Source organism: Prenolepis imparis, unplaced genomic scaffold (assembly GCF_030444845.1).
Source record: "Prenolepis imparis isolate NDT839.2.m4 unplaced genomic scaffold, iyPreImpa1.0 SCAF_8, whole genome shotgun sequence".
Lineage (NCBI taxonomy): Eukaryota > Metazoa > Arthropoda > Insecta > Hymenoptera > Formicidae > Prenolepis > Prenolepis imparis.
In genome coordinates, this window is record NW_028141166.1 from 11,860,247 (window position 1) to 12,880,010 (window position 1,019,764).

A 1,019,764-nucleotide genomic window follows, 5' to 3' on the forward strand; every position below is an offset into this window, starting at 1 on the left:
GCGTAACACATTTCAATATTTCGCACGCCTTGTATGACGAAAGAAAAGACAAAAAAAAAAGAAGCAAACGATGATGAAGAGCAGTCTTCGAAGATTCGTCTGTCTGATCCTCGATATATTTCGTGCATCGAATCCAATCGAACTCTACTGTATTTGCTTTTTCAACCTTTTTCAACCACCAAAACGTATATACGATCTGTCTTGTATTGTGAGACGAATAAATTAATATAAATGTACATTTGCGTGATTTATTGATTTATGACAATTTGAATGATTAAGAATTTTCTCTGATTGCAAGCTTGTGATCACATTATTAATTAAGAGATGTTAATATTATATGATAGCGAATATAAATATAAATCAATAAATTGTTTATGGAAGATATAAGAGAAATGTAAAATATGTTGTCAAAAAATTAATTAGGTTCTTGTTCAAGCAAATCATGCGATGGACTATCAGTTTTGGCTGATTGAATCGAGATTGGATTTTCTTCTGTTCGTATTATAGGTTCACCATCGAGCTTCTCCAAACTTGGTAAACGTCGCGCAACTTCGATTCTCCATTGCTCTACCTTAAAAAAGATAATCTTTTCCTTCTCTCCTTTTTTAATAATTTAAAATCCAGAAATTATAATTTAGACGTTATATATAAGAAAATTTTGTTTCACGATATGTATTGAAGAACATATTAATGAATAATACCTCGTGACTTTCATACAACGGATTGCCGACGAAAACTAGATCCCGAAGATTTGGAAGTTCTTGTAATCTAGCGAATTCGTTCCACTCTCGTACCAAATTATTGGACATATAAAGTACACGAAGACTTTTCATTACTTGAATTCCTTTCATTTTCTCAATACAATTATAAGAAATCCAAAGTTCGTCGAGAGTATCACCCAGAGCTTCAAGACCGGCGAAGCCTTTGATTAAATTACGACCTAACGATAGAATCTTTAAATTTTTTAAACTGCCAATGCCTAGAAAAAATGACATATTTAAAAAAATTAATTTTAATATTTATATATGAAATCATCCCTATTAAATTATAGTTCTTACTCTATAATTAGAATCATTACAATCTATATATGTATCAATATATTAAATCAATATATATATTAAATATATATATAATCAATATATATATAAATCATAAATATATTAAATCAATATATTAAATATTGCATAAATCATATTATGACGATAATTAATATAAAAAAATTATAAAATGTATATTTAAATGTATATTTAAAAACAATATTGAAAATTTGTAAAATATACTAATATTGCAAAAGCATTTATTAAGTGTTGGAAATGTCTTAGCGATCGAATAATTGTCGCTCGACATTACAACAGATTATATAATGGACAGTGACATTAATAATCTCCAATAAGCAAATTAGTAACAATTGAAAATGTTAATGCATGTCTCGCGCGATCCATTCGTATAATGACATGAAATTCATAATCATATTTGCATCGCGTTACTGAGACAACCATTCGCTTAGATATGCATTATGCATCCGGCAATTAATAGAAGTTCGAATAAATATTGCTCTGATGCGGTATGTAAAATATATCGTAATATACATAAATAAATCAATTCATAATAATCGTTGAATTAATGGATGCAAGATAACAATGAAAATATTAAAGGCATAATTTCAAAAAGTTTTCGTCTTTACAACTTATACATTACAAATCATCTTTGAATCATTTTGGAGAAGAATATATACGTCGCTTTTTAGACACATTAATTAATAAAAAAATGTAATTAATTTAATAACTGTACTAAACTCAGATAAATAAATAATTTTACTAATATAGTAACAATAATTGAAAATTCTAATTTGCGGTTAATATCATCTAATTATTTGTTAAAAATGACAAGTATAAGTATGTACATACATACATATGATTCAACAAAAGAAAGTGCAGCATATTTTTTACCTGCAATTTTCTCAATCATATTTGTGGACAGACAGAGTTTCTCACAATTGGCTAAAACAGCTAATGCATTATCCATCTTTTCTATTGGTGGCCATTGAAAACTTAAAATTACTTCTGTTGCCGTAGCTGCTTCCTGCCCGGTTTCCTCTTCCCATCGTCGTATAGCTTCTTTGCACGTGGTTGGCTTTCCAGATGCCATAAATAATATTTTATCTTCCGGACATTGATAAAAATTTCCAAAAAATATCTAAAATATATATTTTTTGCATATGATTATTTAATATAATAAAAATATTAGATCACATATTTTTGCGTATATGTATGGTAAAATATTATATAGATAATATTAATATAAGTATAACAATATAGAAAATCAATAGTGTTTTTAATGCATGAATGCATGAACATAATTAATTACTAATGTATCAAAATATCTCATTAGTATATTAACTGGATCATTGATTAAAACAGTATTGTAATAATAGCTGTACTAATAATAATTAACGCTGAAAAATAGTTTTAAAATAAAAATTTAATTTCTTCTATTATTTCGCCACATTTCATCATGGCAATTGGGAAAATTAATGTATCATTACGATTCTTTTGCATACTAACAATAAGTTTGTAACTGATAAATCATTATATAAATGCAGCAAAGCTGCATTCGAATATCAAAGAAAGTTCAATACATGCATCTATTTCACATGTTTGTACATTTTAACATATTTATAATTATCTTATATATATAAACTTTTCTTTTTTTTCTCTGCCTTTCTTCTTTCTCTCTTACCTAGTGTATGTGTGTGTGTATACATATAATATATATGTATATATATTAAAAGTGTTCAATTTTACATCCTTTTATGTTGATAAATAGCAGCATTATGCATCTTTGATAAAACACCGCAGCCAATTCGATGCATTTGTCAGATGCATCCTTTATGGGTTTCTTAAGTACCAGAGCGTTCGTGTTCAACGTTGATCACATTCATAAACGTACATTCGAGGTTACGAAAACTTGTTTTTCTTGGTCGCATGGCAATCTGCCTGGTTAACGACAGGCAATATCTGGCACCAGGTAAAATAATCAATGTGGAAAGCGCATGCGTCTGGCGCGAGTATTTATTAACAAAGCGTCGCGATATCAACGATTTACGATAGATATTGGCTCGGGGGGAAAAAAACAAGCAAGGGTCTAAGAAAAATGCATGTTAGAAGTGTGCTTTCTATAATAGGTGTTAATTCCTCCACGTGGTAAAGAAGTAGTGCTAATAATAATTGCGTAAAAACCTACGCTGCTTCATATATAGCTAGATCTATAAATCAGTTGATTTTTCTTGTGCGATGAAACTCTGAAGAATTAATAAGAATTAAGGAATTGAATGTATTAATAAATTATAACCTTATTATATCATTATGACGTGTTTTGAAATTTAAATTTGTGATAAGAAAATATTTGTTAAGAATTCTTGACAAATTTACAATCAACTTATAAGAAAAAAAAATTATTATTTGTTCCAATTCTTTTTAAATTAGTTTTATTTTGTTTTTCTAAGCGTTGGAAATTTAAAGTTAAAAAATTTAAAAAAAGATTCTATTGTTAAGTCATTAATATAATCAAAAGATTCGCCAGTCTTGAAACTCTATTGTAAGTGATGCTCGAGGAACTTTGGATATCTTATAATTACATTAACAATAAGTACTAAATATTTTGATAATTAATCTCAAATTTTAGAATTTAAAATAAGCATTAGATTTTGTTATTGGTATGTACATATGAATTATGTCTTCCTTTGATTCTAATTGATAATTTGATTCTAATTCAATTATCTTAATACCGTTACGTGTTTTATTTAGAAAAAAGAGAATCAACTTGAAATTAAACAAGAACTCGCTGTTTAATCAACAGATTAAATTAACAAACATATGAATCTATAAATTTACATATTAATAAATGGATGCATTGTTGATAATATGAACAGCATGATTCATATATTATGTAAAAATGTTTAGAATCAAGCAATCGAAGCTTCCGAAATTCTTGTTTATATCGTGATATCGAATTGTTGCAGCAGAATTTTTCTCAGCATTTTATTAACCAAAGGACTGGCAGTATTGTCACGTCACGTATTACAGCGAACAGACACAATGACAACTTTAATACTAAATTACATCCACAGCTTTCAAGAGACGCGAACGACAGTAATGGCACGAACGAACGAGGAAATTGATTCGGCGGCGTAACTTTAATTGCAAGATTTTATTGGGAAGAAATTGCTTGTCACTTCTTAAATATCACGTTTTAATGAGCTTTAAAATGGAAATCTAAAATAAAGTTCATTATACATTGAAAGAAAAGTTACGCTCGCCGAGTATATGTATAATGCGGCGCGATCTCGCAGGTAACATGATAAATTAACAACAAATAAATATATCCGTAATATAATATGTATAATAATAGATTATACAGTATATACGATACTCATGGGGCTTACACTGAGTTAGCTTAAATTACAAAAATACGCAAAGGCACTTGGTAAGAATCTTCGGTTTCTCGTTTAACAGACATCTGGAGATAAATACTTAAATTCATTATTCACACAGCGTATTCGTCACAACTCGCACTTAACAATTGATTAATTGAATAACGATGACGGCGACGAGAACGAAGAATGCCGGAGAAAACTTCTTAATTTTTATTTGGTTCATCAAGAGACAAGAAACACTTCAAAATGTGTTTGTATAACGAGAGAAAGGAAGTGCGTTATAATTTCCTACTGTAAATCCGAAACGTTAATTTCTCGTTTATATAGTCGGCGGACGATGAAATATTCACAAGAAGGACAAAGTTGCACGTCAAAGTTAATGCATTGTTCTCGTCATGTAAGCGCCATTCTGATTTTATATGCTACATTGATATAATTCGGATATACAGGCATAGAGATCGCAGAAAATAGACAGATTTTTATAGACACTCTTCCTCCTTTCTCCTTAAAGATTCGAAAAGGATATTTTTCTTCTCAGAAGTCTACAGTTTACATATGTAACTACACAATATTTTCATTCTTTATCGCGACAGGCGCGAATAAAACACGAAACACGATAAATTTCATCCTCGCTGCGACATAATGTTGCATACAAAACGCTACATTATCAAATTACATATTATTTGCTATATCAATAAGTACAAAATAATTGATATAAATAATGTAATTAATAAAATATTCGACTAAGGAATTGATAGAATCAGACGTCGCGCAAACTGCTAATTAAAAGTTATCTGATATGCAGTTGTATCATATAATTCTTAACACATCTTTGATATCAAAATACGAAATCAAACGTCTACTTTGTAATACAAGTGATAAGAACCTTACACAATGTATAGATTCGACCTATATCAATAACATAACAAATATTTTAGTTTTAACATATAGTAGTTAGTTTTTTATACACTATGTCTTTCTTAAGAGTAATAAATGTATGTAAATGTTAAATGTGTGGCAAAGTAACTTTTCTGTACAAAACTTTATTAGCATATAGAGCATAAAGTTTGGCCGCAACGCAATAACAAAAGTCATTGCACAGGAAGAAGTCCATTGGAACGCGAGAAATTAATGACACTCGCGATGTAAGCCAATTTAACGATGCAAGAATAGCAGCGCTATTTTATTTCCAACAACATAATGTCGTCATAGTAGTAGAATCGACACTCCCCAGACAACACGTGTTCCTAAAAGATGTCTAGAAAACGACTTAAAGACATCGTCCTTTAGACAAATAGAAATTTTTAAGATGTCTTTTGACATTTTTGTGTTATCTAGGTTGTAAACGGGGGATTAAGGATACATGTGTGTATATTTATATAGAATGTTTTGTTTGCGGGTATACGCGTACACGTACGTACTAAATAGAAAGATTAAGTGTGTGTAATTGGTCTTATTATACAGTAAGATTGTAAATTTAATAGAGCGACTCTAGTTCACGCCATGGTCCAGTTTGATTCTTTCTTATCGTCATGATTGATTTGAACTTTTGATTGCATTATTAAGGGCTACTAGTTTCAGTGGTGCGACATATAAATGCGTCCATTTCGCTCATTATATTATAGGTCATTTTTCGTTAGAATACTAACGAAAAATGTTATGATAAAATTTCTTCATATTTTATAAACTTTGTTTACCCAATATATTATATCCATTTTGGTCCTCGGACCATTCGTTTTCCCTGCACAGAATAATGAACTTACTCTCGTACACTATTGTGAAGACTCCATGTTTGACTGAGAACCTTAAGCATTTTGTTGAGTCAGAAAGACACATTTGTTTTATACATTCAGACTACATTCTTACAATTCTTACTTTTGTCTTCAGATTTATCAGAACGTTAACTCCTTTTCCGTCCCAAATTATTTTTGAGAAAAATTTATGTACGAATTATTTAAACATCCTAAATTATTTGAATATTCTCGTAGCATCGCGTGAATAAAAAAATATTTTTAATGAATAATTTAATATTTAATCTTTCAAAGGAAAGGAGAATTACGCGCGCAAACATTTTTATATAAAGACAAAATTTATGTCGACTATTAAAGTTGCTGAAAAGCAATTATCTGCCACACCTGGGACTGAAAGGATTAATCGCTCACATTTCTCAGGCAATTCCAGTTAAATGAGCACGGATTCGAGCAACATTTTCACGGATCATCCCCTAAACGCCGTTAATTTTCACTAATTGGCACTTCGTTCATCCAATAATTATATCCATTTTGGTCCTCGGACCGTTTGTTCTTCCTATACAGAATAACGAAATACTCTCGCGCACTATCGTGAAGATTCCAGTTTGACTCAGAATCTTAAACTAGATTTTCTTGAGTCAGAGAGACACATTCGTTCTATTCATTCAGACTACATTCTCACAAGTCTTACTTTGTCTTCCCCGACGGATAGAAATTCCTTCCTTCAGTTCTCAAGAACTTTGTGAATTTTAATAGAATTTTCTTCGAGAAAAAAGTTCCAGAAGTCATGCGTGTTGTATACTTACGTACTAATAAAACAGAAGTCGGGCAAATTCTCAAATCGCTGTGATTTAAAGTACGTGAAGGTTCTCGCAATTCTTGAATTTGCTATCCTCCTTGCCGAACAGCCAGGTCAACATTTGTCTGGCTTTCATGCTGGCGCGCACGACACCTCTAGATTTGTACCAGTGGCCGCTGCCTTCGCTGCCGCCACTACTGTTCCGGTGTTCCTGGTTACCTTGGACTACTTTCAAACGAATCTGATTGAGTATACCGACCAAGAGCTCGTCGACGTTATGATTGATGCCCACCGATACTTCGACGAATTTCGCTCGGTAGGTGCAAGCCAAACATTTTCCGTCTGCAATGCACAATCCAGATATTTGGAATAATATGAAAAATCACAGTTGAAATAGGAAACTATATTTAAAATAATATTCCTCATCTTTAATATAGAGAATCTAAAATAATCTCATGTCTTAAATTTAATGAAAAAAAAAAAAATATTTTGTTTGCAGATAAAATAATGTATTTCCGATATGGGGGGGGGGGAAGCTAAAATAGAATATTAGCTTCATTAAATCTATTGTAGAATTTAATTTTAACATATTAATATAATTTATTTTATAATAAATTGATAAGAGAGAGAGAAGAGAGAGAGAAGAAAGTTAATAAAAAAAATAAAAATATTTGAAATAAATATTATAAGCGTCACAGATAAACGGTTATCTTATTTTTATCTTAGAATTTGAGGTATCCGTACCATATCACGTTAACTAAACAATCGATTTTATAAAATATCACAAAATCGTTTAACCATGTAAAAAAATGTACGTGTAAAAAAGAAAGATGTTCCGCCTCTTACCCTGGGGCGAAACCACTCTAGAACGAACCAAATCGACCTTGTTCCCGACCAGAATAGCCGGTCTACCACGAAGAAGATCTTGATCGTGAAGTCGAGCGAGATATTCCTCGGCTCTTTGAAAGGACGCCTTGTCGATCACCGAATACATTACAACAAAGGCGTCCGGTAACGGCGTTTTTTCTAATTCGGTCTGCAAAATCAAATTAATAATATCGACTTGAATCAAATTTATCTAATTAACAGAAAATTCTAGACTCTCTGTTTACGTTCGTCTGTTCTTAGAAAATAAGATAAAAAGTGAACTTTAATTGAAATGTGCTTAATTAAGAATTAAAACGCAATCTATAAAACTTCTCCTTTTTATCTGTTAATTTAATTTAATTCTATCATTTGTTTTGTTTTCTTTATTTCTTTTTATTATTACTGCAATTTATTATTACTCGAATTTTTTAATTTATTCAAAGTAAATAAATTTATAGCATTACATTACAACCTTAGCAATTGCTATTAACTTCAATTTTAATTTATGTATGTGACAAAAATGTCTTCAGATATTTTTATATACTGGTTTGATATTATATTCTACTTTTACATTTTAAAATGCATGTTTTGTGTATGATAAATACAGAGACGGTTCCTCACCTTTAGATTAGCAATGTTTAAAAATTTAAGCTCGCTTTCTTCTCCATTTAGCATCACAAAAACGGATTGTTCACTCGGCACATCTGCAATAAAAATAAAAAAATAATTAATATCTCCAAAAGCTTAGAAAGAATATTTTCAATATTGTATAATGCCTGAAGAGAAATAAAGAGATATACATATACGCACACACACATAATATATGTATGTGTGTGTAATTAATATATAGTAAATATAGTAAATATATAATACCACTATTAAAAATTAGAAAGCCACTCTAAATTCTAATATCAAAAAAGAAGCTTATAACAAAAATGTCTTATTTTATTTCCTAACAAATAAATTAGTAATATATATCCTCTGTGTGTTCTCTATTAAATCTTCAAATAAATAATTGAATTTATTTGTCTCCCCCCCCCCTCTCTCATCCTCTGCATATTATAATATGTAATACATTGATTATAGGATACAAAGCGTTTTAATTACTATGTTTTTCACTATTTTATTTATGGACGAGAGGGAAAAAAGGAAAAAAAACAGGAATCACTAAAGCTTTATCGATTCATTTATCTTTTCCTTCTCTTGCTCTCATCTCCTTCTCTCGAAATGAAAGCAATGATAAAAAAATAATCAAAGCCGCGAATAAACCAGTTTCCAGAGAGAAACTACCAGAGCAGAATAAACGCGAACATGTGACGAAAGAGAGAGCCGACGTAATCTTATGTCTCTAAATGCGTCTACGGCTTCGCTTGTCAAGAGCATCACCGATTGATTTTAGCCTGCTAACGAAACAGCGTCAATGACGTCAGAAAGTCGTTCGGGTGTCGTTGTCCTAACCGATTTTTTTCGACTCAACGACTCTTGCTTCTTCAGAGATGCAGTTCCGCGGCAGCCAACGAGTGTCATCAATAATGGACGTTTCTGTCAAGCATAGGCGCCAAAAACATAGAGTCAGAAACAGCACAAAAGTATTATATATCTGTGTATAAATACTAAAATTTATATCTTTCTTTTTTAAATATAGAGAGCATATATACTAATTGTAAAATTATACGTATTATAATAAAAAATTTTCTTTTTGTTTTATATATATTACACAGTACATAACATACCTAATTTTAATGCTATAAAATAGTGATAGTAAATAAATAATTTATTTAAAATCCATTTATATTCTACTAAAAATTTTTAATCTAATATTTCTCTGCTGCTGTTACACTAAGCACAAACACACGCGCATTCATTTATACAAAATATAGTCATGCGTGTGTGCTAACACATTTTTTCAGCTGCTTTCATATTATAACATATTTATTTGCCTTTTCTCAGCGTCCAATTTTCTGGTTTGTTTCTACTGCAAACGCTATGCAAAATATACAAACAATATACGCATATATTAAAAAAAGAAAGCGTATATTACGTATAGAATATATTTGTTCGGAATTTTAATTAATCATTTAGCTTTCATTACGTAGGCAACTCGAAATATGTTATTGTAATATTATACTGTAATGAATTTAGTGTTTAAACAAAAATAATTCTAATTAAATCTTGATAAATACGAGTTATTAATAGCTCGTATCAATTCGATACAATAGATTCATAATTTGCAAAAATTTCTAGTAATATATTTATTCTCTATTTTCTTTTCGACTTGTAAACATCAATACAATTCCACATCAATTCAATGTTTAAATGCAAAATATATTAGTTTTGTTAAATAAACTAGAAATTGGCTAATAGTAAAAATAAATAAGAAATTACTTTGCATTCTATAAAATGCAATTTTTCTGCAACAATAAATGAATAGAATATTTTATTTATTTACATTATAAATAATATAATACATTAAATTCTAAATGAAAAGCAAAAGAAAAATATGACTGTGTGTGACAATAAAAATATATTTTTAAATAATAATGTAACTCTGATGAAAACATTTTCCAAATTTTTAGTCATTAATTATTCAGTATTATACGATTCAATTTTTCGTTCGCTTTCAATGCTATTGTAACTTGCGATTTATTGCAGCAGATTTTCATTCTAAAAACTGCAACGCGAAATAAATTTTCAGAATCATAGAATATTCCTCAAAATGTCGACGTAAATTTGTAACGTGGAGTTTTGTGCGTCTGGCGATTGCCAGAAAATGGAGGTTAACGGTCAGACATGATCGAGTTGATGGATATGTATCCAGTATCGCGAGAAAGAAATAAAAGGAGGTTGAAATGATACACATCTTTCGATTGCTCGAGCAAGAAGCATGACACAAGAGTTAGTAAACGAGAAAGATGATATTAGCAACATTGGCTCTTCTTTTGTCGAATTATTCTGAAAAAAAGGATTATATATTGATAAACATAATATTTTTTTATATATATTATGTATACTATTTTGCTATGTAAACGCAAGTTTTCAATATATTTTTTTCACAAAGTTATTATTTCAAAATTGTGCATATGGAAATATAAAGTGATTAACGTTCAGATACAAGTTCGATTGACAGCCGTGACGGGAATATCATGAAAGCAAGAGAGGACTGACATTTTGGGGTTGCAAGATCGCGCTGAACTGCGAATAAATATCGTGAAAATACCGGTAAAACGCAAGCGCAAGCGCGCACCGTAATATTTCTTTTTGTGAGTACAAATTATTGATTTTTTAAACGCTCAAAAAAATTTACAATTATTTTTTTAATTATCGCAACTGCATAAAATGCTCAAACGATCAATGAGAAATTCCCTTTCAAGTCCGCAATTTTTACAAATAACCGACGACTATTTAATATACCGAATCCTATTTTATATATATAAAATTTAATAACAACCATATGTTTTTGCTAGCAAGTAATCAAACTTAATTTACAATCAACTTTAACGTTTGAAAGTTATTTAAAATGAATAACTTTTAAAACGTTAAAGTTAATTTACAATCAACTTTAACGTTTTGAAAGTTATTCATTTTGACATTGAATTTCATTAATAAATATCATTATTTTACATTTTCTGTTTCAACTTGAATAACTTTCTGTTTGTTAAATACTTTTCAAATAATTAAAATTTTAAAATCTTATTATAAACTGCTAATTTAATCTTACATCTATAATAAACACAATTATTAATGCTCGATAATTATTATAAATCTATTATAATAATTAATTTAAGTTAAAGGCTAATATAAAAATGTTATTTATTAATTAATTTTCTGTATTCTGTATTAATATAATAACTACATTCCATAAAGTTGCTAAATATATATGTATATTTGCAGTATGTATCAACATTGCAGTAAATATTAATTTCTGTCATACTCTCGCGAAGAAGAAGCAACATTTCTTTTTTTTTTTTTTCAAAAAAAAGAATATCTAAAAAAGAGAGATTCAGAGAGAGAGAGAGAGAAAGAGAGAGAAGGAAATAAAGAAAAAGGGTGAAGAGACTCAACGAAGAGCGAGTAGAAGAAGAGACGATGAACAGACGCGAACCCTCTATGATGTACGTTTATAGCATGGAGCGGGCGCAAAATTAACCGCGGCTATTTCCGAGCGGCTTGTTCTTGCACTTTTCTTTTTTATACCTTCGTGGAAATCGTTTCGCTTGCTTTTCGAGGCGCATGTATTCACCATCGATTCGCACACACTCGAGACGAACGCGAGCGCGTTGCTCCCTTTTCCACGCAAAGTCACGCAGGACGCCGCAATTCGGAAAGCAAATTTATCTGAACAAAATGCTTTGTGCAGACTGAAACGCGAATGATATAGCAGGGTCATCAAATGTATGACGTAAATATAAATCATTGAGACTTGAAAATTTTATAAAGTCGCAAATATGCCAGGAAAATTGAGAAGACCATGCCAGAAAGAGAAATTCTCTAATTTCAAAAATAATAATCCCATATGTTAAAGAATCATATTATAATATTTAGTTGTTATAAAAAATATTCAAATAAAAAACAGAGAACTATCGCATCAATTTGTATCACGTAGTTTATCTTGCGACACTTAATAATTTAATTCAAGATTAATGTATATTATTTTCATTATCTTATTATTATTGACAAGAGATATACATCAGACTCTTTCACAATTAAAAGTTCAAATATAAAAAATAAAATTTGGTCTGATTATAATTTTAATTTTGGTTTAATTACTCTTTAGGTTTAGATCATAGGAAGCAAGGGAGAGAAAGACTATCGATAAAAAATGAGCCATGACATTCAATTAAAATTGCTCTTCGGATCATAACATGCATCAATCTACTTCTCTCTCTTTCGATCGGCGAGTCGTCTCTTGACCTCGATCTCGATTTGCAACAAAATTATCACGCGAAATTTGACATCAGGCTAAATTTTTTTTGTATTTGCGTCAGCTGATGAGCGATTCAATTTTGATCGTGAAACGCAGCAATATAAAATAGAATATTGGAATAGAATCACGTACACCGCACGGAAATTGTGTACCCAACTGTAGGCAGTACCAAACTATTTTTGTTTTTATTTCCTGTTATTTGGTCTTTTATACCATTCACTTGTGCTTGTTTTATTTCTGAGAAAATATTTATTATTATCTAACTATTTCGATAAAAATACTAAAATATATAATACAGACATTTGTTTTTAAATATCGTTGATTAAAACAGTTACTATCACTGTTTTTTTATTATATTTTCAGAGATTCAGTGTTGAAATTTCACTGTTGCAATGTTGCACTTTTGAAACTATTATTTATTAGTAATAATATACTGATTTTAAAAGAATTACATATGAGATTATACATTATTATAACACTGCGACATTTTAATATTAAAAAATTATTTTGTTATATGTAAAAACATCTGTCATATAAGAGAATGTTCAACAAGTTTTTAATGGATTAAGATTCTAACACCAGCTTATGTCTAGAAAGCTAAGTTTTGTTAAAGGATTAGAACTTCACTATGTAACTTTACGCTTGTAAGTTTCTGAAGTTTGCTCATCTTGTTCACTAGACACAGTCATATAACAACATTTATTTGAATGTTTGTCATGCAATCTAAATGTATTTCTTAAACTAGTTGCAAAATTTTGTTTCCTGCAGATCATAAATTTAATCTGTTTAATCCATTTTTATACCCTAAATAAATAAAATAAATAAATAAAACTTTTTACACAGTATACAAAAACCATATGCAGACGTATAAACTGGTAAAAAAACTCAGTTAAAAAAGAATGATTTTTTATTATGTACTTTAATTATTTGAATTGCACATTTTAAAATTAAGTTATAAAGTTTTAAAAAAATGTATTATTTATAATTTAAAGATTTCCAATTTTTTTCTCAGCGGTTATGCTCTATTTTAAGAAAGCTTATAAATGCATAAATCACTTCAATAACGTTTTAATATCAATTTTAATTAAAATTACTTTGTTAAAGCTTGCAAAATTAAAATTCCATCAAAGACCACAGTGTATCTTCTCTTCGATTTTATTATCAAATATCCTGAACGCGATTGTAGCCACCATTAATCATCTCATATATATAATGATTCAATTGATCTTTTCGAGATGACCTGACGAATCTTTTACATTTGCCTCAAAGCTTATGCATTGATCGTGAAACTAACTTCCGCCTTGATTTTACTCCGACTTGCTTTCGCAAATTGTTCCACTTTATGCAAATTCTGATTGTATTCACAAATAAACACGCGATATTTATAAGCGTCCAATATTAATTTTTCTCTTACACTTACAAGCAATTAAGACATAGTTCTAAAATCTTAATAATTTACATATATAGCAATATTGTTAGGTACATAGATTAATTGACTCAAATGAATGCAAATTAATTTGAGAACATATAAACGCTTATATGTAATTAATATGGACCAATTATTAGTTATTAAAATTGTTAATAATTCAGACATATAATTGACATGCCCTTTAATTATCAAGTATCTAATTACGAAAACTGAAGCAATATAATGAACAATAATGCGCCTTATAGTTTGTAACAAGATTTGTGAGATTAACTACATAGAATGTCATATACACACTACTCTGTCATTCCGCGCATATCTGATAGGCTCATCGAATTATTATGAGGCCATTATGCGTTATAATGTGAACATAATCCGTATACACACGCATCCGTATATATGTTTATCACATGTGTTATCACACTAAACATAATTATAATTCCGGTAATTAAAATGTACTTATGAACTCACTTTGAGATACAAGATAAACGCCGAATACGTGCCACGCACAAAGGACACATACATATTCTATTTTAAAAACATATTCTTGTTAGATAATTTACATCGTACTATTTAAAAAATATTTTTAAAAAAGCAATAATTAAGGTTAATAAGCGAAAGATTTTGATGTGCGAGCAATAACAAGACTCGATAAATGTGCATAATTACGTGAGAATAAATTAAGTATCATGATTAAATTATTAATTAAATTACGAAAGCGCCGTACAATCAACTAATCAAAGCTAATGGAATGTGAATCTTTTTCTTAAAAACAATTTTTCACATTGGACATAAATAAAAAAAATTCCTTTCTATATTGGAATATGTGTATTTAAAAAAAAATGTAAATAAAATTGAATGAAAAGGAATAGAGAGAAGAAAACGCAGATTTTTTTTCTCTACCACGCGAGGACATCTCATTGTCTGATAGCTCGCGTAAATATCGATCGTAATAGTGCCGGATGATGTCGCCAAACGCGTATTGAATCTAACTGGAACAAAGCCCCGACCATCTCGCTTATCATACTTAAGTATCAATGAAAGAGTCGCAAGAAAATGTTTTAACAAAAAAGAAAAAACCGTGAGGAAAATTACGATCAAAAATTTGCGCGATTAATTATAATTAATATCGCGAATATTAAATCATATTTTATAAGGAAGCGATAGTTTTCATAAAAAGAATAATTAATTAGGAAAAAGTAATTTCGATAACATGACGTATTACGCCATGAAATAACGAGTTTATTTAAATCAAGGAAACATGATAGATAATAGTATCCAATTGTAATTTGAAATTAAAAAATTATATTTTAAATAGAAATTTGTGAGTCTCAAACGAACTTTGACTTTATATATGTATACATTTATCTTATAAAATTTGACAATTTTATAAGTAGATTTTTTAAAGACATGTTTAAAGACATTTTCTGAATATCTACATAAAACTAATTTCTATCTCAATAATGATCAGTTATAATAACGATTGAAAGATATGCCTGTTGTATCAAAATTAATGAAAAAAATATAATAATTAAAATTGGTAAGGAGAGATCGAACCATGAAAAAATTATCTCGTCTGTTTTAACAGGTGGAAACCACAAAGATGAGCGGCTGGTTGACAAAGCGAAAACGCTAATCGTCGTCGAGACGGTATACGATCCTCGACCTAGATACCCCCCTACGCAAATTCTATATTATGCAAAACGTTGCTGACACTTTCGTAATCGACAATAATCGACACTGAATGGCGAGCATTTCTATGAAACGGAACTGGTGTGATTTGAAGCGTGATTCGAAAAATCACGTCAAAAAGCTTACGTTTTTTTTTTAGAAGATAGAACAGATATTTTAGAATTGTTTGTTGTTATATTAAATACGTTGTATTGGTATATTAAATACGTATGTCGTATTAAATTGCGTGCATAGTAAATAACAATGTAAGTTTGCTAATTTATTGCAAGACAGCTTCAAAATGTTTTACAGCAAACATAAAATTCTCACGTGTATCTAAAATATGCTAATTCTTTTCCTAAAATACATTAACAATTGGATTTTAATATATTTATATAATATATTTCGATGTCTTATTTCTGATTCTTCTTTTCATTTAGTATAAGCTATTTTTATATTTCACCATTTTAGAATAAAAATAATCAACATTATTCTATAACTTGGAAATACAGGAGAAATAGACTTATATATAGTCAGACATAAAATATTCTCTCCTTGTTTTCCGCCAGATCGAATAATGGTTGATCTCGTTCCAAAAAGTATCGCCTTAAATGTTGACGAGTTCTCGATTTATTCAGCAGAAATAGCGGAAATCTCTTGAAAATCCGAAAAGCGCTTAGATAACTGGAAACTACGCTTTTCTCGGTGCAGCCCTGGCGTTCGATCTTTCACCAGCGCGCAATCGAAATACACACAGGAGACCGTCACGTAAACTTGCGTGATATAACCAGTCGAACCGTAAACCGTTGAAAATCGCTATAAAGATTATTTACCACGGAATCGATCGAGAAATGTTCAACAATTTCCTCTATGCACATTTCATTATTCCTCTATTTACATGGGATCGTAATAAAATGTTTTATTGAGAGATTTAATCTTGTGCTGCTTTCGAACAGAAATATGTTTACAGATCTCCTCTTAGATCGTATTGCGTTTCTTAACTTATCTCTTATTTAACAGGATCAGTTGTAATTCCTTCACAAGTTTCACTACAATGGAAACTGTTCATTGAATACACACAATAGATATTATAGCATTTCTATAACTTTCTTTTGCCTGTAGTTTCTTAAGAGGTATCAATTTTTTTCTTCAGCAAAAATGTCGCAGAGAAAAGAGACCATAATTTATTTTATAACTGTTTATATAACATTTTAAATATTCTAACAATTAATATTTTTAAAATGTGCAAAGTTAATATTGAAAATAAAAAGATTTTATTATTTATTTGTTTTATGAGAAATATATCATAAAAGTGATTAGTAATATTAAATCCATGTGTGTATGATTAATAATATAAACTCTTTTATTTTGTCAAAACACTAAATATAATATAATATTATAATCTTTTGAAAATATGCTAATTAACATAAAGAAATATAAGAAAAATATAGATTTTTTCTTATTCTTAAAGTCTTATCATCTCTTATTATCGCCTCAGATATTACGTCATGATTATAGAACTTACCTCTCTGCCTGTCATAGGCATTTATGCATTCACTAGTCATAAATTGACTGATGAGAGCGGTTTTTCCAACTCCTCTTGTGCCCAACATAGCGACGTTGTATGATGCGACTTCCTTAGGTGGTAATCGCCGTACTTCGTTCTCTTGCTCGGCAGGCGCCAGAGAATTCGATCTCGATCTTCTTCTCCGGAAGGAATCCCCTCTGTTGACGACACCTGCCGCACATAAAGAAATCATCGTATTAATATTAATTCAATTGTGATTTAAATTATATAAATATAAAAGATAATACAAAATTAAAAATATAATTATCTTACGATAAATTAGTAGAGATATTTATATAGAAAATATAATTGTTATATAGGAATATAATTAGTTATTGTAATTAAAAGTTTGACGATAAATAATAATAAAATTTTATAATACGTTATTTTCGACACTAATATCAATCATTATTAATCTTATCAACGTCTTTCTATAAAAATGCGAATTTGATTTAATTGATTCATATTTCAGATTCCTTGATTCATATTTCATTATTTGAAATTGTTTTAGTATTTATATTTGTTTATACATTAATTTGTTTATACATTAAACGCAAATATATGTTTATCACTGTATATTTAATATTACTGTGGCATTTAAAACACATTATGTATTCTGGACGTCATCGTGCCCTTTCCAGCACACTGACCTCGGGTAATATCGCTAATACCGTACACGTTTTACATGGGCACCATTTTAATAGATGCTTGAAATTAACGAAAGGGACGATATGGAATGGCTAGAATTCTCAGCAGAGTTTCATCTCTCAGCTAATGAATTCTCATGAAATATGTAATAGATCTTGCGGCTTTCGCAAGGGTAGCAATCACAACATATTCTACATAACTTAATTTGAATTACAATATAATTGATTACAATATAAAAGAAGTAAATAGAAAAATTACAAGTTATTACTTTCTAATTATTATTTGTTTTCTAATTATTGTTATTTTTTTTTGTTATTAAATCAAAGAAAAAATTGATTGATAATTTGTATAACTTGCTAAAATTTCTTTTTTTAATTTCTGAACAATTACCAACTCATTACATTAGTTAAAAATTTAGTAGCGCGCTAAAATAAATATACGGTATTCCGGATGCTAAGATCAATTGTTTGTTTCTAAATAGGCTCGGACATTTAGGTGGAAATGGATGGCGACGTCGTTAGAATAATGTATTCGCGATCACCCGCGGTGCCATCGATGATAAATGTAATTCAACGCGGAAACTGAATCCGCTGGAGATGTGGCCAAACTTGTAAATAATCCTTCGACACCGCGAAAGTAAACTTCGGCTATAGGGAATGCCACTGGCATCCCATGCTAATGCATTTGCGCTGCATTAGTAATTGAACGTCAGCTCGAACTAGTTGTAAGCTAACATTGCAAAAGTTGCGCACCTGTACATATACAACGCGAGCGTTTTTTATAAATTCAACATAAATATGTGCATAGTAAGAAACTTATTATGTTGAGTTAAATACACTTTCAGAAATATTTAAAAAATAAATTTGAATAATTAAAAAAGTATAATATGAAAAAAAGATTAAAAAGAGGTATGTATACCCAGAATAGTATAAAAGTGCTGTCATCATTGTTTATTATTTTTATTATAGATTCCATCTTTATTAAATTTTGTAAGTGCTTAACATTTTTATTTAAAAAAAAAACAGATTTACAAATAAAGAACTTTACGATAGAAAAACCATTGATTTGGTATTTGAAAATTTCGAGCATTTAGAAGTTCATAGACCTGAAAGATGATTCATGAATTCATTTTAGATCATCTGTGTGTGAGATGATTCATGTATCAGTTTTATATCATTTGTAAAAAATGACTTAATTCGTGATTCACGAAATTACACATGTATTGTATTCTATAAAAAAAAGTCTGATTATTATTTTTATATTAAATTAAATTAAATTTATTTTGCATAATTTTAATTATTAAATTTTCAAAATTAAATTAAATTAAATTAAATTGAAAATAATACTTATCTTTACATAATTCCATATATGTAAGTCAAAGCAAATTATTATAGAAATTATTTATTTTTCACATTAGTATACTTTTTAATATTAATCAAAATATAAAAAAATATATATATAAATAAATACGAATATAAATAAAACATATAACCATACTTTTGATCATCCTATTTGACACAATAATATATATTCGCAATATCTATTAATAATAAAGTTTTTTTTTTTTTAATTAAGTTTATTTTTTGCACAAATATATGTATGTTTTCAAACAACATTATTTTTCACATGTTTTAAATGCTGTTTTATTAGAAACTTTATAAAAGAAGACAATAATTATTATATTTTATCTTTGTATCTTTAATTTAAAGAAATAAATCTTTTATCGAGTCGATTCTCACGACGAATTATTTCCATCGAAAAATTTATTATAGACACCCGTTATAGACACATTACGCAAACGTATAAAGGCTGATACACACGCGTGTACATATACGTGCACACGTACGCCGATGTCAACGTGCGGCTGTCAACTGTAGGGAGAACAACACACGTCCTGTTCAGTGACTCAGAACACCGATATCCCGTCCGTTCGTCTGTTCACATCTTCCCTTTGTCACTGCACCTTTGTTAGCGCGAAGTTTAGCCCGACGTGTGCGCTACTTGTGCCCGCGTACTTGTGCATACGAATGAATGAAAACGGGAGGATCGATTACACTAGAGAAAAAGAGAGAGAAAGAAAGAGAGAGAGAGAAAAAATAAAAAAATAAAAATAAAATAAAATAAAATAAAATTGGATAGCAGCGGAAGACTCGTGGGGACAATCCGATTTCCGTTCCAGCTCCGCCAAATCCGGAGGCATTTCGTTCATTCGCATACGAATGTCAGTCGGACGAACGTTAGATAAGATGAAAACGGCACCCTCTTTTCCCTCTTTTTCTTTCTCTTTCTCTTCCTCCCCCTTCTCTCTCACTTCCTAAACGTCATCGACTATTTTTAACAGTGCGACGATGGCTGTGGTACAGTTTAATGAAAATTCGTGAGATCACATACACATAACATATGAAAATTTACATGTGATATTAAACGTAATACAAATATATAATTATCAAAAATAAAAATAAATATTAAAAATAATAATACGATTAATAAAATATCGCAATTTTAAAATTTTTACTTCTCTGAAAAATATTATTCTCATTGTCAGTATCTTTGAATGAAAAATGCTTTTCTCTCTCTTTGCATAGCATAATAAAATTACACTTTAATGTTGTTTATTAGTACATGTGGTATCAAGGAGATAAAAAAATTACGGCTTGCAAATGCATTTATATTCATTTATATTCACTTATTTAATTTGTTTTATTTATTCGTAACATGATTTTCTGCGTGATCCAGTTATTGAAATGCATTATTTTACTACGTGCACAGCTTTGATAAATATATATCATTATTTATACGATATATAATCTGACTAGGGGAATACGTGTCGATTGCAGCAGACCATTGATTATTGCAAGGTAATGTCAGCTGACAGAAACGAGTTGCGCGGGTCGCTCTCTCTGCGGGACCTCTATTTTCCATGTGCTTTTGATAAAAATATCACGCAATGCTCGACTCAATTGCCGCGAATATACATTCGTGCGAGCTTTTGCAAAAGAAAGTTATTTTACAGAGGAAAATGGAAATGTGTTCTCGTTTTTAACTGCACATTCGCTCGTCGATGATAACCGACAGATTCCAATGTACGAATAGCTGGCACGACAAACGTGATACAGGTGCACTGATTTGACTATCGAATACGCGAGGCGGATTCTATTAATACAAGTTTAAATGTTCGACGTGTGTGTGCGATCGGCGATGGCTGCCAAATCGTTTTGCGCGTACTTAGACTCGATATTTCCGCGTTGGAAATGATTCGAGAGAAGATTTCACGATGCGATTAACTTTATCATCTTTTGATACCTTCGTTTGATGTTTTTCTAACGCTACAACTGAGTGCTTGTTTGCAGCTCTGTTGCTTTTAAAATGTTATGTTCATTGATCCAAGATGTTTAAAGGCATCTTGTAGACGTCTCTTAGACTTATATATGTTGTTTGGAATAAAATTTCAGGATAAATTATGTAGAAAGTTCTTTATCAGATTTCTCAGACAGAGCATTAAATCATTTTTGCTACATTTATTGGTTTATAAGGTATATGGTTTCAAAATATAGCTCATAAGATAATATATTTAAAATAATTAATAAATTTTTATCACGTTTAAAATCAAATGTTAGTTTTTTGCGTAAATTTAAAATCTTTAATTTAAAAGCAATTTCTGCTTTTATTTATTTCTAATTAAGAGACAATCATGTCCCAAATATATTTATAAAAAAACAGCATTTCGCAATTTTTTTAATTAAAAAAATAATTTCTTATAGTTAAAAAAAATGATATTAAATCAGCAAAATTGTATAGTTATTTCTATATAAAAAATATATCACTTTCATCTCAATTGCGTCCAAATTTCGCATGTTCCAAAAATTTCTGATGACGCATGTTTGGCAGTCGTTAGAGACGTTGATCGAGACGCCGATCATCTCGCCCCCGTCAATCCTACCATAAGCTATCTACTCGTTCTTTCTCTAATGTCGCCTATCCGATGGGTTATCGGCCTGGAGAGTCTGAAAGTCAGTTTTATAGCAAGCGAAGCGTGTGGAAAACGCCCTGCCATACCTTTACACACTCCCGTGCTCACAAAATCGAATTATATTCCGATCGATATATCCAGAGTCAGTAAAAAGAAAGAACAAAAATAATATTCATTTTTCTTTTTCATATATATCGCTATTTTTAATTTGGGGATACTATAGCCAAATTATAGCCAAAATAAACAAGTGGAAAGAGTGTTTCTGCTTCACATAAAATAGTTGTTCAATGAGCTCATTGATTATGTTAAAATATTGAATCATTTAAATATATAAGAGTTATAGAGCAATTAATTATTCAAGTAATTAATTATTTTGATATTCACAATGATCAATAATGAGAACATTTATGCGCAATTAGTTTAGTTAAAATAGCGAATTTTTTGTAAAAATGTTTTTGAGATTGCTTTAACATAACATGATGATATTTCGCGAAAAAGAAGACAGTTCAGAAGATTAAAGAATTTCTGCAATCTTAAGTGTGGCTAGCCATAAGCGTCAGAGCGAGAAATGAAAAATCTATGCATGAAACGCGATAAAAATGTGGAAAGGAAAGAAGTCGACCAGCCTTTTTTCTTTGATCTTATTTGATAGAAAATTCCTTTCTTTATTTGTCTCATTAAATAAATTCGATGCAGAAAGAACAGATACATATGATGAGCAATAAGAAAAAATTATTTTTGTTATCCTTTTTGAATGACGAATATTCTTGCTGTTGAAAATACGCATAGCAATATTCTACAATATTCTTAGAATAATTTATCTTTCTCTAATAATGCATTATGGATATTAATTTTGATATTGTATTTACTTTATGGCCTGTTCAATATGTTTGTACGGCTGTATGATATTAATTAAATAATAAAATATGAAATAATTTTATAACAAGACAAATTATTAATATTTTTACGATTCCGTGCAAGATAAAAAATATTTGATTTAATATATATAAAATAAATGTATATATATATATATATATATATACATATATGAATTACTTTTCTTTCTTTATTTATATAATACTTAAAAATAATATTCTCTCTCCCCCTTTCTTTTTTTCTCTTTCTCTCATTAAATTTCACTAATGAGATTCTACAACGCGTATACTATGGCAGCTTTACACTCTAACACTTTCAAGATGCTGTTTTGCGGGATGGACTCTTTGTTGTCCGTAAGCTTAAAAGCTAAAAGCTTTCCAAATGCTAAAAGTTACACTCTCGACGAAGTACTTTCACGGTTTCTTATATAATAAACTTTACTGTAAGAAGAAGAGCAAAATACAATATATTGTATTATCACGCTTGATACAAACGCGAATGGAAGTGAAATTTGATCGCGAATTAAATATATCCAAAATAAACAAATAATATTAACTTGTTGAATGAAGGGCTCTGATTCATGTTAGTTGTTAGTTATTGCGCTCGACTTTGATAAATTCCTGCGGCAGAAAGTCGCCGCGCCGCGCAGGCACGTTGTGGAATTTCTAGAACGTCGACCGTCGCGGTTAAACTCCATTAAGCGACCAGGGGAAACGCATTTGAAAGCGCCAGCAGTGATATAGCCATTGGTGTCGCTCTATAGGGACCAATCTACCGTCTACCAGCTGCGCGCGGTTGTCCCCGCACGAAGGCGTGGTTGCATTGTAGATATATCCGAACGTGCGTATGCATATGTGGTCTATGGCCGAGTGTGTATATATGTATACATAGACACAAAACCCGATTCCTCCCCGCAGCATGCCAGCTATGCCGAATCATACGCATATACAGGTGTGTGAGAGAGAGAGAGAGAGAGAGAGAGAGAGAGAGAGAACTGAGAAAACGCAGCAGCGAGACCTGCCACCCAACCACCCTCTCAGTTAGTCGCTGGAACGTCTGCATATCGATTTCGATACGCGTGATCAAATCATACCGAGGTAACGTGACGGTCACCAACCGTAAACAACAATCAAATCTGCTGGTGGCGCAGATCCGTTTAATATTTCAAATTTGGTCGTCCGCACCTCGTCAAAATGAAAGGGAGCTGAGCAGTTTGGTGCTGCAGAACGATCTTCCCCTGCCCTGCTTTCCTCTTTGGATAAAAAAAATTGAATTGTGCAAATTAACAAACTAATTTTTTCGTTCGCGATTCTTTCAGGTCTGATCGACCGGTTTAGCGGCAATCAATGGTCTGTTGTTTCACGACGAGAAAGAAAAAAAGAGAGCTAGAAAAAAAATGAAACTAATTGAAGGATCCAGCGCGGGTGTTAATACCTGTCGCCCTTTTGCCGGCCTGGTTTTTGCAAATTTTGCCACGGTTATGTGCAAACTTGCCTTTTAAAGCCGTTTGATTACAACGAAATCGTTAGCGATGTATTCTTTTTTATTATATCATGCAAATCCATTTAGCATTTTTATTTTAGAGATGATTTTTGAACTACGTCATAAAAAAAGAGCGTAAAACTTTTAAAAGACTTTTCAAAAGAAATTTACATTCGTTACACATGTGTGTAACATATTTCAAAGCATATATTATTATTTTATAATCTTTTTCATTAAACTTCAAGTTATTAAAAACTACTTCTCACGCGTGATTATTCAGTTTATAAATGTTACTGCAAAAAGCGCACACGTCGGTATACTTAAAATAAAGAAAAGTATAGCTGCATGTATATAAAAAATGCATCGTTGCACTTCTCTCTTTTTTTCATAAATTTTATTATTATATACTATTATTATTATATTATTATATATATATTATACTATATAAAAATCAAAAAAAAGATCGCACGACATAAATAGTATCTTTCTAGATATCGATTAATGGTTACATTGGCAACAAAGAAATTGCAAGCCCGACGAATAATCGTTCGATGCTTATACTGCGGCGGCGATATCCGCCTCGAAAAGCGGATTACGTCGAAAACGAAGGATCAAGTCGACCGTAAATTTCGATGTAGATCGAGCACGCTGGTATATGCATCATCCTAAAGCCCCGCGTCGAAAGATTGATATGCATTTATGCAAAATTGTGCGCGAGGCAAAGGCGGACACCCGTCTCGTGTACACGTGATAAAGCGAGACGAAGTGGGAAATCGTAAAATATTACGAGCCGTCGTCGTCGTACATGGATTTCCACGAGCGAGAGCAAGGTGTGTTTTATGAACATCCAAGAAAAGCGAAATCGATTTTTGAAACGAGCTCGACAAACGATCGGGGAGAACCGTTCTTCCATTTCACGGATCGAGTTTGTACAAGGTCATCATCTCACCTCCGCTATATTTCTCACTGTGTTAAGGTCGACAAGCAATTTTTGCTAGATTGAAATATTTTGAATATTTATACATACTTGAATCTAGAAATTCTCAAATAATCTCAGAGTCAATCCATTTCTTTATATTTTCGAATTTTTAAATATTATATTTTATCATTGTTTAAACTATAACTTATTTAATTTAAACTAGAAGATCTTTTAAATTGTATTTAAAAGATCTTCTAGTTTAAATTAAATAAGTTATAGTTTTAAAAATGATAAAATATAGGCTTTAATTTTTAGAATTATGTGAAATTTTTCATTACGTTTATTAGGCAAGAGTTACGTCAACAATTAGTCGACAATTTATATCTCTTTCAAAGATAGTTTAATTTAAAAAATTATCTCACAAAAGTTCCTATTTTATGAATTTGTCGAGGAAGTGGTATGAGCGTACTGTATGAGTCGACGAAGCGGCACAATAGAATGTCTGACCAGTGAGTGGACTATATTTACTGCGAGGACGCAATGGTCCTTGATAAAACAGAGGTAGAAGTATAGCAGAATTGAATAGCAGAGCAACCTGAGAAGAACAAACTCTCGATAATACTCGTTTCTCATTACTCGATGATGTATAAAGCACTTATAAATTCTTTATATATATTCAAATGTAAGAGAAAGAGAGAGAGAGAGAGAGAAAGAGAAAGCGCAATGAGGAAATTAATACGATAAAAAAAAAAGACAAAAATATTTGCGATGCATAACATATGATATCGCGAAATACAAACCGAGTTATACTCTCATTAACAAAATTATTTTGCTTTTTGTGTGTAATCTGTAAATTCTAATGTCTTTTATTATATAAAATATTTATTAAACAGCTGTTCTAACGACACTGATATTATGACATATCTGTGGTATATTTCTAACAAGCTGGTTATTTTATTTATGCCGAACAGAATAAAAAGATAATGGCAGATATGGGGAGATGCAATGCAATTTTTATGCATGCGTACGCGTAAAAACGCCTACGCGTCAAGACTCCGTCCGTCCAACATGCAAAATGCTCGTTGAAGCTTGAAAAAAATTTTCATTAGCTCACGCGCACGTTCGTCCAAGCTTGTAATTAATAACTTTCCGTGTCGGAGAGTGTCACCGGTGTCCACTCCTAGTTGCTACGAGAGATGAATATTCCTTCAACGAATAAACCATCCAGGCTACCTCTCTCTCCTCTCTCTCTCTCTCTCTCTCTCTCTCTCTCTCTCTCTCTCTCTCTCTCTCTCTCTCTCTCTCTCTCTCAATGAAAGAAAAAAACAAATCTTAAAATAAACGACATTTTCCCTAGTGAAAAACTATCCACATTTGTACGCTCTTATATCATACTCGAAACCAATATACAATTCGTCGGGCACAAATAATAAAAGTCATGTCGTTACACATTGACGTAGAAGTAGTAACGGTGACGTTTTTATTGCACACGAGTAAATGGGATGATAATAAAGTGTACAGAAGTGTGACATCATAATGTTAAACTAAGCGTAGAATAAAGCTGACGCGTAATGACGTGGATGAAAACGGGAGCAATGTGAAAGTTGTTAGCGGAATTGATCGATGATGACGTCGTAAAGAGTAACATGTAATATTTTATTTTATCGATTGGATTTTAATTTTCTATGATCGAGTCAATACGATTTTGTGCACAAGAGTGTACCAATAAAATGCGCAACCGTGATGCAATTGTTTTTTCCTCTCATTGAATTTTTGTGTTAACATATTCTTTACGCCCACTGCATAAAGAGAGAAAAAGAATATATAAAATGAAAAACGTTTTACTTCAGAAAATAGAAATAAACTTTTACCTATACACATTTATTCACACTTATTCTCGATTTTCAGAAAATACTTTACTAATTTTATTTTCACTATTCTAAGAAAGTATAAAATAATGCTTTTTCATCGTCATAATTATGATTACTAATGCATGTCTAATTATACAAGAAATAAAAAGAAAACGTTGGTAAAATTAAGTTTATGCAATTATAGTCCTGACTTGATTGAGTAAATTACAGTGTTAAATTTTACAAAAAATTGCATTGATTGTTTGAAAAGACAATCTCGATTATGAAGATATAATGTGTAAAAATTGATATAATCAGCTGTTACGCGAACGTTCATTTCGTGCTCCGAATACGAACTCAGAGAAAAAGATGGACCAAAATTCTTCTTTGACGGAGAGCAATCATAGCTCAGCGAATAAGAGAGAAAATTGTTAGCACGGAGGTCTGCAATAAGAGCACAACAAACCTTTCTCCCTTCAGCGAGGTGAGATACGACGCGCCTAATATCGCGGAAAGGTGGAACGCCGATAGGATTATTTATAGCTGCGAAAGCAGTAGTTGAGGCGCTTATAAATAAATCGCAGCAGCTGTACCACCGATGTGTTTATCGCAAAGCAACCGGCGCGCCCTTTGTAAACTACCAATATTAACTCAGAACAGCCGAAATTACCCTTCGCAAGACTCGCTATAAAAAAAAATTATATCAAAGAATTTTATAATGCTATAAATTGCTATAAATTGCACCTTATGCAATAATAACCTTCAAGTAACAATTATAAAACAAAAAAAAATTATAATACTAATATTAATCCAAGTTGAGATTTTACTTCTATTTTCAATCTCAATTTTCTCATATTTATTAATTGTAGAGAATTTCGATAGATATACTTATATAAGTTTTCTAAGCTTCTTATTTGAGCTTCTAATTTGTACTTTAAATATGCTATTCAATAAATATACATGTGATTTTCCACTTATAAATTCAAAAAAGCTTTCGATAAAACAACAGATTGAATAATTTCAAAAAACAGTGATCTGATTGTTTAAAATATCAAAATAGATTTTAGATTAAAATCCTCGATTAAAAGTAAAAGAAAGGTTTGACTTAGAAAGAAATTAAAAAAGAATATATAGTTTTGTAAAATAAAAAATCGTTATTTGCATTTCATTAAAAGAAATTAAAATGAAACTAAGTTTTCTCTTGTTTTATACAGAATAACGTTAACTTGGCTAGTTCCTTTTCTACCTGTATCTTGTTAGCTGTTAAAAAATAGCTATATTATCTTGTGCAGCTTTAAAAAGTGTTTGCAAACTCCTAAAAGGCGTTGACATATGTTAACAAGATATTAAGAATGTCTGACCTACTATAATTTTGTAACATTTCAGCGTAATATACATATATATATATATATAGAGTCTTCTGTAAAATGCTGTAATGAGTACACAAGAAGCTATGTAAACCTGACGATAAGTAAGCGAGAAGTAAGGTCGCAGAAAAGCAATTCTTTGGATAGAATTACGATGTTGTACATGAGGTCATTGATGCCGTCAAAATGTCGAGGTCAGATCGTAAAAAAACTTTAATAAAAGCTAAATGGGTGCCGTGAGAAACTACATATCTATATGTTAGTTAAGTGTGCGTTACGTCAAGCGTGCATTATATCTATCGTCGATCTTCACTACTTCATAGCTTACAGTCATTTCTTTTATGAGAGAGACATTTCTTACATAGACACAGAACTATAATCAAACCAAAATATAAATTAAACTTGAAAAATTTTTGCAACAAACATCTGTGAAATTAAATAAAACTTTTCTTATAACTTTCATTCAAAAAAGTAACTTTGAGATTTAAAAACTATCTTGAAATTAGACGTATTTATATCAAATATAATCTGAATAACATTTTTTAAAGAAATTTTTAAATGTATACAGAATATATGTAACCCAAAAAAGAAAGAGAGAGAAAAAGAGAAATATCTTTTTCGATAATTTCTCATCTTTTTGAAGTTTTCTTATTATTTTAGAGAAATATATTCTTAAAATATTTGACATTATTCTCCATATATTTTAAAACAGATATTAGGCACATACATAAGTACTTAAATTTCTGTAACCCCTTAGGTTTCAATCCTCGCTTTATGCTTCGACCCAGTCTAGTATATCCTTACACGTTTATGGTTTCCCAGTTAATATTTTCCTCTTTCCAATATACATATATCAGCTTCAGCGGTGAGATTAATGTACAACCAGAACTCGTAAGAGAGATAAATAAGAATAATGAAACGATGGATCAGTTTATATTGGCATTGATATTGTTAATATGCACCTGAGGCTTACTGGCATGCAATCTAAAACACAGCTAATATATTTTATACAAAAAAGAATCGCATTTAATCCGTAAAGTCTCTCTCGTTTGCGCATAATCGTTATTCTGTCACGGAAAAGTACACTACGTTGAGATAAGAACATGGATTACCGGTGAGATGGATATTGTAAGTATACAAATCCAGAGATTCAGAAATACAAGTCCTTCATAAGCGAATTTAGTTCTCCTCTAGAAATATGTCAAGAAAAATAGGACATAGCAACAAGTACAAATGAAAAACATTCTACAAGAAAATTGATCGATATGCACGGGAAATAGTAGTATTGGGAATATATAGTAAAGTGAACATATAAATATATATATATATATATATATATATATATATATGTATATATTTTTTCATTTCCTCATTTCGTTGAATCTAACCGAATATAATTACGCGCACAAAGCGAAGTTTATATTATTCTTTAATAATAAAATCTCGAAAATTGCAATTCTATTTTTTTGTTCTCTATTAAAGATTTAAATAGTGAATTTTTATGCATTGCATAATTAATTAATATATTTTATTATGCATGGATTGCAATAATAATTTTTATGCATGCGTTGCAAATTTTATTATCAAAGAATAATATAACTTCGCTTCGCGCGCGTAATTATATTCGGTTAGATTAAACAAAATAAGAAAATATATATATGTATATATAACACAAGAATTTAAATCAATATTTTTAAGAAATATTTTAATATATTGTCTATTTTAACGCGCGATTTCTAGAAATTATAAATAAATTTTATAAATATAATTTTACTACCACCCTTTCTTAATAAGTTTAAATTTAATATTTCATGCATTTTTAACAAAAAACCCATATAAAATAAACAATAATCTTTGAGCAGCCTTCCAATGTGTTAATCACAAATTTGCGATTAAAACTGGCAAGAAATCAACGTTCTACAATACACTGTAACAGGTGGTCGAATTCGATTTACGACGAATCAACTTGAGCCAGCGAACACAACTGTTTTGATTAAACAAAGACAAACGAATATGTAGAAGATGTGGATGGGAAATGAATTCGATCACTTGGAAAGTTGCTCAAATAGAAATAGTTCATTCCACACATATTCACTTATATTTGCTTTCACAAAGACAACTATTTTCCGATAAAATGGAACTAGCTTCAAGCTGAAAACTTAATTAATGTTTGTTAATCTAAAGAAGCAGCTGCGATTAATTAACCTTTCTATCGAAATATACTTTGTGTCATGAAAAAAGTACGTCTTGTCAGGAAACATGACAAGAGATCAAAACATGACATAATCACGATTAAACTTTTGTAAACTTTTTACATTAACTAAGAAGTTTATCATTAAGAAGTTTCATCACCACCAGAAGACACAGGTGCATAATTTATAATTAAAAGATACAACATACATATACATACAATAATTTTACAATATATTAAGTAAATAGAAAAACACTATATTAACAAAAATTATATGCTCACAAATTAATTATATATTAGTATAATAAACAATAATTGTCGATATAGTAAATAAATATTTAATAATTATTTTATATGTTATATTTAAATAATTTTTTTAATTAAAATAAAAATATAAATTAAATATATAATAAAATTACATATTTTACAAATAAATAAAATATTAGAATCTATTTCTATCAGAAATGCCATTTATTAAAAGATGCTTTTAACAATAAGATAGAAAGCATATCCCCGTAGAGAGAGAGAATTTCAGGAAAACAATTTCTTTTAAGGTATTAGAAACACAAACTGTTGACCCATTCATTAACAGATTCTTTTCAAGCATCAAAGCTAACTTGACTAATGAAAAAAACTACGTAACAATTAATCTGCTGAAATACATGTGCAAATAATTGCGTATGTTGACGTCTAACTAATGCAAACATACGTACCTAATGCAATTTCGATAAAAATTTACCGACAGACAATTTCTAATCACATTTTGGAAATTTTTGATACATATTCATGGATCTTTGATGTTATTAATATTAAAAAATGTCTAATGTATAAAAAAATAATGTTGTTTAATAAAAAAAAAACGCAAAATTACATAAAATAAAAAAAAGCTATAGATATTAATATTATTATAGTATGTTGTTTCTGTAAAATAATTTTTCTAATCATAATTATAATCATTACAATAGAAAAGATAGAACTATATACAGATTGAACTTTGTATAGTAATGTAGTTCAACCAAAAGCTTTCAATTATAAAACAAACCGAAGAATCGTTAACAGCAAACTGATTGCATCAGATCATAGTTTGCATTGTTATTAAACTATTTGTATGGAATCAAATAATAATGGCAAACGATATTGCATAGAAATTTGGAGGGATTGTTTATCTCAAAGTCAGGACGCGCTTGTTGTTGATTTATCTACTGATCTAAACTACTACGTTCGCTCAAAATGTACGTTTCGCTCTTAAACGATAACTTTATAGGAAAGATTAACAAGTAAGTAAGCAAACAATCCGATCTAGGCGAGCGATTCCATATCACTTTAACGTAAATTCAATCGCTAACTTTGTGCTCTACACTTCATCTCCGTTCCAAGGGCTATTAGAGAGAGAAACAGTAGAATTACACGAGGACGATGCAAAAGCGATCAGATAGAATATCAAGTAATGTGCGGGATATTGGAAACGTCTATATAGGAAATCTCGCTTAGGTAATATCAGATTTTGATGATAAATTTTTTGATCAAGTTGTGGAGTCAATTTCTGTATAGAGAAAGAATGTATAGAGAAATTATTTCTCCCAAAATTTTAACATTCAGTTTTCAACATGTATGTAACATACTTTTAAGTTAAAAATTTAATATCTTCAAGATACAATAAAATGAGAACTTTTTAAAGAATTTTATTGTATATTTTTTATATAACATTGCTAAAATTTTTAATTTGTCAAAACTTCTAAAATTTTAATTAATTGTAATTTTAAATATTAATATTGTAACAACATATTTAATAATAATACTCTATACTTAATAATATTACAACATTAAATAATAAATAATACATTAAAAGTATAGAATGCAGATGATAACTAATATTTTGAACACCAATGTGTCACATTAGCATATTCATTAATGTGACGACATTATACCAAAATAATATCATCATGATAATAATAGCTAATCGAGAAAAATTATAATGCAAACTTATTTGATTACAACAGTTTCTATCAATAAGATGTTGACATTTTAATAATAATGTCATAATAATGTTATTTTAGTAATAATATCGTAATGTTATTTTAGTAATGATGTCGTAATCTTCCATAGTTAATCGATTTTTAATCAATATCATCTTAAGAATTAAATTAACTTTGTAATGTCATAGCAATATTATTGAATTATCTTCAAATAAAAATTATTAATACCGGTCGATGTTACACATCAATTTAGTATGTAAATGACTTTTATATTATTCGTCAAATTCGGATTATTTCTTGCAACAGACTGTTACAGTAAAGCAGTGTGTCGACATCAATTATAGTTACTCTATTTTCACTTATCTCGATTTTACTAATATTCTCTTTCCTGCTGAGTCTCTTTCTCTCTCTCTCTCCCTTTTCTCTCCCCCTCTCTCTCACTCTATTTTTTTCATTTGTATATTTCTGACTTTTTACAAACTACACATGCGAGACAGGCCCGCAGAAAAAAACACAATCTGAAAAAAGTGTAACGATTAAATGTTAAAATTTTAAATATATTTTCATTCCCGTTCTGCCTCCATGTAGTATCTGCGATTTCATAAAAAACCACGCAATGGACCAGATAAACTCCGCAATGTTTGATTATATAATTAAAATTTGCTAGAATTTTGTGTAAACATGTAAAAGAAGACTAAATAAAAAATGGTAACTTTGTTTTAATGTTAGCATATTAGTTTTTGTATCATCAGCAAATCGTATTATTATCATCTATTTCTTCTATTTATTTTTAGTAGATTTTATCTTAGACTTTATCAAAATTAAAATTTGATGTTTAGAGAAGTTCAGATAATATTAAAAAATTTTAAATATAATTTTTTAAACATTACATATTTTTAAATTTATAACAAAAAAAAAGATTGATAATTATACAAAAGATTTTAAAATATAAAAAATACACATCATCTGGAATATTCTATCCTAAAGATTCAATCAAAACTCGTTGTGAACTTATATCAGTATTTAGACAATTTTTGAAACATTTCGTTATAAATTGATGCAACAAACTCATCAATGTAAAATATGGATAAATTTCATCAAATAATTATAATTCTAAATATATATAAACATTTAACCGTTATTATGAACAGTATTTCATTAAGTTAATGGAATGTTGTAAAATCGATTTGTTTGAAATTGTACATCGTTACGAAACTATTTAAAAAATAAACAGTTGCTTCGCGCCCACGTAATTACCGATACTTTCGTGGTAAATCTAGTATGTTTTTACAATGCTAAAACCTGTCAATAATTTACACAAAAGAGCGAAGCGTACACATGCTAAAAAAAGTTACATTGCTATTAAGTATACATCAATGATTTATGAAATACTGGGAAAACTATAGTAATAATGCAGAATCTAAAAAAAATTTTGAAGATAAGTAAAATTTAACACAGAAATTATTCTACAAAACTATTCGATATATCATTCGGTATATCAAATATTGCAAAATTCAGTAATCTAAAATGTTATAATGCATAGATCACACAAGTCTAAAGATTTTATGGATTCCAAAATCGTAAAATCCGCCTACTTGAAGATCCTAAAGTGCGGCGCTTAAATCATCTCATAAGAACCTATAAATCTAAAAACGATATCGTCTAAGTGCAATATATATTTATCTTCAAGATTCAAAACTGAGATTTTAAATCATATTAGAATCAATTAAACTTATTATTAAGTATAACGAATATATAACGATTTCTTTATGATAAAATTAATAATTATTGCATATATATTCTTATAATTTTCTGAGAATTAACCGCTTTTAACATTTTTGTAATATATATTAATTTTATCATTAGAAGCTTACATTATACATAATTATTTTATTACAATTATTATGTATTTTAATTCTCTTATTTTATCTCTATCTCCAATGTCTCTTTGTTTTCTAATCCTTCAATAAACTATTTATGTCATATATTTATTCATAATGTTAGGTTTTTATTTAATCCATCGTATGTGCAAAATAGTCCAGGCCGAAGTTTTACTCCGATAATAATTTTACGTAAAAAATAATAAAAATGCAATTATTTACAATAGGCGAAAAAAAGTAATCTCTGACCTTTGCTGGTGAGACTAAAGCTGCGGAGCCTGTAACTATCTTCATCTTCGCCTTCCTCTCGCGGTGGCATCTGAGATGAGACGTCGGGCACGTCCAGGAAGGCGTTGCTCTTCCTCTGATGCGTGTGATGCATACTCTGTCCCCTCCGACTCCCTCGTCTTCTAATCCCCGGACTGACGTCATTCTCGGTTAGTCTGGGTTCGCTACTGCAGTGGGCTGACTTCATACCCCCTTCATGATGATGGTGATGATGATGATGGGCGGCAGCTGAAATCGACACAAATAGGACATCACATATGCATATATCCGGATATTGGATATAGATGTATAGCTTTTCTGCAAAAATATCTTTGCAATATCTTTAGTCAATTGTAATGACGACATTGTACACTATATGTGAACAATATATATTATCAAAGTGTAATATCAGTATCAATTAATGTTAATGGTTTGGTTAGGTTTATTTCAATTATATTAATAGATCAAACTGATTAGTCGCAAATTAATTACGCTAAAACTTTTGTTTCGCAATATAAGTACCAAAACACAATTATTAATAAAGAGTGTTAGATTAAAATAAATATATGATAATTTATTGTGCCGCAATTTTATTTGTAAATAATTTAAATATGCTCCAAACTTTTAGTGACTATTAATTTTAGACTATTTGCTTTCAAATACTATTTGCATGTACATGCAATTTATGTAGTAAAATAATAATATATTTATATAGTAAATATATTAACTTTTATTATTTTTATATATTATACTTTTATATATTAAATTTTATCTTTTCGTGAAAAATTCTTACAAAAATGCTTAATTTATTTCTTACATAATTGTTTCGATATTCTGCAATACAATGCTGCACAAATATGTAGATTTTATAATAGAGAAAACGCAGTGTGTTTAAAAATAGTTGATAAAACTATTTTAAAAAATTCTTAGTAATCAATGGGACAAAGAACGAATGTTTTTTCCCGATTGCGTGCCAATTGAACTATTTTCAACAAATGCTCGAGAGTAAAGCAAAAAACGGAACACATTTTTCAAAGGTACCTACACCTATTACATCGCAAAGCTAGCAAGTGGAAAGCCGAGTGATTTAGTACAGCCTAAAGAGAGTCAGGAAATGAAATTAAACGACGGGAAAAGAGAGAGAGCGAGAAAGAGAGGAGCAAATTCAGATCGCGGAACACGTTTTCGAATATCTGCTTCATTTAATCGCAAAGTTTATTGAGCAGATAAATTCCTCTATTTTACTAGATATTCTAGATAAGGAACTAGAATCTCTCAGAATTAATATTTGTTGCACGCGCGATTAAAAATATCCTTTGAAATCAAAATTAAATTTTAAATGTATATGACAAAAAACAAAAATAATTAAATATAAGTCTAAAGAATAAAAAATATATAATAATAAAATTTACTCTAAAAAATTTGATAATTCATATTTATAATAATAAAAAATATGAAGTGTGCAAAAGAAGTTAAAAAATTATATTTAAAAAAATGTTATATTAAAAATTGTATTAAAATTTAAAATTTTACAAACAGTAGCAGAGAATTTATTAATTTTAATTATTTTACTTATTAATTTTAATTTTTGCAATGTGCTATCTCAAATAATAATTTATATTTGTAATTTAAAATAGAATATGTAATTAAGAGTTAGCAGTAACATTTGGGGTAATTTTAAATACTTTCTTGTTAAATATATTGATGCATATTCTAAGTAATTTTTTCTTAAAATATCAAAAAAGAATTTAACAAATATTATTTTAATTAAAAACTGTATTGCTCTTAATAGGATATTTTTGTATTAAAAGTAGCGTCTGCTAATTCCTACTATATTACTACTGAAATTGTTTCTATTAAATTGTATTATACTACTGAAGTTGTTTACCCATTAATTAAAACCCGTAATATTTTATTCATTTTACATCTACATGCAAATAATACTGTTATTGCTTTAATTGTTCTCTTGTGTTTTGTTAATATATATCTCTCAAAGTATATATAGGAAAACGAAAACACTCTACAGCAGCGCGAATTTAACTAGTTTCTAAATTTGCGAAGACGCCGTAAGCACGATGAAACGTATTCGGACTGTCAGTGACCTACTAGCCAAATCCAAGTACGAAAATAGTAATCACAATGATTTCAAGAACTCACGTGAGACTAAAACACGTTACCGGTAATATCATAAGCACCGGAGTACACTTTGCTCTTTCGCCAAAAGGGTTTGTACGTCATCGATGATTTATCGGTCATCGTCAAAGTCACGCCCAGTCACCGCGTCGTGCAAACTCGTCGCGTAAAATAGACTTTCACATATCTCGTGATTTAATCTCGATTATTATTCATATCTTTATTATTGACAAAAAATTGAACACGCGAAACAGTCGTTTGACAACTCAAGCATTCGAACGTGTAGCTCGATTCAAAGAAAAAAATAAGCCATTGACAAACAGAATGATCGATCAATTTCAGATTCTCTTAAAAATCAAACAAGCATCATTTATTAATCACAAACCAATTAATCGATTAACCCTTTATTATTAATCTTAAACTTTTGAATTGTTTAAAAACTCTTCTAAGAATTATAAATCTTAATTAGCTGGCAAAATTCCACGCAACGTTATTTATTTCTCATTTTTCTCCCGTGACTATCGTTACCTTGAGCAGCGGCACGACGACGGATGCTTTTATTTCCGCCGGAAACACGGGCGCTCTGGGATCTTGTAGCTGGCTTTCGTCTTCTCGTGGGTGTACTGCTATCCGGTGTTCCACTGCCGCTGTCCCTTTCTCGTTCCCCTCTTTCTCTTTCTCGAGTTCCTGAGGGTGGCATAGCCTCTAACATTTGCTCCATACTCGAAAATCCCGGGGCACAAATCGAAGCCGATCTAGTTTTCCAACGAAGCGAGTTGTCCGCCATTCTTCTATCAAATTGCTACCGTTGCAGCAGTTTCTTTTCTTTTTAAAAAGTCACCGATTACGATCCGAAAGTCTTGCCTTGTATTTTTCGATTTTATCTTTTGATTATCTCTCTTATTCGAATTTCCCGAAATAATCTTCTCCTTTTCCGCGGATTACCTTTTCGCTAAAATATCGTTCTCATATTTCACTTATTGATCACAAAATACTATGATTTGTATCGTTCAACTTATACTAAGCACTATTTTCTTATTTTTATTCTTTCCCACTTACAAAATACAAACATTTGCAGATGTTCGCACAGTTACTTCTTTCAAAGTTCTCGAAAACGTAGTGCCACGTGTGATATTCGGAATGTCTCTCTGAGTGTCGCGGAAGTACGTAAGATTCGATTATCGGCAAAGGGCCAAGTGTATATTCGGAAGAAGATATCTTCGTATGAACTGCGTGAGAATGGCACGACGTCACATCGACGTGTCTTGTCTCGAAGAAAGCGTTATACTCCTTGATTCTACAAATAGAATATAGGAAGTTGGATTTTTTCTCTGGCCACGTGCGCGCGAATGGAACTGACGGAGTAATTACGGTCGCGGCAAATTATGCCTCTCCTAAAATCAGTGAAATGGTCGGCGCGTTTATATTTCCTTTTTTAGCTATCGTTTCCTTTCTCTGCCGCCGTTATTCCGTCGGTACTTCCCACAGGAAGTGAACTTGCGTGCTAATTAGACCAGCCCCGTCGATTAATGCCTCGATTACTTCGCTTGTCATGATTTTTTGATGGCGCATATAAATATAGTAATATCGTGCAGCTTCTTTTTAATCAGATTTCAACATTTATTTCACTTAAAAAAAACTAAGATATATAAAATAATATTTCAAGTGTTAAATTTTTTTTCAAACTTTTTGTATAAAAAAATAAAACTCAGAAAAAAACAATTGTGTATTATACATGACATTCGATTAATTTAGTTCAAACTAATTTTACGTGAGTACGTATATGTTAATTGTAATGGAATAATAAATAACTTTATATATTATTTATTATAATTTGATATAAATATATACATATTATATATATATATATATATATATATATATATAATATTAATTATAAATGACATATAAATATTATAATCTGCAATTAGGAAAATTAATATTTACTATTTCATCTCATCTTCTATTTTCTAATCTAAAATATAAATTTGCGTTTTAAACTAATTTGGGAAGATGATTGTTTGACTTACAATTAGTCATACTTGATTGGAAGGTTTAAGCGATCGGAAACTGCTTCTGATTAAATAAGATAAAGATCGATGACAATGTCAAGCACGTAGTTGGCAGCATCCGAAGTTTCACGGAACTACGATGCAATCGAAAGACAGCTGTATAGGCTGTCGAAACTGTCGAAGTTAATGAACAGTGAACGGAATACATCCGAAAGATATCGGTGCGCGAAGACATTCCGGCAACTATAATCGATTGACAAAAGTAAGCATAGTCTATAGCAGTGCGATTTCGCGACAACAGCTTATTAGTACACTCTCTCTTGAATGAAGTTTATGTCCATGTCATGTAATTTATTTCGAAGCTCGAAAGAGTGCTAAGAAAATTAAATTTAGCTTGTTGTTGAAAATAATTATCTTTTTATCCTAATAATCTTTTGTGCATATGCAGCATGGTTTTATACAATAATACAGTCTAATTAATTATCTGATTATGTATGACAAATTTTTTAACATTTTAATAACAAATTAAAATAAAATTAGATGTATATTTTTTCATTCAAATTAAAATTCAACTGTGTTATACTAATGATGTTGAAACACAAAATATTATTTTATAAATTCTATGGAAAACGGGACAAAAAATTGTATTTACACATTTAAAGTTTTTTTCATCTGTCTCTGCTCCTAATTCATGGAATACTTTATATACTTTTTTCTTTTTTTAGTTTAAAAAATTATTAATATATTTAAACAGAAAGAGAGAGATATATCTATATCTATATACTGTTGAAATAAAGAACACACAACAAATAAAAGAACATAAATTAACGAATAATTATTTCACTTAGCTCTTTATAATATTTTTATCAAATTTTGCAATTTTAAAAAGAAAATAAAACATTTCTTTCTAGATTATAAAATTACATTTAACAACCTGCTATGCAAATATAAAGATTTCTATCCACAAATTCTACCTATAAAATAATATACAAAGAAACATTTTTAACAAATGTGTAATGCTGGAACAATCTTTATTTAAAGTACTGCCCTTTTCTCTAGATAATGTATGCACGCAAGAACGCGTTTATTATAAGCAAGATTAAGTAGAGAAATTCAAGCTTTATCTCTTCTTACTGACAGAGAAGTGAGGAAAGGTCTTATAAACTTCTCATCGATATATTGTGCGTTAAATCGATAACTATATAAGCGCTTTACGTACTCACGCAACATAATTCTGCATTATGACAGTAAAGTTATAAATTGTCGTAAAAGATATTGCTGTTCACCGCTATTATGAAACTTTGATACTTTCGTCACTCGCGATTTATCGTTACTTTAACTGTTGTATCATTATCATAATAATTTGATTTTTATAATACTGACAAAGATTAAACGTTAAAGTTTAGCTATTTTAATTATATCTTAGTTATTTAAGTTTATTCACATCTATAATATAAAAATAATTTAAATAATCCTTTAATTATATAATTTTCTTTTTTCTTGACATCTAATAGTAATCACTCTGTACATTATTTAATAATTATTGTTTTTGCGATTGTGTCGTAAAACATAGAGCTTAATTGAATCGCTCAAAGCTGTTAACAACCTCTCTTTTCACATTTTTAAAAAATTATTATACATTAAGATCTAATTTGGACAAAAAATTAAAATAAACAAATGATATCATCATGTTTGCATAATGTCTCAAAATATCTTAGACTATAATTAGAAAACTGTTTTATTAACGCTTCCGAAATGTTAAACTTTTTTTCTTTGTAAAGCACTTTTGTCTATTTTCTCCACAGAGATTTTCATTTCTAAACAATAAATAAATCATTTATTTTAAAGCTAGAAAAAAAACAATTTTAAAATATAACAAATTTGAATGAAATATGAATATGTAATAAATCTAACACTAAGCCATATTTTTGGAACTGCATTATTTACATTCAAAATAATAACAACATTATTTAAAATTAAAATAATAATAACATTATTTCTTCGATATATACAATATCTGGGATATATTTTATTATTCTTACAAGAGCAATGTAAGCATAATTATTTGCCCGTTAAAGTACAAATGATAACTTTTCTATTCAATTATTCAATGTTACTTAACTCACCACGGAAGAGTTAAAGGCAAAATAAGCGAGACATGTGCACCCTTGGAGAATTTCAAAGTATAAGCATCGGTTTTTCTCCACGTGCGATAATCACTCCACTCTCTCCTCGTCGACTTATTTTTCCCCCCACGACTAATTATAGATCGTTTCGCATAAATCTTCTCAGAGGAGAAGGATAAACATCTCCGCTAATCTGTCCCCCCATATGTTCGCCTGCATATCTCACTCCTCTGGGAGCTTAGCCGCGACCGTAATTATCCCTCTTTTTCGATATCCGACAACCTCTGCCCTTTAATCATATATGATTATATATCGCAGAAATGATTCGCACGTTTCCTCGAGACGGATTGCTCCGAGATATATCCCCTATATCTTCCTCCACGTCTTCCTCTTTCCCCTTTTCGCGGATTATTAAGGATTTTCCCGGATCAATTAGCCGCGCATGGCGATCGATCTTTACCACTTTAGGCCGTCGACGATCGTAGGATCTCTTCTCTTCATCTTTTTTCCCCTCGTCTCTCTCCGCAGTCGCGCGATGAATCACATGTCCCGATCGCTCGTACGCGAGCGAAACTAGACCGACACGATGCACGTCCGAGGATGCGCGGCGTACTGAAGGCAGCCCGACGTCGCGGCTAACGCCAGGGTGAGAAGCGACGCCAGGCGTTGGCGTCGGCGTCGGCTCTCTCTTTGCACGCCCTCGTCACCGAAGACCACGACGACGACGAAGTTGGCGCGTGTCCAGCTTCGCGAGCTTTTCGCAGAACTCTTCATAGGGAAACTACCGGAAATCGCAAGATTCATATATCTAACCGAAGAACCGTATCGATAATGTTCTTTTATCGCGGTGAAAGGAACAATATTTACGGAAAAAGGGAAAATCAGTATGAAAAAAAGCTTCACGCGCTTCAGTTCTTCACGAGTGACATCTGCTGTAATGGATTCCATGAAAACTTCATTCTTATTAGATCAAAGGGAATTAAATTATTTTCAGCGCAATTTTCAATTTTTTAATAAGGAAAGTTATTATTCTATTTTGTCATAAAGATTTTTATTTTTATTTTTAGCGGAAAATCATATAAAATAATCTGCTAGTTATTTATATAAAAGTAAAATTGTTATAGCAATATTCAGAATAGGATTTCTTCTCGAATTTAATTATTTTGAACAAACATGGAATATATTTTTTAAAGGAATAAAAGTTAAAAAAATTTATCGTTATTAATCATTATATAGCATAATCTGTTGAATGGACTGCTATATATTTATATGTTCATATATTCATGTATAATATTTATGCTTCCATGCCGTAAAATTTCCCCAAATAGAATTACATTATCAAGTAAACAATTAATTACAATTTTTAATCAAAGCATACATAAACTGTAAAAAAAATCAAATTTTATCTTATCTATTACTTTATATCTTATCATTTATTTATCATCTTATCAGAATATTTCAGATTTTTAATATTATTTTGACAGTATCAATCGCTAAACATTCTTTATATGCACAATATTTTTGTATAACATAAAATAATTTTAAATACTCTCAAATTAGAATAGTTTTTCTTAAACAACAAATGTGATTTTATTATCGAATCGCCACTATCTGTAAACTTATCCAAATAACGTGTCATGATATTTGTTTTAAGCATAAACTTATTCAAATTCTGGCAATAGACGATGAAATCAACGAAAGCTGACTCATATCTCTTCGCGAGAAGGTTAAAATTTTAAATCATTTCAGAAAAATTATCATTACATTACCTTTATTCTCGCCCTATATATACTATCTTATCTTATCTCACATTATATCTTATAGGAAATCTCTTCTCTTTGTTTTCTATAAACAAACTATTTGCTTAATCTACTTGCTTATTCATGGTTTATTTTACATAGTCAGCATATCTAATTGCGAAAAGCACTACATCACTATTCTAATGAAATGAGTCACTATTCCATTAAAATGAGTATAAGTTAGTTTCAAGAGAAATTGATCATTCTTTTCATGGTTTCTACTTTTTACATTGTAAATTTGAGTGAAAAAAGTAGATTACTGTACTAATTATTTAATTTTATTAGTAAATTCTAATATGTAATCAAGTAAAATAATTAAAAAAACAAAATATACTCTAGAAATAAGTAATAGAACATACTCTATAGAGAAAAAAAAACATGCTCTAGGATTAAAAGTAATTACAAAATTTAATTTTTATCACTCACATTGTTTCACGATGTGTTCATGTATCATAACGAGCAAATTCCCAGAAGATACGTGTTTTCAAAACGTGCAAAACAAGAATAGAATTCCGAATTACGTTGTTGATTATCAGTTCAAGAAGAAGATACCCGCAACTATAAGTTGAAAAGATAACAATCTTCAGTTTCACACAAAAACAGTTTCGCAACTTTTCGTCGAAAGCATCTATATTTTATCAAACAAAAATATGTAATTTTTTATGCGTACTAATTCTTAGACTTCGCCTTAACAAATTAGTGCATTTATAAGTACAAAGGGATATCTGCATTTATACTCGATAAGTTTTATTTTTATTAGAGTAAATGTATTATCTTTAGCAAATTGTAATAAAGCAAGCTTTTTCTGAGATTACAATTTAAAAAAACAAAACTTTTTTTATGTTGAATTATACAAAAACATAAAATATTAATAAAAAGCATTATATATGTAATTATTATGTAATAATGCCTTCATTTTTTGAGCATCAATTATTTTAAATTAAACTTAAATTGTTATTTAAATTTGAATAATTTAAACTTGTACTTGTAGTCAAGAATAAATTTATATATTGTAAATCTAAGAGAGAGAGAGAGAGAGAATATTTAAAATGTCTCAATTTTGATTTAACTTTCGAATGCTTTTATAATATTAAACTTCCTTTACTAAATTCTTTGTCAACAAGATTAAAAGTAATTGCCACAAGAAGAAAAAATAACAATATTACAATATATACTTTAAAAAACGTAGAAACAAATATTTATAGACTACAGGTAAACATTAGGTACATTTAAACGTGAAATATAGGCGCGTTTCTTGTTGCATAATTGTATTATAATTTTCTGTAAAAATTTTTGCTATTGTGGAATTATTTTATGTTGCATTATTTATCGGCGTCGCGTTCTTTTCATTCCATTCATCCGCTCGGCATTAGACTAAACGATGCGTGGTATATTTTTGACTTGTGGCGGTTCAAAGCTATTTCAAGACAAAGCCGAGTCAACCTTCTGCACCGCGATTTCAGTTTCCCGCTTTTTTTTTCAGCCTCTTTCTTTATATCTCTTCCAATTTCTTTTTATTTCTTTTTATTTGTCGTCCCTGGAAAAAACGCTTTTTCTCTCAAGCATGCTATTTCTCCGACGACTCCATGACTCGATGTTACTTTCTCGGTATAAACATTTCGCACCACTAATTTCAGTGTATCAAAAATAAACTTTTAAGTGTAAAAAGAAAGAAAAAATCACCTGCTTATATCAATTATTTGAGAAGCTCAAAATTTCTTTTCTTAAGTAAATTTTAATAAAATAAAAATATCTTAAATAATTTGTAATTTTAATCTTTTTTCTATACTTTTTTAAATTTAATTGGCATTATATACGCATACTTTTTAAATCAATATCTGACTTACTTTATCTAACATTTCAAATCCATTGTATTTTATAATTATGCAAATATTATTAGCATATGTGCATAAAGAGCATGTTCAAGACGAACAATAATCTCTGACGGGTGAGCGGGATAATCTATATGACGATTCAACACGCACAATCCAATCGTGGTGCGCCACATTCGAAATTAGGTAGCCCTAATTGCAAATGCCATCCGTTGCGGATGATCGCTTCGTGCGAATTGCTTATTTCGTTATTAGTTCAACAGAATCCGCGAATCCGCGGACGAGCATAATTGACTCAACTGCGCACTACAAATTGTACGATTCGTGTTGCTCTCAATCAAGTCCAATTAAAACGATCAATGTACTGACAAACAGCAATGAAATGAATTTTCATGCTGGCCGAAACGATCTATAATTCTTCATCTACAAATTGTCGACGTTTTTATTACGCGCGCGGAAGTAAAAATCGATTTTTAATTACAACTTGATAGCGAATTACAGGCGCCGTCGCGGAAAGTCGATCGACCGGATCAAATTTACCTCAATTTAGATAAAATTACGTCGGTTTTCTGTTCACGATAATTATTATTCGCGATATTTATTAATTGAAATGTATATTAATTTTTCTGTTGAAAAATCGACAACGCTGCATTTCAACGCTATTGAAAACATTACTGTGTCAGAAATTTATTTTTTTATTACCGTGATAACTTTTATATATTTTTTTTATGTATATATAATATATAATATATACATATATTCTGAAGATACTGTCATGTATTTTTTCCGGAAGGACATCTTATTAAAATCTTATTAGACGCGAATCTATAACATGCACACCAAAGTCATTCTAAGGTGCTTCAGGCTATTTAAAAATTATAAAATCTGTTCGTTCTTTTCAATTATATTACAATTTGTTCTTTTTCCCGTTAAATTACAGATGCGTAAATTTTCACGCATAAATTCTCGATTGAGAATTACCATCCATCAACGGAATGATAGTTCCGTGAATCTGAAAATCAGTGAGTAATTACAATTTCACGAAATGTACACGAGAATTAGGATCCGTCCAATTTATTATTAAAAATGCATTAAAATTGAAAATATCTGTTTAAGTTTTACTACATTTTTCTTTTTAAAGCTATTCTAAGTTTAAGATAAAAGCGCACATTCTTATTCAAATGGTGCATAACATATTTTATTATATATATATATAATATCTTAATAATAAATGTAAATGTAGCATTACTGCATTATAATAATTGCATTAAGGGAAATCACGAAGTGCATTTTGTACTATAATCAAACAAAGATTTAATGGAAAATTGAAGCATTCAATTGCAAAGTAACCAGGTATACCTGTCGCATAGAATGTAATTTTGCAAGAGCTATTGATAACGCTGATACATAGAGAAGCACTAGCGCGTGCATTAGAAACATAAGTGGTACGTCATTTAGAGGCTGCGTAAACAGTTTTAAGTGTATATACGCAAAGGCCAATATATGCAAAGATAGGAGTTAATGCATAAATAAACGTGGAGCCATATACGCTCCAGATTACTCAACAACTGTTTATTTTATTTAATTCTTTGTCGTAATGCAACCTGAGCGACTATAAGATTATTAAACGAAAGGAATAATTAAAATATTAAATTACGTTAAAATACACATTAATACTTAAAAATAATAAAAATGTAAATTTATTTTGTAAATATTTTATAAATATCTAAAATTTCTTTCTTTAGTTTCTTTAAATAATAATTCAAGAAAAATATATATATGTGTGTGTGTATATCATTCGATAGCAAATAAATTGATTTTTTTTATCAAATAAACAGCTAGTTATATTCTCATACAATATAATAAATTGTTAAAGAAAAAGTACTTTTTATAAATGGCATTTGTTAAATACGACAACGTCTGGCAGGCAATGAACTATTACTACTATTACTACTATTACAAATAATATAAAAAAATATCTTTTTACCGTAAAATAAATATTTTATCATAAATTATGTAATATTCATGCATTGTTAAATTTAATCATTAAAAATTAATAATTAACTTTTTGTATAAGATGCTATATATGTATAGAGCATTATAAACTGATCTATTCTAAAAATATGATATATTACTGTCACTACTATGTGATTTCACTTTATATATATATATATATATATATATATATATATATATATATATTAAAATAATCTATAAATATATATACCTCATTCACTGTATAGACTCTCCACGCCATCTGTGTTCATTTCACTCGCCTTCACTAAAAAATATTGCTTTTATTATTTTACTGATAATTCAGTTAAGAGATATTTTATAAATTTAATAGAATCAATTAAACTTAATATTTTAATTACTAATAATTATGTCATGACATATACAATATAAATCTGATTGAAATAAATTAATTATGAAATGTATTACTTTTTAACAATCATAAAAACTATTAATTGTCTGCATGCATTCACATATAAATAAATAATTAATATATTGTAATTTAATATAGAATATTTTTAAATGATAATAAAACGAACACACACATAAACTATTTTTCGAACAAATATATAAAGAAGATAAAAAATTAAAATCTTAAAGATAAAGATAAAGATATATTTTATAGATAAAAGGAACAAAGTAACAGGTGATACAATATCAAGCACATGTATTTTGCTCGTTTTATTATTTCCAAATCTTGCTTAGAACCTGAAGAAATTCTTTCACAATCTAATAATTAATTAATGATAATTAAGTTTAACATTAACGCCTGACAACGACGAAGTAAAGATTATAGATATATATATATTTATATTTATATATATATATAAGCTAATTCTTGCCCAGACACACGAATTGATATGCAATGTTTAATATGTTATTTATTTTCTTTTTCTTGTTTCCTTTCATCCTATTCCACTTTCTTTTTACGGGCATATAAATAAATTCTTATTGCTTAATATTTTTTGTTAATATATATATATATAATATATATAGTATATTATTACATATGATGATATGTTTTTGTAGTCCCAATGATTAATATGCACGCGTTTGTGCAAATGTCTCCGGCGCGAGACACGTTATGGACGGATTGATCCAGATCACGACGTAGACGTTCCGAATGATCATCAGCTTATGGTAATATCTTCTGATAAATCCCGGTGGCAGCTAATGAGTAATTTTCTCTTTTTACGCTCCACGTTAATTGTAAAATTTTGCAATCGACCTTCGGAATGTCCATCATGTATCCGGCAGTATTTGACGAGGCCTCAGATTGTCGTTTCAAACCTCGTCCGCGCGTTGATAATCAAACAAGAAGAATGCTCATATACAGACATATAGACATATAATTGCGAAGAGAAACAGAAAATAAAAAAAAAAAACAAAGAAGAAAAAGAAGAAACGAAAATCGCGGTGGTCCACGGCTCCGATTTTGCATCTCGCCGTGGACTAATTTCTGGAGAGGCGTGTCCACTCAAGCCTCGTCGACATACTGATTAATTTTTGTTACTATTATTACATTATTACTATCATTATTATTATTATTAATATTATTATTATTATTATTATTCGCTCACTAAATATTAGATTCTTATCTCTGAACATAGTTTCATGTCGCTACGGTAAAGTTATTATTCTTTAAATATCACAATAACCTTACACAGAAAGCTGCAGCTAATTTTATCATTATTATTATTATTATTATTACTATTCCTCATTATCCGTTATTATTACTATCAGTATTGTTGTTATTATCTACGGATTTACGCGCAAACTTCATCTCGTAAATATGTCGGGTGTATTGTATTCCCTTCTTTGCAACGAAAGTATTATCGTTATTATTATTATTATTACTAACTTTATTTAGTGTTGTTTATTATTATGCACGCACGATCTTTAATGTTAATCCTTGTCGTGCCAAGTGACGCACGTGCGTAAATTTCGATTTTGCCGCCTGTGTACTGGATCGTTTCGATGATGTTGCCTTTGGGTGATTGTTCTCGTGTATATGCATGTGCATGATCGAAAATTGTACGTTATTGATACATAGTCTACGCAATTTCCTCACGCTGCCACTGTTCAATTATTATTGAACAATGTTGATACAGAATTGGGGCCAATTAAACGATCGCTTGTGTCCTATACATGTAATTCACAATACGTAGTGAACCCTCGAAAAAAAAACACGGTTATTATAAAAAATCGTCAAATCATAACACTTGTTTTCGAAACGTTATATAATGATTTAATTCTTTTTTGTATCTGTGTATTGAAATTGTCGAAACACTCTAATTTTAGATACAGTGCAATCTCAGTAAAAATAATTATTTATTTACTATAACCAGTAGCATAGAGTTGTAAGTTTTGGTACATAAAATTATATATCAAATTTATAGTTCTATATAATAACAATTTGTTGAATCTCTCAGTTGTCACTGTAAAATTAATATATATTATATGTAAATAAATCCAAGTATTCTTAAATGAAATAATTCTAGAGATTGCACCATAGTGAAATCTATATCATCAAAATTGAATCGATTTTATTACGTTTGTAAAAGAAAATAATTTTTTGGACATCTGCAATGTATAAAGAATCTCTAAAATCGTAGGGAGAGGAGGGTTCACCATTATTACCATAATTATAAATACTTTCGACACTTTGCGGACTGAGCGTGTTGTACTGTAGCGTGCGCAGGGGACGGACTAGTTTCTGCAGCTGCATGCGCGATGATATATATCAGAGATTAATATAAAATTATAATCTCAAAAGAGTAGCAATTATATATATCTAAGTGAACATGTGGTCGTATTATTCAGTCGCAAAAATAACATTCACATTTGTCATATTTTTCTAAAGCGGACCGAGTATAGGACGTCGATTCACACACACACACATTTCCGTCCGCAAAGCGATTAAACTCACTCGAACGTTAAATTTCTCGCACATCCGAGCGAATCGAAAGTCCCCGTTCATATTTTCTTTTAGACTTCGCTAATCTTTATCTCGACGATAAAATCGTTATCCCTTAATCAATCTTCACAGTGTAAACAATGTTTTTGCATCGTGAATTGATTTCATGTTATCATCCTTCTCCGCGTGGAGGAAATTGGTACAACGACGTCATATGCATTCGACCGAGAAAAATCACACCATTTTGCATTCGAATAGCCTCTCGAAATAATCGTAAATTTCCCATACATCACGACGCCGATTATTATAGGAGTAGGAACGATCATTAATCGGTCTCGCGAGGATCCCTTTCCCGATCTGCGAGAATCCGCGAGGAGCGCAAGTGCGTTTCCAACGATTTTACCCATCTGTGCGGCTAACGAGTGTACGATAACCAAGTGTGAAGAACAAACGGCCGATGCAGAGTCCAACATCAGGCCAAAAAGATCGTTTAGGAAACGCACTGCCAGCCTCCACGAAAATTTTTCTTTCTCTCGCTCTCTCTTTCTCTCCCTCCCTTTCTCTCTCTCTCTCTCTCTCTCTCTCTCTCTCTCTCTTTCTCTCGTGTATAGAAATAGATTCGCAAAATTTTTCTACATACACATTATCACAACTCGCGCATTTTTGTGATCTATTTGAATTGAACCATGTTCCGATTTTACGATTTGTCTCAATGTATTATTCATATCTGCGCATCGTGAAAGATTCAAGAATATTAAACGATCAAATTTATCTAACAATAAGTCAAAAACAAATTTTATGTAAAGATATACAAATTTCAAAATTCTTTGTTTAATAATTATATTAGATAAAAATTTTAAAGATATATATTTCCCTCTTCCAGAATTTTAAAATTGAAAAAATAAAAAAATCATACATCACATATATTTTATATGTACGTATGTTAAGGCAAAAAATTTCCACGATGCGTTTGAACTAATTCCAATAAATGCAATGCAGATCAATACATCAATATTACATATATTTACATGTACATATTACATGTGTGTGTGTCTGTGTGTATACACACATACACACACATATGCACGCATTCGTTGAGACTCGCATGGCAGGGAATATTTTCCTCGAAAGCGTATAATGTCGTTTTCATATTACTTCCTACTCTTTTATATGTTTTTTTTTTCTTTCGATAATACCCACATTTCATCCAGACACCGACCGCAAATCGAAGCCGCACGCAGTTTATGAATTAGAAACAACACGCAAATAAATACACGGACAACATAGCTACACACAGAGAGACACGTCCTTACATACATACAGACGGATACAAATATAAGACACGGGTGTATCTATCGTTTAATAAACGCCACAGAACGCTCGCGGTTGTCTACGGACGACGAATGTGGTCCAATACGTGCCCTTAATTACAATGATAAGTTCGGCGAAACGCTCGATCATTTTACCCACGAAATATCTATTTGTTTGTAAGATAATTACAGACTCTTTTTTTCAAGCCATTTAATTTTTTATTTAAAATGTGACTATATTACGAAAAAAATAATGTTATTCACTGTATTCGATAATATATATGAATAAATAAATATATTTTCTTATCCAAAATTAATTTTTTTTTTTTACATTATCTAATATTATTAAAGATGTCATTTGCGTAACATTATAGAGAAAAAAAAAGAAAATATATAATGTAAATTCTAATGGTTACAAGTTTCGAAATATAAAAACCTATCTTTTTACAAATAAGTTAAAAATTAATATCAGAAGATATTTCTTTGCAATAAAACTTTGGCAAATGTCATATTACATCCACTACTGAAAAAATAGCTTTTTAGATTAGATCAATCGATATTACTTATCTTTTTCGTCTTTCGCTCAAAGATTGGATTATTTGAAATACTTTGAAATAAATAATTAAAATAATAAAAATATTATGAAACGAAATAGATACTTCAATATATATTGTTTCGTATGTTAAATTCATATGAAAATGGATTCAGCATACGTTATGAATGATCGATCGATTTCACTAATATGTAAAGTTGAGAATGTAAGGGCGTGTTTTTTTATCACTTTCGAAATGTCGTACGTCTCTGTACAATGTATAAGTATCAAAAGCAGTTATGTGTTTTCCCTCAGAAATTCTCATTGCAAATTGAGCGATGCCGAGCGATCCTAGTACCTCGAGTTACTGTTCGATCTTATGGTTCATGTGATTGTCGTATTCTCTCCTTTGTTTTCTTTTTTTAACCGAGATTGCGCATGTCGCAGCGTTGATTACGCGATTTTGTCTTTAGCATCTTCGCGAAAAATACGGTGATCATAAAACTCTGTATACAAATTAAATTCTTCGCAAGAGATGCAATATACTTGTAAGCCATTAAATTTGTCAGGATATTCATTGCGCATTTATTGGCAATTAATTGATTTTAATTCTTGCATGGAATGTATGTGAAACTCAAAATCGGCCATCGCTATAAATGTATTATATCATTTGAATGCGAATTCGTAATGTGATAGATCGATATCCCAATTAGCATTGACCCTGTCAAAGAATTACTAATTACACAACGCTAATTTACACATTCACAACGTACTCTTTAAATGTCTGCGAAAACGCAGATTTCAATCATACGCAGCCACACATGTAGCCGAATGTAACACAATGCACATGCGCGATATTTCACCTGAGCATAGATTCAGATCTATATATGAAGCAGAGAACTCAAAATCTACAGATCTGTAAATCTATACGTTCTTAAAATCCAGAGATTCATATACATCCGGAGATATCCATGTATATCTATTATAAACCCGCGTATCTACAGATTGCGAAGTACTTGAGATTTACGGATCTATAAGATAAAAATATTGTAAATATTATTCACAAATCCGGATATATATTCAGATATTTATAATTTCACATTAATCCACGGATACATGTATAAATCGGCAAATTCACATTCTTAGAAAGCGGAATCAGCGAGGTCTGTAACAGCATAAGATTCCACGGATCACACTATGAACACGCTAGAAGCTTATAATCCTAAAGTTTTTCGCATTTCTCGTATAAACTCCACTCCATCTCGATTCATAGGATCATCAAGAATATTAATGTTATCTTCGTTGATAGAATAAATTATATAATTCTTCCGTACGATAAGAAGAATTCGTTACTTTTATTTAGAGACTTTAATAGATATTACTTTGTTACATTATCCCTTGAAGATATATCAAGATAAAGATAAAGAATTCTTCTCACATATATCTCGTTCGCGTTAATTTCAAGAGATATCAAGGATAATCCGTAATATCAAGGATATCCGGCCTCGCGACCGAAGGTTGTGAACAATTGGTACAAAGTACCACAGTTCGTCGTGTAGACATCCCTTTATATTACTGTCTACAAAGAGCTCCATTTCGTAAACAGATTCGCCCATGCAAACACACACAGAGACACACGTATACATACACACATACACATACGCAGCCGCACAAATAATTAACTATAAGCAACTATATAAGTCCCGACTCTTCTCATTTTGAACGATCCTCTAGATAAGTACGTATTTCGATATCCAATCTTTGAAATCTCTTTTCTGGGCGCTTTTTCTTTCCCCCTCTTGTTAACTTTTGTGCACAAACCTCCCTTCGAATTTGTGATCTCGATACGTAGTCGTCGTTGTGAATCGATCTTGCGATCGCAGCTTGGACGGGTGTAAAGGCTGCCGATGACTGGATAAAATTATGCCACAGTGATCAAGAGTCTCGCCAAAAATTCAATAATAAAAAAAAATAAATAAAATATATATTGTATTATAAAGTTGGTAAAGATACTAAGCGAGATTGTATTCCGAAAAAGAGAGAAAAAATGAGTAATAATAGAAATAATTGAGAGAGATGAGAGAATCACATGGAAATAAATAATATGCTATAGTTCACCGCGGCATAAATTCATTCAATCATTTAAATTTAAATCAAGAATATCAACGTTTGTGAAAGTGCATATTAGCGTACGTCGAATATGGTTGCGCTTATGAGTCTTGCAATTTTTTTATAGTAATATCGAAATATATTCTGTGACATAAAATGCTTGATATGAAATCTTCTTTTTAGGGATTGATATGTATATGTTGAAAATTGTACATGGTTTAATATTTTTTTTCTATTAATGATTAATTTTTGCTTGATTTAACACCCATTTAATTTATGCTGATGAAAACATCATAACAATATATGTATCGTAGTCTCGTGCGATTTCATTACAATTCGCGTGTGCACGAGAAAAGAGATTCACAATTGATAATAATATCAAAGGCTAATTGTTTGCCAATTCTCGATTTTCTCCAACGATGATTATGATAATCGCAGGAATACTTTCATATAAAGGCGCATAAATAGCATCTTTCATTCTTTGGGATTGTTTCCATATATGCCGTGTAAATAATAAATTAGTCGAATAATCTTAGATATTTCTACTTCAAATATTCTCGAAGGAATGCATCGAAATGTTGCGCGAATTTTCGAATTTAGAGGATCAACGCGAGGATGCCGAACGATCGCATGAATTAATTTTCTACTTTCTCAGGAAAAAATTCGAGTCTTCAAACGAAGATATATAAATTTAAGCTCAAAAATTCAGTTCTAAGACAAAAGTTAGAAAGCGATGATATCGATATTTTAACAATTTCATAAATAAGCACGATAACAATCATAATAAGAAAACTAACAAATGCCCCATATTCAAAACTTAATTAACAGAGATTATGTTACAATTATATTTATGTAACTTTATATGTTAACTTGTTATTAAATACTTAATTTTCCTTCTCAATCCCCGTGTCAAATTATCCTTTTACGGTTTTAGAAAGTACGTTTATTTAACACTGTTAACGCATTTAGCTCCAAATTTAAATTATTTATTTAAGTTTTTTAGAATTCCAATTGTTAATAATTTTTACAGCCATTTCAATGAATCGCTGGCCTCGATATTTCGCATAAGCGAAACATTCATGTATAAAGAATCTCCCCACGTTAATCAACTCGATATATGTATGTATATTATATACGATGTATAATCACACATGGATGGGTCATCCAAGCACAATGGCTTTAATAAGAAAATTTTACAAGCCAATCATATTTTCGCTAAATAACAAATCAAGTTTGCCAATCAGGCTGCGATAATTGCATATACAAAATTGACTATATTCTCGATCCTGCACGTATGTGCGTCGCTCGAGTCATTCGATTACTCTCGAATTACTTTCAGATAAAATACCACGGATTACTTCAATCTCGGTTGTTGGCTTCTCGAAGAGACATCATATTTTTACCAGATATCTCTACCTAGGTATTTATATACTCAATGTGATTCCGTTATATAATAAAGTAATTGTGTTTCCATATTTAAATATAAATATATAATAAATATATATATATACATATATATATATATGTATTATATATATATGTATATAAGCTGCTTTATGTAATGAGCGAAATTGCAGATGTCAGATCGCAGTTACCCTCCAAGATATCGAAGTCCACGGCACATATGCACATATTTATCTAGTTTCGTCTTTACTTACGTCGCGTGTCGTCAGACGGATGTAACATCAATGACAGAATCAACTAAATACCACAGAAAGCGCGTGTGATATTACGATTAACAGCTATGTAGAACAGTCTACGGTTACTTAACTACCTACTATTCGCGATCGCTTTTTATAAAATCCCGAAAAACACATCGCGACGTACTATTATAATATTCGCCACTCTAGAACGGTCTAGTACACGTTCACGCGCGACCGCTTAAGTTCATTAAATAAAATAAAACCATATTCAAATAATAGGAAAGCCTCGCTCTTTTAGACTATCATACTTCATCTTTCCTCATCAGATCATATTTGTTCGGAATGTAATAAACCTTCCTCCTCCTCTTGACACTTATCACTGATCGATGCTAAACTTTACCCGTTATCCGGCAAATCTGCACCGCAATTCACGCGAGCTAATTAGAAAATTGATATGTATTGTGTGTACGCATCTCCTCGTGCTTTCTCACTTTTATTTTTATTTATTTTTTTTTTTTTGTGTCTCGACAATACTACTAGTGATTACTTTCAAAGTTTGGTCAGAATTGAAGCAGTTCGAAGCAGCATTAATTCTGGTATGTTTGTACATATAATATAATAAGATATGTATTCCTTTTTCAATACCTGACACACGCGGTTTATAATAAATAAAAAATAATAAGTGGTTGTCAAATAAAGTAAAATTTCCTTATCTAATTATTCTTAGCAATTTTTTTTGCATTGCAAAGACTAATAATAATTTGATATGATTTTAAATTACTGTAAACGATCTTTGACAATCAGAGCGTCAGTGATTTTTCACCGTTTTACAGGAAAAATTAATTAGATCAGATTTTTATCTCAATTTGATTATAATACTGAAAATTAAATGTTTAGTGTTAAGCGCAACACTGAATAGAGATCAAAATTATATATTTATTTTTTGAATAATTTTGCGGTTTATAATTATCCAGATTTTAGGATCTAGAGATTCGATCTTATTACAAGATCTTTTCACGAAGAAGGAATCGGGATTTATGTGAAAAAATCAAAAAGTAAAAACAGATTATATATGTTTCCGCGTGATTCGCCTGTCTCTTTCCTGGCGCTATCATTATCGGTCTGATCTAATATCAAGTAGTGCACATTAACGTTGTTTCACAGCGTGACATAGTCTTTGTGAGGTCTATTGGTAATCTTTGGATCGATACATTGCCATCTTTGGTGATCTCGCGTTTTCAGATCTCGCTTCCATTTCCTCTTCGATTAGCTTTACGCGGGCCTAAGCTGAGCCCCCTTATCGTGAATTAAATTTTAAATTATTTTCAGCATGCAAAAACCAAATTGTAATTTGTCAGAATAGATTAATAATGCACATCGATAGTTCGATGTTATTACAGCGAGAGTGAAGAATCTTTTCGAAAAAAGAGTTGTACAATCGATTCAAAATTATTTCATCCTGTTAATAGTATAAGCTGCAAGTTTTCAATTTTCGAAACATTTGAGACAGTACAGATTCAAATAATATATATTTATTTTCGATCCTTTCCCCCCTTTCATCTTTTTTCATATTTTTATTAATTTATAATAAAAAGAAAATAATTTTTTATTTACATCTTATTACGTTAAATATCGTTTGTACGACTTTTTTTCGAATTTTTCAACAAAGGATAAACGATACTTTTCTTCCAGAATAAAAGGCGCGGTCCGAATGCTTTTAAGGGTCCCAATCACAATCGCATTTAGTGCGTTACGCATGATTCGCTTCCACGATATGTATATGTATATGTCCATTATATATCCATGTATATGCCTATACACATATGTGTGATACATATGTGTGTATATCAAAAAGAAATAAAAAAAAAAAACGGACTCGCTAGAATAATTTCCTCTAGAGACGGTACAAAATATCTGATTGACATGTACTTCTCGCCCTCTCCCCCCCCCCCCCTGTACTTTAACACGACGTCGCGCGATTTATATATAATTTTTTTCTTTATTTAATATATATATCTATCTGTAGATATATGTATATATATACTTCTTCATAATTTATATTAACCTCTAATATTCTTACGCAATTACAACTCTATGTTAATGTAATAATAGCATACTGCCCCTACTGATATGTGTTAGTTCACTTTTGTAAAGCACTTTAAAATTCAATCTAATTTTCGATTCGTCGATTCCGATGACAACGAATCCGTCTCTTAACGGCTAATTATAAAATAACGAGCCATTGAATACACCGAATAATGCATTTGCCGCGCCGCATCCTCGCAAGATCAACGATCATCCTTCGCGATCGCGATACTCGAGCAATCATGGTCGCGTTTTATCCAAACTTGTGTATACTTTTATATCGCTATCTTCCTTGCCCGTTATATAGATACTTTACCTATCTCTTCTTTTCCGATCCCGACAGATTCGAAACTCTTAATAATCTTCTCATTCTTGATATTGTTGTGTTCCATTAACCCTTTGCGCTCAGATGTAACTTATGTTTTTTTTAATTGCAAAATTATGCATCGTGATATGTATTTTTCAAATAAAAAAGCCAACCGTATACAAATCTGATTCCATGCGTATGAAACCTTTCATCCCCATAATAATACATAAATTTATTTTTATTATTCGATTAACATATATGTAATCATTGCTTTTTATATATCTGCGATAGCATCGATGCTCTCTCATGTGAGAAAAGATCTAAATCTCAGTCCGTTTCACTGCTTCTTGAATTATAAATGTAAGGCCTCGATTCAATTACAACTTAGATTAGACTTTCTAAAGTTTTGTAAATCACATTTTGCGTTGCAATGGTGTGTTAGTTAACTATAGCGTTAAATCCAAAACTTCGCGTAATATTACAGAATAATGTATCCTTTTCCATCTGATACGTTGACATACAAATAGGACTCAGGTGAGAGTGCAAAGGGTTAAAGCGGAAACTCAAATATTCATCTGACACAACAGTGTCTTTCTATTTTATCACGTTATCTCTTCTTATTCCTCACGCGTGTATATTTCATGTTCGCGTCAAGTCCCAGTATCGCAGAGTGATATTTTTAACATGGTGCATTCCAGTCGCTTTCCGTAGAAAAATAAAGAACGTACTGGCGCGATCGTGACTTGACAATCGATGATAACGATCAATGATAGATGATCAGTGACGACGGATGACCGATCAGTTCGCCCGAGCACGCCGGTAAATGATCGCCACTATCGACATAGTCATTATCCACTGTTAATCGGTGGCTACTTTTATTTTTTAAATAACTTTCATTCGTCATTAATTGCGGATGTGCATGTAATAAATGCCCAGTGATATACAACGGAGGATAAAAGGATTGACTGCGAAACTTAAGGACTCGTCGGCGGAAAGTCATCTGCGTAAGATTATTGAAAGCTTCCAATTGCTCTTACAATCTTCATTACGGCTTTGCCAAGATGTATTAATATAATCTCATGTGTGTGTGTGTGTTATAATTAATAAACAAATATAATCATCATGTAATCCTTTCAAAAACGTAAATACATTAAGATTCTGCATTAATATTGTATATTTATATATTAGATTGTTCGGAAAGTTTGTTTCAAATTTTCTATATAAATTCGAGTGCAATATTTTACATAAAAAGGAATTTTATTGAAACAAACATGTACCGTTTTGTTAACAACGAACAAAACTGTACATATTTGCTTCAATAAAGTTCCGAGTTGTGTAAAATATTGCGCTCTGAATTTATATAGAAAACTTGAAACGAACTTTCCGAAACAACCTAATAATTAGAAATTTATATAAGAAAACAAATCAGAGTATAGAATTATATAATATGAGTTACCACATACAGTAGCGAATACAACAGAAGTTTCTCAAAGAGATGCCAAAGAGGAATTACTACCAGCTACGACAGCCATTACAGATTTTCACGAGTGCGTTCAATCATTTCGAGAAACGCATTTCGCTCGAAGCTTTGTTAAAGACTCACCTTTGATCCTCGAATCATTACGGGGTGCTTCAACGCATCCTCTTTGCAGACTTCCGCCGCCGAGAAAGCAAGACCGGAAGAGGGCTGGGGAAAGGAGAGTGCGACAAGGCGACAGAATTGAGGGGACATATTTCAGACACGGTTGCATGTATAGAAAAGCGCTGTGAGTTCCTCTTTTTTTGGGGGGTGCTCGAAAAATCAAGACAAGACCTATATACGTAAACGCGCTACCGATTACAGCTTGTGACTCGACCAACAGGAAGGCACTTGGGCAAATTACGTGCCGAGTTGGCCGCCGTTTCTAACACGCGGGGCACATCTCTACTATCATCCCTCTTTCTTTCGCTCTCTTTTTCTTAATTTCTTTTGCCTTACAGAAAGGCAGATGGTTGTTCAAGTTTTCTTCTCGATGCTCTTTAATTCTTGTCTAAGACTTAACCCTATGATATGTTCGCGTTCGTTATGTATGTATATATATATATATATATTATATATATTATATTATATTAATATATATTATATATATATTATATATATGTATATAAGAGATTATTAATTATAATCACATTCTCTCATTTAGCATTTATTCTCTCGATGTGGTTGCTCTTTCTCTCTCTCCCTCTCTCTCCCTCCCGCCCTCTCTCTTTTCTTCTCTCTTTCTTTCGCTCTCTCTCTCTCCCTGTTGTCATACATATTTTTTCGCATTCGCACTTTTATTCATACTTTCTCATTGTCTCAGATTTTTTTTATCTTTTCTTCTCACACACACACACACACTCTCTCTCTCCCTTTTTTCCTCACTCTCTCTCTCTTTCTTTCTCTCTTTTTTCTCACTCTCTTTATTCTCATCCATGCCTAGGACACTAAATTCTCCTTAACAAGATACAATAGTTAAAAGTACGCGCGTTCATGCTTCGCGCGACACGCCGATGATAAAACATAAATACACGCTTCTTAGGGCACCTTTGGTATTAAGCTTGATGTACTCATCTTCGTCTCACTTGTTTCGTTTTAGTGTGTGGAATTTCGTGTTGGAACCGCCATTAAGATTCGCAACGAGCCGCCAATCCGCATCAATCATTGAATAATTTTTTACACGAATCTAATAAAATTATTTCCTCGACGATACGCATAATTTGAAAAGCTCGAGCTCGATATGTATTTTGTAGAGATAATAAATTTTGTAGAGATTTTTTTCTTCGAAACAAAGTTATCATTGAATTTTTATAATACTTCGCGTATTTTTCTACTATCCCGGAATGGCGTCATGGCGCTTAATGTATCTGAAAAAGTCTGCGCATGAATGTGTGTGTATATGTGTAAACAAACATCACGATATAAGTGTGAGTATCGAAGAGTGCCTTCTCTCTTTACATATGTATACAAGAAACGAAATCCGCTTCCTCGCTTCGCTTTGCTTCTCTCACTTCTGCTATTTTCTCTTCGATCTTTCCCCTGCTACCATCATTCCAGCTACCATCTTTTTCTCTCGCTTCGTCGTCGTCGATCGCGATCAAAGACACGGTGAAAAATAAATAGTAGGTAAAGGTAGGTACGCGAATCGATAAGTTAAGTTCGTTAAAAAATATATATACCTAGGAATATTACGTGATTATATTGGGCCCCCCGCTAGAGTCGCGCGAACCAACACGCCTCCGTTCTGCAATATTGAAGAATTTACAAGAATTTGCCTACCGATATGTTTGCTGTGTCCCTTTCGGCGGAAGAGTGAATCGAAAATCTTTTGCTCTTCTACGTTCGCAATTTCTGCGTCTCTTCTCTTTTTCTTTTTCTTTTTTTTCTTTTTCTTATGTGTGTTCGTGTGTGTATACGTTTTCGTTTCTCGCGATCTCTCGCCAATGATATGTCTGACTATTCGAGTAATGTACAGCTTCCTGCGTGGTTCTTCCTCGTGTTTTGTTTTCTGATTTATGCCCCGTCCGGCATCTGGCCGTCTCCTCGGACCGGCTGATCCTCTACCTCTTTACATACCATTGATATCGATCTTAAGGTTGGCCGTTTTCTTGTCTCTTTGATCCCTGAAAAATCAATACGAGCGATTAAAACAATTCATGATACGACATATGCAAAACGCGTAAGAAGTTTAATTGTATCACGCACGTATTTGTCATTAATAAAATCTATCTAGACGGAATTAATCATTCCCTCCGAGAATGCAGTAACTTTTTCATTATTATACAGTAACGAACATCTTTAATAATATATACATATAAGAAAAAAAAATTGCATCATCTTCTGTCATAATTAATTATTAATAGTGTTGTTCAAATAAAACTCGAAAAAAATACAATAAAAATAGAATAGAAATTTAATGATCCTGAGAATTAAAATTTTCGAGAGAAGTTAAGTTTTGAACATTCATGAGTTGAAGGATACAAATGTCTAAAGGCACAAGGATCTGAGATCCAAAAGTCTGACGACCACTCATAACGGATTTCTTAATCCCAATGTTCAATAAGTCACACACGGTGACAGTTTGAACAAAGACTCGGTCGAGTACACGACCGAGGATGAAAGGAGAACCTACATTTGTCTTGTTACCGAATAAAGAGCGCCCATGTGAAGAGGTGACGTCTTGCCATTGAGTAATTTGCGTACCTCATTAGGACATGACTATGCTGAACAGCGCTCTTTCACGGTCTGGCTCAAAGCTCTCGGTCAACGAAGGGGTGCATACACGGCCTAAAGAAGGAGAGTACAATGTAGGGGAAGCGAAATGTAGGGATACAGATGGATAGATTGAATTTTGTTCTGTCTTGGGAAAAAAGTCCCGCGGGAATAAACAGAGATTTTATGAATAAAACGTATTTACATACCATAGAAGATTCAAGGCGACATGAATAAGAAAACAAGGTAACATATACTTTGTGACAATATTTTCTCATGGTATTCTAATAACGTCAAAATCTTTAAATATAAAAGTTAAGTATATAAAAGAGAAATTATAATATCGTATTTATTCAACATTGATGTAAAAATAATATGTTTAATATTCAAAAGAGAATATTTTAATACATTTGTGTACAAAAGACAAATTATAGAAGCCAAAAACTTTTAAAACCAAAATATGTAAATAAATTTCAAAAATAGAATTCCAGGAAAGAATATATCTATTGTATAATCGAATAGTAATATAACTTAATTTTACGGAAAATTAAAAAACTAGATCGTTCAACAACTCAGATTTTCCGGGTATCTTTCGTTTCTCAATAATCGCATAGGAAAGTTCTCATTTATCTAATGAGAAAACTTAAATATAAAAGATTTTCTAATATACATGTATATATTAAAAAATCGCAGAGGAAAGAAAAATATTCACATATCTTGATATATTCACTTATGGAAAAAAACAAGTGTTTTAATTAATCGTATGTTCCACATTAGATGGACGATGTGGTGCTAGACATCTTCATAAAACGTGAATTAACGATGACGTGTTCGGCCGTGCCCAACGTCAAGCCGTATCGATCGTCTAATGCGAAAATGAGAAGGACGATGCGTGATCGCAACTTCATTTATAGCATGACCAATTGCAGCTTTTCGGCATCACATATGAATAAACAAGTTGCGATCGTAATCACAAGCAAACAGTATCGATCCATCGAGTTCAAAGGGTAAGGTCGGGCGATCCGGAGCGCTCTTTTTTAGTCGCCGATCAATTTTAGGTGACACACTTTTGCTCCGACATAAATCCATTTTCGGACAATTTCGAGTGGATTATTAAATCCTCCGATTCTAAAATTTCTCAATTCTGTACTTCAAAAATTTATTTCTTTAATCTCTAAATTCTTTGTACCAAAATTATTAAATAGTTTTATTTCGTTCAATAAAACTGAAAGATGAAACTATAATTAAAAAAGAATAGCAAATCGCTAAATCGGTAACTTATTTTATTCGCATTATTAATACGACTGAATTTTAATTTTATAAATTTTATAAATCTGGGTTTAATTTTATAAAAATTTTAATAATCATGCAAATTGGAAAACGTATAAGGTACATATTATAATAGATTCTTGGCTTATCATTCATTTTGAATGATTATTTTCTATTTAACTGGAAGATGATGCAAAATTGTTTTCTTGTATATTATGCGTCAAATATCACGAATATCATGGCTGTCATGTGCTTTATACCGAAATATTATTGCTACTATATTTCGGCCAAACAAACAACTCCGCCAACTTCATTTAACGCAGCTTAATTACTTAGCTAATTAATTAGTTCAATCCTTTTAGCGATTGGATAACCTGCGAGTTGAACTTAGTTCAGCCCTTAAATTACGCAAGTAAGATCGATCCTTAAATGTCCGACGAATTTTCCCTTATCAGCGAAAATACGATCTTAATTAAAAGCGGAACCTCAGAATCATCGTTTGTGTCTGACTTATCTCTTTCCTACTTTAGCTTTTTACTAATTCTTAAAATTAATTTCATTTATACTCCAATCGGAATTAAACCAAAGAATAAAATTGGCACGTATCAATTTCTTTCTAATTTTTATAAATCTTAAAATAATTTTGTATAAACATTTTAAAAACAAGATATGTTATTCTTATAATGTAAAAATAGAAACAATTTTAATTAAATTTTAATTACATTTTAATTAAATTTTAAAAATATTAAAAACAAACTTAAAAAGTAATAAATGTAAAAAGAATTAAAAATATTTTATTATCACAAACATTATTAATAAAAATTTACTTTCAATAAAATTGATTCTAATATTTTACATATCCAATATTTTCCCAAGCGTTATTACAGCCAATTAATACATTGCTACAGGTAGGTGCATAGTGCTCGACGCATCTATATAATATAGTTGTAAAATGAAAACAGATTTGAGATACAGCGAAAATCAACATATAGGGTAGAAAGAAGGATTTCATATGAAGGAAAGTTATGTAAGAATACGAGCAGCTCAACGAACAGGCATCAATAAAGAAGGAATACAATAAGAAAAAAAAAAGAACCTAGAATCTAAGATTAAAATAATGTAATTTAGACGAGTTCAATCTTTAATATTACAGATATAAAAAACCTACTTTACTTAACTGTCAAATATCGTGTTTCCATTTCAGACATAAATATCGATATCATTTTTTTATCAGTCTGTAACATCATAATATCTGAACTCTTCGAAATTACAGCGATTTCAGCCTTTGGTTGGAATAGTGCAAAAAAAGGAAAAAATTGTAAAAAAAGTAAGAATAATTCGATAGATTGGTGAAAATCAAATGCCCCTATTATAAAAACGCATATGTCAATCGAGCGATAGAAAAAAGAAAAACAAAAAAGGAAAAAAGACGAGCGGAGTCGTAATTCTGGCTTTCGCGTGATCAGTAGACGATTAATAGACGCATAATTGACGATTGGCCATTGACACCGACGCGCGATTGTGCATTTGCCGTTCAAATGCGAATCCTTCAGCAAGACAGCCGTCGTTAATTGAATTTAATTGGTTTTGAAAGCGACGGCCTGTCTCTGTTGCCGCGAGGCGCGAATGCTTTCAAGAGGTAAAACCGCGAAAATTAGATTGATTAATAATCCAGGATCGATTCAATCGGGCCCGACGCATTTTTTCGGTACCGATAAAAAAACAAGGATCGAAATCCATATATTATTTCAATGACGTCGATCGTCGATCTTCGATGCTACAGATACAGAAAAATATATTTTTCTTCCAGACTTTTAAAGTTCCATAAATATATATAGCTATCATTTTCCTTGTGTCTATAGTATCGAATTAAGTCATCGAAATTATATTAGTTTTTCGATCTCTAGACAAAAACGCATAGCTGTGTTCGAAATTTCAATAAAAGTCGCTATAAAGCAAATTCAATTTTAAACTAAATTTGTGTGTACAAGTTATTACAAAATATAGATAATAATATATTTTATAAAACATATTTTTTACTACATATATTATTACATACAATTATATTTACAACCGTTAATATCTGTATTTTAAATGTATAATTTTATATTATTTGAGCAAGATCATATATTATGCAGTATATCTCTCCTTTCCAAAAAGCATGAGAAATTCCTTATTCGTCAAGAAAATGTTATAAAGTAACTTCTTTTAAAATGATTTTAAATGTTCTGTATAATAATAATAACTATTATTAGTGTGCCGAAAGAAAGTGAGCGAATATGAAATGTCGACGATAGCACAGCTCTACGTATTCATCGTTGATCGCAATCTTTGCAGAGGCGGCTCTATCATAGGGCGGACTAAACGACCACCCAGAGCCTCGCAATGTGCAAGGGTCTTGTGCTAGACCACAGTAAACACTCGTGCTAAGGGTTTAGGCGCGCAAGCGAGGACCCTGGGTGTTCGGAGGCCTCGAGTATGCAAGCTCCACCAAGCTTGACCGCAACAAACGCTCTCTTCATCGAGGCTCTCGACATGTGCAATATATACGCGAGAAAGGCTTTCGCGTTTCTAAAGTGCCTCACACATGCCATCTTTCTCGAAACCATCTTCGCCCTACATAGACACAGGGAAGATAAACACCGCGAATTTCACTGAGGACCTAAGTACGCGAAACCTCGCCTATCTCAAATAGAGCCGCCCCTCCCTATGACGTCTTTCGCAGCTATTGTAGCATAAAGTGGAACCTACTTCGATCCAGAGATTTGTAAAGCCCACCTCGGCCATTTTTGACTTTGCATATTCGATTCGTATCGCTCCCCGGTCAGAGGAGAGGAGAAAGGACCCTTGGAGAGTGGCCATCGCCTGGGCCGCGTAGCGAACGTCTTGGTATTCGACAAAGGCCACTGGCGACCCTCCCTTCGTGTGCATACGAAGCCGGGAGAAACCAGGAAAACTGTGCACAAATAAGAGAAGCGTACAATACGTGCTCTAGTTAGTCGTAAAGACAGTACTCTGGTAGAAAGGGGGGGGGGGGTTAAGGGTTTAACGGGGGTTTTGGTTATTGCTTGGTTGCCAATGATGATTGTCGATGATGTCGGTGGTGTTAGGCAGTGCCGATATAAGGTAATTACACGGGGGGGATGCGACACAAAATTAGAATTCATCGAATTCAAATCTTAAACATCTGTGAATTTTTTTCTTCGACACATACAAATTATTTAATATGTTAAAATAAATATTTAATATACTCTTTTATAATTGTATATAAAAGATCAAATAAAAAATTAAATAATAAAATAATCTCTATTTTTTTTATAAACCTGTGTTATATAATTTTCGGTAATTAAATATCGTGTAAATATATTGAAATTTTATTTTTTTAAATATCTATTATTTTAATATTACTTAGAAAATCATTATAAATCATTAGAAGGATTACTCCCATTATCGTAATCCTTCCGGATTAAATTCACAGTGTACTCGGTGCAAATCCGCGATTAGGTCGATTGTTGGCGAGATCCAGACATTACCCTCCGTGCAATTGTGTTCGGCACACCGACAATTAGTACACGACTGGTCGCATGGTACGGGTACTAGTACAGGTGCGTCCTATATGCCTACGAACTACGACGGTGGCAAATGATTAGCGGATGTCGGTGATATTTGGAGGCGGTGCTGTTAGTTACAAAGCTTTCGGCGTTCACGGACTTGCACAATCTCAACACCATCGCGCTCTAGCCGGAAATTTAGGTGCAGATACTTGATGCTTCCTCGTTTACCCTTCAGCGTCGATTACTATGGTTATTGATCTAAAACGTTTACTTAGCTGATCACAGATCCACAACGAGAATAAACGTAAATCAGAATCCGCAAATTTAAAGATTGATGCATACACAAATCTACGAATGTATAGATTTGTGATGCCATAAATTCATAGAGTTAAGTAATTCTCCTGAATACTTTTTCTCTTTATTTTACAATTTTGTGATAAATATATGAAATTGATACCTTAAGAAAGAATTATAATAGAAAAAACATATACAATTTATTAACATTTAAAATTAAATATGTAGGTTCAAGATTAAAGATTAATTATTGTAATAATTATATATCGATTAATTAAAATCCGTAATACGCTAAAAATATTTTAAAGATATTTAAAAAAAAGTTAAATCATTAAAAGAAAATAATAAGAAAAATTTTTAAATAATAAATCAAGAAATCCAGAGATATTAAACTATAAATATATAAATTGTAAAATATAAAATCATGTTGTTTATATCTATTATAACTTTCCACGATTTTTAATTAATTATTAATTATTTAATGTACTTAACTTCGACAATACTCAAAAATGTTTTGTCGCGAAATGTTAACTTTACAAACATATTTTTATTCAAGCCTATTAACGCGTAATAATTACCCGTGCAAGAACAATGGTCGAATTACATACGACGAACACAATGTATTCACGTTGCCGACAACGAAATTCCGTCGAATACTCCCGTGAGCTACCGAAAATTGCAGAATGCGCAGCGCGCCTTCCGCACGTGCAAACGCGTGTAATTAACTCAGGCACTCACTTACGAATTCATACTGCAGAACTCCGGGGTTTGTAGAATAATGAGATTTCGCGGGCTAATTATACGGGAGGGGAAGAAGGGCTTCTCTATTGGCGACAGAACTTGCAAGACAGTCGCGCACAGGCTTCCGTCAGCAATGAAACTCGAAAGAATAGACAACGCGTCTTCTGATTATTATTCATATATTATGTATCAAAGAAATTGTTATTAACGAGCAACGATTAAATTGTTTTTAATGTAGTAGTAATGATTCTTATATCTCGCGTCGCGTAAAATTAAAATATATATAAATGTATGTAAATGTCAATCAAACTAATAGCTAATTAATATCATTCATAAAAAGATTACAAAAAGATTACAAAACTATCATTCAGAAAAAGATACAAAAACTGATTTATCTTAAATTAAATAATATTTTGATTAAATTCTGTGGTCAACAAGTGTTAAACTTTTATTCTTCGAGAAAAGTCATTCGGCGATTATCTGCAAAATTTAATATAATTTGCAACTTAATATAATTTCTCAGATAAGATACAATAACATTATTGCTATATAATTATATATTTTTTAAATGCGTAAAACTTTTATACTCTATCAACGTTGTCAATTCTTGGATCCTTGAAAATTTTTGATCTATTTAATTTTCACAAAGTTATAAATTATACAAGAAGAAGAAGAAAATAAAAGAGTAATTCTCTGCAATTCTTAACTTAAAACTCCAACTGATGACCATAGTAATCGACAGCAAAAATATCGAAGCAACTATATTCCCAATATTCAATCGTATCATGTTTTTTAACAATATCATATATAATTTTGCAGCAAAGCCTGCACAATATTGGTTTACACAATTTTCCCTTCTCATTATTACAATCCCGTGACTGCAAATACGTGATTGGAGTTTACAGTATTAATCAAAGGTTAACGAACGAGCTTCAATTTTTGTTATCCCCACGTAGGAACGTGTTCACACCCAGCGAAACAGCGAGATATTAGCCGCGGCGTGATTTAACGCAGACATTTAACTTTTTCAAAAAATTTGAACATATCGAAAGAGTTCGTAATTCCCGATGCAATGATTCACAACACCATACCGAAGGCATACTCAGGATCGTGGGAAGGTTCCGCATGACGGGGCACGTGAAAATAATTTATTACGCGAGCGCAACCGTAGTGTGCCTGCCCGGATAACATATTTTAACTCCACCGTTTGTTGGATAGCTTGCACTTAGGCAAGTAGTCTAATTGCATAAGTGTGTATCTCCGTCCGTAATTAGCGGTTCACCGTGATTTAACTACGATTTTGCGTTTCACGCTCCTTGTGACCCGAAGGTTTTCGTTCATGATACATGCAAATCAAAATTGCGCGAAATAAAATTATTAGATAATACTGATATTTTGCAAATTTTTGGAATGTAAGGAATGATAAAAATTACACACGTTATGCATTATATTGACCTGTATATGCTCGCGTTTTCTCTTAGCAGCATTCTTTGCCTATCGTAAAAATCCTTGAACGCATATATCCTTGCTAAAGTTACATAACGATGCGACAGCGTAAATTATCAAGAGCGTAACAAGCCTTTACTTTCAATACACAACATATCGACTTCTCGTTTATCTAGAATTGATATTCGCGAGAATTTTATTTTAATTTAAAAATTATAATTATATAGAAGAATTTCTTTTGATTAAACGATTATTAAGAAATCCAATTAGTAGATATATTACAGATCCTCTATCACTCGCGTAAATAAAAATTCAAGAATCAAAAGATCTTTAGGTCTACCAATATAATTTAAGAAATGAAAAATCTAAATATATTGCAGAATTCGATCCAGGGATACCAAAAATGAAAAATCCAATAATTTATAGATTTTCATTATATGTATGATTATTAGTAAATTTAGTATAGATCATATTCTTTCTGTCATATTCTTTCTGTCCATTTAAAATTACGAGTAATTATTTCAAACCAACGTCATCGTGGTATCATCACCACGTGGTACACTGATAAGACCCACGTGTATCGGTACCCGTATTCAGTACACATATATCGCCAACATGCAGGCGTAAATATGACTTGTTTAAAGCAGTCTATCATCATTGTTGTCATTGTTATAAATATTCGTATCTGACCTTTTGCATTGGAATATATAAAATTAAAATTTTAAATTTTACGTATATATATATATATATATATTCATTATGTGGTCTTTAAATATTTTATATGAAATTGCATTCTGTATATATAAATTGAGATTCCGCTAGAAATTTTGATAGTATAAGAATAGTCTTCACATCTAAGGAGCATCTAGGTCCATCACTATATCAATGTAATTCAATTTTTTTATTAGATCCAAGAAAACATCTTTATTCAAAAATAAAAGGTACTTCAATTTAGCTTGTATATTTCTAGAAATCTATTTCACGGTGCATTTATACTTTTATCACGTCACGATAATGTACCTTGATGCGTTCTAAAGTGTCCTTAGATTCTCGACGATCACATATACATACACATATAATATGTGTGTATGTGTGTGGGCCGTACGATATATAAATATACTAGATCGATAAGCAAATATACAACCGTATCCAGTTCGCTTACATACAACTAACAAAAGGGGATAATAAAGTACGAACGGAAAATGTCTAACCTGCTGAATATGTCCTTTAGTTCATGCTCGGACACAAACTGGCCCAGGTTCGCCACGAAGAGGGTGGAGCACTGCGCATTGCTGACTAGGTTCGGCTGCGACGAGGGTGACCCGACCGGTGACGCCAATGCCGGCGACGGTAGAAAATGAGGCAGCGACGCGTGTATCGACGTCAGCGTTGTAGGATGCGGCAGGGACATAGGCGCCTAGAAAATATATAAATACTTCCGTCATACACTTGACTCTCGCTCCGCTTGGCCGCGTGAATAGAGTCGGTCTGCCCGCGAAACGACGCGTTTGCATCAATCCGCCCTGGTCTTTCTCTACATTTCTGTCCCTCGACAAAAAAAATGTACCTTTTCAAATAGCAAAAACTAAAGTCTAAAAAGTCGTCCTCATGCAAACGCATTTTGTCAACCAAAGGAAGCATTAGCACGTACCATATGCAAAAAAAAAAGGAATTAAAACAAGGATTGTATAAAAGAATATTTAAATAGTATTTTGATCTTTCAAACCTTTTCAGACTAATATATGTCTTTTATAAATTTGTTTTGCTTGCATATATATTCGTGTTAATGAGCACGCGATACTATGCGATAGCGTATTTTTTTTTTTTATGGCAAGTCATTGTCATGTCATAAAAATAATTGTCCCGTTCTGCTTTTAATCACAAATAAAGGCATAAATTAAATTTTTTATCTGGTTTTAAACTTATTGCTGATGCTGATGCAAAGTTATTTCAAATAGTACGATATTTTTTATTAATAAACTAGAGATAAAATTTAATGTAGCTCTATACTAGAGACAGATTATTTATAAAACGCGAAGAAATACAACAGATTTCTCATTTAATTACGTGCAAAAATATATTTGCAGCAAATATCGTTGACATGAAAGAAATTCCAAATCATTTACATCGAGTATCACTATTAACTTATCAAAGCGATGACAGATCTCGTCAAGGTCTCAGTCAGTTTCATCAAGTCGCTCGAAAACGTATTTAATCAAGTTAGATATTCGACTTAATAAGTTCCGACGTTATTGCTAGCGGGTTCTCGGTTCGTTATCTCTTGAGTGGATATCTCGAGATTCATTTCTTTTCTACTTCTGTTAAAAGAACGGCGAGATGCGTACGGTGAAAAAGGAAATAATAGCGCGGCAGTCCGGACTCGAGAACCTTCGATTTATCAAACGTTCAATGCAACGGATTTTCTCTCTCGTGCCGTGGATAAATTCGAGAGGAATATCGGAGAATCCTCTCGATTTTCGTAATAGGGATGATTTGTGTTCGAGATTTCATGAGAGATACAAAATTGGCTTACTATAAAAGCCCAATCGTTTCTAGACGTTTCCTCAACACGAGAATTTTTCAAATTTCAAAATAAATTAATATTTTCCGCGCAAAAGTAATGATATCGTATACTTGACTTTGTTTGTAAAATTACTTTTAGCCATATAATCTCTTTTTACATAATTTACATAAAAATTCTATACTTTTGCTATTCAATTTATTCTGCAAAGACATTAAATAAGATGAACGAATTAGAAATTCGTAGAAAGTCTGGAAACGCTAATAATTAAATGATGCAAGAATTATCTATATAATTTAAAAAATTCTTATATCTAAAAATTTAAACACTCAAATAACTCCTTAGCAAAAGAGAACTTAAAATAAACATGACCTAATAATAGAATCTATTTATAAGAATTTGCTTATTTCAATATTAAAAAATCACATATTTATGAATAAAATATCAAATGTAAACCTTCTAAAATATAAATTTCTTGCAAACAAAATATAAATACAAATTTTAAAAAATTATAAATCTAAACAAAAATAATGTTAATAATGCAATTATGTATTTAAGATATTTAAAAGTTCTTGAATTAATGGTAATTAAATGTAACAACTTAATGTATTGTATTCATATAAATGTGTTGCGATTTTTCATTCTCGCATTCTCGATTACTTCATGATAGTGATTATTTCGCTTTGAGGTATACGGGAATAATATGGACTTGCTATATATTTTATATATATATATATATATATATATATATGTATGTATGTATATATATGTATATCACAGACGACATCACGCACACATACGATCGATAAAATACAGATAATATCGCGCTCGTACGCATTCGTGACTATACGTCCGCGTTGTTTATCCTCATAGAAATCGTAGATAATTCGCGACTAAGTTACGGCTCGACATTAATGCGTGACAGGTACCTATACAAACCTGGCACAAGCTTATGTCATATTGAAAATCAATATCACGATTTGATGGATGGTACCATCGTTCGTACCACCGATATCTTAAAGGGGGTTGAAAGTATACTCACGCCAAAAAACTTTTCCAATTTTTCGAGTTTTAAAGATTTACAATAATTTTAAAATTATAATTTTATATCTCATATTTTTAATAGATAGAAGAGATATTTTTTGCACACACATATCTTGAAATAATCTCTATTAAATTTGAGTGAAAATAAATTCCAAAAACAGTGCAAACTCTCATACAGTATACACATGGAAATGTAAAACAAAAAATCTAAAATAATTATGTATCCCTTTAACAATATATATATTTATATTTCATTCATTTAATTTTCATGTCTTTAGATTACTACTGTTATGTAATTATGTATCTGACTAGTACTATTTATAATTATGTTTCAGTTTATTCGTTCATTTTTATTAATAGTTATAAAATAACTTTTTTTAAATTTTATTATAGATAGTATTAACAATTAAACATTAAGGATTTTAAATATTTTTCTCAGTTCGTAAAACCAAAATAATGCGAAATGGACACGGACGCGACGGTCGAACCGAATATTGTGCTGAAGAAAAAGTAAGCCATGGATTTATAACGTCGTTCTGCGGCGACCATAATTAATCCATGTCGCGACAAACTTCGGAAGCATCGCAATAGTTTGAAAACTCCACGATTTGAAGCTCGCGTGACGCAAACCCACACGACAGCAAACCACACGTTTCTGTATAATACGCGAGAACACGCAGTGCGACGACAAGTTGCACTATCGATTTATAGCGATGTAAAGCATAATATTTGAATATGTTGGCTGATGGTGCGCGCGTATGCGGAATAAATATTATTTCTAATAATCCGTATGATATATTACTTGTTATGATTATTGTATTAATGTTAGCTGTATATAATATTAATACCAGATGACCTATCATGCATCAAATAACGAGAGGCTTTCGATCGAATTGCAGCCGATTTTCCATAAACAAACATAGCTTTCGAATTATAAATAGCAATTATAGATAACAATTATATATATATATCAATTAGCTTTTGGAAATAACATTTCAGAAATGCAAATAACTAAATCCTTTAATTTTGATTTAATTTTCTGACAACTTTATAATTCGATATTATTTAGCAAGATCTAACATTATATTAAATATATAATATTGGAAAACGAAAAAACTCGACTTTAAATTTGCAAAAGAATTAAGCTGATCATTCAAGCGTGCGATGATAATCCAAATATTTATAGATCTAAAAGAATCCACTCTCCAGAAATCAGTTTCATGAAATCTAAAGGTGCAAAAATCCAAAGATTCACTCAAAGGGCGACTCAAATACTCAAAGCACTAAAGAATTCAACATCGAAAAATCTAAGGAATCTAGGAGTCGAGGACTCAAGGCAGCCGTGATCGAAAGTTCCTTCGGTCCTTGAGTCCTCGCGTGTCTCCTCGTTACCGTGTAAGAGTAATCGAGTATAACGATCATGTATCACTAACGTGCATCGGGGCGCTCGTCGGCGGCTCCAGAGCTTTGTCTGCAGATAGTCAAAGATAGGAACGTACGGGGACCTGAGGATGTAACGCCGGATGCACCAGCGTCGCATGTTGCAGCGTGCCAGGTAATTCGCCGGCTGTAGAATACGCCAATGGATGATGCCACAACTCAGGAGCACCGGGGAAGAACGGACTCCCTAGGTCTGCAACAGAGCACAGGATTAGATAGAGTTCCCCCGAGTAATTAAACGCGTGGTCGCGGACTACATTCTATATCCCTCGCCAGGATATCTACTCATACTAAAATTGCATCGGATTTTTACTTGTTAGACACACTGATAATATTACCAATATATCTCGGTCTAATACACTGATATTTTTGCAGTGTGTAAAATTAATAAAAATTAGCGTGTTAACATTATTTTATTAATTTAAATATAATTTTAAAAATAATAATTTGATTGTATTAAAATATAATTAAATTATTTTCATTGTAATTTGACTGCATTCGTGTAACTTTTAACAAAATTGATAAAATTACTGCCACTCGAGAATTGAAGTATAAAAGTTGAGAAATAAAATTTTTTGAATTTTATTAGAAACATTACTGAATATAAATTGAAATTCAAATTGAAAATTTTGCTCAGTAGATATCCTGCTTTAAAATTATTTTATTTATTTCATATTTGGACAACTTTAATAAAATTTTGACTAAAAATTATTCATATATGTGTGTAATACAAAATGTTATGAAAAGATCGCGTTGATTGTCGCTTGGATTATTTCAACATTGTCGTAATTGTCGTGACATTTTCAACGTACATATAACAACGTTATAAATATGTACGGAAATATATAGTATTGCTCTTCTCTATTTGTAATTGAAATTAAATATGTCTCCAACACAAAGAAAACGAAGTATACCATGTAATTTTCGTGGCAAATATTTACCATGCTAAAGAAAGAACGCGGATAAATTCCATCAACGTTTTGCGAGCCGAGCGATTATGCGATCGATAATGTCCAATTTACGAGCTTTCTTGCTAAAAGCTACAGAGATGCACGAAGACGGAAGCATTGATTACTGTACTCGGGGATTTTCCAGAATTGAATGAACGGAGATTAAAAAAGATCGCGCAATGAAAGCTCAGACGCGCGCATTAAGGATTATCGTGAATTATGTGATATGTACCTCTCAATCGCAATGAAATAATGGTTATAAAAGTCCATATAAATCGCTGTATGTGTTGTATCTTATAAAATTAAATAAAATTTTAAAAATATCACAATCTCTCATGTTAAACTGAAAAAAGATTGAGCAAAAACAAAATTATCTTTTTAAGTCTTTAATTTTTATGTAAAACGTATTTTCTAAAAATATGTTCGTTTACTTGTAATAAGAAGAAATTAATACGAAATTTGAATAATTTAATTTAAACTACAGAAAAGGCTTCATAAATTTTTACTCTGCTTTCTAAGATATATTCTTCTTTTCCTATAATTTAGACGTCACTTTTAATATTCCAATTTTATTTTTTTATTTATTTATTCCTCGTTAAGAAAAATAAATAATAAAAATATTTATTTATTTATTTATAACAGATTTAATTATTTAAATAAAATTTAGAAGCTTTGCATCGTGAATATTGCCGCTCGAGCGAGCACCGCGACGTAGATTATTTGCAGCGATGCCGGTGTAATAGCACGGTGCAGTGCGCTATCGAGCGTAATCGTCGACGGCACGGCACGAAAAAAAAAATGGTCTTCTCAGAAGCCGGCAAATCATTGGAGAGGGACTTATGATTAGGTGTTGTGAGCCGGTGACAATGTAACCGAGCGTCTTTTCCGAGCGACTCGCCGCGCCGGTGAACCTTCGTTCGCGGCCTCGCAAGAATTTCGTTACGCAATTCATAACGTTCACATCGTATGTTATCCTCAAAGTGTTTCAGCAGGTATCCAATGCTAATTTTCGAGTCATTTATCAACCTAATCGCGTAGCTTAAGTGCACAATTTTTCACGCGCGGAGAAATGCAAACGATGGAAATGCGTTAACAAGTATTTGAGTAATACTTTCTGTTCGTTCGTTTCTTTTTTTATCATCATTCGCGAGTGTGTATTTCGGAGTCGCGAAAAACAGCGGCAAAATCGATGACTCGTCATAAAAACGCATAATTACTATACTCCGGTATGAATTATCTTGGTAGGGATTATGCAACAAGATGCTCTTTCATATAGCCTTGTACCGTGATCGGGCATCGCGGAAATCTAGCGTAACCCCTACCGCAATTGACTACGCAATGTCTGTTTTCGATCTACTCTCGATCGAATCTGTATGAGACGAGTTAATAATATTTAAAAAAAACTTTGCACAAAAATGTTTTGACATTGATACGTTTGCAATACTGACACAATATTGTTTTTCAATTATTTATAGACGTTTAAAACTTAATTTTATGATAAACCAATATTGTGTTTAAGAGAATTTCTTGATGCTTTCTTATATTAAAGTATAAGTATACGTTTACAAATTATAATTATGTGTGTAATAAATTATAAATTATAATTATTATGTGTATGAATGTTATTAGTACGATGATAATGCAATAAATTCCGATTAATTAAATTATCGATCAATCGAAGTTGGAGAGATTGTTTATTTAAAGAAAAGTCTTAAAAAAACAAATAAAAATTGGAAAAATGAACAAGAGAGAGATTTTGATTGCCAGAGTAATTTAATTAAGCCACAAATTGTTTTCGTCCTGACATGTTCCAATTAACCAAATGCTTTCCCATTATATTTCTTTGTTATAAATTCAAATCGAAATTGTTAAAAGAATTTCCCAAAACTTTCTCTATTTCGAGTATAAAAACTAATTATATCCGCGAAAATTGTTCTCATTTACACAGACCAATTAGAATATAAAATATGTGCAAAGCAGTTTAATTTTCCAAAAGTTATTCAACTATAACTATCGCGAAATCATCTAAAGTTTAGAGTTTTCTCTTCCTCACTAATCTTTTCACAAGCAAAGGCACCTTTATTTCTATCAACATGCAATTGTTAACCGATAGAAACCGATGCCCTTACGTGTGTGCGTTTGCTACACCAATGGTGTGCTTTAGTCCCTGCCAGGACTGTGCACTTTATTGATTCTAGGCTGACCTCCGATTCGCATGGCGAAGCACACGAGCTCGAGTAAACGCGCACTGTCTAGATAGGGCCAAAGCTTTATCATCGATCACGTATTCCTTTTTTTTTTTTTTTTTCGTTTATTTCGCGAACTACGAGTGAATCCAATAAATTGGGAGACAACGCGCTTATTTTCAATTTCTTTGACTCATGTCAAGAGACGAATCAATTTTTTACGCACAAATAAACGTATCTAAAAAAAGTTACATTTTTCCATTCTCTGTATTATAATTTATATATTTAACTATGTAAACAATAGGAAAGAAAATATTGAGCACCGCAGAATTAATAGATTGTTTGAAGGACTTGGCACACATATTTATATGCTAAATGCATATGACAACTCGTTGCATGATACAGATTCTTATCGATACTTATTTACATATTGACATACTTTGTTTTGCTCTCGATCGAAAGTTTTATTTGAATAATAATGCATATTAAAAATAATACGATCGCACTAAACATCCTACACACTCACATTCACACACTCTGTCTTACACATACACGTGCACATACATTAAAGTTATTAACCTATCATTATATCTTCAGGATATATATATATATATATATATATATATATCATAAAGATATAATGATAAGTTTATAACTTTAATGATTCACGTTCTCCAATCTTGTTGCCTTTCTCCTCCCATCGAAGTGATTAAATTCTTGTACACTTGTTAATAAAAATGTATAGCGAAACATTTTTAACACGTTTAACCCATTCATGGAATGTCCTTGAATCGTCGTATAATAAAGATGTATTGGCATAACGTATTTTTTCCGCGACTGCGACTAATTAGAGTTTTAATTGTTAGCAATATATTTTAAATACATTTCTGCTATTTTTCTTTAAATTGCATGTTTCTTGCTTTTATTACAATTAAAGTGTGTGTTATTCACTTTTTAATTTTCATACAAGTCACATTTACATGTCTACTTACAATTAATTTGTCACATGTCTACTCACAATAACAATCTATTCTTTCTATTCACAAGTAATTATTATAATCTTTCAAATTTTTTTATCGTGTACTCTATTCGTAAACTTATCATCACTAATAATAATTGATAGCTCAAACAAAAAAGTTAATAATTGAGAACAAAATCTGAAATGAATATCAATAAAAAATATATCTGTGTATAGTAATAATGATTGTAAAAATAATGAGAAAAAAAGAGAGATAGAGAGAAAATATCAATTATCTGATTATGATTTAATAAACAGGTTACTTTCATGCTTGATTAAATTCCTATTTATATGATGCTGAACATATTATATACCTACATCTTTTGATATTGCTCAATGACGTCAATTGTTTGTCAGTTGTTACTTATATAACGCGGTTTGTTGTTCGCTACATTTTATTGCATTATTCAAATTAGAATATCGAACTTATATAGTGCTACACTCACAACAAATAATCTAGCAAACCCATATTGAGATATGCAAACAGTTTATCAGAGCTGATAAAAATATATTTCAGTATTTCAGTATTTGTATCATTAAATTTTTGTTTCGACGACGACATAAATCAACATCTTGAAAAAAATGGCTTCAATAATTTAAATATAATTGTTTGAACGTGATTCATCTTTTATATACCACAAGTCTCGTATCTTGACCTATATACTAGTTTTAAAAAAGTAATTATATAACAAATATGTACAATTGTAAATTTCTAGCATGAGCAAATGCAGTTGCAAATACCGCCGTTTATTGTCACTGACCACGCGAAACGTAGACTTACACAGATGCATTATTTTCGAACGCACACACGTGATATACTCGTACGCGAGTAAGAAATAAAACCGCGTAGTGTATATACGATGGAAAAAAAATTATACAAAAGAGCAGTTTCTAAGAGGACAAAGCGCAATTTTTATATCGATTCGAACCGTCATTTGACACACGCAACCCCAACCACGCGAACGCGATACACGTGGTCTTTCACACGATTCACATTTATATATGATACCTACTTGGCATCGCGTCGAAATCAATATAACGCACATGTAGATACACACATGTTACAACGTTAAATACAAATAGCGGTCACTTGCATGGACGAGTCGTGCGAAAACACCGTACGAAAAGCTAACCGAGCATGCCATTTTCCAGCGAGAAAATGCAAGCTGCATTCCTCCGGGCGTAGATAATGCATAATACGTCTGAGCACGCACGGTCGGTGGAAAACTCGGTTAAATGGACCATGAATTTCGAAGCGTACAATCACCGTATCTTCTCACCGCGGAAATCTTGGATCTTAATAAAACACTATCATTTATTGCAATTATTAATCTTGTTAATGTCATATTTCATGCCATTACACGTAATCGTAATCTCTCAAATAAATGATTCCGAATAATATATAAAAGACAAAGTCGTGAATTGTGTGTGCATCAATTCTAAGATATCTTATAACTTATATATATATATATTTAAGTAGACATATGTAAAAATTAGACGATTAATTTTGCAATTGTTATAAATGTCAAACCAAAATGTAAAAATTATTTAATTTAAAATAGCTTTTATTCTTTGTCAAGTCTTGTGCAAAATTGTGTGTGAAATGAGATTTAATTTTTAAAATATTTTATACCAAAAATGATGTAAAAAAAGTCATAATTCTTCCCCACAAAATATGTAATATTCTCAGATTTAATAAAAAAAAATAATAAAAATAATAATTAAAATAAGTATATGTATATTTTTAGGATGCTCATCTGTATACAATAATTCGTATTGCAAACTTTATAATTATACGTTGCATAGAAAAAAATACGAAAGTCATTCGTATGGTTAGCATATTCAACAACGTGCCAGAGATTAACGACCACCAGAGATCGCGTTTACAATATGACCTGATTATTCCTTGGGACTATTCTCCTCCATTTACCAGCGGGCAATATAAGTGACGATCATAAATTTTATTGAACTCGCGCGCACATCGCGTAACTTTTGATATGCAACGAGACAGCGTCTCGATCTCGATTCGAAAGTGCATTTCAAACTTCGACGATATACACTGCCTTTAGAAAATGAATACAAAGTTTCTCACTTCTATCGCATTATATTTTAATGGCAGATTCTTCAACCTTTCTGAAGTCGATTTTTCTTCAGAAGAGAGAGTGTGGAGAATAGTTGTTATTTGTTATTATAAAAGCTTTGCTGTATGTGTATATCTTTTTTTATTATATAATAAATTTTAAATTAAAGTTTTATTGAAATAAAATAGAGTAAGTAAAATATATTCAAAACTGTAATTAGAAGAAAAAAGATTATACACAATAGCATATGCAAACAATTAAATACATAATTTTAGAAGCAAAATATTTGTGACGTAATTTGCTATAAAACTACGTTTGATCACAAAAAACGTAATTATGCAAATAAAGTTGAAAATTGTCGCAAAAAACTAGCACACGGTTTGCATCTTTCTCTCTCGTCACTTTTGCATGATCAAAGTGCAAAAATTACCAATATATGAGTCACATTTTATTATCGATGCGAAAATTTCACGCAAATAAATGGAATAAAAACTGTTACGAAATCTGTGCCAAATTACAATTGTACCGTTAGTCAAAACAATAATATTCACTTTGAGAAATAAAGCAGTTACGAAAATAGTGATAAAAAATCCAGCACTTTCACTGCAGTATTTTATTTTTATTTTTTTTTTTTTAAGAAAAATCTGAGATTTTTTATGTCATGGCAAAATAATTATGCGCAAAGAACTGATGTACACGCCACAAGAGATTATATTTTTACTAACAAGTTGTACCATTATTTCTACGAAGTAGGCCTTCGTGTTTAAGATTACTTCCACCGGCACGCTACTATGTAAATTTATCCCGAGATACTGCTTACATTTAAATTCGATTTGAAAGCAACGAATTACTTCAGATAAACTCAAAGCCGAGACCTTGTTTTCCGAGCAAAGTTCTGACGAATATAACTCCGGGAATTTCGGAAAGCGTTGGCAACAACGAATTCCGAAATCTATCAACCTCGAAAGCATTTATATATAACTTTCATGTCACATGTATATCGTATCTGTAGAAAGCAGATCGATACTCTTCCATTTTTTAATTTATATTTTCTCACAATTATATTCTCTACTGAATTTTTGTTAAAAAATCTCATATTCGTTGAAGAAGCTGTCACTTATTTATTTTACTCAATAAGAATAAAACTATATAATATCAGACAAATTACGTAATTTAAAAATATTATCTCATAATTTAACAAATATCTTTCATATTGTTAAATAACATTTAAAATTTTAAATTGTCTATCAATATCATAAACAATTTTGATGTAATTTGATGATTTGTCTATCAATATCATAAACAATTTTGCAACAAGAAAACAAACTGCCATTTGACTAACTGAAAATTGAACGTAATAAACTTCCATTAATTACTTCCTAAATTTTGTTTCCAATTTCTTCGACATCACCACGAAAGTAAACCTCGTCGAAGATACATTTGGCAGTTCGATTATGTCTTATTGACTGGCTTGGCGTGTGGGGCGGTAAAATTGGGTCATCGTACGAAATTGCTACCACCTAAGCCGAAATTATTCCGCGAAATTTCTCGATGCTAGATACGGTCTATTTGCGCGATATTAAGAACGCCATTAGCAGCTGATTCCAGCCGAGGCTAATAGTACCGGTGGTACCCCTAATTTTTAATCGATTAAATAATCGTTCTACGAAACATTATTATCCAAAATCTGAAATACAGACTAATAATGTGTATACTTTGGTTATTTTAATCTACGGCAAATATTATTTTTTAAAAATATTTGGAACTGAAAATAGCAGATATTTTTAAAACCTCTCGTTTTCGGATTTTACTAATATATATATGGACCATTATAACCATTCCATATCGCTCGAATCCATTTATCACTGACATTGATAATAAATGTTCGGCGAATAGTGCGTTCAGATATTATGGAAGTAAAGACGATCTTTTATCTAGGATACAGAAATCAGACGGTGTGCGTACGACAGCAAGATTTATTGCAGTCGCAGTTTCTTCGGAAACTGATGCGCTTTACGTCCATCCGGCAAGTCTGTTTCCGCAATGTGACACAAATACATATTTATTGCGCGCGTAAAACACACACACACACACGCAGCCCGTAAACGTGCAGATCTCTGAGATTTATTCAACTTTATTCACGTACTTTATTCTTTTCGTGCTATTCTCCGCGCGATCGATAAAATACGGTGTATATGTATATTGCCGGCTTCTCATTCGTTCGCATCTTTGTTTTTTCTTTGTTTAAAACATACTGCGAATTTTTTATTTCTCTCAATCTTATATGATTCCATACCGCGCGCATAGTCCGAATATCGTTATTATATTAATCAAATTTCGATCGCAAGCTCGCTTGGAATAATACCGTATAAATGTATTATATTATGAACGAATAAATAATGCAAAGATAAGTTTGCTATGATTTTTAATCTTTTAATTTAATAAATTTTTTATCGAATAGATTAATATGTAAAATATTTTTATGTGTAAAATAATACTTCAAAATACATAGTGCAAAAATTTAATCCCGATTCGAGCTTAACGGATTAGATTTATGTTATTATTATTATTATTGTATAACTTTAATTAATATAAATATATAAGTGATAGGCCTTTTTAATTAATATATATATTTTTCATCCATCTGCACCGCGCAATGCATATGGACAAGGATGATTAAGAATATAGTTCTTAATGTCAATAATATATGCACACAAAAATGTGCAATTCGTAAGATATATACCCCGGAAAGTTCAAGAGAACGCTCAACAATGATAGAAGTACGCAGGAATACATACATCTTTTGAACATTAATAAAATTCTGATTCCGCAAGAATCGACTAATTAGACATTTAAATACTGCTTGTTACTAATTAGGTCATATAATTTTGAAAATAAATAAATTTTGGTCGAACTATCCAAAAACATTTTTAAACATATTTAAACGAGAATAAAATATCTAAAATAATTAAAAATAAATATATTAAATGTAAATTTGCGATTTATGTAATAATAATATTTCTAAATTATATTATAAATATACAAATGTAATAAATTAAAATATTAAATAAATAATTTTTCCAGTTTTAGAATTTTGATAAATTGCGAAATAGAAAAAATCATGAATTTTTAATTCAACAACTTACACAATCTAAATAATTATAAATAAAGATAAATAGATAAATAAATAAACAAACGTTTGCAATTATTAGAGAACGAAAGATCTAATGTTATCTGAGAAAATAATAACGTGTTAACTTTAGGCGAATTGCGGATTCGTGATAAATATTCACAACGAAAATCGGAGATTGTCTATACTCGACGCAGATATTATTATCGCCATGGTTAATGAGCGCGATAATTTGCGCTATATAAGCGCCATTGTCTAACCGCGTGCTGCGTGTAATACTGCTTTATACATACATAATGTATACATCTTACACGTTGTAAAGCCAATGTTAAATGCAGAGGTTTGCCGCGAGAAACTCCTCCGTACTTCGATCGATTGTCGTACGATTCTCGACGACGATATCTCAGATTCCGTAGTCGTGGGGGAGGCCGGGGAGAAGGGTGTGGGAGGGTACTTATGTAAAAAAAAAATCTTTTGAAAAAAAGAGCTGAGTGACAACAGGAAGTAGGACACTTTGTAGTCGGTGCAGTGGGTGAGAAATAGTAAGTGAGACGTATCCAGCGAGTGAACGAGTGGCGGTGCATACTTACGTCCCGTTAAAGGGTGCATCAGAGCGGGGTGCGAGGTGGCTGCTGCAGCGGCTGGTTGCTTGGGTTTGCTAACCTTTGTGTTACTTTTTGCAAATTCCAAACGTATGGTTTGTGGCATATCAGGATCGAATCTAACCCCCTGCTGCAAATAGATTCCCTAAATTAGTAAATCGGGAGCACACACGTGGATGGATGGTGGTAGTGTAGTAAGGCAGAGACAGAGAAAAAAAAGAAACAATAAAAAAAAAGAGAGCAAAGAGAGTGAAGGCCCTTTTTATTTCGTCACTAGCCGCCGTGTCCGGTTAATTTTTTTTATATAAAAATTTATAAATTAAAATTATCCTTTTAGTAGATTTTGCACACTTCTCTCTAAAAACACTTTACCGTTTATTCCTCCTACGATATTTTAAAAATAATCTTTTAATTAAAAAGCAAAATATATGTATCCTGTAAATTATTTTTAAAAACAGTTTGTTACACTGTTGCACGAATAAAAATTAACATATTTTATTATTGCTACAACGAAAATGTTTACAATTTATATTATATATGCTATAATACAAAAATCTTGTCCCATAAATGTGATAATAATTTTCGTCCCTGCAGTTCTACAGTGATTTAATGCAAAGTTCACAGAAATATTGATAGATCACGCTATTCCACTCCAATAACGCTATTCGCATTTTCTCTGCAGTGGTTTATTTTCTTTCGATATGTTTCAGTGACATCGTCCATTTTGCACTGTGAATATAACGCGAAAGTGAGCTAGATTGATGTTTAAATACGAAAATACGCAACCAATTTTCCATAAATCGTACTGACATTCAGTGAATATTCAGTCAAAATAGTTCGCTTTTTTCTGTCCAATCTTTTTAAAACTAACAACGATAGTGTAAAATCGCAGATCATTGATTGCTGCATATTTCCAATGTATAATTTTTGTAAAATAATATATATAATTACACTACTTAGTTATTCAATTGTTTATTAAATCTCTACGAATAAACGTATAAAAATATTTTAATATAACAATAATATAAATAGTTAACGTTATACGAATATGAGAATGTGCAAGGAAATTTATTCGTTACAGGTTGTGTAATCTGTAAAAATTATTAATTTTATTACAATATGTCTAATATCTTTCCTTGTACTATTTAACATCTTTTATTACTAAAATAGAAAAATTTAAATATATAGATAAAAATATTTTATCCTGTAAAGAGATTTAGAAACTTCTACGATAAACATGAATTTCTCGTGCGTATAAAAATTTCTTTACTAATGTTAGGAAAAAAAATATTAAAAGGCTCTACAAAAAGCTATGTTGAAAGTGGTGTTTAAACCCACAACATACGTTCCATGCCTGCGAAATCAAATTGAAAAGGCTGATCGAATCATTGATGGCTAGCGACGAAAGTGACATAGGTATAATAATAGTATAGGATTATACGCTGGATGTGGAAAGAAAATTAGCACAAGGGCGTGTACATGTGTATTCGTGTATGTGTATACGTGTGTGTTTCTCTCCTTGTACGTGTATTCATAAGGTGGGTCGCTCGTTAGTCCGTACTACGGTGTTTTCAGCGAACGTGTTCATCCGACAAAAGGATGTTTTTCTACGCGATACGTACGTTCGTACATATACCATTGCCATACTCGGGTTATGTAACATTGCAGATTGCGTGAGGTCAGTTGCAACGATATGGTAGAGCTACATGGGGTGACCAACTTAACGACTATACCAGAAAATTCGATTCGCTCGACATGACAAAAGCTACTTTTCGCGTTTAAATTATATATAATACATTCCAAAGTATATCGCGTGACAAGCTGTAGGAACATCTTTAAACCAAAAGTGATCACCTCATGGATATATGTATTTACAAATACATATATATACACATTGCATATAAATATATTCATATTTTAATTATATCATGTAAAAGATTTTTAAAAAAGGTATCATGCATAAGAGAAACTTTAAGACTTAAAAAAATTTTTGTTAAACTTTACAAGTTTTTCTTAAATTGAAAAAAATGCCGTATGCAAAAATACACACTAGGATTTTAATTTTCAAAAAAATTTTAAACTTAAAAAATTAAAAATTCTCTAAATATATATATTTCTAAATTTATAATTGCTTTTTTAAAACTTTTAATAAAGCGATTTATTAGTAATATATCGAGTATATAATTTCTTTTATTATCATATTCCATTACAATCTACACAAATAATTATTCTTGACCATAAATTGACTTGGTGCATATATTCAAATATATGTATATGCAATTAGACGATACGCTTGCCTTCGAAAGACAAACAACATAATATGTATATATATGTATATATGTATATATCGATAATGCCACACGGTGCAGCGTTATTACAATATGTCTTGGTACGCATACAGGTAGACAAAAGGTAGTAACATACTATATTTGGTCCCAATGAAAAAAAAATTAGAAAGATATAGAGAGAAAAGCTACGATAGAGAGATATAGAAGGAGAGATAAACAGTAATCAGAAGGAGAAAGTGTAGTAACTAATAGACGTAAGAGCTAGAGATAGCATTAACCCGTGCCAGCTGGAGAATCTAAGGCAGGGTGGAATCGTAAAAAAAAAAAAATAATAACAATGCCGGGCATATCTGTACGTAAGTGAGTGTCACTGTGTATATGTATGCTATCAACCCCGCGTCAACCCTGAGACTCCTGTACGAGAGTCCACCACCTTTTCCCCACCTGCTTCGCCTCGCGGATGCCTGCGAGAAAAGGGCTATTACCTGCAGATCCTGCTTCGCCGCCTCCGCGCCTGCCCTCGTGTGAAAAGTCACGAATCCCACCGGCTGAAATGAGAAAAGAAAACATAACAAGAAGCCCTTTATTCGCGTCGCATATATACAGATAGCATCTCTTTCTCTCTCTTTCTCTCTTGGCGGGCATTCATTATGCAAGCGCTTAATGTTAGTTCGCCGACGAACGGGCTTAAAAACGCCGACGCGTTTCTGGACCCGTTCGTATCATTGTTCCCATTTGGGAATATTTTATCGCATTATTCATAATAAATGCTATATAAGATAAACAAACGCTATGCGATAAAGTAATTTGCGACTACTGCATGAAGACAAATTTCTCATTTAATTCTAATAAAGCAAGTCTTTATGGAAGGTTACCAATAAAGGTCATTTTTGCTGCAACTTTTTGACTTATATATAATATTGAAGTTTTAATATTAAATAACTGGATAATTAAGGCTGTAGTTAAGATTCTGTTAAAATCCGCTTGAAGTTAGATGAAGAAGTTTAGTTGCTTGTTTGCACCTCTAAAACTTAATCTGCAAGAATCTTTCTTCTGCATCTTTCAATTTTTGCTTCTAAATAGGACACTCTAAATAACATCTATTTATATGTTAATTGCAAATTACTTCCATATAATTTCATATAATTTCATATAATTAATAATATGAGATGTAAAATAATATAAATGTATTAAGTGTTAACTATTGGATGATTGCAAAAGTTCGTGCCCGATTTGAAGTTATTAATCCATCTATGCAAATCGGGCACGAACTTTTGCAATCATCTAATATATTTTTCTTGTCAACGTTTTTATAACATTTTGAATTTTCTTTAAAAAAAATAGAACAAATATCTGCAAATATAATTACTTCATTTAAATCAAACTTCAAACTTAAGTTATTATTTAGCATTTATGTTATCTTAAAAAGAGATAATATAAGCAATACTTTGTCTCGCGTATAAAAAAAAAATTATGCTAGTAATAAAACAAATTACAATACTAAGAAATATGGTTTTACTAATTTATGGCAATTTGCAATTTTATATTCAATTGTGATTTCATATTATAATTTTATATGATAGATATGTGCAGAAATACCTCGCCATAATGTCGCAGTCGTAAAAAATATTTTGGCAACTGATCAAAAAAAAAGATCATACTCGAGAGATCTCGCCTTTATCGCGCTTCCTTTCTCTCTCGCTCGTGTGCGTGTTTGCATATTGCGCCTTCGCAGTATAAGCCTTTTATCGTCCTTTTATCTGCGCGCGCGCATTCGCTAATTTATTCAGTAGACGGCATCGATTCCATCGGTTTATACAGAATTAACGGAGCAACGGAAAACGCCGAGCGTCGTGAGAACACGCGGATCAATCCGCGCTAACGATCGCCCATCAAGGTGAACCTACTTCGCTTCATAATGCATCGCGTGATTACAACGTGGCTTGCAATCGAAGGTGTCGATTCTACGATGCGAAAGACAGAAATGCCCGATCGTTAACGCGAGGATTCGTTACACGCTGCCGTTTATTTCCGCGCCGCCTCCCTCGAATATTCATGCATCCGAAAGAATAAAATTGGATCTCATCTCGATCGAGTGCGCTCGATCTCGAAACGAACAGAGACATTTCCGAAACGAAGAATAAATAGATATTGCACAATATATACGTAATGTTTAGCTGCCTAGGTATAAATTTCTATAAATAATTCTCTACTATATTTTTTTAATATCTGAACTTAATATAATATCAACCAGTATAATTGCAATAATAATAGTAATAATAGTAATTATAATAGTTTACTATAAAAAAATATACTGTATTGCTAAATATAGGAATATATATTGCTAAATATATACATAGATATAAGATATATATTCTTTTAAATATTTTTAGCTTTCATATATTTTGCAGCAAAAAAAATAAAAATGAAAAAAATAACGTGTAATAATCTAATGAACAAGATTATATAATATATATATATATATATTTTTTTTTTAATCTTAGAGGGTCCATTGATTATTCATATTAAATGTCATGTCATAATAGTTCCATGAAAAATCTGGCAATCTCGCGTAGAGTCCGAGCTAGAGAATTGCTATCGCAGCTAAAGACAAATAAAAAAAAAAAAAAAAGAACAAATCGATCGTACTTTCACCCGATGGATATAACAGTCGTTCACAGTTCTCGCAAATGCACTTCACCGACCCGTTTTTATTCCGCGGCGAATGCAATCTGTTTCCATCGATTCGAATATTAGAATAACAAAAGCGCGTGTGACCTGCCTCGCTAGCGTGCATTACGCGAATTCGCGGAATTATTCTTATCGGAACACGGAATACCCAAACGTAATACGTAATCGTTTTGCCGCGTCGAGCGACATTTTTTATCAATATGTGCATCGTGATGTGATGTAGGTTAATGGTCATGCGTGCAAAACGCTCGACGAAGACGATCGATTCCTCCTGTATTTTCATTCTTTATATATTTTTTTTTGTATTGTTGCACACTAATATACCTTCCTGATACACAAACCGCGATAGTGCAACGCTCGTATCGGCTTTTCTTCTGGGGGTGCCAGGGTTCTTTGTGGCTTCGTCGCCGCCGTCGCGGCGACAACTTGTGCCATGGCTGTGTAAAAGTGCATGCAATTATGCACGTAACCCCGGATGGAAACAGGTATAGAAGCACTACTTTGCGCACACAAGGTACAACACTGTCGCATATAATCAAAAGGCTTGGGAATTTGTGATAACGCTAACGTCACGGATTTTACGACGTCGCTCGTTGTTTAGAAGATCGCGATGTTTAAACCTACATCGACGTGTGCTCCGAAATTTTGTACACTTTGGTTCATCTTGAAAGAGCGTTTTTTTCGCCGAAAAATCACTGATTCAAATGTAAAGAGATAAAGAGAACGTAAAATCGAACAGTACTCGATATGGGATAAATCATATAATAAAATAAATTTTAAATAATAAAATTAACAATTATTATAAAATTATGGACATAAAATTGTTAAAGAAAATGGTAATTATTAATTTCACCGTCCAAAAGTTATTACATCGTTGCATTTTGAATGGATATAACGGGAGAGATAAAAGGTTTCTTTAAAGACAAATAAATGTTGCGGTATTACTTCGTTAAATCGTCATAAATAAATTAAAATCAAAGCTTGAAGAGTAATTGCGCAATTTACAATTCAAACTTTTTCCAGTTAATCGATAGCAGATGTGAAAAGAATTTTTATTTGAAAACTCAATACCTTTCTCCATTACGATTTAATTTTATACTAATTGTGAACTGAAATCGAATCGGATTTAATGCGTGAAAGAGACCGGAAAAACAATTATACAATATCAATTGAGTCAAGAAAAGGAGATAAATTCTCACTTATAGAAGACTCCAACGCGCAGAGATAAATCATCATCACCAAGTTACAAAGGGCTTTGTACAGACTCTGCAATGGCACATCGCGCTAGATAATGGAAGAATGCGAGACAACAAAAGCTTCTAACAACATTTGAAAATCTTTTCAGTGCACTGCTGTTTTTTGAGAGAAATTGTTCCTTCCTTCTGCTTTTCGTTCGCGGCGCAACCGATGACCGAAGGAAACAAATAGCAGAAAGGTTGGCCTGACCCGGTATCGATTCGTACAGTCTGTCGTACCCAACCGTGCCAGTGGCCAAGGAAGTTTAAGCACCATTCACACGTCCTCTCACCATGCTTCTCTCGCCTATTTTATTCGCATTCTGCTCGTATTATATCCAATTACATCACACTACGACCATTACAAGCCACTGCTTGTGTTCCGCGCTGGTTACGAGGTCAAGCCGCGTATAAGGATAAAAACATGTTATTAACTTTACAATCTACAACACATTGTAATATTCCACAAATCTTTTAATTCCAATAATTAATAACAAACTTAGAAAAAATTTACAGAGTCGAAGAAAGGCACTCATAATTTTACAAACTTTGAGTCTGAAAAGATAGAATTTGTTATTAATGTAAAAAATGATATATTAAATGTTATATATTTTTAAAATCTAATTAATTATTTTATCTTTCTAAATTTTGAATTCTTCATAGATTTTTTCCAAAGATTGATGAATTTTTTATTAAATTAAGATTTAGATTTGATACATTTTTATATAAAGAATAAGAATAAAATTGATATATATTGAGAATATTATAGAATCGGAGATTGTGATATATTTAATAAAATACATTCACATAAAATTAATAGATTGATAGGTACAAGAATATATATGTATATGCATAGTTGAAATTATATATTGACCTGAAAATCTATAGCTTGCAGGATTGATAACTCAAATGGAATCAAAATCCAATCCAATTACATCACATACTACAATCAAATGATAAGCTATAAATGTCCGAGAATTTAGATCTTAAAATTCATCATTATCTTGCAATTTACAAATTCTAAGTATGACTATATATGTAAACTACAAATTTTAAAATAAATTGAGATTTATGTACGCCCCGACTCCATAATTTTTATCATCCGTAACTTTGAAGAACATAACTTTAAAGAATGGCAGATCAGCGGAACCCAAAGATTTGTTATAGTCAGTCGTCTCGCGTAATTTTTTCTTCAGCATTTGTTATTCAACATTCTTCGAGTGAAATGCGATCCTTTTGCGGTTGATACAATCGTCGCGGTTTTATTTTAGAAAGTCGTTGCATGTATTGCGCGCGCGAAGTGCAGGTAAAGAGACTATGTAATAAAAACAATAAATATCAGAATAAAAAAAATGTTAAAATGTGCTTTATGGATTAGGGATTTTACTGCGTCAGTATACTCTCGCGTGTACTGTTTCCAGCGTCGTCGCATAAATTAAAGTTATCTCGGGGGATTATACTGGGTTGAGTAGAGCGTGCGATGGCATTGCCGCATGATGAAATTTGATGTATTTCTTTTTGTTGGCTGATTAAGTATTTTTAGGGTTTCGTGACTCACATAATCAATGAACGTGTTTTTGAACAAATAAAAAAACTTACAAGCAACCGTTTTTAATAATCATTGTGACATATTTTCAAAATGCAATTTTTATTCACAAGAGTTTAAAATTTATGTAATATTTTTTGCACAAGAAAACACTAAAATATATTTATCATATTTATATTTTATACATAAAATTAACTAATGCAGCTCTTGTTAATAACTTAGTAACAAAATTTTGCAAATTGTTATTTTTAACGAATAGCATTACTCTCGTTTAAAAAATATGAACTTTCTATAATCTTTAATCTCCAAAAAATAAATATTTTATTCAGCTATAAAACATTATTATATACATAAGTGACGTTTAACATATTATGCAGTGTATTATTGTTAGTATAAACAAGTCGATAAAGAATCGACAGGTACAAATATATATTGAATGTATAAAATCACATAAAATTTCCATGTCCTGAAAATCCGATTAAAACTTGCGGTTTGGTTGATTAACTTTCCCATTCGTTTTTCTCTTGAGAATATTCGAGTTAGAGAGAGAGAGAGAGAGAGAGAGAGAGAGAGAGAGAAAATTTTGCCAGTTTTACCACGTAATTGATTGAAATTTTTTCAAAATATACATTTTGTAGAAATTCGCTCATGAAAAACCGAGATCCAATTTTATCTTTCCGTTTCTTCGAGTGCATAAAAAAATGGTATCGAAAGTATCGAGCTACTTCACACGCGCACGAATCTAAGGCTTTATTTACGTTAAAAATTACCGATGTACTCTTCAGAGTTTTCAGAAGAAGCGTTGAAAAACATATTGAATAATAGCGAATCATATCGTCAATTAAAAACAAAAATATTAAACTTCAACTTACCGATGCTGTTTTCCCATTTTTACTCGTGACTTTTAACAGCGACCCTTCGTACCCCTGAAATACAAAAAATATTATGTTATTAAAATATGTTTACATTAAAATTATGGTAAATAACTATAATATAATAAAGCGAAAATTTTTTGAACTTTAAAATATCTTTTATATTTTAATTATAATTAGAAGAATTAGATTAAAAAAAAACAAATATATATAATTATAATTGCTCATTTATACAATACTATAAACTAAAAAAATTAATATATATTTATTTTTAAATTATAAAATTTAATATAAAAATTGATTGTGTTCTTTGAGAAATTTGATACAAATAATTTCTATTTATTAAAAAAAAATCTTTTATTTATCTTCATTAACGCTTTTTAGAAAATTAATTCTGAGCAGTTTTGAAATATTCGCATTATTATTGTGATAATCTTCTCATATTGTCATCAATTTGAATTCGATGACATGATATAAGCATGATGTACATCTCTGCAATAATTATCACGCTATTAATCACAGATCCATATTTCATGCATGCGAATCGTCATGCCTACTCTTATCTTGCACAAATGAAATTGAGTTTCTAACGAACGTGAAATCGATTTCACGCACATGCGCATGAACACACGAAAATTTGACGCGCCCGTGTCAGGTTGTTACACATATTTGGAGAATTAAACAAGATGATCGTTATTATCTCAGGTCATTATGCGCATGTATGTAAACAGGTGCGAGTAAATTTGCCTGGCGTTAAACGCGCGTTCATAATGTCGGGAACTATCAAAACGAGCGAAATTATAGTCACGCTCGAAACAGTTCATTATAAAAAATCCTAAATTAACTGTAAATCTTGAATCTTTCTTCTTATCCTTTTTAATGGTGCACGCATAAAATATGGCAAGACTGACCGATCTAGTTACTTATAGCGGAATAGTATCTATTATTGTGCAATTTTTTAAATCTTACAATACACTATCTTTCCATCTCTAATGCTTAGAAATAACTATGTAAAAGAAATGTATTTTCTATTTTAAAAAATATAGTGCGCATACACAAAGACCTCGCCAAAATGCACTTATCGAGGATCCGTTAGCGACAGAATTTATGAAGAGCATTAAAAATAGCAAAGTATCAAGTGAAAAGTAGGGCACGACACATTCGCATATTTTAAATATTTGACACAAATTCTAAGATACCAGCGAATTTCTCGACCATCGCTTAAATTATTAAATGACCTACTGCAAACGTGCTTTACTTCGAGAGTGCTCTCTACTGTGCTCTGATGCAAGAAAAGTCAATTATTCATTTCGTACATAAAAGCGTTTTTAATTCACTGCGAAAAATACCTCGTTATTGCGTTATCAAGTATCTTGCCTCGTATTATCACGAAAGATAAAGGAGTCCTGCTTATAGAGTGAAAACATTTCCTTAATTTTTATGATAGCGATGCAAGTGAAACGCGCGCGCACGAGATGAGCACTCGATTACATGCAAGCGCCGTAACTCGGTGCTCATTACCTGAGTAGCAAACTGTTAATAATCGCGCGATCGTGATGGAAGTGCTAATTAACGAAACCGCAATTAGAGAGTGCCGTAAGTCTCGGAAGTCTATTCGGCATACTGCAAAATGTTTTTCAGGTTTAAATTTGGATCCACGAGGCTGCTAAAAACTACTCTTTACTACTTCGATTTATATAGGAGTATCATGACGCGCTAATGAATTATAGCCGTAATTATGAAAATGATAAATTGTACATCTTTTGTTGTTGTTCTAAATTTTCAATTAACTTTCTCTCTTTTAAATATTACATAAAATATTCTTCATAAATATAATTCTACAAAAAAAAATTTTTTTTTTCTGTAACGATTAAAACTTTATAAAATTTTAATTAATTAAAATTTTATATAACTATGTTTGAAAATGCATAACAATTTATTAATTGAAGAACTTTAATGTTCAACTGAATCGACTCTCTTCATGCAATTTTTTATTAACAACTCAAAGATAATTTAATAATAAATTCTTATTTTGCCTGAACATTTACCTTGCATTAATTTAGATTTAGATGCTTGAATCAATATGCAAAATTTTCGAAATATCTTACATTCTTACAACATTCTCTCTTTTGGCAACGAATAGCATGATCTCGCATCATTAATCAATCTCTCTCCAAATTATAAAATATATCACCAAAATTTTCCAAATATCTAACAACGTTCTTACGACATTCTCTTTCTTGCCAACCAACATCTTTCGCATCATTAATCAATCTTTCCTAGTTATAAAATATATTATCACTTAATTTTTAATATCAACTGAGACAAACATTTCTAACATTTTAAAGTTATACATGAATATATAAAATTTTAATTACACAGGAAAGCAAAATTAATATGTCTTTAGGTCAAACGTCAAACTATTAAATCAATCAATTATCCTTATTCAATTTTCCTCATTAGGAACATACATAATTAATGCACATAACGTTATCAATTTCATTTCTAAATATATACATATATCTTTCAGATCCATCCAATGTGTAGCACTTCCTAGGTATTCATTTCCAACATTTTTGACGTTTACGCTCGGCTCGGTGTCTTGCACATTATTAATTAACTTCCCTTAACTATGAAATATTGCAGTCATTAAAAAGCTGGTCTCCCGGGGGAGCATAATCGAGTTTTCACCGTTCGTATGTTGTGCTCGCGCGATGAAATGTGCAAATAACCTCTGCGCTTCTCTGAAAGTTTTCGCGATGGCACGACGACGGCGAGCGACTAATCCGCTCGGCTCTTCTTCCGACACGCTGAAAATTTATCGTAAATTCACGTGGGAAACGGGTCGTGCGACGCATTATGCGCCACGTTTAATGTTACGATATTTCAAAGACGATTAATAACCCGATTCACGCGGCGAGACTCTTCGCGCCCGCGCGAATCAAGAGATTCGCGGGCGAAAATAACGCGCGCCCGCACCTCTCAAGGTTTATTGTCCCGCGGTATGTCGCCAGTTATGTGTATCAATGCCAAGAAATTGCGTTCTCTCTTGATATGAAAAGTCGAGACAATTTGTATATAAGACAACCGTCATCCAATATACATACATCACTCCTACGCTCTGTTGCCAATAGAATTTTACGAGAAAACACGCGGGGGTTCCCGAATTCGTAGACTGCATCGTGATCCGATTTTGGACACAACTCTTGTCATTTTAATAATATTCTTCCCTATTGCATAACATCATGTGACACAACATGTAATGCAATAACTTCTTATTTGTTTGCAAATGAAAAATTCTATTTGTATTGTCACAAATAAAGAAGCAAATAAATGAAAAGATTATGTCGTAGTCGCATAAAAAATTATATCTATATATTAGTTTTTATATATAAGTTATTATTTCTTGCTGTATGGTGTAAACGAAATGCATCAAAAGTGTTGCATCTAAATTTTATTTTAAAATTTTATTTTATTTATTATTCGTAACAGAGAAAATGACTAGTACATGACTATTATAAATTATTAAATGATGAAATACAATATATTCAGTTTCTGGGATATATTCAAATAATAAAATTGTATTTTTCAATTAATTTTAAGTAGATTTTTACTTTGAGAATTTTAACGAACGTAATTAAACTTAAGAAAGTACTCAAGCATCAATATAAAATTTATGATAAGAAAACTTTATCTTTAAATTCATCAAAAGATTTACAGAGTTAATGGAAATTGATTTAAAATTGCATAACGTTTGCAATTGTATAAAATTGATTTGCATACTAATTTTTACATATGACGTCATATCACAATATTATATTCATACATTAATTTTATTTATATTAATAATTTTATTTTTGTTTCATTTTCTTCTTTATTTTATTCAGTCTTTAATTTTTAAATATTATCTATATTATTAATAATAAAATTATTAATTTCTTAAGATACTATAATTTTATATATAATACATATACATATATTATATGCACATATAATTTTATCGCAACACACATACAAACACTAAAATAATTCCAAATCAAAGAGGACTTTTAAAATTATTATTAATTTCCAATTCGATAGAAGACTTTTTTAAAATTATTAATTTCTGTACAAACACTTAAGATAATTCCAATTCGATAGAAGGCTTTTCAACATTAAACACAAATGCAACGATCTTGTTTTTTACATTAATTCATGAAACTGATCGGAAAATTAGTATATTACATTTCACTGTGTAAAATAATTATTTAAAGTGCTTTAAAAGATTGTTACGTAAAAAAACATTCTCGGACATTTCTATGTATATTTTGTTCGCGGAGTTCGTAGTACAGAAATGTAAGCATACGCACACACTAATCCTAATCCCTTTGAGCGAACTGCTGCGAACGATGATACCATGAATATACAAAACAAGGATAAAATAAAACAAGCACATAAAAAAACACGCCGCATTGCGCCGTCTTTTTCGTCGGCGAATAACGATACGCTCGAGAGAATCTCCTGGATTTAACTTTCGAGGGAGATTTCCAAATGGAGCGAGAACAATTTCCCCGTTTTTCCATCTGTCTTTCCTTTCGCGGCTATAAATGACCGCGGTTTCTTTTCTCTCTAGCTGCTGTCGGCTTAAACCGCGATTGAATTTCGTTCCTCACACGTACGAATCGTATTTATATAAGTTTTGCAGTAAAGTCTTCGATAAATTTCGGCAGGTTCGTTGTTGAATAAATTATTTCAATCGATAGAGTATGGTAATGAAAATTCTAGATAATAGAGTAAATGGAAAAAAATATTGGTTTAGCAAATATTAGAATATTTATAGTAATTATGATTAACTTTATGTTTTAATATAAGTCTATTCTTTATTTAAAATAAGTTTATATTTTTATTTATTTACGCTTTTGAGTTTAGAGAGTCAACATATGAATGCGAAAATTATAAAAATAAAAAAATCACGGAAATTATAAAAATAATGAGCGTCTTCATACATAGTTAAATTATACGGACACGAAGATCATCAGCTCTCATTGCTATCGATTTTTCGTCTCCACTGATAGAGCTCAAAACGCATACTCGCGTAATTGGCACCGACATAATTAACCTCCTAGACAAACTAACCTAGGATCCCAAGCCGTGCAAATATGACGTTATAGAGAAGTACCGTCTCTCTCTCGCGACGGGCGGTCGGCGTAGACGAGCATGATTCATAAGGGGAATATTCCACTTGTGAATACTGTTCGAACGCTTCAGTCATAACATTGCGTTTCGCACGATGCCGCGAGAACGGTAGAATGTAGATGAGCTTATTTAATCTCAACATGACGAATTAAATGTGACAACGAAGCGCCAGATACAGAGGTATTTAACATAAGATGTCAAATACGGAGGTATTTAGCATATGACGCGAAAACGATAAACTCGAGAGATTCCTCAAATCGCGCATTTTCTAAAAAAAAAGATGTGAAAAAATATACACTAATATAATCGATAGTATAATGTATAATGTATATGTGTTTCTAAATCTCGATATCTTCGAATATTCGGATTTGAATTTATAAAATGTAATGTAGAGAATCAAATCAATTATAAAATTTATAATTACGATTAAATGATTCAATTGCAGAAATTATAAATTTAAAAATGCCATTTTTATTAATAAATATAATATTTATAAATCGCTAATAGATAGGCTATTCGAGCTGTCTCGAGACGGCTCGAATAGCCTATCTATTACCGATTTATATTTGATAGATATCGAGCCTTTATATTCTTAGTGTTTAAATATAATATTGTAAAGTGTTTTAGATTGTAAAATGTCGAGACACATAAAAATTCAAACGTTTAAATTTTTGAAACTTTGAAAATATCCTGAAAATTATATAATTCATACCCTTCACACATCTCTTTCAATTCGTAAAAAATCTCTCTCGGATCTCCATTTCCGACTGTCTCGTTTCTCAAATATTATGCGCTCGCGATAGAATATTAATGTGCTTTGAACTTTAGGTCCGTCAATACCATTTACATTTACGGTTAGATCCTCGCGCATTGACGTCAGAATATCTGGTTTTTCAAATCTTGAATTCTCTCGCGCTCCACCCTTTGATCTCGACACACATCGCAGTTACGCATCTATATACTATATATATAAAATAAAAGGAGTAGAGAAATTCTCAGAGACTCACCTCGTACGCTCTGAAGAGTAGATAGAGCTCCCTCGGCTTGGTGTCCATCGGCAAGCCGCTCACGAACAAGGTGCGCACCTGAAACAGAGAAGAGAAAGAACGTTAATCTGAGTTAATTAACCTAATTGCCGGTCTAAAAAGAACCGAGCGAGAAAGAGAGAGAGAGAGAAATAAGGAAGACGAAGGAAGAGGCGTATATTGAGATGACTCGGAGACAAGGGAATCGAGAAAGTCGATTTGACTTCTGCCCTCGTCTATTAAACGAATCGATAGCTAATTGCAGAATCAATGTAAGATGCCTCGAGAAACTGCAAGAAGTCGGTCCCCCTCATTCGTCTTCCTTTTTAATTTCGCCATTAATTCGGCAATTTACAATGGCGAGCCCAATTAATTACGATTCAACCCCCGAAGATCTTCGAAAGTGATTCCCGAAGATATTTCTTCCCCCAATATCGATCATCCTTTCTGGCCACTCGTTGTTGGCATGTTCGAATTAATGCGATATTGTTTCGCTTACAACGGAGAATGCAAATCGACTTTCCGTATATTGAATGCCGTCATCGGGAACAATGCAGCGAGAAAGGAGACTGATTTGACGTGGCTTACGCTAGTAAACTTCAACGCGTTGATATGCAGATAATTGCCAAGTGTACTCGTTTCAGTAAGAGAATGTTAATTGCTAATAATTTATTCATTATATTAATAATACGCAGACTATTTTATGGTATTGTAAAAATAAAGTGTAATAGTTATGTATTCATATTTCCAGTATTATTCTCGACGCTATAATCAATTGATTTTAAACTTGATAACAATTTAAATCTTTAAAGCTCTAAATATATTATAATGTTCTAATATATTATAATGCAAAATATTAATGTTGGAAACATGCAGAAGAGTAAAAGTTTTTATAAAAAATAAAATTTTCAATAAAATTATATATCAAAAAAATATTACATTAAGTAATCTCGAAAAATTATTTGACATATTGGAGAGAACAAAATTGTAAGAACGCACAAGAACGCACATCCTTCTTTTCTCTTCAGTATTTGATCAATTTTTTCTCTAATAAATTCATGAATTAATAGCCGGTACACCGGCTCCTATCATTAACAAACTTTGTACAATATTGATAAAAACTTGGTCGCGTGGAGACGCTGAAGCGCTAAAGCAAGCACACGTAACCGCAACCGCGTCGCAGGTCGGATCGTCTACTAATGGATGAGACTAAGAGAGTAACCGGTAAAGTTTCGCTGGCCAAGTTACATGAGCGTCTTATATCGCGCGAGCCTTAAGTAATTGCTGCGGCTATGTACATGCGCTGCGCATGCATCGCAGTCATAGATATACGCAAGCAAGTGCGAGCGGTAAGTGCGTCTCGCCACCTAACTTATAATGATCTCTAGAGCGGAGCATCAAATTGCCGCAATGAGGTTGCAGCAATTAATGAAGTTAAGAAACACCGAGGCGGTGATAAAAGTTTGACGCACACGCGCGGATCTAATTACTGAGAAGTTTCGGCTTGCTGCTCGCATAATTTTTATAAAACCATCTTCGATCGTCAAACGACTTACAATAACAGAGATAATAGAAAATCGCAATAGTTGAAGTTGAGTAAACTCATAACTAGTCGAGATTAGCGTAAACTCGAATTACAGAGAATGTAAGACATAATAGAAATTAAAGATTGCAAAGAGAATATAACTTATATCATTTAGGTGTAAGATTCTCTCTGGAGAGAACAAAAATTTTATTTTATTTAAAAAAAAGATCATATAGGTTTTTTTAAATTTTTTCCGATTATGAACAAAACTCTTTAAACTATACAAAATTTCGAATTATTAGGACTTTATTATACTTGGTATCGAGTTGACCCAATTGAAAAGAAAGGAATGCGAATTATTCTCCCTGAATTAACTGATTAGATCACAGAATAAATTCCACTCGCGTGAGGCTAAGAGCAATCTAGTTAAAGCGGTTTTTAAATACTTTAATAACAATTATGTAGAATGTAGAGAAACCTACAAAAGGAATGTAATCAATATATAAAAAAAGTATATTTTTTTATCGCTAGATTAGATTGCCTTTCACGATCTCAAAGAAAGTTCGCAGTAATGGAAATGCAAAAATTGATATTCTAGGAGTTAGAAAGAAACTTAATTTATATTATTTCGAAAGTTTTATAAAACCATCGATTCAAAGAATTTAACATTTTTAATTCAAATATTTCTCATTATTTCAATTTTTATGAGCAAATTATAAAAAATCAACTTCATCATAATCTTGAAAGACGATATTTTAAATATAGAGTATATTTTCCGTTTTCTCTTAATCAGGGTGTAATATTTTCAATTAAAACGATGACCTACGTTATATTACGTATTTCTTCTCTTTAACGTAGCGAAATCGTATTATTGTTTCATGTACCTACAAGTATATATTACTCGTTCGTTACGCTAATTAAACACAGCGTATATTAATCAGATCTTTATCTAAAAAATTGTCGGTTTCCTTCTTCCTCACTTCTTTTCCGCATTGTAAATTTCGAGCGCATTCGCAATCTTAACCGAGGCGTAGCTTCTAAATGACAATAATTGATCATAGACGAGCGAGTCCACTCCCAGCTAGCTTGCAACTGACCGTGTCGCTAGTTCTCATTGTTTCATCTTTAAAACTATGCCGCACTGCCACTTGCACATCCGCTGGCGACACTCCTCGTCCCATATTTGTGTTCCCCTTTTAGCGGCCATTGTATTTAGAAATAATTTCGTACTAGCGCGCATATGCGCGACAAATTGTATATAAAGTTTTCCCGTTATTTTTATTAAAATTTATATATAAAATCATAAATTAAATTAATATGTATAGATTCCTTCTCAGAGCAAGAGTTTCATTAAATGCAAAATTTTTTCGCAATGTTTTGATTTAAATAAATATCTTTAACATTTAAATGTTAAAATTTCAACATGATAAATTCTACTTAAAATTAAAAATCTGCTATTTACAGGCTTGAAAGGCAATCAATAAATTTCACTAGTATCTCAATAATTCATAGCTGGGAAACTATTTAGATGCAAATTAATCTCTAGTCTGTGATAAAAATAGTTTCAATAGCAACAGATTAATCACATGCTCGGTTCATTTCAAGACCGCACGTGGCAGAAGGAAGACACTGATTCGTTACCGTCCCCTCGTTAATTTCCGGCAGGAAGCATCGAGGACAAAAAAGAAGCAAGAGCAAAAATATCTACATTCTTGAATTGATTTATTTCAGAGCCATAACTGTCGCACACGGACACACACACGCATATGTTAAATTGTCTCCTTTAATAAATCAAATAATTTTCTGAATTTAAGTCAGTTAATACTATAAATAGTCTCTTAAATCTTTACATTTTACACGCGATAAGTAAAACATCATATTCATATCATATTTTAATAGATTATACTATCATAATACCTATATATCTATATACTTACTAATATAACAAGATTATTATAAATCGTATGTAAAAACATAAAAACTTGTCGCAAATTATTGTAGACAAATGAAGGGTCTGACATTAATTTACATTACAAATTTTGATTCCCTGAAATATTATCATCTTATATAATCATCTATTTCAAAAAATAAAAACATCTATTTAATTAAAATTATTTTTATAAATTCTATAATTTTATAATCTTTCTTCCTTAAAATTCAAGGATTAATTTCATTGACAGGCAAAATTTCTTTTATTTTATTTCACTTGTTTGTTGCATTTCTTGTTGTTCTTATCAATTTAATAATCAATTATTTGTATTTTATCGAAGGATTGCCATTTCAGGGATATTCCTATTGGGAATGTAGACTTAAAAATCGATTCGCGATAGTGTAAACCGAACATTGCTCCGAATGTATTGTATATTACCGTCCGGTGAATGTACACGCGGGAGGCCATGCACCCTCTGGCTCTAAGCTCATTGTTTCTCGATAACGTGTTGGCAACGTCGGTCAAACGCAGTAGCTACCGCGGGTTTGATTAATCTTGAATCAGAATTTACAGGTAATTCGAGAGCACGCCGAGAGGAATAATTTGTAAAATGCACGCCTCACCGGGTTTCCGAATGGAAATGCGCGGTTACAAGTATATCTCTTTACAGACAGACAGAGCAAAGCCGCGCGAGATTTATTCAATCCAATCAAGTTCGAATGTGCAACGTGTGTGTGTATAAACACAATCACGCTTATGTATGACTGTATTAATGCAGCCAGTACACGAATGCAAATGTAAACGTTCGTGAGTGTCGGAAAACAGTAATAAAAGAGCGTTGCGGAAAAGAGTGATGAAATAAAAGACTGCACGCAGTTTTCCGATACAAATTATTTTACTATTTTAACGTCAACGTTGTCATGTTGGAAACAACAGACAAATTGCTAGTAAAAATATTCAATGCACTGCTTACAGCGGATTCAGAATGCAAAAATATTAAATTAAATTAACGCTGGCGAATAACAAACGTTTTTTGGCTACATGCAGCCTTTAAGGATAAGCTTTTTTTATGCGTATAGATAATATAAAAGAGGAAAATAATTTTGTGTATAACAAAAACTGAATATAATAATTAAAATATTTTAAAATTAACGAAATATATAATCTGTCTTTCTACACATATTATATTTATAAATAATTTAATAATTTTCTTATCACTCGCATACTATTTTATTTTTCGTGATAATTTCTTGACAATTTAATTAAATCAAATATATTTAATTTAGTTTAGCAACAGCACAAGTACTTTTCCATTTTCTTATTCATTTCACTGCGTTTTACGAGAGGAGGACGTTTTGTCAAAACGAGGATCAACGAAGTCATATTGATCGGATTGCGTTTAAATTGAACCGCGATGCGAAAAGCGCGTGCTACACACGTATGACTTCGCAATGAGCAATGAGAGAGCGTCGCATTTGGAGCGCATCCGAGCAATTTCACGTTTTGATCGCCAAACCGGCCACGATGATACCAGAATATGACAGTAGAGTTGAGGCCACTTTTTCCGGCCACGCACTCGCGGATTTCCGCGACGCGCTCTCTCGATTTTGCTGCGTGAAAAGTGAACGGTTTCGCGCGGCACAGCGTGGCGTGTCTCTTTAATTTTTCACGGTTAGCGCGATGACCACAGCGAGCTGTCGTGCCGCTGACAAGAGGATCGCCAATTCGCTTTTCGCTAAAAGCCGACGAGAGCGAGAGAGGCAAAAAGCCGCTCGTCGTAATAGCGTTAAAATAACGCAGTATGAGTTTTCGATAAGATAGAAATTAATCAATCTATACGTGGTACTTTATTTAACAGATGTCATCTGGCAACAATTAAAGATCAGTTTTTAAAAGCGTTCCCTAATACGACAAATGTCAAATATGTATAAAAATCTCTACTTCGTCAGATCAGACGTGTATGCAATTATGTGAGAAATTTTATAATATTGTATATAATTACAATGTATTCTCAAATCAATATATATTATTTCATTTAAAAGACGCGATATATAAATATATTTAAAGGGTTATAATAATTTAGAAGCCCACCCAAACCTTCCAAAAATCCCGCAAAAGCATTCCTTAAATTTTATCTCTGGTTGTCCCTTTACGACACTTTACGACAAATTTTCTCCGCTCCAAATCTTTCACCGCAGTCCTAACAAGTTTATATTCCGAAAAAAAAGCGTACACGGTAAATACACAAAAATGTACGAATTTCGTTTTAAAGTAGCGCGCGCGAAAGAGATCACACGGATGATAAAATAATATCGAACAATCGAGACCGCGTTCCCGTTTCCATAAAGACGAATCGGAAATCAGCGCGACGCGAGTCGTCGCTGCGCTCGGCAATTAAATCATCTTCGTAATCGCAATTATACACGTTCGTGAATATTCACGCGGCGCGTCAGCTGGCATATTCGCACTCCTCGATCTAATCTTCTCGTAATTACGGCGGGTGGAATTTTCGAGCGCCGATCCGATCGAGGCGCGCCGACGAGCAAGGAGCGTGCTTCCGTTAACGCGGGACGAAATAAAATACCGGAGCTGGGGTCCGATGGGCACGAGCTGGTTTTCAGCGTATCTATTCCCTGCAGATGCACGCACACACAACATATTCGCTAGTTATACACAACAAACATAACTTACATTATCTCCTTACAAACGGTATATCAGATTTTATGATGGTCGCGTCGCAGAGAATGCTTATTTATATTTGGATGCTATTGTATAAAGAACTCAAAAATAATATTTTACATTTTAGCACTCTTAAAATTCTAAGTATGTCTCCACAGAACAGTATAATCTTTTTAAATGAAGAAATGCGGTATATATAATTAATATTATAGTAAAATATTTGAGCATTCAATTTTACCGAAATTTAATACTTAAATTTTATTACGTTAAAATTTTATTTGAGAATTAATAATTTTTTATTATATTAGTTTTTAATTATATATCTCATTGTTTGACACAACTAAAGCTATTAGATCCTGAAATGTCAATCCTACAAAAATGCATTTTAATTAATAAAACTTTTAAATACATTTTTCACGACGATCGAAAAAAAGACCAGTATTATTGAATATAATAAATGTTTCCATTATGATAAAAGAATGCACTGGATCAAAACGTTGGAAGCGTTCGCCATTTTTCAGGCATTGCCCTTATCTTCATTCGTGCCAGAATTTTGATAGTATATGAGAGATATAATTAATAATAGATTGAAGGCAAGCCATATTTTCAAGTCGTCTTTGAATATAATTTTGCATAGGGATGCATCGCTATCGCAGCGATAACAGTTAAATAATCAATGATAGATCGCATTGCATAAACTGTCACAGAGCTATCAAATGTCTCTTCAATATTAGATTTTTTTATAAACAACTTAATCTTAACAATTTTTAAATTTCTTCGAAAATGCAATTTTCACTTAATTTTTAACAACTTTTGCCTTTATAAAAACTTTTATTTCAAAATTTCCACATTATCCGTATGGAGAATTTTATTTATGCGAAAAATCTATTATACATAAAAAGAAATTGACCCCTTTTATGTGCTAAATATATTTAAACATAGAGCTTATCTCATCGGTCCAAAAATATCGGAGAAAATCGATAACTACGCGCAAAGTGAGTATACCTATATGAGGTATATACCAATGTTACGCAAATGATATAATACCAGTTATTAAATTGCGATGATACGATTATGAGAATAATAAGGCGCATTATTAATTATTATCCTTTACGCTCGACCGTGGCCATTATCCTTTCCGAGGAGAAACTTTAAGCGGCGCAAGTGAGTAAGCGGTATATAAGCACGGTGTAATTAATAATAGGATCGCTAGGCGACATGCTATTTTTGCGCGCGTTTTCGCCGAATTTTCGTCGCCGATATTACACGCGCCATACAAAAGAAAAGGCCTGGGGCGTTTGGTTCCCTCACGAGCCAAGAAAGCATCTCTCGAAAGCAGCACTCGTTACGTCCCCTATACGATCGAGTGTCACGGGTGTATACGAGTGGCAGTCCGTAACAAAAGAGCGGAATTAATCGGGAATCTCGGACACGCACGTGTTGGATCTTTCATCGTTGGCGGGTTACGTGCCAACTCTTGCGCTAAATCACGGTTTCGGTTAGCCGCAAGATCGCATTTGCGTGCAGCAAAGCAGAGCGTTTATTTTGCGCAAGATGTCCCTCGCGTTTATCGGAAGTGACTCCTTAACGAAAATTGTTTTACGAGGTAAACATCTTCATGAAACTAGAAGCGTGACAAATTATTCGTACCCGGATGTCAGAGTTATTTTATTTCGCAAATTGAACAATGTTATAACGGATAATTTAATTTAATTTATGATAAATTCGCTTATTAAGTTTATATATTATCAAATTTCATGAGTTCTTTAATATAAATTTGATTTTATTGTATTATATTAATACAATCTTGCCGGCTACTTTAAAAAGCATTCTAAAAAAAGTCTTGATATAGTCATATATAGCTCGTATGTTGTATGCATATGCAACTGGCTATAATTGAGACCTCCATTATAGCAGCAAAACAAGGCTAACTATGGCAAATGAGATATTAAGGTTATGCTTTGTCAATTTATAATAGCGTTAATTCACAACAATTTATAAATGAATAAATTTTTGATTTGTCCTTGATATAAATATAGTTATTTTTCTAGAAATCAAAAATTTCTTAATTTTTAATATAAGATTTCATAATAATAAACTTAAATTCTATTAAAATTAAATTCATTTAAAATTAAAATTAACTAACAACATAATATTATCACATCACTGCAATTCATCAAAATTTGTTAATATTGTATATGTATATGTGTGATTTTTTAAATTTTTAATTGTAGAAAATTTAGGAATTATTAATGTTTTATAGAAACAAACAATAAAACAATCAATATATCTTAATTCTACATTAAAATTATGCCATGTTATAAATACATTTAAGTTCTCTTCACTCAATTTATTATTATTAATAAATAATAAATATTTATTGGAATGAGAGAGCATGAGCACAATATTCTACTTTATAAAATACAATCAACTTTAATGGTTTTTAACCAATAATTGCCACAGACACTATCTCTTGAATTTCCTTTATTTTAATTTTTTATTCTGCATATAAAAAGATGCTTCTTTGCTCCATTGCTAACAACCTCAACTTCTGATCGCCTCTCTTATTTATATCTACTTTTATTCTTCTTATTCTTCTACTGTGGCACTAATTTTGTTCAGAACACTTTCTTTTTTTTCTTTTCTTACACGCGAAATGCACTTTCTCTATTCATATATAAATCTAACTGATTGTGAGTCATTGTAAATTTGCAAATAATTCACACAATTATTTAATTTATTTCGAAAGCATTTGTCTCTTCATGTATCTGTATATGCATGTGTATGTGTGTGTGTGTGTGTGTGTGTAAATTTATATATTCTTCCCCTTTCATAGGAGAATATATATGCACATGTATTTATACGTGTTAATATATTTAACTATTATTATTTCTTTGCATATACTTCTTTTCACCTATCATCTTTCTATCAAAATTTGCTCTACATCTATAATAATATTATCTATCTAAATATCTACGAGATCGAAAGAAACTGCTCGATATACCAGCAACACCGTGCACATTCGAACGACTCGAGTTCCCGGCGATGCAAATACCGGAAGCAACGGGGTTCCATTAATATATCCCCGCAGTAACAGCGTGGAAAGTAAGAGTAGAGCGATCAGTAATCGGTGTACAAACGCAGTGCAACGAAATGAATGTGAGGATTGCACACATGGCGCACATTACAATTGGTTTGACCTCGCACGCTTTCATTATTGATGCAGTAGTCGCGGCTGTTCGCTACATTGTGACAAGAGACGTTATATTGTGCGAGAACGAACGTGAAAACAGTTCTGCTACCTTTTGTGAAACGTCTCCCTTGCGACGAAACGCAAGAAATTGTGGCAAGGTGGCCGACCGTCGCATGACATTTCTCAACGTGCAAGATGCAGATCGCACGCTCGTTTTTTATTCGACCATGAAGGAGCTGCAAAAACTACTGCGGAATAAAACGAAGTATATATCGAAAATCGGAAAATCATTACCTGAAGTTTACGAGTTCAATCTATAGAGACTTTACAATATTTATGATTTCAGAATTTGTAATCTTTTTCTCTGTCTCTCTCTCTCTCTCTCTCTCTCTCTCTCTCTCTCTTATTTTTATATTGTCATGTTGGTTAAAAAACATAACAAAAATTAAAAAATATTGACATAAAAACAATATCGCAGTGATGTTTTTTCTATTATCTTTTAGAGATGAAATAATAAATATATTCGAATTTACGTGCGTTTCTAAAAAGATTGCTGATCGCGCAACTGATTTAATTTGTTATCGGACGAATAATACGTTAGTAATTACGATATAAATTACTCCTATGGGGTTATAGTTCACGGATACCCGCCCACTCTTAGTTTATTATCCACATGATGGTGTGACCGAAGGGAATGTCATCCCTTGACATATTGCAAACCAGAATAAAATAGCCTCCTTAATAAAAGATAGAAAGGGGCACAACGGTAATTATACGACATTTCAGAAAGCCGAATGGTTTTCTGGCTTTCTCCGGGCTCAATTTTCACAACGTTTAACTTAGTCTTTCGATTAAATAAATATCGCATGACAAGACTATAACTACTATAATCCGAAAACTAAGTATAATCCGCGCAATATAAATAAAATGTCGAGTTAATGCGATTTTAACGACCTAATTGCAATCGAATGGAAGATTAAGAATGATGACATCGCGATCACAGTAATGATATCTCTAATATGTACTAACGTATAATTATAACGTATAAATATAACCTTCCACCAACTTCTTCAACAAATATTGATTTTCACCGATATTTTTCTCTCAATAATGATAAATATTATTTTCAGCTTATTATGTCAAGTTAATAGACATATGAAACGTTGATATATTTGATGGATTCAATGCAAATTAACTGTATATGGAAATATGTCTAAAATTAATCAATTTTTGCTTTTTGACATTATGTGTTTTCTTTTTATATTCTACTCTCTGAGTATATGTTTCAATTTATGCAGATTGTATAAGTTATATATGATGTTTAATCAATTTTGTAACAATTTTTTTTTAACAAAAATTATGAAATATCAACAGTTTTTAAATTATGAGCAACTTTATGTACAAATAAATCTATAAATTCATTATCAGACAGAAAAAGAAAGAGAGAGAAACGCGGAAATAGATAATTCAATTTAATTCTAATTAAAATTAAGTTTTATTTTAATATATAAACTATTTTTAGAAATATAGTAAATGTCAAAAATTGAAAAGATATAAAAGAAATATTTCATAAATTTTTTGTTAAGAAAAACTTAATTTTGTATCAAAGAATCTATACAAACTATAGATCTTTCATGTTATCGAATATATGTATACATAATTTTAATTTTAAAAATATGTTTTATATATCTCATTATTCTAAATTCTTTAAAAATATGCAAAAATTTACAAATCAACACAACATATCGCTGACTTTGCATCTGAAGGAAAACATTTTATTGAATTTACACTCGCGTTTATACACACACATGACGCGTGCGTTTGTAGTAATAGCGTCATTCATTATTAACAACGCAACCGGTGGACTGAAAGAAAGTTATCCCACCGTCAGGTCAAGAGAGAAAAGTTCGCGATGAACGTTTTGTCGATATAAGAAATTCTAAGGAAAGACGCGAGCGCGGGAGACTTTAGAGCTCAGGCCTAGCCCGAGGCCATCGCTAGTGTATAGTCGAGGTCGAGAGATAAAGAGAGGCAAATAGAGAGGACGTAAGAACGTACTGAAGGGAGTAAGAGAATATTCGAGAAAGAAAGAAGAGGTAAATAGGGAAATAGGAGATAAAAAAAAAGAAAATAATCCATATATGAAGGGAAAGGTCCATATGACAAGGGGTTATAAAGAAAAATGAGAAAGAAGAAGAAATGCTAGAAGAAGAGAAAAAGGATATGTGAATGAGAAACAAATGCATGAGAGAAGGATCTATGCAGAAAAACATGAAGAAAAGGGAAAAGAGAACATGCATGCAGAAGAGATAAGGTTAAAAGAAGAGAAAAAGAAAAACAAGCTGTAGAATGAAAAAATAGAAAACAGAAGTAATTTTATGAAATGAAATAAACTGAAATCCAAAGAAAAAAAAGTAGTGTGTACGATTGAGCAAATGGAAAGAAAATTATAGTACAAAGAAAATGCCGTGAATAGAAAACAACAGTAGAATACGAGCAGATAAAGAAAAAAACAAGAAAGGAAAAAGGATAGAAAGGGTAACATGCATTGCGGAAAAGAATGCAATGGAGCGAAAGAGAGATGGAAGAAAAGGGAGAAATCGCTATGTTCTATCAAGAGGGACGAAAGAGCCAAAAGATGAAAGAGTTGCAAGAGAAGCAGCAAGATAAGGACAGAATCGTGAGAAGTAGAAAAAGACCGAACCGAGAGACAGAAAGAGGCAGAGAGAATAAAGAAGAAATAAAAGAACAAGAAAGAAAGCAAGGCGTATACAGGGTGTTCAAGAATATACATAACAAATTTTCATCTAAAAGTCAGAATTTTCATTTGTAACTCAATTTTTTTTTAGCAAAAATCTGAAAAAAACATTTCCTTTTTTTCTGCTTGCTGCCTTCATTTCTCTTATTAAATATCTCGGTAAGTAGAGTTTAAATTAAAATTGTTGTAGAATAAAGTTCATTTGAAATTAAATAACGAATAAAATTTTAAATTTTAATTCGCATAATAGTATATATTTTTTTTCAATTATATCTAATTAAAGAACTATCGATATCTTGACAAATATTTTTGAATAAAATTTGACTTCATATCTCGTTCAAAGAATATAATATATTTTTTTACGATATATCTCTAGTAAGAATTGACTTCAAACACCCTGTACATACACGTACGAGCGGTGAAGAGGCGAGCCGGGAGGATTGGAGGGTGTCGAGGGTAAGAAGAGGCGGGAAGGGCAGAAACCGAGCTGAGGTCGAGCTGGCGACGCTGTGTCTGTCTCGACGTTTAAGAACGAGGGAAGCCGGCGCAACGGGCCGATCATTTATTCATACACTCCGAAATGATTCCAGCCTTGTAACCGGCCGATGCGGTGTGTGGCGCGAGTCGCACTTACACGCGGCTTTGAATTAAAACGTCAGCCTGCCCATCCTTATAGCGCGTCGCCTTTCACCGACCGAGATTCGCGCGACCGACATTATGCGAAGCGAAGCCGGCGATCGTGAAGTGCAGATATTTTCTGACTTCCGGACTCACAAATCTTGAATCTGTGAAATTATAGGGCGTTTAGAGACGTCATTGTTAAAATTAAAAGGGATGATTTTAATTCGTCTCTTTAATATGCTTCTCGACAGAAGCAAAATGAAAGTTTTTATTCGTCACAATAATATATTTTCGAATGAGTAATTCTATTTTAATAAGTAAGTAACAATTATTAATTTAGTTAAAAAACAAAGACAGATTCGAGCTGTGCGTAAGAATATATGAGAATAAATTATTTACAATTTTAGACTTAATATAAAAATAAAAGACATTTTCAGCTTCTTTCTCGTTCTGAGAAAAAAGAAGAAAAAAGAATTTTTTCTTCACAAAAAAATAAATATTGTAATAATCATATCAAGAAATGTTTTATGTTAATATAAATTTTTGATCTACTTTGTATATAAAATAGAAAATAATTGTAATAATAAAATTAGGAAAGCTAAGTTATAAATCCGAGGATAAAGATCCATGAATTTTTTGAGAGAAAATTCTCAAGAAGTCATTTGGATTTATAAACGTATTAGAAAAAGAAAGAGAGAACAAAATTTCTACAGATTTAGAATTGAAAATTGCAACCATATAAATACATTACTATATGCTTAAAAAATTTAGAGAAATAAAACTGTTACAATGAATATATTCGTTTAGCGACCAAAGAAATGGAATGAAAGTTTGTACCAAAGTATCACGCTTGAAAAAGAGCTGGTGTTGTTATTGCACGCGCACGAGATTGCCTCAACTTTTTTCATTAATTCGCAGTATATCGTTCGTTAAGAAAATCTCCAGTAAAGTAGAAGCACGGATTAATTAGGAGTGAGTCGTAAAGACAAGCATCAGAAAGAGATGTTTACATTCTTATTGTTAAAAGTTAATTCTGAATCTCTCAAACGCATAATTTGCATAGAGATGAATTGCTATCAGCTGTTTTACGCCATTTATACTGTGACAAAATCTCTTGTAACTTGATTTCATATTAATATTTTGCAACTAGTACGATGAATATTTATTATTCTATACTCAATAAAAATAATATTTATCAAATTTATTGATAATATCAAAAGCTGTCAAAAATATTATGTAGAATACAATAATAAAATAAAATCTTAAATTAAATTAGCACATTAAGTTAATATATATCAACAATGTGACTCGATCTATTTAAATTGTTTTTTTTTAATTATGCAACACTTATGTCTAATATAACATTTATCAAAAATAATTCTCTTAAATTTAAGATAATCAATTAATATTCTCGTAAACAATCAACTCCACATGTTTGATATGCATCTTACAATCATTCAATGATAACTCCTAATTTTTTTCCGTAATAGTCTCGCGGTTATATATTTGGTATATATTCGGCGTAATATTTTACGAAACATTGTTCCGCATAACATGGTCCTATGGGAATTTCCCTCAGAATTTAGTGGGAGTTATACTTGTAAACGGGTGTGCCTGTATCCGAGCAGTCGTTAACAATACGCGCTCATACATGCTGGCACATACTTGCACTCGTACTTCATCGTGCACTTTTAATCCAGCGCGGGTATCGCGCATTTTAATTCAAAACTGCGCGAGAAAAACGCGCTATTTATGATGTTACCGCATTAAGTTATCCCACACGAACCCTCATATTTCTACAAAGGATTTTTCATCCCCAGGACCCCCATCAATCAACTCGTCTCGAATCGTTTAATTTAAACACGCTAAAAGCCCTTAACCTGCCTAAACGAGATTTTAATATACGACCCGGCGAGAGAGCGCCGTCATAAAAGATTTATGACCAACGGACCACCTTTCCAAATCATAAAACAGCAATGTGTTGAAAAGGCACTTTCTTAATATGATTGGAGACATAAATGATTATCTAAGTAAAATTGACATGTATTGTATCACGTTCTTGAAAATCGAATTTGAAAAGCATCTCTTTATATGAAAAAGTTATGATAATGTATAATATGGCAAGTAAAATTCACAATCAATTATTTATATATACAATTGAATTTTCAAAACATAATTGAAACAAAATATTAATTTAAAAAAATCTATTAAAGACAAATTTATTTTTTAATTAATATCAATTCTCAAAAATTATAAATAAACAAAAATATAAACATTAAGAAAATTTAAAAAATTAAAAATATTAAAACTTAATTACATTTTTATATTAAAATTTAAAAATAATGATATATACATCTAAATTAATAAATATAACTTGACAAAAATTTACTTGAAAAAAATTTCTTGATTTTTTAAATGTAATTACATTTTAATGGGATCAATCACTCAGCACAATCCTCATTATATTTTGCTTAAGTTGAGCGTGAGTTATAATTCCACGTATTTTAATACAATGTGATTTACGAATCTAGCTTAGCGTTTGCAATTAAGTGTTGATTTTGCACAAGGCTTTCGAAATGGTGTCATTGCACGTTTCGTTCGTACAGCTGTTAAGCACCGACGGGATGATCATGAATAGCGTAATTGTGTAAATATCTGATTAGACATTATATTAGCAAGCAGTGCATTCACTATGCGAATTCAAAGCGGCATTATTGTTCGATGTAACCTCGGCATCAACCATAATTAGCGACGCAATGGGTGATTAATCATCGCGCGACTAGTCTACTGAACTATTAAGAAGACGCCATTGCGGAAGTCATTGGCTAAATCTCATTAATTCTCGTTTCCTCGCGCGAGTTTCCGATACTTGTTAATTCTCTTCGGCTATCAACCACCTCGATTATATATATTTTCCCAAAGAAAAATAATAAATAATTAAAAAAGTTAAAGTTTATAAAATTTTTATATTTTTAAAAATACAATTAAAGAGAGTAGAAAAAAGATTATAAATAAAAATATATAGAGATACATATATTAATTAGTTATAAAACTTTCAACGTTAAATGATCTAATGTAATGCAATTGTTTCTTATAATTTATTATCTCTTTTCTTGTAAATTAAAATAACTTGTAAATTAAAACAATTCGATATTTGATTGAAAATCATTGTGTTGTGAACTTTTTAGAAAATTAAAATTGTCTTTTTCGCTTCATTGAAAAACTTCTAAAGGTAATCTTACTCTTACTATAATTTAATTCTATCATATATTTTTCTTTTAGTTTTTTTATCGTATTTTTATTAACTCGTCCAAGCAAAAATGTCAAGGCCTACAAACTGCCTACTGCTAAGAAAAATATCGGTGCTAATGAAGGTGCTTACAGAACACTTCTGGTAGTATTTATGTTGCTTTCCGTAGTGACACTAGAGATTCTTCTTAACCAAAGGTCGACGACTAACTGAATAAAACGTTAAGTCTTCTCTCACTTTTGAGATGCAGTACAATACTCTACTCCAATGATCAGATACGACCTACTAAGTTGTTGTAAATAAACAACGTTTACATTCCTTAAGGATCATTACGAATCTACAAAACTGTTTCTTTGTGAAAATATATCAATTCGCTTTTGTTTATCTTTATAGTCTGCCTCCATCATTAAATCGCTTTAATATTTATTTATAATTAACGAGCATCAATCCGGCATTTATAAATTTATAACTAAATTTATAACTAATTTATAAATTTCTCACTTTACATTCTTACTCGTCCATTTATTTCTTATAAGTACAATTTGAGAAGTTATTTGTGTCTAATATATATAATTATAATATTTTTCTCAACTTGTAAAAAACATTATAATTATACGCATTATTTCGCACTAACAAGATAGCAAGATTAACATATCGCTTTGTTAAATTTAGCCTTAAAAATATCCTGAAACAAGAATTATACTACGGCGACGTAGGAAAACCGCACGCGCGTTTCAGTATTTTCAGAATAATTCCGTGCGTACGTTGAGGGAATAAATTTTAAATACACCGGAAGAGTTTGTGTGTTCGTATGCATGTTTGCTCGCGCGTCGTTTCGTGTACGTTTTAGCAATTTATCGACAGGCAGTTTGCCGCGGTAGTAGTGAATTTTATAGACAAATTTTGCCGCGCCGTCGTTGAGCTGTAGATTCGCACAACGTATCGATATCAAGACTGGAATTTTCACCGCGACTCGCCCTCGATTACAAGGCACCGTTAGATCACCTATCGATCTCCAAACAAACGGCTGAATGTGAAAACACGTCTTTTTCGCGAAAAAGCCTCGCGAACGGTTGCACTTTCTCATCCAAAGATATGATTTCTTTCTCGCATTCACATATCTTGTATCTTTTTTTATATTTTCCTCCTCTTCCGCCATTGCGATCATTAAATGTGATTTGCTCGACATCTCTCTATCATTTCTTATCGATTTACGATATATTTTCTTTTTATTTTTATCATTCTTGTTATATTTTCGAATTATTTCTTTATCCTTTCTCCTATAATTTTTATATTTTCTTTTATTTTTATTATTATATGTATTTTTCTTTTTAATCAAATGTTACATATATAAATATATATATATATATTTTTTTTTATATAATGACAATGTTGTCCAAGCATCAATCAATGTTCTTGTTAGATCTGCAATTTTATATATTTAATTTTCTTCAAATAAATACAAAATTATTTAAACAGGATATCTCGAATTGCATTATATGCATTTATAGAACTTTCCAATATCTTTTATTTCAACAGAAAAAAGCATTATTAAAAATCTATGTTACATTATGAAATTTACATCCCGAAATTAAACAGAAAAATTTATCATCAAGAACATTATTATTCTGGAAGTAAATAAACTGTCGATCGAATTTGACATGCGCATTAGCATATTTGAAATAAATTTTTTATCTGACTCATATGTTCGCAAAGTATCATTGCTCAGCTGATTTGTTGGTCATTATATGGCATGTTTGTCGTAAAATTTAACATAATTGTCGATATGTGACTTCCGCGATTCTCACATTGATTTCGGTGTGTCACTGTAAAAACGCATATAAACGTCAGCGTTAAAGTCAATGCGCGAATAATATAGCACAGGTAATATACAGCAGGTAAATTGGTGAATCGTAATGACCAAGTATTAATATGCTGCTCATAATAATGCTGTCTCCGTGAGAAATATAAAATATATGTATGTTCAAGCATACACGTGGCTTCATATGTCTTATAACTATGTGACAGAATATTCTATAAAGTTGGAAGTTAAATTACATACCTATGTTCATGCACTGTTAATGCAACGTGACGTAAGAATAATCATCATGTTAGAGTTAAATAATAAGTAAGAAATATGTATCCTTTGAATATATCATACAAAACATTGTTTTTACATCGATTAATATTAAGATCAAATAATTGAATGTTGTAACTCTTACATGAGAAGAAAATAATAACATTACGTGATGTCATATAATTAAAATGTAAAATATCTATAATAAACATATACATATACATATATATGTATACATATAATAACATATATATATGTATTTTTAACATTAATTCTATTTGGTCACATATTTATAATTTCAAAAGCAATTTATTATAAAACATTCTCAAAAAGAAGTTAATTATATGAGACATAATCAGTGCTAATGTTTATTTGTATATGTAAAATACTGCTTTTTTTAAATTTTATTTATTTAGTTTTTCTTACTCCTTTTTGCAAAGTTAATAATTTGTACAATTATTGAAGATTTCTCGCGAGTCAAAGTAAATCTCGTAAATCACGCCCACGCGAATGAGGACACAGCTGCAAGAAACAGTAATTCAGCACTTATTTGCAACAAGTTTCTTTGCAACATATGTCCGTACTTGTGCATGTGTAGCATTGCACTTTTCCTTTTTGCCGACGATGCATTTAATTTGCATTTTTAACAAGTTACTCATCTCGTAACTCACTCATAATGAAACTATAGGATGCAATTAATAATTATTGTATACGTAAATAGAAGCTAATACTTCTTTTGATACATATATTGATCAAATATATCGTACAATATATTTTGCATACAGTTTTTAAAAAGTTTTTAAAAATTCAGCTTTTATAACTGCTTAAAGAAAATATGCAAAAAATTCATCTAAATTTTATTCTATATATATATATATCATATTATTATAATAAAAATATCTTTTTTTGAAATGAGAAAGATTAAGAGCGTATAAAGGAAGTAATTTATTAGATTATTACTTTACGATATTATATACGATATATACGATATTATATTAAAAACACATTTATTAAGTTATGCAAAGCCTTATAAATTGTAAAATTTTATTTATGGATCGAAGCTTTCAAATAGAATTAAAAAATACAAATGAATTTAATTATCATATAAAGAATATTATGAAAAATTCCTTGTATATTATATATTAAATATATATAGGGCATTAGAGTTATAAAATGCATTATATCTCATATAAAATATATATATATGTATAAGGCTAAAAAATATTATGTATGTAGTGACATAAGATGCTTCTCATAAATAAGGTACTAGGGGCAAGCCGAATCACGCGATGATTCTGCAAGTCGGCAATGACATGATAATTAATCGGACTGCCGCGACAAGCTTTTCGTCTCTGATTCTCTCCCATTGTCTCATTCCATAACGCGTTCCCGGAGGATTGCCCGGATTGTAATAAGGATTTTAATTGCACAAAGAGAATCGTTAGGATAAATCCGGTTTCCGGAAAAATAATGTGTTAGAAAGATCAACGATGTTTTAACTATCCAGTTTTCGTTGGTGCAATTAAACGACAAATTCGACAAAATCAAATCTCAAAAAATTCGAAAAGCGAACAATCGATCGGATTGTCATAGTCCTGACTCGTTTCAAGCACTTTTATCCAAAAGTAAGAATCGACCTAAATCGATCGACAACCATTGACAAATATGACTGTTATATCGGAATTTATTCACCTCTAGTAGTGACGCACGACTTGTAAATGTCACAGGTAATAGCAGGATCTATACGAAGGAAAAAGACTCTCGCGTGATATTCATGTTATATTTGGAGTCGGAGATTTCAACTCATAAAAACTGCAGAGCTATAAATCGCGTGTTCTTAATACATTTTTAAACAGGGATTAACAAAATTTTATAGAAAATTGTTCAGTTGGTTTATATAATTGGAAATTACCAGCTTTTATTGCATCAATTTGCAGTGGTTTAATTTTTGCATTGACCTAGTGAAATCTCATATATCAAATCCTCTTTTAGAAGTAATTAATTTTTTATAAAAAAGAGAAATAAAATAATTCGAAATAAAATAATTTGGTCGTAAAATGTGTCACTCCAGAAAAGGTATTATTTATTAATCGTTACAAATTTCAACAAAATTATATTTCAAGCATATTGAGTTCACGTTCAATACGGATAATGTATTTTATAACTTGAAAATCCAATTTCTTTTTCCATAAATGTCTAAGATAGTATTATCAATATATTATCAGCACTATAAATATAACTGGTTAACGAGATTGAAACGCTTTATAAAGAAAAGGAAGAACATAGGAGGCATAAAAAAATATCAAGAATACTATAAATTTGTTTAAACTAATATCTTTAGAATTTTACGAAACGTTTATCGTATGTTTCACCGCAAAAGTCGGAAGAATAGAAAAGTAATTATGAAAAAGCTAACTTTGCCGGTTAAAAACCGAGGATTGCCTCGAGTTCTCTGCTAATTTATTTACCAGAATTCGCTTCTGATTCTTTCTATATTTTTTCTCTGGAGAAATTAAATATGTGTTATGCGAGAGCCTGATTTAACCATTACAAAGTCGATATAGTACGACACATAGAGCGGCGTTATCATTTCGTAAAACTAGAACGCGTAATCAGTAGTTGGACCTTGTCAGAAACGTTATTTGTGTTTACTCATAGAAATCGAAATTTGTATGTCGTAATGTGTATAAGTAATTACAAACAAATAAAGTCGAAAAAAAGTCACGTTGACGTCGCATGTTTATCTCGATTCTGCTTATCCCAAATAGTCGAAACTTATTAATGGATATATATACATAATTAGATATCATAAGAAAAGTGGCTTTATTGTGATTAACCAAAGATCAATCAAACCAGTTTAAATTTTTCAAGTCGCACGATTATCATATAAGAAAAGATAATGTGTGATTAGATATACTTCAGATATATCGAAAATATCAGTCGCAAAAGCATGACTATGTTACATCGTATATACGTAGCTAAGTCTATGAGTATACATAGATAAATCTATGAGTACAGTATGCGATAATACAGTCGACGACGCGCATCAAATTGCATTTTGCTCGCGGTCGGATTTAATTGTCTCTTTAATCGAGTTTTCTGACGATAGAATGTAGGCTCTTTAATTACGAGATATAATTCAGCTGCGCGTTTAACGCGGCCACTTCGCGAACACCGACGACCATTAAACGTACATTTACGAAGCAATGTGCCATCGCCTGTCATTATCATGCAAATATCCTTTCCGTCGTGGTTACGAGAAATACTCGCACTTGTACGATCTAAGCTTCGCGTAGCTTGTTTAGCACAAACAGATAACGTAAAATAAAAAATTAAGAAGAAGAAAACTTCGAAGGAATATAATATTCTAAGAATTTATAATTCTTAGACACATACACAAAATTACGAACAACTTAAGCGCTCGTTTTATTATAACTTTTATTTATTCTGTAAAATTATTTTATTATGTTTTTATAAAACCATTTTTTTAAAATAGCTATAAATGAGAAATGATGAAATGAGAAAAATGTGTTTTCGTTTTCAGCACAATAGCTTGTTTAAATTTTTATAGTTAGTTAAAATAACAGCTTGCAAAAATAAATAAACAAAAATTGTAAAAAAAAGGAATAAAAAAAGATATATTCTCTTAGTTTATAGATAAAATATAATATTTCAAACTGTGTGTGTGTCGGATATAAAGTTATGTTTCATACATGAATTTAATATTTACCAATTAAGAGAGAATTTATACGGCTTAGAAACATTATCATATGTCTATGATTCATATATGTATAAATGTAATGAATCATATATCTATAATTATATCTTAATTAAAAAATGTTTAAGTTTATATCATTAAGAAACATAAATTATAAATTAATAGTAAATAATAATATAAAAGTTATAAAATCATGAGTAAAGAGAGAGAGAGAGAGAGAGAGAAATACTAAAATAAGTAACTAACACTTCCTTTAAAATGCATTAGAATAATAAATAAAAAATTGTAAAAAAAAATGAACATTGTTTAATATGTCACTTAAGCACATGCGTGAGATGTTTTATTTCAACAAATAATGTGTCGCGCCATTCCTTTTCTTTGAACTTAAATGTTTTACACTATTCAACATAAAAATGTTTCTTGGGCTATTTAAAAACTATTGAAAAATTCATATTTTTTCCAACCATCATTTTTTATATCCAATAATAAAATTGCAGATTTAATATTCTGAATAATATTTAACAAGTCACTAACGCTCCGATTATAGCTTTGCTGTTTGATCGACAAAGTTGTTCATCTATTATATAAATTGTTAAAAATAACAAATTTTGCATGAAGATACACGGCAGTATTTGCATTATCATTCTGTTTATAGATACATCACAATGAGTTAATACCCGCATATAAAAAAGCAAAAAGGAGTTTTGGTGACGTGTGCTAACGTGTGCCTATCGGCCTATTAAAGTTATCGCATACGGTCGCGGGTAAAATATCGTTTTGTCAGTGGTTCTCAATTTATTAGATCAACATAGCGAGAAAGTGTTTGAACTTTAAAAAGATCAAAGTTTCATAGACACGAAAATTCAAAAGTACGTATAAGACTTTCCACAACTCCAAAGAGAAATATAAGACTTAGCGATCAACTAGCTAAGAATCGGGAAGTTTAAAGTTAAAAGATCGAACAAAATGCGTCCAAAACTTTATATTTTAAAAACTTATATTTTATTTCAAACTTTAGAGATCAAAAATTCCATAGATCTAAAAAATAAAAAGTCTAAAAAATTACATATTTAGAGAGATTCAAGTGTCCAATAGTTCCAAAAATTATTTCCAAAAATCAATTCAGAAAAAAACCAAATTAATGCACAAAGTTGAAAAGATCCGCATCACTTATACAATTTCAATAACACAAGTTACGTAACATTTATAAAAGATCTCGCTGTCGTAAATGTCTCTGAAACGTCTCCCGCAGTAATAAACTCGTCTGCAGAAAATGAAAATACTACCGTCACACGCGCTATCGGCGCGGTTTTACTGTATTATGGTCGTAGAAAGGATCCATTCCACACAAGTCGTGGACACACATCCTATCCATAAGATATATTCAATAGCTCACCCGAGATCGCAACATTTGATTCTTTTATTGGAACTTTTGCATTATGAAGAGCGGCAACGTTACCTCTATTGGAAAAATAACCAAGGCGAACTTTATTTAGAGAACTGCGAAAACCTGAAATCTATCGAAATCACCATTTTATAACTTCAATTTCTCTTCGACTAATGAACAATTCAGTCAATTCTCAAGATAGATATGATAGATGACATACGAAAGGTCTTCTAAAGTTAATTGAATAAAAGATCATTTAAAACTAAAAACAAAACTGATAGATGGTTTAAAAACTCAGATAAAAAAATTCAAATATAAAAAACATACTTGTAGGACAATAAAAAAATCATATGTGTGCTTTCGCGTACGAATTATTATTGACAGCTCCTGCAAACGCGTTGGACAGGTGCAAGATAATCCGCGCGCTGAACACCATTCGGAGTGCAAGGTGACAAACCGTTGATATTAGTCGACTTGTCGGCGGATATGTTTCAAAATCGCGGCCATTGGTACGGAAAATAAATTCCGGCGGCGGGCAAGTTTCGCACTGTTTCAAACTCTATTCATAGAAAGTATCCACTGACCGACCGCGAGGTGCGAGATAGAGAAGGAGATACATATGTCAGTTACGACAATTATTCATCGCATGCTGCGGAATCGCTGCGGCCGGACCGCATATCCGCAGCAGATATATTCGGCGGTGACTGGTATATATGCCAAGAGAGAGATATAACATTATTTTAAATTATGCTTTGTGAGATATTATTTTAGATTAAATCGCATCACTTGCCGCGCTCAGAAAGATTTTTACGAGCACGAGTTTTACACTCGTTTAAAGGTAAAAAAAATTAATAATTTTTATCTAAAATACAAACTTATGATGGAATGATCAATATTTATATTTCATTAATCGTTCCTCGATTTTTTTTCATCGTTACGTCAGTATAATAGAGTCTTGCATATTGATAAATTAATTATACGTTATACGTAAGAATAGAAAATTCTAACTGTTACAAAACAATATGTCGGTGCACTTGCAATAAAGGACAGAGTTAATTCATAGTGCGTCTCGTTGTTGCATGAAGGATTTGTTTTGTACTACACGCGTTCGTGTTTCGTTCAAGTGGGATGATTTGTGTCGTCTACTTAGTATTCAAATCACCGCTATTAATGAAAAATGCATGCTTGCTTAAACACATACTGCAGCGTATGCGATATTGTAGTCCATTTAAAAAAAAAGGGAACTTTTGCGTATTTATAATCGAGGAAATGCATATGTCCATCCATTATAATATTAAATTACACATGTATTATATTTACAGAAACATTGTAAATAACAACGGAATCATCAACAATTATCGAATAAATACTCTGACTCTTTCATTCCCTCGAATTTCGCGCTACGAGAAAATATAATATGGTATATAATTCAATATAAATCAGCATTTATATACATATATAATTATTAATATAATTTTTGTATAGATAATTATTTTAGGCTTACTGCTATAAAATTTCAAAGCTTTATCTGTTTAAAATCATAAAAAAGTACAGTGGTGAAATATATGTATATAGTTGGTCGAATTTTTACGTGGTTATAAATATTTTAATGCCATTAAAATGACGTTAAAGTTTGATATATAAGTTAGTATTATGTAAATATTTTGTCTGCGTAAATTTTTCTGTTTGAGATACTCATTTTTTGGCGAATTCGAATGGCAGTAAATTTATAAAAGATTATATATATATATATATATATATATATATATATAGAGAGAGAGAGAGAGAGAGAGAGAGAGAGAGAGAGAGAGAGAAAATAAATTCATGAAATAAATTTTCAAAATTAGCCAATGTAATTACATCTCATCTATTTCTTTCAAAATTAAATTCAATAAATTGCAAACTTCACTTTATATTTATTATATAAATCTTTCAGAAATTAATTAATTCCACTTTTTTCAAAGTTCTTGATTTTAGTACCAGGATTACTAATCGTGTGTTCTATTACCAAGATTAATAAATTTACAAAAAGTATTAGTCAATCAGTTTGGTTTCTAAAGAGTTCATATATACATATTCTCTACTAGATTATTTCTTATAGAAAATTCTCATAAAAATTTTCTTATAAAAAGTTATTAAAAATAAGAGACCACATAAATGTACATTTACATATTTCTATAAAATATTCCGACAATTCACAATGACGAATAAATATCTTGCTCTGCTCGTGAAAGAAATATACGAAATACGAATGTCGTTTTATTTTATGTCGTCATGCACGCATCTGACAGGTGCGAAACGCGGCCCGTTCTTTCCACAGGTTTGATATTATTTCGAGTAATGTTACATGAGAGCGAGAACAAGAACGAGAACGAGATAGAGAGACAGAAAGAATGAGGGACCGACAGAGAGAGAGAGGTTGAACGTTCGTGGCGTTTACGGTTTGCTGCTCCCGTCTCGTTCCTCTTCGCTGGCTAACCGTTATACAACATCCGCTCTACCATAATGCCCTCCCGCTAAAGTCCCAAGTTCCATTGTTCATCGTTATACAATCATTCCCCGCGAGCACTACGCTGTTCAATCGGCTACGTTACAATATCGCGTAAACGGACAACCGATCGACCTACCGACCGAACAAACGACCAACAACAACGAAAGAGATGAGAACAATTCAATTTATCGATCTGTATAGAGAAATTACGCGTACATATATTGACGCTCATTAATGCCGCCTGCGGCCGCTCTTGGGTCTAGAAGTGGTGCTCAACATATAATGGGAAGATCAGACAGAGATATTCGAAATTGATAAAAAATAGTATATTAATATCCATTTAAATAATATAATTCGCTAATTCTTTGATGAATTAGATTAGAATATTTTAAATTCCTTGATTTTCAGAAACTATTAATTAAAACAATCTAATACGCGAACACATCCGTAAAAATAAAATATCTTTTACTACGAGCACTATTAATAATTTAAGAATATTTACTATGTATTTTACTAATAAAAATTATTTATATGTATTTGATATTTAGATAATACAAAGTTAATAAATAAATTTATAGTCTTGATGCAAACACACAAGAAAACATAAGAAACACAATACACATATGTACATATTTAAATTTCTTATTACTTTTTAATATATATATATATAATATAATAAATCGAATATTTAATTTCTTGATTATATTCGAGAATAAGAATGAAGATCGCTGTAATTTATATGACTATACAAAGTTACTTATTATTCGTTCATGTTCACGTAAGATGATTCTCGGTTTCGGATAATGCAATTCATTAATTGTAGACTTATTCGATAACAAAAAACACTTGCAACGTATATATACGGCGTAGTTTGTGTATTAATGAGTCATTAATGAGTGCTATCGTAAAATTGTATTGTGCCGATCGCTGTTTGTTTGCATATCATGAAATCCAGTGTTAGCGACCGGTCGCATAAATTAAATCCAACCACCCATCTGCGGAGGACTCGGAACAATCACGTACTCGAAATTTTGACCGCCTCTCCCCCGAGCCCTCCTCCATGCTGGTCGCGTTGCGCCATAATGAAGTGGTTACACGTCTGTCTGACTAATAAATCGTTAGTCAATGTTGCTCCATTTTGTATACGATTGGGATTTACGGCCAGTTTGGTTATGCAGGCAATTAGATGATTGAATACAGAGTACATTCTAACTCGCGGCGCTTTCAAGTAGAATTGGTACGTCAAAATGTAATTTTACAGCGATAATAGCGAGACCATCGATATTTATAAAAGTTTATCGATATTCAGTGCAATCATTATCATAATAATTTTATAAAATAAAATATATAAAATATTACGTATTTCTCATATATATATTTTATTTTTTACTTCTGTTATCTTAGAGATAAAAAAATGTTCTTTTACTAATAATGCAAAAAAATTACATCAAATTACAATACATTAACATAATGTTAAATTGATGTATCGCAATTGATGTATGCAAATGTATCACAGAGAAAATTAGTTTATAACTTAATAGCTTTACATCACAATACAAATTTTCATAATATTTCTATTATTATATAAATTTATTATTATATAATTTTTTTCACATACAATAATTTGATATGAATACTGCTTCTAATAAAAAACAATACAACCATGCGAAAAGATAGATAATAGAAAAGATTCCCACAATTCAAATAAATCACGTACAAGAGTGTAGAAGAGTTTTATATAATATAAATGTACCCCCCTAACTCCGCGTTTCGACGACGATCTTTGAGCACGCGCAGATTTCCGCGACGATCGAGTATCGATCGCGCATCGTTTCCTCGGGCAACCGCGCGATGGCAAATTCGTCTCATCGGTCGAGAAAGTCTTTCTTGTCAACGAGCTTAAGAGGTCAGAACGATTTGTTGCAGAACAATAAGATCTCTTTACGTTGACACCATGAAAACGAGAAAGCTTTCCGCAAAAAAGCAATCTTTCGGATTCGTTTCCGCGGATACGCGAATCTACACAAATTCTTGCACGAAAACATTCACTAATTTGTCGGTGAAAGTTGACGAAGATACATTTGCAATTGAATTGTATATTTGGAATAATTCCGAGCTCATTGTACTCGCTATATCACTATGAAATTATACGTCACATAATTGCGTTACAGCAGATTTCTTATCAAGATTAAAAGAGTCATACCAATTTAAGGTAGTAAAGTACAAGATTGTGGAAAAAAATTACAAAGATTTTCATACTTCTGTATTTCGTTCCTTCTTATATCTTTACTAACTATTAATTGGCGTAACACTTGATTAATTGAATATATTGAAAACCTATCAAAGTTATGTATCATTGTACAATAGTTCGAAAACAGATGCTTCAAGAAGAATCTCTAAATTATATTGATATCTCTTCTTATTTTTCTTCATATCAAATTCTGCAAATGTCATCGTTGTTCATAGATGAGATCATAATTAGTGGCGATCAATATGTTAGCCAGTATATTGCTTAATTAAGTCGTTCAATTAGTAGATGGTTTGCGTATAGAGACTGCTCGCGACATATAGTAATTTCTCCAAGCTAATTACTGTGCTCGCAGAAATAGAGAGAATTCAAGAAAGATCAAGCTACGATATTTCGGACGAGAAAAGATAAATCTCGGAGCGTGAGTTCTCTCACAGAAACGACGACGTTTCAATCGCATGGACATCGTTGCAAGTGCAACTATACGCGAGAATTGCAATCGCTTTACAATGTAAAGGTATAATAATGCTGACTTATGTAATCATGGCGATTACAGTAGAGCCACGAGTTTTCTTGCAAAACGAACCTGGCAGAACAGGTTATTGCACCCGACGAACTCAATTCCTCTCTAGAAACATATACTACCGAAACTTATAACAATATTATCACTGTAAACCGTAAAACTCCATCAAACTCGAAATTATGTTTCTTATATTCATAGACTCATGTTTACTTCTCACATTTAGCATGAAATGATAATGGTAACATGCTAACGCGATAACATTGCATAATTCCCGATCTTCAAATAAAACAAAACTTAATAAATCAAATACTACAAAGCAGCATAAATCGTATATCAATTCAGTATAAATACGAGAAAAATAAATAGGGTTCATTATATATATTAACATATTAATATAGTTTGAAATAAAAGAAGAATATATTTGGAATGTAACTCATATTTCACGACCTAAGTGTTATGTGATTCTCCGTTATTACAAACGTATTAATTAGTTCACATCTATATATTATTATTATTATTATTATTAACGTATTATTAGCTCTACATATATTATACCTTTACACATTATATTTTATGCATAATTACATTAATAAATTATATATCACAATTATATTATATAATATATAATATATGAGTATATTATTACTATAATATATGAATATGATATATAAGTATATTCCAATTAAAACAAATACACATTAATAAAGTATAATAAATCAATAAAACCAGCACGACATTATTTAATAATAAAATCAATCATTTCAATATTTGCAAAGAATTTTTCACGTAATAATAACTATCAAATTCATGTGATGGTTCACCGATCATATATCGACTTATTCATCTATTATATTATTCATCGTGTTATATAATCCGCATTTATCATGTTTACTATTTTGCCACATTTATTTCAATCCACCTTATATTTTGCTCATATTTTTCTCGAACAAAAATTAAACTAAAGATTGCAAAGTTATATTTTTAAACACGTTCATCGGTGCACTCGCGTCTTCATCAGCAATTTCATGAAGAGCGAGGCGACCGACGATCATGAATCCAGCCATTCCCTGTATCGACTTCCTGGCAAATCGATTTAGCGCCAAGATTCCCTACACCGCCAACACGTTTTAGGCAAATCCTATCACCAAGAAGAGGAGAGCGGTCAAGGAAAGAGGATTATTCTCCGACGTGCGATGACTTCCTCCCGACTACCTTCCATATAACTGTCAAACATCCCGCTTCCGGCATTCGCTAGAGAAGTTTAAACATCCACGGCGGTGGGAACCGAAGCGGATAGATTTTTTGTTTTTATTTCTCTCGAGCGCGATGATCGATCGGTTAAGTCGCGCACGCGGTAACAGCTGCTCGTAACGGTCCGAAGATTTTAGAATTTCCGAGAGCAAGCGTTAAGCACGGTGAATCAACTGTGACCACAGCACTTTTTTTACGGTGCAAGATGAATGGGGTAAAAAAACGTTTCTGAGTATCATACTATGTTTCCTACAAAAGTTATAAATCCCATCTCGAGATCAAAAACAGCAAGAAATAGCGAAAATTGAGATGTAATTCGCGGTTGTACAAAATAAAAAACTATTTATATATATTAATTCGCTCTTTAAGATTATAAATTTTGTTGATGTATATGTATATCTCCAATAGTATATATGAATCTTAAATTTGTTAAACATAATCATAAATTTTTATGTCAGATATTAAGACTCTTACAAAATTGTATATATGTATTTCTTAAATGACTCTAAAGTTTCCAATACAAAATATCTAAAATTACCCCTCAATATGTGACTCTCCGAATTACTATAATTATCAAATACAGTATATTTTTAATTTGATATAATTTTTTATTAATTTAGTTCTCAATTTTAATGAAACTTTATGTTTCTAACGTAGGGAAATTTAGTAAAAAAGTATTTTAATAATGTAAAAATTAAATCTTCAGAAAAACTCTTTTAGAATAATAACGAATAGATTAAGAAACACGCAAAACATGCTGCGAGAAGCGAGAATCTTTTTAGAGCAGTATATTTTTTTGTAATTGCATCTACTTTCAGTATCAGTTTCTCCTACAATGGTCGACCGAAAGATCGAGTTTTACTTTCTAACTCCGATACAGAGCGGTTACCAGCTTCCTAGTGCAAGCAACGTGATTCGATCGCGGAATTATCGAGAATCGATAAACGAATCAGCTACGAAAGCCGTCGTATTCAAAGTTTTGCCGCAGCTTTTACAAATATAGTGTGACATGGAAGAAATTTCCTTAAGAAGAGATGCAGATTCCTTCGACACAGCATAATTAATCCCTGACACAAGCAGAAATCAACGCATTCATGATAATAAAAATGACTTTATGATTTGGTATGATAAGAGAAAGAAATATAAAAATAAAAATAGAAATATAAAATTATATAATATAAATCATTATTATACAAGAGGAAAATAATACAATGTACTATTGTTCTCTTATAATATAATAATTTTAAAATATATATACATTTATATATTAGAATATTCGAACAAAAATAAAATTTAAAAAAAAATTATATAATCTGAATTTATGTATATGTCTATAAATCCAAAAATGCTTGAATAATATTATATGTATATGTAATATTTTTAAGTTATATAATTTTACATGTGCACCTCTTCTCTTTCTATAATATTTAGATTTTTCGATATATGTATATGAAAATATGTTTTTACAAAACATAGCATATTTAATGTAACTTTTATTATATGTAACTATTATTATGTTGTGAAAATCTCAATTCAACGATTCATCAAATCAGGAACAAAATCCATGAATAATCAGAATAATACCTAATAAACTTTTTGTTCTCGTCCACGTTATATGTATTATGTTTTTTCGTCTTTTTCTGTGTACCACAATTCCGGCAATTCCTCTATGTAAATGCGCGCATTTATTTCGCTTTCGTCTCTGACCGACCGGGATTTCGGTCCATCTGAATGCATTAACATACAGATCTGAAGCCCAATTCCCCGTTCGCTTTTCGCGCGGAATAGACAGAAATAAGGGCGAGAACGAGAGCGAGAGAAACGAAGGGGCGGTTCAGCTAACCGGTGCTCTTTATGCATGCACCTGCACACATCGATGAAGATTAACGCATAATGCGGACTCTGTCGTTCACTGCTAAAAGGATAATGCTGTTGTGTATGTATACGCGAGCATGATCATCGTTTGCCCAACGAATCTGAAATATCTTTGTCAATTTTTGCGCGCACCGCTGCGCTTCTACTATGTCTCGATGCGGCGACGTCTATGTATGAATCGTAGATGCGATTATAGCACGCATCGAGTTGTATTTACGCGCGATTTATCCACACGCACACAATAGATCTGCCGCGATATCTCGAAAATAAAATTAAAATTTATAAATTGATAGAAAAGAGAAACCACACACGTACGCAATGAATAGCTGTCAATATACTAATTGTATTTTTGACATCAACCAAAATGCCAGGGTTTATCGTGATATAAACAAAATAGAGATGAATTCTCATGCAAATGCAAAAATCAAAAAAAGGAACCCTTGTATAAAAAAAAATTGTTCCATTCTTCGTTTTATATTTTATTCGATTTGCACTTGCGTAAGGGCGATCTTTAGTTCGCCTGTATTCACAATTTTCGATATATCCTGTATAATCGGATTCTTATACAAATTGTATTATATAGACAACTTGAAACAACATATTAAAACTATATTAATTGAAAATTATAATTATTATTAATATATAAAAACAAAAGAGTATTATTATTCTAGAATGCTATCTTCTTATTGTGTGTGTATGTGTGTATATGCTTTATAATAGAAATCTATTATGATGCATAAAATAAACATATAATTTTATCACATAAAAAAGACAAGAAAAATATATAAAACTGTTTCTTCTCGCAGAATCTAGCTATTTCGATTTAAAATTACTAACGTGTATTTGCAATATCATAATGTTTTAAATAACAATTTATTATTCGAAGGCAATTAATGTTATCATTATGCCATAGAGATGCAAATTACAATTTTGTTTTGAAGTTATCACGTTATTAGAGACATCTCTCTCGCGGGACATCGACATTCGTATTAAAAGCCGTAACCTGCTCGTGAATTTCATTCTCTTGATTAACGGGGAGAAGCATGAAAGCGTTTCCTCGTTATAATCACGAACTCGTCGCGCAGTAAACGCGTCGTCATACGAACGAGAGACTGGTTGAATGAAATTTTCCACGACAAAACATTCGCGCGCCGAAATCGCTCGAATAAATATTCACTTATCGACATCGCTTTTCTGTTTACCTTGCAGTTTTGTCACAAGTCAATGGCATGATTTTAATGATTTCGGTAAATTATTGCATGATGATACTTTTCCATGATTTGGATGGAAATTTTTATTAAAAGTTAAACTTCATGAAAAACATATATTTTAGTTTAGTTTACATTACAATAAAAATATATATAAAATTGATATTAAAAACATTTCCAACTTTATTTAATCTCACTTTTTTATACATATAGCGCGAATAATATATGAGATGTATCAAATAATTAAAAATATTGATCTTTATCATTATCACGTTTATTTAATTTTAATATTGTTTCTTAAATGGAACGTGCACATTAAAAATAATATTAGAAATTTTATATATTTTCTTTTTATATATATTTTTTTCAAGAAATGACAATGGCATTTCTGTTTTTGTCGGAAAGAATTGTAGTGAAGAAAATTCTTATTCTTCGTCTCGCGCAATCGAATTCCTATTTTGTCGTCTTTCTGTCTCAGAAGGAACTCGATCAATCGATCAGGAACTTGTCGTTCAACTAGAAAACTCGGTCGCCGTTAGCTTTATTTGTTTTTATAGCAAAACACGATGCATGCACACGCACTTCCGTATCAGCAATAGAAAGCACGATATCCATTTCCGGTTTTTATTTCCACATCACGTACGAATAGAGAAGTTCTCTTGAATATTGCATAAGTAATTTACAATTATTTTTGTGATGTTTTTTATCGAGGTATCTTTTACTGTCTATATTTTTCATTTGAAATCGATTTTATCCTAAAAAAAAATTTATAAAAATTACTCTAATTCTTAAGTAGAAAATTATTAAAAATAGATATATCTTTTCGAGAATTTCTCTGAAGAACAAGCTACAACATGAATAAACGATGGCACAATAAAAAGTAAAAAGTTTATCGTTCAGAGTAAAATACTTGTCCGTATAATAAATCGACAAGTAGAAAAATTAACGATTAGACTGACACGCAGTGATATAGAAACGTATCTCAGACGGTTTATTTTTGGGTTTTTCGTGGACTATTTTTAGCCAGAAAATTTCCAATTCTCCTGGCTGGAGAAAATTTCATTCTCCTCAAAACTTTACAGCTAAAATGCGACTCCCTCTATACTCCCCGAGCATCCACTCCGTCGTAAACACATGAATCGATTGACCCTCGGCAAAAACAGAAGGCAGGGCCATCAGTTACTCTTCGTTGGGGTCGCTACCCGGTATTCTCTGCGACCTAAGTCAAATCGTTCGCGCGTATATGTCGGGGCACCCGTGTACGATGTATGCACGCACGTGTATACATACACATACACATACATTTTTACGTATCGAGGCGTAATACACCTTCCATATGACGTGACATAGCGTGGAGCGTGCTGGCGGGCCCTCCTCGGTGGCCCTCTCGCATAGTCGCGGAAAAATCAATAGCGAACGTGGTGTGGCGTGGCGGCGTCACTCTTTCAGGTGGCCGCCTGCTCTGTGCGTGGAAGGAAGCCAACAGCTTGGTAGACGAACGTACACAGGTAAACAGGCGACCGTCCGATCGAGCGCACACCAACAAAAACGAGTCACCTGCGAGACACACACTCTGTCGTGGCAGGCGCGCGATCGAATTCCCGCCTTGCACCAGAAGACGTATGTATGTATACACGTATGCATGCATGTACATAATATGTGTATGTGTATGTGTATGTGTACGTGTGTGTGTGTGTGTGTGTGTGTGTGTGTGTGTGTGTGTGTGTGTGTGTGCGTGTATGCTGCTGCGCAACGGTGGCATTGCGCACGATGTTATCACTTATTGAAGCGTGTTAGAACTGCACCTTTCCCCCCTTTTTCTCGATCAAAATTTTAACCCTGTTATATTAAATTTTTTTTTTTAATAAAATTTTAGAATTTTCTCTCGTCTAATTAATATATAATTCTGACTACTTTTGATTGATGTTTTATGTCATTACTTATACAAATATTCATTAGAATGTATAATTCTTAATATTGTGTATATACATATATATCACGATATATCATAATATAATAAAAATAACTTCTGTAATTAATGAGTCTATTCATTATAATAAATGATCCAAATTTTAACTTCTATATATATTTTTTAATTTTTAAAGATTTCCAATATCTATTAATATTTTTACATATGTTATGATCACTATTGTTATAAAATGTCTTAATTTAATTTAGAGCTGTTAATATAGAGAATTAATAGTTAATTTTTTCAATGCAATAAGAATTCTTGCTTTAGAAATATAAGAAAAAACTAATTTTTTTAGGATATAGAAATGTATAAATTATGAAACATATTAAATAAACATTTTCCGCAAATAAAACTCTTCAAAATTTAATGTACCGTAACTACGTTTTCTTTCTTACTGTTTTCGTATACGTATTTTTTCTCGAGAAGTTTTATAACATTTTTGATTGCGCGCTGTTGTTATCAAGTGATGTATAAAAATATGATGTAGAAACTTCATTGCAGCAGTTTGAAAATTAATGTAGAACAAAGTTTTCGCGACTTGTACTATAACCAGTATAATGCATACTTCTCTACAGTTTTCGATCCGGTAGACGTTCAATGTTCAACATCGTAAATTAAAGATACGATTTATTTTCATTCTCACAACGAACAGTTGTGTCATACAACTGTTTCAACTCTGAACAGTTGCGTCACACCAGCTGCCCGCTCCACAAAGTCACGAGCAATCGTGAAAAATTGCGCAAGATTATATATATAGTTGCGATTGATCGCCGAGAACAAAGGATACTAATGAATGCAAGTATAATGAATAGTACAATTACATATAATTGCTAACTTCACGCTTCTCTGTTTCGTAATCGATTTTGCAAACCTGCTCGATACAGAACCATGCATTTAATTTCATTTTATTTCTGAATATCTATCGCTCGCTATCGAAGGATATTGAATTTGATATTTTTGTCACAATGAAACATAACGAAACTTTACTGAGATCACCATGAGACACTCACACAGGCATTTCTTCCACCGATTTTCTATAAAAATCGCTTCGTCGCTATTTCTTTAATACAGTAATTCATAAAAAGCTCCCATGAAATGTGATTAAAATTGTATTATACGTTATCAGAAAAAAAAATTGTTTTAGTCATTATTTGAGTTTAATTTTCTACGAGCGTCTATCTAAAAAAAAGAACAATGACTATTTATCGTATATCTAATTATGTATGTCTGTAAACCTTTTCTTCTCTCTATCATTGAACCATTTTTTGGAGCATGCATGTTGCATCGAAATCGCATCATTAATGAGTGACATTCTACACGCGGCGAAGGTACGCGCGTGTCAGCAGTCTGCGCGAGCACATCTAAATACGCGCTTGCGCGCGCTATGACGCGCGCAAGGGTTGGAACGAGTAAGGGAGACAGACACGATATATACAGAAAGGGTGCACAGGGGATGGAGAACCGACCAATATGGCGATAACACAGAAGCGCAAGGGAGAAAGATGACGAAGGGAAGAGGGAGAGAAAGTGAGCATAGTATAGCCTCACGACAGAAGGGAGGAAAGAAAGAGAGAAATAAAATGATATCTGATATTCAAACGTGACCTTCAATAAAGGGATGGTAAGAACGGGGGTGGGAAAGAGATATTGATAGTCTCGCGAAAGAAACGCATGAAATACGAGAATGGTTCGAAGTTACACACGCTGGGGAAGGAAAGAGAGAGAGAGAAAGGACGGGAAATGAGCGCGACAGAAGAAGGGGTGGATTCCACCCCTTTGCATTCGCGGGTTTGGTAGCGCTGTGCTTGCGCCTTTAAAGATCAATTCTTAGGACATTTACCTCATCTTCGCCGGTGGCCACCGTGTTGACGGAGTCCATGCTCTGCGATAGCGGCGCGTCCATGATGCAGGCGAGTTTGCTGGACGGTCCGGGGTTGCCGGGGACTGCGGTACGAGCGGGTGGCGGCGATGAGTCCACCGTGTCCCGTCTCGGTCGTTTTAAAGCGGGCGGCGTTATGGTTGTACCGGCGAAGACGACGGGCGCCTCCAGGACGTATTACTGGAAAATAACCTTCCCTTCGTGAAAAAACACGGGGGCCGCGGCCTCCTCCTCCTGTTCCTCCTCCACGCCTTCGCTCCTTCCCTGATCCGGTCTTTCTGCGCTCTCTCTCTCTCTTCCCTGGTCGGCTTTCCCCTTTCTTCCTTTTCTTTCTTCTTCTTCTTCTTCCCTTCCTCGCCTCTCCTTTTTCCTCTTCTCTTTCGCGTCTTTTCGCCGATGTCGACCTCACTCACTTCTTCTTCCGCTTCCTGCTGCGGTTCTCCGATAGCGCCACCTCCGGCTACCCTACAACGACGTCGTCGTCGTTGCACCTGTCACACGTTGCCGCTGCAAGGGAGTCGTGGCAGCGTAAAAGCGAGAGAGAGAAAGAGAGAGAGAGGGAGAGAGTGTGTGTATGTATATGTATATATATGAAACGTGGTGCACGAACGTGTGCGGTCTGTTGCGCGTTTATGCGCCTGCGAGCGGCATGTGTATACGTGTACGCCTGGCCTGCAGGTGTTGTTCCCACGCGTCTATTTTAGAGCAATCGATACACCAGCAGCGTGTCCGCCGCGGAGGAGGAGCAGGGCAGCACCCGGTGAACACAATCGGCCACGTCGGCGATGTTGCTCCTGTTTGAAACCGGATGTTTCATTTATCGGTGAGCAGCAGTAATCCATGCACCGGATGCGGCGAGCGTCCAGCGTCTGATGACGGTTCCGGCCGAGTTCCGGAGTTCCTAACGTTGCTGCGTGAACGCGCTCGCGCGATTACACGCCACGAAGAGGACGACGGCGACGGCGATGATGACGACGACGACAAGGTTACGCGAGGCGTACAATTTGCCACGCACCGGATGGCTGGCACGCAGCAACACTCCGGAAAACCAGTGACGCTCGTAGGTCGTGGTGGCGATGGAGTAAGGTTCGCAGATGACGGATTCGTACTTGACGTATTTGTATTGTTCCTCTCTCCCTCCCTCTCTCGTTACGGCCTTTTGTCTCTCTATCACTTTATCGATGCGTTCCGTGTGTGATAATACGACCGCGAATCGTGGCGAATTTCATGCGCGAGCGCGGATATACGTGTATGCAAACGATTTCTTCGACGATGATGAGCGCGAGAAGAGAGTTCCGGACGCGTATGGACGTAATTCGGAAGCGGTGTCGCGAAAATGAAAAACGCGCAACGTATATATATAGTCGAAAGAACGAAGAATGAACACACCACCGGCCAAGTGTCAAGGCAAGTAAAGAGAGTGATATAGTAATAATAATAAGAATTTTGTTACGTGAGCGCTGCGACACGACTGGTACGCAGGTTGCCGACAGACTGACGGAGCGTGAACCAGCACGATGGCGGTGAGACGGAAGCGCGGGTTCGAGGGTGGAGTGGGGTGGCCCGCGGGCCACTGGGTCGGGGTAGGTGAGTGGGTGGATGACAGAGAAAGAGGAGAGCGAAGGGGCCTTTGGATCGAGCGCCTGCGATGGGAACGAGGGGAGAAGAGGGCCAGGTTCGCGCTCGCGATTCCGATGAGGGGACAGAGAGGCGAGAAGCGCTCGTCTGGAGGGGAACCACATCGGCGCGGTTCCCTCTCTCGTACTCGCGAGTCGCGCCGCCGGAAAAGGCGACGGGAAAGCGGAGCTGCACTTGGCGAAGGGATGACCGCCGCGTTGCGAGGGGTGATATGCGAGAATAGGGGTGCGTCGAGCTTTCCGCACGTGCTTTTTGGATCACCTTCGATAGAGAAAATCGTTACTACTGAAGAATTTCGAGCGCATTTCGTCTCTTTCAAATGAGATTACGATAATAGTAAATGATAAAAAATAATGATATAAAAAATATAATTAATATAATACATTTAAACGAGAATGTAACTTTTTCATGAAGCTTTTCTCTCTCTTTTAAATTTAGTTTCTATTACGTGTCGATATATATATTCTTTGGATAAAAAATAAGAAGTTTGTAAAAAAACTTGCATTTATCAAACAACATTTTAATTGCTAATAAATAATTCTATTGTAAGTATCATTTTTTACATAAAGAATAGGAAGAAATATCCTATATTTTATAGACTTATTTATCTCTCTTTCTCTACTCTTTTTTTTATCTTCTTATAAAATATTTCTAATAATGTAAAATACAACATCATATTTAAAAAACCTGGTGTTATTTGCAAATTATATAAATCAGCGTAACACATGCACACACACTTTATATTAAAAATAAATAAGCTTAAAAATAAACAGCTCTGAACATTATAAACGTTTTAATATATATTTGAAAAGAAAAGTAGGTTTCGTCAGAAGTATAATAATATTATAACGATGAACGCTTTCGTCTGCGCTTGTTACGCACGGTTATTATAATAACCGTAATTATTGAAGTTACTTTATTAAAGTGAGTTGCAACAAAGAGGTCAAGAAAGAAGGCATGCCCTGCAGGAAAATCCCTTCGCCAAGCTTGTTACAAAAGACGACTGAAGGCGAAATAGCGCACAGCGAAGAGATATTCGCGTCTGCTGTATAGACAAAAACAAAAGTTAAATACACAAAATGTGCATTGAAATATAAAAAAAAGTGAAATTTTTAACTACATAACACGTGAATGTGTTATAATAAAATTTATATGTACTAAGAACAAAACAATTTTATATAAATTCCTCGATTTTATATAAAAAAGAATGATATTTTTATATATAAAGTTTGTTTAAACTTTATTAATATTTTTTGACAGAAATCAGCTGATTAAAGCGTTAATTTGCTAATTAAATTTTAAAACAAAAATATATTATAAAAATTAAAATAAAAAATAAATAATATGTTATAATGCCTTATCTGCGATTAATATTTTTGGACAGAAATCTGTCAAAAATATTAATCAAATTTAAAAAATTATGACATGTTATTTAAAACATATTATATTTTTTTAATTTTTATAATACATTATTATTTTAAAAATTAATTAGCAAATTAACTCTTTAATCAGTTGATTTCTATCAAAAAATATTAATAAAGCGTTAATTTGCCAATTCAATTTTAAAATAATAATATGTTATAAAATATAAAATAGTAATATGTTGTAAATAATATGTTATAATGCCTTATCTGCGATTAATATTTTTTGACAGAAATCAGCTGATAACTGTCAAAAATATTGATCGAGTTTTAAAGCAAATTATGACATTTTATTTAAAAGAATATGTATGTATACGAATATGTATACTATATACGAATATGTATATATACGAATATGTATATATATGAATATTTTAAAACATTATTATTTTAATTTTTATAACATATTATTACATATTAGCAAATTAATTCTTTAATCAGCTGATTTCTGTCAAAAAATATTCATAAGGTGTTAATTTTTTTTTATTTTCCTATGTCTATGTGTGAGTTAAGTAAAAATTAACTACACAAAGAGAATTTTCTCTTAGAATTTACCTTGAAAATCATGGTAATCGTGAGACAATATGGTATGGAAAGAATTTTATGAGAATTTCTCTGATTAATATTTATCACGATAAAAATAATATCTATCACGATAAAATATATAATATGTTTGATTAATTTTACTATGCAGTTTAGTAAAATTAATCAAACATATTTTATATTTTATTGTGATAGATATTATTATTTTTATTGTGATAAATATTAATCAGAAAAATTCTCATAAAATTCTTTCCATACCATATTGTTCCACGATTACCATAATTTTCATGGTAAATTCTAAGAGAAAATTCTTTCAGTGTATCTATATAAATTCTTGTTTTGTCAAATTACATACATAATATATATTCGAGATTGGTTAAAATAATAATTAATAAAAAAAGATATATACATAATAATAATAAAATTTTGATACATTTTTCTCATGTAGCTTTTTCTGTAAATCTAGATCTCTCTAGAAAATCTGCAATCTTCTATTTTAGAAATCTCGGATTTAAAAAATTTATACGATATTACACATAATGGTCTATGTAAAGATGGAATTCGTTTATATCGCGGAAGATTCTGACTCACTCGCACGCGAAAAAACTATAACTCGGGTCGATGCTTCGAGGAGCAAATCGCGAGGTGCAACGATGCATCGAAAGTAACGGCGTACTTTCTTCCGAAGCGCATCGCGTTATGTTCTCGCGGCGTGCATTCTCTCTTTACCTCTTTTTACAGAGAGGAAGAAAGAGGGGAAAAGAGAGAAAGAAAAAGAGAGCAGATGGCATGGAAGGAAGAGCGGTGCAAAGCGCATGCAGCTCCGTTCTACACGAGGAACTCTGTGACTACACGCTTTCCCCCGTAACTAACAGGTGGAAGCCGCTCGAAACGCGTAGCTTTCCTCAAGATTAGCAGGTGGAAGATGCCCATGGTCGTGTCGCAGATGATTCAGAAACAAGCCCGGGGAAAAGAGGCGGGAGAAGAACATAAAGGAAGGGGGCAGATGGACGATACGTGAGCTGTTTTTGTTCCAACTATAGTTTCAGAATTATGGGATAGCACTAGAATCCCGTTGCACGAGAATGAACAACGCGTCCACGTTGAGAGAAGAGAAAAAAATACCGCTATATCGGTCAAAACCTTTCCTTTTCTTAATGAATTGCTTAGAGAATAGTAAATATACAACACTTATTAAAGCAACGAAAAAAAATTGCAATTAACTCGAAATAAATATTTAATATTTTCTTAATTAATGAAGAATCATGATTGTCTTTCAAATTATGATATTTGACAAATTATGATATTGCAATTACACATTAAAATAGATTTGATATATATTGAAATAGCATTAGAGCATACTTCTTATGTAATATAGAAGATCTTTTCGCGAAATAGAGAATCAGTAATAAGATAATTATTAAGAATCAGTAATAAGATAATAATTATTTAATTATTTTAATTAAATTTGTGTTAAAAAATAATTGATTAAAAAATTGTCGCAAATATACTAACTGTCGTAAAAGATTCAATGGTTTTTTTATAAACCAAATATTTTGCCCTTGCCGTTTTTTCTTATCCGACATATCAATCTGACAGAATTAGATCATGGAAAAAAAAAAACATTTACATGTTAATGATACCGTTTTCTGGCGCAATTATGCAATAAAATTCATATTTCTCAGTCGTATGCAAATCGACTCAATTTCTATAAAACATCGCGGAGCAATCGTATACAGAAAAATTGTCGAGTCGCGGATTATTACTACTAAACATGTAAAGCAACATGATTGCGTGTTCTGCGTGTTCGAGTCGTACACCGTTAAACCGTAGCAAGTAGACTGTATTATTGATGGTTTATTGCTCGAATCGACCGACGAACGATGGTACCACAGGGCACCAATAAGTAGTGCATCAACACACACATGCGCCGGCCGATCGACGAAAATATGCGGAATTATTTATTCGGCGCGCGCAATTATTTCTGTATCCTTGGACGGAACTATCGCGTTTATTATTTCATGAGAAACTAGATCCAATATTGTATTAACGTCAAAGAAAGTTTCTGTGTGCAAATCTTTTCAAGTTACTTTTGCATACTGATAAAAAAATTATGCGTAGCGTGCATATATATTGTATAAGATAAAAGAAAGAAAATATTTTTGGCTTGTCTGTATATGTTTTATGTATTGTTGTCAACGTGTCATTTTAAATTTCTTGTTTAAAAAAATCATATTTTAAATAAATTTTATTTAACAGTACCTTGTCGATTTTTCAATCATTTATTTATGAGATAAATGATGAAAATATGTAATAACGTAATTAATATTTAACTATTTATTTTAGAAGTACGTTAAGTGCAATAAAGTGCAAAAAATTCTAAGAATTCGGAGAAGTATAAAGATGCAAAAAATCTATAATGATGCATTTTCATCAAGTCTAACAATAAACTATACTATGAGTATGTAATTATATATTTTATGCAGCATTTATCCACTGTTTATCGCGTAATACAGTAGAAAGTATTTTACAAGGATTAAAGCAACTTTCATAATACTAATACAACGATGGAAACGCTTAATCCTTAATAAGACTATACTCTACATATATGCTTTTAAACGCTTTTGTCACTGAATAATTATAATTTACATAAGAAGCTAAATAAAATTAATATATAGTGATTATAAAATTACATTTATTAAAAAATCATAATTAATTTTATCATCAAAATTATTATTAATCATCAATTTAATAATATTAGCTTCAAAACATTATTGTTTTATTTACGAATTTCGATTAGAATAAACTGGGAAAAATATAAAAAGAGTTTTCTTGGCGATAAATTTATATTTATAACTTTTATATAAATTTAATAAATGTCTTTAAATGCATTTCAGGCCATTAAAAATTCTTGAAATCTTTTATACTTATTGTTTCATTCTACTGCTATTTGTGAATGAATAATCTAATTTGCGCTACTTATCCTGTTCTATTCTAGTTTGACCCTATCTTTATTGAATTTTTACAAAAGAACACGAATGAGACGCAGAGGTCACGTTTCACTTTAAACGCAACATAGGTAATACTTAAAATAAAAATACTACATCTAATATCGATCCGTATGCGAAAATTGTATTGCGCCGTCAAGGGTTAATGCAGCGACCCGCGAGACTTCCGATTAAGCGTTTCCAGAACGTATTTCGATAGCCTCATAGGAGTTGCTTGCATCCTCGTCCACGAGAATTACTTGGATGCAAACTGACTGCTTGAGTTAGTCCGACTCCAACATCCAGTCTGAATATTTCATAAGGAGAGACTGGTCGATTTTCAGTACTTGTGGCAAACGCGGCCACGTTGCCGCGAAAATCGTTAGTCAGTGTGTATAAATAACAGAAGCGTGATATTTGATACAGGTGAATATTAATTAATTCAGTGGGAACGAAGAACATTAATTTTTTTCTAAAAAATGTTATACTTTTTTAAGTTTTACATTTTAAAATTGCATATGCAGCTTTTAAGAGTATAATTGTTAATGTTAATATGAAAAAAATTAAATATGTAATAATTCTTGAAATTAAATATGATATTTCTTAAAATATCTTAAAATCTCCAGCTTTAATTTTAATAACAAATTCTGTGAACAATTTGAAGTCAAATTTAAAAGATATAAAAATAATTACAAAAAGATTTATTTAAATTTAAATAAACAATAATTTGTTCATTTATTTCTACTTTTAGCAATATTATAAATATTTTTGTCTTAATATTTTAATAAAAGAGAAAATTAATTTAAAAAATGAGATGCCAGTTCAAGATTTTTCTAGAACACTTTATACATGATAATATCTAAATCCTGATTACATCATATTAAACTATAGAAAATTACGCCATTACGTATCAGTGACAATGCGATGAATCACTGATCGTGTGATGATTTGGCGACAACTTACAAATAATTTATTGCGGACAATCATTCGAGTATAACAATTGCTAAAAATTGTCGATTTCCTTTACTATTTTACTTATTCATTGGGGAAAGAATATTTTAGAATCCTTCCTTTTTCTTTCTAAAAAAAGGCATGCAAAATCGATTCTTGCAAGTATTGTTGTAGCTTTTCCGCGATGCTGATTAGTTATCTCGATTCGCGTTGTGCGTTATATTCGTAGCATCGAGAGGCTATCATCACGAGGGTTAACAGATTAACAGTTGGTTCAAAATAAAATTAAATAAAATATGTTTAATATGTTTTAAACATATGTTATAATACTTTAAACTCGATTAATATTTTTGACAATAATCAGCTGATTTCTGTCAAAAATATTAATCAAATTTAAAGTATTATAACATATTATTTACAACTTATTATTTATTTAATATTTTTAACATTATATATTATTATTTTAAAATTTAATTAACAAATTAACGCTTTATTAATATTTTTTACAGAAATCAGCTGATTAAAGCGTTAATTTGTTAATTAAATTTTAAAATAATAATATGTAAAAAATATTAAAATAGTAATATGTTGTAAATAATATATTATAATACCTTATCCGCGATTAATATTTTTTGACAGAAATCAGCTGATAACTATCAAAAATATTAATCAAATTTAAAGTATTATATTATTATTTGAAACATATTATTTTATTTTATTTTATTTTGAACAAACTGTTAAACTACTAACTCTCATGATGACAGCCTCTCAATGCTACGAATATAACGTACAATGGAATCGAAATAGTCAATAAGCATCGCGGAAAAGATGCAACAATACTTGCAAAAATGGACTTAACATATGCCTTTTTTAGAAAGGGATGTAATAATACTTTTAATGCGATCGAAATAAACAATTTCTCACTCACCGATACCTGCAATAGCGGAGTTGTAGTACACAGCACACACATGGATCTGAAAACAAAATATTCAAATTATGTATGTGTGTATATGTGTATATGTGTGTGGGGGGGATGTATGTGTGTGTACAGGGCATTTTAAAAGTCTGAAAACGGTCAAATATTGCAATGCAATTTAGAAAAAAAATGTTTTTAAATATTTTGCATACCTCACAGTTGCCTCGCTGTTGCCCGATACCTCCCCGGGCCTCCTCCTCCTCTCTGGTCCATGGTAGCACTCACGACATTCGCGAAAACACGAATAATTACGATCGCCCGACACTTTACACGGCACTCCCGACACGTGAATCGCACGTGTATTTCGCGTACATTGCGCAATGAGAAAAAACGATATATATAACCGCACGAATCAACGTCCGTTCGACACTCGAAAATCTCGTAGTCAAACTTGCCCCAATGTCGTCTGATGCCTTCCTGGACTTCTTTCTCCTCTCCTATAAGTAAACCTTACCTGTAATAACAAATAAAATACATATATATAGAGATACTTAAACAAATATAACAAAAATTATGTATTTCTTAAAAGAAATATTATATGTTCATTTTGCATACCTTACAGTTGCCCCGATGTCGCCTGATGCTTCCAGGCCTGCTCCTCCTCTCTTGGTCCATGGTAGCACTCGCGACACTCCCGAAAACACGAATAATTACGATCGCCCGATACTTTACACGGCACTCCCGACGCGACCCGTGAATCGCACGCGTGTATTTCACGTACATTGCGCAATGAGAATTAAATAACGATGCGAAAAATCGCACGAATCAACGTCCGTTCGACACTCGATAATCTCGCAGTCAAACTCGCACGCAGCTTATCAGCAATGCTGCCTGTAACAAATAAAATAAAACAAAATATTACTATTTTAATTTTTATAACATATTATTTTAAAATTTAATTAGCAAATTTTCGCTTTGTTAATATTTTTTTACAGAAATCACAGCTGATTAAAGCTGATCAATTATGATTTTACTAAAATTCTTTATATTATTATATTATTTATGACTTTTTATCATCATATCATAGATGCGAATAACATCTCTTTCATAGATCCGTAAAATGCAGTAAAATCGAAAATAGGAAAAGGTGGAAAAGTATTAAGTTAATTATACAGATTCTATATATATTATAGAACAATGAGAGAAATATATATATACGTAATACTTGACGATGATCATGCATCAATAATGTGTATTGTACTTTCGCTGCATTTGAGAATACACTACGAGAATACACTATACGAATGCTTTGAAACATCATTCTATATCCTTGTTCTACATTCCAGAAGAATAAAGATAGAACGATGTTTCGAAGCATATATTCGTAGCGCATTCTTGATCGCAGCCTTTGTCGAGGAAGCAAAGTGAGATACCTCGAAGACGATTCCGGAAAGGGTTGATCAACGCTGGCGTCTAACGGCAGTTGTACATGATGTTGAATACGTTGAATACGCAATGTCAACATCTGACGCTCTTCACGGCAGATTAGGTTAGGGTTAGGGACAGGCACTCGCGATAATTCTATGCACACGAGAGATTCACATTTAGATATAAAGAATCGACAGAAAAAAGACATAATCTATCTATACAAAGCGAATGGAACACGACTCGGCGATTTGTTGCGACACGTTCCGAAATTGAGCGCGATTGATTGAGATTGATCCTTTTATTGAGCGCGATTTAAATCTAACTGCAACACTGAGATTCTCGATATATCGAATCAATCGAAGCGGCGATAACTCGATACGCCTGTGCAACTAATCTCGCGGCGGGGTGGTTTAAAGTGATTGGTGGATAGTTTTCCGATACCAACTGCATATCGAAATTGTTGGTACTCCTTATCGCCATATCACCACGGAATAGACTCCGTCTATGTATTTTAATATATCTATGCTTCATCGTCTGCTGAAAATTGGCGGGTAAATTAGTGAACGTGTGTACATACACACATAACGTGTAAATAGCTACACATAGTATTATTGTCTCTAAATATCTAAGTAGATAATATGTGAATACTTGTGAATACGTGTAATTTAAAAACGTTTACGTGTAAATGAATTCTTAATATAGCAGCAAAGAATATTTTTATCAAATTCTTAAGTATTGTAAAGTATTATAAAAATAATAGGTTAGTCAAGCAGTCAAGCATCTGTAATCTATTGTCATAGAAGCCAAGTGATCAATCAATGATAGTTTTGAACTCTTATTGGCAAATTATTTTCCATTTCCAAGTTATATTATTATATCTATGTGTAAATATTTTTAACTATAAATTTAATAAAGCAAGATGTAACAATCGTTGATTGATCAACTATTTGTCACTGCTTTATCTCTATGGACACACAAATGTGTGTTTTCCCTAAATTGAATCTTTAACTCTAATATAAATAATAAAATAAATTTAAATATAATTTATGATTTAATCAGAGAGAGAGAGAGACTTACAGATATATTAAATATACATTTGCTTACAGGATTTAAAATATGGAGCATGAAGACAGTGATTCTGACTTGGATATCTTGAATAATCTCATATCAAATGATATTGAAGAGACAGATGTTGAAAAGAATGATATTGAACAGTCTCAGCATCCTGAAGAGCCTAAGCAGCCTGAAGAATCTAAATCACTTGAACCAAAAAAAACTTTAACAGAATTGCAGTTTAACTTCTTAGATTTTAAATCATGTAATGTAAATAATGAGGATAAACCAATTCATGAGAAAGTTACCGCTGAATCTTACGATGACAAGCTTGATTCTTCAGACGATGAAGACAGACGTTATTTTGAGGAACAAAAGTATTCTAATTATGGACGTGAGATAAAGCAGCTATTAAAAGAGCACTCTTCTCCGAAGACTGAACAACCTGCAACAAAATTACAGCACAATAATATTTTTAATAATAATAAAAGTAAGTCTTTTGATCTCAATAATACTATAAAGGGTAACAATAACAATAGTACTGCAAAGGATGTATATAGTGATCCCTTTTTTGGAATAAGAATAATTAGTCCTCTCATATCCTCTGCTGAATTAAAAGAACGTATGAAGGACAAAATAGCTGTAACAATATCAAGAGTAAAGACTCACATTATTTCTGATAATATACATAATGATTGGGTAATCGCCGGTGTATTAATCAACAAGTCAGCCACAAAAACATCGCAGAAGGGAACTTCTTACTGCATCTGGAAAATAAGCGATTTGTCCGACGATTTAAAGACTGTATCCATCTTTCTATTTAGTAATGCCTACAAGCAACTATGGAAAACAATCACTGGCAGTGTGATAGGTATCCTCAATCCGAACGTGCTTGAGAGTAAGGACAATATCGACCAGGCAACATTATCGATCGACAATCCTCAGAAGCTGATGATTCTTGGTAGATCCAAGGATATGGGCAAGTGCAAGTCGATCAAGAAGAACGGTGATCCTTGCACTGCAATTGTAAACATAAGTCGATGCGAGTACTGTGTCTATCACGTTAAACAGGAATATAAGAAATGTTCACGACGAGCAGATCTACAGTCGAGCAATAACGCATATGGATTCACCGGGGATGCGTTAAAACGTATGAACAACAAGCAAACTGGTACACGAAAGCCTTACAACGGCTTGGCGCCGTTCGTACCAGTACTGGCCAAACGCAATGAGGAATTATACGAAAAGGACCGCGCGCGTCTGGAATTACTATCCGAGGCCACTTCGAGCAATGGTATTAAAAAAACGAAAAATGATTCGAAATTAGAGGTCAATGCTGTGGATACTAAGAAGAAGGAAATGACTGTGGAGCTGACCAACAAACAGTCGAGAAGAGATTTCGAGCGACTCAATAAATTGAGAGGCTGGCAACCCTCGAAGCAAGTAATAGTGCAATCGACGTCCAATGGACCAGTTCTATGCTCCAGTCCGGCGCCATCAAAAGAAAATAATTATGCGTCAAGCAAACCTAAAGACAATCATGTAGATAATAAGATGAATTTTTTTACCTCTCCGTCTTTAAACCCGCGACTGGGAGCGGGATGTAATCAAGGTACGATAGATTTCTCCGAGCCCATCACCAAGCAACAAATTCATACAGCCAAGATAAACGCGATCAAGTGGGTACAGCAGCACGGGAAAATCAAATCAAAGGATCCCAATCAGATACGTTCGAAAGAGAAGCTGTATAAAAACGTAAAACGTCAGAGAGAGAATGATGAGCAGGAAGAACAGAGTGCGAAAAAGATAAACATAAATGAGAAATTCAAAGAGATGCTAGAAGCCAAGTCCTCGCATACAGATCTGATCGAGAAATCCTACGACGAAGAAAAGGAGAAATACTTTGACAAATTAGAATTGAAAGAAAAGATGGAAGAAAAGATGATGAGCACTTACAAGGTCAATTGCAAAGCCGTGAAGTGTGCAATATGTAAATACACGGCCTTCTCAGCATCGGACATGTGCAAGGAACAGAAACATCCGTTGCGCGTGATTGACGCTATCAAGAGGTTCTTCAAGTGCGCCGATTGCAGCAACCGGACTGTCAGTCTAAATCGTATGCCGTCACACAGCTGCAACAAGTGCGGCAGCTCGAGTTGGACCAGGGCGGCAATGATGGATGAGAGAAAGACCGTAATCGCCACAGAGACTCTGTCCATACGCGGCGCCGAGGAGAAGTTCCTGGGTTCGATCGTGAAAGACGCCAATCTCAACCTTCTCGTCCCGGATGAAGATTAGTAAATTCGATTACCGCTAATAGTCTTGTTAAATTAGTAAATCGTAAGTATCTGTAACATGTAAAAAAAGAATAAGACGATTGCTCAAAATGTAAACTGATAGTGTACGTTTTACATACACTAGCGATGAAATATTTGTATAAAACATAGAAACTCAAATGACGGAATTATGCTACGATATCATTGCCAAGATATATTAATTTATATAAATTATTATTTTTTAAATATTTGTATTATGTGGTAAAAAAAATAGAAAATTTTAAGATCACAAATTTACTGTCTGAATCGAACGATCAATTATCATCGGCTAAAATTAATTAGAGCGACACAAATCTTGTTTACCGCGCGCGATTGATTATACTTACTACTATATATTTTATCTTAGAATCTACAAATGCAAAACATTTGATATCCTTTTGTTTATTGTCAGTATTATCAATTTTCTTCTTTTTTTTTTTTTTTTTACTTTATGAAAAATGTACAAATATAAAGAAATCCTAAGAGTGTATCTCTTGCACATTTCCGAAATGAAATACATCGAATTCTCTCCGTCCGAAATATACACAGCGAGCAGAAACGTTTTGATATACAACCAGGTACAACAATCGTATAAAAAACATTGTCATCTCGATTACGTTCTTCACTAAATTACGTTTGAGGTTTATGTTTAGGCTGAGGAGAATTATTTCCGTTCCCGTTCGATAGAGCTTTCTCATACGAAGGTACCTTTTCTTTTTTCGCGATAAAAGTACTCCGCGTTCCTTTCCTTCATACAAGAAAGATACGAACTATGTAAAAAGATAAACAGATAATCAGCAAATTTCTAAATATGAAGAACTGTAATTGGGGTCCGAAAGCATCGCATTGACATAAGTTACCAGATCAATATTATACAACATGCAATAATGCATTTGAAAATAATCTGAGTTGGATTTTCCGCAACGTGTTATGTCAATATAATAACTCCGGACATTAATAACTATCTGTTTGTATGAGAAACATAGATTGTATTTTTTCACTCATGTACTGTTTAATATCCTATGGTTGTCCACAATTCTATTCGGCATTGTATATTACGATGACATGTTACTCTCTTCCTTGTATATAAAACTTCGAGTAAAATATGCGTGAGAAAAGGAAGATTAGAAATAATGGTTATTCGATAAATTTCGTAGTATTACTTACAAATAAGATTATAATTATTCTTCCAAAAATTTTATCATTTTTTTAATATGTAATAACTAATAACCGATTTATCATAGCTGTCTCTCATATCTATACATATATAATTGTAAATTCCCCAAAAAAGCGAGCCGAAAAATGATTAAATTAATAAAATATATCATAATTACATAAATAAATAAACAATTTTCATATATATACATAACAAGAGTTATATTAATAAACTAGTTATATACTGTTTTCTTTAAAAAAAAAAAAAACGATCTTTTTTCTATCATTATTTCACATTAATACATGTATACGCGCATATACATGTATATGGAATGTTTTTAGATTCATTATTTCAATCTTCCTCTTTATCACCTGACAGAGCATAGATCTCACAGGAAATGAGCAGTAATACTATCGAAAATTTCTTTTCCGGTTCTTAGGTAATAATTCCATACCATTAATGCTTGTAATCCAAAAACAGACTTTACTTTAAGATAGCGCAAATTCAACGTGATACATATACGAAAACGTGAAGTATTATAATAAAATAATATCCATGATATAGAATTGGACTGATTAAAAAACTTTACGACTACATTCTTGTATTGCTGTCGGATACGAAAGCTAATCAAGTATCAAGGAAACAACTAGCTTCGATTAAAGAGCGTATTTCACTGACAAAACACGTGGAAACAAAATAATCAATGACGAATATATTGTTAGCAGATTACAATTAGGCTTGCAAGAGATCAGAAGGGCAAACCATAATCTAAGTAATCGATTCGATTATTAAAGCAACGCGTGGACGACATTTCAATGTACCTTTACGTTAAGATAAAGATTACAAGACTTTCTCTGCTCTCTTTCTGTTTCTTGCTCTCATTTTCTCTTCACTCTCTCTTTCTCTCTCTCGCTCACTTTCAATCATTAATATTTATCGAGCTCTTAATTTACTATCTTGCATACTTAAATCGGATATTCTGCCTAAGCAGAAACGTAGTCGCGCGCACCAATGTATAGAAATAAATAACTATCTAGACTCCTAATGAGATGTTTACATATAAAAATTTGAAGAAACGTTAAGCCGGTAATTAACATCTGGGTGTCTTGAGAGACAATACACAGATACAAATTCGAACCATCGCGCCACTCTGAAATTCGTTGTGCACATATCGCAAAAATTGGATCTCTCTCGAACGTTCCACTTTGATGAAGTTCTCTTTTGCGCCTGTTTTTTGTCTCTATGCAAGGTGTACATCAGAATGATATCGCAAATGTAATGTAAATACATCATTAACGATACACTTTTTTTTCGTCGAGAGACTCTCACAATATTCGAGACTCTTCAAAAAATCCTTCCTTGCTTTCCATACAATATTCTTTCATAAAGGATACTTCACCAAAATTGCACGTTACATTCTTTCCACATTTATACATACATAGCGTCGTTAATTACAAAGGCATCGTACGAATAAGCGAATTAAATTAACATTTGTTAAAATAAATTTCGTAATATATCTCCAATTTAACTGCCATTTAAATATTGCGGGGAAATATCTTTTCCTTTTTACTGAGGTGCATTACTATAACAATGAAAAAAGTTACTTCAATATATTTTTTGCGAAGCGTTTCTTATGTACAATTGTGTGAATGTACAAAAATCTAAGAGCCAATAGCCAGCAACGGAGCGATTGTAGGATTGCGAGGAATTGTCTGTCCTTATGTTTACAAGTGTTATATCACTGCATAAGACGGAAATACTTCATTTACTCCGTGGATCGTGTACGCGACCTCAACTTATGTCTAAGGCAACTGTGCCGTTTTTTTTTTTTTTTTTAAATTGACATCTATTTACAGAACTCTTCTCGTGTTATATCGTTATATGAATTTTTCAAATCGGTGTAGAATATACGCAATTGTATGTTTATAATAATCAGTTTATTACAGCTCTTCTTCCAGGATTGTATCTGAACAAAAATAATGCTATGTAGCCGCTCTGCTATGTAGTTCAAATACTCATTTCTCGTAAAATCTATGATAAGATGACAAACATCAATTTAATATAAAATTACAACCGGATCATTACATATTATACAACAAACGTATTCGGCACTGTAGAGCATGTAGTGTAGTTATTTAAACGAATCTCTGTGTGTGAATAATTAAAGATCATAAATCGTAATAAAAGATGGTGAATGTTATGAGAGTAGGCAGGTATTAAGCTGGCTTAATTAAGTGTCGCAGTCTTCGAATCGCCTTTTCTTTCATAGACATGAATTATATCAGCTTTTCTCTTTTATGCATCGATTTTTACGATCTGTTTGATAATCTGTAAATTCTAGACAATAATTTCGTGATGATATCGTATATACTGCACTGTATGATATAATTTTGAGACATGCCCGTCTATGCTTCTTTCTTGGGACAGTATGTAAAAGAGAACATACGCTCATGTCCCTCCAACTTTCTCCAAAGCTAAAATAACTAACTGACTTTGACTCTAACTGCTCGCACAAAACCATCTCACAAGAGGCTATACTTCAATTTTAACATATATTTTGTAAATTCTTATTTATTATTTTATTATTTATTTTTTTATTTGCTTTGTCCAATAAATTTTATATTTTTGACATCATAATTACGACTTCTTCTTCTACAAGTTATTTAACCACATGATTCAAGTCAATTTTCTCTGGACCACATATGATATGACTTAACATTTTACATACACGACCTGATTTTAAACTTGACCAGCATAGTTTATTGATCAGCACAGTTCTCAAAGTGACTGACATGGACAAGTAGAAAGAAATGTGTCATCGACTTTCGGCATAGATTTGCAATAGATCAGGTTTTTCTCTTAAACACATAGCCTCTCGTGACTCCATCCTTTTTTTATCTTATCATAGCATATTAAGAGCCTAAATTTTTGTTTTGAAGAAGCACAAGTAAGTGCGGAAACATTTCAAATATTGTTTATTGTTAACACTATTGTAATTTCAAAATAAATAAAAACCCAATTATTGCTCATCGAAGCCTTTTAATGATTTTATTTAAAATAACTAAATATTAGTTGAGTCATGGACTTAGTAATCGTCCAAATCAAAGCTATCGATTTCGATGTCATCCAACTGCATACTTTGAAAGTCCACCTTGTACCGCAAGATACCTGAAAAATACATATTTTAAGAAATACATGCTAAATCAACATGCTAAAACAACTATTTCTCGTTTAAAGATTTCCTTTGCTAAAACAAAATATAAGTTTACTTTTATATTTTCATATGCGTAAACTCATTATTATTGATTAAACTGATAGCAAAAAACAACTGAAATATCGAAATAAAACAATAAAAACAATAAATAAGCAAATATATATAAGAATAAATCATTAAAAATATACAATTTACAACCTAATGTCTACGGCAATCTGCTAAATTATATAAAATTAAATCAAATTGACATTTTATTAACAATACTTTCCTTAGTAGGAAGTGTACCTAATACTTGTTGCATTTGTATAATATAATAAAACATTAGAATTTTTATAAGACATGTATCAAACTTAGAGGAAGCAAATAGAAAAAAACTATAATTCAAAGAAAGCACTATTCATAGACAAGAAAAACAAATCATGTGATTAGTTGAACATTTTATTATGAAATTAAAAATTATATCATTATGAAAGTGTAAATTAATATTATGTATTATATTATGTATATTATACATATTTTGTGAATTAATATTATATATAAATATATAAAACATTATACGTTTTAGTATGATTATAATGACATAATTAAAAAAGTAATCAATGAAAGTTTATAATCTCGTATTAATAAATTTGTCAATACTTGAATAAATATTAATAAGACAAAAAAAACTATGCATATGTGTGTGTGTGTGTGTGTGTAAGAGAAACTATATATGTATTATAAAATTATTATAAATATAAAAATATTAAAGAATTAACCAAATATCGATAAATATATAAAAGAAAACATCACTTATTGTCTATATTATGATTGTATATCGATAATATTAATTTTTAATCTTTATTATATAATTTATAAAAAACAGATGTTGTACCTTTCCCAATATGCAAGCTAATAGAAATAAAATGCCGATTAGTATTTGAAGATATTAAATATTTTTAAATTGTTTTTAAAACACAAACTATTTTAAGCAACTGCTATATATGAAAGAGTCATAAATATTTATAGACATCACATATATAAATACATACTAATGTTTATTATCAGAGATAACAGTTATATCCCATATACATGGAAACTTTCATATATTTGCATGTAATTTTTGATATATTTTTTATTTAGTTTTATTGAATATATTATCTGTGATAATAAACTTAGCCTTTATACAGCTCTTATTATTTAACATGCAGGTATAATCATTGAAAATGTCTATTGAATTGATTATACATTAAATTATGGTTCTCTATTTTACATAGTATATAGACATGGATAAAGCGTACATCGGTATAAAAATATATCTAGTTGTAATATAAAATTTTAATATAGCATGTAGCACATCTCTTATATAAACTATACTGATCTTAATTCCTATCAATATTACTTCAATTATTCATATTACAATAAAATTTTATAATAAATATTTTGATATTTATGAAAATGGCAATACCAAATTAAACAAAATTTCTAAATAGAAAATTGAGATAATTAGTGTAATAATCTTTTCGTGTTAAAAAAGAATACATTATTTTCATATTTATAAATTAAGTTGTCTCTTTTTATTACTAGAGTAAATGTAATAACTTTTAAAATGACATATATTAAACACTAAAATTGACTTCGAATTATTAAATTCATACTTGAAAATAGTACATAGAGATTGAAGTGCATAATATATTAAAGAGATACACATGCGCTTATTACATTTAATGCCACAACTATTAATGTATAGTCCAGTCTATACAACAGATATACGTCTATAGCATAATTATAAAAGTACATTCTAGCAAAATGTTCAAATACTGTATAGAAAAATGGCAGAAAAAATGTAATTAAGAAAATATCAGATTCGTATCAAATGCATAATACAGAATCTTACTTGTGTGAAGGAATAGATAATGAATATTATAAAAAATATCGTGCAAACCAAAATGTTTAAACATATACTATAATATATATTATCATGTAGTAAAAGAAAATATAATGATTTGGTAGTTGAAAATCAGATATATATATACGCACACTGTATGTGTTTCCATTCAGTGAAACTCTTATGTAACACATATACTTAGTGAGTGAAGATAGAAGAATTAGAATTATTAATTATCAATTAATATACAAGTATGTAAGATGCTGTATATTCAAAAAGTCATCTTGGTCAGTGAGATGATCGATATTTTTAAGATCGGACAATATACAATGAGCAGTTATATTTTTAGTAATGATAATGAAACTTGTGTCATCGTTGGCTGAGAAGCTCACATTGACATTTAGAAGCGTTATTAATCAGTTTATTTATAACATTCCTGTGTGCGACCTTTCGTTCGCAACGAATTTTCGAATGTATACGATGTTACCGTATATTTTTATATTTTTTGTTGTTCAAAGATGAGATGTGTTAAACGAAATATGAAAGAATATCGCTATATATTTGATATCAAGCAGATATTATCTTTCCATTGAATCAATCACTGTGTATTGCGTTTACTTCTCCAATTATAAGACTAACAATGTACAGATCTAATGATACAGCATAAAAATAGGATCGAGGAACTGGAAGGTTTCAACTCACCCCGTATATAAACATAGAGTTATTCGTAAATATATATGCATATGTGTGTGTATGTATGTATGTATACACACACACACACACACACATATACACAACACAAACATTAGATTTTCTTTATTTGCATTTACTACCAAGAAAGAAAGAAAAAAACAACAAATGTGTTCTCAGGCTTCTTTTTTATTCGTGAAAATAATAAATATTATACCCTTGATAAACATAAACTAAAAACATCTATTATCATCACATTCAAAATTATTTGGAAAGAGACATTTATATGCATATATATACTACAGATCTGCACAAAAAAAGAACCAAACTATTTAGTGAGAAACCCAATGGAAGAAACTGAATTTTTCTTGGACAAATTTATCTTTACATTTTAATTATCACTAAAAGCAGACTACAACTCACACACACACACACATATATATATATATATATATATATATGTATATATGTAATTGTAAATATTTTTCCATATTATCGAACAATGTATGTAATTTTTTATATATATCTTATAAACTTATATACTATCTAAACTTATATAATAAATTATAAGAGGCTAAATTTTAAATATAAAAAGTTAAATTTTCTTGTGTAGATAGTATGTTATTAATGAGAAACGATATATACGTTATGAAAAAGAGAATAATAAGCATTTTTTTCAGGTATAAAGCTAGATTATATAAGTAGAAATAACGTCTTTAACAAGACATTTGACTAATTATATGCATTTGGAGATCTATATCAGTAGATACTCCATTCATTTGAATTTTATTAAATCATTTACATTTATATCATCAACTACTTATAATGCAGGAGATAAATAAATTGGAAATAGATGAACAAATGATAAATTTGTCCAACTTTGCAAATAACATGTTCTATGATACACGAGATGTAAATGAACGCACGCAAGCAGAGAAAGAGCTACCTGGTCGATTCTGAGTAATTCACGGATGAAATTAGTAATCATCGAGGTCAACATCATCAAGAGGCTCATCAGCCTGCAGTGACTGGAAATCAACTTTGTAGCGGAGGATTCCTATGCACCAACATATATACTCCACAATTAATATCAGTTTGATGAAACTTACTTTCCATGCAAACATAATCTTTGCTCGTGTCTAACGACGTAATTTTAACGACTTAACGTTAATTTTTATCGACTTTCGAGGATATTATGCCCAAACAACACAACTACACCATGACTTGTCAATTTATGAAGTTTCACAGTAAGTCAAATGCGCAAATTGCACAAGAGAAAGCCTAGCATTTAGACAATATTATTTCGAACGTTTCGAAAGAATATATAAGTATAATGTTTTTAATACTTTTTAGTTAAAAATTTTTTTTTTACTATTATTTTTATTTTCCTTAATCGCTTTTTACCTCACGCACTTTAATTTCTTGGAACCACTTATAGTGTATATATGTATATATTTTTTTACAGTACATGAGAGAAGTATATGTAGGTATCTGTCTCATGAAATTCCAAATGATGATAATAAGTATATATATAAAAGAGACTTACCTCCAATTCCACCAAATCCTCTGACAAATTGGGATCCTTCCTGCGATTTGTCGGTGATAATTTCCAAGGTAGCACCAAAACTCTTGTAATTGTTTGCAAGCCATTCAAGCAATGGTTGACATTCTACAAGTTCCAATTCTACCCCGCTCTATGAAAATAAAAGCAAAAAATATAAATACTTTATTTTAAAAAAAGATTGAAAAATAATTAAAAAATATATTCCTATCTTAGCAATATTTGAATATTTACCTCCTTATCTGTGAAGTGAGTCTTATCCTTTTCTTGTTCTGGCGTTAGATGCAATACTTTCTCTTCCGCGTTTGTATGGTTTTTCAAAACATATCGTTGAATATCTAAATTCTCCCAACATATTAGAGTTTCGACACTACCTAATTCTAAGGCTCTCAACGTGTCTTCTACACCGAAACAGTACTTGCCAGTTTCTTGAGAAATTTCATCAAAGTAACGACCTAATTAAAAAAGAAATTAGTAATAATACATCATTAAAAAAAAATATATTATTATATCCATTATTAAATATAATTAGTATATGTACATAAATATTTTTACCAATTAATTTTTTCTCTTGGATAAATTTCACATTTTGCAAAGATTCGGCTGCTAATTCAATGGCCTGGTTAAAACCATTTTCGCCACCATATGATACATCTACCAATTTTATAACTTTAGCTTGCAATCTCTGAAAAAATCATGTGTTATTATTTAAAAAAACAATTCCTCCTTTTATCTTGCTACATATATAAACACAAAAAATACAATAATAAAATAATTTAAAATAACAAATTAATAAAAACAAAATTACTTACGGGATCAAACATATCAGATTGACTAAGTTCGGTCTTGAAATCGGCACTACCCGCGAGAATCAATCCAGCGATATTAGGTTTATCGTTGGTGATATATAATTGAGTAGCGACTTCAGCTACTTTTCGAACATAATTATGCCGCTTTTCCATACGTAATCGGGCAAAACGCAGCGCAGACTGACCACCTCTGCCTAAAATTAATAATTTTTACAACACCTGGCATATCTGATCTATTTTGTAATGAGTTTTAAAGAATTAATTATGAGAACAAATGATTTTAATATTTTCTTTTTCAATGTTTGAATACATCATACATACGTACCATGCTTCTTGGGAAGATCGACTGTAAATTTATGTAATACCTCACGCGTATTGCCTTGCAGCGTGCCAAACAATGCTCCATTACCATCCATAACAATAAAACCAAATTTGTTATCGTCAGCAAGTAATGCCGTGAGCGCTTCTGTATGAAACTGCAAAATGCAATATAACTTATGCAAAAATCATACATAAATATAGCAGAACACATGTGCAAATATGAGAATATATAACATACCTTATTATCACAAAGATATAAAGAAGTATTAATAGGCTTGAAAGGTTCAAAATCGATGTTGACTTTCTTTTCTTTCCCTTCTTCTGTTACGATAGTTCCACAATAAATTACCAGGCCATTTGGAGGCACTGAAAAATATATTAATATCAATATAATTATACAGTTATACAAATAATTATACAAGTTATACAAATTATGATTAATGGTCATAAATTGGACACAATAGTAAACAACTTAAATGTAACATATTTCCCAACACATTTAGAAATATTTAAATATATTGCATTCGTGTATAAAATTAAATTCTATATACTCTGTTGTATTAGTAAATAAATTAGTTTTAACTATTCGAAAAATTTTAATATAAATAAAAAGTATAATTACCTTTAGTATATAGCTTTAGCCTATGCTGTACTGATGTGATTGCACCCAAAACGGATAATCTATTTACACGTGACTTAATATTCGATGCTGTGCCAAATTCATCCGCCAGCATCTTGCTTACTCTCGATATTTGGTCCTTTGGAGGTATGATTAATGAAATCATACTCGTACCATTCCTGCAAAGACACATATCTTTTACACAATATTTAAAAGCGCTGCTAAATATCACTAAAAGATTGTTACGGAGAAATCTGCTTATGTAAACCCCCCATTGCTCTAATTACACGAGACTTGCATATTTTTTTCCACAACAAAAAAAATGTTGACAAATCTAATATAAAGGCTAACACCTGTCGATTGCGATAAAAGTGCGGTCTTTAAACACGGCTGACGGTGAAACGAGCACATGCTCCGCGAAGCCATATGTCAGGATGGCCCGCGAGGCGGTAACAGCTGACAGCGCGAAGCGCGCCAACGTTGGCGCCGACCTACTTACCCCCTGGCCATCTCGAGGCTCTTTATGAGCTTCTTGATCTTCCAGATCTCGACATTGCGATCGGCGGATGTCTCCTCGTTCGACATCGCTGCTGGCGTGCGTGGGGACGCGTGGTCGCGGGTTACAACGTGCTCCGATGCTGGGGGGATTTATCACTCTAGCTCGTCCGTTGGATGGACGACGACGACGGCGACGACGATGTCGGTGACGAGCGGGCAATGTGGCCCGCGCGTCGACGAAGCCGGAAATACCGTGTGTGACGGCGGGTTTCTCTCTCTCTTTCTTTCTCTCTACGAAAATCACACGAAGAACGGAAGATTATCGATAGCTAGAGGAGATACCGCACCGATCCAGTTCGCACCGGATTATATCAACCACGGCGAAACGTGGTGGCTCAACGCAGGGGCGGCCGCCCGTTCATTATTTTCTCTCCGCCCAATGTCTCGCGCGCGCGGGCATTAAAGCGTTTAAGCACGCGCTGTGTTAGAAACGGCCACCTTCGCACGCGGCCCGTTCCTTTTTGTTCTCACTCACTTTTCGGGGAGATCGTTACACGAGTTGCGAATATATGTAGGTGCGCCGATGCGGATGACGATGGTGCGGGGCGGGATGGTGATGGAGGGCTCTCTCCTTCAACGGCGACAGAGCGAGTACCACGCGAGCCTCCGTATGCACACGTCGGCCATGCGATGGCACAGCGGAAACGTCAGTGGACCACGGTGGACGTGCCGCCTCACCACGAGACAAAATGGGAAGCACAAAAAGACCTCGAGGCCGCCCAGTCGCGCACACGAGCGTAACTCAGGCCGCAGGTCGCGTTCGCATTGATTCTGCCGCGCGATGCCCGACCGAGCCTCCCATTGGCCGCCTTCTCGTTGAAACGATTGCGGACGCGCGCGAAACTCGCCTTCTTTCCGCGCCTTCCAATCTCTCTGTCGTTTCGCTCGTTTCTCAAATTTATTATTCGTTTCGGAAATAATCCGAATAAACACGCGAAATTTCAAAGCTCTAGCCGATGAATAAAAGGGGAGAGAAAGAGAGACAAGTTAGGGGTGCTTTTCGATTTACGCATGATGCGCATGAAGCGACAGGAAACCTATAATATGCGTGACTCAAACTATAGATGTCAACTTCATGCGCATCATGCGTGAATCGGAGTCGTTGTGATGGACGCAGAGATCACGGGCAAAAACAGCAAAAAGGCAATGGCGGCTATCCATTGGACGGTCAGTGAGCTCGCCGTGAAAAATCTCGGAAAAATGTGATCTACACGTCGCGATCGACGAGCGTAAATTCGTGGTAGGTATTGGCGAAATATCTCGGGGACGGCACGCGATTTTCTCGACGCGGTGCTACTCATTTTAAGATACCGCTAGGACAGATTCTGGCAACCACATGTGGATCTGGAGCGACAGGACGATTCAATCGAGAGAAAAAAACACGACTTGTCGTGAAAAAAACTTGAAATATTTTTCACCTCAAATTATAGTCTTATAGACTTATACGCGTTAAATCGAAATTTCATTCATACGATCAAATCAACTATCATTAGAACTCGCATGTGCTTTAATCTCGCGTATGCCGAATGCATCGATGTAACATGAGACAGCTTTGTTGTTGTTAAATAAATGTAATGTGTGTTTATCAGTATGCAATACGCTTATTTACAAGATTTTGGTATACGCGTTCACATCAATTTGTCTAATAATAAAAAATATATTTTTTCATAATAAGAGATTTATACAAATAACATTTTCATTAATTGTTAGATAAAGTTACATTTCAATATAGAAAAATTTAATTAAAGAAAAAAAAACAGATTTGTATTAAATATTTAAAGATTATAGCTATAAAACCTTTCATTATGTTTATTACATAAATCTTTAATCTACTTCTTTAATGTTAGTGTATATAAATTTGTTTCTTCTTCTGACAGGTGTGGCCTGAAGGCGGAGGAGTATTGTTGCCTGCAAGGATAGAAATGGCACACAATATGAATAAGCAATGGCTGGTAAGATGGACCTGTCATCGAATCGATTAGATAATGCATGCTGCTCGCTGACAGGTCAAATAGAAAAGTACGACAGCAGGCAGGAAGGAGTAAATGAGCGAGCGCACTTGAGTAATGAGCGAGACTCGGCATTATCCTATTCGCTCGGTCTCCGATTTATACGCAGCCGAGGAAATAGAAGTGCTTCTCTTAGAAGAAATACGCGACTTAGAACCACCACCTGCCATATATTCTAAACCCGAGGACATTCAGGACTTCGAGATTGGTATATACAATCAATTTTAATTTTAATTGAAGCTCATATATTATTTGGAAATTTATGCATGTAATATTTTGCCATGTTTCTTAATATCAATGCTGATTTGATATAATTGCTCTATGATTTCTCTCTGAAACATTAAAGTAGCATGTAGTTGTTAAAACCCTGACTAACTGCCTGCATTGTCTACCTTATTTAAAATTATGCTTATGTAATCACATATATAACTCTGTACAATAGTTTCGATATTGTATCAATAGCAGGCAGCAGGACAGGGGGGCGAATCAGCTCCCAATCATCGGAGCTGGATTCGCCAGGGGTTCATTCGACAGTCCACTCGTGGGATTCACATGCTAATTATCATGGTCACTATGGTAATAGTGACCACAGGCCAGGCTCTTCATCCAATGCTCTGGCTTGGTCACGTGCAAGCCATGTGGTTATTTACTGTGACATACAGGGACATCTTAAAACAGCTACGGGTGTTGTTAGACTCTTATTACTTGTAAGTATAAAATTATTTATATACAGAATAAGTCATTTAATGTATCGTTTAAAAACTCAAAAAATATACATCAAATAAAAATGTTTAAACTAAAGTTGTTTGATTTTGAGAAGATAAAGAAAATATGATTTTATTTTGTAAATGGAAATCTATTTTTATTACTTTTTATATTTAGTTTGTAAATATTAAAGATTTTTCTCTCTTAACATTTTTCTTCAAGTCCTATAGTTTTAAGATATTTGAAACCAAACAAAATTGATCCTTATTGTGTGCATATTTAACTTAAGTTTCTCTTGTCTCTCAATATATAATATATCAGTGTTTTCTAAAATTTTATTTAATTTAAAAAATGTTCAACATCAAATGTTGAATATCTACTTTAGTGTATTTTGTAATGCAAACAGAGAAAAATGTCAAGAGAAAACAAGTTTTAATTTTTATGCTTTAATATGAAAATATAATAAAAAATACTAACTCTCACTTAAAAAATAATAGTTAATTTTCAGATGATCTTAAATCTATTCAAGGTAAAATTTTTTTCGAAACCAAACAACTTTTAAAAAATTTTTTTGTGATGCATATTTTTCAAGTTATTTTCAAACGATATAGTAAATAACTCACCCTGTATATGAAATGGCAAACTAGAAAAGTATTATGATTAAATTAGAAAAATTGTTTTACACATACAGATATTAATGATATTTTGTAGATATCCTCTGCAGCTTGTTTGGCAACTTTATGCAGTTCTGGCACTGCCAAGGTCAGCCTTTTTATGCTGCCTTTAGCAGATCGTTTACGATTCATGATCTTTGTAGCTGTTTTCTGTTTCTTGGTCACTGCAGCCCTTCTCTTCCTTGATATTTCGCATGTTATTTACATCCTTCCTTTAAATTGGGCTAAACTGGTAAGTAATATTGAGTTAAAATAAAAATGCACAATTTAAAAATATAATTTTATTTATGTAATTATATTTAAATATAATTACATAACAATATATTTAAATATAATTACATAACAATTGCAGAGTATTGATACTGTTACACATATAAATCTATTATTTTTTATAGAATGCTATAGTATTCACTGGCATAGGCTTGTCATATGCCGCGAGTAGCGCATTACTAGCATGTACAGTATGGGAATACCACAGTGGAGGCTGGGTACCAAGACGCACACGTTCCCAACTGACTGCCGCAGCAGTGGTGGGACTTTCATGCGCTCTCTTAGCATTTTTACTTTCATGGATACATTGTCGGAATGGATCAGGTTGTAAGGGTCAAGATTCTCGTAGTCATACACCAACACAACTCTATAAACCAGTTGATAATTCTTCCTCCTCCGGGGTAAATGTATAATCTGTCTATTTTATGGCGCAAATATCGTTTATCAATCACAGTATAAACGTAGCCTAAAATGCAGGTCACTTTGAAGGAACGTAGTCCTAAGAGACCCGCCTCGTGGGCCGTGAAAAATCAACAATCGAAAAAGCGCAACACGGACAGTGACACGAACACGAGTAACGGCGGCCATCGCGGTAATCATGAAAGACTTAAACAAGGCGCCAACAAAAAGGACCATTGGGCTATGGCCAAGCAACATATTTTAGAAACACATACGAATAACGAGGATACTCAACGGGAGGAAACTGAGATCGAGAGGAGACGGAGAAGACGAAGGAAAGAAGGTGATAGTAGTTCAACCGGTGATGGAAACGCACCAGGTAGCAGTAAGGCCGACGCTAGCAGCGTCACCGCGGAGGAGGCTAAGACTAGACGAGTGCCGCGAAAATTACCTCTACAATCTACAGTGGAGCAATCTCGCTCATGGTCCGACGCCGAACGTAGAAATAGTGGCACTACGCAAATTAGAAGTAAAACTAGGCAAACGCCAGTGAACAATGACGCACAGAATTGTTGTGACATGAATGAGACTAGACCGATCAATCAAGTGACTCGGAACGGCCTGCGAAATTGGGAAACGGAATGTACATCTAGCAACGGTAAAGAAGAAACAACTGACGCGAATGTGATTGTTCGTAACGCCATGTGGTCTGGACAACAGTGGCGCCCACCACCAGATGATGTTCAACCTTGCTCTAGCAAAACTATCGATCCTTATAGCTTTGCCTGATCGTCTTGTGAAATACAAAGCACACGCACTTTAGGTAAAAAATAAACTTGCTCAACTGAGCAGTTTTTGTGAACAATTTGTGACGAAATTTTTTATAAAGCAAGCAAGTACATGATATACTTTGTTAAATTTTTTTTTTAATTTTATTTATTTATTTTTTTTTATATTTTATTAGACCGCAACTGTAGTTGAAGTGTTACTTGTTACATAATTGAAATCTTATACCTCTCTCTTGTTTGCATATAAACTTGCCTGACTTCAACACCTATTTTGTATTTTCTACATTAAATAATAATGCACAATGAGACTGAAGAACACAGTACTTTGGTTTTACATGTTCCATCTGTGTTTTCAACTGTGCATAAAACCGGATGTGATTTAAAAAATGTAAACATAAGATATACATACATATATATATGATTGTTACACTTCATACATGCAACAGGTGAAAAAGATCATAGCCCGTACTTACAGGGCTTATCAAGTTTGTTGTTATCGAATTTTACAGGACGAAATCGTGTCCAAAGATTTAAGATCCTGTATAAAGTCATTGCTGCCTTGTACATTTTGCTGCCAAGAGGATAAATTTTCTTTAGTTGTTCGGGTCTCGACGTTTTGCATCACAAAACTAGACTGCCCAACTTTGATAAGCAAATAATGCCACTTCATTCCAATCGTGTACCAAATACTAAATCTAAGTAAGTAAGTTTTAACAGGATTTTAAGTATAAGACCACTATATAGCACGTAACACCGATATATATATATATATATATATATATATATTTGAATAATAATTTTTATCGCATTTTGATGCCAACATGTTTTGAGTTCCATGCATATTTGAAAAAATGTTTGACGGACAGAAATCGTGTATTGCTTGAGAAATGAAAATGTATATATTGAGCTTTAAAAAAAATTATTACATACATACATACATACATAAATAGTAAAATGCAGCTAGACCGATCTTTCTATCAATTTCACATACAAAAATGTAAGTTGCAATTGCAATCAGCAACTGTAATTTGTCTATTTTTAAATTTTTATGCATAATTATAAATTCTTAAATATCATAAACACAAGATTTTTTTAACTCAATTGCTTAATATTATTTGAGGAGGTCAAATTGATTATATAATTAAGTATTGATTTAAAAATACATAAAAAATTGTTTTATAAGCAAAGTATACAGAAAATATTTAAAAAATTAGTTGCTAAAATTATGAAACTTTAAAAAAAAATACATTTAATGAAGCTTAAGAAAGAAAGTAATCATACATGAAATCAGAATAATTTTTTATATACCTCCATTAAATTTTATTCCTGTTGAATTGAAATAAATGATTGGATAGCTTATTAATAATCATTTAAAACCACGATAATATTTTACTTTGTAGTTTACTTTGTTGTAATGACAATACTTGTACTTCACATGTACTTCACATAAAATGGCCTTGTAGAATTTTAAATTCTTATAAAACACATTAAAAAGATTTTTTAAAATAATAGTCTATAATAGTTTATGGTGAAAATTTTCAAATAATATATGATAATATTTTGAACTCGATCACACATAAAATTATTTACACTAGAAGAATCGGTTTGGCATCTGTTATTTCTCTATGTGAACGAAATAGTATGCATGGAACGATTATTTGTTGTATTCCAATTGGTTTGTAAACTCTGAAGTGTGTTCATTATATTACAACAGTATTTTTCTTGCACAAGGACGGACTTAAAAACGATTATGTTTAATTGCCTTTTATATCTGAAACAAATAATTCTGTATAATATTCTCAAATTAAATAATATTAATTGAGAAATAATATCGATATATAGCTGATTACATTCTTTATTAAATTTTAACTAATTGAATATATCTAAAACATATAATCGTAATATTTATCTTTTTTCACATAATGCAAAAAAAACAAAGGTTTCGCTATATTTAATCAAATTTTAAAAACGAATGGTCCGTCCCTGTTCCTATACAGAAACATACGCACTACTTCTAGACATTTTACATAGCTTTAAAGTTACTAGACGAGCAGTATTATGTATTGTGTTAATTTTTCGCTTTAAGAAACTCTTTTAGAGTCAACTCTAGTCATTTTTTTGTACAACTATATCTTCTTAATAATCCATCAATTTAAAGAGCAAGGTATTTTTTAGTATATACATATCGTATTAGAAGTACAATTCATCCTGAGAAGAACTATTAAGCGCTTGTTTCCTGATTGCTCGTGCTATTGAATCTCTTTTAATATGTAACAGTTATCAAAGAATTTCTCTCTGATACCTCGTTTCTCTTTTATTCGATTTATCACGACCGATCATACAATTGAATAAACACAAACATATTAGTTAATCTTCATTAAGGCCACTACTAAGACAGCTATTTTGTCTTTTGATACGATACTACGAATGTAAACACAAACGTAGCAAGCAGGCACACACAGATCACATTAAATTTTGATGCGTCGACCTTAAATCAATTAATAGTGTAAGAGAAATGCGTGTTCATATAGATTCATAAAAAAAATAGCATGTAAAAAATACAGCAGCTTCGTTGTGGCAAATATCGAGAGTGTCATAACTCGTGTTTTGTTGGGCAATAAGGAATAACATGTAACTTTTCTACAGCCCATTATCGATATGCTGGGATACATTTGAAAGTGTGAATATATCTCAAACTTAATAATGTCACTTTAGAATAACTAATCGAATGAAATAAAATGTCACTTGACATTATAAGGCAATTAGCTTTCAGTTAAAATAAATGTACAGACACTGCCAGAAAAAATATAACGCTCTTTGAACGTAGTATATTATATATCGATTGAATCCATTCTTTCTCTCAATGGCTTTATATTCAAGATTCTGTAATTTTAAGATCTGTCATAATTCGTTATATTCGAATTTAAATTCGGCACATAGCAGTTTAATGTCTTTACACACAAGACTAGCATTTTTTTATATATCAAAGAAATTCTTTTCATTAAACTTATTCTCGTCAAGTTTTGTATTATGTAACATTTTCATTTATCACTCATATGTTAGCTAATAAATTCTAAATAAATTCAAGTGAATTAGCAACAAATATGTTAAATTATAATACAAACATGCATAATTATTTAATTCAAAATCTTAATTTTTTAATATAAATGTATATTTAATGTAAGTGTTATAACACACATACACACACTCGATAAAAATAAATCTATGTTTTATAAGATTTTCATGCTTTTTGACACACAAAGCAACTTTTAATTAATATTTAATAAATACAACAATTTGATTACTAAAGTTATTAAATTTACAATTACATTTTTACGATCTTTCCATCATAGAATTATTTTATTTTGCGTGTTTTGTATTGTTATTTATAAAATTTTTAATCCTTCAAGCGTAATCAAGAAAACATGATTTGTTAAATATATAGTTTCAATAAAGGATTAGCTATCTGGATTAAAGTCATCATTATTGTTATAATAAAGATCAAACAGTCGTTTGACTTCAATATTTGCGACAATTATTTGCTTCAACGAAGCAAAATAATAAATAGCAGCATGTTTGTGATACATGAAGCACTGTTTTCTTAGAATTTGTACGAATAAATTATCATTCAGGCAATAAATTTCAATGATGATTAATAAGCGCAGATTCTTTTTATATACTAGGCTCGATCGATATAATGACCTATAGTGATAGTATGACAATCCAAGTCTGTACATGACCTGATATCCTCCAAAAATCAGGCGAGCTAAAAGGAATCGACAAAAAATCATTGTATAAAATCTTAATTATTTGAAAAGTGTATTCCTACACGATTTCAAATATATTAGAAATTTAATTTCAAAATAAATTCCTAACGATTTTCGCTTTAATTCTCCTAGCAGGATAATTTTATTGGCCTAATTTCTCATCAAATAATAGACATAACGCGTTATGTGTGTTTCGAGTAAGAATGTTCATCTTATTTGAATATTTCCAATGTGTTCTAAAATATTTATATAAGTATATATTCGCGCAAGTATTGATAGTGTCATTGTATTTCTATATTTATTAATTTACATGTGAGAGAGTGCATAATGTGATGCTGCCAATATTTAGAGTGAACATCAAACTGTAGCGACACATTAATTGTAGAATTGTTAGGCGAATCGTGAATTGTCTTAAGCAGAGAAATCTGAGAATGAATACGGATGAATATATAGCTTGACAGATTACCAAGAATGACGCAAATATCATGCGACGAAGCATCTTGGTGATTTTGTCGTGCTGCATAGCGAATGATCTGGACAATAAATGATCGATGAGTCACGTAACATCTAAGTCAGCATTGTCACATATTCTTTTAAACGTCATTTTGTACATCTAGGAGTAACTCGAAGACGAGTATTATATACTATTGATTGTGTGGAGTTGTGCGTGTGATTGTGTACGTTAATTAAGAATATATCACAAATCATCTAGTCATTAGAGTGAACCTTGTGTAATGTTACTCAAACCGAATATAATGTACATTCATTAATAAGTGCGTTAAATACGATTCAATTGGCGACAGCTAAAAATATAACATTATATTCTGCGTATACCATTGAAAAATCATTATACCACACAATCGTCCAAAATACAAACAAAATTCATGAAAATTGTTGCGCGATCCATTGAACTTTATAAAATTCACGTCTTACAAGGAATCAAAATGTCCAACGAGAGATGTGTACATATAAATCGTTATACACAATCTTTTTATAATCAATACATAATAACACAATTATTTTCAATACAAAGGCAAAGCAAATATAAAGTTAAATACATGAACATTTACGAGAGCGGTAAATCTATGATGTCGAGCTTATATATGTACTTATATTTATCTTAATATTTTATCAATCTATGATTGTGTGAATTTTTTAACATTCTTACTGTTACCATTGTATCAACTAGTCCTTTAACTTGATATCTGAAGATGTTATATATACATCTTCCATAGGAATGAACATCAGAAATTATAAAATTATATCATTCGTGCGTGCAACTTTATAAGTGTCGTTCAATGGAGTTTCTTCAATGCAGGAGAACAATCGTTCAATTGTTGACGTTGTTGCGTTCAATATCCTTCAATTTTCCGACTATGTCTTCCAAACTCTTACGGCGTGCAAAGTGCTTCGTTTGAGCATTTTCGTTTGACGTAAAGGAATAAGGATACACAGGTCTGATATAGCGATGAATCCAACCGCTTGAAGAATGAAGAAACATATAAAATGTCACTATTACGCAAATACGATTTTAATCTTGCACATAAAGAAGAAATTATATTTAAAATATATTTCAGTTATTGAGCATATACATACATATGTAAATGACTTACTCTTGATTTCGGGCATACAGGGGCGAAGTCTGTAATTCATATACGGTGAGTAAATGTATTCTGAAATAATCTTACTTATTACGTCTTTACATCTTCTTACCTGCCGTTGAAGTCTTAATTGTTTCAATAATAAATATTTATAGACTGATTTCGCCCAACTGTATTGATTACCATGCACATTTGATAATCCGGATAGCTCGGCTGGATACGTTAAAAATTGCGGTCTCATCGTGAAATGACACTGTTGATGAAACAGGTGTTGCTGCTGATCTATGTAATTCGAGTAATAAGGATCATCGTAACCCGTTAAATAATCCGAGGAAGATGCTAAAGAATTCGTGACTGCGACTGTGAAAAGAAATTGAAATAATCAGCGCATTTAATGTTATCACACACATACCTCACCAATTATAATAATTTATTATATTTTACACGTGCGAGGTATCAGTGAGTCATATCTGAAGGCTTACTTAACAAAATATATATGTAATATAAAATTAAAATATTATTTTAATGAACCTTTAGCTCTCTGAACACTCAATAACGTGTCGTAATAATGTTTTTTATATGCAGCTAATTGGGACATTGAATTAGCTTGAAAATTGTTTTCTGGATTTACATCGTTCGATCTTGATTCCACTATTTTGCATCTGAATTAAAAATCGTTTTATTATTATTATATTGTCGCGCGATTAAACTGATTAAATGCAATAATAATTACATATTTACCTGTGTATTGATTTTTTTGGATTATTTTCTTCGCATTCAAGTGTAACTATTTTCTTTTCCACGTAATCTAAATTATTTTGTTGAAATTCAGTTGCTTTATTGAGTTCCTGATGAGAATTGCATTTCGTTTGCAATTCACTAACGGAAGTAAACGCTCTTGATTTCGTCTTTTCATCAGATTCTTTTTTATTTACGCTATTATTATTTGAGACACTGGATGTAAAATTTTTTTCTGAAACTTTGCGTGATGTTTTTCCAGGTTTCTGGCCTTTCGACGTAGAACATACCAAGTTCAAGGAACTCGACTGTGGATACGATCTGGTGCATGGAAAAGCCGCCAATTCTGTATACGTATATAGGTACACGAAAAATTACTTTTTTCATAATTTTATACGCTATATCTATGATTATAATATATATGTGATAAAAATAAATAAAATAATAATATTATTACCAATGGAAGTTCCTTCTTGCGCTCGTTTTAAAAAATTCTTCAAGCTTGTTTTAAGTTTATCGCGCACTGATGCCAAAAGATCGTCTGCCTGTAAAATTTAATGAATTTAATTACTTCTGGAAAAAAAGCTAATATAAACTATTATATATTAAAATTTGAAATTTTGTCTTTCGTACATCTACGACAATATTCTGATCTTCGTCCCAACACGTATCCATTTTATATATATTATCTTTAACTGTCTGTTTAATTGTTGCATTTTGGCCAATATCGATTATCGTTTGCGAAATGTCAAATTTTTTATTTTTATCGAATTCATTATTATCTTCACTTTTTTTATATTTGTATTTAACATTATTAAATTGTCGGGGACTTTTATTATTTTGCCACAAATCCGCTATTATCTCACTATCGTTATGCGTTTTTATAGAGCATGTATCCTATAATTTATTAGAAATCTTTATATCATTTGTTTCACTTATTTCTTTATACATTTTTTTTATTACAAACCTGATATATCGTCTGAGATGATGAATACCAAAGATCTGATTCATTAATGGTGTTAATTCTAGGTATATAATATTTCTTATTAAGCAGATATTGTTGATAAATTGACATTTGATGTTTATTATTATTTCTGTTTGACCAATTCTTCGTATCATTACTTAATTGATGTCTCGACGAATCAGCCTGTCGATTATTAATATATGATGCAGAATTTGGACTGACATCAGCTAGAATTTCTGAACGAGGAAAATCGCATTCTATGGTTTTGTACAAGTAGTTTACGTTTTTTACATGACTGTGAATCGTAGAAATTTCATTCTCGGGGAAACCTCGAAAAGGGAATGTTTCGGAGAATGATGACTTAAAATTCGACACATTCTTATTAGATAAAAAGCTTTGCTTTGACGATGATGAAATATTATTGTCCATTATTCCATCCATACTTTTTATGTTAAACACATTTTGAAACATATTGCTGTTGATACAATAGTATGAGAGATATGAATTTGTATAATATATAATATAAAAAAATATAGCGCAAAAAGAAGACTTACTTTTCCTGTAGATTAAGTTTGATAAAACCTGTAGTTGTATGAAAAACTTCTTTGATTGTGTGATCTGGCACATTATCTGGAGCAGGTATTATTGAAAGCAATAACTGTTTTTTTCTAGAATTACAGTTTTCTAGTAAATCTTGAACTTTTCTCAACACACATTCATATGCAATAATACCATCTTTCGGCTGATATATGTGTAGTAATTGCGTTATTATATTCGCGATATTGCTTCCCTCGTAATCATGCTTTAAAGCTGAATATAATGATGAAACATCTATTGCTATTGATCTAACGTTATCAGTACTGTTTGTGTTCTCTGCAATTTACAAAAATTTCCTTTAATTTCTTTATTGCATTAAAATTTTAAAATTTAATACTATATATTTTATATAAAAAATGTTTATTATTGTATTGCATCTAATTTTAAAAAAGCAATTGTGTATATATTTATTAAATCATTTTTGTATTTAGTTGTAATAATAACCGTGTAGATATAAGTAATCATAAATAGACATGATGAGTTAATAAGTGGAATTGACAGCCAAGATCTATATGCAACTATTATTTTGTTTTTATTTCTATATAAAGATATTAACTATATTAAAAAAACTCACGTTCCTGAAAGTTATCCATGCTCATAATAATGTAGCTTAAATTAAAAAGATAAATCTTACAACAATCTTGGATATTTTATCAAAACTTCAATTCGAGTCAAAATAAGGTGAAATAATAGAAGCAGCTTGCGTTTCCATTATTGGAAACAACTGACAAATGCAATACATATAACTCATTTGTAAAATGATTAAAAATAAAATATATGTTAATATATGTAGTGAACAAAAAAAATAAAAGTGATTAAATGACTTGAAAATATAAAATTAGATATATAAAAAGATGCGTATATATAGATCATTTTTTTCCTTATTTGATATTCTCTTTGAAAAAGCATATATGATTATCTTTCATTATTTAAAATAGACGTATGCGTACTTATGTCTTTAAGAAGGAAATTACATTTCTCTAAGGAGGAGTTGCATCAATTAACTAAAATACACAACTGTAAGTTCTATATGAGGTGAGTGGATTATTTTAATGAGACTGTCATATGTAGCTTGGGCCGCAGTATTTTCCATACGAATAATCCCGGAGACTTTGCAAGGATTACTGATCAATGATTATTATAAAAGCACGTTCGCAATGTAGACCACATTACTTAGTGCAATATGCTTCGACAGAGAACATTTTTACTTTCCATCTATCTGCTGGCATTCTCAGCCAGTTTAATTCTGGCACTTCCACCCGGAGCGTCATGGACAAGCTTTGCATCCAAACCTGGTAATATATCACATTTTTTTATTTTGTGTTCGGTATTTTATAAAAATTGAACAATAGGAATAATTGCAAGTATTTATTTTTATTTTTAAGATGTTTTCAATTGATGCAAATTCAAAAATATCTTTTAAATGTCAAATATTAAATAGAAAAATATCTTTAATCTTAATTCTAAATGAAAGATTTATTTTTCTTATGTATATAATTATATTTTCTTTTTTATAAAAAAAAATAAAATTAGATACGATAAAAAAAAATAAAATTTTAACAATTTTAAACTCAATTTCACAAAGTGAAATTTCTATTGAATTCTTTTTAATTTATTAATTTCTTTTTGTTGCTAATATATAAGATTTAATTATATGTAAAAGATACAATTATTATTATATCGATTACTATTTTGTAGTTTATTCGCGAGCCCTTGGACCTCCGGGAGGAATGGACACAATATCCGTGCCTTACGCGCCGAAATCTCCGTTCTTCCCGAAGTTTGTCGATCCGAAAACATTCATCTCTAAAAAGACGGATATGATGAGCAATTTATTCGGTGGTTTAGGACCAGTTGCATATAATGCAGCAGATGCCAAGCCGATCATACCGTATGACACAAGTGGATTTCCTATAAATAATATTGATAGCGCAAACGCATTATTTAATAAACGAGATATATTACAAGATGGTAAAGAGAAAGCAATCGATAATAGCGGTGTATATAAACGCGGTATGTTCGGTCCATTTGCCTCAAAGTTCGGTCCAATGGGTCCGAAATTCGGGCCTGTTACGCCATTCTCATCGCCAGAGATAATTCCTGATTATTTGAGCAAAACACCTTTTTCCCGCAAAAGAAGAAGCATAGAAGCGCCTTCTTCCGCAGGCGACATCAATTCCATTCCGAGCTCTTATCCAAAAGATCCACAGATAGTAGAAAATACATCGGCAACAAAATCAGCTAGTAGTACACCAACGGAATATTTGCCGGGAATATTCGGACCTTTTGGACCAGGTGGACCTTATTTCGGACCAAGTGACTCTTTCGGATCAGTGGTAGACCCGAGCACGTTGACGGCGAAGAAGTCAGCATTCCTAGATACGCTCTTCAAAAATCTTGCCAGCACTCCAGCAACAACGACCGCAATACCCACGCCGAAGAGCACCATAGTACCAGCCAGCTTCTGGTTGCCGTCCTCCGTAATTCCCAGCCCGACTGAATATACCCAAAAAGTGTCGGATTTTCTGGATAAGCTATTTGACAGCATAAAGTTAAATGCGACAGCACAAGAAGCAGATGATAGTTCAAGCGCAAAAATCGATTTTATGAGATCCGTGAAACCTGATGATATTTTACCTGACAAGAATGCAAGATCCTTAGACGATGCATCTTCCATCGCAGTTGCTAAGGACGCAATCGGTGATATTATACTGTCGGAGCTTGGCAATCTAAAGAGCGACATGATAGCGACTCTGAATGATCTGATTGCGTATGAGAAAACTGCGGCAGCCGCTGCTGCTACGTCGAAAAAGCCTTTTAAACCCTCCTCCGGGTTGTTTCCCTTTGCAAAACCAACAGTAGATCCAACGCTTCCTTTTCAACAGAGAATGGCTGTACTCAGTCAAGTTTTTGATATGTTGACGGACCTGCAAAAAAATATTACTGTGATCACGAAGGATGCAATAACGACTAGCACTGGTCTTCCAGACAATTCGGAAGAATTGCCAAAGGTTCCATTAACTGACAACGCTTCAATTAACAACACTCTCTTGAGTGCCATCCTGAAGAAAATATCCACCATTGAGACTGTAACTACGGCTTCGTATCCGGCAAGTCCTGTCAAAGAGAATACTATAATGAGTAGAGCTTTGCCAACATCTTTCTGGGTGTCTTATCCAGAGAATTCGGCATCTGCTGTAAAACGACAAGCAGACGATGATTTGCTATCATATTTGGGATATGAAAATGATAACAATCAGCATGATCATAGACAATACACAAGAGGCGTAAAAATGCAGATGCATCAGGGATATCAGAGTCTACCCGCGGGCTCGGTAGAATCTGTACAAGCCGGGGGAGGTTCTACACCGGAGCATCAAAGAGGAGGAATTAAGTTGCTGGTAAGTGTTTGATTTGTTTTGGAGATAGAAGATATAATTTTAATATTAATAATATTAATTGAAAAATACTTATATAATTAATATTATTTTATTATGTGTGTTGGAACAATATTATTTTGATATTATATATTATATATTAAGAATAAAGCAAAAATTTTAAATTTTTTCTTCCATTTTTAATCTATAAATATCATATGATATTTATAAAATGTACAGAAATTTCTCCCGCTAATATATATATATATATATATATAAAAAAACACATTCCCGTATCTTCTATCTAAAGACAATTTTTAACATGTTTTGTTATTTTTTTAGATCTACCTCTAATCTGTATACACACCTATGTATTTATTTGTGCTTACAATTATTTAAAAAGAAACTATAAAAGTAAAATTAAAAATCACAACAATAAAATATTAAATATTAATCATTCAATAAAATTATGAATGAAAATCAATGTGCACATACATATAATTTTATATTATAATATATAACACACTGTAATACCTTGGAAGCCTATATACAAACTATTCTATTCAAAATGAAGAATGAAAAGTTATTATTACCTGATATTTCATCAAAGAGATCTTTGTTTAATCAAGAGAATAATATTCATACAAAGCTATAAAATGTGGTAACTTCATTTGATTTCAGATTCAAATGGCTAAATTGCCTAACTCTCAAGCTCCAGGCTTTCAAAGTATTAATTAAAATTAATATGTGCAATATCTGAATTATCGTGGACATCTATTCATCTGTCGCAGGAGTCTAACGCTTATGAAAATTTGAACAAATGGGCTGACTGGATGCAATATCACAAGAATGAATATCAAGATCATAGGCACCATCATAATCAGCATTAAGCCACTCTCAGCCAGCAGGAGTACTTCTTTCATCGTATATTTACATGATTAAATCTTAAATTCTTTAAAAATGCTATTATTTGAAGTTCCATACAAATAAATGTGTACGATTAAACGTTATTTCTCCAATAAAATATATTTAGCAAAAGAAGGTAAAAAAGAAAAGATTAATATTATTTTATAAATCATTTAAAATTAAAATATCTGCGATAGAGAATCGTGATATGATATGATCAAGGATGAATTTTAAATGTCAGATTTATTGCACAATTCTTTTTTTTTTTTATCAAATACGATACACGATTTGTTTCTTTATATAGATGTATCGAAGGATATGAAAGATGAATGCTCTCTCTAATGGTATTTAGTCTATTCTCTATATATCGCACTCTTTTTCTCTTTCTTTCTCTCTTTTTAATAATAGCAGTCACACGGCAATATACTCAACAGTCGCGCAGACAGACCGTGGCACACAGACGCAATCCTGCATCAAGTGCATTGCTTTGTTTGTCTTCAATCAGCAATGCATTGCACGCAGGGTAGCGTTAGTGTGTTAGGAAGCATCACAATTTGGTTACGCGACATAACATTCTATAAGAGATGGACGTTAATATCTAACATTAATATCATCTCGAAGAAATGGAGAGATAAGTTTCTGCACTTCAGTACGAGAAACGTCATTTATAATATTCGTATGTATGTGTATATGTATATACATATATACATACATCTGACTTTATATTTACCCTTTCTTGTGTTACACTTTCATATAAAATTGTGGAAATATTGGCAGTATTGCAAGCACAGATGTTTTGCTTATGACTTATGTTTTGTCTTTCATATTGTAATATGTCGAATATACTTATATATTCGTAAGTAACGAGCCATCTTCGGATTTAATGTAGAAGTGAAATGTCTTTACGAGACTTTGGTACTTAGCTATTGATTGTACTACACACCCTTAAGAGTAAGTCACTATCATCTGCTTTTCGTGATTTTGGTGATAAGGTACTCCATTTGTTGATCGATGCGAAACACCATGTAGAACGATGCTAATACACTTCCCAACGTTACCAAAAATCCTAATCCCTCGAAAATTAATTTCGGTGCAAATATTTTCCAAACCATTAGATGCCGACAGTGTATTGTTGCCGCGAGCATACTGCCGAAAGTCTAGAAAAGAAATACAATATCTAATTAACGATATATATATATATATACACATACACACACACACACACACACACATATATATATATATATATATATATATATATAATATGCGTGCATGTGTGCGCTCGCAAAAATTGTTCTTTAGAGAAGATAAGAAACAAATATGTGTTTAATTTTATATGTTTTTATACAACATACCCGGATTCCGTGAAGTAACGTATATTTTCCTGCAACCGAGAAAATTGCAGCGTGGAAGGCAGAGTCTTGTTCAAACAGTAATAGCTCACCTCTCTTTATATCATCGAGAAATTTCGCTTTAAGAAACTTTGGAAATACCCGATGCAATGTAAATGGCACGACCACTAATAGTGGTAATGTCGCACCCAATATAATATGCGATCCAAATGTATTGATACCTGCAAATTATTTTATGTACGTTAGAGAACTAAAGTTAACATAGATTTTAAGAAAGGATATACATTTCAAAGGATATATCTACCGATTAGAATTGCTGATACTAAGTTTCCATAAAAATGACCACCAGTTCCTATGAAGGCAGCGTGCCAGTGAATAGTAGGAAATGTCGCCTGATGGCCAGTTCCATAAAAGAAATATTCAGCTAATAAAAACCAGCAAAATAGCACAGGCATAGATACGTCAACGAGTTCAGCTGTGTACAATGCAATAATATACAAAAGTTAGATAGATCCAAGTATATACAGATAATATGTAAATTCTATATATCATACTTACAAATATTATTAGCATTTTTGTATCTCTCTATCGCCGACAAACCCAATATACAGGCGCATGTTACAAACATCAAAAATGTGCCAGGCGATAGAGTATCTCCCAACAATAATGCATACAGAAGTGTGAGAAATACACTTAATGAGATGAATGCAGCACTATAGGTAGTCCCGAAACCGTAGATGACTGGAAGTTCATCGGCATCTATTCGTTTGCGGGAAATCGAATCCTTTATCTTTTCGAATAACCGAGGCACTATGTTTTCGTCGCGGTAGACGTCGATGGATTCTTTCTTCTTTGGCAACAGGTATATGCTGAGTGGACGATAGTAGAGGACGAGAATCGCAAACACGCAGAAGAAATAAACTACGTTAGGTAACGTATTAATTTCCCAGGACAGTGCGAGTTTCGGTTTGACAAATTTCGGGAGCTTTTGCAGAATCCAGTAGCAACCCATGCAAACGCTTACAATAACCGGACAATACTGTCCCACCATGACACTAGGAGCAAAGCCTGTGAGATTTCCACAACTTTGCAACCACAGTCTAACTATTACCACATAAGATGCTAGAATGATCGAAGCGAGTAAGACAGCAAATAGATCACGCTCCCAATTATTTGGCATTGCGGACCAGCCAACTTTACCAGTTGCAATTATAGAGCATTCCCGTTGTAAATGTTCCTCCCTACATCGCCAGAAATAATGCGATAATCTAACTAAGATACATGCTAACAAACCAATAACTAGTACAATTGTCCTGAAATTTGGTTTTGACGACTTTGATGTAAACCTTGTCTTCTTCTCAAAAGTATTATCAGAATCACTCTTTCTTAAATCAAAAATGAGCAGACAAACGAGTGTAACAAATAAGAAAGACAAGACTTTGTCTTCTTCAACTATGTAACTGTTAGAGAAAAGACCACATACCGTTAGAAGAAGTATTATCCTCGTTACATATGTCAACAGCTTAATTCTACGATGATCATACCAGCACATTGAGATAACATCCCAGTTTTGAGCAATTACTATAACTAATAAACCAATAGAAACCGCGCCAGTAGCAAAAAAAGTTGTATTTCTCAATTCCTCTAGAATATTCAATAAGAACAGACATGTAGTGACTGCTGCGGTAATTAAATTTACTATAATGGCACATTGTAAAAATGAAGATTTAAATATATCACACATACGATTTTCGGGGATACCGGTGATGAAGAGATAAAAGAAGAACAAGGAACAAAACATTAAAAGTAAACCCTTGGAAATTAAACCGGAATCAAATTGAACCCAGACCTCAGAACATGTATCTTTTAATAATTTAAAATAACCTTTGGCATCTCCGACGAAAGTCTCTAGCGTTTCAGAACAATCGATATATTTAATACGTTCTGCGAGAAGATTATACACATAATCTAAATGCTGAAGCTGCTCCTTCGAGAGTAAGTATGTATCGGCGGAATATACCTCTATGTATTTTTTTGTTTGGGCAATATTCCTCCACAGAGATTGTAATAGATACGATAACTGACCAGCAGCATCTCCTATGTTATTTGGCAAACAATCTAATATTACAGAACCTAAATTAGAGAAAGGGATTGGTGTGCCAAGAATCGATGCAAGAGTAGGAACAAGATCAATTTGGTTGACGCTATTATCACTATTAGCAAATCCTCTCATCAAAGGAATTGTCGAGTAAACAAACATTGCAGCTTCGACTTCATTCAAGCTGTCACCACCGTGATCACCTGTCTCGGTCATGCCGTGATCTCCGACAACGAAAAGCATCATATCCTTTTCAAGAGATGCTACAATCTCCTTTATAAGTGTATTCGTGTCATTCAATTTTCTCGTCATTTCTGGATGCTGCGAGCCATGCTTGTGTCCGCAATGATCAACTCCAAGTGTATGCGCTATCAGTAACGACCAGTCTTTCTTCTTCATCTCGAAGAAAATACGGTATTGAACATCTTTGTCCACGCTGTCCAGATCCCAGACATTGAACGACGGCGATGGGAACTGTCTCATAAATTTTTCCGGGAATAGATTGGTCCACGTGTCGTCTCCCATAAAAACAATACCACCGGCAGCGTTTTGGTCAATGAGATTGTCTTCTTGAATGTACTCTGAGGCGAAGTTCGAGCCTATCTCTATGAAAGTGGGCAGGGAACCAGTCGTAAGACCCTTGAGACGTTGCATCGTCGTGGTAGGCGGATCGGCTATGAATTTATATAGGCGAGAACGTGACGGATGTTTCTGCAGTAAGTCGTGAATTACGGGCAGCTTGTTGCGATGGTAGGAGAACATCGAGGCAGCATTATTCTCGTACCATTCCGCGAACTCGTACTTCAAGGCATCGACGATCAAGAGGACGACTCGCGCTCTGCGTTCCAGGCACACCTTAGCGGCATGTTCCATGTCCTGGAAGTAGAATTATTATAAAATTTCCGGGAAAAAAGAGGACGGATAGCAACCTTACCTGGAAGAGGCTCGCCGCATCGCAATCACCGGCATCATTAACTATGCATTGCGTGCATTCGGCCCGTTCTGGCCTGGAGACGCGATTAAGGAGGAAGCCACTCGTGAAGACCAACAAGCCAGCTGCCATCAGATAAGACATCCATGCCTGAAATATCAAGTAATTCCATAGCCTGCTCATTTTTGCCGAGTCAGTGTTGCTCCTGGATATCATTCACTGACGGCACAACGTAACTTATTCGGTGAAACCTTAACCACGTCAGTTTATTCTTCACCATTGTGACATTTGCAGGATAAATATAAGCGCGATAGTTCTCGTCCTATTGTTTTGGTATATTGTTTAAATGCTGAAGACACTTAATCGATAAACTTATATGTGTGTTGGGATTTAAAGGAATTTTAACCTCAAACGGCTTTCAACTTTTATTACAATATACATATGTGGGAAACAGTGTTGTCACCATGCAAACATACCTTGTGTACCAACTGAACGATAAAAATGTGTCATATTGGATAGTGATATTTATTTGTCCAAGAAGCTGATTGGCTGTTGTTGCAGGAAACTTTCCGAACCCTAGAGATTTTCTATACGACAGCCAATCAAAAAATTCGTACGGAGAATTCAACGTAAATTTGAAACCGTTTGATCAACCAATAAGGACGAAGAAAATCTATCCATTTTGATTGGTCGTTCGAATGATTCAAATGGAGGGAGAGAGTGCAACTGATGCACTGAAGGATACTCTTGCATTTATCGGTGTTGTTGGTGCGCACTTGCCTCTTTTCGCATCTTTTTATAATTTAAAACGCGAATCTCATCCTTGGACGGTGCCGAAAGTAGTGGGAAAGTTTTAAGACTAATTAGGCTGTTGCTAATAACGAAGAGGTGAGTTAATTCTATTACGTTATTATGGTATGTTTAATGTTTTGATTGTCTCTCTCATAACATTGCACGCCGTTCAATCGTTGTTGTGTATATTGTATATAACGCGGAACAATGTGAATTTGTATTTTCCAACTTTTAAAATCGAACAATTATACAAGAAAATATACGGTTTACTAAGTTCTTGTTGCCAAAAGGACAATAGATTTTTTCGAAATAGTCCGTCGTGTTTGCGATTTTATCATTATTTTCATATACACAAAGATCGTTAATGTTTTCATATTACATATGATTTTATTCACATATCGGAACATATATATGTATTTCTTACATATATCTCTAAATGTATGCATCTAAATTCATGCATTAAGGCACTAATGATTTTGTATATATATATTCTATGGCATATTGCTATTTATATACATATGAATGTTTTATTCAAAAACATTATTTCTTATTATTTCTTATATTTATTTAGAAATCAACATGACTGGTGGAAGCAGCACTGAAAAATCAGCCAATAATCCTTTGGAGCAATTTGTATTGCTTGCAAAAACTGCAAAAGGCGCTGCTGCCATAGAACTTATAAGGCAAGCTGTTGAAACACCTGGCGTTCATGTTTTTGGTGAATTATTGGATATGCCAAATATCAAAGAATTAGAGAATGGACCTTATGTTCAGTATTGGAATACTCTAAATCTGTTTGCTTACGGCACCTATAAAGATTATTTGGAAAATAAGGAGAAAGTATTAGAATTAACTCCTACGCAAAAGAAGAAGCTTCAACATCTTACAATTGTCACTCTTGCTACAAAAAACAAATGTATACCTTATTCAGTACTGTTGGAAGAGCTAGATATAAAGAATGTCAGAGATCTAGAGGATTTGATTATCGAAGCAATATACGCAGATATAATTCATGGAAAATTAGATCAAAAAAATTCACAGTTAGAAGTAGACTATGCCGGTCTTGGACGAGACGTTCGACCAGGTGATACTGGTGTAGTAGCTGAGACCTTAGCTGCCTGGGGTGAAGCGTGCGATACAGTTTTATCTTGTATCGAGGATCAAATCTCTAGAGCTAATGTTGAGAAACAAAAAGCTACTTATCACAAAGAAAGAATACAGAGAGATGTGAGTTATATTTATGTATCTTTAATTATCTGTTTTATAGATTATTAAAAATTTAATTATATATGCAACTAATTATATTGATTTTTTCCTATTGTGTTCTAGATTACTAATATAAAGAAATCTCTTATGGCTCAAGCAGGAGGTAGTGGCATTCAAGAAGCTGATGTAGCTGGCGGTAGTTCTGGCGCAGGAGGAAGCGAATCGGGTAGAGAAGCCATGCCGGTGTTATCAGAAAAGAAGAAGTTACAGAAGGTCAAATGTATCAAAGTCAGTGGTAAGTTTTGGAAGACATAAATTCAATAGTATTTTCTTGCACAATGTGCATTCTTTGCATCATTTATTCGTTCATTGAATCAGATTTTACGATTTTACGTTTCAAATTTCATATAAAAAATCGAGGGTAAAATTGAAAGTGATGGAAAAGTTATCGGACATTTTTGTGTTAACCTTTTAGTTAGATTATATTGAATGATGAATGAAAAGAGTAATATTGAAACAAATTTATTAATTACATGCAACGGATGATTCAATCGAATCGAATCGAAAATCCTTTATGTATCTAAAATATCGAATTTATAGAGATTTTTAGAGTAAAGTAGGGAAATAATTTTATAGAACATGCTCTAAATATAGTATCGAACAGTATGCAAGTGTGTAAAACTATTCGATTTTATGTAATGTTTATGAGGATTACCATGCTATAATAGCAAATAAAATCAAGAGTATTTTTTCTTATTGAAATACATTTGTAAGAATGATTTATTGACACACATATCATCTAGAACATTTTAGAAAAACAAGGTCGATTTCCACTTAATTAATAGCTGCAATGTGTTTAGAGAAATCAGTAATGTACATATACATACATATTTTATACGCATATACATACTTTTCTGTGATTATTTCAAATATTATAGTTAATCTTTGTTGTATAAATAATTCGGTAGTTATTTGTACAAAATTTAGTGTTTATTCACGAGAAGTTAATTATTTATTTATTTGATACGAACTGAATAAAGAGTTTTAATATGTACGTACAAAGTATACCTAGCGAGATATATCTGACGATTGTCTTTACATCGAGCATTTGAAAGCAATGAATCTTTTCTTTGCAACAAAGATAATTTTGTAGGTAAGCTTGAATATTCTTGTGATCTATCTGTTTATTTTTTTTTAGACCAAAGACATCATGTTTTATGTTTGTAGGGCGTGAAGAATTTAATTAGGATTTGACTCTAGATGAAAATTTGATAAATAATGCAAAACACATTGCATATTTATCAATGTATACGTGCCTACCCATTGCCAGTTATCGCATAAAACGGTATGCCCATTGTGACGAGTTGGTCGATGCTTACATGTACTTCCATCCAACGATAGTATCGTTCGTACTGTTTGCGTTCAGACTTTACAGATTCTCATTTCGTAAAGATTTGTAATCACTAAACAATTTACTGACGGACAAAACATATAACTAGTCGGAGAGATAGTGTTTGAGGAAACTCGTATGTTCAAAAAATTCTGAAGGTATACTACTGATGTAGTAAAAAAAATGTCAGTCCGTTGAAGAGCGTTGTAATTGCTATTCGAATAAAAGGATATATTTTAGCGAGGCTTTTTTCTATGTCCTCTAATGCCTCTCTTTCCTTCACGGTTGTCTCGTCTCCTTCACATTTGCCTTGTTTCCTCTTCAGCTAAAGAAAACTAATGTTAGGCTATAAGATTTGTGCAACTTGTAGGTATGTATCTGTAGGATGTAAAAAGAAATATCGAAAATGTAAATGTGCGTATAGAAAATTTATTATATATACCTATATATATATATATATATTCTATAAAATTTCCTATACGCATATTTACGTTTTTAATATTTTTTTTTCGTCAATACAAGTGTATGCAATGACTTTCTTCAGTTGCATATTTTATGACATCCCTTTCTTCTTAAACTTGTTCATGGATTGTGAGAGAGACTGTTGCTGCAAATGTTGTCAATTATAAACGAATCCTACGTTAAAAATTATAAACGATGGTGTTTTTTTCTCTTTTCAATGTGTAATAGTTATTATAGTATATATTAATGAAATATATAATAGTTTGAAATACAAGTCATAAATCATATGTTTAATCGGGATTTTTACGATCTGTTATTAATCCGTCTGACTAATGTCGATGGAACAAGTTAGCGATAATCGAGAATGAATTAGATGAATCCTTGTGGCAAACTATTTGGATATTTTTTTTATATTTTTTTTTTTGCTCTTTCTCTTTGCATTTCTTGGACGTTGGAGCATCATCTTTTCTGTAATTTTTGTAGTTTTTAAAAATGAACATCTTTAAATTGTTCTATATTATTGGTTGTAATTTTTTTTATTCGCGTTAAAAAAAGGGACTAAAAAGTTTTTTTTTCTTCGTAAAATTCGCTTATGGAAAGGAAAATAGTACACGATGGTTACATCATATCGTCGATTTTATTTTGTAATTTTTATTCTAATGGATACATTATGCTACTACTATTTTTTTCCTATTTTAATTTATAATGTATTTAAAATATCTTTAGATCGCTTGATATATATGTATATATAATAGTATATATATTATTTTTAACATTGTGTCTTTGCATTGCATTTCTTGGAATTTATACATCGCATAATTATTAACTCTGTTTTTTTATCATTTAAAAGAATATAATTCAATGAATTTGGAATGAGCTAAGACAAATTGGTATTTATGATCTGTGTATTATATGTACGATTATGTATAATATATTTTGTGTATATGCGCACATATTATACATATATTTTGAATACCCGTCGCCGGTATATTTTGTTGCGTTGGTTCGCGTATTGTGATTTTTATATATAATTTCGATTTTTTTTTATAAATCTTAAATTACTATATTTGCTTCTAAAGTGTACACAAATTTATACTGGGAAATCTTTTTGATACGTACGATAATACGCGAATACTAAATTGCATTCACAATATTTTTTCACAATATTTTTTTCTAATAGTTTAATATTATATCTTTCTATTGCTATATATATGATTAAGCATGATGCATCTTAATTTAAGAAAAAAATACTATCATTCTCATCTATATCTGAAGCCTAATAAGAAAAAGAGGAAAAAAAGATATTTTTTAATAATATAATATTTTGAAATGGAACAGAGTTTATTGATACATGTGTACTTTCATATTAATATTTGTGCCTAGAGGATCCAAATATTTTAGGCAAATAAATGATGAGCTCTACAGGCATATACACTTACAATTAGTTTTATTTCTAAAATTATTCAAAAATTGATGATAATCTATTATGAGAAAACTGTTTATGAAAAAAATAGAAATAATATAAGTAGATAAATGATGTATAACGTATAATATGTATGTATATGTATATGTACGTTTATAAATGATTGAATACTCGATTGATCGTAAAATCTGATTGAATGCAATGTTAAAAGATTGATAGATTTTTTTCGTAGTAATTCTAAAGAAGTTTATACGATGTGCAAAATGACATTATCGTAAATATAAAACATATACCTTTATGTATATCTAATGCTATATAAAATGAACATAAACTTCAAATCGTTCATTTGTTTTATAGCATATTTAAATAAATTTTAATAATAAGGTAAGTTGAAAATAGATTTGCATTATACCGTTATAATACTACGCAATTTGCGTATGTTATTTCTACGGAGAGCAATTCCTATAGTCTGCAGAAAATATTTACAAAAAGATATACATATTTAACATTTAATATCTACTCTAAAGTATATGTATATGTGCACATGTTTTATTTAAATGTTAAACGACGCGATGAAGAGAGTGGACGTTAAATTAAATTCACCTTTAAGTCTATATATTTACAAATAGATATTTACAATAATTATATATACGTATAGTGTGTGTACGAGTATTCTCTCTCTTAATTTGTTTTTAGAAACATATGAATTTACCTAATGAATTTTATTTAGGTTACTGTATCTTGTAGGTACAATATCAGAAAATCACTTTTGCTTTAGACGGCAAAATTTTTTAATTTGTCGGATTATATTTACACATTTAAATTTTCATAGCACTCGTTATGTTTAATGGCAAATGATGTCGAAGATGATTTTGATATTAAGATATATAGCTACATAAAAAGATACTACAAAATTGCTTCGTAATTAAATGTTACAGATATACTATGTTACACAGAGAGAATTTTCTCTTAGAATTTACCCTGAAAATCATGGTAATCGTGGGACAATATAGTATGGAAAGAATTTTATGAAAATTTCTCTGATTAATATTTATCACAATAAACATAATAATATCTACACGTTAAAATATAAAACATGTTTGAGTAATTTTACCATGCAGTTTAGTAAAATTAAGCAAACATTTCATATTTTATTGCGATAGATATTATTATTTTTATTGTGATAAATATTAATCAGAGAAATTCTCATAAAATTCTTTCCATACCATATTGTCCCATGATTACCATGATTTTCAGGGTAAATTCTAACAGAAAATTTTCTCCGTGTATATATATATATATAAAATGTATTAAATATTTTAATCTACTAATAATATTTTGTTATAAATTTAAAGATTTCATTTATCTTTTTTGATATCAAAAATGATGATTTTCTTACAAATTCATATAGAAATTGGCGTTAAAGATATTTAAAAAAATTTTTTTGTTTAAATTTTTTAAGTATTCTTATTTTTTTATATACTTTATTATATATACAGTACATAAAAAATAAGAATACTTAAAAAATTTTAACAAAAATTTTTGAAATATCTTTAACGCCGATTTCTATGAATTTGTAAGAAAGTCATTATTTTTGATATCAAGAAAGATAAATGAAATCTTTAAGTTTGTAACAAAATATTATTAGTAGATTAAAATATTTAACATATTTTATATTACATTTTGAAATGTTAGAACGTTAAATAATTATCAATTAAAATTTGGACTGTTTTTTTATGTAAAAGATAAGAAAGTTTAATATTTTCAACATTTACCATATATTCATTAAATATGCAAGAGAGATAAAATTAATTTATCGAATCTTGTTCTCATTAAAATTATAATTTCAAGAGAATTGATATCCAGCTGTTATTTATTAACAGTAAATACTGTCAACATGACAGTGAAATGCACTATTTTATTAATTATACAAATATTTTTCACGCACATTATATTGCATAATTAGATAATGAAACATTTTTTAATTCTAAAGTTCATTATATGCTTATTTATGTTTATTTATTTTCTTAATTTAATATTATAGACTTGTGACATATCGTGCATCATGATATACAACATGTATTATATCATATGTGTACGATACGCACAATAAATTTAATTTACTCTAATTTTGTTCTACTAATGAATAATTTAGAGCACAATATAATTTGGTGTCTAATTGTTATCATTTTGCCATCGAACTTTGGCGAGGGATATCTAATGACAAATAATTTGTAAAACAATTTTTTAAGCAGATATTTTGCGTTGAAAAATATGTAATTTGTTTAGTTTGATTGACATAGTTCCAATCGTATACAATGAATGATATTAAGAATAAATCAGACGATAACGGGATTTTTCGAGATTGGTTTTAAATTAACAGTTACGGATTCTCTCTCTCTCTTTATAGACAATTCTGCCTTCCGCTATAAAGAGAGATCACTTTGAGAGAGCGGTCCATTATCTGTCCTTGCATTGCTATTGAGTCGTTTTGTCGTAATTGTGCTATTTTTTGATTCCTTATTATTCACAGACGCAATTACATCCGGCGATTCTTTATTAATCGCCACAATAGTCACAAATTCCTTCTCGTTGTTAGTCGTTTGAGTTGATCGCGAAGTACATGTTAATGATTTTCCGTTTTTCTGATCCTTCGATTGTAATTCGTAGCCTGCGAACAAAAATGGGAGGGAAATCAAATCTGCGTTAAAATGATAATCATATTTTGTGAAAAAAAAGCTCGAAAACATATTTAATATTTACACTCGCTTTGAGTGGAGCAGTCTATAGCGATATGTTTTTTGATTGCTTTATTCTGATCGCAAGTTGCGGCTGTCAAAACTGTCGTCGCCGTTACTGGCCCCATCATATTTGAGGCATTTGTGGCAGTTATCGCTGAACTTTTTGTCAGATTAAGCCTTCCTCTCACGGTTGGGCGCACATTTCTCTCAGGTCGGATTAAAATAATGTATAGCTGCGCATATAAACAATACGTGAATCGTTATTACGATAAATTAAGCTAATGTTACAAATTAGTAATTTGCCTAGTAATTCGACAATTGTTTCATTTTAATTTTTTTACATCAACAAATAGAATTCTATATGCTATTCTAATTTCAATTTTCAGAAATTATTTTCTCGTCGAACGTGCATTTTTTAAAAGAGAAATATTAATAAATATACAAATCTTTAATATTATGCATACGTCACAATTGCATTAACTTGAATTCAAATAGAGATTTTAAAATTATTTATAAACACGAGATGTAGCACACTCGAGATTCCAAAATTGCGCAACAATCTTTGAGTGATGGAATGTTCATTTTGAAATTCGAGCATTATCAAATGTTTCCAAATGATCAAGCTTTACCTTTGGACTGAAGAGACAAACCACCGTTACAGACGCAGAAAGACTGATTGTGACCGACATCGAAGTAATTCTCAGTGCGACGTTGCTTCCGGTACCGTAATACAAAGGTATGAAAGCACACCATATGACGCACGTTGTATACATCGTTAAACCTACATTAGAGACGTTGTTTCTTAATGACGCTATTCTCTTATCCTTCATTAAATAATCGTTATCGTACAAATAAAGGATGCAATATTTTTCAACTAAGTATCTTTTACTACAATTATATGACAATTACGTGTAATTGCGTGACTGGATCCATTAGTTTTACAATTCGATCGATATTTCCTTTATTATTTTTTTGTAGCTAGAATATGTATATGTTATATCGAATATGATGCATTATTATTGCATTTATAGAATTGCAATGTACAATTAAAAATTTGGTATTTTTCTAATCGTTATTGAAGTGTTTGATTTAGTTAAAAAGCACATAGTGTGTGGAACATGGTACGGAATATTTATACAATATGCGTGATGTGGTACGAAGCGAAAAAAGTAAACTTACCAATGTGCTTGCTCTCGTTGAAGGCTTCTGGAATTTTTCTCGTGAGGACGGCGTAGACGGTGCACACGATTATTAATATTGTAGGAAACGCGAACGCGATCATGTAGCTGGCGTCGATATAGTTGTTACAAACGAGCAAATTGTCTTCCATCGTGGGGTAGTGATGCATCGCTCTGGCAGGATCGATGATTATCCAAACTCCGTTAATTAAGATTTGCACGAATATTAATCCAAAACAGATAATAAGTTGTGACCGCGGTGATATGAAGGATGGTCTTTTCGCGCTTCCGGCATTAAAGATTCTTGAGATTCGATTGGTCTTCGTTAGTAATGCCGCGTATACTACCGTGAAGCAGAAGCCCGCGGCAAATCTATCAGCAGAGATAAAGTTTTTATTTTTATATCATCGTTTTTTCTCTCAACAAACATTCTATTTCTCTCAAAAACATTTTATTAATATCGAGAAATATTTTCTGCGTATATCTCATATTTCTAGCTCGGATTCTCTATAGATTGACACAAAGATTTAGTTATCTTATTTTTCATGTTAGGTTCGTCTAACTTTTTAAATTTGTTTTTAGACATTGTTTATTCCGCGATATTAAAGAATAAAAGAAAATATTTACTTTTACTATATCATAATGAATTATGTTAAGAAACAAGAAGAAAAGTTGGAAGATTATTAAAGTAAATCATGTAAAACTAGTAAAATTTTTAATTAGATAATATTAATCGTACGCGAAAAATGTATAAAGTAAATTTATAAAGTAAATTTGATAGTTTTTATATAAGAGCAAAGAGATTAATGCTATTACGTCGGAACACTTGCAGAATATACTCGAAAAGGTTTAGTTATTTACCTTTGTATACCGCAGACAATGTCCGTGGGTCTAAGTATCAAAGTAAATGTGACGAGATAACAGAGTAAAATTCCTGAGAGAAGAACGTAAGATAGTTCTCGTCCAGATGCACGTACAACAGGCGTATCGTTATGTCTGAGGAAAACGCCGCCAACAAATAACGTTACCTATTTATCCAAAAAATCATATGATAATATATATATAACATATAAAATATATGGTGCAATTATTGCAGAGTTCGAGAGATAAATTATATCTATTTTTCTCAATACATTTTTAGTGCTTTTCGTTCAAGCTCTCTCAGTTTTAGAAAATTAGATTTGTGAAAGATATACAAGAGATACTTTACCAAAATTCCCGTGGCAGAGAAAGACATTGCACCTATTGCCCAAGCGCTTTCCGGGCGTAGAAACTCTTCCAGAACATCTCGACATGTTGAATGAGTTTCATCGGGCAATGTACCTCGACGACATTGAATACACTGCGTTTCATCTTTGGGATGTCGTATCTGTTTAAGCAACAAAGCGCAGCAACTATATAAAATTGTTGTGTTTGATATTTCTTTTTTGATATTTCGATTTCTATACAGTTACAACATTTTGTCTACGTTTGCATTTTAACATTTTATTTCTTTTCGAAGCATATTGATTTTTCGCATTCAAGCATTATTCATAGATATTTGTTCATAAGAAAGAATTCTTTCCCCGATATATATGTGTATATATATATATATATATATATATATATATATATATATATATCAGAAAAGAAATCTCTTACGAATACATTTTTCTGCATATATATATTGAAAACAATATTACAATTTATAAAAAATAAAAATATATAATAGATACAATTTCAAATATCAAAATGGGAGTCACATAAATATCTTTTATAATTATAAAAATTAATAGAATGTTAGAGTAAATTTGAATCAATATGCAGGATGATTATACGATTTAAGGGTTTAAATCCTGAAACAAAATTGGATAACCACCCTACATTGGTTTAAATTTCTCCTATTATTCTATACTTTTATGGTTGTTTAATTAACAAACCAAAATTGATTTTAGTTTTATCTTTAATTTTATATAAATATATATATATAAATTTTATTTTTTTTACATATTTCTTCATTTGACACATACCCAACGAGAATATCGAACAAAATCAATATGCAATATTTTGGAAATCTATTATTATACGATTGTGAGATAAATGAATGTGTACACAAAGATAGCTATTGTATTTTTTACCATCAAAACTGGAAATAGTTAATACAATAGATGCATGTTTTTTTTAATTGAAAAAGTTAAATTACAAATACATCAGGTCTAGCAGTTTAATTATCCTTAACGATATATGTTATTGACATACCTGATATTGAGTGCAATTAAAGCAATGCCAGCAGCATCTTTCACCCTCGACGTATTTCTTTGCCTGACCGAGTTCGCAAGACAAGGAACATACGCTCTCGGGTGATTGAGGATGCCCGAGCTTAAATTGGATTTCTAAAACAGATACATGCACGATGATGATGTAAAACATTATAACACGTTCATATATAGACCGGGTACATTCGCATGCGTCGTAAGACACGAGAAAGGGCTTACCAGACATATTCAGTCGCAGTTCGCCTTCCAGGTATTTACCAACGCGAATCCACTTGTACTTGCCCGGCTTGATTTGCTTGAAATGTATGATGTTGTACCGCGCGGGGCCGTCGCCGTTTTGGTCGAATTTAAACTTGTCTCCGCTTAGACCTTAAACGTAGTCGTTTGATCGCCTATGAGTACCATGAAAACTTGATCGAGACGTATAAGCAACTAATCACGATAAAGATAATTTTTTACCATATAATAGAGATCTATAGGCTTTTCTAAAATATTTTTTTTTTATTTTTATTTAATAACGTACGTATATTACGTTTAGGTTTATTTAATATGTGAAAACATCAGAGTTAGGTCATCCTATTGATTTATAATAAACATTTCCATCGACTAGACTCGCACTTCGTAACCTCTTTCAAGAAACAGCTTTGTCAGCTTACCCTCGAAATCCACCTTACGCAGGTACTGCAGAAGCGTTGTTCCCTTAGTTGGTTTCATAGCATCGCATAATCCCGGTTTTCCTTCGCAATACTCAAGGTGCATATCTCTAGGAAAAAAGAATAATAACACTCTTTTCACGATTTTCTCGAGAACATTTTCAAAAATATATGTCGATTATTAAATTTTAATTATACCGAAAAGCGTAAGCGAATGCCATCACTGCATCGGAAACAAATTGTAATTGGTCCTCAAAAGCCGTGTTTTGTTTGGTGAGACGTTCTTCCGTTGTGCAAGCTTTCGTATATTTTTTATTGTATGGTGTGTTGGATGCGTTCGGATATCGGCATTTGAAATGATCTTCCCAAAATTCTAAAATTAACGTGAAGGTTTGCTCTCGTTACACATGACAAGTGTGTGTACATGATTTAATATATTCTGATCGATCCGAAACGACTTAGCGAAACATGTGCTTACGCGTCTTTCAAATTTCATGCACCGAGAATAATAGTGATTTTTATAGAAGCGAATAATATTGTATATAATACTTTTTTAAATACAAATTCAGATAGAAAACAGAAGTTTAATAAGAGTTTAATAAGAGCCAGGCGCAGAAGTTAGGCGAACTTGTTTTTAAATTCTTCTTTATTTCATTTGAACGTCTCGTGCATTCTTTTGCTAATCGATGTTGAAGATGATCCAAAGGAAGGACCGAAACGTTCAAATTAAATTTTAAAAAATTTTAAACTTTGTTACGCTTAACTTTTGCGCCTGGCTCTTATTAACATGTTTTCTAAATTTGTATTTATATTTATCAGACCTTTTGTTTTGTTATAATGTTTTTTATCTCATTGAGAAAAAAGAAATACTACACATACATTGGTAAAATTGCTGCTTCGATCGTTTCATTTGGCGGCCAATTAATTGTGTTATATATATCGGTCTACTTATGTTAATAAAACCGTGTTAAAAGTTCGTCGATATATATTGAGAGTAAAGTCTAGCTTCTTGTAACAAAGCCGCAAACTTGCGTGTATATACATATATACAACATACGTGAATACATATTGCCAGTGGTTGTACAAAGTTAGAATTCGCAAAGTTTCGCTCTCGTCGCGTTACATTCTTCGGTCGTTCCTTCGCTTACCGACGAACCACGGATTCCTTCGATTATTCTCGACGGTCAAGTTGAGGAAGTACTCTTCGAAACCCTTAACTGGGTTCGCCTGAGGTTGGACCGATAGAGTGCCCTCGACTTCCGGCTCGTTACCGTTACTCACTAACCCTCTTGCGCTCCAGCCGTCACTCCCAATCCAGGAAAAAGCGCCGGTCGCGTTGCATCGCCTAACTGCCCTCATAACCCCGGCAACTTCTTGATCGGAACCGAAAATAATGCAGCCTGCGGCAGTACAAGAGTTAAAAGGGTTTGGGTGAAAATTTTATCCGAAAAACGCGGCGACCTTTTATCGTCTTATCTCTATTACCGCGGTAATTTTCGTCATACCGTTCTATTTTATCGCGGCAAAAACTCATTTTCCCGAAAGCGAAAAGGTCCAGGCTTTTATTGAAAAAAATGCCAATGAAATGTCTCGCTCCGGGTCGTGGACGGTGATTCCTATGGGAATCTAGATTATACAGGATCCGGTAGAAATCAATGAGGGGGCGTAAAAGAGAGCATAAGGTCGAGTCTGACGAAGCCGAGAACGGTTGGCTACAAAAAAGTTTACAAGGAAATTCTGCATAAAATAGACACATTTAACGCGAAATGCTTCCCCCCCCCCCCTCATTGGGAAATGTTATATAGGTTATAAGGTACACTTAAACAATTGTATTGTTTGTTAAAATCGTATCTGTTTTTTTCGATTAAACAGTATTTTCAATTTAAAGTAATAAGACAAAATTATATATTTAGGAAAAAAATCTTATGGATATAAATATTTAATTTTTTTCTACAATCGTTATGTTTTAAAAATAGAATTATATAGAGAACAATGTAAAAGATATGTTATTTTAGTTTTATTTTTATCTATAAGTTCTACTCTAAAATATCATTACTTCCGCTTTATTAATAGGCATTGCATGTTTGCTGTTCATGGAATGTCGTAATTTTTACTTTTTCTTTCTCTGCAATATATCTCTTGAGTTAGAAGTATCTCGGAAGTATATTTTTGCAAAATTTATTTTAGATGTATTAATGATTAATTTTTGAATACTAGTTTTTCTTTAGAAGAAAAATTTCTTTGAAAATATTATTAAAAATATTGCTAGAAAGTTACGCAAGTACAAAAGATTCGAAAAGTCACCAAGGGATTTCAAGGTTCGGGACCGTGTTGAATGGATTAAATGAATGAAATATTTATTCGCTCGAGGTGGCAAAGGAACATCTTTGCTTGTCAAATCGAGTTACTAATCTCGATTTCTCTGAAATAAGATTACCATTTCGGTGCGTGTTGAAAGTCTTGTGTAATTAATTGTACTTCTTGTTGTTGTGGGTATACGAGTGGAATACATATATGAAGGGAGAATTATTTGACAATGTCATAATTTTTATATGTGCGCCTTACAACCGTTTTTGCTTTGCACCATTTCTCATTTTGCGTCTGCGAAAATAGTAATATACATTTGCTCGTTTCCCTGCCATCTATATCCTGTGTGTCTGTATCGTATTTGAATTTCTTCATGAAAATACATTGAAGGATTTAGATGTTTTCTTAACAGTGCGTGTAAATATACGTTTAGCTGTTAGTTATGAACGCGATACTAGTATTATGTAAATTATAAACGCAATTTCTGCTTACCAATGTATACCGATTACACAAACTGAGATTTGAAATATATATTATATTGCTAGCCTCTCTCTCTCTCTCTCTCTATGTAATCACGCAAACAGTGTGATTATATTTACATTACGTTTAATTGTATTTATCTTAACTATCGTAACAAGTCACATTTATATAAGTTTATTATGAATTTGATATTGCAATTTCATATATTTTTCAATATGTGATTTTATATTTTTCCTTAAAAATGTGTGAATATCTTATAATTAATATCTCATTGATATTTAAATGAATTCCAAATGTCGGTGCTAATTTTTTTTAAAAACATAATCATTGAAAATGATACAGATATTAAAAGAAATTATTTAATTTCTTGTCTTGCGCGAAATACTTTGTTATTTCTTTAATGATTTGCTGGAACATATGTGCAAACATTTGATTAAAGCTATACATGTCAAACTGCATTTGATATCCATCCGACCTGCAAAGAAAGCTAGGGATTTAGCGTTCGCTCGCTTTGGAAGATCTTAGGAAGAAATGAGGGAGTTAGGTGAGAGTTCTGTAGATTTTAAACAAGTTTCGAACAAAGTGCCGTTTGCGGAGCAAGTCGCGTTTCCATTTCGTTAATGAACCCATTTCATCACTTTTCGAAACGAATCGAATGAAATTCTGAGTCTTTGTTGTGTTCGCCATCGATACAACACTATTTCGCAATCTTGCGTTTGAGATATATTTATATTTTAGGGTAATTTAATCGATTAAATGAACAAAATCGCGTAAATGGACAGATCGGTAGGGCTCTCCATCTCTTTCTCTCTCTTTCTTTTTGTTTGATAATATAATTTAAATTTAAATCCTCTTTAATGACATTTAGCCCATTGAGAAGAATGTCATCGGAGAAACATCGATTAAGATTTCAATGCGGTTTACTTACAGACTAGATTTGTAATTTAGGAGAAAAGAGAGAGGAGGAGGGAGAGAAAGAAATTGTGTATTATGTTGGCATAACACTCTCTAAGCACATACCAAATGGAGGATTTTACATTATGAGAGTATAAAAAATATATATGACACACAAGTATACATGCATACATATACAGTGTGTATGCTAAAGCCATTAACTATAAGAAAGAAAAAAGAAATATAATTTTTATATATGTTTTCTCTACATGAATACTTCTTTTTGTTTTATTAAATCTATCTTACCTCTTGCTCGTGGTTTTGTTAGCAGCTTCGAAACAATATTATCGTAGGCGATCTCTTTAGCAACCCCAGAATCCTTTACCAACTTTTCTTTGATGGCGATACATATGTTATGTTTTCCTAGCAGCTCCTCAAGTTCTTCAAAAGCCTGCAATGCAGAGGGATAAAAAAAGATATATTTTGTTGAAATCGTTTCCAATAATGCATTGTATCTAATGCTCGTGGCTTTTATGAAATAGCGCACGCAGTGCTTTGATATCTTTTAGAAGAAAAATGGGCATAGAATGAATAAAGAAGCAAAAAGTAAATGCATCTTAATGGAAAAATGCAGACTTAAATGAAACATCTAAGGACTGTCTTTTTGTTCAAAAAATCATGATTAAGATAATATATATTTACATACAACAAAGATCGCCGTATTGGCAATAAAACATGAGCGCAAAGTAGTGCAATTTATTGTTCTATGCTTGAAAATAGCACATCCGATAACCATTATTAAAAGTATTAGGTATATTAATCAATCTTTAAATTTATATTAGATCAATGAAATTGTAATACATAACAATACTGGTTATATTTTCGTCATTTTAACATCATTGTTATATCTTATACTGTTGAGGCATTCGTTTTTTTTTTTTTTTTTTTTTTTATAAATAAATAACATTAAAAAGCTTTTAAAGCTTTATAATAATTGAAAAATGTGTGAAGTTTCAAATTCATATTATTGAGATTCTCTTGTTACATTGTTCATAAAATGAATCGCGCAATTGACTTTCGTAGTTAGATTCATCGATAGTGATGTAGAAAAACTCCGTTACTTTGTCGGACAAATGGATATTCGTAAAAATCCCCATTTGTTCCGTGCTTTTGACTTTCGATTGCTCGTTGAAAAATGTTTCGTTCGTGCCACGAAATCACACACATATATGCAATATATATATATATATATATATATATATATATTGCATATATGTGTGTGATTTCGTATATATATATGCGCGCGCGTGCGTGTGTGTTTGTGTGTTCCAATCGATCCACTCCTCCTAGACTACTCTTTCCACGCGCATTTTTCGTATGCGATCCGTGTGCCGAGTTGAGATCGCTGATTTCCAATCCCGTCGCGAATGGCATTATCGATTGGTCGCGTCATCATACGGAAAAACATAGTTATACATGAATGTGCCATCTTTCTTTTTGTATTTATCTAATTTCTAACATATTTCTCGAGATAATAATTCTATAAAAAAGAATAAAAATTTTCATGCTTTTTATCTATTATAAAAAGTGATTTTTATACTGTCATTATAGAATTTCAGCTCGATTGATTACTAAAATTACATTGCCTTCACTGCGAGTAATTTTACAAATGTCTAGCAATTAGACGGATCGATATAGTAAAAAAGTAAAAGGTTGAATGACAGATTCCATAATTACTACGATAAAAGATATTAGAATGAGTGACTTTTTTCTCTTGAAGAATTAAATGAACAAAAGGATTATTAATATAGTTAGAAATTCTATAAATATTATTGATGAATTTTTTATAGAATTTAAAAAAAAAACAAAATTTTACATTTCTTGAAGCAAAATATAAATATAAAAAAATGTGCTGAAAAAATTATAAAAAAATAATAAAAACTAATCTAATAAAAATGATTACGTTAAAATAAAAAATAGTTAATTAAAATATTAAATTTTTTATATATTTGAATATATATTTTATTTACCGCGATGGGGAATTATTATTGATATGGATTCAATATAAACATAATATTCTTATTTCATTCCATGAGCACTTTATTTTTTGAAAAATATTAAAGATACTAAAGTCAATATTAAATATGTGTTTTTCATCTTCTATTATATTATTTATCTTTTAAAATAACAATAATAAAATATTTGTTATAAAAGCAAGATTTATATTGAATTTGATACCGAAATCCAGTATGACTCTCAGTTGCTCCGTTCATTGTTTGACGAGTCGCGATAAATTATTAGTTAAATCACCTAGCTGAAGAGAACGGCTTTCAAGTTCCTACGTATTATATATGCAAAGCGAGGTCCTTTCTTCATTATTATAGGTTATCGTTGTTGGACATCATAATGCTAACCCTTGTTTCGGCACGCTCGAGAATTGAATTTGGCTGCGTACGTAAATGCCAATCTCATAGCATTACAAGACGTCCCATTATTCAGAGGCTCCGCGAAACCGAGAATTCTCGAATCATTTACGTGTCTTGTTGAACATTTATCAAATTCACTTATATACTAGCTCCACCATTACATTTATGACATCGCGAGTTGGAAGTAATGTTTTGTACTGTGCAAAAGGATTTAAACTCATTGTTTGTGAGAAAGCTGAATTTTCCGGTTTTTTTAAATGCGAACAAAGTATAAGAAGAAATAATTTGATATAAATCAAGTCCATTGTTGACTTAAAAATGTGGAAAAGTATGTATGTGTGTATGAAAGATGTTCCCATAAATGAAAACCTTAAGGTACGAGAGGGATCGTCAAAAAGATAAGCGCGATATCTCGAGAGAATAGGAGAGACGAAAGTTTAGCGAAAAGCTGTACGGATTTTTCGCACCTTTTAAATATTTATCAGGCTAAAGATCTTTTTGTATTTTGAACTTTTCGGTATATATCTTCATTCTTTATATATATTTACGGTTATTTTATTTCGCGAATTTTGTGTACGTCGTTATATATTTCATTATATTTTTTACAAAACACACATTGCGTATATAGCACGCATAGTATATGAGCAAATTAATCAAAGAATTTGTAGAGAGTGGAAACGTTTTACTCACCATTCACGTAGTATTGAAATTTTATCTGTGAAGTGAACAAAGTGTGTTTCTCACAAACACATTCCTTCTAGAATATATATCAAACCTTTTTTATATTAAATATCGAAATATTTTCTTTATTTTATTTAAAATTTCGCATTTCAAGTTTTTATAACTCGCATGCAAGCACGCTTTAGGAATAATTTAGCTTTTTCGATGCGCAAAAATACTGCAGAATTGTTCTGGAGACTTTTTAGGATATTCTACGTGCAAACGAAACTGCATCCGGCATTCATCCGAACTAATCTGCAATTCTCTAATTCCCTAATTTCCGGCGTACCGATAACATCGATAATCGCGAACCATGCAAGATTGATCGTCATACATAAAGGAACCTAAATAACGTAACAAAACGTAATGTTCTGTGTATTTTTTTCTTGTTCTCTTTCGAAGAGCGGAATATAGTATTATAAATTCCATCAAAAATTCACGCGCAGGGATAATCAGTACTCACATATGATAGGTAGCAGCGAAACTCTGATCTGCTGGATAACGTGTTATAATGTGTTTTTTTTTCTGATTGTGTCGCCAGCGCTTATTATGACTTTACTCTTTTACATTGACAGTAAAAAAACACGGATTAAAGCAATAACAAGATTTCAGAAACAGTGAAATACTCACTGATTATCAATGAAAACATTCATACTTTGCTTCTTCGTCTTATATTTTACTATATGTGGCAGTAAGATTTTAAAAAATCAGCCACACTACTATTAACAAATTCTCAATGAGATTTCACTGTTTGTAATGCTATACTTATAATTGAAATCACTGCTTATCAAGTAATAATACACAGATTAACTATTTAATACACTATTTAAGAGAATACGAAAGATATATTAATAGATTGAAATGCCATTTGGTGCACCTTCTAAATACGATTGCGTCATTAGTACGTGTCGCGTATGTATGCTCACGAAATTTAATGCAGGCATATCGATCTTGCTCGCAAATGTGACAATTGTGTGATTAATTGGGCAACGATCGCATAAATTTCACGCCCACTATTGCGTGCTATCGTATTACTTCCCACGGTTGTTAAATTTCTCGCTTGTTTTGAAACGAATGTTTTTCACCGTATTTTGTAATTTGTGCTTAACGAACATATATATAATTAAAATGATGGAGCGTTATTTTATAATGAATTAAAATTAAAAAGATACTTCATATATGGATGAGCTACTGTCTTGTCACATGTTTATATGTATCGTGTGATGTTACATATGCTATTCAAGTGTTTACAACTGATTACATCATAACGACATAGCATAACGAGCACTATGCTTATTGCTTATATTTAACATCTTTATTTTCTTTCAAATCGCCACATTTCTCCGAAAATTATTTGTTCTGCTCTTCCATAATCCACGTTTCTTTGATGCACATATATATCGGTTTCGATTTTCGGTGTAATTGTGTCCTGAATAGAAATGAGATCCAAGAAGGCCATGCGAAATGTTGGCGTATTAACTTAGCTCGATATTGTTAAAATTTTTGTCATAAAAAACTGCACAAGTATTATACTTTTAGATTGAATATCAAAATTTTCTTTACTTTTTTTATAACGATTTGTAATAATTCTCGAATACCTCGAATTTTTTTATTTATAATGTAACGTAGATTTTTTGTTTCGTTGTAGAAATACAATTGTAAATACCTTAGATTTTTTTTTATAAATGGTTATCTGGATATTAATATCTCTCTATCAAACGAATTTCGTGCCTCTGTTATGCAATTATAAAGATAGTTGAATTTTTCTTAAAGTATTCTCTGAATGTATACGCACAATTTGTTCGTAATATTTTCTTTTTGATATTCGTAACGTATTGAGTAATAAAACTACGTTTTTTTTCTCAATACGTTTACGAAAAATGTTATGATCCAAGTTACCATAGGATTATTTTCATATTAATTTTCTAATTGATCGCAGATAAATGCTGAGAATGAATTCATTATAGATATAATAAAAAAGAATACATATACGTGCACTTCTTATGTATTATGTATAAGATATACACATATATTACGGACAATATTTTGCAATAAAGTGTCACGGAAAAGACATTTATGCATCTTTCATAACGGGAGCGCAATCGATTGAAGATGCATTCTCGCAATAAAAGCTACAAATGTTGTCAGTTATTGTTTCCCGTTATGGGACGTTATTTTGATATATTTCTCAATTACATTCTTACATCTTAAGCGCGTTAGTTTCCAAGTCGAAAACGGATGAGCAACTACGTATATCCTGCTAAGTAGCGTTCTTTTATATTAACCCGACATTTATTGTTATCATATAGCTAAGCTGAGCGCTGCCTCAGTATAAGGGATATTTTTTTTTCAGCTATAATTCTTCTTCACCTAAACTCGTTGCTGCAATTTTCTCTCTCTCTTTTTTTTTATTTTTTTTATTTTTTTTCTTTTTTTTTTTTCTTTTTTTGAGGGGAGTGGAAAGGGATTGCTTTTGCGTCTTCTTTCTGGCATAATTTGCGCGATTGTTTCCTTCGCACGGGGATTAACTTGTGGAGAATCTTTTTCTTTCTCTCCCTTTTTCTACGTTACATTAAAAGATTACCAAAAACAAACAACATATTTATTTGTCTGATATAATTAAATAAATTCGACTTTTTTTATATTATTTTTTCGATGGAATTATTTTTATTTTTTCAATGCATATATGTATATATATATATACATATATATATATAGGGCTGTGTATATATTAAATACAGTCATATGAAAAAATCATATGAATTAGATATATGGATTAGATACACTACAGAGTATTTAGATGCAGATATCACATGCACGGTTGAATGTGAATGAGAAATTTAATAATTAGAGATGACAATCATTAATAATGATTCCGTCACATCATTCAGAATATAGTAATATCAATATTTTGAGCAAATTGTTGATATTTCCAAGATTAAATTAAGTGTTAGCAAAACACGCAAATATATATTTTCTTTAATAACGTAATAAGAAACTGGCTTTTATTGATGATTATATAAATTTATAACAGAGTTTACAGTTCAAAATACTTACTCATAAAAAAGCTTTTTAACTAGCATCCTCCATAATTTAATGCTCCATTAAATTCATATTGCTCTTTAGTTGCCCGACATTAGATGAGATGAAACAACTTGAAGTTTATTATAAAGCTAAACATCTTAATAGCGAGCAACTAGCGTATAATCGACATATATGTTAAATTTTCATGTAATAATCTAACAAAAAAAAGAGAGATTCTTGAAGAAGAAAGAGAGATCTTTGTAGTGAAAAGCTGGAATGTAAATGCTCTTATGAGAAAAAAGAGATGAATCTCGCGATTTCTTCTTTCTTATTTGTCACGGGTGCCGAGCAAATAAGAAGCACTGTGATTTTCGCGTAATGCTAAATATTTACATATTTTGCATGAGCAGAGATCGCGATGTGAAGTTTAAGAGATCGAAATCACATATGCGCGATATTGTGAATTATTATAATAGATCACGTCGGCAAATAAAGTTTTATTTCACTTTCCATTCATTCTCATTTTTTCGTGTTTATCCTCTGAAAATATTACGATTTATTTGTCTGTCAGACTGCAGTCATATGAAGATCTATTTAGATCGGACAACTTTCAAATTAATATGTTGCTCGTAAAACATTTATCACATAATTCTTATATTATATTGTTATGTAACGAATATATCATTGATATCTGATACTTTTATACAAAATTAAAAATTACTTTATAAAAATCATTATAATTACTCGAATTTTTGAATATCTAATTATTATCATTAAATGCATTTATTTCTCTCTATTAGTTTAATGTTATATTATGTTACGAGTATTATTTATAAGGTCTGTTTTTAAAGAGAATATATATATATATATATATATATGATTTTGAAACAATCGTATCGAATTTACATTAAGGTTTAACTTTAATAAAATGTTTTATAATAAAATTCTTTTCCAATTTATTAAAACATAATAATTGTGTTACGAGCATTATTCATAAGATCTTCTAAAGAGAATATGATCTTGAAACAATCGTATTGAATTTACATTAAGGTTTAACTTTATAATAAAATACTTTATAATAAAATTCTTACATATTATTAATTTATTAAAAGATAATAATATTGTTATATAAATACCTAGTTGTGTTATTTTTAATTTTATTATTTACATAATGTCTGTACAAAGTCATGAAGAAACTTTATTGCAATTTTACATTAATTTATTTAGCATTTATACACTACTATATTTTATGTATGAATATTTAATTTAGCTTAAAAGCTTTGCGAAAATGGCGTTGTAGTAATAATGTTGGACTAAAGTAATATATTATGCGTGAGTAAAATATAATTTACAATATATAAAAATTATTTGCATATTTGACTGCATAAAATTTTCAACGAGAAAAAATTCACAATATATCACATGTAGGAAAAATATTACCGCGAGCTTTCGAAATATCAGTTAAATGGAAAGATAATAAAATAAGAATAGATCAAAAATATGTTTTTTCACATATTGTGTGTATACACATAATTCAGAAAATATAATAATGATGTATGCAATATGTTTTGCGCAAATTTTGTAATCAAATACTGTCCATGAATTTAAAACAGAACATTACGATCGAATACGTACCTTTATACCGTAGTTGCTCTCTTCGTAAATGATGGAGACATAACTCCAGCCCATCGTCAATACAATATCGACCATCGCTTTGACTTGATAGTGATCGCTAGGTATGGTACGCGTAAAGTATTCGAAGCGTTGCTTGTTGGAAAGCTCTGGACTTGTTGAAAAAAAGGAGACCTACAACAATAGACGAATTTCTATTTTAAATTATTCATACATATAAGGAAATTGTTAGACGATCTTTATAATGTTGGCTCTATACACTTAATTATCGTAGTACCAATCGTAATAAAAGATAATCATCTGTAGAACACTATCTCTGAATCATAAAACTTCTCTGAATCTGTTTTCTAGACTTATGCTTATTTGTATGCAGAAGAATTTTTGCATTATTTCTTATATACTGTAATAAAAAGAACAAAGAAAACGAAAGTAAATTATTAGTATTGTTGTAATAAATATGGAAATTACAACAAATCTTAGAAACATAAGAAGTAAAAAATGTTCTATAAGACTTGTGCATGTACTGTATAAATAACTTGTACAAGATTTTTTCTTTTCGTACGATATTCTAACGTAATTCTACAACATAATTGCTATATGTGTCAACAGTTCAAAGTATTCCGAATTATAAAACTTTTGGGAAGCTTTTATCGTCATTTCCATCTTCATTTTTATTTCTAAATCTTCTCCGAAATATTAAAACTTCGAAAAGTATTTTTTCTAATATTGGTCTTTGATTTTGCTTATCGAAAAACGATACTGAGCTTTTTATTGCGTCGCGTACGACATTATAGAATATGGATATGTTTGCGTTGGTATTGGATAATCCCATTTCTAATTGCGAGCGAGTGACTGCATCTGGCTAAAAGCGAAGTACGAGTAAACTCGAATCCCCCTGGAAGTGGTCGACGTTTCTGAAATGGACCGAGAGAGTAAAAGCGTGTAATTTAATGTCTATTAGAGAATCACACATAAACTTCTGTATTTATCTCGAAAGAAAAGAGTGTACCTTGGGAGCGACGAATGATGTAAAGATAATTAATTTATATTGTTTTACGGTCCTTTAAAGCGATTCGTACGAGATTGTCTCAAAGCTTTGACGCCATATAACGACACAAAATTTCTTTCTACTTTTAAAGCATTTCAAAAATGCAATATACAAGTACCTTAGTATTCAAGCGCAAGAAGATATAGCGTCAAAGATCGAGAGAGATATAAGTAATGAAAGACCCATTGTTACGAAGCTTCAAGGATTCAAGAATTCAACAATGTAAGAGCTCAAAGACTAAAAGATCACATAATCCAAAGGCTTAAGCAACTACAGATCGAAAGATTCGAAAATCAAAGTTTCACAGAATCGTGAATTCTTAAAGAACGAAGTTTAAAGGATCTAATAATGTAAGATATTTAAGGAACAGTAAAATCAAATCATATCTAGCTGTTTGACAGTCTAGTACTTGGAAATTATTCAAAATGACTTACTCATGAGTTTGAAGATTTATGGAGTAACAAGAGTATAAATTTAATCTCTCAAAGCATTCGAGAAACGATGATGGTTGTACGCAAAGGACATCATTTGTCTAAATCATGCATTTCACCATAACATTCCGTAAGAAGTTTTACCATCAGTTTGTCATTTATATATGGACCAAGTTCTCCCCTCCGTGTGTTTCCATACAATATTCTACATTTTCTGCTCTGTGGTGACGCTTATCGAAGAAAAGCTGATTTTAGGGTAGCCGCATGTGGCACCGTGAATGATTAATTATCTTTTCATCGTGTAGGCACAAGGTGACTTCTTCGAGATCGACTTACTGATACAGTCGCGTTAGAGAACTTTGACGAAGATATACTATTATCGCTCTTATGATTATCAAACTGGCAAACTTTTCATTGACGTTTCGATTATAAAATTATTATTTTAGTAGTGAAATTGCATGCTTTCGCATTTTGTGACTCGTTGAATATCGAATGGCTCGATTCAATTTTTTATCGTAATTTATCTTTACCCTGAAGGATTTTTTTTATATTCTATAATAAAACTCTCGACGGTTTTGCTTGCCCTCGATCGTCGTTCGATTTGTCTTAGCTAGAAACGAGATTTTTTTTTCAATATGTTCGATCTGCGGTAGCGACGTCGATGGTACGCATCGGATGAGTTTATGTAGTGAGAAACGAGGCGGCGTTATCTCACGCCACGGGGGTACCAACGCTATTTTTCTTCGGAACAATGCACGTCCTATCATATATCGCGGTTGGTGCATGCCATGGCGAATATATTTATCACGATTTGTTAAATTCGGAGTGGCTACTGGCGCCTCTATGAAAACTCGCTTGTCCAATCATATGTGTATCAAGCTTCGATGGAAAATTAAAGCCGCGGACTCGATCCGCTCGTTAGGTTTGATCGATTGATTATATAGCGTCTGCATTTCTTTTGCTCTCTATACGTTGAGATGAAAATACCGAGATGAAGAAGAGATTTAGGTAGAATGTTTTTGCGAGTAGAGAGTGAAAAGTTCCGACACTAACTATATGTGCAAAATTTGAAACTTTAAAATTATTATTTTTTTTATCAGCGACGTAAAAGTCGACGGAAAGTTTTAAATTTAATAACATTTTGAAAGATGTCAGAAAAACTATGAAAATCGTCAATCTCACGTCGCGGTAAAAAGAAATGAATATTTTGATAAATATTTTAATTAACATTATCGATATACATATACATATACCCCTATATATCTTTTATCAAAATGTATTACATGGAAATGCGACAATTATATTTGCATTGTTTACAGATGATTAGATTGTAGTACATTGAAAAATGATTGTATTTAATCAAAACTTTAGCGTCGATACAAAGAATTTAATTGTACACGCTATAGTATTTTTTTCGCATAATTTCACGCACATTGAAAATGTAGACGAGTGTATCAAATATAATGTGTATTCCCGTGTCATTTGTGTTTTACTGTTACTCGCGAGTTAATTGAGGATTACGTGATACTAACGTAAAATTCTGTCGGAATGTTTGCATTTTTTACTATGATCATTTCTGAGGCTCGTATCGTTGTAGCTAGTTCTTTTGTAGAATCTAGAAAACGATGTTATCGTTAATTGAAATGAACCGGCTGCGCCCAAACCGCGCGAAATTGCAAGTCCTATTTGCTACGCCGATAAAATGGGATAAGAGAACACATTCTCTCGAATTATTCGATATATTCACCAATACTTTATAATTTATAACAATATTAAATCCTCGTAAAGAGGATTCGATATGCTTGATACATCAGTGTTGATAATTCGAAAATCATTTCCTTTAACCGCACATATACAATTACATTTTATATTAAATTATATCTCGACATAAATGGATAATTTTTTTGTTTATTTCTGCCAATTTTCCAATTAGTCGTATCGTAATTAAACGTGTCTAAAAATCTAATACATTTTGAAACTAATTATCTGCATTTTATGCGTCACGTAATAAATTATTTTACATTATACGACAAAATTTTAAATATATCACGACGACATTAAAGAAAATAAACGCTTTTCAGCGATTATTTATCGTAAATCTCATAAAATATTCAGCGATGGATTGAGTAACGATAAAAATGCTAATGTGCGACGACCGAAGTTGTAAAGTCCGACTTAATTAAAAAATTTGACGAACGATTATAAATGTACTTTTAATAGGATAACGTAAATCGCATTCTTGCAAAGTCTTCATAAATTGAATCCCCAATTACTTTCTACGAAGATTATCTCGAGATGATGCGATGTGGCAGGCGCGTAAAAATGAATATTCTTTTTATCTTTTTTATTTCTACGCGAAGTAATTTTTACTCTTGAAGTTTAGCATTCTTTATCCTATTTCTTGGCCAAAAGTGTGCCGATGATCGAGAAGTGGCGGAAGAACGGTTATCAATCATTATTCAAATTTCAAAGCTGCGACGTCGACAGCATATTTCCAAGTGGAGGAAATTTTGTATGAGCGATGTAGGTTCCTGACGAGATGCGATTTCATTTATTTAGTTCACGTGACTTGAGCTTGCGTCGCGTCGCGCGGCTTACGTCTTGAATCTCGATCGTAATCCTACGAGCTTCAACAGTCCTAGCGACGGAGAACCACTTACAGAAATTGCTGCTGAGCGTTTTCTTTCCAACTAATTCGATTTCATGAAAACGTGACTAAAATTTATGACGACGTTGTATTTGATGCGATTAAAGCTATATTGTACTTCAATTGAACAGTAATAATTAACAAGGAATGGCTGTTGTAACGCGGATTCCAATCGATTAAAGAGCAGATTGTTGTCCCCGTATACAAGTTTCTTCTTCATTAATAATTAAAAATATACACGTATCGAAAATTATAATTTAATACTTCTTTCTAAAGTATCATAATTTTTGAAATTATATATATGAATTATTTTTCTTTTTTCTTCTACTTTTAGCTCTTTGCTTCTATTTCTATTAACGAAAATTCTTGATATACGCAATAATTTAGACATGTCGACAATGTTATTTAGATTGCCAGCTCGAATCTTTGTACGCGTGTGTTATTGAATCCTGTGAGCCGATTCGTGTTCGCTTGTCGATCATACCGCGACACGTATACATATGCGTATGCACGCGGATACTGATTGACACGAATAGCGAAGCTCCCTTTGACGCGTATGCACTTTCCGTATATAGTGCTTATGCGAGGTGTTATACCTATGTTTCTATGTCGATCGTACGTCATCGTGCTGACAAGTTGCGGAGAAATCGTTTAGCTAAGCGGTCGTCTGCAGCCACTTTAGAGCGCGCATAAACGCGACGCGAGCAACGATACTGTGTCGATGTAAGTTACGTTTAATGCGATGAATAATGCACCTTCCGTGTTGCGAAATGCTGCGAAATACGCTACTAATATGGAAATACATCCTTTATGTCACGCGCGAGAACGTAGTGTCGCGAATAGCACATTGTATTAATTTTTTTTTCAACTTTTTGTTGTGTTACTACAGATACAAAATTTATCTTGGGTCGAGGTATATATAATATTTTCGAGAGAAATTTCAGAATTGTCTCGGGACTAAAATGTGAATTTTACAACATTTAGTAGAAACGTTATGACGTATTAGAGTTGTAAGATTGATTATCCTTAAACGATGAAATGTCATTCTTGTGAAGATAAAGTTCTTAATGATAGAAACGTGTTTTCTGTCATTTTGGAGAAGAGGTCGACTTTAATCCGACCTTGCCACCAGAATCGCTGCGAAAGTGATGAAGATCGAACGCTTTTCGATCTTGTAGAAGCATTATGAATATGGATAAACTAAATTGCTGGCTTGCATGAGAGAAAAATGTGCTAAATTTATGAAATAATAAGTGATACTTGTCTTTTTTCGGTCAAAATAGAGCTATTGTCAGACGATACCGAAATGTTACTTCATGCAACAGCTATTTTTAATATTCGAGTTTGAAATATTAAAATGGATTAATATATAATAACATTTTTTCGATCAAATTATACGATCAGATTATATAATAAATTATAAGCTAGAGAAATTGATATTATAAATATCCGCTATTTAATTCAAACTACACTTTGACTCAACAATCTGTGTTATCTTGTGTTTGCCATAATATATGTATAACCGTGAATAATCGGTTTGAGACAAGTTTATATTAGAAATTTCACTTTTTTCAAGAAAGTAATGGTGAGCACTTAAATGTTTTGCAAGGATATGCTTCCTACGTCAATTCTGTGCCTTTAAGCAAAAGTATGAAATTGGCTAGGTCGAAAAATTCATAAAAGTTTGCCACTTTTTTCGGAATACTACGTCATGAGTAAAAAGCGATCTCGGTTCACGTCACATACATTCTCGAACAGTTTCCTAGTTTAACGCAACGTAGTCGCGACAAGTTTCACGAGACTGAGTTTAACAGCTGCGACGGAACAGGCAGGAGTGGAAGAAACTATCTTGTAATATAGCGAATATGAGAAGATTTTTGAAACTGTTGTTAACAATCTCGATAAATAAATTTAAAAAATGAATATCGGTGCACCATCAGATTTAGTTTGTTAAAATTTCTAGTAAGAAGTTTTGTTAAATTTTGTTAAATTATATAAATTTGCATTTAAATAACACAAGTTTCAAGATTATGAGAACTCTATTATTTGACTATCTTAGTAATATCGCGAGATGTATTCAAAGTTCTATTTGACCTTTTGCGTCTGTTAAATAGTATTCTTAACTGTGTTAAAATATTTATTTCCGAAACATTTTATATATATATATGCACTGGCGGATCCGGGGGGGGGGGGGGTTAAACCCTCCCCCCCTTGCAAATTAAAAGAAACAGTTTTGCTGAATTTGTTTAAAAAATATAAATAAAGAAAAACAAACATTAAAGAGCTATCGACGTCAGGAGATCCGCTAGTGTATATATATAAATATAAGATACACTGTAAATTATACTCATTACGCATTCAAGGAGTTAAATATAGATTAAGTCAGACATAGGACGAAATGATGAGATAATTTCATTGCACGAAAATAATTAGGCGAAATTCTTTATATCTATATATAATATATCTATATAATATATATTATATAGATACAAAGAATTTCGCCTAATTATTTTCGTACAACAAAATTATCTCATCATTTCGTCCTATGTCTGACTTAATCTATACTTAATTCCTTGAATGCGTAATGAGTATAATTTACAGTGTATCTTATACATACATATTGTATATATATATATTATATATATATAAAGAATTTCGCCTTATTATTTTCGTGCATGAAATTATCTTATCATTTCATCCTATGTCTGACTTAATCTATTCTTAACTCCTTGAATGCGTAATGAGTATAATTTACAGTGTATCTTATACATACATATTGTATATATTATATAGATATAAAGAATTTCGCCTAATTATTTTCGTGCAACGAAATTATCTCATCATTTCGTCATATGTCTGACTTAATCTAAACTTAACTCCTTGAATGCGTAATGAGTATAATTTACAGTGTATCTTATACATACATATTGTATATATTATATATATATATATATATATATATATATAAAGAATTTCGCCTAATTATTTTCGTGTATGAAATTATCTCATCATTTCATCCTATGTCTGACTTAATCTAAACTTAACTCCTTGAATGCGTAATGAGTATAATTTACAATGTATCTTATACTTTTATATATATATATTTTATATATATATTTTATATATATATTATATATATATTATATATATATATATATATAAAAGTATAAGATACACTGTAAATTATACTCATTACGCATTCAAGGAGTTAAGTTTAGATTAAGTCAGACATAGGACGAAATGATGAGATAATTTCGTTGCACGAAAATAATTAGGCGAAATTCTTTATATCTATATAATATATACAATATGTATGTACAAGATACATTGTAAATTATACTCATTACGCATTCAAGGAGTTAAGTTTAGATTAAGTCAGACATAAGACGAAATAATGAGATATTTTCGTTGCACGAAAATAATTAGGCGAAATTCTTTATATCTATATAATATATATATATATATATATATATATACACTAGCAGATCCTTGGGGGGGGGGGGGGGGGCTAACCCCCCCTTGCAAATTAAAAGAAACAGTTTTGCTGAATTTGTTTAAAAAATATAAAGAAAAACAAACATTAAAGAGCTATCGACGTCGTTGATCCTGGAATAAAAGCTAATCATGAAACCAAAAATATTAAATAAAATAATTTTGCAAACCCCCCCCCCCCCATTATCGACGTCAGGATCCGCTAGTGTATATATGTATACATATATAAAATACATATTTGATATATAACATATTTAATTATATATGTATAACATATTTAAAAATTATATATTATTTAAATAATATATAATATAATTACAGTACTCTTTAATACATAATGAACTCTTTGAACTGATTAATGCAATCTCTCTTTTTCTTTCTCTCTTTTTTAATGATAAAAAAAACATTAAATTTAGATAATTATAAAAAAAAGAAAATATTTTGTGCATATTTGTCTATAATATTTAATTCTGCACGTTTATTGTATATCTATTAAGATTTACATTTTATATTATTTTAAAATTAGAATTTGAAATCTGTTTGATAACATCCGATGTTACTTTATTTTTTATACAAATTGCAATTTAAATGTACTTCAGAAAGTCGTTTCAGTTTCCAATAGCTGTATGAAGGCGGATCGTGATGTTGCGTGTTTGTTTCGCAAATCCCCGCGTTGAACTATAGAAATAGATAGAGATTCCCACCGCAGAAATGATGAACTAAATTAAATCCGTTGCCGTTTCCCTAGACTTATATTCTGCCTGATCCTTTCACGTCTTTCCCTGAAATCCTCGCGAAATCTCTTTCAAACTCCGCCGCGGTGGATTTTCAGAGGCATGAATCGACGACAGCTGAGGTTTTGCCAAGGAATCACTCCTTGCTTTAGACACTTATAACTCACGCGAAAGAAAAAAATTCTCTGCGTATAAGTTATACATCGCTTTTCGTGCGACTGTTTCAACGTTTCAATTAACACGCCTCTGATTTGGTTTTTAAAGCATCAAAGACTTTAATGAGTAAAATATTTGAAAAAAACTTGCAGCATGTGTATGTAAAGTGTGCGTACGCCTTTTCTTTTCAATAAGAATAAATAATTAATTTTGTTATCACGTATCAATCTCGCTCGAGGGCTAAAGATCATTATCATCTCATTATAACTAAATCGCTATATTTTGATCTTTTCTTGATGCAATCTTCATAACTTTGCATATAAATACACATATTATCAAAGTTTGACCTCTGCTATATCTATTACGTTGAGAAACTCAACATTGTAAAATGAGATCCTCACAATGTGGATAGTATAAATAGATTAATCTCGTAAACTCGCATACCAAGAACGACTATTGAGTGAAGGAACACACTAGAACTATTATTAAAGTTGTTATCTATAGAATCTTGCAATTCGAGTATCTTATTTAATAATTAGCAAGTTGAAGTTTGTTCTCTAGTTACTATGTAGTGAGCATGTATGTATCGATATTAGACAAATCTGTGCATAGTGAGAAAGAGATATAAATGACACATTAATTTCTAATTGCATTATTAGCGCATAATGTATTGTATTATAAACAAATGTTTTTTGACATTTGGCATTTAAATACACATTTATATAGAATTATAGTGAAAAATTGTTATTCTCTCGGGTTATATTGGAAAATAATTGTTAAATTTAATTTTGCACTCATATCCATCTTGCAGGAAATTATAAATTGATATTATCAAATTATAGACAATATTATTAAGATTCTAGTTTCACTTTGGTCGATGATCGTCGGCAAATATCGGCAAATATATAAATAACAGAAAGTTAATAAAAGTTTAATAGGCAATACGGCATTCTAGCGGTTGGACGGATAACGCGTTACAATAGCACCCCTTAAACCTCAACTAATAGACCGCTGAGAGCTATAACGGGCTAGGAGATTCGAATGGCTTATAAGCAAGTAGCGTTGAATGAGGTGATTTCACGGTACGAAGATTTTAAACCGCGAGTTCCGTAAACTTGCGTCAAGAATGAAATCTTCACGGTTTGTTGCCACCTGACATTTTTATTTTGCAAACCTTTAAAGGCACGATAAGTATTGCTTAGCTCTGAATTTTTGTGGTACTAAAACATGTGAAAAATATATGTGGAACTCTCTTCATGCTTATCACATCTTATGCTCGCTTTAATAATCATGCTATTTTATCATTTTTCTAATAAAGCAAGATCTCTCTCGTGTTTTTTATTTAGTTTTACATAGATAAACATAGATTATTTTACATAACTCTATATATATTTTTTCTCTATATTTATGACATATAAAATATTTATAAGTAAAATTTTTACACAAATAATAAATCTTACTTTCATTTTTTTTTTTACTTTTTTTACTTTTTTATTATTGAATGAAAAAGTATACATACATATGGATACGGCAAACATTAAATGTCACCGTAAACACTTTTTCTTAAGCAAAAAAAAAGAGAGAGAGAGAGAAAGAGAAATAATAATTTTCACAGAATATTTTTTGTAATTGAATCATTAAGATATTTTTGATATATATAATTGAGTTATTAAAATATTTTTTGTACTACGAAAATTAGATTCAAATATGTACTTACTTGCGGAATCCTAAATAATCGTAGAAGATTGGCAACCTGAATCGATGTTACTGAACTCGCAGCACCAACGACACCACTGATTACCTTTCGTACAGTTTTGTTGCAGTGATATTCTGCGCCGTCTATGTTGCTTATCGAACCTGAAATATACAATAATATCATATCATTGGTGTTCCCGTTTGTAATTGATTTAAAAGTAATATTTGAAATATTAACACATTAATTAGCTTAATGATACATCTATCAGCGTGCTCTATAGATGAAAGTTTGCTGCTAATAAACGCGGAGGTAAATTGGCGTTAATGCAATAATGATGTTGTTTCGTTCGGATCGTTAATATTTTCGTCATTGAATATACATGGAATGGGGTGTATTGGTCAATTAACCAGTTTACAATAATAATTCGTTTTGTGTGACACAAATAGGCAGAGGTTGAATCAATAAAAGAAGCGATATAATGCGAACGAAATGGATACCACAGATATCACAGGTCGATACAAATACAATTTGCACATGCAAAAATAAGTGGTGTAAATAATTTAAATATCTTGTTCATTGGTCATATACATATATTGAACAGATCCTTTTTTATTTATTAAATGTGTGCTATTTTATATAAATAAATTATGTATATACTTATAACCAACCAATTATAAAATTTTTACCGACAATCGTATACATTTGACCGATTACACGTGTCTGATATAAAATTAAAAAAAATTAAAATTTATTTAGTGCGTGCAAATTGTATTTTGTTAGTTAGCGGCCATGTATTATACAATGAAACAGTGCCAAAATTAATAAAATTTTTATAACATGAGATTTCGAAAGAATTCGTTATATTTTCGTTTCTGTTTTCTTTATCGCTTAAATTTTATTTCATACAATTTCGCAGGATAACACCTGTTGAATCGCTCGTTCTTCATGTTATAATAATTTCCAAAATTATGTATTGAATAGTGGGTGTAATCTCTCTCATTATGTTTTAAAATGTAATTTAAAATTTACTGCACAATTTAAAGCACACACAATGTGAAAACAATACTTTCTTCACTAAACTAAAATAATAGTATGCTTAAATAAATTTTCATACTGATATATCTTGCAATGTTAAGATATTTGTCTTATAGTATTACAAGTATTTTATATCTCATAAAACACGCCGCATTTTTATATTGTTCCGTTGATTATCACACAGGATGCAAATAAAGATACAGCGGAAGAAGTTCGATTTTTTGTATCGCTTTACTTTAAAGTTTTCTTTCATAAAAGTTCTTGTATAAACTCAATGTTTAAATTACGATGCAAGGAACGTTGCTTGTAATTGAGTGAAAATGGTGTCGGAGAATTTCAGACAGGCAGTCGTCGCCTGCATAAGAAATTATTCTGCCGTCCTAACGATTTTATACTTGGAGAACGTCATTCTTTAGCTTCTCGTTTACACACGTGGCCCGAGAAATGTTTACCAACGAAATTCACTCTTATTTCTATATATAGCCAGTGCAAATGTTTGCCAAAGGTTCAGCGTCGCGGATATCGAGAGGGTGAAAGTCGAACAACGACTCCTTCTTAGAGGTTTCGCATTTTTCCTCCTTTTAGAATTTTCGTTTTCCTTTTTCCAACCTTTCTCTCGTTGAGACGCGACGTCGGAAGAATTGCGATAGAAACGTTTTTCGCTCGCGCCAACAAATCAATGACAATAAATTTACCTTTTGCCAGAAGTCTTATGCATTCCACGAAAATAAAGAAATGATGAGCGGAGAAGGAGCTAACAGAAAAATGTAAAAATGGAAGCGCCTCGCATCTTGTTCTGAGCTCTTCATACGTCCTGCTTTGCACATTGTGAAAGACGAGATCTTATTTTCGCGGATATGCGCACATGATAATGCATGTTTCTTCCTTCAGCCAAGATTATGGTTTTGAGAAGTGAGAGAGGTCGATACACGGACCAACTGGCGCAATGCGAGAATGGAGAAATTTTTCTTATATCCACGTTTACGCGAACCGATGAATAAACTTGGAATACTATAAGGAAAACATTTTAACAATGCGGAGGATATATGCGAAGTATATCCATTGTTGTTACACATATTTTGCATTTGAAGATCAAAGATGTAGATACACTTTGTATATGCACACTATATATATATAATAATGTTAAAACGAATAATATTAATAATAAAAATTTATACCAATAAGAAAAAAATTATTAAAATTTAAATTAAAAAATTTATAATTTATAATAAATAAAATAAAATATATAAAAATTAAATTTATAATAATAAAGAAAAAATTCCCAAATTTTCATCTTTTTATAGATCGAAAATAGAAATTCAATATAAGTTTTTATTCTATAGTTATATAAAATGTTTTATAATTTATTTTTATGATATCAGATTCATTCAGTATTTTATTTAGAATTCAATTAATCTATTTGTAAATAATGCAATTTATTATTTTAAAAATTACGGATATATATTTAAAATTTTACAAATATATTTAAAAACACAAATTTATAATTAAATTAAAATTATAAATATTAATCTATTTCCAACGGTTTGTGCTTAATACAATATTAATTCTGTTTTATCTTTCTGTCAATATATTATTGCGTCACGTTGCCTTTGATATTGATTAAAATAAATGTTTTTTTTCATTCACTTTATATATTCTTTAACTTGAGTATTTTACGCTTGAAGTATTTTATCAATTGAAAAAATAGGTAGACTCGTTAACTGTCGTGTCCTAAAGTAGAAACTCTCTGTGAAAGCTTACAAATTGATGGATCGCTTGATCTATCGTTACACTCACCGTAATTGGCAAACTCATTACAAAGTAACGTTTAAAAAGCATCATCGTTTATATATAGATCGTTAACGGTTTTCCGTGTATTATATTTCAATTATATATTTATATAAAAATAAATAAATATTTATAAACAGAAGAATACAATGTAAACACAACGAATCGGTATAGAAAAATAGCATGGTAATAGCGTATCAATAATGCTTGTATATTAAAAAATATTTACATAGAAAATAATTCTTGCATAAAAATATGTTGATGTATTCGTCATCTCGATATTTCCGTATTCGATCACGATGCTCGCCGACTAATTTGCGTTATCTGAAAATGTACTCCGGTGCGGATTATTTCGGATAATCGATCGTCAACGCTGTGAATATTCGCGCTCGTTTCTACTCGGCGGATCGTCCTAATTTTCGGCTCATTGGCTATTACTGAAATTACGACAGCCGTTTGGTGTCGGAAACCGCGCGAGCTATGGTTGAGGAATATCGAATAACATTGCAGCTCTCTATCCATTCTCGCACGAACAGATATCGGGATTTCAAAATGGGGAGAGAATTATATATATATATATATATATATATATATATATAATTCTCTAAAATTGTTATTACGATTTAATGTTATTCAACTTCAAAATAAATTATTTGTATTAACCTTGATTACTCAAATTAAGAGGCATATTTTGAAGAGCAGTATATTTTTGACTCGATCGAATCTGATTTAATTTTTGCAAACACACCCAAATTTAGCTCACGGTTGTTTCAATTTAGGCGAACCTACTGTAATAATATAAGTAATATAAATAATTTCATCTGTTTTTGAAGGGGGAGATCTCTCTCAATTATATAATAAAATACAAATCTCTCTCTCTCTCTCTCTCTGTCTCTTGTATCGAAGTACTTTTTCGTGTCGCGCGGACGCATATTGTGAGGAGAAATGAGAATGCATAAGAGCGTTGGTGATGTTACCTTGAAATTACCTTGTGCTTTATAGCGAGATTTTTATTGAAGAAGTGAAATGGAACGAGTCGAATTAGCATAAAAGTACGTGTTACGAAATCCGATGCTTCCTCGCTCTGATACTTCTTCGGTCGACGTTAATAGACAGACGCGTAATTTGTTTAAAATTTAAATTACGACAAATTCTTTGAATTTATGAAAATGGAAATTCCGATTGCTAAGATAAATTATTGCGCGCGTAATTACTGTGTCCTATCTTCGTTTCAAACTATTCACTTTAAATAACAAATGTCGAAGAAATTGCAAAGAATTCGCAGGATGAAATATAATTATGTCATGCAATCGCACGTCTGAATTTCTTCTTTACAAATCTTCGAAATCTTAAGAAAAAAAATGATGAATGTTTGGAGTTATTTACTTATTTTTTTGCACAACCGATTATTTTTTTCTTTCATACATCGCGTTTTTTAATGTTATTTGCAGTACAGCAAAATTTCTTGCTTGCAAATCTGTATTATTAATGCAGGCTAGCTTTCTTTTCTTTTCTCTTCTTTTATCTTTAAGATTTTTCTCCATTCCATTCTGCTCAGGTTTATAACTATCGTGAGGTTTATAGCTGGTAGTAGAGAAGGGCAGTGCTACAATTATATTTATTCATGATATAACAATTCTGTTGAGTTAAAGTGTCTTTCATCTAAATGTAACGAAATGTCAGCAATGAATTATACGTTTAACTTGGCAACTTTTTTTTTCCGGTCGAGAAATTACGAAGCGAGAAACGAATGAAAGTACGCGAAAGCAGATTAAATGTGTTGGCGTTGATTTTAAGCGTCGAAGTGAGAAATTAGGGAGAAAAATAAAATGTCGGGAAACGTGCTGAGGGTATGGTACGCGAAAAATTCGAGAGAATGAGACCGAGTAGTGTAGCAGTAGTAGTAGTAGCGCGTTAATTTCGTGGGTCAAGATGTCATTACTATGCATCGCACGTAGAGCGGCTTCTTGACTTTCACGTTTTACTCTCGCAATTTAGAAGTGATTAGTAAAGATAACCACAGCGTGCAATTTCCTTGGAAGCTAAATGAAACATTTATGCTGATGCTGCTCGATATCGTTTACACAATCGTCGCGGTAGCTTCTCATCTTTCGCGAATTCTATTATATTCTCGATCATTATAGTTACTTATGGTAATTATACATTTAATTCAGAATTTCACATTTAATTATCGTAGCGATTATATTGCATCGTGATTATAGACATTTTAAAGCTTTTAGTTAACTAGATAGATAAATTTTATTATTACATTGAATATATTTCTATAACAATTGCTTGCGTGTGTATATGTGTATGCATACATGCACCTTTTATTAAATATATATGCAAAATATTATAAAATATTTATTAAATTATTAAAGCACAAAAAATACTTATAACAGATTTTAAATATCTGTTACAGATAAATAATATATAAATATAAGGAATGTGGAACTTGTGTTGCCTGCATATATGTATATAATCCAATATAATATTACGCAAAAATTGCATCCAATAATATATCATACATAAAACAGATGTTATATCTCATTCACAGAAAATTTATATCACAACACATCGTGAATAACTTCTATTTCTTATTTTTCTACAGCATTTCTGAAATCAAACCACTATAATATATGATATTTTACATTTAGATTTGATAATGTCAAATTGTATATTAAATTAAATAAAAAACAAATTAATATAATTATGTTTAGAATTGGGAAATAAAATTTGCTTTATTTTTAAATAAGCAATTCATATATTATCTTTTCTTAATATATTCGTCTCGAAAAATCGATTTATATTTCGCAGACAAAATTAAGTAAAGATTATTTACTTGAATAAGACTTCTTATCAAATTAAAAGTGTAGAGTTAATAAATTGTTTCGCATAATGCCATTTATTAAAATTATATCCTACGTATAAATAACGTATTCGTGTCCATAAACTCCTGAGGCACTGCATGATATATTCTAACGTTTCCTAAATATATATCCCGTGTGTAGATATATAGCTGGCGTATTTGCACAGTTTGGTAAGACGGATGAAACCACAGCGCGAAATTACCCTGTCGCTGTGATACAATCAACATCGGCGACAACCATGAATATCGCCAAACAAGTTTCCAATTTATAATAACGGGAATTATCTTGAAATCTATCGAGGGTAAATTTCGCTTTTTGTCTGCTTTGTTATGCGTGAAAATTTTCGTGTGAAAAAATTATTAATTATTTAGTTCATATAATTGATTCGTACCAACGTGTTGTGTTATATTTTTATTTTCACGTTGCTTAAATTATACTGAAATTCATCTATTGCGGCCTACATCGTGTTATTTTCGCAAACGAGATGAAATGCGTCAAATCAAACAATAAGCGTTTCGCTAATTAACACCTGCAGTTATGCGCGCAAGTTTGCGTACAATACCCATGTCCCGTATAACATGCTGTGCATATCCCACATTTCCTTTCCTCAGGAATTCAAGAGCGACTATTTCCGCAATGAACAGCCCGATCCTCCTTGACCATCTCACGTTTCGTGCTGGATAAACAATTCATTTATCAAGTCTGTATATCTTGCACGTATGTTGGCTTACACTAAATAAACTATATTGGCCCCAGAAATTAATCTGAAGTATAGTTTCCGATATTTTTATTTGCTGAATGTGAAGCTTATGACAATATTAACGTTTTTCTGAAAATATAATATATAAATCGTTATTCCGAATAAGGAATTGATATATATAGCATTTATGAATAATTCTGGAGATTATTTCTTTTTATGAATTAGATGTATGTATATATAATTCTCAGACGTTTATTAATAATTTGACGTATATCCGAATTGTTTGACATTCAATTTTATTTATTGCAATTAATAGACACGTTTAATTTCGGAATATTATAAAAGCTTTTATATAAACTTTTCGTTTTATACTTTATACTTATAATGTTCAATACTATTTAGCATGAAAAAATATTTATGAAATAATATTATATATAAATGATTTTGTAAATCGAATCATTCGGGGGTTGCACTCGAGAAATCAATTTACTAACACATGGTTATTGACACTTTTTGTTCTGGAAAATAAGAACAGGATTATCTCTTATTGCGCGATCATAAACAACAAACTCATTTGATCCGAGCAATAATAAAGAGTAAACGACACATCGTGAACAGAAATGCTCTTCGCGAATAGCCACGTTATTTGGAAATAATCGGAAAACTTAAACGGCAATTATTTGTCGAGCATATTTTTTATAACTATTTGAAAAATCTTTCATATTTGTGAGATAAGTCTGTGATTTTAATTTTAACAAAATTTTATATATCTACTTTATATTATCATCATTTTCTTGCTCCGTGATAAGAAAAATATATATATTATTGAATGTAAAACATTTTTAATAGTGAAGTGTGAAAGAATTATATTTAATAATATGAATAATTTTTATTCAACTTTCGATATTTATCAAACTTTATGATATTTTTGCAGGAAGAACAAATTTAAATAAAATTTAAATTTAAATAATTATAAAAAATATCCCGAATTTTAATATATTATTACAATGTTTTTTTACATAGTAGCTTTTTCATAAATATTTGTATTTTCTTATTTTTTTTAAAGTGTAATTTGTGGCAAATAGAGAGTATAGGTATTTTATGGAGAGACTACGTATTGCTTCAGTAAATAAATTTCACACAAAAAAGTGTCTTTTAGTTATTAATTTCTGCAGTTTGAAAAAGATAAGTTTTATCTTATATATTTTTACGCCATTTTTTGTCAGTTCATTGAAAAATGAACTAAGAAAGAAGAAGTAGATCGGTAGACGATAAAACGGGAACACTCGTCCAATTTCGATGTAACGAAGCGAAAGAGGAAGTCTGCGGCTCAGAGCACAATCGTCCTCTTGCAACAAGTAATTCGAAAAACGATCGATGAAATCTCACACTCCAGCTAGCGAAATATTCTCGATGCTCGTTTTGTATTAAAGTCCTATTAGTTCGATTGTGATCTTGATAGAGACTCTACTAAGTTTTAACAAAAAAAGTTGCCACATTACTTTCTTCAGAGTATAAACTTCTGTTTTTTGAAGGAACAGAACTTGTTAGCTGAGAATTCTCAATATAGATTAAAAATTTTGATCTATCTTCAATTTTTACACGAAATGAAAATTTTCGATTAATATTTTTATATACAACAGGCATTATAAAAAATAAATAATAAAACGCGCGAAGTAAATCGTTAAGGAAAGGCGCATTTGCACGAAATATACAAGTTATATTGCTTTTGTTATTATGTATTTTACGCGTGTGATGTTTGCATAAAATAGAATCTGAAAGAATAATAATATATATTCTTGTTGTTATGTGAATAATGTATATTTGTTTGTATGTGTGTCTCCACACATATATCTATTATTATATTTATAGATATTAAAAATTTCTGCACTAATTAATCAGTTTCAATGAAAAATTTATTTTCCTTGAAACTGACGTACTATACCATCAGCATTTGATTCTTTCTCTCGTTGAAATTTAAATTTGTATAGATATTAAATTGCATGTATTATATACATATATATTTGGCGCTCTCTTATTAATAATCTTGCCATTAAAATTATTATTGAGAAATGAACTTTTTTTAATACATGTGACCATTTTTGTAGTTTTAGTAAATATATCACATATTTATTTGATGCTTGATCGTGCTTGATTTGTGTGTTTGATCAAACAGATATTTCATTATTTTATTAGAACTTAGATGATATTTCGTGCTTAGTTTATGATTAAATAAAATATTTTAAAATCTTGTTCTACATAGAAATAAATATTGTTGTAACATGAACTATTATCAATAAATATAAACAAGTTCCTTAACTAGTACATCGTTAGATAAATGATAATCTCTAATTAGTGCCGCGCTAATTGGTACATCGTATCAAACAAACTGATAATACTTGTTGGAAAATGGATATTATTCGACAATCGACAAGAGGTTGTTAGCATATTGTATTACATTCGTAATCCAATGTCCGATCAGATCGTAATCAAGATTAAATATCATTAGAACATCATTGAGTTCATTCTACAGTATATAATTGAGATAATATACATCTTAAAATTGACAATGATTCTATTTCAACATAGTTTTTAGAGATGTGTATTATTAAATAATATTTTATTTTTGTTAAAATTTTTATGAAAACCCTATGTGTATTTGTGTATTTGTCTAATTAAATTATAGTGTTACACAAATATTATGATGGATTTTCCAATAATTCCGTAAGAAATATTAAAGACATTTTTATAATCAATGTGTCGATTAAAATAACGCGAACTTATAATTATTGCGCAATTATAAAATAATCCGAAAGTTTTCATTGATAAGAATATTATACGCGGTGGAATGGAAGGCAGACTGCTCATTTAGATTGTTACGCTTGTTTGCGTATTATCTCAAATTTATAATTATCGGCGTGATTTTATCGCGCGCACTCAGTCATATTTTCATACAAATAATTTTCTCCGGCTATGCTAATAACAAATGCAAATGATACGATCGGTATAAATAGAATTTTTTACATTCTGAATATGAAATTCGTTGTTTTTATCAAGCAAAAATTATTTGTCAAATGTGTTTAAAGACTCGAATTAAAATTTCATTATTTTTCTATGTAGATTCTTTTTGTAGAGAAACGAAGAACCGAGGCCGATACGCAATATAAAGAGAATTCATTTGATATTGTTACGTCTGCGGATCGATCGCAATTTCTCGCAGCAGATTCACTTATAGTAAAATCTTGTACAATAGACTTGTTATATTTGCAACTAATGGATTAACGCGCAATAATGTTAAAAGTTACTTCTATTTATTCCAATTTATTTCGAGATTTTTATCGCTTTCTAGTTTGTTTCTCGAGTTGATTATTGTGCTCATTTTAAGATTTCGATAAAAGAAAGTTAACAATGGCAATTAATTAATTTTGTGATCAGTATTTACTTCTCGGCATAATTTAAGTACAAATAATTTATTAAATACTTTTTCAGAATCAAAAGATATCTTTAATCTTTGATAATAGTTACCATTGCATAATTTTTCTTTTTTCCCTAAGTTTATAATTTTCTGCGACACACACACACACACACACACAAATTCTTTGACGGGTAATTCATTATATCTTATTCATGAAGACATTTTGATTTAAAAAATTGAGCATACTTTGGTTAAAATTTATAACTTTTAAACTTTATTGGCTCATAAATACATAGAATCGTGATTGATCTATTGCAGAACGAGACCCGTTCAAGCGCAATCTCTCGGATATGCTTATAAAAAAGAAAATTAATTTCAGAGTGACAGAATTCTAATTTGAAATTTATTATTGTGGTTGTTTTTAAGAAAGACAGAGAGAAAAAGAGAGGAGAGGGAAAAAGAGAAAGAGAAAGAGAGAGAGAAAGAGAGCTTTGGTTCATAAATAGCATTTTCATACACGAAAAGCCAAGTTTCTAATTAATCGAGTTTATATTCAGCAACTTTACTTTGTTGCAAAGATGCCTGTGCAATTTTCCAAGAGTTAATCAAGATTAACACAGATGTAATGTAAGGTAAAATATATTTTATTGAATAGTTTGCTTTCTCATGCAAACTTCGAATGAAAGAGATATAATATATAAAGACATAAAAAATATAATATGTAACAACTGCAATGACGAAATAATTATTAAGTTATATTTTTAATGATTATTAAAAAAATAATACATTCTTAAAAAATAAGAAAAAATATATATAAAGTGATATTCCGTCGCATTGTATGCCTTGCGCGGTTTGTGGTAACTTAAACATGTTCAGAACACGTAAACCGCAGTGCCGTGACGACGGTTTCATGATGACTATAATTTATGTTAAAAACATTCCTCTAAAATGAAACCGCTCTGACATGCAAATATGACAAATTTGATAATGAAAGTTTAATTGTTTGTTATATGCAATTTATGCAAATGTGAAATCTCACGAAAATTCAAAGCGTTCCTATAAATTAGCTATTACCTGCTTCTATAATGACAATGAGAGCAAATTTAAAAGATATATTCCAAGTTGCTGTAAATAAACATGTGTCTCATCTGAATATAAGATATTATATGTATATACATATATGTGTATTTTACGTAATATATAACGGAGAATATATGATATATATATTTACTCTAATATAGAAGACAGAATTTAATTAACAGTTGAATTAACAGAGACGTAAATTCCTGGCTTGTTACGAAGTCACTGAGAAGTAACTCCTTAATTCACTCCGAAAGACGCGCAGGAATATAATACTTTTTATATAAATTATTAATAAGGAAGGGATACATTCTAAAGGAGAAATAAAAAAATATTCATTGAAAAGAACGGTGAAGGCATTAAAATATATAAAATATTAAAACTATGGCAAAGATCTTATTACTTTTTTGTATATAAATGAAATAAAATGGCAAGTTATCTGCAGTAAGAATAAGCAAGAAACGGCCGCATCTTTTATGAGAATCGAGCTCGTTAACACATAAGGCTGTGAAGATAGTATATATACTGTTCAGTAAATAGCGAATCTTGTTAGCGTAAATGCTGCGACATTCTCCTATCTTTGTTGGAACTTTCGTCGGAATAATGACAAAGGATGCAAATTCAGAGAATTGTACAATCCCCAGTTTTAGCACTGAACTAAATATACAACGGTACAAATAATTAACATAGTCATTTATCAAACACGATCTTCTATCACACGCAAGACAATTCTAAATTCTATGAATTTAGCTCTATGAATTAGCCTCTTATAGCGTGAACAATCGATGTATATTTGATGTTGGTCATTACTCATAAGGGGAATAGTGGAAATAGTAATATATATATATATATAATATTATTAGGAAATATATAATATATTTATTACAATGTATGCAATTTATTATTTATTAGAATGTGTGAAACAACGAGATGTGCGGGTTAAAAAATTAGTTCCGTTTTGTTAAAACTTTTCTAATTTATGTAATTATCATTTAAATGACTTTTCATTATAATTTCTTTTCTAATTTTATTATGCAAATGACTAACAAAGTTTTTTTTTAAATTTCTTTTCTACGAAATGATATGCGAGAGAATTGTATGAACAGTATAATTAATTTATGAAAAAAATCGAAAGATGTGCAATTTATTGCTTTCTGTGCAAACACACAGATTCTATTCTTTTATTCACAATAAAAGAAGAGTTTAAATCTTGAAAATTCTGGGAAGAATGCTAAATGCGGTATGCATGTATATTCCCATTCTCGGGGGAAGAGAATTATTGGAATCATTATTCTTCAATAGGTATTCAATATTTTTCAATTTTTTTGAATGAATAGTTCTCTCATTTTATGCACGAAATAGACTTTATTAGTGAGGCGAACACTTTTCATAGTACAAAATTTTATCGCGTATAGATGAGTTTATACAATTAACCGCTATAGAATTAATTTTTACGATTTATATATCTCAGTCGAGTACATTTCATTTCGAGCGTTTCTACAATAACAATTGCTACTCAAATTAACCTCGCATATAACAACGTATGATTTTAATCTCAATAAAAGAATAAGTGGAAATACCGTTTGAAATTTGTTATGTACAATATGCAAACATGCGAATTCCCGATATTATTTAAAAAATGTGTATAAACGTTTCTGGAGGAATAACGGCGACTATACGGTTGTAATTGAATAGCGATGTTTGCGCGATTAAGATTCCTTGGCAGATACCACGGACGAAGGGTTGAAACGAATTGTTTTCGACACCGCAAACCGGCGCGATCGTGGGAGAGCAGATATATATACGCGTTAATGTACGAGCGTCTGAGGCGCATTCGCCAGATAGGAGCCATATCCTTATGAGAATGCCTTAGCCACTGCTAATCATTGTTAGCGTGTTATAGCTCGGGCCTATGATTGTTACTAAGCACGATAAAATGTGTTCCGATAAAAGCATTTTTAGGGACAAGATGAAACCCTACATTTAATCATTCGTTTCAGTCGAGTCTCGAGCAAGTAATTAAGAATCGGTTTCATTCATCGGTAATTGATTCTCCGTTCGAAAGTATGTCAAATGTCCATAGAAGTAAAATTCCTGCGTATACTAATTTTTATGAACAATTGATACGAAACAAAGATGTCGGTTTTCTTCGATATTTAAAATCGTTTTAAATTTAAAATTGCTACCTAGGAAGGGATCACGCGGAGTGATATTTTGTCTATTTCTTTGCATTCTTGTCGTGTCTTCTCTTGATACTGTTCTTTTATAAACAGATCGCGATGCGCAATAAAAGTTAGCAACAGTCGAGGAACAGAAGTTTCGTGTTGCACTCGAGATTATCCGCGATCCGAAAGCGCAGTTTTGTTGATACGCGAGCCAAAGTTCGTCGCGCGACACGCAACAGATGCAGACCGACACCACATATATTCCTACATGTATGCATGTGAAAGTTGAGTGAGGCGTTTGTATCAGTGAGAAAATGGAATTGCATCGGAAAGGCAACTCGATATTCCATTACATTGATGCGACCGCAAACGATACCGAATCACGAATTACGATTCGAAGGCGCTGACTGCGCGAACTAAGTGATCTCGAATCACAATGTTATTTCGTGCGTGTTACGATTGTTATATATCTGAATGTTGATGTTCATTGTAATATCCGTCTCAATTAACTAATGTCTCTATTCTCTCTCTGAGCGGAGAAATATTATTAATTTATTTAAAATTATTCAATCTAGCGGAAAACTTTGTGTCTATATTTTTTATATATTTGTAATAAAATATATAAATTCCTTTGACTTACAATTAGATACGCATATTATAAGTACAAAGATTTACAAAGATATATATAGTACGAGATACATACATATATGTATTTCTGCGCGTCGTTCGCGCCAATATTTTCTTGAATATTTGATGGCTCGCATTTCTCTCTGCGAGGATATTTGCTCCTGATATTTCAAAAAATACTCACCTGTGATTATCGCTGATGAAACGATGTCGTAAAATATTACTCGCACATGACGCGTCGTACGAGAGTGAGAACGATGGATGAAAAATATGAAAGCTTCAACTGGAAAAATAATTTGTCTGTCGATCCTGTCTGACGGTGCAAATTAAATCCAGTAGAACGCGGCGTGAATTCACGCGTGAATTCATTTATTTCGCGGGGAGAACACGGGGCGGTGTGCTCGGCCTGCGCAAAACTGATCCCCTTTTCTGCTCTTCGTTTTTTCTGCTGGTATCGAAACCCTGAAAATTGGGTTGCCGGCACGACAGTGTCGATTCTTTGTTACGATCGCACGCGACCCCGGAGCGTGGAAATTGCATATCTTCCGTCATGGACTCTCGATCAATTTGCGCTTGTCGGGCTGAAAAGACGATGGCTTTGATTTTCGTATTCCACTTTCCGGAAATTTATGGCCGCCCCTAGAACTTTTTCGCATTACGAATATTTACAGTATTCACACAAAAGTTGGATGGAAATAGCAGTTTTATCGACGTTCAGATGTGCTTTGTGTCGTCTTTAAGTAGAGTTTTACGAGAGAGAAATGTTTGATTTAAGCGTATATGATAGTATACGGTATAATGCAAACTGAACGAAATCGATATTATTCGACTTGAACTGTGTCGAGCTCAATAACATTGCAGATCGAGATTCATGAAACGTTTCAAATCCATTCGGAAGTATATTTTTCTTGCGACGTCCAACTTATACATGTATCTTTTCCACTTATAATACTATTTCACGTTGAGATGTTTCATTCAAAAATAATGATAATACATCGAAATTTTCAAAATTTTATTATAGGCACGATTAGTAAAATTAAGAATAACGAGTTCTAACGTTCGCGTTAATCGAATCGCGTGCTAAGTTAGTTAATATCTGACGGAACACAAAAGGATCGTGGCTTCCAATGAGCAATCTGATAACATGGTTAAGATAATGTATGTTGGCGCTTACGATCATCTCTGCGGGGGTTCTTCGATCGAAAGGAGCACGTCTACCCTCTAAAGGTGGTCAGATTGGAATTATATCTCGTTTTCCATTATTGTCTTTGAACACGAATGAGCCAAGTCGGTCATTGGCCTGATATAAGCGTTCTAGTACTATTCGTCACTACCATTTCCTAAAGCGCGTTTTTTTATCTCATCATTATTTAGTAATACTGTTTTTTAAGGTAAAATTGAATTTCGTGATACATCTTATTGTTAGTGCAAAAATGTAATATTGCGACGTCATGAAACAGATGGCTAATATTGTTGAAAGTTATGACGTAAATATCTAATAATAGTAATAATATATTATTACAATTGAATATTCTTTAATTAATATCAAGCCTATGTATGTGTGTGCACGTGATTAAAGGTTTTCCCTAATATTTTGTTTCAGAGAAAAACACAATAAAATAACAATATCAATGTGAAAAGTAACAGCTGATAATATCCTTATAAATTTGAAAGCTGAAATAATCTGTTAATATATTGTATTATATTATTGAAATTTTCGTACTGTTTTATAATGTTGAACATTCGTATTATTCATTATTATTTGAATTCTTCGACCATTTTATTTGCAATAATATGGAAATTATAAGCTTGCAATGTGTATTTATTACGAAAAATATCGATAAATGGTGAAATTAAAACAACATAATAATAAATTTAAAGCTATATCAATAATCTGCTTTAATATTTTAAACTTTCAATTATAATTAAATAAATTCCATCAAAATAAAATAAAGACGAAAGACCTCTTTTCAGCTTTATAGTCGATTTAAACGTACGTTTGTAAAATTTTATGAGCGTACATGCTCAAAATAAAAGAAATTTTAGATAAGAGCAGGATGTCACGCGCAAAGCTTGTTTCGTTTTTGTTATATGACGGTCTTTTGTTGAATATAACCCCATATAGTGCTAGAGTAAAGCTGAGTTACCGAAAGACGAAGACAGTGTAACAAGAAGCTCTTTTTTTTACTTGCTCCAATTCCAATGACAAAGGCGATTATCTTAAAAGCAGATACTATTACACAGAAATAAGAAACGAGTTGTTATTAAGCCATTTTGAAACCAGTTTTTACGCAGTATCTGAATATCTTTTTGAATATTCTACTCAGATTAAAAATTGAGAAAATCGATATTTATGCAGAAGAGTCTTAAACAATATACATAATACTTACATATTTTTTAGCGCAACAATACAGGGATCGCTATAAATTTTTTATTGTACATATGCACAAATGAAAGTTTCGGAATATATTCTATTTAATAGTAATTAATCTATTGGCCATTTAATACGAAACAATAGAGATATTATAATTATCTTTATATTCTTATTACTTTAAAATTTAATTTTTAATTTTTTAAATGTATAACAATAATTTTGAAAATAAAAAATAAAGTCAGATATATGCGAAGCAACATATAAGAATAAATAATATAGAATGTCCTTTATGACTGCATTCATTATTATTGTAAATTAAAATCTTTATATGTTGATAATCATTAGAAAAAGAATTTAATCTTTCGATTTTTTCTAATACTCCTTATTTTATCTTGTCAAATATTATATATGTATAAAATATTCGCGAATGCATTATACATATGTACCAAACAATATCTAAAATAATTAAAATTTTAAAAAGTAATATTATTGCATGCACTAGCGGATCCTGACGTCGATAATAGGGGGGGGGGGGGGTTGCAAAATTATTTAATTTAATATTTTTGGTTTCATGATTAGCTTTTATTCCAGGATCAACGACGTCGATAGCTCTTTAATGTTTATTTTTCTCTATTTATATTTTTTAAACAAATTCAGCAAAACTGTTTCTTTTAATTTGCAAAGGGGGGTTTAACCGCCCCCCCCGGATCAGCCATTGTATATACAGGGTGTTAAAAAAGTGGCGGATACGCTGTATAGGGGTGAATTCCTGAGGTTATTTGGAGACGATTTTTCCTCAGTGAAAATGTCGAGGCACCAATAGTTTTCGAGTTATAAGTAATTGAAAATAAAGGGCTTTTCGTAAACTAAGTATTGTGGAATTAAAATATTAACAAAACTACATTCTTCAATTAATTTCAAGTCGACTTTAATTTAATAGAATTTTAATTTAAGGCTTAGTTACCAAGATATATGATGGCAAAAATTGGGAGCTTGCAAAAAATGATGACTTCTCTCGACATTTTCGTTGAGGAAAAATCGTCTCCAAATAACATCAGGAATTCACCCCTATACAGCGTATCCACCACTTTTTTAACACCCGATATATATATTATATAGATATAAAGAATTTCGCCTAATTATTTTCGTGCAACGAAATTATCTCATCATTTCGTCGTATGTCTGACTTAATCTATACTTCACTCCTTGAATGCGTAATGAGTATAATTTACACAATGTATCTTATACATACATATTGTATATTTTTTTTATATATATATAAAATTTTTTATATATATATAATATATACAATATGTATGTATAAGATACACTGTAAATTATACTCATTACGCATTCAAGGAATTAAGTGTAGATTAAGTCAGACATAGGACGAAATGATGTTTGTTGTACGAAAATAATTAGGCGAAATTCTTTGTATCTATATAATATATATTATATACATAGATATAATATATATTATATATATATTATATAGATATAAAGAATTTCACCTAATTATTTTCGTGCAATGAAATTATTTCATTATTTCGTCCTATGTCTGACTTAATCTCTTAACTCCTTGAATGCGTAATGAGTATAATTTACAGTGTATCTTATACTTATATATATACACTAACGGATCCTGACGTCGATAGCTCTTTAATGTTTGTTTTTCTTTATTTATACTTTTTAAACAAATTCAGCGAAACTATTTCTTTTAATTTGCAAGGGTGGGGTTTTAACCCCCCCCCCCCTGGATCCGCCAGTGATTGCATGCAATGACAAACACACACACAGAGTTTTCTCATTTATTTAAAAAAAAAACATTTAATAAAAGAAATTAATATATAATTTCTGAAAACAATTTTTTTGTATATAAACTTTTATTATATATAATAAATTAAAATTTTTTATATAAAAAATAATCTAAACATTTTATTAAATATTTTTGTTTCAATTTTAGTTTATTTTTCAATTAGTTTTTTAATTTACTTTTTAAATCCTCTAAAACCAAAAATATCTTGCATTATTACATGATTATATAAAATGAATTATCACCGTGAAAATAAACGAGCAATTAATTTTAATGATAATAAATAATGAATTAAGTAAGTTGTAAATTATTCACCTCATGATTTCGTCATCGCTCATCGCTCAACGCCTTTTCCTTTTTTTCTTTCTTCTTCTCTTTTATTCATCTTTTACCATTTTTTTCTGACACTCATGAGACTTGCGAAAGCGCGGTTAATTAGGATTTCGTACACTAATCAACAGAATATGACAGCATATGGCGCTTTGCACAGCACATCCGACGTTAGTCGCGCGCAACGCGTATTTTATTCACTATCGCAGTAGAAGAGCCATACGTATGCGAAAACAATTGCACAAAGTTTCTATCCCATCGGTATTCAAAAATTGCGTAGTTTATCATTTATCGCGACCATGCTATTCTTATTGCTAAAAAAAATAATATATGTTGTTCGTGTTTTAGAATAATTTTATTATTCTTTATTGTGATATAAGTAAGTTGCGCGCAACGCGTATTTTATTCACTATCGCAGTAGAAGAGCCATATGTATGCGAAAACAATTGCACAAAGTTTCGATCCCATTGGTACTCGAAAATTGCGTAGTTTATCATTTATCGTGACCATGCTATTCTTATTGCTAAAAACTATAATATATGTTGTTCGTGTTTTAGAATAATTTTATTATTCTTTATTGTGATATAAATAAGTTAAAAATTAAATTAAATTAAAAAAATTAAATTAAAAACACATGCTTACAAAATGTAATATGTATTTAATATGAAAATATAATTTTGCTTTACCGAATATTCGCGCGATTGATTTTGATTGAATACATCATTATATATTATACAAAAAAAATACAATTACATTTTTTATTTGATTGTTAATGTACAAACGCCAAATTTTTGTTGCGTGATTGATAAATATTGAAGTATGCGAGTCAAGTTAAGACGCGACTAATCGCGGGAATTAATTAATCACGTAGACGTAGAATGATGATAATCTTTAATTGTAAAAATTGTAAGGAATGATCGCGTTCGGCATCTCGTAATACTTGCAGCGATCGTATTTCAAAAGATAATACGAGAATACACACGTAAAGCGATACAATCTTCTCACTCGACACTCACCGCAGGAATGATAGCAAGGCGAGCACAGTAATGACAAGAACATAAACAATAGCGTGTTATATGTCGCAAAATTTGTAACAAGCGTTACACAAAAGTGCGCCGAATGTTACGTCTAACACGTTGTATTTACGTGCCGTGGGCTTGTTATCATTCGTGGCAAAACTCGAACGAGAAGATATAATGTCGCGAATGTGTGTCGTTTATATCATCATTCATCATCATATTATCTTAAGCATACTTTTACGATTTTTATAATTAACGATTATTATCATTTCATTAATTAATCTATATGATTAATATATCTTAATTAATCGTTAACTCGACTTTTGCGTACTTTAAATATACTTTACTACTTGTCAATTACGTAGCAAAAATTCAATATTTGTACATTGATAATTTGTTTAAAAAAGTATACTTGTAAAAAGTATATTTGTTAAAAAAGTATATTTTTCTTAATAATTTATTTAATTGAAAATTGCCCACATATTCGGCAAAGCTAAAATATGTTTGCACATTCTGTAAATATGTATTATTAATTTTAATTACTTGCGTCACAAAGCGGAATAAAATAAAATAGCTTTAAAATGCGAACGTATATTATACTATTTTTAGCAATAAATTATTGTAGTGAATAGCGAAATTTAGCTGCGCATTTTTCGAGTGCAAATCGATAGCTTTGCGCGATTATAGTTTTCATGCTGTTTTTTCGTTATAAAAACATAACGATATAATAACATAAATAAAATATACGTCACGAGCGATTAATATCGAGAATGCAAAATGCCGCGCGATTATTATAATTTGTTGATTAGTGTACGCGATCATAATAATTAATCGCGTTTTCGCAAATGAATATCATGTAAGGTGCTATGATGGAACAGTAAAAGATGAACAAGAGAGGAACAGAAATGAGATGTCGAGCGACGGCAAAGCATAACCGTGAAAACAATTTACTTAATTTATTATTTGTTACTAATGAAATAAATTGCTCGTTTATCTTCGCGATAGTAATCTATTTTATATAATATATCGTGTAATACCTACACAAAATATTATAGATTTTAAGGTTTAAAAAATATTTAAAATATATATTATTTAATAAAAGATTTATAATAAACAATAATTTTATATATATATTTATATAAAATGTTTCAATATTTTTTATTGCTTGAGATTAATAATTATTTAGATTATTTTTTATATATAAAAAAATAGATTTTTATTTATTATATATATATTATAAAAATTTATATTCAAAAAGTTTGTTTTTGGAGATTATGTCAAGTGTATTTTATTAAATATCTTTTTGAAGGGGCCACGTATGGGAAAAATTTAATTGGATGAAGTAACTATTTTTTAAAATTAATAATTATTTTTGACATTGTTTTATACACTCATCGATAAAAAAATTAAACACTCGGAAAAACACATCAACGAAATTTTTACAATACAATTACGTTGCAAGTAGATGTGCTAATGATTTCCACTTGAATGCTAAGAATGGTGCATGATTGTCGCTACTGCCATATCATTATGGTAATTTCGTTATTGGATATGTTTTTCTAGGTGTTGGAATTTTTTTATCGATGAGAGTATATGTACAATTTTGATATATTTGTATTTTATACATCAAATTCTTTTCTTCATAATATAAATCAAGTTTGGAACTAGTAATGACTTGTCATGTTAATATTTAAATAATGTCAACGTCAGCATGACCGTGCACTTTCTATCGTAAGATAATTCCAAAGGATGAATTTCAACAATTCCTTGAGAATTTCGCTCAAGAAAGTGGCTTCTCTTGTATTTTGAGGGTCGAGTCAGTTCTTAAAACGTTCTGCATCGCAAAAGCCTCGACCATTCAAGCAGCTGTCGAAAACGCGAACGAAGCAGACTAGATTCCGAGTCGCATCTCTTGAGTATAATAAGAAATTAAAGGAGATATCTTCCAATTTGTTGGAAACGATCACGAATTTTCCATTTCAAAACATTTTTAAAATAATTTATTAATATATTGCAAAATTAAATGCATAAATTTAAGATAATGTCAGACACCAATCATGTGAAAAGAAAAATGTTAATTTTTAAAATGAAAGAGTAAATCATTATACTAAATTTATATCTTATAGAAACATAAACAAATTATTCGATGTAATTTTACAATTTATGTAGAATTAGGAGAATATAGAAATAGGAGAAAAGAGGATTATTTATTAATTTTTGCTAATCGGATACGAAATAAATAAAGGCGTCGTAGAAATTATGGTCACGTCTGCATTTAATTTCGTTTATGAAATCCAAATAATTTACGTCTCATAACATATTTGTTGAATAAACAGGAATTGTAACAATATTCTACAAAGCTGTTTTCCGAATATGTTTATATACATCACATACAGATTTACGCTTAAAATTATAATCAGAACAATTATTATTTAAGAAGTTGGATGCAATAACAGCATAAGACTTACGCTATTATTGTTTAAATTTTCTTTTCGAAATCTTTTGACTTTCTCTTATTATCCTGAAACTTAATATTATGAATAATGAGAAAAATAAAATTTATTTTTCTTTTATTTCTTTCAAATTATTCAAGTTTTAAGCTTTCAGCTTATTTTTCTCAGACATAAATTATTTACGTTGTTTACATCAAAAACTTTTCTCATTCAATATATATTTTAAATAATAAATAAAGAAAGGAAAGAGAGAGAGAGAGAGAGAGAGAGAGAGAGAGAGAGAGAAAAAGAAGAAATATATATATTATGTATATATATATTATTTATCATAATATATTAATTAGCATACAATAAAATAAAATACAATACAATAAAGTTATAATTACTTAAAATATATACATAAGAGAAAAATTGTACTCTTTCAAAATATATGAAGCCAAGCAGAGAAAATATTTGATTGAGACTGTTACTATGTTTAATTGAAAATAATACTTATATTTATGAAGATTGTTCTGTAATATATTTTTGATTCTCTGTTCTCTATTCTAATTATGAGAAATTATATCTACTATATACAATCGGAAACATTTCATTAAACTGTATAATTTTGTCAGTTTTGTCTTATTTTCGTCATATTTTCAGTTTGGTGAAACTTTAATATTGATTTCATTAATAAAAGAAAATTGTGGCTTGAGATGTCACACGAGAAATGTCTCGTTTCTAGGATATCTCTTCGAAGTGCATTTTTTCTTTCTCTTTTCTCGTTTTTATTCACACAATCACTGAAAGGATCGAGAAGCCTAAGGAGTTTCTTTTATTTAATTTCATTATACTCTCTTTTTTTTTAAGAACCTTGCGTTATTTTATCTGAATTCGTCGACATATATATGGCATGTATAAAATTTAGTAGATAATAAGGAGAAACTTTTTTTATGAGAAATCGTACAGAAAAATAGTTATTTTTTTATGACGCATAGTATATATGTATAGGCGTATATAACAGAAGTCAGGATTTTCTTGTTTTATAAAATCATGAAGTAAAATATTCGATGACATGTTGTAAGGCTCTCGAAAATCTGGGAAATTCGCATATTATTTCTTATTCCTTATTCTTTAACGATATTGTTCGACAGACTCGCGATCCGTATTCGATGTATGATGCGTTAATATAAGGAGCAGCGCATTTTCGTGACGTCGAAACAGTTTGCGTGCTCGTTTTAATAAAGACCAAGGCACACAGGAGAGAAAATCACTGTAGTTTATTATGTTCCTACGTTTCTACACTTTGTGCTATGTATCTGTTGTTTCATCCTCTATTCATGAATAGTTTTCTCGTTATCAACGCAAAATGCTTGTGAATAAACTTTTGAAATAAAATTTTCATGAGAGATTGGCGGTTTTAAATCATACATTCAGCAAAAATATGCATTTCAGCCAGTCTCTTCTCTTGACGCGCTGAGAGACCTAGAAATATATCAGGATTTTAGTTTCACTGCAGTCTTCCATATGTGTGTAAAATTAATTCAAACTCATACAGGACGATCGATCTTTTTATTTTTTTAAATAGCCATTTTTATATAATCTTTTAATCGCATCAGCATATACAAATTGATTTTATTATAATAAATTATTTATTGTAACTAATGCGTCCTAAAGCACTGGAACGCGAAATTATTTATTTTCAAGCAAATAATGCATTTATCGATCTCAATGTTTTATATATCTAAATATCTATTGTGATGCAATTTTAATCTTTTAACACATTATTGTTATAGTTTTCAAGTAATATTCCAAACAATTTAATTTAAAAAAAATCTTTTTTTATTTGAAATATTGAATTGTGTAACCTACCAACTACGCAGTGAAAAATAATACCTACAGAATAAGTTACAGTTTCAACGATGTCAACCTCAATTTTTCTATTGCATTTTCACGAAAAACACATGAACGATTGTCACGCCGAGCGACAAGCAAGGTGAAATCGATTTTTGCCGGTATTTAACGAAACATTGTCGGCTATCCCCTCGGGTACACACAATCGAAAACTGTTTTCTGGAGATATACTATTTAATGCATCAAAATTGTAACACAAACAAAATAAACTACAAAACGTCCAAAAATCTAACAGTTGATATTTCTACACATCGTGTGCACGCGTATACTTTTTGTGGAATACGCGCGTATATTTTTATGTGATTGCTACAATTTAGCACTTTGTTCTCCCTTTTATTCCCGGACCGGAAAATGTTATTTTTTGCAATACCATCCGGTCATGTAGATAACGCGCATATCTTCTGGAGCGGAAGCAATTCCGGGGGCATCGAATAACTGTTGAAACGTTTTGGTACGCGTGTCGCACGCGTTTAGACTACAATTTCACCACGTTCCTCTCAAATAAGCACTACATAGCACATATACGGTTTTTTTTTCGTTACTAGCATATGTTTATCAGGAGATTTTATCCGCTGGAACTGGCGAACTCATATTCGAGATAAGTGTGAATTTAATTTGTATCTAAGATGCTTTTTTTTAATGTGCTGAATGTGCGATAAAACACGAATATTTTACCAGAGTGAAATGCAGATATTGAAATGCAAATATTATTAATTATATTCTTTAATCAGAATTTCTTAATTAAAATGCGTAATTATTTTAATTGATTGATAATTAATATTTGCACAGATCAAACATTCTATTTATAATATTGATTCATTACAAATTTTATTTGAGAGATTAATTCATGTGTACTTATTCAAATGGAAATAAAAGCAGAAAATTTTTATTTAATTCTTCGACCTAACTGGCCATTACAAGTTGTTCAATACACAACGTTTCGACCCTTGGATCCTCCGGGTCCTTTTCAAGTGTTACTAAAGAATCGCAAAAAAAAAAAAAAATATATATATATAATTACACTGGGAAATATAGAACATGCTTACAAAAGTATTAATACAAAAATGTCAAAACGATCCCAGCTGGAAATAAAAGATTCATCATATTATTGTATATGGTTACGGTTCTAAAGCTTTTAGAAAATTTTTTATGTATTGCTGCTCTTAGATATTTTTTGTTTTACTGTCAAAATGTTTACAAAGAAAGTGCTACTTATTATTTTTGATAACACAACGCATTGACAAACAGATATGACATTCTATGTAACGTAGAGTTCATGATTATAAGTATATAAGAAAATAAGTTAATGTCTTGAGAAAAATATTAGAGAAAAAGAAATGTTTTATAAACATATACAATCTACACTTCTCTTACAAAAGTTTTTTGAATAATTTAATGAATAAAATATTTACGTGATAATGTGATATATTTATTATAAACTATCAATTTGTTCGTGTTTTTGGGGCATTGCATTATTGAATTAAATTCGTGCGCAATTGAAATTGCTTAAATTTCGAGGAATTAAAACATTGGAAACTTTATTTGGAACAATTTATCTATATCTACATTGTATTTAATGAGTGAAAGCGTTTGGTATAGTTCATTTGTTGAAATAATGGCAAATTAATAAGAAAAGAAACTCTTTTAATATATTTATATTTTGTAATTTTTTCTTAAAACGCATCTTTTGTTGCTAATTGTAAAAACACTTATCAATGACCTGTATAATATGTATATATTCAGGATATATTCTAAAAAAATATATGATATATTATATAGATCACAAAGAGCATTGAAAGCGATTATTGTGTATCATTCTGGTTGTTTTTTTAGTTTGACAGGCTGATAAGTTTTTATTCTTCAGAATGGGAATAAAAACTTTTAATTTCACATTATCTCATTCAGGGAACTTATCTAAATATGATTGCTTTTTTTATTATGTCAGACTTTTTTACTTCCTTATTCTCAGTCCTATCAAGTTTTTTTTGTTTAATGGACACATAAATCTCTAAAAACAGAGCACGATGAATATTTTAGTGTGCAGAACACGTGGTAAAAAAAAAATAAATAAATAAATAAAATGTTAAATAAAATCGGCGGATTTAACTATCTTTTTTTCATATGAACGATATTATTATTAAATTCAACTAAGATAAAGTACAGTCAAAGGAGTTTGTGTTGGTTATCTTAATTATTGAAAAAATTTTTAATATTTTTTTACATCAAATATTTCTAATATAGGATTATAGCGTTTGATGGTGGAAAACGTTTTTCATTTGGAAATCTGCACAGCTATATATTCTGACGTTTTCAATATTTTTTATATCAATTTATTTTGATCATACATTGTTTTAATCGTAAAAAATAAACATTTAAGATAAAAAATTATAAATAACTGCTTACATGTTAATAGTCTTATATGCGAAATCAGCTACGTTAGCTTTTCCGCGATGCGGCCAACCCCGAGGGTTGGATTGATAAAATAGAGCAAAAGCTCCCTTCGGTGCCATCTTGGAACGTTCTCTGAAACTGCAGACGTATTTCACTAGCAAGTTTAACTGCGTTTTCCTTGATTCACGTATTTTACTAGCAAGTTTAACTGCGTTTTCCTTGATTCACTGAGAGAGAAAGAGAGAGCGGAAGGGGAGGGAGGAGATATCGCTGTAAACGCCGAAATCTGTTTACGGTATCTCCTCTTTCCTTTTTTCCTTTTTCTTCTTTTATTTTTCTTGTTCCCTTTCCCTCGCAAATCAAACGTATTTATCCTATCATTGAAGCAGATAACAGCCAGATAAAATTGGATTAATTTTTACGACGATAAAGACCGGATGTTTTGTGTGTGCCTATCATTTGCAAATACTGAGTGGAAGTCATAAAATATATTGAAATGTTTTTAATTTTACTGAATATTATCAAGAAGGAAACGTTATTTTTTTTATAAATAATATCATTATGAGAATGTGTCATATCTAACATGAGAAAATTCGAGTCAATTTTATAATTTTTTTTGTTTTAATCAAATCCAGAAATTATTTTGAGTTAAAATGGTGAAGATGACTGTATTATTACAGAGAATATCGTAAAAATATATATGAAGAAGTGACTAAGCGTATTTGTTTTACAGCTAAACAATAATTGCGTTAGCTCATTTTAGATGATTTATAATTTATGGCAAGAGATTCAGCTAAAAATTTTCATTTTTACGTCATGTAACACATTTTACAAAAATTAAATACACACATACAAAATACATATTAGAATATATATACATTAAATTATATAAATTGATTCGTATCCGAATATCGTCTAAAATAAGCTTAAAAATAATCAATAGTCTAAAATAATTCTTGCACAATTTTTTATGTATATATAATATTATAATTATTATGTAAATCTTGAAAATTAGTGTAGAAAAAAATTGGCATAAGAATAGCTGCAAAAATGTTATGTTTTCTATTTAATTTATTACTATAATTATTGATTATGAAAAAAATATATGAAATGCACATTATGTTAGGAGATTAAATTACAATGAATGTTATCTTGTTTTGCTTATTGAACATATAACAAAGTACTAACATTAAATCATTTATTATCACCGATTTCTCCCTATCTCATTTGTCGACGTCTATCGCGATTATGGACCGTAATGCGGGTCACGGAAATTTATGCGATCAAATATTTAACGTGAACGGATGTCGAAGGCGATCAAGCACGTGCGGTCGCTGTCTTGTTCGGCGAAGATAAAAAATGACAAATTTTAATGACAAAAAGAAAAAATGCTATTTTTTAACTTGTGACTTCAGAACATTCGTACAACTATGAGATGTGATCTCATTCCTTATCTATTGTATTTCAATTTCGCTGCTCTATCTTTATTGATTTTGAATATTCTATACTTTATATATGCAATGATAAAACTCGTGAAAGGATAGCGAAACAAAAAGAAAAATAATAAATAAAGGCTCATAAAGCGTAAAATAATAAAAAAAGGATAAAACACTGAACAAAGCAATTTTTGAATATAGAATGCTTTTGAAATTTTTTCTTTGTATTTTTCATCCATAAAATATGCTAGTTTTTTTCAATAAACACTACAATAAGATTTCTTATGAAATTTTTTATTTTGTGTGTCATAGAGATTATTTTGTTTCAGTAGCAAGATAATCTACAATCGATTCACACAACTTTATTGTCTAATTCGAAATCTTTCAAACTTTCGAAAAAATATGTTAAAGATTAAGAAGATTTTTTATTCGCGAGTATAACATTTCGCAGTTTCATAAAAGATTAAATGCAACATATACAGCAAATATTTCAACTTTGGTAGAAAGTTATATTGCTGTGATCTCGAGACGGGATGTCAAGATTGTTAGTTAAAAAGTTTTGTGTCTCCACGACGTACATAATTTTGGTGACAATAATTCATTTTCTCACAACAACAAAGTACGCATTAAAACTCGAAACTTGAAACTCGTGTGGCACAAACGGACGAAATATCGGAGAAAATTGTTGCAGTCTTTCAACGTTATTGCGAAGGTACGATGTAGCAAGAGCGACGATTTTCTCTTGACAGCAGTGTAGAGTTTCCATAGTATGACTATCTGTTGTGGCAACCCTATAACTCGCGCTCTTATATAATCCCGGATCTTCTTCAAATTACATTTTCACTCCGTATTTATTAACGTCAAGATTATAACGCCCGTATAATAGAGTCGTGCTAAGTCGTTTTACAACGAAATTTAATAATGAAGATCACAAAGACAGAATAATTTAATAGATTCTAATTACTAAATGTTATTTTTTATCGCAGTGAAGGAACGGGCGAATATTACAGCTAATTCTTATTAGTAGCCGTTTAAATTTATGCGTTTTACAAGTGTATAAGTTGTGCACTGTACAAGTATACAAAAATAAAATATACTTTCAGAATTACATAGAAATTATAACTTACACGTTAATATACATTATTCATTTGATGATTAATTTCGAATTAGAATTTATTACAACTTGAATAAATTTGCTGAGTCAATCTTTTTATTTATTTTAAATATCTTTATTCGTCGAATTAATAATAATAATTAAATAGCGATAGATTAAGTCTTTTTTCTATATAGTTGATATTTTTTGATATTGCAGTGTTATAATAAACACAAGGTTAATTGCAAAATGCAACTTAGGTAAGAATATTGATGTCATATTGATGTCTATATGAATAGTGCATAAATGTGTACATGGTGTTATCCGCGACCGTATGCACCAAACTTTTGATCGCTTATATGAATCCTAAGTAGTTGCGAAGTTAATTTTCTCTTCTGAATTAGAGTTTAAATGGAACATTTGTGTGCCAACATATGTTTTTCATACTTCGATCATTTTTTTTTCTTGTTTTTGTTGAAAAGCCATCTATATAAATACAATAAACGATGCAAATTAGTGATGCATATTTTCTCAAATACTCACGTGTATGTTTTAATAAAACGAGAGAAAAGTGTCAACCTGTCAATTAACAAGAAGAGTCAAAGTGCTTCAGAGAATGGTGTGTATAAATGCATTTTAAATTTAATATAAAAGGTGTAATCGGAAATACATCGAGTACTCATGAGTACTTTTCTATTTTTACGTATATGATCAAATGGTTTGTCATAGCTGAATTTATTCGGTATTTCATTAGCAAAGAATGAATGTCATTAATCATTTTATCCTGACGCAAAATTTGCTTAGAAACTACAAAACTATGATAAAATATAAATATTAGATAAGTCAACGTTAAAAATGTCAAGTCGTGATATAACTATCATTAGGTTAAAATAATTTAATACTTTATTCTAAATTACTTTAATAATTGATTATTAACTACTTTGATGATACCTTTGGCACTATATTTGTGTTGAAAGGTCTGTTCTTTAGAGAAAAATTTTATTCCTTTGGTTATTGCATTTACATAACGTACAGTTACTGAGAACTTTCTCATATTAAAATTTCTGTCGTACATTCTAACATAAGCGCAATAATTAGCAAATGTGCAAACGTTAGCACAATATGCTTATTAGAAACTTAGCGACCAAAGAGGTGCTAACAACATTCGCACACGTAAAGATTTTCAAGCGTTGTTTTATGATTCGTTGGTGAGATTTATTTTTTAATTAAAAGTGGAAAGAAATGATAATTTATTAAATTAATTCATGACAAAATTGTCTACCGATTTATGATGACTCATCATAAGTATCATTAAATAGTAGCGAGAAATTAATTAAAAATAATTAAATTAAAAATTACAGTTTTCACAAAGTATGATATGATATGAGAGAGAGAGAGATTTAAGATAAATTGTGAAAAAAAGTATATTACAGGAAAAATATATATAAAAAATTAATAAGAAAGTCAATATATATAATTCAAAAATAATATATTCTTTTAATTTTATAATAACTTTATAACAGAAATATTTTACCTTCGACAATGTAGCTAACTTTTGCTTTATAACTATTAAAATTAATGAAGGCACTTATAATTTTATTTCGTCTTTCTCCGTGTTTAGATTGTAATAAACGGAAATCTGTGAAGACGGATAGATGTGTGGCTTCCTCGTCTTTTTCGCGTTAAACATGGCAACAAGATTCTAAGTTTTTGATCACTATGTAAAGTAGGACGGGAGCATAGAATTAAGAATGTGCGTCAGCGTGAGGATATACTGAAGAAAAATAATTAATGAGCAGCACGGGAAAGTAAATGTGCAGGGAGCCATAAAATAAAGCTAATGGCGGATAGTGTATATATCACGCGTTAAGGTAGAAATAGTGCTTTCTGCGCACCTTTTAAGTTAGTTTCTCAAACTATATGTGCCACCTTTTGTATAGCACATTGATCGTAACATAACTACTACTATGAAATATGTGCCGTGTTTGTCAATTCAAATTTTATGTATTTTCTACGGGGTCACGTTTCGATAGATAGCATATATGATTTTTAAATTAAGAGGAATTGAGCGCTTTCGAGTAACCCAGTTTTACCGTTTTTAATAACAAAGTTTCCTACGTAGATGTGTCGTTTTATTTTTTATAGTTGCATTGAAATTCATAAACCAAACCCTCGGTCCTGCTACCCCGCAAATAGGGTAAAGTGAACGAAGTGGCTGAGACTCGTTTTCTACCGCATGATTCTTTAGCAGGCATCTTTACATCATTCCGGGAAAGTCACGTTCTTCTTTTCTCTCCGCGAAAAGAGGGAAACTACCCCCGTTTGAGAGACCGCAGACGTAGGATTTTATTTAAATTCATCTCGGAAAGAGAATTTTAAAAGAATCGCTCGCTATGGTTACGTAAAGGCCGCCGACTAAATATTCAGTACCTGCGTTAAGTTAATTTTACTTGAACCGCCGTTAGCGGTAAGTAGAATATTCATACGATATGCAATGGCAGTTTTTGCCGCGGCAATATGCGATACGGACAGCAGAAAATCATAGTTTCATGAAGCGGAGCGCGAATTCATAGTTATAAGTTCTAATTACACGCTCGTGTTACAAAAAGCGCGATAGCCTATTCTACCTGGTCGTGTAAGTGAAGTTATAATTTAAAAGAACGCTCCATAATAGTCTTGTTTTTTTTATAAACAATTTTCTGCGGTTATGCCGCTTTGTGTTTATCGCAGTATATACAATGAATATTTTATCTCATTGTCAGTAAACTCTGGAAACGTAACATTTTGGAAATCGACATATAATTTACTCAACTGTGTATTAATCAGATTAAAACTTTATACATTACATACGTATATATAACTTTGTTCTGGTGTATTTTGAATCTGTTTCTAGTAGCTTCAGAAGGTCTATGCGTTTCATGCATAGTGAAATATATAATAATATAAATCGAGAATTAGAAAATATACATTTAAATCGTGCGGAGAATATGCGACATACGATATAAATTTCGGTACGAAATTATTCTAATACGCGTTATTCTGTCGTGAATAGTCGATACGAGAAGAAAAGAGGGAGCTTATATCGCGGTGTTATATCAGTAACTACCCCGAACGCCATTATCGACGTTATGTCGTGTTACTCTACGAGACAATGGTAGTGCGTGAACGATTCTATTGAATACCATTCAGACGCGATAATGTACTAATAATATGTGTTGTTAACATCAAACATCAACTTCGATGAGAACATATTATTATGTCACACATTGACACATATTGGGTTTTTACAAAGAGCGTATGCGTCCTTCTTTTGAGCCCTGCTTTTATTACAGAATTACAGGACATGTCACGAGAGTGCAAAATGAATAAATTCATTTATTAAACAGTATTTAATAAAAACAATTGTAATGCATAAAATCCGTACATAATTTACTGAATCTCGACAATGAAAGTATGACGAGTTCTGGTATTCTGGACTATTATAAACGACCGTTGAATTGAAAAATAACAATGTAAAGATAAAAAAGAAACACAAGTGTTTTCATTAACTTGCTATCTCATTTTGCACAGAAGAGCAATATAATATCAAAAGAATAGTATAACGTTACCGGTAGAAGCTTGCGTCGTCAGATTTCAACGTGTATATATACATATATATATTACATACCCTTGATGAAATCCACCGCCATCTCGAGACCGTACGTATCCTTGTCGCAGTCATCGAGTATGTGCGCCCCGATTTTAACCCCCGGGATGATTTCTTGTTTGTTGAGACTATCCAACGTGTAGAGCATTGCTTCCAAAGCTTGTACGCCACCCTGAGGCATCACGGGCCCGCATGTGATCAACTCCTCCCTCTCGTGGACCATCATCAGGCCACCCAGCACGAGATCACCTTCGACCACCGCTTCCTTCTTCACTGGCCAGACAATCTGGTGTTCCCCATCGACCCCCCATTTCATCTCCATCGATCGAAATTGACGATGTCCATGTCTGATCGGATGATGATATGGCTCTATATCATCGCCGCGGGAACGATCGTGAAATATATTCGCGCGATCGTGATTGTGACGTAGTCTCACGATGGTATCCGTCATCGGATCCATGTATCCATTCAAGTAGTTCAAGTCGTGGGTCTGGCGCGACATCCGCGAGACATTCTCCATCTTCGTCGTAATGTCGATTTTCCTGGCCCATTGTTTGGTAGACCTCGAGCGTCGATCATCGGCCGAGCAAATGCAACTCAATAGCGCCAGGAGCAGAAACTTCATGACGTCATAATCGAAAAGTTATGTTGCTTGTTGCTAGTCTCTCGCGGATTTCCGGCCTGAACGTGTTTGTGCGATTTCGACGTTGCCGCGGCTTTCCCTTGTCCGCCTCGAGGCTTTGAATTCACAATGATTTATGTCGCTACTCTTCCTTACCAATATAAACGGGCGAGTCCCAAACGGAAGAGCGGATGTCTCGCGCAGGATCGACGAGAAGACGTGTCGGCGCGGATTTTGGGTAGATTCGATCTATCCCAGTTTCCATATTTCGTGTTTAGAACGTATATGTCAAAGGTGAGCAGAGACTGATTCGTAGGTTGAACGCGTTGCGCCTTTTTGTTTTTAATCTGACGACACACGCACACCTTGAGATATTAGTTGAGATTAAGATACGAGATAAGATATATTTTAAAAAATTTTTAAGTTAAAAATAGATGCGCGTTTCTTAAATATCTTTTGGCTATAAAAGAAATATAATCTTTTAAAATTGATTATTTCAACAACGATGATATTAGTTTATATTTAATTGGAGATACTGATAACAAAGAAATATTTCTCCAAGAGAAGATAAATCGATGATTACTTATTAAATTTAATACGATTTTAAATGAAATTTACAAGTCTTTCAATCAAGATATATTTTGTGAGCTACGCTATAAAAGTATGTAGGTATAATAATATAATAGTGTCGTAAGGGAAGATATATACTATGACGTATGCTACTAGTAAATGTAACACTGGTCTCGGTATAGTACGGATGCAACATACGTGTCGCTGTAAAACTGCGCGTGATCTTCCGTTTGCATTTATTATATAGGACCTGCCTTTCTCGGTGCTACGTCCCTTTTATGTTTCGTGCAGCTTTACGTGTGTGACTGTGTACGGCGCTACGCTGCCGTAATTTTTATTTTTTTATATTTTTTTGCGACGGGGGATGAAACGTGCGGCGCATTAACGCGACTTACTCGTCGAAATGTTTGCCGATTTGATCTGCATCATTTACGCGTAAGAGTCGGAACGGATTTATCGCCGACCTGGATCTCGCTATTGTTTTTATCATGACTTATCGTCCCTCTTGTTCTTTCTCTTATACTCTCTCTCCCGCGTGCTTTGACACCCGAAAAAAATAATATTTATTACTTATCACCTAACAGTACCTTCTCACTTCTTTTTTAACGTGTTTAATCGGGCATCAAGCGAGATATTTTACGGATGACTGTGATCAATGTTCGTTTTATCGAGCAAATGTTTCGGGTTGATAGCAGTGATATATGCAGTAGTGCAACCAGCAAAATAACTTTGAAGTCGCGTTAACGATTCTCTCCCCAATCCCCCTTTGTATATTACGAGTAAAGACAATAAGAGATGGACGGACAACGGATGTTACAGTACTGTATTCATATTGTATATGTATGTATGCAATCAAGTGTTATTTGTATTCAGAAACGATCGTTATTCAACGCCGTCAGATTTGCGACGACCGCGCTATCGAATATTTTGATACGTCTCTCGAGCTTCGAACCCGCAGGTGGTATCATGCAAGCCGCAAGTTTAAATTGCTTGGTCACGAAGCGCCACGTTGCATGGTCGAGAAATTGCAGATGCGCGGGTGTGCGGTCGCGCGTCGATAACGACTTCTACAGCTTTCGTGTAATTAAAAACTTGGTGCGGTTACGTCCGCCGGAAGTTTGCGCGTCGTTCCTGGCGAACACATTTCGGCCCTCTGTCGAACGATCGCTTTACGGAACCGAGATCGGTTCCCTAATTCGTGATATTACGGAATATGTGTATACCTGTTGCGCGAAACTCAAGCTTCTTCCGCGAAACGGAACTTTTGATTTACGCGTCGCATCGCATCTCGCAACTCTCCGTTCTTGTGCAATTTCTTTCAGCACGATGACGTGCGTTCTGATTCATTGAAAACGCTTTATACATATATGTATATATATATATATATATATATATATATATATATCCACGCGTGACCGTTCGATATAACCACGACCAAGTGTCATTTCTAGACGACCTGTTGCTCACCGTTTCTACACGGCCAATACTATGTATGTGTATATAATGAAGAGAAGAGAAAGGGATGGCAACCGCTATCAAAAACAGGAAATACAGCTTGAATCGCAAAATGAAAAGCGCAGTCTCTCTCGGACAAATTTGATGAATTTACTTTAGCAAAAATTTTATATACACAATTTGAATACCTAAAACGTATTTTTAAATTGAATTTAATATCTCAATAGATGGTAAAATTTAAAAACTTTTATTTGAAACTATGAGACTACGAGACTATGTATATGTATAATGAAGAAAAAAGAAAGGGATGCTATCAAAAATAGGAAATATAGCTTGTATCGATAATAATCAAAAGCGCAGTCTCTTTTAGATAAATTTGATGACTTTAGCAAAAATTTTATAAGCACAATAGTTTGAATATATAAAACGTGTTTGAACAAAAATTGAGTTATAATATCTCAATAGATAATAAAATTTAAAAATTCTTTTATTTGAAACTTATATTTAAATTAATTTTAACATTATTTTTAAATTTATAAAGATATTGGTTAAGAAAGAAGGAGCGATAGTTTCTTATATATCTGTCAACTATATTTTAATTGTTTTGATACTAATTCTTATCATTTTTTTTATTGTAGTAGAATAACAGCAATATTATTATGGTATAAACGTTATGCATAATATTTTTGTTACAAGTTCGACAAATGGTGTAATCGCTCTTATTAACTTTTTATTATCTTTGCAATGTAATTAATAATATCGATATATTTTCAAAAGTTTGATATATTTGCGTTTTCATTCGTGTATTGTTAAATAATAACAATGAATATTAATGGCGAATTTACACAATTACATTAGCTATTCTTCCTGTGCTCTTTCAATCCTATTTGATAATATCTTGCAAATGATTTTGTTTCCGAAATCCGAAAATTCAGTAATATCCAGTGCAGCTTTCAGCTGCGTGTGAACAGTATAAACTAATAAATAACGATAACGATTCTGTAGTGATATTGAAACGTACAGGAAAGTCGATTTCGTTGACAGCAGTACGAGCACACCTCGTCCGTTTATTAATGGTACACCGTTTTTCGTTGGATACTAAATTTACGCTGATTGTGAAACATCGGTTCGTCGAATCAATTGGTTTTCACTGTTGGTTTGCTACGCAATTACGGACAAATCAGTATCTATCAGTATGCGATCAGTGATCGTTGAAACAACAATGGCAATATTTAATGATTTCATCAAATAAAATAATGTCTGGTAAAGCACTTAATGAATAAACGACACAACTGAAAAAACTAAAACAGTTCAATATGAATGATCTTATTCTATAATTTCTATAATTTTCACGAAATTTTATATTTTTAGGTACAATTGACTATTTATGTAGTTTCATAAGTCGCTATATATAAAGATTTTTTTATACATAAAAGAGAGAGAGAGAGAAAGAGATATCTCCATATTCATAGTATGATTAACGTAACTTAATTTAACTTGTTTACATACAATTATTAAATATGTGTAATATTATGCAATATATCAATTACCAAATGCATATTTCTCGTAGCCATGTGTATAGATTATATTATATAATTAAATTTTCTCGAACTATATCTGCATAAAATAAATTTCAATTGACATTATTTTAAGATGCATTTTGCCTAAAAATTATTACTTATTATTTATTCTTGAATCAATTGTTTATAATTGCATCGCACGCCTGCTGGTTGACTTGTTCAAATGTTTAATAGATGATAGTTTGTGATAATTTTCCGTGTGATAATTTTCAAAGTCTCAACTTTACTGTGCCTAATTAAGCAGTAGAGTTAATTGTAATTGCAAAGCCATCCGTTTATTGACCGAATAGGGCCAAAATGCTGCAAGCATCTTCATCGAACTCGCATTAAATGTGTCATAAAGCGACTGTGCAATATAACTCAGGGCTATATGTAAGGTATAATAGACTATCTACTGAATCTTACTGAAACTATTATCATAAATTGTTCAAACCTCAATAGGATTCCGGATGGTATTTCCTAAAGTTTTTGGCGAGAGCAAGACAAAAAGTTTACTTAAACTGCAATTTTTGCCGCTGCTGCTCGGTTTACAAAGTCGAAATTTTTAATGATGTTTTTATGCAAGAAAGTTAGATTATATCTTCGAGGTGATTAGGAAAGTAATTTATTTGAAATTATGTGGCGACGATAATATCGAAAACTTGTTTTGAATTATTCAAGAACTTACACATTAAAATAAAATTGCTACAGTCTTTTTTAATGTAATTTTTTTGTCACAGATGCGAGATATGTAATGTGTGTTACAATATGTTACAATAGAGTAACATAAATCCACAAAGTATAACGTTAATGGAAAAGAAATGTTTGCACAATATACGCGTGACGTGACTCTTATTACTTTTAAAATAATATTTCTTATTTATAATTGAATTTCCAGGTGTAGTTCGCGTATTGTTCGCGCACGATATTTTATCGTATCGAACTTAAACAAGCTTTGGAATGAAAGAGCTACGTATAAACTTGATTTAATCTTTTATCGCTTGATCGAGCGAGAACCTCGGGCATCGGGAAAACCCGATTAAACTGATCAATTCCATTGTTATCATTTATTCTTTCTCTTTGCTTTTGAGAAAAAAATGGAAAAGTTATTTCTTGTCTCGATATAGAAAAAGAACTGTTTAATGTTTTCGAGAAAATTTTTCTAGTATCAAAAATATACGAATTTCACATATGAAAAATTGTTTAAAGAGATAATCTCTGCACATTTATACGTTTAAACGTGTTCAACAAATGATTCATAAACACGGTAAGAAAAAAACGATTTAATTTTCTTTCTTATTTTACTGTTTTACACTAATCATTCTTTTTTATAGATGACTTTCCAAATGAATTTAGATAAATATGTTTGAATAATACAGGACAATAGATCAATAGCGTTATAATCCCACGATAAATCATCGATGTCACAAACGTATGATGAATGTGCAATCGAATCGCAAGCCCGAGCGAACTTGGTTTTAATTCGTTTTCAAAAGCATCTTTTTTCTAATTAATGTTCACCCATTTAATTACTCATTATTTTCATTTCAAGTTTTATTTTGTATCAGTAATTTTATAGCAGTAATAATATAATAATTAATCTCATGTACACTTTACTCAATTTTACTGCCCACATTAATTAATTTTTACGCGAAGTCTTTACGAATATATTTTCAAAATACTTTGCAAAGAGCTGGTGTTATTTTCGTCACTCGAATGCCACGCGGATCATCGTTGACGAGTCGGAATCGCGAAGTGCGGCGGGAAACGAGAAATCCCATCGGCGAGTAGAGAAATTATTGGCGACTATCTGTAGGATCACTATTGCGTTAATTGGAGCGAACTCTATGTCATATCTTCCGACGTAAATTGGCGTTTTGTCGCGATCTATTAATTGCTTAAGCCCGAAAACGTTTCGAAAAGAAGCACGCGCGCGCGAGCTACTGTGCCGTAGCAGCCACTGACTGGCTGGTGCGACTGCATCAACGCTACCCTCCTCGAACGTATCAACCCTCCTACCATCATCCTCTTCTCCTACTCTTCGTCCCCTCTCCTTTAACCATTTTCTCGTAGGTTCTTTCTCTTCCCCGTGCCTTGACGACTCCTCTTTTCTGCTGTCTCGGATAATGATCTGAGTTAATTTATACTAAACGATTAAATAGCGGCTCAGTTTTATCAAGCGCATGTATTTTGATTATAATGAATAGAATATATTGTCGAAAATGATAATATTTTGAATAAAATTTAAATAACGTTTGAATGTGCTCATAAAAGAGAGATTAGCTTTTATTATTCAGAAAGTCTCAAAATAATATGCAAAAATGTCTTAAATATGAAAGAATATTCTTCTATACATTTTGATGAAATTGTAAGGACGAAAGAATTAATATAATGCGATACATTTTTAAAAATATATTTGAATATATTCGCGCTAATGTTATATACGTGCATGATGAATACAATTATGTTTTACTAATTATCTTTATGAGAGTTATTATTCTCTTTCTCTTTTTCTTTCTTGTTCGGTAATAATAAATTATAAATATCTGTTTTAAAGTATCTTCTTGTCGAAATTTCGTATTCCGTGCGGTATCATAAATAGTCTTACCCTAAAATAACGCGATAACTAGCGTACACGGTGGTGTATAATGCATGCAGTGCTATCATAACGGAAACAAGCCATCTCACACCCATCAACGCTTACGTCATCGTTACCTGCATTAAAAAAAAAGTTTTTTTCATGTTGTTTATTTCTCTATATATATTATTAGTTATTCAGCTTGTTCGTGTAATGGTTTTCGTTTGTGCAAACATTAAAAAAAAATAGATGACATTTTTTTCATGATTTATCTATTACGCGAACAATTTCGTCACATTAGCGTAACAGAAATGGTGTGTGTCGTTATATGATCTGCATTGCAAAACATTTCGAACGTTTTATCGTTTTATCGGTGTGTGGTTTTGCATACAGTCCTCCAATGTGTTACCAATAATTGGTAAAAAAAATAAAGTTTATTTAAGTCTAGTAAATATATAAAAAAAATAAAGCCAAGAACAATATGCAAGTTAACAATCATGCTGATTTGGAATTCAATGCACAATTTTGTTTAAAGTAGGATAAGACACGACAAGATTTTTCAATTGTATGCTATAGATAATTTTATTATTTTAACGAATCTGTTTTCGAACATTTCTAAATAACTTCATTCATCGGAAAAAAGTGTCATGAACTGAATAAAATCGTGTCGACATCGATTTATCACAATAGCGCAATAAGTTTTAGCTTGTCATACCTACATAGGTATTATCTAAAGTCCTTTGTGAAATCGAAACTCTCACGTTCGATTACATTCTACGAGATACGATTACATGAAGTTCGAACTATGCAACGAAATACAATCGATGTAATGATTAAGGACAGTAATTGGAGAGGAGTACAAGACAAGTGAGAATCGAAGGGAAGGCTTATTCGGCAATTTCATTAGAACGCTGAGAGATCGTCGAGTTAATTTATTGTGATTTTATCGTTCTTCCACTTAAGTTAAAGTATCGATTTGTACATAAAATTTGTTCCAGAATTCGCGTCGCATTAATCAGCACGATAGAATGTCGCGGATACCGCGACTGTCTCTACAGTCTTTAAAGCCGCAATGTGGTTTAATTTTCGGTGAGCGGCGCTAAAATTATACGACGACCAGAGTAGTGACCGTGCTAGTCCGATCTGGCGCTGTACCAATTTCGTGATTAATTTATCGAGAAAATGGAAGCAATTTCTAGAAATGCACAACATCTGTTTCGTACGGAGTTAGACTCCAAAATTTCGTACGGAAGTTGCTCGCGCGACGCGTAATAGTTCGCGAATCCATTACACACCGCGTGCAACCATGCAAAAATACGTATATGCATAGAACGGTGTGTGAACTCGCGCGGTGTAGTTGACGTGTGAGTTTGCATGTGGTTTTTTTAGATTGAGTTTATCCTCTGAAAGTGGACGCTATTGAAATTGCACGTAAAATTGGACAAAAAGGTTGGGGCGACGTATATAATGCCGAAGCCGGTTGAAACCGATAAAAATAAGCGATGTAACTAAAATCTCGCAAGAGATCATACGAGATGTATATTGTAGTTTGACAATTTGTAGCCTCTGCTGAGCGCAAACTGTAAACAAAAAGTGTGGCAACGCAAACGAAAATTGATGCATGCGTTACCATGATGTTTTTATCAAAGAAGATTGGCGATTTTTTTGGCGTGTGGTTTAATTCGCTTGCGGCGGAGGAGAGTGTACGAGCAAAAGGATAGCGCACAGAAATAAAACAATGCGTTATCCGTTCGTGAAATCTATAAAATTGCGAATGTACCGAACAACGTTGCAAAACGGAGGAGAACGATAGCGATCACGTGCTTAGTACATCATGGCCGCGGAAAATGGATTAGGCGTGTTTTTGTGCAGTTACTTATGAGATTACGTAGCCGGAGCTAACCGAGGTGGCTTCGGAAATTCGTGCCGGAAGTCTTATATCTTGGTGATCAATTCTCTCGTGGCGAACCGAGATAAGTTCGTTAAATGCCGGGTCGCAACCGTGCAATCGGCTGTGATTTGTTAAGAATATCTAAACCTTTGCCCCTCGGATTAGCTTTCACCGAGTCACGAAGTGATTTAGATTCTTGAACGTTAACATAACTAGCATGAGAAATGACTCTCTATTTGGAAAATTATTCTCTTTTTCCATTATTATTCATCCTGGACATCCTTGATCCTAAATGATGCTGCATTAAACATACAGATTTTCTGCACGTTCTTACTGCGAAAACGAGTGAAATGACGAACATTAACTAATATTATTCACAAAACACATGCTTCATATTATAATTTATAGAATATTTCAAAATTTAAAAAAAAAACATTATCGCGCTAACTGAATTGTCACATCCTTCTACATTTTTTTCAGAGATAATATTCAAATTTATGCTACTAATTTAATTTTGTCGAGTGAATTATTGTAATTTTCTCATTGCGATGCATACTGCAGCAGGTGCATACATAGCATGTGACTCTTTTCTTGCAAAATCATCTGATCCACATTCATTCTGATATATGTTTCTTTCGTTTCTACAGCCAGGCGAAATTCCTTGCATTGCACTTGGTAATGAGATGAAAATTATGAGCAAAGTGCTTGGTAACAAGCACTTCGGTAAATACCCGTGGTTGAGCGTTAATCTAGCAAAAAAAAAACGCCATTACGTATAGCGCACTAATTTACGAAAGCTCCAGTTTAAATCTCGTTAGACGCTAGTTGGTTAATGAATCCTCGCGGTTTTTATTTGCGAAGCTATGCGCCGTAATACGATCCTCTCCTATAACAAATTTATTTAACGGAGAAAAGTTTATCGATTTAATTCTCTATGTTATTTCCTTTAATATGAATTTTAACTTTTTATTATGCGAACACATATGCGTTTCTCCGCTGTGTAACAATCTCATACAAATACTTCAGACAAAGACGTAATTTATTCTACAAATTTATTGTTGGACGAACAACTTGTTTTACAAAACAACTCCGAGTACTACGTTTCTCGCGATACGCGTGAAAAATGTCAATAGATGGGATATTTGCGATGTGGATTCACTTGACAAATGATTTTTGGTAATGTCAAGATAGTTTCTCCGATACTCGCTGAAAGTGACGACGCAAGTGTGATGAAAGTTTCGAAAAATAGCCGATATATAAGGGTATATTACACAATGTTGGCGCTCTTACTCAAAGGAAGCAAGAGCGCGTTTGATGTTCCAATATATCGGCCACGAGCGCGCGTTTAAATATTCCACCGCAGTATAGCGTTCCCGTAACATTGATCAACAACGCGGGACTTGTAGGAGAAAAAGGAACGCGTTTATTGGTAGAAGTCTGACGATATTCGAAATTTACATCAAACAGCTGCGACTCTCTCTCTCTCCCTTTCTCTCTTTCTCTATCTCTCTCTTTTTTCTCGGTCTGTCGCCTTTTATAAAAGTTTTATCGAGGTGAAGGAATTTAAAGATTCTCAGTATTAAAGAGTCATCAAGGATTAAAAAAGTTTTATATATATAAATTACATTTTCTTCGTCTTTTATGAACTTTTTCGCAATATCGTAATATATATATTAATCATTTTTCGATCGGCAACTGTTATTTGCGCATTGTCGTTTCGTACTTAGAGAAATTAATTTTTTAACGGGCAGCTACAACTTCACAGATTATTCATCGTTCTCGCGTCCGAGTGAATTTTTATTGGGAAACGAGAATACTATTCGCCGGTGCTGAGATATTCCAGTCCGATTAAACTTTCATAAAATCGTTATTATACTTACTTCCGTGCGGTACAGCGGTATGCTTCGATTTTGCCATTATCTCCTATTGCGGTGCCTCGGCTGAACTGCACGTTGAAAAATGTTGTTTTTAAATCGCTCGTCGGGGAAGCAAGTCGTGACAAATTGCGGTGTTCGCTGCTAGGAGGTAACGTTATCTCGAGAGCTCGCGTGCAGTCCGAACGCAAAAACGTCCGTGTTCTAATGACAACGGGGTACGACGTCGTTTCACCGTGCGCCCATCAGATATGAATTCCGGTACTCACGAATGCACAATTCGGCAGGAAGCCTGGAATAGCGGCGACGCGTTTTTGCCACGGTTAAATTAAAAGGATCATACCTTTCTTATATTAAAATTACGCATATATGAGAAATAATTTGGAAACCTTTGAATATACATATAATACCTCGCATAATTTATGATAGCCTTCTTGCAATAATTATTAAGTAAATAACGTGAGAGTTGTCACTTGCGGTTGCTTCGATTTTTTCATTATCTCCTACTGTAACGTTTGAGTGTTTAAAAAATGATGTTTTTAAACTGCTCGTCTTTAAGTCGTTAAATCTTTAATAGCTTTAGTTTCTAAATCTTTAATTGTCATCTTGAAATAATTATTAACAATAAGAGACATTGATAAATAACATGAAGAATCAAGAATAAATTATAAAGATATATTTCCATTCTTTCCATACTCATACTTAATAACGTTTAAAGCAATATTATAGTAAGGCCCACCTCCACACACACATAATATAATGTTAAAACAATATATAAAGTTAATGCAAAGTTTTCATGTATTTTTAATGATACTTTGAATTTCAAGTATCTGAAGCGACGCTAATATCTCACGTGGCAATCGCGTTGTCGCAATTTCGCGATGCACTCTATATAGGTATGCAGAGTTCGACTGCATCGAATGCAATAATAATTACAGACCGCAGTGCTCGTGACACTCTCAACGGGAAATTCGGCATGCAGTATTAATCAACGGGTTATAAAGACCTATTGGTTCGAAGATTATCCGCACCAAACCGCAAACATGCAGAATCAATCCGATATAGTTAACTTTAATAGCTACTTTCGTCTATAGTGAAAATGGATATGCGTCTCTTGTATGATTTTATGGCAAAGAATTTTTTTTTATATGTAATTTACGCTATAATGCATAACTTTTTATTACATTAAATCTCACACGTTTATATAATAAACGAATTATACAATTGCGCGCGTATACATAGATGTTGTAGGATTTATACTGTATATGTTAAGGACTTTACTACCAAAATGGATTATACGAAGTATTATTCTTTCGTTGTCACAGTTTCGTTTTAAATATTTAACGTATAAATGTCTGAAGTTGTATGTGCTTATACGGACGCTCGTAGGAAATTATTTTATAAGCAACAGCTAAGTATGTGAAGAGAAGAAAAAATGGATACGACAATTTTGTCAAAAATATTAATGAAGCAAATCAAAAACTTTCTAATAAAAAGAAAACATCCATCTGAGTGATTTACTGAGATACTTGCTGGAAAATCTCAACAATATTTGTTTAACAAATTAGAGAAATCCGTTTTCGTTCACCGATGATTTTTGGCGAGCTTTCGCGGCTTCTCGTTTTCGAACAAATGTTTAATGTGCGCATGACCTATTCGCGTGCCTATATAAGCCGCTTAAGTCCCTCTTCCGTGAAAGTATCAATAAAACCGATTACTACTACCGTGAATATCAACGAGTTGTGGTGTCAGCTGGTAGAAGCTCGCAAGCTCGCATAGTGGAATAGTACGTCGCGTTCGCTGGCAGTTATTAACCTGGGTCAAGATTAAATATGAGAGTTGAATAGAGAATTCCTATTCCGCGGAGCGAAGATAGTCCGCATTGCTCCGGTGTGCCATCCGTTGAATAATACAACGACTTTAATTTCTCGGGTGTTATCATGAGCCCGTGGCGTGTCACTTTTCTTACAGCGTAATTTTTGTCGAGTTCGGTGCGGGGAAATTTTTACTGCATACAGCGACTGCTTGTTTTGAATTTCAGATGATTCTACATATTATCCCAAAAGCAAGCGAACGTGTTAATTCAAAAAGTGATATTTTTGTGAAAAAAGAGCTCGGCGTGCGCGCATTTGTAAAATAGTCAGAATTTTTCAGAAGAAAAAGAATGTCATTTTTATCTCAAAAGAAAAAGAATGTCATCATTTTTATCTCAGACAAAATATATTATCGCGTATCATTTATTAGATAAAATTATGGTTTATTTAATTTTGACGTTAGAGTAATAGATACACACATAATTCGCACAATTTTAAAGAGGTTCCTTTAGATTCTACATTTCACAAGAAGAACTTTTTCTGTTATGAATCTGTTATAATGCTATGAAGTGTTAAAAGGCACATTGGGTAAAAAGTAAAAAAGCGCTGTGTTTTACAATACAAATCATCAACAATGGATGCTGCGCTATTTTTTATACTTTATGCTGGTAGCGATAAAACGCGCAGAAACGCCAACATAAGATAAATCTTTCAATTTATCGTACGCTGCATGTTTCTGTAAAATAATCGGTACCTCGCGAAAAGCTCGATGGAGCTTTCTCGACTTGAAAGCTCCATCGAGCTTACCGACAGCAGATACCTTTTCAAGGATGTAAAACGTTGGCCTACTGATGTTTATTACTGTTTTATTTATTCTCTCAATAAGTATAAACCCATCTATCTATCTTTAAATATAAAATTTAAATATAATTGTCGCAACTGCGATGCTGCTTACGCTATCTACAATTTTTGTCGAGGTATCAAACAAAAATATATTTGCCGTTTGAATAAATTTTAGTTACAATTTTTTTTATCGCAATATTATATATTTTTTAATTTAAGGGAAGGAAATGTAAGAGAAATTGAAGCGGTAAAATGGAGTACTTAACGAATAAACATTATTCATAGATGTCAAAGATCGATACCAAGTATTTTAAGGCAATTTCCCTATATTAACCATCAATCGAACGCGTTCAAAAGGAGCAATAGTGTTGCTTTCAACGCATATGTATATGCTTTTCATCTCAAGCATATAAATCTAATAGTTGCGCTGCGTCAAGGCGATAACGAAATAAGTCAATACAAGTTCGTTCTACCAGAAATTACGCCGCTGTGGTTTCGCTAGCGTAATTTCCTGGCTGGAAATTTCTCCCAAGATATTATAGAGCCGCATCGTCATAGCGCTTTCATTCAATGGCCGCAATATATCGGAAATTCTCTTCGAGGAATATTCGATATTCATACGAGGTTTTAACAAATAAAAAAATAAAGCTTTAAGCTTAATTTTCTAGTTTTAATCTAAAATACAAGAAAGTAAATATTTAAAAATTAAATGCCAGTAAAATTAAAGGAGAACAAAATGTAAGATAAGATGAGAATAAATGACACTGGCGGATCCTTGGGGGGGGGGGAGTTAAACCCCCTCCTTGCAAATTAAAAGAAACAGTTTTGCTGAATTTGTTTAAAAAATATAAATAAAGAAAAACAAACATTAAAGAGCTATCGACGTCAGGATCTGTTAGTGTATATATATATATAAGTATAAGATACACTGTAAATTATACTCATTACGCATTCAAGGAGTTAAGTATAGATTAAGTCAGACATAGGACGAAATGATGAGATAATTTCATTGCACGAAAATAATTAGGTGAAATTCTTTATATCTATATAATATATATATAATATATATTATATCTATATAATATATATTATACAGATACAAAGAATTTCGCCTAATTATTTTCGTACAATAAAATTATCTCATCATTTCGTCCTATGTCTGACTTAATCTACACTTAACTCCTTGAATGCGTAATGAGTATAATTTACAGTGTATCTTATACATACATATTGTATATATATATATATATATATATAAAGAATTTCGCCTTATTATTTTCGTGGATGAAATGATCTCATTATTTCATCCTATGTCTGACTTAATCTACACTTAACTCCTTGAATGCGTAATGAATATAATTTACAGTGTATCTTATACATACATATTGTATATATTATATATATATATATATATATATATATAAAGAATTTCGCCTTATTATTTTTGTGCATGAAATTATCTCATCATTTCATCCTATGTCTGACTTAATCTAAACTTAACTCCTTGAATGCGTAATGAGTATAATTTACAGTGTATCTTATACTTTTATATATATATATATATATATTATATATATATATTTTATATATATATTTTATATATATATATATAAAAGTATAAGATACACTGTAAATTATACTCATTACGCATTCAAGGAGTTAAGTTTAGATTAAGTCAGACATAAAACTAAATGATGAGATAATTTCGTTGCACGAAAATAATTAGGCGAAATTCTTTATATCTATATAATATATACAATATGTATGTATAAGATACATTGTAAATTGTACTCATTACGCATTCAAGGAGTTAAGTGTAGATTAAGTCAGACATAGGACGAAATGATTAGATAATTTCGTTACATGAAAATAATTAGGCGAGAAATTCTTTATATCTATATAATATATATATATATATATATATATATATATACACTGGCAGATCCTTGGGGGGGGGGGGGGGGTTAACCCCCCTTGCAAATTAAAAGAAACAGTTTTGCTGAATTTGTTTAAAAAATCTAAATAAAGAAAAAGAAACATTAAAGAGCTATCGACGTCGTTGATTCTGGAATAAAAGCTAATCATGAAACCAAAAATATTAAATAAAATAATTTTGCAAAAACCTCCCCCATTATCAACGTCAAGATCCGCTAGTGATAAATGATATAGCAATATTACAGAAGAAATTTTTATTTCTCTTCGGATTTATGTGGTATTTTCCGAATCAATTTATAACAAGGGATAGAAACGGATATAAAAATTGCAAGATCTGTAAATTTTTTATGCCTTGAGCTTTGCAACGTCATGTCATGATGTCTAATCTGATAAAATTTTGCTACATGAAACACACAAGAACACACAACGAAATTACGAGCAATATGCATAAATAAGCATGTAATCAGGTTCTACGACGCTTACGTACCCTTAATGAAATCGACCGCCATCTCAAGGCCGTACGTGTCCTTGTCGCAGTCGTCGAGTATGTGCGCTCCGATCTTGACGCCTGGCACGATCCCCCGATCGTTGAGCTTATCCAGTGTGTATAGCATAGCCTCTAGCGCCTGTACGCCACCCTGAGGCATCACGGGTCCGCATGTAATTGTGTCCTCCCTTTCATGCACCATCATCAGTCCACCGAGAACAAGATCACCTTCTACCACCGCGCTGTGCTTTACAGGCCACTGCTCGGAGAGTGCGGTCGATGAATTGTCGACATTCTCCGTCGTCATATCCTCTGAGACATCCCGAAGGGGATTGATGCTCCTTTGAGGAAACCGTTCGGCTGTAGTGATCGAGCTACCGTTACCACGCATCCCGTGTCCTTCTCCTTCTGAATTAATGGGCTCGATTAATGACAAGTCGAGGATACTCTTATTCGTGGCGTCGGGTATTCGCAGATTCGTTTCTGGCGTCGGGGAAATTTCTTTCAGAATAACGGAGTTGTCTATTTGAGCGATTGCCGTCGATCGCTCAAGCGTCTTGATTAGAAACGCCGACGTTTCTATCGAGCTGACGTTGAATGTCTTCGGAATATCTACTAGCATTGTCTCTAATGAATCAGATCCCGCTTCTGTCGGAACATTCATATGTCCTAATTCGTAATCGGTAGTCATCGACGGAATCGATTGCCACTCTTTTCGAAGTTCTTGATATCCCGAAGACGGCAGTGCTTTTACAGTTGTGAGAAAATTCGAGTTAGTTGATATTTGATCTTCATTACTTGTTTGAGTAACTGAAACGGATGGATTGGGTGTAAATTTAATCAAAAAATTCGATGTTGTTGGTCTTATCGTATCGAATGTCTTCCACGTCTCAGGCTCAGTCGATGTCGATATCGGATTCCCCAGAGTATTCCGAACTTCGTGACGTTTGTATCGTCGATATTTTGAGTTATGGATACCGCTGCTTCGTGAATAAAATCGAGATACTTCATGCATGTCAGGATGATTTCCATCTCGACTCATGATTCTGACGTTTTCTAATCCCGGCTCATCCGTAGGTACGCTCAATGATTGCGCATATCCATTAATCACTTGCATCTCGGTCGGATTATCGCCGACATTCGTTGCATCGAGAGAGATAGATTCGTTTTCGGTCAAAGTTGCTCCAAGTTCCCCGTCAAGTTTCGATCTTCCATCAATTATTTCAGTGATGCGTGATGGCTGAGCACCGGCATCGATCTCGTCGAATTTCCGCGAATATTTCACGCGACTGTGAGCTTTCTGGCCGAGGGGTTTCCCGAATTTTGCGAGCCTCGATGAACCGGAGACATTCCAGAGGCCGATTCGAAACGCGCCACTAACTTGGGTTTCGAAATCGGTCGTCCGTGGATGCTCGCAGTCCGAGCCGGACCTGACGTGTTGTACGTGCATCGGATTCCTCTTCTGCGTGACTGAAATACGCGCTGACGTCGGATACTCTAACTTTGACCCGTCGATCCCCGCGGCGAATAAATTAGTTGGTAACAGATCGCGCTCAGTTTCAAGTACGTTGCGCGTCGCATAATTCGCACCGGCGGTAATCTCTTCTCCCTCTCTTCGTACTTGCGGTTCGTTTGTGAGATCCGTGGCTTTTCCGTTTATTCTCGCATCGATGTTATTTATAAAAAAATGATATTTACGTCTGGGCGTCTCGCGTGCCATCTTCGGCGGGTTCTTCCCTTTTTGCGAAGAAGAATGTTCCATAAAGCTGACGCTGCTCTCCCCGGCGAGATGGCTATCGGGCGAATTCGGTACGTGAAAAGTGAACGAATCGACAATATCTCCGACGTTCCCTTTTCCCCTGTCTTCGCGTGCCTCTGTATTTTCTTTAAATCCTACCTTTGAATATTGGCGGTGTTTGTAAGTTGTTTCGCTCGATGGAAATTCATTTGTTTTATAGGATCTTGAATGTTCGTGCCTCGGAGAGTGATAGGGATTTATCGAAGAGTATCTTTTCTCCCCGTTACTAACTTCTCTGTTTGCGTTTGAGATTTTGGAGTTGACGATTAAAGTAGTCCAGGAGACAGTCACGGAACGCTCGTACGGCGAATTCCTTGTGATTGTATTGTCTGCAACGGTTCCGACATTCCCAAGGCCCCGATCTTCTTTTAAGCTGGAATAGTTTGAGAAAGTTGTCTCCAATATCCGAGATCCGTCGTTAGCTTCAACGTTCACGTACATCGATTTATTCGTGCCGTTTTTCGTCAAACTTAGGCGAGAATCTTCGTCGTTTCTATTATATTCACGTTTCTCGTCCGCGCGCCTGAACTCGGTGTCTTTTATAGTTTGGAACTTTAAGATATCGGAATTTTTAAATTCTCGTATAGAACTGCGCGAGCGCTTTGTGAATTCGTCGGGGAAGAATGCGATCTCCCCGTTTTCTCTGCTAAAGATCTGCTCCCTCTTGTGCTTTTTCCTGCGCCATTCGCTTCTCTTGTCAAACGTCCTCTTAGCGTCGCGTCTTATCTTCGCTGCTTTTTTACGATCGCTCGGGAACGTGTAGGTCGTTTTTTCTTTACTTCTTCTCCTTCTCAAAGCACTTTTCAATTCATGGGACGGCGATACGTGTAAACTGGACACAAATTTACAATAATTCTTCATATTCCTCAATTTTTCCATAACGATGATTTTTGACAACCACATGTTTTTTGTTGCTATTTTCTTCGTAGTAAGCCAAGAATTTTTGTCAGAATCGTCTTTAAAGTATCCTGGCGTAGTCATTGCATTTGCCATCGCGTCGTGCTTTTCATAGCCACTGAGTCGTAAATCGCGATTTTCCATGTTTTTGAATTCCAGGAAAACTGCTTTCGTATGCATTGATAAATGATCATTCGATTTGAAATTCTTTTTCGCGTGTCGTGACGTAGAATCGTGAATTGCTTTTCTATCGAAACTAGAGGATGCTGGTCCTTGATAAACTTTGTAGGAAGCGTGTTCATTGTTGATCTGTAGATTATTGAAGATCCATTCACCAGTTAAGCCGGTATTCAAAATCAGGAAGATCGTCCATATGGCCAGGATGGCCGTCCAACCAAAGTTTCGCCACATCACCTTTTCGTCGCATTAATCATTGCCAAGTTCTGAAAAAAAAAAATGTAACATATTACGTTAATTTTTTACAATTATTTATTACAAAATTTATTTTATAAAACAACAAGTTACAAGTATGTAGTAAAAAATTATATTTATGTTCTATATTTATGATTCTATATATGTGCTTCATATTTATAATATATACAAAAAAAAAATATATATATATATAATATTTTTAAGACATAATCATTAAAACGTGAGACAGTGCTTTGAAAATAGGTTTTTTATAAAGGAAATAGCATGAAATTTGTGCCAATGTTTTATTATGTATTAATTAGTTTAATAATGGTCGGCGTGTAGGACATGCGTCATGTTCAAACGGCGTGACAAAACATACAACTTTGTCGCTTGTCACACTATTGCGGTATTTGTAATTTGATTTGAACACAGTGTTCGGATAGATCCACAACTATGCGCTACTATTGCCTGCGGACGGTGCGGTTCTCTAATTTTGGTGCATTCCATTGCGCCGTTCTGTTAAAGGGGAATCTATGTGTGAGGCCTCGTCTCGCCTCGCCCAACGAGCGATGCTAACGAGTCAGTTGCAATTACCCTCTTGCTAAATCACTTTGAGTCTCATTTTAAACGAGACAGAAATCTCCTCGGATTCCGCCTTACTTTTCAGCTACGAGTTTGCTCTTTGTAATTAAGGAATCTGATTAAGATTCGAGCTCACATCGTTACACATCACTGACGTCTGCATATTTATTAAACGTATGATATTTATGCAATTAAACGTTCAAGCGCGCAAACGGTATTCCTCTGTTTACATCTCGTATTTCTTTTCAAAGTATTATACTCTTAATTAAATATGTCTATATCAGTAATTATAACATTTTTTAATTAATACTTTTTAATTGTCAAGTATAACTTTTTAATCGTCTTGAAAAGAATATTGTATATAATTATTTCATTAAAGTATGCTTTGAACTATACTTTGAAATAATATACATCACGGTTCTCTCAATTCATCAGAAACCTAAATTACACACGCTTTTCATGAAGACGCTTTTCATTTCTGACTTAGGTTCCAAATTTAAGCTTAGCGTACAAGTAATACATACATATGAACTAAAAGTGATTTAAATCCATTGATGTGTTATATGCAAGATACAAAACAATATTCTTTAATATTCTTTAGTTAATTGATACCATTATCATTTACGTTTTTATTATTTTAAATCAGAATTAAACTTTTAAAAATATTTTTATATATTGCCATTGTGTATGTTATAATATACTCTTCAACAAAATTAGAACACTTTGAATTGGTAAAAAAAAATAAAATTTAAATGTAATTTTTAATAATGATTATATAGAGCAATGTTTCTGAAAGTATTTTAAAGTTAAAGATTTCAGCTTTTAAAGCTTTCAAGATCTTTATATTCGGCAATTATTCTCTAGGTGGCATAACCGCGAAAAATTGAGAGAAAATAATTTAATATTAAGATCGTGTACGTAGAAAAAGAAATTTCTTGTTTTTAAATTTTGTTTTAAACTATTAAAAGTTTTAGGTTTCTTCTTTAAAATATTTTTTCAATAATTAAGCTGCGAGTTTTTTCATCAAATTATCGCGAGTTGAAATGATTAATGCACTTTCGGCTTTTTCAGTAGAAATCTTTGATATGTCGCCGACATTAGCATTCTATATCAACGTGGAAATAGCACAGTCGGGCTTACATCTCGTGTATGTGCATGCCTGTATGTATGGGTGATGAGTGTGGGTAATATATGCATATATCTCGGCACGCGCTCATACACCAATGAACACGCATAGAGAGAAGGTTATAGCAGAGAAGGGTTCGGAGTTATTAAATACTATGAAAGAGAGAATCAAACACTGCGGAGTCTCCTTATTTCTGTCGCCACAAAGACGCGCACACACACAGACAAGATGTAAGTTCGATCATGATATATTCATGTGATATACGACGGATAATGTTAATGCTGGCAGTATATTAGAGATTTCTACTGTGAAAAGAGCCGGAAATGCACTGATTATTGCAGTTCGCGGTAACTTGAAAAAAAATCGCAGTTAATTTCGAAGAAAGCATTTTAAAGAGAAAACTTCAAACTGTCTAAAATAAAGTTTAAAAAAATTCTTTTTTTGCGTACGCAAAAATGAAAGTACGCAAAGTTAAAGTTAAAGTTTCTTTGTCAAAGTTGATTTATATTTTATTAAGAACAAGTTTTTTTTTACAGAAAAGGAAAATAAATCATTTCTGATATTATTGGATTTATAAAATGTTATAATATGCATGTATATGTACTATATATATGAGATTGATTTTGTTATATAAGGAATGCAAAAATAATTATTAAAATTAATGATATTTTTTATGAAGAAATAATTGCGTTAGTTGTTTGTTATTTATTTTTGAATTGCATCGTTAATTATTAAAGTTTAAATTTATGAAAATAGAAAAGTGTCAATATTTACTATTAATGTCAATATTTTTTAATGCAATAGGTTAATGCGACTATTGGGATGGAGGCCGAGCGGATGAGGAAAGACTTATGTATCGAGTGACGTGAGTAATCCTTACCTTTGGCATTTATCGTTTTACGAGGATAATTAATGATTAACGTATCATAAACTTTTAGAATTTTTTTAGTGATGTATTCTCTTTGTTTGATACGATGTTTTTATCAATTTGAGCATATTTTCATCTTGTGAGTATATTTTTGTTTGTTAGATTAAAAGTCGACGACAGAAAAAAAAACTTTAAAGTGATATTATTACTTTTCTAGCTTGAAGAATATTACAAGTAAACGCGGTATGAAATGATATGCTTTTGCAAGAGCTTGCAGTTAAACGTCTCACATAAACTGCAGCTACGATCGACTTTATGTTGCACGTTCCCGCATCGTTGAAAGAGCAATCCTATTTGTTCGTATAGCAAATGACACAATAAGAAATGCAGTATATTAGAAAGCTTTATAATATTTTTTTCTATCTTTTTTCTTTTTTTCTCTCTTTTGCTTTCAATCTTTTTAAAAAAATTGCTAAATATTTTCCAAAGAAAATTAAATTGTCGATTACTATATATAAAAATAAATAAATTTAAATATGCACAATTTTAGGATGTATTTGTAATATTATTATTTGTATTGTAATATTGTAATATATTGCGAAATTTAAATAATATTTTTCCTCCTTCTCCCCTTTTCTTTATATATGTATATTAATATTTCGATATTATCTCAATAATTTTATTGACGATATTTATAATATTATAAAATAAGAAAGATATTATCAGAACCAGATATTATCATAAATTTGTTGCGGATGTAGAATCATAGGAAAAACTTCTCAAGCCATTCTTTTATCGAAACGAAATAATAAGTAAGTTTCTTTGCGAATCAAGAAAAATACATGTCTTTTTTTTTATCGAGGAGCGCCTACAAAGTTTAATCGAAACTCTGTGTTGCCTTTGAAAGGCTTTCCTCGTTAATGGCATGTCCCGGCTGATAATTGTAGCCGGTAGAGCGGTAATACCTGGCCTGGTTTCGGCTATACTTTCATCAAACGATACTATTGAGAGGATTCTATTGATGAAAGAGAAATATGTGGTCTTGCGATATGGAGTCGAATTGTTTCGATCAAAGTAAATAATAAAGAATATTAAAGAAGAATGCTGACTCGTCGTTAAATGCCGCGTCTATTTTCTTTGTGTCAAAATTTGACAAGTCTTTTTATTTTGAAATATGTAAAACTTAATAATTAATATAAATGTGTTATAGGAGGGTATATATAATATGAAATACACAATACTTTTTTTCTTTATTACTTTTTAAAGATTTAAAATTTTTATGAGCTTTCTTGTCAACAGTTTATCGTCTCCTAATTTATTTATTATAATGCATATTTGATAATTAAAATAGAAAAAAATATTTTTAAATAGAAAAAGTTAGGTTTTATTTTTTTAGAAGCTACATATTAAGTATAATACACAAACATACACGCACGCACGCACACACATATATTATATAATTATATATAATTTTTTGTATTACATGAATTACAACATATATTTGGATATGTGTATTTATTTCTTCCTTTTGTATTGTTTTTTCTCAGTTTATCGTTACCCGATATTTGTCATTACGATGAAAGAACTTCGATAAATTAAATACGAAGACAAATGTGCGCGTGCTTTTATCTACGTCGGTTCTCAGGGAATGCATCGCCTCTGGTAATCCGCCTTTATACGTCCGCTGAGGCAGATGGTCGATACCTGTTCGACCTTAATGTCTTACCGCTTCAATCTGGCTGATCTACATCAATTCCAAAATTATCCAAGTTTTCCTGTGATTCCAACGATCCGCAGTAATAAAGACAGAACGCGAGCCGTTGCCAAGACGACCGGTGTGAATTGCCGATTCTTGCAGTCTCTGCGTTAATTACGGTCGCGGGAGTTTGCGATTGTGAGTAAACGACTGTCCTTGATTATCACTCTTACGAGCCCTTTCACCGCCGCGCCGATTCGATTTTACTTGCAATTTCCAATGCGAAAACCGGCTGTATTTTATAACTTTATAAAATCGCTGTGTGAGCGATTGTGTATTCGTTGTACCGTTAGTTTTTTATCATTGAATCACGCTGACGAATGTTATTTTACACTGCCCGACGTTACATCGCAGAGAAAATCCAGTAATCCAGTTGAGGAACGTGGACTAATCTGTATGGAAATATGCGCCGCAATCCATTTTCGTATAATTTTGCTGGATACGTTTGATTCGTTATGATTCGCTTTTTTTACGCTTGCGGCGATGCAAAAATAACGAGAAGTAATGCATTCTACGCGGCGATTGGGTTTGCGAATTTTCGCATGTTCGAACTCACGTCGTAAGATTCGAGCTGTTATGAATGAAATAATACGTCAAGACGAGGAATTGAAGATACGTTAATTAACGTAGCATCCAGTTGATGGAGAAGATGGAGAAGAAGGAGCTATGCTGGAAATAATGAAAGATATATCGAAGGAGACATTTAATTATTTTAAAGATCTTTAAATTTAATTTTTAAATGCCCTTTCGGCTCAGAGAATTGTATTATAATTATTATATTTTTATATATAATTATTATATTTTTTTTTCTTGTTACATTGTTTTTAGCATTGTATTTTTAGTATTGTTTCCTTCGTATTATTGGGAGCTTCTCCGTACTTTTGGTTTGCGAAAATATCAATACAGTGGCAATAACACGGCTGTTTTTAATCATCGGTGCGTCACTTGCTTACTTGTATAGTACTGCCTACCTGTTGTTACATTCTAGATTTGCACTCGTTTTCCCTTTGTTGTTGATTAAAATCGACGCAATGCTCTTTTCTATCTGAAGATATATGCTACGTGACTTCATAATCACACGATAATCACAGCGGCGTTTTTTCTAATGTTTCCGTCCATATATCTATTATCACTAATACAAAAATTTCTATACTTTTTATTTTTATCTTTTTTAATCAAATATAATAAGATTATTCAATTGAAACGTGATAAGAAGAAAATCCATAAGCAATATATTCGCATTTGAAAAATAACTACGTTATAATAAATGTGTAATATCGCTTATGAATATCATTACTAATCGTACTAATGATTGTTCATTCAATAATAATATCTGATATTAGTGTAATATAGTTTTAATCATAACTAATTTTTTTATGTTTAATTTTATTATTTTTTGTTTATTTTATTACATATAAATATATATAATTTGCATTATTTTGTATTAAATATTATTTATACACACGTATATGAAATATAACTATATTTTCCATAGTTGGCACTTTTTAATAATTACTGCGAATTAATATTTTCTCTATACTGTTATTAGTTTTTTCTTTGTTGTTCTTTTTGATAAATAATTTTATTATGACTCGAATAACCAACAATGTAATACATAAAAGCGTTTAAAAGCATTTAAAAATGTTAATACATTTTTGTATTGGATGTACTTTTCACATTAATACGAGAACTAAATAATAAATAAAGAATATTAGTTTGCATGATAAGATATATTTGCAAATTAAAAAATGTGATTTGTTGAAATTGTTCTTCTCATGTATTATGAAATGTGAATGTTTATCTTAAATGAAATTGCAATGTATATACATATATGGAAGAAAATATATTTATTATTACATTGAGATACATACAATCAATGAAATGAAAGTTTGATGCAAAATCAAAATGTGTTCAGCGTAGCAGTTAAAGCGGCTAAAAATATAGACTTATAATATAAGAAATATGAAAACTAAAAAATATGAAAAACAACACATGTCTGATCAATGGTTACTTTTGTTATTTATAGAAGAAATAATTCTAACGATTAATTAACTTTACGTTGCAACTTTACGTATACTTTTGGCGTAATTTTTAAATGATTAATTTACATTTCAAGTTCCAACATAAGCTCATAAATTTGGGTGTCAGATATGGAAAAAATCATTTTACATAAATTTCTGATTAACTAACTATTTCGCGTTTCATTTTTCATTAGATTTTTATATGTAAAACTTGTACGAGTATTTCTGTCTCGTATTGTTTTGACAAAATTAACCAGAAAGTTGAAGAAAAAAATAGTTAAAAAGAAGTGTTTCTTATGCTTTAAATGAGAAAGTTTGTGAATTTTAATAAGCTTTATTCTTACCGATGTAACACGCACTTGCCAAATTTTTCTTCATAACTTTTGAGGATTTTAATGTAAAAGAATATAAAACTTATAAAAAGTCACAGATTTCTCATTGCCAAACTTTTGGCCGAAAAAAAGAAATTATTACATAACAATTGACACACAATAATTTTATTATTTTTAATATATAAATAATAATGTTTGTCAGAAAAAAATATATAGAATATATTTATTAAATCTTATCGCTACAATTAAGTTAATTGCATATGGTTTTTATAAGACCAGAATGCTGATTTCATAAAAAAGTTAAAGGAAATTGTGTATAATAAATCGTTCATCCTATCATCACCAATAAATTGAATTAGCGAATTTTTAAAATAGTTTCATAGTTTATTTTCAATTTTAGTTAAATAATTTAAAATTATGTTTAGTAAAGATCAATCATTGTGATGCTATTATTAACCATAGAAAGATGTTGGTCCATTTTAATTTGTCAAATATTTATTCTCAAGCATCTCATGTTACATTTAATTTGAAAATAATCGATGCAATATCTTTTGCTTAATTTTGATCCTATATAATTTTATAAAAGATTTTAAATATAAGGGGATTTTAAACAAGAATCTTCAGAAAAATGTAATCTTATAGTGATAAGTTATTATAATTAGATTTTCGATAATGAGATTACAAGCCATTGATGGTTATTGATGGCCACTAATGGCCATTGATGTCTATAAAGTTATCAGAAAAGTATTGGGTTTCACATCTTTAATCTACCTTTAATACAAGATGAATGATTTATTTGATCATTGATGACATTCTATTTATGAATATGAAATTAGATTCTAGCGTGAAATTTCCATATTGTTTGATTAGCAATTTTCATCATCATTTAGGATCCGCCAAACGCGTGTTATATGGAGGAACGTTATTAGATTTTGAACGATATCTCTATTATTTCGAGCGTACTTCGAAAATGTTATAATTGCCTCTAAAGCTTCCTATCGATATCCGTATCGTATCGTTATCCGTATATTTCGCAACTAGTATATTTTTTCCGAGTTATAGATCGAAAAGATTGATTGCTAAATTAACCACTTTATAATTTTTTTGAATATACAAATTACATAAAATTATGATGTATTCATAATATAAATAAAATCAAAGATATATTATTGAATAAAAAATAAGATGAAAAATTTGTACGCATTACGTTATCTTTTTTTCATCAATATCGCAAAAACATATTTCTCCTTAAAATTTTATGTGATATCGTTTTGCGAAAAGAAATACGCGCTAGTAAAATAATAATTATTCGTTTTTTAATTTCGCTCGTGAGTTGTGCGCAATTAAGTAAATATGAAGTAGAGAATTTCGCGGCGATTTACGTGACTCGAGATTGCACGTCTAGTCGGTCTCGTAACACTTGGTCGTAAATGCTTTTACGTAATGCGCCATCGTTAAATTCTTTATATTTACGAATTCGTAAGAGAGTTAATAAAAATTGTGTTATATGTATTTTGAAGCATTTGCTATTTTTACGCATGAACAGTTAATTGAAACGCGAGAGGGGAAATTTTTTTCATTTGTCAGTAACCGGAGATTTCGATTGCTTTCCAGCATGAAGCGATACGTATATTGTTTGAACAGAGGAGAGGTAAATTGCTCTCTTATCAGAGAAATGTGGTAAGGATGTGGAAGTCTGCTGTGAAATTAATTTTGTGCGAAAGCTTGAAGCACGAGAGTTCGTGTAACTTGCTTCTTCCTTTCACGAGGGAAGAGTAACGGATATCAGGAGTATCTCGATCAATTGCAAGACGCATTTGTTTAATCTGACAATGAAATTCTTTGTCTGAGCGAGCGCGATCCTTCCCCCGTATAAAATATATTTTCACGCCCACGTACATTTGCACGTCTATTTAAGTGTGCGAAACGGCTCTTCTCGTTCGAGGGATTTTTCTCGATATGGTTTCTATTAAGGCGCCTCCAGCAACTCACACAGGATTCTACGGTGGTGTAGAATCGTGCCTCGAATATAAACAGGAGTTCCTGCGCAGATATACCATTGTTCTTGGGTATCGATAAAACTCGATCGCTGGCGTTTGAACAACGAAGGTAACACAGTTATAAGTTATAAGTGAAAGTTTCAATAATTGTTATATTATTACTATCAGACATACACATGCTTTATATGCCATGATATATCAAAGGATCACAATATCTATAAAATATTTTTAATCAATAATTTGTTTATTGTTAAGAATTTGAGAGTATATACAGAACTTAATATAGAACGTGAGAGAAAAATAAAATGTCAGGAAAATCTATTAGATTAGATTTCAATCTCTATTGCATTAATATATCACGTTCTGTTTCTACGATCTAACTTTCATTTGTCAGTTATATCTCGAGAAATTAATAGTTTTAACTTCATTATCCGCATTTCATCTCTATTTGTAGAGAATTGCATTAAACTATACATCATACTCTCTCTCGCTCTCTCTTTCTTACTGAACCTTTGTCATTCTTGGATAGAGATTATGCGATTGAATACAATAGAGTTGTGAAGAGAGAGAAAATAATATGAAACCCATAATAATAGACTTATATCCAAAATTATATAAAAACGAAATGTGTGTATTAAGCAAGGATCATGTGATTATTCTTTTGCTTTTGTTGTAAATGTTATCCATCATGTTGTAAATATTATTTATCATGAGAAATAAATATAAAAAGATATACACAAGTGCTGGCTATCTATAAATACATAAATATTATGCATAATTTTTTTTCTCATTGTCAGTCTAAGATTAAGATTTAATTATACATTCTTGTCAGAGGGTGCAATCGTAATCGAGTACGGTCCTTCTGATGAATGATGAATATTACATTCGTAGAAAATGAAGATTTCCGCGATATTAAAAAATGTATATTGTAGACGTAGAATATATTCTATCTGTGGTTTCTAAAGGAAACTGATCAATCGAATTCTTCTGTAATTGCACGTTTTTAATGAATACGATTTTATCAGCGAAGTATGAGATTGGTTGCCTCATCAGCTGGCACTTAATTATAGCCAGCCGTTGGTTACAGAAATTTTCATTATAGTACTTGTGCTAGCGTGGCGAATTTAATCCACATCGTGCTGTTCACTTCCCCGAAAATGTCACTTTGGCAAATTGCTTTTTCACCGCAGACAACACTTTAGGTTTTGATAAATTATCATCTTTTCTTTCTACATTATATTGATCGTAACATATATGTAACATATTAATTATCTTTTGATACTCGATAGGTGAAATACGTTGTTTTGTATTTACATAAAGGCATTTGTGAATGTATGAAACAAGAAAATGTACGCAAACATTTAATTATCAGCGAGATGCAATAAGATATTTCTTTCTAAAATCAATAGGACTTGGAGCTCTCAGTCTATATTATACTATTATAAGTTAAGTGCATCGGGATGTTAGTACAAATTGTAAGCATTTTCTTGTAAAAAAATAAGCTGTTAAGAGTAACTCAATAATTAACCCTCGTTCCGGAATGCTTCGTACTTTCGTTTATCGTTCATAATCTTGATATATAGTCAAATATTATAGTAAAATTTCTTTTGAAGTGTATGTGTGTCTTTATGCTGCACTTAGAATGTCTATTCACGTCGCGTTATCCACTTTATATGTATAGTTTAATGTCGCATGCTGATGACCGACGTCAATCTAAGAGCGTATAATGGCTACCGAGGTGGAATACTTGTGCAACTAAAGGGTTAAACTTTGGCCATTAATGTCGCGAGCATATCAACATGTTTTGTCACATGTATTTACTTTGCTTTTTGTTACGTAATGTTAATATTTTTTACTCATTTTTTTGTAATTATTTATTCATTTTATTATCTAACGTTTTGAAGAGAGATAATTTTAAGCTTCGTGAAGCAATTTCACTTTATTAAGGTTTATAAAGCAATTTCATTCACTATTATTTCGTTAGTTCAAAGTACGATGTCGGGTAATACAATGTTTATTTATAATTTATCTCTATTTCTCTTTGAAACATTAAGTTAAATTAATATTGAAGTACCCGATAATTGTGTTGCTCTTCTTGTGTATTATCAACGATTAATATTGACCTACGTATGCATAGCAATTGCTATATGTATACGCACGTGTGTATGTATTTATGTATACAGCACAATGTTCAAAACATTATCATTAAACAGACATAGTTTTTGTAATAGTGTTTTAATGGATGACACATGAGATTCGAGCTCTCCAGCTTTATTATAAAGTTAGTCGTTGTAGCGTAATGATGATACAGTTCTTTATAAGCAACAGATTCGATTATGGAATTAGTATGGAAGATTGGAGACCAGCGAAATTGAGTCGATTAAAATTCTGTCGGTGTATAGCACGGATTCAGTCGTAATTAGCTGTAATGTTCCATTACCGCATTTTCTCCCCACGTAACCCCACGTTGTTTCCCTTAAACAAAGCTAATGCGTCTAAAGCCAAAACGAATTTTTTTGTCTTAATGTAAATATAATATGAAATCTCGTCTTAAATATATACGCAACAAAATTGAGTTTTTTAAATTTAAAATAAGATCCTATTTCGCGATATATCCTTTAGTATTTAATATTTAGTATGAAAATAATATAAGTAATGAGTATAATTAGTGATATAAAAACAGCAATGATTGACATGAAATTCCGTAGAGTGACGCGAAAATCTGTAAAGTGATTCAGCGTGATTTAGAGTAATGGTAAATGGTATCGTTTATATATCATGGTAAACGGAAATGGCATGAAGTGATATGTGACACATGGAATGACATCAAGTGCAAGAAACGTCATAAGCAAATGAGAAATTGCGAAACATGACGCGATATACCGCTGCAGAAGTTATATACGCGTCGACATAAAACGGTAGGTCCGAAATTGATACATTGTATCAGTTTAGGGGACACTACCGGAATGTACTGGCAAACAATCCGTAATTCTTTTATAGTCACGTCCGATAATTCCGCAACTCCTATGTGTGGTAAATGGATTTCTCGCGAATTAGACAAGAGAGGACGATTCGGTCATACATACCCGGTTGGCACTTGCTTGCACCTGCTCGGCCACCGATAAGATTATTTACAGCATGAACGAAATCGTATTACACGCATCTGTGCACGGAAATTGGCACGAACACCGTCCCTGTTCTTTTCAAAGCGACCACAAACCGACCGATATTGTCTATAAGAGCGTAGTGAAATACGTTTACGTATAATCCTAAAGTACGTGATTTCGAATCGCTCTATCTTTCACATTACAATTTAATCAGATTTCACGAGTGTTACACCGGAAAGCTAACTGATTTAATCATAGCTCTCTGTAGTGTTATTCGACGTTTATTTTTAATTCTCCATTTACTCACGTAGCTCGATTTTAATGATTTTCGCGTATATTATTAAAAATTCAAAAATAAACAATTTTTATTTTTAATAAAAATAATGTATTGTCATTACTTTACATTGAATTATATGCTAGAATTATGTATAGCGATTTTGCCATAATTTCTTTATCTTTTTTATCTTATTAGCTACAATTCGTAGATATCTGCGTAAATATATCTATTATTAAAATCATCTATGATATGATATCATCCGTAGAATACTATGCAGTTAAATTATGCGGTTCGGTCAGCGAATGTGTATACTGCTCAAACTCATAGTTGATTAGCGAAATGCACCATATTACTCCTGAAACACATCGATATTGATCAAGGATTGTTACGATACATCTATACGATACGCACCTGAGTGAGAATACATTAACGAACTGACGAGAGAGCAACATGTAATTATATTTAAAAATTCAAATACATTTCGCGAATATATGCAGCTAATCAATGTATTTTATTAGATAATATTATTTATTGATTTTAATCGCATTTTACTAGAAAGTCTTGAAAAAAATGTGTTTCTAGTAAAAGGGATAAGAAGTGTAATATTTAATTTTGCTGATATCAGATGGAAATAAAAGTAGCTCAATTAAATTAATGCAACATGATTGTCTCTCGGTTATAACGTGAAGTTATTTTTTTAGCGGACTAAAGTTCAATATTTTCTTATCATTATATGTTGAGGATTACGTATTTTTTATAAAAAGTCTTTTTATAGCAGTCCTGACAACCCGTGATAGCATATTTTATCATGCTGTCTCCTACGAATGATTGCTTCTAGAAATGGGGAAAGAAAATGAAGTGAATACTTGTCATTCCTATCGCTTCTATTCTACGTATGTGGGAGGAGATTCGTTATATAGCCATTTCTCTCTTTCCGGAGACATGGAAATCAACATTAGATTAAGTTAAATGCGACATGCATTGAGATTAATATTTATCCGAATTATATAAGTTATTTTATTCTAATATATGGATTATATTTGTATGTAATATACTATGTTTTAAAATATTTTTTAAAATATTTTTACACAATATTGATGCCAATATCTTGATACCAAGTAAAGTATAAATTGAATACGTAAAATTCATTCTGCATTCGAATTGTATTTAAATTCGAAAAAAAACTACAAGCGATTTAATCATTTTGTATACAAACAAAGGCAATGGAACAGATTAAATAAGGTACGATAAAGTATGTAAGAATATAAAAATATTTTAGATTAGAGTGCTGAATATGTGTATTTCAATTTAAATATATGCATATTTTTATATTCATTTTGTTTGAAAAAATATACGCGTGCAGAATTATATGTAGATAGTATTAATATGGATATATATTATAGATTCAATTCAGATTGTATTTTATAATGCATTATATGTAAAGTGTACTATATAACAATAGATATTTAAATAATGTAATAACGAGATAATTTTAAAGTAAAAAATATGTAAATTATATTTATATCGTTTTAATAATATTTATATAAGCGATAAAAATTACTCGTTTTTTTTTACGAATATTTTTACTATAAAATATAAATACACATTGCTTTTATAGCACAATTAATTCATATAAGTAATGAAAAGAGAGTTAGGGTAACAAATATCTATAACAATCTATCTTGCTCAAGATTATAAAAATTTTACACATTTGATTTATACTTAAATCGATGTCTTGATGTCAATGATATAAAAAGGAATAAAAACAAGAAAAAATTTACATTTATAAGGAAAATGTAAGAAATCTCTTATAATAATGATTTTTACAGCAAACGAGATATGGACAAAAAGTCCAATATGCTGTGAATCATATGTAATGAAAAAATGAAAATTTTATGTAATATCGATTTTATATGGGGGAGTCCTTTTTCAAGACTCCTGTGGGAACCATAAAGATTGAAATACATAGACAACATACGAGATTCGAAGCAGATTGGATAATTTTACATCGAAAACCAATTCAGATGTACATTTCGTTCTAGGTATGAATAGCACGTGGTTGATATTTATTATATGCAATTTTGGTAGCATATTTGTCTTTTATTACATTTAGTGACCATCATCGAATTATAAATTTAATTAACGGAGCAAATTGTGAGAATACGTGTCCTCTATATGTGTGAGATAGTATACATGTTTAGAGAGAGAAGTAGATATTATATTGTTTCTAAATCACAAATATTGATAATTAAAGTGAAGAGAATTGTCTCTACTTTAATAACGAAACATTTTAATTTATGCAATTTCTGAATTACAAAAAATTAAAAATTAAAAGATCTTGTCTTAAATTCTAATATAAAGAAATAGTTCTTATCTCTACAATTAATAGAATAGCATTTTATTGTTATTTTATAGAATCTTACTGTAAGATGAAATACATATAATTATACACGAAACCTCACAATACTTAGCAAAAAACATGATCTCTAATGAATATTCACAATAGGTAAGCCGATCTCAAATTCACGACTCACGCTCTGCAGAACATAAATTGAAATGGCTTGTTTAATCACAATTACGAGAAGTTAGCTTATAGATCGACCTCTGCATTTCTGCAAGTCAAAGCATCCAAAAGCGAATGGTACTGGACACAAAGTTACTTGTTTCAGTTCAATCCTGCCATTTGAAAGTGAAGTCACTCGAAGCAAAGCCAGCTATGAAGCACTCGCTTCGTTGCCATTGGTTTATATTGAATTGGAAAATCAACGTGTTGTTGCAAGTGGCAGTCGAGAAGAATATTTGTGCGGAGGCATAAAGGCGAGTTTAAAGTTGCCTATGCATTCGCTTTATTTTGCAGCGTCGAAATAGCTATGGAAAAATATTTCGCAGTATTCCGACAATGCGTTTGAAAGAAGCAGGGGGAATGATAACTTTCTCCTTGTTACCAGATCCCCTTGTTATTAGAGCTATATCGAGAGAACGAATTTACGTTCAATAGAATATTCTAACATTGGAAATAAAGTGTTTCTCTTATTGTACACTCTCAAGAATAATGTTCATGATTCCACGATTTATTATGACTAATAAATTATGATAATTAATAAACGTCAAAAGTATCGATTCTTTAAAAAGAGATTGATGTTTGCAATTATTATCTTCTAAGAAGTGTTTAATTTTTAAATTCTCTCTCTTTTTAATCAATTAATGTTTATTGAATTTATTTAAAAAAAAATGTTTGTGTGTGTGTTTGTATGCACGAGCGTGTATATGTGTTGTAAATTTTAAACTCCTATGCACTAGTCAACTGTCGCAGTTAAGCTGTAACTTTGGACCTTTCACTATTTCCCAGTTGTGCTTTGTATTTTACGAGGTTCTTACGTCATTTCAGCGATACAAGCTCGCTACCTTTTCGTGACATCTGCAAATTTAATTTGCAACAGCTGAAACTTGTCGTTTCTCTCTTTCCCGTATCGCATAATTGCCAACATTGTGCACGGTAAATTATGCCGACAAAGTGATTCTGTTCAGCAAATTATCTTTTATTCGACGGTATTAAATGACATAATGATACGCTAACGCGACAAATACAATGTGCTACTAAACTCGGATATTAATGCTAATAAAAGATAATGTCGATGTGCGCGCATGAGGAGCGATAAACGAATGACGGACGACTATCAACGATTAATCGTCACGTAGGATCATAAATTTTAAGGAACGATTATTGATACCGAGGGAAATCCCCTGCGTCATAAACATCGTAAACATCTCGCTCTCGTTTTTGTTTATGACCTATTGAAAATAATTTATGATACATTCTTTCGCGGCGTCTTTCGATTGACATATATAATTAAGATTTAACATATATAATTAAGATTTAACTATTATATTATAATATTTAACAAAACTCTATCACAACTTCTTTGAAGAAAAGAGGAGACAATGTATTATGTGGTGGAGGAATTTCTTTATCAACTGATATTACATTTTCTTTATTTATGTTTAATGATCCGATTTTTCAAGATACGTCACGCGGTTTGTCTGAAGCAGGATCCTGACATAATCGATGATGATATAAATCTTATGATGGAGAGTTTTTATGTTGTCAGTACGTGTCGGTTGTTTAGTTGAGTTTCGTAGTTATGTGTTCTTTTGACTAAGCAAGATAACTATAGTCGTAAACCGGTGGTGATATACACGTTGCAGGATAATATCGGATCATCCAGGCTAAGTACATCGTAAGGAATCAAATAAAAGTCTGTCTTTAATAGTCTGTGTTTAATAGTTTGTGAAAGTATTCCATGTTATCTCTCTTTCTCTCTCTCTCTCTCCATCTCTCTTTTTTGTATTAACAAAGTTAAAGCTCGATTTAACATCTGATTATGAGTAATAGCAATCTAATAACTTTAAGACAATTTAAGAATTATCATTGTATTCCGTAATTTGCAGAGTTTAATATTGCATTTAAAGTTTTCAAGAAACATCGATTGAATTTTTCTCGATTATATTATGATTTAATCTTTAATAGTTTATATCACTTGTTTTTACAATATTATTTAAATACTCTCGCTGAAACTTTATCATAATTATAACTTGGTTGAGACTCCTCACGAAAAAGAAACATAAAATTTCTTGTCTTATTAATTTAATGTTGGTATTGTTTTTAAGATTATCTTTCATCTGTGCACGGTCTGCCAGTCAAGCCGATTATATCTCGCGTTTTAGCATAGTCCACTCCGTTCCCTTTGTTTCTTTTAAAACAGACGGCGTCTGACCCAATTCATCTCTTTCTCCTGCAAAGACATAAACCGAATCGTCCATTCAGCACATTGGCCGTTTCGACGAGAGGTGCTTGATAAGTTTCTCGATTAAAGAGCTTCATCTAATAATACAATTGCATTCTATAAAAGAATATTGTGTTCTCTAAAAACAATTTCTGTCATAAATATAACAATGAATAGTTAGCGATGACTCGATTTAAACTGCAATCTTTTTTTCATTTGTAATATTCAACTAATTTACTATTAGCGTTATATTTCTCTGTTTATGTTTACTTAAAACGAAAAGAGTTAAAAGGAAAGTTCGCGAGCCTCAGCGAGAATGACATTAGTTAAATAATATAGAGACGCCCAGGTTACGTCGCTTCGGGACAGAGCGTCGTAGTAAGTGCTTTTAAAATCCACTTGCCGTTCCGCGTGCAGTGTTATTAACAAAGAGAGTTATGTGCGAATTCCAGGTAAAAACAGATGAGTGTATATTCTTTTAGTTGGAACATTTTCTACGACAGAAAATTTAAAATGGTTTTATATCTCGTATAGAAAGAGAAGTATTTCTCGAGCAGAGATGTCAATAGCGACAATTTGCATTACACGTTCTTATATAAATCGGTCGACCGATCTCTCTGCGCGATTTCTTCTTGTCATGAAATTCGTGTTATCCACTTTATAGCTCCATAAACCGAGCGGCGGCTTCTCCATATCTCTCGTCTCATCATTTTTCGTTCCCGCGTTACGGTTTCCTTTAGTCTGAACTGTTAGTGCTAAAAGTGACAAGTAGATACATGAGTTGTATTCCTGAAAATTTGTTTCGGAAATGGAATACATTTTTTTCAACGGCCGGGAAAGAGATAAATATTTAATACTGCGATATGCTGACCCAGAGGCCATCTTCTGGTTTTGCACAATCTTTGTATCACTGGTATCAAATTTTCAAGCATTTTTATATTTCTATCAAAGCTAAACGCATAATCGAATGATAACAATATTAGAATAAAAGATCATAATCGCATATCTAATATTATAAAATTGTGAATATAATTTAATATTACTCTAATAAATTATTCAAATATCTTTTACTTTGTCAGAGCGTTTTGAAAGTTTAATGTAATTTTGATTTTTTTTGCTTTTACTTAAAATCTAATTTTTGTTTTTATTAATATTTATTATCTCTATAGTCTTCTATTTTGTTATTTATTTGCTTTTACGTCAGCCATAAATTATTCTGATATCGATGAAGTATTTAGTACAGATTCCTGAACGGTAAATGCCATTGGCGAGCACATTCTTCGTCGGCAATCCGGCGACTTGGGAAATAAATCTCGTTGATGTCTTCGATTTTCTGTATAAGTTATTGACCGAAGAGAGAAGATCTTTTTTTATTTAATCTTTCCCTGACAAAAATTGCATCAAATATTCTTTTATCGCCTAGCTGATAAAAGAAATTCTGTCTACATAATAAATAATTTGAAAACACGTTTCGTTTCAGTGTGGTTTCAGTTTAATAAATCTGTAATTAAAAATATCGTTATAATTATTTTAAAGATTTTTTTCAAATTTCTATTTCTTATTTCTTTTTTACATTTTATTTGGATGATTCTTTGGATATAATATTTATTATTTTTATTAATTATATCTATAAAGAACACAACATTAGATAAAAATTATAATTAGAATATATATTTTTTTCAATTATATTGATTTATTTTATATAAATAATTATATTTTACATGAATGAAAACTATATAAATGAGAAAGAGAGGGGCAGAATTCAAGCATTGAGATCTAAGAGATATATTTTATTAAAGCAAGCTATATGCAATAAAAAAGTATCGGAATCGTTAAGAGACGCTCGAGCAAACGTGACGGTCTTCTACACTTTACTAATTCCATGACTAATTGCAACGTTAATCGTTTTTCGGAAACCCACATGCGCGAATAATTAAAGATATTTTTTCCCTTTCTTTGCAGCAAATAAAATTCGTTTGGATCGCTTGCAACCGGGCATCGAACTGTTCTGCAACGACCACACCAATTACGTAAATGGATGTAAAATTGATACAGCCAACATTAATTCCGGCGCAACCCATCGCTGTTACCGTCATTTTGTCGGAATATCCCCGGTTAGAACGGCTACTTCGTAACGTGATTCGGGTGCCAATTTCGTACACTTTTTCAGCCTTTCTCTCTACTGTCGTACATTTCCGTCAGTTCCATACATTTTTCGTCAGCTGACAATGCGGTACTTTTTTTGGGTTACCATTTTCCTTTGTTGGAGACGTATGATCGATGCGGCGGACACTTTCATAACGTTTTGTGCGTAACCATATATCAACGTCATTATGTGTTCGTCAATATGTGTGCCTTCGCGTCTTCGGTCGACAAATCGAATGAGATCTTCAAAAATAATAATTACGTTGCTCTCTGCGGAGAAAGTACAAAAGATATATAATTTGTCGAGATACTTTTGATAAATTGACGTTCTCCATTCCATAAAGTTTGATTGTTTATTCTAAAATTACTTTCCTTTTACGAACGATAAATATTTACCTTTCTATTTTATGATAATAACAAATTTGAAAACACTAATAAAAGTAATTTGTTTATATGTATAAGAGACTTTAATGTAAGTAACTATTTGTATTTAAAAATTTTAAATATGCAGTTATAAAGATAACAATAAAAAATAATCATGATTTTGGTTAAACATATATTTTAAACTATCAAACTGAATTGGATATTTCTTTCGGTCAGCGAAGTAGATATTTGTGTGAGTGAAGGAAAAAGGTTCTCCTACAAAACGCTAACATCATTAGGAAGCAAACAACCATCTGAAGACTGAAAACGCAATAAAAGTATCTGATATGCCTTTACTCTTTTTGAAACGATATTATGATTCAAATATTTAAAAACTATATTTAAAATTTGAGAAGCAATAATATATTATAATAATATTTACGGCAGTGGATTCTGCTAGTGAGTTTATTACGTTTCTATCATGTGTATATATATAAACATTTTGTTAACTAGAAAACAAACTTGAGTGATCAATTGACCAAAGAATACGATATTAACAATTTAATATTTGTAAGAGGCATTAAAACAAGGAAAAACAACAAAATAAATTTAACAAGCCACTGTTTTTAAATAGATCGTTATTCATATTCCGGTTAGTCAAGTTAGAATTGTAATGTCAGACTATATTGTAGTAGTTTTTTTAAGTCACTATAAATTCAGTTTTAATCTGATATAAAAATATTTTTGCGGTTGAGAGCTTCTTCTGTTACAATCGAAGCAAAAATTTGTATAACTGTGTCGAGCTTGCAGGGCCAAAAAGTTAGAATTTTTATATTATTTATATTATATATGTGCATCAAAATAACAATAAAATTAATTAACTAAAACTCTTATAATAATAATCAAATAAGAAAAGAATAAGGCAGTGAGAGCCAGCGCAATAATTAACGCACAAATAAATTTATTTAAAGGTCAGATAGATTTCCATAATTAAATATTTTACGGCACACGTTCGATCTCTCTTTTAGGCCATCTTCAGTTTTAATTTTTAATTTAATCAATTTTGTTGCGCTGATAAGATGGCCCAAAGAAAAGGACCAAAACGTACGTCTTAAAATATTTAATTATGGAATAAGTCTATCTGACCTTTGAATAAATTTATTTGCGCGTTAATCACAGCATTGTTTTTTGTTCTTTCCTTATTTGATCATATATGTAGTTTTTAAAAACAAAAATTATTATTTAGTTTTTTATTAGTAAGCGATATTTTTTCAGTCTTTTTTGATCTTGATTTATTTAAAAGGAATACTCTCTCTCTTTTTCGATACTTCAGGACGAAGATATTTTCTAGTAATTTCCGGAGGAAAAAATAAAAATGTGGCAGGATCAACAGTTCGCGTTTCAGAGTGCGATAGATATTGAACTTTTTATACATTATATGTTAGAAGTTATATCGACTTTTTATATACGTTGCATTCCTCTGATGAACTATTGTAATATTATACTAAAAATAAAGATGGAGTTGTGTTATGACTTCCTTGTTTTTCGCTAAAAAATTGCAATTCTATCTTATCTAAAAATAGAGTAATTTTTTTATAAAACTAGATTAATATTACAAAATGCTTAATTTTTATATTATATACATTTTTTATTAGCTACAAATTTGTACTTGATTATTCATCAAAATTTAAAAAAATACTGTATATTTTATTATTTTATTTAATTTAAGTTATTTAATAAATGCATTGCGATTGAAAAAAGAATTAAGAAACCTTCCTCAATGGAAATATTAAAATTCTCAATTTTTATTAGAAACATTTTTTTATAACATACAATGAAAATTATGCTAGATAAAAGAATTTTAAAGTTTGGATTAATGCTATGAGGATGCTCGCTTTTCGTTTGGACTTTACTTCAACCGAGTCGACGGTTGCGTTCGAATACAAGAAAAAGTTAAAAGGATCTAATATAAACCAAGCCGAGAGAAAAAGTCTGTGTTACTAGCAAGCGGAAAAACTCGCTTCATCCCCTCACCAGTCATATAAAAGTTGAAAGTTGTCACGTTCCTTTCTATTCCTTTTCACCGGAGATCTGCCAAACAAACTTAGCGTGATGTCGCAAAACATATCAAATGGAAAATGCAATGATGGGAAGATATATATGAGGAAAAACTCCGCGATAGATTTTCTCGTTTTTTGTGAGAAGAAACGCGCGCGGTGAAGAACGTAACGTGCCCGGGATCGGATGAGTATAAGCAGGGTTGGTGAAGAACCGAGGAACTATTTTACCCCTCTATTCCCTTTATTCGTTCCTTTTTTGTGCAAAGTGCATCTCATAACGCGGAAATTGCTGAGTGCATTTACTAAAAGTTTATACTCTCGATATAAAAGTAGATATGCCGTTTTTTCTAACAAAACTTTCTTTTCGCAGAAATACCATGTTTATGATATTATTGCAATTAACACAATAAATACAAATGTGCATTTATGCTAGAATTAATAAATTTAATACAATAAACACAATTCTTCAAAATATATTAATAAATAATAACATACTTGAAATAATACATATATTTGAATGAGAAAGACACTTAATGCAATCTTTTCTATGAGATTGTTAATATTTTTATTTGTTTGAAATGCACTGCAAAACGGAATATAACGTCATAATATGCAAAAAGTGTATAAAAAATAAAAAAATCAATAATTTACAAGCCATCGTTGATCAACTAATATTTATAATACAGCTTTATTTCTCTGCTAACGTTCTGCTTGTGATTTTTCGCGTTTCGAAGTAGCTCTTCCGTATTCTCGTTTGTTATTCTTCATCAGCTTAGCGCGTCATCCACAGCTTCCTTCCTTGGAACTGCTCGATTTAAAATGTCGTGCAGCGAGTGGCAACAAATTAATTTGCAGGTGAAGGAAGTAGCGCGTACATACTTGATTTATTCAATGACCACGCTTCTTGAGTCACACAAGTGAACAAATACATTATTTCCTCCACGTTGTGCACGAACGGTTTCAGAAAATGAACACAAACCATAAATCTCTCTGTTTAGAAGAAGCAGCGGCGACGCAGTGTCGCGTATAAATCGCGTACAACACAAGTCCGATTATGATAAATTTTTAACACCGGTGGCCTTATTAAAGTGCATTACAGCACGTGTTTATATGAAGCGTAAGATTCCCTTTTCCTTAGCGAAATTTTGTAATAAAACAATTTTTATAGATACCAATCTTATTTCAATATTTATGATCTTGATAATTTGAAATGTTTGATAATGTTTTATTTATTATACATGCGATATTTACGATTGTTGTAATCTAAATAATTTTTTTTATACAAAGAGATATTTAATGATTTTGACACGATAAAATTTTTTAATTTTTGTGACATCTTTTTTCTTTTATAATATTTATTATAGAACAATCGATTGAGAGGTGTACATGGATACTCGTTTATCAGTTTGGTTCTTCAAGAAAGGTGAACGAGCCGTTGCTGAGATGTGATTTTCGAAGCGTTATGGAAATAGGAGTAGATTCAGTACATACGCGAACGATCGAGTTCGCTCTCCGTAACATAAGAACTCAGATCATACTGAAGTACCGTACGGCTTCGAGGAGCTTTGTGAATTTTCTTATCCTTACAATCTCGTTAGTTGACGCGTATGTTTATCTTTGTGGACGATATTTTTCATGTATAAATGATTAATTGAAAGCGTGAGTTTTGCGAGTCAATGCAAAGCTCTATTCTTTGCGATTTCATGGACGATTAGTGGCATTTCTCTGCTACCCTGGTCGAATTTTGCTGACAAGCCATATTTGAATCGTGACCTATTTTCCAATTTTAGCCTATCATTCTTTTACGGAATTCGTTTTACATATATATATATATATATAAAATGGTACGTTGCAAATACAATGTGTGTGAAGCGCGAATAATAGAGCACATATAATATATTTTTATCGTAAATTATAATAACTATATAAAAGATGTATAAAATTTGTGCGTAAGATGCGTTTTTCAAAGAGGTTGCTTATGAAAAATAGCTTATTTTATTTTACAAAGAGTTTAATTTATACATGGAAACGGAGAAATAAATTATAAAGTCACATCGCTCATCACAGAATTGTGAATGACAGCAGCTCTTCGAATAATTGGCTTGCGCGAAGAGCGTACTTACGCATCTACCGAGTACTGCAGAGAGATTAGAGGCCAGAAAGGCTTTTCGAAATTCTGAACTATTCGTTTCTATCCACTACTTCATGTACCGTTCCTTTTTTTTTACAGCTAAGGCTATAATATTAAAACTTTTCAGAATTTAAATTATAAGAATGTAATCATATAAAACGAGTAATTTTCATCATTAAGTAATAAAAGGCATCACGTTTGAAAACCATTAGCTAATTACTAAATTTATTCATACTAGAACAACACAAACTCGCGCCATTCTTCGGTTTTATGTTAAAAAAAATATTTTTTTTTAAATAATATAAAATTTGTTACAATACATAATTTATTACAATAAATAATTTCTTTTTAAGAAATAAGGAATCTCCGTTATTTCAAAGAGTAACAGAAGCAATGATTATATTGCATTCACAAGCTAGTAAAAAAATTCAAGGAAATAATAATTGTATTTTATACATTCGATATGATTTACGCCTTTAATTAAATTTATCAAGTTTAAAAAAATGTACAATTAGCATTTTAATTTTTGTTGTTTAAAATAAAATTAAATAAAATTAAATAAAATTAAATAAAATCTTTGAATAAAATGGCGCGCGCGTGTGTTGTCTAGTGATATATAAAGTGCGTGTTATTTTTTATTGTTTTTAACTCGCATTTATGATTTTATGTTAATGATTAAATAATTGCGCGACGAAAAGATTAACTGTAGTGAGAAATTGTTAACTCGTACTACTTAATCTATTTACATTCTTACTTTTTGCATAATAAAATTACGATATATAAAGTGCGTGTTATTTTTTATTGTTTTTGATTGGCATTAATGAATTTATGTTAATAATTAAATAATTGCGCGACGAAAAGGCTGAATGTAGTAAGAAATTGTTGACTCGTACTACTTAATCTATCTACATTTTTATTTTGCGCATAATAAAATTATGATATACAAAGTGCGTATAATTTTTTATTGTTTTTGATTAAGTAGTACGAGTCAACAATTTCTTAGTATATTCAGTCTTTTCGTCGCGCAATTACTTAATTATTAACATAAAATCATTAATGCCAATCAAAAACAATAAAAAATAACACGCACTTTATATATCGTAATTTTATTATGCAAAAAGTAAGAATTTAAATAGATTAAGTAGTACGAGTCAACAATTTCTCACTACGGTTAGCCTTTTCGTCGCGCAATCATTTAATCATTAACATAAAATCATAAATGCGAGTCAAAAACAATAAAAAATAACACGCAGTTTATATATCATAATTTTATTATACGCAAAGTAAGAATGTAGATAGATTAAGTAGTACGAATCAACAATTTCTCATTTTTTTAAACTTGATAAATTTAATTAAAAGCGTAAATCATATCGAATGTATAAAATACAATTATTATTTCCTTGAATTTTTACTAGCTTCTGAATGCAATATAATCATTGCTTCTGTTACTCTTTGAAATAACGTAGATTCCTTATTTCTTAAAAAGAAATTATAAGATTGTTCGTGTAATAAATTTCTTACTAAGTTATAAACTGAACAATTTTAAAGAAAGTATTTTAGCACTTCTTATCGGTTTAGCTTCTTACGTTTTATTGCTCTTCTATAATTACCCCTCTGATTTACGATGCTTAATATCGGGTTAATTTTAAATGAGTTCAATATATAAAAGCTCTATTTATATAATGATCAATATTCTTCTTATGTTAACGTACATTTTATCTTTAGCTCCATTTAGCCTTACAGAATATAACATTGTATATTCATTCAATATTTCATTAACATAATATAATAAATTATTGCGGGTATTATAATAGCACAAGTTTGGAAAAGTTATGTGTGACACTGAGTTAATAAGAGGAGAAAATCAGGATAGACAGATTAAACTCATTTATCACTCTTAAATTGGACGTTTATCGATTCCAATTAGCTCAAAGTCGATCGGACTGAGTTCGCCAACGTAGCAACATAGAGTCGAGAAGCGCCGCAATTCTCGGATATGATGAACTTCTAATTTATGCAAACCGCATGAATCGCCAAAAGATATCACGAATTATGACATCGCGGCTACCAATCTTAATCTATTAAAATTATTATTGAATAATGACTCTCCTTTCGTTGCATAAATTATACGCAACGTATTTGAGTATTATCTCAATCAACAGATTAAAAGGTGAGAAAATTGAAAATGATCTTTAAAGAAGTTATTCGCGTTATCTTTTAATAACGAGATAAAAAGTACAAATTTTTGCATGAACTTGCACAAATCGTATTATCTTTTCGAATGCGTAAAACGATATTTGATAGGAGATTCACATGGAGATTGGAAACGATGAAAACTGAAAAAGTTTTGACTGATATACGTAATCGGCAAATTGTAAATGTGATTGTAAAATCCGCTATAAATTGTTTGCAGGTCAGTTTATAAGTTTTGGAAAGAACTTTTATTTAGAGTATCTTTTTCGTTCAATATTTTTTTAATTGATATTGCAAACGGGATAGATATATTTTTCTATAGGTATTGAAAATTTTATTGTTGGCGGTATAAGACAATATCGAATTTTTGCGAGAAATAACATCGATATTTGGGAGAATACAGAAGACAGAGAATAATATTTATCAAATACATGTTTATATATATATACATATATATGTGTGTGTGTTTTTAACTCTTTGTCTATTTTTTTTTCTATTGCATTTCTTTTTCTTTCTTTTCCCTAGTTTATTTTTTTATAATAGATTGCTAAATATTACAACGGCGTAATAGAGAGAATTCTTTTTACCTACTTAATATTTTATACTGCACTATAATTCATACATCTATATTTATATGAAGCGTATATGAAACTTATATGTATACTGGCTGTTCCTCATCTAATAAGCTGCTTTCGTATAATTGCTGAAAACTTTATGCATTTTGACGCGAAACTTCGTAGATGGAAGAAAGTGCTTCTGGTTTATGAAGTTATTTGGTTTTATGAAATATTTTATGCCTTTTTAAGAGAGCACACAATATTATAGCAATTTCTTTCAGTTCCTAAAAAGTTTAATTTAGAATATTTTTCGTGATCCATAATTTCATAATTAATTTTAATGTATGAATTTAATTTACTAGTAAAGTCTTACATTGTCACGAGTAATTTCATAAATAAATAAAGATAATTTATTGTCTTTATGAAATTTCTCGTAACAATATAAGATTATTATAAGATACCATTTTTACATCTTAAACTCATCATCACGAAATATGTGCAATAACAAATTCTATTATACGCTGAAACTTCTATCAATAATCGAAAACAATGACGTACATTTGATCGTCATAAATTTATTGGCAATAAAGCGTCGCAGTATGAGTAGTTACAACTTACACAATTGTGCAGATACATAAAAGTGCTCCAGTTTGTTTCATTGAAAATATAGATAAGAATTTTTTGTTTAAGAAATTATATATGGGAAAATAATTTATTTTTTACTTTTTACTTTTTAAAGTTAATTTTACGAGAGAAGATTAACTTCTATAAGCATAAAATGTAAAGACGACGTGTGCCAAATGTTACATTTAAATATTGCAAACATTAACGTGTTAAATATTATATCATTTATTTTTTTTTATTTTTGTTTACTTAATTAAACATATTTTGTGTATACATATATATATATTTCATATTATGTGTGATAATTCTGTGTTATTGCATATATCATATAAAAGTGTTTTCATAAGTTAAGTATAGTCTTTTAGAGCAAAGCAACTTATTTGTAAGATTATTTTATTTATTACTGTAATCTCTCTTTTCTCATTTTCAAATCTTTTTTTTAAAGGTAGACGAAAGGTTTACGAGAGATTTGTCAATGTAACAGTTATGTTATAAAATACGAAAGTTACAAACTTGGTCTATATCAAGGATCTGTGTTTTACCATGTGAAAAAAATTTCAATCAAAGTAACTGTACTGCTAAAAATAGTTGTTGCAGTAAATCCGGATTACGATAATCCATAATTTAGCTAGATAATTACTCGCAAGCACATGTGTTCGTAATAAACTACTACACAGAGTAACTTTATATTGCGTGACATAAATCTTTAATTCCAGAAATGTCATTTCGTCGTGTTATTTTTATATTTTTAATTATCGTTGTTATATGTATATACAAAAATTCATAAAAAATTTTGAAAAAAGTTGTCAATATTTAAAGTAATGTATTGCATCAGATTTAAAAAGAAATTATTATTTACGAATATGTTATAAAATTGTCTTTTAATCAACACATCTTTAATTAAAGAAAAGATATATTTATTGATATTTCGAAGACTTCATAAACTATGGGAAATTCCTTTAATGTTTTTTTCCAATAATTTCTGCTTTTAATATTCTAAAGTGAAGTGAATCTGCAAATTAAGGAAACATTATTCTGTATTGCTTCTACGTGCGGCCGACAGATTTAAAGCAATTCGAATTTGATGGCTTCGTGGAGTTCTCCGCTAAAAACGCCGAATAGAAGTTCTGTGCATTTATTTACGTGCTTCTCGAACGTTGCGAGAATCCTGATTTATAAGCGAGAAATATAGTGTGACCGGGTTTACGATAGTATCCGACAGATTTATTGAGGACATAACTTTTGTGCCAAATCAACCTGAATGGATTGATTGGACTAAATGTTAGGGCCATCTAAAATGAAATCGCTGACAGTAGCATTGTGCAGTTTTAAATCTTAGATTGTTCGCGAGCGTCGTTTGACGAAGCACGCTTTTTCCTAGAAATTGTCACTGTCGTGATTATGGCGCACTTTAAAGTGTAGCGTAAATATTTCTTATGAAAAATTTTACATTGCAAGACAATGTCTTAGAAATGGTTATCTCATGTTACCTTGTGCGGTCGAATAAAAAGAATATGCATTTTATGTTGAATCATACTCGCAAGATACGTGAAAAGAATATGGACTTTATGTTGAATCATATTCTTAGACTATGAGAATAGTTCTCAAGTTCTTTTTAAAGTTGCGAACGCCAATTGAAAAAGACGCGATATTTTTCTTTCGAATATAGAATGCGTAAAAAGAACAATTGTCGAATTGTCGGGATTAATTGTTTTTTATAAGATGAAAGATTCAAACGTTGTTTCGTATCTCTTTAAGCGACATCTGTACCGCCTTTGTCATTATTGAGTATGCATTATTGAGTATGCATTAGTTATGCAAACTGTGACGAGAGTGTAGTGACAAGTTTGCGAGCTTCTAGACGACGGAGATATTTGCGAAATAATAGGCTTCCTCTTACGCATTTGCTTATCAAAGACGAAATATATTTTAGCTATGCATAATTCACGTACGCAAGTAAGAAGACAGTTTTAATGACTTGAAGAATGTAATTATGCGACGACGCGATATTCTGATTATATTTTATCATTCATAGCGGGACGATTATCGCCGGGGACTGCTAAACGAAAATCGAAAGTCGATATCTCGCAGAGGGTGAAAAAGATTTGAATCGTTTCCCTTTAAGAACAGAGCACAGAGATCACGGTTTGCTGAATTCTCAGAAGCTTTGCTTGATTCGCTCTTTCTGCACATATAATTTCGCAAGCTCCATTCCATCCTAAACCTTTCCGCCGGTGCATCGTCGGCAGATGCGATGCAGACTAGGCCATCTTTTGCCGCGTAATTACCCTGAAAACGTTATATTCGAAGAGCCAGATTTCCTTTTCGCTTATCGCCGGATTCTGCTCAGAATGGTTAACTTCTCTTCAATGCGCGCATGCAACTCGAATTGCGTCGATGCACAGCTAATTATCCGTTATCTATCTTATAAAGCGTAGCAGCTATACGTATATATGTACGTTGCAGATGCAACATCGTGGCAACATTTCCAACACTTTTATATCGTGACGAAGAGGTGCCTTTGTCCAGTGCTCTGTGTTGCGCTACATATGTCAGACACAGTTGTAAGGTTTTGCAACCCTTCGGGGTATTCTCTGGCGAGAGATCCTGCGTTATCTACGGTCTTTTTTATACCGTCGTATCACGACAGGAATGTTAAGCGAGAACTTTTTATATATGAAAACGTCGCGCTTCAACGAATAAAAGTATTTTTCATGAGGTATCATATAATTGTATCATTCGACATCCTACATCAAGAATGCGTGTAATATAGGAAATAATTGTTTTGCAATTCATTCATTTATTTTAATCCTATATTATACGCATCAATAAATAAAAAATTAAGCAATATATTTATTGTTTATTTTTTGTGTATTTTTTATATTGCTTAAATATTTTATATTTAATTAATTAAGTGATTAATCGTAATTTTTTGTGAGCAGCAGCGAAGACGTTTCTAATAGTCGTTAGGAATCTATAGAACAATTCTAGCATGATTCGAGAACTATTTCATCGTCATCGTATTACGTATCGAAACAAACAGTTACAATGTTGTGATGTAACAAAAGAAACGATTGTACACTATTCGGAATTGTCCGGTTGTTCCCCGAGTTCTGATGAATTGAATTCAACCACGATAGCGTCCACGGCGCAGAGAAACTGGTCGACATCGAGCACAAGATTGCGCGTATCGTGGAACGATAAATCGATGGCACGTTTGCTTTAGCGTAGTTGGAGTGACAATGAATGCCGAAGCTTGTATCGCGGGAATGTAAATTTTTATGACGAGCTACGCGGATAAAATCTACGTAAGACGAAAGTGTACCGACGATATCGTGAATTTTTATATTCCTTATACTATGCGAGAATGAATTAAATCAGAAGAGCATATATATTTCAGATAATAAATATAATCGTGTCATTAATTATAAATTTTATTAAATCAGTTAAATCACACTCAATGTTTGTCACTGAAAATCTCTTCAAGTTGTGATATTTTTTTAAGAAAAAAATTACGTTTATATAGGATTCTTTGTTCGGATTTTATATCGGAAAAATGCATAGATAAAATCTGCAAAAGCCGGGAACAAAATCCATTCGACTTCTCAAAAGTTCATAAATCTGTAATCTCGGGTTTTCAGCCCTAGCTTCCTTAAAGCCGCCATACATTGACTTACGCATGCACTTTTATCGATCACTTCGTCAAAGAAAAATGCGTGCTTTTATACAAGATTAATAAGGGGTGCGTGAGAGGTTAAGCATAGAACGGGATATATGTATGTGTGATAAATCGTTTATCAAAATTTATTTCGACTACGATGCAGCTATCAAATGGAAAAACATAAATTGAATATATTGTCTAAGAACCTTCATATGTTTGAGTAATTTATCAAAGATTCCCCTTTCTAAAAAAGGCATGTTATTGACATTGTTGTCGCTTTTCCGCGATGCTGATTGGCTCTCTGTCGATACGCGTTGTGTTATATTCGTAGCATCGAAAGGCTGTCATCACGAGGGTTAGCAGTTAGCAGTTTGACAGTTAGTCCAAAATAAAATAAAATAAAATAATAATATGTTTTAAATAATATGTTATAATACTTTAAACTTGATTAATATTTTTGACATTCGCCTTATGTGTTATATTTGTAGCATGAAGAGGCTGTCATCGTGAGGGTTAGCAGTTAGCAGTTTGACAGTTAGTCTAAAATAAAATTAAATAAAATAATGACATGTTTTAAATAATATGTTATAATACTTTAAATTTTGATTAATATTTTTACGGAAAAGAGGCAACAATACTTGCGAGAATCGACTTAATATGTCTTTTTTAGAAAAAGACTAGAATAACACAAGCGCGCGTTATGCCATTCCTCGATTTTATTAAAAAAAGTATGATGTATTTATATAAAGTTTGTTTAAACTTCATTAATATTTTTTTACAGAAATCAGATGATTAAAGCATTACATTGCCAATTAAATTTATAAATAAAAATATGTTATAAAAATTTAAATAATATATAATTCCTTAAACTCGATTAATATTTTTTGACAGATATCAGCTGATAGCTGTTATAAATATTAATCGAGTTTAAGGAATTATATATTACATTATTTAAAACATATTATTTTAAATGTTATAACATATTCTTATTTTAAAAATTAATTAGCAAATTAACGTTTTAATTAGCTGATTTCTGTAACAAAAATATTAATCGAGGATAAGATATTACAACATATTATTTACAATATATTGCTATTTTAATTTTTATAACATATTACTATTTTAAAATTTAATTACCTTACTATATTAATATTTTCTAATATATTTATTAAATTAAGAAGTAGTATATTTATTAAGTTAAGAATAGAAGTGAGACATGAATACAAATTTACAATTAAGGTTTCGTAGATATAATTATTAAAACAAAAATGATTTTCTTAATTAGAGTCACAAATATATATCGTCCGACACTTTTCGATAATCTTGATATAATTCGAATTCCGAATGCGCAGTAGAAATGAGTTTCGACATATATTACTGCGATATATGCATGCAGTCACGCATAACTCGTGATAATGTGCAGACAATGTACTGTTAAAATGTATATAAGATTAATTATTTGCACGTTTTGAAATATCGAAAATTAAAATTCTTAAGCCGCAAATCCCATACGGCGCAGATTTATATAACGTATATTGGACCAAAAAGGTAGTACGCTGGTATGCTTATGGTACAAAGATAATCTGCAAACAATACACTATTGAAATATATAAACGATGAATTTTTGGCTCGCCTTAAAATATTAGAAATCGATACTTTTTTACAGTTGACCCTATACGACGCTATATTATTCTATGTATATCAAGTTAAAACATTTGTACGCTGGTGTCTGTTTGGTACCAAATGATTCTGTAATTAATGTACTATTAAAATGTATAATCGATGAAATTTTGGCTCGTCTTAAAATATTAGAAATTGATACATTTTTGCCGCTGACCCTATGCGACGCATCCCTATGTTTTATATATATCATATTAAAAAATTTGAACGCTGGTGTCTGCATGGTACCAAATGATTCTGTAATCAATGTACTATTAAAATGTATAATCGATGAAATTTTGGCTCGTCTTAAAATATTAGAAATTGATACATTTTTGCCGCTGACCCTATGCGACGCATCCCGATGTTTTATATATATCATATTAAAAAATTTGTACGCTGGTGTCTGCATGGTACCAAATGATTCTGTAATCAATGTACTATTAAAATGTATAATCGATGAATTTTTGGCTCGTCTTAAAATATTGGAAATCGATACTTTTTAACGCTGACTCCATGCGACGCAATCTTATTATATGTATATCAAGTTAAAAAATTTGTACGCTGTTGTCTGGTTGGAACCAAAAGATTCTGTAATCAATGTACTATTAAAATGTATAATCGATTAATTTTTGGCTCGTCTTAAAATATTAGAAGTCGATACTTTTTTGACGCGGACCCTGTGCAACGCATACTTATTTTATGTTTATCGTATTAAAAAATTTGTACGCTGGTGTCTGTTTGGTATCAAATGATTCTGTAATCAATGTACTATTAAAATGTATAATCGATGAATTTTTGGCTCGTCTTTAAATATTAGAAATCGATACTTTTTTTACGCGGACCCTGTGCGACGCATACTTATTTTATGTTTATCGTATTAAAAAATTTGTACGCTGGTGTCTCTTTGGTACCAAAAGATTCTTTAGTCAATGTACTATTAAAATGTATAATCGATGAATTTTTGGCTCGTCTTAAAATATTGGAAATCGATACTTTTTACCGCTGACCCTGTGCGACGCATTCTTATTTTATGTTTATCGCATTAAAAAATTTGTACGCTGGTGTCTGCATGGTACCAAAAGATTCTTTAGTCAATGTACTATTAAAATGTATAATCGATGAATTTTTGGCTCGTCTTATAATATTAGAAATCGATACTTTTTTGACGCGGGCCCTGTGCAACGCATACTTATTTTATGTTTATCGTATTAAAAAATTTGTACGCTGGTGTCTGTTTGGTACCAAATGATTCTGTAATCAATGTACTATTAAAATGTATAATCGATGAATTATTGGCTCGTCTTTAAATATTAGAAATCGATACTTTTTTACCGCTGATCCCATGCGACGCAATCTTATTTTATGTATATCAAGTTAAAGAATTTGTACGCTGGTGTCTGTTTGGTACCAAAATATTCTGTAATCAATGTACTATTAAAATGTATAATCGATGAATTTTTGGCTCGTCTTAAAATATTGGAAATCGATACTTTTTACCGCTGACCCCATGCGACGCAATCTTATTTTATGTATATCAAGTTAAAAAATTTTTACGCTGGTGTCTGTTTGGTACCAAAAGATTCTGTAATCAATGTATTATTATATGTATAATCGATGAATTTTTGGCTCGTCTTAAAATATTAGAAATCGATACTTTTTTGTCGCGGACCCTGTGCGACGCATCCTTATTTTATGTTTATCGTATTAAAAAATTTGTACGCTGGTGTCTGCATGGTACGAAAAGATTCTATGATCAATGTACTATTAAAATGTATAATCCATGAATTTTTGGCTCGTCTTAAAATATTGGAAATTGATACTTTTTTGACGCGGACCCTGTTCGACGAATCCTTAATTTAAGTATAGCAAATGAAAAAGTTTGTACGCTGTTGTCTGCTTGGTACCAAAAGATTCTGTAATCAATGTACTATTAAAATGTATAATAGATGAATTTTTGGCACGTCTTAAAATATTAGAAATCGATACTTTTTTGACACGGACTCTGTGCAACGCATACTGATTTTATGTTTATCGTATTAAAAAATTTGTACGCTGGTGTCTGCATGGTACCAAAATATTCTTTAGTCAATGTACTATTAAAATGTATAATCGATGAATTTTTGGTTCGTCTTAAAATATTGGAAATCGATACTTTTTACTGCTGACCCTATGCGACGCAACATTATTTTAAGTATATCAAGTTAAAAAATTTGTACGCTGATGTCTGTTTGGTACCAAATGATTCTGTAATCAATGTACTATTAAAATGTATAATCGATGAATTTTTGGCTCGTCTTAAAATATTAGAAATCGATACTTTTTTACCGCTGATCCCATGCGACGCAATCTTATTTTATGTATATCAAGTTAAAAAATATGTACGCTGTTGTCTGGTTGGAACCAAAAGATTCTGTAATCAATGTACTATTAAAATGTATAATCGATGAATTTTTGGCTCGTCTTAAAATATTGGAAATCGATACTTTTTACCGCTGACCCTGTGCGACGCATACTTATTTTATGTTTATCGTATTAAAAAATTTGTACGCTGGTGTCTGCATGGTACCAAAATATTCTTTAGTCAATGTACTATTAAAATGTATAATCGATGAATTTTTGGCTCGTCTTAAAATATTGGAAATCGATACTTTTTACCGCTGACCCTGTGCGACGCATTGTTATTTTATGTTTATCGTATTAAAAAATTTGTACGCTCGTGTCTGCATGGTACCAAAAGATTCTTTAGTCAATGTACTATTAAAATGTATAATCGATGAATTTTTGGCTCGTCTTAAAATATTGGAAATCGATACCTTTTACCGCTGACCCTATGCGACGCAACCTTATTTTAAGTATATCAAGTAAAAAAATTTGTACGCTGATGTCTGTTTGGTACCAAATGATTCTGTAATCAATGTACTATTAAAATGTATAATCGATGAATTTTTGGCTCGTCTTAAAATATTGGAAATCGATACTTTTTACCGCTGACCCCATGCGACGCAGTCTTATTTTATGTATATCAAGTTAAAAAATTTGTACGCTGTTGTCTGGTTGGAACCAAAAGATTCTGTAATCAATGTACTATTAAAATGTATAATCGATTAATTTTTGGCTCGTCTTAAAATATTAGAAGTCGATACTTTTTTGACGCGGACCCTGTGCAACGCATACTTATTTTATGTTTATCGTATTAAAAAATTTGTACGCTGGTGTCTCTTTGGTAGCAAAAGATTCTTTAGTCAATGTACTATTAAAATGTATAATCGATGAATTTTTGGCTCGTCTTAAAATATTGGAAATCGATACATTTTACCGCTGACCCTATGCGACGCAACCTTATTTTAAGTATATCAAGTAAAAAAATTTGTACGCTGATGTCTGTTTGATACCAAATGATTCTGTAATCAATGTACTATTAAAATGTATAATCGATGAATTTTTGGCTCGTCTTAAAATATTGGAAATCGATACTTTTTACCGCTGACCCTGTGCGACGCATTCTTATTTTATGTTTATCGTATTAAAAAATTTGTACGCTGGTGTCTGCATGGTACCAAATGATTCTGTAATCAATGTACTATTAAAATGTATAATCGATGAATTTTTGGCTCGTCTTAAAATATTGGAAATCGATACTTTTTACCGCTGACCCTGTGCGACGCATACTTATTTTATGTTTATCGTATTAAAAAATTTGTACGCTGGTGTCTGCATGGTACCAAAATATTCTTTAGTCAATGTACTATTAAAATGTATAATCGATGAATTTTTGGCTCGTCTTAAAATATTGGAAATCGATACTTTTTACCGCTGACCCTGTGCGACGCATTGTTATTTTATGTTTATCGTATTAAAAAATTTGTACGCTCGTGTCTGCTTGGTACCAAAAGATTCTTTAGTCAATGTACTATTAAAATGTATAATCGATGAATTTTTGGCTCGTCTTAAAATATTGGAAATCGATACCTTTTACCGCTGACCCTATGCGACGCAACCTTATTTTAAGTATATCAAGTAAAAAAATTTGTACGCTGATGTCTGTTTGGTACCAAATGATTCTGTAATCAATGTACTATTAAAATGTATAATCGATGAATTTTTGGCTCGTCTTAAAATATTGGAAATCGATACTTTTTACCGCTGACCCCATGCGACGCAGTCTTATTTTATGTATATCAAGTAAAAAAATTTGTACGCTGATGTCTGTTTGGTACCAAATGATTCTGTAATCAATGTACTATTAAAATGTAAAATCGATGAATTTTTGGCTCGTCTTAAAATATTAGAAATCGATACTTTTTTACCGCTGATCCCATGCGACGCAATCTTATTTTATGTATATCAAGTTAAAAAATATGTACGCTGTTGTCTGGTTGGAACCAAAAGAATCTGTAATCAATGTACTATTAAAATGTATAATCGATGAATTTTTGGCTCGTCTTAAAATATTAGAAGTCGATACTTTTTTGACGCGGACCCTGTGCAACGCATACTTATTTTATGTTTATCGTATTAAAAAATTTGTACGCTGGTGTCTGTTTGGTATCAAATGATTCTGTAATCAATGTACTATTAAAATGTATAATCGATGAATTTTTGGCTCGTCTTTAAATATTAGAAATCGATACTTTTTTGACGCGGACCCTGTGCGACGCATACTTATTTTATGTTTATCGTATTAAAAAATTTGTACGCTGGTGTCTCTTTGGTACCAAAAGATTCTTTAGTCAATGTACTATTAAAATGTATAATCGATGAATTTTTGGCTCGACTTAAAATATTGGAAATCGATACTTTTTACCGCTGACCCTGTGCGACGCATTCTTATTTTATGTTTATCGTATTAAAAAATTTGTACGCTGGTGTCTGCATGGTACCAAAAGATTCTTTAGTCAATGTACTATTAAAATGTATAATCGATGAATTTTTGGCTCGTCTTAAAATATTAGAAATCGATACTTTTTACCGCTGACCCCATGCGACGCAATCTTATTTTATGTATATCAAGTTAAAAAATTTGTACGCTGTTGTCTGGTTGGAACCAAAAGATTCTGTAATCAATGTACTATTAAAATGTATAATCGATGAATTTTTGGCTCGTCTTAAAATATTAGAAGTCGATACTTTTTTGACGCGGACCCTGTGCAACGCATAATTATTTTATGTTTATCGTATTAAAAAATTTGTACGCTGGTGTCTGTTGGGTATCAAATGATTCTGTAATCAATGTACTATTAAAATGTATAATCGATGAATTTTTGGCTCGTCTTTAAATATTAGAAATCGATACTTTTTTGTCGCGGACCCTGTGCTACGCATACTTATTTTATGTTTATCGTATTAAAAAATTTGTACGCTGGTGTCTGCATGGTACGAAAAGATTCTGTAATCAATGTACTATTAAAATGTATAATCGATGAATTTTTGGCTCGTCTTAAAATATTGGAAATCGATACTTTTTACCGCTGACCCTGTGCGACGCATACTTATTTTATGTTTATCGTATTAAAAAATTTGTACCCTGGTGTCTGCATGGTACGAAAAGATTCTGTAATCAATGTACTATTAAAATGTATAATCGATGAATTTTTGGCTCGTCTTAAAATATTGGAAATCGATACTTTTTACCGCTGACCCTGTGCGACAAATACTTATTTTATGTTTATCGTATTAAAAAATTTGTACGCTGGTGCCTGCATGGTACCAAAAGATTCTTTAGTCAATGTACTATTAAAATGTATAATCGATGAATTTTTGGCTCGTCTTAAAATATTAGAAATCGATACTTTTTTGACGCGGGCCCTGTGCAACGCATATTTATTTTATGTTTATCGTATTAAAAAATTTGTACGCTGGTGTCTGTTTGGTACCAAATGATTCTGTAATCAATGTACTATTAAAATGTATAATCGATGAATTTTTGGCTCGTCTTTAAATATTAGAAATCGATACTTTTTTACCGCTGATCCCATGCGACGCAATCTTATTTTATGTATATCAAGTTAAAGAATTTGTACGCTGGTGTCTGTTTGGTACCAAAAGATTCTGTAATCAATGTACTATTAAAATGTATAATCGATGAATTTTTGGCTCGTCTTAAAATATTGGAAATCGATACTTTTTACCGCTGACCCCATGCGACGCAATCTTATTTTATGTATATCAAGTTAAAAAATTTGTACGCTGTTATCTGGTTGGAACCAAAAGATTCTGTAATCAATGTACTATTAAAATGTATAATCGATGAATTTTTGGCTCGTCTTAAAATATTAGAAATCGATACTTTTTTGACGCGGACCCTGTGCAACGCATACTTATTTTGTTTATCGTATTAAAAAATTTGTACGCTTGTGTCTGCATGGTACGAAAAGATTCTGTAATCAATGTACTATTAAAATGTATAATCGATGAATTTTTGGCTCGTCTTAAAATATTGGAAATCGATACTTTTTACCGCTGACCCTGTGCGACACATACTTATTTTATGTTTATCGTATTAAAAAATTTGTACGCTGGTGTCTGCATGGTACCAAAAGATTCTTTAGTCAATGTACTATTAAAATGTATAATCGATGAATTTTTGGCTCGTCTTAAAATATTGGAAATCGATACTTTTTACCGCTGACCCTGTGCGACGCATTCTTATTTTATGTTTATCGTATTAAAAAATTTGTACGCTGGTGTCTGCATGGTACCAAAAGATTCTTTAGTCAATGTACTATTAAAATGTATAATCGATGAATTTTTGGCTCGTCTTAAAATATTGGAAATCGATACTTTTTACTGCTGACCCTATGCAACGCAACATTATTTTAAGTATATCAAGTTAAAAAATTTGTACGCTGATGTCTGTTTGGTACCAAATGATTCTGTAATCAATGTACTATTAAAATGTATAATCGATGAATTTTTGGCTCGTCTTAAAATATTAGAAATCGATACTTTTTTACCGCTGATCCCATGCGACGGAATCTTATTTTATGTATATCAAGTTAAAAAATATGTACGCTGTTGTCTGGTTGGAACCAAAAGAATCTGTAATCAATGTACTATTAAAATGTATAATCGATGAATTTTTGGCTCGTCTTTAAATATTAGAAATCGATACTTTTTTGACGCGGACCCTGTGCGACTCATACTTATTTTATGTTTATCGTATTAAAAAATTTGTACGCTGGTGTCTCTTTGGTACCAAAAGATTCTTTAGTCAATGTACTATTAAAATGTATAATCGATGAATTTTTGGCTCGACTTAAAATATTGGAAATCGATACTTTTTACCGCTGACCCTGTGCGACGCATTCTTATTTTATGTTTATCGTATTAAAAAATTTGTACGCTGGTGTCTGCATGGTACCAAAAGATTCTTTAGTCAATGTACTATTAAAATGTATAATCGATGAATTTTTGGCTCGTCTTAAAATATTGGAAATCGATACTTTTTACCGCTGACCCTGTGCGACGCATACTTATTTTATGTTTATCGTATTAAAAAATTTGTACGCTGGTGTCTGCATGGTACCAAAATATTCTTTAGTCAATGTACTATTAAAATGTATAATCGATGAATTTTTGGCTCGTCTTAAAATATTGGAAATCGATACTTTTTACCGCTGACCCTGTGCGACGCATTGTTATTTTATGTTTATCGTATTAAAAAATTTGTACGCTCGTGTCTGCATGGTACCAAAAGATTCTTTAGTCAATGTACTATTAAAATGTATAATCGATGAATTTTTGGCTCGTCTTAAAATATTGGAAATCGATACCTTTTACCGCTGACCCTATGCGACGCAACCTTATTTTAAGTATATCAAGTAAAAAAATTTGTACGCTGATGTCTGTTTGGTACCAAATGATTCTGTAATCAATGTACTATTAAAATGTATAATCGATGAATTTTTGGCTCGTCTTAAAATATTGGAAATCGATACTTTTTACCGCTGACCCCATGCGACGCAGTCTTATTTTATGTATATCAAGTTAAAAAATTTGTACGCTGTTGTCTGGTTGGAACCAAAAGATTCTGTAATCAATGTACTATTAAAATGTATAATCGATTAATTTTTGGCTCGTCTTAAAATATTAGAAGTCGATACTTTTTTGACGCGGACCCTGTGCAACGCATACTTATTTTATGTTTATCGTATTAAAAAATTTGTACGCTGGTGTCTCTTTGGTACCAAAAGATTCTTTAGTCAATGTACTATTAAAATGTATAATCGATGAATTTTTGGCTCGTCTTAAAATATTGGAAATCGATACCATTTACCGCTGACCCTATGCGACGCAACCTTATTTTAAGTATATCAAGTAAAAAAATTTGTACGCTGATGTCTGTTTGGTACCAAATGATTCTGTAATCAATGTACTATTAAAATGTATAATCGATGAATTTTTGGCTCGTCTTAAAATATTAGAAGTCGATACTTTTTTGACGCGGACCCTGTGCAACGCATACTTATTTTATGTTTATCGTATTAAAAAATTTGTACGCTGGTGTCTGTTTGGTATCAAATGATTCTGTAATCAATGTACTATTAAAATGTATAATCGATGAATTTTTGGCTCGTCTTTAAATATTAGAAATCGATACTTTTTTGACGCGGACCCTGTGCGACGCATACTTATTTTATGTTTATCGTATTAAAAAATTTGTACGCTGGTGTCTCTTTGGTACCAAAAGATTCTTTAGTCAATGTACTATTAAAATGTATAATCGATGAATTTTTGGCTCGACTTAAAATATTGGAAATCGATACTATTTACCGCTGACCCTGTGCGACGCATTCTTATTTTATGTTTATCGTATTAAAAAATTTGTACGCTGGTGTCTGCATGGTACCAAAAGATTCTTTAGTCAATGTACTATTAAAATGTATAATCGATGAATTTTTGGCTCGTCTTAAAATATTAGAAATCGATACTTTTTACCGCTGACCCCATGCGACGCAATCTTATTTTATGTATATCAAGTTAAAAAATTTGTACGCTGTTGTCTGGTTGGAACCAAAAGATTCTGTAATCAATGTACTATTAAAATGTATAATCGATGAATTTTTGGCTCGTCTTAAAATATTAGAAGTCGATACTTTTTTGACGCGGACCCTGTGCAACGCATAATTATTTTATGTTTATCGTATTAAAAAATTTGTACGATGGTGTCTGTTGGGTATCAAATGATTCTGTAATCAATGTACTATTAAAATGTATAATCGATGAATTTTTGGCTCGTCTTTAAATATTAGAAATCGATACTTTTTTGTCGCGGACCCTCTGCTACGCATCCTTATTTTATGTTTATCGTATTAAAAAATTTGTACGCTGGTGTCTGCATGGTACGAAAAGATTCTGTAATCAATGTACTATTAAAATGTATAATCGATGAATTTTTGGCTCGTCTTAAAATATTGGAAATCGATACTTTTTACCGCTGACCCTGTGCGACGCATACTTATTTTATGTTTATCGTATTAAAAAATTTGTACCCTGTTGTCTGCATGGTACGAAAAGATTCTGTAATCAATGTACTATTAAAATGTATAATCGATGAATTTTTGGCTCGTCTTAAAATATTGGAAATCGATACTTTTTACCGCTGACCCTGTGCGACACATACTTATTTTATGTTTATCGTATTAAAAAATTTGTACGCAGGTGCTGCATGGTACCAAAAGATTCTTTAGTCAATGTACTATTAAAATGTATAATCGATGAATTTTTGGCTCGTCTTAAAATATTGGAAATCGATACCTTTTACCGCTGACCCTATGCGACGCAACCTTATTTTAAGTATATCAAGTAAAAAAATTTGTACGCTGATGTCTGTTTGGTACCAAATGATTCTGTAATCAATGTACTATTAAAATGTATAATCGATGAATTTTTGTCTCGTCTTAAAATATTGGAAATCGATACTTTTTACCGCTGACCCTGTGCGACGCATTCTTATTTTATGTTTATCGTATTAAAAAATTTGTACGCTGGTGTCTGCATGGTACCAAAAGATTCTTTAGTCAATGTACTATTAAAATGTATAATCGATGAATTTTTGGCTCGTCTTAAAATATTAGAAATCGATACTTTTTTGACGCGGGCCCTGTGCAACGCATACTTATTTTATGTTTATCGTATTAAAAAATTTGTACGCTGGTGTCTGTTTGGTATCAAATGATTCTGTAATCAATGTACTATTAAAATGTATAATCGATGAATTTTTGGCTCGTCTTTAAATATTAGAAATCGATACTTTTTTGACGCGGACCCTGTGCGACGCATACTTATTTTATGTTTATCGTATTAAAAAATTTGTACGCTGGTGTCTCTTTGGTACCAAAAGATTCTTTAGTCAATGTACTATTAAAATGTATAATCGATGAATTTTTGGCTCGACTTAAAATATTGGAAATCGATACTTTTTACCGCTGACCCTGTGCGACGCATTCTTATTTTATGTTTATCGTATTAAAAAATTTGTACGCTGGTGTCTGCATGGTACCAAAAGATTCTTTAGTCAATGTACTATTAAAATGTATAATCGATGAATTTTTGGCTCGTCTTAAAATATTGGAAATCGATACTTTTTACCGCTGACCCTGTGCGACGCATTGTTATTTTATGTTTATCGTATTAAAAAATTTGTACGCTCGTGTCTGCATGGTACCAAAAGATTCTTTAGTCAATGTACTATTAAAATGTATAATCGATGAATTTTTGGCTCGTCTTAAAATATTGGAAATCGATACCTTTTACCGCTGACCCTATGCGACGCAACCTTATTTTAAGTATATCAAGTAAAAAAATTTGTACGCTGATGTCTGTTTGGTACCAAATGATTCTGTAATCAATGTACTATTAAAATGTATAATCGATGAATTTTTGGCTCGTCTTAAAATATTGGAAATCGATACTTTTTACTGCTGACCCCATGCGACGCAGTCTTATTTTATGTATATCAAGTTAAAAAATTTGTACGCTGTTGTCTGGTTGGAACCAAAAGATTCTGTAATCAATGTACTATTAAAATGTATAATCGATTAATTTTTGGCTCGTCTTAAAATATTAGAAGTCGATACTTTTTTGATGCGGACCCTGTGCAACGCATACTTATTTTATGTTTATCGTAATAAAAAATTTGTACGCTGGTGTCTCTTTGGTACCAAAAGATTGTTTAGTCAATGTACTATTAAAATGTATAATCGATGAATTTTTGGCTCGTCTTAAAATATTGGAAATCGATACCTTTTACCGCTGACCCTATGCGACGCAACCTTATTTTAAGTATATCAAGTAAAAAAATTTGTACGCTGATGTCTGTTTGGTACCAAATGATTCTGTAATCAATGTACTATTAAAATGTATAATCGATGAATTTTTGGCTCGTCTTAAAATATTGGAAATCGATACTTTTTACCGCTGACCATGTGCGACGCATTCTTATTTTATGTTTATCGTATTAAAAAATTTGTACGCTGGTGTCTGCATGGTACCAAATGATTCTGTAATCAATGTACTATTAAAATGTATAATCGATGAATTTTTGGCTCGTCTTAAAATATTGGAAATCGATACTTTTTACCGCTGACCCTGTGCGACGCATACTTATTTTATGTTTATCGTATTAAAAAATTTGTACGCTGGTGTCTGCATGGTACCAAAATATTCTTTAGTCAATGTACTATTAAAATGTATAATCGATGAATTTTTGGCTCGTCTTAAAATATTGGAAATCGATACTTTTTACCGCTGACCCTGTGCGACGCATTGTTATTTTATGTTTATCGTATTAAAAAATTTGTACGCTCGTGTCTGCATGGTACCAAAAGATTCTTTAGTCAATGTACTATTAAAATGTATAATCGATGAATTTTTGGCTCGTCTTAAAATATTGGAAATCGATACCTTTTACCGCTGACCCCATGCGACGCAGTCTTATTTTATGTATATCAAGTTAAAAAATTTGTACGCTGTTGTCTGGTTGGAACCAAAAGATTCTGTAATCAATGTACTATTAAAATGTATAATCGATTAATTTTTGGCTCGTCTTAAAATATTAGAAGTCGATACTTTTTTGACGCGGACCCTGTGCAACGCATACTTATTTTATGTTTATCGTATTAAAAAATTTGTACGCTGGTGTCTCTTTGGTACCAAAAGATTCTTTAGTCAATGTACTATTAAAATGTATAATCGATGAATTTTTGGCTCGTCTTAAAATATTGGAAATCGATACCTTTTACCGCTGACCCTATGCGACGCAACCTTATTTTATGTATATCAAGTAAAAAAATTTGTACGCTGATGTCTGTTTGGTACCAAATGATTCTGTAATCAATGTACTATTAAAATGTAAAATCGATGAATTTTTGGCTCGTCTTAAAATATTAGAAATCGATACTTTTTTACCGCTGATCCCATGCGACGCAATCTTATTTTATGTATATCAAGTTAAAAAATATGTACGCTGTTGTCTGGTTGGAACCAAAAGAATCTGTAATCAATGTACTATTAAAATGTATAATCGATGAATTTTTGGCTCGTCTTAAAATATTAGAAGTCGATACTTTTTAGACGCGGACCCTGTGCAACGCATACTTATTTTATGTTTATCGTATTAAAAAATTTGTACGCTGGTGTCTGTTTGGTATCAAATGATTCTGTAATCAATGTACTATTAAAATGTATAATCGATGAATTTTTGGCTCGTCTTTAAATATTAGAAATCGATACTTTTTTGACGCGGACCCTGTGCGACGCATACTTATTTTATGTTTATCGTATTAAAAAATTTGTACGCTGGTGTCTCTTTGGTACCAAAAGATTCTTTAGTCAATGTACTATTAAAATGTATAATCGATGAATTTTTGGCTCGACTTAAAATATTGGAAATCGATACTTTTTACCGCTGACCCTGTGAGACGCATTCTTATTTTATGTTTATCGTATTAAAAAATTTGTACGCTGGTGTCTGCATGGTACCAAAAGATTCTTTAGTCAATGTACTATTAAAATGTATAATCGATGAATTTTTGGCTCGTCTTAAAATATTGGAAATCGATACTTTTTACCGCTGACCCTGTGCGACGCATACTTATTTTATGTTTATCGTATTAAAAAATTTGTACCCTGGTGTCTGCATGGTACGAAAAGATTCTGTAATCAATGTACTATTAAAATGTATAATCGATGAATTTTTGGCTCGTCTTAAAATATTAGAAGTCGATACTTTTTACCGCTGACCCCATGCGACGCAATCTTATTTTATGTACATCAAGTTAAAAAATTTGTACGCTGTTGTCTGGTTGGAACCAAAAGAATCTGTAATCAATGTACTATTAAAATGTATAATCGATGAATTTTTGGCTCGTCTTAAAATATTAGAAGTCGATACTTTTTTGACGCGGACCCTGTGCAACGCATACTTATTTTATGTTTATCGTATTAAAAAATTTGTACGCTGGTGTCTGTTTGGTATCAAATGATTCTGTAATCAATGTACTATTAAAATGTATAATCGATGAATTTTTGGCTCGTCTTTAAATATTAGAAATCGATACTTTTTTGACGCGGACCCTGTGCGACGCATACTTATTTTATGTTTATCGTATTAAAAAATTTGTACGCTGGTGTCTCTTTGGTACCAAAAGATTCTTTAGTCAATGTACTATTAAAATGTATAATCGATGAATTTTTGGCTCGACTTAAAATATTGGAAATCGATACTTTTTACCGCTGACCCTGTGCGACGCATTCTTATTTTATGTTTATCGTATTAAAAAATTTGTACGCTGGTGTCTGCATGGTACCAAAAGATTCTTTAGTCAATGTACTATTAAAATGTATAATCGATGAATTTTTGGCTCGTCTTAAAATATTAGAAATCGATACTTTTTACCGCTGACCCCATGCGACGCAATCTTATTTTATGTATATCAAGTTAAAAAATTTGTACGCTGTTGTCTGGTTGGAACCAAAAGATTCTGTAATCAATGTACTATTAAAATGTATAATCGATGAATTTTTGGCTCGTCTTAAAATATTAGAAGTCGATACTTTTTTGACGCGGACCCAGTGCAACGCATAATTATTTTATGTTTATCGTATTAAAAAATTTGTACGCTGGTGTCTGTTGGGTATCAAATGATTCTGTAATCAATGTACTATTAAAATGTATAATCGATGAATTTTTGGCTCGTCTTTAAATATTAGAAATCGATACTTTTTTGTCGCGGACCCTCTGCTACGCATCCTTATTTTATGTTTATCGTATTAAAAAATTTGTACGCTGGTGTCTGCATGGTACGAAAAGATTCTGTAATCAATGTACTATTAAAATGTATAATCGATGAATTTTTGGCTCGTCTTAAAATATTGGAAATCGATACTTTTTACCGCTGACCCTGTGCGACGCATACTTATTTTATGTTTATCGTATTAAAAAATTTGTACCCTGGTGTCTGCATGGTACGAAAAGATTCTGTAATCAATGTACTATTAAAATGTATAATCGATGAATTTTTGGCTCGTCTTAAAATATTGGAAATCGATACTTTTTACCGCTGACCCTGTGCGACACATACTTATTTTATGTTTATCGTATTAAAAAATTTGTACGCTGGTGCCTGCATGGTACCAAAAGATTCTTTAGTCAATGTACTATTAAAATGTATAATCGATGAATTTTTGGCTCGTCTTAAAATATTGGAAATCGATACCTTTTACCGCTGACCCTAAGCGACGCAACCTTATTTTAAGTATATCAAGTAAAAAAATTTGTACGCTGATGTCTGTTTGGTACCAAATGATTCTGTAATCAATGTACTATTAAAATGTATAATCGATGAATTTTTGTCTCGTCTTAAAATATTGGAAATCGATACTTTTTACCGCTGACCCTGTGCGACGCATTCTTATTTTATGTTTATCGTATTAAAAAATTTGTACGCTGGTGTCTGCATGGTACCAAAAGATTCTTTAGTCAATGTACTATTAAAATGTATAATCGATGAATTTTTGGCTCGTCTTAAAATATTAGAAATCGATACTTTTTTGACGCGGGCCCTGTGCAACGCATACTTATTTTATGTTTATCGTATTAAAAAATTTGTACGCTGGTGTCTGTTTGGTATCAAATGATTCTGTAATCAATGTACTATTAAAATGTATAATCGATGAATTTTTGGCTCGTCTTTAAATATTAGAAATCGATACTTTTTTGACGCGGACCCTGTGCGACGCATACTTATTTTATGTTTATCGTATTAAAAAATTTGTACGCTGGTGTCTCTTTGGTACCAAAAGATTCTTTAGTCAATGTACTATTAAAATGTATAATCGATGAATTTTTGGCTCGACTTAAAATATTGGAAATCGATACTTTTTACCGCTGACCCTGTGCGACGCATTCTTATTTTATGTTTATCGTATTAAAAAATTTGTACGCTGGTGTCTGCATGGTACCAAAAGATTCTTTAGTCAATGTACTATTAAAATGTATAATCGATGAATTTTTGGCTCGTCTTAAAATATTAGAAATCGATACTTTTTACCGCTGACCCCATGCGACGCAATCTTATTTTATGTATATCAAGTTAAAAAATTTGTACGCTGTTGTCTGGTTGGAACCAAAAGATTCTGTAATCAATGTACTATTAAAATGTATAATCGATGAATTTTTGGCTCGTCTTAAAATATTAGAAGTCGATACTTTTTTGTCGCGGACCCTGTGCAACGCATAATTATTTTATGTTTATCGTATTAAAAAATTTGTACGCTGGTGTCTGTTGGGTATCAAATGATTCTGTAATCAATGTACTATTAAAATGTATAATCGATGAATTTTTGGCTCGTCTTTAAATATTAGAAATCGATACTTTTTTGTCGCGGACCCTGTGCTACGCATCCTTATTTTATGTTTATCGTATTAAAAAATTTGTACGCTGGTGTCTGCATGGTACGAAAAGATTCTGTAATCAATGTACTATTAAAATGTATAATCGATGAATTTTTGGCTCGTCTTAAAATATTGGAAATCGATACTTTTTACCGCTGACCCTGTGCGACGCATACTTATTTTATGTTTATCGTATTAAAAAATTTGTACCCTGGTGTCTGCATGGTACGAAAAGATTCTGTAATCAATGTACTATTAAAATGTATAATCGATGAATTTTTGGCTCGTCTTAAAATATTGGAAATCGATACTTTTTACCGCTGACCCTGTGCGACACATACTTATTTTATGTTTATCGTATTAAAAAATTTGTACGCTGGTGCCTGCATGGTACCAAAAGATTCTTTAGTCAATGTACTATTAAAATGTATAATCGATGAATTTTTGGCTCGTCTTAAAATATTGGAAATCGATACCTTTTACCGCTGACCCTATGCGACGCAACCTTATTTTAAGTATATCAAGTAAAAAAATTTGTACGCTGATGTCTGTTTGGTACCAAATGATTCTGTAATCAATGTACTATTAAAATGTATAATCGATGAATTTTTGTCTCGTCTTAAAATATTGGAAATCGATACTTTTTACCGCTGACCCTGTGCGACGCATTCTTATTTTATGTTTATCGTATTAAAAAATTTGTACGCTGGTGTCTGCATGGTACCAAAAGATTCTTTAGTCAATGTACTATTAAAATGTATAATCGATGAATTTTTGGCTCGTCTTAAAATATTAGAAATCGATACTTTTTTGACGCGGGCCCTGTGCGACGCATACTTATTTTATGTTTATCGTATTAAAAAATTTGTACGCTGGTGTCTGTTTGGTACCAAATGATTCTGTAATCAATGTACTATTAAAATGTATAATCGATGAATTTTTGGCTCGTCTTTAAATATTAGAAATCGATACTTTTTTACCGCTGATCCCATGCGACGCAATCTTATTTTATGTATATCAAGTTAAAGAATTTGTACGCTGGTGTCTGTTTGGTACCAAAAGATTTTGTAATCAATGTACTATTAAAATGTATAATCGATGAATTTTTGGCTCGTCTTAAAATATTGGAAATCGATACCTTTCACCGCTGACCCTATGCGACGCAACCTTATTTTAAGTATATCAAGTAAAAAAATTTGTACGCTGATGTCTGTTTGGTACCAAATGATTCTGTAATCAATGTACTATTAAAATGTATAATCGATGAATTTTTGGCTCGTCTTAAAATATTGGAAATCGATACTTTTTACCGCTGACCCCATGCGACGCAGTCTTATTTTATGTATATCAAGTTAAAAAATTTGTACGCTGTTGTCTGGTTGGAACCAAAAGATTCTGTAATCAATGTACTATTAAAATGTATAATCGATTAATTTTTGGCTCGTCTTAAAATATTAGAAGTCGATACTTTTTTGACGCGGACCCTGTGCAACGCATACTTATTTTATGTTTATCGTATTAAAAAATTTGTACGCTGGTGTCTCTTTGGTACCAAAAGATTCTTTAGTCAATGTACTATTAAAATGTATAATCGATGAATTTTTGGCTCGTCTTAAAATATTGGAAATCGATACCTTTTACCGCTGACCCTATGCGACGCAACCTTATTTTATGTATATCAAGTAAAAAAATTTGTACGCTGATGTCTGTTTGGTACCAAATGATTCTGTAATCAATGTACTATTAAAATGTAAAATCGATGAATTTTTGGCTCGTCTTAAAATATTAGAAATCGATACTTTTTTACCGCTGATCCCATGCGACGCAATCTTATTTTATGTATATCAAGTTAAAAAATATGTACGCTGTTGTCTGGTTGGAACCAAAAGAATCTGTAATCAATGTACTATTAAAATGTATAATCGATGAATTTTTGGCTCGTCTTAAAATATTAGAAGTCGATACTTTTTTGACGCGGACCCTGTGCAACGCATACTTATTTTATGTTTATCGTATTAAAAAATTTGTACGCTGGTGTCTGTTTGGTATCAAATGATTCTGTAATCAATGTACTATTAAAATGTATAATCGATGAATTTTTGGCTCGTCTTTAAATATTAGAAATCGATACTTTTTTGACGCGGACCCTGTGCGACGCATACTTATTTTATGTTTATCGTATTAAAAAATTTGTACGCTGGTGTCTCTTTGGTACCAAAAGATTCTTTAGTCAATGTACTATTAAAATGTATAATCGATGAATTTTTGGCTCGACTTAAAATATTGGAAATCGATACTTTTTACCGCTGACCCTGTGCGACGCATTCTTATTTTATGTTTATCGTATTAAAAAATTTGTACGCTGGTGTCTGCATGGTACCAAAAGATTCTTTAGTCAATGTACTATTAAAATGTATAATCGATGAATTTTTGGCTCGTCTTAAAATATTAGAAATCGATACTTTTTACCGCTGACCCCATGCGACGCAATCTTATTTTATGTATATCAAGTTAAAAAATTTGTACGCTGTTGTCTGGTTGGAACCAAAAGATTCTGTAATCAATGTACTATTAAAATGTATAATCGATGAATTTTTGGCTCGTCTTAAAATATTAGAAGTCGATACCTTTTTGACGCGGACCCTGTGCAACGCATAATTATTTTATGTTTATCGTATTAAAAAATTTGTACGCTGGTGTCTGTTGGGTATCAAATGATTCTGTAATCAATGTACTATTAAAATGTATAATCGATGAATTTTTGGCTCGTCTTTAAATATTAGAAATCGATACTTTTTTGTCGCGGACCCTGTGCTACGCATCCTTATTTTATGTTTATCGTATTAAAAAATTTGTACGCTGGTGTCTGCATGGTACCAAAATATTCTTTAGTCAATGTACTATTAAAATGTATAATCGATGAATTTTTGGCTCGTCTTAAAATATTGGAAATCGATACTTTTTACCGCTGACCCTGTGCGACGCATTGTTATTTTATGTTTATCGTATTAAAAAATTTGTACGCTCGTGTCTGCATGGTACCAAAAGATTCTTTAGTCAATGTACTATTAAAATGTATAATCGATGAATTTTTGGCTCGTCTTAAAATATTGGAAATCGATACCTTTTACCGCTGACCCTATGCGACGCAACCTTATTTTAAGTATATCAAGTAAAAAAATTTGTACGCGGATGTCTGTTTGGTACCAAATGATTCTGTAATCAATGTACTATTAAAATGTATAATCGATGAATTTTTGGCTCGTCTTAAAATATTGGAAATCGATACTTTTTACCGCTGACCCCATGCGACGCAGTCTTATTTTATGTATATCAAGTTAAAAAATTTGTACGCTGTTGTCTGGTTGGAACCAAAAGATTCTGTAATCAATGTACTATTAAAATGTATAATCGATTAATTTTTGGCTCGTCTTAAAATATTAGAAGTCGATACTTTTTTGACGCGGACCCTGTGCAACACATACTTATTTTATGTTTATCGTATTAAAAAATTTGTACGCTGGTGTCTGTTTGGTATCAAATGATTCTGTAATCAATGTACTATTAAAATGTATAATCGATGAATTTTTGGCTCGTCTTTAAATATTAGAAATCGATACTTTTTTGACGCGGACCCTGTGCGACGCATACTTATTTTATGTCTATCGTATTAAAAAATTTGTACGCTGGTGTCTCTTTGGTACCAAAAGATTCTTTAGTCAATGTACTATTAAAATGTATAATCGATGAATTTTTGGCTCGACTTAAAATATTGGAAATCGATACTTTTTACCGCTGACCCTGTGCGACGCATTCTTATTTTATGTTTATCGTATTAAAAAATTTGTACGCTGGTGTCTGCATGGTACCAAAAGATTCTTTAGTCAATGTACTATTAAAATGTATAATCGATGAATTTTTGGCTCGTCTTAAAATATTGGAAATCGATACCTTTTACCGCTGACCCTATGCGACGCAACCTTATTTTAAGTATATCAAGTAAAAAAATTTGTACGCTGATGTCTGTTTGGTACCAAATGATTCTGTAATCAATGTACTATTAAAATGTATAATCGATGAATTTTTGTCTCGTCTTAAAATATTGGAAATCGATACTTTTTACCGCTGACCCTGTGCGACGCATTCTTATTTTATGTTTATCGTATTAAAAAATTTGTACGCTGGTGTCTGCATGGTACCAAAAGATTCTTTAGTCAATGTACTATTAAAATGTATAATCGATGAATTTTTGGCTCGTCTTAAAATATTAGAAATCGATACTTTTTTGACGCGGGCCCTGTGCAACGCATACTTATTTTATGTTTATCGTATTAAAAAATTTGTACGCTGGTGTCTGTTTGGTACCAAATGATTCTGTAATCAATGTACTATTAAAATGTATAATCGATGAATTTTTGGCTCGTCTTTAAATATTAGAAATCGATACTTTTTTACCGCTGATCCCATGCGATGCAATCTTATTTTATGTATATCAAGTTAAAGAATTTGTACGCTGGTGTCTGTTAGGTACCAAAAGATTCTGTAATCAATGTACTATTAAAATGTATAATCGATGAATTTTTGGCTCGTCTTTAAATATTAGAAATCGATACTTTTTTGACGCGGACCCTGTGCGACTCATACTTATTTTATGTTTATCGTATTAAAAAATTTGTACGCTGGTGTCTGCATGGTACCAAAAGATTCTTTAGTAAATGTACTATTAAAATGTATAATCGATGAATTTTTGGCTCGTCTTAAAATATTAGAAATCGATACTTTTTACCGCTGACCCCATGCGACGCAATCTTATTTTATGTATATCAAGTTAAAAAATTTGTACGCTGTTGTCTGGTTGGAACCAAAAGATTCTGTAATCAATGTACTATTAAAATGTATAATCGATGAATTTTTGGCTCGTCTTAAAATATTAGAAGTCGATACTTTTTTGACGCGGACCCTGTGCAACGCATAATTATTTTATGTTTATCGTATTAAAAAATTTGTACGCTGGTGTCTGTTGGGTATCAAATGATTCTGTAATCAATGTACTATTAAAATGTATAATCGATGAATTTTTGGCTCGTCTTAAAATATTGGAAATCGATACTTTTTACCGCTGACCCTGTGCGACGCATACTTATTTTATGTTTATCGTATTAAAAAATTTGTACGCTGGTGTCTGCATGGTACCAAAATATTCTTTAGTCAATGTACTATTAAAATGTATAATCGATGAATTTTTGGCTCGTCTTAAAATATTGGAAATCGATACTTTTTACCGCTGACCCTGTGCGACGCATTGTTATTTTATGTTTATCGTATTAAAAAATTTGTACGCTCGTGTCTGCATGGTACAAAAAGATTCTTTAGTCAATGTACTATTAAAATGTATAATCGATGAATTTTTGGCTCGTCTTAAAATATTGGAAATCGATACCTTTTACCGCTGACCCTATGCGACGCAACCTTATTTTAAGTATATCAAGTAAAAAAATTTGTACGCTGATGTCTGTTTGGTACCAAATGATTCTGTAATCAATGTACTATTAAAATGTATAATCGATGAATTTTTGGCTCGTCTTAAAATATTGGAAATCGATACTTTTTACCGCTGACCCCATGCGACGCAGTCTTATTTTAAGTATATCAAGTTAAAAAATTTGTACGCTGTTGTCTGGTTGGAACCAAAAGATTCTGTAATCAATGTACTATTAAAATGTATAATCGATTAATTTTTTGCTCGTCTTAAAATATTAGAAGTCGATACTTTTTTGATGCGGACCCTGTGCAACGCATACTTATTTTATGTTTATCGTATTAAAAAATTTGTACGCTTGTGTCTCTTTGGTACCAAAAGATTCTTTAGTCAATGTACTATTAAAATGTATAATCGATGAATTTTTGGCTCGTCTTAAAATATTGGAAATCGATACCTTTTACCGCTGACCCTATGCGACGCAACCTTATTTTAAGTATATCAAGTAAAAAAATTTGTACGCTGATGTCTGTTTGGTACCAAATGATTCTGTAATCAATGTACTATTAAAATGTATAATCGATGAATTTTTGGCTCGACTTAAAATATTGGAAATCGATACTTTTTACCGCTGACCCTGTGCGACGCATTCTTATTTTATGTTTATCGTATTAAAAAATTTGTACGCTGGTGTCTGCATGGTACCAAATGATTCTGCAATCAATGTACTATTAAAATGTATAATCGATGAATTTTTGGCTCGTCTTAAAATATTGGAAATCGATACTTTTTACCGCTGACCCTGTGCGACGCATACTTATTTTATGTTTATCGTATTAAAAAATTTGTACGCTGGTGTCTGCATGGTACCAAAATATTCTTTAGTCAATGTACTATTAAAATGTATAATCGATGAATTTTTGGCTCGTCTTAAAATATTGGAAATCGATACTTTTTACCGCTGACCCTGTGCGACGCATTGTTATTTTATGTTTATCGTATTAAAAAATTTGTACGCTCGTGTCTGCATGGTACCAAAAGATTCTTTAGTCAATGTACTATTAAAATGTATAATCGATGAATTTTTGGCTCGTCTTAAAATATTGGAAATCGATACCTTTTACCGCTGACCCTATGCGACGCAACCTTATTTTAAGTATATCAAGTAAAAAAATTTGTACGCTGATGTCTGTTTGGTACCAAATGATTCTGTAATCAATGTACTATTAAAATGTATAATCGATGAATTTTTGGCTCGTCTTAAAATATTGGAAATCGATACTTTTTACCGCTGACCCCATGCGACGCAGTCTTATTTTATGTATATCAAGTTAAAAAATTTGTACGCTGTTGTCTGGTTGGAACCAAAAGATTCTGTAATCAATGTACTATTAAAATGTATAATCGATTAATTTTTGGCTCGTCTTAAAATATTAGAAGTCGATACTTTTTTGACGCGGACCCTGTGCAACGCATACTTATTTTATGTTTATCGTATTAAAAAATTTGTACGCTGGTGTCTCTTTGGTACCAAAAGATTCTTTAGTCAATGTACTATTAAAATGTATAATCGATGAATTTTTGGCTCGTCTTAAAATATTGGAAATCGATACCTTTTACCGCTGACCCTATGCGACGCAACCTTATTTTATGTATATCAAGTAAAAAAATTTGTACGCTGATGTCTGTTTGGTACCAAATGATTCTGTAATCAATGTACTATTAAAATGTAAAATCGATGAATTTTTGGCTCGTCTTAAAATATTAGAAATCGATACTTTTTTACCGCTGATCCCATGCGACGCAATCTTATTTTATGTATATCAAGTTAAAAAATATGTACGCTGTTGTCTGGTTGGAACCAAAAGAATCTGTAATCAATGTACTATTAAAATGTATAATCGATGAATTTTTGGCTCGTCTTAAAATATTAGAAGTCGATACTTTTTTGACGCGGACCCTGTGCAACGCATACTTATTTTATGTTTATCGTATTAAAAAATTTGTACGCTGGTGTCTGTTTGGTATCAAATGATTCTGTAATCAATGTACTATTAAAATGTATAATCGATGAATTTTTGGCTCGTCTTTAAATATTAGAAATCGATACTTTTTTGTCGCGGACCCTCTGCTACGCATCCTTATTTTATGTTTATCGTATTAAAAAATTTGTACGCTGGTGTCTGCATGGTACGAAAAGATTCTGTAATCAATGTACTATTAAAATGTATAATCGATGAATTTTTGGCTCGTCTTAAAATATTGGAAATCGATACCTTTTACCGCTGACCCTATGCGACGCAACCTTATTTTAAGTATATCAAGTAAAAAAATTTGTACGCTGATGTCTGTTTGGTGCCAAATGATTCTGTAATCAATGTACTATTAAAATGTATAATCGATGAATTTTTGTCTCGTCTTAAAATATTGGAAATCGATACTTTTTACCGCTGACCCTGTGCGACGCATTCTTATTTTATGTTTATCGTATTAAAAAATTTGTACGCTGGTGTCTGCATGGTACCAAAAGATTCTTTAGTCAATGTACTATTAAAATGTATAATCGATGAATTTTTGGCTCGTCTTAAAATATTAGAAATCGATACTTTTTTGACGCGGGCCCTGTGCAACGCATACTTATTTTATGTTTATCGTATTAAAAAATTTGTACGCTGGTGTCTGTTTGGTACCAAATGATTCTGTAATCAATGTACTATTAAAATGTATAATCGATGAATTTTTGGCTCGTCTTTAAATATTAGAAATCGATACTTTTTTACCGCTGATCCCATGCGATGCAATCTTATTTTATGTATATCAAGTTAAAGAATTTGTACGCTGGTGTCTGTTTGGTACCAAAAGATTCTGTAATCAATGTACTATTAAAATGTATAATCGATGAATTTTTGGCTCGTCTTTAAATATTAGAAATCGATACTTTTTTGACGCGGACCCTGTGCGACGCATACTTATTTTATGTTTATCGTATTAAAAAATTTGTACGCTGGTGTCTCTTTGGTACCAAAAGATTCTTTAGTCAATGTACTATTAAAATGTATAATCGATGAATTTTTGGCTCGACTTAAAATATTGGAAATCGATACTTTTTACCGCTGACCCTGTGCGACGCATTCTTATTTTATGTTTATCGTATTAAAAAATTTGTACGCTGGTGTCTGCATGGTACCAAAAGATTCTTTAGTCAATGTACTATTAAAATGTATAATCGATGAATTTTTGGCTCGTCTTAAAATATTAGAAATCGATACTTTTTTGACGCGGGCCCTGTGCAACGCATACTTATTTTATGTTTATCGTATTAAAAAATTTGTACGCTGGTGTCTGTTTGGTATCAAATGATTCTGTAATCAATGTACTATTAAAATGTATAATCGATGAATTTTTGGCTCGTCTTTAAATATTAGAAATCGATACTTTTTTGACGCGGACCCTGTGCGACGCATACTTATTTTATGTTTATCGTATTAAAAAATTTGTACGCTGGTGTCTCTTTGGTACCAAAAGATTCTTTAGTCAATGTACTATTAAAATGTATAATCGATGAATTTTTGGCTCGACTTAAAATATTGGAAATCGATACTTTTTACCGCTGACCCTGTGCGACGCATTCTTATTTTATGTTTATCGTATTAAAAAATTTGTACGCTGGTGTCTGCATGGTACCAAAAGATTCTTTAGTCAATGTACTATTAAAATGTATAATCGATGAATTTTTGGCTCGTCTTAAAATATTAGAAATCGATACTTTTTACCGCTGACCCCATGCGACGCAATCTTATTTTATGTATATCAAGTTAAAAAATTTGTACGCTGTTGTCTGGTTGGAACCAAAAGATTCTGTAATCAATGTACTATTAAAATGTATAATCGATGAATTTTTGGCTCGTCTTAAAATATTAGAAGTCGATACTTTTTTGTCGCGGACCCTGTGCAACGCATAATTATTTTATGTTTATCGTATTAAAAAATTTGTACGCTGGTGTCTGTTGGGTATCAAATGATTCTGTAATCAATGTACTATTAAAATGTATAATCGATGAATTTTTGGCTCGTCTTTAAATATTAGAAATCGATACTTTTTTGTCGCGGACCCTGTGCTACGCATCCTTATTTTATGTTTATCGTATTAAAAAATTTGTACGCTGGTGTCTGCATGGTACGAAAAGATTCTGTAATCAATGTACTATTAAAATGTATAATCGATGAATTTTTGGCTCGTCTTAAAATATTGGAAATCGATACTTTTTACCGCTGACCCTGTGCGACGCATACTTATTTTATGTTTATCGTATTAAAAAATTTGTACCCTGGTGTCTGCATGGTACGAAAAGATTCTGTAATCAATGTACTATTAAAATGTATAATCGATGAATTTTTGGCTCGTCTTAAAATATTGGAAATCGATACTTTTTACCGCTGACCCTGTGCGACACATACTTATTTTATGTTTATCGTATTAAAAAATTTGTACGCTGGTGCCTGCATGGTACCAAAAGATTCTTTAGTCAATGTACTATTAAAATGTATAATCGATGAATTTTTGGCTCGTCTTAAAATATTGGAAATCGATACCTTTTACCGCTGACCCTATGCGACGCAACCTTATTTTAAGTATATCAAGTAAAAAAATTTGTACGCTGATGTCTGTTTGGTACCAAATGATTCTGTAATCAATGTACTATTAAAATGTATAATCGATGAATTTTTGTCTCGTCTTAAAATATTGGAAATCGATACTTTTTACCGCTGACCCTGTGCGACGCATTCTTATTTTATGTTTATCGTATTAAAAAATTTGTACGCTGGTGTCTGCATGGTACCAAAAGATTCTTTAGTCAATGTACTATTAAAATGTATAATCGATGAATTTTTGGCTCGTCTTAAAATATTAGAAATCGATACTTTTTTGACGCGGGCCCTGTGCGACGCATACTTATTTTATGTTTATCGTATTAAAAAATTTGTACGCTGGTGTCTGTTTGGTACCAAATGATTCTGTAATCAATGTACTATTAAAATGTATAATCGATGAATTTTTGGCTCGTCTTTAAATATTAGAAATCGATACTTTTTTACCACTGATCCCATGCGACGCAATCTTATTTTATGTATATCAAGTTAAAGAATTTGTACGCTGGTGTCTGTTTGGTACCAAAAGATTCTGTAATCAATGTACTATTAAAATGTATAATCGATGAATTTTTGGCTCGTCTTAAAATATTGGAAATCGATACTTTTTACCGCTGACCCCATGCGACGCAATCTTATTTTATGTATATCAAGTTAAAAAATTTGTACGCTGTTATCTGGTTGGAACCAAAAGATTCTGTAATCAATGTACTATTAAAATGTATAATCGATGAATTTTTGGCTCGTCTTAAAATATTAGAAATCGATACTTTTTTGACGCGGACCCTGTGCAACGCATACTTATTTTGTTTATCGTATTAAAAAATTTGTACGCTTGTGTCTGCATGGTACGAAAAGATTCTGTAATCAATGTACTATTAAAATGTATAATCGATGAATTTTTGGCTCGTCTTAAAATATTGGAAATCGATACTTTTTACCGCTGACCCTGTGCGACACATACTTATTTTATGTTTATCGTATTAAAAAATTTGTACGCTGGTGTCTGCATGGTACCAAAAGATTCTTTAGTCAATGTACTATTAAAATGTATAATCGATGAATTTTTGGCTCGTCTTAAAATATTGGAAATCGATACTTTTTACCGCTGACCCTATGCGACGCAACCTTATTTTAAGTATATCAATTAAAAAAATTTGTACGCTGGTGTCTGTTTGGTACCAAATGATTCTGTAATCAATGTACTATTAAAATGTATAGTCGATGAATTTTTGGCTCGTCTTAAAATATTAGAAATGGATACTTTTTTGCAGCTGACCCTATCCGATGCATCCTTATTTTATGTTTATCATATTAAAAAATTTGTACGCTGGTGTCTGCATGGTACCAAAAGATGAAAAGATAAATATTATAATTGTTGTATAATATGTAATTAACGTACAAGCTGTGGATCGAGAATGCGCTACGAATAATTCGAAACATCATTCTATCTTTGTTCCATATTAGTAGCACATTCTCGAACGCAGCTTATATGTATAGTTGAAGGAAATAAATGGCGCGCGCGAAGCGCGCGCTTTGTAGTGTTCTAGTCGGGTTTAAAAAGAAGTGGAAAGAAAAGAATGTGTCCATATTTATAGCACCGCTCTTCTTATCGTGTTTATCACAAATATTTGAGATATATCTTTTCGATATATTTTCGAGAGACAGTATTTCTATATGTCTAGGACTCTAGGATATGCGTTTTATATATTCATATATATATATATATATATATATATATATATATATATATATCGAACGTGAAAAGAAAAGAGTCATGGCCTTCGAGAATCGATACCATCTTTCGTTATTCAGTCGACGCAATATTGAAAATTCGCTGAAGTGCGAAGTACTTTTTATTAGGACTATTTTTCTTGCACTTTCATTTTGCGGGTCAAGAATCATTATACACCGACAACTTTTTGCTTATCAATATACTCGAAATTCCTCTTTATTTTCTCTGAAAATCGATCACTACAGCCTGTAAGTTCATTACATCGCGAGCAATGTAGTTGTCTATTTGCAATCATCAGCGTTTCCGATACAAGTCAAAAAGGAAGGAACTCTTGATTTGCTCTGGCTTGTTCGTTAGTAAGTTTCGCGTGAATTCTCCACAGCATGTGAATTGAACCACCAATAATCAAATTTAATAAAAAATTTAGATTTTAATCTAAAATTTTTTCTAACTTTTATATTCGTTAAATTTTTATGCCGTTTAATGTATAAATTTATATATATATATATATATATATATATATATATATATATAATGTATAATGATTGATAAATGATCCACATATTATATGCATTTTATTATGAAGTATATATATTTTTTATTAGATATTTTGGTATATATATTATATACATTTCAATCGCATGTCTGTATATATCATTCGATGAAAAGCCACCCATATTCCATGTAACAGACTATTCTGATATTTCGCTAGATTTTGAGATAACCTATTTTTTTCCCGCATGAACACAAAAACTTTTATTGTATCTCGAGATAATCTTCATTTTTTATTACGCACGAATTGAATCGATATTTATGGCACAAAGTGGCGATACAAGTGCTCGAAAAACTTTATCAGTGGTTCATATGTGACAAAAAAATAAAAGATCTATTGATTCAAGTTTTTTTACAAAAATGATTTTTTACACGTTATGAAATTAATATAAATCGATATATCAGAAAAAGAATGTTTCAAATAGATTATTTATTGTTAGATAAAATTGTATATATGATATATTTTTATTTATGTATTTTGTGTACGATTGGGACATATTTGTTAACAAATTTCATAAAAAATTAATAAATTTTTTAAATTACTAGAATTTAACGCACACGAGTATGAAGACATGATCGTATTGAGATGAAATATAAGGATAGAGTTATTATATAATTTTATATCAAATTATTTAATATAGTATATATATATATATCTACTTTATGTGCAGAGGTTTGCACGAGATACTGTTTGTGAGATGCAGCAAGTCGAAAGAATACGAATAGAGAGCTAAAGGATTATACACATATATTTTCTATATTTTTTGTTATTTTCATTATTCTCTGATATTTTTATAATTATAGCAGACAAATATTATTTTTTAATGAGAAATTTAAACTATATAAGGTGAAATGATTTTTCTAATCAATATAGCCGTCGTCAATGAACAAAATCATTAATTTAATAAACGGGACACCTTCAGAAAAAAATTTCCTCTATCTTCATTCAAATTTTAATACTATCAATCTCGAGTTTATTAGTTTTTTTTTATTTTAAAACATCAAATAATTCTTATCAATTCTCTCGCAAGTGGGTGTTTGTGTCTACGTGTGTATATTTTTTTAAATACATAAATCTCTTTTAAATCTTTAGAAAATTATCGATAGAAATATATCTTTAGAAAATGTACATGGCATGTTTCCATATGCACTATATGATCCTTGCATTGGCATCCTCTTTACGTCATGTCATTCCACTCGGATGATTTTCGCCACTGGCATTGAGATGGAACATCTATCTTTCTTTTCTTTTTTTCTGAAATGGCTGAAGTCCATCAGCCTAGAAGTGCGAGGTGAATACATAGCCATTCCGTGAAAGACACTATGAAATGCCAATATTTTACCTCACATTTTCCACACAGGCTCACCTGTACAGTGAACGTATGGCCGATGTAAAAGCTATGTATGTCTCACGGGATTCATTTGTATCCTTATGAGACTATAACTCTCTGAAAAGATAGAAAAGACCCTCACCTCACCGAAGTAGCAAATATGATTGCTATACAAATAACGCTGTGTTGACGATAATAATAAGCATTCTCAATATATATATTTGCAAATTATTAATTTTAATCCTTAAATCATATCCTATCAAAGTTGCTATGTCCCGCGCAACATAATATTTGTATTTAATTAATTAATTATTAAGTTGTGTATATATATATTATTTCTAATTTATATTTTATGTATCTTAACTTTATATAAGTATTTTTCTATAGTTAGATATGACAAAATGGATTAATTTAAGCTTTGCCTGCACTTTAATAAGATATTTCGCAACAATACACACACACACACACACACATGTGCGCACGTGTGTGTGTAAACATATATATTAAACATGGATATAATAGATTATGTGTCACTTATATATACTTTATAAGATAAACGGATTAAACTTTTTTCACCTAAAAAAAGAAAAAGAGTGTGAAGGTTTCCATTTCCCAGGAGAAGAAGCTACTATCTCACGGCGATCTCAAAGAAAGTGAACAAGCCAGAGATAGAAAGAAGAAAAAGATATATGACTATATGTTCAATATATTCCACATATGTTGAACTTTTATCCTAGAGTTCTTTATCGTATTTTTTTCATAATCGCATTCAATTATCTTAATAATTGTCGCTGTAATGCTTTTTATGTCATTCTTTAACGGATAATTTACATATAACAGCACGTGTAATAAACAGATTAAAAGATCATTTATTTATGCTGATTTAATTTACAAAGAAAGTTATATAAATTATATATTTTTTAAATATTTTAGGATATAATTTGGATATAATTTTTAAATATTTAATTATAATATATATCCTTATATGTGTATATGTATATGTATGTTATTGAGAAAAAAATAGAGACAGAAATTGTGTGTGATTTAGTCAAGCAAAATTGAAATCATATTGAAACTTGCAAAAAAATAATCGATCTTCAAAAAATAGAATTTCTCTATGATTAGTTTATAAGACGAGATAAAGTTATTTGATGTGTATTCACGTAATAATCAAAGTTTTGCGAAAATTCTACGGAGGAGAGATGAGAGCGATAGAACGATGTCAATAAGGAAAATTAAAATCGTCGAGAGAACTTTGACGGTTACTGGTTGGTTTGGTCGTTTCTATTGATATGATACGAATAAAAAAATTTAATAACTATGGCCGAAGCAGATGGGGGATCTAAAGGGAACGTACATCAGTGTCGAGAGTTATATGAAAAAAATTAGACTATTTAAATTGACTCACATTCAAAGCTATATCGTTTTTTATACATAGTATCGTACATCAGTGTCAAGAGTTATATGAAAAAAATTCGAGTATTTAAATTGACTCACATTCAAAGCTATATCGCTTTTTTTTTATCGAGAAAGAAATAGCCTTTTGTTTGATCGTAGGAAAAAAATCTAGTCGAAGTTTAAATATTTTTTTTCGCATATCGCAAATGTAAGATGTTTATTCGTCAGAAAAGAGAGAAAGAATTCACCATTAATTTTAAAGATTGCAAAAAGAAGAAAAGCCATTTCTTTATACCCATTAGTCGAAAAATTGGCTATTCAAACATTGTGTAATAATATCACGACGATTCTTTCATGTGTGAAAAATATTATTTCCACATAAAGATAATTTTCTAAGCGTACAAAAAAGATATCTTAAGAAAAGCTGTTTTTTATATATCTTCTTTTTTCATTTTTCTGTATATTTATTAATTTGATTTTTAATGTAATTGATGAATGAACTGTTTATTATTGTATTCGCTAATGAGACAAAAGCTTTTTTTAAAGATGGAAAAAAACTTATTTCTTTTTTTCCAACATTTTGCGTTCATCCGCCTGCTGCAAATCCCGCGAATGTGGAACTATAAAGTGAATCCTTGTTTACGATGTCGAATGTACAATGGAACGCTCCAGATATCGCCGCGAGCGTATATTCACACTTTGAAGGAAGTTGCGCAGACTGGATGGATCTTTGTCAAAGTATTGCCGCGGGAAATAGATAATAAATTAAAAGAGAATCACTTTCCGATTGAAAATGTTATTTGATTAACATAGTTAATTACTTCCAAGATAAAAATATTGCTCATAAAAAAATTATTCTATAGAATGAAAATTATTAGATAGATTGTGAGAGATTCGGATCTGGGATATAAAATGTAAGTTCAAGTCACATGTCTGATGATATTCAGTATCAAGTTTTGGAGTTGTTGAGATAGCTTATATATCACGAAATTTATTTTTATATATTAATTTCAACATGCTCTCTCAGTCTTCTTTAAGCATATTGTTTTCTTGTTTACAAAGGCAAAATGTATGGTTTTCTACCGCTTTTTAATAATGTTATATTTTATAGAGAGATGTTAATTAATTAATCAATCCAACCTAATACAATGTATAGTAAAATATAAAACTTCAAAAATAATATAAGAAATATGAAAATTCATTTTTATTTTGGTATATTATGTGTGTGATAATATAAAAATATAATAATGTAATAATCTATTATGAATTTAAAACAAATATAATGTTATAATTTTTTGCTCAACACAAGAACCACAGCTGGTTTTATGAGAGAACGTAATATACCACAAAAAATTCAATAGAATTTCTCACCTCGCTTCTGGTATCATTAACAACGTGTAGCTCTATATTTACTCATACTGTCGCTTAATTAATGAATTATTATCTATACTCTCTCTCTCTCTCTCTCTCTCTCTCTCTCTCTCTCGACGAACGTCATCTACAGATGCAGTGGAGCATAGCAAGTGACAATTTAATATCTTTAGCGTAAGATCTTGACACACGCGAGAGAGAACCCCGTGACCGCATTTCACGAAAATGATCGATGACGCTGCATCGTTACCGTAGAGAGCGATTGTGTTTCGCTCTTCCGTGTATAGGCTTTAAGGCACCTGTCGCAGTTTCGTTAATGCATAACACGGTCCTTTGTACATGGCCCGGTGTCTATGCCATAGTTTATGTACATGGGTACGATATACCATCCTTTGTTTCTTGACGGAGTAACGTCGCTTTCGAGCGAGCCGAGGAATATGGAAGTTTATCAAAGAGATATGATATAAACGATTTATTTATAGATATAAATCGTTGAATTATATCTGTTAAATTATCGATATTTGTTAGCCGGATTGGCGTTAATTTCGTCAGATTTTAGCAGACTATTTGCTTTTTGTTTCTGTATCAATCGTGAATGATCCGAGACGCGTTCACGTTCGTTTATGGTAGATAGATTTATCGGTGATTTGGGCTGATTTGAGCGACGAGAGGACTTGAAGCTAGCTTACTTTGAATTATTGCCCGACTGATAACTAGCACGATTGATGCTACTGTCGATGCAACGGCACACGATTTTAATCTACGTAAGGATAATTTATAATGGGGGTTGAAGTAAAATGGGAAATAATAAACGTCGATTAAATGCACATAGTATCAAAGCATGATTGCATATTTTCATGCAAAAAAAATTCAGGCAGATCATATATCAATAAATATTGCTGAAGATTTATGTAACATTAGTATGATTGCCTTTTATAATGCATAATGCTCAAATAGTTGAATTATATTAGAATTAATGTTGAGTTTGAAAGCTAAGGGCGAAATGATAGAGCTTATTAAAATTATTGAAATTTATACACAGAAAAAACGTAAAGAGAGTATATACAAGCCTCTTTGAAAAATATTAAATTATACTTTAAAAGAATGTAATTATATATATAAAATTATATATATAAAAAAATGCATTTTTTTAAACTTTAATTTGTTACAATATTATCTTTCTTTTCGCAGATTAATGAGATAGCATTTGTTATAGAATAAAATAATGTAATTTTTGGAAAAAACTTTTATGTAATATATATTTGTAATTTTCGAGTAGTCTTATCATATTTCGTTGTTTCGTGCCTAACAATACTTACTTTCTCATATTTAAGCATATATATATGTATATATATGTATGTATAAATGAAGATTATTTACTATAAGAAAGACGACCAACGATAAAATAGAAGAAAAAGATATCATCACTGATTTACTATAAAGTTGCTTCTTTTCTTTTCTTTTTGCTTTTTATTTATTTTTATTTTTTCTTCACGTCTGTAAATGTGAAAAGCTGGCAGGTATTTGGAGCGAATTATTATCACAAATTACCTCAACATCTTGCCTTGACCCTCGTAATTTAGACTTTTACATGTCTGGCTGGATTATCGTGGAAAATTTCTGAAAGTTTAGTCGCGAACACGACTGCAATAATCTAAATGATATACTATATAAGCTTTTTAAAGAAATAAGTCGGGTTTTAGTTAATAATAGCTATTTTAAAGCATAATAAAGACGAAAAAGAAATATATATGTATGTATATATGTATGTATGTTTATATATATATATATATATATATATATATATATATATATACTGTAGGTCCAATATAATACTTAATATTGATCTTATACATACATATATATATATATATATATATATATGTATAAGATCAATATTAAGTATTATATTGGACCTACAGTATTATGTATACAGAGTATTGTTCTAACATACATATACCGTCGGTGTTTTAGCGATCTTAGCGAAACACTATAAACTTTCTATGGAGTTTTCATAAGATAATTTGTTAGGGGACCATGCATAATTAATCCTACATCTATCGTCTGCAACCCTTACTCACACGACTGTGATTATGAGAGAACATGTTTCTTTGATTAGTTATGAAACTACATATAACTTTGTTATAATATATTTTTGTGCATTGTATTAAGTATTATCATATGCTTAATATAAAATTATTAAATAAAATTACAAGAATTTTAATGTCCAATTACAGCTTCTTTATAAATACATTTTTTTTTTTAGTTATTTTATATATTTTTCTCTTATTGTGTATTATTCGATATTAATATATATTGCATTTTAATATGCTAATTTTAACATGTTATTTTGCGTTGATATTTGATTTAAATGCAAAAGAGATTATAGAATCCTGTATAAATATGTAAAATATTTTGCTCATAAGAAAATTATTCTATATTGAATAAAAATTATTAAATAGACTGTGAGAGATTCGGATCTAGGATATAGCAAAAGATTATAGAATCCTGTATAAATATATAAAAAAAATATATAAAAGTTTTTTTTATCTTTAATGTGCAGAACGCACAGTAGTGGATTTGTTATACATGGTGACAAAAACGCCTGTTGCGCGACTTATAGTCTCGCTTTAAGACGAGAGGCGCCGTTTCGTTTATGAATGTTGTTAGACTGTCGCGACGATATACCATGAGGTAAGTGTGTAAGATGGAAATAGAGATTTTTTTCTAGCAAAAAGATATATATATATATAAAGAGTGGCATATAAGATTTTTAATTGTTAGGTATAGGTATACAATTTCTTAGCATTTACATACGGAAAAATAATTTTTAAACACAAAAATAAGATGTCTTTAAAAAAATGTTTATTTCTATATTGTTGTGAATTGCTTCCAGAAGTGGAGAATTACTCATTTTTATAGTGATTGCAAATGTAAGAAGATCAACTATTAAAAATTTAGATCGTCCCCTTCAATAGACAATTTAATCGACCAAGGTTTTCGAAGAAACATGGAGCATTACTTCAACATAATGCTGTGATCACAGAAGCAGAGTCTTTTGTTCGACAAAATCTGCATATAAAGACTGTATCGTAAAAGCCGACGATTTAGTTAAAGAACGCAAAACATACAATCGAAAGATCACTATTAGAGAATACGAAAGGAGATGCTCTAAAATGGAAATTGGGGAAATGTCATTATGCAGAATAAAAGGCTTCGCTAAAATCATCCTATGAGATAAAGAATTTTCTTTAAATATCTCCGCTTTGTTTCAGTCACGATATTTTTCTCTTTATAATGCCTAATATATATTTAATAGTTAAGAATATAAAGGCTCCTTCTATAATAAATATAAATTGAGAATTAAGAAGGCTATAGGAGCCGTACGCGGTTTTCGGTACGTTGATTCCAACGAAATTTTAATTTTTCGTTGGAATTAAATACTTGTGCACGGGACACGAATTTTTTACTTGGTATACTGTCAAGATTTTTTCGAAATAATCTCGACTCGATATATTTAATAGATATTTAATTTTTATCCCCTTCGCTCCTCCTATTCTCTCGCATTAGTTTTGATTAATGCAAGATCAAATTGTATTCATCCATCATATGTTTTATTTACAGATGGGGAGAGTAAAACGAGTGGACTATGACGCATCAGATGTCATCTGTTAAATCGCCTCTTTCGAGCTTACATTTATGTATCTGATGCATCTGATACTAATATGGTGCATCAGATGCATTAGACGTCGCATTTACACTAAACATGAATCTACGATCTCGTGGGAATAGTGAAATATTAATTTATACGATTTTTATGAGTTATATTTTTTACGATGTCTCTCTTATTTTTCAAGTGTGTGGACCAAAAATATAGCATGTGTTATCATCGAAGCAAAGTGTTATTATCAAAAAATCTGAACGATTTTTGATGAAAAAGTGAACGTATTGCAAGTAAAAGCGGCATTATTTATATAAATTCAATCGATACTTTTCTTCTTTTCAAAAACGTTAGATATATCGTCGCTTCGTATATTCGAATATTTTGTAAGTACTTCCTCTCTTGAAACGGCAGCTTTCGGAGAATTCAATTTAATGATGATAGTGAGTTGTGAAAATATTTTCTTTGCTTTGTGCGAAGCGGCATTATTCGATACAAAACGTTAACGGTGCTGTAAGCATTAAACTTGCATGAACCGAATAAGCGGTTGCCTGATAAAATCGACGGTAATCAATATTGCACGCTGAAATTTCAAAATATTTGCAATGCAACTATTCGATGGATTTGTCGCATTTTTCTTATATTCGAAACTTTTGTTAATAGATCGATACAATAATTAATGCTTCTCAATATACTGTCATTCTGAAAATATAATTTAGAATATTGTCGGCTTGAATTTTAATTAATTAATGTTTACAAAGTATATAAAATATTTTGTTTTAGAATCTCTTATTAGTATCTTTTTTTAGTATACGTCTTCCTGCATTATATTAACAAATATAGAATATTGAATATTTTAAATCTCGATTTTTATATAAATTGTTTTTAAATATTATTTATTTTTTGCAAGCCAGTTTACTGGCAGCTTTAGCGAGTTTTTGAGTGGTCATAGATTCCAAGGTTTATCTTTTGATGTCATTGCATGGGCTATTTGAAAAGCGAGAAAATCGTCTGCTAGTTTCAAAAGAAGGGACATCCATTTCTTTGCCATTGAACATTTCGTTCGCCTTATTAAGCATAAGTAGAAACATCTTCCGATCGTTCTGTGATAGTCTTTTGTAGTCCAAAGAACAAAGGCAATATGTTAGATGATTGTATCGTATTTCAAGGACGCTATAAAACATGAAACGAAAGGATTATGTGATGAGAAAGTAATTGAAAAATACGATGATCATGCTCGCAGGATTCCTATTAACAAATTTTAGTGCAAGAGTCCTTGCCTATGCAGGAAAATGTAAATAAAATTAATAAAAAAAATATTATTAATTATATTAATATATTATTATTATTATAAATATTATTAATAATATTAATAATTATATGTGTGTACACTTATTAGAATAATAAAATTAAAGGAATTTCCGTTATTTTTGAAAATATACATCGGAAATCTTGAAATAAAAATATGTAATCTTGATTTTTAATAGGATTTTTAATATGTACATATATCTCAGTTTAAAAAAACAACACCATACTGTTATATTGTTTCGTATTGTTGAAAAAGATTTGTATAAATTTTATATAAATCATGTTTTCTTAAAGAACAAGAAAATTTTGTCAAATGTCTTTGGTTGATTGAAAATAATTACTTCATCATGGGGGTTATACAATCACAGAAGAATTGTCCTGAAAAATCCATTTAATTTATTTTTGTTTCTGTCGGACAGAAGAATTATGTAGCATCGTGAGAAAACTGAAATTCCTTTAGCACATCAAAACTCATTATTAATTCCGCGTTACTGAATAAATAACGAGGTAGAATTTTACACAGCTTTTTATAAAGGACTCAGGCCTAATGGCTGTACACCCACTGGGAGTCATAATTTTGTTTCCAGGCACATTTACTCGTGTACTATTATATATTTGCGATATAAGAACAACGTTTTCCAAATTTAATCTGTTATTCTGTACAATATGTAATGTCTGTATTATATATGATAATAATATTTGACTACTAATAATGTTGTAACTATGACTATAGATATTTTATATTTTATTTTTTAGATACTTTAATCAATTGTTTGAGATTTGAATTAATTCAGCAAATAGCGAAGGCAAAAATAATCATTAAAATATTATTTATTTTTATTGAATAGCTAAGATAAATTAACCAAATCAAATATTTTGATGGTATTTATGAAATTTGTCATTTGTTCATTTTCGCAAAATTGTACGTTTCCTTTATTATATTGTATTATTTTCTTAATTTTTATTAAATACTAACATTTATATGGATACTATTTAACAATACAGAAAACTATATGAAAATACAAAAAATACTACAAACTATGCTCCATGCTCATTTAATTTTTGTATTATTAAAAATTATTATGAAAATTATATTTTAAAATTCAAATTGTATTTTACCCGTAAAATCTTATATTAGTATAATTTATATTATGCACAAATTTATGAAACTGTGTAAAACAAAATTGCGAATGATACTCCCGAATATGATCTCAAATCTTAACTATATTGGAGCTATATTGGATGATATAAGAGAGATACATTGGATGATAAGGAAGACTTAATAAGACAATCTACACAAGTGCGCACTTATTTCTTATAAAAGATATTTCCAGTGAGATATCAATGGTGTGGCTTGATAAAAAGTCGCAGAATGTGATATAATAGCTTTCTGCTGACCCGTGGCGAAAATAAAGCACGATCTTAGAATTTAGTGCGCGATGCTGAGCATTAACGTACTCCGAGTATCTTCCGAGAATATACTTAGCTATCTTTTGTTTTTAACTGCCCTCTTGGCTCGTGCTCGGAAAAGCGGGTGTGATTAGCCTTGAGATTGATAAAATAAATCAATAGTTACTGCGGTATATTTTTACGAAGATAAATTGATAGGGTAATTTCAAGGGATACATGGCAAATTGTATATACATTTTGGTCAGAAGTAGCTTTTAGCAAAATATAACTTTGCATGTATTGGTATTAAAATTTTCAAATCTGTATTTTTTTCTATAATTAATTATATATTTAGTTAAAACTGTTATTTTCTTCTTAATCATATTATTAATTAAATGAATTAATTAAAAAGTTATATGCAGAAAATAGGCAGAATTAAAAGTTTAATTTTGTTCGATTTACATACGTAATAATAGATTATTACGACTACGTTATATGTAGCGGAAATTTGTATTGGCAAATAATGCATTTTTGATTGTAGAATTCTTGTATCTTGCAAAATATCAGATGTACTTATGATGATAAATAATTTGATGATATGATGATAAATAATGATAAATAATTTTCACAGATGTAGTTAATTGTCACAATAAAAATAATATATTACAATCTGTTATATTATAAATATTGCTTTTTATATATTGTGTTATTTTCATTAAATACGTTTAATAAATATTTTTATAGTAAACTTTTTTTTATATCTAATCATATGTTATATATGTATTTTCGAATAAAAAAATAACATTAATGTGATTTATACTTAAAATTGTAACATTGAATGGAGTGCTTAAACTCTATTTCAAATTTTACGACTTTAATTACACGATTGTTTCTGAAGTGAGCAATAGAACTAGGATAAATTCTCAATTGGATCTTGTTCTACTTCAAATTATTGGAAAATATACTGATTCGATCACAAAATCAATAAGAAGTCGGAAGACAAGACGCAAGCTCACTTTAGCTACATAGAAACTTATTCGATTAAACTTACCGATATCTCGTTTAAAAATTCTCCTTACAGAAAAAAATTAGTTCTATTCAATAGAATATAATTCTCTCAGGATTTATCAATTTTGATCTTTGAGCATGCGATACGTTAAAGTTTCTTCATCATTAATCAAATACGCAAAAAATATATTAAAGTTATTATTTCGCTGGATTATTTCGCTCTTTAAAACTTGTGAGAGCAAACAGTATTATATTCAGCAAAATATGATAATAAATCTTTCTCAAGGCCAACTTCATGATATCGTAAGTACTAAAGATGCTAATTTGTTTTCTTACTTATAAAAGAAGATGTAATTAAGAGAGAATAATTGTTTTTCTTAGAAGTAACGTTTATGCGAATAATCATAAGATTGAAATATGTCATATTTCATTGTATGCAAATTATGTGAAAAATGAAAGATCTTATAGAAATAGAATATTTTTAGCAATATGAAACTATCGCAGAGAGCATTTTGCATTTCAACGTAGCCGTCGGATATCAAAAGCAGAATGAATGCAGATTTGTGCGCAAATCCAATGTAGGATAAGCGGACGATTTAACGTTTTCTATATTCAAAAAGAGTTCTAATCCGTCATCGCGACAGAAAAAAAAGTAAAAAACATAAAGCCATGCTTATTCATCGCGATTTATCAGCCCGTTATAAATTTGGTGGTGTATGTGTTGTGTAATCCACTAGAAAATCACTGTAAGATAATAAAGAGAGATTTTTATGTTATATTTATATATTTATTTTTTAAATAATTATATTACTTATACTTATACTGTAATATTAAAAATTTAATTTTTCAATATTAATTTCAATATTTAATTTATTCAAATATTATTATTGTAAATATATGTTTTTCCTTAATGTACGTTTTTATACATTTATTTTTGTATAATTATAGAGAGAAAGAATTTGTTTATAAGGTATTTTTGAGATCATGCGCTATACAGGTCATATATGTAAATAGTAATAAGGTAATAAATGTAATAAGATAATGAATGTAGAAAAAAAATTGCAATTTCTTTACAATAAACTTAATTGTATTTTATAATTTTAAGTTTAGTAATTTTCTATTAAAAGGGCAAACAATATGATTTTTGAGATATAATTTTTAATTAGTAGAATTTGCAACTGCGATGGTTACAGAAAACTTTCAAACGGGATCTGAAAGTAATAAAAGTTCTACATTATAGTTTCAATTTCGAGTTTAATCGCGGATGCACTCTCATCGCGCTTACGTAATTATTTCCAAATAATGTCACATCTTTCCCGGAAATGAGGCGTCACCACAAAATTATATTATATAAACCGCCATTATTCGAGGTTTAATGGATAATCATTGGCAGTGCGCGGAATTGACTCATCGGTAATATATTTGCATTGTTGACGTATATCAAGCAATAACGTTTCGACAAAACAATATGTTGTTACTTTATATCTCGATAATCCAGATTCGTCCGTGCTTATTTTATCGAAAATTAGACTAGTATAAAAGTTAGATTAATATAAAAATTATGTAAACAATCCGATGAAGTCAATTTTTGCAGTCTCTGCCATGAAATTGAATACAAATATTTGTACAGATTAAATTTTTCTTCAAAAATGTGATTTACAAAAAATGAGAAAAAAAATAACGATTAATATCGTTCCATACATATATATGTATATATATATATATTTTTTTTAATATATCTTTTCTGAATTATTTTGAATAAAAGTTTATCAATGTGAGCAAACAATTTTCGATATTTATATGAAAATATAACAATTAGAGAAACTTGAAAAAAAAAATTATTTTAAAAAATAAGAGAGAAGATTCTGTTTTTTTCATGCGTGAAATGAAATTACACACACTTATTTCCTGGTAAAATAATCAAATTCAGAGCAAATTTTCAAAAACTTCCGTTTTAATGCACTTCATCGCATGTGTGTAAACCGCGTGCACATCATTGTAATTTTACATTCAATTCTAACATACAATTGTTTTTCATTTGTGTAATTACACCTAAGATTTGATGTAGTAAAGCTTTTCTTATTTCCACTTTTTTTTATATAGATGTAATTGATTTATCTCTGTTTATATCTCGAACGCAAAAATTTAGGAGGAAACCATGGCATAGCTTAGAAATCATAGCATTGAATTTTTGAAAATTATAAATAATTTTCTAAATAAATAAATTGTGAATTAGATTCATGTTTATATATGAATTTTTCTTGCTCATAGTGTTCTCGTAAAGTGCCGGTAAAATTACGCGAGTCAACGTGTATATGAGAAATAAAAAAAATTGAGAAAAAGAATAGCTCAAATATAAGAAATTTAATAAAGGTCACGATATATGCGTATGAAATAAATAGAGAAGTAGGATAAATGTAATGGAAACCGAGAAAATTTAACACATATTTATAGTTTAATAATAAATAATAGCTTTAGTTCACTGTTTTTAATTAGAGTTTCTAATAAATAATTGTTGACTGTCTATATACGCGTATATACGCGTAACTCTCTAGTAATAATATTGTAACATTTTCTGAGCTGACTAAACATTCGACGTTATAAAAGAAAAACCCAGGTAAACAAGACCATGCTTTCAGATCATCGCCACGGTGGTTAATTGCGTCTGGCTTGTTTAAAAGTGACATTGTCGTGACTAATTAAGTTCGCGCTTCTTTATGCACATAAAAAGGATATTCCCAGCAGATTTTTTTGCTTATAATAAAATTTTAAAAATGTTAACGCAAGTTTATGTGCGCGAAAAAATTGCGGAAATATACGATAAATTATTTTTCTGTTCATAGTGCTTTTCAGAATAAAAATAATACATATAGCTTACACTGGATATGTGTGTCGAACATTTAATTTTAATGTTTCAAAATAATATGTCGGATATAAAGTTACTTATCGATACATTTTAAATATTTATTATTTGTTTCAATGATATACTGTTATCACTGGTTTGAAAGATTTATTAGGTTGTTGGAAAATTTGAAAGTCACATCATCATGAAGTTGATTAACCACGTATTTAGTAATGAAAGCAATGAGAAACTGCAGAAATGCAGATTCAAAAGCGTAAATACACTGTACTGTACATAAATAAGCACATTTCACAAGTGAACGCCTTTACGTATTTTGGAATTAAATCTTGCATGAAATGTAAAGATCAATTAAGAACTGAAATGGCCCGTAAATTTCTGCGGCTACGCTATGCGCCTTTTAATAAAAGGCTCTTCATTTATGCAGGTATTGTACGCGCAATGCATTATAATATGATTGTTAAATACCTGACTATAATATAGATAGATATGCACGATATTTGTACTGTTGATGCTATAAAATTACCGTGGCAATAGTCTCCATTTACGATTACATTTCTCGAAAATATTGCATGTTTGTAATCGAATATCGTAATGAAAATTTCCAGTGGTTGGATAGCAACTCACTTGCGTTAAAATCACGAAGATATATTGTGATGTCGATATTTGTAAAATACAGCCAGTCCATTATGATCCTTATGATTCTATTGTTCTTTAAACTTCCACACGTAAAAGGGAAGCCTTTTTATGAGAGAGAAAAAGGGAGAGAGGGGGGAGAGGGACGTAACTAAATGTCAATATTGATAAATTATTTTAGTTATTTTCTTTTTGATCGCATCCAGAAATTTTAGATGTAAAATGTCGCATTGTTTAATCAGTATCCATTAACTGTTCTAAAAATATTCGAATAAAATTCATGAGAAATGTCATATCAGATGGAAAGTGCCTTTGCCTGTTCTCTTATGCAATTTTGAATTGCCTCGCGGAAATATGCTCGCATAAACGTTAATATAATTGCTTGCGATAAGAACAGTGACAGGAGAGACATTATTGCGTTATTAAGATTCCCGTCATTTTATGGGAAATGGGCAAATGTTAAAGTTAACGAAATTGCTCATGACGATGTTTTTTTTGTGATCTCAGTGAATCGTTACATTTGTGCAATATCGCGGTCGAATTTTCTTAGAAGAGATCACTCTTACTATATACATATATCTCGTCTTCTATAGCGACTAGATCGTCTCAAGAGCGAAGCAATAATCTGGGATCTGTGTCAAGGAGTAATTCTCGTCTCTATTGTCGAAATGCATATTCATCTCATCGCTTCGTAAGGTGTACTATACAGGGCGGGTAATTTTTAGTCTTAGAAATACTCCACGAAACAGCAGTTTGATAGTAAATAAGGCTACAACTCTGGCAATTCTCAACTTTCTTCGATCGCGGAATTACTGTTTCGTAATAATATCTTATTTTCTTGCATACTAACGCTCTCTAATCCGGCTTTGTAACTTTAACCGCTTCCAAAATGGTAAAACAAATCCGGTGTACTGTGCATCCGTTACGATATATTCGAGTCCGCAATGCGCGATAGGAGAAGCTGAAAATTCCTAGAATGAAAATCCAGTTTGACTTTTGAAAGTTTGGCATGAACTTCGCGGAAAGTTTGCGTTTATTGAAAGTTATTCGTTGTATCAACAGTCGCGTGTGTCTCTCTCAACTCTTTATGAAATAAAATATCTAAAATGATTTGTGTAAGAAAGAATGATAAGAATAAATGTAAAGTTATTGAAGGAAAATTTCTTTTACATTTTTTTGTAGCAATTTCTATTTTTCCTTTGCGTTTACGACGAAAAGAGTACTTGTACAACTCTTTCATCAACATATCATAACAATTCTATATCTAAGGTTGAGTTTTCTTGAAAGTATGTTATGTGAAACGTTACAATAAATCACTGTCGGCACATAGTGCTCTTTGCGCGAACGCGTACAACTATAGTATAAAGTGCATCTTTTTCTTCTCATAGTACATAATGCGAAGAGAGAGATAAATAAATAGAAAGAGAGAGAGAGAGAGAGAGAGAGTGTGTGTGTGTGTGTGTGTGTGTGTGTATGTGTGTGTGTGTGTGTGAGTGTGTGAGTGAGAGAGAATAATGTACTATACTTTAGATGCGGATATCTCACATATTTAATGGTGATACAGAAAGTTATCATGTCATAGAAAGTACTATTATGTATTTTAATCGAAGAGAGTGCAATCATTTAAAAATACAATTAGCTTTAAAAAATGCAAGAATTATTATATTTTTTGAAATAACTTTTTTATATAAGAAAGTTTTTATATTTACATAATGAATATGAATTTGTCGAAAATTATAATGAGTTATAATACACATAAAAACACTTTTTTCTCTCTTTTTGAGAATGTGCACACGCATATTCTATAAGTCTTTTAATATCAAGCTTTGTTATGTTCTTTGAAGTCTTTTTTACATTATGTGTATTAAACAGAAAACATAATCAAAAGTAAAACAACCATGCAAACGTAGTTGAGTACACATGTTGCTGTTTCATAATTATGTTTTTCGTACAATTTATTTAAAACGGCGAGAAGAAAAGTAGAAAGCCTTCCGGCAAGACTTTAGCTGGTATGGCTAGTGCGACTCCATCAGGGGTAAGAAAGCCATGTCGCTGTTCGAAGTTACACCGATAACCAAGGGCAGATCCGTCGTATGCGTGGCCTCGTTAAAGAATTACTGCGGTCGTAAAGGGTCGCGTACGACGATCTTGGGTGCATACCCTAGATCTAAAGGTTCGCAGTTTCGCCACCGACTTTTTCTTCGGTCTTAAATAAGGGTTGATGGATACAGGTTTTTGTAATAGTACTTAAGATAATGTTTTTATATAGGAGCAATGTGAGAAATTTCGTTTTTAATGGCACATATGTAAGAAATTCTCTCTTAAAAAAAAAATGTTATTAGAAGTTATGAACTATTGGAATAAGAGAACTCTCCCCTTCCCTATAAATAAGAAGAAATAGGAAGAATTTATATATTTTGTTTAACGTTTGCTTTGTGATCGATGACAAACATTTCTGTTTTCTAGTATATAACGGTATATTTTTTATATATTTTGTTTGTACAGATGCTATATAAAAAATAAAATGCAATAAATGTTTATATTTTATATAAAATAATCGTGCATGTTTTCGGATAAAAAGTTAAATAACAAACGCAAGAGAAATAAAGATAATTTATCGAGGCTGCGATTTAACTACTACAACGAAAATTACGCGGGAAGATTGGAACATCAGTGTCACTATACATTAAGCTAGTATTAACTACACGTTTAAGCCAGTATTTACGTCATTCTTGTTTACTTGGCTAATACACGTCGGTATTACAATATTTTACATTAACACAAAATAATCGTTTTGTCTTAAATAATATAAACTGCGTGAGGAAAATATTTTCTAATTAGTTGCTACACCAGAAGCTTTATATATTCAACGCAATAAGAATCCTACTTACCCTCGAGTTAAACTTTGTCGTTTAACGTTGTCACCCTTCTTCCACACTAGAGCATTATATTGTTCCTCGTAATACGAATGAACGGTTTATAACGATTACATGCACAGATAGATCGTGTTTTTTGTTTTGTGAAAAATCTCGAATGGTATCGTTGTTGGAAATATTCTCGAGGCGCGCATTATCAAACGTAATGGAAAAAGCAAAAAGGAATCCAAGATATATTGCCTCGGTAATGCTACCTCTTGCAAATTGGAATCGATTGAGCCTTCGATAGCTATGATAAGAAAATTACAATGTTAACACTGTTGAAGTATCTCGAAAAATGTGGAGAATCATACAGCATGATATGATTGTTCACAAAAGATGTGAAAAAAAGAAATTCTCATTTGCAATAAAACGATAGTTTTGTTACAAGATAAATGTCCTTGATTGGGGCTAATTTATGCATTGCGTAAATTAATAATGGCAGCATTCTTCTCACTGCACATCAATAATAATTTAAAATGAAAAATAATTTATATTTATTAAAAGTAATCTGCAAAATGTAAATAATTAATAATTGACTTGAAATAAATTTTATAATACATTCCAAAACTTCTTTTACAAAATTATCAGTCCTAATTAGCGCGAAATTGAAAACAACAGTTCATATTAATACTTTATTTATTCAAAATCTCTATAAAATATGGAATCTTTAAATCAAGTTTTCTAAAGTTTTGATTTGCATAAAACAAGCATTACGGAAACTAAGGAACACTTGAAAGGATGATGAATTACAATTGTGTCGGTTTAAATTATTCTCGATCAAGTTCGAGCGAGAGAGACACACTGATAATTCGACACGTAGATCGATCGACGAAATGTTCTCCCCGTGGAAGTTTCCTTCCAAAGAGTGACGCGAACACGAGATAGGGTCCAACCGAATGTAGCTACGCGCGTATACTGAAGGAACTTGTGCAGCGAGGGCGCCGGCTTGAACCGAATCAACCCCTCTTCCCAGCATCCCACGCGGCGCGCATTCTCTTATCGGGCAGTCGGGACGATACGACTTTTGGACCGATAATATCGTCAATTGTGTTGAGGGAAATGCGCGACAATCGACGAATAATCAGACGGGTTTGTCTCGCAGATTTCCGCGAGTTAACTGCCTCAACAGCTTTAATGCCGCATCGAGAAAAATCGATTGCATTATTCGCGCCTCTCTGCATCGGTCCAATTAAATTTTGCAAATAAAGACAGTGTGATTGTAAAATTTCTTTAGATATAGCAACACTACTGATATTTTCTTTAAACTATTATGTGTATAAATTAATGTAGATTTTTGATAAATGTAAACGCACTTTATTTTTGATTGCTAATTAATTAAAATTTAATTATGGATTAGAAGCACGATTATTGACAATTATTTTAGTTATTGATATACTGTAAAATTCTTTGTGTATTTTTTGTATTTTTGTATTTTTCAATATAATATACTGACTTTTAATTAAAATATTGAGTAAGCGCTTTTAAAATGTAAAGCGAAATCACCAGGTTAAGGCGGAAAACAAAAATTCTAAGAGCTAAAAGCTAAGTGCTTCTATGTTCTGAGATGTTCTTAGAATAGTTTATGTTACACATGCTTCAAGTGTATGGTGGTAATGTGTGCAATCGCAAGAATAATATTCTGGATGTGTTTTGGAACTCTAACTGTTTTGAGACGAAAAATATAGCACTATAAAGTATTTCAGAAAATATATCTAGACTGACTTCTCTATACACAACTTTATGTAACATTAGTGGTTCACTTTTATAGTGGTTTTACATATAAAATTTTATCTTATATGAGATACTGTATTGTGCTTGTCTCAAGAATTCTATTTGAAAGTAGGCAAAACAATTTATGAATGTGAAAATAAAATATCCATTAAAATATTTGAATTTTGAATAAAGAGAAAACTCTGCATAAAAAGTATAAATCTTTCAAAATTCTTTAGTAAATACTTTCGATTCTACATTAAATATGAAGCTGAAAACTCGATGGAATATTTTATTCAAAACATTTGGCTCAGACGTCGAATATGTGGCATTTTAATAGAAAACCGCTGGAAAAGTCGATTTCGTTGCTCGATTTCACGCAAATTTAAAGAAAAATTATGCTATGTTTGCTACGTGCATTAAGATATATTACAACTATTTACGAAATTCTGTTAAATATCCACTTCATCAAATAATGTTCGTAATATTCGATTAAAAGCTGTCGCGCGAGGAGTTGACTTAATAATATAAAGTGTTCGCACACGCTCGTTATTGAATTTACCTTTGACGCAGCGCGAAAGCGCAACCGCTACATTATATTATTAATTAATCTCCCTAAGAAAAAAGCAAACACCTCTACGTCGTACCTCAAAGGTCGATGAACTTGCATTTATTTATACTGTATGATTAAATATCGTCCGCTTACAATATAATCTTGGCAAACAACAAGATTGATTGCTTATGTGACGACAGGGTGTCGCAACTACCAGTTGCTATCTATTACAGAGAGTGCATCGCACGGACAGCGTATTTTCCCTCAATTACGGATAGTAAAAGTGAAAACTAGAGAGCGTTGTTTTTTTATATAATACTCAGAGTTCAGTAATTGTAACAAAATAATAAAATTTTTATTTCATTTATGATTTTTTTACATTAACGAAACTTTAAGAAATAAATATGAGAATGTTCCAGATTTAATTAGTCAATTTTTGCTAAAAGAAGAAATGGTGATTACAAAATTTTAATTAAGTATTAAAAAATTTATAATTGTGAGAAAGTACGTGACTTTTAATACATTGCATATATTTCACGAACGCTTTTATGCGTATTAAAGTTATTAGCTGATATTAAGGGATAGAAAATGATACTTATGAATATGATTAGAGTAGACTTTCAGTCGTGAGATATATATTCATGAAAATAAAAATCAAATCGATAATCGCTAGATCTCGTTCACTGTATCTATGAATTCCTACGGCTTCTGCGCAACTCTTATCATCACCAAATTGCATGTTAGAATCCCTTCAAGCGTTATAAGAAATGATTACCCGCAGGGATTTATGAAGCGAGCGAAGAATTTTTTTTCTCCTTATGACCGCGCAACACGGTATATATGCGCGCGAAGTTCACGCTGGATTTCGCTTAACAACATTGCCGCCCCGTCAATGGCAACAAGTTTCGGGGTCGTATTACGATAAATAGTCCTCGCACTCTAGACGGTAAAAATAATGGACGACAATTTATCACTGCACATTTCGTCGTCTTTTTTATTTTATAGCGCACAACACTACTCGCATTCGTCGCGCTATAAAAAAAAAAGACTAGACATTGAACGATATTTTCTGTTCTCGCATATATATTACCATCTGTTCGGACAAATGCACGGCAATTTAAAAAAAAATTTAGAATAGTATCGCGAGTAAAAAAAAGACAAGCAAAATCAATTGCATATCAAATTGTCAATTAGAGTTGATCTTTGTGCGCACAATTTCGCATAAAAGACAATTTCTCTCTGTTACGCTCTCCTTTTACTCCGAATAGCATTTTATTCTTATTGTTCAATTAAAAAAATGAACTATTCTCCGTATCATAACAAAAAGGAGCAAGACAGTTGCTCCAACGTGTTCAGAAATTACAAACGGTGAAAATGTTAGCATTAATCTCGATTGTGTGGACACGGTAGCAAAAAATTTCTATTCCAACAAGACTCATAAGAATGTGATTTACGCACTTACACCCAACCAAAAAGGTACGGTCCTGAGAGAATGTTTCTAATCATAGGAATTAATTACAGTAAAAAGTCGCGAGCAAAAGTTTGCCGAAGCCACACATTACAAGGACCGTTACTGCGCGGCAGCTTCCCTTTTCTCGTTTCAACAATAAAGAACCATGAACTTTGTGAACTCGTTTGCCGTCTCAGCAGGGCCATTTGGTTACAGCGAAACATTCACAATGTTACAGAGTGCGGTCTTCCATGTCTCGTATTTCCGTAAATGGTCTAGCTGACGTTAGCTGTGCGCTCGCACGTTTCGCTTAAAAGAGATTTTTTTCCTCGCAAAACTCAACTACATGTAGAATTAGTCTGAGAATATAAAATTAACATAATTTCTGCGTGCACGCAGTATACAGTATTTTTATATTAAACTATTTATATGTTAACTATTTATACATATATAACTTTTATATTAACTATTTTGCATAAAAGGAGATAAACTAACAATTAATAATTTTTTGATTTTAGTTTCTACGTGCAAAATTTAATATATAATATTAAGCATTTATTACACACACATATACACATATATAATACCAGATGTTTCAGATCAAGTCAATGAAACTTCAGGGTTTTATAGGAAATTGAAGTTGAAACAAAAAAATTTCTATAAACATATGCTTCGTTAAAAAGTTATAGTTAATAAACCTCGAAAAATCACGTTTTTTATTGATTTTTAAAAATAATTTCAAGCTTTATAGTTTATCAAACGCTTGTCAACGCTAGAGACAACTTAATAAATAAAGAATAATAGATGCATCTCAACAAAGGAACATATTCGTACGATGCAGTAAGTTAATATTGCGTAGATACCAAAAATGCATTAATAAACAGGGACATCATTTTGAACATTGATAATTTAAACAATTGATGATTTGAAAATTATTTTTTTATTAATTTTTTTCACTTAATATTAATTTTTATAATTATTAAAAAATACTTGATAAATTAAAGTTATAAACTAGTTGTGTAGATGTAACTTTCCTGTTAGCGATAGTGCATTAAAAATGCTTTCAATAGAAAAGACAAACATTTCAAAAGTCTGTTTTATTTTAATCTGTTAAAGTGAAATATTCTATTTCTATTAAATGATACTTCTATGCTCCTCGCATTCCTTTCACTAGATTCGTAGAAACTTCGTCGGAGCAACAAATACGTGACTTTCCGAGGTTTATTTAACTCCGCAGATGTCCAGATGAATTTTCGAATTGGGCCATTTTCTCTTGGGAGTAGCGTTATATCTTTGACGGACATGAAGGCGAAATGCGCGGTTTACGCGATGATTCATCGTAGGTAAGGTTTATCCGCGCAGACTCACGAGCATTTCTCAAGAGAACTCGAGATAAATGGAACAAGTTTCTCGGGGGGGTGAATCAGCTACGTTATTTCTGTTACAAGAAGAAAGGTCGCCGCTGTCTTTGTCGCATTTCCGTCACTCTTAAATGCATAATGAAGCTTTGGCGGAATTAAATTCGCAAACCAATTGTTGTAATTTTATTAGCATTTCTTCATTGCTTCCATTCTCTATTATAGATGTTTATTACAAAATCAGATTTAATAAAATATTCATTGGTTACGAATCGCGATTTTATCTAGTCTGTTTTTCTCATTCCGAAATCTATTCGATTCTGATAATCAATTACGATTTATTTGTTATATTAAATAAATAAGTTCTCTATCTATCTATTTATCTATTTGTATCTATATATTTTTATTTACTTACATATCCATCTTTCTTCCGTATATCGTTGGTTTAATAATAAAATTACTCGATAAAAGAGCAAACAAATATGTGTACGATGTGGCTTGAAAATTCAATTATTAAATAAACCTACTACCACTTATAAATTAAGTAAGTTTTTATGCAAATTTTTCAAGGCTAAACTGTTTTTACTTTTTGTGGAATATCAAAGTTTATAAATGCTAAGTTCCGTAGATTTTTATTTTAATTATAAAAGCTATACTATATAATACATTTAATAGCAAAGAGAAAAACAAGCTTAATGTTATTCGTATAATTTTATTCCGAATGTGGGCTATCCTGGCATAATTTAAAGATATATAATTTCATCCAAATTTCTCTCAATATCAAATACCATGGATAACATCTAATATTGCCATCTCTTCTCGTTCGATTTATTATTATCGCGATTCGGAAGTTAATATGAAGTCGAATAGGGTCATATCAGTTATTTCAGAGTTACGTGATCTCTATATTATTAATATTTCACGAGAATAAAACGATTCGCATATATATCGCCCGTTGTAATCATAGATATTCGTTATTTATATCATATCTCTCTTGCGCCTCTTAAAACAAAAAGGAGTAAAGTTTATAATTATAATCGACGAAACGTCAATGTAGTCGCAAGCGTGGCCGTGTGCAAAGCTACGACGAATGCAATAAGAATCTAGCGTTTTAGTAGCAATTGAATCGTGCAACTCGAATTCGCTCGATATTCGTATGCTGGCGGCAAAATTCCCTGTGGGAAATCGGGATGCGCTTTAAAAGTCCTGATACACCGAGAAAAACTAGAGCTGCGGGATGGAATCAGATAACGAGTTGTAAGGAATAATGACGAGCGCGAGTTCGACGTGGTTTCATCTCTCGTAAATGGATTAAAACAATTTTACGGAGCTCTCTAGTACTGCGTCATACAGTACATCTCGCCTGCTGGCTATAACCCCATTTGTCTTTCATGAGAGTTCGAAAATTGCGGGAATTGACCGTCTGCTTTACCGCTCCCCGGCTTGCCAATTTATTACGCTTTTAAATCGAAGCGCTTATTGGCGGAAAGTTCGCGTGAAATTTATGACAATGCGCATTCCATTATGAAATCCATTAACTTTCGCATTCGCGAATGGCGAATGAAGCGCGCTTCGTTCTCCTAATTTGAGTCACGCGACGAGTATAAGCGAACTTCCCTCACGGCAGCTCATTTCTAGCTAACCTCGGTGCATTTCCCGAGCACATCATTATATACTGCTAGAACGAAATAGAGAACGAAATACAGGCACCAATTATCGACTGCGTTCAACGGAACGGTAGCTGTTTAAATTTCCAAAGGGAGAACCTCGTTAGTCACGTATACATGTGGAGAGAGAGAGGGAGGGAAACGCTTTAAGACTAAATTTATAGCTTGATTTTGTAGAATATATAATTTTATAGATAGATATTATACTGTGATAATGCATATTAATTGTTGGTACGTATTATGTGTATGCATTGTGTGTATTATATTACAATTTATCTTCATGAATTTATTATTCAGTATCATATTACGTGAATTTTTCAAAACAGATCTGCATAAACTTTTATGTATAATAAACGATACAACGAAGTGGACATAAATATGTTTTGAAAATAACGTTCTGAGGCATTTTCTTTTTCTCTATATATACGTAAAATTTTAAGCACTGAAAAGACTCGCACAAGAGAAATTAATAATTTTTTTATTTATTAATTCTAGCGTAAAATATATATTATACAATATTTTTATTTGATTTGTGTGCTCGGTATAAGAAAGAACGTGTAACAAAGAAAATAAGGGGGATATCTTTCGTAAAACAAATTTATTTCCCGGATATATCGTCTCTCATGCGTATAAGAGCAAGCATTCCTCTTCCAATGTTTTCTTCTCCCTTCATTTTCTCATTATAATATAAATGTAATATTATTCATCACGTATACCACTCAAAATTTCCACAACATGGACAAAACTTCTATCATACTTAACAGAAACAGAGCTAAATTACGTTGATATGACAGCCTAGTTTACAGCAAATTAAGCCTCACTTTTACATTTAAAAACATAGCTATGCATGAGCTATTAATATTTCGTTTATTATATTTTATTTTCCTGTTGTCAAAAATAATTATAAATTATAATATAATGTACAGTTTTAACATTTAAAAACTTATTTATGGAAATTTTTTTTCTATATTTTAAAATTAGATATTTAGACATGTTTTTTGAATAATTAAAATATTTAGACATATTTCTTGAAACCTAATCAAATTATTTGTATATAACGTAACGATGTATTGACAAAAGTAGATTACTTTGTTTTTAATTAACATACTTATTTCAGCCGAAATTGATGCGTTTTGATTTTAATACAAACGAGAAATTAATAAGAAAATTAATTAAAATACAATTCGCATTGTATATATCGAATTTAATCTAATATCAATTAATCTCATCAAATAAATCTTTTATCTTCTTTAATTATAAAGTATTAATTATCTCAACGATGGCTGGGTTGATCGAGTTTGTACTAGACTTATTATTATTAATTAATAGCATTAATAGCATAGTCTCAATTCTAAGAGAAAAATATCTTTATTTTATATTTAATATAAATAAAGATATCAAAATGAAGTTATAGTGAAGTTTCAATTGTGAAACATTTTTGTGTAAAAATCGTCATTGTCGTCAAGTCAGTAAGAATTGAATAATGCATGTATATAATTAGCAAAAATCACAAATTGATTTTTTTAAAAAGAATTTGTATATAAAGCATTAAGATGCTCAAAGAATATAGGCTTTGCAAATTTCACAAATGTTGCTTCCTTTATATATAACATATGCTTTATTTCGAATGTTCCACTTTAATATAGTAAATATTTTTACATTATTTTATTTATATATCAGCGTTTTCATAACATAATATTATGATACTTAATGCTCCGTATAATATAATGTACTGAATTATAAAATATAACATAATTAAAAAATATTATTATATTATTAGCAAGTTGCTATTGCGATGTACGAGCTGCAAGCTATCTTTCTATTTTTTTCGTCATGCATTTCTATATGCAATGCATCTTTTTTTTTTGAGTTCTTTGATTGTTATATCCTATCAAATTTTCTCGTCCCAAAATCGTAAGGACCTGTTGCGCTTCTTCCTTTCTGTAATGTCCATCGAAATATTTTCGGTGGCCATCTGTCCTCGGACATTTTCAAAAGATGTCTAAATTACTGAACCCTTCTTTTTTTCTATTCTCTCGATTACTTCCTTCTTGGTTTTCATTTGATTAAAATATTAATATAAAAAATATAATTACGATATCTCTCTGAGTTTTCCTCTTCGACCTGTCCGGCTTGGGTGACCCTACACCCATTACATTATCCCATACCCTCCATATAATTTTTAATATATTTAAAAAATGTCTTATATGTGTACATATAATTTTTAACATTTATAATTAATTTTATAATTAATTTTATAATTAATTTCCTAACTTGTATAAATTTTAATTATTTTAATTTCCTAAAAAAGAAATGTTATTTTATTTCTCTTGAAAATAGAAGTTTAAATAGAATTTTAATCTTTTAAATTAATCTCAAAGTTTATTTTATTTTATTTTTTCTAAGAATAGTTTTAATTTAATTTTTTAAAGTTTTTAAAAAATAATTTAATAATTATTTTTCAATTTTTAATGTGTTAATGATCCTAGTATCTCTAGAATTATTTGGATACTAAGAAGAAAATCCTAATGATTCCGTAGCCCTAATAACCCTATTTGCTGACTAATCCAGCGGGAATTATTCGAGATTTGGGGTGCGTTGCCCTAATCGGTGTCCTAATCATGTGCCCTACTCGCGTGCCCTAATCGAATGCATCAAAAGCATTCCTGATTACGTACTATTGCACGTAAATAAAATATAAAATACACGATATGTTTTCATATGCTCTCAGAAGTACCTTATGTATATACTTTGCATTTTGGCAGCAATTATTCTTCTTCAGTTAGACTTATGATTTGTTAAACGTATGCATATAGATCAAGAAAGGAGAGAAAGCCTCCTTTTGCAGAATAATTATTATTGCTAGCAGATAAGTGTAAATAACATATCACGCTTCTTGACGATTGTACGATTTTATAATCGTTCGTTGGATTCGATGATTTTAATATAACTTTACTTTAACTAATTGTAAGAAGAAAAGTCAAGTTTTTAATTAAAATTGATTAAAATTTTTGCAGTAATATACATATAATTTATAAAAAATGTAATTTTTATATATAACAAAATTAAATTATTTATTATTTATTTAATTTATCATCACTCTACAGATAATTTAATTAAATGATCATTTAATTTTATATTAGTTAAAGCAAAGTTAAGAACAATTTCTACTATAAGTACTAGAATGGATAAGCTATAAATTAGGATAAGATCGGCGCGACATAAAAATAAATTATTACTATTACGTATAATTATTAAAATTGTTCTTTATTAAAAATAGATAAATTAGATAATATTTAAATTTCTTTAAAAATTTATTAAAAAAGTGCTCTTTCTAATTATCCTTCTTTAATTTTTATTTTATCTTGAATTATATTAAAGCAATTTAATAAAAGTCATTCAACCTAATCTGTTACGGCTTATCCATTTTGAGGCAACAGATCTATCTACAATTTCTACAAATCCATCACCTCAAAATTAAATAAAAGTTTGTCACTCACCGACACCGATGTGCTACAGCGGAGTTGTTATCGAAGCTACGTTGTCTGTAACACATAAATATAAAATTCAAATTGGTGCAATGTCAAAAATAATTAATATTTCAAGAAGTTATTATTATTATACGCGTCAAATTTTATATTCGATGCATACAATAACAAGCAGACAAATATAAAATATGGAATATATAAGATATATAAATATGAAATAATTTTATAAATTTACAAAAATAAATATTTTAAATAAAATATAGAAACACTTTTATATGATTTATATGAAAGTCTTTCTCTCTGAGTCTCTCTTGTTTAAATTATTCAAATAAATGAACTGAATTAATGCGTGTATGTACGTATTTATAATAATTAATATATAAATAATGGCATTCACCCTAAGGTTGCTCCACCGGTGCCCGAAGCCTCGTCTAGGCCTCCTCCTCCTCTCAGGTTAGGTTAGATCAGGATCGATGAGATCTGTTAATTAACACGCGCGACACTTTTAACGGCACTCCCGCACTTGTATACGTAATATACTTTTAATGGCACCCTGAAATAGAGAAATCAAGAATCTATTACACAACGACAACGCGTTTTGGGTACTTGGCTTCCATTCAGAATAAACCTTTAGAATAAATCATAAAGGATTAACCATTCAGGAGCCCTTTCATTACGTTAAAGTGCATCCATGAAGGAATTATTGTATTATATATAATTTTGTAATATAATACAATAACACAACATATACGTGTATATCTTTCTCATTTCGTTTAACCTAATCGAATATACGCGCGCGAAGCAAAGTCATATTATTCTTTGATAATAAAATTGCAATGCATGCATAAAAATATATTAATTAATTATCTAATGCTTGAAAATTCAAATGTTTAACAGAAAATGCGAACAAAGTATAAGAATTTTCTATAAGAATGTTTCGATTAAAATACCTGCACACACTTCCATTAGAAGTCGCGTATCTCTCCATACATTCAACACTCTGCACGTCTCGTGCGGGACTGATGCCGATGCCCACTGACCGCAAACTTCTGCATGGTGTCGCCACCTGACGGCGAGACCTAACTTCACAGCCAAGAACGAACCGAGCTCGGTGCAGTACCTCGCGGACCCCTCTCTTTCTATTAGACACGTGTGTCCCATGCATCCACCACGCTGCAAGTCTTCCATGAGACTGATCCCCACCATCGACAACGATACTTTGCGCAGCGGTGTCGCCAACTGTCGACGAAACCTATCTTCACAGCACGGAATGTAGCCGAAAGTCGAGTTCAGTGACGCGGTCGAGTCCGGCGAAGAGTTAACCTAAATTATCCCGATTAGACTGAAACTTTTCTTTTTTCTTGAAGTACAAAATGTTACAAGTACCCAAAACACGTCGCCGTCGCGTAATAGATTCTTGATTTCTCAATTTCGGGAGTGCCGTTAAAAGTATCGCGCGTACAAGTGCGGGAGTGTCGTTAAAAGTCGACCCTAACCTGAGAGGAGGAGGAGGCCTAGGCGAGGCTTCGGGCACCGGCGAAGGAATCCTAGGGTGAGTGCTATTATTTGTATATTAATTATTATAAATTGCGTGCACACATTAATTCGGTTCATTTATTTGAATAATTTGAACAAAAGGAAACTCAGAGAGAAAGACTTTGCGAGCTTTCAAGGACACAGTGTGACACAGTGTATCACTCTATCTTCTTTAAATACCAGTGGACAACAAAGATAGAATAATACTCTGTGTCGCACTGTGTTCTTGTTGGAAAGCTGCCTTTTATATAAATCATATTATTTGAATAATTTGAACAAAAGGAAACTCAGAGAGAAAGACTGCGAGCTTTCAAGGACACAGTGTGACACAGTGTATCACTCTATCTTCTTTAAATACCAGTGGACAACAAAGATAGAATAATACTCTGTGTCGCACTGTGTTCTTGTTGGAAAGCTGCCTTTTATATAAATCATATAAAAATGTTTCTATATTTAAAATATTAATTTTTATAAATTTTTAAATATATATATATATATATATATGTGTGTATATATATATGTATATCTTATATATTCCATATTTTATATTTGTCTGCTTGTTATTGTATGCATCGAATATAAAATTTGACGCGTATAATAATAATAACTTGACATATGAATTATTTTTGACATTGCAATAATTTGGATTTTATATTTATGTGTTACAGACAACGCAGCTTTGATATCAATAACTTCGCTACAGCTCATCGGTGCTGGTGAGTGACAAACTTTTATTTAATTTTAAAATAATAGATTTGTAGAAATTGTAGACAGATCTATTGCCTCAAAATGGACAAGCCGGAACAGATTAAGTTGAATAACTTTTATTAAATTGCTTCAATATATATATATAAGAATAGAGAAATAATTATCCGTAAAAATCGATACTCAAAAGATTGTATAGAAACGATAATTTCTAAATTTTATTCCTTCGTTTTCATTGCTTCAATTTTTGTTTGAATAATCACGTGCTTTAACAAAAATGTATTGTTACAATATAATTTTATGTCGATTATCAATGAGATTTAATAAAATCGTTAAATGTAATAATTATACACAGAGAATTTTCTCTTAGAATTTACCTTGAAAATCATGGTAATCATGGGACAATATAGTATGGAAAGAATTTTATGAGAATTTTTTTGATTAATATTTATCACAATAAAAATAATAATATCTATTACAATAAAATATAAAATATCTTTGATTAATTTTACTTAGCAGTTTAGTAAAATTAATCAAACGTGTTTTATATTTTATTGTGATAGATATTATTTTTATTGTGATAAATATTAATCAGAGAAATTCTCATAAAATTCTTTCCATACTATATTGTCCCACAATTACCATGATTTTCAAGGTAAATTCTAAGAAAAAATTCTCTTAGTGTAACGATATATTTCGATATTAGTCACGATTGCGTTTTGAAAAAGAATCCGACAATATATAAGAAGTTCATGCTTTGATAAAGAGTCATCGTGTCTTTGAGATATAAGATTGTCGAATATAAAAATATTTAAATTGTTACATATTTCAAGAATATTAGATAACAACCAGCATTTAAAAATGACACTAACAATGCTTCAAAATTTATGTTTATTTTAAAAAATTAAATACTTTGTTTGTTTATAAAATGTAACACGGTTCTGTTGTGAGGAAGACAGTAAAAAATATTTTTAAAAATCGGGAAAACCGGGAAAAATTAAGATATATGTATATCTAAAACTAGATTAAGCGAAATATCAAAGGATAAAATTACGTACATAATAATTGTTCCTGCACTACTTTTGTAAAATTATACATAATCGTTTCTATACAAGATATCTAAGATATACAACGCAACTGCGGTCTTTATTCTCCCGTTTGTCGTAAACGAATGTTACGGCCTCAATGGAGCGAAACTCGCCCTCAGACAATTCCGAATGATATGCAGCATATGCATGCCACGAAATACGTCGCAGCATATATCTGTTAGGTTCTCTTACCCTTGTAATTGAAACGTCCTAGCGTTGACATGCTGAGAGTAATGAGTATCTTTAACTCCAAAATTATTTCATATCGATAAAAATATTTTATAATTCATTTATAACGATGGGATTTATATACATAAAAATCTCGTTATCATTCTTTTTTATAAACACGTTAGGATATGAAATCTGTTGTTTGAAAATTTATTTCGTCGCACCATAACGTTATGTATGTGTGTGCGTGTAAACTTAGAGCAATATTTATATTTTAAACGTACAAATATTATAAATACGAGTATTATATTAAAATATATAAATATTATAAATACAAGTATTATATTAAAATATACAAATATTATATTATAAATAATTTTGATAGAAATGAAGTAAGATTTTATTATGTGTTGTAATTCAGAATATTTTACTATTACAAACAAAAATATTATTTATATTGAAATTAATATTAAACAGAGTTTTATAATATATTACTAACTCTCTTTTATAAAAAAAATTTGTGAAATAATAAAAAAGTTTAATAAAGTAACTTTTATGCTCAAAGGAGGCGAGCAATTTTAAATAATTTCTTCTTTAATTTTAAATAAATATACAATATAAAAAGTCGAGAATATTGTAGCAAAATTAATTTTGTCGAATGGGTAAAAATCGCGTTTATGATTTTGACATAAACATGAAATGAAGTTGATAGAGTGTTTTGACGATTTCGGACAAGTCCGCGAAACGCGATTCTCAAAGGAATATTATATTTACACGCCGCTCTTGTAAAGCTTTCCACATTTTGACTGCGCAAGATCCGTTATTCCAATTTCAATGTTTAGAATGCCAGACACATCTGTCGAATATTCTGAAACAATTTCGACGAAGACTATTTAGCGTAGCGTAAATATAGACAGAATATTTATAACGCGACTTACATAAGCTGATCTTATGAGCATTAATTACGGGTAATTACTAATTACCATACAAGTCGCCGTAATAACAGCGACAGCATATAAATGCAATTATTGGCCAATGTGATTGCAAAAGTAATAAATAATTGGAAAAGATTGTTGCTGAGGGAATATATTTCTCTACACAAAGAGAATTTTCTCTTAGAATTTACCCTGAAAATCATGATAATCGTGGGACAATATGGTATGGAAAGAATTTTATGAGAATTTCTTTGATTAATATTTATCACAATAAAAATAATAATATCTATTACAATAAAATATAAAATATGTTTGATTTACTATGCAGTTTAGTAAAATTAATCAAACATGTTTTATATTTTATTGTGATAGATATTATTTTTATTGTGATAAATATTAATCAGAGAAATTCTTATAAAATTCTTTCCATATCATATTGTCCCACGATTACCATGATTTTCAGGGTAAATTCTAAAAGATAATTTTTAGTGTATATTTTTAGAAATATATTGTATTTCCTACGTCAAACATATATATATATATGTTTGCTTTTATTAATAAATACATTAGAAAAATAATTAATAATACACTAGAAATATACGATTATTTATTGTTCCAAATGATTGCAACAATATAACAAAAATTTAAAGAATATTAAGCGTTTGATGAGATTGTAAGAACGTAAAAAGCAGAGTTTTCTTTGAACTCGATAGAATAATCCACAATTAATCCTGACGATTAATGAACACAGTTGGTAGAGATTCGTTAATCTTCCTCATCGCGCAAAGCTCTGCCCTAGTTTCGTATGTATTATACTAAAACTTTATTGATCGAATACAATATCTTAGCTTTTTACGATATTTTTGCTTATGAATTTCAATATTTAAAACGCATATACTTAAAATGTCTGTGATTTGATAGTTTCATTAATTGAAAATTATGAAAATTGGTAGAAAGCTATAACCAGAGAATATATAATTGATGTTCAACGGTATTCTGTCCGCGTCTGTTACAGCGGCTCTGTTCTAATTAATTGCTATAATTTCTGCACATCTCTCGTGCATGGTTTATAGCTCGCATGTGATGATTGCTATTTGGCCAGTCGATGTATCCGTTTCTCATCAAAAGCTATCATTAGAATATCGTTTTCCATATTATTAGACTCATCTTTATTAAATCATTTGCGTAAATTATGATTGCACTATTAAATCTGACATATATGTATAGATCTAATTGATACTTTCCTGCGATGTCAATGACAAAATCTGAATATATATATTTAATTTTAGAATTATAATAAAATACGAAAAGGCTTTGATAGATAAATACAAACTTGAAATGAAAAATGTGCTAATAAAAGCTAGACGCAGAAATTAGGCTTAACAAACTCTTGTTTTAAAATCTTCTTTATTTAATTTGATTCTTCCTTTGAATCATCTTCAGCAGATTAATTAACAAAAAAATTCACGTATCCTATCCCCGTCTTACGTTCTTGATAAGTCCTTAAAGTGATCGAAGAGGACGCATATGAATTTTTTTGTTAATTGATCTGCTGAAGATGATCTAAAAGAAGGTTTAAATTAAAGAAGATTTTAAACAAATATGTTGCGTCTAATTTTTACGCCTGGTTTTTTAGCCCATTTTCTGGCTGAATTTTATAATTGTAGATCGTTCTAATACGATATTTTGTATAATTTATAGCGCATAATCGATCATTTCTCTTCGTTCAATTTTTATCTCCATTTCAACATCACGTTTGAAGGATATCCGTGAGTGATACGGTCCGCTGTTTGCAGGAATTTTTTCTAGGGAATTTATTCTTGAGACGTCTTGTTTGCTGTCGAGAAATGTAAATTGTCGCTGCTTCGAGATTACCTAAACCGTTATAAATAGCTTCACGCTATCGAATAGATTAACGAGGCCATAATCACCGCGGATAATGGGCGATGGTTAATCAAGGCGATTATAATATTTAAAGATTCTGTGATTAAGATACGACGGCGTGTCACGCGCTTCGAACACGGACGTGGATTCGATAAACGTCACGATTTCTGCTATAGCGTGAGCGATTTCACTATGTATCATATACTCACTTGAGAGATGGTGAGCGTAAGTGGGGAATAGCCGTAACCATCTGATCGTGTGGCTCATTCGCAGTATCTCCACAGTGTCGTTTTATTCGCCGCGCGCTTAAACGAACGAATCTAAAGTTGTCACATATACAAGCCGATGATCAGGAAAAATCTGAGCCTCGACTTCGCGGAATTGGAAAATCTCAGTTGATACAGGGTATGTAGGGATAAGCTCTAGGATAAGTTTAGTTATTACATGGGATAAACGTTGCGAGAGAAACGATGCGTGAATTTTCATTTTAATTATATAACTTTAAATCAGAGGCAATAAAAAAAGTTAGTATGTGATTTTTATTACAAAAAGAAAACATGTGTGTATTGTCGTAGAAAAATAACAGACACTAAGAGTCTTGTCATTAGCGCTAAAGCTTTGTGCAAGCATTTGATGAGTTTGCTGTAGATTAGACTCGATGGCGGCCTTCAATCAATATTTATTAATGATAGAGAACCTAGCAAGAAAACCGCATCAACTTTCTCGATTACGTGATATAAACTCTAATTGATTATGAAAGGTCGGATACGAGAGTATAGTTCTGTATTTTTCGTTATCTTTAAATCTCGGATGATTGTGTTCTAAAACCAGGGATCCGGACCGAAACAAAATTAGGGTTCGGTTTCGGTTACGGTTTAATAAAATATTTAATAACTGTTTCGGTTCCAGTTTCGGTTTTTTGATAAATAAAGGAAACCGAAACCGTTTAAATTACGATTTTTTCAGTTATGGTTCCGGTTTTTTAAAATTTTTACTTTTCGTTTTTCTAATTATAAATTAATTTCTAAATTATATTACTTTAAAAAATTATTATTAATTTTTATGACATATAAATAAACAATACTTCATATTATACATGAAAATATATTTAGATATAGGTATATATAATATACATAGATACATATATAAATATATTTTTATATGTCATAAAAATTAATATTAATTTTTTAAAGTAATATTATTTATATATACTTATATATATATATATATATATATATATGTATATATACCAAAACGGATAACCGTTCCATAACCGTTTTTTAGTAAAACCGAAACTGGTAAACCGTATTGAAATTCTATTAAATTTATAACACCGGAACTATAACCGGACCGTTAAATTATTTTTGGTTTACGGTTCTTTTCGGTATTTTTTTTCTGTTTTTGCGCAAATGACGAAAATGTCATGATAACTGCCTCCTCTAAATGTATGTATTATCGCAATAATGATAGCTATGAAGATATTATATGTTTAGAAAACATAATATCCTCATAGCTATCATTATTGCGATAATACATACATTTCAGAACATTTAAAAAATAATTATAATTGTATTGCACTTCGAGGAGGCAGTTATCATGACATTTCCGTCATTTGCGCAAAAACAGAAAAAAATACCGAAAAGAACCGTAAACCGAAAATAATTTAACGGTCCGGTTATGGTTTCGGTGTTATAAATTTAATAGAATTTTAATACGGTTTACAGTTTCGGTTCTACTAAAAAGACGGTTATGGAACGGTTTTGGTTCCGGTTCGGTCTGGGTCCCTGTTTAAAACACATAGATTTTAAATGATAAAATTACAAATTTATAACAAAATGTTACTTTAAATAGTGTTAATTTAAGTAACGTGACATTGTCTAGAAAATATTTTTTTACACGTGAAAAATCGTACACTGAGAGAATTTTCTCTTAGAATTTACCCTGAAATGGTAATCGTGAGACAATATGGTATGGAAAGAATTTTATGAGAATTTCTCTTATTAATATTTATCACAATAAAAATAATAATATCTATCACAATAAAATATAAAATATGTTTGATTAATTTTACTATACTGTATAGAAACTGTTTAGTAAAATTAATCAGTTTATATTTTATTGTGATAGATATTATTATTTTTATTGTGACAAATATTAATCAGAGAAATTCTCATAATGTTCTTTCCATACCATATTGTCTCACGATTACCATGATTTTCAGGGTAAATTCTAAGAGAAAATTCTCTCTGTGTATATAACAAAATTTTCTAATTAGCTAATTCGATTATGATATGAATCGAATAATTGATTGAAAAGTATGTTAAAAATCTTGAATTGAAATTTTATTTGTTGTAATTTACATAATTTTAATAGAAGATGCAATGCACGCTAAATACATTACAATAATGACGATTGCTATGTAACTACCTAATATTTTTGCTTTATGTCATGCGTAGAATATTTCATCATTATCATACCGCTGCCCGTAAGTCTCATCCAATAGAGTTACATAGTTGTGCGCGACGGTGACAGTAGAGTGAAAATGACAAGTGATGTGCCAGAGGCTAATTGAATTTCGCAATGTAAATATGAACGCATATGCAAGGTTGTCCTGATTTTCGCAGATTAGTACTCTTTGATACAGCGAATTTATTGCATAATTAATACAGATAATATTGTTGATAATTGTGTGATCATCATTTAAATCCTATAATATTTGCAACAATCGGAATTAATAAGATAATTACTAGCTTTACTGCTTTAAATGATATGTCAAGAGAGAGTCGATTTTAAGCATCGTTTTAGCCTTATATACATAATTAGCATCTAAACTTGTGACGTTATGAATGACGTTCTAAGGAAAAATTCTCATGATTTTCCATTTAATCACAAGTTATGTTAATGACATAAATATTTATGAAGCACGTGTTATTTTAATTTTCTTGTTTATTCAACAACACATTCCTTGTTTTCGTAACAGTTATCGACTGTGGTATTGGAGTTTTAAATGTAAAATACTGAATACATTTAATTGATTTTTAGCATCGACGGGCTATTCTGTAAATTATTTATCTTTTAACACATCTGATAACACAAAATAAATAAATAAGGTTAATTTTAAAATAGTAAAGTAAAGATTACCTCGTTTCTTTCACAGCCAATTCGATTGCACGCATTAATGCGCACGGTCACGCACTAAATCACTAAATGCGCCCTCGTTCACTTTTCTGTATTTATTTTCAATATCAATCGGATACAGAAAATTAAGTGAGTGCGCATACTAAGTGCGTCGAACCGAATTAATTATTCTCTATTAAAACCTCTGAGCGAGAAACTGATCTGAATATCCTTGCTTTAAAATTAAGTTCTTATATCCATATATTCTGAGAAATTGTATTCGACAAATATTCGCCAAATATTCGTACAAACAGCAGTCTTTCGATCCTACGTTACAGATTTTCATCAAAGTCTATTTGCGCGATGTTACTCGACGTTTTGTCGATAAACTTGTTTTGCGCTACGTTATCGTGTGCATCTATTTGTATGTGACAGGATTTCAGTTCGACCGGCGCGTTACATATTCCGAACGACGTGCGCGATCGGAATGGAAATTGTATCAGGTGCGATTAAGGTGCGTGAAAGGAGCAAGGATACCCAATCCCAAGGACAGATTGTCTATTAATGCTCTGACGACCGTATATCTTGTCGAATAGAAAATGGTTTATGCAATTCCGCTCGGGAATTTTGTTGATATATAAAACGCTATCAAAAACATATCAAAACCGACATTATAATATTAGTGGCAATAAAGGAAGTGAAATATTCATATTTATATCTGTAAAACGAGGCTAATTTATCACAATTACGACATAATGCTATACATGCCGTTTTCACGTTCACTGATTACCTTGAAATCGTTATTGGCTTTACGCAAATCGCGTGGCTGCAATGATCATTATAGGAATAAATGTGAATATTCAGTTTCGCAGTTTTAATTTCCCAGTTCATGATCATTTACCGATATCTTTCAATGGAAATTGCGATTGAGATAACGAGGTCTAATAATTCAATCGATTTGAAATGTATATTGCAGATAAGAATATATATATTGAAATTAAAATCTCGATAGCAAATTACAAAAACGAATATAACAAGATTTTTCTATGAATAGGCAAATAATAAAAATCAAAAGCGCGAATGTTATAGCCAGGTGAAGGTTAGGCCCCCAATATTAGAATTTATTAACTTTTTTTACATGATTTGATTGCACATTGTTTGCACATATTTGCACATTTTTTTATTTCTAGAAAAAAAATTATTTAAAAAAAACACTTTGGCGGCTCCCAATGTTTTTCTTTTAATAACTTTTTTTCTAGAGATGTGTGCAAACGAAAATTTAAATTGTTTTGAAATGTGCAAACGAAAATCTATTGATTGCTTATTATGAAAGGATTTTCGCGAAATTTAAGTACTTTTGAATGTGAAGTTAGCCCCCCAATATGTTTCTTTTTTAATAATTTTTTTGTTTAAAGAGATGTGCAAACAAAAATTCAAATTGTTTTGAAATGCGCAAAAATTTATCGATTAAACTTATTACGAAAGAATTTTCGCGAAATTTGAGACTTGTGTACGGAACATAGCCCCTAAAGTATTTTTTTTAAATAACTTATTTTCTAGAGATGCACAAACGAAAATTCAAATGGTTTAGAAATGTGCAAACAAAAATCTATCGATTAGATTAATTAAAAACTATTTTTGCACAAAATGAGGAGCTAATGTGAAATTCGTTCCCCAAAAGTTTTTTTTTAATAACTTTTATATTAGAGGGGGGGGGGGTGTGCAAACAAAAATAAAAAATGTGCAAACATGTGTAAACAATGTGCAATCAAATCATGTAAAAAAATAAATAAATTCTAATATTGAGGGCTTAACTTCACTCGGCTGGATGTTATATATTTTTATCTTTATTTTTATATTTTTTTGAAAGATAATCGATGATTTACAACAATTTATCGACCGGTAAAATCACGAAAGTATTGCACACATTTTTGGAAAGGTGTTATCACAGGTATCTACAGGTGCTGTAGATACTGTTAAGTAACTGGACATTGATTAAATTATGACGGTTGATCAAACCGAGGTGCCGAGACGATTCGTAAAAATGCCGACCCCGAATTTTGAGCCGTCGGAACGATGGCGAATTATAAAGAATATTCTAGCGATTGGTTGCGCTTTTATGGTGAATTTTACTGCCTTTATGGGAGCCTCGAATTTACAGAGCTCTATCAATGCGGATCAATCGCTGGGTACATTTACTTTATCAGCGATTTACGGCAGTCTGCTCTTTAGCAACATTTTTCTACCCGCTCTCATCATAAGGTAAGTTTTATTAGCTAATCTAATTTATAAATTTATATTATAAATATTTATTAATTTATTTTTCTTACATCTCTCTCCGTATCGCTTGATGCGATTTAACGAATCGAAAGAAAAGATGATATAAATTGACGCGATAGCACTTTGATAACATTTTCGATGCCGCAATAAATATTCCGCGCCTTGGGCTGAAGGAGAGTTGTTGTGAAATCTGATTGCTCTTACTCGTTATCGTAATAGAATAAATCGAGAATCCCGTTTTGAGAAATATATATGTCGGAAAAAAAACTTTGGATCATTATAGACAATGAGAGCTCAATATATATAAATGGGATATATACATGTATATAAGGGATTAATTTTGTACAGAATCCCCCATGCCACTAAACTTTATTACGCGTGGTCGTCTTCACCTTGACCCAGAATTATGTCGCACGCAACATCCGTGGGTTTCATTATTGATCAAGAATAAAATAAATGTGTATTTGCGTGAATAAAATTGGATACATTTTTCTAATCAACATAGCTTTAGTATATCCGTTTATAATTTGCTCTTTTATTCATGATTGTCTTAAGTACAGTCTAAAGTACGATTATTTCATTGGTTGAATAGAATCATAAGATCGCTTAATCATATTTAAGACGATCTTGAAAATGGACAATGAATACAAATCTTACTTCACTTTGATCAGATTTTATTTAAAGAACAGCTTAATTAATTAATATAAGTAAATAAGTAAACAGATTTATATAATTCTTTGTTTTAGTTGGTTAGGATGCAAGTGGACAATGCCTGTTTCCATATTGGCTTATATGCCTTTCATAGCTGCTCAATTTTATCCACAATTTTATACGATGATTCCCGCCGGATTATTGGTCGGATTAGGTGGAGGACCACTTTGGTGCGCAAAATGTACATATTTAACTGTAGTAGCCGAAGCCTACTCAACTATCTCAGATATAGCCGGAAATGTTCTTGTCACACGATTCTTCGGTCTCTTCTTCATGTTCTATCAAATGGCGCAAGTGTGGGGAAATCTTATATCATCAGCAGGTGGGTTGTGTTATTGCGAATATATGCGGCATATATGCGAGAAATGATCAACTTAATACCTCAGGGATTAAACGTGCCGAGAAAAATATTTACATATAAATTAAGCTTATCTTCGACTCAGACCATATTTTGCTTACAAATGTCAATTTTAATGACGCGGAGTGGTGTTGTAAGAATGAATTGATAGTCGCTGCAATGCGCTTCATGATATATGTAAAACAGAAGCATTGTCGCTACAAAACACGAACTAGCTGTATATTTATTGCCGACAATATAAATGAATATTCAAAGATTCACGAGTATCTTGTAATTCAACTTATTGGTTACTTTGTATTTTCGTATATAACGCGATTGTAAATATACTTGATTTCTCTGATCACTTTATACAAGATATAAAAAAGATGATTATGATACAATAATTCTTCCGACATATTATATTTTTGTAATTTTATTAAGCAACGTAAAAAACTTAATGAGAGATCTCTGTCTGGATAAGATTTAAATTATAATTTAACAGAGCATTTAAATTATATTTAAATTAAATTAGAGCATTTAAATTATAATTGCTTAATCATCGCCTAAATTAAATCGCAATAATAAACAATTGTTGGCTAAAATCATGAATCAAAATGAAGTATGATGCAACAGCTTGCAATTTATGCGATTCTCGCGGAAGCGCATATAAATGCATCGCTGTTGAGCTATAAAAACGCGAACGCTGATGAAAACGAAATTAAGTTGCTATTGACGTGATCAGAAGAATATAAACTAACGAATGGAAGCTAAATATATATACGTTACAACAAGAAATTGTTTAGGTATTCTAATGATTATATTTCGTTTCTATTGAAATGTACAAGTATGCTTACTCGATAGAATGACATAATATTTATAGCATGTTTTATTCTTATAACGTATTATTATATATTTCATAACTTTTTAACGCATTTACAAATTTCGCGACAAGTTTACCTTTTTTTATAAGAGAATAATTTTATTAATCAATTAATTTCTTTATTATTGCATATAACTTTTTTTATAGTTCTTTCCTATGGTATCGAGACAATTACCAGAAATGTAACACTGAACAGTAGTGTTGTGGCGGAAAAATGCGGTGCAAATTTCTGTGGAGTTTCTGGTATGGAAGATGAAAACCCGAATTTGCAGCGACCTCCTGTAGAACGAATATACATAATCTCTGGAATTTACTTAGGCTGTATGATATTAGCTTGCTTAATAATTGCATTCGGCGTTGATTCCTTATCCAGGTACAATTCTGCATTTATATTTCGCTCATTCATAAAACATGGTAAAACATCGTATTTACATAACAAAAATTGCAGGATATTGCATAAGAGTTTCTTGACGCTGTAATTTATATTTTATAGATACGATAGAAACAGAGCTCGCTCGGTGAAAGGCATATCTGGATTCAAACTCTTGGCCGTGACATTAAAGTTGTTGAGAGAGAAGAACCAACTTTTAATATTGCCGATAATATTGTTTATCGGAGCTGAACAGGCATTCTTATTTGCCGATTTTAATGCAGTTAGTAAACTATACGAGAATAAAGAAACATTTAAAATAATATTTTTGCTCACGCTAAAAATAAAAGAAGAATCTTTAATCTTCTTTTTTTATATATAAAAAAAAAATAATTTATATTTATTGCAGTCATTCGTTTCTTGCGCTTGGGGAATTAGCAATATCGGTTACGTGATGATATGTTTTGGTGTCACAAACGCTATAGCCGCACTCGCCACAGGATCTATCGTGAAGTTGACCGGAAGAAAGCCCGTAATGTTTTTCGCTTTTTGTTTGCACTTGATTCTCTTAATTTTTATGTTACGATGGAAACCGACACCAGAACAGGGCATTATCTTCTTCTTGGTGTCAGGTATATGGGGTGTGTGCGATTCGATCTGGCTGGTACAAGTTAATGGTGAGCGAGATGAATAAATTGCAGTCTAAATGCATTCTGATAAAATTTCTTGTTCTTGCAGAATAGTTTTATATATTTAACATCGACCTATCATATATTGTTGATAATTTCCAAGTTGTTGTGTGATAATAATTAAATCGAATTTCCTAATTTAGTTGCTACGTGTAAGATTGTACCGACAGACGAATACTTCGGAAATATTCGTATTCATCTGACGATACTGTACCAACAAATAGTCACAATCGAGTTTTATATAAATATTTCTATAGATTTTTCTTTAAAAAATGTTCTATTAGTGAATATATTCGTAATAATAGAGTCTAATTATGCTCATTAATTTAGATTTTAGATAATAAGACTAATGATTTGGAAATTACTTTCAGCCTTAAGTGGTATATTATTTCCTGGTCAAGAAGAGGCAGCTTTCTCCAATTTCCGCTTGTGGGAATCCACTGGTTCAGTGATAACGTATGTGTATAGCCCATATCTGTGCACCTTTACAAAGCTATATCTCTTAATCGGAATATTGTGCGTTGGAATGGTCGGTTATGGCATTGTCGAGTGGTCAGATAAAGCGAATAGAGCTGTTTCTGACGACAAGCCTGATTTTGAATTGGTTAATAGAGTTGATTAATAAATTTAGTTAATAAAATTGATTAATAAATAGATTAAACGATAAAATGTAAAAGCAAATTTAGCGTAGAGCAGGTATCTTTATTCTCAGTCAATGGCATTGTAGGAGATTTCTTGAAATTGTTATCTTTTGATATTATCATTAAATATCAAAATTAAGAAAAATTATAACGATTGTATATATTTAAGGGAAAACTTCTGAAAAAATACGATTGAAATGCTTTTCACTCATGACTTGTTTAATATTGATTCTTTGCCATTATAATAAGAAATAACTTTTAAAATCTATTATGTACCTGAAATTATACATTAGACTAAGAAAAAGGGAATATGTATTTTTGTGAACTAAAATTGTTAAGAAGAGAAAATTCTACACGACATTCTTAAATAATTATAGCTTAGAAATGCTTTTTCTCATTTCTCACAGTTATAACTCAGATATGTTATATGCACATATGTTACAAAAATCGTGTACTTGACACTCTCGTCTGAAGTTATTTATTTAAAAATCAAACGAAATTTTTTAATCGCGAAAAGCAATAGGTGCGACTTTTTATTATTTGTACCACAATATATGTTTTTATTTTATTTTTGTGGACACCTACTAAATTTTACACAGGTATTCGCTTAACAGCTAAAATTCTTGTCCTTCATTTAAATACGTAATTTAATGTTACATCGTGTGTGCCTAGGTGCTAACATTCAAGCTAGAGCTACGGCTGCTTAGTTTAATTGTATACTTATGTGCTTAATTGCCGACTGTGTGCTTATTTCGTTGCCAAAATCAATTGATTCCCGCCTTCGAAGGTGGCTTACCGAGCTGCGTGATTTTCTTTCCATAGTAAGGTCGATCGATGTTCTCCGACAGTGGCAATGTCGAATCAATTGATCGGCGAGTCGTATTTTAGCATTGTTAAATTGCTGATTGTATCATGATTATTAGCTTAACTTTGCGTTCATCGTATTTACAATTCAAATGTGTTCTGCAGTTCAGTTATATACTTTATAAAACGTAGTAGGAACTTTGGTTTCGCTGGGCAATGTTTCAGGAGCAGTTTCCTCTTATTGTTTCGTGATTTTTTATTTTATTATATTTTATTTTATGACTCGACATGGCTTTTTTCAGGAATGTTTATTTTTTTTCTTTATTACTCGGTTATGTGACGTAGGGCTCCGTTTTTATATTTTTTCTATTTTTAGTTTACGAAAATCATCACCAGATAAGGCGAGCAAAAATTCAGCTGGAAACTGCTATAAAACATTTGCCCGTGGATCTATCTTCCTTAGAAATATGACATTCACGAATACAATTCACATGTTTTTTGTAATACTCATGTTTATATTTTCATATGGATCTATTCGAATATTTCAATTTCACGAAGAAAATACACATGATTCTTAAACTGTTTTCGCGTTTTTATTTTTTATCACTACGGCGCGGCGCGTCTTTTTGACGCTCTGCTCTTTTTCATCTTTTTCTTTTTCTCTCTCTCTCTCTCTCTTTCCCTTTCATTCTTTCTTTCTCTCTTTCTCGTATAACAAAATTTAATAACCGGAATATTTCTGTACAAACATTTTCGCTTTTTTATCAAAACGAATAACATACACATCCCACCCCCTGTAATAAAAATTTTGAATTTTGAGTTTTATCTCGTCGTATATCTTTCCGACCCCCCACTCGTGCCCTCTCCTTTCTCATTCTCTCTTTTACTCGTATAATACAATATTTTAGGAACAGATCACTTTGCTCATCTCAGACTCTTAAAAGTAAAACCTTAAAATATGTTTTATTTTTAGAAATTTATTATTTTTTTTAACCATGTAAATTTTTTTTGCTTGAATTTAGCTATTTTATAGCTATGATATAATAAAAGTTAATTATAATATTACAATATGTATCGTAATATGTACAGGCTACCCCCTTGCGCCCTTAGCTACGCATCATGTTAAAGATTTCACGATATTATCGTAGCGAATAGCCCATTATATAAAGAGGATGAAGTACATTTTATGCACAATCTTACCCATTAAACGTACTTGTCTGCTAAATATTAAGAAAACCATATCTTATGGGCATCATTTAAATATCCTTTTACGCGGAAATACGACTGCGGGTTGTCGATCGCTTGTTGCTAAATGACTGCGTCACAACAATAATGCGTTCGTATGTAGCGACGCATACAAATCAATCGTCTAATATAGTTATTATTATGCGTGAGGCGATTTTACATGGCCATGTTTATTTATGTATTTATTTATTTATGATTATGATTTTTTTTCTCTGTTAAAAGGGACACAGTAATAATGCATAAATAATTCTTCGATTTCGAAATCACGCATTTAGTATTTGTCGTAATATAAGAATCTACATTCGCGAACGAATATACGAATATTACTCGACCGCCTTCAGCTTTTCCTTCTTTCGCGCGACGCTGTACTATAAATACGCTTTACAAAAATCAAGATAGAAATAACGCGCGCAAAAGCGTTTTCTCGTAATCGAAGAATTATATCGTTCGTCGAATATCCCGCAGATCGGAATCGAGCTCTAGTAAAATCGAAGTTTTCATCCGAGCTTCATCGTTATTCAGCGAATAAGCGGATCGCGCATATATGTATAGGAACGAAGGATGCGTGCTCGTTTAACACGTATACGTCTTATATGGCAGATTATTACGGACTAGTTTTGCAGAAACTCGAATCTCGTCTGTCCCCCTAATCGTCTCTCTTTCCTACAGGACTAACAAATACAACTTCAGGAGCGGCGTGTGGTATATAATCGTTTAATAGCATACTTTCAAAGACGTTATTGCGTTATTTAGTCACTAAAGGAATTTCATTGATTTTTCTAGATACACGTGTAATTTACAGATCTCGCGCGCATTAAAAACTCTCCACCGAAATTATAACACAGAAATATTATCATTGCTCGTTTTTCAATTGCGTATGTATATAAGGGATTTGATATATTATATAATCAATAGAGAGAGGCGATGAGATTTGATATTTTTATTATTTATTAAGCGATATTTTTATTTACCCAACTGAACGAGCGACAACGATATTTCAAGACTGGAATGTAATTAATTTCCTCGGTTCGGTACATAAATTCAGTTACAGTTCTTATTGCGCGCAAAAGATTAACCACCCATCGAGTGTTTCGATTTTGAGCGCATTCTCGATTGTTACGTCATTTGATTATGTATCGATTGCACGTAGAGCTGTTAAAACGTTCGCCGCTTCGTTCTCGTTCAACCGTTTTGAAGGTATAATTAAATTTTTATTAATTATTATCTCTGTGCGACGACTTACATACCTTTCCGCCCGGTTTTGATGGATTATGTTTCGCGAGAAACGTACGCGTGTATCCCGACGTGTGTCACACTCAAGCAATTAATTGATTAAGACGTATTGGAAGCAGTTTCTCTATCGTTGCTCGATAAATTTTTCACGTAATTTTGATCGTCGAGGAATCTACGTTCGTCGGTTCGTTGATGCTTACCAATTGCCAATAACTCGTTCGTTCGAAACACGAAACTGGATCAGTGTGTGTATGTTCTCTGGTAGATATATATCTATGAAAATTGGAAGCGCGCGACGGATTGGTACCAAATGAGAGACAACGATTTTAGATTATCAGTTTTCGATATTCGACTCATGTATACATCACATATTCGTAGATTAAAGCTATTTACATATAGATGTCGTATACACCTGCGATCACAATATTCGAAGGACCTCGCCTCGATCTAGAACGATCTTTCCGTGCGCCGGATTTGCGAAATTTCATAACTACGGTATTTCTTCGGGTGTATATGTGAATACCTTTTCTTTTTGCTTATTCCGTAATAAATCACGGAAAAGTCGTTCTCTCACGCGCGATTCAATTTATTTATATTACTAGAAGAAACGCGAGATTTGAAAAAGTTCACGGAACGTGTTCCTCATCATCGCTCGCTTCAGCTTGAAGCTTGTCTCAAATGTTGCTCGGTTGATCGGTAGATGTAGTCCTTTCCTATACGACGCCCTTCGACATCATCCTCACCGTGTTCTTCAAAGCTTGCCTTTTATTGCAGAACCAGATTCTTATCACCTCCCTATCGTATCCTAGTCGATGCGCTAGAGTCGTGATTTCATTACCTGTAAAGGAGAAGAATCGAAATTTTTAATGTGTTCAAGATAGGTTTGAAAAAGAATTTCGCGACAAGAAAAAAAGATTTAAATACGAAAAATTTAATAATAGTAGAGATAAATGAAGAGCGCGCAGAACTAACCGGTGGGATGAGTGTTTCTGTCAAAGTGTGCGTTCAGCAGTTCCAAAGCTTGAGGGGTGAAGGAGGTCCGTCGTTTTCGCTTCTTGCTCGGTTCGACCCCGATGAAGTCCGTCAAATGATTAACGCCGCTCTTGTACCTGGAATCAGATGCACTACTCTTGCTCAAATTCGGAAGATTGCATCGTCGGCATTGCTACATGTTAACGTTATCATTTATGATTAATTTTGTGTTTTAATTTCCGTTTTGCGATTATATTATACATAGTCGCGAAATAGGATCCTGTGTTTAAAGGTCTGAGTTAATCACCACGTTTTTACAATAATTAATTACATCTATACATTGAGTTCAGCATTTCTCTTGTGGTTTGTTGAAATATTGTTATAGGTAAATCAAATGTGAAAAACATAATTCTGTTTACCATTTTGCATACTCGTAATTACATTAACGCGAAACAGGATACTGATAAAAAAAAAACAAAAAAACAAAAAAGAAATCGCCAGCGTCATGATATTCGAACACGTTCGGTCGCAAATACCCCGTCCAGTATTGGATTTTTCTCCTAGGTATACAGCTCGGTTGATTCACGAGCCGAACTTACTCCATGTATCGCGAAACAGACCTTGCGACGGCAATGTCGGCGTTGACACGAATAAAATTAGCAATCGAGGAGAGTCGCGACGTTCTTCAAACTTCAATTTCTATTTTATTCATTGTACAATGAGCTCATTAAATCTCGGATAGTTTCTGCGTTAAAATCGATATAGTATATACATTTATATTCGTTATTTCTCAATTATTTTCTGATGGTTAATTAAAATGGTTAATTAAACTAATGTACGTTATCTTTTAATGATTTTATAATAATTATTGAATTTATCATTATGTAATCTGCCGTTGCGTTTTCGTCGTTATACTTCTCATATATTACTCCAGCTCCGAACAAATAAGTTGAAAGGAATTTATAAATTTCCGATCTCGAGAGTCTTGGATCGAGAATATGCAAACTTTTTTGGCGTCGTGCGACCAGTCGACGTAATTTCATTCGACGAATAGTATTATCGGGTACAGCGCGACATGGAAAAAGCTCGCGGTCGCGACAGTAAACAGGAGAACTTTCGTTGGGACTCCCGGGTGAGCGATGAGAAGCGGTTCGGGACGGAGGCTGTGGGAACAAAGAGAGAAAGAGAGACGGAATGAGAGGGAGAGAGAAAGAGCTCGACGTGCTGATACGGTCATAGGTACGGTTGCACAATGCTCCGGCTCAAAATTTATGTTTTTAATTTAACTCCGAATGACCAACTGTCGAGTCGAAAAAAAAGTACACGGCGAGACATTAGCATCGCGCGGTGATATTTCGTCGAATTCGCGAAAACAATATGCTAATGGAGAAGTCGGTGTGAGAGCGCGAAGAACCGTCGCGACCGACGAACCGATTCGACGGGGTTGGGATGTTACATCGTTGGTATGCGTCCGTATATATACCGATGAGTGCAATAGAGAATAACGCCGAGTGCAAGAAGAGGAAGAGGGGGAAAAAAGAGATTAAATAAATGAGTTAATACGTAAAAGACGCGAAGAGAGAGAGAGAGAGAGAGAAAGAGAGGGTGAGAGGGGGATAAGGGGTGCGAAGGGAAGCTGTGTGTAAACTCGTGCGTGGGTGTACTGTTAGCAGTATCGTTCCATATATATAGGTGTAAGAGAGGAATATATAATCTCCGCGGAGAGGTTTAGACGAACGATGAGAGAAGGAAGGAGGAAGACGAAAGCAGAAAGAAGGTGGTGGAAGCTGCGACTATGGAAGGAATGACAGAGAGAAAGAAAGAGAGCGAGAGAAAGGAAGGGAACGTCGCGTTGCCGCGGATAAGAGCGAGGTGACGGCGGCGGTAAGGGGTAGGGGAGAGGGATGCAGGGGAAGAGGTACATCAGAAACCTGATTTTAATTAGTCCACAGTTTAATTACTCGGCAGATAAATCGTGCACGTGCACCGCATAAACTAGCCGCTTTCATTTTTCCCGGACGCGGCCGGCGCACGGTCGACGCTTAGTTCTACGCCGCGCGAATGCAGGATGGGTCATTGTTGTTTTCCCCGTGAAAAGAGAAACGACTGCACATACCCGTTGCGTTGCAACTTCCGTCATCGAATCATTCGATTATACCGCGCTGCGCTTCCCCGCGGATCTTTCCTCCGCGAATCGAAGCGTAATGATTTTATCGTTGTTTCAAGCAACACGCTTTTGTGCGAATAAACACGATTTGTTTGATACCAAACAGTGCTATTTCTTTCAATCGATTTATACTTGTAGTTACAAATGTAGAAATTATGAGAATATATTAATCCGTATTAATTTAACATTAATATCTCTTACATTTGGTGCTAAATGCGGTCGCTCAATTTTAAATTGTATTTATCTTTTATAATCTCATAATATGAATACGCAGAATTTTTCGCATTAAAAATTATCGTATTTAAATGAAAAATTAAATAGGAATCACATAAAATATCCAATCTTTTCCAAGTAAGATTGCATATAATTAAACGATAATGAAAATAAAAATCAGAAAAAATGTACAATAATAATATAATATAATCACCTAACTTGTGTGTATGATAATTTAATTTCCAATTTAATTTCAGTAAAGTTACAAGCTATAAAAGCGGAGAAAAATGCGTCAACACTCAGATTGCACAATGTCAAAACTGCATCGCGATGCTTTTCCAGCCGTGACGCGGCTACATGGACTGTTGATTAACTCGCGGCTAAATAAAGTTCATTAGATTTATATATCGGCTCGTAAAATTTACACCTCATGGAAATACCGAGTCCGAGATTCTTAAGCAGGATCGGCGGATCTCTCAGCGACACGGAGCGAAAGCCATCGTGGCCGCATTTGCCGCGTAGCTGCCTGTAGCTGAATAGCGATCGCGCAGCATCTCGTAACGGTTTCTTCCATTCTAATTAACATTCCGCGTATTTATTAGACGCAGATCCGCAATTAATCAGGTGAATTCAATTAGCGAATTACCAATTAGCACGTACACGTTCGCACGCTCTCGTGCAGACGCGAAGCCGAGGTCGCATCGGACGATTGCGAAATAATCATGTATTACAAATATAACATTAGGACTTGACTCGTAATCGAGAGAGAATTCCGCGCGACTAGAGAGAATAGAGCGAGAGACTCAGTTGTTTAAATTAATTAGCGGAGCATTTATATGGCAGATCAAAAATTTATTTGTTTTATCAAAATGTTGCATTTATGTTTCATAATATATATGTATAGAAGAAAAAGAAACAGCTTATCACGGTGTTTGCGATAATTTTTATAAAGTATCGTAGTGGTATATTACTCACCTCTCTTCTGCCTCCTTCATCCACCTCTCGAGGACCGGCTTAATTTTCTGCGCGCTTTTCGGCGTAATGTCCAGCTTTTCGAATCTAAAGCCAAGAATAAGGCTTGATCTATCTTTTTAAATTCTATTTCTTGGGAAATTGATAAAAATAATAGAAGGCAATAGATGTGCGTATCGAGAGACAAGGCGACAAAGACGTAAAAGATGAAATCTCCAACTTCGAGAACATAATATATAATATATAATGAAATATGTAAATTGTTTAAGTTGTTTATAAGTATTTTTTCTAAGCGTAATTTACTTCTCGCTCTTACGTCTTTGTCCCACTAAAGGAGCACTAAGAAACATGCATTGATTCAATAACAGGACATTGACAATGCGTGCATGCTTTAAGGTTTGGTGATGCCGTGTATGATGTTGCCAACGCGCTACGCAAACGCTTCTCTCTCGCGCGGGCGAAAGTTCGAGTCTCTCGGACTTTGATCGTGAAGAAATCCAGAGCTTTTATAGACTCGACGAACCGTTAAAAACCGCGAGAGTCCTTCGACTTTGTTCTATTCTTTTATTCTTAGCGCGTTGGCGACATCATGCCCAAGTTTGCCAATGCCCTGGCTCGAAGAAAGTTAATTTTAGAAGTGCTCCTTTTCGCGCATCTCTTTTCCGAACGGAATTAGAAATTAGTGAGAGTGCTTGTGCAGCTATACCCAAATACGCCTGCCGATTCTAAAGCAGGAGAAGACCGCGAAATCGGATGAGCGCAAATGACGAAGAGAGAAGAGAGAACGATTATATCTCGTCTTATTATCTTATTTTTATGCGTCGTTGATTTTAACGATTGATTAATTATAGTCTTTTTCTCTCTTTTTAAAGCTCCTTCTCACGACCGTCGGAAGGTTCGTTCTCAATTTTCCATCATTGGGTATAACTGTGACTTCTTAAAGGATTTTCGAGTTTTTAGATTTTTAGGTAAATTAAGTAGCGCATGAGGGGTGAACGTACGTAGCTTGCTGCTGAGAGGCAATCTGCGAGGCAGCGTACATCTGGGTAGCCAGGGCACTGGGGAACAATCACCAATGCTTATGTTAGTTGATTTACGATAAGAATTTTTTAAGAGGTATAAACTTTTTTCTCTCTGCTCGTTACCGGCATCACCACGGTGGTTCCCTTTCGCATTTCGAATCGACACGCTCGATCGACGAAGAAGGTAAATAACATAACAGTCTGGAAAGCCCACGTTCATAAACATTTATTAAATGTTATACGTTCACAGTGAACGCAATAATTTTGTAAAATTTCTCTATGGATACCTTTAAATAATTTCTAATTATATGATAATGTCAAATTAGCTCGAATACATTTAAGCTGCAGCATAAATCAGGAACCATCGTGGTGTATTCTGGTATAAATAAGTTTATCTTGCACCTCAAAATTAAATAATGTACCTACGAAAGCTGCATCGAAAATTTTCCAGTCTTTGAACGAATTTCAAACCTTGCGATAAATCAGACGCGAATAGCAATTTTGATAAATATTATCACACGAGGAAGAGAAAACAAGAGTATAAAACTGCTTTGCAATTTTCTTAGCATTATATGCGGGCGTTTATTCCTAATGAAAGATATAATAGTGTTATAAAACGAACGGATAACTATTTTTGCTACTCCGTGAACAAATTCCAACCCTTTCTACGCCATTTCCAGTGACCTGGCACACTGTTGTTTTACATTCTACCATATTATTGAATTCTCATTAGCGACGTCCGTTTCGACGAACCCGAGGAGGACGACGCAACGAAAACTAACCTGCATATGGCACTTTGGCTGTATGCGGGTCCTTCGGTGACGCTTAGGGCCTGCCCGACCTGGGTCTGTGTTAGACCCAGAGATAATCTGCGCAGCTTAAAGACCTTCGCGAACTCCTTGATCTCGTCCAAATTGATCCCATCGACCACATTGTTAGTGGCCTCATTGATCGTTGGTTGGTCTGTAATGAAAGTTCATACAACGCTCTACTCCGATTTTTCTAATAAATAAAAGAAAAAAATCGTAATTTACTGAAATTTTTAGCAAAGAAAATTAAGTCCAGTTTTATGCTCAATTAATTCCAAATATAAATTAGATCTAAGCAAGAGATTCGAATCAATGTTTCTAATTCATTATTTTAAATTTTCTACTAGTAGTTTTATTGTTTAGCAGAGATTCTTGTTTTTTTTTTTTTTTTTTTTTTTTTTTTATATAAGAATTATTTAAACGAATTGTTGATTGTATGAATCACCTCACAAGTTAGTCGCAAATACAATACCGAGCCAATTGTGAACGAGATGAAATATTCGTGGTTCAAGGGTTAATGCGATAAACATTCTTGCGTCACGCGTGTGATCAGTTTTATGATTGTAATGGTGCATTTTGAGCACAAGCCAGGGATTCATTTCTAGTCATTCGAGCGCACATTTCAATATTTCAATCGATTCATAGGAACGTATCGAAGCTCTTATACGAGAGGGCTAATGACATCAAGCGGCTTCGTTAAAGCAGCTCAAGCTGCAACGATTTCTCTCGTAAATCTGTCACCCCGAATGTATACGCATGCAATAGAAATGCCCGTAATCTCAACCAGTCTGCCTGGTTTCTGCACCGCGCAAAAATGCAAATCCGTCTTCTGCCACGATATTTCTATGATCGTTAATTTTTGATCGAGGGCCCAATAAGTGCTGTGTTTCAAACAAAAAGTTGCGAATGCATTAGATTCGATTATAACTGAACAAGTAAAAGGATTGAAAATCGCGAAATTTTTGCAACTAATTGATAAATTTAAAAGAACTCTATCTTTGATCGTATAATCGCGCTTATTAATTAATTTATTCCAAGTTTCATAGGAGTTGCAAATTGCATTGAATTAAATATGTGATCTTTAATATATATTATAATGACTAAAGTTTAATTACTTACAAATTTACGTAATATAAAAACTTGAAATATATTAATTACATAACACAGTAGAAATTATATAAGATGATATTTTTTTTATAATTGTGGTTTTGCATCTTGTTTTCTATGCGAATCACTGAAATTTTATCATCGAAGAATGGTAAACAAAGGCAAATATTTATGAAGTAATGCTCCTATCTAACACCAGCAATTGAGAATCGTTAGCTTCACGCGTTGAATGATTATTCCACCGCGTCAGAATGACGAAGTGCCAGTCCACGCGATGATTGTAAGTTATTAAAATTATTGTCAGCCAACACGAGGTTACGCGCACTGCTGGAATCTTTATGGCTTCCTAGAAGGCAGTAAGCAGCGAACTAATGCACCGTAATGAGTGTTATATGATATTCTATTACAGTTATCAAACGATCGATGCCCGTTCGAAATATTATTTGCCAGCTACGGGAACGCGCATTTAAATATTAAATCGCTTCTTGCGACGGCAGTAATGTTTTTGTCATATTGTTGGAGAGAAGCATCTGAGCAATCGGTAAAGTCGAACGAAAAATCAAATGTGTGTTCGCTTCAATTATCAGAAATATACGTTTGCGAATTTGTATACAATCACGCGCAGTCGCGATTAACGTCCTGTCAAAGATATCCGTTGGAATGTGATAACTTGGCAAGATAAAGATAAGAAGCGCGTTTGCATGTGGTAATTGCTTCTTTAAGTGAGATCATTATGCATGCAATTACATGTCGACATTAGCAACTGTGCTTCTCTATATAGGCAAGATGATTGCGATATAGGAAGACGGTGTCCCCTGCAAAAGTTGTAATTAAAAGCTGTCAAGAAATAACAACACGCTTACCCGCGGGGCCTCGATTATCATTTTCGCGCGCATGTGATGTGTCATTTTAAACGCACTGCCAAGTAAACCGCACAGATCATTTCGACTTTCGACCTCCGATTAATAGTTATTGCGAGAAAAAGAAAGAATAAGCTGTATCTCTTACGCGGTGAATCGTTCAGGAGATCATCCTCCTCCTCCTTCGGGCTATGCATATTGCTCGGGGAAGCCTTTACTCCGACACCGCCTGGCCCATGCGTTGTCGTGATAGTAATCTCGCCGTTGCTGGCGGCCAATCTGTTCAAGGCGGATGCGGCGGATACGACAGATTCGTTCAAAGGCGACGACTGCTCCAGTCGTTCCCTGTGATGTTTTTCCGTTGGCTGTGAACAATACAGTAGTAGCGGACAGATTAGCGGGGACTCTACCGCGAAGGCATGACAATGCTCCTCTTCCGCGCCAATTATGCACTTAATAATGAGACGGAACCGCTCGGATCGGGACACTTTAGAGTCTAATTAGCGGAAGGAATGCAGCCAATATATACTGACGGAATACTTTCTTAACAAGATCGCTCGATATCGGGAATTATTCTGGTTGCTCCGCTGATTTCGCCGCTAAGTCTCCTCCGTATCGCGGAAACCGCATATATTCGATTGTTCGAATACGTCATGCGCGCGCGATTCGATAAAAATCCATTTACATTGTTGAAAAAATTTGGAAAAGAGAAGCCAGTAAAGGTATCTTTTTCAATTCGTACAACATGTTTGTCGATGAAAGGTTAATGGTTATAGATAAAATTAAGAGAAAGTGAATAACATATATATATTGGACGATCTCGCTATTGAGATAAAGCACGAAATACATGATAGTTGTTACGGTTTTCGTAAAAAGCAATATTTTCTTTTACAATAGGCTTTATATTTTTGTGATATCACGTAACTAATTGAAATCGTAACAAGTAATGATGGATCTATCAATTTTATTGCATGTAGTATGACATGAAAAATTATATTTTATATCTATGAGAACAGTTATCTAATTATATAAATATAAAATTATATAATTATATTTTAAAATTTGAAAAATAATTATGAGATAATATTTTATATTAAATAACATTAAATGACATTAAAAAAATAAGATATATTAATAATGTAGAATGATGTAGATCTTTTAAAATATTTCTTTTACTTTTTTAAATAGTTCTTGTAATATTACTAGGAAATTTATACTAATTGCCTGCTATATATTTTCGAAAAATGATGGGCCTCTCTGTGGCCAGTCGTACGTACTGCGTAATGATTCATATGCGAGGTGTGTCGGTGGCTGTGCTGTTGAGGCGATGTCGTTAGAAGTGGTTGCTGAGATGCCTGAACGGCCTGTACAGCCTGCGCCGCTTGTGCCTGTGCCGCTTGGGCAGCCTGGAGCAATTGCTGAGGCTGCATCGCGTTCAGAAGTTGTTGGCTTGCCGAGCTATTGCTCAGAAGATGCGGCAAAGCAGCAGGGTTCAGTCCTAATCCCGATGCCAGGCTAGGGCTCGTGGGAACTGATAAAAGGACAAGCAAACACACACATAGTACGATATACGATGCTACGTTAATCACAGAATAGGCACAATACACAGCCATAATACATATATCTTAACATGTCTAGGCATTTTGACGGGACATTACAATGTTGTCAAAACATTTATATTATAATTTAATAAGGAAAAATTTATATACATTTAAAATTGAAGAAATTTAAATAGAAAGATGAAAAGAATTTAGACATTTAATTTTGAATATTTATCAAGATATTTTTGAAAATATCATGAAATTCAGCAGATATTTAAAAAATTATTTATATTATGTTTAAGTATATTATTATTCAATGTTATATATTGTAAACAATTATTAATTTAAAAAAATTATTAGGAAAAAAGAAAATAATCATACATTTTAATATTTCTGATAAATACATAATATTTCAATAACAAACGTTAGAAAAATATATAAACTCACCGTTGCTCGTAGGCGTATTAAGCATATTCTGTGGTTGAGCTAGAGACTGAAGATTCGCCAGTGTCGTAGAAACTACTTGTCCATTACTGAGCGCCAAATTTACCATTTGATTGTTCGTGACGTGACTGACTGGTATGGTCAAGATGGTTTGCGTAGCGATCCCTAAAGAATACGAAATATTTTTCAAATATCAAATGAGACATGTCGTTATCGATGGAAAATTACGAGCGAGAAAGGATAATTAATTTATGAGATCCTTCGAAAGTGCTGTATAATCGTATCTCGAATCAATAGATACTTCATTTTCATTATGAACATAGTCCACGCGTCGTTGATCCAGGATGGGTGGTAAAGTTATCAGAGTCTCATAGAGGGATTATTAGGCAACCCATAGGGCAGGTAACCTCGCAGGCTAGCGTAGTTGGCAAACTATTATCGTCATCTTAATAGTGGGTACAGGTACTGGCACTGGACTGCGCTGCGAGAAGGACGCCTAATCATACTTAGAATAGTTTCGGGATTACCTCCAGCTCCGCTAATCTGATTACCCTGTACACGCGCTTAATATGATTACTGATCATGAGTACGTACCCGTGTTGCCACCTACAGCTAAGCTAAGCAAATCCCGTATTCCGAACAGCCATAAAAGTTTCACGTTCTGAGGTAAGGTCAACCGACAATCCTATTAACGTGCAGTTCAAACGTTGCCGAACGATAATGCGCCGTTAATACACTATCAATAATGTACTGTCGACTCACGTCTGACAAATTCGCGATGAGATTCGAAAATATTTTATCTGTCTTATCCGCGATAGCAGATATATACATATATTATAATTTATAATTATATTCATATATATTATAATTATAATATATTTTATAATTCACACATATTATAATATAATTATAGTTCACATGTCTCATTACTTGTTAAAAACAACGTTGTTAAAAAGAATTTTTTCAGAACTTTTTTAGAAGTCGAAAATCTTATATATAAATTATATCTAATGTATATCATATCTAATTTATATCTAACATAACTAAAGAATTGGAGGATATTATTTTTATTCTTAATTCTTAGTTCTTTCTATTTTTATTCCTAACGATTAGAACGTACATGAAATCTCTCTTGTATTTTAATCCTCGCCGCTTTTCGGATCTTAATCGTTCACGCGCGACACGAATAAAATCTCGGGCGGCCGATATCACTTTAAATAAAGCCGCGGACATTCCTGCGCGGACAATAATTTCTATGAACGACAACCTATTGACCGCACTCTCGAGCACTCCTCGACTCCATCCTCGCCGATACTCGATGTCTATCAGAGACCAATCGAGCGTTAGTCAGTTACCATCGATTGAGCCGAAAAGCAGTGCAAACATTATTTGCCGCCACGTAACTCGTCATCCTACCGCGGCCGGTCCATATCCACGAACTTCAATCCACTTAGGCGGAATCCCAAAGTTCTCCTTCTGCCTCTCGTTCTCTACCTGTTCATACGCTCTATCTCTATCTCTTTCTCTCTTCTCGCCCTTCCCCCCCCTCTCTCTCTCTTCATTTCTCTCTATCTTTCTCTTTCTCTCTCAATTGCCAGAATAGGAACCCAAGTTGGTAGAAACGAAGTTAGCGCGGACCGCAATCGATATAATAGCGGTCGAATCCGCGGAGCTGCGATGTCCAGTGAGTGCTAGGGTTAGAAGCAGGGAGGGGAGGTGAAAGACGAAAGGAGAAAGGGAGGGAAGGACGAACCCGAGAAAGGAGGTAAAACGGGGTGGGATCTGTAGGGTTGGAGAGGGGTAGTGAGACGTTAATTATACATTGAAATTAGTTGCAGAGTTTGCCCTGTGCTCGCCGAGGTAGTCTAGGACCACTAAGTATGGACGACGAACCGGCCTTAGTCCGAGCTGGTCAGAGATAGTCGATATTATATTATATATCGGCACATCTTGATTGCACAACATTATGCGCCGGCACAGCGTCGGGTTACTATGTGTTTTGCACAGCGAACGCGCGATGATTTTACGCGCGGAAATTGTCGATGAAATTTTGAATAATTAAAATTACTATAATTTTCTAAATTTTGCTCGCGACGAAAAATTGCTCGAAACAATCGAGCTCAATATTACGACGAGATAAGATATACGACCGGAGGAAAGGTCAACTATATACATTCGGGAAATGATGAAATTGTACGTGTTAGCTTACCTTGTGAAGTGGGGATAAGAAGCTGAGCCCCTTGAATGCCCTGAACCAATTGACCGGACGTTAGGATGAATTGAGGCATTGCAACCGGTTGTGGTTGAGATAATAGCTGAGGTAACGTCGCCATTGGAGCCGAGCTAGGTGGCAGAAGGTGGGGAGCCGCTGTCGTACTCGAGGCTGTTGGTATCGTTCCACCTGGGAATGAAAATTAACAATTTCACCGCGTTAGATTACCTTTGTCATTTAATTCTCGCGCAATCCTCGATTTCATTCTGACTTTAACCGCGCGAGTTTCTATATTCATTAAAATTTCCACATAAAAAAAAAACTCGATTAATTTATTATTTCTACTATTTCTTACCTGACGAGCTGACAGTCAGATTCAAAGGAGTATTGATTAACTGATTATTAGTCAATCCCGCCGTCATCCCTTGAAGGCCAGCGGCCAGTGACGCAACTTGTGGAAGATTTTGCAAATTCGCTAAATTCTGGAGATTCTGAAGTGTCACCATACCGGCCACTGCACACAAAATTTTCGATGTCGACATATCGAGAAAAAAAAAAAAGAAATACTTGTATATAATTTTGTGAAGGAGAAATATTTTATGAATACTCACTCGTTCCGTTTAGATGAGCTTGTGCAACCGCCGCACGTTTCGCTTGATGAAGATTATCGGGTGATGGGCTCCGTCGTCTCTTTCGTGAATTCTTTATGTCATCTATCATCATTTGATGTTCGTGAAGCGTAACACCACCTGTCGCCGGTTCGGGACTTCCAGCGCTACTCCTATCGCTGTCCTGTAACAAAAATATATATTTATAAATATATAATTAGAAATTAGATTGAAACTACCTCACTTTCAATTTATGAGCAAAAGTTGTAAGAAATGCTTCTAAATTGAATTATTCTGATAATTTATTATGCTGGATAATTATGCTGATAATATAATAATATTGTTTTAATTAATTAACATCAATTAATATATCAATATACAGATTATATTTTCCTGAAAGAGATCACACTCTCTCTTGACCGCCTTTAAATAGTATATGAAATAGTATGGATCACATTTTTCCTCGCGCGAATTAATTAAACAGCCACGCAAAGATTTTAACACGAGCTAGCAATTTTTATTGCGATGATACGTTTAACGAAAAATAGATTAATAATTATTTACAGTTTATATGATTGATATTCATTAAAATATATTATTTTAGTTTGACAAAAGCGAGAAGAAACAATGACGGAAAGTGAAATATATGTAAAAGTAGATTAGTGAAAATAATTAGCGCGATACACAAACCAATGAGGCTTACGATGCTTCGGGGAACATTGTCGAATATCAATTTTCACTTATGCATGGCAATGAAAATTGAGCTCGTCTGTATTATCTGCTGGTATCGGTCCTTGCCCATAAACATAATCCAGTAACGCGTGCAAAGTGATTTAGTTATTCACGCTCAATAACACATTTTTGAAATTAACTTGGTCATCGAACCGACCGCCCGATTTAATCAATACCAATTTGATGCAGCCGCGCGCGACATATGTTGCAATCATATCGTGTGCAACTTTCAAAAATCTTTCAACGACGAGAACAAACGCGAAAGATTATGCGCGAAGACGAGAATTTACTTCTAGGGCGAAAAAAAATGTATTAATCACGCGTTTTCTCGTCGCTCTCTGCTTTCGCGTGTCTGCAGATATATAATTCATGCATATTTACAGAATACCGGTAGAATAATTAACGAACGCCCGGCACATTAAGGCGTGCCGTGTATACGTACGTGTGCACGTATAGCCAAGGTTCTTAGAAGACAATCTAAATTATAATAAATCGATGGAGTATATATGCCGTAATGCTTTACCACCACGAGTGTATGTCGACGATGGTGTGGTAGTGGTGGCTGTGCCGCGGAGAGTAATGTTACCGGTGCGGCCTCTTTGCATAATGGTATGGAAATATGCCGGAACGTGTATCGCCATAGTTGGATACAGATTAAGCGTTTTAGAGCTTCGACACTCGAGCAATTCGGGAAAAAGAGTTTCCGCGGATAACTGGATCTATGAATAAATCCTGAGTAAGCTTCTTCGGTGACTTACTCTAGACGTATGATTGCTCTTACCACACATGCTGATGTGAATTTCAGAAACAAATTCTCACGCGCAAAGAATATTTTAAGATAGGTTCAGCGCAATAAACTCGAGTCTTCGGGAAGTATAAATCATATTTTATTCATTATCTCTTTTTTTAAAGAAAAAACCGTGAAATTGACGCGAGAATAACTGAGAACGCAAAATAAAACACGCAGATATATCGTGTTAATTGCATACTGTCAAACAATCTCATTACATTCAGAGCTCGACTTTATAAAAAAAAAGATATCCTCTGGGTGTGCAGCTTGTAATCCCGGCTTGAATTTTCGTCAAAGTCGCACAATGGGCCGCGCGCATAGCTGGTCGAGGCATTTCATTGCATAAAAAATAGATAAAGCCTGGTCGATAGGTAACGAACGAAAATAGGAGGCGCGGCAGTTCAATTTTTTTTCCACGCAAATTCGTAAACGGCTATACCGCCAGTATAGCCACCCTATATTAAATGGACGAGACGAGGGGGATTAGTTGAATGCACAGGCTCAACCATTTTGCTTGTAAAAGTGCGCACGATATACAACCAGCCGTAGAAACATATGTTTACGGCTTTTCGATATTTCGCATAAATTAATCAGTGCCGCGACATCGCGACGCACGAAACAGCGGCTTTTGTGTGAAATCATCGACTTTTCCTCAATTGAATGATTCTTTTATTTTTTTATTTTATCTATATACAAATAGAAACAGATATATATATATATATATATATATATATATATATATATAACAAACATATATTTTAATTAAGATATAAATGAAATCAGTTTTTTTTATCATGGATACAGCTTCCAGATTTCCAAAGATTTTCCATTTTGATACATTTCTATTTTATTTTTAACTAGAACAACGCAAGCGCGCGCTATTCTTCGATTTTATATTAAAACGAATGATATTTTTAAAAAAATAATATAAAGTTTGTTTAAACTTGATTAATATTTTTTCAGAAATCAGCTTAAAGCGTTAATTTGCTAATTAAATTTTAAAATAATAGTATGGTAAAAAATTAAAATAGTATATGTTGTAAATAATATGTTATAACACCTTATTCTCGATTAAGATATTTTGACAGAAATCAGCTGATAACTGTCAAAAATATTAATCGTGTTTAAAGTATTATAACATATTATTTAAAACATTATTTTATTTATTTTAATTTTTATAACATATTATTATTTTAAAAATTAATTAGCAAATTAACGCTTTAATCAGCTGATTTCTATCAAAAAATATTAATAAAGCGAAAATTTGCTAATTAAATATTCTAGCTTACATATTTGTATTTATATTGTGTATGTTATAATTTGCTAATTAAATTTTAAAGTAATAATATGGTAAAAGTTATAAAATAGTAATATGTTGTAAATAATATGTTATAATATCTTAATCTCGATTAATATTTTTTCTTTCTATAAAGCTATATCTTTTCGAACGAATCTCCTTCGAGTTTTAATTAATTATTAATATTAAGTCATGTACATAGTATCGCGCGCGCGTTATTAGAGTGAAGTTGCCGATGTTCGTAGCTTTGGCCATTACCGAAACGCCGCGAGTATCAGGCAGTTCGAGCTGCGTCCCGCTGTGATTAATTAGTAAGCATAATTGTTAAAAACGATTTCTAACCTTTGTATTGTAATATTTATCAATCGCATATCATAATTTCAACGTTAATATGTAGGCGTAATTGTTCGAAACGCATATTTCGCGAAAAATTTGATGCAAAAAAATCTCTTGCCAACATAACCCAACTTAATCTGTTTTCGCGCACGCGAATATGTTGCGATACGTGGATATATTTATCGTTAATTCTAGTTTGCATATTTATATTGTGTATGTTATAATGCGAAATAATAAGATTATTCTAATATGTATGTATTTTATTTGTTACAGGTAGCATTGCGATGCACAGTGCGATTCACGCGTCGTGTCGTGTAAAGTATCGCGCGTCGGGAATGCCGTGTAAAATTTCGCGTGTCGGGAGTATCGTGTAAAGTATCGGACAATCGTAATTATTCGTATTTTCGCGAGTGTCGTGAATGCTTCGAAGGAGCAATGATGGTCGACCAAGAGAGGAGGAGGAGGCCCGGGGAGGCATCGGGCGACATCGGGGCAACTGTGAGGTATGCAAAATAAAACATTTTTTCTAACTTGCATTGTTTATCAGATATTCAACACACACATGCATATATATAATTTGAATATTTTGTTTTCAGATCAACGTGCTGTGTACTACAACTCCGCTTTGGCAGTATCGGTGAGTGAGAAATTGTTTATTTTATAATATTTTTATAGCGGTAATGGGGGTATATATCATATGTTGAAAATATTAAAATATTAAAATAGTAACATATGTTTTAAATAATATGTTATAATATCTTATCTGCGATTAATATTTTTTGACAAAAATCAGCTCTGATAATTGTCAAAAATATTAATCGAATTTAAAATATTATAACATACCTTTCTAAAAAAGACGTGTTAAGTCGATTCTCGCAAGTATTGTTGCATTTTTTCCGCGATGCTGATTAACTGTTTCGGTTCGTATTGTGCGTTATATTCGTAGCATCGAGAGGCTGTCAACGCGAGGATTAGTAGTTTAACAGATTGTTCAAAATAAAATAAAATAAAATAATATGTTATAATACTTTAAACCCGATTAATATTTTTGATAGTTAACAGCTGATTTCTGTCAAAAAATATTAATCGAGTTTAAAGCATTATAATATATTATTTAAAATTAATATCATTATTTTATTTAATTTTATTTTGAACAAACTACCAAACTGCCAACCCTCGCGATGACAGCCTCTCGGTGCTACGAATACAACGCGAATCGAGGCAGCCAATCAGCATCGCGGAGAAGAGGCAACAATACTTGTGAGAATCGACTTAACATGCCTTTTTTTAGAAAGGGATTACATATACCATCTATAGATATACATAATTACAAAGTAATGAAATAGATACCGATAATTCTATAATGTGTCGAGGAAATAAGTTATAATTTGTAATTAGCGTTTGATTTCTCGATTCACGCTTCGGGACATTCAACGAGTCTCGACTTACTCAACAAAGTTGTACGAAAGGAGCGGTCGTGCCACCCACGTCGTTGATCTCGCAGATCCTTTAAATTCCCTGGGAGAAATCGGTCGCGCAATCAGTAAAAAATCGTTATCCCACGTCCATAGGCTATCTCGCTAATGCGAAAAAGCGGGCTGGATCCCCCTCGCTGTCGCGGTGAACGGCCAGTGTGGAAGGCACGAAAAAATACATGATCAAAGAGAGAGAGAGGGCGAACGAGCGTTCGGTTGGTCGTTGGAAATGCAACAATAAACATTACTTATCGGCGGGAGGGGGAGGTCTCTAACAATACGTATACGTATACGAGGAGAAGCGGCGCGGCTGCCGCTGGTAGCAAAGCGCAAGTTTTTTGCAATAAAGTCATTTCGAGCCGTTTGAGTTATGGGTAATTCCTGCGGAATGCCTGGGCCTGTGCGCTCGGAGCTAGCTGGTCCGAGTCCGGTCCATTGATTAGTATTAATGACTTAGCTGCACTCATTTCGCCCGAATAAAAGTAATTGGATTTGGCTTCGACCCCGTGCTGTATAGTTTGGCGTCGACGGCGGCGTCGGCGGCGTCGGGCGGCGTCGACGGCGGCCGGCGGCGTCGGCGACGGCAGTGGTTGGCAGAACAAAACTCGGTGGGCGCGTGTAAAAATACATTAATATCTGTTTGCGCTTAATAAACGATAGCCGCGCTGACTTCAGACTAATGGCCGTATTCCGGAATCGGTAATACGCATTTTTATGTTTCTCTTTCTGATACGCGCGGCCGCTCCGCGCCGCACCGTCCTATGGTTCCATCCCATCTTCGGTTGCGACTGCGTTTCTGGCCCTGACGATCGATTTGTCGAGGCAGGCCACTGTTAGCGGTTATGAAAATTGAACGATTTTTTTGGCAGGAGAAGGCCATAAACGCGAATTTTACTACGCGCGCTTCTGGCTCGAACGCCAGAAAGTACGCGAGAAATATTTAGCTGTTTTTTCACAAATTTTTACGCGAATTGATTTTTTACCATATTAACCAACACATCAGTTAAGATTACGATGAAAAATATTAAACGCGTGTTTGCCGTATTGAAGCTAGGAAATTTTTTTTTCTATAAACAGAGTATATACATATATAGCTGGGCGTAAAATATATTTAAGTAGTCAAATGTAGTAATTAAATTGATTTGAATCTCACAAATATCTCTTCAAGCATCTAAATTATTTAATTAAATAGTTCCATTAAATACAGTTATAAACATTGTTTATAAATATATACGAGTATTATAGAATTGACTGATTTAATTTTCGCAAATTTTATTCGTGTTTTATATACCACTAATTATACGCGATCAATTGAAATAAATAATTATTTAGATTCATTCAACACGTGAGAAGAAGGTATAAAAAGATTAGAGAGAATGATGAATTTCCGTCACGATTAAAGATTTTAACGAATCTTGCGGGGAGCTCGCAATTATCACCGTGGTCATTGCGAAAGGGTGTTATCGGGAGTGGAGACCCAACGAGACAGTTGCAGAGGATCTGCTCTCTACACGAAAAGGACAAGAACGGAGACAACTAGAAAGGTAGACAGAGAGACCGTTTGGCAGAGAGAGAATCGTAGGGTAGAGATAGTCAGGGAAGAGGAAGAAAGAGAAAACGAGAGAGGGAGAGAGGGAGTAAGAGATAGAATCCGCTCGACCCCTCGGTTCAGGCCGCTTTGTCTGTAAGTGTAATTAGTCCAGGGTGGGGTTCCTGGAGAGTCGTGGCTCGGGGGTAAAAGGGAGGGCAAAAGAAGGGGGGTGCAGTGGAGCAACGGCGTGGTTCATCCTGGCTTCCCTCGCCCCATCGTCGTGCCCCACCACCGCCTTATTTATATGCAAATGAGCTTCATTTCGCGATATTAATGTTCCACCCGAGTCGGCCTGCCTCGGCGCGAAGGGGTGCGAGGATACGCGGAAAAGGGTTCGTCCTCGTATATATGTTTACGACCGTTTCGCCTGCATGGACAGCAGTCGAGTCAAAATGTCAAAAATAGCGACAACCTCGATACGCGGCCGGATAGATAATTTCGTCTTTCAGTAAACGAGAATGTATAAAATTATATAAATGAAGAAGCAGTGTTAGCTGCAAGTTAGCAAGACTGTTCTGCGTTTAATCGTCATCGTAATGCTTAATCTTTGCATAGGCCGATCGGAAATTTCCAACGGCACGCCGTTATAATCCCAAGTCGCGGCTCTTATATGGCGCGTAGATAGTATAGGTAATGACCGATTTATCGTAACGAGTGGAGCGTGGCAACGGGTAGAGACAGACCCCCATCAAAGCCCTACCGGGGTAAATTAACAACAGACAAGCCACTTGAAACATTACCGAGGCTTCCTAGCAAAGCAAGTCGGGGGTGGGCTCGCGCTGTTGCCTTACTCAACATAAATTAGGGCCGATAGAAAGGGTAGATTGCACAATGTTGAGTGTATAACGACCGGCGCCGTGTTCTGTGCTGGTAACGGTGTCTCGAGCATCCGCGCGTCGCGTCTTATTCTTGCAGCACACGCGAGCCCGAAAAATCTTGCACGCCATGTGATATCCGCGTACTCTCGTGACCAAGAAAGTTTGAACGCCTACATCCAAGTTCCGTGTTAATCGATGCAAGATTTGTCGCGCATAAATGCCGCCATGATTTCGTCATTTTTTTTTTCTTTTCTCCTTTGCGTATTTTTAATAAAATTTTTAATTTTTACAAGACAGATTGTAAAACTCTTACTGGGGAAATGTATTTGCGTACAAGTTAATAGGTTTGTAAAACGAATCGGATGTCTATATTAAGAGAATGAAATATTTTAATAAAATGTAGTTTGATTTTTTTTGTCAATTTTGCATTATTGCGCAATATTAAAGCGCATTTTTGCATAATCATGTAGAACTGAGAGAGAAAATGATCGTTACGCTGAACGACGTCACCGGTAATGTCCCGAGTTCCTTCGAAAAGCTTAATTACGACGAGTCAGCGAAATAATTCGAAATAGGAGTAAACGTTTGTGCCGACGGTATTTGCATTTAATGGATATTAAAATGAATGACCATCGCTCATTACGAATGCCGCGGGGCGTTCGTGGTAAAATCGTGGGTAATGAAGTCGCGAGACGAATCTTACTTGTAAATGGATCCTTCATTATATCCAGATACAATTCTTTGAGGAATGCGTCCTAACGACTGTTCGGATACGTCGCTAAGAAATTTATGAGAATTTCTCATCGTAATATCGAAAAATAAGGGCGTATAATCGTCCTTTATTATCTCGCAAATATATGGTCTTGATGAGATATTATGCTTTTGAATTAGATCTTTCTTCTCGCGCAATTACACAAGTTTGACATTTGACATATCTAAATAACGAAACGTATTGTTAAGGAAAATAACTAAGACTTTTGAATTTTTTTCAATAAGGCAAAATTACACGTAAGAATATAAAAAGGGCGTAATCTTGATTAACGTTTTTCAAAAAAAATTTGTTCTCCTCTCTGACACTCAACTCGAATACATTTCGCGTATTCTTCACACGGCGGGCATCTTAATGCGCGCGAGTCATAAACCGCGGGAACGTGGTGTAAATCTATTCGTACCGTCGTTGTTTAGCTCCGTCTGCGTCCTAAGAGAGGACGGTCGGTCGAAGTAGAAAGAGAGGGAGGACAGGGACAACGCCGGCGGGGTGGCTGAGTGAGAGAATCGGAGGTGGGTCGACCGATGCATGAATATACATGACCTTACCACCAACCCTTACACCGCAACGGGGCTCTGCTTACATTATTGTATATCTAATTCCGTGGATGGTTCTCAAAATTTGCCGACCGTCGTCGCGACGACGGCGCGTCCCGTTGGCCGTCTACATCCGGCTGAGAATCACTGCCGGCTCACGACATTATGCAGGCAGTCTACATATTATACATTCGGACTGGGATTCAATTAAGTTTGGTTAGACCAAGTCCCGCGGTCCTCTCCCGCATCCGGCCTGTACTTCCTTTCTCCGACTCGCGCCTGGTTCCGAGTAGCGCACATTTTTGGTGCAACCGATATTGTCAACGAACAAGACCATCGCCTAGCTTGTTGTTCGACACTGCATTTCGAAGATTTATCGTAGCTGATTTACGATAGCTTATACTATATATACGTATATATAAAATTGTCTTTATTATCTCGCAAATATGGTCTTGATGACATATTATATTTTTTGATTAAATCTTTCTTCTCGCGCAATTACACAAATTTGACATTTGTTATCTACATAACGAAATGAATTGTTAAGGAAAATAAAATAAGACATATAAGACTATAATATAAAACAATTATATATATATACGTATTTGATACTAAAAATGATAGGATGTAAAGAAAATCTATTCTTTGGAGATAATAAAGACACGTTATAAATTGAAATCATTAATGGTATTTTAGTAGTAGACAGCTATAATAATAAACATATGGAAGTGTCTAGCAATAAAGCTACGTTTATACCATGTTGCCTTTATGTCTCTTGAATTTCTCACATTGCAAGAAAATCTATTTAACAATCTAGAATTCTCTCTCTCTCTCTCTCTCTCTCTCTCTCTCTCTCTCTCTCTCTCTCTCTCTCTCTCTCTGTCTCGCCGAAACCGCTGATTATCCATCAACTGATTCAAGCGTGCATGGTCGAATCGGTCCTCGCGATTTAAGCGGCAATAGTCGCAGTTTGATATTTGGTGGTCGTAACCAGCTGTGTGGCAATAAGGTTAATTGAAATACGTCAAGTATGTACAGTCTAGAGCTGAGAATACTTATACGAGTTGGTGCGCGGCGCACTAAAGACACGCATACATATGTGTGTGAACGCTCGTGACACACTTCGATATATACTACTAGATGGATAATTAACGGGACCACGTGGTGCAGTCACGATACGAAGAGACGCGCCACGGACGAGAGCGTCGGCGAGTGCGTGAGCGCTCGTCGAAAAGGATGACGGATCGCGAGGGGAGAGGAGAGCAGAGAGATCACGTAAGGGCGAATCCCGGGCGAGGAATCGGGGGTGAGAGGGCGATGCGCGCGACGGACGGGAAGGCGAAGGGATGCTAAAATAATGACGGAAAATTGCGCGCTTCAATGTTACACGGCGCTGAGCGTGTCGACACTTAATTCAATTCGATTGCGATACAGTTCAATAATTCGATTAATTAAAAAATATCGCAGAGTCGCTCAGCCGGCTTGCCGATCGGCTGCGCGCCTTCCGCTTCGCGAGAGGCGCAAGGTCTTCGGGTAGATCGCCCCCCTTTGAGCGCCCCTGGTTAAAGAGAGCTGGGTACATCGGCTGATACGTAGCAGAGTCAGCTAATAGGTGGAACGCAACCCCATACTCGATATGTTGCCGCATCATCTGTGATTATTTGATTATGAGTATCGAGCGAGCGCTGTTTCCCAAAAGTCTCTCCCTCGCGCGAGCGAGTGCGTTCATCGGCGACTTTTGCAAGTTCGGCTGCATCGTCACGCGAATCGACCTCAATCATATCCTCCAGCTAACTCTAGAGTCTAATTTGCGAGATGTATTTAATTTCTTAAAAATTATTGCTAACAGATGAATAAAAAACTCGTACTTTCGCAGACGAGAGAATTGTTATTTATGTTCTCGATTTTTCTCTGCTGAGATGCAAAACAGCGACGTTCTTTCAACCAGTTTTAAACTACCTGGAGTTTTAGCTCGCGGTTCTTTTCCGCTCCCTGCAATTTTTGCGATCGTGAGAAATGTTTCGAGATATGCAAGCACGATGTGATTTTAGAGAGTTACGATGGTAAATCTTTATACAGAATATATAAAAAAATATAATTATTTATCAATTATTTATTTCGAAATGAGTTGCAGATTAAGATCTTTAATTATTGATAAGAATATGATCAATTATGAAAATCGTGATACGCAACGCGGTCAATATTTGAAAAACATATCCCGGCATACCAATATATACCTGGCATCGCAATATACCAATATTTAATTAAAAACAAATGGCGCGATGACGTCTACCTGCGGATTACTTTCTATTAGCTAATTACGCTATATCAATATCTCTTCCGTTATTTCATTAATATGATGATAACGACATAATAATGCGACTGCCACGTCACGCAATGCCCCGTGACGATTTTCCGGAAATCTAAAAACGCGCAGGTAGTTTCCGTTCCTTCGTCTCTTCCCTCACTTCCCTCCCCCCATCAGAAATTCACCATATTTAAAAATAGCCGACGATGAGGAGCGCCATCATGGAGTATTCGGGTATGTTATAATCCCGGCGCGGTGTCATAATGATAATAACAACGCGTTAATTAAACTCGCTGATTTATGCGCCTTTCATATTGTAATTGCTCACCGAACTCGAGTCGAGACGCAGAACGAGCTGGGCGCGCAGTTACAGTCTCGGACGATCTCTCGCTCAGAGAGCTGAGATAATGCGAACGAATTAATGAGTCAAGGCGCAATTAATATCGACCACTCGCGAAACCGCAAACGCTATCTTCGCCGCGGAGAAAAGAAAAGACGTTGCGGAAAATGGAAAGATGAGAGCGGATTTTCGTAATCTTCTACGTTATAATCGTAATAGCGCGGCGGGAGAGAGTGTGTGTGTTTTTTTTTATCTCCGGAGCGGAAAGTGCGAGTCTCTCTCTCGCTCGCTCGCGCTACGCAAATTGCGTATTCTCTTTTGGCTGCCTAATTCAACTCAAGAGTCTCGAATACAATTCGTTACGATTTAACGTCGGCCACGGACGAGCGGGGTGAAGGAGGGGGAGGGGGGGGGGGAGAAAGGGATGGACGCAAAACGCTTATTTACACCGTGAACGGTGTAATACGCACGCGCTGGAGGCCATATTTAGTTTACCAACCCGTGGGTATAATGTCTTTTTAGGTACGTTAATTAACAGTATTCATTTTGCACAAAGGTTTCTAATTACGCACTGTACGGAGCCATAGACTTAGTGCCGCCTCCGCAATGGAAATGTTATGTCCCTCTTCTCGCGCCGACGTCTAGAGTTCATGACTTCGACGTCAGCGAGGCGAGGTCGTCCGAAATCGAGCATCCCCCGGAGTCGATCCGGAGATCGTCGTCGTCGGCGACACAACCTCGAGATTCCTTTTTGTCCTTTTCGCGCGATTCGATACCCGGATTGGTCGACGGAGACGTAGAACCAGGACGGAGAGTCGGCCGCCACATTGCGGGTCAATACTTGTCCGGCCGCTTCAGTTAGCAGTCGCATTAATTAATTATAATTAAGTTTTAGTTGACGCGCGGCCGTGGAGCGGAGCGGGGTAAGCAAGGCAGGTAGCTACGCGACTCGCATTTTGAGCATTACCGATATTATGCAGATTTCACCCCTCCCTTTTCGTCGCCGGGGTGTATACTCCCCCCCGCCCGACCCGTTTCTGCCACTGCCTCTCTCCTTCACCTTACAATGTCACCCCCGACCACCCGCCGTCCCGGCCGTCTTCAACCCCTCAAGACACCGCTCATTCCTCGTGCCACTTGCCAAGTGAGTCGGAGAATGAATTATTTACTTATTTACGGAACGCGTAAACGGAACTAGCGAGCGGCTCGTTACTTACCTTATATAGATAGCTGAATTTAAAACATCCGAATTTTGATGACGCGAATAAATATCGATGGAATCGATCTATTCTAATCACACAGCCTGTGATTTTTCGCGCAATAAATCCAGACACGATAAACTTGAAAAGCAACGGTGATTAATTTGTCCAATTCGTACAAACTATTCGCTTTAGAGTGTTTCGCGTTCACGAATATCTCTCGATAAACTTCCTTTTGAGAAGAAGAATTTTTGCGCACCAGCCGAGCGCGAGAAGAGCGAGAAATAAGACGCGCCCTACGGTCACGATTTCCGTCTTTCGCGAATGCTTTTGGCAAGGGGTTGCTTGCGAACGACGTTAGACGTAGTCCCGGGCGGCGGCAACTGCACGTCGCCCGTAAGAAGCTGTTAATCTTCGGTAATAAACTGTATTTTCATTATAATACGGCATGAATATGCAACGGCGATAATGGCCTTAATATCCCGGCATGCATCTTCCTGTGCTTTACGAGCTGAGCCTCCTCTGCCGGAATTTGAGGCGTACTCACAGTGGATTTTGCGACGACGTTACTGCCGCCGCTACTGCCGTCGCTCTCTCAAGGAGATCTCCTCCTAAGCGCAAACGCGTATTCGCGATCTCCCTTTTGAGGCTCTGCGAATGAATCGTATCGCTTCGTCAGTTATTCAAATACCATTGTTATTTTGCACACGATAACTCGCGATGATCTAGAGTTATTCCGTTCCATTGTTCCGAGTGGCTTTGTGACATTTTTGACACTCGCGCCCTTACATTAGGACTAAATGAGACGTATTTTTGTTTTCGAAAATGTGTGTTTATCGATCTGAAGCACTTGTGAAACTGTTGATTTTCTTTTTGCCGGTCTCTCTTGATTAGAATTAGAGTTAGATTTTATTCTAAATAGAACTCGAAGACACACACACATACACAGACACATACGCAGAATCGAGAATGTTATGTCTGCGAAACTAATTTTATACCTCCTTCGATATAGAAATAAAGGATTCTGCTCGATCGAGAATCCGAGCTCGTAATGGGCGCGATACGTTACGCATCGCCGTTAATGCGAGCCGACTTAATGTAAGCAGCGAGCGAAGGAATAATAGTGGCCTAGCCTACGGACATTCATTTATCTTAGTTTATTGCTAACTGCGAGGAAACAAACACCGCTGGAATACACAACGACGTGCCATTAACCTCTCGGTCGCGTTCCCAACCTGGACTTAACGGTGTGTCGTACATTTTTGCCCCCCTCATACCTTGCTCGTCCCCATTCGATGACGACTGAACGATAGATCGTCGTTAACGTTGCTTTCCCTCGTCTCTACTTGCGGTCGGAGGTCGCACGATATCCTGATTGTCTTAATCCTTTAGAGTGAACGGGACAGGAAACGAGACCAAACATTTACTTTCGTTATTCTCTCGTATTTATACGAATAGAATGAATCGAACTTAAAAGAGCTATCTGCTATAGTTTGCGTAAGATATAGCAAACATAAGCCCGATTGTGCACCGGTGTTCGTCGTTTTACTCGAATCATATTGGAATTTGTGAATAGAATACTCTCTTCTCTTTGATACGTTAAGCAATATATTCTTCTCTCTCTCCTTCGTTTTTTTGTCTATTAAAAAATTGCTGTTTAAATTTCTTTGCTTTCAATCGCACGACGGAGTCGATTAGTTCTTCGCTCTTCTTCGTTATTTATCTCTTCGTCGCTCTGTCCCCCGTTCGTATTAAATATTTAATATTTTAATTTCATAATTAATAACGCAGAAAACTCTGTTAACCTTTTCATTATTCTCTCACTTATTGTCGTATTTAGTGCTGTTTAAATTTAAGGGTTTATATGTTATATGCGCCTCTCTCTCTCTCTCTCTCTCTCTCTCTCTCTCTCTCTCTCTCTCTCTCTCTCTCTCTCTCTCTCTTTTGGCAAGAGTTTGGTTATCATAATGAAGAAGAAAGAGATTCCGTAGGATAACTCTGGCGGAAAACCGAGACGAAATCGGACACCGATCGACCAAACTGCGCGTAATTAGCGTATCCTCGTAGCGCGGACCGAGCGTTGTTTTCTAGTGAAACAAATTAGACCGTCGTGTCGCACGAACGAATAAATTTAGAGAATGTTTCGCACCGAACAAAAAAAAACCAGAAAGAAAAAAAAAGGAACGAGGGAAACAAGCACGGGTGAGGAGAGTAGGTGGATGTTGGAGGAAAAAAATTCGAGAGGGTAAAAATGTTTCTGGCATGGCATATAATGGACGCATTGCGCGCGAATATAATGAGATTTTACAGTGCAATTCACATAAAGCATCGGAAACAACAAAAGGCCAGGGTGGTGGGGAGAAGCGCGATAAAAATGCCTGCGCCTAAACACATTATTTCTACCCCACCCTCGCGTGCGTGCGTTCACCACGCGACGCTCCCGATCTCCGTCCGGACCGTCGACTCTCGCCGTCCCATTATCATTCCACGGATTATTTTTCGTTACTTCGAAAGAGAGAGTTTCCCCGTATTACGCGAAAATACGGCAATGCATAAATAAACGGTATATCGACACCTAATTCGGGGTTCTTCTTCGATATTAATCGATCATAGTCGACGTCGCGTGAGCTTGATCAGCGTTTCATCATCGGTCAAGACTCCCTCGAAGTACTACGATTTTATCTACCTGTTTCTATCCTTTTTTTCTCATTGAAACGTTTCCGGTCCTTCGACCCTGAATAGCCTTTGAGCATTGTTGAACGTAAGCGGTGGCTTGAAAGCGAGCGAACAAACTGGACGAGAAAGGGAGAGAAGGATGGTGAGAAAGAAAATCGAGGTGTGAGAGGGAAAAATGGGGAGAGAGAGGCATAAGGGAAGGGATGATAGAAGCAATCGCGGAAGCGAGGGAGGCGGAAGGAGACAAAAAAATTGGAGGGTGCGTTTCGTCGCGCCGATAAATTTTGAATGCACCTACACCGCACCGTCGGGAGAATTAGTAGCCTGTTGGTAATGATCAAAAAAAATTATAAACAAAAGATTCCACGGATGGCGAGCCTTTTTCGTGGATCAGCGAGGCAAGCGGAGCGCTTGCGAAAAGCTTTGACGGTTCCCGACCTGGCGCGCTCTCATTGCCGGCCAAACCTACGACGCTATATTTAAAAATCGGCGCGCTCTCCCGGAAACTTTCACTACAAAGGGAAGGGGCCAACCGTTTACATCGGGTTTATTAAAATCCGCTCGCGGGGACAAACTATAGCCGTACGAGTAAACGTACGTCCAAGTTAGTTGGCTGGCTACTTCGCGCGCGATTCGGACACTTGTACGCGCAAATTTTTAATTTTAAGAGAAAGGCAGCGACTCTCTCTTTCAATTATACAAAATTATCTGCGGTCCAAACGTTCTTTGTCCTTCTCCCGTATATCGTGACGTTGGAATCGCGCGACTACACATTGACGCAGCGAATTCGTCAATATCATTTATTACGGGAGAACAATACAGCTACCGCCAATTCGCGTGCCTGACACGCCATAAAGGATTGCAGCAACCGTCCGCACGCGCGACTCGACACTTTCAAACAGTTGCGCAATAATGGGCCCGCTCTTTAATAATGCGCGCGTTACGAGAATTCGTAATCAAGCCAGATGGCACACAGAGACGCGCGCGTCAACATCGGTCAAGCGTGGGCGGTGTGGAAGAGAAAGGGAGAGAGAGAAAAAATAATACGCTATCGTACTGACAAAATCATCGATATAACGGGCAGCCTGCTCGCTCCCCCATACAAGCACCAGATTTAAACGCGAGTTCCGCTGATGCGAGTCGCTGATGCGCCCACCCTGACGACGTGCTACGAGGAGATTCATTATTTTTAATTAAACAAAATAATAATACGCTTATTAATTGATTAATTAAACATCACGCGCGCATTATGCTCCTCTATCAATGGCACCGTCATTTAATCCACCCCTCTCGAACCTTTGGCTACCAGATGCTTGTATACTTTTATTTATATCCTCGCGTTTTATCAATTTGTATCGATACAGAGAGAAATGTTGAAGAAAGAAACGAAAAACTAATAAACGGTAATACACAACAACGATTACATATATCGTGCATATATATATATATATATATATATATATGTATGTATATATATATAGACCGAGCCTGTCAAAATTTCTTTTGAAAAGAAAACCTTTTATCTCCATTCACAGCTCTCACCCTGTTCGCGCAAACGCTGTGTGATTTCTCTTAATAATAACAACTAATTAAACACGGCATATAGACATAACAAACAAGTGTGCTATATAATGGTCTCTATAAATGGAGAAATCTCGACATTTATTCTCTCCTCTATTCCCTCTTCTATCTTACTCACAATTGAATAAAATGTCGAAAAGCGGCCGGAGCGTTTAACTCGCGAACAAAAAATTGAAATTGTTGGAATTGAAATTTGGAAGGAAAATCGCGCGGTCCAAGATCAACGGCAGTTCTTGAACATACATATATATATATATATATATATAAATGTGTGCAATGCAGTCTCGAGAGAGGATGCGCGTAAGCGCGACACGCGCGAAGTGCATAAACTTCCGTGGCGCAAAAGCGAAGCTAGAAAACCGTGCAAGTTGCGGTGGCGAATGCGATATAAAACGCCTTTGTCTTGCAAAAACCCGCAGACGTATATCATGCGAGCCCAGGCCGCGGGCATTGTTTTACTCTCGCATAATTACTGCGAGTCACGTTTTAAAGTTGAATTTCACCTAAATAAAGCTTAATATTATTATCGCGGTCGCAGTCGAGGCGGTACTGCCATTATGAGCCGGTTACACTCTCAAATATCGTTATACCGCATGATCGTTTTCGCGATATTAAGTGCGGCAGTCCGGGTTTTTCCAGTGTTTTTTCGTGTGGTGTCGACCACGGCGTTAATTAGATGCAAGGTGTGGACGTACCTCGCGCCCCGGGCTACCACGTGCTTTTGACGTTAACTTCGTGATGCCTTTGCTCGTTAACGACGATGATGTATGTTGGAACCGTTTAAAACTCCGTTGAAACGTCGCGCGTTTCCCTCTGTAAAGCGCGGTGTTCGAAAATATTTCGGACTTGCAACGAGAGAAATTTAACGAGCGGTTTTATCGCGTCCCAAAATATCTTCTTAACATCTTGGAACTACTCGTTCGGCGAAAGGAAGGTTACAGAGACAGAAAATTCGATAAAGCAAAGTAATACTTATATTTTAAATGTACCGTGACCTTTTTCACAAAGATAGAAATGTTAATATCATAGTGGAGAGAGAAAAGCTAAAAATTTAATATTAACATTTTAAACTTTCGATTATATGTTATTTAATTGCTGATAGATATTAATCTTGAAATTCCCGAGAGAGAAAGAGAGAAGGGTGACAATTTTTCATCTCCTATCCGAAACTACTCGCGCAGCTATCGACAAAGGGTCTCCGAGAGCGTGGAGGAATCACCGTGGAAAAATGACACCCCATTCTCTTCGGCTTGTAAAATAAATCCGCGGACATTAAAAAGTCCATCCGCCGCGTATTTCCATGAAGTATCATCGAGCGGCTGGCATACTCAATTTCCCGCCTTGTATTCGATACTACAATTTCGCTTCCCCGCAGGAGGCGAACGCGCGACGTATTCGTACATCAACGCCCGAAATAAACGTCAGTTATCGACAATGATCCAATGTTATATACGCTCCGGACTCGTTTTCTACGTACCATTTCACGTCATCGGCGACTATAACGCGCGATAGCGCCCGTAATTTCGCATTACGCGTTTAACGCGTGAAATGTTGGTGAAAAAAGAAAAGAGAGAGAGAAAAAAAAAGAGAAAAATTAGACACCCCAGCTCGTTCATAGACACACGGTCGTCGCGGCAAATTTGTTTATCGGCATGCGAGAGAGCAGCGGGGCATTAATACATACGGGGGCGTCACAGCGATAACCATTCTCAATATCCATAATTATTATCAGCGGTGGGCGATGTTGGCAGCGCGGGGCGCACCACGTGACTCGTTCACGTCGAAATAAAATGACAACGTTCATTTGCAAATGCGCGAAAGTGCATTATTTTTATTGAGTTTGTTAGTGGTCGTTTCTGTCGGTGTGCGCCGGCCCGGCTATACTCATTTACAGGGGGATTTGTGTACGTGCACACACACACACACACACATACACACGGACGTTAGCTACGTCGGAATGTATGTATGACCGACTAAAGGGGGTGCCGATGGTTTTCACCGAGGGAATACGAGCGCGCCGATAGATCTCTTTTTCGATTCGCGGTAGAAAAATTACGTCGATATCTGGCAACGATACGATATACTGGATTCGGCCGGATCGAAAATGTAGCGATGTAGCGCAGTCAGAACTCGAATTTCAATAAGAAGACCTTTATTGGCAGCAGCGAAAAGCATTGTTTGTGTGTATTTCGTTCAAACATTTTTCGAGACCGCTGATGAACGCGATGAAGAACGGGCGAGATGCGTTACAAAAATAAACGGAAACATTATTATAAAAAATATGTTTGGCAAATAATCCGAGATAAAGTTACGGGCATACGTGACGTTAATTGACTTGGGAATATAAATATCGCATATAATTTTGCAGTAACGCAATATTTACCGATATAATAATTACGGATAATAAGTAACAATTTCCGCTTCTCGCAACGGCAAATAAAACATCCATCCCCTACGCCCCCTCTATTATTTTTCGCCATCCTCGCCGTTCAAATCGCTAATTGAACTCGTCTCGTTACAACTTTCTCGCGGCACAATCCAATAATGCAACATCCATTTCTGTAACGCTAATCACGGCAATTTTACCCGGCAATGGGCGAGATCGTCGTATCTGCAGTTCCTCAATGTAATTAAAAATTCGCGCAATCGCCAGATCCTCCGCTAATTCTCACATCATATATAGAGATAATATATAAAGAGCGTAAAGAGACTCAAAGAAGAGAGAAAGAGCCGATGAACGATTCTCTCATTTATCTTCTTTGTATACTTCACGATTAGTAAGCTTGTTCTAAAGTTAAGCTGTTTGGTCAAACTGTCTCAATTATCGTCTCGAGATCTGCAGGTGTATATACATATATAGGTTCTCAAGTGTGCAGATTAAAATCATCGACAGCGGTAAACTAGGTGCGAGAGCGTGCGAAGAAGTACACGAGGAAGGTGCAAAAAAAAGGCGGTGGCGGCAAATTGAAAATCAGCGTGGCCGATCACTTTTCGACCGCGGTATGCAAATGGGGCACGCGATAACGCGCCGACGATTATACCTGGCACGCGTGCAACCGAACCGCGTCGTCCGTGGAAAAAAAAGAGCTGCAAGGAAACAAAAAGTATAGGCATATGGGCGAGGGGCGTTTGACGGTAGTGGACTGCCGGTAGTGGAAAAAAGTCGCGGACGGCGAACGTTGTAAAAATCTACAGGGGGGGTGGAAGGGGCGGAAGGGTGGACCCCCGCCAATCGGGCGCATTGTGTCCACCCGGCGAACAATACCGTCGCTGCTCGAGCGACTGACGCATTTTCGCGCGAATTGGGCGGTATTGTTGGATTTTTCAAATTGTATTTTTAGCCGGTGCCGGTGTCGACGCGAGGACAAAAATTGCCTGTCGTCGGGCGCGTCCTTCGCGTACCTACACCGCCCCTATACGTCACCCCCTTTTCGTTCTACAGCCCTCCGGTACCTTTTTTTCGGGCGTGCTCGACTGCGGATCGTTCGCTTGCGGCCATTGCGAATAAAGCAATGTTCTTCCGAAACACGAGATGCAATTTGTAATGCTGTGGGCGATCGACGGTCGTATATTGTGCATGTTTGCGGTGAGAAGACGTGAGAGTACACGAATTGAAAGAAAAAGCGACGATATGGTAGCGTATCTTCGACTTAATATTGTAGGAAACGCGTTTCTTTTTTCTTTCTTGTGGTTTTCTCGAAGGAATATGTGCAATTTGTCTTGTGGTCAGTTTGTGCACATAGATCGATTTATATACTTAAAAATATCTATTTTTCATGGACAAGTAGTAATAATTCCAAGACCAGGAACCAACTAATATCTAACTTGAGATATATAACGATAAAAAAATAATGATAAAAAAGAGAATACATTTTATGAGATATATTAGACACTTTTTTTCTTTCTGAGACGTATTATATATAGATAGGGACTTGAGAAGGTGCGATCAAGGAGTTTTGTAGTAAATGCAGCCGTCCAAATGCTTCAGCGATTTCGCGGAAGGGAGGCAACCTCCCTCGACAAGGAAAGTACCGCTTGTCTGGTTGAGTGACAATCAAAGGCTACAACAGTGCGCACCCTCGTTCCTCGATACAAGGAGCCGAGGTACAGTCGCTTGTCTGCAGCGGGCATTCCTAGTACAGTAATCTTATTAAATTTACATATTAATCAACGGATTTTAATTATCCCCAACCCCCGCTGAGCAACGGCGAAGGAAAGGGAGAGCAGAGGAGAAGAACGACGATGGAAGAGAAACGACGCAAGACGGAGAGAGATGGAGACAACGAATGGAATGAGGTGGATCGGCAAAGTGCGGTCGAGCGAGAGAGAGACGTATAGTCGTAGAGTAGAGAATGAAAGAGAAGAGAGGGAGAAACAGAGACGGGATGAGGAGAGAGAGAGAGAGAGAGAGAGAGAGAGAGAGAGAGAGAGAGAGAGAGAGAGAGAGAGAGAGAGAGAGAGAGAGAGAGAGAGAGCTCCACCCTTGCGCGGCGGTGGCGGTAGCGGTGGCGGAGACCGAGCCAGCTCTCGTAATTTACATTAATCCAATAATTGCATGGAGGTTTCCTAATTAGAAATTCAAATGAGGTGGTGGCAGGCAGGCACAGGCGGGCAGGGCTTCCAACTCAGCAGTGGGAGAACACCATCGCCACCGAGCAAAGTCCGTGCACATCGGGCGATCGTACGTCGGCTGGCCCTGGCCTAACACGAGTCCGAGTAATGCCAGGGTGGGCGTCAAAAGCTACCAGAATCCTCGAAATTTGGATCGCCGTGCTCGTGTAACCTATACCTACATCCTCCTACGGTCACACATCAAATAGCGAGCAAGAAGATGAGAGCGCACCTACGTTGCTATTTATATTCGGTCGGGAAACACCGCGCGAGATAATATCTCCGTGGAAACTTGATTTAATTCGAATATATTTCGATACTTTTCTGCCGCGTAACAAAAACGTTTTTCCCGTTATGTAACACTCGCGTTGCTTCTCCAAATTTTGAAGTATCGCCATGCAAACGCTGTCGCGTGAGAGATTGTCTATCGGAATGCAATCGTGTAAAAACTTATATATAACAGTATCTATTGTACGAAAGTAACGATCGGCGTAAACGCCGCTTTGAAAGAATTTAAAACGTAATTCTGTTGCCGAAGATTCAAGCCGATCACCGAGCGAGAGCAATTTCAGCGCAATATAACGTTGTCCATTGGTACATCCCGGTGCGTGTGGTCCTTTTGTTGTCCCCGGAGGGTTCCCTCGGCAAACGTAACACGTCCCTAATATCGTCACAGGTTCGTCCCTCAGTCGTCACCCAGGGCATATCGTGGCACACGGTTGAACCCGTCCCTGATAGTCCCAACGTGCTCGATTAACGAAGGTGTCAACCTACGAGCCGACGCGTATCATTTTCATGGGCCGCGAAAGAGCATGCTGGATTTGGAAGCGTTCTCCAAGATGAATATTAGCGTATTAATATATCAATCTTTTTCTCTTCTCTTCAAAAGAGAGCGTTCTTTCATCGATTTCAATTACATTTTGCGTCTCGATCGGAAAATTTCATCAAATTTCTTTCTGAAGATAATTATGTAAGCAATTTTGTGTGAGCGTTAAAAAATTTTGTTGAATAAGTCGAAAATGGAACAGTTAAATAACTATAAATCGAATTTCTATTTTTAATATAAATTCTCCTTAAAATAAATTCTGCATTGTGTGTCTATTAGACACACATTAATTATTTTATTATCCAAGTTTTTCTTAGTTCACCAACAGCAATATTATTCTATTCTCTAAAAGCGTTTCCCGCTCTTACGATCTTCGTTAGAATTTCAGGTCATCGACGAAAATCGTCGACTATTCCTGCCGCAGCAGGTCAACCGAGTTTCGTCGAAGGAACTCCGCGTGCAATTATGATAATGGCGACCGTAGTCAAAGCACCTAACCCGGGCTAACTCCGTACGTTAGTTCTGGTAGTTCAGATATCGTCTGTGTTTAAACAGCTAGGCGGTGCTGCGGCAACCGTCGTCGCGAAAGGGGTGAGACCGAGGGGGAGGACGGGGTTTAGCTAGCAATGGTGGGGAGAAGGGGCGAATCTGGATGGCATAGTATGAGGCTACGACGGCAAATCTACATAATATAACCAACTATTGTTCAAATAGACGGCGCTCCGCAGATTCAATTACCATTGTGATACAATTAATGTTGGGAATTTCATCAATTCGAGTGCCGGGCACGGCTCTTACATATGCATAGGAGAATCGAACGTGGCGCAGTCGAAGAAAGTCGATGACAAATATTATACGAGCTGACTGCTGCCTAATCAGATCTAAAGCGATATCTATGACGTAAAGAATCGCGTCGCGACATGCAGATAATCAAAAACGAATACTTTTGACATTTGCATCGTACGCGATAAATATATTACAAGATATAGCAGGCATCCTAATTTTCACTAATAATTTTGCAATAATTATGTCGGGCATGCGAAGCGATCTAGAGATATCTCTCCAATCTGTCGGTCGGAAATCACGTTAATAAAACTCTTCTCCACGTGGCACGACCAAAATGCAGGTGAACAAATTAGTTAACAATTTTCACGGATCGCGTAACAATTTTGTTGCGTCCAGAACGCAGAATCCGCCCGCGCGATGGGCGGCGCGTCACGTATTAATCGCCGATATCGTTTATCGAATTAAGCGGTATATCGAAAGCTTTCAAAATTAAACGCGTGCGACAAGCCGCGTTGAATACAGAGTCATCGTCCGACATGAGAGCCACTGGCTCGCGTGCGGCGATCCATATAAATTCTAATTCCGCAATCAGCGGCATCCAAGATAGTTCTAGGCCGATCCTAGCCCACTAATTCCAACTACCTCTATACCCGCGCCCTACCTTCTTATATTTACCCGACAGTTCATAATAGCCATAATCAACGGTTATACCAATCCCACGATAATAATTACCGAACCTGAAACTTTCACCGGTGCGCACCGGCCACTGTGTATCTCGTGCGGATAATTTCCCGCATATGCGTTGCCGCCCTCATAGTGATTAAATTTCCTTTCTCCTCGTATGAGGAGAGAAGAGATAGATCCTATACGGACGGCCTACCAAGAAATTTCGCAACGCCAAGATTGACCCGCGGCTCTGATTTGGATCGCGGCCGCACACTGTATTATTCATACGTCGGCAAAATGCGTGACTGCAAAGTATACAACTCGTAATAAGTCAAGGCGGGCTAGGGTCGTTAATAATATCACTCAGATAACGAGCTCGTAAATAAGCGCGCGCGAATATGTATAGCACGGTCATGCATTCTCAACTTTCTTAAATTGGTCCCTGTTGTCGTCATCGTCGTCGTCGGCCGGATCAAAATCAACTCGATCGTGATCTTGACGTCGCCACGATCTAATTTCCTCCTTCCTTCGTCATATCGATCTTTGAGATAATATCGGTTGCACATGCGCGGGCACAAATAAAAGCGATCTCCTCGACGGAGTTCGCATAATATTAGGCAGAATATAAAGATAATCGTTTACTGATCTATACCGATCTCATCGATATATTTACGACGATCGCTAATGAAACGGATACATCATATTGGAATACGCAAGTTCGCGAAATGATTTACACGTGTACGCGCGAATCCTTCCCGATGGGAGGACCTTGAATTATCGAAAATAGGTTGGGTCGATCCGACTCGAAGCCAGGCAAGTTTGCCACGGCTAAGGCGGGTTAGTAGAGGGTCGAGGGGAGCAATTTTCGTCGGCCCTTTCGTCGCTCCGCGCCCTTCTCGTCTCCTAGAATAATCGATCGTATAATTATCGTGATGTACCTGCTAATGCCGCGAAAATCAGCCCCTCGCAGCGTCCGCCGAGCAGACGGCGGGTTAAGCGTCGGTAGTAGGAGCACATGGTAATTATATCACCGCCTAATGGATATAGTTAATTGCTAATTATGAGGCCTGCCGAATGATCGATAGTACCGTGAGGCATCGCGGCCCCTGATCGTTCATTGGAAACGACAGGATGGTGGCGAGGGATTGCCAAGAGTGTCATTCAGGCCAATGCCGAACGACCCTGACTCTACTCTCACCCTGAGCCAGTCAAAATTCCCGTTAATCGTTCAGTAAAGATCGCCTACAGTTGTCAGTTGACAGATTCCTCCCGTCGTCAAATTTTCTTAATTTTTTAGTAACGGTATACAAAATTTAGGATAAGCAATTAATAACAATAAATAAAACGCTTTGTATTAAATTATAATATAGAATATATAAAAATAGAAGACCTTTTGAAAGACGCAAAACAATCTAATCTCAAGATAAACGTAATCGCAGAATAAATATATAATTTGTATTCACGGTATTTCCAAGTATCAGAGCTCTCTTATGGCCCAATTATTCTTTATCAGAAAACAATCGTAATCATTTTTACACCGAATCGAAAATGAGGGATCTAACGATACGATCGTTCTTAAGTTTGTGACACGCGAATAGCTTTGAGACGGCAGGTACTGGGGTTCCGCCGAATGTTGCTGGTGACACGAAATCGCACACACACACACAAGCACACATACATCATTCTCTCCCTCTCCCTATTTCTTCTCCTATCGTGTTTCTTTGAAAGGTTTCTCCGCTTGATACGCGATAATTAGATATCGTGCAGGCGAGAAATTAAAAGTGAAACACATAGCTGCGCGCAAAGGTGAACTGAGCGCCTGTGTCTTTAAGGCGTCTCGTTTCGCAGAATCGCGTGCGCGGACTGCAAAGTAAGCCGCCGCAACGCTGACTATGTGCAAACGTCAAAGAGCGGAATAATGTTAGCCCGTTCTAAGAGGGACTTTATTAGATCGCCCCGCAGTCACGCCGTTCACGTAAAATCTCGGCGTAAAGTGTCACGTGCGCCTATTCGAGCCGCTTTTGCCGGCAGGTAAAGAGATCCAGTGAAAAGGGTCGACGAAAGCCCCGTCACACAAACGAAAGGTGAGCGGAAAACGGGCGCGTGCCTCGTAGAAGATTTTAGGGACGACGAAATTTCTAGGGGTTACCAAAAATCAAAGAGATGGAAATTAACTCGGTTGAAAGACAGAAAGAGAGAGAGAGGGGCGGGAGGGAGAGAGGAGGGAGAGAAAGAGAGAGGGAGAGAGAGATAACCAACTGAGAGATTAGCTAACGAGATTTCGAGTCCTCGAGAAGGTCGCACCGCAACCTAAAGACAATTATATAAGCGGTGGGTGTCAAATGCTGCCTGGTGATATAATTAAAGTGTACTTAATCTTACGTACGACGCTCCGCGTCGTAGCCACCCGAAATTTGCTGGTTCGTGAACGATGGAATTAACGAGATTCCGTTTCATTCGCGGTTAAGTGGAAAAGCTGACGGACAGAGCGATGAGAAACACTATCAACGAATGTCAGCGGCGATGACATTCAAATCTTTCGTTATACTGAAAAAATAATATCTTTTATAATATGATAAAAAATATAGATATAATTATATATAATTATATATAATTTTATTATGCTATTTGCGCGCACGCAATTTTATGCTCTTTTAAAAAGTAATTCTGTTTGTATTAAACATAAAGATTTACGTAAGAAAAATATTTTCTATCATAGCATAATAAAATCATATGATCAAAAAGAAACGCGTTTCTGAAAAAATTGGGATTTGTCATTGCTGGCGCGTCCCGTTGTTATCTTAATTGATCGCACGAAGACAGTCTCGCAGTCTTATTAATTTTTTTTTTTTTATGTGAATCATATCCGATAACGCCTACTTATGCGCATATTCTTGGTTATTATCGCGGCGCGCGGCGCAGCGGGAATAATCGTCTTAGCAGAAAGCCATGAGCGTTGTAGTATCGTTGAAACATCTAGAATTATGCTCATTAACACCGAGGCATCTGCTAATGATCTTAGCTCTGGATTGTGTAACTCAAGGACTGCGCAGAAATCGGCCGCCGCACAAATAATAATCTTTCTTAGAATAAAATTATTTCTTCCACGAATTACGTGTTATTAAACTTAACGTGATGTGTCGAGTATAACGCGATGATAATTTTCACATAAATATAATATTAAATAATAACTACGTATGTGTTGTATTACGCATAATTATAACTCGAATGGTATTTTTTAATATTACTAGTAATTTCTGTATTTTTTAAAGAGCGAACTTATGGCAGTCATAATAAAATACAGATTATAAGATCTATAAATTTTATAATTAACTTCATAATTAATTCTTTAGATAAATTGTTGCGTATTTAAATTTATTTTACACAGCAAAAATAATAAAAAATATATTAATTTAAATTTTGTTTGTAAAATTTTAGTCTTGAAAAATTTTTAATGTCTATTGTACATTTTATTAACTACAAAGATCTTTTGATATTTTTAATACTTTACGCGGGTACGCTTTTCAGGCTCTCCTTGTGCCGCCTGTCGGCGAAAGCAAAAGCAACACATTGCGAATTAATTTTTATAACAAATTATTATTCACATGTGAAAAAATATATTGATTTTTTTCGATCTCTCTGATTTGTAATTCATGATCTTGTTTCAAAGATTTTAATCAATTCTTTTGATACGCATATTTGTAAGACGATAATTTTAATGAACGCTTAATGCTTTCTCTTTTAATGTCCTTGAATTATATGTATAGACCCTCCAGTTATCTTTCTTTCTTTATCATAAAAGTAAACAAGTCAAATGATCTTGTAAGAAAACTGATGTAATCTATAATCTTAATTTATAATTTTTCTGCGTCTTATATTAAAAGTAGCGTTGAAAGAGAGAGATACAAGTTGTAAATTAATTTTTATAGCAAACTACAAACAATAGAATAACAAAAATATAATTAAAGAAAAATGAGACAATTTTAAATAAAATTAAAGATAACTGTAAAGCAATGGTACCCCGATGCAATGACGATCAACCTGCGTTGATTTAAATTCGCGATTTAAATGAAGAAAGACGCGCTTTTATCATAAGAAGCATCAAATACTACTGCGATCTCTATGGATTAACACACTTCCATGCATCTCTATTGTGCCGCTTCGGTCATCATTACTACGCATTGGTGTCCATCCACGAGATTGACCGGATTTACTAGAGCAATAATAATTTATTTCATCGTCTCCCTCCCCATCTCCATCGCTTCTCCTCCCCTCCCCCTCTTCTTATCTCATCTCCCGCCAAGTTGACAAATGACAAGTGGATCTCTTAACATGTGTCGAGTGGTCGGTCGCGCTGATGACTTCTGGGAAGCTCCTTCACGGAGACTGACTTGGTGCTACAAGGAAAACGTCGACCCATAATTACCACAACGATCGTGATAGCCTGGTGTGCAATGAAATTCGCGCATCCAAATAACCATTATCCGCCATCAAGAGGGGAATTCCATTTTCCAAGGGACCTCGCTCGCATCGTCGGCGATATTTGATTCGATCAGTTAAATCTCTCTTTCGTTTCGAATACGCGAACACGCGAAAATGTTTCGTGAGAAGCGCGAGAAAAACTCGGCCGAAGAAGAAGAAAAGACGAAGCGACTGGAGAACGACGACTGAGGCTAGCGCGGTCAGAGGGAAGAGGGAAGAAAAAAAGGAGCAACGACTGGCTCGACACTTCGTGCAGGACCGAGGCCACGGTCGGTTTAATTAAGTTGCGCGAGCTGGCAGAAGTTTCGTCGGGTTTGTTTCGAGGTGCGGGAGAGAAGGAGAGAAGGAGGGAGAGAAAGAGAGAGAGGGAGGGAGAGGGAAAGAGAGAAACCGGGACTGTGTTGTACAGCGACACAAATAAATTTTCCCGGAATGGCATTGTCTTTGAGGTCGACACATTTGCGGAATAATACTCGATAACTCGGGGGAAGGAGAGGGGGAAAGGCGAGGAGAAGTTATATTAGGACGGCTTAATTAACCCCCCACCCAATAGCTCTGCCCCACCAATACCACCATCCACCGCCGTCTTTCTCCCCCTTTACGACCATCCACCCATCGCACCCTCTCTGACACTATCATTCTCTCTCTCTCTCCCTCTCTCTTTTCGTCGTTTGCTTCGTCTCTCTCTATTGCCATCCTCGTTCACGTAACCGTGCTCGACCCTTCTCCAGTACGGTATAGATATCCGCTTCGACTCATTATGGATTCCTTATTACGGGAATAGATTAACGGATTAAATCTTAACCGACGACAGAGCAGCACCGAGAGCAAGAGAAAGAGAGATGGAGAAAGAGAGTGAGGCCGAGGCCGAGGCCGAGCACCGCCGTCTTTATAGACGCTCTATTATCGTCACCTTTTCTACAACTAGAAAAGCGGGTCAATAATCGCCTCGTAAAGAATCCCATTACTCTCAACGACGACGGCCATTTCACCCGAGTCATTTGCAATCATTAACATCCGTTTAAAGTTGGAGACGCAAGGTAGAGCAGGGGGTGTAAGGAGATAGAAGGGTTGGGGGTGCCGACGTCGCGCTTGCAATCTCGCGTCTTCGCAAAAAGCACGCGAAAATAAAGTTTCATTACGTTTCGTTTCCGAGTCGGCGGCGTCGAGAAATTAGAAAATGCCATGTTAAGATTCGGGCCGTTTAACTTCCGACAGGATTATCATCGCGTCGGAGCTGGAAGATATATTTTTTCAACAAAAAGCATTTTTCAGCACATTTGTATATAATCTGTGTTGATCGGAATAAATTTATCGCGCTCAACTGATCGGCGATACAAAATGCAACACATTTGCCCGTATTGTTAATCTCAAACGGGAAGGGTCTCTAAGAGCGAGAGTCTTAGAGAGATCGAGTCGATCGATCGCGACGCGATCGACGACGGCGCTCTCCCGACTTGGGCAAGTCGTTCCGTTGACCCCGTAACGCAGAACCGGTAATACGGAACGCTATTTATTCCCGAAGTTTCGAAGGTTCGGCTGAGCCGAAAGCAGCTCACTTGGAGGTAATTACGAGGATTCGCCGTCTTTCTCGGTTGCGCTGGCGCGCCGAGCGTCGCCGTCTCTGTTTCTTCACCGGCGCAAAGTATACCTCGGTCTCGCTCCCGCCCGCCGATTCTATCGGGCATAATTACCTTTCGCTGTCCCTCTCGGATAATCATTGTAACACCTAAGCACCCTACCTAACCTACCGGAGCCTAGCCAGCGTTTCCAGCGTTATTCCCCATCGATCGACCGCCCTGACGACGATTTCCGTGCTACGACGTGGTCATTGCCGTACGACCAGATCGTTTCGCTAACGATCACGGTGTCATCGGGGAATTCCGGAATTGTTGTACGAATGCGAATGACAAAAATCGTGCAAACTGGATGCCGACTGCATTTTTTTCCACGCAACTTTTCTCGTCAACGAATTATCGCAATTGATTTTTTTCAGAATTTCAACCGCGAGAAACACTCTAGCGTTCTCGCGACATACACGCATATTCTCATCGTAATTAATTTACATTTGTCATGATTAAAAGTTTCATCGTTACACAATATCACGTCAGAGATATTTATCTAAATTTGCGCTATCAAGATATACGTAAAACAAGAATCTATAGAAGAATAGGAAAAAAGATTTCGTACTACTCGAAACAAATCGTCGGTGATTATTCGCGGTTCGACATCAAAGTTTCCATATAATTGAAAATTCCGATTAATGGCCGCAAACGAGATATGCATTCTCTCTCCATCTGTGAAATCGTACGACTTCTTGAACGAGCCTTTCTCGTGGCTGCTCTTCCGTCAATCGAATGAGGCATATCTCGGCGGAATATCCGATACGACGTTAATATGCAGGATTCCCGTTTGTGAGGCAACGCGACACACGGGTCGCCGATAAGCGTTGCAAACGTATATAGGATCGATGACTTTTCGTCTCGAACCGCGGCGCGGCAACCAGAACCGCCAGCGATGCGCTAAAGTTTTATCGATCCCTATTCAATGAGGATACCCGCGCGCAACGTATACACGCGCGACGCATTAAATCATTGAAATTTATGCAACCGGCCGCGGTACGTGCAGTATCTTTCACTTTTCATTACGGGATCATTTGTCATGCGGCCGTAGATCTCTTATCATTCGGCGATCATAAACAACCACGCATAAATTCCAACTTTCGCGCATAACCTGACGCCGACCATCGACCGGCGCCGCCAAATTTATTACTTCAAAACGCATCGGGAATAAGCTTTGCTCTATATGACAAACTTCTATTTCGTCTACTGTGCCACTAGCGATAGTCATCGTGCGGCGTACGATATCTGTATATGAGTCGAGTTTTATTATCTAGACGGTTGTATTATCGAGATCGACGCCGATCACCCCTTCATTCAAAAATCTATCTTTTTTTATTACTGTCACAATGTATACATATATTGTCTCATCTTTGATATTTTTCTCGGAACAACATGATTGTTCTACATAAAAAATAACGAGCTGTTATTGTCGTTAGAATTCCGAAGAGATAATTACAAATTCTGTCGGATATGAAGGAGAATTTTTCAGACAGAAGATAATGTGAATCTTTATTTAATAATGACAATTCACACTTTGCGCATTATAGATTCACTCCGATATACAATGTTGCAGCATAACAATTCACACTATTTAGATATCATAGCATTCTTGATGCTGTTCTTGGAACACCGAAGAAACGGGAGGCTCAGTTTCATAAAAGGGTTTAATGCTCTGGACGAATCAACGTCGCGCGTTTATTCACCCCTTTCGTCGCATAATTATGTGTCTATGCTTTATGGCAACGACGTATAAAACGAAGGCGGGCTGCTTTCAGACACTGTAAATTAAAGTTGAGAAAGTGCGCTATGCGAGTAGTCATCGCGGAACGCGCGCGTTAATTAAAGCTCATTGTAATAAAGAGCGCTTTTTATTCACTTTGCCTCGTTCAGCCAGCCAACCGGGCCTGGAAGGGATATTTTTATGTTTAATTATATTACGTTTTACGAGTTCCTCTCCTAGACTGTTTCTTAGCGGCGTAAAACACCGACGATGCTCGGAATTTTAAACTTCAATTGTCGTCAAAACCGTGCGGTTTATCCGTCAATGAAAGTAGCTCCTGGTGAAAGCTTTCCTCGACGCGAGAACGCGATTCCATATGAATAGAAGAGGTGTGGAGTAGTTTGTAGAAAATTTCCGGTGACGCGTTTTACTGATGATAGACAAACGAGCTGAAAAATCAAATTGTTTCTGATGATTTGCAAACTACTCGCGCGTTTTTCGCGAAAAACTGATCCGATCCGACATGAGTGATTCAATCCGGTCTCAATTCGCGTCTTAAGCTGTCGATCTCTCGCCTCTTCTTGTCTCTCGCCGCATCCTCGTTCCTCTCCGGGAGGTTAGCATCTCCGCACCCCACTCGCAGTCCCCCGCCCTTCCTCTCTCGTTCTCGCTCGCTCCTGGCACTGAGAGATATCAATTAGCACTGCGTCCCAGGGAATTAATCTCGGGAATTAATATCACGACGTTGCCAATTAATTTTCGTTAATTTCGAATCAGCAGTTTCCAGAACACCGTCGGTACGGCTCCCTAACACAAATCCCTATCACCCGATAGAACAGAGCAAGGCGACGATGGTATATAAGACGAGAGAGCGAAAGGGGAAAAAGGAGAGGGGCGGGTATGAGAGATACCTAAGAAAGAACACGAGTGCCTGCACGTGCGCGCAAACGTTGGCGTACGATTGTGTGTGAGCGAGAAAGGGATGGACCCGATTTGGTAGTAGCGACGTAGCAACTTTCGTGAAAGTTTGCCATACAAGCAAACGCCGCGCATCAGTCAGTTCTTGCCACACGCGATCGCGAGGGCGCATGAGGAAGTTGCGGGGGAGAAGGAGGGGAGACTGACCTCTCTTCCACGTTTATCAAAACACACATTTAATTATACCGCGCATCGTTTTGCACACCCGCTGAAAGAGGGTGGGATACGAGCGCGCGCGCACCGCTCTTTCGCTTATTCCGAGCTTAATTCACACCTGCAACCGTGACGGGACGGCTAGCGTCGCTTAAATTAAAGCGGCGAATAATAAAGGCGTCAACTCCGCGCGCGTTTCCTTTTTATTTCTGTGCACGAGCGGCCGCAAGTCGCAGTCCATAGCACAGCCGAGCCTTTTGTTCTTCTGCATCCGAAAGAGATAGAGAAAGGGAGATAAAGAAAGAATAAAGCACTTTCACGTCTCTCTCTCTGTAGATCGCGAAGAACTCTCTGGTATGGCCGAAATATTAGTATATAGCGTATTAATTGCTAACTTTTTTCTAGCGCTTATAAAACATTTCTGCGCGTACATATATCTTATTTCTTTTACTAGAACAACACAAGTGCGCGCTACGCGCGCACCATTCTTCAATTTAATGTTAAAAAGAATGATGTTTAAAAAAAAATAATATAGTTTGTTTAAACTCGATTAATATTTTTGCACAGAAATCAGCTGATTAAAGCGTTAATTTGCTAATTAAATTTTAAAATTATGTTATAATTTATAATACCTTATTCTTGATTAATATTTTTTGACAGAAATCAGCTGATACTGTCAAAAATATTATAACATATTATTTAAAACATATTATTTTAATTTTTATAACATATTATTTTAAAAATTAATTAGCAAATTAACTAACTCCCTCCCTCCCACATACACATGTATATACATAATTTGAATATTTTGTTTTCAGATCAATGTGTGCTGTGTACTACAATTCCGCTATTGCACCGGTCCGGTGAGTGAGAAATTGTTTTTTTTTTTTCGATCGAATTAAGTATTATAACATCCCTTTCTAAAAAAGGCATGTTAAGTCCATTCTTGCAAGTACTGTTGCATCTTTTCCGCGATGCATTGACTGTCTTGATTCGCATTGTGCGTTACGTTCGTAGCATCGAGAGGCTGTCGCAAAAGTTAGTAGTTTGATAATTTGTTCAAAATAAAATTAAATAAAATAATATTAGTTTTAAATAATATGTTGTAATACTTTAAATTCGATTAATATTTTTTGACAGAAATCAGCTGATAACTGTCAAAAATATTAATCGAGTTTAAAGTATTATAACATATAATTTAAAATATATTTAACATGCTGCCTAACATGCTGCCTTTTTTTAGAAAGGGATACTAATTTACATAAATTAATTAATAGATATTATAATAAATTTGAGCTTCTCGAGTTTTTTGGATACAATTTCGTTTTCTGAAACAAGCATAAGTAAAAGGACGCTCTTCTCGATTCCTCTCTCGACTCGCGAAGGGGGCGACCGAAACTCGAGCGTCGTCGACGAGGGTCGTCGAGCGTCTCGCGCGACTTATCCAGACGACGTATTTAAATTCAGTCGAACTTTGGTGCCGTAAGTTCTCCCAGCTCGGGACGGTTGAATTGAAAAGCTAATTCTCGTCGTACAATCGGCTCGTCTCGGCATAGGGCAAACTTTGTGAATGTGTCTCATTAACCGGGCGCGTCGAGCGTGCGCGCGGACGATTTGACGGAGCGAGCGTGACACGTACGTGTGCGTAGTGTTTCATCGAACAGTAACAGCCGCATAATCTCTTTGCAAGGCTGAATTTTATCGATTTTATTTCAGCACCCTTATGCTAATCGCGACCCGAGACGTCGCGTCTCGATATAAAGTTACTTAGAATGCCTATTACCTTGGGAGGGAAAAGTTGCGATTTTTTATAACCTATATGTAAGCTTTGTGTAATCGTGAAAAATGTAACTTTATATTAAACCGCCGACCGCGTTGCTAAAATGCTTCGTTAACGGTCGAAGAAATCGACGAGGAAACGATTTTCCGTGAAATTCGTGGAGCTCATCGAGCTTCCGCATTTTCCTACAAAAGTATATTTGTAAAAATATGAGTTCTCTCCCTTTCTTTACCGATGAATCTTTTCGTTATGAAACTCGGCATAACGATGGGATCGATCGCGAAGTTCGCGACGGCACTTCTGCTGCTTCTGTGAAGCTCTGGGCGGACTTCTCTAAATAATGAGATACATTTAATCACAGGATTAATGAGCGCCAAAGAAGCGGAATGAATTATGAATGATATTTATTATTCGAGCACCGAAGCCACCGAGAAAATAATAATGGTAATCGTCGTCGCGATTGTAATAATAACAATAATAATAGCAATAATAACTACGACAATAAGAGCCTCGCCGCTTGTAGAGAGACAGAGTGAGGCGCGAGAGACGCGAGAGCGAAAACAGAGGGTGGGGAAACTTCGTCTCCCGGCTCTATTTGCATAAAATCCTCGTACCCGACGCCTCCGAAGATAATGAAATGAAACTAAACAAATAATGTAGATGCTAAACATTAATTACATTCGCCCCAGAAAGCGAGCGAGGGCGGAGTGCGCCGGCTAGGGGTTTTCGTAAAATTAAGAGACCGTCGAGAGGATAGCACGGACAACGCGGCGGACGGAAGGGGTGAACTGCCGCGCCATCGGGGTTGCGAATTAAGAGATCGCTTAAGAAGTTTAAATGGGAAATACCGTAAATGGAGAAAGAGAAAGAGAACCGGGGTATTCCTTTCTACGCGTCGAGATCATCATCGAAATCGGGGAATCCTAATTTACATTATATGAGGCGTTAATTCTTCCAACAAGTGTTGTGCGAGCCGAATTTTAAAACATTATGATTTTCTCAATAAAGAGTACGGATGGATAAATTAATATCGAGTTTTTCAAAACTGTTTATACATTATTTGTAATCATTATAAACTTTTTTTATTTGTCGGCTTTAATTATACGTTGATTTATATCGCTTCTTCGTAATATAATTGAATAACTCCAAATGTAACATAATCTTCAATATTTTTATAAGTAATATTGCATAATTGAATCACAATGCTCATCTTATTCAAGATAATAGCAGAGTTCATCGGCAAAGGGCGCAGAGAGGGATTATAAAAATACACCGCATCCAATTAGTCGAAAAAGAAATAAAGATTGTTTTCTGCCCTCACTCTCTCCCCGCCCTCACCTATTCTTTTTCTTTGCAAACGATCATTCGATTATCTCCGCTTGATTCTGCAACGCCTAGCTAATTACTCGCTTCAAACGAGAGAAGAGGTAGGAATTCAATTATCTCGCCGCTTCGAAAGTTTGACGGGAACCCGTATCTTAGGCAGATACCTAAGTAAGCCGCCGCGAAAATATGAGCGCAAGTCGGTCCGTCGCGCGCGAGCGTCTTTTTCTCCTGCGTATACATATACTTTTAGATAAAATGTGCGCGGACACGCAGACACGGCCGTGTCGCGGACGAGTTATGCGACGCGCGGATCCGCACGTACATACCTACATACATATACATACGTATGATAGCCATTGACCGTTGCATTTCGTTGGGTATGCATTTACGAGCATGTTGGATCTCTTTCGCGGAGACATTGATGGACAAGCACAGCTTATATGGACGCCGCAAGGGAGCCCGTCGTTGCCGTTTACATATTTATGTTATGACTCCGCTTCACTCGACTTAATTGACGGAATTGCCATAAATTTACGAATATCGTGTCGTGTGGACGTCACGACGATGGATACAGAGATACGCACATATACACACATATACGTGGGTATACATACGTGCGTACGGACGCTGTACTGTATATATAAGTACGAATCTTGCATGCGAATTTCAATGAATACCGATTAGGGTAGTCGCAGGAATGTCGTTCTCTATCCCGACGATCCCGCGACTTCGAGATCCACCACGTTATTTCGCTAGACTTCGTAGACGTATATTTTTGCATTCGCCGACACGACGTTAAAACATGATGTTGCGCCATATTTAAACGTTTACAAGTAACTGCTTCCTTTTAATCTGCGTCGCGACTGAGCGAACTGTAATAGATTCTTGCGCAATTGTCCCATCGTAAAGTACATCAGAGATGATCAGCGATCATTGAGCAGTAGTTGGAAATGATCGCGTATGATGCGATATTAATGGAGTCTCCCGTAATAGAAGGTCACATTCATGATTATCGTAGCACCATCACAGATAGAAATCACGTCGTGTATATATTCAGTCGAAAATTAAAAGAACATTATTTATTTTCGATCACGTTTGCAAGAGAGCAATTTATCGTTTAATTTTATCATAAATCGGTATAAAATATTTAGAATTATAAAAATAAAATAAAATATAATAAATATTAGGCTATAAATACAGGAGAGCAAATTTCGCATGATAAAACGGATGGATGTAAGCTTTTAAAGCAAGTTACTCTTTTCAACGACAAGTCTTTTTTTCGAGAGATCTTAACATTTTGTAAAATTTAAAATTTAAATTCGGGAGGGCAGGATAGACCTTGGCTCGCCGAAGATGCGAGCGCGACGTTTCTCGAATGATGTAGCTGCGCATAAAGTGGACAAACTGGAACCATTTATCTGCTTTCCTCGTAGTTTGCTCGAGTGAGGAGGAATCGGAGAGGGAGGCGTGGTAGAATGGGCACTGGTTTATTTCAGGGATAATCCAAACAAATGTACTCGGTGGCTCGCGAGTAAATAACATGCAGATGCCGTAATACTAGTTGACCGATGGCTTTACTCGTCTCCGGCTGCGAACGTGCCTCGCGAAGTTTCCACAAAAGAAAACTTTTGACGTACGTATGTACGCGATCTCGCGAAAAAAAGAGATTTCCGAGATAAACGCGGCAATCTGCGTGAAATAGCGATATTAGCCTGAACGTTTTCTTCGAATTTTGCATTTGACCAGAGCTGATTTATATGCTTTATACTGTACACGAATATTAAAACAAAAATTTCAGAAATTGAAAAATAATTTGTGCGAGTTATTTAAAATCGAAAAGCAAGAGACAATAATTATAACAAAAAGAAAGTATATAAATTAGTGTATGCATTATATATAATAATAAGTTTTCATAGAATACAATTTTCTATATAAAAATCTCTCAGAGTTTCTTCCAACATTTTTTCGCTTCGCGAGACCTTGAATTTTCCGATTCTTCATAGTATCGACAATTGCGTCGATCGAAGATCCGAAGTTTAAGTAAAGAACTTTTCCGTACGCACTCGATGGAGTTCTCAGGATGTCCGAATTTAACGGGGAAGAGACGAGAGAGGAGATAGGAGAGGAGAGAAGGGGGTGGGGGCAGAACGGATAACCTGGTTTCGAAAGGGGCAGCAGATGGGGTGTTGGTCAGTGGCTATCTCAGACTTCCCTCATCTTGTGCCAGTCTGGCTGCCTCGTGGCCGCCTCGCCGTCCCTTACGTCGAACCACCCTGCTGCTTTATCCGCCCGCTAACCATCCACCCCCATAGTTTCCTGGGAGATCGATTGTTATGCATAGCCTGTATTTGCCCGGCCAGCTCTGTAACCGGCCCTGGAGTCTGGAACTCGACTGCAAGAAGCGACCGATCGACCAACGTCCAGAAGACCCCGGCGCGAATACTCGGCCTTCGGATACGAAGAAAGCAATTTCAGACGGACGGGCAAATTAGACGACCGTGGTTTTAAGGCTTCCGTGGATACGCCCAAGTAAATCGATACCTCGATGGATGGAATAGTTCTGTCTGCATCACTGGGTGTCTGCTTACATCCAATCAGTTGGACGTCGACTGCGGCCTCTTTGCTTACGCGTGACGTACATATATTTATCGAGTAAGAGTCAGATTGATTCTTCTTCAAATTCATTTCGCGCATATAGAAGATTCGAGCAAATCGAACGCGCGATATATGCGATTTAAAAGTTTAATTAACATTACGAAAGTAGCGAATTTTGCATAGTGTGATCTGTCAATAAATCTGTCGGAAGGCATCTCCTTTGAGCTTTGAGAGCGAAAACAGCTGACCGATGGTGAAGAGACCATTGTCTTCTCTTCGAATGTTTATTCTTGTGTGGCCCACCTTCCGGTTACCAAACAAACAACGAAATGCAAATCGAGATTATTCCCAGCTGTATTTGCTGTTAACCTGAATTATTCGAGTCTTAATGATGGCTTAGGCAACAGCCCACTGATCTGAGGGATTATACCGTGAATATTGCAGGGACTAATGAACACCCGGGAATTAGGTCCTCGCTAGGATCTTCGGAAGAAGGGGTTTCGTCTATCGCAAACATACCTTTATCCCATTATTTCTAAATTTTTTTTTGAAAAAATATAATTGCGCAAATTTGTACGATTAATTGGTGCAGTGTCACATTCTTTTTTTGCATATTAGCAAAAAGTAAATTTAAAACTTAGCGAAAGTTGCACTTATAATTTATACATACATATTTTTCGTATGAAATGTTTGTATAAATATCTAAAATGCTTACAAATTAATTTTGATAAATGATAGTTTTAGAACAATTCTTACGACAAATATGTATATCTTTTCTCTACATAAACACGATATATATATTACATTTCATAAATGCAAGAAAACCGCGAGTACGAGATACTGACATGCTGCGCAAGCGATGGCCGAGCAACGCGGTTAACCGAAGAAAGCTGAAACGGCGCGGCCGAATAAACCGAGGAAACAATAAAGCTGAATAGAGAAGTAACTGCCAACGGTAAACGGGGGTAATGACGTTTGGATCGGCAAGCCGAGAATACCCGAGGGAGCAACGATGTCGACGCCGTATCGTTGAAAGCTCTCGCGCGCCGCGCCAAGTTCTTTTTTCAAGTCTCTCTCCCTCTAATAAACTCCATCCGAAGTCGTCGATGAAACGTTTAACCTTCCCTTTCTTGCGTCGGCTACGTGTGTGCGTATGTACATGCGTATACTTGACTCTATATCCATGTATTTCCCTCTACTGTATCTTTCTTCCCGTACGCGCGGGGAGTCGCACACCCTCGAGCGTTTACGCGTTCATAAAGTTCGAAGGCTCGTAGTCGCTTTGAGCCGTGGAAGACCGTGCGTACCATCGGTGCCGGAGGTGGGTGTCGTGGGATCGCGGCCGAGAACGAGGATGGGAAGAAGAAAAGGGGGATGGAAGAGAACGCGGTGGCGCCGGGCGCGACGGCGGCGACGGCGGCGGCGGCAACGGCGGCGGAGAGTGCTAAGGGGGTGGTGAGAGAGCGAACGAGGGTGTTTTTCCACCACCAGTTGCTCGCGGCATCCGCAAACCCCTCTCGATCCCGGCGTACGAGAGGGAGCGAGAGGAGGAAAGAGAGAGGAGCGCGCGAACGAACAGTCAGATCGTAAAAGTACCAAACTCCGATCCACTCCTTTAAACCTCTTTCTCTGTCTCTTTCCACTTTTGTATCCCTAATCTCGAAATGAGATTAGAGAAACGTAACGAATGGTACTCGAATGCGAAAAAAGTGATCTGTTTCGATCGTGCGGTGAAAGAACGATTTGAGATGACGAGAGAACTGATGATTTTGAATAAACATCGCTGTGTATTGAACGTAAAAAAATATTTTTTTTTGTTCGAGTTGTATCGCCTTTGTTTCAAACGCAAGAACAAAATATGAAACTAACACATGTGGTAAAAATGTTATGTCAAATGTCATGTGTAAATGTTATGGCATTAAACATTAATGTTAACGAAGAATATTTTATATAGTGAGCTTTTAATGCTTTTTTCTTTAATTTTTTTTTTAAATATAATCGACACATATATATATATATATATATATATAAGTTTATTAAAAAATCTTGAACATCAGAAACATTTTAAAGAGATTGAAATATGATTTCTAGTAATCCATATACAAGATGTACATTGTCGTCAATGTAATCGTCCGGAAGAAACGATGGTAGGAACTTTTTACCCACCACCAGTTGCTGCTATCAAGGGATTCGAATCGAATCTACGACTTTATCATAAAAAAGAAAAACCTGCAGCTTTGGTCCAATTTTCTATCCCTCTATTCTTCGTAACGTCGGCGTTCTTTCAGTATAAAGTATGATCAAATGATAAAACTATTGTAGTATCAATAATTCAAGGGATTAAAAATCTTGTATATTATAATTTTATAAAAATTTGCAACATGACTTATTAATAGTTACATCGGGATTTGCTGAAAGTAGTTCAAGGTCGAGCAATTTAAGTTTCCTCGGAATTAAATCGAATTGCTTACATGGTATGGAATCCGCTCACGATGAAAGTAACTATGTAACATTTCCTGAAAGAAAATTACGAGTATGTGAAATTGATCTTAAAGCAATTAATTTGCGGGATTTGTGGTTCAGAATTTAAACTTATGTTAATTGAATAAAATTTGAAATAAAAAATTTCTGGTTTGAATAATTTTAAAAATATATCGATATATTTAAATATACATATACATGTATTTATTTAAAGACATCTAATAAATATAAAAATAATATATATATATATATAAAATATATAAATTAAAAGATTTATATTATGCTGGATTTTATATAATTTCTGGACATGATAGTAGGTATATCTACAATTTAATTTGTAGAGTAAAATTCTTTAAGTCTGTTTCAAAGTCTTAGCCAAACAATGTTTATTTTAAGCTACCGTTTTTCTAAATGTAATTATTATGCTCGATTGCTGTTTTTAACATTCATGGTTTAAGAAGCATTCACGAACGCGAAGTACATTCACCCGGGGGCAATATCCGTCCTATAACAGTTCTGCTTACATTAGCCACCCTTATGCAAATTGATAGGAAACAAAGTACGTCGGATATGATCCTTCGAGATTCTATAGGGAGAAACGTAAACTCTTTTATCGCATATATTATACTACGATTTCAATTCAATCGGATTATTATCGGATTTCTTTATATCAAAAATTATCCAATGCAAAAAAATAATACTTGCAAATTATTATAATTGTTGAAAAAAATAAAATAATTAATAAATTAGTATACCCAAATAAAAATACGAGTTGAAAGAAATTTCTCGTAATAAAAAGGCGATTATCGATAACGTACGTAGTTGGGATTCCGTAGAACTGAAGGTGCCTCGACATAGTAGGATGAGGGATGGGCCGAGTGTCCAGGTTGGAGGGTCGTTTATTGATCTCTCAAGTCCGAACCTCGCCTCGTGTACAAGAGGGACCTAACCCCATCCCATGCGCCCTCGTGACTGGCCACAACCACCCCAGCGGCCGCACGCCGAGACACTGGACACAACGACTCCCTCCTCGGCCTCTCCTTCCACCTTATTCCGTCCTCTTGGGAAAATAGGTTCCCAACCCGAACCCTTTGGTCATCCCGAACGCGAGTCGAGTGAGACGAGCGTGTCTCAATCTTCAGCGGCGCTAAAAAGGGAGGATAATCAGCCGCTCATCTCCGCTGCTGCCTGTTACCGGATCTAAGCATTTCCGAGCGCGTTATCGATCGAGAGAGAATCGATCGAAGCCTTTGTCAATATGCCTGAAATGGTCGGTTCTAATTATCGTCGAATAGCCGCAGTGCTTCGATTCGCCGAGTTTGTCCTCTTACGGGCATTAATCAAGTTTCGTCGGGCGAACAACGGGACTGGGAATAGCGCTGCTTGAGAACCGTCCACTTAGCCGAAGGGTTGCTAGTTGCAGATAACTTATTCCTGCTTCGCCCGCCACCCGCGCTCACCCTCAGATGGAACCCTCTCTCGTCCAGATCTTGGCCGGCAAGCGAGAACGGTCCCTCCTAATATGGATTGTACTGTGCGAGCCATTTCCACGAGGTCTTAACAACGCGAGGGTACAGGTTGTCGATAAATCGAGGGCCGTCCGACACGCCTCTGCGGACCGAGAGACGTCCGACATTTCTGAGCTAGACTTTCGGACAGTTCCGGACAGTTCCAGAAACGTCTTATGCTAGTGAACGCGAGCGCGCCGACGTTGGATGAGGGATGCATCTGTCGGCGCAGCGGCGCGAAAAATTCCCATGCAAGAGCTTAAAAAGTCGGCGGTGCAGTAAATCCTCGCTTTAACGTGTGCCGAGAGTCAGGGATATCGATTCACATCAAGAATGGACAATGAAAGAAACTTTTGTAATTTTTCTGGAGCGACGATCGTCTAAATTAATAATATTATAACAAAGGGATCTCGTGTATATGGTATAATAATATTGATATCAAATTCCAATATAAACTGTCTTTGACAGTGAGATATGTATACGCGAAATCATGATACTTATTGAACTTGTTTACATGACTTTTATCACAAAAGACTCTGCTACGTCATTAACGGACGCCGCGAGCGTAGAAAGAAATTTCTCACGCAAGAACGTTCTTTGATAATCATGCAATCTCATCCTCCGCTTCATTTACTTTCTTTTCCCACCTGTCTACACCTAGTTAACCTGGTCGCTGCCGCGAGTTTTGCATCCAGTTTCTAATAATAGCTATCGCTTCATACATTTTCATGGCATTACAAAATCAGTACAAATAGAGTGTACACGCGGCAATTATGAATGCATTATGCGATATAAATATTGATGCTTCCTGCAAAAACGAACGAGCGAAATGCAAAGCTTCCTAGGAAGAAAAGAGTCGCTAGAAGGGAATACATCGATAGTATCTGCCAATAAACTCAGTCTTGTATGTTTCTCTCGATTATCGATGTGATGAAAAAGCATTCTCTCTCGCAACTATTTACGATTGTCTACAAAAAAAAAAATAATGATAAAAAATTCATCACGAAAGAAAATTGTCGACGCGTTACATACGTAATTATTACACTCATTATTTTTCTCGAAAGACGAAAGTTTTTACAGGATCATGATGAGTTCAGAGAACATTATTTAAAATGTGCACTTGTACTGTGACTGACACACAGGAAACTGACAATCGTGCCGCGCTTACTGGAATTATTAACCAACTTCCTCGAATGACTCGACTCTTTTATCTGTAACTTCTTCTCATTACCGCGATTGAATTTCGTTGAAAGATAGCGTGACACCTTTATACGATGCAAGGTCGGCCGAGTTCAATTTCAACGGGACATCCGATGTAGTTATGTACACGTCAACGCACATAGGCATACGCGCGCGTATACACAGAGGTACGGCACGCACGAACGGCGCGTCACTTATAATCTGTCGGCATCTCATCAGCCGTGTATGAGTGTATGCGTGTCATAGAAACGCACACTTATCAGCTCGCGGAAGCCACGCGTGCGCGCGCGAGAGAGCTAAAGGCCAATAAAACTTAACTTCTAATTAAGAAGCGTGAAGGATGAATCTATTATCCGCGGGGGCCTTGCAAAACGCAAATACGCGGACAGTAATGTCACCGTTGGTACAAACATACCTACGAACACGAACGAGCATACGTGTTCATTAGGCGTATTTACTGTTTAGCATTTCAAATTCGGCGAGAGAACCCGCGTGATACGGACACGTCCGGGACGTAGACTGAAGCGTGAAGCGGGGGAGGAGGGAAAGATAGGACCCCCTTTTGGGAGCAATCAAATATTTTAATTTAATCGCCTTACGCTCTTCTTACATGCGCGATACGCGATACTTGCTCTTGTTGTACCTCTCTTGTCAGTCGGGTCTTGACATCTCTTAATTCGAGTAGTCCGTAAGATGAAACGCGATCCATTTCATTATTCTTCACTCTCATTATACATCATAGAATTGAGACACAGACTGTCGGCTAAGATACTTAAATAGCATTCTCTCAGCAAGAGCAGACACATATGTTTATCTCGATTTTAGAACCATTAACATCGCTTAAAATCGATATAAAGTGGCGGCGAATACTCAAAGAAGTTGATTGTCTCTCCATTTCTTTCTCTCTCTTTCTCTCCCCATCCTTATCTAAGGCGTTATTTTCTTCCAAGCGACCTCCCGCCGACGGAATCCTTGGCTCTAATTTGTATTTAATTAACCGTGTCCCGTGGCTGCGCGACGCTTCCTCTCGACTGCAAGCGAGTTCGGTCGGTTTGGTACGTGCGTTGGGGTTCATTAGGTTATTGAAACCTTAGACAATGTAACTAGTGGCTGCCGGGCACTCCGAGTGCTCCAGGGGCTTCGTAATGCTCGCTGCCTCGAGCGTTCCCTACGACATTTCGCATCTCTGGCCACTCCTGCGTCGAGTCGAGTTGGTTCTACGACCGACTCCGCGATCATTACGACGGCACCGAGGCGAGTTACATCATCAACGCACGCGGGTTTATATGCTAATAAGCGACATTAATTAAATGGTGCGCACGCACACGTATCTATAGCCGCTCTCGCGAGAATCCGGTTCTCTTTCTTTCTGGGAATAACAAAAAACACTTTCTGGTGGATTTAATATCTTTGCATTTACGTTATAAGGACTGCGAGCGTTCAAATCGATCGCGAATCGCGCGCGCGAGAAGGTCCGTGGATCGCGCGATTGAAAACAAATCGATATTTTTTTTCTTTTTACAAAAATTGATGGAATTTTGAATTGCAAGCAAAATGCGAGCGAAATAGATCCGATCGTTTGCTAGAGTCTATTAAATTCGCACAATTGCTACATTTATTTTTATTGTTAACGAGTAATCCTTGATCTTTCTCTCTATATATCCTCCGATTCGTTCAACTTTTCTGCGATACATAAAATATATCAGAATGAATAGGTTCGACAGGTTTCTAGCTCTCGATTTTGTACTCGGGTACAAAAACCTCGCGTCTGAAATATATTCTTCATTCTTCGAAGTCGGATGAAAACGCGAATGAGAAAGAGATTATTTTAAGAACACATAACACGCTTTTCTCTCCCTACACCGGAAAACAAGAGGCAGGAAAAACGCGAATCTAGATATCGCGCCACAACTCTTCCTCCCTCTCGCAACTTCCTTTTTATTTTTCCTGGCCGAATTTAATTTGGTGCGCGTCCGGTTGCACCTTCCCACTCTCGCTTGACTGATACGAGAGGATACGAAGCCCCGGAAGATCACAGGAAAAATGCCTGTGCCTTGTAACATCCCCGACTCGGATCTGGAGCGCGCGAATTAGGAATTTTACTAACTCGGATAGTCGCATTTAATTTTAAGCCCGAAACCATACGAGTCATTACTGTCTCCATTTCGTGCGTATATTAAATTACAGCCGCCGACCGCGAGGCTATTCGTCGGAAGAGGGGCCCGTAGCCATATTACGGAAGAGCACATGCACTCGAGGATTATCCAAAGTCTCCCCCGGTAGCCGGGCTACAACACACGAGATATATGCACAGTCTACGAATGAACGCATTCACGTTACTCTAACGATCGCAAGACTCGCGCTAACGTTAAATACCGAAGGCTTAGGATTTCTCTCGCTCGCGTAAGTTGAAATTTTTGGCGACGGAACGCGACGTTGAAAAAAATGACCGTTTTTTTTATTCAAGGATAGAACAAAGAGTTTACCGCTTCTGTTACTCGCTCGAAAGTAAAAGGGATATAATAGCGATACTCGACAAAAAAATTGAGAAAGAAAAAAAAGAGAGATTCTGACTTGTTTGATTAATTTAATTTTAATATTATTGGCACTAAATATTTATTCTGGAATAAATATAGGATGATTGATATAAAATAAAGTCATTTTCTTAACGTTACTTTACGTCCCGCTAGCTCCGATTTCTTGAAGAAAGCCTTTAATCACGAAATGCAAAGCATACATGTATTAGCCTGAGCAGGATTTAATTACGTCTCTCTTCCGGAGATAGTTGCATAGATAGCGAGATAACTAGATAAATGATCATAGCGAGATCATTGCCAATTATTAATTTATAACCGCGATATCAGCTGTGCTGAGATTCGCCGATGCGCGCTATGTACGCGAGAGACTCCGCTAATTAGGTTCTTCAATCGGCAGTTATTGTTTCGTGGCAGTCCTAATTTGGCAGTGGCAGCTGCCGCTGGGAGTAAGCGCTAATTAAAACACCTAATTGTGGCCATTAACGCGAAATGCGACGTGGCGATGCGTTACTCGCTCCGCAGTTCACACCGATCCACGCTCGGTTATGCCTGCGCTTTAAACCATGCTATAAATACGTTCTAATTAGCATTTCTCGGTGTCTCTCGATTGAAATTAAGCGCCTCGCGCCCAATGTCGCCCGTTAAGCCCGAGTCGTCAATTGCCACTCCTGCATTTAACAGCCACTTGAAGCGAGAATGAAGCATCGTGCCTCCGGTTCGGCTCCGAAAGAAATTTGACAAAGAAAAGAATATGCACATACACACACACTCGCATGTATAATGACGGCTGTTTCCGTACGATTGGAGGACCGACAGTGTTTGGAAATATGTAAAATTACGTATATAATAAATGACAATAATTACGAGTTATATAATTTAGCGAATAATAATTTAGCCAATAAAATAATTACCAATTGCCATTTTATATCCTCTGTAAGCTAATATACGACTGCGATTTCTAGACTCGTTCTCTATCGTCGAACAACTTTTCCCGAATTGATCCTGTTTTGGATCCCCTCAAATTATCCACTTAACGCGGTCGCTCATTTTTCTCATCGTCGGTCCTTTTTGACGTGAAATCGCTCGGTCCGAACCGTGCGACGAACAGAGCTACCCGGGTATAGGTGCATATGTAGAAGCGGCGGAAACGGTGGAAGAGCGAGGAGAGAGTATAGTCATAGAAATGCTGCGGTGTGTGGCGGGCGTGGCATGCTCGTACATCCGGTACAGGTTCCACACGGTTCATATCGCCGGTAGGTCCCAAGAGTAGGCAGTACAGGGACGAGCACACACAGGTTCTGACGCAAGTTGCCGGTCGCGCAACACAATGACGTTATAATGACTAATGATCATATCATTTAATTAACATCGCGCCTAACTAGCCCGGGCTTCATTAGCCCACGGCGGCCTTAGACGCCCCGTATACAACACCACGCTTATTATGTATCTATCGCGTGGCGATTGTCCGCAGCGCGTGTTAAAGCTCGTGCGTTACCCGGCGACACGGTTTCTCGGTGAACCGCTGACTGGTGTTAAATTTAACATTGTGTGAGTCTCTGTGCGAGCGAGCGAGCGAGCCAGCGCGCGCGTGTGTATATGTGCGTGCGTGTATATGTCGTATGAGATGAGCAAGTGCGTTGGTAGCACGGTCGTTGTGTCGTACCACGCGAGACATGTGCGGAGGCGCGCCTATGGCAGTACATAGGACCGGCTATTGTGCGTCGAGGAAAAGGCGGAAAGCTCGATCGATCCGTCCAGACGAGATCTTCGTCCTTATGAGATAGGGATACCTTGATAGCGGCGTTAACGCGTGCTCTTGTCGGATATTCTCGACGGTTAAATTGCTTTCGCGTGGATAGATCGAGAAGTATGAAACCCGCGATTAGCTCTCGTTCTTTTAAAGGGTACAAAGCCTCCTATCGATATCAAGAGTTTGGGATTTAATACGATCGATTTTTATCAAACAAGTTTTCTTTTATAATTTATTCTTATTCATGAAAATCTGAAAATTATTACATTTGATAGTGGAAATTTACAAGATTGCAATTAAAGATTTTTTCGTCAATAAATAAGTTGTCGAGAAATAAATTTATCGAAATTTAATTCTGTCCACGACAGTTATACGCGAAATTCCCTTGCAAGTAAAGAAAAGGAATCACGATAAGATGCAAAAGTTGAAGACACGAGAGACGTTTTTCGATAAAACTTGGGTGGCTACTTCATTACATGTATATAACGAGCGAGGGTATATAAAGACAGGTCTGCGGCATGGATCGCACGCGGCGCGACTCCACGCTTATTATATATCTATCACCGAGCGTCCGTGTGTCACACATCGATCCACTGAGTCGCGTTAAATGCAACGCGGTGTGCAGTATTGCTGCGGCACATAAGGGACGTTGCAGCGGGGCGCACCTACACGTCCGACGCTCTCCTGTCGGCCGAGGAAAGGGTGGAAAGCATCGATCGACCGATCCACAGACTAGATCCCTCTGCCCGCCTGCTCGCCCGCACACCCGCTCATGTTAACACGTGCTCACGGCGCTATTCTCACGGGCGAATTGATTTTCTTACGCGTCTCTTGAGAGTTATTAATCCCACGCGTGGACGCCGCGCTGGATAGCGGATAAACCGGTGCGGACAGTGAATATCTGTGCTGCTCCGTGAACAGGCGCTAATTATGGATAACGGTTGTCGCGCAAGTTTCTAATAAATTTTCTATAATTGCGAATGATCAAACTCGCAGAGTTGTGATCGCGAACGACCAGCAGCTTCTGTATCGCGCTGCTTTTTTTTTCTTTTTCCAACCCTTCCAACGCTACCACATTACTCGCGTGCGAGCAACGTCGCTCTATCGTCTCATAATGACCTCTCTCATGACCTCGTGTCTTTTTTTTCCTCGTTTTTTAAAATCAATATAAAAGAAGAAGCGCGATTTCGCGCGGGCGTCGACAATTAAATTTAAATCGTTAAATTATTTATGTCCCTGCTTCGGAATGTCCGGACTCGTGATCTACTAATGTTTAATTATCGACGAAAAGATTGCTCATTTCCGTATATATTTCCACTTCCATTTAAAAAAAAAAATTTATTGTAAATGCAGTAAATGCACATTGAATTGAGATTTTCGACGGAGTCGATCGAATATTGCATTTAAGGCCTTGATTAATTCAGTTTCGTTGATTCTAAAATAATGAAAGGTGCATTGAAACGCGAGTCATCCGATTGACCCGACATAGTCAGTCAATCGGGTTTGCCGTAAACAAATATGTGAAATCGGCTTTTATAATTCAATTATAATTAAAAATTGAAATCGTAGATAGGTCTCGGTAGCGAAACTATATTCGAAGAAGCAACAGATTTCGTTCCTTTGTTCTGGCATCGCCGTTCACTCACCGATCATGATCCGTCCACCCAATTTCGAACTGTATTCTTTTTTTTTTATTTCACACACGAGGGAGCTACGTCTCTCAAATGCCCTGATTGTTACAAGAACCAATTCAGTTAGTATTCTAAAATGACGGTGCGTCGATAGAATTATCTCGAAAAAGCCATCAACGTCGTTGCGTAAAAGTATATTTTACGTTAATTTCATGTTCTGTTTTTAATCTTTACGTTTAAGATACATGTGTATATGAAATATGAATTTAGTTTTAAACTAAATATTTTCTTTTAATGAGAGAGATGAGGACTGAGTGATATTTATAACTCGTCTTTTTGCAGAGAAAATTGTACATAATAAATGCTGCGCACTCTTAACATTGGATATTGTCGTCGATGGTTGCCGATGATACGTTAACGCGATAGACGTCGCCTGTTTACTTATGATTATACCGCAATTATTGGATTTATCGACTACCGTTTCGAAGCTCCTGATTTATTTCAACATTAATCACGTTAATGATGCGCCGGCTAGGCAGCCTTCGACCTCTCCCTCCGCCTTCCATGAGCCACCTACCCTACCTCCGCACCCCCGTACCACTGTTGCGACTCGTAGCGCCTGGCAAACAGGAAATGAGCATTTCGATCAAGATCGATCGTCACAATTACCGATGATTGCCAGCTCCGAAGTTCCTCGGTGGCGTTAGCGACGCGCATCCGCTTAACTTCGCTAATGAGCCGGGCAACCTTAACCCACTCTTCCTCATTTCGCTTTAATGTCGAGCTTACGTCTCAATTTATATTAATCTCTCTTATAGGCGCACGCACACATACCAATCTCGTGAAAAACTTTGCATAAAAACAGATATTTAAAGAATCACTATATAGTTCAATCAAAAATTTTGGTTCTTGTCATATGTAAATAATAGATTAGAAAATATATTTAGCATATATTTCAACTGATATTTCGTCTAAAATTTGAAAAAAATATATTTGCAATATTTCTTTTTTTTAAACAATAAATGTTAACAAAGATGCATGTTTAAAGATATAAATCTGCATGTAATATTTATCTATTTAAAAAAAGAATCCAGAATTTAGACTCGTTAGAAATGAATAATACGTCAATCTAATTTATGTCGTATATATTATTAGCCAAACTAATATTTCAATATGATCGCGATATATGTAAGAATATCATTTTTGAGGCACTTTTGATCCACTCGCTTCTTGTCAGCATTATTTACAAATAGACGGATATTTATATACGCGTTATCGATTATACGTTACATAACAAAATGCTTCGTGTCCAGCATATACGGTGTCACATTTCTTTTTCAATATTTTGATCCGATTAGCATAGCGATATTGCAATTGGCCATGGCCCTCATTATTACCACAAACGAATCCTCAAATCATGCACATCGCTGCGATCAATAAATTAATTAATTAATTTGCCGTTAGAAATATCGAAATCTATTTATCGTTGCTTGATCACTGTGTTTAATAGTGACGGATAGAAACGAAAATCGAAGCAGAGAAAGAAAGAGAGACAGAGAGGGAGAGAGGGAGAGAGAGAGAAAGGGTAGTGGATAGGCGCGGGACACAGAACGACGAAGCGGAAATCGGTGGGAGGGCTACCAGGATGATGTTACATCATCAATCAGCTGGCAAACATCAACTCAACGCTCGTACCTCGCTCGGTATGTCCTGACCTGTACCCAAATATATGCCCCCGATGATATCGTTGCCGCATTGCTACATCATGTCCGGCTATAATTAATTATCTAATTCTTAATCGTTAACGTTAATTATTGGTTTACCATGCGACACCGACCAAAAACCGCTATCCTAGATTTATAAATTTCCATCATCATTTCTCCTATATTCTTGCATATGAATAGGATGACAAACGTCTTTTTGCGCCGTTATTAAAGTAAAAAAATATATAATAACTATTGAATAGGACAAATGTATGTACATGATAATCATTCTCTTGTTTCACATCTATACGATGCCTGCTAATTAAAAAAAGCTTATCGACGATAAATGCAAAATAAAATAAAATGTTAGTATTTTAAAGACGGCCAAAATTTTGCATTCGTTTGCTCCAAGTTTTATAATCATTTGTAAATCGCAATTTACAAATAATCCGAGATACAACGAAGAGTTTTTGACGTTACTACCCGTCATCCGTTTTCGACCCTAAAAGGGTATTATCGGACGTGGGGGGGTAGGTAGCCTCCACCTACGATAATCTACCCCCGCAACCCCCATAATGCGCATCCCTCCGGCCGCAATAATGATGATTTATTTCAGAGCTAAAAATTGCGCGAACGCCGAGGTATGAGTAATGTTCCGATGTGGCCCCACCCTCCTGTGCGGGCCAGCCAGCTTTTTTATCCGCGCAAACGTTATGAATTCCATTGACCCGTTCGGTGGTAGGGGTTCGGCATCGAGGGCTGGTCCTCTAGATAATGGTGGATCCCTATTTATTTATCGGGGCATACGAGCAGACACGACTGATCGTCTTCCATTCATCCAAGTACCTTTTGATTCCGCAGACGTCGGACTTTGTTCCGTGAATATCGGCCGCGCGAGAATCGTCGCGAGAATCGACCGTCGTGAAAACGCACTTGTCGCATGCTCTCGTTCGCGAAGGGGGATGCAGGCGAGAGGAAGGAGAGAATAATGCGCGTATAAATATATCACACGTGGGACGGGGAAAGTAAATCTTTTTACAGGGGTGCGGCATCGGCCGCGCGTGTGTTTCCGGCGATAATTATTATCAGGCGCGACAATGAGGCCCGCGAAAAAGACGACCGGACAAAAACCGACATACCTTCGACAAAAACAATCATTTGTACGTCGACTATGTCGCGTCGCAATAAAAGAGGGTATCGCTGGTGCCCGCTGGAAAAGCGGGACGAGGATTGGTGGTGAGGGCGCGGGGGGGCGACGCAGGTTGGCGGGTTGGTGAAGCCGACGACGCAGCAAACAGCATCGAGATGCACAAAAATCGGTCCTTTCAGCTTAAAATTACGGTTGTCGCGTGGATGGCGGGATAGCTGATGGGGTGGTATTGTGCAGGAGTGGCGGGGGGAGAAGAGAGAGCGGGCAGGCGCGGTCGGGGGGTGGTAAACGAGGAGACCTGCTGGGCAAGAGAGAAAGAGTGAGAACGAGAGGGTACGTTCGGCGGATCCGGGGGGTGGTGCGGAAGAGGGCGGTGTGTGTCCCGGAAAAAAATCCATACAATCCGATCGGGACAATGTATTCGTGTGAATTCGCGCGATTGTCTGGGTGTTCGCGTGTGTTCGGACATTGATACGGAAGCCAGATCTGAGCGTGCACTGATAAATGTGAAAAAATCCCCCATTTTTAAACCAGCGACGCCTGCCGGCGCGTGATGCTGGTGAGCGAACGTGTGTCGGCCGAAGAATCAGCCCTCACCGAACCACCCCCGATCCGCTACCTCCGCTCTCGTTTTGCTCTTGTCGTCTCGCTCGCACTCTTCCTTGCGTTCCGTGCCTCGTCTCTCTTGCGCGCTCCTGCTCGTTCTCCCATGCCAACCCCCCTTTCGACGAGCGGTATTGTCGAAACAACGAGAACGGCTTTGTCCTTTGGTCCCCGCTGTAAAACCTGGACGTATTTTAAATTCGCGGCATTTTATCGCATTCGCTATTTATCGACGGGCTGCACGTCCAAAGGACGTCGTTCTATCTCTCGCCCGTTTTATCTCGTTTTCCTACGGATTTCTCTCATCTGGTCGCGAAGGATAAAATACTCGCGGTATCTAAGCGGCATCACGCCACCGATCGTCGTCGTCACACGTGATGATTTTCGCTATGCGAATTGTATCAAAGTATGCATCAAAGTATGTAAAAAGATGTATCAACTTTTATCCTTCTATTATTATCTCATCTAAAATAATTTTTTTTTTTTTTTTTTTTTTTTTTCAAAAAATAAAAATTCTCTCTCATACATACACATACGCGGTATGTGTGAAAATTATAATTCAACAGGGGTGAATATCAATCTCCAAAAATTAAATCATCGTGAAATATAAAAGGTATCTCGAACAAGAACATTCGAGAGTTACAGCAGCGGAGCGATGCGACATATCGGTGCCGGCCGCGCGAGTATATCGCGGCACTTCCGGTTACCGTTTTATGAGCAATGGATACGTTTCCGATGAGTTAACGATGCTCCAGATTTCGTTATGCTCGCACGCGACACTGTCGCTGGCTCGCGAAACGAGATCGCATCGTCCGCGAACGTAAAGGAAAGAAGGGAGGCAGTCGAGCACACGCAAGGCGGATAGAGCGCGACGAAGGGCAAAGGGGTGAAGATGAGGACGCGGACAGTCGGATTCGTTGATGGCGAGTAGGTGTACGTTCGGCTACCAATCAAGCGGCCTCGAAACCTCATCGGTTTTTTTCCTCCTGCACTGATGCCCCCCCGGTCCCTATCCCCCTCGCCACCCCTTCGCCTCCCACCGCCAAAACCGATCGTTCGCCCTGCCGCACCCTCTCCCGCCTTCCTTTCGCTCCCTCCCGTCGCGGCCCCGTCGAGCGCGGGTGCACCCTCATACCCGGCAATGTTCCATTTTTTCGCCCGGCTATCCCGCAACTCGAACTCGCGATGCAATTATAATCCAGCTTTATGAAAAAAGAGGAAGGAAAAAAATGCATCGCAAATGTGATTGAGCACCGATACGGTGGCGAGATTGGTCGGTGGTAGGGGGAGCGGGTGGCCGCCGTGGGGTGTCCTGGGTGGCAATGGGTGGAGGATGAGGTGGTGGAGACCAGTCGGTCGGTATAGGTGCGGCGAGGGGATGGTACGCGGGATGGTGAGCCATATAGGGGCCGGGAGGAAGAGAGGGGGTTGAGGGATTGGTCAAAGCGCTCGGTTGCCGGTGCTGATAAAAAATTACACCCGAAAAAAGTATCGCCGTTACCCCTCCGCGCCCCCGACCGCACCGGTCCACCCGTTCGTCAGCCCCCTACCGGCGCACCCCCGCTCGCCTGGCACAAGCCAGCCAAACCTCGGATATACATTATTCCTGCCGACCAACCCCTTTGCACGGCGGAACACTGAAAATTGTTCGGAAACAAATTCGACCTATCCCTCCCCCCCCCTCCCACCCCGGCGTTTTCCTCTTTTCTGGATCGTCCGTCTCTTCCGGTTGCCGCTTCTCGCGAGGTGATACTCGGCTGATTAAAGCATTTGCTAGGACGGCCTGACCTCGGATCGCGGCAAGAGCCAGACCGCGGTGTGGCCAAGTGATATTCCCCCGATTTGCAAAGGATTGGAAATCTGTTCGCGAAGACGAGAAATATCCGTGTAACAAGTTCAAGTTTAAAACGAAAATTATTAATTAGATGAAAATTATAACAAAAGATTTACGGAATATCGTGTAAATTTTTGTCCCGATTCTCGCGTGGAATGTGATTTCGTGCCAAATTTGGTTCCAATCGTTCGAACGAGGTGTGTGTTGGTTGCAATCCCGTTCGCAATTTTCTACCCGCGTACCGGTATTAGTTGCGTGCGATTGATGTCACTGATTCAAATTTGCCACCTTTTGAAAAAATTATGAAGCTCGGTCGTCGCTATAATTTAACCAGCATCCCTATATTAATGGCTCTAATAATTTTGTTATTACGTATATTTATTTGTCGCGATTCTCATATCGCATCAAATAGCCGCAGGTATTTTGAATATAGAAACGAGCTCTCTTTGATTGTGTAGTAATCATTTATAAGAAGGTCGAATTTTTTTTCATATAAAAAATCGAATTGAGCGAAGAGCGGACGAGTGAAAACGGCTGTAAATGTGAGCAACTTATTTATGTATCCCATTAAAAGCTGTCGTTATAGTTTCCTTTTATTTTATGCATCGTTCTCTCTCTCTTTACGTATTTGTCCGATATGTCTGATACGCTCCGAAACTGGTATATACCCGAATGTACGACAAATCGAAGCTCGCCAGGTATTATACAATACAATCGAGTATCGATGCCAATTCATGTATTCATACGTTTTAGTAACCGTCTAGCGAGATCTCTATGCGCGCATCAAACAAACGCGATTTAAAATTTTAATAACTTTGTCGGTCGACTGTAAACGAGATTGCGGTTATAATGTATCACAAAAGATTTTTGCCGTGGCATCAACATTATCTGGAGTCGTTATGTTTACTAATTAGTAACACGATATCTCTCTGCTACGCTTTTTGCAAAGCGGAATGAGAAAAGGAAATGAGGCTGGTTTGTAGAACTCCTCGCAAGTCTCGACTCGACGCGCGCGCACGTCTTTCTCTTTCTCTCTCCTCCCTGGTTAGAATCTGTCTGTTTTGTAAAGAAGTAGACGCAATTTGCACAAAAATAAATGTAAATTTGTAGACATGTAGCTTATATATCATTAAAAAGAATATTTTACCGAAATGCATGAATATAATCTTTTGTTATGTATGTACTGGATAAGTGGCTGTGCGGAGAACATCAAGAAAATATTTTTAATGAGATAAAAGAAGAACAAAATGAAATAATTGCGACGTAAATCGGCAAGTTAAGTTTTTATAATGTTTGCAAATGGAAAATAATTTTATATAATAAAAAGCAACAAGGATTGATACTCTAGGCGAGCTCTGTGCGCTGCTAATTGGAGAACATTAAATAAAGTATGTTTACCAGCAAGAGGTGGCACGATTGCACTGCGTAATGATGGCTGATTACTATTATTTTCACGCTCAACGTAGTTGTAGGTAACAAACACACGCGAAGAGCGTAAGGAGTGTAACGTCGAGTCATTACCTTCTATTTTCTACCGGCAATTGTTGTTCATATCAACAATCCGCATTTTATTTCTCCGATGTTTATATGTTTCAGTAATTGTATTATAACAATTACTACACATTGCTTTCCATTGTAAAGCATTAATCTAGTTGATTAATTTAAGATTTACGATATAAGTTTGTTTTTATAACAAATCTTTATCATGCAATATTGTGTTACCAAGATATTTAATATAGAAACTTTTTCGAATTTTATATGAAAAAAAAATTGATATTGAATGAAATTTTTGTTAACGAAAAAATAACTTCAATTTGATCAAATACTCGGCAGATGAAAAGCTGGTAATAGTTCTGCGTAATCCTGTATATAATAAATGTGATCGCGCAGATTGTGTCTCAAAGGCGGCGAGTGCGATTTAACTCGGATTAAAAATTGTTATCGGCATCTGAGTCTTTATTCCAAAAAATTTTGCGACTTACAAAAAAATTTAATGAGACGGAATTATAAATAATTTTTTGATTGTCGCGTGAATGTAATTTCTCATCGTGAGTGCAAGTTGTCTTACAAATATAAGCATGGCATAAATTGTATCAGAACGAAATAGTTGGCTGTGCAATGCGACAGCCTCCGCCGGACGGCTCGTTCGTTTTTATTTGCAGCCGGAACATTGCGTAAGCGGCACGGTAATACGTCATGCGTTTTATTCTTACGTCCTTGTCCATTCATGTCGGAGGCGCAAATGGCATCGGCACATCGCGCACCGACGTCGAAAAATTTCCGCAAATTGACACGTGAAGCTCAGCCGTGCCCGACGATTTCCGCGTACGACCGCGTAATTATGTAGAATTAATGGCACATAATGACAATATCACCTGTAATAACAGTACATCTCGCGCCAAATGTTAGATTCAAGTGAGTTTAGAAACACGTATAACATACTATTTTTTTCTAATTTTTTCTAATTTTTTTTATATCCGATAATAAATATATTTTCTCTTTTAATTTGCAAAATAGCAAGGCGACTATTGATAAAACTTTCTCTCATTCTTTTCTTTATGTCTAATATATATATATTCTTCGCGTGATTATAATTATCAGTGTTATTATTATAATTTTATTCGAGTGATTAATTGGATAAATAAAAAAAATCTTAACCATTGACACGATCGAAAGCTCACTTAACGCAATTAAAGAAACATTCGTTTCTGCATACCGAAATGTTGCGCGGAAATAATTCGCGTCGTGAAATATACAAATTGTACGGTACTTGATGAGATAAAGTGCGCCGTTATATTCCCGCACTGATATTCCTTGCCCCCTTCGAGGCTGAAGGCGAGCGGTGCCGGCTCAGGCTAATTGTAATAATTGTTATTATTCGGTGTATAATTAATGCTGCGGCTGCGGAGCTACCATCGTTGAGGTCTCGGACGAAAAGTTTAAGCATGGTGCCCGGGGGCCATTTGCATAATTAATTAAAGAAGGAACCGAGTTTTCAACAGATTTTCATGCCATCGCCGCCTCCTCGCCAAAGAGAGAAAGCCTCGGGATCCTTCTTCGCCAATAAGAAGATCACGCCACTAAGAGCTTTGATATTCTTTTCCAACTAACTAATACGCAACGCATCGTTTTGGTTCGCTATCTTCTTCTTTCTGTTCTTCGTGTCTGGATTTCGGTAGATACGACACCGATGAGCACCTAATCCTATATTTTTTCATTGATTCGTCCACTGTTCGTACCAGACTCGAGAGAAGCAGGGAGATACGAAACGTGGATGCTGGGGGTTGAGGAGACGAGGGGGCAAATGTAATTAATTATCCCAGTAATGACTCTGACTGATGAGCGGCTGGACAAGTCCAGCCAGGTCGAAATAGCATAGAAGTGGCGATGGCTACGAACGAGTGCTAGAATAGAATAATTTATACGACTCTCGCCAATTCTAATAAAAATTATTTGTTGAAATTCACGTAAAAAAATGCATTAATATAAAATAAAAATTGATATACACTCTGACCCTATTGGTTATCGAAACGTACTAAATCAATTGTTAAAGATGTATTTTCAGAAATATAATTACATCGAGCAATATGCTATTTTTTATTGTTCTTAATTGCGATTTCTGGGGCGGAAATATGAACGATATTGTTCATATATATATATATTGTAATTGAAACGAGAGAATATTTTTTTATATTTTGAAAACATTTTTTTCGAGTAGCTTAATACATATACCGGTAACAATCAAAAGTATTTGGAAAGACTCTCGATATGTGAACATTATTTTGGCATTTTGTTCTTCAAGCGCGAGTACGAATTGTTCCAATGATCAATCAAGTGTATTCGAGGGTCGTTCATACCTGTTCCTGAAACACCACGGTAGGGAGACAACGAGAGGCACGGAGCGGGGCTGTGCATGACAAGGTAGATTTATTTTTTTCACACCCCACGCCAGGACTCACCAGGGGCTGGACGAGGTGTTTTAATATTTTAATAGGACGGCGGAATGGCCGGTTTCGTGACTTGGCGTTTTATAATGATATTCTCCCCGCGTTCCGTTCGTAGTAGCAGGAGAAAATCAACGGCTTGGAATAACCCATTTCGCTGCCAACTCGTTCTATTCTCCTAAAATAACAAGACCTGCCCTTTATTTCGCTCCCTCCGATCGCCGTCGAAATATTCGTCGACTTAACGTGATTTATACATCGTTATTGCGCAAGAAAATTCTCAACTAATTAACGTGCTTTTATTAACAATGAAAAACTTATATAATTAATGAGGTAGCTTTAAGATTGGTAGATCGTATTATGGTACGAAAATGAATCATATTGCACACAAAAAAATATTACAACAGATGCTTCTGTAAAATTGTAATGTCTTGTTTCTCGTGTGATATATATAAAAGAAAATGTTTCGAAATAAATTATACCGATATCGGGATGTACGAATATATTATTACCGCGAGAATATATATCTTGCCACTTGATTTTTATTAGTAAAAACAAGAGATGGGGATCCGCGAGAGAGAGAATCGTGCTCGTCATTTCGTTCAGTGATACTCGCTGAATCATTCTGCATCATCGTCCAAACTCTCCTCTAACAATCGAACCGGCCTCGCATCATTCGCCTTCTCGCTCTCATTCGTTTCTCGTCGTTTCAATCAAGCATCGACAGTAATTTTATCCGGCTGACTTCTCACCTCACTACAAACCCGTTCGACCGACGATTCTAATTAACTTTCGTTAAGCTATACGCGCACTCATGATATTGTACGAGCGATAATAGTCGTCGCGATCATTCTTAGACGCTTATTAATGTGTAATGCGAGTAGAGTGAGTAAATCTGTGTATATTCTCTGTGTGTTCATGATTACATACATACATCTCGGCGCGATTGAGTGGAGATGGTAATATGTTTTGTCGCGAATCAGTTCCATATGCAATTCGTTTATAAACTAAAGGTCACTCGATAAATATTAACGTGACAAAACTATATATTTCTCCCTCTCTCTCTCTCTCTCTCTCTCTCTATATATATATATATATATAATTGATAATTTAACATAATTTGACATTTTGTCCGATAAATTTGTAAAGTAAAAATTCATTCTTTTTAGACTTAAAAGCATTACTGCTGATGAATATTATTGCGCAATCTTTTTTTATATTTTTGATTTTCTTACACATAGGATTTATATTATTACTAGAACAACACAAGCGCGCGCCATTCTTCGATTTTATGTTAAAAAGAATATTAAAAAAAAAATAATATAAAGTTTGTTTAAACTCGATTAATATTTTTTCACAGAAATCAGCTGATTAAAACGTTAATTTGCTAATTAAATTTTAAAATAATAATTAGTAAAAGTTATAAAATAGTAATAATATGTTATAATACCTTATTCTCGATTAATATTTGTTCTAATATTTTTTTCTAATATTTATTAATATTAAGTCATGTATCTAGTATCGCGCGCGCTATTAGTATGAAGTTGCCGATGTTTGTAGCTTCGGCCATTACCGAAACGCCGCGAGTATCAGGCAGTTGGAGCTGCGTCCCGCTGTGATTAATTAGTAAGCATAATCGTTAGAAACGATTTCTAACCTTTGTATTGTAATATTTATCAATCGCATATCATAATTTCAACATTAATATGTAGGCGTAATTGTTCGAAACGCACATTTCGCGAAAAATTCGATGCAAAATCTCTTGCCAACATAACCCAACTTAATCTGTTGTCGCGCGCGCGAATGTGTTGCGATCCGTGGATATATTTATCGTTAATTCTAGTTAGCATATTTATATTGTGTATGTTATAATGCGAAATAATAAGATTATTCTAATATGTATATGTATTTTATTTGTTACAGGTAGCATTGCGATACACAGTGCGATTCACGCGTCGTGTCGGGAGTGCCGTGTAAAGTTTCGGATAATCGTAATTATTCGTGTTTTCGCGAGTGTCGTGAGTGCTACGAAGGACCAAGAGAGGAGGAGGAGGCCCGGGGAGGCATCAGGCGACATCGGGGCAACTGCGAGGTATGCAAAATGAAACATTTTTTCTAAACTTGTTTATGAGATATTCGACACACACATATGTATTATACATAATTTGAATATTTCGTTTTCAGATCAATGTGCTGTGTACTACAACTCCGCTATTGCACGTATCGGTGAGTGAGAAATTGATTATCATATAATATTTCTATAGCGGTAATGACGGTATATATATGTTGAATATATAAAATAGTAACATATGTATATATATGTTGAATATTAAAATAGTAACATATGTTTTAAATAATATGTTATAATATCTTATCTGCGATTAATATTTTTTGACAAAAATCAGCTGATAATTGTCAAAAATATTAATCGAATTTAAAATATTATAACATCCCTTTCTAAAAAAGACATGTTAAGTCGATTCTTGCTAGTATTGGTGCATCTTTTCCGATGCTGATTAACTGTTTCGATTCGCATTGTGCGTTATATTCGTAGCATCGAGAGGCTGTCATCGCGAGGATTAGTAGTTTAATAGTTTGTTCAAAATAAAATTAAATAAAATAATATGTTTTAAATTAAATAATATGTTATAATACTTTAAACCCGATTAATATTTTTGATAGTTAACAGCTGATTTCTGTCAAAAAATATTAATCGAGTTTAAAGTATTATAATATATTATTTAAAACTAATATCATTATTTTATTTAATTTTATTTTGAACAAACTCTCAAACTGCCAACCTTCGCAATGACAGCCTCTCGATGCTACGAATATAACGCATAACGCGAATCGAAACAGTTAATCAGCATCGCGGAAAAGAAGCAATAATACTTGCGAGAATCGACTTAATATGCCTGTTTTAAAAAGGATGATTCTCTTAGAATTAATAAATATAACGCGCATAGAACATTTTCACAACATAAAATTAAAATTGAAGTATTTTAGTTTATTATGTACGTTGCATTACCCTGTTATAACGCATCCCGTCATCATCTGATATGCGTTCGGCGAAATGTCGATCAGAAAAAAAATTCGCACAGCTGAGATAGAAACGCAACTGACCCCTCGAATATTTCCCCAACGGCGAGCAGTTCGAGATTGATGCGTTAGGCAAACAGCGTAGGCGCGTCCTCGTTTGTACCGGCGGACACGACGGTTCGCAATTAATTGCAGGTAGAATCGTTAATGCCGCCTAATTTCGCGGAAGCACAGAAACGGTCCAAGCGAAAATTACGATTCGTTAGTGCCGGCGATTTTTGTCGGACCTGCTAGAACCGTAGCAATCCCGGATGAAGCTGAATGCAAACTTTGTCGTGAACTTACCATCGTCATGCGAAAATTAATAGACTCTGGCAATGCATTATATATTATAATAATCGTTAGAGTGCTCGATTTTTTTTTACTTGTCCTTAATGTTTCTGTGTCGTACAATTATAGATTCGTGAGACAAGCGTTAATATTTTAAAAATTCTTGTATCAATAAAAGATGGGCTTCTATAAAAATCTAAATAATTATAGAATAAATATTTTAGAAAAATTTAACTCATCAGAGATTTTTTTATTCAATAATATACGGCATTACTTACGGCATTGATAAATTGTGAGATGTCTAAATCGGTACTATTACACAGGTGTAGAAATAATACATATCTCGCGCGGATAAATGATCCGCCCGTCTATTCGTTCGTTCATTCGAGCGAGGTGCATTTTTACCGGGCGCATCGAAAAATAGTCGACGTTATACTTATCAGAAATACGAGATTCCGAAGTTGGCAGCGCGAAACACAATATAAACGATAACGAGATTAACGGTGTATCAAGCGAGAAAGAGCGAGCGGGCGGCCACGCCAAAATTCGGATCAGACCAGTTCGGTATTAACGATTCGACGATCGAGTCGCTCGATGCAGCTGCAACCGCATCCGATTGAAGCCGAACGTGGAAAAAAAAAGGAACAGGTCGGCGCAAGGGGGGGAAACGAACCAGTGGGTGGAGGAGAAGGATGGGGGGAAGGGGTGTAAGAGTGCGAGGGTGGTCGAAGAGCGAATTTGTGAAGGCACGGGTCGGCGGGGGAGAGGCGGCGGCAACCTTTTATAATCCGGCAAAATGCGAAACGCGCGCGCCATTTTAATCGAAATAGGTTTTCGCCCCGAAAAAAAGTTCGTATTTAGAGGGAACGAAATGAGTTCACCTCCGGCACGATGAAAGACCGATAAGCATAGCTGATTTATACGAAGCACGAGCGAGCCCAACCGAAACCGTCCGCTCGCTCGTTCGTTCATTCGAATCGAATCTTCCCTCGCCAAACCCGGGCGAGATTCCATTGGGTGCGCTTACTATACGCTAAAAAATACGTGAATCTCTGCGCATACATTGAGATATGTTCGTGCGTGTTTGTACCTATCGGCCTACGCGAGTTTCTGGAAATGTCGAGCGAATTTGTCAATTCCCGAATTCGTAAATATCAGTTTTCTGCGTCCCACTTGTTTGCATTTATCTTTCCCTCATTTACAGATATTGTATATAACATCTTTATTGCAACTATAAAGATATCAATCCGCTAAAGAATCCGTGTCATTAAATGACGCGTCGGACTCTCGAGACTCTGAGAATTTTTTTTTATATCGATCGGTTTTACGAAAAATATATATACGCGAAAATATGGCATCGTGATCGTCTTTAATTCAAATGGCGCGATAGCAACGCGAGTTTCAATAAAAGCCGATATTTTTTAGCACCGTGCTGAATGCAGGAGGCGAAAAACACGCGCGTAAATCTGCGCGCACAAGTGCACGACGAGTTCTTTCTGCGTATGGTAACCGGGTTAAAGGGGTGGCGGAAAGGGAGGAATAGAGGGATGGCGTGTGCGAAGTGTGTGCGTGTGTGCCATCGGTATGCCGAGACACAGCGGGAGAGTCACGAGAGGGAGACGGTTTTCAATTTTATTCGACGAACGCGAACGGGAGGGTACCGTCCGGCAATTTTGAATCTAACTGGTTATCCGGCCATCGTCTACGCAAACAGAGAGTGATAGACAGAGAGAGAGATGAGCGTTGATTTCGTCGCCGTTGAAGCGTTGTCCGTAGAAATTAGAAGAGAGATGGTGAAGATTCTAATTCGGAAATCTCGCGCGTACGCAAAGATATTCGTATTCGAGGTGTCTCACAATTTATTTTCATAAAAGAGCAAATTGATAACAAAAAAATGTCAGACTGTCATTAAAAAATAAATAGAATGCAAAAGAATGCAAAAATAGTATCCAAAATATATTTTAAATCTTACGCGAGCGAAAACAAAAATGCGAAAACGAAGTCTTTCAAGAGTCCCAGATATTTGCCATTGAATGCTAGGCGACTTGAACTTGGCCGCCAGGTTGAAAGTTTTCTTGTTGGAACGGCGCCTCCGCCGTTGAGAGCGAAAGCTCACTCGTCTATTTCTAGCGTCGCGACGCCCCTTTCTTCCTGGCGTCCCGACGTCGTCAACGACGGTAACGACTACAGAGTCACTGGGTTAAACGTATCAGACTCAGTCACGCTCGACAAAATATTCTTTTAGAATTTTATTTCCGTTTCCTTTTCCTGATATTCTCAAATGCGCAATTTTTTTCTGGAAAATTTATGACAATTGTCTTACGCACAAATGTAATTTATAGTTAATTATATATTAATTCTGAATCAAATTTAAATTTTTTTTAGCTCACAATACAAAGTAAGTCTTTTTTCACGATTTAATTTTCTATATTATTTTAAAAATGAATACTGCATTTAATTAATTTTTCTATATAAATATTTGAACAATTATAAAAATATTTTTCTATATTCATTTAAGATAAATTTTTTAATAAGTTTTTGGTCGCTCCTGCGTTTCGAAGAACGATCGATTAACAGGAAAATCCGACGTCGCGCAATTATTTGTCATTCGCAGCGCCGTGTGCGCACCATTAGTTAACCTCGGCCGTAGATTTTCGATTCTTTTTTTTACGCCACTATTCTGTCGCTCGACGCAAAGAGGAAACGGAGAAAGAGAAAAAGCGCGGAATTCTATGCGCCGAATGACGCGTTGCGATGCGACGCGTTCGCTCGCTTATTCGCGCCTACATAGGCCCGGTTATGAATATGCATTTTCCTTCGTTAAGTATGTGCAGATTGCGTCGCGATACAGTGGACGGCCGTTCATTATTGTCGGTAGCAGCTACTCGCAGCCATCGCGGTAGCACCGCGACGCGACAGCAAATCCGTAAGCGTATGGTGGTCGAAATTTCGCCGTGCAATTAGCGTCCGGTGGATGACGATCGCAGAATAGGCTATCAGCTTTCTACTTGTCCCGTTCGCTATTAGCGACAGTCATCGAATTTTCATCGTTTGCGAATCTAAGACACGATAAGGGAGAATGTAATTATATCCAGCCTATCAAATAAGAATATTAATTAGCAAAAAATTTTTTAAAAATATAATTTGATTTACTGTAAAACTCTAATCGTAATTTTTTCGAGATTAAATTTGTTTTAATCATCTTACTCTCTTCGAAATATGGCATAAAATACAATATACAGAACGCACGATTCGTTTTTCGCGTCGGAGTATAATTTTATTATCGTCAATAATAAATATACATATGTGATATAAAATTCAATTCGGGGGTAACTATTCGATTCCGAACGGTTGCATTCGACGTAACTCTTGGCGAAATCGTTTTCAACTGCGAGAGCCGTATCCAGAGTAAAAGGGGAAGAGGACGCGAGAACGGGATGTAAATAGGACTAACTAAAGTAAAAGAGGAGCGCGGAGAGACCGCGCTTACGATTCTCTTGTTTGTAATTATTCATGAACAAAGGCCCCGATAATTGCGCTGCTTGATTGCACACTCGTGTACCGATGAGCTTGGCCGAGTCTTCTGTAACGTATGGAAATTAATGCCATATTTTTATTGTCGCTGTGTTCCCCGCGTTGGGATAATTTGAGGAATGCGCCTGAGGCTACCCGTAATACCTTTTAGCGCGAAAACGAAAACAGGCATCCCAAGCCTTTCTCGCTGGCTGTCGCCGGGCATTTTCGCGATTGCCTTCGCGAATTATATGACATGAGCGCAAAAACGACGGGCCAGAATCACTTTGTACATTAAGTTAATTATCCTTTGGTGTGCGTTTATTCAGTGCGTTTGCTGATAATAAATTCGTAGCGCGGCTTATATATATGCGAAAAAATATTTAAAAGATATATTAATCTCACTTCTAGAACTCTGAACATATTGTTTCTTTTTTTTCTTACGATTGATTTTTATTAATTTTCTTCTTGTCAAAAAAATGTTTACATCATCTTAAAAAAAAGTACAAAATAATGTTTCTTCAGTTACAATAGCGTCGCATCGAAACATTGATTTACTTCCCGAAACTCGTCAATTTAGGAAGACAATATGTCATTTTCCGTTGATTTTCATCGAGGAATTCCGTTCGATGCTTCAATGAACGGAACTCGATCGAGAGAAAGAGAGAGAGAGAGTGAGAGAGACTCCCGCTCTGCCCCTTCATTCTTCAATAATGATTTAGACACGAACGAGTCTTCCCTCTCTGCCGGTGCGAGCGCACGTGTCCTAATTACTACGAACGATTTGCGCGTGGCCCCTTTTGTCGCGCGTCACGCATGCAGCCGGAAATCTTTGGCGTTCGCGCAGCGTGGAAGCGCGATAAGTAGTTTAGTTGTACGCGTGTCGTCACATATATACAGAACCGACGCTCTCGCTCTCGGCAAGTGCGAAAGCACGAACACGCGAGAGGAATACTTGAAGGCTGAAGTAAAGCGGACGAACGTGATATAAACGGGAAAGGGATGACGAGACAGGAAAGAGAGTGCGAGATATAGAGAGCGGTATCGCATTAAGGGGTGAGAGGAAGGAGCAAAGAGATGGCTCTGGAGGGTTCGCGTGTTGCGTGGGCTCGCCCCCCTTATTCTGCAAACAATGCCCCATATCGTCTCCATAATGAAGGCGGCTATAGGTACATGCATGCGCGTCCCCTCGCAGTCTAGTAATAATGAGTACGCAGATTATGCGTGGTGATTGGTGCTTATATATATATATTCTACCCTCTGGAAAGGAAGTAGAGATATACATGGACGGCGAAAGCAGACGATGCGATAGGATCTCGGAAAGATAGAAACGATGAACTGTCTATGCCGAGTCCTAAACTTAATAGTTGATCCTGATAGACGATGAGGATGATTTCGACTCGCCCGATAAAAAAATGCACCCGTCTCTGCATAATGAATTATACAGTCGAGCGATTCCGTAGCTGCGTCGTGCATAAATTAGTAATGAACTGTAGGCAAATGATATTACGACGTGCATGTTGACGGGGTATAAATGTACCGGGGAAAATCGAATCGTCGCGCATGCAGACTACGGACCCGATATACGGGCAACACTAGCGTGAATGCGCCAATTAGAGTATCGAAGGATTCCACTGCTACTGCCGAAACTCCGGAGATTCCTGAAGGACCTCGACGAAGGTATTTGTCCAACGTCATGCTTGCGGTGCTCGTTCGAGTAACGATTCGATTCGAGGCTTCGAATTTGCATCTGTCGCGCTGTATTGTCCATCGCGCCTGTTTACACATTTGACCCGGATTGTCAAGCTAAAGTTCGTATTCTCTCTATTTAGACACAATCGAACTTGATTAAGGATGTTGAAATTAACTTCGAGCCGATAGCAGTATCAAATACGGCTCACCGAGCACGGCGTGGTGAGGAGAGAGACCCACGATCGCGATCCTATTGATCTTCGGACGTTGAATTTCTGGACACGACATGTATTCTCTATTAGATAGACCGGTTAAAAAAGCAATTTATACTTGAGATAATTAAGACATTAAAAAAATCGAGAAAAAATCATTGTTACTATTTATAAGCCCAAGTTTCGTTCATCCACTATTCTTTCGATCTCTGGTGACTTGAAAATTAAAAGATCCTAATATCTAAATGTTTATCTGAATTTTAATTATTACAACCTAAGGCTATTACCACATTGGCGGCCGGATTCTTGTCCGTAAAATCTTACGAGTCGAGTGTCGGTTCGCGATTTTCCGAAACGCGAAATCCGCAGCATCTCACGTGACGGTCCATTTGGTCGGCGTGATTTCGCCTCCGCGATAGCCGGGGCCGTTTCATGCCATCTAAACGACCCCCGACGCGACGGGGTGTGCGTGTGCGGGCGCGACACCAGTTTTTTTCTCGCATTATAAATTCTCTGCTCCGGACAGCAGCTCCGGTTTTCCGCGCTTTTGCCGACGACACGCGGATGGCCGCGTGCTCACACATACGCCCACTACGTATACCATATATATATTCGCGGGAGCGGAGACGCATGGCGAGTCGCGTGATTCGCACGTGAACTCGAATTCATGCGTCGGCCGCATTGAATTCGCGGATATTCGGAAAGAGGAAAGAGGTGGAGAAGAGAGCGGCGGATGAGCAGGAAAGAGGCAGGCGGGGTGAGAGCAAGAGCAAGCACGGGGCGACGGCAGGCATCGGCCGGAGAGAGGAGCGCGGATTCCGATTGAAGTCAATACTTTTTCAGCCCGCCAAACTTCCCCTTGTCCTCCTCACCCTTCCCGCCCCTACTACCGTCCCTCTGCCGTTCCGCGAGCGCGCTCGTGCACTCGCACGCACGCACGTACGTACATACGTATGCACGCACGTATCTTCGTTAATAATATACGCGGAAATCTGATTATTTTTCTGCTTCCCCGTTTTAATTCTGAACGATTTTTTCGTTTCTCCTCACCCCGTGCTCCCCGTCGCACCCCGGCACCCTCATCCCGCGCTTTCGCAGCACGCTCGGTCGTGTGTGCGGTTCGATGTTTTTACGCGGGGTAAGGTCCGATTGGTCGGCGTCCGCTCGCCGGTGGGGTGGGAAATGAAAGGTCGGCCGTTCTCGAGCGTGTGTGCACGTACGTACGTAACACACGTGATCATGATGGAACGTGTGCTTCCCCAGAGAGAAAGAGAGACGGCGAGAGAGAAAATGAGAGAAAGAGATCGAGGGAAGGGGTGAGAGGGAAAGACACCCAACGCGCGAGCGATACTTGCTGAAGCAACACCGGAATCGACACCGTTCGGTGCGATATATGTCGGTGAACACCTTTGGTGCTCCTTGGTTTACCTCGTGTCTTTAAAGCATTCGCAGCCTCTGGTTACGCAATCGTCTCTCCCGCTACATTGGACTTTCGCTTTGTGAATTATTTCGAATTGCACCGCTTGCTTTTATCTCCCCTATCAATAATTTTCGCGTCAATCATAATAAATCGCTTTGCGCATACAGTGTACAAATATACCTCTTTTCCGTCAACATCTTATTTTTTTTATAGTTTTATTTCAAAATCATCGTATACGCAGAACGATACCAGAGAGGGAGAGAGGGAGAATCTACCCCTTCAATAATAAGATACGCAGTGATAGAAGGGAAAAATTATATTTCTTCCTCTTCACTGATGTACTTAGGGATGATAAAGAGATTCAATTGCCGCTTTATTTTTCATTATATTTTCATCGCGGATATATATATTACTAGCCGCGCGTGTGTTACGTAGTTGGCAAACTATAACGCGACATACCATCGACCGCTTTGACATATTCCTTTTCATTTCGCGTTCCAACTTTTTCCGCTTATCGCGCTTTGCCGTCCGAAGGGAGAATCCGCGTTTTTAATACTCTAAAATCAGAAATTAATGGAATAATTTTAATTCGCCGCCCTAATGGACTGTCCGTCCGGTTCTCTTTATCAGCGTCGAAAACGCCGCATACTCGGTGCTGATGTCCCGGCCTGTGTAAGAGTGGCACACACGCGTCGCGTTGCGTCCGCATCGCCGCTAGCGGAAAGATCGCGGATGGACGGGGGTGGAGGGAGGGGGAGGACGGATAGACGGCGATGGCTTTTTTCGACGGACAATAAAATTAATTTCGTTCGATTCCGATTAACTTCGTTTGTAATCACGCGAAAAATAAACACGCACGAGAAAGGATAATTCCGCCGTAGTCGTACTACTGCCACCCCCATTCCACCCTTCTCGTCCCCGCATCATCCTTCACCCTTTCCCTCTCCCTCTCTACCCTTCCTGGAGCCGCGCGCGAGAGCAACTCTGCGTTTCCACCCTTTCCATTTGTCCGCTCGCCTGTCCATCCGTTCGTCCGTCCGTACGGTGGCAAACGTACGGTGACCGCGCGCTCTTCTCTCTTTCCAACAGATGTACAAGTCGCGTCAAAAGTCACATTTCCTCTTTTGATTACAGATTCATCTCGGAGTAAACTCTCGAGATCGATTTTTAATTACCGACCGCCTCCGATAACGCGGATTCATTTTTAATGTTATATGTTTTTTTAATCGGACTTTAAATTAAATGCGGTCAACTGTCTCAACCCCAATTTTCATTATCTATATATCGGTAATATATTATTAAAAAATCGCATTAAATCTTCATCGTTTCGAGATTTTTCAAGCTTATTTATATACTCTTGAAACCTATATCGGTGCAAAGTTATTTCCTACCAAATAATAAATTATTTTGCAATTAAATCTTTAGTTCAATTTTTATTATAGACTAATAGTCTAAATTTTTCATAAATCTTGTAATTGAACAAAAGAGAAAAGAATGAGCATCACTTCGTGATACATCCTGTATATTTCTGCATCCGGACCGCGAGCGGACCGAAACGTACCGAATAAAAAGCGACGAGGGAGAGAGAGAGAGAATAGGTGGCCGGGGGTGGAGGGTCGGAGGGAAAACGGAGTTAAAAAAAAAGGTAAAGCAGACGCGGATGAACTATTAAAAGGCACGTTCGAGCGGACGCCACGGTCGGGGGTTTTCATTAAAATTCTTTCGATCTTTTAACATTTCCAATCGGTGTTTGTCGGAATATCGAGTTCTCGCGCGGCCTGGTAAAAATGTAAACGACCGCGTCTGCCGTAACGCGAGCTCAACGGCCGAGTTAATAAGCATCTATGCTAGATAGATAAGCATCTCTTTCAATGGATGACTTTTTCAAGTGTCACGATATCGAGACCGCCGGACATTTAGCGAAGCTTCAGAATTATTTCTCGTAAGCGTTTTCTTTTAACCGCACGTTTCTCTCGAGCTCATTTCTTTTTTTATTAAGAAAAATTTTTAATTAAAATTTTTTTTTCTCAGAGTTTCTATGTAATTAGACAAGCAGTACGAAATTTCTTTGAGAAAGTTTTTATACAACATATAAATGTACTTGTGATATATTAAATCAGAAATTGTATTAATAATTTATGACTATATAATAATTGACAAAGAAAGGGAATATTGTCACTGCGAGTAGATGATCCGTAGCGTCAACGATGAGCAAATTATCATTTTCGATGGGTAACGCGAGCCAGTGAACGATGACCCGAAACAGTCATCGAGAAAGTGATGAACTCGAATTCCACCCTGATTACCAGCCCGCGCTCCATTAACTCGAATTTCGTGCGAACCAATCGACCGTACTAGTCATCGCTGTTGTAACCCTTTCAAATAGCAAGTCCTTCCTACAATTACCGATTTGCGTGCACGTGCTTCTATTAGCGTAACAATTTAATGTAAAGCATATTTTACATTTTATTCACACTGCGGATATATGTATATCGAGCTCGCTATATATAGCAAACATCGAAATGTACAAAATCAACAGAGAAACCAAGTGCCAAATATATATAATATGAAACGATATAAGCAACGCAATTTCGTGCCCACTGTATTTCCAGTGTATCATAATTTGGATATACATATATCTTTCTACCGAGAACGCGGTCTTCATTTTACATCCAATGAAACCGCGAATACTTCAACTCATTATAATTTAAGAATCTCACAATTTTTTTGATAAGATTTTTTTCTTAAATTTTCCTTAAAATTAATTTCCTCCAAAAGGAAAAATCATCACGATACAAAACCCGAACATAAAATCGATCGCTCTAATATATCATCGTTCAAATCGTCTCCTAATTGTCCTTTAAAGACATTATTGTATACTCAGTCCATTGTGATCCTCTCGCTTAGGCTTAAAGCTCATAAACAGTATCACGCACGAATTAATTGCGGCACGTTACTCCATTTAACCTAAATCGCGCGAACGCCGCGTATAAATCATTAAGCATTAAGCGTACTAATTACATCTGTTCCTAAGCAGCCACATTAACGAGCAGCGCTGAACTGGTCGTCTCACCATTCTGAGAAGACGGAACGAATTTAATACGCGGCATTACACTCCCGTTGATGCTGAACGATTCTCGGAATTACTACAAATAGGTCAAAATGTATTCGGGCGCGATCTAATATCGCGAGCGTTCGCCTCTCTCCAAGAGATCGCGGCTTTTCTTAAATCGGGCTAAAATCGGTCAGCCTGATCGATCAAAGTGCTAAAATAAATCCGCGGATAAGAATATATAAACGGCAGGAGAAAATGTCGTAAAGTAGATTGAATTTTATCGCCGTAACATCTCGTTCCGAGACGCCGATGCATATGCATGCATACATTTACGCGCGCATCGTGATGCATCGCGACGCATCGCGAGGGAAAAAACGCGTACGAGTTAAAGCGGTCCGTTACCGCGCGCGTTTTTTTCTCCGACAGCGTGTTTCGTGGGCACGGTTGGAACCGCTTCTTTCCGGGGCAACACGCCCGCCGCGCGGTGGTGAATCATTATTTATTTTTGTGTTTCACGCTGTCAAGTGGCGGTGAGAGAAACGAGCGAGGGAAAAAGGGCGCGGAGAGAGAGTGGGAGAGGGAGGGAGGAAGAGAGAGAAAGGACGAAAGTCTGATGGAAGAGGATGCTTCGCCGCGCGCCCGCTCGAGTAATTATTACGGATTTTCCGGATCTAATTCTCCGGACGGTAACACGACACAATTCACTCACGCAGATTGCGCACGAGAGGATGTAAATTCCTGTCAGTCGGACGGTCCATTTCATCTCCTCTTTTTCGCCGGAGCTTCTAACCGACACCGAGGTCGGAGAGCCGGACGATTATTCGGTTTTCCACTTTCTCCTCGTCTGTTCTTCACCCCCTCTCTCTCTCTCTCTCTTCCTCCCTCTCTGCCTCTCTTCAACCCCTTTTCTACCCTCGTTTCGCGCCCTCGTGCCTCCATCCGACGCTTCTTCTATCTTTTAAAACCGTGATTTTACATATCTGGCGCGTATCTTCCGACGAGAATCAAATTTCAACTTTGATTACGGATTACATTTATTAGTATTGTTACATGTATATTTTGAATCATAAAAGAAAATATTATTTATAATTCTGAAATTCTAACACGTTTATCGTAAATGTAGATACACATACATATCAAGTATAGCTGTTAAAAGTATTTATTTGAATTATTATAATATTTGGATTATCATACATGTAAGCTTATTATTATGAGCTTAAAATAATGCAAATTTTACTTGAACGCCATTGTTGGTCGTTCAAAATATTCGTACCTGATTTATTCGCGTTTTCATCGGTTCTGAAATATCCCGCTTAAGAAAGTAGATCCATATTCGAGGCTATCTATTTTTATCCGAAACGGATGATTGGGCAACAACACAAACATATACGAGGGATCGTTAGTGTGCCATAAGGCTCTAATCGTCCACGAAAAAAAAAATAATACTACGATGTCAGTCGCTCGATTTTATCTCCCCTCTTCGCGCGCAACCCCTTCAGATACTACACGTTAAAGCTACACACATGCCGACTATGCGGTATAATTATACCAACACTTTCATTCGTGTATTTCGAATTTCGCTTTGCTCGGTACCAGATACTAAATCAGGTGATACCTGTCCTCGGAAAGATGCGATAGCACCACCACCACATAGTACCATTGAGTGTTTCGCGTGTTGTCTAATTAAACGTTCTCTCGGCTCCGAATATCATGTTCAACCAGCTGGATCTAGATATTATCCAACCGAGAGTATATGCGTGCGTCAACGCATAACGCGCGCGAGACGGGGGACGATTGTGTGCGAGCGGTCATTAAGGATGCCAAGGGCCACTAATCGTCATCAGAGACGTATTCACCGGCGCGGCGTCGTACACAGAAAATAAAATTGCCTCCCCACCCTGGGCGTCGGTCAATGGACATAATGATTATTTTCTGCGGTATAATGAGCGCAGCCGCCGTCGCCGCCGCGCATCGTTGTGTCTACGCGGTGGAAAGATAATAAAAGATTCAGGTCAATAGCGGTGTAATGAGGTATCTGGAATCCATCAAGGATTCATACGCTGAACATACATAATAAAGACCGCACTGGTTAACGTATAGGTACGTATAGCGCGAAATGCAATTTACGGAGAATGTATGCGTGGCGAGTTTGCATTGTGTGTGTACTTGTATGTATATACGTGTACGATCGCGAAATGCGTATCAGCAGCTTCACTTAGGATTGTCCGTTTCCAGCGAACCGTTATTTGTCCGTGAGATAGAATCGTATCTTTGTTACATCTATGTATATCGCGGTTGTCGGATAAAACTCTCAGAGCTATAAACAGCATAAAAAGGAATTATTTATTGCGGCGGATTGCATTCTCAAAAGGTGGATAACATCAATGGTGATAATGTCAACTAACGTAATTTACTCGCGCACAACGCCGCGGCCGCAAATTGAATCGCTTGGACTAACCGCATCGAAATAAATGGCGAGGTCGCAATTTAATAAGGACCAGTCACCATCTTCCGGTGATTAATTCTTGCTAAAAAGTTTTCAGCAACTTTACAGACTCCTTTCTCATGGATCTTAACTTCTCGGAGTCATTCTTGCCAACCACCAACCCCCTCGTCTACCGGCGAAGTAAACTTTTAATCCTCTGCTCCCCGAAGAGAGCTTTCCACCCTGTAAAACAGTCGGCAACGACACTGTTTCCGTATTCGATACATTGACACTCGATACTTTAATTTCTAATTGCATCATTATTATTTGCCACTCTATTTTCATTCGCATTACTTTTACATAATACCGAATCGATCGATTTTAATTTCAATGGTTATTTACCGCGACGTGTATCCCTTAATTTTTATCGAGCCAATTTGATGGCGCTCCTAATTAAAGACAATGAAAAATTTGTTTAGAAATTTTACGATAAAATAAGATGTGTACAAAAATATATTTGTTTTTTTTCTATTAGATATTTAATCGATTATTATATAGACTTATTGTTACATACATTTTTATCGATAAAAAGTTTGACGCTTGCAAATTGTTCTCAAAGTAACGCCTTGTATCCTTGGAGAATGGAACACGAAGCGGACGTATATTGAAATCAGTTGCCAACAACTTGGGCAATTATAACGATAATTGCGACATACATTATGCTAATACCGTGCACCATTTGTCCCGTTTCGGAGTCCGTTCTCTCTTTATTCGCGCAAAGTTCCACGAAAGAAATAAAATAGAACTTTCTAAACAACCACTCGGCATGCGACGATCGATCTCTTTTACACACACGCGAGCGATATCATATATGAATGTGAGAAAACTGTATAATTAATAAACTAGGTATCCGTTCACGAATGAGGAGTACGCTAGTGATAGATTTATCTAAACGGTCGTTTATAATGCGACTTCGATTACGATTAAACATTTATACAGACAGAGAATATTTACGATATACACAATCGTTTTCTCTATATTCTCTCATACCCTACGAAATTTCCGATAATATCGCGAATTAGCGCGAACAAGAGATAAGAAAAAATCCAAGCAAGAATGAGACGCGCGCGCTTATGTTTAACATTTAAACGTCATGGATCCGCGCTTCGATAAAAAGCATTGAATGAAAAACGAGGAGCCGTAAACCGGCTTGCCCAGAACCTTCCGATATTTTTTTTCGGCGGGATACAAGTTATTACGCGACGCTTGGCTCAGCCCCGTTTGAAATCCCCGATGCCATTAAAATAGAAATGGGAAAGCCGGCCCTCCCAATTCCAGCATAATATTGTGATTACGATATGCACAGATGCTTCATATATATATACATGTATATATATATATATATATATATGCATATATGTATATATATATATATATATATACACGCGTGTACATCCGCGCGAGAAACTTCGGACGAGAAAGGTGCCCGGTACACATTCAATATCAGAATCGGCCCTTCGCGTTTCCCATGCATTTATTCCTGCATAAGCGCGATCCCGTCTGCATCATAATTTTTTTTTTGTGTCTAACGTATATTTGAACGACAAGACTGCAACATTTCATCTTCTTTCGACCAACGGGACCTCTGATAAAATATGCACGTACGTTGTAATAATTAATTTTCGAAGCGATGTCTGGATTTTTAATTATAATACGTTTTAATAATTTAATTACAATTATGTTTTAGAATAAAAGGCAAAATCACGTCGATAACATATGGTTTTGATGATTTAAAATGCAATTTTAATAAATTAGTTCAAGTAGCCAAGGGCACATATTAATTCATATAATACGTCATACGCGGTTTGCATATCTTTCTGACCAATGTATACAAAAATAGTGCGATTGAACATTATATTATTGATTTATGCCAAGTTTTATTATCGGATACAAAAATATGTCTCGGAGTGGCAGCTGCATATTCGCTCTTGTTAGAGGGGTTGCTTCATGCTTGCCGTGTGTTTATTCCTGCCCGCGTCAGTCTGTCGTTATTCCTCCAACGCCTAATGTATGTTTCAGCAACACATATTCTACCGCATCGTTTTAAATTTCACAGCACATCTCCTGAAGCTTGCATCTTCCTAACAGGCGTAATAAGTGTTGCATATCAACTTTCATGATATATCGAATTTCTTTTATTTTCTTCAAAAAAATTCAATCATTGCAGGTTTCATTGAACAATTTTAATTCATCAAAGTTCTGATATTTTGAGAGTAAGCTGTGCGAGAGAAAAGGATGTGTATTTAATTCTATTCGTAACTTACGTAAGACATACGCATATATTTATTCCATTTTTTTTTTCGTTTTTCTTTCACTTGCCAAATGTCTTCGAGAATCCGTAGAATTTGCAAAGAATAACGAAAGAATATGAAAAAGGGAAAGAGAGAGAGAAAAAGATAGGTCGCGGCGTTTGAAATACATGGAATACAAAACAAAACTATCGCTTACGCGCACAGCATCACCATAAATTCTAAGTGTATGGCAACGTAGGTCGTATTTGCGCGTGAGATAGTGCTCGGAGTGGAGAATGTATCAAAATCAGGCGCGAGGTTGCTTTATGGACGGGAACGCTCGTAAATACGCACTTCTGGTACTCCTGCTCCGGTATACAGAACGGCCGAGACTCCGTAGAAACTGCCTGGATAGGTTTAGCGATAGAGAAAGGGCTACGAAATAGCTTCTACGGGATGCTAATAAAAGATAGAACGGACCAGATAAACTTGCGCGAGAGGGCGATATCGCTAGAATCCTCGCTACCGTGCCACTATTGTTTCGAGCATCGTTTTCTGACCGATGAATATAATTGATTATCGAAACATCGAGATAGTCCGAGCTTGACTTTAAGTTTAATTTTGGCTTCTTAAGGTCATGGCAAGAAAAACAATAAAATGTAAGATGATTGTTCAATACTGCTTACGTGACTTTCTATGTGTCATTGCCTTGAGATCTAGTTACAGAGACTCTGATTATAATTTCCAATATAATCGCGATTAAACTATTTCTCTTACTTATCTATATTCTAAAAATAAAATCATATAGTGGAAAGAAAATTACAGGCGAATTATTAAACCGGGTTAGTTAACGCAGATTTTTGTAAACCAGAATGTAAACCGTCGCGAATGCATATTAACTTTCGTTCAAGCGAGGAGAGAAAATAATTTTATTACGGCATAACGCAAAAAAAACGTATATTACCATCCTGTATCTATCAACAACGAAAATTAAGTTAAGAGAATACATATCGAACACATTAATACAAATTTTTATTATTTTTTTATCTTGGCAAAAACATCTCTTTTATTGCAAAGTAATTACAGCCTGCATAATATATATAAATGTATCTAAACCGGTAACCCTTGTTTCCATGTGTTTCGATGAAAAATTTGCGCTCTGTGTTTAAAAATTAATATGAAATTTTTTTATTACTTTTTATCTCGGCAAAAAATCTCTTTTATTGCAATATAAAATAATTACGTATTTTATAAAAAAAATTTTACGGGAAACGGGATATGCTACGATCCAATCCAGAAATGAAAAAGTTGATCATATATTAAATATTGCCCGGTCGAGTTTGTCAGGCGACTCCGTATCAATAAAATCCCTCCTAATATCGGCCTCCCGAAGATAATAATGTGCTAAAAAGCAGGTGAAAACTTTGGTTGGAGGAAACATCTCCACCGATCTCAAGGCGTTAAGTGAACACACGAGAGAAAGAGAGAGAGAGATAGAGATCGAGCGTAACTCTCAAACGACGACGATTAACAGATACGAGTCTTGGACGAGCGTTTCGCACGCATCGCGAATGTAGTGCACGCGCGTTTACACGCACGCTCTCCGCGAAAGCGCGGTAGATTGACATTTTCAATCGCTCACGAACCGTTATTAAAACGTCATGTACACGGGACGAGCGGCCGTCGCTTGACGGGAAAATTTGACTTACCGGATCTCGCGGCCTGTCCCCGCGATTGCCCCGGCCTGCCCCTTGCACGACTGTATTTTGCTCCAATCAATTACAAAATGTTGGCGGAGCCGGCTTAACGACAGACGCACGCCGCGAACGCGAGATAGCGAGACTCGATAAGTCGACAAGAGACGACACTGATTATCAAGTTTGCGCGACGCGCTTCTCGCGCTTTCTTCGCAATAAACGCATACTAACAACTTGCAAAAAGCAAAGAGCTCAAATGAATATTGATCATTTGCGCAAATTATATTTTCCGACTTATACACCTGATGCTTTGCCAAAGTAATTACAGCCTGCATTATTTACACGTATGCAACAATTTGCAAGTGCTGTTAGATTTAAAAAAATATAAGTTTTATCAAAATTTTATTATAATTTATTCATTAAAATATGAAATAATATGATGATAAATCAATACCTTTCATTTTCAATCGTAAAAACGATAATATTATGCTTTTGATTTACTGAGCATGTTTTTAATGATTTTTGTGATCTGGTAATTTTTATCAAATTATGTACATTTATCTATGGATTCTCATTTCTCCTTGACCGCTTCTCTGTCACTCGTTTTTCGAAACGATGTTCACAATTAGCACGTTATGTCACAGCTTACGTGTCCACAACGAAGTCGATACTATTTGTTATTATAATACTTGAGAAACGAATTGAGATTTCCAATTTTTTCGGCAAGTGATTAATCATATTACACACACCTAAGAAGACAATCATTCGCAAGATACATTCGCAGGGTACGCTAACAATCCCCTGTAACGTTTCGCTGAATGATTCCCACCCGATTCAAAACAGTCTACGGAATTCCCTTACGAGCCTTAGAAACAGTTATATCGTCAGCAATATAGACGGGATCGATGGACCGTGATCGAAGTGGCTCTCTCGCCGCATATCTATGTATGATTTCGCGGAATTCATATATATATACGTATTTATTTATAACTCCACAACGCCATTTCGAAAATTATCCTGAAAATTTAAACAATATGTATAAAAAAGAGATAACGTTCCTTTAATTCATTAAACCGTAAAATTTATAAAATGTAACAATAATAATTATTCGACTCTAATTCGACATTTTATTATATATATATATAGTGTTATGAAAAATTATTTATATTGTATAAAATAAAACAGAATTTTAGTAATGCAATAATCGTTGTATAAACAACATTCTAAAGTCAAAATTATTCAAGTTTAATATCAACACGATAAATTTTGTATCGCCACTTTCTCTCTCTCTTTGCAATCTGTTTTCATATATGTATTTATAATAGTAACATTTTGACATTAGTAAATAGTTTGATATAAATATCATATCTTGAATTAATAAAAAATCTATACTATGTATAAATCATTTAATTATAATAATTACAAATAATTTACCTTCTTTTCGAGTGCATATCCATACAAAATAAAATGCGAAGAGATTAAAGTTTCGGATGCATATCATTCTCGTCGCGAAGAGGATAGGATGCAAGCAGGACGCAAGCAGACCGCGTGAATGCAAGGGAGCAAGGTGTTAGTCCGCACGAAATTTCCTACGCTTGACGCCGGATACGAGGCTTAATTGCACCGCCACACAATGTAAATATGCCGCGTCAGTTAACCGTCCGGCCGCGTACACGCACGCGTAGCACGCAGACGCGTGAACGAAACCGGCCACTCTCTGTCTACGATAATACTCATGTGTCATCGCTCGCCGGTGTGTTATCGTTTGCAATAAATTCTTACAAACCGCGCGGCGTCCTCCTCGTTCACGGCTGTATGTCTTGACGTTTAACGAAATGATGATTTTTTTTCCCTTACATGGCTAATCGAATCTCTTTGAAGATTATTTCAACCGTCATATTGTTGCATTCGTTTATAATAGAAATAAATTATTCAAAAAAAAAAATTGTATTTAAAAAAATATAATTACAAACTTTATGAAATATTAAGTTTCCTTAACCGAGATAAAATCGTCAAAAATCGTCAGCTTCATCACTGTTGAAAGAGAGATCGCGCGCGATGCGCGAAATTTCTTCAGCGGACCCTCGTATTATTTTAGTTTCGAATCGTCTGTAGACGTATACTCTCGTAGATTCAGGCCACCCAACCACGTACTCCTCTTTTCCTTTCCACGAGGCACCGATAGAGAAACGCAAACAGTATGTATGGTGACCTCGCTGTAGGAAGTTTCTAATCCCTGTGGCGGGCTAACGTTCAAATCTACCATGAGCTCGCCCAGCGGATAGTTACACCTCGGTCCAGAGATACAGGTAATGCCTGTTTACAGATATCGGGGCAAACATTAATACAGAGTAGTCTCGGCGCACACCGGAGGATTATATTATTCTTGGGCAGCCGAACGGTCACTAACTTCGCAATGAAATTCATCCTCCAGGCACGAAGATTGTTTCCATATTTGTTCTCTGTTACGTAACGAACACCTTGCAATAACCATAAATGGATTCAAACGCGATAACGAAGCTAATTCACAAATTAATTTAATTATTTATCAAATAAATTTCGATTGAAATTTTTACAATACACAACGGGAAAAACTTATTGGCCATATTTTGTTTTATTAACGCAACATTGCGCTCGAAGCTTTTAAGCTGAATATATTTTTAATTGTCAATTTATTATAATACAGACATTTTTGATAGGTTTAGATGCATTGTGATATTTCCATTTCCATAATTTAAAATTAAGCTGATATTTTTCATCATTAGAACTTTCTCTCTCTCTCTCTCTCTCTTTCTCTCTCTCTCTCTTTCAGACAATGAAAAATGATTTTCTTTTTTAAGGTACGAAATTGCAATGCGCGCGAAATATAAATAATTATAACAGTGACATCGGCGCTACGTATACTTTTAGAAATGCCGGTAAACAAGAAATATACGACGAACACTTTCGACGTCGACGAACCTATTTCTTATCATTCGTCTTCTATCCCTTCGCATGAAACTCGGAGACCAGAGACGAAGGATCGACGGTGACAGTCGCCTCTGAAGAGCGACTGGGTGGCACCGACGAGACGCACACTCGTGCAGTATCATCCCTTTCAACCCTGTACTTAGGGTGACCATCTCATTTATATAGTAAAACAGAGTCGCGCAATGGTGAAGCAGAGACGGGAGTTGAGTTTGTTTGTCGAGCAAACGTTTGCCGACGACACCGCCGGACACTGGTGCCTAGCTCGCTCTGGTCCTTGGTACAAGTCTGTCCGGACCACTGGAGGTACGGGATGGCGGAAGGGGTGGGGATTTAATACCATCTCCCAGGATGAACAGTGGTGGTCAAATAACTTTGCCAAGTGATTCCCTGCGACGGTATTAATGTGTCTGGCCCCTTCGGATTTCTGCTCCATCGCGAAACGTCGATAATCTGCGGATGGTATCTTTCGTAGGTCATCAAACAAGCTCATCGGTTCTACAGAGTAAATTACTTTTGTCTCTTGCTCATCTGCTTTGTTTGAATTATTTTTTACGTTCTGCAAAATTTCGAACAAATCATTGTCATTCATAAATCGCAGTCATTTTTTATTCCTCCTCTTTTTAATATTAAAATTAATTCTTTTAATTTTACAATTTTTAAATTAAAGATGTAAAAATTTATATATTAAATTAATTGCTCAAATGTAAAATATAATAATTCTTGTTGGCATTGTTTCTCCGAGATACACGGAGCAAAGTTTAAACACGCATGACAGGTTGCGAATTCAAGATTCTATTCGTCTTACTCCAAGATCCAAACATCAAGGTCGTAAATCCATCAATAAATCCCTGCGCCCTCTTCGCGGTGACCACATTTGCTTAGGGATAAGAAGCAAAGACAAGCATACGGGGGCGGAGGTGTAAGTCTGTAGGGCAGTGAGGAATGGCTCGGTCTAGCGGGCCTTTAGCCCCGGCTTAGCATGTACTGGAAACACCATCCCCTATCCTTCGTGTCGGGGCCAAGTTATACCCGCAAACAGTCGTACATTAGTGCCTGCAGGAGTCCTGCAGGATTTATAAGGGGCGCCCGCGGGCGCACGGGAGGCTATGCGGCCGTCTCCTGATGGTTAAAACTGGAAGAGACGAGGCGCGGGCAGGAGTATGGAAAAGCGAGAAGATCCGAGAGAAGGTCAATCCAAGAAAGAGAGATAGAATAGATTTCGCGAAATTCTATATGGCGGAGTATTGTTCAATTAGCAGTAAGTTTATCAATCTGTATAAAATACACATCGATACATTTATTCTTCATCTAATTTAATCGCAGCAGGCGACAATTAATCTAACTTAAGAGGCAACGGAATATTTTTTCCCGCGAGTTTTTGTTCGAGATTTCGCGTCTTATCGACATCTCGGGCGGAATGAGAGAACTCATTTTGATATTAGCGAGTCAAAGTGCAATGCACCCTCGACTGTGCGCCGAAGTGTTTCCCCGTTTCCGCGCTTTAACGAGCAATTGGCACACGCCAGAAACGGATGAAACACCGAGCGACGAGCTTAAACTCGCTTCTGGAGTCTCTAAGAGTTCCATTCGGTACGTGAGCACGTCGCCAGAGGGTTGAATCGACTGCGCGAGCGAGCCGGAGGGGGCTCGGCAAAGGGGTTCGGTCAGGGCCGGCCGGTGGAGAGAGAACGAGGCGGTGGGTGGTGTAGCCAGTGGTCAGCACACTTGGCCGACCCTACTTCGCTAACTAGTTTAATGATATATGTTGAGCTACAAGCGCCTTGATTAATCGTTAACTAATGTTGGACCTCGTAGTGCAGCACCATCGCCAGGCAGCACCGAGGCGAGGTACGACGGGATGGTTCGAGAGAAAAGGGGAGGGATAAAGGGGGAAGAAGGGGAGAGTGGTGGCGCGGAAGACAGGAAGGGCGAAGGTTTCTACCGCAGCAGTCCTTACCCTCGTCGAATCCGCTGCTCGTGAATTCGAGCGTGGCCAAACAGAAATCTAATCTCACTCAACGTATAATTTGATTTATGACTCGCGGCCGCGCAGTAACGAAAGGAGAGGAAAAAGGACGATGGACAACGGAGGGAGAGAAATAAAGAGGCAAGAAAGAAAGAAGGAAGGAACGGCCAATTCCAAGGCGTCGATGCAATTTGTTCGAGTGTCCATCGTCCTTCTGAGAAGAGGGGTCTGCGCGGGGAGCTCGTAGGATACGTACGCAAATTTACGTCTCGCGAGATACGTCGCAAAACCCTCCTCGGGCCTCCTCGAATTGAATTAACTCGGCGTCTTCCCCCGTCCATATTCCTCAGCTCCGCACGTGGAACATTGGTCATCCCTAATTCGCTTATGGCCCTCGATCAATTAAGTCGTCGGCCATTCGCGCAAATCCCAGTGACCCCTCCTTTCCTCTCCTCTTCCTTCTCGCATTCTAGATGTCGTGTACTTATTCCAAGATGAAGCTCTCGCTACGCATTATAACCGAATATATTTAATTTATACAGACATAAATCTCTCGTATATACGTATGTGATTTACACTGAAAAAAAACTTTTAATTTAATAAAATATACTTCGAGTATCATTCATACGAAACGTCAATTTTTTTTAATCACTGTTATCCAAAATAGAAACGATGTTTGCAAACTCGCGAAAGATAAATACTTGGACGGTACACTCGATCGATTCAAAAATTCGACGATTATAGCGAGAGCATATCGGACAAGTGCGGTCAACATATATCGCGTATACCCATGAGTGTCTCGTGTAGAGAAGTGCAACGGAGGGGGCGGCTCAGGGATGCAAGACACCGTGAAATTACCAGCAGAGTCTCCCATCCCCGGAGGGGTGGGTGGGCGGTAGAACGGACTCTGTCCACTCCGCGCTCTAGGAACCGCCGTCCAGGCGGGTATTTGTCTTGTCTCCTTGTTTATGAGATCCAACATTGTTATTTGGCACCGCACCGCACCGGGGAGTTCTCGGTGCCGTGCGGCCGCTAGTTTCCGGCGAGTTTCCTACTTTAAAAGGCCGCGTCCCGGTACGCGATTACGCTCTGACTTATCCGCGGTTCTTCCCGCCCCGCGATCGTCTTTAATCAAGGTCCGCCCGGACACTCGCGAGATACGATTAAACTTTGCTCCAACAACGTTAACCAATGTAAAGTTTGGTCTTTTCGTCCGAGTTATTGTGTAGAATTTATTTTTCCTAGCGCGCGAACGTGTGAATCGTGCTCTCTCAATTAATAAAAAGATTTTGATAATTACCGAATTCTTGTATACATCCAAATCTGCAGTATATTAATGCATTCGAAGTAGTTTAAAATTCTTCTAAATCTCAATAACAATATAGCTTTATCACGTTATAAAATAAGCATTGTTCTCCGTTCGTGCTGAGAAATAATATTAGCATGTTTAATTATGATAACGCATTAGTAATCATAAAAGCGGTTCATTCGATATGCTTAAAGCATTCTTAATAATGACCGCCTTGGCGCGGAATTTCTCTAGAGCATTATCGTATAGGTCAGACCGCATTTTCAATTAAATTATCCGCTGCAATCGCGGCACCTTATCGTGAGCGTAATACGTTCTCGATTGCACGGCATTGCACATCGAACTGGTTCGGACAATGGCGCCATATAGCGATTAAGCGAATTGCAATCACGTTATGCTTAGCATTGCTCGTCGCAAGATACTGTTTTAAATCGGTCGAGATAATACTATCTGCTCGACATTCCGACCAGATTGTTTCGGTTTAAGAATAAGATGTGTTTTCTCTTTTCGCATATCATACTTCCTCGCACACAGTGCAAAATAAAAACTGCAACTATAAATACCGATGTATAATTGACGATAATGTCGGTGAATTAAAAAAAAATTAATCGATAAAAAAAGAGAAAAATGATATAAAAATACCGACAAGGCTATTATATAACAATAATTAATCTAATTAATCGCGATAAATCGAAGATCATGAATATTTGAAAATTTTTAACAATCAGAACAAATTAAATTTTTTTTAACGTTGAACATATAATCTTGCAATATCAAAGAAACGAATTTTTATATATAATCAGTATTCCCAAATAAAATTTTTTAAATCTCGTTGAGAGATTCAACTCACCGCAGTTGAATCATTGACTGGATATAACTGGTGATTAGGCATGTGGGTCGCGCTTATACGTAACGCGCGTTAAATGATGACGAAGAAACGCCTTTTCTCCTTCATACCGCGGGATATATACTTCGGCCGTCCGGCGGTTTCGTTTGATGGCCTGCCCGGGACGACAAATTCGCTCGCGAATTAAATCCATATTATCCCTTTAAAAAGTGTACGCGATAAACGCATTCGTTGTAAAAACTCGTCAGCGGCGGCTATCTTGCGAAACGGGAGCGAAACAAGCGCGAGAAAGGAAGGGAAACACCAGAGGGTGCTGCGTCGGAATCATATCAGGGTGGAGATTGAACGAATGACACCGTGAGCAAATTTCCGCGATCGGTAGAATGGCGAAAGCGAGCGTCACCCTCAAAGAGCGTCCGGCAATTAATTTTACAAGGGCGCAAAAGGAAGCAAAAAGTAAACAGCCCGGCGTGCATCCCGGGTCCATCGTCGCGACGATGGGTTTTATATCTCCGCTAGTTGTCAGGCCAACGAGTTCTGCCTCGTTGGCCACCGCGTATAATGTCCACCGTCAATATAAGCTGTCGGATGCTTTTTCCTAAATTGACAGATTTTCAATTTAATCAAGTTCCAATCTAATGGAAAAATGCCCGATCTATCGGTCGCGCGAATAGGTGCGCGCGTGCGCATGTATGGATGTGTCGTGTATGCAGTATGGCACCCCCGATGGGGGTGACGTACACACAGTCGAGGAAATGTACGGCCGACGCGCGCGGAGGGGGCCAGATTGAAATAATACTTTTATGTTTAATCGCAATCGAGGAGCCTGGCCAACGACGACGCGGAACCACCCGCCGATCTCCGAGATTAATCTATTGATAAACATTCCATCACTCCGCGAATACCATGTGAGAGAAATAGACGAGCCCCACATCGATAGAATATATATCTCTCGACGTTTTACTCTTTTTTACTTCTTCCACTTTTTTCTCGTTTCTTTTTTTCCTTCTTTTTTTTTCATTCTTCCCTTTGCCACCCATTTCCACGTTCGTCGTTCTGACCGCGTTGCTTTACGGACGGTCGCTCGTCAAACGTACGTTTTTATTAGCTAAATCTTTTGCAACTGCCACGTATTATCATGCGTCATAAAATCGTGGATTTTTTTCTATCGATTCTGCGATTTTCGTTCATAAAATTCCCTAGACGATTGAGCGCGATTCATCCGCGCGTTTAATTTATGATCGCATCACGAATTACTTGTGAAAAAAATCGCGTCGATTAATTTTTGCGCCGCAATAAGCCGCTATTATATATGCCATTACATATATCCGGCGAATATCATTATACCAAGTGTAAACAAAACTATAATACGACGCGATAACCGAATTCTTTACGGTCGATTAAAGCGCCAAGGCATCTTGGTGGCCGTCAAGAGCCGCCGACTGTTCCTGCTAGATGACTTTTCGCCGGATTCTAATTCGACGACCGTACGCGGATCTGATTCGATAATAATCATAATAATTGTGAAATCCGATCGAAACGCATTTGAGTCGCTGAAATGAGCCACCGAGGTAATAAGATCCGATCCACCGGGCTTTCGCGCGACTCCCCTGTATCGTTTGCTTTCAATCACTTTCTTGACAGATGCATTTACGGCCGGGACTGCTCTGGCCATCAAACCGGAATGCGCCTTAAGGCTGGTTACGGCGGTATCGATCCATCGGACGGTCAACGCGCCGGATTCAGAGCTACGTGAAATTTGCGTCTTCGGGTCCGAGACGGTTTGGATAGAGGGACGCTGCTTCTGCGGCAAAGCTGCAGATGGTTTGGCGGCTTCTCTCGTGTGACCGATGAAATCTTCGGGGCCGCGAGTGGAGGAATATTCGTGACGATGCATCCGTTGGACGTTCAACGGTTTCCCGGACCGCAGATGTGTTTGTGAGATGCGCGAATATTTGCATATAGATGCACATTACTGCGGTCTTTGCGAATGCAAAGGGTACTTGATCCGTTTAGAATTTGCGCTTCCCCGGCGTCGCGCGCGTCATATTCTTATTTTTACATTATTACATACTTTCGAGAAACCATCAGATTATGTTTCTTTTAACCAACTACTCGATTTTAATTTCGCGACCGACCTTGTGCGTCTCACGGAAACCTTGAAGATTTGCTCCTTTACGTCTTTACACTTATTAACGTCGTTGAATATCCATTATTCTCCTCGAGAAAGAGAGAGATATTCCGCAATTAAGAGGCACAGCTAATGGCATTGAGAGGATCGTTAAGAATACCGTGTTCAAAGATTCAATAATTTATGATCGTCGAACTGAGGGAAGTTCGAACGACTGTGAAACTTCACGCGAATGAACTGCTGCGATGAGAAATCGCGGATAAATTATTCCGTTGATAACCCCCTACCCCCGCGCGCGCGTGCATCTCCGCGCATCGATCCGCGCGATTGCACAAAAGCAGAACGAGGATTTATTCTCGTTTCCGATCCAGAAAATTGACTGCTCCCTCCCCTCGATGATGGTCGCAAAAGAATTACGAAAGCGCGTGACGATGATCGATCGCGCCATAAAAATTCATTCTTCTCATTGTCGACCAAAAGGGGGTTGGGGGAGAGGGGACAGACATTATCATCCTGCGTTCCTGCTGTACATAGGCGGAATTGTTTCTTTTTTGCCGGTCGCGAATGAAACATCCTCCGGTTCTTTTGCGCGTAAATTGCGCCCACCCTTCTCAGATGCGCGCCCGGCATTAAGTCCATGCGTGGAGTCCGACGTAGATCCCCGTGTTTGCCGAGAGGATAATAGTGTAATGGATGGACAGGGACAACGAGCTAACGGATGAGACTGCCGTTTTCGAGAGTCTCTAGTCTGTTGTCGCGTCTAAGCGCCGCGGTTGTTCTCCTTTGTCGCTTAATTGGCATCATTGTCGAAATTCTTGGTCGTGGATGAGCGTCTAATTCTTTATGCGGTGAATATCATGTGGCTTGTCTTTTGACAATTAAGATCGTAAAGTGATGGGTATTAGACTGCTGTGACTTGAACTATATTACTGTCAACGAAACATTTTATGCGTGACACTAGAAATTGTCAGCGTAAACTGACGCTGTGTAAACTTATTTGTATCAATCTTATTTTTGCGTCTTCATCATTATTAAAACTCCATGCCATTTTTTAAAAAAAAAAAAAAGAAAGAAAAACTGGTGAAAGACAATTTTGCGGAGAGCGTATCGCGTTGATAAGCGAGAGTTAATTGTCCCAAAGAAAAGTAGACACATTTGACGATTGACTGGTAAATCTCCCCGGACGCTTGTTTGCTAAAGTCCCCCCATCGGCTAGTCCGATGTGCAAGCATCGACAAAACTGCTCTCCGTTTATCGATGCGAACACGTATAAGCTACGTGCAAATATTTTTCGCTTTATGATAGAAGTCAGGATTCCCTTGTGTGATACTTTACCGCCTCGTTTTAACGCGCGACTTTTACTACCATGCCCCCTACTGCTTACAACTAATTTAGCTACACGAAAAATGATTAACGACGTACTCATTAATTTCATCTATAAGTTTTTGCTCAACTTGTTCACAAAATTTAAATCTCCTTTAATTCTTACACGAATATCTCTGTACTTTTCCATGCAAGCCAGTTCGAGATAAAAATATCTATTCACATAATGTTAGTAATATATGTATAATGTTGGTATAATTATATGCAAAAGATTTATGTACGACTAATATTAGAAAATTATTTGATTACGCTAAAAATTATATAATATAAAATTATATAATTGAACGGATTTTCTATTGAAAAATAAATCGATGATAATTATTATCTTATTTTATAGTCGGAAAAAGTTTTTGAAAACATTTAAAAATAATTAATGTAATTAATTTCGCGATCTAAATTATTGATTCTGTGATCTTTGATTGCCTAAAATCCATGCATATACATATATATATATATATATATATATATATATATATATTTCACGTAACAAATGAGACTACGAGTATATATATATATCGACCACGTCATTTTCCTGGAAGTCATTTAGTATGCTTTGTTTCGTATATATTAATCGCATGCAGGTCAGAAAGACCAGTGGCCGGTTTAGGTTGAGATGCGGCGTGGCGGCTACTTAACCGTACAATTGGTTGTCATTGACATACAAAATCGTTAAGTAACGAGTGTGACCATCGTCTCGACCATCGTCGTACACACTTTATAACGTTATCGCGGTGTCTATCGCTTGAGCGGAAGCACGTTGAGTCGAGCGATCGCTTAAGACTGTTAACCAGTATAAACACAGACGGTCGTACCATCGTACGGTATGACAATATCTTACGCAGTAATTAAAATCAATTAACTACACACTTGCTACGTTAAACTGAAACGCGCTTGTTTTTCCAAGAGCGATCGTTCGATTCTTGTCGTGCAAACGTGTTGTGATTTCCATTCGCCGCCGGGCCGCATAACCGCACCGGCGAACAAAACTCATTCGAAGTGAACAATCGAGAGAGAGCAGTCAATCGATTTCCAACATCAATAATCGATGGGAGAGATTTCTGCGCTTACCTCGCTCTTGAGATTCAATGGCACATCGCAGGGGCCGTCCAGCTCTGCCTCCGCTTTCACCTGATGAGACAGCATATTGTGGCTGTGCCGGGGCGGTACGGCGGTCGCGAGCATGTTGGAATGCTGCAGATGCTGAAGACGAGACTGGAGATGGGGCTGGTGGTGATAAGGCAGCGACAATTGGGTGTTCAGAGTGCGAAGATCAGCTGGCGGGGAAGCGGGCGCAGCGGTACTGCTCTGTTCCTCCTCGGCCGAACCCTCCGCCATGTCAGCCTTGCATCCCGGGGACTCGTAATCTGCAAATCGACCAAAACTCTCAGAGGACCGTTCTAATAGCGGGCGCGCCGCTAGTCCCTGCCACAACGCAATCCCATTATAGCGAGAATATAATTCGCGCGTTTCGATTCAATAGCGAGAAACAGTCGCGACAAGCAAAAATATTAAGACTTGGCATTTTCGGATTAACATCCTTATAAATGGCTATTAAAATTAAGAGTAGCGTAAAAAAGGTACGCAAAATTTCCAGCTGATGTACGCGAGAGACAAGAAGCTTTCTTAAACGACATTAACACTGATTATCAATTTTGATTTTCTCAAAACGACGACACGCATAAACAAGATGCTAATTAAACGCGGGACCGCATCAGCCGTATCGAACGGCGACGCGTGCAGCTGTTAAGAATGCAAACGCTGAAAATTAGAGAAGCAGGCCCGTTCATCTTCCGACTTCAAAGCAAAAACGTTCGGTTGGCGCACCGCGTCTGAAAAGGCGGTAGGAAGGGGTGAAAAGGGGGACGCGAGAGGCGCCGAGAGAAGTTCCAGAATAAAATCGCCGACTAACGGCGCCCGCAGCCGACACATCCCGCGTTTATCCGCCTAATTATTTTTATCTAAGCGTTCAGTTAGTAAGAATTCAAGGGCAATGAAATCACTACCGTCTGGACACGCCGCTCTCTCGTCGCTTTCTTTTCGCGTACCCTCCCCTTTCCTCTTGTGCCATCGCCGCCGCCGCCGCCTCGGCGGCTGTCGTATACTTGGTGAACGCAACTAATAACATCTGCTTCTATTTTTGCGCTGGCCCGAGTCCAGCGCTTTACTTTTTAAAAGCCACGCGCCTATGACGAACGGCTGGATGGATCATCGAGCGGAAGCCCAGGCGCGGAAGGGGGAGGAAGAGGGAGTGAAACGAGCCGGTTATTCTGGACAAATTATTGTCAAAGGGCGAGAAAACACCTTCTGCCTGCGAGCTACTTTGTTCCTCATAAAAGGCGTTTTATAATGGCCATCGTAAAAATATTTGATGCAGTGCTTTAAAACGGTCGGCGTGTTTATAATAAAAGCGTTAGGTCGTTGAGTACCAAATAGACCGCTCACAAGTGCAAACTTTGGCGTTAATGTCGCCCGTTCCCTATAAATATGGGTATCTTGATACGTGCACGTCACTTTTGTGTTCGTTTAACGACAATGACAAGAAAGTTTCTCAAGACACGCCGGGACGATTGAACGAAATTGAGAGGAGAACTCGAGGCTTCTTTCTTTCTTTCTTGACGTAGCTGCGAACGTCTGCCCCGCCGATTGCTGCGGCTTTGAACCTAACGTGATTTATACCATGCCTCGCGAAACGAGAAGCGAGAAAAATGAATGCGATTTATCTCTTTGAGTCTGCTCGACATTATCCACCTGTTTTCGCATTATTTCGCTTTGAATCTTTCTGTCATGTAAGTATATCTTCAACAATCACGGATTAGATACAAATGTTGCAAATTTTTTGCCGGCAAAATAAACTAAATCTTTTTTAATCTTTCTCCTCTTAATAAAAAAAAGTTGAATTTATTCTCTTCAAAATGAGAAAAGAAGTTTCTCTCGATTCAAATCTCTCCAAGAAGAAGCGAGATAATATATATCTCTTTATTTATATTACACGATGTATAATTTCTTGTAAACGAAATTGTATATTGTGATAAATGTATTGTAAATTAATATTTTTAGTATTTTCAAGCATTCAAAGATAATTTACGGTAACTTTTTAATAAATAAACATTCTTCCTATACTTCTCTCAATTACATTATGATATTAAACGATAATTCATCGTGTTGAAGGATAAAATTATTATATCTAACAATCACGCCGCATATTTGCCTGAAAATCAATTAAAACGGCAAAATATGCTGGTTGAAAATATATAGCGACCGCAATTAGATGAAGAAATTGCATCGATCATTACTACGTGGTATTAATATATGCGAGAAGAATTAATTAAACTATAATTAATTAACATTACTTGATTTTTGTATCAAGGAAGCAATAAACGGATTAAAGATTTTCATCGATGATCGTTTCAAAAATCACTTTTGGACGTAATACATCTCAAAGAGGAAAATAATATTACGCAAACGTATCGAAATTGCTACGTTAAAAAATCTGCTTTTGACAATTGAGTAAAATCCCCTTCTCCAAAAAAAGATTCTAGCGTATTTAATCTCTGTTAAGCGTTTTATCTCCTCTACAAGAGCGCGTCATCGGGGCAGGACTATACGCAACCCATCTTTTTTCCGTTTGCAGTCATTAATTTCCGTCGGAATCATATTAATCGCTATAGGGCTGTGCCCGTGAAATTACTAGACGCTTTAACCACCGGCTGTCCAAACCGAATTCGTCCGCAGCGATTATTATATCGCGTCCTGAGGTCTAATGCCGGGTATTCCGAAAGCTAGCCAATTAGTATCGTCGATTTGGATGCTTTAATGAGAGTGCGGTTTCATTAGCGTATCGCATCGCCCCGTCCGTGATTCGTGAAATAGAAGAGGAATTCTTAACCGGACGAAGATATCGCGAGTGATTATAGCGCGATCGTTCAAACGTCACCACGGCCGACCATTTGAAAATTGGTACCTTCGCGTTCTGCGACCTTGAAAAATGCGCCCCTCACGATCGAGATCGTATAAATCTTTCGGAAAAGGGTAGGGATCTGTGTGAGCCCCTGGCGTTCCTCCAAAAATGTTCTATATAGAAATTAAATCGGGCATTCCACGATTATACGAGTGTGCAGGGTTTCGTCTTTAATTACATTTCTTCAAAATTTTGGACTTCTCCGATCGAGTTGTTCTCCAAAACGATAAAATAAATTTTGCCAGTCTCTTTCATTAACGATTCATTCCGGCTGCGACGTTTCACGGTGATAATCACTCGCTGGATAAACGGTGAAAGTCCGTGTGTAATAGGACACCGCGATTAATACGCCAAGGCGATTGATATGAAAATCACTCGAGGACCTCTGAGGGCAATTAAAAAAACGAATGCATTACATGTGATGCTGTCGTTCGGCCAGACCCGACGCGATGCGACGGAGATATTCTCGAGGATTGGAAGTCATTCTCCCTCCTGAATTGTCCTCGAGCGACACCCGCCGTTTCCCCGATCGTGATCATGTCTTTCTCCCTGTCTCTTTCTCTCACGCCAGTCAGTCCGCGCATCTTTCTTCCGCGTCCTCCGCTTAGCCCTCCGGCATGCATCGCCATTTCGCATTATAGTTCTATAGCCGACATCGTCGACGACGACGACGACGACGACGACGACAACGACGACGTCAAGGCAGTGTGCAATTAAGGGGTTGATTGATGTTAATTCAAAGGGTAATTAAGAATGTTGCGCATAAAAATCTGGTAATTTATGGTCATTGGGGATAATTATATGTTGACCAGCTTGTAATTGCAAGCGTTCTCCTTGTGGCCTATACGCGTCCAGCGATTGCGAGAGGTAGCTACCCAACGAGAGAGAGAGAGATGCGAATATGCGTGCGTATGTATGCGTGCGGGCTTCCTCGGAGCGTGTGCGGGCGGGGATATAGACGGGGTCTCAGATCGCGGCTTATTATAGGGGTCCAGTAGATAAGGTGGGTTTAGAAACAACCGGGCGCCTCTGGCCAGCAGCTAGTTTCTACGTAGCCGCCGACATTCTCCTCTCTTGGTAGGACAACGCCGCTTGGGGCTACGGAGGTGTGCGTATAAACCACCTCTAAGCCGAGAGGCTTCTACGAGGCGTTCGCGATTTACGAGGCCGATTCCCGGCCGTCAAGACGGCGGTTTTAGAATTTCTAGACTCGGTCCAATTCGCGCGCGGCGCGACGGCAACGCACAAATCGTGGGCGCTGCGTGTCTAGGGTGTTCCGTTGCGTTGCTTAAGTCCGAAGCTATAAATAACCGGCCGGATAATCGCCATATGGCCACGCATGCAACAAACCACTGACCATTTCTTCGTAGCGCTCGCTGACGATATGCGATTTCCCGGTACTCATCGAGAAATTTCACTCATTGAGAATATTTCATTCAAGCTACAAATTGCATATTTCTAGCTTTCTTTATCGAAACGATGATGCAGAGATCATATAAGAGACCTCTATATCTGATTAAGAATCTAGCCAATCTCTGGATGAGCTTTTCATATTATAGTAATTCTGATGAAATGACCAACAGGTAACGGATGAGATTTATTGAAACTCGCAAAAGAAAGTTCGAGTTTTTTATCCATGTTTACTGAGTATGATGGAGAGGGTGAATAACGTAGGGATAAAGAAATGCGTATGCGAGTGTAATCCCCTACCAACTTAAAACACAGCCAAATAAAATGATCCCAGCGGGACCAGTTGGCAACCACCCGTCGCGACATTGTCCTTACCCGAATTTTTTTTTCACGATCTTGTAATCGACCGGGCGCTCTAATGGCGATGGTATAATCGCGGCTTTGTGACGTCTAACCGGGCATTAACGCTAAAGAGAAGTAAGAAAGAGCGTCGCGCGCGCTCTTGTGAACGTGCTCGTGTACGGTCGATTCGGATTACCTTATACGTACTCGCCAGTTTGCTACGATCGAGCAGTAAATGCAATATAATAAGCGCGCGATAGATTAAACCGCTTCTCATGCTACACCCTTCTATATAGCAGTTTCGCTTCGCAGGCACACGAGAGCGAGCATAATTAAGGCGAGTGTACAAAGAATCCCCGCCGCATCCGTGTTGGTTAATTCGCATCGACCTTTAACTCGCGTACGTACATAGGCATATCGGCTAAGGTAATGGCCGTTTCGTGCGATACCATTCTGTCAGAAATCCGAGGGGCTTTGTCCCGAGTCACGAAACGCAAGGATTAAACTGAACAGCGCGGCCGTTAATGCGACTGTGTGAACGCCTCGTCGGTTCAGTTTTGAATGTACACATGTGGCGTAGGTGCGTGTGCGTGTACGTGCGTATATGTGAGCGCGTAACGCGCGCATCGGCGAGCGCGAGAGTGCTCATAAATCGGCGCCGAAGGGGTTCGACATCAACACGCGTTAACCGAAGACGCGATATTTTACGTCCCCATCGGAATTCTCATGTGGCGTTACAAACATTTTACATTATTCCGGCGAAATTCTTTTTCGAGACGGTATAATCGAAGCGAAAGCTAATCCCGCGAACAGAAATGAGTTCATCGTGTAAAAATAAAATTGTATATCGCGAAAAGGTTCTAGCAACATATGACGAATATCTATATTAATCCGAAATTCGCGATTTCTCCAGTTTCTTTATTACTCGTTAACTTTCTTATAAGCATCTCGCCAAATCTATTGTTTTTTTTATATGTCACTTTTCGCTGAAACTTGGCACCCGCGGCGCGAGAACGAGATGACGTCTCTAACAGTTTTGTGCGACGTGTCCTTCAGAGAGGGAGGCGCAGGAAGAATATTTCATGTTTTACGGCGCCAGAGCGTCGTTGGGGTTTTGCCGAATAAAAAAGTGTCAGCTCGCTGGCTAAATCAGAACGCTTCGAGTGCATTAAACTCCGAATTACCACAAATAGAACTTTAACCGCACATGCCCATTATAATGGCACCCCCTGCTGAAGATGTATTTACGTACTAAACCGCCTTCGTGGCTCACGCTGAGTCGTCGGAATTAACATCTGGCCCAAAAACGTGCGGTTCGGTTCATTGGACCCCTTTTTCTCGTTCTTATAAACGAACTAGCTGGTCTGTTAAAAGTGCTCTCGATTATTTGCAGCAGAATGCCCATCGTTTCATCTTAAATTATTTATATCGCTCTAAACTATAAAATTATATAGTTAGTTATTAATTGTATATTATTAATTATATGTTATTAATTGGCAAATTAAAAACTAATGATATTTTTATCTAGTAGAGAAAGAGAGAAAGAAAAATTGTATTAATATTTTTAAAGAGAAAGAGAAAAAGATCTGAACGAATGATTACTTGAGGAATTACCTAATGCTTTCTCGATTCGTTAATATTCGAGTTCTTCTCTTGAAAAAGGGAACACTAGCAGTGTGTTGGAGACAAAATGATTTTGAAAGTGGTTTTACATGCAAATTAGGTCTATTAAAATATCAGAATATAGCTTACCCAGCGTATATACAATAAAAACACGAGTGCTATGAGGCAACTCTCTATCCGTCAAATCATAAGCCGCTCCGAGCTATTACGTGCGTGCGTGTTCTTCATGAATTATTAGAATTAATGAGTTCGCACACGTTGCTTTCTTTCACAATATTGCGGGAGGCTAATCATAAATTTGCCGAGGAAAAATTTTGGCGTAACAAAGGGTTTGTCTAGTTACTTTGTTTATAATGCAAAATTGATGAAATTGCTAATAAATCTCTCGCAAATAGTATGATTTAATACGATATTGGATCAAGTTTTTTTTATCTCGCGTATCTTTTATCGCCAACGATGTAATAATAGTTTCGCGAAAATAAAGAGCTATTTCTTGTAACAAAAAGATAACGAGAAAGAGTTATATTTCTTGAAGAAATTTTGTGCACTTTCTGTTATGCAAGCGGAATCATTAACATTAGATTGTGTAGCGTGCAAAACGATGAGAAAGTGTAACGTTTCACACTTGACATATCGAGTTTCTGCAGCAAAACTTTCTTACCCGAAGCGATTTCCGAGTCGATAATCGATGAAGATTCTCGGTCGGAGGGGAAAACAGGGAATAGCATGGTTGTAAAGCGAGCTGAAAGTGGGTAAGTTGTAGAACGAAATGTTATCGTGCGAAGGAGATTGTCGGTGAGGATTAAAAACCGGGCAAAGGGGAAGCTTTGAATGGAAAAGCCAACGAAGAGGGTGCGAGGGTGGTGAGAGTAAGAGAAAAAAAAGAACGAGAAAAGGAAGAAAGGGAGAAAACAGAAAGGGGTGAAACAAAAAGATATAAGAAGGGGATGCATCGATTCATTTTCTTAATCTCGATACGATAATTCTAGCGATTTCTGACACTTTCATATGAATCAATGCATGACAAAGAAAATTTGCTCGTGCTGATTTTTTTCTGTGTAATTATACATACACATATATATTTTTTGTTTTGTTTTTTTATATATATGTATATGTATGTATAATTACACAGAAAAGATTAGCACGTGCAAGTTTTCTTTTCAAATTGATTCATGAGAGTTAGAAATCACTACTTTCCAATATTGAGATTAGAAAAGAAATTGTAAAAAGCATATAATGCTTACAAAACAGCTCCGCTAAAATTCGGCATCGTTTAACCAACATCACGAGACATCTCGTTTTCTTTTGTGTCGATTCCAAAGCGCCTACACCAACGATATCGCGAGTCAAGTGTTTCCTTTGGGATTTTCTGCTTTCAGCTTTCCGCGTCTATTCCCACCGACCAACGATTTTGCTCGGCCAAGCTTCTACCCTCTCGCTTCCACTTTCGGCGGCTAGAATTCACTGTTCTCCCTCCCTTCTGACTCCACCAACCCTCTCTTTCATCTATCCTCCGTGTTCCCGAGGCGGCAAGCAAAGAACTCTCCTACCCTCGGGCAGCTCACACTGATTTTCCACCCTCGTCACCCTTCCCGTCCACCATCGTCACCCCTTCCTCTACCTCTCCCTCTGCCTCTTCTCCATCCCCAGAGTTCATGCCGTCACTCGTAGTCACGCCGCCAACACGTGCTCCTGTTTACCTCTCTGGTCATATGATCCGGGAGATGACGCGACGCATTCAACAACGTCGTCGTGGTTAATTACAAATATATATATAAATTTGCATCATCGAAAAAGCCTAAGTACATCAGCTTTTCCTTCATCGCTCGCCCATAATGTGTGATTTTTGATAAAAATTCCTTTAGAGAAAAGTTTTAGGAACACGAACGTATATACATATAAATGGGAACATCTATAAATATCTAATATTGCGGTTACCCCATTATTCATGAACAACTAACAAGTCGATTTGATCGAATTTTATTTCGGGCTCTTTTAGATAAATTTAAATTACCTGGTTTACTTGTGAGTAAACTAGGTAATTTATGTAACGTTCTGGTACTCGAATTGTGTCGATACAATAATATTGTGTCTTTCTTTTTCTTTATTTTTTCTTTTTTTTATACGTTTTAGTATATATATAAGTTCATATTAAATATATAATTACAACGACACAACACGACAAAATACTCTTCTATAAACATTCTTTTATATGTATTAATTTTTACATATTTAGATTTTACGTATTCAGATTTAATATGAATATGTTTATATATTATAAAAGAATATTTTTTCATGTTGTGTCATGTCATATAGTGTAAACAGACTTTTTTTTACGAAATAAATTATTTCCTCGGTAACTATGTTATCGAGTTTTCAGATTATTATCTTGACTATTGTATTTGTCAAAATTTTAATATCATCTTTCGTACTTCAACAATTGTTGGGATAAACTTTTTGAGAAAAATAAAATGATATCTTAATCGGGCTTTCAAAATACAATTAATTAATTGAAAGTAATTCCAACTTTAATTATATCTCTTGTAAAATTATAATTTCTTTTCTCAAGTTATAAATTTAGCTTTTACGTGTACTTTATTTCTATTGTATTTATGATCGTTTTAATAACTGTATGCATAAATTAGAGTAAATGAGAATATTACATCAGATAAGAATAGCTTGATTATATCATTCATGCTAGTCATGATAATTACAACGTATACTAGCATTCTCATCTGATATAATATCTATACGATATTGATTCTCCATATTATCAAACGATGGAAAAAAAAGATGAAGATTAAGAACCATATACAACCGCATTACGTTTATGTGTCCGGCCGATCCCTCAATTAGTATTTCCAGGTCACATACTCGACGTGAGTATACGCGGGCGTGCATAATTATCGCGCTAATTATTAGTGCATAGCTAAGTATCTGGATGAAATTATCACCGAGTTGGAATAAAGCACATAGAATGAAACACTGCTTTCGATCCCTTGCGAGCAGAATTCCCGCGTGACCAGCTTTGGGAGAGGAACTTCCTTAATTACCGAGATTAACTAAATGGTATCGAGCCAACGATTATCGCTCACGAGGCACACAATTGCCGTCTGAATATGCGCATAACAGTGGAAACAAATAAATAGATCTCAGGGCTGAGTTTCCGCTTCATTCTTCTAGTAATTGCTTTAAGCGTGTCTTAATCTATCTGGTTCATTCAACGCGTTAACTATTATTAGATCTAATATGTTGACACTAAGCGATGCTGCTAAGACGATGAAAAGTATTCTACTGTTTGTAAGAAATTTATAAGAAGTTATTTAACTGCTGATTAATTGCATTGTTTTTCAAAGTTATGACATGAAATAAGTAAAATACAGAATTAATTAATTTCCATTACTAATACCTGTTTCCGAGATATTTATAAAAAGCTTATATATAAATTTTATATATATATATATATATATCTGTACATATAAACTATATATATAAGCAAGTGCATGTGATGCGCGCGCAGGCGTATTCATAGGCGCGATTAATTTGTGTGTGAATGCGAGCCTACACACGTGCAAAACCAACCAGGCGCATTTAGAAGGCCCATCTAATTACCGAGATTAGCCCGGGCTTATAATAAGCAAGAGCAAACTCGTGCTCTGACACTCACCTGAGGCGATCTGTGACTGATGTATTTGGGACGTCGTCCTGACGCGGGTTTATCTAGCGGCGATTATTTATCTTCTCCACGGTGCAATTCCGTTCGCGGGATCTTGTGCCGATCTCGTCGATCAACAGCCTAATGTCTATTTCCTTCTCGTTCTATTCGATGCCACGCTTACACCGAGATACGTCTCGTTTCAAATTCTTTCCCAAGATCTCCTTCTTCTCTGTTTCTCTTGCCGATCTCTCGGTAATTTTTCTATCGGCGAATATTAATAATTTGTTCGGATAAGATTAGTCTTAAGAATCGGACGATTCACATCCGCCGATGACATCAGCCTACTTAATTGCAGCGGGTAATTGTGACTAATTAGGAGCGATTAAGAAACAAATAGTTAATTGCTCGCAGCTTGATAAAATGCTGCTTTTGTCGATTCAATCTCCTCTTCACCCGCGTGAGCGATCAGTTGAAAGAAGTTTCGGAAGGCGAGACGTCTTCGAGCTGTTTTCTGGATATTCCGGATGATCGGGATATATCTCGGAACAATAACTTTACGGTTTGATCCTCTGACACTGCTCCACCGCGTCACAGTGCAGATAATCGGCAGATAGCACACCTTTTCGCGTAATGTGCTTTTAATTATTCTATTTGTGCGCGTCAAGCCGTTCACTTCGTAGTTGTTGTCCGTAACATATAATTTCGTGTTGAAAAACACCGATGTGCTCACGCGATGATCACGCGCGTATCGTAATTATCAGCGCACTTGTCGCGATAATTAGAAACTTATTAGAACCGAAGTCCTTGTTTCATCGCTTTCTTATGTTCAATGACAATGCAGACAATGCTGAATATGCTACTTAAGAACGTGTATCTCTTCTCCGGTAGATTAATCCTCCTTACGTCAAAATTGTCGAGTCCTTTATCTTCGTATTAATTAATTTTATCTCACCTATTCTGTATGCACTTAATGCGATTTAACCAATTCCCACACACTTACTCCTAATTTATGTTCGATAAGTGCGGAATAAACCGGAGCAATCACCGTGATTTGAAACAGCTGGTAATGAAATAACGCGACTGTCAAAGAGTTAACTTTTGAGTTTACCTAACCGGAAATGCTTTAATCACACATTTCACTGGTCGATTGTCACAGAGTTCACCACGCTCAACTGTCCGCGAAGCGCAGACCAAAAGAAATCCCACCTCTATGGGCCACGTGCGGATAAATCGGCGCACGCAACTGCACGCTCAAACTTCTCGATCACTACTTAATTTCACAAACACTAGCTATTTAACGGCACGTCGCGAGATGCGATGCTTTCAGGAGGCGTCAAACGTTGCCTGCTTGATTCGACCTTCTCCAACTGTCTTTTAGCTCCAATTCCTCTTCCAATTCGAAGTAAAATTTTTCCTCGTTCCACGATCAACACTGCGAGCGAAGATCCAGATCTTGCTGCGAATTCGGTGTCTCAGTGAAAACAGACGATCCACTCTTCCCCTCGAGCTGTCCTTGCTTGGCAGCGTGGTCGTACACGTTGCGCGGTTGGAGCTCGCCGCGAAAACTCGGACCTGAACCCTGACGGTCCGCAGTCTGGCTGCGTAGTGGCACCGCTGTACAACCGAGGGAAGACAACCCGTCGTGACGATTCTCCCGCCTGGTACGTAGTCGGTATAGAAGGGGTAATAGGGGCGGTACGTTGGGCGGTACGATGCGCGGAGGTGGTCCACGAGTTACTCGCGAGATCCCGTTGTTATGATTGTTATGAGTGTCCGAGCTACCCCCCGCGATGCACTTTAGGGGTGGTTCGCTCGCGAGAGGTACCTCTGTCCGTCTCTGTTTTTCCAGCATGTTCGCATCCCGCTCCCTCTGTAATATAACCACCACGAGCTCGAACGAGCTCGTAACCGTGATGCAAATCAGCCCAACGGGGTTGGTGAGTTCGCCGGCGGGGATGCCCGGGAGGAGCGATCGGTATCGAGGATGAGACTCCCGGAGAGTCCCTCGCGAGAGGAAAGAACATGATCGGCATATAAGTAGAGGTGTAATTTTAAGAATTAATCGGTAGAACCAGGAGATAGGGGACCAATTAATAGGATCAGTTCTGTCTCTGATAGTTAAAGGGCACGTAAGTAGAGGTGTGATTTTAAGAACTGATCGGTAGAACCAGGAGATATGGCATTAATTATAGGTAGGACCAGTTCTGTCTCTGATGAACGGTAAAAAGATCGCTAGTGTCGTTGGAGAACATTTGATCAACGACATTGTACGTTGCAAGTTTTGTACTTGACTAAAAACTGTTATTTTCAACATTGTGATTAATAATGTTTAACATGTTGGAAGTGGAAGAATGTTGTATATATACATCTGTTAATCAATCATTAGTCATAGAGAGACTTGAATCCAAGTTTAAATATTGTTAAGAGCAAAAGATCCAAAACTTTCTAATAATCTATGATATGCATGACATAATAAATTATAAAGACAATAGTAAATTTTATGTAAAAATTAACAAGAATAACATTTCAATTAAAACATACACAGAAATTAATTGTAGCGTCTTTAATCGATAATTCCTCAACATTATAAAGTAGTATTTCTTGTATACATCAGAATTAAACTGTTATAAGAATTATGGAAACTGTATAAAAATTTTTCTTTCTGTAATAATTCATTTCATATGATATAGATTTCGCGATTCTTTAAGTAAATGCACAATATTTTGCATAAAAAATGCACAAACTTTGATTAATATAGCATGGCGAAGATTGTCGGCGCCAACTCACTTATTTCTCCTTTTTTTTCTGTTTTAGGTGATTAGGCTCAATAGATGCACATCCATGAAACTAATGATGTAAGTATCTTACTATAATATTTTAATATGTTTTGGCTTATTACACAAATTAATATAATCTCGACGATGAGATGATGTTTCGTGTCATTTCATTGTTCAAACTGGATGATTACGAAATTATGACAGAAGCGTAACGCGCATAAGTGATAAGTGCGTATCACGTAAATGACAATCTGTTTTTCGCGAATCGTCTCATGTAATTACGCGCAATTATTCTATACGTGCAGAAGTATTTTATACTAATCGTGTAATCTTAATTAATATTATTAGATTCATTCGAACATTAATTTTTATTGACAGTTTCAAATGCGTCGGAACGCGACATTTTCGCGCATTCAACCCTCCGACTACGCGACCGAAAAGGGTACCACAAGCTGTAAAATTTTAATGAAACTTTAACTATTTAATATTTTACTTAAGTTTTTTAATATAAAATTGTTTTCAAAAGATTTATAAAGTACATGTTTTTTTAAGCATGTATTTATTTATTCGATAAATCACATCTCTCTTGAGAGACAATTGCAGAATATATTTCTTTGGAATTTCACTGATTATCTTTTAATATTACATTGTCGTTATACTTCTTTTAATATAAATATATATATATATATATATATATATATATATATATATATATATGTTAATCACGAGAACTGCCCCTTTTTAAAGGATTATATTGTACAATTGTTATTATAAGATATAATATCTTTAGAAGATTGATATGTTTCTCGATAAGAGTTATACATGAAATGATAAAAATTATCATTTTTACAATTTTCATTAATTGCAATTTATTTCGTCCGATTCATTTCTAGTTCCGTTCTTAATTCCAAATCAGAGCGAAATCACTGACATGATTCGATTACAAATCCATTCCAATGCGTACAAAACTGTAGGCGTACGAAGTTACACGCTGCGCGAGCTGGAAGGGTGCGTTTATTAAGATAGAATTTTACCCCTTTCCTGCCTACGTGCCGCCCTCGCCGACGCCACTGACACCGTCCGCACCCTCGGTGTTTTAATGTTCTCCCCTCAATTTCTCTGACGTCGACCCCGACCATATTCCAGCGTGATTCGATCCTTAGACACGATTCGAGCAATTCGATAGCCAGTTTAGTTTAAACGCCAGTTCAATTCTTTGTGAAATTCCTTCCGCTGTTACTTTTGTACTTTTAACTTAGCTAATTCTAAATTAATGTAGTCATTTAGAAGTTAGCTTTACAACCAATTAAAATAATTGTCTTTTTGTCGATTACCTAATGAGAGAGATTTAACAAGTATCTAATGTAACATTTTCAGTTACATTTTCATTTACTCGTAAATTGTAAGCTTGCTAGAAAAAAAAAATGTGTATCAATTCTAAATTAATATAGTTATTTAAAAGTTGGTTTCACAGCCAATTATAATAATTATCTTTTTGTCGATTATAAAGTATGCAAAACTAATTACAGTTAAAAAAATTTAATGTAACATTTTCAATCATTTACTCGTAAAGATACTCATTTACTTGCAAGGCCGCTAGAAAAAAAATGTTTATCAATCTATATATATATATATATTACATCATTGTGATGTGATGAAAACGTTAATCAATTTTGCAATTTAAATACGGTCAAAACAGGTAACTGTTATTCATATTCATATTCCTCTATAAGTTATTCATATTCTTCTGTAACTAATGCAATGGATAACCATTTGCAAATTTCGATGAAATTATTGCAAAATTAATGAAGATGGATATAATGGCGTTTGCAGCCATTACAACACAACTTTAAGATTAAACTTAGATAAATCTATGCGAACTCCGTACAAATGGATTTAGTATAATAAGTAGTATATATAAATAGACGTTTATGATAATTTCTTCACGCTATTTCGAAATGTATTGAAAAAGATCTCGACAAGACTAAATTGATTAACTCAGGTGTATAAAGTCACATTATCGCGGGGGTCAATGAAATTCAACGCGTCTCGTATCGGTCGTCTTTTTTTCCCCCCACGAGCATGTTACGTCGAGCGTCGACATAGAAGAAGGGAAAGTCTCTTACACGAAATATACGGGGAAATGAATGAATACAGCTGTCCTTCTTCCTCCCGAAGGTCCACGTGCTTTTCACATATAACTCGTCCCCGTGGAGGCAGGAGTGTAGCCAGCTGGTGGTTGAAGTTGTAGGAGTCGGCAGGATGTGGGTCTCTACTCTCTCGCCCTATTCCTTCTATCCCGCTTTCCCGCTTTCCCCGCAGACGTTTCTACTCTCTCGCTCGCCGGTGAACCGGCGACACTCGTTCCACTTCCTGCAAACCGTTTCTGTCTTCTTTCTACCTTCGGACGATCTCTTTCGCTCTTTCTCCGCACGCCGCCGACTCATCCCCCGTGCTAGGGTGCTTCGTCTTTCTCCCCCGTCCCACTGGATCGATTAAAACTACAAAGTGTTGCCTCTCCATCCGCTCATTCGTGGTCGACTACATTGCTCCGGCACTCTCCTGGCGGCACTGGGTTACCAACTCTTTCCCGGCCTCTCTCTTTCCATCTCTTTTCCTTCTTTCTCTCGTTCTCTCTTCCTTTTTCTCTCTCTCTCTGTTTCTCCGCCCGCGTGCCGTTCCGTCTTTCCCCTTTCAGCTCTACTGCCGTCGCCTCTTTTTTCGTCCTTTTATCGAAGGATCTCCGTATTCATGGGCGTTCGCTTCGCTTCCTGATAATCCCCGCGTAAAACTTCTCTGTCCCGTCGGGATTGCTCTCGCGCGCGCTACCTTTCCCCTTTTCGCTCGTGTGAGAGACATTGGTCGTGTGCTACTTTTCACCTTCGAAGTTTTCCACTTTGCAGGCATGCGAAACAAAAGATTTCTTTCCAGTCGTTTATTAAATTATTGCTAATTGACCCCAAGAATATCTTTTCGAAAACATCATTTGTACATCGAGCTTTACAAACTTCTTTTATTTTTGTTGCTTTACATATTCTTATTTTATTTATATTAGCCTCAATTTTGCAATTGTGTCTGTATCAATCGCAAATGCTAACGGCATTAATTTTGTTTAATTTTAATTAAGATGATCTCGATTAAAATAGTTTAATCGATATCATTGGCAACAAAATTGTTAGATTTTCGGTTAATAATAAATGGAGTCAGATGTATAGAAATAAAGCATGTAGTCTCTCTCGTAGTAGCAAGATTAGTCGGATCTTCCTGCCACGTTACAAAGGTAAAGCGCGATTATATCCCCAGGGCCCTGTCAGTATCCTTCCCGGAGCCTTGCTCGCTTTAAGTCGCAGCAACGTGGCTAATAACAGAGCCAGTAGAAGTCAAGCAGTCTTTATGACCATCTTCCCAGAAGTATAAACCCTGGACCCTCAGCCACCATTCGTCGAGCTACGTCCTATCTCTCTCTCTTCGGAGCAACGTACGGGCCCGCAAAATTTTGCAAGGGCTAATTAATGCGAAAGAGGCCCCGACAACAAAGTTGCTTGCGTGATCGCTCTCTTAAGTATCACCGCCGTGATCCAACCACGTTGGAAAACACGAAGGAGCAAGCTGATCCAAGTAAGAATAGAGGCACCAGAATGAGCCGGAGTGGACGAAATAATGACCCTTGCTTGGCGACGATCGAGATGAATCGTTATGAATATTGTCACGAATATATGTAAAATCCTCGCATGTTTTCGACTTTCTTTATGCGCGGCCCGGCGGATGCAGTACGGATGCCCGCAAGACGAGGTGAAAAAGAAGAAGTATCACGCTTCTGGCGGAAGAACTTCTTCCTCGCGTGACTACGTAATAAATGGCGGGAAGATTATTCCCAAAATTGTTTTCTTATGTCGCATCCAACTGCGCGAAAAGAAGTGTTAGCAGGTGTTCGACGAAGATAATGTTCCAAGATGTTGCGCCGCGTATAAAACAAGTATTTCAGATGAGACTATCCCCAAAGGAACATCTCTTTGTGATCGTTTCCCCACTGACCGATAATTTCGCACTTTATTGTTGGATAATAACCGTATAGCAACACTGTGGTATCCTTTCGATACCCATTTCCGATCAAGAAACTTTTTCACACCGCAGCCAAAGATTTCACGAAGCACGAACTTCGTGGGACATCGTGGAAGTTGAATATTCCTTTTTACACTTGATGTGCTTCCTTTTTGCGATGGCATTGAATTCGTGCCGGCTGGCCTGCGTCTCTAAGAAATTTCGTGTTTATGACTTATTATTTATTTTTCGGTATTCATATAATGACCGTCTCTTTTTCTTCGGGAAGACCGAAGTTTGATTCGCGCACATAATATGCAAGTTTATCGCGGATATATTAAAAATTTTCTTATCGACAAATTTCTTTGATAATAGTCCAGTTATCTTATCACTCTAATATAGCGTTATTAAGATTTAACACGATATGCAAGTTATAAGGATGTATTACGTCCTACATAAGTATACTTGTAAATAATAAACGGGATGTGTCACCCGCATCTTTGTAAAGAGAGATCAAGAGCGCGATTTCAAGATATCCGGTGTAACGATGCACTGCGAAATTTTAAACTGATGCTGTAGTGTAAGATAATATTTGATTAAGAAAGCTGAGAGTTTAAAGAAACAATTTTAATTTTACTTTACGCACGCGTATGTAAAAAGCAATTTAAGTAGCATTTTTTAATTAAGTTAAGTGTACTATATGCAAATATTTTCATATATCAATCGATCGTAGCAAACTTGAGCGATTAAAATAAATCATTTTGTTATATCAATTATTATTCTTTATAAGATATTTTATTAGAAGATGTTTCGCCCGACTTAGCTTAATTGTATTTTTAATCCTGTCGGTGTTTTAAACAAATGTTAATTATTACTAGGTTTAATATATTTGTTGCACGCGATATTTGTTTGATGATTAACATTGATTTTGTCCTCGGATAATTTAACATTTGACCATTTTCAAAGATGTTCGGATTACCGTTTATTGTTACTCTTGTTAAAATGATCGAAATACTTATGCTATATGGTGTATAACCAAACGGTCAATACTTGCTAAGTCTGTCGAAGACGAGTCAGCCCGTATCTTCGCGCCGCTTCCGGACAATATTTAGCCGCGCTTCCCTCCTCGGTAGCTTCGATCATTAAACGTGCGTATATAGCCTCATAATATTGCAATCCGCGGCCATAATTTACATCGTTTTATAGTTCAAACTGCAACCTACGTATAGGCAGCGGCGCTCAAGCCTTTGGGAACATGCTATTCTCGTTCAAGTTGTACTGGATGCTCATAAAATTTGCCGACTATTTTCTCTGACGCACGCTCGACGCATAAGGGGGTTTAATTCTGCGCCATTACCATTGAAAATTTCATTAAACAACATTAAACTGACTTCTTTTTAAAGATCAATCTCTCGGCAATCTATAAATATATAATATAACAGAATCTGCAGATATTTGTATGAATAGAAGAATTTAATATAAAATAAATATAATGACAGTTTGTCTAGCAAATAATATTTGTAATTTTAAACACTACGTTAATGTGTTAAAAAATTGTTACAAATAAAATTATTTTAACACAGTTTTTTATGAGACGAAAGTATATATATTTAGTTTGATAATAAGCTGTGAAACTTTCAATATTCTCTTTCGAAAGGTACAGAAAATGGAGCTTATTATTCACACACGAGAGTGAGTGACTCCAAGAGCTTTCAGGAGTACTACTTATATTCGCGATGACTTATACGAGTGCGAATTTGCCAATGTGAGTCGAAAATTGAGATATACTGTTCTATAGAGAACCATCTGAATGCGGAGAGGGTGGGACTCTTTTATGAAGTTACCACGAAGGGAACGGTTGCTCGGGAAGCGGTTACATTGAATGGCGGGTATCGTTCGCTCCTTCGAAGACGAAGAGTAAGCTATTACTAAAATTATTGACGCTCGCAAATCAAAATTCGTGCTTTCTTTACCGAGATGCGCGCGTCGACTGGCATTGTTAAAATTTATTGCCAGTTGAATATGCCGCGATTTCGCAAAAGAAACGTAGCGTGAGAGAATAGCTTCATCGACTGCATTTCCAGTCTGATTGTTTGCACATCTAAATACAGATATATAAACCCGTATAACAGTAATTAGGAAGAAACGAAATAATTATTAGGTCAATTATAAAGTCGTGTTATTTTTTAATTCTAAGATAAGTGTATCTGAGTATTTCGGCGGTAATATTAACGAAATTTCTCATTTTTTAAAATAATGTGAAAGAAACGCGATGTGAAAGAAACGCGATGAATTCGCGGATCTACAGGTCCGATATACAATGCACGTTTCGACGAAGGTCGAGTACTTGCCTTTATGCGTTTCACTGCCTACAGTCGAAGCGAACCAAAATGTCGTAATTTCGCTTCAAGCACAGTTTTACTCTCGGACGCCCGGCGGTGTATCGCCACGCAAAACGGAGAATGTCCATTGGGGGTTCGAGGGGGGCCACGAGCGCCTGACCTAATTTACATACATATAAAGCGCATTCGATGTGTTTTAGGGGCCGTAAATCGACGCAGCTACGCGAATCGTTAAACCCTTCCTTGCCGCAACATCCCAACGATGCGTGCGGGAGAGAGGAACCCGTGGATACGTATGCGTTGATATAATGTAACACAGACGTGCGATTACATGGAACCATTCGCGGTCTTTCTTCCGCCTGTATCGCGTCCATCGTATACATATATGTATATGTATATATATATATATATATACATGTGTACATATGTATTCACATGTTGCGTGTACGAAACATATGGAACGCGCGAATTAGTTGTAGCTTGGTATAAACCGAGTCGTCACGAAACGTGTTTATTTCTTAAATTTAGCCGGTGCCCCTCGCAATAACGCATATAACGATAAGTCGCAAGATAAAAGGGAACCACCGTGATCGCGGCTGTGATCGCTGCAATCGCGACGATTATTATAACTCGGTGTCATAAAATTTACGTTCCTTCAGAAGCTCCGAAAGCAACCGCGAGAGAAGGTCTCCCCGTCGGAGATGCCGGACTTCCTGTGCGCCGCACGTGCGATTTTTCTAATTGTAGGTGATTAATTTTTACGAGTGCACCGTAAAGCACGACAGACAGGTGTTTCTCAGGAGAGAGAAGAGAGAGAGAGAAGAGGGATGGAGAAGGGAAGGATTAAGAAAAGGAATATTCAGAACAACGCGCAGTATATAAGGAAAATACTCGGCTGCTGTGTCTAAGTAGTGGTAACGGCGATGGTATCGTCGGTGACGGTACTCCCGTTGGTAATGGTGCCGATAAAGTTAAAGCCATTGGCGAACGATGAAGGGGCCGCGTAATGACAACGCAGCGCGTCGTAAACGCGTTTATGTTCAGAGTTACATTATAGTAATATCTGCCAGCGTCCAGTGGAGGATGCCTCCACGGATGCGTCCTCCGACCTTTTCGCAACCAGCTCTCCAGTTTTCTTCTGCTTTTCTTGCACTTTGATTAGTTCTGTCACTTTTGATTACGACGATCAGGTGACTTATTTTATTAATCTGGGTTTTTATCAAAAATTTCGCTCTTTTTATATTAAGAAAAACTATTGGGTATTATTTTCTCAAGGTTTTGTAATAAATATTATATATTTTGTAATAAAAATATCAAATCTAAACAAAACTCATGTTTATTCGCTTTTGCTATATAACTATTTAATATAATCTCATCATCATCTTATCAGATTAATGTCCATTAATGTTTTATTTTTTGATATATAAAGTTGTACATATGTAAATCGAATACAGAATTTTTTCGTTGAAAAACTCGTAATTGTCGACATTAATATTTTGGCTAATTTAGTACCCTCGGGAACCAAAAAGTGATTCAACTTCCAACATTATCTCCTTATTTCAAAATTTTGCTGTAATGATATCTATATACCGGTAACGTAGAGACATCGACGAGTGGCGACTCTTTTCCGTCGCTACGCTTCTCTTTTTCCGTAATCTCCAAACTAAAATACAAGCAAGCTCTTCGTTCTCCATAGTATCAGGAGGTGGTCTCGACTAGGGGTGGCATTCACCCTGGAGAAGGGTCTCGGTTCTCTGATGTTCTCCTCTACGTCTTGGAGCGGCGAACGCCGCTTTCCTGTCTTTCATCTGTTATAATGTTGAAAAACTTATTTTCCCCCCAGCATCGCGAGAACAGATTCTTCGTCAACACGCGAAATCGGTTCCATTTGTGAACGCGAATGATACGAGGGTTCAAACTTTTTCGAACAGTACTGAACGACCGCGGATATTGCACGAAGCGATAAAGAGATGGTGTCGAGAAGAGAATGCTTAGACGGTGTAAAGGCGACGCGAAGGGTGCTCGAAGGGTGACGAGGACGGAGACGAAACACAGAGGGAGAAACGGAGAAGTCAAGGGAGGAGGAAGAAGAGCAGGGGGAGGGCCAAACGACGAGATGGCAAAGTTGTAAAGTTCTGCGCGTGACACCGGGTTATGTTATGTTCCCCGCGTTTGTGTTGGCGATCCCACGGATGGCGACCCCGTGGACATTGCGCTGGTTTATTCGTAGGTAGGTATACATGGTTAGATGGCACGCGGTATTGCTCGTACACTGCGTTTATGGCGCATAACCGGGGTGACCGCTCGCACAGATTATTTTGGCTTGATCAATTTGATAACTCTATATAGTTACGCTCCCGCCTTCCTGATCACGCGCTCGCGCCTTCAGCGACAGATTAATATTTATTACGGTCGATACACTTGATCGATGGTTGACCCTAAGAGTATTATTTTGCATCTTTTAATTTAAGAGGCGAAAGAAAAATTATATTCGATATTATAGCCCTTTCCTATCCGCTCTTCATCCCTTCGTCAATTCTTTGTTTATCAATCTCATTATTTGCGGTAAATTTATTCATTCATTAAATTTATTGATAATCAATTTTGTAGCACGATTTTGTGTCAAACGAAATGTGCGCTGAAACAGATTCTTTTTACACGTCGTAAAGGATGCGGCAGGTGTGTCTGACCAATGATGGCTTTTTCTCCTACTTACTCCAAGTTGTTCGTATCTCGAACGGTCGTGCTAATTGGATCGTAATATTAGGGTAAACACGCGTATTCGACACCGTTCCTTCGTTGTCGATCGTTATTTACAATGTCGTTTGTGCGCATACTGATATCGGAATCCATTCTCGCCTCGGCAAGAAGAGAAGGCGGATGATTTCGATGCGCGCGGCCGACACCGGGCGTGTAATTTTTGCGAAACCTTCGACGGGTGCTGCGTCCGAAAAGATAGTAAAATTAAAAGGGCCAGCCTGGAATGAGCGACGCGTCGAATAATTATGCGCACTCCCTCATTTCGGAAGACCGTTCGTGCTTTTTTACGAGGAATAAAGACGGTCTTATACGAGGTCATAACTTAAACACGAATACGGACTCTCTCTCTCTGTTAGGACCTGATGGCTCTCAAGATGCAGTGCCTTTAACCTCTCAGAGCGGATATTGGCATAAATTAGGTTAATCACACGGTTTACTTCTTCCGGGAAACTGCCATAAGCGTAAACGTTTTTTTACCATGTTGTAGCTTTTACAAATCAGCGACGTGATTAAAGTCTGATCAATTGGGAAATGAGAACGCTCAATCATTCAGATTGCGCATGACGCATACTACATTTACGACGGTTTGTTTTTTCTCAAAAATGATTTTTTTTCATGTAACTAATATTTAGACGTTCCTAGCACGACGAAAACGACAACGATCGGATAGATAACGACACAGTGAAAAAAAAAAAAAAATAAATAAACCACGTAACTTACGCGCAAATGGATGGCAAAGAAAAATGTTCGGACCATGTTTCATCTCGCGCACACGTTTATCGTCCGCGCACTGTAAAATTTACACCGTCTCACTTCCGAAACGAGTGGCCCGGCAGTCGCATAAACGCGCGCAACATTTTATTTTATAACCCGCCGCGGTCCCTTGGCTCGGGGCCGGCAAATAGTAAAATATTAGTTATTGCTGATTTTGCAAGCGCCTAATAAAATTCTTCTCGTGAAATAAAATCACGACTCGATTGGCCGGCCGAACCGAACCAAATCGATCCGGGACGATTCACAGTTAATAAATTTTTTTTCCGCAGCTTTGCGCAAAATTTGTCGTTTGCAATATATTGACAATGCAACATTATTTTCGACGTAATTTTATTGGCTCCCTATACGAGATATGTATACGACTGATATAAAGGAGTATAAGCGACTAGAGAATAGAATCTGCTACGATTTTTATGCGGTTTCCATTTATTTTTCAAACTGGCATCGTTCTGATAGAGGCGTTTCGCCTGAACAATGCGAGTTAAACGTGGTGATAACGTCAACTTAAAAAATCACCCTCGTAATTTCGACACATACATATATGCAAAAAATATATACATATATAATACTCAAGTCGATTAGTCTAATTTGTGAAAATAGATACCAAAGGTCGAATAATTAAGAAAACTAAACGATTCCGGATAATAAGCTAGCAATTACATTCCTCGTCCAATTAAAGTCACTTAAGAAACATTCTCTTAATAACGTACAATGATTACCATAAATAGTAGCCGGTCGGTTTAAATGTGTGTACGCTATGATAAGTACTATTAATGCTTACAGTTGGATCTAATTCCACCCAATTAAACCTTTCGCTGATAATTATGCCCATCTTACATAATAGTCGCGACTTTTGCATGCGTCTTCGTATTATAGCCCTCGACCAACCCAGGCTGCAGACAAACTCGAAGGGGAGGAAAGGGGGAAGAGAGATAACAATATCGTATTACGTTAATCTATTCTTCTGCTCCGTAGAAAATATGTCACCGCCTAAGGGCGGGTGTTGCGAGTGCTTCGCGAAAATTTTCGAAAATACACGCATTTATATCTCGAGCCATATTTTTTTGGCGCGTTTACGCCAGCTACGGGCGGGGTGGCGCATATTTATTTTTCGAATCTATCGTTTTACCGTAGCACGAAAAAGCTCGTGGAACATTTTCGGTGCCGGCCTTTCAGTGCTCCGCCGCGACGACCTAGGGAAGCATTTCATTGCGTTCGATACGATGGTAAAAAACGCCCAGGGATCGGACAGTAAAAAATGTAACTGGTAATTTAGTTAGCCGTTGCGAACTGGACGGCGCTGGAGCGCCCGGGTGTTGGTGGACAGTAATAGGGCGTATCTCGTATCTGTCCGGAGCTGACGGGTTTTTATGGGTTTGCGATGCGCGGATTCATCATTCGATATATTACAGCGAGCAGCCCACCACCTCCAATGTCACCGCGTTAACCTAACGACCCTTCAAGGTAGAATTTTAGGATTCGCCAGGCCGCGAGCGTCGAGTCGTTTTGTCGGCAACGGGGAATTTTTTTCGAAAATGGCGTGCGCCGCTAACGGTGCGAGTATCGCGTGCATCGCCCTCGGTTCCCTTCGTTACAACTATTCGAGTTTGCGTGCAACGATTAATCCGCGCAACGTACGTCTTTACGTATAAAAATGAAAAAAATGAAATAAAAAAGCTTGCTTTATTTTTTAATGACTTTAAATTTAGATATTTGCGCTGTGAAATGAAAAGCGAGGAATTAAATCGTTTAAGGAATTACTTTATTTTGAAAAAATAAAAAAACGAATATATTTGATACATAGCCCTTGATGTTTCTTGAATATCAGTGCGCAGCAATGACGCTCGTTGAAATTCGAGGCGTCAAAGTAGTCACGCGTGACGCGCCAAAAATTTACAAAAATTGTCAGCGCCGTTCGGGCGCTCTGCGCAAAAAAAAAATTTCAAGACAAATTTCCGCTAAATACTCGTCGCTGCTACAGCCTCCATAGTATCCAGTATGCGGAACAATTTTTCGTATATATCGCGAGAACGGGGGTAACGGCGCGACATTCTTCGCCGTTTCTTCTCCGCTGCTAGGTTTTTAGAATTCGCGACTCTAATGATCACTCTGACGTGGATACATTTTTTTCCAACAAGTACGATGCAGCAGAAAAAAATATTTGATCATCCCCGAGCACACCGGGAGTGCACTCGATATCCAATTCAGTTGATATTCAAGTGCTGCGCGTGTTTCCACATTTTGATTTCTGTGTAACAGAGTACCTCTACGTACGCCTATATTTATTGTCTGCAAAGACAACAAATATTTTTTTCGAAATCGCCCCGTTCGTATCCAGAAAAAATCTATCAACGACCATCACTTCTGCCTCGCCCCCTGCCCTCGAGCCTGCTCTCTCCTCTCCCGTGATCGCCTCTCCGTCGAACGCCGTCGACATAATCGACGTGAATCGCAATAAAAATTTTTTTTTATTCTACGAACGCGGTCCCGATCGGCCACGACTGGATAATTGTCGCTCTATCGACGACAAGACACGTGGCGACGTACCATGCCAAAGTTTCCTCGTAACGGTCTAGGGCAAAAAGGGCCGCCGATTGTCACCAAGAGGCGCATGGAAATCCGATGCGCCGGAGCATCGACGATGCGATTCAGATGCAGGCGAGCAGGCAGGCAGGCAGGCAACCGGAGTAGGTAGGAGATCCACTTTCCTGCTCCCTCTCTTTCTCCCCATCTCTCTTTTTCACCCTTTCGGCTACCCCCTTCATTCCACCCGTCTCACCGCGTTCATCCCCGCCTGTGTCGCTCTTATATGCGCGTGTGCTCGGGCGCGCGCGAAAGTGTGCCAAAAACCCTTTTGTAGCGATCGGAAGAATGGAAGTATTGTTTGCTCACTTGTGAATCGGCTCTAATGGCAAAAGTATGTGAAATGATTGTGAATCGAGATTACATACGCGAAAACAACGCCGGCCATCCTCCGCGCATCGCGCGTATGTCTCCTCCTCGCGCGCTCGCGACACGAGTATATATATATATATATGCGTGCGTGTATACGTATGTGTACGTAAGTACGTGTGTATGCGAGCGCGATGCTTTCACGCACGTGTGTGGAAAAAAAGCGGCCCGGCGCGCGGGGGAGGGCGCGGACGGGAGGACGTAGATATTTTTTTACGCGCAACGAGAGAGTGCACGGAGAGACATGCATTCGACTGGCCGAGGGGGGAAGAGGGGGAGAGAGGGAGAGGGCGGGAAAGGCAGTAGGGGTGGCGGTGGTGGTACAGAACCCAGGGGGCGAGGATGAGAGACGAGGGCGACTCGGGGGGTGGGGAGGGGGTGCGGAGGATGTGGCAGAGGGTGGCGCGGGGGTGGTCCACCCTTTGCCGTCGATTTTTCGGGGCTTTTTTTTACGGGCGACGGCCCTCGCTTGCCTGGATGAACGAACACGGGGAGGAACATCAATAATCTACAATCAAACTGCAGATAAAGCTACGATCGCCCTTTTGTGAATGTTTCAATAAGAATCGACGTGACGGACAACTTCCTGCCGATGGACGGCGCTCTTATGCGCCGCGCGTCACCTTACACAGAACGATTCTGTCACACCCTTGGTAAACGGCGCTCTCCAAAATTAATGGAAACAAATAGGGAAAAGAGTACCACACCGGTGCGGTGTGTCGCGCCGCGAGAGACTCTCGCGTAGGCCGCGCTTACAACGTCAACCGGGATATTTATTACGGCGCGTTACGTAATTATTAGTCATAAATACACGTTCATTCGAAAGCGCGAGAAATTGTTCATTAACGCGATGCGCGCGTTACCGTTGACGCGATAAAAATTACATTACTTGTGCATCGTACATTTTTGCCCGGACGCACTTCCTCCTCCACCCTCGTTTATAAGGCACCGACATTTTTTTTTATTTATTATACGTCACGCTTGCGTTATACCTATTCCATTCGTTCGCACTCGGAAGTCAACTGCCTAAATTGCGAATTTCGTAATAATTATGCGTCGCGCGCACGGCACAATCGCAGAGCGAAAAAACATTCCGGGCGGCCGAAGGGCAGGTGAGAGCGCGATCGCCGTCATCCGGTTCGTTTGCCATCCGAGTCGATCGAAAATAATGCGACCCGATAATTGGCAGCGCGAGCAATCAATATTCGATATTCGTAAGCACGGTCAATAAGATTCCGGTGTTTTTCTCATTACACGCAGCGGCCGCCTCTTCATGGCCTGGTGTGCCGTGGCGAATTTGTTCGGCAGCGTGTTGGCACGTTAATGTTGAACTTCTTATTGTAAATGCTCGATGCTTATTCAAGGGCGACCATATTCGCGAGGAAAGATTTAATGGAAACAAGAGCCGTACGTATTTCACGGGTCATGCTTTTCCTTCGCAAAGAGAACAAGAGGATTAGAGGAAGTAGTATATTTCTATTTCTAGATTCAAATTAAAAATCCGGTGTTATATTAAACCACTTTTGTTTTGAGATCATTATTTCTACTAAGTAATAAGGTCATCAGATATTAAGATGTCGTGTTTTCGCAATAACTCGATGCACTTATTAAAAAGTCGCGATAATTATTTAAATTCAATCGCAATAATGTAGAACAAAATTTTTCTTGGTGATATCTAATTAGAGAACAATAAGAGCAAAATCGCGTCTTTACGCTATGTCACGTAAAATCCGCGTAAATGAAAGATAAATATATACAGAAACATGTAAACTCAATAATGTATATAATTGATTCGCTACGGATGGAAACGTTGATGTGAACGCTGAGATTGACGCGAACAAGAACGTTCGCCTTACGCGAGTCATCACTGTCCCCTTATAGTTATACGACTATAAAATCGTGCAACAAAGTACCCGACAATTTCTCTGCTTGCGAGAGGCGCGCGACAAGAGATCGACAAAGAGAAGAGGTCCGCGGTTACACGCTGTGTGATGTTAAGCGCAAAGATATCACTGCTAAAATCGGCTGTAAAGTAGATATATACCGTATCCCTGCTGCTGCAAACTAAATTTACATTTCGATATACGACCCGATAAAAATATCACATCTCCTACTGGTTTGTAACCGAACTGTCATGTATACAGGAGTATGAGCGAGCTTGGAATTTCCGACGTGTAATGTGAATCTTCCAAGATATTTTACGATACGCTTCGAAGCTATATAATTTTCATAATAAATCTGCGTTAGATTTACGCCGGGAACAAGAGAGATTTTATTTTCCCTCAAACTGTATACTTTGAATAATAATACAGAGATTTATACAGAGTGTATATTTTCATTTTTATTAGCTGTGATGAGTAACGGAAAGAGAAAAAAAAGAATAACGTATTTAAAATACTTTTAATGAATCGCGATAAAACGAAATATTATTCCGCGACATGTGACGTTTTAACGTTAACGATTTAGCAGCGACTGCGCTAATGAGTTACATCATGTCATTTCGTTATCAGAGGGAATAATGCCATTCAACGACACGCATCTGGGTTCAAAAACGTCCGATTATAAGAGCGATAGTCTATCGTTTTCTCTCTGTGTTCTCCGCGATGCGAATCGGAATTTGCACAGCACCGACTCCGCAATCTTGAAAGTTTCAGATCCTTTTACTTCCTCCCTTTCCCCCACCCTTTTCTTCCCGTCCTCCATTCATTCGAGTCCGTTTTGCCCTTCGAGGCTGGGCTCTTCGCAAATAATGTATAGGAATTGCGAGGCTCATCTACATAAGTAATACCGCGTTAAGGAAAGCACCAAAGGCGCCGGGGGTAAAAGGTGGAAGAGGTTCGAAGGGAAGCGGGAAAATGGTGAGAACGGTACGTACGGCTGACACGAAGAAGTAGAGAAGGAAGAAAGAGACGAGGACGAGGTACGCGAGAGAGCGGGCAAAGGGTTCCTCGCATTAATTGTGCCGAGAAGAGATAAGGAACACAATGTTTGTTAACTTCCACGAGATGTATAAGACGACTAAAGCGATCCGCTTTGTGGCGGCTCGTTTTCTCCCGGCGGGGAGAAACAAAGGATGGATTAACGGCCGATCGATAATTATTATGCGAATTTGTTGCACGCGTCTCATTGAACAGACTCGGGCGGGCATTAACCATTTTACGAGCTCTAATGAGAAAAATAGCATTAAAGTTAGAAGAAAGAATGACGCGTTAAATGAAAATATATGTTCATATTAATTTTTTATTAACGTTTTCTATTTAAAATTAATACTTGTTCTTGATTGTTAACGTAAGCTATACGCGAGCATGATTAAATTTATATAATAGAAAAGAATAAAAAACTTGATATGGATATATTAATATAAATAATGATAGTCACACTCTTCCTATAACAATAATACAATTTTTTGCACTAATTACAAATAGAAATAATCATACTTGTGATCCGCCCGGACATGGTTTTGCCATAAAATCGCCGTAAAATTGGCCAAGCCGTGACAAAGGAGCTCATTGTAAAATCGTCAATCATCTCGTGAATCATCGCTCTCCTTCTGCTATCACGCCGTTAACCGGGCGATGACGATGCCGCGCGCGTTAAGGGGTTGGGGGATAGAAGGTGGTCCAACGTGAAGCCGCGGGGGTTATGGGGGTTACGAGTGAAACAGCTAAGAGGAGAAGAGAGGAGAGAAGAGAGAAGGAGAGATGGGGAAAAGGGGGAGAAAGAGAAGTCGGTACCCCCTATTTATATTCCGGCTAACCCTCCTCATCAACGGCGTTCATCTTTCCTATTAAAGTAGTAATTTAGCAGGAAATTAAGCCACGCACTCGCTTCTCGCGGCGTGGCACTTGCTCTCCACTCTGTGGCATCCGTCTCTCCCTCTCCCCATCTTCTGTCTTTGTTCGTCTATCATTGATTCTCTCTTTCTGTCTTCTCTCTCTATCTTGTTTGTACGACGCTCGCTTCATCTTGCTTGATCAAGGTCTCTTCTCTTCTATCTTCTCTTTTTATATTAGCTCACCTTAGTCGCATTCTCTCTCCTTCTCTTTCGCATTCTCTCCTCTTTATAGCTATCCCTTTCTCACTTCTCTTTTTTCGTTGTTGTTCTTTGTCTCACATTCTATTTCAGTTTTTCGACGCGGAAGGAAGAAGGAATATCTCATTGTCCCGTGTTTTTTGTCTCATAAATTAACACTCTTCTCATTAGTTGTTAATATTTGACAACCGAAGAATTTATAGTCTCGGCGTAAATTATAAAATACGAGTAAATATGCGAACTTGTGAAAGGGTTCGTTTATGATCAGAAGCACGCTACGTATTACAGTTCTACACAAAGTCTGATGGATAATTATAGGTTGTTGGATCGGGGTCTGCGATGAGATTTTATTGTTGATTTTATTTCTCAGCGACAGCCTGGCAGATATACTTCTTAGATCACGCACAGTGAACGCAATCAAAAACTTGATAGAATATTACACAAATACGCAAGAGTTTTAAAAAACAATGAATTTACTTGATGCGATTTCTTAATAATTATCAATTAAGACAAAATGCAAAATGTCTGATTTTAGACTAGTGCCATTTACAAAACATGAATTATGTAATTTGTAAATCATTTTCAGTCTGTCGCGCGTAAAAATAATCAGAGTTGTTCGCAGAAGTGTTTAAGCGCGAATTAAAAGAATATCACCGTGTCATTGTTTGTGATGGTTGAGAGAATAAACGGCGGCCGGCTCGCGACCGTCGGCAAAGAATATTTTAATTGCCGTTCGACTCGTGAATTTCGTGCTCATATTCGGCATTCGACTGATTTAAGCCGTACAGCCGAGGGGTTGCTAGCATTCAGAGAGACAAAGAACAAAAGCACGAGTAAGGGTAGCCGATGGTTTGGGAACTCGGGTGGATGCACAGGGTAGGTTGATCCTCGTATGAAGGGCTGTCAAAAACCTAATGAGAGGTGTGACTGCACATGTTCGCAAGTCTCTCTCGTGATTACTCAGATTTTTAAACGAAATTAAAATTCAAAGATGTGATTCACTGTGTACGCGCAAATGGAAAGAGGCTGACGATAGAGCAAAGAGCTGTCTAAAGCGCAACATTTATATAGAAAACGATATAATTTTATTGTACAATTTTATGCATAAAAAAGTGCAAGTTTAATATTAAACTATATATAAGAAAAAGAAATAAGAAAGAAATAGAGAAGATTCTAATATTCTTAAACTTGCACTTTTTATATAACACATTCTTTAAATTTTAATTTGCCAATCGTGTATTTAATTATAATAACAGATAATCTTGATAACAGATTTTATACAATACGAATCTCGAAACATTATGTACATAAATAAATTGGCAATTTACTGATCTATATTCTTTTCAAGACTTGGCCGATTGGACGGTCAACATATATTAAAAGAATTAAATAAAGCAGACATATAAAACACCTTTTTTTTTTGTATATAGCCACTTCTATTGCGCGTCCACTTGAATAAGACTCGGTCCAATGGAGTTCTACACATACGGCGGATTTGTTTTATATTAACACACAATATCAACGGATTTGGTGTGCTGAACATTAATTTTTAGCTATCAGTCGGTAAAATAAATTGTCATGGACTGTACGCATTTGAATTATATTTTAATAGACTGACAGAATAGACTGATGATATATCCATTCTTGATTTATACATATATATAAAACAGAAATTATGATGCTATGAACTATTTCCTAGTCCTTCAAATGGTGTGTCATGTCAGATGTTATGAATGGTAAATACACATGCGGTAAACTTTTATAATTAAAAATTTTTTTTATATCATTTTTTGTTCTTTTTATTTTTTATAGTATAATGAAAGAAAAATTTCAATATTTTTTGGAATTAATTTTTTTTCTTACCTTCAACGTATACATATTAAGGCACATATAGCAAGAAAATGCGCGCTTCTTGCGTAAGTTAACCTGCGCTGCGCACAAATGTAACACCTGTCCGATCTTTCCCTGTCAAGTACAGGAAGCATATTGCGAAAAGGGTATCATGAACGCGTTGTCGCGCTGCTCGACTCGTTCGGCGAAGCCACGGAAAAGTTTCACACGGCAGTCAGTCATAGTCGAGCGAGCATGCTTTGCGAGTCTCGCCAGTCTCTCGCTGTCGGATTCACGTATTCGCGGGTACCCATTTTAAATCACAGCACGCCACGCGCGCTATGGGGTGTAGACAGAGAGGAGAGCGAGAAGGAAGAGAACGGGGGGCGGGGAAGTCTCCCTATAAAACAATGCTCCCACATCTGTCAGCCTCTTCTACTTCCTCTCCCCTGGTAGCCGCCCCTTCAAGCCCCTAATTATACCACCCCCTTACTCCCGAACCGCCATCGCGTACGACGCTGTATTATGCGTCCGGACCACTTGGGCACGCACGGGGCGAAGGGGAGATGCTCTTGTAAAACGACAGTGAACAACGGTCAAGACGCGAGCATAAACTTTTTTCCGTGACATCTGCAACCCCCAGGCTGAAGGGGCAGGAAAAGGAGAAAGGGTCGGCAGGCAAAGTCGAGATGCTCTCGAGACACCGCCGACGCTGTCACGAGGACCTACCGAAAATTGAAAAAAATACCAACTAATACCGAGCGCAATATTCTCTCTTTTTTTTTCCCTCTCTCGAGACGCGACAACGCGCTCCCGTATTAATTTTTCGTAATTTTATACTTTTTAATGCGGCGCTGTTTTCGAAATAATTTCTGCAATTGTCGCTGTTTAAAGAACCATCGATACGCATATAAAAAATAAATGTAAAATAAATTAAAGAAAAACAAAAATTAATTAAAAATAAATTTAAAAATTTATCAAACGTGCGTTTGATTAATACACTATTATTTATGACTGTGTACTAGAAGATAAAAAAAAAAACAAAAGATTTGTTCATTATATCGCGTATATTTAGAAAATTACGCGCGCGGAAACGTGGATTATATATACGAGTATAATATGTCTAGCGGTGGAATATTGCGAATTCATCGTTTGTAGTAGAACGCCTATCGAACAAGACGGCGAGGCTTAGGCGCGGAATTACAAATCGATCGAATCGAAGGGGTTCCCCGAGCACCGCGCACAGAAATTAACATCGTGTTTTTAATGCTGGGGATAATTGTAAGGGTGGAATTATACGAGGGCTACGCCAGCGGGGTTCCCTCCGTTGTATCGCAGAGGCTCTCACCCTAAGTTCGGAACGATGACGAATGAGACTCTGTGATGAACGAATGCTAATGTCGAAGAGAGAATTATAATTTGCATTTTAAACATATTCGGTCGCGCCCGCTCGAGGGCCTCGATTATTCTCGCGAAATTCCCTGTGCTCTCTCTAAATTAAACTTTGGATTATAAAATCAGATATTTAATCGCATAGATATTTTAAAATATACACAAACGGCCAACGCGTTTTGCTCGACATAAATGGGCGCGTATATTTTTGTTCGCTCCAGTCGAAAAATAACTTTCTTCGTTAATATGAAGCACCACTGATGCGTTCTAAGGTGACTCACGACCACTCAGCGGTTCAACTGCGCGTGAACCCTCGATTCGACAACTCAGCCGTGCTTGTTACGTGTACCGCGAAAATCAGTTCCAGCGTCGTAAACTGGGTCTATGAATAAATCGATGTCGTACGATATGATTAATTTAGCAACTGTCCACGAATTCGTAATACTTATGAGGAAAGATAAAGCGCATAAGTATCCTTTTTCTTCTATATATTCGCTGTACAATGGCAACATATCGCTATTAAAAATTATTTTCAAGTAGAACAATTTAAATAAAATATTCGAAAAAAATGTTAAGGAAAAATTTATTTTACAAATTTGCTCGTCAAATTACTTATCAGTGAGAATATATTTTTACGCGTAATGAAATTAATGCACTAGTCGAAATGCAAACGACGACCATGCGCTCATCTAGGCGCGTCGATTCGTTCGTGTATATTCGTTAAATTTCGCTCGTAAAATCTGCAGTTGATCCGTGAGTTTGGGGTACCCCATTTTAAACCAACCCCGAAATCAAACTGCGAAAAACACCGTGCTATATGCGACTAAATTCGTAATAATGACAAACGGCGTCTAAAGTGTTCGGAGTATGTTTGCATGTACGGGAAACACTAGTGCAGTCGATGTAAGCCGCGCTGTACTCGTACATTCGTTAGGTTGCGGGTTTCAGATTAAGGGGGTATAGCCGTAGAGAGGGGTGTAATGGACAAGGGAAGGAGGGAGGGGGTGGTAAATGTAAAAATATTGCTGAATCGGTGCAGATAACGGTTTCATATGGGGGCTCTCCCTTTCTCTCTCCGTCTCTCACTTCCTCTCGTCGTTTTTTTTTCCCTCTTCGCCCCCCTTCCTTCCTCCCCCGCTCTCTCTCTCTCCCGCACCCGGCCCTCACTGATACGGTGCGGGACTTGCTTTGAAAAAAATGTATCTCGACTCTCCGGGCGTAGTGATACGAAAACGTTTTGCATTTCAGCGAGCACGATGGCGAGCGCCGCTCGTTTCGTTGGTAACGAATCAAACGAATAACTTTCGACGCGCGAATCGTCCCGCGAAATTACCGCGACTTCGCGAAAAACATCCGTACAATACGATACGAGCTGAACGAGTTTTCTTCGTGGGGAAAATCGCGCAGCATTTGCGAGCGGCATTGTTCATTATTTAAAGTGTATTCGATATTTTTAACGCAACGCGCGTTATCAGTGAGCGGAGACGTGAGTTTCGTTTTCATCTCCTTCTTTTCCCTCACGGCAAAATTTATTTACACTCTGTACGCCAGTTTTAATTTTTAATAACGAGATCATATAATGGTTGGAAAACTCCGACAATTTAGGAACAACGAGATAGAATTTAGAAATTCGATTAGCTATTGCGTTTTAAAGCACAGTTCAGTTTAAACAATAAAAAAATGTTAAATGTATTTGTATTCTTGTTAGTATAACACATTATTATTAAAGATAAATAATAATCTAGAAATTTATATTAATGTAAATTAAGACACATTATTTACGGTACTTAAAAACTTTTTAAGATTCGAAGCGGTTTTGAAACACAGATTATAAAAATGACTAATACTATGTTATATTTCACAAACATAATAAAATAATAAATTATAAATTAAATAAATCAATTACCTTATGATTGTTTCACCGTACGATGTTTTCTCGAGCCTCTTCTTTCTCTCTCATTCTTCCTCTTTGATGACACTCACATAATACTTATAAAACACGGCACTTTGCACTCCCGTTCTAATTTTGCATATGTATACAATACACGATACATAAAATTACAAATAGAATTCTGCTTTAACTTTGTCGCAAATTTAGATTCTCTAAAGTAAGCTTAATATTCTTTATCATTTTTACGACAAATAGCGTGTTATTATTATTATATACGCGTGTAGTCGCGCAGTCACAATGTAATACGTATACAAATGTAATATATTTAACATTTTTTTATTGTTTAAACTAAACTACAATAACGCGACACGCACTTTATTATATTGCGAAAGCTTTAAGTCGCATTAATGCTACGATCCTTATTTGGCGAATAAAATCCACATGTCAAACACCAAATTATTATACTATACAAGGAAAATTAAAATAATCAAGTATATAATTGCGAGATTAATTTTTCGCGCAAAATAATAATCACTAATTGCAACTATTAAGAAATAATCGCGATTTACCATCATTTGCCAATATTTGTCACAATTATATTTCATAAGTCAAATAATAATACGCTCTTCGTCGCAAAATTGATAAAGAGTATTATAGATAATCTAAATTTGCAACAAGATTTATAAAACAGAATTCATTTGTAATTTCATGTATCGCGCGTTTTCTAATATATACATATGTATTCAGATATATATCTTGTATATGTATTGTATATGTACATATTTTAAACTTCGTTAAATATTTTCTGCATTAAACGATACATAACATTAAAAAAGAATTGTAAGAAAAATGAACGAGAGAACTGAAATCTCGAAGCCTTTCAAGGTAGAAGAGTTTTGATGGACAACAAAAAATACGAGACCTTCCTTAACGTACGAACGACGATCGAGTAGAACCTTTTCACCTCTCTGCGCGTCGATCCTTGTCTTCTCCTTCTCGAGGTCTCTTTTCGTTATAGTGGGACAAGCCCCACTACTCCTCACTCACTGACATACTGTCAAGGTGTCAAAACGTAAGCAAGGTCGTCTATATTTGTTACATTTTACCTCCAAATACCGTAAATAGTAGATCATTCAAAAGCAGGCTTTTTACGCAAAAGACGAGCGCTGAATTTTGCAGTTATTTCCATCACTGTACTAAAGAAAAACGCAATTATTTTGTACGAACAATTCCACATTTAAAACTGCGCAATCAATTAACTCTCATTATTAATGATCCGTAAATGATTGCAATTCATTGAAGCATACATTTAGCGCGATTCATACATTTCTCAAGTAAAAATCAAAGTGATAAGGTATAGCAGTTAAAAATTATCGTTTTATCGCAACTTACACACACAAATTATCGCGAGCAATAATTATTTCTTTAATCATCTTTAAATTCGAAAATATTTTATATAGCGTTTTGAGTTTTTCCCCGATTCAGATATAATTTACTAATTATTTTCGTATTAAGAAAAAATCGTAATCGCATAGTCGAAGAATTCAAATAACGGAAAATTATATTAAGATAAAATATATTATTTGTTTCCAAATAATTAATAATTATTTGTTTACAAATAATTAAGATAAGATATATTATTTGTTTACAAATAATTAATAAAAATCTTAATAGATGAAATATTTCTCACGTATCTTTATTTTATAGAGATAGAGCGTTAAATATTTTACGGAGAAGCTCAAGGAATTTGACATACGTCATTGACATTGACGTCACACAGTGCTCGGCGCTTAGCGCTTACTTCGCGGTTCTCCTTCGCGGCCTACAGAGTCTATGTATTGTTTACGCGTCGTCACCTTGTTGTTATTTGCACGGTGAGTCTCAAACGAGAAAATTGTGTCGCAAATTCTTTCACGTATCGTCGTATTATTCCTTCTAAATATGATCGTATTAAATATTATAATATCAGTTGCATTTATTTTCTAAGATTGTTACAATTACCGATGTTAACCTAACCTAACCTAACGAGTCTCAAAAAAAAAATCGCACGCTCAATCTATTTCCGCGATTATCGCATCTTAATTATTAACTCTATTCGCATGGTATCACGCGATATTACATAAAGTAAAGCCGATGTTATATTCCAATTTCTCGCTCATTAACAATACGTGGCAAATACAGAACGTGTTGACTCCGAACGATGTTACAACACATTTAATTAGTAAATACAATCGCGTATTTAAGCATACGCCTGTTTCAATACTTGTTAATTGCGTAGTAAATATTCAGCGTTTGTGCATTAATGATTCGTTAAAACGAGTGTTTTACGTGATTTGCTCTATCGAAATCTATCTTGCAAATAATCAACAAAGTAATTATGTATATAATTTTAAATATTATTTTCGAATATAAATTGAGAATTAAGAAGGCTATAGGAGCCGTACGCGGTTTTCGGTGCGTTGATTCCAACGAAATTTTAATTTTTCGTTGGAATTAAATACTTGTGCACGGGGCACGAATTTTTACTTGGTATACTGCCAAGATTTTTTCGGAATAATCTCGACTCGAGATTTTTCATTCCGACGATCCCCTCTGACCCCTTATTATATTCTTAATATTATTTTCGAATTTTTCTTGAATTTTAACTTGTATATTTGTTCATATTTATGTCTATAATACAAGACAATCGTTTTTAAACAAGAGCTAATATCTGCTAGCAATAGATGTAACATGTAAATTTCACCGAAATGATTTACGACTATTCTTGTTGCAATATAATAAAATACTCGTCGCGATTAATATCGGGAGTATCATATAAAGTGCCGCGCGATTCTAATTAACAGTATTTCTGCGAGTGTTATGTGAGTACTATCAAAAAACAGTGAAAGATGAACAAGAGAGAAAGGGGAAGACCAGAAAGGCATTGGGCGACGATCGAGCAAAGTGGAATGAGTAATATACAATTTATTTAATTAATTATTTGTTACTTTTAATATTAAATGCTCGTTTACCTCCACAGTTGAGTGATCCATTTATATATGATTGTGTAATGTAATCTATATAAAATATTTCAACATTTTCCTTAAAAGAGATTTTAATTATTTTAATTATTTATTTAAAAATTAAATTTTTATATTATTTTTATAAAATTTGTATATAAATAAAATTTTGTTATAATTCTTTATTTCTCAAACTAATTATTTTTCTTGAACGAAAAGATCAATAGCGCATCGTAATTACTTTTTAAAATTATGTCGGACATTGTTTTATATTTATAATTTTATATATTATATATATATATATATATATATATATATATGTGTGTGTGTATGTATAATTAATTTTAATTTTTATTTCAAAGTTATTCACAAATATTTTTTTATATCTTACAGTATTTATACATAAATATTAAAGTACATAAATAACTAAAATACTTGTTATTGAAGTAATTTCTAGCGTATAATTATAACGTATATGTTAATATAATTTTTATGTTAAATATAGTTTTGATAATGAATTAACAATCAAATACAAAGATGTTTATTTACATTTAACACATAATAGATCCAAAATTTAATGATTATTTTTTGCAAAAACAATTTTGCACAAATGTCAATATTTGATGTATAAAGGCAATTTCGCATTAACGCTATATTTGAGTACAAAATAATAACCTATATATACAATATACATATATAAAAATGAAAATATAAATATATTATATAATAATAAATAATATTACAAAATAATCGATCGTTAAACACACATAGTCATAGTTAACACAAATAGTCTCATTCCTGCATAGTATTAACAAATCTTAAATTTATAATCCAAGAACTTCATCGAGATGTTATTTGAGCTAAAGAATTTCTTTCCAATAGTTGAAAATACTTTAAACTCACCGACGCCTTGACGCAAAGAAACACTATATCCATCAAATATAGCATGGCACATCAAAGAGGGTAGTTTAATATTCATTTTTCTCTCAAACACCGGCGATAACGCCCGATACCCAAGGAGAATTGGTCCAATAATAAGACCTTATGAATAATAAACTTCTCGACGGGTCACGCTTCCACGCCGCGCGCTCGTCGGCGCAATTCGCGATTATTTTGTAGCGGCGCACAAATTAAACTTCCGGCCATTAAAGGATTGATCCAGCTCGGAATGGAATGTAATATCACGGAAGGTGAACGCCGCCATGCGGCGGCAAGCGGGGAGGGAGGACCGAGGGCGTCGGTGCGGGATCTTAATTATAATTCTTGGCCGCGGAGTTCCGGCAAAAGCCTCGCAAATGAGGCCGGCGCCCGTCTGACACAAAGATATCGTGCCCACCGCGAAAAACCTGCCGGCTGACAGTGCAATGAGCGCGGGTGTTGGGGCGTCGAAGAAGAGAGTAGAAGTGTCGAGAGGGATGAAAGGGTGCGAGACAGAGATAGTTTATATCATGTCGGTCGGAGAGGGTGGCGTACGAAGGGAAGAAGGGAACGCGTATGTACCTACGTAAAGGTATGCGCGAGCAAAGCGCGCCCCATTGCTATTCAAAACGTAAAAACCATTTAAAAATGTAATACCCGGTAGCCGAGCAAAAAAAAGTGCGCGCGTGATCCAACGTGTGACTTTGTAAGTAAAATATACTGCCCGCCCGGGGAAGCCTCGGTCAAATAATCGTGATTTATCGGGGTAAGGAATTTTCGTCCGGCGAAAAAAATGCTTTTTCGAAGCGCCCGCTCGCCCCCCACGGGCTGTCGAAGAACGCCTTTCTAAACTGTCTCTCTCTACGGGATTTTGTAAATATTAGACCGATTCTACCTCTGAGAGCGTCGCACGATTTCGCTTACCATATACCTTTGATGTAGAAATGAGCATCATGATTGCAGAGCACATCATCGAAATTACGTCTTACGATATTAATGGGATCAGTTTTTTCTTTTTTCATTTTTTTTTCGCGTTCTATTGATTAGGCCATGGAATAACTCGAAATACCGAAACGGATAATTTGATCGTCGTGTACAGTGCGAACAACAACAATTCGATGTTGACGGCATTGCAACCTTTGGATCGCAGTATAGAAAACATGGGAGCCTGGGAAAGAATTACCGATTCGCCACGTAGAACGCGGTAGATTTGCAAGTGGAAGTGCGGCGCAGTGTTAATTGAATATATCGGATTCCTCGAGAATATCGTGGTTTTGGCGATAGGAAATGGATAGAGAAATAATTGTCGGAAACGCGGCCAGCGTGTTATATCAGTGCAGCTTCGTTTTGATTGCAATTATACTTGTAGAATTTGATACCGGATCGATCGAACGCGATAATCAATTTTCAGGCGCGTCTCTTTAAAAAAACACCCACGTTCGCGAGGCTTCCGATACTCTCGAAAAATGTTTTCTCCATCCCTTATCGCGTTAAGCCTTTTTGCAATAACGTAGCATATCACATACGCGAATATACTGAATATATTGATGATTATGTGCAACATATAATTCAATGTTGCTTTGTATCACGTTCTATTAATGATTTAAATTAGATGACAAATTTGTCTTGTATCCGAAAAGCTCTTTAAACAAATTTATAAAGTTAATTTGACATATGTATATATAAATTTTCTTAATATTGAAAATAATTGATCTACACACATAAAAAGAGCAAATCGCAAAGTATTACGATATTCTCAGAATTGCGTGAAAAATAGAATCGTCCGCAGTATTTTTGAATACATATATATTTTTTTAGAATTTATCGCGTTAATGTCAATCGGTTTTCGTTATGTATGGATGGCCCAGTGATGTGTGATCGACCGATTCGTTCGCGTATAACGTGATTGATGACTCTTGCAAGAATTATTGGTCGAGGGGGGATGCCATTTGAAAATGAGGAAAAAATGCGTGGTCAGAAATTACCGTCATCATAGATTTTTCATGATTCTCTGACAGCCGGTTGTTTTGCGACAATGAGAATAAATGCGCAATTTTGAAAGAAGAAAAATTAAAGATTAAAAGATTATCAAATTTTTTTTCACACTGCATTGTTTACGTTTCCGGGTTTACTAATTCGTTCCATCGAAACATGTGTGTAGAAATTTTTGTCTCCGTAGGGCATCATAAATTGTTTCGGTATACGCTTAAAGACGTTTTAATCGCTGTGATTACCGGCAGCTGCTTTAAATGCGTCTCATTATGAATTTAAGTAAGGCCGAGGTAAATTACGAGGTTCATAACTTTCCAGATTATTCCCGGGTACGATGCGCCAGTCTATCAATTTGCGTTTTAATGCTTTTCGTGCATAAGCACCGCGGCAGCAGCATTCTATATTAAGAATTTCTAGGTATAATTGTAATTTAGGTCGCAGAGATCTTTTTTTATTCTCGGCACGCTGATTATCGGTAACGGTAATATAAATATTTCATCTGCTCTTTATATCTAACGTGTAATAAAATTTGCCTCCAAATACAAGAAGGTTAATATCGCGTCCGCGCTTTATTATTCATGATCGTCTGGTTTTACCAGTGGAAACTTGGTGCGATCAGTTTGTACACCGTGTACGCTGATGCCTATCGATCGGTAACTTTATTCCAACTCAGCTAATGGAACCGTAGAACGTAATTCGGCGATGTGACATAATGTTAACCAAGCACGCGTATCTTATTGAGTCTGCCGCGTTTCCGGGCGTCCGGTAATGAACTGTAATTACATATACATATATGTATAAACCCGAATGTTACTTTAATTACACCTTCTCCTCGGTACGATATTTTTCGGATTCCCTCCGTCATATTAGCCTCGTCGATCGACAGCGTTATTAATATTCTTCATATAATAAAACGCGTTATCCAAGAAATTTTCTCTTCTCTTTAACGATCTGTCCTATTATCGTAATTTATTAATTAACAGGATACGCTCATCTCCACATATGCGCTTCGAAATATGCGTCCTGATTCGCTCATTTGTTTACGCCATACATTTAGAAGCAGACTCCACAATTTTTAATTGCATCTGCAATTGTTCGTGATACGCTGTTACGGATATTCTGCTACTCGTTTTGACGTTGCATTTTTAATTATTAAACTATTTTGACGACTGCTCGCGTTGGCTTGATAAAAATAAAGGTAGACATCGGCTAATAAATTGTATGCAATTTATTTGGATGAATCAACGTTCGTTAATTGATTCTTCCGATTTGCGATACGATGTACGTCGCGCATTCGTGAACAATATTTTTCCGGTGAAAACCGCAATACTTTTCCTCGGTTTCGCGTATCAACAATAAGTCAGTCGCGAAAAACGGTGCTCTGAAAAAAAAGAATTGATCGTTATAACGTTAATAAATAATGCAATGCGTGCGCGACGCATAATATCGACGACACGCGGCAATTCAAATCCGATTTGCGTTTGTCATTGGCTATCCGAAATAACAATCTCGAGCACGTATATGTCCCCGTCTCTCGATGCATATACGACGACAATCCGTGTAAGTGGCAAATTACTAAACCCAATAGTCGCGCCTGATATGCGTTCAATAATTAAGTCGACCGGCATTACGTAACGTAGCTATGCTATAATAATCGTGTCTACGATTGAGGGCCGCTCGTGTGTAATTCGATATGATTATTCATTGCGGGAGGTGAATGCGACGGTAACTCTGGCGGTGATTAAAATAATTGGGAGCCGTGACCGCACGGCATCGAATCTCTCCGTTACAACCGAGTTAATAATAAACACTTTCGTTCGAGGCTTTTTCAGAAAAAATGCTTTCGTTTTCTTGATGTTTCGAAGAGAGTTTTTATTTGCAACGGAGAAAACTGACCCAGTTATTATATTGACGGTATTATGACGACTGCGAGATATTTCGATCGATTCTAATGGAAAATTTGTACGATGGTGATTTTTGCGAGATAAAGTGTAAAGTTTTACATTTAGAAGAAATAATTGCAAATTTTATTTAAAAAAAGAATCGAACAAACGTCTGCGCTTTAAAGTATATCGTACATAGTTGGGCGTTCTCACGTCTCTGGGTAATTAAAATCAGAAAAAATTATAATTACATTGGTTTTTATGATAACAAGAACAAACGTTGATTTGCTGTACTTTTTTCAATTGTAAATGTATACTTGACTAATTATAAATGTAAATCTAATTATTACATTGCATTAAAATTCCACGATATTAACTACATATATTTTACACGCTTAACGATAGTCTGACTAGGCAATAATTTTGCATCGCTAGGACCGATAATATTTTTTTCATATCGCAATGCATAACCCAATCTAAGTAATCTAAAAAAATGTCTCTTGACTAGACCGAAAACCCACATACAACTCTTCTCCCGATCCATACATAAATACTGCAGTCTTCTGTAATTTAACGGATACTAAAAGCCTGGTCATATTTTTTTCCACGGTTCGAAACTCGCCCGCAGAGCGCATCAATTATTGATGGAAATTCGGCAGTTGCCAAGTTCGAAAATAAATTCGTAAACTGTAAACTTCGTCGCGTGCGTACCGCGAGCCGTTGTGATTTATATCCGCGAGCGCGTCTCGAGACTTTTCTCTCCAATATAATCTCGATTTGTGCTCCGGTTCGACATTCATCTCGGGCACTCGCTATTTTCCATCCAGAAATTACGCGGGAAGAGATACGCGGCGGCGCGAGGTTGGGAGAGATCTCGAAAGAGTCGGAGGAGGCGCGTTTCCGTCGATGTAATTCGATAAACGAGTGCGTCGGTAGTCGGTCGGCTGGGGTCGTCGGAAGGCAGGCAATTGGCATCGATACTTTCGATAGGTTGACGCGTGTACGGCACCCTGATCCGGTTCGTTTCCCCGAGTACTTCCACGATTCGGCACGAAGAGAACGAGAGAAGGAGAGAAATATATATATATATATAGGAGGAACGAGAAGGGGGAGAGTGAGGATGAGAGGGATGGGAACGACAAGCTAGTATCCGTGGAGAACACTCGCGGGAGACGATGCAGGGGAGGTTAGCTACGGTAATTAGTGAGAACGTATCGTAATTAGAGAAAATGCCACGTTTAATTGCTAATTGAGTTTCTGGCTGATGCGAGATCTAATTTTAATCACCTAATTACGTGACTACAGCCTGCGGGCTACGGGTAGCCGCCACCCTCGACCTCCTGCGAATGTGCCTGGCCACCGTGGCGTTCGTTCTGCGGCCCCGTATAAGTATACTCGTCTAGTCGAATTGTAACGGGTGATACGCCGCTGGTGCTGGTTAAAGACCGGAACATTTCGTGGAACTCGGCCGGAAGCCAGCCCACTCGTGACGCGTGTCGTAACGCGCGGGGGAATTTTTCAGAACTCGAGAAATTTCGTATTAATTAGGGACGCTCAATTCTTTATTCTTTCGTCGATCCTTGGCAGATAATTTAATTAATTATACATCAAAGTTGTTGCATCAAATCATGAAAGAAACTAGTATTATCAAAAAATTACGACGAATATGTAAATACGCGTGGTAATTTTATCAATGCTTCTTATTCGACAAAAGTTCGATATAACGGAATAAACGAAGCTTTAAAAGCATATCCTCGAGGTCAGAAGTATGAATACTGTTCGAATTAATGAAGGCTCTCTCTCTCTTCCTCCCCTGTCCTCGTGGGAACATGGCAGGTTGCCCCGATTTGTATATCGAGACACACGGTATACGGGCTCGTAACTTCCAGTCAGCTTCCTTCGTACGTGTACGTACATTTAAAGCGAATACGGGGAAATGTGGTTAGAAATTACATGCTGGGCGCTTATATACAGTACGCACGGAGCGCGGAACGGGGGCTCTTATTAACGCGCGTATTAGCTATGCCGACTCACCCTTCTAATCTATACCCGACCTCGCGCCACGCGATTATTGGTTTCACGCGAGGACGGGTAGCTACATTATGCCTACAGGCTGATGCTAATTTCGGATACGGCCGTGTTTCTAATCTGCGAATTCGCCAGCCTCTTTATTAACAGATTCTTAGAGCAACGAGACACTCAGAATTGTGCATCTTTATTAATGATATTATATAATAATTTTTCAAACTCTATTCTGCCTGTAATTTAATCCTTTCTCCCACTTTGTTTACGTTGTTCCGTCTACTATGATCGTGAAAGTAAATCATATGATCTACTTAAGACTGTCAAATGAATCAGCTGATCGAATATTTCGAGAGTATAACAATTTTCATAATCATCGATATCTTGAAATATAAAGTAACGGCGAATATATGTATATTAGAACAACACAAGCGCGCGCTACGCGCACGCCATTCTTCGATTTTATATTAAAACAAATGATATTTAAAAAAAAATATATAAAGTTTGTTTAAACTCGATTAATATTTTTTCACAGAAATCAGCTGATTAAAGCGTTAATTTGCAAATTAAATTTTAAAATAATAATATGGTAAAAAATTAAAATAGTTGTAAATAATATGTTATAATACCTTATTCTCAATTAATATTTTTTGACAGAAATCAGCTGATAACTGTCAAAAATATTAATCGTGTTTAAAGTATTATAACATATTATTTAAAACATTATTTTAATTTTTATAACATATAATTTTAAAAATTAATTAGCACAAATTAACGCTTTAATCAGCTGATTTCTGTCAAAAAATATTAATAAAGCGAAAATTTGCTAATTAAATATTCTAGCTTACATATTTATATTTATATTGTGTATGTTATAATTTGCTAATTAAATTTTAAAATAATAATATGATAAAAGTTATAAAATAGTAATATGTTGTAAATAATCTTATAATACTTTATTCTCGATTAATATTTTTTCTTTCTAAAGCTATATCTTTTCGAACGAATCTCCTTCGAGTTTTAATTAATTATTAATATTAAGTCATGTATATAGTATCGCGCGCGCGTTATTAGAGTGAAGTTGCCGATGTTCGTAGCTTTGGCCATTACCGAAACGCCGCGAGTATCAGGCAGTTCGAGCTGCGTCCCGCTGTGATTAATTAGTAAGCATAATTGTTAAAAACGATTTCTAACCTTTGTATTGTAATATTTATCAATCGCATATCATAATTTCAACGTTAATATGTAGGCGTAATTGTTCGAAACGCATATTTCGCGAAAAATTTGATGCAAAAAATCTCTTGCCAACATAACCCAACTTAATCTGTTTTCACGCGCGCGAATATGTTGCGATCCGTGGATATATTTATCGTTAATTCTAGTTTGCATATTTATATTGTGTATGTTATAATGCGAAATAATAAGATTATTCTAATATGTATGTATTTTATTTGTTACAGGTAGCATTGCGATACACAGTGCGATTCACGCATCGTGTCGGGAGTGCCGTGTAAAGTATCGCGCGTCGGGAGTGCCGTGTAAAATTTCGCGTGTCGGGAGTGCCGTGTAAAGTATCGGACAGTCGTAATTATTCGTATTTCCGCGAGTGTCGTGAATGCTTCGAAGGAGCAATGATGGTCGACCAAGAGAGGAGGAGGAGGCCCGGGGAGGCATCGGGCGACATCGGGGCAACTGTGAGGTATGCAAAATAAAACATTTTTTCTAACTTGCATTGTTTATCAGATATTCAACACACACATGCATATACATAATTTGAATATTTTGTTTTCAGATCAACGTGCTGTGTACTACAACTCCGCTATTGCACCTATCGGTGAGTGAGAAATTGTTAATTTTATAATATTTCTATAGCGATAATGGGGATACACACAGAAAAATACGCAAGTAAATATACTTTATGCAAGTAAATATTACTGTTTCAAGTATTTCATAAGTTCATATATAATATATAAACTTATGAAATACTTGAAACAGATAATATTTACTTGCATAAAGTATATTTGCGTTTATATTACTATTTTTCTGTGTGTATATATATGTTGAAAATATTAAAATAGTAACATATGTTTTGAATAATATGTTATAATATCTTATCTGCGATTAATATTTTTTGACAAAAATCAGCTGATAATTGTCAAAAATATTAATCGAATTTAATATATTCTAAAATCCCTTTCTAAAAAAGCATGTTAAGTCGATTCTCGTAAGTATTGTTGCATCTTTTTTGCGATGCTGATTGACTGTTTCGATTCCATTGTGCGTTACATTCGTAGCATCGAGAGGCTGTCATCGCGAGGGTTAGTAGTTTAACAGTTTGTTTAAAATAAAATAAAATAAAATAATATGTTTTAAATAATATGTTATAATACTTTAAACTTGATTAATATTTTTGATAGTTATCAGCTGATTTCTGTCAAAAAATATTAATCGTGGATAAGGTATATTATAACATATTATTTACAACATATTATTATTTTAATATATTTTTAACATATTATTTTAAAATTTAATTAGCAAATTAACACTTTAATCAGCTGAAAATAAAAATATTAATAAAGCGTTAATTTGCTAATTAAATTTTAAAATAATAATATGTTAAAAATATTAAAATAGTAATACACGCATGTTGTAAATAATATGTTATAATATCTTATCCGCGATTAATATTTTTTGACAGGAATCAGCTGATAACTGTCAAAAATATTAATCGAGTTTGAAGTATTATTATTACATATTATTTAAAACATATTATTATTTTATTTAATTTAATTTTGAACAAACTGTCAAACTGCTAACCCTCGCGATGACAGCCTCTCGATGTTACGAATGTAACGCACAATGGATTCAAAACAGTCAATCAGCATCGCGGTAAAGATGTAACAATTCCTGCGTAAATCGACTTAACATGCCTTTTTTAGAAAGGATAACAATATATTATCCTACAATTATTATGCAATTAAGATATTATCGCTCGGATACGAACGTGTGTAACGTATACGCGGTTAACCGAATGACCAGTAATAAGCTGCATCTAACGAAGATAATTCATTTACCATGATTCCATCGTCGTTCATGGAAAATATACCGAAATTTTAGTTTACCTTAAAAGCCTTCACTTTCCCTCAAACGTCCCGGGTAATGACATTGAAAAATTACATTAGAGACGATGAAAGGGAGTGCGGAACAGAGTTCGTTCGCAACAGTCGCCGGAGCTCTCTTCCTTTTCCTTCCATTTAAAATAAAAATGCCGGTATCGGATCGAATTTAATTCAATACTTGTCTAACAATTCAATCACTTTACCTTACTATGTTAATTTTCGATTATTGCCAGGAAACGATGTCTTATTATTAGTGTATCTATAGTTTATCTTCTCTAAAGTCCAAATTTTAATTATTTACTCTATTTCTGTATTTCTTTTATATCTTTCAATTACAATACAATCTATAAGCCATGATTTGTAAGTGGATGGAAAATGTTGGAAACATTTAGTGTTAGATAATTAAATTTCTTTATCAAAGAAAATCGGTTTAATCGTTAAAGCGAAATGTCATAATCTATTTACTGAAAATTGAAGAATTATGCAAAAATAAAACAATATTATTTATATTATATATACAATTACCTCTAAGATTCAAACTTTACATTTTATATCAAATGAAGTACCTTGTGTAATAAGAAAAAGGTATAATTGTAAATACTCGTCTTTGCTCTTATATAATTTATACATTAATTTAAATATATATTAACGAGTATACAGAATTTAATTCAAAACTCTTTTAGCGATAGTTAACAATTCATCAAAGACCTTGTTTTTGAAGAAATAAAACGCATAAAAGTGCTGTCGCGAAGTAGCCTCAAACAATTACAAATTTCAAGTTAACTCTCACCACTCGTCCGTGCCTGCTTTTTAATGCCGGTCAAGCTGCCAAGAGCTTCCTGTTCACAAAGCATAGACGAGCCCGCTCGTCGACAACGAGAGTCCGTAATTAAAAATATCAAAGTAAGGGGAAGGGACCACCTAAGAATTGCAGAGTCGTCATCCTCGAGCATCTTATTCGCGCATGTAGATGTCGGCCCTAACTTTCAGGCAAAATGCTCTTAAGATCGATAGGTCGTGGCCTGGTTAAATTCCTTCGGCATAATTATGATCGACTGCACATGACGTTTAAAAGCTAAGTAAGATATAAACAGCACCATTACATCGCTTCTTTAAAGCGAACAATCACGATGTAATAGTGCTTTATTTTTGCATAATTCTTCAATTTTCAATAAATAGATTATGACATTTCGCTTTAACGATTAAACCGATTTTCTTTGATAAAGAAATTTAATTATCTAACACTAAATGTTTCCAACATTTTCCATCCACTTACAAATCATGGCTTATAGATTGTATTGTAATTGAAAGACAAAATAAATACAGAAATAGAGTAAATAATTAAAATTTGGACTTCAGAGAAGATAAACTATAGATACTAATAATAAAGCATCGTTTCCTGGTAATATCGAATATCTATATCTTCGTAAATTCTTAAAACATATTTAATTTATTTCAAAAGAGATTTTTTCTATTTACATTTTTAAAACAAAATACTTCTCATTATTAGAGATAGTAGTAAATTATCAAAACATACACAATTGAATGATTTATTCAAGAAAAGAAGTTTTTTTTTATAGTTAAAGTTTTTAAATACCACTCATCAGTTGCTTGCTGATGCGTCGAAAATTCGACGACTCACACAAAATTCTGAAACTAAAGAAAGACAGTCACGAAGTATCGAACAGGATACCTGCGAGGGTGTTGTTTGTAAAAAACAGCAGCTCGTGTGCTCCCTCCGTCGCACATTCTGCCCTTCTTCCGCGCGTGCTCTTAAACTGAATGTAAAAACAAAAAAATGGAGCGCCTTATTGTGCGCCGGTGAGACTGCGACTCAAAGGCTTAGAGCTTTGTACGTAGCTGTGCCTATGTTCGGGCACAACGGCGCGAAGGGTGCGCGCAAGGGGGTGGTGCTGCGATAGTGGTGGTACTAACTACATGGTGTATTTTCGCGTATACGTGTACCCTCATCAAAGAAGAAGCGGGGAGGGGAGGGGAGAAAAATACACCTAGCTACCTCGTTCATTTTTATCCCCTAAAGCAATTTCAGCATTGTTTTAAAATAGTACTTAGCAGGGTCATTGTATTATGCATGCGCCCTCCCTCGGTCTAGTGGACTGCGCTGGTGTGCGAGAACACTTGATTCCTCGCGCACGTGAGCCTCGCCCCATTGTTAACTCACGAGGAGCGGCCGGCAGTGGTGCAGAGAAGGGTAACAGAAGGGATTTTCTTGGCCAAGATTTTTTTTTACAGCGCTCACCTCGCTCGCGAAACGCATCATCCCGATGGATTTAGCGCGGTCTCCAAAGAAGTCCGGGATGACTTTTCGGTCCGATATCCTGGTGTGTGACCGAACTTTGGAGATTTAAATATTTCGCATTTCGCAGACGTGAATTTTACTTCCTCGACTTGAATTATCGTCTCGATAAGATTACTAGATATAAACATTTGCATTCTCGATCGCGATTTTTCGATTTGCCCGCCGGCGTTGCTGCTACTGCGTTCATTTAAGAGTACGAAGTCGAGTATGATTACTATTGTCTGCGATCTGGTAGTCAAGCGTCTGCCTACTCGACGAAACAATATTGCATTCGAAAGAGAGCACCGCTCGGTAAGGCTCACGCCCGCGGTAAGGCTCCAAGGACTCTCATGAGAGATAAAGGCTTGCATATACTTACCGAGTACGCTGCAGTTTCTACCAAGCCGCTGAAATTTTGTCCGTCGCTTAATATTAAAAAGGTAGAAAGAAAGCCGCGTCAATACAGAAGATAATTTCATCGCGCGTTAAATATAATTACATTTCAATTTTCCAAAAAAAAAAAGAAATAAGTTACAATTCTCTCATGCGAAGAAGCTTGTCCTCATATAAATATTGATCGAATTTTTTGAGTTACGTAATGCGTAGATTCAACTTTGATTACCGATATACTGATTAACTATTTTTTATCTCAATTTTCGCAAAAGTTTATACTTGCAATATGTCTGATTTTGGTAAGGGCGCATTTAATCATCCGAATTGTGTCACATCGGAGCTTAGCGATGTATCGCGAGGGGACAATGACAATTTCAAAACTACGACATTAAATACTAGATGGTTGTGTGAGCGTGGCCAAAGGCGTTGGAACGACTCACTCATGTTCATTGTTCGCCGTCTGCATCCTCCGCCGCCCGAATTCCTGGGGTCCCCCACCGTCTCGTCTCGCCTCTTCCCCTTCTGGCAAATCTCTCCTCGCCGACCGACGAGCCCGTGCCTCGTCTCATCGTCTGCCACTAGTGACTTTGCGAGGGGCTCATTTTCATTAAGAATTAAAGTTGAAGTCCGAGGGAAAAAAAAAAGTTTCTATTCGCCTTTTCCATGCAAATGAGATCGCGCTATCTCGCGCCCGCGCTCTCGGGAAACTATCTCGATTCCGGCTAATGCGGAACCGCGAGGATTCACCGCGTCGACCTCCCTCTAAGATAAAAAACTTTCTCGGCATCTCCCCGGGTTTGAATCATTAGCGAATCACCGCGCTGCCGGAATGTGCGCACTTTTCTTGATTAACCGAATAAATATATTAAATGAATCCTGCTTGCGGAGCGAAATTTCCCCGCGTCGCGGCCGGATAATTATTCAGTTAAAGACAGACAACGGAAATAGCATTCTCGAAAATGACGTTGATAGCGTCGACACGCTTATATTTTGCAACGAATGGCCCTTTAAGATATTCATTGTCGGCGAATTGTCGTGCAATCGACATCGCGCTCGCGAATATCTCAGTCACACGACGAAAGTTAATTAACTCGCTTAGCGAAACAAAACGCGGATATCGACATTGGTAACACTCGCAAACAATCAGAATGCAGATTTAAGCTCGCGTGGTGCTTGCGTAGCTGCGTCATGTATTTCTCACTTTAGCGTCGTCTGTAACGCCGATAATTAAGCGACTGCTCTAATGAATCCCTATTCGCATGACTAATTTGCGCGATAAACTGACTAAATAATAATCCGCGATATTTCTCCCCCGGGGGGAAAGCCCTGGCGCGGTCGGTCGGCTGCACCACATTGTGAAATATATCGGCAAAGCATATTGTCGAAGTGCTCTCATATCAAGCGATCTAATTTGACAGATCGACATGTCGAGTAATGCATATCTATAATAACGCCCTTCATTATGGAGACGTTTCTACAATAATGAATACATATACATTCTTGCGTTCTGCAAGTTCTTGGTCGATATATATTTTTCTCAATATATTTTACACTATATACGTATACGAAAAATATATAGACATATATGTATATTCGCTACACATAAAGTACGAAGGTTTCGAATTGAAAGCTTTCGGTTTACGCTACGCTATACCGACTTTGGAGGAATTATGCCGTATATTAGCAAACTCTCTCCATTCACACACAACGTGGAGCAATCGAATCTCTAACTGTAAGAACGCAAACGCTTCGCTCTCGTATCGGGTTTGATTCCCAAAGGCCGCGTCAGCGGTTAATTAACTCTCAGCCACGGCGTGGGACAAAGCGACGCGGAATTGATGCCGCGCTATACTTTAGCGTTGATATTTTTCTACGTGCGCGATTCCCGCGACCCGACAAAACGACCTCATTCATTCGGTCCATTAGCCTTGAGTGCGAGCATATTTTTCGGCGAATTTCGAAAGCGATTCGGTGCGCCAACGCGCTTTCGCCGCCCCGAAATGAGAGACCGTGACCATCGACGTAGCGCATTTTGTTAATTGAAATCGTTTCATCGATCACAAGCAACAAATAGGCCCTCTACGCAATGAGGGAATGAACGGCGGGGATGGGAAGAGAAAAAGAGAGAGAGAGAGAGAGAGGGAATGGAAAAGTTGTTGACCGACGGAAGAGAAGGAAAAGGAGGAGGATAGGGGTACCAATGGTCGTGGATATGCGACAACACATCGAGAGGGGGACTTTAAGCTCATGACAAATGCTCCGGCGTCACGAATCGTTTTCCTAGGCGTCGTATAAATTAATAATTACCCGGCGTCGCCATTATCGGAATTAATGCCGTCGATATTATGCCGGTTGTTTTACCGATAATTCACACCGCGAACGTTGATACACTTTGATCAAAAAAATCGCAGAACCCCGGGAAGCGGCGCAAGTTTTGTCCCGCTTCGTCAGCGTCCGCGATCGTCCGGCGATTAGACACGACGAATTTTCGAATGATTTTGCGAGCTCCTTGATTAAATCGGATCGGACAATTTTTGACGAACGATCCGACGCGTGACTCGGCCGCCGAGCCCGCCGGTTATTTAATATTCGCTCGGCGCGAGGTGTCAATAAAATAACGATCTCCCATCAGGGTGTCACGAGAGACGAGATAAATATGGGTATTTGAGCGCGGCAGATAATGCAAACAAACCCACGGTGAGTTATGTTTCCCGCTGTATATACGGTTTGTCCGCAATTGCGCGATACGCTCCCCGTTAAATTTGCTTTGAATTACCGCCGATAGTGCGACACTGCCTGGGTTATTATTAGTCCGTGATTCACGTACGGTCCATTAACGTGACCTTGCGGCATCGACGTTTTCCATCCCGATCGAAGCTTTCTTTCGATAGATTCTAAACGATTTCGACTCTCGTGATACGCTATGTCTTCTCCCTGCACTTTGCTCTTTTCTCTCGATAAGATTTGGAGACTGCATTTGTATTTTAACTCTGTTTCTTAAACTTTTATAACTATAACTAACTATTAATTTAGACAGTTTCCTGACGTTAATCATTATCTTGAGATTTTATATTTATTCTAATGAGGAAACTTTTATATTATATATAAAACATTTTTTGTTACATTATGTATGAGTATTAAAAAATCGTGAGGGAATCTGTGAGGGGGAGAAGGGTGGTCGTTATTTTTTTACATCACCTAAATGAAATTTCCGACGTGATGATTTAACGTGGCGCTATATCACGACGCGAGCTCAACTCGACCGCGTAAGGTAGATAGGTAATACCTACCAAGACGTCACGATGGACATCGTGCTCTCGATGTCTTGACGGTGGGGAGCAGGATGATCTTACGATCCACGATGTCAAGTGATTACAGCTATTTTGTGCCACTTGTACTTATTAGGGGTGATACGCCGGTCCGGGCGGCCATTATGAGTGCCATCTGAATCTCGGCCTCTTGAATGCCTCCATTTACCATTAAGCACATTACTATTATCCTATCACGCGCTCACTCGGCCAAAGGGACTTCTTTGGTTTGGCCATGATGCACGAAGCCATTTGTGCAAAGTGGCCGTTCATTACTAAATTATGCCGGTTTTATAGCATTACATTAAACTCAGCCTCGCCGTGGTGATGCCGTAGGTACCGACCTTCGAAAAAACTCTCGCGTCGAGCGGGGGGTTATAGTCGTGCGAGTTTTCGCCGCGTTTTGATTGTTTTTTTTCTCTTTCTTCTTTTCTTCTCTCTCCCTCCCTTTCTACCTATCTACCTACCTCACTTTTCGTAAGCGCATCAAGCGCACTGCGGATTCCCCGAGCGTTTGTTTGAAGCGCGCGGCCACTTAGCTCCCTCCTCTAATAACCGCAACACTGTAACCGACAGTCGTGTCTGTAATGCGCATATAATTAATGATAATAATGCGGCCGCGAGCGGCGGACTACATCGCTCCGCCTGGTTTTTGTCCGTTGCACGATACGCTCCGTAATGAACCACCAAAGATGTCAGAACCAGTTCTGTATCTGCTTTCAGTCGCAACATCGGTGAACGTACACGCGCCTGTTGGATTACAGATGCGAGCGTTTACCCGCGATTCAACCACGTAATGAACATCACAGTCGTTGAATTGTCACTAAAGAATATTTATAGCCGTTTGATACAGGCGTTGGGAAGAGAACGTTAATTCTAGCAAGAGTATCATTAAGAGTATCACCCACACACATACATAGGAGTGTGGACGATGTACTGGAATGAAATTATTCGATAAACAAATATTGAACACATATACATATATACGTATTATACAAATTTTTAATTTTGTTGCATTTCCTTCTCTCTCTTTTATTTAATATTATCCTGAAATAATTTACTTTAGATTTCTGCAAATGCTGTTGTTTTTCGAAACAACGATATTTTGCGATTTACATTCTAATTAGACATCTCTCTTCGATTGTAATCTAATACAGCAACCATTGCAACCTGTGGACGAACAACGCGATACACTCGGGACACGCGTATTCGTATAACAGCGCGTATATATACTCAATATTTCCATTCGCTTCGAACGTTTCACTTACGAGACGAGACGATTGCGCTCGCTGGGTTGTGCTGGGACCGTCGAATTTTTCGTGTTGCCGGCAAACCGTGCACGCCGCATAGGATGCTTTGGGTACAAAACACGTGTCGGTAATTCAGCACAAACAGTCGCCATATAACTTTTATTTGCAAGATCGACGAGTAGCCTGATTGCAATCAGGCAAACGTGACCGAAAAATCCCAACGTGCGTTTTATGTGGAGAGACCCAGTTTCGCCGGCGGCGACGCACTTTATTTCCTCCCTTTCTCCACGGCTTTATATCGCGTAATACATACTTTATGCCGCGGTATTAAGAGGGTGCCTATACCTCTATCTATATATCTCTCCCTTTCTCTCCCTCGCTCCTCGGACACGTACGACCGGCTCGTATTTGAATACGGGCTGTCCGCCGAAGATAACCAACGGCCTAGCTTGACCATCCCCTCGCACCCTGACGACCGCAGGGGGTGCGCAGCGATGATCCAGCGGCTTTTAATAATATTTCCGAATTTTTTTCTGACTCGCTGCCGCGACTCATAGACGATTCTCTGTGACATTTTTTTTACGCGGCACGCTAATCCCAAAGTATTGCGCTCTTTTTGAAAGCGATTTGTGAAATATAAATAGACGGTAGCGCATCGAAATGACTTTTGCTTGTGTCACACGGTTTAGCTCGCGGGGATATCTGAATTTTTTCCCTCGTCCCGATGGTATACCTTTGCACGGTCTTTTTACATTTGTCGGCCATCGAAAGACTGGGTGTAATATGTCTGTGATTCAGCGAAATGTCAATGATATGATCTAAATTATCTCATAACGAAAACGCTCGTTTTCTTGAGCATCTTCTTAAAGAAATTTGCTTGACGAGATTAATCAAATTTTATTGTAATACATTTCCGCTATGGCAAGTTTAAGTCTTCAAATGCGCACAGATGAGATTTTTAAATGCTCGGCCAACCTTGGCCGATACAGAAATCGTTAGTCGTTTCACCATTGTTGCGCTGCGTCGCGGGGTCATGAAAATAATTCAATATGCAGTCTGCGAACATTTTTATTTCGCATTCGGATTTAATAAACCGACAAAATAGATTTTATTATTTACAATCACCATTCCGGTGAACTCCCGTTTGCTAGGATTTAATTTGCGCTGTGAAAAATTCTCGTATTCAGGAAGCTTCGTAATGGCATTACAATAATCGACCGTACTTACATAAGAATCTCGGTTATTCTCATTCCCCACGAGATATACATTCGATATCTATCAATAAAATATTCGATTCGAAGGGAGCCCCACTATCGCGTGCGGCCGCGAATAAAAATTTGTCCGCGGCGACTGACATAAAATTGGCTCGATTAAAAATTTAGTTGCAGGAAATGTAAACTCTTTTATTTTCGCAAAAAAAATTGTAATTGTAATTCCCGCAACAAATCTCGCCGGTCGTTTCAAATATATTTCGCTTACGGCTAGGTAAATATTTATCCATTGAATCTAATTTTTTCTGGTAAGGATGCGACCTGACAAAATATCTCTCATCGTTACGAGTTTTTTCTTTTGCGATCAATTGCGTTAATGACTACGCTATTAATATGATAAGCTATCAATAGAATGAGATGAAAAATCTGTTTTCTCTCTTAAGATGTCATGTATTATTTGGTAATGCTATATATCTTTTATATAACGGTCACATAGTGTTACAAAGTTGGAACGTACGTCGTTAAATTTAAATGCAATATCGATAACCGAGTTAATGTACACATAAAAGTACCTCCGATATATTTATGCCACAACCGTAATAAAATTTTGATTTTCAACCGATATACGTCACTTTTTATTACAACAGCATTGTGCTATAATTTGAGGGGAAAAATGGTAATTTCACACTCTGCTCTCCTGCTTATCGCTATCTTTCTCGAGCACTCGTTCGTTGCCGCATAATGTAAGAATAAGAGAGCGTATATACAGTGCATTTTCGAGGGTTAAAAACCACACTCTGCGGTTCGCTCCAAACGATTCTTTGCAGCAGTCTGCCGACCGCTTCATTATCTCCAAAACTACGGAAAGGCGTACATATGATCGTTTCATTCGCATACAAAGTGAGTCTCCGCGTTCTTATGGTTATTTATCGAGCCGTCGACCCGCGGAAAGCCCAGGCAGGGCGGCCGACAAAGGAAAAAAAAGAGCGTTTGCGTATGTGTGGCGCGGGTCGCCGCCATTTCTGATTGAATCCAGGCTTGGAGCTTATATTTTGTCATCCATTGGCGCCGTCGGCGGCGTGAGTGCAGCTAAAAGAGTCGAAACGGCGACAGGGGGTGCCGTAAGGGGGCCATACGGGGAGTGAGCGAATCGAGTGGGGACTGTTTGCCAACGCGAATTTTAAAATCACGAATTTTTAAAAAGCACCCCGCGGCCAGATTCTCTCCGCTAACGCGGTTACGTAGTCTCGATGCGAGGATATACGTACATGTGTGTTGTGTATATGTGTATGTCTAGACACATACAGTCACACACATATAAACATACATACATACATGCATGCGTGCATGCATCCAAATGCATATATATATATATATATATATATGTGTGTGTGTGTGTATCTATACCATTGCCGTTCTCTATACGCATTTATCCTGCATATCTGTAAATGCATTGAGCTACACCGGTCCCTCTACCGAAAAATTTGATCATGGTTCACCTTTCTTCTTCTATACCTATCGAAATGCTGCCGGAATACTTTCCTATATGTTCCTTTTTGCTCGCCGTTTTCCTTTCTCGCCTCGTTAATGCTAAGTTATGGTTTAGTTAGTTTATGGTAAGAAATTTTTATTCACAACTAAGAAATCTTTCACAAAGATATAGATAAATAATATTTATTATTATTTATTTGCAGTCCGACCAATTAAATAAGAATTTATCGTTATCGTATAAATTAAAAAAAAAGTTTTCTTATACAATATAGAGCCGATATACCGTATTACATATTATACATTAAATTCTTTTATCGATAAAAAAATATTACACATTCTGTTTTTTTTATATATGTTTTTATATAAAGTTTATCACTGCGATATGATTAGCCATTTTATATTTCGGTCTGTTTGTTTCACATAATGAATAGAATGTTCTATATTCATAAAAATAATTACTGTTTACTGAGTAATTAACGTGTACGTGCACATCGGTGTGGGGAGGGATACGCCGGGAGGAGGAGAGAGACCGACCGACCGCGTGAATATTTAGCAACAGGCGCTTCGGCGAAATACGCTTCGCGTATTCGCGGAGGTTCCACTTTATTCGCGAGACAGCTCTATTTTTTATTCGCAAATAAATGTGTCCCCCTAAAAATAATATTTAACGTTCACGTAATGTGGAGCCCGCGGGACGGATGCGAGGAAGGTATATTTTGACAGCGTTGTACCGGCGCAATGTTTTTCTTCCCTTCGAGCAACATGGACGCGCGTTGAACTTTGTATTCTGCGCGAGGAGAAAATGATTAAAAACCTCACGGACTATTTATGTTTCGTGCCATCATCCAATTTCGGAATTCGAAGGTAACTGCGTAACACACTATATGTGAATCCGCCATCGTTTTTAACCAATAAGAAAATTGTGGCTATCGATAGGTTAACGAATTCCGTTTGAAATTCATATTTACTTTCAGAGAGAGAGTATAATCTCTCGAACTATATAAAGAATATTGAAAATAAATAGAAAGTGAGAAGAGGTTTATCAGCAGCTGTGCATGATACCACAACTTGTATTCTTTTTTCGATTCATTAGTCCAGGTATAAAAAAAGAATGGTGTTAAATAACTTGAATTGGATGGAACATGTTAATGAATCGAGATTAATAGAACAGTTTGCCCTCGGCACAATTAGATTTTAACATTGGATACGAAAAAAGAATCAAGAAAATTAGAATCGCGTTTTGGATAAAATTCGAATCTCAATTACATTACCTGACAATTTAATATCTATTAATAATATATCAAAATAATGTACTATGATGGCTGCGAAAAAAAACTCGACATTTACACGAATGTATAGTCGAAAAGTTTGGTTGGCCACTTCGCACCCCCCACGTGGGGTATCGATTCTCGAGGTCAGGCCCGTACATAATCTTACTACTACGTACATAATTTCATATGCATGTATACCAGTACAGGCGCGTTTTGTAGAGGGCTCGCGCACAAGGTGGGGATAGAGAGTGGGTTCCATGTACATGCATATATTCCTGCATAAATATATTAGGCCGACGAATACGTTTCGACCGATGGGATCCAAGAGAGAGAGAGAGAGAGAGAGGGAGAGACCAAGACAGAAACGGATAGGCTGTCGGAGGAGCGAAGAGATCGCTGCATATGAAAGTATCTATAAGGCACTTTGAATTTTATATCCTGCCGAGGCGGTCAACATTTAAATGAACCGATCGATCGACATTACCTTGGAATATGACGCGGGGGAGAAAACGCCGAAGAGGCACGTGGCGGTTTCTGAGGGAGACGAGACATTCTCGAATTTGCGAGAATGCCTTTTCATAGAAGCAGCGAGGCCTTTCTAAAGAACGGTCCACCCACTTATTAGGCGATGGGGAAAAATACTTGAATCCCATTACACGAGGGACGGCAGGTTCGTTAAAGCGGGTTCCTTCACACAATATGTCGTAAAATTTCATTTTGACTTGACAGAATTATGAGCAGTAATTAGCGCGTGATTTTGATATAAATGAAATATATTTCAAGGTAATGCTCGTTTATTAAACGCGAAGGAAAATATTTTGAAAATCTATTTGCAAATATGTTTGAAATGCATATATAAAATATGTTGACAAAACTGTACCAAGAGCGAGATATGAATTTTATTAATGCAACATGCAACTGTATGCAGTTTACCGGATAAATGAAAAGTGTTAAGTCTATTCTCTGAATCTTTATGCAGATGTTTGCCAGAGTATTGTAAATACGTTTCGTCGATGAGAAAAGGTGGCGAGACCCCTCTGTATACCGTAAGAGCGTATAAAGTGGGCAGCTACCGAGTTTCCAATAATCTGGCCTGGAAACGCGATTTATACGAAACGGTAAACTTAATAACGCAATTTCGCGAGGGTACGCGGCCCGCTGACGGAGAGCGGCCGAACAATTTAAATAAACAAATTATAAATATTCGCTCGCGCGAAACCACCTCAGCATGAATAATCATTACGTCGTAGATGGGAGGCAAGGCACTGCCGATTTGATTGATTAAATTTTTAATAATTCATTTGCATTCGACCGGCATACCTCCGCCTCCGCACTTTCTCAACATTTATCTCTCTCTCTCTCTCTCTCTCTCTCTCTCTCTCTCTCTCTCTCTCTCTCTCTCTCTCTCTCTCTCTCTCTCTCTCTCTCTCTCTCTCTCTCTCTCTCTCTCTCTCTCTCTCCTCTCTCTTTCTCTTTCTCTTTTTCTCTCTTTCTCTCTTTCTCTCTGTCCTTCTCTCTTATCGCCAGAGCCGACCCTTTAATATATTTTTAAATTACATTTTTAATGGACGCAACAAATGAATTATCGATTGTTTCGCCTCGGTACAGCCGGCTAATAGGGTTATTATTAATGCGTTGCTCCAGTTTTCGCGCATTCGTATAAATACATTATACAAAGTATCATGGAAAGAATCGTGGAAATAAGCGCGTAAATGCAATTTGTGTCGTGCAAAATTATACATCTCCCGATCCTGTAATTTACAGTTTGCAGGACGCGTTATTTTTATCACGTTAAACAACGCAAATCAGCGCGACTCGATTATTTATTTATCTCTTCGTATACGGAAAAGCATATTGTAGCTTCCTCTCGTTTACAGATTGTTTACCGGACTACATGGAATATTACACTGATATCGCGTCTCTATCGCGATAAAATACGAATATAGAATGTGCGAAACGGGCATTAATTCGCGCGGCATCCAGCGCCGAGGCGCAAACGCAAGGGAAAGTCGCATGCTCGAGAGAGACGTTCACCGAAGCCGAAACGAAATCGTTCGTGATATATATATACATATATATAAACGCGGGATCGGAGAGAGAGATATCGGACTCGGAATCTCGAATCTCATAACTTCCGGTCCGTCGGTGGTCGACTCAATATTCAAGATGACCGGCAAACGGGACGACGGATGTGACGTCACGCTTCGTCGCCGCCTCAAGCCATATTAGATCGAGGAGTTTCATATTGCTCCGTGATCCCGTTCGCCGCGCCGTGAGTTTATCTATGGTTCAGTTCGTCTCGTAATAATGTCCATTGGGGTCCACAGAAGCGCCGGACGCCGTCGTACTTGCGCTCTTCCGCATCGGAAACGTCGCGTTAACGAAGTCAATTGTGAAGAAGTTGCTTACATCTACATCGCGATACCAAGCTGACTTTCGTCGCGCGTCGTCTGTATTTCAAACTAAGAGGTGTCCATCCGCGAGTCGTTATTATAATAACGTCGAGTATTGTCGGGGTAAAAATTTTATTAAAATTTACGTTAAAATTAAATTCAAGACTAATATCAAAGTATTTAAATCGTTAATAAGATGTGGATGGTACCGGTATAAAATTTATATAGACTTATGTTTAAAAAATATATTATTTCAAGTTTACTATTTGGCATTTCAATCTGATAAGTCTAGGTAAGATCTAGATGATGTAAATCTTATCATATAATATTTTAATGTGTTACGAAAAAAGCTTAAAATATTATTTTGGGGGGAACAGGAAGAAATATTTCTATTTTTTCAATAGTATATATTAAGCTTTAAAATATGCAATTTTAACCCTTTTTTTATGCCCATATATATATATTTTTTTCAAAGAGATTTTTTATCTCTAAATGAACCATTGTCTCTTTGAAAAAATTTAAATTTTGCACGTTCCATAGACGTCGAGATCTATGAATCCCGGTACCAAACATCCAAGTGCTCGGACGCACTATGGTACGAACGATCTAACGCGCGTCACCGTCGCAAAGTGTCGCGCAGCTCGCGAATCGGGACTCAGGTAACACGAATCCCGCGGATATAACTCGACAGATCGGGAAATTCCCATTTTTTTCGTTTGTTTCCGGGCGCGTCATCTCATGGCGCTGCCGCGGCGGCGGCGGCGGTTTTAAATTCCTTTTGAGTTCAAAACGCGCGCGCGCGGGTACGCGGCGCGATGCAGAAGAGGGTTGCAGCGAGAAAATCGGGAGGGAAGAGTCTGGACCAGAGAGGCTGGCATGCACAGGGGGAGCGGGGGGGGGGGGGACCATGCTAGGGGGTGGACTAGCGCGAGTGCGCACTCAAAAAAAAAATCATTTGCACGGTAATTCGAAGCCTGGATTTCAGTCGATAAAAGGATGCACACACGCCGCGGCGCATACAGAGGGAAGAAACAAATGAACAAATTCGCGTTTCAGAATAATGCCCGGCAATCCCATCTACCCGCCTCTCTCGCCGCGGTCTCCTCTCTCTGGTCCGCGCACCGCCACCCTCTCACCCCTATTTCGCGAACCAGCCTGCACCCCTCTTCCCGTCTACCCCTCTCTTCATCGCCTTCCTCCGCCCTCTTCATCCCCTTCCCGCGTCGTCGATGCGCCGTGGCACCCACTCTCTCTCTCTCCTCCTGCACCGCCACCCGCGCAACCCCACAACCCTACTTTTTTCATTCCGTCCTATCAATTGATCAGGTTTTAAATTTCCGCGTCCATCCGAGCCGCGCCTCCACCTCCACCTCTTCCGCGTCCTGCACCTCATCCTGCTTCTCCTGCTGCTGGCTGCTTCTCCGCGCCACCCCGTACGTCCTCTTTCGGTTCTCGTCCATCCATCCCCGTACTCTCACCCTACACCACGGTGTACGCCGGTGCCACCCGTTCGGTCCTCACCCGCCTGTCCCTCCTCTCTGTTTAATTAAAAGGACACATTAAATTATTTTTTCAATTGAACCCCCCATTGTTACTCGCAGACTGCTGATTCTATCCAATCGTCCGACTTCTCGCTCGCACTCGCGCTAGTCGTCTCACTTCTACTCGCGCTCGACTGATCCCCCTTTCTCCCCCCCTGCTGCACCCTGCCTGTCCTACGTCGCACCCTCCCGCTTGCAGTCCCTGCTTTTTTTCGCGTTAGAAGCTTTGTCAGAATACGCGTGCGCGATAGTATAGGTACACGATCGCGTATACGTGTGTTTACGCGTGCCCGTATATTTCGGTTTGCACGCGTGTGCGCCCGCGCGTGTGTGCACGTAGGTGTATATGTGCTTCTTTTTGTTCCTATTTGCGCGAGATCGGGCGGGCGAGAGCGAGTGAGCGAACGCTCTCTCGCTCGCGCGCTTTCCTATTAATTGGGAAATACCGAAATGCGCGGAATATCGAGCACCTTGATGGCACGGCTAGCATGCCCCTCCGGATCGCGGGGGTTCCGGATGGGCAGGGGGACAGGGAGAAGCAGGGAGAGGTAGGGCATGTGGGTGGGTGGTTGGGTGTGGGTGTGGCGACGATTTTTTCGACGACAGGCCTCTGCTGTCCGAGCGTTTTCGTTAAACGAGTTCGACGACTTTCGCGAGATTGGTAGCGGAGGCTTGCGTCCGCGAGATTTTTTCCTAACTTGAGATTTCCACCCTTACGAGGAGAAACTGTCGAAGAAACTCGGGCGACAGAGAACTATTTCTGTATAGTCATCGTAACGATGATTTTGTGAATCTGGATCACTGGTTGCTGCAGAATTCTCACATTTCTACTCTTGCTTCAGCTTGTTAGTTATTTTACAATTTATTGGACGTAATTCGAAATTTTTTATACCTAACGATTTAGGGAAACGAGTAACACATAGCATAATTGTACGACTAAAAATAAACAATTATATATAAATAAATGGAATATAATTGTATAAATAAATAATAAATAAATAAGAAGAATAAATAATTAAATCTAAATATATAAGAGATTTACCTAATTATAGAAAATTGTTTGCACGATGAGTAAAATAAATTGAGAATAGTCTTCTTCTGTTACTATGTAAGTTCCGTTACTATGTAACTGCGAATAATAGTACCCAAGCAATTATTCTACAGCTCGCAAGAAACTTGGCATTTAATCATCATTTAAGTAATTACAATGTTAATTGATTCCATTAAACATCTCGTGTCTTCGGGGCTTATCGAAGTCGATAACACGCGATATCTGCGTTAATGTGTGGATATCATTATCAATTGTCACCCCTCTCTCCGCTTCCCTCTCTGGTCTACGACGCTGGCGGGATTCGGACGGGGTGAAAGTTCGAGGAACGGCAACGGTCGGAAAGGGACGAAGAGTTGGCTGATAGTTGAATGCGCAAAATGAAGTAATTAGGAACAATCGAACATTGTGTCTAGAACTCTGCGTTTTAATCATTAAAGTCATAGGTCAGCGTTGGGTAACGCGTTAAATCGGTTTACGTGTCGTATTTATCGAGACATCGATACATCGGATGTTTAATAGGATTTTACGTAACACAAAAATGGATTTGAACGACGTTCTTGGTATCAGAAATCGCATTATATTGTTCGTTATAATCAATGCATTCTTATCCATTTCCTATATTTCCGATCGACACGTATATTGTTCGTTTTGCTGCGCAGAGATAGGTATTAGCTATACATATATTCGTCTGTTTATTTTATGTTATTACGTATCGCGGGACCGTCCTAAAAAATACGGATTTATAAAATTATCAATTTTTAATTAATTCAAGTTACAACGTTTTTTTACATTCTTATCAGTTTTGTGCAATTATTGCACATAATATCCACAAACTTTATTATTAAGTCGCGTAAAGAGATTTTTTCAGACAATTTTGAGTTGCATTATCTGTTTATGATTTTGATGATGTGATGCTTCCATTAGATCTAGCGTGCAAGATACTTAAAAAGAGATAATTATTCTAAGAATCAAAATACGAGCACTCGCCGAGCTAGACGGTTTCATCAAAATCCTCGTACTCAGTTATTTGGCCATTGTCCAAATCGGAGCGCGACCATAGGATAAAACGAGGCTCGCTTACTGGAGCTTCCCTCTTTGTCCTTCCGGCAAAGGAGCCTGAAGCGGCGAGTCCGAATCCGCTACATCGGTAATTCGGAAAAGCTAATTAAAACTTGACTCGAAGACCGGTGCATCCTTGTCCACCCATCGGCTCCGGCCGCCCCCGATCACCGAGTCGACCGTTACGAGGGGCTAAGTGAAGTGAAAACCAACCCCAAAGAGCAGAAGTCTCACCTCACCCTATCCTTTTATCCGCGTGATTCTATTCTGCTACTCTTTCCACGGCCAGTGTGCATTGTCTTCGCGAACACAAACAATTTCTTCCCCTATCTGTTCGCTCCGCGTCCTTCGCTCGAATTAGTCGTGGATTATTCAAAGAGAATTTATATCTAATAATATACAATATAATTATTTCATAAAAACTTAAAATAAATTGTAAAATCTATTAAAAATTCGATTTACATTAAGATGAAAATTATGCACAAATTAAGCAAAATCTTTATATCTTTGTATTTTGTAAAGAATTGATTTGTCTAAAAAATAATTACTATTACTTACAGAAAAAAAATATATATAGTATTACATGTCATAATATCTCGAATCAAAATTGAAACATTTCGAGCATCATCTTAAAAGACACTTTTTTTTAATGTCACAAAATTAAAAATAGAAAATATATTTAATATTTAATGTATATACATATGTTGTTTCGATTTTTTATGGTGGGGGTGCTAACTTAACAGAAGTAAGTTTTGAAGTTTCAAAAATATTCATGATGATTATTGAGTTACAGTATTTATTTAGTAATCGTATTTAAAATTCGTACCATTTGTTAATTAATTCTTACATTCTGAAATCTGCTAGCATACAGACACTGGCGGATTTCGGGGGAGTTAAACCCCCCCCCTTGCAAATTAAAAAAAACAGTTTTGCTAAAGTTTAAAAAATATAAATAAAGAAAAACAAACATTAAAGAGCTATCGACGTCAGGATCCGCTAGTGTATATATATAAGTATAGGATGCACTGTAAATTATATTCATTACGCATTCAAGGAGTTAAGTATAGATTAAGTCAGACATAGGACGAAATAATGAGATAATTTCATTGCACGAAAATAATTAGGTGAAATTCTTTATATCTATATATAATATATATATATATATATATATATAATATATATTATATCTATATAGATCTATATAATATATAGATCTATATAATATATAGATCTATATAATATATATTATATAGATACAAAGAATTTCGCCTAATTATTTTCGTACAACAAAATTATCTCATTATTTCGTCCTATGTCTGACTTAATCTAAACTTAATTCCTTGAATGCGTAATGAGTATAATTTACAGTGTATCTTATACATACATATTGTATATATTATATAGATATAAAGAATTTCGCTTAATTATTTTCGTGCAACGAAATTATCTCATCATTTCATCCTATGTCTGACTTAATCTAAACTTAACTCCTTGAATGCGTAATGAGTATAATTTCCAGTGTATCTTATACATACATATTGTATATATTATATAGATATAAAGAATTTCGCCTAATTATTTTCGTGTAACGAAATTATCTCATCATTTCATCCTATGTCTGACTTAATCTAATCTTAACTCCTTGAATGCGTAATGAGTATAATTTACAGTATATCTTATACTTTTATATATATATATAATATATATATAATATAATATAATATATATATATATATATAAAAGTATAAGATACACTGTAAATTATACTCATTACGCATTTAAGGAGTTAAGAATAGATTAAGTCAGACATAAAACGAAATGATGAGATAATTTCATGCACGAAAATAATAAGGCGAAATTCTTTATATATATATAATATATACAATATGTATGTATAAGATACACTGTAAATTATATTCATTACGCATTCAAGGAGTTAAGTTTAGATTAAGTCAGACATAGGACGAAATAATGAGATAATTTCATTGCACGAAAATAATTAGGTGAAATTCTTTATATCTATATATAATATATATATATATCTATATAGATCTATATAATATATAGATCTATATAATATATATTATATAGATACAAAGAATTTCGCCTAATTATTTTCGTACAACAAAATTATCTCATTATTTCGTCCTATGTCTGACTTAATCTAAACTTAATTCCTTGAATGCGTAATGAGTATAATTTACAGTGTATCTTATACATACATATTGTATATATTATATAGATATATAGAATTTCGCTTAATTATTTTCGTGCAACGAAATTATCTCATCATTTCATCCTATGTCTGACTTAATCTAAACTTAACTCCTTGAATGCGTAATGAGTATAATTTCCAGTGTATCTTATACATACATATTGTATATATTATATAGATATAAAGAATTTCGCCTAATTATTTTCGTGTAACGAAATTATCTCATCATTTCATCCTATGTCTGACTTAATCTAATCTTAACTCCTTGAATGCGTAATGAGTATAATTTACAGTATATCTTATACTTTTATATATATATATATAATATATATATAATATAATATAATATATATATATATATATATATATATATATAAAAGTATAAGATACACTGTAAATTATACTCATTACGCATTTAAGGAGTTAAGAATAGATTAAGTGAGACATAAAACGAAATGATGAGATAATTTCATGCACGAAAATAATAAGGCGAAATTCTTTATATATATATAATATATACAATATGTATGTATAAGATACACTGGAAATTATACTCATTACGCATTCAAGGAGTTAAGTTTAGATTAAGTCAGACATAGGACGAAATAATGAGATAATTTCATGCACGAAAATAATAAGGCGAAATTCTTTATATATATATATATATATAATATATACAATATGTATGTGTAAGATACACTGGAAATTATACTCATTACGCATTCAAGGAGTTAAGTTTAGATTAAGTCAGACATAGGACGAAATAATGAGATAATTTCGTTGCACGAAAATAATTAGGCGAAATTCTTTATATCTATTTAATATATACAATATGTATGTATAAGATACATTGTAAATTATAATCATTACGCATTCAAGGAGTTAAGTATAGATTAAGTCAGACATAGGACGAAATAATAAAATAATTTCGTTGCATGAAAATAATTAGGCGAGAAATTCTTTATATCTATATAATATATATATATATACACTGGCGGATCCTGGGGGGGGGGGGGGTTAAACCTCCCCACTCCTGCAAATTAAAAGAAACAGTTTTGCTGAATTTGTTTAAAAAATATAAATAAAGAAAAACAAACATTAAAGAGCTATAAACGTCGTTGATTCTGGAATAAAAGCTAATTATGAAACCCCAAAAATATTAAATAAAATAATTTTGCAAATTCTCCCCCCCCCCCCATTATCAACGTCAGGATCCGCTAGTGCATACAGATATGTTTGCTTTCTAATTGAATTGAAAAACTTGTAGTAACATATAAGTATCAGCGGCTGAAGATGACATAAGTGAATGTTCGAAACGTCCCGCACCATTAGATTGTATGACAATTCAATAATAAATTAACATCTTAAACCTTTGCTCGAAAAAAGGCCCATTTAATTTATCCATTTAATTATATATATGAATAGAATAAATTTTAATTTTTTGAGTATTGTGTCTGCATAAGAAGCATAAAAAAATTTCGTACTAATCGTAATTAAGAACAGACATTTCTTACAATTGGACTGCGTCACAGGTTTACATATCCACACTCATAAGATCTCTCGCACATGCGAGGAAGTTTCTCGTTAGCGCTTCAAAATCATTCTTCTGTATCCATTGAATATCAAGTGTTCATTCATTCAATACGATTACTATAAGATTTGTCACGTGTAGGCTAAAAATAGCTTACGGTATGTAAAGAATTTATTTCTTATACATCGTGAGTTATTTTTATCGTACACGTGACAAATCGTATAGTAATCGTATTGAATGAATGAATGAACACATGATTCAATGGGTACAGAAGAATGATTTAAAGCGCCAAACGGGAATTTTTCTCGCATGTACATCCTACGAGCGTGAATATAAATCTGTGCAGCGCAATCTTATTGTTAGATCTTAGAAATCACTCTAATTCATTCATTTCAATTAAGAAGGAAACATATAGCTATGTGCTAACAGATTTGGGAATGCAAGAATTAATTAACAAATAGTGCAAATTTTAAATGCGATTATTAAATAAATATTATAACTCATTAATCAGCTCGTGAATATTTTTGAAACTTCAAAACTTATCTGTTAAGTTTTTTTTTAAATATTTATTTTTTCTATTTTTAATTTTGCGAGATTAAAAAAAAATATCATGCTCTCGAAGTGTTTGAATCTCGACTCACAATCAGTATTATGTAATACAATTGAGATATTGCACGTCACGCGGGACGATCTAAAGACTCTGAAAAATCAACAGGCAGGTGCAAGGATAAGGGTGTGCAAACAGGAGCCTTCATTTAGCCTTCAAGCCGCGGCACCGCGTGCACCTGTCGCCCATCGACTTTCTTTTTTCTCACCCCCTGCCCCTTTCCTAGTGACGGGGAATCCGCGCGACGACAGACCAGCCATCGTATCTGTCGATCTGCGGTATCGACGACGAGGGCGATTCATCAAAGTTTCCAACCCCACCCTCCCGTCCCGCGCGTATTGGCCCCGGCACGGCTAACGAAATATTACAACGACGGACGGCCGAACGCACTCGTATCGCCGGTGGTGTCTGGACCGAGAGAGAACCGCGTGCGTGTTTTCGCGAGAACGATGCGCGCCTATACACACGATATTGCGCGTAGCTGTGTGCGTGTCTCCACCGCCTAAGCGGATACGCGGAAAACGAGCTCGTAGATGGATAAATACTAAAACGTCAGTAACTCACGATCAGCCTCGACCCTCTTCCGTCTCTTCCTCTCCGCATCTACTACGTGCGCCCATCGCCGCGCTTTGTTGCGCGACGATATAGGCGTTGCGCTCGTCCTGCAGGATGTACATCTAGATCAATACCATTGGAAATTATCCAAACAAATTATCGATAGAGCGAAAAAAAACCCAGAGGCCGCGCACCCCGACCGACCGACCAACCGAACGAACCGAACGAGGCGCTACATCACGCATACAGAGGGTGGCGAGGGAGGAAAACGAGAACGAGAAAGAGAAAAAGCGCCGCGCCGCGCCGCGCCGAGAGGCGAGAAAGAGAGAGGCAAGAAGCGTATTAAAAAATAAAAAATTGCCGTACATTTTTCAGGCATTAACGTGTGCGTGGGTGGGTTGGGTCGGTCGCTGGGCAGAGAGGGGTTTGGCGGGACGGAGGGAAGGGCCCTTAAGGGGGGAGTGGGACGCGCGGGGGTGACTAGCCCCCGATCGCCGTGTACAAGAGAGGAGAGAGAGAGGATATCTACGTGCATGTCTCCTCCCGATTGGCCTGCCGAAGCTTCCCCGAAGCCAATTCACAGGGCGTGTGTTTAGCGCAATTTTTCAAAATTAACTAATGTTCGACAGCCATGCCGTCGACGACTTTCGGGACGTTCTCTCTCTCTCTCTCTCTCTCTCTCTCTGTTCTTGCGCCACGTAACATTAATCATCCTTAATTATCGCGAAATGCCAAAGGCGTCATGTTTTGCGTTTTATTGCGAACTACGATCATTATGCTTTACAACAGCCGCGTTTTGACAAAGTGCCGAGACTGTGGTCTCTTTCAAACTTTGAAATATTTAATTTAATTTGCTTAAGAAATGTTAAAAATAAGTTTTCTTGATCGCGTAAATAGCTTGAAAAGATTCCTTCAATTTCTTGCATGATATGATGCTTCTGTTGCCTCCATAGAACTTATATGAGAGAGTTGTAAAACTTTTATATATTAATTTCAATTAAAAGTTCACTCTGTAAATGTCTAATGTTTTAAACATAAAGTTACAATTTGCAATCTTCTAGCAATCTAATCGAAAGATTTGTTGTGTAGGAAAATTTGTCTTAGATTGAATTAGATCTCACGCGACTATATCTTGGAAAATATATATGTAGGTTTGGCAGACTCGTCGCGCAGAGTGGAAAGACGGTCGAGGCAAAATTTCGCATTGTTCCCGCCGAATGCCGTTCGCGGTCCCCGCTTTTCGTCGCGTTTGGCGCCCGGCGTAAAAATTACGTCGACTAGAGTTTATTTGTCCGGAAATGGCGGTGCCCCGGGGGTGGTGCTTGCACGGTTATAGGTGCGGGGTAGAAAAAAAGGGGACTGGCGGTAGGTGGAGGCAAGAGGGTGACGGGGGATGCGCGGGTGGGAGCGAGAGCAAGGCACGTACGTACACCTATCTACCGGCGTGGTTGATGTATTGCGTATTATTTGTGTGTTGTGTTCGTTGCTGCATTGCGCGCTTTTTTCTGCTCCCACCGCCTATTATTTATTAGCACTAACGTGCAATTGTATTGATCTGCAATATACCACCCGCACCCGGCCCCACCCACGTCCCGATGGATTTTTTTCCTCTTTTCGAGAATGTATCCGGACTTTACCAGGGGATGGAAGTTTGCTACGATTGGCCCGGCGCGTGATGGAACAACCGCTGATGCTACACTTTGTTGTGCCGGCATGTCACGTAATTTTATTTTGCCTTCTTGAATGCCGCGATTGAATCTTCCTCCGGGCTCTTTGTTTTTGCACGCTGCGACGGTATTGCACGGTAAAAATTTGGCGATACTTATTTTTTTGTGGTACCGGCGCTTTTCTGCCGCCGAGAGAAAATACCGAATATGTACATTGTTGGTGCTTCGAGCCCTGCGGTTACGGTTCGGCAGGAGCTTTGGTTTATGGATATTTCGAGTTAGATGATATCACACAGTTCTGGAAATCCGTGGACATGGTCTCATGTGTATATGTGTATTTGATTTATAGATATATAATATTATGTAAAAGTTTAGGGGCGCGTATATGTGTCTGTGACGAGAAATATATCTTTCGTCACAGACAGTTTCTTGATATATAAAAGTAAATACAAATTTCGAATTTAAGTCGTAATATATTATACATTACGTGAACAATAGCGATGACACGAGAATATAGTCGTTTTATCATTGTACTAACGATGTAAGTTGAAATCACGAATATGCAAATTTACATTGCTCGTGATATAGGTATAAGACTCATCTAACGATTCGATGACAAAATTATCACCATCCCTCACTCTATTAATACTATTAATGGTTATCAGTTCTTTAATTATACATGTTTCGAGACTTGGAGATATTTTCACATCTCGCGCGTCTTACATCGTTCGCAAAGTCTTGCGTGATCAGCGGAGGTTGAAGGGGCCACCCTCTTGTTAACGCGATTCGCAGTCACACGCACTCTCTTTCCACCAAGTGCAAAAATATGTGAGAGTTCGCACATTCGCGAGCGTGTACGCGTCATATCAAAGTAAATCTACCCGGTGAGCATCACCGGGGCTATTATATCGTCATCATAACGATATAACGCGAAATCAACAGGGTAACGATACACCGGGTCCCGCGTGGTGAAATACAATAGCCTCTGCATGCGACCCCTCCCCCCTTTCACGCCAAACCACCCCCAACCCCCATTACTGAAGGTCCCCCCCCTTGTCCCCCTTCGGCCGTGCCGAAACGGCCGACTGCTAGCCCGCGAAACTGACCGTGCGGCGGACCAGTCGCGTTGCGTTGCGTTGATGTAACTAAATGATTGGGTAAATGATTCCACAGCGTGCCGCGAGTAATTGAGTGGTGCTGGTGTGGGCGATGACTGCCAGAGAGCGCCGATCGCGGTCGTGTGAGTGCACGCACACGGCCACGCGAATCCACCGGGTGTTCTCAAAATGTTCGGCTAAATGATTTCGGACGCATGCAGTGCGATGGACCCCCGGTTTGCCGGAAATGATGATGGAGAGGGACGCGAGATACCGTATCCGTGCTTTAGTGACAAGGCCATTAAAATGAGATTTGTGTATAGGCTTCGAAAAGCCGCGATGATGAAACGCAGTTTATTATTACGACTTTGTATAAATATTATATAAACTTTAATTAACATCCCTCTCTCCTGATAAGACATTGTAGAAATTATTCAGCGGTCATAGATGCAAATACAATCTTATTGTTAATCTCCACATGTATTTAATTAATTCATTTTATACATCTGATAAATTTAAAAAAAACATTTAAATGATCTGAAACTGTTTAGTCAATCTATGGATAACAAGCAGAGTCCTTAAAAGAAACAAATAAAATGAAGGAGTACCGTATAGATATATATTAGAAAGAAAAATCGCTAGAATCAGTTGCTGATCTGTCGCTGACTATTGCTTCCATTCGCGTGTGAAATTTCATCTGTCAACGTATAAATTGTCAACAGAACGGCTCGAAATAATTTGTATCTTGATAAAAATTCGATACACTCTGTGCTCGTAGCGGATAACAATCCGGAAACCGCGTCTCCGAGGCGAGACTCGCCAGTCGGGGGTGCATCATTCACTACGTACCGATGAATGGCCCGCAATGATCCGCGCGTTCTTCATGACACACATTTCCAGATCACCCAGTGGACACGGGCATACCGAGAGTGGATAGCGCCTCGTCGGTGCCGGCTCGCGCCGCGCCGCATACGCGTGCGTTCGCGTGTACACGCGCGTGCACGCTGTATGGTTGCGCGGCACGCGCGCCCCACGGCAATGACGAGTCATCCACGCTAGAACACCTCTCGCCTCTGGTCCGCTCGGTCACTCATTCCCTCTCTGTTTGGTGCACATTGGCTTCCTCTCGCTTCCTCGCTGATTCTCCGCGCGTCGCGCTCTCGCTTCTCCGTCGCGCTACCGCTAAATCCCGCGTGCCGGACCATCGGCCTCTCTGTTCCCCTTGTACAACCCCCGTGTGCATGTGAACGTGCATCGTGCGTGCACGAGACGCACGATCGTGTGCGTGTGAACGTAGGCCGCGGCGGTCGTGTCATGATTTCGCGTTTGTTTACGCGCGCTCTCTCTCTTTCGGACGGGATCATCTCCGTCATTTGCGCGCTCTCGTGCGAAGTCCCGCTCTTCGCTCTCGCTTGCTCGCTGCGGTCAGGTGTTGGCAAATTTGCGTGGCCGCGGGGATATGTTTTCGTTTCCAATGATTTATGCCGGTAAATGGGTCGCGCGCGCGTGAAAGTGTCATGCTGGGCGTTATCGATGACAGCTATCGATGGGACGCTCGAGTGTGCTTCTCGCAAGAATGCGGTCTCCGAATGAATTAGAATTTAGAGTATCCGTTTTAAATTGAGGAATCGGACTAATTACATGCGAGGCTAATTAAAATATTATTATTATAGACATTCAAAATTGATATAGAAAGATTGACGTCAAATAAAAGTGATATTCAGAAATTAATTATACGATGGAGTCGTAAGATGAAAGATGAAACAGTAAATTCAGATTTGAAAAACAATACGATCGAATTATTGATTTATATATCATGTTTTTATAACCGTCTATTAATCGCCTTCATATAAGAAATTCTATAAAATAAAGACATATACTTTTTAACAATGTAAATTAGACGATGAGCAATTTTTTGATAATCAGTGCCGGTTGATTTTTCGACGATGTATTTTACTCGTAATACGACGGCGAGGGTTGATTATCGTTCCTGGATACGTTTCAGCTACCCTAGCAAAGACAACCCGCTGAATGAATCGCGAAAAGCGTTTCAGGCAAGTGACAGTACCAACAAAAAATGAAATCGAGTTCCGCCTGACAGAAGTGGGGTTCGTAATTTAAAAAACAATGGACGCTAAGGCACAATGAGGCCAAATGAGATAGGGGATGGTTCGTTGGAAAGAGAGCGTGAGGTGCCAGAGGATGGGAGATGAAATCCTATACTGAACAAGGGGAAGGTGGGGGATGTAGATGGTCAGGGTAGTATTCTAGTGAAAAGTTCAAACAGTACCCGAGTCTGAACAGAGAAATCGATCTTAGGAACGCATTAATCTTATTAATATTGTTAGTCTTACGAAATGACTTTTATAAATAATAATTCATATTAATATTATATTAATATAGAATTATGAATCTATATGAAAAGCTCTTTCTTCGTCACTTTATGATTGTTGACTACTATAAATCGAGATAAAAGTAACTTGGATAAACTTAAACGTAATAATGCAATCATTTCCAAAAGATTTTTATTTATATACGAAACAAATCTTAATCAGAATTTCTAATAATAATATATATATATTGACTCACGGCGCGCGTGAACAGCAGTGATCGTTGCATTTGTAAATATTTTGATTAATTGAATTTTCGTGGAAAAGAGATTGATTCATCAACTTTCTTTGCTCGAGATACTCGATTCATGAAGGGAAGTTCGTACTCATCACTAGCTGCTCCTATCGATTGTTGGTCTAATTGTGTTACTGTGAATGTCCGATTCACCCAGCGGACCCCAACGTTGGTCAGAGACGAACCGAAATACGGCTCCCGTACTCTGACGGGCAAAAAGAGTGGTGCGCATATTTTTTAACGTCGACGTAACGTCCTGAAAATTAATGTAACTTTTATCCATCAAACCAGGAATCAGTCGTCGTGCGGCAAACGCCGTGAGTGTTTCTAAAAAAAAAGAAGAATATGACAATTTCGCGCCATGAAAATAAACTTTCATTCGATTTACACGCTAGATATAACACGTGAATGCGGGAATGACGATCTTCACCATTATTACCATAGAATTCAGCCGGCGAAATATCTCGAATGTGTGAAATTTTGCCGCACACGTATTTATATATAAATGCACAGCGATGTCGCGTGCTACAAAATCGCTTGCATAATGTTGTGAAAAATTAGGTTGTCGAATAAAGAATAATAGAGTTCATTTTTGTTATAGAATGTCTCTTATAATACTACAATATTGTATAAACGTATATGCAAGAAAATATTAGTTGCAAATTCAGCTGCATTTCGAAGAGAGATGCAATAAAAAAATTACATAGCGTTGCGCTATCATTAAACTATGTTGATATTATTGGGTTTATTTGTGAAAAAGATACGTATGCGATACAACGTGAAAAAGTATGTAAGAATAAAAAATATTTGATTTCGAACTTGCACATTTAAAAGTTTCCATTCTTGGAAAGCGCGTTTTCGAAGCGATAACTTGTTAGCGAATTAATCCGACTTTCGCATGGTTTGAAAACGTGTAGCTGTGAAGTATTAACTGGTCGTAGTCCTTTTTTCGCCCCTTGCGATCGTACCTGACCTATTACGCGCGACGAACTCGATAAAACCCGCCTATTTGTTCCTTTGTGGCCGGAAGGCAACTGGATACGCAGTTAAATAATAAAGCAGACAGCAGTCGCTCCGCTAATTAACAATACCTTTGCACGGCTGCTAATTGCGCTTTACTTTGTTATATTACATTTTAAGTGCGCGCCACGTCGAGAATTACGCACTCGTCCGTGCGTTATTATAGTCATTTGCATAATGAATGAAGGTTTTCGTTAATTAGCACCATAATCGCGCGATGCAAATGTGAGATTGGACGATTTACCGTCTCGGAATATTAATACGCGTCGATCTAATGGACGTCCTTGGAAAGGAGAAACGCTGGCCTAAGTATATATATCTACGTAGACATGCGGCAGTCAGTTCCATTCTTTATATTGAGTATATAAATGTAATCCATTAAATTTCAACGCTCGCGCGCGTGCTGCCTGCGAGCACATTAATAAATAACTATAATTAATTGTCTACTGCATGCGAATGAAAAAGAAAAAAAATTTGGAATAAAATCTCTTACGCAATTTTGTAATGACGCGAACATATATATACATATATATTGTAATAATCGACGAAAATTATTCGGCGCGCGACGATTACGGGCCGGAATCAAATTTATTTATATATAAAAGTTTAAAATATCGAAACCGCACGTTGAAAAATGGAGATTCCAAGGATATCCATTTTCTTGTTTTCAACAAGCAATTGCCCTCGCGAACAATTTCGCTTCTCATCCGCTAAATACAAATGCCGTTCTTCCGTCGACAAAACGCGTTCGAAACGTGCCGCCACGAAGCGACGGCCGGCGCTATGCAAAAAGGGCTTGTCGCAATAAAGGTGTGAAGGAAGCAAAACTTCCGTGAAAAAATCGTACGCGAGGATAATGTATACCGGGGCGCGCGCTATCGACGCTCTGCGCCGAGCTGCTATCTTTAGGTCGGCGATGTTGCAGAGAGAGCAACCCTCTGTCCTCCGTCGCCTGTGCACAGGCCGTACCTCAAATGACTCACGCAAAAGTAAATTATACATTGAAAGGGTTTAATATAATGAAACGCTCCATATGCATGAGAGGCCGGCCTGCCGCTTTGCCGCACCACGACACCACGGTGCTCCGCGTTTCTCTGCGTGTGCCACTGACGTATCGTGAGTTCGATGAGCCCAGAGATCGAACGTTCCTACGAGCCGAATAATGGCGCTCGCTCGCACGCCGACGGGCTGCAAAAAAAAAAGGAGAGTATAATTTAGTCGCCATAACCGAAGCTGTCGTTGCGTCGGCGATTGGCGTACGTGGACCTTTTTTTTATATCGCAAACGGCGCGCAAAGGCTTTTCGCCCCGATATACGGTTAATGCATTTTTGCAACATCCATGCGCGTTAATAGCGTCATTATGGCTGTTATTATTGGCTTTATTAAACTGACTGCGATATCGGCGATTTTCTGCAGCGTTAAAAAATTGCGGAGCGACGTGTACTTTTAAAAATGCGTGCTTGTTATCAGGGACAATTAAAATGACTTTTATTGTACTGTAACGATAACTGCCATGATGGTCATACCACATCAAATAATTATGCGGAAGAAAAAATCTATGGAGACTAAACTATGGAGAAAGACGTGAAGGCGTGCACACACATGACCCTGTCGAAAGCGTGTCCTCGATCTTACGTGTCAGTTATCTCTCCGAGAGTATTCACCGCGCGCGGTATAGACGTCGAATGGACTTGACGGTACTTACGGCAAGAAAGGGTGCGATTGGAAGAATGGGGTGAAAGAGAAGCAAAGGGGTGAGAAAGCGGAATGCGGCGCATGGTGCGCCGTTGGCGTTTGCGGATAGGACTATGGAACCGTAGTGCGGGTGGCTTAGTTGCAGAGGACGAGAGCGGAAAGCATCAAAAGCAATGTTTGGTGGCGCTATAATGAAATGAATTTATGCAGAGCCGTAATGCTTGAATATTTAGCAACCCTCTTCTGGTTCTGTTTCTGGCCGAGCCGTCACCCTAGCAGCTATACCGTATTCGAATTAAATTCGACCACTAGACGTTCATTACACAGGGATCGGTCAAACTCTCTATCCAGCGTCCGGGTACTCTCTTGCGAAAATATTTTTTAAATGATGTTTTAATGCTATGCCTTAACACGCGTCACATTTGCTAAATTGTTCAAGGTACCTCTGTTCAAATGAAATTGTCTGAAAAGGCGAATTATATTTAGAAAGAGATTGTGCTCCTATATTTTAAGATGAATATATTTTAAAGGAGAGAGACCCGATCGCCCGCGCGCGCAAAGATGTCGACTAGATCCGAAAGTTTTGAATTATTGCCGGCCGAAAGTTCAAAGAATGCTCACGTAATTTCCAAGCCGGCAGACACTCCAAGCAGAAACTATGCCTAACGATTTTCTCGCAATTTATGCACGACGACTAGATTAGGCGGGAGCGGCGAAAAGTATGATCTAATTTCGCGCGCGGAGCGATCACCTGTACGCTTACATGGTATGTAAATTATCGACTTAATGTAAATTTGATGAGATTGAATTTTCCAACCTAGTAACACTCTGTTGTTCTCACAAATCAGAGTTATAATGATCGGATAAGATAATATTCCTTTTAACCAGGCCAACAAACTTTCGCGTAGCACGCGAAAGCGGCGGCAGCGTCGTAATTTAATTAACAAGTTAATTTTATTTCACTTTTTTAATGTAAAGATTGAAATTGTCATTGCGCGAAAGCTGTGCGTTAAAAAAAACTCATACAATCTGTTTATTAAAATTTTTTACAAGCTGACAAGTATAATAATTTCATATATTCGACCAATGTCACTGTAGAATGCGAAAGTAATTATATCTACATTGGAGTTGACAATTGCATCGAATAAAGAGAGGGAGAGAGAGACAGAGAGGGAGAGACACGACCGACGAAAAATGAAACTTGAAAATTATCCGGGAAAGATTTATCGCTCGCGCTGAAAGAGAGACTCCTATCGGATCCGAGATTGTTTTTCATGATCGAAACTCCGCGATTCGCGATAATGCGAGTGGAAGAGATTATCTCGAGCATATATGCCGAAGCATTTTATCAGACATCTCTATATGATGCACGCAGACCACGCGTCGTGATAAAACTAACCGATTGACTAACTAACCGCGCGTGTAAATATGCAATTAACAACGATTTTCGGGTAATTTTGATGAAATTTACGATCGGAGTGATATCTATATGCGTTAGCCCCACATGTGCATGCGCACCATGGTTAATAGACCGTAACATAATTGGCGTAATAAATAAGTCATTAACGAGGGCTTTTGCGGGATTATTTAATCAATGAAGGAGGGCTTTCCTTCCGATCGCTCTCGCGCATTTCCATATAATCGCCGCTCCCGCATACGACGTGGATCACGTGTATATTAATATTCTGAATGCACACGAGATGCCCAAATATTTTAATCATGGCTAATTGGCGAGTAATAATGGAGTTCCGCGGGACGACTGCGGCAACGAGGCGCTCTTGGCGTTCCTTGGCATTCTCTTGGCTGCAGGAGCTAAGGAGAGTTTGACTATTGTCCACGTTCCTACGTAAAATTCGGTGCATTTATCTCGTAGAACTTATTTAATCGCGGCGTTTCAATCGCGCACGTTGATAGTCGGAAGAGGGTTGAGAGCCGCGTAATCTTATCTAAATTAATTAATATCGATACACAGAGAGAATTTTCTCTTAGAATTTACCCTGAAAATCATGATAATCGTGGGACAATATGCTATGGAAAGAATTTAATGAGAATTTCTCTGATTAATATTTATCACAATAAAAATAATATCTATTACAATAAAATATAAAACATGTTTGATTAATTTTATTATACTGCATAGTAAAATTAATCAAACATGTTTTATATTTTATTGTAATAGATATTATTTTTATTGTGATAAATATTAATCAGAGAAATTCTCATTAAATTCTTTCCATAGCATATTGTCCCACGATTATCATGATTTTCAGGGTAAATTCTAAAAGAAAATTCTCTCAATGTACTTTTCGATAAAAAGAAACTGATTCTGTGCTTTGCATAATGCTATATTGCCTGAATATTTTTCAACATCGATGCAGATTGATTATACTTCGAAATGATCCGTTTAACAATGTGAGGAACCTATACAAAGTAGGGTTAAATTATGTACTCCCTCGAAACTTCACTTATATGTGAAAAGCAATTTGTTCGTGGCTCGCAAGATCCTCCTAAATCTTGAAGAGATAACACAGCTAAGCTTTCTTATACGCGAGTAGACGGACACTTCCTTCCTTAATAATTTTCCTTGAAATTATGAAGTAATAACTGGCGGTCGTCGCGTATAATATCTCTATATTTCAAGGTCCATTAGTTTATAATCAACACGTCTGAATAATCCAATGGCAAGATATGCCGCCGCAGCCACCCTGGGCGAAACGCCCCTTCTTTTGAATATTACTATGTCTAAGCGCCGAAAAGCATGCGAACCTTCGCATGTATCTCGTATTGTCTTACTGATAATTCTGATATAGTATAGTATGGCGTGGAACTACGATGGTCCCTCCAACATGGTTTTGAATTTCGTTCATATTTCAAGTACTCTAGTTAGCGTTACATTGCATAGATAAAATGGTATTGATTTATAGTGCTAATGGGGCGCGAATAGCATTCGTAAGGATATTCTAAAGAATGGAAAATGAATATGAGATAAATTTTATTTTTATTTTTTTTAATATCGCACGACAATTTTTCTTTGCGAATTAACGCAAACGGCGACTTTTGTATCTTCCGTTTATTGCTCGCGTGCATTTTTCCGTGTCGTTAAACGGAAGCAATTGGACAAATGGAAAAGAAGGAAAAATAAGAGAAAACCCGACCGCGAAGAACCGACGTGACATAACTCACTACAACGATTGTCGAACAGTTAAGCCAGACTTGCGGCGCGGTTATCGAGGAACTTAATCCTTCTCCCTTCGTCCGGATCACACGACCGGGGCGTTCAGAACGTACGCGGAAATTCCGAGATACCCCGCTTCCATCCGGCAGTCGTCGCGGGCCGCACATGCACCGACGACGAGGATCGAATATCGAGAACGAGACGGAAGGAGAGAAAGACAGATATAGCGTTCCAACCCTGTTACCGAAAGCCGGCACCGGCGCCTGTCGGGCAAGACAGAGATGAGATGACGCGGATGGAGGTGACCGCGACAGAGGCAGGAAGAGAAAAACGCAGTTGGTTCGATCGCTGGAATCGCAGCCAGTTCGTAATGAAAGGTGAACGGAATTGGACCCCCTCGATCCGGAGAGTCGGAGCGCCGAGTGAATATAATTAGAGGATTGGGGACCGGGTGGGTCGCGCGGGGTATGACGTAATCAAAGGGAGGACATGAACGTAGAGGGGACGACACGGCGGGTTCCGCGAGGCCGGATCGGCGAGGAACGACGACAGGGGTCGGCTTGGAAGAGGTGGAGGTGGCGTTGCCGCGCCGGTAGTAGAGTAGAGTAGAGTATAGATGGATGCGCAGGAGGAGAAGAGGGTATTGCAAATTATCATTCGGCCGGCGAAGCGAGGGTCCAGCTGAACTGGACTGGCAACAACTTGATACCGACGTCCACACCGCGCGGCCAATGCGCCACTGTCGGAGCCTGTAGTTTTGTCATTAGCCGATAGCGTCTACCGATAGACGACGTGGAACAGGGATTATTGGGCTAGGATTGCTAACGGACGGCACTTGGATGCAAATGTCCCCCGGTATATTTCCAGTTTCCCGCCTCGATCTCTATTCACAGAGGCTGCGGATAAATTCCGAAAATCGAAACAAGTTCTATCAAATAATAATTATCATTGCTCGTTTATGTATTTTTAAGAAATAAAACATTATCTTTTTTAGAATTTAAAGATTCAAATTAGACAGCTTATTTTTATTTCGTCTTTAAATAAATTGCACTTGATTGTATATCTGCTGTCTTTTAGTTAATCTTAAAACAAAATTTTGCCATAACACTTTAAACGTAAAAATATAAAGCGAAATTATATATGAGAGTACCGACATACATATTGTTTGTAATATCTTACTTTAACGATTAGAGTATCTGCCGGAGGAACTGACCCAACGATATTATTCTGCGATCATTCGTTACGAGATCGGCATCTATTATCGATTCCACATTCGTGTCTATCGTTTTGCTTCGCTCGGCAAATCGCACAGCAGAGATGTTGTCCGTAATAACCGGCCGGACGATCGCGTCGTCGTATCATCGCTTCACACGGATAACCGTAATCTCAGATAAAGACCATAATAATCTCTATAGACAACATTGCAAAACGCAAAGATAAAGGATCGTCTCCGCCTGTTTCAAATCATCACGACGATCCGGATGATCCGAGGGAGGCTCCAAAACTTTCGCGGCTCGCGCCTTTCTCAAGACGCTCTAAAAGATTCCCGCGGGGGTGATTCGGACGAGAGCTGCAGGAACAGCAAGAATACCATTAAAATTTCATTATGATCTACTCGGCGAGTTGGATCTTCCGCGTGTATATCGTCGTGCGAGGAGGAACGGCATTTCCCGAGTTTCGCAATTTATGCGCATCGGTTAACGGCCGCGTGGACGGCCGCGTACGAAATGATAAATTGGTCATTTCTCAGTTTCCCGGCGCGTTTTACAGACGCGCGGAGCGCGTATTTCTCGCCGCCCGTATCCCCCGACGGGAATCGAACACCCCGGCCGAACGGTTCGGGCCGTTTTGCATTACAGCGAATCGTCCATGTTGGACCGGGTCGGACTTTGCATACTGATTATCCCGGCGTGATTGCGGGAACGAAAGGGTTGCACGCAAATCGGACGGCGGGAAGGTCGTTGCCACGTCGGGGCGGGGGCGTCGAAGGGATGCGATGCGAAGGGGGACGAGTAAAGTCCGCCGTTCTAATGCTATCGATTCCTAGTGCTTAGCATAATGAGGACAGGCAGTGCCAGATAACGCTGCCGCTTGGAAATGGAGGTGTTCTATTACTCTCTCGTGAAGGGGATGTCGACTCTGGCCTTGTCTCCATTCGCCTATAATAAAATGCAGAACGCTCTCCGTATATAATACGCACAAACGTTATGATATATTTCGATGAAATAATTTAAATTAAAAGAGTATAAAAAGCGTATGAAAAGAATTGCAAATATAATATAAAAAAGAAACGATCCTCCTCTTCATCTTAATTATGCAATTTTAGCGTGATGCTTAAATACAGCGCGGAAAAATTCTGATACCAATAATATAAAAAGTAATAACCAGTAATATAAAGAGATCTTCGCAGTCGCAAGTAATTGTCGCGGAAACACAGCACCACAATCGGAAGAGATTACAATTTATAATTTTGATAGGAATTTTAATGGCATTACTTAACACAGGACTCGCATTATGCGAGTTAACGATATTGTGTATTTTGTATCGCGGCTTTGCATTAATTACCGCTTCATTATCACAGGCATTCCGGAACTCCGGTTGAAAAAAAGAAACTCTAAAAGGGTAGTACGTTATAAACAAAGTATCGAGACCGCGTATGTATGTATACGATGGTAGAATTAATATCCGCGCTGATATAGTATATCCGTGTAATATCAGAAACATGTAACTGCTTTAGTAGAACGAGGCATTCCAGAAGTAATTATCCCATTGCTTACTATCGACGGTGCCATTCGTTCCAGTTATGGCGCCGGGCGAAACACGCATCCGGATCGCCACCAACACACAAGTAGAAATTTAATTAATATAATTTACCAAGCTCGCGATGTATTAATACATGTCGTAGAGATTAAAGTCCATTGGAAGTTCACCCGAGAGTGATCACTCGCTTGTTTAGCATCGCGAACGCGCACGGAATAGATATCGCCTTAAGCTATACGGAGCGAGAAAGGACCATTAGACATCTCGATCTCGAGATTGATGCACGGCCGTGATTTGTTCCGTTCTAATAAACAATTTTATACAAGTCGTAAATAGCTATTATACGGCACGATATAAAGCAGACTATGTTCTTGATTGTAAGTAAAGTGCTCTCCCTCCTCGCCCCCTTTCCAATAAGAAATGAAAGAAGACAAACTTTTATAGATTATCGTATAGAAACCTGTATTCACGTACTGCGATTAATTAGTTGTCTCTCCGCTGTCTCTCTAAGCTCGAATGAGCCTGAAAATTATCAGTTTTTCCAATGTAAAATTTCTACAATGAAGTTTGTTATTATATTATGCTAATTTTTAAATGCGAAAAATCTGTCTTAACTTGAAAAAATAAAATGTACACTGAGGGAATTTTCTCTTAGACTTTACCCTGAGAATCATGGTAATCGTGGGGCAATATGATATGGAAAGAATTTTATGAGAATTTCTCTGATTAATATCTATCACAATAAAATATAAAACATGTTTGATTAGTTTTACTAAATTGCATAGTAAAATTAATCAAACATATTTTATATTTTATTAATAATAGAAATTATTTTTTTACCATATTGCCCCACGATTACCATGATTCTCAGGGTAAATTCTAAGAGAAAATTCTTTCTGTATAGGATTGTTATTGAATCTAATTAACATTAATTGTCCGATTCGACGTGTTCTTTTCTCACGCTCGTAACGTAAACGTAATATAATATAATATAATCACTTATATTTTTTTAATACTTCGTAATTCTATGGTTATAAATTTATCGAGCGTCGAACGATAAATTCGACGACGTCATGCCGACAAACTCGCGCCAGTCAACGGCGTTACGTGCCAACTTTCGAGAAAGCCGTCCCTCCCGCGGGCGTTCATTATCAATTCGTCAAAAATATTCGACGTAGCCACGACTGACGTTCGAAAAAAAAAATATATATATACATATGCATATATATACATGTATATATATGTATAAACGCTAAATTCGTGGGAAGCGGAAAAGAGAAAGCGCCGTGCGAAAGAAGGAAAAAAAATCTCGGTGGTACACGCTCCCGAAGCCAAAATTCAATTTATAATATGACAGGAGCTATTCGATTTTAAAGTCCATTTTTCATTCTCGCTCCACAGTGCGCACACACGCCCTGACGTACACATGTTTTTTTCCTAAAATTTCGCCAAAGTGTCCGCCAGTCTGAAAATACCAGACAACAGTGTTTAATTCCCGAAGCTGAATTTATTCGGTGTCGGCATACGTTGTGAATAATGATGCAGTAGTCGCGATAGTAGCGACGTTGTTTCGCCGTTGCAAAAAAAGGGTCCGTAATAAGAAAATACACACATTTGTTTAAACAAAAAAAATCTTTTATATCGAGAAGGGATCAATTCGTATAAATGCGTCTTATATTCCACTTAGTGCGCAGACGAACCATAAAAATTTTGTCGGTGAAAATTATCACGCATATAATAACGTTGGATGCGATAGGAAATACGAGAAAGGAGGGAGGAGGGAGCGGAATTAACCCTCCGATAATTTGCATAAGTGACCCGCGAACGTCAGGGACGACCCCGCGGAATAATGACAGGCTCGGTGAAGAGAGCGCGTCGTTATTAGAAATTATTAGAGGCCGCACTTAAAATCAAGACTCTTTCATGCGATGAATGTCGAATGATTAAGAATATCAAATTATTCGCCGTTAGATCGCACAGAAATGATCTTAATTAGTAGAGCTCGCGGTATTGAGACACAGGGTCGACGCGATGAACGTCTTCTCGCCTTATAAAACCAAGTTTTCTCTTCTTCCTTCGAAAGGGAGAGAGAAGAGCTTGTGTGTCGCGCTATATATAAATATAAAATTATTTTTCACAAGTAATTGCGTCAATTCATCTTATGAGGCGTTTACAGGAGAATTATCGATATCACTGCGGAGAACGAGAATGAGAAAAATAATACGGTTAATATTATATCCGTAACAGATCGCGCTTAATTTATTTCATATTTCTGCTGCGATATTACAAAATACGCGATCGTGGAAAGCATTATCAGAAGATGATCGCGCACGCCTGTTGGACACGCGAGAATCGTTCGTTCTTAATTTAATACCCTACGACAAACGCGATCGTATGTACTGGCACGTAATTTTTATATAGTTACGCCTCTGATTAAAATACCAGAACGCGACATTACGAATGCAGGAACGTTGAAATGAATGCGTTTTGCATTACTGCCGTTTCCCGACAGAGGCTCGATGTAATGTTACCCGAGGAAGGGTGAGAATGCTCCTATTTTTTTATGGCATAAAATTTCACCGCAATGAGAATTGCTGTTGAAAAATTGATAGGCCGCCGCGTTGGTATTCGCGGGGCTCTCAGTACAGCGGTACACAGATTGAGTTAAGGTTCGTTCTTTTTTTTTCGCATTTTCTCCCCTCTTCCCGCCGGGGAGAGAAGAGGCGTTTCGCCGCAACGCCTCGCTCTTGTACGGAAACAACTCGCTTAGCGAGTGTCTCTTAATACAGAAACAAGCGCGGCAGTAATACGTTGAATTTCAGAAAAGCGCGCGGTTTTTGCATTTGGATTACCGTGACATTCTCTGTGGCCGTCGAGTTGCGGCCTGAATTTTTCAAGAGGCCTCACTCTCCCTCGCAATGCTAACTTGGCGCGTTTTTTTTTTTTTTTTTTTTTTTTGCACGACATGCACACGTTCGCGACAATCGTTCAACCGTTAATATTAATTAACCAATTAATACACAACCGTGTAACGTGTGTGTTGCGCTCGAAGCTTAAATTACTCACGTTTTAGCTCTTCCTTTCAGCACAGGTTTATCAATAATCTCTGAATTTTCTATCAAGACATGTACATACAATAATATGCGGACGACAAAGAACTGATATGATGTGTCTATTATTTTTACAACATTTTTATACCGTCTGTAAAATGGTGAATGGTGTTTGGCGCCGCTTCTGCTGGCCCGTATTCCGCTAATCCTTCCCAAGTTATATGGACGGCGATTAACGTTGCGGAACGAAGTTTGCGATAACTTTATTGTAATAAGATGAGAGAGCGTGGGGCTTCTCCTACCGATGCGATGCGGCGTCAGGGATACGCGGCGCGGCGTTTACGGGCGGTTGTCGAGTCTGTCGGTAAGTGAGAAGGGTGCCGGACTCTCTCTGGACCGCTGGTAGAAGATCATTATGAGCTTGAGTTACCATGGTTACTATGGTTACGGACCGCCGGCCGATCCTAGAGCCGAAAATGCGAGGGGGAATCTCGACGCGAAACGGTCAGCCAAGTATCGCGCATTTGACTTTACAACCGATTCTATACACCCCCGATTGTTATGCTTATATTCTACCCTCCCCTTCCTCCTTATGGCTCTCCGCGCTCTCATTGCAGTGTGGTCTGGTTTAGGATTCCCGTTCTTTGCCGAATACCGCTTTTATGTGTGTCCCCTTTTCTCTTTCCTTTCCTCACCCTTTTCCGATTCGCCGTGGATTACTGTTGCACTCGTGTTCCTCCAACTTTACAAGTTCGCAAAATGTGTCGGACGATCCAGACAATTTGACGCGGACTTTAGTTTTCTCGTTCAAAGTCTTTAAAATATCATTCCCTAATTTTTAAGCTTCGGATGTTATCATGACTTAATTCTCTAATTTTAAAATGACAGATTGATTTTATCGTCTCAAAATCTAATTAGAAAAAAAAAGTGACATGACTGCGTTAAAAGCGATCTTTTAATGCAATGAGAGCGCTTTCCGGAAAGAGTATCCACTGAAAAAGAACCTATGAAAGATTCGTATTACGGAGGAACGAGAGGCGCTCGCTTTTTTCTCTCGGTCTCCACAGGCTCTGCGGCAATTACTAGCCCCCGGGATCGAGACGGAGAACGTATCGATCTTACTCTTCAACGTGTATGTGCAACGGCACGTGTGCATACGAACGACCGGCAGCGAGCAATAAAACTCTATCTTGCGGGTTCTCTCGCGTGCTAAATACTTTCGTTTTTCTTCGCCAACTATGTACTTGGCCGCGCCGTTATTCCACAGGTGTTTGGCACTTCCGTAAGCGATAAAAGCCCCGACCGCGGCGCCCGACTTCCTGCTCTTTTCTCCGCTCGACCTTCTCGCTCCAAGTTGATCGACATTTCTCGCACCGAAAGTTTTTCTCTCTCTTTATCGGGTCGCATCGATTGACGACGATCGAGAAGTAGCGCACAATCTTGTATTCTGTCGTGTTCGGAATAAATACCGGAAACTCGATCGAATGTAACATTACGACGTCCGGCGTGTTATATGTGTTCATGACGATGAATCGGATGTAACACGGCCGCGGATGACGGATCGCAGATGGTCGATGGGCACGACCCATAAAACTTATTATCCGCCTTTTACAGTACGGTGGTAAATTTAAAGTGGTTTTAAAAAATTCGACGGCGAATGGTCTGAGCGCGATGGCAAAAGGGTTCTCCCTTTTTTTGCAAAATTTTGCTTCAAAATTGAGCAAGGCAATATGATGAAGACTCGTACAATAAATATTTATTTCATCGATCCTCTAATGTTCTAAATACTTTTTAGATTTTTTTATTCCGGTTTAGAGATAATATCTATTATTTTATAAAATTATTTTTTATTCATCTATTGAGAAATTAAATAATTATTATTGCTTTTTATATCAAATTTTGCAAGATTCATGAAAAGATCGATCAAAACCGTTGTTCTTTCGGACATAAAATCCGATCATATAATCCAAGAGCCGGAGGATGGAAATACAGCGTTAAATGCGAAGTGATAAGACCTTAACGAAATGCGATTTTCGAGAGATGGCCGCGGGATATATTTATATAAAAACAGCACGCGAAAGAGAGAACATAAGGGGGAACACACGTGCTACACGAGGCCTTATTATTCCGGGGCTCTCGGAAGTTCCACGATGGTGTCCCCGGGCGCGGGAGGGTTGCTTTCGAAAAAGAGGGACGCCCAGTCCAATCTGTATGCTTCTCTATCGATGCTTTGTACGCCGGCAGTGTGGAGGTGGACATACAGATACACGAGCGCCGTCGCGAGGGGCAGGGGTCTACGAATCGATAAAAACGCATCCCAGGCAGGCGCCAGCCAGAAGAGGACCGCGCGGATGGAAAAATGCGAGCGGGGTTAATGCGCTGATCATGTCATATCGAGGTGCTGGCTAAACAAATACCTGCTCGCGCGGACGAAAATGTACGACTGTGTCGTAGCTACTGTTGTTCGATTCTCCTGCGATCTCGTCGACAGCTCGTCCCTTCAGAAAATTTTATATGATACACACATATAGGTATATATATGTGTGTGTGTGTGTGCGCGCGTGTGTATATGTATGTATACATATATATTACATTTCTTGCTCGTCCTTTTCCACGAGATGCGCGCCCCAAGCGCCTCGTCCACGTTTTAGGGCTGTTTTAAGCTGCCGGAGATGGACGCGACTCACGCGAGAAATTCAACAAGTTGACTGACCAATTGCATCGGAATGGCAAATGTTTTAATTACTTTTCTTCGTACCGATAATACACGTGTCTTTTCGAGATACGTTTCAAATAGCATATTATATTACATACAAAATGTTCCCTGTCAAATATGAATCTATGAGATAAAAAGATTAAATAATCAGTCAAAATATATATAATATATAATTTTATCTTTATTAAATTTTTTGTAATTTTATTATATAAATCCAAACGTTGGAGGAATTTTTTAAAAATATGTCAAAATTATATATAAGCACGCGTTATAATAAAAATATGAAGCAAATTATTAATTTGTACGGAAAATAGATATATCGATCTCTCAATCAAAATCAATTTGGGCTCCCTCATGTCATCATTCGGGATGATTCGCCAGCCAAAAAGTCAACCCCCTCTTTCTGTCGCGCGGAGATTTCGCAAAGGTTCCTTCTATATAATAATATTTCCAATTCGATCTGAGGTGCACCCTGTTCTTCCTCTCTCTCCGCACCCTCGTATGCAACAACCCCCCTTCCCTCTGATATATGCACCCGGCGGTGCTGGCGCTTGCACTCAACCGCGCGCCCTCTCACCACCGTCTCGCGTGCATCCCCACCCCCAAAGCCGGGGGTGGCACGTCGCTCACTACGTCATCTGTCCCCTCGACCAATCGACGGGCGGCGCGCATTTTTTCCCCGCGTTGAAAAAAAAGTAGGAATGAGCGAAAGAGATAGAGAAGCACAAGAGAGCGCACGAGGAAGACGAGAAGAGAACTGGAGAACGCGCGTCGGAAAGAGATGCCAACGGCGGAGGGCAGGCCGCGAAGGGTAAAGGGAGAGAGAGAGCGGTTCGGCATTACCCCCGAAGCCCGTTGCGGACCAATCGCCATACGTAAAGAGGCATTTTTTATGGGCGCCGCTCGGTCGGCCGGTTTGTGTGATAAAAATTGACCTAAGTCCTCTTCTTTTTTTTTCGAAAGAGCACGAGCGAGGGAGAGGCAGTGACAGCGAGAAAGAGTCGGAAACGTAGCGCGATACAGACACAACAAGGAGAGCACGGCCGAAGAGAAAGAGAGAAAGAGAGAGAGGGACAGCTCGCGCTGCGCACCGGCTATAACTGCCTAACATTAAAAAAGATGGGCTGTGTACGGGGTGGCGGTGGCTGGACGGACGGACGCGCGAGAGAGCAGGACAGAAAGGGGTTGGAGGACGTGGCGGAGGAGGTGGCGGTGCTGAGAGAGGCCGGCGGGCGGCGGGGCAGCGAGTCGTCGGGTTGCGAACGACGAGCATGGAGAGATACAACCGCGTTGCACGTATGTGTCGCTCGAGGGGGTGAGAAACGCCACGAGGAGGCATGCGGGGTGGCGCGGGAACACATCGGGGGTTGGATCGGAGGTTTGGGCAGCTCTCACGTGCGGATGGAGGGGGCGCAAAATAATGCGCATAAAATGTAGCGTATTTATCATGGAGATAAAATGATGTGCTCGACTTTCAGGCGACCGACGCTGTTGGCATGCGGGTACAGTCCGTCGCGAAAATCCACGGCTTACTAAACGTGGCTTTCGTCAGGGAGGGGAGAGAAAATGAAAATCCTTTGCAAGAGAGTAAATATCGTACAATCGGCGCGTCTTTCCACAACTTGTCCCTTTAATTTGTTGTCTCTTTAATCTTGACGAAGACATAGACGACAACGAAAGAATAGCTATACTTTTTGAATCCGAAAAAACACTTATTTATTTTAAAAATTAAGATGTGTTTAAAGAAAAATAGAAATAACAAGATGCACAATTTTGTACGAAATAGTATAACTAGATAAGAATTCTTATGTTGACATACAACATCTTTGCTTCAAAAATGCATCTCCAATGATCGTACAAATTTTTAAAAATTAGTGTAATAAAACAAATCAAGTCAAATTAAAAAAGATCGAAATAAAAACTATTGTCAATACAGGCCATACATATTATAATCGATAAAAAGTTATACAACATTGTTATTAAGATATTATTAAGACATCGCAAAAGATGCTGTAGATTTGCGCATTTCCAATAAAATCATCGAAAGAACATCAAATGATTTTCGCGGAGAGGTAGCAGTTGGCCGGATAAAATTCATTGACGATAAAGTGCATTATAAACTCCGGTACACGAGCCGATAATATTCCATTCGCGGTATTCAAAATTCATTGGCACTACTACCGGGGCGATATCGTGGAAAAAATAATATTTTCGCCTTCCATGCGATGGAAACCCCGAAAGGATTTTCAAATTACATTTACTGCGAGGCTTCGATAATATTCGCCCGCTTTAGGACCGCGTAATTACGCGAACACCCCTCTCAGAGGAAGACCCTTCGTGGCCCGCCGAGTCGTACATCGAATCAGCACGCTGTCATTCGTAAATTCGTTCGGACGAAGATTTCGCTCCGCACGAGGAGTAACCCCTAAAATATCGTGATCCTCGAATATAGGTGACAAGCGAGCGAGAGAAGGAAGTGGCGGGTCGTGGAGGAACGCGATCGAGAAAACGGCCGGCAGGAGCGACTGCGCGCGATTCGGCGTACGCAAAGGCGGCAAATGGATCGCAAATTGCCAATAAAATTATGAAATCGCGTCGAAAGGAAATTGGCATGAATGCCGTTCGAATCTTTCAATTTCACGACCCCATTCGCGCTCTTGCCACACTGCGTCCGATATATTAGAAGTGGCACCGTCTTCTCCATTCATATCCGTCGAATTTGCATAGGGGAGATTGAGTAGAAGCAATATATATATATATATATATAATATATCAGAAATTATTTATATTATTTTGTTTAAATAACGGATGATATTTGAATTATCGCGAAATATTCAAGTAGATCGTTTTGCTTGCACTAATTTTGATTCGTCACATGGGGTATAATTCTAATCAAATAGAATTCATAAATAGCACAGATTTAATATTAGGACCAAATCTACAGTAAAATTAAACGTCACCGATATATATGTACATATACATATATACACTTTGCGCGCAAATTTTATTCAGCGTAATGAAACGATCGACGTTGCTGCTTCTTACGGCCGTCGAACACGAGAGAATACAGCGGCTATCCTCTCTATCCCTATACACCATAGAAAGGACCTCATCAATTTCCCGTTTCCATGCGGAGGGACAAAAAATAAACTTAATATGATCCCGACTATATGAAGATGCGCCGGAGCGACGCAGCATCCTCCATCCTTTGTTTTAAGCGAGGGTCGTTTGTGGTTCTCTCAGTGTGTGTCCTGGATGGTGCCGCGCACACAGACATACGTACAAGCACACACATACACACACAAGACTGGGGTAGCAGTCCCGTGTGTCCACCCTTCGTAATTCTATCAGAAGCCAATCACGTCCGGCAGAGGGTGGCCCTATCTGTGCATGCGGAAAATCGTCGAGGCGGAAACGCCGATTCCTAGCCCGGCGTCTTATGAAAATATTGTTTCGTTCATGCGCGAATCCCGAGACGACGGATTTCTTTGACTTCGAGTGCGCGAATATCGGAGAAAACTCGAGTACTCTCTCATGTTCGACGTTTCTACGAAGTTTACGGTCCAATTTGGACCAAAGACAATATTATTCAGAACGAGCAAAGATCATCATATACATACGTAAAGTCTTATTGTAATAAAGTATAACTTTGCAGAACGTTTTAATAGCAGAACAATGCAATTGTGTATGTAAATATCGTAAATTCTAAAATAACACTATATATTACCTTCAGCAATAATTTATTTTATATATTTGCCGAGTTATATAACATTTTATTATTATTATTATTATTATTATAGTAATTGTGGCAGAGTTGCAAACTAATTTTACAACGAGTTTAAATCAGAATAAAACGCGTCAAAGTTCCATCCAATGCACTGAACCAGGTTCCTCTCGACGTCTTCGTCTAATGTGAGAAAATTCGTCGGATACGTTTCACCGCGAACACGAGCGAGAAAAAGTAGCTTAACCGGCTTTAAATTCACGGTATCTTTCGCCGACGAGAAAGGTCCACTTACAAAACAACGTCCCGTAAATCCGGTCCGTAGTTGCATTATCTTTCGCGGAAAAGGAGGCAAACATTGCACGCGTCGGCAAAAGCTTTTCATTTCCGTGATATTTTAAAGTTATCGTGTCCGCCTCGGCAAATTTATACCCCAATAAAGTTTTTCGACCTTCTCGTGCATGAGAACAGCGTGAACGCGGGAAGAATAGCTCGCTAGCGGATAAATGGTTCCGCGCGAATTACGTTAACGATTCGTGTCGGCTGTTTCGGAAGCATCGGACACCTCATATCGACAGGCATCACTTTAAATCTGTTCCGTCAACCTTTAAGTGACGCATTGCATACATCTGATAAATGAAAATATAATCTTAGCTTCGTACTACCCTCAAATAGATTGCTCGTTAATGTTATTCCGAATATTTATATACAAGGTATCGCGTAAAATCTATCCGATTATTTTCCCGCTACAGATTTCTCTCATCTCGAAAAATTTCATGTCGATCGATGTAAGTAAAAATATAGAGATGGCTACATTTATAATCTTACACACTATTACGTATATAATATAGATACAGACTGTATCGTATTATTTTTTGTCTTTCTAAATATACGGTTAAAATTATTGTGCATTTTTTTGCATGTAATGCGTTTGTATTCATACATATGCACTCTTAAAGCAAAGCGACATATTGAAGAATTGTCCGATTTTGTCGACTTTAATTCGGAATTGTGTCACGTGCTTGCACTTCGTCATCATCCAATCCGTATGGATCAATTTGATCGTATAAATTTTTATGTCACCGCGATACTCTCGATCTGTTATCGGAATCAAGAAATTATAACGCTCGAATCGATTATCTTTGTCTTTACAACTCCTCCCTCTCTCTCTCTCTCTCTCCCTGTCCTCATCGACAAGATAATTTAACCGGAGACGATCACCATAATATACATTTTTACGAGCATCGGTTAATGCAATAATTAGTCATCGATAAAACGATTACGTTTATTACAAAGTTTATAGATGGCCCCAGAGAGAGAACGAGATAGCTAGAGAGAGAGAGAGAGAGTGCTGTTTAGAAATTCAAGTACACCCCTCTGTCCGCCATTCAGCGCACTCGAGCACAGCGAAAATCGCGAAATCTGGGAACAAAAGTACGTTCTGGTAAGAAGAGGGTATAATATGGATCTCCATTTGAAATAAGCTCTCCCCCTCGTCCGCCTCCTAGCACCCCCGTGTACCTAGTTTGTTGCGTTTGAATATTCAACGCAAGTTTTTTTTATTAGCTTGCCGGCCCTCTCTCCTTGCCTACAGCTCGGCAACAGACATCTTTATTCATTGCCTTTCCAAAGATATAATTGAGTAATTATTTATAATATATCTAGAATATGCATGCTTCACTTCTCCGACAGAATACATTACTGCTTACTGCCCCTAAACGTAACCTCTTGTTACCGTTTGGATTTCTAGCTTGCAGGTTACTTCGCTGGTTCTCAACTTGGCGATTTTAACGCACGATTTGTCTTTCCGCGGATAATGCGTGTGTGATTCGTATTTAACAATTATACAAAAGATATGATGTAATCAAAATAGATGGTCAATGTTACCAAAATATTATTAATATATTTGAATTTTTTCTAGTAAAATCAAACAAAAGATTGCTTTGCATGCGAGAATAAAAAAAATGCTGTTAGAAAAATAAAAGGATAGACCGAAAAAACACAACGCGAAAAAGATATATAAAATAATTCATATCCAAAGAAATACAAATCGATATACAAATCGAAAAAATGTAGTTAATAAAAAGGATAAAAAAAGTGAGATTAATATCGCGTTTTAATATTGGCGAAACTAAAGTAATTAATATATATAGCATATTAAGCGTAGAAATTATTTTCATAACCCGTCTGAGAGAAGTACCTGCTTATGATTATCTCACTTATCGAGAAACTTACCTTGCTAGATTGCAAACTGCGCGCGAAACCCTACGGAGCGGGAAGCCATAATTTCGCATTAAGCGGTAATCGCAATCTGGGGTAAGTAATCGATATATTAGTCGTCCCTTAATTAACGTCCTTGTGATCGCGCGATATAGACCAGCTGGCCTGTCGGCGAATAGATTTACGAGCTCACCTACAGTAGAAATCAGCGCGGAAGCGTATCCTTTTCGGGTCACCCGCTCTCCAATAACTGGTTTGCACGAGAGGAGAAAGGCTTTATTCTCGCGCAACGCGAGGAGAACTAAAAGAGCTACGGTCGCCTGGTCGTAAGCGTGGGACAATTAATAATAATTCCGGGATTAATGCTAATTACTAATTACACGCTCACTCGGATAATAATGTTCCCGGATTGCGGTGTCGTTAGTCAACGCGAAAAAATCGTCGCATCAATGCGCTTGATTATTATTATGGTACGCCGCGATCGATTACATCGCGAGCGGTTTACTTATGCTCTTGTCGAGATCTCTCTCCCTTCTCCGAAACCTTATTTCTTTTTTTTTAATTGTTCGCGACGATAATGCTACTTAGTTCGCGTCGCGAAGTAATGTTATCTATCGATCTTCATGAAGTAGTAAGATAGTAGGACTGTCACGGTGATTGAGAGCCGCTTTAATTTCCCGTAAATCAGAGCTCCGCTGATTAAAGACAAAAGGTGAGGGGAAGAGTGGGGAAAGCGTGTAAAGTGCGGCACGAGGAAGATAGAGAAAAGGAGGTGCTGAAAGAGCCGGTCCGTGTATTTGCGGAGAGTATAGACTCTTCGCTTCATATTTGTAAGAAATTATGGAGTCTGTCGCGTGTCTATTCGCAGTTAGATCGACCAGCTTGATCTAACTCACCCGGATATTCGCCTTCTTCTCGTTCTCTTTATCTTCTTCTAGCTTCGCCCCTGGATTTTTTTTATATCGTTTTAAATAAAATTCCGAATAATGCAATCTCATGTAAAATCATTTAAATAAGCCCAAAAAATGTTAGATTTATATACTTCTATTCACAAAAATGCTTCACTTATCAAAACTTTTTTCAAACAAAACTTTAAATATAATTGTTGATAATTATCAAAAATATTCTGTTGATTTTTCAAACATACAAATAACGCGATCGAACGATAGTAATTCATGAGAGTGAAGCGCGCTCGTCTCTCTTTCAGAAAGAGAAAATTTAAGAGGATTCCTCGGAATGACAACTTGCCGAAAATGGTGTTGGGACTATATCCCGGCAATTACCATTACGTACCTAAAGTCGGTCCGGTTGTTGGATAGCATAATGCTGTATTTAATGGGCGGCACTGCAAGCCGTGTGTGACACGATATACGAGGCCGAGTCAACATATATCCTGTCAGATTTTTAAAATGCCCTGATTTACAATGACCATTGTGCTGTCCGCCGCATATCTATTGTCGCGCCCTTGCAACAGCTATCCGGGTATACTTCTGTCTATCTTCGCACGAATAGTTCCGTTTCCACGCTTGCATCCTGCGTCCAAAGATCTTCAGACTGCATCGTGTGTCCCGAGTACACATTTTCAAAGAAGGCTTAACGATCAAGCGCGTCCAGGATGGTCGATCGAATGAAATCAGGCGAGCCGCGGTGAGTTAAATGCTAGTACCTGCTCCAGCTGAAAAAGTGATAATTGGTAGTGTCGTCTATATCATTTAAACAACTTCGATGATTAAATATAGAATCAATTGGAAAGATTCGAATTGATTAAAAGCTATTCGAGATTAATCGATACAGGATAATCGAATGAAATAAAAACGACTGTCTCGATAGTCGTTGAAGGGGAAATACTTTACTCTCTTACGACTGTGAAAACTGAATAATCTTCTCGGAAGATGCTATCTTAATTGGTTAAATTGTCGCAAAGAAATTATACGCTTACATCGTAACTATCCAAGGAATTGTATAAAGTGTCGTACGAATAATAATGAATAATAATGAACGCCCTTGAGCGAAACGTCGAGCTCTTAAAGATATAAAAATGTACGAGGTACATTCGGTCGGTTTCACGGCCAATATAATTGGCTGATTTTACTTCTTCAAGTCACGCATGCACACTGGCAAAGGAGATAAGTTAATGAAATCGCGCCTGTTTTATGAGCACGATTGTTATGCGTATTCGTGTAATACAGAATACAGGGTGAATTGTGATTAACCGATTCTCAACGGACCAGCGGTTTTAATTAAGTTATCGATTTATTTTCGGCATTGTCTCTCCCATAAAGTGCGATTTTTTTTCTGCTGCGTAAGCAAGCGTTTATATGCGACTCGTCACGTTCGACTGAAAACTCCGGCATTTACTCACCGTCGAAGAAACGAATGTTGATAGGAAATTGATAAATTAGACCTCTATAGATGTATCATGACCTTATACAAAATACATAGCATACAAAAGTAGTCAACTTAAACGATGACGAACTGCTTCGTGAATAAATCTCATAAGATATTTTTGCAACGATCAACGTAACGAGGTACAAATTCGTTAAAGAAACTAACCATTTAGATGAAATATACATGAAGGAGAGTAGTAGTTTGAAATTACACATGCCGTTATGCGATTCATTTTTTAAACAGGGCCACTTAAAATTTAGCGCGACGCTGGTAGTGCAAACGGTTGGTATGTTTTATTAAATTTTATTGTTCCTACCGCGTGTCTCTTGAATATTTCAGACGTGCGATATTTACTCGGCTGGCAACCAGCAAGAATTCTCTTGAATCGTGTAGAACTTGGAAGTTAGCACATTTTAGCGTCACCGTTGTCATAAATTCTGCTAAGTCGAACTTTGATGCCGAGTTCAAGGTAAACGCGGTGCGGTAGCTGCTGGAGAAACGTCTAGAGTGAAGCGGAGAGGAAGGCGAGCCAGCCTGGCTGATTGTAAGTTATATGCGACGTGCTTGCTTTATATCCCCAGCGCAACTTTCCGCTCTCGTAAAGCTGCTTCGCTCTCTTCTCTTTGCATTCACTGCCTCCGAAAGTGTATCGTCCTTTTAAGTCGAACATACATACGCGGTTTTTAACCTCGCAGATTACTCAACTCTCTTGGACTGATTCTACGTTTCGTTATGATGCAAACACAATTGTGTTAAGATAACAAAATAAAAATTTCAAAGCCTCATATTTATGTAATATTGATAAACGATAAATTAACAATCTCTTACATTTATTAATAACTAATTGAATTAAAATTAAGATTTTAATATTATTTTTAAAATATAAAGATCCTCGTTTTAATTAAATTTTACGGTATAAGAACCTGAATATGATTTCTCTCTTATTGGAAATGCATGTATGGATTGTGAAATCGGACAGAAAATATTAGAAACACGGAGATATTCGAAGCTATCGAAATCGAAGCTAGTGAAGTACTTTCCAGTCGTTGAAGAAGGGACAAGTAGTTGAACGTGTTATTCTTCGGATGACCTGAGACGCTTCCTTATACAAACGAAGCGAAGTTGGGCGCGGCATCACCCAGATCTCGGGTCCCTGGCTGATGGCCATAATCTGAGCAGGCTGGTGGGGTCGGAGGCATGGGGGGTCTGGGGTTAACTTATAATAACAGAAGTTGCTCGAGAGTTCAGTGACTGGACAGTACCTGGAAGCTCGGACAGCTACGACAGGGATGAGGGATGGGTCGTCGCCAAGTGTCCGGCCAACAGAATGTGAGCTATAGCATCAGTACAAGACGTGAGACCTGGTCTCACGTGACCACCGACAAACTAACCGTGGCGTATGCTGCGCAAACAGTGTCGAACTTTGGTGCAAATCGCGAATTTAGAACTTCGATATGTCTTGGTGATACTGCTGGTAAATTGGCCGGTACGACGGAACGAATTTCTTCCCCGTGGATACATCTCCGAACACATTCCAATTTGCAAGCTAATACATTTTATTCAGGATTATATTGTAATGAGGAAATTTTAAAAGAGTAGCTTTGTATTTCATCTCTCGATTCTATCTGAAGTTTATTTTTCCACGAATTTTCCTAGAAATGGCATCCTTTGTTTTCCTTCGTGTAAGAATTAATCGAGGTTGATTCCGGCTCCTTAATGAACGTAACCAAGCTCATCAACCTGCTTTAGTTACTAGCAATTATTCTATTTTTAAACTCGCATAACTTTTTTCATTCGCGTTTTACGTCTTGAATTTGTACTCGACTCTTGTTTCAATGGCGTTTCTCTTTTATCCGCGAGTATCATCCATCTCTTTATTTACGATTTAGCTCATATTTATCTGAGTTCAAAACGGAAATACCGTACGTAATAACGAAATTAACGTGCCCCGCCTGGCGTGCTCAAGTCACAGTCACGTAGAATATTTCGAAAGGCAATGTCTGCCTCGGGCTTCGCCGATCGAGTTGTCGATATCTCGCGGCGGTGCACTCGGCGGTGGGTACTCGTTAGAAAATATCGAATCGGTGTACGCCTTAGCAGGGCACCTGAATGATAGCCTTCATAAAGTATAATCGGTAAACAATTAACATTCGCGTTACGCACGGCCCACGCGCTATTGCGTTACAAGAAGCGACGCCGAGACTGAACGCCTGACTCTGACAATTTGCCCGAGGTGTTACCTCGTTAAATGATAATCAGAGATTTGAAAAAATTCAGTTTTGTACTCTTGTATAGATCGCTCGAGAAAATGTGCAAGGAAATCACGCAATTCTATACATTTTCCGCCCTCTTAACAATTGCATTAAAAGATGATATTTTGCAGATTTGAAAATATATAAGATATCATACAAGATATGTACCTGAATTTTAAGATATATATTTAAATCTCGATAGTGGGGCACTTTTTTATATCGACTCAAATGCTGGCTCGTTCTCCATCACAAATTCGATGCACCTGTTTAATCAAGCATTAAACAGTCCTCGCAGAACAGTTTCTCTTTTTCTCAATCGAAGCGAAGATCACGAGTTATTATACGCAGTCGGCTCACTCATTACTGGTGAATAAGTCCGGCAAATTAACGAGGGTTATTAACTTTTGCTCAGCGAGGTCATACCTTTTCCCGCGATCGGTATCGGTACGTATCAATTACAGGACGAATATTAATGAATTCTCAAGGATGGCCGCGCGCGCGGAACTCGCTACCGCGGCGCATGACGAGAAAGGGACGGGGTCCGTGTGTAGTATCTGCGAGTATTTGACGAGGGATCTGGAGTGTCGAGCCGGGGCTGAAGAAGAGAGAGCGAGAGAGGGACGAGGAAGAGAAAGGAAGAGGAAGAGAGTGAAACGCGTGAGGAAGAGAGAAAAAAAAGCAAGAAGTTGATTGAATTTTACCGCTGCGCTGTGTGTTACCCTCTCGTACACGTGCTCTCTCACGTGTGTGCGATCCGCAGGACACGTGTGTATTTACAATCGGCTGCAGATACTTACGGCGCCACTTTCGATGTGACGGTGTTATAAATGGGAATTGAATCGAGCCGCAGTCCACGCCTTCCCAAGGTTATCGCCCGGCTGAAATCTATAGCCCAGATACAATCTAGTAGACACGCTCCGTAAATTCAATTACGCATTAACAAAAATCGCCGCTTATATACCCCCGAGGAGAGAACGAGGACGACGGAGTATTCGCGCAACGATACGAATGGGGATGGGGATAGAGAGAAGAACCTCTCGGGAGGTAGAGAGAGGCAGCGGGATAAATTACCGCTGGTAAGATAAATGGTGATGCGATATTAATTTCGATTTTCGTGCCGGGGACTTATTAACGCGATTTCGCGCGACCGTAACCCGTTCTCGTTGGTTCCGAATTTCAGGTTTCCGCGATCAAAATCCTTCTTTACAACCACACAATTATGAAAGTAGGGGCTTTCGTATACTTGAGAGAGTCTCCTTCGTTTCTTCTGCTATCACAGCGCGAGGTATAACTTCGCGCACAGGAAGCAAGGATACCGATTGCTGTTCTGGATTATTTAAATGCGTTGCATAATGAGTACGGTATATATAATGAAGTGGCCTCTAGCATTTTATTGTACCCTTCCAATTTGGTCCTGCGCATCATTTGGTACGCAGCTGAGTAATCATCCGCCCGGCATGATAGGACCGAGGCTACTGGGCGTGGATAAATCTGTAAGCTCAATAAGGGTAACTGTGATTAAGTGCTTTCGAGGCTGTACGAGACTCCTCGCGGCGGCAGCGACGACAAAGATTTATGTCGCTTCCGTGGAAACGCAGTGCCGCGGGGGCCGATGATCCGCGAAAAGCGACGTCTCACCGGTAACACGCAGATGAGTCTCTCTCACTGGAGATTAAAGAATTTTATAATTGTCCTAAAAAACAAATATAAATAAATAAAAATAAATAAATTACAAAATAAATTAATATTACACAAAAGCCGCAACATAGATGTTTCACGCAATTGTCAAGATAGATAGAAAGAAAGGTCGAAGATTAGGTCATCTGGCATGTAATAAAAAAGAAAACCAAACGCAATGTTTCAGAAAGGGCGCGCCATTAAGGCTACAATTAAGAATGGTCGCGTCATAAAATCGCGCGTTAATGTAAGGCATGCGAGGCCATACCTCATCTACCCTTCGTCGCGACTTGTCGTGGCATTTATATCGCGGCGAGCAATTGGGAACCCGTCCAAATTAAGCGTTTCAATGTTATACGAAGAAGGTCGCGCTTGCTCCGCATAATTAGCACGTCGTCGGAGGGATACGTTTCTTTGTCCATGTGACTGTGTTACGCTCGATTCTCTGTCTATAGAACTCTCTCTCCCTCTATTTCTCTCCCGCACCTTTCTCTCTTTCTCTCTCTCTATTTTAAGAGATACCATTACGTGCCGATGAAATTACTAGCACGGAAGGCGCATTTACAGCAATAAATCATGTTTAATCGCATAATACGAAAACTACAGCCAGCTGTCCTCTGTGATCGCGTTCAAGGAGCATTCCTTGAGTAACTCGTTTTGCGCTCATTAATAAATATATAATCAACGAGAGCAGATTAATACTCCGATTATTAATCCTTGAAAATGTCGTTCCGACGACGCCTGAAATGAGCTTCATCCGAAGCGGCAAAATTATATTATCGATATTGCGTCGCTTGTTTCAAAATATTATTATCATATTACTAGAACAATACAAGCGCGCACTATATACGTGCGCGCCATTCTTCAGTTTTATGTTAAAAAATGATATTTCTTTAAAAATAATATAAAGTTTGTTTAAACTCGATTAATATTTTTTCACAGAAATCAGCTGATTAAAGCATTAATTTGCTAATTAAATTTTAAAATAATAATATGGTAAAAAATTAAACTAGTTATGTGTTGTAAATAATATGTTATAATACTTTATTCTCAATTAATATTCTTTGACAGAAATCAGCTGATAACTGTCAAAAATATTAATCGTGTTTAAAGTATTATAATATATTATTTAAAACATTATTTTAATTTTTATAACATATTATTATTTTAAAAATTAATTAGCAAATTAACGCTGTAATCAGCTGATTTCTATCAAAAAATATTAATAAAGCAAAAATTTGTTAATTAAATATTTTAGCTTACATATTTATATTTATATTGTGTATGTTTTAATTTGCTAATTAAATTTTAAAATAATAATATGGTAAAAGTTATAAAATAGTAATATGTTGTAAATAATCTTATAATACTTTATTCTCGATTAATATTTTTTCTTTCTAAAGCTATATCTTTTCGAACGAATCTCCTTCGAGTTTTAATTAATTATTAATATTAAGTCATGTATATAGTATCGCGCGCGCGTTATTAGAGTGAAGTTGCCGATGTTCGTAGCTTTGGCCATTACCGAAACGCCGCGAGTATCAGGCAGTTGGAGCTGCGTCCCGCTGTGATTAATTAGTAAGCATAATTGTTAAAAACGATTTCTAACCTTTGTATTGTAATATTTATCAATCGCATATCATAATTTCAACGTTAATATGTAGGCGTAATTGTTCGAAACGCACATTTCGCGAAAAATTCGATGCAAAAAATCTCTTGCCAACATAACCCAACTTAATCTGTTTTCACGCGCGCGAATATGTTGCGATCCGTGGATATATTTATCGTTAATTCTAGTTTGCATATTTATATTGTGTATGTTATAATGCGAAATAATAAGATTATTCTAATATGTATGTATTTTATTTGTTACAGGTAGCATTGCGATACACAGTGCGATTCACGCATCGTGTCGGGAGTGCCGTGTAAAGTATCGCGCGTCGGGAGTGCCGTGTAAAGTGTCGGTTATTAAATCGTAATTATTCGTATTTTGGCGAGTGTCGTGAGTGCTATGAAGGACCAAGAGAGGAGGAGGAGGCCCGGGGAGGCATCAGGCGACAGCGGAGCAACTTCGAGGTATGCGAAATAAAAACATTTGTTCTAAATTGCATTGTTTATGAGATATTCGACACACACATAACATAATTTGAATATTTTGTTTTCAGATCAGTGTGTGCTGCACTACAACTCAGCTATTGCACGTATCGGTGAGTGAGAAATTATTTATTTTATAATATTTCTATAGCGATAATGGCGATAATTCTATAGCGATATATAATATGTACGAAAGTTGATACATATAATGTTGATATATATAATATGTATGAAAATATTAATATGTTTTATATAATATGTTATAATATCTTATTTGCGATTAATATTTTTTGACAAAAATCAATTGATAATTGTCAAAAATATTAATCGAATTTAAAATATTATAACATCCCTTTCTAAAAAAGGCATATTAATTGTAAGTCGATTCTCGCAAGTATTTTGTTGCATCTTTTCCGCGATGCTGATTGACTGTTTCGATTCGCATTATGCGTTATATTTGTAGCATCGAGGCTGTCATCACGAGGATTAGTAGTTTAACAGTTTGTTCAAAATAAAATAAAATAAAATAATATGTTTGAAATAATATGTTATAATACTTTATCCGCGATTAATATTTTTTGACAGAAATCAGCTGATAACTGTCAAAAATATTAATTTAAAGTATTATAATATATTATTTAAAACTAATATCATTATTTTATTTAATTTTATTTTGAACAAACTATCAAACTGCTATCCCTCGCGATGACAGCCTCTCGATGCTACAAATATAACGCACAACATGAATCTTGAGAGCCAATGAGCTTTGCGGAAGAGCGACAACAATAAACTTCGATATATGCGAATATCGATTTTACATATCTTTTTTAGAAAAGGAGGATATGAAGACATTTTAATATATCCCATGCATTTGACATTAAAATACTTTTTTGGGAGGGTTATTAATGAACGTGTAAAACTTTAGCTCTTTGTATATATCTCTCTCTCTCTATGCCTTTCATTTAATCATAATACTATCAAAAATTTTAACACTTTGAACTGCTTGCCGATGCAAGTTTCTAATATCATTCATCGTTTTAATTACACGAGAATACGACTATTCTCTCATACAATTAATTCGAATGAAAAAAAACTCAAGCTGCTACGTCACTCAAAGCTCGTTTTAACCTCGCCAAGGAGAAACGGGCGGCAGACAGGTAGCGTCGTAATGAATACTGAATTCGTATCGACTACTTTGTGGCTGATTATTCATCCGGATCCGCCGGCCGCGTTACTGTCCGCTCATAAACGTCAAATTTAGCCTGACAAAAACGATGGCAATTAAAAGCGCGTTCTGATTACTTCGCAATGCGGTCTAATGTAACAAAGAGAAAAAAAAAACATTTCGACGCGTACATATATACAACCCCGGAGAGGCATTCTGCGACTTAGACGAGTGCAGGCAGCGCACGCTCGACACCGTCGCGCAACAATATACGATAATGAAGAATTATCGCCGCATAAGACTCCCGATGGAATAGGCGTTGGACTACTCGTTAGCGGATCGAGATCGTAAAAATCATCGCGGTTGCACGCACGACGGATTCTCGGTATGCACCGGAGAGTTGCCGGCCAATCGGGCTCCGACGTTTCGCGATGGAATTGCAGCGAGAGTTTTCGAAAAGCGCGCGACGCACCTCAAGGTCCGCCTCAAGATGTTCAAAACATTCTACTCCTCCTCCTTTTGTTCGTCACCCAGCATCTTCCTCCAGCAATCCTCCGAGCTGCAACGCACTCATGTCTCCTTCGTAAATCAATTCGAGCTTGTTTATCGCGATCGTCCGTTATTCGGAACGTATAGCAGTTAAATCCTTGACTCGTCCTTCTTGCCGAGGATTTTGTTGATGAATCAATGGAACAATCAACTGAGGTCGAAATTCGACGAACATTTCGTGAAAATATTTTCGGATACACATCGATACAATCGAAGTTGTACAAATTAATTTTATGCAAGATAGACGACGAATCCTATCGAGGACTATCTCGAATGCCGATGAAGTTTAACGTTCTTCCCGTAGGATTTATCTCTGATTTATTTTTAGTTCGCTTTTCGATAGAGATAAGGCGACGCGTCTCGCGATCGTTAGCCTAATTTAACTAATGACCGGAGCAATCGGCGCCGTGTACGTCGGGGAAAAAAACCTGGACTAAATTACGCACCCGCAAAGTGTCACCAACCGGCTGTGGGAGTTCGTACTCATTTTCAGGGAGCGTCGTCAGTCTTTTAGTCTTGCGTGCCATCGTTCCGAGAGCAGCAACGGTAGCGGGCTTGGCTTTAGGGGAAGCTGCAGAGGGTCCAGGATGAACGACGCGACGGCAACGGATAGCAGCAGCGACCACATACGTATTAGGGGCAATATTTTAGCGGTACTTTTAATTTCGCCGTGATCGTAAACATTTCGACGCATACGCGCGTGAGGGAGAAGTAGTGGCGCGGAGCGGCCAAGGAAACGGAACGGACGACCCGAGAGAGAACTGTGTATTTGCATATTTTAATGAGGTACCGGGGCTTATAGTGCCGCGGGAGCTGCCGAGAGACGCGCCACGACGGCAGCAGGTAGTCCTCTGGTAGGTTTCGCTCACAGACCCAAATGCCGATGATAATGTGACGTGCGAGCCTAATGCGTTCCTGCGAAAACGCAATGTGGCGGTCGCATATCAATTCACTCGCGACATATATATAGATACCTATGAATATTGTCGCCTCTCTCTTTTGACAGGCTTATTGTTAATCTCTTCTTTTCAAGATCGATATATTTCGTTTTAAGATCTATATTGGTTCGTGTATCAATTCCGCTACAACAGCAAGATTGTAAACTGTTGACTCTTGAAGAAATTATTACAAATTTTAATTTACCGGAAAATAATATAAATATTTTATAAATTTTATAAATTTTTATAAATTTTATTTTATTAGATTGTGATGTGGATCCAATGGAACAAAGAAAAAATATTCGTGTAACCTCATTGCGGTAACCGCGCGGCCGTTGCATCGAATCCAAATTACGTTCAAAGAGACTTTGGTTTCCTTTATTACGCAAAAATTTGCAATGGTCCGTTTCACTTCTCCTCTCGTGTGAAAATCGTGTGAAATCCGTGAGAAGCGCGAAACCGGTCCGACATTCGCTCGCGATTCCCATCGAAGTCGCAACCATTCAACCGATCTCCTTTACGGAGATGAACTCAAGAACACAACTCGATTCACACCGATCTGTCCTTTCCTTTTGCAACGTATACCGGCCACGATCGTTCGGGCAACCCAGGCCGAAAGGCGTTAATTATAATTAGCAGAGGCGAGATTAGTAATTAACACTTGGGGGTAATCGCGAACGTTGCGTGAAGGTGCACGGACGTACAGACGCGAACAAGAGGAGAGGGAGTATGTGTATGAGCCTGCGGCCGATGAGTCTGTGTCCGTGATGGTACACGTGAATATGTGTGTGAACGCGGATAATAACGGCCGGCCTGGTCCAGCGAGGCTGGCTGCGAGAAAGGCAGGCGAGGCAAGTCGCCCGATTTATAACGCAGATAATAATTGCGGGCCGAACTTAATATTCATGAGCCAATCAGATTTGCGTTTCAAGTCGACGGGACACTGCGGAGAGAGAGTCTTTGCTTTTTCCAAAGATTCATTGTACCGCACGACGACGACGATGACCGCGTGAATTCGACAATTTGACGAAGGGTCCTTCTCTCTCGCAATTTTTCTTCGTAAATTGTATCTCGAAATTTTTCTTTCTGCATTCGTAAAATATTTGGAAAAAATTTTTAGATTTTTTAAATTTTATTAATATGATAAAGATATTTGACATTATAGATAAAATTCTACGATTATAATTATCCTTTTAATTTAAGATCTTGTAAGATTTCCAAACGCATATCAGACGTAACTAATCCTCAAACATTTTACTAATGACTTACGTTAAAAGTAGAATATTTCAACAGGCGAATATAAATATTTCTTGCATAGAAAGGATATATTCTCTCTTTGATCGAGTTAAACGAGTCAAAGCTAATGCTACGGACCTTGCAACGCTAACGTCACTTAAACGATGGAGTCGCAGCAGCCAGGCGAATCGCCGGGTCAGAGAGCCGCCTAAAACGGTTATTATGTCGGCCGATTGCGTTCGCAGCCCCGGTAATATTAACGTCAATTCGAACGTAAGAGGGTGGCCATCGACGCGCTGTTTCCTACTGATGAGTCACTTTGAGTGAGCGCCTACGAGCGATGATGGACGCTAGATAGTCATTGCGCGTATCGTACGAATTACGGCCGGATCGGCTGATGCATAGATCGAGAGATCGATCAGGCTATCTTTGACGCACTTAATTTTATCGATAATATATTAAAGCACTATTTAATCCTTTTTGGGATATCTTCCATTAAAATATTTCTATTAATTAATAGACGAAACAGTTGCTAGCTATCTCATCATAATAAATTTTATCGTGATAAAAATAATATATTTCTTATTAAAATATTTTTTGTTTTTCAAAATCATAGTTATTAAAAGTAAGTAGATATAATATTTTAAGATTCTGTACAGTATTCAGATTTCTGTAAGACTATAAGAAGAAAATTGGGCGTTCTAAGAGACGGACGTTGCTGTGCATAATTATAAAAAAATTTGTATGTATATGCGCGCGTAAAATTACTACAGACCGAATTATGCGTAAATATTTTCTCGGACAAAGATACGGCGTAAGAGAACATTACTGACTGACGTTAATTGTGCATAATTTGCCTGGCCCTTGCTCGGAACATTTTAACGAAACGCGTACATTACGCATATGTCTTGAGGTTCGGTTCGCATACGAATGAGTGGACCGGATGCTGGATTTACTGGAGTTTACCGCGAAACCGTTCTCACTCGATGTCTCATTCTTGTCCAGTGGAAATTGTCTCGACGAGGCGCGAAGAATTTACCAGTCTTGTATTGTGATTTTAAGACTTAGCGACCGACAATCATTCCCCCGCCCTTCAAGATACACCGCATATGAAAAACAGAATCGCATTATTTGGGTACAATTTTTTCTTCTTTATTTGTTTTCTTTTTTTATCAACCATTTATATTCTAACATATTCCTCGCCGTATATTATATTTGGTAAACGTTATTTTAAATAAAAACTGTTATTTTACGAGCGATAAAAACAACCGAGCAAAACGCGAAAGACAAGTAGGGCGGGCAAATATATGACGCGCAATCGTCGGGAACGCGCTAGAGCGCGTCGATCCTTTCGCCGGCAGAAAAAAATAGCCCGAGTTAAAATATTTAAAGACCCGCGCGGTTTAAATACTTCCCCGTCACAGCGGAGGCATTAATAACTAGAACGAAGTGGTTGAATTATCCCTCTGCTCCATGTTTACCTCGTCTCACCCTCTTCCTCTCTCTCTCTTTCCGTCGCGCGCTCTCGACACGCCGAAAGCGCCGCGGAAAAAAGCGTCATTTGCAGAACGCGGATGACATTTTAATCGCGGGCGCGAGCGGTGCCCGGGCTCCTTCTCGTTGCTCGAAAAAAAATATGGCCACCGTTTTCAGCAAGGGGGGAAAAGAGTGGGTTGGCGGAAGGACAGACGACAGGGGGGCGAGGGGTAACAACAGGCCGCGGCGCTTCGAATTTCGACGGCCGCACGGACACGGCCGGCAGAGCAGTTTGGCGGTCTGCGGGGTCGGCCGAAATGGCCGGAAGCCCCGGGTGTTTGTAAGTTTCGGCTAATAGAAAAAAATGACGAGGTGCCGGGATACCTACCCCGTGTCCATTTCCAGCCATTATTTTTATTCCGGTGCGTTTTACCGGAATGGCCGCTCGGCCGAGCCGCCATCTATATACGGGCACGATGGAACCGTCTCTCTCTCTCTTGCTCTCTCTTTTTTTTTTTTTTCAATTTCTCTCTTTCTCCCTATGTTTCTCTCTTTCTCTCTCTCTCGTTCTCCAAATCCACCCTCTCCCAACTCGCTGCACTTACGCGACTCTCGTCCGCGCGCTTCCAATGCTTCTTCCTCTTTCTCTCTTCCCTTTTTTTGACCCTTTTTACTCGTTCGCTCGCTCGCGGCCGTTCCACCACGGATTTACACACTTTTTTCGGCCGGCAACTGTCTGTCATTAGGCGCAGCACGTGGATCGACGTACGAGCGAAGCCACGATGGGAGGAATGGGGAGTGCAGGGCATGACAGCGAGTTGGAGGTGGAGACCGGTTGTGCCCGGGAAGCGCGTTTAACAAGGACAGATAGTGATTTAATTTTAAAAAATTGACGAAACGACGCTAGAAAGAGAGAGAAAGAGAGAGAGAGAGAGAAAGAGAGCGGGCCCAAACGTTTCTCCCTTGCGATTGTGAGCTTGATCCTCGCGATACGTATGTATCCGCGCGCGTATGTATGTGCCGGAGGGCATTGATTAACTTTCGACAATGTCAAATCGTCGGCAACGCCGCCCTCGCCGACGTTCGCCACGGCGAGGCGTTGCAACTGCGTTTTTTAACTCATTTGTCTGCATTTTCGGTCGCACCCGATGGGGAGCGAACAGGAGGAACAGGAAACCGGATCGCGGTAGCGACCTCACGACCGGTTCGAATAACACGGACAAATTACTACGACGCTACTGCATTCGAGTTGCGTCCGAGGCTAAGCGATCGCGCGATTTCGGCTCAGGATAATGGCCGATGATTCCGCAGATTTCGGGAAGAGCGATGCTTTGGGGGATCGTTCAATCGCGGGGCGACGTGTAGATTTATACGACCCCTTCTCTCTTTCTCTCTTTCTCTCTCTCTCTCTCTCTCTCTCTAGATCCCTCGATTATGTATTTCTGCAAAAAAAAGGAAATAGCACATAAATAGTTCGAATATAGAGATCGATAGTTTCAACAGAGAAGGTACATTTTTTTTTGCAATTCTGATGAGTCTGAGAGAAGCGACAAAAGTGTGATTGAAATGATTATTATCGCTGCACCGATACGAAGAATAATAAACGATAATCTATGTAACGCGCATCGAGGTGTACGAAGAAAAGTGACTCGTTTACGTAATAAATTATTACAGAATCGCCGGTGTGCGGTTGTATCGTTTGAAACCGTGTGACAGAGAGAATCTAAAAACCAGGAAGTTTTCGCGAAACGATGTATAGCAACGACTAATGAATTAACGCGCGTGCGGTGGGTTCGCTTTGAAAAAGACCAGCGGCAGCTTTCACGTTACTGCCAGCGGTACGAAAAAAGCACAATGTTGAATTATACGACGGCCAGAGGGCCGCCTCGCGGCGGCTTTTAATGCTAATTTAATTATTTAAGCTTTTTATAAGTCAATTAACAGACGCTTCGTGTTGCACCGCTGTGGCGCGCATAAGCGCCCGTACGGAAAGTTTTTTATCGCCCGAATTCGATGTCCATCCTCTCATTACAGTAGTAGCCCCTGGATTGTTGTAGTAGATCGTTGAACGCGCGTCTCTTTATTAACCGTCACTATCGAAGGATAATTATAACGTGCTATCTCATCCGATCGCATCAGCTTACTTTATTACATTGCATTATATGTATATATACTATCGCGAAACACACACCTGTTAAAGATTAATCATTATACAATAATTGTAAAAATCCTTTAAATTATATTTGAAACGTCTCTTCCTTTTTTTTTTTATTTTTCATTACGCGTCTTATCGTTCCATCGTTGGTACGTTTCACTTGCAGAGCTGGTTTTCCCTCCTTCGTGCGCGCCACCACATTTCGCAAGATACCCACGCACGACGCATTGCATTATAATAAGTTATTAAGTCCAGCTATAAGAGAGGGTGGCGCGCGGGAAGGAGGTAAAGACGCAATGGTTCGCAAGCGTTCGTTAGCGGAAGGCCAGCGGTGGAGCAGCCGCGTGCGAGGGGAAGGAGGGAAGAAAGGGGAAAGGGGTCCGAGGATGATTAAACCCCCCCCCCCCGAGACGGTAATTTTTCATGTCCGATCATAAATTACCGGGCTGCACTGCCTCCGCATGCGAGAGACCAGTGTGTTACGAGTTACGAGAAAAATTTCAGCCGGTATTATAATTAGCTATGTTAATTATGCATTAATTTATTATCCAGAGCCGCGCGACGTTTTAATTATAATCTTGCCAGGGCCGCGGGGGCAGCTTGAAAAGTAGTTTGGTAGTTTCGAGCTCGGCGCATTTCGCCCTACCATCTACTTCTGGTCCTCCTTCTTCGTCGTCGTTCTCGCCGTCGTCGTCGCCGTCGATGTCGACGTCGTCGTCATCTTTACTCGCCGTCGTTTTTCGCTCCTCTTCTCTCTCCCTTTCTCTTTTTTTCACGGCGACCGCGCAAAAATAATTTCATTCCAAAGCGCAGAGTTAATTAGGTTTCTTCGAGATCCAGTGCCGCTCCGCTGATTCGTCCGGGGTTACGAAGGAAGAGTATTATTCTCGGCCGCTTTATTTCGTCAACTGTGCAACTTTGGCAAATATCGAGATCCGCGAGATGTATCTTGGTTTTTTTTATCTCCAGAGGGGAGAGCGACTTTCGAAACTTTCCCTAATATTATCAAGAGTTGATAAACTCCGCGAAAAGACGCGAAGACCACTGTAATTGATCCTCTTCTTCTGACAAAGTTGGTTTATTAATTTTTTACCGATATACCGTACTATAAATATTGGACGAGAGTCCAATAAACTTTGTCTCGGATTTATTTAATTTTACATATGACGAGGAATAAATAAATATTTATCTCAAATAATTAACGTCTCGCGAAAAGAATAGTATATTGCGCATTTATATTCAAAGTTATCTTCAAATAAAACTGACCGTCACGTTGGTACAAACGCGAACTAGCTCTATATATATGAACGCCCTTTTTTCTTTATGTATGTATTTTTTCAGGCGTCAGAAGCGTTCGAGGGCTTTCAATTACGGTAAAATGCGCGGTGTGGGACGGTTTCACGGGGAACAGTGCAAATTGGATTGCGCCGTACATAAGTATTCAACAAATGAAAATTGATTCTGACGCGGTGCCATTAATAACCACGAGGCGCATTGCGACCGTCATTTAATGAATGCAAGAACGCCGAAACCGGCGGAGCACTGTAGTGTATTTGTCATATTAGAGAAGTCAGGATAGACACCGCCCGTTAAAAGCACTTTACTGTTTCGCTAATTCCATTTATTAATACAATAATATGGTTGGGCCACTATTTAAATTCGGTCCAACGAGAGACACGGTCGCCGCCGGTTCCTCCATCAACCGAATTTCCACGATACCCGTTTTAATCCTGTTTTTCAAAGTAAACATCAATACCCAAAGTGCTTTCATAACGTTTACGCGTTTATCAGGCGCGGATACATATGATCGATCCGATAGATTGAATAATGCCGCCGATATAAACGCTGTACGATTAACCGCCGCGCGTGTACGGCATTTGTATCTTGTTTAACTAATCTGATACGCATAACGCGAAAATATGTGGCAAGCAATGCGATTTTTCATCTCATTTCTCTCTACTCTCTTCTCTTCCTTCTCTTCTCTTTTATCTCTTTTTTTTTCAAGATTTAAGCTCCCCGCTCTCGTCGACCATTTTTTTTATTATTACATTGTTATTCGTTTAAAAAATAAATTTAAAACGCAGTTCCACGTGAAATGAAAAAAAATTTTTTCATGCAATTTTAACATAATATAACAAACTATTATCAGGACATTTTTTGCTTTACAAAGACGTTTTACGAAATTCAATTTTTTTAAATTATTACACACGCAATATCGTAATAATGGGGATGGCAACGTATTTATCAAACTGATAAACTCGTAACAATGTATCATTTTTTTTTTGTTTGGTAATATATCACTAATTATTATATATACATATATACACGCAGTTGTTTATTAATATTACATTCAGTAGACCTGCCATTACGTAACAGACCGATACTATGCTCATGATGCGAAAGATAATTAATGCGAAAGAAAAATTTACGTTATATTTTATTCATTTATACACGGCATGCACATTTCGCAATATATGCGCATGTAACGGAGCTTTATCTGTCGATACGCGTTTACTGTTTTACACAAAAGCACAATACGATTGAGCTATATAGGTTGCATAATTATGCTTGCGTGTCTTTTTTTATTCTCCATGTATTATCTGCGCGATATTTGCATGAATCTTTTCCGCGTAGAGCATAAATTACATGAATTATATGTGAAAGAGAGAAATCTGATTTTTCATATTCTCTTATACCAAAAGAGTTACTACTTTAGCTAACTAAAATCTTGGAAATCACCAGAGGAGAATAATAATTATCGCGTTCAATTTTAATCGCGAACGTTTCTCGATACTGTAAAATAATTTTAATCGCGCGCGAAAAATGACTTAGAAAGTCGGGAAAATCGGGCCGATCGCGCAGAGATTCTTCGTGCGGTCGATACGAGGCACCCGCGGCGAACCGCGTGCGGTTTCTTGCTGGTTTACCGGCTATTTTTCGCGGCGTAGCGCGCGCGGCACGGGCGAACGCACCGCAGATACGCGCGATATTTAATTTTCGTCCGTTCCTCCTGGCCCCGTATTAACCGGATGCCTCGGTACTCCTCTCTCCCGAAGCGACGTGAATCCGATTTGCGCCGAGTATCACGACAAAGCGCATCCCCGGGGGCGAGGCACGGGCGAAGAGCGGTGCGGCGCAGAACTCGTCCGGGATAATAACGATTTGAGTAGACGGGACATAATGCTAATTCGCAATTTGCAATTCTTTTTACGCGTCTGCCTTCGCCCCTGCCTCTCCGCGGCTACCTCGGCTGACAGTCCGTGGACGGGACGGAACAAGGGTTGAGGGGGAGGGGGAGGGACCTCCATTGGATTTCTTACTAACTATAACACCCGTACGACGCCTCTTGATTACAAATTGCTTATTATGCCGGTCGGGGGTCCGCGCTTGGTACCGATATTCGGTGGCCCTGCCCGTAATTTTCGATGCATAATTTATGGTCGATTTAATGAGCCGCGAAAAAGGAGTAAAGGGCCGCGGGGATTATTTTTAATTATCCGAAGGAGGCAGAGAGGAGAGAGCTGAACGGGCTCCCTACTTGCTCTTCCTCTTCTTCTTATTCTTCTTCATCTTCTTCTGCCTCTTCCTCTCCAATCTCCCGATACGCCATCCTTCGTTACGTTCGATAATGCTTTATCGCCTGACGCTTCTAAAGTTATACTAATTACGCGTAATATAATCGAAGCTCGACGAGGTGCGAGCGAGATTTGAAAGATGAAACTGTTGATTATATGATCGGCAAAAATGTAGGTTCATCGTTCGATCGTTTCGTTTTCGTTTTCGGGTAAATCAACGCGCAAATTCATATAATATAGTGACGTAATGTGTACGGGATAAATTACATGTGATTTATGCGCGTGTTATAATATATCGCAAATGAAATGAGTTAAACTCGAAACATTTTCATCCATTATATAATGTACCAAGTTTAGTACCGCATTATGTAAAGTTATCCCGAAAGATATAATCATTATTACGCATTCCAGATTATTACAATGTAACGTAATATTACGATCGGTAGTCAGTGTAATACAAGATACTGAAGATATTTTGCATTAAAATTTTTTCGCTTCTTTTTGATTGTCAAAGATATTTTTTGAACAGACGAATACTAAATTTGACAAGAAATGTCCTCTTTTCGCCATGAGCTTTAATTAATTTATGGTAAAGCTATAATTGTTGCACGAGTGCAAATACATATGTATATCCAGCTGTCTTCCTGTAAAAAGAAATCGGTGCGACGCCGACAATCCCGCCCAAAATCAGCATCCTCAGCGCTATCGCGGATGCATCCCCGTGGTGCATCCTCGCGCCGTCGTGGTCGTCGTCAAAATGCCGTCGCACGGCCCGGGGCTCCGATCATTTTTTTTTTTTTTTTTTTTTTTTCTTTTTTTTTTTTTTTTTTTTCCATCGACGTTACTGCACTTCTATTTTCATTCCGCCTCACGTTCCGGCGCGGAGGCCCGCTCGTGGTGGACGAGAAAAAATGCAGCCCCCGAACACGATTGATAGGTACAAACACACGCGCGCAACTACCACGGACGTGTGTTACTCCGCGTACAACGTTTCGCGCGCATCGCATCGGCTCGGCTCGCGAAAGGTGACAGAAAGAGAAGCACCCATCGGTGTCCTTTGTCTTTCGACAGGGAGATCCGTTGGAACAGGAAGTGAGATAGCGATGGACCACAGGAAAGAGAAGCGAGAGATAGAGAGAGGAGGACGCAATGCGTAAAGCGCGCGCGCTCAGCAACGTTCAGCAACGCGGTCGCTCTACCGGCAGCATCGTTGCCGGTGGGACGTTGCTCCTGCAGACTCGTAGTGTCGGAGAGCTGTTTTAATGCCAAATGTGTTTGTCCCAATGCATCAACCACTTCTGCCCCGATCCCAAAACCCTCGCACCACCGGCCTCGTGGCCTGGTACGCGACCGGCCTCCTGTTTCGTTCCTCTTCCACCCTTCGCGCTCTCTTACCCTCTCGCGTATATCGGTTCTATCTGTTGTCGCTTTTCCCTCGCTGCTCTCGGACCAAAACGCGCGGACGAAGTAGAGCCGCACGTCCGGCCGCGGAGATGAGAGTAACCGGCATCAAGTCTGCACGTTTCCCATCCCTGTGTCCCTTTCCACCCTCTCCCTCCTCTTTCCCGACTGACTCTTCCTCCTCACCCTGCTCGCGGCACGACCGCGCCGGTCTGCGTGCTTTTTTAATGCTAAATGTAGCCTTTTGTTTGTGCGGGTATACGGGAGATTCGGGCGAGAGTTGGTCGCGCCCGGCCAGCGCTTTTTTCAAATGCTAAACGCGCGCTTCGTATCCACCCATCCTGTGCTACGTGGCATCTACAGGGTTGCCCGGAACAAGTCAGCGAACAAGACAGCTGCGTGGACTGGTGATCGGTGTCACCCGTCACCAGCGGATGGTCGGCGCGATGGAGAACGCCTCGACGTTGTAGAGCGTCAGGAATCTTGTAGCGTTTCGACTCGAATCATTTTCGCGAATCATATACTGCATGAAGAGATATACATTTTAAATCGTAAATTACGTGATATACTGCTAAGATATAGTTCATATTATGCACCCAATTGCGAGAAACAAGAAGAAATATGGTATTATATACAAACATCATTTTAAAAATTAATAATTATTATTAAATAACTCTCTCCAAATAATAGTAAATTCTCATCTATAAAGAGACTAATATTATCTCGAGAAAAGAAAAGCTTAATATACATATTTTAAGGATACAATATGTCGGTCAATCAATTTTAGAATACTTTATCTAAAATCGATAAACAATTACAGTTGATTAAATTAATGTATTCGATTCTTGGCTAATTCATATAAATAATATATAATTTTATCTTTTTATGTTGTATGTATTAAATTCGCTTTAACATGGGTATAATAAGTAAAATAATATTGCCGATTTATATGATGACGAGTTTTCTCAACGATCGTCCCGTTTACGACTGCCATTCAATCAAGATGAGCTTGACGATATACTACGTCTCCTTCGCGACTGGTCCGCGCAAACAAAGATACAAAAATCCGAAACGAAAATTGAGGGAGAGGAGCAGTCGTTCTCCCCTAGGGCTGCACTTAACGTGCCAAAAAAAGCCGCGACACTACAAGGGTTAATTTTTCCACGGGACTTCCTCGCCCGGTCGAGGCGCCGCATGACCGCGTCGAAATTTCCTTCAAACGAACCGGCCCGACGAGCCGATCGCTGTTGTATCGAGGAGCCACCAGGTACGTGAAAAGCTATAATGCCGCCGAAGCAGCGAGGAGCCGGATAGGTCGCACTGTGTGGGTCTGTTTTTCGCACACCGACCGGCCATTCTTTTGTGCCGCCCGTTATTGGTATTGGTCAGTGCCCGTTTCATCCGCGATGCGGCGCCAGTATGTGAGGGTGTAATATTTTTTACTCTTTCCGAACGCCCTCGTACCCCTTCGTGCCCGCCCCCGCCGATCGAGCGAACCCCGGCGCCCCTTACCCCCGAGCAGGCACCCTCGCCGAACCGTCGCATTCGTATGCGTGGGTTCGATGGGTATTGATATATTATTCCCAATAGTTCGCGCGCCTTCTCTTTCCCTCCGATCGCCTTCTCTTTCCTCTCTCCCTCCTACCCCCATCCCCATCCCCTTTTCCTCCTCGTCCCACCCTCGCGCTGCCACCGCTTTTTTTTTGGCTGGCGCTCCGCGTTTTTTTCAATTATAATTCTTTTTCGTATCCAATCAATCATTAGTATTTCCATTGTCCTTCGGTATTTTCATTTGGCGTCGCACTCGGAGCGAGATGAAACGACGCGGGGGGTAGTTGTTCCAGTAGCACCCCCTCACCTCATTCCCAATCTCTCTCTCGCTCTTTCTCTCTCTCTTTCTCTCTCTCTCTCTCTCTCTCTCTCTCTCTCTCTTTCTCTTTCTCTTTCTCTCTTTCTCTTTATCTCTCTTTTACTTTTTCTCTCTCTGTTTGTTCCCCGCATGATGCTGCCCCCATCCGCCACGTCAGAGTCCCCCGTCGGCGCCCCCTTGTTCCCCGATGTGTGTACGCCGTTGGTATAACGATGGCGTCGCCAGCGACGATTCGTTAATGCGATTGAATATTAATTCTCACTTTGTCGACGCCTCTCCTCCACTTTTCCGGGATTTTTTTCCCTCGCGGGATAGTCGGCCGCGTCTGCCAGACGAACACCGCGGGTGACGTACATCCGTCAACGCTGACACATCTCATTGACGGCTGAAATAATAGATGGCTTGCCTTCCGCCGTATCAGCGCGCGTTAACGATGTATATAATCCTTTTCCTCTATACCGCCTATGTCATCGTACTCCCGAGAATAGTCGCATCACACCCCGCATTAAGAATCGAAGCGCAAAAATGTTATTTACATCGATTTTCGAAGAAAACATGTTTATTCTTTCGTTACGGTCGCATTGTGCACATAATTTCTTTTATTCGCATTATTCGTGCTCGTATACTTTTGATAAATATAGTCCTTGCGTAACGACTGCGAAATTGTGACAATTTATACAATAATATTTTTGATAATGTTTTGATTTACGTACAAACAAATCTAAACTTTTGATGAAATGAATATTTCAGATACATTTTTGTTTTCAAATGCGTGTAAATCCTATTTACATATCGGTCCTCACTTATTGACGTAATATTGTGTCCAGTGAGCGTATATTATTGCAAAATGTATCGTAAAATATATACAATGGAAATTCACATGTGCAACAAGTTACAGAGGGCGGTGCGGGGGAACGCACCCCGATTTTCCATCTTCGGCTCCTCCAGGTGGTAGTTTGCAATCAACCACACGAGCTAAGTGCGCGTTCGCGCAGCGAGTATAATGACTTGAAAAGTGTAACAGACTGTTTCAAACGTGGTCTCACGTTATCAGCGTCCGCTTTAGCACCTGAAAATTGCCTCGCGCTTTTTCCACGCGCGACGCACTTAATAAAACATGCTCGCTTCTCCTGCTCTGCGGACCTCTCGCACCTGTCCTTCTTTCGCACGGGGTTTCCACTCTCTCATTCATAGCATCCACGCCGGCTCACACACAGACACATGCACACATATATGTATATACATACGCTCACGTACGCACGCTTTACGTTCCCACTCTGTTTTCCTTTCCCTTCCTCTTCTTTCCTCTTGGTCACGCTTCAACACCTTTCCCTCATCCTCGTTTCTCTTTCGAGTTTTGTGGTAAACGAGTCTCTTTATCTTCCTTTCTTTCTCTGTGTATCTCTCCCCTATGGGTTTTTTTCTCTCTCTTCTGCCAGGCAATCTCCCGACCTCTCTCTGTCCCGCCGTCCTAAAGGTTGCTACTACCCCTCGCTACCCTTCTCTATCGGATATACCGCTTCTCGCTAGGGACAGTATCTCTCCTACTGGCTCGCTCAGTATACCACACTGGCGGAACTCCCGACCGCTTCAGAGACAGCCAAATAAATGTCTCTCCGACTACTTGCACCGACACTTCTCCGCTACGCTTAGCTAATTCGGTATCGTGTACTGTATAAAACTTTGTAACCGAGGCTTGTACAAAGAATGTTTGGAAATTGGCCAATTAGATGCGCGATTTAATTTTATCTTCTGTTCCTTCTGACAATACAATATACAATATGTAATTGTATGGTACAATAAATTAAATATGTAAATTACACAATGCTATAAAAAATTTAATTTTAGGATTTAAATATTATATAAAATTAAACTTTATTACTACATACATGAGAAGATTTTTCTAAGATAAAATATATTTGTAGGATTAATTTTCGTATATATTGTAATACATCAGGTTTTATAAATTTATTTGGATATTATTACAGTAATTTCTTGCAGTGGGGACGATTAAAACAAACGTATGAAAAACACGGGGAAGATATTCTATGGATTTGAAAATGAATAAATCCTTATCGTGACACGTCGCAGGCCGACAATGCCCGATAAGCTCCGAATGAACTCGTTAATGCCGACATTCCTATTACGCTCACCAACTTTATTGGGTAAAAACGCTCTCCCTTCCGCTGTCATCGCACACTCTTGTGCATGCGACAGTCGCGCACCGCGGCCGGATATATACATATATAATATATATATATATATATATATACACACATACGGTGTATATAAACGCGAAAAGAAGGGAATACCGCGACGTTGGCCAGGCGCGCCGTGCCGCGGATACTCTCCCGTTGGGCATGGATAAACGAGCGGAAAAATGGCGGGGTTTGGAAATGAGATTTGCTGGTAAACCGACAATTTATCGTAGGTATCTGCGAAAGCATCTCTTGACGTTCCTCTGACCAGAGTTATAATTAATACGCTCTCGTCACAGTGCGCCCGACCAATATTCCGTCGCGCCCACACACGTACACAGACGGGGCCGCACCACCCGGACGGCCCGTATACGCGTACACCGACGACGGGCGCGCGAACCTGTGTGGTCGCGCTCGCGCGCCGACGTGTAACCGGTTGTTGATTAAGTTTGAATGACTGATGCCGCAAAAACACATTAAAACTTGAATGAGTACAGATGAAAATTTAGTCGCTAGGAATCAAGAGACCGCAGAGGCAAATGGCCTGGCGGCCGCACATACGCGCGGACGGAACCTACTCCTTCTCATCCTCTTCATCCTCCTCCTCTTTTACCTCCTGCCTCCTCCCTTCGCGCGCCGGCACCTGACGCCGTGCCTCTCTCTTTCGCGATCGGATGCCCATCGAAATACAACTACGCGAAAAACACTCGGCGATTGCTATATCCGCCACCCGGAGGCACTCGCGTCTGGTCGCATACCGCAACGGAAACAGTCCGGTTGGCTTTCGACGATCGTTTTTTCGTCCGATCGATGAGTCGGCCGACAAGATCGCGGCTAACTGGTACGGGAACGACCGATTCGAACTTGATTCTAGTAATGGGGAAAATAGAACTGCGATCGCGCGCGACTAGGTCTCTCTCTCTCATTGCTATCGCGGTTGCTCTCCGTGATTTATCGTTTCTTAACACTACATGTCGTACTTACATTTATGTCATCTGCCGCAGCGACGATAAATTATGGCATCCCTTCTAATTTTGCAACATTCTTGCAACACGTGTGTATACATCGAATGGAATATTAAAGCTTATTTTGAATATTACATCTATTACACGTAAATAGCGAGAAAGACCGTCGATTTCTCTTGACAAAAATTAACATACGTTGCTTTGCTATTTTAATTGGATTGCCATTCGATGTGATCCAAATGCGCGTTCTTCGTTGAAACAAGATCATTCATTATCCATCAATGAACACGCGCGATTATTCTTCTCGCGACAAACGTCCAAATTAAGGAAAACGCGAAGCATGTATCTGGGGTGCTGGGATCGAGCGATCTATGGATCGGCGGAGAAGCCTCACGGATTGCTATAAAACAATTGGAGAAGGAAATTATCTCGGCTGTGTCGTAAATATCTCAAGATCAATGGAAAATCGCGAATCCACTTTAGCGAGCACTCGCGAGCGGAATGAGAGAATGGCGATCCATCAAGCGGCAGCGCGATTGCAATGTACGGCAATAGCGGCGGCAGTGATTGCCGAAGAGAGATCCGCGAGATGATCGTTTCCCTAATAAAAATCGTCAACCAGATCGTAGCTCACGTACTGATACAGGAGAGACCGCACCACTCCCCATCGGGCCAATCAGAGGTTCCCATCGCCTTAATGTATTCAAATGTAAGCGGTAGCAGTGTTTATGTCTTGACATTGCAAATTGTAACGGCTGCGCCATAACTTATAGTAATTGCTGTACGCCGCAGTAATTATTTATACTCGTGATATAGCGTATACGGGAGTTACTCACACAGAGTCGAGATTTATATATACCGGCGTCGCGAAGCCCATTGTGTACATGAATATCGAAAAGGGACGAATAGAACGTGATATTAAACTCGAATTTTGAGCGGACGAATCGGCGACTTCGATGCCTCGCGCCAGTAGAACGGTACCGTCAAGGATCGAAGAAAGAAACCGCGGACGCTGTACATATACGCTTCTTCTCGGCTTAATTGTATTTTCCCTAACAAGGAATATATTGTAATATTTTTAACGAAAGTAGCATCGTCTTTATTCCATTGGTACCCAAAGTTCGACAAAGTATCTTGATTTTAAACTACGATTTTAAATATCAACTTCTACGCTAATATATGTATTAATATCGATGTCAAAGGGATACACGTGTTAATACAGTAGCATATATTATAATAAGTAAACTTTTATATAACGTTTAAGTTTTTATTTAACTGTATCTTGATAGATTCATTTAATTTTAAAAAAAAAGTAGTTTTTGTGGCAAATTATATCAGATATATTTTTGTAATGTGAATAATATATTTATATATTTGTATTTCAATTTTACAAATATTTTTTGACAATTGTATCAGTGAAGAAAAAATTGTAATCTCAAATATACAATGCTGCCATCTCACTGTCAGTGCTAGAACTTGTATAGGATTTCAATATGTTAAAACTAGCTATAAATAATGCTACGTCATAATGACAACTACATATTTATGATTATTTAAGTCAGCAGGATAAAACGAATGTTAAAGTCACAATAATTTGTTAAATATCCCGTAAATTTTTTGCTGATGTTTGTTATGTATTCTCGTTATGTAATTAAGGCTAAAGTGTTTAATTACCTGCGTGTACATCAGAAATTAATACTTTTTTAGTTAAATGCGCAAGAATGCGTTCTGAGAATAAGATTAAGAGAATTTAACAAAGTTCACGATTTCTGTCGATAAATCAGTTTAAGCATTCAGTCGATGAAAACGCGGGTGGTTTTGCGGTGTAACAGGTGGTTGAAATTCTCATTCTCCACAGCTTTTTGCTCCTTTATCGGCAAAAAAGGAAAGAATAAGTTCCAGTTTATGAATCGGAGCGCGTTTAACGCTCCTTAAAAGGGTAAAGCGCCTCCGATGGCTCTCTCAGAGAGGAAAATTTCCGTGCTTTTACGAGGTCGTGGAATATATATTGGTAGAATATATGTGAGAGTCAGCTTTTTTGCGAGAATAGAATTGTAACACTCACGAGATTGCTTTGCATTCCGCAAATTTATTTTTTATTTTTTCTCGATGGATATACATATAAAATCAAAAATAAGTAACAAACATCATGTCTTTCACAAAGACTGTATATTTCAATGTTATATTTTTTTATCACAAACTCGTAATACATACATACTATTTTAACACGTTAAATGCCATGACGGTGCATGTCACCTGCTTTCGCTATGATGCTTTCGCTATGATGCTGACACATTGCATTAATATATACGAATAAAATGTATAACTAACGATATTTAGAGAATTAAACATATCATTGATTGACAATTGAATCAATAACAAATATTTTTGTTAAAAATTACAGTAATTTCAAATTTTATATATATAATCTTTTGAAAGTTGTGATATTTTACAAATTTAATCAAAATCAGCGTAGGGCAATGAACGTGTTAATTGACAATACTGACCACCGTTGAATTGTAGATCATTGAAAAATAATCACTTATATAATAATTTGTTTGATTTTTATGGTAAAAATATAATTTATAATCAAAATACAGAGTTTAATTAATTAAATAAAAATAGACATATTTACAGAATTCTATTCACATATTATGTATTGTGATCAACTTAATAAAAAGTCTCGTTTAACCTATTTAAAGCTTATGAGTCTTTATGAAAAGGCGAGGATTCGATATAACAATGCATCAAAGAGTGCATTAATAATCTTACTCAAAAAAAAAATAATTTCACGCTTTGGCACAAAACCGTTATTATCGGTAATGACCTTATTTATCCTTAAACTAATTCTTAACATAAGTAAACTAATCTCTAACGTAATATTTATAAAATATAGAACTAATAAATAATAAATACGCAATACAATATCACGCAACAATCCTGCCATTAATTATATTTGTGTAAATTGTTAGCAAATGACAAAATATGTAAAATGGTATAATTTATGGCAAACTATCGCTTAGTCAATTGTGCTTCGAAACTTAAAAAAGAATAGGAATTAAGGTGAAAAAACCCTACTCTTAATTTGCTTATTTGTACTGAATATTGTTAAATTTCAATTTTGTTTAATTTTAAAATACTTTCAATCTTTCATTTTCGGTAATAATAATTACCAAGGTCTCCACATATCGCTATTAGCACCGAACGGGTCTGCCGGACCCATTGCGAATTTATCGGAATTTGAATTAGAATTTCGTGGAGCTTGGCAATTCTGACTTCGCGGCAAATCTTCGGCCGAAATCGCAGCGGACTGTTCATTTGTGCTCTTATGCGCGGCGGCATTATTCATCGAGGAGATCGAACTAGTAGGTTCCTGATATCTCGGTCTCTTATCCGAGATCGCCAAAAGCCCGTCAGAATGACGTCTCTTGAGACCGTCTCTCTTGAGTAGCGAGCCATTCGAAGCGCGATTATAAGTTTTGTCTGTAATTACAGAAAGTGGTTGTCGCAAACTCTGCGCTATAGAACTATTTATAATATGATTAGCACTCTCCGAATCTTCCGCCACGTCTTTTTTCGTTACGATTTTATCGTCCACGATCTTGGGTTCCAAGAATGTTGTCGTCGGTGACTTTCGGTCGCTAGTTGAGCTAATTTGCGGCTTTTGGGTCTCTGGGGAGGACGAGAAGCTCTTTGAAGAAGACGCAGGACTCTCCTCTGGTAACTTGAATCGACGTTGCGGCTGATGATGATTAGGCGACGACGCCTGTGGATGTTCCGAATGATGACCCTCATCGCCGTAGCTGGACGTAGAGGTCGACGGACTCAGCAATGGGCTGTGCGATCTATGAACCGCGGTGAATGCCGAGGATTGACCGCTTTTCGCGGATAAATCCGTGGCCGGCGGAAAGAAAGGAAAATTGGCAGAGATACCGGCGGATTGCGGCACCAAGAGTGCTAATTCGCCGTTCGGCAATCGACTCGGGATCAATTGCACTCCGTTCGGTATCTGTATTCTCGCGCTGCCATTGTTATTCTCGTCTCCATTCTGGAAATCGCTCTGAAAACCGACCTTTACCTCCGGATAGAGGCGCTCTGGCATGTAGGGTACGTAGTGACTGTAGAATGGAGCCATTTGCTGGAGATGGCCCACGCAGCTGTTCAAGTGTGATACCAATCGTTGCTTTACGGCGGGATCGACGTTCTCCAGACGGCTGACGTATCGCGATACTTCGGTGGCACATTCGGAAAATCCGGTGCGGAATTTCGTTAGCACCACCGGATCGTTGGAGACGGCCACGCTCAAATGCTGTCGTTGCATCGTTTGTATATGCTTTACCGTCATTTCGAGGATATCGGCCTTCTCGAGCTTCGAATGCCTAGTTGGCTGTAACAAGAAAAAGAAAATGATAAAAATATCGATATGAATAATTGGTAATATAAAAAGAAATTACATTATTATTTTATTGATGAAACACGGATAGTTGGGAAGAAATAACTCTTCGTTCGAAAAGTTAGAAAGGATAACGTACATCGGTACAGAGCCAAACTCTGCGTTATCTACAGAAGCGAATTGGAAATGCTGTGGTAAAAGGCAACACGGTACGAGAAAGCTAGAATGAGATTTCTTCTTATTCGAAGCACAGTAACTATCATCGCCCGCGGAACTTGACTTCTTGTCAAGCAAGGGTTATTGATCCTCTATTGAAGAAATCTACGATGACGCGACACGCCTACGTAATTGACTTGATATAAATTGCTACCGTAATAACAGACTAGCAACTATAGTAGCTAATGCGACCTATTTTATAATCAGCCTAAGGGCTAGCAGTTCGCACCACATTCACCTAGATTTGTTAAACCGCATGCAATAGATCATTAGTTTATTTTATCCAAGTCACGCGTGAATTGCTTGGGGATATTTACTTTTCGCAAACACATATGAAACGTATAGCTAATCTATGATAAAAACTTTGCATAAAATATTTTTTTTTAATGTTATATAATTTTCCAATTATATAAATACTTAATCTAATCGTGAGAAACGATTCGACTCTCGAAAACATCCCACGAAGCAGGCTTTCGAATATCCTGATGGACGTGATCTTTCCCGAATCGAGCTTATACTGTCGAAATTCCCAGCCCTTTAGCTATACCAATAAATAAGTATAGTATACTTGTCCTTTTTCAAGGGTCCATTGTATCCTATTCTTCGAACCTTATCCTGTCGGATCATTCCGATGTTCACATTTTTATGGTAAATTTGCGATCATTTGAAGAATGAAGGAGGCGTGGGAGTCAGCGGAGAATCGCTTATACATTGTAGATCGTAAAAATCTTTTATAACTTTAAAGTAATTAATTTTAGAAATTAATATCCGATAAAATCTCCGTCGTACAAACCGAGAATAAAATTATTTGCAAAGTAACATGGATAATACTATGTAAAATGAGAAAAATATCGCAGATATCGATTTTTCCATGAGAATTTGACACCCGAGCTCAAAAGCGGAGAAGTGGCACCTGTTAAAGGACTAAGAAAGAAAAGGCAGAGGCGTTGCGCATCTTCCCTTTTTTTCGCCGATCCGTCGTCGCGGATCGGAGCTGGATCCTTAAAGATGATACGGTCAACAAAGAGAGAGGCAGCAACCTGAGATGAGATTTTTTTTCTTCGTAATAATTATTTCGAGGTTCCCACGAACATGCGGGGGGCGTTTCGTACGGACGAACGGGACGGACACACCGGGGCGAGCAGGTAGCGGAAGTCATCTGGACGAGAGTAAAGAGAGAAAATGGTGAGAGCGTCTTGCCTTGTTATATGCCGGTTTGAGAAATCAATTTCATTATGTTTCACTATATTACGTAACAGAATCCTCGATCCGTCAAAGAAGCGGAATAAATCCTAATCAATCGATATCCAATTTCTCCAATTTTCTTTATGATTTTTTGTTTTGCTTTATTTGCAACTTAATTTGCACTAAACTTACTTAATCATACTTAAACGTATCATACGTTTAAGCTGATTTTTATCAATAATTTTTATCTTCGAAAATATGAAAATCTTACTTTCGAAATATTAAATCGCTGTCGACTCGACAATATTAAAAAATGACAAATGTGATTCCGGAAGTTATAACTCAGTAAATTAATTTTAAATGGGCGCGGTAATTCGAGGTTCTCTTAAATGTTTCTTCGTCGCTTCTTTTAACCGGTTCGAGTGCCATTGTAAAATCTGTAGAGCAGATTATATACACGCTAGTATTGGGGATCCAGTCCCATCCGTTCCCACGCGGAGGCATCTCTAAAATACTAAAACAAAACCTATCCCCCCTTCCTCCCCCGCTCACATATACACACATACACCTCGTTATGTCCAATACTCCGGTCTAAAACAGATCCTGTCGCAGAGGATGCCGAGGGAAAAAAGGGGTCCATGGTGGACAACCTGATCAAATACGTCCAATATACATCCGTTATGACAACTTCCGCTACCGCACATAATAATCAGTTAATTCTGCATACGTATTCACTGAGCTTCATATATATTATTGTAAGAAAAATTATATTTTTAAAATATTAGGTCGATAGGAGTGCATAATTTTATTTTGACTTTCACATATAGTTTCGAGCATTTTAATTTTATCGTATAATACTTGATAATAAAGGAAACTAATCTTTTTCTTGCTTGGATGGGATTTTACAATTAATTTGACCACGTGACTCTGACAAATTAGAAAAGATAATTAAGACAATAAAAATTAAAAAGTAATTATACATTCTAAATGTTATGTAGAAATGTTTTGAACCTTCGAGCACAATCAGAAGTAGCATATTTTTTGTGTTATCTCTCATAAAGCGAATCACGTCACTAGATAAACCTCGTAGAAGTCACGTTTTTTTATGACACGTTTTAATACGGCGCCGGCAACGTGGTTCTCACGAGGGCAAACAAAAGTCATTCTTATACTCATTGGTATGTAGTCATTGGTATGTAGTCGTGTTATCATTTGAACGTTTTGCTGATATAATTGCTAATGAGGTGTTTAAATATTGAAAGATACTATTAGAAATACTTGAAAGATTAAAAGATACAAGAAGTATTAATGCCTAATAGTGCTACGGAATAATTCTGATTTAGTTAGCCCTTTTCCTTGATTATATTTTACTTCCTATCATAAGGCGACAATAGATAGAAGTTTTCGTTTTCTTATTACGAAAGCTTATCAAAAATGAAATAATGACTTACGTCTTTTTCGCTAACGAGTATGAAATTCTTCAGTTCATCGAGATATTGATTAATTCGAGCGCGCCGTCGTTTTTCCATAATGGGTTTGTTGCTCTGAAATAATTGAATTAAGATTTCTCATAATAATACTAATTAATTAAATAATAAATACTAATTAATTAAATGATAAATTTACTAATTATGCTATATCAAGTTCAAAAATAGAATATATCACTATATCAATATATTATTTTCTTTCTCGACATGACAAGTTCTTTATGCAACAATGAAACTATCAATCTGTCATCTGATGTGATAAAACCCATTCATTACCCTCCTCAGTTCCGCTTTCGTCATTCCGGACTGCGTTTGAGGCTCGAATTCCTCCTCGCTGTTCAACATTTTGTAGTTATAGTAATCCACCACTTAAGCAAGCCTTCTGACTATCATGACTTTCGCTCGAGCGCAAACACACTTTATATCCGCAGTTAATTGCTAATCTTGTTAATTATTTTCAATGATTAGTTTCATACAGTCGCAATGCACAAAACGTCAAAGTTGAACGATTGCACTAAAAAAACACTGAAATTCAGGCTCGATGATGTGCCTGATCACTGTTCGAACATTCAAATATTTTATACCAAGCTGGGAAAGTCCATCGTTGCTGATGGACGTCCCGCTTGGGGTGTTGAGGGTAACTGTTTGACGTTTTCGATTTCGAAGACCGCATGCCGATGTATATATTCGTGGAGTGGGGCAAAATGCGCCCCGGAGTGGGGTCTTGGGTACCCTAAAGGTGGGGAAGTCCTCAGCCCTCCTGAGACCTGTTGATGTGTGGGAATTCACGCCGTCTGCAGGATATACTACCTCGTGCAACGTAATCACTTAAATTTCGGCTACATCCTGTGAAGATAATATCGAAAGCAAGCGATCGGCAAAATTTAACGAAAGCGATACATTTAATTCATTTTTTATTGATTTTATGATTAATGTTATAATTGTTACCCTTCATAAATTAATTGTCTCTTATACATATATCATAAAATTTACACCTCTTTTTTTTAAGTAAAAAATGTTATATGCGTTACAATTCTCACTTATATTATTTTGAAAACAGATACAAAGACATATATGTTATTGACATTTTTCTATTTATATCCTAATGACATGATGACATGTAAAATTCGAATGCTAAATGAAATATTTTAGAAGCAATTTAATCAATTGCTGCTGTCTGATGGGTGCGGACGCGATGAGGAGGGATCGAGTATAACGTGTATCGACTATAGAAGCGGTAAAGTACAAAGGCATGCAATAGAGTATCATCTGACAGAGAAGGGCAAACATTGCGTGCCGACGTGTATATGTGCGTGCATATGCGCACGTCATAAGTGTGGCTGGCGCGCGCAACGCGATCCGATGCACGGGTGCATATGAGAGCACAAGGTCCTTCACGTGGGAATTGTTTTAAAATGCACTGTTATTTACCTGTACAAAGTTGCTACTGTTAGCGCAGTGATATGTTCTGACTATTGACACTAGCGTGTTGCTATTTGTAAAATATGAAAACATCAAATGAGAGATATGCAATATGTACATATATGTATTTATATTTTTTTATATTTTATATAAAGAAAAATTTTATTTGTATAAAAATTAAATTAAAAACTTCATATTAAAAATATAATATTAATATATAAAAATTTTTATATATTAAACGTATTAAAATTATTTTTTGATTACAATAATTTTGACAATTAATGCGTGCTATTCTTATCAAAAAATGAGAACGTATAGAGAAACAAAATTATAGAAAACAATGTTTTTCATAAAAACATATTTTTAGAGGACATATGGATATATGTATACGTCAAATGATTTGCAAACGATGAGGTTCTTTTTGTTGACAAAATCCGTTACTGCTCATTCAAGGAAGCAATGACCACCGCAATAAACTTTTATGGCTCACAATTATTGCATTGTAAAACTTTTGCGTTTGGTTTCGTGCCTCACACAGGTCATTCCGAGTTTCCAGCATTTAAAATACGTGAAGGTCCTTCGAGTTGATTTATTTCCCCGTGTTTCTAACTATGTATATATTGCTACAAACTTTCAAAATATATTTCTACTGATGCATTCACACGACACGAAAGTAAAATTAAATAACTATTTTGTAACACATCATTGAAATTAAACCGTAGATATTTAAGAATTCATTATAATCCATTTGATATTTAAATAAATTATCATTAAAATTCTATACGAATTAATTTTGAATGTATAGCTATTTTTCCCAATATAGAAGCAAAATTTATTGCAAAGATAGCTACATTTATGATAGATACATTTATGAAAAAATTTATAATTTAATAAGATGATTATATACACAAATATTACAAATAAAAGAATCATTTCAACGATTTGCGATATATCGTAAAGATATAATCACAATGATATGATTTAGCTATGATGAACGTTATTTGTCCACGACCAGGTGCGGTTAGCAAATGCAACAGAGTTCTTTAACAAAATTGAGCTATTAAACATTTAAAAATCTAGTCTTTACAAAACGTGATGAGATTACTCGATAAACGTGACCAGTCTATAGGCGAGACTTTTTTTATGGATTTCCGCTTTAAATGGCCTTTTTCTCTGTGTATTGCTGCCTAGATATTCGATAAACAATTCACTTCTTACAATACAAATGAAAACCCTTTCCTATTTAATTTAACAATAAGTGTTTGTACTAATTCGATAACGATCTATTGCCAAGCAGCTGCCATTCGAAGAGAGGTCATGCAAGGAAATCAAAATCAAAATAATACTTTCCTTATCGCGAATTATGATCAGCGTTTCAATGATCATTTTAATATTTAATTTTATACAAAAATAATATTAATTTTATAGGCAATTAAAATGTTAATAATTTATGCATGTGTGTGTTAAGTTTAAAAAATAATATTAATATTTAATAATACTATTATTATATAATTAATATTATTATTATACAATATTATAGAATATTATTATTATATAATATTATATAATAATATTATTATATAATCTAATAATATTACTATTATATTATTTATTATATTTATCATGTTTTCTCTATAGCAACAAAAGATATTAATTTTATTTGATTCGAGGTCGAATTCCCGTTATATACTGAAAGAAAGAATGAACCCTTTCCAATTACGTGTTTTATGGCTTTGTTTGTTATACCATCAGCATTACATGTTGAGCTAAACTGCAACTTTGTCCCTGAGTCTGGTAACAATAAAAGACGCGTCAAGACGAATTATGAAAGAGACCGAGAATCGAATTTTTTACGCAAAGAGTTTTTAACCTTTTTTATTTTAGAAACTTACAACCTTTTCATCCATGTTTGGAGTTTTAAAAGTATAGCATGAAATTTAATAAAAAGAATCGCCGACCTTAAATCTTTCAACTATGATATAGTATAGTCATTTGTATTGTTTTATATTGCACAACCTTTGCACTTTGTCTTTCAACAGAAAAATGATCAATTCACAAACATTTATTATTCATATTTTTAATTATATTTACTTTTTATATTTAATTTACATTTTTTTAGTATTTTATTAAATATTATGAAGATCGATCGAAAGGGAGACACAGAAGATATTCCAAGAATATAATTTTAAAAAATATGAAATAATGATTCACCGATATATCTAAAAATATAATTTTATTTGTTCTCGCTACAAAATAAACAATTATATGTGGATTCAAGTAAACATCGGATAAGCAGATTCTGCGTAAACGCTTCGCTATATTTATTCGCAAGAAGGATCCTTTCTCTTTTTCCCATGATCCATAATTTCCCATAAATATTCCAGCCTAGCTGTCATAACGGAAGGCGTTCGGTCAGATGTCGCGACCTTCTCATTAACCCCGAGAGGTTGAGAGCCGGAATACTTGGCTTGACCACAAACTTCTCGAGAATAATCAAGAAGGCGCGCCATGGTTTAAATTTGGAACGCCCATCCTCCCGGTCCTCCTGTTTTTGAGATTCGATCATGTTAGGATGCACCTGCAGCTCGCACCCACGCAGCCATAAGATCTCACAGGAAGGAAATATTACCCTTAAATTCCGAAATCTTCATTTCCGCTAGTAATGAATCTCTCGAAGCTGGTTCTCCTAGTTTAGAAAGAATATTCCTTCTAAAACTTGAAAATTTGGTTTATATTTAATTTTCACATCAATTATATTTCATATGAAATATATTTAAAAATATCTAATAAAGGAAAAATATTAAGTCCTCTCGAAATAATAAGGAATTAAAATCCGTGAGCATATAAAATATGTACCTACTATAATACGTAATATAATATGAACGTATATATAGAACCAACCCCTTATTATTGGCGGCAAAGTATGCAAACCGGCTTAAAAAATGTGTGCGTGGGGTCGATGGGACGACATCTGGATTGTCGTTCTCGGGAAACACACATTGTAAATGCAGGAAAATACAACTCGTTTCCGTGGGAGTTCAATAAAAAAACGCGCTGTCTCGCATAACCGGCATCATTTATAGCATTCTACCATTTGTTTCTTCCAAAAAAGTGACATTTGGACAAAATACTTCCGCAATAAATTTTTTTTATTAAAACTCGGGTATAACATGGCATTTTCAAGTTGTTATAAATAGAAATAATTGGAAATAAAACGTCAGCTCTCAAAAATTTTATTTTTTTTAACATTATTTTTTGACATTATTCTAATAGTATATAAATATTTAGTTTTAGCTATCACTAACTAGAAATTGATTTCAAGAAAAAAAAGAAGAGTTGGGGAGGGAGAGAGAGAGAGAAAGAGAAAATATGATTGAAACTTTATACGATACAATTACATCGAAGGTAATACGAACATCTTTGGCACAATAGTTGAAAATCCCGATCGTGAAACGAAAGTATCCCATTGAAATGAATTGGGTCAGTGGGTTCCATCGCTGGGAATCAGGTCGTGTGCTGGACACACGTAAAGAAAAAAATATTTTACAATAGAAGACTCGTTCAGGTAACGTTTCGGTTCAATTTACTCTGAATAATATCTTCGTGATGATTATTTTTCTATACATGAGATATGTAAAAATAAATGTATACATCGTTAATTTCTAAGATTATCAAAAAACCGATGAAAATTATTTATATAATTTATTTTCTTTTTGATCTCTATTTCTGTCGAAAAATATTTAACAACCCCGTGCAACTCTTTTATATTGTTAATTGATATATTTAATAAATCTCTTCATATATATTAACGATTTTATTTTATTATAATAGCTTAAATATAAAATCATAGAATCTTAATATTATATAAAACTGTAACACAGCCTCTCGCGATCTGCTCACACTCGCGCATTCGATACAGGTTGTACCCCATCTTACCCCCTTGCGTAAGCATCGAGGACTCGGAGAGAGCCGTTCCATTCTCGCGTACCCCTTTCCGGAGTGGCCGTCTTTTGCCTTGGCTCGCAAAAGTTCGTGCCTGTACGATGCTTACGAGCTTACGGCGAAGGATCACCTGGCGACGGTTCCCACGTTTCTGCGATTCGCGTTCGGCATCACCCTTTTGCCTTATATTCCATCGTGTCGGTGGATTCCGGGTGCCCATAATGGTGAGCACGCAAAGGGCACGGAAGAGAGGGGCCCGTGGAAGGAGTGAAAAAAAAATATGCGAAAAGAAAAGGAAACGAGCCATGCCTCGTGCATCCATTATGGGGGTCTGACCGCTATAGCGGTGCGCGTGGCTGACACACGAGGATCCCTCCGCGCAGCCCCCCGGGATTCGACGTTTTATTAAGAAGGGAGAAAAGAGAAAACGGTGTTAAAATCGGACCGTATCGCGGCAGCGATATACATATTTGCATAGAAAGATTGAAATTTTGTGTCCCCGCGTTGCACCGCCGTAACTATTTTCCTTTGGGAATCGTGGGAGGTTTCGGATCCGCGGGCTCCTGTGGGAATATTCTATAATCTATCCTTTAACGTCCTTTCTTCTCTCCTCTCTCTCTCCTTGCATTGTATCTTCTACGAGATCGCACGCTGATTTTACTAATAATATAAGATTATTTCAAACTATGGATTATTGTGTTTATTATGAAGAGAATAATTTTTTTCAAATAATTGAAGTACACACGATTATAACAATTAAATTTTTTTTTACACATTATGTAATTGTAACATACTTAGATGATCTATATGTATGAGCCATTATTAAAGATATAATATAATATAACATATAGCTAATATATATTGAAACTAATATGTCACGACCTCGTTAAAATCATTCAGCGGTCGATCTTTAGGAAACACGATCTGTTTAGTCTTCGACCAACTAAAAAGGACCCTTCGCCTCATCGATGAGATTATAAGATTTCTACTAGTTGTTTTAGTCGAAAGCACAATAATCCCTACAACGGTACAAGCTTGTTTTCCTACTGTTCCCTTTACTGTCTTTATACGCCCGATAATATGCAAGGAGAAAGAACAAGCTGTGTGTTCGTCGTCTTTTAATTGTATGGTATTCTTGAAAATCTGAATAATTCAATGATAATTATTTATGAAAAAAAATAGATTGATTCCTTTATTGATCTACTGCTCAATTATCGCAACAACATAATTCGTTTTCCAAATACAAATTGATTGCTATAACACTTCTTATCATCTTGTTAATCGCATGTTGATGCGAGAATTAAAATCAATATTAAGTCCCAGCATCTTTGCCAAAAAAAAAAATTCGGGCACATATGAAAGAACTGTCTTTCAACTCTTCGCATTGAAGCGCAGCGTGATCTCGAGTATACTCGAGAGTTCCGGATGCGCTATTACGCCAACGAAACAATGGAGAAGGGTCGACAGACTGGCTGGGTCATGTGGGGTCCAGTTTCGGTCGCGGAACCCGGTTGTCATCGCCTCTGATTCCGGCGGAGGTCGCGATGCAGCGGCAGGTTGCTGCAGCAGCGTTGCGGCTGCAAGCGCTACGGGCCTCAACATCGTAGCAGTAACAAGGCAGCAACCTTGCGGCAGCGCTCCTCACAGCTAGGCGCCCCGAGAGAGGAGCTGGTGAGAACACACTGTGCCATGCGTTCCCACCATCATCCTCGGGCTTCTTCGGCAACCTCTTCGGCGATACTCGGGCTCTGTGTGCACGCCGCGTTCTCGATATCGGCTACCGTCAAGGGCCCTCTCCGCCACAGTGGGTCCCCCCCCCCCCTTGTAGGCCCGGACTCTGAGATGCCGGAACAGGTCCAAATGGTGTTAGTTGATCCCTCGCTCATTTTTTCAACACGTCAATTTTTCCGCAGAAACTGAGGATTCAAATCCAAATTGCAAATTGCAAATGCAAATTGTCGATATGTAGATATTTTTTTGCAAATAATGTATATAATTAGTAAGCTTGAAATATGTCTAAAAAGATTATTTAATTTTTTATGTAATAGTATGAAAAATAATTAATTAATCTTGATTGAAAATTTGTTTTGATATAAACAAATAATTTTTTATTGAATTAATCTTACAATTAGCGCTTTAAACATATAAATAATAATAATAATTTTAATAAAGAATCATCATGGATAATTCAAGTAACTGCACAGCTTCTTCAGCATTCTATATATAAAAGCAGTAAAAGACTGAAAGAGGTATCAATTAATATTATTTTATTTGAGAAACTCACGAATGGGCGACAATAAATAAGTAGATAGTAATATAACAATATATATAATAATTTTTTTTAAAGACAATAATTCTTTTTCAACGCCACAATTGATTTAATTATGATCTTCCGAACGTAGCTTTATGCAAATTTTTCGCACGAGGTTATTGAATGCTGTCGACCTTCAGTCAAATTTGTCATTTTGAACGAGGTAGTTTGTACACCTAAACCGGCTCGTCGAAATTGCAGATCACTGGTTACTTTGTTGTGAGAAATTCGTATTTGAGTCGCAGCTTTCTGCATATATAAGTAGAATTGGTGAAAAAAACGCAGATGGTCGCATAACAAAGTTTTTCGACCATTGGCCTTTTGACATTTTCACGCTAATATATTTTATTCGCTGCGAACATGAATTAGAGCCGGATATTGAACAACAAAAAGTATATTCTATATGATAGTCGATATAACACTGCAATATTTGTGATATATATTAAAATTGTCAGATCGAAACATTCTTGATTTCTCTCTTGCGTTTTATCTGATAATTCGTCGCGGCAAGGGCGACCTAATTATTGACTATAATCACTTAAAACTAGCTATTCTCTATATTTGACTTTTCTTTCGCTTAAAAATTTTTATTTGCATTACAATATATAAAAATAAACTATTTTAAAATAATATAAAGTAATAATAATATATATAAAATAATAAAAATATATTCGTCTTATAAAAATCGACTATAATCACTTAAAACTAGCTATTTTCTATATTTGACTTTTCTTTCGCTTAAAAAATTTTATTCTTTTGAAAATGTTTTATTTGCACTACAATATATAAAAATAAGCTATTTTAAAATAATATTAAATAATAATAAATAATATATAATAAATAATATAATGATCTCTCTCTTGCGCTTTATCTGATAATTCGTCGCGGCAAGGGCGACCTAATTATTGACTATAATCACTTAAAACTAGCTATTCTCTATATTTGACTTTTCTTTCGCTTAAAAATTATTATTTGCATTACAATATATAAAAATAAACTATTTTAAAATAATATAAAGTAATAATAATATATATAAAATAATAAAAATATATTTGTCTCATAAAAATCGACTATAATCACTTAAAATTTGCTATTTTCTGAATTTGACTTTTCTTTCGCTTAAAAAATGTTATTCTTTTGAAAATGTTTTATTTGCATTACAATATATAAAAATAAGCTATTTTTAAATAATATTAAATAATAATAAATAATATATATAAAATAATAAATTATATTCTTCCAATTATTTTTCTTATAAAAAAATTGAACTGCTTGAATTTTTTTTATAAAAACTTTTTATATTTTTAGTATATTTTACTTACTTTAGTAACTTTACATATTAAATCAATAATGCGATGACGTGGTGTTCTTTTATTGGGAGATGTAGAAATGAAGAGTACAAACACGTCGATAGAGAGTAAGTTCGTCGCATCTGCTGCCGGACGAACTCGTGCTGTTTCGAAAGCTGGGGTGCAAACAATGCATCGGTCTTGCACAGATTGCGCGAGAACCCCTCCTTATAAGATTTTTCGATTCTCTTATTGCCAGAGACGCTGGCACGCGCCGAGACATCACCTGCCACTTGGATTATTGATTTTAAAACAGCGGCTGATGTGAAGATATATTTCTACATTAACGTGCCATCGTAATATTTGTGTATATTTTCAAAAATAATCTAATAATATTATGTTTCTCCCAGTATTACTTTAAATATTAAATAATTGTAAACATTATTACAAGTATTTGCATAATTGTAGCATAAAAGAGCAAACGTTTTACATATTGTTGTAGATAAAAAATGACGGTTAATATCGTCAACCACTCGGAAGTTCAATATATAAATCAGACTGGATAGCAACACATCCGGTATAACACATCATCAGATTTTTAAAACATCACGAAATTAAATGCCGGAATTCTTGCTTATTTTATTTTTTATAACACTAATAAACGTATAGAAAATAGAAACATCTCATCATATCAAGTCATTCGTCAGAATTTTCGCTTTTTTCATCGACCAAAGCAGATCACTTTCCCGCGTGCAAGATGAAGAATTATATTCTCTTCGCACGATTTTGTAGGAGCCCGCCCTTCTTGAATCCCCGTTAAAGGGACCGCAAACCCGTGAGCAAAGAGGGAGCAAGGACAATACGTTACGCAAAATGCTTTTCTTACTCGGCTGCAGAAGGGGGAGCCTGGCACGCGACCAACGTCACCTGCCCGTTGCGCGACCTACTGAAGTTCTTATATCGATTTTCTTGAGTACAGCTGCGACGTCGTGCTTCTTGCGTCGGTCATCAGACCGAGACATCTATGGAGTCATTATCTATGCGCGTCATATGGCACGTTGAGATTCTTCGTTTTACGCGGGATTCTAAGGGGAACTCTATCAGATACTTCTTGTTACGATATTATGCACTTGCTGCAGTCTTTCGAAATTGAGCAAGGTTCAATCGAGGCGTCTTATATAAAGATTGTTTCTGAAATTTATTATACAATTATTTAATAATTTTTTAATAATAAATTTTGTGTTAAGAAGCAAATTAAAAAATTTAAGTCTTTTAAAAGATAAAAATATTTTTGTATGACAACATGGAAAACTATTTAATTTAAAAATAATTGAAAAATATATATTTATACAATCTCTGCCGATGTGTAATAATAGCAGAATGTTTGCGGTAGACGAAATCAAATACAATCGATCGTTTTTGCGCTCGTGTCCGATCGAGGGGTTCGCGTTCGTAGACACGCGAAGTCACACGATGGAATTTCACCTTGAAAATCGAGGGCTTCTTGATAGATGACCGAAAAATTCCAGGTGTAAAAGACACCGGGCCGAAAAAGGGACGCGTGCCGTTTTCCCATGTGTGTCTACTTCCTCCCCTTCGATCCTTGTTATGCGCCGCGTGCAATTCCACCTCATTCTTCTTGCACGATTTCTCCCTCTTTGCCTCTGCTCCCTATGATCTGGAGATCAGACTCCACATTCCCTCCCCTTAATCTCGGCACCCCACAGATATACCGTTTAAGATTTCGGACCCCCTTCGTCGCACGACGTCATGCCAGATGACGTGTGCCTGCTGTGACGTCACGAACATGTGCCGGGCTCTTGTGACGTAAGGAACCGGCAAAGTACAATGATTCTTTTTTTCGAGTGCATCGTGCTAGGTGAGACATTTGTAGACTTGGGTCGTGGGATCTCCTCGAATTTACGTAGGGAAGTACGAGCAGATGCGTTATGTAGCGGTACCCTATAATTGCACACGTAGCATGATTTTATCAAATATTCTGTTTTCTTGTAGTTTATTTTATTTTTCATATAAATGCATTTATATGTATATACGTTGAAAGTTTTTTGTTTCATTTTTTGTTAGATAAATATACAATAGTTTGGACGACTAACAAGAATCAGCAATATATTGATAGAAAAGCTAACAGTATTATGTGTACGAATGGTAAAGCAACATATTTATTTTGAAGCTATCACAGTTTATGTAATGTATTATAATTAGCAAAGTGTGTAGCGAATGCAAATTTAGTCTACTTTCTCCGTTAACGTGAAATACAATCGATAAAGCATTCAATTCGCTTCTTTTTTACGAAGTACAAGCAACTGTCTCGACCCTTTGCCCTCGTGTCTTTCAAGACTAGGTCAATGTTCTGAAAAGTGAAGGATGTCATACAGCAGCTGTAAAAGTTGTCTTGTTATTGTTAAATTTCGGATTATGCAAAATATTCCGTGACGTTTCGTTTCTACAACGTAGCTTAAGTGGGACACGGATTTGCATCTGAAGACAAGATCTTGTTCTGCGTCAGATAATTAGAAATTTCTTTGTACACGTTCGATGTTCTTGCTACAGAGAAACCGAACAATTTCTTTTGCCAGTTATTCGCATACAAATCTTCACACGCCAAAGTGTTGTCCCATTTCAATCACACTTGAAGAAAATTTTATTTTAAAATTTTACACGTGTCGCTATCGTACGATTACAAACGCCTGAAAAATAGTTTTACAAAGACATCTTATATTACGCTCAATAACTGTTTAAAATAATATAACGCACTCATCTCTCCATCATGTCATCGTGTTGGGGTTCGCTTACCATGAGAAATGCAGTTAACCCATCCAGGTGGTTTCGTGACGCTCACGACATATGTTTGATTATTGTATTATCGTTATGGGAACGCTTTCAATTTGATACACCAGCAAAATATTCTAATTATTTCTAAATTTCATGTGTCATGCAATGTCGATCTTTACAAAAAATTTCTCCATTATTTTATTACTACATTATTTTTAATTAATTATTATATAACTTTATGAAACGATAAAAAACGAGCATGAAATGTGCATACGTACAATACTTATAGCATATAACTTGAAAGATTCCAAAACTCGTTTATTAATATTGAAGTACGAGGGTTAAAATTATCAATCGATTTTTATTCTTCATTGAGACTGTCACAAGCAATTTCTTTAAGCATTACATCTTATTAATCAAACGATTTTTATCCTCATCATTGCTTACATCAAATTTTACGAAAAATAAATATTAATTTATAAACGTTATCGTGTATTAGACTATCATCATGAGAATAAGCGATTGGTTATCAGCGTAATTCCCATGGATGCTTCAACACCTGGCAGAATATAGTGGCAGTCGAGAAAGTTTTGTCTAAAAAAAGAGACCAGATCGGATCTCGGTTTGTAGCGAAACGTTTGTTCGAGTGGACAATAATTGTCTGTTAATAACGTCCGGTAGGGCGCTGACACACATGGCAAATAGTTTAACTCGTGACAGATGCTGTATTACGAGTAACACGCATCGAGGTGATGCTTATAATATTTACAAGTTGCCTCTTTTAAAAGATATTATAAAAAATTATAATTAAAATACGCAAAAAATTTTGCATAAAAATATTTTTTTATCTCAACCGTTAATTCCTGATTAAATAACTTTAAAAAATTTAATCCTTTTATAATCAATTTGAATGTACATTATCATGTCTAAATAATATTATAAATTTTATATTTGCAATGATAGGTGATTGTAATTCAACAACTTAAAAAAGTTTTAAATATATATAATTAGTAAGAGAATCAATGCATAATATTATAATTATAAATGTATATCTTTTGCTTATTTAAATATATAAAATTTTAAATTTATGTACTTTTAAATAACATAATGCAAATATATAATATTAAATAATTAATTGTAATAAATAAATATGGAAAAATAAATATATATATATATATATATAGATAGATGGAGATTTATTCTATATTGTTTAAGAAATAATTCTATGCATTTTTATATCACTTATTCATTTTATCAACATTTTAAGATTTTAAATATACATTTTTTATTTGAACAATTATTATTTTTATTTAAACAATTATTTATTGATGAAAAACTATATTTATTTAACCATTTGAAGGTAAATATATGAATGAAATAATAATTTTATTCCTGTATCGTGCATCGATTGTAACTTTTCATACCCAGAGATGATGTGAATAAAGCTTAAAGAAGACTTCAATAGAGGGCAATATGTGTAAGTTAAGCTGAGCTAATGTAATACAATGTAATATAGCTGGATAATTAGTTTTGTAATCAGATCTTGCAAAAAAATAAACAGATTAATCGTCCTTTTATATTTTCTATATTTTCTATAATAAAAAAAGTTATTATAATATTTAATTTGTTTCATTCTCATAATTATAACTACAGATACATAAAAATACATTAACAATAAAATATAGATATCCCCAACATTTACTACGTATATTTCAATATTTATTTAATACTATACTACTTCCAAAATGACGTAAAAAGGGATGTAAGATTAGCAGGAATGTAAGATAAATTTTTGAATAATGAAGGTGAAAGTAGATGCAAAATAAGAAATAATAAATCTGTCTGATTATGCTGTTTTAACTATTTCAATGTATTGAATAAAGCGCAATTGTTTAATACATATATTGCTGATAATGCACGTTTTATATAATTTTCCAAAATAATTCAATTATTTGGGTATGATTTATGGGAAGAGGGAGAAATGTACTATTGCTTTCCTGAAATTTATCTCAATCAAGAGTTAATCCTAAAAATTTTATCCCATAAATCATAAACTTTTTACGTCTTTTCCGGAAATTCATTAACTCATTAATGACCGCCTGCAAATTTTACTTTTTACTTTAGAAGACATGGATTTCATCTTTTTTGTACTTTCGAAAGTTTCCATAGATGTGATCGGTTTCTTAATTTTATTTATTACTAAGTTACTTCCGCATTGATAAAACGAATGACATAAAACACAAGTGAGGAAAAATGATCACAGGATATAATATTCTTCATTTCCTGGATGGGCGTGTACTAATACGTTTTCTGGAATCTTTTGTAAAAGCAAGTCCTGTTATGTAATACAGTTAGACGCTCAGGAAATCTCGATACCCACCTGCCATGGTCCCGTAAGGAGGAAAAGAACATTCATCTTTAAAGTAAATGTCGTGTCTTTGTGGAACATATGCCATATGCCACATACATAAATGTATATGATACAATACTTGTATGCGTGACTACAAGACACAATACTTTTCATTAAAGAGATTCTTATTATATAAGGAATAATTATTAAGTCCGTTCGAGTTTTTGGAAATGTTCGATAAATAATCGACCCTTTAATAGCCATTGAAATAGCCATAGAAATTGAAATCTATATGCGTCATTACTTCAAAATCATTAATATTAACTTATAATTTCCACATTCTTCTTCTAGTCTATTCTCACCTAATCCTTTTAGAAACACCACAGGCACAAGCCACGTGTGTGGCCAAAATTTAAACGCATAACAACCTGCATCCGTCGCATTTACCCCCACACTTACGTTCCCCTTTTTTATAGCGTGTGATGAACGCCCTTTTGCCGCGCTTCTCGTTAGCTCAATTTTACGATCTAAGTCAGGCAACCGTTATTTTTCATAATTTCGATGGTAATTACGGCGCTCCGCTTTTTCAAGTTCCGAAATTGTGGTACTCAATTGTATGCCGGGAGAAACTTAACTGCAATAGTTGCACCGTTTTATCCCGCCGCGTATCCGTTTTTACACGATCGCGTAGAATTATGAGATAATTTTTCAACCGCGCTAATAATAATGAATATAACGAATATAATGAAAAAATTTGTTTTGTAAAATAATTGAGATTTTAAACATAAATGTAATATAGCGCTATAAACTTATTCGCTTCAACAAACTTAATTATTTCTTCGATTTTAATATTTATCGTGTGTGGAATGAATGGGTTGTACGCTCTCATATCCGGTAGAACTCCTTAGGGATCGACTACCACAGATTCATTAGTCAAATGGACCGGTACAAGAGAAATTAATAGGATATGTCCTGTATCCAATTAGAGCGTCGGAGTTTGACCAAAGGGGGTGGATTCTTAATTGCTTTTCGAGGAATGATATACCGCCAACCTTTTCGGAAGCTCGAACGATGATGAATTAGGATGAAATATACGAAACTGTGTTTCGGGATATATAAATCTCGGAGGGCTTTGTATGTATGTATATATACGCTCTCATTAATATTATTTTGCATCGGAGGAAAAGCTCGAACTCCGATATTACTACAAAAAGCGTTCGCGCGGTAGGTCTAAAATAAATTATTACGATCAAGTCTGATTTTAACGAGGAATGCTAATTAACAATCTTCCTTAATTGCAAGGAAAACCGTCAATTACCGAGAGACAGTGAGAATGCTATTAAAACTAATCAAGAGAGAACTCGATGTATTTTGTTCGGCTATAATTTTTATAATTTATGATCCTTAAACAGCATGCCTCTCCGCATTACTTTAATGATAACTAATTGCGGGACAAGTCGCCAAAAGTGCGATTATCTCGACGATGTGAAATAAGGATCGTTCCCAGGGTAGTGTATCACGTAATCAAAATTTCGAGCAAAACGACCGGGGCAAATATTAAATGAACGCGAGTCGCGTTGCTGCGGGTCATTCGCGTGATCGCCTTAATTGCACGACGCGATGATGCACGAGCAACTTCTCGTGTTGATAATGAATCGCACGGTGCGAGCGCGAATGCGCGTGGGATCCAATCTCCGGGACGACGGGGACACGTGGTGGGCATCATCTCGCGAGCGCATCCGGAGAGGCCCGAGCTCGTTCGAGTTGGAAAACGCGCGGATCCACGTGTGGCAGAACGTGCCACGCGTGACTGCAGCTGCATCCATGGTGGGAGGACATGAGAGAACGGGTATAGGAAGAAGAAGGAAAGGGTCAGTTGCATTCCTTCGGACAAAGAATCCTTCACGGAGGAGCGGGCCGCGGAGATGCGGTGCCCTTCTACAAAGATCCTGGCAAACGCCAAATGCCCTTTTCTCATAAGTGTATTTTAGATTTACAAATTGGCGCACTTATATGTAATTTTTTATAAATTTTTAACATTTTTAAGAATCATGTTATTAATGATTTGCAATAATGAAAACGATTTTCATTTAGTTGCATTGGCAAAGTTGCAAGGTACAAAGAAAATCATGGTGCATTAAAATAGAAAGTAAAAATCGAAAATTAAGAAAATAAAACACAAAATAGTAATATTGCAATTATGCAATCTAAAATACTTTGTGATGCAATTTTAATGCTTATATAATATTATATTAGCATAATTAAAATAAAATAAATTTTGTTCTTCTAGTAAAATAGAAACTTTTTTGAATTTATAAAATTAGTCCACGTTAAAAATCTGCTTATTATTGAATATAAAATTAAATGCATATAATAATAATAAGTTTTAGAAATATTAATTATTTTATGATCGCTGCTATAATTTAGATTTTATATTGGTATGTTACAGAACTAATGGGTCAATACAGCTTTAATATCTCCGCTGTTGCGCATCAGTCGGTGAGTCACAAACTTTTATTTTATTTTGAGGCAACGGGTTTATAGAGATTGTAGAGATAGATGTAGTAGTAGATAGAAGTATAGAGTAGATTTTAGATAAATCTGTTGCCTTAATCCTTGGATGACGAGACAACCACACGTATACGACAGATTCTAGGTCAAATATCATAAAATAAAAAAAAAATTTCTTTTATACGTTTCTAAAATAAAATTTTATATTAAATTTTAAATGTATTGTTTTTTTGAACTGTTTCAAAGGAGAATATTATTTGTATATAAAAATTAAAGGAAAAAAATATATATTTATTTTAATTCTGCAAAGTATACATGAAATATATATTTAAACTATTTATTTCGACCATATATATAATATGAGTTTTATAAAATAAATTTACAAATATGAATCATTAATAGTTTGGTGCCCACTGATAAAGGATTAAAATGCATGCTAATATTATATTATCTAACGATAATATAAATCATCTTTATTCTTATCTACTAGTGCGATAATAATTAGCCGCCGATAGAAAGAATTTCTCTTTTTTCTCGATCTTTTTAATTCGAAAAAATCATTATGTAGCTGGATTGTCCAGAAAATAAATTCTCTTATTGAATATCAGATGCGTTTCAAAAGGCACGAAAAGAAAAGTGCCTCATTTCTCTTTGATGCCGCCCATCGGCTACGCGGCTATCACTGAAAGCGCGAAAAAAGAAATCAGCCGTCCTTGCATCAGCTCTCCAGGCTGCGCGTAAAACGAGGTCTGGTCTGGTACTGGCTTTTTCCCGTAGTAAAAGTTAATTCGGCTTTTTACCGAAACCCCCTCTGGTAGATCTCGCGCTCTCTGTGCGGCGTGTGCGCGCCACGGTATTTTGATGAGAAGGAATGGAACCGCTCGCGACGCAGAAATTGCAATTTGAATTAGCCGCGAAAGCCGGAGCTAATGAATCCTAAAGAGCAAAACATCCCGGCGTACACGAGCCGACGATATTCGTGGACTGGCAAGAAAGTCCTTCGCGATCTCGTGGACCGTGAAAAGAGCAAAGATGCGCCGGGAGGTGAGTTCTCGCCTGGATGCCGCGACTACGAAAGGCACGTTTCTTATCCATAGCTCCGAGGATCCGGGAGATGACGGGTGTGACTTCGTTAATGTACCGGAATCGTGTAATCAACGAGACGATCGTGATAATTATACGCTTTAACGTCGCTCGGATGATTATATACCGAAATATGATTGTCATTTATTAATTGAGCGATTTTTATGTAGAAGAAATGTCAAATAATTTTCTTTCTTCTAAGGTGTAAAGCATGAGCGAAATTTCTTTTGAAATCTTTCGCTAATTATCACTAGCTATTCTCTCATTCAAATCCATGTTATTCAATGACACCTTTGATACTTTTTTGCTCACGTCTCATCTGAGAACATAATCTTGATGCTCGATCTCCGTTTGATCATTGAGTAATCCGCCTCGTTGCAAATACATTACGAGATCGACGTGCGTTTATGAGTATCGACGAAGGTGCGGCATATACGTGCGTGGCATACGTGAAACTGACTGTTACAACGCAGGGTGCTTACAGGAAGATGGACGAGTGTATGACAGGGCGTATACGGGCTGAGAGAGAGAACGAAAGGAAGAAAGAAAATAATCGTATAGATCTAATCAGGCTCTCAGGTGACGTGAGTTACGTGGGTAGCCGTGCTGGCGGTGAGAGACAAAAGTGTGCAGCTCCTTCTCTTGTGCCGCACGAACGGTAACACCCGTGGCACCCGTATCGCACACCTCATCACATTTACACACCTTGCACCTCCGCTTGCGCGTCGGCACCTTTGACGCGCTCCGACTTGCGTGTCGGTCTCATTCGCGCGTCGCGCGAATTCCCTACGGAGAGGTAAAACTCGTTAATAAAAAAGTCCGCGAATATTACACGTCCGTAATTTTACGACACCGTTCCACACTCTGAAGAGAAGCTAATCCCGCGCATATCGGAGCTTATAGGAGTGAGAAATCTTCGCGAGAGATTAGAGAAGAGCGAGATCTAATCTCTATCTTTAGCGAATTAAATGGATTATGATTTATCGTCGCGCCAGGGATCGGCGGGATCGGTAGGATCTTCGCAGGATTCGCGTTATATATCGGCAATCTACGGAGCGGAACGCGTAAACGCTGCTGATATACGTAGTATAGCCGTGTGGTTACGTATAGAAACAATAATTCGAAAATGCGCCATATATTTTCTGAGGGGTTAATTACAACGAGAGGTAGAGCCAGACAAAGTCGTAAGGGATTACGAAATAATTACCCAGTACGCGGTTTTCGCTCGAGGTTTGCTGATTGTAGGCTCGAAGATAAATGAGCCAATTATGAAATCGACGAAATTTCACACCGCGGACGAAAATTCATTAGGGAGGTTCGTAGGCATAAATAAATCCGTACGCCCCTCCACGCCCACAGTCTCACGGACAAAGGCAGGTGTCGGTGATCCTCGGTGGTTTTAGAACGGGAGATCATTGAGTGAGATTTCTGAAGTTTGAGAATCTCCCTTACAAGAAGAAAAGTGGTTTCCTTCCTTACAGAATGTTGAGAATTCGTACGGATCGAGATTCTCTGGTTTCCACGATACATGGGTTACTCTACGAGAACAGAAGGGAACAACTGGTACTCAGATAACTCTAACAAGGTTGGAAAACAAGGATCCTTCGTCTGATACCCAATAAAACACTCGCAATGAATCCAAGTAAATTTTTAATGATTCAAACAAGATGAAAAAAAGACATGAATATTATTCACTGTCTTAAAACATTGTAAGATAATAGACAAAAGACAATGTGTGCTATTTTTTATTTAATTTTTTGCTTCTATTTTTTTTTTTTCATTGGGTTTCATGAGTGGTATCCTCCTGAATTTATCTTTTAAGTCTTCAACAACGTCTTCTCGCTGAGTCGGAAACTTCTTAGAGGCCGTCGAGACTCATTTATTATTCAGATTTATAGCCAGACTCTCGAACTGACTCCCACAGATCGGCAGGTCTTTGCGATTCTGCGAGTTGGTCGCGGATCCTTGAAGAGCCTCAGAAATTCGATGTTTTGCATACGACACGATCTTCGTTCAATTCGAAATCCGTGCATAATAAGAGATGGTTCCAGCGGATGAGCGCGCTCGCTGTGCATCTTTTGGCAAAGCGCATCTGTGAAAGCTTCGATATCAAGAGACGTTAACAAACAGAGAGAAATGCATACAAGAGAAATTTTCGTGATTTAATTAAACAAGAAAAAAGAATGAAACGTTTTCACTTTTTTCATAGTAACTGAATTTAATTATATTAATTTATTAAAATCACAAGAAAAAGGTTTGATTTATTAATATCATATATAATTTTATTCTTTTCGGAAAATGCATTTGGCGATGACAGAATGATTTTGACATATTTGTATTAACTAATTTAATTTGTTGTTTACACACATTTGTAAAATTAGTTACTCGTTTTTTTTCCATGTCGATACTCAGATGTATTGAATGTCATTGTTGCTTCTTTTTCGTGATGTCGATTTTTTTCGCTGTGCTTACTTCGCAAACAGCTGTTGCCGAGACAGCGTATTTTGACAGTTCAAAGAGAATTAGCAACGTGAATGATTTTATGCGTTTAATTAACGTGATGCATATTCCGTCCAAGTCTCTCATTTTCAACCGAAACTTATCTGATAGCCGAGTAATTAAATGCGTCCGGTGTGCGTTCGATTGGCTGTTTGAATTCGTCATTCGACAATTACCGGAATCACATCGTATACGAGAAATACGAGGAGAGAATAATTAAACACCGAGCTGGAATTCCGGAGGAGCGTACACGGGAAGGACGTAAAACGTCCGGAGAACGGGCGGGAATAAAAGAAGAAACGGCGTACATACAGAATGTTGGAAGGACAGGAGCTAAGCGGCGAACGGATGGACAGACGGACACGCGGCAGACAGTATCGGATTGATCTCGGCGAGTGAACCCAATTACCCACCAAAGGGCCAGATTTATTGTCTGGACGGGGGACTGACTGAGGGTTCCTGATGCCCACGATGGTGGCAACCACTCTTTACGATGGCTCTGGATCCGCAACGAAAGCGGACGCTGGTCGCAAGGTGTCGTGCAGTTTTACTCACCCAATTATCAGAGCGCTGACAACGAGCTTACGAAATACTTGCGAAGAATTCGTAGGTACGAGACTCCGTTGTACGGAATGATCAACTCCGCGATCGGACGCCAACAGCTGATCATAAACAATATATAATTGACATAATTTATCGGCAATAAATGTCTTATCTCCAATACTTCCTGCCGAGAGCATGTTACATCATTTTTTCTATGGAACACATAACTTCCTTCATTTTTAATGATCCTTGCAGGATCGATTGCATCTGGCAAAGTAAAAACTGTAATAATTAATTTACAAAAATTAAATATATCTAATCAATCGTGTGATTATTAAAATTCTCGATCGAGTGATTAGGCACGCTAGTCTCCAAAGATAATGACAATCAAAGTAGATTGCAAAATTTGAAATTTTATTCTACTCAGAATTTCTCCAGCAACCAATCGATTATCGCCATCTAGAACACTTCGTCTTCCTTTCGCAATTCTGCCGAAACTCGCTTGCTGCCATTAGCTAGACCTCATCCCGGAGATATGTAAATCTACGACGAAGGGAGAGAAAGAGAGAGAATATACCTGCCTACGGACAGCCGCAGGTGCCTGTCACCGGAGGCAGACATACTTTAGTCGCGAGCCCCGGAAAGTGGAAGGACGCGTACTCTTTGCGAATCGCCGCCGCCACGCTACCTCGATGCTAACTGACACCTAACAGAGCGCTGATTGAAGTATTTATTGTCCTTACGCAAGAGACCCTGGCTCGCCTTTATGCGTGTAATGATCCGCTCTTGCATGCGGATGCATTTTATGCATCTTATCTACGTTCATCTGCATGTGACATTGCTCTATCCACCTACCTTACATCCTCTTTTTTCTGTTTCAATTATAGTCGTATGCGTTATCATCTGATGTTGGCTAAACTCAAATAAAATCTAAAAGAGTCAAAATTGAAAAGAAATATTAAAAATTATCGTCATAATTAAATTTATAATTAAAAAAACAATTCTGGAAAAAAAGATTTTTCGAGAGAACATCATACGGTTTTAATCTCTTTTCTTTTAAGAAATTACATTTTATAATTGTGTTACAAATTAATCTACTGTATGTAATTATTCTAATGCACACATAGCGCGATCTTTCATGTCTTGTATTTCATCAGCAAAATTTTGTTCTCTATATATTACAGAGAGAGATACTATTCGATCGATATTAAAATCCATCTGCACAAAATCTATAATGAATCAAGCTTATCGAGCGATTCAGAACAACAAGAAACTGAAACTGAAACATCAAAAGAAAACCTCACAATTTTATAATTATATTATTACTCGTTGAGTAGTTCATGATTCCGAGACAAATTTGTCTTCGGCCGCAAGGAGTAATTCGTAATTTATTATTTATGATTTATCATTGTCTCTATTCTTCTCTCTTGCGGTCCGGTCCTTTGCACACATCTTGCAAGCTATAATTTCAATTATGTTGCACATCAATGAAAATCCAAGCGTGGGTTTAATACCGGATCCATAAACCGCGAATCTGTGCTGAATCGAAGTATTTTAATAGAAAAACTTAGCTTGTTACATCATTCTCTTATCGAGAAAATAGGACTGTCGTACACCGAGTTTAGTCGGAAACTAAAGTTACTCATTTGAAAAGAGAAAAATAAATGAGAGCAACCAAACCGGCGGTTAAAATCCTTCGGGAGGGAAAAAAATGTCCGTCCAAGCAAGATTTGCCCTGTGGGTGATAAATCGGTGCTGCTACGTCCGATCTTGCGTGCGATAATTAAAACGGCACAATTATAAGCGCATTTGGAAGATGGTAATAATCGTTCGTCCAAATTTCTCGCAAATAAGTACGTCTCAATTAACGTTCGAGTATTTAATCGGTGGCGCGGATTTACCGGAATGCGAGTGAACTTTGCCTCGAGGGCCTTTGTTTCCAGAGAAAAGAGAGCAATTATCTCGGAATTAGAGCGGATAATTACAGTGCGCGAATTACGCGCACAAGAAACTCTTCTCTCGAAGAATTCAAGCGTATATGACATTCCTCTCTTGATCTCTTCGTGACACAAATCGTCGAAACAACACATATATACGCGCTTTCCAATATAATGGTTAACGACTGAAAGACCATCTTTCTCTCCGTGCAATCTGGAAGTAGATGATACAAGCTTGCTCCTTATTCGTGTGTTGGAAATTGAATCAATTACATCCACTTATTTCGTTGAATAGATCATTACATTCCGTTATATAATATATTCGATAATGAAGATGAATTGCTCTTCTCATGTTCGTGTTTTTCATGATACGTTTACGAAGCCACGTGAGTTTTTATATACCGAGTTTTAATCTCATTTTAACGCAATTAAACTGAATGCTTCGTTTCGAGATGGACGGAAATAAATACCAAGTCGATAGCGATCTCGATGATATAAATCGGACCGTGACAATTTGATCTTCTTGGAGCAAGGTTCCCTCGAATCGGTTCCCATTGCTTTAAATTAACTGAAAGAAAGTCGCCGCGGAAGAAAGGCAGCGTAAATCTTAAGAATCCTAGATGGCAAGATAAAACTTTACATCTCGAGGGAAGGTGATCGCGATAATTCGGAGCGTGATTGAGCGATCGATCGAAAGAATCGTCAAACACGCGGAGAAATTGCCTAATTAAGCGACGAGCACGGTTCTCACGTCCGCGAGTTTACTTTTCGAATTAAGTCCGGTCCTCGGTAATGAAGAATACACACGTCTCCCGTCGTACAAGAGAGAAAGAGAGAGAGGATCTCCCGCACCACGTCGTCCGGACGTCCCGTCGTCGAAGACTAACGAGTCGTAAAGATTATACCTTTTCGTCTCTGCCGAGACGAATTACCGATTTCGTGCGACGTGCGCGTTCGCAAATTAAATTTTTACGTGACGCCCGGTCGGCGGACGATCATTAAAAGTAAATTTGCCAGGAATCGGCGCTCCGTCGAAAAGCACCTGACGAACCGTAATGGCGTGTGCCCAGGGTATCTCCTGGGTGCCTGCGCGAAAAAAACGCCTCGGGAGAGGGATGGAGACTCCGACAAAAAAGTAGCCGACGGGCGAGAACCATGCGTCTGCGCGTCCCATGCAACACGGGATGGATATTTGCATTTTTATGTGACGAAGGTTGTTCTCTCTATCTTTCTTTATTTATCTCTCTCTTTCTCTCCCTCTTTTACCACCCATCGAAATTGCGGGGTTCCTCGTTTTGCGACTTTCGGAAGTCTCTCGCAAATCCGCCGTTTTTCGCCGAGTTGGTACGGCGAAAAACTCGCACGGTCATTTTAAATTCATTAGCCGATGCTGGACGTGACTCTCGAGTATCACAAAGCAGGCATGACGTAGCGCGAGGAGAAAGACGATTTACCGCTGTTTTCAAGCCTCCTTATGCGAGAATCCACGCAGTAATTTTCTTTCGGATCAACCTTGTGTACTCTTCGATCGCGAGTTTCGAGTTCTTCGATCTATTAATTGATGATGAAACAAGAGTTCATTTTAATTTTTTAAATAACGCGACAGTAATGGAATATTGTTGGACTAAGTGATTCGAGAGTGGAAATACAAAGATAATTTTTTTATGATATTAGATAATTATACATATTATATCTACTATATATCATAAAAAACATTAACATCACGAATTTGCAATTTGAGAGGATTTCAACTACGAGAACTACACAGTCGCCTCTGTTCACAATATATTCGCCGGAAGTTTCTCGATTAAGTACATGAAACATAGAAAGTTGGGACGCGCCCCAAAGGTACACGCCTTCTTCGTGTATCTCGTTGTATCTACCTGCTCGTGAACTCGCCGGATATTTCCCGACATTCGATCGCTCTTCGTTAGGCGAATCCTACTTCGTAAGGTTAGAAGGGAGGGTGAGAAAGCTTGGTGGGGGTGTGAGAAGGATTACGGCAGATCCTGGCTTCAGGATGACCTGTGACCCGCGCTGTAACTCACCGCCCACGTTGCACCTGCCTCGGCGCTATCATACTGCTTTATTAGTTTATCTCGCCTTCGAGAGGGGTTTATGAACTTTGAGGGTGAAATTTCACGTGAACTCCGACCTGGGCGTCCCGCGCGCTCACACCTGGGCGTTAAAAAAATATTGCCAAAAAATATTTAAGGACCTCAGACACAAAATAAAATAAGATTTCCTTATTAAATTCACATACTATCGCACATAATATCGATGATATTCTTATGCTTTAAAGTCAACCAATGAGATCGAAATGAATGTAAATGAGAATAAAATCGAAATATTAAAATTATACTGATCGTATTGAAAATTATCAAAATGTAGGGGGGAATTAATGTATCTCTAATGTGCCCTTAATTAAGAGGCGAACCGTATATTGTATGCTAATTTATTCTGTTACGAGATTAAACTTGCTATCTTCTTCCTTTACACCGTCTTGAAATTGCAAATGATTACGACATCATTAGCTCGCGTATCATTACCGCGTTTGTATTACAAAGATATCTTGCAATGTCGCAAGGATATCTCAGTCGTTTGTCGATTAAAAATATTTCACTGTCGTATACTTGAACGATCGATATTTCTCAAGGGCTAAAATGCAAATTTGTGATACGCAATTTACAAAGCTAATCGCGAATCCTTTCAACACCTTAGAAAGGCATCACGAGAATAAAAAAAGAAACACTCGATTTTGCAAAAGTGGCGAAATTCTATAATTTAAAGAGGAGGACAAGCTACCGGCTATTGATATGCAAAACATTTAATTTCGGTGAACACTTAGGAAATTATACAGTTCGCCGTAGTAATTACTGCGTCCTGCGGTATCTTCGATTAAATGCCGCATTGGTGATAAAATTATGCTAATTTATTCCGCTACAATGTTAAATTCACCGCCATTATCCTTTTTCTTACCTCTCGTGGCGTCGAAAATTAAAAGCATCTTTAGCTAAAGATACCCCATTGCTCTCCTCCTTCCTGCAAAAAGATTATTTTTTCGATATATGTATATAACAGATGGTCTCGTACGCACAATTAATAGTATCGCGCGCTGCATCTTATTACACGAGAATACTCGTATTCTCTGTACAAGAAGATCGATAATTACATTTTTTTTAAATCTCGCATACGTTGATGCACACTAATCGTCCTCGTAAAAGACCAAGTAATCTCGTTTGCAATCGTTGATTTATTATGAAGAATGCAATTACGTAGATAAATGCGTTTAAAGAGACACTTACGTAGTATCGTATTATGTCGCCATTACAGACAGAAAAATCATATGTTTGTTCTAAGGAAATTTTTCTTCGATACAGTTGGATTTAATCTTTTTTTGATTATACTCTTTTTTAATACGCAAAGACTATAATCTCGATGAAACCCTGAATAAATTGCGATAAATTCTAATGACGAGGTATTATGACCGATGCGCACGAATTGCAACGAAAATTATATCGCCGAGCAATTGCGAAAAATACACAAGACCACACACGGAAGCACCTGCAGCGTGATATAAGGCAGGTAATACGTAATGCTCCGGCTCCTCCGACCCGCAGCGTAATTCGCGGCTTCCGGGCGAATACGCGTCCGCTCTGAGTAAGGCATTATCAAATTTCAGATTCGACTCGGCCGAATAATCTCTTTGCCCGCGTGTGGACCGCCATATAGAAATATTTAACATGGCGATCGCACGGTTTCGTCCCGAATTTAAACCCATATAATTTTCCACGGACGCTCGAGAGCGCCTCTCGTGCGCGATCTATCTATTTTTCGAATATTCTCCAAGAGTTTTCTCCTGTGTGTGAAGTGAAGTGTCATACTTCAACTATTTGTTTCAGTCATCGCATTCGGTGACTCTACATTATTACGCGCGAATATTTCTGTTCGAAAAACGAGTTACACACGTGTATATAACTGTGGGAAACTCTATCATATAATTGAAATAACCGATTTCTTCGATAATAGCTTCACAGCTTCATTAAAATCTTTGCCGAGTGCAGGATTATCGATTTCTCGAGCAGTATCTACCTACCATCGGATCCTCTCTCCTTTCTCGATCGCTATCGGTATCCGATCGTACGTACACATCAAACCTCCCAACAGGCTGCTCGACCAGTGTACCATATAAGATCGGGTGAAACGGTAACGGGTTGGGATATAATGAAATAACCATAAATATGTTTGCACAATTATCCGACCGCATCTCGACTTAATACGCACCGAGCGCTTTCTGCTAATATTTCTTCTTCGATAAACTGTTTTTTCATTAGCCGCCACGATAGCAAATTACAGCGTGCGATATAATCGGCAAAAAGTTGATAATACTTGATTGTCTCGTAAAGACCGTAAAGCGTAAAATACAGAGCTTTCTCTATCCTGGAGTGACAAAAAAAGATAGCAAAAATAAAAATATAATTGAACGCGTTACATATATATTATTTTTATTAAACACAAGCGAAAATTTGTGTTTCGACAAATCCACTGCAATGAATTATATAACGTATATAGTGTAGCGTCTCGCGCAATTGTTTATCCGGGCATTTTGAAATACGATTGTAATTTGGGATGTCGTTAACGACCATTAAGCGGAATGAGTACGCGACCAGATCGATACGAAACCCTCGTCGTCTCGTAAATCTACATTTATAGCCGTCGAATTCGAATTCGAGCGCGAGTTCTCATCTCGCTAGGCAACAGCTGGAACAGCTGTTCCTTCGCGCATCCAGCATCCCAACGACGACGAGCTTTGCGTTTTTCATTAAGCGCATTCGACATTGGGATTCCCCTCGCGGATTCCCCGCAGCTTCCTTTTCAACATATTCATATCGAGTTATGCGTTTTACGAAACATAAATGTGCTAATTTGGATCGTATCGCGCCGTAATAAATCGCGGCACGTTATTCGCGCCTTGTTCGCATTTTTTTCTCGGCACGCAAAATTAATTGAAAATTACGCGCCGCATGCAGGATCGTGTTGGCGAGTGCACTGTTTCCAAACTGTTGCAATAATGTATACTTTCAACGAGCACCATTTGTTTGTCGAGATATACCTGCTACATATAAGCGATGCATCTCTTCGCGTTATTCGTTTTATAAAAAAAAATAATAAACGTGAGGTATATTTATTCGCTAAAACGAGCAGCGTACGGTTAGATATTATAGAGAGGTCCGCCGATTTATTAAATACACGACAGGTTAAACCTTCTAAAAAAAACATTCGTAATCTGTGAATTCATAATCGGCTGATGATTCGTTAAACAGACGTCTGTGAAATTGCAATGCAATTAATGCCTGTATGACCGAGTCTAAAAAATTCAGCGATGGTTTGCCTTTTTTTGCGAGACTCGATTTTGCTTTTCTGCTGCGCGAATTGAGCCTCGACTCCAATGTGCATCAGGACGCAAGTGCAAATTAGAGGAATATCATAATTGAAATCATCAAACACGGTTTTGTTTCAGATAAAAATAACACGAGCAAAATTTCATACCGCTCTTCTTCAGAGAGAATTCATGCGATCTCCTTGATGGTTCCTCGTAATATTCGGCCGATTCCTGGGCGTGGGGCTGTTATTAAGCCATTTTATGGATTGGCGCGGTTTGTAATTAGGTCTTTATCGATGGTTACGGGCGCGCAGATTTTTATGATTTTCATTGACTGGAAGATGGGTCGCAGATTGGTAGGTGAATATTGCTCGGCTATAGGTGCTAAATGGACTTGGTTGTTTTGCGAATCAAAATCCGTCGAGATAATTACTATTCGTTTAATGAATTATTGCTAATGATCCATACATAAATTAAAAAAGAAATGACTTTTCAAACGTAAAACTAGCGAGACGCGCGACAAAAATTATCTTCTCAATAACATTGTCAATGTCTTACGTTCTAAATATACTGCATTATTAATCCAAGCATGCGTATACAAATTTTATTAAATATTTAAATATATTTCTTTATATGTTCTTCATATAATTCTTTCGGAATTGAGTTTTTCTCATGAGAGAAATAGCAGGATCGTGCACTGATGCGCCTCTGCAGGTATCGTTCTGTCAAAAATCTATGTGCTCCGGCCATTATGAAAGAATGCACGGTAGCAGCGATCGACTATCGTGCCAGAGATGTCAGATAAGATCCAATTATGGAAAAAAGGAGACGTAAATAAAAGTGGGTGATCATCCGATCTCATATCAACCTTTGAGGTTTCGCCGTGTCGGAGATTCGTTTATCGATAAAATTGTCTCACCTTCCTGCTGTGCACGTCAAATGAATGTATCTCTCTCGAAGCTTTTGCAAGCTTTCTTTATATTATGCCATTACTACTGGACTATCCAAATATTTGTTTTTTTTTTTTTTTTTTAAGAAAGATATGTCAAGTGAATTTTACTCATAAGTATATAAATTTATTGTTATCTTTTTTCCGCGAAAAAGGCTCTACGTTATTTCATATTGATGAAGATCTGTCATTAAGCAAAGATCATATAATTTGACAGCTCAGAATGTTTATAGTTTTCATACGTTTGATGTGAAAATTTAATATCTGCTTTTCATTCCTTTTAAGTTTGCAACAATATGTTAAAGAATAGTAAATTGTCAAGTAGCAATCTATTCGCGGCGTGTTGCTTTTGCTGTCAAATGCATGGCAGTCAAAGTGCATTTGCATGTTGCTTTCACTCTGGTAAAACGCTTTTCTCTCCATCATGAGAAAGAGAAGGAAAAGATTGAAGAGGCTCCATCCATAGATCAGATATTAGTAGATTTAAATATTTTTTTTACGATAATATATTAAGATATTAGCTATTAACAATAAATTTTAAAAATAAATCATTAGAAATTTATGAGTTTAAAAAAAAGAATTTATTATATATTATTTTTTTTAATGAATTCGCGATAGATGTAGCTTCGGAAGTATCGAGATTACGAGAAATATGAATGCGTCTCTCGTGAATTATATATAATAATTCTATTTAAATTAAAACAGATTTCGGACGAGAACGTCGCGCATTACGTACTACAATGATAATACGCGATAATCACGTGTATATCAAATAAAAAAACCGGGAAAACATCAAAAAAATTGCACAGCGCATCTGGGATTTTCAGCACGGAACAGTGCGACATTTATCTCACCTCGACAGAAAAATAAAATTCAATCAATGTAGATGTAAGAGAACGTATGAAACCGCATCGCACAATTACCGATCTAATCTATAGGAACCTGAAACGCCGCTCTAAACCGGTCGTCCGAGAGTACTCATTCTCTCTTTCTTTCTCGAGGAAGGCCTAGCCCATTTTTCAAAATCATAATTGCATTTTTCATCCTGCTCTCGCCATCTCCCCCCATTCTCTCGAGTCGCCCACTCTCTCGCTTTCTTTCGTCTCTTCCTCTCCCCCACCGTCCATTCCGCCTTCGTATTTCCACCTTCGTTGCTGCCGTTGCTTCTGCAGCAACGTGGCCCGGGAGGCAAGCATCCATATTCATGCAGAATAAGGTGCAATTAAACTCCACGAGGTGTCAGCCACGAGGAGGGCATTAATCACCCAACAAAGCCACATTTGACGCAGTAATCGCCAGAGATACCATTACATGCGTAGCACATAATAAGCTCGTATCACGGCGGAATGATAATTTGAGCGCGGATTGTAACGAGTCCCTCTTTATACGGTGTGGCGATCCTCCAGGTGTAGATGCCTCGTTCATCGATCTTCAGCCGATGTATCGCCGCCTCGTGCACCGATTTGTTCGCTTTGTCCAAATTTTTATTGAATTCATACAAGATTGTTCTCAGAAACATTTCTATAATAAAAAAAAATGTTAACGCCTTAAAAATCGCTGCATCGATGTTTTCTATTTGCAGTAAAACAAAGGTTCCGAAAAATAATATTGAAAGATGAAAAAATACTTTATTCTTTTGAGCAAAACAAATTACATGTGACGAAAAAATTTTACGTGATGTCCTAGCGTGATTTTAATATTGTAAAAAGGAGTTAATTATATCCGGGTTCAAGAAATAGCGATGACGATTTCATATTTCGTTCTTCTCATGGAATTAGTCAAAATTATTAGTCAAATAAAAAAATCATAATTTACATTTTTTTTTAAGCGTTTAAGCGATACGAATAATTTTTCAACAGTAAGCTACAATTATATACGATATACCAAGATTATATACATAGTCGATTGGTTTCATGCGACTTGAGGACAATGAGAGATTTCTGGGTGGCATCCGACCGGATCTAATCACAGTCTGTCACTGCCTCGCATTCTCGCTAATTAATCATACACCTGGTCACATAACGAATGCACCTTGCGCAAAAAAGCAAACCCGACAGAATGCGCGTTTAACTCGTCGAGACGCGTAATTACCGGTTGCCATCGCTGAAAAAAGTCGCATTAAAGTGATTGTCCACTGTTATGATTTTACATAGTTGCGGAGCCACACAAATTTTCGACAACAGAACTGCTAATCATACGAAATTGCGAAAAAAAATTCCACGAAAAATTAAATTGCGATTTTTGTCGTGTTCACAGTATTGAATTCTCTACGTGGTGTAAAAAATATTTGGCAATAGCCTATTGAAGCGGACGCCTATTTTAAGAACATGAAGAACGGATCGCAATGTCGACCGCGGCGCCGGCGAATGGTGCATCTGCCGGCTCGTTATCTAATGGTGCCTCATGCGGCCTGATAATTGACCGTGCAGCTACCCGAGGCGAGGCCCAAATAGACGCGAGCTTATTAAGCCGGATGGTTTGTTGTTGTCCGCAGTAGCGGAGCCAGCCGAATCGGCGTTATGTATCGATTCTTGATTAAAACCCACCCTCGGGCTGCCACCTCATTACGCTTTCTCTCTCTCGTCCCTCGTCAAATCGACAGTTAATTTGACAACTCGCGGAACGAAACGCCTCGGTTCCACCTGTACTGAACGCACCGCGGGGAGACCGTTTTCGATATGAGGTTCCCGAAGATGCGCCGAAGATACGTGGAATTATCAGCACAAAAGAAAACGCATAACAAGTATGTTTTCGCAGGTGCAACGGTATCCTTCCGTCAGATGCATTCCAAAGAGGTTGCGTTCTCTTTGAATATTTTCTTTTCAAAATTACTTTATTACCACATGTTTATTATACGTATGATATAACGTCATGCGTCATAATTAATGAAATAATTAAAGTTATTGAGGAAATATTTTTCCTTAAATATTTAATTTTGATTGGCATTTATCAACTGATTAAATAATCTATCATAATATATATAATTATATATTAACATTTATTAACTAATTAAATAATATATCGTAATAGCTATAATTAAATAATATAATAGATTATTTAATCAGTTGATAAATGTCAACCAAATTAATATAGACATTTAAAATTTTTAAATACGTAAATATCATCTCGCGACTGATTAATTTTAGACGCGCGTAAAGCGGTTTAACGAGTAGTAAAATTACGATATCAACACGCTTAGTCATCATTGCCGGGCACTTCGAGTGATAGAAACGATTCCAAGTCGCGTGAGTTACGGGGCAGTAATTTTCCTCGAGAAGTGCCAGCCTGCATAGAGAGCGACGGCCGCAATAAATATCCTCGACTGCGTCGAATTGCATTGCGCTGGCTCGCGGCCAGCTCGCACTATACACGGTCGTCTCTAACTGCATGAGAGAATTTCGCTCTTACATGAGCCGAAACGTACATCTCATGAATAAACTACTCCCTCTCTCTCTCTCTCTCTTTCTCGCAAAAATATGTTTAAAATTCATCTGACGTATTTTTATCGGATTGCTCGTGAGGTATATTTCACGTAAAAATTTTCAACCAGATTTAAGCGCATCTCTTTCGAACTTTCAAAATAATTTTTGCGCTATTATCAAAATGAACAGCTTCTTATTCTCTTTTTTTTTCCACCAAAGAAGTAGTATTTTTAAAATTTATTTTTAACCCACTTATGCGATAATTAAGCTCGATATACGTTTTTATCGAGCCAGCAGAATCAGTAGTGTGTTTTGTTTTGTTAAAATTGGAATCTAAAGTATGTACCTTATTTCGCTGGCTTGTGGCGTATAATATAAAAATTTTTGAGCGTTTATCGCGCAATAACTCCGAAATTTAAAGCGCGAAGAGATAACAAGACAGTGTTGCGGATGTATAAAAATGTGAATAACATACAAAATAACCGGGTAAATTTCCAATGTAACAGGATTTCGACGCTGAATTCGACTAATTAATGAGACCCGAGAAGATATCCGCTACTCGTGAGAACAAAATACCACTTCCAAGTCTTTCTCCCTCATCACGTAGAGATATTCTCAATTACCCAGTGTATTGGCTAACGATCTTGAATTATGTGTGCAGATACACCACGCGCATAATTATCCAAAAATTATTTTCCTTAAATATTTAATTTTGATTGGCATTTATCAACTGATTAAATAATCTATCATAATATATATAATTATATATTAACATTAAAGAGAGAATAAAAAAATAATTCCTTTCTTAACTTATTTGTTAACAAATTTTTATAGTTTATCAACAAGTGCAATAAAGCAATCGAGTAAATCTTAATAATAAGTTAAAGATATCGTAAAATAGAGAAGTCACTGAATGAATTTAATTAAATAAAATACGACAAATTTTGTGACACGTTAAGATGAAACAATTAGAAGTGAATAACCGCTCGAAATTTACAATTCGACAATATTAATTCGTAAGACACTTTTACATTAACTTTTACATTAACGCATTTCTCAGGACATTTGTATTTTTATTGCGATCCGTTTTCTTATGCAAAAATGTCAGTCTTGCTTGCAATAATAATCTAATAAATTTTCACACAAAATTTGCACATAAAAAACGAGTTGTCTGGTTTTTTCAATTCGATATTTACGATACAGTCGCGATTGAGATTTATGAAAATTATTCGCGACCCGATTTCGCGCATTTATATGAGGCCGCAACGCGTGATTGGGCTATTATTTCGCTCGATCATACTACTGATTTCATTATTTCGCTTTCGATATATGCCAAGATTTCCATAAGCAACAAAGTTAAACGGTAAAATTGACCAAATATATTTGCGATATGACTTAATCGAGCTTGGTACCCGGAAGCTTAAATCTGACTCAATTTATTTACAGATGCAGCGTCGCATCTGTTCTTGATCTCTTTTTAACGAGAAGCAAGTTCTCCGTCCAAGACAAATTTTGAAAGATAATGAAGCGGCAATATCGCGATATTACGGTTGTTATTCGAATCCGATTACTACGTTTTTGCATGCAATTAATTCCGGTATACGTGGAATTGCCACGTAAATCGCGCGACGGCGAGATTAAAACTATAAAAGAAGATCATTTTTTTCGGCGAGAGGAGAGCGGCGTTTCTCTGAGAAACATCGCGGATTAATTGCGAATAATCTCCCTTCCGAATTGCAATGCAATCGCTTTTCTGTTACACAAGGCAGAATATTATCCATTATGAGGCTGCACGCGATACGACTTATTTGCATCGCGCTCGTCCAAGAATTAGAACCGTTCCGAGTGCGTTACACTATCCGAAAACACGAAGAGAGGAGCCCGCTTCTCGACTCGGTTTCTGGGATTTAGGAGCCGCATGTTATTCGCAGCAGGTGGGGTTTCCGAGAGAAGCGGGTTGACAGCGGGATAACTGACCGGCCGGTTAACTAGTGGCCAATGGAATCGCGTAACTCAGCGAGCATCATTACCATTACTATCTTCAGCACGAGTAAAAACTGCACGATATAAGCGTGCGAAACACGCATTTTCTCATTCCCGAACAGCTCCGCGAAATGGTCCATGTCAGTTCACGCATGCGAAATTAAAGCGGTTCGTTCGAGGAGATCCTTAGCTCCTGCCAAGACGCAAGTCTGCATCGTTATGTAACTCGAAGAACACGAAGAACACGAAATGGAGTAATACAGAATCGGGCTGTTAGTTTTTAATCAACCAGATAGCTGATTTTATATCTTCTCCGATTCAATTCTCCAAATATCTCACGGTCATTGAATCGTATTCTAAGTTTCTTTGTACGTGATTGAAAATTCTTTCTCTTCCTCATTCTCTTTATTACGTAAGGAAATTTGCTGCGCCGTTCAAAGCAGAGCTCCAAGTTTCAAATGTCAATCTACTTTTCTACTTTACGTCGAAGCGTCCCAAAACTCGGATGTTTTGAAGCTCGAAAGTTTCTTCGGTCCAGGATACTGACAATAATCAAATGAAGAATGATAATGCGACAAACTATCGTATTTTCCACACGGAAACCACTCAGAGAATTTTGTTTTCACAAAAAAAAAAGAAAAACGAATTTACGGTGCAAGTGTCACAACTGTGGGTTTGCGTGAAAGAGACAAGAGCCGGGAACAGAATGCATATAATTACTTTGCGACTCCGTGAACACGGCGACGATTATTCTGGCTAGTTCGCTGGGCGTGTTCGCGTTAATTGAATTTACGGTTATTTAATATGCTTTTAAGTCGCTATCGCGGCGACTTACGTACTCTTGGAAGAGATCGATCGACTTGCGCGAGCGACCGCCGAGAAAATCGTCGTCTATAAACCTGCTTCAGGCTGAGTAATGTCCGGGCGTTATCGAAAGTGCGGTGCCCTGCCCGTTCAATTTCTACCCGACATCGTCCCGATTACAATGCGAACTGGGCGGGATGGACCGCGCATTTAATTGGCCAGGTGTGCAGGGAAGATGACGTGGTGTTTGGAATAATATGGGCGATAAGTAAGTAATGCCGTGTAATCTGCAAAAATGCCTGGGCCTGCGGCGAACCCTGTGTAAACGTCAATGATCAATTTAATTTATTTATACGTATCGGAGTCAGCGCTTGTGCGCCAATCTTTTGTAATGCCTCTTGTTTAATCTTTCACGGAACAACGGACGCAAGAGAATTGTAGCAATAAGAATAATTAGATTAAAATATAAAAAGAGCGCGCCATCAATTTTGGCAGTTGCGCCACAGTTGGGTCTTAATTGAGAGCTGCAATTAGTAAATTGCGAGGTGAATTGAGGGAGTTCCCGGACGAGAATCGATGGAGCATGGAAAAATTCACATGCATATCGCAGCAGCATCATCGATGCCACCCGAGATGCGCACATATATTTTAATTCCCGCCACGATTTTAAATGAAACACGCCCAAAATATGGTGTAAGAAGCTTTAAATCAAGAACAGGATACCGGTGTCGTTATAAAAGGGATGAGCAATAGCAGTTATAAACAGCGGATCAATTTTTAAGGTGACAGCGAATTGCCGAAATAATTTACCCGTGTCAATGAAATTAGTAAATTCCTTTTGATCACTATTTAATTCGAAAACGAAATATTGAATTAAATTAAACCGGTATGAATCGAATCTGGTTTTGCAGATACAAACTTTATATAAATTATCATCTTTCTCAAAAGGACACGTTCAATACGAGTTAATATCTTGATGATCGTTTATTCGGACAACAGTATATTGGTCTCGATCGATAAAATGCAACTGCTGTTAATTATTGCAATTATTTTTTCTGATACATATACATATATAAAACGGTGTAAATAATTGAATTGGTGAATCACACTCAGATTGTCAAACAAAAATTTAAAGTTGTTGGAATCGATCGATTAATGCGTGAATGCACAATGCAATATTTGCAACGTATTTTTACTCAAAAAATGATAAATTTCTTGATTAACTGCAGTGTATAAATCTCAAGAAATAAATGAAATGCAAGCAGAACGGTGATTGTTTCAATTAATTCATATTTTCGTTCAATCCGAAGAGATAAGGCTTAACATATTCTAATAAATAAAATAAACAAATACAATAAATAAATAAAATAAATATTTAGCTTGTATTTATTTTTTATTTCGTATTTTCGAAATAGCGTTACAGAAATACATTAAATTTCACTTTCTCTTTATCCTTGGATATAATTTATTCGTTCGATGGAATATACGAGCAGACTTTTAGATTTCATCCTGCGTGAATTTTAAGCCACCGAGCCACAAGATTTTGGAGGGGGAGAACTTGTTAAGGCCCAGCAGGGACTCTGGCTATTTCGTGTTACTACTTAGAATAATACGACGAGCAATCGTGTCTTTCAGAATGCGGCTATGGAAGAGTGACAGATATCGCTTGAATAATATGTAATACCATATTTCATAATGCGGACGGATAACTATTTGAGAAATGTTCAACTCATATCTGTATCAGAAAATATTACAATATATTTGCTGAAACGTGATAATGCGACGTTAATTTAAATATCGAAAAAGATAAGAAAAAATAAACCTCTTTATCTGAAGTATTATATTATTTATCAGAGACGTGTCGAAATATTATTACAGCTATATTTGAAGCTGTCACGTCTCTTGATAAATCGGATCTAGGATAGCGAACGATGGCAATCACATTTCATAAGCGAGAATCTTTCCTTTCTTCCTTTTTTCACACTTCACGTATACGTTTAATCAGGATTAGTTAGATGACTATCTACCGGTGAATTATCTACGTGTAAACTAGCTTCATGTCTGTACCTCCATTGTTTGGACAGTCGACCCTTTCTTTGTGGACGATGAGAAATCGCTTGCTTTTCGTACACTTGGTTCCTTTTTGTTTTACTGCCACGCCAGGACGCGTGTTCATTCCCAACACGGACCTCCCGCTTCGGCTTCTCTCCGCTCGCGGGAGACACGTGAGACCGTCACTGTATTATAATAGCGAAGGGAGGCAAACGCGTCGTTTCTGCGCTTCTCGCAGCATGCCAAGTGTTTACGGGGATATTCCCGCACCCCCAACTGCACTCGTGTGCCGCAATAAATTTTGCCGAACGAAACCGCCAGTCTCTTTCGAGACGAAACGTGATACCTCGCGCGTTTTACGCGAGTGTATGGAAAAGTAACTTCCAAATATATTTTCGCGCGTTGACGACGAAATGGAGAGCTGTCATATTATTATTTATCAGAAAAAAAATCTTTCGACGCGATTTAAGATGAAAAGCTACGGCGAAAAATATTTAATATGAAAGAAAATTTTAATAGCATATACATATATTATAGATTATAGATCACGTAATATAGACAAATTATTTTTACAATTACTATGCGACGTCTAGCAGTTGCAGGAGATAACTATGTAACGGTGCGTTTGTCTATATCTTTGCCCAGAGAGCCCCACGCAGAGAGAGTTATCGCTTTACAGCAATTATACCGTATATCATGCTGAGCGACGGTAGACATTAGCGACGTCTCATCAAGGCTCGCGCCAATTATGCAAATTGACGGACCAATTAAAATTTTTATTCCCACCTTTTCTCTCGTATAATATCTCTTTACACGCGCCTCCAGATAGGGCATTTTTACATTCCTAACTTCAAAATTATGGCCGGTACACGGAATAATTTTGAGGGGCGTTGCTCATTAACATTCATCGCTTTTAGGGGTTGCGTACCACGGGGGGTACGTGTAAGGTGACGCAATCCAGGGGATTCCTGCGATTAACTATGAATGCTATCCTGCGATATCCGGCTGAGTAATCGTACTATCCGTGGTCTATCGTAAACAATGATAAACATCTTAAGAAAGAGGAAGCGAGAATTCTTATGAGATTTTTTTATATGAGAATTTTTATAGTTGTATCATTTTCATCCGTCTTTTTTTATCAACGGGTATATCGGGTACACCACGAGTACGATATATTCTTATTATTTATTCTACAAAAAAATATTGACAAAGCTTGTATTAATAATACAATGTTCAATAGAGATACATTTATTCTATATGTTCAAACTGATATCTCAAATTCGACATGTATTCTCCTGGTCACGTATAAGAGTCGTTTGATAGTCGCTGTAAAACGTGCGTGCAGCCATAAATGACTATGCCTTCAACACCTTTCTTCACACCTCGAGAATAGTTACATCTCTCGTGCCGCCGTTAGTAGCATTGGAAGACAAACAGGAAGCTTCCGTTCCCGAAAAAGAAATTCTTATGCGCCAGCTTGCATCTCGCTTCCGGCCGTGGAGTGTCGGGGATCAGAATTCAATTCTCGCGATACGCGGACGCCCGACGCATTTTAATAAGCGCGTCGTTAGAGACGTTAATGAGAACTATTGTTGAGTCACCACGGCGACGGTTGTAAAATACTTCTCGTTATTCGAGCTCGACCGCGGGTGGGATTCGCAGCCGCGTGTCTCTAAAAGTGTCGCGGATGACGGAACAATGAACGTTGGAATGTCGTATAAGACCGGTAAGGGGCCATTCGTGAGGAAACACCTGCCTTGTACAAATAATTTTTCATCATAACCATTCCGCGCCTCTATCATCATTTCCGACCGCCCAGCTTCTCGTCACTCGCGGCGAGCATCCGTTCATCTCGCGAGAGTCCGGCTATTCATTACGATGTCAGCTACGTCGTGGATTTAAGACAATTACTCTTATACGTACTGGTCGCACATAAGTATTAAATTTCAAGAGTATACTTGCTAAGAATAATAATGTGACATGAGAGGATAATTTATTGACCGAATTTAGGAACCAAATAATAAGATTCAGAAGAAAAAAGCAATGTCGACCGCGTTTTCATTATTGATGACTAATACAGTCGTAACAGTTTCTCATGTCATTGGAGTCAGATATTTCGCGTCGATGAACGGCTCTATCTGGCACTTAGCAGACGGATCCTATCCAAGCGTGACATAATCCCATCGGTGCATTCCACGTCAGGAATCTTGACACCTCGGAATAACATGTTTGCGTTCCAGCGATACCTCGTGACTGCAGGCCACCATTGTACCGTGACGTTTGTGTACAAAATACGGTATTGACACGTTCAGAGCTAGCCATTAGACTTCATTGTTGACAGTTCGTACGTCGAAACAGGCGCTAAGACTTCACGGCGATGACGTGACACGTCTTAAAGAGATCGGTTTCAGAGGATTTTGAGAAACTAGTATGGTATATTTCTTTATGTCGTTATCGCGTACTTGGGAAGCGAATGGCAGACCGGTTAGGTCACGTTTCGTAAATAAATTTAGTCTTTTGTCAGTGTTTTTTCGTCGATAGAAGCGGATCAAAATGGAACGATCTTATAATTTTATATTTGAGACTTTCTTCTATTATATATAGAAAATATTTTCGTGTTTTACATTTCTGTAAATTTTTAAGTAAATCGAATTTTCGTCTAATATTTCGAATATTAATTATATATATATATATAATACTTAATTATTAATTACTTCAGTTAAACGCATGGATATAAAAATTCACATTAAGGCATTATAAGATAGTATGTGAAACACAGTACGCGAACATAGACGAATGCGAACGTAAGCGTGGTCGGGACAACATGCCACAAAGTACTTAAATTTCAAGCACCCTGAAGAGAGGAAACACGAGGAGGAATCGGACGCCGGTGGACGCGGCAATTACAACGAGCGATTCTTAATGGACCCACTGAGAAGTATTCCGACCATTTTAGCCATGCGACGTGTACCTACGCTCCGCCCGAATGGGACAATTAAAATTAATTGTTCTTTTTACCGCGCTGCAAACCACAAGCTTCTGAAAATGTCCGTCCTGTTAGTCTCCAGCTGTTTCTCGCGAATATATATTTTGTCCTGTTAGGTAGGTTCCTTTCTTCTTAGACGCAATCTACCATTCTCTGTCGGAAGCGCATTCAAAGACGCTTATTTTCAAATTAGTGTAGATTCTCTCTTAAAATAAGAGAAAATTATAACATGAATTATCTTAAACCAAATGGAGAACGCTGGCTTGTGACACGGATGTCTTAAAAATAAATAACGATAAATAATTGCCCATTTATACTCGTCGCTTTACTTGTCATAAATCATCACGGAGCGTTCAAAATATCATCGCGGATTCTTGTATAATACGCACGCGTACAAGAAGAAAGTGATAACCGGTACGGAATCAATTTCGAGTACCGATTATTAAGCGCGTGTACGATCGATGTATTTCCTGGCGGTGAGATTGCCGGCAATTTATTTTACTCCATCTCCATTCTCGTCGCCAATTCCGGGACCATTTAATTAAAAGTGAAATCTTTCGATCGACCGTAGGTTGATCATTTTGCTCGTGCGCTGATAATACAGTCCATTAAGTTTATCTGGTAGCGTCGGGGAATGCAAATAATATCTCCGCAAGGGACTTGCACTATTAGAGAATCGAGGCCATCCCGATTGCGCGACTAATGATTAACGATGAGAAGGCTAATCTGGCGAAATCATGGCAATACTGGAACGCGCAAATGCATTTGCAAAACGGGCGTTGCCGGCAATTGTAAACCCTTCGAATGGCAAAATCCGATAACGCTGAATATACAATATATATTTATGTATCACGGAAAATTATACCACAATTGTGTATCTCCCAGCCCGAATTTTGGAACCGCGATATATGTAAGCACGAAATTAATCTGACGCGTAAAGTAAAACGGATTTGAGCGAAATATATTAGCTATATGTTACCGTCTCATTCACCGAGATCGTTTCATAAATCTTGCTTCCTCTTTCTCGAGAAAATGGATTTTCTCATATTTTTCTCTTCCGTAACAATAAATTCTTTTCTCGATATTTGCAGTTGATATATAATTTTTCTACAATATTTCTATCCGTTCCTCGTAAGCGAGGAAGAAGGTTTTTTCATACATAGGATATAATTTCTTCAATAAATAAGCAATCCGTAAATCATTGTCAATATAAGTAGAGGGCGGTTGACGGTGCCCGAACGAATCCACGGTCTATCCGCTACGATAAAACGTACTCCGTGTGTAATTGGCCCTTAATAATCTCGTCATAACGTGGAACTGTCGGTCGATCGGCGCCCTGCGATAAGCGCGCTCTGTTATTACCCGCGACGATTTAATTACAAAATTAATGCCAGGTCCATTAAGAGCGCGCGCGACCGCACAGGTTCGCGAGGGTGAGAGGGTACGGGATGAGGACGCAGAGGGGTAAGAGAGGAGAGGGATACGATCGATGACGAGAGATTCGCGGAGGCACATTGCCGCGTGTATATCCGGATAAACGAGTTTACCGGTGAAAAGGATATCGCGACGATGATATCCTTGCCAAGAGTAGATCGACCACCCGGTCTGAGGGAGAGAGTCACCGCGATGATGTAGTACGCACGCAATGTCGATCCAATGTAAACGTGATAACGATATAAGTACATGTTTTGATGCTGCGCAAAAGGCTCCCGCCGTGCCCCACCGCGGCTTTAATTAAAAAGCCGCCGATTTGTCTTGAGATGTGTGGAGTAGTACACCTTGTTGATTATCGGAGGTACATCGACGATGTCATAACTGTGACTTCAACGAGACGATATCGTGCAATTTAATTTAACTGCGAGATTTTTGACACTTTCGGAGCATCTTAACGAGATAAGCCGCGTGTATCTCATTAAGGACCCATAAAAGCAATTTATTGGAATCAATCAGATAAAACCTGAAATCGTATCATTTAAATTAAATGGGATAATAATTATATTAATTAATAAATTTTATGTTATTACGCTTAACGGATATTTTGTAATTAAATAAAAATATACGTATCAAAATCAATAAGATGATAAATAGCTGCATAGTTGCTTTATTGCATATATATTGTCTAAGCATTTTATTGTAATAAAAACAGCTTGAAATCCCGTTAATATCATCAAAACCGACGCATGCAAGAAATGTTAGGGTTTAATAGTGCATCGATAATCATAAATCGCATATAATGAATAATAATGAATTTTACGTTGGCGTAATAATGACGTGTTTTTTTATAATCGTTGCGGTACATTGCTCCTGACAGCTGCTGATATTCCAGCACATATGAAGGGGTCAATCATGTGACATTAAAGATAATGACAACGATGAATAAAAAGTCAAACAAATCGGCACAATTTATATATATAAGTGCGCATTCCAGTCTCGAGAGAGTGTAACACAACTACGTTAAATCACTGCATTAAAATCTTTTTGAAGTTGTAAATAAAACATTTCCGGTAGAGAGACATATTTGCATGCAAATATATTTTTGATCGTAGACAGTGAACGAATATTTGCACGGCGTGGCGCGAGTTCACGAAACAGACCACCCTGAAAAACGTATTAGGGTTAATGCATCGAGCCAAAGCTCGCTGGTAATGACTGGATAGCGCCGGTGCAACGGTTATTACCGGACAGGAGGTTTTGCGATGTTTCTTCGGGGCCAACTGCCAACCAGCAGCAGCTCGTGGGTCGAGCCAGCTTCCTCGACGTCGAAACCGTGTGGAACGAGCTAACATCCGTGATTCCGCGGATCGAAATGATCGCCCGGTTCACCTCGCGGCTGCACGATCGAGTCGTGCACAGTGCATCCGTGCGATGCAATACGGAGAAAAATATCCGCGGCGCCTTTCTGGCGGAACCAGTTCGAGCTACCAGCAGCTCGTGGGTCATGCATTGAAGATAACATTCGAAAAGAATGTGATTGCCTTATAAAGACTTATATAAACACACGCGAAAGATACTGTCCCCACTCTTCGAATACGAATCATCATTCTTCTCATCTCGCTATCATTATCATCATTCGGGATCCATAAGTTTAGATTGCGGTTGCGGTTAAAAGTTGTGTACAGAAAACGCAACTTCTGAGAAGTAATTACGCAATGACGAAAATATTTTTATATTATTTTTGATGAGGGAAAGATAATTGATCTTAATGAGAACAGAAATATAATGAAGGAATTACATCGATTAAATAAGCATATCGTCCCAATTAATCAAGCACATGTACCTGTATGTTGTGTAGTGTCGAAAAAAAATAAGTTCAGTATCGTACTGTGTAAAATTTGTCGCCTGTAACTTGTATCTCAAGATTCCAATGCGTGAACAATGTTCCATCGTCTCAAACACGTTATTCTCGTCGCCTCAAAAATAGTCTTTGCATGTCAACGAAGAGAGCAGGTGTTTCAATCTCTTCACGGCTGTGTCGCGTGGCAGTAGTAAGATCAAAACGAAACTAAAATGACGTCGGAGTATGAACGACTCTTTCTCTCTCTTTCTTTTTATTTCTCAACCTGTTATCTTACTCTCAAATGATCAAAGAAGCACATCGAATCGAGTCTCGCGCTCTTCCTTCGTCGCGAAAAATCTCTCTCCCTATCTCTCTTTTCGCGGACTGTTTTATTTTGTCATCTCCTTTGCGACGCAACTTCTTTCTCCCTGTCGCTCCCGATGAATCCCCTTCGCCTCGTCTCTTCCTTACTTATAGCAACCCCCTTCTGCCCTGCATCTCCGTCCTGCAGGTTCTCTTGAGGAACGAGAACTGCCATTAGAAGCACCCCGCTCCATGTAATTTGACCGCGGACAATGTGGACCACACGAAGCGCGTTGCTTGCCTACATGATACAGAGGTTCTCACGGTAAATTTTTATGCAGATTTTTAATCCTTTTGTTATTACGACGAAATTAGAATTTAGTTCTCCTCATTTTTCCTTCAAGGTCTGTAGAATCTGAAAGAAATAATAATATATTCTTAATAAACTCATATAAATAACTATAAATAAGGAAATAAATAATGCATTACATAAATTATAATACGATAATAATGAAAATTGATGATCTTTCTTGATAAGAAAAATTTTTCTTTTTTTGACTCGTCGAGTTCATCACAGCATTCAGGGTACATGGTATTCTTCAGTTTTTTTTTTCTTTATATAGATCTGCAGGCGCCGGATTTTTTCACTTAAAATTGCAGCAGCAAGTGCACGTACATGAAACACATTTTGATATAAAGTATCATGATGTGAATTATCCGTATTACATTGTAAGGAAAGGTCAAGCGTACAAGCGTGCACATTTACGATATCTGAGAATCTTGATCTTTTATATGGTACCATGGCTACAAGATTATGAAGTGCAAAGACCTTTATAATAATAACAGAACAAAAGTAATTCAAGCAAGACATGAAAAAATAAATTATGAGTAGATGTATAATTTTGATTAGATCCTATCTACTGTAAATTAACGTTAATTTATATAAAAATATTTATATTGTAATATATAATTTTGCATTTGAAGATAGACAAAATTAATTTACAGAAAAAAACAATAATTTGAGAATCACTGCGGACAGATGCTACTTCTCTATGCAGAACGAAATCTTCGTTCTTTGTGATGCGTCACCGCTTCGTCTTTGTAGTAAAGTCTTGCAACCGCATGTTCATTATCAATGTAGACCTCGTGTTATCATAATATTGAGATTGCAATGAGATTGTTATACTCGTCGAAATTTCCCTAATCATTAAAAGAATTATTTTTAATCGATCAAAATTATCGCAAATTTGTGACAGCTTGCATTAAGAAATATGGTAAGAAATACTATATTGTATTTGTTTTGTTTTATTTTATATTCAAAATTAATGATACTTAACAATACTAATAATAACATGTTTAATATATAAATTATGTGCATAGAAGGGCGTTCTATAGTTATAGAAAAAATACGATGCAGGTGTTGCTGAATCATTATGATTTCCATCACGGCGCAGCCCTTTTATTTGGGCACTCGACGCTCTCTTGACTTTTCACTATGAAAAATAAACTATTCTGATAAAAAAGCACGAGGCTATTAGAAGCTAATCACGTTTTTGATCGATTAAATCGAGCTATATAATAAATCGACTCCTATGATCGATCGAATCGACGATGTTTCGACGATGTTAGTTGGAAAATACAAATATTCTCATAACCATATATTTTTTCCTGAAATTACTGATATCATCCATAATTATAAGGTTCGACTAAGGACTTATCGAGCTATAGGTTGGAACGGCGAGAGGAAAAAATTTTAAACTAAATCATAATTCGAATGTCTCTCTCTATAATTTACTCGGACGCTACATTAGAAATGAAATTTAATTTCGTGCTACAAATGCAAGAGAAAATGGATGCTTTCATTGGATGTGGCCGGCCGTACAATGTAATTATAATTAAATCGAATAATTATTCATTATCTTCTTAATTCTACCACGGAAATAAATCACTGCTGAGCGATACCGAGCCGCTACACCTTGTGCAGCCTTCTGTGAGGTAATCAAGGGTGGTCATCTTTTATCGCGTATGATCGTGTTTTCATTAAGGGAATCATTTTGTATGGGGTGGTCACAAAGTCATCAAATATGCCGCGCAGCATGGAGGTCCGTGTCGCGATTAATGAAGCCACCGCTTGAATCACTGAGCAAAGATAGAGGTGGTCAGTTTTTGACCGATTTTCAATTAGGACACTCGAATACTCTACAGCGGTTCTCAATTTGTCCAATCTATTCTAATTTAGTTTTTTAAATTACATATTAAAATCATGATAATATTCTCTTGTCTATAATTTTTTCAAAAATAATTATATTAATAATATTTTTACTATTAAAAATAATTCTAATAAAATCTTAAACTTATAATTCGCAAGGTTCGAAAAAGGTTCAAGAAAAGAGCAAGTCAGCGCTTCACTTTTTAGATGGGCTGAACAAAATATTCATCAGAGTTTACACGCACACATTTTATCCGCAAAATATTTTTAGTTTTTTTTCAATGGACCACCCGATTCCACCGACTAAATTGCGTAGAGAACTTTTAATTAGTAAAATGATACTTACGTAATCAATTCGAATGCTAATTGGAATTATAGGTGTATCAGATTCTGGCAATTAAGAAAATTGGATCCGATAACATTACACGGACACGATTAAATAATTAATGATGCAGACACTAACGAATCTGTTCGTGAAATATAAGACGTTCGTAAAATTATCTTGCATTTATTTCTCGAATCGGTTGAATACCGAATGGCAATTCTTTCTATATTTAGAAATACAAACTAATTACAATAACTAAAAGAGATCGTTTCTTTACACACGCCTTGCGTGCAATTTGAGAGCACTTTTATTTATGTTTACGTCCTCGCAAAAACTTAATTTTTTGTAATTAATATTGATTCTAATTTGTATGCGAATTTTTAATTACGATGATGGAGCAGTTGCTGATCGTGATGCTAATCCGACGACGAGTACGAGAAGAAAGCACGTTATCTTAAGTATTTCTACCGCGGTACTAAAATTTCGTGTGGCGTGCTCTCTCTTGCATGGAGATCTCGTGAATCGCGACGGCCTTGCACTCGCAAGATCACGTTCCTTCATAGTGGGGTCAGGACCTCAGCTTCCCACAGATTACGACGAGGAATGCTCAGCGGGGAATGCCATTACATTCGCGATCGCCGATCTTTATGATTCCATCCAGCCAAAAAGGTTGGGCCAATTTTAAAGCCACTCTTCTGCGATCTTCACTGACGGCTATGAAACTATACAGATAGCGAAGATCAATTTGTAGTTGAAATGCCGGTAAACACGAGAGATAAGCTTGAATTCTGCTGCAATCTTAAAAGATGCATTTTAATCTTGCGATGACTATTGATAAAATTGTACATTTATTTTTCATGGAATTTTTTCAGTGTTGTCTAAATAAATAATTTTTATTTTTTAAAAATAGAAGGCTTTTAAATAGATAAAGACACTATCGATGAGTTTGTTCACAGACTTCGCGCGTTTTCTTTTGCCGACTAGATTTTTTTTTACATCGAGAGAGACAGTTCATATTGTTCTCTACCTAGAAGCCAAGCAAGGTTACAGGGTTACGCGTTATACGACCGACTCTTAATTGGGTTTGCGCCTCGTCGCAGCGTCAAAGTTAATCTGAGGCGCGTTTACGATCACAAAAAATTATTGACTGAAATTGGAGACGCGCCTATTAGTCGGCCGGCGTACCTAGTGGCGATAGTCGATAGAATATTGGCGGTAGCCGATCAAAAGCCAGCCAATAGAGCATATAGTCGAGCTTCTTTATTTTAGTCCAGTCACCGAACTACTTCGCGGAATAAATTTCCACTATAGGATTCGTCTCGGTGATAATCCTCTGGCAGCTACCGGTTATTGCCAAAAATATCGAAGCTCGAACGGTAGGCCTGAGTAATCCGATACTTTGGAACCATCTTGGTATATAAGATCCTGGTCTAATTCTATCAAGCCACCATGCTGTAAAATAATCCCTTGAATTCCATCCCTTGAATATCCATTAAATCAAACACATATACATAAAAGACTATTATATAATCTTCTCTTTGTGTAATAGAAACTTGAAATTTTGATCCCCCATAAACAAGGGATCAAAAGATTAAACATAGTAATTGAATTATAGAAGCATTTATAAAAATTTCTACCATTGGAGAAACATATGTTCCATTGGAAGAAGAAGCGCTCGAATGATTCCATTTCGATTTCCGATTTGTAAGTTACGATGAAATCTATGAAGAAAACAAGCGGACCATTGTGCGGACCATTTTGAAACGCCTTGCCACGCTTTATAACGCACCTACCATTTTCCTCGCACATAACTTAGCACGACGGTGGTAACGCCTATGCCAACTGACTTACACCGAAAAATTACGATTTCGATTCTTGAAGCAGGTATATATATGCGCCCGCGCTCCTTTCTCCTTTCTTATTCCTTTCTTTTTCCTTTTAACCGCGTTTGCGCATAGGTCGGCGATTAGGTGTCACATAAAGTACGGAAACGCTTTGTTTGGATCCGTTCTAATTTTCCGAGGATATCACGCCGTGAAAACATATCGTTACGTCATATATTTCAGTCGGCGGCTGGCGAGAACAATCTGGCGCTTATATTGCTAACTCTTGCGAGGTGGAAAGTAATCTGCCATAAATAGCGATAACATTTGGAAGGAAAGAAATGGATTCGTTCTAGTGCGATCAGACCGATATTTTTATGAAAGAAACTTTCATTAATTTTCACGATTTCGTTCGAATTATTTCCTACTACCATTTTTAATTTTGTATCGATATCTTTTAAACAGATTACACATTCGGTTCACCAGAGAGAAAAAATATATAATACTATTTATATAAATAAACTATACATCGAAGCACTGACATCAAAATCTTTTTAAATATGATTTATTTATAATTATATATCAAAGCATTTCGATCATTTTTTGGTGGTCTTAATTAACTAAACAGGCATATTATTTTCTTTTTCGTATTATGTTTATTACTTGAAAATTTTTGTGTTTAAATATGTTCTCATATCTTATATATAATTAATTTATTAATAGATAATAGCAACCGTGAGTTCGTCCAAAGTTTTTTATATTTCTAATGCTGCATAAAAGAATAACAGGTTGTATCGCGAATCTCTAATTTCGGGCCGATTCATCTCCGCAGATCTCTCTTTTAGTCTAGGATCGATCGCCGCGAAGATTCTACGGATCCCTTTTATGCGGTGAGCCCGCGGATCTCGAGGCGCGGGCATCAAAGGGCTCTCTCTCGCAGGGACCTGTCTGTAATTACAGACACAAGGCGTGGCCCTATGGAAGAACAATAGAGCCGCTCTCCCTCCGTCTCTTTCAGTCTCTCTGCCGACGCGATGGAATCTCCGATCTCCCTGCTTTCGGACTCTCTGCGATCCCATCTCGCCGTGGAATATCGATCGCGACTATCGATCGCCGATAAAACGATTTTAGGCGCTAAGGAGTTTCCATTCGGACGGCATACATTAAACCGAATGGTTCCACCCTTGCACCACCCAATTCGGCAGGAGATTATTTGTCGAAAACGCTGTCTAAGCATTCGCAAAAGAACTAGAGAAATCTACTGTCTTTTGAAAACCTGGCGATTTTCTCATCCGTGACAAAAATTTCATTGTATTCTCGTATTATAAGATAAGAGGATTTCTGAAAAATAACAAAATTAAAAAATATAACTTATATATCTAATGAACAATTTTTATATCGATTTATATTTAGATAAGCGAAAATGTAAGAATTATCCGTGTATGTAGATGTAGGATAAATATACATATATGTATGTGCATGTATCGTCTTATTAATTAATGATCCTTTTCCGAAGAAAATAACAAAAATCTTGATTCATGTAAAGCCGATGTATGGCGTACTTAATTTAGATAGCCATCGAGTGGATCAAAAATTTGAATGGAGGGCGAATGTAATAGACTCCGTCAGCGTGATAATTAATGAACTTGGTCCTTTCTCGCGATCCGTTTTCTTTTTTCGCCGTTTTGCCCATCTGTCTAACACGACTTTGCTAACCTGTGCAAAAAATTCCATTTAAAACAGGATGACGTAATGGCATGCCACCTTATGGCCGATAACCGATGGAATTGGGCCAATCTTATTAGGCAGAACAATGGATTGTGAAATGCTAAAAAAATTTATCACAAAGATAATTAAAAATACTCGATATAGCAGCAGTAGATTAATAAAACGACGCGCCATGTCTGCACACAACCGGCACAAATTTACACAGATATATACATCTATAAAGTATTAATTTATTAACCACGCTCAATATAAAAAATATGTCCCTGAATCTGTTCATCAGGAAGTCGTTTACCGATCTCGACTGCTACAACACCACTACAATCATATTAGATTCACGAAGAGGATTTTATTCTCCGAACTCTTCACCTTAACGAATTGTCAAGTCATGTGTAGAAATTGCCGGGCGAGACGCAAAGTGCAAAAAGAAATTCAGTAACACGAATGAGAGAGCCGTTATTTCTACATGAAGATGTTCAACGTAAAAAAAGAAACATTAATTTATCACGATATGATGATATGCGAGTGCAACAGAAAAATATATTCTTTCGCAATAAGCAGTCTGTCATTACGCAGATTGCATCGATTGACGAAGCATTCAAGGTTTTAAATTATAAATTAAGATGAGTCGAGAGAAGAGTACATCATCTAAATGTTATATACAAATATAATCAATATAATTAATTTTACATCCAAAATGATGTTGGAGAAACAGAAATATATTTGTTATAAATTATACTATCGTGTTAATGTTCAATTTATTTATTTATAAAATAATCTTACAATTAAATAGTTATAGATTATATATAAGAGTTATAATGAAATCTATTATAAACACATCAGACTAAATATATATAATTAAATTTTTATATTTCCAATTAATAATCCCCCCAATTAATAATCAAACAAATTTTTTTTTTAATTTAATTTTATAAAACGAATCAACATGTGATTTTACTTTTTCGATTAGTTTCTTTGCTTCCGTTAACATCAAATTTATTTGCATATATAATTTCAATAAATTACACACACAACTTTTCTCAAAAAAAATATTAAAACCTGTTTCTTTAAGTGCACATATATTCGCTCATTAAATAACCATACTTAATCTTCTGACTGTTATATAGCAAATATGATATATAACTAATATAATTGAAAATACATTTAGCCTGAGGCATATGACTTTTTTCAAATTCCTTGAATTGATTTTATGTCGGATACAAGGTCCGATCAAGCAGCGTTCAATCAGTCCTCGTGTCTCCGTTAACGTCTAATTTAGCCGCTTCGGGCAAACGAGCAATACAAGCGCGACTTTATGCAGACCTTGGACGTCGAATGGTTTATATTACTTATTCGTCTCGTTAACCGCTCGACGTCACGCGATAGCTCCTGCTTTTCGGTCGTAAAGAGTACAGACAGAAGCAGCACCGCCGTTTCCAGACTACGTTCGCCACTAGCGAGCAACACCTGCTCCTTCAGATTTTTCAGACAGCCTCCATTAGCTGAGCGAGGGCGAGTCATCGCGGTTTATTGCGATAGTTTTCGCATCGTAAGATCCTCGTGCGAGCGAGCATGTCACATTAAAGGAATGGTATCGGCCATTTATTGATAGTACCATCTGTTCCCATTAGCTTGAGTGAATACTCCGTTAAAGCCTATGCAGAGACGCACTCAAATGCGGTATTTTCTCGCTTGCTATACGCGAACTAGTTGAATCATTCGATCGCTTTTCTCACTTCCACGGCGAATAACGATTATAATTATGTGTATCATTGAGAGAGTTTATTAACTTCGATACAGGATTTTAAAGGCAGCTGTCAAGTGCTTTATACGAATTGTAATTCTTTTTTTCAAATGCTTATTTATCGATCATCGAATTTCTTTCGATGATATATTTTCTATTACAAAAAATATCATAAAATTATGTGCCTTTAAAAATATCTGCAGTTACATATCAATGTTTCATAAAAATATCCCTTCACTCTCCGATTTTTTAGATTCTTATATTTTTGTATTTTGATTAAGATTACGAAATGCAAATATTTCCGAATTGAGTAATTGTCATTTTCACAAAATTCTGATTTCGGTCATATTCTGCAGACGGCTCATTGTCGCTTTCCCTGTGATGTCCACGTGTAACGGGATGAAAAAACAGTGGCACAGAATAATCTGCTTACGTAGGTAGCTTCGTAATAACGGCTAAATAGGATCTTTATATTCTTAGCCGTGAGGCAGAGAGACTCACTTCTCAAACGAGCGGCATCAGGTAAGAGAAAACAGAATGAACGCGAAAGGAGGAGCGGGTCCAAAGATAGAGGAGAATGGGATACTGCACAGAGAAAGAAGGTGAGTAGACAGAGGGGGTGGCTAAGGCGTTCGAGGCGAAAAGAAACGAGAGAACGCACGGCCAAAGTGAGCCTCATTTTAATTAGTATCAGCTGGTGCGACGTGTACTTAACAACTCGGCGAGGAGCTATACGACCGGTCATCTCTCTCTCTCTCTCTCTTTCCCTCTCTCCTTTCTCTATCTTTCTTCCTTTCTCTTCGTCTTTTCTCGAGCTGAAATTCCTCGTGAGATGTTTTATTCAGAGACACCGCAGGCTTCTGCCAAGGTAGAAACGAACTGCTGCCCTTCCACGTCGGGCTGTTCGAAACTGCGGCGGCGCTCAAGTAGCCGCTACCGCAATTTGCATACAATCCACACTGATTCGACTGGACCGCTGAAGGGGGACGGGAGAGCACCCACTTACCTTCATCTCAACGTGCCTCAGCGCCACCACCATCTCCGGATCTTCTATGAATTCTACGGCGGCGTGGACCATCTCGACATATGGATATTTCAGAGATCTAGTATTCTCTCTGGTCCCTTCATATAATCGACGTTATCACAAATTCTGAATACTCAATGTAACGGAGAGAGTTACGTTCCATTGGCAGACCTCAAACTGTCTCTTCCGTACAACTCTTCTTACATTCGCAAAACATGAGGTTGAAAAACAGACGCCTCGGACACACACATACAGCTACAAGTAAGAATGTCAGCTACAGCGAAAGACGCGTTTTTGTACCGCGTGGACATTTTGAAACCCTCTTTCCTGCAACATTATATCCACCAAGCCCACTTAACGAACGCCGAGCGCACTCGAGTGCAACCTGTTGTTTTTACGTTCCGTGCACCATGCGCGCGGCTCTTGTCAACAGCCAAAGGACAAAAACGTCAACTATCGCAACAGGTTTCTTATGTTTTCGAGGACGTGCCTCCTTGTTTGAGAGGCTGTTCAAGGTTCCGTGATATGAAAAAAATTATGCTAACGTATCTTTAATATTTGATATAAAGTCACGCGTGAATGTAACTTATACATTTTGCATTTTCAAACATTTACATATATTCAATCATTCCGCAGTATGTAATTGATTTTACATCTTTATTACATTCTATTACATCTCTTGATATATATTTCTTCTATAAAGCGCTTGAAACAACCTCGTACAAAAATATAGATGGACTTTATTTTCTCGAATTTCGCTGAACCGCACTGATGCCGCACTGTAGTTAGTCCATTAAAACATTGCTGGCATACATTCACAATGCATTCGCAGAGTGCATATCGAAACGCACGCAACGTATGCTAAAGGCGATTCGCAATACCTCGGCTACTGTTCCGCAATTACAATCACTCACATCTGCTTTACTTCTTAGTCACCGACTACCGCCTTTTCCTTGTCAGTCCCGCGGGAATTCATCGTCCGCCGTCGCAATGAAACGGATGAAACTCCGTAAGACACGTCCCGCACGATCTAATCAGGGGACGTCAAAACTGACCCGAGCAAGGTAAGACGGGCAGAAGGGCAGCAGGGCGCAAAAGGTGGCGTGCCACTTATGCATTATTCATTTGCGCAACACCCCGAAGGGCCACTTGCGCAGGATTGGATTTTGATGAATTTAATCTCGCATTTGCTCAGGGCTCGGAAGGCGCGCTGAGTGGGATTAACGAGTCGCTCTGGGTTTCATTTGGTAAGGCTTTGCCGACCGAACGAGAGGCCGACACGCAGCGCGAGCAGCGTTCGGCTGGCTCTATGGATCCCTTCGCAGTGAATGAAGTGGAAAGGATAATGATACGTAATTTGTCTTCCGTTTCTACTACTTTCTACTACCACCGACGGCAGGGCGGCTTTCAAGCCCTTTTTGCGCTTGACCGGGAGATTGGAGGTGCGTAACTCGGAAATGATTTTAACTGCCATGCTCATTCCATTTTGCGTATAATGGCTATTATATACGATAATAACTCGACGCGCCGTAATGCTTACTAATTTTCGTATCTGCTCTAATAAAGGAAATAACACTTTGACGTAATAGCGAGTAAGTACGAATACATCATTGCCATTTTATCTGATCAGTAAATGTTAATATTTTTTTTGTAAATTAAATAAAAACGTGTTTTCTAAAGTTTACTTATGGCTGCATGTCAAGAGGAGACGTCTCGCTAATTTTCGCCATAAGAAATAAGATCTTCTTGGCATGGGCGATCCTACGAGCAAATTCATGAACACGTGGGTGCGGTTTTACGATTTATCCGAACACCATCAGCCGGGCATTTGTTGTCCCATGTAAATGCAACTGTAACGATAGGTCCGCGGCGAATGTTATCGGAGTCGGGGCATTGACGCAAAAAAGGCGCGCCCAACGAATTGTTCAACGGACGAAAAAAAGTCGGACGCCTCAACGCGAGGTCGTAATTGGGGACAGGTATAAATCTCATCCGGCGACAATAGTTTTTTTTTTTTTTCGGAGCGCTGTATATTTACAATGCATCTCGGTATCTGCAGCTGCCGCGTACGTCTCATTAATTAAGCCTCTCGGTTCCACCTCTCTCTCTCTCGGTTCCTTTCCTCGCCTCCTCGTTGTCCTTCGCAGCGCGTGCAAAAGATTCCTTCTTCCTCTCCCTTACTCTCTTTCTCTCTCCATCTACATTGTGACTACTGCTACTTTCACCAATACCATCGGAACGCAAGTATAAACCACAGTGGAACGATCCTTGAATTCCTCTCGCGAATCAGATCTTCTAAACTCACCCATCTTCGTTTATCTCTCAGGGAGGTTCTTTGAATACATTTCTTGGAATACATTTAAAATCTACGCGCGCAAAATTACGACACGGTAGACAATTACAGTTATAACGGGGGCTATTATTCGCTTCTTGTTCAGCGAACAAGTCCGGATAGCAGCTCGTGCATATTTCATCTTTCCCGCTTTATGAATATTTATCGGAATAACTGTACGCCGTCTCGCTCTCGTCTGATGCTCGCGCCCGTTGGAGAGAATGCGAGACCGATTACACTCAAGCGTACAAATGTGAAGCCGACCTTTAGCGATAATTATTCGTTTCAGCCGAGACGCTGCGAATTTTCGAGGGGTCGAAAGACGTCATGAAGGAAAAAAAAAATAAGAAAAATAAGACAGAGAGAGAGAGAGGATTTTATAAAATGGCAATAATTTCATTGCGTCCTACCAATGACTCGCTGACAGGGAATAATGATGGCCTTAAACAGCGCAAGTGATAGCCCTGAAGACACGATAATACCATACTATTACGTCAACCTATGTACTTTATGCGACGTACCAACATACGCGAAACACTGATTTTATTAGAGCTGAGCATCGTATTTGTCAGTCAGCGGATAACGAACCGGCATTTCCGTTAATAATAAACCGCGAAGAATCCTTCGGAGAAGCTACATCACGAGGCTATCTGTTCGCCGACAGTAAATATCTCTGGATACAACTTTTCAATATTATCGTTGCTTATTATCCCGCCGCTAAAGAATCGCGCCGCATTCTACCTAAGAATGTCGTAAAACATATACCACAGCGGCGACATAAATACAAATATCTGTTAATCGTTAATACGTTTGCCGACACCACGACACCTGACCAGTTGTCCACAGGAATTTCAGTGTATTTAATGCAATAAATAATATTTTCCAACGAGTATTATAAGTAAACTCTCTTCCACACGATATTCTCACAGATATTCATATCCAATAACGAATATTCGCGGAATATAAAATTGCATTCGTATCTGCATAGCGAGTCGCGAATGCAATAACGGATTGGTAAAACGTCTCATATTTTATTCGCGAGTTATGATTGCTGGTACAAGAAGATTGTGCTACAATTCATCTGGATGGCCGCATCTGTCAAAACTAAATCATTTTTGCTCGATCTCGTTTGTTGGCGTTCTTTGCACAGCTGGACGTGAAAGACCGCATGCGAAATCACCGAATATGTGTTCCCGCATACGTAAAAGATGAATTACACCCGTTAATACGTCCAGCGGATATTTTATGATCATCGATTAATATAATTTTATTGCGGGTGATTAATGTTCCATTGCCGAACGCGAGCAATGACAACTTTCGACGATATCCGATGAATTGATCGAAATATGTAGATGAAAACGCCAACATTACAGAGCGAGCAAAAAGCTCATTTTCGTCCGGCATTAATTTCTATCATAGCTATCGGATCCTAAATTTATCGGAAACTCATAAAGCGATACATAACGCATCACGAACGCGATATAATAACCGCGATACGCAAATATCTGGTATCGCGGTTATTATTTTGCGATATTTCACTCGCTGAATGATGCGATTCCGAAATGTCGAGCTTGGATAACCATGATGAGGTGTCACGGGTAAAAGCTCGAGCGGCCAAGTCGGTACGTTTCGCGAAATGTCAGATAATTGGTGAAAGTGCACGGGCGGTTATAGGTTCCCGGTTCCGTGCAAGCGAAACCTTGCGTGAACCTGTGGTTACGTGGTGTTATTATTTACGACGTCAATGCGATTCCCTGTGTAAAGACCACGAAAAAGCAATAGCTTTCCCCTCTTCTCTTCCGCAATGGAATGTCAGTTCGAGGCAGGCAGTGGCTGTGGACGGCAGCTGGCCGATACGCCGCCAAAGTGCTCTCGTTATTGATTTACGTTGATAGCCTCCCCTGAATCTTCGCGATGCAGCTCCTCACCTTCACCTACGTACATAATATATCTGCCGCTTCAGTGTAAATAGTGCGTAAAATTTTTGAGCGCACATACTTGCGACGTATATTCTGCGCGGCTTACAGGTCGAGGCAAATTGCCTGAATATGTTAAGACTTACAAGTTTAGGTCGCTTTTATATTCTTCTCTCTCATCCCTTCTCGCACCATTATCGTAAACCGTTATTCTTTTATTATATTGTCTCGTATATTACATATAAAATATGTATTGATTGTAAAAGTTTTAAATCTTGAAAACTTGTTGAATGACTGATGTAACTTTTTTAAGGAAATCTTTTAGGAACCATTAAAAAAATTAAGTTGCAAAATTGTTGACAAAATAATAAAGATACAAAAAATTTTCGATCACAAAAAGTGTGTTAAAATATTCTAAGTCGTATGCACAGATATATAAGTAAATAATTATACGCAGCTGAGAATTTAATTGACGGGCACGTGCTGGAGAAATTAAGAAGTCCGTCGCATTCGTAAGAACGGAATTTAACGTCTTGGGTGTTCGTTGCATAATTTGTATCCCGGTTCACCGATACGTTTTACGCGATGCAATCAGGACGAAAGAGGGAAAAGGGGAACACGTGACTTTCTTTTTTTTGTCGTTTTCTGGCGCAAACACGTCGACCAGCTCTGGTGACGCTCCTCTCGCCGAATTTTTCGAGTTCCAACTAATTACGCGTTGTAAACGCGAGCGCCGGGAAATTTATGTACCTCATTTCGTTTGTAGAGATGCCTCGCGCGATCTCGGCTTCAGGCTGCACCGAGCAATTACGCAATGTTTCCGACTGCGAGTTTCGGGCGCAGAGATGCGGCAGGAAGGGTGATCCGCTCGAGAGAACGAGCGTCGTTACGTCTTCATATCTCATACGCGAATGTCGGACTGGACCCAAATTTCGAAAATTACGCGGCCCATAGCTGCCAGCTAGCCGATTTCACGTCCGGGCTTCCCCTTTTTTATAGATTCCGTATAAAGAAAAAATAAAACGCGGCTTGTATATCGAGATATTATTTAAATTTATACCCGTTTTAACTTTATCCGCGAGGCAATTTCCTACTTGTACTTAATGATGAACGTTAGAAAATTATACCGGCGTTTCGAGTTCGAGCGGTGAGAAATACCAAGCCGACGACATCTTTAGAGCCGATTCCTCGGGCGGAATTTAGCGAATCATAAAATCTCCGCGGCCGTTGAATTTATCGAAGAGCGAGGGTATGCACCCTCATACATCACGCACCTTTAAATTAGATCACATAATAAATTCTCTTCCCGGAAGGTTGGTAGCAGCATTCTGTATGCATAGGGTAGCCAGTACCTTGCCGAGTTACTTGTTGTTTGCCGCTGCAGGTTCTCGCTGGAGGCAACGACATACCAATTTTGATTCCAAGTGGTAGGACCCGTCCCTCGTATCGCAATGCTCTTAAACCACCACTGTAATCGTTTCAGACAACGATTATTATACCCCGAAGGATCTATATAGTTCATCGTTGTGTTATATATGTACGTGTACTATCATCATTTTTCATTTTTTCACACGATTAATTATTTTTTATAAACTAAAAATATCGAAAAAACGAAAATAGTAAAATTCGCAAAAATTCGCGAAATATATTTCTGCTTGTGCCACATGCTTGTGTTCGTCGATGTGATTTTACCTGGAGGACGTCGGTATGCTCGTTCCTACGTACATACGCGCTCATATCTGCTCGAGTTTCACCTGTTCGTACTTCCTCGAGGTAGCCGGTGATTCCCATCTCGTGCAAAGCCGGTTCCATTGATTTGTGTTTAATGACGCCAGCGGGTACGCGGTAGTTGTTGCAACCGAGAAAGCTGCCTCTGCAAGAATAGAGGCTCTCTCCCCCTTGCCCTCCTCCGTGATTAGGCCCTATTGTACGAGAGATATTCAGCGGCTAAAGTGATAATTTGCGATCCGATTAAGACGTGGGATTATAAACTATGTCGTGCCGTGTATCGTGCGTGACTCATCTACCATTAAGGTAACGTCCGAATCACGCGAGAGGTGCCGGGTTAATTTGTGAATCGTGTTATCCTTGAAAGCTGCCCTGGAATTATTTCTGGAAACATCTGACGTCCTCCGCACGCATACTATGCAAGAATCGCGATTTCTCCGCGTGGCGTAAATTCATCGTAGCTTCCATTGTTCTTAGAGATGCTTAGAGATTCATAAGCATTTATAAACATCATAATATTCGCAATTTCGTAATAGATTTATTCGACACACAATTTAGTTTATTCACCAATAAAAATGCTAAAAAGAAGAATATCTAAATCTTATATTTATTTTTTTTAAACATACAGGATGTTTCAGAAATACAAATGACTAAAAATCATCAGCGGATATTAATATCAATATACGTTAATTAAAACGTTATTTTATTGTTAAAAATTCAAAAAATGTAAATTTGTAAATTTGTAACTTTTAAATCATAAAATAAAAATTATTTAATTATACTATCTTTATTATTATATATTTATAACAAATATTTCTAACAACAACTGCAATTGTTAAACACATAAGTTAGTTTTCAATTTTCCGACAGGGAAGATATCCTATATATTACATCGTGAAATATTTTTAGCTACAAAATGAGACTGATAAATTAGGTGGGATAGTTAGAAGTTTAGATCGACCGATGATCGCCCCTAAACGCTGCGAGCAGGCGTTTGACTTGTTATTTTCGCCGACATTCCACTTATCGTTAGCCCTTAATTCGATCGGTTAGCTACTTTTTATTCCTAGAAGAGAGCGGTAGCTCTAGACGCTAGAGACGAGAAAGGAATTGCTGCGCCTCGAGACTTTCACGCGAACGCGTGCGTGACACGAGGCTCTTAGAGAAGATGGGTCTGCATCAAAGTTTCGCCGCCTCTTTTGCCGAATCGCCACGTATTCTCGTGACATCTGGCACTCGGCAACCTTGTTTGTCCCGTTGAAGTCACCATAATTGGATGCTACGCAACGAGGACAATCGAGCGGCTTTGATTCTGTATATCGGATTAAAGCTTGCGGGCTCTAAACACGTCATCTATCACAATAAACATGTATAAAATCATTTTGCATTATGTGCTATATTTTGTGACGTATCCTATATTTTCTAATAAATGTACAATAAACATAGGAACATGCATGAAGTGAAAACGCACAACTTAATAGCGTTAAAGATGCAGTGTTTGCAAAGATTCAAGAAATTCCACGCGGCCACTGGCGAAGCATCAAGTTGTCGAAACGATCGTACAGGTAATTTAGGGTTTATTATGCAGGATTACGTTAACAAGACATCGGGAGAAAAAGAAAAGGGCGCGCGTGTTCGTTGAAGGAACACGCGCGCATTCACGTGAAATTGCAGACACATTCTATACCCGCATTCGTAAAGTCGCTCGTGCGTTCCCTTTGGAGTACGCGCGCGATTAATTCATCAGGTTATGGGAAGCCCTCGTTGTATAGGGCTCTCTTGAGGACCCTGTAAGTATCTACCGAAAACGGATTCACGCTGCGAATCGTCGACGAACGACTCGGCCGCTCCGAAAATTGCTTAACATTTGCTCTCTCTGGAGAACAGTCAGCGAAACATTATGGACACGCAAGCGTCGGAGTTTGGCAAAAAAGAAATCTTTTCGTTTTGATCTGAATGGCTGACTCCAAAGTTTAAGCTACGTTTACAGGTGCGTCACGCTATCTGCCGCGCGATCACGCTATCACCGCTATATCAGACTCCTCGATGAAACTGAATCGTCGTCTTGTTTATTGGCTCTGACGCCCGTGACGAGCGCATTTTATTAGGGTATTTATACCAGGTATGGTACTTAACAAAAAAAGAAGAACGTCGCTCTGGGATAGCAAGATCTGTAAGAAGATCGTGGACCGGTTACTCGATTTTTGTATTTTAATTTTTGAGAAAGAGAGAAATCTGCTATATCTTTTATCTCCTTATAAATTATTGCGTATTCTCTTCTTTAAAAGCGCAGTCATTTTCTTTCCTTAAATTCTATTTTTGTGTATATTGTTTATTCAGACGATCGATTTACATTCGCCGATAACATATTTATTCGGAAAAAATGCATCTTACATTTTTAACATTTTATGAAATGCATATCATTTTAGGATACGAAAAATTCATAAGGCTCCGGAAACGTATGCGCTTTCTTTATCGATTCCGATCGTGATGCAAGAGTAGCACGCAATCGCGCATTCGGTCAGAGGGGCTCGAATCGTTGATCGGCACAAACTTTTCGCAAGTTTAGACTCGGTTCGCTGAACACGAGTGGGTAGTAGAGTCGTTGCTTTGCGGGCGGGTGGGTCGTGGACGTGACTTTATGCGATGCAAGACTCGGCCTACACCGATGATATAACGTGGGAGTGCTCGACCGCAGACGAGTTCCATCGTCTCTTTCTCTCACAATCAGTAAAATTGGCAATCGCATTTTACAGTTTCTGTCACAATTTTTCCTGCATTTGGAAAGTCGCGAAAATTGAAATTGAAAGTATGCTAAAATACGAGATAAGATAGGAGATAGATTCACAAATATATCTTAATCAACTTTTTCTACAAACAATACAATTGCAATTATGATTGATCATATTTTGATTAAATAATGTAACGAGATTGTCAAGTTTTTTTGAACCCTTTGACGAGAAATTAAAGGACCAATTTTAATTGCTCATTACAATTATTTAGCGCATTCGTAAGATTCTAGATTGTAATTATCTCTGAGTTTACGATGACAATATCGACGAAGCTAGAGGCGATCATTAATTTTTAATCTTAGTTATTTAGAATAGTTGTTACTATTGCAACGACGACAAGGTGCGTTGCTCTCGGCATGATTTGTAACGCCGCGGCCGCGCGATTTCTCGTTTTCTAATGCCGTCCCGGGAAACAAGACGATAAATTAACGCCGATACAGGTTACGATAAACCAAGAACTCGATCGCTGAGCGGGAATGAATTGCGGGCGCGTGTTCTTCGCGGAAAACGAAGAAGGATGGGGCGCAGGTGTAAATGCCGATAGGCATAGGAAAGCGAAGGAGAGCGCGAATTCGTCTGTAAATCTCTCGCGAGCGAAATAAATATTTGCCGATCTCTCAGTTATAACATGGTGAAAAAGATTCTGAAGAACAAACGCAACGACGATAACTAACTACTCTCCTCTGCGTTACAATTTAAAAAAAATTGGAAGGCATTGAAAAAAGTAGCGACAAAAATTGCAACTCTAATTAAACAAAATTAAAAATTAATGGCACAACTAATGATTAATGACTTGGTTGATATCTCTCTTTAACCGCAGAGAGGTTTACAATCGAGATATTTTTATTTTCGGACAACCCTTCATATAAGATACTGGAAGAGAAATGAGCGAGGAGCATCGATTAAATCACCATTTTTCCACCACCGAGTCCACCATGGTGGTCGTCACCAAGGAACCTCGTTCATTCTCGACGATGCATGACCACCGAGGTCGCGGACCACCGAGGTGCTTTTCTTCCAGCTCGTTGAAATCGATTTGAAGCGATCTACTAGCAATTGTCACGGATCTCGTAGGAGAACTAATCCGCGCATTACTACGCTTTCGTTGTCAATATCCGTGATTCCGTTCGGCGAGGTTCGAAGTCAATAAACTTAGCCGATTGTCACGGATCGAGCTTGTGCCACGCCCGTGACAATTCCCAGATTAGACCTCTCCGGCATTCTCGTGAAATTTTTTTCGCATTTCGCTAGATATGCTCGGAGAAAAGAAATAGAATCATATATTTTTATAATTAATTTAAAGAGATATGGATGATATAATATATAAGAGATAAAAATTCTTCGATTTGAAAAAACATTCAATCTACGATCTATTTATATTTGCTTTACGATATAGTATTATTTAAAAATAAAAATATGTATGATCTAAAAATCGAAGAAAGAAGATATTAAATATGGCTACATAGACGGAAATATTTTCTCTAGAACGAGACTGATTTGTTCCGGTCGATGAGATCGGTACCGGTCAACCGAATCGATATTCATGGGTTGCACTCGACTGTGTCCGTGACAATCACGATTTCCAAGCTTCCTAGCAACTCCTTCCGCGATATCCAGAGAAGATCCCTCCTTCGCTCGTGAGCCTCACGTTAATTGGGGAGTCTAAGAACTACCTCGGCTTCCAAGAACGTCTGACTTGGACACGAATCGTGAACGGAAAGTTCAGGAGTTTGATACTCCGATATAAAAGGTATATTCGTGATAACTAATACAGAATACACAATGCAAAAAAATGCATCGTGTAACTTAGCGATTCGCACGAATAATTCACCTCTTTATGTGTAATTATTATTTTCTGATTCTAAAATAAAAATAAATATAAATTTGATGAATAGTAATTGAAATTGTATTCGCATTTCTGATGCAGTGGGAAGTGCAAATCGCAGCATGCATTCGCGCACAATAACGAAAAACACGAAGCAGCTGTGAAATCTAAAATTATGCAAATTGCAGCCTGTAACCGAGAATTTGGATGGTTCTGTGTGCTCCAGATTAATATTAATTTAATTCCTCACTCGCGGCTATAAGAGCAACCGCGTTCATCATGCGATCTTTCGGAGGATTCCTCTCTTTTTACGCGAAGACTAATGATTAAGAGGGCATGAGTTGGGTGAGCACGTTTTACGCTCGTTCTATAAGGCTCGTTTCGCGTGCGTTTGCATGAATCTTCGCACTCGAAATTTTCACCAATTTTTTAAGCATATATAATATAATACATCTTACACGTTAATAAAATCTAAGCACTGCAATCAAGATTACATTAGTCTTCTTTTGATTCGTTAAAACAACAGCAGAGAAAAAATCACATAGTTTGCAACATAAAAGAATAACTGGTATTAATTAGCTTCATGTGCGTCAATTGATTAATTAAACTGCTGCCTATTAAAAGTGCGAGAAGGAGATATTTGCATATGAGAAGCTCATGATTAGTAAGGTAATTAGTAATTATCCGTCGCTTGTTAGAGTTTGAACGTATGAATTAAACATTAAGTTTTTAATTGTATAAGAAGTTTAAAAAGACGAGGCTAAAACGCAATGCGGATTCCTCGAAAGATCAAAGATCAAAATTTCTTGTTCATCAACCGAGAGAAGCGACATTGATGATCGCTTTTATTCATTGACAGCTTCGCGAGTCATTGCAAATATTGGGCACGCGAAAGAAAGGCCTGCGAGGAACTTTGCTTATGAAATATCGATAAAGCAATACCTTGAGAGAAAGTAACGAATTGCATCCCGCACGTAGAGGTTAAATGAACTTGTCACGATTTCCATATACATTCGTAATCGCCAGCTGCACCGTGTTGCCTGACTACGAGAAGCGACCGTATATACATATTGCATCCGCGCGATGCATCGAATCGAATTCAATTTCAATCGAATCAAATTTCTCCTATGCGGCAAATTATTGACTATAATTTAAAATTATCGAAGAATGATTCAGTGAATGGTAAATTTGACACAATGCTAGATGCATCGATGAAATTCCTCCGCATTCTCACGAAACTATAAACTCGTCTCTCTGATTGTAAGCTCGGAATATGTGAGCACAAATCTCAGAAATTTTTTTCATTATAATGTGAAAGACATAACGCAAGAGTATATAAAAAATTGCAGCATTGATGTAAAATCTAAATTTTAATATGCTTTATGATTTTTTTGAGCTCCGAATAAATGCATGCTCGACAAACTATTTTCGTGTCGACATTTTTTATTACAATTAGTCGCCACCTTAGGACAACCTTATGCATAAAGAACGAAGATTCTCGAAATTCTCTCTCGATTCACCTGAAATATTCAACGCACATTTTTATGTTACATAACTCACACACTATAACATATAACGGTGATATTTCCAAAGTGTTACACACGTGAAAACTGGAATCGCCCGCAGATAGAGGGGCGCGGACCGCGGAATGTGAACGTCTATACACGCGAATGTGAGCGCGGAATCTCATTAGCGGGGCCCTTAAGTACGCGGCGAGCGAAATGCATAAAAGCGAAATGTATACACTCGACGTGCAGGATACGCGCGGCGTGACAGTGCACGTTCACGGCGTGACCTCTTGTTGCACGCACCTGCCTGACCCCGGCCTGAACCACGTGCACTCACTCGACACGAAGTCGGTGCAATGTGCGAGCGTGTGCAATACACGCGGCCCACGCGCCTCTACGCAACGCTTATGCAATTCTCGGAACCATCCTCGTACGAGTATGTAAAGGACGTCATTCTGTGGCTTCGAGTAAAGCGGTCGTAAATGAAATACGTCAAGTCACCTTTCGAGTTGCCCGCGGCTCAGAAATGTCGCTTGTTTCGCTCATAGATTCGCATGAGAGTTAATTAAAATAATAAATACGTTTCCAAAAGACCTTTGTGTTTGATTATATAGATCCTAACGTTGCTTCAATAAGAGAAGATAAAAAAATTAAAATATATATTCTTGAAAAATGAAAGACTTCTATATAAATGCCTATATGAATGTTAAAAATAAAATTAATAAAACTACTAATTTTTTTTACTGTTACATATTTGTCTTATACAGTTATCAAAACTGTATATATTGTACTGTTATAATAAATCATACAAGATAAATGTCCAGTAATTAGTATAAAAATTTGTCCATAAGAATATACTTTTGCTTACACAAGGACTACGCAGTGATGATTCTCGCTCGAAATAAATTGCCTCTATGCACATACACAACACACGCAATGAAACGAGCTGTTCATTCATCAACTGGACTGTTATGCTACTCGAGTTACGTCGCCATCTTAATATTTCCGCATTTTTTCTGTAAGCCGATACCGCGAGTTTGCGACGCGTTTCTCTTTTTGCGGTTGTAAAACTGATTTGAATACATAAGGCTGTGTGCGACCATCTCGTAACAAATGAGTTTCAAGATTCCGCTTTCAAAATTACGCAGTATTCAGAACATGTTGTTCCAATGAAAAAAAAATACTTTTGCACAAATTATTTTTGCAATATCAAATGAAAAAAATTTTTTATTTAAAGTAACGAGCGTGAGATTAATCTTTGATGAAAATGAGATGTTGCTAGTACGACGAAACGCAACGCTTTATGATAATTAAAATTTTATGAAACATGTTTGTCTCACGCAGCGTAAATCTCGATCCTTCCTCATGCATCTCTAGCCATCATCTCTCAGTACGACGAGTAATTATTAAATTTTTCTTTATAATTAAAGGGAGGAGCACATCCATGGATTAGGAAACCTTAATTAAAATTTTATGGTGAATAATTCTCACTTGCAGCTGCACGTGACATGCTTGCAAACGCGTGGCTACAAAAACTCTTGTACCGAGATATCAACGATATGTGTAATATTATTTATTAAGTAATTTTTCATGCAACGGAAAAAAATAAAAGGGACGTGTAACATTGTTTTATGTATTTATGTCATGCGAAAGTAATCTGTTGGCGTGATTTATTTATTGAAACTGATAATGCAATCTTTCACCTGCTTGACACTTGTAAAGACAACTTTTTATACTTTTCTTCTTTTATTTTAATTTGCCGTTCTGGTATAAAACTTTTAGCCAAAAGCATTTGTTATTAATGTATTGTAATATCGATACAATAAGCCATGGAGATATCAATTGCAACTTATTATTAGTGTAATCAAACTTATCGAAAACACGATGTGTAAATTCAATTTTAATAAACAGATAACATTGATTAAAAATTTACAATTTGATAAATCTTATCTCAATGCACATTCAAAAACATGTGTAATTATAGGACAAACATCTGATTACAGTTATGAGTAATATAGCTCAACATTTGAATTCCTGTATAACTTCGAAATTTTCATTTTCTCTCGCTGCAAGAATATAACTTACAAAGAATCTTCACCATAAAAAACTTGAGAGATCCCCATAGAATCCTATAATATGCAACCCGACTAACGTGTGAGCATTTCATAACGCTGTTCTCTTTTCATAGCACATTTCATAACACATTTTTTCGTAGCACAATTATTAAAGATATACTGTTTATTTGCTTATGATAGAAATTTAAATTTTCATTAAAATTTATTTTTTATTTTCAAAATTAATTTAGGACAAAAGACAATATATGCTTTCAATATATGTTTAATATAGTTTAAGAATTATTAACAATAATATTAAATTTTTATAAGACATTGTATTTCACATTGTATTTCACTGAACACTACCGTATATTTATATAATATTTCAGAAAAAACTTAAATATCTTGATTGTCCTTTTACTATATTTTTGCTATATTCTTTTATCGATATCACGATATTGAATGTGCATATCAATGCATTATGGTGCTCTTGCTTTCCGAACGTTTCACCTGGTGCGCCGACCTATTGACCCCCCACGTCAACCACGTCGGGCGGGCCCGCGAATGAAGGATCACGAAAATAAAAGGAAGTATGATTTATAATGGTGTAATGGGAGCACGAGATGATACCGCATATTATTGTTGCCAGCAGACATTATCGCGGGGGGCTGACCTCAACATTGCCCTCAGTAAAAATTACGAAGAGAGATCAATATGAAATCATATAAAAAGAAGTACAAAGAGTTTTATATTACTTGAATAAAAATATTATACAGACATATATATATCAGTATGTCCATATTGAATATAAAAAATATTTTTGATTGGCTTTTGCAGCTTAATATATCTAATGGAGAAACTTGATTATATATGTATATGTATAAAAGGCTTTTATATAATTTATATTTAATTATAATTTGCAAATAAACAGCATGGAAAGATGAAAAATTTCGCCTGAATTGTCAAATACCTGACAAGAACAGTCAGGAATCGTATTCAATTATAATTGACCTTTTGCCTCACGAACAATTAATTTCCGAGCCACTCGGTTGAATGTACTTTATAGCACTTCGTGATGATGTCGATAATAACCGAAAATTGTGCAGTTGATCAAATATATATTGATACGCTCGATTATGGTTGCCAATTGTAAAATAGAGAGAACGATATTTCCTTTACATTGCGTAATGTAGCGTTCATTATGAGAGACAAAACAATTTGCTGTTATTACGGTAATTATATTATGTGTACAATTAAGTACCCCCTTTATGATCATCGTTATCATCGCCATCATTATCATCAACAGCATCATTTGTGTCAGTGCATACTCCACAGAGAGAAATTGTATTTTAAAGGCAGACACATAGGTTGTAATTTACAGAATAACTCATAAAATAATTTGTGTGTGCTTGTAATAATTAAAATGTTTTTAGACTCATTGCCTTTAATAAGTTAAAAGCATTTTTAGGGCTAATATTCCTATAGGGTTAATACAGATTAAAGCCCTGCTTGCGAAGGAACATCTCATCGAGAATCAGTGTCAAGATGTATAATTAATATTATTGTGCTCCTAATTTTTTCAAAAATTTTTGAGCTGCACTATAATCATTCTTTATTCAGCGACGTTTAAGCCGTTTTTGGAACTGAAGAATATTTTTATCGTTGTAAAGATGTTTCTGTTTCAAATATTATTTTGTTTTGATACATCTTGTATACATCTGGTTACGTTTAACGTTGAATGGCCATGAATTTGTTTCCGACAAGCTAATTAGGAGTTCTGTAGAGATGTACTACTGGAAGCTAATTAGAGGGAGCCTGCCAGAATATATACCTATCAACGTGAAATATGCTCAGTTCTGAACGCGAGCACGATTCTGCGAGAACTTGATGTACCGACATTATACAATGCTACCCGATTCACGGAAGTCCAACGCGATCCACTCCAGTTTTAATGATCAGTTTTGTGAAAGACAAGTAGGATCTGACTCGTGTTATTATTGCTCGCTTAATTGATACAACGTATTTGATTGTGTCAATTACGCATTCGAGAATGCATTTTCATTCATGAAAAATGTGTGAGATTGTCATGCGACTGACAAGAATTTTCAGATATTTAGTCTTGCATTTTATTAAATATAAAAACTAATTATTCCTTTTTTCTATTTCGACAAAAATGGCAAAACATCTTGCCACGAATTTCTTCATACTTGCCGATACATCGAAGCGGAAGCTGGAGTATAATGTCGTATGTCGAGATTTTTTAAATATCATTATTGGTCATTGAAGGCAGCTGCGTCTCTCCAGAAGCGGGCAACGATGCATGAAACATCGAAAGGTTCGCGGGGACCCATAAGTTTGCAATTTTCATTTTTCTCTGAATCACAATCCCAAGTTTTCTTTCGAGATCAGTGTCTCGCGGCGACCTGCGTTTCCTTTCCGCTATATTAAGCAATGTTCCGCCTCGAGACAGCCACTTCAATCGCCATTCAACTATTCCATAAATAACCATTATTGTGCTATTTACTATGACAACCAAATTTTTGGAAGAGTATATAGCTAGATCATATTTTCGGCATGGTTTTGATCATTCGAAAGATATGTCCTGTTTACTTGTCACATGTCATACCTATTTTATATCAAAGCTTCAGTCTATCTCAGAGTAACGTAACAAATCGTCCTTTTGAAGAATCAAAACGCAGAAAGTTCCAGCTAAAGAATGATAGAATGTAGAGAGAAAAAATATTATTTTGACGATTTATAGACTTTTACTTTTTATTAAATATAGAAAGTCCGTTAAATTTATATACTTCTGGGATTCTATCTATAATATCAATATTTGATAGATATTTTATTTTTATCATACTATTACCGGACAAATTAAATAAGCGAATATTATTGAATATTATTGAAAACCGCGCAATATTGCAATAATGAAGAAGTAACCTTTACGCGCGATTCGCTGCGTGTGTTTCTGCAGGTGTAAATTTACATGCAAAATAAATTAATGACAAAAGCAAAAACTATCTGAGTAAAAAAAACTCAAAATTACTAAATTGCACACGACTATTATTTACACTCTGTCTCAGCCGCGACATAAATGTTACGGGTTTTGAACCGGTTTTCGCCACGACTGATTAATCGTTTAATCAATTTTTTTACTTATTGATATTAATCACTTATATGTATATTAATCAACATGACAGTCTCGACAGTCAGCTATGATTAATTGTTCGCTAAACGGATCTTACCCTAGCACGGTCGAACAATGTTAAGGCGAAGTGAATTGGAGCGAGCCAAAGCGAAGGACAACAAGTATCTGCTCGAAAGGCATTCGTATGTCGATTCGGATCTCCCGTGGAATGCCGTATCAATCCCCGGTCCTGATTATTTTCGAGAGCTTGCGAGAAAATTACACATTCCTCCCACTTCTCCGTCCGTCGCAGCGGAGGGCACGCACGCCAGAGATCTCCTCTCTCTCGTTGGCGAACCGTACGGTAGGGTACGTGATTACCAGCAGCCTCCATGGCAGCAGACATTGCCCAAGGGTCGGAGGTCGTCCCGCCTCGGCTTACCGAGCAGGCTGCAAGTAATTGCAGCCGACTGCAATCCCGGGAAACCGCATCCTGCTCTCCCGGCTCTCTTGCAGACGAAAAATTCGACGCTTCGCGTGAATGGGCGCGATGTAAGGTAGGTACATGCACGATCCCCATCGTGTGTTTCGCGGCAGGATGAGAAAGTCGGAACAGGGGGATCCCCCGGCAGCCGTCGAAACAGGTCTAAAAGCGGATTATCGTGTGTTCCACGTTTATGCGGATTATATAAGACGTTTGCGAATTCGATTTGCGAATACAAGCTAAGAAGGGAGATCATTACGCGAGTTACGCTCTATAAGTATTTTAATTATTTTATCGTGACTGCGAGAGATGCGCAGTTCAGCGAAAGGGAAATTTTATTATTGCGTAAAGAGAAAAAAATCAAGTTTGGTCTCTTTTTTAAATTATTTTTCGACATGCACGTGTGTGATATTTCAATAAATGTAATATAATACGCTATATTACGATATAACTATTGTGTATATAATGGCTTCTTTTTATGCATTATAAACCACTATGTATATGTTACTTATCTTGTTACACTTAATGAAATAATCATTATTATTATTATTATACATATAATGAATATTATATGCATTGAGAAAAGATCAACTTCTTTTAATCATATCATTAAGCAAAGCGGACAATCCTGGGCCTCCAATGCTTATCTTCTGAAAATTGATTGGATAATGAAAAATAATGTATGCAAAACGTCGCTTCTCCGCAGAAGCGCGTGTATTCTTTAGCAAACTATCCGGAGATAAAGCGCCGGTCAATATATCAGGCCAGACAGAACACATATCCGCCGTTAAGTACGAGGCTATCAGCGATTCATCGTTGTTGGAGAAATTGAAACGCGCGTAATTTCCAGTAACTACCGGCGGCGCGAACTCGTCACAGTGATGCCCGCTAAATAACGAGCCCTCAATAAGTCCGCTCGATTGATCGGCCGCTGTAATCAAGTAATTCGCACGATATGCGAGGGATCGCTCGGAGGCGAGCCGCGTTTGTTGCTGGCGAATATGCGAGAGTCCCCCCCGCTCGATGCGGCTTAATCGATCCCCTAATGATATCTCCCCTTCCGCCGGCCCCGATATCCGGCAACTCGTGTATACTCTTGGCGTAAGTAGGTAATAATAATTATCGATCATTTCCGTGCCGACGGCTCGGTGTGCCTCCGAGGAGGTCAAAAGTTAATACAAAACCAACGTCGATTGGAGTAATTCGAACAGGCCGCCGTACATGGCTTCATTCATTCGATTTTCGATGAAACGATGGTTTATCTCGTTCCTTTATATCTTTATCTCTAAATCGTACATATATATCTTTAAATTTATTTCAATAAATTTTGATGACGATCGTGCGAATACAAAGGTGGAGAACATTTGTAAATGTCATCATATCGGATGACTCATCACAGAAAAATGTTTCCAAAATATATTTTGGATGTCAATGTACTTAGTGAGCTATTTTCACTTTCTAAATTCGTTCCAAGGGATCTTGAATTTCGTGCATCACTTCTCCGATATATGGAGAAAGCCGATCATGACAATAGAAATATCTGCAAACGATGTCGCGCATTGTGACATTCGGAGGCTGGTCGAACTTGGAGAATAAACGAAATCTGAATCTGAAGACGCGTGACGACACTCGAATAATGCTTTACTAACGACTAGACATCTGCCGCATTAGTCGGCGAAAATAACAACATCCCTCAATGCTTTCTCAATGCTTTTTCGATGGTGCCAGGATTGAAAAAAAACGACGTATATCGACGTGCAAATTAAAGATTCATCAAAGAAGAATTCACGCATGAATTCATTCCAAAAAAGCAGTATTCCAACGATACGAACCGGCTAAGATTTAGTATTTATAATATGTTTACACACAATAATATCCTTGAACGATATCTGTCAAAAATATCATTGCGCTTAAATGCTATAATTAAATTTTAATTGATCCAATACATTTCGTATGGACCGGGCTTTCATCGACTTGAGGCAAAATTTATTTTTTCAATGAACACCATCCATCACGCAGCTTATCAGAATTTAAATAAGTCGCGAGCGAGAAACTCGTGTAATTTGTATTCCAATTACAAATTATCCTATCGCCAGCGATCTTTAATCGCGGCACTCATCACGGACCACGTCGTATTCGGAATGATTCTCATCTCGAGCGAATAATAATTAAGCCACGACGCTCGATTTCGCGAGCAGTAAACTTGATACGGATTCCGGAGAGCGAGTGAGAAACAGTCACTTCTTACACACAAGCGACGACACCGTGAACCATTACGAGTTATAACGAAGATTGGTCAATCGCGATTGATATGCAAATCGCCCGCATCATTAGCACTTTGAACGCGCGTCGTCAAAGAAAGAGGCATCAAGGAGGTGTGACCACGACAGAAGGGAGAATTCAAAGAGGGTGCTACGACATTCAAACGACAACGAGGAGAAGAAGGAGAGACCGCGCAACCGGTGACCATCCGTCATTAAGATGAAAAATTACGCCCTCCTACGATTGTCCCCGTCATCGTCCACTGTCTACACGGATCGAGACGGTTGCATCTGCGCATTTGTGGTCAGCTGTAAGGGTCAGTGGGGCCAATTAGACTCTCTCGTGAGAAAGTGGCAGGAAAGAGGAGCGAACGAAATGAAACTCCTTCAGTACGACAGTGTTATAAATAGCGCGTGACTGTAAATTCTGGGTACTGGAATTGAATCGAGGAACTTGGCATACTTTCACGATTTCAATTTACGCGCCGATCGCGAAGAATGCACAGAACGAACGTTGTTTCTTTTAGTTTTATACAAATGAATAAGTTTCATCCGAAGTATAGGTATATTGAGCTAGTGTCAGAGGAATAAAACAAGTATAGTTATAAACGAATCTCGTTTAATCTTTGATGCCGTCAATTTTCTTCGCAACATGACGCGCAAGGCTATATTTTTCCCGCAAAGCGCTACTTTGAAAATACCTAATTACAAAGTGTCATCCTTATACGATGTGATCGGTTCCGACGTGGGGCCACGAAGAACGAAGAACGAGACATCGACGAGCAATTTACGTAACTTTTGTTTCACGTTCGTTTGTATCAGACGTCGGATACGATAGAAATGGCAGGACATAATCCACAATATCCCTGTCGCGAGAGAAAACCAGCTATTATCGAAGTAAACCCGTTCTAGATCCCAGAGAGCGAAGCTCGTAATTATCGCGCACGGTATGCCACGGCTTCATCCTGGATCCGGGAGATAGCAGACGCGCAACGGGAATAATGAACGCACTTCTGGTATTTAGCGTGAGGGATGGCGCACGTCAACTTGATAAATAAACTCGGTTTCCTGCCGTATTTTATCGCGCGCGCGCGCTTTCGATGAAGGCGGAGCGCGTTCGCGGAGGCGAAAACACAGGTGGTCGCGATTAAACGCATTACTCGTGCCCTGCCACCATCTGAGTAAGAGCTCCCACGGGAATAATTAGAGGCATTCGTTTCCGTGGCGAGAGAGAGAGAGAGAGCACCGGTATAATTCGGCGACCCGATATTTTTATACCCGAGAGGAGAAACTCGGGACCAACCGCATTGACCTCTGCACCGCAGGATATTTACGATCGGCACGAGACTTCTTCGGAAAGAGCGTCTCGAAGAAACTCTCCGGGGAAGATGCCGAAGATTGGATCGTTACTAAAATAAGCAAAGTAGAAAAATAAGAAGCAAGTAACTGGAATGACGGTATGACGTAAGAGGATTCCTCTCAGCGACGAAGAAACTGTCGTAAAGTCAAAATGTTTCCTATACTATCGACCGCTTGATTATGCTAATCCTGCGTGTTTTAAACTCTGTGGCCAAACGGTCGACCTACTTCGTGGCGAACCGCCCGCTTTCCCTGCGAGTAACCTGACAGGATAATGGAGCATCCTGCGAGCGTCGGATTACGTCGAGAGAAATGACGGAAAACAAGCCGATACGAGCCGGCAGTCGTCCTTCCTCATCGTACAGCCCGCAGCTGTAAAATAAATTACCATGACGCGACGACGTATCCTTGGCTACTTCATAACGTCTGATGTTATTGCTTCCTTCGTGTCAAGGTATCGCATTTACTTGTAAAACTTCTCTACCCGGGTCTACCAGCGAATCATCATGTTAGAACCACTATGAAATTCATTGCGGACGAAGATCGCAGGAGGAAGTTCAGAAAAAAAAAGAAAAATCTCGCCCGAAGAAATCAGATCAAAGAAACGATTATTCGAGAGAAAGCCGAACAATAGGCAAAAGCCATTGAGCCGTTCAGTTCAGTAGACGCCCATAGAATAGATCAATAAACCACTCGATATCTCTCTCGATGCTTCTATGAAGACGCGAGATCGGTCGAAGAAGCGAAAAAAAATTAGGCAGAAATGACCGGATGTGGATAATCCTCGTCGAGTCTGCAGCCCGGGCGTCTGAAGACGCCCCGAGAAAAAGGAGCCCTCCTAGAACGTCACTGAAAAAAAAAATAGACGATGCACGTTTCGCAGGATCGCGAGAGAAAGAGAGGAAGAAGGAGCGACGTACACCTTTTTTGAGATCTGGCGGACGCCTAATCCTGTTTTGAAAACTCGGTCTCGCATGACCGTGACAAACTCGACACCTTAAGATAGTTTATGACGATCCCTCGATCTCTCGGAGCCTGCGAGCCGCTATTATCTTACAGCCTGTCCGGGCCTTACGGCCTCCCTTTCTCCCCTTCTACCTAATATTAATCTCCCCTCTCTTTACAACCATTAATTGGGTCGCTATCTGTTGAAGGTAATCGAGCTCGTCGAGCTGGACTTTGAGCAAGTACGCATTTTGCGCTTTTTGCCGAATACCGCTATAAATCTCGCGGGATTTAAAAATACTGTTTATCACAGGTTTCCAGGGATTCGGAGAACGTTTCTAATAATTCTTTATATCTTTATGTATTTAAATGCAGAAATATATATTCGGAATATTCATAGCTTTGAGGGTTTTTAATGAATGCAAATAATTTACACTACAAAAAATATATAAGCAAGTTAAAACAAAAAATATGTAAAGTTAAATGTAAATTAAGGTTTATAGCGTTTAACTGCATATGAAAGAAACAAAAATGGATGATAACCACTGCTCTCCTGGGAAGGCGTATTTATATATAAATTTCGGCCACGCGGCTATATCCCTCGATTTGCAAGGCGTCGTGGAGAAAATTGAATCCGGCTTGAAAGGAGAAACAAACGGCTGGAAGAGCCGGGCCGGTTGATTTAATATCGCCGTCCGTCAAGACGCGTATGCTTCACGCTTGGTTCACGTAAGACGGACGTCTGCTTTCTTTCCCTCCCCGAAATCTGTCTAGTCGCGTGGCACACAACGCGGGCGTTACCCGTCGTTCCCTTCAAAAAAAGAAAAATAAATAAATAAAAAAACAAAAAGATCCTATCACTGCTCGCCGACGTTCCTTCGTTCGGTTTGCTAAGCCAAACTAACTCTTGACGGGTAGAAAAAATTTCGCCAACTTGGTCAGTTGAGCAAGAATTGGATTAATTATGGCATGGCCATAATTAATGAGCCAAAGTTATTTTTATAGAATAGAATTATTTTTTTTAACAGAATACAGCATATCTTTAGGATATAATATTGCGAGAAGAGATATTTATCGATCCGCAAATTTTAAGACGATATATATATATACGATGTGTAAGTCAAAGCGAGGAAACAGATGAATCATCGAATTTGTTAGGGGAATTTCCCTGAATTTATCCGTCCGGTTTTGGAACGGATCCCACTATTTCCACAAGAAGACGACGCAATATCGCGCTCGCAAGGATGATCTCATGTCGCGGTCTTCCCCGCTCCTCGTAACCGGATGACACGTGGTATATGCTCGCGCATCTGCGCGCTTCATTGAACATTCTATGCACGAAACATTGCTCAAGCAAACGGCCCCGGTCTAGAACGTATAACGCCGACGTCGACGTCGATATTTATGGATGCAATTCGGAAAGCGCACACAATCGGCCACGAGCTCGCGGGGTCCCCGTCGTATTCCTCTCGCATTCATCTTTCTCGAACACCACGCGCCCCGTATATCCGGAGTTATCGACACGTGCTTTAATTAAATTTATCGATTTCGCGAAATCGCGCGCCTCTACGTACACAAGCGTGGGATACACAACTCGCTGTAAATCTCAATGTTTTTGCGGTCGTTGTGCCTCCGCGATATACAACGTTACTTCGGGGTCTCTCTCTTATAGCGCATTGTTTGCAAATAGAACTCGAATGGGAATTAAACTTGCCGGCAGGTCTGTGTAAATTCGTATCGGCTTGCATCTGCCGTTCTTGAATAACTGCCTCTTTAAATTCCGACAGAGCCTAATATATTTTGGTTAATACGGACGATTAAATAATTCAATACGTAGGAGGGGACATGTAACACCTTTAAGAGTTAAAAAAATTAATTCGGTTATATTTCTTTCTCTTCTCACGCAAGAGAGAGAACTCTCCTGCTCTTCTTCTTCTTACATTAATATTCGGCTAACAAATCCAACCGCTGGGACGCTCAGTACGGATTAGTCGGCTAGACGTCTCTTCACGGATTTATCGCTGGAAAAAGACTCGCCGGGCATTTTCATGATTCTGTCGTCGGCTTCTTTGATATGTGGGCGTGTGCCGCGCAAATCGAATCGTCTAGAATCTCATCACGTCCCCGTTGTAATCACGTTTATCCCGCGCGTCTGAGAGATCCGAGGGCTGATTATAATTTATGCTTCGTATTCAAGCACATTACATACATCGCTTCCATCGTTCACGGATTCGCTTCTGCGGCTTCCACATGCCATCGCTTGGCTAGATTACACGGTAATATACTGCCGTCGCAATTTCTGCCTCCGTCAAACGCGATAGACGAAACGAGCCTCGCCTCTCTCTTACACGAGACGTGATGAGTTGAGGAGGGAGTTCGCGAGGAAAATGATACGATTTGTTTTGAATTGCAATTTTTAACATGCAACCCTGTTGCTGTTACGTTTGTTGATTAAAGTCGTTGCGCGCGATAGCTCTCGCTAACGAGAAAGATATTTTATTCCTAATAAAATCGCCGCGACAGATATAGCAGAACTCGTCGAGTGAAAAACAAGTGCGAAAGAATTTAATTTCCCGACGTTGCTAATTTGCAATCACCGCGACTCTTTCAATATAAATTTATTCGTATCCTATCTCCTGACAGTCACGTTTTTGTGTATGTTGGATTATTGCGACTATAATTTCTGTAACCAAACATGGTAACACACCGATTTGTCGAGACAAAACGCCCGCCTTTAGTGTTTCGAAACTGTGGAATACACTCCGCTCCGTTCCGTAGTGCTCCTTTAAAGGAATTTAAGGGACAATCGTTCCCAAAAATCAGATCAGATCGGTGCGTCAGAGCCCGGGCCCTTTTCGTCGACGCGCGCATACGCTCGTACGTGAATATTTCGTCGACACGCCGCGGGCGTGTTTTCTCAGCTGGTGCCCCTAGTATCCTTAAACCCTCGACGATTCTCCTCCCTCCGTTATTCCCCGCCACCCCCGCGAGCAGATCCTGGAAGATCCTTTCAGGACACGGTCGGCTACCCACAAAGGACCCGGCCTTTCATACGCACGTTATTATACTCTTTACACAATATCGTTTCAACTCACCCCCTCTCTCCTCCCACATCGCCAGGGAAGAAATACGCCATGCGCCTCGGTACTGTATATCCTACGCCCACGTATTGTAGCCGAGACCATAGGCAACGAGAGACGTCGACCGAGAGCCGACGAAAGCCTCGAGACTTTCTCGTTTAATTTGTTGTTATAGCTGCTTGAGACGCGGATCGGTCCATTCGTCCGTTTGCAGGATCCCTCAAACATTCATTATATTTTTTCTCTTTTTTTTTCGTAACACGTAAGAGATTCGCGAGGAATGGTGGGGTTACGACGGCTCGTCTTGCTCTCGCAGGAAAGGTCTATATTTGTTTCGTATCCCACAAGCGGTCTCTATTAATCGAGAGATCGCGAAGCAGGTGGACCTCATGCGATCCTTACGTATATAAGAGAAGAACACGACCGATTTATCCTTGACAGAGCCCCTTTCTCTTTTCCTTCACACTTTGAGATTTGTATCATACTCTCTATCGTGGAACATTTTTACGATATATAACTAATAACGCAGTCGCGATCGATACGTTATGATAAATAGCACGCGGATATATGGATCGATCATCTATGCACGATGATTATAGTAATAAGATTTATGACGATCACGCAAGCTCGCCGATCGAGCGATCATGGGATGCGATCGATTCAATTCACCCGCTTGACGATCATATCGCGGATGCAGGCTGATGCGATTAGGATGCGGTATTATCGCGGTCCATTAGCGATTGTTTGCGAAGAAAACGGACGAGTCAATTGCCATCGTTCGGTGAATCATAAAGGCCGTATGTTACGTCGACGATCTCGAAAACTTATTGGAGCGTTGCTCCAAAGAAGGATCCTTTTCTGTCTGATTTGACGCGTTTTCCTGTCTATTGCATCGAGATGTACTTTTAGGTTTCTAGCTTGAATAGCTCTTGGCAATATCATCTAAATTCACAAGGTTTATTGTAGGTACGTATCTTTATTACATAAGATTACAGGTTTGACAAAACGAGGATCACACGATCGACTGTTGAGTACACAATTATACAAACGATGACTTGTTTCGTAAAACGTACGAATCAAAATCGTCCAAGACGATCCGTAAATGTGGTCAGAAACGCTCGTCGCGCTACTCTAGATGGGAACACTGGTCCCATACATTCTAACAGCAGTGGATTTCTTTCTTTTATGGCCCTGTGAAATTCCTCTTCAGATATTACACCGTCGCGATCGATGTCGACTTTTTTCATCAGCAAATCAATTAAATCCTATGATGTTATATAATTTGTTTGCTATTATTTTATTTGTGCGTATCATATTTTTATGAAATACGAATTTTCGTGTCACTAACAATGTGCTAATGCACATTTCTTAGTGACAACCAAAATCCTGATTTTATCAATATTGTTAATTAATTAACCTTGACACCTTCATCAGGATCGCCGTCTGTCTGTAGTTTAATCAGGCAACCGCGCATATACGGAAATATTTGCTCCTTCTTCAATTTGTTGGTATGCCAAAAATCGTATATCTGTATTTTAATAAATAATTCGTAAATATCGTAATTAAATAATAATTGTTTCTAATTAAAGTTTAATCCTTACCATTCTTTTAAGTAATAAATTAACTTCAAAAAATACTGCATGCATATCAAAATATAAACATTTACATAGATTTACATAGATTTACATAATTATAGAAAGATGAAGATTACATTAAAAACAAAGTGTATCCTCTCATTCAGGTTGCCGCGAAGAATTATAGAAAGTCCTTCGATCCATTGTTCCAAATGAATCTGCATAAACGCATAATCATGATCATTTATCATAAAATTATTAAATATTTACATTGTATTAATTGCTCATACTTGCAAGATATTTTTCTTGTCAAATACAGCGAAAATTCTATCGATGTACAAATGTCGAATATTTTCAGTAAAATCCAAACCAGAATGTAAAACATCTCTAAATACCGATCTTGTCATAGGACCCAAAGTTTGCGTTATTTTCCTGTGTATAATAGCTAACGCTGCAATAAAATTAATTAGTAGTGAATTATAAAAAATATATAAACATTATATCAAATTAATGTCAAACATTTGTGTCTAACCTTCGACTTCTCTAAAGTTAAAATGAGTCTTTCGCGCTAGTTTTTTAAATAGAGCATTATTTTTTCTTCTAAAAACAATCTCCGGTAGAGATTTGTTTAACATATCAACGAATAATTCGGCTGGCATTTTGCTCTTGTAAATTTATTTTGCACTTGTAAATTTACTGTTTAATGAATTTTGATGATCAAAATGTCAATACAGCTAAAAAATAAGACTATCAATTTTTAACATCAATCATCTTTATCTAAAATCATAAAATATTGAAGACGCTTACATATGCTATTATTTTACTGTCAACATTTTGATTTTTTTATACTAGAACAACACAAGCACGCGTTACGCGCCATTCTTCAATTTTATATTTAAAAAAATATTATTAAAAAAAGTATATAAAGTTTATCTAAACTCGAATAATATTTTTTTGAAAAATCAACTTATTAAAGTGTTAAATTGCTAATTAAGTTTTAAAATGAAATTAATAGTATATATATTTCAATAGTGTATTGTTTGCAGATTATTTTGGCACCATAAGCATACCAGCGTAGAAACTTTTTGATCTAATAAACGTAATATAAATTTGCGCCGTATGGAATCCGCGGCTTAAGAAATTTAATTTTCAATATTTTAAAACGAGCCAAAAATTAATCGTTTATCTATTTCAATAGTATATTGTCTGTAGAATATGTTGGTACCATAAGCATACCAGCGTACAAACTTTTTGATCTAATATATGTAATATAAATCTGCGCCGTATGGGGTCCGCTTAAAAAATAAAGTTGCGTCGCATAGGGTCAGCGGTAAAAAAGTATCGATTTCTAATATTTTAAGACGAGCCAAAAATTCATCGATTATACATTTTAATAGTACATTGATTATAGAATCTTTTGGTACCATGCAGACACCAGCGTACAAATTTTTTAATATGGTAAACATAAAATAAGTATGCGTCGCACGGGGTCCGCGTTAAAAAAGTATCGATATCCAATATTTTAAGACGAGCCAAAAATTCATCGATTATACATTTTAATAATACATTGATTACAGAATCTTTTGGTACCATGCAGACATCAGCGTACAAATTTTTTAATACGATAAACATAAAATAAGGATGCGTCGCACAGGGTCCGCGTCAAAAAAGTATCGATTTCTAATATTTTAAGACGAGCCAAAAATTCATCGATTATACATTTTAATAGTACATCGATTACAGAATCATTTGGTACCAAACAGAAACCAGCGTACAAATTTTTTAACTTGATATACATAAAATAAGCTTGCGGCGCATGGGATCAGCGGTAAAAAAGTATCGATTTCTAATATTTTAAGACGAGCCAAAAATTCATCGATTATACATTTTAATAGTACATAGATTACAGAATCTCTTGCTACCATGCAGACACCAGCGTACAAATTTTTTAATACGATAAACATAAATAAATGATGCGTCGCACAGGGTCCGCGTCAAAAAAGTATGGATTTCTAATATTTTAAGACGAGCCAAAAATTCATCGATTATACATTTTAATAGTACATAGATTACAGAATCTCTTGGTACCATGCAGACACCAGCGTACAAATTTTTTAATACGATAAACATAAATAAATGATGCGTCGCACAGGGTCCGCGTCAAAATAGTATCGATTTCTAATATTTAGAGACGAGCCAAAAATTCATCGATTATACATTTTAATAGTACATTGATTACAGAATTATTTGGTACCAAGCAGACACCAGCGTACAAATTTTTTAACTTGATATACATAAAATAAGGTGCGTCGCATAGGGTCAGCGGTAAAAAGTATCGATATCCAATATTTTAAGACGAGCCAAAAATTCATCGATTATACATTTTAATAATACATTGATTATAGAATCTTTTGGTACCATGCAGACATCAGCGTACAAATTTTTTAATACGATAAACATAAAATAAGGATGCGGTCCACAGGGTTCGCGCCAAAAAAGTATCGATTTCTAATATTTTAAGACGAGCCAAAAATTCATCGATTATACATTTTAATAGTACATTGATTACAGAATCATTTGGTACCAAACAGAAACCAGCGTACAAATTTTTTAACTTGATATACATAAAATAAGCTTGCGGCGCATGGGGTCAGCGGTAAAAAAGTATCGATTTCTAATATTTTAAGACGAGCCAAAAATTCGATTATACATTTTAATAGTACATAGATTACAGAATCTCTTGGTACCATGCAGACACCAGCGTACAAATTTTTTTATACGATAAACATAAATAAATTATGCGTCGCACATGTTCCGCGTCAAAAAAGTATCGATTTCTAATATTTTAAGAGGAGCCAAAAATTCATCGATTATACATTTTAATAGTACATTGATTACAGAATCTTTTGGTACCAAGCAGACACCAGCGTACAAATTTTTTAACTTGATATACATAAAATAAGGTTGCGCCGCATAGGGTCAGCGGTAAAAAGTATCGATTTCCAATATTTAAAAACGAGCCAAAAATTCATCGATTATACATTTTAATAGTACATTGATTACAGAATCTTTTGGTACTAAGCAGACAACAGCGTACAAATTTTTTAACTTGATATACATAAAATAAAGTTGCGTCGCATAGGGTCAGCGGTAAAAAGTATCGATTTCCAATATTTTAAGACGAGCCAAAAATTCATCGATTATACATTTTAATAGTACATCGATTACAGAATCTTTTCGTACCATGCAGACACCAGCGTACAAATTTTTTAATATGATAAACATAAAATAAGGATGCATCGCACAGGGTCAGCGGTAAAAAGTATCGATTTCCAATATTTAAAGACGAGCCAAAAATTCATCGATTATACATTTTAATAGTACATTGATTACAGAATCTTTTGGTACTAAGCAGACAACAGCGTACAAATTTTCTAACTTGATATACATAAAATAAAGTTGCGTCGCATAGGGTCCGCGTCAAAAAAGTATCGATATCCAATATTTTAAGACGAGCCAAAAATTCATCGATTATACATTTTAATAGTACATCGATTACAGAATCATTTGGTACCAAACAGAAACCAGCGTACAAATTTTTTAACTTGATATACATAAAATAAGCTTGCGGCGCATGGGGTCAGCGGTAAAAAAGTATCGATTTCTAATATTTTAAGACGAGCCAAAAATTCATCGATTATACATTTTAATAGTACATTGATTACAGAATCTTTTGGTACCAAGCAGACACCAGCGTACAAATTTTTTAACTTGATATACATAAAATAAGGTTGCGTCGCATAGGGTCAGCGGTAAAAAGTATCGATTTCCAATATTTAAAGACGAGCCAAAAATTCATCGATTATACATTTTAATAGTACATTGATTACAGAATCTTGTGGTACCAAGCAGACAACAGCGTACAAATTTTTTAACTTGATATACATAAAATAAGGTGCGTCGCATAGGGTCAGCGGTAAAAAGTATCGATATCCAATATTTTAAGACGAGCCAAAAATTCATCGATTATACATTTTAATAATACATTGATTACAGAATCTTTTGGTACCATGCAGACATCAGCGTACAAATTTTTTAATACGATAAACTAAAAATAAGGATGCGTCGCACAGGGTCCGCGTCAAAAAAGTATCGATTTCTAATATTTTAAGACGAGCCAAAAATTCATCGATTATACATTTTAATAGTACATTGATTACAGAATCTTTTGGTACCAAGCAGACACCAGCGTACAAATTTTTTAACTTGATATACATAAAATAAGGTTGCGTCGCATAGGGTCAGCGGTAAAAAGTATCGATTTCCAATATTTAAAGACGAGCCAAAAATTCATCAATTATACATTTTAATAGTACATTGATTACAGAATCTTTTGGTACCATGCAGACATCAGCGTACAAATTTTTTAATACGATAAACTAAAAATAAGGATGCGTCGCACAGGGTCCGCGTCGAAAAAGTATCGAATTCTAATATTTAAAGACGAGCCAAAAATTCATCGATTATACATTTTAATAATACATTGATTACAGAATCATTTGGTACCAAACAGACACCAGCGTACAAATTTTTTAACTTGATATACATGAAATAAGGTTGCGTCGCATAGGGTCAGCGGTAAAAAGTATCGATTTCCAATATTTAAAGACGAGCCAAAAATTCATCGATTATACATTTTAATAGTACATTGATTACAGAATCTTTTGGTACTAAGCAGACAACAGCGTACAAATTTTTTAACTTGATATACATAAAATAAAGTTGCGTCGCATAGGGTCAGCGGTAAAAAGTATCGATTTCCAATATTTTAAGACGAGCCAAAAATTCATCGATTATACATTTTAATAGTACATCGATTACAGAATCTTTTCGTACCATGCAGACACCAGCGTACAAATTTTTTAATATGATAAACATAAAATAAGGATGCATCGCACAGGGTCAGCGGTAAAAAGTATCGATTTCCAATATTTAAAGACGAGCCAAAAATTCATCGATTATACATTTTAATAGTACATTGATTACAGAATCTTTTGGTACTAAGCAGACAACAGCGTACAAATTTTTTAACTTGATATACATAAAATAAAGTTGCGTCGCATAGGGTCAGCGGTAAAAAGTATCGATTTCCAATATTTTAAGACGAGCCAAAAATTCATCGATTATACATTTTAATAGTACATCGATTACAGAATCATTTGGTACCAAACAGAAACCAGCGTACAAATTTTTTAACTTGATATACATAAAATAAGCTTGCGGCGCATGGTGTCAGCGGTAAAAAAGTATCGATTTCTAATATTTTAAGACGAGCCAAAAATTCATCGATTATACATTTTAATAGTACATAGATTACAGAATCTCTTGGTACCATGCAGACACCAGCGTACAAATTTTTTAATACGATAAACATAAATAAATTATGCGTCGCACAGGTTCCGCGTCAAAAAAGTTTCGATTTCTAATATTTTAAGAGGAGCCAAAAATTCATCGATTATACATTTTAATAGTACATTGATTACAGAATCTTTTGGTACCAAGCAGACACCAGCGTACAAATTTTTTAACTTGATATACATAAAATAAGGTTGCGTCGCATAGGGTCAGCGGTAAAAAGTATCGATATCCAATATTTTAAGACGAGCCAAAAATTCATCGATTATACATTTTAATAATACATTGATTACAGAATCTTTTGGTACCATGCAGACATCAGCGTACAAATTTTTTAATACGATAAACTAAAAATAACCATGCGTCGCACAGGGTCCGCGTCAAAAAAGTATCGATATCCAATATTTTAAGACGAGCCAAAAATTCATCGATTATACATTTTAATAGTACATCGATTACAGAATCATTTGGTACCAAACAGAAACCAGCGTACAAATTTTTTAACTTGATATACATAAAATAAGCTTGCGGCGCATGGGGTCAGCGGTAAAAAAGTATCGATTTCTAATATTTTAAGACGAGCCAAAAATTCATCGATTATACATTTTAATAGTACATAGATTACAGAATCTCTTGCTACCATGCAGACACCAGCGTACAAATTTTTTAATACGTTAAACATAAATTAATGATGCGTCGCACAGGGTCCGCGTCAAAAAAGTATCGATTTCTAATATTTTAAGACGAGCCAAAAATTCATCGATTATACATTTTAATAGTACATTGATTACAGAATCTTTTGGTACCAAGCAGACACCAGCGTACAAATTTTTTAACTTGATATACATAAAATAAGGTTGCGTCGCATAGGGTCAGCGGTAAAAAGTATCGATTTCCAATATTTAAAGACGAGCCAAAAATTCATCGATTATACATTTTAATAGTACATTGATTACAGAATCTTGTGGTACCAAGCAGACAACAGCGTACAAATTTTTTAACTTGATATACATAAAATAAGGTGCGTCGCATAGGGTCAGCGGTAAAAAGTATCGATATCCAATATTTTAAGACGAGCCAAAAATTCATCGATTATACATTTTAATAATACATTGATTACAGAATCTTTTGGTACCATGCAGACATCAGCGTACAAATTTTTTAATACGATAAACTAAAAATAAGGATGCGTCGCACAGGGTCCGCGTCAAAAAAGTATCGATTTCTAATATTTTAAGACGAGCCAAAAATTCATCGATTATACATTTTAATAGTACATCGATTACAGAATCTTTTCGTACCATGCAGACACCAGCGTACAAATTTTTTAATACGATAAACATAAAATAAGGATGCATCGCACAGGGTCAGCGGTAAAAAGTATCGATTTCCAATATTTAAAGACGAGCCAAAAATTCATCGATTATACATTTTAATAGTACATTGATTACAGAATCTTTTGGTACCAAGCAGACACCAGCGTACAAATTTTTTAACTTGATATACATAAAATAAGGTTGCGTCGCATAGGGTCAGCGGTAAAAAGTATCGATTTCCAATATTTAAAGACGAGCCAAAAATTCATCGATTATACATTTTAATAGTACATTGATTACAGAATCTTGTGGTACCAAGCAGACAACAGCGTACAAATTTTTTAACTTGATATACATAAAATAAGGTGCGTCGCATAGGGTCAGCGGTAAAAAGTATCGATATCCAATATTTTAAGACGAGCCAAAAATTCATCGATTATACATTTTAATAGTACATAGATTACAGAATCTCTTGGTACCATGCAGACACCAGCGTACAAATTTTTTAATACGATAAACTAAAAATAAGCATGCGTCGCACAGGGTCCGCGTCAAAAAAGTATCGATATCCAATATTTTAAGACGAGCCAAAAATTCATCGATTATACATTTTAATAGTACATCGATTACAGAATCATTTGGTACCAAACAGAAACCAGCGTACAAATTTTTTAACTTGATATACATAAAATAAGCTTGCGGCGCATGGGGTCAGCGGTAAAAAAGTATCGATTTCTAATATTTTAAGACGAGCCAAAAATTCATCGATTATACATTTTAATAGTACATAGATTACAGAATCTCTTGCTACCATGCAGACACCAGCGTACAAATTTTTTAATACGTTAAACATAAATTAATGATGCGTCGCACAGGGTCCGCGTCAAAAAAGTATCGATTTCCAATATTTAAAGACGAGCCAAAAATTCATCGATTATACATTTTAATAGTACATTGATTACAGAATCTTGTGGTACCAAGCAGACAACAGCGTACAAATTTTTTAACTTGATATACATAAAATAAGGTGCGTCGCATAGGGTCAGCGGTAAAAAGTATCGATATCCAATATTTTAAGACGAGCCAAAAATTCATCGATTATACATTTTAATAATACATTGATTACAGAATCTTTTGGTACCATGCAGACATCAGCGTACAAATTTTTTAATACGATAAACTAAAAATAAGGATGCGTCGCACAGGGTCCGCGTCAAAAAAGTATCGATTTCTAATATTTTAAGACGAGCCAAAAATTCATCGATTATACATTTTAATAGTACATTGATTACAGAATCTTTTGGTACTAAGCAGACAACAGCGTACAAATTTTTTAACTTGATATACATAAAATAAGCTTGCGGCGCATGGGGTCAGCGGTAAAAATGTATCGATTTCTAATATTTTAAGACGAGCCAAAAATTCATCGATTATACATTTTAATAGTACATAGATTACAGAATCTCTTGGTACCATGCAGACACCAGCGTACAAATTTTTTAATACGATAAACATAAATAAATTATGCGTCGCACATGTTCCGCGTCAAAAAAGTATTGATTTCTAATATTTTAAGAGGAGCCAAAAATTCATCGATTATACATTTTAGTAGTACATTGATTACAGAATCTTTTGGTACCAAGCAGACACCAGCGTACAAATTTTTTAACTTTATATACATAAAATAAGGTTGCGCCGCATAGGGTCAGCGGTAAAAAGTATCGATTTCCAATATTTAAAGACGAGCCAAAAATTCATCGATTATACATTTTAATAGTACATTGATTACAGAATCTTTTGGTACTAAGCAGACAACAGCGTACAAATTTTTTAACTTGATATACATAAAATAAAGTTGCGTCGCATAGGGTCAGCGGTAAAAAGTATCGATTTCCAATATTTTAAGACGAGCCAAAAATTCATCGATTATACATTTTAATAGTACATCGATTACAGAATCATTTGGTACCAAACAGAAACCAGCGTACAAATTTTTTAACTTGATATACATAAAATAAGCTTGCGGCGCATGGTGTCAGCGGTAAAAAAGTATCGATTTCTAATATTTTAAGACGAGCCAAAAATTCATCGATTATACATTTTAATAGTACATAGATTACAGAATCTCTTGGTACCATGCAGACACCAGCGTACAAATTTTTTAATACGATAAACTAAAAATAAGCATGCGTCGCACAGGGTCCGCGTCAAAAAAGTATCGATATCCAATATTTTAAGACGAGCCAAAAATTCATCGATTATACATTTTAATAGTACATCGATTACAGAATCATTTGGTACCAAACAGAAACCAGCGTACAAATTTTTTAACTTGATATACATAAAATAAGCTTGCGGCGCATGGGGTCAGCGGTAAAAAAGTATCGATTTCTAATATTTTAAGACGAGCCAAAAATTCATCGATTATACATTTTAATAGTACATAGATTACAGAATCTCTTGCTACCATGCAGACACCAGCGTACAAATTTTTTAATACGTTAAACATAAATTAATGATGCGTCGCACAGGGTCCGCGTCAAAAAAGTATCGATTTCTAATATTTTAAGACGAGCCAAAAATTCATCGATTATACATTTTAATAGTACATTGATTACAGAATCTTTTGGTACCAAGCAGACACCAGCGTACAAATTTTTTAACTTGATATACATAAAATAAGGTTGCGTCGCATAGGGTCAGCGGTAAAAAGTATCGATTTCCAATATTTAAAGACGAGCCAAAAATTCATCGATTATACATTTTAATAGTACATTGATTACAGAATCTTTTGGTACCAAGCAGACACCAGCGTACAAATTTTTTAACTTGATATACATAAAATAAGGTTGCGTCGCATAGGGTCAGCGGTAAAAAGTATCGATTTCCAATATTTAAAGACGAGCCAAAAATTCATCAATTATACATTTTAATAGTACATTGATTACAGAATCTTTTGGTACCATGCAGACATCAGCGTACAAATTTTTTAATACGATAAACTAAAAATAAGGATGCGTCACACAGGGTCCGCGTCAAAAAAGTATCGAATTCTAATATTTAAAGACGAGCCAAAAATTCATCGATTATACATTTTAATAATACATTGATTACAGAATCATTTGGTACCAAACAGACACCAGCGTACAAATTTTTTAACTTGATATACATGAAATAAGGTTGCGTCGCATAGGGTCAGCGGTAAAAAGTATCGATTTCCAATATTTAAAGACGAGCCAAAAATTCATCGATTATACATTTTAATAGTACATTGATTACAGAATCTTTTGGTACTAAGCAGACAACAGCGTACAAATTTTTTAACTTGATATACATAAAATAAAGTTGCGTCGCATAGGGTCAGCGGTAAAAAGTATCGATTTCCAATATTTTAAGACGAGCCAAAAATTCATCGATTATACATTTTAATAGTACATCGATTACAGAATCTTTTCGTACCATGCAGACACCAGCGTACAAATTTTTTAATATGATAAACATAAAATAAGGATGCATCGCACAGGGTCAGCGGTAAAAAGTATCGATTTCCAATATTTAAAGACGAGCCAAAAATTCATCGATTATACATTTTAATAGTACATTGATTACAGAATCTTTTGGTACTAAGCAGACAACAGCGTACAAATTTTTTAACTTGATATACATAAAATAAAGTTGCGTCGCATAGGGTCAGCGGTAAAAAGTATCGATTTCCAATATTTTAAGACGAGCCAAAAATTCATCGATTATACATTTTAATAGTACATCGATTACAGAATCATTTGGTACCAAACAGAAACCAGCGTACAAATTTTTTAACTTGATATACATAAAATAAGCTTGCGGCGCATGGTGTCAGCGGTAAAAAAGTATCGATTTCTAATATTTTAAGACGAGCCAAAAATTCATCGATTATACATTTTAATAGTACATAGATTACAGAATCTCTTGGTACCATGCAGACACCAGCGTACAAATTTTTTAATACGATAAACATAAATAAATTATGCGTCGCACAGGTTCCGCGTCAAAAAAGTTTCGATTTCTAATATTTTAAGAGGAGCCAAAAATTCATCGATTATACATTTTAATAGTACATTGATTACAGAATCTTTTGGTACCAAGCAGACACCAGCGTACAAATTTTTTAACTTGATATACATAAAATAAGGTTGCGTCGCATAGGGTCAGCGGTAAAAAGTATCGATATCCAATATTTTAAGACGAGCCAAAAATTCATCGATTATACATTTTAATAGTACATCGATTACAGAATCATTTGGTACCAAACAGAAACCAGCGTACAAATTTTTTAACTTGATATACATAAAATAAGCTTGCGGCGCATGGTGTCAGCGGTAAAAAAGTATCGATTTCTAATATTTTAAGACGAGCCAAAAATTCATCGATTATACATTTTAATAGTACATAGATTACAGAATCTCTTGGTACCATGCAGACACCAGCGTACAAATTTTTTAATACGATAAACATAAATAAATTATGCGTCGCACAGGTTCCGCGTCAAAAAAGTTTCGATTTCTAATATTTTAAGAGGAGCCAAAAATTCATCGATTATACATTTTAATAGTACATTGATTACAGAATCTTTTGGTACCAAGCAGACACCAGCGTACAAATTTTTTAACTTGATATACATAAAATAAGGTTGCGTCGCATAGGGTCAGCGGTAAAAAGTATCGATATCCAATATTTTAAGACGAGCCAAAAATTCATCGATTATACATTTTAATAATACATTGATTACAGAATCTTTTGGTACCATGCAGACATCAGCGTACAAATTTTTTAATACGATAAACTAAAAATAAGCATGCGTCGCACAGGGTCCGCGTCAAAAAAGTATCGATATCCAATATTTTAAGACGAGCCAAAAATTCATCGATTATACATTTTAATAGTACATCGATTACAGAATCATTTGGTACCAAACAGAAACCAGCGTACAAATTTTTTAACTTGATATACATAAAATAAGCTTGCGGCGCATGGGGTCAGCGGTAAAAAAGTATCGATTTCTAATATTTTAAGACGAGCCAAAAATTCATCGATTATACATTTTAATAGTACATAGATTACAGAATCTCTTGCTACCATGCAGACACCAGCGTACAAATTTTTTAATACGTTAAACATAAATTAATGATGCGTCGCACAGGGTCCGCGTCAAAAAAGTATCGATTTCTAATATTTTAAGACGAGCCAAAAATTCATCGATTATACATTTTAATAGTACATTGATTACAGAATCTTTTGGTACCAAGCAGACACCAGCGTACAAATTTTTTAACTTGATATACATAAAATAAGGTTGCGTCGCATAGGGTCAGCGGTAAAAAGTATCGATTTCCAATATTTAAAGACGAGCCAAAAATTCATCGATTATACATTTTAATAGTACATTGATTACAGAATCTTGTGGTACCAAGCAGACAACAGCGTACAAATTTTTTAACTTGATATACATAAAATAAGGTGCGTCGCATAGGGTCAGCGGTAAAAAGTATCGATATCCAATATATTAAGACGAGCCAAAAATTCATCGATTATACATTTTAATAATACATTGATTACAGAATCTTTTGGTACCATGCAGACATCAGCGTACAAATTTTTTAATACGATAAACTAAAAATAAGGATGCGTCGCACAGGGTCCGCGTCAAAAAAGTATCGATTTCTAATATTTTAAGACGAGCCAAAAATTCATCGATTATACATTTTAATAGTACATCGATTACAGAATCTTTTCGTACCATGCAGACACCAGCGTACAAATTTTTTAATACGATAAACATAAAATAAGGATGCATCGCACAGGGTCAGCGGTAAAAAGTATCGATTTCCAATATTTAAAGACGAGCCAAAAATTCATCGATTATACATTTTAATAATACATTGATTACAGAATCATTTGGTACCAAACAGACACCAGCGTACAAATTTTTTAACTTGATATACATGAAATAAGGTTGCGTCGCATAGGGTCAGCGGTAAAAAGTATCGATTTCCAATATTTAAAGACGAGCCAAAAATTCATCGATTATACATTTTAATAGTACATTGATTACAGAATCTTTTGGTACTAAGCAGACAACAGCGTACAAATTTTTTAACTTGATATACATAAAATAAAGTTGCGTCGCATAGGGTCAGCGGTAAAAAGTATCGATTTCCAATATTTTAAGACGAGCCAAAAATTCATCGATTATACATTTTAATAGTACATCGATTACAGAATCTTGTGGTACCAAGCAGACAACAGCGTACAAATTTTTTAACTTGATATACATAAAATAAGGTGCGTCGCATAGGGTCAGCGGTAAAAAGTATCGATATCCAATATTTTAAGACGAGCCAAAAATTCATCGATTATACATTTTAATAATACATTGATTACAGAATCTTTTGGTACTATGCAGACATCAGCGTACAAATTTTTTAATACGATAAACTAAAAATAAGGATGCGTCGCACAGGGTCAGCGTCAAAAAAGTATCGATTTCTAATATTTTAAGACGAGCCAAAAATTCATCGATTATACATTTTAATAGTACATTGATTACAGAATCTTTTGGTACCAAGCAGACAACAGCGTACAAATTTTTTAACTTGATATACATAAAATAAGGTGCGTCGCATAGGGTCAGCGGTAAAAAGTATCGATATCCAATATTTTAAGACGAGCCAAAAATTCATCGATTATACATTTTAATAATACATTGATTACAGAATCTTTTGGTACCATGCAGACATCAGCGTACAAATTTTTTAATACGATAAACTAAAAATAAGGATGCGTCGCACAGGGTCCGCGTCAAAAAAGTATCGATTTCTAATATTTTAAGACGAGCCAAAAATTCATCGATTATACATTTTAATAGTACATTGATTACAGAATCTTTTGGTACCATGCAGACATCAGCGTACAAATTTTTTAATAAGATAAACTAAAAATAAGGATGCTTCGCACAGGGTCCGCGTCAAAAAAGTATCGATTTCTAATATTTTTAGACGAGCCAAAAATTCATCGATTATACATTTTAATAGTACATTGATTACAGAATTATTTGGTACCAAGCAGACACCAGCGTACAAATTTTTTAACTTGATATACATAAAATGAGGTGCGTCGCATAGGGTCAGCGGTAAAAAGTATTGATTTCCAATATTTAAAGACGAGTCAAAAATTCATCGATTATACATTTTAATAGTACATAGATTACAGAATCTCTTGGTACCATGCAGACACCAGCGTACAAATTTTTTAATACGATAAACATAAATAAATGATGCATCGCACAGGGTCCGCGTCAAAATAGTATCGATTTCTAATATTTAGAGACGAGCCAAAAATTCATCGATTATACATTTTAATAGTACATTGATTACAGAATTATTTGGTACCAAGCAGACACCAGCGTACAAATTTTTTAACTTGATATACATAAAATAAGGTGCGTCGCATAGGGTCAGCGGTAAAAAGTATCGATATCCAATATTTTAAGACGAGCCAAAAATTCATCGATTATACATTTTAATAATACATTGATTATAGAATCTTTTGGTGCCATGCAGACATCAGCGTACAAATTTTTTAATACGATAAACATAAAATAAGGATGCGGTCCACAGGGTTCGCGCCAAAAAAGTATCGATTTCTAATATTTTAAGACGAGCCAAAAATTCATCGATTATACTTTTTAATAGTACATTGATTACAGAATCATTTGGTACCAAACAGAAACCAGCGTACAAATTTTTTAACTTGATATACATAAAATAAGCTTGCGGCGCATGGGGTCAGCGGTAAAAATGTATCGATTTCTAATATTTTAAGACGAGCCAAAAATTCATCGATTATACATTTTAATAGTACATAGATTACAGAATCTCTTGGTACCATGCAGACACCAGCGTACAAATTTTTTAATACGATAAACATAAATAAATTATGCGTCGCACATGTTCCGCGTCAAAAAAGTATCGATTTCTAATATTTTAAGAGGAGCCAAAAATTCATCGATTATACATTTTAATAGTACATTGATTACAGAATTATTTGGTACCAAGCAGACACCAGCGTACAAATTTTTTAACTTGATATACATAAAATAAGGTGCGTCGCATAGGGTCAGCGGTAAAAAGTATCGATATCCAATATTTTAAGACGAGCCAAAAATTCATCGATCATACATTTTAATAATACATTGATTATAGAATCTTTTGGTGCCATGCAGACATCAGCGTACAAATTTTTTAATACGATAAACATAAAATAAGGATGCGGTCCACAGGGTTCGCGCCAAAAAAGTATCGATTTCTAATATTTTAAGACATGCCAAAAATTCATCGATTATACTTTTTAATAGTACATTGATTACAGAATCATTTGGTACCAAACAGAAACCAGCGTACAAATTTTTTAACTTGATATACATAAAATAAGCTTGCGCCGCATAGGGTCAGCGGTAAAAAGTATCGATTTCCAATATTTAAAGACGAGCCAAAAATTCATCGATTATACATTTTAATAGTACATTGATTACAGAATCTTTTGGTACTAAGCAGACAACAGCGTACAAATTTTTTAACTTGATATACATAAAATAAAGTTGCGTCGCATAGGGTCAGCGGTAAAAAGTATCGATTTCCAATATTTTAAGACGAGCCAAAAATTCATCGATTATACATTTTAATAGTACATCGATTACAGAATCTTTTCGTACCATGCAGACACCAGCGTACAAATTTTTTAATATGATAAACATAAAATAAGGATGCATCGCACAGGGTCAGCGGTAAAAAGTATCGATTTCCAATATTTAAAGACGAGCCAAAAATTCATCGATTATACATTTTAATAGTACATTGATTACAGAATCTTTTGGTACTAAGCAGACAACAGCGTACAAATTTTTTAACTTGATATACATAAAATAAAGTTGCGTCGCATAGGGTCAGCGGTAAAAAGTATCGATTTCCAATATTTTAAGACGAGCCAAAAATTCATCGATTATACATTTTAATAGTACATCGATTACAGAATCATTTGGTACCAAACAGATACCAGCGTACAAATTTTTTAACTTGATATACATAAAATAAGCTTGCGGCGCATGGTGTCAGCGGTAAAATAGTATCGATTTCTAATATTTTAAGACGAGCCAAAAATTCATCGATTATACATTTTAATAGTACATAGATTACAGAATCTCTTGGTACCAAGCAGACAACAGCGTACAAATTTTTTAACTTGATATACATAAAATAAGGTGCGTCGCATAGGGTCAGCGGTAAAAAGTATCGATATCCAATATTTTAAGACGAGCCAAAAATTCATCGATTATACATTTTAATAATACATTGATTACAGAATCTTTTGGTACCATGCAGACATCAGCGTACAAATTTTTTAATACGATAAACTAAAAATAAGGATGCGTCGCACAGGGTCAGCGTCAAAAAAGTATCGATTTCTAATATTTTAAGACGAGCCAAAAATTCATCGATTATACATTTTAATAGTACATTGATTACAGAATCTTTTGGTACCAAGCAGACAACAGCGTACAAATTTTTTAACTTGATATACATAAAATAAGGTGCGTCGCATAGGGTCAGCGGTAAAAAGTATCGATATCCAATATTTTAAGACGAGCCAAAAATTCATCGATTATACATTTTAATAGTACATTGATTACAGAATCTTTTGGTACCATGCAGACATCAGCGTACAAATTTTTTAATAAGATAAACTAAAAATAAGGATGCTTCGCACAGGGTCCGCGTCAAAAAAGTATCGATTTCTAATATTTTTAGACGAGCCAAAAATTCATCGATTATACATTTTAATAGTACATTGATTACAGAATTATTTGGTACCAAGCAGACACCAGCGTACAAATTTTTTAACTTGATATACATAAAATGAGGTGCGTCGCATAGGGTCAGCGGTAAAAAGTATTGATTTCCAATATTTAAAGACGAGTCAAAAATTCATCGATTATACATTTTAATAGTACATAGATTACAGAATCTCTTGGTACCATGCAGACACCAGCGTACAAATTTTTTAATACGATAAACATAAATAAATGATGCGTCGCACAGGGTCCGCGTCAAAATAGTATCGATTTCTAATATTTAGAGACGAGCCAAAAATTCATCGATTATACATTTTAATAGTACATTGATTACAGAATTATTTGGTACCAAGCAGACACCAGCGTACAAATTTTTTAACTTGATATACATAAAATAAGGTGCGTCGCATAGGGTCAGCGGTAAAAAGTATCGATATCCAATATTTTAAGACGAGCCAAAAATTCATCGATTATACATTTTAATAGTACATAGATTACAGAATCTCTTGGTACCATGCAGACACCAGCGTACAAATTTTTTAATACGATAAACATAAATAAATTATGCGTCGCACATGTTCCGCGTCAAAAAAGTATCGATTTCTAATATTTTAAGAGGAGCCAAAAATTCATCGATTATACATTTTAATAGTACATTGATTACAGAATCTTTTGGTACCAAGCAGACACCAGCGTACAAATTTTTTAACTTGATATACATAAAATAAGGTTGCGCCGCATAGGGTCAGCGGTAAAAAGTATCGATTTCCAATATTTAAAGACGAGCCAAAAATTCATCGATTATACATTTTAATAGTACATTGATTACAGAATTATTTGGTACCAAGCAGACACCAGCGTACAAATTTTTTAACTTGATATACATAAAATGAGGTGCGTCGCATAGGGTCAGCGGTAAAAAGTATCGATTTCCAATATTTAAAGACGAGCCAAAAATTCATCGATTATACATTTTAATAGTACATAGATTACAGAATCTCTTGGTACCATGCAGACACCAGCGTACAAATTTTTTAATACGATAAACATAAATAAATGATGCGTCGCACAGGGTCCGCGTCAAAATAGTATCGATTTCTAATATTTAGAGACGAGCCAAAAATTCATCGATTATACATTTTAATAGTACATTGATTACAGAATTATTTGGTACCAAGCAGACACCAGCGTACAAATTTTTTAACTTGATATACATAAAATAAGGTGCGTCGCATAGGGTCAGCGGTAAAAAGTATCGATATCCAATATTTTAAGACGAGCCAAAAATTCATCGATTATACATTTTAATAATACATTGATTATAGAATCTTTTGGTGCCATGCAGACATCAGCGTACAAATTTTTTAATACGATAAACATAAAATAAGGATGCGGTCCACAGGGTTCGCGCCAAAAAAGTATCGATTTCTAATATTTTAAGACAAACCAAAAATTCATCGATTATACTTTTTAATAGTACATTGATTACAGAATCATTTGGTACCAAACAGAAACCAGCGTACAAATTTTTTAACTTGATATACATAAAATAAGCTTGCGGCGCATGGGGTCAGCGGTAAAAAAGTATCGATTTCTAATATTTTAAGACGAGCCAAAAATTCATCGATTATACATTTTAATAGTACATAGATTACAGAATCTCTTGCTACCATGCAGACACCAGCGTACAAATTTTTTAATACGATAAACATAAATAAATGATGCGTCGCACAGGGTCCGCGTCAAAAAAGTATCGATTTCTAATATTTTAAGACGAGCCAAAAATTCATCGATTATACATTTTAATAGTACATTGATTACAGAATTATTTGGTACCAAGCAGACACCAGCGTACAAATTTTTTAACTTGATATACATAAAATAAGGTGCGTCGCATAGGGTCAGCGGTATAAAGTATCGATTTCCAATATTTTAAGACGAGCCAAAAATTCATCGTTTATACATTTTAATAGTACATCGATTACAGAATCTTTTCGTACCATGCAGACACCAGCGTACAAATTTCTTAATATGATAAACATAAAATAAGGATGCATCGCACAGGGTCCGCGTCAAAAAAGTATCAATTTCTAATATTTTAAGACGAGCCAAAAATTCATCGATTATACATTTTAATAGTACATTGATTACAGAATCTTTTGGTACCAAGCAGACAACAGCGTACAAATTTTTTAACTTGATATACATAAAATAAGGTTTCGTCGCATAGGGTCAGCGGTAAAAAGTATCGATTTCCAATATTTTAAGACGAGCCAAAAATTCATCGATTATACATTTTAATATTACATCGATTACAGAATCATTTGGTACCAAACAGAAACCAGCGTACAAATTTTTTAACTTGATATACATAAAATAAGCTTGCGGCGCATGGGGTCAGCGTTAAAAAAGTATCGATTTCTAATATTTTAAGACGAGCCAAAAATTCATCGATTATACATTTTAATAATACATTGATTACAGAATCTTTTGGTACCATGCAGACACCAGCGTACAAATTTTTTAATACGATAAACATAAATAAATTATGCGTCGCACAGGGTCCGCGTCAAAAAAGTATCGATTTCTAATATTTTAAGACGAGCCAAAAATTCATCGATTATACATTTTAATAGTACATTGATTACAGAATTATTTGGTACCAAGCAGACACCAGCGTACAAATTTTTTAACTTGATATACATAAAATAAGGTGCGTCGCATAGGGTCAGCGGTAAAAAGTATCGATATCCAATATTTTAAGACGAGCCAAAAATTCATCGTTTATACATTTTAATAGTACATCGATTACAGAATCTTTTCGTACCATGCAGACACCAGCGTACAAATTTTTTAATACGATAAACTAAAAATAAGGATGCGTCGCACAGGGTCCGCGTCAAAAAAGTATCGATTTCTAATATTTTAAGACGAGCCAAAAATTCATCGGTTATACATTTTAATAGTACATTGATTACAGAATCTTTTGGTACCAAGCAGACAACAGCGTACAAATTTTTTAACTTGATATACATAAAATAAGGTGCGTCGCATAGGGTCAGCGGTAAAAAGTATCGATATCCAATATTTTAAGACGAGCCAAAAATTCATCGATTATACATTTTAATAATACATTGATTACAGAATCTTTTGGTACCATGCAGACATCAGCGTACAAATTTTTTAATACGATAAACTAAAAATAAGGATGCGTCGCACAGGGTCCGCGTCAAAAAAGTATCGATTTCTAATATTTTAAGACGAGCCAAAAATTCATCGATTATACATTTTAATAGTACATTGATTACAGAATCTTTTGGTACCATGCAGACATCAGCGTACAAATTTTTTAATAAGATAAACTAAAAATAAGGATGCTTCGCACAGGGTCCGCGTCAAAAAAGTATCGATTTCTAATATTTTTAGACGAGCCAAAAATTCATCGATTATACATTTTAATAGTACATTGATTACAGAATTATTTGGTACCAAGCAGACACCAGCGTACAAATTTTTTAACTTGATATACATAAAATGAGGTGCGTCGCATAGGGTCAGCGGTAAAAAGTATTGATTTCCAATATTTAAAGACGAGTCAAAAATTCATCGATTATACATTTTAATAGTACATAGATTACAGAATCTCTTGGTACCATGCAGACACCAGCGTACAAATTTTTTAATACGATAAACATAAATAAATGATGCGTCGCACAGGGTCCGCGTCAAAATAGTATCGATTTCTAATATTTAGAGACGAGCCAAAAATTCATCGATTATACATTTTAATAGTACATTGATTACAGAATTATTTGGTACCAAGCAGACACCAGCGTACAAATTTTTTAACTTGATATACATAAAATAAGGTGCGTCGCATAGGGTCAGCGGTAAAAAGTATCGATATCCAATATTTTAAGACGAGCCAAAAATTCATCGATTATACATTTTAATAATACATTGATTATAGAATCTTTTGGTGCCATGCAGACATCAGCGTACAAATTTTTTAATACGATAAACATAAAATAAGGATGCGGTCCACAGGGTTCGCGCCAAAAAAGTATCGATTTCTAATATTTTAAGACGAGCCAAAAATTCATCGATTATACTTTTTAATAGTACATTGATTACAGAATCATTTGGTACCAAACAGAAACCAGCGTACAAATTTTTTAACTTGATATACATAAAATAAGCTTGCGGCGCATGGGGTCAGCGGTAAAAATGTATCGATTTCTAATATTTTAAGACGAGCCAAAAATTCATCGATTATACATTTTAATAGTACATAGATTACAGAATCTCTTGGTACCATGCAGACACCAGCGTACAAATTTTTTAATACGATAAACATAAATAAATTATGCGTCGCACATGTTCCGCGTCAAAAAAGTATCGATTTCTAATATTTTAAGAGGAGCCAAAAATTCATCGATTATACATTTTAATAGTACATTGATTACAGAATTATTTGGTACCAAGCAGACACCAGCGTACAAATTTTTTAACTTGATATACATAAAATAAGGTGCGTCGCATAGGGTCAGCGGTAAAAAGTATCGATATCCAATATTTTAAGACGAGCCAAAAATTCATCGATCATACATTTTAATAATACATTGATTATAGAATCTTTTGGTGCCATGCAGACATCAGCGTACAAATTTTTTAATACGATAAACATAAAATAAGGATGCGGTCCACAGGGTTCGCGCCAAAAAAGTATCGATTTCTAATATTTTAAGACATGCCAAAAATTCATCGATTATACTTTTTAATAGTACATTGATTACAGAATCATTTGGTACCAAACAGAAACCAGCGTACAAATTTTTTAACTTGATATACATAAAATAAGCTTGCGGCGCATGGGGTCAGCGGTAAAAATGTATCGATTTCTAATATTTTAAGACGAGCCAAAAATTCATCGATTATACATTTTAATAGTACATAGATTACAGAATCTCTTGGTACCATGCAGACACCAGCGTACAAATTTTTTAATACGATAAACATAAATAAATTATGCGTCGCACATGTTCTGCGTCAAAAAAGTATTGATTTCTAATATTTTAAGAGGAGCCAAAAATTCATCGATTATACATTTTAATAGTACATTGATTACAGAATCTTTTGGTACCAAGCAGACACCAGCGTACAAATTTTTTAACTTGATATACATAAAATAAGGTTGCGCCGCATAGGGTCAGCGGTAAAAAGTATCGATTTCCAATATTTAAAGACGAGCCAAAAATTCATCGATTATACATTTTAATAGTACATTGATTACAGAATCTTTTGGTACTAAGCAGACAACAGCGTACAAATTTTTTAACTTGATATACATAAAATAAAGTTGCGTCGCATAGGGTCAGCGGTAAAAAGTATCGATTTCCAATATTTTAAGACGAGCCAAAAATTCATCGATTATACATTTTAATAGTACATCGATTACACAATCTTTTCGTACCATGCAGACACCAGCGTACAAATTTTTTAATATGATAAACATAAAATAAGGATGCATCGCACAGGGTCAGCGGTAAAAAGTATCGATTTCCAATATTTAAAGACGAGCCAAAAATTCATCGATTATACATTTTAATAGTACATTGATTACAGAATCTTTTGGTACTAAGCAGACAACAGCGTACAAATTTTTTAACTTGATATACATAAAATAAAGTTGCGTCGCATGGTGTCAGCGGTAAAATAGTATCGATTTCTAATATTTTAAGACGAGCCAAAAATTCATCGATTATACATTTTAATAGTACATAGATTACAGAATCTCTTGGTACCAAGCAGACAACAGCGTACAAATTTTTTAACTTGATATACATAAAATAAGGTGCGTCGCATAGGGTCAGCGGTAAAAAGTATCGATATCCAATATTTTAAGACGAGCCAAAAATTCATCGATTATACATTTTAATAATACATTGATTACAGAATCTTTTGGTACCATGCAGACATCAGCGTACAAATTTTTTAATACGATAAACTAAAAATAAGGATGCGTCGCACAGGGTCAGCGTCAAAAAAGTATCGATTTCTAATATTTTAAGACGAGCCAAAAATTCATCGATTATACATTTTAATAGTACATTGATTACAGAATCTTTTGGTACCAAGCAGACAACAGCGTACAAATTTTTTAACTTGATATACATAAAATAAGGTGCGTCGCATAGGGTCAGCGGTAAAAAGTATCGATATCCAATATTTTAAGACGAGCCAAAAATTCATCGATTATACATTTTAATAGTACATAGATTACAGAATCTCTTGGTACCATGCAGACACCAGCGTACAAATTTTTTAATACGATAAACATAAATAAATGATGCGTCGCACAGGGTCCGCGTCAAAATAGTATCGATTTCTAATATTTAGAGACGAGCCAAAAATTCATCGATTATACATTTTAATAGTACATTGATTACAGAATTATTTGGTACCAAGCAGACACCAGCGTACAAATTTTTTAACTTGATATACATAAAATAAGGTGCGTCGCATAGGGTCAGCGGTAAAAAGTATCGATATCCAATATTTTAAGACGAGCCAAAAATTCATCGATTATACATTTTAATAATACATTGATTATAGAATCTTTTGGTGCCATGCAGACATCAGCGTACAAATTTTTTAATACGATAAACATAAAATAAGGATGCGGTCCACAGGGTTCGCGCCAAAAAAGTATCGATTTCTAATATTTTAAGACGAGCCAAAAATTCATCGATTATACTTTTTAATAGTACATTGATTACAGAATCATTTGGTACCAAACAGAAACCAGCGTACAAATTTTTTAACTTGATATACATAAAATAAGCTTGCGGCGCATGGGGTCAGCGGTAAAAATGTATCGATTTCTAATATTTTAAGACGAGCCAAAAATTCATCGATTATACATTTTAATAGTACATAGATTACAGAATCTCTTGGTACCATGCAGACACCAGCGTACAAATTTTTTAATACGATAAACATAAATAAATTATGCGTCGCACATGTTCCGCGTCAAAAAAGTATCGATTTCTAATATTTTAAGAGGAGCCAAAAATTCATCGATTATACATTTTAATAGTACATTGATTACAGAATCTTTTGGTACCAAGCAGACACCAGCGTACAAATTTTTTAACTTGATATACATAAAATAAGGTTGCGCCGCATAGGGTCAGCGGTAAAAAGTATCGATTTCCAATATTTAAAGACGAGCCAAAAATTCATCGATTATACATTTTAATAGTACATTGATTACAGAATTATTTGGTACCAAGCAGACACCAGCGTACAAATTTTTTAACTTGATATACATAAAATGAGGTGCGTCGCATAGGGTCAGCGGTAAAAAGTATCGATTTCCAATATTTAAAGACGAGCCAAAAATTCATCGATTATACATTTTAATAGTACATAGATTACAGAATCTCTTGGTACCATGCAGACACCAGCGTACAAATTTTTTAATACGATAAACATAAATAAATGATGCGTCGCACAGGGTCCGCGTCAAAATAGTATCGATTTCTAATATTTAGAGACGAGCCAAAAATTCATCGATTATACATTTTAATAGTACATTGATTACAGAATTATTTGGTACCAAGCAGACACCAGCGTACAAATTTTTTAACTTGATATACATAAAATAAGGTGCGTCGCATAGGGTCAGCGGTAAAAAGTATCGATATCCAATATTTTAAGACGAGCCAAAAATTCATCGATTATACATTTTAATAATACATTGATTATAGAATCTTTTGGTGCCATGCAGACATCAGCGTACAAATTTTTTAATACGATAAACATAAAATAAGGATGCGGTCCACAGGGTTCGCGCCAAAAAAGTATCGATTTCTAATATTTTAAGACAAACCAAAAATTCATCGATTATACTTTTTAATAGTACATTGATTACAGAATCATTTGGTACCAAACAGAAACCAGCGTACAAATTTTTTAACTTGATATACATAAAATAAGCTTGCGGCGCATGGGGTCAGCGGTAAAAAAGTATCGATTTCTAATATTTTAAGACGAGCCAAAAATTCATCGATTATACATTTTAATAGTACATAGATTACAGAATCTCTTGCTACCATGCAGACACCAGCGTACAAATTTTTTAATACGATAAACATAAATAAATGATGCGTCGCACAGGGTCCGCGTCAAAAAAGTATCGATTTCTAATATTTTAAGACGAGCCAAAAATTCATCGATTATACATTTTAATAGTACATTGATTACAGAATTATTTGGTACCAAGCAGACACCAGCGTACAAATTTTTTAACTTGATATACATAAAATAAGGTGCGTCGCATAGGGTCAGCGGTATAAAGTATCGATTTCCAATATTTTAAGACGAGCCAAAAATTCATCGTTTATACATTTTAATAGTACATCGATTACAGAATCTTTTCGTACCATGCAGACACCAGCGTACAAATTTCTTAATATGATAAACATAAAATAAGGATGCATCGCACAGGGTCCGCGTCAAAAAAGTATCAATTTCTAATATTTTAAGACGAGCCAAAAATTCATCGATTATACATTTTAATAGTACATTGATTACAGAATCTTTTGGTACCAAGCAGACAACAGCGTACAAATTTTTTAACTTGATATACATAAAATAAGGTTTCGTCGCATAGGGTCAGCGGTAAAAAGTATCGATTTCCAATATTTTAAGACGAGCCAAATATTCATCGATTATACATTTTAATATTACATCGATTACAGAATCATTTGGTACCAAACAGAAACCAGCGTACAAATTTTTTAACTTGATATACATAAAATAAGCTTGCGGCGCATGGGGTCAGCGTTAAAAAAGTATCGATTTCTAATATTTTAAGACGAGCCAAAAATTCATCGATTATACATTTTAATAATACATTGATTACAGAATCTTTTGGTACCATGCAGACACCAGCGTACAAATTTTTTAATACGATAAACATAAATAAATTATGCGTCGCACAGGGTCCGCGTCAAAAAAGTATCGATTTCTAATATTTTAAGACGAGCCAAAAATTCATCGATTATACATTTTAATAGTACATTGATTACAGAATTATTTGGTACCAAGCAGACACCAGCGTACAAATTTTTTAACTTGATATACATAAAATAAGGTGCGTCGCATAGGGTCAGCGGTAAAAAGTATCGATATCCAATATTTTAAGACGACCCAAAAATTCATCGTTTATACATTTTAATAGTACATCGATTACAGAATCTTTTCGTACCATGCAGACACCAGCGTACAAATTTTTTAATACGATAAACTAAAAATAAGGATGCGTCGCACAGGGTCCGCGTCAAAAAAGTATCGATTTCTAATATTTTAAGACGAGCCAAAAATTCATCGATTATACATTTTAATAGTACATCGATTACAGAATCATTTGGTACCAAACAGAAACCAGCGTACAAATTTTTTAACTTGATATACATAAAATAAAGTTGCGTCGCATAGGGTCAGCGGTAAAAAGTATCGATTTCCAATATTTTAAGACGAGCCAAAAATTCATCGATTATACATTTTAATAGTACATAGATTACAGAATCTCTTGGTACCATGCAGACACCAGCGTACAAATTTTTTGATACGATAAACATAAATAAATTATGCGTCGCACAGGTTCCGCGTCAAAAAAGTATGGATTTCTAATATTTTAAGAGGAGCCAAAAATTCATCGATTATACATTTTAATAGTACATTGATTACAGAATCTTTTGGTACCAAGCAGACACCAGCGTACAAATTTTTTAACTTGATATACATAAAATAAGCTTGCGGCGCATGGGGTCAGCGGTAAAAAGTATCGATTTCTAATATTTTAAGACGAGCCAAAAATTCATCGATTATACATTTTAATAGTACATAGATTACAGAATCTCTTGCTACCATGCAGACACCAGCGTACAAATTTTTTAATACGATAAACATAAATAAATGATGCGTCGCACAGGGTCCGCGTCAAAAAAGTATCGATTTCTAATATTTTAAGAGGAGCCAAAAATTCATCGATTATACATTTTAATAGTACATTGATTACAGAATCTTTTGGTACTAAGCACACAACAGCGTACAAATTTTTTAACTTGATATACATAAAATAAGGTTGCGTCGCATAGGGTCAGCGGTAAAAAGTATCGATGTCCAATATTTTAAGACGAGCCAAAAATTCATCGTTTATACATTTTAATAGTACATCGATTACAGAATCTTTTCGTACCATGCAGACACCAGCGTACAAATTTTTTAATACGATAAACATAAAATAAGTATGCGGTCCACAGGGTTCGCGCCAAAAAGGTATCGATTTCTAATATTTTAAGACGAGCCAAAAATTCATCGATTATACATTTTAATAGTACATTGATTACAGAATCATTTGGTACCAAACAGAAACCAGCGTACAAATTTTTTAACTTGATATACATAAAATAAGCTTGCGGCGCATGGGGTCAGCGGTAAAAAAGTATCGATTTCTAATATTTTGAGACGAGCCAAAAATTCATCGATTATACATTTTAATAGTACATAGATTACAGAATCTCTTGGTACCATGCAGACACCAGCGTACAAATTTTTTAATACGATAAACATAAATAAATTATGCGTCGCACAGGTTCCGCTTCAAAAAAGTATCGATTTCTAATATTTTAAGATGAGCCAAAAATTCATCGATTATACATTTTAATAGTACATTGATTACAGAATCTTTTGGTACCAAGCAGACACCAGCGTACAAATTTTTTAACTTGATATACATAAAATAAGGTTGCGTCGCATAGGGTCAGCGGTAAAAAGTATCGATTTCCAATATTTTAAGAGGAGCCAAAAATTCATCGATTATACATTTTAATAGTACATTGATTACAGAATCTTTTGGTACCATGCAGACACCAGCGTACAAATTTTTTAATACGATAATCATAAATAAATTATGCGTCGCACAGGTTCCGCGTCAAAAAAGTATCGATTTCTAATATTTTAAGAGGAGCCAAAAATTCATCGATTATACATTTTAATAGTACATTGATTACAGAATCTTTTGGTACCAAGCAGACACCAGCGTACAAATTTTTTAACTTGATATACATAAAATAAGGTTGCGTCGCATAGGGTCAGCGGTAAAAAGTATCGATTTCCAATATTTAAAGACGAGCCAAAAATTCATCGATTATACATTTTAATAGTACATTGATTACAGAATTATTTGGTACCAAGCAGACACCAGCGTACAAATTTTTTAACTTGATATACATAAAATAAGGTGCGTCGCATAGGGTCAGCGGAAAAAAGTATCGATTTCCAATATTTAAAGACGAGCCAAAAATTCATCGATTATACATTTTAATAGTACATTGATTACAGAATCTTTTGGTACCAAGCAGACACCAGCGTACAAATTTTTTAACTTGATATACATAAAATAAGGTGCGTCGCATAGGGTCAGCGGCAAAAAGTATCGATATCCAATATTTTAAGACGAGCCAAAAATTCATCGATTATACATTTTAATAATACATTGGTTACAGAATCTTTTGGTACCATGCAGACATCAGCGTACAAATTTTTTAATACGATAAACATAAAATAAGTATGCGGTCCACAGGGTTCGCGCCAAAAAGGTATCGATTTCTAATATTTTAAGACGAGCCAAAAATTCATCGATTATACATTTTAATAGCACATTGATTACAGAATCTTTTGGTACCAAGCAGACACCAGCGTACAAATTTTTTAACTTGATATACATAAAATAAGGTTGCGTCGCATAGGGTCAGCGGTAAAAAGTATCGATTTCCAATATTTTAAGACGAGCCAAAAATTCATCGTTTATACATTTTAATAGTACATCGATTACAGAATCTTTTCGTACCATGCAGACACTAGCGTACAAATTTTTTAATATGATAAACATAAAATAAGGATGCATCGCACAGGGTCCGCGTCAAAAAAGTATCAATTTCTAATATTTTAAGACGAGCCAAAAATTCATCGATTATACATTTTAATAGTACATTGATTACAGAATCTTTTGGTACCAAGCAGACAACAGCGTACAAATTTTTTAACTTGATATACATAAAATAAGGTTGCGTCGCATAGGGTCAGCGGTAAAAAGTATCGATTTCCAATATTTTAAGACGAGCCAAAAATTCATCGATTATACATTTTAATAGTACATCGATTACAGAATCATTTGGTACCAAACAGAAACCAGCGTACAAATTTTTTAACTTGATATACATAAAATAAGCTTGCGGCGCATGGGGTCAGCGGTAAAAAAGTATCGATTTCTAATATTTTAAGACGAGCCAAAAATTCATCGATTATACATTTTAATAATACATTGATTACAGAATCTTTTGGTACCATGCAGACACCAGCGTACAAATTTTTTAATACGATAAACATAAATAAATTATGCGTCGCACAGGGTCCGCGTCAAAAAAGTATCGATTTCTAATATTTTAAGACGAGCCAAAAATTCATCGATTATACATTTTAATAGTACATTGATTACAGAATTATTTGGTACCAAGCAGACACCAGCGTACAAATTTTTTAACTTGATATACATAAAATAATGTGCGTCGCATAGGGTCAGCGGTAAAAAGTATCGATATCCAATATTTTAAGACGAGCCAAAAATTCATCGATTATACATTTTAATAATACATTGATTACAGAATCTTTTGGTACCATGCAGACATCAGCGTACAAATTTTTTAATACGATAAACATAAAATAAGGATGCGTCGCACAGGGTCCGCGTCAAAAAAGTATCGATTTCTAATATTTTAAGACGAGCCAAAAATTCATCGATTATACATTTTAATAGTACATTGATTACAGAATCATTTGGTACCAAACAGAAACCAGCGTACAAATTTTTTAACTTGATATACATAAAATAAGCTTGCGGCGCATGGGGTCAGCGGTAAAAAAGTATCGATTTCTAATATTTTAAGACGAGCCAAAAATTCATCGATTATACATTTTAATAGTACATAGATTACAGAATCTCTTGGTACCATGCAGACACCAGCGTACAAATTTTTTAATACGATAAACATAAATAAATTATGCGTCGCACAGGTTCCGCGTCAAAAAAGTATCGATTTCTAATATTTTAAGAGGAGCCAAAAATTCATCGATTATACATTTTAATAGTACATTGATTACAGAATCTTTTGGTACTAAGCACACAACAGCGTACAAATTTTTTAACTTGATATACATAAAATAAGGTTGCGTCGCATAGGGTCAGCGGTAAAAAGTATCGATGTCCAATATTTTAAGACGAGCCAAAAATTCATCGTTTATACATTTTAATAGTACATCGATTACAGAATCATTTGCTACCATGCAGACACCAGCGTACAAATTTTTTAACTTGATATACATAAAATAAGGTGCGTCGCATAGGGTCAGCGGAAAAAAGTATCGATTTCCAATATTTAAAGACGAGCCAAAAATTCATCGATTATACATTTTAATAGTACATTGATTACAGAATCTTTTGGTACCAAGCAGACACCAGCGTACAAATTTTTTAACTTGATATACATAAAATAAGGTGCGTCGCATAGGATCAGCGGCAAAAAGTATCGATTTCCAATATTTTAAGACGAGCCAAAAATTCATCGATTATACATTTTAATAGTACATCGATTACAGAATCATTTGGTACCAAACAGAAACCAGCGTACAAATTTTTTAACTTGATATACATAAAATAAGCTTGCGGCGCATGGGGTCAGCGTTAAAAAAGTATCGATTTCTAATATTTCAAGACGAGCCAAAAATTCATCGATTATACATTTTAATAGTACATCGATTACAGAATCATTTGGTACCAAACAGAAACCAGCGTACAAATTTTTTAACTTGATATACATAAAATAAGCTTGCGGCGCATGGGGTCAGCGGTAAAAAGTATCGATTTCTAATATTTTAAGACGAGCCAAAAATTCATCGATTATAGATTTTAATAGTACATAGATTACAGAATCTCTTGGTACCATGCAGACACCAGCGTACAAATTTTTTAATACGATAAACATAAATAAATTATGCGTCGCACAGGGTCCGCGTCAAAAAAGTATCGATTTCTAATATTTTAAGACGAGCCAAAAATTCATCGATTATACATTTTAATAGTACATTGATTACAGAATCTTTTGGTACCAAGCAGACACCAGCGTACAAATTTTTTAACTTGATATACATAAAATAAGGTGCGTCGCATAGGGTCAGCGGTAAAAAGTATCGATATCCAATATTTTAAGACGAGCCAAAAATTCATCGATTATACATTTTAATAATACATTGATTATAGAATCTTTTGGTACCATGCAGACATCAGCGTACAAATTTTTTAATACGATAAACATAAAATAAGGATGCGGTCCACAGGGTTCGCGCCAAAAAAGTATCGATTTCTAATATTTTAAGACGAGCCAAAAATTCATCGATTATACATTTTAATAGTACATTGATTACAGAATCATTTGGTACCAAACAGAAACCAGCGTACAAATTTTTTAACTTGATATACATAAAATAAGCTTGCGGCGCATGGGGTCAGCGGTAAAAAAGTATGGATTTCTCATATTTTTAGACGAGCCAAAAATTCATCGATTATACATTTTAATAGTACATCGATTACAGAATCATTTGGTACCATGCAGACATCAGCGTACAAATTTTTTAATACGATAAACTAAAAATAAGCATGCGTCGCACAGGGTCCGCGTCAAAAAAGTATCGATTTCTAATATTTTAAGACGAGCCAAAAATTCATCGATTATACATTTTAATAGTACATTGATTACAGAATCTTGTGGTACCAAGCAGACAACAGCGTACAAATTTTTTAACTTGATATACATAAAATAAGGTGCGTCGCATAGGGTCAGCGGTAAAAAAGTATCGATTTCTAATATTTTAAGACGAGCCAAAAATTCATCGATTATACATTTTAATAGTACATAGATTACAGAATCTCTTGCTACCATGCAGACACCAGCGTACAAATTTTTTAATACGATAAACATAAATAAATGATGCGTCGCACAGGGTCCGCGTCAAAAAAGTATCGATTTCTAATATTTTAAGAGGAGCCAAAAATTCATCGATTATACATTTTAATAGTACATTGATTACAGAATCTTTTGGTACTAAGCACACAACAGCGTACAAATTTTTTAACTTGATATACATAAAATAAGGTTGCGTCGCATAGGGTCAGCGGTAAAAAGTATCGATGTCCAATATTTTAAGACGAGCCAAAAATTCATCGTTTATACATTTTAATAGTACATCGATTACAGAATCTTTTCGTACCATGCAGACACCAGCGTACAAATTTTTTAATACGATAAACATAAAATAAGTATGCGGTCCACAGGGTTCGCGCCAAAAAGGTATCGATTTCTAATATTTTAAGACGAGCCAAAAATTCATCGATTATACATTTTAATAGTACATTGATTACAGAATCATTTGGTACCAAACAGAAACCAGCGTACAAATTTTTTAACTTGATATACATAAAATAAGCTTGCGGCGCATGGGGTCAGCGGTAAAAAAGTATCGATTTCTAATATTTTGAGACGAGCCAAAAATTCATCGATTATACATTTTAATAGTACATAGATTACAGAATCTCTTGGTACCATGCAGACACCAGCGTACAAATTTTTTAATACGATAAACATAAATAAATTATGCGTCGCACAGGTTCCGCTTCAAAAAAGTATCGATTTCTAATATTTTAAGATGAGCCAAAAATTCATCGATTATACATTTTAATAGTACATTGATTACAGAATCTTTTGGTACCAAGCAGACACCAGCGTACAAATTTTTTAACTTGATATACATAAAATAAGGTTGCGTCGCATAGGGTCAGCGGTAAAAAGTATCGATTTCCAATATTTTAAGACGAGCCAAAAATTCATCGTTTATACATTTTAATAGTACATCGATTACAGAATCTTTTCGTACCATGCAGACACCAGCGTACAAATTTTTTAATATGATAAACATAAAATAAGGATGCATCGCACAGGGTCCGCGTCAAAAAAGTATCAATTTCTAATATTTTAAGACGAGCCAAAAATTCATCGATTATACATTTTAATAGTACATTGATTACAGAATCTTTTGGTACCAAGCAGACAACAGCGTACAAATTTTTTAACTTGATATACATAAAATAAAGTTGCGTCGCATAGGGTCAGCGGTAAAAAGTATCGATTTCCAATATTTTAAGACGAGCCAAAAATTCATCGATTATACATTTTAATAGTACATCGATTACAGAATCATTTGGTACCAAACAGAAACCAGCGTACAAATTTTTTAACTTGATATACATAAAATAAGCTTGCGGCGCATGGGGTCAGCGTTAAAAAAGTATCGATTTCTAATATTTTAAGACGAGCCAAAAATTCATCGATTATACATTTTAATAGTACATCGATTACAGAATCATTTGGTACCAAACAGAAACCAGCGTACAAATTTTTTAACTTGATATACATAAAATAAGCTTGCGGCGCATGGGGTCAGCGGTAAAAAGTATCGATTTCTAATATTTTAAGACGAGCCAAAAATTCATCGATTATACATTTTAATAGTACATAGATTACAGAATCTCTTGGTACCATGCAGACACCAGCGTACAAATTTTTTAACTTGATATATATAAAATAAGGTTGCGTCGCATAGGGTCAGCTGTAAAATGTATCGATTTCCAATATTTAAAGACGAGCCAAAAATTCATCGATTATACATTTTAATAGTACATTGATTACAGAATCTTTTGGTACTAAGCATACAACAGCGTACAAATTTTTTAACTTGATATACATAAAATAAGGTGCGTCGCATAGGGTCAGCGGTAAAAAGTATCGATATCCAATATTTTAAGACGAGCCAAAAATTCATCGATTATACATTTTAATAGTACATCGATTACAGAATCATTTGGTACCAAACAGAAACCAGCGTACAAATTTTTTAACTTGATATACATAAAATAAGCTTGCGGCGTATGGGGTCAGCGGTAAAAAAGTATCGATTTCTAATATTTTAAGACGAGCCAAAAATTCATCGATTATACATTTTAATAATACATTGATTACAGAATCTTTTGGTACAATGCAGACACCAGCGTACAAATTTTTTAATACGATAAACATAAATAAATTATGCGTCGCACAGGGTCCGCGTCAAAAAAGTATCGATTTCTAATATTTTAAGACGAGCCAAAAATCCAACCAATTATACATTTTAATAGTACATTGATTACAGAATTATTTGGTACCAAGCAGACACCAGCGTACAAATTTTTTAACTTGATATACATAAAATAAGGTGCGTCGCATAGGGTCAGCGGTAATAAGTATCGATATCCAATATTTTAAGACGAGCCAAAAATTCATCGATTATACATTTTAATAATACATTGATTACAGAATCTTTTGGTACCATGCAGACATCAGCGTACAAATTTTTTAATACGATAAACATAAAATAAGGATGCGTCGCACAGGGTCCGCGTCAAAAAAGTATCGATTTCTAATATTTTAAGACGAGCCAAAAATTCATCGATTATACATTTTAATAGTACATTGATTACAGAATCATTTGGTACCAAACAGAAACCAGCGTACAAATTTTTTAACTTGATATACATAAAATAAGCTTGCGGCGCATGGGGTCAGCGGTAAAAAAGTATCGATTTCTAATATTTTAAGACGAGCCAAAAATTCATCGATTATACATTTTAATAGTACATAGATTACAGAATCTCTTGGTACCATGCAGACACCAGCGTACAAATTTTTTAATACGATAAACATAAATAAATTATGCGTCGCACAGGTTCCGCGTCAAAAAAGTATCGATTTCTAATATTTTAAGAGGAGCCAAAAATTCATCGATTATACATTTTAATAGTACATTGATTACAGAATCTTTTGGTACTAAGCACACAACAGCGTACAAATTTTTTAACTTGATATACATAAAATAAGGTTGCGTCGCATAGGGTCAGCGGTAAAAAGTATCGATGTCCAATATTTTAAGACGAGCCAAAAATTCATCGTTTATACATTTTAATAGTACATCGATTACAGAATCTTTTCGTACCATGCAGACACCAGCGTACAAATTTTTTAATACGATAAACATAAAATAAGTATGCGGTCCACAGGGTTCGCGCCAAAAAGGTATCGATTTCTAATATTTTAAGACGAGCCAAAAATTCATCGATTATACATTTTAATAGTACATTGATTACAGAATCATTTGGTACCAAACAGAAACCAGCGTACAAATTTTTTAACTTGATATACATAAAATAAGCTTGCGGCGCATGGGGTCAGCGGTAAAAAAGTATCGATTTCTAATATTTTGAGACGAGCCAAAAATTCATCGATTATACATTTTAATAGTACATAGATTACAGAATCTCTTGGTACCATGCAGACACCAGCGTACAAATTTTTTAATACGATAAACATAAATAAATTATGCGTCGCACAGGTTCCGCTTCAAAAAAGTATCGTTTTCTAATATTTTAAGATGAGCCAAAAATTCATCGATTATACATTTTAATAGTACATTGATTACAGAATCTTTTGGTACCAAGCAGACACCAGCGTACAAATTTTTTAACTTGATATACATAAAATAAGGTTGCGTCGCATAGGGTCAGCGGTAAAAAGTATCGATTTCCAATATTTTAAGACGAGCCAAAAATTCATCGTTTATACATTTTAATAGTACATCGATTACAGAATCTTTTCGTACCATGCAGACACCAGCGTACAAATTTTTTAATATGATAAACATAAAATAAGGATGCATCGCACAGGGTCCGCGTCAAAAAAGTATCAATTTCTAATATTTTAAGACGAGCCAAAAATTCATCGATTATACATTTTAATAGTACATTGATTACAGAATCTTTTGGTACCAAGCAGACAACAGCGTACAAATTTTTTAACTTGATATACATAAAATAAGGTTGCGTCGCATAGGGTCAGCGGTAAAAAGTATCGATTTCCAATATTTTAAGACGAGCCAAAAATTCATCGATTATACATTTTAATAGTACATCGATTACAGAATCTTTTGGTACCAAGCAGACACCAGCGTACAAATTTTTTAACTTGATATACATAAAATAAGGTGCGTCGCATTGGGTCAGCGGTAAAAAGTATCGATATCCAATATTTTAAGACGAGCCAAAAATTCATCGATTATACATTTTAATAATACATTGATTATAGAATCTTTTGGTACCATGCAGACATCAGCGTACAAATTTTTTAATACGATAAACATAAAATAAGGATGCGGTCCACAGGGTTCGCGCCAAAAAAGTATCGATTTCTAATATTTTAAGACGAGCCAAAAATTCATCGATTATACATTTTAATAGTACATTGATTACAGAATCTTTTGGTACCATGCAGACACCAGCGTACAAATTTTTTAATACGATAAACATAAATAAATTATGCGTCGCACAGGGTCCGCGTCAAAAAAGTATCGATTTCTAATATTTTAAGACGAGCCAAAAATTCATCGATTATACATTTTAATAGTACATTGATTACAGAATTATTTGGTACCAAGCAGACACCAGCGTACAAATTTTTTAACTTGATATACATAAAATAAGGTGCGTCGCATAGGGTCAGCGGTAAAAAGTATCGATATCCAATATTTTAAGACGAGCCAAAAATTCATCGATTATACATTTTAATAATACATTGATTACAGAATCTTTTGGTACCATGCAGACATCAGCGTACAAATTTTTTAATATGATAAACATAAAATAAGGATGCATCGCACAGGGTCCGCGTCAAAAAAGTATCAATTTCTAATATTTTGAGACGAGCCAAAAATTCATCGATTATACATTTTAATAGTACATTGATTACAGAATCTTTTGGTACCAAGCAGACAACAGCGTACAAATTTTTTAACTTGATATATATAAAATAAGGTTGCGTCGCATAGGGTCAGCGGTAAAAAGTATCGATGTCCAATATTTTAAGACGAGCCAAAAATTCATCGTTTATACATTTTAATAGTACATCGATTACAGAATCTTTTCGTACCATGCAGACACCAGCGTACAAATTTTTTAATACTATAAACTAAAAATAAGGATGCGTCGCACAGGGTCCGCGTCAAAAAAGTATCGATTTCTAATATTTTAAGACGAGCCAAAAATTCATCGATTATACATTTTAATAGTACATCGATTACAGAATCATTTGGTACCAAACAGAAACCAGCGTACAAATTTTTTAACTTGATATACATAAAATAAAGTTGCGTCGCATAGGGTCAGCGGTAAAAAGTATCGATTTCCAATATTTTAAGACGAGCCAAAAATTCATCGATTATACATTTTAATAGTACATAGATTACAGAATCTCTTGGTACCATGCAGACACCAGCGTACAAATTTTTTAATACGATAAACATAAATAAATGATGCGTCGCACAGGGTCCGCGTCAAAAAAGTATCGATTTCTAATATTTTAAGACGAGCCAAAAATTCATCGATTATACATTTTAATAGTACATTGATTACAGAATCTTTTGGTACCAAGCAGACATCAGCGTACAAATTTTTTAACTTGATATACATAAAATAAGGTGCGTCGCATAGGGTCAGCGGTAAAAAGTATCGATATCCAATATTTTAAGACGAGCCAAAAATTCATCGATTATACATTTTAATAATACATTGATTATAGAATCTTTTGGTACCATGCAGACATCAGCGTACAAATTTTTTAATACGATAAACATAAAATAAGGATGCGGTCCACAGGGTTCGCGCCAAAAAAGTATCGATTTCTAATATTTTAAGACGAGCCAAAAATTCATCGATTATACATTTTAATAGTACATTGATTACAGAATCATTTGGTACCAAACAGAAACCAGCGTACAAATTTGTTAACTTGATATACATAAAATAAGCTTGCGGCGCATGGGGTCAGCGGTAAAAAAGTATGGATTTCTCATATTTTAAGACGAGCCAAAAATTCATCGATTATACATTTTAATAGTACATAGATTACAGAATCTCTTGGTACCATGCAGACACCAGCGTACAAATTTTTTAATACGATAAACATAAATAAATTATGCGTCGCACAGGTTCCGCGTCAAAAAAGTATCGATTTCTAATATTTTAAGAGGAGCCAAAAATTCATCGATTATACATTTTAATAGTACATCGATTACAGAATCTTTTCGTACCATGCAGACACCAGCGTACAAATTTTTTAATACGATAAACATAAAATAAGTATGCGGTCCACAGGGTTCGCGCCAAAAAGGTATCGATTTCTAATATTTTAAGACGAGCCAAAAATTCATCGATTATACATTTTAATAGTACATTGATTACAGAATCATTTGGTACCAAACAGAAACCAGCGTACAAATTTTTTAACTTGATATACATAAAATAAGCTTGCGGCGCATGGGGTCAGCGGTAAAAAAGTATCGATTTCTAATATTTTGAGACGAGCCAAAAATTCATCGATTATACATTTTAATAGTACATAGATTACAGAATCTCTTGGTACCATGCAGACACCAGCGTACAAATTTTTTAATACGATAAACATAAATAAATTATGCGTCGCACAGGTTCCGCTTCAAAAAAGTATCGATTTCTAATATTTTAAGATGAGGCAAAAATTCATCGATTATACATTTTAATAGTACATTGATTACAGAATCTTTTGGTACCAAGCAGACACCAGCGTACAAATTTTTTAACTTGATATACATAAAATAAGGTTGCGTCGCATAGGGTCAGCGGTAAAAAGTATCGATTTCCAGTATTTTAAGACGAGCCAAAAATTCATCGTTTATACATTTTAATAGTACATCGATTACAGAATCTTTTCGTACAATGCAGACACCAGCGTACAAATTTTTTAATATGATAAACATAAAATAAGGATGCATCGCACAGGGTCCGCGTCAAAATAGTATCAATTTCTAATATTTTAAGACGAGCCAAAAATTCATCGATTATACATTTTAATAGTACATAGATTACAGAATCTCTTGGTACCATGCAGACACCAGCGTACAAATTTTTTAATACGATAAACATAAATAAATTATGCGTCGCACAGGTTCCGCTTCAAAAAAGTATCGATTTCTAATATTTTAAGAGGAGCCAAAAATTCATCGATTATACATTTTAATAGTACATTGATTACAGAATCTTTTGGTACTAAGCACACAACAGCGTACAAATTTTTTAACTTGATATACATAAAATAAGATTGCGTCGCATAGGGTCAGCGGTAAAAAGTATCGATGTCCAATATTTTAAGACGAGCCAAAAATTCATCGTTTATACATTTTAATAGTACATCGATTACAGAATCTTTTGGTACCATGCAGACATCAGCGTACAAATTTTTTAATACGATAAACAAAAAATAAGTATGCGGTCCACAGGGTTCGCGCCAAAAAGGTATCGATTTCTAATATTTTAAGACGAGCCAAAAATTCATCGATTATACATTTTAATAGTACATCGATTACAGAATCTTTTCGTACCATGCAGACACCAGCGTACAAATTTTTTAATATGATAAACATAAAATAAGGATGCATCGCACAGGGTCCGCGTCAAAAAAGTATCAATTTCTAATATTTTAAGACGAGCCAAAAATTCATCGATTATACATTTTAATAGTACATTGATTACAGAATCTTTTGGTACCAAGCAGACAACAGCGTACAAATTTTTTAACTTGATATACATAAAATAAGGTTGCGTCGCATAGGGTCAGCGGTAAAAAGTATCGATTTCCAATATTTTAAGACGAGCCAAAAATTCATCGATTATACATTTTAATAGTACATCGATTACAGAATCATTTGGTACCAAACAGAAACCAGCGTACAAATTTTTTAACTTGATATACATAAAATAAGCTTGCGGCGCATGGGGTCAGCGGTAAAAAAGTATCGATTTCTAATATTTTAAGACGAGCCAAAAATTCATCGATTATACATTTTAATAATACATTGATTACAGAATCTTTTGGTACCATGCAGACACCAGCGTACAAATTTTTTAATACGATAAACATAAATAAATTATGCGTCGCACAGGGTCCGCGTCAAAAAAGTATCGATTTCTAATATTTTAAGACGAGCCAAAAATTCATCGATTATACATTTTAATAGTACATTGATTACAGAATTATTTGGTACCAAGCAGACACCAGCGTACAAATTTTTTAACTTGATATACATAAAATAAGGTGCGTCGCATAGGGTCAGCGGTAAAAAGTATCGATATCCAATATTTTAAGACGAGCCAAAAATTCATCGATTATACATTTTAATAATACATTGATAACAGAATCTTTTGGTACCATGCAGACATCAGCGTACAAATTTTTTAATACGATAAACATAAAATAAGGATGCGTCGCACAGGGTCCGCGTCAAAAAAGTATCGATTTCTAATATTTTAAGACGAGCCAAAAATTCATCGAATATACATTTTAATAGTACATTGATTACAGAATCATTTGGTACCAAACAGAAACCAGCGTACAAATTTTTTAACTTGATATACATAAAATAAGCTTGCGGCGCATGGGGTCAGCGGTAAAAAAGTATCGATTTCTAATATTTTAAGACGAGCCAAAAATTCATCGATTATACATTTTAATAGTACATAGATTACAGAATCTCTTGGTACCATGCAGACACCAGCGTACAAATTTTTTAATACGATAAACATAAATAAATTATGCGTCGCACAGGTTCCGCATCAAAAAAGTATCGATTTCTAATATTTTAAGAGGAGCCAAAAATTCATCGATTATACATTTTAATAGTACATTGATTACAGAATCTTTTGGTACTAAGCAGACAACAGCGTACAAATTTTTTAACTTGATATACATAAAATAATGTTGCGTCGCATAGGGTCAGCGGTAAAAAGTATCGATTTCCAATATTTTAAGACGAGCCAAAAATTCATCGATTATACATTTTAATAGTACATCGATTACAGAATCATTTGCTACCATGCAGACACCAGCGTACAAATTTTTTAATACGATAAACATAAATAAATGATGCGTCGCACAGGGTCCGCGTCAAAAAAGTATCGATTTCTAATATTTTAAGAGGAGCCAAAAATTCATCGATTATACATTTTAATAGTACATTGATTACAGAATCTTTTGGTACCATGCAGACACCAGCGTACAAATTTTTTAATACGATAATCATAAATAAATTATGCGTCGCACAGGTTCCGCGTCAAAAAAGTATCGATTTCTAATATTTTAAGAGGAGCCAAAAATTCATCGATTATACATTTTAATAGTACATTGATTACAGAATCTTTTGGTACCAAGCAGACACCAGCGTACAAATTTTTTAACTTGATATACATAAAATAAGGTTGCGTCGCATAGGGTCAGCGGTAAAAAGTATCGATTTCCAATATTTAAAGACGAGCCAAAAATTCATCGATTATACATTTTAATAGTACATTGATTACAGAATTATTTGGTACCAAGCAGACACCAGCGTACAAATTTTTTAACTTGATATACATAAAATAAGGTGCGTCGCATAGGGTCAGCGGAAAAAAGTATCGATTTCCAATATTTAAAGACGAGCCAAAAATTCATCGATTATACATTTTAATAGTACATTGATTACAGAATCTTTTGGTACCAAGCAGACACCAGCGTACAAATTTTTTAACTTGATATACATAAAATAAGGATGCGTCGCACAGGGTCCGCGTCAAAAAAGTATCGATTTCTAATATTTTAAGACGAGCCAAAAATTCATCGATTATACATTTTAATAGTACATTGATTACAGAATCATTTGGTACCAAACAGAAACCAGCGTACAAATTTTTTAACTTGATATACATAAAATAAGCTTGCGGCGCATGGGGTCAGCGGTAAAAAAGTATCGATTTCTAATATTTTAAGACGAGCCAAAAATTCATCGATTATACATTTTAATAGTACATAGATTACAGAATCTCTTGGTACCATGCAGACACCAGCGTACAAATTTTTTAATACGATAAACATAAATAAATTATGCGTCGCACAGGTTCCGCGTCAAAAAAGTATCGATTTCTAATATTTTAAGAGGAGCCAAAAATTCATCGATTATACATTTTAATAGTACATTGATTACAGAATCTTTTGGTACTAAGCACACAACAGCGTACAAATTTTTTAACTTGATATACATAAAATAAGGTTGCGTCGCATAGGGTCAGCGGTAAAAAGTATCGATGTCCAATATTTTAAGACGAGCCAAAAATTCATCGTTTATACATTTTAATAGTACATCGATTACAGAATCATTTGCTACCATGCAGACACCAGCGTACAAATTTTTTAATACGATAAACATAAATAAATGATGCGTCGCACAGGGTCCGCGTCAAAAAAGTATCGATTTCTAATATTTTAAGAGGGCCAAAAATTCATCGATTATACATTTTAATAGTACATTGATTACAGAATCTTTCGGTACCATGCAGACACCAGCGTACAAATTTTTTAATACGATAATCATAAATAAATTATGCGTCGCACAGGTTCCGCGTCAAAAAAGTATCGATTTCTAATATTTTAAGAGGAGCCAAAAATTCATCGATTATACATTTTAATAGTACATTGATTACAGAATCTTTTGGTACCAAGCAGACACCAGCGTACAAATTTTTTAACTTGATATACATAAAATAAGGTTGCGTCGCATAGGGTCAGCGGTAAAAAGTATCGATTTCCAATATTTAAAGACGAGCCAAAAATTCATCGATTATACATTTTAATAGTACATTGATTACAGAATTATTTGGTACCAAGCAGACACCAGCGTACAAATTTTTTAACTTGATATACATAAAATAAGGTGCGTCGCATAGGGTCAGCGGAAAAAAGTATCGATTTCCAATATTTAAAGACGAGCCAAAAATTCATCGATTATACATTTTAATAGTACATTGATTACAGAATCTTTTGGTACCAAGCAGACACCAGCGTACAAATTTTTTAACTTGATATACATAAAATAAGGTGCGTCGCATAGGGTCAGCGGCAAAAAGTATCGATTTCCAATATTTTAAGACGAGCCAAAAATTCATCGATTATACATTTTAATAATACATTGATTATAGAATCTTTTGGTACCATGCAGACATCAGCGTACAAATTTTTTAATACGATAAACATAAAATAAGGATGCGGTCCACAGGGTTCGCGCCAAAAAAGTATCGATTTCTAATATTTTAAGACGAGCCAAAAATTCATCGATTATACATTTTAATAGTACATTGATTACAGAATCATTTGGTACCAAACAGAAACCAGCGTACAAATTTTTTAACTTGATATACATAAAATAAGCTTGCGGCGCATGGGGTCAGCGGTAAAAAAGTATGGATTTCTCATATTTTAAGACGAGCCAAAAATTCATCGATTATACATTTTAATAGTACATCGATTACAGAATCATTTGGTACCATGCAGACATCAGCGTACAAATTTTTTAATACGATAAACTAAAAATAAGCATGCGTCGCACAGGGTCCGCGTCAAAAAAGTATCGATTTCTAATATTTTAAGACGAGCCAAAAATTCATCGATTATACATTTTAATAGTACATTGATTACAGAATCTTGTGGTACCAAGCAGACAACAGCGTACAAATTTTTTAACTTGATATACATAAAATAAGGTGCGTCGCATAGGGTCAGCGGTAAAAAGTATCGATATCCAATATTTTAAGACGAGCCAAAAATTCATCGATTATACATTTTAATAGTACATTGATTACAGAATCTTGTGGTACCAAGCAGACAACAGCGTACAAATTTTTTAACTTGATATACATAAAATAAAGTTGCGTCGCATGGGGTCAGCGGTAAAAAAGTATCGATTTCTAATATTTTAAGACGAGCCAAAAATTCATCGATTATACATTTTAATAGTACATAGATTACAGAATCTCTTGCTACCATGCAGACACCAGCGTACAAATTTTTTAATACGATAAACATAAATAAATGATGCGTCGCACAGGGTCCGCGTCAAAAAAGTATCGATTTCTAATATTTTAAGAGGAGCCAAAAATTCATCGATTATACATTTTAATAGTACATTGATTACAGAATCTTTTGGTACTAAGCACACAACAGCGTACAAATTTTTTAACTTGATATACATAAAATAAGGTTGCGTCGCATAGGGTCAGCGGTAAAAAGTATCGATGTCCAATATTTTAAGACGAGCCAAAAATTCATCGTTTATACATTTTAATAGTACATCGATTACAGAATCTTTTCGTACCATGCAGACACCAGCGTACAAATTTTTTAATATGATAAACATAAAATAAGGATGCATCGCACAGGGTCCGCGTCAAAAAAGTATCAATTTCTAATATTTTAAGACGAGCCAAAAATTCATCGATTATACATTTTAATAGTACATTGATTACAGAATCTTTTGGTACCAAGCAGACAACAGCGTACAAATTTTTTAACTTGATATACATAAAATAAGGTTGCGTCGCATAGGGTCAGCGGTAAAAAGTATCGATTTCCAATATTTTAAGACGAGCCAAAAATTCATCGATTATACATTTTAATAGTACATCGATTACAGAATCATTTGGTACCAAACAGAAACCAGCGTACAAATTTTTTAACTTGATATACATAAAATAAGCTTGCGGCGCATGGGGTCAGCGTTAAAAAAGTATCGATTTCTAATATTTTAAGACGAGCCAAAAATTCATCGATTATACATTTTAATAGTACATTGATTACAGAATCTTGTGGTACCAAGCAGACAACAGCGTACAAATTTTTTAACTTGATATACATAAAATAAAGTTGCGTCGCATGGGGTCAGCGGTAAAAAAGTATCGATTTCTAATATTTTAAGACGAGCCAAAAATTCATCGATTATACATTTTAATAGTACATAGATTACAGAATCTCTTGCTACCATGCAGACACCAGCGTACAAATTTTTTAATACGATAAACATAAATAAATGATGCGTCGCACAGGGTCCGCGTCAAAAAAGTATCGATTTCTAATATTTTAAGAGGAGCCAAAAATTCATCGATTATACATTTTAATAGTACATTGATTACAGAATCTTTTGGTACTAAGCACACAACAGCGTACAAATTTTTTAACTTGATATACATAAAATAAGGTTGCGTCGCATAGGGTCAGCGGTAAAAAGTATCGATGTCCAATATTTTAAGACGAGCCAAAAATTCATCGTTTATACATTTTAATAGTACATCGATTACAGAATCTTTTCGTACCATGCAGACACCAGCGTACAAATTTTTTAATATGATAAACATAAAATAAGGATGCATCGCACAGGGTCCGCGTCAAAAAAGTATCAATTTCTAATATTTTAAGACGAGCCAAAAATTCATCGATTATACATTTTAATAGTACATTGATTACAGAATCTTTTGGTACCAAGCAGACAACAGCGTACAAATTTTTTAACTTGATATACATAAAATAAGGTTGCGTCGCATAGGGTCAGCGGTAAAAAGTATCGATTTCCAATATTTTAAGACGAGCCAAAAATTCATCGATTATACATTTTAATAGTACATCGATTACAGAATCATTTGGTACCAAACAGAAACCAGCGTACAAATTTTTTAACTTGATATACATAAAATAAGCTTGCGGCGCATGGGGTCAGCGTTAAAAAAGTATCGATTTCTAATATTTTAAGACGAGCCAAAAATTCATCGATTATACATTTTAATAGTACATCGATTACAGAATCATTTGGTACCAAACAGAAACCAGCGTACAAATTTTTTAACTTGATATACATAAAATAAGCTTGCGGCGCATGGGGTCAGCGGTAAAAAGTATCGATTTCTAATATTTTAAGACGAGCCAAAAATTCATCGATTATACATTTTAATAGTACATAGATTACAGAATCTCTTGGTACCATGCAGACACCAGCGTACAAATTTTTTAATACGATAAACATAAATAAATGATGCGTCGCACAGGGTCCGCGTCAAAAAAGTATCGATTTCTAATATTTTAAGACGAGCCAAAAATTCATCGATTATACATTTTAATAGTACATTGATTACAGAATCTTTTGGTACCAAGCAGACACCAGCGTACAAATTTTTTAACTTGATATACATAAAATAAGGTGCGTCGCATAGGGTCAGCGGTAAAAAGTATCGATATCCAATATTTTAAGACGAGCCAAAAATTCATCGATTATACATTTTAATAATACATTGATTATAGAATCTTTTGGTACCATGCAGACATCAGCGTACAAATTTTTTAATACGATAAACATAAAATAAGGATGCGTCGCACAGGGTCCGCGTCAAAAAAGTATCGATTTCTAATATTTTAAGACGAGCCAAAAATTCATCGAATATACATTTTAATAGTACATTGATTACAGAATCATTTGGTACCAAACAGAAACCAGCGTACAAATTTTTTAACTTGATATACATAAAATAAGCTTGCGGCGCATGGGGTCAGCGGTAAAAAAGTATCGATTTCTAATATTTTAAGACGAGCCAAAAATTCATCGATTATACATTTTAATAGTACATAGATTACAGAATCTCTTGGTACCATGCAGACACCAGCGTACAAATTTTTTAATACGATAAACATAAATAAATTATGCGTCGCACAGGTTCCGCATCAAAAAAGTATCGATTTCTAATATTTTAAGAGGAGCCAAAAATTCATCGATTATACATTTTAATAGTACATTGATTACAGAATCTTTTGGTACTAAGCAGACAACAGCGTACAAATTTTTTAACTTGATATACATAAAATAATGTTGCGTCGCATAGGGTCAGCGGTAAAAAGTATCGATTTCCAATATTTTAAGACGAGCCAAAAATTCATCGATTATACATTTTAATAGTACATCGATTACAGAATCATTTGCTACCATGCAGACACCAGCGTACAAATTTTTTAATACGATAAACATAAATAAATGATGCGTCGCACAGGGTCCGCGTCAAAAAAGTATCGATTTCTAATATTTTAAGAGGAGCCAAAAATTCATCGATTATACATTTTAATAGTACATTGATTACAGAATCTTTTGGTACCATGCAGACACCAGCGTACAAATTTTTTAATACGATAATCATAAATAAATTATGCGTCGCACAGGTTCCGCGTCAAAAAAGTATCGATTTCTAATATTTTAAGAGGAGCCAAAAATTCATCGATTATACATTTTAATAGTACATTGATTACAGAATCTTTTGGTACCAAGCAGACACCAGCGTACCAATTTTTTAACTTGATATACATAAAATAAGGTTGCGTCGCATAGGGTCAGCGGTAAAAAGTATCGATTTCCAATATTTAAAGACGAGCCAAAAATTCATCGATTATACATTTTAATAGTACATTGATTACAGAATTATTTGGTACCAAGCAGACACCAGCGTACAAATTTTTTAACTTGATATACATAAAATAAGGTGCGTCGCATAGGGTCAGCGGAAAAAAGTATCGATTTCCAATATTTAAAGACGAGCCAAAAATTCATCGATTATACATTTTAATAGTACATTGATTACAGAATCTTTTGGTACCAAGCAGACACCAGCGTACAAATTTTTTAACTTGATATACATAAAATAAGGATGCGTCGCACAGGGTCCGCGTCAAAAAAGTATCGATTTCTAATATTTTAAGACGAGCCAAAAATTCATCGATTATACATTTTAATAGTACATTGATTACAGAATCATTTGGTACCAAACAGAAACCAGCGTACAAATTTTTTAACTTGATATACATAAAATAAGCTTGCGGCGCATGGGGTCAGCGGTAAAAAAGTATCGATTTCTAATATTTTAAGACGAGCCAAAAATTCATCGATTATACATTTTAATAGTACATAGATTACAGAATCTCTTGGTACCATGCAGACACCAGCGTACAAATTTTTTAATACGATAAACATAAATAAATTATGCGTCGCACAGGTTCCGCGTCAAAAAAGTATCGATTTCTAATATTTTAAGAGGAGCCAAAAATTCATCGATTATACATTTTAATAGTACATTGATTACAGAATCTTTTGGTACTAAGCACACAACAGCGTACAAATTTTTTAACTTGATATACATAAAATAAGGTTGCGTCGCATAGGGTCAGCGGTAAAAAGTATCGATGTCCAATATTTTAAGACGAGCCAAAAATTCATCGTTTATACATTTTAATAGTACATCGATTACAGAATCATTTGCTACCATGCAGACACCAGCGTACAAATTTTTTAATACGATAAACATAAATAAATGATGCGTCGCACAGGGTCCGCGTCAAAAAAGTATCGATTTCTAATATTTTAAGAGGGCCAAAAATTCATCGATTATACATTTTAATAGTACATTGATTACAGAATCTTTCGGTACCATGCAGACACCAGCGTACAAATTTTTTAATACGATAATCATAAATAAATTATGCGTCGCACAGGTTCCGCGTCAAAAAAGTATCGATTTCTAATATTTTAAGAGGAGCCAAAAATTCATCGATTATACATTTTAATAGTACATTGATTACAGAATCTTTTGGTACCAAGCAGACACCAGCGTACAAATTTTTTAACTTGATATACATAAAATAAGGTTGCGTCGCATAGGGTCAGCGGTAAAAAGTATCGATTTCCAATATTTAAAGACGAGCCAAAAATTCATCGATTATACATTTTAATAGTACATTGATTACAGAATTATTTGGTACCAAGCAGACACCAGCGTACAAATTTTTTAACTTGATATACATAAAATAAGGTGCGTCGCATAGGGTCAGCGGAAAAAAGTATCGATTTCCAATATTTAAAGACGAGCCAAAAATTCATCGATTATACATTTTAATAGTACATTGATTACAGAATCTTTTGGTACCAAGCAGACACCAGCGTACAAATTTTTTAACTTGATATACATAAAATAAGGTGCGTCGCATAGGGTCAGCGGCAAAAAGTATCGATTTCCAATATTTTAAGACGAGCCAAAAATTCATCGATTATACATTTTAATAATACATTGATTATAGAATCTTTTGGTACCATGCAGACATCAGCGTACAAATTTTTTAATACGATAAACATAAAATAAGGATGCGGTCCACAGGGTTCGCGCCAAAAAAGTATCGATTTCTAATATTTTAAGACGAGCCAAAAATTCATCGATTATACATTTTAATAGTACATTGATTACAGAATCATTTGGTACCAAACAGAAACCAGCGTACAAATTTTTTAACTTGATATACATAAAATAAGCTTGCGGCGCATGGGGTCAGCGGTAAAAAAGTATGGATTTCTCATATTTTAAGACGAGCCAAAAATTCATCGATTATACATTTTAATAGTACATCGATTACAGAATCATTTGGTACCATGCAGACATCAGCGTACAAATTTTTTAATACGATAAACTAAAAATAAGCATGCGTCGCACAGGGTCCGCGTCAAAAAAGTATCGATTTCTAATATTTTAAGACGAGCCAAAAATTCATCGATTATACATTTTAATAGTACATTGATTACAGAATCTTGTGGTACCAAGCAGACAACAGCGTACAAATTTTTTAACTTGATATACATAAAATAAGGTGCGTCGCATAGGGTCAGCGGTAAAAAGTATCGATATCCAATATTTTAAGACGAGCCAAAAATTCATCGATTATACATTTTAATAGTACATTGATTACAGAATCTTGTGGTACCAAGCAGACAACAGCGTACAAATTTTTTAACTTGATATACATAAAATAAAGTTGCGTCGCATGGGGTCAGCGGTAAAAAAGTATCGATTTCTAATATTTTAAGACGAGCCAAAAATTCATCGATTATACATTTTAATAGTACATAGATTACAGAATCTCTTGCTACCATGCAGACACCAGCGTACAAATTTTTTAATACGATAAACATAAATAAATGATGCGTCGCACAGGGTCCGCGTCAAAAAAGTATCGATTTCTAATATTTTAAGAGGAGCCAAAAATTCATCGATTATACATTTTAATAGTACATTGATTACAGAATCTTTTGGTACTAAGCACACAACAGCGTACAAATTTTTTAACTTGATATACATAAAATAAGGTTGCGTCGCATAGGGTCAGCGGTAAAAAGTATCGATGTCCAATATTTTAAGACGAGCCAAAAATTCATCGTTTATACATTTTAATAGTACATCGATTACAGAATCTTTTCGTACCATGCAGACACCAGCGTACAAATTTTTTAATATGATAAACATAAAATAAGGATGCATCGCACAGGGTCCGCGTCAAAAAAGTATCAATTTCTAATATTTTAAGACGAGCCAAAAATTCATCGATTATACATTTTAATAGTACATTGATTACAGAATCTTTTGGTACCAAGCAGACAACAGCGTACAAATTTTTTAACTTGATATACATAAAATAAGGTTGCGTCGCATAGGGTCAGCGGTAAAAAGTATCGATTTCCAATATTTTAAGACGAGCCAAAAATTCATCGATTATACATTTTAATAGTACATCGATTACAGAATCATTTGGTACCAAACAGAAACCAGCGTACAAATTTTTTAACTTGATATACATAAAATAAGCTTGCGGCGCATGGGGTCAGCGTTAAAAAAGTATCGATTTCTAATATTTTAAGACGAGCCAAAAATTCATCGATTATACATTTTAATAGTACATTGATTACAGAATCTTGTGGTACCAAGCAGACAACAGCGTACAAATTTTTTAACTTGATATACATAAAATAAAGTTGCGTCGCATGGGGTCAGCGGTAAAAAAGTATCGATTTCTAATATTTTAAGACGAGCCAAAAATTCATCGATTATACATTTTAATAGTACATAGATTACAGAATCTCTTGCTACCATGCAGACACCAGCGTACAAATTTTTTAATACGATAAACATAAATAAATGATGCGTCGCACAGGGTCCGCGTCAAAAAAGTATCGATTTCTAATATTTTAAGAGGAGCCAAAAATTCATCGATTATACATTTTAATAGTACATTGATTACAGAATCTTTTGGTACTAAGCACACAACAGCGTACAAATTTTTTAACTTGATATACATAAAATAAGGTTGCGTCGCATAGGGTCAGCGGTAAAAAGTATCGATGTCCAATATTTTAAGACGAGCCAAAAATTCATCGTTTATACATTTTAATAGTACATCGATTACAGAATCTTTTCGTACCATGCAGACACCAGCGTACAAATTTTTTAATATGATAAACATAAAATAAGGATGCATCGCACAGGGTCCGCGTCAAAAAAGTATCAATTTCTAATATTTTAAGACGAGCCAAAAATTCATCGATTATACATTTTAATAGTACATTGATTACAGAATCTTTTGGTACCAAGCAGACAACAGCGTACAAATTTTTTAACTTGATATACATAAAATAAGGTTGCGTCGCATAGGGTCAGCGGTAAAAAGTATCGATTTCCAATATTTTAAGACGAGCCAAAAATTCATCGATTATACATTTTAATAGTACATCGATTACAGAATCATTTGGTACCAAACAGAAACCAGCGTACAAATTTTTTAACTTGATATACATAAAATAAGCTTGCGGCGCATGGGGTCAGCGTTAAAAAAGTATCGATTTCTAATATTTTAAGACGAGCCAAAAATTCATCGATTATACATTTTAATAGTACATCGATTACAGAATCATTTGGTACCAAACAGAAACCAGCGTACAAATTTTTTAACTTGATATACATAAAATAAGCTTGCGGCGCATGGGGTCAGCGGTAAAAAGTATCGATTTCTAATATTTTAAGACGAGCCAAAAATTCATCGATTATACATTTTAATAGTACATAGATTACAGAATCTCTTGGTACCATGCAGACACCAGCGTACAAATTTTTTAATACGATAAACATAAATAAATGATGCGTCGCACAGGGTCCGCGTCAAAAAAGTATCGATTTCTAATATTTTAAGACGAGCCAAAAATTCATCGATTATACATTTTAATAGTACATTGATTACAGAATCTTTTGGTACCAAGCAGACACCAGCGTACAAATTTTTTAACTTGATATACATAAAATAAGGTGCGTCGCATAGGGTCAGCGGTAAAAAGTATCGATATCCAATATTTTAAGACGAGCCAAAAATTCATCGATTATACATTTTAATAATACATTGATTATAGAATCTTTTGGTACCATGCAGACATCAGCGTACAAATTTTTTAATACGATAAACATAAAATAAGGATGCGGTCCACAGGGTTCGCGCCAAAAAAGTATCGATTTCTAATATTTTAAGACGAGCCAAAAATTCATCGATTATACATTTTAATAGTACATTGATTACAGAATCATTTGGTACCAAACAGAAACCAGCGTACAAATTTTTTAACTTGATATACATAAAATAAGCTTGCGGCGCATGGGGTCAGCGGTAAAAAAGTATGGATTTCTCATATTTTAAGACGAGCCAAAAATTCATCGATTATACATTTTAATAGTACATCGATTACAGAATCATTTGGTACCATGCAGACATCAGCGTACAAATTTTTTAATACGATAAACTAAAAATAAGCATGCGTCGCACAGGGTCCGCGTCAAAAAAGTATCGATTTCTAATATTTTAAGACGAGCCAAAAATTCATCGATTATACATTTTAATAGTACATTGATTACAGAATCTTGTGGTACCAAGCAGACAACAGCGTACAAATTTTTTAACTTGATATACATAAAATAAGGTGCGTCGCATAGGGTCACCGGTAAAAAGTATCGATATCCAATATTTTAAGACGAGCCAAAAATTCATCGATTATACATTTTAATAGTACATTGATTACAGAATCTTGTGGTACCAAGCAGACAACAGCGTACAAATTTTTTAACTTGATATACATAAAATAAAGTTGCGTCGCATGGGGTCAGCGGTAAAAAAGTATCGATTTCTAATATTTTAAGACGAGCCAAAAATTCATCGATTATACATTTTAATAGTACATAGATTACAGAATCTCTTGCTACCATGCAGACACCAGCGTACAAATTTTTTAATACGATAAACATAAATAAATGATGCGTCGCACAGGGTCCGCGTCAAAAAAGTATCGATTTCTAATATTTTAAGACGAGCCAAAAATTCATCGATTATACATTTTAATAATACATTGATTACAGAATCTTTTGGTACCAAGCAGACACCAGCGTACAAATTTTTTAACTTGATATATATAAAATAAGGTTGCGTCGCATAGGGTCAGCTGTAAAATGTATCGATTTCCAATATTTAAAGACGAGCCAAAAATTCATCGATTATACATTTTAATAGTACATTGATTACAGAATCTTTTGGTACTAAGCATACAACAGCGTACAAATTTTTTAACTTGATATACATAAAATAAGGTGCGTCGCATAGGGTCAGCGGTAAAAAGTATCGATATCCAATATTTTAAGACGAGCCAAAAATTCATCGATTATACATTTTAATAGTACATCGATTACAGAATCATTTGGTACCAAACAGAAACCAGCGTACAAATTTTTTAACTTGATATACATAAAATAAGCTTGCGGCGTATGGGGTCAGCGGTAAAAAAGTATCGATTTCTAATATTTTAAGACGAGCCAAAAATTCATCGATTATACATTTTAATAATACATTGATTACAGAATCTTTTGGTACAATGCAGACACCAGCGTACAAATTTTTTAATACGATAAACATAAATAAATTATGCGTCGCACAGGGTCCGCGTCAAAAAAGTATCGATTTCTAATATTTTAAGACGAGCCAAAAATTCATCGATTATACATTTTAATAGTACATTGATTACAGAATTATTTGGTACCAAGCAGACACCAGCGTACAAATTTTTTAACTTGATATACATAAAATAAGGTGCGTCGCATAGGGTCAGCGGTAATAAGTATCGATATCCAATATTTTAAGACGAGCCAAAAATTCATCGATTATACATTTTAATAATACATTGATTACAGAATCTTTTGGTACCATGCAGACATCAGCGTACAAATTTTTTAATACGATAAACATAAAATAAGGATGCGTCGCACAGGGTCCGCGTCAAAAAAGTATCGATTTCTAATATTTTAAGACGAGCCAAAAATTCATCGATTATACATTTTAATAGTACATTGATTACAGAATCATTTGGTACCAAACAGAAACCAGCGTACAAATTTTTTAACTTGATATACATAAAATAAGCTTGCGGCGCATGGGGTCAGCGGTAAAAAAGTATCGATTTCTAATATTTTAAGACGAGCCAAAAATTCATCGATTATACATTTTAATAGTACATAGATTACAGAATCTCTTGGTACCATGCAGACACCAGCGTACAAATTTTTTAATACGATAAACATAAATAAATTATGCGTCGCACAGGTTCCGCGTCAAAAAAGTATCGATTTCTAATATTTTAAGAGGAGCCAAAAATTCATCGATTATACATTTTAATAGTACATTGATTACAGAATCTTTTGGTACTAAGCACACAACAGCGTACAAATTTTTTAACTTGATATACATAAAATAAGGTTGCGTCGCATAGGGTCAGCGGTAAAAAGTATCGATGTCCAATATTTTAAGACGAGCCAAAAATTCATCGTTTATACATTTTAATAGTACATCGATTACAGAATCTTTTCGTACCATGCAGACACCAGCGTACAAATTTTTTAATACGATAAACATAAAATAAGTATGCGGTCCACAGGGTTCGCGCCAAAAAGGTATCGATTTCTAATATTTTAAGACGAGCCAAAAATTCATCGATTATACATTTTAATAGTACATTGATTACAGAATCATTTGGTACCAAACAGAAACCAGCGTACAAATTTTTTAACTTGATATACATAAAATAAGCTTGCGGCGCATGGGGTCAGCGGTAAAAAAGTATCGATTTCTAATATTTTGAGACGAGCCAAAAATTCATCGATTATACATTTTAATAGTACATAGATTACAGAATCTCTTGGTACCATGCAGACACCAGCGTACAAATTTTTTAATACGATAAACATAAATAAATTATGCGTCGCACAGGTTCCGCTTCAAAAAAGTATCGATTTCTAATATTTTAAGATGAGCCAAAAATTCATCGATTATACATTTTAATAGTACATTGATTACAGAATCTTTTGGTACCAAGCAGACACCAGCGTACAAATTTTTTAACTTGATATACATAAAATAAGGTTGCGTCGCATAGGTTCAGCGGTAAAAAGTATCGATTTCCAATATTTTAAGACGAGCCAAAAATTCATCGTTTATACATTTTAATAGTACATCGATTACAGAATCTTTTCGTACCATGCAGACACCAGCGTACAAATTTTTTAATATGATAAACATAAAATAAGGATGCATCGCACAGGGTCCGCGTCAAAAAAGTATCAATTTCTAATATTTTAAGACGAGCCAAAAATTCATCGATTATACATTTTAATAGCACATTGATTACAGAATCTTTTGGTACCAAGCAGACAACAGCGTACAAATTTTTTAACTTGATATACATAAAATAAGGTTGCGTCGCATAGGGTCAGCGGTAAAAAGTATCGATTTCCAATATTTTAAGACGAGCCAAAAATTCATCGATTATACATTTTAATAGTACATCGATTACAGAATCATTTGGTACCAAACAGAAACCAGCGTACAAATTTTTTAACTTGATATACATAAAATAAGCTTGCGGCGCATGGGGTCAGCGTTAAAAAAGTATCGATTTCTAATATTTTAAGACGAGCCAAAAATTCATCGATTATACATTTTAATAATACATTGATTACAGAATCTTTTGGTACCATGCAGACACCAGCGTACATATTTTTTAATACGATAAACATAAATAAATTATGCGTCGCACAGGGTCCGCGTCAAAAAAGTATCGATTTCTAATATTTTAAGACGAGCCAAAAATTCATCGATTATACATTTTAATAGTACATTGATTACAGAATTATTTGGTACCAAGCAGACACCAGCGTACAAATTTTTCAACTTGATATACATAAAATAAGGTGCGTCGCATAGGGTCAGCGGTAAAAAGTATCGATATCCAATATTTTAAGACGAGCCAAAAATTCATCGATTATACATTTTAATAGTACATCGATTACAGAATCATTTGGTACCAAACAGAAACCAGCGTACAAATTTTTTAACTTGATATACATAAAATAAGCTTGCGGCGCATGGGGTCAGCGGTAAAAAAGTATCGATTTCTAATATTTTAAGACGAGCCAAAAATTCATCGATTATACATTTTAATAATACATTGATTACAGAATCTTTTGGTACCATGCAGACACCAGCGTACAAATTTTTTAATACGATAAACATAAATAAATTATGCGTCGCACAGGGTCCGCGTCAAAAAAGTATCGATTTCTAATATTTTAAGACGAGCCAAAAATTCATCGATTATACATTTTAATAGTACATTGATTACAGAATTATTTGGTACCAAGCAGACACCAGCGTACAAATTTTTTAACTTGATATACATAAAATAAGGTGCGTCGCATAGGGTCAGCGGTAATAAGTATCGATATCCAATATTTTAAGACGAGCCAAAAATTCATCGATTATACATTTTAATAATACATTGATTACAGAATCTTTTGGTACCATGCAGACATCAGCGTACAAATTTTTTAATACGATAAACATAAAATAAGGATGCGTCGCACAGGGTCCGCGTCAAAAAAGTATCGATTTCTAATATTTTAAGACGAGCCAAAAATTCATCGATTATACATTTTAATAGTACATTGATTACAGAATCATTTGGTACCAAACAGAAACCAGCGTACAAATTTTTTAACTTGATATACATAAAATAAGCTTGCGGCGCATGGGGTCAGCGGTAAAAAAGTATCGATTTCTAATATTTTAAGACGAGCCAAAAATTCATCGATTATACATTTTAATAGTACATAGATTACAGAATCTCTTGGTACCATGCAGACACCAGCGTACAAATTTTTTAATACGATAAACATAAATAAATTATGCGTCGCACAGGTTCCGCGTCAAAAAAGTATCGATTTCTAATATTTTAAGAGGAGCCAAAAATTCATCGATTATACATTTTAATAGTACATTGATTACAGAATCTTTTGGTACTAAGCACACAACAGCGTACAAATTTTTTAACTTGATATACATAAAATAAGGTTGCGTCGCATAGGGTCAGCGGTAAAAAGTATCGATGTCCAATATTTTAAGACGAGCCAAAAATTCATCGTTTATACATTTTAATAGTACATCGATTACAGAATCTTTTCGTACCATGCAGACACCAGCGTACAAATTTTTTAATACGATAAACATAAAATAAGTATGCGGTCCACAGGGTTCGCGCCAAAAAGGTATCGATTTCTAATATTTTAAGACGAGCCAAAAATTCATCGATTATACATTTTAATAGTACATTGATTACAGAATTATTTGGTACCAAGCAGACACCAGCGTACAAATTTTTTAACTTGATATACATAAAATAAGGTGCGTCGCATAGGGTCAGCGGTAAAAAGTATCGATATCCAATATTTTAAGACGAGCCAAAAATTCATCGATTATACATTTTAATAATACATGGATTACAGAATCTTTTGGTACCATGCAGACATCAGCGTACAAATTTTTTAATATGATAAACATAAAATAAGGATGCATCGCACAGGGTCCGCGTCAAAAAAGTATCAATTTCTAATATTTTAAGACGAGCCAAAAATTCATCGATTATACATTTTAATAGTACATTGATTACAGAATCTTTTGGTACCAAGCAGACAACAGCGTACAAATTTTTTAACTTGATATACATAAAATAAGGTTGCGTCGCATAGGGTCAGCGGTAAAAAGTATCGATGTCCAATATTTTAAGACGAGCCAAAAATTCATCGTTTATACATTTTAATAGTACATCGATTACAGAATCTTTTCGTACCATGCAGACACCAGCGTACAAATTTTTTAATACGATAAACTAAAAATAAGGATGCGTCGCACAGGGTCCGCGTCAAAAAAGTATCGATTTCTAATATTTTAAGACGAGCCAAAAATTCATCGATTATACATTTTAATAGTACATCGATTACAGAATCATTTGGTACCAAACAGAAACCAGCGTACAAATTTTTTAACTTGATATACATAAAATAAAGTTGCGTCGCATAGGGTCAGCGGTAAAAAGTATCGATTTCCAATATTTTAAGACGAGCCAAAAATTCATCGATTATACATTTTAATAGTACATAGATTACAGAATCTCTTGGTACCATGCAGACACCAGCGTACAAATTTTTTGATACGATAAACATAAATAAATTATGCGTCGCACAGGTTCCGCGTCAAAAAAGTATCGATTTCTAATATTTTAAGAGGAGCCAAAAATTCATCGATTATACATTTTAATAGTACATTGATTACAGAATCTTTTGGTACCAAGCAGACACCAGCGTACAAATTTTTTAACTTGATATACATAAAATAAGCTTGCGGCGCATGGGGTCAGCGGTAAAAAGTATCGATTTCTAATATTTTAAGACGAGCCAAAAATTCATCGATTATACATTTTAATAGTACATAGATTACAGAATCTCTTGGTACCATGCAGACACCAGCGTACAAATTTTTTAATACGATAAACATAAATAAATGATGCGTCGCACAGGGTCCGCGTCAAAAAAGTATCGATTTCTAATATTTTAAGACGAGCCAAAAATTCATCGATTATACATTTTAATAGTACATTGATTACAGAATCTTTTGGTACCAAGCAGACACCAGCGTACAAATTTTTTAACTTGATATACATAAAATAAGGTGCGTCGCATAGGGTCAGCGGTAAAAAGTATCGATATCCAATATTTTAAGACGAGCCAAAAATTCATCGATTATACATTTTAATAATACAATGATTATAGAATCTTTTGGTACCATGCAGACATCAGCGTACAAATTTTTTAATACGATAAACATAAAATAAGGATGCGGTCCACAGGGTTCGCGCCAAAAAAGTATCGATTTCTAATATTTTAAGACGAGCCAAAAATTCATCGATTATACATTTTAATAGTACATTGATTACAGAATCTTTTGGTACCATGCAGACACCAGCGTACAAATTTTTTAATACGATAAACATAAATAAATTATGCGTCGCACAGGGTCCGCGTCAAAAAAGTATCGATTTCTAATATTTTAAGACGAGCCAAAAATTCATCGATTATACATTTTAATAGTACATCGATTACAGAATCATTTGGTACCAAACAGAAACCAGCGTACAAATTTTTTAACTTGATATACATAAAATAAAGTTGCGTCGCATAGGGTCAGCGGTAAAAAGTATCGATTTCCAATATTTTAAGACGAGCCAAAAATTCATCGATTATACATTTTAATAGTACATAGATTACAGAATCTCTTGGTACCATGCAGACACCAGCGTACAAATTTTTTGATACGATAAACATAAATAAATTATGCGTCGCACAGGTTCCGCGTCAAAAAAGTATCGATTTCTAATATTTTAAGAGGAGCCAAAAATTCATCGATTATACATTTTAATAGTACATTGATTACAGAATCTTTTGGTACCAAGCAGACACCAGCGTACAAATTTTTTAACTTGATATACATAAAATAAGCTTGCGGCGCATGGGGTCAGCGGTAAAAAGTATCGATTTCTAATATTTTAAGACGAGCCAAAAATTCATCGATTATACATTTTAATAGTACATAGATTACAGAATCTCTTGGTACCATGCAGACACCAGCGTACAAATTTTTTAATACGATAAACATAAATAAATGATGCGTCGCACAGGGTCCGCGTCAAAAAAGTATCGATTTCTAATATTTTAAGACGAGCCAAAAATTCATCGATTATACATTTTAATAGTACATTGATTACAGAATCTTTTGGTACCAAGCAGACACCAGCGTACAAATTTTTTAACTTGATATACATAAAATAAGGTGCGTCGCATAGGGTCAGCGGTAAAAAGTATCGATATCCAATATTTTAAGACGAGCCAAAAATTCATCGATTATACATTTTAATAATACAATGATTATAGAATCTTTTGGTACCATGCAGACATCAGCGTACAAATTTTTTAATACGATAAACATAAAATAAGGATGCGGTCCACAGGGTTCGCGCCAAAAAAGTATCGATTTCTAATATTTTAAGACGAGCCAAAAATTCATCGATTATACATTTTAATAGTACATTGATTACAGAATCTTTTGGTACCATGCAGACACCAGCGTACAAATTTTTTAATACGATAAACATAAATAAATTATGCGTCGCACAGGGTCCGCGTCAAAAAAGTATCGATTTCTAATATTTTAAGACGAGCCAAAAATTCATCGATTATACATTTTAATAGTACATTGATTACAGAATTATTTGGTACCAAGCAGACACCAGCGTACAAATTTTTTAACTTGATATACATAAAATAAGGTGCGTCGCATAGGGTCAGCGGTAAAAAGTATCGATATCCAATATTTTAAGACGAGCCAAAAATTCATCGATTATACATTTTAATAATACATTGATTACAGAATCTTTTGGTACCATGCAGACATCAGCGTACAAATTTTTTAATATGATAAACATAAAATAAGGATGCATCGCACAGGGTCCGCGTCAAAAAAGTATCAATTTCTAATATTTTAAGACGAGCCAAAAATTCATCGATTATACATTTTAATAGTACATTGATTACAGAATCTTTTGGTACCAAGCAGACAACAGCGTACAAATTTTTTAACTTGATATACATAAAATAAGGTTGCGTCGCATAGGGTCAGCGGTAAAAAGTATCGATGTCCAATATTTTAAGACGAGCCAAAAATTCATCGTTTATACATTTTAATAGTACATCGATTACAGAATCTTTTCGTACCATGCAGACACCAGCGTACAAATTTTTTAATACGATAAACTAAAAATAAGGATGCGTCGCACAGGGTCCGCGTCAAAAAAGTATCGATTTCTAATATTTTAAGACGAGCCAAAAATTCATCGATTATACATTTTAATAGTACATCGATTACAGAATCATTTGGTACCAAACAGAAACCAGCGTACAAATTTTTTAACTTGATATACATAAAATAAAGTTGCGTCGCATAGGGTCAGCGGTAAAAAGTATCGATTTCCAATATTTTAAGACGAGCCAAAAATTCATCGATTATACATTTTAATAGTACATAGATTACAGAATCTCTTGGTACCATGCAGACACCAGCGTACAAATTTTTTAATACGATAAACATAAATAAATGATGCGTCGCACAGGGTCCGCGTCAAAAAAGTATCGATTTCTAATATTTTAAGACGAGCCAAAAATTCATCGATTATACATTTTAATAGTACATTGATTACAGAATCTTTTGGTACCAAGCAGACACCAGCGTACAAATTTTTTAACTTGATATACATAAAATAAGGTGCGTCGCATAGGGTCAGCGGTAAAAAGTATCGATATCCAATATTTTAAGACGATCCAAAAATTCATCGATTATACATTTTAATAATACATTGATTATAGAATCTTTTGGTACCATGCAGACATCAGCGTACAAATTTTTTAATACGATAAACATAAAATAAGGATTCGGTCCACAGGGTTCGCGCCAAAAAAGTATCGATTTCTAATATTTTAAGACGAGCCAAAAATTCATCTATTATACATTTTAATAGTACATTGATTACAGAATCATTTGGTACCAAACAGAAACCAGCGTACAAATTTGTTAACTTGATATACATAAAATAAGCTTGCGGCGCATGGGGTCAGCGGTAAAAAAGTATGGATTTCTCATATTTTAAGACGAGCCAAAAATTCATCGATTATACATTTTAATAGTACATAGATTACAGAATCTCTTGGTACCATGCAGACACCAGCGTACAAATTTTTTAATACGATAAACATAAATAAATTATGCGTCGCACAGGTTCCGCGTCAAAAAAGTATCGATTTCTAATATTTTAAGAGGAGCCAAAAATTCATCGATTATACATTTTAATAGTACATTGATTACAGAATCTTTTGGTACTAAGCACACAACAGCGTACAAATTTTTTAACTTGATATACATAAAATAAGGTTGCGTCGCATAGGGTCAGCGGTAAAAAGTATCGATGTCCAATATTTTAAGACGAGCCAAAAATTCATCGTTTATACATTTTAATAGTACATCGATTACAGAATCTTTTCGTACCATGCAGACACCAGCGTACAAATTTTTTAATACGATAAACATAAAATAAGTATGCGGTCCACAGGGTTCGCGCCAAAAAGGTATCGATTTCTAATATTTTAAGACGAGCCAAAAATTCATCGATTATACATTTTAATAGTACATTGATTACAGAATCATTTGGTACCAAACAGAAACCAGCGTACAAATTTTTTAACTTGATATACATAAAATAAGCTTGCGGCGCATGGGGTCAGCGGTAAAAAAGTATCGATTTCTAATATTTTGAGACGAGCCAAAAATTCATCGATTATACATTTTAATAGTACATAGATTACAGAATCTCTTGGTACCATGCAGACACCAGCGTACAAATTTTTTAATACGATAAACATAAATAAATTATGCGTCGCACAGGTTCCGCTTCAAAAAAGTATCGATTTCTAATATTTTAAGATGAGCCAAAAATTCATCGATTATACATTTTAATAGTACATTGATTACAGAATCTTTTGGTACCAAGCAGACACCAGCGTACAAATTTTTTAACTTGATATACATAAAATAAGGTTGCGTCGCATAGGGTCAGCTGTAAAAAGTATCGATTTCCAGTATTTTAAGACGAGCCAAAAATTCATCGTTTATACATTTTAATAGTACATCGATTACAGAATCTTTTCGTACAATGCAGACACCAGCGTACAAATTTTTTAATATGATAAACATAAAATAAGGATGCATCGCACAGGGTCCGCGTCAAAAAAGTATCAATTTCTAATATTTTAAGACGAGCCAAAAATTCATCGATTATACATTTTAATAGTACATTGATTACAGAATCTTTTGGTACCAAGCAGACAACAGCGTACAAATTTTTTAACTTGATATACATAAAATAAGGTTGCGTCGCATAGGGTCAGCGGTAAAAAGTATCGATTTCCAATATTTTAAGACGAGCCAAAAATTCATCGATTATACATTTTAATAGTACATCGATTACAGAATCATTTGGTACCAAACAGAAACCAGCGTACAAATTTTTTAACTTGATATACATAAAATAAGCTTGCGGCGCATGGGGTCAGCGTTATAAAAGTATCGATTTCTAATATTTTAAGACGAGCCAAAAATTCATCGATTATACATTTTAATAATACATTGATTACAGAATCTTTTGGTACCATGCAGACACCAGCGTACAAATTTTTTAATACGATAAACATAAATAAATTATGCGTCGCACAGGGTCCGCGTCAAAAAAGTATCGATTTCTAATATTTTAAGACGAGCCAAAAATTCATCGATTATACATTTTAATAGTACATTGATTACAGAATTATTTGGTACCAAGCAGACACCAGCGTACAAATTTTTTAACTTGATATACATAAAATAAGGTGCGTCGCATAGGGTCAGCGGTAAAAAGTATCGATATCCAATATTTTAAGACGAGCCAAAAATTCATCGATTATACATTTTAATAATACATTGATTACAGAATCTTTTGATACCATGCAGACATCAGCGTACAAATTTTTTAATATGATAAACATAAAATAAGGATGCATCGCACAGGGTCCGCGTCAAAAAAGTATGGATTTCTAATATTTTAAGACGAGCCAAAAATTCATCGATTATACATTTTAATAGTACATTGAATACAGAATTATTTGGTACCAAGCAGACACCAGCGTACAAATTTTTTAACTTGATATACATAAAATAAGGTGCGTCGCATAGGGTCAGCGGAAAAAAGTATCGATTTCCAATATTTAAAGACGAGCCAAAAATTAATCGATTATACATTTTAATAGTACATTGATTACAGAATCTTTTGGTACCAAGCAGACACCAGCGTACAAATTTTTTAATACGATAAACTAAAAATAAGGATGCGTCGCACAGGGTCCGCGTCAAAAAAGTATCGAATTCTAATATTTAAAGACGAGCCAAAAATTCATCGATTATACATTTTAATAATACATTGATTACAGAATCATTTGGTACCAAACAGACACCAGCGTACAAATTTTTTAACTTGATATACATAAAATAAGGTTGCGTCGCATAGGGTCAGCGGTAAAAAGTATCCATTTCCAATATTTTAAGACGATCCAAAAATTCATCGATTATACATTTTAATAGTACATTGATTACAGAATCTTTTGGTACCATGCGGACATCAGCGTACAAATTTTTTAATACGATAAACTAAAAATAAGTATGCGTCGCACAGGGTCCGCGTCAAAAAAGTATCGATTTCCAATATTTTAAAACGAGCCAAAAATTAATCCTTTATATATTTCAATTTTGTATTGTTTGCAGATTATTTTGGTACCATAAGCATACCAGCATACAACTTTTTGATCTAATATACGTAATATAAATCTGCGCCGTATGGGTTCCGCTACTTAAAAAATTTAATTTTCAATATTTTACAACGAGCCAAAAATTAATACGTTTATATATTTCAATAGTGTATTGTTTGCAGATTGTTTTGATATCTTAAGCATACCAGCGTACAAACTTTTTGATTCAATATACGTAATATAAATCTGCGCCGTATGGGGTCCGTGGCTTAAAAAATTTAATTTTCAATATGATAAAACGAGCCAAAAATTAATCTTTTCAATATTTCAGCAGTATAGTGTCTGCAAAATATGTTGGTACCATAAGCATCCCAGCGTACAAACTTTTTGATCTAATATACGTAATATAAATCTGCGTCGTATGGGGTCTGCGACTTAAAAAATTTAATATTCAATATTTTAAAAGGAGCCAAAATTTAATCGTTTATATTTTTTAACAGTACATTGTCTGCTGAATATGTTGGTACCATGAGCACATAAACCTACAAACTTTTTGATTTAATATATGTAATAATAATCTTCGTATGGGATCCGCGGCTACAAAGTGTCGATTTTAAATATTATAAAACGAGCCAAAAATTAATCTATTCAATATTTCAACAGTTCATTGTCTGCAGAATATGTTGGTACCATGAGCACATGAGCCTACAAACTTTTTGATTTAAAATACGTAATAATAATCTGCGCCGTATGGGGTCCGCGGCTAGAAAGTGTCGATTATAAATATTATAAAACGAGCCAAAAATTAATCTTTTCAATATTTCAACAGTACATCGTCTGCAGAATATATTGGTATCATGAGCACACGAGCCTAGAAACTTTTTGATATAATATACGTAATATATATAAATCTACGCCGTATGTGGTCCGCGGTTATAATGTGTCAATTTTAAATATTATATAACGAGCCAAAAATTAATCTTTATTTCTTTTATTCAATAGTAGATTGTTTGCAGAATATATTTATACCAAGCACAGACACCATCGTATAAATTCTATTATTCAATATACATATTTAAATATTCGCCATATAGTGTCCGGAGCAATCCAGTTTCGACTTTTGATATTTAAAGTGTATCCAAAAATTTATCGCTTGTATTCAATGGATTTTCGGCTCGTTTTAATATATTAAATATCGACCCTGTGGCCCATATACTGAATCTTCTTTTATCGATAAAAATGATCTAGATTATGGGCCTATTTTGGCGCGAATTCTATGCGGCGCATTTTTTTATTATGTATATTAAATAAAAGAATTCATACAATGGTGGCTGCTTGGTACCAAAATTTTCTGCAAACAATCTATTATCGAAATATACAAGAGATGAATTTCTGTCTCGTCTTAAAATAATAAATGTCGACACTTTGTCGCCGCGGACATTACGCGAAGCATTCTTATATTATAAATGTTAAATAAAAAATTTTGTACGCTGGTGTCTGCTTGGTACGACAATATTCTGCAAACAATGTACTGCCAAAATATACAAAAGATGAATTTATGACTCGTCATATATATATATATATATATATATATATATATATATATAAAAGATTAAAAGTCAACATTATGTCACCGCAAACCCTATGCGACATTTTTTATGTATATTAATTAAAAAGTGTGTAGGTGTGTAGGTTCTTATTTTTTTGTTACAAAAATAATCTGCAGACAATATACTATAGAAATATATAAGGAAAAAATTGTTGGCTTCTTTTAAAATATTCGGTATAATGAAATTATTCTCGCGAATCCTATACGGCGGAGATTTTTTTTATGTATATTAATTAAAAAGTGTGTAGGCTTATATATTTTTATTACACAAGTAATCTGCAGACAATATACTATAGAAATATGTAAGGAAAAAATTTTTAGCTAGTTTTAAAATATTTGGTATCATAAAATTATCGTCCCATATATAATTTAGAATTTATATAATATTATTTTTATAATTTATTTTTAATATTAGGTATCATTTCTTACAAACAATTTTTGATACAATAATCCGCATTACTTTAATTCTTATTATTATTAATAATCAATAAATAACAAAATGATTGCTATTTATTTAAACAGATATATACATAGATATATTGTGCAATTTAATCATTTGACACAAAAATTGAAGTGAGAGAAAAATGGAATTTTAATTTATTGTTAATTTAATAAATTTATTGTGTAATATTTTTTACGGACGATATTAATTTTTTTAATAATTTATTTTTATTTTCAGATAGAAAGAATGAAATATAACATATGAATCACCAGATCGAATGATTTAGATTTAGATAATGGAAAGTGTGGTAATGTACCAATTTATGTATTATTATTCAATTCAATATGCAATAAGCAAAATATTCAGCATAGAATTATAGAGCGTTAAATATTCGATAACATTTTAGAGCGACAATATATCGGCCGGCACATGGTCTTGACGAACGCGTACGCGTGACGTAAGCATTCGCAGTCGCACGGAGACGCTCGAGTCGGCAGGTAGGTGAAGCATGCTCCGTATTTTATTTCTTGAAACACGATTCTTTACAAACAATTATCAAGCTAGTAACAGTTAATTACCTAATTAAATATAGTTTTATATTTAATTGTCATTATAATTATCATATCCGAATAGATAGAGTAAAATAACATACGAATCATACGAAGCATACATATGTATATGAATCGCCGGATCGAATGATTTGGGTTAGAGTTGTAATGTGTACCGATCCATATATTAATAATTAATTAAATGCGCGAGAAGCAGCATATTCGGCATAGAAAATAGCTTATAAAGCGTTAAATATTCGATATAACATTTCAGAGCGACGATACATCGGCAGGCGCATCGCCCTGAAGTTTGCTTATGACGCGTGTATATGCGCGTCATAGCCGTACTTCGTACTACTGTAGGCATTTGCACGGCGACACTCGAGACTCAAGCTGCCGGGTAGTGGATTGCTCTGTGTGCATTTCTCGAAACGCAATTAATCTCTACGAACAATTAGTGATTATCAGGTAATTAATAAACTAATTAATTTTACGATTAAAGATTCATAGACATATCACAAGGCGGTAGAGAATGAGAATGATAAATTATCGTTTTATCGCGACAAATTTATAACCTATTACTAATTATTTCTTTAACACAATAAGTGCATTTATGCATTTCTTATATTCGAATATATCTTATTCATATATATGTATATTCATATATATATATATGTATCAAAATTTTATCAACTATTCAATCAATTGTTATCACTGCAATGCGAAATAATATATTCAAATTTAACAGCTATTCAATCAATTGTTACCACTGCGATGCGAAATAATATATTCAAATTTAACAACTATGCAATCAATTGTTATCACTGCGATGCGAAATAATATATTCAAATTTAAGAAATGTATGTATATACATATAACAATTGATTAAATAGTTGATAAAATTTTGATGCAAAAAAAAGACATTTGGCATATATTATAAAATTGTATAATATATTATAGAAGTTTACAAATATATTATATAATTTTACAATATAATATATGTATAATATTCACATATGTAGCAAGCGCGTTGAAATATGCATCGTGTTTGCAATGAAATGTATCGGTTTTCAGGTAGTTGTCGCGCGTTATATCGGTTACGTTTCGATCGATTGTCTGATAAGGACCGGTGGATCATCATAGTACAGATCATCGTCCAAATTCGGGAGTGTCGTTAAAAATGTCGCGCGTTAAGTGCGGGAGTGCCGTACAAAGTATCGCGCGTTTTAAACGAGAATGTCGCGTAATAAACTTTTTGTGAGTAAAAATAAACTTTTTGCAACGTGCGAATCGACGGACCTTGAGAACCTGAGAGGAGGAGCAGGCCTAGGAGGCATCGGGCAATAACGGAGCAATTCTAAAGTAAGTAATTTATTATATATATATATATATATATGTATTATTTTATATATCATTTTAATCGCGCACTATTCCTTTGCATAACTTAAATAAAAATTAAGAAGAAAAATGGTTTATATGATATTTTAAAATTTTTTATATGATATTTCAAGAAGTTAAGCAGAATAGTTTTTCGAAAATTATTATATAATTATTTTATTAAATATCTGTTTATAATTGTACGCATCAAATATCTGCATATAACATTTTTCAAAAATGTTAATAATTTAGGCGTTGCTATAATTTGGATCTTTTTATATGTTACAGATCAACGTAGCTTCAATGTCATTAACTTCGCTGCTGCGATCGGTGAGTGACAAATTTTTAGTTTATGATATAAAACACTAAGCATATACAATACAAGTAACATGTCCCAATTTTTTATTTTTTTTAAATTTCTATTTGTTGCATACAAGAGTTTGAATACTTTTTTGTATTTAATAATAATAATTATATTGTAAAAAAATGATATTTAAAAAAAATAATATAAAGCTTATTTAAACTCGATTAATATTTTTTGACAGAAATCAGCTGATTAGAAACGTTAATTTGCTAATTAAATTTTAAAATAATGTTTTAAAAATTAAAATAATGTTTTAAATAATATGTTATAATTCTTTCAACTTGATTAATATTTTTGACAGTTATCAGCTGATTTCTGTCATAAAATATTATTCGAGTTTAAAGTATTATAACATATTATTTACAACATTATTATTTTAATTTCTATAACATATTTTTATTTTAAAATTTAATTAACGCTTTAATCAGCTGATTTCTGTCAAATAATATTAATCGAGTTTAAATAAACTTTATATTATTCTTTTTTTAATATCATTCTTTTTAATATAAAACCGAAGAATAGCGCGCGCTACGCGCGCGCTTGTGTTGTTCTAATTGAAATATATAAGCAATGAATTTTTGGCTTCTCTAAATATAATAATATACGTAATATAAAATGCGCCGCATATGGCCGCATATCCGTTACGTATTAGTTTATTTTGCTTTCAATCATTCTATAATATAAATATCATTCGATGAAGATTATCTCTCTTAACAAAACATATCAGTTTACAAATAACTTAAGAGTTTCACAATATAAATATATATTTTTAGTGAAGATTATAATTTTTAATTAAGAACATTCAAAATGCAGATTACTTAAATAAATATTACCTAAAAATATTCCTATATAAAAAATTTATAAAATATAACAACTTCTGTGCAATTTTTTCAATCATATGTGAAGATTCTAATTTTTTAACTTAGTCGACTTCGAAAATCAATTGATTAGACAACTGTCAGTCCTTCTAAAATTCATGGCTTGCACGACACGCTAATTTCATCACATTCGAGATGTATAACTCACAAAGAGACTTGTTGTAAAATGTACACAGGCTCTTCGTATATGGAAAGTTGCCACGAAAAATATCCAATAATATAAAGGTAGTAAAAATGTATATCTGGTTCTCATGTAGCCGTGAGAATTAGAGAAAAAGAACCGTAATACCGCCTATCCGAGAAAGCGTGAGCGAGATGACGAACGAATTTCGATGTGATAACCGATGAGTCGTGAACGCTCAACACGAATTCGTTTCACGGGAGCCGTTCGACCGGCATAAAAGATAGCAATAAAGCCCCGCCTAAGTATATCTAATGACATCATTTGGTTGGCAAACGTAATAAACTGGCACAAAGCTACAGGGATTTCGTCGAGAATGTAAAAACGCGGGAACGGCTTAAGACGACGGAGAGAGGATAAGTCCGCATGAGCTCGCGCGATGTTTTGCGGGACCGCGTGTGAGGACATGGGAAGGTTGATGGGCGAGAGAGGTAGGTAGATGTGTCTGGAATTTCGTGCGAGACCAGAGTCCCTCGCGAACAAAAAGGAAGGGAATACCCACCTCCAATCCTTTCTGCTGCCATACGTGAACGCTCGTGTCGTTTTAAGAGAAATACGAGAGACTCGGAGGCCCTGATGGCGCGCTTCAGGGCGCATTGTTTGATCGGCCGAGAAAGCAAATCCCCCATTGGCAAACGAAATACGGCTGATCCCCTCGAGATCATCAAGCCTTACTTCGTAAATAATGTCTAAAGATCTTTACGTGAGGTCGCGTAATACTGTGAATTTTTTTTTAATTTTTCCAAGTAAGAAGTCACGAAAGGAATGTTGCTCTGTTTCTCTCTTTCTATAAATAAAATTCTATAAATAATATTTTTTATTTCTTGCGAGCGGCTTAAAGACGATCAGTCGGACAGCGACGAGAAAACGTACAAGTCTTTGTTTTAAAAAAAAAACATTCATAATAATTTCGAGAATCTCCTCGAGAGAGAACCCACGTCACTGCGTTAATCTAATCAAGTCTGACGCATTCACCACGCGCTCCACTCTCGAGTCAAGAATCCCGTCGTACACCGAATCCGTTCTGCCTTGGCCACGAAAAAATTGTCCCGATACACTTTCACGTATTCATCTTGAGCAGCAACGAACCTGAGATATATCACCATGAGCGAACGTCGCGCATCCACAGGAGAGAACGCCCTTTTTTATCCCCGGTCCCTATAATCACGAGCTCATTAGTCCCCGCCGGCAGATAATTTACGAGCTGGACGTTGCTCGCGCGGCCGATCGCCGAGGGACCACATTGTTTCGCTTAAGTAGGCAACGAGCCCGCGAGAATGGCGAGGGATCGCTTTCGCGAAAGGCACTGTAATATCCTGGTCAAGAGAGAGAGAGTGAGAGAGAGAGAAGGTGAAGAGCGCGCGAGGAGAAGCACCTTGTGTTTCTATAGCATAGTCGAGCTTGGAACGACTGTAATCTTGGGCTATCTAACGTTGTAAATGTAGCGAGGTGATGATTTGCGACCTCCCTGCAGCTTCGTGGGGAGGATTGGCGTGTATAGGGGTACACTCGGACCTTTAGATTCAATTTCGCGGGGCGTCAGCCGCTGACGCGACGTCCGCCCACCTTCCGTGAGACGTTGATGTACGACACGGCAGACCGCAGTAGACTCGGGACCCCTCTAAAAATTTTCAGACGCCGAATCGGCCACGGTGTAAAATAGCGACGCGATAGAATACATGGTTTCAACGGAGACAGAGTCGAGAAATTGTATAAGAACTCCCTAATATTTATTTCTTGGAGAATATAAATCATATATAAATTAAATCAAAGAATAATTTTTAGCAACATTTTGTTCCTACTTAATTCTTGTTTTTTTTCTGCCTACATGGAATAAAGATATTAAATTTAGATTATTGCCGCGATTTTTTTAAGGAAAATTAAAAAAAAAGATGAAATGATATGTGTCTAGCTAAAGTTATGGATTATGGATGGCTAACACGACCGTGAGAATCGAGAATACATTCGTTTGACATCCACCATGCTTGAAGATACCCGCATGAGTATTACTCTCTGTCGACGCATCGATGTGGATACATCGGTTTCGCTTGGTATGCGGGGTATGCCAAGTAGAGATGCAACAATCTCTTAATCATCGAGAAGATCGAGAAAGGCTACTCAGACTAGTCGAGCGTTACGCAAGCAGTCGAACACGGGAAGTGGCATGTCTATCACTCAACTTACATACATACTCGCGTCGACACGCGCTCATGTATACGTGCAGATAGAGCATGATATTAAAGTCGTTTCAGACTGATGCATGAAATGCATCTTCGCGTATGAAATATTTCTCTTTGCGCGTTATTATTTTTCAATTTAAAAGATATTCAAGGTAATACTTGATGTGAAGAAGCTTAATGGAATAATTTAGATATTCAAATTAAATCGTTTATCTAATATACTATTGCGATATTGATGTCGTTTTACGGTAAATCCAGCCAGACCGATGTATCACGAACTTATATGCTGAACTTTCGTGCTTCGCACGAGTAGCGAGGATATTCATAGCTCGGCGCGAACGAGCTCTCCTTCTACGTCATTTACAAACGGCAAGCGGTCCATCATAAATTTAGCGCGCTATCGCCTGCTGCGATCGTATTTATCTAACAAATAATTATTCCTGATTATCTCGCGGGTGATGCATGCCTCGGCAAACAGAGATCAAAGATACGGCGTCCGACATCCCGTGGGCCTTTGTTTAACGCTTAAGCAGCCGAAAGGTACCGGTCAACAATTTCGTTTTATTTACGACGTAGAGTGGTGATGGTGGTGCTGGTGGCGAGACCGAGCTGGTCCGAACTTTAGAGTTCGAGAGCGAGAAGAGAGCGTGGGTGCGAGGGTGTAGCGCCTATTACCACGGTTGCCTTGGGGGGTAGCCTATCCCGATGTCTGCTGCAATCAAATTTTAGAGTTATTGCCATGTGACTCCACGTGGGCTAGCTCGGGAGCAGCATAAACCGTGGAAGCCTCGAGGAATAGACTTTCTTGTAATATTTTGTGTCACGGATTAGGCTCGTATCGCGACAGTACAAGTTTGCGAAGCTTTATTAAAAAATAATACATGAAATTAAACACAACAATTATCATCGATTGTTAAAATAATAGTTTAAATATCTTGCGATTGCATTAGCATATTCAATCTGTGTTTGATATTATGTAAGATTATGTAATTTCACCTTTAAAAAATTTATTCCTTCTTAAAATGCTAATTATACAGCATTTATGGTATATAAATCCATTTATTTCACGCAAGTCTTTTGTGCTTCACCGTCATTGTCATTTATATCGAGCACGTTTGGGACTATAATTATGGGCAGAACTGGCCACGACGAAATATGAGGATGTCCTATAATGGTAGATTCCCTCCCCTCGAGAAACTACACTAGATTCGAGAATAAAAACGGGCTATCCATATAAAATTTGAACAAATGTGAACGATCGAGGACGACCTTCGAGAGAAACGTAAGCTGGTTTACCGATGAGACGGGGTGGGGTTTAACGTGTCGTGAGACATGGTATCGTTATGTAACAACATCGGAGTGAGTTGTACGACAAATGTCGAAAGAAGACTCGAACTAAGTGAACCGTGAATCGATGGGATCAACGGGCAGAGCGAACCGTGGGGATTTCCTCTCCACGGCCGTATGCCGCTATTGTTGATGGGACACCTTGGACGTCATGCCGCGGCTTTGTGCAACTGCGAGACTCACGAGCAGCGATGGACCAAACATCCGAGCTTTTCGGAAAATTGAATACGTGGGTGGCGGAGTCACTCCCTGCCTGAGACCTGAAATCCATCCTAATCAAGCGATGGAACATGACACGGTCAGATTTGTATAAGACGATGATTAAGCAAAAATATGTTTGTATTCCGCACGTCACTTAATACTGATAAATCCATTTCTGCAAAGTAATGATAAAAAATTCAAAAATAATGCGATAAACAATAAGTATATGTAGAAATAATTATTTAAAACTTTTTGAAAGGAATTTTAATAAGATATTACGTTTTCGTTAGAAATTGCAAAGTTTTATATAATGAAATCAAATATATCGGGAGATTTTCTAAATGAAAATAAACGGGATGAAAATAAACTCAACTATATATATTTGATAAATAGCGAACGATTTCCGGTTTATATTTTTATCCCGCAGGAATTTGTTCAATCCTTTTTTATAAATGAGAGGAAGATAGCGACAAATGAGGTGTTAGATGCTCGTTATTTGCATCTTGGGGAAAACGACTGTTTAGTCGTCCTTTCACCATATGGAGACAGTCGTTCGTATCATCCCCTATCGACGTAGCATAGCTGAAAAATAACATCAGCTTTATTACCGCACGCATGACTCGACTAACGTGTTTCTTAAACGGTGGTAGGCGTCGACGTGTTGTGTGTCTAGTTGCGGACCTTGTCGGTTGAGCGCGTCGGGGGAGCTGGGGATCGAAATGGATAAATTGCCTAAGTCAACGAGAAAAATGAGAAAATTATTTTGAATCCTTTAAACGCATTCGTGTTTGTTCTCGCCTTAACTATTCTGTTACCAGTCTGTCTTCCGCCTGAGGTTATTTATATATTTAGACTCAGGATAAAAAAAAAGATTTTATTTTTCCTTATCTCAATGCATATATTTAACTATATACACATATCTGTTCAACACACTTTTATTTTTACATAGCCTACCTTTTTTATGATATAAAAATAAATAATAATGAAACTCGGGCGTTTTCTCTATAGACTAGATATTTTTGATAATCTTGTGAAACCAGCAACTAGCAGATGTTCTTCTTCGAAGGAAATATTTAGCATACAAATGAAAGGAACACGTTCCTAATTTTTAGTCTGGCCTATACCCGATCCGCATATCCGAATGCCACAATGCCGTTCTATTTCCTTGACGCGCGTACAATCGCGTCATAGTAATCCTGTTAGAAGACGCTTCGCTGGTCAGAGGGCACCCCGCTGAGAGGGTAAAGAGAGGGTATTTCCTCAATCGTATTCAATCGATATCACAATCTACGTTGCACGTCTAAACGTGCTGAAATCGAAATTTTTCGCAAAATAAATTTCACTTTCCTGGAAACTTAAATCTAATCGCGGATAACTATCAATAAAAGTCTATTTTTATAAATCAAATTATTTAAAAATTTAATTACATTTCGATTGGAGATATATGATTATTTAATTAATTAATCCATGTGATTTAGTGTATTATCAGATATGGATGTTATTTAAAAAATATCTCTTTATTTAACATAAAACCACCGACATTTTTAATATAATTCACATACTGTGATTACGTACAAAACACATTTTTGATAAGCGTTTCTGGCAAGGAATTTTATCTCTCGCGGATGGATCCTGTACCGCATAATCCTTCCGTAGTAAATTTATTATCCGTAGTATAATTTACACTTTAGAGAAGAACTTTCGCGCGGAAATCGGTCCGGAGTCGCATTAAGTCCCTTACGCTCCGTATTGTGCAATTGGCTTATAAACAAGATTTAGGGATTTGTCCCATGGTCAGAAAAATATGATAAGCCTTTCGTTTTTGGCGTCTTCTCTTCTTCCTCGATCTCCTCGCTATCCCCCATCGTGTTGCCGTGTTTATGAAACGTAAAACCGTGAAAAAGCTCTCAAAGAGGATTTTGAACTTAACCGTGAAGATCATCGCGAACGCGAGGTAAATTGAACGCAAGGGGAGGCAAACGCAGAATTTACCCTACGACTCGTCTGCCCGATGGGGCATATAATATCCCGAAACATAATATTTTTAATCCACTTTTTTATCGAATATCAAGCACACATTCAGGCCAATTCAGGAAATTCAATATACAATCGACGGTGTCGTGTTCCGGCCGCATTCGTATTATTTTCGCCGCGCGAGAAAGGATTACCGTGAATGGCTGAATTTTTTAATCCCAACAGAGCAGCAGCGACCTGTGCGCGCGTAACACGATAGGCTCGATAGATCTAGATTTATCGATCTTAAATTACCGATACACCTTCGAAACTGGGTCGCACGCTTGCGTGGATCTTCTTCTTCCGCGCGCGAGTGTTCCGGGAAGAATCCGAGAGCGGCTTTATTGAGGATTATCGCCGTTGAACGTCGATTAATGCCGATGGAAGGTCGGTTACAAAGAATTTTTTTTTAATCCGACATGATGTCATCAGAGCAGATTTCTTCCTCTTCTCTCTTTCTCTATCTCTCGATTAAACTCTTGCTTCTTAAGCTGTAATTCTCTGCTCGGTGTAATTCTTGTCGGATTTCACATTTTATGAAATAACGCGTTTTTATCGCAGAAACGAGAAGCAAACTAAGAAATGCGAAAAATATTAATATGCAAATAACCGTAAAAAACTGATTAATTTGTCATAATGAGAGATCTTCACCCAAAAGCGTCCTTCAGAATTCGATAATTCGTATAATTGCGACTTTGGACCGAAACTTTCAAATTAATGGTTATTTCGCGATGGTTACCTGCCAAGAATGAATCGATGTTCAGATCGCCAACCTTCGCCACCGAGACTATTTATCAAGCAGATACGTGACCGAGTCCTTAATTAAACCTATGCATACGGAATAATTAGAAATACCTCCGCGCCTCTGCTTACTCTCGTGCTAGACAAACAATTTGTCTTAAGCCAGTGTTAACGAGCGTCGACAAATTAAATATCGCAGAAATTCATTTGCATACTTAATCACCGCGATGTTGTTAAGCTCACCTTTAGCACTCTCTTTGTACGCATTAAAACAATCATCGTTAAAGATATTTCGACGATAGATAAACATCTAAATAACTAATTTCTATAAATAACTTTGTTCATCTTTTACATATATTATTTCGATTTTTTATGATAGAGGTGCTAATTTAACAGAGATAAGTTTTAAAGCTTCAAAAATATTCACGAGCCGATTATTGCGTTAGAGTATTATTTATTAGAGTATTATTTTTAGTAATCGCATTTAAAAAATTCGCACTATATGTTAATTAATTCTTACATTCTCAAATCTACTAGCATACAGATATATGTTTCCTAATTGAATTAAATAAATTTTAATTTTGTGTGTATTGTGTTTGCTTAACAAATATTTAAAAACAGCTGATCGGAATTGAGAACAGAAATAACTATCTCAATAGAATGATTTCTAAGATCGCAGGTTTATATATCCAGGATTGCACACATGCGAGAAAGTTTCTCGTTAGCGCTTTAAATCTTCTGTTCTTTAATTCTTCTGTATCCATTGAATCAAGTGTTCATTCAATTACGATTACTATATTATTTTTCATGTGTACGATAAAGATAGCTTACGATGTATAAAAAGTAAATTCTTTAAATACCATAAGCTATTTTTAGCCTACACATTCATTCTTCAATCAATACGATTTTTGTCACGTGTACGATAAAAATAGCTTACGATGTTTAAAAAAATAAATTCTTTAAATATCGTAAGCTATTTTTAGCATACACGTGACAAATCGTGTAGTAATCAATGAATGAACACAAGCATTCAAAAAATGTCGAACTACTGATGACAGTAGTCAAAAGAGAGTAGCGTGCCGCGCGAGCTTATATAGCTGCGCTCATAGGATAGCACATGCGAGAAACTTTCTCAACTTTCTCGCATGTGCAATGCCTCGAGCATGGGTATATAAACTCGTGCCGCGCGCTTATCTGTTTCGACTACTGTTATCAGTAGTTTGACATTTTTTTGAATTGACGTGTTCATTTCATTCATTGATTACTACACGATTTGTCACGTGTATGCTAAACATAGCTTACGATATTTAAAGAAATTTAATTTTTAAATATCGTAAGCTATCTTTATCATACACGTGACAAATCGTATTGAATGAAGAATGAATGAATGAACATTCGATTCAATGGGTCAGAAGAATGATTTTAAAACTAACGGGAAACTTTCTCGCATGTACAATCCTACGAACGTGAATATATAAACTCGTGCGACACGATTTTAAAAATTACGATAATAGTTCGAAATTTTTTGAATACTTGTTATGTAGAGAGATACTATACAAAAAAGATTAAAATTTATTCGATTCAATTAGAAAGGAAACATATATCTATGTATTAGCGGATTTGAGAATGAAAGAATTAATTAACAAATAGTTTGCATTTTAAATGCGATTAATAAATAAATATTGTAACTCAATAATCGGCTCATGAATATATTTTTGAAGCTTCAAAACTTACTTCTGTTAAGTTAGCAGCCCCAGCATACATATATACAACAAAATATTTTTTTCTGTAAAGGTTTTGTAATTTTATGTAACACAAATTTTTGTTAGAATAATTAATTTTCCATAATATACATATACACCTGCATATATTACAAAGTTGTGCCATTATATCTCTCGAGAGACCAAAGAAATCGAGCTGTAAAGTTTCTACCTGAACCACAGTGTAAAATTAGCGGGACGTTATCAAACGATCGTTTAATTGACGGCTGAAACAAGTGTTAATTTGATGGTGCTAAGCAGATGTCGGTCGATACGCATCTTTAATTTCGTCCCTACCCATCGGTAATTGCTTCGACGAGATAAGCTTGGTACTCACAGGTCCTGTATCTTCAGCTCGCTGTTTGCTTTGTTAATGTAGTGTTAGTCGATGCGAACATTGTTCCAATATCGCCTTACAATGTCCAAAGTCACCATAGCATATATACATACATATATATCATCATCAAGATAGACTAAGCGATTGGAGAACGCGCAGATTAAATGTGTGAAACACTATATTATAAGCAATATTTATTACTATTGGTAGAACTAATACTTTTATTTTAAAATTGATCTGTTTAAATTTGAAGCAATCTATATTTTGAGTCTATTTTTGCAGAGAGAAAAAGAGAGAAAATATTTTAATGAACAAATCTTCTTCATCAATAGAAAGTGTCAACGAATAAAAAAGATAAAGAATTATCATGTACTTTTTTCCTCGCGACTCTCTGTGTATATAAATCAATTTACTTTCTCTCGGAAATATTAACTCGTGAATCCAAGCGTTAACGATTGAGGATCATTGTATAAAAATTTATCACAACCATGTAATTTGCGAAAAATGCTCCCGCATGAATTTTCCAATTGAAGGGAAAATGTATCAAAAGCGAGTATTCGTCTCTCTGGAAGTAAAGCCTTTCCTCCTCTCTCTCTCCAAGCCCTCTCTCTTTCCGCTGTATCAACCCCGTTTCTTTTTTTGATATTTATGTACCGGCAATCACGGTCTCCGGCCCAATCTCTCTCACGGTGAGAGCGGTGCCATTGATCGCCTCGATCGCAGCCAGCGCCTTCGGGATCGCAGTATGTTACCCGCCATAGTACGGACCCCGGTGCCATCTCGATAATTTAAAATTAATGTTTTTGATCCGGGACAGACCAATGTGATCTTGATTATTTTGAAGCACGATCGGTCTCGCTGCGAGAACGCCGCAGGATGGACCGCAGAGGCGCTCACCTTTATTTTTTGCGAAGGTGAATGAAAAAGAAAATACACGAGAGAAGTTCTCCTTTGCTCGAAACAAATGCATGTGTGATTTAATTTTTTTAACAGTCTAGAATTTAAACTCTTATGGAATTAAATATTTCTGTCTACACGAAAAGTCCGTGAAAACTTCATGTACATACGTAGATATTTTTTAAATTAGTCCATTGTCATATAATAATCATTGTGATTTCATGAGATGCGAGTTCTATGGTATAATATCCATTTATTATATAAAAGTAAAAAAGGGTTATAAATATATTCTTTCCATTCCGGTGAGAACCTCTGGCACGACCCAAGACCTCGTGGAACCTTAGTATTACGTGGATGTAGTATCATAATGCAATTTTATTGACCGTATTAAACAATAATAACCTTCAATCTCGTAGTACATGACCGCTCGACAATGGATTTCATTCGTACTGAAGCGGGTGTGTGTGGGTTTGTCAGGATTGTTTCGCGCGCGTTAAAGGAATCTCTCGATCGGGACGAAACGAACGAGAATTACGCTAATGGAATTAAGAACAAACGCACGTATCTTACACGTGAGATACGTCGACGCGACGCAACGTCATGAAACTTGATCGACCTCTGATCGATGAGATTAATCTTGAATTATTCCGTCTTGCATTACTTCTTCTTGATCATAGTATAGCGGGAGATAATTTCATCTATCTCTAGTTTTCTTGCTCTTTTCGCAAGATGTAGCTTTAGAAAATAATAAGATAATAGGAAGCACTAGAAAATGCTTTGTTATCAATTGCTACAACATGCGTATAATACGTGATTCCGATTTGTATTAATATTTGTGAAATATTCTTTTATACTGTCTGTTTAGAATCAGCTGTTCATATAAAAAAATATTCTCATATTTTATTTTCTTAAAAAATAAACTAGTATCGAAAGTTTAGAAATAAAATACGCAAGGATAAGAATAATAATGGTTTCTTCGTTCTTGCGGTCGACCGTCGTTTGCATAGAGTATTGGGATACAAAAATGAAAAAAAATAACTAAAATGAATATGTTCTCTCTTCCTCTTTCCATGGAATTATTCGAAAGTAGATGTCCTATTGAAGATCTCCGGGCCCATTGTGAGAACTAAGTGACGGAACAATGAATACCATTCTTACGAATATTCTCTCGCTATAGCCACGCGATGGGGTCACGATGTTTGTCCCGAAACTTTTTGAATTTCGACGAACTGTATTTTATCTGAAAAGAAATCCGATAATATTTTCAAATCGCATCCGGCTACCTTCGGAAAATATTTTCTCGTCATTATTGATAGTTATCTGCGATCAGAAAAGGCGAAATTTCTCGAGGAAATATAAACACTGTCCTTTGAAAATAAGTGAATGTATGAAACTGCACATGGAACTATGTTTATTTGCATTCGTCGGAGGTAAATCAAATAAATTTTGAAAAATCGTCGAATGCTATACAATGAAGAGAATTGTACGAAGTATAAATGAGGAGAATGTGAATAAAGAGAAAGGAGAGTCTCTTTCAAATGAAATAATGTTCGCTGCCATCGTATAATCGCAAAGAAATGTTTATATATCGCCGAGATGTCTCGACTTCGTTGATTTATGCCCGTTCATTCTCGTCTCTTCGCAAGATGAAATCAATAATTACAGATCCGTTATTATTGTATGATCCCTCATTATATGCCGTTCAAAATAGGTATATAAATTTTTATTTCAGACAATCACGCATGATTCTTTAACTTCTAAACACTACATTCAATCTTAAATATCATTATAATATTAATAAATTATATTGTTAAATGTAGTATAATTCTTATAGCTCTCTATTATCTTTTTCATACAAAAAATATTTCTATTTTTATTATTTTAAATTCTAAATGTAAAATATTACGAAATTTAATATTTACGACTTCTTATTCTCTCCTTTATTTCAATAAATGAGCTCGCCAATTTGAGACGAAACTGTTGAAAGTACATTAAACTCCGTAATATACATCCGAGATGTACCAATGGTAAACGAAGGAAAGAGAGAACGTTATTTCTATTCCGTGGAGAACTGGTTCTACCATTGGCAAGAGGCAAGCGCGCGCCGCGCGTGCCACTCGCGTGTGTCACGTGTCCCGGAGGTAACAGGTAAGAGGTAACAGGTAAGCGGCGAGGTCTAAAACCGCAGGTATAGAAACACTCTCTCCCCCACTTCGCGACGAGAGCGGATCATAAACAAAGGTTCAATGGGCATAAATTAGCCGATTCGAGTGTTGTGATTTCTTTAACGGAATCGATTTAATTAATATTGATTAATGGCTTATTATCGTGTCGTATCAATAATGCATTAGGCGCATGATATTTGCATTAATAATAAGGAGCCGTATGAATAATGTGCGATCGCGAACAAGCGATACACGCGAAGCAGAATATTGCTCATTCTCTGTGTTATGAAATCTTGCACACTCTGCGATTTGCGGAATCGAGAGAGGATGCTCCTTATTATTCCACGTAGGCCAGATATGTATAGCCTCGATACCTACACGCGCCGCGGAAAGTTACATACTAGAGAATACTAATTTTATGCGATCTCGACTACATCTTCATCTACAGCGGCACGCTGTTGTTCGCATATTTCGCAATATTGCGCGATAAAGTTGGCCGACAGATGTGAGAAAACACACGGCGTGTGTCACGTTTGTCGATGAACGACGCTTCAAGTTCCGACACGACCTGGCCAGCACATTATAAGCGAAAGATGAGAATGTTCTCCTGGCACGTACGAGATCTCGCGAACGAGATGAACGTCATCGTAGCTCTTCATTAAGAGGAATGCGCGTAAATCGATGCTGGTGAACAAGAGAGCGTGCCAAGAGTCGTATTAAACCAGCAGCTTGAACTTGAAGAAAATATCTCACTTTGTTTAGTGGATGATCTAACTCAATCCGAATTCCGACACACATCGTGTTGGCGATAAATTAACGCGCGATATCTAAGAATAGTAAAAGGCATCTTTTTGCGTTTTTTAATCGAACGTATCGTGAGTCGAACGACGATTCGATCCCATTCGATCTTCTAAGAATACTCCCATTAACTATGAATATGCATGAGGTTTGGAAAGAAAAAGAAGTTGGGATGCTCCCTTTATGGCGCGTCTCTCGCAGTTTTTATAGTTTTATTTTTTCATAATAATATTCAAAGTAGAAAGAAAGAGATAGGAAGAAAGAAGGGTGTGACGATGCTTAAATATATTTTATCAGATCATTTATATCTCATGAGAAGTCATAAAGAGGGGAACATTTTGCATGGAAAGTGTCCGAAAATACATAGGAATTAATTAAATCGTCATAAATAGTAAACTCACGATTTTTTATGGGCACATTTTCTTGATCGCCTTCTTTGCATACGAAATCATGTCATGAAAAAAAGAAAAACGGAAAAAACGGTAAAGAGTTTTCGATACTTTTCTGAAGCTCGGAAACAGACGCTTCGCGAACAGTTTCGGTGCTATTTGTTTCAAGGGATAACGAAGGCCGATCTCGATCGTTGTTTTTGACTCGAAGGACTATGTTTTACGGATGATCATTAATGTACCAGGCGACTAACGAGCGAGCATGCCGAGATCAGCGACATAAATTTTATAACATACCCTCTCGCTGTTGCTCTTAATTCTCTCGAAGAGCCCGACCGAACCAATAAAATATCGGCTATTCGATCCGCAATATAACGTTGAAGAAGCGCAGTGAACGGCCTCGCGACTTTGACTGGTCGATGCTCTCTCTCTCTCTCTCGCGAAAAAAATCGATGTAAAGTACACACAATTCGCGTCAGTATAGCGGATCTTTACAGATCCGATAATTACATTAGCCGCTGTGCTTCGTGACGTAGTCATCACTCCACCCTCCGATGACCTTCGATCTTTGAAGTTAATGCATATTCTCGACAGCATCTCGCACATTGCTCGCATCCCGCGAGTCGATCAATTTAATTACAGCTTATCCTATACGGTGGCACAAGACTGGCCGAGAATGCATAATGCGGCCGCTCGCTCCTCCTCCGCCGCGCGATGCAAATTTACTTTTAATATCGTTAATTATAGGCCGACGTTCAAACATTTTCGTTATCGATGCTTTGAATCGACCATTTCGGACCCAAATCAAAAATGACAGCCGTGACGTCTGCCTTATTCAGACAGATTTTTCCTCGCTCGACCATTTTCTAACGTGCGCGTTAAACCGCGTTTGTTTGACATGGGATCGGTCGAAGATTTCGATACGCGGAAGCGTGAGTGTGAGATGAGATGGTCCCGGAGCTTTTAGAAACGTCTTCTAAAATCCGTTTTTATATCGTTAATTATAGATCATCACGATGTGAGGACGCTTACCTAATTATCGAAATGTCAAATCTTAACGAAGGATCGAATAAAGCAGCAAGAACTATAAAATTACGCGTTAGATTTTCATAAAGAAATTATTCGAGCATTCTATCGTCATTGAATTACTCTGCACTGCATGAAAGGAAACAAGTTGAGTTTCTATCCTGAAGAAAAAATTACACTAGAGTTATATATTTAATTTATAATTATTAATTTATATATTTTTTCAATGTTAGTGCATACAAAAAGCTAAGATGTTATATATGTAATATAATAATAAAAATAATTTATATAAAAAAAAAGCCAACTTAAAAATTAAATAACTAAACTATATCAGATAAATGCAATGACATTTAAAAATAATATTGCACATTTTGTCTTGTTTCCATAAAAAGAACTCATTAAAAAGAACCGGTAAAAAAACAATAAAATTTTTCTTGTATAGCAGCGTTGGAATGAACTGAAAGATTCTGTCTTGCCTTCTGCTCTCTGCTAAAACTATCGTGTTGCTAAACAAACTCCGCGATTCCTTTCTACTTCTTTTTCAACGGCATTCTCTGCCGCAGGGGCATTCTCCGAGAAGCGTGTCATTACGAGAATATAAAAGGAATCATCGATAAGGAAGGTGTTGAAAACGAGATCGAGATACGCAAACTGTCTTAAACCGTATGGCGTCCGAGGTGTTAAGCGGCTCACGGCGAGGTGTTACGCGCAACATATGAACACCGAATATTAAATGATAGGCGTTCGCAAGATCTCCTTTATCGGCCCTGCACAAATCATCTACTAGCTTTATGATTTTTGATCGTGCTGTATGATTCTGCAAGATCGGAGATAATTTCTAACAATAAAATGGCATTGGATATAAGACTTTCGGCGATAAAAAATATGCCAACATTGTATTTAGATGTGATAGCAATTTAATACGAAATTATATACATATGTTAGAATACACGTATGTATTATATAAACATTAAAATTAAAACACAAATTGAAATTTTCAACTGATATTTGGAAGCTGAAATCGATTCCTTTAGATCCTAGATCTTGATCTGCTTCAGCTCGAGCTGAGATTCTCACACAATACGCGCGTCGCCTAATTTCAACAGAAGAACTCGTAGCCGCAGGCGGTTTTTTGCGCGGACCACGAAGCGTGGAATTAACCGGTGCTTCCCCCTTTTCTAAAACCAACACGTAATTATCTCACCGGCGGTTGCACTCGGCGATTCCTCCTGCCCTGGCCCTTTTTCCGCCGACAGGTTCGGCAAGCGACGATACCCGATATTTACATGGCAGGTGATATCAATTATCGCCCGTGAGCCGCCGGTGCCCTGGAGCTGAGATTGCAGCCGAATCCGAATCTTGAATGGTTCCTCGCCAATTTGCCCGATTCGCGCCTTAGTTTTTTTTTCTTTTTCGTGCCTAGTAGTATATATTGAGCGATGTATCATAACCAGTGGTTTGAACAACCTAAGATTCACCAAGTTTCTAAGTTGCCTGGCGAAGTAAACGACGAAAGAAAGATCTTGCATAATTCTCGGAAATTTCTGATGACGAGCATAATTATTGACAATGTAGTAAGCCTTCAAATGTATTCGCAGATTAACAAAGACATTATGGAACATAATTATGTTATAGATTAAAATTATATTACAAAATATGCACTTATTTGTACGTCCTTTAATCCTCGTGAAAAGAATGTTCAGAAATTTTAATAGCAACGTATCGATCAAAGCTTCTCCTTCTTTTTGCAATGCAAAAAAAGTGTAATGTCGTACTCTCTTGTAGCTGAAAGAAATCGCGACTCCCACGCGATTTCGCGCCAATGTGAGGACAGTGTGAGGAAGGTCGATTTGTCTTGTTTTCTTCGAGACTGGGGCGTAACGTTCCGTTGCAGCTGAAGCGAACGGTGACTCGATAAGTACCGTGATGGTCCCCCGAGGCAAAAACAAATAATAACTCGGCCACGAGAGGAGGCCCTCGGTTACCTACAACATCCGACTGAGGGGAACCCGTCTCTCTCGCCTTATTTGCAGGCGACTATCGCAATTTTGAAAATGGTTGTCTCATCACGAAGAGAGGGAGAGCCCGGGTTTAGGACGTCGTCGATTACAGGGCGCGCCGCACGCTCCCTTCGTAGTTCGGTGTTGGTTTTCGAGCCTTTTGTGTTAAAAAGACGCGCTCGTAATCATCCTTCCCCCCTGCATTCCCTCCCTTCGAGCCGATGCTTTGGCGAACATAGAATCGAAAAGAGAGTGGAACAAGGGAGATGCATCGACAGAACGTTTATAGTCTGCCCTGATCCCCTTCTTCCCTCCTTTTCTTTTTCGCTCGCCTCGTGCCGCTTCCGATCGCCCCTGGGGCTCTCAGCCCGCAACAAGAGCCGACTGGCCGACTTTTTGCCGCATCCGGAACTTAGCATAGGGAGTCATCGAGCGATGTATACTTCGACAACAAGTGCCGGGGGGAAAGGGGGTAGCTGGCTTTTGAGCGCGCACGAAATTGCAGACTCGCGCAATCTCGCACGCCGTAGTCAACCGGTCGCGTGACTTTGCATGCGCCGCGATTACGCGCTCGTGAACGGCCGTGTTTCGCTGCCACCGCCCTCATTGCGCCCGGTCTGTGTAGCAGAGGTGCAATTCATCCAGGACGATGACAGCTTCATTTAAGGGACGGCGGTGTCGCAGATAGGAAGGGCGCCTGAAGAAAATAACCGATTGCAGGGGACGATAATCTTACAGAGATAATGAAAATCTATCAAAATTTTATTGACGAAGAGTAATTTTTATGCCACGCAATTTTTAAGAGCATCACTGTATATTCCGCGATATTTTATTAGGGTACATTTTTTATCTCTATTTTTATCGTCAGCATCGCGCGATGCAATTCAAGTATGAAAAATACCTATGAAAAATATCGTCAAAAAAGAATAATTTAATGTCTTTAGAGGGGAAAAAAATTTTTCGGCCACATTTTACGCAACAACGCAGAGGCTAAACGCACGGTTTATTTTATGATTTATAGGATTTGTCATTGCGTGACCACGCGGTGCGGAAAGAGGGTCGTTATTAACACGATGTACCGACAAAAGAATGCACGCACACGTGTGCACCTGTGCACCATCAGGCGGAAATTGCGGATGCTTCTTCGGCATCCTCAAGTATGTTTTTAAAAGATGCGATTCGTTTTTGCGCCCCCAAATCGGTTTGTCCGCAGAAACGTTCTCCGCGTACGGACGCACATGTGTGCGCGCGTTCGCAAACGTGTGGACCAAAAATGGGCTCGTTCGGTCTACAGCAGAACGAAAGAGCGAGCGGGAGAGCCACAGGAAGAGATTCGATGAGACAAAAAGGTCGGAACGCTCGGGCTACAAATTCGTTTCTCAGCAAAGTGGCAGCTGTGCCAACGGTCATGGCCATATCACCTTTTGAATCACAATAATACCAGCGACGTATATATTATATTAATCGATTCACTTTTTGTATATTTGTATATTTGTTTTTCTTCAAAATTAGCTTTTTTTTGAAGTTTAGAATTATATCGCTTGTAACGCTTCAAATTTCAAATGTATGCCTAAGCTATTCATTAAAGTGCAAACATTTGTAAATTTGTAGTCAAACACATGTTAATAATAATTGTCCTATAATTTTACAATTAAATATAAAATGCCTAATTATGTCATTCGTTTATCTATCAAATTAATTCATCTATTAATGCAACATGATTATCTATTCATCATACAGAAGACCTAACGAGCGCTCGTAAAATATAATTTTCGCCTCGGCCGTGTTACCCTTCATTAATTTGTCGCGATAAAGTTTCGAGAAACGACATTATAAAAGTGACAAATAAAATACACGACTGCGCGACTTACGATTATATCGTGACGAGAGACGAGACAAAGAGAAGCAAACGATGTCCCCTCCCTGTCCCATTTCACTTCGCATTTTCGCGCCTGCTTAATAAGATCGAAAAGAGAAACGAATGGAAGAGGAGCGGACCGATGATCAGGCAGTCATTAAGATGAATCGCGGAGCTAATCGCTGTCGTTGATGGAACTGTCTCGCGAAGTCAGCCGGCGAATGGCCCGGCTGACACGTCAACAAGTAAAACACTTTTTAAGCCGAGGAGTGTTCTGCCGAGAGTGCACTTAAGGACAGATGCAGTTCACACGTTGCTACTGGATGCGCGGATGCACTGATGGGAGACGGAGGAATGGATTCCTCCTGATGGAAATGGATTCATTAAAATAAAATAATGTATGATATTACCGCGAATTCTACGTTAACGTAGCGAACGAGTGCCATGAAAGCTACGAGATATAGTCTTCACCCCGACGGGCACTAATTACGAGCTTCAAGATTACCTGCTTCCTAGTAACGAAGGTCTACCTTTCAAGGGCAAAGATCGTGTAATCTAAAAGAATCGTTCTCATAAACGTGGATTGACGGGTGATTGATGAAGGCTCGCGGTGCCAAAGCACCGCCTACACGATTTTTATAATTAAAGACTGGGATACTAATAGTTATTTTGCCAGCTTTGTCTCACTAACGTACAAAGAAAGGAGACCTTATCAACCCTTTCAGGATGAAGGAAACAGAGTATTGAATTAAATTAATTTTTTATTTTAATTAAAAGCTTTAATTAATTCTCCAATGCGATTTTTGTCGGGCCGATCAAAGGTAACACTAAAATATTACAAGATAAATGTTTCTCAATTACAAAACACTATACTTAATATGTGAATATAAAAAGATTAAATTTTTTTATATCTGGTTTATATAAGATAGAAATTACGAAGAAAGAGATTGCGCGTTGAAAAATTATGTCACAAGAATCCGCAGGTTTATTTTCGCGGTAATACCTACTTCAGATCGAATTTTTTCTCGAGATCCAAAAGGTACAAAGATCAGGTTAACAATCTTAATAGTATAGATTCTTGTACGACCGCTGCGTTTAAAATATGCAAAATCGTTCCGTAAGCAAAAGAAGAGCGAAAAAACATTTTTGAGTCTACATATTCATAAGTCATATCAGATTGCCATATAAGTAAACATATTTGTGTTTAATGACTTGTTTACAACTAGTACATATTTAAATAAACAAAGTAGTATTACATATTTAAAATATTTACATAATAATATGAATAGTATGAATAATATGAACGCCAGGATAATATGTTCCTTTTAGAGTAGATTACAGTATTGATAGATTACAATGAGTAGATTACATATTTATAAAATTTAAATGTGATAAATTCGTAATTTGTACAAACTTATACAAACCTATATTAACCGAGCAATATGTTCTTTCTTAAAGTACGAAATAAGATATTTTAAAGTCTGCAATAAATTAAACAATTAATTAATAAGAGTAATCATTAAAATTTTACATTTGTAGAATTTGTTTTATACTCTAAAAAAAGAACATATTACTCGATCAATATAGGTTTGTACAAATTACACGAATTTATCACATTTAAATTTCATAAATATGTAATCTACTAACTGTAATCTACTATATAATATACTATAAATTACTCTAAAAAAGAACATATTATTCCGGCAATCATATTATTCATATTATTATTCATATTATTATTTAAATTTCATAAATAAGAACATATTATTCAGTACATATTATTCTGCGATTTTATTGTACTGTTTCCACCTTTTTTTTATTTAAGGAGACTGGCTTTGGTATAGTGCTTTTCACATGGGCGTATTTTGGATTTTTCGAAAGTTTCGGGACCAAACCTGGAGATAACTTGTTAAATGATTCAGTTAAATTTGATTTCGAATTATCCAGTTTTGGGGATTTTGATTTTCTAGGAGTTGCAATACCGTACGATAATGAGCCAATACTTTTACGTCTGTCCGCTAAAATATCCGTTTTTCCCGTTACTTGCAGTTTAGAAGATACTGATGAAGATCCAGAGAAAGTTGTCATTGATCTATGAATTTTGATGGGCTCTTTATTGATCATCGTGTGATTGAAATTAAGAAAAGAGTTTGAAAATAATTGCCGTGGTTGTTTGGTCGAGTGCGATGTTCGCTATAAAATAATTTTAATTATATAGAAATAATATTTTGTAAAACATACATTTATATATATATATATATATATATACACATATATATATATATTATATTAATTAAATATTTAATTAATTATTAATTTATTAATTAATTATATATTTAAAAAATATTATATTAGAAATTACCTTTTTCAAGTTATCTATTTTTTGGGTGACATCTACCACAGACTTTCGTATGTCTTCCAATGCAGAGTACAGAAACTTTTCATTTAATGGAGTTTTGAAAACATTTTCTTGGATATCAGTATTTGTTTTTTGATCTTCCTTGCAAATGAAAGTGTCAGATCTGCCAACACTGACGCAGATCGCGGGATTTGATCGTGAAATATACTACGAATAAATGACATGTAAAACTATAGCGATAGCGGACTAGATAATTAAATAATCAGTTAATTTGAAAACTATATATATTATAATTAATCTTTAAATAATAATAAACAACATGAAGAAGAAATAAAAAAAAAATTCTAAATTGTAGGTTACCTTCTTTTCGCTTTGCAATCCATTCTCAAGGGAATTCTCCGTTTTGGTTTGGATAGCTTTTAATGTAGTGTCAGAAAGGGAAGAATTATTGATGACGGCAGGTTGAGATTCATCCTGAGATCTAAATAGGAAATTATTTTAATACAAAATAATTGTGGAATGATAAAAATGATAAATGTCTCTATCACATTACGCCAAGTTCCAAAACATACTCATTCTCTTTCTCTCGCTGGTCTAACTCAACTTTCGATAAAGAATTTTCTGAATAGCGAACTTCCGTTTGCGATGTTACTAAATTTGACACTAAATCATCATTGTCACTCTCATCGTCCTTTACCCCAAGTGCGCGAAGCACGTGATGTACGGTAAATGCTATTTGTTCATTGCTCAAGGGCACAATAACAACTTTTGTCGAATCTTTCTAGAACACGCATATATAATGATCATGAATTATACATTATATTCTAAAATTGTATCACATATTAATTATATCTCAAAATTACATGCACGCGTTATACTTTTTTAATTACATATATACATATATATAAATCTAATTTCACACACTGATATATTTATATATATAAATATTTTTATCAACTATATTTTATTTTTATTTAAAAGTAACATATTTTTTAATTGAGTCAAATACTTTACAATTGAATGTAAATCTTTCATGTAACTCATAACTAATCGCGAAAATTCTTCAGCAAACCGTAGCACACTCATTTTGACGATAGTTTTAAATGACACACTTCAACGAAGAATTCTAAACGACTGATCAGGCGAGCGACTTTACCTGACCTCTCTGTATTTGGTGTTTACAGATGATCACACAGTACTGTACTAACAAGTTTTATTGCCCCTTTCAACACTTTTGAAATTGAACGTATTTCAGAAAGAAGATAAACGCGACATAAAATATCTAGTTATATTCATATATATTTGCCCGATTTGCCCCTATCTTTCTTAAGTTTTGTTTAATTTTTTACTATACATTTAACAAATAGAAGAAGAAATTTTTATCCAGATAAAAAAATCTAATATTTTTTTTATTTGCGATGCGCATAATAATATTTGTATAAAAGTTTGTATAAAAATCTACTTGAAAGATTCGACAGGCTAAAGATTATAGCTTTGTTCGGAAAGATTATGGAATCGTTATTCCATGTGAATATAGAGTCATAGAAATAATCGTTCAATAATTCCCTATAAGATTGTCTGCTCCCACGAGTCATCTTCGAAAAGTAGTTTCTGAAGTACGAGATGCGGCCACTCCTCCGCTCTGCCAATTATTCCCTGCCACACGTCGGGCACTGATGGAGCAGCCCGCGAGAGAAGAGGCGTAGGGACATGATAAATCTCCCTCGGGGGAAAAACTAGCCGCCCAAAAATATATGCACGCCGGAGATGGATGGGTGGAGTGCAAGGGCGGTGCCCGGTGCACGCAGGGAGAGAGTTTCGTCTCAGTTTGTTTCTTGAAACTCCTCTTCTCCCCGTACTATCTCGATTCCTTTCCCCCCTTCTTACTCTCCTTTCCCCTTTCGCTTGTCGCCTTCTCGTACGGCGCGCCATGACGTTTTTTTTGTAAATTTTTTGGCGATCGAACGATTAGGGGAAGGCGGCGCTCGTCAGTCAACTCGGTGGATGAATCTTCGGCGTATGCAGATACGCGCGCGTCGCCACGCGGGATCTCTGCCTTAAAAATAAAAACCTTATACGAGTGCGATAATTCGACAACGCGTTCGACACTGCGCCAGCTGCTCATTCAACGCTTTGATCGCGTGCGGGGCGTTCATCAGCTGATCGCTGAAAAGTCGTGGTTAATAAAAGTTAATAAAAGTTGTCAAGAATTATTAAGATTATCGAAAAACTTTCTTGCAAAGTATTAAATTCTCTTACAAATAAAGTTCATAAAATGTACAATCAGACACGGTATAAAAATTAAGAAAAAAATTAATAGGATTAATTATATGGAGATATATATGCGAAAGCCGGTTTGCTAAAAATAAATTTTTTAGGAAATATAATACAGATACATAATGTGTTATATGCGTTAGGGTTGAAAAGCAGCTTGTAAAACCCGCTGTTTGAATATAACCGCGGCTTATGGCTCGGTCCTAGCAAAATATTCCTCTTTCTCCGTATTTCTCTACATCGTTGCCCCTGGTACACTAATTTCGACATGTCCTTACAAATGAAAGGCTTCGCTGCGTCTGCATCGTACCGCGTAGCACCTTCCCAAATATTTATCATTTCCTTCCGATGCCGGATGTCCTTAAACGGCCGAGAGAATACGACACCCTGGAGGTGCAGCAACCTTCACTATTGCGGACCGCTAATGCATGTGCAGTCGTCGCACAGCGTACGAGATATGCCGGCGGTCGTTTGAAGTCCGAACATGTTTGAACAGCGGTCATTGTCTTGTCTTCAGTTTCTTCGTTTTCTGCTCTTCGTCAGTGCCACTACTGCGGCTGTGAAAGCAACTCGTTTCAGATAAGAGAAAAGAGTTGAGAGTGTCCCGCGAAAAGCATTTTTTATGACTTCAGTGATAAAAAAATTCAAGCATTACATATAAGTATATATATAAATTGAATCACACTTAATCATACAGATATTTCGATGGTAAATAATAATAAAAAGATATTTGTATGGTACGGCAGTTTTACTGATTCATAGAAAAAAATTTCACACCACCATTTAACAAACATAATATGAAATATTATTAATCATGTGAAAAAAATCAAAAATTATTGAAAATAGTTTAGACCGCATCACCGTGAAATCGCTTAATTCGACCGAACACAAAGCACGTCTTATTTAGTGACCTAATATTTGATTTTCGCCACATTGGACCACGAGTCTTCTACAGTTCGACTGCCGCCGTTTGTTTGCAGTCTGCCTTCGTTTCGGCTCGCGCCAGGTTGATTTAGGATTTAAGGATTTCCGCGTTTGTTATTCGAAGATCACGTGGATAAATATACTTGAGATGATTCCTCTATTTAGGCAACCGCGGGTGGGCTTGCTTCAGTTGTTCCGGTTACGTAGTTGCGAATTCGCATAGTTGTGAATTTACCAAAAAAACAAATGAGAGAAATATAATTTTTATTTGATGCATATATACATTAAAAAATAAAAATGTAAACACTATTTGCAACGAAAAGCTGGAGTTTGAATTCTCTCCGAAAAGATATTGAATTCTTTTTATAATAGGTTTGATAATATTATATTTTGAGAAAAAAAATTAAAAACTAGTATTAAGAACTAGATCTCAAATTAGGGTAAATTCGCCGATGGCTCGATACATACGAACAAAGGATTCGATCCTTCTAGCGGAACATTTCGAGTCGAATAAGATACGCGGTCATGAGAAAAAAAGAGGACTCGCGGAAGTTCATCGAGAGAACCGGTGGTATCCTCTGTTTGGATAGTCTTTAACTGACCATTACACCTGAATGGGCCGCCTCAAAATGAAAAAGGGCAGCCTGGTCCTTGATCCGACCGGCCTACTTCCTGTGAAACCCGAATTGATAGATCCCGGGGACCAACGGTCAATGGTAATAATGACGAATGTTCTCTCCCGTGGTTCTCTCGACGAGCCGTGCGTCGCGCGCGTCTGACTGGTCTTACCTGATCTCCTTTTAAGCGTATTCGTCGTGTGCGACTCTCCGGGAACACTCGAAGAATCAACAAGCGGAGCGAGAGTCTCGGATCGCGTGCTAGTAAGAAATCGCGGTATAGATTCTGACCGCGAGGCGCGATTCGCTTTTTGATCTTCCAAGAACGAACTTGTGTTCTCTGCCGTTACGAAGGATATTCACGTCACAGAAACCCGACTATGTCGTATAATAGCATTACATATGGCTGATGCATTCGGCCACACACATTTATATCTATTATTTTTATGTGATATCGAGCGTCTTTCCATTGAAAACTGCACAATGGGAATAACGCTAGTCTGAAAAAAAGGACACAAAAACAGGACAGTTAAGCGCTTTTTGTGCACACAACCGGTCACGTTTTCGAGCGAGAACTGCAATTTCGAAGCGATGATGAGCATCCGTTACGGCGTGTAGATTGTCGCTATTATCGTTTACGACCGAAGATGCAATGTATCGAGAGCAAGTGATCTTTCTAACCACAAACCACACTCACCTTGAACATATTAGAGTGTCCAACATCAGCTGCAGTTCTAGATGTGCAAAGATAAAAAGTAATGACCTTCAAAAATATTAATGCCAATTTTGCTTAAATTGTATGAGCATACATTATTTGTATCTAAAAAAAAAATAAAGAAATATATATGGGGTAAAATAATATACATATAATCTTATATATATCAGGATAACAATTTACACTTATTATATTAGACAAAATAATAATGCCAGCTATTTAAATATAACGGGAACGAAGGAGATTTTCGCAAATCTGGGTTCGCAGGTACACACGAAGAATCGCTATATGTATTCCTCGTCGCTATCGATTTGTCTCAATTCCCATCCATCACTTTCGACAGCAAGCTGCGATCCGACGTATCGTCTCTGCTCTGCTTTCGTCGTCCAGGGAGTTTGTCGGTGAGCCTTAAAGGGGACAGTTCGTGACATAACACGTCTCGTGAAGGGCGCGCATTCAGCGCGCGACGAAAACGCGAAGGCTGCATTCGGATAGAAGCAGCACCTTTACCGTTTTCGTATACGAATTCGTTCCTTTTTTCCGCGAATACTGACCTGCTGGCTCTTGTACAACATCGCCTGGGCATTGTCACCCCCACCCTCTCCCTTTTTCATTCTCTAGAGGGTTGCTACCAAGCAATTGTGCTAACACGAAGGAACTCGCAATGTGGTGGGGATGGGAGTCGTGTGGCCGCACGCGTGTTTACTTAGGATCATCCTCAATAGCCACCGGGATAATTCCGGATTCTCGTGCAAATCCCTCCGCAGCGGGCCTGATACGGATTAGAGGCTGTGCTTAAATCGTCGGGAAAAAACGTGCAAGGGACAAAAAAGCCAGGCCTTTGAATACAATATTTTATTCTGTTTTGAACGCGCGAGAAAATTTTTCCGTTGTCTATATGCAACAATAATATTCACAAATGCGACGATGTACGTATGTACATATATACACAATATATCGAGCGGATCGTTTGTCAGTACGTCACGCGTCACGATTTTCGTAATTAAGTGTAAGATTGAAGCTAATCGACTTCCGCCAATAAATCAGCTGTATCGAGCTAAGCCGCGCCGGTAACCCGATAACTGTACCGCCTTGCGCAGTTCCTGTTTGTTGTCGATCCCGTTGGCTCGGTGTCCCCTTACGGGTCTCCACTTGCCGTCCAGAAGTTCGCCAGTTAGTTGGGGAAACGAGTCTTGAGCCACCGCTGGGAAAGCCGTCCCGGCTTGTGTAGTTTCTCCCATTTCGCTCGAAACCGAAGTGCGCCAACTGTCGCCAGAAGTGACACTGTCCAGATCACCGGCGGTGGTTCATTAAAAATGTTGGAGCAACACTTGCGGCTTGGTCCACCTGGTTTCCCATCGAATATCCGACCAACTCCGATCGATATGCGATGGAAACGAACTCTGTCCTTGTCGAGACGATTACGAGATTAGTAATATTCATGCTGAAAGATGTTAACTTCTCAATAAAAAAAAATAATGCTTACCGTCCGCAATTTGCATATCTCGACAATGTTTTTACCACGATATTAAAAAACAAATTTATCAAGAATTTATTTAGTTTTCGGAATTTTTCAAGCAAATGTAGTATATAGGATCTTCCGCTATAGCTTAAACAGCTATAAAACATTGCCATTAGTCACAATTGGCCAGATCGTGTTGCAATTATAGTACCTCGTTTGGCGTGTATACAGCCAATTTCGAAGCAACTCATGACATTGTAAAGCCGTTCTGATTCCGAATGATTTGTTCGAATAAAAGTACATGCGATTTCTACATAGATGTGCAAAGCTCGTATATTTTACGAGATATCGCGCGCAGTTTCCGTTTATAGCAAATCGAGCAATAAAACGGGATCGCAAATATATAACGTAGCGTTGGGGCAAAATGTGCGAAGTAAATGAAGCTGGCATATCGCCCTCGTGTCTCGATATATCGCACGAATCGCTATGTGCATGGAAATTGCTATTGTCTAAATTGAAATCGTATTACGCACTTCAACAGAACCGAAAATTTTACATTGACATTTCATATGTTCAAAATTATTTTTGAAAAATGTACAAATTACCTACATATAAAAATACGTAGAAAAAAGAATAATATTAAATTAAAAGATTTATAATTGCGTCAACAATAATTTAATAATATTTAAAATGCATAATCGTATGATTGATACATTACTATCTGATATTAGACTATTAAATTAGATTAGAACGTAAAAGATATATATTTATGAAAAATATTCTATTATATATATACTATCAAATATATTGTATATATTAGTATTAACAAAAATTATTCACGCTTTCAGCGAGCGATAAGAAAGCGATAATAATATAAATTTATATATATAATTTAAATTTACAAGGAAACGTGTGGCTTTTGAACCAAACGGCTTTGTCGTCTCGATCGCATTGTTTGTTCGATTGTACTTGAGGCAATGTCGTAATTATCGTCTGTTCGCACTCCGTTATCGCGCACATAATTTTAGAAAACGATGTCGTAGACTGCGCTGCACTGCACGCGCTCATTTCGTTCCATTCTCACCGCACGTGTTCGCCACGACCAAAGTCTCGTGTGTCCTCTCTTTCCAGAAAATAATATGTCCGTTTAACTTCTTACGGTCCACGGTGTCCCATATCCAAGCTGGAAGGGAAGTGGGTGTCACGGGGTGTGCCCGACTCTCTCTGCGAGAGAGCGCGATCTTAGGAGAAAACCGTAATAAAAACTCTAGCTTTCAAAGGAGAGTGAGAGAAAGAGGCGAGCGCGCGAAGGGTAGAAAAAGCGTTTCGCTTATTTTCCGCCCGCGACGATTCGTGGGCGTGAGTGGGCGTGAAATTCTTAAGAGAGAGATACTCGCTATACATTCTATCAAGCATCGAGTTTATTCGTAAATATATACAAATTCGCAGAATGCGGAGCAAAAACGTCGTGTCGCGAGCGTAAAAAATTCACTCCCGTTCGAGATCTGAAACAAAGCGATTTACATTACGATCCTTGGAGAAACTTATCGTCTTTTGTGTACGAAGTCGCTGCAGTATATTTTCTGAAATTTTTGAGACGTTTGTGCTACACGAAAATACCCAGCTTCGAGTATCTCTGGTAATCGTACACTCTGCGTGATGTACACTTTTACGCATCGGACTGAAAGAGGGAAGAAAAAAAAAATCGTACCGGGCAAAAGGACACGTCTCCACGTTTCACGTGGCTTAACTGCTAAGGGTAGTTAGACGAGTCGAGAATGCATTCAAGGTCCGGAAGTGGGCGGAACTGCAGCCTGCGCTTCGGTATTGTACACAAGGACTCGATTTTTCCTTGCTCATGGGTCGTTCTATATTATACGAAGGCCAGAAAGGAGAAGGCGAGAGGGAAAAAGAGATCGCGATGAAGCGCCGAAAGCACCAAAAGGACATCCGATATCCGTAATGCCGCAATAACAAGCGCCACGTTGTCCTCGAAAAATTCGACAGCTCCTTCTGCCAAATCAGGCAGTTGAAAGAAAATTTCTCTGCCGAGAAACGACAACATCGCAACGAAAATGTCAACGTTATCGTGCGATTTTTAAGATTTAATAATTAATTGATAAAAATTAATTGCATTTGTGTATAGAAATTAATTCGAGAAAATAATGGTCCGTTAAATCAAAATTTTATACGCAAAGTGGCGCCTGTTAATCGGGTTCCTTGCTTATTACGGCAAAATGCATAATTTAGTTTATCGGATAGAGATCAATCAAAGGCGTCGGGGCAATTGCGATACGCGAAAACCAATTTCTCCTCCGAGTGCGGATAAGCTACCGTGTTACCGAGTGGCAGAAAAAATATTGCAAACAACCTTGATGTTATATTCAACCGCCATAAAAAGCCAATTTGGGATACAATAGACCTCTGCCGAGGGAAGGCAGATCATCTGCCGTTCGATATACGCGGAGGAGGTTCTCTATCTGCAAGGAGCGCGATCGGGGCTTGATTAAAAATGAGATTGCGGCAGCGCGATTTCAAGGTGGAAGATTAGACCGTGCTTCTTATTTGATTTGCAATTCGATATTTTTAGCTTCTTTTTAAGGTTCAAGCACGGCGCGGCCTCGAGCCGAGAGGCATGATTTCGTAGAACTATGACGAGATCTTGTGGTTTGACTGTGCGGGATCTTGAAATGGCCTCGGTAACAATGATTTCGAATCTCCGATATAATATAGGTATTCGACACTTTGCATTTTTATCTCCCCTGCGATTAAATTTAATTACTAAAGGAATTGTTGTATCATAAAAATGAATTGATACATTTCGCGGAAAGAAAAAAAAATGATAGTTAACATCTACATATAATGTGAAAGTATATTTAAAAAAAGAATAGCACAAAACGGATTTGTTCGGTACTCTTTGACAAGCGCGTATATTGTGACAGAAGTATTGTCGCGATGACAAAATATGGCCGGCTACACTCATTTTTGATGCCCGACTGACGACGAGCCAGATAATCTCCGCGGCTCATTTTGAACCCGTTTCTTTACGCCGCTGCTAGTGAATGGTTTCCCCGCTGGGTGCTTCATTGCCGGATTCCTCGACGCCGAATTAGAGAACGGACATTCGGAGAAAGGATTTGCTCTAATTCGCGCACAGTGTTCCTGTGAGTGCGCCGTTGCCCGTTGGCGGAACAATGCTAGAGAGTAGTCCGGTCAGAGATAAGTCTATCGTTTTAACAATGGCTCTCGAATTCTTTCATATGCCATCATCTTACAGCCGGATTCGTTAGAACCAGATCATCCTCGTCCGATCTCGGATTCAATAAGATTTGGCACAAGCTGACATCTCGCAAAAAAATATATTATTATTTTAGAATATATAAAATTTTTATATTCGATAAAAAATATATATATATTTATTTTTAAATATAAATAAAAATAATAAAAATAATAAAAAATGTTACTTTCGATCAATGTTGAAAAAAATTATTTTTCGATTAATGTTGCAAAGATCGAAAGTCAGAGAAATCGCGCGGTTCAATGGTAACGCAAACGCGGAAAACTATAATTGCTATAGCGCCTTCAAAGACTAATTATCCAAAGCACGCACGCCTTCCGGAAGGCGTTTGCGGTCGTCACCTATGGTGCCAGCTTGCCGTTAGACATGATGATTAGAAGGCGCCTTTCTCCAATTAGTTTATTTCCAGTTGACCGTGGCCCTCTCATTAAGAGCTCTAGTAGAAAAAAAGTGCCCGCCATCGATAATTAGCGGCTGCAACGCGTGTCGAATCCATCGAAGGCATCAGTGCACCGATTCCGCGTCCCTTTTTCGGCAAAGGGGTGGAGTTCTGGCAAAGTTTCGACGAGATTAGCCAGAATGACTGGACTGCGTGACTCGAACGCCATATGTCCTCTATGAAATCTCAACGTAACAGAAAGGTGTTTGCAGGCCGAAAAAATAATTAACGAAATCAGGCGTGAAGTCGTCATAGGGTAAGAATAGCAAGGGGTGCGGTGCCAATTTGCGAAATGGACTTTCAACCTCGCCGACTTAGACTGCAGCACAAGATTTTCGGATTCTTTCTCTCGTTGTCCAGATGTCGATGTTTAGAAAGGCGATAATCAATATAGCGGCATTCTTTTACTAACAAAGTTCTACTAGCAATGCGAATCATTAATTGTAGAAATATGAGAGTTATGAGAAAAACTTTATTAAGAAATTGGAAATTAATTGTAAAATAAATAAAAAATAGAAATGTCTAAAAAATAAAAACAAAATAAAACTTATATAAGATTTAAGAGAAGTAAAAAGATTGATGTCAACCTACTTCCGCCAATACCAGTGATCTATAATAGCATCTTAAATCTTTGACAACATCTGGACCCGAGAATCGAAAGGAAACAATGGTTCGAGAAATACAAAGAAACAGAAGAAGAGACTGTTGAATGGCGAATTGGCTGCGAACCATTCTTTCGATGCCACCAACAGTGCTAATCTGCTCATTACACCTTTGAGACCACACAATCGAATGTAACATCCTTATCTCCTGCGTCCGCCATTCCGGAGCAATCCCATTCATTTACCCAAGTCCTTGGAAGTCACCGCGATGATCGTGGAATCTCGATGCCCGCCGGGCTAGCCCCTCCGGCAGTGGGCTTCCGGTTCGCGCCAGATAATGATAGGTCTCGAATCTGAAAACCGTGGTTCCGAACGGAGAAAAGACCCTCGGGACTTCTATTATGCCACTATTTCACCGCGAAAAATCTGACCTGCGAACATGCAGTAGATCGGGGGCAAATTACGTGCCCCCGCAGGGATATATGCACCTGCTTCTTTCACAAGAGAAGGGGATGCTCCCGTGGATTCCACGATTCTTTATTTATGAGAGGGAGACTACTCGAGTGTTCATTAATGATTCGTGGCATGTGAAGCATGTAGCACAGTAGAACGCACATATTTCCTTCAATAATAGTTTTTAGTAATATATATTAATTAATATATAGTAGATAAAAGGAGATTTAATATTATGATAAGGCGATTTTTTTCTCTGACATATATTTTATTATTAATAATTTACACTTGAGATTTACAAAACGAAATACAAATTAAAGTATTATTACTTATGAAATTATTATTATTATTATTACTTATGATACACACACATCACACTCATTCTTTAAAAAAAAATTAGCACCATCTTTCCCAGAACATTTATGTACAATTGGTCGACGCGCTTAAAAATCGTTTCGCTCGTTTTTATTAGACCCTTTCAAAAAGCGAGCTTTTACTGCCGAAAATCGATGATTTGTTCCCGACGAGCTCAGCGGGGCGGCAAACAGACTCGAGGCGAGAGCGAATCTCATGTCGGTCGATGATTTACACACGCCCACGTAACGAATCTATTAATTATTTATGGACTTGCAAAATTTATTTGCGGCACGCCGCAGGGAACCGCGTTGCCCTATGCCCCCGAGGCCCTCCCTTTAGAATACGCGCTTAACATAATGGCGATTTCTACATGCTCTTATAAGCCCCAAAACTCATTTTTCGCCTCGAGCGCGCGTTATCCTCTTCTTAAGGCAGTATATGTGACATATTAAAACGGCAAGTCGTTTTTCATAAATAATTTTTAGTCGCATATTTCACTTCGTGTTATTCGAAGACGATATTAATTTATAAACATATTAATTCTCGATACTTACTTATTACTTTTATTACGAAAGAAATAAGAATGCATCGAGCGTAATTTTTAAACATAGGAAGAAAAATGTAGTCATTAAGAATACGAGGAATAAAGCAATTAAGTCGGTGGCGAAAGAACGATGATGAAAGGGAGATAGCGTTTAAAAGCAATTCTCACGAGAAGCCAAGACCGCGAACGTCAGCGGGAATTCTTCGGGAGAGATTTCGGCACGACAAACGATCACACGCCCATTTGACGAAAAAGTCCGCTCATCGAGTGCAGCGGCAGCGAAACGTAAGATGCACTTTTTCTTTCTGCCAGCGCGAGACTTTGCTCCACCTTGGCATTTATGGTGCGACACGCCAATTGCCGTAGCAGATGTCTGACGTGGCGGCGACATTCCGTCTCCGTCAGTCTGTGACGATTTGACGTCTACGGAATTTCGAAATTACTTAGTTAGAGCAGCGTTACAGGAATTTATCGCGACGCATGCCTGTCAATGTCTGTATATGTTATATGCATAGTTTAGAAATCCAGATAGCATGATTAGTAGAAGTATGTCGCGCATTTTCAATTTTGAAGATAAAATTATCTTAGCAAAAATATTTTATGTATAGCAAAGTTATAAAACTCGAAACATAGAAGATTATAAATCCTTCACTTCGCTTGACAGCATAAGAATATATCCCCGACTGGAGAAGGATCGCATATCAATATTTTTTCGAGGAAATCTTACGTTCTGCAGGCTATAATTAATTAACCATTAACGAATACGCAGTAATTTATCACTTACGTTGTTCGCCATAAAGGTGTCGACGAAACGCAGCAGCGAAATTTCTTGGAAAGCGTGGTTGGCCGCCAATGCTATAAGATCGCCACAACGGAATCACTTCTGATCTCTTTATAAAGAGTAAAGGTGATGCTTATTCGACGACTTCTGCGAAGAGATTCCACAAACGGCCACATGCATCGTGCATAACTAAATGATGCATCGTACCTTGTTTGCCGGCTCGCGTATATCTACATACGTGTTTCAATTACAGAATAATTATCGTACCTGTCCGAGAACTGCGTTATTTAGCTCTCGAATGATGTTTTAAGATGTTGCCCTTGATGAGTCTCCAGCCGAACGTAGTAAAACGGCAATTTAGACCCGTCGAAAGGCAACCGGTCAAACTTCGAGGTACCTCGGGCCTCTTCTGACTATCCCAGACAAGGTTTGCGCAATCGAACCGAGAATTTTTATAATACGCGATACTATTCGAATTTAATTTCAGTATTTAAAAAAATTATTTTTCCATAAACATTCGCGAATTGAAGCTTTAATAAAATCTTTACACAATAGACCTCGACGTAAAAATATTTCTTTAGTTTTTATAATAATGACAAAGCTGTCAATGTTCGATAGATACTCTTATCTCTCAAAGCTGTCATCGAAAAACATTCGTTTTTACACCGAAGGAATTGAAATCTCATTATTTTCCGTATAGTTGCATGAGACATCGAACATGGTCAGACTTAAGCGTTCGTTAGAGATACGGTGGGGCCATGATAGAAAAAAAATTTCTATCTTACGCTCTTATCTCCCGCCTCGGGACAACGTGATTCGAGACATGAAGCGAACTAAGGGAGGATGAGGGGAAAAAAGTTGGAATTAGGTTGGGTCGCGCGCGCAGGTGCCGTCATGCAGGTCAGGGTCAGATTAACCCCGATCAAGTTACCCCTCAGCGTGGGAGTGCTGGCAGCTCCGTGTAATAATAGGATAGCCGCGTCTAGCTAAAATATACGAGAGAGGCGAGGTGCGTTACTCCAGATAGATCTCACTTTTGTTATAAACGGTTTCATCGAGCTCCTGATTTATCTCGATGTACCTAACGAGATCCTTCGTACCTTAACCGATCCGTTTACACCCTCCTCGAATTCGGTTTCATTGGAAAACCGATAATTCCAGTATCTAATTGGTATTTATATTTTTCCGTCGAACCTCTACGAATCTTGTTCAAACGGTGTTAAAAGCGCGTAATTTCGAGCTCGCTTAAACTCTCTACCGTAATGTTATATTTAGTACATATTATTTGCTCAATCCCCTTTGTAGTAACGCCATAATAACCTACGTAATTCCGTTCCGTATTTATAGCGATGTAACGTTATAATAAGGGCTTCGCCGAGGAGTGGTCGACCTGTACTTTCATAGATCGATCTCATTTCGTCTTAAACGCGCTCATCGAATTCGAAGTTTATCTCGACGGTCATAACGGTAATTATCTTGATCGATCCGCGATTCGATTTATTTCTCACAGCATGAATTGCTGTTTCCGAACGGCAATCAATCGAATTATCCGAGAAAGATTAGACATGATTCCAAATCTGTCATTCTGGCAAGAAGTTACTTATCATTAAAATACAATCTTCAATACTGTTACGATCTTACAATTTTCAATATCACCTACATATATTCATATTACATATATCTAGCGCGATCGATCTTCTTTGTTACCTCGACTTACCTCGTTGTTTTAACGATACCCATCATCCTTTTATATAAGGCGTGCAAGAGACGGCTTTAATCTTCGTTAAAAAATGCCAATAAACCGTACCAATCTACGGCGTAGTAAATAGAGTAGATAACACACAAATCGGGTCTTACAACCGTACCAATTGCCTTTCGTCTCACGAGCCCCCGGGGCTATCGCGTCCGGTCCAATCTCGATTTCGTCTCCAAATGCCGATCGTATACCATCCAATCTGCGCGCGTATAAAACGAATGATCACCGAGAACGCATCGGGAGTGCCTACCGTGCTCTCCACCTCGGGCGACATCGTAATGATTACGCGTGTAATTTCAAGGATATTTATCCTACATCAACATTCCACGCGATCGAGAGACGCGTATATACGCGTATATGTATACGCGTGTTGCGTAGCCTGCGGCTCGAGACAATTCCGCGCGCACCTGCGCGCTTTAACTCGGATTTCTAAATATGTTACGTGCTCAACGTCTCTGGATGCGCTAGGTGATCCGTCTTCATTTTCGATCTCGTAGATGATGTAAACGAAACGAGACTTGGCGAAAATTGACATTTTTTTTAAAGATGTACAATTAAATTTCTCGTCTAGATATACCTATATACGCGCGAGGAAATATACAATATATGATATACATGCATCTCCTGTGTAAAGTCGTTATCGGTTATCAGCGATCGACAAGATACAGCTGGCACATATGTGTGTCGCCTCGGCGAGAATTGTCGATCCAGATAGGAATTAATTTTTATTTGCACGCTTCGCGTGTAACTTTTTTTTCGAAGCGGTCAAGAAATCAGCGACTGGAAGTTAAATTAACTCCGCCGTACGGAAGGGGCCCCCTCGATAAGGGGCCCCTAGCACGACATCGTTACACGCGTAATTTGAAAGTTATTTATCCACAACCGAAACTCTGTTGCACGCGGTGTCGTTGCAACAGAGAGAGTAAGTAATGAACGGCGCGTCGCCCGCAGCTTAATTAAATTCGTCGGAACGGGGGACGCGCACAACGAATGATAATGTTCTCGCGGGGACCGTGACCAAAGTCGATATCACAAAGAGCGTTTTATCCCGAGGATACGTCGCGCGTTACAATAAGATCGAATTAATTGGGACACCGCGCCAGGGAGCCAAGGGGTCCGTGGTTTTATTTATTATAGGACAGAGGAGAGCCGCCGACCCCCCCGCCGGGTCGTACGATTAATTTCATTTTATTCGGCACGAAAAGGTCTCGTTTTTCGACCGGTCCTAGAACACGCCTTGGTCCCGAAGCGTGTTCATTTGCTTCCCGCGCCGCTTTTTGACGTCGTATGAAGGTATAAACTGCGCATCAATGAATAATCGTATTAATCATATTGACGCTTGATAATGAGATGAATAGTGTAGTTTAGGCCTTTTACGAGAGAGAATTTTCACTTGCTACGAAATATTCTTAGAGATACAAATATACGCGATACGTCAACATCAAGATTTCTTAGAGCGGTGACAGGATATTCCGATTGGTTTTCTCGTACCGGATCGAAAGAAAAATGGTTATATTCCCTGATAGGGACATTTCTCTCGGCGCGCGATGTATTTGGTAATTCAAGAAAGCTATATATGCATATATATGTACGAGTTCACAGACGGATCCTCCAATACGCTGGAGATGCGGGAACTTGAATCCGTGAGGCAATCTGTACACCTGTTGCCTAGATCTGTGATTTATTTCCAAGATTTCCTTTCTCCTTGTATCTCGCACCACACGCTTCTCTACGCATTGTGCGTGGGCTTGCGACCGGAATATTTTTCTCTCATATACGTGGGACAAAACACGCGACGTGAAATATTCTCGTACACGACGATGCATCAATTCGAGGACGATGCACTTGGAGGGGCGAGAGGGAGTCTCGCGGGAGCAGGTATACAAAGAAGAAAATAAAAGATCTCAGAGCTTCGTGGATGGTCTCCTCTTCGATTCGATACGATCGTAGATCTTCGTTAGTCCAATGCATATGAAATGGCATGCGTATATTGTACCGTTATTTACATTTCGCGTAATCAAAGGAAATTACAGCTTGAATAAAAATTAAAGGATAATAACGACGATAATGCTAAAACACATTTTATATATGTACGTCATTCGAGTCGAATAGGTTGTTGTCTATTTTTTTTCCTCACAGCGCACTTTGTGTTTATTCTTAACTTTTATCGTAAATATCTACGTCACGTGTTACCATGAACTCAATTCGAAGGCGCGCCTCGACGACAATTTGGTCGTTACAATATATAAAAGGTACTGATCGACCAGGCAACGGCGCCTTGCTTCGCTTTCGCAACGGCCAGGCCAAGCTGTAGAAGCCGCTAAGAGCGGACGAGCAGATAATCTGCTTAAAATTCGAGCGTACAACGAGAGTGCACGGCCGTGCCGGCCTTCGATCGGGGGCTCCGATCGGGAGCGTTTTCTCGCCGCATCGAGTACCCGCGGCGGCTCAAACACCCGTCGAAGTGCTCTTAATCGACCGTAAATAATTGCATTTATCACACCTATCATTGCGAGCGTCGTGCGCGCTCGAGCAAGCGGGCCCTTCTCGAAATCTGCTTTCACTCCCGGAGAAAATTGGCACGTTGCCAATCTCGGACATCGATCCGAGGGCCGCGCCGCTTCTCGAAGTTTGATTTATCGCGAGCTGCGCGAGTTGCATCACTCGCGTGGTGTGAGGGGCACTCCTCACACCTGCCTGTGATACATAGCGTGGCCGCATATATCACGCCTGGTAATTATGATCGATGCGGGGAATAAAATTAAGGGCACGCGTGAGGGCGCATCGGCTCGTTAGATCCCCGAAAATCATTGCGCGCAATATCGGATTCGGAGGAACACAATTATAAAAATATCCACGATCGTATACAATTTAAAGAGGAGAGAATGATAAATAATAAACGCGCGTCTAAATTTTAATCAAGCCAAGAATGATTGAAAATCTCTATTTATCGGGATAGTCACTTAAAATAAAACAATTCTTGCGAATCCTAAATCTCGATGACTCGCAGATCCAAAAAGATGTTCACGCGATATTATGCTCCGCAGCCAACGACGCCGAATCATCGTAAACAACTAGAAGAGAGAGAGAGAGAGACTTTTGAGCGAGGATGGAAGGTAGTAGAAACGAGAATCCGAATCGTCCGCGGCTTCGTGATTGTCCTGCGGGACATAAAGTATAAACCACCCACAACATAAAGCCGAAGGAGTTATTGTAGAGCGTCACCTCCGCACCTGGATACCTTCTTGCGCGCTGAAGACCAACGACCACAAGCCGGGAATTTGCCAGCTGTCTCTCTCTCTCTCTCTTTTTCTCTCCCCTTTCTCTCGCGTATTTTTATTCCATCATCTCGGTTCTATCTCCCTCGCTCACTCCGGTATCGATTATCTCTCACGCTTTATACTTCTTATCCTCCTACCCTTCGTATGTCTTTCCCCCGTATTCTTTTTTTTATCGTACGCTTTGCCTCTTCCTCGCATGACTATTTACGATTCTGATTCGTTCGGTCTCTCTTTCGCTCCTTATTAAAATCGTTATCGATCCTCGTTCTTCTCGCTGGTTCCTGTAGATTATGGGAAACACCACGAGCCGGACGTTTATGGCTGCGGCACTCGCGATGCACGAGGTGCTCAATCGCGGATTTGATACAACTTAATCGCGAACACCCTCGCATTCCTTCCACCGGATTCTCCTTTTCGTTGCACCGTAAATACCGATCGCTCTCGTTGCTTCGTGGAATTTCGAAGGACACGCTCCTGCGGTTACAGGAATACCGAACAGCGGCGCTCTCATATTGAAAACCCAAAGCTTGACGTCGTTTTGCACGATATCGCCCGGGATTAATTAATTATCGTGGCCCCATCAGGATTACTTTTCCCTTAACGTAACACGATCCTCGCTTAATTTCCCCGAGGAAACACGAACCCGATAATTACGTAGATTTTTGCCCGAGCCCGCCCGGTCGGGGCATAAGTAAGAGAGATGCTCGAAGGAAGATATACCCGGACGGATATACTCAACCGGCTGGCGCTGCTCTCATCTGTATGGCCGTGCTATACATATTGTGGTGGTCTCACATTCGCCGCTCTGTGCGGCGGAGGGCCAACGCGATACAGATATGGTTTATATACCGGGCTTCATTGTGGCACGCCTTTGCGCCCCCTCTCGCAACGTGTAGATCCGCAGATACCCTCTCACGGAGCTGCTCCGCGCCTTACTAATGCTCCAGTTTATAAGGGTTATCTCTCGTCGGGATCCTTGACGGGGGCGTAGGAGGAAAAGGAGGAGGAAGTCGCTCGGAGAAATCGTCGGAAATCACCGGGTTGGCGAGAGGAGGAGAAAGAAATCGCGAGAGAGTAGAATGAGATGACGGAGAGAAACTACGAGAAAGAAATAGATTCGCGAAGAAACTGAGAAGGATGAGAGACCGCAAACGGATAGAAAGAAAAGAGGATGTGGAGATAAAAAGAATGTGTGTGATCGCGGACGAAGGAGGAAAATAAGAGATCAAAGAGCTACGGAAAGAGAATGGACAAGGTGAAAAAAGAGAAAGGAATACGGTAGACAATTCCGTAGAAAGACAATAAAAGAATACGATGGAGAACTATAAGGAAGAAGAATCTCGTCGGGATCCTCGGGGGAGTTTTAGGAAAGATGAGCGGGAAACGTCGGAGGACAGAAATTGGTAAAAATTCCACGGAGACCGCGAAATGAGAAGGGGAGGTCACGGAGGGTCCATGAGAACGGGAGGACGAACTAATGTAAGAAGAGAGACGATGAGGCACGGCGGCGTCCTGAGGCGCCTTCAGATTTATTTTGCGGTCACGACTCTACGAACGCTGGATAAAGCGGAAGCGGACTCACGCTGCAGCGATGCTAACTTGGAAAAAACGTATCGACAGGTACGATCGTACAATAAATCGCGGTTTATAAGAGACTCCTCGCGATTGTTACTTCGGTCACGAACAAGTTACCCGCAAAACGCTTCTATGGACATATTTCTTTCTATCATGATTACGGCCGTTACAAGATGCTATTCTTCGGTTATCGAGAATGCGACACGTGTCCACGAGAGAGTTTATGTAAGATTCTAACATTTTCGCATTATTTTTGTCTCTATTCCAGTCAGGTCGGATTCCCGCAGAAGAAACGATCACAGCTCATACACAACTCTTGCACTTATCGCAAGAGAGTTGCATCGATAAGATTTATCGAGATGTACAGATGTTCAAAAGTAATAATTAAAGATTTGAGACAGAGTTGTGTGCCCGTGACACCCGTAATAACGATCATCGCGAATTATGATCTCGCTGCATTAAGATGCACCGATATCCGAAGGATTAATAACACTCGCGAAAACGAGGGTGGATCAGAAAGTCTGGAGAGAAAGTCAGGACACGCCACTCGGCATCATCCTTCCCGACGCACATCGAATCACTCATCGTTCCCTTTCGAGGATTTACGTCGTGCCGCGATAATAATTTAGCAGTCGCAAAGAGAGAGAACCGGCGCGGCACGTTGTGAACGCAACAACGTGTAATTTCAATTTGCCGAACAGACAAATTAGTCGTCGCTGGTGAACGCATTGCTGATTACGACGCGCCCGGTAACTCATCAGATCCCCGAATTACACGTCCCAGATGGATGATATCGCGTACGATACACGAGATGGATTTTCGATCCACTTAATGGTAATTAGACTTTAAAGACTGAACCGCCGCTTATTAACTCCTTGTTTCTGCATTCGCTTCTTCTTCTTCATTTTTAATGTTCTCTACAATTTCGGTTGTTTTACATTGAGATATAAAGAAAGCTTCAATCTATCTTGCAATGAGAATTTTCTATGAAATCTTATTGAGAGAAAAAGAAAGAGAAACAAAGAAAATACATAGTCATTAATTCTTTCGCGAGCACAAAAAAAATTTAATTTGTTCCAAAATAATTCGACTTTATTTCTCCTTAATCAACAATAATATAATCGTACGTTTGCCTCTCTCGCGTATCCGTATATAAACATCCGCAATTCTTGCGTAATTAGCAACAGATATTCGCCCGTTGTCCCCCTCGGCCATCGCAACCCGAAGAGATTTCCAAGGACAAGGATCCTCCTCTCATTCGGTAGGACTACACGACGGTCGCGGAACAACAACTGTGGTGCCCTTTTAATTACACCTCGGTCTAATTTATTGCGAAATCCGCACCGGTGGCAATGCGATCAGATAAAACCCACGGCCATAAACCACGGCGTCATATAAAACTTCTTTTATTCCTAACCGGCTGTGGACCAAGCTCTTGTGTGCCCGGTACTCTTTCCCTCTATCCTCGTTTCTCTGTGCCGCGCTCTCTTTCTCCCACGATATCCTTTGCCATACGTGGATGCATAGGAACCCCATCGACCTTCCTTATTCCACACTCGTTCCCCTCTCCTTTTCTCTCTCTTGCCTTTCTTTTCGTTTTCTTTCCTCCACATGCGTTCCCCTCTCGAACTCGGTCTCGTGGCATACCATCGGAGAGAGATGCCGGACTATCTCTCTCCGACCTTCAGACGTGCGTCCTGCCTGCGGCCGCCCACGCGCCGACCCGACGCCCTCTCATACCATTCCATAAGGTTCTCCCACTGCCACGAGCATGGGTTCTCCCGAGCATGGGAGACGTACATTCACGCATGGTCTCTCCGTCGATGGTTACGAGCACAGTAGCCGACGGGTGTGCGAGAAACGCTTAACGAATCGACATGCAATAAACATACCGGCTCTCCGGATGTAACCCGCCTGTTTGAGAAGATGTAGGACGGGATAAACAATGGGGAATAAAATCGAGGCGGTAAAAACGAGAGATCTCGCGTCGCGCGAGCGGGAGGAATTTTTTTTTTTTTTTTTCTTTTTCCCAAGAAACTTTATGCCCCTCCCCGTAGTCTCGCTTCATAGACATCTTCTGTGAACATCCCTTTAACATCGCAAAACAAAATCGCGCATCCCGCTCGCCGCGATGCATCTCTCGTCTCTACCACACGTAGAGAGAGTGATGGATTACCCCGAAGCTCTTTCTTCCGTCTGAGAATGAAGCTCTCGTCGGCGCGCTTTGAATTTTTTCCTTTTATCTCTTCGCCGGCTTCTTAAAAGACACCGAGGAGCTTAATCGCGTCGAGGATCATGCGGGCAAGCGCGCTTTCAAACATGGCGGATCGCTAAAAGAACATCGACCAGAAGAATTGACCAGGTGGCCAGGTGGGAGGACTTGATTGGACCAGTAAGCAAGCTCGTATTAATAATTCAAAGACTCTATAGGCTCTGCCTCACTAGCGAAGCGCTCACGGTTGCGCGCGTGTCTTGATTTACAAGTGCATTTATGGGGTAGGCGGCAGATGTACTTTCGGTCTCGATCTTCCTCTTTTCTCTCTTCTCTTCTCCTTTTTTTTCTGCGATGCGGCTCGTACATCGCGTATTTTAAGGAAGCTTCGTTAGGCCGTCTGCCGTTTATGGAGATCCTAATGATTCGAGAGCCCTTCCCGCCTAGTGGCACAACTGAAATTTAAATCAGCGCCCGAAAACACGATACACGAATGGCTCTCTTAGATGTTATGAAACGATCGCCGATCCTTTAACAGCTTCGAATTTTATTGAATTCCGATCGAGACAATTTCGTTTCGTTTCCAACTCGGAGAATAGGGGACGCCTTCCCTGTAGACACCGTATGAATATTTAAATTCGTTCTTAGTTTTTTTTCCAACAGATCTCTGAAATCTATATACGATGCATATAATTTTTTTTACTACGGGCAAAAGTAAATAATGTAATATTTAAGATTAACAAGAGTTCATAAAACTTTTAACGATATACAAAATGAAGAGAGAGAGAGATCTCTGCTATATTTAAATAAGATATTTTTCTGAGTGTATTGGCGCAACTTTTCTGGTCCGTCGTCAGCGCAGACCCCCACGATAATGCTGGAGGGTTAATATCCGCGCTGTCCATCCGGTCTAAAACATCCGGGTGAGTAATCGGTGCGCTTTATTAAAGTGGATCGCAGCGAGCATGGATGTGGGCCCGCATAAGCGCGCAGCTGTACTCTGGACAAACGAACGATCCGTATTTGTCAGAGTAAATTAGCCGCGGATACCGAGATAACGAATCGAACGACGCTCGACTTGTGCATAATAAAGCAACGGCGGGACCCTAATCGTTTCAGTTTAATCAATCGGCTATGGACCTATATATTTGGACAAATAAGTTAACGTACACATTTTAATGAAAAAATAAAAATAATATAATATCTTTAATAATCTTTAAGTGAATATATCTGTTAGATTTCAAAATATTTTTTCGATTTTTTTAGATATTATTAGAAGACGAGTTAAACAAAAAAAAAATATTTTATTTTCTTAAAATCGAAGCTGATGACTTCTAGCTATTTTCGAGATCGGTTTATCGAGGAGCTTTTAAAACTTGTTGAACGGACCGTAACGTTGACTTCTCGATAATTAACACCGCGAGTATTTTGGGTCCGTTTACTTACCGATCTGCAGTCCGGCAAGAAACACAGCCGGCAATTAAATTCATTTGTCAATTATTTGACGAATCTCCGTCCCCCATCCCGAGTGTCCGGTGGGCCCGATTCGTGCCGAGTCGCTTCGCTTTACGACACTCACATATTTTTGTATCCGATCTGTCTAATTGCCGGCCGACGAAGAAGCCCCATCCGTGATCCATGTGTGGCCGTCGTCGCAAAAACTTCAGATATGTCATCGCGCAATTATCCCACCAGCTGGACGAAGGTGGTCCAGGTGGAAAACAACGTTTTACCCGTCGATGGCATCCTGGAATCCTTGGTTGAAAGTCCCTTGCGTGAGATTCGACTTTTTCGGTCATGGATCGGGGCCCAATTAAACTTGTGTTATGGCGGAATGCTCTTTCCCAACCGATACCATTATATTGCTTTCTCGATATCTGCGTATCCTCTCAATACCTAAGAATAGCTAATATCGTTTCGAACGGTTGCGTGGAAATTAGCAATTGAATACAAATTATGCGGTCGATTCTCGATATGCAAATATATATTGCTTTGAGGAAATTTATTATAATGCTTCTTTTTTAATCGTTTTCTTAATCATTTGTGTGTGTGCAATAAAATTTCAATATTATTTTCTGCGAACAACTTTATTACATCGAACATCTCAATTCAAGTCAACCTCCAACTATGATAATGAAATTGCGGACGTCTGAACATTTTATCAATCTGTATGTACAAAATAGTGTACAACTCATTACGTTTTTCTCGATAATAATTCACATTAAAGCTCGTAAAACTGCACTTACAAGCGCGTTCTCGATTATCAATTTATTACCGCGAGGTAACGAGAGAGCAGAGGTTTTTAAAAAATCTTTTAGCATATATAATCCTATGCTGCCGATCGATTTCTTCTGGTACAATCGTAACTCTCAATATCGCGTTTCTCTGCCATCGAGGAGCGCGTGTTACCGGTTTTAAAACCCTATAAAAGCCGTTCCCTCTCGCAGTTCGCCGTCAGACAAGAAACGCCATGAATCTTAAAGAGACCTAGTTCGAGCCCTGAACCAGACGATCGAGCATGCCCGATCGCACTCGCGATTAATCGCGGCTTAACGGCTGATGACGCATCGATCGTGCTTAAGCCGCGGATGCCGCTCGGCTTATTAACTCGTCGAGAGGAACAAGAAGGAAGTCGACTAGGAAGCTTTAACGATAAGCTTACGAGCAAATGAAGCAGTCAATTCGCCTTCAATGCGGAAGGATGAATATTTTTATAATTCTCTCTTAGGATTTATAATAATAAGGATTTATAATAATAAGATTATCCGTCATATATAATTTTCACATTCTCTTTATTTTGTGCTCTTCAAAAAAAGAGATTACAAAAATATTAAATTATTAAACATCGATATATCTATTGTTCATCCGATTGCAACTTTATTATCGCGTTATCTTGCTAAAATAAAATAAAATCTATAGAAAAGGAAAGATTTTTAATTAAAAAAAAAAAAGACTTATCAGCAACACTCTGCTAATGCAGCATGTATCTCCTTTTAGCTTCACGTTATCACATTCTTCGCTCTCGCGGGGATCGTTGCGCGGCGCCGCGCATCAATTGCAACGAGGAATGCCGCTCCAAAGTTACACCTGGTCTTGCGAGGAGGGCATCTCGTGTATCGGGCGTCGGGATACACTACCACGTCCCTCCGTAGAGTCATGGGAACGTTAGCCGATCCGGTAAAGGAACTCTCCGCGCGGAAACGAGAGTCACGCTCGTGATTTCATCGTTATCGCTCGCTAAAAGTGGTCCCTTTCGGATCCATCCAATCGTCGACCTGAAACCAGTGCGCCAGTAGTTATTAACTCGTTTCACGAGATTTTAAAAGTTGTTGAGCGTCGTAAGTTACGGCCAGCCGGGTACGCTAAATTCCCGCAGATTTATGTTATCGTCCCGCGATGGGTTAATTAAGAATTGAATTTCTCCAGAGCGACACAGGCTCGTTGCGCTGTCCGACGCGTCGAATTTATAGATCCATGAAACAAAGTCCTAAATCGTGCACACATAAACGCAAGTTTCTACCGTAATATTATTTTTACGATGCATTAAGCTTCGATCCGGAGCTATTCTCTCTCCCTCCCCCCTTCTCTCTGTCCAACGCCACGGACATGGCTAAAAATAAATCTTCAAGTATCCAAGATACAACGTGTATGTACCAGCATGTCACCTAAAAGCACTTTGACGCGAAACGGATGCATCGTGCGCGGTGAATCGTTCGGTCACGAGGGTTGAATCGCGCACAATCCTCTCTATACGGTTTATTTTCATTGCGGGTATATGGAAATAGCGATCGATGCTCGCAACAAAGTAACGAGGAGAATCTATCGTGAGAAGCGACACGATAGATATACCATTCCGCACCATCTCCCGTAGACTCGCGGCTATGCGACTCCCACGGTTCGCCGAGCTTGAAAAAAAAAAAAAAAGAAAAAAGCGCGAGTATAAAGCCCCAGTCCCCTTCATCCCATCGCGAAAAAATTTTGCCGTAGCGAGAACCAATAATTGCATACGGGATTGTGCCAGTAGCCGCGAAGTGCCGGGGCACAAGGGGCGTACGTGTCGGAGATGCGATTCTGCCGGGGCACAAGGGGGGCAGAAAGAACGAAAAAGCTAACTGCGGGGTGGATGGGACGAGGGATGAACCGAGAGTCGAACCGAGAGAGGAAGGAGAGAGATATATGTATAAGCGAACGGTTGAAAGCACTTGAGTTCTTGCACGGTGAGGTGCGAGGGGCAATTTGCGGTGCGCTGCGAATGTTTCATTACTGAGAAGCGTTCACCGCTCAGCTACCGAATTTCGAATGAGCTACCGGCCAGGTACGACGAGAGAAACACTCGCTCGCGCGCGTCTGTCAGCCGCTGAAGACTCGTAATTGAAATCCGCTGCCTCGGGAGCCATGCCGACCGCAAATCGCGCAAGCAAACACTTTTGTCTCGGACCGTCCGCAATTTGCATCGTTACATTGTGCGTTCGCGGGTCCCCGCGCAACACGCGTGCGCGAGACGCATCTGTGTACACGCGGATTCGAAAAAAAAAAAAAAAGAAAAAACAGACATTTATTCCATGGCGTGGAGAAATATCCCGTTAGGATTTGTACTTAATACGCGTCTGGCATGTTATATGGGAGGTATAATTTAGGATATTGCGTATGTAGCAATTTTGCAAAATTGTGAAAGTTGGAACAGACCTGAAACAGGCGTCATTGAATATAAATTATATCAATTAATGAAACACACAATAATATTAAATTAATATTAAATTATTCTAATTTAAATGCATTATATTTGTCTAATGAGTAATGGTGATAATTATATCATTTCTATCCATTTTACAAAAATAAATGAAAGCTCTCTAATAATAATTTTTAATCTTCAAATAATTTATATAATATTATACATATAATAAGAAGAAAGAGAGAAACGCATCCAAGTTTTTACAATCTAAAATATATTCCTTAAGGCTCTCACATCGTATCTCAGAGATATGATGGTATAATACATTATGATACTCGATATGATACATCCCTTGCTGCATGAAGCAGATGCGAATGTATGAATCCCATCGTGGGAAATATTTCGTCTTAAAATTTAGAGAAATATTATATTGTCAAGCGACAATTCTTCGACAAGATGCTGAGAGAAGACGCAAGGTTTTTGGACTTCACGGATTAGATGGAAAAATGAAATTTGAAATTTACGCCTCGAAATCCTCGCGCGTGGCTGCGCGGATGATTCCATCGAAATTCAACCAAATTTGAGCGGTTCTTCCCCCGAGCGGTTTATCGTGTCTCCGAAGATTAACAAAGACTTTTGGTTCGAGCCCGCAGCCTAATCTCCTCATAAAAAAAGTGTTCAATATTTCTCGAGGACGAAGCAATCCGATGATCTTGGGATCAACCTGAAAATTATTAACGTTGTGTTCCTAAGCCGCAGTCTATGTCACTATCAAATCTTCCATATTTATTACAACGCAATCTGACGGTTGCAAACTACCTATAATATTAATCTTCCTTCTACATCTTCTCTCTTTCTATTTCTACAATATAACTTTCCTGGAACACATCAGGTTACATATCAAATTATTAAAATATTTTGATACAAGAAGCATTTACAATTATGTAAAATAAGTATACATTTTGAGTTGTAAAAATATAATTTATCCTTGCGCGTGCTTAATATACATTCTCATAAAAATTAATGTTGCCGTATTACATAAATATGTTTCTATACAATCACTGGGAGATGTTTATTACCTTTGAAGAAAAAGAATTCAGGCGCGGAGCCTTAATCACGCGAGATATCATTTCTGCGGGCGACTACGGGCTGTCGGAAAGAATCGAGAGAATTAAAGTTGATGAAAGATCTCCCCGACGGCGATTTATTCACGCAGGGTGATGTGATACCCCAGAGCCCGACGTCTTCTCTCTGTTGAAATATCGTGGCTTATGAGACGGAGCGGTTCGGGTTCTCCGCGTTGAATTTGTAATTCGTAAATTATTGCATCGTCGACTTTTTCTAAAGAGACCATTACTTAACAGCATCCGGTTAAATATCGCCGCGATTACGAGAGGCATCGAGGATTTACGCGTTTCCACTTCCGCCATTAGAAAGCATCGATTCTACCGATCACTACGTTCACCGAATGGCGTTCAATCTTGGCAGATGTTGATGCACAAGTTCGGAACAATAGAGAATCGAAAGTGCAATTACCGAGCGTGTGAATAATCGATCTCTCTCTCGCAAGGTAAAATGGCAATGGACGAGATTTTATTCTTAGAGAGCTGAGAGTTTCATCAAAATCAATTTTTTTTTATTCGTCCACAGCAAGCTCGATTTGCACATTGCGAGGCTTTCATTTATCATACCAACTTATCGTGAAGATATAAAGAGCCGTATAAGGAGCGCCGGTTGGTTTGCCTCTCGTACTGTCAACGAGAAGGCTATTGTCAACGACAGATGGACATCCAATGGGCAACACGTGTTACATACAGCGACGCATACGATATACCTACGTGCTTCCCGCACGAGAGAAAGAGGACCCCGCGATGCACCGATGGTCCTTTTGTCTTAAGAAGGACCGGGCGGAGCGCGCGTCATTGAAGAATGCGTGTGCAACATCTGCACTTCTTTTGACGTCTCTCCGAGATGCTCGGAGAAATGGATATCTGCCGGAAGGCTCGAGCACGTCTTCTTTCAACTCATTCTCTCGAATCTCGCACGAAATGCATTTAAAGGATATATACGTACGTAAATCGAAATGTAAAGCATAAACTTTTTGTATGTTTCCTTTTAATACTTTCCCCCAAATCTTTTCGAGAATAGCAAAAGACTTTCGTGATGCTCTTAACTCGACGTAAATAGACTTAAATAGATTTCTTTTCTTCTCGAGAAAGATATTTTTCTCGCATACGAAAATATAAAAGGGATATGAGATTCTTAGCGCCTTAATATGCACCACAAGCGTGGTTTACTCGACGGCGCACAAAAGGCTATATGCTAAAATCCTCGAATCCACTTTCTTAGACCAAAAACAGTTCGCTTCTAAGCGCGTCTCGTTTCCAGCAAAAAAAAAAAAAAGCTACACTCTTTCGCCGCGGTCTCCGCCATTTTCATTCAAAATACATCCTCTTTGAGGAGCCTTCTAAGCCGACGCTCTCCGTGCGCCGTGACTGATGCGTCGCAACGTTGTTCTCTGCCCCTTTAACGACACGCAACCATCCTAAAATCCAAGCGTATACGAGAAAAGGGATTCCTCTCGAACGTGACTTGTCTCCCCGATCACGCCGGGCTGACGCATTTAAATTTGAGATGGACGCGCATTCGTGAGCGGCATAAGCATGGATAGTATCTGTTACACACAGCTCGATCCACGGTATCTTCCCCAAACTTCCCTCGGTCGGAGTTGGTTCCACGAAACTGTGGTGAGAGTGGATACGCCCTGCGAGAGTAACCGGCCGTGTGCGCGAGCCGCTTCGTCACCGCTATCAGTCTCTCTCCCAGGACAGTGTTAAGTTACAGACATTACAGACGAGACCCACGAGATAAACGCCACTCAAGGAACGAATGCTCGCCCAGGAGACGCGATAAAAGTGTATCTTTACAGTCTCGAGATTTTTTTCGTGGACCACGGATTTCGGGCTCCACACCTGCCCGCATGCGGGAGAACGGTACTAAGTGCGACGATTATTCGTGCTCTCTCTCTTTCTCTTCGCGGAATGGGACGGATCCATCGCGCTCGTTAAATTCAGGCCCGATAATGGTATCGGTCCCGTACGAAATACCTCATGCGCCTCTGACGCAATAAGTCCGTTTTACAAATCACTCGCTACAACTCGCGGGCCAATTTATTAGCCGGCGCGTCGATGTGAATTATAGCGGCCCGTTGGGATTTTAATTGGAAACAGATGGAGGAGCAAAGCATTCACGCGTACGTTGACACTATACGAAACGTAATAAAAAATAATGACAATTGTGTCCGCTCGTTCTTGTAATCACAAGAGTTACGGAAATTTATCGTATGCGACCTGCCAAGAGAACAGAATAGCGCTCCTCTTTATTTTTATTCCACATCATACATCCGGCATTCTTTCTTGCAACACACATTGTAAGGACAATCTAAATTATTTAATTTTTTAATCAATATTTAAAAATTAAAATGTATATATGTATAATATACATAATGTACAATATGCAATAAATACGAAATTAATATTCCATAGAAATTGTTTTATATATTTCTATATAAGATAATAATAAACTGTTAAAAATGAGCAAATATGTGCAAAATAAATAAATAAATAAAACAATACAAGGCGATGATTTTACGATTATCGAAAAACTCGCACATTGACAGTTTCTTGCTTCTATAAAAATTTTCATTCTAATCTAATGGATTGATAAATAGTCGATTTGTCAAGCAAAGCGAAAATGTCGACGGCTTAAAGTGCAATCAGCTTCATGACTTTAAAATCAGTGTCCGACAAAACCGCGTCGACTGTACCGACTCGCGTTCCGTGTTCATTTGAATATTTTATTGTTAGTACTTTTCAATAACATACTGATAGGATGTAGTGGGATTTTATGACCGAACGAGAGAACGTTTAAGCAGGCAGACTGGATTAGGGAGGCATTTTTTTCGTAAAGGAACATAAAGCAGCTCGAGCTTGCTGATGCACCATTCGGCATAAGAATCTCATATCGATTGCAGAGAGACATCGTAAACGAAGTGCAAAAGCGAAGGATTATTACGTGCGAATAATCGTAAGTCATACTCGTGTCGACACATTATCGTTTCGAAACATATCCTGCCTGTACAATTTCAATTTTGTTTATTGATTAAGAATATATGGAAAATATATTTTTCTTCTGAAGTGATTTTGCTTAATTTATTTTAATAATTATATTTTTTCATAACAATTTATATAATATAATATTTTATATAATATTGAACTAGTGCAAACTGTGTAGCGAATAAGATAAAATCAATCATTAAATATTGTGAAATAAAAGTGTAAAACCGTACAGCATTTTACATAACTTCATTTAATATCTTCCATTATAGGGTAACCTCGTTACTCATTTCGCGACAGAAAGATTGGCGACTTCCACGACAATTCTTACAGAGAAGCACTTTAACCTCCCTTGACGACTTTCGCACAGAGCGATTGAACTGCTCTTCATCAATCAAGCCATTCGTATCCACTTAGTTCCATTTATTTCCTCTTTACTACTTTACTTATTTCCTGCTAGCAATGTTACAGAGAGCGGTACAACGGCTCTTCAAAGGAACATCTACGTCATTTTCGTTAGTGCGTCTTGACTAGGCACTTGACACTCAAAGAGATCTCGCGTCACATCCTGTTAGACTTTAGACGAAACAAAATCATCTCCAATAATTCACAGATTTATTTAGAGATATAAAAGAAATTTTAAGTTATATAATATTGTTTGTAAAAATTGTCTTTCGGTAATATACGTGTATCTGCAGAAGAGCTCATTATCTTGATTTTATAATCATCTCGAAACATACAAAAAAAAACGAAAATACAAACCGCTCTTTATAGAAAACATGTGCCACACGATGTTGATGACAGATCGCAGACGGGTCTTGCAGAGCGCGTGAAGTCGATAATGGCTTTGCAGTCTTCGAGTGTCCGGAAACTTTCAAGCACTAACAACTTGAAAAGTTCTCGAAGCACTTGAGATAATTTCGCGAGTTTTTTCTTTGTTTCTGCTTCACGACTTCCTCTTTCCCGAGAGCCGGAAAGGGACACCGACGGTGTCTGCGAAATGTCTCACACGATCTCGTTGTTCCGCACGCTTCGAGATCGCCTCGACACACTTGGAATACGAACTTACCCTCGAGAGTCGTGAGCATGATGAAGAACGTGAGGGTAAGAAAAGACGCAGAAATATCGATATCCCAAGATTCCACCCACGTAAAGGAACTTCCTGTTTTTCACAAGGGATATTTATCTGTTTCTCAAAATCCTTGCCTAAACTAACACCTAACGTATGAAAAGGGGCGCCTTCAGCGACATTCTATCTCATCCTACACATCTACCATAACTCGCAACACACTTTTCGTTCTGGTCGTTCTCGCGATGCCACCTGCGATCTACCTGCGCGTGCTATTTCGTAGTTGAGGAACCTTATCTCACGACATCCTCTCTGTCGAGGGAGGCCTCGCTTCATCACGGACACCTTCACCGAGAATTATCGGTTCTTCTACCCGAGGCGAATGATGAAATCTCAGTTAAGTAGTGTTCTCGCATCCTCTATTTTACATCGAATCGCTTCGTTGGAAGACCCATTATATATAAAATTAAACTACGCTAGCAACTCTCTCGCTAATATAATTATAAAAAATTATAAAATCCTTTCGTAAGAGATATCATTTTTCATAGATATCTTGCTACCGTATGAGATGCATAATCTTGAAACTAATGGTTACCAGTCTCCATTTAGAAGATAAATTCAAACTTCTCATAAAGCATTCTATTAATATAAATCACCTCTTTTACTGCAGCATGGCCGACATAATAGAAAGATCAACGAGACGCGTGAACTTTAGTACCGCAATTATTCAGACACCCATGTGGGAAAACGGCAATTTTCTCTTCTACATTTTCTACTTTTACATCAGAGAAAGAGAGAGAGATATCTTTTCTTTTTTTAAAAAATAAATATTCGATGTGATTATCTAAATTATTAAAATATTCTCATATTTATATTACAGTATATAAAAAATTCTCCGTGATCTATGCGCTAAAATAAAAAAAAAACTAATTATTCAGTCAGTCGGTTGCATTTTTCTTGTCAGAATTCATTCTTCTGATAATAAGTTTATTACGATTGCAATAAATATCTTTACAGAGTTGTCCAGCGCGTCTGGTACTAGTTTCTCTTCCACTTCTTCTCCTATTTTCGTACATACAGGAGACGGATATCGGATCGGAGGCGAAGAGATCCTCGTGAGATCCATGTCCATGTCGGTATCTCGACACGGTGGACTAATGCAGATAGGTCCCAAGACGATCGAGATACATCCCCAGTCGGGGGAGGCAGCCGCGCGAGGCGAGAGAGAGAGATAGAGAGAAAGAGAAAAGGGAGAAAGAGAGACACCCACGCAGGTGGGACCACACACGACGGTCCCGTCATTTGTTGGACACTGCATGGGCATGTCGTGTTCCACGGACACGCGGTACATAGCATTGTACACTTCTTGACGCTGTCCCGCGGCGTGTCGTATCGCCAGCGGGCCGTGCAACTTTATGGCCGAAGTCGATTGCGTACGACTCGAATAGACCGACTCGTAAAATCTCGTCGACGTGGCTACAAAGCGGCCGATGGTCCACGATTGAAGGCGCTAATCGATACTCACGATCGAAAGAGTACCGAAAGATTCACTTACGATTTCTTCGACCCTTTTAATGTGACATTATCGTAGAGGCGATTCAACGATAACGCTACCAAAGTAGCATCCACCGAGGCAATAAAAAGTAACGAAAAGTGTGAAGTAAATGTGGATAAATTATATGCACCATAAAATACTTGATGCGTGAAAAGCGCAAGTCAAAGTTTGAACGTAGATAATAAATAGCAGCAGACGAAACTTCTTTCTATCAGCTCTTTTATTTTCTCCTTATTTTTCGCTACCTGTATAATACTCACTAGCGGATCCTGACGTCGATAATGGGGGGGGGGTTTGCAAAAATATTTTATTTAATATTTTTGGTTTCATGATTAGCTTTTATTCCTGCATCAACGACGTCGATAGCTCTTTAATGTTTGTTTTTCTTTATTTATATTTTTTAAACAAATTGAGCAAAACTGTTTTTTTTTAATTTCCAAGGGGGGGTTTTAAACCCCCCCCCCCCCAGGATCCGCTAGTGATAATACTTATACAGAAAGAAACTTTTCAAAGTATAAGGCTGATTATTTGAAGTAATGATCAATAGATCTTGTTATATCAAAACTTATTTATTAATTTGTTACTCATGTGTATATGTGTATAAGAGAGGAATCATATAGTAGTTTTCAAATATATAGATGATTTTTTAGAAAATAACGATATCAATTTACCTATTTTGAATAATCACGAAAAGATAATTTTCACCTTTCTCTTTCGACGAAGGACATCGAGTCGAAGGAATGTTTCTCGCATCAGCAGCTCGTGTTGTCCTTCCTCATGGTCCAAGAATCATTCAAATTATAATTCCTCGCTCCCCGGAGGAGAGAGGGCGATCGAGATAGACCGCGGGGGTAGGTAGTGAGAACTCTTCTGTGGTTCCAGGAGAGGAGGACAAAATAGTCGCTACTTGATGGCGACTTAAGGTGATTTTGAATGGTGCCTAACGACTTGGAGCCGCGTCATGGGGCCCCGTGTGCGACTGCCGCGCCAAATAATACGGAGTCACGCTGGGCAACGTGTCCCAATGTCACGATGGTGAACGGCTACGGTGAAGATAATGTCCTCCCACACGGCCGTCAGTTCGCTATTCCGTGGTTCTTAACCCCTTACCCCACCCGGGATGCCTTTTTTCTTAAATCTCGCGGCATCCCGCATAATGAAGCCCGTCGGTTGAATCCGCGCGGGAGAAGTTTATTGCGAATTAATGTTTCTTTTTTCTCTTTCTTCGATTTCTTTCGACGGTATATGCGACCTACCTGGGGTCGCGATTCAAATGTCACTAGCCGGACTCGATTAATCGTACACCGGTGCGCGTGTCCACGCCTTCGCGTGATAAATCGATTGCTATATACTTGCGATCGGTGGGAGGACGTTTCATTAATTAAATTCGCCGATAAGCGCTAACATTATTTAACGAACTCGCGTACTCCATTAAAATTTGTGTGGCAAATGTTCTTTCAATCGGAATTAAATATCGAAATACAGGAACGGAGCCGGTTTCCAGATGCTACCATGAGGCAACGCGTTACTTTATTATGTGCAATAAATCATGCTTCGGTCGTATAGCTTGTTTCGCCACCCACTTAATAAACAAGTTAATCAATTTTGTTTTGACAGCTAAGTTATCTTGACGATTTATCGTTAAGACTAATCAGCAATAATGTAAATCGACTCAAAATTTAAACAAAAAGATATTTTCGCTTTTATCAAGAGAAAAATATTACATTGTATTATAAATTTAATATTAAACGTACAAGTTAAATGTTCACAAGAGTTGCCGCAATCATCAACATATCTCCGTCATACGTTGCATATGTCTTGCAGTAAGCCGCCGCGGCGATTCAGTTGTTTTAGGATCTCGCAGGACTCTGGAACTCTGGAGGTGGCTGACTGGCAAGAAAAGAGCCCGAAAGTAGACGGCAAAGATGACTACGGATGAAAGTTTGTTTTTATTGGAGAGGGGAATCTTCATCCGCGTGCGATTCCTTTGACGGATCGTCGCCTCTCGCGCTCTTTCTCTCTTTCTCTCTCCTTTTTCCTCCCCGAGGTAGAAAAATAATGGTGTCTCCGGACATGACGACAAAGTCAAGGACTGCTTTAATGTCCCGGCACGTCCAGTCCAGTCGACACACAACGAGCTTCGAGAAAATAATCGTGCTTTCCAGTATTTACGAGTATCCCGCGGAATATCGTGCGCCATCTCACCAGTAAAGCCCTCACAACTCTGTCGGGCACAAAAGTTTATTTTTCGACGAGAAGTCAAGAGGGCTTACGTGGTCCCCCTGCACCGACGTGACATTTGGTCCCTAAAAACCGACGATAGTCGTACACTCTAAGTAGCGACTTCGCAAAGAACACATTTACAATTTTATTCGAACGTTGTAAAATTATTTACAGGAAGCAACATAAATTATTCTATTTCATTCTGTCTCCTTTTATAAATTATTCCGTCAACAATATTATACTTGCACAATAATTATTATATCTAAAGTAAAATAAAATTATTTAATTACAAGATACAAAAAATTGTAAATAATATTTGATGTAAAATATTAATTCAAAAAATTTCTCTGCGTAGTAAGTTTTCAAATGCGATTTCTGTTTAATATTTAGTTTACATCTGATACGATGAACATATATATTTTCTTTTTTCAACTTGTTCTATTGAGTGACCAAAAACTCAGAGTCAGTAGTTCCGTAAACACTATGACAAAACAATTTGGCGAGTCGTCCGCGGATCACAATACCGAAAGAATATAAAGGACGAATCTCCTGAATCACTGCAACAATAGGGCTGTCAAATTTGTTGGTCCAACTTACGGACAACTGCTTGAATCTAATTGTCTACGGTTTGGACGCGCAATATCTTTTTGCCTTGCTAACGTGATGTCTTCTTTAAGCGGTGAATAACAATAGAGAGAAGAAGGAAGATTTTTAAGGTGAGGAGCGATTTGAGTATTTCACAACTGACTTTACAGTGATTTCTAAAAAGTACCATGTTTGATTGTAGAAAATCTATCAGTAAAATAAAATCCACTAGAGAGAAGCGTAAAATAAAGCTGGACTTTCTAAAAAGTCTGTACAGTAATGAAAGTTTTTTACAAAATGACTTCTTTGACAAATGTGCACATTTTGAGAATTTAATTTAAATCAATCCTGACATTATTGTAATTATGTTTCGCAAAATTGCCTTAATTTCAATAACGAAATTTCTTCAAAGAAACAAGATTGTTAATGACACCTATTATGTAATTACCTATTTTGGAATAATCTATAATTCGCAATAGAGACTTTAAGACAAAAATCTATTTGTAGTTTCATATGTCACATATCTTAATATTTATATCTTATACACATATACATGTGTATTTTAATTCTTTAAATGGTATTATTGGACTCGGTACACGGAATTCCATACCTGGATAGAAGAAATAGCGAGAGAGCGTGACGGATAAGAGAAGTAACGATATATAAGAACAAAGAGAGGTACGTATACGCGGCTCTGCCACCTGTCCTATCGTAGTCTAAGAATAGAGCAATGCAGCAACGCGAGAGGAGCAACATCGCCGGCAAGATGCTGCGTGCTTACCGGTTCATGCGCCGCTTCTCTTTTTTTCTTTTTCTTTTTCTTATTCTTACGTTCCATCCCCGGAGGCGAGAGAGCCGGCCGCCTCTCTTCCAGCATTTCCCCGCATGGCTTTCTTCAGGGCGCGCGCGGCTAATGAGAGAAAAAGTCAGAAAATAATTGCTACCACCACGGCTCGCCCACCGACCTTCGGACAAACCGCCTTCGTCGCACCAGCCAACCATTCCGCTGTCGTCGGTATAAATGATTGAAACGTGAGTGCCTCGCGCAAACTTTCGAGATATCGCCGCACGGTGGGGATGATCGAAAAAAGAGAGAGTACTCTCGGCGAGATTTCTGCATCATATCATGGGCGTCGTCCCCCCCATAAGAAAAAAAATTATTAAGAGACTTTTACGGTGGATTTCAAAAGATTTATATCGAAAGATGTAAGGAAGAATTTAAGAGAGAGTTAGAGTTATCAATTATAGAGATCTCTTTCTTAAATTATCTCTCCTTTTTTATCGAAAAAATTTATTATTGTTTCATTTATTTTCATCTCCCGTACTTCATCAGGTATAAAACGTGACTCTCTGCGCGATATGAAAAGACACGCGCGCATGAGCGATCCTGATCCGCTGGCGGACCGACAACCTTTCAAATCCCTTCGGCGTTAAGGATTTGCTATTTTTACGATCTATAATCTTAACGAATCGCTAATCCCACGGAATGACGACTATTTTTCAAAGTGTCCTCCTTTTTTGTCCGCTCGCCGCGAATCCTTTTTCACCGCCACGGGCACACGGAATCTTGGTCGCGAATTTCGGCGTCGTATATTCCTTATGGCCCTATATATTCGGCGGACGACTGGTATTTAAGTCTTTGTAATCCGGCGAAGTTTTGCGGGGGAGCCGAGCGGTGAGTCATGGCAGGTGCTGCTGCTTGAAGAACGAAGGGAAGACGAGGCGAGGACCGCGTTCCTCTCTCGCTTCCAACACGAGCGCATCTTCCCCCTTCTTTCGAACTTTTCAGCCGTTTAATGGGATTCCGGTCTATAAGCATTTTGCGACAACGAAAAATTTTGCGTTGTTTCAATATTTGACAGTTGCAATTTCTCACGCTTCGAACATGATTGCGATATACGTCGCGAACAATAATGACATTTAATTAAAAATTTTTAATTATTTCTCTAAATTATTTTCTTAATTTTATTTTTTGTTTTCTTTAATATCATAAAATTCTCTAATTAACATTTAAAAATTGAGATACTTTTTTTCTTAATTTCTTAAAACGTATTCGATGTCCAATAAAAATAATTTGATTTCTAAAGACTTCAAAGATAGCAATGTTTTATTTCCAAGAAAAATATATACTTTTGCACATGCTGTGTGCATTCCGAATTAAAAAGGAAGGACTAAAATGCAAAATATGTCAAGCTATTGCTTGCGAACGATCGATTTCGCGCGACTCATGATGACTCGGATGTCGTATTTGAGATTTTTCATTCATTCGGATCTTTGCACGCCTCCATCGCGATGTTCTTCTAAGGACGAGCATATAAATTATACTCTCGTGAGTGGAGCTACACCGTGACAGGAGACAAAATACTCTGGTCCCCGCGTGGTTCCTAGATCTACCGGTGATATCTTCACTAAACGAAATACCACCCAAGGTGTTAGTTAGTCTCGAGATGGCACAAGTAGATTACACGACACATTATCTCCACCGCATTAGATATTTTACGGTCAAGAAATGCATCTTGAAAAATGTAAGGAGAGAGATAGGAAATGTGCGATTCTCTAGCAAGTAGGTGATAATGATGTTTCGAGCGTTATCAAGAGGAAAGGTGAGGCATCGAAGTTTAGGAATCAAAAATCTCTCCAGGGAAATACAGGACACACATCATGGACGTAACAGAATCATGCGGTAAAACATAAATAATCTGTGCGGTTAATACTCGTAATAATTGTTTATTTCCAGTTTGTAATAACAGTATAAAATTTATTTTCAATCCGATGGACAATAATTACGGCAGCAAGCCCGACGCTTCGTTATAATTTGTATGGATTTACAATACACACGCATATCGCCGATTAATGTCATCTACACTGTAATAATCACGCCGAGATACATGCGGTTACATTTAGAATTCTACTCGTGATGACGGTCGTTATATGTAATTTTTACGTCAGCTGAAAATTACAATCGATCACGAGAACGTACAATGTTTCTCGTACAATGTGCAATCGCTTTCGACAATAGCCGGTAACATCACAAGGAAGAAAAGCGCTTTTAAAAACGAGCGTATCGCTACAGTAGTGTCGGTAGCCGCGAGATGAGGCAGAGAGATGTGGGGAACGCACTTTCAGAAGCAACTGGGCACAGGTGCGTTCCCTGACATGCTGCTCGTGCCGCAATCTGGTATGCATACATTCTACTGTGATTGTTTTGAGAGCGGGAGAACGAGGGGTATAAAGTACGCATAGAACGACGAGAGAAAAGTGGAAAAAGACGAGCGCATCTGCGATCAAACGTACGATTCTTGTACAACTGTTTTTATTTCATTTCATGGAAACTCTTTTTTTCTCTCACAATTCGTTATATCTATTAAATTATAAAACTACAAGATATCAAAATTTTATTAATGCGGTAATAGTAAATTTAATCTCTAGTTACAATTCAAAAAATAAAACACACACACACACATTCTATTTATAAATTAACAATTATTCTTGGAAAATATAATAACATTGTATGAGTTATAACAAGTGTTGTATAAAATGTGCTCGAATGCAAGCTTAAAATAGGATACCTATTCGTATAACACCTTATACTTAAAATGACCTTCCGAACAAGCTGTCAAAGTCTCTTATCCTCGTCATCGATCATCCTGTATATTACGTCGTACAAAAGAAATATTGTAAAAATAAATTGCGTATTTGCATAAAGCGAGGATCTGAAAGACGAACGCGATATTCTGCGGATGTTGTTCAGCAACTGCGACGTCGTGAAATAAATTATTGTCGGGCGCAGCCGCTCGTTTCTGCGCTCGTGCCGTTTCGCAATTGCAATTGCACGCTCGTGCCGCGACTCTTCCGAGAAGAGGGAGTAGAATGAGAGAGGTAAACGACTCGCAGAAGTAGGGAACGAGACGGTGAAGATCGACGAGTAGGCAGAATGGGAGAAGTTACGGAGATCTGTAAGAGCGTGGTGCTATCGCAACCGTGTGTCTCACGGCGTGTTCGATCGAGAGAGAGACTCTCTGTCTGCTCACCTTCGCCTCGGCGAAGGTAGAGGTACCGATGTAGCCTTGGTGTCTTGGATGCCGCAGCGGAAGCGAGAGGAGAAGAGAGAGCCTGATGCGGTGAATGCCGCACGAAGGATTCCGTAACCTTTAGCACGACGGCGCGCCTTGCGCACCTCGATTACGATCGATCGAGACGCATCACGAATATCGTGTACGCGAGGAAGTGGAAGGTCTTGTTGCAAGATCGAGGTAACGTCGCTTCTTATCGCGCTTCGAGTTTGATCGAGAGGGCGAATACCTTGTTCTGCAATTACAACTCTGTTTTATCTTACGATTGCTTTTTAAGGACTCGTAATATCGGGAAACATCATCGACTCTTTTGCTGCAAATTTTTTAATTTCGCACGTACGCGCGTCCGAAGTGAAGGAAAGGCTGCGTTTTCTCCCGGATCGCCGCTATTAATCTTACCGCGGATAAAATGGCGCAAAAAAGAGGAACGTAGCCGTCGGTTTGATAAAAAGAATACTCTTTGAGAAACTCACTCGGGGAATTCCTCGAGCGCTACCGAGCGCTAATGCGCCCCCGCGCCGCGGGTCCGACTGCAAAAAACTCTCTGAACCCACGGTGAGGAGGACGGAAGAAATGGAGCGAAAACGAGCGAACGGAGATGGCCTCGGGGGCCGTAACCGGGGAACAATGAGGGAACCGCTCGTGACAGCCTCCGGAGGAACGCGCGCGCGCACGTGATGTATGCTCGGTCAGAACCCCGCAACCAGATGAAGTCTGATTGCACTCCCGCGCACTCTGCATGCCCATTACAACTACTGTTAAGCGGCAGCTGTTTCACGACGCGCGGCTTAACTCGGGGATACCGCACCGCGGCGCTCACGGATGATGAACAGATAGAGAAGATATTTAAGAAGATTTATGAGCTCCCGGTGTAATACCTCGTGGCCACGAACCACGGCAGTGTCATCTTCGTATCGGCATCAAGGCGCGCGAGCGGTATGCATGTATCGTCGTTCGAAACGCAATGTCAAACCAAACGACTATGGATAAACGCATTTCTTACGCGATTTTTTAAAACGGTCTACGTCAAGTTTCAAGAATGCATATTGTTACGCCGGATTTATCGTGAACTATTTACAACTTCCCTCGACAAGTTGAAAGCTGTGCTACGATTGCGCGTTATCATGGTCTCGAAGATTCCGACCACGAGAATTTCAGGCACGTTCACCCTCGATAAAGCATAGACGTAATCTAAGCCACGCGAGCTTCCCCGAGCGTCCCCGCAACGGGGCTCGCCTCTCATTATCTCTCGAGAGAGAGGGACCGGTCGAGTGGGGCCTTAAATCAACGTCCCTTGCGACAATTAACTCGCTCGTGTGAGTGAATAGGACTGGCATCTAGAGAGCGAGCGAGTCACGCGCGCCACCACCTGCCAGAGCGTGACCTCTCGTCGTACATACACGCGTGGTTGTCCTAGCGACTGCATATCGAGTCGCTACATCCGCATGACTTATGGTCTTACTTCCCTGAATGAACATCGAGAATGCTTTAAGCCGCGATGGCCGCGGCATAAACTCGCTTACGGTCTTTGTCGCGAGCCCGAACACGGCGCGCGTCCGTCAGACTCCTCAAGACGGGGACAAAAAGCGCCCGTCTACGTGCAAAGAGAGAGAGGCCGGTGTTGCGTTTCAAGCTCGTCAAGATGCACGCTGCATTTACCATTAATCAACGCGCAGAGTAAATGATTACGCCGATGGCACTCACGGAACCGCCGGCGCTGGCCCGTGATTGGCGGACCGACGACCGATGACGGATGAGGGTTTAGCGATCTTTCTCGTCTACTTAAAGCTCGTCCTCTAGGAGACGGCCACGTGGCCATGTTGTCGGTCCAAGGTGACCCAGATTTCTCGACGCAGCAAGCTGGACGTTTACAAAACGATCGAAAAGGCAGAGAAACATTGAATATTTTCTCGAAATAACATACGAATGCTGTCCGTAGACATCAAGTTCCAAGGAACTTAACAACATTGTGCATCACGCGAGAGTATAATTTTCGATTCGCATGGTGGGGTGAATTACGATTCAACGTGTTTTCTCTCCCCCTCCCTCTCTCTCTCTCTATCTCTTTTTATTTGTACATGTACCATAACACGATAGAGCGTAGCGCGGTACCTTCACATGCACCTGTAATAACATCGGTGGGTTTATAGCGACGACCTATGACCCCGCCCGCGTTCGAGATACAGACGAGCGATGCGTCGAAGGCAACCGTGGTAGTACGTCGATTATCCAGTCATTTTCCCAGGCCCCTTCGCAGACCCGTCCAGCCTCGTTCGACCGTTACATGGAGAACGTGCACGTGTGCTAGTGGGTGTATGTCAGAGCTATTACATTCGGAGACTCGGGTATAGACGGCGAGTGCCGAGTGGGAAGAGGGAAGCCCTTAGAGTAGACTATAAAGGGAAGGGGTGGTCTCCATTATTTCGTTCTTTCTATCTTCTCCACAGTACTGAACGAGAGACGACGGACAGAGAGAACGAGAGAGAATCTGGAGACAAGAGACTGAGCAGAGCTGCCATTGGCGTAAACTGAAATTCTCGATATTACGATCGTATATTAAATACATTATATAAACGATAGTTGTAATCGATGTAATTTAAAAATGTATAAGAAATTAAATTAACAGCAGCTTAATCCGAAGAGATAACAACCTACGGCCGAAAAAAAATGTTGAAGTTAATCTGGCACGTAATTTAATTAAGTACTGCAAAATAAAGCAAAATGATTTATCTTGTTTATCTGATGCATCTGCTGATGCAACGAGCTGAACCCTCTCTTTCAGGAGCCACTCGTGCCGGTGCTCGAGACGATGTCGAGAAGAGGCCTCATCTTTCGATAAATCGCTTATTATTGTTCCCGACTTAGCAAAGACAAGTAAGTTATTAAAATAATTAATATTGTTATTAAAATAATTAATTTTTCGTGACGCGAAACTTTGAAACACGATGCAACTAGCAATATCGAAAAGTGTAATTTTACATGGAAAGACCATTACTGTTTACTAACGAGAAGCAGGTTTCAGTTTTATATAACAAGCGATAGACGATATGGGAAAAGATATCATTTATGAAAAAAAAAAATCTTTTTGACAATCCTTCGAGATGCATTATTCATCGTAGCTTGCAGCAAGAACGATGTGATCAATAACACGAGACGTACAAGTAAGTCTCGTGATTTATCTGCAGACGAAAGCCATTTTTCACGATATGATCAATTTTTGACGTGATCTCGGTCATCACGATATATAGCAATGACACATACGGCCTTCCGGTGACAAGTATCGAGTTTCGCGTGCAAAAACTGGAAGGTGCAGGAAACGAGAGTTGGGCGTCCATCGCGAGAGAAGATTTACGTAACGGCTCATGCGCGCATGACCGAATGCGTGTTGTCAGTTTGCATGCATCCGGACGTTCACGTGTGGAGGAGCCGCGGTTTGGGGCACCTGCCCGTGGGCCGTGACCCCTTATATGCGCGCACGAAAGAAGAGGGAACGAACGCGCCGAGAGAAAAAGAGTTTCGCGGGGCAGACGGAGAGGAACGGAGGGAGATCAAGCGAGAGAAGAGACGGGCCCCAGCATCCTTCGCTGATTGACGAGCACCAGAGTCACTGAGATGTGCCCGAGAGACGGAGCAATAAAGCACGTGCGCGCATAAACGCGAGAGAACGATCTCAGCGATGGGGGAAGGGAAGGAGGGGAAGAGAAGAACGAAACACCTGCCCGTGTTCCGTTCGTGGACACGCTCAAAGGGAGCGGTCTTCGAGGGGGCACATCTCGTCCGTTGATACATATTCATTCTCTCGAGCGAAACAGATCGGCGGAGCTCTTCTATTGATGACGATTTGTACAGAGTAATAGAGAGATTGATTGGATTCGCTCTACCACCCCGTAATTTCGATGCACCGACGTTAAATATTGACGTGATATGTAGGTTCTCTCTCTCGCGAATTTCCATTAAAATTTCATTTCATTTTTTCCCATATTTTTCGTACGCCGGCTGTTTACGCGTTTCAAAAAAAAAAAAAAAAAAAAAAACGAATACGAGCGCGATGCATTATCGTAGAGCGAATAAAATAAATTACCTACTTCGATCGAGGACATCGTCATACACAGCATTACGTTGTCGCGCGGATCGATTTTCACGCGATTTGTTCGTCGCATTAAAAATTCATCGCTCCAAAGTACTTTCCTGTTTAATAAAAAATCCATAACCAATGTACGTATACTATATTTAGATTATAATAAAGTTAATAAATAAATAAAAATCACTGAAGTAATGGTTTCTACATGCGATTATTTGCGCAAATTAAAATATGCGTCATACATTATAAAAAATATTCTCTCCTTTACTCTTTCGGCACGAAATTATTTTAAAAAGAAAAAAATTAATAAATTACTCTGATTTTAGATTCGTACATCGAACATATGAGATGACATACTAAAACGTATCTTTCGGTCTAATTGTTTTATAATCGTTTTTCCTTGATGAGTACTCTGCGGATGCGCATTGACAATCGTGACGCTAAATCGCCTGACGTTAAATCGCGGTCGTGTCGTGATTGGAAGAGAAAAAAAAAAGAGATGAAAGTCACGCAACGCGACGCAGGTGTTCGCGAAGATTCAGAAGAGAGAGGCACGCGCAACGAGATCTATAGCGCGTGCGCGTGAAAGTTGCTCGCCCGGCTTCTGGATCAGGTCGATTGCCCAGATTGCCCTCTCGAATCCCCCTCTTCATACGTTCCACGATAATCGGGACACCGAGCAACGCGGACGTGCGAGTGGACGCCGTTTAATTAGAATTAATGCGGTTGCCCATCATTCGCGGGTATCATTCTTTCGCGGGGTATCACAAGCACGTTGTCGAGCAAAAACTGGCATTTATCCAGATTGGCCAGTGATCGGTTTTTTCTTTCACGATCGACGAGATTAAGTTCCATAAATAAAAAGTGGCCGCGCATGCAAAGAGGTCAATATTAAAGGCAATTAAGATCGGAGAGTTTAATTTCACGAATTTTTTATCTCGTACAAGTATTTTATTTATGCAAGGCTTTTAATTTATTAACGTCGTGTAAGCAACCGATCGACTGTCACCACCTGAACTCGCTCGAAACATCTGTAACCCTACGTCACGTGAATCAATATGCCAGAAGGGAAGTATCCCCCACCACGGTTGCTTTTACCAGCCGGATCGTTAGAAGTCCACGGACCCAGCGACGTCCGACGAAAAGCAAACGAATAAAAGCAACGCGAGTAAAGTGTAATAAAAGACCTAAAAGAGCGAAATCTCGTTATATCGGAGGGCTAATTCGAAACGATGTATTATATTAATCTTGGGCGTTAGTCAGCTTATTTGCTCGCCCTCGTCTGGCGGAACAGTCGTAGATTAAACAAAAGGGCTGACGAAGAGGCAGACGGATCTCTCCCGCGGCAAAACCGAGACACGAGAACTACGCGGGCTCTTCCACGTGTAGATAGATAACGAAGGAAAACTTTTCGCTTCCTTTCCATGGAGAGGAGAGGAGAGGAGAGGAGAGGAGAGGAGAGAAGAGAAGAGGGAGGAGAGGGATGAATTCGATTCTTTCCTATTCGTTATAATGGCGACTCGCTATAATTCCTTGCGCGAGGTCGGATGAGTAATGATCTGCCAGTGATACAAATCGTTGCGATTCACCTGCAGCCGATTCGGCGATTCGGTTCTGGTTCCAATTAAAAGAACACAGGTACAGATCAGCGGGTGGACCGTCCCTCCACGGCACCCCGTGGGAGAGGGTTCGACCACTTCGTGTATTCCGAATGGAACCTGTTCGATACTACCGATTTTTCGATCTTGCATTATTAGTCACGATTCTCTCGCGAAAAAAAAATGGGATCGGTCTACGTGCGACTGCAACGTAGCATAATTACCAGGCGCATTGACATGTACGTCGTAATTAGCGCCGCGACCGGCCACTTAACCGGCAGCCATAGCTAATTTGTAGTCATTTGTCGCGCGCAACTCTCACTCGTTTGCGGCTAATAATGTCACTCGGGGGAAGATTAAACTCCGGAACGCTTTTATTGACGCGATGTAACGGCGTTTCGCGCTGAATTAGAAAGCTACATTAATTAAGGAACGATAAATTTTCGATTAATTGTACCATAATACCACGTGAATAATAATAGAGAGACAATACAGTTACAAATATAAGAAAATCTTATTAAAATGTAATCAAACATAAAAATTATAAAATAATGATGATGCAAAAATATTTCATTTTGTTGCAGATACAATTCTGCATACAGTTTTTATCAAAATTCTATTATTCTCGTACAGAATATCAGGATGTAAATAATTTTTAACACAAATATTCTCTTTCCCATTTTACAAAACAGACATTAGGCCCGAAGATTATTCTTTAAGAAAAGTTCAACATATAAGGAAAAAGCTGATAAAGAGGCAGATAATCTTTTTTGTGGAAAAATTTAGACGAGAACTACGCAATCTTTCACGTGAGCAGATAACGAAAGAAAACTTTTCCTTTCTTTTTACAGAAGAAGAGAAGGGAGGAGAAAAGAAAGGGACGGATTTGATTCTTTCCTATTCATTATAATTCTCGCGAATCACTATGATCTTCGTGCGCGAACAAACATTTGCTGACACGTACCGGTTCATCTACAATTCTTGCCGCAGGCAAAAAATCCTTAATCAACGGTCATCTTATATTCGCAGCCTAAGCAATAAAAGATAGAGTAGCCCTAAAATTTGATACGAATATTTGCACAAACACTATCTTTTTATTATGAGGAAATTTTCTGTTGAACTAAACTAAACTTCACGCCATATCAGGCGATTCGTAGATAGGTCCGACAGAAACAGGAAGAGGATTCAGGCTGATGTCGTGACAGGTACGTGCTGGACGACCGCGATCATAAATCCTCGATACTGCCGATAGGTAGATAGTTTCGCAGTTTCATATATATATATATTTGTATGAAGAAACACGTTACGGGAAATGTCCTATCGTACGACGACGGCAAGCAGGTGCACCGGCTATATAAGGTTAAAAGACGGAGTCGACTCTCCTCCTCGAAGATAAAACGCGATGCGTGCTTCTCGTCTAACTTTTATGCGAGGAGTTATTACGTACGCCTACGCCTCCGGGTCCGGCCGCAGGAAACTTTGTGACGAGGGCACGACGAGACGGTGAGAAAGACATAGGGGGGAAGTTGTTTTTCGGTGTGTATCTACGGAAATTGAACGTCGAGAGAGAGAGAGAGCCGAGACGGCTAGCCGTTAAGCTGTAAATCTCGAGTGAGCGACATAAATCGCTGGCGAATTTTTTGAACGGAGAATCGTGCGCGCACATTCGTCAGGTCTACTCAAATTGTCTGATGAGGCTGAATCAGGCCGCTGGTTTTTCTCCGCGCTATTAACGTCATATCGGTGGTATAAGAGCGCAGCGCACGCGACAAAAAGTAAAATTGCCGTACTTACAAACGATGCGCCGAAACAAGCGAAAAGGGGCACCTACCTACTCGTCCTAAAAAAAACTTTGGCCCGCGTGATCAAAGGATGGTTTTCGATTCTCATGCAAGAACGTAATTTGATGTAGTTTTCCTCTCCGCCCAATATGTCGAGATATCTCAGAATTTCTTTCATCGAATTATTCGTTCGTGACACGTATACATTTATATCAATTTTAACATTAGATACGGTGAAAAAAATGTTGTAAATGTATAAATTTATTATATCATATATAAGCATTCTGGTAATTTGTCTCAGTAATAGACAAATTAACATTTATTAACACATTTAGGTCTAATCGAATCATGTGCATATGTATGCGTCGTATATGAATAATTATTATTAATTATTTTTATCGAACACATTTTTAATTACTCGTAGCAGATTAAGTATCGATATCAGCATAATGCTCTCGTTTAATCATAATATTTTAACTTGATTACACGTAAATTCGCGGTGAATGCCGGACACGTTGTGTGACGGCGACAAGCGAACCGGTTTCAATGAGATGACGTTAATTAACGGTCCGTTAATACAAATCGTTGGACGCAGCGACGCGTAGCTTGAAAACATCGCGGGACATCGACCGACAAAATTTCAATTTAACGAAGCGTAATCGTCCACGATCGCGTATACGTTAATCGCATATCTGACAAGTAAGGATCATTAACACGGCGACGTTTAATAACCGCTGCCATTAATTACCGCCTCGCCGCACAGAATATCATCGACAAAGTGAATGCATTTTTCTTGTATTAATAATTTCGAAAATCTCCGACTCCGCTCTGCAATTAATTGCTCTTGTAAAATAAATTAATATAGGTATATTTCGCTTTTTAAAGGAGCTCACATGAGAAGGTTGCGAAACTTCACACTATAACTTTAGATAAGGTTTGAACTGCACGTGTCGGCCGGAAGCGGAAACGCGTTATGGGAACGACGAAAGCCACAAGTGGCATGGGACTTGTAAGTTTAATGATGCGCATATAAATGCGGGAAGTGTGCAAAGTCGGAGATGACACATGTAGATAACCATAGGAAGGGGGAGAGAGATGTGACCGGCGTCTAATATTAGTAGTAAGCGCGTTATGAGCATCATAAATATTAAAATTTATCAAATGACACTTTCGTTAAAGCTTCGTTATCGACGAGGTATCGTAAAGAGTTATCAATGTGCCACGAGATCTCTTGTATTTTTTCATGTACGAAACCTCTAATCAATTTTAATATAGACTTGCGCAAGATTTATATATCACAATTTACAACGCGCGTTTCGGCAATATATATCGACCCGTCCTTATATAAAATCCTTCGTGCGAGTGTAAAATGTATGACTTTACCTCCGCAAACTTCTATGGGGAAAATTGTCGTTATTAATGTAGCGATAAATTTCTACCTACGATTCTTTCGCGGGAGCAATAAAAATGAATATGTTTTATTATACGTAAACCTCTCTCTTTGTGCGACTCGGTAGCGAGCGCGTTTATTTGACGGATGCACCTACGCTCTCCTGACAGCGCAGCTTCCTTTCAACGGCTCGGCTACGTGCCTTAAGCTGCATTCGACGGACCGGACCTCTTACGAAGCGCGCACCGACTGTGCGTCCAATTCAGAAGCAATTGAATTCACAATTCCGGCCATTACGAGAGTGTCGGGAAAAAGATTACGGACGGTACTGCGCGCGGCTGTGCGTGCCGCATCTGCATCCATGCATAGAGAGATCGTAAAACGCATGCATAAATGCATATATGCGACTCCGTACGTTGCATCGCACGTACGCGACGTAACCTGTCTCTGTAACGCTCTGGCGTCCTGGGATTATAAAGCTTCAGCTCTCCAAGTATAGAAAAGTAGCAGTCTGCAGTCTACTGCGCGGAAACCGCCATTTGATGGAACGACTCGACAAGAACGGGGTCTTATGAATAGATATTTGCGGGCTCTTTTAATGATTTATTATTAAGTGACAGTTGAGACGAAATAAAACATAACACGCTGCTTAGGGAGTCAAGTATCTATCTCGTTAAGTAGATTCGTACGTGCTGTGTTTCTCGAAATGTCTCTTCAATCTTCTATCAATACTTTAGGAGAGTAAAACAGAGTGCATCTTAACTAGAACGTTTGTGTATGTGTGAATAAATTTACAAATATATATATACTTCTTTCTGTCTTATTCTATATTTTTATTATTCTCTTGATTATTATTTTCCTTATTATTTCTCTTATTGTCATCTCTTCTTTATATAATATTTACTTTTTTATTATATATTCTATATTTAATTACGTTGCGGATTGTAAATTTTATGATGTATCAATACAACAAAAATATGCTCAACAATATTACAAAAAAAAATTAATCTCATTCCGGTACATAACTTCCTAATTAAGAATTCAGTGACTTTTCAGAAAGAGAAAGACAGAGAGAAAGAGAAATGCAAATCAATATTTCTCGTTATAGTGGCCCAAATTTATATAAAGCCCCATGTACCGTGAACGTAACGAAATCGTTGCGAGCAATAAGAACGTGTACGAATACACGGCGGGTGAAAGTTTCTGCCTTTTGACACGCTGATTGCAGGTTTTCTTTCACGTCGGTGCTTTTCGACGTTCTCGACCACAAAATTCGCGAGAATCCGCTCTCCCACCCTCAACGTCCGAAGAACTGGAGCACCGTGAAGTGCACGATGATAGTAATTATGCACCGCCACATAAAACGCAGATTTGCGCAGAGCCACCTGAAACCGGCCTGCACATGCCGCGCGTACAATTATTAAGCCGTCACAAAGCGGGAGGACGGTTTTTACTGCGCGTCTTGGGCTTTCGCTGCTACTTTTTCTTGGCATCCCCTTTAGGGCAACCCTCGGGGACTTGCAGGGAGGTAACGCGTATTCTTGAATCGAAAGACGTAATCCTCCCCGTTGCGTCTTTCATGCCGATAATCTACCAAGAATGCGTCACTTTTTTGCAACCAAAGGAGAAAAAATCCATCTGACAGACAACTACGCAATTAATCGTGAAGTTTAAAAAAATGCCATTTTCTTAAACTGCCAAAAAAGGCTTGTTAATTGAGCAAAAAAATAGACGCCAATCTTTGTTTATCATTATTATTACACGCAGCGACAATCATCCGGTCGCGAAAGATCAGCTCGTCGTAATTACGATGCGGAAGAGAGTCTCACGCGTGATATCGAAAACTTTCCCGTCTCCTTCCGGTCTTTATCGAGTCTTCCGCATCATTGTCTCCATAATTAGCCATTCAGATTTATTTTCTTGCACGAACGCGTGCACGGATGTGACGTCGTCGACGATGGCACGTGGACGACGACCGTCGACTGGCAAAAGGCAGGCAAAGGAAGACTACCGGTATAATAAATTTAGTCGCTGTAAGTGGTGGATACTGTGAGAGATTAAGATCTCTGATAACTACATATCGCATCTCGAGAAAAATTCTTTCAATCTGCAGACAAACTTTTACAACCATAAATGACAGATAAGAAAAGCATCGTAATTTATGCAAATACAACTTGAAAATTTTTATATACAGTCATAACAAAAAAATATATCAATCGATTTTTATTTAATTTTTAATCTTAAATTATTACGTAAGAAATTATTATGTAAAAATTTGAACGATATTTTCTATAAAAAAAAAAATAATTTTCTAGGCTATAAAATTTTCATCTTATAATAAGTAGCGTTTGTATGTTGCACAACTCGCATCCGAAAGCGAGCATAATGTCACCGAGCTATTAACAGAGCGCGAAAATATTGTTGGCATGTTGGTGCAAAAAAATCTTAATTATTTATTTACTGCCCGTAATAAAGATGCAAAATCAACTTCTCGATTTGGATTTTTGTGCCCTTTTTGCATTATTATTACCAATCCTGGACTCGTGCATGAGATAAGACGGTCTCGGTTTGCGCGAGCAGACACGCGATAGCGATCGATAAAAACGCCAATTATGACTTGTTAATGGAAAGCGGCGTCATTAAAGATACGCATAAAACTCACTCGTTATCCGGCAGCGCGCGAAAGACCGCGGCATATTCACGGGCGGGTATTCCATCGGTTTACAACCGGATGTAAAGTGACTTGGGGATACGATTTTCTCGAGCGATCGTAAAGACCGGAATTCCATTAAACTGCGCACCAGTGTATACAAGTAATAATAGTAATAATGCTGGAAAGGACCGAGACGTTCTCGTTCGTAAAATGCGGCCTCGATGCCTCGATCTTAGATAACGCGACGATTTTGACGCGATCTGAGAAGGTTAAATGGCGCGTAATATTCGAGAGGCTAAAACGGAATTACAAGGTTTATAGCACTTACGAGATAACTTCATGAACCCAAAGTCTCTGATATGGACAATATTTCGCCACATTATTTTAACAAAAATGTCACTGATATTATAATAATTATGTAAGTTATTAGTTATTAGTTATTAATATTCGTAATATTATTTGTAAAATTCGAGGTACCTACATTTGTCAATTAGTTTCTGAAAAATAACGCGAAGATTAAAGTTGACATTAATGCGCGAAAGACTTGCTCGGGTTCAATAAAATCGATCTCTCTGGGATGCAGTGAGGTTGGGGGGCGCGAACAGGCGCTAAATGGAGAAACAATCATCAAATATTTATGAATACGCGCTGGCTAACAGCTCCGGGTCATGCAGATAACGCTGGAAACATCCGAAGGAAGCACCTGTATCGATTTAAGTGCCCTAAAACTCTCAGGAGAGTTCTTCGGCGCAGTGTGCATACGAATCCGGGCAGCAATGTGCATCCGGCAGAAAGCATTTCATTGATTCTCTTCTCCTCCTTTTTCGCTTCGAACGAATTTTACGACGCTGATATCGACAGAACGATACGTAAACGAGAGAAACCCTTCGTACTGTTTAAATATTTATTGAACGGCTTTTAATTCCAAGATACGCGTTATATATTTAAACCTTTATCGAGCCAATTTTTGGCTTGAAATATAAAATATTTCGCATTATAAAGATTTTTGCAAAACATAAAAAATTTGCAATCGGCTAATAGGTTTTATTAAGAATAAAATAAAATTAGCGTGATATCTGCATTCTGTGATGCAGACTTTTGAAATTCTGTTATTCTTAATAGCATGTAATCTTTTACATGCTATTAAATATCTGCAGTATATATTTTTACTGAGAATTAATTAAAAATATGTTTTAAATGCATGATTTTTATTATTGTTCCTCGACATGCTAAAACACATCAATTAGGATTAGCGATGAGAGAAGAGAAAAAAAATCGCTTTAAATATTTTTTTGAAATTGTCGGTTTATTAAAGAGATAATAACGTGCTAAACGAAACGTGATGAGTTAATGCGAATTGCGACACCGAATATGCGATGTGAATTAACGAGAGTGCAAAAAGCAAACGCGACTTTATTGCAGTCTTACTGTTGGTACCGTTAAAATCCCCGTATTTTTCGCAATCAGTATTCAAAAAAAGGCAACGATTCACACATCTCGTGAGGATTGTTATCTTGACATTTCGTGAATTGCAGAATTATGTATATTGCACGACGATAAAACATATTAATCCTTTTTATTGCTTCTACAAGAGAAATATAGACAAAAATTTATCGCTAGATTAACAGTGATAATTCTCCTGTAGAAGTTTGCAGTAAAGTCGAAAGTTTTATATTCGCTTCAATTTTATATTCGTTATCGCGAGAAAAAACTTATATAATCGGGGATAAATTAAATATCGCTGAAAATATTTTAAATTGTGCCAACTTGTGCATATTAAATTTAAATTGATCAATAATTCTCTCCGTAGAAAAAAAGGCGAAATATGCGCTTCTTGATTACGTCGAAAATTCCTTACGCTATTTCATCAATGACGGAAACTTGAAAAAGTGTTGTCTAATAATTCTTAATGTTCGCTTGCGATCCGTCAAATGTAGCATGACATGTATCGAGCCGTTGAAAGAGAGCTTCGCCAAGCGTAGGTGCATCTGTCAAATGAACGCGCTCGGTGACCAGCGTGTTCGCGCACAAAGCAGCGTCAGCGGCACATAAAGATCCAATGAGTAAGTGACGACGTGGATGCCTCCGCAATGCCCGAGAGTGCTCGAGATCGTTCATCCGAAGTGGATGCTGGCAGTTAAAAGAAAGTTTAAGTGCCAATCGGCGACGGAAGATTGCACCGGGACATTTATCGGACGATAAGAAGTGATCTTTCGACGATAGAAACATACAAATTTCATTGACTAGCAAATACGCGTGTGTGACATTTTGACGAATAATTTAATACATATTATATTTTAATCGAGAGCAGATATAAATATTTACCTACAAAAATAAACTTTTATTTTAAATAATTTCAACAATTAATAAAACAAGGCAAAAAATTGACAAAGTCAATTGTTTGAACAGTAGTAACTTGTTTGAATTTTTACTTTGTCGTATGATAAATGTGTAGAAACTCACTAGGACGGGCAATCATCGGCCATAAGCCGAAACGTCCGGTGGCAAAACTCTCTGCATATCCCCGGAGGCGTCTGCTTAAATCAATTTCATTCTGTAATTTTGCCTCTTCTAGACCAACGCCAACTGGCGTCATTTGCTTCGTGATTGAGTGCGAAAGATTGCAACCGGATTATGCGCGAGCCGACGAGTATGTATGCGCGCGATCAGAGTCCGGAGATTCTCGTCGGTCCCGGGGAACGACCGTAAACCATTATTCCGCAGCGTCATGTGGACGGTGCGCGAATCGCAAAAGAACCTTCGAGAGGCTGAAGAGAGAATAATGGATTCGCGAGACTGGGGATAATGGTCGCGTAACGAGCTGCAGAATGAGCAGAAACGCGTAGCTTTTGCCGAGAGTCGGGGTTTCTTTTTCTTATTTTTTTTTTTTGTTTCGTACTTTTCCACATCCGGCGCGGATAAAGTTAATTGAAAAAAAGTGAAACACTCTGCGAATTTACGGCCGTACTTCTTAGACCTTTTTAAACTCTCCGGGAGAAGCTTAACGAGAAACTTCGCCAGTCATGTTTTCTCGTATTCTTGACTCTCGCGCAACTCTAAAAAAAAATTAATAGAATGAAAAAAATTGCCTAAAGAGTCGGGATGCGAGACCCGTTCTTCGAGCTTTTCGGGGAAAAGAAAAATGAAAAGAAGCACGCAATGTCATGTAACGCAACAGTAAACCGACACTTTGATAGTCGGTTCTGGTTTCTAAAACTGACGAGGCGTGTGCCGCCCATCGAGGACGAAAAGAGACATCCTTAGAAGAAACTCGACAACAGAGTCTCTCATGATATATGTATGTATTGTATTGTTAAAAAAAAATCCTCTTGACGTTACTCTAATTTGTGTACCCTTAACTAAATCTCTCCCGCAAGAGAAGTTATAGAGATTACGGTTAATCACGTTAGAAAGTAAAGCGGTATTTTGTAAAATTGGTCACATGATGATTGAGACCCACTGTTTTCCTTCATTCCTTACACTGCGAAGAAGCGCCACGAGAATGTCTTTGAACGAGCTGTCCTCTTGTCTTCCAGCCACTCCCATTCTCAGCTACCGAGTTGCTGCCACTCTGTCAATCCGGCTGTGGAAATGGCCCTGACACTGAATGACTCCAGAACCAATCTTATTAAAAACGCAGTTGTCATTTTATACCGCAACGACATAAGTACGTAAAAAAAAATATTGTAATCAATTCAAAAAAATATTAACGATAACTTTCGCTGTAAATGTACATGTATGTATGTTTTTTACATATATTAAATAAATTTATTATTATTTTTTTTTTTAATTTAAATATTTTATAAGTACTAAGCATAAGAAATATTATATAGAAATTATTTTTTTACAAAAAATTTTTGTAAAATAATATACTGCAGTACATATCGCATGTAATATTCGAATCTTCTCGGCGGATTGTTCTTTTTTCACTCAAATGAGAGCTATCCGAAAACGTCTCATTTGAATAAGACATATGAAGATATTCTGGAGACACGGTGCAAGAACGATGAAGAGCGATTGATCATGAGATGGAGGATCACCTATAGTGTTGCCGGGGCATTGAACCATATCGATTGATCGCTATCATTTCAAAGACAATGGTTGACATAGGCTTACCCTAACAATGATGCTTGACTTAGAGATCGAGGATTATCTTGGTAGCGTGACGGCTAACAAGCACAGGCCGGAGATAGGCTCGACTTTGTCCGATGAAAACCGATCTCCCGGCTACTACCCACGCTCGTGCGAGACGCGCGTATTTTTCACTCGTTCGCTACTCGACGCCAAGATAAGCAAATAGCTATCTTTGTCATGCAGATTGTCGTGGCGCCGTTAAATTGAAAATTGCAAATTTTTTCTATGAGACGTCTCTCGTCCTCCTAACTTCGAAATCATGAGGTCACCGCGGTGAACGATCTCAGGCAACATTTGAACAGACAAAGTGCACTTGTTGCACGTCGCACGAAAAAGGAGAAGCCAAGGAGAGGCCAAGGCGAACGCTTTTAGAGAGACAATTCGTATCCGCTGCGTGTATTGTGCTCGAGGAGCTTAGGATTGTCTCGCGCGTGTGCAGTTGTATACCTCGAGAAGTGTTAACACCTTTCCCTGCTGTAATTTTTACGACAACGTATACCGTTTTTGCGACGCCGCGTTTTTGCTCGGTTCAGCTTCTATCTCGTCTTTTTTGCCTCTTATGCATTTTTCGAGGAATTTTTTTCAGCAATCTATGTTGAAGCAATGAAGAACGCGCGATGAAAGTTTAATAGCCGTTAATTACACAGCAGACACTTTTTACTTTGGAAAATGATTAACGATCTCTTTGACTATAAGTTTAAAGTTGAGAATCAAATTAAAAAAACTTTCTAAAGCTTTATAATTTCAATCAGTAGTTTGCTGTAAAGCACATCGAGAACATACCGCTACATTAATTTTCTCGTCAATTATAATTACAATCAAAGTTCGATTATTATAATAATTAGAAATTAAAATTCGATTTAAAAACAACGTTCGCTTGCAACTGTCATTATATCTGAAGACCATCACGAAGAGATGAGTGGCCAGAGTGGGTGGCTGCGCAACCCTTCAATGTTTTTATCCGCGTTTCTCCTCGCCATCTGCTGGAAGCTGGGAGAATCAAGAGATGTATTGAACAGGCAGGATGCGCGCGGCGAGATGCGCGAATATTCGCGAATTCCCGTCAGCGGGGGACCGCAGTCCGTACAATAAAGAAAAAAGCTTCCAGGATAGAACGAGAGGAAGCGAGGTGGAGCCAGTAGGAGCGGAAGAGCACTCCAGCAAGAGAGACCGACGGAGAGAGTTCCTAATCCTCCCGGACGCTGAAGAGCCGGGCTCGATTAATAGTCGCACTCGCGAGAGAAACAACGTCGTCCCTGCAACACGAGATGACTTCAACGGTGCTCTGAGCGGGACTTCTGGTGCACTTCGATGGGTGATCGTGCGCACCTGAGGGATCACGGCATTGGCTCTTCGTAGGTCTCCGAGTGAGATGGTCAGTTCGGATAGTCGAGCGGTCATGTAAACGTCCCGTCGTGTCCAGGTGTCGTCGTGTGGTCCGACCGTTAAAGTATCTCCAGTGAATCTTCGCGGAATCTAGAAATCTTTTCTTCGATCAGAATGAGACCAAGCGCGATTGTTCTGTTACTTTTGCTGTGCGCTCAGTTTCTCACATCAGAATCGAAGCTTCGGCAGCAAGCAGCCGTAGACGACGACGATGATGACGACGACGATGACTGGGATGATGACGACGAGGACGATGACGATGACGAAGGCTATCATACGAGACCCGAGGTCGACGACGACGGCCGGATCTACAAGAATCCGCGAAACTCACCCTCTGTCATGTGTCCGAGAGACGAGGAGCAGGCGGAACTGATGGGTCAGAAGTGTCTGCGAAAATGCTCGACCGACGAAGACTGTAAGAGCAAGAAGAAGAAATGCAGATGCGACGGAGCCTGCGGAATGTCATGCATCAAGCCCGAACGTGAATGTCCGGTGTTGACCGAGATTGATCACGGCGTAATGACTGTCACCGGAAGATATTTCGGGGATAGAGTCCATTACGCCTGCGATACCGATTACTTTATGGTTGGAATATCTGAAAGAACGTGTCGCGCCGACGGTCAGTGGAGCGGGACCACTCCGTCCTGTAAGAAGGATTCCAGCTCCTTCTGTTCGCAACCACCAAAGATTCCGAATGCACGCCACAACGCTCCGTCGGAGCAGACGACCTTCGATCTTGAGAGTACGGTGCAATATTTCTGCAATCACGGATACATGGCAACGGGGGTAAAGCGAGCGAAATGTCTACTAATGGAAGGTAGCGCAAGCTGGTTCGGGCCAGACATCACTTGCAAGCCTCAAAGCTGCGGAACACCTCCGGACATTCCTAACGGATGGCACTCTGGTAAGTGCAATCGATTAATATGTTCAATATTACAATTCGGTACGGAGACTCGTATTTATCAATTAATATTGCTTTTAAGGGGAATGTTACACGTATGATTGTCGCGTTTCGTATCATTGCTCGGAGGGTTATGAATTAGTTGGTAAAGCGGAAAAATTTTGCCTGGCCGACGGAACATGGATCCCGAAGGAGTTGCCGCAATGCGTTCAAGTAAGAAATTAATAATCAAAACGTCAAAATTGAAATATGTTTCTCAGAAACGTGCTTAATACATATCTCGTGTAGGTCACGTCCGTACAGTGTCCGAAGCCGGATAATCCAGTCGACGGCAAGGCTGTCTACACCTCCTACGCGTATAATTCCATCGTATCGTACGAATGCAAGTACGGTTTTACCGTTGTAGGCGCAGCAACGAGACGTTGCGGTGCTGACAGAAAATGGACTGGAAAGACGCCTACTTGCCAGGAAATCAATTGCGGTTTACCTGGCGTACTGTATAACGGTTGGATCGAAAACATTGAGGCCGGTGTGTTTCATATAAAATTAAGCAGATACTATAAATTAAATTGTACGTAAGCAGTATTTTACAAGTTTTCTTTTTTCCTTAAATGATCGCGATCGCAGGCACAGGTATGGGCGCCAGCATAATTTTCCGCTGTAAGGATCACATGAAACTCGAGGGCAATACTTCTTCCGTCTGTCAAAAAGACGGTAAATGGCGTTATCCTCTACCGCAATGTTTAGCACCGTGCGTCGTCCCGCAGATCGAAAACGGTCACGTCACCATAGCCAGCCACGACAGAGATCATATCAACAACGTTACGGTGGTGGAACACGGCGAGAGACTTCTCGTTAGCTGCATTCAGAATTACGAATTCGCCGCCAACAGCACGCCGGTGTTATGCAACAACGGTACTTGGTCGATAGTGCCGAGTTGCTCGCCGGCCCGCTGCAAGCAGATGCCGAAGAGTCCGAAGAACGGGATGGTGATTGCACCGAAAATGGACCACGGCATGAAAGCGGTCTTTAAGTGCAAGGATGGCTTTGAGCTAGTAGGCGGCGGTCCTCTGAACGCTTCCACATCCGTAGAGTGTCGCTACGGCAACTGGATCGGCGATATACCGCATTGCGTTCAAGTCTTCTGCCCGTTTCCCGGCTTCCTTCCAAATGGCAAAGTTTTCTTAGTCGGCAATATGGGAGTTTACGATTACAGGCCATACGTCAGAAAGATCGTTAACAACAAACAGATTATGTATGACTGCGACAAAGGTTACGTTCTCGATGAAGGACCGGCCGGTGCGACGTGCATAGGCGGTTCATGGAGTCCCAAGGAGTTGCCTAAGTGCATTCTTGGACAACATCCTAGACTCAGATGGAGCAGACGACGTAGATCAGTGGACGACGATGTTACTCAGAATTACAACGTTACCTTGAAGTTACAGTGAGTAGATATTATCGATAAAAACTTATACTTTGTTGAACGTTGATTAAAAAGTAAAAGATTAAATAACTTGAAGTCAATTCATACTTGCAAAAATTTGATTTTTTAAGAATATTTTTACATTATTTCTCTATTATTTCCTTAAATATAATTTTTATTTTAAGAATAATTAATACTTATTTAAAAAAATTAAATTAAAAAATTATATATAAAAGAATAAAAAATATATATATAAAACATCGTTAAAAATAAAAATTAAATATTAATGTTTCAGAAAATTCATTGATTTCTTCCGTAAAGTGGGCAAAAAGCTTCTGCATATGGAGATGAATCGAAGTCGCGAACATGCCAAGCATAAATCGGAGGCGAAGCCAGCATCCGGTATCAATTATCAGAACAACACCAATGCAACCGATCCATCGGCTTGGAAAACGCATGCTGGTCACGGCAATAGATCCCGTTTACGAGAGGAGAGAATGATCGACTTTCTCAAGATGGTATATAGAAAACTGCAGCGCATGGACGCCAGACAACCGAATAATTCTAGCAATAATACTATGCACGATTTACTGAACGCAATGAGCAAGAATTTCTTCCACGTGGATCTCGCGGAATCGCGACGAAACAACAGTAAAGGCCGTTCGGACTTCGAGATACGCAATCAGAGGGAGTTCATTAAATTGAAACGAGAGTTCGAACGAATCATGCGATTCTACAACAAGTCCATACGCTGGAACGAAAAGCAGATCCGGAAGGACGCGAAGAAGAAAGGTCTGTCGCACGCCGAGAAGCGGAAGGACAAGAAGAAACACCGGAAGAATTATTACAAGGGCTTCTACGAGTTCGTCAACAGTTACGTAACCGAGAAATTGTCGATGTTAGAGGCGCGCAACGCGACCGAAGAGCTAATCAAGAAGATGAATATCGACAAGTTCACCGTGAGAAACGGCACGAGTTTCACGGTCGGCGAGATGTACGCGTTTTTCAAACATATCATACAGAATCGATTGAACTCCTCGACGGAGGAGAGCGTAGTCGTAGAAACCAACACGACACCGGCGCCGAAAGAGGTCGAGTCATACAATAATCAATCATCGACAATCCCGAGTAACGACGCCGCCGTACTGGACAACGAGATCCCGGCCAAAGAAGGAACACCGAAGCACCGTAGCAAGCGAATACGAAATGCCTCGGAAGATGCCGGAGGCTCGCCGCGACAAAAGAGGAACCTTCTGTCCGTAAAGCCGCTCGGCGATCAAAAGAATTGGAGGAAGTCCGCCGACGATGCAAAATCAAAACAATTCACCTTCGACGAGCTGCAGGCGCAACAGCAGAGCCGCTCGAAACGATTCCTGCCGCCTTCCGAGCTGGATAATCAAATATTCCTCAAGAACTTGTATCTCAACGCTTACGAAGACGAGTATCGGGCGAACGTGAAGCGATCTCTCGATCAGATGAACCACACAGCGGGCTGGCTCTCTTCGAAAAGGCGCAAGGGAAATCTCGGCGCGTACGAGGTCAAGTGAGGAAAATAATGTGTTGTGATATTAACGGAATTTACTAAGTTATTTACCGATATCAATCGATTTTAGGCGAGTGTATACACTATACAATAGTTATAATCGTTGTCCCTCGTCGATACGCTCTGTAAACGTGTATCGCGCTTTTTTGAAAAATAAATCTTTTCCATGCAAGCGTCCGTACATCCACCACATTCAATCGCAAGCATCCTATTAAATCGTCAATAAATGTGATAAAAAAGATAAATGATAAATGATAAATCTTTTATTGTATAATCGCGCGTACATATTAGATATGTGCTCGTAAATTATTTAACGAGAGTTAAAATAAAAATCAGATCGAATACACATTCCGTGTTGCGCAAGCTTTAAGTATAGTAGTCGCAAACTGGTGCAAACATCAGATTGCGATTCTCGCAACACTTGGATATAATGAGACATTACATCACACATACACACACACACAGCGATGTCATTAAATTCTTTTTCCAAATTATTTATCTTGCGTGCACCGGTTCTTCATAAAATTATTCGGCAATCCGATCACCAGGAGGCGCGGGTACGATCGTAAACATTCGCAATTGCCGCGCGATATCTCACGATCTGGTTCGTACCACCGTGACGGTGATTATGCCATAACACGTTGGGGCAATTAAGCCTAAAAATAAGCCGGGAGCCCGAAATGGGATCAAGGGGCGCGGTCGAGACGAGTAACTCGCATTATCGCGCGGCGACGCGCGCATGCTGGTTCACCCGGCTGTCAATAACGACAGTGTCATTAATTACGGGCCAATTATAATTCGTGAATGCTCAGCGAAACGCTCGTGTTCGATGCTATCGGGCGACGCGTCGCTCGTTAACATGTCCCACCGTGTTTACGCACCGCTCTTCTCGGAATCTCTATTAAATAGATTAATCGCGACCGCCCAGCGCATTCGTCATTGTAAGGAAAAAATCGCGAGACACCTATGGATAATACATTATACGGAATACGACGCGCTTGTCAAAAGAGAAGAGATTATATTCAAATTCGCTCTCGATGCGATTTGAAACCGGATTTACGCGCGAAACGCGCAAGTCATCGTCGTAGGTCTTTCGCACGAATTATTGGCGTTGACTAATGACAGATCTGTTAGAATATCATCGAGATAATATATCCTCTCTCCCAGTTTGCGATGTATAAATTATTATTCGTGGAAAGACATTTCGTAACAGAACCGTGTGATAATTTTTCTAGGTCGAATTTGATGAATATTCGTCCGCGACGAGTGCATTTGAATTTTCAATATCGTGTCGACTCGCCGAGAGGAGAGCTACGCCGAATAAGGTACTCTCGGAAACCGACGAAAATCGATACATCGGAGGGGGCATTGTTCCCGGCGTCCCGTAAATGGCGAACCATTAAAGCGCCTGCGCTCAACGAAAAGCAAGCGGGAGAAAAATAAAGGTGCCGCGTAACATGCACGGCTAATTCACTTAGACTTTGCGCGCGTTCCTGGCATTATTCCAGCTCATACGGCGATGATTACGCGGTCAGTTGACCGGTGCTAAACGTGCTAAACGCGAGGGAGCTCGTGGTAAATGGCTGCCAGCTAGTTCGAGTCGGCAATCTCCATTAGAACCTTCTCACGTGCAACCTTTGGCATACACGGACAGCTCATATCGTTAGAACTCTTCAAAGTATGTTAATGACGAATAATGAAAAGCACGTGCATGGCAACAGATCGCAAAAACCTCGCTACCCGAGGCGTAATGAGACCACTTCGAAAAGCTCTGAAGAGCACTCGTGTAACAATTACAGGGGGTTTGCATTCGATTATCGATAATACTCTCGCCGCTAATTAGGTCTTTCAGCGAAATACAAGGAGCGTAGATCACGCTAATTGCAATTAATGGCAATAATTCACGACAAAGTAGCGCGATCCGAACGAAAGAACGTTCTCGTAGTTCCGGCAACTGCTATCGATTATCCACTTCAAATACTTGGCTCCTTTCGGATTGAGCTTTTTAGTCTCGCATTTCGCCCCCGTCGACATCATGAATTGTCGTGTCGTATAGTCGTCGCCGGTAACTCACGACAATGCGAATGAAGTCGGGCTCAGTGGCAGAGCAGACCCGAGTAACCGACGATAATCTCATTGAAAGAAGAGTTAAGCGGCGTCGGGCTTCCTGCCAATTCAACTTGCCAAGTGTCGCCTTAGACGCAGTCAATGCCGCTGTGAAATTGCCCGCTGACTAAAGCTTAATGAAATCTACCGGTATTTCGCTCGAGGATTTGCCTAGATAACCGTGCTCGAATAAACGTAGCAAAAAACCCCATTGTTCACCATCACAAGTTTGTGAATGAAACTAATCCGTGCCTGACCGCGTTGCTCGAATAGATTAGAGAAACTCGGGAAAAGGGTTTGCCGCACGCCTTTCAATTGTATACTGAATGGACAATTGACCGGTAGGTCAGTTAGCTTCCTACAAGTAGCGTTCCTGTACTATAAAGCCACTATTTTATAAAAGTTCCCTCTGTCCATCCAGTTCTGAGCGGAATAAAAAAAAAAATGTCCTTGTTATTTCGAAATTCGTTACAGAATCCTACGTTCGCTTCTGTGAATAAAAAACAACGTTCTCTACAAAAGTTATAAACATTACGTAACATGAATAACTTTGAAAAAATTAATTTTATAATTTTAATAATTTCAGATAATTTTTTAGAAGAGAATTATATTATAACTTATCATAATTAATACCTCTAGTTTTTTCCAATATATTTAGATGCATTACTAGAATATTTTGATTTCATAAAGATTTTTTTTTTTTAAGTCATACACTTGCTACAATTAACAATTTTGACCGATGCTTGTTATACACGTTTTAAATTTCACGAGAAATTTCCTAAATTCGTAACAAACAAGAGCATCTCATTGTCAGCTCGAATATATTTTATCTGTAATACTCTTTAATGCCTTCCTTTTTAATACGATTTAATTTGCAACTTTGCGAAATATAGTTTTGGCAAATCTACCACGGCTAATTATTAATTCATTATTCTCTCACGAAGAATGCTTTTCTCGTATGTTTTTTTCGTCTCTCGGGTCTAATTTAATTTAATCCCATATGCTCACTAATTCGATACGAATTCGCGTGCACGGCGTGACGCAAAACCGTGCTCGCACGTCCAGATTCAAAATTGAAATTTGCGAGCTGTCGAAAAAACGTGCTAATGAACGAGATGCACGATTGATTACAGAGCGGCGGAGAAAACAAGCCGCTTGGTAAAAAGACGAGCCGCTAAGTGGTGTCCTCAGGAATTTGCCACCTGGAATTGCCGCGGCATATCTCGAATCGCATTATAATTATCAACGCAAAAGCGTCTATTGTAACGTCGGGGTTCCGTAAAAGCCTTAAAGCCCTGCTTAAGTCTCTTGCAGCCTATCCGCATTACACGTTCCACCAAGCGTCATTTGCGCCGTGCTCTGGGCGGCATAGGAAATTAGCCAGCTGGCACGAGCAAAGCCCGAGATTATGACACTTTCCTGGCGGTCATCGTATATCGATGCGGACGCCGTCACGAGACATCTGCCGATCTCCTATCGACTCGGCTCTCACTTTTCCAATGGAAAGGGTTTGCCCCGTTCACCTTAGCCCGCTAGGTGGTCGCTTCTTTGCCATTTAGCGCTCATCTCGGCGCTTCTTCCTGCCGGACAGCTCGTTTCCCGTTTCGCCGCTCTATAATCAACCGTGCGTCTTGCTCATTAGCACGTCTTTTCGGCGGCTCGCGGATTTCAATGAAGCCGGACGCGCGAGTACGGTCTACAGTCTACGCCGTGCACGCGAATCTCATTCGTAATCACCGTCGGCTCGAGCATAAGAAAGTTTTTGCCGCGAGCGGTGTGGAAACGGCTTAAGCAGGTGCCGCGGCCATAATCGAGCGCGATCACACGCTTCGGGTGAGATCGCGCCGACCAAATTAAATCGGATGCGAGGCGGCTTGGCCGAAAGACGAAAAAACACGCGGGTGTTGTGAGCAGGGTGAGAATGATGGATTAATAATTGGCCCGCAGTAGAGGAATTTGTCGGAACTACATTTCGCGAGGCTCCAAATTAAATGGCATTAAAAAGAGGAACGTGTTAAAGAGCATTACAGAGATGAGACATGTGCGCTTGTGTCTAAAGAAATTTCTAATTCGATAAAATGTTGGTTAAAATTTTTTGTTAATAAATTGGCAAGTTTTGACTTGAGCAAATGACTCGATCAAATCAACAATGCCTCTAAATTTCTGTTTTCTTTTATACTTCAAGAAAATGACAATTAATTATAGTAAATTATAATATATTTCTCTAAAATAATCTTTTTATAAAAATATATGAGAATTTGACAAAATGAGACTTTTTGCTTTCATCTGTCGATCTATGGTTCATCATATCATACACGGACTGACTTTTATGGTAAACCAATTAAAACAGATGTTCGAAGACCACATACACAGCTGAACTTAAATCGATAATAAACGAGAAGATAAAGCGGCAGATAATAATAAAAATTGGACATCAGAGCTTTCGTTTCTGTCTCGGCGCAGATTTATCGAAGCATCGCCAAATATGGATTTCGCACCTTGCTATGGCAGATCTGTGTGTGTGTGGAGAGTAATACGGCTGTGCCACAAACTGCAAGTTTCGCATCTTACCCATCCGTTTAAGGTATCGTGCTTACGGGCTGATTACACGCTGATTAATCTCAATAACGAGAATTTCGATGGAGATCCGACCCGATGCCACGAAGAAAGAAGGAAATAAACGCTTCGCGCATTACCTCCATGTTTCGAGGTCACCGTGAACGATAAAATAAAATTAAACGTCGAAAGGCTTTATATTTGTTACACTGTGAGTAATTAAACATTTTCTCTCGGCGAATCCTCTCATTAATGCATCGACGATAGTCGATACTTGTAATAATTTCACGAACGATAAACGTTGGCTTTATTTCTCAGTTATAAATCGTAAAATTCTCGTTGCAAAGAGAACTTTCGATTTACAAAAGCGATGCTCGTTAAAAAAGATTCACGAAATAATTGACATTCTATTTCGGTTCGAATGATCGATCAAGATGTACTAGGGTGTCCCGTATATATACTCGCTTAACCAAATAACGACTGCCCGCCGGGACGTATAAACGCACAGGATCGATGCTGCTGGCATCAATGGGGGGAAGAGATACTCTCGAGTGACGGGCGAAAACGGAGTTAATCAAATGCACGCTATACGTGACGCACGAAAGCGAACGAGCGATCCGCTTTAATTGACACGTACGCGCCCGCTTTCCCGCCGCACATCACGGCCGAAATTGAATCTCTTTGACCGCTGAAAATTATTCCGATATATATATTGGCGCGTACGATTAAAAGTATATACATGTCATTTCGAGATATTTATGAGGACGTTGACGCGCGAATACGCTCAGACTTCTTTTACTCGATATTTTAATCGATGTTTCTCTTCTTCGTTATTTTAAATAAATATGCTGCTTGCATTTACTTTTCACTTCTCTTTTGTAATAAAGAAACTTTCTTAGGTTTCCGATTTCGTTCAGTGACTTATTCAAGCGTATTACATGGCAGGATTACATGCAAAAGTTACGTCGTAATTCCCGGTCTTCTGAAATAATAAGATAGATATCTGGATCTTTTCTCTCCCCGACTTAATCCGTCCACTCGGCGAACGGATAAATCTATTCTCGGCTGGATGGATTTCTCATGGGTCCTCGCATGGATCATGGGATTTGAAGATGAATTAAACCCTATCGCACTCAGGCCATTTCAATTCGAGACGCGTTTACTACTCGTCGAAAACGAGCCTGGCCGGTGGTCTCTCTCCGCTTGTATCGCGCGCAGAGAGAGCACCGCTTATTGTGAACTGCTCCTTGAATCCACTCTCGCTCTTTCTCGCTCGCACTCTCATCGCGGCAGGACCATCTAAGCGTGTGTGGATCTTTTTATAACCGGATTTAAAGATGCACAGGTGGTACGACTAAACGTACACGCAGGGGTGAAAAGATCGGGACATTGTAAGTCTCGAGATTCGAATTGCCTCGAAATTGTGCTCTACGAATGAGCTCTCCAGATGAACATTGGACTACGATGGTCCTTAGATCGAGATGAGATTCGCGTTTGAATCAACCTGCCGGTATTTGCACACAGGAATATGACGTTCTATTGGAATAACATTCAACATCGGAAATGTAATTTAATGCATAATTTTAATACATTTCATTCATTTATAGATTTACGCAGCATTTTCTATCGATAATAAAATGTAAAAAAAAGAGAACAATTTTTATCATCAAATTTCGAATCGATGATGAAGTACAATCGTACAAATAAATGTGTGAACCTCGTTTCTAGGAAAGGATCTCCTAGGCGTTAGCAAGAAAAAACACAGATGTCTGCCGCGGATCCTGTGGCCTTAATTCGAATTAGATTGGATCCAATTTATACTCAATTAACTGAGAAACACGGTATCTCTTTTCAGACAGAAAGAGAGAGATTATTCCATTCCGAGCATCGAGTATTTATTTCGGATTCGAAGAGGTTCCATGAAAATTGGTCATGCTAGATTTCGGAATCGATCCACCTTCGTCGTTTTCGTAAGTACTATCCACCTTTCAAGGAGACAGGTACCATTTCGAATCGAAAACGTCTCGATTTCTTTTACGCGGAGAGATAGGAAATGGGGAGCACTTTGGGTAATATTATGAGCGTGCAAAAGGCGAAACCATCGCGGACGAGTTTCTAATTCGGAAATGAGCCGGTCGATTCTCTTTAATTGAAGGATATAACGATATCCTTGTGTTGGAGGTTGGTGGAGCCGCGATGAACTTTAAGCTGGCGACCGACAACGTGATCCCCTGTCCTCCTCTCATCGACTCCTCGCGTCGGTCTATTGCGTGAGGGAGGCTGAAAGAACGCGTTGTTTTAGACAGAGCGAATGCGGCCCGTCATCGTTCTCGACGCTCTTCATCAACGAATAATGATGAGTCTTATACTTTGAGACAGCGTGGCGATGAATAGCTCGCTTGTGAGATTTTATGATCACTTGGAGATTTTTGTTGCGGGCTCTCGTCGGTTGTGCTATAAATATCGCGCGATTTTGGAGAGAGAGCGCAACGGGGATGGCTGAATCCGACAGGAAATGTTCGTAATCGGTCATAAAGATGACCTCAACCTTTTGTACAGTCACTTATATTTTCATAATAAAAATGATAATGAAACGAGGAAGATATTATTTAAGAGAATTTTAATCCACATTTCATGTATTCTATAGAAAGTTATAAATGTTTAATTGGTGATATCCAAGTGAAAAAAAAAAAAACTTGGAAGAACTTTTTGAATCTTTTTTTCTAATAATGTCAACATATCGATATGAACGAAGTAACTGGTCTCCATTTTTATAACATGATGCGAGATTCAAGCTATCGGGGCAGGATGTTTACGAGCAGTAAAAGGAATATTTCTGATAAAAATTCCGCCGAGAGTACGTGATAAAATAAACCTATGAATTCTGTAAAACATATTTCCCGCAAATATGGGTAAAAAAAAGAAGGGAGAAAAAAGTGCAAGAAAAAGAAAATGAATTTTGACACTTGAACGTGCGAGACGAATGCGACGTTAAGAGGATTAAACATTTAATTTATTGTGTTAATATGCCGGATTTCGAAGAAGGAGGGAGTGCTGGTGAAGGCGAAAATTTCGTTCTTAACTTTCTCATTGCGATATCTCAGCAAAACAAAGTCCAGTTATTCTCATTACATATCAGATCTTAGCTTTAAATCTGCGGTAGTAATCCGACGCGATGCGTTATCATTATTGAGCAAGATACAAAATGTAAGGTTGAAGAATCGCGAGGAATAATGAATTCTAGTGAAACGAGGAAAAGGGAGAAGCACGTTCTACACCAAAAAATGATCGTCTCGGAAAGAAAGTCTCGTAAATGCTAGCCGTTCATTCTCTTGTGTACGAGGGAATAAATTTTGTAAAGAAATACACACTGTGGTATACATATGTAGATAACAGAAAGGGGAGAACGTTGCGCGGAGGAGAATGCGAGATAGATGCATACCGGGAACGAGGACGGGGTCGGGCTTGACCTCGGATACATTATTGATGATAGCGCACGCCAAGAATGGTGACTAGATGGTAATTTTCGACGGGACGAAAAAGGGCTACGGTATTCCATACGTTCGGTTCCTGCAGGATTAACGTCGCGGAGGATGTCGTGACGCGGTAGGAATGTCGGATTACCTCGCGGCACCTGTAACTTTACGTTAAATCGATGGTCCGTACAGTTCGATGACGAGCATCTGTGAAGTACTGTAAGAACATGATTTTAATTGATTCAAGCGTTTGCATCCATGCGATAGAAAGTAAAATAATTTGTGTGGAGCTTGAGAAAAATAAAATTAAAGTAAAAAAAGATGTAGCCCTTTTTACATTTCCAGTAAAGAGTATCTCTTCAAATTTATGAGCGATCCTTAAAAAGAGTAACCCGACCAGCCACCGAACAACGTATCAAACAAAATTCCTCATTAAAGCGGTGGATTACATTTGAAAAATCCAATGATTAATCGATCACATTGTCTCGGAATGTAATACGTGACTAACAGGAGATTCCTACCTTTAGAAAAAAGATCCTGTATGTAAAACCACGAAGAGCTTACTCGGGGAGAGTCGCACGATCGCTCGGGTACTTCGATCAAAGTCGAAGCAAGACCGGGAGCAATCCTTCGGCGGCGCACGAGAGATAGCCATCTACAATGATGCTAAGGACCGAAGGACCGGGCATTTGTAATCCCGCAAGTGAGACCGGAGGTCGTGGAAGGGACGGCCGAGCAGCCCAATTTATATATTGTGTCCCGGAGACGTCGCCGATTAATCCTGAAGGAGTCGCGGGACCACCCAAGTGAAACTAACACCCTTTCTCGCTCTGACACCGGTCGCGCGTCGTAAACGTCGTTTCGTTCTGCTTTAACACTGTAGCTTAACTGAACGTGGTAGAAGACGCAGCTGCCCGCTTTTCTTCTCCATTCTGGATCGATGCTAATTATCCGAAGGACGATGTCGCGTCATAAAACGATGAAGGTTGGAAACCGACACTTTTTCATCCGCAAGAAACTTTACAGATGGTAGGAGCTATAGATTCCGACATTATTTCAATTTCAAGAGAAAAGAAATGAGACAAAATAACGCAAAATATACGTGACAATTTTCATGTGCAAATTAATATAGATTTAAGATGATAAATTATCTTAAATTAATTGATTACAAGTAACTATAGAAAAGATATTTATTTTCCATATAAAAATTTCAGGAAAAAAAATTGCGACGTAGATATACTTTATTAGCTCGATTCCTACCATCTGTGAAATGTCAAACGGTATATTTACTTCGAAAACAAAAATTTATAAAAAATTAAAATTATCTCCCCCCCCCCCTCCCTGAAAAGGTACACCTACGAGAGAATTCTTCATTTTCCCGAACTTTGACGCGTTCTCTAACGAGGCAATGAAAAAACGCGACAGACAATGGCGAGCGATTCTCCCTCTTCCTCGCGCTAGTAGTAGAAGATCCCAGCAGTCTCGAATACGAGCGAGGTACCTAAATCACACCCAATGTCAACGGGTCAACAATGCCCGTCACACGCATCCATCTTATTAACGAATGTTAATCATGTCTTCAGCAACGCGTCGTCCGAGTATTACCTCCGCGACCACCTCGGTCGAGCATTGTTCGGTCGAGCTTAACCGAACGAAATGTAACCCACCCCCTCGGTTGCCTTGTAATAAGATACTCGCCATCTTCGTATGTAAATGCCGGCCATTCATTACGTTTCTGGCTGAATGATTGGACCTTTTGTGGGAATCCTTTCACGACAAAGCAGTATCGTCGCTTAGGACGCCCGCGGACAAGATGGAGAATAATATTTGCAAAGTTCTAACTGGGGATCTTGCAAAGAGGAAAAGAAAGAACAAGGCGTGTCGATCGCGCGAATTAAGGTCAGATTTATTGCAGCGATTACACTCGCTTGGAAATTTTCATTCAATTTTCATTAGCCTGTGACGGCGAAGTGAATTTTACAATATTAATGAACTGCACTGTCTTTGTTGTCCGTTATGGAAATATTTATATGCATAGAGCTAAATCTAACAAAGGCTGCGAGTATTTTTTTATGTATATATAAACGAACGTTGTGTCTCGTTAAAGATAAAAATAATTCTTTCAACGACGTCGCGCAAGTAAAACGCATGCGAGCGTTTATACTGTTGAGTGGCTGATTACATGAACATTATAGTGAAATGGCAGATGTATAAAAAAAGCCGTTAGTTAATCGACGAGATAAAGTCTTATCATATATGTGTATGTATATTGTATAGAAATTTCTTGTATATCCCCCCATATAAAACGTTTAAGCTGTTTTGTATTAAAATGTAAGCCATTTCAAGGGGCATGATAAAGTATTATTATATAAATATCTGGCACAAAAATATATAAAAAGCGAATAGAAAATGCAGACAGACATATGAAAGTAGAAAAATGCATTACCATTGCAATTTAATAATTTTTTTTTACTATTTGCATATAGGTATACATACACAGAGAGAATTTTCTCTTAGAATTTACTCTGAAAATCATGGCAATCGTGAGACAATATGGTATGGAAAAAATTTTAAGAATTTCTCTGATTAATATTTATCACAATATAAATAATAATATCTATCACAATAAAATATAAAATGTTTGATTAATTTTACTATGCAGTTTAGTAAAAGTAATCAAACATATTTTATATTTTATTGTGATAGATATATTATTATCTTTATAGATAAATATATCAGAGAAATTCTCATAAAATTCTTTCCATACCATATTGTCCCACGATTACCATGATTCTCAGGGTAAATTCTAAGAGAAAATTCTCTCAGTGTATACGTATATGTCGAAGCTCCGAAATATTTGCTTATATAATTCTAATACAGGTTTTATGAATTAACACTCTTGAAATCGTTCGCGTCATTATAAAATACGTAACTTTCTTCTATTTGTAAGATATAGGATTGCGTGGGAGGATGAGAGTGGAACCATCGTTTATAAATTATCGAAACTTGTATACACAATATTAAGATAAGTATTCACTAAAACAATAAAAATTTTAATTTTCTCTCATATACATACACGATATAAATTCGCGTATCAACGAGCGAGAAGCAAAACGAGTTTCGTCAGAGTTCAGAGAATTTGTTCGGGACACGCGAGCGTTTTGTCTTCGGGGCGTCGTTCGCAGGAGATCTTTCGGTACTCAAAGGAGTAGGTAGGTATTTGGCTTGACTCGAACGCACCCACGTTCCTCCGTCTGGAGGAGCAAATGGTTCTAGAGACGTTTTATGTTTTATGCGAGTTGTGCAGCTGCCCGTTACCGACACCCCCGCAACTCAATATTCAAATTAGCAGACGGGACTCTCTCTCTTTCTCGTTCTTCCTTCTCGTTTGCCCCCCTACGTGCGTCTGCGTAATGAGAAAAAAATAATCGCGGCCCCGCGAAATATTATTATAATAACTATAAGTGTAAAGTACTGGAAAAAATAACGTTATGGATATAATGTAAACTCGAAATAACTCTATGTAACCCTGAAATAAATTATGCCGATTGCAATCTTTCCGTATTCTGATTAGACCGCACTTTGAAATCGCACATCCTTCATATTACTTCATTTCGCACCGACAGTATCCTACTAGAGCAGATGGGCAATTTTCGAACTACTCTAAGCGCATTATATTCACGTTCGCTCGCTTATGACGCAACTTTCTCTCGTGCGTATAGGTAACGAGAGTCCCCATATGTGAAACAGAGTAGCGCGAGAGAAGGAAGGAAGGAAAAAGACGCAAGTGGTGTCCTTTACTCGGATAGATGGTTTCGCATAATTATCTCCAAGGAAAAATCATTGTGCGCCATATGCCGCACGTGAAGGGAGTAAACAACAACGTGGATAAGCAAGTATGCGCTCACGTCGGCTTCGAGATACATTAAAAATCTTACCTTACGCTATCATACGCAGCAACAGCTGTTATGCGAAGCTCGCTATCATAAGAGACTGAAGAAAGTGATCCGTCCGTAGAAAATGCGTTCACACGACGATTGAAAATCTGCAACAAAAATATTAAAATTATTCGTCTTTAATTCATGATTAGATTCTTCGCAATTTCAGAAAAATTGATCTGCATTAAAAATAAATATATATATAACAATAATTTTTATAGTATCTTTAATCAATGAATACGCTACTTCAATGAAGAGATCGACCGACGATATTTAAATCTTTCACACGCGACTACCAGCTGATGAAACGTGTACCAGATTAACTAATATGAATGGATTGTTCGATATGAATGCACCCGCATGAGAGAGAGCTATTATAAAAACTCATATGAATACACAACGCCCCCATAGCGATCTGAAACACCTGGCAGAGATCAAAGTTCACTCGCGATATACCTGATATTGTTAATGTTATGTATTTTGTACTTGTGTAATTTTTTTTATATAAACAAATATTAAATTAAATTAAAATGATGTGACTCTATAAGAAACAACGTGTAAATTGAAATCAAACAAGTTGGAGATGATGGGGAGTTGACGTAAGCGAAAGAGGAACGGCGTCTATCTAAAGCCCTTTGATTGCAATTAAATCAAAACTTTTTAATTAAAATTTAAATTATTAAATTAAAATTTAATAAAAAGTGATAAATTCTTGATTCTAAATGACATACGTAGAATATTTCTAGAAAATTTTTCATTGTATCACATTAAAAATTATTTCCTCTCATTTCTTATATTTAATTCATCGAAAATAATTAGATGTATATATATTTTTATCCCCGCGATTTACTTCATTTAATTGTTACACATATATCGAATCTCATTCTAACGAAAAAAAATATTCCATTAACACCTCTCTTCGATGACCTCTCTTCAAACCTTCGATCTCGATCGTAGCGCATACACGGTGATTGAGAGTGAGCTAGCAAAAAGTGGACCGGTGAAGCCTCCGGCGCCGCATTCCGACTCGTGCCAAAGTATCGTAAGAAAATAAGATATACGAAACAGATAGCCACGATTTCAGTCAAGATTATTGAACGTACTCCGATGCAGCAGATAACACTACCATGTACGGTGGCAGAGAAATAATTGCAACGTCGTCACTCTGACAAAGAGGAAGCGTGGGTTACGCGTGTTGATGGTCACTTTCCTTCTCCAAAGTGCGCGTATGTCAAAAGAAAAGTCGCTAATAATAATGAGAGTAAATATTAACGATAGAAGGCATACGAATGTGTATGTGATAAGTTTCATATGGAACACTAATCTCTCTGTTTGATCTGAAAAATTGTTTCGTATTTAAGCGTCGCCGATTTAATTGGCGTTTTATCTTTTGTAACTTTACGAAGAAAACCACTGAAAGAAATTCAAACATTTTTTTAATGGCGGAAACGCTTAAAAGGCAAAAGATGTTCCTTTTGTCTGAAATTTTATACATGCACGTAGCTGATTTTATCGGCGATAATATCGACGTCCTTCCTGATTCGGCAGAATTTTGACGCTGATGAAATCTGACACCGGCAGGAAGATCACTTGGAACTGATTGAGTAAAGGAGAGCTGAGCGGCGGTACGATGTCGATAAACTTCTGACAAATGCACTTAATCACCTACGTCTGCGTCACGGCTGGCGCCGTTGCATGCATGCAAAAGACGGGGCGCATCTTTTGCATCGCGTCGCAATTACTGGCTGACGCGTGCATCGAGTCGGTAACTATATAATTTTGCCCTCACATTGTTAGGGCGCTTAAGACACCTTCGAATCATCTTTTTCGTGCCGACAAAGGTTGTATATAGAAGCGCGTATGAGTATATAATTTTATTTTTTAAATAAAATATATTAAAAATGTTATACATATGTAGAGTAAAATTATAGATATATATATATATAATATGTTTAATATATTTTATTTAAAAAACAAGACAAATATATCATCCTCTTTATTATTTTTAATGACTGTTCAAAATTTACCGCGAGTAAATGACTTTTTTATTTCGTCGTACACTGCACATTGGGAACAATCTTTTGAGCATTCGCCGGGATCGAGAAAAGAATTCGCGATCTTCGATCCACCATGCAGTTGCGTGAGCGTCAGAGAACGCCGCGCCGCCCCGACGCAATATTCTTGCGCACGAAAGCCATTAAACAGATTAAGTCCGGCAGCCGGATTACACGCGACACCGCGGCCTTAATAGAGACGTAAAAGTGTGTCTCAAGTAAAAGGTTGGCTCTGCACGCAGCGCGGTGCCGCGAAAAAACTCATTCCCAATCCCGCCTGAATGGAAATTGATTGCAGACTGGGTGGCGTGAAGTCCGGCGCAGGGATTTTATGCATATGCATCGGTAATCACGGGCGAATTCCTAATTAGCGCATTAATTGACCGTAATTCAGCGTGTAATGATCGCGCGCTCTCTCTTCGTCACGGAATTTTCGGTCAAATTTTTGCAAAGACGATGAAGTAATTTTACGTTGCATTATGTCGCCGAAAACATTTGTCAAACAGCGATCTCTTCTCAAATTTTCTGATGTAAAAGAAATTACAAAAATTAATCATAATTATAATTATTATCGTTTACATTTTTTGTTTAATAAGACGATTATTAAATACTATAATAATTGTCGAGGACCGAAACACACATAATGACGGACCTTCAGTCGCCGGTCTGTCAACCCTTGTTAATCCCGACAAACGAACATGGAAAAAAGCAGAAGCGACAGAAAGCCTGCGACGAGTAGAAGCAACTCCTCCACCCGATAGTGATAGGGTTCTTATCCCTTTTTTGCGTTATTAAAAATAATGATGACGTATATTAGTTTTAACGAAGAAAACTAGCGGTTTTTTGCCATCGTCTTTATGCGCCCGGTCATTTGTTTCCGGCGAAGTAAACACCGCGCCGAAACAATGGATGCTCGCCTTTTACCGGCGAATGTCCGGGGAAAGAAAAAGGGAGGCGCAGAAACGCGCATGAGAGAGCAAGAACAAAAAGGAAATGAAAGCAGGCGAGAGAGCAAGCCGGGAAGTGGTATTCGTCCCTTTCTTTGCGAAGGCAAAATCCTCTCGTCGAGATTCCACACATGTCGTAATTTCAATTTCAAATTATCCAATTCTAAAAGCTTACTACATTCACTTGGCGAACGTTTGTTTTCTCGATGAACGGAGAATGCGAAAATAAACGATATGCTAACTATATTTTATTCTGTATAGTTGTTAAATTATTTCTATATATATATCTAGTTCTCTCTGAAAAAAAGTTCTTTTAGATCTTTAAATAGGGTCATAATACAAATTGCAATACTGTTGAAAATATTTGTTAAAATTCACCTCGTCTGCTTTTGAGAATTACATTCTAACGTCTCGCATTCTTTTGTAGATTAAATAAAGGAGAACATTAATAACTAATATATGACTTTCAACACTATATGAATTTATCTTACAATTATCTAAAATCGATCGAAACTTGAACTGAACCTTTGACCCCGTAATAATACTTCCAAGTATCTGTTACACAATTTCCCTTTATGTGGAAATTTTAAATTCAATATTACGAGTAATAATCCTCGTGATCTTATTATCGAGAAGAAATAAAACGTAAACCGACACACCGTATATTCATATATGCTATGAAGAGTCGAATGACCAGAGCGCTATTTCCTGGTGGCGCCTGCATAAATTACCATGTATTGCATTTTATGTTACGACCGTTACGTACGAGTGCGTACCACATATCTAACTCTTTCTATACGTGTAAGTACGCGCGCGCATATATACGCAAAACACGAGGATAATTCAGTGACCGTATAAGAGCGAAGCTACTTTCGATTAGAGTACTTCCCGTCGAGAGACATTCGAGCGCGAGCGATGAAATTAAATCGAACGTTTAAATTCGTACGTGTGTGAGTATCTATATCGAGATGAAAAGAAATTTTCCCCCATTGTTCTATAAGTCAAGCACGTTTTATTGGCGTTAATAAATTTCGTGGTGGCGAAGGCGATCGGGAAATCGCGCGGATCTCGTTAAAACGCGAAAATTTACCGCGGTAATCCGATAGCCGTGATATAACAACGACGCGTCAGTGAAAAACTGACAAATTGTTCCGGCGAATCATCAATCAAAGTCATTCTCATTCGCATCGTTATACGAGCGTCTGATTTGCATTAATAAATTTCTGCACCGAAAACCGCAGCGTGTGAAAATTTATGACGATGATTTCGTGGATTTCTCATAACAATTCTCGGTGAAAAACGATTGTCACCAGAGAAATATCGCATTCTTCTCGCACAGCGCGTTTCGTCGATATCATTCCATTTTTTGGTTTCGCATTTTTTTGGGCGCGGAACAAATTTTCGGATGCTATTAAATCATATCGAGCAGATAAAAAAATTTATCTCAGATTGGCTTAATTGCTCAAATTGCGTCGAGACATTTTTAAACATACATAAACATTTATAATCGAAGATCCTTAGAGTAAATATTCGTGTCGCAGAGGTTTAAACGCACTCGCGAATAAATATCCGTCGTGATTCTCGAGAACGTAAAATAAAATCTTCGTTCGCGTGATTTAGGAACAAGCCGAAAGAACGTTAAGATAATTCAGAAATTACCGGAGAAAAAGAAAGAGAGAGAAGCTCGTGTCGTTCGCAAATCAAGGAAGTGTATAATTAATGGCACGTGACCTTTTATAGAAAGTCTTCGTGTCGTACTTTTCATTCGACTGTCCATAAAGTTGGAAAATGTTATTTATCCTACGAGACAGTACTGACCTATGATACGATCATTATTAATCACGCTTTAAGCGCAGATTAAATTGCGATTTATATCGCGGCGAATGCGTAGAATTGCCTCGTTAATTTTAGCTCAAGGAAACTTAGCGACATTCGAAAGGGAATTGACGCGCAGTGGGTGTCTCGCAAAAGTAATAAGCGCGCGATTATTTTATTGTAACTTTGTAACAAAATTATATACGAATTTATTAATTTAATTATATACGAAAGATCAGAAATGAAATAAAAGTGTAAAAGATAAAGTTAAAGATAGATATCTTTATAATTTGCAATCAACGGAAAGAAACAAGTCGAATCATATTGAGATTATCCTGAGGATTAAACTCCACGTGTGCTGCGTAAATTATTTTAAAACTCGAAATTATCTTGTCGTTCCAAGATGCTTGAAATTCCTGGAAAAGTAGAAGAAAGAAAGAGAAAATCTCAAAGAATCTCAAGAATGTACTTTAACTGGGATATGTTAATGGGAAATTTTCTAACTTTCAAAGAGTTAATCTAACGATGTTGTAGGTATATTATTAGAAAGGTCTTTGAACTTTTTATTAAAAATCTAAAATACATTGTTTCACGTGACATCGACAATCATTTATCACGTCCTACGTCTATAGTAAATAAATCGTATTCACTTGCAAATTGACTTTCTGCGAACCACACACACACATCTCTATAAGGAATTATCTCTATGATGTAGGTAAGCTGAAAGGGTTCTAGAATAAACGACCCGCTGGCGGTAATTCTTGAAAAAGGTTAAGACATTTATCATCGACCCTTTTACTGGGTTCTACCGCTTTTAACTCTTTTGAGTTTACGTGACAGCATTTCCCAAACTGATGACTTTCGAAATATTGCAAAACTAAAACGAATAGTAACCGAGAGTTACCGAGCACCATAATTTTCAACCCTTTTCGTACAGTAGGGATTTAAATGTAAACGTCTGTTTTGTCACTCTTTCCACACAACAATTTTCACTGTACTGTCACCATTGCTAGAAAGTAAGATCCGAAGAAAAGCTTGTATAAATGCGAAATAAATAAACATAAATATTGTAAGAAATATTTCCATTAAGTTTATGCTTTTTGTGTCTTAGCACGATAATCATGCTACCGGATAATTTAACGTTAACAGATAATTAACTTTTTTACTCGAACTACGTTGCTACATAATTTAAATTGCTGACTCTTGACTTTCTACAACGTACAGCAGAATTCTCCGTTAGAGAATCTCCGGATGGAGAGTATTAAAAGTTAATATCAAGACATCGTGAAAAATTCATTTATGAATCATATATTCGTTATGGGTGGTATATAGGTAATTAAATAAAAGAGCTTTGAAATAAAATCACGCGCAACTGTCTGCAACAATTTATACTGAATAGAGAGCAAGTAGGAGATTAATATACGATGATTTTGCATTATACCGAGATGCGTGTAATAATATGTTTTGAGTGAGCTCTTTTTACATGAAATTATGAAACAATTATCTTTGTTTTGTCACTTTAATATATACTCCAATTTTTTTTTATATTACCAATTTTAATTATATATATTAATTATTAAAATATAATAATTTTTGTCACTTGTATGTACTTTAATTTTAATTATTTATTAATTATTAATGGTTTTTCACTTAATCTGTAAAGAATGCGAAATATTAGATTTTTTTATTCTCAAGAACACGCTAGGTGAATAAATATTTGCAACACTATTGCAAACTTTATCAATTCAGCTTCTTAGCCTCTAACTTTCGATTAGCGATAAAAAACTTAACAAAGAAAATACCGAGAAAACAGCATCATGAAAAGGTAAAATAAATAGGTCTGCGCGATGATTTCCTGAAAGACAATTTTTTCGGATTACTGACCCCGACCTGAGTGGATCCTGTCGCGATCTTTCAGAAGATAGTCTTGTCTTATATTCTGACCACGGTTTATTGCATTTATGACCAAATATGGCCAAATATGGCCAAAGAGGTTAGAAGATTCTTAAACAGTTTACAGTTTTGCATTTTCCGCACAATAAAAAGAAAAAATAGGAACAGAGACAGTATTATCTCTTGACATTTTTTTACTTCGAAAATCCTTTTTTTTTTGCTTGGGCGAAGATATACGACTGGTTGCGTGAAAAAACATGAAAAGGCTAAAGTAATCTCGTAAATGATTTTCCTTTTCTTAAATGGATGCATTGCCCACAAGGTCAATCGAAATCGTAAGGAGATACTTATCTACGAATATACAGATTCATATAATTATATTTGAAAACAATTTTTTAAGCTTCTATTCATTCCACATTTCTAAAAACGTAAATGATGGCAAACTTTTTTTTTCGCGCAATGTATAAAATCTCTCAAGATAGAATAATATGTTAATACACTTATATGTATTATATATTATATAAGTTTTATATAATCTTTTATACACAGATAACATATGCATTATCACGATGAAAGACCGTGGTTGAATAACGTAGAGAATTGTAAGATACGACTGCGTATTTCTTCGAAAACGAGAAATGTCCGCTTATATAAAGAGTGCACAAGAAAACTTTATCCAGGAAGAAAGCTTCGCACGAAATCAAACTACTGACCGTCCCGCACAATGCTTGGATGAGATCACGTGTGCAGCAGTCAGAGTACAAAGACATTTCTCTTGCCTGCGGAAACCGTGGAAAATCACGAAACCCGGCCGAATCACGAGCGGATCGCATCTGCTAACGACCAAAGTGAATTCACCGAAAAAAGTCGCTTGAAAGACATATAAACCGACTCTCCTCACGATCTATCTTAAGGCAGTGTTCTGTTTATGTGGCGAAATCACCGTTTCCAAGGTGCGCGGAAATCGGCTGAATGCCGATTCGAAGCCCGTGACGGTCCCGGGCATCTCGTCCCCCTTTTTGAAGCAGCACCGAATCTAATCAGATCGGTCGTCATCTGCCATCTTGAACATTTCCTCCGATGACACGAGAATAAAAAGGAGGATTTGCAATGTCGCGCGCATGTTGCACTATGCTGACGAAAAATCCATTCCTCAAAAATTCGAAAGTGAAACTCGATAAAAATCGAGAAATTCTATCGTTTTTAGATGATCGATTCGATTATGTACATAAAAAATAATTGCATAGATATAAATACAGCGATGTATTAAATTCATCTCCAATCTCCTATATACGTATAAATAAAATTTGATTTTAATGATGCATCACACATACACACACAGACACACGCTCATGTGAATAAATATCCATTCGCATTCGCATCGGTCGCTTCTCTTTGAAAATATTAATGAAATTCAACGGGCGGTTATTTTTAACAGTATACGCGCCGCGCAGCTGGTCCTTCTTAACGAAGGTACATTGTAAAGACGCAGGACAGTACGCAGCTTCGTGGGCGGAGAAATCCGCAAAAGCCGCATCGGTCTCCGTGAAATCCTTAATTCGTCTCGGCGACGTACCTCTATACGGTCCTCCGCGCGCGACACGAGGATATGTCTTAAGTAGTCCAACAAGTATTGACCTGCGGACGGATATCTCGACACAGACGACTGAGGTGCAAAAATTATGGATCACCGGTCGAAACTTATTCCGTCAACCCGTCGGCGATTTGACTCGCTTGACCCGCGGCTCTTTACCTGCACCGAGCGCAACTTTTGTGTTGCAACCGTTTCTCAGATCATGGCATTCAGCAGCACACGGTAGCGAGTTTTCCTACCGCCGAGTGACGCACGTACGTGAAATTTTATGGTAATCGGGATAAACCTGCGATATAACTTTCGCTCTAGAAACGCGTACCAAGTTAAGCCAAGTAAGCCAACTACACGGATAAGTCTGAAGCTTTATACATCCCTATTTTATGCATTCAGAATTAATTCGATTTTATAACTCAAGACTAACATTTAGTATCAACCCGATAAAAATCGAACAGTACATTAGATGAAAGTCAAATAAAGAGAATTGATAGTTTGAAGAAGAGAACAAATATTCACAAATATATTTTTAATACATTTCTAAACATACCATATCCTGATATAAGTTTAATTAATTTCTCCCTTCCACTATGAAATTTTCCTAATATTTGTAAAAGCGAGAGGGTACAAGAAAATGCGTATTCAACAGAATTAATAGATTTGACGAGCCCTCTTACAGCTGTAACTGCGAATTATTCGCTGCACGCCCCTCGATTTCATGCCGTTGCTCGAATGAATATTCTTGAGGCATCTTGACGCTTCAAAATCCTCGAGAACTCTGTCATGGCAGTGAGTGCCTGGTCGCCAGACCTCGCTAGCAAGCCCATAATAAAACACCCCGTATGGGTATGCCGACCTACGGACAATCGGCTATTGTACAACGTGGCAGTGAAAAGCGGCGGCTTCAATTAACTTTTCGTGTACTTTGCAACGTGCGAATCGAATCGCTCCGCCCATCAAGGTACCGGAATTGTATTGTCGAAATCTTTTTCAAATTGTGAGTTTAGAGATATCTAAATATTAAAATATTGCATATAAAATATTGCAATATAGAAATATTGCAGAATTTTCTTGCATTCTGAAAAATTGCATTCTGATTCTGAAACTTTTGTCCTACTACCTTATTCTAACTTTAGAAGAAAACACATTATTAATTTTTGTATGTATATATATTTTGTATAATATATTTCTTTAGAAAATTGTATTATTATCATTTATCATGTCAAGAAAAAAAATGTTTTCTAAAGAAAAAGTTTGCATATGTTGGCTATTATGATTCCAGAAATTTTGTGCGGCAAATCTTTCTTGTAATCTTTGGTCTCATTCTTCAGTCACAAAACTAAAAATTAGCAGGGGGTGCGAATCCCTCTTCTCGCTTGCGATGCTTACTAGATTCGCCAACACAAAAGGCAGTTGCACAGCACCACTCCTTTTAGGAAAAACCTCTTTGAACTCACCGCCTTTAACTACCGTTTCGCCGACATCTATTTTTCACGACAGTGTGATCTCATGAGTTTTTTGCAATTATATCTGCTCGCGCTAAACCAGAAACCGGTTTACGTGCACGATTTTTTTAACAAATATTTATTTTCGATGAAAAAACAATTAAACCGTACTTTTATGAAAAACTCGCTGGCGCCCATCGGTTTCTCCGATGTTGATTTTCGCATATATACGTCAGATCCACTGCACCTGCTACTGGAACTCATTTAATTCGCGTTAGACAGGTGAGGTCGATGTTTGCTTTTCGAAAACATACCTGAACAGTATGGTAGGCTTTTGAGATAAAAACAATCTGAAAATAAAACCTTTTTGTATGCATCCGACTTTTGAAAAAAAAAAATCTTTTCTCGCTTCCTGTCATTATTAGGTCTGAAGGGGCGATAATTTGCACGTGTTTGAAATAAATTTCGGCGTAGAAAAAAAAATTAAACGGAAGTGGACTATCTGTCACAGTGTGGCACGAACGGTAATTGTGAAATTATAATGAGAAAGTTGACACCCCGTTTAGAAAAACAAACGAGTAATTGGTGCATTTCTGTTACCGATAAATAAGTTCGAACGTCTATTAAGCGTCGCGTATAAGAGAACGAGATGAAAGCTCCAAGTTATGATCATCGGTTCTGGAAAGCCATCTGCTAACTTTAACACGTACCAGAAGCTGGCGGCGCGACGTAAGAACTCGTCTCATCGTTACACCACTTTGGATGCATCTGGATCGCATAAAAGGAGCAAAGACGCCGTGCCGAAAATTGCTATAGGAAGACTTCTATCATCGAAAGGGTGCCGGCGTTAACGCTATACGTGCGGGACCCAGCGATCACGTTTGTTTAGTCTGCCCCTTTTATTTAATGGAATTCATTAAATAAAACGTTCAGTTTATTGCACCTCTTTAGAGTGAAAAAATTCTCACAATTTAATTGTAAAAATTTAATTGTAAAAATATAAGAAGATGCACTGCGTATGCTATATACATACTAACAAGAATAGACAATATATCAATTAGTTTCAAATAATTTTTCTCGTTCTAGTTTCGAGCTCAATCTGTCTCGTCTGCCGACAAACAAAAAGTAAAAGCATATTTTTATTCATTTTTTTATAAAAACTACATCCCTAGTCACGCTATATATACGAACGAAATAAAGTATCAAACAACTCTTTGCGTGAGAAATCGCAATTGCAGAAACAAATTGAATAGAGAAACACAACATATGCGAATGTGTATTACAAAAAATATACACATATTGTATCTTTAAAATATGCAATATTCCTCGAAAAAAATTAATGCAACGCAAACATACGTGTTATTACGCAGAAATGCTAATAACACTGCTTGTTTTCTTTGGAATATTAAACTCTCAACTGTTGTTTCGACGAAAATCTCTCCCGGCGCAAATTATTTTCCATTTGGAAATCAGCCTTTCGTGATCATGAAACGATGATTTCAGATATGCGTGAGTCACGTAAGAATCTACCGATCAGAAAACGTGAGGTCGCTCTTGACCGAAGAAAGTACACAATGCAATAAAATAAAATGCGTGCCGATCGCATGAACGGATATGAGAAAACGCTCTTGGGAATTGATGAATGATAGGTTCTTCTTGCAAGCTAGCGCGATATACGAAAATAAAAATCAGCTGATGAAAAATAGCGAAAACTCATCGCACAATGATTCGTTAATTGAGACTCCCCCGTCTCTCACAACCGGAGAAACCTCAAGAAAGCGCAAGAAATCGACGATATATCTAGCTAAGCCCGACGAGAGAAACCACTTTACGATTTTCTACGGAACACTTCACGCACAAGTCCGTTTGATTTTTAATCGCAAACTCCTCGCGTTATCGCGAGAGATGCGACTCACAGACGCATCATTATTACGCAGTCGCGCATAATTTTTACGCAAATGAAACCACTTTGCGATTTTCCGTCATCCCGTCGATTATTAATTGCACGCGTTTCACGAAACAAAATAACGATGGTAAGGACGATAAATTTTAGCTGATCGTAATTACGAGACGGCGATTATGGGCTGGAGTAATTTGTGCGCAGATAGGGATCACTTTGCGATTTTTCACGGTCGATCGATACAATTTTGATCCGCATCAGATCAAATTACTTACATTACACGATATTTTAATGAGATATATTAGGCACACAGAAGATCTCAGGTCAGTTCCCGCCCTAACCGAGCCTCCAGTTGCTTCAAGTTATAATTAAAGAAAATAATATCCCATTGCCCTCTCATTTTTGTATGAAGTCCTCCTCTCTATATTGTCTTTTTCTGATTGTAAAATAAACAATATGAACCAAATTACGAGATGAAATATATACATCAACAGCGATTTAAATATACATTTTTTACCTATCAAATATATTTGTCTGTTGCCAACATTTTTTAAATTACAGTAGAGATACATATGTACCTACACTGCAAATTTTATATTTATACACATATTATATATATATATATATATATATATATATATATATATATCATGAGAGTATCTGATATCAAATTTAAGTATCTGTACGATAAATGACATTCCCATAATTCTACAATACAGACACCTTCAATTTTCAGACTGATATGGTCTGACAGAAGAGAAATACATTCGCCTGATAATCAAGTATCACATTTCGCGATTTATAATACTTTAAAGTGACCAAGCGATCTCCAATATTCGATAGTATTATTTATATTCTTGGGTGGATACAATCCCTTGGAAACTTTGTCACGTATCCAATTTCGAATATTTCCTCCTACACAAAACTCTACACATAAACTCCTATCAAGCAAAAAGAAACGGAAAATGATAGTAAAATTTGCTCATTTTTGCTAACATCTCATTATATCTCTCAATAATGATACTCTGAAAAGAATATATATATCGATATCATTATTATTATTATATGTATTAATTTGATATGATTAATCCTTTGATAAGATACTCCGTATTCCTTATAGAAATTGAGACTCGTGGCGAAATAGGCGTTATTTATTCAGAATTTTTATTTTTCTTAGAAAAAAATATAAAAAAGTTTCAAAAAAATATATATTTCAGTTTTATTATTTTTATTGATTCCTCCCCAATTTAAGTCTCTTGACCTTCTCCGCTTTAATGTCTCGTCTGTCTTTTTGCTCTGTCATCCATTTTCTTTTTGATCACCCTGTTTATCATCTTAAGCTAGCAATTACGAGTACTTATTTTCTCGTTCTACCCTCATCTTCGTGTACAAGTCAATGTTATATATTTTCACTTCTTTACCTGCAGTTACTTCAATAAAAATTAGCGTCGCTGTACGACATACAAACACATAGTTTCTGATGTTTCATTACATTTGTCGGACTGACAGGTCTCCGAAATGACTTCATTATCTCATGAATCTTAACGCTTTTCGAACATAACCGAGAAGATCTCTAAACGCACCAAAACAAATTGAAAAACAGGAGCATGAGAAAGACGCGTGTCAGCACCGAGAGTCGCACGCTTCGTTTATGGAAAAAAAATCGCTCCAATAATAACAAAAACTAGACTGAAAGAACTTCAAGGTACACCGCGTGGTTGGTGTAGACAGCGCATTGTTTATATGAAAAAAAAAATGTTTACAATGAGAAAATTTGAGAAGGAAAAATTTTGGCCGAAATTTTTTACAGGTGACAGTTTAATTGTTACAAGCGTGTTTTACTTTAAAAAATGGGCTCCGTTCATGTGCCCATGACTGTTGAATGACTGTAATAACATAAAACGTGCATCGAAAAAGGTCCTAAAATAATGTAAGGGAAGTTTTTGAGCCAGCTTGGGGAGATCCCTCTTCATAAAAAATTAGAGTCTCGACTTAGAAAGAAAGACGTTACGGCATTCTCCGCAATACTCATAAACGTGTCCTTAAAAAATCGTAAAAATACATTTCGAGCCGGTTTTTTTATCACGGACCGTGACCAGTCTTCGGTCTAAATTATATGTGCTTGTATTTTCTCTTCGTGACGCGTCATTATTGCTTTATTGGTGGACCTAGATTGACATCGAAGGTCTCAAATACATCCGGACGTTCTTGTCACGTACGCTTGTACAATAATAAAGTACAAAATAAAGAAATTAAAAACTTTTTAAATTAGTTTTACATTTGAATTTTTTTATGCACAAAATTAAAAAAGTCTATATTTTAGATAGTCTTAGAATATACATATTTTAGATAGTTTTTAGATTTAAAAAAATATATATTTTATTTTTACTATTTAAAATATAAGTATAGATTAAAAATAATCTTATGTAATACATAAATATATTTATAATATATGTATATATACATAAAAATATTTATTAAAATACATTTATCTATTTAAAATAAATACACTGTAGCTTTACTATTTAAAATTCAATAAAAGAATTATCATATTTAGTATAGATTGTGTAATTACATAAATTGTCATTATACAATATATAATTAAAGATTGCAAACTTCACGATATTTATTTAGATACTTATTTTTGCATTTTGCAATAGGTACTTCTAAATCTTTTATACTTTCTCTCTCTTAAACGTATTTTTGTAAGCAAAAAATAAACGCATAGACCGATTGTCAATCGCTGCCATGATATTTACGCATTTTATAAGTTAGTCGATATACGATGGAAACGCCCATCACACAAATTATGTGCCGCTACCCTGCTTTCGAGCACGTCGGCGGTCGATACATCGCGAAAGGAAGGAGCCCGAAGAAAGGGTAACCTCTCTCGGTTGGTCGGCAACAGCTAGAAGCTTTACCGCCAGAAAAGAAAAGATTGAGGGAGAAAGGGAGGGACGGCATCGTAGAGCCGTAGTGGCCAAAAGAATAAGAGAGACGATTTGACGGCGCATTAACTTTCAGTTAACCACCAACATAAAAGTATCGTAATTTTAATCGTAAAACCACTGTTTTGTACGACGCGATGGCTTTCCCCTGACGCGCCGCCTTGCAAGAGCCCTGCCGGATCCTACTGCCACCCTTTAATGTAACGCGGATAAATTCATGCCCAGGGCCACCAAAGAGGAGGGTGCGTGGTCGCGCCTCCGCTCATAATATATGATACAATACTGTAAAAATGTACCGCTCAGAGGCGCGTATTATAACGTTATCCACGAGAGAGGCCTATTAATCGATCTAATAATAGAATTAAAATCGAATTAGATCCGTCACGTTCACCGTAGTAATTGATTTCGAGTCTACAAAATTCATGCAGAAACCGGGACTTTTGTCGAGTCAATGTGGTCACTAGATTCTACGAAATAAAAGATTAAAGCGTTATGGTTGTCTTCTATAAAGGAATAATGAGGTAAATATATCGATTTACTATTAGCATTTGTAACAAAAAATTTTTTTGTCAAATCACGACATTCTTGAATGAAAGAAAATACATCTTTTATTTTTTTGCTCTAAACATACATATATATTTTTTTGTAAAAAGAAAAAGAAATGGTTCTTTAAAAGAAAGATATTTAAAAATTGCGAACAAACCGTGACTATTACAATATGTTAAAATTTCTCTGGTGCTTTTTTTGGAAAGATAAATTCTCTAAAAAAATATAATGAACAGGCATCTCGTTTAAACTGTAACACTGTCGCAAACACCATAGACATAAGTATATAACATTGATCTAGCACGACTCATAAATTTAAAATATCCTTGGTCTCACAAAAAATAGATTTCTAGATAACGGTCTGCGCAACGGTTTATCGTAATAAATTACTTCTTGCTCTACATTTTTCTGATTTCCATAAAAACGTGAAAAGATTTTCGGGAGTCCGGAAAAATCTTGGAACGGTTTCTCGTAACAATGCCGAAAAACGAGTTAAAAGCAAAAAATAAGTTTTTTTCGAAATATTAAAAAAACTGGAGGATGAACAGAGAGAGAGAGAAGACGATGATTTACACAAATGTAATAAGAACAAAAGTAAACCCTAAATAATAATTTTCCGACACATTTTTTTAAATATAGAAAAAATCTACTATTTTTTAAAACTACTTTTATAACAAACATAGATTAATTTTAAGTTGATAAGATTTAAAAACTAAGAAATAAAAATATAAAGAAAATATTACGAGATTTTGAAAAATTATTCATTTTATATTCTTATTTAAACATGATTTCTTTTGAAATGTAACATTTATAGAAAACAGAATATAATTATAATAAAATATTAGGAAACAGGTCTATAAATAAAATTCATACAAATTTGACTTTCTGGAAAAAGGCATTTTTTCTACAAATTTAAATTTCAAAGTCAAAGTAGAAAAACATTTCTATGCAGAAGGTTGATGTCAATTACAAATAATGTCTTTTTTATATTCAGTTTATTTGAATTTTGCACAATAGTTTGTTACTCAAGACGATGTAATAAACATCTAACTAGATTTTACATAGGCCCTTCACAGAGACTGAAAATTCATTCAATTTTGAACAAGATATCTGAATGTTTCAACTGGGAATGAAAAGAAAAAACAATTATCTAAACAAATTTCTTTTTCTTTTATCTAAACAAGAAAAGCACTTGTTTAACCTTTATCCACTGAAATATGTGACTGTCAGTTTACGAAAATTTATGAATTATTCAAATGCAACGCTTTTTCAATAAAGACTTAAATTCTTCGCTTTATTTCTTATTGCAAAACAAACAAAATATAATACACGCTTCCGTTTATGCAATATGTCTCAATCTTTACAACACAATTGTAAATAGGGTTGAAAATGTGTGTTTCATTCTCTATCCAATGAAATATGTGACTATTCATGGACAAAGTTACCGAAATGCAACGCTTTCGGCAAAGATTTGCACAAAGATTTGCTCCAGTTGTAAATAACTCTTAGGTAAGAGTTGATTTTGTGCATTTCCGGGTTAAGAAAGGTTAACCTAGACTTGCTCCCCAAGAAGTCCGCCCATAAATATCCCTTGTTATTCAGTTGATTACCTCTTTCCAGAGCAATCTATTCTAAAGTCACAAAGAAGATTGAGACGTGTGATATATCAACATGTTTGTAGTTCTCATTGTGTATTATATTTTTTAAACAAGGCCATTCCTGTTAAATAATACAGATATTATACTCTCCAAAAATGAAATATATCACCGTAAAGTACATACACAAATTTTTCTTTATATATGTATATATAAGAAAAAACTTTTCCAATATTTTTATGTAACGTTTTAAAAAGATATTTTTAATACTTTTGTCATCAGAAAATTTATAATAAAAAATCAAATATATATATATATATTTATCTATTTATTTTTTGTTTATTTATACAAGACTGCAAAAGTCTTTTAAAAGAAGGGAGTCATCTGCGCGGGCCGTGACGCGTGGGGTTACAGTATTCGACGGGGGGAGGGTTACTAAGGTCATCGAGTGTGGGAACCGAGCGGCACGGCGAGATGATGAGGATGACGCCACCACGCGTGACGTCAGCCGGAGTCGCGAGAAAAGAAGCTGGGTGCTCTCCACGAGGAGAATTCTCGCAGATCGAAGAGACGTTGGTACCATGAGTCACTCACTGTTCCGGTACACGGCGACGAACCGCGTGTTCCGTTTTTCGCTTGCGCGCGAGCGGGCGCCTCTCTAATTAGAACAGGCTGAAAATAAACTCGGCTCGTTTGCTTTTAATTGCCCTCCTAGACGATCCTCGGACCGACGCCCCTCGAGAGTCTCTCCTTTGTGCATTCGCGCTCAATAAAGTCCGACTCCTCGGAATTACGTCCTCGAGTTCTCTGCCGTAACCGCTTAATTAACCAGCGCGGCATAAATCTCTCGTCGTGGTATCCACATTTTTTAACTCTACATTATTATAATAACGTAAAGTTATATATATATGCTGTGTGTATAAAGTAACACGCTTCCGCAGAGGATGATGGAGCTGGCATCTCGCGTCTGCTCGATACGAAACACACGTGAATTCGATCTTCGGAGATCGGAGTGAATGAGGATGGTTAAGAAGAATGCATGTAATAACGATTGACGCGCGTAGCATTGCGAGGCGCGCATGAATATGCAGCCGGTACTAATTTAATATTCTCTTCGCCAGGACGAGACAGCCGTGACAACGTGGCTTGCGTCGAGTCACGACGCAGAAACAATTCGCCTCGTGGTGCAGGATAATCTGGCACGCGGCACCGCGCGATTGTCACGAAGATATCCGACACCACTCTTGGAATCGCCGTTTCGCCACGTCATCCTTCTTCCCTTTGTAAGAGACGAGATTGCACGGACTTAAAGAGAAGACGCGAGCAAGCAAAAGGACTTAAGGAAAGTGATGAATTCGAGAGGAAAACTCGAAGAAGATATAGCTAAAATAATTGTAGACAGCCAAAAAATGTGTATCACTTTTTAACTTTTTTTTTTTTTTATTTAATTTCAATTTCTTAATCTAACTTCAATTGTAAGCAATCATTTTTTAAATGTAGCAATCAACCAAAAAAATAGAAAAATTAAAAAAAAAATAGCAGACATTAAACAAAAACGTAAAACTTTCTACGAATAAACGCGGAGAGATATAAGAGAGAGGTATACGATCATACATTGTCGCGAGCCCGTATTAACTTTAACGAGTGACGGCCCACGCGACGATTCGACGGGTCGAAGGTCAAGCAGACGTGAGAATCTTCGTGGATTCTTCATTTCTCTGACCTTCGAGATGAAAACGGAGGTTTGCTCGACAGGTTGACTAATGTCGATGTCATCCTCCCTGTTGTATATACTCTTGTGACCAGTTAGTATTCTTGTATAAATTCGTGATGACGGGACTTGCGACATACACACATACACACACATACGCACGCACACAGCTTAATGCAAAAGAAAATTTATCGAAATCTTTCGTCTTTTCTCTAATGGATGATGTAACCTTTTACTTTTTTTTGTAGCTGCAGGCAAAAAAACTGAATTACATCCCTTAGAGAAACACATTACTAAACAACGAAAAAGAGAAACCAGAGAGAATTATTATCACCATTAAACTAAACATTTCACCATTAATGCTTATTTCAAAGGAGCAAAAAAGCACCAAGAGTTTCCAAGTGATAAAGATTAGAGGGAAAAAAGCGATTATATATCAGCATCCAGCTATTTGTTCGAAAGACATTTCGTGACCGTCCTTCAAGAGACAATTGCGAAGAGACCAGAATGTAACATTTCAGCAGGCGTAGCTAACTTGTTGATCGGGCTAACGAGTGCACACACGCACATTCGTTTTGTTCATAATCGTAAAAAACAGGAATCGGGCGGAGCGGCTAATATATGTATATCGCATTTAGCGGACCAACGGAAGCCTATCCTCGAACGTCCGTCGTTTTTCTCTACCCTTTTGCTATCTTTCTCTCTTTCGCTCTCCCGGTCTCCCTCTGCTCTCGCGGTCTGGCCAGTCCATTCTGTGGCGATGATTACGCATATAAAAATGTAATTTCTCACCGCGAGTCGACGGCGCGCGATGCGTGTGGTCTAGGTTGGCGCGCGTGTGTGGCCAGGCCGAAATTTACGATTAAAAATCGACGACGTGGTGCGCGAGGTCGTAAACCTCGGATGGAAGCCACGGATTCTACAAAACGATCGATTTGTCATTACGAGGCATTCCGATAAAGATCCGCTCCGGAGATATACGGGGTCTCCGGGTTACTTCGCCGGAATCTTTTTGTCGCGATTGCGCGACTGATTTACAGCGGTTACTGTATGATTCTTTTTTTTTTTCTGAAAATATTAATCTTTATGTATTATGTATAAGCGCGTTTGTTACATTTTAATATCCATGCAATACTATAAAAATTCATTAAACACCCCTCCGCCTTAATGTACCTACATTATACACGTTTAAAAGATCGAAAAAATAAAAAGTAAATAAAAAAGTTTATTTTATAACTGCACGAATATCTCTTTTTTTCTTTTCGTTCAAACTGACGTATTAATATCGAACGTCAGATGGGTTTCCCGGCAAACTAAAAGTCCGAAATTTTAGAAAGGTTGGATTAACAGTCCGATGGTCAAACACTGGCTATACTATAAAACAGACTAATGTAATATAGGATTTAATATGCAGCGCGCCTATAAAATAGTACATAAAAAAGAAACTTTTAATGATTAGTCTTGATGAGTAGTCTTTTTAATAATTCTCATTTTCTAATCTTCGTTATATGAATCTTTTTTTTATACGAAAAAAGGTTTAAAAAGGAACGTTTACGTTTATCGTTCGAAATTTGTAAAAAATACGGAAACCGTTCATTCATCATTCTACCTTTACCGTTCAAATAGATTTTTTTTGCAGAAGAAAAACCTTTGCTACTAGTTTTCTTATTCTTTGTCACGTGTAACAAAAAAAGTTACGGAAGCCGTTATTCGACCTGATGGACATAAGGTCAACCCTTTTTTCTCCTTTTTTTTAAATATTGAATCGCAAATAGTAACGGTATATCTTAGTTTAGACCATTTTCTAAAGATTGACAGGAACTGTGTGAATAGCAAAAATAAAAAATTGACAGTTAAGGGGAAGCGCAAAAAAGTTTCCCCGCGAAGTGAAAGTGGCTTGTCCAATTTGCTTTACGACTGCACGGCTCGAAATAAATACCATGAAACCTGGAACCTAACTGTACATGCGACAATTCCTTTGACAATTTCCTTTTATATCAAACAATGAAGCTTAAACCCAACTGCAAAAGTCTTAGTACAGCCTTGTTTAATAACTTTTTGCCTAATAAATTTTTCCTTTTCTCCCTTCTTTTAGACGCGTGAACAAACTCAACCCTTCTACGAAAATTATTTTTTTCCGGCAGACAACAAAATTAGAAATGCAGACATCTCGATAAAATAATATTTGGACTTGAAAAGGGGGTGCTACCCTTTTCGCTAGAAATATTTCGTAAAGATTAAAAACTCTTCCCGGTACCATAAAACTAACTTTATATTTTTACCACATCTCTTACCCCTCACGCATGAATGCGCGACGACGTCGAAATAAGCACTGGAGACGGAAATACCGTATTGTGAGGAAACGACTGTCCGCAGCCGGCAAACACATAAATCTCTAGATTTCCCGGCGGAACTGCGCAATGAAATTAACAGAAGCTGCGACAAAAAAAATAACTACCGCATATTTTAATTCACAAGTCTACATTTACATTGATGGTAATCTGCGTAATTTTATCGATAGGATGCTTCGAATTTGTGAGATTATTTGATGTAAGATGCACAGGAGAAAATAGAACGAAGTAGATTTCATTATGTATAATTGCTGTATAATTTGATAAAGTGTAGCTATAAAAATATTCAATCAATGTAACTTTATACTGTAAAAAGTTATCAAGCATATCCTACACTTATCAAGTTATCCTACACTTTAATATCTTCGTTATCTGCGCTAAAAAAAGATTGAATAAATCCTAAAACGTTCATTTTTATCATGCGAGTTTTTTCTCTTCATTTCTTTTCCATTCGAACTGGCATATTAATATCAAACGTCACCCGGGTTTGCCGATCAATTGAGAGATCAAAATTTCAGAAAGAAAAGGCTTGATTAATCTGTCGCTCAATCATCCTGATGACCAAACCATATCGGCTATTAAAATATTAAAATAGAATTTAATGTGACCTGCAGTGCGTCTATAAAACAAAAACAAAAAATTTATTTCTTCATTCAAAAAGCAATATAAAAATTCAATTAGAAGTTAGAAATAATGACTTCGCGTAAATCATAATAGCGTTTTTATTCTGACAGATTGAATCTAGATGTAAATTTTTTTATTAGATATATTTCCTATAAATCCGAAATACAAAATAACATTTTACTTGCTCTTCATTAAAAAATCTGCTCATGTATCTGTTATATTCTCTTTGCAATTTCATTGCTATTTTACAAGAAGTTTAGACTTATTATAAAATGTTTGAACTTTTACAAAGATTTACTAAAAAACTAAATTCTTTGTGAAAATATTACTTTTAAAAACTTGCAACATATATAAAAAAAAAAACTGCACAGAACAGCATAAAAACAGATAATCGTCACATTTTTTTTTAAACTTTTTGAAACACATCTGCGAAAAAAATGCAGCATTCTAAATTCTTCATGCTTTTTATAAACAAAATATAAGTACATTACACCATTCGTCGATCGCTGTGATATAATTTACGAGTTTTATATGTCAATCGGTACACGATGGAAATCCATTGCACAATTACATATCGCTATCACGCTTTCGGTCGATTAGAAACATCTTAACTTCCATTTAGTCGCGAAGATAAAAGTATCGTAATTTTTTAATCATTGTAAAATCATTTGTACGACGCAACGGACTTCTCCCGATGTGCCCCGCCTCACGGAGTTTTATTAGGTCCTACTGCCTCCCTTTAACATATGACGCGGATAAATTCATGTCGTGGGACCACCAAGGAGGAAGCGCGCAATCGCGCCTTCGCTTATGATATACGACAGAATCAACGTACCACGCTAGGCCCGTTCATCAACATGGTAGTAAAATTAACAATGAATTAAGTCCACTGATTCGAATATGAATTTTTATGAATCTTAGCTCATGATAGTAATACAAAAAATTACAATACATAAGTGAAAAATAATGCATGATTTTTTTCTTTTTTTTCTCTACATATTATATTGTTTTGCGAGAAAAAAATACAGTTCTTTAGAACGGAGACCTTAACTGCGAGCAAACCGTGGCTGTTTCCATGAATATTAAAAATGTCTCTGATGCTTTGTGTAGAAAGATAAATTTTCTAAAAAAATGCAGTAAACAATGAGCACCTTGTCTAAACTGTAACATTGTCGCGAATGCACAACCATAGACATAGCCCCAGCGACTCGTAAATTAGATAAATCTTTGGTCTCACAAAAAATAGATCTCTACATAACAGTTTGCATAACGGTTCATCGTAATAAATTACTTGTTGCTCTACATTTTTCTGATTGCCATGAAAACATGAAAAAAACTTTGAAGAACGCCGAGGCATGAGCGTGAACGCGTACATACGCGTGTGTCTGAATCTCATGTAGGCATTTCTTCGACACGGCACATTGTAAGATAAAAATACACAATTGCCTTCTTCACCCACTGACGAACGTACATATGCCAAAGCATCGCGAGAGATTAAACGATGATGTCAACATCGAACCGAACACACTCGACCCTCTAGCATAAAATCAATATACACAGTCTTAACAGAATTATAATTTTTTTGCAGAAATTGTTACTTAAGGCGAAGAATTCGCAGAGAACCGAGATGAGTATCTTTTGTATAAATTTCAACTTTCAGTTTGATGGTCTCTCGATATTTAAGAGAATTTTCCGAAATATCGTTACTCTTCGGAAGCGGGTTCCGGCGAGATAAGCATCGACGCTTATAAATATCAATTATATACTTGGTAAGTTCCCGCATCAGCATAATTCGCGGTCCTGTGAGAGTAAAAGAAAGTAGTCGCCCGCCGACCACCCAGTAGCGGACCTCTAAACGTGCCGAACGCCGTTCTTCGCGCGCGACTCTCGCTTCACTCTTCGACGACGAAGCAAGCGAATGGAAGTATAGAGAGGGTGGGTCGTTAAAAAACGCTTAACCTGGAAGATTACACGACTTAAAGATGCAAATTGCGGTGTCACTACGTATATACGCGCATATGCACGCGATGTATGACCCGTCACGACATGAACTCTCTAGCAATCTGCATAATCGTTTCGTTAGATCGAACCGGTGTTGATTGTATAGGTGAGAGCCGCGCGCGAAAGAAACAGTTGGCGGAAAAATCGATTTCTTTGTGGCTGCCGCTATCGATGACGGACATTATTAAGACGGGAAATAGAAGGGCAACCCCCGATAGCAATATGCGATGCATCTTTTAAGCGAAACTTGATTGTTGAAAACGATTAATCACGCTTATAAAGATAAAATATGTTCTTTCACCATGTGCTCTGTCGATTTTATCGCAAAATATTACAGCACAATTAATTTAATCGCAAACGTAAGACAGAAATACTTAATTTCCGATATTAGAAAATATGACAATTAATAATTTTTATATATATATGCAAAAATATTTTATATATTAATAAAATACCTAATAGTGAGTTATAAGGGAAATTTTCTGATTCAACTCTCAAATAATCTCTGTCGCATGATCGGGTAAAGACTTATAATCGCGCGGCAGAAATATGTATACGCCGAAGGGAACAGGTGCCGGAGATATCAACTTTTCGCAGCTCCCGTGCGCCAACGTTCATTAAAGCAAGTAACGTGGGGGAATTCTGTACGCGTTCGTAACGGTTACATAGATACCCCGAAGCAATGCATTAACTATTTACAGGTGTACGTGTACGAGAATATTATGCATAACATTGGCCAAAGTAATACGAAACACAATGTTAATTTTCGCAACATCGATGAACTGCCAAGATATCCTCATCTCTACCCAAATTTTTATAACGCGACGTATCAATATATATATATATATTAATATAATTATCAGTCATATATAATCGTCGTATATAGTCGTTAATATAATTTATCAGCCATAAAAGCTTTTTACGCCCAAGCAAAATTATTTTTCCCTTTTGTAACGCTCTCGTCATCATTTGCTGGTGAGGATAAAGTAACATCGATCTCTTCGACGACGCGAACGGAAATGGAGGGAAGCGCAGAATCGTCCACATAATTCAATACACGCGGAACATAATATCCAATTAAGCCGAATAGATTCTAATTTGGACTGATTGAGGCCCTGCCGCGCAATCTTTCTGCCGCGGGTGAAGGATGCCACGGTAGTCTCGGACAGATGAACGCACAGTAGCTGATTATTTTATATTGGTACCCCGCCAACCGCGAAACTAGGGAACGTACGTTAATCGACGTACAATTTCGAGGGCTCCCTATCGATTCCATCTCGCGGGCATCTTCGCGAACGGTAGCAGAATTACATATTTCAACGTATACGTGCAGCTGCACGCTCTATCGTACATATATGATTCACTCCTCTCCATTCTGATAATTATGCAAAAAGAAAGGACCACAGCCATCCTCCAATTTAAAACTAAATTCATTAATATGGTAATCAATTTAACTGTCATTCTTGCATTTTTGAATATTTTTCTCTTTTTTTATACTAAAGATTTCGAGAACACGAGTCGCATTACAAAGGGACATAACGACCCTTATCCTGTTCCGCCGTCAACGCGCTTTCGAAGTTTCTTCCGATCAATTAGCATCTCCCCGAGCGACACCCTTTGTGCCAATATTTACTCTTCGCGGCAAACAACCCCTTCCGCGGGAACTTTTCCACGTCTCGACCTTTTTTTCCCACAAACTTCTACGAGACCGTGAATGCGCTCGAGACGACCCTTGCCACCGAATTATCATATTATTTCTATTAGACAGCTCGCTACCCACAATTAACGCGGACGTATCAGGAAATTAACGAACCGAGACCACGAAGGGACAGAGGAGATAAAGGGAGGAGGGGAGGGAGAATAAGCCAACGCGACGATATACCGTCCTTTCTTTAATCCCTCCTCATTCCGCCTCGAATGAAGGAAACCTGTTCGCCGACAATAACGGGGTGAGAACGAGAGAGACATAGACAGAGAAAGAGAAAAGGACAAACGAAAAAAAAATGGAAAGCATCTTCGTGCGTTGTCCCGGGGGCTCGACAAAATGACGGTGAAACTTCTTACGAAAAGTTTTTTGCGGGTAGCCGACGAGGCTTCCGCTAATTAATGCGCGCTGCGCTGTCGGGGAGACGATCGCGAAAGAGTGCGCGAGCGGGACGGCGTGGATAATTGGAATTATGTGGAAAAGGTTCTCGTAAGAAAGGACGAGCGTGGAAGGCGTTTGAAAAAAAGGGCGCGTTGTCGTCACGTGACGGATGTAATTGACGATCGCGTAAAGGACCTTCGGACCACCGACGTAATTGAATTCACGACTTGAATTTTTTTTTTTTTTTTTTTTTTAGATGGTGCCAACCGTCACTCAATGTTGTGCATTCAAACGCAGTGTTGGATCCATGTAAATTTCAATCCTCTCGACCGTCATTAATCGTAGTTTAATATTTTAGTAGGATAAAAAATTTTGCAAAATTCGAATTATGTAGATTTTTTTATGTGCAAATTAACATAACGATGTATAACACAAACGTACAAAAATATACGTATTATATATATCTGGACACGTGTAACAAAATGCCTATGTAATTGTATCTGTCAACGCATTCGTATTCATTCGCCGACGATCAGCGAGTCTGCAATAATCCCCGATAATAAATGCAAATTGTTCGCGTTTTATATATGTACGTATTTACCGCGGAAACACTTTATCGCGCTTGTGTCGTCGCGATGCTTTCAAATACGGAGATGCAGCCATTTTTAGGAAACATCACGCGCGAATCCTAATGCCTCCTCTCGCGGAAGACATCGGCGCGGATTCTGTGCGAGATGAAACGCTACGTATCTAATCTACGAAACGTTATGTAAATTTTATTACGCCGGCTCGCTGTGTGCCAGAACACCGGGAATTTATCTCGCGATGGAAGCGAGCCGAGAGTTACGGCTGTGTTTTCCATCGGTTACAGGTGTGCCTGATTCTATATAGTCGGCATCGGGGCATCGAATGGGAATTGATCGATTATGCTAACTGTCGGCAGCAACGGAGAAAGAGAAAAAGACAGAGAGAAACGATAGCGAGTCGTGAAATGCAACATACCGGCCGTCATCATCTCTGTCTCGAACAGTTGAGAACGAAATCTTGCAATGCAAAATGCGAGGTGAAGGCACAAAATGTCGAGAATTTCAGAGCTTTAAAAAAAATCTGTTCTTTAAGGGCAGATGCTCCAAATGATGCGCATAGATTGCTCATAAATATTCGCAATATATTTAAATCCAATTTTCGAAATTTTTGTAGCGTATGTGAAAATAGCCGAAAATTTCGAATGCATATAAAAACGTGAGAAATATTGACAGTAAAAGTTCCAGAAAATATAAATGTAAATTCTAATAAGAGAAGCATAAATAATGCCGGAAAATGTAATTGTTTCTGTATCACGAAGAGTACAATGTGAAACGTTCTTATGTTCGTTTTCTGTAATCGATCAAAGAGTGTCGAAGAATAGATATGTCACGGCATTCTGATAATCCTTACGAATCGTGCCACACGAAAAGAAGGTTAACGCGAAGGAAAGACGAAGGTAAGATATCTTCGTGAAAAACGAACGTGTCTCTTTTCTGTCTCTCTCTTCTTTCTGACTAAACGCGGTGCTCTTTCAAAACAGTTGAATAAAATGATTATGATAAGACCTCGATTAATTTCATTGCAAGCAATGAAACTCCGGTAGTCGCCCGGACGCGTAAGCCAGACTTTGAATAGGCTTACGTAGTGGCTGGTTGTATATTCCGCGACCTCTCTTCTTTGATCTCCTCTCCTCTCCGCTTCGTTCATACGTTTCTAAAGACCGTAGAATCCTTGAATCGTGAGCGAGTGCGAGACGCAGAATCGGCGGTCATTAATATTGTCGGATTAAACGGCCGCGTGCATTAATCCGGCCCCGAAGACGAAATCCTATTTCACGTCCCGGGCCTTCGGGGGTTTCTTGTTTCGGAATGTCAGTTTCATTAGAGTCGTTCGTGATTGAGAAAACGATTAAAACAAGGGGATGAGAGAGAAGAGGCAGAGACTCTCTCGAGCGAGCGAAGTGTCGAGAAAAAAATATTCTCGCGCTCGGGGAGAACTCTTCGGATACTTTTCGGCAGTAATTTATCACGACGTCGAGATCGTCAAGTATTGCATAGACGGATTCTATCTGCATTTAAAATAATTTCGATTAATTCGCGCCTCGTTTCGAAATATACGTGAATGAGAAATGGGTTTGTCTTTTTAGCATTTCCAAGTATTCACCGTTATACATACTTGGAACTGCATATGCTTGAACGCCCTTCTAAGAACGCCTACGACGTAATGGAACAAAAGAAGAAAGCGTAAGACACTCCCCGTAGACTTTCTTTTTCTACCTGAACTCAAGGGCGGCTGCCGACTGATCTTTGCCGTACTCACTGTCGGTCGTACTCGTTGTCGGCTGCCAATTGACTTACAAATAATACAATTAATGCTACAAATGCCTTACTGTTCACTTTCTAGAAATATACAAATTATTCTTAAAAGTCCCTGTGAGAAACAGTCCCCACCCTAATTAGGGATGACGTGCTCGTATCGCAACAAAACCCACATTCTTCTTACAACTAGTCAATTTTGCGACAAAAGCCTCCCCTTGTTACGGTTAGTTCGAGCGAGCCGCCACAATCGTGAGTCATTAATATTGCTTTCAATTTATGCCATATTGTGATATAGGTATACAGGCTATATATCATCATATATTTTATAAAAAAGATTAAAATATTTTTTTTAATTTCATGTAAAAATTAATATTTTTTAGAACTCTCTTTCTCTCTTCCTTTTTATGTAATTTTGTATATATTTTTAATATTGAATTATATATAATCGTATCTCTAGAGAGTGAGAAGTTACACTTGTAACGTCCCGTTACCATTACTTTTTTTTGGAAACTGTAACAGTTACTTTCTTTCTGTAACGGTGACAGCGTTACAAATTTCGACCGCAACGGGAAAAGGGACTTCGTTACATTTTTTCGACAACAAAAAATTAACAGTTACTTTTATCGTTTCGTTTCGAACCTATATGGCACGATTTTTACGCAAAGAAATACATAAAGAGTATTATATATAAATTCTTTTAAAAATTAATAATCTCGATAAAATTTAACGATGTAATATTTTTTATAAAATTTTATATATATAAAAAAAACAAATTTTATTTGTAAATTATAGCATATTATTACGTTAGCATTTTGAAATCGCATAAAGTTAAAGATACAAAAAGAGTGATATTGACTATATTATTAATTTAACAGCTACTTTCGCGCTTGTCTTGAATTGATTTTTCTTATATATTGTAGTCGGGAGACAGTTTATCGAGCAGAAAAAATGTAATTCGATGTTATATCCTTTACCACCTTATCTCCTCTGCTTACCCAAACGTGAAGTCTTCCGTGAAACGTTAAGAACGATATTCGTCTGAGGGACGGAGATATCGGTGTAAACACGTCCCAAGGAAATTCCTCGGAAGTCATTCAACATTTTACGATCTCATTGAACACGACAAGCGTGGCCTAGAATTTTAGCGATCGTAGTCATGTGGGTTCACGATCATCGCCTCGGTAAAAGTTTTTTGCACCGATCGCGTCGCTGCACATTCAGATCGATTTTCGATTGTAACATTAAGAAAGATATGAAGAGAGGGAGCGTATTAATTCCGATATTGCAAATTCGCGTGCAACTTTAAAAACGTGAAGTTATATAATCAAGTATTGCATACGATTATATTACATATATTAATTATATATTATATAATTTTTATATCATATTTTATCTTCAAAAAGTTTTAATTTATGACTGAATACAGAACAAATAAATTGTTGATTTCGGAGAAATTTAAACGTAATGTAACTTATTACAAAATGATATTTTTAAAGAAATTGACTGTTAATTTCAGTCGCCGCTAATTTTGGAAATATTATTAAAAAGAATTCTTGCATCTTTCTTATCCATAAATTTACAATTATATATTATTAAAATTTATGATTGCAATCAATACCTGGACAAGCGCAACCGAAAAATATACATAGGTATTCAAACATGGTATATAATACGCCGATTTATTTAGAGCATGCTCATCTTCAAGGGAGAAACTGTACGGAACTTGTTTCAATATCTTCATACGCTTTTTCCATCATGATTGAGCAAAAAATAACTCTTTACCTGCGCGATCTCACCGCAAGGACGAAATCTTCGGCATACTCTACGGCACTTTCCGCGGTGCGTTTCGCGGCCGAGCCAATTCGGGATCGGTTCTCCCTGTCGAAGATCGACCGCAAAACGGAGCACACATCTGGCTCGGTCCTGAAGAGGAGGTGGAGAAGGAAGAATCGCAGTCTCGAGTACTCTCGACGTTCGCCGCAGGAGTATCACGTTGCTCCTCACGTCTGGACGAGTTTCCTCACCAACAGGCCTCACCGACTCGTCCAAGCGGATTTTTAGAGTCTCTCGCGGCGCGGCCCCACTCAATTTGCACTTCATTTGCTTCAGATCGGGTTGCCCCTTCTTTTTCGGCACGCGCAGCCGTACGTACACACGTGCAGCACGCAAGAGTCCGACGGATTCCCCAACGAATGTCTACAGACTCTGCAGAAAAATCTCCTTCGAACGAACCGTCCGTCGGATAACCCGCTTCGATGGATGCGCCACCGCCTCTATGTCTCGTCGATCTTAACAAAATTGATGCGTGCTGACACGCCGTCGAAGAACGTGGTTGCGACATATATGGGCCACCGCAACTTTGAGATATCGTATGAAGCGTGATAGATTGAAATTACTGGGTCGCGTATGGACCAGAGAAGCTTCATGAAAGGCTTCGCATTATTTAGCTTCACGAAGCGTAATCCTGCGTTGTCGTGAGATAAGCGATATGCATCTACGTGTAACAAGAAGTGAATAATTGGAGAAGATACTGCAGATTTAATACATCGTACACATGGTAGACGCATATTTTTCTTCGTGATAATTTGTCTTTACATTAGCGGCGTAATCGCTAGTCAAGTTTTCAGCTTTCGAAAAATCATCGATTTTACGACCGTTTGTGACACGACGTTTTTCTCGTCGTTAGATCACAACGAAAGCTGCAGCTGGAAACGTTTGCTCGATTAAAAAATTGCCTTTGAATAATTATTCACTTTCCGACGTTCTCTGTGACGATAATCAAACGGATCTTCTTTCTAGAAATTTCTTTGACGGCGTCAGAGAAGTCTTTCAGAGACGAGATTTTTTACAATATTCGTTTAATTTATTTCATCTCCAAACGACTGCTCGTTCATTAATTTTCGAATCAAGTGACAGAAGAAAATTTACAACTATTGTCAAAGTAAATTATCCGGACATTGTCTATTCGAACTCTATCGTTTAGCTAACAATAAGTCTTGGAACTTGCATTATATATTTTTCATAATATATTCCCCCGCATAAATATGCAGCAAAATTTGCACCGAATGTCATTCTAACGGCATCGAACATATGCGTGACACTTGGCCACATTTTAAAATTCGGTCTCGCTGTGTATACGAAAGACGCATCTCTCCATTAGTAATTCTCGCCCACGCATTCACGCATTTTTACACCTCGCTTTAAAACGCGACGCGCCTCTACACGTGAACATCGCCGAGGAGGTGTGAGTCTCATCCTGTGACGTACGCGATATACTCCCCGCTGTGTCTGCTTTTTCATGCCTAATCGCGGACGCCGTTCGCCTCATGGGATCCAACGCGTGCCCGACTACGCACAATCGCGTCATTACAAGATTCTTATACGATGGAGCATCACGACGATGTGCCGTCCTGCCACATTCGGAAGATGTTGCTTGAAAATGCTTTTTAAAAATTTTATAATCTTAAACCTCAAATAAATCGACTCGAAAGAAGATAATGATGATTCAAGATAAAATAAAGAATAATAAGAAAACCGATTTGTCGTCATAAATATAAGAATCTTACAATTCGAAACTTTTAAAGCTGCAATAAAATGTAACTAAAGAAAATAACGTCGAATTATATTCTTTCTGCTCGATAAAGCATATAAGAAAAATTTGGTGCAGGCGCAAAAATAATTGCAATTACAGCGTGCAACAAAATACGCCTGTGTAACGAAAATATCGCAAACATTTATATATATATTAAATTAAGTTTAAAATTAAAAAATATTCAAGAATAATCCGCCGATATCGAGGAGAAAAGTGTATCTAAAGGCATGGTTATATGTAATTCAGTATTAAAAATAAATATGAAATCTTATACACATAAAGAATCGTGTGAAAAATGTGTGGATTTTATTTATTAGGTACTTCTGCGACTGTCTATATTATGACTAGGTGCATGATGTATTATAATCTTTGCGATTTCTTCCAATTCAAACATTTCTTTGTCAAATAATAATCGACGAAAAATATACATAAAACCTACGGCTCCTACGGCCTAATAAAGGATAGAATAGTTTTTTAGAAACACGCGACTAACCCTTTCCTATTCTGCTCTTCCGCGCACTAATATACCCTTTACTTTTATTGAATGCGAACGCGGTGAACCCTTTCAAAAATAAAATATACCACAAAAAAGGATCTGTTAGGTTAAAAAATGAAAACACACACACACAGGAACGGGTTAAACAGAAAAAATAGATTATATTTAATAAAGAGGTTTACCATATATAGCATTGATTATAACTTATAACTTATAACCTTTAACTCATAACCTTTCCAATTTGGCCACAGTGACCTAAACTCGTCAGAAGATTTTTAAAAAACGCACGCAACCCTTTACGATCTTGAGAATTTTTAATTATTGAAATATTGCGCCGTAAAAAGGTGAAAGTCGGCATTGATGTACTAACAATTTTTCACGATTATTTTACGGTTCGAAAGTGGTAAAAATGTCTTGACTGGCACAGTCTTAAGAAAGGGTTTATGATTTTTTTCCACTTATTATATCGCGATTTTTTTAAACTTTACAACGGATTTTTCCTTTGAGTGCTACCCCGTTGTCCTTTACCCTTTCTCGAATACGCGTGACTTTTTCCGAGGTCGGCTCCTTTTTTATGACTTTATTATGTCTCTCCTGTGTTCCTGAGTGCCCTGACGAAATTTTTCGAGAAAACGAAAAGAAAAGGTTTATCCCGTTCGAAAAAATATTGCATCTACCAAAGTATTTGTGAACAATTCACCCCTACCGGTTCAAAGTGGATACATAGATTTTCTGCCTGCCGTTTTTTTGTCCGCGAGTCAAACGGAAGGATTTACGAAAGTCTAAAACCCTTTACTGAAATGGTTAAATTAAAGGTCGAGATCGTTAGAAAAGTATCTATACGTTTGTTTGCTGCTTTACTGGAGTTCGCAATAAATATAGACGCGGAAATAACTAATATAACCGTTTTATAAATACAATGTATAGGAAGAATCCTATATATTTCTTCCTATTTTTCATATATCGTATTTTTCACAAAGAAGCAAAAGTTTCTAATCCATTACAATCGATTTGCTAACATACAAAATACATATTTTTAGAAAAAAGAATAAGAAATAAAATAAATTTGTTACAAGAGAAATGTACAAACTTTCAATAATAACGCAAGCTTTACACTTTTGCATAACATGCTGAGAGAAAGAATCTGGAAAAGAATTGTTAAAATTTTAACTACAACATTCTGTATATATGCCAATACTAAGCAGTCTTTCTAAGTTAAACTCGTTTTAAGGGGTATACACGCACAAGCTCAATCTATTTTACGACTGCTACTCGCAAATTTTCCTTTTAGCAAAGATTTACGTGTTTACCAAGGTCGAACATCTGTTTAACTTAATTTAACCTTCTTGATTTCTACAAAAATTTTAGAAACAATGTAAGTCATAATTTTCGAGTTTCTCCATTCAATCATATCTTGGAAGAATTTTTTTGTTATAATAATTTCATTATAATAATACAGTGCTGTTATTAAATTTATCTTCAATCCTTTATTTTAAATTTATCTGTTGCAAATTTTTATATAACGCAATTTAGGAAAAATAATATGTCGCCAATACTTTTCGTGGAAAATTATTAATATGTACTGCTAAAAAAGTAAATTTAGATTTTAAATAACGTATTTTCTAGATATACATTTCACGAATGTAAGATCTATAATCTATGTCAAAAATAATTTTTTACCCCTTTACCATCATTTGAAGTTAATAATATAAAATCGTATAATGTATATGTGTAAATAAAAAAAATGTCATATTACAGACGCACTAACTATCGTTTTTACCATCAGGCAAACGACAACGTAATAAAACATACATTTATTCAAAAAAAATGTTTAAATAGAGGCGAGTTTTAAATATGAAAAGAAAAAAAGAAGAAGAGAGAGAATTGTAGCTAGCTATACAACATATAATACAATATGATACAAAGCGCTCCTTTTTCAATCTTGTTCAAAAGCCGTCGAATTATTCACTAATTTCGCGTGCATCGAGATCACATTGTGACCGTAGATACTCGCGTGCCAGATTTCTCGAGAGATATTCAAAAGATCAGAAGCGCAGCTCTCTTAACACAAGAGTCGAAGAGTTTGAGAACACAAACGATAGTAATTCTATTCCGATCTTATCGATGTATTCAGACCAAGATTGTCGATTGGGCGCCTCAAGCGAGAGAAAATTCGCACGCACTATACATCTCTTACAATATACGCATATTTGCCTTGATTGATAGCTTAACAATTTGCCTGTTATTATCGGATAAGCAAATAATGCCAGAAGCAATGATTCGAAAAGAGAAGAACGATCTTTGATTTATGCAGGATCTATGTAGGATCAGTTTTCATCCTCCAATTACAGCCAATTACGATGCACTCGTGTGATTTTCGAAAATCACCGTTGCATTCTTAAATTCAATGAACGTCAACGCCTCGAGCTGACGAGCGGATAATAGCAGAACGAGGGAGACTCGTGGCCTAATTGCGCGAGTTCTGTCTGACGTCCGTATCGCGTGGAGAGTTTCAAGATTCCCCTTGCATGCTTAGAAGAAGAGCATAATCAGGGGGATCGCGCAGTTGTCGTAAATTATCGCAAAACATGACTACGTCCGTGCATTCATTCGTCATTCCCTCCCGGCTAAAATTCGGCCGAAACGATTTCACGTTTCACAAATGTTCTCCCAAAATTCAAATTTCTATGCACATAATTTTATATCTATCTACAGTAATGTAAAATCTAAAAAAAAACTTTATGCTTCGAATTTAAAGAATCTAAAGATTTACAGTTCTGTAATTAAAAAACTCGAATTTCTTTCAATATTTTTCAATATCTACTATTGAAAGGCTTTGTAAACGCAATCACGAAAGAGATTCGCGATTGATTTTGCGAAACATGCAATAAATTCGAAACGTTCGTCTATTAATTCACACATTTACGATATTCTGAGAAGTCGGAAATTGCGCGAGCAAAATTATCGTGATAGAATCGACTTTTTCAATCGGCGGAGATTCCTGAAACGTGGGCAATCACAGTTTTATCATCTACACAACGAGAGGTACAAAAAAAAGGCAAAAAACTAACTAAAAATTGAGAACTTTCGGATTAACGGGAAAAAAATTTCTTGAAGCATAGCCTTGGACATAATATGAAAGAGAATGCGCGTAGCTAAAAGCGAAGTGAAAATAATTTAAAAAAAAACGAAAGACTGTTTTTCAAGCGCACTAATATTTCATACCAACTTATCACAACGTTTATAATAGATATATAATAAACGAAACTGTATTTTTGGGCATTGACAGTGAAAATGAATCCGAAAGAAACATCTCATAAACGTTGTGTCAGCGAGTGCTTTTGTTGAACGCAAAAAATCTCGAAGGACTAATAACTACCTGTCATAAATATTCGAGAAAAAAACCGCTTTCAAAATATTTCGCGATAAAAAGCATACCGTGACGTATTTGAAAGAGTCATTTTTTTTCAACAAAGCAATAGCATGAAGAAAAAATAACAGAATTTCGTAAGACGCGAAAGAATTGACGTGTAATAGCTCGAAACATGCACATCTGTTAATTCTCGATTCACAAGTCTGTGATATCCTAGCGAAAGAAGAAATGCTAGAAATCGCGCGCGAGAGAAGGCAAAGATCCTTGTAGGATTGATTTTCTCAATCGACACCGAACTTCCTGCAACGCGTGGGCAATTACAAGTTTTGTCGTACGCGCTGTGAGAAAGGTGGAAGAAAGGCAGAATCGCGGGAGAAAAACAGAATGAGTAATGCGAGGGTTACGAGCTGGGTGCTGGCGAAATCAGATTATTGCAGCACACTCGATGTGCTTGGATACTACACCACGAGAACGGAGTACTTTTACTCGTTGCTCGATTTCTTTATTTTTGTCGGGCGGTGTAATAAAGTACGGGTGAGCGAGGTAAGAGGGGGCGGGGAGGGGGAGATCCCTAATCTGATATCTGGACGGAAGGGGAGCGAATATTAATGTTCGTTTGCCGCGAGCAAAGCCGATGCCGCCTCGCGAGCGCTTTTATGCGGCCACCATCGGGCCCCGCCAGGCAATGCCAGGGCACCCCATAAAGCTAATGAGTCACGCCGGGTTCACGAAGGCCGTAGGTCCCAGCTAACAGGTGCTGCTATAACTACCGGGATACTCGCGCGCAAGCACAACGCGTTCATCTCGTACGTTAATCTCTATCCTTTATACTCGGGTGTTTGTATTGCAAAATGCTCGTGCGATCTTTATCAGGCGCCGAATTGAATTTTCGCCTTTATAAAGAATGTAAATCAATGCCGGGCACATTTCAAAAGCGAACTATTGAAAATATGTATTTGAATAGAATTTCGTTTAAATAGAATATATTACTTGAACATGCATTCTTCATTAACATATGCGGTTGAAGACCGCAGTTGCGTTGCATCCCTTCGCACTGCATTCGATGATAAGAGAATTCATAAACAACCGGCATGAAAACCCGCGCATATATCTTACGTAACTCTTATCGAAAGTTACAACCTGGGCGATAAAATGATTGTAAGTTTCCTGACTGAGATACCATTCGTCTTATCGATACTATTCGTCTATATACTTCACCGGTCGTTAGTTATCGCTCGACCATGAATAGGCACAATGTTTATTAGAGCTTATCGATATGTAGTCTTATGTAACCAAGTGTGGATGTCGTGGGGGGAACGATCGCTTCATAAATTTGTGAAATTTATCGTAGTGTTATTTTTTTCGACCAGAGAGAGAGAGAGAGAGAGAGATCGCGAAAGGAGAATAGAATTATCTCTGGCAACTGAAAAGATTGCTCCCACGATTACCGCCACGATTGCTCCCACGATATCTACGTGACCCGACGCCGCGGCCCACGATCACAGCATCCCGCTAGACGGTGGGGGAAGAGCAGTAGGAGAAGAGGGACGGAGAGTTCGTGGAAGCGCAGTAGGTGCGACGAGTCTTGCTTCTTCGAATGGTCCAGGCTCGTGTCCTCTCGCGCGCGAGAGAGCAGAACGGCGGCACCATACGAGGCGACCGACAAAGGGACGAGAGAGAGAAAAGGAGACAGAAAAAGATCCTCATAGCACGATACAAAACGACGCGACAGGGATGGAGAGAGGCGAAGGAAAAGAAGACAAAGAGAGCGAAGAGAGACAGTGCGCGTGACTTCGTCTACCTGTCTACCTATACAGAGAAGGACAAAGGCGTGCCGCCAATCACGTGACCAGGATTCGATGCGGCGTACGACAAAGCTGCGCCGATTGGACCAGTCTGGCTCCCACCATAAGACTTTATTGAGGATGAGCGTGCCGCGCACGTCGCTTGTATGAATGGTGGGAGTGTATCGTCATTCTACTTCAAGCGTTCGAGCTGCACGGGCTGCACGTGACTGTGAGCCAGAGCGTGATGCAGACAGATATGCATAAAGGTGGTGGTGGTGGTGGCAATTATGAGAGGAAGAGGATGGGCGATGGAAGATCGAGAAATTTATACGCACTACTGCCAGTGACATATGCAATTGACATTATGTATCCTTTTATGAGAGAATGCATTCCATCTTTTGCAGAGATCTTGAAAGAGATAGATAATTGTCATTATTTTCATCAAAATTCTATATATTTTTATAGATATTAAAATTTTTAACTAGCCAAACATCAACATTGATGACATATTTAAATTTGTGATAAAAATGAGTGAGAATGTGTAATAATAAAATTCACTTGACTGAGATAATTTCGATCTTACTACTTGATCTTCTCTTTGTAAAATCCTAGATTAAATTTGCAAATTCTAGATTAAAATTACACACTTCAAAATTATAAACAGTAGATTTTATAATGGCAACTGATTGACGAGAGATTATTGCTCTGAATTAATTGCGTGATATATGAAAATGTTAATCTATTAATATCAAAGTATAAAATTATCAAAATGAACAATAGAGCGACACACGTTTTTTAATTTCATTCAGATTTAAAGCAACAAGATTCGCCAACATTGTGCTTCCATCTACCGGTGGAAGCTATCCATTTTTTTCCCTGGACCAAGGATGCTGCAAAAGCTGGACTGGTCAAGTTATCTTGTCAGCAGAAACGTGAAACTTTCAAATTGTATCGCGTATCTTAATAATTTGAACTTTAAAGGGAATATCGTGATAGTTAAAAGTTTTCGCTCTTGTTCGCAAGCTTGAAAAATTTATCAACAAAGCTGCTGGAGCAAGGACTAGACTGTACATATAATTTTTATCTTGAACAGAGATAATGCCAAGAAAAGGTAACGACCATCAAAAGAGTTGAAAAATGTATTGAGCGCGATAATATTTGTCGTACTATAGTCTACAAGCGACACTCTTATCAGACAGACATCGCAGTACACATTACTATACGTTTACACAGAGACTAGTTATATCCGGTTTAATCATCTGTCACTATAATCATAAAACAAACACAAGGCGTTACATAAGTAAGAACGTCTACCGTCTCTAGCAACTTATTTCCTACCGCAGTTATCATCGTTACAAGTAATAAGGACTTTCCACGGTTTGCCTAGTTAATCTCTACGTGCGATAAAAAACAAAATCATTCTACGCAATTTTTTTAAAATTCAATTATAATTATAATTTAATGACAGCGTAGAAAGACAGAAAAGAAGAGGCAGCGCGTAGAAGAATGCTAAATGACCGCGATATGACCGTTCGTCAAAATATTTGCACACAACCATCCGCGAGCCGTCCAAACAGTCAACATACTGATGTGAAAGATCCGGCGCGAGATCGATGCGGTCGCATTTCAGACGGTGCGTATACACATTCGCGCGTATGTGTGCGATGGCCGAGATAAATACGGTGCCGCGCGTTTAATCGGTCGCCAAGTAGAAAGAGCAATTTCGAAAGGCGCAAATGCAGGAAAGGGGGGCGGGAGGGAGCATAAGGCACGTGCCGGAACTACGCGTGTGCGTCAGCTCGTTATTTCGCACACTTGATTGCTATTTTTGAGGAACGTGATATAAGCTCCGATGACGTTCGCATATTCCGCGTCGGAATTACCATCATCGAGTGCGATCAACGTCAGCCGGTTTTAATGACCTTTGTAGACGACGAGACTAATCGTGCCGATCCGTGGAAATGTTACGTCCCATTGTTTCTCGTTCTCTAGGTGCAGCGTAAAGAATTATTCCTCGTACGAGCTTATGTAAACAGCACCGTCATCGAGAATGAATGTATGAATAGGTTCAGATTAGATGTATTATATCGAGAGAGGATATTTTACGTATAAAATTGCCATTGGTAATAACCGATGATTTATAGAAGATTGCGTTAATTAGCGCAATAATTTACTTTAATGATAGAGGACACAAGAGCGAAATCGAACAAAGTTGCAAATGAGCGATCGAAAATTCCATTAGAAATCACGGACATCTATCTCATCAATAAAGTTCGACCGACTCATGGCTTCGGAGGATCCCGAGGGGGGTCCCAGGTCCGCGGTGGTGCGCGCGCCACAGAGGGGACCAAAGTACCGAAGTCTGGAGTGGGGACCTTAAAGGGTACCGTCAGAATTCGATGGTAGGAGTAAGCCAGGTTAAAGCGTCACGCGCTAAGTCTCCCCACTCGCGTTGTTCGCCACTGAATACCCCACCACCAAGGACCAAGGCACTAAGCATTCCATCGGCATGCCACGCTCCGACAGCACGACCAGAAGACGTTCGCCGCTCGTCGAGTTAGTCGAGCTCTGACGCCAGTCGTGAGCGGTCGCACTTTGACGGACTTCGATAAAAAGAAGAACGGCCTGAGAAAGAGAGTGAACGCATACTCTTTCTTCGTTGCTTTACCTCATCTTACCCTCAATTCACTATCGAATTTTACATTCGTACTGAAGATCCCCTTCAAGAACTCCGCGCATCGATCGACACCGTGTTCGAGAGTGAAGGAGACATCGAGCGCAGCGAATTTGGATTATCAGTGAAGTGATTGACTTCGGTTAAATAGTGCTTTCACGCCGACGGGCGTATTATTTGAACTTGGAAATTTTCTGGGTTCAGTGAGATATTGATTAAAAAATTAAATAATGGTGACCGGAGTGGGTGCCACGATGCCGACGGGTGGAGTCACCGTCGGCGCTACACCACCCGCGCAACACGTGCCACAGGAAGCTGGACAGCCTCCGGCACAAACTACTCCGACTACTACAACGACTACGAGAAGATCTGGAGAAAATCGACGGGTTAGTGTCATCTCTTTAATATCAAAGAAAGTCTTCGTTTCAATCTTTCGTTCTACACCGCGTTACATTCTCTATACTTGGAATAATTCGGAGTAGCGATCGTTTTTCGTGATACGGAAAAAAATCGTGATTATTTACACATTACAAAATTAATGCTTATTATGATAAAATTATCTTCTTTTCAATTATGATAAATTGACATATCAACTCGGAATATATATATAAAATAGAAATGAAGAGAATATCACTTATTTCATACTTTGCTAAGCTTCAATAATTTTTTAGTTATCGGTATAATAATTGTGTGAGGCGAGATAAACTTTAACTATACACATGAAAAAGAAATTATTAAAATTCCCCCACGTGATACAACGATAACGTCTTTCGAAATTCAGAGAAAATTAATTGGAAACACGTCATTAGATAAACATCATTAGATAAATTAAAAAAGAAAAATGGAAAAAAAAAATAAAAACACAGAATATCATAAAAAATGACATAAATTAATGGTTACTTTTGTTAATCATTGTTAAACTGTCCAGAGAGAGATTTGTATTGTTATAATTCTTAATGATAAACTGAAGATCGTGCATAAACCCGAATTGTTCTTTCTTTGAACCTCTTTTTTTTTACGCGGCATTTTATTGTTTTCGACGCATTCACTGACATACGTTTCTAACTTTATTTCTGACGACTTCTAACTATTATTTCGAAATATTTCTGTTCACAGAGCAATAAACCCATTATGGAAAAAAGACGCCGAGCCCGTATTAATAGCAGTCTGAACGACCTGAAAACCCTCGTATTGGAATCTATGAAAAAAGACGTAAGTATATTATCTATTATATATCCTGTCATTATTTACTTTGTAAAGAAAATATTTTTCAAGAACACAATAGTAAAAATAAAAAAATTTTAATATAAAAAATTAATTTGACAGAAATTGCTTTTTATGTCAACTTTCTATATTTTTCCAATTTTATATATTCTACGCATTCTATTAATATTTAATCGATCAGATCGTCTAATCGTTTTTTTCTCGCTCTTTCTGTTACAGCCGGCAAGACATTCGAAGCTCGAGAAGGCTGATATTTTGGAATTGACCGTGAAGCATTTGGAAAACCTTCAACGACAGCAGCTCGCTATGGCCGCCGCGACAGATCCGAACATTCTCAATAAATTCCGCGCCGGTTACACGGAGTGCGCTACCGAAGTTAGCAAGTTTCCCGGTTTGGACGCTTCAATAAAGAGACGTCTGATGACCCACTTGGCCTCATGCCTGGGTCCGGCTGAAATCAGTACAAACAACGGCCAAACGACTCAGCAGCCTGTCCAACCGGCGCCACCGACGACGCAATTACAAGTGCATATCCTGCCTCAAGTTGACGCATCTCCGCGAATTCAAGCTCAGCAATCGAATGGAATTTTCTTCACCAATGCCAATGTCACCGGCCTGCAAGTGGTTCCGACCAGACTGCCGAACGGCGACATCGCCCTAGTACTTCCGGCGGGAGCGAAAGCCGCGGGTCCGTCATCGCCATCATCGTCCCCGGCCCCGAGCTCCCCCTTACCAACTCTAATCCCGATCCCCCAGAGAACCGCTAGCAGAGGGTCCGCGTCATCGTCGACCTCGTCCGCCAGCTCGACATCCACGTCAGCGAGGAGCCCGGTGGCGTTCGAGGAACCCCCTGCGTCGTTCCGCGAGCAATCTACCACCTACAGCCCGGCCAACAGTCACCGAGATGTCGCGACGTCCCCGGCAAATGGTTATACCAGCGACCCGGAATTCGATCCACGCGTCTACACCCCTCCTCTCCAAAAACCTCTCGCGCTCGTAATGAGGAAGAGCGTGGTGCCGCCGGTCGAGGATAAACCGTGGAGACCGTGGTAAAGAAAAAGAAGAAAAAAAAAAGACCACGTGCGTGATAAAGTGATATAAATTGTTACGTGTCGATGGTTAAAAAATCTGAGAATGTGCTAATTCGACGTGCCGATTTACGCGGAAACATGTTCCTCAATAATGTAAATGATTGTAAAAACGCGATCCCGTCCCGTGGAAGAAAACCGCGAAGTTAGAGGATCTTAGGAAGTTAAAAGACACGAGTTTATTCCTGCGCGTACACGGTCGGCCAGTAGCCAATGAGGCAGCCTTATTAATAGTGCCTTGCGAAAAATTTATGCATGAAATGAAGAGAAACCAGAGTAATAATGCCTTGTAAATATATTACATTTTGGTATGTCGGAAATGAACGGTTTCTCGGAGGTATCGTGAATTTAGTTTTTTTTTGTCTTCTCTCGCATCGTTTCTTTTCTGTCTCTTTATCTCCCCCGATCCTCTTTCTCTCTGTATATAAGTTCTCTCTGTATATAAATATTAATATTTTAAGTGCCTTATGCAACAAGAATCACCGACGTCTTCCATTCTGTTTCTTGTACGTAAATTACTAGACGATTTGTAGTATATCGTTGTAAGTACGAAAAGAATGTTTTTAGTTATTACGATATTTTTAAGCTTTTTTTTTTATTCATTCTCTGGTCTTGTTGGGATTCCGATAGCCCGCTTACGCATTACTTCCGGGATCCCGAGAAAAATATGTTGCGGTAAAGAGTAGACAAATTACGTTAGTCTTACCAATACATTGTCTTTATTTAGAGGAGTGCTAAATTTCTCTCCTTTCATAAAACACATATGTTTAGGTTTAGGATTATTTTTAAGTTATTTAGCGCGACTTCTTAATTTATTTTTTAAGTTAAAGAATCGCGTGAATATGAAAATGTACGAATGTGTATATGTGAGGCCTAATTGCGAAAGAACGTTATTTATATTTATACGAATGCAAAGAGGTTATATTTATAATTCCTCTCTATTATGAGAATAGACAACGGACGCTTACTATTGCAAGAGTATCAAATAAATGTTGATCTCTTAACTCAAAACAAAATATCTGTGTTGTTCGTATTATAATCAATCAGTTCCTCACACAATCCACTTTCTCCTTACAAATTAAATTATTAAATGTGCTCTTAAATTATCATCATTATTATTATTATTTAAATTATTTATTATTAATTATTGTTTAAATTATTATTATTAATTATTATATACATTTAATATATATGTATATCTTTCTCATTTTATTTAATCTAATCGAATATAATTACGCGCGTAAAGCGAAGTTATATTATTATTTGATAATAAAATCTTAAAAATTGTACAAGAATCGTTCGATTTAAATATCTGCGCTGTCAGTAGACTCGCGCGTCTCCATACATTCGTCTCATTGTACGTGTCGCGGGAGACTGATCCCTACTATCGACCGCAAGACTCGGCGCTGCGGTGTCGCCGTCCGTCGGCGAAACCTAACTTTACAGCCAAGAATGAAGCGAGCCTCGACTCAAGAGCTCTCTCTTTCTATCTTTTCCACTAGACTAGCCCGTCCCATACGTCTACCAAGCTGCACATTTTGCACGAGACTGATCCCCACCACCGACCATAAGGCTCCTGCGGCGTCGGCGGCTCGATGCCCGTCGCGTCGAGAATCGAGACCTATCTTCGCAGTCAAGAATGAACCGAGCTCGGCGAAGCACCTCGTCTGACCGGTCCCAAAACTTCTCCCTTTCTATCCTCTGTAAGTACCATCCCAGAACCTGCTGCCTCCTGTTGAGTTTTACCCGAACACCATGAGGCCCTTACAGGACCTTAAGGGACCCGAAGTTTTCTCTCATTCGATAATAAAGATTAATATACAATATTTTTTTATTTCCATCACGTTGCGCATTGTGAATGAAAAGTATTATTTTACTTTCTCTTTCTCTCTTTGCCTTTGACGAAAATATCCAAATTTTATCATTAAAAGTGCTACAATTTATTAATCGATTATTATAAGAAAAATTATTCTTAATATTTATCAGAGATTCGTGAAATGATTAATTATATAGAATTAAATTATTGTTCCAAGAAATAAAATATATAAATAAAAAGAATATGTATTTTTATCATTGAAAGGGCTACAATTTATTAATCGACTATTACGAGAAAAATTGTTCTTGATATTTATAAAAAGATTCGTGAACCAATAGATTTTATAGAATTGAATTATTGTTCTAAGAAATAAAATCTATAAATAAAAAGAATATGTATTTTTATCATTGAAAGGGCTACAATTTATTAATCGACTATTACGAGAAAAATTGTTCTTGATATTTATAAAAAGATTCGTGAACCAATAGATTTTATAGAATTGAATTATTGTTCTAAGAAATAAAATCTATAAATAAAAAGAATATGCATTATTGAATCTAACTTCTTAATTAAACTAGATAAGCAAGATATCAATGATTATCGTGTGCGCTTTCTCTCATCAAATATTAGTAATTTTCCAACAAACAGTCAACACTTACAGCATCGATAGTTTAAATTAGATAAGACTGTCTTCGCATGCAAACATATCCGCAGTATAATATATATTTAAATATTGTGCCTGACGATCACGTAACATTTCATTTATTTATATAAATTTTGTAATTAAAATGTGCAACCTTGAATGTGTATAAAATTATTTAACCGTTGATTTAATGTATTCTACGTAAAGAAGCATTGCATTATCGAAAGAAATATTTACAATGCCTTTTTAAAAAACATTGCAAGAAATGTACATTATCGAGTGATCTTTGCGAAAATCGCAAAAGCCTAAATTACAATAATGTCCTCCTCTGCAGGCAATAGCGTTCCTGGTATAGCAATTTGTGAAGCAAAAGCGGAGTGGAGGACCACGACGCCGCACGCAAAACATGCCGAATGACAAATTGCATAGTATCTTTCTTTCTCTTCCATGGTATTCTCGACATAAGTCGCCACTTGTAGGCCGCGTGAGATGCCTTTACCGTTTCAAGTTAGTTCTTATGAGCGGTGGTGGAAACATCGTATTAATAATTTTATGCGGACAAAAAACAAGTCGATAAAAAGGAAAGAATAACGGGTTATTCTCAAAATTATAAGCCGGATTCAACAATAAAAATGTTAAAAATAAGTATGCTATCCAAGTTATCAAAACTCGACAACTTGTAGCAATTTATATTAGCTTATGATTGACGTAATTTTATATAACAGTTTATATTAGCTTTAATTGATTAGCATGTAAGAAATCACGCCATCGGTTTTATTTCGTATTTCTCGATCTCGATCAATTACGAATCCGGGCGGCAGATCTAACACATACATTTATGGAATCATATTTATCTGACCGCTCGTTATCTGTGATTACATAAACGTTCCGATAAACAGGTCGCACAAGATATCCTCGCGCGAAATACGTCTGCATATATTTCTCCAATAAAAAGAAAAATTTGACCCCCATCGGACACGACGGCGCACGCGAGACTCACGATGATGAGCCGTCTCTAGATGAACACAAATTTCGCCATCCTATATAATCACGTATCTATTTTTTCTCCGCCTCCGGGCGACTAGGTCTAATGGTCATTAGGATATGACAATTGCCGAGGATTGTTGCACACGAGCGATTTAATTATATCAAATCCCCTTTCTACCTGCAACTAATCTCGTATATTACACGTTATTTGGAGTCGCGCCAAAAAATGCATTCCTCTACGGTCGGGACGGTCCCCTTTCGGCGAAAAGAATTATCATAATGCGCTCATTAATCTCACGACGAAAAGAACGAGGCGAAAGAGTTGCGCGAAGCTGGATAATCGAAGTTCTCGGGGAATTTCTTACTTGCCGGTCATGATTTTGCGTTATCTCCGCATTAGGAAATTCCCGACCGCTCGCGCTCGTCTGCATTGAACGGACGTCATGTTCGCCGACTGTATACGTTTGATATTCTGCAACGGACGATCGCGAGGCGACGAGGCGAAGGCCGCGCGTGGCACGGAATCATTATAATTCACGATAATTCAACCATGTGGTCGTAAAGGTTAATTACCAAGCGTAAGAAAATAAAATCGCGTCTCTTTTTGCAACTTTCTCTTATCTCGGGCCTGCTATCTTTTTCAGATAAATTTTAATGTAAAGTATCTTGCGATACGCTAACATATAGATAAGTAATTTCAAACATAATTAAGACGAAAATACCACTTGTATTTTTTGTTACATTTAATATCACGTAATTTGCGTTTGCTTCTAAATATAACATATACATGTAGCACATAAAATTTGTTACTATTAACCGCGGTATTCCCTGAGAAAGCTACAGCTACATTTGTATTTAATCATAGTCCGAAATCCGATTCCATCCGGTTCACAAGAGAGACTTTGGAGCTCGGATCTTTCCCGAAGCGAACCTCTCTGGGAATCCTCCAATCGTCCGACAATCAGCTGATTCCTAGAACCTCGTGAGCGCGCGTTTACTAGACCGTCGCTCCGGCTTAGCTCGGTCGTGGTCGCGTGGTTTCAAGGACACGACAAGGTTGACACGCGCCGCCACTCACAGACGACTAGTGAGTGGTCCCCGATCTCGCTCGCGCTAATCGACGTGTTCTCTGTCTTTCGCATAAGCGTCGCAGCATCGCCTGGTAATGCTGCCAAGCTTAAACACGGACTTCGCGCCATTCGATGCCAGAATTTCGAATGTCGGTTCGAAGCATCCTCGAGCAATTTGATATCTCCATTACGATATACGCGGTGTCTCTTAAAGATGTAATTTTATATTTTAATATTTTTCAGAGAGATATTATTCGACATACGTATTAGGATAATTAAAAAAAATGTTTTTATCAATTCACAAAAATGTTTAATCATAATTATCGGTGATAAAACGCGACATTTGCGCAATCGTTTGCCTGCCGTCTCACGTTTTCGATGGTCCTAAACTTTTTTCGAGCCGTTCAGGTATACTATTGTAAGCATCCCCAAGCGGCGCTTCGAAAGCGCGGCTCCGTGTAATGGACCGTGGGCCCTTTCGCGGCATCCGAAAAAGAAGTTTGGCATTTTTGGACGTTTCATGTGCCCGGAGAACGCGCGGCACGACGATCGCGATTTCTTTTTCACTTATGTTCAAAACTATGCACGTAGTCTGCAGCATATAAGATTGCAGTTTTTGGCTAGCCGAAATACTTTCGATATATATTTTCGCTGGAAATTTTTTTTTGCGCAGAATAAAGGCTATGGCAATATTTATTGCTGGAGAAAAATCGATAATGTATGCGACAGTACTGACTAATAATTAATCTAATCTACATGTAATATATATAGGTGTGTTTTTCAATCAATGGGGTTTTGTATTTCAAGAATGCTTATATACGAGAAGGCCAGACGCTTACGCGAACACTTATCGGGCCAGACGCTGAATAATCAACAGCCAATTCGACGAGGGATTTGAATATCCGGGATTGCCTGAAGCAGCTGTTTGCGCGAAAAAATTAACGACGCTGCTAGTTTCTTGATACCAACGTCAGCAGTCTTGACCTATAAACGTGAGAAACGTAATCTAAGGATTCTCACCAGTCGCGCTTAATGCCGCTTCCGTGTAAGAGTTTTTTGCTTGTGGAATTACATAAATGTTTTTCTAATAAGATACATCCATCATCCATACGCGTATAATAATGTTACGCTCTTATCGGCTTTTATTGAGTCGCGACTACTGATCTGAACACTGTCATGCGATTCTTCGAACGACGGCGAATTGCGACAACACGTGCATAAGTCGCGCATTCGTTGTCCCCTTGTAATCTGGTGTCGGCGGTATTGAACACGCGAATGGCAGCAACGCGATCTGCGCTAGTCATGCTCCGCCATTGTTATCGCGAGCTTACCAGCGTGAAACGATCGTCCGGAGAATCTTGCTCATCGCGTGTAATCTGACATTTACATAGCCTCGAGTAACAGATCGAGGCACGTTTCACGTGCTTATCTGAGCCGTGAGCGTAATCACTAATCACCGATATCGGCAATTTCATCGTCCAAATCTCATTCGGAAAATGCCATACGGAAAAGAATTTTCAGAAAGATTTTGACGAGAAAGGAGACAAAATTTGCTCGTAGTAATATTATTATTACAGCAATATTATGATTACATTTCGATATTCTCTCTTCGCGATCGAGTTATCGAGCGAATCTCGCGTTCTCATCCGCGCGCCATCAGCTGATCGATTCATGTTCATATTCATCGATTCATTAATCACTCTATTATCGCCGTGACTGCCATATTACTAGGAATAATAAAATTATCGCGTAATTACCGCCCCGTTAGTACAGCGACGTAATACGATGGAGAGATGCACTGGCGTCGATCATTTACTCGGTATTCGCCTCACGCTCGGCGAGGCACACGTGAACGCGGCGCCCTGTGTGACTCGATAAGGGCGTGATACCATTCACGAGCAATTTAGGTTAATAACACAAGGCGATGAGACGCGTGCGAGCTATAGAGAAAGACAGGCGATGATAGGAGAAGGAGAAAAAGAGAAAAATATACGAGGGACGAAGTATATACGATGTCGTCGTCGGTTATGATTATTAAGATTATCGTTACTTCAGCCTCGTGCCAGAGAGCAGAGCGGAGAGAGAGAGGAGACGCACGTGTGGGTCGAGAAACCGGAGTTATTTATGAAGTGTGCGAGAAAGAGAACGGAGTCTATGTGCGCGGCCTATCTGATGCTCTTATTTCACCGTTTGTTCCCGAGTGCGTAATGCCGCATTAGAAAACCGACACGTGCGTTGCGAAGGCTCGTGCGTGCGTGAGGGCATGCACGCGTTCATGAGCACCTACGACGCACCTTAGTATATCAGCACTTCAGAGGTAAATTGTATTAAGTCATAAATTTTCAGTAGATTGTTAAAAATTTTTATTGGCTTCAGATTAATGCCAATTTGCGACACTTAGTAAAATATTTTAATAGTAAGTGACATCATTATGTAGATAAATTTTAGCTACATTTAAATTGAAAAATGTTTTGCTGCATATTTGTCGAAAAAAAAAAGACTTAATAGAGTTTACCTTTATACGTAGAAGAAGCAATTTTAAATATTTGAAGCTGAAGATGTTTCTTGATAATTTTGGATGTATCATCGCGCCGAATTCCCACCCGGAAATTTCGCAATTTAATTGCAGCCACCAATCGCCGCCGCGATAGAGCGTTGGACGCGCGCGTAAGATTATTACAGAGGGTTACGGCGGAATTATCATCGCGCCTGAGGCAATTCGCATCTGCGATCAACGGCAATCAGCACAATTATACTTCGGTTCCAGTGCACTTCCTTGATCACTGTTGTGCCCGCACACATCCGCGTGTTTAAATATACCGGAGAATAAGAATACGCGGCAATGTTCCCACGTAGTTCTAAAAGAGCCCGCAATAATGATTTTTTCCTCCTTACACATTTTTAACGGTATTTTAAAGGTTTGTACAAAGAATATTGAAATTACACGGATATTTGTTAAAACCCAATAAATGACAAAATGTACCACATGTTTTATTACGAATATTTTCAATATCCAGCAATAATTGTCGCGTAAATCCTTGAAAAGGTATTGAAAATTTCACGATTATTCCTCTGATTAAATGTGTTCAACTTTAATTAAGTCACAGTAAAATTACAACACGCGTTTCTTTCCATGACGAATTATATCGAATGCGTTTCCGAGAGACAAAGGCGAACGACGGATGTTATTCTTGGAATGTACACAATGGAGATTCATTTTCCAGCCAGCTCGCGAATAAATCAAATCACTGTTGTTCTCGCGAGAAAAGATTCTCGGTTTCGCGACGGATAAACAACTCCGGAGCTACTTAACTGCTCGTAAAAGGCGCAAAACGATTTCTGCTCTCGCAAATTCCGCCAAGCCGCGGGAGGTAATTTGCATCTCGTCCAATAAGCATTAATCTCGTGACTCGTCGAATTCCATCGACGCCGCGTCCTCGTAAAAAACATACTCGCAACTTAATTAAGATCTCCCGACACCGCGTAAATCTCCCTTTTCGATTCTCAAAGTGAACCCAGTCCTCGATATGGTTAATTTTCTCGCTTTTGTAAGCTCTTTTGCAAGATACTCCGCGCAGTTGTAATGGTAACCAAGAGAAGAAGACGATGAAAAGAATTAAAGAAACCGCAAGGTAGAAACGGATGTCGTCATCTTCATAAACCGTTTGTTTTAACGTTGTCGCGTAAAACTGTTCATCTCTAGACTTTTGTTACGTCTAATTTAGTCTTTACTCTTGTTTTCTCACGAATGCGTTTCTCGAGAATATGCGTAAGATAACGATGCAACGTGATAAAACCTCCCTTGACTTGACATCAACGCGGTGAATGACCAGAAAAAATGCAGATTGCGATTGAGATCAGGCTAAATTAAGTTTCCCATGTTCTTTCGAGTTACGAGATCATTAATATTTTACATGCAATTACTTAAGTATCTCGTTCGCGCTCTGTAGTCAAATGTCACCTCTCTCCTCTGATTTTTATGCACGAAGCGACGTAAGTCGGGAAACGAGTATTTAATTTCTTCACGAATAGAATATTTGTATATCTGTTTCTAGTCGATTCACATCATATTACGAATATAATGATAGCGATCTTTATCAAGTCAATTTCAACAATCATGATACGCATAAAATTACACGTATTATTACGGCCGGACGGTCGTACATAATTAATTATTAAAACTTGTTTCAATTTTGCAGCAAAGTAAAATATATGACAATTTATCTGCGAGCGATCGCCGCGGGAGATAACGTTGACGATAATAGGGGTTCGAGATTTCGTGAGTTTACAGCAGCCCCGCTTCGCGTGAAAAATTGCCGCTCGTCGCGCGAATCCGCCTCGTCGTTAAGCGCGCGCCGTGCTCGTCTCAAATTATAGACGAGCCGCGTGTGATATAGACATCGGTGCCGAGAAGATCGTCGAGATGAGAAATTTGTAATTGCGGCTTGCACCGCGCGCGCGCGAAAAAGCACCAAGAGTCTTACGCGCTTGCTTCGAGATGATTAACCCCCCAGGAAAACACTCCGCCCAAACATTTTGCGTTATATATACGTGTGCTACGCGCTCGTGCAATTACGATACGAGAGATATTTGTCATGAGTGCGAAAACGAAAGACTCTGTCTACGCATCGTATATAGCAATTCTGCGGAGAGTGTTATTTGTGAGTCTAGTATTTTTAGAATGTGACAAATATGAGAAAGCGAAGATATATTACTTATATATTATATATTTATATATAAATATATCCTTTTTCAAAAAAGATATGTAAAGTTGATACTCGCATATATCGAACTTTATTGTTGGCGCTTTTCCGCGATGCTCATTGGCTGTCAAGATTCGCGTTGTGCGTTATACTCGTAACATCGAGAGGCTGTCATCGCGAGGGTTAGCAGTTTGACAGTTTGTTCAAAATAAAATAAAATAAAATAATAATATTAGTTTTAAATAATATGTTATAATACTTTAAACTCGATTAATATTTTTGACAGTTATCAGCTGATTTCTGTCAAAAAATATTAATCGCGGATAAAGTATTATAACATATTATTTCAAACATATTATTTTATTTTATTTTATTTTGAACAAACTGTTAAACTACTAATCCTCGTGATGACAGCCTCGATGCTACAAATATAACGCATAATGCGAATCGAAACAGTCAATCAGCATCGCGGAAAAGATGCAACAATACTTGCGAGAATCGACTTACAATTAATATGCTTTTTTTAGAAAAGGATGTTACAATATTTTAAATTCGATAAATATTTTTGACAATTATCAGTTGATTTTTGTCAAAAAATATTAATCGCGAATAAGATATTATAACATATTATATAAAATATATTAATATTTTAATATTTTCATACATATTATATATATACATCAACATTATATGTATCAACTTTCGTACATATTATATATCGCTATAGAATTATCGCCATTATCGCTATAGAAATATAAAATAAACAATTTCTCACTCACCGATACGTGCAATAGCGGAGTTGGTAGTACACAGCAGATTGATCTGAAAACAAAACATTCAAATTATGTATATATACATATGTGTGTGTCGAATCTCATAAACGATGCAGTTGAGCAAAAATGTTTTTGCATACCTCACAGTTGTCCCGATGTCGCCCGATGCCTCCCCGGGCCTGCTCCTCCTCTCTTAGTCCATGCTAGCACTCACGACACTCGCGAAAACACGAATAATTACGATCGCCCGACTTTACACGACACTCCCGACGCGCGAAACTTTACACGACACTCCCGACACGACGCGTGAATCGCACTGTGTATCGCAATGCTACCTGTAACAAATAAAATACATACATATTAGAATAATCTTATTATTTCGCATTATAACATATACAATATAAATATGTAAACTAGAATTAGCGATAAATATATCCACGGATCGCAACACATTCGCGCGCGCGACAACAGATTAAGTTGGGTTATGTTGGCAAGAGATTTTTTGCATCGAATTTTTCGCGAAATATGCGTTTCGAATAATTACGCCTACATATTAACGTTGAAATTATGATATGCGATTGATAAATATTACAATACAAAGGTTAGAAATCGTTTCTAACGATTATGCTTACTAATTAATCACAGCGGGACGCAGCTCGAACTGCCTGATACTTGCGGCGTTTCGGTAATGGCCGAGGCTACAATCATCGGCAACTTCACTCTAATAACGCGCGCGCGATACTATATACATGACTTAATATTAATAATTAATTAAAACTCAAAAGAGATTCGTTCGAAAAGATATAGCTTTAGAAAGAAAAAATATTAATCGAGAATAAAGTATTATAATATATTATTTACAACATATTACTATTTTATAACTTTTACCATATTATTATTTTAAAATTTAATTAGCAAATTATAACACACAATATAAATATAAATATATAAGCTAGAATATTTAATTAGCAAATTTTCGCTTTATTATTTTTTGATAGAAATCAGCTGATTAAAGCGTTAATTTGCTAATTAATTTTTAAAATAATAATATGTTTTAAATAAAATATGTTATAATACTTTAAACTCGATTAATATTTTTGACAGTTATCAGCTGATTTCTGTCAAAAAATATTAATCGAGTTTAAATAAACTTTATATTAGTTTTTTAAAAATATCATTTTTTTAAAGAATAAAACCGAAGAATGGCGTGCGCTTGTGTTGTTCTAGTATATATACATAAAATGTATTAAAAATTAATTCGAATATCTTTAAAAAATTACCATTCAATGTACGATAAATACAGATTCGATAATTACAGATCGATCAAGATTAAATCCCCGATCTCCCTCGAAAGCCGGAGCAGTCGATCTCCCTTATCTGCCTCCGGAGATCCATTCTTTCCCGTCTCGACATCAGAGGATCAAACCCCGCTGACAATGAGAGTGAACCACGCTACGACGCTGCCGGGGCCGCGAAATACATTCGTACCTTTGTACGTGGGCTGCGCGAAGCGACAAGGACCAGAGAGAGAGAGAGAGAGAGAAAAAAGAGTTGGTACACGAAGATAAACATCGGGGATCCGAGCATGTCGCCAAACAGAGCGCGCGTCTTCGTCTCGGCACGTCCGTCAATCACCCCGCGGATCCGACGACAAACATGCAACGCAAGAAGCTGTCGTCCTCTCCCTGTAACCGCGCGCGTTCCCGCTCGGATCCTCTCGCGGCTCGTCTCGTCCTACACCGCACGTATAAACAGAAGATTATGAGGAAACCCTCTCGGAATTCTCAGCCGTTTCTTCTTCAAAACCCATCTGTTTCAGACTATCACGCGCGTGGCACGATCATGACACGACTAGATTAAATCACGCAGACGTGTACAAAACCTTAAAATTATACTTCTTCTGGATACAGAAAAGAGAGATCCTACGTATCGACATATTGCACTTTTGCAAACTATTTAAATGACTTAAAAATAATATATTTAATTAGGTATAATAAAGCATACATAGAGCGCTGAAAAAATTTAATACATAAAATATTAATAGTACTTGATAAGTATTACTTGAATACGATATTATATATTATGAGAGAATTATAAAGAGATTTGTTAAAAATATTTTTATATATAAATAAATTTGTGCTATTTTTATTCTAAATCAAATTTATACGACTGTGGCGTCAAGACGAAAGACGGGAAGAATAATGGAATCTGGTTTAAAAAAAGATTGCGAGGCATTGTCTTCTCGTTCTGCCTCGATAATTCATCCAGCGGCAAAAAATAGGTGAAATGCGGTTTCACAAAGCGACATTTGATTTGTCCTCCCACGACTTGGCGATTGTTCAAAAAAGCTACTTTGGATGCGAACTAAGATTCGTTCTGTTTTGAATAATTATAGCGATACTATAAGCATCACTTATCGATGTTATTTTAAACAAGGTGCAAATCAATAAAACTGAGATATTCAGATAAAAAGATATTAAATCGCTATATTAACGTTAATAAAATATATCTATAAATATAAGTCTATAAATATCAATAAATTGTTCTTTTATATCTCGCAAATAATCTTTATAAACGTCTGATAAACGTATGAATATGCAGTCTTAGTCATGTCACAAAGGTATATTTGATTCTGCCGAAATCCTCAAAAAAGCAGCCGCGACATCTGTCCGCCTCCTGCCCCAGCAGGCTCCTCAGAACAGTGTCACCTTATTAATATCTCCCCCTTTTTTTCGAAGGACCCTTCTTCAATCGCTCTCGCACAAGAGCCTTTATCCGAGCCCTCGAGCGCAACGTCGGAATCTTTCGGATTGACGTTTGAACGTGGAACGCGATACGGCCGCGGTATACGACCGATAAAAAGTGAGAGGAATGCGCGGGCAAGCTTCGAGGGTCCGATCGGCCGAAGGGGTGGGACGTTACCCTTCCGAAACTGGTCAGAGGACAACACCGGCCACTGTATCGAATATTGACTCGATCGAGCAAGCAGCTGCCACTTCTTTGTGCGATGTCAGAACGCGGCTCGCAGTCTCGGATCGCGGGCATAGATCGTCGCTCGGCTGCGCGATCTAATCTATGCAAAAGTTATACGTCGCTCTCTCGAAGCACGACCCGAGGGATGATGGATCGCGGGATGAACTCCGCAATATACATCTTCGTAATCCGTCCTTATCATCCGGTTATACCCTCGAGTGTAAAGATTCACGTGTCACGACGCGCGATATACATATTACAGATTAGGTTCGAAATCTATGCTTACATACAGCGAGAAAGATGCTTCGAAATCTTGCGATCCTTGTATCAGGACAGATATTCCGACGACGCCTAATTAGACGACAACTCGTAAGTCGATCACTGTTGGCGCTTACCGTCCTATATTCTTCAGCATCGCCTCGAAGTGGGCCGCCGAGCTCAGCGTAGGCTTTAAGGAGACTCCGTGTCTTTTCCATTTTCGTCGTATATCTCTCGCGCGATAGCCGTTCATTCCTATCCTTAATAAGCGGCGGTACGACGTGTGGGTGACGCGGCAGCACTTCGGCCTCGTCTCAAACAGAACGAATGTGGGATGATCGTGCAAACATAACGCTTTCCTATTGCGACCTATGGCGCTCCTACACGGACTACCGCGTTTGAACAGGTGTCGTCGAGTGACGAGTCGTCGAAACAAAACTTGCTCGATAAGTACGACGGTGTTTTCTAAAGGAAACGATAGTCCATCTCGCACGGAAAGCAAAAACTGTCAAGCGGACATTATCATATACGTACGATGCTCGAAACGGAAAATTTTCACGATTGACAATGAGACTATTGAACTGACTATTTTTACATATCAAGTGCGTGCTATAATTTTTTAGATTTTAAGCAAAGTCATGTATTAACGCTCAGATACTTCGTCTTTGCCTGGCGCGACCATCTGCTCATCGGCTCGAACCCACACGAGGATTTTGTGCGACGTATCGCCAAATACGACACGCGCTTTAAGGCGGCCGAACCCACACTTCACGAGCCCACACGTATAGCCGCGTTATGAGACGCGCCGCATACGTACATATGTGTGCATAGCACGTAGGTATGCACAGAGTGCTGATCTCTCCTCTTTTTTTTTTCATTTCTCTCCTCCACATCTCCTTTCTCAGCTGCTTTTGCGCCCGGGTAAAAGCAAACTTTCCGAGCGGACACTCGCTCGCACGGAGGTGTTAACGATCGACAATTCGTCCGAGCCGATGACCATTTTAGTCGCAGGCCAATGGTAATTTATCGAACGGATCATAACTAGATTTTCTCCGGCATTCCTTGAAAGAGAGACTTAATATTCCTGACAACTTCTTCAAACGAATTCCTGCACTAAATTGTTACGCAGAGAAAAATCTACTTTTTTGAAATTGTTATTTTAACTTTTATAACTATTTATTTCCTCTATATTCAGATGGTTTAATTTTTTATTCTATTTACAATTTATAATTTGATACTTTATTTTATTAAAAAGAGAGCATATAAATCTGTGTATTAAGAGAAAGATAAACGTGTCAATAGATTGATGGACCTTTGCCCCGGATGCGGGACTTCACTTTATTGCCCACGTTACTTTTGTCCCTAGAGAATTTCAGGGATAACTCTCCCTTTAATAAATCATTGCGCGCCTTATATAGAGATACATTCACACAGATGCATCGCTAAAGTCATTCCGATTTAAAATCTGATGGTGTAGCGGTCCTCGCAGAAGGTCCTGTATCCGAACTATTATCTATGAACTAAATTTATCGACAAGCACGAGCGGTGGTATGTCGACATTGATGGGAGCAGCCTCTATCGCGTCCGTGTAATCCCGAGCGGAGAAAAGAAGCTGGCGGGCGAAATAAGAGACGCGCGTCACGATGAAGACGGAAAAAAATACGCGGATGAGAGACGCGAGAATGCGAGGAGAAAAAGAGAATGAAGACGGCGTACATTCATATCTCGTGTCGCGGAGAGGAGAAAAAAAGAGGGAAGACATCGAGATAGAGACGGAGACACTCCCACACTTCGTGCCGCGATAAGCCGCGTCACGATGACGGGCGTCGTCGCTGGTGGTAGTGGAACGCACGCGAAGCCCCCGTGTGCTGGGTAACGACCCGATGCACACATGCACACATATACACATATACACATATACACGAAGACGATCCCACGCAACGAAGGCAACATCGACGTCCCACGTTCGCTCTCAAACGACCCACTCTCTCACCTCCGTCGTTTTCGCGAGCGTGCACAACCCGTCGATCAAACGCGCTTCCGAGCTTCCTCGCCTGCTGCGAAAAGCCTGGTTGCTTAAATTATTTGTGCAAAAAAAAATAATATGTAATTACAGAATTTTTTATTATATCTAGCAGAAATGCATATGGAAGAAGAGGTAGAAGCTGATGCCTATTCGATTATGAAGTAATAATTACAAGTTGCTTCCTGAATTTCATTTATCTCGTTTCTCTCCTCCGTCTACCTGTCTATGTTCACAGAGACTGACACACAGTTGAATAAGCGACTGATGAATGTCGAGAGAGAAGCTTGTCTGAAATAGTTCGACCCAGACTGGGCGTCGTCGACTGTCTCGAACGAAATGAGCTGCGGGTACCCGTGTACTTCTCTTTCTTTTTTATTGAATTCCGCCGGGCGATGTCTATTGTGTTCGACAGAAGCTGATTCACGCGATCATGATGGTCCCGCGTATTATGAAACGGTCGCATCGCGGGTTTCCCTCCACATTGACGGATAATATTGCGAAATGTGCTTGCAATTAAAATTATTACCGGAATTTTAATTACAGTTTATCAAGAATATTATTTCTCAAATTAAATTTTAACACAGCTCTAATGCATTCTAAAATTATGATATTAAAAATTGATATTTAATTGATAAAATTATTAAAAATATTTTTAAAATATATATTCCTGTTTTTTTAAAAACTCAGCAATGACATTTTTCAATAAGGCAACGCCAATGTTAAATCAAATTGAAAATAAGGAAGCAGTTCTTCCATAAGTGAAAAGGACATGAAATTGTCTCGATAATTAAAAGTTTTAATAAAAAACCTTTTAAAAAAATATGTACAATTATAATCTATTTTTCAGAAAATTATGTATCTTCTCATCGATCGAAATCTTTCTTTGTTATGTTTCATTCTTGATCTTTAATTAATTTTTTTTAAATTAAAGTCACTTTTATTAATTAGAAACCTATAATAAGAAATGCTAGAGCTTAGGCCCGATTGCACCAACGTCATTTTGGTTTTAAGTGAGACTTAAATATATGTTTGTCTTTATTTATTTAGAAAGAAAGATAAAGATAGATACATATTTAAGTCTCACTTAAAGCTAAAATAATGTTGGTGCAATCGAGCCTTAGTGATGTAACAGTTCTCGCTTCAAGGTAAATCGCCATCCAATTAAAACATCAAGTGCTTTAAATGAAACTCATGTCACCGGTAGAAATCATACGCAAGTGGCAAAAAAACAACAACAAGACGTGTGGATCGATGAAGAGAGAAGAGAGAACGTTAACTGATCGAAAGTGGTGGAAGAGAAGGTGGCACCAAACTTGGAATACACAGCTGCCGCCCAGATTTGCCGGCGGATAATCACGTGGCTTTCCCGCAAATGGCGTACAGGACAGACATGGTCGCATTATCGAACAGCGGTAAAAAATTAAAAAAAAATACGAGATGCATAAGTCGCGTCAGAGCGCGACACGGAATTTTGCAGTAGCCACTGTCTCGCTTTCGCAAGCGGGGGCCTGACAATCAAGACCTGGTGATCAAAATCTAATTCATTTTCAGAGTATTCTAGGTAGATCGAGATTTGGTACATTAGAGATTTTTCGTAAGATATTTCGTAAAACTGCTACCTGCCTATCATTGGATATTAAACGTTGCTCCATATTACTTGATACACAATTGAAATAATTAACTATGGTATCAGATTCTAGTAAGATTTTTGGAGCTATATATGTCAAGAAATTATAAAGATTATTTAATATGACAAAATACAAGGCTAATTAATAAATGAAAAAGTAGTAAACTTTTGAAACTATATTACAGTCTTAATTAAGATAAATTTGCCGAAAATTGTTATAGGATAAAATACAAAACAACGGGAGCAAAAAGAAAATACATCTTTCTTCATTTCATGCACAAAACGTATAAGACACAGTGCATTTTCCTGTTCGTCCGGTTTGTTCAATTGACAGGACCACATGGTGGCCCACGAGGATGACAAAACACGCCTCACGTCGGTGGATTTGATGTAGTGCGTGGAACAAAGTCGGCGACTCGACGTCGAATTAAATTCCGATTTGAATGTGATTTTGGTCGGGGACCAGTTCGTAGACCGGATGAAAAAGTGTACCGTGCAACTTAAGGAGAATCCATTTGTTCGTGACGAATCCGGTCAGTTGGTGCCCACGAACAAGACGTGTTCCACCGAAACGTAAAAGTATGACCAATTACGCGTTACATATATGGCATACCTCTCGATATTGGAAATTCGTCCGCTTTTTTTGTCAGCGATTCTCGCGACGGAAGCTCTCGCGCTACTTTCGCCGCCATTATTCTAGATGCTTATAAAATCATCAATAATATAATAATATATTATTAATAAATAAAGAATAAATCTAGATAATAAAAATAATAAATCGATAATATCCGGATATAATGAAGAAAAAAAATTTGCTCATCTCGTACGATCAAACAGAAATATTTCGACCTCTCGTACGCGTGAGAACGCTCGCTCGCTCAAGTATGCGAGCGGACGTCGGTCGGGACAAACCTCTCGTGAGAGCGCGCGAAGGCCCGCGGAGAGAAAAGAGCCGCCGAAGAGAGGAAGAAGAGGGAACGTGTGCTGTGTGCCGAAGGTGGTGGCGACCGTGGAAGTGGAAGATGGAAGTGGAGGAAGAAGGAGCCGTGGGTCCTCTTAGGAACTACTCGTGAGAGCCGTTCGTCTGGCGGGAGAGAGAGAAGTCGAGAACCCGCTTAATCCCACGCGACGGCTCGTGGCTCCTCGTGGCCGACGCGCGTCGTGTCGCCCCTACGTCGCCCTCTTTGTCCGCTCTCGCGAGCAGGCGAATAGGAGAGTGGGGCATCTCTCTCCCGACTTAAGGTCGTCGCGAACGTCCGTGCGGCGTGGCACCGCGCGACCTCGCCGAGCATTTAAATGGAAACGTAAGGTAAACGCGCCAATTAAGGCCGCATTTGGCGGAGCTTTGTGCATTAGCATTACAAGTCGACGGGAATGTTTTTACGCTCGAGTAAACACCGGACGTAGATAGGCGGTTCGCGGAAATTGAATACAGCGGATTGATAAAACGGACATTATTGTTAATTAAGGAAAAGGATTTATAATATCTTTTTCTCCTGCAAAATACGGAATTAAGAATTGATACAGCTCGAATTGATGTAGCTAGAATAAGGATTCGATAAGGACTTTTTATTTTATTTGCTACAAAAAAATTTTTTTATAAAGTAATTATACGAGCGATTATTTTTGTAAAAGAAACCTTCACTTAAAATTTATCTAATTTACATATATCAGAAAATGATCAAAAGAATATTTTGAATGATATCAGATATGAGATATGACGCTAATTGCAAATTAATATAATCGAGGCAAATACTATCGTAAAGAGCGACAATTATTCTTCGATTCGTTTCATTCGCATATAAATGAAACCACAAATTATCCGTTAAGAATCAGTTTCGTCTGACGCGATGACACGTTAAGTGTCGATTCAGCTGAATCAATATATTATACAGAGGAAAACACATTTTCAATTCTGATTCGCGGTCGAAGATCGCGTGGGCACATTTGCGCAGGAAATACTCGCGCAAAGAGCCTTGAACGGAAGAGCGAACGCGGCCAATGACACAAAGAATGCCAGCTAACTGCTCACATGATTTATTATCGATTTCTCGAAGCGATATCAGTCGTTCAGCATGTTGCGTATGCTCGAACGTACCTGTCGATCGTCATTCGCTCTTTTGTTTCGATCAACGGACCGAGAAGCTATTGCTACACAATAAAAAAAATTATAAAAATAAAAAGATTTTTCCTTCATTAAGATCCTAAATTATATTTTGTCGAGAATATATTTAAAATTTAAATTTTTCGAAAAAATATGCCATTTTGCAGCGCTCAGAAAACCTTCCTCACATTTCTACGTTCAGGAAAAATATTTTTTTTATCGAAGCTCTAAAAATATAAATATCTTCTATGTATCACGCCGAGTTTCATCGAGTGGCAAATATTTTCGCTGGCGCAGCGTTCTCAATAGAAACGTTCGACTTGGTCGTGAAAATATCGCATCCCGAAGAGGGAGCCAATCACGCGCAAATATTATCTCCAAGCGAATAAAGAGGCTTCGCTGCTCGTCCGGCGCCCACTTCGCGGACTGGTCCCGTGTGCACAATGGCTAAACTAATATTGAAATATTGCCGGACGATTGGGCGCAGTGTGCATTTTTCAACGTCGAACATCGGAGGCGCGCCCGCGTAACAAACGCGGTTGATATACGGGCGGCGGGCCCCATATTCGCACACAATGCCGATTGTTAATACGAAATCATTTATTTACACGAGCGCACCCGATCGTCACATAGCCATAGTCGGGCCTTTGAGGTCCGATATCTAAACGAGCCTATCGCAATCGAACCGCCGCGCCGTAGATTGGATCGCGACGTAGCGCTCAATGAGTTTATACCTTTTGGGACCGTAATGCGATCGAAAGATAAATCGCGCGCAAGAGGCGCAGCTGCGTGCCGAACACCTCTACCTTGATTGTGCAATATTTATTACCTTTTTTTTTCCCCCCCGATTAAAACTTTGCAATCATTGTCTGACTGGCATATTAGCACAAGTTAATATTAAACACGAATATAATTGATCCGTGAATTTATTTGAATTTCAATCTAGAATAATGGCGCGAGAGTAATTGTCGATAAAAAGAGCGGACGAATTTCCAATATCGAGGTATGCCATATATGAAGTGCATAATTGACATATGCATGCATGCATGCATGAGGACACGAATCGACCGCGTGTGCGAAGAGAGAGAGAGAGAGAGAAAGAGAAAAGGAAAGAGAGATTATATAACATTATGTTATATCATAATTAATTCAAACTATCTTTCTTCTTTACTTAATTTCTTTTCATATTATCCTAACGATAAAGGTAGAATTTTGTCAATAAATGTTGCATCATTTCTGCATTTACACCGACTCGGCATAACGCCAGGAAATTTTCCGGACGAATTATTTTTGCCAGATTTTCTGCGTTTCTCTAGAGCTTCTCTCTAGCGGACGCGATAAGCACGTTCAAAATTATGGATATATCTTTCTCGCGAGAACGAAATTTCCGCCACTGCGTCATAATTCACCCGTTTTGGATGCGTGCCAGGTCGCACGTTCACAGGCACGCTTACGGTCGTTACGAGGAAAAACGATTTAGTCTCGGCTACCGCTGCCAAACATCGCGTGCGGCTTGCACTTACGCACGTGCGTAGGCGCCTTTCGGCGCCAATAATAACCGGGAGGATCGTCACTCTTTTCAGGGTGAAAGCCGTTTCGAGGCGTGCGTCGCGTCGTGACGGGCGACCGATGTCTTACCTTCCTAAATGTGATGAATTCGTATAAATAGTTTTGCAACGCCTTCTCTCCTTCAGCTGCATTCGCGCCTTCATCGCGTTCGCATGTCTTTATACCGTCTCGAAGAAAAGAAAAACGATATGTCACGAGCAATTTTTTTGAACAGTTTACAAAGAGGAGTATTTTCACTAGATCTCTGAAGATCGCTAAAATCGAACCGACTAAATATCAATAATCATGGAATTTTGTCTCTTTATTCAAATTTGTTTGAATTTGACAGAATGCTTTTTTTGAAAAAAGAGGCGAGAACTAGCCAATATAAAAAAATAAACAAAATGTTCGTAGGCTGTGACTAGCGAAGAAAGGTTTCGTCAACGCGCATCGTTATTCCATCGTCGCTGGTCCTCGCAAGCGAAGAACCAGTGACGACATAATAACGGATGACTCTGCCACACTCTGGATACCCACGCGCACTCGACCGCTACTGGCCCAGGGCCCACCGCAGTCGTCCGCAATAATAAGGCCCGGAATAAGTTATTATGCACCCGACGCTGACTCTTCGACTGCGCGTTTCATGGACACCTCTGCGAACGTATAAGTCAGCTTGCGTGTATGCATATTCACGCATAAATACGCACTGGATGTATCCAGGGTGTCCAAAAATGACACACGCGACGAAATAATATGGATATAATAATTTTCGATAAATATCAGTCATTAAAAAATATGTATATGTATATAGTATCAGACAAAGCATTTACATGTAATTGATATACCTCTTGCGCATGTAATATCAACTGAGAATAAGAAATTATTGTTAAATTTTAAATTCGTCTATGTCATCATCCTGGAAAATACCAAGCATTATATCGTGATATTTACAGAGCACCCTATGTATACATGAAAGAAGGCGTATACTAATTACGAGTGGTGACCAAGGATTTGAATTGTACGCTCAGCGAGGGAAAGGGATTTCGTGAGCAGCTGTATAGAGAGGGTATAATTTTGTAAGTCCCAGAGATGAGTCGCCCCGTTGCCCGTGCTTATAAATTCCACGGTGACTTTCGTTGCTACTAATTGACCCGTTCGTTGGCGCGTTCCTGCGCCCAGTCGTTATACAGAACATCCACGAGCAAATTAAAAGCTGTCCTCGTCCGCCCTCGTTCGCTCCGGCCGCATCTTAATCGGACTATCTCGAAAATCTTAACGAAAATCGTCGAAAATCGCGGATGAGAAACCGCCCGGCATCTCCATTGTTCGCACCGGTGGACTAATAAAAATTCGCGATGGTGTGCGCCGTGGCGAAACGCCAATCAACGGAGACGTATAATCATGCTACAGCAAATAAAGCACTAGCTATAAGAAGAGACCGTCTGAAATGTTAAATTGGTCTAGATTAAGACCCTGGCTGCGCTTTCGTTGCGCGAGAAGCGGTCGCCTACTGTGCACAACCCGGTGATTATCCTCGGCGTGGGTTCGAGCCACCGAAAAATTGGCATCGAAATACCGCGGGACAGTTTTGCGGCCTGCGATGTAATTGCGAATATTTAGAATACTTGAAATGACTAAGGACTTGCAAAAAGGAGACTCGACCGGCGAGAGAAAAAATTGCGCGTAAAATTATGATGCCAATCATCATATGTTGCCTGATATAACGTGAAACTGTATTTTTTTTTCTACAGTTACCTGTGTAATCAAAATTTCTTAATGCTGTACTTAACATTCAAGAATTCTCTCGACGACAGTTTTAATCTTCAATTGAATTATCGCATAAGTAGTAGTATAATTACTCGTCCGACAATTATAATCTCATAAAAACGTCGCAAAGAAATCTGCCGGGCAGACACATTCATCTCTTCATGAATATCTTGGATGGATATATGCAGATGTATTTAAATGTCACACCGTCGCGACAAACAAACGTAAGTTGAGTATTAAGAACGAGACGCGTAGAGGAAAACGAAGTCCCTTGTGTGTTTGATATTAATTCCACGGCCGGGGCCTCGGCTCGCGTCGGTAAAAAGTTAATTAAAACACGGTTATCTGCCGTCGTTCCATCTGTTTGTTCATTAATAGTAGCCCGGCGTGTCCAATCCATTGATTGGACCGCGCTATGCCACCCGATGGCGATCCACCGATGGAATAAGAGTCAATCGAGAAGTAATTAAGTTCCCCGAGAGAGAGAGAGGGATCTCTCGCGCGCGAGTAGTCCAGAGACGATCGAGTAGACAACTTCAAAATTATCGAACGGTCGAAAAAAAAAAAAAGAATCTCTTTGTGGCCGAGCGAAACCCGCGATTTTTATCGCGACGACGCACCATGAATATTTATACGCGACAATCTGACGCGAGCGGCCAATATGTTACACGTCGTGCGACTTCGCGCCGCGATCACCGGCGGCAGATAATACCAAGGAGGGCCGTTGTCAAAATCGCCGCGATAAATCCGTCCGCGTCTGACGAGTCGATTAACGCCGGATCTTTATACGATTCGACGATTAGACTGCCGAGAGAGAAGTGGAGGGACGATAACTGCTACCGACGACTCGGCTTGATTGCTTATTTATTCCGCTTCGATTTCCGAACTCCGTCGCCTATACGAAGGAATCAGTGAAAAGGAGAGAAAAAGAGAGATGGAGATTATATTTGTAGTAGTCGTGCGTCATATTTGTCATGTTAAAAAAGAAAGTAAGTCCGTGCTTAACCACCTAACAGAAAAAAAATCTCGTTATACGAATTGAACTTTCATTGATACTCCATTCGTTATGGAATTGATTCGTGTGCAGAATATTCGAACGGCGGCTTCAAACGACGGTCAAGAGTAAATCGAATATTGACACGCAAGACGAATTACGGCCATGCTTGGCTGATTAGAATTTTACGCGATTACGTGCATCATGTTTATGGTATATTGAATTGAAAATATAATAATATACGTGTATTATAGAGCGATTTTTGTAGCCGTGTTTAACATTATATAATTTTTGCTATCAGAGCTAATGGCATTGTAAAATACCATTACAAAAGATTTATCGTTGATTGCCTATTTTTAAAAAGAATTTTATGACGTTTTTCATATATGATATTTTAAAAGTTATTTTTATATATTTTATTGCGAGAGACTTCGAGGAATTTATCGAACAGGCGACCCAAGAATGTATATCGATCACGAAATAAAAATTCTCGGAACATTAAATTTTTATTCGAGTTACTCGAGTGTGTATATAACGCACATTAATCCCAAGTATCGACCGCGCTTCCAAAAGGTATATCTACCCTCGAGCGAGCTCCGCTGGAATCCCCGACAAGAAACGTCCCTTACCGAAATGTCTCTAGAATCGTTGGCGAGGTTTGAGGACGAGGAGGAGACGGGAGTGAGAGAGAAAGGGGAGACTCTTCAGACCTGCAGGACACGTCTCGAATAAGCGATCCTGACGACGTTCAGTTCGCGAGACCAAATTTGGGAGCATTGTAAGGGGCCACTGGGCGGACAGCTGTTTCGCAGGGTCGCGGCCGCCAGGAGCATCGAGAATCAACAAGACAATTCCATATGATTTATATTTATGAGCACTCCGGCATTTAATAGCTGCCGCTCACGTTGTGCTCGCTCATGTTAGCCATTCCGCGCTCAAGAAGGGTACGACCGGGGCCTCGTTTCCAGAGCATACGAGACGTCAGCGAACTCCGTGCAAGCAGAGCTCGCATGAGACGTCGCAGTTAATCTCTTCCTCGTTTCGCGTGAGGCGCGACGGCGAAGGGGCGTTACGCCGCGAATGTTTAAATTGAAGCGCTATTCAACGCCTGACGCGATTAGTACACTCCACCATCTCCTCGTGTATCTAACACCTTCGCGAGAGCCGATGAAGGGGTTTACGTTCATTATTCTAAGGAAATGAATGGTGATGATTTCTTTCATCATTAACATTTACGAGCAACGAGAACGCTTATTCACGCGTCGATCGACGTTAGAATTCAGGCACAGATGTTTTCGATTGCGTTAGATAAATGAAGGAATATTTTTCTTACACGATAGAAACTTGTCATTAATCTTAATGCGTTTGCGTCTTTCTATATGCAGAATAAAAAAAATATATTTATCGAGAAAAATTCTAGAATTAAAATAATAGAATATGTTAATGTTAAATGATTTGTTTCATTTTTCTTTTTCGTAAACACTTTTCTTAAATTATACAGATTATTGCCCTCGCGTTGGTTTGCTTCAGAGAACAACTCCTCGCACATGAAAATCACTGTGTAAATTATTCTTACTATGACTTGTTTTCCTAGAACATTACGATAATTAATAACTATTCCCCTACCGTATATATCTTCTCTCAATAATTATATGTATAAAGGCAGCGATGTCGGTATTTTAATTGTAATACAGTCGACATTGATTCCCCGAGCCAGTGACCATAAGATTCATGCAAATCGATACAATGACACACCTTTACAAGGAGCAACCGTGTTCTCTTGAATATGCAACTTTCGTAAAGATAAGAGATCAAGATAAGCTGTTGGTTGTATATGCCGACTCGTTTAAATGTTGCGCGAAATATTTGCCTTGACAACGGTTGCCGAGATGTGCTTTCAACTTTTCCCGACAGCGCAAGTCATTACCTCGAGGCAGCGATTACCTGTCGTTCATCATTACAATACGAACGTCCGCCAGGCAAATACATCTTTTCCGATACTGCGTATTGAAAAATACTTTTATGCTCTTCGCGCACGTGTACATACGGTCGAAACGTAATCACGTAGCCGCGAGATTTCCTTTTAAAACTCTCTCCCTCATGTTTTCGTTTGACGCAACCGGCCGGTGCAATGGTTGCACATCGTGGCAGAGAAGACAGGCAATAAGAGACGTGCGACGTTATTCTCTTCTTCGATACACCTGCCGTCTTCCACAGCGCGCGTACGCCTCCGCTCCGGTCGTCATCATTCTATGAATAAAAAGAAGCACCACGAGAAACGGCAGGAGAGGGTCGGAAATTTCGATCCGTGGGTTCGATAAAGGAGTATGGGCACGAACCGATTCGATAGACATCTCCAAGAGCTCCCTTTCCCCTACCCCCCCGCAAAGAATCCCCCTCCCACACTTGATATAATAAAACGTGGGCCCCGATATCGAATCGAGCGGGACAAGTTCGAGGGCAGGTATTGAGCGTCAATCAGGGAAAGTGATTTGTAAAGGAACGAGCGCGCCATGTGAAATCGAGCGCAACGCGACGCGCGTGTTTCTTCGGCTTCGATTACGGAGATATGTATGCGTGTGAGTGTCGTATGTGTGTGTGTCTACGGTTGCTTTAAATTATAAAACCAATTTCCGCCCTGGGAATCGAGGTCGCGGAGGTCGCGGAGATGCATAATAACGAGGTAGCGGGCGGATGCAAGTGCGCGCCGGCTTTCTTCTGTCCCCGAGGATGTGCCCCCGGCTATTAAAGGACGCTGCATGCAAATAAAGGTATCCCTTTCCACCACGAGGGCTTTCAGTGGCGACAGCCTGTACGGACCTGCCGTGTACCTGCTTCTTTGGTGGTAACAAGAGGAATATAATTTCGGAGACGGTGAATACCAAGGAAATGCTGCATGCGGTGGATAATTTAATGAGAAAATGAAAAATGTGCAGTTTATACTCTTGTTTTTTAAAGATATTGTTTTCAAGCATCTCTATAATATTAACTTTTCAAAAAACACATTTTGTTGAAAAAAATAATTAAACTATTAGGATAATGTCTTTCTGCGCAACCGGCAATTAAAATTATAATCTTTGAAATTATCATAATAATAACAAACTAGTAAATCATACTATGATATCGTTTTGCCGTAGGTAAGTTAAAACTGTGAAAATATTTCGAAACCGCAGATGTGCGCAGTCTGTGTACCTTAACGAAGTTCCTGCTCCTAACGACGACAATTAGAATAACGTTCCATGAACCGGCGGAGTTTACCCTGGCTCGTTAATTACGATTTTTAGCATTGCAGGTACCGAGCGCGATACCGAGAAAATACCGCGGATCGACAGAAGTTTCGGAATGACGTCCTTAATGCCGACTGTTCCGCGCTTAATTAATGTTGTCACGGAAGAGCTTACCGCGCGCGTTGCATTCCGCTGTCCGACATCGACACATTTCTTTGCTACGCTCGAGCGATCCAGTCCAACGCCTTTCTCTCGTTTGTAGCGACGAATCGCTGATTAGTGAGCGCGACTTCTTTTACGATTTCTTACCGCCGAGATCTTCGTGTTGAGATTCGGATAAAAAAAATTGCGCTAATAAAATTATAGAAAATTAGCAATGATTAGCGAAATGTGCTATGTAGAATGAAGAGACGTGCTAGGATGTAAAACGTTATGATTGTACAAAAGCGCACAAGGGTCCGAATCTTAATTCTTGTCGGTGCAAGATATAAGATACCAAACAGATCGCGGCTACGTTGTTCCGAGAAAGGTATAGGGTATTAAATTAATGCGCGTTCAAATTTACACATCCAAACACAAGGTGCGTATTCGAGATTAATGGAGTCGTGCCATCGTGATAAAACGAATAGAAGCCACATTCGAATCGGCAGTGATAAAACGAAAAAAGGATGGGACGCGCACGCACCGCATTTCTCGCGCGCGAAAAAAAAAAATAAATAAATAAACGCACGTAAGATGATACCGTGGTAACGTCTTGATTTAACGAGTCGCAGATACAAGATTGCAATCAGAGCACAGAGAGTTTGCACCTGGGGCCGGAGGCATCGATCGGGATCGTTCATTGCTGTGTGTCATGCGTTCGCTCGCCTTTACGGTTACTTTTAACAGCCCCTCGGTGCACTCTCGCACAGTGATCATCAACTCTTTCGATCACCGGAGCACGACACCGCACGATTCCGTACACCTGTCCATAGCACTTGCAAAATCTAGAATTGCCTGCGTCGCTTAAATTAAAAATATTTTTTTACGCCGCATCAATATTTTATCGTGATGTAGAAAAATAATTGAGATAGTAATAATTGAAGTAACGATATAATTATACGCGCGTGTATTGGATATTCAAATTAGAGCGTGCAACAGTGAATAATAGGCAATCGCTGCCTCGAGGTAATGACTTGCGCCGTCGAAAGGCCATCTCGACTGTCTATGCAAATATCTCGCGCAGCATTTAAACGCTTTTTTTAAGCATCGACCAGCTGGTGCGTCCGAGTTGATAACATATTTTAGTCAAGGTATTCTTCCACGACCACACACGCGCGCGCTGCGTGCGCATATTGTAAAGATGGCCCTCTTTTCGGCCTCCTCGCGCGCGCCCCGATCGCTCCGGAATTGATTGACATGTTGTCTAATAATGTCTAATAATAATGTATTTTTTGGACCACCAACGTTCCTCGATAAATATCCCGTCCAAGGTCCGGCCACGCGGACCAAATCCGCATCGACTAATGACTCGCTCGCGACCGGCAATTTACCCCGCTACGGAGGCAGAAACTGTCTCCAGGGTACACGTGCCCTTCGTCAGTAATCATATATTAGAGGGCCACGGACAATTTGCACGCACGATGGATGGGCTAGCCGCCAAGATTTAGGATCCTCTTCGCGTTATTACACGGAGCTATTCATTTAGAATTTCATCTCTGAAGGAAAGAAATCAGTAATTTAATTCTATTGTGACACGTTTAATTAACTTATCGATAAAATAAAATACTTTACAAGTAATAATCGAATAATTGAATATTTTGAATCAGTACGTTCCGAGATAATAATAATTTTAAATAAACGTGAACAACAAATGGAAAAATTAAACCTTGAATAAGATGCAAAGTATTATTTTACGAGACCTGTTGCAGCTTAGCTGATGATATCCGCGACAGCAGCTCGTACATGATTGAACCATAGTTTAATAATTTATTTTTTTAAGTCGGACGGATGGGGGAAGTAATGTCACCAAAATAAATGTTCAGTATCAAATATGCATATGTACGAGTATTCTTATACTCTAATATAATAAAATTAATAAAAAAGCAAATTTTTGCGTATATATAAGAGATAATGAAACATTATCAAAAAATATGTTAAAAATTAATATATGTTAAAAAATTAAATATATTTAAAAAATATATTTAAAAAACCTTGAAGATAATGTAAGTTCTTTTTAACAATGCTTTCTAACAGGATCTTTTCACACAAAAGAATCGATTCCGCACGGCATAAAATCTCGAGATGTATGAATATTTTCCAAGACACGTAGCAAGTAGGAATATACATTCCTCTGGAAATAGTACGCGATAAACGATATGCGAGGTGCCACGTTCATCATACGTCTCACAAACAACGTTATCCTCCGTCAAGGGTAATTAGATACGTTTCTACAGCTTGCCTTGCACGTATGCGTTGCGGTTGAAAAACTTAGACGAATATCTTAACGCTTCGACAATGTGGCGATCCGCGTCGTGCGTTTCAGACCAGCCGCGCTTAAATAAAGTATCCTCAAAGTATTATATTCCACGAGACAACTTTCCTGTCTAACGTGGTACAGTTTACGGAAAAATTCAATTTTGACCTAAGCCGCAGAGCTATGCCTGCTCTGCCTCTGTTCATGCTGCCTTTTCTGCAAAACACATGCTATTTCTAGAATTAGGGTCCTTCCGGCTTTTTCTCATTTCTTTCTTTTTTTACGCGAACGAAGTATCAATTGTGGGGAAATTCAAACTACCAGCTTTCAAAACCATTCGACGCTCTCTTTGTAATTTTTCCTACTAAAGCTATTTCATTGTTTTACAAATCCAGGTGTCTAGCGAATATACCACAGGTACGATTTTGTTTCTTTTTTGGCAAATATTTTTGCCTGACTCTTCTCAATATTTGCAAAATATTCATTTATTTAATTAATCAATTAATAATCGTTTATCTTACTTTAAGTCGCAGTTATACACAAAATAATTTTAAACAATTCAACAAATATATTCAGAAAAAATCAGCTCTTGATCTATTTGTTCTGTAAAACGTGTACATAATAGACTAAAAAGTCTACTATGCAGGAATTTCTTGCGGGCAAGTGAAATGAAAAAAAATCTGGAAAAGCCGAACGGAAACACGGTGTCGGCACACAAAGCCGGCACCGCCCTCTTTGCAACTCTTCCGCCCACCCCCGAAACCTCCGACAGGAACATCGCAGTTTCTCGGATCCGATGGCCCGGGGATAGCAGGAATCGCGCCAGTGTGGTCTTCCATTCGGGCAGACGTCCGCCCCACGCGACCTCAATTTATTCGACACCTCCCCTCGCCTTCAGCGTTCGGAAACTGCTCTGGATCTTTTCGAGACGAGACGAACGGAGCGCGTCGAGATTGAGAGAGGAGAGATGAGCGAAGGTTCGGCTGAGAGAAGAGTGCGAGCGCGCGCTCGTAACAGAGTTATTATGCTAATGGAAGACGAATCCTAATTACGGTTAACGTATCTCCCGTTCGATCGTCGATCTTACATCGTCTTGTACACCGTTTTAAACGCTTTTTAAGAGTCGTACGACTGGGAATTAAATCAGAATTCAGACAATCTACCAACGACGACGCGAAATTATAACACGCGACATGATGCATATCGCTGATGCACGCTTATTATGATAATTATGTGCCACCGACTGCTTCGTGATTATCGTTAAAAAAACTTTCGATGCCATTTTTCTATCGAAAAGATTTATATTTTCATTTTGCATAAAAAAAATAAATTTTATAAAATTATATTCATATTACGGCTCAGTTATTGAAATTAATTTTCAATATTTTCGAGTAAAACAATTGCAGGTGGCGATTTTCTAGACAGACTAACATTGTGCTGTGAATTAGAAAGTTAACAAACAGCGCGTGTCATTAGGGGAATAATTAAGTCACGCAAAAAAAAAAAAAAAAAATTTATAGCCTCGCAATGTAAGTATTCATGATATCTCATGATATCCTGCACGAAATAAAGCCTCAATCATCAAACTCAATATTTACTTGGAATAATCATTCAGTTCCAAAAATCTTTATACGCTATATAAATATTTTTTTAACAATCTTTTATTTTTGAAAAGAAAAATAAATAAATTTTCTAATCTTATATACAACTCTCACTTTTCAAAAAAAAGTGGAAAAAAATTTATATAACATAACTTAAATGTGTCCTTTCCTTTTCTAAAAAAGATAGATAAAGTCGATACTCGCATATATCGAAGTTTATTGTTGTCGCTTTTCCTCGATACTCATTGGCTGACAAGATTCGCGTTATGCATTATATTCGTAGCATCGAGAGGCTGTCGTCGCGAGGGTTAACAGTTTGACAGTTTGTTCAAAATAAAATTAAATAAAATAATATTAGTTTTAAATAAATAATATATTATAATTAAATAATATATTATAATATACCTTATCCGCGATTAATATTTTTTGACAGAAATCAGCTGATAACTATCAAAAATATTAATCGAGTTTAAAGTATTATTTAAATTTAAAACATTTTATTTAATTTTATTTTGAACAAACTGTTAAACTACTAATCCTCGTGATGACAGCCTCGATGCTATGAATATAACGCGAATCGAAACAGTCAATCAGCATTGCGGAAAAGATGCAACAATACTTGCGAGAATCGATGTAACATGCCTTTTTTTAGAAAGGGATGTTATAATATTTTTTGTCAAAAAATACTCATCGCAAATAAGATATTCTATAACATATTATTTAAAATGTTACCGAATGTTACTCTATTTTAATATTTTCAATATATTATATACATCTCCATGTTACCGCTATAAAAATGTTATAAAATAAAAATTTCTCACTCACCGATACGTGCAATAGCTGAGTTGTAGTACAGCACACATTGATCTGAAAACAAAATATTCAAATTATGTATATGAATATGTGTGCGTCGAATCTCATAAACGATACAGTTTAGCAAAAATGTTTTTGCATACCTCACAGTTGCCCCGTTGTCGCCCGATGCCTCCCCGGGCCTCCTCCTCCTCTCTTGGTCCTTGGTAGCACTCACGACACGCGAAAACACGAATTTTAATTACGATTGTCCGAAACTTTACACGGCACTCCCGACACGACACGCGAATCGCACTGTGTATCGCAATGCTAATACCTGTAACAAATAAAATACATACATATTAGAATAGTCTTATTATTTCGCATTATAACATATACAATATAAATATGTAAACTAGAATTAACGATAAATATATCCACGGATCGCAACACATTCGCGCGCGCGACAACAGATTAAGTTGGGTTAGGTTGGCAAGAGATTTTTTGGATCGAATTTTTCGCGAAATATGCGTTTCGAACAATTACGCCTATATATTAACATGGAAATTATGATATGCGATTGATAAATATTACAATACAAAGGTTAGAAATCGTTTCTAACGATTATGCTTACTAATTAATCACAGCGGGACGCAGCTCCAACTGCCTGATACACTCGCGGCGTTTCGGTAATGGCCGACGCTACAAACATCGGCAACTTCACTCTAATAGCGCGCGCGATATTTTATACATGACTTAATATTAATAATTAATTAAAACTCGAAGGAGATTCGTTTGAAAAGATATAGCTTTAGAAAGAAAAAATATTAATCGAGAATAAGATATTATAATATATTATTTACAACATATTACTATTTTATAACTTTTACCATATTATTATTTTAAAATTTAATTAGCAAATTATAACGTACACATACACAATATAAATATAAATATGTAAGCTAGAATATCTAATTAGCAAATTTTCGCTTTATTAATATATTTTGATAGAAATCAGCTGATTAAAGCGTTAATTTGCTAATTAATTTTTAAAATAATGTTTTAAATATGTTATAATACTTTAAACTCGATTAATATTTTTGACAGTTTTATCAGCTGATTTCTGTCAAAAAATATTAATCGAGAATAAGATATGATAACATATTATTTACAACATATTACTATTTTAATTTTTTAACATATTATTATTTTAAAATTTAATTAGCAAATTAATACTTTAATCAGCTAATTTCTGTGAAAAAATATTAATCAAGTTTAAGCAAATTTTATATTATTTTTAAAAAATATCATTTTTTTAACACCGAAGAATGGCGCGCGCTACGCGCGCGCTTGTGTTCTAGTTAAATATAATATAGATGTGTACGAAATCATAAACCAACATTTGCAATTACTAAACATTAACCTTCTTAATACCCAGACAAAAATGACGCGAACGTATCCGTGACGCGAAAGCGAGATCTTCCTGTCCGTCGATGCCACCCAAGTTTTTAATGCCTACTCTCGCGAGGCAAAAGCGCAGGGGTGTGTCCGCACCTGTACCTTGAATTAGGCCAATTCAAATTTTAATCGGTCCGCCACCCAGGGCGCATCGCGCGGCTTCCAGGAGCCGCCACTGTGACCCTCCCGCAAAATCAATCGCTATATAATTTTATTCGCGCCAATTAGCTCGATCGAGGTAATTGCTTGCGCCAGACTCACACGCGCGACATTATAGAATAAAATCGCTAATCATTAAAGGCAAATCGCAATCTTGGAATAACGAAGAACGGCATGCAAAAATTTTTTCTCATGACTCGGACCATATTTCTTCATTAGCATTCATCTAGATAAAGGCAAGGAAAAAGTGTTCATAAGAGGGTGATCAGCTTGCTTATCTGCCTAGTTGAAGTAACACGAAGCGGAATTTCTTCTCTCGTCGATGAAAAAGTAATCACACGAACGGCCGTGTTTGTGATTGCTGAAGGAGATATTGATTAGCGAAAAGAGGTTCTTCTATCGCGCCACATCGCAAAAATCGGCTATGCGACACCACGGAGCGATCGATCCGCATCGCCAAAATATTAAACAAGCGATAATTGCGTTTAATGTTGCGGCACCCTCGCACTCGGCTTGCTTACTTAAAAAATTGAGTCATTACGCATTTTGCCGTTACCACGTCGGGTTAACGACGTACCGCTTCGAGGCGGTCAGCCGGTACCTAGTCTCAATATATTGCCTTTGTTCTCCAGCCAACACGTGCGTAAAAAAAAACTCCAACCATGACGAAACCGTGATTATAAAGTGAGCGTTCAAGAATAAGCAAAAAACTTGTTCCTCCAAAATTATGTGATATTTTCGTACATGCTTAATTCGATGAAAAGAGCAGGAGAAAATTTATTTTCGCGAAATATTGATATCTAAATAAAAAATATTTAAGTAAACATGAGATATGCCCTTTTCTGATTTAGTTAATAAATATCTTTCATCAAAATCACACACACATTATCTATGATAAAATAACTAAATATACATATTGGTAATTTTGCCTGAATTTTGCATGTGAATCTCGCTAAATTTTCTTCTCCTGATGCTGCTCTTAAGTCTTCGTTTCCCACGAACTTAGCAAAATCGTTCGGTAATATTTTTGCGAAAATAACTTCGTTATTTTCGCAAAAATATTACCGAACGATTTTGCTAAGTTCGTGGGAAACGAAGACTTAAGAGCAGCATCAGGAGAAGAAAATTTAGCGAGATTCACATGCAAAATTCAGGCAAAATTACCAATATGTATATAAATCGGAAATAAATCGGTTGCACGCAGAGACGTGCGCCCCGCTTTATAGCGTCTTAAATTAAGACCTTCTTCCGCTGCTGCCTATTCCCGCCGCTGAACAACCCGAATGTCCCGCAGGACGGTCTCTCCCGCAATTTGGCGAAATTACAGGGTGGCGCGGCATTGATTAAGGAAGGAAGGGAGGGGAAAAGAAGAACGATTAAACAATCTAGGCCTCCCTGGTAGAACTTCTGGGAGGGCGCTGTTCTCTCCACCGAACGCGTCTTGTCTATTCGCGTTGCGCGCACTCTCCACCTCTTGTCCTTGCTCTCTTTCCTTCTTCTTGGCGAGGAGCGTCCGCTCGCGCAGGCAGATGATCGCCTTCAGGCCATGCACTCAAAATGAAGCAGTTATACGACCGAACTAATAACATATTTAGGAAGGCGAGCGTATCCCCACTCAGGGTCTCTTCCGCGACCTCCCAAGACGGGCACGCTTCCAGGGCGCGCGTCGCGTCTCAAGTTGGATCGAGGATAAGCACGAGATCAATTCTCTCTCGCGTGTGTGTGTGTATGTGTGTATATGTGAGAGAGAAAGAGAATCTCTCGGACCACCAAAATAAAAGTTTCATCGTCCTAGAAGAATGTTCACGAAAAGAGAATTATTTTGTCGGACGAGCAAATGTGTAGAGCATCGCGCGTTGTAGAAGTTAATTCGACGAAAATCTGATAACTTTGTATATATATTAATTAATATAACTTTAACATTAAAATATTTAAAAATGATATTTTTGAAAATTTTCGTCGGACACGAGTGGAAAATTTTTCGAAGCCAAAAGATGGCAATACGGTACTATCCGCCAAGCGAAACTTTTTAGTTCCAAAATAGATGTACTTCACATAGTGACCATCACATCCTTCTTTTCTCCCATTTCTCCGAGGATGAACCCGAGACGGGCGAGTCAGACGAGAAACAGGCTCGACAATGCCTCTGGTTTCCATGGACTTGAACTCTCTACAATGGAACCAACGAAGGCGCCCTTTGTCGGCGTCCCAACTTCCATCGAGTCACGACGTTTTACGGTCAAGTCGGACCACCAACACGTGCCAACCGACCCAAAACACATGTTACTAACTTTCGCAAGACCGTCTCATACCCTCGGTCGATGGGTGGCTGAAAGTACCAGCGATATACAGCGCGCATAGACCAACGTTTCCGAGAAAATCTTGAGAGCCTCTAAGAATAGTTATAAAATTTTTAAATAGATTTTATCTATATTTATATATAAATTATGCTTATATAAAATTTGAAGGCTGAATTAAATAAAAATTTATAATAAATACATAAATAGGGATTATATGCACTCATCTTTACTGTTAAATATCATCATGAGCGCAAAAATAAATCGATGAACTTAATTAGTACGAATAAAATCGTAAGCCGATCGATCGTTATGACGGATGTTACGGCTATAGCTTTTGGAAGTTGCCTGGCGCGTCCTGGGTGGCGAGTCAATTAAAATTTGAATTGGCCTAAATCTATCTGATATTCATATTAAGACACGGACAAGCTTAAATGCGCGTTGTTTTTTCGCCCCTTTTCGTTGTCCCTTGCTATGAAATTTTAATCATCATGGCAAAGAGAGTAGTTAGATGACCGTCACATCTTATGAAAATATATTTCGTAAAGATATATTCTACAATAAACTAAAAAGTGATTCCTTAAATGTTTCAGTCGACTAGTTGAAATATTCGCAGAGAATGTAAAAACAAAGTACCGAACCATGTCGAATCTAATCACTGAAGCAACAAGAAAATTTTCTGCATACCATATTTTTTAAGTCAAAAATAGCAAAGTAAAATCTTGCTATAAAAATATTTATCTCGCGTCATAAAGTCGTCATAAAAAACATGCACTTAAATTACGATTAAAGTCGTGCGAGGAAAGTCACTTCGCACATATGTAACCTCCATATTTCTTTTAATAGTCATTTAAAACAACTGTGTATTTCCTCGTTAAAATCCGTCATTTACATCATATTGTTGCGATTGCTCCTCCCATGCGCATTCTTGGCCCGATCGGTTTAATTGGGACGAAAATTACATGGCAATTAAGCAGCCAAATATTTGACGGTCCGCCTTTGCAAAAGTAAACGACGCGCTGTCTGGGTGGCGAATCGATTAAAGCGAATTGGCCTAATTTCGATACATATCACCGTCATATAAAATCAGATTTTAATACATCGTTGTTATATGTAACGCCGGTAATTTCAAGAGAACCGCCGCTTTCGCCATAGCTATCAGAGAACGTTCCTCGACGCTCGTGAACTTTTAAACTGCTCCCATCCACGCTTATAGGGACCACACGCATACGACGATAGACGTTGAAAGGCGTTTACGAAACTCGATTCGAAGTCCGAGTTCGCCTGCGTAATTGCGCGTCTCGAAATGGAGAACAAATTTCGCTCTTCTACGGATATCTTTTAATGTGTTCTTCCGAGATTAATTTCTCTCGACATCGTTCATTGCGTTGTCACACCATGTTCGAAATATAATTAAAAAAAAAAAACAGCCTGATATTTGTCAAAGTATTGAAAAAGAGCATAAACCTATTTCTTTTATCTCGAAAGAAATATGTAATTTTCACGTATTTAATGTTTAGCTCTCGAATTATGTAAATTAATTATGAATTTATATCGGCGTTTTTAAAGAAGCAAGTAGTTGTCAGATTTCATATTTAGCGTTTCGTATCAGAGCGTCAGAACGATCAGTCACGAAATCACGTACTATGAAGAAAATATTAAGCATTACGATATAAGAAGCTGACAATGTCTCATGATTGCGTTATCGAATACATTAAGGGATGTACCAACATCTCTCATCGCACGCATCAGTGAAATCTGACTGTGACAAGTTTATCGGATCTCGCGCAGCTTCCGGACTCAAGGTGCAAAGCTACGCTTTCGCGAGAGTATAATGTATCTCCTCGAGACAGGTGCATCCCGTGAACGAGATTTCGAAAGAGAATCGGCTCGATCGCGAATTCTCCACCGTACGTCACTCGCACTTTCGTTCTCCACGGTCGCGCGGGCCATAATGAGCCACGTTGTAAAAAGCCGAGAGCGAACGAATCGGTGTAACGAACCGATGGCAGCGAGCTGACATATTTATTAACTCGACCGACTTATCTCGGTCGTATCGGTTCCCCTGTTCTCGCGAGTTTTCTGCCGGCCAGCATCCAGCCGCGGCCTGACCGCCCATGTCGAGGGTCCGAGCACCGGGCCCGACTCGTCGAGTCGAATCGTATTATGAGAGTTTTATCGGCGTGCTCCGTGCCCGCGAAGATCGCGAAGAGTGCCGATCGTCGAGTTGTACCGGAGAGCTAATTGCGAGCCGCTCTCTGACATCGCGCGGTACGTTGTACCGCGGCTCGTTAAGAGGCGGATCTTTAAGGCGTGCGCGCCGCGGTCATGCTGCCGAAAAAATTCCGCGAATTACGACAAGCCCCGGGACGCGAGTAAGGATTGCTGGACAAAGAATTTTTTTCCTCGGGAGAATATTATTGCGCGCAACGAGGCATGAAAGACGACGACCACCGGGCTAGCGGCTGGATGATAAATTAGCGGATAGATGTTATATTTTAGAGCAGTAGTTAAGAAAAAAAATTTTTTTTTTTAAATTTTACAATTTTTAAACGAATAAAGAAACCTCCATCTCCATTAGATAAATAGCTCGATAAGATAACAGAAATGTGTTTATGAGAAAAGTGCGCTGCATCAACTAAATTTGACGATCGCGACTGCATCTTCGTAAAGGGAATTCCGCGGATGTAAGTTTAAATTCAACTGAAATTAGTAGGACACGAAAGAAGCAAACATAATTATTTGTTTAAGTACAGTTGTAACTACTTAAATACTCGGATGAGAATAATCTTGCGCAAAAGATACGCGGCCGCGGATCAAAACAAAAATCTTGTAAAGATGTACAATTATAAAAAGCTATTTTGCGAAACTACGTATCATTCTGTGCCATCAAATTCTGCGCAACAAATTCCGCGCGGTACGGGCGATTTTTATCACTCTCGGCGGCGATTACCGAGTTGAGCACAAAAACTGCAAAAAGGAAAAACGCGCATAAGCCGGGATCGTGACAGCGGGAATTCCACGACGTTCTTTCGCATCCATAGACGCGGCCGGTGAATAAAGGGAGAGGAAGGGGAGGAACTGATCGCGGACGTTAGGGACCGGAAAGAGGGCCTCACGAGAGTGTTTCCACTTATAATAACATTCCGAAACACGTAAATACACTCGACGCGGCACGGAGCGCTGCTGTAGGTCCTCGGTAGAGACGGCGGTAGAGACGGCGGTCGGGTCGTGGTTAAAGCCGAATCTACCGCTCTTGCGACTACCAGTTGTTGACGGCCTTAAGCGTTCATTTCGGAAGAAGTGTTTTTCTTCTTGGCAACCTGTCGTGCCCTCGCTACGAAACTTCGCGATATTTCGATGACAGCGACCTCGTTTTCAGTATTTTTGTTACGAGCGAAGGTCCCCTCTGCTGTTCGAAAGGTTGACGGATCATTTCGTCACCCACTTGCTGGGGAACGCGAATGATAATATTTTATTGGAGTCTTATCTTATAAGAGATAAAAAAACGTAAGATTAATCGATACCTACTGATGATTTTGAGAAATTGTATTCGTTGTATAAAAAATCGACGCGTCAAATCATGACGAGCGCACCTGACCTCGAGTTATTAAAATATGAACGACTGCATATCGGTTGGATTTATCAATCTTCTTGATGCATGTTAAAGATGAATCATTATTATTTATAGCATATCTCAAAACTGTTTTCCAACTCTTCTCTTTTTCGTTAAATCGTAAATTTTTTTCTTGTGCATAAATACCTAATTATCCAATATATTAATCCTATTAATAGCGAGAAATGTAATAAAGAGATTATAGGCACTTCAATAAACTTTTCACATCTATAAAATTCTATTACGCATATAAATTTCGCCGTCTTAACTTCAGTTGTAATCAGACTAATTTACATAAATTATCTTTCTCGACTGCTTGCTCGCAGGCTTTCAAGGAAATTGTCATTATTTAATATTCATATTTATATACGATATTTCATGTTAAACCAGAAACAAGTGAACATAAAAATCACATTATCGTGGGCGATGATGCAATGTAGAGATCGGGCATTAGAGTGCTAATTAGATACGCCGTAAAAGAATTCGAGATTGCCACGTCAATCCTTTTAGGGCTGACGCGTCGCGAGCGTCTGTTCTTCGTGATATGGATCGTCGGGGACGAGTACATCGTTAATCGGTCACTTCCTTGCACCGGTAAAGGGCCGAAAACGTGTCTCAGAGCTCACTGGTCGGCAGGTGATTGACAGACTCTCTCATAACGAAAGGAATCGCTCGCAACGATCGCTTCCTCGTCTGGCTTCGTCGTCTCGCAATGAACGAAATATACGTTTGCTACATCCGCGAATTATACAAGAGTCAAAAGCGTCCTCGCAGGCGATAAATCCTGTCCTGATGCGAAAAAATATCCAATCCGTGGAAACTTGGCGAAAATTCCGCTCTCTTTTTAGAAGAGAGAAAAAAAGAGAAATATATAAAAAGTCAGCTGATATAATATCGAGTTGTGCGAATAAATGCAAGAAAAATAAAACGGACAGTCGACAAAATGTGCCATTTCAAAGATTCGTCGCGTGCACGTAACTGCGCGCACGCGATAGAAAACGATCGCATTCGGTCCTAATTTAATTATTAATTAGAAATATCATTTATCCTTTCCGCTCGCTTCGGATGTCCTCGATAGTTCGAAAGATGCGTGCCAAATGGTGTGCATTTGCAACAACGACGTAATTTACCGCGTAATCATTACGCGTAATTAACTATCGCAAGCGCTCTCTTACGATTCTCTAACTTTCTTTTGCTTCAGTCTCAATTTTTTGAACGATCGCTCGCCGCCGCAAATTGGGACCTCAAGGCGCACGCTCGCGGTTGCACAAAATTATAGCCAGCACAAGACTACGGACGGTCTCGGACCCAACGCTTAATTAAGACAGAACTGGACAGGATTTTGAGATTTTAATAAGCGAGTCGGTAGCGGTCCTCCATCCCGCGACCGTAAACAAAATTAAGCAATTTTATGTCATTATTATTAAGAAATTATTCACGGACAAAGGGACAGGTTCGACCTGTCGCCTTCACAAGACGTTAGACGCAGGATTTGTCGCTGTCTTGTCGCTAGAGTTTGTCTAGACTGGCAAATGAGCGACCGGTAATTACATTGCTTTAGGCGAACCTTCGTGGTTGGTCGAAGCCGTTAAAATCCTCTTAAATCTCTCGGACAACATCGTCCTCCTCTCGGAGTTCTCGATGGTGCCCAAGATAAACGCTCGCGCCCTTAAACGAGTCGTGTAAGTAAAACAGTCGTGCGATCTGCTGTAGAAAACGCACTAATAAATTGTATGTCCAATGAATATAGAAACTTGTATCGTTGTAAATATATCTGCGTGTAGCGTGTTAAAAAGATTTAGCATCTATAAAATTTGCAACCAGCCATGTACAATAAAAGACGATAAAATACTTTTGCTCGCATCTTAAGTAATGAACGTTTTATTGTTTTATTGTAAGCGAAGTTTTGCGTTTCAATTAAAATATATAATAATTTAGCATTTTATTTGTGTTTTACGAATAACGATAGCTAGTTTATTTCGGTAAAAAAATAGCTACTAATTAAAAATTTTTTTACAAGATAAATTGTGACAATGTAGGAAAAAAGTATGATTGTAATTTTATATACTTTAATTCACTAAATTAAATTATTACTCTAATTAAATTATTATTCAAATTTCATGAAATTCGAAGATTGGTAAATTTGGTTCATTTTTCTCATGTTTTTAAATATTAGTGCTTTAATAGTTGGCCGATGAGCATGCACTTTTCAAAATAGCTGGCATAACTGTAAAATAATATAATTTCAGCGTGAAACAAACAATTTCGCCATTTCTGACCGACAGTCTCGCAAAATTAAACGCTTCAGTGATTTCACGAAAAATACAAAACGAAAGAGACTATAAGGGAGACCGAGGGCCTTTGACCATTGGACGGTATTCGATCTTTGTTCATAATCCGTGCAACTTCCTTCCGGTCGGCATGCCACACAAACTCTCTTTCAGGTCTGCACTTTAAAGAAATGCACACTAACAAAACTAGGCAGATTGAGATGCACTCTGAAGGGTTCAATAGCATCTGTACAGTCGAATTTTTATAACAATAGACTCTCTCTCTCTCAAGCGAGAGAAAAGATTTCTTCACGAAATCACATACAATATTATTACTTTTGGCAACGTAATATCGCGTAACGTGTAACATTGCGGAACAATGATTGACAGACACTGTTACATAAGCGTAATCTTCTCGTTAAATTTTATTCCGCGAAATAAAAGCTCCGAGATGGAATCTGACCGCGCAAATGCAAAGTGAGGTTGCACGAGAGCGTAACAAGGAAAAATATTTACTCGAGCGCAAGCAGAGCCGATGATAATCCCGAATAGGTCTCTCCGGTGAAAACGACGCGCGATATAGATCTCACACGGCGGGTGAGAGAGAGACTACCTGTCTCATTCGTCGATACACGGTGCTCCTGTGTATGAATCGCCCGGAAAACGCGGACGGGTTTCACTTAATACCGTGGATTAGGGTTTAAGACCTTCCATCGGCCATTCATTCGTAGGGTACAATAAACGTGCCGACTGCAGATGGAATTATTCTTAAAGCGAGGCCCGAGCCTGCTACGCGCCGCGCATCGGCAGGTACAATGACCTTTCGTAACAGAGCCGGAAGTGACAGAATGCAGGGTGCAAGCGGCTCAAGCGCTGAATCTGTGTCATCGAGATTACAGATCGTTAGGACAAGAGAGCGATGCACGACGATGAAATAAAGTGTACCTCGAACGTATTGCGCAGCAACGATATACATATATAAGGTTAGTAATCGCGTAACAACATGTAATTTCTGTAACAAAATCTCGACACATTATGCGCTCGCTTTCCACCGAATTGCAGTAAATTACCTCATCACGACCAGTTTCATTGCCTCGTCGAAGCGCGGTTTATCGAAAAAAAGTCGGATTAATCGATCAATCGTTTGGCCGGTTTCGTGTCTCGACAATTTTTATATTTATATTATGATTAAAAGATATTTTTCCTAATATGGGATTACATATTAGGCAATTATTTGAAAAACAACCAGCTGTTGCGTCGAAGTAAGCTATTCTGTCAACTCATGTCCGCTCATAACGACAGATAAGTATTTTTTACATCAAACCCTATGGTATCTGTAGGCATCTCTATGCCTATTGGTTCTATTTATATAACGATCATGCAAACGAAATGTCACTCGAGTTTACTCTACCCAATTATCGGACATGGCTGGATATTCAAAACCTTCTCACGACGTCTGGCGATTCGGGGTGGCCTGGGAGCAACACAGATAAGCTAAAAGCAAGGAAGCGACCGCACGAATCCACGCTGATCGCGCATGTATATTTATGACACGTGCGATTCTTCTCGCGCGACGTGTGACAGCCCGCCTACCGATGCTAATGGCATTTCGAAACGAATGTACGCCCCGCTGACGAAGATCTATGTAAACGAACGACCGCGGTGACCGCAAAAGCGCGCACGCACGGTACCAAGCCGGTTGAAGTAAAACCGTGACTTTATGCTATCCGCGAAGAGGACACTGATAGTTCGCTTCTTCATTAGCAGGCAGCCTCGTGCAAGGAAACTGTTGGAAAATAAGTTGCTAAAAATAGTGCGCTGAGCGCGAGTATTCTATTCAAAGAGTATTCTTTGGCAAGAAATTCATATATAAAAACATATCCAAATACATTTAATCTGTAATTAAAAATGTATAAAAGCGCCTTGTCAGACACTCGCCAATAACGGAGCATTTTGACTACGCGCATTATAATATTTTATCGTTACACGCGCTTCTTCGCTTCGGTGTTATTAACTATAATGATGGAAGGGTAAAAACACGCACAGAGAGAAACCCGTAGCGCTTAACACAATCTCGTACGAGGAGGCAAGCAGGAGAGGATTCATAATCGACCCGTCGTAATTTTCCATTCATAATATCACGAAATCGATAAATTATTATACAACATCTATTCCAGGATGATTAATAGCCGCGATCGAGGCACCTCCGCGCCCTTTTACATCGCCCATGGATCACTACCACATACGCGTCCGGTCGAACATGTTACCTCTTACCACGAGCGATATTTCACCCATCTAAGCCGTTCGAATATTCATTAATGAAACACACGCGGGGTGTGCTAGCACGTTGATGGAAAACACGACGCCGGGTAAAAAGCGGAATAAGTTTTAAGAAGGATCTCCCCCCCACGAAGGGAAAGGGGGAATACCAAAGGGATTTTTAACGTGGCGTCCACCCACGCCATCTTCCCAGGATACGTGATAAAACGGAGAGGGCGATGTCTTTCACAGATTCATTAATATATCCCGCGTTATTAATAGAGGACGCGCTCCGAGTATAAAAGGCCCATAAATATAACGGTGGGGGGAGAAGAGCGCAAGTGTGGGTGTTCGGTGGCCGCCCATGTCGATTGGCGTGCGGTCCGCCTGAAGTAACAATTTAATTACAGCACGGGCACGATATGTATAGCAGCCACCCACGGTAAATTGATTTCACCACGGTATTAAGCCGGCGGACAGCGCCGGATTTATAGGAGAGTAGTTCCCGTATATACATATACATACAACGCATATAGGCCCGGCAGCGCTAAACGGTAGTCGGGGGCGAAATAGAGTTCGCCGGTGTTGTAATTAAGAAGTGTTCCTGCGGAATTAGCGGATTCGTTCCGAGTCATATGTACCGTGTCGGATGCGCATTGTTTTTGCACATCCTTTCTCTATTCTCCTCGCTGCAGGAAAATTTTGATCGCCCCCTCGCAACTTTCGTGCGAACCGAAGAGCATCGCTTTTCGAAGCTATATTTAGGTTGAAACGTTAAAGTAACGCGTTTCGCACGAGAAACTGAAAAACGATTCATTTATCTTCTCATGTATTCCGATGTATCGCGGAATTTTTAATTATATCCCGCACAGACATATCATTTTATTATCGTATATAATTTCAGAAGTATTGACAGATTTATTGAAATTGCGGTCGAGGATCTCTATATCAATGTCGGACATCAAATCAGTGTTCGTCCACGGCAATAAGTTAATTAGTCGAGAACGATGAAAGAGAGAATATCGTCAGCATCTGCGTACGCGACAAAAAAAAATAGAAGATGCTACGTGAGGCGGATGAAAAATACCGTTTCTCATTACCATAGTAACGTGGAATAACGAACGTTTTGTGCGTCTCATCCGCAATTCCCGCAATATTGTGTCGTCGGTGCTTGAACAGGCTTGCGCGCGCTCTCACGTAAAAGCTAAAAGCAATTACGCTTCTTCTCGGCTCCCGCAAGATCGGTACGCTCGGTATGTAATTTTGTCGTCGGGAAGAACAAATAAAATCGCACAATAACGCACAATAAAATGAGACCAACTCGCGCGGAGACGGATAAAGAAATGGAGACAAATTAAATTCTAGATTTTGACGCACGGAATGGAAGGAAACGGGAAATGAGAGTGCAGTTAAAAGTCGAAAAAGTAGTTAACTCTCCCTAATTGCTTGTCGCGTTATTAAGTGGATTAAGCGTCACGCAAACGTCAACGTTTTCGAGCGAAGGTATAGAAGGGAAAGTTCGAGGCTGATGCCGTTTCGTGCACCATGACAGATTCATTGGAGCGATCCCGGGGCGATTATCGCCAGAGAACGCCAAGAACTCCGATGAATCTTCCTCTCCTCCTCCCTCTTGCCCCACCCCAAACATCGCGCGAGATGAACTTTGAAATTTTCTTCGGCGATGTTCTCTCGCACACGATGTATAGGCAATCGTTTTAATTCGCCCCACGGCGTGCAATTTAGCGCGTTCCCCCGATCATTGGTCGGGGGGGGCCCCGGCTTGTGTCGAATCAAAAATCGCGGACGCCAACGTCGGTGGCTAATCGCCCGAGGAATAGCTTAACGGAAGCTATTCCCCTACGTTCGCACGTCTCCCACGGCTATCCACCTGCCGAAAGAGCAATAAAGTGAGAGATTGCGCGACCCGCCATTAATGCGAAGCGCAAAACTAATTAAGTCGGACGACACGGGATCTCCTCGGGACATCCGCGCCCGAATAATTTCGGTGCCAGGACCGAAAAAACGAGAGGGAAAGAGAGATTACATACGCGCGCGACTTTAATTATTTATTATTCTACTTGTGCTACATATACATATGTAACGCACGAGGCCAGGTGGATTTCGCCGGGATGGATATTAATCGGTCGACAATTCGAAACCTCGGGATCGCTGCGGGGCTATGGATATTGGTGTACGCGTTAACAGTAATTACGTTCCATTTGTATATCAATGCGGGTATTTTAATAAATCGTCGGATGATTTTTTTCTTTTTTGCTTCGAAGGTGACGGAGCCAGGGTTACGCGCCAAGGATATTTGTCAAGCTGTCCACATTCGCCGCGGTCATTTGGTCAATCGATGAATCAATTAAAATTCTATATGCTAAGCACGGGATTCAGTTAGATCCGCTTGCGTGTGCCAGCGATTGAATAATGAAAGATGCGTTAAAACTTCAAGAGGTTATTTTATAATGTTCGAAAAATTGCTCAACACTTGCAACATTATAAATCACGAATCTCGCAAGTTAATCTACAATATATACCTATTTTTCCTAATTTTCCTCTCACATACGAGATTGATTTCGCAAGATTGATCGCTAAGAAAACCATCTTACAATCTCCTATGTTGTATATAAAGAGAGAAGTAAATCGTGACGGATAGTCATATTCATATCGCAAAAGGAGAAAGAAAGAACACGCGCAAACTTCCTGCTAGTCGCATTCCATCGCGTTATTATCGGGCGGGTTTACCTTTATATCGGGCACCGATGTTACTCGTATATACGAAGAGGAATCCAGCGGGGGCTATTCTGGCGATTTGACACAGTTTCACCGTGAAGACAGCTTAAAGGATACCGCGTGAGTTACGACCGCCGGCGGCGGTTATCTCCCGCAGCTGGCATAATAAAATTGAAATCGCATTGTGCCGCGGCGCTCCGCGGCCGCGCAGCAATCAACGTTGCTTTTATCGTTCAGAGAGACGTTACCTGTTAGAGCCCGGCCTCGGGTAACTCGCGCGCCTGCCCTCGTACGCTTGCATACTACTTGTTCGCCGCTGCTCGTGTTACGAGCCGCGCATTCGCCTCGTAAAATCGAAATCGCGTGAAAAATGCGCGATAAAATGCGTCTCCTCGATGTCTGATCGCGATTTTATTGCGCTTTTCATGGCGGCCGATACTCGTAACTCGTACCTATCAAACACAACTTTCAATGCAAACTTTTCGTCTCAAAGTTATTGCAAAAATATGTAAAATCGTGATTATTCGCAAAAATCAAAATTTTAAAATTTTATTTGTACAACTATACATATCTATTTTTTCTGTAATAATATTTTGCTTCCGCATGGTGAGTCATAGTTGAAAAGTCGCTTGAAGCAATATATTCAAAGAGATGAATAATGGAAGAATACGAATGTCGAATTTGAATAAAAACAATAATACAATATTATAATATAAAAAATGATTGAATAATTACAATAGAATTATATCTGCTTAATGCGCGTGCACAGCAAGAAAAATAAATGTAATTTACTGAGCCAAGTGTATTGATCATAAAATCGAATCGTAAATACGTCATGTCAAACTGAGTGCAATATTTGCATTACTCATCAATCAATGAAATAAATCACAATGTTTTAAGTTCCTTGGCTTTCCTATAACATGCGAGAAAGGTCTAATTACTTTTTTTTTTGCTTCCGAGCATCCAATTATGAAAGAAGACGTTAATTTCAAGGATGTATGTTGACAGTGATCGATGATCGATATAATGATCCGACTTATCATTCGAGGAAATGAGATGTCATAATACGAAGTGCTATCAGCATCTTTATATCTCCAAGTTTTTGTAAAACGGTTTTGTAAATTTATTACGACATGCGTAACTGATGTTATTGCTAATTGCATGATTTATTCTTTTCACTGCAGAAACTTCTGCGTAATTTTTACGCATTTGATTTCATTATTTTTTTTGCCACATCACACGTCGGCCTTGATGTCAGCATTTTGCAGCCTTAGACATGCAAGTATCGCATGAGCAAATTATGTTACTCTAAAATATGCGCACATTTTGATTACCTTAATGTCTTCGTCAGAAACTGTCTCGTTTTTAGGAGACGTCACGCGTTGAGTCATCAAAGAGGCAAACAAAAATCACGTAAATTAGAAAATTGCCAATTAATATCGCCAAACTTGTCACACATTGACATTTTTTCATTTTACATTAAAGAGTGAATTATTATAAAATTTATGTAATAAAAAAAATATACCTTCTTGAACATACGCATATAATTTTCAAGATTTGAATGAATTTCTCATTGCAACGCGACTATTTATTATTCGTATAATTGTGTCAGTGAAATTTAAATTAATTTAATACGCGTTATTATGCGTTATCGCGCAAATTGCAATCTCCGCGCCTTTGCACGAGAACTTTAATAATAATGCCTTGTCGGATACATTAATTAGCAGCGATTAACGATGATTATTAATACGCATTCAGAGTTCTTATTATCATCCAATAAATACATCCGTGGGTAATTTTCGCAATAAACCGGTCTTTAGGATTGAAACAAAATTTTTCAGCAGAGTTACATGCTAGTTTCTACTGCGTCAAGTTTTCAATGCGCGTCAGATTATATTATAATTCTTTTAGATCGTTGATTAGTATAGCCTAAGTAATCATTAGTTCGAGTTCAAGGACATTTTAACAAGATTGTAGACGATATGATGAAGTATTATTTGTCAAAAAAAAAAAAAAAAAAAAAAAACGATATATGTACGTCATGGTCATAATTATAGAAAGAATAAGAATTTTACAATAATTTCAGATATGTTCGCTCTTGCTTCATTCTTGCTTCAATTCATGCGCAAGTTATAATGTCTATTTGTAAAGAGTTAAGAGCACTTGAGTAATGTCGCCGTAACTAAAATTGTTAAACGGGATGATTTCAGGAGAATGCGACTCCTCGAAGCGGAGTATCAACAAAGGAGCGGCTTCCGAAAATATAAAGGCATACCGGTAGCATTGTGTAGGGGTGTTTAGGGTAGTGTGAATTTCTCCAAAGGATTGCCAGGATCCGGCGGTATATTCTTGAGGACCGTTTCCTATCCTCGGAATATACGTCGGCAAAGGAATTAAGAACCCGTAAAATGGTGCAACGGGCAATAAATGCCTTTTCGCCAGCTGCTCTCGTGGTACCACCCGCTCTTCCTCTCCCTCGCCCCCCTTTTCCAGCGATCCGACGTTCTCGGTCTGTCTCCGCCTCGGTTTCCAACTCTATCCGGGATTTAAGAAGTGCAATTATCCGTGTTGCATCATCGTAACTTTCATCATTTTTCGGAACGCACGCGAAGGCTGGACGGCTGCAGAATTAAGGTTAACTGAATCTCCTCTGTGTATTACCGAGTGCCGTTGGAATCCCGCTGCGTGAAAGATTGAATCGATAACTCGATCCAAACATTTTTACAACGGGTAAGTGCCCGTAAAGACATGCGATTTATTTAAATCGATTTCATGCGACGTCCGTAAGGCGATACGTTAATCTGCCACAAAAACAAGAGATTGAACGATCAAGAGGGAACGCAACGTAATGTACGTAATCGACGTTTTGTCCCATACTCTCTCGACTCTCGTATCATTGGCGAACGTTATTATATCGGCACGGCAATTACGGTCATGCTCATCATCTCGATCGCGTCGTATATTTTTTTACACCAACTTTCGCCGAAAGAAGAATACAAAAGCGACGAGGAAACGCAAATGCGCGGGTTACGCGGGCGCGAAGCAATTTCAGGGCGAAAGCTCGCAAAAAACTGGCGCAAATTAGTTAGCATAAGAGGAACTGTCAGCTTGATTAACTCCGTACGACGCGGTGCCTCGAGGATATAACTGCGACTGCTGCGAAAGCGGTCTTGGGACTCCAAGGCCCGGCAAAAAGCGGGCTTAATTTAATCTACACGACACACTTTCTCGCGACCGGCGGAAATACCTATTTGCGAGAGACGAGACGCACGAGGGAGTCGTTACACCGGGAGAGCGGCAAATTTTCGCAGCAAGTCTCTCCGTTTCATCTATCACAGCCAGACGTCGCATCGTGGCGAGAAAAGCGTTCATGATTCTCTCGCGGAGGTCACGTCCACCCGCAGCACTCTGATTCCCCCTAGGTCGAATTACGAGGGAACGAAGGGCGAACGATCGCGTAAAGGCACGACGGAGGGAGAACTAATTAATTGCACGGAGGAAGGAAGATACAGGAGAATGACATGTCGCGGGGGAGTCTAAAAGTGGACGCTCGGTAGCTCGTTAAATTTCAGGAGCTTGTAGATCGAAACGAACCCTCCCTCCCTCCCGTCCTCTCTCCCCGTGTATTTACATCGAAACGAGCGCTGACAGTAGGTACGAGCCTGATTGAAATCTATCAGCAAGCGCCTAATTTAATTAGGTGCGTCGTGGCTGGTCGTGGCGGGAGAGCGCTCGTTCGAAGGACCTACATTAGTGCTTCCGTGCGAGACGTAATTCCAGTGACCGAACGCTTGCTTCAAAAGGACTCTACAAAGCTTTTCTCACCTCGGGATTCGATGAAATCAAAATCACGAGAGAGCAAGCGAGTAATCATGTTATTACGATTACGCATCGCGAGATTTTTTTATATAATCGTAAAGTTTATTTTTCTCTCAGTCTCCAACCGAATACGTAATTAAATAATATCAGTATTTCGTGCAATCTTTCGCTGTCATCTCCTGTAACTTTCATCGCACGACACGTATGAATAATGCGATTCGATTTTATGTCACGAACAACCACTTCGTAAAAGTAAGTTAATAATAATGGTCTCTTCTCGCAAGTTCGATATGGGATATACATATGCATATGGTTTTATCCGCCTCGTTTATCGCGAGTCTCTCGCAGGAGAAGTGTCCAATCGCGGTTCCGGGTATACGCGGCCCCTACGTGTTCTCCGTACGGAGCATTCCAGGCCGGTACCCGTGTCACACCGAAATCCTTTTCCTCGGGATATGATTCATTGTTGTACGCGCCTCGGGGACCACCCAGCCGAGTGCTGTGTGCTCTGAAATGCTCGTCGAAGAGAGCCCGAGATCGATACGACGACGTGCGCCCACGCTCGCCCGCCGTCTAGCACTCGATGATGCACTGTCAGGGGCGGATTGGGCCCCCTAGAACCAATAGGTCGGGTAGTATTTTTACATATCGACATGTCGACCTTAATAGATTTATGTATCTCTCGAGAGAGAGAACCTTCGGAGTTACATCACGTACCGTTATGCCATTTGAAGCAATTGTAAAGATTTTTTTCTCGCCGCGCTTGAGCAATCAATAATGTTGGCGTAGAATAAAACATTCTCTCAAAAAAAAAATTATAATAAAAATATATCAATTTTTGGAAATAATTACAAACGAATCAATAATATATAGATTATCAAAGGGAATATAATAAAATAAAATAAAATCAGAATCACATGGTTATCCTGTGATTGAAATAAAGGTTACTGCTTTTAAAAAGTGAATCCGTTCCTGTGTGCACGTTACACGGTAAAACGACAGACCCACCTGGAAGCAATCGATACAAAGGATATCGGAATAATCTCACGGCACTGACCGAATTAGAGATCCCAGCGAGTCTTTAATTGAACGTCTGAATAATGATCGTTGATCGCGCGATACGACAGTTCAGTCGTCACAAACAGCCCTTCTTATCGAGGCCCAGCGTCGTCTGCATCGTTATTTAAAAGTCTGATTTGGCTTTAATTAAACCGAGAGTTCTGTCTCATATTTAAATTCATAAATTTTCGCTATTTAAACTAAAAATCATATATGTATGTATATAATTTCTAATATATATTTAAAATTTAAACAATATCTTTTATCTAAATAAATACTAAAAAAACTGATATCTCGCAACATCGCGACATAAATCATAGAGAAAAGAAAGAGTGCGCTTGTAAGCACAGTGAATTATTTATCGACGATGATAGTCTTTCTGATATCTCGAACAGATACGTTAGAATTATGACTGTTAGATAAATAATTATGGTTCTGCTTTCTACATAAATTCATCATCGGCGCGTCAAATAATTGATTGCGCTTGTTCCGCAATATACTCGCCATCGACTGAATCAAGATAACAATTACGAAAAAACTACAGCCTTCGATGTTTTCTTATCAGAGATCTAAATCGAGGCTCGCGCTTGAAACAACAAGAGATTTCTCGCGAATTATTACGTATTTCACACGAAATACATTCTTCTTTTAGAATAAAAAAATTGCGTGAATACTTAATACACGTATAATTTTTTTTTTAATTTCGCTAAAAATAAATATTTGAAACAACGGATCTTTCAAATAAGTAATTGCAACAATTAATAATACCGAGTGAAAAGAGCTGTAATCGTCTCGCGGAGATAGTGGCACAGTTAATTAATCTGTCGACAGTTAACCACTAGTCACTTCTTGGATTATTCCTTATCTCGGCGCATGGCATAACACGAACGCTGAAAAGAACACTTCGAAGAATTCCGTCGCGTTCGAGATAGCATACCGCGCGATATTGTCGGCGAAATAAAAAACAAGAATTTTCACGGCACGATTGCACGAGTATATCGCAAAAAGTGGAAACTCCGCTAACCTTGAGTCTTTCTCTGAGAATGAGATGGACATGTCGCGCACATGTCCACGATTGACGGTCTCGAACGGCATCGCGGCTGTTCCAATGAAGCAATTACTGGCCTGTTATCGGTGATTGAAAGAAGGAAAAAAGAAAAAAAAGAAACACGAGATGAGAGAACGTTAACGGGTACAGCAGCTGGAAAGAGCAACGAGCGAAACTCTTGACAAAATTAACGTGATAAATAACTGGCTCAATCCGGCATCTGATCTGATCGTATGTTAAGGTCAGCTTGATCAAGATGGAAGTCCAGCAGTCGGCAATCGATGATCGCCGACAACGAGGCGCATCTGCGAGACGAATACGAATCATTTTCCTTTCCAGAATCACGCGCGGACAAAAGTCTCGACGAGAAGAGAAACGAAGACTACTGCCTTACGCTCATTAGCATCCGGCTCAATTTTGGCGATAATTTATATTACGTCCCGTGGCGCATATCCCGCTGCGTCCTTAATTCCGAAATTAATCTCCGACCGAGCGCGGTCGATTAATCTGGAATCGAAAGTACACGCTACCGAAGAAAATGGTTACGCAAACGCTGTTCTCGAAACGTTAAACAGAATTCAGCGGTGTCAACGATGCGTGACGACAATGATAAATGAACGAGGTGCGAATGATAGATGATATCAGTATCTTAATGACCCACGGACATTGAATGCAACAACATCATCGTACGCCACTCTATTATTAAACGCACAAGGCAAATTTCGATATTCTTCACGTGTACTTAATCAAAGTTCAAAAAGTATATTATAAATTCTACATTTAAATTATATATACACATACATATATAAATAATTATATTAATATGCTCTAACCATCATATATCACGAAATCTAGACTTTTATAGAACTTCTATTAATCATTATATCAAAAAATTCATTCTTTATACTACGTCAAAATGTTTCCCGCTAGCAATAACACTAAATGATATCGAATCTTAGGTTCGAATTTCCCATGTCAATCGTTACTGCGAACATCGCGTAGGTGTTGCGCTAAAAAGGCCACCGCGAGTACTTTGTGATGGCATTCATCGTCAGGATTCGGAGTCGTCCTGTCGTCCGCGCGATGTTCATTTATCATCACCGGCATCATCCATCTCTCGCAGCTGGAAATCTCTATTTGCATCCGCGTCTTATCTGGCGTCAGGTTGAATCGGGTCGACCGCGACAGCAACGCACCGCGAGTCTTCTTCCTCTCTCGGATAACGCATAACGAATCGTTGGGAAATTAACGGTCCGCTGGTGCCTGCCGGTACCGCCCCGTCATCCGGTAATGGTAATGCGGTAATACGCGACTTTCCTTTCTCGTTAAAGTGTGATTTAAGCGTCTCCTCGTCTCGTCTCGGCAACGCGGTTATGGATGAACATGCAACGCGCTGCGCGCGAATTGCAAGTTGAATATCTCACCGACATATACGTGGGGGCTGATTCCTCTCTCGCGGTGATTTTCTCGCGCGTTCATGCGTAAATAAGTCTCGGGCTGAATGACGGGGGACGAGATCGAGATGACACACGTCTCGCCATTTGTCAATCGCTAACTATTGTCGAGAGCTGTATCGTTCGTGCGAATTAAACTGGAAATTCGATTTTCAAAGTCTCTCTCGACAAGTTGCGGCGAAATATGATTGATTATAATTTAATTCACTTTCCAACGTAAGCATCTCTTTTAGTCGACACGCTAAAGATGACGAGAAGAAGACTATAGTTTCGCAAAAGTCGGTTTATTTCGCGCATGATTACGTACATATATGTATACACAGAGAGAATTTTCTGTTAGAATTTACTCTAAAAATCATGGTAATCGTGGGACAATATATGAAAAGAATTTTATGAGAATTTCTTTGATTAATATTTATTACAATAAAGATAATAATATCTATCGCAATAAAAAATAAAACATGTTTGATTAATTTTATTAAACAAGTTTTTTTTAGTAAAAGCAATCAAACGTATTTTATATTTTATTGTAATAGATATTAATATTTTTATTGTGAAATATTAATCAGAAAAATTCTCATAAAATTCTTTTCATACCATATTGTCTCATGATTACCATGATTTTCAGAGTAAATTCCAAGAGAAAATCTCTCGGTATATAGAGGTACGTGCGCTACACGCAAAGAGAATCCGATTTTGTGTCAGTCGAGCAGACTGAATCGTTCATGTTATACGACAATCTCCAGCCTCCCCAAAAGCGATTACGTACGGTTCTCGAATTCAAAGGAAACCGGTCGCGCGCGCCGGCGAAAGTAAGTCGCCCATTAATGCTCGCGATCTCGTGATACCGCATGGTAGATTAACTCGTAATTGCGTTCATTATCGTAGAATTCGACTTCGAGAGTCTGAAGACACAGAGTGCCCTTGCACGCCGTATGCAGAAGACATGTACCTTACACGGACCCCGAAATTAGCATTAATTAATGAGTACAAGATTATATTTTTCGTTTCGTAAGTACTTGAACTTGGATCGGAGGAAGACACGTGCTCCGCATCTCACCGTAAATCATCTTAATTCTTTTAAAATCCTATTATTAGCAAATATATGATGTTCTTATCTCTCGAAAAAGTCAATATCATAAAATTTTAATTTCTGTCAACATTCGCCATTTCGTGTCTGTGAAGTTGGCACATTTTACGAATTTAAAAAAAATAATAAGAGTTCTTATAGCACTTTTCATAGTTCTACAGTTCCTGATAAAAATTAAAAAGAGTTCCGCATTTTTTATATTAAAAAATCAAAATTGAAAAAATGTGCTAACGACATCGATTAAAAATTATTAATTGATGAATATCGATCTGAAATTGCATATATATGCTGAACTTGTGCAGAACTATCGGGAACTCTTCCCGAAAATGATATTATTCAACGCGTTTTAGTACTTTAGAGGGGAGGGTGTCGTGCTAGATTGGCGAAGTTAGCACGACATCTAAACGTGGATATTAAAAATCGATTAAAAATCGTTAATTGATGAATATCGATCTGAAATTGCATATATATGCTAATCTTGCGTGGAACTATCGGGAACTCTTTCCAAAAATGATATTATTCAACGCGTTTTAGTACTTTAGAGGGAAGGTGTCGTGCTAGATTCGCGAAGTTAGCACATTTTTTCAATTTTGATTTTTTAATATAAAAAATGCGGAACTCTTTTTAATTTTTATCAGGAACTGTAGAACTATGAAAAGTGCTATAAGAACTCTTACTATTTTTTTTTTAATTCGTAAAATGTCGTGCCAACTTCACAGACACCGCCGTTTCCTCGTTCTATTCATAATACCGAGAAATTATTCTTGCGTGTGCAGGTCGTCTTAAAAAACTTTGCTCCAAGTGTGCATTTAGCTTAAGATAAGCGCGGTTTATTGCGCAGCAAGCGACATATTTACAACCGCTTGTTCGTAATAGCGGCAATGGCTTTCTATCGTTGATTATTTTCTCAGAGATTACGCGGAAGACGTTGCGTGCACCGAAGCTTCCTATGCAAGGCAAACAGATATTCCTAACAGCGCACGGTATGTCTGTTTGTCCACGTACAATAGATGATCGTTGTCGGGTTAAGTTGGATTTCGATCGAACAGCATGAAAAATAATTATCTCGCGTGGCCCAAGTAAGCGCGTTCGTCCGAGCAAGCAAATCCCCGGGCAATAAAAGACAGTCACCTCGCGAGAGTGGGCGATAATTCATAAAGATACGTTCTCTCTTGCGGGTGACCCCGCCTTAATATTAATGGCTACTCCTCGACCCGGCCAAGATTGATAGTAGACGCTCGAGAGTGTTCTGGTTATATATTCTAGAGCGTGCTCTCTAGCTCGCGCGTTATACGGAATGCAAGGTAACCTACATCGCGTGTAGCTTTTGACGTCGATGATCTCGGAACAATGATTGACGGGCAGCTGCTCCTCTCGGCGTATAACTTTATCGATTACTCGGCGAGATTGCCAGCCACGCTGACCTAACGTGCCAGTCTTGATCGCATATACGGCTACGGTAGGAGAAAAAATTTTCGTTTTCGTAATCAGCCCGTCGGCGATCGCTTTTAAAAACTTCGATGTACCATCAGTCTTGGTCACACTTGCCTCGGCAATTTAATAGCGTCAGCGATTTAACAAAAAGTATCATTATATACGAATAATTTCGGAGTTGGCCTTGTAATTTTTACTTATATTAATGCGTTGATGCGTTAAAATTATTAATTTAACTTCTGCAAGAAATGCATGTAACATGACATTTTATGCAAAAAAAAAAAACGGTGCTAATAAAACCGAGTTAAATTGGCGCAAAAGCAACCTTCATCTGCAAAAGGAAAAAAAATAAAAAAAAGGAGCGCGAATTTTGACAAGACAATGATTCTTGAGGCCCTCACACGTGGCCGCTTACATAAAGTCGCGTACCCGTTTGGAATCTATTTATAGAGTCGCGATGGTCGAAAATACGAAAGAAGAAAGGAAGAATCGGCAGGCAGGCAGGCAGGCAGCACGAGAATCGGGCTAGGCACGTGCCTCGAGTTGGTACCCGGCAACTCCCGGCGAGGGCCGAACTATTTCCGCGTGACGAGGAAATTGTTTTCGGGACGTCCCGACGCTGCGGGGAACGGTTCGCCCGAGTAATCCGTCCCCTCGCAGCGGGTGTTGACCATCGCGTGGACTCGCATTTCTCTCTCAACTTAGATCTAGCAACGTACCTCGGGAGAGATGTTCCGGGAAAAGAGAATATTTCCCACAGACAGATGATCAGTCTGTGGGCAAAAACCAAAATTGTGCAGCGAAAACGATCATCATCGTCTATTATTGTAGACATTTCTCGGGTGAACGCATGAATCTGCTTCTTTTGTATTTTCGACAAAGATTTGATAATTTGATAAACCACAAATCTACAATAATAATCATTATTACCGCGCACAAAAGAAGACAATCATCTTTTATTGTTAGAGATTCACGCAGAGGAAGATGAAATGTTGCAATAAAAGCAATATAAATTCCAAGAACACGTATCGATGGAGAAAAAAAAGATAGTCATCTAACGCGACCGCCGGTCGATCATTCGGTCCCCAGAGGACAAGGAGAGAAACGCATTGGAACGCTCGGCGCAGATGACACTTGAAAGCCTGCGAAACAAATTAGCTGGCGGTGCAAAAAAAATAGTGGCCATTTCTAGTCCTTGAGGGCTTAACCGGGAATCCGAGCTCGTCAGGCAACCGGCAGGTGTGAGTTGAAGATATTGAAAAAAAGTTCGCGCTCGCGCTCGCCTGGAACAACTAGACAGGCTCGTCGAACGGAACGCACGCTTCGGATCATCTGGAAGATTATCCGCGAATAATAGAGGTACACTAGAGAATGTAATTGCGTAATGGCGCACTTGACGCAACTGTGTAATTGGTATCGGAACGGATGAGTCGTGGAGGCAGCTGCGAGAATTTTCGCAACCAACAGTAAAAATAAGATACAATCTGGAGTGAGTCATCATTGTAATTAATTTTGATTGAACGAATCACATTTAAATCGTATTTCTTTTCAACAATCTGCAATGTATAATAATTATAATATTCTATGTATATTTGCAAAAAAATTTCGTTTTATGTATATAAATAATTTATTAGATTCCCCAGATGTGTAGGAATTTAATTTATCTGAGACCGTTTATTTTAAATATAAATAAGTATATAATAGTGTAGGACGAAAGCGAAATAAAAGCGAACTCGAAAATAAAAAAAAATAAAACATAAGAAAACATTTACGTTTGCGACGAGACCTGTAGGTCAGATTAAGATTTATAACCGAGTATTGTCGCCTATTATTTATTATCGTATTATGAAGTCGAGGACAAACGACAAAATAACAGAAACTTCGAGAGCAGTGAGATCGGAGAAAAGATTCGGCGAACGAAGCGACCGGGCAGATCTCGCCCGACCATCGATTAGATCGTATTGATTTTGACGTGTACCACATATTATTACAATTAAAGAACTATTCAAGTTTTTTCCACACACAAGCCTTCTTATCGTTTACAATATTATTTCCTACAGATGTAACGCATTCTATTTTTATTGATATTTGAATAAAAACTACTACAAAGAGAACTTTGAGCTACCGCGGATAATCGTTTAAATACATCTCCACACGCAAACCTAAAGTCAATGACTGTGTAATAGGCTACTCGCCGGCGTAATGGAACTCGTATTTAAACGGTCAAAGAAGTCGTTTCTCCGTCTGTCAGCGAAAGCAAGAAAAGTGTTCGCAATTTTACAAATCGGAGATTGCAGCGCGGTCTCTCGTAATTTTGCGGTGCGACTCGTTTTAAGACGGTTACACGGTGACTGTCACCCAACGAAAAAGATGTGAGAAATGAAGAAATCGAGAGAAATCCGAGAAGAGAGAGAAAATGAGAGCTCGTTTTTCCCTCGTGATTATTATTAAAATGGCTTTTCTGATGAGACAAAGACGACAGCGAAATGCCTGTCGTTGCACCGTCGCGAGATTACATCGTCATGTAGATTACGCAAAATTAAAAAGACTAGGTGATCATGATGCGCTCGTAAGGAAGGTACAAACAGATTGAAAGCGTTCATTCGTTACGTCAAAGAATATCTTCCAGAAGCCGCGAACTGTCTACGAATAATTGAGATGCGGGGAATCGAGCCGGGCAACTAGATTGAGAATTCGTGTAATAGCCACATTTGCCACGGTAATGTAATTTGTAGCTGAACGGTAAGAGAAATTGCGCTCTCGTTTTTCTCTTTATCGCGCGCGCGCATAAAAAGATCCGCACAGCGTGTAAATTATTGGTACTAACGCGTGTCTCCTTTAATTCCGCAGGCCAATTACTCGCGGGGTATTCATGCGCGATGATCTGCTCGATAGTAGATGAAAGGTAGGGGAATGTAAGAACGGCAATTATTCTGATATCAATCCCTGCACAATCCCTTCATTTTCATTATTTATACTTGCGAGCAATATAAAAAAATAAATAAATTTTATCGCAAATATTCAAAAAGAAAAGGGAAAATTAGAAGAAATATAATTAACAAAATATTATGTAGCTGATACGTAATTTTTTTCGCTGTGAAATAAAAAATCAGAACGAAAAATCGAAATAGTAGATCAGTCTCTCGACAACCGCGAAGCAATTTACAACAAATTATAACAACTGCATTATAGTAATTGCCAATTAAGGTTTCGCAGCGCAATGTATTCCGTATAATGACATTGGAGTGTAAGGAGTTAAAATTAGCATCCCGAGGGGTCCGCATAATCCACTAAATACCCCCGAGGCTGCTAGAGACGCGGATGCGAAACGTCAAACGGCCGATGGGCTGATTCATTTAACGTCGCGCGGACGATCCGCCAATAATGGGGGGATCGCGAGCACGCAACGACGCGAGTGCAGAACTAGTTTCAAGAATTCCTTAATAGGACACCTGCCGCTATAATATAAACCATTCACAACTGAGCGTAGTCGAGCGCTGTTCCTGCTCTAATTCGACACGCGAGAGAAATAACATATAACTATCTACGTGCGCCAGGAAGACATGCCTGATAAAGCAGGAACGAGGCGGATTTTTTCTATAGTTTGAAATAATACTTATTCGATTTTTCATTTTTTCGGTGCATTTTATAATTTTTATTATGCTGCACAAATATCGCGTAAATAAAAATTATGTCCGATATCTTGACGTTTAATTTTTGATATAATTATATATACATTTTATGTGCAATATTTAACATCCGAGATGCAAGCACAAAAAAACCAACTATATCATTATAGATATAAATATTGTCTTCGTGCCTGAATTGTTTTCACGAGAAAATTATTTATATTATCATTTCGACGCCTCTCAAACCCCTCACGACCCTTTCCTATTTAAACCTATCAAACATCTAAAAACATATTGATCTGGTCTTTTGCGGTTTGGATGAGATTCGGCTAGAGTCCCACCGCGAAATTCGTTTCGGTCCGGCAACTACGAATAACAAAATCCTTTTTCTCCTCTCGCATTTCGCGATATTCCGTTTCACCTGCCGAAAATGGCGCAGATGGGTCGGCGAAAGGTACAGACGTCGGCCGACATCTTAGGCATTCTCCTAGGCATTTGCTAGTTTAGGTTTTTGCCGGGTCTTCAGACAGACCCGGCGAAATCGGTGTATCTCCTAATACCTTCTTCGACCAGGGATCACCTGCCGGTTCCTCGTTCGTCCTTGGATAATTGCGCCTGTCAGGATGCATGGTCCGTCGCGTTGGCAGACAGATCCCACAATATGGTCAAAATTTATCGGGTTAGGGCGGTCAGAAATATGCAGAGAGCTTAAAAATTCTCAATATAGAGAGAACCAAAGAACCCACGAAACATGATTTTATGAACAATAGAGAACAACCGCAAAACGTGAAACTGGCATCGTACATGTATTGTAAATTTTAAATTAGTTCTTTTTTAGTTCGCACTTTTAATGATCGTACGAATAAAAAATGGGTAATTAAATAACTTGAAATAAATTCAAAAATTCTTGCAGTGGAATGCCGTAATGTAGCACCTGGATTGCAATTAAGGCACGTGTCTTTTAACTCGACCGATGCAGGTCATTGGGATAATTCGACAATTATATTTAATTATCGAGAACATTGACGCTTACATAAGCTCGCTAATTAATAAAAAGGAAAACGCGCAAATTGAGCGAAATTTTCGCCGCGGGACATATTATATAGACGTGCAACCTGTTCCGCGGTGCTTAAGTTCATCGCGCAAATATAAAAATCTGAAACGGAGAGATTACTTATGCGCGGTAATATAACTTAACGAGACTCTCTTAAACTCTTCGTTAAGTTTTATTATCTGCATATAAAATAAGTGGCAGAGTGTTTTATCAATGAAAAGTAATTATTAAAAAACTTTTAACGAGTTAAGAACTATATGTCGATAACAAAATTTAAGAAAATTAAAAAATAATCTTAATAATTTGCCGCACGATTTTGTAGCATTATAGATATTTGTAACATAATTTTCGCGTCGCATCCCCCTCGTAAAATTCGTATATTTTAATCTTCTCTCTCTCAATGACTTTTTGAAAAAATTGACAAAAAAAAACAAGTTTCAAGTCTGAGATTTCCTCTCGTACCGCGCTTGTTCCGCGAATTCGCAGCGATTAAACGCTGCGTTACTTTTTCATCAACGTCATGCCGGTGTCTACCTGCGGATGACACGATCTGTTACGAAGAGGCGCGGCGCAATTCTTCCTCTTATCCTCCCTTTTTCCCTGTCTCTTTCGCTTTTGCTGATGGTCGCCATACGGCGTGCGGTTATACCGAGAGGATGGGGAAAAAAAGGGAGATTTAAAATCTCGGACCGGCGGTCGTTCGGTGTAGCGGTACCGTTATTTTCGCAGCGTGAAGCGCGTGCCCGGCGTCAGCACGATCTCCTCGGTTAATCCCGTGGGATATGCCGCCTCGCCGGGATCACAAAGGATCTCGGCGATGAACCCCCGCATCGAGGAGCGACCGGAAAATACGCAGGACGCAGGCGCATTTCGCAAAGCGAGACCACCTGTTGGGGAGAAAGCGCGCTTTTATCGATCACGTTTTCCCGAAACGTGAGTTGCGGTATTTTCGGAGGATTTTTGCGGCGAGCCTCCATTACGAAACGCACGCAGCGAATATATCATCGACGGATATTTCGCGGTTGCGCCGATGTATGTCTTGTGGCAGGATTCACTTGGGGTAATGAAATAAAACGTTCCTCGTGGCGATTGTACTAACAAAGCAGTTCTGCGGTTATAGAAATATTTACCCATCATATAATCGCTCATCCCGACCTAGAACCGTATATTAGATGCTTATGACATGCGTGTCACGTAGTAAATCTCTTTGCGGAAAAAAGAAACGTCACGATTGATTGTTAGCTTGTCACAGCATAACGAAATATTCTCTTGTTTCAATAATAATCGCTCGTCTCATAATTAATTATTGACCTTTGGACTTTGTTTTATTAATTGGCTGCGACATTTGAAATTATCCTTCGTTTATTCGTGTAGGATAGACAAAACTTCTTATCCCTTGTCAAATTGAGATTATAATATATGTTAACTGTGTATTATTTGGATCTGTATATTTTATCCGACATGGGCAAATGATAAATAAGAGAAAAAATTATAATTGTACTCACTCTGCAAGAAGAAATCCTCCATCTCGCTCATTTCGATGTACGAACGCAAACTTGTTCGCAAACGTTTCATTATCAGGAACGGGCGTCGATAATCGGAATATTCGGTATCATCGACGAGAGGCAATCTGAAACAAATTACCGTCGTCAGAATCATCGAGTGAAAGCAGAGGAATCTCGCGATCGAGCCTGGGATTTCTGGCCGGTCGATAGCTCGAAGTGCTCCGCGAGTAATGGGGCAGGGGGTAACAACTCGAGTAATCTGCCTACGCAATTTTACTGGATCGGCTCGAGGCAGCCTCTCCTTTGCCGCCTGCCTGCCTCTCCCTCGCCACGGCTTTTGCACGTTTCATTTGCACGAACGCTCGTGGCGGCCCCGCGAGTTTGCGCGTGCAAAAGTCAGCGTGAAGTCGTAACAACCGAGTCGTTCTATAAGAGGGTTGGACACGCACATTGTGGCCGCGGGTTCTCTCATATGTATGCGCGTCGTACAGTAAATCTCTTCGCGAAAAGAAAAAAGAACCGTTTCGATCGATTATCATCGTCACGACGTAAGGGCGAAATATTTCTCTGGTCTCAGTTATATTCTCGCTCCTTTCGTTGCGATCGACGGTTGATCTTTAAATGCTGCTGTTATTAATACCAATTATGCTACATTGGAATGCTACATTGGAAATCATCTTTCATTTATTCGTATATCATAGAATGAAAAAAGTGATCGATTCCATATCAAATTGAGATTCTAAATTATTTATTAATTGGTATTAATATAGACACATACATATATATTTGCATTGATAAAAATAAAGACGCACAACGTCACGAGCTACTATATAAACTTGCCGAGATCGATGTAGGAATAAAATATTCGTGAAACCACACGTGGCGAAATGAGGACTCATAATTTCCTCGAGGCGACCGCGCAAAAAATGCGTATGTTGCAACACGTAAATATAACGGAATACGTTGTTTTTTCAATGTGCTTATTCATATGTCACATCATAAAATTTTTAAATTTATATTAAGCCGTGGCTGAAAAGCATTATTGACAGCTATATACATTAATAAAAAGATTCCGCACTTTTGTTGTAAGAGTAATAAAAATGTAATAATGAAAAATTTTGAAGTAAAATCATATGTTCGCAATTAGTTTAACAGATATATATGATACAAATAAAATAAATAATATTTATATTATATGGATGTTTCTCAAATATAAATATATCATATCATACTTGATAATAAAAAATGATTTCACTTATATTATCATAAAATTTAATTGCCTTCTTTCGAAACGTTAAATAGTTTTTTCCTTCGACTACATAATATATGTTTGATTTATAATATATTTTATTGCTAATCACTAATCACTAATAAGACTCTAGAAGAGTTTTCGGTTAGATTATTTCGCTTTAGCGAAAGTATGCAATAAAAGTATTCGTTGCACACAATCTATGATAATGGTTATATACTGCAAAATTTTAATAAATGAGACAGAAGCAGATGTGACGATAGTTTCGCGAGCGAGATAATTCACTTCTTTTTCTCCGCAGTGAAGACGCAAGGTGGGACCTGTCGCTAACGAACCGGTAAGACAACGACGCAACCGTAACACGCATAAAGTCCGAGGGAAACGAAGAATCGTAAAGTTTCCAACGGGCAGAGACATTAAAATCAAGGGACGGTACATTAACGCAAGGATAATGATCGCCCTGCGGCCGAGTGTGCCGCTGAAAAATAACTCGAGGTCGAATTAGTTTTCGTATCGCGCGGTTTGAATAAGCACACGATTTATGCCATCAGACGTACGTACATATCGTTACTGAAGCAACGATAGAATAAAAAACTATATATAAAATTATTAATTTAATATTCTGTTTATCGAAGCAGATGAGCGTCTTTTCTAGATCATGAAACAAGAATTAATCTAAATAATACGATACATATAATATAAAAATTGTATACGTATTTATCTAATTTTTTTAGAAAAATTCAACTTTGTCGAATTGACACATCGTTGCGCATCTCAATTATTGCGAAAATCCGCAGAAATGAATCTGATTCTACCGATCTCGATCGCGTTACCCTGCCTAGCCCTTTACTGCCAAACAAGGCCATCAAACGAGCGGGTACTGTGAAGGTGCCTCAAGGCGCGGGTGGGGATGGCGAAGCGTGGCGGAGCGTGTGCCTCGCTCGCCGAGCGTGGAGGACGGCTTCGTCGCCCGGAGCGCGGCGATTATCTTTCATTTGTGGTGCATCAATGAGAGAGAGAGAGAGAGAGAGAGAGAGAGAGAGAGAGAGAGAGAGAGAGAGAGAGAGAGAGAGAGAGAGAGAGAGAGAGAGAGAGTCGGTGGCCGCGTCGAACGCGTCTTCAACATCGATCGGGGCTTCTTTTCCCGAAGGCACACGCACGATCCCGGATCATCCTGCGCACCCGTCATTATCCACCTCATCGACGATTCATGGTCGGTGCATCGCGCGCCGATTGTGGACCGCGCTTGCACTTGATCGCGTACGCTAAGAATTGCGCGATTTTCCCGCACAGCCGCTGCGTCTCCTTAACGCCTGTGAAGCGCGGAAACGCGTCATTACGTGCGCGGATGCGCGTGCAACATTTCATTAGATTGTAAGCGCGGAATGCATAGAATGGCGATCGCAATCGTTTGAGATGCAGATCGAGATGCACGCGCCAGCCACTGCAAGAAAATTCGCCTCGCGCTTTTCCCTCTTCTTTCCGTTCCCGAAAAATGACGTTTCGATCGTTGGAAAGAATAAACAAGATTGAATGTTGGTCTTTTTTTTTTTAAGTCTAAGCAATGAGCAACAATGGTCCAGCTGATCGTGATAAATAATAAAAATACTAAACGCACAACAACTCTCTAGAATTATTGCAATTAATTATTGTAAATCGGCACAATTTAATTATTATTAATAAATTGCTTCTTGAATAGTTATTCACTCATATCATTTTGAAATATTTTATATTAAAAAATACTATATAAAATATAATCCTATTGTTAATTATTGCGGATTATTCTTCGTCGCAGCAACGTGCAAATCTGCACCACGCACCTTCTGTTCAACGTGCGCGTAGAGAGGGCTTGCCAGAGAGCTGCCAATTAAAAAAGAGACCCACGTGAATTCCCGAGCCCGTGTTCCTTTGATCGCCGACCGACGGCGCAGAAAATTAATTCGGCAAATTACGCGATGCGGGATAAGAGCGGGCGAGAACCCGGGTCACCGGGGCTCCTACGATTCCGCCGTGTCGGCGGCCATCCATATGTGTATAGTACGCATACGAGCTTTTAACGATATGGAACGCTGGAAGGTTACGCCGCATATAACCGTCGGTTATCCGAATAACATTCCGAGCATCTTACGAGCGGTCACGCGATATTCCCCGGGGTCCTGAACATTCGTTTCTATAAGACGGTTGCATTATCCCGGAATCCGCCCGACGAATCGTCCTTTCCCACGAAGGGCCCCTTCTCGCTCTGACTCCCCTGTTCGCGTCGGTTCATTCCTTCCTTCCTTCCTCCCTTCTTCAAACGCGGCGTGGCGTACCCTCTCACCGAAGGGATTTCGCGTGTGCATAAGTCCCGGCATCCAATTAATTATCCGACGTCTAATTGCCGCAATAATTATGAGCGCGCAAACCGAGCAATAAAATGTATAATTGTACATATGGATCCAGCTTCGCTGTTAGGCACATATGTGCGATTCGATTGCTATTCGCTGAATAGCAAGACGTGATCGGAATCCGGAATTTTATCTCCGTACTTAAGTCTATTGTAAAATTTAAAATAATATATGATGGTAAATATTGATTTGAACAATAATAGAATTAAATTTCTTATTCTCATTTTTAGCTATAATGATTAATTATCATGTCTTCTTTTAATGCCTAAATATTTTCCTTAATTATATCCCTAACGGGTTAACTACCGAAATAACTTGTTGCGCGATCAAGTCGTCGAAACCTTCAGACAGAATCCGTTTTTCTTATTTCGATACGCTATTTGCCGCAGGTAACAATTTCTTGCGGACACTCGTAATATATTAGCCACATAAGAGTACATATGTATACATACATACTATATCACAATTGCAATCGGTCAAGAAAAGAAATAGTATATATCTCGTGGCAAACAATAAGCGCCGTAAATGACAAAGTCTACTTTTATTGTCTCACAATATCGCTTTCGATCGATATAAATCGAGACCGTGTAATCGTTTAAACATTACAAATTCGTCCAATTACGCACGTTTATGATTATATTATATATATTAAGTGGCTACAAATACAGAGCGAATTATATTTTTGTGCGAGCATAATTTTCGCAATCGTAATATTCTGTCAATTACGCGCGTGATCGTCATTAATTGTTTTCGCGAATGTCATACGAGTGTCATAAAAATCAGCAAAGAAGCGACAAAGGATAAACAGCGAGAGAAAGATAAGAAGAGACGAAAGATCCAAAGAAGTGAAAGAATATTAGATTGGGATAATAACGAAAAATTATTTCCGAGATAAATCCCGCATGTATCAAAGATTATTTGTTTTGTGTTAAAGAAATTAGTCATTATGGTGTTGTTCGCCCACAATATTATCGTTTTATCTATCACGTGGTACATTCTGTAATTCTCAATGGAAAAACGCGAGATGCAAGAAAGAGAATATTCGCATAATTTATTGCTCATTGTCAAAGAATTGTAGTAATTAGATGCGATGCAGGAAGTCATGGTACATTCCGATTTATATGGGAAAATTTTTTCTTTGTTGACTCAATATTTATCCGTCAGAAATAATCTATCAATCTCAATTATCTTATGACAAGCTCTATCATATTTAAACTTGGTTTATCTTATCGCGATAAATAGTTGTTCGAGAATTTTCTAGTTTGTGTATTCTTAGGATTTTGAAAAAAATTCAACCAATTCTTATACACAGTTGGAAAATTTGTGTTTTCTTGTTAAAAACGGTCCCCGTTAAAATTTTTGTGTTAAATATTTAATACATTCATGTGTTAAATTAACATATTGCTGTTGTGTTAATTGAACTCAAATGTTAAATTATTAAAATAACTGAAGAAAAGTGTAAAAATAACAATGTGTATTTACTTTTAATTTTACACAATAAATATGTTCGATATTATTAGTGACAAGATTTATCTGTTAAAATTTACAGAAAAAAAATGTTAATTTTACTTTATAATATAAGTGGGAATGATAAAATGTAAAATTAACAATGTTTTTAGTTAATTTTTACATGAAAACTATGTTAATTTAACACAAAATTTATTTTAAGTTTACTTGAAGTTTGCATTTATTTTATGTTAAAATATTAACACAGTATTCGTGTCATCATTTAACATATCCGTATTATGTTAAATTAACACAAAAATTTCTGTGGACCGTTTGGGACATGTGATATTTGTTAAATTTAACACAAATTTTTCAACTGTGTAGTATTTTTATTTCTATATAAAAGAAAGGTTTTTAGTGTAAGTTATCGTATAATTAAATATCAAATATTTATATTGTAATTATTTATCTAGTCTACTCTCGATAATTACGTATTTATGCCTTATCAAACACAAAATTAAAAATATACAAAAAATATTCTTTCATATCAGAAAGTATACGGTCATTTAATTTTTGTTCGCACAGGCGGATTATGAGGATCCCCCCATAAAATCAAGGTCGCGCGATCCATATAGGCACAGCGGGATTTCCATTATCCTCCCAGACACAGGAGCAGATGCGAGCGGACCTCACGCGATTTAATTACGTCTAATTAGCCGGCGTGGCGGCCGGTAAGCTGAAGGCCTAGCGTTGATTTTCTTACCGCTACTTATTCCATTCCCGCTTCTCATTCTTCCTCCCTTCGTATATGTACATATATGTCTTCGTTGTCGTTCTCTTTCCACCGAAACAAAACAGCACGCCCGTTAAGTACGGGCATAATATCCACGATGAATGTCACGGCGTTTCCACGAGTCGAAGAAGAAACCCTCTTAAAACGGCGTCGAATAAATACGGAGAGGGGCATAAATTCTTTTTGCGTTTTATGCGCGATATTAAAGACGCGAACCCTTTTAATGGAGCGCAGCGCGCCGAAAGCCGCATCGGCTAAATCGCGGGATTAAATTTGGGGGATCATGAAATAAGCCACGAAAGAATGTTTTGATATTATTACGCTGCTCGCTGAACAGAAATCGTAACGGTATTACGATTTCTGCACGCCTCGGGCAGCGGCGGACTTTTTAAGCCCTTGCGCTGGCTGTATATTATCGTTTAATTGTTATTTTACGGGCGACACTTTATCTGCGTCGTTAAGCGCGATCGAGAAGAAGGAAAACGCGAGAAGCTGCGGCGGATTTCGTTAATTTTGTCGCTCGCCGATGATCGTATTGTATATCGACCGATCGTTCCGTTGGTCTTTCGTGGTAATAATGGAATCTCAAAGTGATAATTGTTAAATCATTTCTCTTCGAAATCCTGTTTTTCTTTTTTGTACGAAAATAATGGCGGCATTCGGCACGTGTGGTGCTTGAACATTTCAAACGGTCGTAAAATGAAATCACGAGCAGCTCAATATAATTTTACCGCATTCAAATTAAAACAATGTAATTAACATGCATTTTAGGTGTTCGTACATAACAACATATGGCTCCCTTGTGCCTCGTAAGTAGGCGAATATATGAATCACGATATATGTTATTCATCTAGTTTCTGAAAAGTCGAGGCTAATCGATGCATATCGATCTTATTTGGTCCCAGATTTTTCATCAATATTAAAAAAAATATATGCAAAAATTTTCTGATTATATAAATTTTTATTACAAAGAGTCGCATATAAAAAAATATTCTACCACAATAAGTTTAAAGGGTATGAGATTTTGAGATAACCATTTGGAAAAAAATCTTCGAAATAGACTCGACTAGATGCGACGATAAATCACGTCACATTATTGCGGAGTTAAATGCGGGAAAGCTGAGAGTTAAATAGTCGGTCGCGAATGTTATGTTAATTCGAAGAACTTTATTAGCAGCGTAAATCACCGATCGCGCGCGTCCATAGTCGGCACAATATATAACTTTCCAAATATTTTTTTTCTTTTTTTCAAGAAAGAGAGAGTCTCGCGGTAAAGCCGCTTTCACGAACTACACCATAACGGACAAAAGAGTATTTCAAAAATATCGCCGCGCGACAGCGGGGTAAAATTTTACGATCGCAGCTGCGGATCTGCTGTCCGGACCTACGTGGATATTTCAGCAGAATATTTGCAAAGTATTTGCCAAATCCATTAACTTTGTAATTTAAGATCGTCGTGGAGATGTATTTCACAAAGATGCGAAACGATATTGGCGACTATTAACTGGAATATATATATTGTATATTTTTCTCGAATCTCTCTCTTTTATTCGCGAGCATTTGCAAATGACTCGTAAAACTAATTTCGCGAAAGAATGTTAAATCGCGCGAAGGAATTTTCCAAATATTTCAAATTTCTTGTCTTTAATTTCTCGCGACGAAAATTTTTGACGCGACGTTTCTACCCCTGCTGCTCGAACAAATTAGTTGCGTTTGTCGGTTAAAAACTGAACGCCTCGTGCGCTCACAACTCGATGATTTCGCTACTACTACTTATCAATTAACATCGTTTTACATCCTGCTTCCGGTCGATGGAAATGCCACCTTGCCAGATGGCACTCGTTGAGAATGTACTGTGTTATACGCCTGTCACCTCGAAATGCACGTGTGCGCGCGTAAACGTGCGTGTCGACGAATATATACGCGACAAGTACATATGTTGCGTAAATCTTTCGATAATTGATAAATTTTTCGATAATCTTTATCACATATTTATTTTCTCAATCTCTTCTCAATCTCTCTTTTCGTCAATCATATTTCTAATATTAAAGATATTAGAAATATCAAAATATTAAAGAAAATAATGTTGATAATATGTAATACGATTATCATAAAATCACGTTCATTTATCAATAAAAAAGCAAAAGGTGCCTAATCATCTTATCAATATCACTCTGTAAAATGCATATCATGCGTCAAATCTTTCGATCTTGATTTCCAACGACAAAACACTCGAGTCATTCTTGAATGATAGATTAAAAGAAAACACACAGTTTAAAATTCAATTTACTCGCTCGACTATTTTATAGCCTCTGCCATCGCTTTCGAAAACGACTGTCAGGTCTGAACGTCGAGGTATATCTGGTTTGCGTGAAATTTGTGCGGAAAGTATATTGCGGATCAATACGCGATCGGAGATCCAAAGAGATCCGTGTGAAAGGTTGTCGAGCAAATTTACCACAAGCGTGGTGGGACCTCTAATTTGCGCTCTCGGATATTTTTATCGGCCGGTAGAGCACTTTCGAGGGCTAATGATGCCGCGCCGCGGCAAAGAGAGAAGAGCACAGCAAAGAGTGTCGGCGTTCATCGTGTGGCGCGCATCTTATTTGCATTTTTTTCGGCGAGTTTCATTAACCCATGACCCGGCCGGGCATAAGGAAGCGGCGAGCGCGTAAAATAAGCCCGGCTGAATATTCATACCGGATCGGGCAGTAAATACGGTCGATAAATTCCGGAATTTCTTTCGTGAATTCCGAGGAATGGAGGAGAGCACCCAGGAAGAGCTTCCCGCTGCCTTTTTTCCCTTCTGACTCTGGCACGGGGTCCGCGAATGATCGGCTCGCGCGAGATTCGTGCCAAAGTATAAAATAGACGATCGTTAGCCGTCGCGATCGTGGCTGTTCGTCACGAGGTTATCGCTATATGAACTTTCCTCCGGCCTCTTTACGGAAAGAACGCGGGGAAACTATAATTCAGTCAGAGGATATACTTGTCGACTTATCAACGAAAATTTCTCTACACTTTGCACAAAAAAGACCTGCCTCCTAAAAAAATTATTTAAATAATTAAAATAAATATTAATTATTTCTAGAATATTTTAGTACGTGCGAGTTTACAAATAATAAAAATAATTATATATGTATTTAATAATATTTTATATATTTGAAATTATTATTATATAAGTGCCAGATTATTCTCTAGATAATAATTCTTTTTTACCGGGCCATATCCGGTGGTAGCTGAAGAACTATATTTGAAGCTTTGACCCCGAGCGAACCTGAACCGAGAAAGATCTATCTCGGGAAGTACAAATTAGAGGGTCGATCCCCGGCAATCCAACCCTTTCTCGAAGCGCACACCCCCACACTCGTTTCTCGCTACAGGTGCACCATCGACTAATGGACGAAACGAGTTCCCGAGATATTGCAGCATCATTATAAAACGTTTATTTCGGCGTAAAAGTCAAAGTGCATCGCGTCTGCCCCCACGTCGGTCGAGCCCTAACCCCCCCGATGACTCGCGCGAATAGAAACTCTCTTTCTTTATATCGCGGTTACCTCGTCCCTTTTCCCTCGAGACGCCCTCGCGATATCCACGCGTGAAGTAGTAGTAGGCCTCGATCTTTCACGCGTTTTAGACACGTTCGCAATGAAAAGGTGCGGACAGCCGTTGGGAACGTGATGTCTGTCCGCCCACTTGAATGTAACAATCTGATTCGCACTGAAGCAATTTTTAGGTAATAGCACGTCTGGCGTCGCCTCTCGGACTTCTAATACTCCGATGGCTCTTTTCGTACTGTATAAACGGCGTATAAAAATATAATTTTATATCTTTTTATATTTCAGTCAAGATAGGTATCGTATTAAAATGCAGAAACATATGAGCAACATGTTGCGTTATGACATATCAAGCGACGGAAAAAGAGGAATCGCAGTATCTCGGGATTTCAATCGCGTGCATTCGTAGTCAACTCGGGGATCGTAAATATGAAACCAGTTTGCAACACGTCATGTAGATCCGAGATTACTTGACCGCTACTTTGCACACACAGGTGCGGCTTGTATCTATTTTATAAATTTTTCATTGAATTTTTTATTTGATATACGCAAAAGGTATATACAACGAGACACGCGCGTAAGCTTGTATATCGAACAATCGGTAGCTGTATAAAACACGAAATAACGATGAGCAAATGACAATTCGAACTTGGAAGAAAGCGTTCGTGATGCTGCCACCAGCTAGCGAAATATTTGTCACAAAAATCGTAAAATCTCGCGTGAAATGCCCCTGTCGCGCACTTGTCAATATCTTTATCCCCTGCACTAAAAAAAATGATTTTGCAACTATAGCAAAAATTTTGTAGGTGCGAAAAATTAACTGAGGTAGATAAACAGTTAGCAAATATTGTAATATCGTATATATTTTGCACGTAATCAATCTAAATGACAGAGACAGAACTAAAAAATTATATCTGTGACAAACGATAATTCTATCTGTGACAAACGATAATTCTATCTGTGACAAACGATAATTCTATCTGTGACAAACGATATTCTATCAGATACAAAAAATAGCGATAATTTTTGTTGCGACATCTAGAAATTTTTTTGCATGTGTATTAAACCGTCATATCGAGTTGTTCGCGGGCCGAACATGAGGGTCCCCCATCTTCGACGTAAATCGACCCGGGCCCTTCGTTTCTTCTCGCGAAATTACTCCGCCGGCGCTATATTTACACGCACGCGTGTGGATTACGTGTGTGTACCTTTATTACCTCTCTGAGATAAAAAAATCGCGGAAGTCTCGGAGCACATGCCTCGGTAATCGATGCCACCTGTTCGTGCGCTCTGCGTGCGGACGAAATACAGTTGGACGACTCGGGTGCATCGTAAGAGAATGTAACGGGTACCGATACGAATCGAGGTATTTTCGGGTCGCCAACATGTTGAAACACCAATTATAGCGTTGAGAGTAAAGTGACATAAGCGCAGAATGAGATTAAATGCACGTCGCAAATCGAAATAAATTCCAATAAATGTGACTTCTCGGAATGCGAACTCGAAAATCGCGTCCGTAAATATATACATTTATTTCGCTGTCAACTTTCTTCGCAGAAAACGTAAACAAATAATTAAATTAAAAATGAAAAATCAGATTTAAAATCACATTATATCAGATTTAAAAGTCAGATTTAAGAGATCACACATTATATATTCTGATCTTAAGATCAGAATATATGTGTTTCGCAATTATTAATAGCACATATCTTTCCAATATATGTATGTATGTGGAACATTGAAAGTTATCGAAACTTTAGTATTTTTTCGGATCATTATTCGTGCTTCTATTTCATTCCGCACGACGAAACCGCGATCAAAAACCGCAGGTTTCACGACACTTCTGAGAAGCGGTTGAATCCCCCGATGGTCAACTATCGCAAATTTTTCCACGAGGCGGTTCCGAGGCATTAACCGCGACCTGGCAAAGACAGAAGGGTACCGTCTCGTATTCCCTGAATATTGCCTAGAACGGTTTCCACGAGGGACCACCTGTAGGGCCCGCCGACAAACCGCTAGCAAACCGCAAGACGCGGTAATTACGCCGGGGAACCCAAAAGTAAAGGCGCACACTGGGAGGGGGAAAGGGCGAGAAGAGAGCGAGCGGGGTCGCCGTTGGGCGAAACGAAAAAAAAAAAAAAAAAAAATACAAGTCGAAACAAAACGGCGAAACCACATAAAAAAGCACTTAAAGGAGAACGGGCGCAGGCAGAAAACGGGCGCAGGCAGTGACGCGCCGAGAGGAGGCTGAAGAAGGCAGAATTTTCGAGAAGACGAGGATGAGAAAGAAGAGAGGAGACGAAAAGGAGAGAAGGAAGAGTTGCGGGCACGGGTGCACGGAGCGTGACAGTGGGTGCACGAGCACCTGCCCATTCTCGACGGAACTCCACCGGGTCCGTGATTTATGGAAACAAAGGACGGGCGGGCGGGAGACACACAGGATGTGCGCAGCATCCCTGCCGCGTTTCACCACGAGGCGATTCTGTCGAGAGGTAAGGAAGCTGACGCTCTCGGGATACCTGAACTTGGGAAAAATTTCTCACCCATTTCTCGCGAATCCCCCGCATCGAAAGTATCTTATCGACGCTCGGCTTTAAACAGTTTAAACTTATAGAATTGATATGAAACATGACGATAAAGATCCTGTATGGCGTGAGATAAAATACGATAAATGTTGACTATCGCGATGATTATTAGAATGTTCATCATCAGAAGAGAGTTAAATTTTGTCGCATAAAAATAAATTTCGCAGTGTTCAAATTAAATTTTTTTCCTATTTTCGATTTAATATCTACTTTGATATTTAATCAAGATCATAATAATCAGATAATCACATCATTTTTTAAAAATTATTTATAATTATACCGAAAGCTTTTTTTTCAAATGTCTAAATACGAAACTATTCACTTATTTAGTTGAAATACAAAATAAAAGCTTAATTCTTCTTATCAAACTTCTTAATAAACTTATCAAAATTCTTTAAAAGCGATAAATGTGAGAAAATTGAGATTGAAAATAGGAGTAAAATTTCGGATAAACTTGCGACTACTATATAAAAACATTTTTTAAAAATCATCGCATCAAAACGCGACCATGTCTGATAATTTATGTAGCATATCTCTCTACCGGCCACCGCGTGGCATACTAAATTATTAATACGCTTATATTCGCAAGGGCATCGAAGGTACTGAAGGAAGGCATAAAATTTAAGGACGTAACCGGTAGAGGGTCACGCGAGGGTCGACTCCGGCGAAATTTACAATCCATTTAGGCGATACGTACGCGTCTCTCCAACGTGTAATCACCCTTCTCTAGCTGCGTAAAGTCCCGGTAATTAGCCATCAGTCTCCCCTATTACTTGCCGCGCGTATAAACTCGAAACTTTATTTATTTCGCCGCGCCGGAAAATAAATCTCCCGTCGTCTGAGCGCGAATCTCCGCGCTCATCGCAAACAACCCGGTACGTCGGTCGATGTTCGACGCGATTTTTTCATCGACAAATAGCCGTAACATAATAACCGTTAATAACCGTCTTTGCGGCAGCAGGACTGCCGCTAAGTATCAACGCGTGGGCGAGAAGATTCCGGGACGGCCCACAGCAGGTTGCTTATATACAAGACCAGCCGTTCCAGAGGAAGAAAGAGAGAGGAAGATGGACCCAAATATCCTTTCTATGTAGTTGAATCTCCTCTTTGTAGACAAGTACATTATATACTGCACAATAGTACAAGAATCAGAAATACATCACAATTCCGAATCGAAGCTAGGTGCTTCATAACGTATGTTTTGCGCCGCGTTCTTCCCCGAGGGGATGCTGTCTCGGAATAAATGGCTCTCTCACCTCTGTCCGTTCTAAGGCCGTCGCCTCGTAAATCGCGACTCGGGGCCCTTCGCACGCAATTGCGTGGCACGCGAAGTAATGTCAGGCCGTGTCGCGGATCGGTCGCGCCCACGCTGAGCGTATGAGGACATTAACGCAACAACTGGACCGAAGAAGCTGTAAAACAGCGTTACGTGACGTAGCCGGTCTCCGCGCCGCGTTCTTCTTCATTTCCCTTCCTCCCCGAGGCTCTATCGTCACGGCTTTCTCGTCCTGCTTTCGCTCTTTCTCTCTCCTCTCCAGTACGGCACGAGTGCGCACTTCCTCGATACTTACGATCGTCCTCGGATAGTTTTATTCTGTCTGGCCGCGTGGGCGGGATACGGGGACTTAGGGACCATCTCTGTTCGCCGATTACACACTCTCTCTTTGTCTCTTTGTCCATTCTCTTCTCCCCCGAATCTACAATACATCCCTCGCATTCGGACTTTTGCACGACCATCTCTGGTCAGCGCGATACCATCGTGAGAAAAATTGAATGAAATTTCACAGTGATTTCACGCGCACTAAAGTGGGACGCGATGTCGGTCACGAGATCCCAGAGACCCCAGAGAAGGCGCGCTTTTATCAGAGATGATATCGCGCGGCAATAAAGTAAGGCAGACGAGACGTCCTCCTCCTCGTCGGCGCGAACGAGTATTTCAGCGTGTTCTTCTAACGTTATACCTGGACGCGCGGGCGCGAGAAAGTTGAACGCGCGACGTTTAAATAAATGGACATAAAACGGCGACGATAAGAATCTCGGCTCGAAAGTAAAGCGCGTCTGAGCAGCCTGGAACCTCGACGACGATGACAACAAGGTTTTACGTAACTGCGCGTGTTTCACCTCTCCCGAGGATTAACAATGTGTCCGTTTACCATCAGTCCGGATCAGCTCGCGTTCGATTTTACTGCGAATTTTACGCGCATTTACACGTCCTATTCACGACGCAAAAGAGAGGTCTTCGATCGGGTTCGCGTTCGGCGCCGATCGATCGATAGGAAACGCGCGGATGTAAAGTTTTATATACGTCGCAGATATGGAACGTCGAATCGTGCATATAACTCAATAGGAAACATTTGGTCTCGCGTGGGCGCGAGATATTACACGTGGCGGTATATTTTATATACGTCGCTGCGATCTTGCGGAGCTAAATTATCCAAGTACGCTTCGCTCTCGTACGAGACACCGCAAAGAGAGCAACGGGGGAGATCATAGGAGCCAGGCGTTGACGGTAATGTGGCGCCGTATATTCCGAACAACGCTCTCGGCAGCGTGCGAGCTGACCGTCCTGAACCAGCGGCTTATGCTTTATACCGACCATGCGGGTCTTATATCATAATAATGCAACGTGTCCTGACGCGCACGTGCGCGCCCCCGAGTCCCTCACGATTATATCCTTATGTACCTAGCGCGACCTGCTCGAGGCAGCGGAGAAATGTCGATGTACACATAATACCTCTATTGAAACATTGCAAGACTATCCCATAATTATAGAGCTCTCAATTGATTCAAAATTGTTTTTAAATTCTTTCCCCCTAATTATTAATATATATGCTAGAAGAATTAAATACTCGAGCCTTATTTTATGGATATCCTGATATTTTTGAATTCGTATTCTCGTTTCTCGACTCAGTTCTTACCAGGGCGACGCCGTCCTCGATAACGAAGGGCCGCCTCGAGTGTTCTCTCTCTTGGGATACCACTCAAAGGTTAAAGAACGTTTTAAGTTCTGAGGCCCACGATCTCTTCTCGCAGCGCGTTATTTTTTTGTCGCTCCGGTCGACCAGACAAAAGCCACTTCGAGACGATGAGGAGGAGACTCTCTCTCTCGCGTGGGCCCGGAGGCGAGGGCACCAGTTTGGTTTTCGGGCAGCGAAGAGAGGAGCGCGCCTCGTGGAGGACCGAAGGGCCACCTGCCATATACCGCGGACCCCTCGCTCTTTCCCCCTTTTTTACGTTCGCCTTATTAGCTATTATTATACGCGTGCTTTGGCTCCGCGGTCTCAACGGGACGGAACCGCTCGCGCCTGTTTAGAAATATTTCACGAAACGTTTTCGACTTAGCCCGACGCCGGGGAGTTCGTTAATCCTTGGACGTAGCCTAAACAAGCCCGAGGACCCACGATTTCGTAGTGACTTTGACCATGATTCTGGCACGCGGGATCACGTACGTCTCCGTCGCGAAGACCTTTAGAACGTCGACCGGATTCTTGTTAAAGAAAAAGAAAAAAAAAAGATAAAACTCAGCCAACTTATCGAGAACTTATCGTGCTGGGTTATCTTTGAGCGCATCCGGTGGTATTGCTCGATCACGCGAATCGGATTAATCGATATCGAGGACAATCGTAATATGCCGAGTTCGTTGAACCATGTTGTATTGGAAACGCGATCCTAAACAATTATCTACAAGGCTCCTTCGGAGATTCTCGATAATGCAACTTTACGGGCAATTATCCGTGACGTAATTGCATATGAATATCTTAGAACGCGGAAGCAACTTGGTACTGACGAGATAAGCAATGTTGTTTCATTAAAAATTCTTTAGTTCCTGCATTAAGAATATTTAGCGTGATGCATTATATGAAAACAAAAAATAAATAAATAAGTATATATATAAAAAGAAAAAAGAAAAAAAATTCAAACCGGTTATTTTCAAAGAAAAACATAAAATAGCACGTTGCTTCTACAAGATTATTGCATTTCGCCAATAAATGACATTTTTCAATCAAAAAATATTAATAACTTAAAGATATTCAAATCTGACATTTTAAAAAACTGACGAGAAACATCTTAATTGTGAACTTAATCAAAAAGCAGCCATGATTTGAATTTGATTTGCAAAAATCTTATCTTGAAGAACAAAAAGGCAACGACGTAGTCAAGAAAAAAAAAATATATTGCTCGACCTGCTAATTTTCTGATAATAGAACCGTGAAATGGATTAATTATTACATATTTCTCCTGTTTACACCCCTAAGTGAGAAATAACACCGATTATGTAAGATTTTATGAATCATACTTATGCCTTGACAGCTGATAATAAATTGTTAAGAATATCGGGATGACGAACACAATTGAGAATAATTGATATATAATTGATATATAATTGATTATTTGAGCTTCCGTAAAATCGAACAAAAAGAAACAAAGCTGTGAGTTCCGTTCGAGAAAGCCTCGCGTGTGCGTGCCTTGCATATTCCAGTTCTCGAATGAAACGCGTCTTGGAGATATCCTTAACGAGGCACGTGCGTGCCCGCGCGATACGCACGCACAACATATATACACAACCGCGTGCGCAATGAAAGAAAACGAGCAACGGGAAAGGAAGGACGTTGAGCACGATAATCGGTAATTTATCGCTGTTTTGGAATTGGCCACTCTTGGAATTCGGTTCTCAGCCGGTGGCTCGGCGTGTTTAAAAACGCGTTTGTATTCGATCGTTCGTCGTGAATTAAATCGGCGCGATCGCGGAGGAGGGAGAGAAAACCGGGGCCGGGGAGAGAGAGACCAATAAAATCTGACGCGCCGAAACAACCGGGAGAGGCTTGGCAATCCGTGTCGTCGTTTCCGTCATTGTGCCGCGATAATAATACGCGCGACCTGTCCCCGACGGCATTTTTAATCCAGCCTCGGTATGCCTTAGCTTTAGCGCCGACACGGCTTTCAGAAAAGCCGGCGCGACGACTTTCAAAGGCGTGGCGCCTCTGCTCGCCTCCAGCGAGCGAATATTTCAGCTTTTACTCGCTCGTGCCAAACTCGCGCCCTCGCGAAGAATCGCGATTATTACGCACACAAAGTCATTATCCGCAATATATATTTCGTACAATAATAATTCGTTGATGGTGTGCATAGCATGGAAATTCAATTAATTTTTTTTTTTCTAACGCAATCTATAGATTTTTCAAAATGCTATAAGAGTGCGACCATGAATTCGTTCGAGAGATGTAAAATAAGAACGCTTTTTTTATATTTGGTCCGCGCATTTCTCCTCTCCGTTAGCTTATTCGTTTTCGTCCAAGGTGGAAAGAGGAAACTGTAATCTCTGGTCGCGACAGGGTGCCGAGATAGAGGCAATCTGCAAACACGAATTGGCCATTTGGCGGGTGTGGTGACGCATATGCGCGCGCGGCATAATTTGCTTTGGTACCATAGGCCCCGTTTCTTTTTCTCTCAAGATTCGCAATTCGTTCCTGCAGTAATGCACAACATTCGGTATTCTATTCGTATCTATATAATTTCGTAAGCATTATAATTATAATAATATAATATAATTATTACTGATAGCAATAAGCTATTTTCTAGTGATATAATTTACATTAAAATAAAAAGAAACAGATTTTTGTAAAAAAAATTGTTTGATTGTGATAAAAAAAATATATTTAGCCATACTTCTACCAAATTTATTTTACTACCATTTTGAATCAGTTTAATGATTTATTTTAACAATGAAAAAAATAACAGAGCTGTGTCGCAATCTAGTCTTGTAATCTAATCCTGCGAGCGAGCCATAGATGGAGGAGAGCCTATCGTAACATGAAAAAAAGTTGCTTGTGAAAGGGCCCTAACTTTTGAGGCTGGCAATTATGCCGGTATTTACTGCCGCGACCTCTCCCGAAAACCATTGTGCTCGTGCCTGCATTTGCATCCCCCGCAAGCAAGCGCGACTGTCGATTGTTTTAATAGCCGCTCCCGCAGGCCTCAACCCATAAACTTCATTGTTTAGGCACGCCTTTTTGGCCAGTCGGCCACGACATGGAAACCAACAACGAAGTAAAACATATAGAGCTCGCCAAAACTCCAATACCGCGTAACAAAACATACACATTTCAAGATATATAGTTTTCTCCCTTTCTCTATATATTTCTCCCTTTCTTCGCGAAAATAAGTGTCTCGTATCTTGCACCTAAGGATCTTGAATATTCAGGCCTCAATCTCGAAGAAGAAAAATGCGAAGAATATCCTCGTGAAAATATCCATTTGAAATTTCAACCTGCCGCGCGAAGGGCAATCTTTTTTTTTTTCTTTTTTGAAGAGGGTTAGAACGAAATAAATTTCCATTCTGTCCCGGATGAGAGCTCGTGGGAGTGTCCTGATGGAAAGTCTTTAGTTTGAAATAAATCTAAAACGGGCTATCTACGAGATTTTCCGACCACCCTGCTATAAAACACAAAGTCCTATTGATTTATCTAATAATCTATCTAAAATTTTATAATGCTTCCTTCCGAACGTTCATTATATCTAGATGTCGTAAAACGTGGTATTTGAATTATATTTTCGAGAATATGCATGATCATGACGGCTAGATCGAGAGTTTAGTTCCGTGCGCATGCACAACAACCATTTAATTATTCTTGTTACAGAACACGCAACGCACGTCGTTAAATCTACAAAGATATCTTTTATAGATGCCGCGCAATTGCGAGCAGTCGGCGGAGGCCTTGGTAGGAATGGTTCACGTGGAAACGCGCGGCTCGCGTGCATCGTGCAGCGGTTTATTAAGAAATTAACAATGAACTCTCGCGCGCAATCGATAAATTAAAGCCAGTAAAACGGCCGCCGCGTGCTGCGCGTGGCCGACGAATCCGGAGAGTTAAATTAAATAGCGCAATTAAATAGCAGTTTGTACTCGCTGCTCTTAGATGCGCTAGGACCGCTAGAAGATAATCACCTCGAAGGTTTTAATCGACGGAACCCGGGGATAATCAAAGTGATTTAGCGTGCAGGCGACGCCACGGGGTGCCCGGTCGCTCCCCTGCCGCTCGAGTGGACCTGAAGAGACTCCGAAGGCAACCCGAAAACCTGCAGGGAGCGCATCGCCGCGACTCCTCGGCCATCGTCCAACCGCACACCATCGATTGCGGATTCACCTGCCTGATGCGCCCAACGGAAGTCTCAGCACCTCTCCGAGAAACCGGAGATTGAGTGAGGGGAAAACGGATGATGAGGATGATGGCGCCGAAACTGACGAATTCAATGAGTATTCCGTGTTGTGTCCCGTGGATTTGATCGATGACCCGCTCTCGGAAGTCGAGACTCTGACTACATCCTTATCTCGTCGGGTTTCTTTTTCTGACCGCTTCCTGTTCTCTTTAAGTGGGTCGCCGATAACGTCGAAATGATGAACCGTTAAAAAAAATGAGTTACAGACAAGAAGTTTTCATTCGTCCGCTTAGTGAGAGCGTTTTAACATTTCCGGAAAACGGTAGATAACATTTTTTACCGGAGTGTACGCGCTCGCTTGTCGTCCGTAAACTAATTAAAGGAACGATACATCTCGAGATAAGACGAACAAAAGGATCCCGCCGATAATTAAGAGACACCCTCGTGAATGGCAGTCAAAGTCTCTCCTTCGGATTGACCGCGCCGAAAACTCGATCTACATTGAACTTCCACACATGGTGTTTGACAAAAAACAGGAGTATATATACATCACTCTTATGGGGAACCGGCAAGAGAGAGTTCTATGCGCTATCCTAATTAACGTAAGGTTCCTCTGATGAGGCGTTCGACGCTCTCAAGTCCCGAACTCGGTGATGCATTGTCTTGAGAATTAGTTCCCGTGTGCATGCACGCTCACAGAAACCCGCGCACTCAATCCTCGTGCAGATCGCCCCGTGAGAGCGGGATACTTCCCTTGCTCTCCCCGCAGTCGATCACTTTAATCGATTTTGCCTGAGCCGGCGCGCAAGAACCGAACGGATCGTTAGATCGGTCTGATGAATGGCTGAATTATCGGCGCGGAGCCGCCAATGAATATCGTTAATGAGGGTGGCGCGTTTCTCGATGGTGGATTCGCATAAATTTATATACCGACTGCCCGGGCTTCTCCATCAAAATTTTATCATTGCATCGTCTTTTTTCTCCGCGCGGAAGATTGAGACCTAGAGAAGGTTCTTAATTAATTCCCATAACTTTCAGACGTTAATTCGTTCTGCGATTTAACTTAAGTTTCGGATCTCTTTTCTCCAAACGTTTTCCGCAAAATTCTCGGGTCGATACGAAAGACTTTGGTACCCGCTTCTTCGGTGGTCGCAGAATGATTCACAGTTCTCGGCGTGTCCACAAAGAAAGCGAAGACTGATGCTCATAATTAAATTCTATTGTTCCGTGGCATTTACGGGACAAAAGCCGGCGAATGAAACGCCCCGGTAAAATCTGGCGTGAAACTGAAACAATAGATAGAAAAAGTTCGGTCGCTTTCAAGCAGGAAACACCGGTCCGTTTTCCGAGAGGTTGCAATTCGTCGGGGTTACGGAACAGAAGTTACGAGGTTGTCGCACGCGCGGATTTTAGCGTGCTGAGATGCCGTTTAACGGTGAAAATCTACCGCATTTTGGAGATGAAACAATGGAGAGAAGCGGCAACGTCGAAGATAAAAGTCATCTTGATTTGAAACAATGCTGGTATCCATGGCGGACGCGACATGATGAATGAACGTCGGAACGAAGGCTCGTTTCGAGAGATGCGCTCTGAAGAATCATGTAAAGAGAGGGGCGGTGCCGCGCGATTAAGAACAGGATGAATCCGATAGAGTGCGAGGAGACGTTTCCATTATAGGTGAAATTGATCTTTTCCCATGATCACACCTGCCAGAGATTCGTCGCGCCCGCGCCGAGACTGAACGGATTGAACCTCAACGGAGAGAAAGAGAGAGAGAAAGACTATCGAAACATCAAAGAGCGATCTCCATCGATCATTATACGCTTATTAGATCGCGTGGGAGTGAGATAATCACTTTGAAAGAATAGAAGATCATTATAACTTCAATCCTTTGAAGAAAAATGATTATTTCGTACAGAAAATCAAATTAACTGTTTCTTTTTTCGTAATTAGAATAATAATCAACACTCTCGTATGCAACGTTAAATATTCTATAAAATTTCTAAAAAAGTGTAACATCTAAATTTTAATCTCAAAACTCGAGAATTATTCCCTACGAATAATTAGTTATTAATTCTCACTATTAATGATCCGTAAGCGTATTGAAGCAGATTTTTTTAAATCAAATATTTAAAAAATTATTTTTTTAACAATACTTGACTCGAATATATCTTGCATCAGATTTTAAATATATATATGTAATATATTAATTTATATTAATCAATAGTTAATTTAATTTAAATAGTTAATTTGTTTAATAATTATACAGATCAACGTAGCTTCAATGCAGTCAACTCTGTTGTTGCGTATCGATCCGTAAGTGATAAGTTTTCAATTTATTTTGAAATGCAAATGAATATTGCGGATGAGAATCAATTTACTACTGAAATTACTTGGAAAACAATTTTCCCAATCGAGATAGAACAACTTTCTAGCAGTCAGCGTCAGCTGACGCATTGTCAACGACTACGTCAGTTTATGAATCATAAATATTTATCGATACGCATCAGACTGATTTTATACTCGAATCGAAGTTCACGCGCGACTCCACGCTCGATTAGAGCTGTTCGAATGGCATAAAAACGATAAGAAAGCACCATAAAGCAGTTCTCTGTAATGAGAATCCATTCATTCAGTCTGCCCGTTTCGCAAAAACCGGGTGCCCCCTTCCATTAAAAGTTGCAAACGATCTCCGCCTAATGAGATACCGAGACGTTAATGGTCGCTTTAATTGGGTTGTTAATTTTCGGAGATGAATTCATAGGTTAAAAATGCAAAAGCTAATAGCGCCGGGTGGGTGGAGTCCCACGGATTAAATGGGCTATTTTCAGACCCTTTGGCGCCCGCATACGAGGCCGAGTTTTTTACAACGGCGCACTCGCTTAGTCGGATCTCTTTTAGCGAGGCTTTCGGAATTTTTTTTATATAAATTAGGAGATTAGATCTCCCGTGTTGCGTGTTTGTATATTATCGAAGCAACGCCGTTGAAAGACGCAACAAAGAAAACTATTGTACTCGCCTTCGCATTTTACGAAAATAACGGGCGTCATTTGCATTAAATATATATATATATATATATATATATATATATATATATATATATTAATAATATTTCCACATAATAGAATTTTAAATCGACCTCTCTTCTCGGCAAAAATTACAAAGCAACGTTTTCGAAATCTTTCTCTCTCGACTAACTGTACTTTCACGGATTGGCCACAGTTTGTAACCAATTCATTCTAAATTCACGGGTTTGTCGTATAGATATACATTCCCTTCTCTCAAACGTCCCATTGTATTCGAATACGTTCCTTTCGCAAAAAGCTCGGCGAGAGATCGATATCGATAAAAAAGAAGGCAGATAGAATACGATTGCTGCGGGCGCCCGCGCGTATCGCGCGTCCAAGTATGAAATCTCGATTATCGCACGGACTTTTCCGTGGTCCGCCCCGAGAAATTAGGCGTAAGGCGTGTCGAGGCGGGGGTGGAACAGAGGAGACTTCCCAAAGGGTCCTCGCGTAACAATGAACAGAAGAATGCGGCGAGACGAACTAGCATTAACGACGCTCCATTGTCATCGGTTATGGAGAAGCCATTATCTCTTATCCGTTCGGTCTTTTTTTCTCTTCCTTTTTTTCGGGATATAGAGGGATATTCATTCAGTTCGATTTCACATAGGAGTCACGCGCTCCGAGAATGGACCGAGGAGTTCTATAATTCTATCTTACGACGATGAGAAACGTCAACCAATCTCTCTAGCCAGGCGTTACGTAATGATAATTAAAGAGGCGAGCATGTGCGAGTTATATCGCTTTCATTAAAATATGGTCAAAGTACCTGTCATTCCTTTACGCGACTTAAGATCGAGTATTGCACATTTTTTCGACGTGGTTTTATATATCGATGATATCGTATGGAAAGGTTGATCGAGGACCGACCGATTACTTAATGCCTCCCGGCGAGGTGCGCTCAATTTTCACGTGAAATTACACGCGCGATCAGTTACCGCGACACGCCGTTGGTTTTACGCGCCACTTGTCTATCAAATCGAAAGTATAGGGTTAGACGAAGAGGCCTGGCGGGTGTTATCCATTCTTAAGATCCATGTCAGGCGTTGCCTTATTGCTTTCCATTATCCCGCCAAGCACATACCGCGTCTGTGTTGCTTACGAGAAATTGCGATCCTACACGTCGATGATCCTTGTCTTGCACGATCTTCGAAGAAAGACGACGGAAAGAAAGAAAGAAAAAATATCAACTTTACGCCGTAGACGATTTAGAACGATTTAGAATCGTCGTACAATAATTATTCGTAGGAATCCTCACCACACGAACACGAGGAACAAGCACGTGCACGTGGCCGTTCCACAAAATTTAACGCTAAACACTTCATAATTAATACGTTGACCTCGCTGAAAACCGGAGGTTGCGGTTTTGAATTGCTCGCTTAAACCGAGCTCTTCGTGAACACCGCTATTACGGATTTTCTAAAGTCAAGCTCGTTCGATCGTAAACCCGGAGAAGGCATTCGCCGTTTCTCGAACGCGCAATTTATCTCCTCGAAGTGCAAGAGTTGAACCGGAAAAACTGTCGGATAAGTTTAGTTTTCTCGAAAAAATTCAAAAAGTTAAAATACAGAAAATGAATATCGCGATAGATGACATCATCACGCTATATATAATATATGAAATGCCCCTATTATCGAACATCTTGTACATTTATGTAATCGCATGCAGTTTGCTTCGGCTAATTCTTGAAGAACCAGCTCGAGAGACTGTTCCCTCCGCACGCTGGATCCCACGAATCCGGCAGGCGGCATTCAAAATATCGCTATAATAAGCACTGACTACCGGCTACTCCTCGCGTGGCTTCGCTACAGCAGGCTACCGTGGAACATTCCTTCGCTATATCCTAGCGTACGCCCCCGATGCTTGAAATTGGACGTGAATCGGCAGGGGCCCCGACGGCGGTAATTGCGGCACGAATATACCGCGGGTGCAAAAAACGTATCAGCATTCCGGACGCGCGGCGCTAATAGCAGACTGGCCACTTCATAATATCAGAAGCAGGCGAACGATCGCGGTTCCCGGTGCTCGCCCACCGGCTAATAACAATAATTAGCCTAGGGTGAAAATCATCCTACCGGGCGTTTTCATTGGCGCGGTGGTGGGTGAAACTACGAAGGCGAGATAGAGAGTCTAGAGAATGACTGATTATTCTCTCTATGAGAGAGACTGAAGCGCGCGCGAGTGCGCACGAGTTACCACCATCACGAGGAAGTTTGACGCCTCTCGTGCTAGGAAAGGATGATGATTTCGCGGTTAGACCAGCCTTAACGATCACCGCTAATTGCCGAAGCGAGGACGTCCATCGGTAATTGCTTACGCAAGTAAGAGATGTTTTGATGCTGCGCGCGCGTTAAGTATCATAATTAATTGTAGCGAGGTAAATAAATCACTATGCTCTCTCTCTCTTTGTACGTGTATCATTTCGACCATTATAAAGTCGCATAATTTTTGTCTCTACAGCTAGTCGCACCTTATCAAGCGAGAAAGAAACCCATAGGAGTCGAGTTTAACTAAAATATCATAAAGTATGGTGGTCACAAGCGACTTGTTAACCGCGAACCACGATGATCGATAGACCGGGTTTATTCAGGAAGATATATTGATGATACCTACTTCTCGGTGGCCGTTTGCGTTGCTTTCGCGACGGTGTTAAGGCGTTAAGTCGTTAAGTAATCGCTCGTGCGCAAGCGGCGTGTTACCGGGCGCGACTGCTCGCTAAGAGATTATGCAAGTCTTGACATACTGCGTACGTGAACGTATGTACAGGTAAAAGTGCGCGAGCCCATCGAGCGCACCTGCATAGGATGTACACGGAACGAGACGCATGTCTCGCTGCAACACGCAGGATACCTAATTCGATGCACTCGGCCGCGCGACAACTTGACTCACGCACGTGTTACGTAATCGTAGAGAGTACATATATATACGCGCCGTCGCGCTCTTATCTAAGTTCAATAGCTCCTTTATTGACGCACCTACACTGTTGGTTTTTGTCGCAAGAAAAAAAAAAAAAAAAAAGGAGAAAAAAAAGATAGCCTAGAAAAGATAGACAACGAACTCGATCGAATTCGATAATAAGAAAAAGGGAGCGCATATCTCTGTGCTTGAACATGCGTAGCATTAAAGATAGTCGTCTCGCCGTGGTGAAGATAACGGATAAACGCGATGACGTTAATTTATATTGTACTCGACGAGTCAAGCAAGACGGAATTAAACGTGTATCCGTGACGAATGGCGTTATTTCGGAATCCCTCTCTAAAAAAGGCATGTTAAGTCGATTCTCGCAAGTATTGTTGTCTCTTTTTCGCGATGCTGATTGACTGTCTCGATTTGCGTTGTGCGTTATATTTTTAGTATCGAGAGGCTGTCATCGCAAAGGTTAACAGTTTGACAGTTTGTTTAGAATAAAATTAAATAAAATAATGTTTTATGTTATAATACTTTAAACTCGATTAATATTTTTGACAGTTATCAGCTGATTTCTGTCAAAAAATATTAATCGAATTTAAAGTATTGTAACATATTATTTAACACATATTATTTTATTTAATTTTATTTTAAACAAACTGTCAAACTACTAACTCTCGTGATAATAGCCTCTCGATGCTACAAATATAACGCACAATGCGAATAGAGACAATCAATAAGCATCGCGGAAAAGATGCAACAATACTTACGAGAATCGACTAACATGCTTTTTTAGAAAGGGATGTTATAATATATTAAATTCAGCTGATTTTTGCCAAATAATATTAATTGCAAATGAGATATTATAACATATTTAAAATATATTAATATTTTAATATTTTCAACATATTATACCGCTATAGAAATGTTAAATAAACAATTTTTCACTCACCGATACGTGCAATAGCTGAGTTGTAGTACAGCACACATCTGATTGATCTGAAAACAAAATATTCAAATTATGTTATGTGTGTGTCGAATATCTCATAAACAGTTTTTAAAAAATGCAGTTTAGAAAAAATATTTTTATTTTGCATACCTCACAGGAATTAATATTTTTTGACAGAAAGAAATCAGCTGATAACTGTCAAAAATATTAATCGCGTTTAAAGTATTATAACACATTATTTAAAACATTCTTTTTTAACATAAAATCGAAGAATGGTGTGCGCGTACCGCGTGCTTGTGTTGTTTTAGTATATTATAAAGTTGAATGAGAGATTTTACGACTTATTTTTAATAAATTCTCGATAGACGGTAGAACGAAAAGTATAGATTTCTTCCTAATTAAATATGTTAATTCATGATGCGCGCTCTCTCTCTTTCTCTTTTTCTCTCTCCCTCTCAATTTCCCTTAATTATTCAATACTCTGGTGACTAATGACCGTAACGCAGTAATAATATGCCTTTTTCAAGTTGGAAGTTGACGCAATGCTATGTATTTTTATGAGCCGATAAGAGCGGCTACCGGTATTCATTATTCTTCTACATTATACGTCTAGTAAAATGTTAATAACCTGCTACTGTGTAGGATTTAAAACCTCGTTAACCATGTATTTGTGTTCATCGGGTTTTTTTTTTTTTTTTTTACTTCACTTCTATATTCCGGCGTGAAAAATACTCGAGGTATAAAACGATTAAACACGCGTGATTTATTTTATTTCATAATTCATTTTACATCATAAACGCGCACGGTGCAAAGTTTGCCGAGATTTATTTTTTCAACAGACCACTCGCTCTCTGGTCGGGTATTTCGGCGATGAAATCGTCGAATTTCGCAGTCGACGAGACGCGACGTGACGCGACGCGACGCGGCTCGTTACCATTCGGGTTAATTGCCCGGCAGTGGCTGCGCCCATTCTCCCCCCAGCCCCTCGGACCTCGGTTGTTATGCATTCTCGCAGGCTGCACACGACGATGCTGCTGCGCTGACGTGGTCGCTTATGCAGTGTTGTTGCACTCGCGACTCGCTCGAACGTGGGGCTGCCGCAATTATTCGCCGCAGTTTCGCGTTCCGCCGGAGTGTCACGGTGACGCTCCGGCTATGCCCTCCAAACGTCCGATGCATTCAGCTCGCTCATTATGCACCTCTATCTCTCTCCTCCTCGCCCGCACGCGGCTCGCAACTACGCTTCGTCGCATTCGCGCTTCTTTTTGGCTTTTTGTTACACGCTATCGGAACGTCTATTTTGCTGATACAACAGTGACTGTTGCGGCGATAACGTTCTGGTATTTATATTTTTTCGTTTATTGTTAAGGTAAAGTAGTTTTTTATTTTTTTTTTTAATATGACGTGGCTTCCAAAAAGAATGCAAGTCAATTTCTTCGTTTAAAAATCCGGGAGGGCATTACCCTCGACCGTTCCTTCTCCCTCTGTATTTTTCTTTCTCTCTTTCTCTTTTTCGCCCTCTCTACCTATCTTTGCATAAGTTTATTCAGTGAACAAAGGAATCGCTGGAGCGCACCGCAAAGTCGAAATTTGGGCGTTCGGAGCATTGCACCATGCATGACGAAAAGGGGAAGTGAGTGAATAAGTACATCACCGAGTACGTCAGGGAAAGAAAGGAAGAAACGCTTATTGACACAGAAGAAAATGTAGAGACAAGAGGCATCATGAATTATATTTTCTATTGTGCTTTTTCTTATTCTCTATACGCACTTTGATGCCGTCTTCCGGAATTTATCAATATGATTAACTAGCTACAATAATCGAAACGAGCGAGAGAGATGCCAAAAAAGGAGACAAAAAATAACGAGATAAAAGAAAATTATCTAGAATCACAAATTCGGATAATCGAAAATAAATTTCTCATCGCGTGTCTCTTCCAGAACATTTCATTCATCAAACTTCCCTGGCATACTTCGTAAAAATATTACGCGAATAATCGTAAAATAATTCGCTCTCTCAACGATAAAGAATCCCGCCGACCTTCCGATTCCACCTTCGCATGCAAGGCTAGTCCGATTAAAATTCACACCTCGAGCTCCATGCTGTTCTACTCTCCGACCACGGAGCTCGTATATCTTTCGGCCTTTGACATCGACGTGTTCCGGGCGGCGTGACGAGATTCACACCAGCCTACTCAGCTTTTGGAAGCTGAAACCGCCGTCGGCTGTCTGGCGCTTCAACAACGCGTACATGTGCCGAAAGTGTAGGTGGATGTGTGCGTACCGGCACACGTTTAGGTCGACACTCACGTATGTAGATGCGATAGACGCGAGAGATGGTCGCGATGACTGCGCCATGGACGGTTCCGGCTAGTGGTGCGCAGTTCCCTTTCGGTCCGTGCTTCTCGCATATCTCCCCGCACTTCTCCTCCGACGTCTCTCTCGCCCTCGCCTCGCGCCGGTGCGCTCACCCTGTGTGATACGCGTGCATACGTACACGCAAGTCCGGCCGCGTGTACGTGGCCTGTGCACGTGTACCGGTATCTACACGAGGCTACAAAGCGTGCCACGTTCCGGCGGGCGTGCTTCCTCCGGGTGTCCGCTCCAGTGGGCCAAACCAACCGGCCAGCCCCAACCAGCTCCGACCAGCCGGTCCGACGACCATTGAGATTACGCGCGCCTTCTCTCTTTCTCTTTCCCTCTCTAGCTCGCTCTTTTTTTTTTTTTTTCTTTTCTCTTCTCGGAGACTGGCCTCGGTTCCCTCGACTCTCGCTTTTTCCTTTTGATTCGGGTGTCGCGATAGCCCGTCTACGTAAGCCAGATTTCTTGTACGGTGTGGCGAAAGAAAGAGCGGATTCATTTCGGGGGTTGTGGCGCTGTTGAAATCGAACGAGATTACCGCCCGTTTACTCAGTCCGCCGCGGTAGTTGTACAAGCTAGAATTGAGTCATCGGTCACGATTGTCATCGATAAAAGAAGATTGCCCAGGTGTAATTACAAAGGGACCAAAAGTAGAGTATATCTAGCATAGATATAAATTATTTTAAAATTATAGATAAGTAAGAATCGAGATCGGGGGGGATGACGTTTATCCGAGAAATTCTTGTTGTTAAGCAAGCAACCCCTATTTATCATTTATCGCAGGAAGTGTCTATCGAAGTCTGTATCAGCGAGAAACCGTGAAACGGTTGGGTTATCGAGGTTTTTTTTCTTTCCTCACTTTTTTTACCAAGTCGCATACAGCAAAAAAAATGAAATTCGTCAGATTGAAAGAAGTTATCGGCGACTTTAAATAACATTAAACCTCTCACAGATTTCGTGGAATTGGAGAGATTATGTCACAGTTCGTCGGCTATGTTCTCCAGCGCACGTGCATGCGTCGATGTTGAGTCTGTGGAGAAGAGAGCTCGGACACGCGTCATGGTTTCACGCGTGCAAGCTACCACGGTTTATCTCGTAATTTTGTGCGGGAAAAAACGCAATCGTGCTTACGTTACCGAATTATTTGCAGTAAGCTACTAGCTATTTATAACATGTTTTAGCTCGCGACACAGTTATCTACAAAGACATTTTTAGAAATTTTCAAGCATAACAAATGTTAAAAATTATGTTTTCTTCGCGTATCTAGATAATAAAACGGTATAGTTTTAACTAGTTTCATTCTCATTACATATTTTCATTGCATGCACATTCATTCGTGTGCATTCAATTGCCATAATAATTTTTAATTGCCTTAATAATTTTTTAATTTTAAGCTTTATCTTGCAAAAATGATTGATATCGCTTTTTACGAAGTTGTTCGAAAGACGCAGACTTCTCATCGACGATGATAAATTTGCAACTTATCAAGTCGGATATTTTGTTCATCGACTGTACTCGCGGTTCGTCTCAGCGGGTCATCCACGGATGACCCACGTGGCGACCCCGCCGGACGGATAGCCGCGATGCCCCCTGCGTTCACGCGATAACACGCACGACCGTAACGGCGTGTTTTTCGAGCCTCTCGAAGAAATAAGGAGCCGAGTTGGGGTCATAGGTCGAAGATACCGGCGCACGCAAGCCGTCTTTATGCGCTGCCGAATGGTGGGACGACTCCGCCGCAGCGGTCGGTGGAGAAAAATGAGCGTGGAGGAGAAAGGGAGGGTATATAGATGTAGCGTGAGGAAGAGGAGTTAAAGGAAGAAAGGAAGAAAAAAAAAGAAAAAAAAGGTCGCGCGGCTGGAAAGTCAGGATGAAAGGGAAAGAGAGAAAGAGAGAAAGGCAAAGCTCGTGCGATGAGCGAGAAATAAATAGAAAGATAAATGAGCGAACGAATGAATGAGTGAGAAAGAGGAATACAGAGAGAGCGAGCTAGAGCCGCGCGAGAGAGAGAAGAATAAATAGCTTATAGAAGAGATATTTTAACCTAATAGCCTGATGCGGCACTGATACGGAGATGCCTCTGATATATTTTATATTTAATTTCAATCGCGCGCTTCGAAACTGGCTTCGAAAGTGGCTGCTTATGAGAGCCGTCTTCATAAAACTAAGTTCGGAAACTGGTTTTTTGTCAACGTCAATGAATCTTGCGGTGCCATAAATATGCATCGATAACGCGATACGGAGATCCCGAAAAAGAGTATCTCCGCAGCATCCACGCACACATGCATCTGACATACTCGCGTTTATATGACAGTAAGACTGCGTGATGTTCTCCAGTATGATAATTCTTATTTGCTAGCTTGAGAGAAAAAAAATCGAAAAATAAACCTATCGCACGCTATGTCCAGGAAGTTTATTAGCGATGTACTGTTAGATGTGTACATTTCACAAAAACTTACAATAATTTATGTGGAGAGAAGCTTTTTATATGCACAATCGATTCAGTTAGACTTGCGTCATCCATCGCGACCGACTTTGAAATTCATTCCCGTAGGCGACAAAATGATAATGACCGCTTCCAACAACGAAGGTCGCATAGATAGTCGAATAAAATAATGTTAATAAAGCTTCGGACTATGTAATTATTATTATCCACGACGTATCCGCACGCATGGATGAATCGATAATAAATTACATATTTACGAAATACATTAGGGACTGCTTTTCACTCTCGGCCGAGTTCCGAATTGCGACGCAACTCTTGGTTCTGTAACACGTAAAATTTTGTCGACTTGCGTCATAACGTCGTATCGCGATTTTTCTTCTCGCTGTCAGTCAGCCACTTATCGCATATAGATTCGCCGCAAAAAATAAGCACCGTCGTCGGATTGATTGATATCGTCAAAACGATTTATCGCGCCAAGAGAAGAGATTTACGTCAATGATGTTATCGAAATGGTGCACCGTACTACGCCGTATCGAATTTAATCGGAACGCGACGAGAACCTTGACGAGAGAATCTTATCGCGCCGATAACCCTAAGATTCTCATCGGCTCGAACTTATTTCACGAAAGATTGTCTTGCACGTGATTCGATAAAAGGAGCAACTAGCTCGTATAGATATCATCGCCGATCGATAAATGCGCCATTATTAAAGTCTTTCCCTCGGGTTTATTCTTCATGATTTCATGAGCTCACGATACATTTCTTAAGCTCGAGATTTATTCTCGAATTTAGCTCGATAAAACAATTTGAAAAAAAATATGTGAAAAAATACCATTAGCACACACTTCGTGCCAATAAATCTCGAAGGCTCATTACACCGAGATATTCTCTTCGCTATACACTTAACGACCTCGAGTTCACGATCTCTTATGACAAGAGGGTCCAAACGATCGGCGGCGCATTAAGAGAATTATCGCCATCCTTATGATAACGCGGTTCAAAGACGTCGGCGGCGAAGCCGGCTTATCACTGCCCCACATGAAGCGACGCGACCGATTTATCTCGCGACATGTAAACGCTTATTAATCGCGCGCGCACTCATTAGCCAATAAAATCGGCCCCGAGGTCCAGTCGCGGGATTATCGCGCGCGGACGATCTCGTCGACGAGAATGCTCATGCGGCACTCGAGGAACTGACAGGATCGATTCCCGTCGATTTCTTATTGCGAATCATGATGGTATCGCGAAGTGCGTGCGATCACGAGGAGCGAAACAAATCGGGATAACGGGCGTTGAAAGCAGCGAAAGAAACGTGACGACGCTCATGGCGATTCAGGGGATCGACGTGTTCCTCATCTTTCTGTCTCAAGATAATGTACTCTTTCATTGTCCTCTACACTTCCGAATCTAAGATTTAGCATTCGCGCATTTTTCTCTACAACCCCTGTTTTTGCATTGTTGAATTTATTTAAAAATAATTTGAGAGAAAGAGAAGTTGAGAGAGTGATACAATTCGATATATTTTTTTCCCACGTACCACCGCAACTCCGTAATGCACCTGCCGTTCATACCGCAAGGCACGAGTTATCCTTGACATTATTTTAGTGTGTGCATTACCAGAATGTTTATTCGTTAACAAACGCTTACAGAATCTCTTGCAAAATCGTCGCGATATCCGTCCTCGTGTTCAATGTTTATACTTCGTCCAATAACATACTTCTCATTTCGTTAATTCAACACTTCTAAACGTGCATACATAGAGTTTCTTACAACGTGAGATAATGTATTACAAAACTGAATATTTAGAACGATATTAATTTTACAAGATTGAACTAGGAAATTAGCGACTAATTTAATTAAAACCTGCATTAATATATATAATTTTTTTGTTTAATATATCGTTTTATTGAGAGTTTTGATCTTTCTCGCGAATTTTAAAACTAAAGAGTTTTCGCAATTTCTCTCGAATCAGAAATTTTCAAGTTCTCAGACAATAAAAATTTTTAAAAGATGAAAAATTATGAGAATTCCTTCCGAATTTTGGCTTTAGCACATTTCGAGTCTTAGAGCTATCCAAAATTCTCTAAATGATTAATTAATATAATATAAAATGTTAATTTTCCGAGAATATTTTTTTTTACCAGAAGACGCACCTGCGCGCGTGTCGCTACGACCTGTTAGCCAACACGGAAGCGTGACAAGCATTCCGTAACGGAAGGGATGCTCCCGATGCTCTAACCCCTAGAACGCATCGGGCCGAGGTTTCCTGTCGCAGGAAACGTTAAAAGTTAAAAGAGGGGCGGCCCCGTCGGAGCGTGACCCCGCGGATAGGCTCGCTTGATCGCGAAAAGTTAAATCGTTGTCGGTTGCTCGTTCTGCAATTCTGCTCCTCCGAATTGCCGTCGCGTTTTTGCGCCGTGCACGCTCCATTTAATCGGATATTTACTGCCTTCCCTCGACTGCGCGAATTGTTCTTCCGCTGATAAACCGCGCTAAACTGCCGTAAAACCTTTCGCGCCACCCGTAAACGCGTAGACGCTGACCTATCTGACGCGGAAATTAATTTCGCCTCGAAGTCATGTCGTGCCGCGAAAACGGGTCGTTGCAATTGCGAAATTATCGGAATCGCGACGATGACGCGATCGAGGTCGGTTGGCAACGGAAAATCACCGTCTGCTGCTGGGAACGCGACGACGACGAGTTTGACGAGAAAGCGCCGACACGCTTCGATGCCTTCCGCGGCGTGCCAGACATCCGCTTTTGATTTCTATATCAGGGAACAGGTGGCCGGTCGCTCGGGCACCGGCTATTTCCGGTTACCGGTTTCCCTCGAGATTTGCATTCGACGCGTCAGCCAGCCACTTGTCGCGCATTGTAAGCCAACCGGACGAACCAGAAAGCTCATAATTAACTGCGGAAGGATACCCAAACGATCGTGTACGTCTTATCGTTGGGAGAGAGAGAGAGAGAGTACCTCGATATACATCACACGGACGCTGACGAAAGCGCTATGCGAAGATATTTGTTCCTCGGTTATTCAATGTTGAAAGTTGGAAAGTCGCAAAAAGTAATGACTAGCACTAGGATTAGGTATACCGGTGCAACGCTTTAACGCGAACAAACTGCATGAGAAGCTGCAGTTTATGGGCCTTGTGTCGGTCGTGGTACATTGAACGCACTTGTCAGTTTTATCTCCTAGTAAGGAGATGGCTAGCGATATTAATTCTCTGCCGGAGAAAACATAATAATCAGCCCGTGATAAATAATAACGCGCTAGTTTTTACAATAGCCACGGCGTGAGAAAGTTTATCTTACACTGCTCGTCTATGCGAATATAATGGAGATGGGATTATTATTTTGTTCATAACGTGACACACGGAGCGATGAATCATTTTACTTGGGAAATGTACAGAAACTATTTCAACAATTTTCCAGTCTGTATATCTCCGAAATTATAGTTATCGTTATCGCTTCTAATGAAATAGATAACACATTAATAAATCACAGGTACTTGTTAGATCAAATAAAATGAAAGCAATTGCTTTCAATATAAAGATATATAACATTTTCCGAAATATTTCTCTCTGGATTCATTTCCGGAAAAAAATAGACAATTACGAATCAGTCGTCGATTCGGCCGTCGATCGATTCGCGCGATTCAAAGAAATCGACTGGAAGAGAAATCGCGTCTTTAGGTCCGCGCCGGGAATATTAATGGCTCTATCGATGGAGACTAATTATCGGACGTATATAGGCGCGCTAATGCGCAAATTAAAAGTCGGCGCAACGAGATAGCGGCGACGGATTTCGAGGGTGAGTAACGATTTGGCCGATTAAGTTTGCCCGATCCGGAATTGAGCAATCAAGGAACCGATTATTTTCTTCGCGCCGCGAATAATTGCCGCACTTTGATCCTATCCACCGTAAGTCATCGATAATTCGTCCATAGCCGGGTAATAAGCCTAATGACCGATACAAAATTATCGGCAGATCGTGCGAACGCACCAATCATGCACACACATACACCTACCGCTTCTACTGATTACCGATAATAATAATAATTCATCGCATTAATGATTTGCGGCAAATGTGCGTGCGCGCGTATTTTTATTTCGCGCAATAACAAGCTTTGCAACATTAGTATTCACGACGTAATCGCATTACGTTTTTCGCAAAGTCAAAGTTTGCATAAATCACTCGGTCCCCGTAAAGGCTACTAATTTTTCATCAAGAGAGAAAACGGTTAAGGGATATAGGCATATTATATAAATATTTAATTACGAGGAAATTACTCGAAGTGCACACAATGTATGAGTTCCCATTAAAATTCATTGATAAAATGATAAGATATTTATAACCGATTACATTATAAAGAATAATATGTGTATAAAAATGTTAAAATTATAGAAAGATAAAAGAATAAATTTACGAATGTAAATATGCATTGTTTCTATTGAATTACAAATAATGATAGATTTTTTTAATTATGGGAATTTGTATAATACAAATGCGTAAAATATTAGTTTCGAAGAGCTGAATGATGCTGAATAATGAGCGCTCTCTCGATCAAAGGTTGAAAATTATTTACGACTATGAGGGTATACCGACCTAAAATTACTCATCAAATAACGATCGGCTATAAATACAGTTTAAAACGTTGAATAAATGACAAGCAATCTCTCGAAGCGCTTCGGACAGCGAACGCAGCCATATATGAAAGCTTGCAGCTGCAAGCAAATACTTAATCGTCCGTTCCTCCTGTAAAATTAGCTCGCTGCAATGTGTAACGTCACGCCGCTGCAACACGGTAGCAGCGGTAGTATCCGATTTCTATATTGAGAAACACGAGAATATAAGAATAAGAAAGAGAGAGAAAGATGTTGCGCTGCCTCTCTGATGAATAATTAAGAGAGCAGCCAGTCATCATTTTGTGGCCTCTGATGATAATTGTATGGAAATATAAAGCACGGCTTCGCATGCCTGGAGAGAGATGGTTGCCGGCCATTTATTTCAATACCAATCTCGATAATACCGGTCACTTTATTATACGCGCGCGTTTGGCCTCGAAAGAATACATATACCGCAAGAATCACCACCGCGCAACGCGCATCCTAAAGAATAATCGAGTTGTTATCTCGCTAGCGAAAGAGATTAAGCGCTTCATAGATGTGCAATTAGTACGGCTTACCCTATCATTTAAATTGCCATGCCGATTAATATGGGTGTCTATCATTTTCTTATATTCTATATTTGTGAAACTCTACTTTGCGAGAATTCAAAGCGTAAATTACAAGGCTGCCGCGTGTGTTCACCGACCGTTCCTATTTATCATTCAGCTGCGTACGATCTCTATATAATGCCCTATGTACTCATTCTATCGTTATAATATACATGTAATACGCATGATACGTGTAATAGGCATTCGTTAGAAAAAAACAGGAGCGATCAAAGATTCGAGATAATGTACCGACCTCGCCGTTAAATGAACGATTCGTCGCGCTTAATCTCTTCACGAAGAGCGAGGAAAAAAAATAATTTCCTTTCAGCGGAAATAAATTCCGCGGTGCGGATCCGCGTGAGCAGCGTGTAATGAGAGCCCGTCCGATACCGTCCGATATCGGATTGCCTATTGAGAAAAATCCTGAGCACCCGCACGAGAAATTGCCACGCGCATCAGTCGTGCCGCGAGGCTGCTCGCCGATTCTAAACGGTGATTCATGATGATTGCTCGTGGCGCTCGGAGTAAACGAAGAACAAGAGGGAGAAGTGCACCACGCGACTACCTTTAGAGAGAGAGAGAGAGAGGCTTTACGGTCCGCCGTATATAAATACCACCACCACATCGAGCACTGATATCCGGTAGAAAGTAGGCGCGCATCTCTCTCCTCCGGTTTCTCATCCCACGAGTTTATAATTGCTCTCAGCCGGTTTTATCAAAGAAATCGTGCTTTCAAACTTATTTATGGATTTCGGTCCACGTTGCGAGTTTATAGCAGTCTTCAGTAACTAATGAATATTTGTCACCATTACCCTCCGCGTGTCCGGTCGTAATATGTTGCATATGCAACTCGAGTGTTCAATGACAAACCGATCTTCCGACGTACGTGTCGCTCTAACAATTCCGTCAGTCTAACGAGCATAATAATTAAGTCGCGTATGCGTCAAAGTTTTGAAAAGTTTTCTTTTCCGCGGTTAAAATAAGCACATTGTTACGCGTCGTTTCGTGCCGAGTTACATCCGTAATTCCTTCCTGCGAACATATGGCGAACAATTTTAAGGAGAAACGTCGTTGTGAAAATCGCGGACATTTGGGACGCGTTCGAAAAGCGACGTATTTTTCTCGCCGCAGAATAAACGAGAAATTAATGATATTTTTTGCATCTAATTGCAAGACAAAAATTGTATAAATTTTTACCGCGCAAATGGACAAAGATTCACGCTATAGTTTCAAAATGCATTTTTAATTCCCAGAATATGTAAGTAAAAATTATAAATTATATGCTTTGATTAATAAGTTTATATATTTTACCGCATAATCGTTCGACTCAATTGCATGTTAAAAGAACTCGTAATAGACGGAGTATCAAGATTAATGCGGAAACGAAAGAGCCGATGCGCAGGTCTTGTCGTGAGGTTTTTAATTAGTCATTGCAGGCGCGACGCGTGAATTACGACGACGAGGCAAACATCGGTGCGCGCTGGTAGCTCCACCACCGAAAGAATTATCATCAGCCAGCGTACGAAAATGATTAATTACACGACGGAGACACGACCTTGCTTGCTCGCTTCAGAGGCGCGGTACGGGTGCGATACTTATCGGAATGATTTACATCACCGCTAAAACCGTTGACGCGCGACACGACACGACACTGCCCAGGGAAATTACAGCGGTAACCGGTGCAATTAGACGTGGATTTACCTAATCGTGATCCCAATCTGATAGCAATCACGGCTCAATCAAGAATGTGAGGGATTTTTTTATCTATGACGTAAATTCGCCGACTTTAATTACAGAATCAGATGAGTAAAAGAAAATTAAATCGTTAAAAATTTGAATTACGTCGACGATAAATTTATGACTTCCTACTCTAAATTTTGATATTTTCCTTTTTTTCTAAATAAAATTATATTTATTAATTACAGTAAAATTGTTTGCAACAGGAAAATAATGTAACTTAAATCTCCATATATAAAACATACTATTGATAATTAAGTAAACTTGAAAAATTTAGACATGCTAACAGAATTGCCGTTAAATGTTACATAAAAATATGCCTGCCGTTATGAATTTCCATGGATTTCAAGATACTTAATTTCTTGTTCGGATTAATCTCCTCCGATATTCTATAGTTATGAAACACGAAGAATTAGTGCTCGTTCGGATCCGCTTTCTCACGAATCTCTCGTAACACTGCAAGATATCCTCGCCCGAGGGTGCACCCGACGCCTCGGGGCGAGCAATTAAACGTGATTATCCCTCATTAAGGATGAATTCGAAGTACAAAACACGGAGAGAGAGAAAGAGAGAGAGAAAAGGGAGAAGCGGCGCATGGTTGTTGCGTAATTGTGGGAATGAATAGTCGACGCATCTTCTGCGTCGTTCGTGTTGTCCTCCTTCCATTCTCGATGTCGATGTATGTACATACCTAGTATCTTGAACACGAATGTATTGAAACGTTGCGTGCGCCCACGCTGGGAATTGATCCACGTAGCCGGAAGCACAACGCGGTGATTATTGAACTCTCGCGAAAATGACCCGTGGCGAGCATGCGTAATTTTTTTTTTTTTTTTTTTAGTTTTATCGAGGACTCGTAACTCTCTCGCAACCTGAACGCGAAAATTTTCTTGTACGCGAATATCTCATGCGAAACTCGTGCGTAAATCATTTGCGAGTCAAAACGTTTTTGGTTCCACCCTGTTTCGTGACGTCAATGAATTTAAAAATAAGGCAAGATTGCCTTCTTTCTTTATCTGCACGGTAAAAACCCATATCCTAGTCCTTCTACCAGAAAATCCTCGAATTTATTATTTCGACGAATGATATTCTTCTCTTTATTGTCTGCCAGTCTCTTCTTATCAATTAATCATTAATGACAGACCGTATTAAGTTTTAATTGATAAATTTTTGTATCGTGAGACAGTGTAAAGATCATGTTATATATCGCGATATACTGCCCCTGCCCTCGCATTTTTATCTGCCGTTATCCGGTGTATCATTATCACGACAGGTTGTTTGCCTTGCAAGACGAAGGGGAGGTATTCCTACCAAATGTATGCCGCGAGTCAACAACTCGATGCGCGTGGTTGTTTGACTGTTTGACTTTCCCAGACGAGAGAGGAGCGGTCCTGGACGTATATATATATCTACCTGCACTCAGGTTCCTAAAGTTCCTCAAATGTTGTCTCAGGCGGGTTAGATACCGTCGTACAGTTCAACCCTAGATAACAGCGCATTCCTCCTCGCGAGATTAGTCCAAGAACATACTGTTCATCGAAAAGTCTCTACCGAATTATATCTCGTGAATTATATCTGAATAATTTCGTATCGAACTTTCGCGAAAGTAAGATCGCGATCGATTTTCGAATCATTCGCAACTGACGTTTCGTGGCAACCCACGCAATATTCCGAGGAAAGATTACGCACGCTGATTACGTACGCACCTTATATACGTGTTCGCGCACACGCACCATAACAAGCCGACGTGTCTTCGATGACGTCGGCGTCTCACCTTCGGCTTGATCGGTGCATGAACATGCATTCATCATGTATTTTCATGCCGCACGAACGTGACGTCGACGTGCTATCTATAGCACAGTTTGGCGACTAATGCGTGACTATGTCGAAAATTTATGCTGAAAAGCGTGAGCTGCTTATCTTTATTCAAAAATTCCTCTGATACGGATTGAATATATTGCAACTTAATGGAAACCGAATAATTTTTCTCTTTCTCTCTTTACTTCTTATTTAAACGTTAAAATAAATGCTTAATAAATGCTTAAAAGATGCTTCTCCTTCTTGACACAAAAAGCGATATTCAATAAAACGTCTTATTAATTCCGACGACATTAATTATTAATCAGTTAGTTTGGCGTATTTTACATACGTATAGATAGTAACGAGTGGAGCGAGACAGAGTGGCTGCATTACGCAATAGTACAGTAGTTGTTTCTCCATCGGGTAAACGATGAAATAAATGAATATCTTACTACAACCTGACATCACGACGCTACGGAAAGAGTCGCATCGCGCGAGAAGTCTGGTCTCATTTTAACAGGTGTACGCGTTATTTGATCAGTCCCTTTCCGCGCTATGTTTATTTTACGTGACGTTCGTGCGTCCGACGAGAGTGACGGCCTAACGAATCGTAGAAAGGCCTTCTGACGCTGCGCCGTGTGGGCACAAACATGCTTATGCGCGAAAAGGAGAAAAAAAAGGGGAAACACGTTTTTTTTCACGTTTACTTAGAGGCAGATGCATTAAAGAAAACTCGCGTGACGACTTCACCGATGACTCGTTCTAGATGAAGAGCGGATACTCGCTCCTTCTTTTCTCCTTCTTTTATCAATCGAAACATCGGAGTCGTATACGCGAATTCATAATTTAAACGACTCATGTATGCATTGATGATTTCATTCATCGACGATTAACGCGCGAGGATGTAAGAGAGAAGAGATGTCCTGCTTAGAAATCAGCGATAAAAATCTCAAATAATTACAGCGGCGTTTCTAAAGAAGCGGCACTTTTAATTACGGTATCGCATCTAAAATGCTTTCTTCAAATGCGTTTTATCAAAAAGCGGCAATTACCATATACGCGCGATAAGCAGGAACATATTTTCGAGGTAAATCGGCAAACAAGTTTGGGGAACATTCCTACCCTCCTCGAAGAGGACTTTGAACTTAAGCTTGGCGGCGCTCGCGGCCGACAATCAAGTATCTAAAAGCGACACGAGATTTCGTAATAAAAGTGATCGAGATCGCTTCGCTCCCCGATAAGGAGTCGTCGAGGAATCCAATGAGCGAGACGATTAAGATAAGACAACTTGCCTGAACAGTAACGCCAGATACGGAGACGCAAAGTCATCCACACGTGTAATTGGGCCGCCTCATATGACGCCTTTTGCGACCCGCGTGCAATTATCCCCTGCCCCCTCTTCTCCCCCTTTTCCCGTCCCTCCTATGTGTGTGTGTGTGTGTGTAACTCTGTAATCTTTAGATAAAATCCGTCTTGTCGCGCGCCAGCGCCAAATGCTTGCGCCATTACGCGAGACCGACCGCGAGACGGAAATAAGCTAATCGGTGTCGTAAAGAGTGCAGCGCGGCGGATGACGCCGCTGCATCACCAATGGGAGTGATACGGTCTGCCGTTGTCGCAACGGAATGCCGTTATCCACGAATTGTAAACTCGGCGGACGCATAAGATGCGTTACGCTGTTATTCCGAAACACGTTTCGTTTCGTTCGAAGAATGAAGAACGCGCGCGCTCATTCTCTTTATGTGCTACTTAATACTGGAATACAGCCGCTCGTTAACATATTCAAGAACGCAGCCTTGTTAACGTCGACGGCTGGTTGCACCAGCGGTCGTTAGCGGCGGCCCTAGTCAAATCTTCTGCTTAACTTGGCGTGTATATTCTAAAAGAGAATAGCCAAGGTTAGTTGATCTCGATTATGAGTCTAGAGTGGTCTAGAACGGGTTAGAAACTATTAAGAAAAAAAATGATTTATCTATATATATATATATATATAAAGATATATAGAAGGAGACGAGAAATATAAAATGAGAATGATCTAATATAATAGCGCTGCAGTATGGATGTATCACGTTGTCGTGACGATGTAGCATATAGTCATTACCAGATTTACAGCGTTAACCGCGAATCACGCCCGCAATTTTGCACGGTGCCCACGAAAAATTTCTTAATTTCGCCGAAGCGATCGCGTCGTATAGTCGAAGGAAGTCTTCACGGGTGGCCCATTATGTCCCTCAATGACAGCAGATTATCCAGCAATCCCTTAGGGCCAGAAAGCCACATGCGGGCCACATAGCAGATCTTTGCCTTCGGCTCTTGCCCAGAATTACATCGACCCTAATTTTTTTTCTAAACCAGCATTATCGTTTCCGCTATATATTTCTCGCTGATAATTTGTTCCGCAAGACAGGTGCCGAAATGAAAGACCACACGAAGTGCTGCCGGAAGGAACTCTAGGAAGCTATTCAAAATGTTTACGCGAAAACACTACCTTTCTATTGTGTTTAAATTATGACGCAAAATCTCCTAGATATAATCGAAATTTTATCTCTATGTGTGTTTCAGAAATTATACACAAATTGACTATTTTTTCGTATTTATTTTTTTTCATAAGATTTATCTTTGAATTTCAAATATTATCTGATCTCTTTTTCAAGGTTTTCACGGTCTATTATTTTAAATAATAACAATAATTGAGAATAGAAAGCAAGCCTTCACTTAAAAAAAAAACCGTGCACGTTCTCCGATGTGGCAGATGAACACGCGCGTTTCCAGCCCTTTGAGCTCACAAGGCAGAAAGAGTAATGCCGCGTAGCGCACGAAAAACGTTAAAAAAAAAAAAAAAAACCAAGGCGAGCGCGCGAAAGAGGTTGCAGATGGTCGGTGTCGTTGTACCTTTAAACGCGCGGGTTCGTCCTTACACGAAGGATCCGCGGACGTGACGGTCTCGGTGCTCGGGGCGTCACAATTTCGCACAATTATAGATTAGCCACACTCACGGATTCGGCCCACACCTGTTGGCCCTAATCGCCGTCAACTATCTTGCATCTCAATTCGCCGTGTGGCCCCGCGGAATATTGATTTTTTGCCGGCGATTTTTACGAGGCGGAATATAATGTCTAACAACAGCGGATCGCTTGCGACCAGCCCGGCTATTCCGGCGAGACGCGCGTGGAGCACGAAACCGAAACTACGAAATTATCGCGCACGGTGGTCCTACCACACGTGCGAGAACTTCGGGAGTCTAACAGATTCACGACCGTTTATTCATGAACGGCTTCTAGATTATAGTAGCTAATTATTACGTTGCGAGCGACGGCAAATTTCCAACCGAGATGAAAGCGCGGATCTTCCGAAAAGATCGAGTGAACAGAATTACGGTAGCTATTTTCTGAAAAATTATCATTAAAATCACGCGTCGTCTGAATTTTCGATTGCTTTGACTGAAGGGAAAAACGATAGTCACTAACACTGCAAAAATGCAATTTACACGAGAATGCTACATTAAATAAAATTTTAATTGTCTAAAAAATAGTAATGGAGATTTTTTTTTTATATGATTTATAAGAAAACTAGATTATTAATTATGAGCAGTAAAACTTTGACAACATAACGTGATGATTAATGATGATCTAAAAACGGGTCGAAAGATATCCTGGCGACACATCAGTAGAGGATGCACTTAGCATCGCGACGTCAATCGTCACGCAGGAACCAGGAAGGACTTTCATTCTGACAAATGATGCAAGACGGTTCGAGAACGGGCGACTCGGAATCATTATACGCAGCTCCAGAAATACGGGAAGCTGGTCGACGGAAAGAAAAACATCGATGGTCGTGCAGGGTCTAAAGCTTGAAAAATTAAAGTCGAGTGTCGCCCGACCGCCGTGGTATCGTTAAGCGGATTCCCTGACAAATGGACGAGAAGAAAACAAAATCCTTACTAAAGATGGAGAAGATGCTACAAGTTTTGGTTGCATAATAAAGGAATGAGGTAAACAAAAAACAGAGAAAATTTATGAAAATTTTTCACGATATATAGAATGGTATTTGTAAAATTTGGATTTTTTTATATTTTATATATTATCTCGACGTATAAACTATTGTTAGATATTTTTTATTATATATTTTATATATTTTATTATATCTTTCTTCTCATTTTTTATTATATATACCATAAATTTAAAAAAAAAGATTAGATTCAAAGTTATTTAAATGTGATAAAGTAAACGTAAAAAAAAACTGACAAAACATTTTCAATTTATTCGGCTATATTTAAGCTGCATAATATACACTGATAATTAGATCAATTAAAATCAGCAAAACATGAATTAAATAATCATCGTATAATTATTAATGATTAATATAATATGCGAGCTTGCTTTTGCTTCATCGATTTCATGTGTTATGAGTATTTATGTGAAATATACGACATTGTATATTCATGACAATTTATTTACGCGATATACATATTACGGTTCATGATTATTAAGAGCAAACAAAAGTTTCCCAAATTAATATATATGCAAAATTAAAGTTTTAATTAGTTGTCATGCTCAAAAAGCGGAACATATACATTACACCATATTGTATCATTCTTGATATTTTATGTTGTATATAACGAGATAATTATTTTTTCATCTGTAATCAGTCTTTTCCTTCAAGTTTTACATACGCATTCCTAATCTAATCATTCAACGTAATTTTTTTCATCACAATCCATTTTGTTGGGCAGTCGGTTTCGCGCAAAATAGAAGCTCGTCTAACAAACGGTGTTAGAAAAATGATGGTTATTTAGCGTGTCATGCATGCGGGATATATGGTGACTCATTATCGCCGTCACGGTACAGCATGCACGCAGCATGGCATGAGAATGAAAAATACTGTGCAACCGCGTGGCAGCCTCAAATGTACAAAGTTAATCGCGCGTAATTGTTTCCCGGATTTTTTTTGCCAGTCGGCGCTCTAAATAGGAACCTTTTCGAGAAATTAGACGGATGACTAATCGACTAGGGGACTAAGACCGATGCCACATTTGACTGATGATGCGGGAAAAGGCGGAAATTCGTGTGTGCACAATTAGCGGCTGAAAGTATAGCCACCAGTTGCGAAGGGAGAAATTAAGAATCTGTTTGTACAGGAGAACCTGGCTAGGAAATCTATTATTTTCAGTGGAGTAGAGATTTAGCAGTTTAGCACAATCACGGACCATTCACGCTATTTGAACAGAACGTTATAATTTAATATTACGTTCGACAAATTTTTTTACACTTTCTTGGAACATTTAAAATAAATAAACGATTTAATTTTAATCATAAAATCATTTCTGACAATTGCTTGAATATTTAGAATATCTTTTTAATCTATGCGCTTAATAGAATATATGCCGCTAATTCAACCGGGTTTGTTACATCCAGACCTTCAATTGAATTCGTGAACGCGGGCGTACGTCGATGCACACCGCGATGTGGTGCCGGGGTGTCTTTGAGTGTGTGTATCGGAGTGTGTCGCGGAGGATGCGCGCGAGGGGTCCGCCGAGCGAGGTAATGACTGGAGCTTCCTGCCGTTCACAAACTGCGAAAGAAGGGAGACGTCCCCCGTGCAGGATATCCGACATTTAATCTGATTTCTGGATTACACATCGCCGCGTGGACAGCGGCGGAAAGGAACATTCTCGCACCCTATACGAGCCTTTCTCCCTTTTCGTCTATCCCCATCCCAGCCGGGTAAAAATAACTCGATGCGAAGCAAAAGGCAACGTCAACGATAATCTAATATTCAGATGTATAGACGTAGTTTTGAGAACGAGCCTAATTTTAAATCTCAATCGATCAATTGAAGATTAAAGTAAGATCGACGCGCCGATTTCTGATAATCCGACTCTGCGTGTCGCAGAGTATAATATAATACGATAAACATCTGAAAACATTACTTGCATATATACGCACGCCGATAACTTACACCGCCGCGACTCGAATTCTCGCGGTTATTGTGCGTTACAGCCGCGTGTGTTTCTCAGACTTCCGGTTTCACGACAGACTCTGTATAGGCCTCCTTCCTGCAACCGTGGGAGATCGCGCGATCTCTCGACGCCGCGCGTTTCTTCTCGCGTAACCGCTTTAATTGGCAGCGCCCGGTGCACCAGAAGCGAAGACACACGGCTTAATCGCCGTTATATCAGCGTAAAAATATATAACGCTATCTAGACAGAGAGACACAGAAGACGCGGAGAAGGACGACTCTTTCGGCTCGAGCGGCGAGATGATTCCACGCCCGTTCATTCACGTGCGAGCGACGATTTTAGCACCCGAGTATCACGCATAAATTATATAAGTATATAAATATTCCGTGTGTTGTTTAATTAAAATTTATATATATTTTTTTTAAATATAATATATATTGTATATTTATATAATTTCCTCTTGATATACATATATACCTTTTTTTAAGTATTAATTTTAATTAAACATTACAAACGGAATATTTTTTAATAAAAAATATGAGAAAAATGCCCTCGGTTCGTTACGTCAGTTTAGGCACTTACAAATGTTGAGGCACTTACAACGTTGAGTAACTTACGCGTGCGGATGCGAACAGGAGATACAGATAGTCGCGCACGACCACGCGGACCGAGGTAGGGATCGGCGCGCGTCGCGCCTTGTGTCATGAGGACGTTCTCATACAGTCGCGTCATTATGCCGCCTGCTCGACGTTCGCATTCCTGGAACTTCATTAACTTGTATACTCGAATCAAAATAGAAGTCTCGCGCAGTCTCTAATTAACGAGATAAAGAGAAAGAAGGAAGATACGCTTAACTATTAACAACACGCTCGCGCGCGTCTCATCTGTGAAATATTGATCTTCTGGTGACGTCGTGCGAAAAGCTATCTAATATAGAGTCGGAAGAGCTCTTAATGATGTGCGGAAAATTCACGCGTCAGCATTACAGATGCTAGACGTCGAAGAATCGCAAAAATAATCTGACCCTCTTGACCTCTGATCGATCATCTTTTACGGATAATGGGGAAAGGTCGATCGACTTAAGTTAAATTGTACATATATCTTATTTCGCTCTGTTAAGCAAAACGTGCTTTCTCGAATGCGTCACTTATTCGTTCTGCGATTCGTTTGCGTTGCATCGCGTATCAAAATTTAACGCCGAATTCCGACGTAATTAAAGATTATTATATGTATTGAAATGCTTTTCTGCACGCGCTTCTTTTTGTTTATTCTACGAACATAATTCTTCACAGTGAAAAAAATTTTGATGATAAAGCAATATTTTGAAATATAATTTGCTTATGAGTTAACATAAATAATAGAACGTTAGTTAATAGAGTTGTCTAAATATGTTTAAAATTAATACAAGCTATATGTCGTCTGTCCAAAAATAAAATTCTCGCTTATTCTGGCTGTTTTTGAAACGTGAGAAACGCCTACGTATCGGCTAACTATGCATCGAAAGTGAAATGACTAATTCGATCACTCGCGATAATTTATTCGACTCGGTCAACGTCCCACGAGCTCGGATTCATAATGCAAGTATACGGTGGATGCCCGTGACACGTTCACATGACCCTTTTCCGCGGCGTCACAGTTCTCATGAAACACTAGACGCATATGTGAATGGGAGACGTGTCGTTACGATACTTCCGGCGGATAACTGTGCGACACAAACAATATCAGAACGTAAATAAAAGTATGCGAAACCCTGATAAAAAAAGCCGCTTACTCGGTCGTTTCTTATAAAAAAAAATATTATCTGCAAAACATATATAGTAAAAAAATATATTATTTAGATTATAGAGAAATAAATAAAAAAAATTATTAATTCTTGCATTAACTTGCTCATTGTAATAACATGTGTTAACAATTAAATACAGTATTTAAACATTGGTTGCATAACTAAAAATTAGCTAAATAAATTACTAAAGAATCATGTTATATATATATCTTATTATTTTCTTTATAATACTTAAATATTTTCTTTATAATACTATTACTGTTGTAGAGCTTTATCAAAATATAATTTAAGTCTGTTATTTATAGCACTCTTTCTGTAATTCAATAAAATATGATTTTAACAAGGCAAGCAATTTCTATCACATGTAGCATTTTATTCATCGATTTCACCTAGCACAGTCAAAGTACGGACGCCCACGCGGAATATCGTGGGATCAGACGAGCACTTGAATCATCAACGGATATTGCGTAATGAAGAACATAAGACTCACACCAGCTAGTCGGAGGAAGCTTCGTAAAGGAGACGCGGAAAAAATTGTCCAAATAATTTCCCAACAATCTTGAAAACGTAACGAGAACAGAAATATCTTATATAATTAGACGATGCATCCGCAGACGAGCGGTGAAATTGCACAGGCTAAAAAACCGGGAACGTCCGCGGAAGTCGGGTTCGTGGGAGTAGACGTCCTAGAGTCGCGCGGATATTACGCAGCGGTGATAGTCACGCGAGGGGGGAAGAGAATAAATACATCGAAGACGTTGCGAAGAAAAAAACGATTATGGTAGAATCATGGAATCTTATTCGCAGACAAAACAGTCGAACAATGAAATTAAAGTCACACAAAGGCACGAGGTGTAGCGCGGTCTTGGCGAATTCCGTAAAAAAAAAAAACAGAAAAAAATGACGGCGGAAACTACCAGATGTGTTTACGCAACAGCAGACCATAACCTACGTCAAGAAATCCGCTGTTTTGTCTGCCGATGAAACACGTCCCGCATACATATACCACATAATAACATCTGGAAGTCAATCGGTTTTTTGTTGTGCAAAGCTCGCATCTCAGTTATGCTATTATTTAAGGACTGGAAAATTTTAAGACTATAGATTACAATCAATTATTATAAGACTAAATTAAAAAAAAAATGTATTATTAATATTTATAAAGAAATAATTATGCAGATATGCTGTCCGCTAATTATATAAATTTAAAGACCAACTTCGCGCGTATATGTTATTGAATATAAATTATAACAAATACATAAATCAATATTTAACTAAAACACACACAGAACCAGACCAAGTGTGCTAAATATGCTGAGTTAAATATTCGTAAAAGAAAAACCTGTGGACATTTTATTCAAACAGCGAGCTTGGCTGTGACTGATAACGCGCAGTTACATCATTACAAAACTGCAAACGTCGTTTCGACGCGAAGAAAATTTTCCAGCGCTAAATGATGAACTTTACGTAACGCTGTTCGTAAAAAAAAAAAAAAATCGCACCGCTGGTGCTCTTTAAATCGCCTGTAGTTCGTAATAATTATCCACACGCAACGTTAAATGCTCTGTCAAACGGCCGCAGAACAAGTGCTATTTACGTAAGTGGTTTTTGCAGAGACCCGCGCTTCCTCGACGTCGATAACCCGCCGGGTTGCGGCCAACTCGTACGCGGAATCTGCCGGCTGTGTATCCCGTGATACGCGTTCAAGTTCCACAACCTCTTGCCGACCTCTTGCGACACGCTCTCCAGGGGAGAATGGTAATTAATGCCGATAACGATTAACGCGCCGCGACGCGCATATTAATATTGCACGATTAGCCACGAACCGGCACGTGACACCCTCCACGGACTTTGGACGCCTCGTTAAGATTGTTTATGGGAGTAAACCGCGCTTGTGTGTATGTGTGTACGATGCGATCGCGCGTCTCTCGTCATTGTCGCGTAATTTATAGCAGTACGTCAATACCCAGGATAAACGCGGATGATTACGAAACCGAACTGCGGGGAAACTTTGCGTGCGATCGAAGCGAAACTACGGAAAGTTTGAACGCGGCCAATTGCTTGACGCAATAAATACAAAAGTATATCCACTAGCGACAGTTGTATGAAATTTATATTAGAACGTCATACATATATATAATCGAGAACTCATACGCAAATTTAGCAAGCATTTAATCATTAATAGAGAGAAAAAAAAACTTAGTTATTATAATAGTAACGAAAAATATCTAAAAAAAAATTTTTTAAAAGAAATTATTCGAACGCAAAGATAAAGCGGAGAATTAGGATTATCCGACTTTTGCATAAATTATTACAACTTTCCGCGAGCGATAAATTGCGCGTGACTTGACGATAATAATATACATACTATTTTTATCGTATGTGTGCGCGCGACAAAGAGAATGCGATATATAAGTTATTCTCAAGAAGCCTCCCATGAAGAACGTCGTGTGTTGGACTCGCGCGTTGAGCTCTTGAAGCAAAACAAAATTTGGGCCACGGCGTGGCGGCGATACGCGGCAACACTCGTTAAACCATTAAGCGACAACACGCCTCCGGGTTATCGCCGTGCTAATAAAGTCGGGGCATTGTGGACACGCCGTGCCGATAAGCCGTCCCGTTTTATTTCTCTCTCCCGGTAGCTCTCTCTACCCCGATATAATTCCTTCGATATATAGCTGAACGATCGTAAACCTGGATAAATCCGTTACTATCGTATACCAATGAAATAACTATAATATAATTCATAAATCCACGCACGCGACACGATCACCCACCCACATCTGCGACTTTTTTTTTTTTTTAAGATTTCTCCTCGCGAATGTGTGTGTGTGTGACACTATTTAAAAATAATACATTTAAAAGATTAAATTACGCACACGATCGGTGTCACGTTCTCGCTGATGAGTCATATGTCTCAGCGGACTGTCTTGGGTGCTTGATCGACACAAGACTCGGGTGACATTGATAATGTTATCTCGATACTCATCGCAAAGGTGCGTAACACGTGAGCCTATCGCTGGATATCGGATAAAAAAAACCACTGATATATTAACGAGTTGACACGGACGCGTGTGGGATCGCACGTGTCTCATGGCGCGTAGTCCTACACTTTTCTAAAAATATCTTATCGGATACCGCGCGTAAAAATTCCACAAGATACAAAGATCGCGTCTCGCTATCGATTAACTTGAAACACATTTGATAATAAATCGAGCGCGATAAGTTTTAGTATAGAAATTTCCCTCCGGCTGAATAGCGATAGTGTTAAGCTCGCTGATCTCTTATCTCGCACGATCGGCCAACGTTTGCTACATTTTTTTTTCGACGAAGTCGAGTTTTCTCTCTGTTCGAAGAGAGAGATCGAGCCTCGTTAATTTACATGGGATCCTCTCCGAGCCCGAGAGAGCGTCCAAAGCAAATTTGCTCAGTCCGGTCACGCGCACGTCTGTATAATACTTCGCGCGCCTACGCGCGGCCGCGTGCGCTCGCACGTCAAACCTCCGTTTACCCGTGTCATTATTATCGTGCAAGGTGGGCTAAGGTTTGCGCGACGGCGGTTAGGTGCCGGCGGTTGAAAAGAGAGACGTTGAAAACGAGCGTGTTACAGAGAAAACGAGAGACGTACGCTTCTCTAAGCTCTCCTGAAGAGAGATGGCGGGCTTCGGTTGCTTGCTTGCGCAAAATATATATACGTAGTTGACATCAGTCATTGACACACGTGACATAACGACACATCTTTCGTCTCGTTGTATAAAAAAGCTTATCGCGTAATCGCACATAAATCGTGCATTTTCACGCGGAAGTAGAAACGACTTAAACATGGTCAGACAAACACGAGCGCGCACGCTAAATTTTGCGAAATTACTAATGATTGCGTCATCCGATATCTGTATTATCGCAGATTTTATGTCACGCACGCTCTGCCTCGTGCAACGTGAGTACAATGTAGAGGATGTGCGATGGCCACGATAGCGCACCATGACAACGTCACGTTGTCCTCTCGGGCTTCGGATTAACGTCAACATCATGTCATTTGGAACTTAAATCGCTTACGTATATCATGCGCGGTAATGCGCGGTAATGCGCGGAGACCCCGAAGAGACATCGGAAATGGAATATTACGGATGTAAATCACGAACATGTACCATTGGATTCCAACGCACGATTCGTACACAAATATAAGAGCTTGTTTTATTATCTGCAATTCGCTAACCTCGCTTGGGAATAGTTTCACAATTATCCCGCGCTTAAAAGTCAATCAAATGATCGATTATATGTATCGATTATTTTGCCTTCGTTGCATGAATTATCTGGTTTTTCATGGCATTAAAACCCGACCGGCCGAAACACTTCATATTACTAATATCACACTGAGAAAGTTTTATGGTGTTCATTATCTCGAATACTTAACGAGAGATTCCCCTTCAACTTTTTACTACACACCGGTATACCCTGAGACGTAGACAGCAGGCGCGTTCCGGGGGCGTGCATGCGTAATGGCGAGTAAAACTTAATTGCCAAATAATAATTAGACAATATAAAAATTAAATGTCAAGACGCTTAATTTACGAGGCAACTAACCGCTGCCAGCGATAATAATTTGAATGAATAAAAAAACACGAAAATTACGCTCAGCACCGTCTTCCCTCTATTCTTCTCGGCAATACTACGCTTTCTTTCGGTAGCCACTAACGACGCTATTTCTTCTTTCTCGATTACGATCTTTAAACGTAGCGCAAAAACTGATTAAACGATCGTGCGCAAAATATGTTAATCAAGCATCTTGTTTCCATACACTGTACATCAGAGTTGGAAACGCGCAGTGTTATATTGTCATAACTTGCACTTATCAAGACTTATGTCCGATTTGTTAATTTTTACAACAACAAAAAAAGTGAAAAACGTCATCAAAGCATGAGAGAATATATTCGCGTGAATATTTATAAAATATAAAATTATAAGATATATATCGTATTGCTGGTAAATAATTTTTTACATGCTTTATATTAATAGACTGCTTTTGCAATTGTTATTCCATTTCTAAAAAAAGGCATGTTAAGTCGATTCTCGCAAGTATGTTGCCTCTTTTCCGCGATGCTTGGCTGTCATCGCGAGGGTTAGCAATTTGAAAATTTAAACAAAATAAAATAATGTGTTTTAAATAATATGTTTTAATACTTTAAATTCGATTAATATTTTTGACAGTTATCAGCTGATTTCTGTCAAAAAATATTAATCGCGGATAAAATATTATAACATATTATATTACTTACAAAATATTATTATTTTAATTATAATATGTTGTAAATAATATAATATGTTATAATATATACTTTGTCCGCGATTAATATTTTTTGACAGAAATCAGTTGATAACTGTCAAAAATATTAATCGAATTTAAAGTATTAAAACATATTATTTAATTTAAAACATATTATTATTTTATTTTATTTTATTTTAAACAAACTGTCAAACTGCTAACCCTCGCGACAGCCTCTCGATGCTACGAATATAACGCACAATGCGAATCGAGACAGTCTATCAGCATCGCGGAAAAGATGCAACAATACTTGCGAGAATCGACTTAATATGCCTTTTTTTAAAAAGGGAATGTATTTAAATAAATTTAGATATAAACCTTAAAATTTAATAAAATAATTCAACACTCACCAATTTGATGTGCGAAATTGTAGACAATGTTAATCTGTAAAATATAAACGTATAAATATTATATAAAACATTTATTAAAATATTTAAATTATTTATATTTTAAATCATTTTTTGAAATATTAAAATTAATTTGAAAATTTAAATATTAACTTTAATGTTTCAAAAAATGATTATATTATGCGCGTAGTTAACTTTTGTTATTTACTTTAAGATGTTGAAAAACTACATAATTTGCAAAGAAATATTTTTTAAAGATAGAAATAATTATAAAAAATATTTAAATTAAAATATTTTACTACTTATTTTTACTATTAAATATTTTAAATTAAAATATTTAATAGTAAAAGAATCTAGTTACGCATTACATAAATAATTATATCTACACATCTCTTAAATATAATACAATGTAGAAATTGTATTTTATACATATAAAAATATTTATTATATATTATTAAATTATTTAAAAAATTATATTTATTATTAAATACTCTAAGTATTTCAAAATATAAAAGCTAGGATATTTTATATTCATTATTATACAACAATGTAAAATTTGAATCATTATCGGGAAGATAAATAGATAATCTCACAAATAACAAATGAAAAGTTAAATAAAGTATAAATTATATTTACCCTATCGTTGCTCCGCCGTTGCCCGATGCCTCCCCAGGCCACCGACCTCTCTCTCTTTCTCTCCGCACCGTTCCTGAACACTTGCACTCGCGTAATTTTTTTCGTTCGCGACGAGCGGCGACGCCCGGATTTTAGATATTACATTTTCGACGCGTTTCGGTAAAACGCGAGAATCGCGAGAGCTTATTCGCGCGCGAACCGATGCTCTGTTTTCGCGTCGCCGCAACGGTAATTCGATCCGCCCGTGTGATAGACTCGCCCGTGCGATCGCGATCACGATGTCGGTACACAATTTCGCGACGCAATCGGCTTTGTACGATAATTAAGCACGTAAAAACACACTTGTACTGTCGCGGACCGGCGATGAGCGCGCAAACATTGATCGCGAACAATCGAAAATGCACTTAGCAACAGACAGGCTTGTGCCATTTACGGGACGCGCAGCACGGCAAGGTGGCAAAGTCGTAATGGCGGTGGTCGCGGCTCGCGGCGTACTTCGCTGCGAACTCGGAGCTCGGCTCGGCTCGGCTCGGCTCGACTCGGCTCGACTCGGCTCGGCTCGACTCGGCTCAGCTCGGCTCGGCGGTCTGAGCAATTCCGAGCATAACTCCTGGCAGTGCCAGTCAGACACCAGTACTACTGTCGTGTCTGAAACATATTAATTTAATTTTTATAACATATTATTTTTTAAATTAATTAGCAAATTAACTCCTTAGTCAGCTGATTTCTGACAAAAAATATTAATAAGGTGTTAATTTGTTAATTAAATTAAAAAATAATAATGTGTGTAAAATAGTAATATGTTGTAAATAATATGTATAATGACCTTTCTGCGATTAATATTTTTTGTCAGAAATCAGCTGATCAAGGAGTCAATTTGCAAATTAATTTTTATAATAATAATATGTTATAAAAATTTAAATAATGATATGTTTTAAATAATATGTCATAATTCATTAAATTCGATGAATATTTTTGACAGTTATCAGCTGATCTCAAAAAAATATTAATCGCAGATAAGGCATTATAACATATTATTTACAACATATTACTATTTAACATTTTATAACATATTATTATTTTTAAATTTAATTAGCAAATTAACGCTTTAATATTTTTTGACAGAAATCAGCTGATTAAAGCGTTAATTTGCTAATTAATTTTTAAAATAATATGTTTTAAATAATGTTATAATACTTTAAACTCGATTAATATTTTGACAGTTATCAGCTGATTTCTGTCAAAAAAATATTAACCGGAAATAAGATATTATAACATATTACTATTTTAATTTTTATGACATATTTTTATTTTAAAATTTAATTAGTAAATTAACGCTTTAATCAACTGATTTCTGTAAAAAAAATATTATATAATCGAGTTTAAATAAACTTTATTATTTTTTTTTTAATATTATTTTTTTAAATACAAAACCGAAGAATGGCGAGCGCGTAGCGCTTGGGTTGTTCCAGTATATTAAAATTGAAAAGTTTTCTCAATCCCCCTTTTATTTGAAGTTAAACTTAACCGGAGTCATAAGCATCACCACGTCGAGTTCACGGAACCGTACATTTCCGCGGCATTTCTCCTAGCGGCGACACGCCAGGCAGGCTTTCTTTCTGTGCCGCTAACGACGATATTCCTCCTTTCGTGGCTACTTAATTTGCGCGGTGCTTTATGGCGTGGTGTCGCGCCTACGGCGGAGTAATTTACTCATGCGAAAGAGCCCACAACGTCTCTACCTTTACCCACGTTGCACGTTGCTACGAGCTCCTCTTTTCGCGAGGCATTAATAGTCACCACGTGGTGGCTATCATCGTGTCGACGGAGACGTGAGAAATGCGAAGGGGTATCATCACGCGGGTGACTCGCTAAAATTATTCCCTCATATTTTTTTCTCTCTTTCTCTTTCTTTCTCTCATCTCCTCTCGTTCTTTTGAGCCCGAAACTTTCTGTCTCCGGTAGCGCAAAGCACTGGTACAGCTACCTAAAACAAGCTTACTTCGCACAAAGAACTTCTCTAAAATCTGCCAAAGTGGAATGCCGGGAGACAATATACGACTTCGACATTCCGCAATTGGCGAGATGATATCTTGAAAAAGGGTATTGCAATCGATTTCATTGCAACAAAGCGTAATTTTGTGCTTTATCGCAAACAGAAAAAATATGAATCGTTTTTATTTACGTTATATATGTATATTCAATTGCATATGTATTTTATTCTACTTATTTTTCTATTAGAGAATTTCTTATGAAGAATAAACTATATTATATTACTTTTGATTTATTTTGAAAAATTAAATATACAGATGAAATTAATTGTGCATAGGACTGCTTATAAAAATTTTTTGTCCAAGTAATTAGTCACTCTAACAAAAGTATATAAATTTTTTTTTCAAATGTAGGTTGTTTCACGAGTCAGAGGCCACACTAATTATTTACACAATTAGTAATTATCGGACGAGCGTGAACATCGGCACGTATCAATTACGGTCGACTTATTAAATTTCGGCTATGCCGATTAATTAATCTGCAATTAGCAAACGTAGCCGGCGCCTGTTTATTAATTATGCAGCGAAAGCTTCCAGGAACTCGCCTTGAAAGTAAATTAAGAATCGACTTGCGAGGAAGTCATTAAGGCGCCCTCGTGTGAAAGATATATGGACCTTTAGGGTACCGTAGGTAAGGTTTCGCAAGCTGAAAGTGCTGAAGCAAGGTGAAGGAGAAAGAAGAAGGAACGCGGTATTTCGCGTTATCGATCGGAAAACCTGACTTCAAAAGCAGCAATGAGTAATTCGCACTTACGTCAATATCAATCTCGCGGCCGAGCACGCAAATTGAAAACTAATTTAAGAGCATATCGCGCACCACATCAGTAATTACTTTTTAATTAATTTTCGCCCTGAATGCCCGACCGACAGGTATAACCCGCCACAGCGAATCCCTGTTACGTTCTCCGCGTGCGTGATTTTTAGTTCTCGCCGAGCGTGATTAGTCCTTTCCTCGGTTATCTTTTTCGTTCTCGTTGAACAGTGATTCTCATTGCAAGAAGGTTCTTTCTCTCGCAAAATATCCTAAGATTTAAAATAAAACTAGCAAAAGAGGAAGAAAATATCGATCGGAAGAGACCAAAAAGCAATCGACGGCGAAACAATGCGAAGACTCGCGTAGGGTCATTATTGGGCTCCTGTTGTTGCGAGTCTGTAATGAGGCTTTAACGTACCCGTAAGAATGCCACCAGACGCGTTTCGCGCATCGCCGAACACTCTAAACGCACCAGCTGCCGGTTGCTGTCGCTCGTGCAGAGAGAACTTTCCTTTTTTCACCCTGCCGTTTATTGTTCACGCGGCTCGATCTCTCGCAGCATCGTTCCGGCTTCTGTTCCGCGCCGATCCGACATGCGATTTTTTTCTCCGAAACACAGAGCGAAGAAAGGATACACCGCGCGATATTTGTCGCGAAAGGAAGCGAGGACGAGGAAAGAATAAATTGTATGTCCAAGCAGACAAGCGTGAACTCGTGAATCGCAGCGAACATGCACGCATTTAACATATGGCAAATTTGTCTTGTCTCAATTAATAGTTATACTTTGACGCAAGCATTTTAAATAATTTTAACAGTAAAATATCAATAATTGTAAAAACCGCTGTAATTATTTTTATAATTATATGCGCTCCTGACAGGTTTGTTCGCTCATTACGAATGTAATTTAAGTGATTTTAACCTATTTTATTGAAACGACATTGAACGCAGCATTGCAACAGATAATGTATTATTAATTTTTGCGACAGTTCCCGAATTACGCGCACGCAAATGACTAACAAAACGGGATCAATATCGGTCCACGAATTCCACGAAGAAAGTGCGTGTCGTATTCCACGCGCGTGTGCGTGCGTGAAGTCGGCCGTCACGCATAAAAAGCGGGCGCAGGAAGTATAAACGATACTTTTTATCAGTCAGACGAGGTACACCATGTATCGCGGGTCCATGCGTTATTGTTTCGCGTACGTGCGTATGCATCGCGCACAGAGCGATTTTCATGCGATACCACGCACGTTACCTATGCACGCAGTGGCGATATATGCATATGAGAGTAGCGTGTGCGATGACATTCGATGCACTACGTGCAGATTTTGACGTAAAGCACGATCGCGTCTCTACGACTTTCTAATCAAGAATTTTTTAAGTGCGAAGAAACTGTTTAAAATGACCGAATATCTGTTAACTCGAAAAGTGTTTCAAATTCTTGATTGCGAAATATCGAAACGCATTATGAAGTAGCAGACGCCGTGCATATTCGCGAGTTGCGTCTTAAGCACGTTCTTATCGGTGCTCATTAGCTTTATCTTTAGAGTGCTTTGTAAGGTTTACACGAAACTTCCGGCAAACATTCCTCGACGCATTCGCCAAGTCGACTCAACTTTTTCTTCGCGTTAGTTCTAAGTTTAAGCCGTGTTATGCAATATTAAAAATCCAAATAACATTTCGGAAAATATTTATCATATTGCTTTAAAGCGCTTTTAAATTTCCTTTAGCAAGCACAATTATTGCATAAATTTTTATTTTCAATTTAAAATGAGAACATTATATGTACATAATCTCGTATACTGAAATTCCGCCTTTACCACGCGGATTATACCTGATCCTACCGCAAGATTCTAGGGTTAAGAGATAGAAAGAGAGAAGTAGGGGATTATCGTTACCTCGAAGCTAATCAACGGGCGTGAAAAAGGCGTGCGTGCGCGGTACAGTAGAGAACGAGGCACGCGAAGCTCGCGCGATCCCACGGAGCCACGCGATGCTTCATGCTCGCGTGCACGTGACCCCGACGACCTTAAAACCGCGCACTATTTTCCGCTGCCGGCAGGACTCTTCTCCCTGCTGGCGTCTCTCCTCCTCGGTATGTTGCAGGACGCTGTCGTGTTACAGAACGAAGTACAAGCATGACACGAGAGAGAGGCTGGAGATTAATATTATCTCTCGCGCGTGTGTGCAACGCGCGCACGCCGAGGATACCTACGTGCGGATCGCGAGTTTCTACGCATCGCCATGCACCGGCAATCTTGTCTTCCCTTCGGGAGAAGCGTCTTTGTTGCTTCTGGTATGTGCCTGTAAGACTGCCGATGCACGGCATTATAAGTAATGCGAAATCATCAGGCGAACGTCTCCGCGCGCACCCGGAAGGAGAATGATATTTCCTGACGAAATAAGAGCAAACCGAAAAGTCTTCTGTTTATTTTCTTTGTAAAATTTATTGAATTTTTAGAGCAGAATATATTGCCTTTTATTGCTTGATAAAAAAGAACGATTTTTTTTTAAATTTTTATAATCAAAATTATTTATTCACGGAAAAATATTAGCTACCATAAATTTTAGATATAATATAGGAACGCGTTATTCTATCATCAGGATTGGGCCAATATATTAATATAATATTGTAGTTTATTTTAAAACAATGTATATGTATGATTTCGTGAAATTAGCATTTAATTTACGATCGTAATTGCACGCGTATAATCATATTAGGCAAAATTACGTGTCTCTGGCAGACAACCTATAATTTTCACAAAAATAATGTACATCTATAGATACTTAAAGAACACATTAGCTTCGCGAGAGGCTACCGTTTCCACGAATGACCTAAGGATACCATCATCATCATCCCACACATCACGAACTCGTGACCGCGAGTCGGTTCCTTCTCCCATGCCTGAGAGAGAAATGTCATCATAATTTTAATCCGACGATTATGTGGACCCTGCGCTTCTCTCGATATCTATCTCTTCAGCCTGGAGACACGTGTCTCGGCACGACCGGTCGGTTGAAGGATTTGTAATTTTCATGCATGATTCTTAAGGGGGTGTCGCGTGCATGCCAAGTCTAACACGTGTGCATACGCAAGCAGTCAATTTCACGTTGCCATTGCCTTGCATGAGTTTTGCAAATCACACGCGAAACGTGTGGAAAACTATTATCCATGTACGTAGTTTTGCATGCGTGCATGTAGCTATCGTGATATAAAATAAATGCGGATTTCTCTTACTCGTCATTTATCTTATTGCGATGATTTATGTCAAGTCGGGACAGAGGGAGAAGGTACGGTTGTAAAAATATGGGCTCTTCTTTGTCAGCACGTGTGAGATGTTTGCACGCGTATGTACATACACGTACACCATCGCACGGAGTGGTACGATCGGCAGAATGCGATCGATTCGAGTTATTTATCGAGGCTTTCGGACAGAAGATCTGTGGTGGACACAGAAGTGCCTCGGACCGGAAGATATCTTATCTGAGACACACACCGTGCGCACCGAGAAACGCGCTACGTATACTTACATTCTCGCCGTGGGCCCGATACCGGGTGGGCGATAAGACGACGTCTAGTATCTGATGCGCGTGCAAAAACAAAGGCAGCAGGAGAAATCCTCCTGCCGTCGCAGCTTGTGTGCTCCGTGGACCGATAACAAGGATCGATCTCGTTGCTTCGTCGATTTATATCGAGAATGCATCGAGAGGGCGATGCCTCTTATAGCGGCCTGAGGCGCGAAAAATCCGCCAACACGCGCACCACACGGGCTGCTATCGGCGTCGGAAGGAAGACAACGCAGGTGATGATCAAAAGACCACCTAGCTTCAGTTACACCAGGTGGTTTTCGTATGGCATGATTAGGGGAGTTTGTGGATATTGCGGTGATCGCGCCAAGTATATGTGATGATGTCCGCGAGACAGCATTCGATCCCTTAGTTCGTAGAATATCTATCTACCTTTTTACTGAATACCTGAAATATATCGCGCGCGAGATTTTTTATCGATATCTCTATGCAACAAAGAAAAGGCGAAAAAATACTGACATTGTCAGATGATCATGTAAACTCTGTAAATTCTGAAATCGTAATTATTATAAATATAAATAATAAAAGTAGAAACACAGCGATTTTTTTGAACGATCGCAGGAATATATCCAGCTTAAAAAATCTTCCTGTACATATGATTATTCGCGGTTGAATCGAAAGTACGAAAGTATTCGCGTATAATGGCATGCGAACCGCGATCCGTGCGAATAACGAGCGAACGAACCTGCGATCCGCGTTTGAAACACGAACCTAGCCGGTATCCACCCATTTCCGAGGATTCTCCCTCGATTTACAAGCCTCCTCCTCGTGGCTATCATCACGGAATTTCCCGCAGCCACTAGCTCGGCAAATCGCCACCCGATACGGTCGATGGCGCGAATCGGTAGTCAGACGCCGAGGCAAACCTCGGTGCATACCTGAGATCGGTACGTTAACCTCCCGGGGGGAAAAGGGACGATAAATTAGGCGAGCCTTATCGGCGATCGTTCGCGCGAGGATATAACGCTCCTCGTCCAGAAGCTCCCTCGGCACACGCAGATGCTATCCTCCTCGCGCCTGATGCATCCTCAGTCTCTTATTGGCAGAGAAGACGAGAGAACCATACTTATTCTCTCGACTCTGTCTTTCTTTCTCTCGAAAAAGAAAGAAAGAGAGGCGGCTCGCGTACTTATGCGCGGGGATTTGGTTTTGTTGGGTGGCTAAAAAAAGAGACATATTGGTTTTACATTCCCTTATTTACGAGACCATAAACCTTCCTACTTTTCTTCGGCCGCGATTCCGCCAAATGCAACAACATCGTGCCGTTACGATTCCAGGGTAGAGAGGCACGAAACGGACTGACTTGACGGAGGGAAGCGAGCGGAAGGAGAAACGGACTACAACCGCGCGGGCATTAATAAATTTCGGAGCAAGTTGCATTCGACCAAATCGGCAGATGCATGAGATTTATAGGATTCAGCGCCGGTGACAAATTCATATATATATCCGCGTCGGTCGAAAAGTGCAAAAGATCGAAGGAAGGAGAAATTATATTCGTATTTATTATGTTTTGGATCACCAGATGCTCCGTGGATGATATTCCGTAACAAACAAATGCAGATAATCCGTAAAAATTTGTGAGAACACAAATTCCTGACTAATTAAAAATATATCAATATTTTCCGTATTTATTTTCCTTTCGTTTGATATTATTCATAGCGAATTTTATCACAAATCTATCGACAATTGGACAATAACGCAATACAATCGTGAAAAGAGTCGGAAAGGATTTTTCTCGATGTATTCATTAATGGACATCTATTTGAATCTTTTCAATACACACTCGGAGAGCACTTTAAGCACAATTATCATGAACGGAACGGAATGCGTTGTGCAAGTAACGTAAGCTCTGTATACAGCTATCGACAGTCGTGAGTCTTTATCAAGCGGTAAGCTTACACACTTCGAGATAGAGTCGGCAATCCACTCAGCACTCACTAAAGGCGGATGCTCGCCTTAGCCAGGAACTGCAGTATAGCACGCTGCGTTTCTTCGCGCGGAAGAGTTTCGTTGATTTATCGCTCCTTGAAACGAGCCAAATTACACCGTTAAATCGTCTCGAACGACAGTCGACGTGCAAGCGAGTCATTTCGCACGATCGGAATATCTCATATATGTACAGGGTGTCCTCAGTCAATTATGTATATTATCTTTTATTAACAGACATTGTATAAAAAATCCAGAAAGAAGTATGAGTCATAAATGTAATAGAGAAAGAGACACAATAATAATACATAGTTATTAAAAATAGAAATAATATTCTTTTATGCATTCTTATTATCATAAATTATCATAAATTATCAAAATTTTATTATTTAACTTCATTAATACCATATAATATAAAATCATTTATTGATCACCATTCAAATTCATCGAACTTATTGTTCTAATAATAAGACTAATAGTATATTATCTATTTTTAAAGAGGACTGCAGTTGATTAAGCACACCCTGTACAAGTTCACAATGAATATCCGTGGAAGACAAAGCGAGATTGGTGTGCAAAGGTCGCGTCATCGAGTCACGAACTACAACGAGCGTGCAAGAATCGATGTCGGGGAATCGCGAGGGAAACGAAGACGACGACGACGACGAGGACGAGGACGAGACGAAATGAGATGAGATGAGATGGAAAAGAAGCCGCGAAGAGAGAAGACGAGAGTAAAAGGTCGAAGGAAGAAGATGAAGAAACTCTCGAGTCGGTCACGCGTCTCGAACTCAGCAATGGCAATCACAAGTCTGTTATTGCGAGTGGTCTTTCGAAGGCTAAGTACAATTACAGGTTGCTTCGGAGAGCGAAGCAGAACGCGCGCGCGCGTACGAAAGGGATTATTCGTGTCTTCGAGTATCGAGCTCGTTACGGACATGTATTGAGAAGTCGCGAAGAGCTTTCTTCAGATATGACATCTTCGTCTGGAGTTATTATCGTATCGTCGGCGACGAGATATGATAACCGGATCGAGACACATGTCGCCTATATTTCTGTATTTCTTAATAAAAATCCGTCGATATACAAACGCGGAAAAGAGAGATGTCTGATGTGCAAACGTGAGACGCATTCCGGATACGATCATCTTTAAATCGGCGTGACCTAAAGATATACCGGTTTGTACTTGTTTTTAGTTGCAACGAAACACGTTAAGAATTGAAAATGTTAAAGAGGAATTTTTATGCAAGGATACGAAAAGAGAGAGATGTTTCGTCCATTTGTATCTCTCGGACTGAAGGTCGAACTACACCGAGCACGTATAAATTAAAATTGCAAAGCAGAGAAGTCTCTTTAATTCCGATCGCGTCAAAACAACATTAAAAGATACAAGATTCCGATAAAAACATTCACCGTGGGAATAAAGCGAAAAGAGCAATGACCGAAACTTCTCGGTTTCACCGTTCAACGAGAATGGAACCCACGTGGATCCTGCGGCCGAAACTCGCAATTCGCCTGGTGCGGTACTAAAAGTTTCGGGGCTTGGGCAATAATTTACGATGCCACACGGTAACTATCCGTAAGTACCAGCGAGAGCAACGCTAATGTTCGTTCTTATGTACTGCACGCGTATACGCGCGTCCGCGTTCGGTCCGGCCGAACTAGGATAAAGTGAAGTGAAGGGATGAGGAGGGAGAACCGTGTTGTGTCGGAGAGGAGACCATCGGTCGAAGGCGTTTGCCTTTACTACACATAAATCTGTGGTCTCTCCGCCGACGTCGCGACTTTACTGCCTTTCCACGAAAACCCATAGTGCCTTCCGAAAAGAGTCTGTCCCCGCGACCCTGAAGCCGCCGCTGGCGACGCAACCACGACGCAATGTAGGTCTCTGTGTCCCCTGTCTTGAGCTATTCCCGTGATAAAGCTGCACGCGTGTCGCTCAATCGCAGCGGCGACTTTAAAATCTCGAACTCATATAATGTTGATTAGCTTATGACGAAATTAATTATAATGATCGATACATCACGTAAAAAAAACATATTTGATTTAAAAAATTATTTAATTTTGCATTTTATATCGTATATGTTGCTTCGTTAATTAAAATAAAATCGAGCAAAATCGCGATTCCCACATCGATTAAGTCTTCCGCTAAATAAGTCGAAACCATAAATTATACGTGCGCATACTCTGTATCGATTACAAAGAATTGCGTATAAACGAATAAAATTGCGCACAAGTAAAAAAACGCGGAATCATTGCATCGCCGTATTATTATAAAATACCACCGAGTAATTGCTATATCATATTCATTTACTGCATTATTGCTTACGCACGCAACCTTAATTAATCATTCTCGAAGTGCAACATGCATAAGGCTTTGTTGAGAATTCCTCAATTAATATCCCTTGTTACAAATTAATAAAAAATAATCCTTAAAGTTGAATCTCCACGCTGATATATCGCGAAATTTTGTTCTCATTTAAAACCTTTATCTTCGCACGTTTATAGATTCTAAAGAATTTTGACAGAGAATAAAGCTTTCAGATACCGAGCTCTCTCACGTCAAGGTGTAATCCTCCCAGTGGGAGGGTAATTGATTGCTGCCAATTTATTTTACCGCTACAAAATACTTTCTTAATTAAAATAAATTATAATCAATATACAAATTACTACAGGCCGCCCATATTAAGGTTGCGCTTAAACAAACACGGAACTTTATTTTATAGGATCGTCTGCCTATCGATACTCCCTGATCACTGATACTTGTTCGTTCTTAATCAATAATATACACCATGGGAAAGCAATTAATATAGCAATTAGTTCGTGGCATTTACACACCGTCGAGCCCCGCCTATCTTTGTACAAATATCTACAAAATTCACATCATATAGTAAGTTGCACTAAAAAAGAAAATCAAATAAGGAAAATCTATCTATAAAATATATATTATACCTTTTTTTAAATTTCTGGAAATTCTATTCTATTTCAAAAATAAAACGCGAATACATATTTAATATTAAAAGAGAATATTTTAATAATAAATAAAACGGGCTTTTTCTTTTTAAAAATTTCTTTATATAATCACGCAGATTTAAATATGATAATTGCAATATATTATTCAAGTATTTACCAAAACGTTTTTTCCGGGAGTATCCATAATTTAGGAATAAATTGTGAGAATGCGTCTAGTCATAAGTAGATACTTCCCATCGTTTCAGGAACGTTACGAGAAGCAACGCGAGAAGGCTCGCTGACGATAGAGCGCGCATGGACGTGAGAAGGTTTGAGTTCCCACAGACGCCGAAGAAACTGGGAGATTGCGCGTCCTTGACGTCAGGCTAAGTCGAAGACTGTCTCGCAAAACCCGTCGAGTCATCATAAACCCGCGATTCGTCATCCGCGAAATGGGAATTTTAAGCATCTGTCATCCGCCTGAGGCCGAAGAGACGCTAACATAGATGAAAATTCACATCGCGACAACCATTAATATCTGGAGTGACAATATTTATTCGCTGTCTAAAAAAAATTAATTTATCACGATGTGCATATTTAAAGCGCTTTTTTGACGGTGCGATATGTTTAATGTTTAATTATTATTTTAAGGATATAATCGATCGATATAGAAACGCTCTCATGTGGCACGCGGCGCAGTTTAAGCGCGATTTACAGCTCGACGTGAGAATTCACATCCGGCAGCGCGACAACGTTCCCGACTTTGGAACAAAAGGACCTTGAAGAGGAGGAGAGGCCGGCCGGGCACGTAGAATCACAGCGGCAGATCGTTAAAGAAATATCGAACGTCGTACGCGCCTCCCCGTCGCGGCCGCTCCATGCGAAATACGCCGGAATCGTATCTGTAATGCGATCGCTTTGGCACTGTATAGCGATAGCATCATTAACCCTTCGTGCGCCGAACATTGAATAAGATCTTGTTACGCGATATCTGACCCACGGGGCCCCGGCGCGCGGAGTGCTCTCTCCCGACTCCCTTTTGCTCGCACAATACTCGCTAATTAAACGAGCGGGCAGCCCGCCACCGCAGATACCAGAGCGCGATTGCTTTGTTTTCGTCCGGGACCACGCCACGCTTCCTTCGGCTAAATTAATTGGAGACGAGAAAATAAATAGGGAACCGACCGTCCGCCCGCGCCACCATTTCTCGCGGCAGATGGCCGTCACTGGGAGACCGCGAGAAGATAGATCCCGACGCAAAAAGTCACAGAGTGACTAACAATAACGAAATACGCCGCCGTGTCTTCGAGCTGTCACGCGGAGAAAATGCACCCGTTACAAAAAAAAAAGAGAGAAAAAAACAATCACGCTTCTTTTTCCGCGGCCTGGCGCATAACTGGCCTAATGGGACCTATCATTAGGTTGAACGTAAGCTTCGCATTCCTTGCCCTCCTCGATCCACTTAGAAAGAAATAAGCATTCGAATGTTACGACTCCTACAAGTTATATCTGCGAAAAATCAAGTTAAAGATCTCTAATGAAAATCATAATTCAGCGATAATTTAAATATTTTCTCTCTGATATTTCAATCTTTGCGAAAATAAAGATAAAAATATTTTTTATTAAAATTTATTTTTTTTCTTCAAAATTATAAAATATTAATTTGCTATATATTTGAAAACATTGCAAAATCAGATTTTGCGCGAAGAAATCTCTCGCGATTCTATAAATTGACGAAAGAAATGATGGATGCGTTATTTTTATTGTCTTTTTTTTTAAGGACTGAGGAATCTCGCGGATAGCTCGCACTAAGCGATCCGAAACGCCTCGACATGCCTCTTTAGGAACGTCAGCAGGAAGATCTCGGCGTTTTTCTCACGTCGAAGTTCACGTATACGCAGGCGTGGTCAAGCGCGTAACCGACGACGCGCAAAAATGTTGCTGCAAAAAGTACGTCTCGCATCCACCTGGATCGTTTAGCGATCAGGTGTCGCGATTAAATTGGATTTTAGAGACGTTACCTCTTCGCGCTTCTTGCGTATATTGTCGGTTTACATCTTGCACCAACTTCCTGTAGAAACAGACGTTTTCGCAAAAAAAACTTATGATTGTTCACGCAATTTTCTGACGTTTCAATCCGCTACTGATCTGAACGACACTGAGCGATCATAAAAATATGATAAACATAGTCATCAGCTGCGCGAGAGATTAAAAAACAAATATATCGCTATAAGTATATCGTCCTTGTTGCGTAGTTGCACTTATGTTCGCGTAGTCGCTCATAGAGTCATTTATAATGATGTTCTAATGCGAGGCTACGCAGTGCAGCAATATAAGCTTAATAACACTATTAAGCACGTGCGCGTGCAAATGCATCAGGTGCACGCGCGACCGTCAGACGCCTATCATGAAGGTGCTCATTAATTATTAATCGCAATAACCGCGGGACGATACCTCGGCGATAATAAAACGAGAGTACGAGGCTTTATCCCTTAATACGCCCCGGACTTTGTTAGTTTTTTACTCCCACGTAGACGCCTATAGATCGTGTGTGTATTAATCAAACATCTCATTAATTACTAAATACAGCGACACGCGTAACCTGACTCGACACTTCGGCGAATACACGTCGAAGACGATAAAAGGCCGATACGTCTCGTTAATTAATTATTCGATGGACGAGCAGTTACGCGCTACGGGCAGACAATGTTCTTCGCTTCGTTAAAACGTATGCAAATGAGATCTGTTCATCAAAGGCGCCCAATTAAACGACCTGAAGAGAGTCCTTCGTTTCGTCTATCAAACAAGGTGCAACAGACACCTGAATGAAGGACAAGTAGTTCTTGTGGCATGACAATCCATGTATAAAACGTCAAAGAAATTCCTCATATGAATGTCATTTTTATTATATGTAAATTTTGCGCACCGTGATTTTTCTAAAAGGAAATCCTTTGTATATAACGAATAAAAATGATGAATTGCAGATGATATCGATTAACGTATGACGTCGATTAGTTCCGATGAGGAAATAAGCGATCGTTAGAACAATGATAATATCTTCGCATGAATACAAGATTAAAAAAATTAAATTAAAATTTCTGCATATTAAAAGATATCAATAATAATAGATTTCTATGTTCAAAGGCTATAAAAAAAGTTTTTTTTAAATATATATTTAATATATTTCAAATTGTGTTAATACTTTAAAGTATTGTATTTAAATATTCTATTAAAAGGAATACTCTTTAGAAAAAGCGTAGATAGCACGATAATTGACTTCAAGGATAATAAGCTATTCTAACAGTCCGTGACCTCAGTAAGTGACCTTAATAAGTCTAAACACTCGGTCGTCTGTAAGCAAATCGAAATGCTAAACATCTGTTAAGAATGAGAAATTCGATCAAATTTATTTTTTATTAATTACGCCCGATCATTCTCGAAATAAAGAGGTAAGAGAAGTACGCGAGAGAAATTTCGTATCTCACCTCATCATTTTACAATCACAAGTGATAATCGCCAACGTTTCTTTCGGGCAACCGATCGAGCAATTTCGTGAGTGACTGCGCTTTTCGCGCACGTGAACGCAGCTGGAGGGCCTAGGGGTCCCTTTTTCGAAACGCGGACAGTAATCATCGATGATGGAATCGCGGGGGACGTAACGATCCGCGAACGAAGGTTTCGATCCGTAGCCTGTACTTAGGTCGCACGACCAACGAATACACCCTCGAGCCGTTTCGCCATTGTAGTAATTGTGAGCCTTCGCCTTCGACGCGGGGCCACAAACCGGATCACCGGAGCGATCCAGATCGGAGATCACGGTCGCGCACCGCAGGACTTGTTTCTGACTTGGCTCATAACGCAGGGTCACGACGAGAGAGATACGCTTTCGTTCCGCGGCTTTATGCGATGCTTATCCAATCGGAGGATCGAGGAGTTTTTGTAACCCATTAATTGTCGAGCTATCGCCGGCATTGTTAACGCTTCAAACGCTTCACGCTTCCCGCTGTTTACAGCAGATGGACATAAATTAAATACCCACCCACTGATATTGCTCGTAAATATCAGATATTAGGAGAGATTACCGGCTATCCCTCTAAAATCAGCGGGCTATCGAAAATAAAAATAACAAGAAAGCCTTTGCAACGAGACCGTTTAAAATTGTTTCCCT

General features: G+C 36.4%; 20 protein-coding genes, 2 long non-coding RNA genes and 1 other non-coding gene across 62 annotated transcripts; 9 read left to right on the top strand and 14 right to left on the bottom strand.

Moving 5' to 3' along the window:
- Positions 1-226: 226 nt before the first annotated feature.
- LOC145939977 (dynein axonemal light chain 1) lies at positions 227-3,373 on the bottom strand. The gene is made up of 4 exons (XM_083044696.1): positions 2,740-3,373; positions 1,950-2,196; positions 702-979; positions 227-571 (listed from the first exon to the last, which is right to left on the bottom strand). The coding sequence occupies exons 2-4, from the start codon at positions 2,146-2,148 to the stop codon at positions 416-418; spliced, it is 633 nt and encodes a 210-aa protein (XP_082900822.1). The 5' UTR covers positions 2,149-2,196; positions 2,740-3,373; the 3' UTR covers positions 227-415.
- Positions 3,374-4,026: 653 nt separating this feature from the next.
- Rgk3 (Rad, Gem/Kir family member 3) lies at positions 4,027-41,761 on the bottom strand. Of its 3 annotated transcripts, none has more exons than XM_083044693.1 (7): positions 41,598-41,761; positions 37,528-38,296; positions 34,849-35,115; positions 17,399-17,611; positions 8,474-8,556; positions 7,832-8,021; positions 4,027-7,327 (listed from the first exon to the last, which is right to left on the bottom strand). In XM_083044693.1, exons 2-7 carry the CDS (start codon positions 37,784-37,786, stop codon positions 7,038-7,040), a joined length of 1,302 nt encoding a protein of 433 aa, XP_082900819.1. In that variant the 5' UTR covers positions 37,787-38,296; positions 41,598-41,761; the 3' UTR covers positions 4,027-7,037. The 3 variants fall into 3 exon arrangements, with proteins under 3 accessions (XP_082900819.1, XP_082900821.1, XP_082900820.1); XM_083044695.1 differs by having other exon boundaries at positions 41,469-41,761; XM_083044694.1 differs by having other exon boundaries at positions 41,138-41,761.
- A 9,061-nt stretch (positions 41,762-50,822) lies between these two features.
- LOC145940077 (protein couch potato) lies at positions 50,823-145,788 on the bottom strand. 6 transcript variants are annotated; one of them, XM_083044918.1, is made up of 12 exons: positions 145,498-145,788; positions 144,680-144,955; positions 144,277-144,578; positions 144,077-144,122; positions 99,006-99,083; positions 92,824-92,877; positions 86,965-87,027; positions 84,180-84,321; positions 74,284-74,417; positions 70,431-70,636; positions 65,936-66,140; positions 50,823-61,326 (listed from the first exon to the last, which is right to left on the bottom strand). In XM_083044918.1, exons 4-12 carry the CDS (start codon positions 144,116-144,118, stop codon positions 61,294-61,296), a joined length of 957 nt encoding a protein of 318 aa, XP_082901044.1. In that variant the 5' UTR covers positions 144,119-144,122; positions 144,277-144,578; positions 144,680-144,955; positions 145,498-145,788; the 3' UTR covers positions 50,823-61,293. The 6 variants fall into 6 exon arrangements, 4 of the variants coding, with proteins under 4 accessions (XP_082901044.1, XP_082901043.1, XP_082901042.1 ...); XR_014425956.1 differs by lacking the exons at positions 144,077-144,122; positions 144,277-144,578; positions 144,680-144,955; positions 145,498-145,788 and adding exons at positions 61,907-61,990; positions 135,570-136,186; XR_014425957.1 differs by lacking the exons at positions 144,077-144,122; positions 144,277-144,578; positions 144,680-144,955; positions 145,498-145,788 and adding exons at positions 61,836-61,990; positions 135,570-136,186.
- A 276-nt stretch (positions 145,789-146,064) lies between these two features.
- Mcm10 (minichromosome maintenance 10 homolog) lies at positions 146,065-148,932 on the top strand. Its single transcript, XM_083044254.1, has 2 exons — positions 146,065-146,252; positions 146,599-148,932. The coding sequence occupies exon 2, from the start codon at positions 146,609-146,611 to the stop codon at positions 148,841-148,843; it is 2,235 nt and encodes a 744-aa protein (XP_082900380.1). The 5' UTR covers positions 146,065-146,252; positions 146,599-146,608; the 3' UTR covers positions 148,844-148,932.
- Positions 148,933-149,828: 896 nt separating this feature from the next.
- Positions 149,829-160,340, bottom strand: Erf1 (eukaryotic release factor 1). Of its 6 annotated transcripts, XR_014425882.1 has the most exons (12): positions 159,597-160,340; positions 159,101-159,276; positions 158,717-158,844; positions 158,483-158,633; positions 158,161-158,351; positions 157,904-158,033; positions 157,583-157,803; positions 157,334-157,481; positions 156,734-156,844; positions 155,250-155,277; positions 154,105-154,121; positions 149,829-153,184 (listed from the first exon to the last, which is right to left on the bottom strand). XR_014425882.1 is itself a non-coding variant. In XM_083044264.1 (11 exons), exons 1-9 carry the CDS (start codon positions 159,680-159,682, stop codon positions 156,765-156,767), a joined length of 1,311 nt encoding a protein of 436 aa, XP_082900390.1. In that variant the 5' UTR covers positions 159,683-160,340; the 3' UTR covers positions 149,829-153,184; positions 154,105-154,121; positions 156,734-156,764. The 6 variants fall into 6 exon arrangements, 5 of the variants coding, with proteins under 5 accessions (XP_082900390.1, XP_082900391.1, XP_082900387.1 ...); XM_083044264.1 differs by lacking the exon at positions 155,250-155,277; XM_083044265.1 differs by lacking the exons at positions 154,105-154,121; positions 155,250-155,277.
- Positions 160,341-160,520: 180 nt separating this feature from the next.
- Positions 160,521-169,350, top strand: LOC145939715 (uncharacterized). 3 transcript variants are annotated; one of them, XM_083044257.1, is made up of 6 exons: positions 160,521-160,895; positions 161,533-161,872; positions 162,127-162,371; positions 163,081-163,275; positions 163,439-163,714; positions 163,791-169,350. In XM_083044257.1, exons 2-6 carry the CDS (start codon positions 161,722-161,724, stop codon positions 164,499-164,501), a joined length of 1,578 nt encoding a protein of 525 aa, XP_082900383.1. In that variant the 5' UTR covers positions 160,521-160,895; positions 161,533-161,721; the 3' UTR covers positions 164,502-169,350. The 3 variants fall into 3 exon arrangements, with proteins under 3 accessions (XP_082900383.1, XP_082900386.1, XP_082900385.1); XM_083044260.1 differs by having other exon boundaries at positions 163,803-169,350; XM_083044259.1 differs by having other exon boundaries at positions 162,130-162,371.
- Positions 169,351-169,597: 247 nt separating this feature from the next.
- LOC145939720 (uncharacterized) lies at positions 169,598-172,889 on the bottom strand. The gene is made up of 10 exons (XM_083044270.1): positions 172,742-172,889; positions 172,125-172,443; positions 171,574-172,012; positions 171,240-171,503; positions 171,064-171,151; positions 170,610-170,952; positions 170,400-170,530; positions 169,981-170,228; positions 169,881-169,909; positions 169,598-169,748 (listed from the first exon to the last, which is right to left on the bottom strand). Exons 1-10 carry the CDS (start codon positions 172,764-172,766, stop codon positions 169,598-169,600), a joined length of 2,037 nt encoding a protein of 678 aa, XP_082900396.1. The 5' UTR covers positions 172,767-172,889.
- A 432-nt stretch (positions 172,890-173,321) lies between these two features.
- LOC145939714 (uncharacterized) lies at positions 173,322-176,434 on the top strand. Of its 2 annotated transcripts, none has more exons than XM_083044256.1 (3): positions 173,322-173,462; positions 173,866-175,568; positions 176,226-176,353. In XM_083044256.1, exons 1-3 carry the CDS (start codon positions 173,351-173,353, stop codon positions 176,280-176,282), a joined length of 1,872 nt encoding a protein of 623 aa, XP_082900382.1. In that variant the 5' UTR covers positions 173,322-173,350; the 3' UTR covers positions 176,283-176,353. The 2 variants fall into 2 exon arrangements, with proteins under 2 accessions (XP_082900382.1, XP_082900381.1); XM_083044255.1 differs by having other exon boundaries at positions 173,323-173,462; positions 176,336-176,434.
- On the bottom strand, positions 174,957-181,271 carry Pig-o (phosphatidylinositol glycan anchor biosynthesis class O). 2 transcript variants are annotated; one of them, XM_083044252.1, is made up of 6 exons: positions 180,835-181,271; positions 178,361-180,776; positions 178,107-178,277; positions 177,806-178,023; positions 177,394-177,607; positions 174,957-175,094 (listed from the first exon to the last, which is right to left on the bottom strand). In XM_083044252.1, exons 1-5 carry the CDS (start codon positions 181,045-181,047, stop codon positions 177,413-177,415), a joined length of 3,213 nt encoding a protein of 1,070 aa, XP_082900378.1. In that variant the 5' UTR covers positions 181,048-181,271; the 3' UTR covers positions 174,957-175,094; positions 177,394-177,412. The 2 variants fall into 2 exon arrangements, with proteins under 2 accessions (XP_082900378.1, XP_082900377.1); XM_083044251.1 differs by lacking the exon at positions 174,957-175,094 and having other exon boundaries at positions 175,406-177,607.
- A 265-nt stretch (positions 181,272-181,536) lies between these two features.
- On the top strand, positions 181,537-268,566 carry Csn7 (COP9 signalosome subunit 7). Of its 7 annotated transcripts, none has more exons than XR_014425884.1 (6): positions 181,537-181,719; positions 182,195-182,850; positions 182,953-183,124; positions 267,996-268,056; positions 268,130-268,198; positions 268,277-268,566. XR_014425884.1 is itself a non-coding variant. In XM_083044269.1 (4 exons), exons 2-4 carry the CDS (start codon positions 182,203-182,205, stop codon positions 267,998-268,000), a joined length of 825 nt encoding a protein of 274 aa, XP_082900395.1. In that variant the 5' UTR covers positions 181,537-181,719; positions 182,195-182,202; the 3' UTR covers positions 268,001-268,088. The 7 variants fall into 7 exon arrangements, 3 of the variants coding, with proteins under 3 accessions (XP_082900395.1, XP_082900393.1, XP_082900394.1); XR_014425885.1 differs by having other exon boundaries at positions 268,141-268,198; positions 268,277-268,565; XR_014425886.1 differs by lacking the exon at positions 268,130-268,198 and having other exon boundaries at positions 268,277-268,563.
- Positions 187,812-344,820, bottom strand: Glurb (metabotropic glutamate receptor B). 2 transcript variants are annotated; one of them, XM_083044249.1, is made up of 17 exons: positions 344,674-344,820; positions 343,897-344,170; positions 262,375-265,512; positions 214,640-214,779; positions 204,418-204,588; positions 196,919-197,063; positions 194,080-194,331; positions 193,130-193,304; positions 192,935-193,041; positions 192,498-192,647; positions 192,262-192,395; positions 191,234-191,392; positions 190,885-191,051; positions 190,025-190,395; positions 189,475-189,626; positions 188,868-189,078; positions 187,812-188,775 (listed from the first exon to the last, which is right to left on the bottom strand). In XM_083044249.1, exons 3-17 carry the CDS (start codon positions 265,478-265,480, stop codon positions 188,531-188,533), a joined length of 5,685 nt encoding a protein of 1,894 aa, XP_082900375.1. In that variant the 5' UTR covers positions 265,481-265,512; positions 343,897-344,170; positions 344,674-344,820; the 3' UTR covers positions 187,812-188,530. The 2 variants fall into 2 exon arrangements, with proteins under 2 accessions (XP_082900375.1, XP_082900376.1); XM_083044250.1 differs by having other exon boundaries at positions 344,638-344,820.
- Positions 247,375-252,933, bottom strand: LOC145939718 (uncharacterized). Its single transcript, XR_014425887.1, has 3 exons — positions 252,635-252,933; positions 251,407-251,432; positions 247,375-247,715 (listed from the first exon to the last, which is right to left on the bottom strand). It is a non-coding gene; the product is annotated as an uncharacterized LOC145939718 (long non-coding RNA).
- A 10,860-nt stretch (positions 344,821-355,680) lies between the features above and the next one.
- Positions 355,681-653,752, top strand: LOC145940024 (uncharacterized). The gene is made up of 14 exons (XM_083044795.1): positions 355,681-355,701; positions 356,354-356,401; positions 389,128-389,357; positions 389,451-389,491; positions 418,810-418,854; positions 445,957-446,125; positions 446,218-446,259; positions 488,119-488,159; positions 521,371-521,609; positions 521,703-521,744; positions 579,147-579,347; positions 579,437-579,478; positions 620,731-620,780; positions 653,216-653,752. The coding sequence occupies exons 3-8, from the start codon at positions 389,290-389,292 to the stop codon at positions 488,120-488,122; spliced, it is 369 nt and encodes a 122-aa protein (XP_082900921.1). The 5' UTR covers positions 355,681-355,701; positions 356,354-356,401; positions 389,128-389,289; the 3' UTR covers positions 488,123-488,159; positions 521,371-521,609; positions 521,703-521,744; positions 579,147-579,347; positions 579,437-579,478; positions 620,731-620,780; positions 653,216-653,752.
- On the top strand, positions 360,709-370,876 carry LOC145940023 (UNC93-like protein). 13 transcript variants are annotated; one of them, XM_083044781.1, is made up of 8 exons: positions 360,709-360,870; positions 362,922-364,184; positions 365,453-365,844; positions 366,609-366,895; positions 367,938-368,163; positions 368,284-368,443; positions 368,570-368,837; positions 369,221-370,876. In XM_083044781.1, exons 3-8 carry the CDS (start codon positions 365,585-365,587, stop codon positions 369,469-369,471), a joined length of 1,452 nt encoding a protein of 483 aa, XP_082900907.1. In that variant the 5' UTR covers positions 360,709-360,870; positions 362,922-364,184; positions 365,453-365,584; the 3' UTR covers positions 369,472-370,876. The 13 variants fall into 13 exon arrangements, with proteins under 13 accessions (XP_082900907.1, XP_082900911.1, XP_082900912.1 ...); XM_083044785.1 differs by having other exon boundaries at positions 362,922-364,096; XM_083044786.1 differs by having other exon boundaries at positions 362,922-364,085.
- On the bottom strand, positions 370,944-486,924 carry Pdm3 (POU-domain protein pdm3). Of its 4 annotated transcripts, none has more exons than XM_083044778.1 (13): positions 485,314-486,924; positions 475,382-475,677; positions 385,703-385,883; positions 385,447-385,605; positions 385,089-385,280; positions 382,883-383,044; positions 382,172-382,425; positions 381,043-381,259; positions 378,901-379,081; positions 378,098-378,154; positions 377,100-377,183; positions 373,745-373,881; positions 370,944-373,610 (listed from the first exon to the last, which is right to left on the bottom strand). In XM_083044778.1, the coding sequence occupies exons 2-13, from the start codon at positions 475,646-475,648 to the stop codon at positions 373,486-373,488; spliced, it is 2,016 nt and encodes a 671-aa protein (XP_082900904.1). In that variant the 5' UTR covers positions 475,649-475,677; positions 485,314-486,924; the 3' UTR covers positions 370,944-373,485. The 4 variants fall into 4 exon arrangements, with proteins under 4 accessions (XP_082900904.1, XP_082900903.1, XP_082900906.1 ...); XM_083044777.1 differs by having other exon boundaries at positions 373,745-373,896; XM_083044780.1 differs by lacking the exon at positions 378,098-378,154.
- Positions 599,008-604,810, bottom strand: Dpn (bHLH protein deadpan). The gene is made up of 3 exons (XM_083044277.1): positions 604,451-604,810; positions 604,139-604,231; positions 599,008-601,280 (listed from the first exon to the last, which is right to left on the bottom strand). Exons 1-3 carry the CDS (start codon positions 604,517-604,519, stop codon positions 600,063-600,065), a joined length of 1,380 nt encoding a protein of 459 aa, XP_082900403.1. The 5' UTR covers positions 604,520-604,810; the 3' UTR covers positions 599,008-600,062.
- Positions 653,753-683,353: 29,601 nt separating the features above from the next.
- LOC145940125 (calaxin) lies at positions 683,354-684,510 on the bottom strand. The gene is made up of 5 exons (XM_083045014.1): positions 684,384-684,510; positions 684,142-684,302; positions 683,989-684,069; positions 683,695-683,805; positions 683,354-683,542 (listed from the first exon to the last, which is right to left on the bottom strand). The coding sequence occupies exons 1-5, from the start codon at positions 684,508-684,510 to the stop codon at positions 683,354-683,356; spliced, it is 669 nt and encodes a 222-aa protein (XP_082901140.1).
- A 66,232-nt stretch (positions 684,511-750,742) lies between these two features.
- LOC145939686 (uncharacterized) lies at positions 750,743-798,075 on the top strand. The gene is made up of 5 exons (XR_014425874.1): positions 750,743-750,813; positions 751,139-751,332; positions 751,939-752,226; positions 752,530-752,571; positions 798,023-798,075. It is a non-coding gene; the product is annotated as an uncharacterized LOC145939686 (long non-coding RNA).
- LOC145939493 (uncharacterized) lies at positions 772,154-774,856 on the bottom strand. The gene is made up of 5 exons (XM_083043823.1): positions 774,750-774,856; positions 774,308-774,516; positions 774,096-774,216; positions 773,739-773,942; positions 772,154-773,569 (listed from the first exon to the last, which is right to left on the bottom strand). Exons 1-5 carry the CDS (start codon positions 774,819-774,821, stop codon positions 773,168-773,170), a joined length of 1,008 nt encoding a protein of 335 aa, XP_082899949.1. The 5' UTR covers positions 774,822-774,856; the 3' UTR covers positions 772,154-773,167.
- Positions 798,076-798,170: 95 nt separating the features above from the next.
- On the bottom strand, positions 798,171-1,004,745 carry LOC145939685 (uncharacterized). Of its 2 annotated transcripts, XM_083044179.1 has the most exons (10): positions 1,004,326-1,004,745; positions 1,003,693-1,003,726; positions 976,720-976,766; positions 950,618-950,742; positions 919,895-920,067; positions 919,764-919,805; positions 898,499-898,693; positions 898,365-898,407; positions 846,284-846,390; positions 798,171-798,300 (listed from the first exon to the last, which is right to left on the bottom strand). In XM_083044179.1, the coding sequence occupies exons 3-7, from the start codon at positions 976,755-976,757 to the stop codon at positions 898,640-898,642; spliced, it is 432 nt and encodes a 143-aa protein (XP_082900305.1). In that variant the 5' UTR covers positions 976,758-976,766; positions 1,003,693-1,003,726; positions 1,004,326-1,004,745; the 3' UTR covers positions 798,171-798,300; positions 846,284-846,390; positions 898,365-898,407; positions 898,499-898,639. The 2 variants fall into 2 exon arrangements, with proteins under 2 accessions (XP_082900305.1, XP_082900304.1); XM_083044178.1 differs by lacking the exons at positions 1,003,693-1,003,726; positions 1,004,326-1,004,745 and adding an exon at positions 978,806-979,114.
- Hasp (Hig-anchoring scaffold protein) lies at positions 829,691-834,553 on the top strand. The gene is made up of 5 exons (XM_083043714.1): positions 829,691-831,244; positions 831,324-831,454; positions 831,530-831,770; positions 831,869-832,685; positions 832,960-834,553. Exons 1-5 carry the CDS (start codon positions 830,455-830,457, stop codon positions 834,209-834,211), a joined length of 3,231 nt encoding a protein of 1,076 aa, XP_082899840.1. The 5' UTR covers positions 829,691-830,454; the 3' UTR covers positions 834,212-834,553.
- Hry (bHLH transcriptional repressor hairy) lies at positions 885,750-888,395 on the top strand. Its single transcript, XM_083043844.1, has 3 exons — positions 885,750-886,440; positions 887,171-887,266; positions 887,498-888,395. The coding sequence occupies exons 1-3, from the start codon at positions 886,285-886,287 to the stop codon at positions 888,329-888,331; spliced, it is 1,086 nt and encodes a 361-aa protein (XP_082899970.1). The 5' UTR covers positions 885,750-886,284; the 3' UTR covers positions 888,332-888,395.
- On the bottom strand, positions 889,028-889,127 carry LOC145940135 (U6atac minor spliceosomal RNA). Its single transcript, XR_014425966.1, has one exon. It is a non-coding gene; the product is annotated as a U6atac minor spliceosomal RNA (small nuclear RNA).
- Positions 1,004,746-1,019,764: the final 15,019 nt, after the last annotated feature.

Excerpts from the sequence above, each read along its gene's own strand:
- LOC145940077 (XM_083044916.1), bottom strand. The coding sequence starts at position 135,632 with ATGGACGCGCCGCTATCGCAGAGCATGGACTCCGTCAACACGGTGGCC. Across the intron at positions 99,084-135,569 it reads TGGCCACCGGCGAAGATGAG|GTGCGCACCTTGTTCGTGAG; the intron begins GTAAATGTCCTA and ends TCTCTGTTTCAG. Across the intron at positions 92,878-99,005 it reads TACTCTTCAGAGCGTACGAG|GGGTACGAAGGGTCGCTGTT; the intron begins GTGAGTCTCTGA and ends TTTGTATTTCAG.
- Pig-o (XM_083044252.1), bottom strand. The coding sequence starts at position 181,047 with ATGATATCCAGGAGCAACACTGACTCGGCAAAAATGAGCAGGCTATGG. Across the intron at positions 178,278-178,360 it reads CAAAAATGCTAATAATATTT|CTGAACTCGTTGACGTATCT; the intron begins GTAAGTATGATA and ends CATTGTACACAG. Across the intron at positions 177,608-177,805 it reads CGTTACTTCACGGAATCCGG|ACTTTCGGCAGTATGCTCGC; the intron begins GTATGTTGTATA and ends TTTCTTTTCTAG.
- Erf1 (XM_083044261.1), bottom strand. The coding sequence starts at position 159,682 with ATGTCGAACGAGGAGACATCCGCCGATCGCAATGTCGAGATCTGGAAG. Across the intron at positions 158,845-159,100 it reads GCTAAAGCTATATACTAAAG|TGCCTCCAAATGGCCTGGTA; the intron begins GTAATTATACTT and ends TATATTTTTCAG. Across the intron at positions 158,634-158,716 it reads TATATCTTTGTGATAATAAG|TTTCATACAGAAGCGCTCAC; the intron begins GTATGTTATATA and ends TGCATTTTGCAG.
- Csn7 (XM_083044267.1), top strand. The coding sequence starts at position 182,203 with ATGACTGGTGGAAGCAGCACTGAAAAATCAGCCAATAATCCTTTGGAG. Across the intron at positions 182,851-182,952 it reads AAGAAAGAATACAGAGAGAT|ATTACTAATATAAAGAAATC; the intron begins GTGAGTTATATT and ends ATTGTGTTCTAG. Across the intron at positions 183,125-184,027 it reads CAAATGTATCAAAGTCAGTG|ACCAAAGACATCATGTTTTA; the intron begins GTAAGTTTTGGA and ends ATTTTTTTTTAG.
- LOC145939685 (XM_083044178.1), bottom strand. Across the intron at positions 920,068-950,617 it reads GGAGGATTTCTTCTTGCAGA|GTATTAGCATTGCGATACAC; the intron begins GTGAGTACAATT and ends TATTTGTTACAG. Across the intron at positions 919,806-919,894 it reads GACAACGGGGCAACTGTGAG|ATCAATGTGTGCTGTACTAC; the intron begins GTATGCAAAAAC and ends TTTTGTTTTCAG.
- LOC145939493 (XM_083043823.1), bottom strand. The coding sequence starts at position 774,821 with ATGAGTGTGCTACGGTTTGCTGAAGAATTTTCGCGATTAGTTATGAGT. Across the intron at positions 774,217-774,307 it reads CAGCGAGAGAAAGAGAATGA|ATCTCAGGATGAATCTCAAC; the intron begins GTATGTTTTGGA and ends TTTCCTATTTAG. Across the intron at positions 773,943-774,095 it reads GATTGCAAAGCGAAAAGAAG|TATATTTCACGATCAAATCC; the intron begins GTAACCTACAAT and ends ATTTATTCGTAG.
- LOC145939714 (XM_083044255.1), top strand. The coding sequence starts at position 173,351 with ATGCTTCGACAGAGAACATTTTTACTTTCCATCTATCTGCTGGCATTC. Across the intron at positions 173,463-173,865 it reads AAGCTTTGCATCCAAACCTG|TTTATTCGCGAGCCCTTGGA; the intron begins GTAATATATCAC and ends ACTATTTTGTAG. Across the intron at positions 175,569-176,335 it reads GAGGAGGAATTAAGTTGCTG|GAGTCTAACGCTTATGAAAA; the intron begins GTAAGTGTTTGA and ends CATCTGTCGCAG.
- LOC145939977 (XM_083044696.1), bottom strand. The coding sequence starts at position 2,148 with ATGGCATCTGGAAAGCCAACCACGTGCAAAGAAGCTATACGACGATGG. Across the intron at positions 980-1,949 it reads TATGATTGAGAAAATTGCAG|GCATTGGCAGTTTAAAAAAT; the intron begins GTAAAAAATATG and ends CATTTTTTCTAG. Across the intron at positions 572-701 it reads CGTTGTATGAAAGTCACGAG|GTAGAGCAATGGAGAATCGA; the intron begins GTATTATTCATT and ends ATCTTTTTTAAG.
- LOC145940125 (XM_083045014.1), bottom strand. The coding sequence starts at position 684,510 with ATGCCAGCCGAATTATTCGTTGATATGTTAAACAAATCTCTACCGGAG. Across the intron at positions 684,303-684,383 it reads TAACTTTAGAGAAGTCGAAG|CGTTAGCTATTATACACAGG; the intron begins GTTAGACACAAA and ends ATTTTATTGCAG. Across the intron at positions 684,070-684,141 it reads ACAAGAAAAATATCTTGCAA|ATTCATTTGGAACAATGGAT; the intron begins GTATGAGCAATT and ends GCGTTTATGCAG.
- Dpn (XM_083044277.1), bottom strand. The coding sequence starts at position 604,519 with ATGTTGAACAGCGAGGAGGAATTCGAGCCTCAAACGCAGTCCGGAATG. Across the intron at positions 604,232-604,450 it reads CGAAAGCGGAACTGAGGAGG|AGCAACAAACCCATTATGGA; the intron begins GTAATGAATGGG and ends CAATTATTTCAG. Across the intron at positions 601,281-604,138 it reads TACTCGTTAGCGAAAAAGAC|CCAACTAGGCATTCGAAGCT; the intron begins GTAAGTCATTAT and ends TTCTTGTTACAG.
- Pdm3 (XM_083044777.1), bottom strand. The coding sequence starts at position 475,648 with ATGGCGGAGGGTTCGGCCGAGGAGGAACAGAGCAGTACCGCTGCGCCC. Across the intron at positions 379,082-381,042 it reads TCTCCTGAACGATTCACCGC|ACCAACCAACGATCAATGAG; the intron begins GTAAGAGATACA and ends CTTTCATTACAG. Across the intron at positions 378,155-378,900 it reads AGCCAAAGTGCCATATGCAG|TGCCCTGGCTACCCAGATGT; the intron begins GTTAGTTTTCGT and ends ATTGTTCCCCAG.
- Mcm10 (XM_083044254.1), top strand. The coding sequence starts at position 146,609 with ATGGAGCATGAAGACAGTGATTCTGACTTGGATATCTTGAATAATCTC.
- LOC145939720 (XM_083044270.1), bottom strand. The coding sequence starts at position 172,766 with ATGAGCATGGATAACTTTCAGGAAC. Across the intron at positions 171,152-171,239 it reads ATCAGAATATTGTCGTAGAT|GCAGACGATCTTTTGGCATC; the intron begins GTACGAAAGACA and ends TAAATTTTACAG. Across the intron at positions 169,749-169,880 it reads CTGTATGCCCGAAATCAAGA|CGGTTGGATTCATCGCTATA; the intron begins GTAAGTCATTTA and ends TCATTCTTCAAG.
- Rgk3 (XM_083044693.1), bottom strand. The coding sequence starts at position 37,786 with ATGGCGGACAACTCGCTTCGTTGGAAAACTAGATCGGCTTCGATTTGT. Across the intron at positions 17,612-34,848 it reads CTTTAGTCTCACCAGCAAAG|GTGTCGTCAACAGAGGGGAT; the intron begins GTCAGAGATTAC and ends TATGTGCGGCAG. Across the intron at positions 8,022-8,473 it reads TAAACATTGCTAATCTAAAG|ACCGAATTAGAAAAAACGCC; the intron begins GTGAGGAACCGT and ends TTGATTTTGCAG.
- LOC145940023 (XM_083044781.1), top strand. The coding sequence starts at position 365,585 with ATGACGGTTGATCAAACCGAGGTGCCGAGACGATTCGTAAAAATGCCG. Across the intron at positions 365,845-366,608 it reads CTACCCGCTCTCATCATAAG|TTGGTTAGGATGCAAGTGGA; the intron begins GTAAGTTTTATT and ends TCTTTGTTTTAG. Across the intron at positions 368,164-368,283 it reads GGCGTTGATTCCTTATCCAG|ATACGATAGAAACAGAGCTC; the intron begins GTACAATTCTGC and ends TATATTTTATAG.
- LOC145940024 (XM_083044795.1), top strand. The coding sequence starts at position 389,290 with ATGATGGTCGACCAAGAGAGGAGGAGGAGGCCCGGGGAGGCATCGGGC. Across the intron at positions 389,492-418,809 it reads ACTCCGCTTTGGCAGTATCG|ATCAATGTGTGCTGTGTACT; the intron begins GTGAGTGAGAAA and ends TTTTGTTTTCAG. Across the intron at positions 446,126-446,217 it reads GACATCGGGGCAACTGCGAG|ATCAATGTGCTGTGTACTAC; the intron begins GTATGCAAAATG and ends TTTCGTTTTCAG.
- Hasp (XM_083043714.1), top strand. The coding sequence starts at position 830,455 with ATGAGACCAAGCGCGATTGTTCTGTTACTTTTGCTGTGCGCTCAGTTT. Across the intron at positions 831,455-831,529 it reads AGTTGCCGCAATGCGTTCAA|GTCACGTCCGTACAGTGTCC; the intron begins GTAAGAAATTAA and ends TATCTCGTGTAG. Across the intron at positions 831,771-831,868 it reads GATCGAAAACATTGAGGCCG|GCACAGGTATGGGCGCCAGC; the intron begins GTGTGTTTCATA and ends TCGCGATCGCAG.
- Glurb (XM_083044249.1), bottom strand. The coding sequence starts at position 265,480 with ATGTGGCGAAACTTTGGTTGGACGGCCATCCTGGCCATATGGACGATC. Across the intron at positions 204,589-214,639 it reads GATTATTTAGGATTCCGCAA|GTCTCCTTTTTTTCAACAAG; the intron begins GTAAGTACATAT and ends CTATTGTTGTAG. Across the intron at positions 191,052-191,233 it reads TCTCTGCCACGGGAATTTTG|GTAACGTTATTTGTTGGCGG; the intron begins GTAAAGTATCTC and ends TTGGATAAATAG.
- LOC145939715 (XM_083044257.1), top strand. The coding sequence starts at position 161,722 with ATGAGCGAGACTCGGCATTATCCTATTCGCTCGGTCTCCGATTTATAC. Across the intron at positions 163,276-163,438 it reads CTTTAAATTGGGCTAAACTG|AATGCTATAGTATTCACTGG; the intron begins GTAAGTAATATT and ends TATTTTTTATAG. Across the intron at positions 163,715-163,790 it reads ATAATTCTTCCTCCTCCGGG|GTCACTTTGAAGGAACGTAG; the intron begins GTAAATGTATAA and ends CCTAAAATGCAG.
- Hry (XM_083043844.1), top strand. The coding sequence starts at position 886,285 with ATGGTGACCGGAGTGGGTGCCACGATGCCGACGGGTGGAGTCACCGTC. Across the intron at positions 886,441-887,170 it reads GATCTGGAGAAAATCGACGG|AGCAATAAACCCATTATGGA; the intron begins GTTAGTGTCATC and ends TTCTGTTCACAG. Across the intron at positions 887,267-887,497 it reads TGGAATCTATGAAAAAAGAC|CCGGCAAGACATTCGAAGCT; the intron begins GTAAGTATATTA and ends TTTCTGTTACAG.